The sequence below is a fragment of the Equus przewalskii genome, chromosome 19 (genome assembly GCF_037783145.1).
Source record: "Equus przewalskii isolate Varuska chromosome 19, EquPr2, whole genome shotgun sequence".
NCBI classification, from domain to species: Eukaryota; Metazoa; Chordata; class Mammalia; order Perissodactyla; family Equidae; genus Equus; species Equus przewalskii.
In genome coordinates this window covers 60527540-61632886 of record NC_091849.1, presented here as the reverse complement: position 1 = coordinate 61632886, position 1105347 = coordinate 60527540, and the positions used below count along the sequence as shown (strand labels likewise).

Genomic DNA, 1105347 nt, shown 5'->3' with positions numbered 1-1105347 from the left:
TCAGCCACGGAGCCGGCCCCCAGAAAATATTTTCTGAGACTAAAAAACACTTTTGTAATGTAAATCATCTCTATTAATATCTCCATTTTTTCTTAGACATCTTATTTTCTTCAAATTGTATTTCAAAACTCCAAATAATGAAATGCAAGAATAAAACAGCCCAGTTATTTCAGGCTCAGAAGCAGTGAGCTGTAGTTGGAGCATGGTCTCCAGCAGGAGCCTCCGAGCTCCGCCTTCTGCCCGTGGCCCTCCTGCTGGGTCGCTGTGGAAAGACAACAGTATAGTCTTTGTCTTCTGTGTTTTTGTTTTTGTTTACTTAATGTGCAGAGTGAAGAATTTCCTCAAGGGAATGGGTTGTGAATTCAAACAATAACATTTGTAAAGCTTTTTTTTCTTTAGGAGTGAATAAAAAAAATGTACGTGTACCATCATTGCAGAGTACAGAAACGAAGTAAAATGCAATGAAACATTTGCTGTTGCTTTAGTGGCTGGAATTTGCAATTTGTTACATAAGCATCTGTTTCCTCATCCTCCAGCCAGCTTGCTTCCATCAACAGTGTGGCAGCAGTAGAAACAGAAGGCAGACCTCGGTCAAATCCACCCTGAGTTGCTTAGTCGCGGGGTGAGTTTAGGCAGTTTATTTTACTTCTCTAAGCCTGTTTCTTCATCTGTACAATGGGCTCACATTCCCTACCCGGTTGAGTTATCACAGATTCATGGCACCCAGCACATGGCAGGCATTCAGCCACTATCACTGAGAACCACTCTACCTGCCTACAGCCTTAGGAAGGCACAGAGTTGTAAACCTAGAATGGATTTGAGTGCTTTTGAGTGGGACATATATTCTCCAGTTGGCCACTCTTCCAACCCAGTGGCATCACAGATTTGCAAATCCATGCTGCAGGAAGGCTGTTGAGTTGGGCTCTGGGCCATGGGTTCTGTCCCTAGGGTTGAAATGGATAAGCTTCCCAAAGGAGTGGTTAGACCCAAACCAGATTTCTTCCCCATTCGTTTAAGAACATTTCCTGTGGGCTGACTGAGCAGAAGTGGAGAGCTACAAAGACTAAAGCACAGCCCTGCCCAAGGAGCTTTTCCCTCCAATGATACTTTTTTCTGGAAGTTGGAATTAAAATTACGTAGTCTATTATGACCAGGGCAAATAAGTGTGGCAACATTTAAAGGCATGTAAATATCAAAATTTAATGAATTAATTTTCTATCTTAACCGTTAACTCTTCAGTCTTAATCCTTTCCTCTTTCTCCTAAAGCTTTACAAGCGGAACCTCTAACTTTTCATCTATGCTACTTCAGGTGTCAGTTTTCGGTATAAAAATACGGTTTCACACTGTCAAAGATGAGCGACTCCCAGGGGCCTTTCTCAGCGTGGTAACCGTCCGTTATCTCCTCCTCTCCCTGTTTAGTTGTGGAAGTAATTTCCTCAGGATTTTGCGCTTCTCTCTTTCAAAACTATCTTTTTCTTACCCTCAGTTTGACAGAAAAGGAAGAAATTTCAATCATGGAGGCTCCACATTTCTCAGTGTGACTCTGCTTTTCTACTCAGTAAAAGCGATTTCTCACCTCTTGTCACAGTCAACTCTCTCTTTCTCCTGAATATCTTTATAGCCATTGCAGATTTTTGCCCTGATTTAGGTTGTTCTTATGTAAAAGGGCTGTACTTTCCCCCAGTATGTATTAAAACAACATTGAAAAATGCACCTAAACCACTAGTACATCTTATGAATTTGTCCCTCTACCATAAATTTTTAAATGAAGTAATAAAGGACCAGACAAAAACAGGATTTGCTCTCACTATATCAAAATCATAGCAACTTCTAACTTACACTTGCTGTTCTGACACTCCTTTAGAAATAGGGATATAAAGGTCATATGTTGATAAGATTAAGCACTTTTAGAATCATTAAAGAAAAGAAAAACAATTAGAATCCATATAAATTTCCATGCACATAAAAACTACAATGAGATATCACCTCACTCCCATCAGAATGGTTATAACTAGCAAGACAGGAAACAATAAGTGTTGGAGGGGATGTGGAGAGAAGGGAATTCTCGTACACTGCTGGTGGGAGTGCAAACTGGTGCAGCCACTATGGAAAACAGTATGGAGATTCCTCAGAAAGTTAAGAATAGATCTCCCATATGATCCAGCTATTCCTCTGCTGGTTATCCATTATCCAAAGAACGTGAAAACACAGATGTGTAAAGATACAGACACCCCTATGTTTATCGCAGCATTATACCCAATAGCCAAGACTTGGAAGCAACCTAGGTGCCCATCAAGGAATGAATGGATAAAGAAGATGTGGTGTATATATATATATATATATACAAACACACAATGGAGTACTACTCAGCCATAAGAAATGATGAAGTCTGACCATTTGCGACAATGTGGATGGACCTTGAGGGTATTACGCTAAGCAAAATAAGTCAGAGGGAGAAAGTCAAATACCATGTGATCTCACTCAGAAGATAAAAACAATGACAAATGAATGCATAGAAACTGATTGGATTGGTGGTTACCAGAGGGGAAGGGGGGAGGGAGGAGGGCGAAAGGGGTGATTAGGCACATGTATGTGGGGATGGATTGTAATTAGTCTTTGTGTGGTGAACATGATGTAATCTATGCAGAAATCGAAATATGTAAAGATGTACACCTGAAATTTATATAACATTATAAACCAGTTACTGCAATAAAAAAGAAAAAAGTATAGAAATTTCCAGAAGGCCCTGTAAAAGAGAGAGTGAGGCCGCAGGGAGAATATCCTGGCTGTAGCCTCGGGAGCCCACCAGAGGGCTTTCAGTTCTGCTGTAGCCATTTACACAAGTGTCCCAGGGGCTCAACTGATTGTGAACAAGGAGAATCAGTAACCTGCCCTGTCACTCTCCTGGGACCTGGGTTTTGCCTAGTCTTCTTTCTCAGTGTCCATCTTTCTCATTTCCTGCCCATTCTCAGCACCTGACCCCCAACTTTTGTTTGCTGCTGCTCAGCCACCTTGCCTGATTCCCTCACTGCAGTGGACCTTACCGGAACATCCACCAGAGAAGCCCATCAGACTGGAAGCATGGACTCTGGAGTCTGGAGACCCCGGGCTTGCATTCGGCTCCGTGGCTTGCTAGCTCTGTGATCTGGGGCAGCTTGCAGTGAGAATTACAAGACAGCTTGCAACTGCCTAGTGTGGCACCTGGCTTTTATTGGGTATTCTGTAAAAGGCAGTGCTATTATGTTACACACTGGCGTTCCCGCAAACAGAATTAAATCTACCCAACCTCCTCTCCACCTTAATAGGAATAATGGCTTGCTAATTGATTTTGCCCATCCACATTCCCCCACTCCCTGGATAAAAATCATCCCTGTTGGGAATATTTAGGCATTTAGGCACAGCAGATGTTTTCTGTGAAAAGAAACTCTTGCAATTGTTTCGGGAGTGATATGATCTTTGAGAGTGTGGGGACCTCGCTTAGGCAGTCTCTTGTTAACCTTCAGTCAACAGGTAGAGAGGAAGTAATCTAGCTGTGGCTGTGTTGACATTTCAAGTCAATCTTTCTTTACACTGACAGCAGCACTTCCTCTCAGGAGGCGTGGTGACTTACCAAGTGCAAAGCTCTTTCACTCAGAAACGTGCTGTGAACTTCCACTGTGTGCCAGACTCCAGGCGATGCTGCGATTCCACGGCAAATACAACCTGCAAGACAAGATCTTCTCACACTTTCGAGGAAGTCACACTTCATAAACGGCTTACTCGTGGGCTCTCAGGAAAGCACAGATGTATGACTCCTAATGGCAGAGCCCGTGAGGCTGATGGGATCAACAACCCTCGTCGCCAAGGCTCCTGGCCACCTTGGGTGGGCAGTTATGGACATTGCTTCACAATCCGCCAGCGTCTTCTCCACAAACAACTTATGACCTTTGCTCGATAGAAGTCTTGTCTGATTGTAAGCACTGGATCTGTGAGGCGTTTTCCAGCAATCATCGGCATTCTAGAGCCACCCCGTGAGGCACATGTGTACACCTCTGTTTAAACTGATGACCCTGCCCAACACGCTAGTAGTCGGTGGTCCTGACCAGTTTTTCCGCCAGAACACCAGCTGTGGCTCTTTATGCCACCTCACTGGTAATCAGGCACGAAAGAAGCCGGGATTTTTACAAATAAATTAAAGGTGAGGATCCTTTCAAGTACAAAGAGCTTTAGGTAAACAGCCTGTCAAAAGTAAAGGATTAGGAAATATTAACACTGGGCTTTGATTTATGATGTTGGGATTTTAAAAGTAAATATTTACAGGCAGTAAGTAGATTCTTTCGTACCAGAGAGAAGCATGCGGCTCTGTCCTTTTCTTGTAGAAATTGTAAGCAGTGCTGTGACCTCTGTGACCTGCTCTCTCACGCTCCTCAAGCCCTAAGGCTTTGTGACCTGGATTCAGTGTATTTGTGCTGTGTTATAAACCATGCTAAAAACGTTAATCAGATCCACTTTTCAAAACATACTTTTTACCTAAGTGTTCAATGTTATATTTCCACTTTTATTAAGACTTGGAATCAACATTTTGAAAGGAAAGGATCTCCAGTTAAAAGTGAAAAGGGTTGTGGGGCCGGCCCCATGGCCTAGTGGTTAAGTGCTGCACGTTCTGCTTCAGTGGCCCGGGTTCGGTTCCTGGGCGCAGACCTACTCCACTCATCAGCCGTGCTCTGGCGGCGACCCATATACAAAATGGAGGAAGACTGGCACGGATGTTAGCTCAGGGTGAATCTTCCTTAAGCAAAAAAAAAGTGAAAAGGGTCAGTGAGGAAAATATGCCTTCGTTTTCAGAAATTCACTATGGGCATGACTTTTTGGAAATTTAAGCTGTTCAGGGAGATACATCTAGTGTCCACATTGGTATGAGGTTTAAGCTTTTGACTTACTAGAATCCTGCGAACTTGGATAATAGTCTTTCATGTCAAATTTCCTCACTTTTGGAAAAAATGTAAAGGTTGGTTGGTACAGTGAAATTGGTTATTTCTATGATTTTTCTCACCTTAAGTATCTTTAAATTTTCACGTTTTATATGTGGTTTCTATGAAGTTTGTAGTGTTAAAACCATGTTGCGTCGAGGAGGCAGCCCCTGGGGAACTGCGTTTGGTGCTGTGACTTCTCCAGCTTCCTGTTTCTCAGTTTGGTTCCCAGTCTGGAACCATCAGCATCCTAAGAAAAGTGATGGGAGAAGGAAACCCTGATGGAGGTGATTCACCAAGATGGTGCCCTGAAAAATCCCCCACTTCCCAGGTTCCAGGGCCATTCCCCATCCCTCCGTCCCCTCCAGCTCACTGAGGTTTTGCTCTGTATTTTGGGCTATTTTTTATTTTCCATTTTCCAGAGTGGCAAACCTATTCTCAGCTGTGACCATCTTCTTTTTTAGTTTGTCTATTGAAACTTAACTACTTGCTATACACATACATTATACAATAATTATATAATTTTAATTAAATTTTGGTTAGATGATTATATGTTAAAATTTAAATGATCATATGGTAAATATACTAAAATCATCTAATTAAATTGTCTATACACATTTTTTCCAGACAGTCTTTTTTTGTGCTCTAATGTCATCTCTGTAAGTTGTGTTTTTAATTCTTTTGTATCTTTGCTTCTCCATCAGAGGGAATGCTCTATTCAGTGTGATCAGTTTGGCTTCATTTTTCTGTGTTTCACAGTCCCCTTAAGTGTGTTCTGGTTTGGCTTTGCTTGCTCGTGTTATCTCCCTTGACATTCAGATTGTTTGGGACCCTCCATCACTGTCAGCAGTGAGTGTCTGTTCTTGTGGGTCAGTGTGAACAGTCTGACCCATCACTGGGGAGAGAGGGCCTGTCTGCCGACAGTGACAGGAAAGGGCACAGCTAGCCCACCATGCCATTCATCCCCTCTGCTCCCCCTCAGCGGGGCTGTTAAGACGTGGCTAGCCCTCACGGGATTTCACAGATTTGGGGGCTTTTCCCAGGGAATGGCTCCTCCTTTTCAGGATTTTCCATCTCAATTTCCAGCCACTCTGGCAGCCCCCAATTCCGTCCTTTGACACCTCAAACCAGTAAGACGTTTTCTGCTTGAGTTCTAGTGGCTCTGCTCCCGGTGGGCGGAAGAGGGCCCTCAGGGAAAAGGCCACTGAACGTGGTCTCAGCCGTGCACTTGCTTGCTTTCAAGGCTTGAATTCCTTCCAATTTTTGCCTGGTTTTGGTAGCTCTCCATTGTCTTTAAAAACTTTATGTTTTTAATATTTACATCTTGGTCATAATTTATAATTGTTATATGCAAGAGGGTGTTGGAGGGCAATTCTCCATGATGTTCCTGCACATCATATGGCAGGTTTTGTCCCAGACACTCTACAATGATGTTTGAACAGAAAACAGCTTTGGAAAAGAGAAATAGGTGCTCTGTTGTGCCACATAAATTCCTTTGGTTTTGACTGGGAGTCTTGTTTCTCTTACCAGCATCTGTGAAACTGTGGCACGCTCACTTGCTAGCTTGCAACTAGATTAAAATCTCAGACTCTGCACAGCCCTTGCCCAGGGGCTTCTCCTTGCCCGTTACTCCACTAGTGTCAGGACCAGTTTCATATTTTCACACTGCATGGGAGTCTATGATGGGTAAACACATTTGTTCAATTATTCTTATGCGGATGGAAATTTTTTTCTCTCTCCCTCTGCCGCTACAAATAATGTAACAATAAATATACCCTTGTAAAACCCCTTCTGTTCTGGTGTGGGTTTTCTTTCTTTTAATTGGATAGATTGCCAAGAATAGTTTGACTTTGTCCTTATTTCAGTTCTCTCGTTTGTCCGTTGACTATGTTTGTGATCTCTTTTGCCACACAAAACATTTAAAGTTTACGTAGTCAATTAAATCTGTGCCAGTTGTTACACAATTTTCTTTTTAGCTCCAAAGTCATTCTAAATGCTAGAGCTGAGCCTCCAAAAACCAGTTTTTTCCATGCAGCTGGCTTCATGGTGGGTCTGAGGCTGTGGTCTGAGGTTTGACGGACCTGAGCGCCTAGGTTTTGATAACCCAACCTCTCCTGTGTTCTCCCAGCCCTGGTGGGGGTGTGGGTGTGTGTTTGTGTGCACAGCTGCTGCTTCAGTTACTGGCTCTGGGTCACCTCCGTGCATCTGCTTGCTCACTGAGCCCTCTGACCCCTGTCTACCTAGTTTGTATATTAAATTCCCTCTGTTGAAGTAGTGCATTTCCTGCTTTCCTAACTAGACCCTGACTAATATACAATTTTGTAAAAATTTCTAGGCCCTGAATTTTTAATATATCCCTAAACACTAGTTTGTACAAATCTTATATTCTCTTATAATACTCAATTTTCTGTACATTGAAATCTTTAATATATCTGAATTTAGTTTTGGATTACTGTGTAAGAGAAAGGCCAAATTTTAATTTTGTTCCAGATGAATGCTCAGTTGGAATAGCAGCCATTTATTAACTAATTCCTCCTTTTCCCACTGAGTTATAATGTAAAATTATCATGTTAATTATTATATACACTAAGATATGTTTTGGAAGCTGTTCAGTTTTTAGAATACCTCTGCTCATTCCATACTGCATTATTATAGTAACTTTATAGTTTGATATGATATTTAAAATTTCCCGGTTTCTATTTCTAGATACTTATGTCTAGAAATGTTAAAAAATTATTGATCTTTTTAATTTTCTCTAGTGTCCAGTTTTATTATTAAGTTCTTATTCTAGAACATTTTTTCAAGAATCTCTTTACTAGATGGGCTTATAATGTATAAAGTTTAGTTTGTATGAAAGTAATGTTTTTTTGTTTTAAAATTTATTTATTTCATCTAGTATTAATTAATTTGGGTTTATAAACATTATTTTGGTTGGTAATTTTCTAGTGTACCTTTTTGCTGTCCATTTACTTCAAACTTTCTCTGTCCCTTATAATCTACATATGCTGGAGTTTTAGTTTATTTCTTAACATTGTCTGACAATAATGTCTCTTTTAATTGAAATTTTAAATTTATGTAAATATACCATGATTATTCATACAATGGATTTTTCCTGCGTATTTTATTAAGGTTTTTATTTATCCTCATGTTTTTCCAAGTTTTTCTTTCTCCTCCTTCCTTCCTTCTCTCCTTTCTTTCCTTCTTTTGCATTGGTCAGATTCTCTATTGGATTGGGAATTATAATCTCTAGTCCTATTATTTTAGTTCATAATCTGGGAATCTAAAGTTTGAGGTAGTCAATGTCTTTATGCTTCCCTTAAACCAGGCATGGGTAAACTGTCTCTGTGAAAAGTCTGATAGTAAATATTTTAGACTTTTCAGGCCATAGGATCTTTTTACAACTACAACCCTGCCGTTGTAGCATGAAAGCAGCCATAGATACTACACAATCAAATAGATGTAGCAGTGTTCCAATAAAACTTTCTTAAAAATAGCTGCTAAGCTGCCATCAATGGCCCAGAGAGTGGGACCTCCTCCAATACCGAGGGCCCAGACGGCAGAATATCAAGCCACAGACCGTTGTGAGTTGAACTACATCCCACAAAGAGATGTGTTGAAGTCCTAATTTGCAGTATCTGTGAATGTAACAATTTGGAAGAGTCTTTGCAGATGTTATCAAGTTAAGAGGAAGTTGTCCTGGATTAAGGTGGACCCTAAATCTAATGACATGGCCCTATAAGAAGGCCATGTGGAGACACAGACTCAGGGAAGACAGCCAAGCAAAGACAGAGCAGAAATTGGAGTGATGCAGCTACAAACCAAGGAAAAGCAAGAATTGCTGGCACCCACCAGAACCAAAGAAGCAAAGAAGAATTCTTCCCTGGACATTTCAGAGGGAGCAGGGCCTGCCAGCCTCTCCATTTCCAGTCTCCAGAACTGTGAGAGAATAAGTTTCTGTTGCCTAAAAATAAACGAAAATAGGAGGCAAGCAAGATCTACCCAAGGGCTGTAGTTTGCCAGCCTCAGTCATAAACATCAAATCTCAGAATGCCTCAACTCCGGTCATCTCAACCTCAGTCATAAACATTGAGTATCTCAGGATGGACAAACTTGAATGCATATTAATGTAAAACAATAAGTAATAAATAACAAAAAGAAAAAGTGCAACGAAAAATAATGTCCAACTTGTAGATGAAAATAAAAGATATAGCGGCAGCATTTTAATTAAACCACAAATAGATGGGATGACTAGAGTTGAATCATTCTAAGGCTTGATGTTTATGACCGTGAATGAAGACAAAGACCTTCAAGGAAGCTTACATTCTCTGGGAGTAGGAGGAAACACAGAATAAAAAATAGGCATCATAAATACTATGTTAGATAAATACTATGGGGAAAAATAGGTCATGTAAAGGAGATCAAGATTTCTGGGAAGAAGGGTCAGATTGCAGCAGATAATAAGGTAGAGCATGCTTCATCGATAAGGCGATGGTTAATAAGGGAGATAGGAATGAGGGCATTGGTTATTGACATGTTGAGGAAAAGCCTTCTAGGCAGAAGAAACAACTAGACTAAGGCCTCGGGCCACAACATTCTCATTCTGTTGGAATAATGACAATGGGGTCAGAGTGGCTGGAATCAAGCAGGTGTGGGATAGAGAAATAGGAGACTGGTTTAGAGAAGGACAGGGCAGCTCATGTGGGGCCATTGCAAGGATAGGTTTTTATTCAAGGTTCTGAGCAAAGCAGTGACATGAAGTGACCTTTATTAGAGGGATCACTATAGCAGCTACACTGAGAATAGGTTGTAGGGGGCGAAGCAGCGAGAACTGTAGCAATTTATAGCAGTAAATCAGTTGAGAGGTGATGCTAGCATGGATCATGGTTTCAGAAGTGACAGTGATGAGATGAGGTCAGATTCTGGATGTATTTTGAAGGTAGGACCAACGGAGTTCTATCAGATTAAATTTGGAGTGCGAGGAAAAGAGGAGTTGAAGAACTGAGTGGTCGATCAGAGGATGGAGTAGCATCAGTCTCCCTTGGAATTCATTGGAATTCTTCCAAAAGAGGACTATTACTATAAAAAAATTCTGGGAAATTCTCAGCCTTTATCTTTTTATTTTCTCTTTCTGGAACTCCAATAAAAGCTATTTTAGACATTTCTAACTATGCTCTGTCTTTTAAAAATTACTCTGTTCATATTTTTAATCTCTTTGTTTCTCTGGGCTTCATTCTAGACACTTTCTTCAGACCCATTATTCATTAAGTTTTTCTTCATCCAGGTCTAATCTGTTGTTTGACCTATAAATTGAGTTTTAATTTCATTTAAAAATTTTGTTTGACTGCTGGGACTCAGGGCAGTGAGATGGCTCACTCTAGAGCTACCCTGGTTTGTTTCCTGGCTCTCAGGACCACTGTACTTCATTGCTTGATGTCCAATATCGTAAAAACCGTGGCTAATATTTTGTCTGTGTTGCTTTTTAGTTGTCTTATTAGGAAGGTAAATCTGGTTCCTGTTACTACAACTTGGCTACAAGCAGACGTGACCTGAAACATAACTTTTAACCTGCCCTTAACAGCAAACACATGCTAGACAGAGGGCACAGCATATGAAAATGTTTGGGATGGAAAAGGTACTTGACATATTCTAACAACTATAGGAGATGCGTCCTAATAACCATAGGAGATGAGTCCTAATAACTATAGGAGATGCATCCTAATAACCATAGGAGATGTGTCCAATTAACTATGGGAGATGCATCCTAATAACTATAGGAGATGTGTCCTAATAACCATAGGAGATGTCCTCTAATATCCACAGGAGATGGTCCTAATAACCATAGGAGATGCGTCTTAATAACTATAGATGTGTCCTGGGGCCAGCCCAGTGGTGCACTGGTTAAGTGTGCATGTTCTGCTTCGGTGGCCTGGGGTTCGCTGGTTCGGATCCCGGGTGCGGACATGGCACCGCTTGGCAAGCCATGCTGGGGTAGGCGTACCACATATAAAGTAGAGGAAGATGGGCACGGATGTTAGCTCAAGGCCAGTCTTCCTCAGCAAAAAGAGGAGGATTGACAGCAGATGTTAGCTCAGGGCTAATCTTCCTCAAAAAATAAAAAAATAACTATAGGAGCTGTGTCCTAGTAACCATAGGAGCTGTGTCCTAATAACTACTAGGTGTTGTGTTCTAGTAACTAAACTTTTTCCTACATACTGTCTCTAATTCTGCTGGGTGCATTCAACTTTAATTCTGCCTCCTCTGAAATTAATATTCTGACTTCTGTATTTTTGTTGCTGGAATCTTTTTACCCACCTCTTTCTTTGTAATAGGTCTATATCCTTTTTTTTTAAACTCTGTTTCTTATAAACAGCACTTTACCTGGGTTTGTACTTTACACAAATCTGAATTTGTATTTTTAAAGGCAGATTTTTTTCCAATCCTTTTTCTGTTAGGAGGGATACATTTTATTTGATGATTTTTTTGTTTATTTTATGATTTGTTTCTGTTGCTTTTTCCTTTGTTTTATTTTCATCGTTTGGATCAATTTGCTGTTCATTTCGTTTTCTTTTTTAGTTAATTTGGAAGCTCAACCATACTCTTCCATCTCATGAATCAATATCTCACTTTCCTCTGCACTCAGGATCTGTCGACTATTTCTCTGATATTATTTAGAAACTGTTGCCAATATTTTGTCTAGTAAGATGTTCTGTTCTCCCACGTAGTTGTTCTATTTTTCCCTGCTCCAAACTCTTGTTAGATGAGACCTTTAGAATCTTAACTTTCCTTTTCTCTTCTTCTCTGCCTACCTCACTCCCAACTGTAAGAGACATTTCGAAAAATTTTACTTTCCCCTTACCCTTTCTACTGCATCAATTCTTAGGTTTTGCTAAATTAATTTAGTACTTTAGTTCTCCATTATTATTAGAATTTCCATTCAATTTCCCTTGCAGGAGCTATTTTTTAGGGCTCTTGTTTTACATTTATATAACATTAAAATTAATAATAATGTCATATTATTTAATATATACAATAGATGATATACTAACTGATATACATTTAAATAGCATTTTCTCAGAAGATAACATGTCCTAAGGGATAAATCCACTTACACATGTTTTCTAGTTTTCTTCCTTCCTCGTTGACGCCACCTTGAGGCCTCCTTTTTACTTCATTCTTTTTAGTTTGAGTAAAGTCCTTCCTAGAGTATTTTTCTCAGTTGGGGTGTGTGATATGCTCCCTAAATTCTTGCATATATATAAATATCTTTTAGGCTCCCTGGTGAATAGTGTTTTGGCTGGGTATAGAATTCTTGGATTGCAGTACTTTTTTCCCAATGGTCTCCTAAAGTCTAATTAGAAAAAAGGTCTCGTTTCATATTGGATTCTTGTAAGCTACACTGGTGTCAGGAAACGTGTGGCCTCTCAGAGTCTAGATTCATTCCACTGCCTTCTCCCACTGCCAGTGTGATGTATGAGAAATCTGATGCTCAAAAAAGACGTGAGTCTTCTTTTGTCTAAGTAGCTTGGTATTTTTTTTAAAGGATTGTTTTTGTCTTTGTCCTAAGAACTTCAAATTTATACCAGAATATGTCTAGATGTCTCTTTTCCCACTAATCCTGCCTGAACTCATCAAGTCATGTAAATCTGTAAGTTCAAGCTTTCTTCAGTTTAGGTAACATGTTTAAACAAGTTGTTATCCTCTGTGTGTTCTTTCGTCTCCTACTGGAAACTTCTATGGTTTTCATGTTATAGTGCCTGACTCCACCCTCCGACTCATCTTTTCCATCATTCTAACTGGGGTAGGCTGAACGATGCCCTTCCCTCTGAGATACCGCTTCCTAAACCCCAAGACCTGTGAAGATGTTACCTTGCAGATATAATTAAGGTAAGGCTCTTGACGTGGGGAGATTATCCTGGTGAGCTAAGGTCATCACAGGATCCTTTCATAGGGAATCTTCGTTTTATAAGGGAAGTAGGATGTCAGAGAGGAAAGAAGATGCTATGGTGCTGTGAAGGTGGAGGAGGGAACCGTGAGTCGAGAGGGCAAGGGAACACACTCCCCCTTCAGGCCTCCGGGAGCAGGGCAGCCCTGCAGACCTGTTCAGACTTCTGACCTCCAGAAATGTAAGAGAACGAATTTGCTTGTTTTAAGTCCCTGTGGTAACTCGTTACAGCAGCAATAGGAAATTAATACATCACCCTTTTATATTTTTAAACTGTGGTTTGAGATATTTCTTGTAGTGATCATCCATGCCTCTAATTCAAGAATCAGAAAATTGGCCTCTCTTTCACTTCTCCTACTGAAATATTTAGTTGAAAAAGAATTTATTGTGTAACTCCAGAAACTCTTTCCTGTGCACTCCTGAGTCTCCTTAAGCATGCTATTACTGCTTCACTCAGGTTGTGGCGTGTCTCCCCTACTGTTGAGTGTTGTGTCCTGACATGGTTCTCTTTCTAGTTGCTGGGCCCTGTGTGATGTGTTATTATTTTTCTTTGCCAGCTCACTGGGAATTCGACAGGTGGCAGGACGTACAGCTCTCTCTACCCCTGGCCAACAGTGCAGAAGCAGGCAGTCTGTCAGTCTCCTAATCAAGACCCCTGGAGGAAGTGCCTGTTTTCTGGTCTCTTTGTCCTCTCCCAGGCTCCAGGCTGGGGAGCACCCAGCCCACCATCCCAGCTCCTTCTTGGGCTCCTCAGGGCCAGAGAGAGTCTCCACATGCTCGCTCAGTGTTGCTGTTGACCTTTCCACCTGAGATCCCCAGCAACGTGGTTATGATCCTGAACCTGCGGCTTTCTGGTGCTGCTCTCCAGGTGCTAACCCAGCCCCGGGTTAGCCTCGCCCCATTTCTTTCATCCACAATGCCCACTGAGCCCAAAGCTTCACTTGGGTTTGGGTGCCTGTTGGCACCAGCAGCCATTTGACTCAAATAGGGCAGAAAGACTGAAATTGGTGCTGGTTGGGAGAGATGCTCCATCACATCATTATCTTCCTGGAATCCCAAGGGCCTGGATTTTTGTATCCTTTCAAATAATTATTCATGTCCCATTTTTTCCATTAAATTTAATGTGTATCAACCCTAATGATAAGTTTTTAATGGTGTCGTCTCTAGTCAAAAACTCACCTTCGTGTCTAGCATTCTGGAGAATCCCTCTACTTGGCTCCTCCAGAACGGTTAACACACTTTCTGACACTCTGTATATCCGGGAGTGTCATTTTGGTGACTTTCCACACAAGCAACACCTCGATTCATTCTTTTTGACTGTTTATAAGTGAGATTTCTTCAGATATAACTCTTTTTTTCTGGCCCTGCCTGATTTGGAGAAGAAAAATGTCTATCTGAATTTTCATTTTATATCCCTTTAGTATAACATCTTTTGAAGCTGTAAGTTTGTGAAGTCATTTTTACTTGCAGCCAATTATTTTTTAAAGCCTGAAACATGGCGATGCCTGTCTCTAAGCCTGGCTGCAATTTTATCTACTTTTGGAACTTTTTCTTAATTTACTTTTTTATTAGTGATGCCAACATCTATCTGTCCTGCACTCTGGAAAATGCTGTCATTTGTAAGTTACATTTCTATGCTTGATTTTCCCTGATTATCATCTTTGCACATTTTTATTATTTATATTTATTCCTTCAATGACCAGGATGTGGTTGTCACGGTCATCTTCTCTCTCGCTGACTCAGCTTTTTGGCACAGGGCCTGCTATTCCCGGTTTCAGGTGAAATCCACATGTTTGAAGTGCTTCCTGTGAGCTGGGACTCAGTGCAATAACACGATTCTTCACAGCAGACCTTTGGCACATTGAGTGTATATGATATACAATTCCAGGGCTCCATTTACTTTATATTCCCCAGTGTTGTACAATGGGATGTTTCTGACTAGCCTGGGACATACCATTAACCTCATTTTACATATGAAGAATCTTATACCCAGAGAGGTTGAGTGATTTTCTCATGATCACACAGTGAATAAATAACCAAACCAGTTTTAATCCCAGATCTTCAGACCCAGCTTTCACGCTCTCTCCACTCCATCATACATCATACTTCCCATAATTGCCACCTCTTGGCTGCTTCCAACAGTGATTTTATTTGGTCTATGGCAGATTTCATTTTGTTTTTTGTTTTATCCTGGACTGCTCTTGTTTAATAGATGTCCTGTCCCTTTTTATCTCTTTGAGAATAGCTTTTATCTCTTTTCTATAATCTTCTTGCAGCAAATCTATTTTGGGGTGATGTTTATCTATGGGTTCCCACAGTTTTGTCCTGCTTTAGTGTTACAAAAGTTTTTCGATGACCCAGATTATTTTTCATGTTTGCGCTCACTGTCTTGAATTTAACCTGTGGAGCCTGTGCTTCTGCTGAAAATGACCTTCGTGTGTGCTATTTCATAGTCTCTCTCATGTACATGTGATAGGAATGAGATGTAGCTGTCATGAGCTTTTGCTTGTTCCCCTGCTTATTTTTTTGGAAAAATCCACATCCGCATAACATGACAAATCTGCAAGCTTATATAAATATTGCAGTGTTTTTGAAAAGGATGATTGCCCTTGAAGAAACAATACTCTTTTTTTGTTGCCTCTTCCTCAAATTGCCAAACTCCATATAAGGCAGGAGCGCTCCCACATCACAATTAGCATCTAATGATTTCTAACAAGTTCTTCCTATTATTATTACTGTTATTTAATTCTACATTCTAAAATTCCCCTTCAAGTAACAGAGATTGACTTATTTTGGAAGTGAGGTTATTCTTAGTAGATGTTCTGAAGTTACCATGAATAAAAAACTGCTCAGTACCTACCAAATATCCACTTACCTGCCATCCCTTCAAAGTGGATATGGCTTATTTTATGTAATTTCCTGCTTGTCTGAGAATAGCAGAGTAATTTTCCGTGTGTCAATTTAAACTACTTTGTTTTGAAGTGTTTAGCTTGCAGCAAGAAATAAACTAAATTAATTGGGTTGCATGTTCCTGTCCAGTGACGTATGCAAAATGAAATCGATGGTCTGGTCTTATGTTTTACAGATGGTCCTTGCTGTGGAAATAAACTCCATTTGTAAAAACTCACTTTAACCAAAGATATAAAGGAAGGAATACATCTGTCTGTTGCTCCCGAACATGGTTGGTTTGTAGGGTGGCTTTGATTCCGCCTTTCTTCTGAGGTCAAATATGTTGACTAAAAATAGTTCGGAATTGTTTAAAATGACATCTTTGCTATTTGCATTTATAATCTGTTAGATTTACTTCATTGATGAATAAAGGGATTAAATCTAGGGATGAGTAATTTTGAAAGGGGTTATCAAGCATTTTCTAATTATGTTTGTGCTTCCAAACAACATTCCAATAATTCATTTAAGTCAGTTTTTAATCAAGATCCAATTTTGGTATTTAGATTCCTCTCTTCTTCCTTCCAGGGACATTTTATAAGCAGTGAAATACTGGCTTACTAAATCCACTAAGCTTACTTACCTGTGAAGCACATGAAGCAGATCACCTAGAAATGTCAACTAGTTGGGCAGGCATGACAGGCATCTTAAGTAGATCTATTAAAAGATGTGCTGAGAGGGAAAGGAAAAATAGCAAAAGAGGTGTGAAGAGCTGAGAAATAAAGAATGACAAACCTCAGAATGGGAGCGAAGTGATTGACAATGCATTCATCAATAACAGTGTCACGAGAGGCTGTTCCTCTCTCCTTGCCTTGTGAGTCACTGCAAGCACCAGGCCCAGGCAAACGGTTCCCAAAGAAATTGCTATGCACAACATCAAAGGCATCAAATATCAATAAGTTATTAAGAAACCTCTGGTCCTTAAGCATATTGATGAGGGCAGCTTAGACGGGATGGGAAGACTATACAAAATTGAGGAATTCTCAAACATGGAATTAATTAGAAAGAAGATCTCTTATAGGAAGTTTGAGTTTATAATTTATAAGGAGCTCGGAATCACCTTCCTCGTGGCAGTGAGTTTCCCTATACACAACTCCAGTGTGTGCATCTTCTCTAAACTACGCTCTTTCTTTCACAGAATTGGCTATTGTTCATCACTCTTTGGGGATAAATTGAAAAAGAGAAATGAAAATTTGTGAATAGAAAATGGAAATAAAGCAAATGGCAGAAGGGAAACAATATTCCTAGAACAAGATCTTGGCAAGATTCGAGTTGTAGAGGGTCCTAGAGCTGAGGCGAGATTGAGCAGCACTGCTAGATGCTTTCGTGGAGAAGCTGTGTGTCCATGTGACGTGGAGAGGGCCGTTGAGAAATACCTCTCACAGTATTCCAGATATCTAAAAAGTCACTCAGTCATCTCTCCATTTGTCCATTCCCCAGAGGTGCCACACATTTGACCGCTCCCCTGCTAAGACGTCACTGAGTGACTAAAAATCAGTGCAGGGAGCAGAATTTGCACAGGCCGTTCCAGACTGTGCCAGCTTTCACTTCAGCTTTTCAATTGCCTTTTCTAGTTTCTGAGCTCATTAGGATCTGGTCAACCATTTTCAGTTTGGGCAGCATCCTTATTCCTTTATTCCAGAGTTTTAGCTGGCAATCCTGCCTCTTTCTGTTCAGGATGCAGGTTATTCGGCATTTCTGCATCTTGGATGCTAAGTTGGGGGATGGGAGAAGCAAGTTCACAACTGAGACATCAAATCAGAAAGGCCTTGAAAATTTGGATGGAAGACCAGACACAGGAAAAAATATCTTTCAGGATGCAATTTATCTCAAATTTGGATTCCCCCCAAAAAAGATGAAAAACATGAGTTGTAGGGTTTTCTGTCTCCCAGATGGCCACAGCCACACATAAAACTCTCAGGACAACGGGGTGATACTCTTGGGGGAAACCATTGCTCTTGTATTAAACTAATCTAAAGTGAATAGATTGGGAAATTTTAGGAAACCAAAAAATGTGAAATACAGAAGGAACTTTGGTATAAATGTGCTCAGTATTTATTGTATCTACAGAACCAACAATGTGCATGGTATTTTTTTTATGACACACAAATACAATTTCCTGCTCCAAATACAAAAGACCATAGCTCAATAAATACAAAAGTACATGTTACTCCACTTGCAATTTGTGTATAATACATATTTTAAAATGTCAGCCTACAATTTAACTCAATTTTCTTTCTAAAATTCACAATTATGCAAACAGTAAGTACATTTAATTCTATATAATTACAGTGCAAAAAATACTTTCAGAAAAATATAAAATTCATTTTTGTTATATTAGACACATTTATGACTTTGGATTTAAAATATAGGACACAGTTCCTTAATAAAAATATCAGGTTCCAGTTTTAAAAGTTATTCTGTTATCTGGAAGTAGAAGTTCCCCATTTAGTGAGCTGTTTGAAACCAAGTTTTAATATTCTTCTTAAAGCTTCAAGAAGCTACTCTTCCATAACATAAAACAAAGTATTATTTTGATATATTCTGAACAAAAAAGAGGGTAGAGATTAAAAGCTGCAAAAGACCTCGTTTTCTCTGTTCACAGGTTTCACCATTAGCTGAGCAGCTGCTCTCTGATACTGACAACAATTTTGAGAAAAACTGCAATTTTCCTTATTCTCTTTCCATCACAAGGATCTTATACGCTTTTCTGAGTTGTTAGCATTTCCGTTTTTGATCACGGGTTTATTTTCTGTTGTGTTATTAGTACATACACACCGCCACCCTGTCCCCGGAATAATTAGAGTCATTAGCTGGCCGATAGCTTCAGCTGGGCTTTGGCCTAGTGACTTAGGACACACTTTATTGCTATCTAATTATTCGGCTGCAAATGAAAGTGTGGATTTGGGTCCTCCTGCTCGAACTCCTATACTTTGCCTTTGAAGAGAGGATTCATTAATTTTCCTCTTTGAACGTAAGGTCTGGTCATTTCCAGCAGTGGCAATTCTTTTTACGTGTTCAGTTTGCTAGAAAAATGCAAGTGTGGGCCCATTTAATGGATCTTTTATGCTAATTGCTCAACTGGGGTGCACCCACAGTGGGGAGCTTGTATAAAATAGTCAGAAATAGTCTAAACCCAGAATGGGTTACTAGAGGACAGGAAATTCAGGTTGACATTTATATCACCTTTTGAGGATTGAGGGGGTTAAAGATTTGAGTTGGTAGTTAGTGCCTTCCTGTATTATGACCTTCCTAAGGCCTGCCACCAAAAAAAAAAAAAAAATATCACTCCCTTCTTTTTTGGAGTGCGAAGTCAGCACAGAGAAATAGGAGGGAGAGGTTTGGAGAGTAGAAAACCAGTCTTCCCTGGGCACCATTTTCCAAAGTGTGTTTGCTTCTGCAGTTAATTGGTGTTTAGAGGAAAAAAAGGTTTCACATCAATGTAACGTACCTTGAGAGCTGTCAGGCAACTTGCTCAACATCGCTAAGCCGCAACTTCTTGAGCTGTAAAGTGGAAATAATCTTGTCAGTGGCACTGGATTGTTTTGAGGATCAGGTAAAACAATTGAAGGGGCTTAGCTCGGGCCTCACGCAGCGTGATTGACAAACGGTGGGATTTTCAGGATATGTATTCCAATGAGCACTGCGAACTTTCAATAGAGGGGAATATAATTTTCAGTATTTCTTGACTGCGGTTGACATCAGCATCTCTGATCTTTCCTCGTGCATCTCTGGGGTTATCATTTTGTGGAAACATCTTTAGAAGATACTTCTCAAGGGACAGTACTTCATATACAACATTATATAAATTTTGATAAAAAGTAATTTCACATATAGTAAAAACAAATTCATTAAAAACAAGTAATAAAAAATTGACAATAGTGTCAACTTTCTCTCTTCAGCCAATTCCCAATTATTTTGAATACTTGAGGTACAACCACTTCAATATATTAATATTGCTTTGCCAAGTCATCAGACAACATTCCTTCTTGCCCTGATTCCTTCTTGTGTCTCATAGCCCTAATCTCTATGACATACTGACTTTCATTCTTGGCTGCTTCTAGAATTGACTAAGGGCTTCCTCTTCCACAGCAAATTTTAGACTTTGTGATGTTATCTCCAAGGTCATTAAAAAAATCGTCATTGTAATTTTATGTATGTTTATTAAAGGGATTAACTTGTTATATATAAAATTTTTACATATACTGTATTTTGGTATTTTTTCCATTTTGTAATACTCTAGATGATGGGGAGGAGGGAATGGAAGTGCTCAGGTTACTCTAGCTCTAAGTGGCTCTATCTGTGCCTTCCATTGATCGTGTATGTACCTCAAGTGTGGTAATGCCCCTACCTGACCTCGTCATATTCCCTTCTAAACATAGCCCTCCTCAATGCGGACTCCATCATCCTCTTGAGCGCTGGGGGCTCAAACAGTGGTTGTTGTCTCCCCACACTTCTTAGTCATCTTTGCCTCTGTGATTAAATCAGTTGTCAAATACTGTAGAATTTGTCCTCGAATCTGCTGACCCATTGCTACTGTCCTCAAGCTAAGTGAAGATCTTTTTTACCCCTCACCTGGAAATAACTTCCTACCTGCTTCCTTGTTGCTAATCTCTTCCTAGTCTTTCCCTCTGCAATGATGCCAGATTAGGACCTAAAAACACAGCCTTGACCTAGTTATTTGCCCTTCTTACAAACCATCTGTAGGTCCCTACTAACTACAAAATAAAACGTTTTTAAACTCAATGTAAGTTCCCATTACTTCATCATAAATATTGTTTACAATGTCTCTACAGATTGAATTCAACCCTTAACATCCCACTAAAAGCCATTTCCTCCATGAAAACTACTCAACTTCTCTTCTCCTCTCACCTACGCAGCTAGAAAGGATACTTGTCTTCTGCCACAAGCATGTTATCTTTACCTAGAGAGAATACGCACACACACACAAACACATACTAGGTAAATATAAAATATGTATACAGTATATTTACCAAGTAAAAAATATATTTACATAGATAAATGGATAATATGTATGTATACACATACACACATATATAAATCTCAACTATAAGCATCTTAATGGTGAGCCTTTGTCTAAATCACTTTTGGCCTCCTCCACAGTGCATCATGGAGAATCTAGTCTCAGTAACTATTATATAGAGGAGGAAGGGAGAATGAACAGGCAAAGGAGGAAGCAATAAGAGTTCTATATGACTTAACATATGTTACAAATTAACACGTTAGCATTATGTTCTGGACTTTTCCAATGCTGTCCATTTAGACTCATAATGCAGAGAAAGTGCATGTTTTCCCTCTTCTCTTATATATTTTTTCACAAATCTCTCTTTGATGATTCCTTGTTCTCTGGTGGCCCCAGATCTGGTCGTGGGTATCATAAGCAAGAAATGAAATGCTTCATATGTCAATGCTTGAAGCAATATTTCTATTTCAGGCAAAAATTCTGAAGGTCCAGATGGGTTGAGTCAACTCTCTTCACTGGAGGGGACTTTAAACCCAGCAAAACTCTACATCTTACAGATGAGGAACTGAGGGGCAGAGCTAACTAACCCAGTATTGCACAGCTATTTCACTGTCATTAGACTTAGCACTAGTACCCAGGGTGAAGGATTCATATTTCAGTGGTCCTTCTGGATGGTTGAAGCTGGCAGAAGCCATGTGCTTTGGTTTTGCCTGGACCTATCCTTGGTCTGTCCTTGGTCTGCAGGACTCATTCTGCTTCTGGTGTATCAGCTGTGGTGTCACACTGAACACAGGCAGGAATGTTGTGCTATTTCTTGAAAGTAAGTCTCTTCTGCCTCTTGACTGGGCCAAGTTGTATTACTTCTTTTTCTTTTAGATTGAAATTGGTTTATACTCCAAGGGGTTGAGGGCAACTAAGAGACTAGAACAAGCCAGAAGAACAGAAGAAATAATAACAGGTTGTAATCAAAGCACCAAAGACAAATTAGAGAAGCCAGACCAAAAGGGTTTTATTTTAGCTACATGAGGAAAGGGAGATTATTCAGTCTACATGATAACTGGCCAGATCTGTTGTAATTATGAATTTCGAATCACCTTCTTTGCCAGCCCAACCTCTGATTTATGAACTAAATGGTACTAAAATAAATTTTCCCATATTGAATATGCCTTAATGAGATTTCTTTATATAAAAAGATATTGTTGGCATCACTCTTCCAAGAGTTTAAAGAATATCTTGAAGTCATATGAGCAGAAGCCATCTTCTATTTTGTTTATTAAAAAATTGTCCTGGTTTCTTTTTGACATTCCTTCATTTATAATTTATTGAGTACCTACTATGTATTAGCTACACTAAAAAAGAACACATCACCTTTTTCCTTGAAACTGTTACTGAAAAACCTTGTTCAACCTGGCATTTGTCATCTACAGACAAACCACAAAAAGCAGTCGTGTCACTTCAAAGCTGGCTTCTCCTCCTGTGTCTCCACAGATGACATCAGTAAACTTGCCTCTTTCTTCTTTTCCATCCCAACTTCTTTTCATGGTCCACTCTGTTTTCTCTGTATCCCTTGCTTCTTTTGGTTCCAGATGTTTCTTTCTTAAGATAAAGTTCCTGAATCATCCTGTCAGCTTAGAGTCAGGCTGCATGCAGCATCCTCAGAGGCAGAGGGATGGAAACTCGGCTTTTTAGTTTAAGTGTTGGCTAGGTTACCCTGTGGTAGAGAGGTGTGCTTTTTATTTGTTTGCTTTGTGTTTTTCTTTTCATAGGCTCACAAAAAGGAGGTGGACAAGGTGGATGCTGGAAAGGAGAGGACAAAGAAGTTGCAGCAATCCTAAGCCCTGGGCACAGATAACCAAGCCTGGCTCCAGGGAGACACAGCCTGAGCTGCAGGAGTCAGGTTTGTCCTTTCTGGGATGATTTGCAAGCCTCTCCCTGCAGCACTTGGCCTGCAGCCACAATGTTTGCAGATGGACCTCCCACCCTCAGGGAGCAGAGTGGGTCCTGGATCACCATGCTTCCCATTTCTGCTCTCCTTTCTGTGCCCAGGAGCTCAGGCTGGGCTTACATTCTCCCTTAGCAGGAACTCAGCCGGTCCTCCTCCTTCTAGTGGGGCCTCGTGAGCAATGTTGAAAACGGAGAGCTGTCTGTAGGGACAGAAGGGGCATTGCCCTCAAGCCTGCCCTAGGCCCAGCGGGGAGACCGTGTGGTGAAATATGTGTGGGGATAAGGGAAGAAGGAGGGCGTTGCAGAGGGGAATCATGAACACCGTGATGAGAGAATGGGGAGCTGGGCTTCAGGAGGCAGGTATGGAAGATAAATCTACTGTGTTAGTTAGCATAGTGCTCGCTGCTGTCCAAGACGGACCCACGTATCTCAGTTGCTAAATCCAAGAGAAATTTATTTCTTGCTCTCGGGAAAGTCCAAAACAAGTGTTTCTGATTGGCAAGCAGCTGTTTTCCTAAGCCATGATTCAGGGACCCAGATTCCTTCCATTTTGTGGCTCTGGCATCTTTAACATGTGGCTTCTAAGCCACTCTACAACAAGCCAGAGGAGGAGACAAGAAGCTGGAGGATCAAGAGTGAAGTTGTCCAGGCCTAGAAGTGACACACATCTCTTTCTTTCACATCCCATTGGCTAGAACTCAGTCATGTGGCATGCCTAAGGGCAAGGAGTCTAGAAAATGTCATCTAGTTGAGTGCCCAGGAAGAACAATGAGAGCGCAGCTGGATAGTTTAGCATCACCCATTTAATTTTGCACAAGGAAAACCCTGACTATGCCCCAAAAGTATAGGTCTGTAGGTTGGAGTTGTCATATTCCTGCAATTAGAGGACTTCTAAAAGGTTGAATAAAATCTAGAGAACATTTAGGTTATACCTGTTGCCATCTCTGTCTTTTCATCATCTTAATGCCTTATGCCAAGATATTTTGGCTCTAACTTCTGGTCATTAAAATGCTGCAGAATCAAGAGTCTGAACCTATTATACTAACTAAAACTTGTCTGCATTTTCTAAGAAGGCCAACAACTCTGTTTAATTATAAGCAACAATGCTTTTTAAATATTTCCCCTTTGTAACAAACCACCACCACATATCTCTACAAGATCTTAACCTATGGCATGTTCCTCTACCTCCAGCAAGTCATATGTATGTTAAAAATATATTAATGAATGTACACCTCTCAGTGAAATAATCTTAAAGATGAGATGATAAGTTATAGTGGCCTAAGAAGCTAATTCAGCTTCAGATTTAAAGATACGTCTTGTTATGTGCCAGGATCTGTGTTGACAGAGATAGGTTTCTCTGTCATTCAGCAAGTTTGTTTAGGCCAGGGAAGAATTTATGAGTCTATTACCAACTGGCCATTTTCACTGGGTATAGAATTCTGGGTTGAAACTTATTTTTTTAGCACTTGAAAAATAGTATGTCTTGCTGGTCTTCATGGTTTCGTATGAGAAATCTTCTGTCATTCATTTTAATGTTTTTATTTCCACTGTATATAAGGTGTCATTTTTCTGCTTTCAAGATTTCTTTGTTTTTAGTTTTCAGAAGTTTAATTTTGGTGCGTCCTGGTGTGTGTTTCTTTGGATTTATCCTATGTGGGATTTGCTAAGCTTCTTGAGTCTGTAGGTTTGTGTCCCTTGCCAACTTTAAAAGGTAGGCCATTATTTCTTTGAGTACTTTTCCAGCCCCTCCCTCTTTCTCTGTTCCTTCCAGGATTCCAGTGATGTGAATGTTAGATCTCTCGTTATAGTAGCACAGGTCCCTCAGGATCTTGTTGTGGCTGCTGCTGTTGTTTTCTCCAGTCTGGCTTCTCTGTTGTTCAGATTGGGTAATTTCTATTGCTGTGTCTTCCAATCCACTGATTCTTTCCTCTGTCTCTTCCTTTCTGTCATTGAGCTCATTCTCTGAACTTTTAATTTTGGTTATTGTATTTTTCAGTTCTAAAATTTCCATTTGGTTTTTCTTTATGTCTTCTGTTTCTTTCATAAGCCTTTTTATTTTTTAATTTGTTTCAAGTGTGTTCATAATTGCTTGCTCAAGCATTTTTATCATAGCTGTTTAGAATTTTTGTCAGATAATTCTAACATCTCTGTCATCTTGGTATTGGCCTCTATTGTCTTTTTTCATTCAGTTTGAGGCCTTCCTGGTTGTTATGATAAGTGATTTTTTTTATTGAAACCTGGACATTTTCATGTTAAGTTGTGAATCAATCTTATTTTAGCTGACTTTCTCTGAAACTGGTCTGGTAGGGGAAGCAGGGTGGCAGGTGGTCACCAAATGGAATTAGAAGTCCAGGGGTCCCACTCGACTTCTGTTGATACCTGAAGTGGGAGCTTCTCATTACTGTTGGGCAAAGGTGACAGTTCCAGCTTTCTGCACACTTTCTACTGACACCACGTTGGGGTCAGCTGCACTATTTTGGACAAGGTTAAAACTCCTGACTCACCACTAGGCCTCCTCTGACAACACTGCAGCAGGGAGCAGTAGGGGCATATCATTATGCTGGGTAGGAATAGAAATCCAGGCTGCTATGTGATCTCCACTGACACTGTAAGGGGTGGGGGTGTTACCAGATAGTGGGGATGAGAGTCCTGGATCCCTACTTGGCCTCCTCCAGCAAAACCCCAGTGGGAGTGTTGAGATGCCTTGTTACAGCCTTGTGAGGGTAGATGCCTACGTTCCCACTTAGTTCTTGCTGGGTAGGTGGAGGTATGACTACAGTTTTTTCTGTGGTCTTTGTCTAGAATAAAGCAGATGCTGCCTAAAAGTTTTCTATCTTCCTAGGCTGCAGCTTTTCTGCTCCTTTGACTGGAAAGAGTGGGCTTTTGTTAAAGTATATATATAAAAAAATATTTTGTCTGTTCCTGTTGGCACTTCTGGGTTATTAGCTTTTTAGCACCAAGTCCAGGATGTACTTGGTAAAAGAAAATCCAGGGAAATTACTACCATGTCATTTCTTAAGTCAAGGTTCCTAACCAGTCTTCCTTCTTCTCTCCACCTTTGACAGTCTTCTTCTGTTTGTTTTATATATAAAATACAGGGATTTTAGTTGTACTTATGGGGGAATAGGGAAAAGTTTGTTTATTCCATCTTCCAGGAAGTATAAGTTCAACCTTCATGCAGTTTTTTTAACATGATGAGATTTATATTAAAACGAGCCAGTCTGGATTGGAACACAGTGAAGATCTGGTAGATGTCTATCAAGACTCATAGCTAAGTTATGAGGATGGGGAAGAGAAGAGAGGGACAGAAAATTTGGGAGTAAGAGAAAAATGGAGAGAAAGACTAGTGACACACATGCTCTGGATAAGTGCCTGGAACTGGAGTGTCCCCTTTCTTTGACCCTCAGCAGTGGGGACCTTGGGTGGAGACAGTGGAAACATTCGTTATAATGATGTTATAAAAACAAAAGATTGCTGGTCAATGGAAACTAAAACATTTAAAAAAAGTAAACTTGCAGACTGGACATTGCTTGAATTGACTTTCAGTGAAGTGATTTTCAACTGTTTCATGTCAGCCAGACAATGAGATGCAGTACCTACTGTCTATAGGAAAATTCAGTAACTGATTCCATGAGACTTTTTCTTATGTTGACCCTCAGTAAACGCTGACAATTTAACTCTAAATCTAACCCAGTTAAAGCAATTTTTAAAAATTATACTAATAACCATGCACTAAGATTAATCAGTCACTTAATATGTTCAGTTACTAATGTGCATTGCTTTCTATCATCTGATACCATCCATTGACAGCTGTGATTTACGACCTTTTCTGGACCTGACTCCTTTGAGAATCTGATGAAAGTTATAGAAACTATTTGGAAAAAAATCTTGTAAACAGAGTTGATATTCAGCTGGAACCAACCATGACTGCATACTGGCCAGCAGCCATTTGGATAGGTCAAACATACGTTTCTATTGGATGGTGCCTGAGCCATACTGACTGTTAAATATCTCAAATGTCAGCCCTGCATTATTAGCACCCAATTTGGTATAAAATGTCAGGAGGTTCCTGAGCTCCACCCAGATCTATTTCTGGACCACCAGACACCATGTGCCTCAAGGTAAGAGCCCTTGATCAAGATATTGTGGACTCCTTAGCTTTCAAACCATTTTCTTAAATAAGTTTCTATTACTTATTTCTGTTACTTATCTCAGGCAAGGGTTATATACAATTAGAGATGGCTTCAGTAAATTCTTAATCACTATTTAATCAAATTTTGTCTATATTCCCAGCTTTCAGCATAATTCACTTGCCCTGATTCTCAAGGCCCTTCTGAGACTTGAGTCCTTGACATTCAGGAGGTTCACTTGGTATCAAACCTTGTACAGCATCTCTTATGTAGATGGTTTCACTCTAGTCCCTTGGTTCTCAAATAGTGATATATGGACCAGCAGCATTGGAATCACCTGGGATCTTGTTAGAACTGCAGAACTCATTCCTATTGAACCAGAACGTGCATTTTAACAAGATCCCCAGGAGATCTGCATACTCTTAAAGTGTGAGAAGCAATTCTCCAGTAAAGATCGATTTCTTCAGCAAGATTGGGGTTGTCCCAGGTTTCAGAGGAAAGTTAGTAACACACTTTGTATAGGATGCCAAGTTTCCCAGCAATGAATTTAGCTCTCTTTCCAAGTGAATCTACCTGTAAAACCAACTAAGCTGCTCTGTCTGATGAAAATTTGTTCTAAAGATTGATTTTCAAAGAATGTGTATAATTGGCTATCTCTTAAGAATGATCCCGTCCAGACATCGCACCAGAATATTGCAGTTTTCATTTAGCAAGAAGAGAACTAACTGAAATGATGTAAAAAGCCTCATCTCCTTTGTAAGTTTCAGAAGGTTTCCATCTAATGCTGATGATGGGGACGGCTAGAGCAGCCAGATAAAATACAGGACATGTTAGCGTGTCCCAAATACTCATTGCATGGGACATACTTACTTTAAATATTCATGGGACATGCTTATAATAAAAAATTATTCATTTTTTATCTGAAGTTTGCTAAGTCTGGCAGCCACAGGGAGGGCAACACTTAAATGGGGCAAATTTATGGGAAACCAGAAGATAGTATTTGAATATCAATGTTTATATTTTGACATAAAACATAAAGGCAACTTTGAGCCTCCGGAGATCACTTTCTTAGTGTCAGGACAGCCAAATTTATTCCTACCAAATTGGTGAAGAAAGAAAATGGAAGAGACTTTGATTTTGCATTAATACAGGTCCTGCTTTTAAGAATGTGTGTGCCCTTGATGTAACACATGAAGCACGAATCCAAATCTCAATCAAACACTATGATGGGAGAAAACCAGGTACGCTAGCAGGCAATTAGCTGTTGACAGCTGCTAAATTCAGTAGAGGTTTCTGCAGCTCTGTCCTTTGAGATGTGAAATTCTGGTAGCTTTCACTGCACAGCTGCGGAGGGTAGGCTAGCTCCACCACATTACAATCAGCTGTCCTGTAGAGGACACACCTGTGGCTCTTTAGGCACAAGAAATGGGGAAATTCTTGTTAATTCCGCCCCACAACGCAAGCTAAATTAAATTTGACAAGTGTTCCAAAAATACATAATTTTCCAGGTAACCAGTTTCTCCAGCAGCTTAGATGATATGAAGAAGTAATAAATTGGATGGTAATTAATTCCTTGGGTAACTCATTCCTATGAATTTAGACTGATTGGGCTGTGAAATGCTCCTGGGTAATTGTAAAGTGAATTATGCTGGAGCAGTGTTTCGCATCAGCAGTTTTTTTAAATTTTATTTTATGAGACTAAATGCTGCAAGCAAACTGTTAAAGAGACTAATTCATGTCCATGTACCATATTTTTCGTCATCTAAAGATGGGAAAGTTTTGTCTGTGGTAGAGGGCAGAGTTGATCACTCAGTTGAGAAGTCCATACTTTAGTATGGATTTCTCTTTAGAAATTCTTTTCTGCTGGTTATTTCACCATCATTATTTTCATTGAAAAATTTACTCCTGTTTTTAAAAACTCTTTAGTGTGGAAAATATCAAACAATCACAAAAGTAGAGACTATATAACGAACTCCCAGGTACTCACAGCCCGTCATCACAAGATTTGCTTCCTGTCGTATTTCCTCTCTCCACGTGGGACGACTTGGAAGTAAATCCCAGACAGCATCTTTCCCCGTATATATTTCAGTATGTGTCTGACAGGCAAGGACTTCCTTTTTAAAATATAGCCACTGTGTTATTACCACACTTCCGCCAAATAAACGATAATTCTTTAATATCAAAGGTGGCTGTATTTCCCCTATCATTCCATAAATATTATGTTTTCATAGTTTGTTTAAATTAGTATCAAAACAAGCTGTTGTTTCGTCTATAGGTGTCCCATCTTTCTTTTTGTTTTCATTGGTTACTTTTTGTTAATGTACTGGGTATTTGTCCTGTAAGATTTGCTCACTGCATTCCTGTATTATCTTTACCACGTTCATCTGTTTCTTATTTCTTGTAGATTGGTAGTTAGACCTAGAGGCGAAACCCTGGGCCGCCTAAGCAGAGTGCGAGAACTTAAACAGTAGGCCACGGGGCCGGCCCTTGTTTTAAGCTTTAACAATGTCAGGAATATGAATGCTAAAAACTTAAAAAAATATTATTTGACAGTTCAATTATTTAAATTTCATTTACATATTTAATTTTGTGAGTTTGGAAAATAATTTTGGGTTTTAAATTTCAATGTTTGCCTCATTCAATCCGAGGGCCTAACAAGTTAATAAAAATTGTTTATTTAAAATTTTTAACAATAAAATGTGTAAGAAATATAAATAACTTTCAAATTATTGTTGTAAGCGTGTATAACTTGCGGTCCTGAAGTTAATAGAGCTTACACTGCTCTAAGTCTCTGGGACGCTCTCAGAATTTTCTTAGATTGTGTGCTAGTTTTCTTGGGCTGCCGCAGCAAAATACCAAAGACGGGGTGGTTTAAAGGATGGGAATTAGTCATCTCGCAGTTCTGGAGGGTGGAAGTCCAAGGTGAAGGCAGGCTCGGCAGCCTGCTCCTCCCGAGCTTCTCTTCTCGGCGTGAGGACGGCCACCTCCCCACTGTAAGCTCAGCTGGACTCTCCTCTGTGCCCCCGCGTACCTGCGTCCAGATTCCTTTTCTGTTAGTTTGGATCAGGCCTCATCTTAAAGGCCTCATTTTAACTTAATCACCCATTTAAAGGCTGTGTCTCCAAACAGTCACGTTCTGAGGTGCTGGGGGCTAGCCCTTCAACATATGAATTTTGAGAGGACACAGTTCAGCCCGTCACAGGGTCAAATTCTCCTTCATGGGTGTCCCACCAGCACTGCCTGAAAGGCCTTTCCTTCACAGCCTCGCCAACATAGTACATTGCCAAACTTTTGAATTTTTGGCAAACTGATGAGTGAGAAATGATATGTCAGGGGAGCTGTTTCTGTAAATCGTTTTGTTGCAGTAGGACACGCTTGCAGTGAAGCACACAGATCTTATGGGCAGCTCCATGGACTTTTCTGAGGCAAACAGACACGTATATTCGCTGCTCCAACCAAGACAGAATATTGCCTTCACCCCCGACGTCTCTCTCACACTGCCCCTCAGTCATTCGCACTTGACGCTCATCTGACTTCTATCACCGATTCTTTTTGCCTAATTTTGATCTTTATATGAGTAACGTCATACGGTAGGTACTTTTCTGTGTCTGGCTCATTTTGTTTATTCCTGTGAGATTCATCCATGTTGTTTAGATAGCAAATAAAAAGGCCCCTTCCATTGTTGTATGATATCCCATTATATGACTATGCCAACATTTTTTTTAATCATTCCCTTTGTTGATGGCGTCTGGGTTGTTTCCAGCTCGGGGCTGTTGTCGATCATGCTGAGCCTCGGGGATGAGCAGATTGAGCCTTAATGGACAACAATTAATTTTCCAAAGTTGTTGCACCAGGTTACCTTCCCAGCAGCAGCACTTACGACCTCCGGTTGGTACACATCCCACCCACACTTAGCACCGTTAATTTTAACGTTATAATCATTCAAGTGGACTTATCATTTTAATATACTTCCTCTTGACAACTAATGATGTGGATCACATTGCTTATTGGCCATTTGTAATTCCTATTTTGTGACATACCTGTTCAATTCACTTGACCGTTTTTCCTCATCAGGTTGTCTTTTTCTTTATATATTCTGGATACAAGTCTGTTCTTCGCTTTCTGTATATGAGTCCTTTCTTGAATGTAGGTATTACAAATATTTACCTCTATTCTGTGGTGCACATTTTAAAGATAAACTTTTATTTTAGGACAGTTTTAGGTTTACAGAAAATTTTCAAAGATAGTGGTGGGTTCCCATATACCCCATACGCAGTTATTAACATTCCACCTTAATGTGGTACATTTGTTATAGTTAATGAACTAATATTGATACATTAACATTAACTGAAGTTCACATTTTATTCAGATGGCCTTAGCTTTTCACTAATTCCTTTCTCTGTTCCAGAATCCTATCTAGGTTATCGCATTACATTTAGTTGCCGTGTCTCCCTAGGTTCCTCTCAGTTGTGACAGTTCATTAAATTTTCCCTTGTTTTTGATGACTCTGAGAGTTTTGAAGACTCTGGTCAGGTGTGTTGTAGAATGCCCTCTATTGGAATTTGTCGGATTTTTTTTCATGATTAAACTGGTGCCATGGGCTTTTGGGAGGAAGCTCACAGAGGTAAAGTGTCATTTCCATCACATCCTATCAACGATCCATACTAACAATGTGATTTATTGCTGGTGATGTTAACCGGATCACCTGGCTGAGGTAGTGTTCATCTGGTTTCTCCTCTGTAAGCTTTCTCCTTTTCTGTACTGTCCCCTTGGAGGAAGTCACTAAGGGCAGCCCACACCTCACGAGTGGAGAGTTGGGCTGTTATGCTCCCCGTCCGCGAGGGTGCAGTATCTACATGAATTATTGGAAATCTGCATGGGAGATTTTTCTCTTCTCCTCCATTTATGAGTTGCTTCAATTTGTATCAATCTGAACTCAAAGATATTTATTTTATATTTTGGATTATATTCCAGTACAATTTTATTTTATTGCTCAGATTGTTCCAGCTTTGGCCATCGGGAGCACTTCCAGTTGGCTCCTTTCTCCCTTTGATGTACTTCCACTATTGTGAGCTTTTTTTTTTTGAGCACTTCCTTAATTCCTGACACTACAAAGACACTCCCATCTCATCTTATATATTTTCTGTTCAAGTCCTAGAATCAGCCATTTCTGCAAGGAGCCTTGATTCCTTTTGTGAGAGAATGATAAAAAACACAAGATCTGAGCACCAGATAGGCTCAGTGCTACTGGAGTGTCATGGCTTCTGGGCGCCCTCAGCTAACAGAGCAAGGAATTATTTGTAGGTATACTAACCTGAATATATGCAGATATCTCTAAATATTTCTATGGGTAAACATTTGTATTCATATTAGCTAAATAAGTTCATTACTGATGAGCTCATACTCAGCTGAATGAGTTCAAATGCAGACTCTAACCCATTACCTCATGGATCATTGTAGCCTCTGCCACTTGCTTATTAATAACCTCCCCCTCCAACAGTAAGAAACCTGGGTCCCACCATCCACCATACATTTATCTAATTGTTCAGTTCTGGTGTACAGGTGTAATGGTATCAGATTTGTTAACCCATGTCTCCTGAGGGACAAAACTTTGTCAAATAGAGCACAGTTTCTTTTGCCTTTAGTCTTATAAAGACTTGACTCATTTCCAAATTACTACGTTAAACACCCACCTCCTTCAGTGAGGTCATTTCCTAAACGTGTAACACAGTTAGATTGTTTGTCTCACTCTGCATTCCATTAATTTGTTGAGATCACCATTTCAGTGTTCCAACACATTTATGGCTCAGTGGCTTCCACTGTAGGTCAGCTCATCTCAGTTGCTCTATTGCTCTGCAGGTGCCTGTTTCTCCAAATTTTGGAGTGGTTGTTTGCCCTGCAATCCTACTTCTCCAATGGATTAAGCAAATTTGTTTATATTCAGTTTGTTTATGTTTTTCTTGTTTGAGGATGGAGATGATGACTTCTAAGCTCTTTAGATGTTGGAGCTTTGGCTTGACTTTTTACACTCTTGATGTCTTTTGATAAATTGATGTGCTTTTTAATGAAGTCTGAGTTATCAGTTTTTACCCTTTATGGTTATTACTTTTTTTTCCTTCTTAAGAAATCCTTGTCTTTCTAAGGTTGCAAAGCCATCATTTATGGAAAAGTCCTTCCTTTCTTCACTGCATTGCACTGGTACCTCCTGTGAAAACTAGGTGATGATTTATTTAGACTATTTCTAGACTATTTTGTTCCAGTGCTCTATTTGTTTGTCCTTGTATAATTATTAATATTTGGTAGTGTGTCTTAATATTTCATAGTAGAAGTCCCTTCATTTTATTTTTCATCAAGATTGTCTTCTCTGTTCTTGCTCCTTTGAATTTCTATAAAAATTTTAGAATAAGTTTATCAATTTTCGCAAAAATGCCTGCTGAAATTTTGCCTGGGAATGCATTAAATCTATAGAGAAATTTGAGAAAAATTGAATCTTAAAAATATTGAATCTTCCAATCCATGAATATGGTATATCCCTCCATTTATTTTGGTCTTTATTTTTTTTTAGGGTTTTTTTGTGAGTGTGGTGGTTTTCCATATCTCTCAATAAATTAATTCCTAGATAGTGAATGTTTTTGATGTTTTTATAAAGTAGTTTTTTTTAAAGTCTATTTCCTAATTGTTTTTATCTAGTACCTGGAATAACTATTTTTATCTTGTCCTTATAGCTAGTTACATTGTTAATTGAACTTAAATCTAATAGTTTATTGAAGATCCTTTAAACTTTTCCATGTACATGATTATATCATCTGTGAATAATGACTGTTGTATTTCTTCCTTTCCGTTCCTTATAACTTTTCTTTGTTTTTTCTGCCTATTGCAATGATGAAGACTCCTATTATATTGTTGAACAAAATCATAATAGCAGACATCTTTATATTATTCCCAGTATCAGAGGATAATGCTTACAATCTTTCAACTTTTAGTAATACATTTGCTGTGTAGTCTCTTTCTAGATGATATCATTGATTATTTTATACTAGGAATTTCCTTTTCATCCCTAATTTAATAAAATTCTACATATATCAAGAAGGAGTTTTAAACTTTTATCAAATGTTTTTCTATTGATATGGTCCAGATGGTTTTCCTCCTTATTTTGTTAATGTAGTTAATTACATTAATTGATTTTATATTTAAAAAAAATTACATTCATGGATTAATCCAAATTGATCACAATATTTATATATTATTAGATTCGATTTACTAATTTTTTTATAGGTGTTTCACATCTATGTTGTGAGAGCAAATTTACTGCAATTTGCCTTTCTTGTAATATTCTTACCTGGTATTGATATCAGGCTTTGCTGGCTTATGAAATAACTAGGAAGTGACTCTCTTCTATAAATCTCTGGAAGAGTTTGCATGAGGTTGATGTTAAATATTTGAAAGAATTTATTCACTAATGAAGTCATCTGGTCCTGGAGTTTTCTTTGTGAAAAAGTTTTAAATTATAGACTGCAGTCTATAGATGCTTTAATACATACAGGAGCATTTAGAATTTCTGTTTCTTTTTGTGTCAGTTTTGGTAAATTGGATTTTTTAGAAGAATTTGTTTAATCTTAATATCTGTAGCATCTGTACTGAAGTCCTTTTTTTAACTCCTAAAATTGGCAATTTATATCTTTTCTTCTTTTTTTATCTTGAGCAGTTTTGCCAAGGACTTATCAATTTGATTAAGTTTTCCAAAAATCAATTTTTGGCTTCTAAAAGTTTCTCACTTTTTTGTTTTATGTTTTATTTATTTCTGATTTTTTTTTTTTACTTTTCAATTCTTCCCTTCTACATTTTGAATCTTAATTTCTTTCTTTCTTTTCTCTTTTTTTGTTTTTCTCTGTTTAACTTCTTGATTTAAGTTTAGAAACCACTTTTTGTACATTATCAGGATATGGTTTATAATGGCCCAATGAATCAATTCTGAAATCAAGCATTAAAGAATATTTTCATCTGGGCCCTTCACCTCCACCTCCCCCCCCCACCCCCCCGCCCACACACATACATTCTGAGGCTGGTCTTGAGATTTTAGTACTTAAGACCACTTGTCTTAAGATCATAGTGGTGGTTACCTGCAAATTATTGTCATAAAAACAACCTCAAATATATTAGGATTCATAATCATACTCAAATAAGTTATTAATCATAATTTATAAAGTATTCATATTTTTCACTTAATAATATACTGTAAATATTTTTCACAATACACTAATTTTTATACCACAATTTTTAATGGCTACAAAGTGTTCTACTGTATCAACAAAATGTAATTTATTGTCACTTAAACTATTTTCTATTGTTGGATATGTAAGTTGTTTCTAATTTTTACTACTATATATGAGTCTAGAGGTCATTATACAAACTTATTTGTTCATTTATTTTATAGGAATGACGTATATGTCACTAAATGACCCTTCACATATTTTTAAAAAATGAATTTAGAAGTTCATAAGCAATTTTGAAAGGAGAGCTTGATACCCTTGCATGGCCAAATTAATACACTTTCATGTTCTGACCTGGGAACATATCTTCTGGGTTAACGTTGCTTCCATGGGAAAAAGTGTTCAAGGATTATCCAATTTAAATAATGAATATGCTTTAATATGCATGCAGCTCCTCAGAGATGAGCGTTGATCATAGTATCAGCTCTGTGGTCAAGATGCCTACAATTTCCTAGAAACACTGTTGCACGCATTTAACTACACCACAAGACAGAGTACTATAGAAGTTTGATGGAAGTATGGTGCTTAACACACAGTAGATGTTCGACTAATATGTTGAAATAAATCATATTAAACCCAATTCTGTAGACCAGAGGAATGAGTGAGTAATTCCGATGGGGAGAAGACTGGAGAAGTCTTCATGCGGCAGCTAGCCTGGCAACTCTGGTGCCACAGGAGGCCCCCCGGGCAACAGCAGGACAGAAGGCTGAGGGGTGGAGGCCATCGAGGAGCAGGATCTCCTGTCTCTGGGGATCACACCAGAGCATACTGTGACCCTCTGAAGGATTCTGTCCGGGGGGCAAACTCTTCCTTGAAATCTATGTTCAGTGTGTTCTAATCTAGTTAGTAGATGTGCTCTTGAAAAATTATGTGGAATCGAATTTTTTGTGATTTAATGGTTATTGTGGAGAGAACAAGCATAGTAATTCTTGTCTTAAAAGGAAAAATTTTCTAAATGTTTTTTCCAAAAATCTAGATGTTTACATAATGGTTTGGCTTAAAGTTGGCTACATCTGTGCAGTTACGCTCTTCAATGAATTCAACAAAGGCTTTTTTCCTCTTTCTCTCTAACACAACCATACACACTAATTTATATTTTTGGATTTGGGACATTTAATTCATACAAAAATAGATTGTTAGACTAGAGAACTTGAGTTATTGTCTAGCATTTATAGAGCTGAACGCTTAGACATGGGGATATAATGTCATCTATAATAAGAGGGATTAAAGGGAGACAGAAGGCAGTCTTTGCTTTCCAGTGTGTCTGTCTTCACCGCCTCTGCCCTCTGTGGTGGTTGTTTAGACAGAAAGGCGATTTCATCGGGAACCTGCTGGTTTCTAGCTTCCCTGTGCTCCGGGAAGCATCCAACTTCATGCCTTCATGGGAAGTCTCCCCACTGTCACCCCAAGGGGTATGGAGTCATCACCCTATGACCTGATGCTGCAAGGCCAGGGCCCTTGAAGGTTTAAGTAGAGATTATTTATAAAGCACTTCAGAAATGAAAAATGCTCTGCAAACGCCAACATTATTAAGGCATTTGGCAGCTTATGTCAGAAAGTGGAAATTTTTATGCTGGCTTAGGTTTTGCTTAATCTTTAAAAATGAAGGTGTCAAACAAATTTCAAATTTCAATTTAATTCAACAGATATTTATTGAGTACATATGATTTTCAAAGTTTATAGGCAAGATGAATGAAACCTGTTTCTTCCCCTTTAGGGGTTTACTGTTTAGTGGCTGGACAGATGGACACACAGCTCATTACCATGCACAGTAAACTCCAGAAGTTTCTCAAAGAGGCGCAGACTGGGTCCTGCAGATGTCAGCGTGAGAGGGCCTCCAGCTGGAGTCAGTCAGAGAGTACTTGTGGAGGAGGGGACATTTGTTGTAGGCCCTGAGGATTGTGAAATTATAAGAGAGCAGGTACTGGACAAAGGGCATTTTAAGCAGAGGAAACTGTGAGTTTAAAGGTGGGAAAGGCATTTCAGGGGAAATGGAAGTAGCTCAATTTTGTGCATCACAAGCAATGATTGGGCTGATAAGGTAGGATGGGGTTAGATTATAGAAGACCTTTATTACCAGGCTAAGGAGGCAGTAGAGAGCTACTGAAGGCCTCTGAGAAGGGAAGGTGAGGGCGTGACTGGACTCAAAAGGTAGGCCCTCAGCAGTTGTTCACGGAGTCCCCCGCAGATTACATTTTCATAGCTGCATGCTAATGCTGAGAACAGATTCCGTCATAAGTTCCTCTTTTCATTCAGGGCCATGGGTCATGTTTCTACTAACATCCAAGTTTTTAGACTCATCTGTCCTCTCCTTGCAGAAGTGCTTCTGCTTACTGGTGTGCTCTGATCTCGATCTCCTGTGGCCTCGCTCAGTCCTGTCCCCCCTGGCCCCTTGAAGACAAGGCCAACGTACTATTCACTCCAGTGCTGGCCTCTCCAGTCAGGTCACTTGCCTCTTCTTCCTGATTCTGGGCTCTGTTGTTCCCTGCAAATAATGGAGAGCTCGGTGTTCCTGTGAACGTCTGTGATGCTTTTCTTTGAGTTTTCAGAGCTGAGCGTGACTCGCTGTGGAGAACAGGGAGAGTCGCTGCTGGAGCTGAAACCCGGCCCAAGGGAGCGTGAGCAGGGAGGGCGCGCAGAGCCGGTTCTACACTGGCTGTTAAGCAGGAAAATCTCTCTGCCTCAGCCTCCTCGTGTGTCAAAAGGAGGGTAGTATTGTCTGCTGCTTGGGGTTATTAAAGAAATTAAACGAGTTCATATTTTGAGCAAAATGTCTAGTGAAGTGACTCGTACGTGCTCACCACTCAGTAAAACTTACCTTGAAAACAAGGAGAAACATCTGAGGTGTGTCCCAAAATAATTGAACATGGCAGACACGTTTACTTTCTCTACCATCTTTATTATTCTACTTCCCCTCCATCTGCTTCCAGATTTCTCGAGTATCTTAACCTTGAGAAAACACACCCTGACTGTTGTGCAGACGTCCTCTTCTCCCAGAAATCAGCTGGGGGGAAGGAAAGCCAAGGGAGCAGCTGAAGAGAGGACACCTTACTTAAATAACTGATTTGTACTGACATCTTTCCTGCTTAATTCCAAATATGACTGATTACTTCTTATAGATGGAGTGTGGGTTACGCTGCATATTTCTGTCTGAGAAGGCTCACATATTTTACTCACCCAATTTCAGTCACAATAGCTAGGATGAGGGCTCCTCCATCAAGGGCAATTTTGTCCCCCGAGGAATATTTGGCTATGTCTGGAGATGTTTTTCTTTGTCATAACTGGAGAATGCTACTTGTGGGTGAGGCCAGGGATGCTGCTAAACATCCTGGAATGTACGAGATAGCCCTCCACAGCAAAAAATTACCCAGCACCAAATGCGACTAGTGCCAAGGGTGAGACAGCCTGGCTTTATACTGGAAGTGTCAGCTGAGAGTGAGGTTCTGACGAGACGGTGCCGGAGGATGAGCAGATAGAAAGGCAAGCTGACCGCCAGGCACGCCTGACTGGGGACTTCTGGACCAGGGCAGGCAAGAGGAAGACCTGTGATCCAGGGGGAACTGCCCGCAATTGAGTCTGAAACAAATTGTGCTTATTTGTCAGCGTGGCCCAGGTCATAGGAACAGGATAAGCGGGGAGTCACGTGGCTGCAGGGAAGGCCTGGGAGAGTGAGTGCTTCTGTGTGTCTTCTGAGGGAGACCCTCCCAGTAGGTATGAATGGTGGCTCGGGAGAGGCTGAGGGAGCATCTAGCCCAGATGAGCTCAACATCTGTGGGCACAGCACAATGAAGTCGAGACAGCAAGAAGAACAGGTGACACAGAGCCAGAATCATTTAGAGTGTTTACAACAAGAGAGATGCAAGTGGTGGGCCTAAAATATGTCCAAAATTCCTCCACATTCCCTTCAAAGGTGGGAGCCTAATTCTCTTCCCTTTGAGTTTGGTTGGACTTAGTGACTCACTTCTAACGATGGACTAAAGCGGAAGTGATGGCATGTCACCTCTAAGGTGAGGTTACAGGAGACACGTGGTGTCTGCCTTGCTCTCTCTTATGGACGGTTTCCTCTCGGGGAAGCCAGCTATCGAGTCATGAGGACACTCAAGTAGCCTTATGAAGTGGTGTGTGTGGCAAGAAATTGAGACCAACAGCCACGTGAGTGAAGCATCTTGAAGTAGGCCCTTGGCCCCAATCAAGTGTTCAGATGGCTGCTTGAGAGCAGCATGAGAGACCCTGAGCCAGACCCCAGCCAAGCTGCTCTCCACTTCCTGACCCTCAGAAACTGTGACAACACACGCTCGTTGTTTTAGGTGGCAAATTTTGAGATGATTCCTTAAGTAGCAGTATGTAACTAACGCGTAAATATTCAGAAGTGAGTTGTTTATTAAGGACTGTCATAGACAGGATGCGGGAGGCTTGGGTGTTCCTTTCACAGGGAAGGGGTCTCACAATCTATATAAGAGACAGAATTTTGATTCTTGATTGTGTGGTGAAGGATATGGGCTCCTGACCTAGATGGCCACGGTCAATGCTGACTCTCACCCACCAGCTCTGTGGCCCTGGGCAACTTACTCAACCTCTCAGGCTTCGATTTCCTCATTTTAATAGTTGTCAACTGCTTATTAGAATGTCTAGAACACGGTAAGCATGAAATAAACATTCACTGTGATTATTTTTGCTGTAGTTATGTCACCTTACACACAGACGGCGCCTGACGTTTATAAAATGCTCTGTGCACATTATCAGCAACCTTGGAGCCTGGGTTGGAATGGGCCCAGGAGTGAATTCCCAGAGCAAGCGTGAGGGCTGTCTTCATGTGGGCCCTTGTCACACACAGTCAGGGGGCTGGTCTTGAGACTGCGGCACTTAAGGCCAATTGTCTTAGGACCATGGTGGTGTTCCCTGTCAATATTGTCATAAGAACAACCTCAAATGCATTTGTATGGGGTAAATTTATAAAACGCTCATTTTTTTTTAATTAAAAAAAATTTTTTTTGAGGAAGATTAGCCCTGAGCTAACATCTATCACCAATCCTCCTTTTTTTGCTGAGGAAGACTGGCCCTGAGCTACCATTCGTGTCCATCTTCCTCTACTTTATATGTGGGATGCCTGCCACAGCATGGCTTGACAAGCGGTGTGTAGGTCTACACTGGGGATCCAAACCAGTGAAACCCGGGCCGCCAAAGCAGAACGTGTGCACTTAACTGCTGCACCACTAGGCTGGCCCCAAAATGCTAATATTTTTTTCTTTTTTTGAGGAAGATTAGCTCTGAGCTAACCACTGCCAGTCCTCCTCTTTTTGCTGAGGAAGCCTGGCCCTGAGCTAACATCTGTGCCCATCTTCCTCTACTTTATATGTGGAACGCCTACCACAGCATGGCGTGCCAAGCAGTGCCATGTCCACACCTGGGATCGGAACTGGGAACCCTGCGCCGCCGAGAATCGGAATGTGTGCACTTAACCGCTGCGCCACCAGGCCGACCCCATTATGCTCATTTTTTTGACAGCTCTTCCTGAATATTCTTTTCCCTGAACTCTTAAAGAAAATTTATGTAATTTTAGTACAACATAGGTCAACTTCTCAAAGAAGGAGATTTGATCTCAAATGTCATGTGTCCTTGACTACGATAAACTTTCACCTGCGGGTTACTGTTGATGACGATGTCACATGAATTTCAAGCATCTGGTACAAATCTGGAACTTGAAACATAAGATTGCAAAATTAAATTTAAGTTTACCAAATCTCTTCTCAAAACTACCTTTCCTTTCAAATGAAGATTATCAGCCCTGCTCCTGGCCATTTGCTCTCTCTATGGCCTGCACCCATGAGCTTTCAGAATAAACCTATCCTTATGCACTGAATGTTTGCATCCCCCCAAAATTCCCGTGTTGAAAACCTCGCCCACGATGTGACGGCGTAGGAGGCAGGACCTTTGGGAGTGAGTAGTATCAGAGAGCTAGTATTAGAGCAGCATCAGTGTGGAGTCCTCATGGATGGGCTTAGAGTCACGAGAGAGCTTGCTGCCTCTGCTCTGCTCCCCGCCATGAGAGCACACAACGAGAGGTCAGCAGTCTGCAGCCCCAGGGATGGTCCTCCCCAGAACCCAGCCATGCTGCCACCCTGATCTCAGACCTCCAGCCTCCAGAACAGGGGGAAATAAATTTGTGTCGCTGATAAGCTGCCCAGTTTATGGTATTTTGTTATGCACTCTAAACTGACTGAGACTCCCAGGCATAGTTTACCAGTCAGCATCACACTTCAGTTAATGGCGTGCCTAACCAGTGAGGGTAAGGCAGAGCAAGCTACCACTTTGGACTTGTTTTCTAATTTTTTTTATCCTAACATTAAAATAACCCAATAAATGGGGAGAAATTTTAGAAAATGTTGCTTCAGAAATAAAATGTGAGAAAATATCAAAGAGCATGTCTTTCCTGTTTAGAATAGGAAATGGCAGATTTTCATCATGTTTATTTGAAAGAGAGAAAAATAAAATCAAAGCATTTTGAACTGTATGCACTATTAAAATGTAGAAAAGAGCTATGCTGCTCAAAAGGCATAGTGAATCAAGAAAAGACAGCGTGGTGCCCTTTGTTGCATGGGGAGGGCACTAACCTTCATTAAAACTGACTCTACGTAAAAAAATCACAATGCATTTCGTGGGGGCTAACCCCTCACTTCAAAGATTTTACTGAAACCCCTCTGGCTCTGTTTTGTCATTTTACTAGGATAAAGCCTGTAGCAATTACACTTCAAATCCTTTCTTAATGTAAATTGTAGAAGTGATGGAAAGAAGAGAGAAAACCATTTGGAAAAGAAATATTCCCTTTTTTGTGAGAAGAAAAATATTTTGAAACAAATTACTATAGTTTGTTTTCTATAAATAGGGACAATAACGGTTTCAAATTTATAGGGTTGTTTTATCATGATGAGTTATCATTATGAGTTAATATCAATAAGGAATTTAGAACAGCACCTTGCACATAATGCATGTTGTATAAGAGCTAGTTAAATGAATAAATCAAAGAATTCTTGGGATGCGATCATTTAGGGTGGAAATAAATGTTGGCAATAATGTGCCATGAGGGAGGTGGACCAGAGGTGTAGAGGAATGTGGTGGCACCTGAACGCTTATTTGTATGATTGCTGATGTTTGTTTCTTCCCAAACGGAGTTGACCCAAACCACTCAGACAGGTCTGCCAGGGTCTTCCAGGCAGAGCTGGCACCGGGCGGTTTTCTTGAGTGTTGAGATGCTTTACTCTCCTTTCTTTGGTTAGGGCTTCACCCCTGGGTGCTTGGTGCTAGGAGAGTCTTTTAGGTTTTTCTTGAAGGTCTTGGTGTTAAATTTCTTTCATCAGAATGTTCCCCAGCTTTGTTATGTTGCCCACTGAATTACTTCAGTACGATTTTAACCTAGGGTGTCTCCACGAAACACACACTCACACCCGCTCATGCGTTCACAGGAACACCCCCTGGCATGGATGCCGGACAAGTTTCTACTAAAGTTGGGATTTCTTGGTTGTCGGATTCAGTTATCTTCCAGGGTGATAATTCAATTAAGAGAAGAAGTGCTTCAGCGCTCTGCTTGTTTCTGAAGTAGGCTTAAACTTCCTGTGATAATTTTAGTAATCCACATTTGCTTTAGGCTCTACAGTTCACAAAACACTTTGCAGAAATTGTCCTGTTTGATTCTCAGAACACTCCTATAAAGCATTCATATTATTGGCTTTGTATCTGATGGGGAAAGTGAGTCTCAGAGTTTAGATTACCTACCCCAGTGTCACCCCTGTACGGAGAGCTGAAGGTTTCCATACCTAAACTCTCCTCCCAACTTGCTTCCATCCATCACTCAAAGTTATGTTTTCAAAACCAGGATCAAGGCAAAAAGTTCAAGATGGTTAGCAGGTTTTTTACTCTTTTTTTTTTTTTTAAATAATGTTTTGCTCTCTCTCCACAGTTGCTTAACACACCAAGTTCGAATATCATTCAGCTACATATTAATGCCTTTAGCCTGAGCGTTTTAGATCTCATGGGAGGCAGGATTCTAGAGATGTCCCCCACACCTCCCACTCCCGAGTTCTGCAATCCAACGCTGGTCTGTTCAACCAAACGCAGCAGAGCCCTGCCGCGAAGGGGCTTTGCAGATGTCATTCAATTACTAATCAGTTGACTTCAAAATAGGGAGATTATCTTGGATTTTCTGAGTGGGTCCAGTATAACCACTTGAGTCCTTTAAAAGCTAAGGAGGAAGGAGAAGAGAAAGCTGGAGGAGTTCAAGGCCTGGTGAGTCAATATGCTGCTGCTGGCTTAAAGATGGTGGAGGCCTCGTGGGAAGCCAAGAGGAATCCCCCAGCAGCCAGGAAGCTGGGTGTAGGACCCTGAGCCCCAGATGAGGATGGCAGCTCTGGCTGATCCCTTGGTTTTGGCCTGCTGAGACCCTGGAAAGGGCATGCAGCTGCACTGTGCTGGCCTTTGGCCTATGGAACTGTGAGATAATAAATGAGTTGTTTTAAACTGCTATATATACGATAATTCATGTTGCAGTAGAATAATACAGATCGGTAGATTTAAAGTCTATGAAATTCAAAGGAAAATGTGTGATATTTTTATTTACCACATTCTTGGCACAACTCATGTGTCCTTTTTCCTGGACACAGAGATGAGTGACAACGACCTCCATTCATCATTGTCAAAAATCACATGGCTCCAGGGGATGATAAATAGCTTCTTCACGTCTTATCAAGAGACTTTTACTACTCCCCAAGCAACAGTAACATTGCTCTGTCTCGTAAAGAAAAGAGTCTGAATCGCTTCAAGAGATCACGCATTTGGGAAATTCCAGTTGAATTGATGTTATCTGCCAACTGTCTACATGTCGCTTTGTCTACCTACACTGACCAAGGCCACACATTTCTCACCACAGGGACTCTGTGGTCTCAAAGCAGATTTTTCCCTTTGTGTGACTCTAAGTGACCCCTTGGCACTGGACCAAAGCTCCCGCCTCCTCTGTAGGATTGGAAAAAAATACAGCCAGCACCTGAGTCCCATCATTGGGCATTTTGTTTGGACTAAGAGTTATTCCTAGGTATTATGGGTGGAATTGTGTCTCTCAGAAATTCATATGTTGAAGCCCTAACTCCCGCTCAGAATGTAACCTTATTTGGAAAAGGGTCATTGCAGATGTAATTAACTAAAATGAGATCATACTGAAGTAGTGTGGACCTCCGAGTCTGATTTTACTGGTATCTTTATAAAAAGAGAAAATTTAGATCAGATACACACACATGGGTAGAGCACCATGTGGAAATGAAGGCAGAGATCGGGGTGATGCAGCAGAAGCCAGGGAACACCAAACATTGCAAGAAAACCTCCAAAAGTGAGGAGAGAGGCTGGACCAGCTCCTTTCCTCACCGCCCTTGGAAAGAACCAGCCCTGCCTACACCTTGATCCTGGCCTTTGAGCCTCCAGAGCTATCAATTTCTGAGGCTGTAAATTTATGTTGTGTAAGCCACCCAGTCTGTGGTCCTTTGTTAGGGTAGCCCTAGCAGACTATTATGCTAGGTGATGTGGGAACCGTCCCAGACCCTCATGGTAGCTGAAGGGCGCTGGGGTAACCTGTCCCACGTGCTGGTGGCCCTGCGGTTGTAATTCTGGCCTTGGTGGCCACATCCTTCTGACACTCCCAAGGTATTCTACCATCTGGTCGATTCCCTCCACCTTTTCCAAGTCGGGTCTGCCTATACGATCATATATTCACTGAGGACGCTGAAGCTCCACTTGGAGGAGCATCAAGTGACAGAACCTGGGATAAGCACGTGGCTCATTGATGTGCGATGGGCCAGATGCCTGAGAAACAGTTTAGTGCTTTTCATAAAGAGTATTAAGCAAGACTACAAAAATTATTTTCAAAGAATTACCATAGTCTCAAGCATGGCAGGGGTTTTCAGAAGTTAAGAGAATTCACCGGTCCTTGACGTCCATATAAAAGTTCAGAGCAGGGAAAATAGTCAAGACTAAGCTTTTGCTAACTAATAGCTTCTTTTATCAAAAGCAAAAAATGCCGAGCATATTTAACAACACTTGTCTGTCAAGTAGAGCACGATTTTAGCAAGAAAATATTGTTTTTCTTATCCATGTATTTAGTAACCTTAAGAGTTAATGTTTAATCATAGAGAGAAAAGGGAAAAATCTAAGACTTGGGGAACATGGGTTCCACGTCCTGTTTCTTGACGTTATGCGTGATTGTGAGCCAGTGTCACAGCCCTACCTCTGCCCGGTTCCTCATTCGTGAAGTGGGAGTGGGTGGGCTCCACCATGTTCTTCCCTCGGATGCTACATATGATAGCTATGGAGGTTCTTTAAGTTCTTTGAAAAATATGTCCAGTATATATTTTCCCAAGGAAATACGAAAACTATTTCTGTGTATGTGTGTGTGAAAACTCCTCTGTCACCATAGCTTCCGAGTCACCAGCTTATTGGAATCGTTTTCTACGAGGATGTGGTTGAAGAGAGAGGACTGTGAGCGGGGCACGGGGGCTGGAGATGACAGCAGTAGCAAGGGGGGAGGCACCAAAGCTGGCGGAGACTCGGGGCTGTTTGACTATTGTGAGGGTCTACATTTAGTGCTAATATTGCTGTTGTCAATGCCATGTGACATCCTGCAAAAATGCTGAGGTTGGGATGACTTTATGTAAGTGTGTATGCGTGTGTATGTTTGTATATGCATATGCATGTATGTATACACACAAATATGTTTATATATATGTATATGCATATGCATGTAAATGTACACACACACACACACAGATACTTTGGAACTTCATAGAATGAGGCCATATGCAACAAGTACTTAACATAAAGACTGAAGCAATATGGGAAAGACATACACAAGAATTCCCAGTTTTGAAAGATTTATCCAGCAATATTCACCCTTACATTGACTAAATTGTATTCATATATTCAGAGCCTTGAGAAACCCCTAAATACAGGGCTGTGGTGAGAAATTCAAGCAGGCTAACTGGGCAGATTGATCTAAAAAACTCATTATAAAATCTCACTCATTCTTCAAGGCTCAGTTGTTTTCCTTTGAAGGGCTTCTGACCTCCCACTTTCCCTTTCTGATGCCCCCTGCACAGAATTTATTCATTCCACTACAATAAAACCCATCACATGGTATTAGCTCAGAAATTGCTTTCTCCCTCTGCACACAAATACTTTGGAGGTTTGGTGCTGAGGCCGCAGCCGTGAGTGACAAGACAGATGCTGGCAGGGACCAGGTCTTCATCTCCACTCGACTCCACACAGAGCGTCCGGAGCTCAGAGGCACTCAACGAACACACTGGATTCCACTGGCTCCCTTGTGTGCCATGGAACATCGTGCCTGTCTCCAGACCAAGTTCTCACTTCCGCCACTAGTCACTGGTCATGCTTTCATTTCTCTGGCTTCCTATTTTGTGAGTTAAGCTCACTCTGTAACCACTTACTGAATGAGTAAATGAGTGTCTACACAATTTGCAGCTGTGTGGTGTCTAGACCTCAGGTTCTGTCGTCATATTTGTATTGAAATCCTGTCCTGGCCACTTTCTGATTGCAGGCAAGTCCCTTGGTCTCTGTAAGCCTCGTCTGTAACGTGGAGGTAACAGTACTCACCTTCTAGCGCTAGCTGAGGACAGAAGGGGGTAATGCATGTGACGTATAATTATCCTTTAGGACTTTTGTGTTATCTTTTTGTGTTTGTGACCTTTAATCACAGGGACCATCTTTATTCATGTTTATTTCTTCAGAACCTAGTCCAATGCACCCTGCCTGGGGAGTGGGCAACAGTGTTGGATCAATGGCAGGCTCATGGCAAGTCACTGAAATTTTTTTTAAGACTTTTTTAGATTCACAGCAAAATTGAGAGGAAGGGACAGAGATTTCCTATATTCTCTTTATCCCCCAAATGCATCGCTTCCCCCATTATCAACATCCTCCACCAGAGTGGTGCATTCGTTACAACCCATGAACCTACTCTGACACATCATAATATGGTGGGTCGCTGGAATTTTATTACAGCCTTTCTGCCCATTCAGATTCCTCTTGCTGCACCTGTCTTAGCCTTTGAAAACTTCTCAGTATTTTCCTAAATATTTGTGAATAATGTCCAAGAAATGAAAACAAAGCCTTGCACCAGAATCGTAGACTCTGTTGTTGATCACACAGCATCCACTGCAGTTATGCAAGCAGGAAGGCTGAGACGGCTGGAAGCACCGCTGGAGGGCTGGAGGACAGCCAGACGGCTGAAGCTCCTGGAAGCACCTCCAAACCACAGCACAGACCTGGAGCGGGAGCGGCTGCTACCTCTGGGTCAAGAAGCCCTGCCGCTCCCGATGGTAGGACCAGAGGACAATTGCTGGGACTGTCCCAGACTGTGCTTCTCCTCCCTCTTCCACTCCAGCAGAGGGGAGCCCTGCACCCCCCACTCTCCTCCTCCTCCTGCCGTCTAAACACAGCCTCCTGCAGGTGTGTTGACTGCAGAATCCATCGCACACTTGCACTGCTGCAGGAAATTTCAGTTCTGGATCCCACGTGGGGAATGAGTGATTGGAAGGAAGCCTAGAGTGTTTACAGAGCTGGGAGAAAGCCAGCGAGCTGGAGCAGAGGGAGTAAGGGAGGGGAAGGAGGCAGCCGTGAGGTTCAGAGGTCTTGGTTTACATGGCAAGGAATCTGCTGATCTGCACGGCACACGTTAGGATGGATGTTCAATCTTTCAACAGTCTTGTGAGGAAGGAGCGAGGAGGAGTGGAAGGAAGGAAGGAAAAGAAGAGAAGAGAGGCTACACTCTGAAGGGGTTTTGGGGATGACTTACTTGGAACAGCACGTAGCTTCCCTGGATTTTACTTGAGTTTTAATTGCTTATTCCTCAGATATCCCACGAAGACAGGGGACATCGATTGCTTGACTTTAAATAAAATTATATTTGGAGACAGGCAAAGAGTCTGCCATGCAGGGAGAACGTTTCTGGACTCAAATCCTAGAGGAAATCTTTGGATCTACTGACCTACTCAAACAAGAAGCGAGGGTCACTGAGCTTTGCTCTCAGGGGTGTTTCCTGCCAGGGCATGAGCTCTGGTGAAGATTTCACGTCCTGCCTTAGCCAGGTCACGGGCTGCTGGTCACCTTGAGACAATATGCTACCAGCCTCAGATCCACATCTGTCTCACCTGAGATAAGAACACCTCTGCGTTTCGTCCTCCGAGGGGAAAGGGCATCAGCAGTCTGTGAAATGGCTTCTTGAAAAGCAAACGTGGGTTTTGCTTTTTGGACCAGCTCAGTCCTCCTCAGAATTTACTGAATTCTTGAGAATGATATTTACCAATAGACTTCATTATGATATTAAAAGTGGCTTAGGAAACTCTTAAATTCAAAATTTTAACATTTTTATATCATTACAAAATAATATATACCTGTTTTATGAAAGTCAGAAAATACATGAAAGAGCCAAGAAGATAACAAAAATCGCTTATAGACATTCTGGATTTCTGGAGATATATATATACAGAACCAGTGAAGTTCATAAGTATTCAAATATATTATCTCATTTAATTCTCATGACACCTCAATGAGTTACATACAATCACTCTGCTTCATGGTTGGGGAGAATGAGGCTTAGAGAAGTTAAATGACTTGACCAAGTTTATACAGAAAGTTGTGGGACCTCACAACTTTGAACTCAAGCTACGTGATTTGTGATTCTGTTCTTTACTCTTTACAGTGTGTGTGTGAGTGTGCATGTGTGTGTGTTTGAAGACATTTAGTGTCGTGGCGTACATGCTTTATGGTAATTTGCTTTTGTTCAACTGGTTTTAAATATTTCCTGATGTCATAAGTATTTTTCTATGACGTAATTTTGGGGTATGGCATAGCCATCCATTGTAAAGCATAATTTACTTATTTAACACCATATAGTTAGACATTAAAGAAATTTTTAGATGAATTTCAATACTCATAAGCATAATGGTTTCTATCGAATACAATCCTAGAAGGGGATTGCTTGGTCAAACGGTATGCATGTTTTTAAAGACTTTTAATACATATTGAACAAGGTGTCCTACTGTTGCAGCTTTTTCTCTAAACCAGGGGTCTGTGAACTGTGGCCTATGGGCCAGATCTGGCCCACTGCCTGTATTTGCAAATCAAGTTTTCTTGGCACACATCCATGTCCATCTGTCTATGGTTGCATGTGTGCTACAAAAGCACAGTTGAGTAGTTGTAACAAGACCATATGACCCACAAAGGTGGAAATATTTACGATGTGGCATTTTATAGAGAAGATTTAAAATCCCCAGTCTAAATAGTAGATTATAAAAGTCCAGATTTCCTCGTGTTCCTGCCAGTCTTGGGTGTAAACAGATGGAGAGGTGTATCTATATAGTCACAAATTTGGTAGGGGGAATTTGTATTTTTTCCTTTCTTCTATTGTGTCCATTACCCCTTTTCTAGTGTGACTCCTCATTTATTTATTTACCATCTTGTTTGCTGAGCTCTTCATAAGTTAAAGATCTTTATGCATTTCCTGATGTATGTATTTCCCGTTGAGTTGTCCGTCTTCTGTGTTGTTTATAATGCCTCTGGATGTAGAGAAGCCCGGACTATTTTGTCATGAACTCTGCCATCTTTCCTTGAGAACTCTTTCCTCCAGTTGCGTTCTCCTTAGGAAGCTTGTCTTCCTTGTGCTTTGTGCACGTTCACACCTACTCTCACCTGGCTCTTTTATAGTTTACTTATTTACTTTTTATTCACTTACTACTGTTAATTCTTTAATTCATCTGGACTGTATTTTGAACAAGCTGTAAAATGAGGAACTAGTTTTAAATATCTGGACAGGCAATTATTCCAGCATCACTGAAGCAACAATCTTCATTTGCGACAACCTTCTTTTGCGACTGATGCACTATTCCACTTTATCTTATGCTAAATTCTGATTTACGTTGCTGTCTGCTTCTGACTTCTGAGATAGCTCACTCATTCTGTCTGTTCTCATGCTATCCACTAAATTTATGCTCAATTTTAATTGATGAAAAAAATTCCCTTATTACTTTTATATAAATTTTTTAGCCTCTTCAATCCTGTTTATTCTTTCAGCTGAATGAACTTTAGAATTACTTTTCCAGTTTTTTTAAAAAAAAAATCAGAATTTGAGTTGAAATTCATTAGAACAATACATTAATTTGAGAGGGGTTGAAATATTTACCATATTAAGCCTTTCTATGTAGTCAGGTTCTTTTTAAGTTTCTGAGAAAACTTTAGTAGTTTATACAATATAGATCCTGCATACATTTCAAATATTTATCCCTACATATGCTAAGTTTTGTGCTAACAAACTCTCATCTGTTATGTTTTCTAAATGGATGTTCTTGGTATTAAAAAAAGCTATTATTTTTGTATCAGGCCACATTCATGTATTCCCTTAATACTCGGAAGTCATTCCTCAGTTGATTCATTTGGGTTTTCTAGGTGGCCCATCTTTCAAGTTATTAGATTTCTCATTTTGTTTTTTATTGTGTCAGCAGAAATTCCGGACGGGTCAGGCAATGGCTGTGGCCGCATGCATCTCATCTCAATGTTGCTCCTCGCTCTAGAGTAATTCCGTGAGTGTTTCTCAGTTAGATATGAGGCTGACCTCTGGGCTAAAATATGTCTTCCATGCCATGCTAAGGAAGTATCCTTCGGTGACTATTTCATCTGGGGTTTAGTTGCTTCAACGTTAGGAGTGTTTAGTGAAAATTGCTAAATGACTTTAGACATCTTTCAACCCAATTTGTTAGTCCAGGCTTTTCTTTTTGACTTACTAGTAAGGCATATTATATTACTAAGTCCCTGATGTTAAACCGTCTTTGCTTTCATGGTATAAGCCCTGCTTGCCGTGGAGTGCCATTCTTTTCATATAGTGTGGAATTTGGTTTAATAGAATTTGATTGATTATTTTTACAGCTGTGTTTCTGGTGATAATGGACTGTGGCTTTACTTTTGTTTTATGTTTTTCAGATGTTATTGAGTTTACACCAGTTTGGTAAAATAAACTCAGATGACCGCATGCTTTTTGTTATTGTTGTGGTGAGAATATTTAATACTAGATCTATCCTCTTAACACATTTGTAAGTGTACAGTGCGGTGTTCTTAACTACAGGTTTGCTGTTGCGCCACCAATCTCTGGAACACATTCATCTTGCGTAACTGAAAATTTATACTCGTTGAATGGCAGCTCCTCATTTCCCCCTTTTCCCGGCCCCTGGCAACCACCATTCTACTCTCTGCTTCTTCAAACTCATTTTGACTACTTTAGATTCCTCATGTAAGTGGAATCATGCGGCACTTGTCCTTCTGTGACTAGCTCATTTCACTTAGCGTAATGCCAAGGTTCATCCATCTTGTCACATATGGCAGGATTTCTTTTTTTTTTTTAAAGCTAAACAATATATACACACGCCAGATTTTCTTCATCCATTTATGCATCAATGGACACTTAGGTTGTTTCCATATCTTGGCTATTGTGAATAATGCTGCAATGAACATGGGAGTGCAGACATTTCCTCGAGATCTTGCTTTCGATTCTTTTGGATAAACACTCAGAAGAGGAATTGCTGGATCATAGAGCAGTTCTATTTTTAATTTTTGGAGGAACCTCCATACTGTTTTCCACAGCAGCTGTGCCATTTTAAATTCCCACCAACCCTGCCCAAGGGTCCTCCACATCCTCCCCAACACTTATCTTTTTCATTTTTATTTATTTATTTTTGAGAACAGCCGTCCTAACAGGTGTGAGGCGATACCTTGTTGTGGTTTTGATTTGCATTTCCCTGATGATTAGTGAAGCTGAGCACCTGTATATCTACCTCTTGGCCATCTGTATGCCTTCTTTGGAGAAATGTCTATCAGAATCCTTTGCTCATTTTTTATAAACATTCTGGCACAGTTTACGTAGTGTGACAGTCACGTTAAAGTTTAACAAAGCTTACTAATAAATTCTGTGGATCTGGTGACTTTTAGGGTTGCCAGGAATGCTTTTAAATGTTTTTCTCTAGTTAGTGATTTCTTCCAAATTTTTTTTTTAAGTTTGGGATGAATTTAAAAAGTGTTCCCAATCGGAATGTGATGAACCGCCCTAGGTACGCAGCTCGAAGAGAAGACTTGTGTGCATGTCAACTTTTTCTTCATCTCTCGTTTTCAGTAACATCTTCCTGCTCTCAGAGTCCCTGACCCCTCTGCTGTGCGCTCTCCTGGGGAAAAGCTTCAGTGCTCTGCTGGTGGAGAAGCAGTTAGTGGGCAGCACCTGTGGAAGGGGGCTGCGGATCTGCTTCTCACATAGTCTTATGACCCATTCTTCTCATCTCATGCAGAGGTAGCTGGTACTGCCAACGACTGGGCCTCGGGGATTCTGTAGCGTAGACTAGCTGGCTGTACCCACTACTGGCTTAAAATTCAGCTTTTTGGATCTAAATAGATTACTGTGCATCCATCTGCTTCTCTGTGTCCAGAGTTCTGTTACTTCTGCTGGTCTCTTAGCCCTTGAGGATTTGTACTGTTAAATCTCGTCCAGCGGGATTTTGTGAGGCAATCAAGTTACCTACATTATTTATTTCCATATTTTTGGTTGTCTTCCTTTTTTAAAACTTTTTATATTAAAAAAATTCATGTGTACAGAAAGTTTCAGGAGCATTGCCCCTAGATTTATCAGTTAGCATTCTTGCCACGTTGACATTCTCTCTCTACATACCTATTGCACATTCTTCTTCTTTGACGTACGATTACAGAGTAAATTGCAGGTGTCATGGTCCTTCACTTTAAAAGCTTTGACATCTATTTCCTAAAAACGGGACATTCTCTTACATAGCACAATTATAATACAATTATAAATTCAGGAAATTTGTCCTTGTTACAACATTGATACAATGTTGTTGTCTAAAAGACCATCCGTACTCAGACTTTGCCAGTGGTCTCAGCAGTGCCCCTACAGCAACTTAGGGTCTTACATTCCATCTACTTGTCCTGTTGCTTTAGTCTCCTTTCATGTGGAACTGTTCCTTTTGTTTGGGAAGATTCCTCAGCTTTTCTTTGTCTCATGAATTTGACACTCTGACTAGTATCAGCCAGTTGGTAGAGTGTTCCTCACTTTCATTATCTGATTGATTCCTCGTGCTTAATTCAGGTTAGCATTTCTGGCAAGATTGCCTCATAAGTGATGCTGTGTCCTTCTGGTGCGTCACACCAAGAGGCACATACTCTCAATTTGGCCCATTATTGGTGTTGTTGAATTTGACCACTGTTATGGACTGAATTGTGTCCCTCCCCAACTTCATATGCTGAAGCTTAATCCCTGATGTGACTGTATTTGAAGATAAGGCCTTTAAGGATGCACCTAAGGTTGAGGGAAGTCAGAGGGGTGGGGACCTGATTCCATAGGGCTGATGTCCTTATCAGAACAGAAAGAGACCCCAGCAGTACCTGTGCACAGAGGAAAGGCCGTGTGAGGACACAGCAATAAAGTGGTGGTCTGTGAGGCAAGGAGAGAAACCTCACTAGATACCAACCCTGCTGGCACCATGGTCTTGGACTTCTAGCCCCCAGAGCTGTGAGAAAATAAATTGCTACCGTTTGTCACCCAGTCCGTGGTATTCTGTTACAGCAACCCCAGCAAGTTAGCAAAACTACAGTGAAGGTGCTGCTCTTCAAGGGCTCTCCATCTTAAAGATAATTTTATCCCCCTTTGTAATCAACGGGTAATATTTGAGGAAATACTTTGAGAGTCTGTGAACACCTATAGCCCAACAAATATTATATTATATTATATATATATAATATATACTATATATTATATTAAAATATAAATATTATATAAATATAAATTTTAAAGTAATGACTTCATACTAATACCTCAAATTCCAACCCCAGTACCATATAGTTTTTTCCTCATCTTCCTTCATTTCATTCAATTTGCATTTTCATAGTTTTCTTTTGATTGCTTTTATTTGCCAATATAATTAAAAATGAGGTCAACTTCAGCTGAGATCAAGGAGGTGGAAGAAATAGTTGAAGTTTTGAGGAAAAAGGAGACGTGAAATTTAATTTCCGAGTAAAGGAGAGAATGGATTACAGGAGTATAATAGGATTGTGAGATGTGCCTGAGGGCCCACGTAAGGTTTGGAGGAATAATGTGGATCTAGTGTGCACATTTAAGTGTTTTGTTGTAAGCCAAGGTCTATAGCTCCAGAACAATCCTGGAGCAAGGAGAGAATTGAGTTTAATCAAGTTTAGATTTTGCCAACACATATCATGAAGAGGTGGGTCAAGGGAGTTGAGAGTGAATACGGGAGAGGCGTTAAAATGACCCTGGGACCTAGGGAAGCTGGGAAGGTGGGGGAGACGCGGACAGTGAAAAAGTGGTGAGGTAAGATGGATCGATGGTGGGAGAGAATCAAAGGAAGTTGGCTGGAAAGATTAACGGTGGTGATCAGAGATGAAGATCCTTGGCATGGACAGTTCGGAACTAATGCTGGTATTGGCAGTGCTAAGTCTGACTGCAGAGTACGTGGTGGAGTAGACTGTGTGACAAGATCATTGGAGGAGAAAAAGTAGAGAAACTGAGAGGCCTGGGAATGGAGTGACCATCCGTGTGGATATTGAAATAACAAAGAATCATGACAAGAATAGTGGTGAAGAGGAAAGTTGTGGACAAGGTGCTACACATGGAGGAGGGTCGACTGGAGGGCGAGTGGACGCCTCCAACAGGTGACAACAGTGGACCCCTCCAACAGGTGACAACAGTGGATGCCTCCAACAGGTGACAACAGTGGATGACTCCAACAGGTGACAACAGTGGATGACTCCAACAGGTGACACGTGCCTCAGAGAAGCTGAAACTCATGAGGGAAGAGGGAGCAAGGGGACACCTATCGTCCCTCCAGATCCTGAGCATGTACAGCATTGGAGAAAAACCCACTACCTGAGGTGGCAGGGATAGTTCTGAGGGCAGTGCCAGGTTTCAATTTCAGCAAAAGGTGAAGCCAATGTTCAGTTAAGAATCTGAGGATAAAGGGAATTTCGCTGACGTGAAGCTGCAAGTGACAGAGTCCCAGGGGCGCAGCTTGGAGGGTCTGGAGGAGACTGGACGTGACTAGGGTCTGTGGGGCTGTGTGCAGTTGTTCCAGACTGTGGAAGACCACCAGGAAGCCTTGGCCTGAGGTGCACAAGGATGCAAAGCATAGGGTTAGTCCCAATGCTTTTTTGGGGGAAAACTAAATGAAGCTTGCCTTTGCATCTTAAAGTCTTTAAACATAGAAAATCATGTATTTAATGTACTGGGCATAAAGAGAGAGAGTGAGAAATACAGTGACAACTTAAAAGTGAAACTGAATTTTGATAACAAGGGACAAATGTTGCCCCTACGTATTTGTGGACAAAGTCATACAAGCGTCATTTCTTATCTATTCTTGAACAGTGAGGAACTTCAAATAGAACTTCAGATAGTCTTGAAGAAATAGACTTCCTAACACGACATGGAAGCCTTTGTTATGAGCTATTGTTTATTCTTTTAAAATGCTGCCTATTGAATTATTTCCTTTGAAATAATTTGCTAAAGTGAAATAGGAGAACTGATGTTTAGTGAAATCAGGTTATGATGACAACATAAAAGAATAATAGACGGAACAAAATCAAATCAGGAAACAATAGCTTTAACATTGTATTTATGGATTTAAGGAAGAATCAGAAGTAACATTTAGAAGAAATTTGATTTGATTTAGTTTGCTTTCTTTTCAGGAAAACACATTTTTGGTATGTCTCACGCTTTCTTTTTGATCCCTAAGTCTGATATTTTTTGTGTTTTGTGACCTGCTGTCCCTTTAGTCTTCATTGTGGGCTGGAGGACTGCGGCGTTGGGCTGCCGTGAAGAAAGAGGGGGTCTCGTGGTGATGACAGAGCCATTCCCTTTAGGAATCCAGCCTGTTGCTGATAATCCTTTATGCTATAATTAGACTGACAAGAATCTGATTGTCACCTGTGAATGCCAAGTATGCTTCCACACCGTGTTCCACATTTTCTCTGCAGAGACAGAGCACCCAGGAAGCAGCCAGCTTAAAGAATGTGCAAATTCACAGCCCCGAACTGCTGAGAGATTCTTCAGCTCTGACTTAGTAACTGTCAGAGGGAACTATATTTGCTCTTCCTGACTGACATGTAACAGGAGTTCAAGAAGTCACTTATTTTTCATTCCATTATTACAAATGTGACTAAAAATAGAAGGAGAATGCACGGTTTTCACTCTGAAGCTGAAAAAATCATGGTGAGCCACACCTGCCACAGAGAGCGTGGTCATTATCTCAGAGATTCCTGCCTTTCCTGGACCGTGGAGGGCGCCCAGACAGCCAGTGGGGGTTAGAGCATCTTCTGGGCAGGACAGTCAGCGAGGAATTGCTTTCCTGTAGCCAAGGAGGACTCATCATCGCACGTGGGTGTCCTGTATCATGTCATTAAGACAGGACCCTCTTCTGCACAATTCTAATTCAGTCACAGGCTCCAAAGCATTTCTTTTGGCATCGACTTTTCCTGGGAGTAATTTGAAAGAGTGGAGGCATAAGCAAGGAAATGAAATATTTCTATTTCCCTACTAGCTTTAGAACTGTAGAGGGGATAAATGCCAAGGCTTGCAGAGAAGAGGTCATTGCCACTCGCTGAGAACAAGAGGGAGAGACTGAGGAAAATGTCGTCTAGCCACAGACAGATCACAAAATGGAGCCCAAGGTTAGGTACGTTGTGGGCCTCCAAATGTAATTTCAGTGTTGTGTTTAGACTTATTTCATGGCACGCAGTATGGAAGAATTTAGGATATCGGTGAATGTTATGGAAGCAGCTGGATCCTACGAGATTACTCATTTTAATTTTATGACTCTTAGTATGTTGACAGCTCATATTAGACAACCAGACTCCAGCCTAAGTAATGGCTGGGGAAGGAGTCTGTGAAGGAAGCTGAAAATGGCAGGAGGAAGCGAGCACTGCCTCTGAAATAAAGGAGGGGTTTCCAGAGCAGGTATATTGAATTCAGGCTGCTGGACTGTATGCAAAACAGCACCTAAAACATTGTCTTTCCTCCTCCCTCCCTTCCTTCCTGCTTTCCTTCCTTTCTTCCTTCCTTCTTCTCTTTCTTTCTTGTCAAAAAAGCCATGAGTTGTACCGCTTCAGTGCTAAGGGGTGATGTGTGTGGGCTGACCTTCGGTACAGCATTAAATTAGGGTCATGCTGGTTTCGTTCTGCTGCTAAGGGAAGTGTGTGCAGCTTCATTTCCCATTCCTTCTACCCTGTCCCCTTCCCAATGCAGACTGGGCTTCTACTGGCTTTACTTTCCACTTCCTCCCCAAGCTTGTTCGCGTTACTTACCAATAGTGACCCTGTGTCTAAACCAATCCCCCCTAGAGCAGCGTTTTTCAAACTGCAGGTCCTGACCTATCAGTGGGTCTTGAAATCAATTTAGTGGGTTGCAACTAGTGTTTAAAAAATGAAGGAGAAGAGAATACATGATATTAGAATGCTTTGCACATTGGAATGAGTCTTGCTTTAATGAAATGGATGTGAATGAAATGGGTGTACTAGAATACAGCATGAAACACGTTCTTTAATGTGGGACACAGGTAAGAAAGATTGAACAACACCGCCAAGGGATGGTAGGGCTGTGCTGGTGGCTGCTGGGGGCATCTTCAGGGGCGGTGGCCACACTGGCCCATGGACATGCTGTCTGGATTAGCCGGGGTGGCATCTTGTTCAGATGTTGTTCTGCTTCCTGACTCTCTTGGAGGTGCATTAGTTTCTGTCTGTTCTCCAAGCCTTGTACTTTAGACAGTTTTATTAGCTCCCAATCCCCTTCTAGTAAATTACTCTGCTGCCTACGTGAAGCGTAGTTGAACCGCAGTAGCTTGCACAGGTCTCTGCATTATGCTCTAACGCAGAAGAGTTAAATGTGACTCCACCTGATACTGACGCGACAAGACCTCTGAAATGGGGAAGGTCAGTCGTAACCAGTGTCACAAATGAAAATTAATGTGGTTTACTCCCTTCTCCTTTTTTCCCCCAGGAAATGCAAAGAAAGCCAAGTTGAGTTCACTAATTGGGGTCAAACAGATCCTCCAGTGAAGCAATATTCTGACGATTGATAATGTCACTTAGAATTTTAATGACCTTTAATACGCACATCACTCTTAATTAGTGTTCACTGAGAGCCTACTGTTGTACTTGGTGATTAGAGTCGGAAAGGATTGTAAAGGCTGAAATCACCGAATGAGATGGTTTCAAGTATGGGAATGTGCCTCTGTGCTAATATTCCAACCCATGTATTCGATACTTCCAAGGCTTAGGATCGAAGTAGAACCCTAGGCTGGAAATGTTATATATGTTGCTTTATTTGTTCATGGTGATACAAGCCGAGAAGCAATCTAATATTCATCAGTATGGAATTTAACAATTAATTGGGTATCTATGCAATTGACTATTATGAAGTGAAAAAAGAAGGTTTTCCTTATGTAATGACAGGAAATAATCTCTGAAAAAAATTGAGTGAAAAAAGCAAACCATACAGTCATGCATATAGTAAGCCCCATTTGTTTAAAAAAAGAAAAAATTGCATATTTGTTTGCTTAGGCATAGAAATATCTATGGAAAGAGCCACAAGAAACTGAGGCCTTTGGTGAAGGAAACTGGGGGTGGGTGGGGCTATTTTTCTGATTTCCTTTTGGACATTTTGAATTTTGTATTTTTTTAAAAATCAGTAAATTTAAAATGAGAAACACCTTTTACATGAAGATCTTGAACTCTGGCTAGCCGTTTTTAATCTTCTTTGCTCTCTTTACTGGAGCCTTAACATGATGAGAATTATAGGCTCTGAAAACTCTCCATTTGGGAGCACGTGGAATTGAGGTGGGTAATTGGCCGCGATAAATCCTGAAATGCCAGGGACTCTGCAGCTTGTGGCTTTCCAGGGTGAAATTTGGCCCTTGTTACTTGGACCAAGCGTGTTTTGGCATATTGTAAGCAAGCAGCAACATCTGTTTTATTATTTTGCATAGAATATGACCACTTGTAACTGTTTCTACAAATGGTAGGTATTTAGAACATAACACCAAATATGCACAAATAAAAAATCCCTGGGGATGAGCACTCAATTGCTGTCACAACTCATTGGTGCTTCTGAAATTGACTGTTTTGTGACACCCAGGACACCATTTGGTAAGATTAAACCCTTGCTAGTGTCCACTTTTCAAGGCATTGCTATGAACACAGATGATGAGCAAAAATTGTATTTTATATTTATGAAGCAGATGAAAAGTTTTGGTGTGATATACTGATTTTTAAAAGGCTCTGTAAACTACAGCAACGAGAACAGCAATCAGACCAAAATCTTTCAAAGAACCCAAGAGAAAAGAAAATACTTAGATAACTGTTAAGAGGATGCATACCTGTGCATTCATTTAATAATGAAAATGCCTATTCTTCTCCTAATTTCTACTTTTACATTTCCTTTGAATTTTTCTGGTATCCAGAATAAAATAAATCCAACACAGCTCTCTGTTTTCTCTTTGAGCTTTTAGTTAGGTGATATTAGTATATTTGATCTATTAAAAAATGTATGTTGTCATATTCATAGTTTATTTCAAGAACTTGAGCTGAAGTTCTTGAAACATACTGCCTAAGTGGGTGCATTGATAATATTCTATATTCTGTAGAGTTTTATTAGTAGAGGTAGAACTGTAAGAGAAAACCCATTTAAACTTTCAGGTTCAACTCTACAATATCTGATTCATTGTATGCATTTTAAAAGGAGTTGTATTTTCCACTGATAAGACTTGCATACCATCTGTTTGGTGAGGGGATGTTTGAAGTCATGCCGCTTGGCAGCAATAGTTATTGTTGAAACTGAAATTTGGCGCTTAATACCCTCCTCTTCTCTACCTTTACCACTTATGCATGTGTCCGCCAATGAATGGACCTGAGCTAGAGAGGTTAGGGCTGAACAGTTCGACCGTGCACAGAGTTTCTCTCTCCCTCCCAGACAGTGATTATCGTACATTCTGGAGAAAGATGATTACCCCTCTGATGCTGCCTATGAATTTTGAAATAGAAAATGTTATTTATATTCTTAAATATATAGGATATATGTTTATATGTACATATATGTTTTTGCGTCTATATGCACATGTGTGTATACATCTCTCTCGCTGTGGTGTGAGGCTCCGGAAAAAGGCAATAGGCGGCAGATAGCAGCGGTGTCAGGAATGATGAGAATTCCAGGCTGATGGAAGCTGGAGACTTTGGGAAGGAGAGAGAAGCCACTTGCAGAGTAACAGATGTCTTAAAACTGAAATAGATCTTGGATTTGGCAAGAATCTACACAAGCCTCAGAGAGAACCTTGGCTACCGAAGTTGACATTATCTTTCCTCGTCTACCAGTTGGTTGACTTCAGCAACACTAGCTCTCTGGGCCTACAATTTGGCAAGGAAGCTGAGTTAACTCAGAATATAGACATTAACTTTTAAACAGAAACACCCTTAGGTTTTATCTGGTTACAAAATTATTTTAAATAATGCAAACAAATGAAAAATTCAAATGAGATATTGCAAACGTTATCATTTCAATTTCTTCATGGTAATAACACGTGCCTCGTGGTGCTGCAGCAGGTTCAAAATCCTTTAGGTAGTTATTGTTACTCGGCTTCTGGGTTCCTGAAAAACTGCTGTTTAGGACGGAGCAATATTCAACCAGAAATGCATTCAGTCCCTTCCCATCGAGTCATCTCCCTTTGTTTTTCCCAACTGTTCCCCAAACATCAACTCTCACGTGGATGTCATCGGTCTATTTCATTAGGAAACAGGTAAGGATGTGTCCTTGCAATGATTAGGTAGAACAACCTCATCTTGAGCCTAGACTTAGGGAAACAATTCACCAATTACCTGCGTGAAACAGTGGATTCTTAGTTCTGGTTTTGATAGTGACGCACTGTTCCTGGTGCGTCATACAGCTCCAGAGCGATACACAGCAATATGGAGAGGCTGGAGCCTGAGCAATAAATGCACAGGCTTTGGAGTAAATTAAGTTTTCGGTTCCAATCACCGCTCACTACCTCTTGGCTGTGTGACCTTGGGCAAGCTACTTAATCTCTCAGTGTCAGTTTTCATCTGTGAAATGGGGGAAATGATATCTACAGCAACAATGGAATTAAATAAATTATGTTCGGTATTTTTCCTCAGGGATCTTTGTTTTGGTTGGCTTTTTGTTTAACGTTTTAATGTTTTATTTCTTGATTAGTAATTGTGTTTTGTGTATGGTATTAATAACATTGTTTTACTTGTGAACAATTATTCCCAATTCATAGTCTGTATTTTGTTTATGATATTTTAAACATGCGGTTTTAGAATTTTGATGTTGGCTAAATTGCAGTGTCCTCTCCGGCTTATTTCCTTCATCGCGCTTTATGTTAAGAAAATCCTTCCTCATCTAGGGAGCAAGTCCTCCCATATACATGTATGTACTTCTTGATTTTTATGCCTCAGTTTTACATTATTTCTTCAATTCATTTGTGTTATATTTAGCATATGATGTCAGATGGCATCTTTTTTTTTTTTTAAAGATTGGCATCTTGGCTAATAACAGTTGCTAATCTGCCTTTTTTTTTTCCTGCTTTATCTCCCCAACCCGCACCCCCCCCCACCCCCAGCTAAGATATACACAGCTGTATATCTTAGTTGCAGGTCCTTCTAGTTGTGGGATGTGGGACGCGCCTCAACGTGGCCATGTCCATGCCCAGGATCCGAACCCTGGGCTGCCGCAGCAGAGCGCGCGAACTTAACCACTCGGCCACGGAGCCGGCCCCTCAGATGGCATCTTAAATAAATGTTCTTCTGAGAAATTAGTCAATTTACCCAATGGCATTAATTGAATAATACTCCCACTTTTTCATGTTTTTTAAAATAAAATGTTAAGTTCTTGTTTTGCTAGGATTGGCTTCTAAAGCTATTTTTTCTGTTACACTGATCTCTCTGTTAATTCTTCTGTCAGTTCTTCACTGTTTAAATTTTTCTATGTTTATAGCAGGCGTGACCATCTGGTGGGGCCAGTCCCCCTTCATGAGACATTATCAGAATTTTGGGCTTTTTTTCCTCCTGTTTTTCCAGATATGCTTTAGAACTTGTGTGATATTTTGAATAATTTTTATTTTTAGGTTTTAAAAAAGTAGTACATTCACATGGTAAAAAGACAAACAATAACGTGGAAAATAAACGCTCCTCCTGACCCTGACCCCCAGGTTCTCCTCCCCAGAGGCAGGTTACTTAGTGGTGAAAAAACACTGGTTCTGGAGACAGACTGTCTGGGTTCAAATCACAGTTTGCAATTGCTAGTTGTGTGACCTTAGGTAGCTCACTTAACATCTCTGTGCCTCAGTTTCTTCCTCTGGAAAATGGGGATAGTAATTGTACCTAACACATAGAATTGTTTTGATGATTGAATAATACACGTAAACCGTTTAGAACAATGCCTGGCCCATCGTAAGTGCCCTGTAAAACTTAGCTATTGCAATCAGTCGCAAAAGGTTCTTGTAAATCCTTCTAGAGAGTCTGGGAACATAAAACACATGTGCTTTAAGCGAACAAGTGGAAGGAAATGCGAACATTCTCCTGCATCCCTTTTTTTAAAAATTAATAGTAGATCATGGAGATCATTCTATATAATTCTATCTATCTATCTATCTATCTACCTTTTCTTTTTAATTACTCCCTAATATACCGTTGTGTAGATATATTATTTATTTAACCAGTCTATTGCTGATGAATATTTAGATTATGCCCAGTCTTTTGCTACTATAAACAATGTTGCAGTGAATGATTTCATCTTTATGTACATGTACAAATATATTTGTTGATCAGTTCCTAGAGGTTTACTTGCTGGATCAAAGCATATGTTCATATTAAATAGTAATAAATCTTGTTGACTTGACCTCCCTAGCTATCGTACCAGCTTGTACGGCCGTCGCTGATATGTAATGGATTATTTGTCAACATAGTATTATTAGCACAAAAGGTTATCAGGCTTGGTCTTTGCTAGTCTAAGAGGTGAAAAATGGTGTCTCATAGTTTTAATTTGTGTTTGTTAAACTATGATTAAGGTTGATGTCTTCTGATATGCTTTAAAAATTATCTTATCTTTATTTTTATTTGAACAGTCTATGAATGTCTTTGCCCATTTTTTATTGGAGTTTTGGTCTTTCTACATTAATCTGTAGGAGCTTTGTGGATATTAAGAACATCTGGTCTTTGACATATATATGGCAAATATATTTTTCTCATCTCTTTGCTTGCCTCTTCTAGTAAATGAAGTATTTTGTGTGATGTAGACATCTAAGGTTGCTATGTGGTCAGGCTAGTGAATATTTCTTTCTGTGACTTCTAGGTTTTGTTGCTCTCTCTGACTCCCCTTTTGAATCCTGAGCTGGTACTTGGTCACGTCTGCTGTTCTCTGGATCTTCTATGTGCCAGTCGGGAATGAGCTCAAGAGAACGCAGAGTGTGGAATAAGACCTTCACGTTCTGACGGTGATCCAGCTCGGTTGAACAGGCTGGAAGGCACGCCACCGGAAGATTAAAGTAACAGAGTCAGAGCAGGGCAATCACTGTCGCAGATGTCTGTCACGGGAATGAATTCAGCGTCCTCCTCAATAGATGAAGGCTCCGTGCGGGTGGATTGCCCAAACCTAAACTATGAGATTTAATCTCTCATTTGTCCCACCTGGTGACTTCTCTTCTTTGGGAAAATTATTAAAAATGGAATTGTGGATCCAAGAATACGCATATTTTTAAGGCCTTTGACAGCTATTCATATAGAGTTATGCCTGGCTCAAGGACAGGGATAGGTGCTGAGAAACGCGTCATTAGGCGGTTTTGTTGTGCAAACATCATAGAGTGCACTTACTCAAACCTAGGTGGTATAGCCTGCTACACACCTAGGCTATATGGTACTAATCTTACAGATCCATCGATGTTTACGTGCTCCATCATTGACCAAAACATCATTATGCAGCACATGACTTGACTGTCCTCCATAATTTGTAGAAATTGCTACCAACAATGGATGAGAGTCCTAGAGTCCTTGTTAAATTTAAAAAAAATCTCTTCCAATTTGTAGATGAAATATATAATCCCATTAATGGTGTAATTTGTATTTATTTGGTTGCTAATAAGGCTAAAATGTTTTTGCCTATTGTATTTATTGTTTTAGAAAATGATTATGAGCTTAAATTATTTCATAGTGTCTGACTTTTTATTATTGACTTGTAAGTGCTCATTATATATTAAGGTTATTAATCCTGTCATCTAGTACACTGAATATTCAACAATCTAAAAGTTCTGCTGGATTTTGTTAATGTATATAACATACTTATACTTAGTTTTTACATATTAGTTTACCATTTTCCTTTTTAAATATAAGTGCCTATATAAATATAAATAAATGCCTATATAAATATGTATTATTTCCTTTTAGATTTTAGATAATATGACTAAAAAGAACATTAATTTACTGTGGCACATTGTTTTGAAATTTGTTTTAAAAAGATTTATCATTGCAAGTCTCTTTGTTAAAATTTTTGTGTAAGTTTTAGAAGTTCTATCCTTCTAAACTTGTACTGAGGGTTAAGGGCATTTTGCCTCTGCAATGCTGCTTTAGATGCTTTCTTTTATTAAGAACTCAAATAAGACTGCTCTATTTTGAAGTATGCTTCTTTTTTTTATTGAAGTATAATTCACATACGACATTATATTAACTTCAGGTATAGAACATAATGATTCGATATTTTCATGTGTTGTGAAATGATCACCACAATAACACTAGTTAACATCCATCACTATACATAGTTATGGAATTTTTTTCTTGTGGTGAGAATGTTTAAGATTTACTCTCTTAGCAACTTTCAAATATGCAATACACTGTTATTAACTGTAGTCACCATGCTGTACATTACACCCCCAGGACTTATTTATTTTATAATTGGAAGTTTGTAGCTTTTGACCACTTTCACCCATTTCATCCAGCACATCTCCACCTCCTTTGTCAACCACCAGTCTGTTCTCTGTATCTATGAGATTGGGGTTTTTCTGAAGTATGCTTCTTTGGTTACTTTGAAGATGGAATTTCTGCTGCTTTGTGCTCAATTACTTCAGTCTTTATAGAATTTTGAAACTGGAAGATGCTTTGAAAGGGATTCTTCATGTCATTGAGCAGGTGCCATGCTCTCTTAACGCAGCTCATCCTGTTGGAGGGCTACATAACTCACTTGTTTCCGATGGATTTTAAGTCATTTTCCTGTGCTCTTCTTGATGCTTGCCTCAAGTTTCCGAGGGTCAGTTTGTCAAGTATAACAGCAGGTACTATTACTCTAGTACCTAATGTATATCACACACCTACACTGTGCCAGGTACTGTTCCAAGTACTTTCAGCACAATGTCGTTTAATCCTCATGAAAACTCTAGAAAGTGAGTTATACTATTACCCTATTTTGTAGATGAGGGAATTCAGGCACAGAGAAGATAACTTGCCTAAGATCATTTAGAGAGGAAGCAGAATTAGAGCTACTGAGCCCCAAGTGAATCAGAAAATTGTATTTTTTATGTAAAATCTCCATATTTGTTAATGTCAGCAACTATCTCAAATATATTTTAAATATTGTGTGAGTCCACCAAACACAGGTGAAAGGCAGTTATCTCTGCACACGGACTGCAGCCTGGGCTGCCGTTGGTGACTTCAGACTCACAGGATTCATTGCTCATATACTCTTTCAGCTACCCTTGGCTTTGCTCACCACTGTTGCCTTTTCTGGATCTTTCTTTGGGCCACTTGTCGTACTCTGGTGTCTACATTATTAAGTTGGGCTTGTTCGCTCATTTCTTCTCACATTCTCGCAAGTAATTTAAAAGGGCAACAGGCACATCTGAAGGAAGGAGAGAGAGAGAAGCTGTGGGTAATCGAAGCACACTAAAATAGAGACATTTTTGAAGATGAGTTCAGGAAAATGAAAACAGTGCTCTGAGATGAATCAGGACATCTTAAAAAAGCCATTCCTTGCCTCTTGTGCTCTTTAGCAGGTCTCGGGGTCCAGATCTGAGTGCTCTATCTCACTGATGGGGGCTTGAGTCACTGCAGGGTGGGCTCACCCCTCAGCTCCATGCTACCGTCTAAACCTCCATTTAGAGTGTGAAAACTCCTTGTTTGGAATTCCTTCCCCTTGCTCTTTCTCATGTGATATTGGTCACATTCATGCTCTTTTCTCGTCTTTTTGCACATATATTACTCGCGCTCTCGGTCTTTATGTTTCAACTGCACTTTAGTTGGGATGTTTCACTTGAATCCTTCAGCTTGTCATTCCACACCATCTTGCTCACAACATCAGCAGAGGAATCAGTGCATCAGTTCCCTTCTCTCTGAGCTGACATGGTTGAAGTGATCTGCAGGCAGGGGACACTTTATTCCAGAAATAGAGAGAAACTTCACGAAACGAAGAGCTGGTGGGTGACCTGCAAAACCAAAAGTGGAATTGACTAAACTGGGACATCGCTCCCTCTTCCTGCTGCACAAGAATACAATGTACTCAGCCGACCCCGCTGTGGTCTGGTGTTCGAGTGCTCCTGTGATAAGGGCGACAGAGTGACAGGCAATAAAATCTGAATAATCATCAGGATTTAAAAAATATACTTATGGAATTCGTTTAAAGACACAACTGATGCTACATTATAATTTTCTGAAAGACAGCATGATCGAGGATTTACTTTTTTTTAGTTAAGAATATCTTCACCCTCAATTTTTGTAAAAGCTCTCTCTTGATTCTTATGCAACGCCAAGCCACCAGACATATATAAAAAATTATATATTGTCTGCATTTTCTAAAGATTCTATCTATATTTCCCTCATATGTGGGAAAAAGAAATACTTTTAAGGCTGAAGGAGAAGAGTTAGTGGGAAAGCAGAAGGCGGTTGTAGCCTTACCTGTTGTCCCCTGCGGCAGGACCCCGCAGACAGCCGAACGACGATTGCCTGTGAGTTAAGTATGATTTTTACATTTTTAAATGGTGGAAAAAAATAAAAAGAAGAATATTTTGTAACATTTGAAAGTTATATAAAATTCAAATTGCAGTGCCGTAAAGTTTGACTGGATTTGTGTATAGTCTGTGGCTCCTGTCGCGTTACAACAGCAGAGTTCACTAGTGGCAAAATAGGTGGTGTGGCTCTCAAAGTCTAATATATTTACCATCTGGCATTTACAAAAAGAGCTTGCCGATGGCCCTAATGACAGCAATAATGGTTTACTATAATATCCTATTCTTAATTTACAAAAATTAATGAATTTTATGGATTGCAACTCACTCTCTTCAAGTTCAGCTGGAAGTTCTTTTCTTCCAAATCATCAATCTACATATTTTGCTCTGCAAAAACTTTTTTCAGTCTTGTCCTAACTTTATTAAGACAAGCCCATTATCCCTATTTCTGTCTATATTTGTGCAGAAAAAATCTGGAGGCTGTACCCAGACTTCTGCAAAGTGTAAAGGAAGAAATGGAAGTGAGCTTGTTCTTAGGAGGTATTTCCCATCATGTATCAGTACTGTCTCTTTTATGGAGCCTCACCATCACCTGACAGAAGCCACATGAGTTGCCAACTTGCTGTCTAGCAATAGTGAACAGCATTTGTGGTGATGTCTAACATCAATTCCATACCTCTTCTACTGGCATACAGTGTCCCTCACAATCTTGCCCCTGCCACTCTCGTCTCATCTCCGAATACTTACTCCTATGTGTCCCTTACTTCTGCCGCAGCAAACCTCTCACTTCTCCCCAATATGCCTTGCCTGATCTCCATTCATTTGCTCTGCCTGGACCTCCCAGTTCACCATTATCATCTCTGTTTTTGAGTCTACTCAAAACATAAGGCCACATCACTCTCTGGTCCAGATCATACATCATTTTGATTCACTTAATTTCAGTGGTATGAAAATTTCATGTCTTCAAGATCAGAAACTACCACAAGAGTTTTAATGTCCACTTACTCCTCCTTAAATAAATGCCCAAACCGTATTTAGCTGTTATCCCCATATTCTTGATCTTCCATCCAGGAGTAGAGAACTGAATAATCCCAGATCCACATCTGGTTTCACGTATATTTGGGTCATAGAATAGGGCGTATAGAGTGAAGCAGAGAATTACAGGCTCTCAACTCCAGCAACTGGAGATGATGCTCTTCTTCTCTTTTTTAGGGGCTAAAAGGGCAGAGGTTGTGGCTGCTGATGAAATTATTCATATCCTCCCTGAGGGTTAAGTCCATTAATACTTATCAAGAACAGTATATTAACGAATCCTTAAATTAATAAAAGGGGGTGAGCCATCAAGGGCCTGGAAAATGGAACCTTCGGCAGGGAAATTTGGAGGCACTCATTTTCCTTAGCGCGTTTGTGCAAACATCTCACAGAAAAAAAATGGGTGTAGTAATCTCTGACATACCCTGTTTGGGAATGACGGCGATATACTTATTGATATTATTTATTCTAATAAGAATAAAATAATTATATAGCAGGATGATAGGATGTATGGGATTTTCTTTAAAATTTCCCACAAAAATCTGGCAAGTTTTGCTTGTCTTTTAAGTTTAGCTTTTAGTACGCTCTGCCAGGCGGAATTAATTACTTATCTCTTCTGCTTCATAGAATTTTGCTCAGTCACAGTACTTAGTGTTTGCATTATAATTTCTATTTCTGTCTCCTCAAAAGGACTTTGAGCTTCTGCAGGAATATGTGGTATACATTTGCAAAGAAAAGGAAGCCACCAAAACATTCCTAACTATTAGCTTTGGATAGTGAGAGTATTTGTGATCTTTTAAGACAAACTTGTTTTTTGTTTCTATTCCCTTAAATTTTCTATTTTTTCTAACAGTTTGTCAATTTTTTCAGCGAGTGTGTATTGACTTTTTGCCAGTTGTTGTTCTGGCATTAGGTCACATGTAGCCAGCAAAACAGCAAAATCCTTTCTCACGGAGCTTATGTTCTTGTAGAAGGAGACAGACCAAAAAAAGTAAAGAAGAAAAAGGAGGAAAAAAGAACAGGAGAAGAGGAAAATGGAGGAGGAAGAGAGAAGGAGGAGGAGAGAGAAAAAGCAATGGCAGTGGCAATAGAGAGCGATCAGACCATCGCAGATTACGCAGAGGCAAAGGAAGCTAAGGGTGGTTCCTAGTGGGAATATCTTGTGAAACAGGGAAGAACATGTGGAGGACAAGCATATTATGTCTTAAACATCCTTCCTAGCAGTGAAAATTTCTTTACAGAACAAAATGTGCTGGAAAGCTCAAGCCTGGAATGTGTGAGAGCCTGTCCCCGGCTGTGCATAGTGGTGACGGATGGGGGTCAGACAGACCCCTGGCTCTCAGCCTCCTCCTGACTGCCCCCTGACTGCATTTCCCCCATGGAGACGTGGGGATGTGACATACAGCGTGGTGACTGCAGTTAACAACACTGTACTGCATATTTGAAAGTTGCTAAGAGAGTAGACCTTAAAAGTTCTCATCACAAGAAAACAATTTTTAACTATGTCTGTGGATGGGTGCTGGGTAACTGGACTTATTGTGGTGATCACTTTGCAATACGTACACATATCAAATCATTGTGTTGTATACCTGAACTAATATAATGTTAATGTCAATTATACCTCAATAAAAAAGAACACAATCATTTGCAGATTTGTGAGAGGAGGTGTAGACTATATTTAAAGGTATATTCTTAAAGTACGAAGGAGGGGGTAATTCATGGGTCAAATTCTTGGTAGCGATAGGTTAGGATGAAACACAACTTTGAAAAGGAGGCAGGACGTAGTTCTTTGACAGAAATAAATATTAAAAGGGGGAAAGTCCACAGAAATGTTGGGATGATGTCAGTGGTGGATTGGAGCAGTTTTAGCCCTGTCCCCCTGCCTCCAGAATTGTCAAAAAACGACTACCAACAAAAATAATAATGACACTAATAATCTTTAAAATGAGAAATTGCTTTTTAATGTTATTAAAAATGTGAGTTAATAACCTGTAGAAAATTTACACATATTAGTCCAAAACAGTACAATACCATTAAAACCAAGGTGCCTGCTTGCAAACACAGTTTCGAGACTTGGTGCTCGGTCCTCTCATGCAGCCAGATCCTGGCCCCACGCCACCCCTGCTTAGTGGTCAAAGAGGATCGAAAGAGAAGGCACATTGCACGGCTTCCTTTTTCTCAGGGAAGTAGGCAGTTGGCTCACAGGTTAAAATTTGTAAACTTGCAAAAAGAAAAAGGCATCATCTGGAGCGGTAATGTACAGCATCATATAAGTAAAATGGATTTGAATAACACGCCTTTCAGGCATCCTCGGCTCTGACCATTATGCACAGTTACTTTTTTTACTCATTTTCTTCCTTATCAACAGTAACAAGTAACCATCTTTGCTACTCCCCTGCAAACTCACTCATTTAATCTCAAAATGCTAATTTAACTATAGTCTTAAACTATTGCTATTATTGTTGTTTGCATTATTTCCGTTTGCACATGTTGTATTAATCTACAACACTAGCAGAAGCGTACAGGGTTGAGCCACATGGACAGAGAGCAGAATTTCCATGGAAGGAAATTTCTACTATAGGGCAGAGATAAGGGGGCCCCTCAAATGTACTGAGAAGCAGTCAAGAGTTGGACGTGACAAAGAATCTAATGTTCTAGGTGGGTTATTGCTGTTAGCATTGATATGTACCGGGATCAAGATGACAATAAACCATCACCTCTCCAGCCAAGGAAGGTAATTGTGAAATCTAATGGTTGCTTTAGGGAAGAAGAGGATGGCAGTTCTCAGGTGAACTGATGCTTCTGCTCTGACGCAGGTCTGGGGCTAGGAATTCAGTGGGCGTGGCAGCCCGCTGGAGAACACTGCTGATTGGCCCTGGAATCGGGAGGGGGTGGAAGGGACAAGGTAACACTTGACTCTATTTTTTTCACTCGGTGAGAGAGAGAACTCAACTGCTTCTGTTTGGGGGCAGGACAATGTGATTTAGTCAACTGTGGAAAAAAGAAATAATAAAACAGTCAAGCCAAAAATAACAGGCAAATTTTATATAAAGCAAGGTCCATCTGTATCAAAACCGCTCATAGAGTTAAACGTCCGCCTTTCCCAGCTCTTGGTTAGTCCCGTCAGTCTTGGTGAAGCTTCCTGCCTGTGCGGCCCGAGGAGCTGGAAGCCCTCGCTGAGATGCTTTCCTTTAGACGTGCTTCTTACAGGAAGCTTTTGGGCCTCGTCTGCTCCCCCTTCCTTATCAAGATCATCAGACTTTCTTCTCTCTCAGCGTGATGTCATGCTGGGTATTATGGGTTGAATTGTGTCTCCCTCCCTCCAAATTCATATGTTGAATTCTTAACCCCCAACCTCAGAATGTGATCGTAGTTCGAAATAGGGTCTTTCCAGATAATCAAGTTATGATCAGATCATTAGAGTGGACCCTAATCCAATATGACTGTCCTCATAAATAGGGGAAATTTGGACACAGAGATAGAGACACAGGGAGGGCACAGTGTGAAGATGAAGGAAGAGATCAGATGATGCATCTATAAGCCAAAAAATCAGATTGCCAGCAAACCACCTGAAGCTAGGAGGGAAGCCTGGCACAGACCTTCACAGCCTCAGAAGGAACCCATCCTGCTGACACCATGATCTCGGACTCCTGGTTTCCAAAACTGCGAAGCTATTGATTTCTGTTGTTTCAGCCACATGGTTTGTGGTACTTTGTTATGGCAACCCTAGCAAACCAATACTCTGGGGAAAGTGATTGGGTAAGAAATTCTCCTCTAAAACAATGAGAACACCTACCAAGGGCGTTACTAACCTTTCATAGTTCTTGACAACTGGAGACTGTGTACATATGACAGTCAGGTAAAAGGTGGTAAGGAACAGGATGTATGGTTGAAAAATCTGTATAAGGAGGCATCACACCAGCAGGTCGCCTCTACCACCTCACACAGGTATGCAGCATCCCCGCCAGACAGGAGACTTGTTCGCTAAGCAACTGACCCAGAGAAGCTCGGGACTAAAGGACAGAAAGGACAGCGGTGGCAGAGATGAGCCATTATGCTAAAAACGTGGAGAATAAGTGTGTATGCACTGAATGGTGAGACAACCCCATCCCCACCGAAATTCTTCTCTTCCTCATCTCCCCAAAACGTTGATGCTTCTAACCATTGCTTCCAGGCAAGACTCTGTAGAGCTCTCTTTGGGATCTGTTCATTCCAAGAGAAAACAGCTAGTTTCTTACGGCTGGGCTTCCTCCAATGAAGTGGCCGAGTTGCATCTGATTACTATCTAGCCATGTTCACAATCAGTAATTCCAAGAGATTCCAAGTAGCTCCTTGGTGCCTCACTCTGTAAATGAAAGGAGAATGAAAGATCATCAGACAGTTGAGAAAAGCCACCAACATGAAAGGCAGAGACCAAAAGAAAGAAATCAGAAAGATGCAGCTTGTGAAACAAACTCCAAAGACAACGCAGGGACAGACAGACGCACCAGTGAATTCTACACGATCCATAGAAGGATCCTAGACGATGTCACTTTTGTAATAAAAGAAAAAAGTAGCTGTAAGAAAGGGACATGAATAAGAAAGAGGTCTCAGAAATTAAAACTATGGTAGCAGGAATAGAACACAGTTAATAGACATAGCACATTGAAGACATTTTTCAGAAAGTAGGAACGAATGATAAAGTCAAAACAAAAGAGATAGAAAATAAAAGAGAATATATTTTTAAAAATCAGAGGATCCATCCAGAAGGCCTAGTATTTGACAGATAGGGGCTCCAGGCAGGGAAATGAAGTGAGGTAGAAGACAAGAGATCGTCAACAAATGGTAGTCGCAAGCGTTCCAGGCCTGCCATGCAGCTTTCTGACGGGTGTCCACCTAGGTCACATTCAAACTGTCAGTCAAATGTGAGGACACAACAAAGACCTTGGGATACATGCAGGGTCTCAAAAAGTTATCTTCTCTATATTTTCTCAGAAAGTTGCTGGAGGAAATGCTTCACCAAGACGAGAGTTAACAAAGGAAGAGAAAGACATGGGATCCAGAGGACAGAGGGTCCTGTGGAAGGACATGGGCAAAGGGAATTCCAAGCACGAAGGTGCAGGCCAGTGCCCAGACTTCAGCTCGATCGCAAGGCTGGGCAAACTCAGATTAGAGCAGGAGGGGAGGGACCCTGAGGGAAGGCCCCAAAGGCCAGATAAACCGGTGGAACACCTGCCGTGTTTGCACTGAGACGAATTTGAGAGTTTGTTAGGGATTTTTAATTTTTTTATAAATTAGTGATGGATGCACAGAAAACTGAGCAAGCAAACAAAAACAAGCAAACAAGCAACAGTAGGAAAAAAACCCCCAAGTCAAATATGAACACTAGGAGAAAGTAAACGTTTCAGAAGAAAGTCAATACAGCCCTAGTACACTACAAGTATTGGCTCTAACAACGGATCTGTAGTGACCATTTTGTTAAAAATGAATATTGACAATAAAAAATTAAGATATGACCGTATTGTGAGAATGGGGTAATTAAAAAGTATGAATGTTTGGTGATACTAAGAGATTTATAAGGCATTCTTCTGTATAGGGTGACGATAGTATCTAAGAAAATTAAATACTATCATAAGCCTCATATTTAGAAATGGGAAGTAAAAAAATAGAATAAAGTGATAATATGGTTTTAAATGGTTACCTTTTGGTAGTGGAAATAATTGGTGAGCAAGGATAGGGCGAGACACTGATATTTTTTTGTTACGCCTTACAGCAGTATTTGACTTTTAAAATGTATACATGTATTATTTTGAAGAAAGAAGGAATGAAGGAAGGAAGGAAGGAAAGAGAGAGAGAAAGAAAAAGAGAAAGAAAGGAAGGAAGGGAGAGGTGGCATAACCACAGAAAAATAATAGAATGATGCATACTTTAGACCTGTAGGGTAATATTTGCGTGTGCATTGTCGGTATTGGGGGTGGAGAGAAAGGGATGGTCTATTCTACATCTTTTCCTTTTAGGAACAGCTAATACCCAAATCAAATCTGTCATTATGGTGTGAGTTCAACACCAGGCTCAATTTCACTGAAGCACAAAAGCATATAACCCGAAGCTAACGGCTGTATCTCATGATTCTGGACAAAGCGATTGGCTTAAGGACGGGCACACTGTTGATATGGATTGATATGGATACCAGAAGAGACAATTGTCTCATTCTTTTTTCGGATTTCTGAGCTCTTACACTGGATCTGCTTGGGACCGTCTTTTCTACCATAGGATTAAATCTTCCTGGAATAAAACAAATGTAGAGGAAGTCCAAGGGTACAAATAGACACGGTTTCAGACACGTGATATTGTACCTGGATTCTGTCGTGCCTGGGATGGGTCAGGGGTTTCTTGGTTATCTGGGCTAATGCATCCCTTTGTGCCTGGGCTAGTCTGCGCTGGCTTCTGTCCTCCACCACCAGCAGCTGTGAGCAGCACAGAATCTTGTCTCTTCTTTTCCAGCCCCGTTCCTGTTTGCCCCTGACTTGTGAGCACCTCTAATTTCAGGTCCCCATCGTTCTCTTTTATGAAAATTCACATTCAAAAGATCTGCATAAATTTTGTTTTGAAAGTAAGTTAATGTTATCTGAGAGTATTTGAATGTTGACATGGCATGAAACAGAGGTGAATATTAAGGTGTTCTTTGTATTTTATTTTATTTCTTTAGGATATTTTGTTTATTTATATTATTTATTTATTTACTTTTGCTGAGGAAGATTCACCCTGAGCTAACATCCGCTGCCAATCTTCCTCTTTTCGTATGCGAGCTGCTGCCACAGCACGGCCGCTGACAGATGAGCGGCATAGGTCCACGCCTGGGAACTCAACCTGGCCGCTGAAGTGGAGTATGCCGAACTTAACCACTAGGCCACTGGGGCTGGCTCTATTTATATTTTTAAAAATAAAAATTTTATATATTTAAGGTGTACAACATAGTGATTTGATGTACTTATACATAGTAACATGACTACCGTTGTCACACTAATTAACATATCTTCTCTTCATAGTTACCTTTTTTGTTTGTGTGATGAGAGCACCTGAAATCTAACCTCTTACCAAATTTCCAGTGTTCAATAGGTAGTATTAGCTACAGTTGTCATGCTGTATGTTAGATCTCTAGACCTAGTCATCCTACACAGCTGCAACTCTATACCTTTTGGCCAACATCTCCCTGTTTCCCCCTGCTCCCTGCCCCTGGCAACCACTCTACTCTCTGCTTCCACGTGTTCGATGTTTTTAGATACAATATATAAGTGAGATCATGCAGTTTTTTTTCTCTCTGCATCTGGCTTATTTCACTTAATGTACTGTCTTCCAGCTCCCTCCAGGTTGTTGCAAATGGCAGAATCTCCTTTTGTAAGGCTGAATAATATTCCATTGTGTGCATGTGTGTGTGTGTATACATGGATTCACACACATATACCACAATTTTTTTATCCATTCATCTGCTGATAGACACTTAGGTTGTTTCCATATCTTGGCTACTGTGAATAATGTAGAAAGGAGCATGAGGGCACAGATATCTCTTTGAGGTACTGATTTCATTTCCTTGAGGGATATACCCAGAAGAGGGATTGCTGGATCGTATGGTAGTTCTGTGGTTAGTTTTTTAAGGAAGCTCCATACTGTTTTCCATAGTGGCTGCACCATTTTACATTCCCACTAATGGTGCACAAGGATTCCCTTTTCTCTAAATCCTTATCAACACATCTTATCTTTTATTTTATAAGAGCCATGTTTAGGATATTTCAACTGTCTGGCAATCTAAGTGATAATTAGTCAAGCTTTATCTTTCAAATTTCCAGTTTTTGAATTTGTTTATAAAGAGAAAGAAGTATGTTTAATTCTTGCAAATACTTGAAATAAGTTAGCAAAGACTGAGATTACTTTGAAGCCATTGACCTCATGGTTACATTTAAAAGGCAACTTAATCCAATTATTTGCGTCTTTTTAGAAACAAAATCAAACGTCTAAAAATTTGTAAATGGTCAAATAATTGATTTTTTCCTTTGTAAAGTTTAGATAACTATAGTTTTCAAACACTTCTTGTCTCAATCATCCTCTCACTTTCTATCATATTAGAAATTTTAAGCCAACTAGAGACAATCTTTTTGTCGCTTCATATTTTTCCCTCCCCTTCCTATTTCTCCAGGACAAGCACCTTGCTTTTGAGAGACAGTGATGGTGCTGGGCATGTTTGTGGAATGCGTTTCTTGGATTGTTAAAATGTTTATGCTACAGATCAGTTTCCTATGAACTTTTCAGGCTAGAAGCAGGCAGAAACAGCACATAAAGGAGCTTCAACAAAGAAGGCATTCTGTGGTCTCTGTGCTCATCATATTAACCAAAAGGAGCTCACTGAATTGAGCTTTATAAAAATTTTTTAATTGGAAAGATCTCAAAAATCAATAACATAAACTTCCATATGGAAAAACTGAAGATCAGCGAAATGAAAAACTTAACTAGATAAATGCATTTGTGTTTATTTTACCCCTCCTGATTATAATTGTAAAATATCTGACATAAATAGGGGGAAATTTTGGGTAACTTGGTATAATTGTATGTTTACTACTGACAGTGTCTTTATTCAGACTTTATGAGCTCTTTATAATTCTTAGTGACTTTGCCTGAAACAACACTTTCTTTGTAACGAGAAGTTTATCAATTCACAAGTGTAACGTTTTTGCAAAGATTATAACACAATCTCCTTCCTGCCACAGGCAAAGGTCCAGCTCAGGAGCTTCCTGTTGCTATTGCAGGTATTATTTGGGGTTTGCCACTACGGGGAAAGATAAAGGTCAGACTGGGCCTGAGCCATCACACACGTTGTGCAGAAGGAAAATGTCAGAACCAGACAGAGGATAGTGAAATTTATGACCATGGTGTATAGCGATGACCCATCGCTCTTGGATGACACTACAGATTTGTAATGAGGACACCTCTGTGTCTAATTAATGCCTCAGCATATGGTCTTCGTGACATGTTCAGCGTATGAAGTTCTCCATCTTTAAACTTACCGGGAGTTTTCATTTACTAATTCCTACTCCTACCTCCTCACTCTCAGGACTCAGTATTGTGTCAGAATCGACCCTCCAAATTATGGAGGAAAGAAGAATGAGAAAAGAGTTGTGCTTTTTTTCAAATTGACCTGAAATCATAGAAAGTTATTTCCCTTTTCATTGCTTCAGTTTCACATCCTGCTCTCTCTTCACGTGATAGAGATTTCCAATAATTAACATTAGTGTCTTAAGGGGTCAGCCGCGTGGCTAAGTTCGCGCTCTCCACTTCAGTGGCCGAGGGTTTCGCCGGTTCGGAACCTGGGCCTGGATACGGCACCACTCATCAGGCCATGCTGAGGCGGCATCCCACATAGCAGAGCCAGAGGCACTCACAAGGAGAATATACAACTATGTAGTGGGGGGCTTTGGGGAGAAGAAGAAGAAGAAAAAAAAATTTTTTTAAAGATTGGCAACAGGTGTTAGCTCAGGTGCCAATCTTTAAGCAAAAAAGAAAACATTAGTGTCTTAAAATAGTCAGTATTCCATATATTACTGAAATACAGTGTTGTTATTATTAAGGAAAAAGTTTCCCAGAGTTACTGAAAGTAGAATCAAAGAGTCCTAATTCTTAAGGGACACCCAAGAGCAAACTGCATCAACAGTTTTCTCTGCTATCAAAGCGACCTGGGGTGGACCGCCATGCGCCCTGTCTGCAGGCTCTCTGAGGATAGAGATTGTGTCGATTTCTGCAGGAGCTTCTTTTTTTTTTTTTTTTTTTTTTTTATTAATGTTATGATAGATTACAACCTTGTGAGATTTCAGTTGTACATTATTGTTAGTCATGTTGTGGGTACACCACTTCCCCCTTTGTGCCTTCCCCCCACCCCCCTTTTCCGTGGTAACCACCGATCAGATCTCCTTGTCAATATATTAACTTCCACCTATGAGTGGAGTCATATAGAGTTCGTCTTTCTCTGACTGGCTTATTTCGCTTAACATAATACCCTCGCGGTCCATCCACGTTGCTGCGAATGGGCCAATTTTGTCTTTTTTTATGGCTGAGTAGTATTCCATTGTGTATATATACCATATCTTCTTTATCCAATCATCAGTTTCTGGGCATGTAGGTTGGTTCCACGTCTTGGCTATTGTAAATAATGCTGCAATGAACATAGGGGTGCAAGGGACTCTTGGGATTTCTGATTTCAGGTTCTTAGGATAGATACTTAGTAATGGGATGGCTGGGTCATAGGGTATTTCTATTTTTAACTTTTTGAGAAATCTCCATACTGTTTTCCATAGTGGCTGTACCAGTTTGCATTCCCACCAACAGTGTATGAGGGTTCCTTTTTCTCCACAACCTCTCCAACATCTGTCATTCTTGGTTTTGGATGTTTTTGCCAATCTAATGGGTGTAAGGTGATATCTTAGTGTAGTTTTGATTTGCATTTCCCTGATGATTAGCGATGATGAGCATCTTTTCATGTGTCTATTGGCCATATTCATATCTTCTTTTGAGAAATGTCTGTTCATGTCCTCTGCCCATTTTTTGATCGGGTTGTTTGTTTTTTTGTTGTTAAGCCGTGTGAGTTCTTTGTATATTATGGAGATTAACCCTTTGTCGGATAAGTGGCTTGTAAATATTTTTTCCCAATTAGTGAGCTGTTTTTTTGTTTCAATCCTATTTTCCCTTGCCTTAAAGAAGCTCTTTAGTCTGATGAAGTCCCATTTGTTTATTCTTTCTACTGTTTCCCTCAACTGAGGAGTTATAGTGTCTGAAAAGATTCTTTTGAAACTGATGTCAAAGAGTGTACTGCCTATATTCTCTTCCAGAAGACTTATTGTTTCAGGCCTAATCTTTAGGTCTTTGATCCATTTTGAGTTTATTTTGGTGTGTGGTGAAAAAGAATGGTCAATTTTCAATATTTTGCATGTGGCTGTCCAGTTTTCCCAGCACCATTTGTTGAAGAGACTTTCTTTTCTCCATTGTAGGCCCTCTGCTCCTTTGTCGAAGATTAGCCGTCCATAGATGTGTGGTTTTATCTCTGGGCTTTCAATTCTGTTCCATTGATCTGTGCATCTGTTTTTGTACCAGTACCATGCTGTTTTGATCACTGTAGCTTTGTAGTATGTTTTGAAATCGGGGATTGTGATGCCTCCGGCTTTGTTTTTCTTACTCAGGATTGCTTTAGCAATTCGCAGCCTTTTGCTGCCCCATATGAATTTTAGGATTCTTTGTTCAATTTCTGTGAAGAATGTTCTTGGGATTCTGATTGGGATAGCATTGAATCTGTAGATTGCTTTAGGTAGTATGGACATTTTAACTATGTTTATTCTTCCAATCCATGTGCATGGAATGTCTTTCCATCTCTTTATGTCATCGTCAATTTCTTTCAAGAAAGTCTTGTAGTTTTCATTGTACAGATCATTCACTTCCTTGGTTAAGTTTATCCCAAGGTATTTTATTCTTTTCGTTGCGATTGTGAATGGGATTGAGTTCTTGAGTTCTTTTTCTGTTAGTTCATTGTTAGTGTATAGAAATGCTACTGATTTATGTATGTTGATTTTATACCTGCAGGAGCTTCTTTTTGATTGTTCTAATATCTATCAACAGAGCTTCCTTATCTCTAGTGTAAATCTCTTTTCAATCACGTTTTAAACCCATTTTCCCACCTTATAAAGCCCTCGTTGTAGGAAAAACCTGGAAAGTAGCCTTTATATAAAAATTTTCCACTTTTTGAAGTGGTTGTCATCCCATTACCTTCATTTCTGCAGATTAAATAGCTCCAAAGGCTTTATCTGTTCTTAATAGGCTTTACTGTCATCCTACCCATAATTTTGGCCTGCCTTTTCCAGAGTCTTTTTCAATTCTCCAAATTGCTCTTCACATATGGAGATCAACATTAAGCCTATACAAGTACAGGCAGATTGGAGCCTGTTGTCATCTGGCCAACTCTTCGGAGTTTTTAAGGAACACAGTGCAGACTCATAATAAACCATGGTCTGTGATCAGTTCTGCTTTTGAAAAATGTGGTCCTGATGTCCAGCCAGTGATTTCCACAATTAAGGTGGTGTTCAGTTTAGGACTCAAAGGATGGGGGATACATGGTGAAGTCATCCTTTTTCTGGCCTGACATTAATGATATATTGTACTCCCCTTGAGGAACTGTCAGATTTCCTTACTCTGCTTTGGTGAATACAGCCTCATCAAGAACAGGAACTGTTTAAGCACTTCAGGAATAGGAGAGCTATGAGTCGGCCAACTTGACGTTACTCTGCAGAGATGCCTTCTCAATCAGTAGAAGTAAGCCAGTGGTTATGTTTAAGAAAAATTGCCAATCTGACACTCTTCTCAAACTTCATATGTGCTTTTCTATAATTTGTACATTCGCACATTGATGACACCTGGGTGTGTTTATTGTGCGTCCTCAGTGTGCTGGGTGGTGTGTAGAAGAGAAGCCTCCTTCTAGTCTCCCATCACTGCAGCATCACAGATGTCGCAGATGGAAGATGCGTCTGTATAAATAACGGCCACATGTGTTTAAAATATGAATGCTATCATTCTGCTTTTCTATTTTGGAATTTATTTTCCGTTTTTTTGTCTTATGAAGTAAACCCAGGTAGACACACAGAACACTGTCAACACGTGAGTCTAAATGTGACACATCTCACTCCTTTCCAGACTCATACTTTTTCTGAAATGAGCTTGAGTTTAAGAAAGATTTTTAATGAAGGAGAAATGATGGTTTAACAGATGCCAGATGGGAGCTTGTTCTGGGTTTTTGAAATAGCATAAACTGTCCTATAAAGCATCTATAGAAGAAAAAAGACAGAAGGGGAAATGAGTGGCATTTTTTGATGAGTGTGTTGGTAACAGGTGGAGAAAATGATGGAGGGGATATAGGTGGGCGGGCTGGGGAGAGTGACGTGGACACCCAGACTTTTTGGCAATGCAGGATGAAGCACCACTGAAAGCCGTTGAGGAGGAAGATAATGTTTGCAAGAGCAGAGGAAGAAAAACTAGCTATTTGCTGAGTGAGAAGTGATAAAATACGCATAGTAAAGAGAAGACTTAGCGTTGGTGAGCTTTCAACCCAATTAGAAAGCGTTCCAGCAACTCTGTCTAACTTCTTGTTGCTAATTCCCCCACCTCAGAGTGGGCCTCTGAACTAAGGGCAATGAGAGGCAAGTTTAGCTGAAGAGTCTCTACGTTCCGTGAACACACATCCATCAGCGTTCTGGCACGTGCATGCTACAACTCCATGGTAGGGTATTTACAATGGTGCACAGAACAGTGCTGGTCCCAGTCCTGGTGGAGCTTGCAGTTTGGGGAAGAATGAAAAAAATAAATAAACAGCAGGTAAATATCTTACAAATTGTACTAGATGGAAGAGGAACTAGCAATGTACAATAAGAGAGACTATTGGGAACTGTAGTGGGGAGTGAGCACTGCTTCGGACAGCATAATGTTAATAAGGCTTCCCCTGGGAAGACGTGATATTTGACAGCAGACATGAAATCGGAGAAGCTGGCAGTCAGAGGAAAGAGCAGCCAGGTAGAAGGAACAGCCTTCGTGAAGATCTTTTTTTTTTTTTTTTTTTAAAGATTTTATTTTTTTCCTTTTTCTCCCCAAAGCCCCCCGGTACATAGTTATATATTCTTCGTTGTGGGTCCTTCTAGTTGTGGCATGTGGGACGCCGCCTCAGCGTGGTTTGATGAGCAGTATCATGTCCGCGCCCAGGATTCGAACCAACGAAACACTGGGCCGCCTACAGTGGAGCGCGCGAACTTAACCGCTCGGCCACGGGGCCAGCCCCCTTCGTGAAGATCTTAAGGAAGGAAAGAGCTTAGTGCGTCTGAGAAGTTAAAGAAGGCCAGTGTGGCTGGAACACAAGGCGAGGAGAAGAGCCGTGACAGATGGGACTGGGCCCCATCACGCAGTCTCTAGGCCATATTAAATTACTTTATTTTTTTCTAAGTGAATGGGAAGTCATTGGAGGGTTTTTAATAAGAGTGTGGAGTGGCCAGGTTTACATTTTCACAAGACTGTTCTGGCTATTGTACTGAAAATGGATGGAGCAAGGTAGGCAGGTTTTTTTTTTTTTTTTTTTTTTTAAAGATTTTATTTTTTCCCTTTTTCTCCCCAAAGCCCCCCGGTACATAGTTGTATATTCTTTGTTGTGGGTCCTTCTAGTTGTGGTATGTGGGACGCTGCCTCAGCGTGGTTTGATGAGCAGTGCCATGTCCGCGCCCAGGATTCGAACCAACGAAACACTGGGCCGCCTGCAGCGGAGCGCGCGAACTTAACCACTCGGCCACGGGGCCAGCCCCAAGGTAGGCAGGTTTTTAATATGTGTTGCAATAATTTAGGTAAGAGGTGACAGTGGATTTCATCATAGCGGTGGCAGTCAAGAAGAAGAGAAGTGAATGGAATCAAAATGTTTTTGTAGTAGAGTTGAAAGGACTTGAAGGAAGATTAGATATGAGTGATGAGCAAGAAGGAGGAATCAAAAACAATCCTCAGGTTTGAGCAACTGGGTGAATGCTGACACCATCTACGGGGATTTGGGAGACATGGGGAAAAAGTTGGGGGTTGAGAATTAGAGGCACTATTTAGATACGTGGAATGTGAGAAGTCTGTAAGACGTCCCATGGGAGATACCAAATAGCTGCTTAACATGTGAGTCTGTGGTTCAGAGAAGTCGGAATTACAGATGAACATTTGCAAGTTATCAACATATACATGGCGTATGAAATATTTATGTAGACGTTCATAGTATAGGGTAAGCCTATTCTGTGGGTGTGAAATAGCCAGGAGACGAAAGCAAATGTATTTTACTATAAAGTTCAATTTGCCATCTTTGTCATCTCAGCTCACGTAAACTTTAGATTTTACTTGGGAATGGGCTCTAGTACCTGGTCCAAATTCACTTAAACAGAGTGTTATGGAAATTTCAGGATGGGTTTGAAGACAGCTGGCTTAATGGGTTTTGAAGGTTATGTTCTGCCAGGGAAAGGTGAGAGAATCCACTTAGGACTCCCCAGAGCAACAGCCCAGCCCTGGTCAGTTTCTGACCTTGCCTCTGCAGTCCGGCCCAAAGGATCTGTTTTCCATACCCCTTTCATGGATGGTGCGCGTGTCTGCATGAAGTCAGCAGTTAGGGTCACTGCATCACTCTTCTTGCCTTTTGGCTATTATAACAATCACAATTAGCATTTTTGAGAAATCCTTTACACTTTCAAATTGTTTTTAAAAATACTACCTTTCATTATTCCTCAGTACAGCCTTGTGTAAAAGGAAATGATTTTATGGAGGCAAGAAGGGAAGAGCGGGTAAATTGATGCCATTATGGCAGCTGTTGTTTATTCAAACCATCACTGAAATTGTTTGCTGGGTGAAATGTCTCAGGTGGTGAGCACACTGCATTTGCTTTTTAAAAAACAAGTGACAAAGGGGGCCAGCCCCATGGCGCAGAGGTTAAGCTCGCATGTTGTGCTTCAGCAGCCCCAGGGTTCGCCGGTTCAGATCCCAGCTGTGGACCTACCCACCGCTGGTCAAGCCATGCTGTGGCAGGTGTCCCACATATAAAGTAGAGGAAGATAGGTGTGGATGTTAGCTCAGGGCTAATCTTCTTCTTCAAAAAAACAAGTGACAAAGAATGACTTTATGGTCACAGGAAAGTTAACTTCAGTTAAGACTGAGACTGAATCCTAGATAGCTGAACTATGGTCTATATAACTATACAAATCTATAACTATGCATATAAGCCTTTCTATATATAAAGTTATATATAATATATAGAAACCTTTATAACTTTATGTATTATATATATAATTACATATAGCTTTATATATTATACATAATTTTATATGTAACTATATATATATAACTAAAGGCTTGTCTCTTTATCAAACTTGGAATGTCAACCAGTGTACATAAAATGTTTTGAAAAAATCCTTTAATCTTCTTCATCAGAACAGTTGGTATAATTTAGTATTTCTAGATGAGTTAGGATCACCACTGTAAACGTTCTCTATTGTGCTGCACTACGGTAACGTGGGCCCACCTCCCAGAAGCCGTGGAAGGTTTGTCTTCTGATCTCTCCACCAGAGGGCCACAGACAGCTGTATTCTCCCCTTTATCTGCTTCCAGTACTCCTTGCTCCCTGTTCCTGCCTGTCACTCTTCCTAACATCTCCTTCATTTACTCACAGGCGTACCTGGGAGATACTGCAGGTTCAGTTCCAGACCACCGCCATAAAGTGAATGTCGCAATAAAGTGAGTCACACGCATCTTTCGGTTTCTTACTGCGTATGAGAGTTATGTTCACCCTATAGTGTGATCTGTTGAGTGTGCAGTAGTACTATGTCCACCACAACAATGTACACGCCTTAATTTAAGAAGCTTTACTGCTAACCGTCATCTGAGCCTTCTGAGAGTCGTAACCTTTTTGCTGGCTGAGAGTCTTGCTCAATGTTGGTGGCTGCTGACTGGACACGGTGGTGCTTGCTGAAGGCTGGAGTGGCTGTGGCAATTTCTTAAAATAAGATAATGATGAAATTTCCTTCATTGATTGACTCTTCCTTTCATGAGCTATTTCTCTGTAGCATGTGATGCTGTTTGATAGCATTTTACCCACAGCAGAGCTTCTTTCAAAATTGGAGTCAATCCTCTCAAACACTGCCACTGCTTTATCAAGTAAGTTCATGTAATAGTCTAAATCCTTTGTTGTCATTTCAACAGTCTTCACAGCATCTTCACCGGGGCTGGATTCCATCTCAAGAAACCATTTTCTTTGCTCATCCATAAGAAGCAACTCCTCATCTGTTAAAGATTTATCATGAGATGGCAGCAATTCAGTCACATCTTCAGGCTCCACTTCTAATTCTAGTCCTCTTGCTATTTCCACCACATCTACAGTTACTTCCTCCGCTGAAGTCTTGAACCCCTCAAAGTCATCCCTGAGGGTTGGAATCAACTTCTTCCAAACTCCTGTTAATGGAGATATTTTGACCTCTTCCTGTGAATCACACACGTTCTTAATGGCACCTAGAATAGTGGATCCTTTCCAGAAGGGTTTCAATTTACTTTGCCCAGATCCGTTGGAGGAATTTATCTATGGCAGCTACAGCCTTAGGAAACGTATTTCTTAAATAACAAGATTTGAGAGTTGAAATTGCTCCTGGATCTATGAGCTGCAGAATGGATGTGTTAGCAGGCACAAAAACAATGTTAATCTCATTGGACATCCCCATCAGAGCTCTTGGGTGACCAGGTGCACTGTCAGTGAACAGTAATATCTTGAAAGGAACCTTTTTTCTGAGCAGTGGACTTAAAATAAGCAGTAAACCATGTTGTAAACAGATGTACTGTCAGCTAGGGTTTGTTGTTCCTGATGTAGAGCACAGGCAGAGTAGATTTAGTGTAATTCTTAAGACTCTAGGATTTTGGGAATGGTAAGTGAGCATTGGCTTCAACCTGAAGTCAATAGTTGCCTTAGCACCTAACAAAAGAGTCATCCTATACTTTGAAACTTTGAAGCCAGGCATTGACTTCTCCTCTCTAACTATGAAAGTCCTAGGTGGCATCTTCTTCCAATAGAAGGCTGTTTTGTCTACAGTGAAAATCTGTTGTTTCGTGTGGCCGTCTTCATTAATTATCTTAGCCAGATCTTCCGGAGAACTTACTGCAGCTTCTATATCAGCCCTTGCCGCTTCCCCTTGCACTTTTATGTTATAGAGACAGCTTCTCTCCTTAAACCTCATGAACCAACCTTTGCTAGGTTCAAACTTTTCTTCTGCATCTTCCTCACCTCTCTCAGCCTTCACAGAACTGAAGAAAGTTAGGGCCTTGCTCTGGATTAGGCTTTGGTTCAAGGGAATGTTGTGGCTGGTTTGATCTTCTATCCAGACCACTAAAATCCTCTCCATACCAGAATAAGGCTGTCTCACTTTCTCATCATTTGTGTGTTCACGGGAGTAGCACGTTTAATTTCCTTCAAGAACTTTTCCTTTTTGCATTCACAACTTGGCTATCTGTTTGGCACAAGGGGCCTGCCTAGCTTTCAGCCTATCTCAGCTTTCGACCTACATTCCTCACTAAGCTTAATCATTTGCAGCTTTGGACTTAAAATGAAAGACATTCGACTCTTCCTTTCACTTGAACACCTGGAGGCCATTAACTTGCCTAATTTCAGTATCGTTGTATCTCAGGGAATAGAGAGGGGGACAGAGATGGGGGAATGGCCAGGTGGTGGAGCTGTTAGAACACACACAACATTTGTTGCTTAGTTCACTCTCTTATATGGGTGTGGTTAGTGGCGTCCCGACACAATTACAGTAGTAACATCAAAGATCACTGGTCACAGGTCACCATAATAAATATAATAATAATGAAAAAATTTGAAATATTATAAGCATTACCCAATGTAACACAGACAAGAAGTGAGCAAATGCCGTTGGAAAAATGGCAACCATAGACTTGCTTAATGCAGGGTTGCCACAATCCTCCAATTTGTAAAAAACACAATACTATCTGCAAAGTGCAACAAAGCAAAGTGCAGTAAAATGAGATATGCTTGTTTTTCTCGTCAGTGTCATCAGACTAAGTCAATGCCTAAGGAACTCTATTGGGTAAAAACCCACAAATTTTAAGGACATGTAAATGTATTTTTGTTACTGTTTTGTTCATTTAGTTTTTAGTAAGCTCCTTAGCTCTGTTTAGAGCAGTGAGTTGTAATCAGATAATATAAAATCCACCTTATTGTTCACTTGTCTACCTAAAGAATGATTCCAGATTTATTGTATATACATTCTCATTTGGATTATCCTAATTATACCAAAACCCCAAGCTGATATAGCAATATAAAAAACTGTGTGGAATTAGTGAATTTCTTAGAGATACGGACACAGTTAATTTAAAGTTTTGCCATATGGATTTATTCCAGGAATGCAAATCTAATTTAATAGTTTTTGAAAAATCAATAAATAGAATTTACCACATTAATACATTAAAAGAAAAAATAATATGATCATCTCAATAGACGCAGGTAAATATTTCCTAAAATTCAATATAACTCCATGATGAAAATTCTCAGAAAACCAGAAATAAGGGACAACTTTCTAAATGTTATAAAGGTTATTTATAAAAACCCACAGCAGACAACATACTCAATGGTGAAATATTGAATGCTTTCCTCTGAGATTGGGATCAAAGCACAGATGTCCACTCTTAGGACTTCTATTTAACATTTGTATTAGAAGTGCAGTAAATCAAGAAAAAGAAAAAAGTATAATGATCAGAAAAGAAGAAGGAAAACTGTCATTATTCACAGTGACACAAATACATTCATAAAAAATCTAAAAAGCTATAAACAAAATACTAGACAGAATGAGGTTAGTAAGGTTGCTGGATATGAGGTCAATATACAGAAACAATCGTGTTCGTATTCACAAGAAATGATTAAAAATGAAATTAAAAGCAATCAGTTACAATAGCACTAAAAAATCATATAGATGGATATAAATCTAGTATAAGTACACCAAAAACTACAGAATATTGCTGAGAAATTAAAGAAGGCCAAATAGATGGAATGATTTACCGTGTTCACGGACTAAAAAATTTAATACTTTTCAATATTAAATTAAAAAAAATTTAATATTGGTAAAATGTCAATTCTCCATGAATTAATCTGTATATTCAAGTCAATCACACCGCAATCCTAACACTTTTTTTGCTTGAAATAGACAAGCTGATTCCTGTGAAGATATAAAGGACCGAGATTTAAAGCCTAAATTTGAAGGCAATCTTTCCAAAGAAGAACAAAACTGGAAATATACTAATACTAACATATTAGTTATCTATAACAGGGAAACTAACTAGTTACCTGTAGATAGCTACCATATCAAGACTTACAGTCGTTACTTTTCAGGGTATGTTGGCTGATAGGGGCCACAAGGATGTGGGAAACATTCTACATCTTTATCTGTGTGATAGTTACATGTCTATAGATATATTCAGAAATTAGCCAAGCTGAACATTTAAGATCTGTATATTTTAATGCATGTAAAATGTACCTTAACTAAAAATAGAATAAAATTGGTCATGGGGAGGCCTCTATAATCTGGTATATGCCTTCTGTTAAAGAGGAGCCCACAGACAAAATTACAACACACACAACGAAAATCCACCACCAGAAGAAGAATTAGCTCCCAAAGAACAGGAAATAATTGAGAAATATGAAAAGAATGTTAAAATAACTATGTTTAAAATTGAAAAGGTAGATCAAAGATTTGTCAAAGAGATAAATGAAGGCATAGAATACATAAAACAATGGCAAAATATTCTATGAATGTACCTATGAATTTATCTGTCTTTCTATCCATCATCTATCTACCTATCTATCTATCATTTATCTATAGTCTTCCTCCGTCCCTCTATTCCTCAAGATGTGTTTAAGTCTAAAACCTATGCTTTGTTCCCTTATCCCACTAAATTACTTCCGTAAACCCTTAAACAGATTAAACAATTTCAATTCTCATGTTATTGCTATTGAAGTATTTAGAATTAGATTTTAGTGAAAGAAAGAATTAGTAAATACAGATTAGAAAGTTGGATATTTGTTATTAAGTCTAAGAAAAGTGAATTTATTTTATATTCATATGTAAAATCCTTTCCATTTATTAATTATCATAAAATACAATGCTTATAAAATCAAAAGAAGCTATAAGTGCAAATATTCTTGCATGCATTATCTCTAAAGGTGTCTAGGTATTTGTCATGATGCAAACTAAAGAAACAATGGCCATTGAATATTTTAAAATAGAAATAGTTGAATCTGAAAATTATTAAATTAGCTTTTTTTAATCTTAAATCATAATCTTTTGGTGCAGGTTGACATTTACAAGTAGATTTTTTAATTGTGTCTATTTAAATGTAAATATTCATCTTTTTTCAGGGGAATAGACTAATAATATAAAGGATAAAATATACAAACATGGTCATTGCCACTTCTGATACATATACTCCAAAATATTTCATCGACTTTGGTATTCTAATGCAGTCTACATGGCCTGAACTGTACAAAGGAAGGTTGTACAATTACCACCTTTCAGTTGTTCTGAAGAACAGAAATAAAATGTTCACGAGATTCCAAGAGTTTATTGTTCTCAGACGAGCAGGCTGGATTCTGGGTCATAACAATCCGGTAACGTAGCTATAAAAATGAGTCAAGATGCAAATATTGGCCTTATTCCCAGAAGATAAATTACTTGAAAGGCTCAGCAGTGTAACAAACCAACAGTTCAAAGGACTTGTCAGGATACGTTCCCGTCTTAGGGCTTGGACAAACCATAAATTCACACTAGTGACTAGATTTTGCCTTTTGATTTCGTTTTGGAAATTGTTCTAAGGACGATTTATGGAGAATATTTAAGTCAGTTGAATTTTCTACATTGGTGATGGATTTTATGATCTGAAAATACAGAGTGTAGTTTAGTTGCTTTATTTTGTGTCCTGAAGAGGGTTATGTTGGGTAAAGCGGCTCTCAGATCCAGAAGTATAGTTAATTCCATGGAAGCGGACATCTACGCTCTTCTGTTTCTTCCTTGACGATTGTCTGTGATGGGTGGTAACTACTCAGCAAGGCAGACTGTGGCACATCACAGTGGAAACAGCCAGGATTCACCCAGGGAGACCTGGGAGGCAAGAGTTACCTAGGCTTAGATGCCTAGTTGCATATTTAGGGAGAGAAAAGATGTGTATTTTGGATTTGAGACTTGGGTTTTAGACGAAGAGAGTGATAACTTAGTCAGGAAACCCCTTCTATCCCCATCCCCCATATTATTCCATTACCCCTACAAACACATGCTTAACAATAATAATAATGACAGCTATTATTTATTGAGTATTGGAAACCCTTGCCTTAATCTATTTGATTAAAAGAAGTTAATCAATGAGGACTTGTTTAGTTTAAGGGGCTTTTCGCCTTTGTTTGGTTTTTGCATAATCTATACAACATGTTCATATGTATGCTGCAAATCCATGTAAGCGTCATGTCTTAAACAAATGTACAGTAGTTGTGTTACGCTGATGCACAGTGTAGATAATTTGGTCCTTTATGCTGCAATGTGGGCCCAGGGCAGTGTTAAGTTCTGTTTGAAACTGGTGTCATTTATTATGAGTTTTGTAATCTTGGGCCTATTACTTTCACCCCAGTTTCTTAACTTATGGAATGAAGGTAATAGTTGTGCTTACTTCACTGGGTTGTTGTGACACATTTAGTACAATGCATGACAAGCAATAATACACAATAATGGGCAATTGTTAAAATTCCTCTTCTTTTTAAAATTTTAGCTAGGTCTTATTTTCACCAAGAAGTTTCTGGAGGTAAAGGACTGTATTTATAGGGAAGTCTCTTGGTAAAATTCCCGATACTGAGCAGTGTACCTGAAGGCATCTGATAAATGCTGTTCCACTGCATGATTCTGAACGATCAGGTGAGAAAGACTCAGCATTTAGGAGCTTCCTGGTGCCACAGATCAATGGGCCAGTGGAACGTAAAGCAGTAATAAATTCAGAGATTTCTTGGGATAATTTAATAGCCTTTCAATAATTTGCTCACTGTGCTTTGATAATGGTGCTGTCTTGCCTTAACCACATTCACTCCTGACATCAAGTGGGGAAATTAAATTCCTGTGATTATCAACACCCTATTGCTTAACATCAAAAGCAATGCTCTGTGTTGGGTAGGAGTGGGTTTCTGATAATAAATCCGATCGCTTACAACAGGAAGGGGCTATCACTTTTAGGGGAACATGGAGATCCTCTATGGATCACAGGAAATGTCAGCAGCTATTCATAGATATTTTTATTCCTATGTTTCCTTTGCAAAATAGGCCCTCTGCAGATATATACACAATTTTGCACTTCTCGAACAAAAAAAAAAAGCAGAAGCCCAAATCATTGGATGGTATAGAAAGGAATGTCAGGATAATATATTCAACTTCAGCTCTGAAGAGATAGAAGACCTCCAGACTTCAATTTTGCGCCTCTTCTAATTGTTCTCTTTAGAATAAACATTGTGGTCCTGTTTAAACTCAGGCATCAAATTCTCTTTGGAGTTTTTGACCATCCCATTTACTCAGAATGCTAAAGCCTTACAATCAGGTCATCTGTAATTTACATGGGAAGTTGTATTTGCTTGTGACTTCTTTAACTGTGTAACTGGATAAGCTGGGATAATCCTTGTGTTTATTTAGTCTTGAGGCTTTCTGTTACTCCCCCTGCTCCAACTTTCTAAAATCAAGTGCCTGATATAGAGTTTAACTTTTAACTTCAAAATGAATTTAAAATCCTTTTGCTTTGATAATTTCATGATACACCCTTGAGATTATCGTGAAGAATGCTTCATTATGGCTAGAAAACATATATACACATATATTCATGTGATAAATCCATATAAAAGCAAAAAATGTATTTAAAGGCAAGTATTACATAGAAATATTAACCCCATGGAGTAGGAGAACAGAGAGCACTGATCTATTTGAGATAAAAATTGCACGTTATGGGAATTCTAGCCTTCTCTATTTCACACAGGGAGGAAGAGAAGAACCAGACTCTGCCGATATGGACTCTGTTCCCAACATTCACTTCACTCTTGGGCATCCTGGGAAGAGATAAGGAAGAGTGAATGGCATATTGGGATTTATAGTCTTTCACATTTTTCTTTCTCTTTTTCAATTCATTTTTCTTTCAATGTATTTTTGGAAGGTGGTAGAGGGCACATTTGAAACTCTGCATCGCTGATGCTGAATCCATGCTCTTTCCCTCTGATCGGTGTCCAAATAATCTCTATGTTTCTTAAATTTTTATGCGCATCTTCTACTTTCTCCTCCATTCTTTTCCTCCCATGTAGACTTTTTTTGTTGTTCTGCTACCATCATGCTTTAAAGAAGAATTTAAAAGGCAGTTTTATTATTACAAGTGTAGCAGAGCCTACTAATTGTCTATTCAAATGCCACTTTTCCTTACTTCTTTAGAAGGAAACTTAGGATTTACTCCAGGCAGCAATGTGTGTCTAGACAAAGTCGCCAGTTCCCAGCTTCCAGAGAGTGGTGGCAAGGAGGCATTGTTTGGTAGGGCTTCTGGGAGGCTTCTCAAAGGGGTCTGACTCCGTGGAAATGCCTACCTCGTTCATCCTTCTTCCTGCGGGAATGCGGATAGAATGGACCACGAGGTGACCCTGGGGAAGAAAGCCACGTGTGCTGGTGGGACAGAAAGGTGTGAGGAGCGTAGGTCACTGATATCTCTGGAGCTGCGGACTCCCTTCCTCTAACCCTCTGTTAGGTGAGGGAAATAAATCCTTGTCTTGCTTAGGCCATGTATTTGGATTTTCTATGACATGCAGCCAAATCAAACCCTATGTACACATATATACAGGACTGTTTTTGGCTGCATATCATAGAAAATCCAAACACATTTCATATTTTTAAAAATATCTGTAGTAGATAAAATGTGTAAATATATACATATGTGTGTATATGTGTATATATACATATGCGTACATAAATATTCACTGTAGACATTTTTAAAAATATTAAAAAGTATAGAAAATTAAATAGTATCTACTTATAACACCATTATTAGAGATATGCTTTGTTAAAAATGTTTTCTTCCATTCTCATTAAAAAAAATTTTTTTTCTGCAAAATTGAGATCACCCTTTATACTCTTTTATACCCTGCCTTTTTTTCACTTACAATTATATCGTGAACATTTTCCCATATCATTAAATATTCTTCCAGAAACTGATTTTAATAATCACATAGTTGTCCATCTTTTGGATCCACTACAATTGATTTATCTAACCCCCAATTTTTGGATATTTAAATTGTCTTCATCTTCTTACTAGACTAATTTTTTAACCAATTTTTTGTCCATCTGTGATTATTTCTTTAGAATAAATTTATAGAAACTACATTGTTGACCATAGTTTAAAATGGCACAAACATTTCTAAAATTCTTGGTAGATTTTGTCAAATGGACTTCCAAAAAAGACATTCACTTCATCACTGACACAGACCGTTGCCATTTAAAGTATATTGTGTAATTCGATTGATAAAAAGTGGTCTCTCTTTCTTAAGAAGTTGTGCTTATTTGATTACTAATAAATCTTTTTAATATATTTCTTGGAAATTGTCACTTTTTCTTATCAGTTTATAAAAGCACATTGTAGATTAAGGATATTGGCATTTTGGTTTCAATTTTCATCATGTTGCCAGCACAGTGCTGGCTCCTACTAAGTGTTCAACAAGTGTTTCTTGATTGTTGGCATTTTTCTTTTAATATTTTAATATTTAATGATAGGAAAGGGATACGTTTTGCTTTGTGGCATAAGATAAAGAAGGAGAGGTGCCATGTTTTGGATAAGTTGTCTTGGGGTGTTGGCAGAGCATGTAGGTGGAGCTGTCCACTGTACATCTCCAGAGAGGGGTGTGGGCACTCATTATGGCATATGAAGGAAATATTAAAACTTCTGTTTGTATTTATTTCTAATTTTTTTAAAAAGGAATTAAGCTATACTGTGTCACCTCTGGATGGGCACTGGCTGCCTCATGGGTCCCAGTGTTTTGGACCAGGATGTGTTATGTACAGTAGGCAAGATTTCCTACCCCAAGAGTTCAGTTCTGCACTGAGCTGCACCCTCACATGTCTAATCAGGGCCCTGCCACACAGTAATGGGACTGGATAAACGGATTCACAGAATTTATTATTGAGCTTTAACTAAATATACCTCAGGAAAGAGGCTTAAAATATTCATTTGGAGACTGTCATTTGAAATGATAGCCATAATATAAGTATGTGTGCACCCGAGGAGGTGTTGGAGCTGACACCCCTCTTAGTAGGAGCTTTTGCTCAGCCACATTCCAGGGTTAACAGCAGTGTCAACAGCTCAGGTCTGACGGGTTCACCAAGTATGTTCACAGTCATCCCCGTGCAAGTTTTATATTAACAGCAAGTGAGAAAATAACTGCCTTTTGTACTATAGAAAGCATTTATTGAAAATGGAGATTTAGAAAACTTTTCAGATTTCAGCAATAAGTGTGTCATTGATAAAGAGTCATAGGTATATACAAACACACACACATCTGTGCATATGCACATATATACACATGCACATACACACAGACACCACACACACACATTTAAGAAACTTGGAAACAGAATTTTCTAAACTGTTCAAAAATATTTCATTTTTTATTGGCTATTTGAACCCACTTGCTAAAAATATAAACAGACAACACTGTCTAATGATGAATGGTGTATGTCTGTGCCCAGGAACTAAATTGGGCTGAGCTGGAGCACACTGAACTTAACCACTAGGCCACCGGGGCTGGCCCTGAATATTTGCTTTTAATGGCTGCCACAGCCAATGAGGATGCCTCACATGGATTTCAAAGCACACTTAACTTAGAAATTGACGTAGAATCTAATAATGTATAACAGAACATTAAATGAAGATTTTCAAAACTTAGGCAGAGAATTCAATCACATTACACTCGACATGTTTGGACAATGTTGATAAATAAAACTTAAAAGTACTGAAAATATTATATTGAAAATATTATTTATTTAATATCATTTAAAATTACTCTATCTTTGGGTGTTATAACATAAGCAATATAGTAATATAAAATTGTAAGTAAATAAATATACATATATTGGTACTGCATGATCACAAATTTCGTACTGATCAGGGAACATTATAGAAAAAGCTTGGAGACCGCAGCTCGAGTGGAAAATTGGAAGTTAGAATGAGAGATTGCCCTTTTGAAGATAAGTGGGTGATTGGAGTCATCCAGCGATTGCACGTTGAGTGAGAAAAGGACCATCAGAGAGCTCCTCTGTCTCATGACACTGTAGAGTGAGTCACAGACAGAAGCCTGTGGGAAACACCATCCACAGAATCTGCGCTGGAAATAGACGGAACATGCACAGGCTTCGCATCCGTCAGCCCTCAGGTTCAATTCTGCTTCCGTCATTCCCTAGTTGTGTAATTTGGGCAATTTATTTCTCAGAAACTCAGGCTCCCTATACATGAAACATAAATAACACCCAATTCTTAGGATTACTCTGAGCATTTCTGAGATAATGTGTGGGGGACACTTAGCCTCTTGCCTGGCACATAGGGGTGCTCGAAAAATGACAGTTTTCCTTATGGCATTCTTTACAAGTAGGTTCTCAGTAGCCTACTTACTCAATGTGAGGTCATTGTTGGAGTCGTTATCAATTATCAATTATCATGTCCTAGTCATTATCAGATGAGGCCGAATTTCATTTGAGAATAGGAATCACTACCATTTCTTTTGTTTTATTTTCATCCCTCCAGTGATGTGAGCTGGTGTTTACTCCAATTTTGTGATTCTGGATGGATATTTTTCTACTTGGTGGATAGGGGTATAAAAGACTCATATTACCTGTAGTATGCAGCAGAAGCATTTATGTTTAATTTTACCTCTGATCCCTGTCCATCTTACATCTTAAATCCTTTTATTAGACATCATATCTCTTTGATTTTTCCCCTTTGCTGTTTATTAAATCATATCGCTTTATAAAAACACCCCCATGCACTTTATCTTGCCCTCCTGTCTCTCCGCTCAGCCCCATTGTGCTCAAGACACTACTTTTAGACCATCTGTTCTTTAGACAGGACACTGCTGCCAAGCCCTGCTGCCTCCCTACCAGGAAATCTTGAAAACATCTTTTGTAGGCTTTCCAGTTTATCTGCAGGTGCTGAGAAATTCATATTTTATCAACCCCAAGGGTCCAAATGCTATTCAAAAAACCCAGCCTTCAACCAAGCTTTGTGCTTAATTATTGCTGTCAGTCACCTGTCAGCAGAAATGGTGTGCTCACCTTTGGCTTTTCATCTATGGACTTTAGAGTCTGGATGAAGACAATCAAGAGGATGAGGGTAAAGAAAATGGCAGACTGATCTGAGTCTCCACCTACAGGTCCCTGGATGTCCCTTGCCATGTAAATCTCTCCCATCTCCTGAAAGTGTCCTCTCCTTGTGACTCTAACAGACTCCTATGGTTCTGATCTCTGCCTCCTTCCCCTGAAGCCGTGGGGCCTGGCCTGACTTCCAGCTTTCAAACCTGGGAAATAGGAACCATCTGCAGCAGCCCCAGCTTTCTTTTCTGTTCTTTTCTTTTTATTATCATTGTTTTTTATTGAGATATAACTGGCATATAACACTGTGCAAGTTCAAGGTGTACAGAGTGTTGATTTGACACATTTATACATTGCAACGTGATCACCACCGTAGCGTTAGCTAACACCTTCATCAGGTCACACAATTATCATTTCTTTCTTGTGCTGAGAACACTTAAGATCCAGTTACTTACCAACTTTCAAGTATGTGATACAGTATGGTTAACTATAGTCACAATGCAGTGCATTAAATCTCCAGCACTAATAAGTCTTTAGTTATTTTACTAATACTTAAATATAATAAATATTTAGTCTAAGTTAAAGTCATCTTTAACTGCAACTCTGTATCCTTTGCCCAGCATCTCCCCGGTTCCCCCACCCCCAGCCCCTGGTAGCCACCACTCTGCTCACCATTTCTACAAATACAGTACGATGTCACTTATATATGAAATCTAAAAAACAGCTCTCTTTTCTATGGTGGGAGGAGATTTTTTATTTCTGTTTTTTAAAAATTTCAAATGGAGTGGGCTTGCGTATTTATTTATTTGCTAATAAACTACCAGTGTTACATGTCTTATTGATCTCAAGCTCCATTTCTCCCAGATCTCAGGGCAAAGTCTGTGGGACCAGCTCAGGGGAAAGTGAGAGAGACGCCCACGTCTTTATACCCCACGTCAGCAGTCCCTAAACCTGGCTGCACATCAAAATCACTGGGGAGACCTTTTCAATTATGTGTCCTGGACCCTAAACTTAAGTTCACAAAACTTCCGGAAAGCGAATGTCTGGGGCAGGGCCCGACAACCCCAGCTGACATTCCACCCTGAGTGATGGTCAGTGAGCGTTTCTGAGCTGCACCCGCGAACCACGTTGCTCTCCCCCCTCAAAGCATGGCTGGGGCTCTTCTCCCTGAGTCTGTCCACAGCCTCATTTTTGGAGCTTTCCCGTAACTGGTCTCCAAACCTCTGCTCCCTCATCACACGTGATTAGACCAGGCAGAACAGGAGGTTAAAGGTAATGAGTAGTTATAAGGACAAGCACAAGCTAAAAGCAAGAGGCCTAATTCTCCCCACAGAAAATAAGAGAGGAGACTTCTCTCTATTCCTTTTCTTAGAGCATTTACTTTAGAAAACCTGTAATTGTATGTTCTTTCTCATCTCTTTAAAATTTTACAAATCCTTTGAAAACTACATGAGCCTCTTGTCAGCTTTATGACCCGGTAATGTCTCTCAAGGACCAGGGAACCATCACTTTGAAATGTAGCATCGTGGGAGGTGGTCTCCCTGTCTCCCCGTCTCTGTGGGAGTGTCGGAGCCTAACTCAGGCAGATGCCTTGCTCCAAGCTGAAAAATGACCTCCTGCCATGAAGACAGAAGTTTTCCTCTGGATAAAGACAAGTAACTAATCCAGATGGTCACCCCAGTTACCAGGTAAAACCAGGGTGACTGTGTGTGACAAGTGCTGTGGTCAAGTCCTCTTACTCAGGGACTAGTTACTGTTTATCTTGAGAACACACCTGGAGTGCGTCGTTGCCTCTTGGAGGTATAAAGGGTGGGATTTCTTTCTTTGCGTTCTCTTAGTGGATTGCCTGTGGTAATCCGCATCACATTCTGATTTAATGCTTATTCAGCAATAAAAGTGTTTTCTTTCTCTAGTACCTTCATGGAGAGGATTTCTGGTTTGGGAGAAGATTGTGTTGTTAAGTATGTTTCCCCAACATAACCAGTTAAGGGAGGGCTCGTGAAGGAAGGAAGAGTGTTTACAGCGAATAAGATAAATGTAACTGACTGGAGAAGGCCCCGGAGGGGACAGGGAGGGGAAGTGTGGGGCGTGGACTGAACCGGAATATCCAGGAGTAGACAGGGCAGAAATGCAGAGGTGACCGAAGACACCTGAGAGGAAGTGCTACCTTAAACCAGACGGCAGTGCCCTTTGCTCCCCTGTTCGCCGTTGCCTTGGGGTCTAAGAACGAAGCATCTGCCAGCTTTTCTGTGGTTTTTCTAACACAGGAGGGCTGGGTTGAAGGCATGAAGCAGGGTGAACCAGCAAGATTTCTTTCTGAAACGGAGGCTGATGGAAACAACTCCAACAGTCATAACTTAATGACACGTTCTCTTTAAGAAAAAGAAGATTTCTGACAGGAACTTCAAAAAAGCAACAACTGACAGAGAAATCAAGAAAACTTGAACAAAATGTTCAGTAGAACTGGGAGAATAAGGCTTCGAGGGTATGGACAGGAAGAATTTAACCAAAACAAAGACTTGAGAGCCACTCTGTTCCCGTGCCATCTGACAATCTCTGCTTCTCCATCGTCTCATGCCCCTCTGCAGACGGGCAGCCACCTGCCTCCCAGGGGAGGGTGGCCAAAGAGCTCCTCTGGTGCTAAGTGCAAGAACTGGGAGCAGCAACCTTCATGTGCTCAGAAAATCAGTGTCCGCAGGGCTCTCTCTCTATTTCCCTTCCGCAGGCCAGCTCTGGTCTGTGGCTAGGTTTCTGCTGACACTGGAATCAATTCATTTGCAAGAATGTTCTAAACAGCACTGCTGTAAGCTAATGTGAACAGACAGACTACACATCACCATTTAAGAACTGTGGTCTGGGTTTATAGAAATGCCTATGCCTTGTAGCTAACCAAGATTTAGTCTACCTTCTGTAGTCTCCCAGGGAGCAAACTTTGTGGATGTTGGTTCAGGAAACTTTTGAGCTCTGATGTTCAAGTCCCTGACAAACCAGTACATTCCTATTTGCTTCAAAAACTGGGACAAGTGTAAACAGTAGCTGATTAGCTTTTTGTTCTTTAGTTTAAATATATCTGTCTAAGGTGCTACCACTTAGGCAGAAGGTATGGCTGTGTAGCTTCCAGGGCCTCAAAGCATCTCAGAAATAATCAAACAGAGAACTTGAATGTGGAATGAGATCCACTTACTTCAGGGAGAGCATGGCCATGTCCAGTTTATCATACAGGATGGTGATATTCATTGCCTCGTGATGGCTTTACCAGGCAGCACATAACTCTTTGCCTAAATGTCCATCACATGCAGTTTTGAATGACCTATCCTGGGACAGATCTTCCTTCGGCTGATTTATACATTATGATCCAGGTGTTGGATGCCATTCTGAGTTTAAAGAAGGAGAGCCAGAGAGCCCATGAATAAGTATGGCTTGCCTTTGCCCAAATTTATTCAAATAAATTCACCAAGTATTTTGTGACTACTTATGGTCTGGGGACCCTGGAAATAAAGATGAAACAAAAGAAAGGATCCCAATTGTTTAAAAGTCTGCATTCTCATTCAGCATAAAGGACCAAAACTCATGACTCAAGGGACATAATTGAGCGTGCAATCTCAGTTGTCCAAATACACGGTGCTTACTTGGAAATAAGAAAAGAGAAACAAAATGCTTCAGGATGTGGATAGAACTTCAGCTGCCTTGAATCATTTGTAAAATGTGGTCCAATGGAGGAGGAGAGAGTGGGCAGGCCAGCATGAGCTAGCAGCACTGGCAAAAGAATGGAGATGTGGAGCAAGTATGGCCAATTCAGCAAGCTCTCAAGGCGTTGGCTTGTCTGTGAGAGAAATTTCCTGTTGGAACATGTATCACTTAGGATGGATTACAAGTGACAGGAAAATCCTAATTAATGGAGGAGCTTGTTTAACATAGAATTGTATTTCTCAGTAGTGTAAAAACGCAGAGGTATGTGGTCTGAGGAGGGTAGAAATGCTTTGATGTCAAGAACACAGATCTTTCCATCCTGTTGCTCCGTCGTTTATTAACTCCATGTCCAAAATCATCTTATTGTGCATATTGGCTTTTCCAGTTATCTGGGCATCATTCTAGCTGGGCATCACTCTAGCTAGAAAGAAGGAGGCAAAGCTAAGAGAAGAGCACACTTCCTTCCCTTAAAGACATTTTCTTCCTTTAATTATTTCCTGGTGGTTGCATACACAAGTCCACTGGATTGTCATGAATTCCATTGGCCACACTAAGATGCAAGGGAAGCCAAAAAATATAGGCTTTATTTCAGGCTGTCATGTGCTCAGCTAAAGCACAAATCAGAGGTTTTATTATAGTAGAAGGTAAGAACAGATAGAGGGAACAACTAGCCATCAGTGCCACAGAAAGTGAGGAGGAATATGGCAGATTAGTTTAGTGAACCTAGATCGGGGCTCTGTAAACTTTTTCTGTGAAGGACTAGATAGTAAATATTTGAGGCTTTGTGAGCCACACAGTCTCTGGTGTAATTGCTCAACTCTGCCATAGACAGTTGTGCAAAAGCAGCCATAGACAATAGATAAGCAAAAGATAGAGGCTGTGTTCCGATAAAACCTGATTTACAGAAAGCAGGTGGAGAGCAAAGTTGGCCGTGGACTGTAGTTTTCTGATCCCTGGCCTAGATTATAAACTTGACTTGATCAATAGAGTCTTTGAACATTTCTTGTGAAGGGCAATGTGGAGAGAGCACGCCATGGTGGAAAACTCACCGAGCTGTTGCTTGGAGAGCTGGGGTGCAGTCCTAGTCTATCATAAATTAGATTTGCAAATTTGAGAAAGTCATTTTGACTCACAAAGTAAGTTTCCTCATTTTGCTAATGAGGAGATTTAACAGAAACTCTCTAAAGTTATTTTCAATTCTAGAAGACTGTGGCGATACTGGAGTTAAGATATCTAATTGGACATTGTAGCAGGAATCCTGGTGTGAAGTGATGAAGCCAGGGCAATAGCAGGAAAAGTGGAGAGAAAATTTCAAAGACATTTTAAAAGAAAAATAAACAGAAAATAAATGATTAATTAGATAAGGGGGTTAAGGAAAGTCACAGGTTTTGAATGGGGGGCTGCAGGGATGTTGGTCTCACTGCAAAGACAGCAACACGGAGGGAGATCCCATCACCAATAAACTCCCAGGCACAAGGCTTCTTCCCCCCCCTAGAGCTTCCCTTCTTTGCCAGGGGTCAGGAAACTTTTTCTGTAACGGGCCAAAGAGCAAATGTTCTAGGCTTTGTGTGCCAGACAGTCTCCATCATGACTGCTCAGCTCTGCCCCTGTGGTGTGACAGCAGCCACACACAGTGTGTCAGCAAACAGGCTTCACTGTGCTCCAATAAAATTTTAGTTTGGACTCTGAGATTTAAACTTCACATGATGTTCATGTGTCACCAAATATTCTTCTTTTGACTTTTTTTTCAACCATTAAAAAATGTAAAAACTGTTTTTAGCTTGCAGGCTGTACAAAAACATGTGATGGGCTAAATTTGGCCCGTGGGCCATAATTTGCCTTCTCCTGTTCTTTGTGCAAGCAATTCTCTAACGCTAAGAGTTCTGCCTTCTTGGGACATTCTCACTCTGCTTGGGAGTCTGGAAAGAGAAATGGGGCATGGGCAGCTGTAGCCGTTCTGTCCCCTTTGCTCTCAGGAGCCAGGAGCACCCTCTATTCTGCTCCTCCAGAGAGGAGCTGCCATTTGGGGATGTAACCCAGGGTGTATTAAGGAAAGCTCCTCTGGCCCAACACAGGGCACATCTGTTGATTTCTGGGATTCAGTATTGGGGAATTCATATGTCCACAAATACAAACTGAATCCTCCGATCCAGATGTATCCGAGCGACACTTTGACCTGCAACATATTTGATCTTATTGGGTTCAGAATTTGAATTTTTCATTTCCAGTATTGTGTTCTTCATTTTTGATTGGTTCTTTTTTATATTTTCCAGTTCTTTGTTGATGAGCTGTGTTCATCCAGTCTTCTCCCAAGATCAGTGAGCATCCTTATGAGATTTTGTTTGAACTCTTTGTCAACTAGGTCATTTATTTCTGTTTCATTTAGTCCTTTTTCTGGGGTTTTGTTCTGTTCCCTTGCTTGGAACGTATTCCTTTCTCTCCTCATTATGCCTCTTTCTCTGTGCTTATTTCTAAGTATTGGGTGAGTCAGCTATGTCTCCTGATCTTGGAGAAGTGACCTTATGTAAGAGATGCCTTTTGAGGCCCAGCAGTGTGCTTCCCTCTCATCACTAGTTCCAAATGATCCAGGGGTGACCCCTTTGCAGGCTACTTGTGTCCTTCTGCTGTGGGAGGGTTGCTCTTAATGCAGGTACCCAGAGAGTCTAGTCTTTCCTTCCCTGGACAGCTGTTTGTAAATCCGGTTTGAGGAGCCTCAGCACCGTTGGCTACAAGGTCTAACAGCACATCCTGTAGCAGTTTTCCTCTTAATTGGGTTGGTACCCGGCATAGCTGGCTGCTAGGCTCAGGGGCTTACAGTTGCTTTAGGCCTCAGGCCTACAAGGCTGTTGTCAGTTCTCTCAGGGGCGCAGCTGAGTGGGGCTGGCCCTAGGCACAGGAGCACTCAATTGTTTCAGGCTTTGGAAGGTGGGTCTGATCCTTTTTACAGCTATTTGTGAAGCACTGGTGTTCTGTCATTGATAAGCTTCACCCACCCCCCCCACGGGACCACACACACAGTCAACACAGTCCTGGTCCATGCACACTTCTCAACCCTCTGGAGCATACCCCAATGTCCCACTGCAGAGGCCCCCACATCTCCACCAATGCCCCCCATCTCACCTAGTCCTCACACAAGCCCTGACCTACAGAGGCAGACACACTTGCCTGCCTGTAGAGGATCAAGCCACCCAGTCAATGCAGGCTGAAAAGTAGCCTGAGGACTTGCTGTCAGGTGGGGCCAGTCCCTAGGGCCAGCTGCCTGCCCTGGCTGAACTGGATTAAATCTGCACTCTAGTGGATGTGGCACACCCCTTGGCTAACAGGCCAGGGGAAGAACCTCAATGGTGTCCACTGGGGTCTGTGTCAGCACTCCTGGACCAGGTCAGAACAATGGCCCCCACCAATGTCTCAGTCTCCAGAAAGGTCCCTCTTCTCACCGAGATGCCCCCAGAGCCCACCAGATGAGTCTCTTTTCACCAAAGGACTGTCAGCCTTCTCTCTGGTGATTTTAGGTTGCTGAGATGGGTGAGTTTGTGCATGGGCCCTTTAAGACCCTGGTCTTTTCAGCTTTCATCCGATAGCTTTTCTGGGGATATCCTTGCTGTAGTTAACAGCCAGCAAAGCCAGATAGTAAGACCCTCATCTCAGTTGGGCTGAGTCTGAAGGATGCTTATAGCAGTATTGGCCCCGGCTCCGGACCTCACTCCTCCAGGGAGGGCTGTGAACCTTAGGGTGTCTCCCACCTGGCCCACTGAGAAGCTCTGCTGCTCCCAAAGGTGGCTTTTTTCCTCTCCAGCAGGAATTTCTGCCTCTTCTGTCTTAGTCAGGACTGTCCCTTGTTATGGGGGTTCTTTTTACCCAGTTTTCAGTTTTATATCCAGGTGGTTTTTTTCAAAAATAGTTGTAACCTGGTTGTGTTGTGGGAGGAGATGAGTTCAGAGTGCTTACACCGCCATCTTGACGAGATCTGGGTTCAGAGTTTGAACAGTAAGAGGAGACAGTGCACCACGCTACCTCAAAGACCTCGGAAATTGATATCTGCTCACAGAGACCTACATGTCATTGTTTCAGGGACTCACTCACAGACATTAGTGACTGGAACATACTAGTTAATGGGCAAATGAATGAATGTGTACATACTAAGCCATGGGAAGGCCCAACCTGATACTAGGAATAGGACTCTGAAATGGGGGTGGGGAAGCAGAGATACCCAAACTGGGTCCATCCTCCTGCTGTTTTGAAACTGCCTGTCAGCTGATGCGTATAGTTGTCATTGGTTTTACTCAAGCTATTAGGATTAATAAGAAAGACTGAGGCAACTGAGAACTTAATTTAAGCCATTAAACTCTTCCTATTACGGTAATATTGAATTTACTTTAGAGACATAAGCATAACTAATATGTGTTTTTTAAATTTTGAGGAGCTGTTTGAGAAAAAAATAGTTAACTTCCTTCTAATAAGAAATGTGCTGTTGCACATCTCAGACGCAGGGAGAGAGAAAATCTATGAAAAAGAGATTTACTTGGATTCCTAATTAATGCATATAAATACAACAGACAAATTGACAGCAATTACTGAAACTGCCATCCAGATTTAACACCAGTACTAAAGGAGTTTACATTTTCGCTTTGTAAGCAATCTGGCCTCACTTTTTCATTCTCTCCTCGGTAAGGTTTCTCCTCTTCTAGACAAGTTGGTCTAGAAAAGACACCTGTAGCCCTTCCTGTGGCATCTGTGCCTAGTACTTCATTGACTGGGTACCCTGTCTACCTTGCCTGCCCAAATGCAACCCTTTCTTCAACACGCAGCCCAAGTTCCCCCTCCTTTAGGATGTCTTCTCTGACTATCCGGCCCTTATCCATTATCCTCGTCTCTAAACTCCATAGCATGAATAACTGATTCCCTTTGCTCAGCAGGATGGATGTTATTAACATTTCTTACCTCCTAACAAACGTTCCTCACATTTCCTACTTACTTAACATGCCTGCTCCCATTGGGCATATGCAGATCTTGACAAAACGGATAGAGAAGTATTTTCTGGATGTGCAAACTCATTTTGTTGCAAAGTATTTATAAAATCATTTTATATGTATTGAGTGACTATAAATGGCACACTGGGAACAGTTAGTCTTTGTGCAATTGGGCCGAATTGAGACAGATTGTGGATTATGTTCATTTCCAGTGTTTTAATGTGACTCCATCTTTTTCTCTCCTATTTAAGAAAGCCTAGCAGAATAAAAGTGAAAGTGGAGATTGGTATTATGGGGTATTCCATTCATCTAGCATTGGGAAAAAAATCAGCAAAAATTTAGTGGTTTAGTGGCTTAAAACAACACTATTAATTTTGCTCACAAATCTGCCATTTGGGCACGGCTTGAGGGGATGGGTCCACTAGGTGTCGGTAGCGATGGTTGAGTCAGGGGCTGGAAGGGCCACTTCCAGGGTGGCTCCGTCACGTGGCTGGAAGCTCAGCCAGTGCTGGGAGATGAAGGCCTTGGTTCCTTTCCACATGGGCCTCTCTATGGGCTTTCTCACAGATGGTAACTGGTTTCCAAGAGCAAACATCCCAAGAAAACACGGCACTTTAATGACCTTGCCTCAAGAGTCACATAATGGTGATCTTCCCTAGTCTATTGGCTGAGGCAGTATCAAAAGCTTACCCAGGTTCAATGCCACCAGCCTGGTGGTGTAGTGGTTAAGTTCACATGCTCTGCTTCTGTGGCCTGGGGTTCATAGGTTTGGATCCCAGGCGCAGACCTAGCACCACTTGTCAAGCTGTGGTGTGGTGACATCCCACATAAAATAGAGGAAGATTGGCACAGATGTTAGCTCAGGGCCAATCTTTCTCAAAAAAAAAAATCTTACCCAGATTCAAGAGGAGGGGACATTAATGCTACCTCTTGATAATGAGTGGCAAGATTCTAGAAGAGTATGTGGGATGGGAGGTGTTATTGGAGTCATCTTTGGAAAATATGATCTGTCACAATGGAGTCTGCTTTGGAAGAAACTAACAACTGGTTGCAACATACTAGTATTTTAACCACACTTCTGTAAGTGACCTGCTAGTTTATCCCATGTTCTGGATTTAAGTTTAAATTGGTCTTGAATTATTATCTCATTGTCTCATGTGTGCATGCTTTATACCCCAAACTAGATTAAAGGGCAAGGACCATGTCTTATAGTTTTTAACCACCCACAATGCTTGGCAGAATGCTGGACACCTAGCTGATTCAAGAAGTGTTCATTGGGAGGTGAGCAGAGAAGGGTTTGTGCCATAAATTCCATCTAAATAAAGACATGAGACTAATGTTTTAAATAAAACCCAAAGTAAACATCCAATTGAGTATTGTAAGCCATCTTGGGAGGTTCCACACTTGTCCCAGCATGAATGCTCTCACTGATACGTTTAAAATTTCTCATCCCAGCTTGTTTCTTGGGCTCTAGAAGATGCCTGGAGATGTCTGAGGTTTGGGGATTGGAGGGCTGGACAGCAGCACAAGATGGAGGAAGTTCACTGAAAATCGTCAAAGCTTTGCCGACAGGCTTGCCCAGATGCACCACTGATGGGCATCCAAGTTGCATGTGTGCACACACACACATCTATCTATATATACACACACAGATGGTAGGTAGATAGATGATCAACCTACGTAAGTAGATACACTGATCATCGATCGTGTCCCTTCTCTGCACTTCCACTGCAGTTATCATGAACTAAACCTCTGTCCTCTCCCTGGGGCACACCATTCTCTGTCCCATTGTTCTCTCTGTTTCCACACTGGCACTCTTACTTTGAGTTCATACCGTAGCAACAAGAATGGTCTTTTAAAAATGTAAATTAGAATTCTGATTCATGCTACAATGTGGTGAACCTGGAGAACATTATGCTAAGTGAAAGAAGCCAGACCCCAAAGGACAAATACTGTCAGATTCCTGGCCCTGCTCACCCTACGGCCTCTCCACTCACCCCTGCCTTTGTCCAGTGGGGCTCTGGCCCACATCGCCTCTGTGTTGTTCCTGGAACAGGCTCACAGTGTTCCTCAGGGCCGTTTCCCCTGCTGTGCCCTCATCTGGAATGCTCTTCTCTCAGAATTTTCCAACGCTCCCTATTTCCTTCAGGTCTCTGCTCAGCTGTTAGCTTCACTGAGAGAACTTTCTTCCTCATCTTATTTAAGAAGGATGCTCAACACTCCTCCAACAGAACAGTGGTCTGTCCCTCTGCCCAGCTTGTCTTTTCTCCATAAAAATCATCACTAACAGACATCATGTTGTTAATGCTCTTTGTTTACTGTCTGTCTCCCACCTTACAGCACAAACTCTCGGGGGTCAGGGCCTTGTGTGTCTTGCACTCTGCTGCATCCCCAGGATCCAGAACAACGCTCAAATGGTTGAATGGATAAAATAAAAACATGCCCTTATATTTACTAGTAAATAATCTACTTAAATAATAATTTACTTAAGATTTAAATAATTTAAAAATACCATAGCATATATCCTCAAAATAATCCAGGAATACAGTCATGGGTCGCTTAACAACAGGGACGCCTTCCGAGGCAGGCATCGTTAGGCAATTGCATCGTGGTGCGAACATCACGGAATGTACTTACACAAGCCCAGGCGGTGTAGTCTATTAGACAGCTAGGCTTCATGGTACTAATCTTATGGGACCACCATCACCTATGTGGTCCATTGTTGACTGAAACGTTGTTATGATGCACAACTAAATATCTTACAAATAATCCTGGGGGGTTGTCACGATATATTATACACCTTACATACAATCATATTTAATGTCTATTATGCTCTAAAATATGTGGTTATAATTCTCACAGCTCATCTTTATTGTGTGTCTCCAATGTTCCAGGCACTGAGGTGGGAGCTTTATACGTATTATCTTATTCACTCCTAATAATTGTATAAGTTACATAAAATATTCTCACTTTGTAGATGAGAAAGCTGAGATTTAAAGCAATCACTTGCCCAGAGTTACTCAGCTAGTGGCACTGATCTGAACCCAAATGGCTATCCACCAAACGGGCCACAGAACAGATGCTGAAAATCAGGGGTTTGCAAACATCACGATGAATCAGAATCACTTCGGGAGTTTCAAGATGATCTTCACGTCTCAAACCTAGACCTGTGTGTTAGATTGATATTTTGAACTAATAACTAATGAATTCTCAAACCTATTCTTTTTCTTATTTCCTCTCCTATTGAGTGACCTTTGCATCAGGTGAGGGCCCACAGATCTCAGAACAAAGAAGTCATTTAAAGCCCTAAATGGAGTTTTTGAATTCAAAGCAGACACAGCAATCAGAAAAACAAACCTTTCTGATCTCCTTTTGATTTTCAAAATCAAGCCAAATTAACCCCAAACCACTGATTGGGAATATCAGGATCCATATCTGCGAAAGGAAGGTTATCAGATTCGACTATAAGCAATAGGCTGGAAAAAGAATAGACAAGGAGCTCTTCCTCCCACCCAGAGAAGAGGTGAAAGCCCCCCAGGACTGGCTGCAGAGTCTGCCCACGTCCCCTCTCTCACCTCATCCCCATCGTGCAGTTGGCTGCCATCCTCGGGAATGCGGAGTGCTGAATTGGGGAAGCAGTTATCAGGGAGCAACAGTGGGGATCAATCCCAGTGGGACTCTGCCCCCTGAACCAGTTGATGAATCCACCTAGCTGGGCAGAGAGAAGCGGTCATGAAAGTCAGGCAGCTTCTATCTCTGTCCTAAGTGTCGCCTGAAAAAAGATTTTTAAGGAATGCCATGCTTTATTCTGTTCTTATCTTGGAACTCTAAATTCCAAGTTGATTTCTCTCTCCTGCTCCCTCCCCCACCACCAGCTTTTGTGTGTGAGTATGCATCTGTGTCTTTTTTGAGGAAGATTAGCCCTGAGTTAACATCTGCCTCCAATCCTCCTCTTTTTTCTGAGGAAGACTGGCCCTGAGCTAACATCCATGCCCATCTTCCTCTACTTTACATGTGGGTCGCCTACCACAGCATAGCTTGACAAGCAGGGCCATGTCTGCACCCTGGATCGTGCGCACTTAACTGCTGCGTCTCTGAGCCGGCCCCTATATATGTGCTTCATACCTTGGAATCATTGAATACTTTCGATGAAAATTACTTTAAAAATGGAATTGAAAGAAATAAGGATTTGGCTTATAATCCTTGTGAATCTGAGCATGTTTTCACTCCCAATTCATGATGTGTGGTGGGCAGACTTCTAAGAGAGTATCCACACCTTTGCGGAATCCCCTCCTCTCCAGCGTGGGCCGGACCTAGTGACTTGTTTCTAAAAAAGTCATCAAAAGTGATGGGATGGCACATCCATCAAGTTACCAAAGGCTCTGACTTCTGTCGTGGTCGGATGCCCTCTCTTGCTAGGTTCTCTCTTGGCTTTCTCACTTGATGAAGCAAGCTACCATGTGGAAGAGCCTCATGTGGCAAGAAACCGCGGGTGGCCTCTGACCAACAGCCAGCAAGGAAGGCCCTCAGTGCAACCACTCACAGGGAAGGAATTCCTGCCATCAGCCACTTAAGCAAACTTGGAAGTGGATTCTCAGGTGGGCCTTGAAAGGATTACAGCCCGGCCAACACTGTGACTGCAGCCTGTGAGACACCCCGGCGCAGGGAGCGCAACTAAGCTACATCTGGTTTCCTGACCTACAGAGACTGTGAGATAATAAATTTTGTTTTAAACCTCTAAATTTTGGGGGTAATTAGTTACTCGGTAATAGATAACTAATACAGTTAGTTATGTGTGATAACTAAAGCAAACCTTAATCCTATCATACACAAGAAAATGAAATGCAGCCCTACTTTGGAAAATATAATAACCATTCCCTATCAGGTGATTGATAAGCAAGTAGGTATTTATTTTCCTTTGCGTGACTTTCATTCCTTTCTTGAAAAGGATTCATCAATGAGAAACTAGTATGGGGTTGAAAGAACAAAAGATAGTGAGTTTCAAAGTTTGGCTTTCCAGCATGAATTATTTCAAACTTCATGCACTGAGTGCCATGCTCAGGGTTTGGCAGGTGCCAAGTTTTGGTAAACGTTCCCAATAGCATTTTCTTTTTGCTCTGCACCAAATGACACAAATTTATGTTTGACCTCAATGATAATTTTGTCCGTAAGTCTATATTGTAAACAAATACCATTTGACCAAAAAGCAATAAATGTAAAAACAAGACTGTAGGCAGTTTTGGGCCTAGGTCACCTGAGCTTGTGATCCACCCTGTGGACACCTCTGCGTGTGCATGAGTGTGGAGTCCCCGTAGCAATAAGAATCTCTATTTTGCAAAGATTCCATTGTAAATCTCTTTGGGAATTCTCCCACCAATCGCGTGTTGGAGGAAAGGCTATAAAAGGGATTCTCTCACCTCATTAGAGAATTATAGTCCAGTGATATTAAAATGACGGTGGTCTAAAATGCCAATTACTCATTATTTCTTGCAAATCTTCTGTCTCACAAATCAAATTTGGGTTTGCCAATTAGGTTTTACTTAGCTTCCTCTGGTGTGATGAAAGACAGCTTCTACTGTGACCAGCTGCCTATGGAGGATGAAAAGCCTGGAAAGCCAAGAATAAATTAGCTTTTGACCAATGGTAGGCAGCTTGCCGTGGTCTTTGCCTCAGATAGATGTTTAGTAAATACAGACCCTTCATGGCTGGAAACATTCATCCTGTGCTGTTTGTACCCGATTCGTATTGTTGAATGGTCTTCCTCCGTGAACTCAATGTTTCCTGGGAGATAAGTGTTATGAGTGACTTATTAAGATAATCTCGCGGGAAAAATAAAAAAGAATGATTGCTCTTCAATGATGACACTTTGTTTAATGGGGCAATATTTTTCCTTACAGAACCTATTGCTTTCTGGCTCAGGGTAATGAGTGAAGGCAGGCAGAGCTGTAGTCTGACATCAGTTATCCCGGGGTGGGAGGGGTGGGACATTGACCCCCAACACCAGATGCAACTGACAGTGGGAATGAAGCTGCCACACTGGAATCGCTTACTATTTTTGTTTTTGTTTTCACAGAAACAATATACACCGCGAAATGTAAATCAGTGAGGAGGCTGGGCTAAGTTTCCAGAGGTTGGTATAAAAAATATTTGTAAAGAGGATTATAAAGAGGATTTATAAAGAGGATTAATAACATCTAGACGATTAAGTAGGCTTTTTTCCTTCAGATCTCATAAGGAATATTTGTATTCATCTTCATGGTCATATAATTTATTGGGTTTATTAATAATTGCTCATTTTAGGAAATTTAGAGAATACAAAACATGCAAAAATGTGAAAACAAAAATGTCCCGTACTCTCACTGCTTAGAGATAACTGCTGTGTTATATCCTGGCATAAATATGTGTGTGTGTTTGTGCACGTGTGTCCATCTTTGCCACTTACAGTCTAATCCTAAACAAATGACTGAATCTCCCCGTGCTTTGACTTCTTCATCTGTGAAATGATGCTGATGATAGCATTTTCATAGGATTTTTGTGAAGGTTAAATAAATTTATACACATATATGCCTGGCACACAATAAGTAAAAGCTATTCTTCTCATGAATGCATAGTCTGATTCAAATTGAGATTATAGTATACAAATGTTTTTTAAAATTTAGCAATATTTTAGGAAAATTATTTCTAGTTCATGAAATAGTATTTTATGATACGATTTTAAATGGCTAAATAGTATTTTATCAATGAATGTATCACAATTAATTGAACCAATTCCTTCTTATTGGGTGTGTTATTTTTGTTATTATAGTTAAAATTCAACCTCTTTTTATCTCCATCTTCACCAAAGAGCTGACTGTTTAAAATAAAGATACAGAGGCGGGCGATTCTTGAATCAAATGGCATTTATGATTTAAAGACTTTTTGTAAATATTGCCCAATTGCTCACCAACTTATACCTCCCATGGAATAAACCAACACCAAAATCAAAAGCCTGTAACAATTTTATATGGATAAAAACAATATTTTAATTTCCATTTTTTATTACTAGTGAAGCTGATTTTTATGTTTATTGATCATTTCTATTCCTTTTCTTTCTTTTCGTTTTTTTGTCTGGATGATCATCACTGAAATCTTTATTTAATTGCCTTTAGATATAAATTTAGAGAAACTGATAAAGAAGAAAAGAAAAGGAAGCGTTCTCTTTTTATATCTTTGATTTAGGACACTTGACAGCCACCTGCTACTCCATTAAAACACAGAGAAATTTAGTTTCAAAAGTTTTCAGCTTAACTAAAAGCTGACAAGGGTGATCAAATCAGTTAATGTCTGAACTGATCTGGTTTAAAAAACAGAAAGTAAGTGCGGTGTCCTTGACTTGCTTCCACACAGGGGCTCTCAATGTTGCTGAACTTCATTTCTGGAAGAAATTTTTCTTTTTAGAGAAAAGAATGCTAATATGAATATTTCCTTCATAGTCAGAGAATTCCATTTTGATGATTAAATACCTTGGTCTTTAGGAATGTTCTATGATTCTATGTGAAATATAACATAAAGCAAAACGTCACAGATAATATGATTACACAGAAAATTTAAGAGAATCTACAGGCAAACTATTTGAACTGAGAAATGAGAGCAACATGTTGGCTGAATACAAAACTTTTTACACAAAAATCAACAGCATTTCTATACACCATCAAACGAATTAGAATGTGTGATTTCAAAAGTTCATTCAACATAGCAAAAAAAACTATATAGTATTGTTGCAAGATAAACTGAGACACATCAAAATTTTCAAAAGTTTATTTGACCATACATCAATTTGAATCAGAAGGTGCCAAACCAGAAGTGGTTAGGAGGGCTCCACCAATGGGAACTGGGAGAGAGGTTTTTATAGAGAAGATCCGGAAGCTAAGCAAAGGAAATAATTTGATTTGCTGTAGCTTAGGCAGCTGCCTTATTTGGGAAAGCTGAGCTGGCTGTTTGTGATTGGCCACCCTTAAGTTTCATTTTTTTCAGATTCAAGTGCATTGACTCTGGCTTAGGTTTTGTTTGCTTGTAGGCCACCAGGGCATTAGAGCCACCTCAGTCTAATGGCCTCCTTGTTTAATTACTTTCACGGTACCTAGGAACAAATATAACAAAAGTCATTCAGGTCTATTTTGGAGTACATCTTAAACCTTTGATGAAGGTAGACCTAATAAGTGGAGAGAAACACCATGTTGTATGTGGAAAGACTCAACATTGTAACTGTTTCCATTTTGCCCAAATTAATAAATTCAATGCTAGTCTAAGAAATCCCACAAGTACTTTTCTTGGAACTTGATAACGTTATCCTAAATTCAGATGGAAGAGGGAAGAGCAAAGAATAGCCAAGAGAATTTTAAAGGAGAAGGAAGAAGTGATGTTTATTTATCCTACTAGATTTCAAAACTTTTAAAGTCATCATAAGCAATTCAGTGGCTATTGGTACTGGATTAGATAAATAGGCCAAATTGAACAAAATAAAAAAAAATCTAGGAATAGGACTAAGTTCATAGTATCTTATGAAAGGATGAGTTTGCACTATAGGTTCATGAAGAAAGGTAGCTATTCAATATATGTTGCTGAGACAATCACTATATATATGGAAAAAAGTAAAGTAATATTCTCAACTTGTACTTTTTTGCACAAAACTTTCAGGTATATTAAAGACAAATACAAAAAAGCCAAATTCTAAAACTTCCATGAGAAAAATGGGAGGCAATCTTTATGACATGAGGGTAATGAAGTTTCTTAAATAAGATACAAAATGCACAAACCATAACAAAAATATTGATCAATTTTTCCATGTCAAAAGACACCATTGAATGTGAAAATAAGTCACAGATTTGGAGAAGATATTTGCAAAGCATAGATATGGCAAAGGGTTGATATGCCAAACACAAAAACATCTACCCCCTCCAAAGCAAAGAAGCACATATATCTATCATCTGTCATCTATCTATTTGTCTATCTATCATCTATCTATCATCTGTCTACCTACCTATCTATCTTCTACCTACTTGTCTGTCTATCATCTAACTATCTATCTATCACCTATCTATTATCTGTCTATCTATCATCTGTCTATCATCTAACTACCTATTATCTATCTATCTATCTTCCATCTATCTATCATCTATCTGTTATCTCTCTATCATCTGTCTATCTATCTATCTAGCCACCTACCTACCTACCTACTTACTTACCTACTTACCTACTTACCTACCTATGATTCAGAGAAGAAAGCTGAGTGGCTCATAAACACATGAAAATATGTTCAACCTCACTCATTGAACCAGTCAGGATCCACTCAGGAGACGTTAATCATACTGCTAATTTAAAGAGGGAAATTTTAATATAAAAGATTAACAAGTAAAAAGTGGTTAACTGCTAAAAGAAGCTTAAAAGGACTCTAAGGATACAGAAGTGGCAAATGCAGCAAGCAGCTCCTCCCTCTAAGCCGAGGGAGAACAAACAAGCAAGGAATTAAGAACTTAGAATACTCTGCCTCCCTCTCCTGAAGCTGCCAACGGGAAGAAACTTGCCAGAAGACCTGGGCTGGAACTGGTCCATAGTAGCAGCCAGCCAGGTGGCTGAGAAGCTGCGGCAGAGGGCATGGTTAAGCTGGGTCAGACCACGCAGGCCACGGAGGTGAGTACACGTGCCCAGGCCTCTTGCCTCTCAGTTTGCTGCTGCTGTGCTGGGCAGGAAAAGCACCCTGGCTGGAGGAGGGGATGCCCCATCCTCTTGCCATGTCTTGGCTGTACTCCCCCCAGTGACCTCTCCTGACAGAGCCTAACATACAAGGACAAATATGAATAGGGCACAGCTCCAGGATCACAGAGCAGAGCAAAAAAGGGTGGACTTGGAGCTGAGAGCCAGTAAATTGATAACTGCCACATTGTTAATCAGGAAAATGCATGTAAAATAACAAGGGGACACCACTCCCCAAACTGAAACAGAGGTGATAACACCAAGTTGGGATGTGGGGCAACGAGAGCAATCACCCATTGCTGGTGAGAATGTCAACAAAGCTATTTTAAATAACAATGTGTAAATTGAGCAAAGCTGAAGACGTGCACACCTTGTTGCCTGGAACGCTGCTCCTGGGAACATGCAATGGAGGAGATCTTGCACGTGTGTGCCAGATGTGTAGGATGATATCTATTTCAGATATATTTTTAATGACCCCAAATTGGGCACAACATAAACGTCTATCGGTAGGGGTATTTTATGGTAAATTGTGATGTTTTTTAGTGGTATTTTAACTATGCAGCAATTTGAAAGGATGAATTATGTCTACAGCTATCTGCATCGAAAATTTCCAAAACAATGTTGAGTTAAAAAAAAGAAAGTTGCAGAAGTTCTCTTTAATATGACATCATTTATATACATTTTAAAAACACACAAAACAATTCTCTGTATCAGAGATTAGGAAACTTTTCTCTAAAGGGCCAAATAGTTAATATTTTGGACTTCGTGGGCCACGTATAGCGTCTGTTGCACACATGCTTCTTTTTTCCCAACCCTTTAAAAATATGAAAGCAATTTTAACTCATGGGCCATACAGAACAGGCCACACTGGGTTTGGTGCACAGACTATAGTTTGCTGACCTCTGCTCTGTGATGTTTATGGAGACGCACACACGTGAAACATGGATGGGAAGGTCGAATAACAGCTGCGGCTCCTTCTCAGAGGGCCGTGACAAAGTCAGGTTGGTGTATTATGGTAGAATCCTAGTATTTGCTGGCTCTGGAAAGTGAGTATGTAATGTATGTCCCTTCCTGTCATCTGTATGTTTAATATATTTCATAATTAAATATAACTTGAAAAATGTATAATGAAGCCACGGGCACACATAACCTGCAGGCTGAGATTAGCGAAGCACAGGTAGGATCTGGTTGAAATAGGCAACTGAGAATTGTTTTTCTTTAATTTTTGTATTATTTCTCGAATACCTACTTTTAGAATTAAAGATGTGAGTATGTCTCCTCTGTAATATTAGTTTGTAGTTGTTTTACACAATATTTAGGAAGAGATAAGGGCAAATCTATTTAAGAAAACAAAACATGAAGAAGGTAAGAGTGGAGTCTAGAGATAGAAGAGAACATTGTTTGAGGCAGATGTTGCCTTTGTGATGTGAGAAAATGAGAAAGGCATAATATCAGAGAAACCGAACTTTTAAAATGATGGGTTTAAATTTTAAGGCATTATCTTTGTGCACAATGCCCATATTATGGATTGGGGGGTAAGACATTTGCTTCTGTTCTTAAATTCTTATGGGGCAGCAGCAATACTTGAGTTAGAATAAAAATCATCACAGATTTTGTTTAACAGTGGTAGCTGTCTGATTTAAAATACCTTGGATTATAGTTGTTTCTGTTATTGGTTTGTAATGACAGAAGGCAGGTCACAGGGAGTAGTGCTTTGCAGAAATGTCAGGAGATAGTCATAGCCATTTTCAAAGGGCTGGAGTCCTTAGGTTTCTGTTATGTCTTTGTTGAAGGTCACAGGGCATCCTTTCCTTATGTGCAATGTTATGTGGTATAACATTAAAAATGAGTAGTCGCCTTTTAATTTTAACTTACCTAACATCTTATTGCAATATCTGCCAGGAAAGTAATTTTAAAAATATGACCTAACCAAAAATAGAGATCATTATACAAAGGCTAGAACACGTTCAAGGAGGTCAAAAGCTCTTTAGAAGCATTAATTAAAATTTGTGGCTCTCTAGAGAAGTAAATAAACATTATTTTTCCTATGGAGCAGTAATCTTGACCAAGTAGAGACTTGTGTTGGCGTGAACCTTAGCTCAAAGTCAAATGGGGAGTCACTATCGAGGACGCAGAGAAAGCTCAGGATTCGCCTTCATATTCCCTTAGTGCTGCTGCACAACCGGGTCTCTAAGGGCTGATTAAGGAAATGGACCAACAAAAATCAACCAACAAAGAAACAAAAGGACAAATGATGTCTACAATGAACTAGAACATTAATTTTGCAAGAAAGCTCTTACTTAACCATAAGGGTGTTCATCTAGTTTAACCACCACTGTCCTATCCCTCCAGCTTTGATTTACCCGAGTATAGTTTGATGATGATGGTTACTACTCAGTACCTCGTAGGCATTCTCAGTCAGGGACACAATACATAGAAAACATCTTTAGCTTTGGAGAAGAGACTGGCAGTAGCAATATGAAGTGCATTTCAGACGATGGAACAAGTGAAACACCTACCAGTGTAAATGAACTGCTCATTAAGAGCATGTGTATGGTGGTCACAGTAAAGTGAAAACCATTCTCAGTGAGGAAATTTAACAATTTATAGGAAGACTTGAAAGATATGGTCTTCTAGAACATTTAAACATACATATCATTATATTTCAGGATGAAATGGTAATTTTTTTCAGGTTCTAAGATATATAGTCAGTAATCACTCAGCAATATTGCTACTTAGCCAGATATGTAATTAGTATGTTACAAGATTCTAGATTTGTCAATATAGGACATGGGCAAATATTAATGACACATGTTTTGGTTGGCCAGGGAAGATTTCAACAGGCTCTGATAAATGGTTGGTCACCTACTAACGTTCGTGAACCAGATGAGTTGACTATCAATATATTACATACTGACTGGCAGATTTTGTTTAGAGGCTTCATTCAGGAATTTGTTCTCTTCAAAAGGTGATACTATCGCTCCAACTCATTTTAAAACTAACCATAAAATCCGAAGAGCAAGCACAAGAAAAGCATCTCTGTTAGAGCACAGTTTAGCAAATTTCCCTAAGCAATTAATTTCATGGAATCTTGCCGTGCTGGCGTATTTCCTCTTCTAGGACTCCTGGGAGTATTGGAAAGATAGGACAGCCACACTTAGTGCAGGATTATAATAATAAGTTTAATTAAGATAAAACAACGTTAATTCAATGGCTGGACTATGTAGCTGGCAACACCTCTTCCTCCATGCTGCCAAAGTCGTAATCTCACGAGCGTGTCTGTCAGCCGGTCCAGGAGAGCTGAGAGTGGGGAGTTTTCTCTTCACGAGGAGAATGTGCTCTCTTCTTGTTGAGGCAGCTTTCCTGTTTACTCAAGGTAATTACTTCTAAACCTCTTGGGACAAGTAAAGACCCACAGCCACCGTCTCAACCTCACACCTACATGCTTATCTACAATCTAGATTCATGTGACGATGGAGAATTTCATGATGCTGCCCCAGGATGGGGAACTTCTCACTTTTGCCCTGAAGTCGCTATTTTTATCCTCCTTCTCTTTGGGTTACTTTCTGAATGTCTCTCACCCTAAACCTTTAGTAACTGGTGGAAAACATTATTCAATGATGACGGGCACATTTCTCTCCAACCAAATGTCAGCCACCTTTCCCTAAGGCACTTCCCACAGCATTGATGGGAAATTGGGCTTTACAATTCCTATTCATCGAAGCACATTTTGCTGAGTTTGAATTGCTAAGAGGACTTCAAATGTACAGATCTATCACCTGGATATGAGACTGAAGAGAGAAGTGTCAATCCACCCCAGCATTTTACTAATTTCTTGATTATTGGTGCACATGAGCCTGTTCAAACTGTAGTCCATGGATGGTTGGCACAAATATGTCCTAGAATCTAAATTTGCAAGGACACATGAAATTAATTAAGTTCAGACTCATTCTCTTTTCAGGAATGCCCTCTCTGAGATCCCTCATAGATAAATCTTGCGTTAGTCAGCCTTTCTGTAGTAAGAAAAAATCCCCAAACATATATTGCATATTTATTTTACTATGGGTGGCTGGGGCTCTCCTACACCTGTCTCCTCATTTCAGGACCAGGGCTGGGGACTAGCCCAGACTTAGGACATGTTGGTTTTGTGGCAAATGGAAAAAAGCAAGAGCGATGCAGGAACTCATGATGCATCTTAAAGCTTAGATGCTGCATCAAACCTGACTACTCAAAGTCTGGTCTGACAACCAGCAACTTCAACATCACTTGGAAATTTGTTAGAAATAGAGCATTTCAGGCCTGTGTTGACCTACTGAACCTGAATCTTCATTTTAATAGGATCTTCAAGTAATTTGTAGACACATCAAGTTTGGGGAGCACTGACTTTCATCACACTCCCTTACAACCATTGACCAAAGCACTTTCCGTGGCCAGTCTCAGCCTGGGTCAGGGAAGTACACCCCCACGGGGAGATGGTAAAAGTCACATGGCCACGGGCAGGGGTAGATAATCCTCTTTCAGAAAGGGAGCAAAAAACTAGAAACAATAATACGACTTACAGCTCTGAAAGCTGCTGTGTATACCAAATGATGCTATTTCTTGAGACAGCCCATTTCAATTGTGGAACATACCTACCGATCTGTTTTCATCATTGATTCTACTTTTGTCCTCTGCAGTGAGGAAAGTATCTACTCCTTATCCCGTATGACTTTTATTCAATGATTTCAATACACCACCTCTGCTCTTCTTCACTCGCCCAAGTATTGTCCAAGTGAAACAGACCTGCCGTCTTCAGTATTTCTCTTGGGTCATCTAGTCTGCGATCCTGGCATCCCTGCTTGGTAGCTGAGCTATTCAGAATGGAGAAATTAGAATTAAATCTGGCCCTTTTGCATCTGCCCGGCAGAGAGAAGAATGGGGCTATTTAATCTTTCTCTACCATGACATAATGCACCTGTACTCTAAGCTGGCGTTAGGTCCACAGTTGTCCTGTCCTTCTGTGGGATCCTAGTGTGTTTGTGTCACTGTTCTAGAGCTTTTTCCTGTCAGCTGCTGTCAAACCATTCATTTTCCATTCTGCATCCAAGCTATTGATTATTTGAGGTTATTATTAGGACTTTACCTTAATTCTGATAAATTAATCTTGTGATGTTTGCTCATTCTTTTAGAAACTGAAGATTTTAAAATTCCTTATTCCATTATTCTATAAACAAAATATCCCTCCCAGTTTCAATTCATCTACGGATATATTAAGCAAGCATGCATTTGAGGGAGGAGCACCTCCTGGTTTTGTGAGACTTAATATAATTCTGGGGATTCTCCTTAAGGGAAAACAGTGCCAAAATATTTTAGTTTTTAAGATTTTACAAAATCATTACTAGGACTCCTCCAAAGGCTTTAAAAGTGACCTATCAGAGTGAGGGACCCTGAAAGTTAAGCATCACTAGTTCCATAGTAACTCTGTCACTGACCTTGGGATATGATATATGAGAAACTGAGGAGTTGAAGTGTTATCCTGCTAAAGCAGGATTAATTTGAATAAAAATCACAAACCAAACAGGGTCATTGGAAAATTCAATATGCAGGTGCTAATTAAGAAAACCAATAAGAAGATATGTGTGTGTGTGTGTGTGTGTGTGTGTGTGCTCCCTCATCTCTTTCATCCATTCACACTTCTCTCATTGAGGTCAACAAATTTCCTGTCGGACATGTATTAACTGTACTTTGTGCAGCACGATCCATCCTTGCCAAAAGCCCATCATTGTAATACGATAAATTTATATCAAAAACACACATATTCTATTTTTGCTTCATTATAATATAATATTTTTCTTTTATTGTATTAACCAGGGCTCTCCAGAGGAACAGAATCTGTAGGATGTGTATTTATAGAAAGACTTATTTTAAGGAATTGGCTCACATGATAACAGAGGGTGGCAAGTCCAAAATCTGCAGGGCGGGCCGGCAGGCTGGAGACTCAAGGAGGAGCTGATGTTGCCGTTCAAGTCTGAAGGCCATCTGCCAGCAGAATCCCTTGCCCAGGGGAGGTCACTCTTTGTTCCATTCAGGACTTCAACTGATTGGATGAAGTCCACCCACATTATGGAGGGCAACCGGCTTCCCTGAAAGTCCACCCCACAGTTTAAATGTTAATCTTAACTAAAAACACCCTCATAGAAACATCTAGTATAATATTTGACCAAATATCTGGGCACCGTGGCCCAGCCAAGTTGACACATAAAATTAACCATCACATTAACTATCATGATCATCAGCTGAGAAAAGACTTGGAATACCTTCTTTGTGCCCCCAAATGTTGTGTGCTACTCAGGACTTTCAAGTCTTGAGAGCTACGTTTCACATTCCTTCCAAGATTTTCCCATTCCTTCATTATGGAGATGAACCCAAGCTGTCTCCAAGAGTTTGACAAGACTCATGAAGCCCACGTCTTGAACCTTGTCTACTGATTCACATAGGAGATGCAATTTTATTATCTGAATATTATAGAACCAAGAATTCTTTGCTAATACATACATCTAAAAGGAGATGAGGCTGATGAATCAAGATACGGGCTTTAGGAGTTTCCTCAAACTCTCTGGGACTGTTGGGTTCATTCTTGTCACAAAGGAAGAGGCAACTAGGAGAACCTTCTCTACGAGCTCAGACCACCATCCATACAAAACTGTGTAATTATGGGAGAGACTGAAAGTTGAGACTACTGTGATGTGATATGCAATGCTTTGTTGCTAATAGTTTTGAGAGGTTGAAGCATCAGTGTGCAAAAGTTTACCAAGGTGGGTGGGAAAGGTCTGTAAGAATAGACTTCAAAAGAACACTTGCGGGACTGGCCCGGCGGCGCAGAAGCCTGGGGTTCGCTGGTTCGGATCCCAGGTGTGGACCTAGCATTGCTTGTCAAGCCACACTCTGGCAGGCATCCCATGTATAAAGTAGAGGAAGATGGTCATGGATGTCAGCTCAGGGCCAGTCTTCCTCATCAAAAAGAGGAGGATTGGCGGCAGATGTTAGCTCCTCAAAAAATGAAAGAACACTTGCAAACTCTGAAAGGCGTAAGATTCCATAAATGCACAGATAGATTAAGATCACAAATTGTTGTTTAGACTCTGTGGTGGGTAGGAAAAGGCACAATAGAAAGACTTTAACACATATTTTGTTCTCCATCCTGACTTTTGTGGAAACTCCTGACCATCTTGATTTAAAAAAATCTATTTAGACCCTCCAATAAAGACCATGCCCCAGGAAGACAGCACCCCTCACGATTACCCCTCAGCAGAGGTACTAACCCACCTGGCTCTTCCTCCCACAGTGGCAATGAGACCCTCCAGCTAGCGCCTGGGCATTGCATTAATAATAATGTTGCATCCTCCTGATTTCTCAGCAGGTGCATCTTACCCTCCACAGGCCAAACCTCATACTCATTTTTAACTTGTGATTCTTTTCTTCTGAATCACATTCTCTTACCTCTCACTTCCTTATACTGCCTATGAGTCCCTCCACTCCCTCACACTCATTTCCTTCCTGGTTTTACCCTCAATTGAAGGGACCTCTTGTTTTTGTGGTGCACGTGATAATCGATGATGCAATTACTATTGCTCATCATTGTGCTGGGTTATAGTAATATTAATCCTGCATACTCGTACATCCCGTTTACTGGGTGTTTGCTCTGTGCCAGGCACTGAACGAGGCGCCTGAGCAATCTGACCTCGTTTGAACCCTCTCATCAACCCTGAGGAGCAGGTTACTGCCTCCACGACAGAGGAGGCAACCGAGGCACAGCGAGGCTTTGAAAAAGTTAGTGGTTTTAACAAGAAAAGACACACTACACAAGAGCAAAAGCTTTTCATGCGCTGCTTCTTTGCTGACTGGAAGTGTTATTGGTCTCCCCTTGTCGTACCTTGTTCTGAGATGACTGCACTGACACGTGTCATGACAGGAACGTTCATTTCTTCAGAGGATGTGTCCTTGCTTCAAGGGCTGTCCCTATTGCTCTGTGAAGAGGTTCTGGTTACTGCCCTGCCCCAGATTTCAGACACGATGGCAATGATCTCTTTACAACAATGAGTTCCATATCAAATAGATCTCTGTTTAACAGCCAAAATCACTTTCATTCAATCGCAGGGGACAGGCTCCATTCAAACAGAAGTTTTAGAGAGTTCACATTGCTTTAAAGGGGGTGGGAAACACAGTTGGGTTTAAAGGCTTGCATAGTGCTGCACTGTTGACTGCCATGGGGCTTCCTCTCCCAGGCAAGCGGCCAGGGCAGGGATGTCCCTGCCGTGCCTCGGTGAGGCTGCAGGCTCTTGAGCTGAGCTGGCTCACCCTGACCTTGGCTTCGTAACTGCCTGTGAAATCGGGCAGATTCCTGAACCTCTCTGAGTCTCAGTCTCTTCCTCTGTAAAGTGGGAATCATGACTGGGCCTGCCTCGTAAAACTGCCATGTAGATTAAACAAAATAATGTAGGTAAAGCATTTAGAGCAGTGCCTGGCACGCAGGAAACACTGGATACATAGTAGAAGCCATCAGCGTTATTATTAATAGTAAATACACATCTGTACTCCTTTCTATGCAGCGTGGTAGTTGAGAGGGTGGCTCCAGAGCCAGGCCCACATTCGCCAGCTGTGAGACAGAGGAGAGCTCCCTCATGGCCTGGCCTTCCTTGTCTGTATGATGGAGATAATAAGTGTAGTAATACATACTTGAGAGGGCAGTGGGACACGATTTGAATTATTGACTACATCTATAGCACTTGCTCAAAAATGGAATACCTATGGCCATTGTTATTCTTGTCATGAGTTTTTCTTCTTGGATCCACCAATCTGTGACGGTTTTCTCCTGTAAATATGTAACATTTATTTCAACAAATAGCATATGCCTAGTTGCAGAGTTTATATTGTTATAAGAATGTCCTTCTTCTCATCTAAGTTGTGAGTCCTTGCTTGAAATGGTCATGTTAGCATTGTCACCCACATCGACTGCACTACACATATCTGCATTTGATATATTTTTATCTATATTTGATATACTTTTGCATATGCTTGACTGCAGGGTGCATGCACTATATGAACGCTCAGGGAGAGCAACAAGTCGTGTTGAGTGAGTAGTAAATCATTCACTCATTTAACACACATATTGAGAAGCCGCTGGGTGCCAGCACTGTTTTAGAGTCTGGGGCTATCACAGCAAATAGAGTTTCCATCCCAAAGCAGGTTTGCTTATTTCACTCTGTGGCAATTTGGGGTTGAGAACACGCCGTGAAATATGAAAGTGGAAAGATGTGGCTGGAAGATGTGTGGTGTTGAGATGGCCAGCTAGGTCATGTGGAGATTGAGACGTTGATCATGTCACAGGGAGGCCCGAGGTTGTGTTCTTTCGAGTCGTGAACTGCTGTACCACGTTCCCCTTAGCAGCAGCTTCTGCTTCCCAGTCTCATTACTGCAATTCTGCCCCTGGCCCTGCCTGTCTTCTGTGCCCATCACTCATGCCTGTGGCACTTATTGGACCTCTCACTGTGACTGGGATGTTTGCTTAAATTGTGTCTCTCCTTTGACATTTGTCTGATATTTTCATGTGGCAGAGACAGAACAGTTTATTCATTCTTAAGGTTGGTAATTATTCATCAGAAGTAATCCATAAAAGAAAGAGAGGCTAGAATAATCAAATCCACTGCATATGCTGTTTTTGTTTACGTAATAAACATCTGAATAGTTTATGATGATTAATCTGCGTTTCAAGTGCCAAATACAGTGCACAGTGCTACCGGTAGGGCATTTAGATTCTCTCAGTGTTGTTTTGTGGGGAATGGGAGCAGAGAGGAGAGAAGACTAGGTAATGAGATCTTCATCTGAAAGCGGATATGTAAGCAGATATGTAAGTCAGGGATTAAAGAAGGCTTTTCTTCTCGTTGCCATTATAGGAAATCCAGGATCAGTGAAAAACCTGCACAGACATGCTCTATTTTACTCACAAGAGTTTTGGGCAGATGTGCTCCACGACTATGATTCTGTCTTCCTCTGATTTTATCATATTCTTTCCTTCATCAGCAGCATCTGTTTCCCAGGTTATTTTTTATTCATTTCTTTCTATCCTGGGGCACTTGAATATGACATTCAAAGACCCACTGAATACTTGCTGGGCAAGTTAACAGTGCTGAATGACCTCCTTGTTGGTCACTCTGATACGTTTAATGGCAGAAACAATCAGACTAGATCAGCTGCTTTTCTCACTTCTGACCTAGTCAGCTCCTGTACTTCCTTCTGACTCATTACAAAAGAGATGAATCTGAAAAACGCTTCTCTTTTTTTTCCTAACCTGTCTCTACTCCTTTGAACCTGAACAGCGTCCCTGAAAGGAAAAATGAATGCTATATGTGTGTGTATCTTTCTTGCCTCCATTTAAGCCCTCCTAATTGAAGATGGTAGCATTTCTAAACATACAGACATATTTTCATAAAGCTAAAACTCTGCCCAATCTATAATCTTGAAATTGTTTCCTGGAACTCACAGAAATCCCACAGGCAGTAATCAAGCCAAGCAGCTTAATTTAACAACAAAAATAAGATAAAAATGAGGTTGAGTGAGTCTATGTTCAACATATACGACAGCCACGTCTAGCATGCTCGCCAGCCGTCAGATATTTTCAGCATGGCCACGTCTACCAGCTCATTGAAACTCTTGTAAAAATTACGGGCTAAACTTAGAGTCTTGGGCTTGGGGTAGGGTGGGGGGCACGCAATCTTGGGAAGCACTGGAATTCTTCCCCTGTTATAGGGTTGACTTGGAGGAGTCAAGACTAGAGATGTTCCAACAAGTCTGTAAAAACCTAGTTAGTTCTCAGATTGAGATTTTGAGGGATCAAATTACTCATTGGAATAATTTATTTGGGGCCTTAGCTGACTGAATCGGCTGATAACAAAAATACCTGTCTGATAACTGAGTTGTTTTAAAGTTTGATTTGTGACTAAGATTTGTAAATTTTTATGTTATGTTAGGGCAATGATTTAGAACTTATTTTTCTAATATTAGAGGACATAGGTTTTAAAAGCAAAATCTTAAACAGAACTCCAAGTTATCAGCAAAGGCTGCTCTGCTTGAAGCCTCTCCTGCTCCTGTGACCTGCCCTGGGGCGCATGCGAAGAACCTCGGGCTCACAGTCAGCAGTTTGAAAGCCCCCATGCTAGGATTTTAATTTCCAGCAACTACATAGGCCAGTGGTCCAAGGACAGACTCTGAAGACAAAAGAATTTAGATTCTAATCCTAGGCCTGGGGTTTATTGTTCTCATGAACGCGGGAAAGTCATTCAGCTTTCCACGCTGCATTTTCCTTTGTTCTAAAATGTGGGATAATACTATCAATGTCATAAGGTTGTAAGGATTAAATAAGACATTTTTGGGCATCTTAACCTTTTTGTGTCACGGAATCCTTTGGTGCAATTGACAATAACATTTTTAAATTCATAAAATAAAATTTATAGAATTATAGAGAAAACCAATTATTTTGAAATACAGTTATCAAAATATTAAAGATCATGTGGCACAGTAATATACAGATTCATTACACATTAACAAGATCTGATTATGAGTCTAATAACTCATAAAGTTTATGATGAGCATAAGTAAGTATTTCAAGATATCTGTTGTAAGTGTAATTGTGATTAAAATAGTTGGGATTTCTATTGAAGGAAATGCTAAATTTCTGTTAAAACAAGTGCTGAATTTCAGTTAAAGTTTAGTGAAAATAAAGATTATTTTTCCCATTCAAGTTTATCAATCCTTGAATTTTATTGGACTCTGAATTAAGAACTCCTGTATTAGAGGGTTTAGCCCACATCTTATAGATTAGGGGTTTAAGGTATATTTGTTGTTATTACAATTATTACCATCATTATCATCACCATTGTCATCATTTCAGAAGTCAGGAATATATGTTTGGAATTATTAATTTAGCAATAATGTTTTAAGGTTCTTAGGAGGTCCTAAAAATAATTAAGAAGTTGAATATTCACTAACAATATGGAATAGAATATGACAGTATCAATTTTTAATTAAAACTCATACAAAGATATTTTCTTAAAACCAAAACACAAAAGATTAGAAGTATCAACAATTAGATGACCTGGTATCTCTAAAGTTTTTTCATTTATATCTGTTTGATGTTGTTTTTTTTTCTTTTCAATTACAATCCTAGTACGTTGGTCCTCCCATCTCATCTCCACGTTATCACATTGAATAGATAAATAACTTGGATTTAAAAACTATTGAAAGTTATATAAATCTCTTCCAAAGCCTCTTGAAGAGGCAGCAGTGGGAGAATTCTATGACCAAAATCCAACAAAACTTCCTAACAAGTTTTCTTGACCATCTTAACCCTCAAAGGCCCTTTATGGGCGTTGCTCCCACTGGTGAGTCCTTTCTTCCTCTAGTTCACATATCCTAAGTGAACGGATCAATAAATTTTTATGAGCTGAACTTACCGGCACCTAGACCAAGAAACAGAACATTTCCCGGAAGTCCCCTCATGCTCTCCTTCAATACTATCCGCTCCCAACAGGAGTAACATTACCTGACTTTTAACAGCTTAGATTAATTTTGCCCGTTTTTGTGCTTTCAGAAACATATATGACTCTGAGTCTGGCTTAATTCAATCAACATTATTACTATTATTCCAAGATCCATCCATACTAAGTCATGTAGTTATTAGTTGCCGAGTGCATTCCATTGTGTGACCAGACCACCATTTGTCCATATTTCTTTGTGGGCATTTGGATATTTTCCAGTTTGAGGCCATTAAGAATAGTGCTGCTATGAATATAACAGCTCTGAGTCTAGGCTGAACATGTGAATGATTTCTGTTTGGCATTTTCCTGAGAGTAGAAATACTGGGTCTGATTGTCTAAGCTAACATGTAGGATGGAATTATCAAATCAGACTCATGTGAACCACAGAGATGTTATTCTTTAGCAAATTTACTAATTAGTTTCAATGTGAAGGCAATTTTAAGTCTCAGAAAGAGCAGAGAGAGGTTTAAGGCTTCAAGGGTGGTTTCCTAGGTCCTGTCTTTCCTTGTCTGACATGTCCCACTGGACCAGAATAACAGATGAGATCTCTAGGTTACGTGTGTAGGGTCACTTCACACAGCAGGAGCATTTAAATTGCGAAGCCAGAGAGCTACAGTGTAGCTGAGGCAAGGTTCTCCAGAGGGCCATTTCTCATATGTCCTGGGTTCTTTCTCTATAGGGAATCCTTAACGAGGACGTCCTGCCAAGGGCATTTCAGATTTAAGGTCACTTCTTCCTAGCAAATATCATCAGTCTATTTAAGTGGAGGTATAGTTAGGAAAGAGATTAGACTGGATGACCCCAAGAGCCTTTCTCCCCAGAGCCTCCCCTTGGTAAGTGGATCAAACCCAGTTGCTTCAACACCTTTCTCTTAGCATGGGCAGCTTCAGTAGAGACTGCTAGAGAGTTTTACAGAGTGGTTGCACTAATGTCCTCTCCCAACAGTAGCACAGGAGCATTCTGATGGCTCTATATCCTCACCAACATTTATTTTCCATTATAGTTAGTTTATTTTCCTTTTCACCTTATGGTAGGTGTGTAGGGAAATCTCTCTGTGGTTTTAACTTGCATTTCTATGATGACTGATGAAGTTGAACGCATTTCATATCTTCTTTGGCCTTTTGGATATTCCCTTTTTAAAATATTTATTCAGGGATTTTTGCCCATTTTCTACTGGATTTGTCTGCCCTTTTCCTATTGATCCATAGGACTTCTCTATCTATTCAGAATAGATTTTTCTTTAGATATATGCATTATGAATATCTTTTTCTACTCCGTGTGCTGCCTTATACTCTCTTACTAGCATTTTTTTGATGAGCAGAAATTCTTAATTTTGTTATACAGTTTTCCATGTCTTTTTAAAATGTAAAGCTGCTTACTAATGACCTTCCAGTCTTCTCCACCCGTTAGTCCTAATTATGGAAATACAGGACCCAGGAAGCCTGAATGAAGATGATGCTTTGGAATAGAACGAAGAGGAGAACTGTAAATGATTTTGTGCCACTTTGTCTGTTTCATACAACTGCATATTTCATGTCATCACATCTGATGCTCTGAATGGCTGGTCCCGTTGCCTTCTGACAGTTTTGGAGTTAGAAGGCCTGAGAAGTTTTGATTTTTCATGGCTCAGCAGTATCTATTTGCTACTTTTGGCTCAAAAAATGTTCCTTGATCCCTGCCTTCCACATCAGGCATGCAGAAACTTCCTCTGTGTGTGTGTGTGTTCTCTACCCAACACTGTAACCAAGTACGTTCCTTATCTGCTTTTGTTCCTTACATACAAAGCATTTTCAAAAACCTTCAGAGGAAAATGGACTTTATCGCCAAGTTCCTTTTTCAGCCCCTTCTTAACGATTCACTTGTTTGAGGAGGGCAATTGTAAGAAGTTTGTCTACAGTGTCTTAAATCTAAATACGTAACTTTGTGCATGTGGCAATGTCAGGTTTTTGATTTTAGGCATTCTAATAGGTATGTACTGATATGTCATTGTTTTAATTTGCAATTCCCTAATAACAAATGATGTTGAGCATATTTTCATATGCTTATTTGTCTTCTGTATATCTGTTTTGGTGAGGTGTCCAGATTTTTTGTCCATTTTCTGATTGGGTTGTCTGTATTCTTATTGTTGAGTTTTAAGTTCTTTGTGTATTTTGGATACGTCTTATCAAATATGTGTTTTGCCAATATTATCACCCATTCTGTGGCTTGTCCTTTCATTGTCTTAATAGTGTCTTTCACAGAGGAGAAGTTTTTAGTTTTAGTAAAACTCAACATTTTTCTTTCATGGATGTGCTTTCGTATTGCATCTAAAAATTCCTCGCCAAACCCAAGAACGCCTAGATTTTCTCCTGTTTTTTTCCTAGAAGTCTTGCATTTTACATTTAAGTCTATCATCCACTTTGATTTGATTTTTGTGAAAGGTAAAAAGATTGTGTCTAAGTTTGTTTTTTCTTAATATGGATGTCTAGTTGTTCCAGCACTATTTGTTGAGAAGACTCATCTTTCTCCATTGAGTTGCCTTTACTCCCTTGTCAAAGATCACTTGACGTCTGTGTGGGTCTATTTCTGGACTCTTTATTCTGTTCCACAGATCTATGTGTCTGTTCTCTCACCAACACGACACTGTTCTGATCACTGTAGATAGTAAGTCTTGAAGTCAGGTAGTGTCAGTTCCACAACTTTCTTCTTCTTCAGTGGCAGGTTGGCTGCTCTGGGTCTTTTGACTTTCCACATAAACTTCAGAATCAGTTTGCTGATGTACCCAAAATAGCTAGCTGGGATATCAGATTGGGATTACTTTGAATCTATAGATCAAGTTGGGAAGAACTGACATCTTAACAATACTGTTTTCCAATCAATGACTATGGAATACTCCTCCACTTATTTAGATATTCTTTTACTTCTCTCATCAGAGTTTTGTAGTTTTACACAAATATACAAACTCTGTATATTTTGTTAGATTTATTCTTATGTACTTCATTTCTTTTGGTGCTATTGTAAATGGCATTGTATTTTTTATTTCAAATTTCAGTTGTTCACTTCTGGTATCTAGGAAAGCAATCGACTTTTATATATGAACTTTGTATCCTGCAACCTGGCTATAACTGCATATTAGTTCCAAGAGTTTTGTTGTCAATTCTTTGAGAACTTCTATATAGACAATCATGCCATTTGTAAAAAAAAAAAAAAAAAATGGCAGTTTTATTTCTTCCTTCCTGATCTGTATACGCTGTATTTCCTCTCTTTGGTTTGTTTTGCTATACTAGCTAGGACTTCTAGTACATTGACTAGGGGTGATGGGAGGGGCAGGCTTGGCTTCTCCCTGGTCTTCAGGAGGTTGCATCCAGTTTCTCACCATAATTATGATGTTACCTATAGGTGTTTTGTAGGTATTCTTACCTGAGTTGAAAAAGTGCCCTCTATTCTTAGTTTGCTGTGAGTTTTTTATTGTGAATGGACATTGGATTTTGTCAAATGCATTTTTGCATCAGCTGATATGACCATATGCTTTTTTTTCCTTTAGCCTGTTGGTGAGATGGATTATATTGATTGATTTGTGAATGTTAAACCAGTCCTGCCTGCCTGGAATAAATCTCACTTGTCCATGGTATATAATTCTTTTTGTATATTGTTGGATTTGATTTGCTAATTTTTTTAAAGGATTTTTGCATCTATTTTCATGCATGATATTGGTCTGCAGTTTTTCTTTCTTTTAATGACTTTATCTGGCTTTTGTGTTATAGTAATGCTGGCCTTGTAGAATGAGTTAGGAGGTGTTCCCTCTGCTGCTGTTTTCTGGAAGAGACTGTAGAGAATTAGTATCATTTCTTCCTTAAATGTTTGGGAGAATTCGTCAATGAAAGCATCTGGTCCTGGTATTTTCCTTTGATTTTTGATTTTAACAGATGTAGGACTATTGAAGTTATCTCTTTCTCCTTGTGTGATGTTTCATAGTTTGCATCTTTCAAGAAATTGGTCCATTTCATCTAAGTTATCAAATTTGGGGACATAGAGCTGTTGATAATATTTTTTTTGTTATCCTTCTAAGGTCCATGGGATCAGCAGTTTATCTTTTATTTATGATATTAGCAATTCGCGTCTTTTCTTTTTTCTTCTTGGTTAGCCTGGCTGGAAGTTTATGAATTTTATTGAACTTTTCAAAGAACAGTCTTTTGGCTTTCTTGATTTTTTTCCTCCAATTTTCTACTTTCAATTTTATTAATTTTTGCTCTAATTTTAATTACTTTTCTTCTTCTCTTGTTTCGGCTTAAATTGCTCTTCTCTTTCTTTCTCACTCAAGTTTCCTAGGGAAGAAACTTAGATGATCAAGTTTTAGATGTTAATTCTCTTCAAATACATGTGTTTAATGCTATAAATTTCCCACTAAGCATTGCTTTTGTTGCCTTTTACAAATTTTGATAAATTTTATTTTATTTTAATTTCAATTAAGTTCAAAATATTTTTAAATATCTCTTGAGACGTCTTCTTTGACCCATGTGTTATTTATAACTGTGTTAATCTCCAAATCTCCAAATCTTTTGGGATTTTCAAGCTGTCTTTCTATTATTGATTTCTAGTTTATAGTGTTTCTGATTTTTAGTGTTTGCTTCTGATCCTTTCTTAGAGTTCCCATCTCTCTGCTTATATTACCTATCTATTCTTGCATGTTGTATATTTTTTCTAGCAAAGCCTTAACATATTAATCATCATGATTTTAAATTCCTTATCTGATAATTCCCAAATCTGTGTCATATCAGGGTCTGGTTCTGATGCGTTTTTTGTCTCTTTAGACTGTTTTTTCTTGCATGCTATGTAATTTTTTTTGTTGAAAGTCAAACATGATGTATCAGGTAATAGAAACTGTGGTATATAGGCTTTTACTGTGGGCTTTTACGTTAATCTGGTCGAGAGCTGGGCTTTAAGTTTTCTGTAGCTGTAGATGCAAAGGCTTCAGTTTGCTCCAGGATCATCGTTTTGATGCCTCCCCTTCCCTCTTTCGTCTCTTGTTTCACTAAGAACTCCTCTCAAGTAGAGTCTGTCCCCTGGAGCTGCTTCCGCTGTGGTCCACTGTCATGCTGGAGCTCTGTCGCTGTGGGGAAGGGGTGGGGGAGAGGAAAGGTTCTATGCTTGTCTGATTAAATCTTAGTCTTTCAGTGGGCCTGTGTCCCTGGACTGTGACCTTCACAAGGGTTTCTTAGCTTTTTTCTCCCCTTAGGTGAGACAGGAAGGCTGTAGGGGGCTGGAGTTGGATAACTGCTCTTCCCCCAAGTAGGATAAGGATCTTATGAGGTCTTTTCCCTTGGAGGGCAGACTTTCATTATGGAGAAAAACTCAGGACATATTTCAAAATGGTTACTTTTCTCCTCCTCTTGCCAGAAACATGAGGAGATTTTTCCTGGCTCTTCACGTGAGAAGCTGGTGGGGTTCCTGGAAGTAAAACTCATAAAAATGTGTGAGTCCCCTAAGACCAGGACCTCAGGGTTCTCACTCTCAAGCCAGTCCATGCTCAGTCTCTAGGAATTCTTCAAAATGACCATTGAAGTGTTTCTACCAGTTTAGGGCTGCAGCAGCTTCTGTTCCAAGTCTACTGATCTCATGTGTGATTGTCTGTATTCACCTTCTCTCTCCAGATTTTGAGATGGTGGTTTGCCCCGTGACCTGAATTCTCTCACGGGTCTAAGAAAAGTCGTTGGTTTTCAGTTTGTTCAGCTTTTTTCTTGTTTTAAGGACCAGAGAAATTACTTCCAAGTTCTTTACATGTGAGAGCTGAAACTGCAAGTTGAATATCTGTTTTTTATAAATAAAAATATATAAAACTTCGTATTTTCTTCAACATTATGATTATTGAAAATTTTCAGAGTTTCTTAGTCAAGATGATTTTAAAATAAATAAAACTGAATATACTCAAAATTAAACTTGTCGAGTCTTTAGTATCCAAAGGCTCATTTTACTTATAGATTATCTGTAGCTGTGCTGCTCGCCTAGGCCCCCAAGTGTCTCTGATTTGGAGCACTGCTATGACTCAAATAAGACTTCCTAAAGTGGTTGGGAGTGGGGAAAGAAGAAGAAGAAAAAAATATCCAAGATTCTCTTTTTTCTCTGTTAGAAGCATAAGAGTAAGAAGTGAGGAACGAGATTGAAGCTAATAGATAAAATTAAGCGTTGGGATTGTGGAAATGAATTATATTCTATCCTGGGACTCCATTATTACCCATAATTGACTAGGCTATAGAGAAAATAGGAGTGGAAAGAGTCTGGTGGATGTTATTAAGGGAAAGACTTTGAAAAGTGTGAGATTCATTCTCTTCACCTGTGAAATTTTTCGCTTCACTCACAGTGGCTAGCAGAGTTTTCAAAGCCTTTATGTCATGCTCATCATCAGAGAAGGCTTACCCTATTCAAGATTTGACAGTCATCTAAAGACCCACTTCTGTGACAATTTGCTTCTACCAAAGAAGAAGGGTTGTACATTAACATCTGGGATGTTATCCGTCGGTTCCTATGAGTTATAGCATGAGATCCTTATTTCTGAAGATCATAGTATAAGCTAATTTGGAAGACAAATAAAATGCTTTCACAAACATTAATGCTCAATTGGCAAAGTATAGCTCTGTGACTTATATTGACAAGAAAGTATCAACCAGAACAATATTTTTTTTCAAAAACTCTACATGTTAGTTATCTACTGCTCCTTTTAAAAACACTCCAAAATTTAGTGGCTTAAAATCATGATAATCTTTTATCCTCTTTCCTGGTTACTGAAGGTCAGGGATTTGGGAAGGACTCAACCAGGCAGTGCTCTCTTGAGGTCTCTCGGGCAGCTGCAGTCATGTGTCAGCAGGAGCTGCAGTCACATCAAAGCAGGCTGGGCTGGAGGACCTGGCTTAAGGCGGCTCACTCAGATAGCTGGCATTGGATGCTGGCTGTTGGTCACGGAGACCTCCGCTTCTCCCACCTGCGTCCCTCCAATGGGTAGCTTGAGCATCCTCATGGCACAGTGGCTGGCCTCTCCTAGAGTAAGCAATCTAAGAACCCAAAGGCCCAAGGTGGAAGTTTCAGTGTCTTTTATAACCTAGCCTTGAGATTCGCAGTCACTACCGCTATGTTCTACGGTCAGCAGTAGCGTGAGCCAGCGTGGGAAAGCGCTAATCAAGGCCACACACAGCAGAAGACGTGGCTCCTTAGGGACATCTTGGAGGCTTGCTACTGCTCCAACATCTATGTCTTTATTTTTAGAGGTATGTAACATTTTATATCATTTTTAAAATGTGTATTTTTTAAAATTACCTTTTCCCCACAGCAGTTCCTTAGAAGTAAACCTGTCTCTATTATTCACTATTTTTATATACTTCTAAAATTATTTCATTTTTATATAGTTTGTGGTAACCTAATGGGTTAAATTATATGCTCGTCTTACTCCCTCAATATTATTCTTAAGAATTTAAGTGGACACATATTTCTCTACAATAGCAGTGTGAAAAACTAGGCAGAGCCATCTACTGAAATCTACTTCTGTGTCTGTAAGAAGACTTTCTGTATGTTTTCCCCAAGAAGCATCCTGTGTGCAGTAAGTTTCAAGGTTAACACGGCCGTGATATTCTGGGTTTCATAAAGTTAAGCATGCTTTGTTTTGTTTTCTAGCCGTATTCTGTCACAGCATTAGTCTTTAATATGCTACATTTGCTGCAGACTCCTAAGGGGGGATGTAATACACAGCAATTCCCAATGTGATTGGATCACAGAACAGTTTGCCCTTAGGACATTTTGCATTGGCGTTCCCTGAAATATCCTCAAATATATTTGAGAAGGTGCTGAATATCTTATTCTATCCACCTGTTCTCTCTGTCTAAAGTTAGTGTTACCAGCAGTGTTGAGGTTTGAGCTCTTTGCCATGCCTTCCTTCAATTCATTTACCGCTGCTGCCACCAGCCCATTCTTTTACAATGCAACTGTCACCCAACTGCATACAAAGCTTCAAATAATTTTCCAGTTCTCTTAGGATAAAGACCAGTTTCCTTAACAGGAGCTTCACGGTCTGGCCCCTCCCCGTCTCTCGGCCCTCAGTCACACTGACCTCGCAGTGTTGAGGACTCTTTGTGCTCTTCTCGCCACGGGCATTGTTCGGTTGCTGTGTTCTGCCTGCGACCCTCTTACTTTCCTCTGTATCTGATTAATTCCGACTGATCCTTCAGATCCACGCTCAAGTGTTACTTGAAATTTCTGTCTCTGGTCTTACTCGGCCAGAGGCCCCAGCTGTAGGCACGTTCTCTCCTTTGAAGTACTTATAATACTTAGAATTTTGTGTTCATTTATGTTACTATTTGATTAGAGTTTGTCTCCCACAACAAATTATAAGCTATATTAGGGCAAAGATTTTTTGACCGCTCCTAGACGTTCCATAAATACTTTATAAGTAAATTATTGAGTACGCTCAGGAATCCCCTTTCCTCTGTCACCATCACCACGCTGGTTTAGGCCTTTATCATTTCATCCTGAAATTGCTATTGACATCTCCTAGTAGATTTCCTTTTTTCCAGTTTATCTACTTTCTACTTCTTGTTGAACACCACAACCAGAATCTTCTTCTGAAACTACTGTATTCCACATGTTATTCTTTTACTAAAATGCTTTACATGGCTCTCCACCATTCACAGCAGGATTTGCGAACCCAAATGCCTTCAGGTGAGGTTACATGGGAAACATTTGCTGCTGTTAAAGCCCATGGACCACCAGCTGGTGACCCTGGTTTATAATACATCTAAATATGACGTCTGAATTCCTTAGTTTTATAGTCAGGCCACTCTTAGATCTGGATTTAACTTGCATTTGCAGTTCTACTTTGTTTAACTGCTATATCAGTTAGAGGTTCAGTCAAAAATGGCCTCTGCTTATTAACCCCTGAGGAACTGATGACTTTCACCTTCACGCCCAGACCGCTGAGCCTCTGTTGACCATATTCTCTGGTCTTAGAGTCATCTTCTTCCGGGTCTACCCCTTTCAGATCCTTCAAAAGCAGAAGCATTCCCTATAGCCCAAGTCACTGACCTAGTGGGCGTTGATCTCGAGCCCCTAGTGGCTGTACTGCTAGTTGGCACTAAAATATTAAGGTGCAATGTTACGTTTTATATATGTATAATTTATAACAAAAATTATTGCTACTATTTCATCTCATCCAAAATATTCTTATTATTTGGTAAATGCATAAAAATGTTTGTCAATTGCTTTCATTAGCAATCAGCACCAGTTGTCACCACGTGACAAGGTAAAGCAAGCTTCTTGGAGCATTACTTTCTAGGCTGGAGCCAATCTTGAGATTAAGAATTTACTATCGTTATTTGATTGCTCCCTCTCTTTTTCAGCGAAGGCATCAAAACAGTATTCCATTTCCTCATTACCAACACCAGTCTGTATTCATTCAATTAATTTTGTTTAGGAAACTATAAAAGTTATAAAATAAAATGGCATTTCGAAAGAAAGCACAGCAAACAGGACCACCATCCTACCACATGGAAAACAATGGAGAAATCACTTATATTACTTTGCTGGTCCCAGGAAAAAGAATACTTGAAATAGATTTGAGGTAGAGCATTGTGAATGATGATGGTCTGGAATGTGTAGGAAATATTGGACAGAGCAACAAACCTATTTCCAAGGAAAGTGCCACCCAAATCCTGGAGTTAATCCAGTAGTAAAACATTTCAACTGGGTTGGCAGTTCCATCAGTGACTGAATGGGATGTGAAAGGACTGGTGTGATGGTGTGGAAGATATGTAGCAATAGCAGAAAGCAAGGTCGAGTCAGTAGTTCGTTACTGGTGGATCCTAGGATTATTGAACTAGAAAACTTGCCCTAAAGAAATGACTAATGTATGTTGCCCACTTTCATTTAATATGCTCTTCTTGTGCTTTATTTTGAACAACTACAATCTCTTCATTTAAAGCAGAATCAAAATAGTCTTGTGAATAGAGATACCATGTTCTTGGAATTCATCTATGGCTGTGCACGTGGCATTGAGCCAGTCATTATGAATCTCTTCGTTTCACACCCAGAAGTAAGCACATTAAAAAATTTCACCAGAGAAGGTTCTTAAAATTCGGTGAGATTTTGAAATGAAAATTTTATGTATCACTTCTGTAAATGATGACAGTGAGACAGTGCATATATTTATAAAGGATCTATTAAGTCTGGCATCCTACTTGTATCGTTCACATAAGATGTATCTAGTATACTATTCAAATTATCATGTTTATTTAATGTTATTGTTTTCAATGTAAGTATGCTATTTTATTGATTTTTTGTAGCTAAAGGCAGCCTATTTTCTTGCATTGATGCAGAGTAAATTATGATTAATTTCCACTATCTTTTCTCCCGACTAAACTCTAGTTATTATTCCATTCCTATGGCCTATCAACCAGATTGGCCTACTCAGCACCATTCCATCCCCCTTCTGTAAGGCTTTTCTATATTAAACTAGCCAGCTACAAAACACACATTGAGACTTCCTTGCAGCTGGGGTTCTGCACACCTTAGTTTCCTCCAAGCAGAAACACCTACAGAAAACTTGGAGGCAGAAATGAGCAGTGATGGGGGACAGCACCATAAAGGAAAGGGGTCTTTTGGGCAATATTTTTGAGAAAAAACAGCAAGGCCCGTGTACTGGAGCAGAACAAATGAGGGGAGTGTCTCAGGGAGATAATTGGTGATCATATCCTATAGGTCCTTGTAAGTGATTTTAAAGTCTTTGGTTTTATCTTGAGTGAGATGAAAACCACTGGAAGATTTTGAACAGAGTCAGCATCTGACTTTATTTAAAGAGATTGCTTTGGCTGATAAGTTGAAAAGAGATTGTAATTTGGCAAGGGTAGAAACAGGAAGACCAGTGAGGAGGTCATCCCAATAACCCAAAAGGGAGGTGATGGTGGCTCCAGTTGAGTGTCAGTGATAGAGACGGTGCGTATGGTCAGATCCCAGATATATTTGGAAGGCAATGCCAAGGTATTTCCTGGATTTCCTCATCCCAGATGACAGATGACTCTTCCACTGAAGAGTAGAGTTTCCAGGCGCATCAAGGAGGAGGAGTGCTCACCCATGTCAAATGCTGCTCACAGGCTGAGGAGGATGAGGACTGAGAAATGATAATTTGCAACGTGGATGTTATAGGTGACCTAGATAAGAACAGTTTTGGTCAAGTGGAGCCTAAAAGACAAATTGGAATGTGTCTAAGAAACTATGAGGAGGGCAAGTGGAGACAGTAAAGACAACGCTTTCAAGGAATTTTGCTCTAAGAAACCAAAGCAATATAGTGCTACTGTGCAGCAGATAAAGGAAAGACTGTTGTTCTTTTAGTATGGGAGAAATAACTATGCACGTGTATGCTAATAGACTAGCAGAGAAAATGTGTAGATATAGGAGAGACAGAAGAGAATTGCTAGGATGATATCCTTGAGCAGGAAAGAAAGGATGGAATCCAGTGTTCCAACGGATGGCCTGGTTTTAGGTGGACGTGGGGATGGTTCGTTTCTAGTAACAGGCAAGAAGGCAGAGGATGTAGGTGTAGAGGCAGGTGGGGCTCTGAAGCTTCTAATTGCTTCAATTTTATCAGTGAAATGAGACAACACCAACAGTTGAAGGTGAGTTTGGGATGATTATTGGATCAATTAATGAATCGTGAGGTCGGTGGTCATGTCACCGCTCTCAGGATGTTCAGGCTGAATCAGTTCTCCAGCCAGTGCCTTGGCCTGACTGGAAGGAGAGTTGGGGGAGGCAAGCAGAGAGAACTGAGTCTGAATTTCACGAGGAGGGCATCAGGGCTTCAATCAAGAGAACTAGGGCTCAGGGTAGGTACTGACTGCAGCAGGGGGTAGGGCCTGGAAAACACTCAGAAAATCCATGCAAACCATGAGGAAGCACTGAGTAAAGAGGGGGACTCTGCTCTGCGTGTGTGGGATGCAGAGACCCCATCCCAGCCATGGCTTAGTCCCAGTAGAAGCCCTAGCTCTCATGCTACTTCTAATTTCTGCTCAAGTGCTGGGGGGAGCTGAACCGACACATGGAAGCCATTTGTTGTGTGGAACTTGAGATTGTTGAGATAAACAGAAAATTACAGAATTCAGCTTGTTTTTAGTCTATCTACATCATGCCAAATGGTAGAATCCTATCAATTATGTTAATGTTGTAGCCACACAAGCATGGAAATTTAAGCAAATAGCTGAATATTGGGCTTGTTCCAACATGATCTCTGATATCTCAAAAAAACCCAGTAATTTCTAAGTGAAACAGATGGTAAAATCTTGTGAAAATATATTCCCTTTAAACAATTCAAGTGTTTATATACATTGTACCATTTTATTCCATGAGGCATAGACGATTACATGAGACGTGAAAGCTGTGTGGTAGAGAAGCAAAATATCTAGGGTCACAAAATGGTGACAGACAAATTTAGAACAGTTGCTGGTTTTGAACGGTTTCAGTGAACACTCAGTACAGTGTGTGCAGACGCTGTGGGGCGGTTTGTTCGGCCTTCTTATTTCCAGCCCCGCCCTCTTTCTAAAAAAGATCATCCTGAGAAAGTGTCCATCACTAAAAGAATTATTTTTGTTTTATGCTAAATAATGTGCAATGATGCTCCCACTTTGAATTCATCAATACTCCCATTATTTTCATTCAATGATTTCAACTTAAACCCGCAAATATTTTCACGAGGAGGAGCTGTAACTATTTCTCCTGAAGAATTCTAATGCCCATGAGCCAAGTTTTTTTGTTTAAAATATCATCTTCTGAAAGAGACTTTTATAAAATGAAGACTATTTCCAATATGTCTGTCAAAGAAGAAAAGTGTTGGTGGTGTTGGTAGAAAGTGAATTGACATCCTGCCATGTCTCCGGTGAACACTTTGTTTTTGACACCAGACTAGTGTGCATAACAGAAAAACAGGAGGCGGTAAGAAAATTGTGCCACTTTTGCACCTGCATTAATCTTGTAGCAGGTGTTTATAGTTACTTTAAATGAGTGTTTGGATAATATGGTGCATTTTGTCATCACTGTCCCAGAGTGAGTAGTCAGACTCAAGAAAGAGAACTGTGCTTAAAGAAATCTGTCTGTAAGTGGAGAAAGTCGATCTCTGTAAAGAGCTAGTGGGCTTGACTGTTTAAGTACTTGCTTGGGAGAGCATTATGAAAACTAAGCTTCTAAAGATGCCTGTGGCAGTACAGGCTAAAGCTTCGATTATTTACAGTACTTGTATTTTAAGATCAATATTCCTTTAATTTATACAGTTTGGAACCAAGATAGGACTTTATTTCTCCGTATTTCACTGTCCCATCTGGGAAGGTTGTTTAAGAATGTACATGGCTATTTGAAAATTCCATCACGATGTGTGAAGCTTGACATGGGTGATAATAAAACCTATATATCAAAGGGCTTTCTTTAGGAAGCACGGGCAGAGATCAGTACACTTGTTCAGTTCTAAGTGTGTCAATCAAGTTCTTGGGTTTTCTTTGCCTGACCTTGTTGCTTTCCTGAAACCTGAAGGGCTTCTTAAGAGAGCAGGGCAAGTAACAATGGGCATAGTGACTTTAATAAGGAGCTAACACGTTAGAGAAAAACACAACAGAATTTTCAGAAACCCAAACTTAAAAGCTGATTTTCAGTCCAAAAACCTAAACAAACTAGAGTTGAGTGACCACTTGGTTCTGTTGCTAAAGAAGATAATTTTTATTGTTAAAAAAAAAGCAAATACTTTCCCTAGGGCTATCAGCACTGCTCCTACCTCCTTCCTTCAAATTATTGTATATAATTTTACATTAACTTTATTCATTACTTGAGTGAATAATACTTTCACATGTTTCAAAAATCAAAATAGGATAAAAGGCATACATTAAGAAGTCTTGAGCTTATCCTTGTTTCCTTCCATCCTTGGTAAGGGATAGCTGTGAAGAAAACCTTTTTTATTTTCTTGATAATATTTGTTGAGCATCTCCAAGTTATCTGAGGATATAGGCCTCCTTCTCAAAGGGAGATCCATTCCAAGTGAGGAGTGAGTATCCTTGCTAGTTGTTTCATTGAATAATTACTATAAATGCCACACAGGCAACAACTATAGAAATTTTGGTCTGCATAAAGACACGGACATATCTCTAACAGAGGAGAAGTTCATCTCTCTGTGGATTTGTAAGTACAACAAAATCACTGTCTATATGAAATGATTCAGTAGTTCAAAGGGAGAAGACAAGTCAGACAAATGGCCCCCAAGGAAGTTGCTTCTTCAAGAAGAATGACAAAACTGAAAAAAAAAAAAAATAACGTATCTACTCCACAAGATTCAAGGTGATCTTGCATTTTTATAAACAGAAGAATTGGAAACAAGAAAAGCTTTATTTCAGGTGACTCATGATTATTTTGAAAAAACACTTGTCATTGAACAGCGGATGAGATACCACAGAAAACTGGATCAGTGAATTAGAAGAGCAACTTAAGAAACTGTCAGAGAGGAAGAAAATAAAGGAATTCAGTATAAACGACATGGAGGGTGGATCCAGGAAGTCAAGTATAGGCATAATAAGAAAGTACGTAAAAATGTTCATGTTCATGACTGTAGCAGCTGCCTGGACTCAGGCAAAATTCTGCCCCCAGTACCCACTTCCCAGAGACGCTGGTTTAGCATGCTGGGGATTGGACTTAGGTATATCTATTTTTCAAAATAAGAACATGGAGTGATTTTAATGATATGGAAAATTTGGGAAACACTGCCACAAATGAAGAAAAAAACCTAAACAAACCACAGAAAAAATAAATTTTTTTAAAAAAGAAATGCATATATATAATATTATTTCCAGGAGTTTTAAAAAGACTTGGTCTTCATACTAAGAGCCCATAAAATAGCAAGCAAAATTAATGAAAAGAGACATAGTCTAGTCAATTGAATTTCAAAAATACAGGAGAAATCCTTCAAGTGTCCAGTCAGAAAAACTTGTGAAAGACAACACCTGTTGTTGTCATACCTGTCTTCTGCAAGACTAAATGCCGGAAGAGAACGAAGAAATGTCAACAGAGTTATGGCAAAAAAAAAACTACAGTCCCTGAAAAGCCATTGTTCATTACAGGACAAAAAAGACATTCACAGATAAGCCACAGCTCAAAAATATTCTATTTGCTTACCTCTCCTGAAATTATTACACCAAGGACAATGTTAATTAAAAATTAGAAATGGGGAAAATATAGCCTAATATTGTTAAAATAGCTTAAAGTAATTGCCAAAATATGATTTATTGAATTAGAAGACATGTACTATCCAAAAAGGAAAAAGAAATAATGATCATCTGGATTTTTTAAAAAAAGAGAGAGTATTTCAGCAGAAACTTGGATGGGAAGAAGAAGAAGTAAAAGTATACTAATCTTTCACTTTACATGTGGATATCAATAAACAAAGCTTATTTTTTTACCTTGATAGAGAAATACATGTTAACATATTACCATTTGAAGGTGACCACCAGTTAGCTGAATCCATGGCACCTGGAATACAGACATTTCCCATGCTTCCTTGCAAGTAGATCTGGCCATCTTGCTAGAAAGTGAGGGGAAAATCTCGGAAAAGAGACACAAAGGGAAGCCCCTATATCTGGGTACAAACGCTTCTCATCCTTGGCTGACTCCAGAACTGCACATGTGGAACAAGATACCAAGGAACCCCCAGGGCACAACAGCAGCAGGAAGGCTAAAAAAAGCTGCACAGAGATTTTAGCAGCTACCTGGATGCTGGAGAGAGTTTGGAGTTCGATTCCCACCAATTTAATGGTATTTGGGAAACGCCTCAGGCTTTCCCTGGAACCCAGCGGGCCCCGTCTGCGGAGTGAGCGCGGAACTAAGATGGGGCCGCCTCACAAAGCCTGAAACCACGCCCCCACACTGTGGAGGGGTCCTGCACTAACGTAATTTTTTGCTGGAACAAAACAACATTCTTCAGAAGAAGACCACACAGTTTTGCAGCGGAAGCCAAATGGGCAGGTAGATCTATAGGACTGGATAGCTCGGAAACAAGCCCAAGTAAACATATTGTATTAGGTAGTACCGGCTTCAGCTGCATTTAACTGAAGAAACAAAAATCTGTAAGATAATAGCGGCTTAAAAAGCTCTACAATGTATTATCTACCATGTTTACTATACAATAAAAAAATTTATAGACACGATGAAACAGAAAAATGTAATTCATAGTCAGGAGAAAAATATGGCTAATAGAAACAGAACCCAGATGATGAAATTAGCAAAGATGTAAAAAAAGCTGTGATTAATATTTTCATGAGTCTATAGAAAAATATGGAACTAAAGGGAAGAAATTAGGAAAATTCAGGAAAGATACAGAAAGTCTAAAAACTAACCAATTAGAATTTTTTTCCTATAATGAAAAAAACACATCTGAAATGAAAACTTAATTGTATGGTATTAATAAATAGTATAGGAACAGTTGTTTGAGAGAAAAATAGCATTAGATTTCTACCTGAAACCTTGTACCAGATAATAAGATTTAAATGTAAATATGTAATTTTTATATAAATATTGTTATAAAATATTCAAAGCAAAACCATAAAATACTATACAAAAATGTAGGTGATATTTATATTATCTTGCGGTAAAGAATGCTATTCACAACATACCACCAAATGTACAAACTATTTTTTGAGAAGAGTGAAACATTTCACGAACCAAAAATAATTTTTATTGGAAAATTAATATCCCCCCAAATTAAAATACAAACCATAAAGTAGGAAAGGCTTTTGTAGCACATATGTGTTACTGTTTTTGATATAAATGTATCAGTTAATAAAAAAGTCGAAGTTCTAATAGGGAAATGGGCAAAGGACAGGAAAAGAAAACACTTGTAGGGGCCAGCCTCGTGGCGCAGTGGTTAAGTTCGCATGTTCTGCTTCGGCAGCCTGGGATTCTCGGGTTCGGATCCCAGGTGCAGACACGGCACCACTTGTCAAGCCATGCTGTGGTAGGTGTCCCACATAGAAAGTAGAGGAAGATGGGCATGCATGTTAGCTCAGGGCCAGTCTTCCTCAGCAAAAAGAGGAGGATTGGCAACAGTTAGCTCAGGGCTAATCTTCCTCAAAAACCAACCAACAAACAAAAAAACCACTTGTAAATAAAGAACTAGTAATGGCTGGGAAACATGTGGAAAATGTTCCATCTCAGCAGCAGTAAGAGATGCAGCTGAAGACAAAGGAGGTGCCGTCATTTACCCATCAGATTAGCAAATTTATGAAGCTTACAGACGAGGTTGACAGCAGTGGGGGAACTGGGCACAGATACCACGTGGTTGGAAGGCAAGATAGTACAACTTTTCTAGGAAGCAATTTGTGAAGCTATATGTGAAAATCATCAAATATGGCATTCTCTTTGACTTAACATTTTAATTCTACAAATTTATCCAAAGGAAACAGCTATGTGAAGATAGATATTCAATGATATACGTGTATATATATTTATAATACAAAAAGAAGGAAATAATCCAGAGGCCCCAAATAAAGGTCGATTGTCAAGGTAGCTTCACTAGTATAATGAGTAAAGCCATTAACAATTAAAATGTAGATACATATTTCTTGCCATGATATCTGTAATATGCTGTGAAGAAAGCAGGCTTCAAAACAAAATGCGTAGTATAATCATGCTTTGCTTAAAAATTAACATTCACACACGTATATACGTTTGTACAGAAACAAGTCTCAAATAACACGCATCACAATATTAAACAGAGTTCTCCACAGGTGGTAGAACTGCAAGGGAGGTTTTTTATTGTGTATCTGGGTTTCCGAATCAAAATACTGCAAGTTAAAGACAGTTTCTGTAGACTTTTACCCCCTCCTGTGTGCTGGCTGGATTCTCTATTGTGACTTGTTGAATAAATAATCTGTAGAAAAACGAAGGGTACTGCCATGTGAGGAGGCGCACTAGTTGAATGGCCCCCTGAGTTAAGTAGGTCTTGGTGGGCTGGCGTTGCCGCCCTCTGCAGCGCTGACAGTAGGAGGAAATGTATTGGCGGTTCCAAATAACATTCTTTGGAATAAAAAGTATTGTAGGGTAGGAACTTCTTGTTCTGTTCTAGTCACTCTGTCCCTTTGGCAATCACTTGCTCTTTGGGGCCATTATGAGTCTCTGAATAAACAAGAGACAATCTGTGTTCATACTTTGAGTGGCAAGTTTAATTTAGACAATCTGCAAATTTGAGAAAAAGATTGCACCAACTCCCTCTGAGCTCTTTTTTCCCTCCAGTTGCCTAAAGCTCTTCCAGTCTTTCCAGAGCCAGGGCTGGGCTCAAACCTGTGTGTGTAGAGCTCTCTTGGCACAATTCAGCACCAGCATCCAGCAGAACTCGGGCGATTGTAAGCCCTCGAGAGCTCCTTTAAGAATCACATCTTTGGTTTCCCGGGTGATGCAGACATCTGCACTCACGTGGGAACAGTACACAACTTTGTTTCCAGAAGTGCAAGCTACTTGAGTTCTGTACAGGAAGGAAGAAAACCAGAACCTGCACAGCATTTAGATCAAGCTTCTGGGGGAGAAATGTGGGGAATTAAACAGGGAGTATGTCATATTACACTGAAATACGAAAATCGAATATCCATAGGGCCGATGTAATCAAAGCCCAGTGAAGGAGGAAATCTCTTCCTTCTTTCCTTTGTTTGGAAATAAACCACTAGTAGAAAACTACAGGTCCGTGTTAGCTACTGGTGTTAAAGTTTTTTTTTTAATTGTTGTTACAAGCAGCCCTTTCTTTGCACAGAAGTACAGGAACATTAAATGGCTGTGCAAGCTGAAACCATGCACAGTAATCTTAATAATCAATGGAAACTTATGTTTCTTTCGTGACCATTAGAAATTGTTGTCAAAACATTAAAAACTCTCTTGCTATTCGTTTTAAGTATTTAGGGAAATGTTTTCAAGTAGTAAAACTACTTACTTATACACTGCTACTTAAAATATTAGAAACATTAATAATTAAAGTGTCATTTTTTGTAAAAAACTCATCAAGGGTAGTTTGAACAGTGATTGCCTTATTGTCTTCTAACTTGTGACAGGAACTGAGCATCTTTCCACCCTTGGCCAACTGTCAGACTTTTTAAGTTTGGATCAGTTTCCAACATTTTACCCTTTTCTCTTTCGGTGTTGTAAAATATCCCCAGGAATAAGTTTGTGCCAGCGTTGCTTTCTCTGTGACATGGTCATCTGTTTCTTCACAACCATTTTCTTCACACACGTCGACAGTTTCACCTCTCTGTGTTCTCTGGCTGCGTATCTGGAGCCTCCCCAGTGGTGGCAGCGTCAGCATTCCCACAGTCGGCTATGACTCCAGTTGAGTTCCAGTCGAAGATCTCTCCCAGTGTTACCACTTTTGGTTTCTTTGCTGTACCTTCATTTTTGTTGGCAAAGTCCCTCTTCCATTATCCACTTTCATAATAAGTCATGCATATTTAAAACTGGGAGCCAAGGAGGCAACCCAAGCACAGGCTTTCCTGCAGTGAACCGAATGGGAACATGCAGCGACCTATCACCAACAGACTTCGAAAGAAGCGATGTGATTGGTCACTGATCATGAAGCACATCTGTTATCCACCTGGTGATTTGTGGACTGAATTGCTAGCACGAAATTTGTACTGCATGCGATTACTCACGGTTCTTATAATATGGTACCTGAAATTTGAACGGCGTCGGTGCAAGACTGCTGTTATTTGACCAAGGTGTGTTAACTAGAATTCTTGCAAAACGAGGATGGCTGATACTGGGCCAGAATTATATCCTCAAAGCTTAGGTGAGAGAAGACAACGGTTGAGAGGGAAAAACCAGAGCTGCTTTTGAGTTTCTGGTGTCACAACTCTTCTGAACTATTTTGTTTGTAGTTGTGGGTTGAACAACAAATCGTTCTGATGGCAGCACAATGCAAAAGACTCAGTTGCGTTAATAGAATTGATTCCCGTATGGAGTACACCTGATGTGGACCCAAACTGACCCTCACAGGGAGCCTCCAGGCAGGTCAATAGGGATAGAAAAGAGGTGTTTGTCTCTGGGTAATCAGAGGGAAAGGAAGAAAGCAGTTGGAAAAAAATGGAGTGACTCTGAACCTTATAAGAAAAGTCAAGGTTCTCTGATTTCAACAAGCCAAGAATTTTCCGCAAATTTTCTCATTATTTAAGCTAATTCTATTAAAATTTCCTTTCATAGCTTATCTTTCCTTTGGAGCACAGTGATTTCTTTGTCCAGAGTCTAACTATCATTCCAAAATAGAACATATTTTTTGAAAAATGAAATAGATAACAATGTCTGGATGACTAAAGTAAAATTTGAAAGAAGAAAAATTTCTAATAAGGCAAAGATTGTCTAGAGAACATGAAGACTTTTTAAAAGTAAGTGGGTTGTGCTCATTAAATCCATTAGCAAAAACATCTTTTGATTATTTTAAAGCATGAAAGAATTTGTCAAAATGGCTTTTAGGAAAATAACAAGAATTCTCAAGAATGTTAAATAGAGTCAAGAGATCAGTTCCATGTTTTAACACATTTTGTGAATTAATTTTGGAGATGACAAAAGACAATTCCACGCAGCATAGAATTATTTGCAGCTTCATGAAAGACAGGTACTGTGTGAACTTAATATTAGGGGAGATGATTATAGAAAAATCTATACATATAGAAGCAATAAGTACAGTGATTATCAGAACAGGTAAGAATAAATTTGATTTCATCTTCAGCTTTTATTCTTTCCCAATGGTATTCCATAAATAAATAAACAGAGTGTGCCTCAGCATCTGAGGTTTGCTAGAATAATTGATAGAATATCTTGTGAATTGAATTTATTTCCCACTCTGGGTTGAGCAGGCTTGAAGAAGAGCAGTTGGGAATACTGCAATCTGGCTGACAAACCAAACCCTGATGATAAATGTGAGTTGGTCCAGTTGGAGGTAGGAAGGAGCTGGTGGGGTGCCTCAGCAGTCGCTATTAGATATGGTCATAATTAGCATTTTTATTAGGGAATCTGAATAAGGAGTCAACATCAAATTAATGGAACAGCTGAAAAATGAACTAGGAGCATTAGTTTATAGCAGTGGGGAGTGTAATAAAATATAGGTAGAGAGAAACTGAAGAACTCTAGTGAGAATGAGGAAAGAAAAGAAAAACAAAATAGAAATCTAGTTCAGTAAAATGATGAATCATTTCCACAAGGATTTTCATCTGAAACTCAATTATAAAGTACTCTGAAATTGCATAATCATAACTGAAGGTGCCTGCATAGACAATAAACTTGGGCATTATAAGTTGTGATCAGGGTTTTGTCACCCCTAATAAATTATTCTGCCTGCGACACCCATAGCTCATCCATAGCAAGAAAATGCTGGGATGAAATGCCTGGATTGGAGGCTCTGTGGCCAGAATGTCATACGTATTGTCACACACACATACAAATGGGCTTTGACCACCAAGCCCGTAAATACTCCCATCGATGCTGATGTAATATTGGACTCCCCTTTTCTAATCACAGATGTGGTACATGACTGTGGATTCATCCTCATGCATATGGAGAACGGGATGTCAGGACTGCTCTCTCAGGTTAAGCCCTGAAAGGCGTTTTACCCTTAGAAACAGCAAGGGTGCCGCATGGCTGAAATAGGACAATTCCCCAGGCGCGGCTCCTTACTGCTTTCCCTCTGCCTTCTTTGTCCCTCTGTTGTTGTTTTTCCCTCATACATCTGCACATCCAACTAGCATATACGATGCTGGCCATTTTTAATCTCCAAACTCTCTTTTGCATTAAATTGTTCAATTCTCTAATTAATTAAGGGAGAACCCTTCAATGATATATGGATTTCAGTGCCTACTTTAAGACCATAGATCTTTCTTTCAATTAGAGGGGTTTCCTTGGCTTTTGGGGACCAAGCACGAACCAGCTGGTCGTAGCTGTTATTTAATATTGAATACAAAATCCAAAAAAGTTTCTGGAATTTACCATTGATACAACTGTTCGTATGTTTATCTGGAAGATTGAATGGACAGACAAATTTTTAAATTGAATAGCAAAGCTCATGTAGCCCATGGGAACCATATTGGAACCCACAAATCCCCTTGAGAAGGCTTCCCTGGGTCACTCACCCCCACCACGCCTCCCGGGGAAAACACGCAGCATTCTTAGCCAACTGAATAGAAGTTAGGGGGAATATTTTTCTGGTCTTTATGGAAAAATTTTCTTCAAATTTTATTTTTTTACCTTTGTACTTTTAAGTCGATCAAAATTCTAGTTATAAGAACAATTATGTCTGCTTTGTCCTAACAGCTCAGGCATTGAAATCCAGTCAAATCCATCCTGTTCTAACATAAGACTGTTCTATTTTTTTACCTCAGAACGTAAGTCCCCTCAGCAACCTGACAAATTCTTTTGTTGTCTCGTTATTGCCTTTAAACTAAGGGTGCTCTTTTTTATTCTTGCATAAAACTTAGCATTTTATGAGTGAAATGGTTTAAAAGTAAACCTCTAACTCTAAATTTTTTTTTTTACATCTCTACTGGAATTAAAAAACAAAAAATAAAGGAAAAAATGTAAAAGCAAAATCCAAAAGTAACCAATCAAAACACGACCACTAGCAGAAACAGTACAAAACATCACAAATTTTCAGCTAAGGGCACATTCGAATCAAGGGAGAAAATTTAACACAAACCACAGAAACAAAACTAAAATTCTTTATCACTTCTTTATAAGGCTTCTTTGTAAATTGCAACGAGCAGTTATAGATATTATATCTATATATCTATATGTACAGATATTGTACATAGAAACAGAATATCTCATTTATTCTCATAACCTCATGAGAGTGTAGTATCATGTCCCCACTTTGCAGTCAAGAACGGGAGGTGCAGAGAAGTTCAGAACTTGCCTAGAGACACATAGCCCGAGAGGAAGGTTTTGAAGAACTTATGCTCAGCTGGCTGTGCCCCACTCCACGAGCGCCCTTTCCTTCCCGCTTTTGGTAACTCCATGCTCAAGAACTTAAAAACGTGTCTCACTCACATTTTGTGTGAGGTTGAGTGATACAAAAGACCTGGTGGAAGTTCAGAGGAGGAATTCTCGCTGCTGTGTGAAGCAAGTAGCTCATTCTGTGCCCAACCTTGTGGTTTCAGCTTAATCCACGTCAGCACTGGATGAGCGTTTGTGTTGTGCTGCCTGGCTTTGCAGGGTAGCCAGTGGATAGGGATTTGCTTAGGGGGTAGATTTATGTTAACTATGATCCATGGGATCGTTTTTTCTGCTGGAGGGAAGAGGCTAACTGATTATGGACCTAATTACATCGGCAAAATCTCATGCCATGTAAAGTAAGCTAACCTGTGAACGCTATCCCATATCGCCAGCCCTGCCCATTCCCAAGGGGAGGGGATTAACCGGCGTGTGTACACGAGGAGGCAGGAATCTGGGGGCGTCTTAGAATCCTGCGTATCAGACAGCAGAAGCTTCTGTGAAGTGTTTGCTGCCTCACGTGTAATAGAGAAAAAAAACCCTGATTGTTACACCGATGTACTAGCAATGTTGAACTTTACGCAAACCCTGGGATCCTAGAAACAGCTATGGTTAAGACATCCTCTCACTCTTTCGTGTTCCAGTAAACAGCTTATTGCAAATGACGGCCTTTCCCATGTGACTAAGACAAGACTCTCAGGGACACCTCCCTGGGTTCTTCCAAACGCTCACTCTTTGCCTCATTAATGTTTTGTCTCCACTAATCATTTGGAGCCAAGTGCCCATTAGCCTGACTTGATCAAACTTTGCTTAAGCTTCTCTCCTTCCGCCAGACCCCTGAACGTTGGCCCACCCTCAGCCTGAACGAGCGGCCCCCTCCTTAGCAGCATCTCCTAAGAGTAGGCTGAGCTCAGGGCGAAACACTCTCTGGTCTGTCGGATCACTGCCACCTCCGCCTCCTCGTCCCCTTGGTCCCTCCGTCAGGCCCTCTCCAGCCTTGTTTAATCCTCCCGGAACAGAAAAGCCCCGCCTGCCGAGCTGTGGCGTGCCTGCGGATATGTCGGAACATCCTCTCTGTGGCAGCAGCCCCCCTTCCCCTGTCGTCTCTCCCTACCTGAGTCCTGATTTGTGGGATTTTCTTTCTCTTTCTTTCTTTTCTTTCTTTTTATGATACATCTGTGCCCTTCAAGGTGATATTCTATTCAATATTGTGAGTAATTTTTTAAACCATCGCTGCAAAGGCAGGACAATTACTCTTACATCTCAGGCTCCTGTGCAAGGAGGCAATGACACAGGTGAGTCATGCAGAAATCTCCACATGGTCAGAGTTCCTTTCCTTGGAACAGTTAATGAAAATTACCCCTCTCAGACTCCAATGAATTTAATCTTGTTAGCTTAAATTAACACCGAACTAAAATTAAAGTAAGAATTTTAAGGAAGAAAACTGAAGGAAAGGTTACAACAGTTTTAAATTTTTGAGATCGCCATAGACGTTGGCAGTGTGGCAAAACCATTTTTATTTAGAGGCTAAGTCAGGATAAAAGATATCCTATTCTTTTCATTTGGTTCTGCCCTGGGATCCGTACGAAATACAGCAAAAGTCACCAAATCTGTGGTTTTTGAATGAGGGCTTATAGTCTTTTTCAGGGAATATCAGTCACCCTACATTTTCGTTTAGGACTTTTTCAATTTCTGATGAGGACAATTTGAAATTGTAACTGATTTTTAATAATTTTTCTCCATAAGCCAAAGCATTTTCTCTTTCCTCCATAGTAACTGGTCATTATTACTTCATTTAGTGATCATCTCTACTGTGAGACAGATAGAAGATGTCGCAGTGAAAATTATAAGAGGACTGATTCTTTGATGTTAGGTGGGTTCAGGTTTTCAAAAACTTGAATTAGTGAAACTCCTTAAATTATTGAGGAAATTTAGACCTTACCTTCCAAGGTCTAAACATTCCGTTCAAATTTTAAAAGCCCCCTTTCTATCCAGGAGAGTCCACTGACCAGATCTAGAGATTTAAAAAGCAAAGCAGGACTCAGATCTTAGACTTTATGGAGTCAAGCAAGTTTTAAAGTCTCTATTGGGCTGAATTCTTAGTAATAAACACTAGATGTTTAGATTTGAATAAAGTTAATTACTATACAACTTCTATATTCTGGTTTAGAGGTGGAAAAGAAAGAGAAACGTATCAACTTAATATATGTGTGGTTTAAAATCTGATATATTTTTCTAGCCACTAACAAAGCAGGAAATCTGCTTGATTTAACGTCTCCTTTCTCATGTCAGCGTGAGTGTGACATAATTTGATGAAGGATGTAGGGAGCCTGACTGAAGGACAGTTGAATGGATCCATCTCGAGTCTTGTTATTATAATCTTCATTTATTTTTTCTTTCCTAGCTCAGAGCTCATGTTTTAAGACACTGAGCAACACTTAATCATATACGTTGATATGATGGATTAATGTGAAATTATTTGGAATTTGGGTACTTGTATATTTGAGCATTTCTACAATTCTCTGAATCTCATTAAATCTATAAAATCAGATGAAATTCTTACAGATTAAAACATGGAAATAGTAGCATAGTGGGATCTTCGGCACTCTAGGACAATAAATGAACAGCAGAATTTGTTCCTAACATGTAGTACTTCAGGTACAGTTTCAGAAGAAACCATAAAAGGAATCAACCTTGTCTAAATATTTCAAATATTAGAATATCAGAATTATCTTTTCATCTTAAACCTATGGATAAATTACCATTATCAAGCACAGCATCAAGGTAATGCCTACACCATCACCGCTCAGAGTCAGCACGCAGCCAGTTCCACCACCAACTCATACGGCCTGCTCTTAGCTGGCCCTACAACGCGTTCAGCAACCCTTTCTTCACCTTTAAATGATCACTGCACCCAGCACATTGCTCATGGTGTCTTGGTGCTTCTCTGTTCCCCTCCAATGCCAATCCTGTTCTGATCCTCTCCACTTGTTGTGGAAGATTACCTATCGAGGCTGAGATCTACTCAGTAAGTTATTTTAGAACTTTCTTTTCCATCTCAAAACTTCTGGTCTTATTCATCATGTTCTTCACTTCCACCCAGAATAAGAAGTGAACATTTTCTTCCCTCTCACTTCCTCAGGCACCTGGTGCCTTTATTAAATCCTATCCCACTGGCTCCTATCCATCTGCCTATGGATATTTTCAAGCCATTAGTTTTCTTACTTTTTCCTTCAAGGTCAATATTTTCCTTCAAGGCCAATTTTTTCCAAGTTTATATATGCCCGTTTACTCACTAGTTACACAAAAGTCTGTGCTCTGCAGTCTGGCTATTTTCCAACCATTGTGACTTTCAACATTTCCACTGATTGCCTGGTTATCAAAACCTTGGGAAAGAAAAAAAGAGTAGCCCCTAATATACAAAATGCTCACTGTGGGGCCCACTAATTACAGGCTGGTGTGACTCTCACAGCCGGGCTGTGTTGTTTGTGACCTACAAAACACCAAGCATTCCCCTCTCTCAATATGAGTGACTACTACTTCCTTCCCAACCACAGCTGTATGCTCACTCTCTAGTCAGCCATCCTTATACAGAAGATTTATTGAGATACCCAATCGTGTGTGTGTGTATGTGTGTGTGTGTGTGTGTGTGTGTGTGTGTGTGTGTATGACCTGGATCCAGTCAGAGTAACTCATTTCCCTGATAATGATGTCATGTTTCCTTTCCATGTGGAGAAAACCCCTTGGCAGTGAGAAAGGAGAATGAAGCCAATAAGCAGAAAAGCAGGGTTAGCAATGGAGCCAGTGTCCAGAGGTCTCTGCTGGTAGTCCCTGCTCTCAAGTGTTCCCGATGCGTCACGAACCTCTGCCCTTGTTGGAGTTTGGCTGTTCAGCTCTTATTTAGATTCTGAGAATTCATTGGTTTATCTTTTCTTAGCTCCAGCTGAGTTTCTGACACCTGGAAACTATATCTTCCAAACTGACGCACTTATTCACATTCTTTTGCTAATCTCCATCCCAGTCTTTTGTGGCCAGACTGTTAAAAAGAAGATGAACTGTGTTTCTGGCTAGAGAATTGTAGGGGAGAAATGCACTTAAGTCAGACCCTGCTGACCGCGATCATGACCTGTAGTTTTGGTAAATATCCATTGTTATCTGTAGTTAAGGCCAGACTAGATCTTTCTGTGATCCTCCAGACATTTTTAACTCTGGAAAGATATTCTAAATGAAAAATGCTTTTGTTGAGGACTTGCACCCTTAGAGGACTTGCATGGGATGAACATGGGAAAGTGAAGGAATGTAAACATTTGAAGATGAAAAGAAAACTCCAACATCCAGCTAAATCAGTCATGTTTTGATGTGAGTTTCCATTTTTCCAAGAAATGCATTTACATTTAGTATTGACGGTTATGGCCCTGCATCTGGCAGAGGTAATAAACCTGAGTCTTAGTAGATAAAAATGAATAGGCATCATGAACACATTTTATTTTGTTCCCAGATTTCTTCCCCATCCAGAAAAAGATCCCTGGTGTTAGTTCCAACAGGTGACTAAACACAGGGGAAGGGATGAGACAGTCTTCGTATTGAGTTCTAGGCAACTTCTCTTTGTGATGAAAAATGGTATTATTGCAGTAAATTAGTTATTTGGAAGTCTTGTGGTTTCTAGAAAAAGATCCACCAGAGAGACAGAAAAAGAGGATCAGAAGAAAGGATGTATGATTTCTTGAAGTTAAAATGGCAACATGGGAGAGGGCGGCATAGTGGTTAAGTTCTCATGTTCCGCTTTGGGGCCTGGGGTTCACAGGTTCAGATCCTGGGCACGGAACTAGCACCACTCATCAAGCCATGCTGTGGAGATGTCCCGCATAAAACAGAGGAAGATTGGCACAGATGTTAGCTCAGCGACAATCTTCCTCAAGCCAAAAGAAGAAGATTGGCAGCAGATGTTAGCTCAGGGCCAATCTTCCTCACACACACACAAAATGGTAACATGATCACTTGGGTGTTACAATGAAAAAGCAGTAACCTATAAAAGAAAGGTCATTTCTTTTAATATTATATTAACATGTGACATCGTCCCCTGAAGAGTCATGAAGGACAGCATTGGCTTCTTGAATTACTTATTCTGGAAGTATTTATTGAGCACTGCCCCATGCCATGGGCTATTCTAGCTGGTAGAGATACACTAATAAACAGAACACAAAAGCCCCCGTCCTCAGGGAGCTTATATTTTCCAGTGGGCAGCAATATATTGAGGATCCAAGATACGGCTGGTCTGCATGCTTGAAAGCGGTGCTTACGAAAATGACCACCATCTATCAATGTGCACAAGGAAGTTGCATTGCCCTCAGTGGAAGTGCAGAAGTGGGCTTCGCTCAGAAAATTTTGCAGTGGGAGCAAGATCCTTTGGGTATGCTCTTGTACCTGAATATCTGTTTTGCAGATATATTAAGTCCTGGTCATTTGGGGTGAAGTCAACAGCCTTCTTTCTTCTGTTTATAAGGGAAATACATAGTTTATTTTCCAAACTAGGAAACCTTGGAGAGTGAAAGGAAGGACTACTAATAATAACGCTCAGACAATGAATATAAAGTCAGCGCCTGTGTGTGCAACCACACCAGCCTTCTCCAGACCCCTTATCCCTGTCTGCTTACGCGGCTGACAGCTGCCATTCTCCTGGGATGGTCTGAGTCTTCAAATAGCCATCCTGTGCCACCTAGTAAGACCCTGGAGCTTCAGAAAAAGCTACTTGACTCAGGGTACAAAGGAGACTCCAATTTAACTTCCTCAGTTTGTAGAGCCAGACAAAACTGTCAGTGGGGAACCCTTGATATTTTGATAGCCTTGGCCCCAGTTCCTCAAGGAAGGAGATGTTCTCTCCAGAAAAAAGACCAATCTTTTTTGCTTTATCAGCTTCCCAAGAAGGCTTAAGGACGTAGTCGAATTCTTTGCTCCTTCGGGTCTGTAAATTGAGTGAATTGTGTGAGATCTCCCAACAGCGCCCCTGCTGGGTAATCGAGGACATTGTGAAATCCCCTAGGCTGCCACCCAGGTGAGTGGGCAAGATGATATAACTCAGAGAGGACGTTTGATTTCTAATCTTCACGATATAATATGTAATGCTTCATAAAAGTGACACTTTTACTAGCCCAGGTAATAAAACGTGTAATTGTTTTGCTTGACAAGTATTGGTGTGGTAGATTAATGGCTCTGGATGTGTTATTATTTATTATTATTTAACCTTGATTGCACTTCAGTGGTATTGCTATAGAATGAGACACATTCTGTGTGCTTCGAGAAACATATATTATGTGACTTAAAACTCATCCACACATATGTGAGAATTTGGGGGCAGAGCAGGCTGAGGGGGATTTAGGGAGAATCTTGCCTTATCTGGGGGTAACCGTTCGGCAAGTACCAACTTTATTTCATTTGATGAATTAACCTGCGTTTCTTTTTGGCCCCACTTGCTCAGGCCTCTTTCTGGCCACTTTTCCCCAGGAAATCTCTGCTCCTTCCCACTGGCCTTCAGTCAGTTCCTAGAAGGGCCTGGAAGACCATCTCTGTCTTGTTCTTTAAGTCCCAGTACCTTGCACAGTTCATGACTCAGTGGTTATCCATTGAATAAAAGAATAAAGTTTTTAGTAATTTATGTGTGTTGATAATGTACAGGATGTTGGCAACATTGAAACACAGAAGTTGCCAAAATATGATCTATACTCTTGGGAATTATTCGACCACACTGTTTTCCTGTGGGCACATATAAATTCAGTTAACGTATTTTCTTCTGTACTTGAGAGATTAAGCATCTCTGTGATTTAATTGGGGTATATCTAGCAAATATTCCTAAAACATCAACATCAACTTAAGTTTATTTCTTTTGAGTTAAAGGGCTTTCTTCAAGAGTCCGTATTACAATGCAGATAAACTCCTGACTATTTCTGAAGCCCCTGGGTGAGACTAACTCCCAACGAGCCTGAGACGAGGTGTGGAGGCATCACCTGCACCATCTGCCTCCAGTTTGCCCCACTATGGCCTGCCGCCACACTGCCACACAGGTTCCAAAACTCCTGAAGCCCTGCAGCTTCATGGAGAAGACTCCACATCAATCAATACATAACATATTCAAAATTATGAAACTTGCAAAATAGCAACTCTAGGCACTATTTTTCCTTTTATGAATCCACAGCTGTTTGGGGGGGTAGCAGCCTTGGAGCAAGGGGAGGGGAAGGACTTAGCTCTTATTTCAAACGAAGATAATCATCAGTTTTTTGAAAAAGTAGAAGCAGCAGTATCAGTGTTCCATTGGAGTTCCATGTTATTAGTTTTTCTTGATGTTTAACTCCTTTGAAAACTTTATTTCAGTAGTGAAGATGAGGTTTTAATAGATGAGGAGAGGATTCGTTTTTGCCTCTGAAAAATGTGTTTACTCCTCAGGCACTCAAGTTTCTCCTGGCAGCACTGATGATCTGGAGAAAATTGGGGGCACCCCAGGTATGTTTCCGGTTGCGCAGGACAGAAGGCAGGACCTGAGAGCATCCGGTTTCCTGTCTGCTATGGAAGCGTAGCTGCTACTTTAACTGATAATTCAGTTGCCTTACTTCATCTGGAAAGTGCCGTCGGGGTGTGAGAGTCTCCTCCAGCTTACAGTGGATGCTCTGCAAAGCCAGACTGTTTCAAATGGGTGCTGTTGATTCAATGGATGTATTAAAATGAAAACGAAACGTTCAACCAGCAGGTCACAAAGGCGTCACAAAGCACCAAGTAGATGACGGTTTATAAAATGTTTAGGAAATTTTTGACAACATGGAAAATGTACCAATGGTAAGGAGATATACAAAACTAAAATTATGAATCATCCTTTCCACATAAATTAATTTAGCTAATTAACATCATAAGATCTTGGGCTTGTTATAGATTAGAATAATATAAGATAATATAAAGAAAAACCTAGGGTGTTGTCACCACTGCCATTTAGGCATTCTCCTGGTATTCAGCCTGCCTCTACCACATTTCGCAAGCCCACATGTTCATCTTTCATCCAAATGTAATGGATCTAAAATGTGTCACCCGACTAAGAAGCAAAGAATGTCAACCGTGAGCTCATCCCTTTCTGATGGCAAATTTCTTAGCCCCTCTGAAAAATAGATAGGTTTATGTTTGGAAAGCTGTGGTGCTGCTATGGGCAAGTCATCTAATACAGTAAATCGTATTTCAGATCTGTTTATTAATGTAAGATGAAAGAGAAAGCAACATGGAAAACAATAATGTGAAATGTAAAATAAAATACTTGTTACGGATCATTCCTTAACAAAATCTCACTCTTCTCCTGGCTCTAAATTTATGCATGCCTCACTGCTCTTCAATCTGTCTCCTTCTATTTATAGTACCATATCGTGGAAAGAGAGATGGCAAGGATATGCAGAGGCCAAGCCGCCCAACTCGATAGTCTAAAATACAGATGAAAAAATAACTCCCCATGATGTGCAGAAGAAAGGATTTCTGGTTCTAGGACAGAAAATAGTCTTCTATCATTTTTCTATCACTTACTTCTTTGGTGCTTTTTAAAAATATATCGCAAATACATATTTTTACAACAGAATAGCAAAAATTCAGAAAAACTGAGCTGCAGAGATTTTATTTCCACCTATCTTTTTCCATTCTACAAGCTTCTTTAGGGCTGAATTTATCTATTTTTTTATCCCCAGCACTTATCAAAGTGTTCAGCACATGGTAAGTAGGGACTCAAAACTGTTTGAAAGAGGGAATACGAAATATGTCAATATGAGAATTGGGGAGAATGACCGAGACTAGGAAAAGTGTAGGTGACGGGCGAAGGGCCAGGAAGTTTGCAGCCCTTTACAAACACGCCTTCTCCACGCGCATCACCGTCAACAAGAAGGTTTGGGTCCCCCGCTCTTCCTCCTCCGGCTATTTATCTTCATAGAAAAGTAAAGCACATTCGCTTCACTCTTGTTTTTCCCAAATGTCTACTGCCTGGAGCGTCTGACGCCTGTTCCAGAAGAAAGCGTCTTCTCCTGTTTTTGTTTTGTTTTTTCCCCGGAAGGCCTGTGCTCCCTATACTTCATCACAGTTACCTTGACCCTGATCTGAACGCGGCGGGTTCTCACGTGATGACTCAGGAGAGATCATGAACAAAACGTTACTGGACAAATCTCGTTTGCTCGAGTGTTCTCAGTGATGCATTTCCAGTTAAGTTCTCTTCCTCGTTTTTCCATGTATTTTGTACGCTGTGCTAGCAAAGGGTCACATTTTGGTCTTTCTTCTTCACTGGAGAAATTTATCGATGAGAGCATCACTTTGACTTCCTTGAGTCTAACACTCTTTGCAGCTATTTCCCTAAGGAAAGCCAGGACATTTATTTAAATACGCTTTGTTCACATTTCGATCTCTCTCTCTCTTTTGCAACTTTACTGTGAGATAATTGTCATACAATAAGGTGCACGTGTTTAAAGTGTACAGTTGGTTAGGTTTTGACATACGTATACGCAGGTGAGACCATCACCGTAATGGCGAGAATTAACTCATCTGTCACCCTCAAATTGCTTTTTGATCTCCAGGCCCATTCTCTTCAGGGTCCCGGAGCATTTCTGAAACAAGCGAGGTAAAGAAGTGAACTCAGTTTTTTAACTTATTTTCTCTGTTCCATTTCATCCCTGGGATGTTATTATAATTTAATGAAAGAAATGTTATCTTTACAGTTTAAGATCATGTTATTACTTCTTCTATACAACACTCTCGGCGATTGCTTTTGTCCTTGCTTTTTAAGGCAGAGACGGCTAGCTGTGCTCCAGTATCCGCTCCTCCACATTTCCTTCATAATAGCTACCCTGAGCTTTTGCTGGACAGACATATGTCCTCTCAACTAACAGCTACACTTCCCAGCTGCCCTTGCAGTCGGTGTGACCAGGTCTGTCTGGGGTGGGGGGCGGTTCTCTGGAAGGGAAGCAGCACGTGTGCCTTTCCCGTCATCCCTCTGACTGGCGAGGATGCGTCTTAGGCCATGAGATAGAAACTGCATATTGAAGATGGCGACGCAACAGAATGGACTATATCAGCCCAAGACTTTTATACTAAACTGTTATGTGAGAGAAAAATGACTTTCCATCTTCTTTAAGACACCGTTACTTGGATTTTCCTTTTTTGGTTACTGCATCCAAACTTATACTCTAATTAGTACACTTCTATTTTATAAACAGGGGAAACTTGGACATGGTGATAATTGTACAAAACTGTGCTTTTTGCCATCTTATTGCAATAATAATTTGCTTCTTCTAAAACTCAAGGATAAAGAGTGGACTATTTGAAATCATTTCCAATGAGCGTCATAGAATCTCAGACATTTATTTAGGAAAATAAATTTAGCAAGATTGGCGACCTGAAATACTTACAAAGCTGCTGCTTTTCAGACTTAAATGTAGCTCCATACAAGTCTGTTCTCATGAGGCGTCCTTTGGACAGATCCTTGGCTAGATATGCCAGCCTCGTTTGTTTTATCCAGGACATTAATATTCTTCTTCTTTCTCTAGGCCATTGGTGTTTTACCTTCATTATAGTGGGGGTTATAAACTTTTCTAGAATGATAACAAGACTTGATTTGGTATCATCAGGTAAATAGCCCTGGCATGATGCTTTTTCAGTGGTCTCCCAGGAAGGGCTGAGTGTTAAATATGCCATCACTTTATACTTTTTATTTGCAGAAAGTCTAATTTGACATTATCTCGGTGCCACAGCTACACTGACTTTTCTCGCTGCTCTCGCACCCCTCAATGTCTAGAGCTCCTTTATTATAACGGTAGATATTATGTAATGAAGGTGGTTCTGAAAGGCCGTAACATAACAGGCGTTTACTGCTGCTGAATTGAAATATCAGGCTCAGCAGATGAACAGGTTGCCTAGCAACTGATACTGCAAGCTCCAGCAACTGCTCATGCCCACTGAGACTGACAAGGGAGCCATCACGGGCTGCGTGTACCTTCCTATTTAGCAATTCTGACAGTGAGACCAACGCTCCCAAGGGGGTGGGGCTAATTAAATATTAACACTGAAAGAGGGAATATATATATTTTTATATATTTATATGTATATAAAATATACTATATATAATATAGTTAGAAACTTTTCTTAGAGAAATCCCTATATTATTTGCCTGTGTGAAAGAGAGAAAGAAAAAGAGAGAGAACCTAGAGAATGAAGGAAGTAGAAAATTAAGATTTGAAAAAGAACAAGATAGAAAATGGACCTACTGTGGGCCTTGGCTGTCCGTTTTTATATTGAAGTGCAGTTTATTTTGGCTGAGAGGCATGTCTAAAGCATGCATGACTAGGCATGTCCAAGAAAATTTGTCTTAGAATATCACAACCATGAAATGACTTTTGAATGTCTGAGCAGGTGGAGCTCCAGGTTTCTGTCCACAATCTTACGTGTGTATTCCGTGTTGTGTCCAAATCACCGAGCAGCAACAGCTGTCTGATTAGCAGGACAAGTTTTCATCCACGGGGAAGGAGATTTTTTTTTTTTATTCTTTGTTTACTACCCCTATGAAATATTCCTCTTCTACACTGTTTCACAGACAGCATTTGTCTTCTGGAGTTTGTGAAATATGCAAACCTGAAGCACCATTCAAAATTTCTCTCTTTAAAATAAATTCAGGGTCCTATTGCGCATGGCGATCCTTTTGTGAAATGCTCAAGTGAGCAATTGAAACCTCTTTTGTTTTAAGGGAAAAGAAGGAATTCATTTTAAGATCTCTCAAATTTTGGAGGCAAATCATTCATTTCAAATAAACTTAAAATCGTATTTTGCTATAAATTTCAGTTAGAAATTAATACTTTTATCCTCATGGATATAAAGCACATGGCTCAGCCAGCATATTTTAAAAATACATGTACCTTGTGACCCAGCAGTTCCACTAGTAGGAACGATCTCAGAATAGGCTCCCACATAGGGAGCATGTAGGTTCGAGGACTCTCAAAGTGCTATTGACTGTACGAGCAAAATGCTGGTAACTTAAATGTCCAACAGTAGGGTACTAGTGGCATAAATGATTGTGTAGACATAAAATGGATACTAGGGATCCATTATAAATAATGATATGGATGTATATTTTTGTAGGAAATATATCCAAGATACATTGTTAAGTAGACAAAATTTAAAGAAGATAATATAAAGAAAAACCCAGAATACATAAATATATATGTGTGAATACAAGCTTTTATAGCAGTTACCTTTGGTGACAATGTTTAGGGTACCCCGGGGAGTGGGGTAGGGAGGGGTGTTTTGCTGTTTCCCGTAACTCTTTTGCCTTTTTTAAAAAATCACGTCTTATTTTTTATAATACAAAATGCTAAAACACATATAGCTTAGTAACAATACTGTGAAATATATTATTTCATTTCTGTTTCATGCAGATACATGCAAACTGAAGAAAAATTTCATATCGTTTTATCACAGCATCTTTAGAATCAGCTCATCTTCAATAATCCTGTTAGGGAAAAGGTTATAGATGGCATCCGTAGGTCTTCCTTGGGTCTTATGGATGTTTCTAGGGTCTTAAGTAAATTAACTCATGAACTTTCTGAATTACAAGCAATTATCTTTTGAAGTCTTAAGAAGAGTTAGGAGATTAGGAAGGAGCAAATGTAACACTGATCTCTTTCTTTCTTTCCTCCTTTGCAGCCCCAAAGCCAATAATACAATTATCTTCTATTGTCTATTTCATCCCCCAGTAAAATAATGAAGGAATTGTTAATGAAGCAGAGCTATAGGCCTTGTTTCATCTCTTATGCAAAGAGTTTTTATCTGAGAATCTGTAGAATAAATATTCTACTTGGGAGGAGAGTGTGTCTGCCTTGGATGATGTCTTCCATCTGACCACTCCCCTGGAAACAGAGCTTACGTATTTATTAGAGAAAAGGGATGACTGACTTTCCGTCGCTGGGAAGTTGATGGTTTAAGAGAATAGACTGACTGAATGATGGTCTCCTAAACGTGGTCTAAAATGAGATGCTTCAAATACAATCAGTTTGAGTTCTTAATTACAGCAAGAGGGTCTGGCTTCTGGTTACCAAAAGTTTTCTGAAAGGAAGGTTAAAATATGGAGGCCCCTAAAGTAAATATGGCAGACAATGTGTGGACGGGCTGAAGGAGAAGTGTGTAGTTACTTAGTAAAGAGCTTGCACGTTAACAATGCTGAACAACATGTCACCTTTGAGAAATGGACTCAATTCAGCCTTCTGGTTTCCTATTCAAATGATCTGTTTTGTTCTGTTTGGGGGTTTTGCCTCAGCCATCCCAGATTGAATATTTGCAGATATCCCACCCTAAGGCAAATTCTCTTGCCACGTGGCCGACACAGAGTAACACTGAGTACCTCCAGCCAGGCAGCTGATTGAGCTCAGAGCTCCCTCAGAGGAGTCCTCACTCATCCCAGGCTCGTCCTTTCCTCTCTCCCCTCACCGTGTAGCTTAGCTGTGCAGCTGGTCTTAACAGCACCATCAGGAGATGGAAGAAGACATCATGTTTGTACATGGTTGGTTTTGTTTCTGGGTTTAATATTAAGAAGCTGGACTTTAACATGGAGGCGTCCTAAGGCACTTTGGGCTGGGCTGGACTAACACAGAGGCTGGGTCCTACTCTCTCTTCTTGTTCTGGGCTTTCACCTCACTCTTCCCCAAAACACAGGTTTTGAAGCCAGACAGATTTGGGCTAAAACTTTGACCTTGTGACTCATTGGTTAATCTCTGAGTTTCCTCAGATTCCACCTCATTAATATGGGGATTCTAATAATGATACTGTTGGATGCTTTGGGAATTAAGTGAAATTAACCTTGGTAAACTGTCTCAGCATAGTGATTGGTAGACATCAGGCAACTGTATTTTCTCCTCTTCCCTTGAGAAAAATAAATTTTTTTCCAAAAGGAGGAATAATCAGCTAAGCAAAGGTGTTTTTTAGTATCTTGACTACTTGTGAAATATCTCACAGTGTTTATAATTGGCCTTAAGTTTGGCTCCCTATGACCAGTTCCCTAAATAGCCAGTTTTGGCTCCCACCTCTGAGCATTTCTCGCCTTCTCCTCCCGTCCAGGCCAGTCTTCTGCCTCCCCCTCCTCTGAGCATGTGTTACCTCCTTCTCTTCTAAGCTTTCGTTCATTTCATTTTCCTTCCCAGAATGACCATCTCTGCTTTTATCAGCCCATCCAATATCTTCATTCTTAAAGGTCTGGGTCAGGTTCCCCCTCTTCCACGAAGCCTTCTTCGAGGATTGCGGTGTCCATCATCTCTCCTTTTCTTGTGCTCCTGTAGTGGAAAAGAGCAGAACTGAGCTTCACCTCCTCACTCAGGTTCATTTCCCACAGAACTGCTAGAGTCCGCTGGGTGCCCCTCCTCCCTTCAGCCACACAGAACCTCTGTGCCCAGAAATCGTCAGGCGCCATCCTACAATTCCGTGTCTTTGCCCCTTCTATCGAGTACACCTGAAAACCTCTTTCTTTAAGATTTCAGTGACAACTTCTCTGTGAGTGCTTTCCCACTCTCCCAGCAGGGTCCTCCTGTGTTCTCACTGCCCTGTGATACTTGGTTCACATCTCTGCTTTAGCACTTGCCTCATTGTGATGTGACACTCTATCTCACTACACATCCGGCTCCTAGATGAGAATGTAAGCCTCTCACAGGCAGAGGCTGCGTCTCATCCTTCTTTTTACCCCTGGGGCTTGGAACTTAGGATGTGCTCCATGAGAATGGAATAAATGAATTTTTCAGTATCCCCTAATTGTGTTATATACTCAACCCACCTCTCTGAAAGATCCTTGAGTCCTAGACTTTCCTAACCATCATATTACCAGCCCCTGATGGCACACAGTGGGTGTTCAATACACACTTGCTGGTGTGCTCTCAATTACTGCCATCCGGCGCTGGGCGCACATAGAAGGGAATCAATGATTATTTGTTACCCTCCATTCGAGGTGCCCTGACAGGAGCCACTGGAGGGGACATTTGTCTTTGATCATAGTCTCCTTTAGGCCTTGGCCCACAGGAGCCAGCAGCATCAAGGGGCCTGGCTTTTTCAGTTTCTCTGTAATTGTTTTTTCTTTAACTTGTTGATGTAAAGAAAGCAAGCCCTGGACTGTGGTGCCATGTACTTCATTTAACAAGGGGATAAAAATAACATACTTGAGTATAAAAGGGTAAAAGCCAATTAGAAATTGCAAACTATTTACCATGTCTTTTTAAGGATTGCACATAATGCATACTTTTCCAAAAGTAGTCAAAGTTGTTATCTAATTGAAAATCTATGAGAGAGAATAAAAAGATACCCTGACATCTGTTCCTGGTTTTAGGACCAGCTTTGGCAGTTTTTCTATGGGACGGGGGCTCACCTCACAAACCCGCTCGCATTCCTTCGCAATAGGTGGGCTGCCCAGTGCCAAATCCCAAAGCCGATCAATGTAAATGAATGAGTGAATAAAGTAGCTTAAATATCCCCAGACGGTCCTGCCACTGGCCCTACCTTAAAGGGGTTTTCTTGAGCGTGAAAAGGGCTTCTATGTTAAGCCCAATGCCATGGGGTTCCTCGCTCCTACACTGTCAGCATCTCCGACCACCGGTAACTGTGACCTTCCTTTCACACACGCTTTACTGTAGTAAATGATATTTCCCCCCACATAGATCTAGAAATTTTGTTTGTAAACACAAAATGTTATTCTGTCTTGGTTATTATTACTGTGTAACAAACAACCCAAAACTTCGTGGTTAGCAACAACCATCATTGAATTTTGCTCTCAGATTCTACGGTCAGGAATTTGGACAGGGCAGAGCAGAGATGGCTTGTCTCTGCCCCATGATGTCTGGAACATCACTGGGAGGACTCAGAGTCTGGGGATGACTCGGTGGCTGGGCACTGACTCATGTGGAGGCTCCTTCCCTCACATGTCTGGGCTGGTAACTCAAAGACCACGACTATTAACCAGTGTGCCAACTATGTGGCCTCCCCGTGTGGCTTGGCACAACATGGCGGCCTCAAAATGGTCCAGCTGGTGTGGTGGCTCCGGGTACTGAGCACAGCATTCTAGCAAACAGACAGAAGCTTACATGACCTTTTTGGCCCTGCCTCACGTGTCACACTGTCTCACTTCCACTGTACATTAGCAGTTGAACCAGACCTAAGCCTGCACAGGTTCCAGGAGTGGGAAACAGACCCCACGTCTCAATCGGAGGAATAGCAAAGCATTTTGAGACTGTCTTTTAAAGTCACCAGAAACACATGTTGACTTTGGAAAGTCTCTGAACATAAAGAAATATCATCCATAACCAGACCACTGAAGGCATAATTATTGAGCATCTGATCTTCACCCAGCCCTACATAAAAACTTGCCAGGAATCATCTCTACTTAACTATAGTATTGCCAGTTAGACTTATGAAAAACAAGCCTGAGAGTGGGAGAGTGGACTGGAATCTGGGGACTTAGTTTAAGCTTCTACCTAATGCAGAGCCCTGTCTACACCCCCTGCCCATGGGCAGCTGGATCCCCTGAACATTTCTGCCACTGGGGACCTACTCATTTCTGGGGATAACTATTAGATTTGTGCACAACTCTAAATACTATAATTGCTTTTCATTATATTAAGTCAAAAGATGCTTCTTTATTCTACTCTTTGGTCCTAATTTTGCCTATTATAGCAATGCAGAACAAATATAATCCTCTCCTATGTGTTTTTTTAAAATGGCTGAAGAAAGCTAATACATTTCTTGTGTGTGTGTGTGTGTGTGTGTTTTCTATAGGCTAACTCTCCTCAGAGCTTCAAATAATCAGTGAAATATCGGAATTTCAGGACCTATGTGTTCCTAACTGTTTTCCTGGTGAGCAATCAACTACAGCTAAGAATTGCCTGCTTTGATCTGGACAATGTATTTCTACTAATACAGCCCAATACTGCATTTGCTGTTTAAATCACTCATATCCTACAACTAGCTTAGCATTACTCATGCTAGACAGCCTTGCCTAATAATTGATTGTGAGGCCTCAGAGTCAGAGGCTTGGTTTCAAATCTTGGATCCATGATTCCTACCTATATGACCTTAGACTAAACACTCTGAGCCTCAGTTTCCTCATCTGTAAAATGATGATGATAATCATATTGCTGTGAGCATAAAAAAGGCCACTGCATATGAAATGTTTAGCACTGAAGTTGGAACAAAAGCTGTAGTAGAAAATGTTAGCCATTTTATTTAACTAAATTACACAAATTGCTATTAAGGCAGCCCCCTCTCCTCCCACACCTGTCCTTGTGCATTGTCTTGAAGATGAAGGGCACACCTTCAAGTTATCCCGTATATTCCATTGTGTTTGCTTGGAAATCAAACCTTCTGATGTGCATTTATTCTTATTCTGTTTCACTCTCTTAGGCATTTCCCCTGTTTTGTGTCATCTGCTGAGTTGCTTGATGTGCCTTCTTTGTCTTTATCAAAGCCACTGATAACACATTGAGTACGATGGAACATAGGCCAAAGAACCAAGCACTGGAGATCTTTCTCTCTTCCTCCCTCCCCCTCACGCTACTCCTCACCCTCTGAGTGATCCCCCTGGAACTTTGTCCAACTACCTTCACCCACCAAACAGCCAGCCTCAGATCTGCGTTATTCCTTCCAGTTCTGAATCCCCTAGGCTCAAACAGTCCTGGCACATTGCAGGCACTCAAAAAAGAACCGAGCCAGCATTGTGATCAAATTGTTTCAGAAACACAAAGGAGAAAAGTATTAATTTGACCTTTAGGAATCAGGGAAGACTTCTAAGAGGTGGTGATAATTGAGCCAGGCCTGAGAAGCACTAGCATTATTAGTGGTGTTGGTGGTGTTTATAAAGACAGTAATACAGTCATTGCAGATCCAGAGGGAAAGCTGTGTGCCATGGCTCTGAGGGGTCAAGGTTTGCTGTTTACATTTAGAAGACTTGGCCTTTGGAGGGTGTGAGGGTATGTGTCTTTCTCTCTGTGAAGGGAGGGAGGCAGGAAGACAAGGAGGAATTGAGAGAGGGTGGAGATAAGGCTGGAAAAGTAGGACTCAATTCTTAAGGGCTTTGAAAGCTTTATTAGAGAGCTGGCCTTCAGCTAGTAGGCAGAATGGAGCCATGGAAGGTTTTCTAAAGTATGACTGTGATATAATTAGATTTTTGCTTTAGAAAGATAACTGCAGACAGACTGGATAAGGAGCTGAACTAGGACAGCAGCAGAAGGAAGGACATAATGGAACTGACTGATATGAAGAATTTTGGAGTTGGGTCAATGGGACTGGATGGCTGATGGAAATGGTTGCGGGGCGGGGGAGGCAGAGAGGAAAGCTGGATAATGCTGAGGGGTCTAGCTTTATTAGACGATGGATGAAGATGACGATGTCAGTGACTAAGGAAGAGCACAGTGCTGGAAGGACAAGGTCTTCAATCCTGTTCCCTTGTGAGCCTGTGACAGCAACATGTAGTGGGCAGATAGAAATGCAGTCGAGAGCTCAGAACAGCAAGGTGTAATTGCTCAGTGGATTTCACAGTTACCATCGTGGACCTGAATGAGCCTTGGGAAGGCAGCCTTCTGGAAGGAAACTGTACTGTTTACAAGATTGCTCACTCTTGGCAGCAGAATCTTAACTGCGGTTATCAGAAGGAGTCTACCTTATCCAGATGTCTTTACCTATAACAACATCTACATGGGGTCTTTCTTCAGGATCTCAAGAAGTTAGTAGAAGAATGAGTTGAAAATAACAGAGCCCACACTGGAAAATGAAAACGAAATACAGTTAAGTTCAACCCAATCATAGCAAATCCCTAAATAATAAACAGTGGCGCTCATCCATGTCCAAGTCTAGACCATTTTCGTTATGAAACTGGTGAAAACATTCAGTCAGAGGTGGTGAAGGTAATTATTTCCTTTCCTCCAGGTTCTGCTGCTCCTATTCTATATCCTTTGCTGTTTTTCTTCCATACCAGAAAGTGCTGCCCGTAAATTCATCCGTAATTGCTCAAATTTCAGTTTTAGAACAGAGCCATTATTATGGTATTCAGAAGTTCTGTATTTCAAATGCTTTATACTAAATATATGCTCTTGGTTATTACTTAATCCTGGAATTGCTTCTTTTCCCGTATGACTGGACTGCTCCCCCCACCTTCAACTTGACTACTTTCTCTTTGTTTTGCCCTTGAATCTTCTGTATTCAGTTCCAAGGGGAGGAAGACAGACGAACTGAGGAATATTGAGTAGAGAATTAAGAAAGTATTCCCTCCATTTTTCACAGGCAGATTAACTTCCTAATTGTGACCAAATTGGAAACAGTCACCCCCACTTACCTGAGATTTGCACCCTATAAGGCTTCCCACATAATTGTATTAAATTGTTTTGCTATCTCTTGCACTTCTGGGGTTTCACCGTCTTGTTGGCTCCCCTTGACGAACTGTAGTTAAAGCCGTGAATGTACATGAGATATCCCTGTGGGGAGAATGTAGAGCAGATGGCATCCTGGTAAACAGCAACACTAAGAAAGAGAAGAACGGGCAGGTGAGAGTCAGAAGGAGTGCATTCCAGCATTCTACTGTGGTCCTCGGGGAGCATCAATTCCACTCCTTTCTTTCTACAGTGCTCGTAAGCCATTCATGTAATAATCTATCCTAGAATTCTGCTGGAGATGGGCGTTAAGTCCACTGAACTATAGTTTCTGGAATTCCTGGGACATTGCCCATCTCACCCTGGCATATCTCCCAGGCTGCTATCCCTCAGTGGATCCACCAGGAGGCCCTGAGTTCACCGAGGCATGTTCTCCATCATTTCTACCCACCCGCCCTCTGTTCCCTGAGGCTTGTGTCCATTTACGGGGCCAGGTGCTCTATCACCATCTTCTTACCTCTCTTCTTGTGACATCTAAATTCTGAATTTTCTTGTTCGTCTTAGCAGCTGTCTCAACTCTATGCTATGAAACAGGAAATATTAGAGGAATACGAGTAGTTCTAAAACCATGGGAAACAAACAAAAGAGGACATGTAACACATCTACCTATACTAAATTGAACATGCCAAAGTTGATTAATTTTACAGAAAATGGAGTCCTTCATTGAACTTATGTCACTGAATGTTCTCTAGAAACATTGCTGTGTTAAACTGCGGATTCCATTCCTCCTCCTCCCCTTTCAGGTCTCAGCTGGATTTTACCTCTGCTGTCGTTCCTTCTCCGGTCAAGCCTTGAGCTATTTAGGACCAGGACTAAATGCACACACTTGAACCCCATCTAAACAATGCTTAAACTATCTGGACATTTACACTTCTCACAAGCGAAGAAGTCCAGGGGCAGGTGAGGACTCTGAGTGGCTCAAGAGTTGTCGAGACCTGGGAACTGCTCTCTTGCCACTCCTTTATGCATAGTGCTTGGTTTCACAGCCTAGGATAGCCGCCTCAGTGACAGCCTCCAAGTTTGCATTGCAGCCAGCAGGACAGAGCCAAGAAGGGCAAACTTTCCTTCTAATGAGACTTTCTAGAAGTCCTGTGCAATACAGTGCTTCTACTCCCACCACATGGCCACACATAGCTGCAAGAGAGGCTGGGACGTGTAGTCATTTAACTGAATAATATGGGGACCAATTGAAAATCTAGGCTTCATTTGAGGAAGAAAAGGAGAATAAATTTCTAGAAGGCAACCAACTATGTTTGCCATATTGTCTTTCCTGAATTCATTTTATACTAATCAGAGTTATTATTTATTTAGGATTGATTTTAAGCAGCCTTGTTTTCTTGTACTTGAGTGTAATATGTTTTTTTTTTTCAGTCTTATAATTCTTTCCATGAAATTCCCAGCTTCTTAACTGCTTCTTAGCTCATCACAGAGTGTTTCTGGATGTGGCAGTCTCAGCTTGCCTCAGCAGAATTCACTAGTCTTTCACAGGTGGAGGTGGGTGAGAGTCACTTGATCTTTATAGTAAGTTATTCATGATTGACCATCTCTGAGAGGTAAGGAATTCCTCTTTGGGTTTGGTAAACAATGGCTAATAAGTCATTAGAGAAGTGCAACTTTTAAAATCTTACTTGTAGATTCTACTGTGTCCCCCATGAACTCTACACCATTCCTACATGGAAAAATATACTGGGTAATTTTCCCCTCTTCAAACAAAATTGCTATATGGAGTGGCACTGCCCAGCATCCTACTATTTTCTCCTTATTCTTTGGCTGTTTTGTCTCTGACAGTATCTGGGCTGTCCTTCCTCCACCTCCTCATTATTATGTTAGAGGTCATGGGTCCCAGATTCTCTTGTCTCCTGACTCTACTCCCTAGGAAGTGACCTCTACTCTGCAGGTTTGATTCCCACCCATGGGCAGATGGTCCACACAAGTATTTCTCCAGTGCAGGCCTGTCCTCTAAGTTGTAGACTGAGTATTCATCTCTCTACCTGACATCTTCCGTTGAATGTCCCAAAGTCATCTCAAATTTAACAAGCCCCAAATTACACTCATGATCCCCAGCCCCTCATTCCTCTCTCTACCTTAAGACCCTCTTCAGGTGTTGTCTATTGAATGACTGTCACCACCATCCATCTGGCTGCAGAATCTAGACGTCATGTAGCCGTCTTTGACGCCTTCCTCTTCCTCACTCCACATATCCAGCCCACGCTAAATTCTGTTTACTTTATCATCTAAATAACACTTAAATCCAATCACTTCTCTCCATCTTTTCAGTCACCATCTTATCTCAGGTGACTGTCACTTTTCACCCACTCTGCTACCTCCTCCTAACTTGTCTTTCCCATCTACCCCCACCCAGACCCATCTCTACGTATGTCCAGAGTAATGTCTTCAAAAGACAGATCAGAACACATCACTCTCCTGTTTAAAATACTTCAAAGCTTCCCCATTTTCTCTTAGGATAAGGACAGAGTTCCTTAACATTGTCTACCATGCTCCATTTGGTGTAGCCATTGCTAAGCTTTGAACTCATCCCAAACTCTTTTGTATTCTTCAGCAGATGCCCTTCTCTGGACACTTCATTCTCCATCTCATCCTCCCATTGCAAGACCTTTGCTCATGGTGCTCTCTCCACCCGCTGCTTTTCCCCCGTGTAGCATGGAACACTTCTTCATTATCAGATTCGGCTCAGTCATCACTGTGGACGTGCTCCTGAAGTTTGCAGCCAGGTCGAATCCTCCTCTTAGGTGTTCTCGTGGCACTGCATCCTGGCACTTCTCTTCTGCACAACTCTTGTTTATTTTCAATTATTTTAGACTAAGAGCAGCCTCCACCGCAAGACAATACGCTCCACAAGGTCTGGGACCATATTTGTTTTCACCACGTGTCCCCAGCTCTCAGAACAGCTCCTGGCACGTTGGAGACATTTAGTAACTATTCGTTGATTGGATGGATGGCTGTAATAGGTCCTTTGGGGCTGATGCTCTTTTTGGATGGTGCACATGAGGTCAAAGCAAACCTCCTAAACTTGAGGAGGCAGCACTGGCAGTATGTTTGGACTGGGTTTTGTGTACTTGTGGGCAACAGCATGTCTGTTGTGGCTTCTTCTTGTCCACAGGCAGTTGATGGTAAATAGAGCAGACTGGGAGACAAACTGTGAAGCTTTCTGTGCCCTTTCTGTGTCCTTTAACTGCCTCTTTTCTGCCCCCTTTTGCTCCCTGCTCTCAAACTCTTTCTCTTCTATTAAAACAGATGGCATCTGACATCAGATATTTCTTATTTTCATCATGAGTCTCCACTTTCTGTGCCGCTTTCTCCCCTTGGTATCGATCCTTTACCCTCTCACCTTCAGGTCTTCTCATTTTTAGGGTCTGTCATTTTCTATTAAAACAGGAATGGGTCCGAGAGTGGTCATTTCACATTCCCTTCCCTCCGGGTTTCTAAGCTTTGTTCTAGGACGGAGCCGGGATCTCGCTGGCCTTGAGCTGCTGCAAACACATTCTCGGGGCTTGTATCACTGATTTCCCCTGAGTTGGCCTGTGGGAGCAGCTGAGGATGACTTGTACAGGGTTTCCCAGGAGGTGGCCAAAACCAAGTGCATGTCCTGCGCCCTCTGTGGGTGCCTGCACCTGGGGCAAGTGTCTTCTCCTCTGTACAAAGTCGCGTAAGAGCCAGAGGCGGTGCTAGACACTCTGCCCTGTTCTCTGCAGGCTCTGCGTCAGCCCTCCTCCCAGCACGCCCTCTCAGCTGCTCCTGCCTCCTCCTCACTGCCTAGTCCAAATCCATATTTTATATTTTCTCCCAATTCTGATGCTATTTTATTTTATATTTCTTTCTGTAAATTTGTCTTTTGTTTTTATTAAAGTTGTATGCACACTAGTTGGAAAGTCAGATGGTTCTACGAGACTTCTTGTGAGAATTAGCAGACTCTCACCTGTCTCACCTCACCATTGGCGGCTCCTCATTCAAACATATATTCAACACAGTGTTGAGCATCTCCTACTGGCCACACACTGCTCCCGGTGCTTGGGATGCATCGATGCACAAAACAGACAAAAGTCCCTGCCCACATGGGACTTCTCTCCTCCCACAGAGGGGAGGCACAGACAGAAAACAATACACAAGATTAGCAAGTAAATTATATGGTATGTGTGACTGCGGAAGGGAGTGCTGGGCACAGGAATGGGGTGAAGATGGAATGCTATGACCAGCCCCATTGAGAAAGACCCAAGCGAGGGAGAGAGGAGCTGGGTATGTATCTGGGCAAAGAGTGGTCCAGGCACTGACAGCACAGAAGCAGGAAGCAGGCAGCAAGGCCCGGAGTGCATGAGGAGACCTAGGAAGCCAGCGTGGCTGGAGCAGAGTCAGCAAAAGGTAGATGAGGAGAGGAGAACAGAAAGGGAAGGAAGGAGTAGATCACTGCAAGCCAGGACAACAGCTCACCAGTCTTGCAGCACTCTCTTGTGTTATTTACCATATATTGGAAAATAATGATATTGTTAATTTTGATTTTTAGGTTTTAAGTGATTATTTCTTTATTTCCCATTTTAGATGACAGGATTTAACTCTTTCATCTATCCACACACACCATCAACACACACATCACCTCTCGCCTTTTCCCAATATAATACATTGTAATTTTATTCATCAACAAGCACGGTTCCATTACTGTCATCATGTAAACGCAGTTCACAGTTGACGTCCGTGGCATACTTTCTCTTTATCCCTTGATTTCTGTGGAGGTTTTGCTGGCCCCTGGTTCTCAAGTTGCAGTGTGTGGACCCTGAGGGTCCCCAGGATCCTTTCAGGGGATACACAAAGCAAACCGCTTTTACAGTAACACTAAAACATTATTCACCTTTTCACTGTGCTGATATTTACACATTAATGGTAGAAAAGCAACAGTGATAAAACTTCTGGTGATTTTTTAGTGCAAATTACAACGGCAGCACCAAACTTTCCTGAAAGTCATTGTGTTCTTCCCTGCAAGGCATTCTTGGTAGAAAAACAAAACAAAACAAACATGGGCAGAACACAGCCCAGAGCCAGTTCACATAAGAATGGCATTAATGAATCAGCAAAAATTGGTAACGGTATGCAATCTGAACCCTTAAGAGCATGCCCCTTTGGGGTCAGGTCTAGGGAAAGGAGGACGCAGAAAGCTCTTCTGCGGCCTGCCGAGGTCCTGTGGGTGGCTCAGGGAAAACCACTTTGTGATTGAGTTATAAACTGAATGAGCCTCTTGCTTCATGGAGCAACGTGTTTCCTTGAAAGAACAAATCACAAATACACTCTCCCTTTGGGTATTTGCAAGACATTTTCTTGGAACTGAACAGAGTGAGCCTGCCACTTCAAAACCAGCCGAGAATATTTGTGGCCAACGATAAAATTTGAGTTTTCAAATGAAAATTAGAATTTTGGAAAACTTGAGCTTGCCACCACAAGCCCTATAGCTTCCCAATACTTGAAGACTTTTCTGATGAGATTGGTGGTGATATGACGGAATGTGATTTTTTTTATTTTATAAATGAAATGTTTTAATATTTGGAAGATCTGCACAACTCAACCAATATTTTCCAAATGATCAATGTATGATATTAAAAAATTGAGCAGAGTACAAGATCTATTTAAAGTACCAGATAGATGAGTGGACTTTTCGTTTTTTTAAAGACTGGCACCTGAGCTAACATTTGTTGTCAATCTTTTCTTTTTTCTTCTTCTCCCCAAAGCTGCACTTCCCCCCCTCCCCCCCAGTACATGGTTGTATATTCTGTTGTAGGTCCTTCTGGCTCTGCTATGTTGGATGCCACCTCAGCGTGGCTTGGTGAATGGTGCTAGGTCTGCGCCCAGGATCCAAACCGGCAAAACCCTGGGATGCCAGAGTGGAGCATGTGAACTTAACCACTCAGCCACGGCTCCAGACCAGAGGATTTTCATCTAAGAGAATATGAAAAGTTTATTGGTACAGTTTCTGATTTGACATTACAACTAACTTTTAAGATACTCCAGCTGCTGAGTTTTGGTATAGTATCAAAGAAAATCCAAAATTATCTAAAAAGATTACCAAATGAGTCCTCCCTTTTCCAATCACATATCTGTGTGGAGCCTGATTTTCTTCATATACTTCAACCAAAACAACGTAGTACAACGTGTTGAATGCAGAAGAAGCTATGAGAATCCAGCTGTCTGCCATTCAGACAGGTTTTCAAGAGATCTGCAAAAAACGTAAAACAATGCTATTCTCCTCATTAAATTTTATTTGGTTTTGGAAGATAGATTATTTGTTCCTAAAATATCTTATCTATATTAACAGGTTTGGGGTTTATTATAGTTATGTTTAAATAAATAAAATTTAAAATTAACGCTTTAAATTTCTAATAGGTACATTTCAAATATTTTAATAAAGAGAAGATTTTGGGAATAATTGATAACGTTTTAGAGTATATTGGAGTTCTGAGCACAAGAAAATTTGGGGACCACTGTGTTGCAGGACACCTGGGGATGGCTGGCCCCTCTGCCCAGCCTTGCAGCGCCTCCCTCCACCTCCTGAGAACTCTGTGCAAGGCAGGTCCGCTCTCTTCTGATGATGCACAAAGGAAGGTACTTATGGGTTCTATATGGCTTCACACGGGTCAAACGCTAGGAACCCAGGCATATGTCCCCTCTGTGGCAAAGCAAAGCAGAAATTTGAATCAATTTGCCAGAAACTTTTTTACATTTAATTTTCCTTTAATTGTTTTCTTAACTATCCTTCTGTAGTGCATAATAATTCAGAAGCAATTTTCTTGTCAGCACGTTTTCCTCCTTATTTTATTGTTTCAAATGCTTGTGTGATGATAAAGGGAGGTGGGGCACGTGCGACGGGAAGTTTTCGTAAGTTGTGTGGCCACCATTTTGAGTTTTTAATTAAAATGCTTATTTTCTTTTGGAAATTGGGGAATTAAATTTGAGCCTACACTGATTATAAAATTGTGGTGAAACCGTCTCTATGAAGCTCTAACTTCAATCATTTGATGAAAAGCAACTTGCCAAATGAAGACCAAGTTTCGTAATATGCACGTGCTCCTTAACGTTATGCTAGGGAGCTAAATTGCTTTGTGACGATGCTTATCCCTTCTTACATACTCCGTGCTGTTGACAGGGACATCATCGGCAGAGTATCTGAATGCGAGCCCTACTCTAATGATCTTAATAATTTAAATAATTCAAATACCCATCTCCTAAGTAAACTTAAAGTATAATTTATGGTAAAAAAATTCTGCTATCTGGAAATCTTTTGAAATGTTACAGATAGGTCTAGACTACACGTGCAGTGGTATGTTCTTTACATGGAAGGAGAGATATTGAAGCCATTTCGATCATTTTTATTATCATGTGGTTAGGTAACATCTTTCAAGGTCATCACCAGTTTTCATCATGGGACAGCAAGTAACTGAAGGGCATTCTTCTTATTTTAGCAGTGCAAGGTCTAATAAGCCAACTACAGATGTATTTTCAGATAAACATTGGCAAACTTTTCTTTTTGTGCAATGTTCTTTTTCTAAGGAATAAGAGATCCTTGTGTTTCTTTTAGAAATAATAGGTCAAACTCTGGTCAACAAATCCCTGAAACAAACTGGGATGATTACTGTGTAGTTTGCGAATGTTCCATCATGTAGGGAGAACCTGGGGTTCGTCCCTGCACTGGAGAAGCTTTTCCAGAATGTTCCCAGACTTAGTATGGTAGACAGGTGAGACTCGGGGTCAGGCAAGGTTTGCAGATTGCTGCTCTGACCCTGCTGAGCTTTGGAGCCCTACAGAGGAGGAGGAAGTCAGGTGGAACAGGGCTCAGCTCACCAGGAGCCAACCTCAGGTAAAAAATCATTACTTAACTGCACGCTATCACTTTACACGAGAAAATTGATTTAAGAAGCCAGATTCAGCTTGGAATCAAAGGGACAAGAGGCCATTTACAGACAAGGCAGAGTAGATTAACGACCACACCTCATAAGGGTTTGTGCTCTCTATTACCATCCAACATTAGTGATCAGTGTTTTTTTTTTCACTTCAAATTTTTCCTCACCAACATCCCAGAGTACACTTTCAGTCTTACTGATTACATCAGGAAATGAGTCTGCCAGCTGATAATCTACTTTATAATAACTTAGTTCTTAATTGCTTCTGTTATCCTAGTCAGAAAAGAAAAAGATTTCTTTATTTTCAGATAAAGGAGTAAATCATTGCTGCGAGCCAGTATTTATACTGGGCCAGGTCAATCTCATTGTCTCTTTCAATACCCTCCTACTCTCCCTGGAGAAAGAAAGTGTTTTCATAGGACATCTCCCATCGGATTACGTTACCAGGTTATGTTACTGGAACAGCAGTGGATTCCATGCTGTTTCCTGTAATGTGATCGTGCGCCATGACGTCACAAAGGGCTGACGTTCTTTTCTTTCAATAGAGTTTGGGAGCATTTATGGTTTAACTTCCTTTAAAAACAAAAATTTACTAAAAGAAATAAAATGCTTAAGTTTTCAAAGGGCTTCCAAAATAGAAAGATGAGGCATGCCCATGAACTTCTGTTCTCAAGACAGAAGCATGGGACAATTTTATATCACTTACACACCACGGGCTGATAATGAGCTGGATTCCACTGAGAAGATTTATCTTCCAGACACTTCTGCCATGGAATAAAGAATCTCATGGCTTCTTTACTGACACACATTTCCCCAATATGATGTTTATATATTTTCCTAATATGACTAATCACACTGTCTATAAATTTTCTATGTCAAAGTTCTTCATTGGAATCATAGACTCCAAGTTAGAGAGGACAGCCACCAAACAATTACGTCCATGGACGAATGTCCCCTCCTGTTTTCCCTATTCTTAAACTTTTTCTCCTCTGCCACATACTTTCTTGTCCAACAGATTCTTTTCATCTCTTAGGCATAAGGAGTCAGAACAATTGTTCCTTTGGTCCACCGGGAATTGTTAGTGTTTGTTTTCATAACCAGTCATAGTTGAGGCTGAATGAACTCCTGAAGGTAAAAAGTCCTAGTCTTAGTCTTGATCAGTACTTTGGAAAAATATAAAAGCAGACTTCAAGAAGATTAAAAAACAGCGTTAGTTTCTCTAGATACTCAATATTTCGAAGGTACCATACATAGTTTCCCCAGTGATTTTATACCAATTACTGGAGAACCAATTTTCCCTGGGTGCACAGGTAAAAAATCTATGGTGGGAAAGTAATTAAGAAGCTTTATTCATTGTTCATAGCAACAACTGGCACACAGTGGAGACCAGGCTTTGCAAAGGATGCTGTGGCTGCACAGCCCCGTTGCAGTCCCTGCCTCAGCTGCCTCTCCGTCACCTGTCCGCTTTTCTTCGCCTTTCAGTGTCTGCCATGCCTGGCCGTTCCCCACACATAAAAGGCTTCTTGGCCTTTCTTTTTGCATAGTTTTTTCACCAAACACTACACGCTGTGTAATCCCCGTGAGGCTTACCTGCTTTTGGCCAGCAGAGAAGCACACATTTGTTTTCTTGTCCCTAAATTGCTTTCTACATCCGCCGTTGTATTTCTCTCAATTTGGCTGTCAATTCTCGTCCTCATCCTCTCCTCCTCCCTCCGCTGCCGCTCTTCCTCCCTCCTGCTCTTACCCACCAGCCCCTAATAATAATGATCATGTTTTTAATCCATATATTGTCAAAAATCACTGACACCATGCAGAGTGGTAAATTGATATTCACTCTCTTGTTTATATTTTTGAGGACTTCTTTTCCATTTAACTTTCAATAAAACTTTTAACAGCAGAAAAACTTCTGGCATATAGAAATTTGAAATGCCAAGGCTTACGTAAGTATAACTTGAAACTTGAGGAGAAAGGGAGTCAATTCTAAGTGACCTTTATTTCTGCATATGTGGCTGTGAGCAAGGAGTAGAATGAAGAGCTTGGCTGCCTTCACCCTCAGCATAGGGTGTATTTCTGGAGGAGCCGGGGCTTGACCAGAGGGTATATGAACATATACAATTTTGCAGGAGTGTGATGTATGACTCAGCAGCTGCCTGTGAATGCCTACTAGCTTTTCTTGGATGCATAGCAAAAGGAGGCAAGACAATTTCTTTTAATGATGACATAATAACGCAGTGAAGTGAAGCATTTGAGATCGTGGACAAAGGCTAGCATCCTGCTGGATAAACGCACGGTTGTCATCATGTCGATGTCAGTAGAAAGATGTGCACCCTCAGCTCTGAGATGTCCCAGAAAACGTGTCGGGGAAACTCAGGCCGAGGTGCTTCTCTTGGATTCCTGAGAAATCTGTATGCAATGTGATTATTAACAATTTCTTGGCTACTTCACAATAGCACTTTTAGAATTACTACCTTTTTAAGACAACGTACAAAATAATCTCTAGGATATGGTGCTCTTTTGCTATCTTCATCAAAAGATTTTTTAAAAAGATCATAACCCTACTTATGAGTATTTTTAAAAGCCTAATAAAATTTTTCAGCAGATAAATGATCTGCTGCTCAGTCAAAGAAATGGTGCTGATGACAACACCCGGCCTCTGTTCGGGAGGCCATGGATTGGATTTCTGTGAAGCGCTCTCTCATTCGCTGCCAAGCTTGGCAAGCAGAGAGGTTGTTTTGGCCTCTTCCTCCAGTCCTTTCTGTGGCAGGAGGAAAGCAGTTGACTGGCGCTGAGGCTGGTGCTCCATCCTGAGCACTGTTCCAACGGAGGCAGCCAGCCCCAGGCCGGCTTCATAGGCACCCTCTGGTTTCCTCTAACATAGCCTGGCAAAACAGCCTCCCTGCAAACGAGGACACAGATTGGCCAAACTGGAGGGTCGCGATAATGATGGCACAGCCTCGATCCGTAGCATGACAAGTGGCATGCCTTATATTTGCCCCTCTCCACGAAGAAAAGTGGGTTGCGGTCTCATCTGTCTAATGAATGACCAAGAATGAAACTGTGCAAATAAAGTGCTTTATCCAAAATCTCCCATCCAAGGGTCATTTGATATGGCTCATGCATCTGGAGTTTGAGTCTAAGGGACTCTGGAAGTGAAAAGGAAATGGGTATTTGTCTAAAAGCTGGCTACACGCCAAGATCCTAAAATGAGTAAAGACAGGTCGTCAGGACTGTGGCCCGGGGTGGAGGCTGTTGGCTCACAGTTGTCTGCGGGAACCTCCCTTTATTTAGGAAGTCTGTCTGCTGAGGTGACAACGTGGCTGGCCTCTGAGGGATGAGGTGGCCCTGCAATGAATTTGGTTCATTCTTTCTTCTGTTTTTCTGATCCTTGGGGTACTGGCAAGGTTAGGTAGCAAGAGAAGGGCCTGCCAGTTGCTTCCAGTGCTCAATTTCCCTCTGCTCTGGTGAGGGGAAGATCAGCAACGAGCAGCCCCGTGAAACCCTGCGCCATCCCCGTCCCCCACCTGCCCAAGATCAGACCTGAGAACCACCGGGCATGCGCTTAGCAGTTCTTGTTAAAGGTATCACATTGTTGGAGCTTGTACAGAAATATATCTCAGGCCTTTCAAATTAGTTTGGTTACATAACTCTAATGACAACTATGTGTTATAAATCTGTACAAGATATAAAACTTTGGTGCTAATATACCTGGCACGTTTGATACAATTATTATTAATCTTGCCCTGGGCTAATGCTGAAGAAAGTTATTGGCACAAACTTTTTTAAAGAACAGCAGGCTACTTCTCCCAAAATTAGAACTGTTAGTTGCTAGACATTTTGTCCCAAACGCATGGCAGTTTCCTGCAGGGAAAAGCATCACATCTGGTCTTCTTGGGCCAATATTTGCCTGAATGCTAGTGAGCTCTGGACACACAGCTAACCCTCCTTTGATTACTGTTCCTTTCCACTTTGATGGAAATTCTTGAGGAAAAAAAAAGCAACCTAAGACTATCTGCAGTTTTTACTTACCTTTATGATCCCTGGCTAATGATGCTTACATGTAATCTGTGTCTTAATTTTACCTTGAGCGTCAAAGTTTGTGGTAGTGATCCCCCCAAGCGTCAAGAATTCCCAGTGGGACAAGGCAAGCTGTGTCCTAGCTCCTTCACATTAATGACTTGGCCCCACTTCTTGATGAAGCAGGTGTGCTATCTCCCTCCTCCCCAACTTATAGGACAGAGAGATGAAAGAGCACCCCCATAAGTGACTTTATGATTGTGAAATAACACGGCCATAAGAGAGATCTCCTCCTTCGATGTGATCACTGTCGGCAAGCATGACTTTAGATGCACAATTTCAAAGCCCTAATTACAATTTTTAATCAATAGCTAATTGACTAGTTAATACCAATTTGTTACTTTGGATTCTATTTTGCAGCCCATTTATAAGATTCACTGGAAAATTAAATCACTTAAAAGTTAGATGTTCCATGAGTACTGAACTTGAAAAGAATGCTTCAATGAGCATGACGTGGTTTAGTAACCTGATGACAATATTCTCTATGCAAAAATGACCATTTTGATGTTTTGTGATGTCGAACTTGGGGATCTCAGGCTGGCACGTGCCCTTGTGGTGGACCAAACCCAAATCTGTGCTCTGAGCAAGCTCTCCTCTGGCGCTCTCCCGTGTGGAGGCGCGCCCTCTGATGCCCGTGTGGAGGCGGCGCGCCCTTCTGGATGCCCGTGTGGAGGCGGCGCGCCCTTCTGGATGCCCGTGTGGAGGCGGCGCGCCCTTCTGGATGCCCGTGTGGAGGCGGCGTGCTCTTCTGTGCTCTGAGGAAGCTCTCCTCTGGCGCTCTCCCGTGTGGAGGCGGCGCGCTCTTCTGGATGCCCGTGTGGAGGCGGCGCGCTCTTCTGGATGCCCGTGTGGAGGCGGCGTGCCCTTCTGGATGCCCGTGTGGAGGCGGCGCGCTCTTCTGGATGCCCGTGTGGAGGCGGCGTGCCCTTCTGGATGCCCGTTTTTCTCTGTGTGATTCTTGCAGATCACCCCAAATATGTGCCAGTGAGTTTAACTTTGAACTTTCTGCTGCCAAGAAACTATTCATTTTCAGCAGAATACTTGGACGCTTAGACTCTGGGGCTAAATTGAGGAAGAATCCTGCTTTGCCATTTACTGCCTTGTGTGATGTTGGAGAAGTTATGGATCTCAGATTCATTATTTGTAAAATGGAAATAATGATAGAACTTGCCTTGTGGGTTTATTTTTAGGATTAAAAGGATATTTATACATAAAGTTTCATAAGCACTCAAAGAGCTTAAAGTTATTACTGAAAGAAAGCTCTGTTTTGAGAAATCATATTCCTGGGTGATTTCTTGAAGTAGAATGGATGTTCTCCCTTTCTCGTATTCAGCCAAATCCTGGGAGAGCTTTACACTTGTAGCACAATGTTTTGACTCTGAAAAACTGTTTTTGGAGATTGCACTTGGGTGTTAAGTGTTTACTTCTATTAGTCAGGATTCCCCAAAGAAACAGAACCAATAGGGTGTGTGTGCATGTGTGTGTGTATGTGTGTGTGTGTGTGTGTGTGTGTGTGTATACATGCATACACACAGCTATATATTTTTTAGATTTATTTTAAGGAATTGACTCGTGATCATGGGGGCTGGTGAGTCTGAAATCTGCAGGACAGGCCTGCAAGTGGAGAGCCGGGGAAGGGTTGATGTTGTAGCTCTAGTCTGAAGGCAGCTGGAGGAGGAATTTCCCTTGCCTTGGGGAACCTGTCTTTTTCTCATAAGGCTTTCAACTGGTTAGATGAGGCCCACCCACATTATGGAGAGTAATCTGCTTTATTCAAAGTGTTATTGATTTAAGTGTAAATTTCATCTGAGAAAAGACTTTCACAATGATATCCAGACTGGTGTTTGACCAAATATCTGGATACTGTGGTCTAGTCAAGTTTAGCCATAAATTAACTATCACATTACCCTTTACAAAGGAACATGAGAATTATCTCTGTAAAGCTCAGGGAATTTATCAGGAGGCTGTTGATAAAGCATTCACCACGTAATGCAGCGTGAGGGTTCACACAAGACGCTTTCTGGTCTTCTGCTTCTGAAGAGGAAACGTTGGGTTTTATCTTAGGGACATTGTGAATTCCATAACTAACTGCAGTTTCTATATTTGCATTGGTTGCTAGGAAGCTCAGAGCCATCACTTGGTGCTGTTCCAGAGAAGAGTCTCGGACCTCCAGACGTGTATTTTAGGTGCTAAGTTAGCCTCTGTGTCATCTTGATTGTCCTTTCTCACATTTTTTATTGATATATCAGTGCCTTTTCCAAGTGTTCCCATAGCATACTTTTCTTTCTTTTCCATATAATTTTCCATCTTTTCCATCAAATTATTGTAATTCTTTTTGTTGATCTGTGTGTCCCTAAAGAGACTAAGTCCCTTGAAAATAGGACCAATGTTTTGTTCACTATTGACTCAACCCCTCCTAATACAGTATCTAGACTGCAACTGGTTCTAAGGTTTGTTGAATGAATATATTCATGTATATAGTTTATAAACCGTCTGCAGTTCACTTCAGAATAAAGCACAATTTAATTACTACATAAAATTGTCTTCCAGTCTATACATAAAATACTCTGTGAATTTTAGAAAAGCAATTCCAGATTTGAGAGAGACACTACATAGTGCTAGGCAGTCGTCTGAAAAGTTGACGCAGATTCTGAGCTGATCAAACAAAAGAATGGGAATTGAAATGCGACTTTCAATTCTAATCTTGGTGACTCTTCTCTTTTCTTGAAAATTGTTTTTTTAAAAGCGTGCTGGCCCATCTCCCAGAGTCCAGCGGTTCTGGTGAGGAGGAAGCTGTACTCAACTCTCCTCAAGGTGCTTTAGGCCTTTTACAGAGATGGTTGCTACCAGAAGAATCATCTCCACAATGAATTGTCTGTCTTTATGTCAAGGTAGGAAATGCCGGATGTTTCTGTCTGGTGTTTTGAGGTGACTGTACTCCACTGGGTTAAGCTCATTGATGAGGCTTGTCAATTTACCTGGTGTTTAGCTGTCGCCTATCAGTTTACCTGTGGCCAAGAATGCCTTAGCATTCCGCTCACCTTGACTGAGCTTCAGACAGGCTTCTTCTTGACTCTCCCTTTCCTTGGAGAATTTACTTTAGAAAACTTGTAATTGTAAATTCTTTATTTGCCTCTTTGAGATGTAAATCTTTTTAAAAGCTTCTGTTTTCACTGCCCTGGAATGTCTTTCCTGAGGCCCTGAGCTGGCGTCTTGAACTGCCATCATCAGGGAAGTTAGTGTCCTGTCTCCTGGTTTCTGTGGGAGAGAAGCAGCCTAACTTCAGCAGACACCTTGCTCAGGTGGAAAGCTACGTCTTGTCATAAAGACACGAGAACACTTACATTTCTTTGGGGTAAGGCCAAATAGCAAAGGCAGATGGTCTACAATCCCCCCATCCCAGCTCTTAAAAGTGTTCCAGCTGTCCCTCTGAGCAGAGTTGAGTCGAGAATGAGTTCTGGCCTCTCTCTCTTGTTGCCATGGCCTTGAACTACGTCTTCCCTGCCCGTGTAACTTTGCCCAGGGTAATTTTTGCTTTGACACCTGGGTGCCAGGTCTGTGGACTCTGACTCATATTAATGATATTTTAAGCACTGATTCATAAGCCAGTGTGCCATTTTTTATATTTTAGAAAGGTAAATATTTCTGAACCAGCATCTCACACCAGCAAGTTGTATGGTAGAAAGGTACAAGCAGGAGTCCAAGCCAAGAGATGATTGGTAAGCTCAGAATTAAAGAAAACTAGGTGTTCTCACCTGCCGTGTAATATTTACCACTTTCATTTATGAATTATTTTTGCTTAAAGGCCGTGGCTGTTGTCCAATATGAGAAAATTCTTTCTCTTAATCCACTGGCTGAATATTGATGATTTTTGAAAAATTCTTCTCATTCCAATGGGCTTAGTTTCTTCTCCTGTGACAATATTGAACTTTACCTGAGCCCTATGCCCTTGGAAAACAGCATTGATCAAGAAATCACCCCACCCTTTTGTGTTCTAGGAAATGACTTTGTGCAAAGGCCAGCCTTCTGATCTTACTTAGATAAGACTCTGAGATGAACCTCTTGTTTACTCATGGCGAAGTCAGACACAGACCCTCCAAATTCCTATTCTTTGTTTTAGAAATTACTAGTTGAACTGTTTGTCCCCACTCACCATCTGAACAAAATCCTTGCTAACCTGACTTGACCAAACTTTAGTTAGGCATCTAGCTTTCCCAGGCCCCTGAACTTCGGCCCACCCTTGAGTTTAAACAAGTACTGGTAGGTGAACTGAACTCCAGAGGTGGAACAGCCTCCCTGTGACCATCTCTCCCAGAGCCAGCAGGCCACAAAGACAGACAGCGACCTGCTCATAGCACCTGCCCATCACCCCTGCCCCCATGCAGTGCTTCCTAATCTTCTTGACTCTTCCCCGTAAAGGAAAAGCCCTTTCTGTCTGACCTTGGAGATGCTTATAGATCTTACAGGTGGAATGTTCTCCCTATTGCAATAGTCTTTTCAAATAAAGTCTCTCCTTACCTAAGTCTGGAGTTGTTGTTTGACACCTAAAAATGATTGCCATTTTCATTGGCTGCCAGAATTTCTTCTATCATCTCTACATTCTATGGCTCTTGGTTCTTAATTCTCTTTGCTGCTGTATTACTCAAGCTACAAATTTAACTACAGAAGTGTCTCAGGGGAGAGAGGATTTTGTCATCACGGAAAACTTTGCATAGATTATGTGCTAGAGATATATTTGATTTACATTCTTTGATGAAATACTACAAATTTGTAGAATTTAATTAGTTGATTTTGACATAGATCACTCTGGGAAACTAAAATGAATACAGTTTTTCTAAGAAGCTGAGAATGATTCAAAATTTACAAACTAAATTTTCTGATGCAACGGTTTATTGACGGCAACTTTCTTCTTTATCATGACTGTATGCTTTTACAGGGTGTCTGAAACCCATCTGAAATCCAGGTTGGCTTCTTCTTCTTTTTTTTTTTTTAAAGATTGGCACCTGAGCTAACAACCATTGCCAATCTTCTTCTTCTTTTTTTTTTTTCTGCTTTATCTCCCCAAACCACCCCCCGTACACAGTTGTATATCCTAGTTGCAGGTCCTTCCAGTTGTGGGATGTGGGACACCGTCTCAACGTGGCCTGACGAGCAGTGCCATGTCCGTGCCCAGGATCCGAACCCTGGGCTGCCGCAGCACAGCGCGCCAACTTAACCACTCGGCCACGGAGCCGGCCCCCAAGGTTGGCTTCTTTCTTCTGTCTCCTGTTGCAGGTGTGCAGGTAATCACAAAACTAGTGAGATAGTAACTACATTTTAAGAGGATTTGAAAAGTGAGGTAGGTAAAAACAGACCCACACAATGGATTATAGGCCAAATCTACTTATGATCACCTGTTATTCTGGATCAGCTACAGTCTTACTACCCCGTGAGAGGTGATGCGCGCTTTCAGTGTTATGCCTGTACTACTTGCCTGAAAAACGTCTCCACAGAACCTGTCATTATTCGATTTGGGAACTTACTAATCTAGAAGGAACAAGCAGAAACACCATGGTGTCATGGGAATGGGCCCTGAGTAGAAGTCAGAAGACCTGGGCTTTAAGATTGGGTGTGTCATTTATTCATGGTGATCCTAGGTAGATTGTTTAACCTCTTCTGAGCTTCCATTTCTTTAGGGTAACTAATTCCTGCCTTGAGTGGTAGGTAATCTTTTTTATTTTTTTGCTGAGGAAGATTGTCCCTGAGCTAACATCTGTGCTAATCTTCTTCTATTTTGTGTGTGGGTTGCCGCCACAGCATGGCCACCAATGAGTGAGGTAGGTCCACACCTGGGAACCAAACCTGGGCCGCCAAAGCAGAGCACACCAAAGTTCACCACTGGGCCATGAGACTGGCCGCCCATGAGGTAATCTTAAGGACGAAAAGGCAATATAGATAATAAGAACTTTTTAATATTTAAATATTATTACTTGCATCACATATGTATCTTATATATTTAATAGATTGCGAGCTACTTAAAACAGGGGACCTATAGTTCCCTAACATACACGTGAACACAAAATCGTTGTTCGATAAACGCTTCTGAATGTGTGACTTGATGCGAATGTATGGCTGTAAGCAATACTAAAATAAATTCCGCAAATAAGTCAATGAATAGTTACTGTGTGAACAGTATTGTGCCGAGTCCTTTCAGAGACACAGAAATGGATCAGACATGAATCCTGCCCTTCAGGCACTTACAGTCCACCGGAGGATATCAGAAATGTGTATAAACAACAAGAGAGGAGATTTTAAAAGTCTTAAGAGAGGTGCAGAAGCAGTGCCATAAGAGTTCACGGGAGAAATTATTTCTAGCTTGGAAAATCATGAAAACTTGGTGAAGATGAAATATGAGGTGTACCTTGAAACAGACGTAAAATTTGGATGTGGAGGAAAGAGAAGCATTTACAGGCCAAAGGCACAAAGATGCTGGCAGGTCGTGAGCCCAGTGGGCTCAGAGGGAACACCCAGGACTAATGGGAAAGCACAAGTCAGCACCGGCAGACTGTGTGTGTGTGTGTGTGTGTGTGTGTGTGTGTGTGTAAGTGCAGTGGAAGCTTAAAAGGAGGGACCAGAAGAGAGCTTCCTTAAAATCGTGATTCCTTGATACTTATTGACCTGCAACGTTTTTCTTATAGATTAAAAAACAAACAAAAAGCACTACCACACCTTGGCATTCTTCCCAGAGTAACCAAAAAATTCACCCTCACTTTTAAGTATGCAACTTCCGGGTAGCTTTCATTATATTAATCTAATCCTGAGTTACTAGAACTAGAGAAAAATAGAAGTGAAAAAAATGTAAGATTTTGTTTTATGGCAGTGAATATTACAGTTTTACAGGAAATATTAATCTAATGTATTGAATGTGTTTTTGAAACATAGAATTTATGTTTTCAAACACATGCTTATTATGGTTTTTTTCATCAAGATTTTACCATTTGGAATGAAGACCTGCATGTGTGGTTCTCATTTACTGTACAGGTTACTAAGAGGGAGCTGAGCATTACAGATTTATATATGTGTCTGTACGTGTATACACACACATATATATATGAGTGTGTGTGTATAGAGAGAGAAAAATGAGAGAGAGAAGTTTACTAAATATTATTTCTATCACCAGAAAGTCATAAATTTAATAGTCATTTAATATTACAATTACATTATAGTTAGCATGAGGTTTATTTTATGGAAAATCAGCCCTTATGTTAAACGTCTTTGCATGATGATGTCGCTTTTATTTTTAAACTCTGACCTGTAGCATCCTTGCATGGAAAGCAGGTGGGTGCCTGATAGGTGTTTGCCCGGGCCGAGCGGCACCAAGTGGTGTGTGCTCCAGCCCGGAGGTGGCACCCTCGGGTGTCATTGTTGAAGCACCTGTGTGTCCCCTCAGGGCTGCAGGGGCCCCAAGGTCACGGGCAGTGGCAGCCAGCTCACCTGAGTTTCTGACGGACCACAGAAGACCACGCAGCTTAGGTTTAACAAGGAAGTAATCTAAATAAACATTCTGGAATGTTGAAGCCCCGTGCCCTCTCCCCTCCCTTGGCCTCCCTCAGACTAGAAGCCACAGTCTCACCCCAGAGAAAGGAGGAGGGAATTTCTGGGATCCCTGCCCCCCGTTTCCTTTAGTGTGGCTCCTGGCAGAAGCCTCCACTGTGTGGCTTTGACACCAGAGGGGACGCCAGGGATGGCTTTGCAGTCAGCTCGCCTCGGGCTTCCCACTTTGCAAACCAGGGATAAAGCATCCACCCAACACATCCACGCCCTTCCCTTCTGCTAGAACGTACAGATTTTCTAAACTCCTGAATAACTTCGTTTTTTCATGTGCCACAAAGAACTGTAATACAAGTAGTTTCTTTCATGAAACATACAGTGAACTTCATTACTGAGAATAAACATTTTCCCTGTATTTTTGTTTGTTAACTTACTGTTTTCTGCTGGTTGTCTTTTTGGAGCAAGATAGAAAAGACATAATATTTATGTAAGAGTATGATGGCAGCAGATTCTGACAAGCCCCGTTTACACGGTGCATTGTTCCAAATGTGTCTGAGTAGAAAATACAGAAGCACTGTACAAACCTATTACATTTGAGAAACCATTAGCCTCAGAGGAGTATTAACGGCATGCTATGAAAACCGTGAATATATTTTCAGTATCTGTATTGAAAACAACTTTATAAATATGTAAATTTCCATTCAACAAATCCAAAACAAAATGCACTAAAAACCTGATATGTAGACAAAAGTTTATTTACACCATACAACATTTTAAATATTTTATACACAGCTGCAGCAGAGAAAGCTACTCAGAGCTTTCTAGAGAAAACTGCAATAATAAAGATGTGAAATATATTATTCATATAAAAGTGAGATTATTACTTTATTGCATTTAAAGCAATGAAGAATGTAGCTCAACAAACATTCATTTAATGACAAAAACTTTGCTTTTATATTATAAAGTAAAAAGTGTAGTAATGGCCAAACAGACTGTTATAAACTTTAAAAACTGCATAAATATATACATTGTGCTTCATGGTGAAGTTTTTTGAAAACTAAACCATATGAAGCGGTTACAACATGAATCGTTGCTTGAGGTTTATCTATAAAGATTACCTTACAAATCCATTCCACGGGTACTTACAACACAGGGTGGTCAGAACTGTACACCTGGTCCCTCTCCACTAGCCCGACTAGTGAGAAGTCACCGAATGCAAACACCACTGACATTTGGCACATGAAGGTCCTGACACAGGAGAGTCACACTGTCCAGATAGAAACGTCAGGCTTCCCAAGTCTTAAGCGTCAGTGCAAAAGCTTTGTCTCCACCTCAGGCCCTTTTGATTTTGTTAAACTTCTGTTTGAAAGTCGCCCTCTTGCACATCCAGAGGCAGACTCAGACACTTCTCCCACTCCGCTGGCCGCAGTTCCAAAGCGTCCTTTGCCTCTGTGTCTAAGACATTGATTGTGGTGTAATGTTGGTATTCACTGGGATTTTTGAAAGTGTCCCATGGATTCTTGTTTGGTGCTGGGTTTTCCTGTTGAGAAGAGAGAGGAGGAGAGCCATTTATTTGAGGACTAGGATTGCTGCCTGTTGAAGTTTCCAGGGAGAGGGCACCTTTGTAACCCTAACCCAGTTTACACGATTCAGGGAGGATCTGAAATCGTGGCCAGCTGCAGGAAACGGTTTTGATTTCAGTTTTCCTTCATGGAACAAACTGATGAACACCTTCTTTAAGCTGTCCTAAAATTTTCCGGCAATCAAAGGAAGTGAGTACTATTATGGGAGGCAAAGAAGATGATGTTTTGTTTTGAGCGTCTTGTGAAATGTCAGTATCACTCTGTGTTAAATTACCGCTAAGATTAAATGTAGAAAATTAAAGTATTTTGGCAGAATCTTGAAATAAACAAAATTTGGGGATATGTAATGAGGAATGTTATGTAATAATAAAAACAGTTACCCAAACTGACCATATTTCATAAAACAGAATTTTAGATCACTATCTTTGCTCAGTTTTTCTTCAAGATATTATCTTTTTTAGAATATTAAAATGCTGCTATGTTCCCTTGTGTAATCTATTTTTTTTCTGTATATTTGGGTGGCACACTAATTTAGCAAAAAGCATTCTTCCCTTCAAAGAGCACAGCTTTTTAAAAAATATAGGCGGTTTAAGAAAATGTCTACAAGCCACCATTCCTCATGTTTGAGGTTATTACACACCCTCTAATGTTACCTAAGGTTTAAGATCGGCCTCATTATGACTCCACTCAGACCTTCCATGTTATACGTGCTCCATAAATGTGTAGACATCATTTGGAGTTCCTATAGTCTGATGTGTTGCTAAGATTTAGCAGTGAATTTGTTTCATTTTAAATGTGTTGTCTAAAGATTTCTGTGAAATGAGAGAATTTGAATGGGATAGACTAAGCTGAGTAACATCAAAGAAAAAGAAGAAAGTCATGACTGAAAGCTCCTTAGAAAAAACTAAAACAACTATTAGTTGTTGATGGTGTCCCTTACTACCCACCCCCCAAATTGCAGCCTTCAGTCGATTATAATCAATTAGCAGAGGGAACATAAAATAGGTACTTGAGTTATTATCTGGGTTCCACTCAGTATATTAAGCCATTCTCAAGTATGGATAAGCAAAAGAGACAGCTTATAGAAATGTTTATCATAACTAGAAATTAAATTATTAAAATCTTCAATACATTAGATATTTTTAGCACTTAGACTTAATCATGAGGACATACAAGAAAAAAATAGCTAATAGTAAAGATTTAATAAAACGTTAAACTTTAGGATACATGCAGGGGATTAATTCGGATTTAGTCTAGTATCCTAAAGTCTCATGAACTCCTAACTCTCCTTCCTCCCTCCTTTCTTCCCTCTCTCCTTCCTCGCCTCCCTTCAAACAACACTTATTCATCAGCTGCTCTGTGTTGGGCATCATATTAGGCACTAGGGACAATAAGGTGATAAATCAAATATGGAAAAGCAGCCCGGTCCCCCAGGGAGCAGAGGATTGACACACACAGGTCCAAACTCCAGTCGCTCCATTTCGTGTGGACGTGGCCTTGAGCAATTTACTCAATTTCCCTGAACCTCAACTTTAATATTTGCAGAACAGAGATATGCTTTGTATTGTGGGACAAAGGGGTTGACAAAATATGGGATTGTTACCTACTTTGTAGGGTCGCAGAAATAAAAGCAGAGGGGTGGAGCACAATGCCTGGCATTTAATAACTGTGCAGTAGACAGTAATCATCCTTATTAGGAAGGTGTTTACAGTTAAATGAAGGTGTAAGATATATATCTGCATCTATGCTCCAGGACAGTGCTGTGGGAGGTCAGGGGAGGGTGGAGATATGGCTTCCTTTTGTAGAAGCACAAAAACTCTCCTGTGAAAAGTGACATCGGGGGTGGCAAAGACAGATGGGCTTGGTCATGCAGATGTGTGTGGTTGGAGGTCAGGTGGCTAAACAGGCAGGCACACTAAGAAGTGAAAATCCAGAGAGCATGGCCATGGGACAACTAGGAGAACATGACCAATTCATTTTAGTCGGTGTGAAAAAGAACAGCAGAAAAATCAGGCAGAAGGTGAACTTTTAAGGCCAGATCACAAGGGTCTTCCTATGCCAGGCTCCTCAATTTGGAATTTGTTTTGTAGGCAACGGGAAACTGTGGCCTGTCTGGGGGCACTCCAGGGACCCGAGTCGTCAGCCATCAACTGAAAGGGGCACCCGTGTGAATCCCGCTGAATCAAGCCGTGGAGGGACTGATCCTTCTTAGACAAGGGCTGTCTACAGGAGCTCTCTAGAATCCTGAGCTTGACAAAGTTCAGTTAGTTCAAGCCTAAAAGGATTCAAATATGTAAAACATTGGTTCACTTGCTTTCAAAATAGGGGTTCCATTATGTTTGGAACAAGTGTGATTTTCGTTTTATATTTTAAAGATCATGCACTGAGGATACATGAACTAAAAGGACCGATTTGAAACTTTGTCAGAATGTCAAGATTCTAATCTCAAAGAGTATTATTGCCAGGACATGACTGATTGCGTTTCTGAGAAGTTCTATTCATGGCTAGCAATAATTAATAAGGTTGGCTTTGTCGTTCATCTCCTCGGGTATCCCATGGTACTCCCAGCTGAGCTGGAGCTCTCCTCATCGTTCACAAGTGTGTAGACACCTGTTAGGTCAGAGCCTCCCGCCTCTTTAGTGGTGAGGAACTTCTGGCCTGGGCAATCAGAGTGAGGACAGGACCTGCAGGGCGTGAGGAGGGCCGGTGCCCTCAAGCTACCACCTTCCTATACGATTGGGTGCGACCAGAAGGGGTCGGCAGACTCTCACATGGAGAGGAGGTGTAACATGCTCAGCGCTCCAAGTGAATGATAAACTGGAGCAGCCCGAGGGATCACTGATGTGACAGGAGAGCTCAGGGGCCAGGACAGGCCTCAGGGGAGGCCTGAACCTTACGATGCAAAGTTCAACCCAAGTTAGTATAAGTTCCTGAATTGATGCAGCTGGTTTTTGTTTATTTTTTGAGCTCAAGTGCAGAATGGTGGAGACGTAGTTAAACGGAAGCATGTGTGAGAAAGGCCTAATAAATTATAAACTTAATTTAAGCCAACATGTATGAAGCTTCCAAAATTGCTAATTTGGTCTTAGGCTGTATGAATAGAAATAGAATGCTAGCGGAATAGGGAATTCAGAGCCACCACAAACATGGCAGGGCTGCCCAAGTGTTCCCCACAGCTCATGGGCCGGGTCCTGGGGCAGGCCTGCTGTCACCCTGGGGTAAGTCCCTTCCTCATGTCTTTCTTTCCTTCCTTCTTCCAACCTACCAATATGGGGGACAGAGTGAGAGAGAGTACGTTTATTCTAGAGTCTAAAAGAGCAAGAATTTGCAGAAGCTCCATGGGGGGCAGGGATCTTGATGGAGAATAGGGGGTGAGAAACATTTAGAGTCAAAGAGTTCTTTTAACAACGCCATTTCCTTGAGGTGTGGTTTAAATGTTGTCCTGCCTGGAAGCAGGGAAATGGATTAAATGGGCTTTGGTTTCCTTTTGATTCCCCCAAATTCTACATAATTACCATCATTTGCAGTGCTAGGCAGGTGTTGCGAGTTCGTAGCCAGGAAAAAAAAAAGACATTATAGAGATTTTTGTTTTGAAAATGTCTTTCTCTACCCAATTATGCAATTTTTCATTAGCCATGTGCCACTACGAATTATATGACAATTAAGGATAATGAACTCACTCACATGTACATTATTAATCAAAACTAAATAAGGAACTCCTTTTTTTTTCTGTTCTGAGATATTTAGCACAATAGTCAAGCAGCAATGACAACCCTATCCTCCCCAGTACTAACCTCCCAAATGACAAATATTTATAAATCTTCTCTAGAAAAAGCACGCTGCTGCAGAGATGTGGTGTAATTACTGGACTATTTTGGTTGTCAGGAAACTGAGACACAGATATTTGTGCCATTAATGATTTACTACCCAGACCATACGACAAGGGGAAATTACTATAACATAGCAGGCAGCCAGCTGTATCTGTTACATAAGTCTTTCAGATCTGTAAACATAACCCTATGTTTTGTTTTTTCATAAACAAATGAAGTTTCTTCAATCTATTTCAACATTAGCTTTCAATATTCCAAAATGAGTAGCTAATGTGTTTAAGTCTAACCTCAATGGCACAATTCTTATTTGCCTGCTAACCAAAAACTGACAGCTTAACATTTGGAGGAGTAGATGAGAAAGAACCACTCACTTTGGGTAAGTGTCTTCTACATGCATAGTATTGTGTTGGGAATAAGTAATGCGCGATTCCTGCCTTAAGGGGGAAAATAGACTGACACACGTGTGAACTATTCACAGACCAATTAGGAGTTAAAGTGTACAGTACTCCTTATAACCTTCACTTAACAAACACAGACTGAACTCTCAGAGACAGGCATAAACCAAGAGCAGCCACTCACTGATGACTCACCACGACCAGCACTGCACTGATGCTGAGAGGGACATAAGGCAAACACTGACAGGCGTAAATTCTTGCTCTTGATAGGCTAACGTTACTAACCAGAAGCCAGGATTAAGACTCATCACACACGTATGGAAGGATCCCTGGAGCCTGAAGGTGATCAAACAGCGTGTACCTTAGAGCAACATACAGATTAGGACCCCTTATATTGTGAGGAGGGGGCCATCCAAGGGCTACAACTGTGTGAGGCAAAGAACACACACTCTATTTGGAGTGAAGAAGCGTGGTGTCAGATGGCAGTGCTCAGCTTCTTATAGGTGAGCCTCAGCTTCTTAACCCCTCAAGTGCTCTACCTTCCTTGGAAAGTGTTGTGAGGATCGAAGGAAGCCTAAGTTAATCACTGTGTCCTGTGCTCAATTTGGAAGGAGAAAATTGAGGTTTAGAAACCTGAGCTGGATAACTTGCTCAAGATTAAATGGTTCTTGGTTGAGCTTTCTAGTATACTGATTTCTGGACTCCTGGTCCTGTGCCCTCACAAATAATTATGTAGTCTTCTCTGGAGCTATGACTGTGCCATGCAGAGCAACTGCAGACTATCATTTTATTTGATGAAGTCCTATGCTAGGATTGCGGTAGCGTGAATGCATGAGAAGAGAGTGGTCACAATCAACAGTCAAAGTCCCCAATGTTGATTGTTGATGTGTTTCCCAAAACACTTGTCACAAAACAAGTGAATTTCGAGGCCAGCCCGGTCGTGTAGTGGTTAAGTTTGCGTGCTCCGATTTGGTGGCCCAGGGTTCACAGGTTCGGATCCCTGGCATGGACCTACACACACCACTTATCAAGACATAAAATAGAGGAAGATTGGCAACAGATGTTAGCTCAGGGCCAATTTTCCTCATTAAAAAAAACCCAAAAAAACCCACAAGTGAATCTCCTAGAGACAAAACCTACCATTCTGGTTTCAGGTAACAAAACCAACTCTCCCGCTCTCTCCCTCTTTGTTTGTACTATGACCTTAAAACACCAGGCATTCAAATGAAAATGGAAACATTTAGTTAACTATTTGGATATTTGAATTAACTTTTAGCTGATGAGAAAAGGCCCAGGTGAAGCCAACACATTTTTGATATATAACTAATTCCAATTAAAGCTTGTAAATGAGAATATTTGACATATGAATAAAAATGCCTAAAGATTCTGTCATTCCTAATTTGCCTCTTAGTACATTCCAAAGTACATTTTGAGGGGTTATTATTTTTTTCCATGTATGCAGGTCTTGTGTTCCGGAGACAACGAGGAGCATCTGAGGGCAGGATGATGGCTGACATGACATGGGGTCAGCGCAGGTCAGCCACCGAGCAAGCCCGGTATACTCACCATGCTGCTTGTATTTGGTATATCCCGAAATCTGTCCAACGTCTGAAATTTCTGATTGAGCTCCTGAAACAGTTCCATATGCCTCTTCCTCGTATGCATGACCTTCTGCAAAAGAGAACAGGATGGCTCTCATTTCTAATGTGATTTATGCATTAAAAAAAGAGATTTAATATTTTTGCATTACTAATAAGGGAAATCAAGTTTGGCAGGAACCAGGAGGTCCCAAAGGATGCCACAGATGCACATGAGTTGCACCAAATCCTTGTCTCATGGTCAGCACTTCTTGAACATGAAGAATTGGCTTTTTCTTCCACTTACAAAATTACCAAAAAATAGTTTTCTCTTGTGGGTGCATTAAAAATGTAACAGTCATTCCTGGGTTAGATTTTCATCATTCAAAGTTAAAGCTGTTTTACAAAAACTGTTACAATATAAAAAAAAAAAAGTTTAAAAATTTGGGCTTGTAAAGCACCCGAGTCTCTCATGCTTGTCATGGGAAATATTACTTTTTTATGTTTTATTTCTATAAACACTAAAATCCTAGCTGGCTGCACTAAAGGGGAAGCAAATTCCCAAGCCCTGCCATTAAAGCTGACTCAAGGCACTAAAGTATCCAAAATATATGTGAGATCTGAAATCTTACTTTCCATGTGAATAATGATTAAACTTCCAGAAGGAAAATCTGACCCATAAGTTTCATATTTGTTTATGAGACGGTACAGAATCTTAACAGTTAGGATTCAGAGCATAAACTGTGTGGTTGATGAGCTTCTAAAATCACAGATACAAATATGTTAGTACTCTTCATCCCTGGTTACGCCCTTTCTCCCAACTTCATTGTAGCTCAATGGAGTCATAAATAAAAATGACAATGGGGAAGTCCCGTGAGCTGAATCTTTTTCTATTGCAGAGCATTTAAAAGAGCACTAACAAAGAAGAGTTAGATAATAAATCCCCTGTATTTTCGAGTGTTATTTTAAAGGAGAAAATGCCTTCCTCAATTTTGATTTTTAAAAGTTACAAATCAATATTTCAGTGATTGTCCAAGATTGTGCCTTCATGTTTGTGTAAGATGTTATAGGATTTTTAAGCATGTGCTTCCTAACTCACCATCACTCATGTGGACTACGTAGGTTTGTTATATTCATGCCTAAGCTATGACTTGAACATTTGGTCTATTGTTTTAATTCCCATATATTTTCAAAAGTAAGGATTTGTTTTGAAAAAGAAATATATCTTTAGGGGAAGATCTATCATGCTTAATTTTCTTCTAAAAAGACGCTTGTGGAGAACTCTATCTCCTTGAGGAAAAAAAGGCAAAAGAGAAATGCAAATTGAATCTTTAACATATTTTTAAAAACCTTTTTCTCCCTTATGCTAACTTTCATTGCCTGTATTTAATGAGTCTGTGTTTAGACAATCCTTTGTTTAGCTAATTTCTTCTATTTTCATTAGCCTACTTTGAGAGAATCCTGCCATTTTAAATCCTGCTACAAGCAGATTATTTTCGTCTTTGCTCCTCTTAGCTCTAGGAGTTGGCTGTTGACGAACCAAGTGGTTGAGGATGAGAACATGGCAGCATTATTCATGACGGGGATATGAAACATAGCAAGCAATTACAGAGCAATTAAGCTCCCATCAGTTTTGGGAAGAGTACAGGAAACAGACTTGCAGGATTTACAGAGAAACATCAGGCAGACATAATTTGACTAGTGATGGCTGATGGAGATTTATGGAAGGGAAGATTTGCATAAGCAACTCAATGGTGGGATTTTGGGGACCACGTAGCTGGCAAACATAATGCAGTATGTTCTATACCTGGGGAGGAAAATAGTCCCATGCAGTATCAGGTCCCAAAACATTGATTAATGTATAGATTTGTGTTACAAGGAGTACCTTTTTAAAAAACTGTAGTCATCAGAATATTGACTCTGGCTCTAACTTACAAATAGAGTTTTTCATGATAATGCATCTTACTCTATAGTTACTTTCTAGTAGAGTGGGTAGGAGTGATGTCACACTACTGACATTTCTCTAAAGATATTTCATTCCTTAGTTAATACATATTCATGAGCACCACATGTTGTGCTAGATGCTGGAGTAATGATGGTGTGCAAAAGCCCATAGAGTGGCTGCCCTCTTAAACTGGAGGTTGAAGGGAGGACCCAGGCAGTATTCACACAATAATGCAAATAAATGTTCAATTAGAACTGTGATAAGGAAAACAAATGGTGCTGTTATGAGGGCAAGTTATAGAGGAATTTGCTAAGATAAATCCAAGTGAGGTAGATTCCTAAATTTTTAAATATTCATTTTTAAGTTGAAAATTCCTCTATCATTTGCTCTTTCCTCCATTTTCTAAAATTTAGAGAATTTCTAGTGCCATTTTCAGTCTTATGCCCAAATCCCCTTTGCTCAATGAGATCATTCCTTTCCACAGACAAGGAACTCACTGTCTTCTGAGATAGCTGATGCTATTGGCACAGCTCCCTAGTTTTAAGGCGGGCTGTGATGACTTTGTATGTGCAGTCTCCATTTATCTTTCATCTCATGAGAGGATCCTGACTTTGCATTGGGAGCTATACCCTCCCATGTTGTTGGAAATGTCAGTCAAGGACCCTACCATGCCCTGGCCAAGAGGTTAATTATTCTATATCCTTCTAACAAAGTTCTCTTTTTCTTGTTAGTCAAAATCACTCTTTGTCTCTTGCAACCAAATATCTCTATTGAACAAAGCATGTTTAGTAGAGCAAACAAAGTGTCAAATATATCCCACGGAAAGAAGGATACATTAACCAATCGGAGTTTGTATAATCATATTGAATGGACAGCACCTGACTCAGAACTGAGTGGATTTTAATTTGAGGAGGTTGATTGCTAGGACGTACTCAGATATGGTGGACACCAGTGTTACCTAACCAAAAAGCATTTTGCAACGTTCTAATAGGCTAATGAAAGCTACTCTGAATAATAAAGCTCAAGGACACTGAAATAAATATGGAAAAAACTGAAAATTTGGATGCTGAAATCTGGGGCCCTTCCTACCTACAAACATAAATTGCAAATACATCCTCATGCCAGATAATCATTCTAATTTGAAACTGCCACCTTGACACAACCAAAAATCACCATAGCAATGATTGCCTGCTGGTTCTGACAGAAGTACCACTTTAGAGCTGCCAGTCAACAGCTCAGGTATCTGTCATGGGCTCAGTTTTATTTTCGACGCGTGATTCCTTCTTGTTCACAGACTCAATGCATCTTTCATTTTTTAGTGAGGAAGCTTCCGCTGACAATAAAGGCGGCATCACAGCGAATACTGGAGAGTTTCTAACCCAGCAATTCTGGTATAAAAACTTACCTGTGGTTTTAGTTTTTACAAGTAATAAGGGTTTCCTCTTATTTAATTACTTGTCTGAATAATTATTTATTTGCAGCTCTCATGCCTTTAATGGTCTTAACCATCAAATTGGAAATTTTCATGCTTATAAATATTATTGGTCCATTTTGATGGCTATTTTTGGATTTTTACTGACCTTAAGGTTTATCTGTTTACTTTTTCTTTCTTTTATGACTTAAACATTGTGTCCTAAAGAAATTAGCTTCTGTGAAAAACTCAATTTAGAATTTAGTTTTATAAAACCTTGTAAAAATTTTATAACAATATAGTCTAATTGGCAATATATATAAACTTCAGGTTCCTCTAGTTACAGTGCCTGTCAAATATTATAGGCATCTTTTGCAATAAGGATAAATGCTTGGTAATGCTCCCTTCCCCTCAGATTATTATCACGCAACGGTTTTTGAAGCTGTGTATGAACCCCCATCCCAAGAGGACCAGCAACCTAATTGCACAGAAACATTGTCTTCTGAATAGCTTATTTCACAAAACACTTCTCTTTCATTTTATGTCTCTGTAACTCAAGGGAGGCAGTCTTTGTGGCCTTTTGATTGTTGCTATTAGAGAAAAAGCGATAAGTTGTAAAGCACTTTTATGAAATTTCAGATATTTGAGAAAAATTAGGATATTGTGGGGGATCAGAATTGGCCACCCCAAAATGTGTCTCTTTGCCTTGATTATTTTTAAGAACAAAAGACTATGAAAGTAACTTTGGCTTTCCCCCTAATTACCTAAAAGAATTTAAGATAGAAGGCCTATGCCCAGGACGGGCCATCATCATAGATAACTCTGAGTGTCAGGAGACTGGGAGGGTCCTTGCTAAGCCCATTCTTATCAAAGTTCTGTTTACCAGACACTTGCTTTTCCATTTCCATGGGAATTGCCTTCCTCCCCCTTTGAAGTCCCAAAACACTACCCACAACATCCTCCTTTGTCTTTAGCTGAAGATAGTATTAAGGTAACAGCCTCCGCCATTTTGGAGAGTTGCTCAGTTTTCCTGAGTGTCTCCCATGTACACATGTTATAAAGCTTTGTTTAATTCTCTCTCTATTCTGTCTCATGGAATTTAATTCGTAGGCCAGCCAGAAGGACCCAGAGGGTAGAAGAATTGTCTTCATCCCCTACAATATAAACAACCTGTATGTCTTCAGCACCTACCGCGTCCCAGGCAGTCCCCTGGATGAAATCCTGGGACACGGCAAAGCTAACAGCTCTGAGTCTGGACAAAGCTGGGTTTCTATCTCAGTTCCATCACTTTCCAGTTGTGTGGTCTGGGCACAAAATCCTTTTCACTCATTTCAGTAGTCAGAATAACCTTGCAAAAGCAGGGCTGTTTTGAAGATTTAAAAAGGGACCTAAATCACTTATCGGTGGAGCACAGAGATAAGAGCCACTTAAGGAATGTTGGCCATTATTATCTTTCTTAATCCTCACAACAGCCCTGGGAGGTAGGAGTCACTCTCTCACTTTCCTGATTAGGATGCTGAGGCTCAAGAGGCTAAGGAAAGCTCCCAAGCTCAGAGGAGGTGAGGGAGCAGGAATTCATCCGGAATCCAAAGTCACTTCTCTTCGCATGCTGTCTTACACGTATCCCACAGGTGTGGGAGCAGCCTCCTTCAGAAGATGCAAGTTTGTGATTATGCCCTATCCAGATGGAAAAGGAGAAGAAACAATGTAGGGCGGGCTAGGTGCCTTCTGTGTGAACCCACTAAACTCTGGGTATTGATCACCCTGCAACCATCCCACAGTACTGGACTTATCTTGTGGAAGGCTGGTATCTTGTCTCTGAACATCTTGTGGGCCACTTCTTGGATGCCTGACACCCAGCACAATGTTTGGCATTCAGCAGGTGCTCCATAAATGTGTACAGAATAAATTAAATGAATGAAATGGCACAGGGCCATGAGCCAGGAAAGGTGCCTGCAGCATGGAAGGCCACCCTAAATCTTGACTTTGCTCCTCATCAAGAGGTCTCCCTGTTGGAAGGAAGACTCATTTTGTCGGCCTCAGACAGGAACTCTACCTCCCCTTCTGACCCTGTTGTGCTCCCTTAGTTTCCAGACAGGTGGCTTACAAAGGACCTGTAGGTAGATTTGAAACCAACTGGAGGTTTTCTCTTCTAAATTCAGAAGTGTGGGTCACAGAGCTGAGATTTGAGTCTGACTTCCCCGTGAGATAGGCATTACCTTACACGGACTTTTAGTAACTGAGAAATTGTTAGAAAAAGTTGGAGAATCTCCCGACTATAAACTTTAGATTGTGGGGCCTGGAAATTCTGTGCTGACAGGAATTAGAAATCACTCTGCCTGAACTGCCTTTCCCAGCCTCAGGAATTTATATACCTCTCCCGCCGCTGTCCACATTTATTAGCATCAACCTATGGTTCTTCTTCTTTACTGCTCCGCATGTAAAGCGTGGGCTGTTGGGTGCGAGTCTGAAGTGAATGTTAAAGCCGTGCCCACTGCAAAGATGACTTGACTCTTAAAGGCGGATCCCAATGTGTCCATAACACAGAACCTGTAGCCACTTGAGCTGTCTGACATTACAGTGGCTATTTATGTTTCTATTTGAATAAACATGTACCCAGAGCTTAAAAGAAGCCATACAGAGTGTCGAAAAAACTGAATGAGGTATATATATTTTTCATTTTGTTACTGCCACTCCAGAGTCTACTTGGCTGCAAATAAACAATTTTGCAACAGTTTAAACTGAGTAATCTGGAAGAGATGGATATAGGGTAGGACTGGGGAACTTAAACGTTTCCTCCCAAATGCGCTGGTTGCCTAACAGAGCACACTCACTGCTGGCGGTCCGGGACAAAGCAGGAGGGCCAGCATGAGCAAGATATTTCTTAGAAATTGCACGCTTTCTATTCAGAAATTAGTATATGTTTTATCTTCTGTGTCATAGCTTAGCTGTGTTCACAGTGATATAAAATTAATATAGCATATTTTATCTTACTTGACTATGTTTCCCCAAATCTTGCAATAAAAATTCAAGTCCCCGAAAGATAGGCCATGAACATCCCGGATCTGTGTCTTCCTGTGCCCTCTGGCCACTGTCACCTCTCCCCACTTTGAGCAGCTTGGGTTTACAGCTTGGGTTTAACGAGTGTGGGGCTCGTTATGAACATCAAAGGAACTTTCTAAGGCTACAAGTTTCCCATGGAAGAATGTGACAAAGTTTGTCCTCACGTTTTTGGAAGAGAAGATTAAAAATATGGGGACAGAGAAGTATTTAATATGGAATGGATAATAATGTTTATTACAGCTTCAGAATGGATGCGTGTAATTGCATTCCTAAGAATTCCTTGAGCTTTGTCCTCAACCCAAGACAGACCGTTAAAACTACCTGCCTAGTATTTCTGATTTAGCTTCATATTAGGCACCTTAATCCCCAAAGCGTTAAAGTGCAACTCGCCCTAACTGGATGTCTCCTCGATTTCTCCGGATCTGTTAACGGTACCAGCAGAGCCTGAGGTGCAGACCTGCAGCCACGTTTTTCGGCTCCCTCATCCGTCCTGCACCCCATGTTCTGTCAGGATCGAATCCCACAGACCCTGACTCCACAGATGGACTGCACCCCTTTCTTTTCCAACCGCCTCTGGGAAGTGGACCATTATTTCTTCTTTCCTGGACAGATCACTTCTTAATTTGTATTTCAGCTTCCTCGTTCACCCTGCTACCATTTCTCCTTCCCATAACTGCCATTTTCATCTTTCTAAAGCCCAGATCAGAGCAAGTCCTTCCTCACAAAGAAACAAACAAAACAAAATACAACAAAAAAAGCCTTAGCAGCTTTAGTAGCAGATTAGGTAAAAATTGTTCCCTAGGGTGCAAGCCCTTTGCTCTCTGGTTTCTCAGTTACCTCCTCTGTCCGTTCTTGTCTCCCACAGACCCCATGTTACAGTGAATTTGGACTTCCTGTTTCTTGAGCACGCCACGCCTTAGCCAGCCTCCACGCCTATTTCTCCTCATACAATTTCTACCTGCCATTTCTGCTGCCTTGAGTTACATATGACATGGGTTTCTTTGAAGTTCAGTGGGGCTATCTCTCAGGTGTTCCCTCCGGTTGTTCATTTTCTATACTGGTCTCTGCTCCGACTCAGATATAGTGTTTGATAATTTTTTATTAAAGCAAAATTGAATTTTTTAAAATCCAGTTTTCATCATTCATTCAAAGAAAATTTATTGAATGCATACTATATACCAATCACTGCAAGAAAATTTATTGAATGCCTAACATATACCAGGTCCCTTCTTGGAGCTGGGAATACAAATCCAATAAGTGGTCTGTCACGGAACACAGGATGATCCCCACCATGTGTTCCATGTATGTCCCAGAAAGCAAGAATCTGTGTTCTGCCACTTTATGACCAGTCAACCCTTTGCTCTATGTATACCAGGAATGCAATCTTGTCTTGGAGATCGGCCACAGGAAAGGGCTTGTCCCAGGTGTAACACTTACTAGCCACAGAGTTTTACGGATACACTAGCGGAAAGAACATTGTTATCATGTATAGACTCTGGGGAGCGTGTGAGGCCTGAAGGCAAGATGCTTTCAGGAGACCAGGAGGCAGCATGTCCATCAGTAGCAAAATGCTCATGTGGCCATTGTGTGGTAATGCTTGTGGGGTGGAGTGCAGGGTTATTGGGAAGCTTGACATAAACAAATATAATTTATCCAGCCTGAATTAAAGGGGGAGAGGACAGCTTGGACACTTCCTCAAGGACCATCCACCAAGTTCAAGTAGATTGTATTAAAATTCCTCAGCATTGAAATCTGGCAATCATTTTTCTGAACACAATTTATGAGATATCTCCCATGTAACCATAGTTGCACATAGACTAAGGGAGTAGTACCAAATAGTTGGTAAAGAAAACATGACATCTCAAAGTCTTTTCCCCCTAAATGTTGACACCTATAGCAATCACAATAATTAGCAATTAAAGAGCTAAAGAAAATATCCAGGGTTGTTATGTTGCAACTTCTTCCCATTATCAGCAAATGTTTTGATGATTCCATGTTATATGTTGGAATTCTAAGCATAGGAAGAAGTATCAACTTAAGGAATCTGCTCTCAGTTGCCATAGAGAACATACTAGAAAGAACAGGTTTTCTAATGCTCCAAATGACACAGTGTGATAAGACTTCTTTTCAGTGCTTGGGATTACATAACTTTGGTTGGTTGCACTGATGCTTAATTTAGATCTGGGTTTTACAATATTTTGTCACCGATGCCTGGTGGGTTAATTCCCACTTCCACCTCCTTTGTACTAACATAACAGCTTATCGCTCTCAGGACCGAAAATATATATACAGTATGATCCTCTATTTTTGGCTACCTGAAGAATTAACAGAAAAAAAACCCACTAAAATATCTATCCCCTAAAAGGCACCAAAGAATCTAAAAGTGAAGATTGTTAAATATTTTTCTCTTTGAATTTATAGTCTTGATACTTTTACCCCCAAAACTTAGGATGTAATGAGATATTTATCCCATACCAGGTTGCTACAATTGAGCCACATCACTGCTAAAATTTGCCCCCTAATCATTGAGGCTAAATTCTTTATCACTATTTTGTATCTTGTACAAATACTACTGAAATATTACTGAAAAAGACCAGTTTTCCTTAGACTCTATTCAGGGTAAAGCCGGAGTTTGTTCCCCATTGCAGTAATAAAAACAGTTAAGTCTCACCTTTGATGCCTGATGTACATTACCGAGCTGCAACATTCATCTACATAAATGAAATGACTGAATTATGATTTTCCATGTTCTGAGAATCTTCTGTAATTTTAGGAATATCAGCTAAGAGTATTGAGTTCTACGTAAGCATCACAACAGTACAAATATGCAGGAGAAATTTATAATGTATTATATCCAATTATGTCAGCAGGCTATGAATCATATCCAATTATCAAGATGCATAAGTGCATTTTATGTGATGCTCCAACATCATTAATTTTGTGCTTAGCATAAGCTGCTCAAATGGTATGATTTCAGTAATTTCTAGCATCGATAACATAGCATCAATATAAATTCAAAGTAAATTGGAAAAATGAACATCTTCATCTTGTATGTCTGTGAAAAGGCATTTACCAAACACAGGAGCACATTGAAGCAACACTTGCTTTTGGAAAAAAGAATCTGGAATGTACCACAGAGAACCTAAGTAATAGGAATCAGGACCCAAGGCAGGAAAGTCCCAGACAGACCAGCCAAAGCATCTTCACAGGGTCTGCACAGGCAGGCACTGAAGTAAAACGAATGTAATTGTTTTAAATATGAAAATCAAGAAGCTGACATTCCCATCTCCCAACAAACTGAACTGACAAAGTTCAACCCTCACCATCAATTGCATATTTATCTTCACATTTATAAAATGGATTCCTTACCTGTTTGGAAAATCTCAGTTTAGCATATATTTAAAGCAATTAGAACTCTAAAAGTTTTTGCTACAACTAGTTATACAGCATGGATTTTAATTTAAAATGTTTGATTTCCCATTTAATTAAAAAATAGCGGAACCTCTACATAGCTGCACAGAATATTATGTTTAATTATATCTCAATCTTGAATTCAAATAATTAAAATTACAAAAATAATTCTTGGAAACTTACCTCAAAGTCAAGGTCTGAATATCGTGATTTTCTTCTCTGTTAGGTATTTTTTAAAAAGAAGAAAAACCAATAAAGTTATGCTTAGTTATTCAAATAAAATGAAAACCATTATTTTCAATAAAATAATCCTGCTTCTTTGTGTTACAAATATTTCCTTCATATAAGAAAATGTGAAGAGTTTTGCGATTTCAACCCTTCCATACACATTATTCCATTTTTACTTTGAACTTCCTTTAAAATCTAAGAACATAAAAATACAGCATATTTCTCATCTCGACCTCTTAATTCTAATTTTTCAGTAAGGAAAAATTTTTCTATGAAAATTCACACAAAAAAATTCAGTCTTGAAGAAGACTTTAGATCTACTATACAAAACTACTTTATAGACACAAGGGACCAAAAGCCGCTTAGGAAAAATCACCTAGCCATCTCCAGACCTCCCCCTAACCAACCTCCAGCCTTCAGTCCTACCCAATTCCACCTGGCCCTCTGTCTAAGCCCCAAATTCCTATCTAAGTCTCACCCACAAATTTCTTCTATGACAGGAAAGTCCTTCTGATTGCTGGTCCTTGGGAACCGAAGTATTTATTCCAAGTTAGTAAAACAACAAGTAGTGCACACCCCTAAAGGGTAGATGTGGATATAAATATCTCCCAGCGCTCCTCTACGGCCCTGACTGGTAAACAGTTGCTGAATCTACTTACAGATAAATATGCAGTGATAAAATCGGGAACAAAGACAAAAATGAAATTACCGTGATAATATGAGTGGAGGCAAGGTACTCTTAGCATCTGCTCTAAGAGGTGGTTGGATAGTTAGAATGACTGGGTGTGAGAAGGAGGGATCTGATAAATGTATTGAGTCCTCCAAATTTTTAGAGAACAAAGTAAGTTTTCAATATAGGGTTTTTTTTTTTTAATTTGGGGCTTTTTTTTTGAAAAGTGGGTATGAAACACAGGGAAAATTAATAAATATTAAAAGCCACTAATATTCAGGCACTTGGAAAAAATATGTAAACCTTTGGACAAACTTCTTCTTCCTCTTCTTCTCTCCCAATACCTATAGTCTTAAGTTCAATAACCTGACAGGGAATCATATCCAAGATAGGCGCGAGATTCTTATAGCTGTTGAACATTAGGAGACACAGCAAAGCACTAATGCAGTTTTTTTTGGAAAATATGACTAAATTTCTGCAGCTAGAGCTAAAATTGCTACTGTGAAACCAGAACCTCCCTGTGTAACCAGCTCCCCAAAGCAGGTTTCAGTAGATGGAAGGGGTATGCCAAAAGAAAGATTTTGTTTTAAAAAAAAGTTAAAATGTTCTGAAATAGTTTGATTTTGGTGTAGCTCCTCCAGACTGAGAATCCAGTCTTCACATGCAATCAAGGAAAGCGCTGGGAAGATTGCTTTGCGAAATGGAAGGAAGCTCAGCATGTTGATCCAGCTTTGCTCTCGTCCCCAGCAACAGCCTAGTGGGGCCCAGCCGAGCCCAGCCCACTTAGTCCTGGTGACATCCTGGAAGGAGGAGAGTGTGTGGGCAGGCACTTAACCTGGCCCTGCTTTGCCATCTCCCTGCCACCCTTGCTGTATGAGAACCGGGCTCCAGCGTGCTGCAGCATGCTTTGCAATACGCTAGACTAAGTGTTACTGTTTCCATTCTGCTCCTGGATGCTTCGCCTTCTTGGCACTGTGACTCAGCAGGACATTTTTGTAAGTATACATTAAGCAAAATTCTTTCCTAATAGAGCAAAATTCAAGCATAGAAACACTTGGTTTTAAGCAATTATTATAGAACATTAGTCATGAGCTTTGTGTTCCATTTGAAAATTAAATAGTGAAATCTTATGAAAAAGGTTCAGTCAGCCGGCAGAGGCAGAGGCCCTTCTGTCGTACGCACTGAGGGCTTCTCTGTTGCCAAAGGTTATAACAGCCATATGTTGCCCTGTTTGCTTCTGAGTGCAAGGCTCTGTTGCCTAAGAACTTGAAATAATGATGGATACATGCCACTAAGGCTCCAGATTTTAGGAGCAAAACCAAAAGATGGGAACCTGGAAGAACACCAGAGACAGACTCTTCTTATGAGAGCAGATGCCACCTATGTTGATGTGAAATACGGAAAAGAAAATGGATATGCTCCTACAAATAAATGTCTCTCTCGTCTATGTAACTGTATTAAAATTAAATTCTAACATAGAGTATAGCAGAACTAGCAGCCTTGGAGGGTCCAACTGAGAAATGACCAGATGAAGCAGATTTCAATCAAAAGAGCCTCAAGAGAGTTCGGGGTGGATGGGGAGGGGAGCTGGGAAATAAAGCATTGAAGACGTAAAAATCAGAGAGTGGGGGAAAATGTGGTAGATTTTTAAAGTCCAAGGGAGGAAAAAATTTGGTGTACTATTATTCATATCCCCACAATACTGACCAAGTGTTCCAACCTTTTATAGTTTATAAAGTGCTATCACATTTGAACACACTAATTGTCCTGTGGGATGGCCAGGAAAGTATTATTTATTACCCTCATTTTATGAATGAGGAAAACTGAGGAGGAGAGCAGTTAAAATAACTTGCCTACTTCACCTGGATTTTAAGCAAATCAGCTGGGGCTCACATTCAGGTCTTCTGACTCCAGACCCTGTGTTTTCTCCACTGTCTCGGTAACTGCTCAGTGGTACAAGTGGTGATGTTTTACAGCGAAGGTACCTGTAATATTTTGCTGATTGTTACTAGAACTCAGCAAGAATAACATTAGAGGACCCAGTCAATCCAAGGCTGGCAGCAGTGGGACTGAGATGCTTTCTAAGCATAAAGCCAGGTCAAACACATTAACTTTTACCTACCAATTATATTTTAGAGAAAAAAGTATCAATATGGTACATATTTGAGAGAAAAATCTGATGGTAATATATAATAACACACAGCAGTAGACTTCTCCACCTCCAAGATGTGTCTGCCACTGCAAATCTACTCTATCTTAAAGAAGTATCAGGCACTGGGAAATCTGTGGTGTAATGGAAGAACCAGAACATTAAATTCCATGAATTCTTCCTCACTAAAACTCTCATCATCTCTCCATCTGTTTTCACCCTTGGTATACATGCAGTATGTTGAAAAGTCTTTCAAAGCATTGATGTTTGTAGAAACTGTGACTTACGTGTCTATTCAAATGTCCCTCTGAGCTCTCTGGAATGTATTGTAAGGTATGAAAGTATTAGAAATAATGGTTACATATTTAAAAAACAAGAATCAACTAAGAAAGGAGACCCAGTTTTTCTGATAAGCTGCCAATTGAAGAAATGCTACATATAAATTTAAAACAAGCCAGGATGGTGTTGAAATAATTTATGAAGATATAAATTCCTCTCTCTACATATCCCCAACTTCCCAAATAACTTCATACAAATCATCCTTTTTGTCACAGTAAGTGATGTTTCTCCTATGCTCATTCCTTTTCTTAATTTCCCACTTAATACAATGCCCCAACTTGTATTCTGTCCTCAACATTCCACTGAAATTCTTCCTGTCAAGGTCTCTGATGAGCTCTATCTGGTCACTTTCCAAGGTCAATTTTCTATCCTCATCTTACTGGTCTCTCGGAAGCTTTTGAAAGTTAATCACTTTCTCATTAAAACACTCCTCATCTCTCAGCTTTTCTTTTTTTCCCTCTCTTCTTTCTTGTAGCTCTTTATCAGGTGTCCTTTGCTGATTGTTTGTTGTCTCCTTGCCTTGTAAATATTGAGTTCCTGAGTTCTCGTTTCTCATATTCTCTCCTTGATGAAATAATTCATTCCCATGGTTTTAAATATCATTATTTAAGTTCCAAAAGTGCTTTTCTTCTTCATGTTTTTCCCATCACAGAAAATGTTGGATGTCTAGTTGGTCAAGCCAGAGACTGAGAAGCCACCCTTCACTCCTTCTTGTCTCTCATCCTGCATGTCAAACCCACCAGCATAGTGCTATCTGTTCTACCTACAAAATCCATCTTCATCTGCCACTCTTCTCCTCCACTTTCATCTCTATAGTCAAAGGCATTCTTATCTTTTGTCTGGATTACTTCAGTAGCCTAACTGACCTCCAGTTTTCTGCTCCACCTCCTCTCCTACTACCATTGGATCCTAATTCTTTCTCTTTGAAACCCTCAAAGGGATAGATGGATGGATGGAGAAATGACCATGACAAGCTCCTGCTTCACAGTCCTTGTTTGCTTCCAATGTTTTACAAAGTCCTGCAAAAGCTGATCTCTTTTTCCCATTCCAACTTCATCTTAAGGAGCTCACTCCTTGCTATACAGGTCTTGTCATCCTATGAGACTACTCCAAGCTCTTCCTACCTCAGGACCTCCGCCCTTGCAGTTGCTTTTGCCTGAAATGTCCCCTCACCCTCCAGCTCCTCACAAGCTACGTTCCTTCTTAAATTCATCTTTCACCCACACAGCACTTCTGAAGGCTCCCCAGACCACGTTATCTGAAGATGTCTCTCCCTACCACTCCATGGTTATGCCCCAACACAGCACAGTCTTTTATTCATTGGTTAACAGTTAATTAGGTCTCTCTTCCACAGGGTTTATTCACCACAGGGGCAGGATCCACGTCTGTCTTGAGCACTTTCACATCCCAGCATCTAGCAGAGGGCCTACACACCAGTAGACGTTCACAAAATTATTGATGCATAATAGGAGGAGCTGTGCTATGGCAGCCAAACAAATCCAGAAATATGTGACTTATTTCTTTTATTGTTTTTCTCAGGAATACTCCAGGAGAATTTGGATAAGCAGGTGGACTAAATGCACAAAGAAATCATTATGAATGGATCAATCGACAGCCAAGAGAATCAAGACAGTTTAGAAAAATGCAGGCTTACCATTAATAGAAGGGAAACATTCCTTAGGATGATTTATGAGTAAGAAAATGCACGAAGGGATGAGGCTATTCAGAGGAATACTTGGCAAGCATGTGCATAGAGGCATCTCTCCATATCTAAGTCTCGTAGAACGATGACTAATTTCTCAAAGGGACTACTTCATTGTTTGTGTCACTGCAAAGTAGGCTGGACAAGACACTAGAAGATTCAGAGCAAGGAATAAATTCCACTGACTAATAAACAGCAACACGACTGCCATTAAAAGTTTCTATTACAGAGTGAGCAATGAACCCACTCAAGGAGAAAGCTTTGATACCAAATCCATTCAAAATATCTGTGGAAATGAAACCTGAGAATAACTAATTTTGAAAATGACCCTTACTCAAGTTGATCTTGTTTATATGCCTGCATAAAAGGCAAAATTCCCTAATCCAGGAGCAAGAACAAAGCACTAAAGAAGGACGGGGCTTCCTTTCACCCCTGCTGCAGGAGAAGATGATGCTCCTGCACAATGCTCAGCTCTGCAACGGCTTCTGCGAGTGACAGTCTCCATGTTCCCACGTGAGGCCATAACATTTGTCTAATATCCTGAATATCCATTTACTGGAGCATTCAATTCAAGCTTCTTCACAGATATTCAAGACATAATGGTAATGAGATCAAAACCCCACCTTACGTCTGAAGTGCTCCTTGCAATTTTCAAAGGGTCTTCACGTACATTACCTAATTTGATCCTCACAGTAGCGATAAGTGAGGCACCCGTGATGTGAGATTATCGCTAAAATGTTTCACTTTTAAAAACCATTATGCTGAGAGCTCTATAATTCATGTCCAGAGGAAAACTGATGTATAAAAATTTAACCTAGAAAGGTGTCCCTTTCCGCCCACTTATAAATTGAGAGAGACTGATCTGAGCATGTTTTGAGAAACACAGTTAAGCTTATACCTAAATGTTTAGAAAGGCTAGAGTAGCCAAACTTTGTTTCTGAAAAAAATAATTTTGTAATTTACTATCTAACTCTGATTGGTTATTAAAGTTTCTTTTTTATTAATAGGAAAAATTAAGGCAAGATTTGTCAGGAGAACAGAAACCACTTACTGTATTTACATTTGAGCAAATTGTTTCACAGGAATTCAAGTGATAGAGGAGCTAAGAAGCCACGTTAAGAGACCATGAGGTGACTCAGGGACTAGCAGGAGAAGAAGAGACTGTCCTGCCCCTCAGCCCAGGCTGGATGGCAAGGGAGATGGCACAGTGACCTCAGCCCAGGGTGTGAGGCACGTGGCAGAGGCTGGAAGCGCTACAGACCTATAGCTAAGGAGACACAAGCTGCTGCCCAAAGCAGAAAGAGTGGAAGGAACATCCTGGGCCTCTCCTCCCCAACCTCCAGTCTCTCACCAGTGTTTCCGAGGGGCCCATCTTCTCACCCAGCAAGAAGCCAATGACGCAGGAACTTGTATGAACCCTGAGTAATCAGGGGAAAAGGGTGACGAGTGGATCATGTGGCAAACAGGCCCTGGACATGCACACAAGTTGGGAAGACTTCTCAGAGAGGAAAGGCTTACTATTTAGATCTAACAGCCTCAAGCTGTTGAATCAATGCCAGTGTTCCAGTGAGTCAAAACAAATGCTCTCTTACTACAATGATATACCTATAATTTTTCAAAAAATAAATAGAAGCACAATCCAAGATTTGAACTATATTTCCTAGTCCTCAGTGGCTTGAGAACTATGATACCTCTTTTTCCCCACTTGCTCCCTAGCGCCTATGTTTTTTTGCTTTATATACACATCATGCACGTGACGCATTTTGCTCACTAACTGGATGACTGAAGTGCTGACGCCAATTGCATTCTTCTTAACCTTAAGCCAAGCAATTTGAGGACATCTAGGATTGGAGCCATTGTGAGAAATTCTATCAGATTAATACTGCAATTACTCCATAATTGTGGAAATCTAAAATCTTCAGAATTGCTTAACAAGTCCATTCTGGGAATGGATACAGTTTGGAAGATGGGAGATAACAGAAAGGAAGAAACAAGGTAGGATTAGGCAGGGAGAAAATCTGGGTGTGCTTTAATGCCAGGAAACTTCATGCATTTATTAAACTTTTTACACTCAGAACTTGGGGGTGAACTGAACAAACTCCCCTGGAGGTTGGAGCCTTTTCTGCCAGCACTGCCCTCCGGGCCGGGGAACCTCCCTTTTTCTTTGTTGCCTTCTGTTTATTTGAATAAATACTACCACCCACTCACCCACTCTTGGGCTTTCTTTTTTTCTCCTTCAAGTCTTGCTTTTCCTCGCCTGCTCGCCTCCTCCCGAGAACTGCATTCTCTGCCACAGAAAAGCTAACAGCTTTCACCTTCTTTGCTTTCTCCCTCCCCACTCCCTTTGAGCACTGTGTGGACACCCACTCCTCTCTCTGGAGCAGAGCCAACTTCCTGCACCAACATGAACATCTTTGCTTGCATCCTTGGAAGGATCCTGAGCACCTGGCCATCCTCTGCTGCCTGGTCACAGCGGCTGTAAACTCCCTTCTCACTCAGAGAGCAGAAGGCTCCAATGGTTCTACAGCTCCAGCCTCATGGCACCCACATGTTCACTCACTTTCATCTTCACATTGTCTTCTAAGACTCAGGACACGTCCTGGCTACTGCTGACCCCCACTCTGTGTAGATGCTCCAGTTGTGTCTGCTGTCAGAATATCATCTCCCCCAGTGGTTGACCCAGCAGGTGCAGTCTACCAGAGCTGACAGCTCTACCTGACAGTGCATCATGCTGCTCAGAAAGAAAGCCATGCCACTGACTTTATCTTCATGGGCCACAGTCCTATCTTCAAAATCTGCTAGTTGTATACACCTAGACTTCATCCATTTCATGTCTCTATTCACCATAAGACCAAGTGTCTGTCAAGGGTTAAATCAACTGTAAATTACTCTCATGCTAATGTTCAGGCACATTACTGCCTCTTTTAGACACTAGTGCTCAGGACAGAAAGATTCTATTCCTAGCTTTGCTAAGCACTTGCTCTGTAACCTTGAACAAATGACTTTACTTCGAGGATTATAACAACTTATCCATTGCACAGAGGTGTTGTGAAGATTAATTAATTCATGTTTTTAAGGTGATTTGAGAATCTGCTAATGAAAGATGCTATATAAATGCTAATTTTTATTATTCATTTCCACATCTATATATTCTCTTTCAGATGTCTCCTAAAATGGTCACCCTAAGCAATTACTATTAAACTCTTTTTAAAGAATGAAAATGAGGAACTGAATTTTCATTCTGAATCCTGAATTTTCTTCCTTTTCAAGATGTAAGCCTTGTGATCTCTCAGTCATTTAAATGCAGATCTTTTGGCTGAATGACAGTTATATATGATGCTTATAGTTAATAATAAGGATACGGAGATTTGGAAAAATTGCAAATTGAACAAAGCAGCACTTGGAAATGCAGTCCATTGTTCGAGCACACACAGCCTGTGCAGTATCACACCCAGAAAGGTTTCTAGGCTTTGTACGTAAAGCATTTTTATAACAGGCAAAATATTTTAACGCAATTCCATTCTAACTACTTTAGCACATTTGAAAGAGCCATTCTATTCAGAAGACTCCATACAGTCACTACGAGTTTTCCAGTAGTGCCTCAGAATTATGATAACTTATCATGTTATATTATTACATGTACATTCACTGAATGTCCTACAAACCTTTGCAATTTTGCATAAACATCAGGTAGTTTGTGCTCATGTGGTCTCTACTGTGGAGGACCTGCTATCTCTGGGATGTGCAAGTTAGAAGAAGAGAAACACGGCTATGCTGCTAATTCAGAAGGATGGAATGCTTTTGTGTGGAGGGAGCTCCAGCCACTCTGGAGTGAACTTGGCCTCATTGACTCTATCCCTTTGGTCCTGAGGAATGATTCTCCTCAGAAACCCTCTTCTGTTTAAGATTGATCTAGAATTTAGGAATTTATTGTGGATCCCATCAACATTCCCATTTTGTTCTAGAATTTCCTCGATCCAGTTGGAAAAATCTCAAAATTACAGCACTCACCAAGGTAATCTAACCTCTCAGGATCTCTCTTCATTTTGACCTAGTGGAAGACATGACTTTGTGGGGAGAAGAGAGGGACAATGCCTCCGGGCACTTCTGGACACTAGAACATACGATTATTAGCATACTTCTGATGGAAAGGGTATGCAACCAATTATAGTGTCTTTCTCTAAATAGTGTCTTATGAAATAATCTATTATACTAAAACAATTACCAATACATATAAAGAATACAAGTATTGCATTGTATACTAAACATATGCAATATATCCGCAGTGGGCTTACAGCAAAATTTCAAAGTAAAATGACATACAAAATAGTAACATGTATGTCAATAGAAAATAAGACATTATACTCCTTAGATCTTGCTTGGTTACTTGTGATGCAATATGAATGATATTGATAGCTGTTGACTACCCTCTCCTTCAATTTATGGGTAGAAAAGAAGCTGAGAGGAGTTTGCTCTCTTACAAAAGCCTCAGAGTCCTGATTCTTAACCTGCTCAGTTTACACCCCTCCTGAGAATTCACAATTTAAGACCAAAAATTTTAGTCGTCATCATTTTGTAAAAGCTAAGAGAAAACATTTACTCTGAAAGATATTGATATAATGTAATAATAGAGTTTATAATCAGTGTAATGGTAGAACCCATAGAAATATTCCGACTTTGTTATTTCTAACAGCTGCCCTCACGTAGAAAACCTAGAGCTTGGGTTAAGTTTGTAATGCCATCCAGAAACTGCTTTAACCACCACAAGAACCTCTGGTACCTGAGAAACATCAGGAGCATCTTCTGTTTTGTTCTTTATGAATGCTCACTTGGTTGCCATTATGACAGAATTATTATTGTAAAAAGACAATTATCTTTTTAAATATAGAGGGCTCCTTTTTAAAAACATGACCTTGAGAAAGGGGATTCTTATGTGCTACTGCAAAAACCTATGTCCAGAATCTTAATCCTAACCCGCCAAAAATTCTTGTATGACACATAAATGCAAAAGCTAGCGTGACTCTTCCCCCTCAATCCAGTGTCACGTGAATCAATCTATTCGTATATATATTTCAAATTTCAAGGGAAGGTTTATTCTATTGCTTACCTCTAATGAACTCATTGATATCGTTGATCCGGTTTCACTTCTTGATAGTCCTGCATTATCATCCAGCTCAGAGGCCATGAAATTCTTCACAGCGGTGCGAGGCTCAAAGGGCAAATTCTGCATATGCTCCTGGGGTGCCAGATGCTGATCTAAGTTCATATTGAACTGGTCCATTACAGGGGGATTCATGTTGAATTCAGGGTTCACTTTGTAGTGCAATAGCCTTTCATGTGGCAAGGTTTCCATGCCAATATTCATTTTGCTTTCCTCTTTCATTGATGGCTGGGTATTTACAGAACTTCTGGGCATCACAATATAGTCACTTTCCATCATTCTTTCTTGAGGATGGACTATGTCCATATCAGCCCCTCTCAAGTTGTCATCTGTACATAAGTACACAGTTCTTCGCAATTCACTGTTCTCTTTTTTCAAACATTGATTGCCCAGCTCATTCATACTCATGGGCATGTGCAGACCTGTGGGTTGCTGGATGATGACTTTGGAAATGACGTTTCCAGGTAATGTTGAATAGCTTAGCCCTTCAGGGTTAGTTCCCTTTTCTTCTTCATCATCATTCAGAGAAATCCTAGAGAGTGTTCCTGTTATTGTTGCTGCTCGGCAAGGACCAATATCCTTATGAAGAACTGTGAATTAAAATACAAAAATTCATAAAAGAAAGCTAATACGTTTTTACTTTTCATTTGTATATTCTGTTGTCTCTCTGCTAAACAAATTCCTTAAAATAACAAAAAAATAATATTTTGAAAAATTACATATCTATTTGTTTGTACGTGGTCCAGATTACTCAATCACTCTTTATTGATTCTGATATGCTCTCATTGATCTCACGGAGCCCATAGCTAAAACATATATGAAAGTTGATTAATGGACTTTCAAAAATCTCATGCCCTATCCTTAAATAACTCTGCATACCTTTTCAGGGGAAAGGCATATTACAAGAGAAGTTTTATCCATCAACTTACTGTAAAGAGTTTTAAGAATTATGGACATATTCACATAAAGTTGATGTTTTCTTAAACGCTTTTCCCCTTAAGTATGTTACAAGTTCTTTTCATTAAAATACTTTTTGAAAGAGGTAATTAATGAGAGTTTCATCCTACTGCATCAGAAATATCTCCAAAAATTATGCATGTTGAGAGTTAATGAGCATTTATCTATGACGTCCATATGGTCAAGGTAGATACAGGGTTCAAAAGTGTTTATTATCTTCAGTTCCACGTAGGAAAAGAGAGGAATTTTTTTTCAAGATCAATCCATATGCTCAAACGCCCTTGAGGGGGTATTAAAATTGCCAACTGACGTTAAGCAGAAAAAAAGTCTGGCCATCTGAAACCTCCCTTCTATTTTAAGCCTGAAAAATAATGACTTAGAAAAATTAAAGATGCCTGATAACTTGTAGTAAGAGAGGAGACAAAATGAAAGCATAAACCAAACCAAACCAAACAAACCAATGAAAGATTAGAATTCTTCATTGAAATACATTTGTTGTTTCTTTTTTTTCCTCTATATGAGAACAAAGCCATATTTTATGGGTGATAGAGAAAGAATGACTCAAAGCATGCTTAGTTGTGAACAACTGTTGGTTTTGAGGCAGGAGAGAATGAAATTCTGAAGAAACAGTCTTGGTAATTTTGGTCTTGAAAGCACAGAGAACAGGACTCAGTGCAAGTTAGTCAACATGGGCACCTACTGCTGCTCTGTCTACAAAGCAGAGTGACCAGCAGCACAGAAAACTACAAAACACTTGGTTTATTGCCTTCTCGCGAAAAATTTCAGCTATGTTGAATTTACCCATTATTATCCAATTTTCAAATAGCATCATAATTATTATGCATTAAACACAGGTTAAAAAATTGAAGATTCTGAACGTCTTTCCCTATTACAGAGAAGAGAAGCCTTCAAAATTATTTTAAAACGTGCATCATTCATGTAGTATCTTTTATCTTCAGAGATACTGAATTTAATTAATGTATTAGGTCTCTTTATTTTAGATACCAAAAATCATGTTAAATCTACATCTACATATTTTTCATTAATCCGTAATTTGGTTGTGACTTTTTGTATCTAACTATTATATAAAAAAGTAGAATGATTCAGTTTTTAAAAAGTTATTTCCAAACCTTTTAAAATAATAGATAGGTAATGAATTATGGTTTCCAGGAACAATTTAGATGAAAACATTAAGGGACAAAGTAAGTTAAATTAATGGATTTAGTGATTCTAAACAAAAAATATCCCCAAATTCAGGGAAGAATATTTTTAATCCTTAACTTACATCCTTAAAAACTTAAATCCTTACTTAAATTAATCCAAAATTTATATAGCAGCACAATTCAAAGACGAGTTATGGGAACCTATCATATTGCACTAAGGACAAATAAATAATTTTATACTTTTATGAGTATATCGTAAACTATAAAGAAAATCTTGGTACTGAATGTTGACTTCATAATCTGCATTTGTAGGATACATTTAGTTTTGCGTAAGTGTCATGTGATTTATAGATATACTCAGCACATTTTTGTCAAATGATACAGCCTTCTTTACTGAAAATTTGTATATCTTAAATATTTGGGGAAAGATAATTTTTCTTATGAAGTAATATCTACTCTATACAAGAGATGTCTCTGCCTCTTAGACTTGCTTAAAATGGATATCCAAAGCTTGAATATCCAACACAAACAAATCCACACCACCTACACATACAAACGTGACGTTGAAGTCATGGGACTCTCGAGAGAAATTAATCAAGTTGTGAAAGGGGAAATGCAAACAAAAACAAAACAAAAAGCATCTGAATATTTGGCATAATCAGACATACACTCCTCCCTGTGGGAAAGTGAATTTCAACCAAACTTAGAGAAAGATTATTCAAAGTCCATGAAATGAGACTTTAAAATTGAATATACCTCAACGTGGACAGAAATCTCTAGAAAAAAATCAGAGGCAAGCTCTTGATGAATTCAGCTTAAAGGGCACAGCCAGAAAACAGAAACATGAAACATTTTTTTTCTAATAAAACAACATTCTTGGCCTGTATTAGGAATACTAAATCCCAGAATGCAGTGAAGTCTGGGAAAAAATGGGTCATTTAACAAAAGAGAACAAGATGGATACTGAAGGGGAGCGACCAGAGGCTGGGGAGCACGGTCTCATACCGTGGACCTCCAGTTTCAGCCTGCATCACAATTACCTGGATGGCGTGTGCAAACACTGACTACTGCACCCCCTCCCACAGCAGTCTGGGGTGGGCCCTGAAAGTCTGAATCTCTAACAGTTCCAGGTGATACTAACAAGCCGGTCTGGAGACCACACTTTGACAAGCACTGGTTTAATGTCAACAGCCGTTAAAGAAAATACAAGACTGTCTGCTCCTGTTTTGCTTCTCCATCAGGGAGAACCATAAAGAGCACAACAAACAAGGCTGAAAGGAAGCTAAACGGAAGATTAAAAAAATGGGAATTAAATGAACACCTAATTGTTTTAAATAAATTCAGGCTTCTGCACCCAAACAAATCAGATTCCACCTTGGAACGCAGAGGTGGAACCTGGCACCATGGCAAGTGGTCTTTGAGAAATGATGGAAAGTGCGTGAGCAAGGGAAAATATTTTACCAATTTTCCAAAGAGGGAAATGGTAGGCTTTGGAAACAAACACTAGTAAGATGTGCCTTAGCAATAATTTGTTAGACATTAAACAGGACAGGGTGGTTCCTAACACCCGCCCTCTGCAGGTCCGCTGTGGGTTGTCACGTCACGACAGTGACTGTAGTGCTCTGTAGGACCACACTCGATGTGGCATACTCTGACTGAATTCAGGAATGAGAATGTGAGATTACTCTCTCATATTCTTCTGATTATGACAACTCTGCAATCTCAGACTCTGCATAGATGTTTAACGGTTATGAGTTGAATCTTAAAACTACACTTAAAGGGAGTCTGCATGGGGTGGGGGCCCTTCTGCACAGAGCAGGGTTCCAAACTCAGTCTCATTCCATTTAACTCCTTTATTGACAGTTTGGGTGAAGACTTAGAAGGTATTCTTATCAAACTTTCAATGGCCAAACAGTTCCAAATGGATAGAATCCTAATCTGAAACTGGTAGGATAATAGTAAATAAATATAAATGCAAAGGCCAGATTTTTGTTCAAGGGAAAAGAACCTAGAACCGTTCCATAATCGCAGACTGGGAGAGCCCTGACAGATACTATAAAATGTTAGGGATTTTAGACGACAACAAGTTGACTGTAGTATCGTACCAGTGGCTATGAGATCAGATGGAGATGTAGACAGCATTTATATAAGGAAAGAGCCAACTGTGATAAATAAATGCTGGATAAGTTTGTATACATTTGGACATCATAATTTAAAATTATTGACAAATTGGAGGCTACATGGCACACCATGCCTGCCTGGGAGAATGATATGAGGAATGTACAAGGAAGCATGGTTTGTCGAGTCTGGAGGAAAGACTTGAATGGGGCTAAATAATATTTGCTTTCAAATATTTGGATATTTAGATAAAGTAGATATCTACCCTAATTCTAGAAGGCAGCGCTAAAGCCAATGAATAAAAGGTGAAATAAGGTCTATTTTGTCCCAGTATAAAGGAACATTTTCAACAACTGGAATTATTCAAAAAATGAAACATATAGATTCCTTTAAAACTCTTGAGTCATCTGCTTTTGGTGAGATTCAGCCACAGGCTGGAGGACAACCATCAGGGACGCTGCGATCGGCTCCTGGACTCTAAGGCAGGATGTACCGCCTGGTTTCTCCTGGTCCCCTCTAAAAGTGTAACAACAACAACAGCAGCTGTGATACACACACACACACACACACACACACACACAAATGGTATATCATCCTTACAACAACCCATATTCCATAAATGATGAAACTGAGGCACAGAGAGGCTAAGTTGACTGCCTTACACCTGACAACTAGTAATCGGTGGAACCAGTAATTGGTGGGATAGAAGGCTTAGGTCTCAAGTCAATGCTCTTTGGCTGCCATGGTGTTCCCAATGAACCATTTTTAGGTTGTCTCATTCCTCATTCATTCTCTCTCTCTCATTCCCTCCCTCTCTCCACATTCAGCTATTACAATGCTTCCATTTGAAAGATTTTATTTATTCATCTACATGAATATGTGATGTGGAAAACCATGGCATTTTCTTTAAAATCAAAACCCATAAAAACGATTTAATATCTCTAATGATTATAGTTTCAAAATTCAAATATTCTTACCTGATCGACAAGCAATATCTACATCCTTTTCAAAGTCTGTCTGTAACAAGAAATAATAAGGCATAGAATCATCGTTTAATGAAGACCTCAAGTGACTTTCACTAACCAGACTACCTGAAGTTTACAGATATCTGACTAGGCAGTGCCAGGGTATTGTCTTGTGCAAAGGAAGTTTCTCAAGGAATAATCAAATTGTTCTCAAGAGCATTTCCTAGAGACCAAATGTTGAATAAAATTAATGGAAATGGCATACAATTTTAATAAGGCAATACAATACCCCTTTGTCATCTTCAGCCAGTAGATTAACACCATGTATAAAAGGACAGAATTTTAAGGCAATTTCTTAAACCATAATAAAAAGATTAGCATGCTCATTATTATGAAGATAAATAAGTGTCTTTTTTGCTTATATTTTCAAGCTTGCACTTTGAATATATTGTTTGTAATGTAATATCTTATAATATGGTTTAGTCAAACCCTCACTGTCAAACCAGGCTCTTCTAATGATCCATTTTCACTCAAACGTGACAAAAGGCTTTCAGGTTTAGGAATTAAAATTGAAGATTAAACAATACTAATCTGGCCTAGAACCTGCTAGAGTTTAGTTCCATCTTCATATTTTCCCCAAACTTTTATTTTAAACAAATTAGTTTATTTTTTTAAATGGTAAAATTAAATTAGCCTCTCTTAATCAATATTTTGAATTCAAGATATTGGTATTTATCTATTTGTTTTGAATAAAGAGTTAATTATTCCTTTCAGGTCTTAATTACTAATATATCCTTTAGACTGTTTTTATGTTGCCTAATCCAAAAATAATAAATAAAATATATTGTAAAAAGAATCTCTATTTAAGCCCTGATTTTCATGACATAGTTCCACTCTTATCCCATTTCTAAAATATATCAAAGTGGTTATATGTAAAATACCCCTTAATCCCAACGACAGTCAGAGCTCACGTGCAATAACCGAACTTTCACCAGAAGCCTGGCTACCCCTACGCTTAGGGCCATGTTCTCATCTTAGGCTGCACATTGGAACCATCAATGCCTGGGTCCTACCCCAGAGATGCTGATTTCATTAGTCTGGAGTATGGCTCCTCTGATGATCCTAATGTCCAACCAAGGCTAAGAACCACTGGCTTTAAGACTCGAAGTGCAGGTCCATAGTGTTCTGATCTGTGAACAAACATGATCCCATGGACAAATTGTTCTTGCTAATTCTGTGCAAGGATGAGCACATTCTGGGGTGTTGCAGAGCAGCCCCACACTCAACACACCAGGGGGCCACTAACAGATCCCAGACTCCTAAAGCAATCTTGACAGAATAGTTATCTGGTACCAGAGTTCTAAGCCTGCTAACGAACTAAAGTCAAGTCACCCAAAACAGAACGTTGATACTATCTTACTAACAAGAATATTTGTTTACACCCTTGAGAAATCATGACTTTATCCAAGCCCAAAGGGAAAATAAAAGCTCACCATAATTTGAGCATGCCCATTAGGGAAAGAACTTGAAGAATCGGCATTGATTGGGTCCTGACAGTTTCTCAATCGACATCTAAACGCATCCTGAACCTGCGAAAAAAATGACAAACATTAATTTTCTTCTCTCTTGGTAATGACTAGATACTGTCTATCTTGGCAATCAACAGACAAAGTGGTTACCCTTGTTTTGATGATCTAATAGCCATTTTGTTTACTTCTTAATACACAAACTGGTGTACCTGGACTTTGCTGTAGGCCAGGGAATTTTATCACTTGCCATAATCCATAGAGGGAAGTGCCAGGAATTCCTCAGCTATCAAAATGCTTATGCCTGGCCCACACCAATAACTCTCGCCAGAGGGCAGATTTATTTCCACTGTTACAAACAATAAGTGTGTCTTTCAGAGTGGATTTACTATTTGGTATGGGATAACCTTCATAACAGCTTTAAACATTGTGAAAGATGAGATGATTCAATGATCGTTCAACTACGATTGATCTGGGACTTTCCTTTGACATCTCGTGTAAGGCAAAACATTGGGGAGACTGTTTCTTGTCTCCCTTCCAGTACCGTGTGCCCTGATGTAAAAATAAAACACAATGAAACAAAAATTTTAAAAAATGGCTCTGTTTCTGGTTGATTGTCTTTGGAAGAAAAGAAATAAAAGGTCACTTAGCAAAGCCAAACTTCCTTAATATCCTTCACAACTGGATTCCGAGTAAAGAACAAACATATCACAAGGAAATCTGAAGAACCTTAAATCCTTTACTAAACAAGTGAATAAACACGAATAGACAAATAGCAAACACAGAAATCTGTCTATAGTTATTCTGCTCATATTGAGCATCAGTACATCCCATCCACTTCCTATGGCTCATTGGGCTCCTAAAAAGTTGTTGACAGACACTGTCACAAGTAGCTTATCTCAGTCAATGGCAAGGTCATTTTACTAATATTTTGTTTTTCTGCCTTCACATTATTGGTATTTCCCTTGTTGCTTATTATCACCTGTTTTACTGGGCTAATAGACAAAGCTCTTGCCTCCTTTACCAAAGCACCACTGTAGCAATGACCGAGGTAAACACAAGATCTTCACCTTTGAAAAGCACTGGAATAAAATATCTGGTTACTGCTGTGTTGTGAGACACTTGCGGTATATGTGTTGGCCAGAAAAAAAACAGCCTATGCAGTTGTTCTCGGCTCCTCTCATCCATTTCACAAGTCATCAGCAGCCTCCTTCCAAAATGGCAAGATTTGGAAAGTGACATGGGCTTTAGCCACCACCAGGCAACTGGCAACCAGCTCAATGCTGAGACCTCCGTCCGCCTCTATTTCTCCACCTGAGGGTCCAATCCCGGTGAAGCGACTCCTACAGCTGTGAATTAAGGGAGTGGGGATGGACTCAGGGCTCTCTGATCTCTCTTCCATTCTCTAATTCTAATATTTCTAAATCTGGGGTTTCCTGGAAGACAAGAATGAGGAGTTGCGTGATATAACCAAGCCAGGTAATTTCTCATTTCATCCTTCAAACACGTCAGTAAAAGTACAGGCTCAGTGAAAGCTAGTCTGATCATCTTTTCCTGAACAACTGAGGAAACATTTAGAACTAAGGCATCCAGCTCCTCCCTGGCAAGACACGACGTGCACCAAGTCAGATTCTTCAGAAGCAAATGCTTTCATGCTCCTCCTTTTTAGATTAAGAAGTCATAGCTGTGGGCCATAAAATGACATATTAATAATCAAAAATTGGTAATGAGTCTAGTGTTTGCCAGACGATCACTGTTTCTGTCTCACAGAAAGCTGCATTGGGGGAAACCACTAAGAAAGTCTACCTGTTTTTAGAAAAACATCCTAAGAACTAACGTCAGAAAAATAGGTACATGCTAATTTCTGTTTGTGCCCCAAGACAATTGTTAAAGAAGCACAATTTATAAAGGGAAGATAAATAATATGTTAGAAATGTTGCCTTCCAGGAGCTTGTCACTTCAAGATATTTTTCAAATCTATTTCTAAATACTAGCATATATAAAATATGAAAGGTGGCACTTGGTAATACCAAACATTAATTTAACTGGTCCTCGCCAACCACTCTCTATTTTCAGACCTTCAGAGTGTAGCTGTCAAGAATATTTTTGTCTGACAATGAAATATGGAAAAGCAACTTTTGTAAGTTTCTCTTAAAAATCCACTATCTGATCCCTTGAAGGAAATATAAAAGAAATCTAACTCTTTTTCATAACACACACACACAAAGTCGATACCTTAAACTATCAAACCCCCAAATATGACAGTGGATTAAAGGCATTTCTACACGGGAGAATGATGTCAGCTTCATTAATCAGGCAATGCTTTTCAGAACAAATAGCAGAAAAGCGCAAAAATTCTCCGGTAAATTCAAGGTTATTTTAATGGTCTCAGAAATGCCATCTTTTAAGTGTTAGATTCTCTGACACTTGTAGTGCCTCTGTTATTCCTAATTCAGGAAGATTTGCAGGAGAAATTCCACTTAGCTCCAAATGCTCTGTCTGAGTTTTTAAAAAATCTTAAAAATGCTTTCAGGTAATCTAGATGAATTAGCGTTAAATATTTGTCCAACACTGTCAGGGGAGAACGACACTGGATTTCACACTGCATATTCCTTGTCATGGAAAAGGGTGTTTCAGGCAAGACGGTCTCTGGAAATCGCATCTGCCCCTGTTTGGAAACGTTTTGATAATGAATCGGCATTTCTATCAGGTGAGCAGCGAGACTTCTATCTTCAGTGAATCATTGTGAATCAGACTGATGGAGATCAACAGGAATTTTTAAAAGAGGAAGTCTACAAGGACCTTAATGCCAGACAAGGAGAAGCATGAAATATAACAAACAAACAAAAGACACAATCTAGATCTGGCTATCTCATCTTGAAATTAAAATCTTCTGTGCCAACAGTGACATTTACAATGCTGGGCAAGAACAGTCTTGGTGTCTTTCTTGCCTTGTGATTAAGATCGAAGAAAAATAATTGTTAGAAGATTCACATATTTATTATTTAAGCTCTTTAAGCTGACTTACTATTTGTGGAAAACAAATCACTTATTTCAGGTAACAATTTAAAATTTATATTTAGATATTAAAATCATTATAACTGAGTTCTTGCAATACTATCATTTTTTAAACTTATGTAAGACCAGTAAATACAATTTTTAAATAAAACTGTCTAGAATAATTCAGTATTTAACATAAATTATTCCACAGTTAAAATCTAGACTTCAAAATTTCCTCCCTTTATAATGCTCTGTCATAGGTCTTTCATCTTAATTGACAGCCAGAGAGAGTGTTAAAAAGTCTGAGGATATGTAAATGGCCTTGGAATATTTAGGGGACTTTAAGGGAGTCTGATGTCATGCTGTGAAATGAAAAAAGAATGGCAAGAAACATCTTCCAAAATAAGGTGAGATGACAAGAGTAAGCAATCAAGGGTGTTTTCTAAAATTATCCAACCAACCGGCACCACCCAAGTTGTCCTGACTCCCTCCCGCTGGGGACTGGTCCAAAAATTCCTCAAAGAGATGTCCGCCTTTTATTGTGGCTGGATTCCTGTCTGCCACATGAGTTCAAAGTGCTTTGCAGGGTGTGTCTCGCTCCTGTTCTCCCCTGTGGGGAGAGCGGTTCGGTTCGCTCGGCAGCAGCGAGCCCAGAGCTGGCTTCTGGGTGGGTCCTCGCTCTGCAGGCAGCTGGAAGCGTCCCCAGAAGGTCCGTGCCAGATTTGGAGATTGCTGGGGAAGAGCACGGAGCAAGGGTTGGCAGCGTTGCAATGCAGAGAAACCTCGCGGGAAGGGACCGTGCTGTTTGAAATGGGCTCTCTTTCTAGCTACTGAGCAGCTCAGACCCCAAATCTTCATCTTTTCAGAAGGTAGTTTCGCCTGCAGTTATTTTTCTGGACTTCCCATTCCGGAGGATCACTTTAAGCCGAGAGGAAATAAAGTTACATTCTTGAAATTATTTCAGATTCTAAGCTGGAGGAGAGGAGAGTTTCTCATGTGCGTTTTGTTTTGTTTTTCTGAACCTAATGTCTACTATTGTGTTTGATTCATATTTGAACAAATGGCTTAGGTCTTTTTAATCACATTAAATTTCATATTATTTCATTAAATGAACGAGTAAGATTGTTCTCAATGCCATGTATGCTATGACAGTTGACATAAGCAACATGGATGACTTCACATTATTTAAATATTACCCGATTTCTCTGATAGCAAAGGAAATAAAAATATTCTGCCATTTGCTATACATTAAAGAAAAATATGGACTTCAGTCCCGAATTTTAGTCCTAATAACTTTCTATCGGAATTCTCTAACGCCTAAGGGATCTATCACCTAATCTCAAATTGTTGTAGCTTTTAACTTTTTTTGTATCAGTTTTGGGGGTCCCATAAGCTTCCCTAACATATATGATCTGAAACAATGTAACAGCATTTCTTCAGCCCGCACATGAGAAAGAAGGAGAGGGAGGTTATATGCCAGACACGGCCACCTGTGCCTTCACAGAGGACTCTTCAGTTTAGCCTCACGCCATCTACTTGAGGTAGAAAATAAAAACTTAATTCATGACCTCTTACTTCTTCTACTTATTTTAAACCTTTATTCCAGACATATTCAACTTCCTGTCACCAGTTTAACAGTGTTGCAAGGGGTTACCCTGGGGGTTTGGAAGGAGAAGGAAGGAATTTGCTTGTCCTTTTGGCGGGTACTCAGAGGAATTCTGGGTAACAGGTGCTACTGGGTAAAGTTTGGATGCTACCTGGCAGACACGCCAGAGTTTGCCAATCTCTGCCATGAACTCCGTGTGTCTCAGTGTGTCCACTGATGCCATCTTACTCATCTGATTTCATGCTTTTGATAAGCTCCTAAGCCTCTGCACGGACTTGGAGAACCACATGTGCCACATAAGACTGATGCAAATATTCGTGATATGATTGCAATTACACTCAAGTCAGGAAAGCCTAATCTGGACGGAGAGATAGGACTTACATTCCCCCACATAAGAAATGGGGTGACCATTGGGTCAAGAGAGGCTGGTGATTTCAGGGAAAAAGTATATAGGAACATAAGCATAACATCCTTGCTTGTGCCATGTCCACATTCCTGCTTAAAGGCAGCTCTGTGCTCCTTACTCTCTGTTCTGATACAGCTTTATTGCCGTATCTTTAGCCATTCTCCCATTTTCAGAAACACATCTTCCTATTTTATTAAAAACAAAACATCTTTAAATTTATTTCTTTTTGAACCTTCAATTCAGCCTAACAAAGATAAAGCTCTTAGCAACTTACCCCCTGTCCCTTAAATCCTTGTCCTTCTTGAGCAAGCTAAAGATGCTAGGATCAGCATCGCGGCCCTCCCACCCCGGGCCATTCACTAACTCTAAAATCTATTGAACTTTACTCATGACACCATTCACAGTGGCTTCTTACCGTGGCCACTGAACACCCCAATGAGAAAGCTCTAAAACATCATTTAATCGGTACTTTGCCCTCAAATGTCATCAGTATTTTCTTTTTCTTGGCGCTACAGTTATAGCCATTAAAAAAAAACCATTCTAGTGTCCAGGATCACATCACTGCACATTTACGCCTCCAGGTGCCCCAGGTGGTCCCAGGGTAGACTCTACTTTCTACTATTCACTATAGGCCCCGTTCCATGGAAATCACATGCCCAGTAGCCTCTCTCCATCTTCGTCCACTTGAAACCTTCACTTCCTCAATCATCCAACCTCATTTTTCCCTCAGAAACCCATTAAGTTCTGAAGTCCTCTATCACCCACTCCGTTATCTTCAAAGACCAGCTGAAGTTCCAGCCCTGCCTTAAGGGAGGGCACAGATGCACCCTTTCATAGCAAGGAGTCACACCCAACTTCCTTGTAGATAGCCAAGCATGGAGATCCACAGAACTTTCCATCTGAACTATATTATATGCCATATGATCTCTTTTTACATTGCTGTCTAGTTATTTCACCACTACTGGCTTGATTTATTTTTAAAAATGGTTTATTTGGGGAGAGTATTGGTTTCAGATTAGACAGGTAAGGATGCGTGTCTCTTTTATATATTCAGTCTCCTGAGCTTATAAAGCATTTTGTTTATCTGTATTCTTTATGGAAATATTAAAACGAAATGGGAAATTGGCAAAAAAAGAAAAAAAGGTGGAGGGGAGTGGGAGAAAAAAAGAAAGGAAAAGCTGTTCATGTTTATTTTAAGCATTTTGCTACAAACTCCCTGCACGGGTTTGGATGAAGATTCTAGGACCTCATCTGGTGCAGCCTGGCCCTCCTGCCCAAGCTGGCGGGAGAGAGAAGAGGAGATCGGCCCTGTTATTGTCACTACAGAACAGCCTCAGGATCCTCACCTGCTGATACAACAAAATTATCCATTTAAGCATTTTCGTTTTTTCCTTCCATTTAGTGAAAGGGTTTTATTGTAGCTTATTTGTATCGCAGTCTTGTTATTTTTCCCCCTCTGACATCAAGCTGTAAGATTGTCTTAGAGCCAGACACAGCCAGTGACAGGAGAGATGAGAAGAATGTGCAGCACCAAGAAAGCGGTTTCCTAGCAACAGCAACTATTTCCAAGGTTTCAGAACTTGTATAGTTTGAATTTCCATAGCAATGTGGAGAATAGTAAATAGTAGATGTCGTTATGCGCTTAATGCAAATTAATTCTAATCGATAAAAGATGGATAAATGAAAGAAGCATCTATATGTATTCTATTAGATTCTGTCTTATTAGGTATTATACTTATTAGCTTCCAAGATCTAGATTTTGTTGCTGAAAGTAATGTGTTGTGATAAATCAGATGGTGTAATTTTTTTTTCTTATTCTCTCTTTTTGTTTTCTCTTTTGTCAGAGGCGTATATGAAAGAGATTCAAAAGAAAAAGGTGCCCCAGAAGAAGGAACTGTATTTTTAAGAATACAAATTTTATGAAACTTAAATATTAAGATGTCAGCTCCGGAGGTCACAACAAATTATTAGGCAAATAATCAATCTGCTTATTTTAAAAGTGGAATATAATTGAGTTGATGGTAACAATGATCATTTCTCCCTTCCCTCCTGACCTGAAATGATTTTGATTTTAAAATTGGATCCAGTAAAAGCAAAGCCACTTTTAAAATAAACTAAGCCCCATACACATCCCATTTAAAACGCCACAGCTATAGTATTTCATTTCTTTTCTCCTGAAGCTGCAAGGCTCTCCTCCTGCCCTGTGGACACCCACCCCCTTCACAGGAAGACTGCAAAGTGAACACAGGTAAAGTCTCTCAAATTCACACTGGAACAACCGTTAAAGACTGAGAGCAACCGAGTTATGTTAGTGTGCATCAAAAATACATAGAAACAGAAATATTTATGTCTGTATCCAGTCTCTCTCTAAATTAACGGAAATACTTTTTACATTACTTATGCATTTATAAGAAAGAAAAATCCATATGAATTATCTTGGATTATTGTGAAGAAAATATTTTAAAGTGAAAAAAGCAGTAAAGATAAAATTGTATTCCAAGGTCTCCTATGGGATTATGAAGTACAGTAACAGATCTGAGTCACTACCCCATACTTTATAGGCAGCTATCCAGTCCATTTGCATTGGTACATTTTATGGAATGTTGTTCGCAGGAGACACTGAGGATACAGAAAGATGCTTCTATTCTCTTGGACTGTAGTTAATGTCAGGATAGCATGACTACAGGTAATATAAGATAAGCCCATTGCTAGGGTCAGGCAATATACACTTAGGAAGTCAAAAAGAATTTCTGTAAACCCAGTGAGGCCTCCTTAGGACATGGCCATGGGGATATGCAAAACCACTTTAAACAAGGTTCTTTTGGTTTTTCAGTGACAACATTTTCTGCGGAATTCTGAAAGATACTCACTCTATAACCAAAATCTGCCCTGTGTATTTATAGCAATGTTACAGGGTATTTTTAAGAGTCAATGTGAAATATTGGATATGCTATTTTTCATTTCAGTGTTGGAATAAAAGAGACTTACGGCGCTCTGCTATTAATTATATCAGCTATAAAATTATTCAATTTAAACTAATCATTGAAAATGCAACAAGAACAAGGCCAATATCCATATTTTTATTCCCCATTTGTATAGAAAACTTATATTTACCGATACCTAATTCAGCAGAAGCATTTTAATATATGACTTGATTTAATTACTCTCAAATCATGCTTTTGACAGTTATTAGTCCAATCAGCAAGTATGGAAAAGTTATGATGGAAATGACTTTTTGTGCCAAACATTTTTCTTCATGTAAGCAGCAAAATTTGATAATTAGCCATCAAAATATCTGTCACTTTAAAACCTGAATAATTTGGTCATAGCCTAAGGCTATCTAGAGAGCCTATTTCTCAAGAAAAAGAGATGCTTATTTCGAGATGGGACACTGTTCTTCTCTCTAACACCTACAGAATTAATATCTTCTGAAAATTGCATGCAGTTATGTCATGCTTCTTGCTTAAAACCCATAACTTTTCATCCTTAATCATCAGTCAAAAATGTATCATGTGTCTACTCACTTAGAACAATTTTGTTACATAAGCATCTTAGAGATAATATTAATGCAGAAGAACCACAAAATAGTTATACTTGCAAAAAAACATAGCCCTAAATTATTCAATTTCCTGTTAATTTTTACTTACCTTTGGTCTATAAAGTATTTGATACCTGGGAGATTCTTAATGCTGATATTCTAGGTAGAAATTTGTCATGAGGGAACAGTAAGGCTTGGCCACTGTGAGCTAAATCAGATTTTTAAAATGATAAAATAACCGCCCCCTCTTGCAATGTGAAGTTACTCTTCTTTTGTTTTCATGATATAATGTTCTTAGAATACACATGTGGGTTTATTGCTGACATCTGTATCATTCTAAAGTAGCTCAGAAATATTGTTTTCTCCATCTGGTAAATCAGGTAAAAATCTTTGGTTATCGTCACACATCACTGTGAAAACTCTGCGGTGTGTACGCATATGCACGTGTCATTTTGCGCGTGTCATTTTGCAATGTGCACATCGTAATAAAGTTCTCAAACAAGCTAGATCATGCGAAATGACAGCGTAGACTGTTTTCTCAAAATTACTAGCATGGCACTGTGTCATTGTGTGTTTTAGTCACCACCATCCCCAGAGTAAATGCTAAAATGACTCATAAACCTTGTAAATACTGTGTGACGGCTTGCAAGCATGCAGAATAATTTTTGTACCAGTTGGAAAACAACATTTTATCCCTAAACAGCTCAAGTCTGAAATCTATCACCGTTCTGGATGGATCTGGTGGAGGTTAGTGTCTCGACTCATGAAGGATGACTCCTTTTTTCCCCTCTCTGCTGACAATCAACCTCAACTACAATCTGGAGAAACGCTATGATTTTAGATCTACAGTTCTTGGGGAAAATTACTGACTATCATGCTCCCCTGTGTGCATTATTTTGTATTTTCTGAGCATAAACATCCATATCAAACTCATTCATCTTTAGTAATCTTAACCACAATTCAGTATAGAGACAAAAGAACTGTTCATTAATCTTCAACATTTCCTGTCTAAAATGAAATTAGTTAAGCCTGAGGAATGGAGATATGCTGTGTGTAGACACACAAGTTATTAGGGAATGGGTTTAAGACATGTCCTTGATTTATGTTTATGAACTAGACCCTACCCTCTCACCCACCAGCTTCTCTACAGGAGTTATCCACTCCTGTGACTCCATCATAGCCTTCCTTGCATGTGCTCTCCATGGGTCTTGGCCCCCGTGGCTGCGTTTTCCCTTGCACAGTCCCATCTGTTTTCATCATCACTTTCAGAGTCCAAGGAGCCCTCCTGAACTTGCCCTGATGCCTCCCAAAGCTTTGACTCCCAAACGATTGTCTTTAGAGGAGACCAGCTTTAAGCTCAACATCAAGATATTAAAATAAAAGGTCATATTTGCCAAGAAGCAAAATACTCTGCTAACCATCATTCCTCTCTGTCCCAAGAATTATATTTCTCACCTCTCTCCGAAGAATGCAGTGGACCATAACTATCACGAAGCCTTGCAAGGAATCAAATACGGCAAAGAGTATTTGAAACAATATGGAGCGTTTGTCTGTCATTGCCAGAACCGCAGACATCCACGTCAGAGCCAGAAGGGGCAACACCACGCAGGAACTCCACAGAGACGCCCTGTCCAGAGACAGAGAGAGCAACATCACGCAGCCACATGTCACGCTCCTGGCGACAACCAAACCCCCGTTCAACAAAGCATTCTGGTCTGTGGCACCAAGGCCATTAACTTGGAAACCACAAAGCAGACAATAGTTGATAGTTTTATTTATATTTTTATAGACAATCCCACAATACTTATAAAGGCAGTTGCCAATTATAAATAGTTAAGTATGCTCTTAGCTCTAATAGGAGCAAATTATTTTTTTTCCATCAGAGCATTTTCTCACATGCACGGTAAGAGATCTGAAACGAGAGGATGTAAACGATCGGGACTAACATGGCGTTACTGGCGGTGGTGGCTGACAAAGCTGTTGTTGAGACTACTCCACACTTGGCACATTTGAGCGTCAAACCGCCATGAGGCTCGCTCATCTGACTGCAAACAAACAGAACACCCACAAAAAGAACAAAATATTGAATTGTCAACAAAACAAAGTTGCTACTGCAAGTTAGCTTTTAAATACGATTCCATGCAAAAAAAGTATATTTATCAAAGATGAATGTTCTAAGTCGTTTTAAAGATGCATTTACACTACACATTATTTTTGTAACATTTACCTTGTAATAAGACGGGCCTTTGTTGCATGCGAAGCATATTTCCATCATTTACACCATAAATGGCCCTTGTGTCTACAGATCAAAGTTGCCCAATACACTGAATAAAACATAAGCATGCGTTTGTGTAGACATACAGTGAAACCCTTTATTCAGACCCCTCATAACCAAACACGTGAGGACCCCTGGCTTCAAAGATTTTCATTGCCATTTGCAGAATGTACGTAATATCAATTAAAACTTCTGAAATGTAAACACACATCTCAGAAGTCCAATATAAGAAGATATATATTTTAGGTCTTTAGTCATTTGTGGAAGATGTAGCCTTTATCTTAACATATTCATACTTTAAAATTTCTTCGGGCATCAATGATTTTCTATATTTTAGAATGATCTGAATATAGGGGCTGATGAAATTTGATGAAATATTAGTTGATAAAAAGAGTGATAGTTTTCTGCTTTAATAAAACACATTTAACATAGTCATTAAGCTCAGGCTATTCTTTCTGGAAATTTCACCATAGCCTCCAACCTAATAGCATCTAAACGGTCCATTCTGGTCCAGAGGATTTTGCAGGTACATTCAGATTCAAATTATTCAGATTCAATCTATTATATCATAAAAGCAAAGTCATACTGCATAGAAAAACTTTACACACATTTTGCTTTAGAAAAGAGTCCTTTGAAAATGGCTGGTTTATTAGAACACAATCTTTTTAGGAAAAACCAGAAAGAAATTACTTGAATCAAAATTCAAAACACCTTGAAATAATTGTGGTGTACTGCTTTTGTCCATTCCCATGTAGTCTTTATGTCTAAAATATAAATTTGCTCAGTAGGTTTTTTAAAAACATAATATTATAGTGGAGTTGCATTACCATGTGTGTAATTAAAGTGGCACAACAGAGAAAATCATAAGAAGCTCATAATTCAGAATGTCTGGTTTCTTTTTTAAAAAGTGTATACATTTGGAAATAGTGCTTGGATGAGAAAATAAACCTGAAAGCTATTAAGTAAGTACATCAATCAGTAGACCTATGAGAAAAATCAACACTTTCAGAGTTAGACATTGGGGTGGGGAATATGATACTAAAGCATTCACTTTACTGATTCAACCAGGATGTATGGAGTAGCCACATCACCAAACTTTTCAAAATAATAAGTAACCAACGGTCTATCCAGTTTGGTTCATGAGCACCTCAATGGGTGTGCCAGTGTGTTTGGAACTACTCTCAAAGAGTACTCAGACCAGTACCCTCCACTGTGGCTGCACATCAGATGTACACACTCAACCCCAAAGACTCGAATGTAATGGGACCCAGGCATCTGTATTTTTTAAAACTCCATAGATTATCCTGATGAACGAGCAGAATGAGCACCACTGCCCTAGCTATTCAGGCGAGTCTCTTCCACCTTGTTAAATATGAAATATGGGTTACCAAAGAGATGTAATACTTTTTCCTAGTTCATATGACCACTACGGAAATTAATATAATTAAAAGAATTCATAGTCTAGATACTAACTTGAGTTGCTGCAATGAAAAATAAAATGCTGTTTCTTTGTTATAAGGGCAATTATGCATTTATACAACAAAAAGTGCTAGCAACTTTTAAAAAATTGAATTTCCTTTAAGTTCAGATGTAAGCAACATCCTCTCAGAGCACCACAGCAGAACACACGTCATTTCATGCTCTCTCCAGGTTATTCTGTCTAGTTCTGCCTGATTGGTTCATTGTTAATACTATAAAAAATTCTCTGAAAAAAAATAGACCCCCTTCCTTTGGAAGAATCTCATGAAATTTGCACAAGATCCTGGTGGTCTCCTTAATTTCAGATAGATAAGATAAAGCATTTTAAAATAGTAGATAGGAAAGTCCCATTGCAGAAATAGAGAGAAAATGAAAATGTTCTGTTTGAGATGTTCTAAAAAGATACATGCTATTTTATTTTGTTTTCATTCTTTCCGACTATCATTTTATATAAGATGTGTTGATATTTGCAATAAATCCCCTCTTGGTAAACACATTTTATGTATTAGAAAAATTTAATCTAGTTTGGGTATTATAAAACCTGTCAAGCTCTTGTATTATTTATTAAATATTCATTCACTCATTCCTTTATAAATATTTATAGAGCATAAACTATATGCTTGGCAGTTTCTAATAATTGATTATAAAAAGAAGAAAGGGAACAAAGAAATAGAAAAAATGGGAGGGAGAACACCTTGTTACCGTATTTGATCCTAAGTAATAACATTTCCAAAAAAACACTTGATATAGATGTATATTCAAACAACCTGAAATGGTCAATATTTACAATTAGGGGGATCAATTTTTAAGGTAACCAATTAGCTTCCGGCTTAATGTTTCTTTAGTTAATCCAGATTATTTGTTCTTCACTGGGGTCTTTCTTTATTATTGTTCTCACTCCTTCTCTGTGAACTAAAATTAGCTTCAAACACTATTATCTTCTAAAAAATTTCCTTCTACTACACTTGGGGATAGAGAGCAAATTTCAGTCTATAGATACTTAAACTAAAATAGCATTTTATATTATAGAATTTTTTTTTTTAAAACTAGAGACATTAATCTGTTGAGTTCCTTTCTGCTTTGGACCATAAGCAGCATTCTGCTTTTAAAACATATATTAACAACATTTTTATTTCTCTAGCAGCAGCCTTTGAACCATAAAAACACTGTTTGACTCAGTTTTGCCAGGAAAACTAATGTAACTTCTAAGCATATTTTTAGACATAGTAAAATTATAAATCTACTATGTAGATTGAAATGGATAATTTCTAAATTCATAATGTGACAATTCCATCATTTCTCCTAAACCTATGTTATCTCTTACAAAGAGCTACATGAATCAAACTGGATATAATGTATAAAATAACTAAATGAGAAAAAAATACTGACTGCGAATTTAATAAATCCTTAGCATTATACTCATTCTGATGATCTCATCTCTTTTTCTGACCTCAATGTCATGAATGGTGGAGTCACAGAGGCTCGACTGATAGAAGTCAGGGTCCTCTGAAAACAACCTGTCCAGCCTGGCTTCTTCATCTCCTTCATCATAACGACAGCCACCACTCGTGGAGTGAGTGGCTCCTGTTTGCTAGATACTCTAACGAATGCTTTATACACATTGTATTTCATATACTTTACTATGAGGCAAGAGTTATTACTCCCATTGTACAGATGAGAAGACTGAGCTTCAGAAAGATTAAATAACATGCCCAAAGACACACACAGGTAGTAAATTGCAGTGCTAGATACTGAGCTTTTTTTTTTTTTACCTGAAAGCTTTATCCTAATCACTAACCAGCCTCCTGCAATTTCTTTAAAAAAATTACAAAAGTTTATACCGTTACTGGCAGAATTGAGTTTCTATACCCAGGACTCAGTATTGTCAATTTATTCTTACATGATTAAAAGAAATAACTGAAGAAGCTATTGCTCCAATTCCAACCGTAAGTGACAGACTAACAAGAGCAATAGTGTGAAAATTTCAAGTTCAAATGGTACAGAAAGCACAGTGTTTGTACAAAGTCAAGTCTGCCTATTTAAAGATGCTACGGAGACTCATCTGAAGTGAAAAAAGTCTCAAACGGGAAGTGATTCCCCTCTCAGGAAGGAACTGACAGTGATGTTTTAATTACACCATTGCAGTCCTAATGTTTGATATGAATGATTTCAAACTTTTATATTGAAAGCCATTAAACCTAGTCTAATACTAGGGGGGGAAACACCTGGAGTATCTTATTTTATAAATCATCACATAGATTATAAAAACACAAAGGACTTAAAATTCTCACCAGTAGGTGATCAGATATTATGACCATTAAATAATGCCATAAACTATTAAAGAAACGAGAACAATTGTAGGGTAAGTTTTGAACGGAGGTACAGTTAAAGAGAAAGGAGAAAGCTATAAACTTTTAATAAGAAAAGATACAAAGGGAAATTCAAAAGCACTAATATTTTATTTCAGTTTCTACAAATTTGTATGGTGAGGTGATGACGTAGCCTTAACAAGCTGCTATCAATCTGCTTATGAAACGTCATTAAGTCATTAGACATCGTGATATGATAATAGTGTAAGATTGAAGGAGATGCCTTTCTAAATTTCACAAGTGGTTAAAATGTGCAAGTGGAAATTATGAATAACTCTTTCTAGAAAGTTATAGTCAAAATGTCATAAAGAATGAAAATATATGATAAGAGTCGTGTTTTGCAAGTGATTACTTCAAGTAAAGAATGTTTCTGATAGACACAATTAATTAAAGAAAATGCAGGCTCTTCGCCCTCCTAAGGTTTGCATGTCCTGATTCAGTTGTGTCCGTACTGACAATATGTTCAATCTACCCTCTTTTAGTTTGTGACCCAAACTAGGGGGTCTTTGCAACCCTCACATAAGGACACGTAGTTTAAGTCTAGCCTTGACATTTAATCTTGTTATCTTACAAACAAGCAATAGGCACATACCAACCCGGATTTTCTTAATGGCCTCTTTAATTACTTTTAGATTTGGGTCACATTGCTTAAGAAGAGCACATCGGAACCTGTGTGGCAGAATCCACCAGACACACTGGTTCGTCAGGAACACAATTCCAGGCACAGTCCAATGCAGTCAGTGAGGATGTGGGACCGGAGCATGGGACTCACTGTAAAGAACCTTCACAATCCACCACTTGCAGCTTACCCGGCTCTGTGTTTGAGCTTTTTATCTAGGATCCCATCTCTGGAAACAAGTTTATTAAATACCAGAATGCCAATCACCATGTTGACCTGTCAAACAGAAACAAAGGGTGACCTCTCAATGATATTGAAGGGAATCCAGTCTCGTTCTCCTGAAAACCCTCTTTCATCAATTTATAATCACCACAGAATTACACATTCTCTACGGTAGTGATCAGAAGCACTTCTCAAATATCTCATAAGTGCATAAAGAAACAGGGAAAAATTTAACAGTGGTGTGTTACTTTAAAGCTTTAAAGCACTTCAAGGACATTTAATTTCCACGCTTTGCAGTTAACACTGAGGAAATTAACATTCAGTTGCCTAAATTTCAAATGGTGCCATACTATGCCACCCTGGCATTCTTCCCCCGGAGTTCCCCCCGAATAAAATCAATTGGCTAAATGGGTTTTAGACTATGCCAGAGAGTCAAAAGATTTTGCGTCCTGTCCTACGTGTGAGGTTAGGGGGAGACCTGGCAGCTGAAGGTGCTAAGGATTTGTCATTGCCCCCAGCAGGGAGAACAGAATACCTAAACTCCTCACACTGTGTGGCTAATTGTCCTGTGGGGTGGGGGCATTTTAACACATCGTGCTTTTCTAGACAAAGGGGAAAGCCTATTCAACTCACCAGAATCCTCTAAGAAATGGACAGACACTAAGACCAATTCTTATAATGTGCTCTATTGAACACTCCTCAGCATTTTCTTTCTAACACTCTCTTACTCTCACTTAAAGGTCTTTTGCATAATGCAGCTGAAATGAAATCACACATATTTTTCTTTTTCAAGCAAAATTGTAAAAAGCTGTAGAGAGAGCTGTGGTCTATTTGTAGCAGCTGATGGTGAGGCGCACCGCCCGTTCTCTAACCTACCAGTGCTTCCCGATAAAGGAATCCAGTCCAATGCGGAACCAAGATGATCAAGGAAAATATTTTCTTTTTTTTTGCCTTCCTGCCCTTTACCCTCCATGATCAACAGAATCTTGGTGCCACCCCCAACGCAAATGGTGAAGCCTTTACACTGAAACTAGTAGTTCACAAAAATCTGTTTTAAATTAAGCAGGATGACTAGTTAAGAAAAAAGAAAACTTCCACTTCCCCCAAAACACTTTGACCAGATGAAATAAAGAGCTGGAATCCGTTTTATTGCTGGTGTAGAGAAGGTCCCAAGCATGTGAGGTGGGGACTTAGGAAGTGTCACTCTTCACAGCTTCCTGACAAGACACCGTTTCATCAAGAGGCTTATTCATCTTTATACTTTTCATTATTTGAACCAAAAGAAAAAGTGTATTCCATGGATTCTATTAATCTACACTCTAATCACGAGGGAATTCATCACCACTCCAAAGACTTTGGTCCTTCAATTACACACATACTCTGTTTCTTCATTTTAGGGTTATATGTAAATTAACCTAGTAGCTCAGACAAATAATTCAACTGATTAACTAAAATTCAATGCAGCAGACAAAAAACGTGTCCAATAGTTTCAATTTCCCTACACTCTTCTCTAACACTCACGCCTGGATTTTATTTTTCTTGTGAATCACAGTCAGTTTCTACTCCCTGTTATGATTTGGAGGAGGGAGAACAAATTTTTAAGGAAAAAAAAGCCACACCAAGTTATTAAGAAAGATGTCACTAGCCTCTAATTTATTGAATGAATTGTTCAAGAAACCAAAGGGTAATTTTCCAATTAGAGATCTAATTGCACAGCAATATGGATCTTTGTATTTAATTCAGACCATTTCTTTCCTTCCTTATATTTTTCAAAGATTTGTTGGACAAGACAGATTTGTAATCAATAAATTCCGAGAGAGAGAAAGAAAGGCAAATTGGTAGGAAATTTCTGTGTTCCTACTATTACACATGTAAAGGAATTATATTGTGATTCCAAAAGAAAAATTTTAAATCCTTGTGCACGACATATGGCAGGAGTTCTCAACAGGGGGTGATGTTTGCCCCCCGGGAACACTGGGACATGTCTGGAGACCTCTTTGATTCTGTCAACTGGAGGGGACCACTGGTATCCAGGAGGTCAGGGACACTGCCGGACATCCTAAAATACGCAAGACTTTCCCACAACAAAGAAATATCTGGTCCAAAATGTCTGCAGCACTAAGGCTGGGAAACTTTGCCATGTGGGCATATATTTTTTTGCTGATAGCTCCCGCAGATCTCTCAATCTTAATAAGTACATAGATCATACAGAATAGTATACAGCCGAAATGACCCATGATGAAATTCTATACATCAACGAGGAAGAATTTATTGAAATTTACTCATTCTTCACAAATGTGAAATTACTGTAATTCCACACTCTCACATTTAATATCCTTTGTCTTCAAAGTAAGAATATTTTTGAGTAATACGGGACTAAATAGCGGCTGATATTTAAATTTCAGTAATAATTCATTGAACTTTAAATTTTCTACACAACAAATAGAAAATTGTCACTCTAATCGAAACAAAGTAGCCTTTCTTTGCTAAGAAAATAAAATAAGTTGATGTCAGTGTTTACCAGGACAACAGCAGCCGCAGGTCCAACGAAAGCATACAGCAGTCCTCCTTCGAGAGAGAGCCAGCAGCTGAAAACAACATCAGATAAAAACTAACAAAAATTAGGGATACGTGTTAAACCACTGAAGCGGCAGATAGAAATTAATAACTCAGATTATGCATATAAGTTTGGAATTTTGGCACATTTAACATTTTTTAATTAAAGAAATGCATAGAAGATGTGGAAAAAAAGCTAAAATTAGAGCGAGAAATGCTATATATCTCTGGAGGAAAAGAAACTTTTACTATAAGCCCTTATTTTCAGGCAGTTAAAACATTTTAGACAAATTACTCTTGCCGTGAGGTTTTTATATTGATTTTCAGTACAAAGGTGACTATTACTTAAGTTTTGTAAAATGCTGCTTTATATCCATTATGGGATTTTTCAAATATACTTTTAAGCAAGAAGAGTGTGTTTTTAGAGTCTTCGATGTGCCATTTACCTGTTCTTCCGGAGGCCATTGAGGTATTGGGAAGAACTGGTTTAAAAGCCATCATTACAGGGAATGGATAATCTACATTTCCCATGCTTTTTTATCTTCTAATTTTACTTTTTCCCCAGACTACTAAGAAAATTCACTAAACATAAGCTTTTGAATGAATTTAAGTGCAGCTGTGTTTATTTCCATCCCTAAATCCACCAAGAGATGCAGGTTGCACCGAGAGACAGGGTAACCACGGAGGTAGAAACACGCCCTCCATCACAGGAGGAACAGGAAGAGGGCACAGGGCCCGGCACTGGGGGCCTTGCCAGGTGGCCCATCTGCACGTGCACGATCCAGGGGAGTGGAAGCAGGGACAGTATGAGGAATCATTCTATCACAGCTGACGCAGGGTCACGCCTACCATTTCATGCAACTGCTTTTTGGCATCTGACCCTTTCGACATTACTTCTCAGTCCACAGATTGAGCATGCTGCCTCCAAAGTTAACAACCAATAATAACTGTTCTCTCTCTCTTCTAAGAATAGAGATTCTATATTGGCTGTGCTGGTTATACGACTTATGTATTTGTTAAAACTCACTGAACTATACACTTGATAGGGTGAAAGTCTGTGTAAATTATACCTTAATTAAGATATTTAATCTAGTAATTAGATATATATGCACACACACAAATACATACATCAATATATACATAACATGAGCGTGTGTGTGTGTGTATTCAAAGTCTGTGTTTAGTTATTACTCCTTGCCATAACAGCGCACAGATAAAATTCTACTTTCCCACTTTGGGGTTGACAAGTTAATATCTTTTTTTTTTTTTAATATAAAATACCTAGAGAAAAAGCCCTTAGTTTGAATAGAACACTTTAGTTTCGTGACTCTGAGACTGCCACTAAATTTTACTGTATGTTTCTGTAAGTTAATCTTCCAACTGATAGATTACTCGTTGTGTTGTATTTGCTTTTAAACACAAACTCCTTGAAAGTTGGAACCATATCATCCATAATCCTCCTTCTTTCCATGTCCCCAACACAGTGCCTTTCAAATACTGGATTTATGCCAAAAAAGTCACACTACTGTAGAAGGTAATAGCTAAAAGGGAATCGTGCTGTGTCAGCACTACTCTACAACAGACAATGTCATGGTTTTCTCGATAACATAGATTGCATAAGAGAAACAAGTGCTCTGATCACAGGAGTTCTTTAAATTCTTCAGAAGTTCCTTTGGGATGAGCAGGTGAAGTGATGCTTCCTGACACACTCTCAGTTTGGATGAACCCAGCAGAGGGCATAATTAGCAAACCCAAAGACAATTAAACAGAACCTCTCACTTTAAAACGTATGCTTCTAATAAGATGCACATGTCTCTCTCCGCTTCTGAACTGCCTCCTCAACTTGAAAGAGCAGAGGAAGGAAAACATGAAAGAGCATTGTTTTACATTTGAAATAGTAAATGCAAACTTTCCTTATAAATTCTCTCGTAGAATTGATCAGTATTACAGCTATGGTTAGGATGGGCTGACCCCATATCCCTTTTTCTTCCTTTGAATTTCTTCCATAGCCCAGGCATTTTCTAACGTGGAATCTATTGATTCCCCTAATCTGTAAGTTTTAGTACATATTACCCTAACATAGCAACAAAACTGGAACTAACATGACAAAACTTGGTTGATACCAACATATTTTGTCATCAATGAAATGAGAAGCTCAGATCAGAATCACATTCTAAAGGTAAACTTATCAAGACTTATCCAGTTCTAAAAAATTACTTTTGAGAATGAACATACAAAGCAAATACTGAAATATTTTAAAAACCAGATACACTGGTCTTATGAAATGAGAAATTAAAACAAGGATTCTGAACAGTGCTGCAGCATTTGCTTCCTAAGCTTTGTGCATTTGAGCTACCTTACCTCATTCCTCACGAGATTTCTACCACTGTTAATGGCTCAACGGCAAAATGGGAGCCTCAGCAGCGCCATCTAAGACTAACGAAGCCCACCTGATGCTTTACTTAATCATAAACACGCTTTGTCACTGTGGATGGACTTACTAATGATCAGTGCCATATCCTCTTGTCCTGGTGAAGCCCACTGATGTGGCCACTACTAATGCTGGTAAACCTGCAAGAAAAGCATTGTCACACTTCACATTCATCTCTAACCACTGTGCGCGCTGGCTCCAGAAAAGCCAGGACAAACTCAGGATGCTTAAATCGGAGGAACTACCTTTGGATGAATCACTTCATAAAGTGTGTTCCCATTACAAAATTTCCTTCAAGTACAAAAATATCAGAGCGACAGCTGGGTTTTTAACTCTGTGCACTTCTCCAATGTTGCTAGGTTACCACTACATTTGACATGCGTCTAAAGGAAACTAATAACTGAGATTTAGTATATCTTTTAAGCTATTTTTTCCCTAGGGGTTTACACTCTTATAAAGGAAATTTATAGTTATAAAATCAGAAAGGCAAAAAATTGATGTTCTGGTGTGATGGAATATCACGGAAGTGGAACATTCAGTTGGCCACATGTTGATCCAGATGAAGTTGTGCGTATAATAAGATAGAAATAAATCTCATCACTTAATTCTTTATGATTTACTCATAATAACAAGAATGTAGCAACAGGGTTAGGGGCCCTAAGGAATTAATTCTGAGGCTCCCTGGTTATCTTCCTTTAACAATCCCGAACGAAGGTGAGAAACATGTGTCAGTTTCTCTCATGGACCTCCACGCATTGCTCAGTACCTCTTGGAATTCAGTCCCTGTATACCAGCACCAATTCTGACCTGACATCTGTAAGTTTAGCTTTCTGTGAACCACACTCACCTTACTCCCGTGCACGGAGTTCAATGGAAACTCCCTGCGTCTTGGTGAATAGCGCTCAGTCCAATTTATGATCTTTAAATTTTTTTTAAGTTTTCATCATGTCTTCTTTTCAGGAAGATCATGTTTGCCTTTTCAGGTTGGAAAATCCATCATCTAAGTATCTTCTTGCATCCTCTCCACCCATCTCCTTTCTTCCTACCATTTTCCCTCCTTCCTGCTCTTCTCTTCTGTGAGTCTTTTCAAGTCACATAACATTCCCTCATGAGGTTCAATGTCAAAAACTATGGAGAGCATCTCAGAGGGACACACTGTATTTAACAAATACTGGTCTCTCTCTCTCTCTCTACATATATATATATATATATAGACACACACACACACACACACACACATAATGTCCCTCCTCCTTTTTCTCCTTCTCCTCTTCCTCCCCTTCTTCTCTTCCTCCTTCTTCATGCTTGTCGTTAGTTGACTTTTTTGATTGGCTAGATCAAGCTAATTAGAAACAAAAAATTCTCCCCGGGATAATAGCTGAAGGGTAAATAGTCTTCATTCCATACAATTTAGATTTAAAAAAATTCCAAATTTATTATGTTGCACTTTGCCATAACGAAACTCATATGCCACACTCTGCCCCCTCGCAGACCACCTGAGAGTCTGGCACCATCGGTTGAGCTCTATTGCTACCAGAGTAGTTGAACAGTAGCTATAAACTTGTAGACCAGCTGTGAACCCTCTCCTCGAGAACTTTGGTAACGATGTTAAATAAGGTAGTTACCAATTGTGAAAATCGCCACTCTTTAAACTTCAAGAAAAGTCTCATTTATTTGCATTCTGTATTTCTTGAACCTATGGTATTAATTCATGACAAAATTGTCCCAATTTCAATATCAGTCCAACTTTAGAAAGTCTTTGACACGAAATCCAGACAAAAGTTTCATGAAAGTGTAAGCAGAATACCTGCTCCAGTTTCCTCTTAACGGCCTTCCCATCTGCCTGTGCAAAGACCCTGAGACATCAGTCAGACATAACAGTTCCTCAACGAAACCTGATGGATAACGTTTAAGCGTTCTTGATCCTATTTTTTCCAGCATGAATTATTCTGGAATTGTAATAAGTCCACTTATTTGTGATTTTTCTGTTTCCCTCTAGCATCCTGTTCTCCAGTCTTCTGTGACATTAGGCATTTATTATATATTTGGCCCAAAATTCTCCAGATATTTTTAGTGCAAATCTTTTGAAACTCAAAGGCAAACATGACAAAATCCTGGGGTTTTTCCAAAACTAGTTTCTTAAATCAATTAAACTAATTAATTTTAAATAAACTAAACTTACTAATTAATTCTAATTAAACATTAGAATCAGCCCTCTGAAAGGCATGGATCTATCTATCTTCAAGATGTCCATTTCATGAGGCAATTTGAGAGAAACTTTTCCTAATAAAGATTGGCAAAGAATTAACTAATTCTCAGTCTCTCAACAACTCTGTTTTTCCTTCGAGGCCCCCACTGACTAGCCATGAGGTTTCATTCACTCTCTAAATGGCTTCTCCCTGTGACGTAAAGAGCTGTAGTCTTTAACTGTTTTCAGCTTTCTTGGAACAGATGCCTCAAAGTTTTCTTGCAGGGAGTACACGACTAGTGTACAGGACTAATACGTCATGCCTTGAGCCCTGACCATTCTAAGATATTCTGCATTTTCAGAACACATTAGCAGAGAACGCTTTGCTTTCCGCCTATAGAGATCTCAGGTCTCACCTCACACCGTGTAGGCACTGTTGATTGTTAACTGACCAGGCACATGGTCATGCAGTACGTACTGCTTTTTCAAGTTCCAAATGTCCAAAGAATGTTCAAAAATGACCAGCCCCTTATGTCTCCACTTCTACATATCAAGTTGGACATAGGGAAAAGCAGCCTGGAGATAATCACCCTCCACAGCCTCATTATGTAAGTGCAAAGTCACTTTAACAAGAGCACAAAAGGTGTGTTAGTATGCTTACCCCATCCAAGGCACAAAAAGCGTTTCCGTATAAGCCGTGTCCTAATTTTTCCAGTCACAGCCATATATGACTGCCACGCCTCAGTCAAAACCCAACAGAATGAAGCCAGGAAGAAAAAGTGCAAAAATGCAGTGGTGGTGGTACAGATGCTCTGTGGAAACAAGAAAGACCCACAGTGACTACGGGGATCGTGTGTCCTTCCGAGGATCGTTAATCCCCAACCCACTGCTTTGATGGCAAATATCTACCTCTCTCCTGTGACAGAGCAATTAGGTACAGAAATAGAAACCCTGTAGTCTTTATGCTGTATGCAATATCTATGAGAGAAAAAAATATGTCCTAATTCCATTTGTGTGTTCAATTTTTTATGAGAAGCCTGGATGTAAATTTACACTCAAGGGAGATTAAAACGACTGCCTTACTTGAATTTTTTTCTTGAAACATAATTATGGGAATGGTCCTTTCTTTGGTTTAATTTAAGTTACAGGCATTTTGCATAATTCTTTTGGCTACATTCTTCATCCTTTCTTTTTAACTGATAACTCTTTGTTGTTTTATCTGTGTTGATGTCAAGATTACATTGCAACAGCCTTTCAAAAGGAAAAATTACTTTGCTTTTATACAAGTGTGATATTTAAGGTATAAGAGGAAAGCATAAAACAAGGTTTGGCTAATAGCCTAGAACGAAAATAACATCTGTACTTTAAAGTACTTAATACAGCGCTCTGTGTTATTACAGCACACTGTGGGTCCTAATCGAATCATTTTGAAAAGCTAATCGAGTCACCGACAGGACACAGCCAGGATTTCATAGATTCTTTTCTTTATGCAACTTAATCACTCTGAAGGTGCCAATTCTCAGTTACTTGTGACTCGTCTGCAAAGATGAGCAGCTTCATCTTGGTAAAGGCTGCTACTTAGTTCACTGTTGGTATAATTTCTTTGTGTAAATCTTGTTAAAATGCAAGTCTTTATAAACCAGAACCAGGAACCAAACTCATTTCTTCCTTTGTCAGTATCAGTCTCGCTGTTTCCAAAAACTGAATGGAGCAAAACACAGAACCAGGAAAAAAATCATAAAAACCTCATAATAAAGGTATAAAAACACAAACTCCATCTCCCACCTCCACTCCAAAGCAGAATATCTTTTTTAAACTTTGGCCCAAATTATTCACTTTATTTGTTTATTCGGTTGAAATTCACCAGATGTTAGTTTAGCTTTCCAGTTCTTTTAATCCTATAAAAAGAACTTTACCATGTTTATCTCACCAGGTTGCTTTTTTTTTTTTAAGATTGGCACCTGAGCTAACAACTGTTGCCAATCTTTTAAAAATATTTTTATTGCTTTTTCTCCCCCAATCCCCCCAGTACATAGTTGTATGTTTTAGTTGTGGGTCCTTCTAGTTGTGGCATGTGGGACGCCGCCTCAACATGGCCTGATGAGCGGTGCCATGTCCGCACCCAGGATCCGAACCAGCAAAACCCTGGGCCGCCAAAGCGGAGCACGCGAACTTAACCACTCGGCCACGGGGCTGGCCCCTCACCAGGTTGTTTCAGTGACGAGGGATAATGGACAGGAGGTGAGCAGTGCTGGCAGGCAGGCAGCACACGCCCGACGGTTCACCTGTATCACTATCATTGTGTTAAGTAACACTAAGGCAGGTGTCGTCATTTTGCAGCATGCGATTCCTTATTTAAGTAAATAGTGCTTAAATCTACTTAGTACTTAGTTTATTCTTACAAAGATGCTATGGCTTTCAGTACAAGAAAGTCATGGATTTCTGGAACCTCTTCCTCATACCCTCCCTCCTGTGCCAGGCATGATGCAGTGGCTTCCACCAATTGTGATTCCTTCCATACTCAAGACATTGAGAATTTTTCCCAGTTAAGGTTTAAATATCTAGGCTGACTACTTTGTTCCTTCCTGATCCGCAGTCCCTAATCCCAATTCGGATTTCAAAGACAACTCTTCCACTCTACACCCGAAGACTAGTTACACTGTCTAATTCACATGTCATTTCCTTCCACCAGTTTGTCTCATCTCAACTGTATGTGCTAGCAAAGGTACTCCCTCTCTGTTTTTAAACTATCAATTTGGGTAATATAAAACCATATGAAATGCTGAAATGTTAAATGCTAAGTGCTGGATGTGCTGAAATTTTATAAGAAATAATAAGAAGCTCCATGTCTCAGTACAGAAACTTTTAATTTGCTCCCTTTATACCACGTTTGTGACTTTGAGACTTCCCGATACTCACTTTATTCTAATACAAATTGAAATCCACATAATTTTGGGCTACTGACGTTTATTTCAATAATGTATGTCTCTCTGGACGGTCATGGGGCCACAACATGTGCAGGAAAATGTACAGTTACTGGGGAAGTGAGCCCTTCTACCATGGGCAACGGCATCCTACTGTGGTCAGATGGATACTCAGCCCTGTTCAGAAAGTGTCCCAAGCATGGGGTGAGCTGTCTCAACCTAAGGAACGTGTATGTGCGGACTAAGGAGGTCTGAAGTCACAAAAGTAATCTTGTATGAAGACTACAGCAAAACCCATGATCCTGAGAAAGAGAGAGATGGAGATACATTTTCTTTCATCATTGTGTGAAGAATCAGCATAAAGTCAGACACTCCACATCACAGAACACACACTGATTTCTACTGATGTTTGCTAAGCTGTCTTTTTAAAACACAACTTCTGTAAATAGCAATTTTCAAATGAACTCTGTTATTTTCCACATTTGTCACATCACTTTCCGCAAGGTTGGCCATTCTAACATTTGTAGCTCAGGATTCTTCAATCTCTCCTCCCACGTAACCTCAGTCTTGCATCAGCAATCCTCAAAGATCAACCATCCCTCGGATCCCCTCAGTGCTGGGGATTTTTTTCCTTATAAATCTCAAACTCCGACTCTCCTTTTCTGTAAACAGATTCATATCTTGTCACCTGAGTCTTCCTACCACTGGACCCACTGTCATGGCCCCTAGTCTTACAGCTTCTCCTTATCCAGCCTCTGTGTGTCTGCTCTTGACTCCCACAGTAGCCAGGTCCTCACAGCTCAGCATTTCAACATGACACTCACTAGCATCTCAATTTGGTCCTGCTTTAGAGTAAAGCTTATGAGTGTGGTTAAAAAGTACTACAAAACTTGAAAAGGTATTTGAATTGGCAAACTGAGCACTGTTTATACCTATCACCCTCATGAACACCCTTCACCCCAAATCCTTAGGGATGATAGGAAAGATTTCATTAAATAACTGGAAAGACGTGTAAACCGTGATAGACTAGAAACTGTCAGAAATGCCTGAAGAACAGAACCCAGCGGCGGCAGACTGAAGAAGGACGACCACAGCCCCAGACTAGATATGGAAGCAGAGATGAAGACGTGGAAAGAGGAGAGTCACGAGACGGGATGACAGGAGGTTCGTACATCTGTTTAAAAAACTTCCAGAAGGAAAAAAATAGAGAAAATTGGGGGAAAGGACAGCATTTAAAAGAAATATTTTGAGAAAATTTCTCAGAACTTTAATGACCCTCTGGCTGAAGGATAAGTTAAAGGTACACACACACCTAGATAGATTGTGATGAAATCTGTGAACATCAAGAATAAAAAGAAAATCTTAAAAGCTGTCAGGGTCAAAAGAAAAATTACTTACAAAGAAACAAGAATGAAATTGACATCAGAATCCTTGTGAGCAACCCAGGCTACAAAAAGACAGGAGAATAATATTTGCAACAATGTAAGGGAAATAACTTTGAAGACAGAACTCTACACCCAGCCAAACTATTATTCAAGCGAGAGGTAGAAATAAAGACATTTTTAGAATTGAAAGGAACTTTGAAGTTTATTGCCTCAAGTTTCTCTCTGACAGAACCCTGGACAATATAAACCAATAATAAGAAGAAACCTGGAGGAGAAAAGGAGATAAACGAAGTAACGGACAGCAAAGAAAGTAATAAAACATATTAAGTCTAAATAAATGTTTAAAAAATTAAGTATACATATTTAAATTTTTAAAATATAGATATAAAATTCTACATAATTCTTGGATATAAAATTCAAAATAATATTAATGACAACTAAATGTTGAGAGAGACAAAAGTTGAGAGAGAGCAGGGGAAAACATGCTCAGCCTTTTTATTGTTCTCAGGAGTATTAGAGACACTGAGTAACTCTAGATGGGAGAAAAATGTGTTTGAACAGTTATGCTAGCAATGTGAGGGTAACCACAAAAAGGTAGAAACAGATAGCACATTTGTAAAATAGCACAGGAAAAACAGAACTAAGAATAAATCTCTCAGTCCAATTAAAGGTGGGCAAAGAGACAACAAACTAGAAAATATGATAAATAGAAAAAAAAAAAACAAGAATAGCCCCAAACATATGAGAAATCACAATAAATGGGAATGCTCTAAATTCGCTAGTTAAAAGTTAAGAACTTTCATATTCGCTAAAAAAAAATCAAAATTTTTTTTGTATGTAAAGAGACATACCTCAAACCCAATGACACAGGAAGATTGAGAAAAAAGAAAAGAGCTATATTAAGCAAATGCTAATATGCAAAAATCAGATGGCACAATGTTAATACTGAAAAAAGCATTAAAAGAGATGAAGGACTTTTCATACTGACACAAGGAGCAGGCTGCACGGAGGTCCCAGAGGAACGCATCTCCACGGAACTAAGAACAATGTTTCCAAGTATCTGAAACCCAAACTGAGAAGACTACAAGGACAGACCATCAAACTAAGTTTATTATGAAAACTCACCCTACAGTTCTCAGAAAGTCACAGAAAAAGTGAAAAAAAATAATAATATGGAACATTATATGACCAATAAAAGTGATTAATCTTCTTTCTTTGCAACATTATACGTAAGAAACAGAACACGTACAGCTCTTTAAAATACAAATAAAATATTTATAGAAGTTAACTAGTCTGAGGACAGAAAGTAAAATAAAATAAATTCAAGAAAGTTTATAATACATAGGACATTTTCACAAACTGCAATGCAATGAAATTAGAAATCAAAATGAAAATTCTGTACCTTTTATGGGAAAAACTTTCAAGTAATTGAGAAAATTAAAGATAGTCTAAATTATAAACTATTTAGAACTGAAAAACAAGGAAATATATATATATATATATATTTATATATCAAAACGTGAGGTTTTGCTATGACAGTACTCAGTATAGTTAAAGTCTTAAATAGAAAACGATAAAAAATGAAAATAAATGGGCTACTTAAATCAGAAGAAGAAATTTAATAGAGATAAAAGCAGAAATTAACAAAATGGAAAATTAAAAAAAAAAACTCATCAAGTTAATCTATAAAGTCCAAGCTGATTTAAAAGGCCAATAAAACAGCTAAACTTTTGGCAATTTGGATTTTTTTATAAGGTGGGAGAAAGCAAAATAAGTAACATTAGTATGAAAAAGGTTATTAAAAGTATAAAGAAGAATAGCATCTACTGTACATACATAAAGTTGAAAACTTATATAAAATGGACATTCTTCTAAAAAAACATAAATGATCAAAACTGGCCTGAGAGATAAAAACATAATATTAGATAAAACTGAAAAGTAAATTTGAAGAAATAATCCTTCAAAAATGACAAAAATTTCAGAAAAATTTACAGGCAAATTCTAACAAACTTAAAGAATATATAATTCCCATTTTATAAAACATTTCCAGGACAAAGAAAAAGATTATAAGTATCTGACTCATCTTACAAGGCTAGTAAATTATAATTTATAACTTATTATAAATTATAAATATATAGTAGTATAATATTGACACCAAAATGAACAAGAAAACTATAAGCCACTTCCACTTATCTACATATATATATGAAAGTGTTAAAGATCAAACCCAGAAATATAGTAAAAGGGTAATAAATCACTATCAAGTAAGAGGGAGTCCAGTAATTCAGCATGATTCAAGATTAAAAGTGACCTCCATATAATTTATTATATTAATAGATTAAAGAAACTATATGATATCAATAAATGTGAAACATTACAATAAAGTACAAAACCCAAGTATCATTTTAAAAAATCTTCATTGCAAATTATGAATAGAGGAAAACCTTCTTATTTAAGAAAGGTTATCTCCCCAAAACTTATGATGAAAATCATATTTTAATAGTGAAATATTAGATGCAACCCCATCGCTCATGAATACAAGTATGTCCACCACAACCTCTGCTCTTCTCTATTATATAGGAGGTCCTCACCAAACAATATAAGAAACGGTAACAGACAGGAAGAGAAAATATTGCCATCATTGCAGAAATATATATCGCCTTACCAGAAAACCCAAGAGGATCGATTTTTAAACTATTAAAAATAAGAATCGACGAGGTGGCTAGATACAAGATTGACATACAAAAATTACATTTCCTGTACATGAAATCAATATACAAAACTAATTTTCCTATACATTAACAATAAGTAATACAAAATTTCTAACTAATCATGACAGATTTCTCCCTCTTCTCCCTCCCAAACCATGTTAAAATGAACAAGTTATTAAGCCAGTAGCCTATTCTGTTCTGCAGTAGGCAACAGTGAACTCAAGGTGTTGACAAATTGAGAAGATGCTGAAGGAAGCTAAAACTCTATTTCCTTCCTAACTCAGCGCAGCCCAGCACCAGCACAGGCAAGGATAGTCTCTGAAAAAAATGAATGGATTGGGCTCTGAATTCAGGCACCAGTCTCAGCAGTGGGCAGGTGCACAAGGCAGACACCACGTATGTATTAAACCATATGGCCCGCCCCACATTTCCCTCCCACTTCTACTCCCAGGATGCCAGCGGGTCAGAGATTGAAATTCTCCCCTGAGGGGAAAATCTTCATCCACTGGCTCCTCCTTGATTGACATACTGTGAAATCCTCCTTTCAATAAGTCCATCTACCCATGCAGAGCTTCAAGTCACTTTTTAGGGCCTTGCTTTTATATGTGAATACGAAGTCAAGGATAATCAAATAACTGAGAAAATCTTTCAACATGGAAAAAAGAGAAAAAGCCAAGCAAAGAAAAAGAAAAAGTGGGGAATGGGGAGAGACAATAGGGGTAACAGAAAAATAAAAGCTTCAAAAGCTAATTAAGTTCTTCAGAAACTGAGAAAAGAAACTGTACCCATAAAACAAAATCACTAGGGAAAGATTATCAGATGAAAGAAAAGGTCCTATTCATAATAACAACAAAAACTATAAAACATCGCACCCACATTTAACAAAACTGTGGGAGGGTTCATGTAGAAAATTGTAACATCTAACTGAAGGACACAAAACAAGGCATGAATAAATGGAAAATACATTGTGTCCATCTTCCCCAAACTGATCAATATATTCAGTGCGATTCCCATCAAATCTTAATTTTTTTCTTTTTTTAGTTTGACAAGCCAATTCTGAGCCATAGAGAAAATCAGACACAAGGAATAATCCAGACAGTCTAAAAAGAGAAGAAAGCAGGATAGAGGTCTTCCTAATGATATAAAACAGAATTACAAGTAGTCAGATGGTCACCATCCCTGCTTTGCACAGGAGGATCTGGAGAAACTAAGTAACTCCGCCATGTCTCACGGTTAATGAGCACGGAGCAGGGGTTAAGCACTGGCTCTGACCCAGAGCATGTGCACTTCCTTAGCCACTTCACACTGCCTTCTGACAATATTTTGCTCATTCAGAGTCTAATCCTCACAATCTTCTTCCTCCTTCTTAGACTCCAGCTTTCCTCCTTGCTCTCTTATATCAGAGGACCCCGCCTTTAACACTACTGATGAGGTACAGACCATTTGTATTATCGCTATCTTCATATTCCCTTTGCCCCTCACCTTGAAATTTCCCCCTATCTTCATCCACCCCCTCCTCCTCTGCAAAGCAAACCCTTCTTCCAGGAGATGGGGCAGTAGACCTAAGCCGCAAGTCCCTAGAGTCACACTGTGTGTTCACACTGACTGCTCCGTTTACTGGTTGTTACTTAAAATCTCTGTGCCTTGATTTCCTCACTGTAAAAATGAGGATAATAACAGCATCTACCTCATAGCATTGTTGTAAAGATTAAATGGCATGATACACACAAAGAGCTTGATACATAGTTAACTACTCTCCGTCCCATATTTGGTCAACTCTATACTCTCCTCCTTTAATTAGTTCCTAGATACATAATCTCTTAGTCCACAAATCTGTTTGAAATCTCTATCTTCAACCAACCAACCAACCAACCAATCAGACTCCTTTTTACTGGTTTATTTGTGGTTCTCTTTGGGTTGTTCTTTCTCTTTCTAGTTGTGGCCCAATTTCTTGAAAGGTTAAGCTCATGTACTTTCTTCTTGCCATCTAGCATCTCCCCTGAATTCCCCTCCCACAGGAATCACCTATGACTTCCTAATTTCCAAAGCTAATGAATAGAATTCTTTTAGTTTGCCACAAAAACTTTGGACCTCAACATTCTCACTTATTAATTACGAGGGGTGGGGGGTTTTTTTGTGAGGAAGATTGGCCCTGAGCTAACATCTGTGCCAATCTTCCTCTATTTTGTATGTGGGACATTGCCACATCACGGCTTGATGAACAGTGTGAGGGTCCTCTCCTGGAATCTGAACCCGTGAACTCTAGGCTGCCAAAGCAGAACACGTGAACGTAACCACTGCACCACCGGGCCAACCCTGAGATTTCTCACCCTATGATCTTTAAAAGCTTCCCTAGCTCTAAAATTTTATAATATCATGAATTTCTCTAATTAAGGATCTTGTTGGGCTATTCACTGCTTCTTGAATTAATTTTGCCAATTTAGGTTTTCCCAGGAAATTAGCCATTTCATTTGTATTTTCCAATGTCTTAATAAACAATTGTATATAATGTTCTTGTAAGTTTTAAGAAATACAATTTTTCCATTTCTAAGGTTGCCTATGTTTCCTATTTCTTATAAAGTTTATCAAAGATGTCTGTTTTACTAATTTATTTCAAGCCTTAATGATTCTTTAATTTCAATTTGAAAAATATTAATTCTTACAGTGATGACTTTCTTAAAGTGTGAACTATAATTATTTACTCCTTTCATTTGGCAGATTTTCAAGAATTATAAGAACAAGTTACTATGTTTACCTTATTTTCAACATTCAAATAAATAAGAGAAAGGGTGTCAGCATTTAAAATTAAGCAATCGTAGACACCTACTTTGTAAATATTTCAAAGAGCAAAACAAAAAATGCTTTTGATGAGAGATCTACGATATAAAAAACCTCCACGGAATATAAAATATAGAGAAGCTTGTTTTGCTGGAAACGTGAGAAACAGAATATTGAAATTAAGTACTTCAGTACAATATTTAGAAACTCTTAAATAGTATCAATATCTGCATATTTCAATTGCAGTATTTTTGGAGAAGTTAAGAATTATTGCAATTATTGTCACATTTCAACAATCTTAAACTGAAATAATTCCTCAACGTGAAGAAATTCTTATTTAAATTATTTAAATAATTTCCTCCATGCACATGCTGATTTATCCATAACAAATAAATTAGAAATATGTATATCTTGCTATTCACATGGAATAAAACATGTACAAGACACATACAATATACTTCTGGGACGCACCTGCAACTCTTTACATACGAATGATGCGATGGGGAGAATTTCTGGTTTGTAACCATAGTGATTTCAAAGACAGGCCCTTAAAGGCTCTGTTAACGACTGCCTATTTCCATTATTCAGAAAACAGTAGTTCTTACATGATAATTCTAAAAATGAATTATCATGAGGGTAAAATAAGACAATGGATAAAAAGAGCTTTGCACAAAGATAACATAATGTCACATAGATAATCGCTCAATAAATGATAACTGTTAACAATAAGATCATAATTAAAAGCTTAGTCAGTACATGAATTGACTTGTATTTGGCAAAACAAACGTATTTGAAGGTGTTTGACTACATTTAAAAGATGATGAGATAAACCCATCAAGCCCCTACCCTGCCTTAAACATCAATTTAGCAGCAACGCTACAGGGTAAATGCTTTATAAATGAGGAATAAAGCTCAGAGAGGTTAAACAACTTGTCTGAAGCCACAGAGCTGGCAAGAGAAGAAGTGCATGCTCTTCACTACAATATGTTGCCTTGTGCTGGGGAAGACCCCGGTTTTGCTAATATTTATATTTATAGGGTTATACCGTATCCTTTTGAGCTACCACACATTCTTTTTGAAATAAAAGTGCATGGATGGTAAACAGATGTTATGGTAAACAAACAAAAAATGATGTCAAATGACTAGTCCTTATCGTCCAAATCACTACCAACTAAAACAGAAGAATGCACCATGCAAAGTTCAGTGTTGGTTATGTAGATTCCAACTGCACATGTGCAAATGTCCTCTGAGGTTGTCTGGATAGAGCATGTCAACCCCGATGACATGGATCCTGAAACCCAGTGGGCATTGGGACCATAAGCTTCATCGTTTCACGACACCAAATTAAATGTTTTATGGTGTTAAGGATTCAATCACAAGCTTTCTGTTAATGTCACTTAATTCAACCTCCTTCCTTCCACAGCTGCTGTGATACGCTACATCAAGAGTGTGTCATTTATAAACAAATGACACGTGTCTCTCATAGACCCAAACACTTCACCTGTGCCTCCCTCCCACTGGATATAACGGACAGTATCAATAGCAGACATACGATGGGCTTTAGGTCTCTCTTGAAACCACCTGGTTCAGCATTAAAGACAATTTGCAATCCTTACTGAAAAGCTCTGGCACAAAACTATGGGGAGGAAACAGCATTCTCTCTCTGATCCACCGTTTTCGAAAAAATTTTTGAAAAAAAGAAGATATTGCTAACACAAAGTCATGCATGCTATGAAATAGTTAATGAGTGCAGGAATGATACAAGCAGTTCCTAAATATGACTACCTCAAACACCAGATTTTTAGAATTCCATATTAAAATAAAGCAGCACTATTAAAAAGAAGATACATGATAGAGAGATGTCACCAGAGATAAAAATCTGTTCCACAGATGTCAAAAATATGTACCTTGCAGAAAACATGTTCATAATTTGAAGACCTTGGAAAGTTTGTCACACATAGCAGGAAAATCTGATTCTTTGGAATGTGTCCTTTGGGAATCCAAACAGTTGTACATCATACACAGCAGATGCTTCATTATATACTGTTATCTCCAGGCTTAGGAAATAACAATTTTATTCAGAATGAAATATAATTAAGTCACTTGCTAAATAAGGCCAAGAGTTCAACTAAAGCTTTACCAATTATTTAGAAACTTCAAAATGTGTTCTAAGTTCTAAGATACCTCTAGGAATCGGTTTACACTGTGCTCTCTATCTGTAGAGGAAACCATCTGTCGCCGGGTGTGTCTCTCCTGGTGTCAGCAGGCACCATGTACAGTGCCTAGGAGGACAGTAACACAGAAAGTCACCTTCAACTTGCAGTGAGTGGAGCAAACCCAACTCTGCAGCCCTGTTGCTGGAGTTTCTACTTTGAAAATATTTCTTCGGTAACTTGGAAGCCTGAGGAAGATAACACTTTTATATCAAGAAGACATTTATTTATTCTGTTTATCAAGTTTACTCAACAGTCCACTTGGTGTCACAAGACTATTTCAATGTGGAATGAAAATCTGGATTCAGAGGTAGCCTGGTATGACAATGTCCTAGGTTTTAGAGGTGGGCTAGTATCTCTCAACCTTGGCTGCACAGTGGTCTCACCTGGGGACCTTTAAAAACTATGGATCTATTACTAGCCCCTAAGGCTAATGCTAGCCTTAAGATCTAGTCCTAGCCCCTAAGGTTCTGATGTAATCCGCCTGGGGTGTGGCCTGGGCATTAGAGTCCTTAAGGCTCCCCAGGTGGTTCTACTGTGCATCCAGTTCACAGTCTGCCACTGAGTCCTGGACTGACTCTTGGCAACTGAAGCTACCAGACGTGTGACCTTGCATAAATGACTCAACTTTTCACAGTCTCAACCCTTCAGCTGTCAGATGGGAGTGAAAATGTCTGCTACATAGGGTTACCTTAAAATTCCATATAATAAATATGAAGTGCTTAGTTCTTGGTGGGCTCTAAAAAATATTAACAATAATGACTATTCATGCAAATTCTCAACCCATTATAGTAACTTACCTAGGCTTAGCCAGTTCCTAAAGTTCTAGAAAGAGTAACAAAAATGGAACTCTCCGCCATGCATTCATAGTTTAATTTAGAATGTCATTAGAACCGATAGACTTCTTTATAGAACCTGCTATGAAAAGAGAATCAAATTGCTAACAACAAAAGGTGTGGAAAAAAAACAAAAGAGCAAAACCAGAGTAATGCTGTCCTTGATGGTGTTCACAAAGAAGGCAGGCTATCATCTGATCCTGTCTCCTGGACTTCTCCAGACACCGGAGGGAAAATGCCTGATGTTGAAGCACCACCACAGCTGAATGGTGCTAAGTGCAATCACTGGGCCAGTTATGGGACTCTGGGTATGATGATTTGTGGAGATCTCAAAGAACTTCTCCAAAGTACCAGTTTCAGCTTTGAGACTGGATGGTTCCATTGTGCTCACGTTTCAAATCCCTATTTACTTATCTTTGAGCCACCCAACCCCAGATATTTCAAGCTCAGCATATCTAAAAATGAACTCTTTACCCTTTTCCCTAAGCCAGCTCCTCCTTTTGTGTTTGCTATTGGCAAAAGAACATCATCATTCTCAAGCAGAAACCTAGATGTCATCCTTGTAATTACTCCATAACCAATCAATTACCAATTCCTATTTGATTATATCTAATAATGATACATTGCCTTCACTGAGCTCTCTATTTCCACAACCCTAGATGGAACCATCACTCAGTCTCTCCTGAAGTATTGGTGACAGAGTGAGATTTCTATGGAGAGACCACCCTTCTGCCGGCCCCACCTGCTTTGGCAAGAGTAAAGTAGAAGCTCCATAGCTAAGTTTGGCAAGATGTCCCTGCTCCCTCCCCTCAACAAGCCAAGAAAAGAAGGGTCTTAGAATATGTCTGGCATATACTAAGTGCTAAGTAAATATGAGTTGCAGTTATCAGTACATTTATAATTATTAGAAGGAGTTGTGGATTTGAGATATATTTTTACAATGAAAAATACTAAAGTATGTTTAAATGTTAAGGGAAGAATCAAACAGCGAGAGAAACTGTAAATGAAGAGAACTGATTGTATCAAGTTGAGAAGAAATCTGATAGAAACGAAACCTAAAGCACATGAGAAGAACTGGCCTTTGGTAAGAAGAGTGTCCTCTCTTGATTTAAAACAGGTATCAAGGAAATAAGACTGGGTGAAAACGTAGATGAGGTAGCATATTTTGTGGTGGGAAGGTAAGTTAATTCCTCTCAATTACCAAATTCTCTGGAGTAGGAGTTGAGTCTGCTACTAAAGCTAAAGAGGTCTGAGTACATACGGACAGACTAGAAATTCTCTTTGCTGAGAACTGGAAAGCCAGATAACACGGGTGTGCCAGGCAGCACTGAAACCTCTGCTGAACCAAGTGACTACACATCTATTAGCTCATTACCACTGGAAAACCGAAGACCTTTATCATAGACCTCTCCAACTCTGAAACCATGTGTTCCAGTCCCCTGCAGAAGAAGAGACATACTGATTTTGCTGTTTTTCTGTTTGGGGTTTTCTCTGAGTTCCATTTTCAATGGACCATCTGGAACACAGCTCTATTTTCTTCCCCCTTTGTCTTCTCTTGACACACTCCTTGCTCCTGTGCCTTGAGAAGTTATAAACCAGCTCTATGGAAACAGTTCAAGCTGTTGCCAAGAACGAAACAAGATTTCAGTCCATCAGTTGGGAAATGCTGAAATCACATGGTAGCAAATCCCTTATTCGGAAGCAAGGTTGAAGATGTGTCTCCAGCTGCTTCTTATCTTTTAATAAACAAATACCTTCAAACGTTTGGAACCCGCCAGGCTGAGATCTCAGTTCCTCAGCAGGTGGGACAGACGACTATAGTCAGAGTACTGTTATCCAGACTGGACAAAAATAACGATAGCAAAATAAGCTATTTCGAGTACCATTACTTTTCCAAGTAATGACTCTCAAGACCTTTTTGGAAGACATTCATTTACTGGGAAAGACTAGCTCGGCCCAGGCAAACCCCAGGTGATTTTTTTTTTTTTTTTTTACCATGTCTTAATGGGTTTTGTCATCGAAGAATTCAGGGCCAATATATTTACTGAGTATCCAGTATATGGGAAATCCTGTATTAGGCAAGTTATAAACATTTTACAGAAGAACATAAAACAATAAAAATCATGTAAGTACAAAAACACATCTGCAAGCAGTTATGACATATGCATGTGTTTAAAACAGATTACTGGAATGAGTAAGGTCAAGATGATAAGGACACTTCAAATTCTGAATTTACATTGTTTTTTTTGTATAAAACAGTCAGATTCCTAAAATTACTTCATTTTTTTAATCGACAGATTATAGCTAATTTTTATTAGTACAATTCGCTTTTAAATCTGGAGCTTAAATAACATTAGCAAAAAGTTGATTGAAAAGAGGAGGGAAGTAAAACATTATTTTGCTTTATTTTCAGAATATTAAAAAATTAGCAGTATATTACACAATAACCTCAAACTTCGTTTAGAAATGGAGACAACTGGATCACGGTGTTTCTGGGTGGAGCCAAAACTCTATGATGAAGCTCCTCTGGTTTCAGAATGATAGGTTATCCCTCAAACCATTTCCTTTTATCATATTTAAAACTTTTATTTAAAACCAAAACAGCAAGAAGTGTCAAAAAGCAAAAGAGAAGCGAAATGCAAAAGACCATTAAGTCAAAAATAGATCTTAGCAAATATTTTAAGTGGAGGCTTTTATTCTTATATCATGACTTTAAATTATACAGCTTAAAGTCATGTGGATGTGCTGAGAAACTCCCTCCATTTTCACCCCTGGAACAGCAGTGGTGTGGAGAGAGGCAGAGAGCGAGGAGGTTGAGGGGGAGAGGGAGGAGCGTGGGGAAGGAGCTGAAATGTGTTCCCAGTCTTCTCCAGAGAGCTATAATTTCATTCTCCTCATTTCACAAGGGTGAAACTGCTCCTCTGGCTCTGCCCCCACCCTTGCCTCCTGTTCTTCTGCACAGTTTTGCCTCCTGAGGGGAGGCGTGGCAGCAGTCAGAGTCAGTCTTGGAACAGGAAAGAGAGAAGAAAGAGAATCCGACTGCATCCAGCATCTGTCCTCCTCCTTTGACCACAGTGTCTCAACGCCAGGATTCCACAAGGAAGAGAGCTTTGGTGCAGAATCCACTTGGTTCAACGAACCAAATGCTCCATAAATAATGGAGTCATTTCAAATCAAGCTAACATTATATAAATAATATCTGTCTTTTCTAAGTACCTACTTATTTATCTCATTGAATTCAATATGAAGACGCCAAGTGTATGTTTCTAAGAGAAATCAGATTATGATTCATACTCAGGTCTCAATGACAGCCTCTCAATGCAGGAAATATGCTCTTATAGTAAACTAAGCACTTTGAGAGGAACACACATTCTTTCAGGTTTCTAGGATCCCATTTAATGCATGACTACAGCAAACAATGACTGCATCTCAGAACAATACAACACCTTTCTTTTTCCTTCCATGAATTCAAAATCACTTTCTCTTGTATTATCACATTATCTGTTGGAAACTCCTATTTTTATGCTTATTTCACAGATTTTAGCTCCTAAGGGTCAGGGATTTGTTTTCCTTTTTTATGTCCAGTGGCATACGTGCACATAGAATTTATCCAGTACATATCTGTTGTATGAAAAAATTAAGAAAATAGCTTTGTTACAAATGATTTCGAAGGAGATTTTGTTCTGTATATACATGCTATTGCTTAGTGGTGATTAAGTATGAGGCACTCTCCATCACTGATGCTGTAGAGATGACTAGCTTCCCCCAATATTTATTTGCTACTTGTCCTCATAACAGAGTCTTAACAAAATAATACCTGGACACAAGGACTGCAGAATAAAAACCGAACTTCCCATCCTTTCTTTTAAGGTCATAGGATTAGATTCTTGCCAAGAACAAGCAAGAACACCATGGGAAACTTTGGAAAATATCCTTTTCTTTCCCTTTTCCTCTTTATTGTCAGATGGAATTTTACATGATGGCTGAGCTGGAGCAGCTATCTTGGACACTGAAGTGGAAATTGCAAGTTTAATACAGCAGAAAAAAGTCAGAAAGAAATGGGTCCCTAATGATCATGGAGCTGCCTACATTTATGTGAACATAAAATAAACTTTTCTTTTTTACATCACTTTTGTTTTGAGTTTTCCGTAACTCAGAGCCAAAGTTAAGCCTGAATGTTACATTTGGTATCAATATATAACAGACAGACACGTATTATCATGCTGCTAATTGATAAAATATTATATACTGTGCTTGAGTAAATGTAATCTGTGAAACAACTGGAATAAATTATACTCATTTGTCAAGCTGTGAAATCAGTCCAAATATTTACACTTTATTTAATAGACTCTGAACCATATCTTCCTCTATTCCACTAAATCCCCCTTCACTTAGCAATAAATGACATTCATGAAGTATAGTAGATTTTACATAGTACTTTAATACCCGTTATCTCATTTGATCCTTATGCTTAATAGGAAAGGTAGGTATAATTACTGTAATTTTTATTTTACACATGAATAAAACACGCCCAGTGAAATTGAGTGACTTTCCCAAAGACACACAGTGGGGCCAGAACAAGGACCTAAAGTCATGTCCTTTGATTTATTCCAGGTCTCATTTACTTTCCTTCACACCAAATGGTCTTTGCGGATCTGTATGAATTAGAAATGATCTATATCATCAAAATTATTATAACGAGCAGATTGCAGACATCTAAAACTTCTTACCAAACAAAATTCTCACCTTGTTCCCCCTGCTTTTATAGCACATTCATGCCAAGATTCCTGGGCTTCATACTGTCTGAGGTATGATACTGCCACAGAATTTACACCTAAGTTTTACATTTAATCCATAACTTGGATTGAACCGCCTGACCACTTACTTTAGATTGGCAGCTCTGTGGCAGGAAAGAGTAACCTTCATGCCAGCCACATTCTCCAGCTATCCTTCCACCAACAGGACCACTCCCCCAGTTCTCCTCCCGGGATGCTCCCAGCTTGGGCTACCGTAATGAGCGAGAACAATGAGACGTGATCCTGCTGGTATCTTTACTACAGGTCTTGAACCCAGGACTTGGGAGGGCTCATGAGAAAAAGTTCCTATCCTGTGCAATAATATAAAAAACCAGGAAGCACACTAAGAAGAGGAGATACTTGAGAGGGATATGAAGAAATGGGTAAATCAAGGCAGAACTAGGTCAAGTAGAGAACTTCCAAAAGTGTCAGGAAAAGGTGAAGAAGAGCCATCTGGGACATATGGTTCCACTATAACCTCCATTGACAGTTATTTCCAGTAGGATGTTGCAGGAACTCAAAATGTACCGGTATTCAAATTATACAAAAACCAGAGATCATGATACTTCACTTTTTTTTAACCCAACTTATTTGTAATGTGGGGCACTCAAGCACGGAGACAGCAGCTCTTGGCTTTGTTCAAAATGTAGCACTTGGCACAAGTATGATTCTGAAATCCATAAGAAATTTAACTACAATACATTTTTAATCAGTTGCAATATGACTGATTCTTTAATATCACAACTTTGTGGAAGATGTGACATCAGGATAGATTTTAGAATCACATACAAGTCAATGAAAAGGAGTAATGACTGAGAAGACAATGCAGCTGTACTTAAAACTCTAGTTGGAAACCAGAGGATGGGCATCATGGGAAAAGAAGAAAGTTATTGGTGGCAAAAAAAGAGTTTCTTTTACAAATATAACCACTACAATGTCTTGAGAACAAAATACAGAGTGAGGAGAACGAGAGGGCAGCAGCTTGTAAAGCACAGGCTGCAGTGCAGGGTGACAGGGAGCACTTAGAGCAATGACCCCATGCTGGACAGGAACAACATAAGGGAATTCTCTGGGAAATCCTGCTTGGTCTCAGAAGCCTGTGACATGCTCTCCTGTGTTCCACTGGACCCCGTGCTCTTGGATAAGCACCACTGGCACATTTCACATTGTGTTATCAGAGCTGGTTTAATTCTGTCTACACCCCTGCCCCCCACCACAAATAGGTCAGGAGGAAAGTACCAAAGAAGGAGCTCCAGTTTGCTATTACAGTGTTGCTGTCCATCCTTAGAAGCCCAGAAGCGAGCACTTTGCCTGACCTGTGTTAAGAAATAAAAACACTCAGTTGCTGAGTAAATGAGTGAGTGAGTGAGTGAATTACTGGATGGAGGACCACTTTGTTTTTGCATTGGTATTTACAGCTATCGATGCACCTGGCGTATCTCCCTGAAGGAAAGCTTCCTGAAGCAGCTCTGTCTCTAGTTCATTTCTCTGCCTGTTACTGTGCCTAGCATACAGGCAGGTTCCCAACCTAATGAATCCATGAATGAGAAGATGTCTTATTTTTTCCATGGATGAGAAGAGGCAACATATTATATTCTATATATGATAGAGACTGGAGACTTGGGATAAAAGCAAACAAAAGATGAATGTTAGAGGTCATGCTTTAAAAAAGAAATTTTTTGTTGGATGACAATACATCATGACATCATTGGGCTTACATAGACAATATTATGATGGTGCTGGAAGATTCATTGACACACTCTGAATTTCTATGGTATAAAAAAAAAAATTCATACTAATTCACTACTCCCCACCCCAACACCAACATATTTTTAAAATCGGTAATAGACTCTATGAGGGCTTGAAGAGTAAAAGAAAGCTCTGTGGTCAAGGAAACAGCCCAATGTTGATTATTGACATGGGCCTGAGACCAGGCAGCTTGTTGGCTAGAGCCCCACACATGTGACCGTGGCTGTAGGTCTGCTCCCTATGTAGCCTAGTTGGTTTCACTCTGTTTTTTGTGAGTTTTTTCCCCCCATTCTCCCACCACAAACTTTGACACACTAATCTTAAACGACTCCGGAGTAACTGTGAAGGAACTTACGGGTAGAAAAGTTAGTTCTAGAGAAAGGATTAAAGTGAGTCAGGAGTATCTCCTTCGTAGCAGAAGCACAGCAACCAAATATAAACAAAAATGATCTCATAATTCCAACCAAGCAGTAACTCATAGTCTACCAATCAGCAATCTCTATTAACCAGAGAGAAAATTTGTGAAAATAATAGTGATCACTGTGAATAACAATGGCTTGTGGAACTGCCACAATTTAAAAATGTTGTGATTAATAATCAGAGAGGGATTAAATGACGTTCCTTTGTCTTTGGATCAAATATATTTAGGATAAGTATAATTTAGGAAAATTATATTTTCAATGACCACTAAAACTGCTGTTTTTTTGTTGTTTTGAGTAGCTCCTATGCACCAGGTAAAGTACTTAGTATTTTAGATGCGTTATTTCTAGACTTTCCGACAGTCCTTCCAGAACTATTATCATTTGTTATTATTATTACCATATATGGGTGAGGAAAGTTAGGCTCAGACAGATAGATCAACGTCTCATAAAAGGTGCCAAGGCATTCTGGGATTCAAATCCAGACTCACAAGACTCCTCAGCCTGCACTCTTACATGACTCCCTAATTCCCTGTAAATATTGAAAACTACAGATTCATGCTCGGTCCACAACAGATGTGGAGATGAGAACATGCTATTAGCTAGAATCTTTCCATTGCAAGCGATTTTAGAAAATAGATGCCTTCAAAACCGCCTTCACGCAGGACTTCAAAACTGAAAACGCTGGTAGAAATATCTGTCTTGACTCTAGAGACAGATAAACTGAGAAAAATAAATATTATGCCTCATAAGACATGACGAGTCAAAGCAGTAGTCAAGAATATAATTCACTACCTGGTTCTGTGTAGTTGACTGTGCATTCTATGTGGTAGAAACAACTGGACACATAGCTTTAACATACAAAGACTGACAAAACATAACTACCAAAGAAGCAAAAAGATAACTTGTACTTGAGTTTAGTGTAGCTAAGATTCCAAATCAATGTAATTAAAACATAAAGAAGACAGAAAGTTGCAGCATCTAAGATCTCCAGTTTCATTTTTATTAAGATCCAGTAGCTCTATTTTTACTATACCCCCACTGCTAGTAGGAAAAGAGTCTAAAAATATATTATCCAGAAGAGAAGAGAATTTCTCCTTCTTCTTTTTTTTTTAACAAGTCTTTAAAGTCCCAGAATCAGTGGCTTGAACTTATTGAATATGATCACATCATGTGGATGTTATATTTTTGTTTTGATTCAAACTATGAGGAAAATAAACAGGGTTTTCCGTGATGATTTTAATTATTCACTTATAGGAGAAAAACTCTAACACCAACAACCTAAGGATTAAAATGTTTAACTTGCTTTGCTATCCAGTTGTAATCAAAGAGTGGTAAAAATTTGGTTCAACTTGAAAATTAAAAAATAAGTGTATAGATCCCTTTCTTTAAACTTATGGTTTGGTTGAAATTTTTACTGGAATAATCTTATTGAAAGGAGGACAAATCACCAGCAGATAAAAGTCTAAGATGGGCCCTTGACTGAGCCATGAGAGTGATCACCAAGGGGTGGAGGCCCTGTGAGGTCAAGGAAAATATCGTTCAGAGAAGAATCATAATTCAGAGGAGGTTAACAGTTACTAAGCTAATGATGGGTCCTATTTTATGACTAAATCAAACTCCAAACTTTTGAAAAATAAAAACCTGCTTTTCCCAAGCCTCCCATTAAACAAAAGGTCCTTTAGAGACAGGTGAGTTTTATGTGCAATTTTAAAAATAACGTCTATGTTGTCTAGGAGAGAAGACACAGAGTGAAAATGAGCAAAACAAAGCAAGAAAAACTTGAGAGGAGATCTTGGAATTGTCAACTCTTTCTTTGCCCCTTTGAGACGTCAATCTACACTCCGGAGGACAGTCTAGTCACACTGACCAACCTTCCGCCATCATCCTCCAGGACTTTCCCATTAGCTGACCCCAGCGTCCAATAATCCTTTTCCTTTTGTTTCAGCTGAGTTGAGTTCAATCTCTTTGCCCTGTTGCAATTGTCTTTCTCCTCTATTCCATCAAAAAGGCTTCCTTGCCAATTTTAATAAGTGTCCAGTGCAATCTTTTACAAGGGGAAGGAACTTAGTGCCGCTGAGTGCCCATGTGTGCGGTCTCATTTGACTCCCACAATAACTCCAGAATGGAGTGAGGACACAGAGACTCCAAGAGGCCAAGTAACAAGAGTAAAAACACTTTAGTAGTTGGAGGAGTAGATCCATGAGCTCTCTCTGTGGAAGACCAAGTTCTTTCCACTTTTTCTATGTAAGGGAAAAAACTAATGGCGGAAATGCAACATGTCAAAAATGTAATTTGACAAAAATTTATTTTAAATGTATTTTTCCTGTTAAAAACACACATCATAAACAAAACTAAAATTTCATTTTGAGTGCCTTTTTAGTGTTCATTTGCCTAGCTCCTTCTCCCTTTTTAAGGTGCTCCTGATTACCAGTGATGCCCTTATTTCTGAGTTCATCTCACATGATTTGTGAATCATCTGTTGGAAGTGTTCTCCTCTCATTTAAGGCCTCTGAAAGCCAGCATTGGTCCCTTGCCACTGCCCCACCCCCAGCCCAATTTAGCATCTGGTTGCTGAGGGAGGGAAGTTCCGAGCTATCTTCTTTGCCTCCCTCATCTCTTAATGATGGGAAATCAGGGCAGTTTAGGTAGCTTCACCTCAAAGAGCATCCTCAAAGTATGTTTCCCTGAGGCAGAATTTTCCATAAGCTTTTCTACACAGTCTGTAGCATGGAATTAATAGAAAGCAGGAAGTACTTTACAGAGTGGAATTTCCTAGTATTTACTGAGCTGGTATATATCGGTTCCATCAACTTCACACATTGACAAACCATCTCCACTGGAAACAACCATGACGTTCACTACCACAACAACAAAACTCAAAGCACCAGCGTTGTTCACCAAACTCTTACAGTTTCCACTGCCGACATCACTGTGCATCAGTCAGGCTGTGTTTATACCTGCGAGAAAGATGGGCATGGAATTCTGCTTCAGGTGGCAAGACCAAAAATAAGCCTATGGACATAACCAAACTCTGATTTTATCCTGTTGACGTGGACTTGATATCCTCAGAGCATCTTTTTAAAAGGCAGTAGTCAATTTTCACATAGAAGAACAACGTCTATAAACCATCAAGCATACTCTTAGCATGGAGTCCAAGGAACCCTTGGAGATCCTTGAAGGTGATGACACATTCCAAAGCCGGTTCAGACCTTTCTGTTGAGCTCCGTAAAGCATCACATCGTGGTCTCTACCTCCCTCATAAGAATGGTATAAGGATAACGTGACGTAATTCAAGTGAATATATTTTGAAATAAAAGCTTGGTGAGTAAGGAGAATTATTTTTATTACTAAGAAAGTAGCCATCTGTTTCTGAAGAACTCAAGAGAGAACATTACTATTCGCTTTATATGGAGTAATTTTCAGATAATACATTTCCATCGCTTCCTGTGTTGGAACATTACATGAGCTGAAAGATGCTCTGTCTCGTAATTCTCTGACATGTGTAGGGCTCTAATCATTTTCAAGGAAGACATCAATTCATATTAACTCTGGAAAAATATTACCACATCCCAAAATGTGAATTTGGGAGATGGGAGAAGTGGGATAAGTAAGCACAGATTTAAAAAGTGAGTAAACAATGATGAGACTGGAAACACCACTGGATTTCTTGTTTGTCGCTTGTTATTACAGGAAATAACCATCCATACTGGTTATGTACCATGATTAACCTTCATGGGTCTATTTAATTCCTTGAAATTTGCAGTGCAATTCCATCGATTGCACTTATGACAGCTATTAACAATAATAATCCTGTCTCACTTTGGACATCCATCAACGTAGTTAATATGGATATTATGACAAAAGGTTCCATGTTTGGTGGGAGTCACCAACAAAGCAGAATTTATTGTTTGGTGTAAATGCTGGTGGAAGCAATGAGGGTAACACAACTTCTCAGACCGGCTGGAAGACATCAGAAACCACTCTACACATGCAAACACGACGCTACTAGCTCATCATGTAGGAAATATTCTCTCAGATTCTCCCCGAAGATGTCAACAAGGTTTCCTGACTCATAGACATATTTTAGTCTGGCCCCACATGCGAATGAGGGGACTATGCTACCGTTTGGAACAGAATAAACAATTGGAGACAATACATATAAACGATTAGCCCTTCACTGTGTTGTGGTTGATTAGACAGTTAGCAGGTTATTGACTTTCCTTCTCTGACTCCGTTAAGAACTGTCCAGATACTGTCAAAAGTAAAGGCAGACTATTGCACATCTTCAATTGTTCAGGTGTGTGTGTTGGGGGAGGTGAGCCCCCGTCCTGGCGTTCACAGGAGGATGGAGGAGTGCACGCAGTGATGCCTGCAGTCACCTCGCCCTCTCTCATCCCTCTGTGGTCAGGCTTAAGGTGCTACACATAACTGTTCCCAGGTGTTCTTACCTTTTTCTCCATCTTTGGAGCAGCCTGCCCACTCTCCCCTCCACACACTGCGAGAGCTTCTCCAGCAGCTCTTCTGCATCGTGCAGACAGGAAGCTCAGTCTGGAGACGGTGGGGGAGCAGGACGCCCATTTACCTGAAAACCAAGTCCATTTTCCTCCACCCGGCTCTACCAGCCACAATCCTGACCTAAGGCTTTATCTTTTTCTCAACGGGGAGGTGATATGATGATGACATTCAGAAATCCTGACTGAAAAGTACAAGAGAAGACTACAGCTATTGATCAAATGCAGCTCTGTTGTTTTGTTTCTTTCATTTCTTTGTCATTTATAGATTAGATCTTGATTTCAAACATCCTTGCATTTCCTGACATGGATAATTGAAAACTGGCTGCAGTTTTAGCAACATCAGGCAGTGAAGTTGATTCCTTTCCTTTTCCCTCTGTTACTAAGTCCTGGCCGTGTCTGCAGGGTCAGGCAGAGGAGGCTGGCTTCACTGAGAGGGTTACAAGCAAAGGCACAGAGCAGGAGAGACAGAATGTCACCAACAGACCCTCGATTTTTCTCAGTAATTATGTTCTCAGAGATGAATTGTACAAGGTGGTACAGAATATAAGCTTTAGCACCCAAATCAAGATTTTATAAAAACACAGTCTTATTTGTTAGTAAAAAGGGACAAATATCAGAAGTCAGATGTATGTCAAATTCTTGTGCCTTCCAGGAAAAAAGAAAAACAAGTAACCCAGGAATTGAACGGTTACATAATGCAAGCAGCATCTCTCCTGAAGCGTTATCAAGCGACCAAATGTGAATGTTTCCAGCCCCACTGCACGAGTTTCATCTTCATTATATAAGTACCATATGTGTAAATCTTATTTTAAGAGCTAGCAGTGCCCTGCCCTGGTAGAATCACACGTGAGAAAGATCCACCGTGGGAAGTGTCGGCACGGATTGTAGAGAACCCGAAGGCTGCAGCTTGCCATCAAAGGCTCCGTATCAGGGAAGGGACAGCATTCAGTTGAATCACCATCTTATCACTTTCCTGCCCCTTTGCCTGGCATGTGGAAACATTCCACTTCTATTTTTCTCCATCTGTCCTATTTACCTTGTAACTCCACATGCAAATTTGGGTACAGCTAAATATACAACGCCTTTAGAAATATGACTTATGGAATGTCCATGTGTTAGGGAAAGATTTAGATTGTCAGACATTTTATACCTCTGAATCTCTCTCTGTAATGAGGCCTATTCTGTTCAGTTCAGAACAACCCACAGAATGACCGACTGCGCACAGAAAATATTAGTGCAATCTACTGCTTTTCAAAAAGGTTTTAAACAAGCTGTGTCAATCAGGGTGCAGTCAGGAAAACACAAACCTTTCTGAGTGTTGTAAGCAGACAGAATGGAACACAGGGAACTGGTTAAACCGAGGAGAGAAGAGCTGAGGAGACAAACAGAGTACAGCAAGGTAGCCCAGAGATTAGCAACAGTAGGAAGACACTACCACCATCATCCTCAGGGGATCATCAGACTTGGACCCGGGCAATGTGAAACCCTGTTTTGGACTCTCCACTTTAGAAGGCCCTACTCTGTTCCTCCACAGCCATGCTCCTTCCTACAGAGAAAAGAGACTTCTGAGTCAAGAGGACATACAGACACAGGTGCCAGGCCCTGCCCTCTTCCAGACCATGCTCCAGGTGTATACGTCCTTGGCCTCCCCCATCCAAATGGATGAGGTTGTCTCTAGGGCCTGAACAGGCCATCTCCCTGGGTCTATCCTCCCTTGGGCAGCACAGATTCTAGAGCCAAGAGGTGGACAAGAGAAGGCAGCTATTTGCAAGAGAACGGCGAGTGGTAGCGGCAGATAGAGCTTGTGTGGGGTCTAGAGTATCCAGGTGAGGGCACTCAAAGCTCCTTACTGTGTGAAAAGGAGCCAAGAAACAGAAGGGGGGCACCACAAGTCTGAGAACTAACAGTCTCAGAATTCGGAATTTGCACCTGGCCTTCCAGCCTCAGATTCCTTTAAGGGACTTAAAGGGTCAATACCAACTAGGCTGAGGGGTTGGGGGCACCTGTGGGCAGAGACTTCTTGGCTTGGACAGGCTGGACTAAGGCAAAATGTCTTAGTGTTCCCGTTCACAGGACTTGCCCAGTTCCTGGACAATGGGGAAGGGAGGACTGAGGGTAGGTGAGCAGCCAAGTCTTGGGGGTGGTAAGTGAGAGGCCCCATCCTAAGGAGGAAGAGAAAGTCGATATTTATACTGTGGACTCCCACACAAGGGATTTTTTTTTTTAATTTGTCATTATGGAGGTATATTTGCCAAAATAGAAAAATGGAAAATAACAGTTTGTATTTGATTTATAGCTTTTAAATATTGAACACAGACGTGCGGGCCTCCTTCTGTACGCTGGCCCTGGGTCCTGCAAATGTCAGGACCAGCTGGCCAAAGGCTAGCTGCTGGAGCCATCTAGCCGGAGCCAGACTCAGGTGGGGCTGCCAGGCATGCAATGGGCCAGTTCAACAGGAACCAGAGTCACAGAGGACATGAAGCCACTGGACGCGTAGAAACACCCTGATTCTCACACCTCCCCAACCTGCCCTCCTCCAGGGCATCCTGCCGTGGAGCCTGCCCAGAATCCAGAAGGTAATGGAGGCTGACAAATGCAGTTCCCAGGATCGGGAGCAGAGCAGAGAAGCGAAAGGGGCCAGGGTGGAAGCAAGAATAGACAGAGCAAGGAAGCCACATAAAACACATAAATAACCCGAGGCATTCTGTTGTGGACCGCTTGATCCAGTCGGAAATTCTCCGAGAGCAGAGAACATATACTGTGCCTTCTTTCTATGTATCAACTGTTTTCTAAATAAGGGAAGGAGGAATGCGATGATCTGTGGGAGACTTTGCCACCCCTCACTATACTTAATAACAACCATTCATCCTACTATCTCTACAAAAGGTTTGCCCTGGGGGTGAGGCTGCTACACATTTACTTCATTGAAGAAACCACAATATATACAAAATCAGGCAGCTTCAGTTTAAGGAATACAGAAAATATCGTCATGAGTAACTCCATTCTGAATACTAAAAATAAATGCAGTTACTTAATGTTAATGATATTAAGAAAGTTGGGATTCACGGCAATAATTTAGAAAAATTTAAATAAGAAGCAGCTAAATATTTTGGGAAAACTATGGATTTCTACTTTTGACTCCTGGTTCTGCTGCTTGTTAATAGTAATTGTACATCTTTCAGTGAAATACTAAGGCTCCTTCAGCCTTAGTTCCCCTATCTTTCAAACAGAGATGATAATACCAGCCTCGTATTTAGCTACAAGTCATAATTCATACATGTAAGTACTCTAAAGTGTGCGCCATCTAGTACATGCTCAAGTAACACTTAGTAATAACTATGATGATAATGGTCAGTGATAACAATGAAGTGAGCACTAATGGAATTCTGAGGCTTACTGGAAGGAGGGCACATACCCATGGGCTAAAATAGCCCTCACTTCTATTTTCCAGGAAAGCAAATGAAGACATTCTCACAAAATTAATCCAAGAAACATTAAGAAGAGGATGACAAAGCTTCCGTTGGGAACCCATTTCCCATGTTAAGTATTTTATTCCTCACTGCTAATCTTAACGCTTGAGCCAAAATTTTTCTGTCTACACAATCAGATGTGACTAAAAGTGAAAGCTGGACATAGATGGAACATCAGCTCTCATTCAGGTAAAGACAATAAATGTCGGCCTAGAGTTACCATGAGGGAGAAAATACCAGACGTTTAGAAAACTTATTTTGAGTTCAAGGTCAATCTTACTATGCACTTGTTTTAGATATTTTCATGTTAACTTAAACTTTAATGTATCTTTAAAAGATTGTTACATTATTTCCTCAAGTAGTTTCACAAGATTTTTCCTGGGGCACTGTTATATGTGGGAGCTCAGATGGCTAGAAAATTCATTAACTAGGGTTTGTTGAGACTTTTACTTTGAAATTTATTTACTTATTGTTTGAATTAAAGACTCCACTTTTATTATAGCATTTAATGCTTGTCAGAGAGTAACAGTGAGATAAAATTGCGTAAGCATGTTTGAATATCACACATTTTGAATGTAAGGAGCTTTAGTCATGTATTGACAAATATAATCAAAGACTTAGAATCTGACTCTGGTTAACAAGCGGTTACCTTACATCCCGGCAGCACGAGGAGAACTTGAACTGAAACCACAAGGGACCTATACTTGGGGTGCTGTGTGTGTCTCCCTCAGCCCCCTCTCTTCCTGTCCCACCTCCAGCCCTCAAGGGTTAATGGTTTGACAACTCCACCATCAGCCCTCGTTACTAATTATGTCAGAACTGAGCTGCAGGAACCTCTGCTTGGCGGCAATGCTGCTGCCCCATTCCTGTCCCTCCCTCCCGTAATTAACCTTGCTATTCTTAGCTACAAAGCACAGAGCTGGTGCAGGCTTCTTTGGGATTCTATTTTATGTTTCAATGGCCAGTTACTGCCTGATTTTCTCCTGGGAAAGGGTCTATAATCACTCAGTTATATTAACGATGACGATGACTCAGTCCTTCTCCACCATTCCCCTTTCATTCTGATAACATTCAGCACAATTAATCCTCTGAGTTTAGCAACTGGAACTGAAAGAGTTTACTCGTGCCAGACCCACCAGCACTCTGGGCCTGAGGTGTGCGCACGTCGGTAGCTAGTGAGGAGGAAAGCTTGCACTGAGAAAACTCAGCGTTTCTGTGGGGGTGTAAACAGGGTGCGTGCACTCCCAAGAAGATGAGGTGATTCTCGGATGGCTGTGCCACACATAATCGCACATCATCGCAGCTACTGACCGCGAGACAGAGGGCAAACAAGATGCGGCAGGATGCAGTGCGATTAGTCAGTGATGGACACGATGTCAAAGCACAGCAGGGAGCCAGAGAGACTGCTGTCCCAGCTCAGGCTGCTCAGGCCCCTATTTGTAGCAGAGGTGAAACTGTGTGCCATGGATGTTCATGGGGACAGAAAAGCACACCTTCGTTTGCTGCAGAGCAAATGCCCCAGGCGAATAGCAGATATTTGGTTCTGACCAGAACATCCATCAGAGATTTGGTCCACATAAAAAGGTCCTTGATATGTAGTCTTATCCAAAATGTCCATCAGACATTTGGTCTATGCCAAAAGGTCCTTGACATTTGGTCCTGTCCAAAACCATTTGGCATGGACCAAATATGCTCATAGATGTTTTGGACAGGACCACATCTCAAGGACCTTTTGGTGTGGAGCCAATGTCCAATGGACATTTTGGACAGGACCAAATGTCCTGCAAGGCCCTGGGCCTGGGTTGTCATCTCTATGCACACCAGACTAAGGCTCTCTTCAGTGTCATGGACATGCAAGTGTCAATGAGGCATTAAACAGGGCTGGATGACTGAGTGGGCTGGAAGTGAAAGAGATGTGCCTGCAAAAAAAGGTCTTGGGCAGAACTATAAGGCCTGAAATAAAATCCATTCCTATTGAATTATGCAGGGGGAGAAGCAATTAAAAAAAAAACCATCCCCCTCTTTTTTTTTTTTTTTGGTCAGAGTTCTATTAAAAGTGCTAAAATAGGATTTTGGTTGTTTTGACGAACTGGGCCTTCACTGAAATCCGCATATTTCCCGGTGAAAGGAAGTTGTGTTAGGGCCTCTGGCACGTGGAGGGTCCAGCCAGGCGGCTTTCTCGGAGCTGCGAGGGGTGAGGCAGCGCCAGGCTCTATCCCTTCAACGCTCTGTCTCTGCTCTGTGCTCAGCTGCCTACCTCGTGTGTGATTGGTTTAAAATTCATCCCATTAGTGCTACTCTCTGGTGTGGAAACAGGACTCTGCCTCAGGAGGTCGCCTCTGAAATGTCCCTGTGTTACTCAGGGACCTCAGGACAGGGGTCCTCCTCTCCAATTATTTTAGTATTTCACTAGCTAACTGCCTTTTCCTTTCTTTTCTTGGGGGGAAGGGAGGCAAATAGACCACAAAAGGAATAAAGGCAAGATGGAGGCACTTCACTCTGTGGGGTGGGGGTGTGCACACCGATGGGGTGTCGCGGAGAAGTAGGTATGGAGCACAGAGCGGGACTGTGTGCCTTTGAGTGAGATTCGGCTCTGCTTCTAACAATGCCACCTTGACATATAAAGAAAAGTAACTTGACAAATTATTTTTTTCTATCATTCCATGTATCAAGGTGCCATTATTATCAACAGAAATCGTGCAGTAGACCTGAAAGTGAGGTCTTTAATTAAAAAAATCAACAAAAACAAATAAACAAACAACTACCCTGGGAAAGCTAAAACCAAACCCTTGCCCAGAAAGTACACTGGTGTTTAAGCCAACGACTCCCGTGGGGAGACCCGTCCGCAACAACTGCCACTGGATTCTTGAACCTTAATCCATCTACCGAGATGCAACAATGTAAAAAGACCTGAGTGAAACTGCATTTCAGTTGCTAGACAATGGTAAGCCGTGATCTTGAAGGAAAGAAAACTGTTTCAATTGCAACATAAAAGGTACTGTCAGAAACCAAGTTTTATTGCTACAGCAAGTTTCAGCCACACAAAGAACAAAACACACTGAGAATTCAAATATCCGCTTTTTTCTTCAAAGGCAGGTTTCTAAAAGTCCCTGTGTCTTTTAAAGTAACCTTTCTTGAACAACAGAAAACAAGAATTACTGCAAAACAAGATTACTGAAGCGACACACCTGGAGGTAGCTTATCTATAACTGGAATTTCTCAATTATAGCAAATATTCAAATAGAAATTCAGGCAATCATTCAAATCACTTTCACCCGCAAGACCAATTTGGTTTGTTAGAGGAGAAATTTAGACATTTGTATTCAAAGAGGTGTGGTTCATGAAAAAGAGTGTGGGAGTCCAGGGCGGCTGGGTTTAAATCCTGACTCGATCGTACACTATCTACGTAATATTGACCTTCCTGAGCCTCAGTTGCCACAATAGTGAAAGAATGGGGACGATTCCACTGCCAGTGGGTTGTTGTGAAGTTTGCCACGTCAGCATTTGTGAAGGAACCCAGCTTGATGCCAGCCACACAGCAGGCTCTGTTTTTCTTTCTTTATTGCAATAGTTTCTTTCGTGAGAAATGGTGTTGAACACTGATGTACTTTATTTCATTTTTAAATAGAATCCACATGTTAAAAGTTTTCCATCATTCCCTCAACCCAGAGGAAATCTTAATTCTCTTGGGGACTGAGAGGTTCGCAGGCATTCTCCTCCCTGCAGCCAAGTGTCGAGAAGCAGGCACAGAGCATCCTCAGAAATGGAGAAGCAGGCAGCATGACCTTGAGGGGCGGGGTGCGCGTGCACACACACACACGCCACACGAGCCATGCCACATGCACACACCCTAGACGCGCCACATGCACGCATGCACTCAAAACACTACAGCCATCAAACTATTTTCATTTTTCCTTTAGAGAACAACTGATAATGTTCATCGGTTACGAACAAAATATCTGACGTGAGTATCAGACAACGAGAGCTGCAAACTGACAAACGGCCGCTCACACGAAATGGCTCCCTGGGCTCCGTGGAACTTGCTGTGTTCCAGAGCTTGATCACTATTTGCTTAAGGGAAGCAAGCAGTGTGTTAGCCAGGCCGACACTAATCGCATCCGAGAGGCTGACACAGCTGGTCACCACCATACTGCATATTTAAGAGCACAGTTATTATATAGTAATCCAATTCTCAGACAGAATGTGAAGGTTTTACAAGAACTTGATTCTACCTTTTTTTTTGTTTTAAGAGTTAGAATTTTGGTTCTCTTTCCTTACAACAGGCTGCCCCCAAACCCAGAGTTAGATGGTGGATTTAAACATGGGGCTTTTAAACACAGTCTTTATGCAAGTTTACAGCTTTGCAAAGCCTCCAGAGCAGCCTCTCCCTGCTCTGATATTTGGGATGGCAACAGCTGCACTCTCTTCTTGGAACCAGAGTTGGTTTTTGGCAGGCCTCATCTGGATCTGTGGACACGCTGCTCATTCGAGCCTCACCTGACAGTCTGGTCTCGAGCACCTGGCAGGCCTGGCACACATAGCCTTTGGTGATATGACCACTGAGAAGGGACAGGTAAGCTGCAGCTCCTTTGTGACTTGGGGCTCCCACACTGCTGACAGGAACGACTTGAAAGGAGGAAGCAGGAGGCTCCAGCATTAACGGGGGAGGAAGGAGGTGTGAGAGGAGGAGTAAGAGAAGGGAAGAAAGAGGCAAATCCAGTGATGGAGAGATGAAGCAAATGTTAAAGACAGATGGGAAAACACAAGGAATGAAGTGAAGACTATGGAAATATAGAGAATATAGAAATGAAGGATATATTTCTGAAAGGTGCCTAGAACCAGAAAAAAAAAATGATTAAGAATGAGGACTGACAGGAAAAGTTAGCCAATGCCAGCCGTGCCCTAGGAAAATCATTTCTTCTTTAGCTACACTTGTTTTCTTTCAGCAGCCTGTTTTGTAGGAGCAGGAGTGGAGCACAGGTGGGCCAAGGTGACAGGGAGGCCCAGGTTTCAGGAGTGAGAACCCAAGTCTGGACAGAAGCCGTACAGGGAGGTGGAGACGTGAGGACTTCGGCTCCTGGAATCAGGGAAGCACTTAACCAAAGCCGTCATTTTACCCAACCCTGGGTCGACGTTGGTGGTGGAACTAGGCTGGCATCTGCCTGGAGATGATGGGTACGAAGAGAGGCCAGACCCCAACAGAAGGTCTGTGGAGGGCGGGGTCTGTGCAAAGGCGCGCAGGGCAGGGCGTGGAGAAATTGCGCAGAATCTCAAGTTCAGGAGAGGCTTGAACTGCTGCTGCAAGTCGTTCTTGAGGAGGACACTGTCGTGAAAGCACTATGTTAAGAAGATGAGTATGCGAATGGGGTGGAGGACGGTTTGGAAATACAGAGGATCCCCAGTTTATGAGGGTTTGACTTAACGATTTTTCGGCTTTACAACGGGTGTGAAAGCGATATGTGTTCGGTAGAAACCATACCTCGAATTTTGACTTTTGACCTTGTCCGGGGCTAGTGATATGTGGGTGATCCTCTCTGGGCAGCGACAGTAGCCGCAGCTCCCAGTCAGCCCTGCCACCACGAGGGTGAACACCCGATATGCTTACAACCACTGTGTACCCAGACAGCCACGCTGTTTGTCACTTTCAGTACAGTGTTCCACACATTACATGAGATATTTAACACTTCACTATAAAATAAGTTTTGTGTTAGATGATTCTGCCCAAATGTAGGCTAATATAAGTGTCCTGAGCACATTTGAGAGAGGCTACGCTAAGCTGTGATGTTCGATAGAACAGGTGCATTTTTGACTGTTCAACTTACATCGGCTTCCTTGGGCCATAAGCCCATCGTAAGTCAAGGAAGATCTGTAGAGGGAACTGTGGGGCTGTTGCAGCCAAGTGGGTCTGTGGACACAGCGGTAGGGGGACTAGATTCCAGATGAACTCAACAAGAGGCAGGCTCAAGGGCTAGCTCACGTTCTTTCCTAACCACTCAGGGCCTGGGGCAAAGGCACCTCTGCTTCCTTGGGCAGAACTTCTCCCTTTGGACTTCTTAACTTTGGAACTAGTACCACTATCTCAATCCCTATAGATAACTTAAATATTTACGCCTGTTGGGCAAACAAACCCAAAGCAAGAACCCATAAATTCTAAAGCTTTCATTGAGCATCTTACTACTCCCCAAAGGTCTTATGTGGATTTTTTTTGTCAACTTTAATCATTTTTTCATTTTCAACGAATAAGTGTATTCTTGATGCTTTTTCTCTGCAATTTCTTGCTAATTTCATTTGTTAAATCCAACCTTTATTTTATTCCCTTAGTGTTTTTCTTATAGTTCTCAATTCTCCCTGCTGATTTTCAGCACCTACCATAAAAACCCATTATAATGATCACTTTTTTCTTCTCTCCCTGTTTTTAATGAAGAAGGTTAAATTGGAGCACACACACAAAAAAATTGGTTACATACCAGGGACTAGATGTTTCAGGAAGCCCCTTTAGTCAATTTTCATGTTAAGTCCAATGTTCATATAAATCTAAATAACCCTAAGTTATTTTTGAGAGTAAGATACACAATGTCAAGAGAAAGAAAGTCCTGCTTCCATTTGCATTTCTTTTGCTTTTAGAAAGATTCAAGGAAAAGCCAGATGTTGAAAAGCAACAACCAAGGCTCCTTGCCCAATTTTATGTGATGCCTCTCGGGTCCTTGCTGAGTGCCTGGCCAAGCTTACAGTCTGAACTCAGAGTTTGCAGCCCTCTCAAGTTTCAGGTAGCAATCAGGACGCTGATAGTCAGGCAGACCAAGTCAGCTGATACGATTCTATTCTCTGACCTTTCCTAAGAACACAGCAGGGATCAATTATTTTCATTGCCTGATAGAGTCCAGGGGAAAGCTGGACTACAAACGTAGTAGAAAAAACTATATGCGTAAGGCGGTGTGCCAACGAGAAGGGATGGAAGGTGGGCAGGAGGATGAGGGGCCCCTGGGAAAATCTGGGTACTCTGCTTCAGACCAGCACTGCCAGGTAAGATGAATGCTGATGGATGTTCAGTTCCTCGCTGCTTCTGACAAGCCTCCAAATATAAATCTTGAGAACAATGGGGATTACAGCTCCTTCCTCACCTACCTCCAACAGTAGCAAAAGTAATTTTGGGTAAAAGAAAGAGGCATGGTTCCAGAGCTCCTTTTGTGGAATAAGCCAGCAGCCCATGAGTCACCGTTGTTTTTCCTCTTTTCAGGGAAGAGCTTAACAGACTGTAGTGTGTCTCACACAGCTGCATTTTGATGGAGAAATACATGCAAAGCTCAGCCGTTTAGTTGACACCACCCTGCCTGAACACGCTTTGCTGGTCTAACAATGTCACAGTTCAAAATGGTAGTGCTTACCTACATGTGCTGTGACTTGTTTAGATTATCTGCAAATCTCTTTGTGAAGCAAATGAAGTAGAGTACACACTGGTTTACTGAAAAGAATATTCACAGACCCAAAGTGAACTGATTGTTTATAATTCCTATTCATAATCTTAGCTACCAGCTATTGCCTTTTTACCATATGCCAACCAACGTGCTAAGCTTTCTTCACGAGAGAAGAAAACTGAGGTATGAAGAGATCAGGTAACTTGTCCAAGTTCATACAGCGGTGATTTGAACAGATTTGCTCACACGAAACCAAAACAATGCCCATCTTCTCTGAGAGCTCTTCCCTGGTAGGATGAAAGAGGCCCCCACTTGACCAAGAGTGGGAAGACCTCTCTAGAAAACACCACAACAGTTACACAACCAGCTGGGGGCAGGGTGCTCCCTCTTCAACCCCTGAGAAAAAGGGTGAAGCATGAAATTGTCTGCAGACCCCCGGGCCTTGCTGTTCTCTGGGGCATCATCGGTCTATCAGTCTTACTTGACTTTCATTACAATCTAATCTCTTGCTCAAAGCGTTTTCTAATTGTGTCACTACCCTGTTACAAAACAAAAGCAAAAACAAATAACTTTTAATATATCTCCCAGCCCCCCTGGCAACGTCCTAGAGAGTAAGTTCCCATTATTTGCCCAGGCTCGTCTCCCTTTGTTCGACTCCCGACTGCCTGTGTCTGGAGCAGCAGTGGGCTGCTCACCCTCGCTCAATTCCTGCCTGATTCTTCTCCTTGGCACCTTTGCCTCCTCCTTAGTCCATCTTTGTCTATTTATTTTCTATCCATCCTTTCTCTGTCGCTCCAACGCCCATGACCGACACCTACTCCCTCCCTGTACTCACACAGAACTTTTCCTGAACTGCACAGCTCTCAGGCATGTTACCAAAGGCTTTGAATGGCAAGATGACTTCACTTCTATATTTCAAGCTACTTAAGGGCAGGAATTGTGCTCTGCTTGTTTTTATCTCTGGTCCACGGTCCCTAACCTAGTGATTGAGAAATACTAACAACGTAACCGCCTCACTTGCTAATCTCCCACCCCACAGGGGCACATTTAGTCCTGATGCTTATGGTCGCCCAACAAGCATTGGTCAGTTTAAACCTCAATAACCCCATCATTAATCCTTTTACCTGTTATCCTCCCTCCCACCTGTCCTCTATAAGAAAAAAACCAAAATGACAAACTCTTCATTTGAAATTGAGATTTTTTTTAAAAAATCAAATTCTGACGAACCATATTACTAAGATGGAATGCCCTAAGTGCATTTCAATTCACTTTTTATAAAAGTTATCCAGACTCTTCAGTGCCTTCATTAAATTTTTTCTTAGTCTAGTTTTTGTGAACTTATGACTATATATTGGTCGGGGCATTTTTATTGCTCTTTTACTTTGGTGTCTATTATCCTTTTAGTCTCACAAAGCCCATCTCATCATGTGGTTCTAGGAATAAATATCAAGCATCTTAAGGCTCCTCAAAACAGTGGGTGGGTTTCCATGTAAGCAGCTTCTCAAATCAGATGCTCCCATCCTGATATTCATCCCCTTTGCCAAATAATTCTCACTTGGTGATCTTTCTCTTGAGAAAACTGGGTGGGAGGGAGATGGAGCGCCCTTGCGGGGTGGGAGAGAGCAGTTTTCCACCTGAGCTCTCGGCACACAGAAGGGCCCTTGGATGGGAGCACAACATGAGCCTCGCGCAGCAGTCAGTGGCAATGAGAGGTCCCCACCCACGCTCTTTCCCCTTCCCATGAACACATCCGAATCAGGATGCCAACGAGTCCTTCAGGAAGCTGGCTCAGCCTGTCACTAGGGAATTGACTTTTTCCCCCAGGGATATGACATGCTGTGCTAAATTTAATAATTTTCCCTCCTGGGCATAGCTACCATTATGTAGTTTCAATTGGTCCCCGGCACAGAGGAAGGCTTTTGTATTCGGCTAAAAGAGTAGATTCTCCCAAAATGAGCCCTTGCCAATGGCCTCCCTTGTCTAAGCTTTGCTGGACCTCGGAAGGACAGGCTGGGCTCTAATCAGAGCCGCTCTGGCGGTCCCACGGGCCTCGTCTCTAGCTGCAGTGCTGCAGCGTGGGTCTGGAAGGGCTCCATGGTGGCTCCCATGCTCCCGCCCACCTGCGCCAGGCCACCGGGGTCTGCAAGAGGGGCAACCACACCCCCTGGGCTGCGGCTCTTCTCCGCGAGGTTCCCACGAGCAGAGCGACTTTCATACTGAGTGCCCAATCGTTCAAGGCTCCCCGACACCACCAAAAGCTTCCTTCCTCTAGTCTCCCACTTGTTCTGTTGAACATTTCCTGGAAAGTAAGTGAAAGTGCCAGTGTTCTCTGAATCAGTCTTTGTGTCTGGAGATAGGCTCAAATTCCCTCTTAGACAGGTGCAAGCACCCGGTGGTCTATCCCTGTTGGACCCACTGTGTGGGCAGCGCATGCTGTTTATCTATTTCAGAACACATCTGACCGGCAGAAAAGCAGCCATACAGACGGCCTGAAGCAGAAAACACGCTCCGGTGGAAACGCATGCTCTAAATTACCAAAGAAAGTTGTGCCTTGGTCTGTGGCTTAATTAAATGCTGCGAGGCGGACTGAATTGCTTAGTTCCCAGGTAGCATTGTCCTTTTGACTAAGCTTTCATGCTAATTAATTGGCCTGCTGCTGTATTTCAGGAGGGGATTCTGAAAGACTGGTTATGAGGACATTTTAGTTTGACAGAGAAGAGATCCCACTGAGATTCTGTTTCCTGTTACAGAGAACTTGGCTTTTTTTTTTCCTATGTTTCTTAGACATTTTGTTTTTCTGTAGTTACAGAAACATGCTTTTTTTTTTTGCCATTGAAGCCTGCCTGGGGTATTTTCCATTTAGAGCCAACAGACAGCTTTGTCTTTGAGAACTAGGTTAGATGCTCCTGTGATGTACCAGTCATTCTGCTGGGTTCCTGGATTAGAGAGATGATTAAATCCTGTTCTCTGCCCCCAAGAAAGTAAAGCAAACCCTTGGTTGGCACTGACTGTGCACCAGGCTCCCTTCAAAGTGCTTCACACCCATTAACTCACTTAATCTTCACAACATCAACATGATGTAGAGATTACTATTATTCCCATTGTATAGGTAAGGTAACTGAGGCAAATAGGGTAAAACAATTCCCTGAGGCTACAGAGCTAAGCAGTGATGGAGCCGGGATTCGAATCAGGTAGTTGCAGGCCAGAGTCCTTCATTTTAACTGTAATACGGTCCTGCCTCTCAGGAAGACGGAGACTAGAAACAAATACTTGTTCGGCACTGACGTGGGTTCCTCAGGAACCCCATGGGGCCCCAGTGGGAGACGGTCAGTTCTCCCTGGTGAGAAAGCTTTAAGATTTGGTAGCTACGCTAGCGAACTGTTTTATGGTTTTGTCCACTGAGTCCACAGGCAATCTGGCCTCGGTCTTCTATTATAATAAAGAATATTCTTCTGCATACAGCAGAATAGAGAGCAAAAGTGAAAACCGGTAATATGTATTTTTAGCAGTCACTCTCTTGCCCTCTCCCCTCGCTCTGGGGTCAGCAGTCCTCTGAGGGACACATCTCCTGTCCATCACTGGGGCCCACCAGGAACCAGGGGCACAGACGCCCCACAACCGTGGGAAGCCAAGGACGACAGTAGCTTCAAGCAGCAGCAGGCTGTTCTCAAATGTATTTTTTTCCTCCTTGGAGGTTTCGTTGGAGAGACGAGATACGAAGAGGGAGCCCTGGCTGCGTGGAGTAAGAGATGAGATTCGAAGGTCATCCTGTCTCACGCAAGCAAAAGCTTAGAATCTCCCCTTAACAGGCTGGCTCCTATAGACATCAAGATTTTACTATTTGGCTGAAAAAGGTCCACATTTTAACTGAATTGGTTAAGCTATCACGTATTAACCTTGAAATCGGTAATGTCAGGATGAAGCATATTTCTGAAAAAATTCAAAATTAGTTCCTCTGGGATGTACAAAGATATATGTAATTAATATCTGATATGTCAGAATGAGCTAGAGTCAATTTTAAATGTAGGCAAGAAAGCATTATTTAAGAAACAGCTAGATAAATATATATGTATACATTTAAAGTGCCATGTGAGGTATCAAGGAAAAAAGGAAGAGAAGTGAGAAGTGAACTCTTGGGATATAATTCTTGTTACAGGAAAGTGAAGACCAGAACATTAAAATAAAAGCTTTCATTTCCTTTTCCAAGAATTCCACAAAGTTTCTTATTTCTGGCTCATATCTAAATGTAATACTAATGATAGTTTAAATATCATGAGTGCTTTTCTCTAGGGCAGGGGCTGCTAAGTATTTTATGTATATTTTATTACCTTTATTCCTCAAATAACCCTCCAAGACAGACAATATTAGTACCCCAATTTTACAGAAGAGGAAACTGAGGCCAAATCGGATATAGTAGGAAAGACAAGACATAGGGAGTTGAACCTGGAGCCCAAGCTCTTCCCCAGGGCACTGATCTGGTTCTTATAGCAGATAATGAATAAATGCCTACTGATTTTTTTGTAGACCTAGTTGTTGTGTCTTAAGTCCAAAAGAGTTACAGACGCAGAAGGGTTAATATAGAATTTGTCGAATTTGAATTTATGCTTATGATTAACTATCAGTGTTATTCAGCAAAAAACAGATTGGGTAAGGTGAAGAGAGGTACAGGGTGGCATAAACAATGGGAAGAAAATAATTTATGAGATAATAGGGGAGTTCCAGTATCTCAATTGTTATAAAAATCAATTCCTCACTAATATACTACTGCTATGCATCACAAAGAATTTATCAGAGTTCACAAAATTAAAATCCGTCATAATTAACGTTTTTTTAATGCCTTGAAGAAATGAGGATAGAAGTTACAGCAAAGTGTTTCTTGCTTTCTCATAAAAGCAACTGGTCATAATGCGTGAATACTTTTATTGCAAGAATAGATTAAAACTGTTTTTCCAGGATGCTACATTCTATAGAAAGTGCTAAAGAACAGCTACTTTTTTTCACTGTGTCTTTGTGGTACATTGACATTGGAATTCTGTGAAAGTAGTTATTAATTTTGTATTTCAAAACTCCATTCTTTGAAGAAATATCTTATTTTCCCCTCAAAAACATGTTCAGAAAGCATCAGTAAGAAAAAAAACACCTTGTATGCAAAGGAAGATATTAGCATAAAGTAGCACAAATGTTTCCAAAGCTAGAATGTTATTTTTCATATATGATGCAATAATTGAAGAGCTATAACAGTGATAGTTAACATCCATCAAGTTTTTGCCATATGCCAGATACTGGTCTAAGCATTTCACTTGTATTATCTCATTTAATATTTAAACAACAACTTGAGCTGGGTGCTATTATTGCATCCATTTTACAGATTCTGAAACTAAACCAAGAGTGACCAAATCATTTTTCCAAGGTCTCAGAGCAAGCTGTGCAGCCAGGGAGCCCTCCTCCTGGGCTGTGTTCTTAACCAGCAGTTTTTCTGTTTCCTAATGATAATGATGATGATGATGATGATGATGATGATTGGGGGTGAGAGGAACATCAGCTCCACGGAAATCATCAGTAGCAGATCACAAGTCTAACATGCGGCTAATGATGCTACCTGAAAGCTGACATTGTCGCAATTTATGAGATGACAGCTGCAAAACCCTTTGAAGTCCTTTGGAAACGCTTACTCTACAAATCCACAGCTCCTCCTTGAGCTGTGCCAGCTCCGTGACTACTTCATGCAATCTGGTGTCCGGTACTTAGCAGTGTATCAAATGTGTTTATGCTGGATACGCACGAAAAGCAGGGCAATGGGCCACTCTGCCCAGGAGGGGAATGGTGGCGACTGGTGTAGAACAGTGTTCCAAAAATCCATTGTTAGGGGAATGGACGGCACAGCGGGTTAAGTCTATGGTAATGATTTTAAGTTCTTAAAGCAACCTATAAACAAGTCGACTCTATAAGGCCAGAAGGTCCTTAGGCTGATGAGCTACCAGAGAAAAGCAGCAGGTGAGCTAATTTCCCAGGATCTGCATCTTGTCAATCTATTCATCCTCAGAAAAGCCCCTGCATGGTGGCTGATGGGAAGACCCCGGACAGTCCTCTCCCGGGCCCTACAAGGAGAAGCCCTTCCTGGAACACTACATCTGTTAAGTCAAAAACAAAACTTTGACATGAATTTGAACTTCTTTTTCTTACAGGCACTTCCTTCCTCCCCACCGGCCCTGGAGGATTTTTTTATTTTAGATCAATTCAGATTTGAAATGACTTATCCTTGAGAAGCTGTTTATTTGCTTATTTTTCAAAACTCATTTGAATGTCCCCTGACCACAGCCTAAATTCGTAATATTGATTATTTTAATTTCTTCTCTTCCATTTGGCCCTTTGTTAATATCTAGATATTTAGTGTCATTTGAGAATGAGATTAAAATGGTTCCAATTTTCCTCTTCCTGATGGTGTCCACTCCATCTCCCTAAGCATAAACGAAGACATTTCACAGAAATGGGGTGAATCCCAGATGCCATAGAAATCCAGGAGAATCCTCTCTGTAATTCATGGTTATTTTTTCCTCTACAGTCCTGTCTGCATTTTTTTTTACCTTATGGGAAAACCTAGTGTTTATGCCAAATTCGAATGAAGTGAAAATTTTATTATTTAATACCATTTAACACCACACAAAGAAGCACAATTAATGCTTAATGACCATGGGGATGCTGCAATGTAAGTTAAAAGGAAGAATGGCTAGGACTTACTTGCCTTTGTGAAATGACTCTGAAGGAAACCTTGTAGCATGTATGTTTGAAAAACATTTTTCTTATTTTTTGATGGATTCTCCTTTCCTCCAGAAAGTACTGGCCTTTAAAACTCAGGAGAAATCTTTCCATTAACCTCAAAATACTCAGAGATCACCATAAATAAGTGTTTTCATATAATCGCATGTACTGAGAAAACATCTGTAGGGTTCCTGAATTTTTTAGAATTACAGCTAGCCCTGGGCACTATTTGACATATAGTTATCATTTTTATCTTAAGGGTCTTCTTTAACCAAACTATATCAAAAAGTCATGCAGGAGGGCTGGCCCCGTGGCCGAGTGGTTAAGTTCGCCCGCTCCGCTGCAGGTGGCCCAGTGTTTTGTTGGTTCGAGTCCTGGGCGCGGACATGGCACTACTCATCGGGCCACACTGAGGCGGCGTCCTGCATGCCACAGCTAGGAGGACCCACAACAAAGAATATACAACTATGTACTGGGGGGCTTTGGGGAGAAAAAGGAAAAAATAAAAAAATCTTTAAAAAAAAAAGTCATGCAGGAACGGATCCCTTCAAGTATTTCATAGGAAAAGACGTTCTGCATATGTTTCACAGTGGTATCCGGATCATACAGAACACAACCTCAGTTACTGCCCTCCCCCCCAAAAAAAGTCAAGTTAAAAAAAAATGCTTCACACAGAGGCTATAGCTGGGATTCCTAGGTCAACAAGGGATTACAGTCACTAACACAGTGATATTCCTTCCTCCTTCTCTCCCTCCTTTCCTATTTTTTTTCACTTTTTAAAAAATGCAAATCGTAGATCCATGAGCATTTTTTCCTAAAGAATTTCAGTTGAAGTAAAGATGGGAGAGGAAACCACAGAGTAAGGACAACTCAATCTCTGAAGCACTGGTGAGATTTTGCACGAGGACATCAACCTACGCAATGTGGAGGTCGGTGAAATCCCAGCAAGAGGCAGTATTAGCTAGACCTCGAAGCCTCTTGCCCCCCAGGCCCGCATCACAGAGCTGAGAAGCATGCTAGACACACAGGACGTTCACTCGCAGTCAGTCTGTGATGTCCCAAAGTGTTAGCTTTAAATATTTTTCTTCTATCTTTCCCCCTCATGAAAAACAACTCTCCTCCAAACCAAAGAGGACTGGGTCATAGTTAATCATGGAGGCCGCCAATGAAGACTATAAATGGGGTGAGGCGGCATGGAGGCACTAAGAGCACACGGTACCTTTCTAAGACATGGCTTCATTCCTTGGCCAAGGTGCCCACTGTTCATTGCTGCTTGGTCCAGACCCTCCTTCAGTGAGAAGTGTATGCAAACAGAGGATGTCAGAAGAATTTTAAACACCTTTCTGTTGCCTGATTGACTTCTTTCTGAGTGCAGCCTCAACTGTCCAACGGGATTTAACTTTCTATTCTAGCTAAAATAAAAAAAACTGCAACTACAACATGAAAGACAACCCTTTCTCAGTACATGTAACCCCCACACCACTGTCACGTTGCTTCTGGGATTAACTCGCAAGTCCTCTGCTCATTTGGCATGAACACTGCAAGTCAGGTAAAAATGTTTAGCTGTGTGTGACCTGGGGGTTGAAGGGTAAAACTCACAATATTGGTTTGGCTTAGAACCCAAAGAGTTTTCCCAGAGGTGACAGGTTTGTGTACCAGCAGAACAAACACTGATTTTTGGTTTTCCCTTCTCAGACATTTTAAAGTACAACTAGGAGCTGTGAACACTTCAATGTACGGATCATCTTTTCATCTCCTTCACACCTTGTTTTGCTCAAAATGCCTACTTCAGCTCCTTTTAGGTTGAAATAGAGACGTGATGACCTGCGACGTCTCTCTTCACATTCTCACCCCACCTCCGGAAGACATCCAACCGCCAGTAGGCCCCATCTCTGCAGCTTAGCTTCCAGAACCGTCCTTCTCATTCCAATTCCATGCATCGTCTATACGTTAGCTGGCTGGTGACTGATGAGAACTTACTCCCAGTGACAGACTGTTTTGCACAATCATGGTCCACATAGAGACAAAGCTCAACAGACTGCAGGCCCTCTTGCCCGCCAGCAGCAGGACCACCCTGCATCAGAAGTCTGCACAGACCTTCCGCCAGGACTCACGGTCGTTTCCCTCAGCATTAGTGGTTTTATAGAGTCACACAAAGAAACCTGCAAGCTGCCACATGATTTTTAAGTGTTTAGAGTGTAAACATTCCCCAAACTGACCTACAGAAAAACTGACCAAACCCAAGGGAGGAAAGTACTTTAATTCCTGTGGTTCCTCACTCCAGTTCACGGCTTCATTCTGTCTTCACACGCCAGCCCTAACTGCCGACTCGAGTTTTCAGATTCTTGAGTACCACAAACGGCCAACACAAAGGATTTCCAGGTTTATAATATAATATAATATAAATGGAATTAAATTTTCCATTTGTCTAGATTGCATGCAATTACTTTTTTTTTCCTTTACCATGCTGTATGTAGTCAACAAAACTGCTATTCTAAGCGGCCTCTTGTTCTTTTGAGAGAACTGAATGTGATAAACTGAACTTACATACATTCCCATACGCAAACATAAGCTTCCATTAGCAGAACCCAAATAGACCTAACACAGCAGTGGATTTTTATGGAAAATAATTATTTTTAAAATGGTAATGAAGCAAACAGATATCAGAACATAAAATGAAGGATAAACTCAGATTCATGGAATGACTCAAAAATTATTTATAGTGGGCCCAGATCATACTAGACTTGGGGGAACAAGCAAGGGTCCTGGTCTCAAGTCTTTTCTCTTCCTTTGCCCCACAAAGTCACCAACTCCTTTATGGTTGCTCTGCTTGTGGTCTCATCTCCTACCTGTCTGCTGTAGTAACTTGCACCTGCTTCCCCACTTCTAGTCTCTCCTTATTCTAATCCATCCCACACACTGCAGCCAACTTTGTCTAAAGTACCGATCTCCTCCAACATCTTTACCGTGCCATCTCCATCCAGCTCCGGCTCCTTCTTTCCTTCCATCTATGCTCTGTGTCGTAACTGCACTGCAATGCTAGTTTTTGTCTACCCCATTCTGTCTTTCTTGTTGGGAAAATTCCTATTTCTACTCCTTTTCCTCCCATGTCTTCTATGGAGCTTTCCCTAACTTCTCCTTCCCATGCTCATTTTGCTATGTAGGTTCATTTCCCACCTTCTCTCTTGAGTTGGACAATACCACACTGCAGCCTGCCCCTGGACGGGGACTGAATCCCATTTGTCTCTGCACCCCTAGCCCCTGAAAGAAAGGAGAGCTACCACAATACATCTCAGGACAGACTCCAAATCCAGATGGGATTTCCTACAACCATTTGGACCAACTTTTCCCACACCTCTCTATTGACCAGGATTTGTGTATGTGTGGGTGTGTGTGCACATTTATGTGCATGCTGCACGTTCGCTTTTTAATTTTACATCTTTTTTCTTTTTTTACTACTTTTCTATTCTTAATTATTTTTGGTCTTGTTTGGATTGTTTTTCGTGAGCTACTTTTTACCTTGCAGATAAGTGGAGATGTGTGGTATACGTAACAATAAGAAATGACGCTTTTGCACACTTCAATTTTGTTAATAAGCAAGGAAAGCTTCAGATGTTCTTAAGATGCTATACTTGCTGAGTCAGGAATGAACTCTTATACTTAAGAAAGCAAAAACCAAATAGAGCTGAAACAAAAAGTCTTTCTGATTAATCCAAAATCTTAATTAAAATATTTTACCCTGTTGGAAAGCTGTGTGTTAGTGTGTGTGTGTTTGCATGAGCTTTCAAGTGCAAGCAAGTTAGAGAGCAAGAGCAAGCTGGGTGGTCGGGGCAGAGGGAGAGAGAGGGAGAGATGTTTACATTTCTGACTCAAAACAAGTTAGATAATATGTTTTACATGAGGTTTTGGCTTTAAATAGAAAACTAAAATGCAGAATAAAATGCTACATAATTAATGGAAGCTGAATGCTTTCTTGTTGATTTAGGCATTACCCAAAATATTATTTGCAAACAGAAAAAGGATCTGGATAAATGCATTTTTAAAATTTTTATTTTAGTTTTTTGAATCTCAGGTATGCAATGTTGGATTAATCTTAATCTCTGTTGGATCAAGAGTTGGGCACTGTTTGGATGTAGTATTGGATTATTAGGAATTTAATGAACAAGAAACAGACTCATCACTGATCTACACATGGCTCTCTTTTTTCATTCATTGGTCCATTCATTCCTTGATATATTAATAATGTAACTTGTACCCATGACCCAGCCACCCAACACAAAAGATAGAACCTTAAAACTACTTTACATATAGCCATCTGGTTCCCTGCCAACTAAACCCCTTGAACTCCCTCAAACCATGGTGACCCAGTCTAAAGACCATGTTAACTGCCATCCCCTTTTACTTATTATGCAGGCTTTTTTTCCATATTTACATATTTGCACTTTAATACCTCCTACAGGTAAAGGATGCTCTTCTAGTTTTTACTAGAACAATGTGAGAGAATTCTTCCATTAATGACACAATTCATAGCTTTCACAATTTATTGCATATTACGTACACCTTTAGGGTAACTGATCATTCAAAGGACATAGTCAACTAATCTAAAACCAATGAAGAGAAAATTGTCATGCTACCAATTTACTAGACTGCCTGAAAAACGTCTAGTTCATGTAAATTTTCCCATTTTAAAATATTCTTATTAGTTGCATATGCTGTAAAAACAGTATAAACACACAAAAAAATTAGAAAATCAACTTAAATTTATAGACATCACTGACTTAGTCTGTGTACTTATCAAATGAGCCTAAGGAAGTGGCATTCCTCCCCAAACAGTGGGGGAGGGAGAGGACTTTAAGATCCCAGCCTTCTCTCCCTGTGCTTTATGACATGATTATGGCTTCCAGTTCAAATTGCTACTAAGATTTGATTGACTCAATTAAATCAACTAATGGATTGGGAGTTTTCCTCAGTCTCCACATGCTTCAATTTCCTCCTCAGTAAAACGTATATAATCTACTCTATTTCCCTTAAAAGAACCATTTGATTACTCTTAAAGATGCTTTCAAAATAGTATGCAGCCTTATTTTCTTTTTTCAATATTGAACTCATAGATTGGTGCATCTTATTGTTAAAAGTATTTATAATTTCATTTTAATCATGCCCATAAGCCTATTCTTGAAGTGAAGTGCTCTAAAGTTCATGTGAGAGACACTGGCCAAATAAGGCTGATGTTTACAAAGAGTAGAGGAAATGTTCCACATCCCAGGACTTCTCTCTGTGGCAGCCTGTCTTCGCTTGCTGTGTAACCAACGGTATGTATTTACAATTAGTTCATTTAACTGATGAATGTCCTTGATGTTATGTACCAAAAGCTCTAATCATGGAAAGCCTGGTGATCTAAAACTCATCTTTGACAAGAATTCACGGCTGGAAGTCTAATATCAAAATGTCAGCCATAGTGGAGGAACCACACTCATTAAGTTAACGAACCTACCACAAACTCCCCAAACAGCCATAACCACGCATGTAGCTCTGCTGAGCCAAAAAGGTGTAAAATGAGAAACACCAAACTTTATACCTTTGTGCTAAAGAAAACTGTCCCTTAATTAACAAAATTGCTCTCAAATCTTTAATTTTACAGTTTTTACTTGTGTCTTAACACGGCACACTGTTTCTCATATTTGGTGAAAGAAGGATTCCGTAGGGCAGTGAAGTGCAACGTAGCTTCTACAACACTTTATTTTTAAAGTTCAAAGAAAGTTATCATACAGGCAGTCCTATTTTAATAAACCTACAGTGCCAAGATTATTATATACTAACTAAATGAGACATTACAGTCCTATAAATTTTACTTCTCGAACCACTTTTTAGTTTTTACCTGTAAAATCATATGATACTACAAACTGATTATTTCTGTGGGCATGTCAGTCATAATATTCCTTGACTTGGTTTGAGATGTAAATGATTTGGTGCTAGCATTGACTCTTTCAGAAAGACGAAGGCTAATGCTAACTAAAGAAATACAAAAGTTATTTGATAGATACACATTTATGCCATTCAAATTCTAATTAAGGAGAACCACTTCAAATATGACTAATTTTGAATGCACAATTCTAAGCATAAACTACTTTGTCAAAATGTACATTTCAGCTTAGTTCAAATTACAGGAAAACTATCACTTTACGATGGATTCTTTTTACATTTAAAACATTTTTAAATGATCAAGATTTTTAATATTCGTCCTCTTCAAATGAAATCTCAAAGAATTCAATGAAGACAGTTTTTAATACCTCATTTTTCTTTATATTCTAATAAATACTTCTGCATTCTTTTGTAGCTTAGAATATTTTTTCTGGAATGAGACAGACTCAAGGTCAGTATGCGGTTCTGCCTTGCACTGGCTGTGACTTGGGCAAGATATTTAGCACTTGTAGTTCTCAGCCTCCTCATTTGTAAAGTGGGGAAAATAAAAGAACCTATTGCAATGGAGTGTTTGAGGAGTAAATCTGATGATTTCTATGAAATGCCGAGTCTAATGTGACACAGTAAATGCTCTGTGAGCGCTGGGTATAATAACACACTTATGATGATGGTGATGGTGATAAGTGGCAGGAGCAGACCAACTGCACATGTGAAACGTCTGACCCAAAAGGAGCTCCACAGTCATCTGCTCACCTCGTTTGAGAAAGGAAGCGTCAGGGGCCAGAGGGCGTCAGCAACATCCTGTTAGTCAGCCCTTTGGCTCTCTGTGAAGGGCTCTGTTAATGAGTCTGCCCCCAGCCCCTGACGGCCCATTTTAGGAGTGGGCACCACAGGGAAAGCAGTGCTACAGTCAAGGTGAAAAGAGGCTTTTCTCCAATGAACAGAGAGAAATCACGCATGACGGAGAGCAAAGTGAAATCACTGCATCGATTGCTCAGAAAATCGGTAAGAAGTTTCTGTCCAAAGAACCACTTCCAAGATGAGAACAAGAGGTCTTAATGCCTGAGGACTAGAGGGCACAGGCCCCCAGGACAGGACGAGTCAGTCCGGGGTTTGGACGCCCACACTGCCCTGGAAGCCTGAAGGCAATCAGCACTCAGGCTACCTTAAAGTGTTAGCTGGTTGTTTTGTCCAAACAGTGGTTGCTTAGAGAGAAATCTCAGAGCAACAGCAATAAATTCAGTGGAAACAATGTCCCAACTGTTCAATGCAATACATGGGACCTGACTTTGACTTCCTACCTACCTAAAATGAAGAAGCAGGCTCTTTGAGAGTACTCAGCTCAATAATAATGCTGAAAGAAACAAGACAGGGGGCTCGCCCCATAGCCTAGCGGTTCAGTTCAGCAGGCTCCAGGCCAGCAGTCTGGGTTTGGTTCCTGGGCGGGGACCTACACCACTTGTCAGCGGCCATGCTGTGGCGGCATTCCTCATACAAAGGAGAAGAAGCCTGGCATTGATGTTAGTTCAGGGCAAATCTTCCTCAGCAAAAAAAATAATAATAATAAAGGAAGAAAGAAAATATTATAGTCATTCTATAGCTTTCAAATAATTCTATTATGAGCTTGGATTTAAAAATTAGAATCACACATAAAAACATAAAAAATTATGGTTGTACATTTATAAAATCATACTGTAAAAATTATATGACCAATCTCCATAGTTACATATCTAAAAACTATCACTAGACTGATCAAATCCTTATTGTCTGATTATTTTTAATAAGATTCATAAAGATGAAAAAATAATACAACCACACATAACTCTATAAAGCACTCTAAATGCTTTCCAACGTCAATCAGGAAAAACAAGGAATCTCCAAATCTTCACATTTTACAAATTGTGAATAAAAGTATTTTTGAGTTGAGTATGCTTTCTGGTTTGCAAATAAATATATTCTACATTCATGAGTATTTTAATATAAATCAGAAGCACACAACTATAGTGAATCAGAATTTTTTATTGATGAATCAACCATTATACAAAAGTAAAAGTAATATTATTACCCTCATGCCATGATTTTTATTTTATTTTATTTCATTTTGGTGAGGAAGATTGGCCCTGAGCTAACATCTGTTGCCAATCTTTTTCTTTTTGCCTGAGGAAGATTCACCCTGAGCTAACATTTGTGCCAGTCTTCCTCTATTTTGTATGTGGGATGCCTCCATAGCAAGGCCTGATGAACAGTGTGTAGGTCCACGCTGGGGATCCAAACCTATGAACCCTGGGCCACCAAAGCAGTCTGTGTACTTAACCACCACACCACCCGCCCTGCCCCCCTCATGCCATGATTTTCAGGGCTGCACTTAAGGATTTTACAGTTGCCAAGGTGACTGACAGATGGCTACACTGCCAAAGGATTTCCTGCCCAGGGCCAGAGAGTAAACATCAGATGCTGATGCCAGGATGACATGAGGTGCCAAACCTAGTTAAAAACTGCTTATTCTAAATCTCATTGAAAATTAAATGGAACTAAAATCAATTTTCAACTGTTTTAAACAACATTTAGCCTATTATTGCAATGTTTTTAAGCCTCAAGTGGCTTCTACATAAAAGTAGTGTTTTATTTGATACATCAAATTTTATTAATTATATTTATATATAATTAATATTTTTATATATGACTATATATTATATGTATAAATGTGTCTTTTAAAATAGTCCAATAGGAAAAGATTATTGGGTATATTACTAAAACGTCACATTGAAATTGGTGCACAGATAATACCACGACGAGTACGAATGACTCCTATGTTCTATCTGTCATAATAAATCTTTTGTAGACTGAGATTAGCCTTTTGTGCCAAGATCTCTAGAGAAAGTAATGTGCATTGGGCCTCCAGGGGACTTTTCTATCTGCATCTGACTAATGCTTCCAGAGATTTTGGACTGTTACCCCCACTGCCACAAAGTGCCCATAAACACTGAAAAACTACAATAAGTGCCCCTGAATTAAACAAACAAACATACAGACAGACACATTCAGATTTGGCTTTTTACTGATTACCATCAACAGAAACGATTAATACCCTGCGCAGTCATTTGATAATACACAAATATCTAATTAGTGCCTGTAGCTATTCAGTTAACATTTCATGTCAGTAGCTCTGAACCATATTTTCCTTTTCTTTCCTTTGCCTTTTCCTCTCTTTTTTAAATTATCAAGCAGAAAAGTATAAAAAATAAAGCTTATTGACATAAGTGCACTGCCCTTTCAAAAAAAGAAAAACAATAAGAAAGGTTTTATAAACTCTCCTTTATCTTAATATATTTTCTGAAAGGATTCAAGTAATTTGAAGGATTTCTGTAATTTTTTTCAGTTATTAAGCACATAAATAATGGGCCATTAAATGGAGCGGGGCCTGAGGTAAACAAACTCCATCTGCCTTGAAGGAGTCATTGGTCTTCTGTGGACAGGCAGGCTATTTCCGACAGGGAGGGCAATTAGCTTACCTCAGTCCATCATGGATTTGGGGGAAGCTAATTGAAAATGTGCTTCAGGACACATGTGGAGACAGCATTCAGGGAAAACAGAAAGAAAGACAGTGACCAGGAGCAATTTCTATTTTGAAAATCAACCAATAACCTCAGGTTGTTGAAGTATTTGAATAGAGATGTCATATTTGGGGTTTTGAAAAAAGTTCAGCCAAAATTATTTCTTTATTTTTGGAACATGTAATTTGGTAACATTCATCTAAATTAGATTAAATTTAGAGATGCTTTCATAATTAAGTTAAATTCGAATCAAATTTAGAGATTTGACTTTTAAGAAAAACATACAACGTGAGGCAGTTTCTCCATCTGGAAAATGGGGGACAGTAACAGGGTCCACAGTGTGTTGAAAGAACCGAATGTGAGAGGAATCTCAGTCGTGCTAAGGAAGACTTTTCTTGGGGGGGGGGGGGAGGTGGGTGGTGGCTGATGCTGGGTGAAGATACTTACATCTTGCTCTGTGGACCACTGACTATTCCACTCGTGTCAGTCACCCCTGGCATCTTATAAGGTCTATCATAAACTATGTGACTCAATTCTGGCCGCACGTCAGTGTCACTTGCCACACTTTTTTACATGCTAGTTCCCTGAGCTCAACCCTCAGAGGTTCTAACAGTCAATTTCATGGCTGAGTCTCAGGACTCCTAGTTTTACAAAGCTCTCCAGGAGATTCTGGTGAGCAGCCAGGGTTGAGAACCACCATATAAGGCAACATTCCAAGTGGATTTGTTCCTGCTGAAAGGCTATTATCTGGACTGCAGCAAGAGATAGAAAGAGGGGGAGAAAGATGGAGAGCGAGTAAGAAAGCTAATTATATTTTGGATAGTGATCTTACTAAGAACAGAACCAATGGGACCACATTTCTTGAACAATGATTCAGACTTTCCAGAAATTTAATGGATCAATAAAGTACAAAAAACAAACTAGACCCTGAGAATACTGTAGGAAAACTAGTTTAGAAACAAGAAGATATATGTCTGGCAACTATGTAAAGATATTACTTTTTAATGCTGAAAAGAACTCTTCCTACAACTCATTGCTGTTAGTCGGTATCCTATAAGACAGCTTGGTGTGTGGAGTGAGTTCCAATGAGTGCCAGGAATAGGCACGTTTGTGAGAAGATCTAGAGTAAGAACGCAGGAAGGAGCTCAAGCAGGACAATGAGATAGCAGCTGCAGCCCTAAACGGGCTTTCGTAGCAAAATACTCATGTTATTGCATAAATCCAAAAGCAGGGAGAGAGGGAAGGCTTGCTTGTCTGGGGAGAAAGATGGTCTTAGAACAAAGAGGAATAGAAAACAAAAAGGATGAAAGATATAGTTAAGTAGATACAATAATAAAACCAGAAGAAGGGTGAGAAAGAATAGATTTTTGAGACTGACAGTTCAAGTTAAGCCTAATCACACTGAGAGTTTTTTGCACATGAAAGCAAAGCCCTGCTGGGCTTGCAATAGCCCTGGCAGTTCCTGGGTACAAATCCCCTTAGTCTATGGATCACAGCCACCCCATGTGTCCTTAACTTTTGTACTGCAAGTAAAATAAATTTCCCTAGAGAGATTCCTCCTCACTTTGTAAATTGGCTTTTCCAAGAAATTTTAATTAGATACAGTTTTCCATAGTGTTTATCTTTGATTTGGAAAAAATTGAGGATAAGCAGTGATCAGGATAGCAACATACGCCCCATCCATGGAGGCGTGCATTTCCATGTCCAAGGACATTGCCCTCGTAGCCTTTCACAGTTTCCACTCTGGAGTTAAACTGCCTGCTGTGAAAGGTGAAGATATAGACGGAGTGGGAGGAACATTTTATTTACACAGAAGATAGCTAAATGAGGTCCACCTGAGCATCAAATAACTGGAGGAAGCTGAGTTTTTGTTCTGGTTCTGCTGCTAATTATTTGCTATGATCAACTATCTACGTCTCGGTTTCCTCATTTGCAAAGTGAGGGGTTTGGATGAAGTTAATCATTAAGACATTATATGAATTCCTAGGAGACATCACATCAATCTCCCTTAGCATTTAATCTGCCTGAAATTTCACTTTTCCATGAAGCCTCCTCAAATTAATCAAAATCAGACAACTGACCTGCCAGCATTTCAAGGTGGACTTGGAAATTTGAGGGCTGTAGTTTTTGAATTGAACCTTGATTTCTACACATAAAGTTAACCTACACAAGACTTATACCTGAGGCAAATACGACACACGTGTCTCCACTTGATGTTGCGGCTTCCAGAGGGTGCCGTCCAACACTGTGCCGTTCGGAAGTGTGAATGCTGCTTCAGAGAACAGCGACTCCACTCATGAGTCACTCAACTTCCTTGTGTCATATGGAAGAGTCATTTAGCTGCCATCAAGCAAAAATCTCCTTTCCTATGGAACATCATGATCTTTGGAAGAAAAACTTGAAATTTTTCTGAAGCATAACTAATTATGTATCTTAAATATAGCAGATGAGTGAGAATGGGGATTTGTATCTGCTATGGACAAAAGCACTAGATAGAGAACATCCACCCATGTCAGCCATGTTCTGCTCACGTTAGGACACAAAAACAGAGTTGCTTCATTCCTTCGCCTTACAGACAAGGAACTGAAGAAAGTCAAGCAAAGTGATGTTTGTAATTTCTTTAATTCCTCCTGAGAGCTATTTTTTTAAACTACAGATAAATGATACCTACAATTAACACTAATTTTAGCCATTATTATTCAATAAATGGATTCATAATACTTCAAGAAACATTTGCAGTCAACCAAATCCAAAACGGCTCCCTTTGGGGAAAATGTCACATTTGTATTTAGAAAATGCTGTGTTAACTCTCAGATGCACTCTGATATTTAAAATTCAATTTTTGGAATTTTCATAAGGGGTTGATGAGAAAAAATGAGAAATTACCAATAAATGATCGATCTATTGGAAACATAGTTAGAAGCAATTGAAAAGAACATAAGATGCCTATGGTCCTAAACACTCACCGAGAAAACCATTTGTGCAAATAAAGAACTGATATTAATGAGATCAAGGGGAACACGGATGAAGGAAAAATAAAACTCTTCCTCAAGAGTATTGGCCTTTCACAGGCTTTCAAGTCTGCTATCTTCTCTACTGAAAGACTTTCAGTTTCTAAGATGCCCAAAATTTAAATGTGTCTAGAAAAAAATGAAGAGTCAAGAATAAGCTGGCAAATAAAATTACGTTGTTTCTTTAAGGTAGGCTCTCCATGAACCACAATCATACTCTAAATTAAAGTACTGTGTTCCGTAGCACAAACCAGAGTCTGCTATAAGGCCCCATCCAAAGTGTGTTGACTTAAAGACAGGAGGGTGGGCTATTTTTGGCCCTTTGTTGCACACTAAGTTATTTATTCCCTAAAAATATATCTACGTATTTATCAGAGATATAGAATCCATTAAAAGCAAGGCATACTAACATTGATTGTAAATGCTTATTACCTGTTAATAAAGATAGACCCTCTAATTTGACTTAAATTGATTCATAAAACATTCTATAATACTATATTTATTCCAGCATTAACAAATAAATACCAATGTACATATGGAATTCGCAACTAACCCTTAGTTCTTCCAATTCTGGTCATAGCTGAGTATATACCATAGAATTTTCCTTTACTCAAAAGAGTAAAAATGTTTTGGCTTTCATTGGTAATTTTCAGCTTGGTTGGTTGAAATAAAAGCCACATAACCTAAACCAAAGATTTCCCATCAACACCCAAATATTAAATATTATTGTACATAATGGCTTGGAAGATAATTCCACCCCATGAAACATGGATTTGTATGTATGCATACGTTTATTCTTTGAGAGCTTCCTCATTTTACACAGCACTTGAATACAAGTATGGAAAGGCCTCTTGAATAAACACTTGAATGATTTTGCCGAGGGTCTATAATTCTCCAGTAGATGAAATAAACATACAGAAATTAACTTACTTATAAAACAATTCCCATTACATTCAGCAGCCACTGAACCTGTTTTTTGGGGTCAAACCTATTTTCAGTTCCCTACAACAGATAGTTCTTCATTCTGGATAAACTTTCATTCCAAAGAAATATCTTAAACTTTTCCATTCTGTTCATAAAACCTGCAAATCTGTTGCAAGCTGAACTTATGGCATTTCTGAAATTCTATCAGTTCTAACAGCTTGAGACCTTTTTCATACAAAAACATGCATTTCCCTGCAGGGTTCTGAAAAGTTTCCCAGCAACACTCATTAGGAAAGGCCACAGCTAGAGATTAGCCTTGCTGCTACCATTTTCCATGTAAAGTGTTTTTTTGGTGACAATTTTCTATTCAGTAGAGCAACTGCAGGTAATTATTCAAATACAAAAGCTTGTTTTAAAAGAACGTGGAGCTGATGGCAAAAACACCAAAAAGCAAATGAACTGCTATGGCTTTAGACACGATTTTGTTTGTCATTGTATTTACTGACAATTGCCATTAGAAAGGATTTTTGAGTAAGAGACTGAGGGCAGATTTGGTCCATTTGTAGGGAGAAAATGTCCCTAAATACAGTTTAGACTGAATCAGATGTATAATAAACAAAATAACTCCCATCTTTGGTCTACTGATGTATCCTCACTAAATTGTTGGGAGAAAATACAATAGCAAATGCTAACGTCCGCATTTTAATACCAGGACCCAGGGAAATTAGAATATATGAGTAAAACAGATGCTGGTCTAAGATGGAGTTTATGGAAATTGTAATAAAAATACTAGACAAGGAAAGAAAATCCTTTTTTCCCCCTTAGGTATGAATCCTGGGCTCTCAGAGCTGTAAGGAAATTAAAGATGGTTTCCATTTGATCCCTCCAAACAGAGTCCAACCTTCCCTACTCCATCTCAACCATGCAACCTCCACCAAATGTATACATACATATTTCCATTTTGCTGTTAAGAAAATTGGTGTTGAAACAGTCTAGAAGACTTGTCTGAGATCATCTCCCGATTAGTGACAGGGTTGGGATTTGAGACAAGGACACTTTTTGCTATGCCGAGTTGACTCTGAAATAGCATCTAGAAGGAAGTCCTAATACTAAGACAAAGTTAGTAGACTTGTTTCTGCTCCTAATGAGGGAGACCCTCTCCTCCCCTTGCACTTCTTAAAGAAAGGTGAATGTACTTATAGCATAGGGCCTATTGCTTGCACGTGCCTGAATTACTGACTTCTGGAAGGCAGGACACTAAAGCCTAGTAAGACGTATGGAAATATATAGCTTCACTACAAAAACATAGACACAAAGTATTTTTCCCCAAAGTGTACTCATCTACTCTGGTCTACTGAGCATTAAAAGGACAGGAGACATTAAAATTTTTTCCAGTTTGACTTTTAATATGTCCCTCCCTAACATCCTCTCTCCCACAATAAGATAGAGAATTATGAAAACAAAATCTATAACTTAACACAAATCATATCACACACACACACATACGATTTTGTGTATTAATAAACAGACCTTATACATGGCATCCCTATGGAAGAGATGGTTTTTGATCATGCAAATTTGAGCTAAATAAGATTATTTTAAAACTTCTTGCTAACTTGTCTTTGGTTGCTAATTGTAATGTTGTAGTCAAGTAAATATGGCTTGTTGTAACCTAAGAGGAAAACTTACTCAGCTGAAAGAATTCTATTATTTATTTTTATTCTCTGACGTATTCAGTGTCTTCCTATATCTGATTCCATTAGTATTATATGGATATACAATATTTGCTGGATTATACTCTGACATTATTAGAAATAGAGAAGTGAGGAGGAAAACAATAAACAGGTTCTTCTTTAAACTTTTCAAGGTTAAAAATAACCATATGTCCTTGAACACAGGTGCAGGAGAAAACACTAAAGAAATGTGGTTGGAGGGCTGACAAATGGCTGCAACGAGGTTAGTCATTGAAGACTTATATGATATGTATTACTTAAAATTGTTCCCCATGTAGGCCTGGCTTTTGGTGAATCTCATCTGCTTGGAGCTGAGAACTTGCATTAATTTACACTGTACTGACTCATTTTCTTATTAAGCAAATTTGAAAGGATATGATATTTTTGGCTTTGCTGGATTCCTTTCTCTTAATATCTTGTGCTTTTCTCCAGGAAGGTCAAAGACTTTAATATTAATCTTCATAACATTGCTGTGGTATATTCTTATCCTTATCTGACACCCAGTAAAGCTGATGTAAGCAGATTACATGGGCTAGACCAACACTGGAGGAGTCCGACAGGCGGACTTCAGCCTTCTATTTCTTATATCTTTCCATTTTCTGTTGCAAGCTCCAATACCAGGGATTCTGAAACAGGATGCCTATCAGAATTACCTGTGAGATGTTTTCCATCTCTTCATACAATTCCAGAGGCCACAGCAGAATTTGGAGAGGGTGTGGGAAGGCGGATGGATGCCCCGTCTCCTTTACCCTAGTGGAGAACCACTAACACCTTAGCGTAGATTCCCAACAGGTGCACTTTGGTTCTTAAATATATTTCTCTTTATAGGTCATCCTCTTTTAAATGTTTATCCCACGATAATAATTTAATAATTCCTATTTTTGGGTCCTGGACTGCACATCATTTAGTCTTTAGCAAAATAGTTGTGAGATCTAACACTTTTGACACAAAGGGTAATTTATTTCTTTAATGACTTTGTAGCTTTCACTTTTTGAATGCATTAACTTTATCTAATATTTTCATACTCAGCACAATTCCCAACCGTTCTTCTCTTCTGCCTACATGTGGATGCAATATGCAGACATTTCTTATGTTGACAAGTTATCCCCTTTAACAGCATCCTATGAAAAGGACACCAACATTACACAGTGTAATCCCTTTAAAGTTCCAAGAAAAAGAAGCAATCACAGCAGGTGTGATTTTTAAAAGTACAAAAATCAGCTCTGCTCCATCAACATTATTTTCAACTCTGAAACTTACTAGTTTTCCTCTAACCCCCAAGAATTCCTTTATTGATCTTAGAATACTCTCTTCCAGCAGAAATAGTTGTTTTTCTTTTTTTATCCTTCTCTGTGAACACAATTTCACTTCTGAAAATGGAGTTTAAGCATTTTCTTTATATTGCTAGCTGCAGAGATTTCATTCAAATTCCCCTCTTTTCCAACAAATGGGCTCCAGAAGCTTAACAAGGATCCTCTTCATAGCTGGACATAAGACTGGGGAAGCTGCATACATCCACTCCAGCAATCTCCACTACAGAATAACAATTCCACTTCTGCAAATAGATGGACTGCCAACAAGCATTAAGGATACTGTGATGAGCTGCCCTGCACGACGCCCTGAAGAAGCTAGTTTTCCCTTGATGTGCATAGCTAAGCTCTATTATCACCAAAAGAAATTACAAGTGGGTATCCAGGGGAGAATGCACACTGAAAACACACTTCTCTCACAAAGTTCACACCATCTCCCTTCGAGACACTCATGCAGACCAGTCCACTAAACCTTGAACAGGATTAGCAGACAAAATGGAAAATAATTAACTTTTTCCCCATCTGTGTGATGCATTTTTGCCATTTGTTTTCAACTGAGTTTATCGCCACTTGCTAGCAGCGGAAATAGGTAAACAGTATTTTGTTTACTTTCGATGGCATTTCTTTTTTATTTATAAACAATAGTTAATGAGACCGAATGAGAGGGCTGCTCGAAGCAGGATTTCCAGGGAGGCAAAGGGGTGTAGATGGAATACAAGCACATTTCAGAAAAAAAAAAAACCAAATCAGTCCTTATTGAATAAGGAAAAACACTGAACAAGGTAAATCTGGGAAAGAATTATAAGATTTATAGCTTCAGGATTTAATGATCAAAGAAAATACCTCACTGTTTCTTGACAGTACAGGAGGTAAAAGGAAAAAAGATAATATAGAAATAGTTAAGCTACAAGCTCATGTTTCATATCACTGAATCAGCCTCACAGGGGAAAATAGAAAAGCTCTCTAATAGTAAAGCTCTCTAATAGTAAAGCAGGACAGGATCCTTTCCAGTATTTGAAAAAAATAGGTACACTCAGGCTATTACTCTATTAGTAAAAAGGACCCGGTTCTGTTAATGACATGCGGGTGGATTATTACATTATCTTTTGAAAAACAACATTCATTACATTTGCATTAATAGGCAAAAGAGCCGCTATTTTCAGATATTTTGATGCTGAGCAATTTAAAGGAAGCCAGATACAGAATGCTGCCTACACTTTTTTTTTTTTTAAAACCTAGTCAGTGAAATTTAAAGCATAAATGGTTTCCAGATAGAATATTCACTAATAGGTTTTAAAACTTGCTCTGTTTCATTGAAAATGAAGTCAGAGGTGGTTTGCTTGGCATGAATTCTGTTCCTTGTGCTCTTTTCCTCCCCTAAATTTGTGAAATACTTTGCTCCCATGTAAGAAGTGTGCCACCAGCCTTTGACTTCCTGCAGGGGAGCATAGCTGCTCACTTTCTAAGTCTCTACAAATGATTTTCTGTGCCTTGTCGTAGAAGACGTAAAGAGACACGCCTGCATGCGTGAAGAGAAAGTGGCCCCTGAACTTTGGATCTTAGATACAACTTTGCCCTCAGCTGGTAATTAACAAGCTCAAGAAAGTTAAAGAAAATAAATTCAGTCTGTAACTGCATATGTTTTGATGGAAATACCTAGCATTTTGGAAGGAAAATGCTCCAGTTTTTAGAGAAAACATATCTAGGAAGTAATCAAGTGAAAAGTCCAAAAAATGCAAAGGAGTGAAGGACAATAAGAGTAGGGAAAAATCGCTTGGAGCAGAATATTTTTCCTAGAGCAGGACACAGATTCCCCCCAGACTCCTGAGTCCCTTCAAATGCTTCTTCAGTTTGAACACGAGCCTGCTGTCACGGCCCAAGGAACTCTGCCGTTTGTGATGCCCCCTCATTCTCAGCATCCTTGTCCAACTGGTCACAAAGCCTGTACGATTCCATTCCATGAAGCCAAACTATCCCCACTGTCACTAACTTAATAAGAGCTCTTAAAAGTACACATCAGTCCTTCCCTCAGTTAACCTGAAGACTCAATGCAATGAAAACAAAACTGAAACCGTTTTTTTCTTTTTTTGGTAGAAATTGACAAGTTGGTTCTAAAACTTGTTTGGATACCTGAAGGATCTAGATGAGACAAATCTAGAGAAAGGATCTAGATTAGACAAAGTAATCTTGAAAAAGAAGAGTGAAGTTAGTTCAAATTCTCTGATTTCCAGACTTACTAAAATTTGATTTTTTATAAAAGAACCAAAGCAATTTAACAGAGAAAGGAAAGTCTTTTCAACGAATGGTGACAGAACAATTGGATAGCCATACGGAATAAAAGGAGCCCCCAATACCTACATCATATCATACACCACAATCAATTTGAAATATCATAGATCTACATAAAAGCTAAAACTATAAGGCTTATAGAAGATAATAGAGAAGAATATCTTCATGACCTTGAGGAGTAAGCAAAGAGCTCTTACAGAGGACTCACAAAATACAAACCATAAAAGAATAATGTGACAAACTAGACTTCACAGAATTTAAAGCTTCTACTTAGCAAAAGATGCCATTGACAAAATGCAAAGGCAAGCCATGGCTTGAGAGACAATAACATGTATGTATATATGCCATATATGAAAACATATATAAATATGTATATAAACATATATAATACAAAAGACTCCTATCCAGAATACATTATTATAAAAATCCCTTGCAAAGCAAAAATAAAAAGACAAACAATTCACAGCTGAGACTTCACAGCATTGTCTATGAAATGACCTACAAGCATGTGAAAGGTACTAAATCTTATCAGTTATTAGGAAAATGTAAATTAAAATGTTGGCAAGGACACGGAACACTGAAACCATCACAGCTTGCCGGTAAGAGTATAAGATGGTACGATGATTTTGGAAAACTGTTCTGCAGTTTTTTAGTGTTTTTTTTTTTTAAGTTAAAAATACTCAAACTTGCCCCTAACTCAGCAATTCTACCCCTAGGTATTTATCCAAGAGAAATGAAAATTCATGTCCATTCAAAAACTTTTACACGAAATTTAAAGACTTTATTCATTATAAGAAAAAGCTGAAAACCATCCACGTGTCTATCAGTTGGAGAATGGATAAAAAATGGTGATATATCCATAAAATAGAATAATACTCAGCAAAAATCATAATTAACTACTAATACACAATTATAGGGCTGCATCTCAGAAACAAATGTTGAGTGAAAAAGGCCAGATGGAAAAGGTGCTCATTATATGATTCCATTTATATGAAATTCCAAAACAGACAAAACTAATGAATGATGACAGAAATGAGAACAACGGTTGCCTGTGGGGATGGGGTTGACTGGAGGAGGATGGAGAGAACTTTCTAGCATGGTGGTCATGTTCCACATCTTGACCGTGGTGTTGGTTACATAGGTGTATCTTGGTCAAAACTCATCACATTGTTCACTGTGCATTTTGCTGTATGTAAATTTTATCTCCCTTAGAAGTTTATTATGTGCCAGGTACTGTCCTAGGTGTAATCTTACTTGATCCTCATAACTCCCCTCCCCTTCCTAGTTTAGAAAATAACAGCAATTGAGGTTAGACATCTTGATTCATATAAAAATATGTGATGAGTGCCTGCTGCTCTGTCAGGCGCTGTGCTGAGGACAGGACACACAGTGTGAATCCACGGCCTGTGTCCCTTCCCTTCTGAACTTAATAAAAATAAGACGACAAATTACAGTAACGATTATGAAGGAAAAAATGGGTTCCTTGAGGAAGGACTAATGAGAAACCATTACAGTGTTTGGGTTTGGGGAGAGGGAGATTTTAGCAGAGGCTCTCAGGTACCATTTCTGAGCTGCAGGACATGTATAAGATAACCAGGTTAACCTAAGAAGGAAAGACAGCTAACTGAGGAATAGGGGAGAAAGCCCTGCGTGGGGAAAGAGCTGTATGCTAGGCAAAGCATGTAACTGACGGGACCCTTTTTTAAGTGGCCTTGCTAATAATCACACCAGGACAACAAAGCAAACCAGGCATCTGTCACCTGGCTGATGGCTTACTGGCTACTCCCACAATGCTTCCAGTGGAAGTCCATCATGACAGGGACATCATGAAGGAAAGGAAGAGTAATGCATATGAGGAGGTGGTGGGGTGGGAAGTACCGAGGGGCCAGGTCATGTAGGAGCTGGTGGGCCATGTTATGGGGTTTGGATTTCATTCTGGGTGTAACAGAAGCTCCATTTATTCTAACTGAACGGTTTTAAGCAGACAAGTGTCACGATCTGATTTACAGTTTAAAGCGATCACTAGGCTAGTGAGTGAAGAATAGTTAACTTGACAAATGGCGCATAGACAGTAAGTAGTAAATCCTAAAAACCGTTCATTTGGAATAAGTGAAGCTTCCATCACACGGGCAATGACGGGCCACCTCACAGCAGACCCGTGAGCCCCCATCAAGCCCTCAGATGACTGTAGTTCTCATACCCGGCACTGCAGCCTCACGAGGGAACTGAGCCAGAACTGCCCAGCTGGACCACTTCCAACTTCCCGACTCATAAGCACTGTGAGGAAGATAAATATTTATTTTTTAAGCCACTAGTTAGATGCAATTTGTTATGCAGCAACAGATAACTAACCCAGATTATCCTTTTCATTTCTATAAAGGGTGCTCTTCCTTAGGTAGACAGGATTGACTTTGTAACTTCATTTTCAAAGTTAGGAAAATAAGTAGCAAAAGTTTCTAAGCAAAGAACTAGATGCTCGTATTTCTAACAAAAAGAAACAAAAATAAGTATCTATATGAGAAAGAAACCCAGGAAACCAGAACTAATTTATATTCTATAAAAGCAACATACATCATTCCTATCCATTAGGAAAAAATCACTTTAAAATACAAACAGAATTGACTTAGCAATAAGAATGTAAAATAGATACAGATAAGATTTATTCAAAATCCTTTGTAGGCCTAATTGTGTGCATATACTGATGTATCATCTACCAAAGACACATCTACAGAGCTACATAAAAACCATGTGCATTGTAGTCTAACCCAGAACATGCAGATGGCCCTTATCACGAATATTCATGAATTAGTTTACCAGTATATTTCTACTGTTACAGTGAATCATTTCTTCTTTATATTACAGTTGAAACCTTGATCTCTGATTCTGTCCACCAGCAGCCTAGGATGACTACAAACATTTTAATTTACTACCTTCGAATTTCATACATCTTAGATTTCGTAGTTAAGACCTAGACTCAACTCAGTCATATGACTACTTCTTTCTTCAAGGCTTAAGACTTAAAATTAACTGAGTAGCTTCACAAAAGAAGTGAAAAACAGAGTTTAATTTTCCAACGCACTTATTTTTTTCCGGTAATAGGCATTAGAGTTTGTGCCTTAGTTCTAAGGTTTGCTAAAGGAACGTTTATGATCTAATATACATAATAATCATCCAACTTTTAGGATGGAGTGAGGACCAGAGGCCCAGAGGTGAAAAAGGACCCTATGGGTGAGTTTAGTGGGGAATTAGCTGGACTCTGCCATCCTTATTTTCCGTGTCAGATGTTGTTTTCTCCCCAAGACTGTCAGGTGAGAGACTTTCTGTGACAGGGGCTTCACCATTTATTGCTTTAAGAAGTTTTCTTCTACAAGACAGCCAGCTTTGTTGTCTCATGCTTGGGGCACCTGTTAGCTGCTTTTAGCTCCTTCAATTCATAAAATGTCCTGCTTGGTTGAGAGTGATTCGATTCATGTTTTATATTAATTTTTTATATACTGGTAACCAATAGGCCCCATACGTGAAGAAATTCTGTGTTTAGTTCTTGCTTCAAAGAAGGAATTCAAAGTCCTTTTCACTCTTTTTTAACTTTGGAGAAGCCTTTTCAGAAACCGTCAAAGGTCCACTGTTCCTGTTCTGGAGGCTACGCAGACTAAACCTTGGGTAGACACTTCAGAACTGAAGGTCAGTTTTACATAAAAGCATCAGCCTAAAAATGGGCTGGCCTCCCTGTCCATTGCAGTTCTTCTATTCGTATGTATGCTAGATGCTTCCAGCAAACTCAAAATGGCCCAGGGTGACAAACAACGACTTCACGCCAAACCTACCCCCGTCCATTTTGTTCTGTCTGTGGCTGCTTTTGAGTCACAACAGCAGAACTAAGTAGTTGTGACAGAGATTATATACCCACAAACCCTAAAATATTTACCATACGGCCCTTTCCCCCCAAAGCCTGCCAATGTCTGAATCAGAGTCTGAGGTATCTGTGAAAGGAGCTCTCTGCTTTACTCTCTACCCCATGCCAGTCTCACATGGAGACAAATCTTGCCTTGGTCAAACGATCTTTAGAAACAATCTAAATTCCACTCTCTTCATCCCACATTCACCCCCAGAGAGGTATAGCCTCAAAGTTGGCATAATGGGCCATTGACAACTCTATTAGAATCTGCTCTCAAGGGCCTTTCATTTTCGTGAGAATATCTGTGATTTAACATAACTCACTTCATGTAATGTTTATTTAGCACTTCAGTATGTCACAGCGTATTCAGAATCCTCATAAACATTATCAGCTATAATTATAAACCTAGCTCCTGTTGACATCGGCCAAACTTCTGACTGGTTCATATTATGTACGGAGAAGAGCGAAGGTGAAACATCATACATAAGGAGGAATGTTTAATTTCGCTAGTGGTTTGATTCCAGGGGAGAAAAACGCTAATTTTCAACCTTTCTGTAAGACCCCTTGAGAATTACTCAACTTCTCAAATTCTCTTTCAGATATTCCTGTATCAAGATAAAATCTCATTTAACTTCACCATCTCTAATCAAAGGAAGGTCTCAAAGGTATTCTGGAAGTCTTCAGTGGTTTCCTCAACTCCTTTCTGTCATCATAAAACAACACACACACACACAAAATTGACCTAGGTTGCAATTATTCCAAAAAGGGTCCCCAACGTAGAAGTGGCTGCATTCTGTTATATTGTCCCTCATTTAATAGACAGAGCCACAGCTTGCTTCATTCATTCATTCATTCATTCAACACTTATTGATGTCATACCACATGTAAAACAAGTACTAATATTAGTGGTTTTAAAGCCTAGAAACAAGAGAAAACCACCACTCTTGAGAATCACAGCATAGCAGGCAAGGTTGAGCAGTAAATGAACGGGTTCAGGGGAGTGCGATTGGCGCTAACTACAGAGGCCGCCACAGGCTCGGAAGCACAGGGGAGCGCTGAGGGACTTCACGAAGATGATTTGCATATGCCACCTCCTGGAGGGTGGGAGTTGTTTATCAGGCAAGGTAAAAAGCAAGCACAGAGACAAGAGTGGCTCCGGTAGACATGGGGCACTCTGGAAAGCCCAGAGACAGGCCCCCGCCTGGTGCGAAAGGGGAGGCCAGGAGCCTTGGAGAGTATTATTCGTATAACTCATCTACCCAGAAGGAGTGACCTTCATATTTCACACAAGATCAGCTTCTGTACTAGAGGCAGCCTTGAAGGTGGGTGATGTTCAGAAGATGGTGTTAATCTCAGGAGCCCTACAGACCCACTGCAGAGTTGGAAGCAGGAGAATGACATAATCAAGGGTTTGATTTTTCTTTAAATTTGAGATCTGTTGCACAGTAATGTGGAGTCTCGGCTCACGCAAACAAAAGCTACCTGCGCAGACCAAAGACAGAGAATGTCACAGTAGTCCAGTGGAGAAACCGTGAAGGCTGGGTCTCCAGTGGGGCATGGGGATGGAGACTAGGGACCTGTCAAACCAAGGCATCTCTCTACACTGCCTGCAGGACACTTCCGTACAACTGCCTGAGAAATGGACAGAAGGCACTCAGCGCAGGCCTGATACTCTCCAGAGCAGCAACCTGATCACAAGCCTGAGCTTGTACTCTCTTCCCCCCGGTGAACGAATGCTCATCTTTGGGAGTTCTGCCCAGCTTTGGGGTTTGACCTAAGAACACACCCTGAACATCCAAACTGGTTTCAGTGTCCCTCCAGGTTATTGATATCTCAACCGTTTCAGTGACTCCTTATTGTCAAATAATTCCACTTTCATCTTCTTTGCTTGTTTCAAACCCATCCTTCACATCGATCTTTTGCCTTATTTTGAATTGACTTCAATAATGTGATCTTTGGCTCCTATCACACAAAACCAGACACGTATAATCAGGGGGACAAGAAAGTTAAAGAGTGCCGAGAGAGTCTCTCTAATCCCACGATCTCTCACTTTGTGAACCCCACAGCAACAGGAGGAGACAATCCTTCATTGCTGGGAGCCTGGCAAAATCAAGAAACTAACCAACCCTTCTGTTCCTTGGTTTGATAAAAGTTTTCAGGAATCCAGAAAAACTCTAGTAGAGTTAGTAAGATACCCCAAAATGGACTCAAATGAATCACACATAAGCTTATTACACACAAATCCTTTAACAAACATCATGGCAAGTCAATAAATTAGACTTTAATAAATCTAAATAGGAGGCTTTAGCTTCAGCCATTAAGATCACACACACATTTGAGACATAATAAACACACATTTGGGACATTATTGGCAGGAAATTGCTTCTATGAGAGGAATTATGAATAAGCACATTTCTTCTCAACATCATTTTACGTGACTTATCAAGTGAGAAGACGCACACTTCTTAGGTTTCAGAGTCTCTTTAACTAAAACCCAGACACCAGATCCCCTTTAAAGCATGCCCTCGACCACTCAGAGCTCACAACAGGCCTCAGGAGACTGGTCTTTATCACCAGATTGGCTTACATTCTGTCTACAGTGGGGGACCTAATCTTTGTAAAACTACCTACAGTTATTAGCTCCACAGGTATAAGCCCAAATGATTGATTCAAATAAATTCATTTCCTCACTTATTCAACAAACACTTACTACGTACTTACTGGGCTCAGACTCTATGCTGCAATCGACTTTGAGAATGAGTTTAAGAGTGAAGATAACTTAGCCCTGCCCTGGAAGTGGGCAGTCTGGTTGGAAATAGGTAATACAATAAAAGATAGAAGGTGTACTCCAGGAATCACCAGCCCCAGAGCTGCGCACCCGATGGGAGGATCAAGGCGGCTTCCTGCAGGAGGAAAGGGCTGAGTGGAGTGTCAGAGAATGACCAGGAGCCAAACCGAAGAAGGCGTCTGGGAAAGCAGGCAGGGCAGCTGGAGGAGGAAGCAGGGCTCCAGGTTAAAGGGGAGCAAGGAACAAGGAACCATAGAATGATTTTGACAAGCTATCAGCTGTTTTGGTGTTGCCGGTGTAACAAAACAAAAGCCAGTACAATAGAATAAGAATGGAGAGGTCAGCACAGGCCATGTTTAAGGTTTCTCAAGTTTTATAAGCTATAGAACTCTTTCTCCATAAAAGTTATTCCTGAGCCCCAATATATTAGTGCAAGAAAATCAGTGAATAGAAACCTTCATAGATAAATGAAACATTTTCCACTGCTTGCATCTGAGAAGTTGAAAATCACTTCTGGAAGAGGTAAGACAACAGTAAATGTTTGCACAGGGGAGTTGGGTGGTCATATCCGAATTTAGCTCTGTCACTTGGGCTACAAGGTGGAGGGTGGGTTGTAATGATGCTGGAAGCAGTAGCCTAGTGAAGATGATCAGTACCTGATAGAGGCAAAGAGCTGGACTTGAGAAATCTGTGAGGGTACAACTGGCACAGCTGGGTGATTTATCAGAACTTCACGAGGGAGGGGGAGACTTCGAGAATAAGGCTGAGAGTTCCAGCTTATGTAACGGGGACACTGCAGAAAATCCATTCGATTTACACCTAACGTGCTGGAAGGGGGGTGGGGACACAAATGGTGAATTTACTAGTGAGCCGAAAATTGGACATCAGGAAATCTGGAGCTCTGAAGAGAAGTACAGAATCAGATGTACATCTGGGAGTCATCACTATCATCGCCATAATCACAGCTACTGTTTAAGGAGTGCTTACAAAGTGCTTCATGTCTACCATCTCATGCAACCTTGACAACAACATCAGAAGGGAGGTACTAAGAAGGAGCTAAGGTCCAAAGAGGCTGAGTATCACGTTCAAGATCACACAATGAGGAAGCGGCAGACTTGGGGTGCTTAGGTCCATGTGGCTGAGAATGCCTGCTCTTAACCATCACCAACTGGAGAGATGGACACATCCAGGGGAGTACACAGAGCACTGACTCTCAAGAGGAGGGGCAGGCTGTTTCAGAGGGGATCCAGGGGGACAGAACGGGTAGCTGAAAACACATATTCAATATTCCTTCTCAGAAGGTGAACACATGTACATCCAGAGGCCAGGAATGTAAATAAATGTGTGAAGAATCTGGGTCACTGGCAGAAGAAAGTCAGGGGAGAACAGATGAATTAGAGCGTGCTTCACCCAATTACAGGTATTCAAAGTCAAGATTTAAAGGAAAAAAACACAATTCTGACAACACAAAAACATCTTCTATTAGAATGATCACAGCCTTCCAGTTGGGCCCATCTCTACCAATTATCTCTACGCAAACTATGGAACAAAAACGTAAAAAGACTTTATAAAGGGCAAATAAGCACAAGAGGAAGACAACTTTGTGAGTACACACCTTTTAAAAAGTGCTCCAACACAGAGAATTTTTGTATTTTTTGAAAGACAGAACTAAAAGACACAGCCCATTATGTAATTCAATGATCCATACATAAAGACCCGTGAGATAAAAATCCTCCTAAATAGTGATGAGGAAATGTCCGCCCATCCGAAATGATTTGGGAAGCTTCCCTTGGTCTGTCAATGACGACTTCTGCTAGGTCTCTTAGGATTCAAGTTAGTGTCTAACTTTGTCTTCTCACATTTGACTATTATTTTTCAAAACGTTTAATTTAACTTTTAGGATGTCTTTTTATGATGTCTGTAACTTATTTTATAACACTTTGGTATTCTTAGTATGATCCAATACACGTGCCAGTTAGTTTAACCTTTAATTCTAGGAGTTGCTCAGGAAGCACAAAACAGGGTAGTCAGCCGGCATTATATCGGAAAGGGCCACACTCTAGAGGTGGCAACAGCAAGTCCTTTTAATCTAGGTAGATCTATCCACAATCAACACTTTACTCATTATCAAACTGAATTTAAAAGGTCTGTCTTTATTGATCAACTAGTGTCTGGTTAATCATTATGGTGGATGTTTTAATGGCTTCCTTTTGGTGAAAATAAAGGCATTGAGGATATGTGGATTAGCTAATATAAACACTTTTTACTCTTGAACGGACTGTATGAAAGATTCCACTGAGGCCCGTAGCCTGTACCTCTTAGAGATGGGGCCCACAGTTTAGTCCCTAATCATTCTGTGTCCAGACATTGGATTGGGAGGATTTCTGATTGAACGATGCTGACTGAAGCCTGCTTCTAGACCATGGCTGTGTCTACCTCAATGAATGTTGCAGACAAGGCATGGTCAAAGCATCTAAAACAGTTAAGACCTAAGATTTCATTGAGCATCCAGGCTTTGATCCTGATTTGCTAATAAGAGTTTATCTGATAAATATCTGACTAGATGATAGAATCTAGACTTGACCTACTTTCATTTTAACCTGGTAATGAGGTTGCAGGAGAGAAACTATCTTTCAGCATTTTGAACTTCTTGGGGAGCCACCATTATCTAACCAAAAAAATGAGAGTTTTGCCAAATTTGGCTTCTATCAGTTAAAAAGAATGCTATGAAATCTTTAATAAATCATCTCAGTCTTTTAGAAAGAAGCAGACATATTTTTGTGATTAAGAAAACTATTCTCTGAATATATCTGTTTCCAAAATAATCCTTGCTTTGTGCAAAACAGTAGGACCAAAAATAGTCTACACAGCTCAAGAAAAAAATCTGCACACTTTAAGGTACAAAGGAAACTCTTTACAAATAAACAGCTGAATGATACATGAACATCCTGGTTGAAAGTATAAATGCACAAGAGATCAAAGGTCAATGATGCTTTATGAGAAAGATTGAAATACAATGAAGTTATAATTAAATTTTATAACTGCATTTTAAGAAGAGATATAAGAAATTGCATTTGATCCCTCCCTTACTTTGTTGCCAGTAACTGAATCTATAGTTTAAAGACTTGAATAAAGTAGTCCTCCCCTTATCCTTGGGGGACATGTTCCAAGACCCCCAGTGAATGCCTGAAATTGTGGAGAGTACCAAACCCTATCATATACTGTGTTTTTCCTACATACACATTTGAGGTGTGACAGTAAAACTAGCATGAACTTCTTTTTCCCTTCTTCACAATTTCATGGATAGAAGATTCATTCTTGGGGCTGGTCCCATGGCCCAGTGGTTAAGTTCACATGCTTCCTTCAGCAGCCCAGGGTTTCGCTGGTTCAGAGCCTGGGCGTGGACATGGCACCACTCATCAGGCTACGCTGAGGCGGCATCCCACCTAGCACAACCAGAGGTACTCACAACTAGAATATACAAGTATGTATTGTGGGGGCTTTGGGGAGAAGAAGAAGAATTAAAAATGAAGATTGGCAACAGATGTTAGCTCAGGTGCCAATCTTTAAAAAAAAAGAAGATTCGTTCTTACCATAGATCTTAGGAACCTCAGCATATGATTTTTTTCTTTCCTGGTTGAGAACTTTCACCTTTTCACTTAAAGGAAGCACTTCATGGCTTTTCTTTGGCATATTGGAATTGTCAGCACCATTGCTCTTGCATGTTGGGACCGTTATTAATATAATAAGGGTTATTTGAACACAAGCACTGAGGTACTGTGACGGTTGGATAACCGAGGTGGCTACTAAATGACTCAAGGGCTGGTGGTGTACAGTTTGGATCCTCAGAACAAAGGGATGATTCACATTGCTGAGGGGAAGGAGCTGGAGGGCACGAGATTTCATCATGCTTCTCAGAACAGTGTGTAATTTAAAACTCATGAATTGTTTATTGCTGGAATTTTCCATTTAATATTTTTGGACCATGGTTGACCAAGGGTAACTGAAACCCTGGGAAGCAAACCATCGATAAGGGGGGACCACGGTACACCATATTTTAAACAATGGCTTATTTCAGCTTGTTTCTATCCCAACCGAAAAGAAAGCAGAGAAACTCAGTAGTGAGATAATCGAGTCAATTATATTTCAACAAGCAATTTAGAGAAAGATCCCAGTATGACACTTCAGAATTATTCTGGGCATCAGCATCAACCACAGTTTTCACACGAACTAGCCATAACAACTCTCAGAGGCAGTACCAAACAACTTGTTTATATAGAAATCCTCTCAGATGTTTCCATTTTTCCAAGTGGGGAATACTAAAGCATCAATCAAAACCGACCAGGAAAGTCAAAGATAGGAATCTGATCAATTACAAAACACCCACAGCAGCCAAAGGGTCCTACGCACAACCTACATAACATACTGTAGCCAGAGATCAATATTTTACTTTTTAAAAATACTTTCCTGAAGGTTATATAGATCGTACGTTTATATAAATAATACATTTTGTGTGTTTTCTTCTTTTCTTGAAAAATCATTAATCCCAGATAAAACAGGAATAGCTTTTCACACACTGCTATTTCACACATAACATGAAGTAGGGCCCATTTCATTCAATTCAGCACATATGTCATAATAAAATATATGATTATTCTCCGTGGAACAAACCTGATATTGTTAGAGTGACTAAGAATAAATCTCCCCTAATCACCCCATAGCCAATTGTCCCAGGCTTTCAAGATCATCTACTCAGAGCCAGTAAAGCAAAATTAACATAGCATAAGAGAAAACCAATAATTTCTCATTTTCTTCATCATCGCCACCATCTAACACCCACTCCTTCCCACAAGTATCAATAACAGTAGCAGCAAAAATTAGCATAGTCCAGCTAGAACAGAACCACTATGATCCCCAGATCACATGGAATCCATTTTGCAGTTAATTACCTGAGGAGAAACAAAACCACACTAAACTTTCTTTTTTTAAGTAAGCCCATACCAGCCATTCTTTATAATCAGAAATGAAAAGTAATCCTAGACTTGTCTTATCCTGCCTTTGATGTTCATAATATTCACAGATATCAGAAAGACATTTTCATGAAAAAAACAAGAACAGTGAAAACCTGGGAAAGCAAAATGAGCAGGCAGAATGTAATTTCTAGAGACTATTTTAGTTTCTGAATATTATTACCATTTAGACCTATACAATACGGTAGTCAAGGTCTGCATGTGCCCCTTGAGCACTTGACATGCAGCTAGTCCAAACTGAGCTGTAGTGTGAGCATAAAATACACACCAGATTCTGAAGACTTAATAAAAAGATTGTAAAATATTGCATTATTTTAACATATTAATTATACGTTAAAATGGAAAACTTGGATATATTGAGTTAAATATATTATTAAAATGAATTTCACTTGTTTCTTTTTACTTTTTTTAATGTGGCTGCTAAAATATTACAGTTACATATGTGGCTTGCATTATATTTCTATTGGACAGCAATGACTTAGACAATAACCGCTCCAACATATAGTAAACCCTGCAGAAAATTCTACTATTCTACCATTTGGCTCAGAACTTGTAAAAACTTTGCCACTCAGAATGAAACACTTTTAAAAGCATATTTCCCACTGAAGATCATGCAGTTTTCCATATTCTAATGAGGGACATCACTCAAGGGTGTTTGGAAGGTAAAAGAATGACATGAAGGGAAGCTTTGGTGGGAAAAACTATGGGTTCAAGCTAACTTCAGCTTGATTTTTTTCTCATTCCCAGACCAACACATAGTTTCTACTTCAGAAGAAAGACTCCTTTTCTGCATGGAGCTTCAAGAACAAACAGGTAAAGAATTGTCAATAGATATTAACAAGTGAATGAACATTTCTAAGCGATCGGAAGCCTTGCCCTGCCCGGGTAAAGAGCCAAGAAGGGAAGGGGGAGAGGAGTCATTCAATAATTCGTAGGGCTGACAGTCCCACCTTCTCTCCATCTCCACTCCTTTTCCCCTCACTTCCTCCTTGCTTTCCTTTCTTTCCCAGCTCGTGGGCGCCTGTGTTTAGCTTCATTTTCTTCTCTGCCCATTATTTTGCACATTTCTTTCTCCTCTCCCAATTCTGACTGCATCTCCCTCACCTTCGATCTTTCTCCTTTCTTTCTCTGTTTTTCCTTTGCCCATGTATTTCTTTTTTAAACTTATGTTAAATAGTCATGAGTGGACCTGATATATATTTTAATAGACTTTATAGTGTCTCATCTTTTTTTCTTAAGAAGAAAAGACATAAGAAATAAACGGCAAAAAAACGAAACACTTCAACGTATGCAAGTGTTTTTCTATTCTACAGGGCCCTTCATTGGGTTGTTACCGCTTTTGTTTTGTCCTTTTAGAACTTTGGGGTTAGTGATCTCCCCCTGGGGTCCTCGCCCTGGCCTGGGGCAATGGTTCAAGAAGAAATCTTCGTCACAATCACCTAAGCCTAAACCTCAGCCCTACCCAGATCCCAAATTCTCTGGGTGGGAATCAGCAGTTTTAAGAACGTAGGTTAGCAAAATAACAGACTATTCATAATCCTTGACATTGATACATATCCTACAAGTATCTAATATATCAAAAGAACCTACTTAAACGTGCATTTGCTTTTTTAAAATGACAGCTTATGGACAAAAATTTCAATTATTGGCTTTAGCATTTCAAAATTAAAATTTGAGAAAAGAACAGGCCTGAATTGATTGACAAATATTATCAAAGTAGTCTTTAACAGAATTCCTTTGAGGTTGGGGTAGGTTAATTGAAGGTTGCTATTATGAGTTTCTTGGAAGGTATTTCAGAGTAGTTTAGTAAAGAGAGCTGACAGTCATTGCTGGAAAAACCATGGTCATTTAATGCAAGTCAATTCCTATAAGTAGGACCTAAACTATGACATTCTGCTGAAAGTGACTATGCAGTCAGAGAACTGCCATGTTGGTTAAATATCAAAATACTTTGTGCTTAAGTAGAATTTTTTAAAAGGCATAAAAACTAGAGTTGCTTTCACCTAACATTCTCTTCGATTACTGCCTATAGACATTTTCTGGGTGGATTTTCAAGAGCTGTGTGCCTCTTGTAAGCAATTTATAGTTGACTTTTAGGAATGTTAGAAAATTAGACCCAAACACAGGCAATCCTGTTACAATTAGGATAATGAATCAAAATTTGTGCTTTTGATGTTCCAAGGCTTTGAACTCATGGAGCTTTGATATAATGTTTAACAAACACATATTTTTTCTATTATAAACAGCTTCTCAATCCCCAGGAAATTAAGCCAACGGAATGTACTTCTGGACTGGAATAGGCAAAATTTTTATTCAGAAACCAGAAAACTAATTTTGTTTTTAAAAATAATGTTGTCGGAAGTTCCCCGTTTTTTCTAGAATATTTAGATTATCAATAACCGTCTTTACGTCAAAACATAAACAAACAAAGAGAATCAGAATAATTGCCAGTCATACCTTATTATGTGTCTGAGTCTGTCCAACCAGTATGAGGATGTTGGATGAGATGATAGACAGGCAGAAGTTAATTAGAATTATGGACCTCTCAGAGCGTATGTACCTAGCCAGAGAGAGAAAGAGTGCCCAACTTTAAAATTCAACGGAGAGATGAAAGATTCTGTATTATGCAAATTGGTGGAATGCATCCAGAAAAGAAATGCTAAAACGCAGCCTTTACAGGGGGAAAAAAACATGAAAAACAGTTCTTTTAAATAAAGATTATTCTTAAAGACCCAGTTTTATAGTGACATGGCATGTCCAAGAGTCCTTCAGAGTTATTTTTGTCTTGAGACATTCATGTGGACAACATGGCATTTCCAATAGAGCTTAAGTTGTGCATCTGTTATCAGTATAAATCCTTTTATACTAGAAATATAAAATTTCTTGGAAATATATCAATTCGTATAATTACCTCTATATATGTGTGCGTATATACTATGTTAATTATTGTATAAATCAATCAATAGAAATTCTAAGAACCCAAAAGAAAACTCCACCCAGATTCTGAAGTGTTCCCTTGTTTACTAGAAAGATGCCACGCCTTTCATGAAACCATGAACACTCTCATCCACCGTTCCATCCACTCAAGTATCTTTATGTAGTCAGGCTATTACTCTTTATATTTTTATTTTCCTGAATAATTGTTCCAAAGAAAGAAAAAAGAAACTGAATCTTTATCTCCAAACACTAGTCCAATCCACAAATGGTATTTCATCATTAGGCTGGAAGATTACTTGATGTATGCCATATCTTACCCTTATGAAGAAGTGTTTGTATATAGTCTGTTACACCATTTTTAAGTGCATCAAAAATGTTAGCCATGGAGAAAACTGCTCAGAATCAAATGTTCTGCCAGCTATTTACCCTGAAAGGGTAACAGCTATTTTGCTTTGCTGTACACCCTGTGGTAAATCACTTAGTGACAGTAACAAAAAGACACACTTGTACTTGCTGTGTGTCTGAGACTGTTCCATGTGTGTGGGAACATGCAATCACTTCCCCCAGCAGATGTGGGCTTTCCCATGCAGCATTACAAGGGGTGCCAGAGATGGGGAAGCACTCTTTGGAAGGTAAAATCTATCAAATTTCTCTCTCTCTGTCTGTCTTTGAGGAATATTTAGGAAGAAACTCCATATTCCATCACATATTTAAGAAAAGAAGGCAATACAAAAACAGGAGTAGAAACAAAATGAGAAAAGCAATTTTTTTTTAATATAAAAGAAATTTCCTTTCCTCACAAACCAAACCCAAATAGGACCAACCTAAGTCGATTGTCAATGCAAAATGGCCTCAAGAGTTACTTAACATTGTCCCTGCATCACCAGCATCTAAACAGAGAAGAAACCACACGCTGGGATGCTGAAGACAACTTCAAATATTAAGTTGTTTCTTTTTTGTGGGTGGAGGATGTAACATAAAAAGTTTAAGGGTTGGACTAAATTGACCCTTTATATGATGCTAATGGCTCCCATGACAGCACAAACACAGAGTTGACATTATTAGAGTTTCAGTGATATTATTTACTCTGTAAATAGGAAAATCATGGTAATAAAAAACTCAGACTGACCACCCTGAAGAGTCTTCAGATGTTTCCACTTTCATTAATGTTGAGTCACAGCATAGCCTTAAAAATTGCTATAAAATGTCCCAACTTTCAAAACTTTTTATAAATGCGCTTGATATTTTAAACAAAATTTGTGAATGCATCATTTCAATATATGGATTAAAAGGACAGGCTCAGTTGCTTTGATGTAATGATATTACTCTACAGACCGTATGTGTAGATGGAGAGAAAACGTAGTGTATTAATTTTTTGATGAGCATTTCTAACGAACTACATGGGACACCAAAAGATTTCAAAATAGTACATTACATATAAAATAATTCTGATGTTTGTACATTTTACAAAACATTAGAAAATCAAAAACTTTAAACTTTTTAAGTAGAAAAAAGGCAATAGGATCCTAACACGAGTATTACACAGTAATGTTACAAAGCAAATTTAATGTTTATAAAATGCATTCACATGTTGTCATGCTATAAGATTCACTTAATAATTTACGAGTCTTGAAATTTCTACCAAACTATTAAAATTACTCCAACTCTTCCACTTGTAATAGCAATGAGTTGATGGCCACCAACTGTTATGAATCCACATTTACATTGTTTCTCGGTACTCTCTTCTATACTTCTCAGTTTCATGTTAAGTTTTGATAGATCCTTTCAGGTGTCTTGGTAATTCCTAGAAAACTATTGTAATAGGTGATTTTCCTGGATATTCTGGATTAAAGAAAACTTTATTATGGAAAATTAATCCTGTACTTCCTTGATAAATTTTATATATCATTTACACTGGCAGTGTTTGTGTTAGTGTTAGCTATTTGTACTGAGGGGTGAAGAGAAGGCGGAATCGGTGCCTGAAACCTAAATGCTGAGAAATGGAGCTCACTTAGCTCTAGATACTTCAGTAAGCGTGAATTATGGTGCTATTGTGATTGCCTAGTATCCTGGCCTTCAAACACTGTCTCATTTTCTGAGAAGTGCCTTTCAGGCAATTGTGGAAGAGAAAGTCATCTTCTTCTCAGCCTTTGTCCATCTTGCTCTTGCATTACCAAGACAATGCCCACTCGACTAAGGCCTGGACCCTGGATTCTCTGCCTACAATGCCATGTCAAACCAAGCATTTCTTTCATTTCATGGGATTGGCCATACTTTATCAGATTGTCTCACTTTGTCAGTATTTCACTGCCAGATAACTCCCTCACAGGAAGGAAGAAACTCCACCATGTACCAGCGCCAAGGGAGCAAGAATGTACACATATTTTATTTTTGTATAGTACATGAAAATTTCACTATATTTGACAATTTAATATCCTGGACAATTAATTCTTACCCTCAAAAGTGCATAAAACATAATGGAGAACAATGACTTTCTTTTATATAGATTTCTTTTATTTATAAATATTTATAAATATCTTATTTTATTTATTTCTTTTAAATAAAGGATGTTAAATCAATTTCCTTATTAAATTATAATTAATTTTTCAACTGAATTGTTTTTTATCTTAAGTAAAAAGTAAGTAAAATACTAGGACTGGCTACTTTTGCCATTATAACATTACAAATATTCAGAAAATAATATGTAATTATCTATTTATAATACAGTAACTTTCTAGAACATTTTTTAATAATCAAATAGATATAAAAATGTTTAACATTTAAAATTTTAAAAATCCATGAGGAAGTTTGGCCATCTGGTTATGTACTGGTTACCAATATGTGAACAGACATAATAAACCTCACAGGTCTAACTCCTATTAAGAGAATAAGAATAAATTTTAGAGAAATACTAAATTTTCATAAAATACCAGCAGAAGCAATTTCAAATATTGTAGAACAAAATTTTCCAATCACCTCCCCTTGTTTTTATACATTTCTGGCTTCTTTTAATCAATTTGTCAAAATCTGACTCATTGGAAACATTCAACCAAGAGGCCTTTTCTAGAGCATTGTGGTATTCAGGTGGTGCATCGAGACTACAGAAGACTTTGCTCATTGTCTGGGACATACTGAAAGCATGGGTTTAAAACTTAAGAATTTGGAGACCATATTTCTATAACAGAGAAATTAATTTGACTGTACCGATTAAACTCTCAAGCTCACTAGCAAGTGGGATAAATAGAAACCAAATGGAGACTGAACTTGGGGTGTAAGAGCACCATGCTTGGGGGTAAGCGACTTGTTTCAGGCTACCATCATTTGAATTAGTAAGAAAAGTGTGTGTGTGTTTTGTTTATTTTCTCATCATAAGCAAACATGGACAAGATAAACATATATATTATTTATTATTATTGAGCTCATTTATTACAGCTCCATCACAGCAGTTATAACTCTGTTCTAAAAATAGTTCTTTCAGTAAAGTAAGAAGACAGGAGACATATGAGGGTTAGCAGCTTCCCTGATTTAACTCTGCATAGCAGGGCATCCAGTTTCCAGTGTATGAACTGATTACATACCTCCACAATGCTGCGTAGACAACGGCTAGGGTGATCAAGGCCAGGCAAGAAAGGCCACTGCCTACTATGAGGGTAACTGAAGGTGCACCAGAGGATTCCATGATCTGCCAATTAAACAAAAGAAACAAAAACGAGAGAGAAGTTTTCAATAAGTTAAAGTCACTTCTAAACTCAGCAAAACTATTCTAACCCTCAAAAATAGCCAATCTAGTTGTTATAGTTACCAGATAATTACCCAGTAACCACCCTGTTCTCATACTCTCCACCTCTAAAGTGCCTGGTTCTAGCTCCTCCCTCTCTCCCACTGTGAAGTAATGATTGCCTTAGAGTTTTAAAGGCTTGATTATGGCATATTACCCACTTACAGCTTCCTAAAATAAAAAACTGAAACTACAACTTCTTCTACATTCACATGTTAAATTTTCTCTAGCTGAAATTTGAAGCAGCATCAGTATTCATTTTTCTTCAACTAACTATAGTTTAGTTATTTCACAACATGTTTTTTGGTAAAATTTACTTGTTTCTCTCATTTACAACCCATTATGTTACCCAAATCTGGTACTTAGACATTGAAAAATGTTCAAACTTTCTGACTTTTGACAACTTTGTTCTAAGTCAAGTATTCTCTCATTTAATTTCACTTGTTTGGCCTCTAAGGATATGGAAGAAAATCAAATTTCAAATGCAAGACCATAGAATATATTTTGTGGGTTTTTTTCCTAAGAACAAAATATGTAGAGATAATTTTCACAATCCCAATATCAGTCCCTAAATACATGACCTTGAAAAACAAGCCTTATATCTCCTAAAACACATATAAAGATTACAAGCAGTCACTGACTTGAGAGGTTTCTTTCCTTGGACATTAACATGATGCTAACTAATGAAATCTGTTGTTTTTTGTATTTTTCATATTGGAAATTTGAAGAAATACACTTTAAGATCAAGTGTGTTCCATACCTTAGATATGTACATTAAATTATGTTAGGTACTTTTTGTCATCAAAATAAGTAAGAAGAGTGATACATATTTAGGCCAAATTTAGACAGAAAGTCACATTTATCTTAATAATTATTTTTCAGTATTTCAATTTTTGAAATAATTTTTCAAAATACATTAGATGAGGATATTATTTTTCTTTTGGACAGTTTATACAGCTATCTTTTTCAGAAACTAGTTTTACAAATGTATATACTTTCAAGGAATGATTTTACAGTTTCTGACAGTCCATGCTTTCATGAAAACTTCATTTAATTTTTTAAAAATAAATATCCAAGGACACCCCCAGAAAACCTGTACTGAAAATCCAATATCCAATGCAGATATGCAATATGTTTGGCTATAGTATCTGGGATCTTCATTCTACTACCAACAGCATCCTCACAAATCCCCCAGAACAGCTTTCCAGTTCTAAAATAAAGGTTAAGTGGACAATTATTTTTATTTGAAAGTTTGCAGTATATTAGTAATACGATTGGAGTACATCCTCAAAACTATACTGCAGAAATTTCAAGTTAGAAGACATAAAAATGAGTAGAATTTAGTTACAGCACACCAGCTAGAATTCATCTCACCAAGCTACTGTAGCTAAGGAGGAGAGGAACCCAATTTTGCCCCCTTTGCAACATTTTCCATTTCCCCATTTAAAATGCAGTCCCCTGGAGAAACACTCGCCACAATGTCCCTGCCTTTGCATTAAAGCCGTGTTTTCCCTTTGTTACTTACTATTTCTCTAGGTTGCTGAGCCAAAATGGCGAAGGTAGAGAGACGATCACATAAGCATTTCGTATGGGATGCATCGGTAAGCACAGTTTTACATCCCTGGGTGGACCACGTTCCCAAAGACTCGTTCCTGCAAAGAGGGGGAGATTGGGGTAAATACGCCTGACGGTCAAATCCGTAAAGAAGAAAATGCAGTTTAACTGAGAGAATCGTCTACTGTAATTCCCGTACAGGAAAAAAAAAAATCTACTTGTTGTTGAACAGGACGTAATTTAGATGCATCTCCAGTAATGCAAAGCGAGTGTTTGGAAAAAGCAGGCGGGCGGCGGTGCGGCGTGCAGAGAGCTGTCCAGCGCCGGAGGTGCTGAAACCGGGACTAGCTCTGTCCAGCCCTCTGCGAGGAACGGCGGCGGCGGCGGCAGCACGAGCAGCCGCCAGAGCGTTGGCAGCCACTTCCAAAGCTCGTCGGATCGTTTCAAACACTCAGAGAGTAAAGAGGCTTTTTATATTTTCATACCAGCTCTGATTCCCTTCCCGTATTTTTGGATCGTGAATGCTGGCTTTTAAAATGCGGATTTCTCTGAAAAGCTTGCCTGAAAGGTTACATAGCTTGGGTTGGGTGATAGGATCTTCTCCGCTGCTGGTTAGGGATTTTTCCTCCCTTTAGAATTAGCTGCTGTGAAAATTTCACCCTGGAAACGGGAAGCAGCAGCAGCGGCATCAGCTGGTTCCAACTCTCATTGCCTTTGCATGGTATCCAGGGGAGGGGTGGGTTTCAGACACAAGCTTCTCACTCCACACTTCACTCAGCCCAACACGCCTCTGAAGCCCTTGACATTTCTTCCTCTGACCCGCCTCTTTGCCCTGGGGTAGAAGCATTAAGCTAACCCCAAGTCTGCTAGAATATTTAGAGGAACAACCCCACCCCAAAGTCAGGTAGGAAGCGGGGAAGAGGGCCTGCTTCAATTTTCTCTTTGGTGTAGCCATGCAAAATTCTAAAGCATATGGTTTATTTCCCACCCCAGCAGAACAATAAAAATGGTATCAACCTACGCCTTCTTAGTAGGGGGGGAGGATGGGAGAGAGCCCTTCCACCCCCAGCTGAACTACTCTACAGGAAGAGGATGAAAAGGGGAAAAAAGCTATGGAATTCAACCAATCAACTTTATTATCATTACACGTGTTACACACTGAATGCACCAATTGTCACCTCCCCTCCCCCAGCATGGAAACTCTCCAGTGTGCAAAGCTGTGTGTATGTGTGTTTTTAAATTTCAAACCAAGTTACTACCTGTACTAAAATTTACTCTAAAACTTGAAAAGGATAACATAAGCCTTGATGTTAATTTTGATATGGTACTCAGATTTCACCTACTCTGTCTCTGAATGCCTAAAGCTATTGGGTTAAATATGCATGCAGTCTATTTGAGAGATTGCAATGAGAGAGGTTTCTCTGTGACAGTTGGACTTTCAAGGTGAGCTACAGAATATAATTCACACTTATCCCTTTTTAGAATCTAGAAGCAACATCTTTTTAATATTCATAATTGATATCGCTAATATTCATGACTCAAAATATTCTTAATTACAACTTCTTTTAAGAAGGAATACACTGTATTTGGGGAGAGCTATATAAAAATTATGCCTAAGTTTGCCCAAATACTTCTAAGTATTAGCCAATTCAAAATTTGGTAGGTCTCCTTTCTTTCTCATGTGGTCATGCAACGATGCCAAATTTAAAGAAATATATATCAGTTATAGCTTCAACTATTGCAACAGTATTAAATTACAATTCTACCTAAGCATAGCAGCACTTCAATTTATTTCATTGGCTGTCTGTCTCTTATCTTCCTGTGACAAACAGTTAAGGCCAAATGAAAAACATTTATCTTAGCTGATTAAAGTTTAAAGAAGAAAGATACACTTAGGAGAATCTGACATGTTTTAAAATGTAACATCTGCATTATTCATCCTTGGTGGCAGCTGTACTTTAACGCAGTATCTGTGCTTTCAAGATGGAGTCCAGTACTTAACTTTTCACATTCTGTGGCTATGACCACTAAACCAATTCAAAATCTTAACAGGGAAAAAACTTTACTGTAAATAAGAACTCATATGAGACAAAGTTATATGTTTATAGCCAGGTAATGAAAGTTTGTTTACTTAAGAAAACGTTAACATCACTAAACTTGGGTTGTCAGATATGAAGTCCACGTTCAATATAATGTTTCCAGAATCTGAAGATTCTGTAAAATGGATACGACATCTTTAGAAAAGTAGGTCAATTTACTTTCCTTTGTACAGTGATTGCATTGCTGACCTGGCCCAGCCACAGGCAAAATTGGGAGGTAAGTTACACTGGTCTCCATGTTTTAGTGTTTCACTCCCTTCAAGCATGAACTGTGTCTCACTGGACCCCTTTCACGTGTACCTTGAGCCTGTGTAACATCTGTCCTCACCTTTCTTTGAAATTATTAACCCTTTGTTGACTTTGTTTAAATTTGTGGATAATAATAAGAGTAACTGAGTACAGCTTGATGCACTTTTCCCAGCTCAAAACAAAGATATAAAACACAAAATAATGCATCTGATAGGAGAACAACAGAATTTGGAGCAGATGTGTAGGAGAGAAGATCTTGAAACGTGAGGGGGTAACTACGGACTTTTACATTTGGTCACTCCCAAGAGTTGACCAATAAGAAGTATGAGGCCATTCTGATGGTAAATTCTTTATTGTTTCATAAAACCTCGTGATATTTTAAAAACACATAAACTAGTTCTTAGGAACTAGTTTTTTAAATCACTAGCATACATGTCACTATTATTACAAAACCTATAGCACGTGTCACCTGTATTTTCAAACATTTTATAGCTTATTCCTACTCTACAAAACTCTTTGAAAACGTGGTACACGTGTCTGATTGATTTCAGGGAGACCTTGTCAAGCAACTGATACATGGTAGAGCTAAGGTGAAGCAAATCACTTCCCTAATCTGCACTGAACAAGGTTTTAAACGTGTGAACTATTCCAGCAGTCACATGAGCCTTCCAAAGTCATAGTTTCACATGCTATGATTAACGGTATATCTGTGAATTATTCTTCGTTATTAAGTCTAAGTTGTGAGCAATAGGGTAAACAAATACAATGAAATATGTATGAACATTAAAGCATAATAAAAATAACAGACATGATGTCAGAAGCAAGCACAGAATGATGACACAGACATACACATTATACTGAAAATCACATATATTTTTTTTTCCTAGTGTCTTCTCTGGGCATAATTTTTTTTCAAAAATAACTAGCCCTGCAGAAACCCATCCAACCAGCACGTTCTTTGTTGGTTACACCTACATTCACTCATGTTAGCTGTTAGCTGTCATCTGTATCACTTCTCCTTCTTCCTATTATTAGGCTGGCTAAAAGAAGAAATAATCTCCTTGTCCCAAGTATTCAAAAGTACATGCCCACAAGCACAGAATTCTCTGAGAACATAAGATGCAAAATCTATTACTTCCCAGCTTAAAATTTAACTGAGACCTTTCCTCAATTTCCTGAGTCTCCAGAATTTATTTTTGGATCTGAGAATGTCATTGGGTTCTTGATTTCATGGGAACTTTAAATAACATAGCGTAGGAATATTTCTCTAGTATTTAAGATTAAAGAAAAAATTATCTGTTCACTCCAATAAGCTGTTTAGTAAAAAACTGATAGCAAAAACTTACAGTGACACATTTCAAAACTGTTTCCAGAAATCAAACTTGCATCTTTTTAGACTCCAGTACAACCAGATATTCCACTTGAATCAGGCTTTTATAAAACTGTTTATTCTACTTCATAATAAATCACTACATAAAGTACTTATTATGAATAAGCTATATACTTTAGCAGGTTTATCATCTTTTAGGATATTAATGATCCATTTATTCAAAATCAAAATAGCTACAACAGAAATTTTTTAAAAATTTACACGCAATTTCTAAGTACACCATCCTTACAATGTATGTGTACTGGAGTAATTTTCCCAATCACAGCAGTTATTAATTTCTAAAACTCAGGTGAACCTATACCATTTTTAACGCATATGTTACACCCAAATGAATGATACCTATTTGCCTCTTGGTGTAAGTTATTCTCATAGTACACAAAATTTTGGAGTACAAATGAGAAAAAGTTCTCAATTTTGAGTTGAAACATTCTTTGAGGGCAATTTCTACTTTTCAGGACACTGCAAATACTGAGAACACTCTTATCTCTAGCAACTGTTAATATGTCAAAACACAGTGAATCATAAAATTAAAAAGTTTTGCTAGAAGTAAACCTAATGATCATCTAGCCCACTGGTTCTCAACAATTGTAGTACATCAAAGTTACCTAGAGACATCTGAAAATTCAACCCTAGGGTGGGGCCTGGGCATTATTACTTCTCTACTGCTCCCAGAATGACTCTAGTGCAGAGCCAGGGTTGAGAAGCACGGATCTATCCCAACCCCTCAGTTTCACAGATGAGGAAAGAGAAGTATAGAGAATTTAGGAAACTTGTTTTAAGTCACAGAGTGAAAAGCAAAGCTGGGCTTCTCATTTCCAGACTAGAGATTTTTTAATGCTAAATTTTAATTGTAATCTGTTTTAAAACAGAATGTAATGAACATGTCCTATGCAGTTTTAAGAAAATCTGAATGCCATGCCTATTTACACTTGCAAACATTGTGGCACCAGTCTCATAGTTTTAAAAAATATGAGTTATCAATCAAAGTTAGCTAAAGATAGATACTCATACTCTATAGCTTACATCTTATTTTTTTAAAGTGATATATCCTATGACATTAAAGAAAAACATTGATTTTATACCAATTTTTCATGACATAAAGCATCTCCTATTTCTTTAGTGAGATCATTTACTGTTTGAGGGTGATAAAAAAGTTTAAATTCCAAATTCTGAAAGCATGATAATGGGTAATAGGTAAAAGTTACACGTTCTGGGGGCCGGCCCCGTGGCCGAGCGGTTAAGTTCGCGTGCTCTGCTTTGGCGGCCCAGGGTTTCGCCCTTTCAGATCCTGGGTGCAGACATGGCACCACTCATCAGGCCACGCTGAGGCAGCATCCTGCATGCCACAACTAGAAGGACCCATAATTAAAATATACAACTATGTACTGGGGGGATTTAGGAAGAAAATCAGAAAAAAAAAAAAAAAAGAAGATCGGCAACAGTTGTCAGCTCAGGTGCCAATCTTTAAAAAAAAAAGTTACAAGTTCTTTTTCCCTTCTAAAAATGATATCCTCTGTATTTTGACTTAATGGAAGACTGTGATTCTAAGTTATTTTTATATCAATCATGATGTTGTATAAGGTATTGTAAATATTTTAGTATTACTAAAATATATATATTTTACTATGAAAAGCATAACACCAACATGAAGCACATATACTTCATTCATTGGGATGAATTGAGAAGTGGGCACTTTGCTACTCCCAGGAAGAACACCTGCCGTCCACTATGCTGGGCCTGGATTAATAGTGGCCCCTCCATACTATGACACGAGATTTCCAACTTGTTACCTGGAAATGAACCAGCTCCAGGAATATTCTTCTCTTAGATCTTCCTCACACCTCTCTATGCCCAGTAATACTTTCCATCAAACTCTAGAATACTGGTTGATAAATTCATCTTACTTTCTTCATTTGTAAAATTCACATTCTCCACACCAGCCTGGGATATTAGCGCTTTTGAGAACTGTGTCTTGTTTGACTTTGAATCTCTAACCTACTGCTTTTCACTTACTAGGGACTTAATGATAAATGTTAGTTCATTCAATTTAATAATTATTTACATTTCAAGGGATGGTTTTTAATACTGCTGGATCCAGACTGTCTTAGCTCTAATTTACTTTCTGTCCTTCAGCATATAGTAGAAATGCAATCTGAAGAGTATCAGTGTATATTAATAAGCTTATCTACTTGCTTTTGGTCTTCAAACATCATCTGATGATGAACTCTGAAAGACTCAGCCTCCTGTAGTGAATATGTTCAATGCGGCAGTGAGGCCTGAGTCTTCACTAACCAGTCAATAAGCATTTAGTGAGTACTTTTCAAATGCCAATGTAGAAGACACATAAAAAAATAACATATTTTCTTTCTTAGACAAGCTGACAATCTGGTTGGGAAGACCACACACAATCCAAGAATTCGTAATTCGACAAATTAATCCAGAAAATGCAGTCAGTTCTACCCTTCTATTTCAACCACCATCATCTCTTGCCTGGAGAAATCTCATCACTGGGCTTCTTGTTTCCACTCTTGCCACCTTACACTCAAGTTCAAATTCAACACAGCAGCCAGAGTGGTCCTGTTGACATATATGTCAAATCATGTCACTCTGTCCAGAACTCTATCAATGGTTCTTCCAATGTGACTTGGAGTAAAAGCAAAGCCCTTCCAATGACCTACAAAGACCTGTACAACCTGGTCTGTCACCATCTTCTAACACACTTGCCTTTGAAACCACACTGAGCTCCTTGTTTTCTCAGCTTGGCATTTTGTGCTGGCAAATCCCTTCGCCCAGAATGCACTCCTCAAAGATATTCACATTGCTTATTCACTCGTGTAGGTCTCTGCCCTTATGTCATCCAACCAGAGATGTTGTCACTTACTATCCACTGTAAGATAGTAACTCTCCTTCTATAGGAGGTTAAAGATGGGTACAAATTCTATATAACTCTTCTCATCAAGAGGAGGAGTTTATCTCCCCTTCCTTTGAATTTTGGTAAGCCTTGTGACTTATTTGATGAGAAGAATGCAGTGGAAGTGATGTATGACTTCTCAGCTGAGGCCTCAAGAGGCCTTATAGTTTCCACTCTCAACATATTGAAATTCCGCTATCATGAGAGGTAGCAGCCCAGGCTACCCTCACTGAGGATGACAGATTGGCACCAACTACCAGACATTTGAGTGAGACGATATTAGATGGTCCAGCCTCAGGTTGAATTGCCAGATGACTGCAGCCTCATGAATGACACCAGATGAGACCAACAGAAGAACCAACCAGCTGAACTCAACCAAATAACTGAACCACAGAATCGTGAGCAAATAAAACGGCTGCTGTTTTAAGCCACTCAGATTTGAAGCGGTTTGTTACATAATAATTGATATACTATACAATAACTTCCCATGGGCCCTTTGCCCTTACTCTGATCTGTTCCTTCCCACAGCACTTATCACATCTAATAGATATATTACATATATATTTTTTTCATTCATTTTTTGCCTGTCTCTACTTACTAGAATGTAAGCTTCCTGAGGTCAGAGATATTGTCATATTCACTTCAGTATCCCCAGATCCTGAAACAGAGCTTGACACATGACGGGTGCTCAATAAATATTTGCTGAATGAATACCTGGTAGATTTTGACCTGATATAGTTGGCCTTTCCTGCATCATTAATTCATTTGTTTATTTAGCAAATATTTACTCAGCGTCAAATATGATGCAGACCCTGTACTAGGTTATTTTGTGGACATATTAGATTTCCATTTTGCCCTTTGGAGCTTGAGAGCTCCAATGGAAATTATCTTGCAGGTGTAGTGTCACTGCCTTTTTGTCATTAAATACACATTAAAACAAAGAATATGCTACTCTTGAGGGTCACTGAACATCATTTACAAGAACGGTAGCACTAATTTTATTGCCAGTAATATCTTTTATTTATTTGTTTACTTATTTATTAAGCTGTGGTAAGAGCACTTAACATGAGATTTATCTTCTTAACACATTTTCAAATGTACAATATAGTATTATTGACTATAGGCACAATATTGTACCTCAGATCACTACAATTTATTCATCCTGCATAACCAAAATTTAATACCTGTAGAAATGCCCCATTTCTCCCCTCCCAGGCCTTGGTAACCACCATTCCAAAAGTACAGGCAACAAAAGCAAAAATAGACAAGTGGACCATATCAAATTAAAATGCTTCTGCACAGCAAAGGAAACAAATATCAGAGTGAAAGGCAACCTACAGAATGGGAGAAAATACTCACAAACCATATATCTGATGAGATTAATATCTAAAATATGTAAGGAACTCAAACTCAATAGAAAAAAAATTTAAAAATGGGCAAAGTATTATTTTTGTTGTTGCTTTTTAAATTGGAAATAGAGTAGAAAGGAGTATGGGAAGGAATAATATTAAGGAAGGCGATCTACTGGGTTACAAATATGTAGAAATATCTTCACCATGATTTATTAATAATTAAAGATTAAAATATGCTAGCTGCCATGATTAATTAGTCAATAGGCAAATAATAATAATCACAGTAATGAAAATAACAGCTAACATTTACTGAGTGTCTACTCAATGTTAGATGCTGTGGTAGATGCTTTAAATACATGTTTTTAAAAATCCTAAAATAAAATATCAAAATAAATATTATTGCTATTTTCTCAGATAGGAAAATTGAGACAAATGAGCTAATGCCTCCATCCAGGTCATGAGGACCCTGGAGACGAAAGAGAGTGGAGTTGGAAGTGGCCTGCTTATCTCAATCTGTATAATATCCATGCAAATCTTGGACCACTGACCTTTGGCTTTATTATTATATGTTTAAAAGAAATAAATGGACCCAAGAGATTATAACTTTCCTAAGGCCATCCAGCTAGCAAAGGACTCTGCCAGGTATAAAGCCTAAGTCTGTATAACTTCCAAGCAGATTCCCCGTCCTCTGTTCTCTCAGTGGGGGGTAGATACAACGAGAGAGCACAGTCAGAGTCAGGAATATACAGGGAGAACACTCAGAGAGAGGGATGGATTTGGGAGAATTAAAATCTCACAGAAAAATAGTGGGGAGAACTTCATGAAAAGGAGACTGGTCAAAGGCCAAATACTTAAGAAAATGAAAAGATGTAGCTTGAGAATGGTCACTGTGGGCACAGAGGGGGACACCGAGAAGCTTTAAGAGAATAATTTTAGTATACAGCTCAGATGAAAATTAGATCTCTCAAAGTTAAAAAAGGAACATTGTGATATCAGAGTTCAGCAACAGAAGGAAAAAGATTGCCTGTGAGTCAGATAGCACAGAAAAACAAAATTGCCAATTTTTTTTTATTTTGAGGTAGGAATCAGTTTCCTAACACCTTCCAATGCAGATCTAAACAGTGCAGGCAGACAGATTGTGATAGAATGTATCAATGATGAGAAAGGAGTTCCACAACCTGATTCAGAACATCGATGAGGGAGTTGATGTTATAAAGAAGAGAAAAAAATCTTCTACTGAAACTCCAAGGGGAAAGCTTTATTTCTTTGAATAAAATGAAAGAAAATTCAAGAATAAAGTTCCATTTATACCATTTTAAGTATTTCTTCCTCAGAAATTTTCCAAAAATTTGTTTCAACCATTAAAAAAAAAAGAGCAGAATCTGATGTGGGCAGAAAAGAGACAGTTTGGGGGCATATGGAAATAGAACTTTGAATGGAAGTGAAGAGGGCTGCCATTATACACTTTAATTGATGTTATGTATGGTATGTCTAATAAAATAACAAAGTACACTTTAGTTCTGTATATAACTAAATTAAGACAGATTTCCAAAGTCATTCTTGAGTGTAGGTAAGGGCAAGTCCTAATTTTTTTCTCTCATTTCTTTTCAAGAGACTTTAAAATGCCTTGAGCACTGACTGTTAATCTCAAAAATCACAAAATAGTCCATTGTGTTTGAATATTTTCTCTGTCAAAATAACTGTTTACCTAGGCTAGTAACCAATTTTTAGTCTGATATAATTTGCAACAGCTGAAATGCAAAACCCTGAAAAAGGAAGATTATTGAAATAAAATAGAGCAAATTTAAACATATGTTACTTTCCACACTGGTTCTCAGTTAATCTGGACACAAAGCCAGTCCTGAGATATGACTAGACCATTGTAAATTTACAAAACAACAATATGCATCCAAGATATCACCAGTTTAAAGTTAACTCATTCACTTCCTGATTCTAATGGCTTTTGTTTCACATTCATTTTGCAGAGGATTAATCCCAAATGGGTAAAATCCACACAGAAAAAAGACTGGAAATGTATTTGACAAAATTAACAACAGCTGTCTCAGGGTATTAAATTTGAGTATTATCTTTTGCTCCTTTTTATTTTTGTACCTTTCCATTTTTCCTATATGACTATATTACCCCTATAATCAGAAAAAATTTCTTTTGAGCTTCGAAAAGAAAATTATATGAAATAGTATCAAGCTAACATAAATTATCAGAAGATTAATTCTTTTATTGTCTTTATTTGTAAGAAATAAACATTTCTTAAGTACTTTTATAACTTGAACCAAAATAGCCCCCTCACCAGAAAACTAAAGGAGATAACTAAGGAAAATCTGCATACAGCTTTCGAAACGTGTAAGTATTTATATGTGATGTGGGCATATAAGAGAGTTCTAATTTCAAATAGATTCTCCAAGTCTTTTATTCTTAGATATCAAAAGTCATTTTGTAGCACATGAATATTTCCTTTTAAGCTACAGCAGCATCATGGCGCACTGAACTGAATTAATAATGGTTGGGTTCACAGACTGATGTTCATTTTTATTACTTTCCATTATTTACCAGGGAGGTAATCTTATGTAATCTTTTGCTAAAGTTACATAAATAACTTACCCAGATTTGTAGTGATAAGGCAGACTTTGCAAATTGATACTTAACCACTGACTTACAATGGTCATCTTTAAGCCTTAACCATTATTTTGTAGAAGGCCCAGCAGAAGGACAACTTACAAGAAAGCAAATAGTTCTACGCCTGAAAATGAAGATCAACTGTTTCTCCTAAAATTTATACAACATATTTTGGGCAGTTGTGGATGCTTCCACTGTTCCTAACACCTCTAAGTTAAATCACTTTACTGTTAAACATCATCTACAAAAAATATTCTGTATAACACTGTGAAGGGACATCTATGATTCACAACATTTTTCTGTACCCCCTGGCACTAGAAATTTCAACAGCAAAATCACTGGGTACACATCTTAGGCAGCTATGTGTACTATATAACTTTTTTCCCCATTCCATTTGGAATTATAATTATGATGTGGCTTGGTTGTAAACTGATCTAGTCATGCTTTTGGCATTGGGTCACAGGTTAGCTGTTTTCTAAGTTAAAAATTTGAGCACATTCTTGCAATGTTAACGCAAACAGGAAGAATAGTTTTCAACAATTTACTGTTGAGATGTGAAACTGAGAGATCAGTTAGAGGCTGAAGCTTAATTCACTCAAAATTCAGACCCTTTATTTCTAGATAAAGCTAAGAATACATGATTTTGATATCAGAGTTATTAGTTTCAAGAAATAGAAATTTTAAATCTTGAGTTAATCATACTTCAAAAAATATGATTCATCATTGCCTACATAGGAAATGCAAAGCTGAGGATTCACTGGACATTTGTATGTGTTAAAAGACTATTTGGATGGCATGATATTCTTAGAACTCTTGAAAAGGGAGGCCTGAGGATTAGGGGGATGTTGCTCTGCCCACTTCCTCCGTGTATTGTGTGTAGTTTGGATCCTGGATATTAGCAGAGGGGAAAAGGAAACGACTGACATGGCAGAACCAAGTATAACTATCTACAAACACATAGAAATGAAATAAGGTGATCTGTGTATGAAAAACTGATTCAAATAAAATATAAACTAAGAAAATAATCTGTTCACAAAAATCGAGTAGTTCATAGTCATACATTTATTCAACTAACACACTAATTTTGCACCAGCCCCAAATATCACTGATTTGCAACTATTGAATTCTTTGAAAGTAATCAATATCCCAGCATTGCAGTGTTTAAAGTGAAAAAGCCCACTCAATAAAAGCTAGGCTGCCAACGTTTTGTACCTGCTTGATGATGGAGATGAGTACATGCAGCAAGTCAAACTGTATAATAATGGCTTCAGTAAATATTAGAGAAAGGTTTTTCATCTGTTTTTTCCTTCTAATTAAAATTACACTTGGAATTTGCTGTGACTAGTTTCAAAAGAGCTTGCAAAGTTTCCTCCCTTTTATGTCATCCATAGAATCTGCGGGAAAACAAATATCTTTATTCTGTCTATAGCTCCTCAGATACGGCAGTGGGAAACTTGGCTTCTGGTCTCAGCTGCACCAGCAGCAGTGGCAGGGTGCTGTTATCCGGAGGAAATCTGGCTTAACCTGGGGCTCAGCATCCTCATTTATAAAGTTAGACAGGTGCACATTCTAGCTATCTTATAGGGATATTGCATTGATAAAATGCAAGATAATAGATATCCTCACCAATTATTTATTTAGTGGTTATACAGGCCAGGAATTATTAATGGGAATGAAAATAATTTTTCTAAAAGTTAAATGTTGTATATAAATGCAATATATTACCATGATGATCACACGTACCATTTTATTGACAAGAAAACCATGTCAGAGGAGTCAAGTGACAAGAACAAGATTATCCATCAAAAAGTATCTCTCTTATGGTGACACCATAATGTTTCCAGGCTAAGAGGGGAATACCAGAGTCCAGGTTTGGAAGACCCAAGGTTAAAAGAAAGAAGGTAATTAATGTCCTTCATGAAGAAGGAAAGAGATGGTATGAATCAATTTTCACCATGAATTTTTTTGTTACTATAAAGTTTTTAAGAACTGGAAAGAGAACCCTGGATTAGTAAATCTCTTTGGAATCATACAGTCACACAGCCAACAGCTAAATCATGTATTGTTTTGAAGTCATGGGTGGCTAGTGAAATACCAGGAGAGAAGTATACAGTATCAGTGAAAGGATCCATGTCACATCCTGACATAAAATGCAAAGGATGTAATCTTCCTATATCCCAAACACTGCCATTACTAAGAAATTATCAATAGAAACCTTCTATTCAAAGCACTTTCTTTGGAAATTATGAGTATTTAAAATAAATGCCCTGGGAGATATGGTCAAAGATAGAAACATATGAAATTACAAAATGTAGTGATTTCAACAACCTTGTGGCTGTGAGGGAACTTGAAGGTAGATGTCTTTTGTGGGAGGCCATAGATTGCCCAGCCCCCCCAAAAACAAGAGGTTAGGAAAGCGAGGCCATGGTAGCTGCTTCTGCTGACAAGGGTTCACAGAGAAAGGATTGTTCTAAGGCTCCAGAACATCTCATACCACTGACCTGGCCAGTCATCTGCCAAGCTACACACTGTTGACTCCATGGCAACGTGACCAGAGAGCAGCAATGGAAAAGCGATAGCAGCCCAAGCTTAATTGCTTGATGACAGCACACGCAGAAGGATGACACGGAGGTGGAGGTCTTTCATGAATTATGTAATGTGGCTCTCTAAGTTCAATGCTTAAGGATGCTTAATGCTTAAGTTGATTTTTAAAGTCTGATATACAATTTGAAAGGACAGTATTCTTCTATGAATTTATGGGTGGGTGAAATTAAAGTTTTTTGGTGCTTATTTGGACACCCCAAAAATATTGACTTTCAAAATTTATAGAACATGAAATTCGTAAATTTATACACCATGCTTTAATGGCTTCTTTTGTGCTTGGCACAGTACTAGGCATAAGGATTTCAAAGACTGAAAGATACACGTAGTCCCCGCCCTCAAGCATAGTGTGGAGACAAATACACAGCTTGTCCACTCCCACCTTGATTAAGAAAATTCCAAAACCTAAAACCCAATTAGAAACGGTAGGGGGGTGGCTAGTGATCTGGTGACAAAGAGGAAGAAGCACATGAATCCATTTCTCCAAGGCTTGGCATTTAAAGAAACACGTCTTTCCACCTACTTAAATAAATGAGCATTCTAGCTTCCTATTATGATGTTCTGGCTTCTTAATACATTCATAAGGCAAGTGGTGAAAATTCATGGCTGAAGGACAGCACTGAACCCTCCATGGCGTAATTAACATTTTAATGAGCAGTCAAGGCCTTTCCTGTTTTGGATCTCAACCGTGGGTCTCCTGAGTGGATCTCAATCTGTTGAGCTCCGAGAATGAGATAATTCTGTCTTGGTGAGACTTGAAACAAAAGTCCATCACACAGGCCTTGTTTCAGCTCAATACCACTCCCTCCTTTGTCAGCAGAGCTCGCTTCTTTCTATTCGCATGTGCCGTGTCAGAGTCCAACAGCTAGCGTTCAGCTCTGGTTTCCTTTTTAGCAAGTACAAAAACTGTAGCCTCAACACTCACACTCCAGGACTGGCTAATTTTCAGTAAATGACCGACTAATTGCAAGTTCCCCTCATTTGCAAGGTGCAGTGGGCTAACTGCTATTTGGGGACACAATAATTTGCAGAGGAAGCATTGGGTAATGCTTGTAATTTAATTATTTGCAAATCAAACTTTGCCTAATACACCAAAGGCACTAAAGTTCTTCATTGGAGACAAGTTTGAAGGTCATTAAAGAGCTATTTGTTACGAGGTTTCAGAGAGCAAAGTACCTAAAAAATGTTCTAATGGATAGAAAAACACTTTTATTCGCAGATAAAAATCTTTCAAAAACATTAAAAGCCAATCTCCTTATTTTCATTACTAGGCAAAAAAAAGTGTCACAAGAAAAATTCCTGTGGGAAAGTTTCAAGCATCTTAAAAATGAGGCTTATAATAGAAAAGCCTTCTCTGTCATAATTAATATAGCATCACTAATATAAAACCCGGGCTGCTTCTCCCATCGTCATATCTCATTTCTGACTGCTGCAAACCCATTACTATAATGTACGCTACACGTATAGCACAATATACATTATATTATTATTCTTATTAGGTAAAGGCTGCAGAATCTCATGGAATTTTGACATTTATTTCTTGGTGACAATAAAGCATAGCTCAAGCTATTTCTAAAGATGTGAACACTAATAATCCTCATAGATACTGAAGTAGTTCAGCCACTACTTTAAATTTCACTTACTGATTCAGTCATGAAAGCAAGGACACCACGCACATTTACCTATGAGTTACATAATCTTTTAGCAAAGTTGCAGATTCCAGTTGTGCTCATTGTGTCCTTCAGTTTTCCTGTTTCTCTCTTAACCATAGTCAAGGATATTTAAAAAAAAAAAGTTAAAGCATAGAGATATCTGTCATATTTAGCTGATTGATTTTACGAAGAATAGTTGTCACATAATATCTGCCACTGAAGTAAATTTCATTCAAGTTCTCCAAAGAGAATCAGACATCAACACAATGTTCCACAATATAAACAACCTATTTTTGTAGGCTTCTATCTAGGATACACAGAAAATCCCAGGAAATCAGAAATTTTCCTATTGAAGATACATTTGGGAAGAACGGTATGAAGATTGTTTATTCTCAGAGTGGCACACAAAATTTATTTTTGCGCAATTTCCAACTTTGCAATCTTAAGACAAAGCAACAAATTACCTATGTTCAAACTTCTCTACTTCAGGCCATTAAATATATCTTCAGTGTCCTAGAGGTCGACTGTGGCTGTTCCTGGGGCAGACTCAGGTTCAAAACCAGCCCTGGGAAGTGTAACAACTACACTCTGGAGCAGCGGTTTTGTATTACTGAGGTGGCTTCTGCACCTTTGAACACGAAAGACAAACACTGACAGAAATCCATTCCACCTCCAAACAAGAGTGGCGCTATTCCATGAACTAGGTGCAGCTTTGGGAAAACATTTAAAAAATCAGTAGATGTACAGAAAATCCATTTGCGACCCCACAAATGCTCACTGGCTCCAGTTTTGTCTGATGAGCGTGACTTCCCTCCCCTTCCCGAGCTATCTTCACCCAACTAAGCTTCTTGCTACCAGGCTTCCTGAACCAAGACTTCTGTAAAGGCAACAGATTCTCTATGGAAAGTCAAGCACAAAATAATAGGAAGAAGAAGGAGAGCTTGCTTTTGGAGTCCCCTGTCTATATTCTGGTAGTTCAATTTGATTGCTTTTAGGTTCTGAGTACAGACATCCTTACAGTAATTTATTTATTCACACACTTGTGAATTAGGTTTTCTTTCAAATCTTCCATGACATGACAGAAAAGACTATTGTTCACTGTTCCCCAGCTTCTCTTCTTTTCCTGCCTCTTCCCAGAGAGTCAAAGTACAGATGGAAGTGATTCCTATTTATACATCTACACCAAGACACAAACTGCCCAGGGCTGTAGTTTATATAAAATCCTGACATGAAAGGGGCTTTACGGGTGGAAAAATATTACTAATGGATTCAAAGATTGGACTGTTATTTAAAATATGACATTAATGGGTTCAAATATTCAACTACAAGCACCATGGACCACTCCGGACAAAAGTTGTTATATTAATATAACAAAGACTGCTTCGTTTTGCAATGTAAAGCTTGAAAGGCCTTGATCGTTTTTTCAGATGCACATAAGGTTTTTACATGTCCACGAAAATATATTAATGTTTAGTGCAAAAAGAAGCATCTCAAGACCATCTCCTGGAGGTCAGAGGGCCTGGCATCCCTATGTAAGAGTCAGACACTGAGCCAAATTCCCCCTCACTTACATCATACTCTCTTCATGTTTAAAAAAAAATAGTTTTCTTAAAAAAAACTATCTAGTTCCAAAGGGATAGAGGAAAAACAAGCTATAGCCACATTACTCCTAATTCTGCCAGACACACCTGAGGATGGGTGCAAGGGCAGAGAACCCTCCACCCGACAGCCAGAGGCGCTGCAAAAAGAAGCGAATGAGGGTCTTTTATCAACCTAGCAGCGCGAAGGAGAGAACACTCCCACACCAAGTCCTCCATCTCCCACTGCATCTCTCTGCTAAACCCAAGGCCCCGCAGGACCAGAGTTGAGACAGGTCACAGCCCATGGGACAGTGGGCAACACTCGCTTCCTGTCCCTTGCGGCCAGGCCACTGGGAACAAAGTGCTGCATTCCTGCTATATCACGCAGCCTTCCTCACCAACCATGTTCCTGAACTATAGCTAATTTATGACTGCAACACTCAGGAGTGAGGGACAGGAAAAGCAGATGCTCATGGCCAGGTTTTGCTAGTTTTACTCTGTGTGCTGCCTATTGCTTCATAAAAATCTTTTCTCCTCTATACAAGTTTTATCACAGTCATCGTGCAGACGTGTCTTAGAGACCGGAGGTAAAGAGGGCAGGCGCAATCTCAGACGTGGCCTTTAGTACAGTAGCGATAAGCAGCCTCCCTTCTTAGTGACTGCTGCCAGGACTCCCGCCTGGTGGGCCTGCAGAGGGCTGTGTGTGCTGAGGAGGTGCACACTGCTGCTGTCTCCGGAGCGCTCTTCAGGGAGACTCCTCCTGGATGAGGCGGCTACAACTCCCACTCAGGATGCAGAGAAGCTGAGGGTTTCCTCTTTCCACTCATTCAGCTGGACCTGATCCAGAGCAGTTGAAAGGAGGTGCGGTGATTTATATACTCCTGTTGTTCCCAGGAACAAGAATCATGCCCCCCTGAGTGTCTTTTTCCTTCTTCAATAAGCCCCTTCATGGTTTCAGGACAAGACAAGCTGCAGGTGGAAGTGAGGTGGGCAGCTCTGTGTTCTCTTCATCTTCAAACCCGAAAGCGCAGGCATTTCCCATGATGACCGACAGCTGATAGCAGCATCCTATCCCCTGTCCCTGAAATCTGGTCACTGGCACTCCATGACCAGTAGGCTCTTTCCAATTATCCTGTACAAGCAGATTCTTTCTGCCCTTGGAACTTCATGGGACCCTTCTAGGCTTTCCAGGCTGTTCCTCTGTTTCAGCATAACTGACACCCACGGGGCTTCATTTTACGTGTTCTTGGAATGGCCATGCTCAAGGGACCCTCTATCCCCACGTTTTCTCTCTCCTCTGGTCTCTCACGGTGGACCCCATGGTGTGGACCTGGATGCAGAGCAGTCTTAGCACAGGCATTGCAGGGAGTGCTGGCCCAGCCTTACTCTGTGTCCTCCTGTGTCTGGGTGGCGGGCATCAGGAGCACCCACTGACGACCCCAACAAGGCCCTGTGGTCCACTCTTCCCTTACCAAGGTGTTAAAAGCCATTCAAATACTTAGCCTCTCAACAGGAGCCTTGATCGTGAATCAGGCTTAAGCAAATTTTCTCACTAATTCTGGGTATTCAAAAGCAATTCAAATCCCTAGGCAGTCGTCTTTGGAGACGGAAAGTAGTTCTGTTTAGACCCATTAGGGGCTCTCAATCAAGCAAATTCTTCAGCCTAGGGCCTTCCATCCATTCATGCACTTAATAAATAAAGTGTCTACTACTGTCAGGCGTTTCCTAGACTTTTGGAGAGAAGAAAAAGATACTCTGTCGCCTAAACCATTATAGTATTTTAAAGTAAGGTCAGAGTTTAGGAGTAGCCTAAAAATATGTCGGCCAAAATGCACATCTAGTTAGATTATAATCTCTTCTTCCAGTAGAAGATTTTGAAAATAATCTTTGCATTCTAGAAAGTAGTCACAGAAGATAAATCATTTCAGGAGATATGAATTCATTCTAACAATCTAGGTCAACTGTGATAAAGAATTCAAGCGTTAGCAACATTTTGCCTGAGGATCATCAGGACCTAGGAAATTTATCTCATTGTGTGACAGTCAGCCACTCACAGTTCTCCCCTAACAAGAAATAAGAGAAATTTTGTTTCAACTCTGGGAGGAGGCCTTTAAATCACCAGTAAGAATATTATGAGAGAATGGACAAGGCCACTACTAGTAAGCTCTGGGATTTTTTTCCCCCATAAGTCCTTAAAATGTCTCTAATGAGATCTGTGGAAATAGGCTACATTATGTGTCTTCTAAGTCTAACCACCCTTTATTCAAGCAAAAAACTCAAGTTTACTTAATATTTTCCTGAAAAAAAAAATACCTAACTTTGAAAGCAATAGACATTTCGTGAGATGAAAAGTTTGAATACATATATGTTTATGTTCATTTTTGTCACCTTATTTTTGAAGCTAGGACTAAGAAAGAAAGGAAACAAGAAGAATCATAATTTACATCTTTTCTCTTTTTTAACATTTTGAAATAATTTTAGACACAAAAAAGTTGCAAGAATAGTACACAGAATTCCTGTATATCCCCCACTCAGCCTGCCCTAATATGTTAATCTGATATAACCACAGTGCAATTAATCTAAATCATGAAATTAACATTAGTACATACTATTAACTAATCTACAAGCCTTATTCAAAATTCACCAATTGTACCTCTAATGTCCCTTTTGTGATCCTGCCTCCAATCCACGATCCTGCACTGTGTTTAGTTTTCAGATCTCCTCAGTCTCCAAGTGGGACTGTTCTCTTTTTCTGTATTTCATGATCTTGACAACTGTGAAGAGTACTGGCCACTTACTTTGCAGAATGTCCCTCAGTTTAGACAGGCATGTCACAAAAGTGGTGTTCAGCCCTTTTCGGGATATCACATCAGGAAGTACTTGACATGCATAGGTCTCATTCCTGGGGATTTGACTCTGATCACTTGGTTAAGGCTGCATCTACCCTGTTTCCCTACTTTTCCATTTGTAATTAAGGAGCATCTCTTGGGGAGATGTATTTTCTTTTGAGGATATGCACTCTTTTAGAAGGTAAGACATGGATGATTCTGGGGGACCCCTCATAGGGATGGGAAGCTTCTTATTTCCTTTTGAACACACAGCATGGATTAAAGTCACAGCTCCACTGGAGAGTGCTCATCTTAATTTTAAACCTCAGCAGATGTGAGGAGTCAAGTCTGTACAGCTAATGTCACTAGTCTGGCTGTTGTTTTTTAGGTTGATCTTTGCCAGGATTTCCTTCCACAAATATACTGTAGCTCTTGAATATAATGCTTGGCTCAACAATAGAAAGGCAGTCCCTTTTGCCTGGCAGAAAAATAAAATGGGTCTGAATCAGGAGGGACAGAGAACGCTTTAACTCAGTACCTAGTCAAGCAGCACTGACTGCAGTGTCCAAGGGCTGCTGAAAACTCGCATCAGGACCACACATGGTCATTTATTATTAAGCTAACACCCCAACGCAATACCATCTTGCTGACAATTGGAACAACAAAAGAGAATGAAAGATTTTCATGCCCATTCTGCACATCCGTGTCTCTGCGCCTTTGCTGATGCTGTCTTCTCTCTTCTTCCCACTGCATGGGACATCCTTCCTTCCCTGGCCCAGGTCAATACCATCTCTGTGAAACCTTCCTTGATACCTCACGCGTCGGAGCTGCCAGGCTCTTCACATCCTGACAGCGTTCTTTAGACTTTGTTTATAGCATATGGCACAGTCCTCAACTGTTGTACATATTGCTCAGGTTCTCAACATCAGAGACTATATTATTCTACTTGGAACCACAACAGAAAGCTTTGAACACATCAGGTGGTAAATACTGAGCAAATAAACTACAAAGCTCAATAACACATAACAGTGAACATTTAAACCTATTCACTCTATTGATCTACTTACCGATCCATCTATTTATCTAATCTAGCTTTATTCTTCTGGTTGTAGGAAGATTTAAGGTGATATTTAAATATATACAATGAAAGATAAAAATAATAATAAACAAAAATAGATATGAAAAAGTAGGGGTGGAAGGAAGGAGCCAGGAGGGTATCAAGTAAAACACATGATATAATGTCCTATGCTTTTGCTAGGGGTGAGGATCTAAATTAAGCCTTATGATAAATACGGAAAAATAGTTCCAAAAAAGTCATGAAACCTAAGGAACCATGCTGTGCAGCCACAAAATGTTCTGTGTGATGATTTCTTCACCCAAAAGCCAATATATAGTAAATATTACTTTCTAAAAACAAAATGCTGCAATGATCCTAGATCACGCAGAAGTATTTAGTGATCGCCAGTCACAGTTGGCCGAAGCAAGCATACGCTTGTCTCCCATTCACATTTATAATCTTCAGACAAAGCTCCCTGGAACCAATGCATAGGCAGGCATGTTATCCATAAGGCAAATGCAATGTGAGAGTTGAGAGCAAATTAATTCCTCCGTTTGTTGGACTTTTCTCATTCCTAGAATTAATACATAGGGAACAAAATTCTGTCTGTTTGAAAGCTTTTTTCAGGAGGAATGGGAGAGTGAGATACGAACAAATAGCTGAATTTGTTCCTGTGCCTACCCTCTAATTTTGTGCTAAGTATTTGCATTTATCACAAAATAAAGACTTCTCTGTGAAAGGAATACCTTATCTATAGCTTGTACCTACTTGGGAATCTCATTAGATTAGTGGGTTAAACTGAAACACTATTTGATCATGTTACATGAACACTTTTGTCAAGCTGTGCATCAGCTTTGTTACACAAGATAATATCGTTTTTTCCTCTCAATCCTTTAGAAATTTAAAACGAAAATAAGGTCTGCTGCCTCCAACCACCTATCTACTGTGGCAAAGAGGCATCTCAGGCCCTCAGATCAATGAGAAATTCCTAAAATCAGCAAGATGAAAGACTGGTTCAGACTTGCTGACATAGGTTACGTGCAAAGACCCTTAGTCAAACATGACCCATTCTTCTTTTCTAACTCATTAAGTTTTCTTATCAAACCAGCAGTTTCGTTGTCTGCAATGGGATTTGAAATAGGAATAACTAGCTAATTAAATATTTCAAATATTCTGCCTACCAAATCAAGGAAGGAGCAGTACAGTCAAGGAGGACAATTTTATGAATGTTCATCCAACTGGAATAATAAAGAAGAGGGCACATTTCACTTTCTACTGGGCAGTCCTCTTTTTTTCCCTTTGCAAATAAAACTTTTATGGAAAAAATACAACAGATAATCAGCTTTAGCCTTAAATTCATTTTGAAAATGTTGTAAATTAGCTCTCTTGTTAGGTCATCTTTTGAAGAATTCAGGGCTGCACATAAAATGGAAACTGAAAACTGTGTGGTCTGAATTACTCTTAAACACAAAGTCTTGTGCTTCTCCCATTTCAGGCTGAAAGAACACACGCCCACTTTAATTATTTAAATGTATCTGCATGTGATTTACGTCTTCACCAATTCAGCAAAGCTCCTTGGAGGGCAATATTGGAGAGGGCCATCATCCAGCACATTTCACAGGCAAATAAGCAAGAAGTAGAATGAGTTTTGATGCTGTTTCCAAAGGTTTATTGTTCTAAGTGCAGTTATTGCAACCTTATTTGTTTTCCTGCAAATTCACTGTGTCAATATTGGAAATTAATTGTACTCCTACATCAGAATTTATAGAGGCCAGAAAATATTAAACTTCTTTTATATTTCAGAATAAAAATAATTCCACTGAATAGAATAATAAAGTATATTCTTGAGTTTCTCCTTCTCTTGATACATTTCTCCAAATTATATAATTTCTAAACATTTATCCCATAATCCAAAATGCTGGGATGTGTAAAATACATGTAGCCTAATTGCAACCCATACAGAGTTGGTCATAAATATTAGACAGTGGATAACAATATAATCTGGCATGGAGTATGGGTTTTTGAGTCATCTACTCATGTGTCCAGTAAATACTGTCCCAGACCCAGTCGGAGATTCTGGGGATATGTCAGTGAACAAAGCAACATTCCTGCCCAAACATCCGAGTGGGAAGCAGATGATAATATAAACCAATAAATATTTAATATAACATAAACCAGAACAGGGCAAGGATGGAGTCAGTGACGGAGAAGGTCCAGGCTTCTACTTGGGCAAGTCGGCCTCTTTAAGCTTAAGCTTTTACATAGTTAATGATATTAAATAATATAACGCAGTACAATGCTTAGGCAGTGCTTGGCACTTAGAGGCACTAAAAAATATATTATGGATTTACAAGATTAGGTATGGCAGAAAACCCCAGAAAATATTCTCTTTCACATAAAATCGGAAGGAAGGTGGCCCAGGGCTGGTGTGTGCTCTCCTGTGTCAGGACCCCAGGGTCCTTCTCTCTTATTGCTTTATCACGCGTGACCTCCGGTTCAAGCCCCAAGATGACTGATCCAGCTCCAGGCTGATCCATCTCTATCCTAGCCAGCACGAAACAATGAAAAGGATTTTCTCCCTTTCCTCAGGGAAGCTTCCTGAAAGTCACATATGCAACTTCTGCTTGTGTCTCATCGACTAGAACTTGGGCAGATTGAGGTGGAAGAGAAGCTGGGACACATAGCATTTTTGTTTGTTTGTTTGTTTATTTTTAAACCATGAGGCAATGTTCCAGCAAAAAATGAAAAGGGTTCTTTTATTATGGAAAACAGGGAGAATAACAGTGGCAGTCTCAGTCTCAGATACATGGGCCGCATTATTGAGAAGATTTACTTTACATAAGGACCCAGACAAGAAGAATCTCTCCCTGTAGGACAGCTTTGAAATTCTCCTAGCATCTGAGAAAGTAGAGAAATGCTGCAATGACGAGGACCTCAGATGATATGAGTGAAATACAGCTTTCTTGTATTGAGTGGACATTAGCCAACTATTTGAGTCAATGTTTTGACGGTTAGAGTGCTAAGCAATATTCCACCCCACCTGCGCAATACTCTTATAATGAGACTTATCTCTGGCTGAGTTTGCTATATGTTAAACATTTTACAAATTATTTAGCATTTACTTGAATGATGTTATAAATGAAGAAAATATATGAGCATACAACATGAAGAGATTTTTTTTAACCTAATATAAAATGAATTCAGCTTCATTATACTAGATTTTGCTAAATATTACATTAGGAACATATTAATAAACACACCATAATTTTTAGAAGTTGAAAATTCTATAAAGTACATAAAACCTACTACTTATTTTTCGATGTCCTTAATTTTGTCCATTAGTACTGGAGCTATAAAAGAAATTGGCAATAATTTAAAGATAATTCCGTAATTTTACAGTCTTAGAAACTCAGAGTCGGGGAGGTTAAAGGACTTGCTCAAGGGAAAACAACTTATTGTGGCAACTGGAAGATGAGTCTTCTGATTATTAGATGAGCTGCTTTGTAAAATAAAAAAATATGAACTAGAAGAAAAAAGCAGCCAAGTGGATGAACTTCATGAACTCACCTCTTATCTCCAGCCTTAGAAAACTGAGTTCAAAAACAAAGAACAAACAAGACATCCAGTTATCATATTGTACCTATATGCCTCAATTTTGTATGAACAGTTTGCTCTGGTCTTTAAATACTTTGGACTTTTTTGTAAGTGAGAATTTAACCATTTTTATTATTGCTACAGGAAAAAAGAAATACGATTTAAGTGTCAACTAAAAAAGATAATGTCCAATGAAAACACCTTTGCCTCATAGAAAAGGGACAACTATCTTGAGGGCTCCGGACTTTTACATTTCACACAGAATATTTAGGCTTGAAAACCATGCCATGCCTCAGAGAGGCTTTAAAAGTTTAGGTTAAAGCACCCAGAATAAAGGTTAGTGCTCATTCTCAGTGCACCACTGGTTAGCCAGCCAGCTGGTCAATACCATCCACTGAAAACTGAATGTGTTCAGGGCACAGCTTTGGGAACGTTAAAAAATAAATGGTAGCTCTGTTTCTCTATCGGAACAGTTAATTATTGTAAGGACAACTGAGAAACTTCTCACACGAAAAATTGGAGGTGAAATACATACAAAACTAGTGGCAACCCTCTTGGCCTCTGTACACAAGAACAGAGGGATCACTGGAATTACTCACAGATAAAGATTTGGTAGAGAATTGAAGAAAACTAAACCGTGAGATCGCAAATGACGTTAAAAGGGATTTTCAGTCTTCAGAATGGCATATGATGCTCAGTTTCTGTGAGTTATGCATGAAAATACTGATATGCTTCGTAGGTTAGCAGAAAGAAGTAAGGAGAAATGAGGGTGGGTAAGTGTTGCAGAGAATAATGGATGAGGCAGGAAGTAGAAAGCTCTGTGCCTGGAGAAATGGCCAGGGGCCAGTAACCGACAGAACTTAAGAACTTAAGAACACATTTCCAAGATTGGCCTTTATCTTGTAGATGATGGGACAACATTGAGAGGTTTTAAAGGACAATGACATGACTTATCAACTCCAATAATTCCCTATGTGTGTATAATCTTAGTATAATTAACTATGGGTAAAAGAAAGGGAAGAATGGAGAGAGAAAATTAGCGGGAAGGAATAAAAGAAGTAAAGACAAGAGAAGGGCTCTGCCCTATTTTGACCCTATGGCCAAGGTCTCCCCTCCATTCTCACGATGCCTCCTTTGCTGATGAATGATGAATAACGAAGAGCAGTTGCTCAAAACCTGCTCCATGATAATGACCATAAACCATGGCAACAAAGAGCCCATGTACCAGAACACACCCTTACATTTTCCAGGATTAAGGTGTGGTTTAAAACTGTTTTCACAACTTGTTTGCATAATGCTGTGCTAATTTCACACGCAGCTTTCTGTTAAACAACTGCAGTCTTAGCCAAGCTCCTCTCAGGCTTCTGTACTCTATCCTTTAGTGGTTTTGATCAATTTCTTACGTTACTGTGATTACTATCTGTCATGGTGTTAATTTTCACGTAATATTTGCTGTTATGATTATGCACCAGCAGCTGGGAAGACTAATTTATTACTTGGCCATTATCATTGAAGGTCATGTACCTCCACCGTCCTGTTAAAGCATCTGATCACATTCTGCATGCTCTGCCAGAGAAAGGCTTTCTTCTGGCAACTCCTTAGCTTCTGTGGAATTTATCACTTTTTCAACCAGCAAAGTTGAAGCAAGCTGGTACTTATTTCTGGTGGCTGTCAATAAAGCATCTGATTTCTCAAATGCCCTCTGTTCTCATACCCAGCTTTTCTTAATTCACTAGCTGTAAGAAATGGTGATTATAAAAATTCAGGTATCCATACACACAACCTTCAGATATCAGTTGGAGACTAACAGTTCTAAATATTATTTGAAATTTCAACTAGGAAACATCACTGTATTATCACTGTATTATATAGAAGAAAACTTTCAATTCTACCTATGGAAAAGTCTATTAATATTGTAGGTGTAAATTGTGGCTTATAGTATGATTTTGAGACAAGCAGAGGAAGAGTCTACCCATTTATCTATCTATCTGGGTAAATAAATGGAGTGGAAAGCGTGGATCGGAATGTTGTAGAATTTAAGATAAGTGGGATAATGCAACTGGTTAAGCATCCGTGCCCTAGATGTAAGAGAAAAGAGAGTCAGGATCGACTCTAGCATATAGAAAAGTATAGAGGCTCTTGGAATCTGTCACAGATATCATAGAAAACTTCTCAATGAGACATTAGTTCAATTTCAGAATTATTCTTAATATTGAAAAGGAGAACGGGAACCTAAAGCATGAATTTCATGGGACAACTTGCCTATCAATGTTAGAATGTTTAAAACACAGCCTCACTAGATTAAACATTTGTGAATTAACAGAAGGAATATATCCTCCCGACAAGCCCAAATTCAACGTCTGGTATGCAGAACACTCATGAAGCACTGAAAATCACCCTGGACGCCAAGCTGGCATGTAGGAATCACGTCCCACTGGCACACTTTGAACAGAGTTCAAAATACAAAGAGCTGTATAGCAGAACTCAGCTTTTTGCCTGGATAAGATTTTTGAGTAGTGATGGTGATGCTGTATTTCTGGACACCTTATTTGTGTAATTTTAAATTCTAAGGGTAGACAATGGAAGACGTATTGGTGTTTGACGAAATGAAAGGTTGGATTGGAGAGTGGTGGGAATACTCTGAAGGTAGTTGAAGCTATCTGTTCAGGGAAACACTTGGGTCCAGATGGGAACTCTGGTACAAGAGAAGTCTCGCGGAAGGAGAAACACAGTATAGGATGGACCTAATGTCAATGATACTGTGTAGTTATAATTCTAGAATGGACAGGACAGTCATGATGCTGACAATGATGATGTTAAGAGCACAGGCATATAAGGAAGACAAAAGTGTTTACTTCTGATATTTTAAATCAATAAAGGATAAATGTATAGAAGAGAATGGAGCCAACAACAGAACTCTAGGTAATGGTCACTTTTAGGAGTTAGAACACACACAAAAAATTGGAGAATCAGAGAAAATGAGAAGGATGGAGGGGTCACAGAGAAGATAATAAGAATGAGGCAAGATACACACACAAAAAAAAGAGGATGGAAAAACCAGTGGAGAATTTCAAGATCAAGTGGTTAGTCAACAATGTCAAATGTCAGAGAGAGTGGTCCAGAAGGAAATAGCTAGATAAGGTCCTGTGAACCAGAATCTCTAAGGAGCCAGGGGAGGAAGTCAGACTGTGTCAGGCGGGGAGAAGAGGCAGCGAGTGTGGGCCATCTCACAAAGATTTCTCAGTAAAGCACTTTAAGAAATGGGCTGGTAGTTCAAGAGGAACCAGGGAAATATTTTTAGATAAGGGAGAAATAATAATGATGTTATCTGTTGTTGTTGTCGATTTCTTCAGAGGGAATAAATCTTGATGGAAGTATCTAAAGAAATAGAGAAAGTAGAGAGTGATTTATGGGGCAAGGTCTTATGAGGAAAGACAGAATGGAACATGAGTAGTGATTTCTATGTCAAATCATTGAAGTCACATGCTCTAAGAAGCATTTTTATCATCTTATGTCACTTAAATAAATGTATTTTTTGCATCAATAACCAAACAATATTTTTTGCACAATCAGTAACAATAGAAAAACTTGCTTTAAGTCCTTTTGAAACTGTAGAGATAACGGGTTTTGTCTTAGGAAAACTCTTCCATTTCTTCTATTTTTGACTGTTTTTAAAATTCCACTTTGGGGATCTAGGAGTTGGCTTCTAGTTTTCCAAAAGCCACCTGCTGGCAGATTTCTGTTTCAGTCTACAGCACAGTGGCAGTGTGTCACTTGTTAGAGACATGTGGGTCTCCAAGGAAATGCCACAGAGGAGCCTTGTAGAGGCCGTCACAGATCTCATAGGGCTTTCCTGGGTCATAACAGCCCCTTGCTTTCCTACAGACGCTTAGATTTCCATTTTGAATAGAAACATTCTATATTTTATCAGAATCTTCAGTCAAATAAAAATCCCATGTAGACAACACCTTGTTGGTGGCTCAGACTCTGACACTCAACATTTTGTCTCAGGTGTCATGAGGGCTTATGTTTTCAGGCCTGTGCTCCTTTCTAATCCACACATGTCTCTCTTCAGTAATTTGATCTGTCAATGTGGACTTAATTTCATTTGTATACTGACGACAACAGATTGATGTTATAAAATTAGCCTTAATGTTCTCTCTGCCACATCTGTGCTATATGCTTGCCAAACTAATGTCAAGGATAGGGTATCTAGAGAGTGTCTTGAAGTTATCACCCCACAAAATAGCTGTTTTCATGAAACGCAGCCATCGCTCCTATCCTTCGGTCTCTCCCTCTCAGTTTCTTTAAACTTCACATTGTAAACCAACACCTTGAACAAGAGAATACCAGACCCAACAGAGTCGTCTCTATTTTTCTAATTAAAAATAATTTCTGATTAAAAAAAAAGTATATGAACCAGAAAACTGATGACATCAAGTTCTAGCAATCTAAATATAAAACAACACTTCACTTCTCCTTCAGACAGCAAATGCTGGAACCGACTTTGTAACTTTGCATCTTAAGAAACTTTCTTTTGATCAACATTGAAAGGCTCAAAAACTCCAACAACAAAAAACTAACATTTGAATAGGGCTTTAAAGTTTTCAAAGGACATTTATGTACATGATTACTTTTAATTCATATAAAAACCCTGCAAGAGAGATATCATTATTACCCTCATTCTGCAGCCAAGGCCATGAGGAATAGAGAGCTCAAATAACCTCCACAAGATCATCTGTAAAGCAGGTAGCCGAGCTAGGGATGAAGTCCAGGTCTTTTGGGTTCAGACCTCAAGATCTTTGGGTAATTCCACATGACCACCGAGCCATACATGCCGTTTCTGAGAACGTTCACGGCTTCTCCCACAGCAATGCTTTGTCCTGAACTACAGAACATGAGAAGAGAATGTACTTTCTTCTCTTAGAAAGAGGCTAATCCCAACTTAGCTTTTAGAAACTTGGAGAAGTAATCTTGGTAGAGCTGAATGTCTGGAAAAATTCTATCTTTTCCTGGTTCTAATAAGAAAAGTTAATGTTTCTTGAACAATTATCACATATCAGGAAATTTATGAAGTGCTTTAAGTGAATCATCTCATTTAAGCCTCACAATAATATGAAGATTATTATCATCATCCCCATCTTACTGATATGGAAACAGTGGTAATGACAATTTAACTTGCCCAAGATCACCTAGTCTCTTAAAAGACAGTCAGACTCCAGAGCCCGTGTGGTTAACCTCCGTGTATACTCGCTTCCAGCAAGAATACTTGGAATGCAATTGGTCTACTGAGAAAGCCTTGCCTCCAGAATAGTAATGTAGCACTTCAGGAAGTGCTGGCAGAGATGTGCTGAGCAATGAAAGAGAAAAGTGAGGGAAATAAAGCTTTCAGAGTGAGTAAGTCTATCCACTCTAGAGACATTTACTGCCACCCCCAGAGCTGTTGGGAAGTGCGTTTCTGCTTCCCTCCACCGGCACCTCGCCTGCCTTGGCAGCACCCAGTAATGGATCGCATTTAGTCCCACACTCGGTCGCTCTACAGTTCTCATCATTTGCTCCAGTGAGCCCAGCCCTTGAGCCAGATTCACATTAAACCATCAGACTTCTTTTGGATTTTGATAGATAGTGTGATTAGTATGTATAAAGTGATATTATAGCAATTAATCAGTTAATTGCTCCTGAGTAAATGTACTTGATCACACCATATTTGGGCATCACTGACTCACTTATTCATTCATCCAGTGGATTCACAGAACTTCAAAATCCAGACTCCTTCCTGATGACTACACAGCCCTATGTGACCTGGCCCCTGTCACTCACCCCAGGCTTGTCCCTTACGGCCTTCCCTTGTGCTCCTTTGTTTGCCTTTTTTCTGTTCAACATGCCGAATTTATTCCTGCTTCAGAGGCTTGTCGTTGCTTTTACCTTTGACAGAATGACTTGACCTCCCCAATCCTCAGATGCTCACTTCCTTCAGGTGTCTGCTCAAGAGTCACTTCTTCCCGAGTCCTTCCTCATTGCCTCATCTAAAACACTACCCCGCGCTCTCTGCTTCACACTGCTATTCCCCTGTGCCCCTATCCTAACTGACAACATAGTGTTTGTGTGTGTGTGTGTGTGAGATCATTCCCATTTTCTTCTCTAGAATATGGACTCATGAGAGCAGGGACATTGTCAGACTCACTCATCTCTGCTACCAGCACCCTGGACAGTACTTGGCTCATTGCAGGTATTTGAGGACCAAGTTCTTTCCAGGAACTTCTCTGGATTCTGGGATACACTTAAGAACAAGACTAACAAAGTCCTGATCTAACAGAGCTTACATTCTGATGGGGGCGTGATTAAAAAAAACAATATGTAATTATTTAGTATGTCAGATGGTAATGAACGAACAAACTTGATACCTATAGTACATACCACTGCTTGGAGGTACAGAAACAGAGAAGATATTATTAGAAGATATTATCTTACCCGATAAACTTATAATTACTCATACAAATACAAAAGAATCAAATGGTATGAAAAGACAAAGCAATGATTAGGAAGGAGTAAAGAGGCAGGCAATCAAAGGAGGTAAGTTTTGAATTAAGTAAGGGAAGACGGGCCAGCGGACGCATACAAAGGGAGGAAGATCCATGCACATGGGAGTAAATCTTTTTCAAAATATTCCATGAATCTTTCCTTATCTCATATTGTCTTACTCTCAGCCTTTAAATTGCCTAGCCTCTTACCTCTGGTTGACATGGTACCCACATCAGTCAAACGCCTACACTTGATACTATTTGTAATTCACACCTGACTCCAAACTTCTTCTGTGTCTCAGTTGTGGAACATGAATGAAATGACAGAAGGTACCAGGAGTCCTACGTTTAGAACAGGTGAGTGGAAAGGTGAAGTCATAAAAATCAGTGGAGATTTAAATTGAACATCTGATATACCATATTTATTCCTTTTCCATGAAATAGCATGCTCAAGGATATATGTTTGTGTATATTTTCTTACTTTTGAAGTCTTGAAATAAGTCAATATTTTATCAGAGTTTTTCACTTAAGTGTGTAAATGGGTACCCAAAAAATCCAACAGCGAAAAAAAATAATCTTTAGAATAATGATCATAAGAAGGTACATCTTATGTTGTGTTCTTACCATATGCAAAAAAATAATAAATAAAAAGGAGGAGAGGAAGCTTCTGGACGTGACGGATGTTTATGACACAGATGGTGGTGATGGTTTCATGGGTTCGTACTTATTTCCAAACTCATCAAGTTGTATACATTAAATATGTACAGTTTTGTATATGTCGATCATACCTCAACAAAGTGGTTTAAAAAAATAAAGCACTTTGCTTTCAAAATTTAGACCAGGCATAAATCTAGTTACTCAATATAATATACATATATATGTAACATTATAAACAATTACCATATGTAAAATACATAAATTTTTAAAAAATGCTAAAATATTTTTGATTTGAGAAAATGGCAAACTAGCTGAATGTTAACGCTACTAAATATGAAAACAGAGAGTATTAGGTTGACCAGTAAAAGTTCAATTTAGACTAAAATCTACTAGCAGATTATTTATGTTTTATCTTCTCTCTTGCACGCAAGGAACACCAATGTAGATAATGTTAACATTAACAATATCATAGTAAGAGCTATCAGATACACACACAGTTGGTAGAGCACAGAGTGCAATTCTTTCTAATTCTCATGGCAACCCAGCAGCGTCGTCGTAGTACCTCCATGCTGCAGATGCAATCCTGGAGCTTTGAGAGGTGAAGTAACTTGCCTGCAACAACGCAATCAAATTCAGTCTGTCCGCCCCTAAAGCCTGTGCTTCTTCCGCTATGCCTCACGTATTTCATTAGATGAAAAATAGACCTTTGTGATAAGCCAAGGAATTCTCTCTCTAAACTTCCAGCCTCCAGAACTGTGAGAAAGAAAGTGTCTGTGGTTTAAGCTCCCCAGCCTGTGGTAATTTGTGACGGCAGACCTGACAGACTAACACAGTAACGTTGACCTGTATGACATTTTATAAAGACTGACATAACGGATCTCTCCTAATATGAAACTCTAGTTAGGACTTTCATTCACATGAAATTAGCAAAGGAGAAGATTTTTGTTATGCATAAGTTTGAGTTTATGCACCTGTGCCTGACATTATACACATCATAAGATGAATGGAAACTTCTGTCTAGAAGTAATTTGAGATTCTCTGGGCAGTGGACAACTTTTATCGGTGGAACACTCACTTTTCCTTTGAAATCAATAGTTGTTTCCTAGACTCCAATTCAAAAGATAAATAAGGCCCTACTGTGACATATTTGTGCTTTGGTGAAGCATAAAGAGAAAAGGAGCTCATTTAAATGGAAGTTTAGGAAGGTGGTGTGGCCCGGGGAGAGAGGCAGGGACTGTGACCGCTGCTAGGACTCTGCTCCGTCCGGCCTTGTGTAAGTAAAACCTCCTCTGGACTGGTTTCTCCACACGTAAACCCAGTCAGTGAAAACCTGACCTTGACAAGAAGCAGGAGGAAGGTGTGGGAAGAAGGGCAGGAGGCCACGCGTGACATCAGAGCTTTCAGGTGCCTCACGTTCGTGAAGGTCCAGCCAATCTCTTTAACTTTGGAGACTAGTATCCACAATTTGTGCAGCTTTGAAATATTTCCATTAATGAAGCTCTGAATACTGAAAAGGTTCAAGTCTGACATTTCTAACAAGGATCCAGGGAGAAGCAGGTGGAAGTGAGGAGGCTTGCCCCTCGATTCCTAGGACATTTGGAGTGTCTTTCTCTCCAGTTCCACCGCTGCTCAAACACAGTGGGATCGATGTGTCTGCCAACTCCACCTTCCTCTCTATAAACACGCATGCATCTCCAGTAATGAAATCCAGCCGTTTGTCCACATAATAAATGAGAAACATGAGCAGCTAACCTTTACTGAGTGTATGCTATGTGCCAGGCACTGCTCTCAGCTCTTTACATGCAATAGCACATTCAAGTCTCATCATCTCACACTATCATCATACTTGGTACACTGAGGGAAGACCTACTAAGTGCCCAAGGTCACACGGCCAAGAAACACAGAGCTGGTCTCAAATCCAGGCAGTTGCAACCCCAGGAGCTCCACTCTTAACCATTAAGCTCTATACGCTCTGATAATAACAAAGCTCTATTTCTGAGCATCAAAATCCCTTTACTAATGTCAAGAGGAGAACCAAACTAGAGGTTAAGTGATTTGATCACCATCACATGACTTACAAGTACTGGAACCAGGTCTAGAAGCCAATACATCTCACTTCCAGGTTCATTCTCATACAATCAAAAACTGGTTTTGGCAACAGAGAATGGAACTCAGCACTAACTCACTTCTTTGCCTTAAGCTGTCAAACTGTGCCGTTATCAAGAAGAACCAGAGCGGTGTTAAGAAATTCTGCTGGTCCTCTGGAAAACCTGAAAAGGATCTAGTTAGAGCATCCAGCCCCAAAGAAAAAGGCTCCTCAGCAACGGCGTGGTCTGGCCAGTATCTCTATTACGCAACATGTGGAGTCCCCTGTGGGGGCCAGAACTCTGTACTCACTGCTGTGAAGGCACAGTGAAGGAAACCCCACGTGCTCCCAGTTCCCGTCTGTCTGGAGATGCTCTGTCCCACTGCTCTTCGGTTCTGAGTAAGCTTCCCTCACATGCCCTTCACCATCTGCCATATCGCTTCTTACACTTTTAAAAGAACTAAAATGAATCTAAATTTATTTTGTTTCAGAAGTTTATGGTTTGTTTCATTTTCCTGAGGAAAATGGAGAAATAAGAAAGAGAGAAACTCCAACATGAAACCCATTGCTTTGAAGAGAGAGGTGAGGAGGATGAGAGAGACAGGGAGATGAAAGCAAAAATGAGTGTAGAGGATGGAAAAGACAGATGAGGGGTAACGTGGGAGCTGGAGAAAGGAAAATGAGCACCACGTATCAGGGAACAGAACAAACTAGAGCTTCCTCTCTTATCCTGGCTCTATTTTTTTCCCTATCAAACTTGCCCCGGATTTCCCATGCTTCAAGTCCTGAAATAACGCCATCTTAGTTTATGTTACACTTCATAGTTCACATGGCACTTCTTGACCCCCAATTTACAAAACAATCCTAGGACATACTGCAAGTAGGTGATTACGCTACTTCCTGGGGGAGAGAATTGAGATTCAGAGGGTTAAGTAATTTTCCAAACGTCACACAGCTGGTCAGTTGTAGGGCCCAGGGGTTCTGACCAAATGCAATGTTCTTTCTACTGCATGGTGCTCCCTCCGCAGTGCGCTCTTGTGATATGATGTCACAGTGTCAGGACAGGTGAATTAAATCTACTTCTCTTCTTCCTCAGCGTCTTCTTGTCTCCAACTCTCTCTATCTCTGTCTCTCCTGATTTTGTATGAGATTGAGCTGAGAAGAGAGGCCTGAGAAGTACAGAGCCCGATGCACATATGCATCCACTAATAGATGCTATTTCCCTTCATTAAATTCTCTGTCGTCGAGACAACGAATGCAAACAAGGCTCAAAAGACCACAGACAACGGTTTTTGTTTTAGGTATCTTTTCTTTGAAGCAAGTACCTGCTACCAGCCATCCTGTCGCCTCATAGTACTCCTGCCGGATCTCCGAGAAGAGGAGAGCCGGAGAAGAGGAAACGCTGAGTCAGAGGAAGACAGGGCAAGATCTGGAGGGGGAAACTGCCTGCGGGATGGGGTGGAATGAACGTGGAAGATGGCAGCAGGCACTCTTGATGAGAAACTGGCAAAGAGTACTTCACACAAGAATCTCAGAGAGTGGATTCAAGTCTTGATTTAAAAGCAAAAAGAAATTTAGTTTAAGGTAACTTAACTTGATGGTTTGGTCTCATGATGTTGAAAAGTAAGAAAAAATATGACCATCAACATTAGTTTCCCCCATACAAGCTCTAGGAAAATAATAACTTAGCCAAGTACATGTTTCTTCCCCAAATTAACGGAATTTGTAGCAAACTGTTGTAGTCAGCAGTGACAAACTATGATAAATATGCATAGGTAAAAGCTCCGAGTGGGCTGAGGATGTATTTGTCTTGTTTACTGTTGTATCCCTTCCACCAACTTTAGTGTAAAGCATAATAGGCCTTCAAAACTTTCTGTTCAATGAATAAAAGACTATGAAGTAAAATGCAGTTTTTTTTTTGTTTTTGGTAAGGAAGATTGGCTCTGAGCTAACATCTATTGCTAATCTTCTTTTTGCTGGAAGAAGATTATTGCTGAGCTAACATCTGTACCATTCTTTCTTTACTTTTTGTATGTGGGATGGTGCCACAGCATGGCTTGATGAGCAGTCTGTAGGTCCACACCTAGGATCCAAACCCACAATCCCCAGGCCACTGAAGCGGAGTGCATGAACTTAACCACTAAACCATTGGGCCAGCCCCTGGATAAGTTTTCTAATTTGCAAAATATAAGCAGACCTCACAAGAAGAGATCAGCACTACACACAAAGAAATTGATAGCCCAGCTTGGTTTACTTCAAAATAAGAAAAACAAACCATTGAAAGATTCCAAGTTTTAGAATACTACCATTTTATACGGGAGATGAGAGAGCGCTTATAGGCCAAAATTCACAAGGCTAAGATTAAGGCTAAGGATTATTAGACCTTCAGGATGTTGCCTGCCAAGTTGTCCTTCCCTCGCTCCCCCCAGCCAAGTTTTTAATTCCCTGCTGTGGACGTGGATACAGAAACATTCCCTCACAGTTGTCCCAGAAGTGTGTGCAGCCTGCTTCCAAGCAGCAAGGTGGAGTGGAAAACACACTGACCTAGGAGTGCGAAGTCACTCCTAGGGTTCCAGTCTTAGAGTCACCACCACCAACTGTGTAGTCTCAAGCAAGATGCTTACTATCGGGAGGCTAGCATTTAATTCACTTCCTAGGGGTAGTAATGCTTGCTGAGAGAATCAGATGGAATTAAGCACATGAAAGCATTTTGTAACTCCACAGCACTATACAAATATCAGACATTCTTATGGTTATATTCTGCAAAGGAACTCTCTATCCTAAAATAAGATTAGATACTATTGGTAAACAGGATTCAATATGCTGTATGTATCTCACAAAGTAAAGAGACTAGAATTTTATTGATGAGCAATCTAAGGTCAACTGCTGACTCACTTTAGCAGAAATTGGCCTAAATTATAATAGATGTGCCTATTTATAATTCTGAGCGATTCCCTAAGGAGAATTGTATTGAACTAAATGGTATTTTTACCAGACAGAATTCTTTACTGCAGAAATGAATGTGAATATTAATATGTGTTAACTCTGGCTATAGTCACATTAATAATTCTATAACATTCCCAACAAAGCAATAATAAAAGATGTTTATGCCTTTTCTTGTGCTGAGTCAACAGTAAATCCTGAGATCTTTCATTGCTGATGCAAAATCTTTAAGATGAAGCAACCATGGTGGGAAACAGTGGTAAGAACTCTAAGCATGGAAAGTGCTGGTGGAAAGACAAACATTAAAATATAGTCGAACTGATAACAATCCTCAGGCAGAGAGTTCCCAAAGGAATTGACCCAGAAGAACTGGATCCAGTGCTGATGAACCATTCAAGTCTCTATTCCTACTCCACTAGAGAAAAGATGTTATTAATGAATTTAATTTGACAGCTTCTGACATTCATGTGTTATTCCCAAATTGTGGAACTGTAGTTCTGCTTCCATTTCTAAGTATTTGTAAGGTACACACGGTGTTTCAGAAGAAATGATGTTAAATTCAACGGATATCATTTCACAGAGTGACTATGTGGAACAAGAACCTAGAAACACTTCCTGTTGCATTAAGTTTAAAAACTCACCCTTTACTGTAAAGTGCCAGAGAGCATTTGTGATATTATTTTTATCTTACTGTATATGCTATGTTTTACTGCATAGGAAGAGGCATTTGTAATTAAATGTCAGTTATTTGTGCAGCCCAGTGATGATAAATGGAGACAAATTATTTATCCAGATATTCACATTCCAAATAAATTTGTCTGTTATAACTCAAAAAGTTTAAAAATGACTAAGCCCACACACAAAAGCATTTTAAAATGGGTTATATGTTTTTTGTTTTTAATATCAAGGCCTTGGACACAGAATGGCCCCCCAAAATGTGAAAAGTCACGAAACATAAACCTAGTAAAAAGAGACTCCAGGAAGGAGACATAAGAGAAAATGGCCTTAAAATATTTCTTGGATAATGATTCCAAGAGCAAAAGGCATTTCATGGAGAATATTCCTTTTTCTTTCAGGTAAAAAGCAATAAACGAGAAACACTCGTAGAGTTTTACTAGAACGATTAATTCCCTGAATCTAGACCTCACTCTGTTTTCCAGTCACATCTAGAACCAGGCAATGGGGACCCCATAGCAGCTATCTGAGAACAGAAATTCAAGAGAGAGAGTCCTCTTTCAAAAAAAAACACATTTCAACATGGTTTCTGCAAAGAACCAGTGTCTTTAGTTTACCAACAGTTTAGTCATCACTTGGACAAGCCATAGAATATTTTCTGAATGACCCCAAATTAAAGGGACATGACAGCCTCCAGGTCCTCCTCACTTTTGCTGAGTTTGGGATTCTGGGGCGAGCAGAGCGTGGTGAGCAGCCAACGTTGGCTCAGTCTGTCCTCTCGCAGCTTCTCCCTCTCAGAGCCTCCCTGCCTCCATCTTCTTTCAAGAGTCAGCTCTGTCAGAAGCTGCTGAAGCTTCACAGGAACAGAGGCTTTTGAAAGTTCCTCTATGTAGAACATCTACCTAGACAGCGTCCTTCTTTGATTTGTGATGGAACTGAAGTAACTGATTTCCATTCTGCTTTTAAATCGGCGCAGCACCAGGAAGGAAAACTCACCAGGTCACAGCTTCAAAGGGGATGAGAAGTCACAACGTGAAGAGCGCCACATGACACTATTATTGATGGCACATTACTGCCTGGATTTGAATATTACATGAGTTGCATAATTTCACTTTAAAGATAAAAATATCATTTAGTAAAGACCTGATCTAATACAAGTTATTGTCCATTAGTCTTGTCAGAAACCATCATTATACAGACGCTGTCCTGTAGTTTCAGTAGATTACCAGGTCACCCATAGACTTGACAGCAGTTGTTGTCCTACGCCTCATGTCAGGTAAAAATCTCATCTCAGGGCCTTAAGGCTTCAGATGTAACATTATGGGTAAAGATCCTAATGTTTAAGTTTTAAAGTTATTTAAATGAATTACCTAGAAAACTTTTAAAAGCAAAAATGATTTCATTTTCTTTCATTCGCACTCCCTTACCTCCGCAGCCTCTCATATATGCACACGTTGCAAAACACAAAACAATATAAATACTATGAAGAAGTGAGTGCTGTTTTTGATTTCTCCCTTATACTTTAAGAAAAGAATGAGGGAAAATCCGAAAGAAAAAAATCACATTTCAAATGTTACCTTTGCCACCCTAATTATTATCATCTCAGACCTGAACCTGGACACTGAAAAATCAATTCAGCTGCATGCCTTCTCAAAAACAGTCTTGCTTTGAGTATCCATGGGATTAGAGGCCCGCGCAATTGGTAACAGCACCACTTGGTTTTAGATAAAATGTATGTACACACATGCACACGCACACGCGCGCACACATACACACACTCAGACATGTATGGAGCCCTGGCTATGGCTTTTCGTTCTTTTACACTCTGAAATTCAGTTTGGTTCTGGTATAGGCCCGAAGGGCAGATTTGAGGAAACAGAGTTTTAGTTCAAGGTTAATACAATAACTTGGAGATTCTAGTTTATTCTGTTTAATCTCTCATTTACTCAAATCTGTGTTAAAAAGTACTGACTGGGCTTTACCATGGGCCAGGCACTTTCTTTAAGTGCTGGGGCTGTAGTGACCAGAAGATGGACAGATGTGCTGCCTCCCTGGTTCTTGTCTTCTTGTTCTGCACGAGGTAAGGAATACACAGGACTGGTGATGATGGGGAAAAGGAGCTTCTGTTGGAGTTAACTGTGCCCCATCCTCACAGCGGATTCCAAATTTCTGCATGACAACAAAGTCAATGCTGCTATGCTGCCTCCATGAAAAGGATGAATAACACGTGTTTAGATCTATTGCTTATAAGAGAGAGAGAGCATGCGGCCTCTTTGTCTAGTTGTGGCCAAGGACAAAGAGAATCTGTGAAGTCCCACGTGATGAGTAAAGTGAGGGCCAGTTGATAATTGTGTTGTTGCTGTTTTATTTGGTGGCACATTTGAAGAATTACTTGAATGCCCAACGGACCACACCCAGCTTCCTTTACCCCACTAACTGTCTCTATCAGAGGAAATCTCCAACAAGGCTAACTGATGACCCACTACCCACACACACGCGTGCACACACGCACGTGTGCACACACACACACACCTACCATGTATATTTTAAAATCTAGAATTCTGGTTTCCCTTTTACTCTGAGGGTCATTTTGCTCCTTTGGGCCTATTCTGAATTGATGTGTTTGCTACTAAAAAAGAAATTTCTTAAAACACAGATATTTTATTAGAAATACAAATTCAAAATGCATCAGAGGCCAGATTCTTGTATAAGGCTGCCATTTAACATTTGAGAATTCACTATATGCTAATTGCTTCTCAGAACATACAGAAGTCACCCTGTATTTTTATAAGTCAATGCTAAGTAGGTTCTGCCTTTGAAAGATAAGGCCCATACACATATTTTATTTCCTTCAATTACACGAATAGAGCATCCTGAAATAAGATCAACGTAGGCTCCTTGTAAAAGAAGCGATAAGAGCGAGTGAGGTCCTTTAAGAGTTCAGAAAGCTTTTCACCATTCTGAGGGCAGATAGTGTGAATAGCAGCAGATAAAATGAAAGCAGAAATTTCAAGAAAAAGTACTCTGGTACTTGGACCAATATGCCATGTTCTGTTCTGTGCTGAAAATGTTCCTGGATCTGGTCTAATCTGGTGCTTCGCTTAGCTGAGAGTTCTGCTTTCACGGAAGAAGTGGGAGGGTGTCTACTCTCTCCCAGCCTTCCTGCAGACGAGTGAGATGCAGTCCTGCCTTGTCAACTATGTACCAGTGACTAAAAGTCTGCAAATCCATACAAAGAGTTTCATGCTGTATTCTTCTCTGCTCTGGCGAGGTCACCTGCACTTCATCAACACCAGATTCAGATGAGGCAGGTTGCATGGACACTACATTTCAGGTTCTTGAATTTTCATTAACCCTGACTTCCAGAATGGCTATACAAGCAAAGGCATGCTTATTACCTTTGTTCTTCCATATATGTTATCTTCCTGGAAGGAAGCACTTGAAGGCTAATTCCAGTTTAGAGAATAGTAAAAGAATTTATGTAATACTAAAAAATGAATTAAGGATGTGAACTCTTTGATAAATCGAATTCTATGTATGTATAATGCATGGATGGCTTCTTGTGCTTAATTAAAAAAAATCATTGTCATACGGAATGAACCCTTTTGCCTCCACTGTATTTGAAGAAAACAATTTAAAACTTCAAAATCAGACAGTTTAAAAATAATTCTCAAGGAATCTTCAACTAAGTTTTAGGGCATATTATTTTCTACCCCAACAAATATGCCCCATAAAAACTGCATATTTAGAATGAAAAGGATATTTTTCAGAATGTTTTTATTTACATTCTTTTCCCTTTCATTAGCAGTTTTTCTTCTGGGTTCATAGAAAGTATCCTTTATCCTCCACAGATCCATAGGTACTTTTTTTTAAAAAAGGAAACTCAATAAGATAAAATATATTTTAAAAGGTAAAATTCTTCCAGTAATGCAATAGTATCAAACCAGTTTATAATTTTAAAAATAAAAATAATGCTGCTTTTGGATTTTATACACGTTTTAGGATGGTAAATTCTATATGTGACAGAAAACTACAATACTCCACGTACAAGTGATATACACGCACAGATTAGTGACGTGTTCTGTCTAGGTTTTTTTCTTCTAAATTATTTTTAATTTGTACAATTTTTGTTGTTGGTGGTAGCTATGATGGTGACAGTTGTTTTTCACTTGAGTTGAAGTGAAGGAGAACTACATTTACTTTTTTCCCAAGTCATGTGAGAAAAGGCAAACTCACATTCATTTGTCTGTTTCTTATAGCACCTAGGACGCATATGCACCAAGTGATGGCAAAGGCACTGGAAGCCAGTGGATGGGGACCTACAAAGAGTCGCTGATTTCATTCGTGATTTGCTGAAGTTTTAAGGAGGTGGAAGTGCTTTGAAACGGTTGAACCCTTTTCTTTACAGACAAACGTAAATTGTCATGGCCATCAGCTTCAGTTGTTATTTGATTTATGAAGATTAAAAAAGCTTTACCCTCCTTTGCCTACATACCCTAACATTTTCTAGAGTTATGACACCAGCATTTGTGAATTTATTTTTATTTCAATTGGAATAAAACTACTGTGTTAATTAATTTTTCATAATAGTAACTTACCATGATACATGGAAGATTAAGGGCACAATTAATTTATTTACATTGTCCACATGCAGAAGCACAAGGAATAATATTAGGGTATTTTCTTCCATGAAAATGAATTTTTCAGACCTATGACATTTATTTTCATTCACATGTTTCCAAGTCTATAATACTTCAACCAGTCTAATATAAACCTCTATATCTCAGAAGAATCAAAATTTAAAGATACGAGTTAACGTTTAAGATTAAAATATGGATCTACTTTTATTCTTCACATGTATCTTTTAAGTTCTTAATTGCAGATTGAGAAAAAAAAGAAATTAATAATCTGGCCATGTCCTCTGAGAATTAGCTGAAGGATTTTTAATGTATATTAAGTACTTTGGTAAGGAGCTCTGGACCAGAATCTTCAGTCTACAGCATCCAGCAATTTAAAGTTACTGGAGCACTTCACAAATTGGAATTCCAATTTGAAAGAATGAAGGTCTCCTAAAAACCGAAGCACTCCAATAATTTTAAATTATTTTCTACTTTCTAAGTTCAGAGTCCCCACGACTTATAAAGAGAGACACTTATAACAAAAGGAAAGTACTACAGTAATTTCACATGGCCGCGCACAGTGCAGGACAACGTTAAGGCTCTGGAGTGCTTATAGGTTTTCACATTTCATTTGAAGCCTTTCAATATGAAAGTAAGTGAAGCAGCTTATATAATGTACCCATTCAAAATGCACTCAGTGATTTCAAATTTAAGCAAAACCATGGCCAAAAATAGAGCGTACATGGTTAGAGAAAAATATAAACATGAAATAATGTATATTCTCTGAAATACAAAAGGAAGTTCAACTGTCCTATAAATTAATTGTCGTAAAATAGTGGGATGGGGGTAACATCCATACGACGTTAATACCAGATTTTTAAAGTAATAACTCAGAAAATAGTTACTGAATTTTATAAGGAAGGATTTAAAAAAGAACAAGGTCAGCGCGCTGAGGGTGGATGTTTTATCCAGCGGTGTGCTGGAGTCAGTTTGGACAGGCTCACGAAACTGTACACCTCTTCTCAATTCTGCATTGTTCTGTAACCTGATGATGGTAGCTTGAATAAGTCATGGTGGGAGTATTTAACCACGGAAATTGACATATGCTACAAATTAGGGCCATTTCCTCTGCAGAGTCAGTTGTTAAAACATTTACCAGCATACCATCGGTATATTCTATCCAATTCATTTCTAGGCCAGGCTCTTTCAATTGTAAGGGGCAGTGACTCACTTAGGTTGCCTCAGATAACAGGGAGGATTAAGGCGGTCATGGGAAGAATAAGGGGAAAATGACTCTCAGCCAAGAGAAGAGTCCAGGCCGAGAGGGAAGAATGAAGCGACATACTAAAGAACCAAAACCATTCCTGAAATGATAGCTCAGGTCAGTGGCTCCAAATCCAGGACTGCTCTAGGTTCCTCGCAGTAGGATCTTGGCTGAGGATTCCTTAGCTAGATTTCTGCTTCTGTATGCAACTCCAGGCTTATCTTCCCATGCTAGCCAGTTTCTTCCTACTCTACTCTGCCACTTCTCTCTCTGTCATAGTTCGTGCTTACTCACGGTTTTGAATTACTCACAACTTTGTTTACACGTCTCTTTAGGATCCCTCCTGCCTCATGTGTGCATCTTCTCATTTTCAGTCCTTGCTTGCTGCCAAATACTCGATTCTTTCTGTATTATCCAAGTCGAAATTGCTGAGGGTGGGAAATCTATTGAGCCAATGTCTGTGATGAACATCTGCCCTGAAAGTCTCAAATCACTGAATGGTATAGAATTTAGTTGTTTGTTGCATATCTTCTCTAGGTATTAATGAAAACACAACCCTAAAATTATCCCTAAACACAAGAAATTATCAATCTATTTAACCATAAAAATCTAGTTGACTAAAGGACTATAGTAAAAAATAGGATGAGGTAAGTATAATGAAAGAGATACAAAAACAGTGGCATGAACTTTCAAAGAAAGGAGAATATATTTCTGCTTACAAGAAGGCAGCTTCAAGGCAAATAGTTTCAAATGGCATTCTACCCTGAAGAAAGAATCTGGAAGTTGGTGGGGGACAACTCTCCATAGGCCCATCACATTTCTGCACACCTTTGGAGCAAGTCCCTGACTGCCGTTTTTGTCTGGAATCTATTCCAAGATAGAGAGTGTGTCTCCCTTTGGAGCAAGGGACAGTGCTTCTCCTTGTCCGTCATAAAGGATTCAGGCTTCCTAAGCTCAGGGTTCCTCTCCTGTAACACAACCCACTGTGAGTTTAAGTACTGTCTGGCTCTCTTTCTGTCAGTCTGTGTTAAGTGGGGCTTGAGGACCTGGCACAAGAAAATGCTGATACTCTGGCTCCTAGTTTTGCACTGAGTAACAAACTGTGCTTTGTCTCTGTGCTTGGAGTCTCGTGTACTCCACCAGCATTCATGAAACCGTAGCCGGTTGACTTAATAGACTTCAAGTAGGGGGAACTCCCGGATTCTTCACAGTTCCTGACGGAGGTGGGACATAACAGCCGTGCTCCATACACAGGCTTGGATGTAGGAGACCAGGAAGGAAGCCTGGGTATTGACCAGGAGCCACTTAGTCTTTGATTGTCAGCACGAGGCGTCTGCAGCAGCAAAGCAGTCAGTGCTGAGCTGTGGAGATTTTTGAGCAGAGAGGCACCAGGGACATACTTGAGAAAGGTTAGTCTGGCAGTAGTGTACAGATAGGACTGATTTGAGTGGAAAGAAGAATTAGGGAGGCCAGGGAGGAGACAGCTGCAGGAATTATGGTACATCTGTCACTCTAGTCTTGCCCAGAGCATCAGCAGTGGGAAGGAACGGGTGCCCCGATTCAGGGCAGAAAGAGAACTTCCAAGACTTCACTATCAGCCAAACACAAAAAGGGAGGAGAACACAGAGTCAAGGACAATCCCAAAAGAGGCTTAAAAGAGCCTACATGTTTGACTCAATAATTCTCGTGGGAAGCAAACCTAAGGAAATAATCTTAAAATGGAGATAGAGATTTATGTGCAAAGATGATTGTCTCAATATTATGTATTATAGCAAAAAATTGAAAAGAATTTAAATATTACAGGTTTAGGAAGTGACAAGGAATCTGTAATAGCTAGACAATTAAAATATGTATTAAATACTCAAATTAAAAATCTTACGTAATGAAGTATATTTCATTAAAAATACTTTAATAAAAATATTTCTAAAACATAGGACTATATTTATTTGATTATGTATATGAAATAAAGAAAAAAACAGAGTCAAAAATGGTAGATCTCTTGGGCTGGCCCAGTGGCATAGCAGTTAAATTTGCGCAATCTGCTTCAGGGGCCCAGGGTTTGCCGGTTCGGATCCTGGGTGAAGACCTACACATCGTTCATCAAGCCATGCTTTGGCAGCATCCCACATAGAAGAACTAGAATGACTTACAACTAGGATATACAACTATGTACTGGGGATTTGGGGAGGGAAAAAAAGAGGAAAATTGGTAACAGATGCTAACTCAGGGCCAATCTTCCTCACCAAAAACCATACCTTTAAAAAAAAAAAAAAAAGGTTGATCTCAACTGTATAAAAATCTTGCAAAAATTCAAAGGGAATTTAGCCATCAGATAATAGAATTCTGGATATTTTAAACTCTACACATCTTTACAGCTTAGATATTTTTATAATGCATATATAGTATCCTTAGAAGTTAAAAAAATACAATTTATTTAAACAAAAAATTAGTTTATGGGGGCTGGCCCCATGACCTAGCAGTTAAGTCCAGTGTGCTCTGCTTTGGTGGCCTGGGTTTGGGGGTTCGGACCCCAGGCACAGACCTAAATCACTTGTCAAGCAACACTGTGGTGGCAACCCACATACAAAATAGAGGAAGATTGGCACAGATGTTACCTCAGGAGCAATCTTCCTCAGCAAAAGGAAAAAAAAATAGTTTATGAACTCAACCTGTGTGATAGACAAAATGTAATATTATCTCTTAAAAATAGGAATATTATAAGAGTAAATATGAAGGATACATATAATGAGTAAGACACAAAACTACACTAGCTATTTCATCTAAACTCTTACTTAAACTCACTATTTATCAGTACGTGACAGAAGCTTGCTTTTGCAGTTCTCCGAAACCTTCACCCTGTCTGCTGAAGGATTTTCTGCCAGAAGGGCTCAGATAAAGGGTTGCAGTGAGCAAATTCCCATTCCTCCACATGTCCCTCACTTTCCCTTTTGTCCTCTTTTTCCACGCAGTCCTAAACCCCTTGGGGACCCCCATCATTGTTCTATGGGCTCTGCCTCCTCAGCTTTCTCCCAGCTGTGCTGACGCACACATGATTTCCCTCTCTGCCTTTTTTATCCACCTGCCCATTTATCCAGTATTTCTCTCTCTCCTTCTAGGTCCTGATCTCGGCAGGGTAAGGCCAAAGAGTTGTAATGACTCACAATCAGATAGAAAAAAAAAAAAAAATCAATGCTGCAAGGTTAGTTCACCATTGGAATATGCCTTCCACTGAGAGGATGCTTTAATCCTATAAAAACGCGAGTGTCCATCTTCATCTCCACTGCTACCACCACTTCTCACTTTCTTCTTCCTGTCTTAGCCACTAAATGATCCATGAAAGCATAAATTAGGAAGTAAATAAAAAATTAATTTAAAAACCAGACCATTTATTCCGTTTAAAATAATTATTCAGTGTCTTCCCAGTCCCCTTAGAAAAGAATTCAGAGAACTCTCCGGCCCCGCCTGTGACTGCTGTCTCTCGATTCACCCCACCCTCACTCCGGCGCCCAGGCACACTGGCGTCGTCCTGTTTCCAGGCCCCCCTTCTGCTCTGTCCGCAGTCTCAGCCCAGAGAGCTCAGACTAGACCTCACCTGGCAGGCTCCTCGTTGTCCTGGAGGCCACGGCGCCAGTATCTGCCTCGCCAGGAGGCCTCCCTCACTGCACAAGGCAGCGCCTCTCATTGCTCCTATCTCTGGTGGAAAGTCTCTCTTCTGCTTATTCACTCATTTATTATCTTTCTTTCCCTGCATTAAGAGACAGATTCCCTAACAGCAGAGATCTTGTCTGTGGAGGTTATGCTGCACCCCCAAGGTAGGGCCTGAGGAAACAGAGGCTTAGCTGTTTGATCACATGAAGGAATCAAAACATCAGTGGTTGTAGAAAAACAGACGTTCACGCCTCTCTCATGGAACAGAGATGTGGGGAGGGTGGTAAAAAGCGATACTGAGGCCCCAGGGTCTTACTAGGAAGTCAGACTCCAATCTTTCTGCTCCACTCTCCTCAGCACAACACCTCCAACTTCAAGGTCACACCATCCTCAAGAAAGCTGCTAGAGTTCAAGCCATAAAGTATAAGACTTCCTGGAGGTCATACATAACACTTCTGCTTACATCTCACCAGCCAGAATTAGTCATGTGGTCATTAATAAATGTTAATGGTGTTAGAGCCATCGAGTTGATTCCAACTCCTAGTGACCTTGTGGACAGCAGAGTGGAACACCGCCCGGTCTTTCTGCACCATCTTCTCACCTTCTGGTGCTGTATCAGACAATGCTCCACTGCCATTCATAGTGTTTTCATGGCCAAGGTTTTCGGAAGTGGGTGGCCAGGTCCTATTCCCAGTCTGTCTGAGTTTGAAAGCTCCACTGAAACCTGGCTACCATGGGGGACCCTGCTGGTATTTGAAATGCCGGTGGCATAACCTTCAGCATCACAGCAACATGCAGCCACCACAGTGTGACAACTGACAAATGGGTGGTGTGGTTCCCTGATGGGGCAATGAGCCTGACCCCAGTGGATCTTAACCACTAGACCACCAGGGCTGGCCTCATGTGGCCATACTCCACTTCAAAGGAGGTCAGGAAATGTAACGTTTATTCTGTGTGGCAATGCGTCTGAATCAAACATCAAGGTCTATTACTAAGGAAGAAGGAGAAAATGGGTCCTGGGTAGCAATCTCTCCCACAGGTTATAGGGTTAGAGAGATTCTGAGGCTTATTGGTGAAACCAAGGCCTCTGTTTTTGCAGAGAGAGAGAGAGATCAGGTTCTTTCTCAATAAAGAGAGGAAGCATCTTTCTTATACCCCACAGAAAATGTCTCCTCCAATCTCATTGGTCATATCTGAATCAACAACCATGTCTAGCGGAAGAGATTAAACCAATCAGCTTGGGGCTAAGTCACATGCACATTTATAGAACCAGAAGTTGAATTACCTCACCTCTAAGCAAAGGGCCTGTGGGTGGGAGCTGTGGATACGAGATCAATAATCAGAATAATGACCAAGAGTAGGAGGAGAAGTTGGGCGGGGCATTGTGGATGTTGCACATGTTTCTCACTTCAAATGTTATAATATATATGTGTTGAGCAAAAAGAGTGTTATCTCCTCATTTTCCCAATGTATTTACTTCTTTATTTCTTGTCCTCATTAAAATCAACTCAAGAAGAATAGTGTCCAATATGGGAGTCACTAGTCACATGTGACTATTCTGCATTTGAAAGGTAGCTGGGATGAATTGAGATGTGCTGTAAGTGTAAAATACACACCGGATTTCAAAGACTTGGTATGAAAAAGAGAATGTAAATATCTCTTTAATAAATTTTATATTGATTACATGTTAAATGTTAATATTTTAGATATATTGGGTTAAAGGAAAGATATTATTAGAATTAATTTTACTTATTTCTTACTTTGGAATGTGACTACTAGAAAATTACAAATGACGCATGTGGCTCGTACTTTATTTCAATCAGACAGCACTGATCAAAAAGGTTTTTGATGCACTTTAAGGTACAACATTGCATGAGCTATCTACCTTGGCTTCCTCGACCTTCAAGCAAACTTGAACGACTTGCAACTGACACGCTCTAGTTGCAGCCCCCAACCCCCTCTCCCCGCTCGCTTTAAGCTCTTGCTCAGCTGCGTTCTCTTCCATAAAGCCTTGCCACCCGGAAGCCTCCTCTCCCCATCTCTGACCACCATGCAACTTTGCCCGTGCAGTTTCATGGCAGAGAACATCCTTGCATCACACCAAGGTGAGCTGTTTATGTTTTAGCATCTCTACAGACTTCATGCTTTCTTTTCTGGACAGAGGTTTTGCTTCTGAATCTTCGTATTTTCCCTTAATCCCTCAGCTGTGATAGGAGTTTAACAAAATATCTGCGGATAAGAGAATAAATATTGAGGCTTTGAGAAACAAAAGGAACAGATAGGCCTATTCTGGGAAAAAAGGCTGAGAATTAGAGAGTGAATCCCGGACAAAAAAACAACAACCCAGAGGGCTTTGGAAAGTGATGAAATACTAGCTGTGTGGTGCCAAGAAAAAGAACACCTTCTGTGGAAGCTGAAAGTATACAGCTGAGAATCCGTACCATTCAAACAGTCTAGATTCAGGGCTTTTTAGCAAAATGCTTCACTTTCCACACGTACTTGAACTGAAAATTGTTCAGGGGAAAAAGTCTTAGACTCGGCCTTACTACGAAAATTTGGGAAATTACTTTTGAGTGTCTCAAAGCAATTCAGTCTAAAACACCAGTAAAATGTTCATGACATTTCAGCATTCTGGGGTCCCTTGAGAGCAGAGGTAAAGAAAATCCACCCAAAGCTTTTCCTTAGGGTCTACTTCCCCTCATTAATGGTACTTAGAAATTGCACAGCTTCGCGAAGCCTGCATGGACTTCTTGAGCTGACTTCTGGCAGAATTACTAAGGTTCAAGAGTGCACTCGAGAGCCTTCCAGCCAATTCGAAGTTTTTCTGCACTTAGCTAGCCAAGGACCCCAAGGCTGCTGAGACAGAACAGAGGCTGCGCATGCTTCATTAATTCAAGGTCAAGCTGTAAACTATCCTCTAACCAGGCCACAGTTCCCAGGAAAAAGTTCATGAGCTCCTGCACCAGACAAAGTTGAATCTTCCTGAGCACTTAAATTAGAAACCAATAGTTACAGAGTCTCCTCCTTCTTTAGTTTTCCCCCAGAAGATCTTACTTACTTTTAATGACAAAACTATCATCTTCAGCAGTTTCAAGTGGCAGACTTTCTGTAAGATCTTTAATATCTATGGTACTAGATTTATTTAATTTATGCCACACTTTGTAACTACAGTCACGTGCTGTATCAGGATGTTTCAGTCAATGACAGGCTGCATATATGATGGTGGTCCCACAAGATAAGGACCATATAGCCTGGGTGTGTAGTAGGCTACACCATCTAGGTTTGTGTGAGTGAACTCTGTGATGTTCCCACAACAATGCAATCGCCTAACCACTGAGTTCTCAGAATGTATTCCCATTGTTAAGCGATGCATGACTGACATAGCTTACAGCATTGTACAACATAAATTTAAAATAAGAGAAAAGGCAAAGAAAACAAGGCTAAGTAAGTACTCTAGTATGATACCTTGAACACAGCATGCATCGCAGGAAAACCTATATACTTGCTAAATGCAGGCTACATATTTTAAAATAAGCTGCATTTCCAGTAGTCAGTAACAAAATTGTATAATGAGGATATTTGATAAGTGGGCATTTGTTCTCCAATCCACTCATCAGTCTGATCTAGTTTCCCTTCTATCACTGTTTGTTCCCTTTTAAGGTATATTTGTCCTCTAGACAGGATGGCTACAGAGGAACTGTCTTTTTGCTGCATAAACTCCCATCTGCTTTATTTAGCACAGCAGATACTCATTACATTACTGGAAAAAGACATCGAAGGTGAAAAAGTTAATCCCTTTAAAATATATCAAATTTTCATGGTAAATAATACAAACCAGTAATAACATCCCAATTTAACTTGTTGTTGTTACCTTAAAGTAAAAAAATATATATTTATGAAATTTTGTATTTAACAAATTTAGTTTATAACTCAACCATGCATCAATTCTCATAACAACTGTAGACTCAATCAAATGCTGATTTTCCAACAAAAAATTAAGATAGGATGCAATGAAACATGATATGAGCAATTCTACAACATTACGTACAGAAACTACATGAAGTCAGATCTTGCAAAATTGGAAATTTCAGTTTGCAATTGATTTGCATTAAAATGGAATTTTAAGTTGGATATTTAATATGAGTCATATTCAGGGAGAGACTGTCTAATGAATGGCTTTGAAGGGATGGTGGTGATAAACGCTACTGTGAGTTGGGTGGTATGTTTTAATGGAGATTAATTTTATAGAACATCACTTGACTGAAGAATATTTCCCTTTTAAGCAACCTTTGGTTCTCCATCAACATCATAACTTGGGTACTCAGATAGTAAATATTTGGGTAATTAGTATGCCCCTACATTAACTAGTCAATTAACTCTATTTGTTGCTTCTCTGTAGATTTTGTTTTCCCATGCTAGAATTCTGCTTTTAATTCCATGTTTAATTATTCAGATAACTACAGTCATATTAGCCTGAAACTGCTTTTTAACTGATACATTGAGCTCAGCATTTTCCCCGTTCTCACCTACTTGGGGGCATCCTACAACCTTCTATTGATTAAACAACTTTCCTTGATAGTCACTGACTCACAATTTATTGGATTCTAAAAGATGCAGCAGGTCAGAGTTTCAAGTCACGAAGTTAGGTATAGACGTGTAAATGTCTTTAATTTTCTAAAACTTAATTTCTACTATAAGCCACAATTGTGCATCTGAGTTCCAGGGACTTAAGCAATCTCTTATATGAGCAGATCCTGCACTGTGCCTCACTTTGGACTGCAAGCTCACTCTAAACCCAACTTCCTCTCAGCTGTGTCTCTGCTCTTCTTGGGCACAGAGCAAAGATTCCAGTGCTGCGGGGAGCTCAGGGAGGCGGCCATCTCAATGCCAGGCCCCTGCCCCTGGCACTGGCAACTAAGAACCCCAAGACTGATGCAAGCGCTCTGCCCAGCTCCGACACAGGCTGACCAGACGCTTCTGTGGTGCAGCTTCTGCACCCCACTGGAGAGCAGACCTCTGGGGTCTGGCTATTGCTGGCTCTCTTCAGGACTGTGGCACATGTCCCTTCTGTTCTTATATTCACAAATGTATCTGGGGAAATGAATTATCCTCCTAGCCAGGAAGACATTATTTAGAATTGATGAGAAAAAAACCCAGAAAAATCCAAATCACTGAATTTAGATGTTTGGCAAGGAAATCCAGGAAGAAGCAGTGGAAGATCCTAAACCAACTGGGATTAAGTTATATAAACTAGAGGAATGGAGGCATGACACAGAAATTAGGATCAGCTTTACACAAAGAAAGTTTAGTTCTTGGGGCCGCCCCGTGGTCGAGTGGTTAAGTTCACGTGCTCCGCTGTGGCGGTCCGGGGTTTCGCGGGTTCGGATCCTGGGCATGAACATGGCACCCCTTGTCAGGCCACGTTGAGGCGGCATCCCACGTGCCACAACTAGAAGGACCTGCAACTAAGATATACAACTATGTACCGGGGGGGTTTGGGGAGACAAAGCATTCAAAAAAAAAGATTGGCAACAATTGTTAGCTCAGGTGCCAATCTTCAGGAAAAAAAAAAAAGATTGGCCACAGTTGTTAGCTCAGGTGCCAATCTTTAAAAAGAAAGTTTAGTTCCTACATATTGGAATTTTTATCCTGAAATTTGTACCTTCTGAAAATACCTATCTGATTGTGTCACTTCTTGTTCTAAAACCTGCTATGACTTACTACGAACCACAGAACAAAGTTTCTACTCCTCATACGGGTCCTCAAAACCCTCCTGATTTGGCTCCAAGCTACATTTCAACCCATTCTCTCTCTGTGCTATAAACTATAGACAAAATTATCAATTGGCCAACTTGCAACCTGGACAGAAGTATACGTCTACTCAAGCTGCTCTCTGCAGCTGATGCAGAGGATCAGCACGGAAGTGCCAAAAGCCTGGGAGGAGAGAAGGCCCCACCTCTCTGAGAGTTAAACTCAAAATAAATGTGCAACAGAACAGAGAAGATGAGCAAAATCTTCTTAAAGGGACAAAATGTCGGGGCTGGCCCCGTGGCCGAGTGGTTAAGTTCGCGCGCTCCACTGCAGGCGGCCCAGTGTTTCGTCGGTTCGAATCCTGGGCGCGGACATGGCACTGCTCGTCAGACCACGCTGAGGCAGCGTCCCACATGCCACAACTAGAGGAACCCACAACGAAGTATACACAACTATGTACCGGGGGGCTTTGGGGAGAAAAAGGAAAAAATAAAATCTTTAAAAAAAAAAAAAAAAAAAAAAAGGGACAAAATGTCATCAGACCAAGACTTGACTATAATCTAATTGTTAGAATAAACATCACTCTAGAAAGAATTCCTTAAATCTAAAGTGGATTTATTATCAAGGGTAGGGCATGAGAGAGAAGAGAAAGTCAGGGAGCAAGCACCGACTGACAGCTGACTGCACTGCTGGAGAGAGTTCTTGCAATCACTGTTAGCACAGAATAGGGTTGTCCCTCTAATGCGGATGGAAGGATAGTTATATAGGACCTAAGGATGCAACCCTAGTATTTCATATCTGTGTGTGTGGGGGGTCTTTTTCTCTTTTGATCACTGTTGTATTCCTCAGTGCAGTGAATGGCAGATCGATGTGTTCAGTATTTGTTGGAAACTTAAGTCTCACCAACTCCCATAGCTCTGATCTGTGTGCTCCTGGCAATCTTTTAATTATTATGTAACTTCTCATAGAGATATGACAACAAAGAGTGAATGTACTTATCAGTGAAGGGATGATGAATTAATAAATTATCATTTTAATTTTTATCTATTGGTTTCTGGTGAATTTGTTTAAATTGAATCAATCTTCTAAAAACTGATGACCCAGAAGCACTAATATTCAAGTTTGTAAATCTACAAAGCTCAGGGGGAGACTATGTGACTACACCATGGTTCTCCTCACTGGGGGGACTCCCTCTGAGGGATGAGTTATCTTCCCTACTGGCATGCCTCTATCGCACGGCGCACTTGTCCAAGCTCCAGGAGCTTCGGAAACTCCTGTTTGCCTCATCTTCACCCAGACCCTTCCAGAAGTCCTCTCAAAGCTCATCTCCTCTGTATTCAGATCACATAGAAAGCATCCTGTAAAGGGATTGAATAGAGGATGTTCCTCCCCATGCACGAAATGTGGAAACTAAGACCTGCCTTGCCGAAGTGTGGTGAGTATCAGTGACGACCAAGGCAAAAGTCCCAGTGCACAGGGTGCTCACCGCAGCTGTTGTAAGTACTGTTTAAGCAATTTGCTGATACTTCTAATACTGCATTTTGATTCAATTCATTTTAATAAGCATGTTTTCAGATAAGCTTTTAGACTCAAGGAATTAAAATGCAACCTCTTCATGCTTCAGTTTTTTCAACTATAAAATATAGATAAAAATAACACCTACCTCCTAGAGTTTTTGTGAGATTTAAATTATTTTGTACATATAAAATGGTTAGAACAGTGCCTCGTGCATTTGTAAGTTCAGAATAAATACTAGCTATGATTAGTAGTAGCAATATTTCTTGAGTTTAGAGGAGAGACAGGTGAGTAAAGATTATGGTACTACAGTAGGATAAGCAACCGCAGAGGTATGTGAAAGGGCCAGAGGTAACCCAAGGAAATAAGGGGTGACTTTCATGAGGGCCCACTGGAGGAGACTTCCTGGAAGAGGAGGAATGTGACCTTGTCTTTGAAGGGTGATGAAAATTCACTAAGCTGACAAGAGGTGAGGTTGCGGGATGAGAACCTCAACTCCAGGGAGATACATGGAGTCCAGGAGAGCACAGTGTATTTGGGGAAGGATACCAAGAAACTGCTATGGCTGGTGCACAAAGTGAGGTTGGGGTAAGGCTTCTGGGGGAGAGGGTAGCACCAGAGGATGACACAGAAGTGACAGATATCTTGTGCCCTGCTAACAGTTTGCATTTCATCTGGAGATTCTTAAATCAGAGTTCCTAGACCTGTATTAGGCTTAGGAAATGGGTGTCAGGAAGACCATAAACACCCAGAGACTTGGTTCAAAATCTCAAAATGTAGATGCATTTTAAGTGGGACAATGTTCCATGGCTTTCGTCAGAGTTTCAAAAGGATCTCTATCCCCAAAATGAAGGACCACTGTTATTTGTTCAAGATGATATTAAGGATGTTAAGCAGGATCAGGTTTGGTTTTAGAAAGGTCCCTCTAGTGGCTGCACGAAAGAAGGCTAACTAGAAGAGATCTGCAGTGATGGGTGAGGAGCCTTTTAATGATCCAGGCTATGCAATATTTACAATTCAACCGGCTCCTTCACCTATCATCAGGTGACCCTGGGGACGGGCACCTGCCTGCCCATCCTGCTTCACCTGCACTTGGGGTCACTTCAGTTTGTTGTGTCTACAGCTCCCTAACTGAACCGATTAGCATTTTAAGGTCCCCCAAAAATGCAGCTCGTCTCTGCCTCCTTTAAATTTTTTTATATGGTTTGCATGGTTTCCCTTGCTGATTTTCTGAGTAATATTTAACCTTTTCAAAACCACGTCCACTTGTACTTTGCTGAGCATTAATTGTTTACCTCTCGTGGTAATTTGGGGTGGGGGAGCTGGTGGCAGTAGAGGTAGAAAAAAATTGCTTGATTCAAATAAAGAATCAGGTCTTCCATGTGCTTCTGGATGCACGAGCCAATGTTCCCATTACCGCCGCCGTGGCTGAAGTTGCGCTAAGGGAAACACTCAGCAGCACTCGGGCTGCTGTCCGTGGAGCAGATGACCTGAGGCTGTCTTAGGCTGATGCGGTGGGTAATGGTGAGGGCATTTCTGCCCCCTTCTCTCTTTTTGAGCTGATTAAGAGAATTGATAACATGTTGAACTAAATGTCAACCAAAATCAATAAGCCAGAGGTGAGAGCAGGCTGGGGCCAGAGAATTGACTTCAGACAAATAAGCAGGCCGAGGGAACAGAAGCCCCAGTCAGAGGCTAAGCTGCCCCCTGCTGCCATGGCAAAGAATAGGAAATAGGATGTCACGGGCACCCAGAGTCTGGGGGGCCAGCTGATGGGGTCAAGCAGGCTGCCTGCCCCTCTAAAAGGACTGCTTCTCCGTGAGCTCTCAATTGGACGGTCAAGCTTTAGAAAAAGTATAATTGGAGCATCATGTATTCCCGTGCAAATAACATTCAATCTACTTACACTGCACAATTTCCTACACTTTTAAAGGCACTTATTCTATCTTTAAAATCATTTTTCTTTCATTTTATGAAATGCTGCTCCATTTTTTATATTGATTCTCCTAGCAACTTTACCAGTTACTGTGTCCTTGATTATATTATTAATTTTCGGTGTAGTCTAAGCTTTAGAGAGAAAGAGATGTGTTTGAACGTTTGTACTTACATAGTTAGAACCATCACTTGCCTTCGTCTTGGAATGTTGTTAGTGGCCAAACCCAAAGTATCTTTTCTGATAATCCAGGCTGAAGCCCCTCTTGACTTAAATGCACGTTCAATGGCAAAGAAAGGGACAAGATTGTCCTGAAACCCTGAATGGAAGTCAACTCCACATAGATCTTTTTATGTAACGTTGAAAGTTATCTGAAATACCTCCCTTATAGAGGAAGTTTAGGCCAAAAATTAGAGGTATAATTGTTAAACATTTGATTAGAAAAGCATTAATTTTCAAGACACAAAAGGTTCTTGATTATCTAAACATAAAAATCATCATGTAACTTAGTGACACAGCTTCCTAACGAGTCTCACCTCCATTTTCAGTACCTCTCCATCCTGGATCCATCCTTGTCACTCACTTGTTTAAATTCTTTACAGCATTGGTTCTCAGATTATGGTCCCCAAACCAGCACCATCATCGTCACCGTGGCTGTCAGTGACACCTCCTGGTATTCACGCCCTTGTGTAATTTCCTCCCATTGAGCATGGGCTGGATTTAGTGACTCACTTCTACCGAACAGAATGTATCAAATATAATGTGATGTCACTTCCAAGATTAGGTTACAAAAAGACTGTGGCTTTTATCTTGGGGGCTCTCTCTCACTTGCCATCTCTGGGAGAAGCCAGTTGCCATGTTGTGAGTTGGCCTGTGGAGAGGCTACATGCCGAAGAACTGAGGGAGGTCTTAGCTAACAGCCAGCAAGGAACTGAGGCCCTCAGTCCAACAGCCTGAGAGTAACTGAATCCTGTCAACGACCTCCTCAGGGATCTCAGAAGCAGATCCTTCTTCAGTCAAGCTCTCAAATGAGACCACAGCCCTAGGGGACACCTGACTGCAATCCTCACCTGGATTCTCGACCCTCAAAAACTGTGGGATAATAAATGTTTGTTGTTTTAAGCCAGCCAGTTTTGGGATGGTTTGTTATGCAGCCAAAGATAATGACTATACCTGGGCACTTGCTAGAAATGCAAATTCTGAGGATCTACTCCAGGCATAATGAACCAGAAACTTGGGTGGTGGGGCCCAGCAATCAGTGTGTTGACAAGTCCTAAAAGTGGTTCTGACACATGTTCAAAGCCACTACCTCAAAGGAGAAAGCCTGAAATCCTTAGTTAAGCTTACAGGGCTCTTTCTATGGCTTTTTATTTTTTTTTAACCTTTGTTCCCTCATCTTGTGTCATTCATCCCTAAGAATTTTCCATAATAACCCATTTCAGCAGCAGTGGCTGCAGCTAAAGAAGGTTTTGCAGCTACTGACTAGCTTATTAGCTGCTGAAAACTATGCTCAGTAAATTGTATATATTATTTCCTTGATTAATAATTATGAGAGTAATGATAGATACCACTTGTTGAGTGCAGACTACCTATCAGGCACTCTCTGTGTAGCATCACATGAGAATTCTCCAACCAAACCCTGTGAAATCTACAGTTATTATTATCCCTATTTTAAAACTGAGGAAAGTAAGTTTCAGAGAGTAAAGTAACTTGCCTGAGATCACAGAGCTAACTGTTGGTGTCAAGACTTGGCATGAGTGTGACCGTAGAGTTTGCACATTGAGCCAATGGGTCACACTGCCTCCCAGAGCACACTGCTCCTCAGGCTCTCTCAAGTTTCAAGGCCTCTCCCATCAAACTAAATTCAGAAGTAACTGCCTTTATGAAACTTCCCTGACTCATTCTGGCAGAGATACATGCTCATTCATTCACGTTTACGGAAAACTTATTATATGCCTGGAACAATCCAGATATTATGAATTTTAGCAATGGACGGGAAAAAAACCAGACCAACAAATAAAAATTCCTTTGGAGTTTACATTCTAGTTGAGGTTTGGGGGAGACAGCCTAAAAGATACTTGAAAACAAATACTTATTCTAGATGATAAGAAATAGCATGAAATAAAGCAGAGAAAGTGCATAGAGAATTTGGTAGTGGTGGAAGGAGGGTGTTCTGACATTAGGGAGGCTCACACTGAAAAATAATACTTGAGCAAATTCCTGATGTAGACAAGGAAGGAGAATGCCATGACTAGATATAAGCAGGTGCAAAGGTCCTGAGGTGGTAAGGTGTCTGCCGTATTGGGGGAACATCAAGGAGATGTGTGTGGCTGGAGTGGGTTGAGTTATGGAGTGGGGAGCAGGAGATGAGGCCAGAGATTGAAAGGAGGAGAGATGTCAAGAAGGACCTTGTAACCCACTGTAAGGAATCTGAGGTTTTCTCTGCTTGATATGGGAGGCCAAGGAAGGACGTTGAACAGAGGAAGGGCATGGTTTAATTTATGGTTCAGCAGATCACTTTGGCTGATTTTGTGTTGAGAATAGACTATACGGGCAAGGGTGGGAGCAGGAAGACCGGTTCGAATAGTTAGAGACCTATTTCAACAATCTAGGGTCTAAACCACTGAGCACAGAAGCTTGGGCCATGATAAGCGCAGTGAAACGGATAAGAAGTGATTAAATTCTGGATGCATTTTAAAGACAGAGCTGACAGTGTTTACCGAAGGATTTGATACAGGGGGTGAAAGGAAAAGAGTCGACATTTTTGGTCCAAGCAACTGGAAGAATGAAGTTATCTTTTACTGAGATAGGCAGGAATGTGTAAATTGTAGTTTTGGGGAATAGTTCAAGAATTTTGGTTTGGAATACTAAGTTTGTAAAGCATATTAGCTATCCAAGTGGAGACACCCATGTGGAAATCAGACAGTCAGAGGAATAGTCAATGCTAGACATGTAAATCAGGGAGTCGTCAGTTAAAATACACTGCTTAAACCATGAGCCTGGATGAGATTATTAAGAGACTGAACACAGACTCCTTGAACACAGTGTACACTCAAATACAGCCCTTTCTCACTCCTTCCTTTCCTTCTTAAACATTTTGTAATTATCTACCCTATGCTTGGCAACCTGCTAGACCTGGTTTGTCTGCTTGTTCATTTCTCTCCCCAATGAGAGCAAGAGCCCAGGGAAGCAGGACCCGTTTATATTCACCTTTCCATTCCAGGTACCTGGCATTTAGTATGCTTTTAATCCCTGCTTTTTGAACAAGCTATGAACTATGATCAACTCTATCAAGACTTGGGGGAAGAAAATAAAACCTCTAAAACCAAAAAATCAAATATAGTCCATATCTAATATGACAAGTATGGTTGAAATGCTGATGGAACGTAAGGGAAGACCATTAATTTTACCTTCAAACTTCTAAATCCCACTAGTCATGAAAGACTTTTATTAGGACATGAAACTTAAATGTGGCTTAGGGAGTTATGGCAGCGTATGGGGAGAATTTCAGGAACAACGAAAGGAGATGCATTCGAGGAAGTCAAGGTCTAGTTACTCATGAGCGTCCACTCCCAGATTCTGGGTGGGAATCCTAAGGACATTTTGAAACTCCAGACATTAGACCAAGCCGTACCTTCTCAGTGTTCCACACCTAATGAAACCTGAGAATAATTTCACAAGACGTAGCAGAGAGGAGGGAGTTTGGAACCTGAGAGGAATCAGAGAAGATGAATAATACTGTAAGAAAACTAGAATTAGGGGTTCGATTCTGCCTTATTCAGATCTTCAAAAAGATTGGAAAATTGTGATAATCAGATGATATTATAGTCTGCATTACTGAACTCTTTACTTTGGAGTTAGGAGAAGGCCCGCTCACTCTGGAAAGTGCTCTTGTGTTCACTTTGAAGTAGATGAGAAAAAGCTGAGGGGAAGCAAATGAAAAAAATAACGTCTTCAAGCAGTTTTCAGAGAAAGCTGTCCTAAGACCTTAGCAACGCTGAAAGACACATCAGATAGGGACATTTATTCCCCATAATGTCCTCCAATGAGTAGTATCAATAATGTAAAGTCAAAATATTTCATTTTTCTTTTCCTATTTTTAATGAGGCTATATTTAATTTGAGTGAACCATAATTCTTAGCCAGAACGTCTTTCAATTAGAGCAATACTCATCTATTTACATTGATTCTGAGGCTGCTCAAACCTTGTTTTGTACTGCTTTCTTTGACTGAACTTTAGCTGAGGGTGAGAAATTAATACTTAATGTAATATGTGTTTTTCAATCTAAGTTTAATCATCTTAGGTTATATGGAATTAAAGCTATAAGAGATGAGGGAAGGAAGATTCTATTATCCAAAACTACTCAATACAATTCAATAAGCATTCATCAAGTTCATTTTGTAGCCAAGAAACTTCACCAGGTGCCGTGGAGGGGTGAGGAGACAAATAAAAAACAATCTCTGACTTCAAATTATTTTCAATCTAGGAAGGAGGAATCATGGAAGTAAATAGAGAAAAAGAAAAGCCTCATAAAGGCTATAAAGGTTCATACATATTTCACTTGTACACTGAGATTAAGCAGGAGACGGCATTAAAGAGATCTAATTACTATCTGCTGCAAAAATGAACGATTTGGGAGAGTATATCAGACAGAATGATTCTATTCCAAGTAAGAAAACACCAGTCCAAAGAGGCCTACACAAGAGGAATTTATTAATAAATTGCACTTAAGAGGTTGGCCCGGTGGCGCAGTGGTTAAGTTCACGCACTCTGCTTCTCGGTGGTCAGGGGTTCGCCGGTTCGGATCCCGGATGTGGACATGGCACCACTTGGCAAAAGCCATGCTGTGGTAGGCGTCCCACATATAAAGTAGAGGAAGATGGGCATGGATGTTGCCTCAGGGCCAGTCTTCCTCAGCAAAAAGAGGAGGATTGGTAGTAGTTAGTTCAGGGCTAATCTTCCTCAAAATAAATAAATAAATAAAAATAAATAAATAAATTGCACTTAAAAAAAAAACCCTCCAGATATAGGTAGTTCTAGGGTTTGAGAATGCAGCAGCTCAATGATTGCAGGACTGCAGTCATTCTGTGAAACACTTGGACTTTCTTTATGGTCACAAGCTGGCTGTCACCATTCCAAACATTACTCCTCATATAGAAATATCCAAAGTCATGCAGGGGAAGAGCGAGGCCGCTCAGGAGAATTTCTCTTCTTTTTTAAGCAGAGGGGCAATTTGTTATCAGAAGCTTGGCCCTGCTTCCTGCTGCTCTGCTACACACGCATTCCCCAAAGGTCCTTTGCCAGACTCAGATGGCCAAGCCCAGAAACGAAGTCTGGGTAAGAATGTGTGTGGCATTTGAGCTTTTGTTGTAAGACATGAGCTCTACCCAAAAAACTCCCCAAAACAAGAAAGGAAAGGAAATGGCTGTTGGGTGGGAATCCAACAGCACATGCTCTGGGGAATATCATCGTCACGTAACTTCTTTGGGCAAAGTGCACCATCCATCAGCCCCCTGCTGCACATGCCCTCCCACCCGCCCCACTAGAGGACAACAGCTCCCCACACATCTCTGCCCCCAGGTCCTCGGTATCGGGTCTTGCAATATTTGACACCACCGTGTTCAGTGGCCTACTCTTTTACATTTTTAACAACCATTTCATAGCAGTTATCAGGTACTGTTCTCCGCAATTTATGAATACTAACTCATGCAGTTCTCACACCAACCCTGTGAAGCGAGGGTTATGATTACTATCATCTCTGCCTACAGATGAGGAACAGAGGCCAAGAGACGTTAAGTAACTCATCCACAGTTACACAGCTAGTAGAGTGCTGGGCAGGACATGGAAGACAGGCCATCTGGATCCCGAGTGGGCATCGTCACCACTGAGCTGCTTCCTCAGTGGCTTGAGGAAAGCTGGCGTTAGCTCTGCCTGCAAGCTCAGGCCTCCTGGAAGGAGGAACATTAATCGACTTTGCTACGACACGGCTCGATGGAGGAGTAAGCTGCGTTACCTAACAGCCCTGGGCTTTAGCTTCTTCATCTGTAAAATGAGCAAAAGCATGACCTCCAAGGTCATTTTCATCTTAAACATTCAATGACAGAACTGAAAATTAACTGGAGTAGCTCTGATGAAAGTTGAGTCAGCCTCCTATTTTCTCAGCGGCAGTGGTCTTCCATTTCTATCCCTGTCTCTTTACAATCCATTGTCCTCACAGTAACCTGAGGGATCCTTTAAAAAAGTAAGCCAACGAGGTTGTTCCCTTAGTTAAGGGCCCCATCTGACTTCTCACTACTTCTAAGAAATATCCAAGCTCCTTACAATGTCCCAAAGACCCCGCATGATCTTACCCCAGGCTCACTCTGTCTTCTCACCTCACGTGCCCCAGCCACACAGACCTTCCTCCTACGCTTCCTCCCACGCGGCCACATCTTGCCCTGTCCTCAGGGCCACTATCCTACTCCAGCTCTTCACGGAGCTCGCCAACCTTCAGGTCTCAACTCAAACACCGCCCCTCCCAGCGGCTTTCCCTGCCCGCTGTCTCACCTGCAGCCCCCTCAGCCTCTCTGCTCACCCCATGCTCTATCACACTGACCTGCTTTCCTCCCCTCCCAGCACTGTTCCATTTTCTGAAATCATCTTCTTCATTAATTTGAGGGCAGACACTATGCCCATTTTTTAACCAACTCCTAGAATAATGATACTTTGTGGAAAAGGAGATTTCCATTTCTGTGAAAGACAGTCAAAATATTTTGGGGCTTAATTAATTGAGAATAGGTTCTCAATTAAAATTTTAAATTAAATGAATGAATGTCTATAAAACTAAACCAATGAGTCTTCTAATTATATTTGTGTTTATTGTTTGACTCTCACGAACTATGTACAAGAAGCATACGGACATATATGGACACTGTCTGATTGCCACATTTGTGAAAATGATGGACTTTCCTCAGGGTTTTGTCCCAACAGCGGCATTCAGACAGGAAATGTCACATGACTCCTCTCATTTGCGGCTTCCAGATGAAGAAACAAATCCTGCTCCACTTTACTTAACTATGTCTTTCTCTTCTAAGAAGCAGGTGAAATTTACGTATTTTGTTAGGAACCTGGTGGCCTATGAGAATTTCCAAAGGATAGAGATGACTTGTACTTCGCGTCTGCTCTAGAGATGGCTCCCACGTTAGATGACAGCGGTGGCTCGACAGACGGGGACTGATGGTCTTAGCTGCTGCTCTTAATTCCCCATCTTGTGATGGTTCCACTTATTCCTGCATCTAATAATCCTTCAACAAACGCCACTGACTTACGCTTTGTAATAATCTAGAATTTATAATGCACCTTGATAACGAGCAAAAGGTATATACTGAGGTACAGGATGGCATAATGTCGAATTTTGTATTTTCTTGGAATTTCTTTCCTTTGACTTTTTTTGGAAGCAAACAAAGCATTGTGAATTGTTATTTCTATTTTGGCAGATGTAAACACACAGAACCCGCTTGGTGGCCCATAGCAAAAAGTAGATGTTTACAGTTAATGGAGGCAGTATTTGGGGAGAGACGGCAACATTGCCAAGGCGTGAAGCATTCAATTTATTCCTTTCTCCCTTCTTCTTAGATATATTGGACATATCCTTCCACACGAGGCAATTTGTCACATTAGGTTATTAGCTCTATGAGAATTAGCTCTCAAATCCAACTTAATAAATCACGTCTGAGACTTTAGAATACTTGTAAAGACTATTAAGAGTTTCAGTGCTGCTTAAATAACCAGATGTAGGCAAAATGCATTTTCAACGTTCTCTGCTCAACTTATTACTTTTAAACTGTCAAAGCTACTGCACTGTTAAAACTTTTAAACCGGTGATTCTTTACCTGTAAGAATATATGCTATCTCAGCACGGAGCAAGGGCCTTGGTAAACACAATGAAATGCAATCCCTGTTTGAACGATGGGTGGATGGGTAGAAGACCAGATTGTGGCAGACTCAGACATACTACTCAGTTCAGCTCAACAGGCACTGAGCATCTAAAGTGAGCTAGGCACTGTGCTGGGCACCGAGGAGATCCAGCTAAAGGGGCAAGTCTTCAACCTCTAGGTCTGCACTCTGGGGCAGAAACTGCCACTAACACAGAAGCTCAGTACTGTGTGCTATGTGCTAAGTTAGTGGTAGGTAAATGGTGCTTCTGGAAAACAGAAGGTAGGGGCTGAAGCTGTGACCTGAACTTGCCAGGCAGAGACAAGGAGATGGAGAGAGCTCCAGGCAGATGGAACAGCAGGGAGGAAGGCGTGAACTGGTGTGGTGTGTGGGGGAAACTACAAGTGGCTGACTGGCTGGGATGACAAGACAGAGGTGCAGGAGGGAGAGAGAGAACGATGGGAGATGGGGCTGGATCATGAAGACCTCCTCATCGTGCTGAGGAGCCTGCGCTTTACTTATCTGATGAGGGGGTGGGGAACCATCCAAAGAGGAAATATTTTGGCAGAAAAATGGAAGAGAGATTAAAGAACCAAAGACCAGGGGTCAAATCATGTCTCTTACTATGATTATTGATTACAAATGCAGGTTTCTCATCATCACATGAAAAGCAGGAGCTGTCCTTAAACCCTGACATTGATCTATTATGGAGATGACAAATAAGCGGAGACCTGTGGACAGAGGACATGCATATATACAAAAGGTGGCTCTAAGGTCACCAGAGACCAGTCTTGAAGCATGGCTCCAGGAGTCAGGCTCATTATTACGTCAGGACAGCTCATTTTGTTTTATTAAAATTATGCAAGGTGTACTTGCACTATGCCTCTAGTGGAAGTCAAGTTATTCTTACTAAATCCTAATGATGAACTTTTTTGGGGGTGGTTGGGGCCTGAGATAAGTCAAATGATCTTTATCTGATGCCTTCCATTTGAAATTTCCCACTTTTTATTTTTTTAAAAAAGATTGGCCTTGAGCTAACATCTGTTGCAGTCTTTTCTTTTTTTCTTCTTGCCCCCAAACCCCCCCACATAGTTGTATATTCTAGTTGTAGATCCTTCTGGTTCTGCTATGTGGGACACTGCCTCAGCATGGCCTGATGAGAGGTGCCATGTCCACACCCAGGATCCGAACTGGAGAAACCCTGGGCCACCGAGTGGAGTGCCATGGGGCTGGCCCCTTCCCACATTTTTATATAGCCACGACATTAAAATTGATTAATTCTTCTTTAGGATAAGGCTATGGTGTTCTACCTTGTTGAAAAAGAGCTTCTCCTTTCTGTGAAAGACAATTACAACATAGTGTAATTCAAAATGCCAACCTCTGCCATCCTTTGCTGTTCCCTCCATTTATCTGTCAGCCTATCCTCTTACAATCCTTCTCGGGCTTTCTGTTTCCCCCAACAACCTCCCTTTCCCTGAGTTATTCCATCTGTTTGTGTCTTTGCCTCTTTAGGGTTACCAAGCTTGAAAAAAGACCACAGTACAATCTCCTGGCTCACAAAGCCACGTGTTTAGAAGCAACAGGATGGGTGAGTCTGTAACGTCCTTTCTGTCTCCTGCCATGGGTCAACCTCTCTCTCCACATTGTGCCTTCTCTCTCTGTCTTTTGTAAACACTTTCTGCCTTTTAACAGAGTTTAGAATTGAAAATCCAACTCTTTATGAGGGTTTCCTAGATTTTATAGACAGTTCTCTTAATATCTGGAAGGACATTTTATACAGAATTCACTTCTACAGCTCAGCACCTGAACGTGTTTTTGTAATCTTTTCCTTAACACCATGACATATATTTACTAGAAAATAAGTGAGACCATGAATTGAGTGCCTCAATGAGCTCCATGACTCTCAATTTAGCCGGAGGAATATAAACAAACCCTTTTACAATTCATTTAGACTTTTCACCTGCTATTACAATATAGTATAAAAAAGGTAAATAAACACAATTTCTCTACATGCTTTACCACCTTTTAGACATTCAATCATATTCTGCTATAAAATACTATATAAAATTGATATAAATGTGTCACTAACAATTTTCTTAAATGTGGATCAGTTGTGAAGGGTTAACTTTGATATTTATAAAACAAAAATACATACCTAGTTCTGCTTGTGGATTCTGGCACTTACACTCGTGGATTTAAAAACTAGGTAGCCAACACAAGTGCCCCTGTGAAGGACTTGGGGCACACAGAGCCAGCTATTTGTGTTCTTGTGATGAGGAGAAAGGCATGAACAGCGCCTGTAATTAACCACCTGTTTGCCTAATTACAGAATCACAGATTAGATATTCTGGAAAGCAATTCACTTTCTACATTTCAGATTAAAGATACAGATTTACATAATAGGAGTACATTTATCCTACTAATGGTTTCTAATAAGTTCACACTCAATTTGCATTAAGGAGAGTCACTTCTGGGACCTGAATTTAAACACTATCTTTCTAAGATTTCTCTCTGGATGCTGTGGAAGCTACAAGAAGCAATTGCTCCATAAGATAAATCTACTTTGAAGGAATAATATAAAATAATGCACGTATTTTTGACACATCAAAATAGATTTAGAGCTTAAAAAGAAATAAGATTATTCTTTTCTCATCCCCAAAGATCAGCTTTAAGAAACAAAAATGAAATCCATTCGTGAGCTTTGATTGGGCCCTTTCAAATAATATAACCAACTAGTCAAACCATTCATGGTACCAAAAATATACGCACAGGAGTTCTAGACAGGATTGTTAAGAAAGAGATTAGTTTCACTCATTCATTCATTCAACAAACATTTAATGAGCTATGCCAAGCACTGTTTTAGACGTAGTAGTGAATAAAACAGACAGAAATCCCTTCCCTAATAGAGCTTGTATAGGGGCAGGGGCAAGTAATAAGCAGGATAAATAAGTAAAATAATATAGTATTAGGACAGTGAATGTGAAGGAGAATAAATAAGGCGAGGGAGGGAGATAGGAAGAGTCAGTGTGGGGCAGCGACTGATGCTTCAGAGGAGTGGCCTGAGACTGCCTCACTGCGAAGGCGACACATGAGTAAAGAGCTAACAGAAATGAGAAGGCCACAGGCATCCAGAGAGCAAGCATTCCAGCCAGTGCAAAGGCCACGCCAGAGGGCGCGTGGTGTGCAGGAGGAAAAGCAAGGAGGACAGAGGAACGTGGAGAACCAGGAGGGGAGGGAATCACGGAGGGGCAGTTCATGTAGAACCTGGAAGGTCATAGGAAGGACACAGCTGATGAGTCTGGGAGGAATTTTGTTAACTGACAGCATGGGAAGGGAAAAAGTAGGTTGTAAAGTTTGAGAAATGGAGAAGTCAGAGTATCTGAGTTAAGAGCCAGCCTCAGTTCTGCGTTTAAAGATGGGGAAATGGCAGCACAGAGCAGTGGGGATTTGCCCAGGTGCAGGTAGAAAGCAGCAGGGCTGGAAATTGAAGCTAAATTCTACCCCAGTCACATATGCTGCCTCCGAGTTTCACAGACAGGTTCAGCAAGGAGTGTGTCTTAGTTCAAGGAGACCAGAGATTAGTACTGACGAGTTTAGAATCACTGATCCTAAGCTCAAAAATCATAATAACAAAGTGTTGGGGGAAAATGGAATTCTCTAACATTATGCTTTGATCTTGCTTTTAGTTAGCATTTCACTTGCTGAATGTTTTTAATCGTAGCATGTTCCATGAGGAAGATTTCAAGCAGTTGCTTTGATCTGTCCCTACATTTTCTCTCCAGGGGTTAACTTAGAGTGGTGTCAAAAATTGTTTAGTTAGGGGCTGCCCAGTGGCGTAGTGGTTAAGTTCCCGCCCTCTGCTTCAGTGGCCCTGGGTTCACGGGTTCAGATCCCAGGTGTGGACGTATGCCACTCATCAAGCCATGCTGAGACCGTGACCCACATACAAAATAGAGGAAGACTGGCACAGATGTTAGCTCAGTGACAATCTTCCTCAAGCAAAAAAGAGGGAGATTGGCAACAGATGTTAGCTCAGGGCCGATCTTCCTCACCAAAAAAAAAAAAACCAAAAAAACCTGTTTAGTTAGGGGACATGTAGTGTCCTCTGTGATCTGCATATGTGAAGTACATCTGTCTTGGTCTACACTCGTCTATGAGGGGTATGTGCATAGACAGGCAGGCTTCATGGGAAAGTGCTCAATGGTCATTTAGCTCAGTTGGTTAAGGCATCAAGCTAATTAAGTTGAGAGCATGAGTTCTTCCCCATGTGGGCTTGTACCTTGGCCCCATCACAGCTGCAGAGTGCATCTCAAACCCTGACCAGCTGTCTTGAAAATGCACGCCCTTGGTCAGAGAAAGGACAGAGCCACACAAGCCAGTCACTGTGGATGGAACAAAGCTTGCTCAGAGCATGCGCCGCACTGATAGTGGGTCAGCAGCACCCTCTTAATGATCACAGACCACCCACTGATGCATCTTGAGTTGGAATAAAGCTGGCTACTTTCATGGCTCATGACAACAAAGGCAGACGAGCAGCAATTTAGTTTCTCAGTGTGAAAGTCTCCTCATGTCTCCGGGGGCCTCTGCTGAGAGTTTGTCTCTCCGTGGGTCCCGCTGTGGGCGTAGGTACATGTTCCAATCTGGGATGCGATCAAGTAAGATTGCAGTTTTCAAATTTGTTTTTCCTCTGTGCTCTTCTTGAAAGGCTGGATCCAGCTCCAGTCCCCATGAATTGTCCTATTTACTCCAATCTTTTCCATCAGGCATTAGAGGCTCTTGAATTCAGAGCATAAACTTAATGATATAATATTGCCAATTAGTATGTTGCTATTAAACTTAGAGTCTTTATACTTTTTAAGATGCTATGCTTGCATCTAAGATGCTAAGATGCTGAAAGGACAGGTTTTGAAAGAGATCAGTTTCTAAGTGGCATATTCAATAAATCATCCAGGCTGCCGTGCAGGAGGCAACATGCGATAGAGGCAAGAACGCTGACTCGGTTCTAGTCTGTGCCATGCAGCTGGCTGATGAAGGGGCCTCGAAATACGAGATTTCATGTCAGTGGGTCTCAGTATAATACCTGATCTCTAAGTTTCCTCCCAAACATAAAATGTCTCTAATTCATTCGCTTTATATCGACAGTCAAAGTGAAAATATATTTGAATTCAGGAGAGACTAGTTGTTATTAACACCACGGGTGTTGGCCCTGGACGGACGTGTGTTCTAAACTCATCTCCCACTGATTGGTGGGTGAGCTTCTGCAATTTACATAACTTTAAAACTTATCTCCTCATTTGTAAAATAAGAGTAAAAATCCAGAAACAATTTTGGGGAAGATTAATTCAGGTAACATATAAAGTACTTAGATAAGTGAATGGCAAATAATCGTAAAAACGAAAAATAATGGTAGCTATGGTTATCTCTTTCTCTATACATTTATACATACAGTTTATGTATATAAATAATTTCATTACCTTTCATTACCTGTAATGCACAAATAAAAAGAATTGTTCACATAAAATGCAACCTTATCCCATACACATACGTCATAATCTGAGGGACAATGAAGATACACCCACAGTAAAATTGTTCCCTGAGTGCAGCATGCCTGAAGTTCCTGCATCACAGTAACTTTCTAGCCTAGCGGGGCACTGAAGAGCCAGTCCTAGCCTCAGTGAACCACACTGGCATTGGTTGGCATTTGATGCCTGCAGGAACAAGTCCTGCAGGACCGCTACCAAGTCAACAAGGAGGTAAATGTGTGAGTGGAGGTGAGCAGGATGTGCCCAGGCTAGCGGGCGAGCCCTGGACCGTAAGGTGTAACTAGGTGTCTGATGTGGGAGAGGGTGAGCCCTGGACCGTCAGGTGTAATCAGGTATCTGGTGTGGGAGAGAGCAAGCCCTGGACTTTCAGGTGTAACCAGGTGTCTGGTGTGGGAGAGGGAGAGCCCTGGACCATCAGGTGTAAACAGGTATCTGGTGTGGGAGAAGGCGAGCCCTGGACCATCAGGTGTAACCAGGTATCTGGTGTGGGAGAAGGCGAGCCCTGGACCATCAGGTGTAACCAGGTATCTGGTATGGGAGCGGGTGAGCTCTGGACCATCAGGTGTAACCGGTTGCCTGGTGTGGGAGAGGCTAAGGGAAAGAGGAACAGCTCCACAAATACCAGGGTCACCGTATGCTGAGTGACAGGATACTGTAAGGCACCTGATTTCATAACGGCACACAGACATGAGTGGCAGTTACCTCATGTTGAGCCGTTCTTCTCAGGATTGGTCAATTTTCAAATAGAAATTCTTGGCTTAGAGTAAACTCACAAATCAAGAGCTGCTTGTTCTGAATAGAGCCATGCACTAGTTAATCTTAAAGTAAAATAATATTTTCCTCTAGCGGCTTCTGATGAGCATAAAGCAATTTATCTCACATGAACATTTTTCTTCTTATAACCTTTGCTTTCCTGAGTCACTTGAATTATGATGTAAATTTCATCGTATAGCTCTCCCTTTCAGTCTTAATGGCAGCTTTACAATGGAATATTCTGATTCCTCATTATAATTCATTAACTTAGCATTTTATAAACTTAATATTGTAAATCTCCTTAATTTGGAATTCAAGGAAGAAAAAAATAGCAACCTCCTATAAAAATGAATTCACTGTGTCTGATAACTCATTTTAACGACCCAAGAACCTGACACTGAGCCAGCCTCCTCCAAGAAACGAACTTTTGGAAGAATCAAAGAACTTGTCAATGGGTGTATGGAGGCTGGGGGTCGTTAAGGTTCATTTCAACTCTCACTCTCATTTTGGCACAATTATATTGTGAACACTTGGACACTGGCTGCTGCTGAATAAGTTTATCAGTAACCGTGATGATAAATAAGATGATGGTATCACGTCAGAACCATTACACAGCTATGCTTGAGCCCCAAACGACTCTGGAAATGGGCAGCTGAATAGGCACACTGAAGACCTTGAAACAGCTCCCCACGAGCTGCCTGCAGCTGGCTCCTCCTACACCTTTCCTGATTCTGGGACAACGCTGTGGAGTAAAGAAGATGACAGAGACTGCCAGCGCTTCTCCAAAAAGCTTTCTTCTTCTTCCTTCTTCCTGGGAACATAGTGCACCGCACGCTCCAGGCTTCCTCCTTGTAGTTAGGTATGGTCACTACGTTTGTTATTATTGTATTTTATATTATATTAGTATACTTGTTTCTGTGTTTGTTTTTAATTAGGCATGATGCAGTTTCTGCTAACAGAGTATACACAGAAGGGATAGCTACCACTTCCAGGCCTCCCCTACCCGTTCTTCTTCCATGCGTTCTCTGCTTTCTGTTGCGTGGAATGGACCTGACCCCACAGCAACCTCTGGAGATGTGTAAAGATGGAAGCACGTTCATCGGCTGCATTGCTGGACAGCAGCTTGGAGGAGGGCCACCCTGCCAACCGCTTCACCTACTTCACCTCATGTCTGTCAACACGAGAAGAGAAAGATATCTACTGCGCTCGAGGGATCGTCAATGCAGGGACTAGTTCTCACAGGAACTAGAATGCTGTAACTAATATAACGAATACTACAACTTGAGGAAGTGCTGTTTGAAGGCACTGAGATTTATTCGTGTGTTTGTTTCTAATTTACCATAACGTAAGGTAGTCCATCTGGACCATCCAGCTAACCACAGGAAATGTGTTTTCATAGGTTTATTCCATTATTTTATGAATTGGTGAGGTCTTTAGCAAAGACAAAAATCACTGGATGTAATCTGTTTGTCAAAGGGTGACGTAGTTGTTTGGGAGAAAAACAAGTCTGTATAGAGACAAGTGGAAAGGACTTTAGACATTTATAGACTTTTGCATCAAGATTCCACACCTGAGACTCACAAAATGCAGGAATTACAAGTGACCGCACTGACCATCTGTTTTAACTTCACATTTGAGACTCAGAAAGACCCTACAAAAAAGAAACCTCACTACATGGGTGGGGTAGGGAGATGAAAGATATTTTTTATTGGAAAAATATATTATTTTTAAAATGAAGGAAACTAACAGTGAGACTGAAATTTGTTTTTTACTCAATGAAATCATTGGCCCTAAGGGACACTATCTGTTCATAGTAGATAAGTGTTTCTACAACTGTAAAGTACCACAAAGAGCTGGGCATTATGCAGAGTAGGAAGAGATACTCTCCTCTGGATACACATATAAACAAAACAAGCTGCCCCTCGCAGTTCCGGGTTCTAAATATAGTCTGGCTGATGAAGGAAATGAAGATGGTTCAGAAAGAAACAAAATGATCAAAGAAAAGGCTGAAGACTGAAGAAAAGGAGAATTTTTCCTTTTGAAGATGGAAAAAAAAAGATAGTAAGTAGAGAGTGACCAAGAGGAATGCAATTATGAAGGGGATTTTTAGAAGAATATGAATTTGCTTGTGGAATTCCACATGTATAGACCTACAGAAGTACACAAGAAGGTTACAATATAGTAGAATGCATATTTCTGTAGCAAAAAGCATTGGTGGCATTTAGGATGGGCTGACCAAGACATAAAGAAGGACTTAGTGGCATTTATAAATGGTACAGTCATAGAGAAAAAGAGATGTTAGGTATGCATTCCTAAATGTTTTGAGGCTATCATCACAGAGTATATCATCTGTGTTTTCCCCAGAAATGACTGTATGATATCCGTGTTCCTTACAGAATATGAGAGGGAAAAACAAGGTTTTACTGAGGCTGACATTTCTTATGCTCTAATACTGTTTATAGCCACAGTAGTTTGCACCTTATTTACAACTATATACACATTTTGTACACACACACGTGTTTACAGATACAGGTGAACGCACGTGTATATATACACACATATTTAAAGATGTATCTTTACATACTTATATATGTATATTCAAGCTAAGGGCATATTCTTGAAACTATTTCTCTTCATTAAAGAATATGCTAGGAAAGAGAGATCACAAGCTATTATTTAGTTTTGGTCTCTGCGGTTTTCCTCCTTTCTCAGCGAAAACCCCATCAAATACTCTTCCTCGTATTTCATTTCAGTTACACAGAGCATCTCTGGTAGAGTGAACATTTTCTGTTTTACATTCTGTTTATTGCCACAGACTAACCTGTTACAATTTTTCCAAATCCAGCACTTGGCATTTTTCTTCTCCATTTAATTGTCCCTGGAGTTTCTTTTCCTGGTTATTATGGACCTTTTTATCTTCAGGCAGATTTTTGATCATCATAAGTCAAAACACACAAGTTGCTGAATTTTCCAAGTTAGAGTTGAAGTTGGTCCTTTGGTATCATTTAGACACAAGAGACTGCAAATTCTTGTAATTAATATGCTTTAACTTGCTAAGTATTTTTTGAGCCAAGACAAGAACTATTTTGTTTTGTTTTTGAGAAAGACTAGCCCTGAGCTAACAACTGTGCCCATCTTCCTCTATTTTATGTGTGGGACACCTGCCGCAGTGTGGCTCGATAAGCGGCGCACAGCATCGGTGCCAGGGATCTGAACTGGCGAACTCCAGGATGCCCAAGTGGAGCTTGCGAACTTAACCGCTGCGCCACCTGGCTGGTGCCAACAAGAACTTTTTAAAATAATGACATAGAAAGTATAAGTGCCATGTTGTCTGTGCTTACGAAATTTATATATAGAAATTAATTCACGTATAGCCTTCCTCCTTGCTTAATATGACAGAACATTTATTCTGTTGAATTAAGAGAACATTTTTTTTAAAAAAGATAACTCCATTTTTGTTGGCATTAAATTAGCTTATAGAGGACATTTTTATGGACCCGATTGAAATAATGTCACCAGGTGAAAATCTGAAAACATTTTACTTAAAGAGGCCCAATGTAACGCATCGAAATCCTTACCAAATAAAATGTAGTTGTGATTTTTGCAGAATAGCACTTGCATCTGTTAGGCTACTTCCAGAAGAAAAAGGAAGATAAGAGGTCTATGATGGACAACAAAGGTCACTACTTGGTACAATCAGCCCTGTTCCTTATCTGTAATTTAAAAAGTTCCCTCCTGTTTTAACTTCTATGTGGCAAATGGTCCTTCACGTCTCTAGGGAGCAGCTCGGGGTTCCTCTTAAATTAAATTCTAAATGTATTGAAATTTATACCTCTTAGAAAATACTGTGAGAAGAGATGATCTTTCCAGAGAACAAAAAGCACTCTCAACAGGGATTGCTCACGTGCCAAAGATGAAGTTTGCATTTAGACCTGTGTAGTCTAAACATACACTTATTACATTTAAACTGCATAATACAACCTACATAGTCAAGCTTCTCTGATGAAACGCATTCTATGGAGATGTCACTCTTCAAATTCTTTTAAAACCTAGCTGTATTATTGTCCACATGCTCATGTATGATCTTGAAAGTGTTTTCCAATTATTTTAGGTATGTATGTACATATGCCCCTCAATTAGAGAATTCACCTTACTAGAAAACTGTCCTTTTGATTTTCTTGTATCCACCTCTCTTCCTCTTTCCACACTGGCTAGTTTTTACTAAAAAATGCAATAATAATCATACGCGCAATATGACACCCAAGGTGTCATGGTGGCTACAGAGAGGCAAAAGGTATGGTCCCCAATCCCAAGTATATTCTCACTGTACAACTGGCAAAATAGGACACGGAAGGTTACCTGACAATAACGTGTGTGGTGGCCACAATAAATAATCAGTGCTCTAAAGGATACAGCAAGTTATGGTGATGAGGAAAAGCTTTCAGGAGAAAATGGGATTTGAGCTGAGCCCTCAGTAAAGGGTGGGATTTGAGTTGGTAGAGAAGTGTAGAGAGCATAATGGTGACAGCAAATGACGTGAGGCTAGAGTGGATGGTTTGTAGGGAGAATGTTTATTTAAGCATATGTATGACTGACAATTTTCAAAAAGTTTCATTTAAATCCTTGAGCTTCAACTGTGAAGATACACGTGGAAATTGTACTTGTTGCAATTACACACTATGCACTTGTATTCAAACTTAAAATTGCTTTCTTCAATACCATTTGGTGCTAGACAATGAGGATTTTCATTGTCATCTCTCTACTCTGTTCTAGTTAATTTCCAATATTAGCTTTTAGTACTCTACTGTTTGACCTCCATGATAATTCCATGCTTTCTAATTAAATGTCTTATACTAAAAGGCTGTTGAGTTAAACACTCTCCTTTTTTCTAATTTAGAGCTAATTTATATTAGGTTTTAATCCTGAAATAATTAATGGCTATTTTCCAACACTTGAAATTCATGGCTTCTTTTCAGAACATCATTCTGTTTTAATAGTTCTTAATTCTCATCTGGAGATTTTATTTTCACAAGAAGTATAATTAAAAATTGGGGGAAAATTAGCAAAAATCTATGTCCTATATCATTTAATATTGGGTAAAGAATTAAAAAATGCTCACAAGTTGACCGAGAGAGGTCTCTAGCAGGATTTACTAGATGGAAGAACTACTACAGGATGTATCTCAAGCAGAAGAAAATTGATACCACAAGAAAGAATAAACTGTGGAAAGAAATGATGGGCAAAGAATTTGTTAATCATTGCAGGTAAAACTTAACTAGCACAGACTCTTAAAACAAAAACAAGGACTAAATTTAAGAAGTATAAACACAAAACAGATCTAAAAGTTTGGAAAACAATAACGAATAAGTCAGAAGGGCATGATGACAGGAGTTAAAGAGTATCTTTGTATTGTTCAGGCAAAGGGCTGAGATACAGATCCACATTAGACTTTGTTAAATCAAGCCTACAATATAAAAATAGTGGGTAACCGTTAAAAGAAATGAAACAATGTATAACTTCTAAAACCAGAGAAGAGAAAAAAAAAAAGGAATCAAAAATCCCCAAATGATCCAAAAGAAAGAAACAGAGGAGAAAAATAAGCCTGGGGGACACGGGGGAAACACTTCCAAATACACTTTTCTCCATTCAGAATAGCACCCCCCTCCCCTTGGGAGGATACTAGTGTTAGTCAGTGATATGGGGCATGTAAGAGGACAAACATGCTTTGGGTGACAGAGTTGTGAATTGGGCACATTAAGGTAGTCATGATAATGCATGATAAGAATGGTAACCAGGGCCTTCCCACCATCTTTCTGACCAACTGGTGTCTATAAAAACTGATTACAAATAATTAAAGCAGGTTATTTACTGGGAAGGGGAAAGTGGTAACGACAGAGTCTGGGAGAGGTATTCAAGGTGAGGATTGATAGCGTATTTCTGCACCAAAAAGAATCCTCAGCATACATTTCCTTTTCTGATTTTCTGTGCTGTAAAGGCTCAGTGAAGAGTACAAGGCCATCAGCAGCTATAGTTCAGTGAAATGATTCTCCCAGCATCTGATCTGAACTGGTGTCTGAGGAGGATGCACACGGGACTAAGTTACAGCGAATGTAACCTGGGAAGCAATAATCCGACAGCAAGTGTGTAGCGATTCAAGAATACAACTTTCTGATTTTATATTTTCAATTTGTGACACTCTTCACCGCCCGCCAACAATGCTTTCTCAGACTTTTTCTATTTCACACTCTCTTCTTCAATGTCCCATTTCTTTTTTAACTTTCTCCTGTTTACACTGTGCGCTCCGTCACCTGCACTAACATCTTACCTCGCCATTTCCTATTCACTATTCTTTCTTCAGAGCTCCTCTCCAACTTCCTCATCCTACCTTTTTCTCTCTCACTTTTCTATTTTCATCTCATCTACATTGCCTACAATTTTTTAAAGTTCTATTAGGTTCTGTAGGAGCTTATTTAATTCCACACACATGCACTGAATTCTTATCTTCCACTGGTGGACAGTAGAAGGCAGGACTTCAGAGTTGTCTGGGCTCACAGTTTTCCTACCTCACATGCTAGTTGTGTGGGTAAAGTACCTTCTGCACTCCAGATTAACTCAACTGTAAAATGAAAATAACAGCAATGCCTATTGCATTAAGTTGTGGAAGATTAAATAAGTTAATATATGTAAAGAGTGTAGAACAGTACCTGGCACACAGTCAGCATTTTTTTTTATTAAGATTTTTTTTTTCCTTTTTCTCCCCAAAGCCCCCTGGTACACAGTTGTATATTCTTTGTTGTGGGTCCTTCTAGTTGTGGCATGTGGGATGCCGCCTCAGCGTGGCCTGAGGAGCAGTGCCATGTCCACGCCGAGGATTCGAACCAACGAAACACTGGACCGCCTGCAGTGGAGCACGCGAACTTAACCACTCGGCCACGGGGCCAGCCCCACACAGTCAGCATTTTTAAAGTGATATCTGTTATTATATGCTCAAGGCACTGGGTTAGTCTCTAAGTGTAAGAAGGGTCAAACATGGTTCCATGTTACTGGAAATTTACAATCCAGTGGTGTTCCAGAAAGCTGAATCCCCAACCTGAGCAAGAGGCTGACTGAAACAAGCACCACATAGAGAAAGGATTCATAAACTGAAAACAACTGGTCTTCCAGGTTCATTGCCACATTATTCACAATAGCCGAGATATAGAAACAACCTGTGTCCATGGATGGAAGAACAGAAGAAGGAGGGATGGTATACACGGAATATTATCAGTCATGAAAAAGAACAAAATCCTGCCGTTTGTGACAACACGGATGGTCCTTGGGTGCATAATGCTAAGTGAAATATGTCAGACAAAGACAAATACTATGTGATATCCCTTATGTGTGGAATCTAAAAAAGCCAAACTCATAGTAACAAAGAGTCAAATCGTGGGGGGTACGGGAAATGGGGAGATGTTGAGCAAAGAGTACACACTTTAGTTAGAAGATGAATAAATTCGGGGGATCTATGCAAGGTATTGTAATTATAGATAACAGTACTGTATTATATGCTTGAAAGCTACTAGAGCCTAGATCTTAAATGTTCTAACCACAAGAAAGAAATAGTAATTATGTAATGTGATGGGGGAGTTAGCTACCATTACAATGGTAATTGTATTGCAACATATAAATGTATCAAATCAACATGCTGTATTCCTTAAACTTATACAATGTTAAATGTCAACTATATCTGAAAAAGTTGGGGGGAAAAAGACTTTTAGACGAGACCCAATTGATTGAGTGCAAATTCAGCAACCCAGAGTAGGAAGATATTTCAAGATGACCCTTAGATTTTTATGAAGGTCAGCTCTTGTAAGTCTGTAACAAACAGAATTACAATTTAATGTGACAGGAAGGCCCCCAAATTGGAGTAACTAAATTCCTTGAAGACAGTCTGAAAATAAACAATTTAGAAAGCAAACTTGTACATTGAAAAACGGTGTGAGGAGAAAGCACCATTCCATTTACATTTTTATTGTGTGGCTTGTTGAAGAAGTACTGAAAATAGACTGCTTGGCTTCAAGCCTAGATCAATGACTCTTGGAGCTCTTTTTTCCTCTCTTTTCCTTTCCGGTTGAGGTGAGTTTATATCTACTATGTGATTAGCCAAATGGCAAAAAAAGATTTCAGAAGAAATTCTACGATTGTAGTTACTATATATTAAAGGCAAAGAAAGAACATTTTAAATTATCATTATTATTCCTGCAGAATAAATAATTGTCTTCAAAGCATGGACCACAGGAGCCCCTAACAGCTCTCTACACTTAAACTGGGGCTTTAAATTTTAATAAATGACTCTAAGCTGTGGATTTTGTCATTTTGGCTTTGGGGAATTAAGTCTTTAAGTAAAATTGATGTGGCAAAGATACAGAAATGCATCTGACTTTCAAATAAAGGGATAGCTCTTAGCTTCTTTCTCTTATGAACAGACAGGTGACAGTGAGTGTAAGCAGACGTGTCCTAAATACTGATAACGGGCATAGACAGTTCACTGGCAGCCTGCACCTCACATAGAGAGGCTGTGCCCAACCTACAATTTCTCACTGGAAATGGAGTACGTGGATTTTTTAAAAATGGAGAACCTGTTCACATGTGAACACATCATGCTGGCTCTCGACATTTGATTTCCTTTCTCTGTTGGGAGACGGCTCTGGTGTTCTCTTTAGGGAACTGGTGCGAAGGAGACATTGAAAGGCTCTATGTCCAAATGCTGCATCAGAAGAAACCCCATTATCTTGGCTGCAGCTTCGCTCTGTAGGCCCTGGCCTCACGTGAATTCCAGGCACTGGAGCACTCATGCAGCAAAACTTTAACATTAAGAAGCTGGGAAAAGCTGGTACCAAAGTGTTCTCAGTATCAAGAATTTTTGGAAAAAGAAATCACACCTAGATAAGAGGTTGATCTATTCTGGAATAAAACTGGTCTCTGCAGGGAAAACCCAGAAAGGAAGAAGGTTCAGTTTTCTGAATACTAACCACGATCCAGCTGTCTCTCTACATTGAATTTGATACACTTTGAGTAGCTGATATGACATTCTCATTTTTTGTAACAGAGGAAAGTACGACACAGAAAGGTTAAATGATACATCCCAAGTTGCTCAGAGAGTGAGTAGAAACTGGATTAGAGGCTAAGTCTGTAGTTTCAAACCTAGAAATACCCAGACTGTCACACTCTCACTTGGTGGTTCGAGAAAGGGCCACATGGACTGACTGTGTGTATTTTAAGGTTTTCTAATAAAGCAGACTCTGCTCACGTCCAAGAACGAAAAACCAGGGAACTACACATAAGCGACAGGAATTGACAACAGCAGCCACTTCTTTTAGGAGAAAGAAGAAAATAAAAATTATGTAAGTCTCTATTGAGGAGTACACATGGGCATTTAATTTCCAAAAGAAAAACACCATGTGGCTAAAAAAAATATGTTTTTTTCTCTTAGTATTCTAAAAGTAACACAGCCTATCAAGACCTGAATTGATGATGAAGGTGGTAATTACTAACTGTGGGACAAAAAACACAACACACGGCAAATTTAGACATTATCTGATATTAAGGCTTCAAACTTCAAAAACGATTTTGTGTAGTTCATGGGTCAGACTGACCTGTCCAAGATCAATTTTAATAGGAATCAGAGATCAGAAATAGTATCATAAAGAGACAGAACACAGCTCAGGAACTGTCATGACAAAGAGAAACATGGAATTTTGAATCAAAAAGAGATTTGCATAGAGTGCTGTGCACTTCTTTTTTCAGACGACAGATGGCAAAAAATCCAGTTCGGAAATTACAACTTTGGATTACGAGAAGTACTCAAATACAAAGGCAAGAAATATAAAAGTTTGATTCGTTTCAAATTCATGTTAGTTAACCCATATGCAAATAGTAATTAACATGAGGATGTTAAGCAAGAAATGATCCCATAAATATTGCTTATCCTTTTCCCTCTAATGCTGAATCAATTAATATTTACTGACTGCCTAAAATACGGTAAAGCAGAATCTGGTGTGGAAGGCTAAATAAAAGTCATAATAAATCAAATGCGTCTTGGTGGGCTTGTCGTGAATGTTTTAATGCCACTTCCGGGTTTCAATTTTTCAGGATTTAGAATGGGAAGAGGAATCCATTCCTAACCCCTTTTCAATTTTCAAAGGAATGAGGCAAGTGGTTTTGGGCATACCTGAGTGACTTTTGATCAGCCCGTGTGATAACTATATTTGGGCCTCAGAGATTGCTAGAAAATTAATGAACTGCCATGATGGTGTCCAACCCAATCTCAGAGAGAGATGCATTTGAATATTTTTTCTCTTAGCACTGAAACACAATTACTATTTAATTAATGATAAATTAGGTGTTTTTATTGGACAGCATTTGTAAAGCACCCTACTGGAACGTACATCACTGGATATCAAGAGCTCAAAATGATAAAGTCAACACTCAGCTATGGGTGAACATGAAACTCCTTTATGTATTTATTTTAGAATTGTTCCTAGTTTTCTCTGACATGGTCTCCATCTTAATCAGCAGTGATTTTCGGTGGGAAAATGAAATTCATTTAAATCTTATAAATGTACTCTAGTCCTACAGTTTTCTCAATCACTTCCAGATTAAATCTTAGTGCCCTTTGGGTGAATACAGTCATTTTCAAACATTTCCATGATCTCTCTTCCATTTAACACTCTTTCCAAACTCCCTTTCCTCCTCCTCTTGGACCTGATTGAAATCTGTCTCAGGACAGGCCAACCAGCCCCGGGGGTCTAGTGACTAAGATCCAGCACTCTCACCCCCTCGGCCAGGGCTCATTTCCTGGTCAGGGAACCACACCGCTAGTCTGTTGGTTGTCACACTGTGGTGGCTGCATGATGCTGTGATGCTGAAAGCTATGCCACGGGTATTGCAAATACCAGCAGTATCATTCATAGTGGGCAGGTCTCAGGGGACCTTCCAGACGAAGACAGACCCTGGAAGATGGACTTGGTCACTCACTTCCTAAAAATTGGCCATGGAAACTCTATGAATAGCAGTGGAACATTGTCTGATACAGCACTGGAAGGTGAGAGGATGGCACAGAAAGACTAGGCAGGGTTCCTCTCTGCTGTACACAGGGGCACTGGGAGTCAGAATCCACCCAATGGCACTAATGACAACAGAACAGGACAAAGGATTTTCACACGGAGGGATGAACAAATTGGTCACAGGCTGTGAGCCTGGCTCTGGCCAATTCTCTCTTTGTCAATCCTCACCTCATCTGTCCAATGAGCACATGCAGCTTCTGACTCTGTTATGTGGCCTGTTTGATGAGTTTTGGCATTTAGCTAAGAGCCCATCTACAGTCTCCTGACTTCATGCATCCTCCTGAAAAGTGGCTACCTCCAATGGGCAGTCTATTCTCTTGCCTATATGGGGTGCTTTGCCTCACTGAGTAGCACCTGGGAGTCCAAGCTACCCTCCTCGGTCATCTCTAGGTGCATTAAAAAATTACAAAATTCCCATAATGTTTATTTTGACTTTGCAGGAACCTGGGGAAAGGATGATTTTCGACCTTTTCTAATTCATTTTTATTTTTATTACTACACTCTAATCTCTCTACAGCCCTTTCAGGGTATTATGGGAGTGGATTAAGAGGTTGAACAGCTGGGCAAATTCTAGCCGGGGAACTGGGTGCTAACCCCCCTTGTTAGCTGAAATCCTACAATGCGGAAGGGAACAGGGAAATCTGCCATTCTCACTTTTGCTCCCTACACACTGTTCTCAAAAGTTCCTCTTCTTCTCAAGCCTCCAACCCAATCTCACTTCCCTATACTCTTATATCTTCCTGGCAGCAAACTCCAGCAAATCTATTCTGCCTCATGTTCCACTGGGGAAGAAGAGGGTGTGGACTGGGGGGAATAATGTTCCCTAATTTGGGAGCTGGAGAATTTAACCCCTATTGTTCTCAGCTTGGAGATCCCTCGACAGTAATCCAGCACACTCATCTTAGAGCTGAAGGGTCAGACCCTAAAGGAAGTGGAGGAAGGGAATTTCCTGGTGTCGTGCACCTTGCTGTTTACAAACCATCATGTTAGGCCTTAGATCTCCATCACTCCTCGTCCATATTCAGACGCAGTAGTGGGGGCAGACATCACAGAGAGCACAGACTGAAAGATGTGGGCTTGACTTTGGCCCCAAATGTGGGACAGAGCACAAGCTTCCTCCCCAATTTGCTGCTTCCCCCAATTCACTGAATTGACATAAAATGTATCCTCAAGACAAGTCCCAAGGGCCAAGCAGTAATTTTGAGAACACAGATGCAGATGGAATTAGACTGAAAGAGAAACCAGAGCAGAGCAAACTGCCTTCAAAGAGAGAGGTAAGCATTGCTGTTTGTAAAGAAGCCCTGACAAGACTTTCTTTTCTCTATTGTATGTTCTTGGTCCCTTTGTTGAAAATTAGCTGTTCATGGATGTGTGGTTTTATTTCTGGGCTCTCATTTCTGCTCCATTGATCTGTGTGTCTGTTTTTCTGCTAGTACCATGCTGTTTTGATTTCTATAGTTTTGTAGTATATTTTTAATTCAGGAGTGTGATATCTCCAGCTCCATTCTCAAAAAGACAAGAAATAACTAGTGTAGGAGAGAATGTGGAAAAAGGAACCCTCATACACTGCTGGTGGGAATGTAAACTGGTGCAGCCACTATGGAAAACAGTATGGAGGTTTCTCAAAAAGTTAAAAATAGAGATGCCACATGACCCAGCTACTCCGCTTCTGGGTATTTATCCAAAGAACATGAAAACACTAATTCAAAAAGATACATGCACCCCTATGTTCACTGCAGCATTATTCACAATAGCCAAGACTTGGAAGCAACCCAAGTGCCCATCAATGGATGAAGGGATAAAGAAGATGTGGTGTATACACACAGTGGAATACTACTCAGCCATAAAAAATACAATACAAAATTGTGCCATTTGTGACAACATCGATGGATCTTGAGGGCATTATGCTAAGTGAAGTAAGTCAGAAAGAGAAAGACAAATACCATATGATTTCACTCACATGTGGAAGATGAACAAACAAACACATAGATAAGGAGAATAGGTTGGAGGTTACCAGAGGGGAAGGCGGGTAGGGGGAGAGTGAAAGGGTAACGGGGAACGTATGTATGGTGATGGATCGAGACTAGACTATTGGTGGTGAACACGATGCAGTTTATACAGAAGCCAAAATATAATGATGTGCACCTGAAATTTACACAGTATTACAAACCAATGTGACCTCAACAAAATAATGAATAAAGAAGTGCTGGAGAACTTTCAGAGTCAATAAAGAAATTAAACAAAGGATTGTTGGGCTGGTCAGGTCCCTTCTTACTCTTTAGATACATACAGAGGAATTGAGGTAAAGCCTGGGAGGTCCCCAGAGAAAGAGCCTGATCTGTCTGGGGAGGGCTTCTGGCATGGGTTTGGGGGCTGAAGAGAGAATCAGAGTAGAGGCTACAGGAGATCTGGACTCCCACAAATGATACGGAAGAAGGGCACATGCAAGGAGAGGTCACGCTACGTTAGGTTGGCGACTGTCTGGTCTGCCTGCTGTTCCCTGCCCAGGTTCCCTAAGAGGACACCTGCCTGTCTCCACCTCCGCCTGGTGACGCAGACCTGCAGGGGGCCTTTCCACCCCAAGGGGCGAGCCAGAGGAGAAAGCGACTTGCACTACACACAGGATCCCCCCGTCAGCTATCTATGTACAAAAATCCACTTCTTTCATCTATTAATATGGGCTGACAACCGAGCATCTCAAGGCATTTGAAGCGAGCCAATGGCAAAAAGAAAGATACCAGGAAATCAAAACAGAATGGCAGACTCTAGAAGAAATAGAAACAATCAACTTGGGGAAGAAAATTATTTTTTGCTAATTGTTTTTCTCAGGGAGATTTGACAGCATATTGTACACATGGAAAAAAGACTAGGCTTCCCTGTAGAAGGAATGAGTCAAAAAGTGAGAAAACATCTTTGGAAATTGAAATTATAATTGCCTTAAATTTTTTAAAAAATCAAAAGAACTGTTCAATATCAGTTGAAGATACTGAACACTGAATTAGTGACCTGGAAGATAAATAGCTAACAGGAATTTATCATTCCTTATGAACTCATTTGTATACCTATTTACACCTAAAATGCAGGTATTATTATGAGAATGCTCATTTTATAGTTGAACAATCATAGACCACAGAGAGATTAAGGAAATACCCCAAGGTCACGGAGAAAGCAAAGGTCAAATATGGAATTCTGTCTCTGGCCATCTGTAGTGTAGAAAAAGATAAATATGTGAAACTTACAGAAAGAAAAGTTAAGAGACATGAGAAGATCCAGAAATCCATCATCCATCTTATAGGAATGTTAGAAACGATGAGATAACGAAGAAAAAGAAAGGAAGAAATAGTAGAAGAAATTTTCCTTGGGTGAAGATCAGAATCTTCAGCTATATGAGAACAATTTTTGGAAAAAAGAAATAAAACACCTACCTGGAAACAAGCTCTATGTAAGATACAAAGACGATGAGAAATGCCAAACATTGCAGAGACCTGAAAATACCATCTACAAAAGAACAGAAATCAGAGTCTCGTGTAATGCTGCATGGTTGGGGTCGATGGTGACTGCAAAATTTATAGAGAAGATGATTTAATCTCAGAAGTTTATTTCTGGGTAAGTTCTCAATCAAATGAGAATGCAAAAGGAAGAGTTCTTTGGATGCAAGCCAGGTCACGTAAGTCCTCTGCCAAAACTCTCTAGAGGTTTCTATTTCACTCCAAGAAATTCAGTTCTTACAAAGGCCCACAAGCCTCTCTATATTTTGCATCTTGTTCGCATCTCTTAAATCTCTGTCTGATCATATTGTCCACCTTGCTGCTCCTAGATGTGCTCCAACTCAGGCCTTTGCAGTTCCTTTTCCAAAAACTCTCTTCCCCAATATCCACATGGCTCAGTCCCTCACACCCATGAGGTCTAGACTCAAATGCCACCTTATTGGTGCTCCTTCCCTGGGCACTCTATGTAAAATTACCTTTCTCTCACCTCTGCATTATTAATAATATTCTTCTCCCCCATTTCATCTTTCTCCACAGCATGTATTACATAGCATACGCAGCATATTATGTAACTTGCTGATCTTGTTTCTTGCCTGCCTCCACCCACTGGAATATAACTTAGAGGAAGGTGTGGATGTTGTTCTGTTAGCTCACTATTATCTCCGAAGCATCTAGAACAGGGCCAGGCACAGAGCAGATGCTCAACATGTATTTGCTGAGTGAATGTTGAATGATCTGCAAGAATATCCCTAGGGAATTTCAGAGGCAGGGGGTAAAGTTTCCAAAACAGGCAGCTGAGGATTGACTTAAGTTGTACTTGGATAAAGCCAGCCTTTTTAACTCTGCTGTATTGTTTAACTCTGTATCTATTACCTTCATTCTCTACTGAATGTATAAAAACACAAAATGGTAGTTAACTTGTAATTTACCAGACCAGTGATGTTAGTCCATATTTGAAAATTTATTCATTTTTGTGTCGACTGTAATAGCTTCTCAATCAGAAACCTAGAACAATGGAGATTAGCATGACTGACTATGAGGTGATGCTTTTCCCCAGAAATCAGTATGACAGAACCGAGCTAGTTTCAAACATTTTTTCCCACTAAAACCCTTTGAAATGCACTGCAATATACAAATACATATCCCCCAACCTTTAAGGAAACGACCCAGCACTCCTATTCCTATCCCACAAACCTAATCCATATGCATTTTTCTCCATCTCACTTAGTCGTGATTCCATTCTGCTATGTGCTGTGCTCTCTGGGAGCTCTCCTGTTGGGTCTGCCCCTCCCTCACCGCCCTCCAGCCACCTGCCTCCCTTCCTTGGAAGCTGGCACTCTCCTCCTCAATGCCTTTACCCCGATGTCCCCTCTGGCTGACATGCTGTTTCTCGAGAAGGTCAGAAGAATAAACTTCCTCCTTTCCTTCATCCTTGTCAAACCTCCTATCTCATCGAGGGCCACGCTGCCCACATCCCACCACAATCTCACCCACCCCTCCTTGCGCCTCTTCTTACTTTTCACAGCATGAATTACCTTCTATAATATAATTTGCTTATGTATTATGGTTCTTGTTTATTTTATGTCTACCCACGTCAGAATCCATGTTCCACGAGGACAGGAATCTGGGTCTGTTTTGCTCACTGATGCATTCTCAATCCTTACTACTGCCTCACACACAGTAGGCACAAATAAATAATTGCTGACTGAGTGATTCTTCCTATTCACTTAACATTTTTTCACTGGCTGATAGATTCCATGCTAACTATCTGCTCTTAGAATCGGTCAGTCATCAGTATTCTTTTGAGATACATTCTAGCTCAGCTAGGCTCAGAAAATAGAATTATCAATAATTTCTGACTTCTATGTAAATCAGAAATTTTCTATGACAGTGATTAACTGGCAGAAAGGTATTTATATGGAGGCATGTCGACTCAAAATTCTATTAATAACAAATGTCGGCTTTAAGAAATCGGTAATGTAAAAGTACCAGCATATATCCATTACAATAGCAGCTCTAATTCTTTTTGAGTAGAATAAAATATGCAGTAAATTATAGCTTAACTCATAGCATATTCTTTTAGGGCATATTTATCATATACTCTTCATTTCAAGGGAAAAAAATGATATTTAGAACATTGTTATCAAAAAAGCAATTTAATTATAGATAGACCAAATGTAAATTTGGTTATTAATTATTAAATAATCACTTTCAAAACTTTTTACAGTAATATATTCCCATTTAAAAGAAGTATATGTACTTACTAAGACACGAAGGCATACTTTCTGGATGAAACAGTGGCCTCTTCCTGGGTGTCTGCTGCCATTGTGAGACTGAGAACATCTGGGGCTGTGAGTTGACTCCCTCGACATCTAGCCCTACAGCGTTCACCATGTACTGCACAGGCTGGAATCTAACACGCGACATGTCTCGACGCCCTGCAGCTAGGGGTCTGAATGTGACTCAGGTTTCACCAGCTGCGTGCACTCACTGGAGGGTGATCTTAGTACTGAGGTAAATAAGAAAAGCAGCAGGCAGCCAGGCATCCATTGGTTGGTGCAGGTGGGTGGTCCGAAACTTTATCTCTTGTAGGGAGCGTCTGGATTATAACAGGAGCATCACTTACCTGGGTGGCTGGCCAAGTCCTGTGACGAGGCTTTGGGGGTCTCTCAGCCCAGTCAATTCAGTAGGCCATTTAATATTATATACTAACCTTGGTAAAGTGGATTGTTTCTTGGCAATTTGACTCTGACCAGTACAGAACCCCAGGACTGGTAGTCATTAACACATGAGTGAGAACAAGCTCTGGTCTTCAGTGGAGCGTACTATTCCAGAATTATACCATACCTGGAAGCATCTCAGTGAGTTCAACTGTCTCATGTTACAGGTGATGAAAATGGGAACCAGCTACTTTCTCAATTGGATTGATGATAGAACCATATCTAGACTCCAGGCATCTGACTACCTCTTAAAGTAATTCTTGCAATGGCACATAGACTTGGGCCTGAAAGCCTTAATTACACTGCTAATTGATGACTTTGTCAAATGCATATGTTGGTAGAAAAGTCAGAAAAACAGAGAAGGAAAACTTGGAAGTTGCGATCATACAATGCTGCAGTCTACACGTTTTAAGAGAGTCATTCTAGAAATGAATGATACAACTGTACACTGTGGATATCAGCAATTCCTAAAACAGGGAGTAGTGAAAAGAAAGTGGGCTCTCTGGAGACCACTGCATAATAAGTTCCCAAACTTAATTTAAATCTAATTCAATAAAACACATCATACTCAGACACAAGAAGACAAGACAATAGTTAGAGGACACTGAAAATTTGTCTTGGCTTTGGAGGTTGCCTTAAAGTTCAACACAATGAAAAATGTAAAAACAAGACGTCCTTGATTCATCGCTCTTACTCTGAACTTGTTGAGATAATTAAATTTTAAACTAATGTTTACTCCTGAAGAATTACCTATCGCCTGCAAGAGTTTGGCTTACCATAATATGGCTGTGATATTACTTATTAGAGTGTGATGATTTAATACACTCGTATATCTTTTTATATTCCTCCTGCTTAAACACAGAGAAAAAAATTAACGTATGCCTGGTAGCCTGAGAGCCACAGAAATCTCAAGAATGTGTGTTCTAGTGGAATAACACATTTTCTACTTTATCAGTAGATTATACACTGTAATATGGTAGAGAATATCAATACAATGGTTTCAATGCAGAGCCTTACCAACCCTTGTAGAAATATATCTGTTAACACAGAACTATATTAATGATACAATCAATGAAAAAGCATGGCACAAAACAGCACATAAAGCATAAACCCATTTTTGTAACTATGTTGTGCCTACATCTGTAGCCAGATCCACACTAACATCCATGCTAAATGAAAGGGTTTAGGAATATGTGCCAACATGGATGGTAGAATTACAGATACTTTTTTGTCTATACTTTTTTCTAAATTTTATTCAGGAAATATATATTGTTTTTATAATAAGAAAAAAAGAGGTACTATTTGGAGGTGGAGGAGGTATCCATTGCCGGGGCTTTGACTTCTGAAGTCAGCTCGGCTCGGCTGGAAGGAAGGGATGGCTAGGAAGCAGGCTGCACAAGGTCCACCAGCCAAGGGCCAGGGCTGCCCTGCTAAGTCCCCTAGCAGGCACTGAGGGAGCCTGCATACCAGCGAGGCACTTTAGGGGGCCCAGTGTGTGCGCTGTCGTAGTCATGTGCTTTCAGGAAGCTCTGCCCCAGGCAAGGAGCCACCTGCCCAAGGACAGTCCACCTGTTAATGAAAGTTTTCTTCTGAAAAGCATTTACCTTCATCTCACTGTGGCAGGGTCAACCTTAAAGAAGGCACAGCTGTTGTTTAATAGGATACCTTTCAGAAACCCCACCATCTTAATACCACCTGGGGCAAGAAGTCACCTTCCGTTTTCACTGTAATCCGCAGAAATAAGCACCCTCAAACCCTTATTTTTCCTGCCCGTCCTATCATGAAAGAAAATTTTATTTCTGATAACTTTGAACATCATCTGGATTTAAAAAATATAACCTTCAATCTCCCCAGCCCTAACCAGAGGCAGGAAGCCTAAGCACAGTTTCTCTAACTTAGTTTTAGTTTTGTGTCCTTAATACAGAAAAGGAGATTTAGGGGTGAAGGCAGGTGTGTGGAAGGTGTTACCTGAAAACCCACATGTGATGGTTAACTTTACAATGTCGACTTGGCTGGGCCATGGTGCCCAGTTGTTTGGTCAAACTCCAGTCTAAAAGTTGCCATGGACGTGTTTTTTGGATATGATTAATATTATATAGTCAGTTGGCTTTGAGTAAAGTAGAGAGCCCTCCATGATGGGGGTGAGCCTTATTAAACAGGTTAAAGGCCTTAAGAAAGAAAATTGAAGTTTCCTGGTGAAGAAGGAATTCTGCCTCAAGACTGTAACATAGAAATCCTGCCTGATAGTCCAGTCTGCTGGCCTGCTCTGTGGATTTCGGCCTCAAGGCAGCAACATCAACTCCTACCTGAAAAGCGGGAAACGACAGTCTCTTCAATGAATGGTGCTGGGAAAACTGGACAGCCACACGCAAAAGAATGAAACTGGATCACCATCTTATACTATATACAAAAATTAACCCAAAATACATTAAAGACTTGAATGTAAGACCTGAAACCATAAAATTCCCAGAAGAAAAACGTGGTAAGCTCCTTGACATCGGTCTCGGCAATCATTTTTTGGATCTGAAACCAAGAGCAAAGGCAACAAAAGCAAAAATAAACAAGTGGGACTACATCAAACTTAAAGGCTTCTGCACAGGAAAGGCTTCTGCAAAGGAAACCATCAACAAAATGAAAAGGCAACCTACTGAATGGGAAAAATATATTTGAGAACCATATATCTGATAAAAGGTCAATATCCAAAATATATAAAGAAACCATACAACCCAATAGCAAAAAAAAAAAAAAAAAAAAAAATCTGATTAAAACCTAGGCTGGGAACTAGAGAACTGTAGCATTTTCCATTTTTCCAGAGAAGACATACAGACGGCCAACAGGTACCTGGAATGGTGCTCAACATCACTAACCATCAGGGAAATGCAAATCAAAACCACAATGAGATGTCACCTCACACCTGTTAGAATGGCTATTACCAACAGGCAAAAAATAGCAAGTGCTGGCGAAGATGTGGAGAAAAGGGAACCCTTGTGCACTGTAGGTAGGAATATAAATTGGTGCAGCCACTATGGAAAACAGTATGGAGCGTTCTCAAAAAATTAAGAATAAAGGGGTCAACCCTGTGGTGAATTAAGTTCACGTACTCCACATAGATGGCCCAAGATTTGGGGTTTGGATCCCAGGCACAAACCTACACACTGTTCATCAAGCCATGCTGTGGCAGCACCCTGCATACAAAATAGAGGAAGATTGGCACAGATGTTAGCTCAGTGACAATCTTCCTCACCAAAAAAATAATAAAATAAGAGTAGAGCTACCATATGATCCAAAAATTCTACTTCTGAGTATTTACCCAAAGAAAATAAAAACACTGATTCAACAAGATTTATGCACCCCTATGTTCATCGCAGCATTATTTACGATAGCCAAGATATGCAAGCAACCTAAGTGTCTGTTGATGGAGGAGTAAATAAATGAGAGAAACACACATACACACACACACACCAGGACTATTATTCAGTCATATAAAAGAACCAAATCTTGCCATTTGTGACAATATGAGTGGATCTTGAAGGCATTATGCTAAGTGAAGTAAGTCAGAGAAAGGCAAATACAGTATGATCTCACTTGCATGTGGCACCTAAAACAAACAAATCAACAACACTGGGCTCAGAGATACAGAGAACAGATTGGTGCTTGCCAGGGTGTGTGTGTGGGGGGGGAGGGGGAGGTGAAATAGGTGAAGTTGGTCAAAAGGTACAAACTTCCAGCTATAAAATAAATAAGTCCTGGGGATGTGATGTCCAGCATGGTAACTATAGTTAAATGAACTATATTGTGTACCTGAAAGTTGCTAAGAAAAAAAAGGAGAAACAAGCAACATCAACTCTTACCTGAATTCCCTGACTGTCCATGAGCACTGGGGTTTGCCTGACAGGTGGTGCAGGGCAGACTCCTCATGAAGGACGAGCGTAGGAAGAGGGGCCTCGGGGACCTGGGGCCCCTGGTGTTTCTCATCCCAGGATTCCCTGCCAACCTCGTAGAATTCCTGGGATCCCACCAGACGGGGCTTCCTCTGGGAAAAGTGGTCTGATTCCGCCATTCTTGGGCTGCCCTGATGCTCAGCTCCTCTTTGCCCCTCCATCAGGACCCGTACCTACATCCCACACACACCTGAAGCCACATGGCCAAAAAAAGTCCTCTCCCTCTCTCCCTACGTATCCTATTGGTTCTGTTTGTTTGGAGAACCCCGACTGACACACCTACTTTTACCCAGCTGTGAGTAAGAGCTGTGGATTTTCAGGCGTTGTGGAGTCAAGAGAAAGTTGAGGGAACCAGTGGTCTTGTCTTGAACCATCCCATCCCATTTCTAAGCCTCAGGTTTCCTGTCTGTGAAACGCTGATCGTAGCACTTACCCAAAGGCTGTTGCAAGGACTAAAAGCAAAGCACAAGGACAGTACCGGGAGGGGTGAGTACTCAGCAGCCATGGCTTAAAAAATGAAAGACTAAGCCCTGTCGAGACACTATTGGGATACTCCACGTTTTTCCTCTCAAAATGTCATTGTTTGGGCCCTTCGCTGGCCTAGGCACCAGAAATTCTGCAGGGTTTATCCTGGTTATCCCGGTGTTCCCAGTATTACACGAGACACCCGGGGATGCAAATCTCTGTTCACCGTGCACTTGAAAGAGAGCACCCAGGCTGCATGAACCCGGCCGCCCAGGCTGAGTCCGTGACGTGATTAACGTCTGTCCAAATCAGCCCTACGGTAATAGTCATCCAATTATGTGATACTGCAAAACATTATTAGGAAAAGTCATAAAGATAAAAATTATGCCCACTTCTGCTCACGCAAGGGCTTTGGATAAATCACCTCCTAGAAGCAAAATAATTGACTAATAGCCTCAATCATGTAAGTTTATTCTTCTCATATTTTCATGCCAGGAAATGTTGTAATCAATAATATAAATTTCTGAAGGTAGGTAATATGTTAATATATTTAGTCATTTCATATAAATATTTACAATATACCGAAATGATAATTTGCTTCCTCACTGAATTTACTTACAATTATAAAGGAACTGGAATTTTGCATTCTATTGTGGTTACTAATTATAACTTTAGTTTTTTTAGAACTTGAATTTCCACTAATTTGTGAAGTCACATAAGAATTAGAAAAAGTATTTCCCTGGGAAGTAACTGGAAGGGGATGCATCTATGTGTGTGTATATTATTACATGTATAATATATGTAATATAATATACACATAGATAAGGGTATGTAGATATGTATAAGAATATATTCTAGTATTAATGTCATGGAAACATGGAGAAACACACACACACATAAATTGTCCCCAGTGTTCTCATCTCTACAGTATTAGAGTCCTAGAGAGTTTTAGAGACTACATTTTCCCAGACTTCATTGCAAGCTGATGGGACACATGGTTTTGACTTAGTTTTGGTCAATGGGATATGAGTGGAAGCAATATGAACAAGTCACACTTTATACAGGAAACTGTTGACCATCCCCTTTTCTCTTTTCCCCCTTCTGCTGGCTGGGAAAGGGTTACCAGTGGAGCATCTGCCTTTGATCCAGAGATGGAAGCCAAGTAGAGGATGACAAAGTAGTACTCCTCAGGTGACTGTGTGTGGAACAAAGTCACTCACCCTCTCTGGTCTGCCTGCCTACCCACAGTCTGTAAGGAGGAGGAAAGGAAACTTCTTCCTTGTTTGAGCCCCTTGGGTTTTTAGGTGTGGCTGTTACAGTAGCTTGCTCTATTCCCTAAATGTCACAGAGCCCATTTACAATCAGGAGATTCCTGTCCCCAAATTATTAGATAAGTTTTTGCCCATGAAAAATATTCCAAACCATTGGAACCATAACTGATTACTTCTTGTCAACTGAAAATGACTCATACCTCAACACATGCCTGATAAGCCACCCAACTTTCTTGGGTGGAAAATAATTCTTTCATGATTTCTACCAAAGGTATCATAGGTTTTTGAACCTGATGGCCCATATATGTTCAACTGTTTTGTTTCTTCTGCTTTTCACAGATCTGAAGTGAAATGGCATTTTCCTTAAAAATATTTCATTGCCTCAATTGCAATTATCTTGGTTTCATGTCACAGAAAACTAGACTCAAACTGACTGAACAATTAGACAAACCTGTTGAGTTACTTAGCTGAAGAATCCAGTGTCAGCGCTGACTTCAGCTGTGGCTTAAGTCAGAAGCTCCACAACGCACCAAGGATATGTTTTATTCTTCCCGTTTCTCCAGGCTGCTTGTGCACGTGAGAGTTTCATCCTAATGCTGGCTCCCCAGGGTCACGAGATGGTTGCAGGGAGCAACCAGGACTGCATACTGTCTTACTCAGGCCACAAAAGGGGAAATAAGTTGCTCCAGAAACAGCCCTGAGGTGTGGTTTTACTGGACAGCCCTAGGTCATCTGTTAGGTGGCCATGATTTAGGCCAGTGAACGTGTCCCATCGCTTTGGTTAGGAATGAGGTCAAACTTACACAAAACACACACGGAGGGATGAGTGGTTTTGCTTAGGAAAGTTGTGCTGTTCTCCCCAGAAGGAACGGAAATATATGCTGGGCAGCAAAACACCACTTAGTGTATTTCAGCCCCCGTTTATGTGGAAGGTCTCTAAGTGATTCCAATGTGCTTAACTGAGATATGATTCTAATAGCGTTTCTGTGTGAGAGGCATTCTATTTGTTAATAAAAGAGAACATCTTTATACCACCATACTATTTCATTAAAAACTAAGTTATCAGGAAGAAATCAAATCCATTTGATATTTTGAATAATGATAAAAGGCATAATATATTTTAAAGAAAAATTTCCTAAATGTATCTATTTCCATGAGGTTGAATGTTTCCACAAATGGAAAGTCTAATCATGCAAATTCCACCGAGAAGCTGAAGAATAAGATTCCAAAATGTTCACTATATGTAAACTGAAGATAACAAATATCACCATTAAGAAGATTGCTAATTTTCCTGCTTTCTTTATATACCCCTGGTAGTATCAAGAGCCTGAAAATTATGTACTAACTGTTTATACTTTCCATTTTTGGTGGGCTTTGTATTATTATATGAAATAAATGGCTTTTAAAAATTATTTTAAAAATAACTTCTTATCTTCTCCCACTTTAATCAGAAAAAAGGGAAAGATAAGGATGAAAGGTTTCAAGAGACATGTTAAGGACTTGATTACATACTCACTATCAACATAAATTCCACAACAATCAATGAGACTTCATCAACACAAGAGACTTAAACTTCTCTACAGTAAGTTCTGTTTTTCTATCGCAGTCTCCTATCTAAATTACGGTGACTTTTTTTTTGTTGTTTTTCAACACAGAGTGACTAGGCAATCCCAAATTGCTCACTGCCCGTAGGAGGATTATGTCCAAAATATGGCCTTCTCCCTCTTCAACTCAACACGTGGAAAGCTTTCCTCTCATTATGAAGCAGGGCAGCTATTCCACAGTGAGCACCAGGGCCTCAGTGATGTAAGAATAGTTCATATAATTCAAAAAGAATGAAGGCAACCGTAGCATCACGGTCCCATTTCCACGTTGAAAGCATCAGTTACAGACGGAGCTGAGATTAGAACTCGAGTTCGTTTGACTCCCTAGCCCACACAGCTACCTGGACCACGTTGATCTGCTGGCTCAGGTTCACTGCACTCAGCCTCAACGGTGGAGGAACCGTGATGTTAAGAAGTCTCTTGGCCGAGTTTAGCATCTACAGTATCTCTTAAAAGGAGTCTGTGACCTGGAGCTAGGATTCCCAGTCCTTCCCACATATTAGACACAAGAAATATTTGTTAAAAAAGTGATTTTCATGCTTATAATGTATATTTAGTGTCGTATATTAAAATATTCTATGTTTGAAAGTGATCTTTATATATATATTGAGTGTACTAAAAAAAGAAAGATCTGGGGCCGGCCCTGTGGCCAAGTGGTTAAATTGGTGTGCTCTGCTTTGGTGGCCCTGCAGATCCTGTGTGTGGACCTAGCACTGCTCATCAAGACATGCTGTGGCAGCATCCCACATAGAAGAACCAGAATGATTTACAACTAGGATATATGACTGTGTACTGGGGCTTTGGGGAGAAAAAAAAGAAAAGAGGAAGGTTTGCAATAGATGTTAGCTCAGGGCCAAACTTCCTCACCAAAAAGCATACGTTACAAAAAAAAAAAAGAAACATCAATTTTAGGAAACCTGGATTTTAAAATCTCTTGCTCATATACCAAAGCAGGAATGCATTTAAGGTTTTTGCTTTTTTAAAAAAAAAAAAAAGCCTAATTAATTTTAAAAAAGCACATTTACGCATACCATGTAATTTTCTTACAGAAGGTTAACAAAGCCTAATCATAGTCTATTGTTTTGCTCTTTAGAAAGAACATCATGGATTTATTTAGACATTCTTTGATGAAGATAATTATTAAACAGATTTGTGTATTATACTGCCATGAGGATCCTTGATGAATTAATACAAGTTTTGAGAGACTGGAGAATTGGGCCAGATTCACGTTCAAGTGAGGTAATGGGACCGGATGAAGCTTACTTCCATTTTGTTTTTTTCTGACAGGAAGGTTTTCCTACTGGATATGCACAGGGTCTGCAGTTACACTCTGTTGCTCCCCTAGTGGAAGACTAAGCACACTGAAATTCTGACGTGATTTGCCATCAGCTATTTAGACATTCTGTTTGTCTTCTACGTGGCACTAGCACACTGGTGCTTTCCTTTTTTGTGTGTGTGAGGAAGATTGGCCCTGAGCTAACATCTGTTGACAATCTTCCTGTTTTTCTTTATTTCCTCCCCAAAACCCCAGTACATAGTTGTATCTCCTAGTTGCAAGTCGTTCTAGTTCTTCTGTGTGGGATGCTGCTACAGCGTAGCTTGATGAGCAGTGGGTAGGTCTGCGCCCAGGATCTGAGCTGGTGAACCCTGGGCTGCCAAAGCAGACCATGCAACCTTAAGCACTATGCCACGGGACTGGCCCCACACTGGTCATTTCTACACTACGAAATAGTACAGGAGCTAACAAATAATTCATGATGCATGTTTTCCAGAAGCGAGGTCCTTTACAACAGAAGTCCCTTGAGGAAAGTGCCTTTTCCAGCTTCATAACATAGAACACCGGAAAGCTTCTGGAAGACTGTTGAATCCATTGAATTCTCCTGATGAGCAAATGGCTCTGACCAGTGACGATAACTGAAATAAGCTGGTTTGGGAACAAAAGCTTTTACTTACTGAGCTACTCTTCAAAAGATGATTTACCTTCTTTTGGGAAGGAGCAGAGAACACAAATGCTTTTTATCAGATTTTTAGTGCTAGTTGGGACAGGAAAAATAAGGCCCAATAAAAGTAGTAGGTGGCAGAAGAATGACTTCAACCTCAGCCTGTCAGGCTGTTCACACCACTATCCAGGAAAATGCAATTTACAGCTCTTTACAGCCAAATGCTCGAAAGGGCATGGCCAGGAAGGCAGACCTCAGACAAGGAACAGCGGCAGCGGCAAAATAATGTGGAAAATGTAAAAATATGAAATGCAAACAATGTTAATAAGCATAAAAAGTAACAAAATTATTATCAAGATTGATCACTGTTATAAAATAACGTCCTTCAGTTATTATCATTTTTGAGACAATATTCAATTTATGCAGATTTGTTTGCTTCAGATAGCCTGGCTAAGAAAAGGACTTTTTTGAAGTTTATTTCTTTTTGTTATCTCTGTCTCTCTCTCTCTCTTTTTTTTTTTTTTTTTTTTGGTGAGGAAGATTGGCCCTGAGCTAACATCTGTGCCACCTTCCTCTATTTTGTACCTCGGGTGCCTGCCACAACATGGCTTGATGAGTGGTGCCTAGGTGTGCGCCTGGGATCTGAACCGGCGAACCCTGGGCCACCAAAGTGGAGTGCGTGCACAAAACCACTACACCACCAGGCTGGCCCCTGACATCTGTTTCTTAATGGGATCATGGTAATCTGTGTTTTTTTTTAAATATGACTATTTCTATATTCTCTAGCTGAAGATGACTTCATTCTGTATTTATTAATTTCATAATATATTTAGCAACTAGGAAAAAATCAACTTTTTAGTCAAGAAAAAGTATATGAAGTACACGATTTTCTGCAAACTGCTCTGCAGCGTTGCAAGGAGAACTGGCACATGTGAAGAGGCTGATGGACGGGTAAAGCCAAGCTTAGATTATTTTAGCAGCCGTGGTATGGAACATACACGCAGATCTCAGGGAGAGATGACAATTCACGGTCATATGACAAACCAGCACTCCAGGTGACCAGACCACTCTGACCGAAGAACACCTTATCATGACAGACTTGCAATCAGAGATTAGAAGATTAGGCTGACGACACATATTCTACAAGTAAAAGTGTACATTGATTCTACAAATAATTGTCTATGCATACATCTAGAGCCGTGATTCTCAACTAGAGCTGATTTCGCTTCCCGGGGAATATTTGGCAATGACTAGAGATATTTTTGATTGTCATAATTGAGAGGGTGCTAGTGGCATCTAGTGGGTAAAGCTCAGGGATACCGATAAACATCCTACAATGCCACAGGACAGCCTCCCATAAAAATGAATTATCCAACCTAAAATGTCAATAGTGTCAAAGCTAAGAAACCCCATTATAGCAGAATAGTTTGCTGAGATGTTGATTTGTTTCCTGTTTTTCTAGTGTTTTTTCTTCCCCGCTTCAACCAGGTCACAGACCTCCCTAGTGCTAGACTGTGTTCAAATTCAGGTTCTGGCACCGACTGTGTGATCTCAGGCACGCAACTCAACCTGTCCTGTCCTTGGCTTTCTCATCCACAGAAGATCTCCATCATAGACTTTTCTTTTATAAAAGTCTAAACTCATTGAGGGAGAATCGAAGGTCGGGCAGGAATGAGGCTGGGAGTGAGGGGAGGGGTAAGAGAAAGAGATGAACTATGAGCTTGGACTAGAGAGCCAGAGAGATCCCTCAGAAGTAAGAACGAGGCAGAGGGCCACATAGGCCTGTGGAGTGCTCCCTCACAACACTGCCAGGATCCGGAGGAAGTCAGGAGCACGGCTGCGTAGCAGCCCATGTGCCCAGATCCAGAGCTGGGAAGGATTTCCACGCCTAGGAGGGAAAGGAAGTAGCAGAGACCCTGCTGCTCATCCTTGGAGCCAAAGCGACGTCATCAGTGGAGTCCCCAGATGTCTTCAGCAGAACCCTGGGACCTCTAGAGACCGGGACGAGCAGGAGGGCAGGTGGAAGAAAGAGAATAATGTATGTATAATAATGGTAAACTGAAGTTCCAGGGGCCTCAGTAGGATAAGGGTCTGGAATCCGATTAAATTTGACTTTAAGGAAAATGAATGATGAGACATTTCTTGCCATCCAGAGTGGGTGGTGCACAAATTACGTCCACTAGCCACCCACTCCCATATCACCTCCAACTGCTACTAGTATTGACTAACTTCCTACTTCACTTGTTTGAGGATCAACTCCTAAGTCATTTGATATAAACCACATTAAAGCCAGTTCACTTTCCAAATGTCATCAGAACCATAAAAAATTCATATGTTGATTGTGATATTTGGCACCTCCTAATAGGAACGCATTTTAAAAGAAAGATATCTTTTAGATGAAAATGGACAGATAATGAAACAGTAAGACAAAATACACATATTTGCTTAAACTTGTTTGAGGCAGGCTACAAATAACTTATTTAAATACAAATTTTTCCTAGAAATTTCCAGAAAAGTGAATTACCAGAAAATAGAAGGATAAAAAAATAAAAGATTGAATTGTTGAGCCACTGGGTAAGTTTTTACTGAAACAAATATGTTTTCAGTGTTATTTTTTGGTTCCTTAATGATAAATGTAGTTGGTTAGGAGTTTCCACATGTTTTCTTTATTATATTATAGAAAAGAGTAGAATATTACTCACACAATAATTTTATTACGTTTAGACATTTTTAATCAAAAGGCTGCAAGAAATCTAATAAAAACAAACAAAAAATCCCAAACTAAAATTCAGCAACAAGCAGAATTTATGCTCTGTCCTAGACCTTTAACAAATTAAAATGTGAAGTTTCGGGGAATCTAGGGTACAAACAAGAATTGTAACTTCATAACGTATTATTATTCCGTGCCTGGCATCTGCATGTATAATTTAAATATTAATGACAGCACCATGCAAGCCTTGAGAGAGAGGTTCTGTTAATTAGTTTGCCTACAAGTTCTCCCACTGTCACCACCTGATAATTCTTAAACGCAAATGCTTCTGCCTTAATAGATGCCACTGTATAATTAAAAATGTATTTTGCACGAACTCAGTTGGATATGCAGAGGACAAAGTGAGCCCTTCTGAGGGCAGAGTCGAGAGGAGCCCTGCAGTGACCCGTCCTCATGATTTCACAGTCACCGCTGGATGGAACTAAGGATGGCAGCTACAGGGAAGACCGGTTACATCTTTAAGCCATCTTAGGAGACGAGGAAAGGTTTTTTAATTGGATAAAAGCCATAGATTTGTCATAATAAATATCCAAAGGTTCATTGTCAATTGAGACATTTTTTTCCTTAACCAACATATTAAGAAAATATGATCATGGAGACAGAAGGTAAGGACATTTTACTTGACCGACAACCAGCACACGCTAGCTATGATGTGTATAATTAAATCTGTAAAAATAATTGGTTTAATGTAGTCATCTAAGCAGATGCTATAGAAAACAGTTTTTTCATACCTACTTTGCTCAATGAAAATTAGCTTCTCTTGATATATTGCATGAGCTAAATTTCATTGTAGTAAATATTATAATTTTATAGTTATGACCCATTTCTTTCAACTGAATGAAGCAGAATTTCAGTATACCTGCAACATTCGGACTCTCTAAAGCTCAGTGGAGCTGAATTTCACATGTGCGTGCCCCAACCTAGGTTATGCCACCTTCCTTACAGACATCAGCAGCTTTTCATCTGTTAGTTTTTTTGAGGACAACATCCCAGCACTTTAAGATTTTCATTTTGAGAATAACATGCAAATAAGTTCATACAGAGCATATTTTTCCTGTTGAAACTGTTTTCCTGAAAATGAATATACAATATAACACAATGCCTTTTTTTTTTTTAACAAAAAATACAGTAGGAAAAGAGTGTAAAAAAATGAAATGAATTACACTTTGGATTCTAAGTCTATTCTTATGGAGAAATTTTAATAAATCTAAACACAAGAATGAGCTCCAGAGTAAAATGAAAAACTGCATAGTGATAATTTATTCATGAACCCACACAAGAAGTATGTCAGAAAAAGGTTACGACTTCCTTTGAAAGAGGTCAGTTATATGTGGACCCTCATTACAAGTCCAATCTGCTCCATAAATCAGATGTGACACCAGGTAGACGCTCTTCTACCAAGTAATCACGACAAAATTACTGAAGCTCTATTTCCATTTGGGCTGCACCAGCCTACCGCTGCAGCCCAGCTGCTCACTGACCCATGCCCTAACATCCCCCAGCCTCATGGTGACATGACTGCCTCGGCTCCCGGTCAGCCCAGGGAACGCGGCCTCAATCACAACGCCGGGGACCTCTGATCCCTAAGGCCATGGATTTAGACGGCTGCTTCTTAAAAGCTAAAACACATTATAGACACAAGTCAGTATTTCTTGAAAGGAGTTTCAGATGTACATTAAAAATATTAAACTTATACAAAAGTACACACATTTGAAGTATCTTTGCAGGCTTGTTCTAGGGTACTCAGCACACTGACTTCTTTAACTTTGTTTATAAGAATTTCAGGAAAGGATTTTCTCCGTACTTTGGAATCACTTTACCTAGGTCACTTCAGCAAATTAAAACAACTGTAATGTGAAGGTTTCAGCCTGACTGACTATGCAAATTTTGTATTTAAATATTTTTTAAGATGAGGATTCTTCATATTTTATATCAGGAGGCAGTATATCCTGCTGGAGCAGACTGTCTGGGTTCAAATCCCATTCTGCTCTCACTAGCTTAGTGATATTTGTCAAGTTTTTAAATCCTCTGTGCTTCATTTTCTGTTGTGCAAAATGGGGGTGATACTGTCTTATAGGGCTTCATGAGATTAAAAACGTTTATATATAAAATCACTTAGAAGATTACCCTGCACGTAGGAAGTACCATATAAATGTTTTCTGTAGAGTATGGTAAATAGATGTTAAAATCCATTTCTCTCATAGTCCACTTTTATCAGAAAGACATGAATGGCAGATGGAAGCCCCACAGCTCAGTGTCAGCTCAGCTCAGCCTCACGCGCGCTCCTCTTTGGCCCACGGCCTGGAGAACACGCACGTGATGCTGACTGTATCTGATGTTTGCACTCACAGCCCTAATGATCTCCAGTTCTCATAAAAACCTTCTAAGCCAAAACGAAGAGATAAAATTGTTCTAAAAAACATTTTAGGCAAAACTTCATTTCACTGTATCATAGAGCTTTAAAGAGCAAGCTCCATACAGGCTATTTGCATTACCCACAGTGAACCCAACTATTACCTGAAGCAGTTTTTCACCCTGCAAGCATTTTAGCTTATTGAGGGGAGTTGTCAGACATCACAGGAACCACTCAACAGGGGTCAGATCCAAGCTGCCAATAACCGGGGAAACAATGTAGGAAAAGGAATCTCACTCTGAAATGTAGGAAATGCTCTGTCTCCTGTTTCCAGGGTGACAACAGCTCCTCAGTGCTCCCCACGTGTCTGGGGATGCGGTCCAGGCCTGCACCTGCCTTAAGAAGCTTGTTTCTTCCCGCCTTCCTTTCTTCCTTCTCCCTGTCTCCCTCTTCCCTCCCTCTCTCCCCTTCCTCCTTCCTTCCTTCTTTCCTTCCTTTCATTAAATCTACACTTTTTCTAAGAAGAAAATTGAACTTAAAGGCCTTTAAAGGCCGAAATATTTAACAGTAATTATCTTTCTGGAATCATTATTTAAATTTTTAAGATATCTTTTGAAAAAGTTCTAGCAGTTAGAATAGTATCAGGGCCTCATCTTATCTGAAATTAAAACCAACGTGCGACTAAGGACAGGTCTGCCTACATTTGGCCCGTACAGCCCAAAATGTTTAACGTAGGGGAAAGTCAACTGTTTTACTTGAGTAAAAACTTCCCAGTTACTAATTAAAGAATGGGAGAATTTAGTTTTTGCTTTTCTTTCTCTCTCTCTCTTAAAATAAAAGCAACTTTTCTTAGGGATCTAAGTCACAGAAAAAAATCTTAGTCTGGAGAGCATGAATTTTTCATCTTTTATGCTAGATGCTGAATTCATAGCTGTGAAGACTGTCGTCTCTCTGGTTATTGCTCTGAGTATACAGACCCTGATGCGCATCACACTAAGCCAGGCGTACCTCTCAAGGGTACAACAGCATAAACAGGAGCGTACAATCCACGAGATTTGTTGGAGGTTATTTGTGCCTCAGCGTATAAATAACTTCTGGCGGTTCATTTTGAAGATAAAATTTCTCAGTAAACATTTTATGGATTGGAACAAACGTTTTTTGGTTTTTATCTTTTAGTTATTTGCATCCCAGGTACAACCCTCCAGGTGAATAATGAATAATATGTGTGTTTCACAGAATATAAAGCCCAAAAGCCATCAAAACCAAAAAATAAGGAAGATTAATAGAAAGAGTTAATAGAGGAGATACATTTAAAAATTACAGATGTACACAGAATGATTTACAGGGAATTCTGCAACACAATGGAGGGAAACACATTTGTACATATTCCTCTGCAAATGGGTATCTCCAATAAAAGTTAAAATAATAGCTAAAGGGAGACCAGTAGGAGTTGTCTTTTCATTGGAAATACTATTACTAATATGTTCAGGTGTAAATGACTGATGTGTCTAAATCTAATAAGGTTTACAAAACTGCTTTAAAAGTAGTTTCGATATTTGGAATTACTCTACCTTTTCCTACCTGTTCTTTATGGATATTTATGTAGGAGCCACAAATATTCACATAAAGAAAGAAAGGACTGAAAAATACTGCACATCCCACATGTAATTTCTGTGGTGACATCACAAAGCCTCATTTACTTAGCTCAGCAGTCATACGCTGGGCGAGGAGGGATCAGGCGGAATCAGCCCGTGACCATCTCACCCCCATGTATGGCATCACATCCAACTGGGGATGAGGACCACATTTCTCCTTTGTGGGGATGAAGGAGTCTATTTTCATCCAGACCCCCATTTGGTGAACACGGCTGTGTTCAGAGCGTATTGTTTTGGGGAGGATTACTGAATAAGCACCAAGTAGTAGCAACTACAGCATAGTGAACAGCGAGGAACACACTGGGAAGAAGCAAGGTCTCCCTAGGATGCCACGGACAAAAGTTTTACTTAAAAGGAACTCTGCACTAATGCATAAGCAAAAAGGAGGGACTTTCAGCCAATAATAAGATGGAGGAGTCCCTGAAACACAATTGGCACGTATAAGGGAATCAGCACTAGAAAAAGGTTTTAGTAGAATTGAAAGCAGAGAAATTTAGGCTCAATCAGAACAGAAGCTGTTACTCTCTTAGGCAATTTGACTATATATGCTCTCACCAGTTCCTTAGGTTAAACTTTAAAACGAGTTCATGACCTCGTCACTACTGACACTTGGACCAGATAATTCTTTGTTGTGGGGACAATTCTGAATTGTAGGTTGTTTATTAGCCTTCCTGTCCTCTACCCACTTGATGCCAGTGGCACACCTGTCACGACAACCAAAAATGTCTCCAGACATTGCCAATGTCCCCTGGGAGCAAAGTCACCCTCAGCTGTGAACCCCTGGGAGGACATTAATGTTGATATCAAAACTGCATGCACTACATTTTTATAGAGGTAGCTACTTAAAATCAAGTTAATTAAAAGATTCCCAAATATCAGTTCTTGGAGAGGGCACTGGCACTGATGAAGTTTACACTGAAATGAGATAAAATGAGAAAAATAAATACAGCATAGTGACTTTTTGTGATAAGTAAATGTACTTTATAATTTTCTAAATTGAATTTTTAGAAGTTATTTTATGTAAAAAACATGCCCTTTCTTTTATGGCCTTACCGTAGAAAATATGCATTTTTATTTGGATTTTTTCTAGTAAAATAAGAAGTTGATGGTCATTGGTTGGGAGCCCATAACATCACAGGTTAATACATAGTAAATGTAAGTAAATACATCTCCCAATGTGGCTTCATTCACTCTCAAAAAATTCCTTTGCCGTCTTCATAGAGTCCCAAGTTAATAATACTTGAAATGGGTGGTTTGTTTTAGTTACGATTCTTGTACTCAACGTAGTAAAACTCAGGTAAGTGGCCCTGCCTTTACTCAAGTTTTCTTGCGTCCATGTGTGTGAAGCACAGAGTGAAATAAAGGACTGGAAAATAACTGATGGAAATGTGGTGGTTTGTTCAAGTCCGAAATCCTCGACTGGGCAATTCAAGAAGACAACTTATTTTACTCTAATGGGCCAAATCCAAGCATGTAAGGGAGGCTGCAGAGTACCTGGTTTTCATGCTACCACAATTATATTCTTACTTTTTCTTTTCATATGGATTACTACAACTGCTTCATTTAAAGTAACTCATAAAGGTTTACTAAAGATTTTTATCTGTTTCCTAGGGTCTTTTGAGGGATGACTACAATTTTTAAGCTATGGTGAATATATTTGTGTATTAAAATAATTCTAGGAAACACTTCTGAAGTGCTTGGTATATTCAGATTTTTCTAACATCTGCAACAGCCTACAGTGTATATACATATATACATAAATATAAAATCATCATTTTGTAATGCAGTAGCTCCAGTATATAGCCTTAAGAAAAACACATGGTGATGTTAATATTAGAGATGGCTTTGGAATTTAGAGTTCTTGCTACTGCAGAGAAAAGGAGAATCTATTGAGATAAGTTGTCTTGAGCAAATAGACACGACTGGGTTGGTATATCGCATTTGGCTATGCAGGAAATGCTTCTCTTTTTTTTTTTGAGGAAGATTAGCCCTGAGCTAACTGTTGCCAATCCTCCTCTTTTTGCTAAAGAAGACTGGCCCTGAGCTAACAACCGTGCCCATCTTCTTCTACTTTATATGTGGGACACCTACCACAGCATGGCGTGCCAAGTGGTACCATGTCCACACCCGGGATCGGAACCTGGGAAATCCAGGCCGCCGAAGTGGAACGTGCGCACTTAACCAATGCGTCCCGGGGCCAGCCCCTTACTTCTCATTTAACAATTCCACAGATCACAAAAAATGCAATGTGCCTTCAGCAAAAGATCAATTAATTCATCCATATCTAGCAGTTGTTGAAAAAAATACTTTAAGTGAAATCATTTTGCTTAATGCTATTCATTTAGTAATACTGCCATTCGTTTGGAATGCTTAAATCCATGGACTCATTTGTATTACTCCCATTAAGCTGGCGATCGTGTACGGCTTCACCTGAATCACAGATATCCTAATCTCATGATGTGGTAAGTGGCCTCAGTGTGACCTATCTTTAAAAATTATTGAACAGTCTCAGAGACAAAATGAAACAGAATGTAATGTTTAACTCCCATTACCAGGTACAGCTTTTAAAGTGAAATCACTTTCGTAGTGTCCTCTTCTTTTCCAGCGCTGGAGGACACCAGGCTCGGCTCTTGGTACGTCTTTGCGGCAAAATGCAAACAGCTAACTCACACAGAGAAAGTGATTTACCTTCTCTCAGACTCAACGCAAATTCCATCTGGATTCCTGAGAGACTTTGCGAGTCACTGGGCATTTCCCGTGGACCGCAGTGTGCAGTGTGGCTAAGAGCAGGAGGACAAGGCCTCCGGGCCCTGAACTCTCCCTAAGCTTCAACGAGGCAGTCTCGATGTCGGAAAGGGATCGCCGTCTGCTGTGGCAGAGCTGAGACTCAATGCATTCGGACAGGGCGTGCCAGGGACTTTACAACTGGGCAGCAACCGTGAGAGCAGGGTCATATGAGAAGAAATGACCAGAGCCAAGATTTTCATTAAAAAAAAGTGAAGCACAAGCTATAAATAAAATTATATGGCCTGGGTTTAGGAAAATGTCAGATTTTAAGTTAAAAAGCTAAGAGTTTAGGTACTAATTTTCAGTTATATATATATTATATATTATATTTATATTTATATACATTATATATAAATTTACATTTATATATAATATATATATAACTATTTTAGTGGCATCAAATAGTTAACACAATTGCTAATGCTTCTCTTACTCTCAGGGAGAAGTTGGATATACATCACAGATGATGCATTTAATAAGTGATGAATAAGGAAAGGGGAGAAATCCTCTTTCTTGAACAAAATACAGCTGTCTTCAATTAAAGCAAGCTCACAGAGCTCTGGGACTTGGGTTGGTTTTACATCCTGATGCAAGGCATCATCAGGTAAAAATGGTCAATTAAATTTTAAACTTTTGAGTATAACAGTGTGTACTGAAAAATTAGGAAAGCTAAAATATTCATTTAGGACCTAAAGGGACTTTCAGACTTTATCATGTTAGAAATACTCCAACTGAAGTCTTTAAAAAGTTCCAGAAAGAAAGGGAAACCCCACTACAAAAATGTTTGAGTCACAGAAAAATCTGAGACAGAACAAGTGCTGATTTTTAATTGTCTTTAAAGGTATTCTAAGTGTCCTGATATTTATAATAGATTATGGTTCATTATTTATATCTTCTCTGTGCTACACAATTATTAACAAAGAAATCATACAAACTAGTGTGATATAGGACATATAGAGAGAAAAAAACCAATATGCCATATAACAGTACAAACAAGAGTGTGTGTGTGTGTGTGGTGTGTGTGTGGTGTACCGTCCTGTGATATTGAAGCAATAAGTTGCAAGAGGCATTTGTGTTTGCCTACTTCTGAAAACCACTTCGTGATTACTTTGTGAGGTAAATAAATGTCTTTCATACACTCAGAGCACATGAACTAAAATGTAAAAAAATTCCAAAGCACTGCACTTTCTTCCAGACAGACAAAGCTATTAACACATCCAGGCAAACTGAAAAATCTCATTGCTGAACACAATTTTCTTAGCCTGGACTTTAAAATTATTCACGGACCAGTCTTCCCCGCCTAACCATCCTAATTATCATCACCTTCACCAACTAACTATGTTGACTGTGCCTTTGAACAAGTTCACCATCCCCTTCTCAGTGTATGAGCTGCTGGTACCCGGGCCTCCCAGGTCCTCGCTGCCTGTGTAGAGCTCTCGACCTTCACAAAATCCAGCCCCCAACTCTTCTTTGCCGAAAGCCTCTGAGATCAAATTTTCCCATTCTTCTTGCTATTTTAAAGCAATTAGGAATCGCCAATCCAATTCAGTAAATCTACTGCACTTCCGCCTCTTCTTGCCATTTAATCCAGATTCTTCTCGAACATTAGAACAGCCGGCCAACATAGTAAGCGCCACATGTAAAAAGTTGCCTGCAGAAAATCCCAAGGCCATCCAAATCACCAGGTTTATTAATTCTGACTTGGGCTAATTAGAACAGAGAAATGCACACCCAAGAGGGAGTGAGTTACGAAGCATTCCCCCCTTAACAAATTCTTCCCCCTGAGGCCTTCCATGGGTCCATAGCTTTGGTTCTCTTCATGTAGCTCAAGTCAGAGTAGCTTGTGATTTGCACGATTTTAAGTCATTTTAAAAGCGTGCTGACACTTGCATTTCGAGATGCTCTAAATGAGTTTTCTGCCTCAGAGAGTGTCTATCTAGGCTTTGGTGGTTTCTCTGCAAATGGGAAGGCATCGCTATATGGCCCTTAAGCCACACTATGTGACTAGAGATTTAGACTTTTTTATTTTAAATAAGCCATTCAATTTAAAAACCTCTCATCTTACCTTCTATACAGGTGATCAACCATACGTATTTGAACGACGTATGAGAAAGAACAGATATTCAACAGAATAACGAAAGCAATCCTCTGACAACCACAATTATAAACACAGAATGATACACAGCTTTCAATATCAGCTGAATACTTCAATCTTTCCTCTTCTGGGTGCCAATTTAATTTGGATGTATGTCCAAATGCCAACTATTAATTAGCCTTTGTGGGTGAGTTGACTATTTGTGCTCAATCAGAAAGTAATCTGGCCTAATAAAAATCACTACCAGTATCTTTGTTAGTAAACACAGTAGCAACTAATAAGTGAATAGTTTTGAAAAGAAGAATTTTCCTCTTTAATCATTTCAACAATTACTAGGTCAGAGCATGAGAGAATCATCAATTTTAACGTCCAATTAAAAAATACCAGTTGAATTTCCTTCCAAAATAGACTACGAATCCACAGAGAGACATCTATTTGGGCCCACCTGAGGGTCATCCTCCACCCTTTGCCCCCCTCTGCCCTGTGTCCAGCTGGTCACCAACTTCTGTGTGTTTTTAGCTCACAGACACCTCTCTGGTCTGTCCATACTTCCTCATCCCACTTCCATTGTCCAAACTCCTTACCGTCTGGTCTGGATTCCTGTAGGAGCTTCTGAAGAAGTCTCTGACCTCTAGTCCTGATCTCTCTGGTTCACTTCCTTTCTCTATCACCATCTAAGTTTTTAAAAATATGTTTTCCTTGTACATTTCTCTGGTTTAAACAAGTTTTGTGGCTTTCTATAACTTTTAAGAAAATATCCAAACTCCCCAGCAAGGTAAACACAGCTCTTCCCTCTTTGGCCCTGACCTCCTTCAGTTCTTGGGGCTGCCCACCCTGAACTCAGGCTCCAAGGATCCTTGACAAGCTCAGAACTCTATCCTCCCAGCCACACCCTTACACACACTGCTTATTCTGTACTGAAACTTCCTTCTTCTGCTCCCCAGCCACCCACCAGCACTCCCCTATCTACTCAACAGGCTCAACATTGAGGACTGAATCCAGGCATCACCTCTTCTGAGAGAGCGGCCCCGGATGCCCTAGTCTGACAGGTCCTGCTCCATATGCACTCTTTTGCATAGGTATCCATAAGTTCACTTTTCCGTTTTCACCAGTAATTGTAACTTCCTGAGGGAAGGGTCTGCGTTTGTTAATTTGCATGTCCTCAGTGCCCAGAACAGTGATTTTCACACCAAACATATTTTATATATGTTGGTTACAAGCATCATCAATCAATCAAATCTTTGAAGTCTTTTTTTCATCATTTACTGTCTGCAAAGATAAATATGAGTTTGGAGTGGGGTTAGAGGCAGAGGTAAATAAATGCAGAGGTATATATAAATGCGGAGGATGCAGAGGTAAATAAAATTGATATTCATCTCTAAGGAATTGACAATCTAATTGGTGAAAGAAGCAAACTCATGAGAACTTCAGTAGACATGTTACTTCAAATGAACCATTTAATAAGCATATAAGATATGGGGTCAGCTCTGTCTCTCTCCAGGACAGACACTGGAACTGATTTAAAGGTACTAGACATTTCTGACATTCATTAGGGCAAGTCATTGATCTCGAAGAAGGTAGAGAGAATAGGACAGATGACTCAAGCCTGTGAGGATGGCTACAAAATTTAAATAGGTTAAAAGGAGTTTATTTATTTTTAAAGTGAATGGGACTTGAGGATCTTTGCTAGCAAAGGAGAAAAAGCCTGAGGGAGGGCGAAGCTGTAGAAACAGGATGGGGGACGTAAGGGCTGGAGCAGAGTCCTAAGAGAAGCTGGAGGCAGGGGACCCAGGACCCCGACAGGGGCCGTACTTGTAGACTGCTTAACGGGGAACAGGCTCCAGACAGGGACTTAAACAAATGGTTTCTCCAGTGGTCATTTTCCAGCTTCATAATTAAAAGTTAATTTTTTTACATTTTTCTAATCTGGTTCAAAAATAATCTAAACTTTTAACATAATGATTTTTTATTTAAAATTAATAGAAGATACAGAGGGCTATTTTTTAACATCCTTTTATGCCTAAAATTAAACTATTATGCTAATTTAATTAAATTTCAGGAAGATTTCCTCTCCCTAAGAGTCAGAATACAGGAAATATGTTTATAGCACTGTTAGGCTAATTTCCCCGATGGTATTAGTTGTGACCAGGGCAAATATTATGTACTAAATTATCTTTTCCGGGCAATTAGAATACTATTACTTTTGCTGAATAGATAAGCTGCTAATTAACCTCCCTCTGGTCGGTTAGCCAAGTTACAGCCCCTGCTAATGAAGAGCGTGGTCTTTATCCTCCCATGGTTGAGCAGGCATTTGTTGACTTTGTGGCCACATCTCTAACATCTCCCTCTAGATTGCAAGCTCTGTACCTTGCTCATTATTTGTATCCCCAGTACTTAACAAGTGCCCCACACATTGTAGGTACTCAATGAATGGTTCTTGGGTAAATGAATGCATGAATGTATTAAATAAATTAATAACTGAATAATTGAGTGAGTGAGTGAATGAGTAAATGAATGAAGGAAGGAATGGACGTTATGCCCCATCTACCATGGCTGCCATTTATTTGGTTAGTCTGAGAAAATTCACAAGTACTGGAAGACAAGGCCACAGTGCCCTTCCAGCCACAGGATGGTCTGACCCCGACATCGTCCTTCTCTTTGGTGTGTACAGGACATCACATTACTGCCAAATGTCACTGTAGCCAGGCTTCCTAAGAAGCCCAACAGCAGCTGAGGACTCAGAGGTACTGACGAAGTTCAGGATTTCATAGTCCATGAATTTATTTGGAGGAGAGGACCAACAAGAGTTTAGAAATATACGTAAAATGAAGTTTACAGACTCAGTTCGGCTATTCGATTTTGCACCGGGGAAACAGAAGTTTAGAAAATGAAAAGCAGCGAGGGCTACTTGAATAGTGATTCTCAAATTTAGTGTGTGTTAGACCTGCTTAGGGAGTTCAATCTGCTGGAAAAGCACACAGTACCTATAGAGCTCCCAGAGGTTGTGATTCAGTAGTTCTGAGTTGGGGCAAAATCTGCATTTTTAATAAGTTCCCCTATATCAATGGTTTTCAACCAGGAACGACTTGGACCCTCCTCATCCTTGGGGACATTTGGCAATAGCTGGATTTGTCACGAGTAAAAATTGGGGAGTGGAGTGCTCCTGGTGTCTTGTGAGCAGAGGCCAGGGATGCTCGAAACATCCTCTGGTGCCAAGGTTGAGGATGCTGCTCCCTGGTGGAGAGACAGCGTGCTCTAGGGCAGCAGAACTCTCCCAGCCTGGACCACACCCACGAGACAGACTGAGGAGGTGGAGCACATTCTAGAAAGATGCAGATTAAATGAGTAGGACTGTAAAATGGTTCTTCACTTAACTATAAATTTTTTTTACCGGGAGCACTCATTCTCCAACAATGCTGAGTAAATGAGGTGTTGGTGAGACACTAATTTAATTAACCCCAACAGTAGAGGGTCAGAAGAGTTCCGGACATTCCCAGGTACACTGCAAGGGAGAGACCAGATCAGAAAAATAATGATGTAAATGTTCATTCATTCATTCAACTAGTATTCCTTTTAATATACAATTATTGAGTACCTAATTGACATATATCAGAAAAAAAAGAAATAGTACACTCTCTCTACAAAGTTAATGACCATGCCTATGTTCAGGGTAGGTCTCAACAAACATCTCACGTTAATATTTTTTACCGAGTTTAATTACAGTTTGAACTTATTTCTGTCCTGCCGCCATCTTACAACACTATTCAATAAAAAATATTGTCTGCTTTCAATAATAGTAGAAACCTGTAAATGACTTTCCTGAGCATTTTAAGTGTCAGAAAGCGATACGATACTTCATCTTTAGGGCTTCAAAAAAATTCCACTAATTAACCCTTTATCTGCTTAAAGTGTAATTATCACTCTGTGGCATTTCAAGACAACTATAAGGCTCCTTTTCTAAACCTGCAATGTCAGCACATAAGAATCCTTCTTTAACCACCTGTGGTTGATTTACCATTTAGCAGAACAAATTAAGAACTTATCAGTAATTATGAAAATAATTTCTTTCTTTTATTGAAATACTTCTTAGCCTCTGCAGCTTAGCACATTATTATTCTGGGTGGCGTAGGTGTTGTTGAAAGGCAGTATGAAAATAAGCCTGAATTATGAATTCCTCCCATGAACACTGAATCACTTTGTATTTTCTGTGGCAAAAAGAACTCATTTCTTTCTAGAAGGAAAAAGAAGAACAAGAACATTTTAACTTTCAGGAACACAGAGATTGCTGTACAATATGTATTGAGCTGGAAGACCCATCAACTCTGAAATGGCATTTTATTCTTTATATATATCCATAAAACTGACCATTTTGGGGTGTAACCTATATATAGAGACAAGGAAATAACCTATGCAAATATACTATAAAATGGAATACTTTGTTCAGTTTTAATTCAGTAAATATTCGTGAAATACCTACTCTGCTCCAGGAACTGTGCTAGGAGCCGGAACAATGGAAATGGAGCCACATAGCAAAGGGGTTTGAAGAAATCCAGAGATGAGGGGAGGCCTCCCTGAGAGAGCCAACGGCCTTCAAAACCATCTATTAAGTTTTGAGTGCCTAAAACTGTAGAAAACACATTTTCTTGTCTTTAGTTTTTGAAGGGGATCTTACATTTAGCAGCTTGTGATCTGTGCTCAGATCAAGCTGAAAAGATCTATTGACATAAGACCCACATTGAGCTGAGGCATAAATATCTTTTAATTACGATGATTCAAGGACAGTCGTTCATCTGTGACATAGACTCAGGGATGGTCTGAGGTCGTTCCAAACAAAGGCGTTATATTTCTTTTTTAGCTGCAACACAGGCTAGTTGTCTCTAAGTGATTGTCCCATTCTCTGCATCTATACCTTTTGCATAGCTTCTTTTGATTCCCCAATATCAGTTCAGTATAACAGCTGTTTGGATAACCGGATACTCTACTTCCCACATGTTTAACTTAGGAGAGGTGGATGGTACTGCATGGTGACGTTAAACTGTCTACCTTCTAAGTCTCAGTCGTCTTGTCCTGAGACTTGAAGTTGACAAAAATGAAAGAAAATAAATGAGATTCCCTTTGTAGGTGGAGGATATGGGAGGCAGTCTAAGCCTCTTCTCTGACTTTGATTTTAGTCCAGGCTCCAGTTATAAGCTGTAAAGGATCCATATATGTATACGATTCCAAGAAAGAAGATGAGTGGCTGTAGACTTTGGTAAGTAGTACTTTGTTGGACTGACTTTTGAAACTACATGGTATGTTATTACAGTTATGCTCCTAATAAATAGGAAAAATATTCCTTGCAGAACAGAACCTCTTTTGGGGAGGAGAGGAGAGATCTTGTTGAGTTACGAAAACTTCAGAATCTGCTTACTTGAATGTATATTTCAAGCACACAGACATCCACATAAAGCATTTCTTAGGTGGCTGCCACTGTGATGCTCGAAATGCTTTAAAATACATGCTATTGGATACTCTTTCTTTAATGCTGCTCCTATTTCCTCTTCCCCCCCCCCCCAAAAAAACCAACCAAACACACAACCAACCAAACAAACAAAAACCCAGCATCAGGTTTCAAGTCTTTGACTATGTTCTCAAATAGGGTTTCATAAAACCTGGCCTACTAAACTACACTTTGAAAGATCTCAGCTACACGTGCTGGCAAGAGGAGGAAATACTGCCCCCACCCCGAGCCAGCCTACTGAGTATGCCATCATAAAACAGCACTGGCTCGTGACACTGGCAAAGATTCAGTGCCCCCAAACTGCCCAATTCTGGCCAAAGTCCCCTTCTACAAATAGCATTAAAAAGCATTTGCATAACACCACCAGTACATACAAAAAGAAAGAGCCGCTTGTAGAAAGCGGAGAACGGCTAGACAGTCTTTTGTATGTTACATATTGGCAATGCAATGTTTTAGTCTTATATTGAAGACATTAATCTTTTTTCAGTGTTGATTTTCAAATTACTTTCCTTTTTATGGACCATATTTATACATATTTTAAAATGAATTCTTTTGCTTTCAATCTTTGCAAAATATGTCATCTGCAATAAGAACTCAATTTGACTCCAAGTATAATTTGTAAGACACTGTCGTTACTTGATTTCTATCACTCAAGTATATTTACTTATGTCCATTGTATCAAACAAATGAAAATCACTAAAGAGTAGGTTTAATTTTTTAATCAAAATTATTACTACAACATACATTCTTATGCTATTGCTTTTCCACAATGACCCCCAAAGTTAACCTATAACCTAAGTATCCGTTATCAAAACTTAAAATACATTGATCTCATATTTACTAATCTTTACATTGATCTCATATTTACTAATGTTAATTCAAATCTACATTTTAAATAATTAGGAAAAAATTTTAAAAATTTAGAGATATTTACAGATATATATTGAATTGCTTGGTTAATGGCGTCTAAGGAGAGACAACATTACCGACCTTTAGTTATTGAATGTCTGTAACAACAAAGCTGTAAAATAGTTATTAACTGTGGTATAAGTGGGCAGTTCTGAGGCTTAAAATCAGAAAAGGAAATAGCAAGTTAAATATTAAGGAAAATGTCCAGTCTGTTGTTTATAGGATACATAAGTAGGGGACATTTTAGCCTGAATCATTCAAACAACTGAAAAAATACAGTTCTAAAATTATCTAAAATGAATTGTCAGCAATTTAAACCTGGATCTTTTAGGAAATAGAAACATAGACATTGGTAAATTAAGAAAGATTCACCAGGGGCCTTTCCTTACCAGCCAGCTCTAGGTTGCTCCTATCGATAGTATATCTATAAATATTTTTAACAATGTAATTTAAAAAAATTTTGTCAAAAGGGTCCTTGGAATTATCCCAGGGGCCCTAAGAACTGTATAAATTGGTGAGAAATGTTGGATGAATTCCCAGTCTTGCTATTATTGATTTTTAAGACATTTAGTTTAAGTACACACTTTGGAAACTGACTTCAGTGATGTTGTGAGGACGAGAGAAGGAGGGTAGACGGGGTGAGGTGCAGAGCCCTTGTGGACACCCATGAGAGCTTTGCGTGGCACTTATGAGGCTCTTGGCTAGCATCTCTTGGCCTTACTTTGTTCAGGTTATTTTTTTCCTTTCCACTCTAATAATCCTTCTCAAGGTATCCGACACCTTAAGAAAATTACTTTTCCAGATACAAGAGGCCCATTGTTCAGGCAAGGGAATACGAATAGCCATCCTTCCCTGTTAGACTCTGCCACCAACCGACCAATGACCAGACAACTCACCCATCCCCAAACCTTTATTGAGCATTGGCGTGTTTCAGCCACTGGGCCAAGCACTGTAGAGCAGTTTTCCTGCTCATCCTCACGGCCATCCCAAGCAATAGGCAATATTATGCCCATTTTGATTTTTAAGGAATCTGGAGTTTCGAGTGATTAGATATGTTGGAATCATTTTTATTGTCATAATGTTTTCTATATCACTGATTACAAAGTTGAAGCTAATTTTCAGTTTCATATCCTCAAACAGGTAAGCAACCTTACTGACAAACTGGGAGCCCCACTTCCTAGAGTATTTTCATTGCGCTATGAAGAGGAATATTGTACAATATTATCTTTTCAAAAATTGTGGTCTTTCTACATCATTAATCATATGGTAAATAATTGTCTATAGAAAACTGTAAATCTAGACATCATTGATAATATTTTGGCATTAGAAATACCTATAAATAAGGCCAGGGAGTTTTCATTCTGAATTTTAATAGTATGTAGAAAATAAATATTGAAGAATAGACTCTGCCCCTTTAGTTTTTATGGCTTTTTTACTTTTTAATAAACAGACATGGTTTCTTGATTTTAAAAACTTTCCTTTTATATAATATGGATATCTTTTGGCTAGGATTTTTAGATGTCTAAATTTCAGAAAATATTTCACGTTAATAGTTTATGTCTATCACTTTTCAGGCTTTAAACAATTTAATTGGATAGTTGGTATAATGGCTACCGTTGGGCCAGAGGGACAGACATTTAGACCGTGGACAGAATACACATGAAGATGGAGGGCCAGACATTCAAGGAAAGCTCCCTGGAATGGAGAGAGAACCCTCCCATCAAATGTACCAGCAGGTCAGGCGCTTAGGGAAACACCTGGTCAAACCTGAGGAACCAGAGACAGATCCTGAAGTGACACCTTGCACATTGACCTTGGGCACTTGCCAAATAAATATTAATTGTATAAATGAATGGTGGCAGCTTGGAATAAGTCAATCAAAAGAATAGAAATAAATCAATTGAATTAAATGGCATTCTCTATTCTCTTATCTTGATCATCTCCCCATGAAATTCTTACCTTTTAACACACTATATTATAATTTCTTTATTATATTTACATTATTACCCTCCCTGCACCCCTCCCCCCATCTAAGCCCTGTAAGGCAAGTATTTTTGTCTGTTCACTAATATGTGTACCAGCCACCTTGAATACTAGTAGGTTCTTAAGACATCTCTGTCATGTGAAGTAACGAATTTACTGAGGACTAACTCTTTGCAAATTTCTTTGCTAATAAGCACAGTAAAATTTACAAAGATGAATATGACACACTTCCAGTCCCCAAAGTACTTAAGTTTAGAAGGGAATATTAAATTTCTGTAATATAAGGCAGAAAATGTAAGGGTTATTAAAAATATGGGCATAGAGTACTTCAGGGAAGTGCTTCCCAGAAGATATGCTATGGATTTGGTGAGCTGGTCAAGAATTACAGGTGTGAGAAGATATTTCCTATCTCCGGCAATAAATTATTTTTTCAGATCAGTCCTCCCATTTGAATGCTGCTAGAAATGCTGGAATATATGTGAAAAAAATGTGACAATGCTCCAGCCCTAGTGTGGATTTGCAGCTTGGGTTGACATCACCTGGGTGGTCCAGGTGACCTCTAGAATGAATTTAGTTTAAGGGATCCTGGTGGTAGTAACAGCAGAGGCAAATATGACTCATTTTTGGATGAATGTCCCCTTATCCTAGGCCTCAAAGAATCCTCACTAATAACATTTTAAGAACAACTAGCATGACACAATCTAGCACACTAGAAAATAAGGTACTATGAGTGAGAATTAAGAGAAACAAAAGAGAGCAGAAACAGACCTAAAAAAATTTCAAATACAGGACTTATCAACCACAGATTATAAAACCACTGTGCTTGCTAAGTTAAAGTAAATAAAACATAAGCTTAAAAATACCTGGAAGGGTTAGAAACTCTAAGAAATAATCTAATAGATTAAAACAATTATGAAATGGAAACTCCAGAAGTAAAAAAAATGACAGGAACTTAAAATAAAAACTCCATGGATAACTACATAGCAGGTTATACAAAAATGAAGAGAGAAATAGTGAACTGAATGTTAGTTTAAAAAATTTTCCAAAATCTATCACTGAGAGAAAAAAAAAGACGAGAAAATCTGGAAGAGATACAAGACTAGGAAACAACATTCTTTAGAGTTCCAGATCAAGATGAGAGAGATTATAGGTGAATCTATATTTGAAAAGACAATGATTGAGAATCTTCCAGAACTAACAGAGACATTGATCCTCTCTACCCTTGGGCAAACTACCCTGATTCTGCTTGCGAACATTTCATTTATTTACCCCAATGTGCTATATAATTATTTTCTTTGTGTGCCAAGACATCAAAAATGCTGGAAAACGCTGTTCCGGGCAGGAGCTGCCAATTTTTTCTGTAAAGGACCACATAGTAAATATTTTAGGATTTGCGGGCCATATGGCTTCTTTTGCAACAACTGAATGCTACAGTCATAGGACAAAAGTAGCCATAACCCATATGTAAACAAATAGGTGTAATTATGTTCCAATAAAACTTTATTTATAAGAACAAGTATTTGTCTGGATTTGCCCCACAGGCTGTAGAGTACCGTGTGTTAACCCCCATTCTGGAGGATCTAAGTGTGGGTTACAATAAAAATATGCGGTGCCATTTTACTCCCAATGTTAGCCCTCAGAATACACATTGAAGGCATAATGCAACGTTTTCTTGAATTTTAGAACTCATGCTAATGGACGTAATGGGTTGTTAATAACATTAGAGGCACTTACACAAACTTTATCAGTTAAAAAGGAGTAGTTTATACACTAACAAATCCAAAAATACACCTTCAGGAAACTAGATTTAATATCATAAAATCTATGATGTAATTTAAAACATTGCAAAGGAAATTTAAACCATTTTAAAGGATAAAAAGAAAAATTTCCCTGAAGAAAGCTGAAATAAGGTCATTTTGAACTATACTGGATTTATGAGAACACACATAATTGTAGATGTCAGAAAAAGTCCAAGGCAGAAAAGCAAAAGTAAAGAAAGCTCCATCTAGTTCCCTACTAATGAGTCTTTAATTCTGGTACTATTTTCTCAGAAAACTAAGGTTTTTCTATTGCTTTTTGCAGTACTCTAAGAGAGTACGTTTCTTTTGGAAACAGAAGCAAAAATTTTCTCAACAATAAACCTGAAAACCAATATTTTGAATTTGAGCATGATTATTTTTGACCATGATACAATATTTAATTTTTCATAGATTGGGTAAATTTTAATTTACAAGGGCTAGTGTTTTGGTAATGTAAAGGTCTAATATTTTCATTTCTGTTAGTATGACTATAATCAAGGGGAAAAAAGCATCATATAGTTTTCTATTATAGGAGAAGTGATCACTGACCCTGAATGGGTAATGGGGAGGTCCATGGAATCCTGACATCATAGATGCAGACTCAAAAAATTTAATTTAACCGCCTTTGCAGGTGGATCCATATGGGCTCTGAGTACACCCACTGAGGCTGAGTTACATCAAGTGCCAGTAGGGAACAGTTATTTCTTACCACTCTAACTACAGAAAAGCAACCACGACCTTAGAGGCTACCGGGTAAAATTGAACACGTTGACGTTAGAATATATATCGGACATATTAGAGGTCGCACATAACAACGCTAATCTGGAAGACTGAATGTCATATGTTTGTCATATAATCATATAATTTATTTCCAAAGTATTGACTGCCATGATGTATTCAGTTACACTTTAACATGTTTTAAACAGACCAATCTATGCAATAGGAGTAATAACACTTCTTGAAGTTAAATAGTTGTAAAATCCTGTCTCTGGTTAATTGAATCACCAAATAATTCTAGAAATAGTGATCTTCTGGAATCATGGCTGTAATTATAATGCATACTTTGAATACAGACTTTCTCTTTTCATTACTGCTCCAGAAAAGTCTTCAGTTAGGTAACTGCAGGCTCAGAAAGGATGCTTCCAGCTTCCCCTAAAACAATCTGACCATCATATTACTGTTTACATAGCTGTTCTTGGTCTATTTTTTTTCTCAACCACTGTATAAATTGTCTCCAACAAGAGCTCTTCCTTGTCTTTTTCCTCCTTTATCATAAGCATAAGAATATTAAGGTTTTTCCATATCAGTTTTCCTCGAGTCTAGCACAGTTCGAACAGAATCTGATAAAAGAGCTTTATCATTTGGTTACCAGTTGGAGGGGAAAGGTTGGTTATCCAATCATAGCAATGCTTTCTACTGTTGCTTCGAGCTTCTAAGAGCTAACAGATCTTCCTTAAAGTGTATGGTCCTAAAGGCAGAAAGTTATGTCTCCCTAATGGCATAGGTACGTCAGTCACCTGAAGAGCAAAGAAAATGATGACAACCCCTCTGGAGTGACGGGATGAGGCTGGAGCGTTAGCTCTATATTTGCTAGGAAACGGTGACTTCCAAAAGGAGGAAGATGTTCTGAGTATGAAGAAAAAAGGATAACAGAAGCAAAGGAGAGGAATCACCTCAATTCAATTACTCAACTTGGAGATAAAACAAGCCAGTGTCAGTCTCGGCCAAGACATGACTATTACTCCCAGCTCAAATAAATCAATTTGAAACGTAGAGAAATGGAAAGTCCAGTCACTAAACGTTTTTGTTTTCAACTACAAGGTAGGAAAATAAATTACACATGGATTGATAAAACTGTTTAGCAATAGTTAAGAAGTTACAATTAAAATTTATGCAATTAAAACTCTGAAACACTTTCTGAAAACAACTATGAATCTACACAGAACTGACAGCATCAGACGGTGCTGCTCCGACCCACAGAGAAAGACCACAGGTTAACCGAAAGGAAGGATTATGGATTTTCCAGGGAATGGAGTCACCACACACAATCCAATACTCAAAATATAAATGTAGTGTAGGCCAAGAATGTGCAAATTATCAGTCGCCCAAATGATAACTTTGCAAGCTCTGTTAAAAGAAAAATTAAAAGAAATACTTCTCCTAACTAAAATAAACCTATTTCTGAAGTGAGCGAAGTACTTTCAATTTATTTGATGGGCCATCTGTAACGAAGCATTTGCTGCATCCTGTTAATTAGTTAGCCAAGGCAAGATAAAAATGTTTTAAAACTGTCTAAAATTGTTGTGTCTAATCAGGTTAAAATAAAATATCTTTGTTTCAGATTATCAGGATAACAGATTGCCCTTAGAAATAAAATTAGTTTTTTTTATCATGGACCTTAGTACAGTAACCAGCTGAAGCATTCTCCCTTCAAACTCCAAATGTTAGGTCTAATAATTGCTAGAAATATGTAAGTCACAAATAAAATGAAACGTTAAGTGGAAATAATTCTTATGTAGAAAGGATAACTGAGAAATACTCAAACATTAATTCTTGTGCAAAACCAACCAATAAATATTCGTTGAATGCATGGTATGTGCAAGTGTCCTCATCACTGAGGGTGCAGTGGCAAATAAGAAAGACCGAGAATCTCTCTTATGGTGCCTACTTTCTAGTGAGGGAGAAGACAATCAGCAAACAAAAATAAATACGAAAGTAGGAATGCATGCTGTGAAGAATACAAAATCGTTTAATATAAAGATAGAATATAAAGGCTCACACTGCGGATCTGGTGGTCAGAGCCCTCAAGGAGGGATGTACAACGAGGTACACAGAGGCACAGTTTATGGAATCTAATAAATTGAAAATCACCTTAATGGCCATCAAAATAGGGAACACCAGATCAAGTAGGATGTATCTATAGAGAGCAGCAGGGACAACGAATTAAATACATGTAGTAAAATTTCCAAGACATTGTTAAATTAAAAATTGAGATTGCCAAGTGTTACATACAGTTTGATAATATTTACGTAAAAATAGCATTAACGTCTATGGCTGCATACATGTGTCAGTGCATAAATGGATGCCTGATGTTATAAATAGGAGTGATCTTGGGGAGATGGATGGGTGTGGGCTCTCAAGGAGGTAATGATCACTGGGGCCTTACCAGTTATGTTTTAAAGTTTTACAAGTAAAAGACACTCATGCATTCTTTTTGTAATTGAAAATTAATTTAAAAAATTAAAAAGGAAGGCAATTTGATAAACCAAAATTAAAAGACAACTTGTAATTTCAACTTTATTAGTGCAATCTTGAAAACATCATTTAGGTCGACTCTTTTCTGTATAAAAAGAAGTAGGCATATCTCTTCACTATTAACTATACTCGGAAAACAAACTCAAAGTGAAAATCATTGCATCAATAAAGCTATTGTGTAGACGAATTTGATTAAAATTGAAGAACAGACGTGAAAAAAGGAAATAAAGTTGTCCTAACCTTCATTGTTTAAAACTCACCCAGAAAAACAATTTAATGATGAAACAGTCTGGTAAAAAGTGTGATGGGACAGAAGTTCTGTCACAGTGGAAAGCTTTTTGATCCCTTTTCAGGTACATCAAGGAAGCACGAACTACACTGATCTCTTGAGATAATCTGCTTTGAAAGGCAGCTAAACATACCTCCTCTCACTGAATAGCTTTCTTCAAGGACAACTTAAAAGTTGAATTTTGTAAAGCTAAGTCCTGTTCTTTGTGATGGATAAGAGTCATGTTCCCAGCAGATGTTAGAGAAAGTAGAACGTGATTGATTCCTAAGGTTAACGCTGCTGCCCTCCGACACCAATTGCTTTATAAATTAAACTGAACGCCTCACGCTATCTGTGAGAGGAAACCCAGAGCTGCACAGCACAGGGAACTGCTGTTTCTTCTGTAGCATCCCTTCAACAGTCTTAGAAGTCTTTAGGAATAACGAACACTTTCTCCTGCTTGGATCAACGTAGAAGCACACCCTACCCACTAAAGAGATAATAAAACTAAATCAAAGTTGGTGTTATTGATGGAGATATGCAAGTGTTTATAATTAGGAGTTTAAGATGGCATATTTTTCTTGAGTACACAACATTCAATTAGATTTTTATAGCATTTTAATCTTCCCTCGGCTCTACAACATACTAAGCAATTCCTTAAAATATACTATCAAAGTCTTCTCTGGCTATTGGTAGAGAGGAAAGCTTGCAAAAATTTTACTACCATGGATTTCTCTATAGGTTTTCAAAAAGAAAAAGAAAATGATGACATCAGTGAGGACATGCAGCTCATGTTATCACCAGGCAAGTTGGGATTCTCCTTACGGCACTAAAGTTCCTAGGAAAAGAGGATCCCTAGAATATCAGAATCTCTAGCAAAAAATATCACTGATTTCTCACCCATGTAGATATTTGTAGTTAAATTGTATCAGTATTCTAGGAATGAGCACATTGCCAGTAGAAATTCTAAGAACATCTCCCTTCTAGATGCTCCGATAACTACAGATGAGAGACAAGTAACATCATAAAACCTTAGATGTAGATCAGATTTAGTGGGAAGAACACTGGGGAAAATCTTAGAATACACAGAACCCAACAAAATGGTGCCCTGTCTGCTGGTATACACATGGTGGTATTAGCTTTTAGAATTGATTGATATTTAACTCTCCTCCATACAAAAGATAACAAAACAAGATTGCATAATCAGGCTACTACACTGAAATAAACCTACATAAGTATTTCAAGTGTAGTAAGGAGTCTAAGTAAGACTTAATCATGGATTTTTCTGCTCTTTGAGACCTTCAGATCTCATAGAATCATCAATGAGATTAAGATGATTTTGACCAGATATTTGCAATTACTTACAAAGGAATACATGGAAGAATTACTCGTAATTCATTGAAATTATTTTCTTTTGTCTTCATGAATTCATAAAATATATGAAGAAGAAAATCAAATGTCACTCAATGTTTTTAGAACAAAACAATTTGAAAGGGCCATATAAATATTGCATTACTCTGATAACAGATTCAAGGTCATGCAAGTAATGTATCGGCTAAATGACCATAGAGATTGCTATTTCACTCTGCAATGCTAAGCTGAATTGCTAGGGCAAAATATTGAAACAGCATTCGAGCTTCCATAATTTTAAGATATTAGAGCTTTTAAAAAAGCCTCATAGAATTTGCATCACAGTGTGCCTTTCACATTAGGCAACACAGTCCTATCTTGGGACATAACCTGATGGCATCACCACACACAAACACATTCATCATGCTGTCTTGCAGATGCAAAAAGGAGAATTTCTCTCTGTCTAACTCATATCTCACTAACTTATCTTATTCCTGTTGACTAGCAGGCAGCTGAAATCACTTAATGTGCTTTGAATATTTAGTCCAAAGTAATGTAAGAAAACATCTGTCACTTACGTTTTTGAGTCATCCCATAACACACAATAGGGATTCAAAGTGCCCTAAAAATAAGCAGAAAAAGAATAAATGTATCTTGAGTACATACATAAAATATTTAAGGATTATGAGAAATGCAAACAGAATGGCAGACTTCATATCTTGCAGTAAAATACTTTAAAGATTCCACCTCTATTTTTTTACATAAGAAATTTGCATGCCCTTTCTCATAGATTTGGTGACCCATTTTATGAAATTCTATTCATGAAAACAATACATTTATTCCACATATCATAAGCTATATTTAGTTTTTTGGAAAATTGAAAGTGAAGCTCTCATATACCACAAGGTTGGAATTTTGATGATTTCTATTTCATTTTTTCCTCTAAAATATTAATTGATGGATTATGTCCTTTAAGAAGGCTAAAGTATTTACAATTTTTAAATCACAGTGACACACTCTGTATTATGCACATGTACAGCCACCACCACTGCCAGTTTCTCTTCAGCCTCTAGTTGGTCAGCTTCCTAGAGGCAAGAGATGGTTGCATTAATTGTCCATTTCCAGAGAGTTTGTTGACTCACAATATCTTCTTAATCAAAATATTATATTTGCATAGATCATGTCTAATGAAACTATGAGAAAAAAAGTGCTAAATTTTTATTCAGTTCAATAAATATGTATTGATAGCCACCATGTCCTTCAGGATGACACAACGAGCTCTCCACACTGGATCATCCAGGGAAATACTTTCTTTTCTGAAGCGTTCTAATTGTTGAAAGGTTTTTTTCTCTCTGTCTGCCTGTCCATATTCTGCCCTTTGAAACTAATCAAGCAATTCTTCCTTTATGCAACATCATTAGATATCTACAGATCCCCTCAGACCCCTGAAGAGTCTTCTCTACTCTGTTAAACATACTCTGGTGGTTTCAAGTTCTCTCATCTTCCACGTCCCTCGTTTCCTGGAGCACACACTGCTGAAGTGTGTTTGTTTAGGGAGACCATCCACTTGTGTCCTACCTGTACAGAACAAGGTGATACTATTGTCTCTCCAATCTAGGTGCCATATTCCCAATGTCGCAAGCTAAGACTGTGCCAGATATGTTGGTAGTCTCTCCCTGAGCTTGACAGGTGTTACTTATACACTGAAGTCTCTCAGGGGCTTTTTGAATCTGATTTTGACATCTCACATATTCACTATTGCTTCCAAGTTTTGCATCGTTACAGGATTAAGAAACAAACATGATGTCTAGATCGTCATCCAACCAAGTCATTAATAAAAATGATGAATAGACCAAGGCAGGGAAAAGTTACAGTCCTTAATACAGGCTCCTGGCTCCTTCTCGCAGGTGGACATGTCCCCTCAGTGACAGCCAGCTATGAACAGCCCTCAGCCCTCAGTCTTGTCTACAAATGGACAGTCCCTGGGAGTATATGGCAAAGCAACAACTTTAAAAGTCTAGGAGGCTTTTCGTGAAATGTTGCCTTTCTAAGTGCTGTTTGCTGGATCCATTCTAGAATTTCACTAGAAATAAAAACTGAGCTCACTATTCTAAAATGTGTGAAATTCACCCCAATTTTAGTTACTATTCATTTTAACAGGGATATTTGACTAACTCCAACATTTTAGCACCATTGCTCTTCTCCCAAATCCCTCAAAGATCATATACATATCCAAGGTGATCTACTTCTTATCAAATGCTTATACCCATAAACTATGCTCTTAGTGCATAAAAACACTCCTTTCCCTGAAAAAGGCTATAGTCTTACAGAAGTTGATGAGGAACACACATATGGAATGTTGCCATAACAATAAAAAGACATGCTCATATAAATGTCACTAGTCCTAATTTACAGTGTAAGGGACAAATGAGGGACAGAGCCTCATGGCCTATGTTAGAGCAAGTGTCATGGAAGAAGTGGGTGCTTATCTGATTCTTCCGGGAGGCACTGATCTGGATGTTCAAGGGATGGGGAGGGGAGCGGTATTTCAAATTGGTTTCTTCCATCGTCCTATGATACCCTATCTGGTTTTACCTGAAATTTTCATACAGCTTGTGATTTCCTAAGAAATCCTCAGCACAGCTACAAGGTCGTATCATAAAGTTATACTATATTTATCTATAGACTTGTTCAAAAGAGCACAGAACACTTTATAGAAAATGTTATCCTTGGAATATCACATTGAAGGGGATGGGAGTATATATTTAGAAACTAACTGTAGGTGAAGAACCACAGACCACAGACCCTCTAAATCTAGTTCACTTCTTTTAGTAATGTATGAGTTGGAGTAAGTTAAGTCTCTATATAAACCAATACAGGACACTGATCATATGATCACTATTTCATAATCAGAGGCCATAACAGTTACAACAAAAGAAAATAATATTAGAAAAGAAATATAATATGAACTTAATTGTTGGGATATACCTTTCCTATTTACTCCTCTAAAGAAAATGATTACCGCTTTCAGACAAAAGTGTGAAGACGAGAAATGCTTCTTCCATGCTTATCCACACCTCTGTCAACCCTCAGATTCATCCTCTACCTTCTTTACCCCTCACCTCCTAGATCTTAGCTCCTACTTCTCTCTCTTTTTGTCCTTGTGAAAATTTAGAAAGCATCCACGTGAGAATTGTCACAGGTTCCAAATGCACCACTCGATCGGGCGTTTCACTAGACATCCTGAGACCCGCCCAACGCATTCTAGCACAGTCACCAACATGCAGGCCTGCGAGCTGGGGTCAGCTATTTAAACATTTGAAGTTTAGATAAATAAACAGAACAAACAAATCAGAGGAGTCTTAGTAGCTGGACAGACTGGTCACCTAGAGAAGAAGAATGTGTGATGGGAAAGAAAAGCAAACCCACGAAGAATGAATTCTAAACATGGAGAAAAAAACTGTTTAAAAGGTTCTGTTGAGAAACCACTTGTAAAATATTTGTTGTAATTTTCAGATACTTTTCTCAAAGGTACTCTGCTACAAGATCTGTTATGAGGAATTTACAGGAAATCAATAGCAGGAAATGGTGAGCCCAACAGAGAGCAGTAACAAAGTGTAACGACAGGAGCTACAGGAAAACAGGCGAGCTGTGAACTAACCTACAGGAGGAGATTTAGGAAATGCCTTAAATTGAGTAAACAAAAATTGTCAGGTAAATGAGACAAATGGGCTAAAGAAGATTAATTTACAAAGCTATCAATATAACTGACACTTAAAATACTAAAACTGCATGTATTTGAAAACTTTTTGAAAGGATATGCTATTCTTGAAAAGTACGTTATTTGCAAAAAAATTCTCTCTTGACTCCATCCAAAACAGCATAGTTGAACTCAAGTTAAATATTTCTATTCCTCCACTTTTAAGCATTTTAAAAATGTACCATGACCCAAATTTCCTGGTTACCACAGATGCTCTACACACCACTTTCAGGTGTCTAACAATCTTCGCTATTTTCTTTTGCTTCTCTCCTCTGTTTCAACATCAACCCAATCAATATATCTATTTAACAGGAGAACACATCACTGGCTTTGTCAATATATTTCTACAGGTGGTTCTCTCCTTTGCTTTGGTCTGCAAAAGTTTTCTGTTTTCTTATTTATAAAACAGGGAATTTGAGCATCCTTTCTAGCTCTAGCTCTCAATGATTCTAGAAAGGTACTCATAAATGAATTCCTTTTCTTCTTCCTAGTCTTTTTTTTTCCTAAGGAATACTTTAAATACATCTCACTATGGTAAATCACGGTCACAAAGCACAGAACTGAGAAGAGAGAGTCAGGAAGATGATCAAAACAAGTTCATCCATTTGTTTACTCATTCATGCAAAAATCACTTAATGAATTCCTAATACATTCCAGGTGTCCTTTGAGGCACTGGGGATACAGCATTGAACAAAATGAAGTCCTTGCCCCAGAGACTTACCCACAATGAAAGGGGCAGGGAGAGAGACAAAACCATGAACAATTAAATATATGACATGTTAAATAGTAATCTGTGCTATGAAGCAAAGTCAATCACGAGTAGGGAAGACTGAGAAGTAGATGGATTACAATTTTGTATATTGGGAAAGCTTCACTAATAAGATGGTATTTGAGCAGATCTGAAGCAAGTTGGTTACAGAAAATATAAGAGTTAAGTCACAGTAAAAATGAATGATGACCAAGTTTCTCTAATTTTTCCTTGGAGTTGTTTTTCTTCTTCTTTTTGTTAAAAGCACACTTTTTTGATGAGGAAGATTGGCCCTGAGCTAATCTGATGCCATTCTTCTTTTTTTTTTTTTCTCCTCAAAGCCCCAGCATAGTTGTATATCCTAGTTGTAGGTCATTCTAGTTCTTCTATGTGGGACGCCGCCACAGCATGGCCTGATGAGCAGTCTGTAGGTCTGCACCCAGGATCCGAACCAGCGGACCCCAGGCCACGGAAGAGGAGTGTGGGAACTTAACCACTCGGCCATGGGGCCAGCCCCTCCTTGGTATTTTTAAGTTCTGAATAAATCTAATTGACATGCTCTCTTAATTGCACTACTTGCTATCTCAATGTTTTCAAAGTGTTTTCTCTGGACCTAGTTTAGAATCAAGCGGGATGCTTATTAAGAGTATAGATTCCTTGGCTCCACAAATTTTGAAGTTGGGGCTAAACTCAGGGACATGCATTCTAATAACTGCTCCCTCCACTCTTCACGATTTTTATCCACATCAAATTTGGAGAAGCACTGCTTAAGACACATGCAGCAGAAATAAGGTTACTTTACTCCGTTTTTCTTCAAACTTTCAAATGCTTAGTGCTCACGTGCCATAGTAAATTCTGAATCCAGAAACCTCTTAACTTTCTTGTACCTTTCAGAGTCTTCTTGAAACAAAAATATTCTCTTGTCTGAGAGGCAACGTAAGCACAGAGACAAAGCATCTGAGGACATGAGGAGGCAGTGACTTCATCGTAATATTTCAGCATTTCCAATGCTCTGACTCAGATGTCCCAGATGCTTCTTACTGTCATGTCTTCTAGCGAACTGTGCATTAACTTCTTGAATGTGTATGGGAGAAAGATCGTTCAGCTAGCACTACACTGCCTCTCTTTAATTTTCTACATTTTAGACCTAAAGACATTACATTGAAATGACCTGGATTTTGCTAAGCTTACACTACCTTTTTCCCCCCACCAAGTTTAATTATAGTTATTATATAACGGCACAAATAGATTTTGGGAATTCCTTGAGAACACTTCCTAAATGAATGACCTGACCCGCAGAAGATTAATTTATATCTTACTTATAATTCTAATACTACTTGAGAAAAGACATATTAAAAAAAACTCTCGGGAATGCATGTTGGGGGAAGTAAGATCTTAGTAGACGTAAACTTTTCTACAGTCAAATCTGCACACTGAAAGCTGAGCACTGAGAGGGAACCCCCTCTGGGTTGTGTTCTTAACATATAGACAACTCCATAGTCCCTGAATGTGTAATACATCACCAAGGGATGGTGCAGTTGAAAAAGGTACAACATGAAACTCAACAACAGGAAATAGTCTGTTGAATGTTCTCCAAACCTCTTCTCAAGGTTGTGGTAAGAACTGTTCTGTAGTTTAGTATTCTTAAAAGATTGTTAAAAAGAGCTAAATCTAGGTCTGTCATTTTTGTTGAGGGGGTGGCTGACATATACTTCAAGTCTAAAGAGCCTCATTGAAAATGCAATACTGTATTCTTACTTAATAGGAGTATGGAGACTCGGAATTTTTGAATGGATTTACAAAGGTTCTATGGAAAGCATTACATGGAGAACCATTCAAATGAAGGAGACAGAAAAGATAGAGTTGGCTGTAGCTAAAGCAGAATGATATAAAGGGCACTGAAGTGAGAAATGCAGAATACTGTCTCATCAGGATGAGTCACATTCATGTTACACAGCTCTTCTCGAGGCTCTGGCAGTTATTTAATTGGGCACATATTTAATTCAGCTCCTGCTATGTGTTATTCCCTAGGCCACATTAACCAGAGGACGTTACTCTTGTGGATGTGATAAGAGCTTGCTTCTCTAATTTCTGAGCTATATCACTAACCTGAATGTACATTATTTCCTGATAAACACTTTCTATTTGACATATGGGAAGCAGTAAAAAGTAGAACCACTGTCGGGAATTATTTAATTGTGTATCCTTCAAGAAAAACCATTGCCTCCAGAGAGGGGCAATGCCTTAGGGTGGTTTATTTTACCCATATATGATTACATCATCTCCAACAATGCCTGCACAGAAATCTCGTGCACCTCTCAACAAACAAATGGGTTATCTAGGGGTGAAAACGCTCCAAGTGTTTCCTTTGTGTTGAAGTGGCAAATAGCTTTAACAAACAAATACTTCCATAACTGGATTCCATACAGATACAGCATAAAGCTTAGGTATTTTCTTTTCATACTCAAGAGGATATAATAACGTGTCACAATCATACGTTAATGGGGCTGTAGCAGAGACAAGGGCTGGCAGGGGTGTTTGCACTGCTCAAGTCTATCAGCCACCAGCAGGGAAGTTTTGCTAAGTTATACTCTTATACTGCACTGCTGTCTCGTGGCATCCTCAATTTTCCTTAATACCCACCCCCACCACTTTACACTGGCCATTCTCACTGTCTGGCGATTCCTTTCACCAGGTTCCCAAGTGCTGGTATGATAATCAGCAGAACAAAATGTAATATCTAGTTGCTGACTGATTTTCACCGAATAATGTACCATTAGCATTGTAGTGTACCGGATTCTAAATGGCACTATTCGTGGATAAGTTTATATTATTTTCATAATCTCAAAATTCATTTTGCAACTCTCCAATGCAGGGCTGTTAGTTTTCTATTGCCGCTGTAACAAACTACCACAAACCTAGCAGCACAGAACAACGCAAATTTACTATCTCTCAGCCTCTGTAAGTCAGAAGTCTGGTGAGCTCAGCTGGGGCTCCACTCTAGGGATTCGCAAGGCTGAGATCAAAGTGGTGGCAGGACTGCGCTCCTGTCTGGATGACCTGGGAATGAGTCCACGTCCAGGCTCCTCCAGGTTTCAGGAGAATTCAGTTCATTGCAGTGGTAAGAGTGAGATCCAAACTTCCTTCCTTGTTGACAGCCACAGGTTGTTTTCAGCTTTGAAAGCCTGCTCATATCCCTTGGCTTGTGGCCTCCTCCCTTCATCTTCAAAGTCAGCAACAGCAGGTTGAGTCCTTCTCACGTTACATCTCTCTGACCACAGCCAGGAAAGATTCTACACTTTTAATGCTCATGTGATTAAATTGGACCTACTCAGATAATCCAGGATAATTTCCCTGGAGCTCAATATCCTTACCCTTCATCACCTCTGCAAAGTCCCTTTTGGCATGTAACATGACATATTCACAGGTCCTGGGGGTTAGGATGAGGACATCTCTATGGGGCCATTATTCTGACAACCCAATAGTCCTGAGGCCAAATCTGGTTGGCTACCTATTTTTTTAAATACGAATTTATTGGAACAGAGCCACACCCATTTGTTGATACATCATCTAGGGTCACTTTCACACAACAAAAGCATGGTTGAGTAGATGTGAGAGAGACCACTATGGCTCACACACCTAAAATACTATCTGACTCAACTGAAAATGTTTGCTGACCCCTGCTCCAACAGCATAATTACTCTAAAATATTCTTGAAGAATATCAATTATGTATTATGAATAAAAATAAATGGAACTTGAAAAAGTGAGAAAGATGCTTACCCAAGTTTAGGAATGCAGGATATAACTAAAAAACTGTAGCTAGAGAACAATTTCTGTCTCAGTTTCAGCTGTTGGCAGAGCCATCAATCTGCCTCTTTAGTTAGCATTTCAAGACTCTCCCATAAAAATTACCAAGAGCTTTAAGCAGGCTGGCCGTCAGAAATTTCTTCCAAATGGACAAAAGCCAGGGCAGAACAGTAATTAAAAAGTAAAAAGATACAACACCCCTTTGTAAAAATTACATATGCATAGACCGTACTTCTTTAAGCTCTGCCAAGTGATTTTTAATTCCTTAGGTTGTTATCAGCCTTTGATATTCATGAAAATATCCACTGATGAATGCTAGACTCTCTCTTCATTGTCTCTCACACTTATCTAATGGTAGCAAGCATATTCATTACATCTTCCATTGTGTTTCCACTATGATTTACAAAGGCCATGGCTCATGATTAATTTTTAGGTTATACACAGAAAACAAACAACTTAATTTGCTAGCTTGATCCTGTTAGTATGCAAGCAAATATGGCAAAGAAAACAAAACCCACAAGCCTGAATTCCCATGGCAGCTTTAACAAATATCACCAATTTGAGAACTACAAATAAACCTCATGCATTTTTCTCAATCTTGAGAGACAGCAGGTTCAACCTGCCCAGACCATTAGAGTTGTTGCTCAGTGGAAGAAAGAAAAAGAAAGACGAGACTAGACTGCAGAGACTGCAGGCCAGCAGAGTCCAGTCCATCCTTCCACTAGAGATGGAACTACATAAAGACTTCTTCTTTGGGGAAAAAAATGCATTTTCAGGCTTGCAAAGTTGACAGAGCACGAGATGACTAAAACGCATTTATTTTTTTATTCTTCTAACTCATCTTTAAAGATAGGGATGTTACCCGCCTTGGAACGCCACAGCAGACTCAGACCTATCAGACCCATGGCATCCTAAAGGTGGGGGGGGGGGGGTGTGTGCGTGCGAGGGTGTGTTTGCGTGCATGTATGTGTGTGTATACATACAGGTCCATTCTACTGTACTTTTTTAGGTCTCAATAATTACTTTCAATAAAATTATTAACTTTCCTTACTCATTAGAGAGTCTAACAACATTGATAAATATAAATGTCACACTGAAGAAACCTTAAGTAATATGAAAAACAAAATTATTTTTCTGGGAAAAGAAAACTTGATATTTCTTAAAAGAAAGCAATTCCTATGCCTAAGCATGAAGGACCACAAATTCTGACTCCATAGGTCATGACTACAAAGCCATAAGCCCAAAAAACTGAATTAGGAATAGCATCTTACTCCTTAATGACTTATGAGCTGGTTAAAACTGCAATTGGCTTTGCTAAACACAATTTGAATTTCAAGATCCCATATTCTATTACCTATTCCTGCCAGTTCCCCAGGGCCTTATTACAGTTAACATACTTTAAATGCTATTTGTTAAAAAGCTTTTTAAAAGAACACATTTCGTTTAGAAAATGTTAACAGGCTTTTCCCTAGACTCATTATAACTATTAATTCCCATTCTTCATTTTTTTTCCCCACACAGTATATGAAACACATATAATCTGCAAGTCATTATTCTTTTCTGAGCTCAGGAAAGTATAGCAGATACTTTTGATATAAGAAAACAGGTGAAAGTAGACAGACTTGATATTAGAAATATGTCATATCTAAAACAGTTCAATTTTGAAGGCAATAACAATAATTATATATATATAGTTATAGTTATAATGAAGTTTCAGCTTGTTCTAATCAACTTCAATTTTCATGTTTAAGATGTATCTTTTCTTCACATTTTAGTGAAGACTATTAGACTTCAGTATAGGCCCTTTTGGTTCTCTCTTCAATGGAAATAAATTAAAATCAGTATATAGAACATATCTTTATAGGACTGGTAATGAATATTAAGATACTCAATAAATAAGTCATACATTCTTTCCTTCAGTGATGAATAAAATATTTTACAAAATCTAACTTGGATGGTAAGTTTAAATACAACAGGCATTAGAAATTCAAAACAGTCGAGCAGGAAGGACTGTGTGAACTCTTCTGACGACAGTGGGATAGGTGTTTATAAAACAGAGCGAAGAAATGAGGGGTTGAGCAGTCCTGAGAGGCTGCACTGCGTGGCTGTTAGTGGGGTGGCCTCTGAGGACAGCACGGGCGGGCAGTTCAAGTGAGGACAGGACAGAAGTGAGGGAGAAAATTTCACGGCATTTTCTTCTCCAGTGTGCACTTTTCTTCTTTCCCTCCTCCCTCTGCCCCCTTTCTGTAACAGATTTGTCTATATTCTCTTAAATCTAGGCCTTCCAGAGTGGAGATAGCATTGCTTTGGGAATCTGGTCAACTCACTCAAAATATGGAAAGACAGAATTAATTCTAAGTGACTTGTGACAATTACCTCACCATTCTTACATTCTGACTTTCATTGCCACTCCAGGATCTAGCTGGCACTGAGTAAAATTTATTGAGTATACCCTCTGGTTTCTATATGTAGAATTGTTTTTTTCTGAAGACAGTTTATCTCTTTTGTAAACTGGCTAACAAAATATACCCCCAGAAGAGAAAAGTTTGGCTCCAAGCTTAAATCTGTCATTTCAAGTAGTTTTGCTGAATTGAAATAATGAGACTGTTTCATTAACACTATTATTGAGGTTACTGTTTCTTCAACTTATGAAAAAAAAAGTCATCTAATTAACATGTTCGTTAAACACTGCCAACTTTATCTTTATTTAGGATGTTCGCGAATGTCCATTTACAGGAATGTATTCTCCATAGGAACATGGTACATCCTGACACTGTAGGGCTTTCCCAGTGAGCAGTGCACGGAATCCCTCTCTCTCCCTATCTTTCACCAGTGCATATAGCTGGATAGAAATTACCATGACAACAATAAAAACAAATAAGTAAATAAATATTTTTATAATGAATTTTGAACACACTAAGAAATAAGTTCCCTACTCAAAAGCAGTGTTAAAAGTATCTCCCAGTTTTCAGTGTGGTGATGAGGTCAGGGCTAGTCTAAGGTGTGAGGAAGTAGATATTGTAGAAATAAAAAACATTCTCGAAGTTAGACACAGCCAGTATGGTTAAATTTCGGCAAAAGTAGGAAAAGACCTAATAGTTTAAGTATTAACTGTGATGTTTAAAAGCTATTGCTGAGAGATTTGCAATTTTCATTAAATGAATTAGGAAAGCTGAAACACCTTAGTCAAAGTGTTTCACAGGGAAGATAATTGTTATTTTTTATAAAACCCAGGCTGCCTTCTTTGGGAAATCAGAAATTATAAAATAGCAGAAAATACATAGGTTTTGTAAACCACAGGATGTGAGTTTAAATTCCATATGCCATTCACTAAGTATATCAAATTGGGAAGATGACAATCACTTTGTGTTTCCATTATTTGTATGTAAAGGTCAACTTCATAGAAACTTTTCAAGGAATTAAAAAAAAAAGCAACTATGTACATACAACACTTGAGACTGGCTTACTTTACTATAGGAATCATGAAAGTACAGTTAGGAAAGCCTCAATAGGAATCACATTCCTTGCCCCTACTCATCAATGATTTAAGTACTTAACGCGAGTCTGTAATGGATAAGTAGATATTTTAAATTTCCGCATAAGGACTGAACAAGACCGGAAGAACTTCAGTGGCAGTTGGATGGATTTAAGAAAGGGTTCTTGTTGTTCTGGAATGGAAGGTTCAGATTTAGATCACTGGGGCGCCCAGGTATTTATAAGGAAACTTCTCTGCCCCTCGAGTTGGCACTTTTAAATGCCACCACACCCATTCTCCCACCCTGGAGATCACCACTGCCCTTTGCATTGCATCTAGAGCTTCTATTGCTGCAGGCATCTTAAATCTATTTACATGGCAGTCTTCCCACCACTGGTGAGACAGGGTCTTATTCATCTTGATCTCCCTCATTGCCTAGCTCAGAGCCCAATAAAGATGTGTATACTGATAAACAATTTATTAACTGTTATCTTGGATAAATTAAAGAGAGTTTTATTACAAACAAAAATATAGGATTTCATTCCTATCTAATATACTTCTTCATAACAAATTAACTCATTTGCAACTCTAAAAATACGTTCTGGTCTTATCAGTCAAAAGGATGACTGTTAACCTTCTTTAGAAGGTCAATTCCATAAGCAGCTCAATGCCAAGTAGACGATACTTACATTAGCCAAATGGGCCAGTTCTATCTCCAGGAACGAATCAGTTGTTTTGGGTTCAGGCCTTATTGTGACCACGATGATTTTGGAATTAACGACAGTATAATTTCTGAAACAGAGTAATTATGATTAAAAGGAGGAAGGATTGGTGACAAATATGAATTCCTACTGCTCAATACACGTTGGGATGGCACGTTACATAAAAGATTCCTAAGCAAATACATAGAAACACTGGGCAAATAGATTGAAAACATAATACTAAAGGAAAATTCATGGAAGGATACAGTTTATTTTTTGTTATAAACAAACTCTATCTGGAACTAGAAAATTTTGGAGGGAAAAGCTATTGCTGAATGTGACCATTTTAGATGCAGCCAAGATGAAAGCAACAGCACTGACAAGCTTTCCAAAACTTAAATCTGATTCCGCTCCAAGAGAGATGGATTGTGAATTTAAACCTTCAGGCAATCTTTAAATGAATATAATCCATTTATCTCAAGATGGGCCTAGTAGTTTTGTTCCTCAGGAGACCAAATCTTGCAAAGTGCTATCTTAGCGTTTTTCAGACTATCTCAAAATTCTTTAAGAAGAATGATTGGAATGTGGAATAGCATGAAAGCAAGTAGAGTTTAAACATAAATAAATGCTATTGCTAATTATTGATCATCATTCATTTCAGCAAGAGATTTACAGGCCACCTCCTTATTTCAACATGCTCGATGTAAGGAACACCTTTGCCTTTTGAAATATCTTACCACAGTTTGCTCACAAAAAGGTTTTAAATATAGTCATATTTAAAGAAAACACCAAAATTATCCATAAATATAAATATGTAAAACTGAATCAACTCTTTCGTGCACATACAGGTTTTCAACCAAAATGCATAAAATGCTACACATTACCTATTATTTAGAGATTTAAAGATTTTATTGTGCTTTTAGCTTCTAGAAGAAATACATGGAAACATATATATATATTTTTTTTTTTTTTGGATCCTTCTTTTTTGTTTTGAAATAAACCAGCTGTTCTTCCATAGAGCATGTAATATTCTGGGGGATTCCTAACAGCTATCAAAGATAAAGTCATTTAATTTTTTGTGTCTTTTTTTGTTTTTTAAGGCATTATTCATAGGTAATAAAATTTACCAATTTTAAGTGGGCAGCTTAATGCTTTTGGTAACTGTATACGACCGTGCAAGCACCACCAAATCAAGACAGACAACACATCCTTCACCCTAAACAGTTTCCTCCAGCCTCTGTGATCCTCTCCCACTCGCAGGCAGCCATGGACATGTTGTCAACTAAAATTACACCTTTTCTAGTACACCTCTGGTACACAGGCTTTTGTGCTTGACTTAATTTACTTAGCATAATGTTTTTGAGATTCACCCATTTTGCTTCTTTTTATAGCTAAATAATATTCCGTGGTGTGGATATAACACAATTTTTTATCTATTCATCAATTAAGCAATCAATCTTTGGATTTCTTCTGGTTTTTAGCTTTTATGAATAGTAGCTATTCATATTTGGCTATTATGAATAATTGGGATACATATTCTCTGCATGGACACATTTTCGAATGTCTTCAGTAAATATCTAGGAGTGGAATTGCTTGGTCATGGGGTAAAAGCATATTTAATTCTATAAGTTACTGCCACACTGTTTTCTAAAATAGCTGTACCATCAAAGTCATATAATTCTAATATTGTAGAACAATGTTGAACCTCACATTCTTTGTGATAATGTTGTCTCTAAAGAGATGGTCTTTGCCACAAGATTTCACCAGAAAAGAATCCCAAGCTGTGCATAGTTGGAAGAACTTACTAGATTTAATAGCAGAAGAACTATAAACATATTTTGAGTGGAATAACATTTTTTAACACATCTTTCAAGTATTCAGTAATAACAAATTCTGAAACACTCAGGAAAATTCCCGGTCTCTAGCCTAACAGTAAATAGTAAAAAACAACAAAGCATAATTTTTAAAAAATTTTCTTAGCGGCAAAGTAGTAGCAAACAGAAAGAGCTGGTTAACTGTTCTTTATTTCATTTAATACTAAATGAGTCAATTGAAGATTATCTGCATCGAGAAGGACGTAAAACTAAGCTCTAAATGCCAAACTCCTTTTGCAAACTTCTCCTCCCCTGTTTCTCTGTGAGTAAAAGTGATCAGAGATGAAGTGAGAGTAGATAGAATTAACAAAGCTGTGAGGGGTAATTAATTATATTAGTAGATCTAACAGGATTCCCAGAGAATGACAACTTGTGTATGACTTGGAGTTGGGGAGAATGTCTGCCTGTCACCACAAAAACCTGTGGAGATTTCTCCCAGAGAATAATCACTCTGAGCACACAGATGCAAGTTCCTTTATTGGATTAGCCTGAATGTGTTTGAGTTCTGGTTTGGTTATCTGAAACAAAAACATTTACACATCACCCAAATTCAATCTGCCCATTTAGTCTTATTCTGTGTGTAATCCCTTCTCCTTGCCATAAAGAAAACCCAATGACTGCTAATATTAATTAATAAATGATAGTTAATTTTGATAGTTTACAGATATTTCATTTTATTTCTAAAGTTGCATAGGTGGATAATTACTGGAAATATAGATGTGGGTATTCCAAACAAGAATTTGTAATTTTGTCAAGATATTTATGAAGTTCTCTTTGTGTGTTTGCGCATGTGGGGATTTTGGCAAATGGAAAGTAAAGCAGCTAAGACAAGCAGACCTCTGCAGGGTATGCTACACTGTGTCAGCTTCATCAGCTACTCAACTGGCCTGGTAGACAAGATCCTAGGGAATGGAGTCTGCCTTACAGCTTTTGCTAAATCCATGTGTGTTAACATATCTCGAATACAATTGGGAAGGGATGCATATTAATGTATTTATGCAGATGGATGTGCTCATCACATTTATGTGAGTATTCCCCCCACGTTGTGCCTCAACACAGCAACACGTACCTGTCTCCATAGCATCCATTAATGCTATGTATGTCTCCTTCCACAAGATTATAAGCTCATTGAGGGTAAGATTTATATCTAGCATTTATAGAGACTCACTTGCATTACGTTTGGCACATTCTAGTGCTCAGCATATGTTTGAATGTCTTATTAAATACATACATACTGAACAAAAATATCAAAATTTTGACCAAGTTAATTTAAAATGTAATGGCAATATCACAGTATTAAAATGCTTAATGAAGGAAAAATAAGCAAATTTACATTATGCAATGGCTCTCTTTTTAAAAAGTGTATAGTGTACAAAATTATCTTTAATTTATTCCATCAATTTATTCTAATTCGCATAAGCTAAGAGCTGGCTCCTTATATGCCATGTCAGGCTTTGTGATCTACTAATGCTTCCTGGCTGTGTACACATTTGTATTCACTGCTAGGAAAGCAAATCTTACAGCCAAGTGGATTTCATCACTACAGTAATAAAGTTCTTTCCTGTCCTTGAGGTTTGTGCTAGTGGGTATCTAAAACATTAAAAAATGTGCAGAGCTATTCATTCAAAGGAGACTCAAGTTATTCTTCACAATTTTTACAAAGTCTTAGGGTGCTTAGGGTACATGAACTATATCTTAAAGAGAGGAAAAAAGTGATGATAAAATGCACTGCAGCTGTTTACAAGAGACTCACTTTAGGTGACATACATAGGCTGAAGCTGAAAGATGGAAAACAATACTCAATGCAAATAGTAACCAAAAGAGAGCAGGGATGGCCATACTTTATCAGACAGAAGAAACTTTAAGTCAAAAACTGTAATAAGAGACCAAAAAAGGCATTATTTAATGATAAAAGGGCCAATTCACCAGGAAGATATAACAGTTATAAACACATATGTACCTAACAGTAGAGCACCCAAATATATGGAGCAAACATTGACAGAACTGAAGGGAGAAATAGATGGTAACACAATAACAGTAGGGTATTTTAATACCCTACTTTAATAATGGACAGGTCAACCAGAGAGAAAATCAATAAGGAAACAGGGGATTTGAACAACACTATAGATCAGCTGGATGTAACAGACATATACAGAACATTCCATCCAACAACAGCAGAATATACATTCTTCTCCAGTGCACATGGAACATTCTCCAGGAGAGATCACAGGTTGGGCCACAAAAAAAGTCAGCAAATTTAAGAAGATTGAAATCATACCAAGTATCTTTTCCAACCACAGTGAAATGAAACTAGAAATCAGTAGCAAGAGAAAAACTGAAAAATTCACAAATATATGGAAATTAAACAATACACTCTTGAACAACCAATGGATCAAAGAAAAGATCACAAGAGAAATTAGAAAATACCTTGAGACAAATGAAAATGAAAACACAGCATGCCAAAACTTATGGGATGCAGCAAAAATAGTACTAAGGAGGAAGTATTTTGGGGTAAATGTCTACCTAGAAAAAGAAGAAAGATCTCAAATCAGCAACCTAACTTAACATCTCAAGGAACTGCAAAAAGAAGTAAACTAAACCCAAAGTTAACAGAAGGAAGGAAATAATAATGATTAGTGATGAAATAAGTGAAATAGAGAATAGAAAAACAATAGAAAAAATCAAACTAAGAGTTGTTTGATAAAAATTAACAAAATTGAGAAACTCTTACCTAGACTAAGAAAAAAAAGAGATAAAACTCAAATAACAAAATTCAGAAATGAAGAGGAGACATTACAACTGATGCCACAGAAATTCTAAGGTTCATAAGAGACTACTATGAAAAATTACATGCCAGCAATTGGATAATATAAGAGAAATGGATAAATTTCTAGAAATATACAACCTACCAAGACTGAATCATGAAGAAATAAAAAAATCTAAACAGATCTGTAACAAGTAAGGAGATTGAATCAGCAATCCGAAACCTCGCTTCCCCCCAAAAAAGCCCAGGACCAGATGGCTCCACTGAAGAATTTCACCAAACATATAATGAACAATTAACACCAATTCTTCTCAAAACATCCCAAAACTCCGAAGAGGAGGGGACACTTATTTTTTGAGGCCAGCATTACCCTGATATCAAAATCAAAGAAACCACAAGAAATGAAATCTACAGACCAATATCCCTGATAAACATCAGTGCAAAAATTCTAAACAAAATACTAGCAAAGAGAATTCAACAACACATTAGAAAGATCATACACCATGATTAAGCAGGATTTATCCCTGCGATGGAATGGTTCAACATATGAAAATCAATCAGTGTAATACACCACACTAACAGAAGGAGGGCAAAAACTATAAGATCATCTCAACTGATGCAGAAGAAGCATTTGAAAAGTTCAACATTCTTTTATGACAAAGATTTTCAACAAATTAGGTATAAAAGGAATCTACCTCAATATAATACAGGCCATATATGAAAACCCACAACTAACATTATACTCGACACTGAAAAACCGTAAGCTTTCCCTGTAAGATCAGGAACAAGACAAAGATACCATCTATCACCACTTGCATTCAATATAGTACTGGAAATCCTAACTAAAGCAATTAGGAAAGAATGAGAAATAAAAGGCAACAGAAAAAGGAGCAGCAAAGTTAACTGTGTTCACAGATGACATGTTCTTAGATGTAGAAAACCTTAAAGATTCCCCAAAAATATTAGAATTAATAAACAAATTTGGCAAGGTTACAAAATACAACATCAACACACAAAAATCAGTTGCATTTCTATACACTAACAACGAATAATACAAAAAAGGAAGTTAAGAAAACAACTCCATTTACAATAGTATTGAGAATTAAATACTCAGGAATTAATTTAACCAAGGAGCTGAAGACTTGTACAAAAAATACTGCTGAAAGAAACTAAAGAAGATACAAATAAACGGAAAGAAATTCCATGTTCATGGATTGGAAGACTTAATTTGTTAAAATGTCCATATTACCCAAAGTGATCCACAGATTCAATGCAATTCCTATTAAAATCCCAATGGCATTTTTGGCAGAAATAGAAAAAGAATCCTGAAATTCACGTGGAATATCAAAGGACCCAACCGTCAAAATAATCTTTAGAAAGAAAAACAAAACTAGAGGCCCAAACTTCCTGATTTCAAAACACACTACAAAGCTACGGTAAATTAAACCAATATGATAATTGGCATAAAGAGAGATAGACACACAGATCAAAGGAGCAGAATAGGGAGCCCAGAAATAAACCATCACATATAACACATATAAAGTCAAACGATCTTTGACAAGAATGGTAAGGCTACACAATGGGGAAAGACAGTCTCTTCAACAAACAGTGTTGGGAAAACTGGATATGCACATGCAAAAGGATGAAGTTGAACTCTTACACTGCACCATATACCAAAATTAACTCAAAATGGATTAAAGACCTAAACACAAGACCTGAAACTATAAAACTTGTAGAAGAAAAGTTTTGTAATATTGAATTTGGTAATGATTTCCTTGATATGACACCAAAAGCACAGGCAACAAAAGCTAAAATAGGCAAATGATACTACATTGAACTTAAAAACTGTACAGTAAAGAAAACAATCAACAGCGTGAAAAGGTGATCTATGAAACAAGAAAGAATATTTGTAAACCATATATCTGATAAGGAGTTAATATCAAGAATATATAAAGAACATCTAAAACTCAACAACAAAAAATAAGATTTAAAAACGGGCAAAAGACTTAAATAGACATCTCTCCAAAGAGGATACACAAATGGCCAAAAGTTTATGAAAAGATGCTCAACATCACTAATCATCAGGGAAATGCACATCAAAGCCACAATGAGATATTACCTCACATCCATTAGGATGGCCACTTTCAAGAAACCAGAAAATAACAAGTGTTGGCAAGGTTGTGAAGAAATTGGAAGCCTTTTGCACTATTAGTGGGAATGTAAAATTAATTAATTATTCTTAATTAATTTCCATGGCAGCTGCTATAGAAAACAGTATGGAGATTCCTCAAAAAATAAAAAATAGAATTATCATATGATCCAGCAATCCCACTTCTGGGTATATATCCAAAAGAATTGAAAAGGATCTTGAAGAGATACTTGCACACCTATGTTCATTGCAGTATTATTCACAACACCCAAGAAGTGGAAGCAACCTAATGTTCATTGACAGATGAATGAATAAAGAAAATGTGGTATATACATACAATGGAATATTATCCAGCCTCAATAAAGAAGAAAATTATTTAATTTCTCATGTCCTCATGATAGAACATTACAAAAAGACACAGAATATCTTAAAACTACAATATTTCATTGCAAATTCAGAATAGAGAAGCAAGGCTCAAAATTTAGCTCCTGAAATTGAAGAACACACACTCTTGAGGGAAATCACTGCTTCAGGTTGATTGCCTTCAGGATGTGTTGGCATAAAAGTAATTATGTTTACATTTTTCTATTATTTCCAATGTTATTTAGTTCAATTGCTTTTTCCATTTGCTTTTAATTCTTGTAATATTAGGAACTCAGATGAGTTCCACTTCCTAAATATGAAAAAATTTCAGCATCATTTATCTTTATTAGGTTGTTGCACTTGACAGCAAATTCGTGGGATTTTGCATTATTGAAATTTGTTCCTTTTTTAAAAGATAATTTTCAAACTACTATTGGCTTATGAGAATGTTGTTCTTCTTCATCTTTATTTTCTCTGGCACTTTAATATTATAGTGGAATTTGCATATAATTTTCGTTAGATACTTTACAATATCCTGAATGTTAATAGCTACATTATAAAGCTTTTTTTTCAGGACTATGCCTTCCATTTGTCCTACCAGGAAAATTACACGTTGCTCATATACTCAAAAGTATTACAGTTTTCCCACAAAATTGGAACCTGACTTTATTAAGTGAACCAGAAAATGGATTGTTTACAACTATTTCTTAACTCTTGGCCTTCTTGTATGCTTGGATACACTTTTTTTCCTTAGAGATAATTTCCATTAGATAAATTCTTAGAAGTGGCATTGCTGTATCAATGACAAGACATTTTTAACACCTCTCAATATCGTCAAATTTCCTACTGAAAGGTTATTGCAGTTAGACATCCTCACCAGCAGTGTAAGAGCCCACTTGGCTGTGGGTGGTTGTTAACTCCTTGTTGTGAGTGGGGCCTGTGTGACGTGGCCTCAGCTCCCCCAAAGGACCGTCTGGCCTTGGCTGGCTAGTCTTTATCTATCAGGCCTAAAAGTGGTCATGAGGGAGAGGGAAGAGTAACAGCCTCAGGCCTTAATATCAACAGCCTGGCTTGTGGCCACCAAGTTGATCCCAAGGCTCCTTGAGCCTGCTCATGCATGGCTATCTCTTGAGCCTTTCAAGATTTTCTGCAGAAGATACATGTGTATTCACAGTAAGGCAGAAGCACATGGTTTGCACTACTTAAGGAATTGATACTAATGAAATAGAGGCAACAAGGCAGTGGAAGAGGCCTGGTTTTGCAGACAGAAGACTTGGGTGAATTAGATCTCAGCCACCTACTAGACATGGAATCTTGGGCAGGTCAGTGAAGTCATAAAGGGCTCAGTTTTCTCATCTGCAAAATTAGAGTTCGGATGGTAGCAACCTTTAAAGGGACTTGCAGCACTAATATCCTCTGATTCTACCATTTTGAACTGCAAGAAATTATTCTGAGGAGGAATAACAGTGCGAGGCTGAGAATAGCACATACTTAGTTTGGACTGGAGGAGAGCATATTTTCTTCAGTTGAAGGGACAATATGAATCTACTTAATTACAAAAGGGAAGACAATTGGACAATAAAATAAAAATTTCAGTTTGAAGAATAGTTAATGCATATTAGGGCAAGAGAAAAAAATCTAAATAAAAGAGTCAACATGCGAAGTTATTTCTGTCTTTGTATGAAGGAAAATTTCTAAATTTTATCTATTCAAAATGTCATGTCAAGTTCTCCTTTCTAGTCTCCATGAAGGAAATTATGCAAAGTATTGCTTTGAAAATAATTAAAGCAGTGGCTGGCCTCATGGCCGAGTGGTTGGGTTCACGCGCTCCACTTCAACAGCCCAGGGTTTCACCTGTTCAGATCCTGGACGCACACATGGCACTGCTCATCAGGCCATGCTGAGGCGGCGTCCCACATGCCACAACTAGAAGGACCCACAACTAGAATATACAACTACGTACTGGGGGGCTTTGGAGAGAAGAAGAAGGAACAAAAAAAGAAGATTGGCAACAGTTGTTAGCTCAGATGCCAATCTTAAAAAAAAAAGATAATTCAATCAAAATATAAAATTTCTAGAAACTTAACAGAAAGTTCAACATTACTCTGTGTATAGAAAACTTGGCTCCAAAAATTTGAACAGATAATTAGTAAAATGATCAGAGAAAACTGTTTCGTGAAAATTTGGTAAATAATAGCTAAACATATAGAGCAAATTTGTATATATTTTTCATGTAATAAGAAGATATTTCCTTTCCTACTGGGTTCAAGTCACATAGTCAAATTTATACAGAAAAACAACAATATATATTTTATTCCTCTGTTCCTAAAATACCTTCATATTATAAACACTAAACTTCCATGGGCCACATTTTTAAAAATGGTTTACAGATAGGGCAGTGACATATTTCAGCAAACATTTCTTGGAACTTTACGATTTATTAAGCGCTGTTCTGGGAGTTTTGACAGTAAAGATTTAGAAGAATTAAGACAGTGCAGTTAGCAGGGTTGCTGCTTAGTAAACGTTCGTTGAGTGACTGTGCAACAAAGACAAAACCCTCGTCCTTGAAAAGGCTTCTTCTTATTTAGCAGATCTATAACTGGTACAGTCACTCACTAAAGTTTCTGGAACAATTTTTTGAAAAGGAAAAAAACAAGCCTGAGAGTGTTTAGTACTTACATTATTTTACTTTTCAAAAAATAAGAAGTAAAAGAAAATGAGAAGTAAATGCTTATCTTTCACCTTTCAAATAGTATCTGAACAACGTTTGATCCCGAGCATTCCATAGTCACTATTTCTGGTCATTGAATCTAAATATGAATACTGTTTTCCTATAGTCATTTACCTAATTATTTTATCTGTACAGAGTCTGAGTAGATACACATATTCAGGATTCTTACACAAAGGTTACTAAGGACTTCAAGGTAAAGAATATGTCAGAAACGTCAATTTTACTGCAATAGAGAATTTTTGAAGCTGGGAAGAACCTTTGAGTTCGGTCGCCACAATTTAAGAAGCCAGTCACTTGCTGAGGGCTAATCTGAGTCCCTTTGAGTCACAGGTGGTATGAGGGGACCATTCTCTGCTTTACCCATTAAAACCCCCACAATGTGTCCATTAATCTGCCTATTAGCTGGAAGTGACCACTGCCTCTGCCAGGATTTAAAAAGATGTTGAAACACTAAATAAAAGCATTTTTTCTTTTTACAAAAAGGCCGATATCCCTGGATAAATTCCCAATTCCCTTAATTGCATAAATTTATGAAACTTGGAAGAACTTGACTTCACTGGGTAAGTGAGCGAGTTCTGTGATATCACACACACCAAGATGAGTCATAATGCAACTCTGTTGGACATCTAAGAAGGAAACTAACTTACAGTCTACAGCATTTTATGCTGAATATTTTATTTGCATTCACTATATCCCTCAGCAGTAAATAGGGTGACTATTGCACATGAAGCGGCTTCTATTTTAAAGTGGAACTGCAGGCAGACAATGGCTGAGTTACTGGACAAGCTCATAAAATTCTTCTTGTGTTAAATTGAAATGAAAACCCAAGTCATCTGATTTTAAGTTAGTCTAGTCTAGAATTCTGGAAGGATCAGCTTTACACAAAAGAACTCCCTATGGAAGGACATGTCTAACTTTGATTATCTGGGTACTTTTAACTCTGGCACATTTCTCCTCAAATTAACATCATACACAAAGAGAGAGGCAGTGTAACTACAAATCCCACTTTGTCTGTGAGTAATTGTACATACCAATGTGTTTTAATAAAACCAGTGGAAAAGCTGAGGGCAAACTCATCAGTTTTGAAAATTTGCTATTAGTAGGAGAAAACCAAACACAAACCTATTCAAATTCAGCAAGCCCAAATTCCATCCAGAGACAAAGGGCGTTAAAGAAAGCCAGACTTCCGATAGTCATGTCTGTGGTTGAAGGAGACCCCATCACACGGAGAGGGACTCCCCATGACTCACCAACCATATTAACAATGCACTGTGCGCAGAAAGATTTCCTCCAAAGAACACTCACTAGTCACTTCCGCTTCCTTGGGAGGCCTTTTTCTGCCGGACTGAACTCTAATTGTTTTTATTTATTAGACCATTCGTTATGCCCCTGGTATAACTGCACACATCGTTCACAGCCTCTCCTCTTGAAAATGTGAAGCGTTATTCATGAGGCTGTGAGTAAGAGCTCACTGTACGTGGCTGTGTTTAACTAAGACCCAACTTGTCTCACTCCTCCAAAATGAGGTGGGCTGGAGGAAACAGGTCATCATGAGTGATAGCATCATTATCCACACAAATGTGAGTGATGTTTTCTGTGAGGTCTGTTAAAGCAGTTAAGACAGTAGAGCAAATACGTTAATGTTGGTGGAATTACTATTTGTAATTGTTTCTTTTAATGTCTGAGGGAAAGAAATCAATGGATTTCTTCCAAAAATAGTCCTCTAATTGAACAATAGCATTTCTGCTTAATGTGGTAGTAACTGAATATTTACTCAGAAGCCAACTGAGATCCTGTGCAAATAAAGAACAAAACCATGTATTCCGAGTCATCATGACTCTCCTCTAATTTAACGTAACGTTGACGAACGGTACCATGACGTACAAATAAAAAGAGGCAGATTAATTTTTAAACGACCCATTCTGTTACAGAGACTTGAGGTTTTTCTTTTTTCTGATTTTTTTTCTCAGTCTTAAGGCAAGTCGTGATTAGTTACAAAAGAACTGCAGGGCTATAATCAGAGACCAAATTGTCTTTTCTAGTTGCTTTGAAATGCATAATATGCTAATAAGCTATTCATTAAATCGGTATTTTCTATTTAATTTAAGAAAAAGCCCTTTGTATTACCAAAGCTTGTTTGACTGTTTTCACAGAATGAGCTATAATCACATTTTTTGAATAATTTACAAAGATTACAACAGCCGTATTACTTTGTAGCTTACCTCAGAGTGGGCAAAATTAGATCCAAGTTTTTGTACAGGACTGCTCCAAGAACAAATACCGAGGATTCATCTAATTCTAGAAAAAATAAAATTAAGAATTAGCAAAACATCAAGAAAAATACTGTGTCTTATAAAACTTGAATCTATTAATTACAAGGGGATTCCAGGATTTGCTGATGCAAAGCTGAGTAGAAGAAATGCCTTCCTAACCATGCACTGGGCATGTCGGCCCCACCCCCCACATTAATTACAGCTCTGGAAGAGGTTTTCAGCGGTTTTGTGTCCTTCATCATGCCAAAACAAGAAGCTGCTTTAGTTGCAGCTAAGGAGTTTAAATTCCCAATGATGGGGGAAAGAGAGCCAGTTCTCTTCTGTAGCAAAATCTCCCAGGCAAGAATTAAGACCACAATGCGACTGTTGAAAATAGCCATTAATTTTAGAGGCCACTGAAGGTGTTCTTAAAACTTAATTTTTTCTTAACTTTGTTTTTCTATACCAAAATAACATCTTCAAACCAAAGCAAATATGAGGCAGAAATATAAATGACTTTGCATGGAAAACACAATGTGTTTCCATGCCTAAAGTTAAAATATGAGGCCACATGCTGTACACTGGACAAAGACTGCCCATACTGAAACTTAACCACGGCAGGTTCAGGTCTATAATTTGTACTCATATTTTTTTCATCTTAATAGATCCTTTCCTCCAGTGAATTCAGAAATTTAAAGATGAAATGTAAGTTTTCTATATTCACAAAATTAGTTTAGAATCATAATTGCAGTCTTTCTAAATTGTTTAATATATGGAGATTTACGCCTAACGTTTTATTAAATGATCTTATCAGAAACGTGTGGTTTACAGCTCAAATTATCTCACATATTTACCTTTTGATGACACTGGAGTGAAAATGCTTTTTGGAATGACAACCCTATCTTCTGAGTTTCTTGCCCAGTCAACCATTCCCTTCCGTCCCTTCATGGGGAAGTTGATGTCTGTTAGAACAGAGGCTGCAGGAAGCTTCTGAATGCTAGCCACTATTAAAAAAGAAGGAATAATGTCAACTAAAATCTTTCAGTGTAACCAAACTTGATCAAATTAAACCTTGCAGTATATTCAAAATAAAGTTTCAAGTCAAAATTATTTAGCAGAGCTACAAAAACGACTTATTTCTTATTATCAGACAATATTCACTAAGATTGCCGATTCTTTTACTTGTCAATCTAGGTCTTTGTTGCTTTCAGTGGGAATCACACAATGATGGTCAATGATGGGGTGAATATTCTCAGAGTACAGATAGCTGGCGCCATACTGGTTGTTCACAGTTGGCCTCCTTCCCAATTGCTAGAAGTCCACACTGTATTCTTTGGCAAATATTTTGATTAACACACCTGATCCATAGGCTGAAGTTTGCATTAAAATTTGAACTTGGTCTTCAGAACGAATTTTCCGCACTTACATCTGAACATTGTCTTTAGAACAAATTTCCCATGGATTAGATGGGGTATGATGAAGACATGGAAAACAAAGCCATTTTGTTCTGGGAGACAGAACTGTCAGAATTCAAATAATGAAGCACCAATAATGCCATAACTACAGAGCCAATGTAATATGCAGAAATATCCAACAAACTGATTAGTAATAACAAAAAATTCTTAAAACGTACACCCACAATTGAAAGTAATAAATGTATATATGTGAATGGAGAATTCCGTCTTTACTTGCAGTAAATATTTTCACTTATATTGAGAAAATTAATGAATATATGTTTACTAATGTCTGAATATATTTTTATTACATATATTCAATATTTTATTATTATTATATATACACACACACATACAAAATTACATATAATAAAACTATGATGATAAATCCTTAAGGACTTATTGATTATACACGTTTTCAATTAAGAAATGCAGTTTGTATAACTTTTACATAGATCTGTACTTGTTCCCTATTAGTTTCAGGTGTCCCATGGAAGATTAAAATGGAAAGATGATGGGGAGACTCTAAAAGCTATCACAATAGGAAAGCTAAAGTAAGTAACAATTAGGCTCCTCATGAGTGGATTTCATTCTAAAGAAACTTGTAACTTAAATCAGGAGAGGATGAAAGTAAGAATTTAACAATGTTAGTTGTAATTACTGCACCACTGACTCAGTTCCAAATTAAATTGGTTATGTATTCTTGTCCTTTATTAAATCTCTTTTAAGCTATTATACACGTCCACTATCAGCATAGGATGGAATTTCATTTGGCCTGTAGTTTGACATAATAAGCTTAGAAGAGGATTTGGTAACTAAATGTTGAAGGAAAGAGTGCCCTGGGTAACGCATAACTTAGTTACAGATGTTAAATGCTGTTTTTGTATAACATCTCTAATTACTTTAGCTTCTTTTATCTTTCAAACAATATAGTCTTTGTTGTTCATAAATAACCCAGTTCACATGTCCTGAAGGGTCCAGATCCTCCACCGCGTGTAGATGGACAGATCATCACATTGGCAGCACATTCTTTCTCAAGGGTCCCTGAGCTTGATTCAATATGCAAACGAAGTCCACCTACTTCCAAATTCCTTGATGCTGGCTTTGATTGTCTTGGTGTTTAGAGAAAATTTATTTCACCTCTCTGCTCTAAAAACTGATGGAAAGAAATGAAGATTTTTCTGACTGTCACATAACTGGTTTCTATTATAAAGGAAAATAAATGAGAGATAAATTGTTGGGCCCTGAGGTCTAAGAATTCTTCTGTTTCTACACACATTGGATAGAAAACAAATAAATGAACAAAAAGAAGAAATAACAAATGGAGAAAGCATATTCTGTACAAACAATATACAACTTTATCCTGAATAAATGTTAGTCTAATATCATATTCTTAAATATATAAAAATGATATAATTATACATGCATGCATGAATGAAATGCATTCATCCTTCAATTAGAGGCACATTGGCTGTTATGACTATATAGATTAGATCGTACTTTTGAACAAAGTCTAGGTTAAAGGAATATAAAAATCAATTAGGATCACTACTTAATTTATGCAAGAAGTCCTTTGAATTGCATAGTCTTGAGCAAAAGGAGCAGATAAAAATAAACATTTATTCATAAATTTTAGTAGAAATGTAGTTCTTAAAGTATGATAATATTTTCAACAAACACATTATAAAGAAGGCTTTGACTTCATAGACTGATGAGATTCAAATGCTAGCCTTCAAAATGTCAGTACATATGTTCTTTAAAATATGCAGTACTTCAAATTGTACATCTTTACCTTAAATCTACCTAGGAAGATGCCTAAGATGACATTGTGGTTCTCCATGACCCTGCAGTGATTAATAAGAAAACCCATTTCCATACAGCAAAAATAATTTAAAGATGACTTTTATTTTCTCCTTTTTTCAGTCCCTATATGAGATATTTGGACCAATCCAGCCCTCAATGCCTTCCCTTCTTTACCCAGTTTAACTGTTCAAAACCCTCAGGTAAAATTTAGATACAGTTATGGTCTTTAGGGATCTGGGGAGCTCGCATGTTAAGTGAATACCAAAGAGGTAAGATTAAAAAACAAATGCCTTAAACTCTGTCTAGGGTAACGATGTGTCCAGTGCTGACAAAGGGACATAGATGCAAAGCATAAGTGCACAACCTACATACTTTGCTTCTGTCAAATTGCTGCATTAAAACCAGCCTTTGTGGGTGTTTAGATGATAGAGCATCTTTCCTCAAAAATTGAGAAAACATCTTTCTTACTGAAGATTAAAGTGCTTAGAAGAAACTTCAAAGGACACAGTGTCCCTGAACAAAGAGGCACATCTTCATGTTCCAAGAATTACCCTAAATTCACTGTATCGTGTTTTCATTATAACACTAGATTTGATTTCTTATGCAATAAAAATAGGTGACTCATCACTGATAAACCTTGGAGCAAAACCAGCTGCACTTTCATTTTGCATTTTTAATACTTTCCTTTCGAATTTGGATATGCAGCATAAAATTCCTTTGAGAGCATCACGTCTGTTATTGGCCAAGCTCTCAAAGGATTCGGGTTCAGTATAGATTTCTGCTCATCGGAAAGTATAAGGCAATTTTTGCAGATGGGTCAAAAAGCAGATGAGCCTTTTGGTTGGTTGTTTTTGCTTTTTGGTAACCACTGAGCCCTCTGTTGGTTTATCAAAGCAGTATCGTGCTTCTAACCTTGTTCCTGAGGAAAATCATGAGGTTTTAGCCCTTGGTCCTCATTGAGGTCCTGGAGGATGAAGATTCTGTCTTACTCATCCTTGTAATGTGAATAGTCCACACACAAGTTAAAGTTAGTTAATTTGATACATCAGTTGCATCATGGACAAGAATGAAAGGCATGTGGAAGGAAACACTGAGAGCAAGAGTGAATGGAAGAATGCAGGAATGAGCAAAATGGGCAAGTGAGGGCCAATATAGGAAAACGGCAGTTTACCAGAGGGGCTTAAGTGTGGACCCTGTATCTGGGCCCTGGATTCAGGGGATGAAGTAAGTTACTATATGTCAAGAGTGAGAGTCGGGTATCTAGAACAGTAGCTGGAGCACAGGTGATCCTATGGAAGTGATGGCTATCATCATTAGAGTCGGTTTTCTCACTGTCAGATTCAAGGGAAGGACCTCCCTGCGTGTTCCATATTTTGCATCAAACATTCTTTTTTGGTTGTCCTTCAGTGACCTTAGGCATGAGATTACTATGGAAAACTTTATGTTGAATATATTCGGATAACCAAAGGCAGGAATTGCACTTAAAAGAAATAGAGCTCATCTTTTAGAACTTAAATGTAGCACCTAGGGAGTTGAACGAGGGTTCCTTTTTACTCATTCTCTCTCTTCCTCCCTCCCTTCCTTCCTTGCTTTTTTCTGGTAGATTCTGCCAGATGGAAGGGGCTGCCCTCTCTGGCTATTTGGTCACACAAGATCAGCCAGGTTAAAAATCTATTGCCTCAATGGAGAAAGGAAATGACTGCATCATGAATGACACACTTAGTATTCCCATTGTAGCCAAGGTCCCAGACTGCAAAGAGAACTTCAAAAGCTCTACTTTTAAGCACTGACCTAAGTGCTTAACGCAGCGACTCACATTCTGTAAATGAGCAGAGGAAACTCCTAAGGGAGGTCACCTCATCATCATAAACACACGTAGAGGGGACAGAAGAAGAAGAGTAAGAGAGGCCTTCAAAGCTGTCCTTCTCACTGTTTCCTTACATGGATGTTTCTGGTACATTGAAAGTTTGCATCATTTTTCACGTTGATTCAGAGAGAACAGCTTACAAACTGGGTATTGACTCATCAATATTAGAAAATTGGCCAGTGATCAAAATGGAATTGCTTGGGGAAAACATCACTCAATATTGCTAGGTGGTCACCTGTACAGTTTTTAAATCCTGTAAGAAAAATACGGGAGGGAGGGAATGATGCATTGCATCTGTGTGTTAGAGCGCAACTATTAATTTTGTTTGTAGACCCACAGCCAGCACACACGGGCTGAGCAGAGCCTGCATGTGGTGTGATCCCTGGCATTTAGTACTCTGGCTCTCTAGTCTTTTCCTTCCACATGACTTCCATTCTTGCCCATGATGCAACTGAAGAACAGTGGTTATCAAAAGGGAATACTGATACATGTATACATACTTTAATTTGTCCAGCATAATCTTTATGTTCTAACATCTTTATGAAAAATCTCATTTTAGAATTCTTCAACAGTGGTTTACAGGAAACAGACAGACAGACAGATTTTTAGGTGCTCTTCTCCCCATCCTGCCTCTCCCATTTACTGTTTCCTTTCCCGAAAGGCTAGGATTGGATGGTGAGGGTCCCTCACTTCCCAGGCAACAAAGCTGGGAGACAGGGGCACCTGCAAGGACCTGGTGCTCTAGATGGCTCCATCAGTCAGTTCAGTCTCCACCACCCACTCACCCCCACCAAGTGTAGGATCTCCAAGTCCAGAAGCACACAGAGATGTAGATGAGAAACATTCTCCCCACTAGGAGTTTACAGATTTTTTTTAAGAGAAAAAGCAGAATCCTCTGATATTTAAAAGTAGACAAACTAGATAGACAGTCAGGAAAGTAGCTATGTAGCACATCAAGGATACTTTTTTTCAACTTGTGAGTCTTGAATGACCTATTATATATATTGAAATTTTAAATAATTAACCATTTTGGATATTCCTCTCCAGCATCAAAATTTAAAAAACTTGTAAATTATTTGTGAATCATCAGCTTCAGATTGTGTTTTTACCCATTAGCCGTCTCAAAGCCTGGGAGCCTCTGCCCAGGAGGGCACACTCCTTCCCGCTCGTGGTCTAGTGCTCTCTGTGGAGGATCCCCTCAGCTTCTTCTCGGGTGCCCCCTACCTCTCTGGGAGGGTTCACCACGCAGAGGCACATGGTACAGCTGCACCATACACATGACTTTTTTCAAGCTGAGCTGTCTGAACCAGGAATTGCCAACCAAAACCCACAGGTCAAACCTGTCTTGTCAGCTATTTTTGCATGGTCTGCAAGCTAAAAAATGGTTTTCACATTTTTAAATGGTTGAGAAAATAAAAAGAAGAATAACATTTCTTGACGTGTAAAAATTAAATGAAATTCAAAGCTGTGTCCACAAATAAGGTTTTACTGGAACACAGCCAGGTCCATCATTTCCATGGAGCCTAGGGCTGCCTTCACTCAACAGGCAGAGCTGCACGGTTACAGTGGGGACTGTGTGGTTCACAAACCTGAAATTTTACTCTCTTGCCCTTTACAGAAAAAGTTTGCCTCCCTCTGTTTTACACAAACATTGGAGAAGCTATTTTTTGCAATTTTTCTTTAAAGAGGAAAGCATTCTAAAAGCATTTTAGTTTCTGCACTTTTTCTGTTATCTGTTGAGTGTTCTTTCTGACTACCCTTTTCTTTCTATGCTACAAGAATATAGCGAGGGAAATTGAAGCTGATTATACCAATTTCCTTTCAGTTTTTTAAACGGATATGTTTTGTGAACTTTTAGAAACAGGCACTTTTTATAATTGTTCATCTTCTCTATCCAAGTAGTTCACGATCTTGCCCCTAACATAAATACAAAATAAAATGTGATATGGGGATCATTTTTGCATGTATACCTGAATAGAAAAAACAAGTCAATATAGAAAATTCTTTAAGAAATAAATTCTTCCTTTTCTCCTAACCAGTGCAATTAGGAATATAATTCCTGCAGAGGAAGAAGCATTAGATGATAATTACCCAGGTATAAAAAAAAAGAGAGCATTTGTATATGCAACATTATTGACTTTCTTTTCATATGTGTATATGTGTCTGTATGATATATTGTTTTTGATATTTAAGGGTGTTTAAACCTTACTAGAGAAATAAGTCAGGAACCTACGAGGAGTTAGGCACCAACACAAGCAGGAAACAACAACAGAAGTCAACAACTCCCAAGAGAGTGAAGCATCTATTCCCAGTGGTAATAGCATTGAATAGTACTGTGACCTGATAAGACAAAAGTGATCATGGTCGACTGAAGAGTTCATTCTGGACATTCACCCCTCCAGCAAACCTCTACTGAGCCCTGGGAGTGTTCCAAACACTGCCCTCCCACCAAGGACTTAGCAAGTGAGCATGAGACACAAAGTCTTTGCCCTTAAAGAGCTCATGGTCTAGTGGGGATGCACACAACGGGTAAATGAACAAACAATTCAGGGGGCATGAAAGAAACAACTGATGCAATGGAGCATGGTTGGTTGGCCAAAGAAGCGTAGTCTCTCTGAAGGTACAATCTAGGGTGTGGTTTGATGGTTGAGTCTGAGCTAAGGGGAGAGGAAACTTCCAGTGCAAACCTGGGGCCTGGAAAAGGTCTGTGATGTTCCAGAAGTATCAGAATAGTAGTGTCTCAGTAGGAGGAATGAGAAGAGCAAAGGAATGAGATGAGAAACTTAATATGTCCTAGGGAAATATTTAATAGGTCAAAAAGACTTAGGTGGCAAAGTAGTAGGAGACAAGGCTGAAAATAACATGGTAGGCTAAAAGATCTAGAAATCTGGAGAACGATCAAATTTAGAATTTGGAGATATAAATCAGATGCCTTCTAATTAGAAGTAATAGTTGACAATGTGGATATGGATAATTTCTCCTAAATAGAGAATACAATGGACAGATTTTTTTCATTCAATAGATATTAATTGAGGAGCTATTTCATGCCAAGCACAGTTCTGGGCACTGGAAATACATCAGTCAACAAAACAGTTCAAGTCCCTGCCCTCATGGGACCAGCACAGTATCTGGGGATAGACAGACAAGGAACAAATAAATACAACCACATAGAACATCAGTAATGATAAATGATGTGAGAGAAAATGATGAGTGGGGTCGGGAAGCTTTACTAAATAGGGAAAGCTTCCTTGGTAAGTTGGCATTTGTGCAGACACCTGAAAAAAGTGAGATGGTGAGCTATGGGGATTTGGAGAAGACAACAGAAAAAGCTGAGAAATGCAGTTCAGGAAAGGCTCATTTTTAAAGGGTAAAGAGAAAGAAACAGGGAAAGACATCAAAAATTAATGGAGACGTAGAGACAGAGAAGAAAATCACAACAGTAAAGTAACTCAGGAACAGAGAAATGTGTTTTAATAATGACAGAATGACTTTATAAGGAGTCAAAGGCTTTATAAAGATTATGGAGATGGGTCAGTGGTTTAAAACAACAAAAACTATACTCTAAAATTAGGTTAGGGCCACGCTCTATTGGCAAACTTTTTCTATAAAGGGCTAAAATAGTAAATATTTTCAGCTTTGTGGGCCATCAGGCCTTTGCTGCAACTACCCACCTCTGCTAGTAGGATGTGAGAGCAGCCACAGACAATTCATAAAGCAATAATCATGCAAGAAAATATGGTATTAAATCATATAAGAAAAACTATCTTATGTGACCAATATTGTGGTTCTTTAATTCAACAAATGTTTATTGGGCAGAACTTTTGACTCCTGCCACCCAAGCACTTTGTTCCCCCGTGTCCCCCATCTTAATAGAAGGTGCCAAGTACTCAGACGTTCAAGCCAAGATCCTAAGTAAGTGTCGTTCTGTACTTCTGGCTCTCCTCTGGCCTCCTAAGGCCCCTCCATCGACACATCCTCTCAGTCTTCTCTCTAGAATGTGCCGTAAATCCCTGCACTTCCTCTGTCTCCATCCCATGACTATCTAGAAGCCACCAGAACCTCAAACCAGAGCAGACTCGAGAGCAGTCTGACTGGCCTTCTTGTCTCTACTTTTGTTCCCTGAATTCCTTCTCTCAGAAACCAGACTTATCTTTTAAAAATATAAATCAGATCATGTTGTTCCCTTCCTTGAAGTAATTAGATAGCTTGCCCTTAGAATAAAATTGAAATCTTATGCCACAGCCTCAAAGGCTCGGTGTGGTTGGCTCCTGTCTGTCTCTGCAGTCACATTATGCATGGCTGTCGGCTTTGCTCACCCTGAGCAAGCTGCACAAGTCTTTTCTTTTCTACCACAGGGCTTTTCCTCTCTAACTAGAACATTCTTTTCCATTCTTAATCATTGAGTTTCTGCCAAATTACTTTTTCCTTAGCTTGGTCTGTCTTAACCTCCCCATATAAGGAAATCCAACTCCCTCCCATTGCTCTCTATTACATCATCCTGTTTATTTTCTTTATGGCCCTATTCACAGTTAAATTGTCCAGTTTATATAGGCTTCTTTATTATCTGCCTCCCACATTGGACCACCGTCTTCGAAAGGAAAGGAACTGTCCCTATTTGCTGTTGTATGATAGGACCCTAACATAGAGTGGTTTGACACCACTCCACATACTTTTTTAATGAACGAGGTTTACTAACTGCTCACTAGGAGGCATTGGGATTTAATGTGATACCTCTGGGCCCTGGGGACAAACAGACTTAGTTTTCCAATTATTTTGCGACTTTGACAAGTCATTTAATTGCCCTTCAGTTTGACCATCTGTAAAAATCAATAGCCTTTCAAGAGGATGAAGCCAGACAGTTAGCTCATTCCCTAAACACAATAAGACACAATAGATGCCAATTTCCTTTTATCTTTCACCTCAACCATTCTCTGCCTTGTGGAAAATACTGTGGAAGATCCAAAATTGAAAAGGAAAAAGACCCTTATATAGAAAGAGATTACAATCTAGTGAGACACGGTTTCACTCCAATAGTTAAGCGTGGGCAGAATTGGTATAAAGAACTTTTCTTATGAACTCCAAAGATGTCTACTTGAGCTGTTCAATTGAATGTCTTCAGGCATCTCAATCACAGTATATCTGAAGCTTAACTCTTGATTTCCACCCACTCTTCATCAAAATACTCTTTCCCTGTGCCATCTTTCTCATCTCTATAAAGGGTACCTCCATCCACCCTCTTCTCAAGACAGAAAACAGCCAGTTATCCTTGACATGTCTACATCCTCATCCCCAGAATCTAGTTCATTACTGTGCTTACTGTTTCTCTTCCAAAGCATAGCTTAAAGCTGCCTCCTTATCTCCACTTTGACTACCACACAATAGTCCATCAGATCTTGCCTAAGTTAAACAACTCACTATGTTCACTGCCTCCATTATTGCTCCTTTCTTATCCACTCTCCCCAACTGCAGTGAGAATATTTTTTTTTTTCCCTTTTTCTCCCCAAAGCCCCCCGGTACATAGTTGTGTATTCTTCGTTGTGGGTTCCTCTAGTTGTGGCATGTGGGACGCTGCCTCAGCGTGGTCTGATGAGCAGTGCCATGTCCGCGCCCAGGATTCGAAACGACGAAACACTGGGCCGCCTGCAGCGGAGCGTGTGAACTTAACCACTCGGCCACGGGGCCAGCCCCTGCAGTGAGAATATTTTTAAAGCAGAGTTGAACCACGTCACTCCCCAGTGGTTTCCTGTTACACTTGTATAAGATATGGAATCATTTCCAGGGTCTCCATGACCCACTCCTTGACATCCTCTTCCATGTTAGCTCATCACTTTTCCCATTAACAACCGCTCTCCAGTCAAACTCACATTCTCTTACTTCATACCAACTCCTCCCTTGGCTAGCTCCTACTCAACCACGGGGTCTTGGCTTAAATGACAAGGAGAACTTTCTAGCGCTGAGCAACCACTGCTCCCATATCTAAGTTAGGAATCCTGATAAGTCTCTCTTCTTCATATCATTTACCACAATTTAAATTATATCTATGTACCTATTTATCTACCTATATATATTTTGGTTTTAAAAGTTCTTTTTCTTTATATTACATACAACAATACAAATTATCTATTCATTCATTTATCTACATAAGTTTTATATTTAAAAACTTAACATTTTCCCCACCACAGTGTGACCTCCATAAGGGAAGAGACCAGGCACGTGTGGCTCATCTTCTGAGCCAAGAGGATAGTTGGTACCTGGCAGGCACCTACTAAATATTGATTTAATATGATGAGTGAAGGAAGAAATGGAAAGTAGGACTAATTCTAACCGGGGAGGAGGACTGGGCCAGGTCCAGTGCATGACTTCAAGATAATGTAGATGAGAACGAGGAGGTGGTTTCAAGTTGTTCATAGAATTTTAGCCATTTCATCTTACCAAAAGGAAACCATAGGCCCTCAGCCTTTTGCAAAATAAGGAGAACTGAGGTTAGACAGGTGCCCAACCAAATGTAATCATCTGATGAAAGAGGAGAGACAGACAGCAGCAACAGAAGCCACATTTCCTGAGCACCTAAGTGACGGCACGGGTCATTACTTCCCCTGACCCCCCCATACACTCTGAACCAGCACAATTAACCCCACTTTATAGAGTAGTTTTGGATCATTATGCTGCAAAAACAACCTTTAGATACTAACGACATTACAGTAGAGATTCAGGGGTTTACAGTTAGAATATAAACAAACAAATTTTGTTGAAAAAATTAATACATGAGCTCTATATTTGTGAACATCACTTCTTCCCCATCAAAGTCAGATAACAGTTTTGGTCTTTGGATCATAAAACAAAATAAGCCCCCCCAAAATCCCCAAACAAACAATAGTTTACTCTTCCTCCCCAGACACGTGCATACACAAACTCATAAAAGCACACACTCTAAGATTAAGTTGAGGGCTCTATTTTACTACAATAATTTATATGCAGTTAAAAAGGGCATACCAATCATTCACAATTTTCTTCACCTATGCAGTTTAAATTATATTACACTATAATGTATTTACTTTTCTAATAAATTGGTATTTAAAAAGTAAATATCCCATATGTCTAATATGCTGTTTTTGAAATATTATAGATTTTTTTAGAATAAATTTTAAAGCTGATAGAGGTTATCCTCTTTAACAAGAATATTACTACACTTTACGTAAAATGAAGAAAAAATTGGAGGACTTAGGGAAAGTTAAAAGAGAATTAATCAGGCAATGAGTTTGGAGAAAGTGCAAGAAGACTGCCTAGAAAAACGAGAAAGGGCAGTTAATGCTCTCAAATAACGGAGACAGAGTCTTCAAAAGGAGGAAGGTTCATATTTCAAAAAGTAATAAAGTAGCCCACATGGATATTGAAGTTGATTATTAAAACATTTTGTAGCGGCAAAGAAAATGTTTCAGTATCTTAATATCAACTATATTCCTCTGGATTCCTACTGCATTTTAGAACCTTATTAATAATTTCAATGTGTCAGGCTTTATTTGATTTCAGAACATGTATTTGGATATATAACCTATTATCCAATGAAAATCATTCCCTTATGAACTGTACAGTCGATACAATTACAACATTCTATTTTGTAGTTATCAGCTAAACCTTGAATAAAATACTGTCCAACAAATAAAACTAAATGTCCTTTAAAGCTTGTTATTATTGGATTTTCAATTCAGTTTAACTTATCAAAAAATCTTCATTTTTGATGTAATTTTAAAATCCCTCAAACTTCCCCCTAAGCCCATGGTACGAACTTTAAGGGTATCTAAAACAACTGCATTTCAGGTGCAAACACTGATTAAAAATACACACAAACACTCTCAGGCACCCTGCTCTCTTACATTCATATGCCACACACCCAAACAGAAGATCAATGAAAGAAAACACATTAACTAGCCACATAAGTGTTTACAATCGTAAAGTTAAAACTCTTCATATGAAAAATTGAGTAGGTTAAAGCAGAAAAATATTTTTTACTGCTCAAAAGACACTAATTAAGGACAAAAGAGAAGTAATTCACGTATGAATTCAGGAGGCTATAGTAATGCTACAGAATTATTTGATGCATCTATAGAGAGAACTTGTCAGCAGTGGAGGTCTAGAGCTTAAGGTCCCGTTCTCTCACCATCGTGGCCTGGGTTCGTGTCCCAGTCACGGAACCCCTCACCGGTTTGTTGGTTGTCATATTGTGGTTGTGTGTTACTATGATGCCGAAAGCTATGCCACTGGGGTTTCATTTACCAGCGAGGCCACTCATGGTGGCCAGGTTACAATGGAGCTTCTAGACTAAGGCAGACTAGGAAGAAGGACCTGGTCATCCACTTCCAAAACAAGTGACCATGAAAACCCTATGAACAGCAGTGGAGCATTGTCTGATAGAGCGCCAGCAGGTGAGAGGATGGTGCAAAGAGACTAGGACGTGTGCTGCTGTGCTGTACACAGGGGCGCTAGTACTCAGAATCCACTCCGTGGCACTAACAACAAGTAGAAATAATTGATACGATTTTGCAGATTACAGGCGATGGATTACACATTAAGGGGCAGAAATTATAAAATTAAAGCCGAAAAGATTCCTCTGTGCGAATCATTCAAAGGAGCCAGGATATGACTAATGACAAATAAATACAAGGAGGAGAGGAGCAGCTTCTTAAGACTGCAAAGCGCACATACCGTTGAAGGGTTTGCAGGCTTTCGTGTCATTACAGCACAGAAGACAACCGTGTAACAAACTCATTTTAAAATAGACACAGCGGCAATGGCTTTCTAGATGTATTTATATTATCTGCCTAGAAGTCTGGAATCCAGGTCTGCTTTGTGAAATAAACAATAAGTGTACTATTGAGACTAAAAAGAAAAAGAAAAACTTATGGTATTAAATTCAGGTAGAAACTTTAGAAGTTCCCTAGAGGAGCAGACCATGGCTGCGGGGACTGAGTGACCTGACCCAAGTCCCACACCCAGACAGTAGCACAGCTCATATTTGGCCCTATATTCGTCCACTACCAATTATTGAGGGCCTATTACACGCCAGGTGCTAAATACACATTATCTTTCATCTTTACAATAGCTCTTCAGGGAGGATATTATTATCTCCTCTTTAGAAAGGAGCAAACTGAGAGATTTAGAGATGAAATAACTTGCGGAAGGTCAGTTACTAGTGGAATAGCCAAAGTTTGCAGCCAATTCTAGCTTCAATGCCAGCATGTTTTCCTAGATACAAAATGGCACCCCTGCTTGTATTGACATAAAGAGCACCAGTCTTTAATCTGGTCAGAGTTTTCAGTTGTCAAATTCAGATGAGAACCTATTTATTTGGAATTCAGGGAAGGAAGCAATGGAGAAGAGGAATAATTTAGCACAGAATTTTTGGTACAATAAAATAAAATAAGACTTTTGAAAAGGTGAAACCGTAAAAATAGAAAAAATGAAAAAGTTGTTAGAAGGGAATCTCTCTCTTCTCCCTTCACTAGTTATTGTTATAGAGGCAGACCACTATTGCCATAGAGATAAGCAATCACTGCTATAGGGACGGTCAAAGTGGAATTGTGTTTCATATTCACACAAACTCACAGCAACATCCTTCTAATTCAGTCGAACAGCCAAACCAGAAGGAAGGCATGCAGAATGTCAGTTTTAGTAATTTCAAATCCTCATTGCATAAATCACTAGAGAGCAGAGGTATTATTTTATAACATTCAAATTTTGTTTTCAGCTGGTTTTAGATTTTATGGTTCTATTTCGGCCTGTCAGTGTGAGTCTACCAGATTCTGAAGGAATTAATCTCAAACGGAAGAACCAAGATGCACTGGGAAGAGCTATCATTTCAACAACTTTAGATGTGATGTCTCCCGGGAACTGGGAAGTCATTCAGTTTCCCACACAGCCCCTCTGCTGATCCCATCTCTGAAAGCCTTTCCCTAGTTGGAGTTCTCTTCCATATCTCTCAAACTGAGGTCAAACACCCATCCCCTTACACAAAGCTCCTCTTCAGAGTTTCCCTAGGTCACAGAAGTCATGGGCAACTTCTTTGCAGAAACTCATGTTCTTTATAGGGAATAATTAAAGAAATCTCAGACCCAAAAGGTTTGTAGTTAGGTCTATGTGTCAGCACGTGAGAAACTCCAGAATTCTCAGTCTGTATTCTCACCAGGAATCTTAATTTTTGAAATTGTGGTCTTCTATTTCAGGACAGCTTTCACAATCCACGTCCACTACACCAAGGTGTACTGCTAAAACACGCATCTTCACCATGGCTGTTAAATGCACTTCATCCTTTAGGCTTTAAACTCTGCTCATAGATGTGCATAGCTATGGCAGAAGTCGACCTTTCCTATTAACATGCCAATGCTGTTGAGCATTACTATGCATTCTACATATTGTACACTTCCAGCTGAGTTTTGTGTGATCTCATTAGGTTTCTTTAGACCAAGAGCATCTTACCAGTAAACATAAAATCCAAAAAAAAAATGACGCTTCTTAGAGCCAAAGATTTAGTCTTTATCCAGGCATTCTCCACTAACCAGTTACAGAACGGATGGAGACTGAATGGGTAACAAACATGTTCACGAAATTTTCACCGGCTAAGATATGTTATAAAAGATTTTTTTTAATTTTTATTTTTTTCAGATGTACATCATATTTCGAATTCTGGATACATTACATCATGTTCACCACCCGAACACTAATTATAGTGCATCCCCTCACATGTGACCCTAATCACCCCTTTGTCCTCCCCGTCCCCCCTTCCCCAATGGTAACCACCAGTCCAATCTCCAATGCTATGTGTTTTGTGTGTTTTTTTGTCGTTTTTATCTTCTACTTATGAGTGACATCATATGGCATTTGACTTTCTCCCTCTGACTTATTTCACTCAGCATAATACCCTCAAGGTCCATCCATGTTGTCACAAATGGCCGGATTTCGTCATTTCTTATGGCTGAGTAGTAGTCCATCGTGTATAAATACCACATCTTCTTTATCCATTCGTCCTTTGATGGGCACATAGGTTGCTTCCATGTCTTGGCTATTGTGTATAATGCCGCAATGAACATAGGGGTGTAAGTATCTTTATGCCTTTGTGTTTTCAAGTTCTTTGGATAAATACCCAGCAGTGAAATAGCTGGATCATATGGTAGATCTATCCTTAATTTTCTGAGGATACTCCAAACTGCTTTCCATAGTGGCTGCACCAATTTGCACTGCCGCCAGCAGTGAACAAGGGTTCCTTTCTCTCCACACCCTCTCCAACACTTGTTGTTTCCTGTCTTGTTAATTATAGCCATTCTGACCAGAGTGAGATGATACCTCATTGTAGTTTTGATTTGCATTTCCCTGATAGTTAATGATGTTGAGCATCTTTTCATATGCCTGTTGGCCATCTGTATATCTTCTTTGGAGAAATCTCTGTTCAGATCTTTTGCCCATTTTCTAATTGGATTGTTGGTTTTTTTGTTGTTGAGCTGTATGAGTTCTTTGTATATTTTGGATATTAACCCCTTATCTGATATGTGGTTTGCAAATATCTTCTCCCAATTGTTAGGTTGTCTTTTCGTTTTGTTGATGGTTTCCTCTGCTGTGCAGAAACTTTTTAGTTTGATGTAGTGCCATTTGGTCATTTTTGTTTGTTTGATTCTCTTGCCCAGTCAAGTTGCGGGATACAAAATCAATGTACAAAAATCGGTTGTGTTTCTATACACTAACAACGAAGTAGCAGAAAGAGAAATTAAGAATACAATCCCATTTACAATTGCAACAAAAAGAATAAAATACCTAGGAATAAACTTAACCAAAAAGGTGAAAGATCTGTACACCGAAAACTATAAAACATTGTTGAAAGAAATCGAAGAAGACACAAAGAAATGGAAAGATATTCCATGCTCTTGGATTGGAAGAATTAACATGTTAAAATGTCCATACTTCCTAAAGCAATCTATAGATTCAACGCAATCCCTATCAAAGTTCCAACAACATTTTTTACAGAAATAGAACAAAGAATCCTAAAATTTATATGGAACAACAAAAGACCCGGACTAGCCAAAGGATTCCTGAGAAAAAAGAACAAAGCTGGAGGTATCACACTCCCCGATTTCAAATTATACTACAAAGCCATAGTAACCAAAACAGCATGGTACTGGCACAAAAACAGACACACAGATCAATGGAGCAAAATTGAGAGCCCAGAAGTAAACCCACACGTCTATGGACAGCTAATATTCGACAAGGGAGCCAAGAGCATACGATGGAGAAAGGAGAGTCTCTTCAATAAATGGTGTTGGGAAAACTGGACGGCCACATGCAAAAGAATGAAAGTAGACCATTCCCTTACACCATGCACAAAAATCAACTCAAAATGGATTAAAGACTTGAATGTAAGACCCGAAACCATGAGACTTCTAGAAGAAAACATAGGCAGTACGCTCTATGACAGTGGTCTGAGCAGCATATTTTTAAGTCCCATGTCTGACCGGGCGAGGGAAACACAAGAGAAAATGAGCAGATGGGACTACATCAAACTAAAAGATTTATTAAAGGTATAATTCAGGCATCCTTTAAAAACGTATAATTAACAATAAAAACAATTTTAAATGTTTTAATAAAGTAGATATATATGAAAAATATTACTACAAAAGAAAATAAAGGTCAAGTCATTTTACCTTAATGTAAAAATATGAAATATATGAGTAAGATTTCCCTAGAGTCATATCAAAAACTACAGTGAAGTTCTTTATATAACAGATGGAGGTTAGAGTGTGGTTGGGTGAGCGAGACAATGAAACAAATCTGTAACTTTCAATTACTCAGATCAAAGGGATAAAAATGCATCCACTCTGAATGGGAGCAGTGATGTAGGAAAACCTGTGTGGGTGCCCTCAACACTCTGGCAGCAAGGCTGTTAGGAGTAAACAGTGTCAAGAATATTTGTGGAAGTGCGAATTTGGGAAATGCTATACAACATAAGGGATGGTTTACCAAACGTTTTCTTGGAAAGCCTGAGGAATAAAAGGAGAAAAACAAAAAACAAACAAATAAAACATTTTCCTATGCATTGTACTCAAATAGCACTTCTGAAAAGAGCTCCTTAGAATAATAGCCACTGCCTGATACCAGGGGATTTTCATTCAAATGTATGCTGAAACAATGTACACATAAGAGGCTGTAAGAAAAGAGGTATTCCAGAGTAGCAACATGTAGACTCTCTTAATGGTAAATTAAACCAGGATGAAGAAGCGAAGCTGTTAACGATCTGGAGACTACAGGAGAGAGTCACAACAGAGCAACCAAGATTAGAGCCAGGACAAGCACAATACAGGGACGAGAGAGGGAAAGTTTAGGCCATCTGGTTTACTTGGAATGAGAAAGAACGGCATTAACATTGTTTTCTAGCTTGAGTTTTTCAGCAACAAGAAGCCTTATTTAATAATGCTCCATGAATAATTGTGTCCTTGAGTATGGCTGCAGAAACAGATTAGATAAACCTGGAAATGTTATATAACTATTTTCACCCCAGTTAACTTCTAAAAGAACACAGGCCTACTGATCATTTGAAACACTGTAACAGCATGGCATCCAGGGCTGGAACTCTACCGCCAAGAACACTTTCAAGCTGGAGAGAGAAAGGTTCTCTGCGAAGACCTTTCCGACTTGGAAAATAAACTTTTATTTATTTTTAAAAAATTTTTACTAAAAAAATACAAAATAGTTTAAATATTTAATGAACTGACCAGTCTATGGCTGGACTTGATTGTCCCTGAAGCATTCTTCCATTCTTGAGGTTCCACGACTTAATAAATAGAAGAAGAAACACAAAAATGGTAGCGAAAGGAGGATTTATTTCATTTGTTAACTGGCAGCTCAATCTGAGTTACAGCTTTAAAAAGTAATTTTAATGAACAATTCATTCTAGCTTTTATCCAAGGATTCAGATGGTGGAATGACAACAGAATGCTGATGACTTCAAAGGATAAAATTGCTCAAAATACAAGAGCAAGGATTTATGTTGGACACAGGAACAAGAATATATAAAAAATAAACATGGTGACTGTAGTTAATGAGTCTGTACTGATATTTGAAAGTTCTAAGTGAGCAAATGTTAAAAGTTCTCATCACAGGAAAACACTTGTCACTATGTTTAGTGATGCAGGTTAATTAAACTTATTGTGTTAATCATTTTGCAATATATATACATATATTGCAATATATATACATATATACATATACGCATGTGTATACATATATACACATTATATATAGATATATACATATATGTATGCATATATACGTATATCAAATATATATAGCAATATATACATATATCAAATCATGTTGTACATCTAAAACTAATACAATGCTATATGTTTTTACATTTTACATGCTATATGTAATTATATTTCAATAAAAATTTTTTTAAAAAAGAAAAAGAAAAGAAAATCTAAACCAAAACAAGCTTGCTTTGGATCATAAACTTAAGAAACATTAAAATAGTCACCAAAGTTGGTTTTCAACATTTGTTTATAGTCTACAGGACCCCTCTTTTTTTCACATCCTATTTCTAGCCACTTGTAAACTCTGTCAGATCAACCATCGAAAGTCCTCCAGCATCTGACCTCTGATCACTATTTCCACAGGCACGTGGTTCAAGTCACTGAGCCCTCTCATCTGGTCTATTGAAATAAATACCCTACCTGTCTATCTATAGCCACTCACACCACCTGAAGTCTATTAGTTTCCTCTCCAAAGTCAGAACAGTCCTTTTAGGACATAGATCAGATCAGGTCATTTTTCTGCTCAAATCCTTCCGTGGTTTTGCATCTGGTTCAGATCTACAGTTAAACGCCTTCCATAGCCTGGCTCCCCACACCCTCTCTGACTTCATCTCCTCCCTTGGCCCCTCCATCTGCCACACCAACAGCACTGGCCTCCTCTGGTGCCTCTAATATATCAAGCACATGGATCCTCATGGCTTTTGTACTTATTGTTCCTTCTGCTCGAAATGTTCTGTTCCCAGAACGTGGTTCTCATTCTCTCAAGGCAATCAAGTCTATATTCAAATATCACTTCTCTGATCAGAGGCCTTCCCTGACCATTCAACCTAAAATGACGTCCTCTCTTCATGCTCTATCCCTTACCCTGATGGACTGCTTTCTTTCTCTCCACATCGCTTATAACCCTGAGCATGTTACATGGTACTTGTCTGACATCTGTCTCTGCTATAAGACAAGTTCCATGAGAGCAAGAGCTTTGTCTGATTTGTTTCCTGAGAAATCCTCAGAACCTAGAGCAGAACCTGGCACGTATTTATTGAATGAATGTTTAAGACCTCTTAAAGCCAATTAAATCCATGAATCGTAACCAATCTATTATACTGACACTGGGGAGCATCTAAAACGGTGTTCTCAATTGGGTGGGGGAGAGATCATCCACATCCTCTGAGCATCATGCTTTGGTTGCCACTAGAAGGGTCTGATAGGGCCTTTCATACCAACCTCCCCAGTACTTCTACCCCTAACCATTTGGAATAAGTGGATCATAGAAAATATAATGAGATAATTCCTATTAAATGAGAAATAAATAACTTATAGTGTTACATATCTTTCCAAGTCATAGTTTAAAACTATGTTTGAACTATTTATTTTCTCAAGGGAACCGGTATGTTAGTACCATAAAAACAACAGGTATTTTTAGTTTTTTCTTTCTGACCTACAGAAAAACACACCACTTGCTTCACGTGTCTAGCAAGAAAGAGTGGCTGAGAGCCATGAGGTGGGGGGAGAATCTGACACTTTCAGACTCATGTCTAGCTGACTGAACCAACATCAGGCGCTACATTATAAACAAGAAAAGATGCTAAATCGTGTATTTCTCAGGCTTGGTGTCAACTGACTACAAGTGTCTTGTTTTTAAAGAAAGGAAGTTAAACAAGTGGTGAAGATGTATGAATCACAAAACTAAGCTGTGACGGAAAGGAAAATCAGCCTAGAAACAGAAGCAACTTTGTTTTTATAATTACATCATCAGATTGAAAGTTGGTTTTTCAATTGAGAACAAGATACTCTACCAAAAATGATTACATTTACCAGTGAGCGTAAGAAATAACATAGATCTGATACTGATGAGATGGCATCGTGGAGAGAAAAAGAGATGGCAAAATTGTATTACGCCATTCTTCAGATTGAATTTGGATTCAATTTCAGGAAATAGCACGTATGAATGTTCATTCTGAAGAGACCAGGATTTCATATTTCTAATCCAAGGATAGACAGTGACATTTAGCTTGGCAAAGAAAAACGTCTTAACTCTAATGTTTTCAAGGCACTGGCCTTACTGGATTAGGAGAGAAGAACTGAAAGTATACCTTCCAGAACCTTATATCCATTAGGATTTATTCATAAGGACACCTTCTGACATTTCTTACAGCTAATAATTACAACATTCTGTATTTTGAGATATTATTAGCCTAGAAAATATTCCTTTTTTATCTGATATTGTCAACTTCGAATAATGCCTAAGGAGCAGTTGTGAGATAGCAGTAGTGGGTGTAGCATCATTCATCTGTGCAAAGCAAATCCCTGGAGATAACAGTATCAAAATGCAAGGGGGTGCTCCATTGAAACCACCTGAAGAGCGTGGAAATTTAGATCCTGTTCATGGTGTCTGCACTTTTCCTGGAGAACTTTTACGTTATTCCGTTGGCAATCACATAAGATTTTTCTCAACCCTAATACTCTCACCTTTACTAGCAATTGACATTAACTACAGCATTCATTTTGAAATGTTCTCTCTCTCCGATTAATTACACGACACTCGTTCTACTCTGTGCTGTTCTGGAACTCCTTATACCTACTACGTGTGACTATTCTTACTCTGACACCTGCTATGATTCTTTGCTTTGGTTTTTTTTACCCTCAATATTGATTTTTATTCTATAACTTATATAATCTCCTTCTAGTATAATGTCTAAAATGTTATTTGAACACAAAACATATTTCTTAATCTGGTTTATTACTATACATATTTTTTCAGGTAATAATATATCCCACAAATCTCTCCACACTCATACAGAGATTTTTTTTTAATTGAGATATAATTGGCATATAAAATGTTACTTTCAGGTGTGCAACATAATAAGTCAATATTTGTGTATATTGTGAAATGGTCACAATAAGACTAGTGAACCTCCAACACCACACGCGGTTCCAAACTTCTGGTTTTTAATATAGGCGTCGCCTTACATCTTTTCTTGTTTATTCCTGTCCTGACGGTTGAAACTATACTATATACTATACTATAACTTTTCATCCAGTTGATTATCCAGTGTATATCATAAATTTGACTTCTTTAGTAAAGCTCAGACCACATTTTACTTTTACACTTGAGGGTTACTCTTGCAGCTAAAGACCAATTTGTCAAAGGCACTCGCAAATGTTTGTTGAATGAATACAATCTCCACTCCTCCTTACTCCCTGACCCTCATTCAGTTGTGGAATGCTATCATTCTGCCTAAGACAGAGTCTCAAATTCCTAACCATGTTTTGGATTCTATTCTTACTATGGCTAATTCAAGTCTTCTTTACCTCCTGCATGGATTATTGTAAAAAGCGTTCTAGTCTCCATGTTTAAAATCTTTCTCAATGTCAACAAATTCTTTTTGTGCTATAACATACATCTTACGAAAGCACCGCTCCCACGGGGTCAAGCTGTAGGAGCCCCCTGTTGTCTTCAGAATGCAGAACCATCCAGCACCACATCTCAGCATGCCTGTCCAATTTTACTTCATTTCCTTTACTTCCATACACATATGTTTCCATCAAAATAAACCAGGTATACCCTAATTATACCCTGATCTTTGATGACTCTGTACTGTTTTTGCTAAAAGAATGCAACCATCTTCTTGCCACTCACTCTTCTTCATGTGGAAGTTTCAACAATCCAGCCATCTTTCAAAGCCTGTACTAAATGCTTCCTTCTCTAAGTTTTTCTAGATCCTTACATGGAACAACATTTCTTGGAATGAATCTCTGTAACATTTTGTTTATATGACACATACTAAAGTGTACTTGGTATTTATTTATTTATGTAATTCTTTTATTCCACAACTAGACTGCAATCTTCTTGTAGGCTAGAAGATTATTCATTTATTTTAATGACTTAAATCCCTTTGGAAAGGCTTTGCTTATAGTAAGAGATAAATTCTTTTTGTTTTTAATTGAACATAGTCAGTGGGCTAGCAACACGCAACACATCACTGATCTTCCTTGAATTAGCTCAAAGAATACAGTTCAAGTTCTGGGTCCAAAACGGAAACAATTAATTTCTAAAGAACAGGCTATTCTTACCAATAAATAAAGTAAATACAATATGCTACTTGAAGTTATTGTGGAACATAGGTGACTAAAAGCATAATAAAAACTATGAAACCCTCTGCTGCAACATCAGACAAATCTTTAGAACAAAGGAAATGCATGCTGTGCCTACCACTCCAATCATGGAAGATCTCCTACTTTCTAACCTGTCTTTGGAACTGCAAACAGCTGGGCCTCAAATAGTGTACCTTTTTCCTCTTTAGTGTTTAATCCTCTTTGTTTTATGCTACTGCCTCCAAAAAAATCTAAATATTTCCAAGCCATGAGTTTAATGTTTATCGTTTGATTCTATTTTATACCATAATAAGTACAAAAATGTTACCAAAAAAATTTAGTTTCAAGAAAGAGAGAGTGGTGAGTAAAGCACAGGGGACATAAAGGCTGGAATACAGGAGGAGGTTTAATTTGGCAATTAGGAGTTTCCAGAAGACTTTTCTGAGAGGAGGTCAGGAAAGTGATGAGAGAAACACTGGACTGCAAGGGACTGAAGAGAAAATGTTTGATGAGAAAGTGTGAAAGTGACTTTAAACAACTTCTCAGAGAATAGTTTTGTTGGAGAAAAATAACTCTAACTTATATTAAATAATATTAACATATGCTCCCCCTGACATAATTGATAATAATATTTTTTAAAAAATACATTGAAAAATTCACACTTTTTACTGAAACAAAAACCACTTACCTAGGTAGCACATTTAGAATGTTCAGAACACAATTTTATGATAAACTGAGGCATACTGAAAACTGAAGCCTCTAGCTACCAGTATTTCATATTTATTTATTCATTCATTTATTCAATAATTATATACGCTATTCAGTAGTGTTTAGTCTTTAGTAAGAGCTCATTAACTTTCATTTATTATAATTATGATGTGTCTATTTTGAATGTCATATTCATATGCAAATATGAAAAAGAAATATTCTATTTAAACTCAGTTATTTTATAAATGTGTTGGCTTGTTTAACATCTTTGTTCATAGAATATTTTTTCCAAGCCTTGTATTAAACTTTTTGAGACCCTAAGTCCTTTAAGAAATTAACCAAAGCTATGGACGTGTTCCCTCCAGAAATGAACAAGCCCACATTTATAACAAAATTTGTATAGATTTTTAGCATATGAGAGCATTTTGTTTATCAAAAGCTGATACAGGTAGGGACATTTTCAGATGAAAGAAGCTTTAAAATTCTTCATTTGAACTATTTTTGAAGAAAATCTTTCCAAGATACGTCATTCATTTTCCTGCCATCTTAATCAGATTATAGGAACTTTCATCTTGATAGATAAAGGCCATGATTTTAGACATAAATATTGTGCTGTCTTAGGACTCATGTTCTCAAAGATGAGGCACGAGAAGTTGTTTGTTTCCACAGTCTGGACTCCACACTCTACTGCATTTTCCAGTAGGTCTTTTTCCACATTGTTTCAGCATTTCAGCTAGTCTATTTGCTATATATGTCTTCTGGCAGCACTGTCCCTGCTCCCAACTCATTCTGTCTACACCAGGAACCGGAAAATAGAAAGGCTGAAACTATATTTAAAGTTGAAATAAAATAGGCTATCAGCAAGGTTCTGACATTCTCTTATTAAAGTGTGTAGTCATCATGCTATCTATTTTTGGCTATTCATCTCTGTCTCTTTCTGAAGGAATTTATCTATATTCCAGAAAAATGAGGGGGCTATGTATACATGCTTTATGAAAAAAAAACTGTAATCTCTCTGAAAGACATGATGATCTTTTGAAGTTCTTTAAATCGTCTTATTTCAATACACTCTGAAGAAAATGGCCATAAGGAATAGGCAACCATTCTTAGTTACTTAGCCTATTTATCACTCACGTGCTGTGTGAATGCATGTGTGTGTGCTCAGCACAACAAGCTCAGTGTTGCAGGATTAATATTTGAACTTAGGCTGTAAGACAAATGAATGCCAACTCACAGATTTCACAATTTTCTACTGTAAATTATTCTCTTTGTGTGTCCCTGTTCAAAAACCTTGGAAATATGAGACGAACAGTATAATCATGTTTTAGATATACTAGGATCAAATTGGATAACATAAAGAAGATGAATAGCAAGTAATTATTGTCCATATTATCCAATTTGACATTAGTGGATTATGATGGTTATTTTTATGTGTCAACTTCACTGGGCTAAAGGATGCCCAGAAAGCTGGTAAAACACTATTTCTTGGTGTGTCTACGAGGATATTTCTGGAAGAGATTAGCATTGAATCAGTAGATGGAGTAAAGAAGAGCTCCCTCGCCAACGCAGGTGGGCATCATCCAATCTTCTGAGGGCCCGAACAGAACAGAAAGGCAGAGGAAGGGCAGGTGTGCTCCCTGCTTGAGCTGGGACGTCCATCTTCTCCTGTTCTCGGACATTGGTGCTTCTGGTTCTTAGGCTTTCGGATCCAGATTGAGATTTACGCCATTGCCTTGCCAGGTTTTCAAGCCTTCGGGTTGGAACTGGAACTACTGTATCAGCTTTCCTGGCTTCCAGCTTGCAGACAGCAGATCACGGGACTTCTCAGCCTCCATAACTGTATGAGCCCGTCTTCCAAAACAAACTTCTTTCTGTATGTTCCATTGGTTCTGTTTCTCTGGAGAGTCCTGACTAATATATGGATACGCTTCAGAAAACTCCTAAATATTATTGAGAATAATCTTCTTCTGGTCATCAAACTATAGTAAGTCAGTCCCTGGGCTAGTATTTGGGGAAACCAGCAATACTGTTTTGGGTAGTATAATAACGTTTGGAATATTTATTCACAGAACATAACCTTTTTTTTGTGTGTGTGGATAATTAGTGCTACAGAAGCGATCAGAAGGCCAAACAATCACAGTCTCCTTACACAAGATTGAAGACAATATTGGCTTTATTTGCAGCATTAAATTGCATTGAGTTACTATGCTTAATATATTTCTTAAAGTTTAGTGATAATAGAGGAAGTGGACAAACCTAAATAACATAATCTTAATGCAAAAAGATAATGCACACATTTTTCAAATAGACAGTTTTGGTAAATCAGGTAAGAAAGGTAAAGAGGAATAAATTTTTACAATTTATGGAATTTTTATAGTAAATAATACTAGTGCTATAGAGACTTTAATAATGCTATTGTTCAAACAGCCTACTTTAAGTCCAAATTTAAGTTGATAAGACTCTGAAATTAGCTTTGTTTTTTTAAAGTTTTTTCCAAACACATTTTGGACAAACGCCATGCATCGACCTGATGATACATTTAATTAGCAATGCCCTTTAGACTTAGATGTTAACATTATAAAAGGAGCAAGAAAACAATAGCTCTTTGTTTCTTCCCCTTGCTTTTTCTTGTAAGTTACTTTGTGAATTGTCTGATCTGGCACAGAGGCCTTCCTGGTCCTTCCTCACCGTAGAAGTCATAAGGTCCTGAGGAGAGTGGTTCCAGCGTGAACCACCAGCATGCCAGAAACTCTCTAGCTTCTTCCTTCCATGAGCCCAAATACTCATAGCCCAACATGCTCCCCCTTTTTCTACAGACTTGATCTTTCCTCTCTGAGCCCAGCCATTTTGGAATGCACATTTAATTTGGATTTTCTCTGATTTCTGAATTCATCCTTCAACAAAGATACTATTTTTGGTCCCTTTCTCTTCTCATCACTCATGGCAAGGGACAGCAGACTCCGTTCCTGAACCAGCACAAGCTACTGAACACCTGCTCCAGGGAAAAGTCTGGGTCCTCAAACTGACTGGGAAGGTAGGTTAAGACATAAATCTGACTTCAGGCCTTATGCCACATGAAGATGGTGTATGGGTGCAGAGATGTCTCCAGCCCTTTGGGGACCACATCACGTAGGCTATCCTCACCTGCAGAATCTTACCGGCAGTTAGCTATTAGCCATTACAATTTAAGGTCACCCTGGTGGAAGATATCTTAGGATCAGATCGAGTCCCTACAGGATCAAAGTATCTTCAGAAGAAATCAAGTGTAAAATGAACCACCGAAAGCCTTAATCATAAAAAACAATTATGTTCTGTACCAGTTGAACTCCTCTAGTTTATCCTTCAACCAAGTGAGGTCTTTTCCTGATCCAGAAACTGAAAACTAAACATCCCATGGACAAGAATGTGAGGTAAGACAGGTTTATTTAAACACGCTATTATCCCTAGTTCAGTGGTCTTTATGTGACGACCACTAAAGCAAGACAAATGACAGAAAACTTTTCTGAAGCACAGTGACATCATGAAAGGAAGCTTTGAAGGAGTGAAAAACCTTAAACCTATATCAACTCAATGTATCTAATATTTAAGAATATTTCTTTTGCTCTTGCCATTTTTTTTAACTACAAGGAGAAATGCGTCATTTGGTTAATATAATTGTTGTGGGCTATGTAATTGTGGCTCCATAAAAGTGTGTGTAGGTTTTGCTTCACTGTCCTCCCTCTAAAAGACTATGTTAAAGGCAATTCCAGGAAGAAATATGTTTTCACTTGATGTTCTTGAGTGTCACAGAATCCAGTTCAGATGGGCTGAGAGGCCCACTGTGCCCTGGAAGTGACTCAGGAAAACCGCAGCAACAGCCCCACGATCAGGACCCTTACAGGTGTTCTGAAGTGTTCCACAGCCCATGCAGACTCAGCACCTCCTCGGGACGCCTCCCAAGAAAGTAACTCGGCATCCTCATGAACAATGTATGGAAGATTATGGAGACTCATCTTTTAAAAAGCTCACTAGAGCATATATAATATAATGTCAACATTAGACTGCATAGCAATGAACATTTGGAAAAACGGAAAAAAAAGTACGTATTCTCCTTTACGTGTACATGTGCAGACAAACACAACTAGGCCCATATAAATTCATACAAACGCATGCAGATGCATACTAACCTGTGTGTGTGTGTGTTTGTGTGTGTAATGTGTATGTGGCTGGGTCTGTCTAAAAATCAGATACCAAGTATTATAATACATTACTCACATATACTTAAAGATACAAACAATGGATATTACACTTAGAAATGTATGGTGCAGATACTTGCAATTTTTTTTTAATTTGAGTAAGATTTTGGGAAAACATCCTATTTCTTACCTACATTTCCAGTCATTAAGTACGAATTCTGAAAGTCCATCATCCCCATTCCAACAATGTGTATAAAATCTTCGATCACCTGCATTAACTCTATCGAGCCTGGATAAATCTACAAAGATAAGCAAAGGTTAGATGAAATAAGGTCTATAAAATGGAATATATAACTGCAATTTTAGAAAACTACACAATGAAGTCATAAATGAGCTCTCCTTTATCTGAAGAATTGTCTATAACTGGCAACAGCTGTATCTTTTTGAACCAATAGTTGAGAATGACACCAGGTGTCACACAGCAAGAACTTCGCAGGTGACACCATGCAGTGGTTAACCCGAAGGAAATTCAAAATATCTAACAGATTGTATACTTAGAAATAGCATGTCTTTACTTTTGATGGACTCCTTTCCTCACTTAAATAATAACATAGAACAAACACTAAAATTTTGGGTTTGTCACATTTTTTACTTAGCATCTATAAGATGGACACAGGAAGAAAAACAACTATTATTGCCATCCTGAAGATATTTACAAACTATTAAGTTCACTGCAAAATAAACATCTTGGGAGAGACATTTATTTCTAATAATTATAATAGTCACTGTACGAATAATAGTGTCAGCAATTTTACGATCATCGTAATTGCTCTAGTGTCGATGCTGCATGTGTACACACACAAAACAGACCCAACGCCCTGTCACTCCACAAACGAGAAGCAGATGAGAGCTTTCTTAAAGACGACCTGCTCTGGCAACAGCTCAGTGTGTGGAACATGAGGCCAGTTAAAAGGTCACATGATTTTAGCGTGTAAGCCATGATGCTTGTCAAGTCAGCCTGCACTGCATAACCACGTTACAGCAGAAAGTCTTCTGAAGTGAAGCTCATTTCTTTTAGCCATTCAGCACCACTGCAGCCTCCAGCCTTGAAAGTTTAAGTGGATTAGGGAGTTTTAGTGGTGTTGTATTTGCAAAGGCCGGTGCAGAAGAGGAACCGACGCTGATTAGCAGGAAAGCACACAGTAAGAGTGGAATGGGACTCAGGAGGAGGAAGACAGGCCGGCAGGGCGGATAGCAGGCACAGTGTGCACATTCTACAGGAGCTCGGTGCTGCTCCCATCCGAAAATCAGACGCGAGGATGCATAATATAATTACTCAGGTACACTTGAAGACATGAACAATGGCTGCTACAGTTAGAAATGTATGGCATAGATAGTTGTAATTTTTTTTTAATTTCAGAAAGATTTGGGGAGAAATGCTATATCTTACCTACCTTTCCAATCATTAAATATGAATCCTGAAAGCTCATCACCCCCATTCTAAAAATGTGCATGAGATTTCCATCTGCTCCAAGCTCCTGCTACTACTGTCTTTTCCCCTGTTTCTGTGTAGGTGTCTGTGTATGTGAGTACGTGCAGTGTAAGGGTAAATACAAATTAAAAATAAGAGGCTTAATTCTCGCTGGTGAAATGGACTCCCTCCCCAAGCCTGCTCCCTCCTCCTTTCCCAGAGCTTTCACTTTAGAAAACTAGTAAGTGTTAAGTTCTTTGTCTGTCTTTTTGAAATGTAAGTAAATCCTTTTAAAAGCTAACTAGGCTCTCACCAGCTAGACAAGCCAGGACTGTCTCTCTTTGAAATGCAACCATCAGGGAGGACAGAGCCCCAGCTCTCAGCTGCTGCGGAGGGTGGGAATCTAACCTCAGCAGGCGCCTGGCTCTAAGTTGCAAAGTCCTCTTCAGTCTTTAAGATACTATAAGAAATTCATTTTTTCTTTGGAAAAGCCAATTAACTAACAAGATGGTCACCCAATTCCCAAGGGAAGCTAGGATGAACCGTGTGTGCCAACCCGTGCTGTCAAGTCCTCCTACTGTTTATCTGGAGGACACAGGTCTGTATGAGGGTGGGATTTCTTTCCGTCCTTTCCATCTCCTAGTGGGTTGCCTGGGATGGGCATCACATTCTGGTTTAATGCTTATTTAACAGTAAAGCTGCTTTGTTTCTCTTCTACTTTTGTGGAGAAGTTTACTAGGTTGGCAGCAGATTTGTTTTTAATTATATTTTGCCAACAGTATCAAGTGTATAGAGCCGGGGTTGGTAAATTTTTTTCTACAAAGGGTCAGACAGTGAATATTTCAGGTTTTGTGGTCATGAGGTCTCTGCTGGAAATATTTAACTCTGTCCTCCTTGCACCAAAGCAGCCATAGATAATACGTAAATGAGTAGGTGTGGCTATAGTCTGAAACTTTATTTAGAAAACAGGTGTCAGGCTGGACTCGCTCACTGGCCTCAGTTTGCCCATTCCTGTTGTAGAGACACATGAATTTTCAGTATAACAAGGAAATACAGAACGTAATAGCATGACTGAAATGGCTTGCCTTAACTGAAATGGACTCGTCAACTCCAACCACAATGATGGTGGATAAAATAGTGCTACACAGAGTGTAGTTTGTTTTTCACTCTAGTATACTATGTTTTTAGGAGGATGCTTTAATTAAATATAGTTTGATCCTCCATAACTGTGGCTGATGTGTAGCAAATGAGTTTTGAAATAGCTCTATTGTTAAAAAGTGTAAATTCTGTTTGTACAACCCTGTGTTGTCAGTATTCACATTTCCTCAGCCAGTTTTCCAAACGTACACAGAGCTGTGTTTTATATTGCATTTCGTTGAGGCTATTCCTCTAAGATAAGATAAGGGGACCCACAAGGGACTATCTTTGGTAGATTTTAAACAGCTCATTTCCAAAGAGGTCACCCCCTGGGCCACAAATTCGGGAGGTTCATTTACCATGTGGCTACATTTATGACAACACATTTTAGTAAAAGCTACAAACAGTTGTTTTTTTTAAATTTCAAATAGTTATTTTTAAAAAAGCACTAAGGATCATCACTACTGAAAAAAAAATATTTAAACGATAAGAATACAGCCAACTCAAAATCACAAGTAAATAGATGGATTGTGGATTCAGGATTTTCCATTGACAAAGTTCTGCCACCATTCATTATTTGTTCAAGTTGGGAACTCACAGTAAATAACACCATCTGATGAATTGCAGTCTTGTTGTAAAGAGGGTATTATACATTTGTTCTAAATATACCCATAATTAATAGTCTCCAGCATACTACAGAAATGTGCTTAGCCTCCGCAGCTGTATTCTAAGGAAAGACACCATTTTCCTACAGTGAGTGAATGAGGCTTTCCTCTAGAAGAAAGCCAAGGACAAATATATAATTCAAGCTAGCAGAAAAAGATAGATTCAGGGTCTTAAACTAAGGAGTGATTTTTCTCTTGCTACGGCCAGAAGCACAGCATTTGTACCTGATAATGAGGTGGCCGCACACTGGACTATTTTTAGAGCTCCTGTCAGAATGGGGATAAAGGGCGTGCTTTACTCTTGAAGCCCAGAACACGGTTCTACAGGGAAAAGGGGGGAGATGGTTCACCTGAACCCCAGTAAATATTCTGATTTTCAAGATTGCATTGTTCTCTTGGAATTTTTTTAAAGGGTCAAGGAGAAAACTTAAAGAACTTTGACATTCAGTTGAATTAAATTTCACATGATTTTTTTTAAATATTCATAGTCTCCCCTTCTTAACCTCCAACCCATTTTCTCTGTAATTCAGAAATAATGTTATTCACTGTATGCCAGTCAGTATAGCACAAATGGCAGTGCAAGGCATTTTAAACTAAATCAATAGGGCCACTTGCCATCCTGATCATGCAGAGTAGAAGGAGAAAAAAGCAGAACACACATTTTTTAAAAGGAGAACTTATTTTTACAACTCTTGGCTTTGAATCAAAACGCATATCTGTATATATAGTCCAGATCATACGTAACATTGCAGTAAACGTAAATGATCTTACTGGTTAGTCCCCCAGAGTTCCGTTTGTAATATGTGCTTTAAGATTTGCTGCTTTTCCCATAGTTTGTAGATAGGGAAGACACTGATTGTTGAGGCACACAGTTATCTATCAATAACTTAAAGTTATAAATTACTTAAACCTGCTCAATTTTTTCACATGTGTAAATATCATTCCATACATTGTTATGATAAAAGAGATCACTTGTTTCCTCTAAAATCAGTATGTTAACCTAGATTGACTCTCACAGTTTTCCTTTATGTTCTTGGAATAGCAAGCCATTAATTTCTTTAATTTTTAAAAACTTTATTTAGCCAACTTCATTTTAAGTTTTGAAAGAACTCCAACCTTACCTGTTGTGCATCTTCCCATTTTTCCTTGTTTTCTTCATCTAGAAGGTTGCTAACTATTTGAAAGAAGTTCTGTAAATTAAATTAGATAAAAGGTTTAATGTTACATGAGAGAACATACTTTTCAACAACATCCATTTGGACTGATTATGCAGAGAGGTATAAATGCTTTGCAATATTGCTTATGATTCTAACATATTATTCGTCTAGAAGATCTCTGAGGACCCTTTCTCAGCACCACAATTCCAGGATTTCTGCCTAACTTCACATATACACCTCAGAAGACACCCGAATGAGTAGAAGACTTATTCTCACTCACAGTTGTCTGTTCCGTTATAGTCTCCATATTCTATTCTGTCATACCATTGCACAACTATTCCTTATAAATAAGCATTCTTCCTTCTGTAATGAAAGTCTCCAGTATTTGTCTTATGACAAGTTATCCAGTTAATCATGAACCACGGTCGCTACCTACACTGCTGTTTCAAAGAGAATTTTAGTGAAGAAAGACTACGGGCAAAGCTGAGACAGGCGACAGTACCCTCAGTTGGATGCTGGCTCTGCCCTTCCAGGCTATTTTACTTTACTTTCACAACTGCCTATTGCAAAGAGTACATGAAATTTTCCATGTACCTGGCACACGTGGTAAGTGCTCAATAAATCTTAGCTATTTTCAAATTCTTATTCTTTACTCTTCTGCCTTTTGCCAGCAGGCCAAAATAGAGGCAAGAACAGACACAGTAGCATGTTCCTACTCAAGTTCCAAATTCTTCCCTCATCCCTAACTAGCTGGTGAAGACCTGTTGGCTTTGCCTCTGTCTAGCAATGCCCACACCGAGTGTGCAGTGTTCCCCTTCCACACGGACAGGCACATTCAGGCGTTCCTTATTCCTTCCCCACGTCCTCATTGGCAGAGAGCGAGGCTCAGGTCAGTTCAGCTGTGTTAGCGCTCATTTCGCACACGAGGAATTTTTACCAGAGACAGACTTTCCTGTCCTCTCACACTACACTGTGTTGGCAAGATACAGGAGCCAGGAGAGGAAAACTGGAGTGCCTGTTGAAGACGAGTAGTGACCTGGGGTCACAGGAGACCGAAGTAGTGTAAAGTGAAGCCATGACATTTGTCTTAAGCTATGTAGACGGTGGTCCCTTGGCTGGTCCTCAGGGCGCATCGCTCCTAACTGGTATGTATGTACTCTAGCGGGAGCACGCCCTCGGATGATACATTAGCTTAGGATAGGACCCCCCGAGGCAGTGAAAGAATCATGATTTTTTAGCCTCATCTGCCTTCTTCCCATCTAGCTTTTCAAAACAGGCCTTTATTCTAATTCCAACTAAATTCACCTGGGTGTTTTTAGAAGAAAAACAAAGCTGCTTCATTTCCTCTTCTCTCGTGGTTTGAAGCTGTTAGTATCTATATTTAATTGCCCTATTTGTGCTATTTATTTTAATAGTTCTTGGCAATCACATGGTCAAAACATGTTTTATGTCATAACCTCTACAAAAGTTACACAATATTTTACGCAACTCTTGAAAAAATTGCAAGTCTATTTTAGACCTGTTTTCAGTTCGTTTAACCTTTTTGTACTAGTAGCCATTTTTTCTACTTAAAATTTCCTGGTTGGAGTGATAAGATTTTAAGGGCTTAGTCCATTGAGCTGTAACGCTACCTATAGGCAGAGAGAATTAACCTTCAGAGTCCTTCAATTGCCCGAGGCTGGTTAACTCACTAGGAGACGTGGTGCTAATGAGGCAAATGTTGCATATTTCATCCCCGCACATTCCAGTCAGCTGTGCTGAGGTCCACGGCTGTGGTCTGCGTCCTAACCCCTGCCAGTTTTCATACAAAATGCATGCTGCTGCTAACAAGAGACACCAGGAGAATGGCAAGCAATTTGTGCAAATGCATCTCCATTTCTGGGAAAACATTTCACAGAGCACGTTTTATTGACACTGGGTCAGTGACTGCGCTCTGCACATGAGGGCCAGTGAGCACACACAATTCCTTGATGAACATGATAAACTCAGAGTTCAGTTTTTTAAAATCACCAAAGGGCATACACAAAACCCACAAATTATTAAAATATACATTCAACTAACCAAACAGACAGTGTAAGAGATGTTTTTGTACCATTTCTCAAGACCAATAAAGTGGACTTTATTAAATCAGCATGGGAAGGTAGTACAGAATCAAGCTCCCCTTCCAGCTCCCTATTGACTGGATTTGGGGATGATCAGTTGTGGGGCCGTGCAGGTGCACACGGAGCTAAGACCGACCATCTCAGGTGGGGTGGGGAGCCATTTATAGGGACTCTGACTCTTTCGTGTTCCTCAGCATTTCCTCAGCACAGGCAATGCCTTGTCCATGGCAGGTCTCTAATAAAGTCCTAGCTCAAAAGGATAACGGACTTACAAGGCCAGTGCACCTCAGGCTCTCTAACAAGACTCAGGCATTGCTCCTTTGGGCTGACCCTGCTCTAATCCCTCTCACACACATCGAGAAAACTTATATACAAATCAATCCACTTCAACATGCGCTCAAAGGTCAGACTGACAGGACACAGCAGAACCAAACAGAACAGTATTTTGAAGAAGAAACTCATAGCACTTCAGGTCACTGGACTGAATTTTTGACAAGAGTATCAATCAGCTTCCACGGCAGCAGACCCAGCACTTGCTAGAATTCTTCAAGAGCTCTGCTAATTGTGGTAACATCTCTGTTCTGTTGACTTATAGATCAGGTCCCTGATGCCAGCCCCTGAGGTGCACCTGACAGTAGGTTCTGTCTTGTTTTGATCAGGCCTGATCTCTACGACCTAGACTGATTAGAGGAATGGAGTGTCCTTGGTGAGTCTGAGTTTGGAGCTTGGACTAGGCAGGCCTGGTCTGAAACTCCCCAGCATTTGGTAACTGGGTAGCTCTGGACTCAGGCTGCCCAGCTTGGCCGCACGGCTCTGACCTGTAAGACAGACATGACGACAGCTGCCTGGCCGAGCTGTGTGCAGCCTGGAGCTCATTCTGAGCACAATATCTGATATGTGGTAAGTGCTCAGTATATGGCGGCTCTATGATTTTATTTCCATTGTGTTATCTTTTTTATGCCTGGCCGCATGAGTTGTATTTACAGCCACGTTATGGCAAATATGCACCTACAATGTAGCTATAGACTCTCACAGCCAGTACCAGCATCTCCTGGCCTCTCTCATAGCTTCCTCCTGTCTGAGTGATGCGTAGGGCATGAAGCTCATTCACCGCTACCTTCGGGGTCCATCATTTGTTCAGCAAAAACTCTCCTCCGAAGAATGCGCTTTGCTGGGAGGGGTTTCAGGATTGTATAGACACCTACTGTGTGAGAGGCACTGTGTGGAATGGTTGTGGACGCAAGGTCAAGGCGGCGTGACTCTGCTTTTTCTCTGCAGGGAGTTTTACGGAAATCAGTGCAGTAAACGTACGTGATGAAGAGGCGTGCAAACACTCCTGCCGCATCCAGAGGGCAGGCCCTAGATTCAGCCATGACACAGAAAGGACCCACTATTTGATGGAAAGCAGTAAATGACTCATTGTACTACTTCTGATTGGCTTCCACTCGACATATTTCTCATGGATTATATACAGTTTTCTACGAATGTACTGAAGCATATCTGAGCATTTTGTTTTTGCTGAATTCCTTGTGGAACTAAAGCTGCGGATGAGGGAGTGAGCTGAACTATCTGAGCCACAGGAGGTGTTCTCCTCCCACCCCTGCAGGAAAGCGCTTGGTCACTGAAAGAGAAGGACAAGCCCTAAGAAATAAGACTTAATGATGGCTTGAAGGAATTGTGGAGGTCCTGAGGGGAAACATAGGGGCCCGCAAGCAAAGCTTAAGGCTTAGCAAGAAGCAGGGACCAGCCATTAGGATAAGGATGCCTCGTCCAGGATAGGTCACTGATTCCCCAGTCTACAGTGCAGCTGATGGCCGCAAAGCCAAGCACGATCTGTCTCCTCCTCTCTCTCCAACTCCATCTCGGGCTATCCTGCCCACACTTGCTATAGTCCATGTTCATCAGACTTCTCTGTGCATCCCAACCCTTTCCTGCCTCTGGACCTACAGAATACTGTTATCTTTCTTCCAGGGCTCTACTTCCCATCTATACTCGAATAATCCTTCCTTGACCTTCACGTCTAGATTCCTAGGCAATTTCTTCAAAAAAGGCCTTATCAGGTCACCAGCACTCCCCTAAGTATAAGGATTCTGCATATTCCCTTTTTTTTTTTCTGATTCTAATCAATGAGCATTTTTATTTTTCATTTACCAATATCTTCATCATTCATGCTTGGCAAAAAAATTCCACGTACAAGGAAACAGCCATTTCATAGAAGTAATCAACCCTGAAAACATGATGTCAAGGAAGAGGTTCTGTCTCCCCTAAGGGGCCCTGTTCTCTGCTCTGATATTCAGTCCTCCCACACCCAGCGTGAAGTAGCGTGACGTCACTGACTCCACTCCACCTCCACATCCATCAGCGACTCAGCAAAACTACCATGCACTTACTCAAGGACGAAGAGTTGCCCCTTCACCCTGACCTAAATGAGACACTAGGGATGCTGGCCAGCCAGCCACACGGCCCCACTCACAGGGTGGCAAACACACTGATGTTGCTGCTCTGTGTCGTCTTACTTTAGAGGACATTGCAATTTTTAATTATGATTTACTTGTAGGATCATCGGTTTATGGCTTTTTCCTCTCCCAGCCTATAATCTAGTTGGGATTACTTCTTTTTTGTTCAGTCTTGTGCCCCCACTGCACAGCATACAGCACAGGACAATGTAAATGCGCAAAGATTTCAAACCTATTGACTGCGTGCCTACTGTGTATAAGGTCATAGACGAGTCTTTGGGGGAATCAAAAAAAATCAATAAATGGTCCCCACCTAATTTGCTGCCTCCTTTCCAGTTCAATACTCTCCTCAGCCGTATACCCAATGTCACCAGGGTTCTCACTGTGTCGCGGGAAGGAGATAGGACAGTTATTTTTACAGATGAGAAAACTGGTTATCTTGAGGAAATACGGAATGAAACTTTCCCTGTGTAAAACGCCATTCTGACATCTCAAGGCCATCCTGAGCACAGACACGTAGTTTTGAGAAGTTATAGGCCTCTAATTAATGGAGAGGAAGCAACTATGGATGTTCAACCCTGGCCCTCGGGTTAGACACAGCAGTAACCAAGGAGGGAGCCTCCTCTTCTCAGCTAAACACAGTGAACCCACCCTATGCATCGCCCTCGCTGCCCACCCAGGCAGAAAGTGTTGGTAGTATGAGTGCTGCTTTGTTCACAATAGAATGGCATGAGGAGAGTCACAACAATATAACCCAGGTGGCAAGTGAAGGGTGATCTGGCAGGAAGAAGATGGAGGAAGGAATGTCAGTAGGAAAGATCATCAATAGCCCAAAGTAGCGGTGATGAAGGCCGAAAGGAGGGCAGCGCAGGAGGGAATAGAAAGGCGAAGAGAGACATGGGAAATACCTGAGGAGCAGCATTGCATTTACTTACTCAAGAGGCACTTATTGAACACCTACTGTGTACTTGGCCCTGTTCTAAGTGCTGGAACACAACAGTGAGCAAGACACACGGGGGTTCCTGCCCTCACAGAGCTTACACTCCATTTGGGTAAAGAAAGGCAATAAATAAGCAACTAAATATTAAAAATAAGATGATTTCAGATGGTGATACAAAAATAAAATAGTCTATGGGGGTAGAGAGTGACTGGGTCAGGGAGGGGTGTGTGTGTGTGTGTGTGTGTGTGTGCATGTCTGTGAGTGTGGAGACTGCTTTGAGGGGAATGGTCAGCAGGAAAGAGCTTTCTCAGGAGGTGATGTCTGAGCTGGGAACAGAGTGATGGGAAGGAGAAGCCATGGGAAGACGCATGGAAGAGAGTTCCAGAAAATAATGGGACAAGAAAGTACAAACCCCCTTGTGTCACGGGCACAGCCTGGAAAAAAGTTTAGGAAGCAGAAAGAAGGCCAGTATAGCTGGAGTGGTCATGACTAGGGCGTTGGATGGGGTGGAGCAGGAGGATATGAACACTGGTTGGAGAAGATAGGCAAAGGGTCAGATAAAGTGGGGCCTTGATCCCACGAGGGTCACGTGACATGAGTTTCATTAAAAATAAAAATCTAACTTTGGCTGCTAAGTGAAAACAAAGTTCAAGAGAGTAAAGTGAAGACAGAGATGTCAGAAAATGTCCTGTTTATGGAGGCGAGGATGACAGCAGCTTGGTTCAGGGAAACTCATGACACGGTGACAGATTGCACGGGAGGGAAAGGACAGAATCCAGGACTGTCATTTAGGACAGTGACGCAGTCAGCCATGCCGAATACCACAGAGGAAAGAGCAGAGCTGCGAAGGAAGTCGGTGAGCTCCGTTTTGTTCCAGTTGAGCATGAAGAATCTACGATCCAGCTCAGAGAAGAGGCCCAGGAGGCTGTTGCAACTATAAGCTTGAGGCTCGAAAGGTAAAAACCTGTGAATCATTATCCTAGTTTAAAACCAGAGAGTCTTGAGGGGAAAAAAAGATCACCAGGAATAGAGCTGAATAGGATGACGTCAAGGTTAAAACACTGGAGACAGGAAGAGGAATAAGTAAGAGACGAGAGATGGGAGGGAGGAAGAGAAGCAGGGGTGACAGGTGACAGAATAAAATAAATTCAAAAAGAAGACTCTCCACCAGGGAGATTAACACACAGGAGACCCACTAAGCATTCAACGAGGTAAAAATCCAGAGAGAGTCCACGACGTGGTGCGGGAAGGAGGACACGCATTTTTTCAGCCTCGATGCACCTGGCTGACACCATTTGCATTAGTCACAGACAAAACCACGAACACACTCAGATGACAGATGAAGGCACGGATCACAGATGTCCAAACCCCTGTGACCTGCCTGTGACTCTCCTTCTTATCTCCTATTCCAGAAAGCATCCAGAAATGAAACTGAGTAAGAGTAACATTATCATACAAATAATCTCGGGTTTGCTCGAAGGTATTTTTTAAAGGTAAACATCCACAAAGCGCTTTAACTACTTTTTTTGGTAACAGGTGAATAGACAAAGTAACTGACAACTGAGCAAGACAGAGTTGTAATACTATGGTTTAGTATTTAGATCTTTTATCCAGAATATCAATCAAAGCAGCACACCCACTCGCCATTGGCAGTTAGAAAGTGTCAAGGATTCAGGAAGGCAGGGGATTATAATCCAGGATATGATTCAGAGACAAGAGTCTGAGCCACGGAAAACCAGCGGATAAACTGAGGACAAGGGGATTGGGTGTCAGGGTCGGCAGGTCAGCAGTGGGCTCCACCGCAGGCTGGATGACGCCACCTGGACTGTCCGAGCTCGAGCACAGCAGTCTGCCGGATCCAGGAGAAGGCGAGAGCAGACAATTGAAGCAAATGTTCCCTGATGTGAACGAGTTTAGGGGAAAAAAACCACTCTTTAATAACACCTTTGTCTTCTCCTCTTCTTTTAGTCACAAATCTCACGGAAACTCTGACTCATTTTGAAAATGAGAGAAGAACATCGTTCCAGGAATGGCTGGCTGTCTTTCACACTCATCTCACTGGTCCGCCCTGATGTAAGCCAGGTTGACCTGTGGAGTTTCTGAAGAGCTGGGACGGGCAAATTCACACATGGCTACCAGCCTCTCTCTCCAGGCTAAGTTTACGATCAGGGTTCCAGCAAAAGGCACAGCAGATGGGAAAGCCGACTGGAAAGAGGGAGCATCTGACCTCCAGTGCTTTGGGGCATGAGCTGGGGCTGCTCCTGGTTCCCCATTTGAAAATGAAAGGTAGAAAAATCAGTGATGCTAATATGATTAAATATGCTAAGTGATTATTCCCCAGAGACAGTCTGGCAGAGCAGCCAAGGTTATAAAAACATCATAACTCAGCAAGGCAAAATCATCCCCAAATCCAGACAGGGGTGCTTCTTAAGCGACGAATGAGGTGAGGACCAATCACCCAAGTTTGGGCAGGCCTGCTGACACACAGAGGGGCCAGCACATGCGAGAAGCCTGCCCCAACCCAGGTCTGGCCCCCGCGGCACTGTGGGCAGCAGCTGCAGCGGGTCCCGTCCTGGGGGAAGGTGCCTGGCACAGGTCTCTTTGCTGAAGGGAAATCCTCACAGTCCTTCAACATTCCCTATTCTGGGCTTACCTGTGTCCACCCCAAATGCATGTATTGAAGCTCTCACCCCCAGCACCTCAGACTGTGACCGTATTTGGAGACACGGCCTTTGAGGAGAGAATTAAGTTAAAATGAGGCTCTTGGGGGGGTCCTCATCCAATTCAATGGGTGTCCTTATAAGAAGAGAGGAATAGGATACACAGAGAAAAAGGCCACGCAAGGACAGAGAGAGAAGGGGCCACTTGCAAGCCAAGGAAAGAGGCCTCAGGAGAAACCATCTTGGACTTTTAGCCTCCAGAATTGTGAGAAAATAAATCTCTACTGTTTAAGGCACCCAGCTTGTGGTATTTCTTAAGACAGCCTGAGCAGACTAATACATTCCTCAATAACTTAAAGACAAATCTTTGATAATAAGTGGAATCACAACCGAAAGCCACCTGTACATTGTGCTAATGCAAATCTCAATATTTTCTTGACTCTGAAGGAAAGAAGGGCAGATTCTGAAAGGACAAAACTACCTCTCGGATGTTTCAGTGCATTTTTTTAAGGCTCAATCAAAATAACTATTTCCACTCCACGTCAGTCCCTAGTTGACAGGCTGCGCCGTCCATATTCTTAAAACTTCTTTCTCTGCCTCCCTCCTTGTCCCGACCAGTTGCTGGGCATACAGCACCTCCCAAGGAGACCGTCAGTTCCTCGCGGCCAGCAGCCATCTTCCAGATTTTGTTCTTGGTAGGATTTACTCGTTGATTTGTGCAGCAAGATTTGTGGTTAATATCTCACCCATTTAAAGAAGTTATTTGGCACTGAATTTCTTATTTCACCTTTAAATGAGGGCAAGGTTTTAAATAATACCTAGAAAGAGCCGTTCATTAGTTACACAAGGCTCCCTCCACTGCGGAGAAACAACAAAATCCTTGCAGGCTCTCAAGCACTGACAATAGCAGCCATTTGTGACTCAGAGCGTTTGGCAGCTGGGAGTTATGGCCCCGTACACGACTCGGCTCCCACTGGGCCAGGAGTCCTGGTTACTGATTTAAGCCATTCTCTGCATCCGCTTGCTCTCTAACTTTAAAATGGCCTCACCATGTTGACCTTAAGGACCAATGCTTTTCTGACTCTCATTTTTTTTGAGGCATTTCCTACCCTTCTCCGCTGTAAGAAGTGAAAAAAAGAGACAAAAGGCAGTCTCCACACTTCCTTAGGTGTTGCCATGAGAAACATCTGGCCTTCCTTTCTTCTTAGTGCAAAAATCAAATACATATCTGCAGCGGCAGCAGATACCTGTGGTCCAGAGATCCCTCGGGTTTTTGCTCCATCAGCATCTCACCTTCTCAGATAATAAGAGGAGCTACACTTCTTGAGCTCTCACTCTGTGCCATGTGCTATGTAGGTTTTTCATAGACAATTTAACTCTCAGCTCAGCACTATGAGGTCAGTACCATTATCCCACACAATGGGAGAAATAATTGAGTCACAGAGAGGTCTTGTAAGTTGCCTAGTGTCACACAGCCTACAAGTGGCAGAGCCACGACCTGAAGCTCAGAATTCTGCCTACAGAGCAGGTACTCTTGGTCATTACACTCGACCGCCTTTCTTACCTCCTCTACTTATGCTGGAGGAAATTATTAATCTGCCTGTTGCACAAAGTTCTTTAAGCAGAGGATCTCAAGGCATGAGGTTGTGTCTTGAACACTAGAGTCGTTCTACAAATCCAAACCAAAAGAGTCCTTACCAGATCTTATTTTGTCAAAAAAACGAGACTGTCTCTGGAGATGAGGCTCACTATTACATGATGGCACGATATTATCAAGGTAACAGGTGCTTCCACATTTATCAGTGCCTATTTCATATGCAAAAGGTGAAAGTGTCTCCCCCTGAAACCACGAGAGAAATAATACTCAGGGATCCTCACCAGGTGACTTAGTGCCATTGATGGGCAGCCTGAGAACGATCCGCAGTGCAACGTCTGTGCTCGCTCATCAACTGTTTTAGGAAAGAAGATGCTTGACTCATTCAAAGTCACTACCTCTGCTTTCAATTTAATTCCGGCGTCACCTTCCTCTGAAAATTTTATCTAGAACATAGTCTGCATTTAAGAAAGAAATTGGAAGCTGAGATTTGACCTTGCTTTGTAACCCCGATCATTGGCAAATAAGTTTCTCAAGCCTAGGGAATGTGTTAGATACTAAGTCGTTTTCAAACACTGAGTGGTACCCTGTTTGAGGGTCACTCAACTTTACTTAAAGAAACAGAAAAGAACACAAAATACCAGACAGTACTACACATAGTGAAGGTAAATATGATTTTGTAAAACTCTGGTTTTCAAATATAGATTGGTGTAAACTATGTCTGTCTTACAGTTGGTCACTGGCAAAAACACTTGGAAAACAGCGTCAGGGAAGAGAAAGACACTGGGGAGAGACACATCCTTGCGTTCAGCGACTCTGAGGGCACAGCACTCTAAGCGTGTCTGTGGATACCTCCATGTGTGTATTCTTTCCAGTATTTTCTTTCCTTCTCCCTGGAATAGAACCCGTCTGAAGAGACTACCTCTCATTCCACTAAGAGAAAACGCCTCCTTCTTTTCTGATGCATTGTCACAAAAACGTACTTTATTCTTTCTCACCTCCAGACCACTGCCGTAGCCTCTCCACAGGTTTCTTTCCCCCAGTCTGTCTTTACTCCCTCATCCACATAATCTATCTCTGCCCAGCCGTCTGTCCAAAAATGCCACTACATGTAGTAACTTTGTTTATGGAGAAGCACATCTAGACTCTTTCCTTTGGCTCTGACCCTGCCTATTCCAACACGCTCTCATTTTCTGCAAACCTTGTTCTCTTGAGCCTGCTATGCCTTTGGTTGTGCAGTTTGATTATTTATCCACTCTGTGCCCAGCTTGCTTCTCCAAACTCTATCTCAAGTCCTTACTCGTCCACGCATTCTTTTCTCACTGTTTTAGTTCAGCTCTCTATAGTTCCAGAATTCTTGGGAGTGAGACGTACTGTGCTTCTCTCTCTCCCTCATTACGGCAGTCCAGCTTCATTCATAAGTTTGTTCTTTCTTCAGGGACACCGTAAGCAGCTTGAGAGCAAGGCTCATCTTCTTTCACGTTAAGAGTTACAATACTAGCAAGAACGGCATTATAGAGTGTCTAGGATGTGCCAGATAATTCACAAATATTATTACGTATGGATTATCATGTATTTAATCTGTATTATCTCTAAGCCTCACGAAGATAGTCACTGTTGATCTTCATTATTTGTGGATTCCATCTTTGCAAATTCAACTACCCGCTAAAATTTACTTGTAATTCCCAAATCAAAACTCACAGCACTTTCACGGTTAATCATGGACATTTGCAAAGTGGCAAAGAAATGTGAGTCACCTAATGGGCATGTTCCCAGCTGAGGTTGAACATGGCGAGGCTCTGACTTTTTTTTTCCAGCCCACATACTGTAAATAAGTGTCCTTTTCATGGTCTATTTAACGCTCAGTCTTCTCATATGTTTCCGTGTGTTCTCGGTAATTTCACTGTTTAAACCGGCCCCCAGCATAGCACTGAAGGACTATCTAGTGTTCCTAAGCTCGAGAAGGCCAGGATGTGCCTTCAGAGATAAACTTTGTTCGGGCCTGAGTTACAGTCTGTTGGCCATGAGTTCAATGCGAATGATTAACAATATACATTCAATGAGGCATCTTTTAACAGAAACACACATAAAGCAAGGTCCTGTATCAACCGGTTGATGACAACAGTATGACCAGATTCTCACAGGAACCTCCTCCTGTATTTTCGCTGGGAGTAAATGATTCCGTATTTGTTAATTCAGTGTTTGCTGCAACTTTATAGACTATAATTATCATGAATAATGAGAATACACCATATACTGGTTCCTCTTCATTTCTTGTTTAGAGATGAAGAAATAAAGTAGAGAAAGATTAAGCAATGTGTCTGAAGACACAAAGATAATTACTGAACAACCGGGAATTTCAACGTGCATATGTCTGATCCGACTCTGTCAAGTCTTATAGTTCCTGGTGCGAGCAGTGCAAACTCAACCCTCTATTGATAGAATGAGACTCAGGACGAATTTTCCCAGTGGTTAAAAAGAGAAAGAAAATAGACAAGTTTTCCTCTCCTTCTCTTTCTCTCTCTGAATTGAATGTTTAGAGTAGTTTTCTTATTTTTGTGAAGCAATGTAAATTCCCCAATATTCCTACAATACCCATATTCACTTATTAATTACTTCAGCAAATATCTGAGTGTCTACTATGCTTCAAGCACCAGGCTAAGCCCTGGGGACATAACCGTCTTCAAACAAGCTTAAAATTTACCGCTGAAGGCAGACCTGGAAAGAAAGAATTATGTTATGTGAGAGATTTGCTATCGTAGGGATATTTACAAGGTTTCAAAAGGACAGATGATTAGGAAAAAATTGAATTCTGTCCGGGATTTGACGAGCAGATTTTTGAGAAGAAATGGTTTTTGAGCTGGATCTTGAAGGCACTTGCATCAGATGGGAAACGGGGAGGACATGCCACATAGGCAGCCAACGTGAGCAGAGATCTGGAGAGATGACAAAGCCCCAGGGTTTGGAAAAGAATATGCCTGAAAGGAAAAGACTTGTGGAATATCTTTTCCACCAGTTTCCAAAAACAAAACTATTCCTATGCATTATCATTCCAAGACATACAAGCACACTTTATTTTTTCCCCATTTTTAACAGGTTGTGGCTATTCTATGTCACTTTCATCAATGTAGCAAGTCAGTCTTTTATTTGAATCTATTTTTAAATAAAATGTTTTTCACATAACTACATTTCAAAGTGTGTATTCTCTTTTAATAGTTTTACTCAGTCTTTCTTTAGTCTTTGCTCATTTCCCAGTTTTTTATTTTAAAAAAGGTTGGAAAACCTCATTGGTAGATATGTAATTATTAATGTTGTCATTAATTAATTAATTCAATAAACATTTGTTGAACATCTTCTATAGGCAAGATTCTATGCTAAATCTTGTTTGGGAAAGGGGGAGCCTTCAGGAAGCAGAAAGTTCATCTGGCTCAAGTGTGTGAAGAGGAAGAGTAATCCATGCACGTGGCTGGAAAGATAGGGAACCTACATACGTGGCGTATACTAGAAGCCAAGATAAAGACTTTAGGTTGTCATTCAGGGGTCTTGGAGCTCCACTGAATGTTTCTTTCTTTCTTTTTCTTCTTCTTCTTCTTCTTTTTTTTTGGTGAGGAAGATTGGTCATAAGCTAATATCTGTTGCCAATCTTCCTCTTTTTCTTGAGGAAGAGTGGCCCTGAGCTAACATCTGTGCCCATCTCCTTGCATTTTGTATGTGGGATGCCGCCACAGCATGGCTTGAAGAGTGGTGCATAGGTCCATGCCTGGGATCTGAACCAACTAAAGTGGAGCGCATGAACTTAAACACTATGCCATTGGGCCAGCCCCCACTAAAGTTTTCTGATGAAAGAGTGATATAATCAGAGCTGTCCTAGGACAACTAATAGGACCATAGTGTACAAGATGGATGAGCGAAGGAAAAGATCAAAGAATGGATAAAAGAAGAGAGGTCATGGAAATTATGTATGCTGAGGTGACTGGAAGCTAAATTAGGAAAACAGCAGTGGGAAGAGAGAAGAAAGAAAGGACAAAGAGGCACTGTGTAGGCAGAGGCCACGCAAAGAGAGAAGGAAAAAGTCAAGATGACATTATGATTCCTGCCTAAGGATTGCTAATTCTTCAAAGAGAAGTAGAAAATGCAAGACAACTTGGGATTCAAGATGAATTTAGTTTATGCTAAGCTAAGCCTGAGATGCTAGACAATCAGAAATGTTCAGGGCCCTTGGAAACAGAGAATTGACATTTAAGTAAAGTACAGGAGATGCTGAGTAAGGCTATAAGTCAGACTTTACAAATAAGTAAAGACAATAATTATATACTAAAGATTTGTATAAAATTGTGGAAAGTAGGCTAAAAGAGGTACAAATGTCTCTGGGATTTCAGGGAAGAGAAAGATCATTTTCAGATGGATTTCCAGGCTTGCTGGTCTGGCATTCAGAAAGACTTGCTAGAGTTGGGCTAGGATGTTGACAGGCAGAGATGGAGGAAGAAGGAATTCCAGGAGAGGAAGATATACCAGGTGCCGAAAGACACCAGTAAAGACAGTGAAGAAGAAAATGCAGCTCCTGTTTATGAAGAAATTACTAGGACATCAATGTGCTTAGAATTCTAAGGACTAATGTGGAAGACTAATGAGAGAGTAGGTTGGAAATGGGGAACCTATTTCTGACTATGCCAAAATGACAACATCATCAGCCAAATTGCTCTATTTAAGTCAAACCAGCTAATGTCCATGCCCAAGCATCTGGTGAAACTAATTGTTCACTAAGTCAATGCACTCTAATGAGCAGCGCAATCAAAATATGCTCCCAGTAGAACCTGGTGATCTTCATTTCTTGAATTTCAGCACCTAAAACTCTTGCAGCCCTACACTCCTGCGAGTTAGAAGAGGCCCTAAAGACTATCTAGCGCAACATTCTGCCTGATGCTTCAATCGTGAATACAAGTGTCTGGGAGTTTTTGAAATTACAACTTATATTTTGCGTCAAGGACTTCAAATGTTATTTTTTCATGTAAATGGTAATAATGGATAGAAGGATTTCAGACCTACAGGGAAAAGTCATACTTGGCTTACTTTATAAAGTTTTTAAAATTGGAAAACTGTTTCATTCTTTGTAAGGAAAAAAAGCAACTTTGAAATGCTCAAATGACAATAATTTTCTAGCCCACCCTCCCAATGTATTTTTACAATTAAAAATGTATTCCTGGACACTGGTGATATAATAGAGAATGCAGCGCCAATAATACTCATTGCAGTTACTTTCAGTGGCATATGCATATAATTGAAGTGATATATGCGCCTATATACAATCAGGGCATTGATAGCTGATTAAAACAAAGCAAAAGAAAACAAGGAACAAAACCAAAAAACCACATCCTCTGCATTCTCCAAGTCAATTGCAAATAAAACTCCCAAAGGAAGGGTAGGTAGAAAGAAAACTATCTGATCTGGGAGTTTTGCCAAACTTTTACCTTAATGAACTTTATGCAGGGATACAGGAAGAACATTACGCTGGAAATACAGAAATCAACCCATCATTCTTGGCAGGAGTAGACTCCAGCCTACAGCATGCAAAGAGTTAATCTGAAATGCAAACTAGAGCTGCATTTAAATATGCTTTGTTTGCCATTCAATGAGCTTTGTGTTAATGGCCAAGGCAATCCTGAAATTGGGTGAGTACTTAAACTTGATTATGGAGATGAATGATGTTGCTCTAGAAGTCTCCATGACAAGGAAAATACACTGTGAGGAGTTATTGCATTTCTTATTTTCCTATGCAGACTGTTCTCGATTTGCCTGATATTTTCAGGAAATGGTTCCACAAAATTAAACATAGCCTTCCTCCTTCTAATAGCAAAACCCCAAACAAAACTTAAATGGCGCCTTCTTTGCATATTATGGTTAATGTGCTTTCATTATGCTTAATGTACTTCTAATGGTCTCCTATGGCAAGATGGTGATATTAAATGTAGGAATAAAATATCCATGATACAACCTTGAATTTTCTATAGTGCCTTTATCTGAGGGCTCCAAACACTTCACACACATTCCCATTCAGCATCTCCCTGCAGTGCATTCTGTGTTCTATGGTCCAGGACACCGGGGAATGGGATGACTAAGGGAATTGAGGTCATTTCCAGTGCTCACCCTAAGCACAGCCCCGACGTCTCCCCTGCAGGAATTAGAGCTTGCTCCCTCCAGGCCAGGCTGTCCCCAAGATGGCTGAGCTGGCTTCCAGGGCCAAAAATTGATTGCACCTCCAAGGGATTGCCTCCCTTACCTGGACGCCATCAGAGGCAGGGATGTAACTCGCCCTTTTAAACGTGTCTGTCACATTTCTGAGGATTTCCACGGACATCAGAAGATCGCCTGCATAGAAATTTTTCCTCTGAGTTAAATCCAACAGTGTCTTGGTCACCTGGGACATTCCATCACCTGCCAGCATTCGCTGCCCCTTAGCAAGGTGTTCTTTGATCTGTGATGGTCAAAGGAACAGAACAAACATCAGAATCTTCATGACTATTTCTCTACATATCGTCATCCAACAAATATATTTAAAATTGCAGAGTCAACTTTGAAATAGTCTTGCAACACTTGGGAGAATTTCAAAACTGTTCATGTGTGCATCCTACACTCAGATGGATAAACAGCCAGCACACAAAAGCTAATGAGGGTGTACACTTTGGCAGGCTTGACGAACTCGCCTTTTTTAGTTCTCAGAACACTCAATTCAACCCGTTAGGGAAAGCGTGTATTAATTTAGGTTTTTAATTGAAGTAAAAATAAAAAATACTTTTGCATGTAGTAAACACTGGAGATTGTCCAGTAAGGTGTGATCAGAGATGGGAGATTATAATCACTTCAAAATGTCGATTTTCATGAACAAGCTGAGCTTAATCATTTTTACCTTCCTCTTAAAATAAACACATCTTTAAATAGAGGCAAATAAAAGCTGTCACAGGACATTTTGGTTTAAGAAAATATCTCAACTTTGGAGGTCTACTATGACTGAAAGCTAGGTACTTTAGCTTTATTGTAAAAAGAAACAAACAACGACGAAGACACACAAACTCTCAGCTGGGTCTTCAGCAGCAGAACGAAGCACTGAGATGCCAAGCTTAAACTAGCTTGATGGAGGAGCAATCTGCTGTCAACGTCACATCTGCTTATCCCGCAGTTTAAGGGAGGAAAAGCATATTGGAATGTGGAAGAATGGTCAGGTGAGAGAGGGCAAAGAGTTGGCAAGACCCATTATATTTTTATATACGCTGAAATAATCAAGAACTAACACAACAGAGAAATATTGAAATAAAAGATAGAGGTGTAATAATTGCAATGATCAATTTCCCATTCAGAAATGTGCCCATCAATCCTTTAAAGGATGATAAGTAACCTGAAATAATCCAAAAGTTAGGAATTGTCTTTAAAAATGTATTTTAAAAAGCGTAATCTTGACACTTCACTTTTTACTTTTCTTGTCTCTAAAACTGTCTAAAAATATTTCAGTAAAGCTAAAATCTTCCAAGACATGCTCCATCTCCATTGTGTTATGCTACAAACCTAACATATTTAGGCAGTTCATTTCTCCCCATTTTCTCTTTCATTCTCTCGTGTCTCTGCTCTATGACAGTCATCAACCACTAACCACAGCCCAAAGGATGGGTACAGTGTCAACCACCAGCCTCGCCTATCTTTAGTTGTGATGCCCATGGCTGCAGAGCGACATCAACATGTTCCATCATGACACAGACTCAGATTTGGCCGATCAGAAGGACACTGACCCTCGGAGGAGAAGCCAGCTGGTTTGCCATCATGATACGGACCGCTGGGCTGAACTCCGCCCACTCCCCAGCCCACTCCTGATGACGATTTGTAATTTTCTGTTCCAGCCACGTGTTCCGTAACTTCAGGTTTTGTACTGGATATACCACCCTCCTGCCTTACTTTATCTCATGTTTACACAGCCCTCCGATTTCGTCCTGGTTCTTCTAAATATCTAAACAGAGTTAATCAACTTCTTCTCTGTGCTCTCCCTTACCTCACATACACATGGCTCGACACCACTGAATTATAATCATTTGCTTAAGTGTCTTCCTGCCCCAGTAGTCCTTCTGAACCTGAGGGTGGGTTTCTGCCTTATTGACAGCCCTAGAGCGTGGCACAGCAGAAGTCTGACAGGGTGAATTCAGTGATTATATGCTAAAAACAATGCCTTTATGACATCACACAATGCAATGGGCATCCGAGCCAGGGCTGCCTAGGTTTTTATTTAAACTGTTCAATTTATTATTTATGTTATTGAGCCCATTGGAGACTCAGTTTGCCATGTCTCTTCTAAGATTTGAAAAATACGCCTACATGGTTAAAAAGTTTTAACAATCGTTTTTGTAATTCAAAGGACCCCACACAGCCTCAGATAATCAACACGAGTTACTGCACCCAAGAAGCTCCTTGCCTCATGTGGCCTGTGTGCTCCGCATGGTACAGCTCCTGGAGATGGCTACCACCTTCCTCCTGCTCCACGTGCTCTGGTCATGCTGGAGCTTCCTCAGCAACAGTGAGTACTTGCCTGCCTCAGGGCCTTTGAACTGCCTTTCCTTTTGCCTGGAAGAGTCTCCCCATAGAGACTCACCTGCTTTTTTGTCACTTCGTCAGAGAGCTCCTAGCTGACTCCCTATCTGAAGTGGTCTCCTGTCAACCTCAATCATCTTACTCTTCCTCATGGTGCCAACCTCACCTGCCATTGTGCCATCTGTCTCTTGGCTTATCCATTTTTCTGTCTCCTCCATTAGAATATAAGCCTTGTGAAGGAAAACTTTGTCTACTGTATTTATATTATATTCCCAGCACCTAGAGGACTTACTCAATACAGTAATGAATGAATTACATGAATGAATGGATGAATGAATAACTTCCTTCTATGCTCACATTAGGTCTCAGGATTAAGTTAGGCACACTTGAAAGCTGCCCTAACTCGCTCATCAACATAAACTTTAGAAAACATTGGTATCAAATAGCACAAGATAAATAAACCACTGCCTTAGAAGGTGCAGCTTCTGGGCTCGAAAGTGTCTGGTCAGTAGGTGGAGTGTGAAGACGATTTTGAAGAGAAAGCAAATTAATAGGGTCTAACCTAAAAAATGTCATAAAATTCTGTCTGCAGTTTTGTGCTGGCGATACCCATCGCAAGCCGCAGAGGACTTCGCTGGCCATCCGTCAGGAATTGAATGCAGTACTGGCTGCCAAGGTAAACACCATCTGACCACTGCCAATCAGCCCTGTATCCACTGTTCTGGCAACATATCCCCTTGCCTGTGAGGGGTCTAACTTGCACACATCTAATGATCCTTCCCCTCAAACAAAAACATCACGGCATTGACTCGAATCTTGAGAAATAAAACATTTAGACATGTTTTCTATTTGCGATAAAAATAGTACAGGAGGCACTGGATGGCGCAACTAATCAGAGACGGGCAAGGCGGGCTTTAATGCCTGGGCCAGCGTCAAATGTGGCCCAGGTCAGTAGTAAATTAACGCCAACGCCAGCTGACAGCTGCTGAGCGGGCTTATATGGAATGGGCTGTGCTCAGTCCCGCTCTTTGCAGACAGGTGCCCAAATCACAGCACCAGCTCTCACAATGGCCACTAATTAGCATCCTTCCTGGCACTGTCAATGAAAAGCACCCAGAACAAATACCTTGCAATATCTGTACATGCTAGTGTAGACTACTGGTAGCATTTATAAAGGGTATAAAGAGTATTCAGATAAGACAGATTTCCATCCATGACATATTATTTGACAACCAATTCCCGTGTCTGGACCTTCTTCCACGATACAAGTGTGCTGTGAAAGGTTCTCTCTCTACCTCCTGCTACCCTTTTGCTACCTTTTTCTGGGATGACACATCCATGTCCACCCGCTGGACCGTCTTCCTCTTTTCTGGATCATGAAGAGGCAGCGTCCACACTGGGCTTGCTCACCTCGCCTTTTCTCATTTCACATCACCCTTCCCCTGCGTTCTGCCTCTCCTCCTGGGTTTCTGTCTCGATGATTTAACTCCATGGTTTTCTCTATGATCTTGAATCCTACCCAATTCTTCTTCCTCAATCTTTCCCTCTCTCAGAAATATGGCCTGATACTGGATATCTTATTTAAATACCAACTTCTCATATTGCTACATTCCTGCAACTTCTGTCTTTCTGTTTCTCTTCAAAATTGGAATCAGAAGCATGACTTCTGAACCCCACAACTCTTCAAGTTGCAAATTAAACTCAATTACCTACTAAGCGTTCTCTCTGGGAATCTCACTACTATGTTATTTAAAGAGCAGCTGGAGTCACAAAACTGGATTTAAATTGTGGTTCTGATATTTACTACGTAAGGCCACTGGACAAATTATTTGCCTCTTTCCTAGGATCATTTGATTTGTCTGTAAAAAGAAGCAGACATCATCATGTGGTTGTTAGGGTGGGTTAATACAAAGAGAGAGGGTAAAAGTGGATGTTCAGTGACTGTCTCCCCTTTTTCTTCTACCATCTTCCTTCCACTTCCTCTAAGTACTAGCCACGTAGTGTTTCTCACATCCATCCTTTTCACCTATGAGTGAGAGATGAATCCTGGTACAGATCTTCAAGACTCTCATCATACTCATTACAACAGTGCCCTAATCGGTCTTCCTGAGTCTTTGCCCATGCCAAACTGCCCTACCTCGCACATCTCTGAACACGTCACTTCTCTGCTTAAAGAAAAAACCACCACCACCAAAATCTATCCCGTTTTATATAAAATCAACTACAGTCTTCATAGTTTGACTTATAAGCCCATCCAAATATAATCCTAACTTACAATTCCAATCTTTTATCTATCTCACTATCTCATTTTATGCACCCAGTCCTCTTCTCCTCCTGTTTCTATTCAGTTACTGACTATTTGTGTCTTATTCTTCCATCTTTATTGCTATTTAGTAATTTAATCCACCTTGCTTTTGAATTCCTCAAATTAGTCTCTACAATTATTATTGTTATTGATCTTTAAACTAGTAATACTGTTTAATCAATCTATTTATTCACTACTCTTTCTTAATCATTGCTTTCCAAGTGTATTTTCTTTCTTCAAAAGTTTTTAGTAATGATTTTAGTAATGTTCTGTGAATGGTAACTCTTTCAATCTTTGATTGTTTTCAAGTTATACTCACTTTCAGTTGATCTTTTAGATGATGGGGATGTTTTTATTTTCCTCTTGGCATTTTTATAATGTGATTTTAGTTTCTCTTTTGCTGCAAGTGCAGTCTCCTGTCAGTTATTCAATCTTTTGCAGATTACCAGTCTTTTGTTTGTGGTAGCTTTTAAAACTTTTCTTTTTGTCATTAGTATAACGCAAACTTAGTTTATGTGGATTTGCTTTTATATATTCAGAACTTTTTTTCAATCTGAATACCTTATCTGTCTTCAACTTTGGAAAATTCTTATGTAGTAACTCATACAATGTTGCCTCTCCTTCAATCTCTTTGTGGTCTCTTTCTATTAGGAATACATTTCTATTCTATTATGTATATTTCTGTTAAATGTATACTAAACTTTCTCATTCTATTCTTCATTTTCTAAGTTCTTTTATAGTTTTGATTTCTTTATCTTTCTATTCTGGCTAGTGAGTGATCTTTTTCCACACTTAACTTCCGATCACTAATTCTTTCTTCAATTGTATCTAATTGGCTATTTATCCTCTTCATTCATTTCAATGACAATATTTTCCACTTACAGAAGTCCTATTTGATCTTTCTCATATTCTTCCATTCCTTAACTGTGCTTTCTGTTCTTTCTTTTATCTCAAATTGTTTTAAAAAATATGTTATAGTTTATTTCATATTTTCTATTATTTCTACTTCTTGCATTGTTAATTTTCCTGATTTCTGCATGTGCTGATTCTCTCTAGTGATATTTGTAATTATTGTAAATTCATATTCAGTGGGATGTATTTACCCTTTGGAAGCCCAAGTCACGGGTGTGTGAAAGAGCTGTTACAGACTAGTTCTGAGTGTGTTTCTCTGAGGGTTGGGGCCGTCAAGCAGTTGGATGATACCAGTTCATTTTATGCTAATTTTCATCTTAACTTCTCCTGTTTATGGCTCAGACTAGGGGTTTCTGTTTCCGAAAGGAGATTTCTTTCCTCTTCCTCCCCCAAACCTTGTATGAACTACAAATTTCTTAGACACATCCTAGACTGATGGGGTTTTTCTAGCCCATGAGGCCAGAGCAGCCAAGATAGTGCTGGCTTATTGCAGTGGGCTTGGTATAGCATCACTGCTTGTGTGGGAGGGGGTCTTGTCAGCATTCCCAAGAGGGCTTTAGAATCTCAGCCTCTAGCACCCAAGACCCACATACAATATGAAACTCTCACAGGCTACTGGACTATCAGCTTTCCTCTATAGGTCTGGCTTTGATATTTTTTCCTCATTTCTGGTATCTAAGGATTTCTCTGTGTTTCTTTTGAGCTTGGCTATAACACAGTATTTGAAAATATATTCTTGCTGCAGTTTATGCAGAACTCAGTATGATCTGTGAAGTGTCAGCTTGGTCCATCTCCCTCTTCCACTACCGCCAAGGGTTTCTAATACCAACCAAACTGAACTACTCACTATTTCTCAAAGAAAGCCCATGGATCCTGCCTTTGGTCTCTGACTCACGATCTTCTGTAACCTTAAAGTTCTCCTCAAATCCTTTTGTTAAATTGTTATCTTCCCATTCTCCTTCCTGAATTCTCTTCAAATAACTGCAATCATGATATAATCTCTACTTTCAAACCTCAAAGAAGTAATCTTGGTTTATCTCATATTATTATAGTGTTATAATATTATATAAGATATATATAATCTTATATATATTATATTATATTATAATAATATATTACTATATTATCTTATCATTTCTACTAGACCATGAACTCCTAAGGGGTCTGTACTTTCTTATTCATCTTTGTTTCCCCTGGAATTTCTAGAATATTGTCTGACACCCAAAAGTATCTGCACAAAGTACTTGCTAAATTAAACTGAAACTGCAGAAGGATTTTATTTTTCCTTCTATAACTATCAACCTGAAAAGTTTACAAGGTAAAAACATAGCAGTTCATGATTATTCAAAACAAAGAAATATGTAATAATTGGAGAACTTTTACGTTTCCTGCCAGAACAGCCTTTCAAAAGATATCCAATTAGTGTAAGTAGGCAAATGATTTTAGAAATTTTAAACATCTATAGTTATAGTCATATAACTTCTACCTTTTGAACAACAACAACAACAACAACAACAACAACGACATCACATTTATCAAGTGCCTGTTATATGGCAAGCATAGGACTAAGAGTTTGACGTGAGTCACCCCATTTGAGTTTAAAACGACCACTGGAGATTCCATAGCCACCCACCCTGTACAGGCGAAGGAGTAGAGACATAGTGGGGTGAAGAGCATTCCCCAGGACTGCATTGCTCCTGACTGGCACCAAGATGTGGGCTCAGGTAGCTTGACTGCAGAGTCCATGCTCCTAACCACCACAGGCTTAGCTCATATTTTACATAAGCTTTTGTTAGAAACTGTCAAAATGCTTAAATACTTAAAAATCATTCTCAACCACGTTTGTTTTAAGGAGACATTAAATATTTTTCATACAAAGAAAGAATACAAGAAGCAAGAGTTTTGAAGCAACTTGCCAGGCTGTCGAGGTGTTGTCAATTATTTGAGTGGTGGCATCATTTTGGAATGTAATGTGTAGGTGTTCCTAATGCCCTTTACCAATACCTATAGAAGATTTTGTAAGTAGTTTTATTCAAGTGGACAGAAAAAGCCCCCACAGATAAACCAAGGATTCTATCTCGCCTGAGCTGTATTTTCTAATTTTCTTAATTGAGTCACTGAAGTAGTTCAGAAAGGTTTATAATTTTAATATTTCCTTTAAAAAGTATAATTATCAGTGATTATGTCTGCTGACATGGCAAAACTCTGTGAGCATTTTTACTCCAAAGGACAAGCCTTAAAAGTTTCTGTGTCATTCTCATTTAATACTGTTGACAAGATCAACAGTGAAAGGGAAAAACTGAAGTGTAAAAAGAGTTGCTTTTTATAGTTCTGGATTAAGCCTCCTTGCTCTTTATATAGAGAGATGTGAGGGTCACGGTTTAAAGAGTAGGTGTGCTTCTGAAATAACCCTATTCTTTTCACTTTATGCCTCCTACTGCCAACTACACTCGCCTCTATTGTGTGAATCCTAAAAAAAGGTTTATCGTAGTTGCTGTGTGTGAATGACACACTTTAAACATCATAGATTTATATATTATTTTCAGCATCAACTCCTACAGTCCATCTGTAAGGTATATTAAAGGCTCTCAAATTCTAAGTGGCTTCAATTAAAAGATAATTACACCAGAAACTTCTTTTCAGAATACAATAATCTAAATATACATCTTCTGCTTCAGTTCATAACCCTATCATTTTCTAAGACCAAAGTCACTCACTAAATGATGGTATTAAATTACTTCCCAATATATCTGATGTCTCCAGGAGAGACAGAGATCATCCTGTATGGAAAGAAAAGCAAACCCTTTGTTGTAGCACATGGATAGTTCTTAATTTTCCCTAGATTTGATATAAAAAGATCGTGTTCATCTTGGCGTCGTCCTAGGGCTAGGAGTTCAAATTTGAAAAGACAATTCTTGTCTAGAGACAATGTGATGGGGAGATTTAGTGCAGAATTTCCCTGCAAAAATTATGTATGTTTTGCACAGAACCCAGGGGAATAGCATTCAGCCACAGGGGCATTGGGTATCTTGGTTTCTTGCCCCAGGAATTCCTGCAGTGAGAGACAGGATGCCATGAATTCGAGGATTGCAAGGTATTGTTATGAGAAAACACTGAATCATAAAGAAAACTGAGTCAAGTGTACACTGTGCACATTTCCCTGTAAAGTCTGGAAATTTCCAACATAAGAACGAGAGCACAGCAAATGTACCTATCCACTAAAAATCTAGAAATAGCTTTAATTTCAGAGTTTTTGGCTAGAATTAGTCAAAAGTACAAATCGTGCACCAAGGACACAGATAGGTGGGTTTTCTTTTCTTAACACCAAACAAATCTAGAAGTTCTTATTAACATTCTGAGGCAGGGGACTGACCTAGAGCATGCTCCATGAGCTCAAAGCAGGATAGCAGTCACAGACTTGGACCCAAACTTTCCGAAACCTCCTCAATGGGACACAGAGCATCAAGAAACCCAGTAATTCTCTAAGGCTTTTCTCAATTATTTCCATTGCTTGAGTTCCCTAGTTCTGGGGATGTGGCCTCATTCAGAATGGGATAGGTTATGCTGTGATAACAAACAACTCCAAAATCTCAGTGTCCCTGAACGACACAGATTTGTTTCTCACTCACACTACATATGCATCCCAGGCCATCAGGGAACATCTGTTCCTCATAATCATTCAGGGGCTGAGGTGATGGAGGATGAGAGATTTTACACTGGCAATGACATTCTCAGGCTTCACACGACAAAGATGACTTCCATACAAAGCCAATGGGCCAGAACTAGTCACATGTATACCCCTAACTTCAAGGAGTGAAAAAACACAATCCTCCCATGTGCTCAGAGAGGAAAATTAGCTATCACCAAATATTGTATGTCTTGTGACGGTATGGAGCTGGCTAGCACTCATTTAACTTCTTTGCATTCATCCACCAAAACTTCAACCTGAAATAAAATCGACCACAGTGCTTCTTAAATTTAGTGTGCATATGAAGCACAAAGGGAATTTCAAAATGCAGATTCTGCTTAAGGAGGTCTGGGACAGGGTCCGAGATTCCACATTTCTAACGAGCTCCCAGGTACTGTGCTACATGTAGTCTTTGGAAAACATTTTGGCTCCACCAAATGACTTTTCTGCGGCTGCATCCAAGTAGCCCAACTGTGCTGGAGAAAAATCACAACTAAACTGACTAGCTGCACTCAAAGGTCTTTATCTCAAACCTCAGCACAGTACAACCTTTGGCAATCCCTAAATTCACCCGCCTCAAGCTATTCGTCATTGTCCTGCCTTCCTCGTTTCAGAAAATGACATCAGCATCAGCCAAATGTGCTCACTCAACCTTAATAAAGGAAACCATCATCTCTCATCTGGATTATTGCAGCAGGCTCCACAGCTTCCAGTCCTAACACGCAACAGTCTATTCTCCATAGAACAGCCTCATGACCCTCTTTAATTATACTCAATCACATTGCTCCTTACTGTCAGTGGCTTCCCACTGCACTTAGAATAAAATCTAAACTCCTAGCAAAGGTCTTTAAGGCACAGAATAACTTCTCTCTACCTACTTTTCCAATCCCATTTCATGATACTCTCTTCTTGCTCACTACCTCTGGCCACTGGATCACCTTTCACTTCCTTAAAGACCTCAAAGTTTTTCCACATTCTATTCCCTCCAAATGCACGGTACACTCATTCCCCAACAAACTCATTCTCTCCACTCTTTGCTGTCTAGATCTATCTCATCTTTCAAGTCACAGTTTTAAACATTATTTCCTCATAGAGACCTCACTGACTTTCTTATCTAAAGCAGTGCCCAAGCTTTATTCCCTATGTGGGCACTTTGCTAATTTCCTTCAACACATCACAATTTGTAATTATTGTATCTCTTTTCCTGTCTACTTTATTTTTTACTTCTTATGTGTGTTTCATCCGAGTTGGATTCCCAGGTCTTTGTACTGTGCTGCACATAGTTAAAGCTCAGTGGATATTTGTAGAATAAATTAATGGGTAGTTGAATGGATGGATGAATGGTTGAATAATATTTTTTCCTTTGGCATTAGCCTAAATATAATTCTATGCACAAGTGTATTCTATTAAATCATCCTATGAATAAGTTTCAAGTCAGTGAATTTCAACAGTTAAAACTAACTCTAACATTTCTTCTCCAAATCACACTAAATCCATAATCTGAAAGAAGCTTAAAAATTTCCTGGGCTTTTATAGATATAATCAGTAATATTTTGTGAGTTTTAAAAAAAGAGGAAATAAAGTATAATTTTAGAAGTATTTCATTATACACCTATATAATTGACTCTCTTAAAATTCACTAGGAAACACTATCATATGTGCCTAAAGATTTTTTTCTTCTTTATAATACAATTGAAATGTATTGGTCTAGTAGAGTGTAGTAATTTCTGTATGGCCAATGCTTTTGACACCATGATGAGAAAAATCAATACAAATTACAAAAATCATACTCTTTAGAGCATCAGAGAGCTATGAATGAGATAAACTAAATTTCCAGAAACAGGAGATCCTTTCTCAGGCAAGCCAACAACTTCTGTTGTTGTGCTAAATCTGGGCAAAAAGTGAGTGGCAGGTGTGGCCCAGGCAGAGGATCTCTAGGGTAGAAAGAGAGAGCAAGGTTTTTTGGTTACTAAAGGCTAGAGAAATATATTGGAAATTTGAGTGTCCCTAAAAATCTTGCTGGGGTTTTTCTCCATGAGACATTTGCTGACATTTTTTGACATGTGCAGGAAAGCTGAGGAGTTAGGGTGAAAACTTCTAAAGTGCAGAATGCAGTTTTCTTCATCCCTTAAGTAGGTGTTTGGAAACAAATGCCTAGTGAGGGAGGAGTCCAGCTTTAAGCAACCAGCTGGTCTCCCCCTTGACATTTGATGCATTTGAAGTTGCTTGGGTGGAAAGCTGGAGCCTGGAGCTTTCCCTTTGAAGGGCAGAGCTAAATCTTCTACAGTTTCACAGGGCTGACAGGATGGGCACACATAGGCTCTCCATCCAAAGACTGTAAGACACACGATGGAGAAAGGGGGACTAGGGAGATACAGACTTACTGAAACTGCAAAACATCCTTGACCCAGATCAACCCTTGATGCACTGAAGTATCAGTTCCCCACTGTATCTGAATAACCAAGGAAAGGAGGAATGCTTTTTGGTGGACATTAACATTGTCTGAAAAACCTACATTTGTTTTTACACAATGTCTAACATTTAATCAAAAATTACTAGCTATGCTAGATGATGCGACTGACAAAACATAAAACAAGCTCATTCACAGATTATCTAGATATTAGATTTTTCTGATAAGGAATTTAAAATGACTACAGTTAAAATGTTAAAGAAAATAGAAAAGAAAAAAGGCCAAAATAGACTTTGTCCTTTCTTTCATGGAGAATTCTAAGAGCTGGAGTTTAAAAAAATACAACTTAAAAAAATGTATATTCCAGACCAGGAGTTAGTGATATTTCAGCCCATGGGCCAAATTCAGCCCATTGCCTGTTTTTGTATGAAGTTTTACTGGAACACAGCCATGTTTACTTATTGTCTATGGCTGCTCTTATGCCACAACAGCAGTGTTGAGTAGTTAGAACAGAGACCAAGTCTAAAATATTCACTATTTATTCACCTTGAAATATGCTGTGAACTTTGACATATGAATTGCTTAGAATATCAAGACTTAATTAATACCTTCTTTCCAAATATTTTCTTTTCAATCAGCTCCTTCAGGGTAGATAGCATTCAATAAATGTGAGTTACTATCATTTGCTGAACACACAGTGAACTCATAATTTTATTCAAGACCACATATTAAAAACCTTGGAATTGTGAAGTTGAACTCAGATCCCAAAACTTTAACATGTGGCCCAGAATAAATAAAAGAGGCTTCTGTCCATTTTAAAGAAAGTAATGTTCTTCAACTTTTCCTTGTCACTGTTGGATTTTACAATGATTATTTGAGTTCTGGGAGTGAGGACTCTGACAAACTTGAAATTTGGCAACAAGAATAAAAAGGCAGTCAAGTGCTATGTCTTGAGTACTTAAAAGAAGGGTGTCCACTTTTTTTCATGATAGGGCCATACAATTAGAAATATATATATATGAATGCCAAATAAATGTTATAATTAGTAATAACAAAGCTCATGTTTATTGCATATGTACTATGGGGTGTTAACAGCTCCATTTAATTGGCTTTGGGTGACCTCTCCATCTTACTTTTTAAGAACTCCCACATGATTATAATGTCCAGCCAGGATTAACAAACTACTGATCTAGCTTCTTCTCCTTGCTTTCCCAACACTTGCTGTGTTCCAGCCATACTCTACTACAAAAAAAATGGCAGAACAAGTAACTCCTGTCTCTCAGGCTCACTCATCTCCACTTAATTAATGAATATTTGAAAATTAAAATCATCTGTTAGTTCCCCTGGCTGGATAGACCATACTGCTGGGTTCTTTGTTTCCTAATTGTTCATTAAAAAACAGTAAGACTTGCATACTTTTTGGCTCAATAAGTATTTGTTATAGACAAAAACTATGGTGGCTATTGTTGTCTTTCTTTCCTCTAAATAAGCTGCAGTAATAAAATGTATTATCCTCTTTTAGGCAATGTGCTGGGCATTTATGCAATGAGGTGGTGGCCAAAAAAGTGTGACACTTGAGGACTTTCATTGCATTGGAGCAAAATTCAAATGGAAGTTGGGGAATATGGGAAAAAAAATAAAGCAAACCTATTCACTGTCTCTGTCTCTCTCTCTCTCTTTCCCCTAGACTCCGCCTTCCCTCCATCCCTCCCTCCCCTGCCCCAGCTATCTATAGAAATTCGAAATTTAAAGAATTTGTGGGAGTCAGACCTGTCCTCTGTCACAAACACTATCTAGCTTTGCTACTCAGACAAAGTATAGGAAATGACAGAAGGAAGAGAATCATGCTGCTGGGAAGCTGATTTCATTTCCATCTCCAATTGACTGTTTAGAGTCTACAGGATGAGGCTGATGTATTAGGTAAGCATTATTTAAGGCACAGATCAGTCCAATCCTGTCCCGAATGTGTTAATGAGAAGATCATGATCCCTAGGCAAGTACTGGATGTGTGTGTGTATGCATGTATAAGTGTGTGTGTATTTCTGTATGTGTAAATAAACACCATTCATGTACAAAAATACATGTGACATCAGTCTTAAACATCATCCATCCATCTATCCATCTTTCTACCTAAGCACCTACCTACTTACCTATCTATCCATCTATATCAATCTGTATTTTTCCACATGCACAGTTCAAGTTTATAAGATGCTGAGTTCTAAAATTGAGATAATTTTTTAACTCAATGCATTGATTTTCCGTACATGTAGACATTAGTATCTCATAGCTACATAGCTCTTTTACAATTGGTAAATATTTAACATCTCATATCTCAGCTACTCTTTTTCAAAATCTCCAGAGATGCTAAGATGATGGTATCAATTTCAGGTTGCAAATACAAGCCAAGACTTGAGTAAGATCACGGGACTCTTCCAAAGGACACATAACCAGAAAAGGGTGACCCCAGCACCAGAATCTAGGGCAGATGGTTTCAAATCAAAAGCTCAAGGGGTGGTATTGCCTCCATAAAGAAGGTTAAGCTGTGAACAACTGCACAGGACTTAGCTCTCACTCTTAGCCTCACTTAACTGATTGTTCCCCTGCAAAGCTTCAGTTTCTTTCTATGCAAACCGAGGCAGGGATACTCACATGCAGATTTTGTGAGTATTGGAGTTAATTCATGAAAGCGCTCAGCCACATCTCTGGTACTTTTTAGGAACTGAATACACCGAGGCTACTTTTTATTCTATGATATCATGCACTTGGTTTATGTATGCAAGTCAACAAGGAATATACACATTGGCTGTCAAATTGTTGACTGAATGATTTCCACAGGATTCACAATTCTAGACCATTTCTTCTATTTCACAGAGTGTTTCAGTTTCTCTCCATTAGAAGATGAGCTGCACTCACAATACAAACTCATTTAAATATTACTGTACAAAACACTGAATTTAGAAAGTAAAATTTTCTGCAAAAAAGTGATATTATTCATTCCTAACAAATTTGTAAGGATTGACTTATGACATACTTAATCATGCAATTATTCCCATTTATTACCATGAATAAACAAGAGCTGGATATGGATATTATTAATATTAAGCAAACAAAGTCTGATGTCTAAAATTAGGGAAAATAAAATTCATTAAAAATTAAGTTCATAAAGTTTTTGTTTATAATTAATTCTGAAATATACTGGTCTGAGTATTGACAGCTATTAGTAAAATAAACTTTATGTTTTATGTTATAAAATAAGCTATATATTATATTTTGTATATATATATATATATATACATACACCCAAAAAAGTATATTTTAAAAATCCTTACAACCAAATGCTGTCTGATGTGTTTACATACCAAATCAGTATTTGAACTGAAGATTATTTGGCTACATACCGCTTTATTTCTGTCATTTTAAGTTTGATAGAAATAAGGCTCAGTGAAGCCAAATATCACCAATTACTGAAATGCATATAAATATATATTATTAAATACACGTATATTTGTGTTAGCATATATTGATTTGTATACCAGTATTTCTGTGTATATATACACAAATCTATATAAATATAATTACACATATATGTGTATTTATATATAAATATATGTAAATATATCTATAGCAGACATATATATATATACACATACAATAATAGAAATAAGGCTCAATGTAGCCAAATAATCATCAATTCAATTAGTGATTTGGTAATTAAACATATTAGACAGCGTTTGGTTTTCAGATTTTTTAAAATGTGCTTTTTGTCTTTCTGATAATCAAATACATTTACTTCACTTATAAGAGTTGTTGTTGTACAAGCTACTTCTCCATCCACAAGCAAGAATGTTCTTTTTTTTAAAGAATTATGCACATTTTGAGTGACAGTAAGAAAATTAAAAGAAAACATAAGCACAACAAAACTCAAAGGCTCTTAACTAACACCATCCCTGCCAATGTTCAACTCTCCAGTCGGCTCAGACTGCTATTTTGTTCTAAACCCCACAATGTTCATTCGTGTGTTGAGTTCCTCTTGACTGTCAGGATGAAATGACAACAGTCTCTGATAATGACAATGACTTGCACTTGTAAAACACCAAGTGAAATTTAACTGTGCTCAAAATATTCATACATCATACTCTGAATAATTCAATGATGTGTGGGAAAAGAGGGGCAATTTTTGGAAAATTTGGCCCACGTAATCTTTTGCGAGTAATTAACTTTCTCTGGTGCAATAACATTGTCATTTTTTTCATGTCTTAATGTCAAAATGCAGTGAGAAATTTGATACCTAAGTGACACAGCTTTATCACTTCCCAACTACTGAAATGTTAAAGAATTTAATATCAAAGTGTACGGTTTTTTTGAAGTAAGTCTTATGTACTATTTCACGATACATAGTTTAACTCCTATAGATTAACCCGAATAACGGATTTTGCTCAGGCCATTTTCCCCATTAGACAAGGAATCCTTTCATTTAAATAGCAGGGTTCATAAAAACCCAGACCCTAGGAACAAGACAATTTAGCCCTGACTTATAAAAATTAGCTTTCAATCACATCCCAGTTTCCTTCAGGCATTTTTTCAGAGATTTTACGGATTTGATTGTACAGCAGAAGGTTGAATTCTCACACAGTGATCATTAGTGAAAAACAAACAGAGCAAGTACTAAAGCTGGCTTTGCACCTACTGAAAGCTGCAAGTGTCTGTACTCATTTGATATGCATCTTGCAAAGCTCGGCTGTTCCCAGAAGGCCACTCCATGAAGACTGAGAGAGCAGCGTCTGCTAGTGGTGCCTGCGAGTCACAAAGAACAGAGAGAAGCTTTATAACAAGGATGCTAGAAGGCATCACAGAATTAGAAGGCAGGCTGAAAAATTGGGTTTGTACATTTTCTTGCCTAAAAAAATCATGCACATGAAATTATTTTGATTATTTTTGTAATGCATATTAGTCACACTGAGGAACCATTGCATCAGCAATATTTTCTAGGTCTCTTCCTTGGCTCCATTTATGAAGCACTTTACTAAAATCATTTCATTAATTGCTTATTGGACGGGTTTATTTATGGCTATAGGACAAAAGTGTGACTTCAGAAGCCCACAGAGCCTGCTGTTCCTGGACGGCGAGCATCAGTTGGGTTCGGTGCATCATCCCACTTTACCTGTGGCGTTCAGTGGGCACTGATTGAACGCTAAGTCGCCCGCTGGGGTCCTTTTCCACACCATGGACATCACATAATCCTCCGGGCATATTTCATAAGGCGCTGTAATTTAAAACAGAGGGACTTGAATGCCAGCAGTGTTTATTTTCTTAAATCTTGGCAATAAACAGGCCTTAAATGCATCTCTCTAACTGTAGAGCTCTTTCATTTTCTCTAAAGTACATTGTTTCCTGAAATGTTAGAAATGTCTTCATAAACAAAAACCACTAGGTTCCATTTCATTATCTACAAAATCTTCACAGAAATGTCCTTTCTTTTGAAAACGCTTACTGTGTAGGCTTTTTTAAAAAGTCATTTGGATTTGCCTATAAATTGAACATTACATTCAAGCATATAAATAAAAAATCTTTCCAATATTCATAATGTTTTGGGATGTTATACAATAAAATGATTTCCAATAAGCTGAAAGCCATATTAAAATTGTTGACTGTAAGTATGAAGAGTAAATAAATATAAAGGGCAAAAATATATAGCTTTTCATTTTCTCATACAAGAGCACTTATATCAATCATACTCCATCATATAAAAATAAACTGATCTTATCTTAGCGCCTTATTATTTTCAAAAGCTCAATTTAATTACTGAGGGAAGAAAGTTAAAGGGAATTTCAAGAAGAACAGATGTATACCAGAAATATTTTAATGGAAAGCCAAAGAATTCTTGAAAGAATGAGGTTTATCTAGACTGTGTTAAATCTGACAGCTTGCTCCTAGAAAGAACATGCTACTCCTCCTCTCGACACACTTCCTGCTGGGCTCGTCACACAGCACTGGAGCATTCTTTCTCCATCTCATTCCGTGCCCTTTACAGAATCATCCACGCCTTATTTTTTCCTTACGTTAAACGTTTTCCTTAGATAATTTCAAACATATTAATAACAGTAATCAGAGTCAGTCCTTATTAAGATCCTCACATGCATGGACTCATTTAATCTTCCCCAACAACTTTACCAGGTAGAGACTATTAGTTCCATTTACCAAATGGGAAAAGGCACAGAGAGGTGAATTATTTTTTTCCCCCCCGAATCCAAACATTCTTTGTATTCTGTGTTGGACCCAGAGGAGAAACTAAGTATAGGAGTGGAGGGTTGGGGGAGGAGTCCCCTTTCCAGGGTGCGGTACCCTTCTCCCCTTAGGGAGCCAAGCCATGACCTCCTGCCCCTTCAACACCCCCACCCCCTTGGGCTGTTACAGGAGGTGGGAGGGCTGAGGTTGGTGAGGCCCCTTCCTGGGACCCAAGAGCTGGTTTTGCTGCTGAGTCTGACCTGAGAGCAGCAGTGATGAATAGGAGTGGAGTCATAATAAATCAAAAATATAAAATAATAAAAAATAAAATTCATCACCAAAAAATGGTACAACTCAAGTGAGGCTGGGGGCAGCCTCTGCTGGGCTCCCTCTTCCAATATGACAAGGACAGAAGCAGTGGAGAAATAAATTAAGAAATGCCACAGCCACCACCAGCCAAGCACCTGCAGCCACCCACCTCCACACTGGCCATGGAGATTGGCAAATTGGGAGCCACTCATCTGTTTTGTCTGTCCCCCACCCCACAAAGAGCAGACGCTCCCTGCCCTGCAACCCCATCCAGCCTCCTGTCAGGTGGCTGTGGAGGCCCAGGGAAGTGTTTCCTGAGAGGAGGGTGACAGCGTCAGGAAGAAAGGGCAGAGCTCAGAGACAAGACAGTGGTGGGGAGCCACTGCTCTGGAGCGAGGTGGTACCCAAACGAATGCCAAAGAACGGGAGATGGTGGGAAAGACGGAAAGTTGGGAAGTATTGGAGCCACAGTAAGAATGCCATCAGTGGCCATCGAAGCTTCTGATTCCACACTCTCGCTTGGCAGTACTGCAGTCAAGCCTCAACACACGGCCTCTCCCTCCAGTTACGCATGGTAACACAGCTGTTCTCTGCTTCGGATGTCTTTCTTGGACTTGAGACTGGTATCTCCAACTGCTCAGTGTCATTTTTACTGGCTGTTCCAAGAAGATCTCAAGGTCAATCTGCCTACACTTCAGATCCCACCATTTTTCTCCATAATGCCACTCTTTTCCTCTCCTATATTCCCTGGTAATGGCACCTCCAACCTTGTACCCAGGGCTAACACCGTCAGCTTCATCTTCTACTCACCCTTCTCTTCCTCTTAACCTTCCATGGTTCTACCCCCACCACTTACCCAGACACCCATCCTGTGCCATTTGAATTAGGGAACAACCTCATTGGTTCATTTATGCATTTACCCAACTAACATGTGCTGGGCCCTGTTCTAGGGAAAACCAATAGTGCAGGGGAGAAGCACTCTCTGCTTCATGGAGCTTTAAGTCAAAGGGAAGAAGCGGGGGTCAAACAACTAAACACACCATTACTTGAGGACAATTATGATAAGCTGAAAACAGGAAGTACTGGGGGCTGTTTGAGTATAAAAGCCGAAGAACCACAGAAGGCTCCCTGGAGGAAGGGACGCTTCCTTGAGACTGGCTGTGGGAGAGGCAGTAGGCACTCCAGGTGGAGAGAAGAGCATGTGCAAAGGCTGGAAAGCAGGGAAGATCTTGGGGCATCATGGCCAGCGTTGCTGGAGGGAAAAGAGGAATGCAGAGTAAGGGCTGGGGAGACAGGTCAGATTAGCACCCTGAGAGCCTCACAGGTGGCCCAGGTGGGTCCTAAGCAAATGATTGCCAAGATTCCATGTTTCACTTTAAGAAGATTAGTTTGCCTTCCGTGGGGACATCCGAGGGGGTAGGGGAGTAGTTGGGGCAAGACGCTAAGGAGGCTGAGCCCCTGGTCAGCCCTGAAATGCTGGTGGCTTCAGGTGGGATGGTGGCACTAACGGTGAAGAAAAGCAGGTGGCCCAAGGCAAATCTTGGAGAGTAAGTGATGTGAGGAATGAGAGCCCAAGGGCCAAGGATGAGGCCTGCTGTCTGAGCTGAAGAGCTGGACAAAGTGGGACTGTTCTCCAGCATCTTCCCCCTTTGATCCACTTTTTCAGCCACATCAACAGGGTAATCTCTAAAATGAAGACTAATCCCATAACGTGCTCTTAAAGCCTTTCTGCGGTTCTCCAGTACCGACAGGATGAAGATAGCTGAGCTCAGTGTGATGACAGGGCCCTTCCAGCCAGCCCCAAGCTCGCGTGCGTTCCAAGGACCATTCCTACTTATTCTCCTGTGCATCAGCTACACGGAATGAACTGCCATCCTCCAAACATTCCACACCAATGCACACTTGCCCAACTTTGCAAAAACTACACCCTCTATTTAAAACGCTCTTTTTCCTTGGTTTTTGGTAAAATTCCTATTTATCTTTAAAATGCATCTTAAATGGTGTGTTCCCTGGGAAGCCTTCTTTAACACCTCTTCTCACAGTGGGTTGAATGCATTTGGGTATACGTGTGAGTCTCTTCATTTCCCATGTTTTGCCCATTAGTGGACTAACCACGTTTTACTTTATTCCTCTTTAATCTGCTGTAATGAACTGCCATGGTGTCTAGCACACAGTTGGTGTGTTAAGTAAATCCCTTTCACTGAGGAAACAACACGATAGACCAGCACTGCACAATGGCATCTTCCACGGTGATGGAAGCTCTGTGTCCATTGTCCAATATGGCAGCCGCGAGTCAAACATGGCTATTGAGTGTTTGAAATGTGGCTAGGGAGACTGAGAACTGAAGTTTAAATTTCACTTAATTTTAATTAATGTAAACTTAAATTTTAATAGTACCATGTCTGACAATACTGTAATAGAAAAGTATGTTTTTGTAAATGTCAACCAAAACTAGTACAGAATATGAAAAAAAGGAAAATTATAGTATATGTTAAAACTCACAAAATACAATATGCATGATTTATTACATAATTGGATTCTATATAAAACTATTTTTAATAGTTGCTTAATTTTAGTCTATTTATAATAAAGACATAGCAGTAATTAACGTAACATTACTAACACACTTGATTATTCTCTGTTTCATCTACAAATCCAGCCTCTGTCCGGTATCTGCCTCATTTACTCTTCATTGTAATCTTTCACTTTCACTGCACTTGTACTTCTTTTCGGTTTTCAAACTCAAATTTTCTTCGGTTCCACTGAAGAAATTTTGAAATACATTTCCTCAAACTTGTCGCTAGAGCTTTCCGTTGCATTTTCTGATTAAGTTTTGACATCAGCCAGTGAAGAAGTAATTTGCACCCTGGATCTCTTCACTTCCCCGGGGTGGTTTCAGAAAGCTTTTCACACCTGTCGTTATTCTGCCCGCAGGTGTGAACGCCCATCCCTGCGCCCCGCCCACGGCGCGGTCGGAAAGCGGGTCATGGCGAGCGTCCACCACTAGATGGCGCGGGTGGGCCACAGGGGGAGACGTTTGGGGCCGCAGCAGAAACCCCCGAGGCGGAATCAGGGTGGGCCAGCAGGAGCTCAGCTCGGTTTGGGAGCAGGGGTCGGTGCTTGGTTTTTTAAAATTATAGTGCCTGGGAAAAAAATAAAATGTCTTCTCGTGTAAGGACGACGTTTGGTGATTAACCTGGCCTCGGTGACCAGGCCCTCGGTCTGGCCGCTCCCTCAGCCCCCACCCCTCCACTGTCACTGCCCCTCCTCCGCACACCGGCCCCACAGCCTCTCCAGCATCCCGGGAAGGCTCCACCCAGGAAGCTTGTGCCCTTGTGCTTTCCGCCCTTCCACTTCTGCTCCCCAAGGGTCCACGCCACTCACGACTGCGCGGCCTTCTCAGGGAGTCCCTGATTACCTGCAAAGGTCCCCACACCTTCCTCTGCTTTACTGTGCCCCCAACACCTGTCACCTGATAACTTCTGCATATTTGTCTAGCTTCCTTATTATTTTTATGCCTCCTGACAGAATGTGAGCACCACGAAGACGATGACTTTTCTGTTTTGTTTCACTCTTAGAGCACATGGCACTTACAAGTCTAGTAAGTGACAGGTAGAGGCCTACAGACACAAACATAGACTTTTGACCAGAAATTAGCAAAAAAATTACTCTCAAAAGATCTCTTTTTCCATTAGCCCGGGACTTAAGATGACAGAGAATGAGAATGACTCTGCAAAGTACTGAGGACTCTGTGTGTGTGCATGTGAGTGTGTGTGTGTGTGTGTGTGTGTTATTAAACAGACTGGCAGTAGGTAGTAATGTTCATTTAGAAACAGTAAGACAGAGAGGTTAGCTATCATAGTTTTCCTAAAAATCAGCCAAAATGGGTGTCCAGGGTACCAGGTGTTGACAAAAATTGACCCTATGTGGCTGTGTCTAACCTGGTAAGAGTCCATGAGACCCTGTTCAGAATCTCCCAACGTGATCTGCATACATCCTAACAGGTTAAGGAGGAAGCTGATTAAATAGCTCTCTTTTTTCCAACCACAGCACTCAATTATTAATTCCCATTTACCCAGTGACAATCACTATGTTCTACCTCAACTAGACCCCCCAAAAGATCACAGTAATTTATTAAACCTGGAGAGGTCAACAAACTTTGCTCTCTCCACTGTAGATTCATGTAGCCTTGGATTCACTGTGCTTCCTGCAGACAGAATAAACACGATAAGAAAGGAGGATGACAGGGGATCACAGATTAAAGGTGCAAATTGGTCCTGCATTTTCAGCTTTTTAGTAGTAATGTCAAATCCCACAGCTGCTCTAAATATCTCATCAAAGGTGACCTGGCATTCTTTGAAGATTATATCTTAAAAAAAAATTAGTTCAGAAAATAAGTCTATTTGTGCTCATGCCAAAAGCAAAACAGCCTGGATATTTAAATAAAAACTTATCTTCTTCCATCTTAGGTTTATGAACTCCCCAGCGGTGGGGAACTTTCTGGGCTCTTCTCAGTGCACTGTAAGTTCTTTCATTCTACATACATTTCCTGAGCACCCATAATGTCCCAGTCACCTTGTTACATACTGCGCATCAAATGATGAACAAGGATAGTCAGAGTCTCTCAGCCCCCAAGGTGGTGAAGGAGACAGTATCTGGAGACATGACAATACGGCAGGACGGCCACTGTGATCTGAGAGGCCCTGGCTGCTCGGGGAGTACTGCAGGGGACAGATGTCAGTGGAGGATTTCCAGAAGGGTGTCCAAGTCAAGGAGCACAGGAGAAGCAGGAGACAGCCAAAGAGGAAGGGAAAAGCGTGCCTCGGGAGCCACACGTGGGAAGAGCCAGGGGACTAGGAGATCCTGGTACACTCAAGAAATTGGGGACATTTCAGAATGGCCAGAGTGTTAAGTTGGGGACGAGCAGAGGTGGGTAAGTATGTGTGTGGCGGCGAGTGATGGAAGCTGAGGTAAACTAGGAGTCCCAATGTAAGGGCAAGGGACATTTATGATAACGTTTTGAACGCTATACCTGCAGTTCAGAGAATGGATGGAAGGAAAGTGAGATGAAGGCAGGGAGGCAGGGAGCATCTAAGGGGTGTAACTGGGGAGGCGGGTGGAGTCACGGGAAGTGGCAATGGGCAGTGGGCAGATTCAAAACCTACTTAGCAGGCGGGATAGGCCCAGCTCCGTGGCTGGACGTAGGATGAGAGGAAGAGAGAAATAAAAGATGAAGCTGACGTTTCCAGGGAGAATGGCTGATGTCTATACCCTGAGTTAAGCACACGAGGAGGAGGTGGCTTGGGGGAGAAGATGCTGAAAATAGTTTCGAGTTTGAGATACCTGAGCACATCTCGGTATTATCGAAAAGTCGGTTGGGGTATGGAAGCACAGCTTGGGAGAGAAACATAAACTAGCAACAGAGATTTGTGTTACCTTTTTTTTCTTTTTAATGCTACCTATGCGTATTTTGTAAATTAGAAAATACATAATTAGCTCAGGCCACTCTGTGCTCAAAATAAAAACATATTATTGTGCAGCAACATGAAGGACTCTTCGTTTTTATGCCTTAGCAAAATGAACAGCAAGTCTGTTCATCAGCTGAGAGACCCACTGTTTGCCATCAGTAGTGCAAAGATATAAAAACCCATTTGTAAGACAGGACTGTACTTGAAGTCATAAGTATGTAGTTAGCATGCTCCCTTAAAACAAGGGAGCAATTACCTAGTGATTAGCTGTTCATCTGTCTATTCAAACTGATTTTCTGTCTCTTAAAAATAGCAAAAATTATACAGGGCTTAAATCAATTTGATGTGGAAAATTAGTTTTCACCTCTTATGCTAGAATTTCAGCATTAAAGGGAAATTGATTCTAAACTGTAGAGCAGGCATACAGGAAAAAAAAATAGAAAATAGAAAAACATGCAATACGCATGACCCCACATTTCAGATTTCACTTGCTGGCAATTAATTAATTCCTGTGTTTTGGGAAGTCCCTGTGCTGGGGGCTGCAGACGTAAATGAGATGGATCTGGTCTCTGTGCTCACACAGCTCACAGCTCTCCTGTCAGTGGGGGAACCTGCTCATGGGAGGAATCTGTGGTGCTGCTAAGGTCTTAGGGAAAAGAAGGCTCTTTCTGAAATGTGTTTCCTAGCAGCATTCCTCCCAGAGAAAATGGCTTTTCTCAGTGTCAAGTTGAAAGAACCACCATTACGACAGCAAGATTTACCGACCACTATGAGTTAGGCGGTCTTCTAAGTGCATCACATATAGTAATGTGTCTATTTCTCATCCTAACCCTATGTGGTGCATGCAAATATGATCCCCATCTTAAACCTGAAGAAGCCAAGGCAGAGAGACATCACTGAGCGAGGGGGTGGTGGGCCTGTCAATCAAACAGCTCCCTCAGTCCATTCTCAGAGAATGTTACACCATCGCTCAGCATCTGTGGAAGTGGTAAACAAGGGAGTCATATATTTTGCAAAAATTCATCTGGAAGTCTTCAAGTCAGCAAACTCCAAACTTTAAATTAACTAGCAAACAATGTGCACCGCAGGTTGCCTGTCTGAGTACTTGGTCTAGACAGTGTTTTATGAAACACACCCTCCAAAATTCTGAATTCTGATTTTTTTAATTCTATATTTCAACTTAGCCGAGAAGGTCACTCTACTTCCAACCTGTTAACAAAGTTAATAATGATAAAAAAGATAGCTAACTTTCATTGTGAGGAATAACTCTAAGTAACTATTTACTAACTTTTAGTGAAACAAAGTGTTATGTTGGGGTATGCTTGAGGTTCGTGCTCGAGAATTGGGCTTACCTGCCTTTTTGCATTATCTTAGGAACTGCCGAGGATCGCAATGCTTCATTGCCTTCTCCAGGTCATGGCACATGGAGAAACGACAACATCTGGAGATGCCTAGAGTAACGGGCAGGGCTAGTCCAGGCTGGAGGCCACAGCCACAGCCTCCTGTGTCCCAGCTGCAGGGCCTCCCTATTGGGGCACACCTGGGACCACTTCTAGCCTGACAGGTGGCCACAAGAGAGACCGCCTTGAGGAGCTTTGGCCTAAAGGAAAAAGCTTGACTGAGATTTGGGGAAATTGAATAACTTGCTACAGAAACGTACATATTTTTCTTACCTCCAACATCTCAATGATTTATTTCTAAAGAAGGAAGGATCATGTCACAAATTGTAACTACAAAATGAAAATAGTGTATGTGCTAAAAATGTCCATTAAATTCTACTTAAGTAAACTAAGAGCATTTTGAAAGAGTAAAAGAAGATTCTAAGATGTAAGGCGTTACTACCATAGTCATTCTGAAACTTTTATTCACATGCATTTATACAAGTGATTTCATTAGTCCAGTTATAGCCTTTAGGATAATGAAAAAAACATTCCAAAGAGCATGTATCTAATAACCTCCTCCGTTCCACGGGGATCAACGCAGAGTAGAGGATGTGGAGGCTGAAAATAGATAACTCATCTGTAAAGAGCTAGAAATTCAGCTAAGAGCTGTGGTAACAATACAGAATAAGAGAAGCACAAAGCAAATTTCCAGGGGTTCAAAGAAGAAAGAACACCCCAGTGACTGTGGGAGAAAGAAGAATGGTTAAGGGAGGAGACAGCTGGCTTGGACTGGTCCCAAGGTGCTCCCATTTCAGCAGGTGAAGGTGGACGGGATGGGACACCAGGAGACCAGGTGAATGACAGCTCAGGGAACGGAGTAGGGAGAGAATATGTGCCTCCTTCTGGGGACCAGACCCTGGAGCTGTTTGATTGTTTTATATATGTACATATAAATAAGTGGAGGGGATAACCTTGGAAAGCTGATGAGCTGATGCGTGGTACCTTACGAGAATCAAAAGGATCCCAGTACGCGCTGAATTGCACAAGTAACGAGAAGCCATGGGAGTTTTTTTGGGCAAGTGAGTCACATGACTAATGCCATGCAAAGAGAAGGACAATCAGATGAACCTGTGAGGACAAGATTAGAAAATGTGGTTGTTGCAATGATACGTGTAATGGATAAAGAGAACCTAGACTGCTATTTAATAATTCTAAGTAGCTATGGTAGTTTATCATTTCATCCTTGAAACGATCCCTTGCAGCACATATTATTATCCCCATTTACATATGAGGACACTGAGGCCCAAAGACAAACTTGGTTTGACTCCACTCCAGGCTCTTTATGCCGCTAGTAGGTGGTGGCCAGGGGAAGAGAAAGCAGGACCACTGAGAAAAGACTTGATGGAGGTGGGATCCATCACCAGGAAAGAGATTGCTGAGGAGGAGAAATTACTGCAGATGACAGGAAGGATTGGGTATGGGAGACAGAAGCTCTCCTGGTGACAGAGTCTGATTTGATACCCTAGTTGGAAAGGTCTGTCCGGCATTTGCAAGGGGTGTGGCATAAAGATGCAGATTTATGGGCACTCCTCACACAGATGCTGGATAAAGACACAGAGACAGCAACCAAAGAGCGCAGGGGCAGGATCTTAGGCTTATTCACAAGTCAGGATCCACGGGAGAGGGAAATCAGTGGGGGGTGAGAAATGTCAAGGACTAATATTCAGGTTTAGCGTCTTGGTACACAATGAACCCAAAAAGGAGTTCTACTAATTGCATTAATTTTAATTTTGTTAATTTAAAAATAATTAAGTAGTTCCTAAAATATGTATACTTTTACCATAAAAACAACATGGGATGAAAGGAAGAAATAAAAAATAGTCAAAAGTGCTGCTTAAATTTTCTATTTCAGTTTGAGAATGATCAGCGTGTTGCCAACTATTTCTAAATTGGACAAGGTACGGTAATACAAGATTACAACAAATTGCTTCTTTAGTTTCTGCTAAGGCAGAAGCTGTGAGAGTTTTCTCCAAGTCTCATCTGATGAACAATCTGATAAAACAAATCAGGATGGTGATTATCTCCATGGCAACAGGTTTAAATAACAGACAGACAGTACTATCTGGTATACACACTGAGTGTCTTAGACCCCAGTAGTTCTTCCTTAATTCTGCCTAAAAATTTAGCTGATTTGTTGCAGAAATGTAGACTGGAGCAGGTAATAAAACCCACGCTTTTCAGGAGCATGGATGCTTCCTTAGAGATTTATTAAGCAACAGGTGATCTCTCTCACTTATGCAGTATCTTCAAGTTCTAATCGATTTCCCTACTTTTTAGAATGTATCTGAGGTGACTTGGCAAGAACAAATAGAATATTTGAGATGAAAGAAGTCAATACCTAGTGCCACCTACTGTCAACACTGAACTCAGTGATTGGTTTTAGGTGAACAACCGGTGCAAACACTTGGGTGTGACATTATTTGCTATGTCCAAAAATATTCAGTGAAAACACTTGCCCTAATCTTTTGAAACTGAATAGGTAATAATATAATTTCTTTCAGGGTGCATACATAACATCTTATAGCAGAAAATAATAGAAATTCTAATGGAATAGGAGCTTTGTAAAAGTTCTATGAGTGATTAACTTTGTGGTTTGGAATTAAAAAGGCGAAGCAGGTGCCAACTTGTACACAAATATTTCCCTATGGAGAAGAATGCTTTTTTGTTCTCTTTAGAAAAAATATGTAAATTTTATACTCACATATTTGGGTTTCTCATAATGATTACATTTGGCCTTAAAATGCAGTGGTCCACACAATTTAGAAGTCTGACTTATTAACTTGTGTGTCTCTAACAAAGACAAAATGTTTGTACCGATAGTCATCAACTCACCACTCTTCCAACTGGGAACTGAGGAGAAACTAAGTCAATGTGAGCTAAGACGTCATCCTCCTCCCTGACACCCCCTGCCCCAAAATATTATATGCTCGTGTGTGTCTACAGCAGCTAGCAGCCCTGGAGGACAAGAGGCAGTGAAAATGTACTCCTGCTCAGGGAGACGGTTGCTGGGGGTGGCAGGACTACAGATGGGTATCCTGGCCGTGCGTGGCCGTACATCACACATGCTCAAGTGAGACCCAACTTGTTTCTCCTGCTCTCCTTGGAACAGGAACAATGGGGACTGGAGAACGGAGAGCTGGATGAGGACTAACCCGTCCTTCTTTGTCCACACGACTAGTTAATAGCCCTATTTTCTTTAAATGACTGCTGTAAAGAGATCTTATTTTGACTGACACATGAGTTGGCGAGGGAGACTCTAAATGGATTGTCTGTGTTTTCACTATTAACTGATTTCAGAAACAATCCCTCGTTATTAATGAAGTAGTATAAATAAAATAAAATTTTGCAGTCTCGTTAGGAGATATCTCAACTTTCATCAGTGGAGCTGAGGCAGAGGACTGTTTTCCATGTCTTTGTTAACTTTATCATCTTATTTGTATTTATTTACTTATTTTTACTATAGGCCAGTGCCCACAGGGTCACGTGCAGACCAGATGACTAAAGGGTGCACAGCATCATCCACGTCACCTAGGAGCTGGCTGGATATGCAGACTCTCAGGCCCATCCTAGACCTACGGAATCAGGATCTCTGGGGGTTGGGCTCAGGAACCTGTGTTTTAACAAGCTTTCTGGGTGCTTCTTATGTCTCCTACAGTGTGAGAAGCACAGCTTTGCACAACAAGGAGAGGCACTCAAAGAAGACAAGAGTGCAAAGGAAGCAAGCTTGTGATTCTTTGTTCCTACTAAAGCCACGTTAAAAGAAAATTACTTGGAAAACAAATGAAAGTCTCTCTTGGTCCCCTGAGAAGAGAGCATCTTACATAGCTAAGGAACAGCCACACCTATGGGGGAGGGCTGCGGTCACCATACTGCAGGGCGCCAAAGTCTAACACACATGCATTCATGTTCAAGCCAAGTTTAGGATGGCCAACGTCACTGCGGACCTCCTTTGGTTCGAATGTTTAGAGGTAAGTTCACCAATAATTGCTGCATCTCTGGTGTAAGCTGCTCTTACTGTGCACATTTATGATGTGGGTACCTTACTTCACAGGATTTTCTCAGCACATGCAACCTGCAGGCTTCACTCACCATTTGCAGATAAGGCAATTCACTCCAAGAAAGACATTTTATGTACAAGTTAAGTTTAACATCTACCTGTGAATGGTAGGTTCCAACTTAGCAGTTACTGACTAAAGAGTAATGGATCCCAGAAGTGGAGCTATAGGAACAGCAAGCCCCTCCCTGGGAACAGAGCAAGGAGGTCCCCAGGAAGCATGCAAGGTCACAGACCAATCCACCAGTAACATCTGCTTTCTGGATGATATTAACCAGGGAAACATTGCAAAACAAACAAAAGAAACTAAAAATAGAATGTTTTCACATGCTAGCAACATAACAAAATCAGAAGAGCTATTGCCTGTCTCCTATTTTAACCCTCAAACCCCAGGGGTGTGCAATGAGATTGAGATCAATGAAATCCTTATTTGGGGAGTTTGATCAGTTTAAAAATTAAGCAATTTAATTATCCCTCCGGTAGCTACTCTATATCTCAACTAGCAGCATTTTTTTAAATATAATTTTTCATCCCTCTAAATCTCTATTTTTGGTCGATGACATTCTTTGTAATGCTTTTATTTTATCTATTTTCCCGTAAAGGAATGTCCTCATCTTGATGGGAAAATATTTTTTTTATTTTCCATTTTTAGTAGACATCTTCACAGCTTTTGATTAAATCCAGATGATTAATCATTATTTTCATTAATTATCCAGACAAAGATGTGCGAATATTACATTTCTCCTTCCTAACAACAGAGGGTCTCTTGGCAAACTTGATTAATTTGTTTTGCATCTAAATTAAGTGAAGCATAAAAATAAATACTAGTTGTTTCCAGCAATCTGAAGAAAAATCAACAATGAACAGTATTAAAAATATTACTAGAAATAAACATATTGTTTTAAAAGAAACACTTGTTGAGGCTTTCTAATTGACAAAAAGAGAAAAAAAAAAGCCTCAGTAAGTATTAAGATAATTCGAAAGTTTTCTCCATTTATATCGTTAATGTGTAAATTTGGAGCAATATAATGGTTGAAATTAGGAACTATGCTCCTGGTCATGGAAGTAGCATACACTGACCACAGAGGGGCAACTGAACAGAGTTGTAATGTGATTACATAAACCACGTCCACTACGGAAAACTGAGTGATTTATAAATCCCGTTGTCTTGATAAAATAATTTGGGGTTGATATGACTGCACATTGAAAAATTAAAGGATAAATATAAATCTTCCTTTATTTTCATACGCTACAGAGTATCAAAGGCATATCTGAAATTAATAGTCATATACAATTTTTGATGGATAACGCAGTTTGTATAAAGGTACCAGACTGAGATATATTCAAAAGCTTGGTACATATATTTATTCTTTTACACCTACATAAGCACAAATTTATAAATTAGCTGACTCAAAAATTCATTTTAATTTGAAAATGTTACTTATATACTTGGAAGTGATTTGCAGTTCTTTTCAGGTCATATTATTGAAAACTGTAAAATAAAACTGTTAAGGTTATTACTAAAAAATACACAGTACAATATAAAAAGTTTTACAGAGTTGTGTGATCATTTTCATCCGGCTTTAAATCAAGAAAGCCAGCAAACAAACCTAGCAAATAAGGAATAAACCCCTCCTGTAAACAGACATGTGAAATGTTTTCCAAACAGCAGGTGGCAATCTTTGTAAGGCTGATTGCAGCAGCCCCGTCTTACCTCTACACACACTCAGGAAAGACGGTTCAGAAGGACCGGTTAAGAATCTTGGTATGCTCAGGCTGGTTTAGGTAACTTCAAATATTAAAAGGGTCTTATTTAATCATGCCTAGTGTTCTAAGGAGATTTCTCTCTGGGCAAAGTAAATGTTTTAGTTTGATGCTTCTTAATTCTCATGCAGCACAGGAGGAACGTCAGAGCGCTGATGTATACAGGTATCCTTCTCGAAGACATCCAGCCTGCTGGTTCCTGCTTATCGTTCTGAATTCATATGGCCTTAAGAATTAACAAAACTAATTTTAGACCTTTTTAAGCTCTGAAAAAAATCTCCTGAAATTTTCTTACTCTTAGAGTCCAGTTTCTGTTGGTATGCTCAGTGCTGGACTGTGACAAGTCTTTAGAATTCTAACTATGGAGAAATACCAAGTTGTGACCCCTAGAAATCTCTTAAAATACCTGCTTTTTCTAAACTGAAGTAGTCATGTTAGAGACAGAAACCCATGGCTTTCTGAACTGAAATGGGACCTCCAACAGCTGCACTGCCCGCACCCACTGGAACCAGATGCCAGAGGGATTGGCGAGCTTGCCCACCGAGAGTCACCAGCCGTGACAGGACTCTAACTGGGTCCTCACACTTCAGCACTTTCCTCCATACCCAGCTGTGAAATTTTAAAATTCCCTCCGATAACCTTTTCCAGCACATTTATAGCAGTTTTGCATATGATATCATCCTGAAATCCTAATTTTCACTTATTTGTTGAGTCCTCAGTATGTCAATAATATTTTATGGAATGTACACACAATTAGGAAGGAATCTTTGTTCTAAATGATCTTTTAAAATATAAGATTTATAATCTGGGCAATTTCCGACCTTTCGTTTTTTTCTTTGCCTTATATGTAAAATCATTTAATGCAGCAGCACTTTCATTCTTTCACTCCTAATTAAGCCCTTCTGCTTTCATTTTTAAATGTGTTCCTCACGGGAATTTCCTTTTACAGTGGAAATGGGGCAAGGACAAGTAAACGGGGCTGTCCGCGGTCATGCATCAAGATGAATTAACAGCAGAATTTGCAAGCGTCCAAGTTTCGACAGCCTCTTCTTATTTTCTCACTTAGCTACCTAACACTTATGTCTTGATATTTCTGCTGCAAATAATCTAAGGCAACTTGCTTTGTGTTCTTCATTTTCACGAAAATAGTGAAAAAAATAGTACTGCTACCTAATTTAAACGATATCTAGCCTTGTTACTGTTCAGTATGGCTACCTTGGTATTATCATATTTTTCAATGTCATTTTGCAGCAAATATTTTAAAAACCCACAGAAGCAACGGTCTATGATGCATAACCAGAAGCAGCCCTCTACACTGTAGAAACTAGTAAATTGCCACTTTTCTTTCAATTGAGGACGTACTGCCCTTAACCAATGACAATATTTTGAATTTTTATTTTGGGGGGAAATAGACCATTTGCATCGGGGTCATCTCAGGTCATTCTCACCAGGACAGCGCTGTTCGCTGCATCGCCTCACTTCCTCGCCGGATCCATCACACTGCTGGCCGGTTATCACCGCTCCCTGACACGTCCTCGTTCGCCTTTCCCAGCCGCCGTCACAGGACTTGGAACAGCCGCTCCAATGACCCCACTGATTCCACTGACCATTGGCTGGAAGAAACGTGTCACGGTCAGTGGCAGCCGTCTACTGCAACTGCTTTAGGAATTTTAAAATCTGAGGACCATTACTGTCTGCTCCATTTTTATAAATCTACCACCATGAACACACCTTTTTCAAATATATGACCTCCTGGTCAAGTATACAGCATTGAGAGTAACAGAAGTTTATGTAAGTTTATCAGACTCTTCAAATGGACACTGAACCTTACATGTAAAAAATATAAGTTCAGTGCTGAACTTCATCAGCTTAAGGGGTATTAAATCTAAGAGTCTCCTGACTTTTGTTGCTTTGTTGATGTGACATACAGCAGAATGAACACTGCTACATCGGCTTCATTGGTCAGAAACATATAATTATCTGATTTGTCTACGACCGTCCGGCACAGTTCTGTCCCATTTTACAAAGGGCAGGCACCCTGTAAAGGCAGCCGGGGGCCCTACCTGTGCACTCGGGGTTGGAGCACTCCCTGCTCTCCGCCCATGGCCCTCTGCACTCGGAGCCCCCGTGAGCGGCTGCAGTGCACTGCCGGCTTCTCTGCTGGGTCCCGTTCGAGCAGGTCACCGAGCACTGGCTCCAGGAACTCCACTCCTGCCACTGTCCATCGACTGCCCAACAGAGAGAGAGATGCATGAGCAGATCTTGCAGGAGAGAAGGCTGCACAGAAAGTGCAGGGGAACACTAACCTTGAGGACGAGTCCTGGCCAAGAGACTCTGAATGAACACCATGGGAGGCACATTGCCATCAGAGTTTATTATTATCCCTAAACTACCATTACCTTATTTTCTCACTTCTATTTCCTTTTACGTATCCAGTATCCGCCCCCCTTGCTTTTTGTTTTTTTTGGAAGAAGATTCGCCCTGAGATAACATCCCTGCCCATCTTCCTCTACTTTATATGTGGGGTGCTGCCACAGCATGGCTTGATGAGACACGTGTAGGTCTGGCCTAGGATCCGAACTGGTGACCCCTGGGCTGCTGAAGGAGAGTGCACGAATTTAACCACTATGTCATTGGGCCAGCCCCTCTAGTATCTCTTTTGATTCATTTGTTTCTTCAAAAACATTTATTGATCACTTAAAAAAGCAAGACCTTGGGCTAGGAGAGAGGTGCGGGGAGCAGTGTACAAAGTGAATACTGACCAATAACTCACAGAGCTCCTATGTAGAGAAAGAACCCCTGGAATGAATTAAATCCTTAATCACATGCAAAATAAATTAACTATACAGCACTGCTGTGAAGGATAATTTCAAGATGCGATGAGACAAGAGCTCTGTCTTGACTCTGGGGAGTCTTCCTTGACAAAGTGAGGTTTCAGGCAAGCCTTGAAGGATAATGAGGAAATACTTGCCTGAGGGCATGGTCCATGAAGATGCACAGAGGTCCCTGGCATAAGAAACATGGGCATTTCCAGGAAGTGAATGAAGGTCACTGTGAATGGAATCCAGAGAGCCAGACAAAGAGCTATACCAGAGGAGGTTGGAAAAAAGGCAGAGGACAGACTTTGCATACTTTTCTGTCAACTCTGCTAAGGATTTGGCTATTATTCTGAGATCATTAGGAAGCCACTGAAGGATTTAAATGGGCTTCTATGATAAGATCTAGTGCAGAGTGGAGGAAGAATTATGGGAGAGCGTGGAAGGGTCTACGCTAGGAGGGTGAGACAGAGCAGATGACGGAGGGCCTTGGAAAGACTAGAGAGCGCCCAGGGAGGGACGGTGAGAGGCTCTCCCGAAGGAAGTGGAGAGAGGATCCAGATGACCCCCAGGTGCCTGGTGACTGGGACTTCATCTAGACGATTGAACTTGCCTTTGGGACTTTCAACTTGAGAGTGATTTATTTATTCACTCACTCAAACGATTTTTGACAATCTATTAGTTATCAGACTAATAAATTCAGTTCTTAGTTACGAGACTAATATGATATAGGTGTTATGAGAGAGAGAGAAATAAAAGAATATGAATCCAAACCCCAAAAACTTATAACTTAGAAAAGAATTACATTATGCAGCAAATAAGAAAAGAAAAGGTTAAAACAATAACACCTTAGCATGGCACATGAAGGCTTTCAGAGAACAGATCTCATCTACTTGGGGATAATTATGTTAGACTAGTAGCGTGCGATCTGGGTATTTAGACAAAAGAGGCAGCATTCACAAAGGCAGAATCCCATAAGCCGCAAAATGCAAGTGAGCAAAGGAATCAGGCAAAAATAGTTCCGTAAATTAGAATGCTTGAACTAGCACGTAAGTGTTATAAATCACTAGGATATGACTGTCTCCTTGTTCCAGTATCATTTCCTGGTTCTTAGTCAATTTCATTACAGTGAAAGAGAATTCACCAGAAATCCAGAGTTCCAACATGAGCTGATGTTGCTGTGAAAACCCATCCACACAGACGAGGAAGCCCGGCAGAACATGAGTGAGTACTTTCAACCTAATTTCAGGGCTTGCAGGTTGCTATTAAAAAGAAGCTTGTTTAATAGGTATCTAGCTGTACTTAATAAACCCTTTGTGAGATTAAAAATCACAAAATGCCAATTTAATCATCCCATTCATGTAATTTTAGCATCTCACTTTATTAAAAGTACCTGATACAATCTTATTGGCTAGTAGTCCATTTGCCCGACAAAAAAGAAAAGTCTAGCGAATCAATAGGACGTTATAAATGATCCATTTCCTCTCTATTTTGGCTTTAAAGATGAGTGTGTTTTTCATTTCAGACTTTTGCTTTTCAAAGATAACACTTATTGCGCTTGTGTTATGAACTCTCAGTATTGTAAGCCTCTGAGAAGGGTTTAAAAAATAAGATTCATGACTGCACCTTACCATCTAGTTGGCAAAAGAATGTTCAGGCATTCAAATTATTGAGAACACTCAGAAAGCAACACATAAACAGAGACGAATTAGGTGAGGCAGACCTCATGCAGGGCTGACTGACTACAAGAGAGGAATATGTGAAGTCCTCAGGAATTCTGGCTAGAGGAAAACTTTTAGTATTTTTTTTTTACGAATGTGATAGTTACACTCACTGGCAAAGAGAAGATAAGTCCTTCCAACTAAGAAGACTTGCAGTCAGTAGTGAGCAAGTCAAATGTGGAAATCAGAGAGAGGAAACTTTGCCGTGAGGGTGGTAGGGGGGTTGTATTATCAATGAGGAATGAGAGATGACCTTGCTGAAAAGAGATTGAGAAGAATAAGAAGATTTGTGACGTGTTTTGCTCTTTAGGCTTTTCCTAAAAGAGGACTTTGTATCTCCATTAGTAAAAACATTTTAGACATTTTAAATTCATATATTCACAAGATTAGTTCTGTCAATGTATACACTGTCTGTTTTGGCTGAAGTTCAAGAATGAGTTAGGGGCCGGACACGCTATGTGGTTAGGTTCGCACGCTCTGCTTTGGCGGCCCAGGATTTCGCCGTTCAGATCCTGGGCGCAGACATGGCACCGCTCATTAGGCCACGTTGAGGCGGTGTCCCATGTGCCACAACTAGAAAGACCCACAACTAAAATATACAACTATGTACTGGGGGGATTTAGGAAGAAAAGCAGAAAAAAAAAAGGAAGATTGGCAGCAGTGGTTAGCTCAGGTGCCAATCTTTAAAAAAGAAAAGAATGAGTTAATAGCACACATTTGAGGGAAATTTTGAGCTTCAACACCACCATTAACATCAACAAAATATGTATTTTAGATAGGAAGAGTTTTGTTTATAAAGTCAGTTACAGAAAAGAAATAAGGAAATTGAAAATATGTCAAGCGGACTTTTTTTGTTTTTGTTTTTTCTTCATCTCCCCAAAGCCCCTCAGTACATAGTTGTATATTCTAGTTGTGAGTGCCTCTGGCTCTGCTATGTGGGACACCGCCTCAGCATGGCCTCATGATGCCACGTCTGCACCCAGGATAGGAACCAGTGAAACCCTGGGCAGCCAAAGCAGAGCACGAGAACTTAACCACTCGGCCACTGGGCCAGCCCCCAAGTGGACATTTTTGATGTTTTATTTTACACTGAGAACTAGAAATTCCTTTTACTGAACATTAACTGAACCGTTATGAAAGAACTGACTTGACAAAGTAACTGATTGGATAGTTAAAAAAAAAAAAAAAAAGAGGAAAACCCAGTATTCCTTTCCTGTGTCAAAGTTACGGGAAAGATGGAAAGTTGAGAAGTTAGAAAGAGAAGGATATATGAATTTAATTGAAAACATCAGATAACAGACATTACAATTAGATGAAAGAATTTCTTTTAGTGCCAAATGTGAGACATTATTTTTTATTTTAGGTTTTTTTTCAGTTTGATATCCTAAAATTTAGCCAATATTTTTCAGTTTGATATCCTAAAATTGGCCAAGTGCTTAAAGTTCCACATGCTCTGTTTCGGTGGCCTGGGTTCGCAGGTTCAGATCCTGGGAGAGGACCTACTCCACCCATCAGCCATGCTGTGGCAGCATCCCACATACAAAGCAGAGGAAGATTGGCATGGATGTTAGCTCAGGACTAATCTCCCTCAGCAAAAAAAAAAAAAAAAAAAAAAATCATTAACTGTGTTCTTTTTAGGGACATCAGCCCCAAGACCTTTCAGGAAATGATTGTGTCATTTTACTGAATGGGAAAAACGGAGGATTGGAAAGTTTTTGGATATGTGCATTATATTTCAGGGATAAATGTTGAGATATTTAAAAATGAAAACGACTTATCATATGATCTATCCAGCACTTCTGCTTTATAAATGGTCATCTAGGTACCACAAGAAGTGAAGGGACCGCTCTGTCCTTCGTATCGGATGCCTGACAGGCAACCCAAAGTGGTGATGAAGCTGCTTCTCCTTCAGCCCGCATTCGGGTTTGCTTTCTGCCAGGGTGAGCATCGAGGTGACAGAGGCCACCTTCACCTCTGCCTACCCTCACTCGCCCCTGAGTGCAGCCGTCATTGTAAGAAATGCCCCCCAGAGTCATTGCAAACCCACAAATTTGAAAATACCGCCAAGCTTTCTTTCTAAAACTGTGTTCCTATTGAAAGCTGATTAACATCCAGTCACTCTGTCAGAAAAATATTCCCCAATAATTTTGGAAAATGTAAACCCTCTGAAACTCTTCTTGGAATCTCATAATGCACCTGTAAAAAGACTCACAGAGACTCTACCCTGTGACTGCCATCATTCTACTAGACTCTGGGAAACCTGTGGTGACAAAGATGAACCAAGCTCTGCTCTCACAGAACATACAGTCTGAAGGGCTGTGGTGGAGACAGAGGAATAAGAGTTTCCGTTCTAAGTGTTAGGAAGAAAATGTGACATAAGAGGATGGGTGCTCAGCCACACCGCTCAGAGGAGACCACAGCAGAGCTGAGTCCTGAGTCCCACAAGAGCCAGAGACGTGGAGATCTGTGGGAAACTCTACCCAAGTCCAAAGTCTTGAGGTCGAGAAGGCTTTGTGTATGCGAGGACAGAGAAAAGGCTGGGCTGTGGCATCATGGAAAGGGGAAGTGGCAGGAGCTGGTTCGGAGGGTACGCAGAAACCAGATCCTGTGGGGCCTGTGGGCCCTGGGACCAAGTTAGATGAGAAGCAGGAGAGGACGTTCCAGCAGGGAAGGGCTGTGCTGTAATTTAACACTAAATTTTGCAGTTGTGTGTAGAGTGGATTTTACCGGGGCAAGAACTGGTTTGGGGAGGTGTTAGGGGACTCCAATGCAGCCCAGACAGAGGGCACAGTGGCTCAGATAATGGTGGCATCAGTGGAGACAGAAAGAAGTGGACGAACTTGCGACATTTTCTGCATGTAGAGCTGACAGGTTAGTGGTGGGATATGGAAAAATAGAGAATCAGGGTTGACTTTCAGGCTTTTGGCTTACTGAAATGGGTGAATTCTGGAGCTGTTTACAGATCTGGGTTAGACTAGGGTTCAGATAGGTCGTGGGTCTATGGCCCCAAAACCAAGTGCCTATTCTGAACATGTTAAATTTACGATGCCATTACAGACGTAGTGCAAGGAGTCTTACATTGAATACTCTTTGTTTAACACTGTGCCTCCAGATTCGTTTGCAATGTAATCATCCCTCCCCTCTTTCCTTTTTGCCCTTCCATGGAACACCACATGGAAAACACGGCGTTAGAGTCCATCATTTCTTCTATAATACACAGCCAGGTTAAGAATCAACACTTTCTTAGGCTTTTTTAATTTCTCCTCATTTCCATCATAAGCATTTGCAGTTGGATTTTTTTAGTGTTATCTTTCAATTTAAAAACTCCAGATGCCTATTAACTTCTGAACCATCCTACAAAGGTGACTAAGAATAGAGAACAGTAAGGCTGTGTTTTGACGCTGGGAGAATGCTGAGCGATCAGCCTCTCTTACCATCATATAATGTGCTTCCTTACACAACCACGTCACACGGGGGACAGCTAAAGTTTCGCTTCAGCAACGTGACATGTTACCAGATTTTCTTGACCCAGAAGAATTAAAATTGCAAAAGCTAAATTGCTAGTTCCTGGGGTTTACTTTGTTATGTGGACTTCCTCCTGCCACACACGCAGAGTTGCAATTGTGTTCACCTGGAAGAACAGCCTGTCTCCTAGGTAGAGGGGCCAAATTAAATTCGATGATATATTTTAATGAAAATACTGCATTTTAGTCTACTTTCACAAATAGATGTGACAATACAGAACAGACTGGATAACAGTAACCACAAGTTAGATGATGTACCCATCCATAAAGTCCCGAATGTTTTGAGTAATAGAATTATCATTTCAGCAACTGTCCTGGGCTGATTATCGCTGATTGATTAAGCTATCTGTAGGGAGGAGTTGGGAGGAGAATCCTGGCCCCTGGTTTTGAGGCCATCTGATTTAGTGATGGCAAAGTTGGAGAGTTTGGGTTTTTATTGAGTTGGGAGCTATCCAGGGAGCTGGAAAGATCTTTTGGGGATATACGACTAAAATGTAAGAGAACCAACCCCTTGCTTTGGGTATACGCTGGAGAGCATAAACCTATGTTTCCCATTTGTCATTTTAAAATAAGTTACAAAAGGGGAAAAATCAAAATGAAATACCATTAAAAAAAATTAGAACTATAAGTAGAAGCTAGTTATCATGGTAAGGCTAAGAAGAATTTTAAAAAGTTCGTATCTTAAGACAAAGTTTAAATGAGAAAAAAATCTTAAATAGTAAAAGAAAATCAGCCAGGAGTAATCAAGACACAATTAACTTTTTAGAACTCTCATAAGCTAAACAATGAAGGATGACCAGAGCAATGCTAAAAATCTGAAATGACACAAAATGAATACAATTGCCATACAATAGTCTAGAAGATTAAGAAGATAAAATGCTAATTAATTAAATAGGTTAATGAGGCAGTATTTGAGTTTCAATTATAACATCCTCATGGAGAGACAACCAGGGACCTCTGAACCAAGGTCAGGCAAATGTTTAGCATCTTCCCACTTACTGTCCTCACCTGGAGGGCCCCCTGCAGAGAGACCACGAGCAGGTCACCCTCTCACAGATGCTGAGGAATCAAAATTTTGGGTCCACAGGAGACTGAGCCTCTTGCTCTAGAAAACAGAGATGTTCCGGTCGAGCTGTTTTCCTGAGGACCTACCCTTGGGTGATTCTTCCTTTCTTCTTAGGGGTTCTAAGAGTTTGCAAATACCTGCAAACTACACCTGACAGGATCTCTCCAGGAAGGTTCTGGGTTCACAGGAATACATTTCTCAAGTGCAGGACTGACCGGTGTGACACAGCTCCATCCCACAGACCGACAGGAGCCCTCAGGTATGTGCTTCCTAGTTCAAACCTGGCAAAAGAAGCGCTCTGAGTCTATGGTAAAGGCTGTCCACAAGAAACGGAGCTCAAAAACCATCAGGATATCCTGAGTTTATTTCACCTATTGCTTCCAAAGTAATATTATTACCTTTAAAGTAATATTCTCACATAAATCATGATAAATATCCTCTGTTTTATATTGTTTTATACTTTTCAAGATTCTCCCACCTAATTTTAATCATATAACAATCCTAGGATATAGCAGGGTAATGAATACCGGCTCCATTTCATAAACGAGAAAAGTGAGGCTAGAGAAGATGAATAAGTTGACAAACTAAATATTTATAGTTAAAGATTGAGACTGAACCTTAATCCATGTCCTGTGAATTCCAGACCAATGTGTCACCCACTGAATCATACAATTAAATGCATTTACTGTACATAATTCAGTATATAAATGAAAATGTATTTGTCAATAGTTCTTTCATTTATTTTAGTCTTCACTGTCACTCAATTCTTATTTATCCCTATCCTCTATATTATCTGTACTTTACTACATAAATTATATCAGAATGAGAATTGTCAAAACTGAAAGAAAGAGGACCAAACTTGAATTATTAGTTCCTACTAACAGAGCGAAAAAATTATTACTATAAAGTAAAATACTATAAAGCTTGAGGCTTTGACTAAGAACTTAAACATTTATTTTCCCTTAAGAATTTAATTTTGGAGAAGACTATATCAATTTTATTTGGGGGATATACATCCACATAATTTTAAGGGAGGGCCTACCTAGAAAACGTAAACATTCCATGATGTCTGACACTTTTCTCCATTTGAATATTAATAAAAATTAAAACCATTATAAATGCAAGCATCTAAAGTGATTGATTCACCCTAGAGGAGGCGTCACCATCAAGGTAACATCCAGGAACTGGTCTGACACTTACAGCTAGCCCTCAGTGCTGTCTTCAGCTTGCTTGGTGCTCACAGCTAGGCTGTGTGAGTTTCTGTTGGACCTAAAGCCATCACAGAGAACATTATCATCAGACAAGCTACTCTGATACTATGATAAAGTGAGATGAAACAAGGCCACTTCACAGACAAAGACAAGGTCACAGTGGAACCCACAATGTTCCAAACATTCTCTCCCTCAGCTAATATGATTGACAACCTCTTCTTTACCAAGCACGGCCAGTCTTCCCTCCTCCTAGATAATTTATTAAGATACCCAATCATAGAATTTTCCCCCTTCCTGACAGTATCAAATCCAGAGCAAAGCCCCACTTCCTTAAACCTTCCTTGATTAGCAACCCAAGCCCAAACCCTTACTAAGTCTAACACTCTCTTACTGAGATGCCCCACAGTTCCCTATGTTGATTTTCTCTCCTGCCAAGAGTAACAAACCCAGCCTATTCAACTACAGGTGTCATCCTGATGGACACTTACAGGAGGGCATTGACGTAATAATATCACTAACACGCATACATCATTTGCTATTTGCCATGTTCTCTCCCTTACAGCATCTCACATGGTCCTCTCAGAGTCCTTTGAAGTGGGTATTACTACTGTACCCATTTTATAGATGAAGAAACTAAGGATCAGAGGAGCAACGCAGATATTAAACAGTGATATCTAAAGTTAAACATATGTGTTCTCTTGTGAAAGTCCAAGACCCTTCCACTACACCACATCAATGCATTATTAAATAGACCCAGAAAATGTCCTATAAAAATTCTCAGATGAGTACTGGAAATTTGGATATATGCATGTCAAGGAAATCCATTCAATAGTAATTTATTGGATGCTACCAGGTACAAAGTTGCATGGAGAGATAAAGAGGAAATGGAAGAGAATTTCCTTGTCCTCAAATATATCAGTTAATACTATTATGAACTTGATGTTCATTTAGTGACTTCAGTGAAAATTCAGAGAAAACAGAAAACATAGGTTGGACTGCCAGAAGTTGTAAGTTTGGTGAGAAAAGAGAAACAGATCACAAAGACCATTGAACACATACACACATACTCACGCCCTTCCATAATATCATACTAAATTACTAATATAGATGAGAAAAGGCAGACAATGGGGTCACATTATGTTTATGAGTCATTGAATGAATCGGAGTGAATGCCTTCTGTTGCTCTATACCTCCGGCCCACGTCTCCCCACCAGCCCAGTCCTTGCTCTCAGACATGGTACACAAATTAGTAACAATAACTCAAACTAGGAGATACCACATCAACACTTTCCTGTCTTCTCTCCTTATATGGATCCCAGGCAGATGCTTACCCTCACCTCAAAAGAAGTGGGAGAAAGTTGGACTTCAACTAAGGAAAGTACCTGATAAAAATAGGATGTCATCTACTTAGAAGGTGATATGAAAATTTGCATGTCTGACTGGGCAAGGGAAACAAAAGAAAAAATGAACAAATGGGACTACATCAAACTAAAAAGCTTCTGCACAGCAAAGGAAACCATCAACGAAACGAAAAGACAACCTAACAATTGGGAGAAGATATTTGCAAACCATATATCAGATAAGGGGTTAATATCCAAAATATACAAAGAACTCATACATCCCAACAACAAGAAAACCAACAACCCAATTAAAAAATGGGCAAAAGATATGAACAGAGATTTCTCCAAAGAAGATATACTGCTGGCCAACAGGCACATGAAAAGATGCTCAGCATCATTAGCTATTAGGGAAATGCAAATCAAAACTACAATAAGATATCATCTCACTCTGGTCAGAATGGCTATAATTAACAAGACAGGAAACAACAAGTATTGGAGAGGATGGGGAGAGAGGGGAACCCTCGTACACTGCTGGTGGCAGTGCAAACTGGTGCAGCCACTATGGAAAACAGTATGGAGCATCCTCAGAAAATTAAGAATAGATCTACTATATGATCCAGCTATGCCACTGCTGGGTATTTATCCAAAGAACTTGAAAACACAAATGCATAAAGATACATGCACCCCTATGTTCACTGCAGCATTATATACAATAGCCAAGACTTGGAAGCAACCAAGGTGCCCATTAAGGGACGAATGGATAAAGAAGATGTGGTATACATACACAATGGAATACTACTCAGCCATAAGAAACGATGAAATCCAGCCATTTGTGACAACATGGATGGACCTTGAGAGTATTATGCTAAGTGAAAAAAGTCAGAGGGAGAAAGTCAAATACCGTATGATCTCACTCATAAGTAGAAGATAAAAACGACAAACAAACGCATAGCAAGACTGGAGACTGCATTGGTGGTTACCATTGGGAAAGGGGGGAGGGGGAGGCAAAAGGGGTGATTAGGCTCACTTGTGAGGTGATGGACTATAATTAGTTTTTGGGTGGTGAACAAGATGTAATCTACGCTGAATTCGAAATATATTATGATGTACATCTGAAGGCTATATCATGCTATAATCCAATGTTACTGCAATAAAAAAATTTGCATAAGGAAAGCATATTTCACTATTTGATGTGAACAATACACAGCATCTACATCATTATAGAGGTTACAGGTGTTTCTTAAAAGCAGGATGCTGGGGGCCAGGCCCGGTGGCCTAGTGGTTAAACTCAGCATGCTCCCTTACTTCACTGGCCCAGGTTCAGTTCCTGGGCACAGATCTATACTGCTCTGTTAGTGGCCATGCTGTGCTGCTGACCCACATATTGAAAAAAAACACAGAGGAAGATTGGCACAGATGTTAGCCCAGGGCAAATCTTCCTCAGCAGAAAAAAAAAAAAAAAACCAGGGTGCTGGAATGCTGTTCTGAAATGATCTCACACTCAGATGTCACTGCCCATTATTGCAACCCACATGGTCAAATCTTGCAAAGGTGGTGAGTAGAGATGCAATTCGTTGTTTCAAATGTTTCTTCTCTCCTCTTCTAGTCTTTACTTCATGATGGGTCTAACAAGGAGAAGCAAGTGTAGGTCTTGGCCCACTTTCTTCATTACTGATGCACTTCCTACCATGGCTTACCCTTAAGATGACATCTTAGGGATCTTAGATAGCATGGCTTCAAGAAATGTGGCTTGATGGCTGAGTTCTCAAATTACCACCTTTCACTGAGGTAGAGCATATTTGTTTTTCAGAACTGGATTCAACTTTTCACAAGCTTATGTCTGAATCCTCTAAAGAGACGGCAAATTTCTTAAGATCAGTGAGTATATGTTCTCAGTAGTGTCTTACATCTTGTCAATACTTGATGCTTTTATATTTAGTGAAGGCACCTGAGTTTAGCCATAAGACAATTTGTTCTAAAGAGAATTCCAAATGTTTGTACCAAATAAATCTTAGACATTTTAAAAGCAAAATGCCAAAGTTTTTGGCAGATTATAAAACTTTTTAAAAAATCATAGCTGGGGCTCGCCCGGTGGTGTAGTGGTTGGGTTCACGTGTGCTGCTTTGGTGGCCTGGGGTTCACTGGTTCGGATCCTGGGCATGGACCTACACACTGATCATGAAGCCATGCTGTGGCAGCGTCCCACATAGAAGAACTAGAAGGACTTACAACTAGGATACACAGCTATGTACTGGGGCTTTGGGGAGGAAAAAAAATCATAGCTATTAAAATTCCCTTTCGGATAGTAAGGAAATTAGGGTACAATATGGTAGGAATTTTACATCTTTTATGATGCAACTAAATTCAAGAAAGGAAATAACAGGTATCAGAAATGACACACAACAAATTTATTAAGTACTCAAGATGGATCCATATTCCTCACTTAAGGGAGAATGTGACCTGGGCCAGATTTACAAATAATATAAATACAACTTCCAAAAATTAAAGACTCACACAAAAGAAAGCCATGCAATTTGAATGGCCTTAGAGTTATTCTAATGATAGTGTAATACTGTTAAAATACAACTAGCTGGAAAAAACATGTGGTCATTACTTGAGTGATAAAGCAACAACTATATCAACTTAGGAAAATGAGGTTTCTTACCTGAATTCTAACAACTTAGCATCCCTATCTACTGATATCTAAGCATTTTAGTCCTAGAAAGTTCATGGAAATTCAACTATGAGAAACCTGGTTGATAACATTTTAACTGATCAGTGTCATTTTATCTTCATACTTATGGGGATCAACTGAGGTAAAAGAAGGAATAAAAACTAATATATTAAAAGAGAGTCTACAGTTAGCTACTATTTTTTATTTCCCCATGTTATCTATTTTTTCACACTCCATGGACAAATCAGAGTGAACTATATTTGACCCCTGTAAATGTCACAGCTCAGCACTTAAAAAAAAGATTCTAAAAATTTGTATAAGCTTGCCTAAATCTTTGGGAAAAAGGCAGAGCATAAATGCATATGTGTGCGTCTGTGTGGCTAGCTGTATGTTTAGAAAGAGAGACAGAAATAAGACAGAACAACTGATTTCATAAATAGATTTTCTGGGAGTCATTTGCAAATAAGGAATCATGATTTTGACCCCCCAATATTCATAATGACATGAATATTGTATTGTATGAGTTACATTCATAATTCATAGAATTCATAAAATTCTAGGAGTAATGATATTATTCAGTATACCTACTACATCTTTAAATGTATATTCCTAAGTATAGGAACCTAATAGTCTTTCTCAGAAGTAAAAGGGAATAACTGAGCTTATTAGGTGATTGTTGCATGTCTAAATTTTGGATGGATCTTCCATAGATTTAAGATATTTTGGATACTTAAAATTTCCAGAACTCTGAATCATTGCCTCATAACAGGATATTAACTCGGGGAATTTAGAGCACAAAGGGACTGCATGCGAGCTGGATAATGTGTTTGGAGCACATTACTGGGATCCCCGCCATGCCGCTTGCATGCAGAATATGTGACTAAGTGTCTCCATCTCCCAAGGGGCAGGTGAATGATTATTTATATTGGCCTTAGCCATTTGCCACTCATGTCTGTCCTTTCTTCTAAAACGCACTTTTGCTAGACGTGGCAGGTTCTATCATTTGCATGTGTGTATTTTCTCCCATAAATTCTAAGCCCCTTGAAGCTGGAGATTAATTTTCTGCTTTTTGCAGGTATTTGTTTTATGTTTGAATGTTCCAATAACCTAAATAACAGCATTATGAAGATTCCTCTCTATAATAACAGGTGAAATTATCAAGGACAAGTAAAATAGAATTGAAACATTTTAAAGGAAAGAATAACTTAAGATAACATAAATATACTCCAGGAACAGACTATGCAGTCTTCATAATCGCGTAAAGATTATACTCCATCTATGAGCTAACCATTTCATGCATCTAGCAGTGAGTCTAGAAAGTTGGGTTTCCTGGCAAATGTCTATCATTTTCATACATGGTCAGTGACACATTCCCACTCCTTAATTGAATGAATGTGAGATAATAACTCAGAAGGACTGACTCTAGTTTCTCTAGTTACAATATGAAGGCAACAGTCAATATCAAGTCTTTGGGACTCCTTATAATTTTCCCAGGAGGGAAAACCAAGTATAGATAAAATCTTGGTGGAAAGCATCAGTATACACACTTACAGAAATGCAATAAAGGTGAGCATTTATTGGTACTCAGTCAAGGGAATATTATATATGATATTTAGATCCATATGACAGATTCAAGGAGGTACCCAGTTTTAAGCAAGAACAATAACCAAAGGACACATTTTTGAATGTGACTGAATGATGGTTGTACTCTTAATATTTCCTATGTACACTAGGGACCACATACAAAGTACACCAATGCAAAGTTCGCCAAATGCCGGACACACTCACCTGGGCAGAGAGCAATATTGCAAGGCTTATGATGTGTTTCTGGTCCTTCACACGGCCTTCCTCCATACTGAGGAGGTGTGCACGACCTTGTTCTCGTTCTTTGGCCTCGACCACATGTAAATGAACATAAACTCCATGGTGACCACTCCTCCCAAACTCCATGGACTGCAATAAAGCAAAGAAGCTTCAACAACAAAAGCAGAGATGTAAAATCAAAGAGTCTTTTTCTTTATAATTAAGAAAAAAACAACTCATCAAATAGACAAGTAAGAAGATATTTCAAAAACTCAGTTAATATTCTTATTTGCCACAAAATGTAAACGCTAATTCAAAAATTCATTAACAAATGCAAAATTGCAAGTTCGTTTTTTCTGTATTTGAACAGTTATTTATGTCATCAAGTTTGAATGTTTCCTTTTTTTAATGGAAGCTTATCTCTCTCCATCATGGTAAAACAGTCATGAATTATTTTTAAGTCCAAGTAATATCAACTAAGGTAGCATAGGAAACTAAATTTCTTATAACAGAGATGATCTTCTGGAGTTAAATTTATGTTTAAATAGATAAGGGCCAACTTAATTCTTCTAACACTTACAGAGTTTCAGGATTAACGACTTTTATGATGCTAAAATGAAAAAAAATCTGAAAATTGATGGTACATATTTTAAACAGCTTTTTAACCTCATATTTTAGAAAATAAATGTATTTTTCCCACTTAAAAAATACAGGTGTTTAAAGTCACTTTTTAACAAGAGGGAAGTTTTAAAAACTGTATCTACTCGCATAAGATCCTCCTCTTCTCCTCATTTTAAAATGAATGGCAAATACAGTCACGTGCCACATAACAATGTTTCCATCAAGGACGGAGCACATTTCCAATGGTGGTCCCATAAGATTAGCACCATATAGCCTAGGTGTGTAGTAGGCTAGACCATCTAGGTTTGTGTAAATACTGTAGGGGAGAAAGAAATTTTCCTCTGTCTTTCTATGGTCTGCTGGCTGGTCTAAGAAATAAATTGACATGAGACAGATTAACAGGAGAAAAACAAACAAGAGTTTAATAGTGTACACATGGAAGAAACCCAGGAAAATCAAGGAAGTCGCCAAAATGGCCAAAGCCCTCACCTTAAATATTATCCTCAACTAAAGACAAAAGAAAATGTTGGGTGTGGAGAGAGTCAGGGACTTCAAAGGGGAAGAAGGCAGTTCAGCAGTAGGAGAAAAAGAGCAAACATTTGGAAAACAAGTGTTTGTTTGGTCACAGAGAAACAGAAAGACACAGAGGGGAGCCCAACAAACAGGCTTTTCTAGGTTCCTCCTTGTCTACCACCTAGCTCATGTTGTGCTAAGGTGAGAGCTCACTCCCTGAGACAGGTTTTTAATCTGAATTCTTTTAGGCAGTGAAGGGGGAGGTAACAAGAAAAACTTTCTGAGTCTTTTGTTTCTTAAAAATAATTAGCCTAGAATAATCCTCATGTTAAAGAGATATATTTGGAGACAGAAAATTTTGTTCCCCTTCAGTACACTCTACAACAACAAAAATTGCCTCACGATGCATTTCTCAGAACTATCCCCATCGTTAAGTGACACATGACTGTATGAAGGTCTCTTTCTAATGGCATGAAACCAGAAGATGCTTTTCCTCTTCCAATAACTTGATGGTAGTGGAAATCATCCTAATTAATAAAAATTTCTAGAGAAAGAAAATGATCCAATTAAGACTATGCCTAACATAACCATTGATGCACCAAAAATTCAAAGAGGCCGTTACAATGAATTCAAGCCTCATCAGAAATACTAACAGAACTTGTGTTTCTCCATAATAACCACTGTGATGAATGTTGACATCTTTTGTAAAAAGTCATTAGGGTTCAAAGTTTAGATCGCTTCCTTGCACTGTCAAATTACCAATCTCATCTCAATTCTTAATATTTGGGACAATAAGTAATAGCATTCCATGGATAATACAGATAAAAAGAAGTCAGGCACGGTGTGCTCTTTGGTTCAAAAGCCCCATTTTGATGTTGCACCTCTGGTCTTACCATGCTCTTAGAAGTTCATGAGTTCAGAGGTTTGATATGACACCCACTGGAATGAGTATGAGGAGTAGAGATTAAGAAGATGACAAAAAAAAGGTGCTCATTTTCTCCTCAACATTGGAAGAGGCAAGCAGAAGTCCATATCAGGTGTCAGAGGAATTATGCGAGTAAATATAGCATATCCAGACTCGTTTGCACACATATGCCGACCAAGTTGTTACTTTAAAACACATACAATACCTTAATGAAGAGGCATCTTAGTCTCTCCTATTTAAGCTATTGAGTTGCCCTAACTGGCTGTGAAAATATGTTCAAATATTGGAAAAAGTAGCCAAAGTTGAGCAATATTCAATGAAAAATTCTTTGAGATTCTGTGAAACTTGCTGGAAAAAATATTTTTAAAATACTATATAGAAAAAGAGTAAGATAGTGAAACAGAATGTTTACATTTTTACCACTTAAGTTTGGGAAAATGAAGCCAATTTGTATTCATTAGTATGAGAATAAATAGTAAGTCTTTACTCAACTCTAAAGAAAAAAATACACACATATATATTTACATATAGGTGTATATGATAAATTATAGCAAGACATTTTAAAAGTAATTTATATGAATGTATTTAGTCATATAAAATGTGCACCTTTAATCAATTTTTGCATTTATTTCTAGTTAGCAAGATTTCTTCATCGAAAAACAACCTTTTCTCCTCCTATTTGCTATATTAAGTGTTAAGAGACTATATGGCTTTCACATTGCTTGTTATGTTTATTTTCTCATTTATCAAGTCACATTGCTCTATATGCATTGAATAGTCCCAGAAAAAAGCTGATAAATGGGCAGATTTTCCTCTATTAATCTCAAAGAAATGTTGATTATTCTTGACGGCTTAGTTAAATGACAAAGCTGTAATCCTCTGAAAAGTAATGTTACTTACTACTTTTTAACAGTCATTATTGTTCCATGGTGAAATTTCATGACTCCTCAGCATCATTTTAAAAGAGCAAAAATACTTTTTTTCACTTGAAAAGCACACACAATTATTAATAATTTATTATTTTAGATATTATTCAATTAGTAGGAAATTATAGCATATATCATAATTTTATAGATGCTATTCATAAGATTCAAGGTAAAGATATTTTTATTTTAATGGCAAAATTGTTATATAAATTCTTTTATTTTTCAGTAAAGTATGAAAACTGTAGCCCATTTGAAAAATGTACTTAATAAAACTAAGACACTTAAATCAAATGAATCCATTTTTATAGTTTTCGTCTTTACTTAGACACTAGTATATTATCACATCTCTACTTTGTGCTATCTAGAGATGAAATGAGGAATACACAATACACAAATTATATTACTACCAGATTTTGAAAAAGCGTATAAATTATCTGATGATCTAGATTGGGACGTATGAAATAACTCCTTTAGATAAAAGTTTTTTTCTTAAGAAATAAATTGATGTACAAACTGTGACATCTACAAAAATTTTTTCCAAAACCATTCCTTAGCCTAAATAAACTTTTTCTAAAGGATTAGAATACACGTAGGGTACACTGATGGTTCTCAATCAGGGACGATTTTGCCCCCAAAGGACATTTGGCAAGGTCCGGAGACATTTTCACTTATCACAGCTCAGGGGAAGGAGGCGCTACTGGCATCTGACGGGTAGAGGCCAGGGATGCTGCTAAACATCCAAAAATGCTCAGGCCAGCCCCACAACAAAGCTTTATCCATGCCAGAATGTCACCAGTACTGAGGTTGAGAAACCCTAGAAAAGACTATAAAACTGTAAGTCAGAAATCACGACAGTAAGTACTAAATTTATTGTAGCTCTCTGCTTTTCTCAGTTTACTTTCTGTTTATACCTCTCATTTTCCTCTCTGAGTAATAAGAATTTTTGAAGAGAATATAATATCAAAGTGACAATTCTGTAAAAGGCTGGATATCTTAGGATCTATATTGGATGTAACACATTATTATGCAATTTAATTAAGAAAACCCTTCTTTTGAAATGCGAATAATACGAGTGAAGGATAACTAACTTATAACATTATTGATTAGCCTTTAATAAAGTGCAAATAAATAAAAGTTCTGCTTCTACCATTCCACATATTTTGTAGAAAGTTACTTTAATATTGTTTGTCCTTGTGTCATTTTCATTAATTAAATGCCAAATACACTTGAGTATCCACAGTGTGACAAGTAAGTTACAGATTTCTGAGCTAATCTTCTCCTTGGAAATTTAAAGTATTATTTTGGAAAGATATTTACACTGTTACTATTTAAGTCTTTTAATTCACTTTTTGTCACTATTTTCACAATATATTGTATCAAAAGTAAATACATATTTACCAACATGGCAAATACCTGGACAAAATGTTGAACACAAAATATTTCAACAAATAGAATAACCATCTGAAAGATATCCCAATGTCCTATATGGTATACTTACTCTACATTTGTAAAATAATGAAGTTTCTAAACTATTCTTCGTATTTAGAAAATTAAAAAGAAATAAAAAAAACTTTTCATGCTCTTTAGCTCAACATTTGAACTACAACAATGACTAAAAGATACATATTTCTTATCATCAGTACTATTTAACCAAAGTTAGAAGGGCAAACCAATATGTACATGAAGGTGAAGAGGACTCGTAACTAGTAACTAGTATGTACTTCTTCAGCGGGTAGGAAGTCCAAGAAATTGAGGAAAACTTTATAGTCATAGAATATTCTTCAGTTTTCTGGACACCGGCAAAGAGTGAAAGGGAGAGCCCTCTGGGCCCACTATAAATGCTCTCTGTGCCCAGTGAAGGGATTAACCCATCCTCTGGAAGAAGGATGGAGACTTCCATAGGTCAACATATGAATGTGCACAATCAGTGGCTGGAAGAGAAGCTGTGAGTGGAGGACACCCACTCAGACTTCCATTTGGAGTTCCATTTGCCATTAGACTCTCTCCTTGTGTGTTGACAGGATCCTGACTATTCAAAAGGATGCTGATGAGATAAATTTATACCATGTCAAGTCCAGCTTAATTCTCTATTGACGCTTTTCTCGTTGCCCAGGACAGGGGACTGGATCCTGGAAGTCTGGGACCCTTAACATAAATAGTGTAAAAGGGGGCCAGCTTTAAGTACTAGTCCAGACAACACAGTCTACCCACACCCAGCTGAAAACCCACAGCGTCTACTTGTGAGGTCATTTTACCTACGTAATTTAGAAACTGTATAGTTCCAAAAACCCCAGCTCCCTCTCTCATTTCCCTTCTCCTGTCTAAAGTACCTAGAATCTCTTTATTCCACAACCTCCATTTTTGTCACCTTTTTTCACTATCTTCCCTCGTCCATGACCTCCTGAAGCATTTTTTCCTCGAAATCTTTTCACTTTTCACTTGATGTTCTTTCTCATCTATCTAATTCCCACTGACTCTCATTGAATTTTGCTTGTTCTTGGTGGGAATTATTGCTCTTTTCCTGCTCCTTCTGTCTTACTTCCTCTTGGCTTTCTGCCCCACATACCATTTAATCTACCTTCATCTACTGCTTTATCTCCCAATTCTCTTCTAAAGGAGTATCCCATCTTCTTACATCATTCCTCCTCCACCTTCTGCCCACCACTTCCTTTCTCTTTCATTTTTCCAGATTGTCTTTTCATTTATTGTGATAAAAAGTAGATAAAATTTATCATCCACACTATTTTTAAGTATACAATTCAGTAGCGTTAAGCATATTCACATTTTTGTGAAACAGATCTCTGGAACTTTTTCATCTTGCAAATCAAAACTCTGTCCCCAGTAAACAACAGCTCCTGCAGACTGTCTTTTAATGGGTTGCCCTTGCCTGTTCCGCTGGGAAAGTGGGATCACCCCTGCCCTTCCCCCAGGCCTCTCATTCTCTGCTCTTGCTTTTGGCACCTGCAGATTCAGCCATCTCTGGAGATAGAACTCACCAGAACACTTTTAAGCACAATTTAGCATGGAAGGTGGTTGCACTGCCAGCCCCTTTCTTTATGCCCACCCCTCTGGAAGCCTCTGGAAAGGCTTTGACTGCAAGTCCAGGGTTAACGGCAGTGGTCTATACGGTTGCATCACCCATCCACTGAATGGTTGATCAAAAATATAAACCTGGAGATTCACAACATCACGTGCTTTGAACTTGAAATAAAGCCCAGATTCCTTTAGTATTTATTTTTATAACAAAGTCAGTGGTCTGAGAGGGAGAAATTCATATAATATGGATGTATACATCAACTGAGAACAAAATTTTGATGCTACACGGAAAATATGACCCTAAGTGGGCAAACTATTGCGCTGTGCTCTGTTTAACATGAAAGATTTTTTTTTCCCATGAAAGACTTTTAAGTTTACAAAGTAGTGGATGGCTCTGAGGAGGGCATCACTTGAATGAAATAAATTAACAAAAATTCCTTTGGTCAGGGGCACTATTTTCCCTGATAGGGTCAAATAAGTACTAGGAAAATAGCCAACCGCCTTAAAGACCATATCAACCACTGCTTTAAACAATGGACAGACCATATTCCCAGTATGCTGGCAAATTACATTATTCCTCAAACACTCAATTGAACATTTTCACCATCTAAAACAAGGAAAGACATCTGAACCTTAAATACGGTTAGAAGCAGATACAGAAATTTCAAGCTTATAGTTGCAGTGGGTAGGGAACCACTTATGCAATTTCTTGACTGCTCTGAAAGCAGAAATAATCACACACATAACAAAATTTCACAGTTGAATAAGAATTACACTTATCCACTCTAATTAAAATGCCTACACCCAGTTCATATGAAAATAACCAATTGCTCCAAATGCGTAGCATGACACAGTTCAATAACATCCACAGTTGTAGTTGTTGCTAACACTACCTGGACAGAGGGCAGTGTTATTGCAAACCCTTGATTCTCTTAATGGGCCGCTGCAGTGTGTCCCGTAAGGTGATACACAAGTTCTGGTTCGCACCTGCGACCCTTGACCACAAGTAACTGAGCATGTGCTCCACTGGGACCACTCTTCCACACCAGATTCACCTGCGTGCAAGACAACAAATAAACGTGAAATACTGTCTTGAAGATTCATCGAGTAAGCATTATACCAAACTGAAATTATGACATGCAAGAATAATTTAAATGTAAAAATATGACAGTACATAAAAAGGTACAAGAAAACATTCCAGAGAAAAAGAAATTCAAAGAGAGACACATATTATGCTGACGCAAGGTCCAAATTTGCTGTAACCTTGTTAGCAAAACTACTCTTCACAAATTCCACTGTGCTATGGCCATTAGGAAGGGACCAGTCAGCATTTTTCAATAAGAAGGAATGTTGAAGCTATGCTCTTCAAGCCAATTTGAGGTTTTGTACTTTGATGAGAGAGAAAGCAAAACGTATTCCTAAACTTACTCTGGCTTTGGTGAGCAGGAATATGTTGAGGTACCCTTCCCTAATCTTTTATTGCAAAACCTCCTTGCAATGCTGGGGGAGGTGGAGACTGGGAGTTTGGCACATCTAATTTTTATTGTGTTGAACATTGACACATTTATAATTTATTCTTAGTGAAATTTCCACTTTTTTTTCATCCTATGACAACTATTTATTTTGTGATAACTTTTTAATTTAAAATCTGCTGCTCACAATTTTCCCCATGATTTAGAGAGGCGATTTTTATTTGAAATAAAGGAAAATTCCTCTATGATTTCTGTTAACTCAATATGGAACCATAATGTACTCAAAAATAGGGCCCTAAAAAGCCAATGAATGTCTGAATCCATTAGCTTTCTTGGAGTTAGCTTCACACTGAAAGCACGTCTAATTCCTGTTATTATACAAAGTCATGTCCCAAGGAGACTGAAAGTGAAGCATCTCTAAGACCACCACGATGGGCTTCTAATTCTATTCTGGCATCATGTTGAGGATAGATTTTTAACACTGACTTGAAAATTTGCAGTTGCTTTTGCCCAAATACGAAATTGGGCCATTTACCTGCTAGTAGGAACTATTTAAATTAAATTTGAAAAAGTTTACAGGTGAAGTGTTTCTGAAAACTTTGTATCACTGATTATATAAAGCAAGGAGCAACTTTTATTTTATAGATTCTGTTTAGAATTTGCCTTGGGGTTAGAATGCAAAGGATAGAATACGATAATCCATTTATCCATCTTTTTCGAAAGGTTAGTAAATGACTTAGAATTTACTTGAAGTGCTACTCAAGGTAGCTGGTCCACAAGCTGGTTCTCCAGGACAGAGGGAGGTTGGACCAGAACATAACTCAATTGCTCATTTCTTCACTGAGAATTTTTTTGCAAAAGAAAATGTCAGCTGAAATAAAACATGTGCTTGATAAAGCAGTTGTATTTATGTTCTGGCATAACCTTCTTGTCTCCTCAAGGACCCATAACAACTAGTTCACAGACGAGCACGGTCTGCCCACCACACTTTGGGCAGCACGAATATGAAGCATTTGTTCGTATATTGGTCTGCATTATGCATCCAGAGGCAGAGATTACAGTGCATTTATAACTGGATATATCTCACAAGGGCACAGAGTGGTAATCAGAGTGACATATTAATTTAAATAGGACTTCTTTTCAGTGATCAGTGTTTGTCCTGGAAGTTCTGTGGAGATCACTCTTGATTATTTCAGTACTTTTTTGCCTTCACCAATTTATATATAACTAATTGATAAAGATGTTATTGGATGACCATTTGGATAATATTTAAAGCCATACCTCATAATATGTTGTTTTACATTAAAGAATACTCTATCAAGATTAAGAATTATTATTCCAGAAACCCAATAATATGACAATAGTTTAAAAAAATCCACACATATATGTATACATACACATACATATTTAGCAGTGAAAAATTTAAGCTGAAAGTTAGGGAAAATATAATGCCATTTTTTTTCTTTTGATATTTCAGCCTGTGTTTGTGATGAGATTAAGTGATGTAGAAATATTATGATTGTATGTTATTAATTAAAAACAGGAAACCTTGAACAACGTGAATTCTGTAATAAGTAAAATGATGAAGGTTATGAATACAATTAGTTATATTTTTCCACAAAAGCAATCCTTCTCTTACTCTTGCGTTGTTATGATGGCACAAAAAAATGTTTTCATTAAACTGAGCAATGAATCAGAATCATGATCGACTTTTAAATGTATTTCTGTGCAAATACTTAAAGATCTGGGTTGCTTCTGAATGTATGATACTACAGTGATGCTGAATGGCTACGCAATGATGCCAGCTTACGAGAGGCTGATAATTAGTGCTCAGCACTGGCCTTCTTCACGCTCTCACAAACGGATGGTTCATTTTGTTGTCGAAAAACAAAATAAATAAATGAATAAGACGTATATTTGCCTTCAAATTATGAATCAAATTTTGTCACTTAAATACTCGCCTGCCTTCCAAAATGACCTCATTATATCTCAAATGCTATAGTTTCAAGTGAGATTTCCACTAAATAGCTATGATTTCCATGCTGCCACTTCCTCCTTCCAAGAGGTGTGAAGGCTGTCCTAGTCAAGAGCATGGGGTCACTGTGAGAAATACCTAATATACTTTACAAGGAAGTTATCTTTTCAAAAAAACTCACTGATTTTAAAATGGTAAAGAATAATACAAAGTATACTATTTTTAATAAACGTGTCTTTAGTGATGGCTCACACTCGTCTGGCTCCTCAGCTCCTAATTGAGAAGGCAGACGACACATCCTCTGGAGATCTTCAGGACCCATGGCACCAGTAAGGCTCTGACCCTGGCACAGAACATGCAAGGGACATGGACCAGCGCTGCGGTGACTGTCAGAGGACCTGTGCTGGAGGGGAGCTCCTGCATATCAGCTCTGTGACTGAGAAAGTCACTTTATTTCTCTGAACCCCTCAATAAAATGAGTACACATCTACCTCAAAATCTATTTGTGAGGATTAAATGAGATAATGTATGAGAGAGCATTTTAAATCTTAAACAAAATAATACGAAATTCTGCTAGCATGTTAAAATCATGAAATTAGAAACGAACTTTTCATTTTATTTTTGTGTTTTAGATAATATGCTATATCTTACTAATGTAGGCTGTTTTCCCCACTGGAACAAAAGAGGACTTTTCTAAATCTGTTTATAAGACCACTTGATGACTATGATGTTAAAAAGCATCACTAAGCATAAGTAAGATGTCTTAAGCCACCTTATTGGCACTTAATTTAGGTGTCTACATGAAATATCTATATCGGATTACTTCATTTCATTTCCCTTGACCATAAATACAGACTGTGCCCTCAGCTATTGGAGTATTGTCCACTGACATTCAAACTAGCTTATCTCAATTATTGGACTGGCCAAAATGATCAAGTTATTTTGATCACGTAATGCTTCTTTACCAAATGTTCCTCTTTTTAAAAAGGATTTCCACTCACTTTATTACTTTATAGAAAGCTTGGTTTTTAGATACAGGGTTCACTGATCATATTGATTGAAGAGGCCAGGCTACTCACTTTGAGAAGTAATTCTTAAATTATAAAGTCTGACAGCTTTTGTTTTGTTTTCTCTCATGACTAACATAAAAAACATATTATATTGTCTTTTATTATTTGATTTTACCTCTATTGCATTACTCTTTGTCCTCAAATTAACGTTGGCAAATGTTTATCATTGTTTATATGTAACATCTATTTCTTGGTCTGAAAGACAAATGGAAAAGTTTTATAACTAAAATGTAAGTTTTGTAAAATTTTATTGTGTGACACAGCTGTATTTATTCAGACTAACTACCTGAAGAAGTAAAGAAAGTATAATCTCAGAAAATATTTAAGGAAGAAAAAACCCTCTCTTTTCAGTTTTATAATTACCTAGTGTCAAAGTATGTATTTTAAAAACTATTTAAAATAATGCAGTTTTCCAGTTTTTTATCAGTATCATAGTAACTTAAATTTGAAATGAGTATTATATGTGTATTTATTTATATTTGCCTATACTATCTTTGGTGTAAAATGAAATAATAAACATCTATTATTCATCAATTAAAGCATCTGATCAATGTTTTCAAAGCTTTGGTTTTGAAGTCCATTGCCTTTTCTGAGTTATTGTTAACAATATAGAGAAATGATTTTAAAGCTCCTCATGGATCTATTTAATAAGTGTTTCTTCTATTTTACTAAATCATGCATTATTATATATTAAACACAAAACAATGTCTGGAAAAGAATGAGTAAATGAAAACAGAAATTAGTAATTTCTCACTAAGAAAACACAATGTTTCTTGTGATTTGAATTTTCAAAAAGAGTTTTAGCTGAAAACTGTGAATTTTCTTGGTATGTGTCATAGACAAATCCAAAAAGAGAATTTGTATAAAAACTCCTGGGCAAATTGCATAATACTTGTGCATAAACTAATTTTACTACATGATTGGAAATTTAAAACTATAGGTCACCATTTCACTCTTAAGTGACTCTAATTTTAAGGAATTGCAGTAAAACAATGCCTACCACCTCTTTTGCAAAAGGAAGGCCATCTCTAATCTTGCAGAAATGCCCTGAAGAGATGGTCCCTGAAGGAGGTCGAGTGGTCAGCCCACGCCCTGTGCCTCTGTTGAGACTCAAACACCCCCTAATCTCTGGTCAGTGGTCAAGACTTTTGCTCCTTGTAAAGGAGAAAAATACACCTAGAAATCTGAGAATTTGACTGAACCTGGCAATGCACTTTTGGACTTGTTCAAATAAATAGTAGAAAAATAAATCACTTTTTCTTAAATGAGGAGGCACACCAAAACTAATCCAGATAAGCAAGTTTTCTTCATTTCTGGATTTGGCTGCAACGTGTATCTAAAAATACATCCTTATTGTAGAATTTTTGCTAAATATCTTTCTCCTTTTGAGAATTCTTTGAACTACTTGCAACTAATGTATTATAGTCTACTACTCACCCATTACCAGAGCACAATTCATGAAGAATTTGCATTCTTATAGATTCAAATGTAATATTCTGAACAAATACTAGCCTAAGAACATTTGAAGTAAAAGAAATATTCATTCTTCAAGGAATTTCATCAAAATCAGTCTGAATGTCATGTCAAAAAGGTGGTCATGTACTCAAAACTTCTATATTAATAGTAAAACAGATCACCTAGATTGAAATGCATAAAACTTTATAAAGACATAGATAAAACAGTCAGGTTGCAATTTCCCAAAATAAAAGCGACAGCTGAAAATGTTCATAACACTGTTTAAACACATTTTCATCTCAGAATGTACCACATGCAATGTAACTAGATGGAATTATAGCCCATTTATTATGATGAGCCAAAATACCAATGCATTTATTTGTTTACATATATACAATTTTTTTGGAGGTGGGCATTTAAAAGTAATCTAATTAATCTAGGATTAAAAATTTCATAAACCAGAAAGTCATTTTTGTTGATATTTAATTATTCGGAATGGATTACAGCTTACTAACAAAGACTGTCAACTTTTTATTATTTAGCTTACATAACTCTTTTCAAATAAAAAAAATACTAAATTCTAAAAAAAGTTTCTAATTTCCATACATTTTAACAACTTATATGATGTATAACATTTGAAATAATATTCAGCATATTAAATAGTTAAGTTGCATCATCGGAAGTCCTATTTAAAATTTTAATTCTGAAAAGTTCTACAATAATCAATTATTGATGAAATAACTTTGTTGAACTTTCTTTAAAAGTTTAATTATACATTTTAAGTAGTTAATTAACATAAGTAAATTATAATATATAAACCCTAAATGTCCCATACTATAAGCAAAATAAATTTTACACATTTTTTTGGTGCACTTTTCGATCACAGCTACTTCATTTATGGACTTTAACTGGTGACAAAAAAGAATGGCTCAAAAAAAAATCAGCTCCAAAAACTGACAAATGTGCAGCAAAAGATTATGAAAACATGCAGTGGTTTCATTAAATTAACAACAATAAATATAAAAATGTAACTAACGTATTACCAGTTTGTGCCATAAATTTAGCAGCATCAGCTTGTTCCTGAGGGACCCTTTTTTCATGAACAGATCGAGGTCGCTGACTTTTAATTGTATGATCTCCCATCATTCCAAATTCTAAAGACAGAATAAAGGTATATGAAAGCTTGTGTGTAGACATTTCTCACAAATTACATTACTGTCTCATGCAATATGTTCCTACACATACTTAGAACTTACTGATTAAATTTACAATTCTAAATTCGCTACGCTGTTCTGCTTGGAATATCTCTAAACTCGTCAGAAAAATCTCTAAACAAAAACGAGGTTTCAAGAAGCAACAATAACAAGTCAATGAAATGACACATCAGGTTTTAAGTCAGCTTAATGAACAGAAATAGTGTACTCTTTTTCTGACAATGTTTTGAAGGAATACATCAGAAAAAATACAACCACAGTGTGAACTGCTGTTTTTCAGAGAGAGAATCCTGACTGCATAATGGCTGCTCCTTTGCTGAAGAGGAATCACCCCCGCAACTCTCTCAGCCCCTTCTTGAGGAACGAGTCATCTTATAACCTAGCTCTTCTAAGGTAAACATTCTTAACGGACTATTTTTCCAAAGACGAGGTTGCCCTTGGCGTCCTTCAAAGCACATAGAAGATGGTGGCTGAAATAGTTTTCACCCTCTGCTGGCCTGCCCACACATAATTCCTCATCTCTTTTCTAACCGCATGTAAAAGTGTTTGTTCTTTTAAAAGTTATGTTTAAAAAAAAAGAGAATGACTCCAGGTTTCTCTTATTCAATCCTTTAATGATATACCTCCTAAGAAAGGCAAAAAATCTGGTCTAACTCAGAGACAAAATAAATTGAACAAAAGGATAGATTCCACGTGATGTATTTCTAAAAAATTCATATGCTCAGAATTCTGCAAGAGTACCATGCTTATTGCACTGTTAATGTAAAATAATTTTAATGAAACCAAATCCTAACGCATGGACTAGTTGTTGGTTCCGGCTCATGGGACTGTAGGAAGCGGAAGGGGATTCCGGAGGAGCCGAGAATTGAGGTTTTCTGTCACATAAAGAAAATCGCCGGACCCTTAAGGCTGGGTCTTTGATATGTGACAAAGCTGATTGGGTAAAACACGATCTAATGATAGTCAGATATATGGCCAGAACTAATAGTTCAAAATTTGAGAAGGGACGATTTCGCCAGTATATTGTTTTGCCTTTTTCTATAAATTTTTAAATAATCTGCTAAATTATTACAACTTTGTGTAACTAAGTAGTGCATTTTGTAAGCACTAATTCTACCGTCCTGTCTTCTACGGAGTGAGGAAAGACTAGTACGTGTTTCTGTCCATCCTGGCGAATCCCCACATCAATATTAAAGTTCAGCACTTAGATAAATTTGTCAGAAATTCCTTCCAGATATTCTATCGAAGAGAACATCCCATGAGAAATCTGAGAAATCTAAACGTGTGTTTGTTTTGTCAGTTTAGATAAAATCCAAGGCACGAAATGGAAACTTTCATAAAATGTCAGTTGATTTAATCTTGTGAAATTCATCACTCTTTTCCATGACTGCCAACACCCTTTCATCCCATTCATTTGTGTGTACAGTACGTGCTGCTTAGACCACATTTCATTATGCTCCTAAGAAGTACCAAATCACATATCATTTAATGATTTTGGAAATTGACTACTTAGAAAGTTTATATCTAGACTCTTATGCACTATCCAATATTTTAAAATATTACATATAATTGAAAATTTTATGGATCTGAAATAGCAAAACAAATCAGTAGTAATTTTTATCAACCATATGGTTTACCTTCTGTGCTCTTGAATTTATCATTTTAATTGTGTGTATATGTGTTGTGCTTGTGTGTGTGTCTATAACTTAGGGCATGTAAGTCAGAGTGTGTGTTTACGTAAATAAGTTGGCAGTTCTGTTGCTCACAGTAAGGTCATTTTGGCACTGGGAGAGCAAAGGATACTAAAAGAAATTATTCTGTGCCTACAACTGCTTAACTACGCAGTAAGTAACTTAATTACCTGTTCTAGAAGGAAACAATTCTTCAACTCAGTGGCAGCATGATATCAGCCTGCAATTTGTTTCCTAAGGATAAATAGTTTACTTGTACAGGAACTATGATCCTCAAATTCAGGAGTCTGAGTATGTCGGTGGACACTGCTGAGATGATTTTAAAAGTGTAATAGTCAATTTTTAATGATTTCTGAAGTTTAAAAACAAGCAAAGTACTTACTTTTTAAAATAGACATTAGTATTTGAGTAAACTATCTCATATTATTGACTGGAATGTGATTTAAATCTCTCAAACATACATATAATACAAATTAAATTTTAATATTCTTCAATAGTCACTTCTACTTGTCATCAATAATCAATGTTATATGAGCTTAGCGCTGACACCTTATCATGCGTCACCTTACTTAAAAAATTCTTCAATCCTCTGTGAAGTTGATTACAGATTTTTTACATAACTAAAAATTTAAAATAAAATTTTCAATTATTACTGTCAATATTATCTGAAAAATTACCTTTAAAAGTGAAAACTAATATGAGGCTTTGATATAACTAAATTCCCTCTAAGACAGAAGACATACTACCAATTTATATCTTTTTCTCAGATGGAAAAACAACACTATGGTGGTATTTTTTGAATGTTCTGTACCTATTGTTAAGACCTAAAACAATGCAAATTTGTAAGCAAAACATGTAAACTATTATCTGATCAAGGGAGTTTCTTTTACCAATGTCCGTGTGCCAAGTGTTTGAAAATAAAAATCATCTTTGTTTTAGGTTGTTATCAGTGGTAAGATTTCACAACAGATGTTATAGTTTCACCCATATCTCACAATGGGATATTTTGAAAATATTTGTGTTCTCTTTAAAGATGATATTATTTTCTTGACTTCTAATGAAAATAAAGGCCAATTGGATCATCCAGACTTGGAAAAAACAAGCTATTATTTTTGCTATTCTTCTCTTATGTGGTGGTGAACGTGGGTTGAAGCGAACCTTTAGCATATTATGCTTTCTGAACAATATAAGTTCTTTGGGGGTTGTTGATTCGTATTCAAACGCTTCTGAGCTGGCAAAGATAATATACTACATTAGTTACATGAGAAAAATAGCATAGCCAAACAAAACGATGATGTGCTTTGGTGAAAGCAACGAAAAGCAAGTTATGAAGTCAAATGAAGTGACGTACAGCATAATATTGTGTATGGACATATGGTGCATGGCTTATGAAAATACAAGGTTATTTGCTGTATCTTGGTGTTGATGGTATCAATGAAGTGGTGGGTAAATAACTGTGTTCATGTATGAAACTCAAACGACTGGAGATGACTTCCATGTTTAGGCACAGTTTCTCATAGATTCTTCCTGTGCTTCTTGAGAAAAAGCAGTTGTCTCTGGCAGTGAGACACAATGAGTTACGTGAAAGAAAGGTTTTGAAAATCTACTGCCTTTAAGTATGGCTTTATGTCTGTTCGCCCCCCATCCGGGAATATATAAGTAGATCATTAAGAAACAAATAGACTTGAAAACTGACTCTTGATAGTCAATTGTCAGTTATGTAGTTTCTGTCTGGCAATCAAGGGTTATAATAATGTGAAACTGAAGTCATCAAAAAGTTAAAACACGCACATATCCATTTGTTATTTTACCATGTGTTTATTTTTCAACGTACAGACTAGCAGAACATCAGATGAAGTGGTAACAGTTGTGATTGCATTCTATCCTGCAGTGTAGTACTAACTTCCCATTGTTAGATAACTTCCCTTTGCATCTCCACAGAAACCATCCTAGCCCAGACCATTATTGCTTCTTATCAAACTCTCAGAGTTACATCCTAGTTACATTCTAAGGCCAATCTGCACTACTTTTTGTCATGGAAACAGTCAAGCCTCTGCACTCTTTCTCTCATCTTCCTCCACTTGAAAGACCCACTCTTCTAGCCATGCCTGCACTCAAGTCCCTCTCCAACTCCAATAGCACCACCCCCATGAACCACTTCCTAATCCACCAGCCGTAATCGGCCTCTTCCTCCCTTAATTTATATTTTGCTTTGTATCAATAATGGACTTTCATTTTAATTATTCAATTAAGTGTCTTATTCCTCTTACTAGAGTTTAAACTTCTATGGGAAGGAAGTATGGCTTAGGAATTTTAAAATCACCTCCCACTTTGCACATAGCTGGGGGTCAATATTTATTTATTACGTAAATAAATTTCATGTTAAGAATTGCCTCTCCAAAGTGCAAGTTTATAGTTAGCCAGAACGGTGTCTTTAACTTGCTTGGTGAACAGTTTGATGGGGAAATAAAATTCTTAATGAAGCCCTTGAAAGTTAGTTATGTACAGTTATGATGGTCAACATTTCTTCTGTCAACAAGGTTTATTATCCGCAAATATATTCAGGTTACTATTAAAATAATTGAAATATTACTTTATTTAGAACTTAAATCTCACTACCTAAACAAAGCTTAATACCCTAAAACAGAGCTTAATATTTGTCAATGAACATTTATTTATTACTTAATGTGTTATGTACTAAAGTTACACAGATTAATAAGAAATAGTCTCTATATTCTAAAGCTCACAGCCCAAAGAAATCCATTGAACATAACCTAGTCCTTTGAAATATGTAAAATTATTTATTTTAATCAAAATATTAAGCTATACTTGAGACATAGTTTTTCTATTGATTTCCTAAATGATGTATTACCCTTAGCTACAATGACTTGCTAATATGTCTCTAAAGAGAAAATACATGTTTGAAGCCAGGCATCTAGACATTTGAAGTGACATTTCATTTGTCATACCATAACAAGGAAGAATACTAAATGCATAACTTGTTGGCAGAAAAAAAGTTTCTATCATCTGGTTGGATTATGGTGGTGTAGACAAATAAATTCTGTTAAGAAGGAACAAGATATTTTCTGAAATAAGATTATTATATTTAATGCATTCTAGATTCATATTTACTCAGGAGTATAAGTTATTGAATTTGTTCATTTATTTTTACACTTATTGGAAATTGCGTTGGCACAATTATTTTGCATGCAAGTTTTTTTTGTGCATCATATAGCTGGGAGATATGAAGATAGTGAAGAGCAGCCTGGATCATCCAGTCATTATCATATCCTTCTGTTTCCTGAGATTCTTTAAAAATATTTTTTGAAATGTGATCAGACTTAAAAATTGCATTCTCTCACTCTGTAGTTAGAGAGGTTCAGCGCCTCTGTAGCCAGGTGCCTTATGGAAAGAGAGAGCTGACAGGGGAGAAGCCTGGAGTCTGTATCTTTGATAATAGATTTCTAGAACTGGCATGAACTATTAGAAATGTGGAATTTTAGAATTGGACATCATTAGTTGAAATTCTGAAGAACATTGGTTAAAAAAAAAAAATACTTTTATATAAATTTCATTTTCCGAATGAACCAAACAGGAATAGAATAAGCAGTTAGAAGACAACTTCCAAAGGAGTCAAGAATGACAGTTACTTTAAAAACTAGGAAATAGCAGAAAATGTTCACATAAAATACATTTTTAGAAAATTAAAAATATTAAGAAATATTTAAAATAAAATAAATTCAGACTTATTAAGAAATATTAGGAATCTGAGAAATCTATCATTAAAATTTAAGGAGTTAATTGATATTATTTTCTTCAAATTATTTCTTGGTTCCATTGCCATAATTAGATACCTGGATATAGGGACCAAGATGCTATTTCTTACAATAACAAGACAATCTTACTTTTCAACATACTCTCACAGATGCGATTTTATTAGATAGTTAGCCATGATTCTGTTAAGTAGATGGGTAATTTTATGTCACTTCTAAAAATAGAGAAAACACAGAATAGTCAAAGGGCATACTACTAGTATGTTTATAGAAAAATTAAAAATGTTCAGGAGTTTTCAATTAAGTTGTTAAATTATGAAACAATACTTTATGGAAGCAATTATCGAATATATTTAGTATATATACTCTTGGACAATGATTTTATCTTTATTCTAACTAGGAACTTTAAAATAATTAATATAATGATGAATTTTTTTTTCTAGATCTTCTCAAACATGTATTTTAAAATTATAGGATAAAACATCTTATCTAGAAAGATTCCAGGAAATTTGGGGTATAAACCCTTAAATCATCATTTTTATGCTTATTCTGTCTTCCTTCTGGGAAATGTTAGTAAATTGGAGGCACTGTTCCATCAATGCCTGTGATCATGTAGGAATTATTTGTTAATATTCCTTATGTATTATCCAATTACATTTTATGACCTCATCTCTTTTTGAGATTACTATTGAATTTTTATAAACTGTTAGTAATGATTTGCTTGAAAAATATTTTACTTGTTGATGACGAGGGAAATAAATGCAGAAGCACATAAATGATAAGTGCAATTCTACCTCCAAGAATAAACTAGTAGTTGAATGTCTTTTCTTGTTGGCCTGCGTCAGAATTTAATTCAGCACATTAGCACATCCCTGGCAAAATGGTAGAGGACTAAAACTCTCAGTGTATAAGATCTGAAAAATCTTACTGCTAACATGACCCAGTAAGATCTTAGGGAATCTGAAATATAAGAAAGTAAACTGAATTGTCCCTGGATGAAGTATTTCTGTATTTTCCTAACTAGCGCAGGGCGTGACTGCTTTCCTACCAGCCTTTCTCACATGCAAGGGGATCCTCTGTGTGAGGGTGGACACTGCAGGGGCCTCCCAACAGAGGATGCTGCTCTGGGAATGACAGCACACAGGTTTCCCTGGAAGGACAAAATTGAGTCACCTAGCGTTGGAAAGCCAGATTCTTCTGAAGGGAACACAGTGGGCCTCAACAGTGACCTAGGAGCTCAAGGAATGGCTGGTTAGAGGGATGGAGACATGAAACAGCAGGATGTTCAGGCGTGGGTGAACCACAGATTGCTAAATTATTAGTGGAATATTGGTGACAGCACACGAGAGGGAGCTTTTCAGAAGATAATATGCTTTCAAAGGCATTTGGGAATGAATGAATTTCAGCCGTTCAACAAACATTAAATGGGCACTTAGCACATTCCAGATGGGATTCTAGGCCCTGGAGATACAGCAGAGAAAAGAGCAGACAAAATTTGTTTTTGTGAGAGAAAATTTTAGTTATGCCTATTCTGATATACAAGGCTTTTAAAATCTTACATGCATATTAAATTTACTAGCCAGCCCTTTAGGAAGGTTAGTTACAAGCAGTCACATATACGTTAGTCAGATGAATGACTTTTAATTTCATTCTTTTAGTCATAGACTAGTTTAGGGGCATATCTCATCCGTACCATTCAACAGAAATTGGTTGAGAGGACCATTTCAATTAAAACTGTTGACACAAAAGCCATGTCACCACGGCCCAAACAATACTGTGGTCTCGTTGGTTTCTCTTGCATTATTTTTAGCGTTTTTTTTCTTTTAAATTTTAATTGATTTTGTTATACACTGATCCAGTCTCTACATACCTCGGAAGGGAATATTTATTTCTTATTCTATTCTCTCACGTCATATTACATCTTTTAAATAGTTTTATTTTTGAAAACCACCCACAAAGACACATACTTTGATTACATATTCCTCTCTTATTTCTTCCATCTTATACTAGAGTTTCTCTTTAGCATGTTTTCTTGTTGTTTCTACATTTTTCCCCTTTCCTAATTTTTTTGGGTTGATAGGAATTTTCACTATTACACTTTTTTCTCTAGATATCCTACTTCAGTTGCTCAATTGTTATACACTAATTTTATCATGTGTACATGAATCCATTTTTAGATCTGTCAATATCTTTAGGGAATCAGTATCTGTACTCTTTCCCAAACCCAGACGAGACTGTGGGTGTGCTATCACTCACTTGTCCCTGCCTGGACGTGCGTATGTCTCTTATTTCCAAACTGCTCTAACGTACATCGTGCTTCGATAATTTAGACTTAACTATTAGTTGTATTCATTTCTTTGCTGATCTTCTTTCTTGGATTTGTTTTTAATTTGCTCAAGTTATCCTTTAACCGAGAAGGGGTCTAAAATCGACTTATCTTGCCCTCACACTTGAATGTTGGTTTGGCTAGGCCTAGAAATTCAAGGTCAAGACGTCTTTTTCTCACTGAAGTTTGAAGATAATTTTTATGCTGCCTGCTGGTATCCAGTATTGCCTACGAGAGGTCTTCTCGTAAGAGAATCTGCTTTTCCTTCTGGAAGTTATTTTTGGGATTTTTCTTTTTATCCTTGAGTTCTGAAATGTTACTGGCGTCCGTCCAGACCTTGGTCTTCCCATTCAGCGGCCCTTTCAGTACGAGGACCACACTTCACCGAAGCACATTGAACGTGTTTTTCTCCGGAGTTCACTCCTTTTTCCTGGTTTTCTTCCCTGTCCGCTTGGAGGTTTGGAGTTACTGCAAGCTGCTCTCTGCTTCCATCTCAGTCCCCTACGTACTCACTAAGAACTTTCTCTGGGAACATTGAACCCCTGAGTTCTGATGTAAAAGGTAAAGTGCAAAAAAAACCACTTCCTATTTCATTCTCTGAACAATTCTTTTTCCTACCCAGGAAACCTTTCAAGGAGCATCCTCTAGTTCCTCACTTCCCTCTCACCCAATAATGTCAGCCATCCGGACTTCACGCCTCCCTCCTGGAAGGAAACTGCTCTCTTGAAAGGCAGTTGCCTCGTGGAAGCTGTCACATTCATCTTGTTTCCTTCAGCTTTTGACACCCTCTCACCCTCCTCCATCCCGTAAGTTTTCTCCAAACGCTCGCCTCCCTTGGCTTTCAAAGCTGACAACTTGATTTTCTTCCTCTTCCCGATGCTTCTCTGTCTCCCTCATTGCCTTGGTGACTCTTCATCCCCTAAATGCGACTTTTCCCTCAGGTTCTGCCTCAACTTCCCTCCCTCAGAAACCCCACCCATTCCTACAGCCTTAGATCTCGCTTTTAGGCAAACGGCTAACAGTCTGTCACTCCCACGGGCCGAGCTACATCTTCCAGATCACCTCCACCACAGCGCCACCCAGATATCCTGCTGGCAGACCTGGCGTTTCTGAAAACAAGTTAATCATTCCCCTTACAAGGGCTGCTCCTAGCTAAGCATTTCAAAGTTATTTTTAATAAACATACTGTGCTCAAAATAAATAGTTGGTGAATAAATAAATGGCAAAATAAAAAATACAAACTGACCAGAAATAATGCAGAAAACTGTCTTAAGTTTATCAAAATGTCTTGTTTGGTTATGTAGAGATAGGCTTTCGGACTTGATCTGGAAAGCTGAGTAACTTGGTAACAGAGGGATCGTTTGAAATTTACAGAGGCTGCCAGGGAGAGCAGGGGAGGCGTCCTGGGGGCAATAGAGAAAGGAGGGGAGGTTAAAAGATCTTGGGAGAGGAATACAGAGAGAGCTGTCTGTAAAAATGGTGGGAGGATGAGACCAGAGGAGAAAACGGAGAAATTCCTTGTGGAACGAATATGAGAAGCAATTTTAGTAACAGTGATATTTAAGCATGAATGTCCAGCAGTCCTCCCTTACCCGGGGGGGGATGCCTTCCAAGACCCCCACTGGTTGCCTGAAATGCAGATAGTACTGAATTCTATATATATGTAATATTTTTTTCCTGTACGTACAGATTTGATGTGTGACGGCAAAACTAGCACAAATTTCTTTTACCTTCCTTGAAATCTCACAGTTAAAAAACTCCTTCTTACTGTAGATCTTAGTAACCTCAGCATACAATTTCTTTTCTTAAGTGGAGAACTTTCACCTTTTCATGTAAAGGAAGCACTTTACAGCTTCTCTTTGGCATGTTGGAATTGCCAGCATTACTACTTTTGTGCTTTGGGGCCATTCTTAAGTAAAATGAGGGTTATTTCAACACAAGCACTGCAATACCGTGGCAGTGCATCTGATAACTGAGACGGCTGCTAACGGGTGGGTAGCATCTACAGCGTGGATCTGCTGGACAAAGGGATGATTCACATCCCAGGCAGGATGGAATGGGACAGTGCACAATTTCATCACGCTACTCAGAATGGCACCGAATTTAAAACTTATGAATTGTTTCCGGAATTTCCCATTTAATATTTTTGGACCATGGTTACTATGGGTAATGGAAACCCTGGAAAGTGAAGCAGTGGAAAAGAGGGGACTACTGTACATATTATGCTGGGGTGAAATATAATCCCTCTTCACTTGAGCCAACTTTTATTAAAAGCCTACTTACCCTGTGTTAGAGATATTTAAAAAAAGGTGATTAAAGAAAAGAAAGATTGATTCCATGTTAAGGTTGGCAAGGCACAGAATAAAGAGAATATCCCCAGAAGCACAATGTAGGGCAATGATTGACAATCTAGTTAAAATACACGTAAGAGTGAACAGTAATATATGTAACCCCTTCCCCAAGGAATCCTTAGGAATATTAGGGAGATATTAAATTTCTAGTTCTCTAAATTATGTGGCAGCTCAAGCCAAGTGTTTGTTTAAAAATTACACTAAAGTAAAGCTAGTCCTCAGAAGGGTGGTGAATTTGGAAGCACACTGATGACAACTCTAGGATTACAAGTTGACAATCTTCTACTAGTCTTTGGGAAGCCTGTATTGGTAATGTTCATTAAACATGGCCCTTCAGCTGATTTTGTGCTTTCTGAACCACATGCGAACCCTAACATAATCTGGCAAGGAGTCCAAAGTCATTTACTTAATGTCATAGGACTGGGTTTCTATGGGGCTGGTGGCCAAGAGGCCAAGGATAGGCAAAGGGGGTTAAGGATAGCATCTCTTACATGCTAAATCCTTCCCTATTTCACCATGGGTTTTTCTTCCTCCCTCTCCCCAGGCTTTAGAGGAGACAGTAGCTCTGATTACCCAATCATAGCGAACTTTCTCACCAAAACTCACACAGGGGAAGCAAGTAAGATTTTGCTTCTCTGAAGGAAAAATGTCTCTTTTTGTGTTGTAGTTTTTATTGTTTGATGTTTTACCTGGAATTTTCTAATTAATTATAATCTCTCTTCAAAGCTCTGTATTCTGGATATTATCATTTCTTTGCCAGAAGTTTGTTCAGAATGCATCTTCCCAGCTGGGATACACCTGGCTTCACAAGTTATTTTAAAATGGCTATACTGGTTTTTTGATGACTAAAATTTGATGAGTCAATACTGTAAAATAGATGTACCAAATCTCAATTTAAACTTTGGTTGCATTCTTTAAATTATGTAATTCAGAAAGTTTGGACTACTTAGCATCTAGTTATGGTCGTCATTTTCTTTTCTAAAGAGGACTATTGATAAAGTAAAATATGTGGAAAAAAGAGTGCTCAGAATGGCAAAAGGGTAAGAATTGGAGTGAGGACTGTCTCAAAAATTATATTTAGTGTCAGGCTTATTTTGGACATAAATTTTTGAGTGCCCAATGGATCAGGCCCTTTAGAGAAGAGAATCTCACAGGCCAGCGAGGGCAAATTTGAACAATCAGACTTCAATATGGAATTGTACGTGCTGTAAATGCCATACAAACAGATTCTTATTAGAGTCAAAAACAGAATATTTAGCTTGGAAAAAAGAAAATCTCAGGGGAAGAAATAAATGGTAACTTTCTCTGACTACTTGCAAACTTGTCCTGTAGCGGAAGGATTATAAAAAAACTAACCATGTTGTATATTAAGAAAGAATTAAGGAAGAAGATTCAAATCCATAGAGAGAACTTTCCAACTATTTGGGGTACATAAAAAGGAAGGAGTGGCAATATGAAGTACCAAGCTTTTGATCACTGGAAGTGCTTAAGCACTGGCTATGTAATTAATGAATATTGTAGAGATAATTCCTACATGGATTTATCTCTGATTCCTAAAATCTGTGGTTCTTCTTTTTCCTTGAACCCCATATGCTGTTAATTTTCAAATCCTGTGATATCTCCATCCAAAGCATATCCCACGTTTCTTCATCTCTACCACTACTACTCTAGTCCAAACTCCACTAGCCTCTAGCACTTGGACCATTGCAGTAGCCTCTCACTGCCCCAACCCCCATCCCTGCCACCATTTCTCCTGCTTACAATCCATTCTCCACATAGCAGACAGCAGATCATTTAAAACATAAAACAGACAGTGTAAATCCCCTTCTTAAAGTCTTTTTTTTGTCTTCCCAACTCTTAGAATAAAATTCAAACTCCTTATTCTGGCTCTTATTAAGAGCCCTGTATAATCTGCCCCAGCCTACATCTCCAAGATCATCTCATATCCTCCCCCCATCACTCACCATGTTCCAGCCACACTGGCCCTCTTTTGGTTCCTTAAACATACATACATCATTTCTCCTTTGTACTAATTGATTTCTTTAACTGGGAAACTCTTCTGATCTTTGTGTGCCTGATTCATTCTTGTCATTTTTATCTCAGCTAAAATTTTACCTCTTTCAAGAGATTCTCCAAGAGGACCATCAAGTCCAAAGTACCACACTCAGTCATTCTCTAAGACCTGATTTTAATCTCTGCACAGAATTTATCAATATCTGTCTTGTTTGTTTCTTTCTTTATTTATTTGTTTAATAACAGTATCCATCAACCCACTAAAATGTGAGCTCTGTAAGAATAGGAGTCTTGTCTATCTTTTCCATCAGTGCATCTTGTGCCTTATAAGTGATTGAAAAGCACTTTGGAAAGGAGAGAGAAGAAAAAGAGAGAGAGGAAGGGGACAATTATTATTATTGAATAATATCATAATCTTAATCTTACTGCATTTTGGTTATTTCCTCAGATTTATCTTCCAATTCACAAATATTTCCCTTGACAGTGTCCAAATTAGTGCTTAACCCATCTACTGAATTTTTAATTTCAGTGATTATGTTTTATTTTTGGTAGTTCTATTTTTTCCAAATCTATTGTTCTTCCGTGTTGTTCTATATTTATTCTTTCCTTATTATTCTTTACCTTTATTATTCCTACTCTTTTTTTTACATCACTTTCAACATATCTCTTTTATGGTTAAGGATTTTGTTTGTTTGTTTTTGTTTGTTTCTACTTCTTAGTGTGTTCTTTGTGTTGTGTCTGCTGGTTCTCCTGCATGGTCTTTGTCTTCTCCTGTAGTTTCTTTTGTTTTATTATTTTATCTTATTTCTATTGAGGTTCATCTTGCATAGTATTTTATGCTCCTGTGAAAGTGCTAGCAGGCCTCAGTGTAAAAGTCTCCTTCCAGAGCAGTAAATTTCTTGGGCTTAGGTTGCTACATCATGAAAGTATAAATTCACACTGTACACCATGTGGTATGTGCTCATATTCGTTTCTTTGTGTGTGTGGCTGGGTGCCCTTTGATTTCCCTGCCAAGACTCCTGAAAGATGGCAAGCTTCCTTCCCACTGCTTCCCAGGGCCTGTGAGTGAAATTTCTCTAGACCTTCTTTGACAGAAAGGTCAGTTCTTTGAGGCCCCCGGCCTTATGTTGTTGGATTGATTTTAGTTCCCCAAACCTACACAGGCTGAGGCCACTCTCCTCTCATGGAGGCAGCACTGAAATCCTAATTCTTAGCCATTTAGAGCTTATAACTGTGCAAAACAGGTAAAAACCCTCACCAGACCCTTATATTTTGTCTTTTATCTTTTTATTGTTGCTTTGTGTTTTATGAACACCGATACATTCCCTTTCTTTTCAGCTTGGCTCATTTTCGCTGTGCTTACTTTCTTTTTCAATTATCTAAGTTTTAGGGGTACAGCATTATAATTTGACATCTGTATACACTACAAAGTGATCACCCCCAAAAGTCTAGTTACCATCCATTACTCTACAATTGGCCCCATTCATCCCTTTCATTTCCTTCTGGCAACCACTGATCTGTTCTGTCTTTACATTTTATCCGAGATTTCCATGAGATTTTAGCAGGTCTAGGGTCCATCCAGATCAAGCTTATTCTCCATGTCACTTTAAGTTCTTTCCAATGAGCGAGGCACTATAATTAAGTGCTAGCTTCCTCATGAGCTAGGTTCTGTTATTAGTCCCATTTCAGATATGGAGATGATGAGATTTCAAGAGGTTATCTTACTTGTCCATGACTCTTCAGCTAAGATGTGTTGGGTCTGGGACTCAAAAAATCACATATAATTGATGCCTAAACCATGCTCTCAAGAGTAGTTAATAGGACCTCTAGAATCCCTTTCAACTTTAAAATTAATATTATATCCTTACACTTTACCTGGTTTACTGCCCTAAACTGGAATATGTAGTTCCGTGGTGTTTATCACAGTGGCATGTAGATCAGGCTAATTATGCTCAGAGTTTTGTAGTCTTGGCTACAAGTCTATTCCAACTGCTTTGTAGGTTTTCCTGGATACTCCATGGGAAGGAAAATACACTAAATTAAGGGCTTCAAAATGTGAATTTATATTAAGATGCCCTAAAAAAGGGCATAATCTTATAGTGTCATTAACATGAGATTGGATATAATGGAAATATTTTAATGGTGAATTATGTATCATATGGCTTCTTCCCTAATTTTTTCACCCTTGGCAACAGATGCTTTTTTATTTTTTCCTCTACCAAAATTCCCTTTACTGAGCATAAATAAAAAGATGCATTTATATTTTCAATGAAGCATTTAAAAGCATGAGTACGGGGCCAAATTAGATTCATTCTGAAAGAGGCATATGAAAAGATCACAGAAATTTATATATTTAGTCCTTAAGTTACTGAGACTGCAAAGACATTAATTTTGGTGTCCTCTACAGACTGTAGAGGTTTTCTGACTCCAATTTTAATGAAAGAATAAAATTCTCACAACAGTACTCAATTCTTCTTACTCAATGGCTGAGAAAGAACTAAACTCCTTTATCAGACAAGCACTCTGTTTGTTACTCAAAAAGGTCACAACTGAGTCACACAAGAACCTAATTTTCCTGTGTAACAGTGCTCTATGTTTTTCTCAAAACCTATGGTTTCAGAGAACCAGAATTTCCCACTACCTCAGAACACTAGATTGACCCCAAAAACAAGTCTGGAAAAAATTCCTTCCAGGCATTAAAAAAATGAAACACAAACAACTACCAAATGATGTTTGACATTTAAGAATGACCTTTGTGTAGCAAATCAAGTCATTTTCCAAAAAGCCAACATTCAAACCTTCCCAGAAATAAATTTGCAAATGAAAAGACATCACCAGCTAAAAAAAGTAATTACTAGCCATAAACCATTTTTTTTGCAAACACCACTGAAATTAGTGAGGTTAAATGCCCAGATTCAGTAGAAATGCTCCATCAGTTCTCACGTCCCTTTCGCAGCACTGCTGGATCTGTTTTGATAAGTCTACTGAATGAACATTTTCTTTTCAATTGCTAAATCTCCTCTCACAGCCTCCTCTGAAGACGGAGAGCATCTTATGCTGGTATCCAGAGTGTCGCACAGAATATAGTGACTTAGACATTTAAAGCAGGTTCCTGATGTGCTGTCTTGACCTTGGTTTTGCCCTGCAATCTCACACTGATTCTATAAAAGGCAGTCTCCAGGCTGTAAGCAGCAGATTGTCTGGAAAAGGGCGGTTCGAACCATTTAAGTCCCACCCTGAGACCAGCCAGTAAGCGATATCAACAAACACAGCAACAAAGTTACTGTAAAGTGATTTATGAAATTAACTCAGAGTCCACATAACTGGCTGCCAATCTTTTCTTTCTTTTTGCTTACATGAGGATACCAACATTTCTTTAGCACCTGCTGTGTCACTACCCTTGGGTATAAGGATGGAATTTGTTACCTCATTTATATTTCTAGGAAATAATAATTCTCACTCCCTCACCCAATGCAGAGATGAGGAAGTGAAGGAAAATGTAAGAGTGTCCAGTTACACTATAAAGTAAAGAGCTGAGATTCAAAATTAGGTGTGTCTGTGTTCAAGGTCTGTGTCCTTTTTCTACAACACCAAAAGTAAACACAAAGGCAAGGCAGTCTTACCCCATATAAAAGTAATTCGAGGTCATTATAGAAAATAAAGATACCAGAAAAAACAAATTGTGTGTATCTCTACTCCACTACCAAAAATTCTTACTAACATTGTCTTCCAAGTTTTGGACTCTCTTTTGCGGGGAGGATATGTAATAAGATGTTAGGAGGTTTTCTTGAGAACTTGTACCAGGGGTTACCTAATAGTGCAAAGATTTCACCACTGAGAACATATTAGCTGAATTAAAATCTGCAATGTCTCGCAGGGACACAAGAGCAGCTTCAACACTGAAAGCCATCCCAAGGTAAGAGTATGGACAGGTGTTCTTCCAAAAGAAGAAAAAGGGGAGGCGTCCGGAGAATCACTGGTGAACTCAGGGGAGACTGAAATATTCCCTGACTGCACATTCACGTAAATCCCCACGCCTGCTTGCCAGCTCAGGTGCTGTCAGATAAAGAGCAGAGAAAACCAGTGGGAGATGCTTCGATGAGAAGATGTCAACTCTAAACACAGGAGTGGCTTAGTTTCTGTGGTTGAGGGAAGGGGATGAAGATTGGGATAACTTTGGCATTAAAGGTAAAAAGATTTAGAAGTAATAGACATGATACTCTCTATCTGCATCAGGAAGCCACAACATGGAATTAGTTATGGGAAGTTTATGACTTCACTCTGAGTTTAAAGTGGAGTGAAATTTCCTAATGGCAACGTTAGCAGATGTACTAAGAATGCCCATATGAGGATATCGGCTTATTGACTTTTTACTGTCATGGAGGTTGTGTGAGGTCTACAAAGCAAATAAGGACCATGAGATGCTTTTGGAGAAGGTCCACATTTGGGGTTGGAGTAGGAAAGCAGAACTTTGAAGTAAGATGAAGAGAAATAGTGAAAGTAGACAGAAGAACCAGGAGTGTTTCACCACGGAAGTCCAGCTGAGACACATTCGATTAATAAAAGGAAGGTTTTTGGAGGTTCAGAAGTTACTAGATTTGGAGATTAGGTAATCATTGGTGATCCTCAAGAATCAAATAATTTCCAAAAAGATAAAAGAAGAAATATGTTGATTAAAAGCAGAAAAATCTTAGAGCTGATCATTGACAAATAAAGCCAAGAGATGTCTTTCTGAGACTCTAACAAATCCAAGGAAGAAATAAAAATACATATAAAAATTAAATGGGTAGTAGATAACCAAATAATTTATTGATTTTAATATTAATGAGAATATTATTATATTATAGTTGTAAATATTATTATTAAGATTTCATTGAAATTAATAATTTTCAGAAACAAATTAGCAAGATAGTAATTCAGGAAGCAGGAGAAATATTTAATTGCCCAACAACAAATGATGACATAGAAAATGTTGCTAAAGAACTGTATGCAAATAAAGGCCAGATTCCTATGCACGGGGGAGGGGCTGACTCAAACTTGTTCCTTAACAAAATTGTTTCCTGATATATACAAAATGTTACAGGACTTTAAAAAGATGAAAACCTACCTAATTTCTTATAAAATTAGAATAACCTGGATAGCAGAATCTGACAAAGATGGTTAAAAATAAAAACCATAAGGCAAAATAAATTATGTGAAAATCCTAAATAAAATACTAGGATGAAAGTAATACTGCATGAGAGGAAAAATCACTCACAACTAAGTAGGGTCCATTCAAGGAATTAAATATGTACTAATATTGGGAAATCTTTGAGAAAAATATAATTTAAATAGATGGAAAAGCCTGAAATCCACCCACTTTCCTTAATTAAAATTCTTTTGAAACTAGGATTCCTTAATACGATGAGAAAAACAACAAAATCTCAGGTTAATAGTCATATCACACTTAGTAATGAAAGAGTAAATTTACGCATAAGTAAAATTTACTCATAAGTAAAAGAACAAAGCAAGGATGCTCATAATACCAACGATTATTTCACACTGGTTTGGAAGTAGATCCCACACAATTAGATTCAAAGCATTTATACAACAAATAATCACAGGAAAAGAAACAAATTGTCTTATTTGCAGACAACAGAATTATTTACCTAGAAAGACCAATTTTAAAACTGGTAGAATTAATAAGAGTTTATTATATCTGAATATGTGATTAAAAATACTCAAATTAATAGCTTTGCTGCATCAACAATAGTAAATTCTAAGCAATTTTCTAAAAACATACTAAAAATAAGGAGTAAAAATGCAATTAATTTAACAATAAATGTACAAAAGCTATATGAAGCAAAACTACTAATTTTAGGGGCCAGCCCAGTGGTGCAGCGGTTAAGTGCACACATTCTGCTTCAGTGGCCTGGGGTGCGCCAGTTTGGATCCCAGGTGCGGAGCTGTGCACTGCTTGTCAAGCATGTTGCAGGCATCCCAAATATAAAGTCGAGGAAGATGGGCACGGATGTTAGCTCAGGGCCAGTCTTCCTCAGCAAAAAGAGGAGGATTGGTGCTGGATGTTAGCTCAGGGCTAATCTTCCTCAAAAAGACAAAAAACTACAAATTTTAATGAGAATTGTTGAGTGTGTCAGACACTGCGGAGTGCTGCACAATATTATCTTATTTACTCCGTACAATTATCCTTTGTGTGTGTATTATGTTCCTTTGAGGATTAGAAGGAGAGATACACTTGCCTAATGTCCCACAGTTCAGTGGCAGGAGGTAGATGAAACCGGCGAAGGAAAGGAGGAAGGAAAAAGAAAGGACGAGAAAGTGGTGATTATACAGCAGATATCCACAGATGTGATGATTCTACGGGGGGGAGACTTTCTGCACACAGTAAAAGATTGTGCTTATCAGAAACATCATAAGTATAATCCAAGGTTTAACAACAAAGCAGGGAAGATGTTTGCAGCAGTGTTACACGAAGACACAATTCACAGACAAAAAAAATAATAACTAAGAAACATACTCAACTAGCAGCCCAAATAAGAACTACAATAATGATAATTAATTTAATCTATTAGATTGTCAAAAGTTAAAAGACAATCCTTTGAAGAACTTCACGAAATGAGCCCTCAAAGAATGCTATGGAAATCTAAACTCCTTCAAGCTTTGTCTTTACCAATTTGGCAATTTTTACTAGGAACTTTAAAATTGTCAATATTCTTTGACCCAACAATTTTACTTTCCTGAATATATCTGATTAGAAATAGTAGAGATATGGTCAGACACGTATGATCAAATGTTTACTGCAGAATCATCTGAAATGGCAAACAATTAGAAACTAAGGAACAACTAGTAAATAATGAAATCAATGCAGCATTTGAAAACCATTTTCCAAGAAATTTTAATGGCAAAAGAAAATGTTCTTGCTATATTTATAAGCATAGTTAAAAAAAAAAAACCTAAAAAGAGGGGAAAAAGGCCCCATACTATTATCCCTGTGAGATAAACAATTTTGCATGTTTTTATAATTCATTGTCTTTCGCAGGTTATCCACAATGATTATATATTATTTCTAAAAGTCAGGAAGGGAGCATTTTAAAAAATTGGTGTTCAGCACAGTTTCTCTAGAATATAGGGAGAGAAACCAAGTTTGTGTATTTAGGGAGAGTAGGTGGCAAGAAAATGGAGATGGTGGTCAAGCTTGTTCATTCTGTAACTGAAAACAGAGGAGAAAATTGGAGCAATAGCTAGAAGGGAGACTAGAGTTTGAATATCTGAGAAACTTTTTAACCTAATTTGCAAAACTCATTTCCACTTTGGAGACAATCAAAGAACTGCTGTGAATCAAGGAGCCATGGGGATGATCACCATTTCTGCTCAGTGCTGTGGAATGATGAGGGTGATGATGGAGCTCGCGGACCAGCCTGCAGCAGGCAGTCCCTGAAGTGGGACACCTGTAATTGTCCGCTTGGCCAACCAAGCAGAAAGGAAGCCTGTGAGAGTTGTCGCTGCTACTGTGATTATAAAAGATCACAGCATATTTTGCTGCAAAATACATCTATTCACAAGTAGCCTTACAGTTTTAGTCCAAAATAAAGGAAGTGTTCTAAGAGCTCAATTCTTATGGACAGGAAATTAAGAGATCTCATATAGTCAGGAACAGAATTAACTTATTGTTAATTCTTCTTAATGCTAGAGGCTCAGGAAGAGGCTTTGCGGAGTTCATGTAAGCTAGAGAAAGGATAAGAGTAGCATTAACAAAGTAAACCCAAAGATTAATTAGAAGACCCTTCTCTGTCCTCAATGATTTGTTTTTTGTTTTTAGGAATAGAGCTCTAATAAACTACAACTTGGTTTTGGACCTACCATTTGGAACTATTAATAAAGATATAATTCTTACATAATGATGCTATCTATACATCGACCAGATAATATAAGATATAGGAGACAGCCCCAACAAACTAAACATACATTTTCTTCATCATGCTGTCTTCTGGTATGAACCAAAATTGGCAGTCTACAGACAGTGGTCATGTCCATCTTCATAAATGGAGTAAAATTCAATTGCCATGTAACATCATCAGTTTTATAAACATGTCTCACTTTAAGAAGAGAGACTGACATTCTGAATAGTCCTAATATCACTGAAGTGATGGAAATCACAACAGAACTTCGTTAGGTTGGGCGTCTGGGGAAGGGATGGCATTGGATTCAGTATTTGAAACAGGATCACGAGAGACATGTGAAAAGTGGAAAGTCAAAACAGAGTTCCTGGACCCTGTGGTTGGAAGCCTGTCCAAGGAGACACCCTAGATATCTATCCATAAGCAAGAAGTCAATAAATTAGGATACAGCCAAAATATAGAATACTTGCAAGCAATAGTTTAAAGCAGATTTCTGTGTGTTCACTTGGAAGGACCCCCAAGGTACACTGTCAAGTGAATAACGGGTCAGATAACTTGCACCCGATTCCATTTATTCAGACCTTCACTAAAGTGTGTGTGTGTCTGTGTGGGTGTGCATATAGAAATGTCTCAGAAGACTCACATCACCTGCAACATTGTAACACTTTGTAGTGAAGTTGGATGGGAGAACGAGCAAAGCACTCTTGCACTGGTTGGGGTTTTTACAATGAACATGTATTGGCTCGGGTAATGAAAATTTAAAAATTGGCACTGAACATTTTTTTAAAAGTCTATGGATTACAAAAAATAAATAAATCGGTCAAGTACAGAAAAACTCAGAAAGGTCCTAATCCTTGTAGGTCTGAATAAATGTAATAGGAGATTGTGTACCTTACAGGCAGCCGTAAACTGGAGGCGGCTCTGGACTTGGTGGCACATACAGGGAAGAGCTTATTTCAAAGACGAGCAGGAGGAACAGTGACCAAGGAAATAGGTTCTCGCCATGGGAGACCACAGTGCAATCACGTTCATCTCCACAGCGCTCCCGTCTTTGGGAAGGATGTGGATATTTCTTTCCAGCCACGACTAACTCCATTTTGCGGTCAGAGCACAAAGAAATGCTGGCCCCCCTCAATCCTGTGTCACTTCCAGAGGCTTGTCACTTGCATCATTTTGTTTCTAACATAATATTTGTCCTTACAGGGACATTGCCACACAAGTCTTTCTGAAATACTATTTTCAAGATGAATATGTTGATGCCTCAATGCCTTTTTTTCTTGGTGCTAGTAATTAGAAAGTGCCTAAGATTCGAAAGCATTTGGCCCAGAGCAGGCCCCAGTTCGTGGCTGGGATGTGCTTTCTTATGGGTGATGCTGAAATTACTCAAATGGACACCTGATGCTCACACAGAAGAACGTGACACTCCAATGACACCTGACTGCAAGGTTCTGCCATGTAATGTTTGCTCCTTCTATCTCCTTTCACTTTCAAAGTTTTAGATGAAATAGCTTATACTATGTTTATAAAACTTTAGTTTGCCTAAGAAATATCGGGTGTACTTTTAAGAAAGGTATATCAGAAAAAAAAATAAAGAAATGTATACCAGGGTCTAATTCAGACCTGTTGACTCAGCGTCTAGGTCGAGGGCCCCAGGGACATGCATTTTTAACAAGCACCCGTGATCCTTCAGCTGCCTCTACTTGCTAACAGTCACTGTCACTGGGCCTCAAAATCACTTACCCACCATCACAAACTGTCCACCAAAGGGTTTGGTTTGGCTTATGTCTTAACAATCATGAAATTTCACATGAAATCTACATTTTTGACTTGTATTTAAGTATCTGAAGATCTGGCACCTAAGGCCAGCCTTCTCCTATGGCAAAAAATATATATATATTCTTTAGACTGAGTATACTCCCCAATCCACAGGGTCTCCACCAGTTCCTGAATACCTTTCTTACCAGTTACAGTAATTAGTTTTACCTATTGGCAACCACAGACTTTGAAATTTCCCACGCCTACGTATAAGCCAGTTATCCCATCTCACAATTCAAATCTGACATCTGACTTTCAGACTGGACTTGGGTAGAGGATTCCTCATATATGCCACTAGGTGCTAAATGCTCTAGGTAATTACTCAGTTTGAGTCAGCAAAAGGTCACTGAGAGCTTACTGTCATGTCTTCAGGTTGAATAAGTAAGAGGGATCTAGTAGTTTTTTTAGGGTATTAAAAGTGTTACAAGTTCTATCAGTATTACAGACAGTATTATGTTATCAAGTTTCAAACAGCAGTAATTCAATTGCAGGTGTCCTAACTAAGTAGAACTTTCTTTAAAAATCCTAATAGGATATTGGGTTGTTAGCTCTTTTATGATTAAGTCTAATCTCTAGAATAATATATATATACTGAAGCAAATAAATATGTGTTGGATAGCCTATAATGTTTTGGAAATATCATCATTAAATTCTATCTTGTTTCATTTATTAAGATATATGTGGTCAGTACTTTCCTGGTGGCTTTTCATTAAAAGATAGGTCATTTTGGCTATTTCTTGATTTTAAGTAATAAGAGATTTAGAGATACAATAATTTTTAACATTTATTATTACTATTATTGTATTTATTTTAATCCTGAAACTGTTTAACTTTGGACTGTCACATCTCTTATATACTGTCATCAGTTATCATTGACTGTTATTTAAAAAGTTGCTCTTTGCCTCCCCAGATAATTTATCCCTTTTTCAGAAAAGACTTCTTTCGTGCCGAGATCACTGTGCCTACTGATAGTAAGATCAAGTCAGAAGCAGAAATTATGGGCCAATTAGCTTTTTAATCTTTGCCCCAGATCAAGTTATATGTCCTGGATTTCTAGAGGAGCCCCAGTTTAACTGTTTTGTACCCATAAATGCATTCATACTTAGCAGAACGTGTGACTGATGTTAGTTTCAATATCCCATATTCAGAGACCCTTCACAGAAACCAGAGACCTCGCAGTGAGGAACTCCCTGACAGTAAACGATTTAAAAATTCAGTCGAAAGCATATAATATGAGGTCAGAGAGACTCTGAAATCCCGTCATCTAACACCTTCCTTCCACTCAGTCGCAGAGCTTCAGTTGACGGTACGAAAGCAGAGATCATTTGGTACAGCTTTCCTTCAGTTCACCATCCAAATGGAAAAAGTCTCATAGGATTATCTTTGGTAAAATGCAATTTTTTCACTTTTATAGCAAATAATACTTATAATTTTTATAGCAAAAAAAAACTTAGTCCTTCCAAAGCCTTATCTGAACAAGACTGTAGGCTTTTCCACGGCTTGTTCCAAGATTATCATACAATCAAGTATATTAATCACAGTTTTGGTGTTGAAATTCTGAACTAACATTATCTCATATGTTGTTTTTCTTTGAATTTTCTTATTCTACATAAATTTAGGCACATTTCTGAACTTCTCTGGTATAACACGGGCAGGGCAGTGGACAATATTCTTTGATTAGTGATTCATAATGAAAAAGCAAACATTCTCCAGGCTACTGAAGAGATGACATTCTATCTCTTGCTTAATGAAAGATAAATTAAAATCATTTGACATGCCATATGTTAACAATCATTTCCTAAGCAGAAAGAACAGTACTACAGGTGGTTTGATTTCAGGTCCTAAAAAGGTTGCAGGGAACAAACCCTCTTTTGTGGGTACTTTTTTTTTTTTCCGGTGAGGAAGATTGGCCCTAAGCTAACATCCATTGCCAACCTTCCTTATTTTTGCTTGAGGAAGATTGTCACTGAGCTAACATCTGTGGCAATCTTCCTCTATTTTGTATGTTGGATGCCACTACAGCGTGGTTTGGTGAGCAGTGTGTAGGTCTGTGCCTGGGAGCTGAACCTGTGAACCCCTGGACACCAAAGCAGAGTGCACCAACTTAACCACACCACTGGGCTGGCCCCTGGTGCCACTGTTGGTAAATTTTTTGGGGTGATAATAGACATACTCTTCAGTGAATAACATCATTGACTATGTATGGCTGTAGCTGCCATTTTGCACCAGAGGTAGGAGTGTGCCTAGTTCCCTGTAGATTGGTTTCAGAACATAGATAAGAAAACACGTGGTGCACAGTTGTGGATGATGCTACTGAAATCCTAACGCCATGAGTGAGTGACAAAAGGTTCGCAGTGAGTCATCTGCCCTCTTGGTCATGTCCATTTTATGATAGTCCTTAATCTGAGTTCATATATTACGAATAATATGTTTCTAACAGCTAAAAAACATAAATTAACATTAAATATTATCAATATGGTGCCATTTATCTCACTTTAAAAACTGTAAAAATATTTTTAACAACATTAAACATTTTTTTAAATAAAACATCACTCTAACTCAACACACTCTTTTTCTTTTTGTGACTTCCCTTCCAAGCTTCATCCTTATGTATATATTTGGATAATTTTGTTTTCTGCTTTTCTGTTTAAGATTACTTCATAAGAATTTTCCATTCTACTATGCAGTATGCATAACTATTTTAAGTGTTTTTTTAATTTGTATTTTAATGTATGAATTTGTTTCCCTATTGTTTGGCATTTAAGTTGTTAAAATTTCATAATGATATTATAAGTAGAGGTAAAGGGAACATTTCTATATTTTTCTTTTTTTCTGGTCTGTTATTTTTTTAATTGTAATATGAACATCTAACATGAGATCTACCCTTTTCACACATTTTTATGTACTTAGTATGTTAAGCAGTGTGTAGGCCGGCTCCCAGCGATCGCCACCTCAGGCTTGGCACCCTCCCGCAGGTCCCTGGATTTAGTGCTTGGACTGAGTGACTCACTTCTACCAGAGGATGGCAGGGGCGATGGGATGTCACTTTCCAGCCTGAGTTATAAAAAGCCTGTGGCGTCTTCTGCTTTGAGCGGTCACTAAAAACTCTCTCTTGGATCACTTGTCCTGGTGGAAGCTAGATGCCAGGTGTGAGGCTCATGTGGCCATGAGCCACGGTCAGCAAAGAACTGCTTGAGGCAGCCTGGAAGCAGACCCTGTCCTGACTACCATCAGCAGTTACGTCTTCAGATGAGATTGCATTCTAGCCAAGAACAACCTCACGAGAGACCTTGAGCCACAGAGACCCAGCTAAGCTGGGAACCACACTCCAGACCCACAGAAACTGTGAGATAATAAATGTTCGTTATTTTGAGCTGCTATGTTTTAGGATAACTTGTTATCCAGAGATAGATAACTCATACAGACTTGGGGAAAAGATGTAGAGCATGTCTGAAGAACACTATTCCGTGAGCATGGGAAAGCTATTATGCTTCATTTACTGGAAAATGATTTCCTGTGTTAGCAGTGATGCTCTTTGGAATACCATAACGGTAGATAAGGCATTCTATAAATTCATAGATAATAGCTTTGGCAGAAGCACTGTGGGGAGGGAAGGCAAGTCCATATCCAGAGTAAGTGTCTATTTTGGTAAGAACAAGTGCTGTTTCTTCCAAAATGCAAGTGGTTCAATTGGCTGATCCTCTCAGGGAAGGTGGCACATCATGGACTCAGAGTTGGTCTCTATTGCTGGTAGATTGGGCACTCAGCACTGGGAGTGGCAAGCCTGCTGTTGGTGAGTGGAAGCCTATGTTGCTGAGCCCATTTCTAACCTCCACTCTTGTCACCATGGACACTTTGTTCATGAGCCCACTGGGCACTGACAGAAGTGGCTGAGTAGGGAGATGGACTGAAGTCCACAGAATGTGTCACCCTTTCTACTTGTTTATTAAAACCCTTCTCTGCTCTAGTGAGCATTCAAATGAGATACAAATATCTTCAAACTCGTTGTCTGTTGGGAGATGTCTATGCACACATCTCTTCTGCAAAGCTCCTTGTGACCAATTTTCCAATTATGTTCCTCCCAAGACCCTGACAGTCTAGCCAAGCATTTAGCCCCAGTCTATCATGTCTGAAATACACAGACCTGGATTTCCGGTTATGCGGTAATAGATAAAAACACTTAGGAACACTCTCAGAAATGGGATTACAGGGTCGAAGTAAATGATTACTTTTACAACTTTTAGTTATTTTCACATTGTTACTAAGTTTTTTAACAAGTGAATATATTAATTTGACTGTCATCTTATTATTAATAATTATATTTTTTTAATTTGGTAAATATATGCACATACATAGTCAATACATTTAACCAATATTTACTGATAAACTACTGTGTGCCGGGCACTATGTTTAATGTTTCATTTAAAAAATTTCTTTTATTATCTTCAAGGCAAAATGTCACACTCCATTTTTTACTGTTTATGCTCATGCATATTGTTCATGTCTTTTTCTTAGTCATCTGTTGAACTCCTGATTTAAAAATATTAATTCATTGGTGTTATTGCCATATTTTTAAACTTTTAATAGTGTTATATAATGCTTCCCATTGTTTAGGCAAAGGTTTAAAATCATTTTTAGACTAATCTTTTATAATTTTTCTAACACATTAAACCTTAGAAAAATATTCTGCTAAATATATATTTAGTTCTATTATTACTACATTTAGTTTTTTATATTTAACATTTTAGTTCATTTGGCCTACCGTTTTATTTATAGATATTATTGTAATTATATAAGAACGGCAGAAGCATTTATCTGAGGAATAGTTTTCTCTCTCACAATTTTTTTCAAAAAGGCTTTTAGCATTCAGTTGTAGGTAGCTGTCAACAATTTTTTTAAATTACTTTTTAAAAATTGTAGATTAGCCTTAGATTTCTGGAAAAGTTGGGAAGACAGCAGATAGAGCTCCCACATACCCTACCCTCAGCTTCCTCTATTGTTAAAATCTTCCATTACTATAGTACATTTGTCACGCTCATGACCCAATACTACTATAAGTCACTGAAGCCCATATTTTTCAGATTTCCTTAGATTTTTATGTTCTTTTTCTGTTCCAAGATCCGAGCCAGGAAACCACATTAGATTTCTTGTCATGTCTCCTAAGGCTCTTCTAAGACTTTCCTTGTTTTTGATGACATCAACAGTTTTGAAGAGTACTGGTCAGGTGTTTTGTCGAATGTCCCTCAATTGGAGTTCGCCTGATCTTTCTCTTATGATTAGACTGGGTGATGGGATTTGGGGAGGAAGGTCACAGGCGGTAAAGTGTCATTCTCATCACATCATTTCCAGGGTTCATCCTATCCACGTGATTTATCACTGTTGATGCTGACCTCGATCAGCTGTCTGAGGTGGTGTTTGACTGATTTCTCCACTGTAAAGTTATCTTTCCCCTCATTCCATACTACACTCTTTGGAAGAAAGTCACTATGTGCAGTCCACATCTGCTGGGCTGGGAATCACGCTCCACCTCCACTGTTTCTAAAATAGTGCCAGAAGTAACTCTTCTCTCAAAGCAGATACTCTGGAGGTTTGCTACAATATGTTTCTCTGCATTTCTTGTAGTAGACATTCAGTCTGAAGTGCTGATGTTTCCCAATGGAATTATCTTCCTCCCCTCTCCTTTCTGCAATCCTTTTTCCAGTATCTCAGACCCTCCCACTGGCTACACGCACAGCTTAGGATCAATTGGTTAGCTTGTTGCTAAGTGTGTCTTTGCCTGGGTAAAGCAGGACTGAGATTAAAGTCTAATATCTCAAAAAAGCTGGAAAAAAAATAAAGTCTAAGGTTGATCTTGAAACCTCGCGGAGCTAGCTGGAGGGGCTTTGGGGCGTGGCCAGGGGACCAAGAGATTTACTGATTTTCAGATAAGAGGATTAGTTTTTTGCTTCTTTTGTTTGTTTGTTGTTCAAAGCTATAGGCTCTGATTCCACAAATCTTGTGTTAGAAACCATCTTCTTCAGCAAGAGTGTTGTGGGAGGCAACAACAGAACATAGCCCAGCAGACAGGCATTGTTATCTTTGATGATAAGATTGTTCAGGTGATGATTTTGAATATTATGTCTCTTTAAAATTCTTACTGAATCATCAGATGTTCAATTCCTATCTCCATTTTCATTCCCCTTACTCATTCTCTCCCTTGACATACCACATTACGCTTCCTAAGCAAGAAACAGGCTTGTGTCTGTGAAACTCACCCACCTACAAGATCTTACCTTTACAAGTGTGACTAATTAAGGCGGGAAGGTAACAGTTCGGCGAAGTTATAGTCAATTAAGAAAAGAAAACCTGGTTCTTGGATAAAGCAAAATTCTTCTCAGCATTTTTTGCTTGCTCCATAACTTTAAAATTGTCACTTTTGAAAATTTTTCAGTTAACTATTTCCCTCTCTCTCCCTCTCCCTCCCTCTCTTTAGTAGCTGAGAACACTCTTAGGCTAGGAAAGGAAAAGAGAAAATTTTGCTTCCCCTATGATGACCTCTGACCATGGTCCCAATGTAATCTGGATTTTCCTCTGGTCTTCCCTCTATATGGCATGTATCAGGACACAGAGCACATTCAAAAACTATTCTTCTATATTTTTTTCAAAACCCTATGCGATTGTTAGCTGTCAGATCAACAAGTTCTAAGAGAAGTGCCACTTTCAAGGGTCCCTTGCACTCGAGTCCCTATCCTTGTCCTGTTCGTTATTAAGTGTATATGTTCCCCTGAAGGGAAGCTTCCAGTTCCATTAACCTTTCACATCCACAAAAGGATGTGCTAACCTTGATTTTGGCTCTTGTCCCTAAATTCACCATGTGAAATCATCGCCCACACAGAGATATATCACCGCTCTTTGTTTGGCCTCCTGCCCTCAGCTCCATAAGTTCTTTTAATAACAAATAATCATATATTTTGTTTTTAAAAACTATTCCTTTGATGCCTTATGTTTTTTGTCTGCTACATCAGTTTTGTTAGTAACATAAATTGCTTCTTCAAGAAGATATGCATTGATGACCCTTCAGCAGAAAAATGGCATCACTTAAATTCTCAGGCATTCAGATTTCATTGATCTGCCGTGGGTCTTGATAGTTTGTATTTTTTAACAAGTTTCTGGGTGACCTTACTCATCATCAGGAAACACTGGGAAGCATTAATATGAATAACTGATATACTGTGTCATACAGTACTCCTTTACCAGTATTAATTTTGAGATAGCAAGACTTTATATACTCACGTTTTAAGACATAAAATATTTTCATGTATGAGAGGTTCAGTTTATTCCTCTTAAACAAGAGCACATGACAAGTACTCCTCCCCTCCCACCAGGCACCTGGCAGATTTATGGAGTAGCTCACAGACACATTTGTTCAGTTCCAACCTCTTGGTGCATGGCTAGAATGCTGGACCCAGAAAGATGTCCTCTTAAGCATCACAAAAATTCTCAAAATCCTGGACACCAAATACACATTCCACAAGACTTGCAAAAATAAAACAAAGGAAAATGCAAGCGCAAAAGACATGATATTTCAAGTCAGTATGACTTGTTTCAAACACTTCCACAGGAAGTATAGTCTACACAGCATTGAAAAGAAATGTCTCAGCAGATTCATCAGCTTATAAAGCCAATGGTGTATTTTCTGAACTAAAAAAGGAGATGCCAGAGGAGAGTTACATCTGGGGAAGGATTATTGTACTAATGAATATGATCCGTTTCAGAAGGGGATGCCTTCTAGAACTTTTGTTTCCTGTGTTTAAAAAATATGTTTAATACCACTTCAATATTTATTCTACTAACTCCCTTGACCTATGAGATCTTGATTTTAACAACAGTGTTTGTTTTGCTGCTGTCGTTTCAAAAATGTTGCTTTTCAACAACCTAAAGCATGCGGTTGGTTAGGGATTACCAAGTGATAATGGAATTCCGTCTGATCATACACACTGAACACTGAAATAAAAAATATGTTAATTCACGTAGCAAGTGGATTAATAGCTATTTGAAGTAACAAATTAAGCTTGTATCTTAACTCTTATGGTTTGAAGTGAAATGTTTATGCCAAAATTACTGGGGCACACCACATGTTCCTTAGACTCATTTAAATTTTTGAGATCAGAATGAGTTAGTGTTTTGACGAAGCTATCTAAATAATTACTTCATCTGCATTTCACAGGCCATTAATGCATTTTTTTTCATACTAACCAATCCATCTGTGCATGCAACATGAGTTCACAAGACAATTATCTACTTTCTCACATGTCCCTTTGGGCAAGGGAGGCAGATAAAGGAAACTCGGAGTCTTTTGAGGACTCACGCTGTAATTGTTACCACTAGAGAGTCATCTGCCCTTTATTTTCTCAAATTCTCTACCTGAGGCATAGGCTAGCAACAAATTAATGATATAAACTTTGTAACTCACACAGTTTAGGGATCCTTCCTGAGGACAGACATTCTGGAAGTTCCATAATTCTATCAGAAAGACCCCACAAAGCTCAAACAGTATGTCCCATTTTTATGGCCCAAGTTATCATTCAGAATGCTAAAAAAAAGACTCATTTTGCTTTCGTTCTTTAATGTGGGACATTAGCCAGAAAGTACAGTGTCCTACGTGGGGACGTTTAGGAGTATCTACTGTAAGAGGCGCCGTATGTTAAGTCCTGAGTCATGGAGTGACTATGTTTAATTCAATGGGAAGATCAAGGAATTAGAGAAGGGTTTCAAAAGAAAAGCTATTTTATAGCATTATTCATAAGATTATCTACAACTTGGGGACAACTTTTAGCTGGACTATTTTTATATTTAAAGCTTAATTTTATACTATTAAAATAACATTTAAAAAATAAATCATACATATTATCTATGCTTATATTATCTATACTCATTGAAGAAATTTTATGCTTTTCAAAGTGACTTCTGGGGCCACCCATTTGTATATGGGACTAAGTCTCAGATGAAGGAAGACATTTAAGTATTTGAATAAAGTTAATGTCAGGATTAGAACCTGTTTTTAAAATCCAACTTTATTTCCCAGATCCTTGGTATTTATAAAGACTACAAATCAGCATAAAAAATTAAATACATGGAATTTAATTTTTAACTGAGATCTGGAAATAAATTTAGCATTAACTCATACTTTCGAGATAAAGGCGCCAACTTCATACCAGCATATTCAGTAATACTGTATTTCTTCTTTTTTCCCTTCCTTCTCTCTCTTTCTTCTTCTTTTCTTCTTTTTAAAACATCGATAGCAGTGGAGCAGGAAGCATAACACAGAAAAAAACCCAGCTGGTTGTCCTGGAGACAGGTTATCTTTATCAGTAGATATGAACCCTCATTTTAAATGCTAAGGAAAAATACTGGCTTTCATATATATATAATTCTTTTTATGTTTAACCTTTAAAAGATATATCTTAGACAAAGGTCTTTTATTTTAAAAACTTAAACACGTTGCACCATCCATTTCATTCCTAGTGAAATAAAATGTTATTAAAAGTATCATTCTCTGGCTACTTGAGGAATGGAGACAGTTCAACAGGCCAGCTGCTTCATTTCACTCATACAATGAAAGTAAACAACTATTTTTCTGGATGATAAATTGGTCCTTATTTCTCATGCATTTCCAAGCAATAACAGATCCTTTCTCTTTCTCTAACAAACTGCCAACCAGAGAACCACAGGTTTTACTTCATTTTGTTTCCTACATGGTAATAATAGAAATGGCTACCTTCCATTATTTTTGACAATTCCAGAAAATACCCTGAGTGAAGATTTTCCAGTGCTTTCAAGGGTCATTTGAAGTTCCAAGACTAAATCAGAGGCAGGCATTCAAGGGGCAGCTCAGATAAAGTCTTCTCTGTAGGAGGAAGCTGGTGGAACCAGAGAGGCTGAGAATTCTCAACTGGAGGGTTTATAGAGTATAAAAGTTACGCAGCTTTCTTCCCCATTAAGTGCTATCCAAAATGTGTCTTTTAACTGATAGTATTTTAGTTTCTTCTGTTTAAATGGACTTTTTAAGGTATACAGTTTACAAATCTGTTTGTATAAGTTTCTCTGAGTGTTTATTTGCTGATATGTGCTCATTTAACAACAAAACGTTATGTACAGAAACTTCAGTTTCGTGGTTACATATTCTTTCATTAGGTGGTGTTTTTTGGCATGCAACACTGAACCAATAATTATTGCACACCTACCAAATGCCAAGCCCCCTGCTAGCAATATAAGACACACTGGATCCCTGCCCTCAGGGAATTCACAGTCCGGTGAGGGAGGCTGAGGGAAACAGATAAACACGAGTACAAATTATGATCAGGGTATAAAGAAAGTAAATTTGTAAATTTGGTGCTGAGTTGGAGAATAATAGGGGCAATCTGGCTAATTTAGACAGGGACTCAAGGAAGACCATTCTGAGGAATGACACTTAAATGGAGACCTGAAAGACTGAGAAGAAGTGAGTTGTGTAAAGAGCAGGAAGAAACAGAGAGAAGCTTTAGAGGACCAAGAACAAAGGCCTTGACTGGGAAGGGACCAGTCTGTCTGGGGAACTTGGCCCCGGTGGCTGGGGCTTTGCTAGGGAAATGAAATTGGAGATGCCTCCTTTAGCCAGGATGTGGTAGTTTGGATCTTATCCCCAGACACTGAAGAGCCACTGGAGAATTTTAAGCAGGGGACAGACAGGTTCCAATTTATATTTTAGGGAAGTCTCTGGATTGCTGAGTGGAAAAGTAATTACAGTGAGACAAAAGTGCTTTAGAAGTCTCTATAATGGCACCTATCAATTCAGTGGCCACTAGCCACATGTGGTTATTTGCATTTAAACTAATTAAAATTAAACAAGGTTTAAAATTCAGTTCCTCAATAGCCACATGTGGCTTCTGGCCACCGTACTGGACGGCATCGAGAGAGAACATAGCTATCAGTGCAGGGATATGCTCCCAGGCAGTTCTGCTCTGGACATCATCCACAGCTTCCTGCGCTCCATTCTTCGGCTCCTCCCCCTTTCCACAGAATCTGCCAGCAGTAAGATGGCTCTTGGCTTCCCCATCCTTACCCCTTATTCCCCCGACTCTTCCATTTCTGTGACCACTTCTGTGCTTCCTTCTCCATCAGCACTTTCCTTTCCTCTCCCTCTGTTCCAGACACAGCTTTCCAGCAGCCCTTTGTATAACCTCCTAGAGCTGTCATGATGGCAACTTAAGTTCAAGATGTCCATAAAGGTATTGTTTTTCCCCATGACCATTAACTCATCCTGACCCCTCTATTTTTAATTAATGGCACTACCAATCTCTCAGTCCCCAGCTTGAAGTCATCTGCCCTTCTTGCTTTCCACTCAGGAAGACATTCAATAAATTGCTTAATCACAGATAATCTACCCTCATAATGTGTCTCACATACTTTTAATTTCCAATATTGCCTAATTAATTCTTGTCTAGGCTACTGTTATAATTTCCCTGATAAAATTCATTCCAAATCAGCATTGGTAGATTAATCTTCTTAAACTAAAGTCTCAAAGATACACTCTGCTCAAAGATACATACTATTTTCCCAGTACTGCTGTAAAAATAGTGTTGGATTTCCAATTTTACCATTTCTTCCTCTTTTTCATAGCTTGTTTGCTTTCCCAGGAACCTGTCCCATGCATTCCACCCTCGAACTTTGCTCATGCTATCCACTTTCCATCTCCTAAACATCCCACCTCCATTTATGACCGTCCAAACTCTCCTTTATTTAAAACCCATAAGTGCTACTTGCTCTCTGAAGATGTTCTTTAGATTCAAAACATGGTATTTTCTCTAAGTAATTCCAGGTACAATTTTTTAGTGTGTTTTTTTCTTCTTTAGTTGACAATTTTTCATCCTGCATTATAGAGTTTATTTATGTCTTATACCTTGTAATCTTTAATAGCAAAAATAGTGTACATATATTTATATGTCAGGCAGCTTGTCATATATTTATTTGACTGAATTAAGTAGAATATACAAATATCCCCAAAATCATTATAGATTTTATTGCAGCTGTAAAGAAACATCCCGCCTTGATGTATCTAGGTATTAAGACACATTAAATCTTGTGAAGATTTCTCAAGTACAGTATGACAATGTGCCTTTAGAAATGGCTGGGAGGAGAACGGAAGTCTTCAGTCATTTTGGAGTCACTCAGACAGATTGTTCTCACCTGTGAAAAGAAGCATAAAATGTTCTGTTTTGTCAGGGCAAAAGTATTTGCTAAGGATAAATTGAACATCATGTGTGAAATTCTCAAGTGATTGCACTTACCTGTAAGTCAACCTTCACCAGGATTTCAATTCTCAAAGTCTTTAGCCCAAGACGAGTGCCTGAGGGTGTAAAAGTCATGATTTGCTCTTGGACACTTAGCACAGTTGTCTTGAGGAGCAGCACACGCAGCGAAGAGCAGAGAGGCTGACATCTGGATTAACTAAGTACCTTAATGTTTCCTTAGGACTTTATTGAGAGAAGAGATTTCAAGAAGAAAATGCCTTCATTATTTAAATCATAAAATGTACAGAAAATATCACCGAAATTTTATAATTTACTTATATTTTTGGGAAAATCACTTGATACATTTTGAAATTCATAATTAGTTGACGGGCATGTAGAGAGTTTACAATAGTACTTATCACTATTTATATCTATATATAAATTTAGTACATTTATATATAGCTATATACATAAAAATATATATGTAGACATAAAGGAATATGGAAATGGTACACCATAATTTTGGGTTAATCTGCAAGTGCTGTTGACAAGCCACATGCTCCATGGTCATTGCTGCTCCCTGGTCACGGCTGCTCCTTCAGTTGTCAGGAATAGTTATTTGATGTCAATTTGGAGCAACACACAGCATATGGTCTAAAATATGGATACCAGATATAATTCGCTCCATTAGGTACCACTGTGTATGCTCATAGTCTCAGGCTGATTAGCCATCAATACAAATCCAGGAACCAAATGTGGATATAACTTTTGGAAGAGTTATTTTTCTAAGACGCTACTTTTTTTTTTTCAGTTATAACTTAAATCATGGAAATCAAGATGCTGAGCTGAAATGAAGTCTCAATTTCAATATTTGGATAAGCAGAACAATGTTAGTTTATTTAGTCATTACAGGTCATTAGCCACACCAGTAAAATATTTTTATTAAAATTTGTACGCTGACATATTAGACTTTTGTCCCACTATCTTACCTACCTGTAATTAATCCTATCTTTCCCTTGACATCAATCTCTAACAGCCTTTGAGTCATTTCTAACATTAAAAAAAACAAAAATCAGTGTGTCTGAAAGCAAATGTGTTCATGAACATAACTTTTATTTTTCCTGCTTTCTATCCATTTGAGCTAATGATTGGATTTGATGTTATCTGTGAAACGTTAATTCAATAAGAAAATGAGGAAGCAATACAAAGTTTCCAAATAATCCTTGAACATGCTAAAGATCCAAGCAGACCCCTGCCTCAGGGACCCCCCCCCCATTTGCTGTTCCTTCAGGTTTAAATGCTCTTCCCTCCAGATATCTGCAGAAATCCCTCAGGACCATGCTTGAATGTCATTTTCTCAGTAATAATGTCAGCTTCCATTTCTCTCTGACTTCTTACAGAGGTTGACTTTTCTTCACAGCACTTATCATTATCCTTCATTATATTCTATAACTATTCATCGGTTCATTCGTTATTAATTTCCCAATTAGAATGTAAGTGGAGGGCAGCAGCTTTGCTCTTTGTCATGGATTTGACACCCAAAATGTGTGTCCAACACCTGACAAACAAACATCAATTGAATAATGAGATCAAAATAATGCATCCTATTGGACAATTTGAATTTGCACGATCAAATGCACAGACGCTTATGTCTGCCTGGTCCATAATCAATAAGAGTTATGTTCATGCATGTATTAAACTGTTAATTGTGGAATAAATCCTTTCATACTATTATCATATCCTCTTATTAATACATGAAAAAAGTGATGAAACTGACTTAATGAGCCACTTTTGTCCTTGATCTCCTGTAAATACTTGAGAAGTGTGGTCACACATGCTTCATGGAAGTGTCTTCTTAGCCTCTCTAGTCTCCTCTGTTCTTATATGATTGGGCCGTGAACAAAACCATCATAATCTGACTTCCCACCGTCAACCTCCAATTACCCCCCTACCCCCAGATTTCCACCTACATCTCTAGCTATGAGAAGGATGCCCTTTTTCTTACTCTGTACGTAACTGCAATTTTGTGTCAGAAACTGAAAGCCGTTGTTTCGGCAGGAAGGAAGCACAATGTGTGCCGATATGAGAAGAGTAAACATGCAGCCCCTTTCACCACCAAGAGTGCGAGCGAGCGGAGATTTTAATTTTCATGATTATTCATGCTAACTAATTGTGAGTTTTCCACGTTATGCTGCCTGCCCAGATACTGGTGAAAATAAGGTCCACCTTTAGTGGCAGTGTCAGGCTACCACTTCACTCTTTGGCTTTTATAAGAATTATCTCTTTTGATATATTTTAGGTGTTTTTATGATGATAACCCCTAGAAAACAATGTTTACCGACATTACATAAGATAATGTTGGTAAATGTCACCACATTTATTCATTTTAATCAAAACAGATATTGAATAAACAGTTTGGTAAAATTAGCACTATAAATGTTAAACAATACCAGGTGTTTAGTATCTTCATTTTTTTCCATGGCACAGAAAATTGTTTTGCAATCTAAGAACAGACATAACAAATCAATTATTTCAATAATCTTTTAAAACTGGTTGTGCTGATTATCATAAAAAAAAGTAAGAAATTGGTTTAAACATTCGTGGAAAACGGGCAAAGAATATGAAGTTCAAAAAGGAAAGAAACAAATGACAAATAAACAGGAGAATATAATGTTCACCTACAAGTAACTCCCTAAATGTGAATTAAAACCCTAAGATATACCTTCTAGCTAACGCACTGCTCATTGTTTGACTGTTGAAAGAGTGAAGAAACGTCTACTTACATTTTCTGCTTGGTGGGAAAACTGACTTCTACAAGATAGTTTGAAACTGTGTATGAACACTCCTAAAACTGCACAACTTTCACCCAACAATGCCACTTTTAGAAATTTACTCTAAAGAAATAACCAGACAAGTGTATGAATATACACACACACATGCATATATATATATATTTTATATATGCATGTGTGTGTGTAAATATATTATTAAAACAGTGTTGTAACAAAATATTTCTAGATATCTACATATGTGAGTATGCAGATATTTTTATAATAACAGTATTTATAGTCGAAAATATCAAGAACCATCTAAATATACAAAACTAGAAGGTTATTGAAAGAAAATTTCATAGAGGTTAGAGAGGTGATGCTGTTGACAATTATTCATGGAAAAGACACTCACAGATAATTCTGAATTGAAAAACAGGTCAAAAAGAGTGATCATATTTTAGTACATAATATCTGATCACATTTCTATAACAAAAGCTATATTTTAGGTGTATGCAGAGGAAATAAGCTGGAGGGAATATGCTAAAATATTAACAGTGGTAATCTCTCGGTGGAATGATTATGGCTGATTGCAATTCTAATTTTTTTTTTCTGCTTTATCTCCCTAACCCCCCCTGCCCCCCGTACACAGCTGTGTATCTTAATTGCAGGTCCTTCTAGCTGTGGGACGTGGGACGTGGGACGCAGCCTCAACATGGCCTGATGAGTGGTGCCATGTCTGCGCCCAGGATCCGAACCCTGGGCCACCGCAGCAGAACGCGCGAACTTAAACACTCGGCCACGGAGCCGGCCCCTCATTTTTTTTGTTCAGTTTTCTTAATATGGATTAATTTTGTTAAAATACTTAGTTTAAAAATCACTTTGAATAAATGCATAAAAAATAAATAAGATATTTTGGTTGTAGATTGTTTATTAAACCATAACTCACTGCTTGGAAATGAACTGTGGTTAGGTCTAACTATGATTTTGGAAAGCTATTATTGAATAAAGAGAAAGAGGGAGCACATGTGGGACAGTCCATAGTTCTGACGAGCGTTCCACTTTTACTTTCTGGAAATAGAAAAGTCACAGCATTAATAAGAGTTATCATTGCCCAAGCTGTGCCTGTTAGAAGAGACACGTGGAGAGTTACATTAGAGAAGCATGGCCCTAAGTCACGAGAACTGGACTTCTGATTTATGAGAAATGTTACTTAGCGAGAGGTAAGTAAATAATGTCAAATAAGATGAACGCCAGCCACTATTTTCGCAAATCTAAACACTGGCATTTGACCACAGTGGTGATACAGGTGCTAGCCACCATCATAACAAGCAGCCTAGGAATAGAGCATTTCTAGTTGATGATCCTATTGGAAAATACTGTTGTTATTAACTTGCTGAATTATAGTTCGTCAAACACTCCAATTGATTAAATAATCACAGAAACCATTCCCAAATTTACGAGGTGCAAATTTCTGCTTTCTAGGACTCCTTGCTCTTCCTTTAGGTCCATGTCCAAACAATGACCAAGCCCTATCTTTTCTTGCTTTTTTTACCTGCACTTGAACTCTCAAAAATATTCCTTCCTTTTGGTTTGCATATCCATCACTCTAGCCCCCTTTATGGACTCAGGCCAGGATTCTGACTCTAGCTTTTAAATTTGATGACTAGTTCTTCCTGCCGATTCCATTGCTAAGGCTCTCACTAGATACTTTTGACACGTCAGTTTGATTACAGTAGTTCCCTGCTCCAAAGCTACAGTGGGTCCCTACGACCAATATAATGAAGGACAAATTCTGAAGGCTGGCATACCATATTCCTTGCAACTCAACTGTATGATTATTTCACCAAATTGCAGTCACTCCAAAACATCTTCCAATAATCCCCTTCTATAACCTGCATTACTGTTAGTCCTGAGATGTCATAAATCCTCCTGTCAAACCATTCAAATTCTCCCAGTTTTTCAAGATCCCAAAAGAATTCCCTGACCAATGTGGGCCTCTGAAAAATCACTGTCTGCTCAGTTGGTTAAGCAATTATACATAGCTTGCTTATTATAGTTCTATGTAGTTCTATCATTGCCTGGTGGTCTAGTGATTAGGATCTAGTACTCTCTCTACCACGGCCGGGGTTCATTTCCCAGTCAGGGAACCACACCACCCATCTGTGGGTTGTCACACTGTGGCAGCTGCATGTTGCTGTGATCCTGAAAGCTCTGCCACCAGGATTTCAAATACCAGCAGGGTCCCCCATGGTGGACAGGTTTCAGCGGGGCTTCCAGACTAGACAAACTAGGAACAAGGACCTGGGCACCCACTTCCAAAACAACTGGCCATGAAAACCCCATGAATGGCGGTGGAGCATTGTCTGATAGAGCTCTGGAAGGTGAGAGGATGGCGCAGGAAGACCAGGCAGGGTTCCGCTCTGCCGGACACAGGGACGCCAGGAGTTGGAATTGACCGGACGGCACTAACAACAATAACAAAAATATTGTCTGAATTGTTATTTAAATCTTTTAAATAATTAGCTCTTCGTGTGTTCATGTCTTTTCTACCCAACTGGATGGCAAACTCTCTGAGGCCAGGCACTGGATTTTGTAGGCGAGATCTTCCAGCTGGGGTGTGAGCATTCCCAGGAAGTCCAGAAAGCCTTTGAAGGAAGATTTTCAGATGCTCAAATTCCATGTGTCTTCTTGCCTGAAATTATCTCCTTGAGAACCCAGCCTTCTCAAAAAAAGGCGAATCTTTACAAAACAAAGGGAAAAAAGCCGAATCTCTCAGCCATTGGAATCCTCTTTTGTGCACTGCACAGACTTCCCTTCTGAAGCCACCTCTCTCTCAACCTCTGTTACCCTCAGATTTTATTGTATTTAAGATAAAAGCCCTATCCTGGCCTCAGGCTTCCTGTGACACACCTTCTGCCCTCTCCCTCCAGCCCCATTTCGGACCACAGCCTGGACCCCGGGCTCTTCTGTGCCGCCTTCCTCTGCCTGGATGCTGGCTTCCGCCTCACTCTCCACCTGGCTGCTGCTCTCTCACCCTTCAGTTTCAGCCAAAAGCTCTAATTTTCTCAGAGACAAGTCCTGACTCTGGGTCCAGCTAACTTAGGCCCGTCCTGTTATTGTCCCGGCTGACGCTCTCCACCCGGTCTTTGCAGCACTTATCAACTTCTATTTGGCTACTTATTTCTGTGGTTACAGGCGTACTCATCTCCTCCTAAACCTGAGCCCCATGGAGCAGGAACGGCGGCTGCTCTGTGTGCTGCTCCATCCCTGTGCCCAGCAAGAAGCCTGGCGTGAAGGAAGTGCTCAGAAAGTATCTGCTGATTCAGTGAAGGAGTCCAGAAAAGCCTGTATTGAGTCCAAACATTAAATCTACTTTAGCCATAGAGGGACCTTGAAGATGATGGAAACCAGAGCAGTGATCTCATTTTAGAGAAGAGGGGGTGGGGGCCCACATTTAGGGATGGACAAAGTAGAGACTAAAACCCAGCACATCCATGTCCAGCCAAAGTGCCTCTTAGTTCTGCCATTCTCACTCATGACGCATCCTTAGACAAATCGGCACTGACAGAACACCAGCTAGGGCAGCGCGACGGACTTCTTGTTGGAGTTCAAGCCTCATTAATTCTAACTTTAATTAAATAAATAAGATGTCTACAGCCTAAAGCTATCTTGCCTCAGTATTTCCATCTGTGTGATATGACGCTTCTTCATTAAAGGAGCTTAGTGAGTATATCAGAGGAACAGATTATAAAACTTCTAATTTCTTTTTCACTTTAGTACTTTGAGAAGAAGAGGTTTGATCTTTCTTTTAATCATTTGCCTAAAAGAAAGACAAGGAAGATAAAAATTGTAATATGGTCAGTTAAGAATTAAGGATAATGAGGAATGAAGATTAACTCCTCCTGTGTTTGCCTTTCCGTGTGAGCCATTCGGGAGACACACGGGCCATCGCGAACATTTTCTTGCTGTGCCAGTTGGTTCCTCACATCTGACCAATAGAACCAGAAACAGAAGTGGCTGCTACTGGGGTTGTGTGCTAACAAGCTAGTCTTCCCGGGCAACACGCACGAGGAGCCTCTTTAGTATTGCATTATTTCAAAAAGCCTTTTCAGGTGTTGTGTAACCTTGTTTGGAGTAAAAGTAGGGAAGAGGAGGAAATCTACACTACCACAGAAGATACCTGAGATAATTTGCATAAACTACCATTGTTGAGGTTTTGTGTTTGTCACAGGATAAGGAAAGAGTTTTGCATGTCACTAAAAAGAGGAAGCCATCTACCCAGTAAACCTCAATTTAGAGAGAGAATTATACAGCCTATTACCACAGAACAGAATAAGAGGATGGCATGTGAAAGAAGGACAGCATTCTCTCAAGACCGTTGAAATAATATATTTTTTAAAAATCACAGCAAAGCGTTATAATTCCACTCTACGTTTAATACAGTAAGATGGAAATCTGCGGCTCTTAGGATGGAAGGACAGCGCTACATTCACATGGAAAACTCCCAACAGGAAATGAGAACTTGAGCATGCTGTGGCTTAAGTGTTATCCAGGAAAGTGTAATGACGATTATTTGTATGCAAACTGCATACATTACCAATATTGAATCACTACTTCAAAAGATCTTTTGAAATACCTCAGGACTCTACAATCTAAATATATTTTTTTCCTTGTGGTAAGAGAGCAATTACTGATAGTATCCATAATTTCCTGTAGAAATAAGATCCATATTATGTTCCCGGTTTAGAAAAAGCATTAGAGGAATATTTATGAAATGAATGAGAAGGTAACATTTCTAAGGAAGAGTCAAATAACCTTTAAGAGAACATTAAAGATTGCTAATGGGCCTCGTTTATCAACACCATGAGGATACAACAGTGTACAAAAAAGGATTCATGGATTTCACACAAGCGTTAGGCGTGAATTATTATAATCACGCACCTGTGTGCACAAAATCTGATGTAACCTGCCTAACAAAATAAAAGCTATAATTACGATAATATTTCAACATACATCAAATATTTTGTTGACTCCAGTATGGAACAGATGAATAGGATAATCTTTTTTTACTATTTTAAAATGAAACACAAGCACAAAGGGGAAAAAGCCATGTTTTATTCATTTACCAAAAAAGCTAATTAAAAACTAGCTATTCAAGAGAGAGCTACCATCCAAACACTCATCAAAACGTTCCGCGATGAAGTCTAATCCCCGGGAGACTCCACGACCTCTGACCTCCGAGACTAAATCTCCATGACCATTTGCTCATGACCCACTCTCTGGCCCCAGGAATGTTGCCTTGTAATAGGATTTGTGTCATGACATATCCCCAAACACCGACACACTAAAAGGAGAGCGACGCGAAGGGAAAGAATGTGCCCTAGTCATCTCCGTGTTGCAGAGCATCGTGCCTTGCACACCTGCGCCCGCTCAGGACATATACTGAACTCATCCTAGTTCACCCATTCAGCATAGACGAACCAAGCACCTCCCATGTGCCAGCACTGTGCTAAGCACTAAACAAAACAAACACGGTCGGGCCTTGCCCTCATGGAGCTAAGCGCTTGAGAACAAGTAATAAAGCACTTGCAATAATATGAGCTAGGTGCTCTGATGCGTGACAAGAGGGTGCCATGGGACACTGGGGGTGCACCATCACGCAGTCCGGGAAGGCTTTCTGGAGGAAGACATCATGGCAACATGAGCCCTGAGGGATGTGAAGGACCTGGGCAGGTAAAGGTGTTGCTTAATGAAAATGACACCATGCGGTATTAGTGGAACTGAAAGAAATGCAGCGTGACAGGCTGTGAGAGTGGAGAGGAAAAGACCTCAGATGAGGCTGCAGGGACGGGCCAGGATGAAATCAGAGAGAGTTGCAGCACACACTAGTAAGTCTGTCCTAAGAACAAGGGGCAGATACCGAAGGTTGAGAACTAGAGGAAGAACATAATAAATAAGTTGGCTTTTGAGGGAGATTATCCTGCACCACAGGGAAGAGATGGCAAGGAGGCAAGATCTGTGTTTAAGTAACTTTAGGAAGAATGGCAACTTAAACCCTGGGGCTCTCGGAGTGTTAAGCTGCTTGCCCCAGATCCATTCACCGTGCAATAGGGTGACATCCTGTTAGTCCTCCTAGTGCATGGAATTCCTCTGGGGAACGGGGAAAAATCGCTTCTGCTCATAGTTTCCAAATATATCTTTTCTTTTTTCTCACTCACTTTTTACTGTCTCACAAAATTGATACAGATAGTGTTGAATTTTTGATTATCTTTATAGTCCTTGGTCTTTTTTTAAGGTAAGAGCTACATTTTTATGATAAAAAAAACAACAACAGCACCTGGAACACTATAGACAGCTTATATTTGTAAAATACATATACAAATGAGTTTGATTTGGGAGGATGATGACTCTCCTGATTTCCTTTTTTCTGTCGTGCTCTGTGGAAAAGTTCTCCACTCTGCATTTGAATTGCAAACTCCCCTCTAGTGTGTTCTTTAAATGTGTTCATTACAAAGTACAAGCTCTTTGGGGAGAATTGACTCAGTAGCTATTTACACTGTAGTATGAATTAGGAGAGCTTTGTGGTTTCCCAAAGATTCACCAGATAGCACCTAGCAAGCTTGAAATACAAGTGCTGTCAGATGGAGTGGGAAGGGATGCTTTGGAGGGTGGCGCAGCAAAAAGGATAATTTAATGCAAGAGAGGTTTTGGCTGTGTAAGAATTCTTACACTTAAGGAAATATTTTGACTTCCATGTCCTTTGTTAAGCGATAACATTATGAATTGCATAGGAAACAGGACAATACTCATGTGGAACAGAGGATGCAGGCCATCTTTGACATACAACCTATTGCCACGCCTGGCTTCAGCTGCAGGAGTTATTAACAGATGCAGCAGCCTGTACTTCTGATTCAACATCACAGGACATTGAGCTATCAGCAGTACCCCATAACACCCTGCCCTCATGCTGGGGCAGTGGCTATGCTAATCTGAACATCAAAGGTCAGGATCTTTGCCATAACAACCCTTCTGAGAATGTAACAATGTCCCCTAATTTAGAAATCTCTCCACTTGGTACAGTTTCAAGCAGTCTGATCAGACACAGCTACTATTACAAAGGTGTTACGACTCACACAATTCCATTTTATTGAAACTGGTTTGCATCTCACAATTTGTTAGGCTGTCGTGTAGACATGCTTTGAATACAATTGACCTGGGTCAACGTGACAGTGGAAAGAGCGAAAAGCTTCAAAATCTGCTTTGGCTCATTTGTCCCAAGTTTTATTGAACATAAAGATCAACTGATGCCTTGAAATGATTTGGACGGTGCATGAGCTAAAAATTCTCAAGGCCTGATGGTGGCTTAAACTCAGAAAAGATGCACATTGAAATGTTGATTAATTCTCTCATTCTGCTGATATTTTCCTGTAACTAAATATGTAAAGTACTTCAGAAAACCAAAGGTTTTTAACACAAGGCTCTTTTAAAATTTAGAAATAGCAGATTCATAGAAACAGAAATATTAACATCACAAGGAATGAAGTAACTGACTGAGGAGATCATTCAGAAAGGAACATCCCCTAATTGTGTTCAGGGCCGCCATCTCTGCCGCTCTCCCTCTCGTCCTCTCTTTCTCTCTCCCTCCCTCCCTCTCCACTCCTCCACCCCACTTGCCACCCTTTACTCTTGACATTATTCTAAACAAGTCAATTACAAGAAGAAGACTACGGGATTTAATTTAGATGTGTCTATAAAAGTCCTGATAGGTCTTTATTTTAAAGAATATAGTGAATCCTACATTTACTCTGTTCTTAAATACTTGTAACATTTAGTTTTTCTGTCACTGAAGCTCTTAGAAGGGAAGTCTAATAATTTTAATAATCTTTATGACAAAACTGTTTTTTATATTATAGGCATTAAGTGAAAATGCTCCATGTGTGAGTTTCTGTGCTGAAATCAACTCTCATTTAATCCTTATAAAAGCCAGTGTATTATTATATCCCATCTCACTGAATAGGAAACTGAGTTTTATACCAAACTTCGTAGCTCTACAGAAATTACTGTTAAAGTAGACTCAGAGCAAATTTGAATATTCTACCTTAAATTACCCAAATTTAGAGGATACTGGCCTCTGCCATCATTTCTCTTTCACAACAATTCCCTTTGTGTAGAATTCTTATATGATTTATATGATGCATCTTTTTTTTCTTCTTCTCCCCAAAGCCTCCCAGTACATAGTTGTATATTCTGGTTGTACCTCCTGGCTCTGCTGTGTGGGATGCTGCCTCAGCAGGGCTTGATGAGCAGTGCTAGGTCCATGCCCAGAATCTGAACCCAGGAACCCTGGGCCACCAACGTGGAGTGCACGAACTTAACCACTACACCAGCAGGCTGGCCCCTGAGCTGTGCCTTTTATTATGACAACACATAGGGTTGACAATTGTTATAAAGGTTTTAGCATAAAGCTATTTGAAAGATAGCAGAAAGAAAAAAAGTTTAGAATTTTTAGTAATATAGTATTATATGCAAGATTGTGCATTGCACTCTATGTTTCATTTCAGTTAATTGGATTGCTTCTGTAACTGGCTTTAGTAATCAATTTGATTTATGTACTGGCTATGTGATCATAACAAGATTCAAGAACATTTAATCCACCCGTCTTATTTTTATTTCCATCACTCTCCTCTTTCTCTCTTTCTCGGTTTCTCTATCAATCTCTCTCTCACAGCATAAAATAGTCTATTATTTAATTTTTGCAGGTACTGTGGTAGATATCTGTTATTTGGGGTCTTGTGCATATATATATATATATATATATACATTCTTCTAGAAAAACTCTCATATTTCCTCTGGAGAACCACAGCTACCACGTTTACCCTGCTTTAGTCCATGTGGTTTGCATGAGGCTGATTCTGATGCTGTCTCTGGAAGGGGCCTGGGAGCCAGGCCCACCCAATCAGAGCCCACTTCCTCATGATGAGAAGCTCAGGGATGGGATGTAACTCAGGCTGAGACCACGGAAGCCCTCCCAGGACCTCCCACTGAGATCACTGGAAAGACTCACGTTGATGCTTTTTCTACCAGGAATGCCACTCAGGAGTGGGAGGAACCCTCTTTGCTACCAGTTAGAAGAGATTTACTGAGAGTGAAGCCAACCAGAAGGGAAGCAGAGAAGAGAGACGGAGAGTCAGACTTCTGACATTGCTGTTTGAGCACCTAGATCCAGTCATTCAAGGCCCTGGGAATTACAGTGAGTCAATAAATCCTTTCTCTTGCTTAAGCCACTTTGAGTAACTCACACAAGTGAAAGAATCCTGACAAAAGCTGAAGTAGCCACAGAGTACACACACTTTTGTATCCTGCATTCATGGAGACTGCGTACATCTCACAACACAAATTAATGGACTGCCCATTCTTTCATACTTGGATATTTAGGTATCTTCCAAATTTTCATTAAGATAAATAGTGCAGAAATGAACACCTACAACATGAAGCATTTTCTATAGTTTGGAATATGTCTGTAATTTTTTTAGAGGATAACTGGGTAAGGAGAAACTTTTTCACAATGTTGCCAAAAATCAATGGACATAATTGCAAACGCTTCACCCTCAGCAAAATTATTTTTTATACAGACAAAATAAACAGATAGACATTATTAAATCTTCTGCACCAGCTTTGTATAAACATGCCTTAAGTGCTTATTTCATTATTATGAGAGACATAACATTTTCCGCCTCTGAACTGAAATCAGGATACAAATATTGGAACATTTTCCCAATAAAGCACAAGGATCAAAGAAAAAAGAACTATTATTTACAAAGTTACCCTGAATTTTTCTTATATATATTAAAATCTAAGTGGAGGAAAATAAAAGAAAGAAATTTTGGGTTTTAATATAATGAAAAATTATATAGAAACAAGAATTATAGTCACTGTGGAAAAGCTGACATGATCCTCTGTAAAAATTAAACACTCAATTTCCACTAAATATCATAGATTCTAGTAATTCCTTTATCTCTTAATGAAGTCAGTCCTACATGGCCTGATCTTGACTAGGTACCTGAACAGTGAAATAAAACTACTTGACTCCAATTTTTGAAAAAGAACAAAATTAGAGTGATAGATGAGATCAATGGAGTAGTCAATCATGTAACAAAATCTACTTTTTGTGATAATTCTAGTTAGCAATTAGATGGACTATGAACTGGAATCCTTGATATAAGTTAGTTTTATGCATTTTCCCCTTTCATCTCTTACAATACATGAATGTAAAATACTTTCAAACCAATGAATTGCAAGGAGAAAGATGTCTTTTTATCTTCAATACTTCAGAAGGAATTTTCAGACATGTCTAATTAGCCAAGATTCATTCCATTTGGGACTCTTCTGGGGATAAAGGCCCCTTAGGAATCTCCATTTGGAAGACCCCCTGCCTTCAAGGAAATCACAAGCAGTGAACAAACAAAAATGACGATGGGCTTTTTATGGGAATAAACTAGTCCTATGAGGATAGAAAAGTACTTCTTAGCTTTCCAGGTTATGAGGCTGTGCTATGGCTTGATAAGGGATTATCTTGAATCTAAATAAAAAGTATGATAAATCCTAAATCCTTCCTTTTGAACATATGTATTATTCCTCATCATATTTTTCTAAATGGTGGCAACTTTCTATATATAAGTGTTCTCAAATGCTGCCATCTAAAGGGTAAAGTTGGGTACAGCCTAATAATATCTAGAAACAAAACAAGTACAGTACCTGAAGATTTACAAAAGTCCAATCATCTCATTATATCAAAATACTAATTTACAGATACTACTTTTATCTATCTGAATGTTTCGGAAGAGAAATATACAGGTAAAGAATTAAAAGATTAATGAATATTTTGTCCATGTCCTTAGCAAAAGAAAGTAAAAATATCGAGAGTGAGTTAAATGTGCACCAAAATAATACTAAGACTAGTAGTCATAACAAAAATTAAAAAGATAGTTTATAGGTCATTTTATAAAGTAAAAGCTTTGAAGTATTTATTTGCTGATTAAACATTAAGATTAAGATATAGTCACATGAGACCCATGTTTGTCAATGCATCATGGGCTGGGTATAAATTAATATTTCTAATTTTGGAAAAGGTCGGGAAAGCTATTCATGCAAACTAGTTAAAACCATCAATAAAGTGCCAGCTCAGCCATATGCCAAAATACTGAACACACTCAGTCTGAAAATATTTTGCAGAAAGCAAATGCCCAGGTCTTATCCAGATGGCTAGGGTATATCCAGAGAAAGACAAGGCTTAAATGTACTGTTAACCTCCTTAGCATTGTTGTAATGGTGATTTTGGTAACCCATAAGAACACACAAGACAATCAATATAGTATTCTTAAACTCACACAATGTTATATGTAAATTATATCTAATAAAGCTAAAAAAATTATATAAACTTACAATGAAATAAATTATATTAGACACAAAAGATAAGAAGAATGCACAGTAAGCACTTTGCAATGTCTGTTCATTACTGCCCATAAAGACTTACAATATCTGGAAAAGACTAGCAATATCTGGAAAATACAAGCATTTTGGCCCAAGAAAAAGATATTCTAGAAATAGATTGGAGCTACTTCTTTGAAAGAAAAACAAATTATCCATCCATTGACACCATCTAAATCCATTTGCCATGATTATGTGGCTATATATATCCAAAACTATCTAACAATGTCCAAAAACTGCTAACAATAGTTTCAAGTCCCAGGCACTTCCTATCTGAAGGAATTACCTCATGTCACCTTTCAATCAATAAAATATTGCTTGGGCTTTTATATCCCTCTCGTATGAGTTTAGTTAAAATGAGTCTGTTTACCAAAGCCTGGTCATCGCTTGGCAGAACCCACAAAGAAGGCTCTGCAGAGCCCCCCAAGACACAGCTCATGCAGAGAGCGCTTCACAGACAGTGGTTCACCTTTCGGCTTGCTATCTTCTTAGCTGTACCTCATCTTATAGGTGTGAATAGTAACCCCTTGCCAGGAGGCTTCTTGAAGGCAGAGACTGTCTGGTTCATTCAGCCTCTGCACTCAGTGCCTGGTCTCCTCAATACATATTTACTGATGGAATGAATAAACAAATTGTTTATATTTAAAAATAAAGATTGCATAGTTGTTTATTAAATTAATATGAATGGAAGTAAGTTTCAAATATAAAATGTGTATCCAGAATAATATCCACTAAGCTTCATTCTAGCTTATGCTTTAGTACTGAATAGAAATCGTCGACAAATTAATTAATTTCAACATGCCATGTTGGACAATAACAAGATGTGTAATTTTTTTGGGCAAATTGATACACATTAATAAGCTTGCTTCTTCTTAATCTTCTTACCTGAATTTTAAAAAATTTGAAGTGGCTTCTCTAATAAAATATTCTCAGAAAAATTTTCGCTTCTTAACATCAAAATCATTTACTTGAAATGGAGTGATTTGTTTGTATTTTATTTTATTTGTTTATTTATTTTTGGTGAGGAAGAGTGGCCCTGAGCTAACATCTGTTGCCAATCCTCCTCTTTTTGCTGAGGAAGAGTGGCCCTGAGCTAACATCTGCCCACCTCACTCTATTTTGTATGTGGGATGCTGTGGCAGCATAGCTCGATAAGCAGTGTTCAGGTCCGCATGCAGATCCGAACCTGCGAAGCCTGGGCCACCGAAGCAGGGCATGGGAAGCTACCCACTACGCCACCGGGCAGGCCCCTGTTTTTATTTTTCAATGTGATTAAAATAGTATCAGCATAGTTAATATTTAAAATACTCTAACACTTTGGAACCCAGAAAGCAGGGACACAAGTTCCACCTTTCTGTGTACTTCAGTAAGATACTCCATTTCCTTAATCCTTAAAATGGCAACAATAAAACCGTGTTCTCACAGGCATGTTGTGTCAGCACAAGGACTGAAACAAAATAAAAGCTCAATGAACGACAGGCATGCGTCAGGAAGAGGAGGAGTGCCTGGTAATTGAATTGCGCTATTTCTTCTATTTCTAAGCAAGGATGCGCAATTCTTGCTAGATGCGATCTTAGGACCATGTTGTTAGCTTGGGAGAACCACCTGTTCTATGTGCAATGGCTCTCTTTCAAGCTTCCCATTTAATTCTAGCAAATCTATCAGCTGATTTAGCCAAGCAGTGATAACAAAGAGAGCTAAGACCCAATGTTCTTTTTACAGCTTTGCTTTGGAGAAAAAAGAAAGAAGTAAAGAAAACACTTCATTCTACTCACACGAATGCTTGAGAGGGGATGTCATCAAGGCCCTGATGGAACAGGAAGTGCCTGCTATCAGGAGCATTTATCTAACACAGGTTTTCACAGGCAACACTAGGCACGTGGGACCAAGCTGGCTTTTAGCTTATAGTACTTTTGCTCCACATGGTATAATGTTTTAATATACTATTACACTATAGTATAATGTTCAGTCATCGTCATACTTTGCTCATGACTCTTCAAGTTCAGATTTCTGAAGAGCAAACACCAAAAAATGTACTAAGTGAATCATGATCACAAAGGTATGAGGACGCGTTCAGAGATGGACTGCTTAACCGAACAGCTGAGTTGCAAATTTCATGAAAGTTGCTAATAGCTATTTAATCTACAGTTGTCAATGTTAATAACAGTGGCTTTATTTGCATTTCACAGATGGGATTCTGCGAGGATCTGGCTCGATACATTTGAGTTACCAAAATATTAATATTGGCTTTTGCAATCTTCCTAACATCATACAGTTTTGTTTAAGGTACATAAATAGCATTTTCAAGTTTGCCTAAATATGAAGCTTAATGTATTCATTCATACAAAGCTAGTTCAGGAAACAGAAAATTTTATTTATTATTAAGTTTCTTAGAGGCCAGGCTGTTATCCAGACTAAATGCTCCTTGAAGTAGGAATTTTAAGAAGTATATTTAAGAGCTTACAGTTCATAATTCATAATCCATAATTCATAGTTTTGAAGAATTTACAGTCATAAGACTCAAGCCTAGAAACTGAAGGTGTTACCTAGAAATATAATAATAAATCATGAGGGCATAACGTTATTTCCCAGAAGGTCATGTTTTAAGAAAACAGTTACAGTAGTGATATTTATGTGAAATCATGCATTTTTATGCTTGCAAAAAATCACATTTATAAATGGTGGCATTTATTATAGAGAATATTATCCCATCATATCAGAAAAATCCTAACAGTATCAACAGTGTCACAGGGCATAAGAAATATACAAAGCCACCATTCTTGAAAGTCAAATATCAGAGTTGACACAAAATGTGCCATGTGGAATATCAGCATCCAGAGATCTTCAGTATTGAATCATTCTAATTATACTATTTAACAACCAATATAATTTTAGAGTTTTCATTTAATATTTAGGATTTTCTGAGTTATGTTAACTAATTTGGAATGAAGAGAGAACATACGCTAAATTTTTGTAAAATAAAAACATCCTTCAAAACAGACTGAATTACCTTTAGAGAAATGTAATATAAGCATTTTGAATGTTTAACCCAATTTCCTAGTATAATGAACTTATCGTTAGTTATTTCACTTTCCTTCTCACGCCCCTCCGCAAGAGTGATGATTATATTGCTATTGCTTCTTTGGTGAAGAAACTTAGATGTTGTAATGATATCTCATGCTTTTCACTGTTGGAATTCAGAGCCAATAATTTAGGGTTGAATCTTACGTTTGATCACTTCACCGTTATTGAAAATAACCATGGAAGGTCTTGGTTTATCAGGACACGTCCCCTTGGGGCAAGGAGAGCCTTCCCTCATGGTGTCTCGACTCTCCTCATTGAATCTGCTGCCAACACACGGCCCCTCTCTCGGCGCTGGCACTCAGAGCAAGCACAGCTGTTGTACTAAATGGTGCCCCAATTCTTTCTTCTCCAGGGATTAATGGCATTAGAACCGGGGGATATTCATTAGCTTTCAGAAAGAAAAAAAATTGAAATATGGCTATCACCAAACTACAATCTTACAGAAAGTAGCCAAACCTAAAACCAGAACACGTTCCCCTGCTGTTTAGAAATGATTTTCATTCATTTTCTTTGCCGAGACTACTTCCGGCTTATACAAAGCCAATGCATTTCTCATACTACATATTAATAGTATATACTTTAAGACATCTTGAAGGGTTTGGCACAGTTTTAGTAACTGGAAACTCAATTTATAAATGGCTATCTCAGTTTTTTTTTTCAGCAATGCTGTTTTCCAAAAGTCAGCATGTCTTCCAACAGCTAAGGACATAGAGGAACACGTGGTTCGGGTTTGGTGGAAAGTGGATAAGGATCAGTCTGTCACCATTTAGTAACTGCTTTTATGAGTCTAAATACCCACGTATTCAACACATTTCTCTCTTAACCTCTTTCTTGGTAATATATATATATTATATTTTATATATATGTTTTTCAGGAGGATTTTTTGGTAAAATAATTCAAGAACGTTTGAGCTTGCTCAAACAACAGTAAAATCCATTAAAATTCTAGTTGAAGCCCTGGAACTTGTCAAGGTGTCTGCAGATGGGCCACCAACCTAGAACCACTGTGACTTTCCTGTCAGAGCAGCCAAGCTCTAGGAAACCCATCTGAAGTCATATTTGGGGTAACACTGAAAAGCAAATATAGCCACATAAACCATAAAACTAGTGTGTACTACAGTTTTATGGGCATGTTATTTTAAGAATTATATCCTTAATTTAAATGATAAGGTAAAATAAATCACAACATTAGTAAATAATTCATTCTCCTAGGCATTTGACCAATCTTTTTGGTGTATTTTATATACCAAAATACTAACCACTGGCAAAGCCTAACATCGAGACTATAACAATGCTATTACTTAATTAAGGAATTAAAGGAAGATGAAGCTTAAAAAATAGGACTATCAGACTTTCAATCCAACAAATTGACCGCTCTTCTATTTCTTGCTTTCTCTTCTCATTAATTTCCTTTTTAAAAATTATTTTCTTGGTTGTGTCTTTTGTTGAAATCATATATTCCTGACAATTGTTATCTCCATTTTCTCCTTTCTTTCTTTTTTTCCTATCAGTATCAACTTAGCTATTGTATTATATAAAATACATAACAGGTGGCTAAGTCATCACACAGTATTTCCAGAGGCAAACAAATGCTACCTGAGGCTCACAGACTTATCTTCAAAGAAGCTCTCAGTTTCGGCAACCTGACAGGAGTCACTGGCTGCTACAAATATTGTAAATATTGCCTTAACTGAATTAGAGGAAGCTTTCCAACCGTTATCCAAGTGTTAGAGCCTACACATGGATATTTACCACATTTCATTTATATGAAAGGTACACAAAGAAAAAAATAGTTTATAAAATTTGATCAAAAAATCATTTATAAGGCATGAAAAAATAATTTAATTTGTTATATAAAACCCTAGCACAAGTTTAAGCATCAGAGATAATCTTATGAATAAAAAGATCTAGCCAAAAGAAGGAATCGACTTAACTCCAGGGAAGTATTATTTACTCTGTAAAAACGCTCTCTCTTGCCTCTTAGTAGATTTTAAGGGTGAAAAAACAAATTTGACTGGGGGGTAATGGGAGACCCACATGTTGATAAGTATGACGTTTGTCCAATATGTATGTTGAATATAAAACTTTCCCCTTTATATGAAGGACTTTTAAGCCCTTTTTGTTAGAAAATAAACTAATGCATGTGAACAACACTCTTAAATCCTTTACCATTTATTTCAAAAAGGAAGAATGTTTTGAAAGAAACAGAGCCTCTGGATTGGTGTTCAGGGTGTCAAGTCAACTCCAAATATACAATATGGGAAAAAGGCATACATATTTTAAAATTCTGTCACAAACAATTTTGTCAACAAGAAAAATGCTTATGATAGGTCATAAATGTTTGTTCAAAAATCACATGGAGTTATTCTTTATTGAGCATGAAATCGGTTATACAAACAATCAGAAAAAAAGAAGCTTTTTTCCTCAGTGCAATCAATACTATTCTAATAGAGACCATTTAAATACACCTAAGTCAAGAATATTATGAAAAGGAGTGCATGTCCCACCCCTTTTCCTCCTCAGTGAGTGGTTTCTAGCTTTCCAAAATGTTAATATTAATTATACATTTTTCAAATAGAAATGGAAAAAAACATGAAATTCTTCCTCCTTCTTGCAACTGACAACTGAAGGTGAAATCATAAATGACTTTTCTATCTCTATAATTTCTTAAAGAAATAAAGCTGTTCATAAGAATAACACATAATTCTTCTGGATGACTTTTGTCTCTGATCTTTTATCTGATGGGACTGGATTTCCACCAACATTAGAACTTTTCTCATATCCAGGACCACATTGTCCACGGGCAGTGAGAGATCACAAACACCAAGGTGCCTAAACCTCCCCTCAGTGCTCTGAGCTGGGACACAACTGACCAGAGGGAGAACTAAAGGGACAGGGCTGCATGAGGGTACCTCAGTTGAGAGCCCAGCCACAGATGGATGCACCCTTTAAGCAGGCTGCTCCGGGCTCCAACTTCTGTAGAGTGGTGCAATAACAACAGCAAACCCCTAGACAGAATGAAACTCTGCTAGGCACTGTTTTAAGCACGCCACACATATGTACTGATCCAGCTTCACAAAACCCAATGAGGCACGTGCTATTTTCCTTCTTTAGAGATGAGGAAACTGAGGCCCAGAAATGTTCAATAACTTGCTCAACATCACAGAACCAATAAGTTGCTGAGCTGGGATTTGAACTCACACAGACTGACAGCAGAGACCACATTCTTAACCATTGTATTTTATTGCTTAGAAAACTCAGGGTATCAATGAGAACACAGTGTTTTCATCTGTAAAAGAGGCTAGACGAGGGTCAAACTTAAATGTCTTTGGAGGTCATGCAGGTACTAAACAATGGAGCCTACTGTTTGCCCCTTCTAAAGGGAAGAGTTGTTAACTCCGCTTCAACTAATGGCTAGACAAGCCAGTGTATTTTCAAAACAAGCTGAGAATCAAGATTTCTACGTGAAATTTCCAAATGTTTAAAATACTAAATAGGCCAAGCACAACATGGTTGAATGCTGTCTATGAGCCTCCAGTTGGTGACTCCTGGACCAGAGTTCTAAGCTTTCATCCAGAGCCCAGGCCCTAAAATTCATCTCTAATACCCGTGTGGCAGTACACTTCTCAGGCGAAACCTGAGAAAAATGACGCACTAGTTTCAGACATAGAACATACAGTGAATGATGTGGCTCACTAAATTAAGGAAGATGAGTTTGCCTTCCAGGGCACAAAAATTCTGCCTTTTCTTCAAAGCTGTGTGTGTATGTGTCTCTTACATAAAGTTGAAGTTAAACATAACTCTTTATTATTTTCTTATATGTGACAGTGATATCAGAATTCTAAATAAATTGAAAACATAGATTTTTTTATTTTCTTTATCTTGGGAATATTGTTTTTGCTTTTACATTGTATTTATAATTGAATGATCTGATTTGACTATACAAATGCTGTTTACTAGGTTTTCCCATCAGCTTTTATTTTTTGCATCATAAATGCTCAAATCGATCTTTGATTTTCTTGCTTGATTTCTCTTGCAGCTTTTCTAGTCTAGAAATTTAAGCTTCTATAGATATAATTATCACTCTAAATTTGAACCATGCATTTGGCATACTCAAAACAACTAAAGATACTCCTTGAATTTCCTATTAGAGAAAAATCTCTCTACATAATTGTAACTATGGTTGTAGTCATAGTTAAAATTATAAATATGTAAAGAACTGTGTATATTAACTATACACTATTTACGTTTCCAAAGGGATTATGAATTTGGGATCTTTGTCTTTCATTTTCCTATATTTAGCAAGTGAGAGACAGATGAAATTAGTAATTGCAATGATAAATGCAGAAATAATTGAAATGCAAGCATCTTGTAATTAGTTTCTCTCTGATGTACTTTAGCTTCCAGTTGACTGCTGAGAAGGATAAAATCTTTGAGGTTAAACTCATTAGTTTCATTGGGATCTTCTGGAAAGGATTCATTTTGTTTTGAGAGGGTGTCAGCAAAACCAAAGCATAGCATGGATGGGATGCGGAGATGAAGTTAAAACACACAAACGCGCACACACATACACGCACATGCATACACAAACACACACCCCCACACACTATCTGTAAGTCTTGTCTCCAGAGTTACTTGGTATACAAAACACTGCTCTGTCACCACCCTTCCATGAGTCAGTATTATTGTATTACAAGGCTGCACGTCATCACACATCTGGTGTATGCCTACACAGAAATATCACACAAATGCATATCATAATATTTATTCAAAACATCTCAGATAAAGATAATAATAGTTATCAAGGTTATGACAATTCCCTAAACTAGTTTTTCCAAAATAAAATCTAAAAATAGCAGCATTTTATATTCCCTTAAAAATAGGCATTTTGAGGCTAAGGGAAAATAAATATGTTGGTTTTAAATGTGTTTTGTGAAACTACTGTATAATTGCTTAAGCCAATTTTGTGTTTGGGGTTTAAAAGTTGTATTATTCTGTATAAAATGGCATGCAGTCCCCACCAGGAACATCTTCCTAAAGGTGACAGCGTTTTGAGTGGGACCAGTGCCAACCTGGACACAAATAATTTTTCAGTAACCTGCCTTCTGAAGACAGGCTCCTGTAATGGGCCCAGGTCCCTCCCACACTGGTCTCTAGGAAGCAAGGGTTTTCCGAACCCCTCTTATCCCCGTCTGATAATTATAGGGAAGAGGCGCAGAGGTGGCGTGAGAGTCGTCACGTCTTGTGAAAAAGTTTGTGTTACTGGTAAGAGGCAATTCCCTCTCCTGGCCATGGAGGAAAGGAGGAGAAAGACTGCCCTGCCTTTGCCTGGCTGGAGATCTGCTTAGATAATAGATTTATTCATCTGATTCAGGCCTCTGTGAGCAAAACAAAATTGGAGAGACAGCAGGAGGGCAGATGGACAAGCAGGACTGGACCACCCACATGCCCACATCTGGCATGGAAAGATGCGTGAGTTGCCATGGGCCATGGGGACACTGAAGAGGGTGGGGGACTTGAGACATTCTGCTGGTTGTGCACCCAAGAGAGCTCCCACGAGATGAAGGGACCCCTGCAGTTAGAGTGTGAGTGGGCTGCAGGGCCCTGCTCCTGAGTCATCGCCCTCTCCCACACCAGGGAACCGCCCAGCAGGAAGGCCCCGCAGGACCCCGCAAAGCAAGCATACACGCCTCTCACAGGAGAACCAGCATCTGGTCCTCATGGAGAAGGTGATCCCAGAAGAGCGAGCTGAGGCGACAAGGCAGACCCTCCCCTCCCTGCCCACTGCAGGCCCTCAGCCCTGCTCGAGTTTGTGCTGGGAAAGAAGAGAAAATGGCATTTTAATCAAGTTTGAGATAAAATTTTTACCTGAACAGGGCTTTTAATAACCAAATTCACAGAAAAATTGAGTGACATATCCAAAATATTCTTAGTGGATAGGAAAGGGTCTGAGGACAATCGAAAGATTAAAGGAAAAAAAAAAACCCCGTTTAATATTTAAACATCCCACTGAGTTGAAACTCCTCAGTAAACTGGGGTTACACCAAGATGCAAGTTAGTGTTGGTCCTCTTATTTTATTTTTTGAATGTACCTTTGGAGAAGAGGTAGCTGAAATCAGAGGTACAGATAAGTTAGCAGACCAAGATTTAGCCTCCAGAATAGAAGGCGGGCAAGTTCATCAGTCGTTTAAATCCTTCAAAAGGCCAAATTAATGAGAATTTAGGGAATATTGTTTTTCAGTGGGAATCAGAACCTAAGGAGATTGAGAAAAATAGTCCTGCTCTAATCAATGCCTTGTTCAGGAACTACTGGCTTTATTTATGGTCCTACAAATTAATAAGCTAAAGACAACCAGCTATCTTAAATAAACCAATGTTTCAAACCTCAGGGCCTGAATAGGTAGGATTTAAATAAAATCTACCAAGGTTTTAACTGAACCCAAGGGCTCCCAGCACTAATGAACTGGCCAGTCCTTGAACAGAGAAGCCGTCTTCACGCAATTAACTATTCACTTATACTAACTAGGATTAATGAGCATACACGTGACATAGACCCTAAATAACAGCAGCTTAAACAAAACAGAAGTAGTTTATTTTGCTCTCAGTTCAGCGGCTGCATTGTCAGGGCTCTGCTCCACCCTCCCTAGGCTGGGACTCCCATCCTCTCTCAGTCTAGGAGGAGTTCTGAGTTCCAAGCAGCAAGATGACAGCAGGGCAGGAAAACCACACTGCTTCCTGTAAGGCTGTGTCCTGAAAATGGCACACTGTCCCTCCATCCCACTGCCCAGAGCTTAGTCACACGCTGCTCCTTCCTGGTTGCCTTGGCCCCAGGTGTATAGAAGGTGACAGCTCTATTATTGTAGAAGGAGAGATTATATAGGGGGACAGCTAGCAACTAGCAGTTGCTAACAAGTCACTTACATGGCACACTTAATTATACATAGATTTAGCCAAATCTATGAATTAAGTAATCAATATATTCTGGGCAGTCCAAATAAATATTACAAACCCATGCACTAAGCTAGGTGCACTTTATTCATATAAGAGCCGAAATATCTGCACTATTAGTTTTTACCTGATCAAATTATTTTGATTATATGATAGAAAGCCCAAAGCTGAAGAGAAGCAACCAATTTTGAGAAAGCAGAAGAGATGATAAAGGAAGACACACTGAATTATAATGAACTTTGGTAAGCTGAAAGCAAATCTAATGAAGAAAAAAAACACAACTCAAACAGCACAGAGATCTAGAAATATTTAGTATAAGGCATGTGCCATTCACTCATCATTTTACCCTACAAGTATCACTGGCACAATAAATTAAAGTTCACTATGAGCTTTCAAAAAGGCTGTGCTCTTTTCAGGAAGGCAGGGTTGAGTGTCGAGCACTTTTGGGGTGGCTAGTTAAACTAATTTCTGTGCTTATAGGCAACAATCATCAAGAATTTGGAAAACTCTGCTATACAGAAAAATTCATTCTCTAAATAAGATAGATATCTGAGAGTTTGATTTTAATGTGTCCCTGTGGGTAGTCTTAAGTGTATTCATCAACAAACAACTTTTATGTACTTGGCCATATAGAATTTTAGAATGTGTGATAGTGAATTGATTGCATTTCACTTAAAGATGATTGTAACATTTATTGAATATCAGTAACTATGATTCATAATCATTTTAATAGATATATTCATTTTACCATGAAATGACAATGTAACTTGTGCTAATTGCTAAAGTATTCCAAATTATCTTAAACTTGTTGCAGTCAATACACAGTGAGAAACAGTATAGACTGTATTACTTCATAAATATAACTTTAATGACAACTAACTTTTAATATTAACTTAGAATGAAAATTCCTGTCAATAATTTTTTCTTAAATGAATATATCTGACCATTTCTTTCATCTGTACTATATAATTGGATTTATGAATACTTAAAATATCTCTGAAAATCTACATAGGTGGTAAATAGAATGAGATAATTAATGAAAAGAAAATGATTCATTTATTTGCAACATCCCTTATAGAATGTCTTGTGGGAAAACAGAGATAATTGGCAAATATTTTGTGATTGGAATGGCGGTAAGTATGCACATAACTTATGATATGAAAATTGTAATGAAATGAAAAATGCAATAATTGTTAAGGGAAAGCAAAAAGTGGTACATATAAGGAAAAGTAATGATGGCTGTGCACTGCATTTATGTAGGCATAATAATGTAAAAACTTGACATTTATCTACACCAAAACTATGACACAATTTTACAAAAGAAGCTTGGAGGGTGTGCATGTCTGTACCAGGGACAGGGAAAGAAAAGACGAGCAAGGTTAACTTTCTGTAGTGGAAAGTTAAGAAATCATTTCTAAAACTGAAGCTCGAGAGGAAGCGATACAAACATGGAATGTAAAGATACGAAGGTAAATGCTAAATGAATGATCCAAAAAAAGTAGAAGTGGCAGCCTTAGTGGAAAGAGGAGGGGGACAGGGGCTGTTGCTCTCTGAACAATCTTTCGTACATATTTGACCTTTAAAACTAAAAGTCAGAACAAAAGAAAGTAAGGGGAGGGAAATTTAATACATAAGAGCGGGGCAAACTTAGTTCTGGCAGCTGGGGCAGACATTGTCACATTTTGATACTTTTGTGCTTTGCAACATTACTTGATCTCTCTGAGCCTTGGTGCGCCTAACCCCACCTCTGTAAAAGGGGATAATACTTTCTTCCCAGAATCACTGAGAAGATTAAAGGAGATTATGTCTGTAAAAGAGTTAACACTGCTCGCTGTACAATAAGCACACAAGTGTCTCAGCTCCCTTCTGCATTCTCCTGAATCGTTATGTTTGCGTAGTACTATTATGCTACTATTTTATTACTATTATTTGTTATTGTTTGTGTAATGGAATACCAGGACAGGACACTCCTGTTTCTCTTTCATCCATGGTGTCTATAGAATAGATATCAGACACCAAGGTGAGGGAGCGACACATCTCCACTGACAGATTTTACAAAGAAATGGTTGAAAACGAATGCCATAACTTTGGGATAGATCAAAGAAAGCAAAGTTGGTTAGAGGGTGGAAAGGAGGGGGGTTTGTGAACACATTTGTCTGGAAAGAGTCATATTAGCTCTCACGCCCCCAGAGAGAAAGTGTTGCTGGGATGTGAGTACCTTCTCATTCTCCTTAAACCCCGTAAGGGGGTTTCCATAGGATAAGTCAGAGAGTTTGAAATAAGTCTTCTGTGGTTGGGCGTCAGGGCAGGACAGTGCCTGACTCACTTCTGAGAAAGCAAGAGTGGCCAAGGGCCACAGGATCAATAATAACAACAATGACGATAATAACAATATTAATAATAGTAAAAAATAGCATGCATTCATCTAGCCCTTATAAAATGCAGACACTATTCTAAGGATTTAACATATATTACTTATTTAATTCTCACAAATTCATAAAGGGCATGAGGACTCAAGATCACATAGATAGAAAAAGACATAATCTGGGTTTGAACTGAGAAAATCTAGCCCCAAGAGTCCATGTGTCTAAAAACTGTGCGGGGCTAATTTTCACTTAAGCTGGAGTTCAAACAAAATTGAGTAACTTGCAAAAAGGAAACTGGGGGGAGCTGACTTTGATATGTTCTTACAAATGAAATCCTACACATTGTGTATTTGCATGACTGTGGTATACTGAGGTGAGCATGGAACGTTTGAATCCCACAGCTGTTAAGTGGTAGAGTTGGGATGCTAACCCAGGCCAGCTGGAATATAAAGTCCGGGCATTGACGCTTATTAGAGTCAGATTCATAATCTGCAAACAGCGGATAATAGGATTTACTTCATATCATGTTTTTGGTTTGCAAAAGCAATGACCAGCAAGTGATTCTCAAAGTGTGGTCCAGGAATCCCATGGGACACCCGGAACATTTTCAGGGGTCCCCAAGGTCAGAATCATGCGCAGGTAAAAGATACATTTGAAGTGCAAAATAGACCAATGAATTTTGATGTAACAAGTGTGCAACGTGTATCGATATGGCTTCCAATTCTACATTTTAGCCAACTTTTAAGAAACTACCACTTATTGAGTTTCAGGGTAGTACTAAATAACAGCCACAGTTATTTGAAAAAGATATTATCAGACTCTTTCCTCTTTGAACCATTTCTCTGCGTGAAGTTTGATTTTCTTCCTATACATCGTCAAAACAGCACATCACCATACACATAGTCAAAACAGCATATGCCATCGTGGTCAACACAGCAAAACATACACGCTGAAGGCAGAAGCAGATATGGAAATCCAACTGTCTCTCATATCCCCAGACATTAAGGATATTTGCAAAACATCAAACAATGCCACTCTTCCTATTATTGTTTTGTTTTATTTTGGAAAGTATAGCGATTTTTCATAAAATATTTTCTTGCTATTAATGTCATAGATTTATCTTTATTTTTAAATGAATTAATACATATTTTAAATTTGTTCTGTTTTATTTCAATTAATAGATATGACTCACATAAATAAAAACTTTTTGGAATGCTCAATAATTTTTTAAAGTGTAAAGTAGTTCTGAATCCAAAAAGTTTGAGAATAATAGGCCCATTGTAGCTACTCAATAAATATCAATACTTTCTCCCTTAACTTTGTTAGTAATAGGTACAGGGGTTTTTTTCAGTCTTTTAAAATTTTATTTCTCGTTGCAACTTAAAAATATGCCACTCAACTATGTAAATAGCTCTGTGGATCTAAATGGCCACGTTATTTAACTGCATAAATGTTGTGGAATTGTTACTAATCCAGTACTTTCTTAATATTTGGCAAAACAAGGAAGCCTGAAAGTTATAATGCTATCATTTTTTTCTACTGCTCTTTGCAGGGTAAAGTTTGTCATCATCTAACAAGCTGTTACCAAAATATTTTGTTTAAGAACGGTGCATATTGGAGGATAAAAAGGTCTGATCATCTCAAACAGAAAAGTAATCTATGATATCTGAGGAAAAAAGGATACACTTTTAGCATGATACATTTATTTTAAGAAGTTGCTAATAATATAAAGATTTTTAAGTAGAAATTACAGATGCTATTAGTTTATTTTTAATCTAAAGTATTAAAATTTAATGGAACGCAAAGCTTGTGTTCTGGTAGATTCTCATATGGACAGTGGACTTGAAAGTATTTGAAGACACTATAAATTAAAGCTATATTTGCTATTTGCAAGTATTTAACATTAGAGTTCTCTTGTCTTTTAAAAGCCTAGTCCACCATCACCTTGGCTGTAGACATTCAAAGTAGAGTTTATGTCTACTAAGAGGCATCATCAAGGAGTCAAACAGAAAACCTGAACGTTCATAAAGAGGATATGTAATAATGCATTACACAGCAAAAGACTTGGAACATAGCAAAGCTCTTCTATGACAAAATAAGCTTGGAAGTAGTTTCCTTCCTGACCAAAGCTTGGGTCCAGCTCCTGAGGCAGAGAGGAGAAGAGGTACATAGAGGAGGAGGGTACGGGAGTAGGGCTTCTGGCGGGTTCCAGCAAGAACCCGGGTACCTTTGGCAAATATCCCTGCCCTGAAGGAGACATGAAGACACAGCTGGGAGAGACCCTGAGGGCTGTGGCTGGGGGATGGGCATGGTGGAGAGCAGAAACTGGGTCAGGTTCAGATCAGAAAGGCAAAGCAACAAAACACAGAGAGGAGGGTGCCCCGGCTTCAGAGTCAGAGAGAATGCAGTTTAACACACAGTGGACAAGATCTGGCAGTTCAGACTCCACATCTGTAAGACGCTGGCACAGACAGGACATTTCTTCTCCCCACAGCCAAACCCTTTGGCATGATGAGGACAGCTCCATATAGGCTGGTCACCTCTCTGCACCCCCCAGCGCAGCTCCCGAGGCTCAGCTCTTGAACTTGCAAAGAGGCAAACCCAATAGAGAAAAGCTATTTCCAGAAAACCAGTAGCCACTGCCAGAGATCTGCAGAGGTTGCCCAAGAGAAGGAAACAATTAAGTGCTGTAGAGGGACAGTTGACAGAGCTGTGCACACAGAATCTTTGATCGAGCAATGACAGAAAACCTTTAGAATATTTCTTGATAGGAGGAAGTAGCCTTCCTTATATAGATCACTACAAAACAAACACAGCAGAAATGAGCAGGCGGTGCAGAAGCGAGAACTAGGATGACTAATAAGAGGGGTGCAGAGGACGCGGGTGAAGAAAGTCCCCTTTGCACAGACGTGGTTGAGGAGTTCAGCCCTTCCGTGGTTCTGAGAGTGGACGTAGACATCACAGCTGCCACATCTGTCATCTACGTCAGTCTCATTCATGTTGCAGTGAACTTGCTAATAAACAGCAAACATTAAACATGAAACCCCATGTGTGGTTTCAGTCTTTCTCACATCATTTAGGTTGTATTTTGTCCAAGTTAGGAGACCCTCTTCAGTCAGTGTTAAGTGAAGGTATTTGAAATAGATAGACCCCAAGCTGACAAACACTGAGAATGTTCCCAGACTGAGCAGAAAGGGAGGCTGTACCCCTTACGGAGCCATGTGTAACAAAGCACATCCTTTACAATTACATTCATTTTTTACTCAAAACATTGACAGAGATATTTAAGATTTCAGATGTTTTCCCATTGCACACATGTCTTTTCTCTGCATAATAACATTTCAGATTTCATATTTTCTCCAATAATGAACTCTGCTTTTTGATTTTTTTACTTAGAAAGATAAGAATCACTACAGAGTGAAAAACATTATTAAATGTTTAGCCAAAAAGTGAATGAAACTACTCATTTATTCCGAACTTATGGTTATTAAATATCAGGCTTTAAAATCTTTTGAAAACAATACAGGTTATGAAAGCTCCACTCAATTATAACATAAGTTAATTGCTTTTTTCCCAAATGCATTTTTCTTTATATTTACTCTGGGCAATTTCTGTCAGATGTTATTGTACAAAGATATATCATAATTTGTTCTGCTTTGTCTTGTCATGATTGTATAAAAGATTAAAAGTTTACCCATGGGTAAAAGTAAATTATATACACTAATGAATAAGAGTGCCAAGAGAAACAAAAAATCTGGGCTCTAGAATGTACACAATGCAAACTATACTTTATTTCAGCGATGAATTTAAATCCTGAACGTGGTGAAACTGATCAAATCTGCACCAAGGACGTTTTTGCTGCTGAGCAGCACAGAGAGCTCATCATTTGATATTCCAGTCACAAAGGTGACACAGTCTCCATGCCGAGCATTTTATTCCATTGAGCCTGGAGAACTAACTCATCATTCCATACTCAGAGCCAACATTTTCTACTCGAGACACAATTCTAACAAAATTAATGTGAGATGAGGATGGCATTAATTCATTTCCAGCTAAATTAGTTCTCCAGCCTCTGACAGCCTGCATTGTGACAGCGTGCAGCACTGAAAGCCACAGCATTTCACTGAAAAGAAAAAAATATGTTTAGAACTTAAAAAAACCAATAGATTATGCTTACATAGCATTTTTAGGAGACAGATACTATTAAAAAGATGCCACTGATAGTGTCGGTATAAATCCTGACAGGTGAGTCTTTTTTGCCATTAAAAATGTTTAATGAAGCCAAAATGCATTTATTCACCTCTGAAAGAAAACAACTTCAAATGGCTTTGTGAACTTTTTGACAAGAACTAAAGTGTTTATCTATGATCTCCAAAGATACACAGGTTATTGCGTATATACTAATACAGTTTTCTACCAATTATATAAAATAATCTGAGTATTTTTATCAGAGATCCTTGCCATGTTTCCTTTCCTTTTCTATATTAGGTAAATTTAATGCATTCGATGTGTACTAATTGAGCTAGTTAAAGACTCCCAAACCCCTTTACAAAAATGCTTTTATCTACAGAGCCCTTACTAATTAAAAATAAAAGGCATGAGGCACAACTATGATATTTTAATAAAGAGCTCAAGGCTACAACAGAATAACTCGATAAAGCTGGACACTCATGATTAGAGCGTATTTGTAAGTACATGGTATTTGATAGATGACTTTTAATCTCTCGTTTTTTAAAAAAAGAAGAAATACAAATTATCAATTTATTCAGGAAGTGGCCTAGTAACCACTGGGTTGAAGTGCAAGGATTTAAAAACCGACTTCAATAGATGATAATAATCAATGCTGAAATGAATAATTCATGACGAGATTTTAAACATGTGCTTGTGTCTTGCTCATATAAGAAAAGAAAACTTGGCTCATTGCATAAGACAAATAGATAGCTTATGTTTTTACGAATCAGTCAACGGTATCAGAAAGAGGTAACTTGTCTCCATGAAAATCATGTTTAATGCTTCTATTTACTATGCTGAAACTTTCCAAAAGTCATTTTACCTACCTGAAATAATCAGAGGGAAAAAATCCAGGCACACATTTAAGGACCATCCCAATACATTATGATAAGCTTTCTGTCATTAATGAAGGACTTTTTAAAAATGCAAGATATTTTTAAAATGCCACAGTTTATACAGCATAATTGTCTCAGAAATATAAGGATCATTAAAAATTACATGAGGTGTTTGGAAAATCATTTGACAATGTATGTGCAGAACTTTAAAGATTAAATGGGGACTTCCGTGGCTGGCCCTGTGGACGAGTGGTTAAATTCATACGCTCTGCTTTGGCGGCCCAGGATTTTGCTGGTTCGGATCCTGGGTGTGGACATGGCACCGCTCATCAAACCAAGCTGAAGTGGCGTCCAACATAGCAAAACTAGAAGGATCTACAACCAGAATATACAACTATGTACTGTGGGGACTTGGGGAGAAGAAGAAAAAGAAACAAAAAAAACCAAAGAAAGATTGGCAACAAAAAAAGGGGCAGGGGGACTTCTGCCTTAAGAGGGCTAAAGTATCTTGACATTATTAGAATTTTCTGCACTGATATCATATAAAATGAGTAACGAATGGTCACATAAAGAAAAAGATTGCCACCAGTGTCCAGACCAGGAAATAGGCTAATATAATATAATAATCCTCAAAAACTAGCAGGCAAGACAGGGAGAGAGGGAAGAATTAGAGAAATACTTAGACCGAGAAGAAGAGGGAGAAGGTGAAAGAGAGAGAGAGAGAGACAGACAGAGAGAGAGAGAGAGAGAGAGAGAGAGAGAGAGAGAGAGGGGCCAGGCGTACGCTCTCTCTGGTAGAGTTGCTGAGAGCAGCTCTTGCTGGCACCTAATTCTGCTTCTACAAACTATCCTGCTGAGTCACAAAATCTTGATAATCCTCACTAATACTGCTTAATCTGCATGGAAGGAAACTTGAATGGGCATCCATATTAGTAAAGTGGAGTAGGAGTGAAGATTCTAGAGACATGACCTGAACCGGGGGGTCTGATTCAAAGTCCAATGGCTGGCCCTTTGGAAATCATGTGTACCTTCATCCCCAAAGTGAGATGGAGGGAATCCAGAATCGGACATCTGACAAAATTTCAGACGGAGAGAAAAATCTAACAAAGACTGTGGACCACCTCAGCTTAGCCTCCCCCTTCCATTCCCTCTGCCATTACCTCAGGCTGTAGAACAAATGGATAGAAAACCAAATGCACCGGCCTCAGTCTGTAGCTTTGAAAGAAAAACTAACTGGTCTCAGATATAATGGGAAGAGAGTAAACATGTCACCCATATTTTATTAGGGCAGATAGAATATCTCTATAGAATTCTCAATATGAGCAAAGAGAGAGCCCAAGTGTCTAACATGGAAGAAAATAACTCAAGGAACAGAAGGGAATTCCTCACAATTATTTTATGATATAAAATAACATACTGAGAATGTGAACTCTGCAAAAATGAGCTCAAAGATGAGATGAAACAACTACATGAGATTAAAATGGCTATCACAAACTTAAGAACACAAATTGAGGAAGAAAATATCACCATTACACTACAATGTATAATTTAGAAGCAGTAGAAAGAAAATTGACTTGACTAAAAATCAAATAAGCGACATTGAGGATAATTGAGGTTTATATAGCGAATGCTGATTTTTTTTAAATGTAAGGGATTAAAATGATTAGAGTAAAACAAATATAGAAGCAAGAAGGGAATTCAGTGTAAAGATCACTTATGTCCATGAAGCAGGGAAGCTAACAAATGCAAGAGAAGATGAATTTTAAATCTGTAATATAAGATAATTTCCCCAAATAAAGAACTGAATCTAAACATTAAAGAATTTCACTGTGTCTCAAACACATTTAACACAGAACAGTCAATGCCAAGACATGGCCTAGTCAAGCTAGTGACTCTCCATTCTCCCCTGTCCTTCCCCAAAAATCACTTAACAGGAGGGAGAACATGAGGCCAGCCACAGACACTTCCAACATTCACTGCAGAGGGAATAAAGCAATGCCCAACATTCTAGGGTAACAAAGGTGTAACCCCCAAATTCTATAACCAATCACCACATTGTTTATGCATAAAGGCAACGGGCAGGCATTCTCAACAGGAACAAGTCAAGATAATGCAATGCCCAGAAGCCGTTCTTGAGAAAACAAAAAAGAAACAAACAGAAAAAGGCAGAGTCTTAACATGTCCAAGAAAGAGAGAAATGAAAAGAAGCACTGAGGAATTGAGACCCCGTGGTGAAAGCTGGCAAGGCTCACTGAAGCCAGTGCACACAGAACTAGTGATGAAACGCCATGGACCCGAGGTTACAGAACAAGATGCGGATGTTATAAACACGGACAATGTAAAAATAGTAATATACCTTATAAAAATGAGGAGATGTGAGAGTGCTAATATAGTCATCTTTTAAACAGGGAGTCAATAGCGTTAAAATTGAGATGGGTAGTTTTCAAAAATGACTCTATCCATCCTAAAAACATTTATAATCTCCTATCGTCTCCTGTCCTCACCTCTTCTCCACTCCCACTCCCCCACTCTCTTTAACCTTAGAGGCGTATTTTAAGAAGTACTATACTGGAGTGAAGAATCATTTATTTGACTTTACAAATTTTCTTCATTTTCATATCAGTTAATTTTTCTTCCATGAAATTCAAACGAAACTAAAGTTGATTTTTTAAATTTAAAACCACGTCTATACTGTACTATGATTCCCCCATTATAAATTATTTCCATCTATTCATCTGGCCATGCATCCAAATTTCTAGCCGTACGGCTGCACAGACAGAAGGAAATTGGTGCCCTGAGAGACGTGTGGGATGGTGTTCAGCTAATGTTAAAAGTAATCACTTTAGCATGGTAGATTTTAAGTTTTTATCTTTAATTTTCAGTATTGTTTGTATTCTTCAAGCATGTATAATTTTGCAAAACCAATGAAATATTTTTTCTTTAAAAACTGGAAGAAAATGTATAAAAAAGCCTTAATATTCTAATTTTCAGTAGCTGAATCCTAATTGAAGATTAATCACAGGTTTGAATTGGATAATTTGGGTGTTTAACACTTATGTGTATACACCTTGGCTACTCACCCCTTCATATTTCCTCTCCTAAGGGAACATTTTAATTTTCATTGAATCTTCTCAAAAATTGTTAAGTTTGAATTTAACTTCATCGTGTAGTTTAGATGCCAGTCGTGCCTTCTGGTCCTTCCTACACTCTCCTGCAAAATCCCCAGACGTGGATTTAAAAACGATATTAACAAAAGCATGTCATGAAGTACTTCCACTGGGAAAGATTTAATTCAAGGACATTGATGTTTTTCAACAGGCTTTTTTCATGATTCAAGAACCATTTCTCACATAAAGATCAAAGCAAATATTATTCCTTTTCGAAATTTTCCTGATAAACAACTCAAACATTTCACTTGCCACAAGTCTGAGTGAGCATTAATATTTGTTTTTTTAAGATTTTATTTTCTTCCTTTTTCTCCCCAAAGCCCCCCGGTACATAGTTGTATATTCTTAGTTGTGGATCCTTCTAGTTGTGGCATGTGGGACGCTGCCTCAGCATGGCTTGCCGAGCAGTGCCATGTCCGCGCCCAGGATTCAAACTGACGAAACACTGGGCCACCAGCAGTAGAGTGCTGAACTTAACCACTCAGTGACGGGGCTGGCCCCGAGCATTAATATCTTTTTAAAAAATATTAATCAGCCGTGGAGAGCAATCTTCTGTTTTCCTCTAACAAATTTCAGGTATGGCCTTTTTCTTTACTGGAAAGATAGATCAAAAATTGGATTAATCTTTGAACTGTCAATGTTCAAAATTCAATGCACAGTTCACAGGATGTTAAATATCATGTCAAGAAAAGTTTTTACCATTAGTATATGTGTAATGATTATTAAGTTTTATTAAATTTTGATAGGATTGATCATGGAGAGAATAGTAACTTAAGGTGTAACAAATTTTGGCAAGACAAACGAAAACACTGCTTATATTATTTTGTTCCTCAGTCAGAATTTCCTTTCCCTGTTGATTTTGAAATTGTTATTTAGTAAACCACAGAGGAAAACATAAACATATTTTAGTAGAATTATGTAAAACATGGTGGAAAAAAACGTTAGGAGTCTGAGAAAGAAGAGACCCTTTGACAGCCAGCCCTGATGGCTAGCGGTTAAGTTCGGCGTGCTCCGCTTCTGTGGCCTGGGTTCAGTTCCCGGGCACAGAACCACATCACTCGTCTGTCAGTGGCCATGTTGTGACAGCAGCTCACACAGAAGAAGCAGAAGAGCTTACAACTGTACGTAACTATGTACTGGGGCTTTGGGGGAGAAAAACAAGAGAAAAGAGGAAGATTAGCAACAGATGTTAGCTTAGAGCAAATCTTCCAAAAAAACAAACAACAAGAAAAGATCCTTGAAAAATATAAATGGGATATTTGGCAGCTAGTTTCTTAGATCAATGCCAAACAACAGCCATTATGTTGTTTATATGACTTTTTACTCCCAAGGGTCAATATATTTATAGGAAAGCTAATTGTAAATGAAAACATTTAAAACTTGAGTTTCCACCTGTCTTCCTAGTTAGTATTTCTTAGGAGTGGTTTCAGATAACTAAAATGTGCCACAGCACTGGCTCAGCAGGAGGGCAGGCTAATACGACTTCACCTGACTTCTCTTAGCTGGTGTTGAAACTCCTAAGAGAAAATGACAGAAGTGGTACTTGTATTTCTATAGCAACATGCAAATAAAGACCACATTTCTAATCTGGACCGCTCTGTTCATGACTGGCCATAGCAAGGTAGAGAGAGAGACAGAGACTTTCAAATCGTGCACGCATTTTAGTTGTCCTTTTTGTGCTGACTTCTAAAAACTGAGAGCCGATTTACTCCCACCTTTGGTCTAGTCTTTGCTTTGACTTAATTTTGTTTTAATTATCTCTTTATATTTTATGTCTGCGTGAGCCACCTCAAACAGATTTTGGAATAAAGCAGGGTGAAAAAAATGAACACGTACAGACACATGAAATAATCACCAAAACAACCCTTTAAGTTCCTTGAAACAGCACACCCATGTTGCATCTCAGCATATCAGGATGGAGAGGAGGAGCCACTGACACAAACCAAATCAGTATATAAGCAACAGATCTAGAACTCTAAACTTAGAATCCCACATCCTACTAAACCAATGTTCTGTCCATTATCCCATCTGGCTATGCTACAACAATTTACTAACAAAACAGTTTACCAAATAAAAGGAATATATTATTATCTACTGTTACTTCCAATCTGAATTGGTAATGTTTGGAAAAGGAGGCAATTGTGGAATAGGCAGAGAAAAGGGGAAAGGAAGTAAATCCAGTTCAGTTCAGGATAGAAGCCTGCTGTTGTTTGTTTCCTTTAAGGCTGCCTTACCAGCGAGCAAGAAAAGGACGTTAGGGAAATTGCTGCATGTGCTGCAGGAGCGACACTGCTGCAAGTGTTGTGGTAAATAGCTGAGCTAGGATGGCAGAGCAAAGAGGGGAAGGGGTTAGAGCAGCCTCAGGCAGTTACGTAGGGCGTCCCTCTGGTCTGTGCCAACCAGAAATGATCATGACAGACTAATGTTGATTCCCCTGTTTTGAGGAGACTCTGGAAAATGAGCCCTAGTAATGCACGAAGGTTCTGCAAAGCCCTTTTTACTGCAAGTGCCTACCGACTCGTTTCTGAAGATAGCATCTGGAAACAGGCTGCAGAGTTCCTGCCACTCCTCTATCCGTCATATTCCGGGCTGGTATTTCCCTGCACATTTTTTTTTTCTTTCTGAATACTGCTTTTTCTCTCTGACAATTTTTTTTCCACATGAAAGTGAAAACTTTGGTGTTGAAAATTTAAGATCCAGAATCAAGGCGATGACTATCAGTGTAGCCTTGGACGTTAACTTTGATGGGCTCCTACCGCTCAGCTGGAGGCGCTGCTTGGTAGTTGTGACCACAAGTAGATTTTAACCCTGGTAAACCCTCGGATGGCAGCATTCTCCTTGAAGAGATTGAGTGGGAGACCAAGTATGTAGGCGGCTCTAAATGATAAATCCACTCAGAAGGAAGCTTGGCCTTCAGAAGGCATGCAATAGACCGCCAGGTCACCAAACCAATTTTTCAAATGAGAAAGACTCTAATCCCATCTTGGAAAGGCTATCTTTGAGCTCATATCTATTTCTAGGCTGGGCCCATAAACTGTCCCTGAATGATACGACTCAGTTTCTATCCTATTACAACTCTTCAATGAGAGCAAATGAAATTTTTTATTGATAACGCCTTTTTCTTTAAAGGACATGCACTTTACAGAAATTCTTGAATTTATCTACCTTATACCATACAAATTACAGATTAATTTTACCATATTATTTATAAGAATCGTTGAATAGTTGCACAAATAACCCTTATATTTACAGTTATGGTAACATAAAAGTTAATTTTAATACAAAAATACATCAACTGTTACAGGCTTTTACACATTTTTGTGCTTATCTTCATAGTTTGAATTATTAGCATCTTTATTTATCCTTATATTCTCACACATCTCATGACGTGGCAAGTATCACAAGGACCAGCCTCATGAATCAAGACGGTTAATTAATTCCTGTACCCCAAGAAAGCCTACTAGCCAGCAAGTTAGTTACAGAGAAAAGCTCTTTATTTGTTTTGTTTTTCATCCAGCCCCTGGTTTTGCTATGTATGATTCCATGAAGTAAGCAGTTCTTTCTACCAAAGGGTCTGTGTATGCAAGAGCCAGTGGGAGGGTCGGTGGTTGGGTTGGTGAACGGAAGGTTGCAGAGGGTGAAAGCTAAATGGGTGTTCCATTTCTCTAAATTAGGATGCCCAAAAATGGACGTCACTTTTTTGAAGACATACGGACTTTTAATACCCTAAATTCACAATCAAATGAGAATGAACTTTGAAGTCACATGCACCATATTTTCATGTATAACTTCTTTTCACCCTCCCTCCACACATCCTCTTTAACAGACATTTTACTCTTAAAATAAGGTACATGGCAAAGAGATGAGAAATTATGCATTGTTGTTCCTTACAACAAACTGGGAAAAATCATTTTTCACAGCAAAGTAAATATCTATCCGTCTCTGCAGCAAGCAGCTCATCAGAATTTCAAAGGACACCGACCCTATTTAAATGGAATCTGGAACCTCCAGTTAAAGATACTGACTTAAGGCTGTTTCTGCTTGATTCTTCTTTCTGAATCTAACCATCAAGAATACAAATGCCGGGCTGGCCCCGTGGCCCAGTGGTTAAGTTCGTATGCTCCGCTGCAGGCGGCCCAGTGTTTTGTTGGTTTGAATCCTGGGTGTGGACATGACACTGCTCACCAAACCACGCTGAGGCAGCGTCCCACATGCCACAACTAGAAGGACCCACAACGAAGAATATACAACGATGTACCGGGGGGCTTTGGGTAGAAAAAGGAAAAAAAATAAAATCTTTAAAAAAAAAATACAAACGCAGGGGGCTGGCCCAGTGGCACAGCAGTTAAGTTTGCACGTTCCACTTCGGTGGCCTGGGGTTCGCAGGTTCGGTGCCGACGTGGCACCGCTTGGCAAGCCTACATATAAAGTAGAGGAAGATGGGCACAGATGTTAGCTCAGGGCCAGGCTTCCTCAGCAAAAAGAGGAAGATTGGCAGCAGATGTTAGCTCAGGGCTAATCTTCCTCAAAAAAAAAGAATACAAATACAGGAAAGAAAAACATGTCTTGGGTGAAACTAGAAAATGGCCACCAACCTGAACCACGGTCTAAGAGGCTGGGCTGGCTGCTAAATACAGTGAAAACTGGAGCTGGTCCAGGGAAGACGAAAAGAGCGAGCCCACTGCACTGCCCCTCTCGTGCAGCAGACACCGTTCAGTGCCAAGCCATTGTCCCTGGTCTACAAGGACAAGATGGAGGTGTGCGGGCAGGTGTGCATGAGATCCCTGAGCCCCCAGGAGTGGGCGGCAGCGAGGGTGGAGCCAGATGAGAAAGCTTACATTTGTCACATCTCCAACACAACTCAGGCTTTTGGCTTGTCACACGGAGGAGAAAAGTCACCTCTGCACCTGTGGTTTTGGTGTATTAGAGAAAAGTAAAGTGCAATGCCCAGGACGGCTGCCACATGGTGAGTCACTGTGAGCCTGCAGCCCCGCTGGCCGAGAGCAGAGTGGTCTCCTTGCAGGGTGGGGGCAAGTAGGTCCTGTCTAGCACAACCAGCTGAGACCCCACCAGGCTGTCTTACACGTTGTATTTACAAAACTGCTGGGCCAGGGAAAAGAAAGAATTCCACTACACGATGAGCAGTATTCAGGAAAAAAAGAGAAAAGAAGATTAAGAAGCTAAAGGCAGATGAAGAATGTAAAGCAGAAAAATTATGCTGTAAAGCAAACAAAAAACCATAAACAGACTCCTTGAAACCTAGGACATTGCGGAAGTCATGACCTCTCTAATAGATGAACCTGTAAACGCAGGCAGGGACCCCACAAGGAGAAACAGGAGGTGGAATTTGAGTTGGAAGAGCCCGGGTAAACATGAAAAAGAAAAGCAACATAATAGGATCATGCCTCATGTTTATGTGAGTTTGGGATGTAATTTGGTTCCTTAATAACTCATCTAGACTGTTTTCATTTAGGATAGTTAATTTTTATTAAGATAATTGAAAAAGAAACATAACACACATTTCCTTCTTATAAAAATAAGAGGGCAAGGAAGCACCACACATCACTTACATAGATTTTGTCTAAATAGAAACTCCACAGAAAGATCAATCACGCCAAATCACAGATCAATCACGTGAAATGCTCCAGTGATACAAATTCAAGCTGAATCAGAAAACTAGTGTCAGTCCATGATGACCAGTCAAACTGCCTAACCCCTCTGGGCAGCTGGCAAGGTCTTCCCGTCAGACAGCAGCAGGTGAATACACGGAAAGTATTTAAAATAATGTCTCCTTATTTTAGCAGAACTAACACTGAGCACCTTATCTTCAGTCCCACTGTGTAAGGTCAGAGTTTAATATGTTCTGAGGTTGGCAAAAACTTTTGAACTTTCTTCTTAAATTTCCCTCTAATAGGGTGTGCCAAATATGTTAAGGGTGGAATGATATAAATAAGTTAAATAGCTTTTAAATAACCTGGATATTGGTTTTCTTAGCTTATGAATTTTCAATTTGACTAAGTAGTAGGTTTTCATTTGAAAAAAAAAAAAATATTTATGTCTGATTTGTCCAAAACTTAAAGGCTTGGGATCTAACCCAGATTCTTCAAAACAAAATCCTGAACTTTACTTTATAAACAGTATTTCATGTGCCCTGCTGAATTCGGGCATGATCTTAGTCCTTTCTTGCTGTAGTGACCGATCAGATTACAGTGAGAGGCTGCTCATAAACATATCCTCCCAGGCCCTCACTCAGAACGTAGAGGACTGTGGGAACCAGGCTGGAGCAGCTCCTGACGGGGTCCCACTTGGCTGCCACCTGTGGTTGTTTTTTGTTTTTTTTTTGGAAATATTTTATTTTTTCCTTTTTCTCCCCAAAGCCCCCCAGTACATAGTTGTATATTCTTCGTTGTGGGTCCTTCTAGTTGTGGCACATGGGACGCTGCCTCAGTGTAGTTTGATGAGCAGTGCCATGTACGTGCCCAGGATTCGAACCAACGAAACACTGGGCCGCCTGCAGCGGAGCGCGCGAACTTAACCGCCACCGGGCCAGCCCCATGTGGTTGTTTTTTAAGTTGCTTTGTTTTATAATTTGAATTCAGATCAACTAGTCACAGAAGAGAACCATCCAACTACCTTAAACCTTTTATATTTTTGGTTTTTAAAAGCAAATTGTATATATATATTCATAAAATCTTAAGCACAGTATCATTATTATTTTAATAATATCTTATTTTTCCTGGATTAAAATAATATTGAGCCATACTCAGGAGACCGTGAAGTTTGAGTAATTATTCTTACAGAGTTGGTGATTAGCTTTGTGTTGATCCACACGCAGCTTCACTTGGTCTAAATTTTGACCACTTGATATTAAGAATTAAAGGAAGGAGAGCACTGGGGACCTCGAGACACTGTTATGTTGGCCCATGGCTTTGGGTATTATATAGACTGGAAAATGGACCAGAGTTACACAGAAGGAGATCAAAGAATTTACACTTTAGTCTTGGTTTACGTGTTATTTTTCTTTGTACAGCACAGTTATGTCAATTTAGAAATAGGAGGTGGTTTCCCGATCATCAGATTCATTTTCATTCATTCAACAATTCTTATTAATTACTTCTATATATAAGCACCATCTTGGTGTTGAGGCTATTGCAGAGATCAAAGCAGGCGAAATCCCTGCCCGCATGAAGCTTCCACTCTTGTACAAAGGCAAAGCTTTTGCTCTTGACTTGGTTGTCATAGCAAACAAATTGACATTTTCTTTTTTCTTTTTGTCTCTTTTCTAACCTAGAAAAAATATCTGCTTAAATTTTGGGGGGGCAATAACTACAAATTTTTTTCCAGTAATACTGGAGTTAAATCATTTGTAAGTTATGAATTGCTTTTAGTAGAGTGATTGTCAAGAAAAGTTATTTTTTCTATTTTAAATAAATTTGCAGGAATATTAGTGAATTTCTCTTGTTTTAGTAAGTTACATATTTAGCTAATTAATATACTGATTTCAGGAAAATACAAAGATAACGAAGATTCTAAGTTCAAATACTTTTCATCCTTTAAGGTAGGAATACTTACCTAGTTAAAATAATAGGAAAATTTCTTTTTCTTTCAACTACTTGAAAATATGAATAGTGTAATAACATTTTAGTTCAACAATTAGATTTTCAACTTGCAGACTTAACCAATGCCACAAACTCAATGACTCGATATATTGTGCTCCTTTGACACTGAAAGGCCTTCACGGTACCAATAATATTATAAAGTGAATCACTAGAATATTTTTGACCTCTGCTCTCCATTACTCATTCAATTTTTTAGTTTATATACACTACAATAAAAATTCTTTTTAATGAAATAATTTGCATTCTACCTAGTAATTTGTTTCACTTATAAAATAATTTTCTTGAAACAATTCAGCATGAACAGTTACACGTATGAAAGTAAATCAAGAAACATTAGGGTATCTTGGATTTTTAAACTGCCTACATACGCTCTTTCATATACAGAATAGAGATGGCTACTTTTCTTTAAAATCATAAGTCTTTGAGATAAACATGTCTTTTTACAAGTCCTCCCGAGAGAGGCTTCTATTCCTTCAGTGTGGGCTGTCGTGTTTCTGAGCATTCTGCCGGCGAGGGAACACAGGAAGTCACACAGCCAGCAGACTGCTCATAGGTCAATACTGCAGCATCCTCAATACAGGAGATTCCGATCTCAAGACAGGACAAGAAAACGTGCTGTTCCTTAAGAACAAACATGCTCCTGATCCAGACAGAAGACATCATGTTCTCTGAACTCATTTTCCAGGTGTATAAGTGGATTTGTAATGATTTTTCCACTTCTGTCCACCCATTGCCCCTTTATTTTTGACTAATATTGCATAGTTGCAAATCTGGCCAAGGTTAAGAGTGAATTTGGCTCTGAGACAGACAGCTACAAGTCCCACACAGAATTCAAACCCTTGATCATATCAGTTCCACACGCTAACCAATCTAATGACTAGTCAACACTGTAATGAGGAAATTAGATTCATCAAGATAATTTGAAGAACTGTGAAATACTCAATGTGAGTGGTTTTCATTGGGGCAGAAGCAAAAACTAATCTCGTCAAACCAGATACGTAGTATATCACTTTTGTTGATACGATATGATGAGAAATACTTCACTTTATTTCTAATTTTGGACTTTGGGTCTGGAGGCACAGCATGTGACAAACTCAGAGACGAGTCAAATGAATCCTCTTGGCAGGGAATTCAGAGTTTAACCGAAGAGGTGAAATGGCTAAATAATTATAAAACTAAGTTAAAGAATGATGTATCTTTACTGAGACTGTAATGGCGTAGACTTTTAAATAAATGGAAACATAATCAGTATTATACTTTATACATGTTTACAGAAGCATAAACAGTTATTTTAATACTTAGGCTAGGTTTAAATAATGCTATTATTTTAAAATACTTTCTGAATATATTGGGTCTTTTTTACTAACACGTTTATATTGAATAAACTTAAGGATTTTTACGTTAATTTTGTTCAATCCTATTAGATTCTGTGTACTTTGGATACAAAGTCCAATTTAGAATATATTCTTTAAAATATGTGAAATACTCTAATTTAAACTCCTTGATATTGAAAAACAACAAAAAAAGTTAGCTGCTAAGGCCGTACTTAATCATTGCCTGTAATCCTGTCAGCAATGTCATCACTGACTCTAAGTACATTTGGGCTCAGATCATTTAGGGGAAGTCAAAAGAGTTACATGTGGTGGCAGTGAAAATTTATGAGTGATCTGAAAGAGAGTTTGGCATTCCAGTGATATTTGCAGCAGAGGATTTAATTTAGGATATAATTAGGATAACTATTTTCCTCAATCTTTGAGGCGCAACTTACTTCTCACTTCATTTGACTTTCTGAAGAATCTGATCCTTTTGACTATTTTTCTCTTCTTAAAACTATTTCCCCCTCAGCTTCCAAGTCTCCCTTCATCCCTCTCTGATGACTTCCTCAACTAATGGTTTTGCCAAGGTTCTATTGACTGTCTTCTTTGCACAGCCCACAGCTCTCTCTAGGAGATCTCATTTACTACTCTCTTCAATACTATCTCAATTCAGTGACTCTGAAATCTTTACAAGATAGACCTCTATATCCCATAGACAGAAAATCACAGTTTTGAGTAATCTGATGAATACAACCCAGTCTTCTCTCTTGAGTTCTACACTCATTTTGTCAACTGCTGAATGACCTTCCATCTAAATAGTCCACAAAAATATGGAATGCTTCAAATTCTACATGTCCAAAATCATTAAAACAAGTCTTTCCTTCTGTCTTCTCTACTTTAACATTCATCACTCGCCCATTGCCTAAATGAGAAAGAAGCCTTGGGGTCATCTTTGACTTCTTTGCTCTCTTATCCTCACACCTAGCTCATCACCATTATTCCTATTGTGTCTCCACAGCTTTTTCAAATGTTCTCCTTCTCTACATTCCTTTTCTGTTGGGCAGTCAATTCCTGAGATTTTCAGTTCTCTGGTATTTTTAAATATACAATTTCTGACCACCTAGGCACAAAGATTGTCAATGAAATTAAGAAAAATTCAGAAAAGGAATTCACTTTACTTTTCTAAATCTTAACATATGTGCTGTTTTAATTTAGACTGAAAGACATTATTCCTAAGTCTCTTAAAGCAAATAGCATGTAGATGAGAGAACCAGGACAGAAGTTCCAAGTTCTGTACCTTGCTTTGAGACACTGCATTTCTAGTTAGGATTGAGATGGAGGTTACAGAAGAAGTTGTTTCACATTATAAATTCTGAATGTGAACCTCTGCTTACTTTGAATTTTTCTCCTTTTTCCCCTTTATCTAGCATTTTATTGTCCATGTGACAGTAAAGGGCAAAGTATTTCCATTTCTGGTACCATCATAGATCTGAAAATGTCAAAAATAATACTTTCTAATGGAGACTGTTAACTGGCCCTGACTATAGAAATGCCTATGACTCACAAGAAATCAAGACTGTCCTTAAAGCGAGCCTCGTCTCCAGTGCACCGTTCTATTTGAAGGTGAAAGTTTAGGCAGTCTTATTCCATACATCTGCTGGGATAGTAAGATCTTAGCTGTTTATTGCTTCTCCTAAACAAGGTAGCATTCTATCACTGATCATTCTGTAAACTCAGGATGCCTGAACAGCAGGTAGCTTCTATTTCAAATACTCATTCTTATCATTACGTTCTGTCTCATATGAGACGATTTTACTTCATTTCTAATGACAGTCAATTCCATTCAGAACATTATTTTCTATTTTAATCAATGTGCAAAATAGGACTTTTGTGACGCGATAGCCATTTACATATGAATGTGGGGAAATTAATAACAATTAACCTAAATAATTTAAGTGAGCTCTTCTGATTATGCTTCAGTTCAGAAGCAGATCCCAAGAAAGAAGTACCTGAAGTCACTAAGTGTATTTGTCAATAAAATATTTTCCTGTTTTATATTCATCAAAAATAGGACATTGGGTATTAATACAGTTCTATTAAAAGCATGCTGAATAATTAATATTTTCTCTTCCTCACAACTTAACATTTTTTCCAACAAGAAGTCACGACCGAGGAGGGTGATTCTGAGATTTCGATGCTGTTTACCTTGAGTCAACACAGATCAAAGGAGCAAACCTGGCACGTGACCCCCCACAACAGTCGACTTGCCAAAATTAATACATCTTTGAAAAAAGATGAATTCTTTCTAGCATATTAAATTAATTCTGTATTGCTCCAAGTAGGAGAATATCAACTTTTCCTTCCGTCCCTCCATTAATGCTAAAAGACCGTGGAGTATTGCATTAAAGAGCCAAGGAGTTTTATGTAACACCTCACGCACCTTAATTCCTTCATTCCCTTAACTTTGCATCATAAAATTCTCCACTCATTTAATGCCAGAAACTGTTAGGACCAAATTTTGCTTTGGCACAGCAGCAATGACCTTGTAACAGTTATTTGAAAGGTACCTTTATAAAACCTTGTCTGTTCTACCTGAGGCACAGGATAGTCGGGACATCAATTAAAGAGAGAATATGAACCTCGAGCCTGCACATTTATCGATGGAAAAATTTTAAACTATAGGCTTATAGTAGGCAACCTCTTTCTGTGGCACTCAGTCCTGTTAATTTATATTTCTCTCTTGGAAACTCCAGCCATTGAGTGGGCACATGTGGAAGAATGCTGCAGCCCAATGGAACTGACATCTATATTATCAAAAACTCTGTTGATAATCACACAAGGAGAAAGAATCAGGACCAAACTCTCATTTTATTTTATTCCTAGTTTGATGCAATAGCTTATGCTACTAGGTTTTAATTATTGTTGAAAGTCAATAAAATATTCTTGAGTATCAACAAAATATTTTAGCATACTGTTTTATTCCTCATTTTGTTGTTTGTATATGCATTTGAATCTACATGGACCCACTGGTTCGATTTTATTTTGTTTAAATTTTGATTTCCAACCCTCTGCTCCCACAGTCCTGCCCAAACTTCAGCCTCAACACCAACATATTCTACAGAAGACATGCTTTTAGAGACCAGGGAGTTCTGTATTTTAGTGAGTAAATATTACACATATTTGAGGCAGCACTGTCTCTAAACTGTAGAAACACAATTAAAGGTTCCTAAATTGAAGCTTAGTTTTGGATATCTAAGTAACATTTTCTGTATGAATCCCTTTTTCAGAGTGTGAGTCCTGCTCCACTCTCTATTCTCCTTTCCTAATTTTCCTCCACAGCATTTACCCCCATCATGCACACGGTGTGTTACACACTCCTTTAATCATCGTCCTGTCCTTACTAGGATGTCAGCTCCCTAAGAGCAGGGATTTTGTCTGTCTCGCTCACTCCTGGGCTCCCGAGTGGGCACTTAGATTCATATCTGACACAGAATGGGAATTCAGTAATTATCTGCTGAATATATAAATAAGTGAATGATTTCCTCATAAGAAACATTTTCTGGCACAAGAATAGGGAGGAAAGTCAACACCAGAGTAGAGAGTTAAGGTTCTAAGAAATTACTTTAAAAAGAGGTCTCGTAAACTTCTGTTTCTTCATCTAGGGGGAGGGAAAAGAGGTATTAATTTCATTATTATGTTTTATTCACACATGGCGTATATATGTATATATGTAGTATGCCCTTATATACATGGACATTCTGTTTATGTGTGATCTTTTCAGTGGTAAGATCTTTTCAGTGGTCTTGGATGCCTATGGAGCACTGAGGAAAATCAAATGCAAATCCTCCTGTGAGGAACACATCCACAAGAAAGGTCATACAGAACTGTCAGAGGAAAATGTACACACATGTGCATCACGGTGCAGATCTGCAAAACACACAAGGAGCAAAGCCACTGTGAGCATAATTCATCCAAAACCAAACAAAACAAAATTTGGGGCTGACCCTGTAGCCCAGTGGTTAAATTTCCACGTGCTCCGCTTTGGTGGCCCAGGTTTGCAGGCTCAGATCCCAGGCATGGACCTGCACCAAGCATCAACTATGCTGTGAGACATCCCACATACAAAAAATAGAGGAAGACTGGCATGGATGTTAGCTCAGGGCTGGTCTTCCTCAAGGGGAAAAAAAAAAAGAGCTAGATTGGCAATGGATGTTAGCCAGGGTGAATCTTCCTCACCAAAGAAACAAAAAACAACAAAACCCCCATAACAAACCAAGATTAAATCATAATTGGACCACAAGAGGTTCAGATTACAGAACTGGATGTTTATCATAAACACATTTAAATGACTAAAGACACAAATAATGAATGAAAATATGTGAAAACAATAAGATATTATCAAACAATATGAGAAACATTAGGAAAAAAATAATAAAGAACTGATAGAAATATTTTCCATGATGATACTGGTGGTGGTTGCACAACTATATATATATTTATATTTTACTTATAAATACATATAATATAGATTTATAATATATATAATTTGCTATTATTATTCTATATTATATATAATGCAATAAATATACATATATATAAACCTAATGAACTGTACACTTGAAATCAGTAAAGTTTATTTCATGTAAATTACACCCCAATAAAAGTGATCTTGAAAGAAGTTATAGAAAGGAAAAACATAGTCATTGAAAACAAAAATGCAAAGGATGATGTAAACAGTAGGTTAATCATGATATGAAAAGTAGTGACTTAGAAGATATAGCTGAATAAATAACTCAAAATTCTTCATACAAATATAAAGAGATGGAAATATGAGAAAGGTTAGGAGACAGGGGAATAGAATAAGTCCCACCCAGCTCTAACATGAGTTTCACAATGAGAAAATTGACACAATGCAAGATGGGACATATTCAAAGTGACAATGGATAAAATTTCTCACAATTGATGAAAGACATGAACCCTCAGATGTAGGAAGCACAGCCTATAGCAAGTCAGGCAGATAGAAAGGCATACACAGCCAGGTAGCTGGCAGTGAAACTTGAGCACACTGGGGCAATGAGAAAAATATTGAAAACTGTCAAAGAAAAAATACCATAAAGGAATCACTGTTAGACAAGACAGAAACAACAGGAATCAGAAGACAGTGGAGAAAAAAATCTTCAGTTTTCAGAGAAAGCTCCATTTTTTTCCCTTTGCACAATTTTTCAGAATCATGGTCATATTGAATACAGAATTTTGTGTTCTAAACCTTTCAATTAACATTAATAGCACCTTTATTAAGCACCTTTTAGTGGCAACATAATATTCCACAGTAGGGAGGAAGAAAACCTGCTTTCCTTTGCCCCTGTTGAGGACCTCTCCAGCTGCTGTGAATTGTTTGATGTAGCGATCACCTTTGTGCCTAAAATGTCTCGTGCTTTATGTTCATTTCTTCCACTTAGACACCTAGAAGTGGGATGACATATTCTTCAGTTTGGAAACCAATATAGTTTTCTTGTAGGATGTATAAGGAAACGATGCTTCCGAGGACTCTGAACTCAGTGGCGGCACAGCCCCTTCAAATTCTCACTAACTTTAATGACCAGACAGTCATTTAATCCAGAGTCTACGATGAAGTGCCTCGTAAAATGCTTGGATGATAATTCTATTTCTCAAGATCACTGTACAGTTTTTTAAGGACTAGTGTAAGGCTCTAAAACTGAAACTTGAAACAAGAAACTTTTTTTTATCTGCACAATGAGCTATTCCTTCAGTATGAGTCCCGGTAGCTCAAACAGACTTGGATAGACTTTGAATGACAGCTTTTGAATTTTAAGAAGAAGAACAGCTAAACCATAGGAATATTGGCTTCAGAGGACACAATAACTCTATTTGAAGAAAGTTTTTAAACTGCTCTTGTTATGACAATGCATCTCATATATATTAAATAATCGGTATCTGAAATGGAACAAAATAGAAGAAAAGGAGGAAGGAGTCAAAAAGGAACCAATTTTCTAATATCAAAGAGATCTCCCCAGGCTGCTTTTGATCACTGTGTTCTGATAAATTCTAGAATTGTATGCATCAAATTATGGATAATTATTTCATTTTCCTCCTAATTTCCTTTTTTATGCCTTCTCTTCAATTTTATTATTCATCATTTTGAGGATGATGGGATTGGTGACATAAAGATCTGTCTATTAAATTTGCTTAATATATTTAGGAACAAGCTTGAGGTTAGTCTCTCTTCTCTTTGTTTTCTAAATGCCATCAGCATTCCTTTTTCTCATGGCACAGGCACTAACATATCCAGGAGAGCAACATTCTTAAGGGCACAGAATCTGGAATTGGACTTGCTGATTTCACTAGCTCTCTGATGTTGGATAATTTACATACACTCAGAGTCCTTCAGGTTCTCCATCTTTAAATGTGATAATGACAGTACCGACCTCCCATGGCTGTTGTAAAATACAAAACGGGTTCATATCTGTCTTAAGAACTGTGTCACCCACAAACTAAGCACAAACCACGTTTTAAATAGTATTATCTGTAGCTTTCCAAATATCCAACTGCATCATGGAACTAAATTCTTTTGTTTCTTAATAAAATACATGTCAGAAATTTCTAAATAACTTCACTAACGAAACAAAAGTTTAAATAAAATAATGCAGCTTTGCTATCAATTGAGTTTACTAAAACTAGCAATTCTTTCCCAAGCCCCTTCACTTTATATGACACTATGCTAGATTTTGTAAAGATTTTAAAAGAGGCAGATTATATATACATATATATAATATATGTATAATGTGTGTGTGTATATATCCATATATATATATATATATATATTTCACTCAACACTTAAAATTTTTATAGAAACAAATGATAAACAGGTGAGGCCATTAAGTCATGCCTCTGAAAAAATCATTATTAAGTGAAAACATGAGACCACTGTCAATACATGACAACAGTATTTGACTAATATTTGTATCTAAGCAGTAAATATATTAATTGAGATAGCTTTTAATGAATATTTTCTATTCAATACAATAACTATTTGAGAGCATTGTATGCAGGGCGAACCATTGCAAGGTTAGAAAAATAAGTAAACTGTAGTCCCTGCCTTTTTGGTGCTTACAGACTGAAGGGAAGATAAAATAAATATACAAATGAACATAGCATCAAACATGGTAATACAAGAGCCTACGACAAGGTAAAAACAAAGAACTAGCAGCTTCAATTATTCATTCACTTGATTCATATTTCTAGAGCATTCACTATGACCTGTTTTTAAGGTGCTTGGAATATAACAGCTAAATTAAAATCCGGCAAAAATTCTTGTCTTCATGAAGTTTGCATTCTTATTGGGGCACAAAATTTACATCCTGGCTGACTGATTGGAGGGGGAATCCTGAAGAAGGTGGCATCTGAAGGGAGCCTTGGCCAGGAGACCAGGGTATACAGGAGAGATCCACGCACTCCTCTCTACTTGATCTTCTTGGCACTGAGCACAAGGAACGTGACTATTTGAGTGTCATCTGTCTCTTTGTCTAGACAAGAGGCAATAGGGCATGGTCTCTGTTTTGTTCGAACATTCCATTTTCAATATCCAAATCTGTGCCAGGCACACAATCAATACTCAACATTTTTTGTCAAAAAAGTGGACAAATGAGTAATTAAAAGCATAGGTAGATGAATCGAAAAACAATAGAGCAGAGGAGAAAGGAAGGAAGGAAAGAAAGGAGATAGAGAATTATTTTAATAAATTATTACAGTGGGAAGGAAGGGAGAGTTTTATAAAGCAAAAAAACACAAGCAGAGAGATGTGTGCAGCTGCCAAATAATTAAATGGGTTAAATTAAATTAACACAAAGGCGAGTACTGGATATAAGGTAGAGCAGCTTTCTTTGTGTGGCCTTGAATGCCAGGTTGATGCAGAAGACAGTGCAAACTACTTTGAAGGAAAATTACGCAATCAATGTGAATATCTAATGTCTATCCTAGCAGAGATGTAGGTTGGATTGGGATAGGAGAAGAGATGATGCAGAACCAACTATAAGGGTATTACAATAGCTCAGTCTAAAGCTGGTAAAAGCTGAGTGGTGACAGTGGGGAAAAAAAGAAGTCGTGACCTTGAAGAAAGGTCAGGGAGGAAAATTCCATAGTACAAAGCAAAACAAGAAGGAAAAGGGTATGAGAAAGAGAAGTTTTGCTTTGCAATTTCAAAGCTGATATTTATTAACAGAGTTAGAAAGAAAGGAGAAATAAATTTCCTCGGAGAGACAGTGAGTTGTGCTTTGAGACTGTGAACTTTAAGATGCCCAGTGGTACCTCCAGGCAGAAATGCTCAGCAGCAGCTGGATATATATGGGAGATGTCAGCTCTACATACAGAGATGGGGAGTCATGACCCTAGAGGTACCAACTAAACTCAATTTATGGGAGTGAACAAAGCACCTAGAAGGAGGGTCAAGCAAAGAGCAGTCATCTGCAGATGCAGTGTCCTTGCAGACGAGAGAAGAAAGGCAGCTAAGAGAGGAAACAAGGAATGAAGGAGGATGCAAGGTGGGGTAGAGGAGTTCAAAGACGTGTATACGGTGGAAGGAGGACAGAGAAGGCATAAAACAGAGACTGAGGAGGAGAGAGATGGAAAATGGTCAGGCAGTTAGGTGGTCATTGCAATGAGAATGAGCAGTCTTAACGGGGTGAAACTGGTGAAAGCCAGGTTTTAAGGGTGCATGAGCGTGATGGAGAACACATCTAACCAGCAATAAGCAGCTAATTACAAACGAGGATAGGTGTGTTCCATTGCATTCAGATACAAAGGTAAGAAAAATCCAAGAAGTCTTTATATACTGAAGGCTGGATGATTTCCCTTGTAAAATAAACAATATTGCACTCATTCAGTCACCATTGCTGCAACAGATGACAGCTGTGAAATCTCAAGATAAAGAGGCATCTGCCATGTGCATTGTTCCTTTTAAGTCAAATGTTTTATACACTGAAACATGTACTTATCAATCTTTTATAGAAACACTGTAGATTTCTTTGAAATTTATCTTTCCTCAGAGAGTGGTTTCCTTTAAGAATTTGAAAGAGAGAAAGTCTGAAAGATTAAATAAAGAATGGAGAGGCTTTCTTGTCCTTGAATTTTCTGTATTTCAAATTTATGTATTGGCAAAATATCCTAAGATTTCTTTGGGTCTGTCTGCGAGGGAATAAGAAGACTTGATAGCTCACCCTGGAACAGTAAACAATTAGAGCTGTGAGTGATAAACAACTAAACCTATATTTTATTTGAGAAAAATGAAGTCCAAAAAAGTTTGGAGGACCCAAGATTACATAGCTAGTGGGAGAAAGCTAGGACTTGAACTTTTTTCTGCTTTCCGATAAAGGTTGCAAGCTGTTTCATGTCTCCAGTAACGCTTTCACACATCCCAACAGTGTGGATGGAGGGTTGGAAAAGGAAGAGAAGGGAGGAACGACTTGGGGATCCACCATATGCCACGCATGCTAATGGATGCTTATCAGCCTTGCCTTCTTTCAGTCCTCATTAATGGAGGTGGGCACTCAGCTTCCAATTTCACATGAAGGTGTGGCGACATTAAAGGTGTGAGCAAATAAACTGCATCTAACTCCTAAGTCTGTGCTTGTTTCCACTTATACTGCAAGGAGAGTGTGCAGATGGAGAAGGCTGAGAGCCCAGAGGACAACACACGTGGTTTGCATCCTTTCTCCTCTAAAGCTTGGTCTGTGAGCTTCTCACCTAACACAGCAAAGAAGAAAGACGTGGTCCCGGTTCCTAGAACAAAAAGCTATTCTATTCCCTGAACTTTGGCTGCCTAAAGAAAAAAAACAACAGTAACTGTTACTCACTTTCGTTTCTACTTTCCTTTCACCTCCAGCCAAAGATACAAATCACGACACCAAACATTTAAACTACAAGCAAAACAGTTATTTTAGGGTAATGAGCAGACAGGTGGCAACAAAGAGGGTGGAACCAGATCACTAATTATTTACTTCTCAAAGTTCTATCATCAACTGTCCTGTGTGTGTCATAACCACTCTTTTTAATTGTCTCTCTGCTACTCACAAATGCATCTGGCTTGAAGATCAGCATGCAATACAACCATAGCTACAAGTAATCGAGGGCTCACCGTGGATGCTAGGCACCATACCACATACTTTTTTTACCAAAACTTCCAAACATCCTAAGGATTATGAGAAGACCCACTCCACAGAGGCATTTGAATGTTGCTTGGTGTTTTGCTAGATATTTTCTATACCTAGTGCACGCAATGGTTTAACTTAAAACTCTCTTCTAGCATGCTACATTGTGCAGGCTTTTTACACTGTCCAGAGGTACCAGCTGGAAAAGCGTATTCAGATGTGGGGGAAAGAATTAGCTAGAGGAATAAAACCAATGCCTTAAAAGGAAGAAATGTGAAATATAGAATCACAAATTTTGTACACATAAGGACAAATAGAAAGAATAAGTGCCGTTTCACCATTAATTATCTCATAATTGATTACATAAACTCTTGATTTTTGGCACTTATATCAAGCTAGATACTGAATTTTTTTCCTACTCACTTCAACAACTCTTTATAAAGTGCCAACGGTAGCCACGCACGCGCTGCTCTGCTGGCTTAGCCTCTAAGGAATACAGAGGTGAGCCAAGCAGGTGTTCCACATTCAGCAATTTTCGTCTAGCAGGGACGAAAGGCATGGAAATCAGGTATGTATTATAAAAGACATTGGGTGTTGTGAAGATTAAAGCCAGAGGTTATCTTAACAAGTCTGTTTGGGTTAGGAAATTTCTCTCTACGTATTTCTCAAATAATATTTGGGAGAATAGCATTTAGCAGACTCGTGAAGGACTAGTGAGTTGCCAATCTGAAATTTAGAAAGACCTAATGGAATGGCATCCGACAGAGTTGAGCTTGATGGGGACGGGAGCCATGAGAGCTGAAGGCCCAGGGCTGGGCTGAGGAGGGCAGGCTGGGTCCAGGGAAGATGGAGCTGATGCTCCCCGTGCCCTTGAAGTCTCCTTACCTCGGAAGGGGATTGGGACAGGTGACTACAGGGAATAAGGGGAGCAGCAAACTCCACTTACAAAAAAGCCACACATTTCTTTAGGGTTGGGTCTGTTCTTTTCCTTTCTTTTCTTTTTTCTCACTAGTCATAAGCTTTATGTGATTACATTAATAACCTTAAGGCCAAGCTCGGAGAAGACAACCAAACTTCTCATGCAGTAGAAAAGGTAGCTTGGGAGTCATAAGCATTTGTAGGAAAATAAATAATGTATTTGTTTCATAAATAAGAACTTGCAAACCAAACTAATTAAAGTAAGGAGAAAAAGCTTTCCTCTTTAATCTGGTTGTCATTAATACTGCAGGAATTATTTTTGCACTCCTGTAGTGCTAATTACAAATCAATTTTATATAATTAGATATTAATACTCTCTGTTATGTTTTCTAATAACGCTCCATTTAACAGTGTCATAAATTCAGTACAGATTCTCAATCATTTTCATGATAATAAATAATCATAACTTTTATTCCAATAAGCATTGGCTACTTGTTCCAAACTAAATATTTCTTGGTTTATTTCAGATTTAATACATCTCAGTATATTAAAGAGTGCTTAAATTAGTTATTCAAAGTCAATTTAATTTAGTGTGCTAATTTAAAATCGATGAAATAACATTATTTTCTTCATGTATAATATTAACTAATTTTTGTACTTTCAAATAGAAGCCTTTGTCCATTGTATTTATTTTTATTTGATCTTTGACTTAATCCCATTCTTATTCCAAGGAGGAATCCCTGTTTGATTTCTCCAGGACCTTTCAAAGCAAAAAACAGAAGAAATGATGTTGGAAGACATCTTCCCATATCTGCCTACATTATTGAGGGTTTTCTTTCAAGATATACAGTTCTGTCACAACCAGTTTAATACCAAAATATGCTCCAACAAATAGAAAAGGAAGCTGAAAGACCATGAATAGATCCTAATTTAGAGACTTCTTAACTTTATTAGATAAACTGTAATGTCAAAAGGCAATTGTCTCCTGTTACTATACCCTTTTTTGAAGATATTTTGTTCCAAACTATTTTATAGTCTAAAATTATGACATATTGGGCCATTATTATTTCAAAGAAGGTGCAAAAGATTTGGGAAGTTTTTTATTCTGAGAAGGATAATACTTTGAAGCTGAAAAGCTTAAAATTGCTCTAAAAGACCATATACAAAATGATTTTAAGAGTCTGGTGGATAAACATCAATTTGAATATAGTAAATATGTGAATTATTATGATTTTTTTAAGAAAGTGTCAAAATAGGGGCTGTCTCTGTGGTGTAGTGGTGTAGAGTGTTACGCTCTGCTTCAGTGCCCTGGGTTCGTGGGTCCAGGTACCGAGCACAGACCTACACCACTTGTCGCCATGCTGTGGCAGCAACCCACATACAAAATAGAGGAAGATTGGCACTGATGTTAGCTTAGGGCTAATCTTCCCCAAGCAATAAAACAGGAAGATTGGCAGCAGATGTTAGCTCAGAGCAAATCTTCCTCACCAAAAAAAAGTGTCAAAATATAGCATAACATATATCAACCAAATTATTGCGTTCTTTTAGGAAATATGTAAAGTAATGCAAATATTAAAATTTTGTGGAAAATTTTTGGCTGTGCATCTTTAACATATGCCTGTTTTGTGCAATTATATATGCAAAATGTGTTTAAGACCAGTGATTTTTCCTTTGGCTGAGTTTCAAATTCAGGAAATGTTTTCATGGAACTATTATATCAAACAGGGACTACACACACAGACATATACTCACACATATATAAGTATTCTTGATAATCGAATCAGTCATCTGTGAGTATCTTGGAAGTTGAATGTTCTAGAGCATTTCTGGATTAACAAAAATGATAAAGCCATGTGTCACTTAACGACAGGGATACGTTCTGAGAAATGCGTCGTCAGGCAATTAGGTCATTGTGCGAGCATCAGAGAGTGTATGGGATCACCGTCATACATGCAGTCTGTCGTTAACCAAAGCATCATTATGCAACACACGACTGTACTAAGAAAATAAACATTCCTTTTGGGAAGTTGATAAAAAGGGTCTCCTAACTCAATAAAACTACACAGAACGCTGTTGCTTTACTTCTTTCATTAATATTGGACTATTTCAGTTTACTTTGACAAATTTAGCCTGTTGGCTAATTATGCAAAAGGTAGAATTACCTTATATAAAGATTCAAAACTAAAGAAGGCCCACCTTTTGAGATGCAGTATTTAGTTTTTGAACGTCATAAATAAAGGAATAGATTAAGAATTGAAATTTAAGTTCTAACTTAAACTGTATTGAACACTTGGAGCGTCTGAGTAAAGGACCCTGAAGGATCGGCTAACACGTGTGAAACAAAGCATTCCATTAACTGTGGCAAGTCAAAGTCTTTTCACCATCTGGGTTTTCCATGCTCTAAGTTAATGTGAGCCTACATATCTGCTAAGGTAATATTAGGTCTGGGATCTGTTATTCTTGGAAGCCTGTTTGGAACTGTGGCTATATTTTAACATATTTAGCTGACACTACCAAGCACAATTTAACCCAGTCGATACAAAAGTAGCGTGCCATATTGAGGATGCTAAGAGCAGTTAGATTCACTGGACTCAATTCTTAAAGAAACTCTAAGTAGGAACCTTTGTAAGCTGCCTGGTGGGAGCAACATTCACAGCTAAGCACCTAATAAGTGACACTTTGTGATAAGAATAAGCCTTCATGGGTTACACAGGCCACTGACTTGTCTAGTTATTTCCAAAGGAATTGGTCACATTCAGCAAGGCATGAAGGATAAATAACTATGACTGTTACTATTAGCTGTAAAGCACTATTAAAATACTTAAAATTCTTCTATTACCATTGGCAATTAAAAGAATCATCTAATATACAAAAGTATTTAAACTCTCTAAAATACACATATTTGCAAAGTATTCTTTTTAAAAATTTCAATCAGAAAGAAGAATGAAGATAGATTAAGCTCCCCTCAAACACATTTATAATAACATAAATACTTCTATTGCCCATAAGCTTTCTGCTGCTCACAGGATAAATGTCAGAGTCTACTAGCCTAGCATTTAAGGCTCTTTAGAATTGGGTCCCAACCACATACACCACCACTCCCATGAAGTCTCTGCAACAACCAGGTCAATCAACTAACCGACTCATTGTCCCCCCCACAAACACTTTGCACATTGAAACCCGATGCTTTAACTCCTGTCTTTGCTTCTGCACCTATCGGCCCCTGTTCAAATCCCATGATTCATAAGATCACTGGCCAAGTACTTCTAGTTTCACCATCGTAACCTTTTCTTTATCTATTACAACTAAAAACGATCTCTTCCTCACTAAATTCTTAGAGTATTCACAGACTCCATCACTCAAAAAACACATATTTAATAACATATTGGTTTTATGTATGTGTATGTCTGTCTATATCTATCATCATCTATCTCTATGTCATACCACATTCCTTCCACAGCATCTAGAAAAGTGCCTTGTCCATCTGTTGTTCCATAAACTGTTAAAAAAATTAACTGATTTGGCATGATGGAAAGATCCAACACTAAGTGATCAAAAAAAAAAAAAAAAAAAAAAAAAAACAGACCATGAAATACAAATTCTAGTCAGATCCATATGGTTTATGCCACATATAAACTTGGTGATTTTTGTTTGTTTTTGTTTTTCTTATGCCTCATGTGTATTGTGCAACCAGAGAAAACACTCAAAATCATCTATCTCAGACCACTTCTCCAAGGAGGAAAATGAGATCTGGAAAGATCAGCTGACTTTCTAAGAATCAAAGAGTTTACGACGGTACTAATTACAGCTCAGTCTCCTGACTTTCACTGGAATGGTCTTTCCACTGTGCCTTCTGGCCACTCAGCCTAAAAAATCAACAACTCAGTCATTTTTGGACAAGCTCCTATTTCACGCCAGCTCACATCCATGGTAAGTATCTAAAGGGCTTGTCATTGCTGGTAGTGTCCAGCGCAATGATTCTCAATGGGCTTGGCCTGGTAACTGTGGTGGTGATTATTTTCAGAAGCATTTATGGGACATTTTAAATTACAGACAATACTATTCTATTCCAACCCTAAGGATTGTGACACGTCCCTACCTCACAGGAATCATGGTCTCCCAGCACAGTATAAGCTATTGACCAGGAGAAAGATGGTTGTTGATCACGTATCCTTTGATTTTCCATTTATGCTCCTACATAAGATAATAATAATAACAACAACAACAGGATGAAAATGAAATTGGTGCAATGCCCGAAAAAATGTCAGATATTAACATCTTTGGATACTCATGAGGAAGTTAAAACTTCTAAACCATATGGTATAACCAGGAACCCACAACATTCTCTTACTCCAAAGCTTAGAGCACTTTTGCAGAAAAAATAAAAATGAACTTTTCACTAAATAATGTATGCTAAAATATGTATTTTTTGACATTAAATTTTAAGAGCTTTGGAAAGAATTGTCTTGATTTGCATAATATCCTTGCGCTGCAATTCAACTTCAAACATTGGAGGGAAAAGAAGCAGAAATTAATATGTTTTTAACACAGATTAAAATGTGCATGTCAAAAAGAGCTTCACAGGAAATGTATTTTTTCATTAATAATATTACCAATATGTATTAAAATGAAGGAAATCCAAAATAAGCATTTGACCTTTGGGACTGTGAATTCATCTCTTGCTTTTTTTACGCTAATTTTTTTTCTTAGATGAGAACATTTATTTAAATTATATAAATAGAGAAATAGGCTTATAGTCAGTAGTTATAATCAAAATATGCCACCAAATGTACTTTTTTTAACTTAAGGAAAATCACTGTTAACAGTGATCAACCACTATTATCTGTTATTTAGATTGCATTTACAATATTTGCCTGAGCAAAATATGCTCAAGATCAGTAGATTTGTAGTAAATATGTTGGCATGCAAATGGCATTTGGTATTCAAATTTATAAAATAATTTGTATGCTTCAGTAATTCAGAGAGAGGCTATATCTACACAGCTTAATTATTGTTACTTAAACATTAATTACACTCATCATTTAGGTTCTCTTGAAAGAAAATCACTCTGTAAGTACAAAGTTATTCATTCTATCCTACAATATCCTTTCTCCTATTTTAAGAATGCGCCTTCCAACAGCAGTGAACAGCACTGGGTGAATAAGTCCCCATCAGTTTCTGCTTTCCAATGTGTTCTCCATAAAAGGTTTATTTTCTTAGAGTGTTCTGTGCATTTACACTCTTCTTAATGCTTGAGGACAAGTCATGATATATGAACAGATTTCCTAAGGCAATACAGTTTTTCCTAAATCAGGCCATGGGTCAGAATTTCAATTAACTTTACACTTTAGTTCAATAGATTTCAAACGGCACTGGGCACAAGATCATCTTTGGTGCTCAGGACAAACACAGATCCTTGAGCCCCATCCCAAGGGAATCTGACTTAGCAGGTACCGAGTAGCATGCAGGGAGCTCGACTTCTAACAGACACACAATACTATTCTTTCACAGCTGGTTCTTGGACCATGGTTGGAAAAACACTGATAACAAAAATCTCTGATAACAGCTACCTGTGCGAGGATCCTCTTTTATTCATTAAGCATTTATTATCTTTCCTCCTCCCCGTGTCTCCTTCTTTTCCTCCCTCCCTTTCTCCTCCTTCTTCCTGATGATTGCCACTGCTGAATATATACAAAATGTACTTTAAATGGGTTATCTTGCAGAGTATCTCTCGGATGTTAATGCATTCTCAGAGATATTATGAAATATACTATTATTATATAGGAAGTCTAACAATATTTCCACTTTATCTATTCATAGCATATACTACTTATGTGCAAAAAAGGACTGTTCAGGGAAAAAAGAAAGATAAAATCTGCATAGTATTTAAAGTGAATTATATTTTAAAAAATATTAAATGTAGTAAATGTATAGTTAGAGGTAGTGAAAGAAAGGTCTTGAAAAGTAAGCATCTTTCTCTTACCAGACGGTATGGGTAACAAGCCTGGGGTGAGAACAGAAGCCAGATCTCTGCTTTGTATCCACTACATCTACTTTGTATCCACTACATCTACTTTGTATCGATGGCCACTGACAATATGACTTTCATTTCTGTCTGAAGGCCTCCAGTGGATGAGAAGAATTCCAGAATGTCCCTTGAGGGGTGGGAGGTTCTTTCAAGGATTAAGGTAAAATAGAATGGAATTTGCCCCATATCAGGCTTTTTTAACCATTCAACTACATTCCTGGGTAGGATGGAGTTCAGGAAAGTAAATAAGGTAAAATTAGACTGAGAAAAGAAATGGCTATCAGATGCGTGATCAATATTTTTGGGAGATTAAAAATTTGTAAATGTTCACACTCTATTATGTAGAGTGTGCATTCAGAGTATAAATTCCTTTTAAAACGACATTTTTTCAGAACCGTGGTCTACATATTTTAATAGAACATGAGAAATTAGAGAAAAGTCAGAGATGAGAAATCATGAAAGATAAAAAAATAAGAGCTACAATTAGTATCAATTGAATTTGAAGGATCTGGCATGTAAAATAAATATTCAGAAATCATATGTTAAAATATTAATTAAAAATATTTAATTTTGTTATAGTATGAGAATAAACACTTTTCCCCTAATTATTGCAAATTCACAATCTAAATTGCAGAAAAACTATTTTTATTCAATTTCTTTCATTAGTTTCTTTGATAGAGACATGTGATAAGGAGGAATATTACAGAATTTCCCTCACCAAAGAGTATTGATGGAAGAGAGAATATCATTAAATAAATCAATACTTAATGATCACTTATACTGTGCTAAGCACTGTCAATGTAAAGACTAAGACAGACTCTAAACTAACTGAGGAAAATAGCATAATGGGAAGGAGAGACAGTTTTCAAAATACTTACAATATACGACATGAACTATTACTGAAAAATTGTAATGCACATAAAAAGTTGCTGAGGCAACCCAGAGGCAGTTACTAATTCTCCATGTAATAATCAGGGAAGGAAGTGACACAGTGGAAGTGACATTTGGGAGACGATTTTCAAGATAAGCATGACTTTCTCAAGTTGGAAAGTGTGAAATAGCACTCTAGGCAGACAGCAACAGCGTAATCGGAGGCCCAAAGGTATGGATGTGCACCGTATTTGGGAGGCCTTCTGGTGTGGCTACTGAATGGGATGTGTGAAAGTTAGGCTGCATTGCGGCTATGAAAGGCCATGATGTTTATTGCGCAGGTAATGGGGAGCCACTGATGGTATCTCATGAAGTGCATGAATTATCAGATCCGTCCAACTAGACCTTGAGCTCCAGACAGACAGCGAAAACGTCAGAAAAGTCGGAGAGGATACTGGAACATCCATATTCCTAAAACCAAAAGTGGGCAGTATTTCATGAAAGAACACATGTTTAGTGGTGTTGAATGCTGGAAAAAAGTGAAGAGAATGAGAAGGAAAATGAAAAGAACACCGATGTGGATTCAGAACCTCTTCAGTAGTGCAGTGGGAGTTATCACTTGAGCGCAGGGAACTGAAGAATAAACAGAAGTGAAGTGAGGTCATGTGTATCGAGTAACATGGCCACACGTGCTCATCAAATAAAAAAGCAAGTAATGAGCAACATAGTGGTTGTCTGAGAAAGAACAAGAGATATTGGAAAACAGTGTTGTTTAAAATGGACAAAAACAAAAACAAGTATGCTGTAGGTGGGCAGGAAGGAGATAGTGGATGAGAAGATATCAGAGATGGGAGAAAGAAGGCAAATTCCCAGATGGAGAAAGGAAAGCAACCGAGAGCACAGGTGGAAGGTCTGGAAATGACACTGCTCCATGGGAGAGAGGGAAGCTGGAGTGAGGACATGGGTCTATTTGGAGGCTGTTGGATATAATTCGGTAGAGTTCACACCGAACAGCTGGTCTCTCAGGAAGTCGGCTGAATGAGTGGTAGCAGGAGTAGGATTGAAGAGTTGAAAAAGGTGGTGAGATTTGAACCGGCTGCTTTGGAGAATGAAAAAAGTAGGCAACCTGGAGAGGAAAAGGGACAACTGAGTAAGCTGGCAGGTCCTGTGAATACAGAGATCATGAATTACAATGGAATCAATACACAGTTACCAGATTCTCAGAGAAGCTGACATTTGATCTGTGTCTTTGAACAAGTCATGACATGTCAACCAGTAAAGAAAGACTAGAAGGCATTCCAATAAGAGAGAGAAACATAAAGAAAGCCCCAGAGGTGGCTAAGTGTGTGATGTTTACGGGCAAAATAATTTGGAGGCAGTTGTTCAATAAAAGGTATACAGTAAAATATTAAAAAGAAGGGGAAAAAAGAGGCTGGCTATAAAAGAGAAGGAAGAACAGGGGCCAGCGACACCATTGGAAAGAAGTTGAGGTAGTTGGAAAAGACCCTGATTGCTACATAAAGAAGTTTAAAACTTGTTCTGTGGGAAATGCGGGGCGGGGGGAATTTAATAAGGGGATTGAATTAAACAGCTTTAAAAAGGTAACTCTAGTAAGAATGTGGAACCCAGATTGGATTGATGGAGACTGTATTTATTTACCCATCTACCTGGAAAATCTAAGTCCCAGCCACTTACACAAATAAGTTATAAAAACTCTAGCACGCTTTCTCTACCCAAGGCCATCGGTTTAACTAAGTTGATGCATGAAACAAACGATTAGTGCAATTAGATTTGCATTTTCACTGACCAGTTGTTTCAGTAAACACACACAACTATGACTATTTTGTTACTCTACGCTATTTACTATACCATTCTCCACAAGATTCATGAACAGTCGGAGATTAAATATTAAGATTTTACATTCCGTGTCAACGTTTATTGAGTTCCCCGTCCTCTAAGGAGATGTAGTCAAAACTATTGCTTCCACAGTACAAGTGAACACAAATTGAAGCTTGAAACACAAAGAGAAATTAGCCAAACATTGTACTTTTCGCTCTGCATCCAACATATAATACATCCACATATTACTGTGTTTGCTTCCCATCTCAAATAGTGCTCCTGTTTCCAAGAGTCCAGTAAAATTAATCTACCTCCTCACTGGGAGGAATTAGACTGTAATCAAAATTCAGTTACGATGGCATTTATAATTGTGTATGTGTGTGTTTTACTTTATTGGAAAGGAAACAGCCTGGGATTTGGAGACTTGGGTCCATGTCTGAGTTCTACAAAATTGAGCTTAGTGTACTTAGACATATCAGTTAAATTTATTGGATTTCAATTTCTTCAAGCAAAAAATAAAGGAGTTGGATTATTTCCCTTCCTTGCCTAAGGCTCTAAGATACTATTCTTTTTTTCTGTCTGCTTCATTATTGTGTGCTTTCAATCTTTCGTAAATCCCATAATCTACGTGGCAAAGGATTCAGCTTAATCTCAGGCTGTGTGCACTGCTGTGGTTCAGACACGTTGGGATATATTTGTCAAGCTAGTGGGACAGACTGCAGAAGAGGGATGAATGCATTCCATGTGAGTAGACTGCTTCAGTTTAACAAGGAAAGAGTGAGCATCGCGCTCTTGGTTAATAAGTGTTGGGGAGATTAAAAGTGGAAAGGACAGGAGAGACACTTTCTGCTGAGTTTGAAGTCTCAGTTTGAAGTCCCAAACTGAAAGGAAAGTGATGCTTACAGCCTCTAAGAATAAAGCACGACACTGAGCAGGGGAGAGAAACATTTCTGTTAAGAACAGAGCATTTGATGAACCCATGTTCTGGCAACTCCCAGAAATAACACAGAGCAGACGAGGAGACTAAGTTTTTCCATTAAACACATGGGCCACAAGCAAGTAAAATGATTAAATTAATGCTTTACATATTAATCAAGCCTATACACGCAAGCCAATGGAACTGGAGAATACTGAAATTAAATTTGACCATGATATCATCAGCAGTAGTGGATCCTTTCCGCTTTCTCTGAGGATAAAGTTTTCATCTTCAACAGTGTGGGAGGGACAGGCAAAGCTTGGGGTCAGAGGTGCCTCTGGCTCTGAAGTCTTGTTTTTCCTTCTCCCTTCTCCCATTTAGACATACTTCTTTCTCTGAGCTCCCACCATAGTTGTTTGCACCTGTCTTAAATAATGGTATTCTTCTTTTTGAACAATAATTTTATATGTATTGGTCTTACTTCCTAATTTTTGAGCTAGCTCATTCAAAGGCAGAATCTTATTAATTTTTAAGACTTTGCAATAATGTTTAACTTTTCTAACCTGTCAGGAGCAATTGATACACTTGGTCCACACCCTCTTTCTAGTATAACTTTTATCAGTGAAATTCACAGATAAGATGTTCCCACATCTGTCCCTGTTTCTTCTCCCCCTCCTTTACTAGTGCTCTCCTCATCCTAACAGTTCAGTGTGCCTCCAGGCTCTCTCATAACTCCTCCCATGTACTCGGCATCTCCATAGGAAAATCCAAAAGGCATCACAAACTTAAGATATCCAAAAATGAACTCTTAATTTTCCGTCCTCCATATTCCCCCCAAACTTGGCTCTTCTCATATGCTAATTGCTCAGGCCCCAAATCTAGTATTCCTCCTTGACTTTTCCACACATTTAAACAAGTCCATCCATGTATCCATGTATGGAAACACACACTGAATCTAAACACTCCCCAATTCCTCACCGTCTCCCGAGTCCGGGGCATTGTGATACCCTCCTAGTCCCTCTGCACCTGCTCTTACCTCTTGCAATCAGATCAACAGCCAGCATGATCCTCTAAGGACATAAATCAGATCTCATCACCCTGGTGGCCAAACTCTTCAGGGTTTCCATTCCAAATGGCACAAAATCCAAACTCTTCTCCCTTGTGAGGTCACCTCCTATCTCTCTGAAACTCATTGCCTACCCCTCTCCCCACTTTGGCTCTCTCCACTCCGTGCTCAAATTATTCCTATTTCACAGTGTTTGTAGTCACTGTTCTCTCTGCCTAAAATGGTCTTCTTCCAAATCTTCACGTGGCTGTCTGCTTCATTCATTTCTCCAATCAAATAGCACCTCCTCAGAGAGGCCTTTTCCTAACCTCTTAACTATAATAGTTTTCCCACCTACAGCTTCCCTCTATACGCTTAGCTGCTTTAGCTGTCTCCATAGCACTATCACCATCTGGAATTGTGTTATATATTCTTTTTGAACATTATCTGTTTTCCCTATAGAATGTAAAGTACCTAAAAACAGGAAATGTGTCTGTTTTATTTTTTGTGTATACAGCACTCAGGACAATGCTGACATGTGGCAAGTCCTCAAGAATATTTGTTAAGTTAATGGATGACTATTCTCCCCAAACCTCTATTCTCTCTGCCCTGTCTTGGTAGGTGGCACCACTTCTTATTCTTCCTCCCATGAAACCTGGAAGTAATCATGGCCTCTGTCTTCCTCACTACTCAAATCCAGCGTGCCCCCCATTTCTACTCACTCTCCCTCCTGGAAACCTTCCCCTCCTTTTCCCTGGCACCCCTTAGTGTAATGGTGTCTACGCTTGTGAGTCTATGTGTGTTTCTGTTTTAATATTTTATTATCTGTTTTAGGATTTTGTAGCAATTTCCTAACTAGTCTTCCTTATCTAAATTTGCACTTCTTCCCTGTCCCTTTATCCACCAATACAGTCTTTAAACTGAAAAAGTATTTATGTTTTCTATTATGTAAGTCTGTTCAATCACCTGTCTTGCTTTAAGCCCTTCAGTGTCTCCCCCAGCCCAGAGGGTGACGTCTAAGCCAGCAGGTCAGCACCAAAGGCCATTCTCCGGAGCCCTGCCTGCACCTTACCTCTGCCCATTGTCTCATCACACTTAAAGCTCCAGGCTGACAGACTGCACATTCCTGAGCCACGCATGGCATTTAACCCACCACCGTCTTTGCACGGAATATTCTTTCTATCATAAATATTCTGCTCCCACTAACTTGCTCCTTCTAGAAAACTACTTTGCAGTTTTTAAGATACAATTTTGAGGTTCCTTTCTCCAGGAAACTTTCCCTTATTCTCCAAACTAAGGCACTCCTTCTTCAGTACCATTTCCATATTTAAATATGCTTCTACTGCTGCACTGTGTATTCAGTGTTCTAATTCATTAGTTAAATGGTTCTCTCCCCTCCTTACCTGAGAACCGTTTAAGGGTGGGGATATGTTTTATTCATCTTCTAATCCTCTACATAATCACCTAGAATAGACTCCAAGCATAGAAGCTTGTGAATACATGAGTATTTCCTGAATTCAATTAAACTATGCTTCCAGAAACATGTCATATATAGGTTAGTTGTTTTTTCAATAAACTATTCATTTTAATGAGTTTATTTTAAATTTCATTTCAATTTTTCATCCCTTGACTTGCAAAATAAGTCTGTCACTGAGGAAGGGGTAGCAGGAAGACGTTCTTTAGTTTTAAATGCATCTTGTACAGAATTGCTTCCAACTAGAAATCATAACACTGAAAATGTCACAATAAGAAAGTTCAAGCAGAAGGAAGGAAAGCTTGGTCAGAATGGAACAGGCACACGGGTACATCATTGGGGACTGGTTAGAACCAGTCATGCTGAAATGCTTCTAAATCTTTTACTAATAAAATAAACAGTATTACATGGTTTCAGTTTCCTTGTTTAACGTCTGCCATCCAACAGAGGTGAAAGCATACATGGCTGAAGAAGAACTCAAATGCAAACCCAAGAAGCAGGACTCGACGAAAGACGGCCACAGCTGCAGAGGCATGTGGTGAGGTGGCTGAGTCAGTAGACTGGGAGCTGGAAGCCTTCAGTTCAAGGTCAGTGATTTAACTTACTAAATAGAAGCCTCTAGGCCAAGCCCTTAACTACTTTTAACCACCACTCTCACTTCTGCAAAGTGAGAAAATGACTCCCAAGGATGTTTAGTGAGGACCAAGCGGCCTGCCCTCCAGTGGGACCAGATGGCTTGTAGGTTTTTCAGTGTGTGTAGGCATCTCTCTGACCACCTCAACTCTGCCAGTGAAGCTCTTTCCGCCTCAAATGCCCTACCTCGGCCCAGCTCTTCCCCTGCTGAGACTGAAATAAAAAATATTTCCAGAAAGCTTTCCCCTACAGCCTCAGGAAGGACTGAACATTTCTGCATATAGTTTGTTTTCCACTACTTATTTGTTCATACGTCTGTCCACTCTTGGTAGACTGAGCTGATGGAGGTAGGAGTTGTGTTGTTCTCCTGCTCTGTGTACCAGAAGCTTCAGTCACAGTGTTTGACTGATGCTCGACACTCAATGCATGTGTGTGGAATGAAGGAATACACAAATGACAGATACAAGGAATTATCACCAGGGCCCATTCATTTCTGCGTAATGGCTTACTTCAGCTGCTGGACGTGCCTTCACATAAGGCCAAGTAGATATTCTTGTCATAGACTGTTCCCCCCGCCCCCCAAAAACACTAGGAAATTAGGGAAACAAATATTCTTCATGTCTCTGGAAATATTTTTCAAATAGCTCTTATCATCACCTGTGAGATTCTTTTCTCTTGATTTTACAAAGGAGAATGCATAGCACTCAGACAAGTATACACAAGTCTTATGTGTTTTTCTCCTACACTCTTTTTCCCCCACAGAGGCTAGCTATAAATAGGCACCTAAGAATTTCACCCTACAGTCTGGCAAATCCATTCTATGTTATTTCATTTCCAGAAAGAATTGTGCCTAAGTTGTTACGAATGGGCAAAGGTATTCCCTGGACTGATTTTATCAGAAGTTATAGAAGCAAACATTTCATTTCCCAGTTTTCTGAATTTGAGTCATAATGGTAGGACTGTCACCAAGACAACAGAGACCTATGCAGTGAACCTGAGAGAGATGGTAAACATCCTTCCAGAAGACCCACATTCAGAAAGCACTTCGCTGAAGCTTTTGGACAAAATAGGAAATTCTCAGAAACCACTTGAAAAGATGGTGGCACAATGACCACAGACACTGTGACATAAAATAGATGATTACCCCCAAAGAAAGCCAAAGATAATGAAAAGACGTGTAACCTGAGAATACTAGGAAAGAACGGAGGAGTCATCAGGCAGAAGATGGTACAGACGTGGAATATGTGAATACAAGGCTTCAAAAAAAACACTGGAGAAAAATTACAGGTAGGCAGATTCTAGTCAATACAGTGGGAAGAAAGTGGTAAAACACAGAATGAAATACCTTGAACTAACATGAAGGCCCACCTGGATGCCAAGTGGTATATTATATATAGATTGATATTTTTTATGTAAATTATTATATATGTTTTTATATAAACATTTTCATTTAATCCACTACAATCCTATGATATATAACCATCATTGTTACAAGCAAGAAGTGATGATATTTAAAAAGTTCATGAAACCTGACCAGGTAACAGAGAAAGCCTTGGGTTCCAATCTGCCTGGCTCCAAAGTGCCTTTTCTCTCCTTTCACACCAGTGAGTCTTAAGCACAGGCTTATGATTTACTTGGCAGCAAAGACAGAAGAGAGTCACAAGGCTGGAGCCTGAAATTCCATGAGTCTATGATTCTAGGACTTTATATAAAGCCATTAATGCACATTAAGTATGAGTTGCAAGCCAGTCTAGTTCATGGACAGGTTAAAAAAGAAACATAGTGTTCTAGAGAAATAATTAAGAATTTTGGGACTCAGTTGGAAATCTGATGAAAGGTACAAACTTTCTCCTCGGAACGCTTTGCATTTTAATTCAAGGTGCTCATGAACACCTTCAAGCTCTTTCATGGACATTCGTGTTTACTTATTACTTAGCTTAACCTTTTTCCAAGGACTTCTGACAATTTTAGCTTTTAGATTCCCCATAAATATGCAACCTTTAAAAATTAAAACTTGACTGAGGAAAACTTCTGATGTTTTGATTTCACGAAAAACATCAATTTGACCTCTAGCTAGCTAAGAGCATCTTAAGATTTGCATTTTTATCACCATATCCTTGCATCTGATTATTTTAAGAAGAAAGATATATTTGCTCCTGTGTTTTTCATAGCAACCTCTAGCTTCTTGAATGTCTTATCAATCTTTATTTAAAAGGAAAATAACTCATTTGTCTTGGATTTCTGTGCCTTTCTATACTATACAGTTTGTTTTATTTCAAAACATTTTTCTTGAGAATAATTTCTTTTACCTGTAGTTTATCAAAGATAACTTTAAGTTCCTATTTTTATCTGCCTTCTTTTAAAACGCCATTGACTGATTACGAGATTTAAGATGTGTGATTGTTAAAGTGATGAGTTTTCAGTGGCACATGCATGAAAGACCAGGAAACGCTACTATCACTGAACATCCCTGACAGTTCAGGGGGCCTGCATTTCCAAACGCCACACACGCGTTCACTTTCACTTTCATGGAAATGTTAATAAAAAGTCCCACCACTTAGTTCGACATACGTACCTATGTTTTAGTCAATATTTTACATAATCTCAAAACTAGCAAAAATAATCATCATTAACAATAATAGAGTTTAGGGCCAGCCCGGTGGCGCAGCAGTTAAGTTCACACATTCCACTTCTCAGAGGCTCAGGGTTCATGGGTTCGGATCCCGGGTGCAGACAGGGCACCACTTGGCATGCCATGCTGTGGTAGATGTCCCACGTATAAAAAAGAGGAAGATGGGCATGGATGTTAGCTCAGGGCCAGTCTTCCTCAGCAAAAAGAGGGAGATTGGCAGTAGTTAGCTCAGGGCTAATCTTCCTCAAAAAAAAAGAAAAAGAATAATAGAGTTTATGAAATTTTTCATAGAACTACCCCTGGAAATCAATGAAGAACATTCTGGTCGATCTATGTGAAGTGAAGGAGGAAATATAATATTCTACCATCTTAAGGCTCCCACCGTGCCTGGTATTAAAACTTCAAAATCATCTGAGCACAATTAACCGTCGTACACAGGACAAGATCAAGCTGGATTCAAGCGATGAAACCCCAATATCTTTGGGATCCTTTCTGCACACAGACCTCGCAAGGAGGATTAACTGTTGGAGAGGAGCTTCCAGTCCCTGATCCAGCTTCTTCCTGAACTGTATTCTAACAGGCATATGGCTCATCACTGTAGCTCTCATTTCCTTCAAAACTACAAATGAAATAAAATCACTAAAATAGACCACCGATTGAAGACACATTAATTGCCACATCCTGGGTAAACTGCTTAATTTCTTTAGGCCTCAACTTATATGCAAAGTGGGAATAACAATAGTACTTGCTTTATAGGGTTGTTGTGAATATTAAACAGATGAGCATATGAAGTGGTACATGAGATGAGCTCAATATGCTGCAGCTATTACCACAGCATAAATTTCTTCCCTGCGTTGCATCTCATTTTGCAGAAGAAGAAAATGAATTGGCTTGCATTTCAAACTGATTCCACAGCTTTCAGAATTCTTATATTTTATTGATCTATATTTATATATTATTAGTATGAAAAAGATATACACACGCGCTATCAAACCATTAAAATGGGTTAACATCACATGGCTCTCCTTTACAGGACTATATTTTGATACACATACTTGCTCTGGCTACAGCTTTGATTCATTTCCAGATTTAAAGGACACATAAAATGTGCTAATATACATAAGCAATTTTACCATCTAGGATCCTCAGTGTTGGTTTGGTTATATGGTAGAAAGCAAGAAACAGGATATTTGAGCTGAAATACGGCTTCTCACATACGCGTCCCAAACTGCACAGGCGATGTTTAACACTCAGAGTTCTAACGAGGCAGCTGTACGTACATCTTGAGAAAGCAGCCGTGGAGAGGCTCACTCTATCACAGATGGAAGGGCAGTAAATGACATGCTCACTGTACAGAATTCCCAGATTTTAAAATATGAAGGAGTTTTTCAATGATGAATGAGATTGTAACTAATATAAACTAACTTGTAAATAGGGTGATAATTTTATCCAATTAAAAATTTAAAAGACAGGGTATAACCTTGAAGGAAATTATGCATGCCCTAAGAACAAATTCATGCATACAGCTACGAAAGTAACTCACACTGGACTATGTCGATAAAAAGATAATCTATGGATACACACAGTATATATAATACAGACACAAAGAATACAGAAGATACAGACAAGTTTTACTTGACAAAACATTGAATAGACAGACAAGATGCGTGACCTGTGGGTTGTTGGCATTATAATAACCAGCCCACGTTATTGATGTTAAAGATCAAAATCCAGCCACAAGGGTGGAACTCCTGCAGCCGTGTTCCCCGGAGATGTGCAAACAGCCCCGAAGACCCATGCAAGCAGCTGAGCTGTCTTCCTCTGCCTAGTTACAGTTATATGCCCATGAGGTCTTGTTTTAGGTTGATTAAGGATCCTTAACTGAACCATAAAGCCAAATATTTTAAAGAAGATGGAAAAAATTACCAGAAATAATTCCAAATGCTTGATAACAAGAAATGAGGGGGAAAAACTAACAAACGAAAAGCAGCAGCTAGATAACAGGGCCAGAACTGTGCTTCCTGGAGGTAAACAATGGTGTTTGGCTAAGGGTTCCTCTGCCAGGTCTGCTCGGTCTGTAGGCATGACGCCACCCATGGTGTGAGCCCAGACACTTGCTCAGGGCTCTGGCTAGAAACACTTCTGTCTGGAGTGCTAAGTGTTCTACTTATTAATGTAAAAGAGTATTTATGCTATGCAGTACTTCTAAGATCAGAAAAGGAGCTTTTTGGAGGTGCACGGTCTAAAAGGATGGAGAGGATGAGAGAAAGAAGCACACCAGGAACAGGATGGCAGGTGTAGCCCAGGGTGAGAGCATACGGGGACCCCTATAATGGACTACATGGTGAGTTGTTTTCACTCTTGCTGCACTCCTCCCTGCACTAGTGGTCTTGCAGCTTTGTGTAGACCATCTAGCAGTCCAGCCCGGCCTCCCAAATCACAGGAAGGCACACAAGTAGAGTAGGGAGTAAGGAGAGCTTCGGCTGTGACGCATCTGAGCTATCGCCCGGGTGATGTGTGGGAGCACGGGGGGTGCTGTTTATTACGGATGAAAAATAAGCATCATCCAAGAATCCCTGTTTCCCCCCAACAAGAGAGAGATATTTAAAGTTCAGACTCCAAACAGTAAACTGTTTCTGCCAAAAGGGGTTTAAAATGCCAGGGCTCCTGACAGTGAGAGGAAATGGTGATGGTGCAGACCAAATGAAGCTGCTGGGACAGCACAAAGATGGGAAGGAATTCAGGTCGGAGGGGTGGAGGGCCTCATGGCCACAGGGCAACCATCACTTTAGATCACAAGAAAAAAGAAAAGCCAAGCCTTACTCAGAATGTAAAGACCACGTAAATAGGAGACTAAGCACCTTCTGTAAGTCAGCAATAGGCCTGGGCATTCCAGCTCCCAGGACAGGAGCCCTACTGGCCTCTCATAAAGATCTTGGATGAACCAGAACTCCTCTCTCCTGCCCTTCGGTTGTGACCTATGCTAGCTGCTCAGTGAGGAGGACACAGACAGATTCACGACCAACAGACTGTCCTCAGACGTCATTAGTGAGTGTGGAATTAGTCATTCTCACAAACACAATGACCTTTAACATACTTTTAGTTAAAAGATCTTTAAAGAAACCTCACTCAGGAACACCCTATATAACTCTTCCAGTCAAGATTCCAGGGCCTAGAGGCAGTAAAAAGAAGAAAGCAATATTCATGTTTTTACCAAATTCTTTCTTAGCAAAGATTCTTTCTCTGGCTAAGCTACAGGTTGTATTGACACTGCTCCGGCTGACCACCTGCCCAACCCTGCACTGATCTTTCAGACTTTGGACTTGAATTTCCTTCCTAGAAGTATTCTTCCCTGGCTTTCCAAACCAAAACTTAGATTTGCCCACAAACATTATTATAATACCCCTGGCTTGGCTAAAAGGATCTATATTGTCACATTTAACTAACTTCTAATTGACCTGATTTCAACATAAAAAATCATTCCCAACATGTAATTTGAATAATACCTTTACCTTGTTCATCATAATCTCCTGTGGGCTGTATTTTAATTGATCTTCAAGAAAATGATTTCAGACTGGGAAGATGTGCTCACATGTTATACATATGGAAAATGAGGCAGAGTTTCCTCATTCAAAGACAGCCAGCTAGCTAATCGCACAGCTAGAAGTGAGCAAAGCTCAAGGCTTCCAACTTGAGGATATGCAGTGTCTACACACTACCCAGCATTCGACTTTTCCCAGTAGGAAATTGAATTCCTAAATAATCAATTTCCATAGAAACTACAGCAGTCAGAGCAGTAAAAAAAAGAATAAAAATCCTCAAAGAATTTCCTTTATATTTTATATTATATACATTCGTCATATGTATATTTCATGTATTTACAGTTCATACATATACACATGCATAATGTTTTTTATTCTTTCCAAAAGCAACATTTTCTACTCATCACCTGCACAGTCATGAATCACGCTGTGAACACAGGTGCATGTGAGCATAGTGTGGGAAGACGTAAATGAATATTCACTGGAGAATCATGACACTGACAACTTTAACTCTTTCCTCTGAATAAAGCTGTCGACAAGTTAGAAGACGGTATCAGTAAAGAAGCTCAGAAGGTAGAGAACTACGCTGTCCTCGAAGGGTCTAAGACTGTTTCCTTGATCAGGCAAATCACTGCCAACATAAACTCATTAATATTAAATTATTTTACTCCATAAGCAGTGGCGATGAAGCTCCCTGAGAATCAGAGGGTCTTCCATTCCATCTTCCTGTGATTATTGGCCAAAATTAAATTCAGTCACTTCTCTACTCCTCTCCATTCATCTAAACTGCTTTAATCACATAATGTGGCAGTAATCTAGAGAATTTTGACGTTCAAATAAATAAATTGAACATGACTAAACTCTGTGAAGAAAAAGAAAACAAAAACAGGACGTGGACTATATCAATATCAAGAATTCTTTCTGCATTGCTGATACAAAGCCACCTCTGTTTTAGCCCAGATGATGTATAACTCAAATGAGTGCCTACAAGAAAGTAAAATCAATGAAGGCAGGAAAGTAATTTTCACCTGTGAGTGAGCTGACCCAACATGTGTTTCTCCCTCTAGAGCACAGTGCAACATAATGGAAACCAGGTGAAGCTAAGTTTAAAGAGCATATAAAAGTATTAAATAGCTTTCTATTTACTGAAGAAATTGATTATACTTGACAGGTGACATTTCTGAGATGTAGACGATTACCAGTGGAAAAAATTAAATCCATCAGAAAGTCTATTACTGAGAAGTAATAACTGTGTATGTGGATATAAAAGGAAAACACAATATACGGAAAAACTAGGGGAATTATATAGAAATGTATTTTCTTTAAATAAACTCATGACATAATTATAATAGAATAATGAGGAGAATTTGATTCAGATCTAGAAGATCATGAAAATAAGCAAAAGTAACACTGGATTGAATAAAAGGCCAGTTGATGGTCTTGGCTCTGCCATTTAGTAGGTTTATGGCAAAAGCTTCACCTTTTTGCTACTTACCTTCCTCATCTTCAAACTGCAGCAAACACAGCTGTGCTACTCAATGCACAGGGTGATTTGAGGATTATATGCAAAAATATATGTGAAAGTTTCATAACAAAGCATAAAGTTATGTAGCTACATTTATTCAGATACTATTGCTTTAATTTTGAACCAAATTAATAAAGGGTCCAATCAAGCATTTATAGCTGAAGGCTGCTCAAACATCACCAACGCTTTATCAAGAACATCGATTTTCAGTGATTGACAAGTTGAGAAAGAGTGGTAAATGGTCAGATGGAGCTGGTGGCACTTCTACTTTAATAGCATAACATTTAAATTCAAGTCCATTTTTTTCAAGACATGCTCTGACATTCCCCCAGTGCTCAGAACACTGATCACGTACTATAGAACATGTCATAATAGCCACCTAACTCTGCAGGCAGGGTAGTATTTCTAAAGCAAAACTGGCTAGAACTCTCCACAGCACACAATCATGAACAGCTTCCCATCTTCTTGTGTGTGATGTGTCTCGAGTATAACACAGCACCTGTCTCCCTCACCTTTGCTATCAAAATTCCTCCTCCCACACTGTGATCCAGCATCCATCCACACAGATGACCGGCTGGTAGACAAGTTTATCGCTCTTAGAAAATATTATGCTGTGCTGATCTGCTGCTCTGCTCTGGCTGCCTTGCCTTTTGGTTCACCTGGAGAAACGTTCACTCCTATTTCAAGTTCAACTCAAGTGTACTGTCCCCTCTGAAGGTTCCCGGCCCCCTGGGACAAATTGGTCACTTCTTTTGTACCTACACTATATCCTGGGCATAGAAGTAATGCTAGAACTTGGAACACTTTACCATACTGAGGGAGACGATATAGGGTAGAATAAGGAGCATGGATTTGAGAGTCAGATGGTCTCTCTCAGAATCTTGGCCATCCAGCCTTGTGACCCTTGGCAATATACTTGACCTCTTAAAGCCTCAATTTTATCATTTGCAAAACAGGGATAATGATAAACTGAACTCAAAGGGTTAAATGAGAAATTATAGTTAAATATTTTATTATAGTTCCTGGCATACAGGTAGTACTCAATAAATGTTTGCTGGTAGTAGATATAAGAGTTGGCAACCGTAATAATAATGATAGCAGTTGTTGACATGATGGCCCCCCCTTATAGAACTGAAAATTTCTTCACAGCAGAGATACTGTCCATTTCATGTCTCTTTTTCATGCTCAGCAATGTGGCATTTCTAGTAAAAGTGAGTCTTCCTGGCACAACCTAACTGGCATGTTGCTCTCAGATCAGTTCCCCACACTTCTTTCTTCGGCTTGGAATACCTATGGGTATGAAATGACGTTTCCCTGGCTTCCTTGCCATTAGGCTTCCAGCTGAGTCTGGCCAGTGGGAGGCACTGGTGTAACCATGATCCTCACTCCCTGGGATCCAGTAGCTTCGTCTCTTCCCTTTGTCCCTCTAGCGCTAGGATGGAGTGGCTTTGGTGGTGGTTAACCTTAGGATTGCCTCACTTCCCCTGATTGTCCTTCTAGCTCTTTGATCTAATCCTAATCATCCTATTAAATTCACCATATTAAATTTCCTCTCTTGATTTATCTGGCACAAATATGTCCCATGGCTGAATCCAGGTTTTTCCCATGAATGGATCTGACCTTTAGTCTCAGAGATCCACGAAGCTTAAGTGGAGACAAAAAATATTTGCTCTGCAGATTTTCAAGGGTTGTTGTGTGGGATCAATGAAAGTATTTTGAAGCTATAAATTGTTGCACAAATATTACACTTTGCTCTAAATATTTTCAATTGCAAAGGAACAACTTAGCTTCCACTGATCTATAGCAGCGATGTTCTAAACTATACTGATACCTCCAGGGACACTATGCTTGTAACTTATACGGTTGAATAAAGGGCAGGACAAAGTCCAAGTGATAACTGAGTTTGGCATGGCCAAATTTTTATGAGCTCATAAGTGAGAAGACACTGATAGAAACAGTGAAAATTATGATTCCACTGAAGACAAGGAACACTTGGAAAACAGCCATCTTAGACTCTGCTCCAAGTCTTAATTTTGCAGATGAGCAATCACATTAAACTCCACAAGAATTCATGCAATGGCAAGTTATACTATCCACTTATTTGAAGACAACGCAAATGAAAGCAAAACCAAAACGCAGATAGCAATGCTTTGCTTAAGAAATCCAATTTTCAAGTAAGTTTTGGAGTTCTAAATTAAGACATATTACAGAGCAACTATTTGAAATACAACAAAATAGTCAAGATAGTGATTAAGACATGTTAAATAACATTTTTTAAAAAACTGCACAATCGTAGAATCCAAATAAGGTCTCTAGTTCATTGTAGTGTGCCAAGGTCAGTTTCCTTGTTTTGATAATATATTCTGGTTATGTAAGATGTTATCATTGGGGGAAGCTAGGAACTCTGTACTAGTTTTATAACTTCTTGTGAATCCAAAACTATTTAAAAATAAAAATTAAGAAAAAATTGTGTTTAGTATGTCAAAGCAAAGTAATTCGCCAGAAAAAAAAATTTGAAGTGCAAATTTTGCAGCCTTAAAAAGACTGCATACAATTAGAAATACAGTTCCTACTCTGCTACATAATTAAGAAACTTATGTACTTTTTGAATCACTCCACCAACATGTACTGTCAAACCATGACACTGGTCATGTTGTCACATTCCCTCCTGACATCTTTTACCATTTGGGAGATGTTCTCTTCTTTTCTGATCCTTCACTTGGCTATGAATTTCAAGTAATTTAAACTCCTGTGCTTGAGGTTGAGTCATCCCCATGAAATCCAGGGACTACTAGTCCCAAAATCGCCACAGCTCACTTTTCAAGATGACAAACAGAGCATGTGCCATCAGTCACACATGAGGTTCTTTTCACTTCCCCATGATATTAACCTCTTGGTTTAGAGGTATGGCTTGTGTGTGGACGAGAACAAGAAGAGAACGTTTGGAAAAATAGCACAGCTGCATTCTTTACTCAGATGCTTGGGCATGAACTTGTAGATATCGTAGGAATGGATTCCACCTGAGTCTAGGATCCCGCAGCTACTCAGGATGATGGCTCTACCCAGCTCCCAAAGTGGATGAGGTGTGTAATTTCACACAGCCATTATGACTTTCCTCCAGATGAAAAACAGGCCTACTTTTCTTTGGTACAAAGGAATTCTTCTACCTCTAAGACATTACTTTCAAAGAAGCAAACGTACTTTTAGGGAAACTGCTCTGTCGGATAGGCACGTGTCCATCCTGGGGATTCATCTCCTTTGTTCAAGCGGGCACAGCTTGAATAAGATGCAGGGAATCAAGACGTGAGGAGAGCCTCCATTCTCAATCCCTCCCTCATACGTAAAAAGTTGCCAAGGTCACCATCTATAGTGACTGAGAAAGTTCTTAGCCTCTCTGTGCCTCATATAAAAAAATAAAATAAAGTACCGTATGTTTAATGTCTGTGGTTAGCTTAGATGAATGTGGCACAGTGTTTAGCATGTAAGAAGCTCTTTTCTTCTGAAAACTAGGAAGCCGGACGCAGACACACTATTCAGAAACACCTGGGCACTGACTTGTTTTCTTCCCACTGATGTGATTTGTAGTGATTTTAGTTCCAGATCAGGTGCGACAAATGTTGATAAATACCCCCTCAGCGGTACCTGACGGTTTGTCAGTGTAAGTTTTCTGCTATGGCGCCATTACCCCCGAGGGCAACAGGGCCGCAGCAGAGCAAGAATCGAGTCTTCCAGATCTTCAGAGACCCCACGTTACCCAGGCAGCATCACGTGGGCAGGGTGTGACCCTGTTCGGGACTCTAGGCAGTTGCATGGGGGGGCGGGGTACATGTTTGGGGGGGCAAGGGAGGAAGGGAGCTCTGCTATATCTGCTCTGGCTTGTAAGGCCACTGCTCCACTGTGATTTTCTTCGCCTTGTCTAATACATGCACACATATACATACACAAAATGTATGCATATATACTTAATTTTTAAAAAAAATCTTGACTAATAAAATTAAGTGTGTGATCTCTTCTCGCCAATTCACTGCCCATCACAATCACAGCAGCTTCCAGTGCCTGTCGGCTGCTATAATCATTATCACTGTCTCCCTTCTTCACTGCAGGCTCATCTTCATTTGAGACCAGAAACAGGGTTCGCATTTGCTACACTGATCCTTTAGAAACCTAACTGAGAAACCATGATCACACAATTTTGGGTAAGTCCAAGCCAGAAGTGCCTTTCCTCTTCCACCAGATGGCAGTCCCGTATCAGGATGGGGGGGGAAAAAGGGGGGGGGGTGCTGGCAGTATTTTGGATATAAAAGTATGTGATTTTGGTATTTTCTGCAAGGGGAAAAACTGACAAATATGCGGTGTGGTAAGAAATGAAGTGTAGGTGTTTTGCACAAACCCGTCACAAGTGTTCTGCAAAAATAAAAACGCAAACAATTGGAACTGCCTGAATTAAAAATATTTTGATGACTAACCTATGCTCTGCTACGTGACACCACAAGAGTTGAAAACAAACCCACAAAACATAGAACGTGTTCAAGTTTGTGGTTATAGCCACTATCTGCACTTGGGTAGTATTCTAAATATACCTCTGCTCCATAGCTAAAAATTGTCTCAAGTTTTTCATTTGGAAAGTGGGCATGAAAACAGATTACTAGTAGAATTAAATTAGAACATGTGCATGAACAACCGGCAAGGAACTGTCTTTCTGTGGTGATAAAGGGATCTTAAAAGATCGAGTTTTGCTCAAGAACACAGCCTGTGTGAAGCTCTTCCATCTGTCTCTCATAGCAGCCTTCACCAGGTACAGACTAGAGAGCACTCACCCACTCCCTGGGGAAATCCACCCAGAGTCTCTAACATCTTTCATGCCAGAAGCTGGGCTCTGCTCCAAGGCCATGTCGTTTGCCGGCACTAAGTGACGCTAATGAAATAGCATCTACTTCAGGATGCCTGATATGATGTCCATGACAAGCTAAAAGGCCAGTGCCAAAGACAAGAATGAGTAGACCCAAAACTTATAGGCTTTTATCTACTGAAACTTAATGTGGCCTTGGCATCAAGAGGATTTTTTGGTTCGTTGCCTTAGGGATGTGCTAGCTTACTAGACCAGGATGGTTCTGCTTTACCTTGCTTAACAAGAGAGCATTTTTCAGCATGCTCCAGACATCAGATAAGTCAAAATTTGGCTTCAGCTTTCAATTTAGTGTTTTTGAAGCAGACTCTGCACCTTTCTGTGCATGAATCCTCTGGCTCTTCATCTCCTCTCAGTTGGGAGTCAGCTGCAAACACCTTTGAGAGACGGTTCGGAATCTTTTCTACATATGTTAGTGTATCATGCTTATCTTTCGTAATTTTCTTAGTTCCCAGAGAGATCAATTAATTGCTCCCTATTCCCATTGGTCCCATTAGCACATTTTCCAGTATGAAAGAAGCTTGTTTGTCTTTTTTAGCCATTTGCCACCATTTTCCATGTGTCCAAAGGCATTTTCCCCTTCTTCCTGTGCCCTTTCTCACAGATCATTCTGGTTATCCCTGGTAGATAATGTGAGTTTGTACTTTGGCTCTCTAATATACATTTATCTTGCATGACCCAAGTATAGAGATGTTCAGAGAAAAAAATAATTTGGAAAAAAATTATTTCTACATTCCTTCCAGAACTTTGGGTCAGGCATATTTTTCTATTTAGGAAATATGACCAAAATGTTGATGTCTGCAGATACCTGTTAATTGCATCATTGTGTAAGTGAACTAAGGTCAATTAATGTAACATAAAGCTTGTTGGCAATGGCAAAAATACTCTACTGCTCCGCTCTCAGAGGTAATAACGCAGACTTCCGTGCTATTACAGGGCATGGTTCAATTTCCCCTGCACATGGGGGAAGGCATAAAGACACAGCTTATCAAATTCTGCATTTTATGACAGTTGGATTGTATTATAGCATAAAAGCAGATTTCGCATATTCTAGATCCAACCTTAGCCAAAAAAGAATGTAGGTCTGCTTGGCTGTTTTGCAATATTTTCTATAATCAAGCAGCTAAATGGGTCACAGTATAATATTTTATATATTTTTCCTAACCCAAAGGCCATGGAGAAATTTGACCTAATTAAAGCTCTGTAAAGAGCTTTTAAATTTTTCCACTACTGTGAATTTTACTTAGTTATGAAATGAAGGTTAACAATTTCTTTTTGATTATTTCATATAAAAATCCTCTAGAAAATCAAAGTAGATTAATAGCTTTAGCAACAAAGGTGACACTTAACAGACTATAGCCTTTCATTGTGAGTACCCACTATAACCGGCAATATCATTTTTCTTAGATTTGTTTACTTTCCATTACTCATAATTGCTTCTTTTAATTGGACCAAGCTAGCTTCGTTTAGACTCCCCTTGAGAGTGATGTTGGCAGGAATGATTGGCAGTTCTCTCTCCCACACAGTGCCATCCTGAAATTGCAAATGTCAGTTAACAGGCTTCTCTTTCCAATGTTTAGGAGTGGGAGTCTGCCTTTAGCAGCAAGTAGTCTGGGTGCACATATTTCTGAATAAATGCATGTGAAATTATGCATTCAAATTATGGAACCAGGGACCTGAAAGGAAGCAGAGAGGTCAGCTACTCCATCCATGCCAGGTCTGCAGGTTCCTAGTCCATTTGCCAGCCACTCCAGGCAGGTGGAACTACGTGCTACTTTTAAACATCATTACATGTAACCCCTCCTCAGCTGTCTATGCTAGAGGGTTAAGAAGAGCATCGCTGACTTAATTTTGCAGGCAATTTTTTTTATATCATGACATTTTGCACCAAGGCTTTTATTAGAGTTTCTGATCAGGAATAAAGTGGCAAGTCTTGGTCCCTTATCTTCTTATTTTTCATACCAATTAAAATTGAGGTGCAATTAAGCAGTTAAATGGCTGATAAATGGGGTGAGTAGGCTCAGTAGAAGCTATCACAGTGACAGAGAGTCTCCCAGACCTCTGGATCATAACCGAATACACACTCTATGCACCAAAGCACGTCAGGAAATGCACATCAGTGATGCTGGAGTGACAGAGCAGACTTCTACACTGACCTCCAAACTCTTATTTATAAGACCATGAAAAACAACAAAAATACAACATAATATTTAATAAGTATTATATGAATAAAATGGTTTTATAATAAATCAGCTAGGTATTTGTTTAAAAATAAAGAAGAAAAATCCTCTTGGCAGCCAGGCTGCCTGGATTCAAAAAGAACTGAAGAACCGAAGAGAGGAAGCTTCTCATGGTTGTATCATAATTGCTGGTGGCTGAAGTGGAAAAGTTTGTGACTAGGGGTATAAAAGAAAAATAAGGCACAGAATGGAGTTTTGATATTTTTACCTGTTAGTTTTGAAATCTGGGAGGTCTTGGTTACTTATTTTTACTTAATTTGAAACAGTTACATAGTTCCTACCCCATGCCAGACACTGTTCTGAGTGCTTTGTAAATATTAACACACAATTTTGGAAATCAAGACAAGTATGAGACAAGGAGGCCACAGAGAGGATGGCATCAAAAACTTTTCTGGCCAGCTGCTGTCTGGAGGGCGTTTGTACAGAGGAACTGAAGTTCCCTGCTTAATCTTACCGTCTTCCCCCTGAAAGAAGGCACTGTCTGGCTTCCACCTGCCATGGCCATCTCCAGGGACCTGCAGAGGCCCATAAATGGCACCTGATGCATGAAAGCGCCACGTCTGCTGCTCCTGGGCTGGCAGGCGGTGTTGTCTCACATCGAAGAAATGCAAGAAGGCCCTAATTTCTCTTGCCTGGATCCTCATTCATTTTGACTCCTGTTGACCAACCACCCCCCATGCCAGGAGCCTCTGGGAAATGTATACTGGAGCTGAAGCAGGCAGAGGAATGCTCTCTTTTTACAGAGCTGAGAGCATATTTACAGAACAGGATTATGCTTAGTGGCTGAAATATATTTGTTGAATCCTGAAGAGATTATTTGCTAGAAATGTGTTTGTAGGGTTAGTGCCGTAGAGTGGATTCTAACTCCTAGGGACCCAGCAGAGCAGGATCCTGCGTGGTCTTTCTGCACCATCCTCTCCTCTCACCTTCCTGTGCTCTAGCAGACAACGCTCCCCTGCTGTTCACAGGATTTTCAAAGCTAGTGTTTTCGGAAGTGGGTGGCCAGGTCCTTCTTCCTAGTCTGTCTTAGTCTGGAAGCTCTGCTGAAACCTGTCCACCATGGGGGACGCTCCTGGTATTTGAAATCCTGGTGGCATAGCTTTCGGCATCACAGCAACATGCAGCCACCACAGTGTGACAACCTAGAGATGGGTGGTGTGTCTCCCTGACAGGAAATGAACCCGAGCTGCAGCGGTTAGAGGGCAGGATCTTAACCACCAGACCCCCAGGGTACCTAGAAATGCGTTTACTGCCGTGATAAGTAGACTTGTTGATGAAAGGTTACGGTTTCAACTTCCATTTGTGTGAAAAACTAATGTTTCAAAATAACATATTTGAGAAGCCAATTGGGACGGATTGAAGGCCTCCTATTGTATTTCACATCTTCAGAAATGTTTCTTAGAAACAAATGTGTCACTGAAACATTACTTTTCCCTGAACGGAAGTACCAGTGAATAAATGTAAGAAGGCTGCATGCACTGCGCGCCCAAGGCTTGTAATCTTTCTCCTGTAATTAAAAGTATCTGAAAATGTATGTAACTCCAAAAGCAAAATTGAGGGGAAATTAATTAGTTTCTTTTGGGGGTTGTGAGAACTAAATTCACACATTCCTGGAAGCGATCCCGAGGATACCAGTCCTAAGAAAGTTCAGAGATTTCATCCCCCCGAAAGAGAAAAGGAAGCCAAGCGGGAGATTGAGCATTATTCTGCCAAAATGGCACTCAATTGCTCAGAAACAGATTTTAAGAATTTTTTAATCCAATTCTTATCCTGCTCTCTACACTAGCTCTGCTCCTCTCTGAGGGCCCATGACTTTACAGACTCTAATATAAGGAATCACAGGGAGCCCTCAGGATTCAGGAGTACCTTACTTAGTTCACACAAGGTAATTTTCCAGAAAAATAAAAATTGAACAATAAACTTTAAAAATTTTTAATAGAAACTTGAAATGTATTAAACATTACTCTGTCTTCTTTAGAGAGAACCCACTGCATAGATATTGACAATTTTATGTGTAATTTAGACGTCAAGGCCTTGCATCGTCTTCCCCGTCTTACCTCTTTGCTTTTACCTGTGGACACCCCACCTCACTCTTTATGCTCCATCAACACTGTACCCTTTAGGCCTTTCCATCAGTTTCTTTAAACCTCAACTTCCCTCTCTGTTACATGAGAATAACAGTAATTTGAATACTGTTGGTGAGGGAAAAACGAGACAATGTATGCAAAATGCTTTTGGTTTTGTTTTTGTTTCTTAACAAGCTATAAAGAGCTACTTATGCAGCGTTTGTAATGCTGTTACTAACTTGTCCCGGGATATGTCTGCCTAGACTACTGAGCTGCCTTCATTTTATCCTGCTCCAAATGTCTTGTCTTTTCCCAATAGAGTAAATAACAGAATAATATCTCTCACTTGATTATTGGTCTGGTAATTCATTACTGGCAGTTCTGTTCTTTTCTTTTTAAATCACATGTCCCAGACACGGCTTTTTTACGCTGCCATTTTCACTCCCAAATGTGTATCTTGAATTTCCCACCTGCTTCCAAACCCAGTCCATAACTGCACGAGATTCCCGGATATCTCAAATAAAGTGCCCTAACGTTACCTCAAAAGTCCAAATCTGAAATTACTGTCCATCTTCTCCATCTCCCTTAACGGCTTCACCATCCCTTCATCTTCTCAGGCTCAAAACTTCAGAAGCACCTGCAGCCCTGCCTCCTCAGCCCCCCACCTCCCGGCCCTCGCACAGCCTTTGCAGCTTTGCTCCTTCAGTGCTCCCCATCCGTCTTCTCCATTACACTCACTACCCACTTGCCCAGGGGGTTGCTATGGCTTCCTAACTGATTTACCTGAGTCGGGTTCTTTGCTTCTCCAATCCCTCCCACAAGCGCCAGTGGAACAATATTCCATTCCTAAGTATAACTCTCCTCACAGTAGTCCTCTGCTTATAAATAGAAGCGAGCAATAAACAGCGCTGTTAATGGCTTCCCACTCTCTCAGAAGGCCACACTCCTTCATCAAACACTCAAAACCCCATGCAGTCTGATCAACTGTGCCTGGAAAACAACCTCTTCTCCCTCAAATTCTACGTATTTTTCCTGTGCTGCAACCTGTGCCTCTCCTTGTCAGTCAGATGCCAAGGTGTTAAACTCTTTCCCTTCCCGTCCTGTCTAGGCCAGCACTCCCAGGACGTGCCTTTCTCTGTCTCCTTAGGCTGCCGTATTTCTTCTGCATGGCTCTTGAAACTACATGACCTGAATAACTTGCTTGTTTACTGTCTGTCTCTCCTTGTTAGACTTTCTTTCATTCACTGATATATTCTCAGAACCTAGACTCAGAGTAAGTACTCAAATAATATTTACCGAATGAGTGGATGAATATGGCTATTATCACATTAGGCTGTAAAATAAATCAGCTACATACATTTAAATCTCTTCAGTTAGAATGTAATCGACATGAGCATAGGCACATGTCTTGTTTCTATCTCCTTTAGCACTCATCACAGTCTCTGATATGCTAAAGATGTTCAATAAATGGTGAATCAAAGCGAATTAGATGCATACACTGGGTATTTGATTTTTATTACTGCTCACTTTTCAACCCCTTAAGGAAAAAAAAAAATCTTTCTATGTTCAATTATTTTGTTTTTGAAGTTACCAAAATCTGACATGTGGAAATTGCAACATTTCCATAATTAACGTAAAAGTTGACAGAGCAAAAGTGTGAATTAAATATTAAGATAACTCACTATGATGCACTAATGGTTGCAGTCTTCACTTGATCAATGCAAAAGAACCTTCACTTAGCATCCATGGGCCACGAGAAAGAAGCCGCATTTCCTGACTGCCTATGCTGTGCCGTCACATTGCACAGTCTCCTCTCTAAATTCACAGCAGTGCTGACAGGGACTTCAAAAGAAGAAACCAACTTTTTAGTGCCTAATAAGGAACTCTGATATAAATATTTTCTGAATCAATTCCCCAATGTCACAAAGCAATGAGTCAAGGATATGAAGCCAGGTGTGTCTGACTACAGGACAGACTCAGGTCTCCCCTTGAAACCACCATCCCACGCCCATTCTCAGGGATCACAACATACGGGTTCCACCACCGGGCCCATGTCCCACTTCAATTTCTTGAAAGTTCAGTTTCCTCTTATTTACAACTAGCAGGCTGGTGATATTTGATAAGTTCTCTTCTAGTTACAATAAAATGAGACCTAAAGAATAATGTGATACTGTATTCTCAAAACTGAGGATAAACCTGTACTCATTCTTTTAGAAACATAATGAGGGTGTGCTGAATGACAGGAAGAACAGAACTTAAGTCCTTCTTGCAAATAACCACCAGCCCATTTGAGTAACAAGTTCTCTTATGGAGAAAAAATTAATTATTTCATCTAGATTGCTGGTGGGTGTGGTATAGCAGTTATGATTCAAGTAAAAAAAATATAAAGACTCCCAACTGTTCTATCAAAAGTTTTAGTTCCTTTTCGGTTTTCTGCAGATGCTAATAAGAGGCAGTAAGGCAACAGATAATACGTAAAGTGATGAGAATAGGGTCTACACATTCCTGCCCTTATAACTCGAGACAGGGATGTGCATTACCAAAATTACAACATCAATGATTCTGGCAACCACTTATCAGACAATGTTGCTGTTCTCTTAATGTATTCCTTCCCGAATGCCTGTCTTACTTGCCGAATAATCAATAAGAATCCTGGGATAAAAATGAGAATGGAGTCGCAGAATCCAATTACTGAGGTTTATGTATAAAACAACAGAAAGCAAAGTATTTGGTTTCTTTGTCTCATTCCATTAGGATGATAAGGATAGGGGTTGTCAGTTGAAAATGAAGACAGCCAGAGTAATTCAAAATACTGAAAGCATAAAGATGTTCCATGTCACGTTTTTAATGACTGAGCTTCAGTTAATTTCAGTAGGAAGTCATTAAAAATTAAGGACATTCTCTCAATGGTGAATCCTTAGCTTCCTCCATCCTCGGTAAGAGGAGGAAGAATTTAGAAATAAGCTCCTACCTGACTGATAGCCAGAATTCTTTTACAATTTTTTAATAAAACCAATTTCAAACTGTTTTCTCAGAACTTCATTTCCTAAATACATCAAGAGAAAAAAAATGTTATATGTCCCATTTGTTTTCATAAAATTTAGAGAAACTTAATTTTGAACCTTTGATTTTTTCAAGAATAAAGCTGTGATTATACTAGATCAAAATTCATATCAATGTAATTTATATGTATTATGAACCTCTATTCTTGAGTACTTAATGTAGACTGAAATATCTTCTATAAGCTTATTTATGTAATATTTTAAATGAATTTACTTTTTTTTTTACACACAAAGCCTTGCAATTAGAATGTGGTGAAAAATTAGTATGTGTGTTTGTACATTCCTTTAGAGTTGAATTAGATGAATGCTTTTAAGTTTGAAAATGAGTACACATCTTTCTTCTTTATCTTTTTTTTTTTTTTTTTTTGAGTAAGATTAGCCCTGAGCTAACTACTGCCAATCCTCCTCTTTTTGCTGAGGAAGCCTGGCCCTGAGCTAACATCCACGCCCATCTTCTTCTACTTTATACGTGGGACGCCTACCACAGCATGGCTTCTGCCAAGCAGGGCCATGTCCACACCCGGGATCAGAACCAGCCAACCCCGGGCTGCTGAGAAGCAGAACGTTCGAACTTAACCGCTGTGCCACCGGGCCGGCCCCTCTTTATCTCTTTTAACCTAAAGGATATTTACATAAAGTAACTCAAAAGTAATTTGAAATGTTATAGAATAAATTCAGCTACATCTCTAGAAAAAGGAATTTCAGTGTGAAGAAGACATTCTACAATATCACAAGCAGGATATTTTAATACAGATCATCCTGTTCAATGCTACATGCTTTATGATGGACCTGCTACGGTTGCTAATATCTCCAATATTATTATTTCCTTTCCTTTATTGTGAACACCTAGAATATACTTACATATAAAATATAACATCCATGACTTATTATTACATATGTTGATAGTGTAGATACTTGTTTAAAATTTTTAATTTAAAGAATTGTACTTCTTTTCAGCAAAGACTTATATCACAATTATTTTAAAGGGAGAAATTATGTACAACTTAGCCCCTGGAATCTCTTAAATTTCAACTTCCTGATTAAATTGCAACTAAATCAGTATCATGGTGTTATTTATTCTAATTCACAAAACCTAAAAAATGGGCTCAACATACTCTGATTATTTCTGCACCAGTGATGTGTAGATACTAAAACAAATAATTTATGCCTCTAGAAACATACAATTAAGGAGCTAAGAATAAAGAGCCTTTAAAAAAGAGCTTTTATTTTCTAAAAAGGGCTAAAGTTACAGAGAATATAGACAATATATAGAGAATTTACTTCAACTGGTATTAGAAAATATGACCATGTGTAGTCAAAATGTATATGAGGAACCCAAAGAAGAGTGTGACGATACCAGTTTATCCTGGGAACCATGGCTTATAAACTAATTCATTGCCAGTGGGTTATTGCTCCTTAATCAGATTTCATTGAGTTGATCCCTACATCAGCAGCTGATTCATGTATTTATCATTAACAGATCCTATATATAGTATATATAGCAGCATAAATAAGCTATAATTTTTTTCCTTTAAAGATAAATTTTGCATGGATATATCTCTTTTGGAGATTGTTCGAGTGGGAGTAATGATTGGAAGTATCTAAAGAGAGATGGGACAAGAAATTAAAAAAAAAAAGTTTTAATGACTACCAATTGGGGTCATTTCATATACTCACTAACAATAGTCTGTAAGGGAAATGGTTTATTAAAATAATCAAGGAAACATAAATTAAGTAAATAAATAATTATGTTCAAAATAGCCTTATCTAAGAAGTTTTGGCAATTGCATTCATATATATTAATTTGTTCATTAAATCACCAATTGCTTATAAGATCTATAATTCCAGATCTACAAATGATGTGGTACCAGAACCCATGTGCTTTCTTGCATAGAGCTGCTGTATGTGTAAATTGGTATAGGCTCTGTAAAAAATGGTCAACATGTACATGGTCCTTTAAAAAGTTCATACTCCATAGGAGGCAGCCAGGACAGTACCCTCAGGGAAATGTTTAGCCAAAAAATCATTTAATAGAAAACACAAAAAATTGAAAATAAATGATGTGAGCATTCAGTGGAATAAGGTAAAAAAGAAAAACAGAATAAAACACAAGAAATTTAGGGAAAAGAAACAAGAGAAAAAAGTAAGTAAATGAAACAGATATTAACAACAAAAACACAACTGATATGGTCAATAAAAATAATTTCTTATTTTTTGAAAAAGAACCTGAAAAGTATTTGGCAAGACTAAACAAAAGTAAAAGCTCATATAATATAAAAAATGTAAAATGACTACAACTACCTATAAATTTGTGATTTTAAAATACATAAATTATCACTAAAATGTCATTAAACTTGAAAACCTAAATGAAACATTTGTACAGTAATACGTAAATTACCAAAATTGACCAAATAATAAAAACAGGTGTCTAGTCCAAGAGATTTTGCAGATATTTTTTTTCTATAATTTTAACAAGTACATAATCCTTATCTTATACACATTCTTCTGTCATATAGAAAAAGATAGAAGCTATCCAATTTTATGAAACCAGTATCACCTTGACCTTAGGACTATACAAGGCATGACATGTAAGGAAAATTATAAGCTTGTCAAACTTATAAATAAAGATGAACTAAACAAGACAAGAACCTTGCAAGGATCAATAATGATAACACACTGTGAACTATGGAGCATAATTTACTCAACCTTCTGCTCTTGTTGTATGTATAAAATATTTATATATCACAGACGGAATGGTTTTTTCAATGATGGTCCACATTTAGAAAATCTACCAATATAATTTCATTCTATAAAGGACAGAAAATATTATCAATGTTAATAGATGCAGAAAACATTCAATAAACTTCAATGCCTATTCATGACTAAAAGCAATATAAAAAACCGGGAGTAGAATATAACTTGCATAATCTATTAAAAATGGTTTTCCCTCTTCCATAAACAGACAAATCGAAAGTAAGTGTTGTCTTTGATTGCTATAACTTTACAAGCATTCTATACAAGTCAATGCATGAATATTTGCTGTTACTTCTGCTATTCAATATTTTATGAGAAGCCCAGCCAAGGCAAAAAGATAAAATTAAAGAAACGGCCTAAGAATCATAGAGTCAAAATTAATATATTTTTCAGAAAATAGACATTATGATCTTCAAGTGAACCCACAGAATCTATAGACAAACTCTTAGAATTAATAATAGAGTTCAAAAAGTTGATGGAAATAAGGTCAACACATGAAATTTAATAACATTCTATTAAACCAGCAGTAATCAAACAGAAATTTTAGTAGAGAAACGTTGAGGAGTAAAATCTTATAAAATATAATGGAATAAACTTTACCAAAATGTGAAACATTCTGCAGATGAAATTATACATTTTTATTGAAGGCCATAAAAGAAGATTTGAGTAAGTGAGCCAATGCAACATGTTGAAATATTTGAAGATGTTAATTGACCTAAATTAATCAATAAATTCAATTTTAATCTAAATCCCATCAGGAATTATTTGGAGAACATTTTTTGATACATTTTGATACACCTGATACATTTTGATACAAGGATAATGTCATTAAAGCAAAGACTGGAACACAATTTTAAAGGACATTTTTAACAGGCCTTCATCTCCATCATCAAGAATGTGCGCAAAATTACATTTACTTTTCTAGGACTGCTGTTTTGGCTCCTCTTGGTAATCTCATCTTCATCTCTGATTCTGGTCCTGGAATTTCGTAATCATTTCCAGAGTCAGCCGCGGCCTCAGCAGCGTGATGTCTCCTGTGGACCCTGGCCAAAGCTATCACTCTCCTCTGTCTTCCATTAGTCTTTCCCAGGTGGATTTTGATCCTCAAGTTGCTTTCACATCCCTGACAGGACTTAGATATACTTCCTCATTCTTTTCATCCTCGTTTTGAAAATAGTCACAATCTGTTTTGCATCCTGTGATGTTACAGCTCTGTACACCCCATTCCTTATTGCTTTTTTTCTAAGTCTTGATTTTCTCTAAAACTCCAACATGTTCTGTCTTTCACTTGCTCCAGAATTTTATTCAATAGAGCTAGAAGGTCTTTTGCAAGAAAGCTTTTGCAAGAACATGGACTTCTGATTGTAAGAATCATATGAGAGAACAATTGTGTGCTAGAATTTTATGATGTCCAAGGACTGTTCACATCTAAAAATATTGTTTTTAAAAAAGGAATAGAAACAACTTCCTCAACTAAAGAAAAATAACTCCCCTCCAAAAACAAACAAATCTAAAGTGAGTTCATCCTTAATGGATGTAATCTCATTAAAGTGAGAATCAGGACATGAATACTTACTATCATTTCTAATAACATCTAGTCGAGATTTAAAATGTGTATCTCCTATCACCCAGTAATTTTACTCAAAAGATGAAATCCTTCAATATGTGTAGAGATGGTTTTATGAAAATGTTCCTGCTTATTTGTTTACAATAGGGAAAAATCAACAAGCAATATAAATGTCTACCAATACGACTTTAAATGAATAAAATGAAAGTAGTCTATTCTTTTGAATGGTTAAAATATAACTGTTAAAAGTAGATTTCTCTCTTAAATAAATATGTGTGCGTGTACGTGTGTGCATCATAAAGTTCATCTCAGTGTCATAATATTAATAAAGTGAAACAACCTAAATGACTACACATAGGAGTGTTTTAAATAAATGTAAAGAGTCAAGCTAAGATTCAAATTATAACTCAGAGTTTAGTGAGTTACTTGAAATCTAAGCCCTATGTCCCTCTCCTGAAGATTCTAGAGATTATAACGTGTGATTCACAGAGGATGAAGTGTGACATTGTCAGTAACCACTTAGCAGAGCTCCTGACACAATGTCAGGTGTCAGTAAATGGTTGGTTCTATCAGTAGTAGTGATATAATTCTTATTTTATTATTTCTAATTACAAGTCTAAATCCTTGACAATTTTATTTAGGTTCCATTTACTAGTTATCGTATGATAATAATGTTATTTAACTTTAAGTATAATATAGTATTTAAAATTTATGTAAACGTGTTTATGATTTATTTCATTGCTTTCATGTTCAGGTGAAAGGTGAGAATACAATCTTTCCTTTTTTACTTTCTTTCACTGTTCAAACAATTAATTTACCAGTCCCACTTACTGAAAAATTCTTTGATTCATCCATTTCTTTGCTCACATCTGTCACTCACTATATATTTATTCATACTTGGGCTTATGAGGCAGTGGGTTTATTTTGCCTTATTTTGATGCTTTATATGCACAATGGTATTTAATTATCGTGAGTTCACAGTTTAGCACTTAATAGATTAAGTTGCTTATTATCACTCACTTTTTTTAACAAAACATACAAGCTATTTCTCACCTGTCTGCTCTTCCACATACACTGCAGAATTACTTTCACAAGCTCTTGAAGCAGGTAGGAAAAGGAAGAGAAAAGGAGGAGGAGGAGAAAGGGAAGGCCCAGGAGAAGACGGAGAGGAGGAGAGGGAGGGATTGAAGATGAGGAGGAGGAGAAAGGGGAGAGGACGACCTTGAAAAGCCCGCACTAAACCTACAAAGTAGGTTGGAAAATGGTGGTATTTGTACATTACCCAGTTTTACCATCCAGGGACATGGTAAATATCTACAATATCTAAATATTTTTACGTATTTATTAGGTGGACAGTTTACATTAAAGTAGACTTTAAGTGTGGTGTCATGGTTTAAACCACTATATGAATGATAAGAATGAAAACCTGTCATTCTTGTTCATATGTAGTATGTCTCAGGTAACTGCAAACTTGAAACGCCCATCATCCAATTGGCCCCATAAGAACATTTTCCACTTTTAAATTATCATTTTGGAAGACAGGCAGTTACAATGATGAGGAGAAAATCTGACAGTAAAATATATTGGCATGTTCATGTTTATAAAACTTAGACAATCTGTGGAAAAAGAAGTTCACATGCCCACAAAAAGCAGAGCCAGAAGAAAAGAGTAGTGAGAAAATACACAGGCCAATTTAACACCAACTACAGGTTCTGCGTTAGAGCAGAGAATTGATGGCCAGCTCCTACATCATGCGGATGGTAGAAGCATATTAGATTGTGAACTCACTGAAGAAAGGCAAGTGGGGGCCACACAGGTCCTGAAGGGCTGCCAAGTATACTGAAGAACAGCGCCTGCTACACCGGCAAGTATAACAAGGTCAACCAGCGGATGCCCTGGCCCGACTGAGTCCCGAAGGAGCCACACCAAGGGACTAACTCCGTGTGCAGAGACTACCCACAGGGGATGCTAACTGAAAACATGAGTAGAGTCAAAAGAGGAAATGAAATAAGGAGGTTTAAGGCATTCATATAAATATATAAATCCTAGCACACTTGTTTGAGAATATTTAGGGCACTGACTGCCTACCTCTTGTTGCTCCTTCTCTCCTGGTTGCCTCTCACCTGGAGCCTGAGAGGTGGGACGTTCACAGCCTTGAGATGTGTGAGCTGACTTGGGACTGCAGGAATTGTACTGCTGTTAGTCCTGTCCCTTAGGAGCACCAAGGAGGACTGACAATACCCATCCACTGGAGGAGCTTGCAGGAAAGGATGTCAACAGAATCCACTTTATTTTTCCAGCATGGAAATAACTCAAGCTATTTAGATAGAAGGCAAGAAAGGATGCTAACACATTTTAGAAATTATAAGTTTGGCAAAAAGAAAAATTACAGAATTTGAATATTTTCCCTTGCTTTCCACTATATGCCATATGTTAAATTGTACATTGAATGCAGCTGACAAATTTATTCAGAGGACTGGACATGCTGCTATTATAGTGTCCTGTGGTAGCCTCAGTAATTGGACATTGAATCTAGCTAGAATTCATAACCAGTTACATTTTGCTGAGGGAAAATTTATCCTGGCAAATGGCACGATTTTTTCTAGCTAGAATACTAAAAGGGACGAGGTCCACCTGCATGGACAGCTGCTACTTCCAAGATTCTTTGCCAGCAGCCACGATTTAATAGAGTTGTGTGGACATCATGTTTGTTATTTTCCTTCCCACAAAAGCAAGAGGAGCTGGACTTGAGTTTTTTGCCTTGATTTGCTTTCATAGCTTCTATTACTTTTCTGGAAACAATACTGGGCAGTGTCATGTTATTTAGTTCTGGCCAAAACAATCTTTTGATATTCTATGAATTACTTATCTCATTTTAATAAGGCTTAACATGGAAAATTAACCTCCTATATATTCCTAATTAGTTTTTTAACGAATTTTAGCTTCTCTGTTAGGAAAAGATCTATCCAACTAACTACTAGGAATTTAGTCTCTATTACTGAAGCATATGACAACCAGCTCTAGGGAAGAAATGTCCTTGAGATGTGTGTGTGTGCGTAACTGCCGTTCTCAGAAATAATTCAAATACCAAATTTTTCCCTTTAATTCTGATGGCATACGGAGCTAGCATGATTTACAACTAATAAACGACTTTTATTATGAAATGCTCAGTGTCATGTAAATTATATGATACTTGGATACACTGAATTGCTTGCTTCTGCTTATATGCTTTCAATCAAGATTTAACAGAAAATAAAGGGCTTAATTAGAAAATTAAGTTATTAAATATAATTTTCTAAGTTAAGAATACACTGACTAGAATGAAACCAAGGGTATAGTATATTACCCAAACTGAAGTAAAAGAAATAATTTCAAACAATTAAGATATTACTTTAGTTAATGAACAAAAATTCATGGGATTTTCTTAGCTTACATTTTATAATATATGATAATATAATGAAATAATTTGTGCTATTAACACCCACTTTCTTCAATTATAGCCTACTTTTTCACCTCTCTATTAACCTAGTTTCTTGGGCTTTTCTGTAAAGAAAAGTTATTTTTTACATATTGAGTGGCTTTTCATTAACACAAGAAATAGTCTATACGTACGTTGTATTTAAATTTAAGGAATATACACTTTGGATGTACATTTTGGAAATATCCTGAACACAAAAGAATCAATTTGATATAAGGACTCCATAAGCACCATTTTATATAAAATTAGGCCATGTCAACTGCAAAAGCAGTTCCAGAATAAAGCAAGCAGTGGCCAGACACTTCATACACAGTGCCCACGTGAAAACTGAAGCCACCAGGATTGGGATTAACACAGACAGCTGAGAAAGAGGATTTGCCAACATATATAGTTAATGAGGAGCACATGTTTTGTTAAGTAAGGATGCATGAATTACCTTTCAGAAACTGAATAAAAAACAATAAAAGGAAAAAGTTCATAGGAATATATAAATCTTTTTCACCCAAAAATGAATAGCAAATTAATTTAAATATTTTGAATATAGTGATTATATTTTCTTTCAATTTGCCTCAAATATATGGAAAAATAAATGCTTTTTGTTAAATAGCTATGCACTCTATATAATAATAAACCAGCCACAAACCATTAAAAAAATACATATTTAAATGACCCAGATCTTCTGTAATTCAGTGTCTATCATTTCCTCAGCAGGTAAGGAAGCTGTGAAAGCAGGCTGCTTGCTGTCTGACACTTGACTAGGGTAGCATCTTCCACTGAGATGAGCTTGCAGGCCTTTCAAGCCCATGAGTTCATGGCCAAGAACTTCATAATCTGGGCCTCTGCTATATTTAAATACCCTTGAAATTACGTGTTTTTGAAAGGCATGTATATGTAAAACTGTCAGTCTCAGAAATGACTCATTTGAGGGACAAAGCTGCTTGTAATTCAAAAATGAATGAAATAATGTAACTAACCCAAGCAGTTTTCAGGACGGCAGGATGGTGGTCAAACAGACAAAGAAGGAACTTGTTACTCTACAAAGCAGAATAACAAACATGCCATAAAGCTGCAAAAAGTTCTGAATAAACATAATGGGAGAAATATTTGATCATTCATTTCTGACTAGGGGCTGTAAGAATTACTTCAAGCAGGAGATAATAATTCACCTGGATTGCACACAGAGAGACGCGTAAGTAAAGAGCCTTTTGACTTAGAGATAACAAACACCAAAGTGTAGAAAACTGCAAATATATAATACACTGTGGCTTAAATATGAGATGTATAGAAGAATATGTTAGAAGACAAAATCATAGATGACATAAACAACGTATCACCAGGAAATGGGTTACAACTGGAAAGTTTTTTTTACAAAGTAAGTGACACGAGGAATCTCTATTTTTCAAGACTCTGTTACAGTTGTGTTGATGTTAATAGAAGCAGATGTGTTCAAGCAAGGAATAACAGAGCAAGAACCTTGATGCTGCAGTAATTAAGGTGATGACAATGATGACGGTGATGACGGTGGTGATAGTACTGGTGATGGTGACAGTGATGGTGATGCCGGAGTTAGAGATGTTAGGAACCTGCAAAGCAGTGACTACTTATAGAGTTCTTTGTATGTACCAAGAACTTGCTAACATATAATGTCAATTACCTCTGATCTTAATAGCAAATCTTTGAGGACAATTTATCTCCCATAGATGAATAAGTGAGCCTTGTAAGAATTAAATAGCTCTCCTAAGGTCACATACTATCAGAGGCCAGACAGGAAGGCAGGTCTGTAAGGCTTCACAGCCCACACACTTAGACTTTCACCACAGTGCTTTCCCTTAGTCACGGGAGGGGGACACACACTGTAGAAACCAAGAGGATGTAAGGAGGAGTTTCCAATCAGAGCTTCAAGTAGAATCGAGCAACAAGTAGTATAAATACTGTAAACAAACACAAACCCAGTAATTTCAGAGGGCAGTGGTGACGTTAGAGAACAGGTAGTGACCATGGAAGCCAGACTGTAAGGACGGAAAGGCTGGTGGAAGCCTCCTGGAGTTTTCAGGGAGATAAGGTGTTATTTGAAGGAGGAAAGCAAGATTAAAAGAAAGTTATTTTAAAAATTTTTCTGTTTTGCTTATTACAGTAGGAAAGTCTCAACGATCTTCAGGGCTTCCAGCAAATGAGCTGTCAAAGGTGAGAAGGAAATTTCAGGAGCATTCGGGAGATGAGGGGCACAGCCCTGGAGAAATGAAACTGTGTGATTAAAGGAACTGGTGGGTAAGACGGCTGAAGCCACAGATTTAGAAGCTAAGGCATTTTATTTTCAAATCACTGGTCAGGTAGAGAATGAATCTTAGACTAAGAATGAGTCAGGCCGATGGGGTGGAGAGAAGGGAGCTGCCTGGACTCACACTCTCACTTCAGAGGTTCTGCTCAGCAAAAAGGCAGCGACCAAGAAGGAAATCAATCTTTTTGTCAAAGTACAGGCAGATGGAAAGTCCACATAAAGTCAAGGGAGGTGAAGAAAACCTAGCAATGGGGAAACAGGGAGAGAGAATGCTCATATGTCTGGGCAGGTGGAGAAACACATCCTTAAATTCAGGACGGGTCCAGGTCAAGAGAGATTACGGTCTGAAAGGGGCTGCACATATCTTCTGATAAAGAATGGACAGAAAGGGGGATGGCTGTACAGCAATTTATGACCAAACTGGAGGAAAGCTGACGTGATTCTCAACAGTGGTTTCTCACTGCTCGGAGAAGTAGGAATCCAGGGACGTGCAAAAGAGGGCGTGAAGGTGTCAGAGGAGCCAGAAGACGTGGACCAGCCATTCTGGGGGAAATGAAGGCGTGCCACAGCCATGAGAAATGGAGCTGGTAACACCTGTGGACTCAGTGGAAAACTACGCGGCATTTTACAAACGGAAGGCACAGGCTATGCGATTAAATGTCCATTATCACACTGCAAGAAACACGAGACCCAAACGATTTTAATCACCCATGAGTGTAAAAACGTGTTCCGTGCAGAAGCAGTATGTCTAGAAATATTAGGGTACCCGGGGCTTTGAAATGAAACAGCCTCAGTTCCTTGCGGCAACCTCCTCCAACATTAGAGGCCACATGACAACGAAACCACCGCGAGCTCCATCTGGTCTCCGCCTAGCACGGGCGCCTGCGCACGCCCCGAGGGGCTGTTTTGGATTGAATATGGCCTGCAGTACAGTGCGCACCTGCATACAGGAAGATGCTCCACGGCCGCTCTATCAAACGGATTTCCAAAACGAGGCTGTGCTTTCATCTGCTCCTCTGTATCTGTATTCGGGCAATCACTGTCTTCCACAGTCTAGCGTTCTCTATTCCCCCTGCACACACTGTCCCCCCTGGATTTACAGTGCTCTGTGTATGGAGAGGGAAGTACTGTATATGCTTGAAATATTATCTTATTAAGTTGTTTTAGTTCTTAGTTCTCATACCCATGGGGTAGATAGGAAGGAAGCAGTGTTATTTAATTATAAAGTAACTCTCTCCTTAACGAAACACTTTAAATTATACCAGGGCAATGTTTTCACGGGTGGTATTTAAATGGAAGTTAGATACAGCTGTCTCCAGGGCACTCGTACTCTGTCCTCCACCCTTAATTTGACCTGAAGACAGCCCCCCGAGCTCAGTTAGCTGGCTGGTGAAGGGAAGGGAAACATGACAACACACCCATTAATCGGACTTGGAGAACACATATATCAACGTTTTCTAAAAGCTCTAACGGGGCCTGGAAAAAGGACGAAGGGTTTTTACGCAACATGAGAATTATCTTCCTTTAAGATGCTTATTTTTGAAAAGAATTTTATTTTAGGGGAAACTTAAACAAATCGACCATGTCTACATCAGAAGATCGGCACAAAACACCATTCACCAGAAAATAGAAAGTCTTAGGCGCCATGTTACCAAGCCAACGCCCAGAGTAAATTCCTTAGAGAAATATTTCCCCTGTGTCTGCAACCTTTCCTCTTCCTGACAGCCAAAGCATTCAGCTCCTGCTCTTCTCTCTTCCATCATAAATACTTTGAATCTTTTTTCCATCTTGCGGTTTCTTCTCTTCCTCCTTCAAACACTGAATTTCCCTGGGTTGATCTCTGTTCCCCGCAGATGCCTATCATCAACTGATCTTCCTTTCTTTCAGGTCTACATCAAGCTCATCCTTGGCAGCTGGCCTTACCATCTAATTCTCCAAGAGAAATCCAGACAGACCTTCTAATCTATCCTGAGCACACTCGCGGAGCTGCCCTCCACTGCTGTCAGTAACTCTGCTCTCTCTCATCTTTCTCTCCACAGTCAAAAAATAGAGACGGCCCATCCTGCTCGGTCAGGCCAAACCACCCGGACACCGACCCCCATCTCCTCCTCCTGAGGTAGCCTTTCACTTACCCTTGTCAGCGGCAGCATATCTGCTGTCCTATTTGTCTGGGTCCTTCCTGTATATCTTTAAACATAATAATATCAACAAATAACCTGGAGGAAAGACCATCCTCTACCCACAAAATGTGCTTGAGCCTATGGCTCATTCATGGAGAGCCATTGCAGGACTCTCAGTTCCACTCTCATCTGGCTTCTGCTCCAATTACTCTGTGTCGAATGCAAACATGTTGATAGATCTGTTCAACCACAGGCACATGCAGTCACACATGCACACAGACTCATACGGACAGGCATGCACACATCCCATGTTCTTGGGATGCTCTTTCCATTTGACACTTACATTCGACTTGTCTAGTTTTCCTCCAATACGTTAGATTCTCTGCCTGTTTGGCTGGCTGTTCTTGCTCATGATATCACCCATGTCTCCCGTGCCGATCCCATACCCCTTCCATTCAAGAATATTGCTCCAGGCTCGGTCCTCAGTCCTGAGCTCTGCATCCTCAGTAAGAGCATCCATGTTCACATTTGCAACTTCTCAAACGGTGGTTTTCAAATTTCCCTCTGTTTCCTTATTCTCCACACCCAACATGTAACATCCCATATGTAAGCACTCTTATTAAATCAAGAGAATATCATCTAGATTTAGTTGGAGTTAACTGAGCTCAGGAACGATGTCTTCTATTTCATACTCTTTTTATTCCTCAATTCCCCTGAAACAATACTTTGCAGGTAGTGAGCATTCAACAAAAACTTACTGACCATCTATCAGATGCCATGTTAAATGCTGAGAAGAAGAGAACACAAACACAATAGTGTGCATGCTTTCGGGGTCCACCGGCAAAGGTGCACAGTGTGAATGGTCCGGTAGGTGTGAGCGTAGCACGCTATGTGAGGCAACAGGAGAGAGGAAGGCCGCTCCTCCGCCTTCTTGGTTCTCAGTTACACTCAGGATCACCCTTATCCAAACTCGCTGACCCTCTGACTGTCTTAGTCTTTGTGATTCTCTCCCTTAACCAGAGAGCTAGCGGGGAAGGAAAGTGTTCCAAGACTAACAAAAGTCTGATTTTCCTAATCCAACATGGGGATAACATGGTCTATCCGGCCTAACTCGTGATTAACATGAGGATCAAACATGCACTGCACCGGAGAGCAGTTTGTACATTTTTATCCTTAGTTTTAATCTCTGACTTCCAGAGAAAAGTTAATCCTGCTTCCTAGCTAAACGAGTGACCCAAAGCACGATGTGACACTAAGCTCTTCCCCCAGGGCCCGCTCTTCCACAGAACCCACGGCTTCTCTGGATTTATAGCCCTTCATATTCTCAGCTGTTACCGCAGATAAATAGCACAGCCTCTCTGGATCCCAAAGTCCTTCTATTTAAAGTGATTTAATTTCAAATCCCATTTTAAAGTGACCTTGTGCTTTTAAAAATTGCATCTCTGATAGTCGAGCAATATTTCCAGCTGGGTACCCTTCTAAGACCTCAAACCCAATTTGTCCTGTTGTCTTAGGGATACACCAGCCCCTCTGACCAGAACCAGGCTGGTCCATGACATATCATCATAAAACGCACCAGGTCAGTAAAAACGATTTTTCTTTGCTTCCCATCAGTTACTGAGATTATTTTTACAATGTCTCTTAAACTCTCTCTTCTTTGTATTCCCATATTCTCTCCCTTCTATGGAGGAAGTCACCTAGACTAGGATAATTATATAGTAACTGCTCTGCTTGCTTTTGGTTTCTACTGTCAAGTCAAATAATGCAACCTTAATTATAATTCCCCAAATCAACTGCTTTCACATCAGCCTTATATTTAAAAATCTCCATAGGCATCCCTTGCCAGAAAGATGAGCTCCAAACTCCTCTGCCCACCTTGCCCATCGGATGTCCTGCCACAGCCCTGTGGGGTTCCCACTGCAGACCCTGAGAAGACTCAGGCCATGTCCTCTCATCCTTTTATCCACCTTCTCTCCTTTTCTTCCTGAAAGGCCCATCTCAAGTCCACTTTTGTCCAAAGGACTTTCTAATCAATCTTGTTGGACATGTTTCCAAATTTGACAATTATTGGCAGACGAAGCCTTACATTGTCACTGATATTTTTGGGCACCAATCCTATTCTCCCTCTAAGGCATGGATACTCTATTCTTATCACAAAGGTTGGTGCCTTTTCCGCAGTAACTCTTTTTGTTTTTGAAGAAAATGCTGATGAGGTGTTGTCATCTATCCAGGCTCAGGCTGTTATCTTCCACAGGTACCTCTGTTTCACGTGTTCTATCTTAAACACCATCCCTGTTGAAACTGAACACAACCCCTTTACTTTCCATCAGCAGCTTCTTAATGATTTTCAAAGCCACCTCCATACTCTCATGGCCCAAAGCCTACTGGAGTCTTTGAAATTAATTTGCTTCCAATTTCTCCCATCACTAAAATATTTTGCAAGTCTATGCCAGATTTACTCAGTAAAAAATGAGTTTTATCAATCAAAAGCAATTAATGTGTATAATGTATGTGCCTGCACTCCTGGAGCAAGAAATTAAATATTGCCTCTTGAACTTAACTGCCACAGCTCAGTTTGACACTCAAGAGTGTTCATCAATTTGACACATGTTCTCATCTCAAATATTTCTCTTTATTTAGTCTATATATTTAAGAGACTTGTTAATGTACGTCTTTATATTTCAAGAGTGTTCTACCGCAACTGAAAAGGCATTACCTTTTTTGAGCTAAGCCAATTCCCATAATCTCTTAACAAGTTAACTAATTCCATATCCCAATTTTGATGTCTTGTAATACTTATAATGCCTTATCTGGCAATTTGTTTACATACTACTTATAAATCACTTCAAATTTTCATGCACAAATTTTTAACCAATGAAATCATAGATTCATGAAAAGCTAGAACTTTTGTTATAAATGTCTTGTAATTTCTACAGGATCTGGCATGGGCTCATGTGGAATGAATAGTCAGCTAATGATAATTCAATTAAACTGACAGAATTACAGGAAATATATAATTAGTACCCAGTTATTCATATGACTACATCGCATCTTCAGGGTGCTGTATGTTACACAGACAGAGGATTTAGAATGGTGTCACCCACAGAGTCTGTGCTCAGAAAATAATCACATCTTCTCAACAATTAAAAACATTGTAATATGTCCTCTTCCATTATGTTCTCTCTACATATGAAGGGGATTTTCTAGCAGCGAATGGACTCTAATTTTGACAATGGCTACAAACAGATGGGGGAATGAGGATAGGATTGGATTGTGTGTTCTGTTTTTCTTTTAAACCATCAGCTTTTCTTATTTCTCTACAGGTTGTATTTTGAATTATTTGAGTGCAAGATGCTTCCTTGATATGGCGGGAAATTTAATGTCTTTTGGTTATGTAAATGTGTTATAATACCTAGGAGACAACCATTTTGCATCATAATCTATTTTTAAACAGTTTCTTCCTTCCTCCATGAACTTACAACTCTGCAGTTTTATTTTATTTTATTTTATTTTACTTAACTACAGGCTGGGCTGTGACTGGGCAAAAGGGAGCCGAGGTGGAAACATGTTTTCCTCTGCTTGGCCTTGGCGTAAGAAGGGCCGTGGAGCCGGGAATGGGGGAGGTGGGCATAAACTGCTTGGGAGTGACCTGGGTGCAGAGAGTCATCGAGAGGAGATAAAATGGCCTATGAAACACAGTAGAAGACAAAGCAATGAGTGCTCAGCAGGACAAGTCTTGTCTTATGGAGCCTGAGAGCAGTTCTATCTAGATCTGAGTCGTGGTCATTGTTGCCTGGGTCTGGCATTTTCCATAAGTACTGTTAGTTAGTAGAGCTTGGACTTCGCTCTGCTCTGAGAGACAGGCTTGGAGGAGGTGCAGTTCTGGTGGAGGAACAGCATCCCGGGAGAGGGGAGCTGTGCTTTCTTTTGAGGAGCCAAAGACAACTCCCAGAGGATGAGGACAACAGTCTCAGCAACCCAGGGCAGACTGGAGGGAGAGGTGAGAGCTTGCTGGGACTCCCAGAAATACCTGGGAAGGGAATTTGGGAAGGACAAGATTCCTGCAGGCTGAGATGTAGACAACGGTTGTTGAGGCAAGGCAGAAGTCCGCAACATTTCAGTGAAGTGCTTTACAACTGCACAGTTTTCCTGGCCTATGGGATACACATCTTCCACCAACCTGCACCTCCCCTCCTCAGCCAGCACCTCAACCCCACCCCTGCACTGGTCGATGGGAGGTTTTGAAACACAGCAAGAGAGGTTGTTAAAAATAAGGCAGAGGTGAATGGAAGTCTTTGCAGAATAAAGAAATTATCGTTAAATGCCAGAAAGAAAAAAAAAATGTGTGAATAAAATTGTAAGCAAAGATAAAACTACAAATTAATTGAGCATTTTCTTTTTATATTTTGCTTCAGTGCAAATACACAGAAGAACTACATTTGACAACATGGAAAAATAAGGGCTAATCTATTCAAATTTAGGGATTCATTTATTCACGGGCTCTAAACAACGGGAATAGAAAAACACTGTTCTGAGGCAGTCAATACCATGTTTGCCCTATTTTGATTGACCCTCTTCCACAAATTCATCTTCTACTCCAGTCACATAGATTCAAAGTGTGTGATCAACATCAGGTAGTTTAGAATCATACAAATCTTTCAAAACTACTCAGTGATCACAAGAGGACTCACTGTTTAACAAAAGACCCTTAACATAAAATATTCCAAAACTGGCTACTTCTTTTTAGAGCAATAGTTCTTGTTCCTTCCACAAAATATGCAGATACTGATGTTTGTGGCAGCAATATTAACTGTGGAATTTTAATAAAACGGGTTTCATGATATAGCTGCTAAAACTTTAATGTAATTTTTTTTCAATTATCCACTATGGTCACAAAATGGATGCTCTTTAATCAAGTATTCTGGTTAGCATAGAGATATTGCACGTGGCTTACCAATTATCCAAGAATTAGAATACACTAAAATAGTTAACTCCTCAATTATTATAAATAATTTAACTTTCCATTGGTTCAGATTGCGCTCTGGAGCTTGTGTCATTGTAGCATCGTACGTGTCCACCATGTCTGTGTGGATGTGTAGAAATGCTGCCGAAAAGCCCAGGCACAGAGGGCTCTGCTCTGTTTGACTATTTCGACTTATCCATCAGCAATGACACCCTTGATTTAGAATGCCAGACTCCTCTTTTATGTATTCTGCAACTGTGCCATGGTTATTGCTGCAAAAATGTTAGAATAGGTAATCGTAGTGATTAAACCATGGTGATTTATGAAATTTAATAACTTTTTTCCTGACAGCCAGTGTTATTGGACAGATTCACACTGACATAAAACTTAATCATGATGTAGTTATTTGAAACCACTTTTATTCAACATTACAATATGGGGCTAATTTACATGTGATATTGCCAATGAAATACTAATAGTGCTAATGACCATTTTTGCTAAATGGTAATATGAAGGCTGTGGGCATTTTGTTGCCAAGAAAACTCTCAACTAGATAATTCTGATTATTTCTAGGTTTCATAATCTTCCCTAAACTATTCAAAGATTCTTCTATCTTACACTTTCATATCAACCTTCTTGCCTAGTCTATCATCACTGCCAAATTTGCAAAGGCGATTGGCTCAAATGATTCCACTGATAGTACTTAGATGAATTACACTAAAGTATATGGAAATGGTACATTCAGTTTCTGAGTCAATTCTAGGAGATTCCTTCTGTTGCTTGAGAATGCATTCTATAGGTTCAAATGGATAAAAATAATACTTGATTAAAAAGCACATCATCTGACTACAGATTGCAATAAAGAATTCTGAGTCAATTGGTCCATTTCCACAAGCTCTGCCATGAATAGGAATGTTATATAAATGTTTGCCTTGAGTGATTTCACTCCTGCTGCTGCTCACCACACATGCATGGCTGATTCACTGCTCTCTGAGAAGCAAGGCAGAGGGTCACATACACGTGAGCCTATTTTTCTGTCCACAAAGCCAGAGTCTTCATTCAGATAGGCTATTTTTACATCAAAAGCATATTTTTCACAAATACATATTTATACATAAATAAATCCACTCATTACATGTGATTGTATAATTTAATTCACTGAAGTCAATTTCATTTCCTATTTCCAAAGGGGCTCACTGCCTCTGGTCACCTGAACCCCACCTAAGCCATTGCTAGCATGGGCTGCCTTAAGGTAGCGACCTATGGAAGCTGTAAGGTGGCTCTAAACCTGCTGCTTTTATGACCAATGGGTTCCGTCCAAAAGACACAACACTCAATACCAGAGCAAATTCAACAATCCGCAAGGGAAAACGAATGGACTACGGGACTAAGAACATACAAGGAAGTATTAGAGGATGTGAACATCGAATTATCTTCAAAAAGTATTAAATAAAATTAAAATGTTAGTTTAAAAGGACTAGAGAGTCAAAAAAATTACTAAATAAATGAATGCTTTCAGAGAGTCTGGAAAAACCCATATTAGAAAAAAAATAAATAAAAGAGAGAAAGCCCAAGGGTAAAGAACAAAACGCTTTGCTAGAAATGGGGAGTGAAAAAGGAGAACAGTTTTACAGCCCAATAAAGAGGATGCTAAAGGGCCACTGAAAAAACATTCTTGTCACAGGGGACTGTGCTGAGCTCTATTAAGACACGAGAAATAGGATTCTAATTACAATGTAGTCGTATGTACTATTAAAACCCAATTTATTTGATTATATAAAAATTATAAGCATTTCTATAGTGAGATTCTTGCTAAACAAAGTTTCAGAAAGGATTCTCATACATCAGTAAGAAGACAGCAACAATCATAATAAAAAGGGAGAAGTTGGCTAATGACATGAACAAGAGGTATCCAAAAAAATACAGATCACTAATAAAGATAGGCAACGATTGTCATTTCACTAGTAATCAAAGTACATTGAAATAGTAACACGATACATTAAAAATTATGCTAGTAAATATTTTTGGTTTTATATAAATTATTTAAATTGATATTATCCAGTGTTGGCAAGGCTATACTAGAAGGGACATTCTCAAGTTTTAGGGAGGCTAATTTACAATACTGGTTTGTAAAAATAGAAAAAAGGTAAATATTCATATCTGTGATCTAGAATTCCACTTATAGGAATGCATCTGTGAGAAAATTTGTACAGAGTTGTTCATTGCAGCAGTTTCTACAAATAAATGTGCCCATCAACAGAAGAATGGCAAAGGGCGACTGGCAAATGCTAAGATGTCAATAACTGTAGCGTTATCATCATCATCAGCATCATACTTACAAACTGTAACAAACAGACACAGAAGGAGAGTTGTTATATCATGAAGTGAAAAAAGCCAGCAGAGGTCCCAAATAAATAATAAGATCTCACGGAGGAGAAACAGTAACTAGATGTGTACACACACACCATGTATATATATTTATAGGTATGTTCTAAATTCATTTCTAAATATGTATCAATAGACAAACACATAGATATAAAGATGTACACATAAATATATATAAATGACATTTATGCAATGCACAAAAATCTTGTGGAAAAGTTTTTTTATTGTGATTAAGAAACATAAAATTTTACTCTTAATTGTTTTTAAGTGCACAATTCATTAGTGTTAAGTGTATCCACATCTTTGTGAAACATCTCTAGAACTTTTTCATCTTGCAAATCTGAAACTCTATACCAATTAAAGAACCACTGTTTCCCGCTGTCATCTTTACCAACTCACCTTCCAGAGAATGAACTTATTTCTGAGAAGGAAAGGATAGACAGTGTTTTCGTTTTTCTCTTTCCTCTCTGTCAGAGTCAAGTGCCAGCGGAAGCACAACAGCTGTCACACTAACTTTTAATGCAGATCTTCTGTCACTGGAAAGTCTCGAATCTTCATTTAGATACTTATGTTGAGATTCAATACACAAACAGTGTGCCTCATTAGAGCTTGGAGGATCTACAGTGTACGCGAATTTGAAACTATTTTACATCATGAAGAAGCTACTTGTTAGCAATGATTTGTGATAAAACTGGGGGAAAAATAACACAAGAAATTTATTTTCTAGGATTTCTCCAAAAGTCAGTTGCAAAGCAATAGTAGTCAGTGAAAGAAATCACTAACTCATAATTCTTATAATTCTTATTTCTAATCCTTTTAAACTGATGATTAAAAGAAATCACTGAGGCTGGCCTGGTGGTGCACTGGTTAAGTTCATACATTCCGTTTAGGCGGCCCTGGCTTCACTGGTTCGGATCCCACGCACAGACATGGCACCACTTGTCATGCCATGCTACAGCAGGCATCCTACATAGAAAGTAGAGGAAGATGGGCATGGATGTTAGCTCAGGGCCAGTTTTCCTCAGCAAAAAGAGGAGGACTGGTGGCGGATATTAGCTCAGGGATAATCTTCCTCAAAAAAAAAAAAAAGAAAAAAGAAATCACTGATTCTTATAATGCTTATTTCAGACAAGCTGTTGCTATGTTGTTTTCTTCACTTTTTTTACACTAAATTCTTCATACAGGTATTTGCATTTTCAGTCATTTGACTGAACTTTCGACAAAGGAATGGGGTTCAAAATTTTTATAAAATTTCTCATGTTCTCCTTCTTCCCAAAGCAACATAGTCACTCCTGAAGGATGATGAGAGAATTTTCACAGTCAGCTAAAATATTCTAAGAGAAATAATGTAAAAAAAGGAAGATGGGAAAGAACATATATATATATATATATATATATATATATTTTGGTGAGGAACATTGGCCCTCAGCTAACATCTGTTGCCAATCTTCCTCTATTTTGTATGTGGGACACTGCCACAGCGTAGCTTGACAAGCAGTGTGTAGGTCTGCACCCAGGATCGGAACCTGTGAACCCTGGGCTGCTGAAGCGGGAACATGTGAACTTAACCACTATGCCATGGAGCCAGCAAGGAAAGAATTATTTAAAGAATGCTTCATCACAAGCAAATTATTTTTAGGCTCTAAGGAATTAACAACAGGAATTCAAAACGCTCCCTCAATAAGGCAGTTTGATATCAGATTACTCTGCCATGTGCATGACGGGAAAGGCAAGAGGACACCCTGTTAAGAAAGCCAGACAGCCTGTGGTCAAACACCAACACCGCCACCTGTGAGCTGTGCTACCTTGGGGAGGTTACTTTATCTCCTCTGCCTCAGTTTCATAATCTGTATGATGTGGATAAAAACAGAACTTCTTAGAACACCAAATATTTTACTTTTTGTGATAATCCAGATCAGCTTCTCAATTCCCTTAGCTAGAAAGCAGATTATGGTCCACATGACAGAGCTACAGGGGCGGGAGTGGGGTCCTATGAAGGATGGACTTGGCCTCCCGACTATGTTTCACTTCCCACAGACTCACTTAATCTTTGTTAAGAGAGCAGGAGAAATGGAAGAAAACGTTGTGTCCCAATTTAAATTCCATCAAAAATTACTGATGATCTTCCCTAAATACACTGAAACTAGTTTCCCAAAACGTATGGATACAAGTAAACATTATGTCTTACTAACACAAAATATTGTGAGGATAACTTTGCAACAATTGCCTGCATATTTTAAAAATAAAAGCACATGCAAAAATTAACACTGTCGCCCATAAGATGCCACGGTTCCTAGGAAATTTATGATTCATTCTCACTAGCCCACTTGAACGTTTTTAAAAGAGTGTATCTACTTCTCACCTTATTTCTCTGCCATATTCCCACCTAAGGTAAATGATACAAATTGATGGGTTTTTAAAAAATACATTTTAATTATCCACAAGAATATTTTTGTTTGTTTTTTGTTGCTATTTATTACTTTATGGAATAACATAACCAGGGCCCTCTGAAGAGACTGTGCAAGCACACAACACCATGTATGATAACAAGCAGCACAGACTTCCACTGACCAAACTATACACTGAGATTTGTTTTGAAAGCAATTCTTTATTGATTAGCCAAGAGCAGTAGAAGCAGAAAACATTTAATGGGCCCAATCAAGTGTACAGTTACCGAAAAAACAGGGGTTCCAGAAAGCTCCATGTAGATCTACTACTTCTGAATAATTGGCATTGATCTCCTATGGTCGTACTCATCTTCATGAATATTGTTGAAGTATCACCTGAAAATGCTAAATGAGCATCTCCCTCAACAAGCTACAAACTTTTGCTACCAGTAGTACATAAAGTCGAACAAATGCAAAGAAAGTTAGTTAAAACCAAGCGGGTGAGATAAGGAAACTAAATGACTACTGAGCAGTTCAACTCTACAGTGAACCGCCGAGGACGGCTGATGTCTGTTAATAATTAACCTACCATTTGAATATGTAAACATATGTGGATTGTATTCAGTAATATGTATTTTTTAAAGATAAGTCAGAGTTAAGAAAGGAAAAGTCACTTTCTTACTCAACTATTCCACATCTCCTTTCTTTCTAGACCTTCAATAACTCCAACCCTCACTCGCTGCTGAGTTTATAATCACAAAATATAAATAAGCAGAATACAGTTTCCAAGGGCTCTCCCTGCATAATGACCAACGATCTGTATCTGGACCTGCAGACTCTGGGGTCCTTTATCTCCCTCCACGTTCCCATCTGAAGAAAGGCCCTCCCACTGCGCGCCAGGATCCATCCTCCTCCCAACCCCTTAAGGGCAAGCTCTTATCCTCTTGGTTCCTTATCATCGAATTTTTCCTCTCTACAGAATAACTCTCATCAGCCTATTAAAGCATGCTAAACTTTCTCCCACCTTAATAACAAATCAAAACAAAACTCCCACTTGACCACACGTACCTTGCCAATATCCAGTTCATTTGCCTGCTCCCCTTTCCAACAAAGTCCCCAGAAGGAGTTGTCTTTGCTTGTTATTTCCAATCGCTCTCTTCCTTTTCACCCTTCAACCTAATCGATTCAGGTCATGCAGACTTCTGCCTTTTACAACTGCAAGAAGTGAAGACCTCTTAGCAAGGCCATGGATGGCCACCATGTTGCTAAGTCAGTAGGCAGGACCTGTCCTCATTTCACTTGGCCGACAGCATAATTTGAAACATTTGCTCAGGCCCGTCCCCCTTTCTTGACTTGGCGTGCAGGATACCAGATCTTAGCCTACTATCTTACTGACCACCTCATCTCAGTCTCCTTTGTTGTGTCTTCATGTCTCCAAATGTTAATGTTGGAGTGACACAGGGCATAGTCCTCAGACCTCTTCTCTATTTACAATCACTTTCTGGGTAAGATCATACAGTTTCATTAATTTTAAATATCCACTGACAACGTCCATATTTTTGTCTCCACTTGGACCTCTCAAACTCCAGACTAGTATAACACCCTCCACTTGAATGTGAAGTACATGTCTCAGATGTATTGTGACTCCAACCAAACCAGTACTCTTCCTGCAAAACTTACTTCTCCCATGGTCTTCCTCATCTCAGTAAACAGCAACTCCTTTCTTAGCGTTGCTCAGGCCGAAAATCTGAAGTTATTCTTGTTGATTACTCTCTTACCCTCACATTCCATTCCTAATCATTCAGGAAATCCTGTTGGCTCTTCCCTCAAAATATAGCCAGACTCTAATAATTTCTCACCATGTGCACCACCGCCTCCCTGTCTCCACAGTTATCAACCCCATTCAGTCCACCATCACTTTCTGTCCTGGGTTACTGGAACAGTCCCAGAACTGGTCTTGCTGCTTCCACCATTGTCCTCCAACTGCGCTCAGCCTAGAGGCCCGAGTGATCCATTTACAGAATCTGTCAGATAAGGTCACTCCTCCACAGCCCTCCCAGGCCTCCCCATCACTTGGAGAAGCAGCCGCAGTCCTCACAATGGCCTGCAAGGGGTCCAGGTTCTGGCTTCTCCTTCCACTTAGACTTCACCTGCTGCCGCTCCCTCCCTTACTCAGCTCACAGGAGCCACACGGCCTTCCTGCAGTCCTCCAGATCGCCAGCCATGCGCTTGTTGTATGTCTTCGCATTTGCCATTTCTTCTGATGAGGACCATTTACCCCAAACTATCAGCACGGCTCACTCCCTTTTTCTTTCTGATGGATCTTTGCTCACACGTCACTTCTTAGTGAGCCCTTCCCAACCACTCTATTAAAACTCATATTCCATTCTCCCCAGCCTGCTGCTTCTTTCTCTTTTACCTTTTGCCAGAGCTCTTATCACCACATAGCAGATTATATATTTAATTGATGAATGCATTTATTGTGGGTCCTCACCCACTAAAACATAAACTCCCATAGGGCAGATATTTCTTGTCTATTTTTCTGTACCATCGTGTGCCTACTCCTAAGGGAGTGCCTGGCCCACAGGAAGCGTTCAATAAACATTCACTGTTGGAGACTTCCAGTTTTATGTTTCTGGGCTTTGGTTTGAAACAGTCTTTTATCAGAAGGTGAGCTGATTTCCAGCCCCTGAGAACCAGGAGATTAAGAGCTCGTCATGGGGAGAGACAAGCTATGTATGAACTCAGCTATTTCAGGCCCTCCGTTTCCCTGGCCTCAGCTTCCTAGACGGGATCTCTACACTCCTCCCACCTCCTGCCTTCCATCCAGTGCCTGCTAATAACATCCACTGCATATGGTGCAAGGGGCACACACTTGCATTTTTGGAGCCTGAATACCTGAATCCTCAGCCTGATGCCAGCCCCGAGGAGCTAAGAGACTTATTATTAAGAAATAGCATCTTTATATTTAAAATGGAGATTTATAAACAAATAATAATAAGAAAAATCTCACTGAAAAGAATACAAATGACTTTTGTACATGGGAAAAATGTGCTACATCACTACAAATGAAATAAATGCAAAACAATATCGATACCGTTTTTTCCCTACTAAACAACAAATTACAAAGCACTCAGCGCTATGAAGGATGTGGGGTGCTGGCTGCTGGTTGAGGGAAGATTATTTCATACAACTCTTATACTTGATTCATAACTTCCCACACAGTAATTCCAGTTGTGAGCAAAAATAATCTGAGTGCACATACAGATTTAAGCATGAAGATATCCATTGTCACGTTATACTGAAATGATAGAAAAACGGTGACCAAAACTTTTTTTTAAAGTGTTAAGCTAATTATGGTTTGTTCACAGACTAGAGTATATCATAAACCTATGTAATGTTTCCTATTACATAGGGAAATGCTTATTATATCTTATTAAGGGAAAATATTCTTATTGAAAGGTGTGGGGTATTAAAATGCTAAACATGAATAACTCAAGGATGTTTAAGAAAGAGAGACAGACTGACAGAAAATATAACAGCTAGTAGCAGTGAGTGTCTTTGGGTGTTGTCACTTTTCTGTACTAAAAGAAACCCCCTAAAAATAGTAATTTTAAAAAATTTGCCTACCTCCCTTAGGAATGTGGATAAATTCAAAGATGCTATGTTAATTAAGCAACTGCAACTATTTATTTGATATCTAGCTTTCATCTTCACACAAGTCAATCTTCATCCTCCTTTAGTCTTAAGTGCACAGTTCTCGACAAAGCATCCCAGTCTTGTTTGGGGGACTTCTCAAGTCTTCCCTGCCCCAGCCCCTCTGTTGCTTGCCCCTCCAGAGCTCTTTATCTTAGAGCCCTCAATTAAATCTTACCAGTATTTACACAGAATAGTACTATATCTGCATTTAATTATAAAGTCCAATGAAAGCCAAATTGTGAAAAAACAAACCTCGCTGTCAATTGACATCAGCAATTACTGATAAGAGGGGTTCAGATTAATACAGTTTAACGTATTTCTATTCTCACAGAGAGATTCACATTTATTTATATTGTAAATTTTTTAAAGAATTGTTTTTCAACTTGCTGTTACTCTGATAAGAAGGATAATAATGCTTCCAGTAATCATTATTACCATAATAATGATTTCAAATTTAAACAGGTCCATTTCACCATAAAACATGGCTAAGCTATTTAAAGTCACATCATTCTCCATCCAGTACAAAATTCAAAGCAAATAATTGTAATAAAATATTTTTTAGGTCAAGAGGAGAACTCAGCGGTGGTTACGTTTTGAAGATTGCAAATCTTTCCCTCAAAACCTTTCCCTAAAAATGAAGCATTCATCTATTTTAAGACAGACATAAAAAAACAACCAAACAGGTTTCAGGAGTTTGCCCCTAATACGGGCTTATGCGATCTCTAGTTCTTTTTCTCCCTAAATTAAATTCGGTCTAATGCCTTAAGTGCCATTGAGTAACTGTTTCATGCAAGGCACGGTGACAGGACAAGCCCCAGGATGCAGGTTAGAAGCCTTTCCAGAGAACAAATTCGAAGATGGAATTTATCCCTCCTCATTGTGTTACACCCTCAAAACTGAGCATACTAAAAAGTTCCAAAATTGGTAATCAATTTAATTAGACAAATCTTTAGTTTCCAACATAGTCTGATATGGGCACAATCTTATTGTGAAACCATCACAACCTCCTTGGTACTTTCCAAATATTTATTCAATAAATTAATAGATGTATTTTCTATCACTAATTCGTAACACTATGTTTTCTTCTTTATCGCATACACTTAGCCTACAATTGTGATGTAATTTAATTTCTCTCAGATTCTATAAAATCATTATTTTATTCTCCATCATAGAAAATTTACATAGTCTGAGCACTGAACAGGCTTTAGAAACTGAGGTAAGCCTATTTTTTTTGTGTGTCAGACATGTCTGAGATTCAACTCTCTATATTTTATATTTTAATTAATAACCTTCATTCTAGAATTTGATTCTAGAACTTGATTATTCATTCAACTAACACTTTTTTTTTAAAGATTTTTTATTTTTTCCTTTTTCTCCCCAAAGCCCCCCAGTACATAGTTGTATATTTCTCATTGTGGGTTCTTCTAGCTGTGGTATGTGGGACGCTGCCTCAGCGTGGTTTGACGAGCAGTGCCATGTCCGCGCCCAGGATTCGAACCAACGAAACACTGGGATGCCTGCAGCAGAGCGCGTGGACTTAACCACTCGGCCACGGGGCCAGCCCTCAACTAACACTTTTGATAACATGCTATGTATATACTAGACATGCCGTGAACAGCAGTGAATAAGATAGACTCAATTGCTTCTTGGAGGTAGCAGGCTAGAAGGGGAAAAACATTGAGCAAATAATCACAGGCATGTTGAGGGTTGTAAAGGAGATGGTCACAGAGCTCACCACTAGTGACCCCAGCTAGAGAAGGGGGTCTGGGAGACAGGCAAAGTGGATAATATTTAAGGCAGAGGAAACAACAAGGAACAGGAGGCAGGAAACATCATGGTGAACTTGCAGTAACTGAAATAAGTCCTGGATGGCTTGAGTATAGAATAGCGAATGAGGTGAGGAGTTGAACAAGATGATGTGGAGTATAAAGGTTTATTTTTTTATCTCTATTTTTTACTTTCAATGGGGAACTAACGATATTAAACTAGGAGTGGCATGGTCAGTAATATAGTCTATCAATTTTTGAACTTTTTCTTGAATCTTTCTATCAGTATTAGTCATTTTCATAAGTAGTACTGACCTTATGTGATCTCTATATTTTCATCACTTCACTTTGCTCATTCAAGTACTGAACTTCCTAGCAGAAGTCCAGGTTAGACTCTATCAATAGTGTAGGAAGCAGGAGGCATTCCCATACCACATTTCTATAAACGCTTTTAAGTTTAAGAGTTGACCATTCTCTAACATGTTTTGTTAAAAGGGCAGTCCAGCATTCTCCTCACCCTTCCCTGTTGTCTCCAGGTGACACACTATCTAGCCAGCCTGCCTAGTCGCCCCTTTTCCTTGAATGTCCTTGTCATCTGTCTATATCCACCTCTATCCGTTTTTATTACCATCCTCCAGCATCCAGGACACTTCTCAATGTTCTTACAGAATCTGCTTTCTTCTACATTAGAATCACCATGGGTATATTTTAAATATCCATATGGATGGCCCTTTCAAAGTTTCAAAACCTCAAATTGAATGTTTTCTTGTATTTTCTCATACCACACATGCCCAAGACTTACACCACATTATTATGATAAGAGGAAGCACTTTCTGTCTCTCACCACCATGACATTTTGATCCTCAGCCCTCTGGGTTTTCAACAACTGCAGAACCCCATATCCTTAACTTCCTTGGTCTTCTTGATTAGTTAAAATGCCACTAAGTATTACTTACGCCAAAGAATATCTCCAGTGTGGATAAATTCCAGTCAAGGTAAAGGGGTAAGATGCTAATCTTTCAATGTGAATGCCAGCTATGAATAGGGAATAAGAACCTGACAGAAGATAATCTGTAGGTTTGCACTGCTCAGAAAAGAAAGCTAGAAAAGGAATGTTCAAGATGAAATGTTCAAAATTGCTCTGTCTGGGGGTGAGGGGTGTCTCTGCTCCTTTCCAGCTGTATTCTCGATTCCTGTGACATATGCCATCACTAACACTTCTTCCTTCTCAAGTCCCGTGAGAAACTGTTGCATACCCTACAATTTTGCTTAACTATTTTCTAGTACAAAATATTTCTATGAGCTCTGTTTTACATTCAAGATGGTTTATGATACCATCTTCTTCCATAAAGGATTTGAGAAAGTACCCTCTCTAATTCATTACTGGACAGCACTCTTCTGCATCTTAAGACCAAAATCCTTATAAGGATGGTGCATAGTGGTTCTCAGAGTATGGCCCCAGGACAATCCCCTGAGATGACATCAGAAATAGAAACTCTTGGTCCAGCCCCAGTCCAAGTGACCTGGAGACGCTGGGAGGGGTGTGGTAACCTGTGTTTTAACAAGGCCCCCAGGTGATTTTGATGCTCTCCAAAGTTTGAAAACCGCAAGTAATTTTTCTTAACCCTGATGCACATTTGAAAATATCTGGGAGCTTTGAAATAACACCCTTACCTGGGACTCCCCACAGATCACGTAAATTCAAATACAGTGGGAGCCCCCAGGTTTCGCAGATTCGAATACACAGTAAGGTCCCGCAGAGACCTGCACTTCAACCTGACTCTGGTCCACCCTCAGGGGAACACTCTGCAAAGTCATTCTGAACATCTTGTTTCCACTTCCTCAGGCTCTTCACAGTGCTCATGTTCTCACTCTCTCTCCAGGATCACACCACGGTGTTAGTAACGGCCATATGATGAGAGCATGGGCTTTTATCTTCTTTACTCATTTCTGAATTTCAAATTGTTACAGCTTTAATAATATAAACAAATTTCTTTTAAAAATAGTCCATTATTGGGGCCAGCACAGTGGCGTAGGGGTTAAGTTCGCACATTCCACTTCGGCAGCCCAGGGTTTGAGGGTTCAGATCCTGGGCGTGGACCTACACACTGCACATCACGCCATGCTGTGGCGGCAACCCACATACAAAGTGGAGGAAGACTGGCACAGATGTTAGCTCGGAGACTATTTTCCTCATCAAAAAAAAGAGTCCATTACTAACATATTTTAAAATAACTAAATTCAACAAATTTTTTTTGTGTGTGAGGAAGATTGGCCCTGAGCAAACATCCATGCCAATCCTCCTCTACTTTTTGTGGGATGCCACCACAGCATGGCTTGATGACCAGTGCTAGGTTCGCGTCCAAGATCCAAATGCGCGAACCCTGGGCTGCCAAAGTAGAGTACATGAACCCAACCACTATGCAACCAGGCCAGCTCCTAAATTGAACAAAATTTTAAGACCAGTAAATTGTGTTTATAAATGACCAATTATTTAGCAAACAATTATTTCACTATTATAAGGAGTCATAATAAAATTACTCAATTTATAAAAATACATTACATTCATGAGTGGATCAGCTAAATATACCTGTGAAGGTACTGGGCATGTTTTTCACTCCACTGAACAATAAAGTCTTAGAAAAAAACTGAAAGCATTCAACAGATACATGTATATATGTATGTGCATATATGTAGATATATGTATTTAAGTTTATTAAGGAATATAATTTATTCATGTCTATTACCTTCATGAACAATAATCAATTTTTGTACATAGTGATAATGTGATCCATGTGGGGGACCAGAATGGCCACCCCAAAATGTGTCTCTTTGGCATAAGGATTATTTTGGACTGGTTATTTTTAAAAACTACAGACATGGGAAAAGCTCTGAAAACCAAGTAGAAGTAGCGGTTACCTTCTGTAGGAGACATTCACATTTGGAAGGGAAATCTCCATCTGTAAAGGGGTCTCCCTCTCTGTACCAGAAAGAGGGGGTTATGAGCTTATCTCTAGAAACTCTTATCAATGTGGAATACAAGGACTTAAATCTGCATAATAACCTGACTCTTGTTGACTGTGCTTTTCTGGTAACCTCCCATATCTGACTCTCCCCACCCCCAACATCCTCCTTTGTCTTTAGCAGAAGACGGTATTTAAGATGAGAGCCTCTGCCATTCTGAGAGTTACTCAGTTTTCCTGGGTTTCTCCCATGTGTCCATGTTATAGAGCTTTGTCTGATTTTCTCCTGTTGTTCTGTCTCATGTGAATTTAATTCGTGGCCCAGCCAGAAGGACCCAGAGAGTAGAGGATTCATCTTCCTCCTCTACGTCCACATGTCTACAAATTAGTAATATCCAAACATATCTCCTTTCTTTCTTAACTCTGAAATTAAATATAACTTTACATTGTAAAATGACTAAGATCATATGATTCATTGTTTTACTACAAATGAAAATAATTTGGTTTAGGCATATGTCAATGTATGTTATAAACTATGCCTGTGACAAAAACCTGAGTAATCCAAAAGTGTATAAAAATTTTGAGCTTGGACATTAGTGATGCGTTCTATTAATAGGCAGTGTGAAACATATTTATTTGAAGGATATCATCTTTTAAAACATTTATGTTCTAAACTTGAAGCTTTTTAATAAAAGTACCAGCACTGTAGATCGTATTCTACTGTTACAGTTCAATTTTAGGCCTTTGTTTTTTTCAGTAGCTCTTTTTGGGTGACTGGCCTGTACTTGTCTTGACATCTTGAAATGCAACTTAAGTTATGCCTGGAAGTACACCCATATTATAGTTCATGTTATCGCATCAAAGCATAATGTATATTCCTTGTAGAAGACTCAAATAGAAATAACTTAAATCAAACTCTAGAGGAGTAAAGTTTCTTTTTGGAAAAAAAAATACAACATATAATTGACCTTTAGTAAATCAGTAACGTGAAGATTGGGATATCTCTAGGAAAACACTCTTGAGAGAAAAGGAAGATGAGATGTGACATTATTGACCAAATACTCATTTCTACATCTGTCTTATTGTCATTATGATTCTCAAGTCTCTTTCACCGTCAGCAGAGTTGGAAGAAAGGACTTACATCTTTTGTTTCTCTTTCCTATAGTTTCTTAAACTTGATTAAATAACACATTGGACTTACTTGTTGCTTGGCTGTAGTTCAGAAAAATCATCAATTCCTTCTTGTGTTCTCCCTAAAGAGGTTTTTCCTCGCCTTTCTCAATAATTAAGATTTTGTTCCTTCTTCTCTGAACATAACCCTGAAGGCCTGTGATTGACATCAAAGCAAGTGGCAGTGCTGGAGTGCAGGGCACTGTCTCAATCTGCAGATTAACATCTGGAAAAAAGCTAACTACAGATTTATCACTAATTGAAAAAAGGATACTCATGCAAAAATGAAAGCTACATACAATTAAAATGCCTCACTTAAACCCTTAGTTTTAGCATCTTCCACTACTCCTCCTCTTTATAACTGAGTTGTTGAAAATTATGGAGATGACTCTCGAGTTTTACTTCCTTCTTTCTGCTCACCTGCAAGAAGGATGAGAGCCCAACACTGACAAAAAACAAGAAGTAAACCGGGAGAATGAACAAGGACCCCAGAATTCACAGTCCTCTAATAGCTAAGAGTCAGTTGTGTGACAAATTCCTCCATGTGGATCATTTCAATATTTACGTGTCCATATTTCCTAATTCTTTCTTCTGACTCCACAGTGCCTGAGTCATCACTATATTGGATGTTTGCTGGATGTCATAATTCCATCTTAAAATGAAAATTTCTAAAGGAAAGAGACATCATGGTGGTTAGATTCTGAGGGCACTGAAGACATTTATATATGAATAAAATGTTCTTCCTCTTATGAGATTAATTTCACTCTCTCTTGTGATGTTTCATCAACCTCTTATGATGGATAGTTCTAGAAGTTTACAGAATGGCAATGACTTCTGCAAGGTCACATGATTAATTGTTTATGGCTAAAAATCTACTAAAATTTTAAATATGAATTTACTGCATCTTTAACTGAATGTAAGAATTTCAGTATTCACATGGTTCAGTTTGGGGAAGACTTCCGTGTGTCAGGCACTGTGCTGGGCACCAGACATACAAAGGTGAATAAGACACAGGCCCAATTTCCCAGTATTTTGCTATTTAATCACAGAAACAGACAAGTAAACAAATGGAATAGAATATAGCCTTATTTCCAAATACCAACTGCCTTATTTTTCAAGCACCCATTTGCTACTAGATTATAAACTTCTCTACAGCAAACGTGGCTTTTTATTCATCTTTGTCTTCCCAGAGCAGAGAAAACTGCTTTACCAGTTTATAACTTGGCATAATAGATTTTTGGCTTCTAGAAGTGGGATCCATACTATAAGACTATAGAGGGGAAAATGTGCATTTGTAAATGGAGAATCAATAAAGCCAGGAGGAAAGCCATTATCCGACCATGCTTTCCTCAGCACAGCACTGACATTAACTGTTCTGAAAAGTGCCACCATAATAGCAATGGTAATTGCAACAACCACACAAAAATAATTGAAACTTTGGCCCTGATTCTGTAAGTAGTTAGCATGGGAAAGATTCTCAGGGAATCCTATGCGACCCTGACCTGGCTCGGCGCCCTTAACCGACTACCCAAGAGAATAAGAACTCCATTCAAAGTTCGGGCTGTGGATCTGCAGGAGCCACAGAACTCCCTGCAGGGTCTGCTCCACACTGGTCGTCTGGATCCTCCACCTTGGCCTTCTGTCCAGTGCCCAGCATGTTCTCTTGCACTAAAGGGAGCGCTCTGAATTTCTGCTTATCTGGATGAGAGATCAGATAGCATATCATCTCCATAGCATGATCAAGGTTACTAAAGAGATTAGGATAGACACAGTCTTACAATAAAGAACAGACGCTTTTCAACAGCTACCTACTGATTTTGATGGAAAACTGAGCATTAAAAGGATTTTAAGTTCAGGATGACACTTTCCAAAGGCACTTCATATTTTCCCTACTACTCATCCAAGGATGCTCTGAGTATTGACCTCCAGACTCAGCGTAAGTAACGTCAAAAAAGCTAACAAGGAGAGCTTTCACAGCAGCTCCACCATCTGAGAGCCTGGCCAGGGCAGGGTGCCCAGACACAGGGACAAGAACTCCCATGGGTAGACTAATACCACCTGTTAATGCTGCTTTTTTTGCTTGTTTATTTAGCTGATTACAATGCAAAAATTTTCTCAATTTACTTACTAGTTTAGTATTTGGATTCTCTATCCTCACATCCTCTAAATTCCCTGCCTACATGACAGCAGCTTAGCTTAGTTTGTTACTGACTGTTGAAAAGGGAAAAGGCTTGTGTATGTCTCTGAATTGGAAAAAAAATACAGTACATTGTAGAATTCTGGCTTGAGTAAGAACTTCTGATAATGACGTTGTCTGGCTGGGAACTACCCTCCTACATCGCATTTTGCCCATTTCAGCTGGAGCTGCACAGTACTGTTTATTGGTTAGGGTTAGGGACCCTGGGGCCACGCTGTGTTGCTGAACACTGGCTCTTCCTCTTCTTGCTGTGTGACCTGTGCCTCAGTTTCCTCATCTGTAAAACAGGGCTAATAACAGTCCCTGTATCATAGGATGCTATCTGGAACAAATGAAATGAATTACATATAAAATTTAGAAAATGTGTGGCACATAGTGCTATGAAAGTGTTTATATGTGTGCATTTATGTTTTTTTGTAAGATATTTTGTGAAGCAAATTAGAGTCTTTGCGTGGTCTGGAAGCCTCAGTAGCTGTGGAAAAGATTCTTTCATGGTTTCAGAAAGTGCCTTTTTTTTTTGGTCTCAAATTGCTAGACTGGGAGATGAGGGTCTTGTGGTATTCACAGACTGCCAAGAGCTCAATTTGCATCCATAAATCTAGATACGCAAAGATGGACAGCAACATTGTCACATATCGTCTGGGCATGGAGCAGGAAGTAGGGCTTAGGGAGCTACCAAACAGCAGCAAATATGTCATCCAGCTGCAAAGGAAATCAAAATGCACTTTAAAATGTCCCTTTAGTGTACTCTGTCAATATTTTCTTTTTCAAAGAACATAGCTTATCTTCTAGGAATTTCATTAATGTGTTAAACCATCAAAATGTCAATTTGAGTGAAACTTACAAGCAAAAAGCCATTCTCACAGAAGAGTCAGAAAAATCAAATCTGGTAAAATTCAATAAAAATGCCCAGATAAAATCAAACGAAAGAAATTTATATTAAGCTTCTGACAAATAAATGCCTGATTGTTTCATTTTCGGAAACTATTAAAAGTTCAACAGTTCTCTTTGGTGAAGGAGTTCAGTAGACGCTGGAGAATTGTTTTTTGGCATCTGATTGAGATGACAACATTTTATCACCCAGAAGGACTTGCTGTCAACTGGTTGGATGCAGTACACAAGTGAATTCAAATAAATAATTCCTAGCATCAATTTTCTAGTTATTCATGTGACATTTGGACATCTGAAGAATGCCTGTAGAACACAAAGTCCCAATATTCCATACATAAGACAAATCTTATGACCCCTTTAAAATTAAATTGAGAAAGTCTCAGTGAAAGAAGATAAAGAATTGCAGTAACTCTTTATAATCACAAACATGTCAGTCTAAAAAGTGACTTTTGGAAAAAAGGGGATTAAATTACAGGGTACCATCACGATTTCTGTGTATATATCTTTTGCTTCTTCTCCGAAGTTTATGGAATAGCATTGAAAGTAATTTGGAAAGTCTCTTTAAACACAATCAACCAAGAAAGATGATCCTATTGATCACATCTTGGTGCAATCCTTCTGATAATCTCTGTATTACCTTAATTACATTCAATGATATATGCTTCTGTAACCTAAAGGATGCTTAATTTCTAGCCTTAAATTTGTTTTCCAGGAGTTTATAACTATGGGAGTACAGGCAACAAATACTAAACCTGGAAAAGAGCTCTGGGTCTATATTTGTTTTTTGTCGCATGGATATATCTTCAGTGCATTTGCTTTGACAGTTTCAACACAGCAAATCAATATTTTGAAAACTCGACCACATCGAGCTACTAAGTCTGAATCCTTCTATTGCAGAATCATTGAATAGCCAAGCTAAAGGGAACTACACCTCCGGGCTCACAAACCCAAATGTTCATAGATGCCAGGATGTGGATATCTGACAAGAGGACTCAAGGTGTCCTAGGGAAAGCATTTCCAGCTGAAGACATTAAAGTTCCAAAAACTGTGTGGGCTTGATGGAACTCGTCTTTCTTCAACGGACTTCAAAACACCTCCAGTTTCAAACCCTGACCTATTCCAGTAAGGAAACTGAGGCCCAGAGAGTGTGAGGTGTCCACAGGCACAAAGTATCACACATGGGATCAGAATCCAGGTTACCTGACCTCCATTCTGGTGCTCTGATGGCTTTGTCATCTTCCTCCTCTGAAAGCAATGTTTATTATTTTACTCCAATAGCAGGTCACATGCATAAAATACACCAGGTCTAACAAGAAGACATAAAGGTCTAGAATCTTACAAAACAGGAAATCAAAGTCAGTCCTCAAAAATTCCACAGCCCTAGGCTCTTAATTTTGCCCTAAATATTTTGTGTCCTATATTCCATATATGGAAATACCCAAACCCTCCCAACACAAGATTGCCCATGCCCTGTCCACATGGCGCATCTAAATGCAGCTCAGCAGTCTAATTCCTGGGAGTCCAGACTAAGCTTTAAGACAGATGGCAGCAAACCATGCAGAACATTTCTGCAATGACACAGCTGATTTGTTTTTCTCTGCATAGAAATGACCTCTATCTTTCTGTTCACGGAAGAATGGATAATGTACCAGACCAAGAATCAGGAGACCCACCTCAGATTTGGTTTTGCAACTGACTGTGTCCACATATTGGGCAAGACACAACTTTTTTGATTCTAATTTCTTTCTCTTTAAATTGAATAGGTGGATAAGATAATCTAAAAAGTCCTTTTCTATATCTTTCTTCTATTTTTATGTGGGTCTATATACCTTTGGATAAAATAACAATTCACTCAGATGATAATGAAAAACAAGTCATGGAAGAAAAACTTTCCAGCATACAATGTTTGACTAATCTTTACCAGATCTAATCTAAAACAAACAGCAACCCTCCAACACTTACCCTAATCCTACAGTCTGGCTTTTATCCACAAGTGTTATGGAAAAATCTATAGTTGATAATATTAATAGTTTTCTAGTTGCCAAATTCTCTTTCATAGTTTTTATCGTTTTTAGACTTTCTGCAACATTTGACACCGTTGTTTATCCTCCAGCCTTCCCATTTCCATCTTGACTACTATGACCACACTCCACTGGAATCTATATTTCTTTAATTAGTTTAATTTAATTTCAGACTCTTGACTCATTTTCATCCACACCCCCACCCCCTTAAATTTCTGTCACTGTGCCCCTTTTGCACTCTGTGCCCTGTGCCGGTGCAGACGCATCCCCTCTCAGAGCCAGAACCACCATCTGAAGTTGCTAATGATTCTTAAATCCTAATGTCCCACTCTATCCTCTCTCCTGAGACCAGATCAGTCTTCTCAACTACTCCCTAAACGCTTCATGGACAACTGAGAACCACCGTTAGTCTCCAACAGTTCTTCAGTCTGCATTCTCCACGTCCCCCAAGCTAAAACCAGGACATCATTCTCAAGTTCTTGTGTTTTCTCATCTGACAGTTAATTGGTCATCAATTCCTTTCAGTTGGTGGTGAAGATGTTGTTGAAAAACACTGCCTTTAGGGTAATAGCACCTGCTGGCTTAGTTCGCATCTTCAGCATGTGGATTACTACAGTAGTCCCCTAACTCATTTCTGTCATTCTAGTTTCCTTCTATCTAATCCATCAACTGAACTACTGTCTCAATTATTTTTCTAAAACAAAAATCTGATCATGTGATTCTCATCGCCTTAAAAATTTAGGAATGTAAATCGTGTATGGGATAAATCATAAAATTCTCAATATATTCCATAACATCCTTTAAGTTCTAGATTGAAACAAATTCTGCCATTTTCACCTCCCACTGTTCCTCCAACAAACTTCCAGAGGGGCACAGGTTTGTTCTTTATGAAACTTGGGATGTATGTTCATAGTGCAATGCCCTTGAATGCCCCATCCCTTCTGCCTAGAATATCCCAGCCCCTTCCTAATCCGTGAAGACTTCTTTGCTCCACAAGGTGACTGACAGCACAATTCTCTGGCTCCCAGTAGCACAGCCACGAGGTCTGACAAATATAAATATATTCATGTAAACCATAGGTCAGAGGATTTAAGCATTAGGACAGTATTAGAAATTTTGGTATGTATGGTGGCTGCATGCATGCCCTCGTTATAACATTTGTAACTATATTTCTGTCAAGTGTTCAGACCAAGTTTTGGTCTTGTTTATATTCCTAGCACCTAAAAAATTGCTTAGGCATTTTCTTGATGAATTAAGTAAACGGTTCTTGGATATTTTTTTTCCCAATGAGAAAAGTTAAAGAAATAGAGGAGAATGGGAAATTCTCTTCACAAGAACTCATCAGGAGACAAGAGTTTGTAAGACAATTCACTTTTGTTTATTTGTGCTTGTTTGTTATATGTGCTAGCCTGGATATGCCAAGATCATAAATCAAGAAAACAAAGGGACACATAAAGTCAGTAATCAATTCTCTTATTCTGGCATATAAGAGTTCAGATTAAAATTATAAGATCACTAATTTATTTATTTTTGCTTCTAATACAAGGTTTTGTGGGAGTTTTTCTCTGTGTGTGTGTGGTTTTCTTTTATTATTATTTTCAAAGATGTTGCTAGTATCCAGGAAGTAGAAAAGCTTGTTTACACCATAAGCAAGACTTTATTAAATTAGATACTTCCTTTCAAGGACAATAAACTATTGAGATTTAGAGAACTGACCTGCAGTTGACCTAGATTTTGACCATTCCCAAAAGTCAATGGAAGTCCATCGAACCTCTAATTTAATTTTGTATTCCCCATGTAGCAGTTAAAAATCTGTTTCTAGTCAGGAATTTGAAATCTGTGCAATAAAAGCTAAAAGGAATCTGTATGGAAACTGGATATCTTAAGTGATAACATAACAAATACATCATTCTTGAAAGTACTTGCTGAGACTTCAACATTTCCTGGACCAGTACATAATATGCAACATATAAAATAAATGCCAACTGGATAAAAACAATATTTCCACTGAGGCTGTTCCTTTAGTATTTCCTCTATACATTTGTTAGAGACCCTACCATGTCACGCAAAAATTTATTTACATTTGTTGTAACATCTAGGTCAAGGTTTCTCAACCTTGGCACTATTTTGTGGATATGTCTTTGATGTGGAAGGCTGTCCATGTTTAGCAACATCCCTAAATGGCACCAGATGACACTAAATGTCGGTACCCTCCCCAGATGTGACACCCCAGCATGTCTCCGAACATCTCCAGATAATCTCCAGTTGAGAACCGCTGCTTTAGGTGGTGAGAAACACAGCTTACACTCTTTATTCAGTCATTACCTAGCACCTCATCTGGCCTACAGTAAGTATTCAAGAAATGCTTCCTGAAAAAGTTATTAAGTGCTAACATTTAAGACCATACATTGTACTCCATCTCAGCAATCCTACAATTACATATGTCTTAGCTCCAAGGGATACCTAAGTATCGATGGAGAATAAGTCTCTCTACTCCTGGAAAAACTTCCACACCAACAGCATTTGACTTTCTTATGTGTGAGGAAGTTGCACAATTTTTCATGTGAGGGAGAACACAATTTACAACCATTCCTCTTCAGGAATTACAGATTCCTAGTGCAAGTGGGAAATAAGACTGCTCTCTGAGCGTGAAACTGTCAAACTGTCACCTAGCAGATAAGACCGAAGCCATAAAAAGTCATCTTAAAGGGGTCAAATAGCTCCCAGACTGGCAGACCTTGGCTTAACTTCACTGAATGTGTTAACACATCTGAAGATAGACGATGCCGGTTAAAAGAGAACTGTTCAATCTTGGAATAATAAGGCAGAAGGGGAAGCCGTGGAGGCATACGTGGGATCGACCAACCCAAGGACTGACTCCGTGCAGCATGTCATCTTTATACATTTTCACAAGATCTTCTTATGAGCAAACTACATGGGAAGCCAAATTACCAGAAGTTTGCTAGCTGAGCATAAAATCAGAACAAAAGAAGTTTTTAACATGACATATGTTAATATCTGCAAACACTGTTATTTGAGTACAGTTATGTCCATAGTGAAAACTTCACCAAACAAATACTGCCACATGAAGACCCTAAAAGACCCCAGGGTGGCCCTCCAGACAGCTCCCGGCCCTTGGAGGCCTTCTGTTTCACTTTCCCCTCCCTGAGAGTTCTAGATTTTTTCCCTTGCCTTTTTTGCTTATTTTCTTGGTCTCATTTCTAAATGAACATCACCACATGTAATAATTAAATACAGACAAGAGGGGATCACTGCCTAAAATTGTCCCCTAGGAAAGAGCTGACTTATATTTGAGCTTTCACACAGTGTCTCTCATTATGGGGCAAGCTCTAGTCACTTGATTTTCAAAATATAGTGCCATTTGGGAAAGCACATCAGCTTGAAATGATCTCAAGCGACGATGGTTTGGGGACAGAAACAACCTGATAGACTCAGTTAAAAAAAGAGGGAAAGAAATTTAACACAAATTCATTCATCATTCAAAACAGTATAACCCCACTTTTTAAACAGCAGTGATGCTTTGTGGCACCTGTGAACATTTATCTCAGGATCAATTTTTTAAATCCTCATGTTGTGGAAATGAATATTTGTGGCTTGGACTAAAATCTTGCATAGATTCAAGACGTGCTATATTTCAAGTAATTTGGTAGGAAGTGATGATATTGTGAATCTGCATTATATAGTTCAAAAAAATAACCCTGCTGATGATGTAGTCACAGCTGTACAAAGTGCACATGAAAGGAAGGAAGAAAGTGGTTTCATAATATGTGAGGGAAGAAAAAATATTTAATATATATAAAATTTAGTGTAGTTACATTGATTAAGTAAATATCCTAAGTTAAAGAGATGCTTAATCCACACTTCTAAAAGTTTATCCAAGTTGTCTATTCTTCCCTCATCCCTTTAAAGAGCTTCACACTGGAAAAGGAGGATTCACTTAGGAGTATGGGTTGCTGCCTCTTTGAGTGCACAGATCCACTTAAAGTAGGGTCTTCTCTTCCTTTCCTCTGCTTAGACAATTTAGAGAAGACAAGAACACTTTAAAAATATGTATACATAAACATATTTTAAAGATATATATATATCAAATGATATAGATATCTTTATCTCACCCTCTCTCTATATAATATATAATATCTATATATCAATAATATCTACTACATATCTATAATTATAATACATAATATCTATATTATATAGAGAGATATCTATATGTATAGATATCATTCTGAGATTGAGGTGATAATTTAGGGGCCTCACCCATTTTGAAGAGTGAGAAACTCTCAGAAAGCTTGAACACCATATTAAAATAACTACTTAAGGCATTAAAATAACGACTACAAAGAAAAACATCATTATCATCTTGCTAATCTTGACTTTGTCTACACTGGCTGACAGGACAGTTCTAAGAACTCAGTGAAACAGAATGTTCGAGTGTTTTATTGCTCTCCAGACCTTGCAATGTATCATCAGAAACAACTTCCCTTCCACCCTCCTCCACTTCATCACATACTAGATAATCTTTAGTCTCTGCCCCAAAGCAGGTGGATGGGTCTAAACATATCAATTCACAGTCAACTCCTTGAACCTGTACTTTTCCACGGCTATAGGATTCTTATCAAATACATTCATGTGAACAAGAAAGCCTAACTAAAGTACAATGAACACAGCGTAGCCATGATAACCACACAAATAAGTTGGGGAAACACAAAAGCCCTCCGTTTCTCCACTCCCAAAGATGATGCATCCAAAGCCCTCAGCCCACCTCTCCCTCGCTTCTCCTCTCTGTCCCTTCTGGTGACTCCATGCCCAACTTCGCAACGCAAACTCACATGAAGAAATTACTTGAGAATCTTTACGAGTTCCCAATTTCCTTCTTTCACTTTTATCTTAGGACCATTTACTCTTTGAATTGATGTTCATCAATGCAAATACTGGAAGACCATAAGAAAAAATGGAAACTTAAGAATAGAGCTTATATCTGTAAGAAGTTCAGTCTAACTTTTGGAACTGGTTTCTAATTTTTTTACATCCAAACCTTAGAGTACTCAGCCAAAATACAACTAGGGGTTACATATCTTTCCAGTGCACGACTGTTAACAAAGGCACCAGGGCTCTGATGGATTTTATTGAATTAATTTTTCTCTCCCTCTCATGCTCACTGCATGCTGTTTGTCTTTAGGTGCAATTATTTATAAATCTGTCTATTTTTTCTTCTATCTACATTGTCCAATATGGTGTCCATGAGCTGTAATATTTTAATTAATTTTATATTACTTACAATTAAATTAAACTATCACACTATCTGGTCACACTAGTTACTTGTCAAGTGTTCAACAGTCACATGGGCCTAGCAGCTACCGCACTGGACAGCATAGAGGAAGGACGCTTTCCAGCATCATGGAAAGCTCTTTTGGAGCAATAATAACATCAAGGAGAGGGATACAAAACAACCAAGGCAAGAATTACAAAAAGGGTTTATATTTCCTTTATCGGCAGGATAAAGATATACTTCCCAACTGTTTCTTCATTCTTTCACCAATTATTTTAGATAACTTACAGGATACCAAATCTGTGCTCCCATAAACATCATTTACAAACAGACAGTGGGCGGGATTTGCCCACAGACCATAATTTGCCAACCCCAGCTCTGATTGATAGATAAGCACTTCCATAATAGGTAAAAAACTCTATATAGATGCAAGATGCACTGTGATAAATGCTATGATATGCTCAGTGTCTTCTGGAAACACAGGGTTGAGAGAGATTTGACTGAATGGACTGGGGAAGATTTCCCAGAGGAGGGGAGATATGAAATGGGTCTTGAAAGATGAAGATGACCTCAATAAGTAAATACAGAGAGAAGGGAATTTCAGCAAGAGGAAACAACTTGAGAAAGATAAAAGGCTTAACAGCACAGGACGTCTTCAACAAGTCAGTGGTAGATCACTGAAGCCGATCTGACAGAGGCACCAGAACATATACCAGGAGGGTGCGCTCATGCTTCTAAAATGCACTAGGATGCTCTTTCTCAACGTTAACAGAAAGCAGGAGTTCTCTAGTGGGCCATGGCTCAGCTGCACCATCTCCGGTGTTTGTTTAAAAGTTAGATTCATGGGCCCCCATCATTAGAAATCCCAATTCAGAAGGTTTGTGGTAGTGCTGAGAAATCGCTATTTTGAGTAAGTATTGTGGTGATTCTGAAGCACATTAATACTTGAGAACCACTGACATACACAGTTAGTTAAACATCTCTAAATACATTTCCTAAATCACTTCAGACAGGCTGAAGAGTGTTAACATTTGAAACAGGCTGAACAAGTTGAGTCAGGCTGAAGAATCTTAGAATTACTTTTGAGCCTGTTTTCGGTCTTTATCCTCTCTCCAAGTAAAAGTTTCCAGAGGTTCACTATGCACTGTTTAAAGTGGTTTCTTTTCTTTTCTTTTCTTTTCTTTTTTTTTTTGAGGAAGATTAGCCCTGAGCTAACTACTGTCAATCCTCCTCTTTTTGCTGAGGAAGCCTGACCCTGAGCTAACATCCGTGCCCATCTTCCTCTACTTTATATGTGGGACGCCTACCACAGCATGGCTTTTGCCAAGCAGTGCCATGTCCGCACCCAGCCGACCCGGCGAACCCCAGGCCGCTGAGAAGTGGAACGTGCAAACTTAACGGCTGTGCCACCGGGCCGGCCCTAAAGTGGTTTCAAGAAGTTCCTGCTCATTCTAACTTACGTCAATTCAGCGAATGAGCCTGTGTACATCGCATCATTCCACTGAGGAAGTGCTCTACTTTAGCTATTACCTTTCCAGGCCTCAGCTTTCTGGAATGAAATATATAATTCCCTATAATTATTCTCACTCACATCCCTCTTCTTACACATTCTCCATCAAATCATCTGTCCAATGGAATTTCTCCATATTTTTTTCTTGAGACATATTTATGAAGTTTATATAACATAGCAGATAGGCATTATGGCTTTATTAATCTATGAAATCATGTTATGTAGATAGACACGATGGCTGTATTAATTTATGAAATCATAAGAAAAAATTGAGGTTAAGTTTTATATCCTCATTAAATATGGCTGTGATATGAAGACTTCTCTAATCAACAGAAATTCACCAAATCCTTAAAAAAACTGATGCTTCCAGCCCTTTCCCAGCGCAAGAGCTCTTAGATCCAAGTGACTTACGAGTAGAAATCACTTTTCCCTAAATGCATTACCTTGCACTTTTCTACCCTAAAACTCATTTTTCATCTTATCCATTCAGGAACACTTTCTATAAAATAACTTTTATTTTCATCGTTTTGAATATCTAAGACATTTGGACACCAGAATTTGTTATGATGCAGTATTCTAAAATACATCATTTTTTAATGCCAAGGCTTTCCCTGAGTATAATTTGAATTGGTGGAATTAGCATCTATAACTGGGGCTCTAAATTTGGGATTATTATAAAATGTGAATTATGTATAGATCCATTGCTATGAGAACCTTCCTAAAGCTGTGCAAACTTAACATTTAAAACTGTTGATATGGCAGAAGCAAAAATTTCTCTTAAAGACTCTCCTTTATTGAAAGGTTGTTCAAGGCAAATTGAAGCAATTTATTTATAAATATGTTATAAAATATTGTGGCACTTTTTGAAAAGGATGGCCATTTCAAACAAAACATTCTTAGGTAGAACTTGAAAAGTGCTGAAAAGCCCATGTAGAGAGATAAGCACCTAAGTGAGAGATGAAGAAAGCCAGCTCCATCACAAAGTCACTTCATGGAAATAAAGAACACGAGAAAACCAATAAATCCTACAATAAAGAAAAATACGTGAATCTTAAGTTTACAGCCTCAGAGAAAGTCAATCACCTCCAACAGTCAGAGCTTATCTCGAGGGAACAGAAGGGCAAAAGACTTTGCTTAGAAGCAGACTCTTCACAAATCTCCCAAATACTTCAACAGATCTCCTAGTAAAAGAGTTAAAAGCAGTGATGGGCTTGAAAAAGTTTAACAACTGGTTCTCCTGGGGTGGCACAAGGTGAGAGGCGGGCTAGGGAGGAAGGAGGAAGCTCTAACTTATACTCTTTGCCAATTTCTGTGGTGTAAATACTCGTACCATGGGTGATTTCCAACTACCAGTGTGATGTCACTCAATGTGGAGTCAGGAAAACACGCTAGCTCTGTGAGCTAGAGTGAGCTGGCTCCACTCATCTCCAGAAAAGAAAGCAAAAATGAGCTGTGACACAAATTTTAGCATGCACAAATAAATACAGAAAATGCAGCTTGTATTACAGGACCAGTATAACATGGGTCCACAACTTTAGGAGATTTTTAATATCTTCAGGGTTCTTTTATGACCATGGACATAGTAAGAAGGTACAATGGATCAGGTAAGATAATAATATTTCAAATCTACTCAACTGGATTGTACTACTTACATACACAGTCCCTACAAACATATATACATCCCCATGAATTGAACAAGTACAAATCTATGAAGAAGCTGAATAGATTATCCTCAGGTATTCCCAAGCCATTTTAATGGAAGAATGGTGGTGTGGTCAGTAGAAAAAGCACAGATTTTAAAGTCAAAAAAGTTTGCATTTGAATGCCCAGATTACCAGTTATGATTTGTGTAACCCTGAACAACTCAGTTGACCTAGCTGTACCTGTTTCTTTATTACTTAATCTAGATAATACCAATCCTGACTCTTCAGGACCCTTAATGTATGTAATATGTGTGTCACTTAGTCCGTAAAGGTTTAATCCCAAACTCTGTCAACATCCCCCCACAGACTCACATACCAACATACACATTTCAGGAAAGAAGAGTTGCTCCTGCGGGTTGTCAGCCCATCCGCCATTCCTCTTCTTACTTTTGGACACAGTGCTATGTAAGATAGCTTCCTTTTTTTATTACAACATTTTGAGTTCAGTTATTTTCTGCTAATCATAGCCAACAGAGTCCTAGTAGATACCAATGGGAATAAAATGGTTGATTTCTAGAATCTTGCTGAGATTTAATGTGACATCTGTAAAGCATGGAGTGGAATGCTTGAAACAAAGCACACTAACTGTCCACACAGTTACCAAAAGTTTCTCCTTTCCTCTTATAAATTTAGAAGGATGGACAGAGAGTAATCTTTGAAATAGCTTGGATGGTTAGTGGAAGAATGGGCTATGGATCCAGAACAGGTACACCACTGACTAGTCCCATGACTGTAGAAAAGTCACTACTTTCTCTAATTCCTCAGTTGTTCATTTACTAAAAAGGATCTAATATTACCAATGAAAAATATCATGTGAAGTAAGCAAGAAAAGGTGAAAAGATCTCGCAGCTAATTGGTGCTTGATAGACATCAGTAAATTTACTTCTTCACAGGCCCCTACATAGAAGGGGAACAGGAGCAGGACAAAAACAAAGAGCAGACGTGTGCTAAAGGATGCGCAGAGCTACCACTAGAGGCTTATGGGAACTATGACCCTCCCCAGCAATCCTTGTAAGTCTCTGATGCAGTTTCAATGCCTGGAACTGTACGGTTATTAACATTAAAGTACTTTCCAATTACTTTCTTATCAGACTACAGTTTTGCCCTACTACCTGCCCTTTTCCATGAAATAAATAGTCAAGGTCTTTTATATTTTGTCATAAATAAAAGCCAATTATTTGATGTAAAACTTTAACCATGATAAAGATAACTACCACTTGGTGCACTTCGCTAATACATTTTGTAAGCGTTAGCTCATTTGATTTTCCTCACAACCTGAAATGTGACCTGGGTCATAGTAACCTTATCATACAGATGAGAATACTTAATTTCTGACAACTTCCTTTCCAAGAATTACAAAGCTGAAGGGTCAGGAAAGAGAAGGCAATTCAGATCTAATTTCAAAGTCTATATATTTTTAAATGCTTGCTACATTATAATAGAAAACATTTTAAGAATCAAAAAAAAAAATCCAATGTTTTTATATAGTTCCCCTTCCCTTTGAAATGGTTCATTGTTATTCCTAAGACACACCATGTATTAAACTGTAAAATTATACTCCCACAAGTCTGCCATTTTATATATTCTTCAATATTTTCCCCTTTATCCTGATTACATGTATATTTTAAGTTGAAACACCTTCAAACAATTTTTCAAAAGGCCAGTTGTATTGTGATACACAGAACATTCTATCATGCTGTGTTTTCCTGCCTGATCAGTATTTCCCATCATTATTTTCCATATTGTCTATTACATAAAATAAACAAACGAGCCTAGGCGTGGCTAGCACAACTGCACGTCAGCCATCCCACTACCACCACATGTTGATAAAACCTTTGTAAATGCTGACAACAGAGCCACACGACCTGAGGCGAAGGAAGCATACAACATGTGCAGTAACCTGCTGACAAAAAACTCTGGGTATAATCGAATTACAATTTACTTTCTTGGATAGGTTCTCTCTTACGTGTTCTTGTCTTTTGTAATTAAAAATGATGCCTAGGTTATCAACACATGACAGTGACGAACGATCAACAAATTTTCAAAATAACATATAATTAAGCATTTGTTTTTTTAATTCAAAAGTCTACATCAGAAATTAGAGGCTGAAGTACATATTAAATCCACCAAGGCACTCACATATTTTACCAAAATTCCCAAGAAAATGTTTACATTTTATAGACAAGAACACAGGAACAAAGTGTTTAGACTGTATGTAGCCAAAAAGTACTCTTAAAACAACAGTTAGTAAGTATTTACTGCCCTTCTGAGGAATAGAAATTACTCCATAATACTCCTTGTGTATAAAATATGCAATTTATATTTTAAATGCATAATATATATAATTCATAAATAATAATATATTGTCTTATTTATCATTAATTACATTATTAAGTATTTAATTTTAAAAATTACTTTTATTTATTATGTAAATAATCATTATAATATAAATTTGATAATAAACCTATTAATGCCTATATAATGATTACATAACATTGATTATTAACTATATATGTAAGTAGTAGACAGTCATACAGATAAATTATCCTGGGATAAGAGAAATTTATTTCAATTTTCTAGCTGTAAAAATAAAATTTTAACTTGTATTTAAAGATCGATGTGTCCCTTCACCCAGCCCTCCCCGTGTGACCTGGATCCGTGCTCCCTTATCTCCTCAAGGACTTCATGCCAGCACTTTTCCCGTCTCTCTTTTACGTTAAAAAACAAGAGAGAGAGCTCTGTGAGTAACTGAAAGGAGGGCAGTTGCCCTTTCTTGTCCTCGGAGAGTTCAGCCTAAAGCAAAGATACTAGATGGGATTATGCTGTAACAGAGGGACAGGAAGAAGGCAACCCGTTAACAAGACAGGTGGCAATGGAAGATTCCCCATGGGAAAGGAGAGCAGAAGTAAGTTGGTAAAGCAAATGAAAATGTGAAGGTGAACTTAAAAAAATTTCCGTTTGATTCAGAAAGTAATGGACAGTCAGAGAGACAGAGACTGAAAACAGAAAACAGGGCAGAAGTCAAGACCTATTGGACAAATGGCTCCGGGATAATTCTGTCATCATGTAAAATATACCTAAGAATTTAAATACACGAACTCCAGGAGACCAGTGAGAAGGGCAATTGGAATCCTCCAGGCATGAGGTAGACAGAGCGTTTGCGGGGGTGCAGGTAGACAAATGGTATGCAATCTGATTATTTGATTCAGAACAACATTCTCTGAATGATTTCCTCACCAAAATTGAAAACTGTGGGAAAGTGCCTAATCCATCTACCTTTGAGCCTTTTTGTTTCCATCCAGGCACTATTTTGTTGTTGTTCACATCATATGTTATCACTAATTAGACCATAAACCTGAGTTCGATTTGAAAGAAAAGGCTGAGAAATACAAAATATCTGCTGACTCAAAGTATAACCTTTGGCTATTTTGGTACAAGGCAGCCTTAATAATCAAAAATCAAAAACAAAACAAGAAACAGACTTTTCTACTGGTGTTTGAATGTCAAAGATGTATTTAAGCACAACAAGAAATTGATCAACATTTGTAAAGTTCCAAACTGATTTATAAAAAAGAAAAAATCTTTTCACCCATTAGCAAAACCCTCAGCATTCAATAAGATTTATTTTAAAAACATCAAAACTTTGAACTCTGAAAATTAAAGTTGACAAGCTACTTCTGAGGAAGAAAGGGGTGTTCCTGTCACATCGTGAGTATTCCAAATGACAGTGATAGAAGCTGACAATGTTTATTATCCAGGTAAATGGGAGAAAGCAAAAGCCATTCAGCTGGTCCGAACATTCAACGTCATCATTTACTGAACATCTCTCTCATGTTTTCCTCTCTATTTTCCCTTGTCTCTCTCCAGCATCTCCTTTTTCCCTAATCCTTCCTGTATTTCTCTGTCTCTGACCCTGTCCTCCTTTTCACAAGACTCCCTCTTTTCATACCCTCTCCCTTTTACCCCTATGTTCTCTCTCCTCCTGCTTTCTGAAAAGTGCAGGGTACTATTATAAGGATGTGGATTCCTAGTGACTTTGACAAGGTAGGAATAAAATATGCTAGAGGCAAAGATTCACATTTGCATTCTAGTGTTAGAAGCAAAGCTATTAAAATGCAAAAAAAAAAAAATAAGTTTAAAGTGAATTTGAAATAGTAGTTATTGAAATGCCTGTGGTGTTGAGGAAGCCCAAAATTGCTAACATAGCTATGCCCTTTGCCTTTACATTCATAGGCACCAAAACTCCTGCTTCTTTATTTATTAAAGGATTTTTATCTCTGCTGAACTCAGATAAGTTACAAAATAAGGATGTCCTACACATAAATTCAGCCTTTGCTCAACTTCTGTTTCATAAAAATTTTAGTGTACTTTGGAAGTCAGTAAATTTACAATATTTTTAGCCTCAGTCACTATTTTTGGAGCTTTAATTCTTACTTTCTAAGAATATTTACCCCACAGTTATCTTTTGTTCCCACAGCATAGTATTTCAAGCCAAGAACAGATAGAATCTTTAAGATATATTCACATTAAAACTATACCTTTCCAATAAATTATCTTCCCTGAAAAGCCCCTCCTTCCAACCCTGCCTCATTAGGTAGCTAAGGTATTCTCACAGTCTTAGTTTACAAAAAATCTTCATGTTAATTAGGTTTAACCTACTAAGGGGCAAGAAACATGTTTCTTTGGGTCATGCGATAAGTTAACCTTGCAGATGTTTAAGTTGGTGCTGACTGAAGCCATGAGCGTGAATTAATCCAACAGAGAGGCCACAGAGAATGAAAAGAGAAGTGGGCAGCAAGGACTCTCTGGACAATGGGCTAACAGCCAACCCAGAGGCAAGTCAACCTTGGATTTCCTGGGGCTAAAATCTCATTGGCTTTGCTGGGCTGGCTGAGGCCTCACATGAAAACCAGAGGCTGTCAGGGGAACACCACACAGATAGTCAAGGGTCATCCCGGGGAATATTGGAAAGTACATTTAGCTCCCATTTCATTTTGAATTAAGCCTTTAAAGGACTGGCAATTTCCATAATGCTCATTATTTGCTAATTTTGTAAATTCTGTTTGCTTTCCTATGAGCTAACCATAAAGCTAATATAAAATAGAAATTATTTTATGTGCTGTTTTTGAAAACGTTGTAAAAGAGGGATTAGAAATTGCAAAGAGTTTACCAGTATTCTGGAGGGGGAAGGAGTCCAAGACAAAGAAAATGTCATAATAGGTGAGAGAGAGAGAAATACAAGTAGGTCACACCTTTGGCAAGAGGAAACAAACAAAGGTCTTGAGTTGTGGATCTGGGATCTAGAAAGATAAAGAGAGCATCAATTGCCCTCATTCCATGAGGATGAAGAGACCTGGCCCAGGTAGAAAAACAAAGAATGTTCAGACACATATGGGGACTTACTGGGGTTAAATTTTTTACAGCAGTTCGCGAGGCGAGAAGGGATAATAGGAACTAGAATAGCTACCTGTCCCCCACTAAAGTCTTTGATTTATTTCAAGAGATGGAAGGGAAGGATGAAGAAAAGGAGTCCCAGAAAGAAAACTACTGGCAGTAGGCAAGCACTCAGGAAGAATTCAAACTATCAGTGCACACTTTGAGGAGGCCAATTTCCAGGTAGACCAGCCAGCTGATCCTCTGGTAAGGAAAGGTCAGGAAACGCTGGGCTAACAGTTATCCCCAAGTTGAAAGCTCTGAAACTAGGGAGGAGCCAGGGCCCTTCAGTCATGAGTGGTTTCTGCACAGGAAGCACCTAGAGGAAGGTCAGTAGAGATGTGCCCTGCAGGGGCCAGGGCTGCTTCTCGTCCATCCCCTTCGGTTCCTCATGCCAGAAGGAGAGAAGGCTCTGCCTTCAACTAGAAATGTTACACAAATAGTGTAGATGGAGGAAAGGGAAGCTGGCTCTTCTTTAAACACTCAGCAAAAGCACGTCAGCTACCAGGAGAGGGATCAGACAAACCCAAAGAATGGATGTCACTCGCCATTGAGAAACACCAAACTCAACAGAAAAGTTGGCAATGAGGGCAGGAGCTGATGCTTGAGAACATGCAGAATAAAAGTTGAGGCAAAGCAAGTGGACCATGGGGAGCCAAAGGACAAGAAAATGGTCCCCAAGTGCCGGCTCTGGAGTGGAAGTACTCAGCAACGTTCAAAGAGAACCAGGGCCAGAGAGAGCCTTCCAGGGAAGAGGGCTCCCCGATGCTTCCAAAGAGAGCATAGGCTAAGGGTATGTTCAGAACACTTTTTAAAAACACTCCCCTCCATTTTTGACGATCCTGTCGTCCCAGCTCCACCTGCCAGCCCCTGCAACCTCCAGATGAGGGAGGAGTTAAGAGCATGAGCTCCCAGGCCAGGGAAATTTGCTGTCCACTAACTGGCTGTAGAACCTCAGGAAAGTCAGCTGCCACCAGTGTTTCTGGGCTTTTTGCTTATAAAATATAGATAACAAGAACACTCATTTTATATGCTTATGGATTGTGAGGGTTCAGGGATGTAATCTTTCAAAGCATTAAGCACAGTGTCCAGCACTTAGTAAGTGTTGAATAAGTGTTAACAGTGTCAGCTATTATTACCATTAATAGTATTATCATTTAAAAGTAAAATTCAAGGGGCTGGCCCGGTGGTGCAGCAGTTAAGTTCACACATTCTCCTTCAGCGGCTCGGGGTTCACATGTTCGGATCCTGGATGTGGATCTACACACCAGTTGTCAAGCCATGCTGTGGCAGGTGTCCCACATATAAAGTAGAGGAAGATGTGCACAGACGTTAGCTCAGGGCCAATCTTCCTCAGCAAAAAAAGAGGAGGACTGGCGGCAGATGTTAGCTCAAGGCTAATCTTCCTCAACAACAAAAATAATAATACTAGTAAAAGTACAATTCAAGGGAAAAGCAATGAGGAACAACATGGGCAAGGACTAAAACGAAAGGCAGGAAGAACACAGGGGTTTTCAGCTTCTCGGACACCAAAGCACACAATAATCTTCACTAAAAGAGAAAGCCATCTACCTAAAGTAGTTGGTCAAGAGAAATAGTATATTTAGTTTATTTCTGTAAGCAAAAACTTCCTTTTGCATATGTACTTTGACACAAATAATGTATCACAGTTTAATACTTTAATGCAGGAGCTGTGTCCTTGGTGGAAATGATATTCCTTCTCCCACACTCCCTAAAAGTCACACTATTTGGAGAAAACCGTTGCTTTCTCCTCTTAGCACAGCAATCCTCACACCTCACCATGTCGACAGGCTCTGCACCTCCAGCTGAAACCTTGAGGCACATTTTAAACACTGAAACTTTCTGAAGCTTGAGAGAACTAATAAAAAGCCCCCTGATTCTACCAACAGTCATTACTGCAAAAACATGCACTTAGTATTCAAGTAATCTGATTGTTATGTAAAATTATTTTCTTCAATCTGATGCATATTTGTATGGGATGAAAGCATCATGTCATGTAATTACTATAATTTTTGCGAAGTTAAATTAATTTAAAATAGTGTGATAGAGCTTGACACACATTTTACCTCTTGTAAAACGCATTAGAATACGATTAGTATGCAGTCCTCTGTCTCCACTGGAAAAGAAAGAAATCAGTGTGACCAATGCAAACGTTATTTGCTATTAACTAGCTGAAACGGCAGCAGGTCGAAAGGATCTGCATCTCATTTTGGAGTTAATTATTGCAATAACATCTCATTTGCTTCAAGGTATTACAATTATCTCCTGTTTTAAATTGAAAGGTATTTCAGAGTGAATGCAGTTAATGAAGCAAAAGGTTCAAAATGTCCAGAGCATTGAGCTTTAAAGTAGAACAACCTACATTTTAAACAAGTCCTCACTAAAGGGGAGCACGAGGAATGCATTTCCTTTCATCAAAACCCCAGTGTAGGTGCCAACCAACGAAGTATAACGATTTTTTTCTGATTTCAGTGCTATTAAGTAGGAAAATGACATTAGGTACAGATTGATAATAGGCTCTGGCATTAATCAAGCTCTTAAAAAAAGCTCACTTTCAGAAGTGCATAAGATACCATTTGCAAGTATGAAATATTCACTTCAGCTTTGGTAAGATAAAACTACTTAAAAAATGAAATCAAACGAAGCTTCAAATCTGATATGTATCAAGAGTAAGCCATTATCTTGTTCTTAATTAGCTATTCTTGAAATAATTCAAAATATTTTTTTGAATATTCAGCACAGATGTCAGTGGTTTAGATCTTTCAAATGCTAGACCTCTTTAATTACAAGTATCTTTAGATTCCGTGTTTTAAAAATCTAACCATGTAAGATGATAAAGCTTCTGCTAATTTAACGGATGGTGTGTATCCATATACCAAGCCCCCAAGAAACCTCACTGGAGAACGTCATTTCCCGGATACGGATTGCATGAGGTGGGGACAGCAACACACTGAGGACGCTCAGGTCAGGGCGGACTTTGCCACCAAACACAGGAGGCACAGGGCCGAGTCACCCGTGGAAATGTTTTAATTGATTGTAAAACCGAAAGGAGAAATGAGAATATTATCTAGCTTGGGTTACATTTCTCTCTCTCTTTTTTTAATGGAGGTAGGGAACCATGAAGCCAAAAGTGCCTCAGGACAGGAAAGTTATAATTCAGTCCTGGCTCAAGGACAAAAAGAGCTTTTTACATGAAAATCTCATGGATCTCAAGTACAGAAGGTACCATTCACCCTCAGGGTAACCAGAAAATGTGCAGCTATCCTGTCTCCTCGGCCCTTGCTCAGCCTGCGATGCCACTTGCGTTCTTGTCTTCTCCTCTCTCTGTGACTCCACCTTCCTGGGTCTCTGCACAGCCCCCCTCTTGCACTGCATCTTTGTCCCTGAGGCTTTCTAACCCTCCTCTTCAGATCTCCAGAGCTCTGCCTTCATCTGATGGCCCCCCCATGGCAGCCCACTCTGGAGGCCTGGGCAGGCCATTCTCCATTGGGGGAGGGAGGCGGGAGTAACGGTCAGAATGACTAACCTCTCACAGTCCCTCACTGCCGAGGTTCCTCCTAAAAATAATTCACCCAATTTTATTCTTCCATTTACTAGTTAATGAGATTATAATGGCATGATGGATTCATCTTGAAAAACAACAAATATTGTTTCTCAATAATTTATAAGTATAATTACTCCTCTCATCCTTACATGAAATTATATTTTAATCATTAGCCCATTTGATTGGATTATATTAATTGAACATATAAACTGGAAACAATTGATACATGGGTAAAATTAAACTCATTTGTTTTTTCACTAAGTATGACTTTTTATAAGAATAAATTGTATATATTTGAAATATTCTCTCTTCCAAATACACACATACAGATATACAGAAATGACTGTACCTCGTTCTAACAGAAACTATTTAATCACAGGGGTTTCTGAGGGTATTTGGATAAAGAACACAGATGCGATGCTAGGAAGCAGAGTATCTACAGAGCACAGTCAATCCAAGAAGATGTGATTTAAACACCGTTTCAGCCTTGTTTCAAGACCAATGTCAATGTAACCCATCAGATGATCAGTGCCTGTAGGCTACACAAACACAAAAAGATGACCTTTTGGTCACTGTCAGCAAATCCTTTAGTCAAAACAATTTTAATTATAGTTGAATACCCATGGGTGGATATATAACATTATATATGCATTAAAATTATTACATATCCCTGTAAAAATACTAACATTTATTAAGTGCTTTTTGTGTCCCAGGACTTGTTCTCAGAACTTAACTTGTGTACCTCACGTTATTCTACAACACACAATATTGTTATCTCATTCAATAGATGTAGAAATTAACGCACAGAGATATTAAGTAACTTTCTCAGAGCCACAAAGCTAGTAACAGAACACCAAGAACAAGGAAATTATAGGGACTAACATACGCTGAGTGACTTACATCTCTTCTGTCTCTTAAACTTGAATTAGGTTTTACTGTTCACATTTTATTGAGGAGAAAATAAGTTTAGAGGGAATGAATGATTTGTGTAAAGGCACCTGCCAGTCAGAGTATGTGCTGACTGTTCTCCATCAACCCCTGTGGTCTCTGCCCTCCTCTGCCTTGCTCTTTGCCAGGAGACTGACCTCTACACTTGAGCTCCCTCGCTTACTGGCCTCCGGTTGGGTTGGCAAGTTGGGGTATTTATTCTCACCCCCCAATTCTCCTCATGCTCAGCTCCTTCCTAAGCAGGTACCAGCGGCTGCATTCTCTAACCCCCAGCTCCTATGTGTTCCTTCCCTTTGCCCTTTCAGGTTAAGGAGTGGGAACAGCTTCTCTCTGATGCTAATGACAAAGACTCTCTCTGTCATCAAACTGTGGCCAGGCTCCTCTGAACTCTCTTCTCAACGAGGCCTCAATCTCTGGACTTCTGTGCCTACCTTTTCATTGCCCAATTTTAGCAAAAATTCTGCTAAGTCAGTTTACAGAGAAGCCTCCATCCTCAATATCTGCTCACCTTGATATCCCATCAAATTCCCCATCCTCACCATCCCCCAGGTGACATCTGATCACCTTAGCCCACCTTCAGCAAGAATCCTGTTGAGTCCATTTAGCCAAACAGCCCTCTTTCCACCTCTCAGTAATTTTCCATCCACTGACCTGCACCCTACTCCTTCGCCATAAATTCCCATTTGTCCACACTGTATTCAAAATTGAGCCTCATTCTATACCAAGGCCCCTCCTCTATTGCACAGTTCCTGAACAAAATCTGTTTTTGCCTCTTTAACTCCTCTCCAGCTGTTTTTTCTTGAACACTAGTCTCTGAGTGCTTCCTATCTCAGGTTGGTCCCCTTAACCCCGCCCACACCTCTAAAGAGCCGCTTCATTCATTTGTCTTCAGTAAAACCCTTCACATGTCCACTTGCTTCCTGGAGGGCTGCTGATGGATAGAGAGAGACGGAGAATAATAAATCTAGGCTGACTCCATCACGATCCTTCAGATAAACACACATATTATGAAAAAAGAAAGGAACTCTAAAATTAGGTTGCTCCCTTTCAAGACCACTGAAACCTGACTTGCATTAGAATGGCCCTTAGAGAGGGAGGCAGCAGACAGCAAGTCTACTCTTCCAACTCCTTGAGCACTTACTCTGTGCACGGGGAGCTGCAAACAGCAATGAGCAAGCATTGAACACCAGAATCCCTGCCCAAGTTGAGCTTAGATGCTCGTGGAGAAAATATACAATAAACATTGTAGTTAGTGCTACAGGGTGCTGTATTTGGAGAAAAGACAACAGCATGGTTGAGCCAGTCTTCAGGCGCAGGGAAACGGACCTAGAGGAATGACTGCTACACTGGTCCCTAAGAGTAAAGAGTAGCTGGACAAGTAAAAGAGAAGCAAGAACATTCCGGATAAAGTGAACAACAACCGAGAGGTCTGTGATCTGTTCCAGACACGATATTCCAAAAATGTAGCATTCTATTGTCTGGTAACTATTCTTAAATGCATTTGTGATTTTAGAAATATTTTCCAGTATTTCTCTAAATAAATTTATACTAATATAATTTATAGTTAAATACAATTAAAAATATATTGTTTGTGATATAAGTAAATTCCTAAGAAGATGTTATAGCTTTCAACAACTGGGTTTTTTTAATTTAAATTCAAGACAAAATTATACCCAATGTTGTAGGATTTTATTTTTCAGTGGCATTTAAACTTTCACTTTTAAAAGGAGCCCTTTGCCACAAAGTGAGGATTTCCTATGGCAAAAAGCCTTAGCAGCCATTTATCAAATCAAAGCATAATTATACATACCTGTGGACTCCCAATTAAACTGAACACTTTGGGTTTTTTGTTTTTTTCTTTCTTTGTTTAGAGGAAACCTGTATATTCTGCTTCTCTATTTAGGCTGCTCTTGAAGTGAAAGGATTTGATTCTCATAAATTCTGTCTGAAGGCAAAAAGGTCAGATCATTGTGATCTAAGTCTATGAACTTTGACCTCAATAGACCTATAATCTAAAAATTATTGATAGACATATTTTCTAAAAACAGTGAAAAGCTTTAATGTAGGTGAATTCAAATTTGGTGCTGTTAAAAATAGCTGCTTCAGAGAGCATGCTGTTCTCTTCTTAACTTTTAATGAACTCTTGAAAGCTCACTTGAGAATGATAATCAGGTTGGCATTATTCTCTAAATGCCCCAAATCTAAAAACAGAGCAAAGCTTTTACAAAAACAAAGATGTATAACAACCGAGGTTAATAAGCCTTAATGCTTCAATAATAGCATGCTTACCTTGGTATTCCAGAGGCCTCTTTCTTATATTTTGTAAAAAACTTGTACTACCTGTAAATTAAACGCAGACCTATGGAGAACAGTATGGAGGGTCCTCAAAAAATTAAAAATAGAACTATCCTACCATTCAGCAATCTCAGTTCTGGGTATACATCCAAAGGAAATGAAGACAGATTATCAAAGAGACATCTGCACTCCCATGTTCATTGCAGCATTATTCACAACAGCCAAGATACTGAAACGACCTAAGTGCCCATCAATGGATGATGGATAAAGAAGACAGCCTATAGATATGCACATATACACAAAGCAATACTAGTCAGCCATGAGGAAAACAAGGAAATCCTGCCATTTGCGACAACATGGATGTACCTTGAAGACACTGTGCGAAGTGAGATAAGTCAGACAAAGACAAATGCCGTGTGATATCCCTTATATGTGGAATCTAAAAAAAAATGAACTTGGCAAAAGAGAGAGTGGAAGGGGTCGGGGTGTGGAGGAACGAGACACACGTTATTTAAAGGTACATACTTGCAATTACTAGATAAATAAGTCCTGGAGATAAATACACAGTACAGTGTTACAGACAATAAAACTATATTATAAGCCTTAAACTTGCTAAGTGACTAGACGTTAAGTGTTCCCACCTTTAGAAGAAAGGATCAACACATGACCTCACAGCGGTATTATTAGCTAATGCTACAATGGCAATCATATTGCAATATAAATGTATCAAATCAATGTTGAATACCCTAAAGTTACACAATGTTATATGTCAATTATATCTCAAATAAAAAAATTAAGCACAACTGGGCTTCATAATTATTTATATGTAAAATGGTAGAATGCTATTCAATGGTAAAATATAAATAATCAAATAGGTTATCAGGAGGTATGAGGGACTTACATACTAACAACACTCCACTTGTAAGCTTCACGCAAAGGCCTCCATTAAACGGAGTATATCAAGGGCAATGCACTAATCTCAAAGAATGAAGCTCCTCCTATTTAACATTTTAGGCATTTGTAAAAATGTCAATTAAATCTTTGAAACAGGAAAGGACCCCAATTATAGCCATAACTTACTTTAGAAAAATAGGAAAGTGAATAATAATAATTTCTTATATTTCAAGTCTGAATCTGGCCTTTATGACTATTAAAATGATGCTCCCAAAATTTTGAAGTTATGGTCCTTTGATGACACACAAAATAGTGGTAGTTTATGGGAGAGATTGTTTAAATTGTATTTAAGCTTGGTATTCTCGTTAAGTTTTACCAAATTAGGAGAAACAAAAATATTGATCAAGAACTCTAAACCATTGATTCTGAGTGTCAGAAAACAAAAATATGTTTTGGAATCTACAAAATTTGTTTTTTTCCTAAAATTTTATTTGAAATATTTTCAAACATGCAGCAAAGTGGAAAGAATTTTACCGTAAAATAGCTGTATACTCACTACTTTGATTTTATTAGCATTTTACTATACTTGTTTTATTAATATCTATCCATTATTAATCTTTCCAACCATCCATCCATGTTATTTTTCATGCATTTAAAGATAAATTGACAACATTGAATTGTAAATATGTTTATTACATTTATTCAATTCTTTGAATTGTTTTAAAAATACTTATGGCTACTAAAAAGCATTTTCAATAATATTGCTAAAAGCTCAAGTTTAAAATATTTCAAAAAATCACAGATCTATTTTAAACGCTCTGTGAAATAATGGCCAAAACTGACACGCATAGTATGTAAGTTGTAAGGACATATAAATGTAGCCGGAAAATAAAAGCAAATCCTACATATTTTATATTTCAGTCAAGTGCACCAGCCAGGTCCCATTAGGAAACAGAAACCACACTCAGTGGTTGCAAAGGACTAAATATGACCATGAGATAGTGGTTCTTTTATCTTGGCTGATTATAGGTTCTCTCAGCTTTATACGCATTCTTATTAACGGGACTGAAAAATTAAGAGGCTCTGCCATGTGGAAGGAAGAGTTCACTGGTGTGCTCTTCCTGGACAGCTCCTGCTCTACCCGTGGGGCGGGAACTGTCCCCTGCAGGCTGCCTCGCCAGCCCTCAAGTCCTGAAGGAGTTGAAAAGTAATCTGATGAATTGAATAAATGCAGGCAAAGACCATATTTAAAATTTAATTTTTCAAATCCTAAGACAATTTATCAACCCTGCCAAACCAGAATCAGTTGTGGCTAGACTCTTTTGCTTTTCCTAGTTTGGAAAAAAATTAACACAAACTGAAAACCTCAAGTGTTTATGAACACCATTTCTATCTTTATGAGTGACTGGGAAAATGGACACACGTGAAAAAGACAGATTTCCTGGTGCCATGTGTTTGTGGCATTTAATCTGGGAAACTTCTGAATTCCTTTCTTGAAACAGAACAATAATGAACAGCCAATTTAAATGACTTTCAAAGCACAGGAGAAAAATGAACCTGTTGATTTGCAAGCTGTCAATCAAGAGTCATGATGCAAGATAGGGTAAAAACGAGATCATTAAATAAAAGAAGCAAGTTTTCAAGATGTCCTGTTAACTTAAGATGAGGCAGAGCTACCGTCAGAGCCACAAACACCTTGCAAAAACAGAAGGCTTCTTTGCCACTCTGATTAAATTATTTTATAAATATATATATATTTACTAATATGGGGAGAGTGAATACGTTTCATCTTATGTGACAGCTCTGATCAGTTGGTAGTGACATCCTGGGGCCCTCTACTGAGTGCGACTGTGGGTCCTCATTGCCCCGGGAGGGCAAGAGTGCCCCAATGGTGATTGACAGCTGCTGTTGGAAAGGACGGAGGGACCTAGCAGAGATTCCTGTTTATTTGTCAGCCCTGGCTCAAGCGGTCATCTGAAATTACTTTATAGTCATCGACTGAGAAACATCCAGGTGATATAATGGATTTCTTGGTTTTAATATTGTACCCTTTTCAGCACTGTAAGGTTTATTCAGAGACCATTTCCTTGCTGACAAAGATAAATGACAGATTCACAATGGCAAGTTTAATTGGTTATTCAAATCATTTTGGGATGCTCTTCATGATGCTTCAGTACAGTATCAAAGCGAGGATCTTGAAGCCTTTCCTGTGTCCTATAGAATTCCCGGACTAAATCTAAAACACGTTACAAATTATTTATCTCAGTTACAAAGAAGGGGCAGATCCAGACATTCCTCAATTCCATGGTAAATAATATTTGATTTGTAAAAGGATTTTTCTACTTGTTTCTCTCATAGTGAAACTGTTTTAATGTTGGTGGATGGGGAAAAAACCACATTTTTAAAAAATAGAGTAACACTGAATATAGTTTTGTTTTTTGTTTTAATGGTAGGAGCTGGAGGAGAAAACTTGCAGCAGCTCTTTTATACTTTCCTACGATTGGGAAATTCTGAATCGAATCCAACTCACTTAGCATTGATTTTCTTTCTAATCTCTTCTTGTTTTGACCACAGTAAGTGAAAAAAAATTAGTTGTTTTGAAAATAAAATAGATCTACTTGAGAAAAAAACCACATATTGTTTGCTTTAAGGAGTATAAATATTTGGTGGTGTATTTGAGATGCCTACTTGAAAATCTGCTCTGGGCACAACAATTTTGAATTTGGAACTTTTGCCTGGTCTCCATGTTAAAGTCCAAGTTCAGGACTGCACTTTCTCCCTGCTCCTTGACCCGCACACCTGCACGTGCCTTTGCATTGTGTGTAGAAATATCTGCCTCTGCATTCAGGTTGACATTATACCTTGTTCATTTACTTTTGCTTTTATTCCTTTTTCCCCACTAGTCCCTGGTTTGTATGTGTGCATTTGTATGTTTTACAGATTTCCTAATAATGGCTAGTAGCCATCTTCACCACTGAGGGAAAAAGAACAATCTGAGTCATAGGCTAAGAGTGGAGATGCCTTTGCAAATAGGAGGGACCTCACATAAACCAGTGCTGAAGACCTGCCCTCTGCTGGAATTGCTAACTCCTCTCCCTCTGCAGAGGGGTCTCTGGGGTTGCCTCTTTGTGCAAGCTGCACAGCTGGGAAGACTGCTCAAAGCTGGACATGGGGCCAGAGGCCCAGGATGGCTAGTCACAATGGGCATCCTCTGGCCTGCTGTGCTGCTCAACACTCTGGGTGGTACTGTGTGATCTTCTTTCCGTCTCTCATTTTCCTCTAACTCACAGCTCTGGGGTCCCTATTCTCTTAGGTTTGATTGGGATCTCAAAATGAGAGATGCCAATTTAACTCAAAGGAACCTACGGGATGTAAAAGGAAGAGGTTGTCTGAATAGAAACAAATGTGATCAATCCAACATCACTAGCTACTGCAGACAACACAGTTTCAGGTTCTCCTAAACATAGTCCAAAATACTACAACTCTTCTCAGTCAAACTATGAAGGTTCATCCCCTTCTACCAGTATTCAAAACAAATCATGACATCCCAAGAATTGTATCTATTTGGTTTTACAAAAATTGTTTGGAATATTGATGTCTGAAAATTTCTGAGAAATTCATTGGATTTCCTCTTTAGAATTACATTATTTACCTGGCTGGGTTTTTTTGTTAATAACAGTAATCTGCACAAGTAGATATACCAATCATCAGATTTATTAGCCTGAAGTAAACTGTAAATTGTTTACTCAAAGCATGTTTCCCCAGTTGCTAAGTAGGGAGGAGCTAACACCCATTCATATTATAGGACTTGACTTTTCGGGATTTGCGATCCAAAATATGTAGCACGTAAAAAAAATGTTTTCATTACAAATAAATGCTTCCTTTTAAAACAATATTTTTACACTCACTTTATTAATTATTTTTTTCCTGTGGAAAATAAAACTACAGAAAATTTAGAGACTTCTATGTTGTAGTAAGAAGAGTGGAGGGCAGGGGTCAGAATGGCCTCCAAGCTTTACACAAAACGCACATGTGCCCAGACCCACCTCTTTGAGATTCTGACTCACAGGCCTGAGATAGCATTGGTCCTGCTATCGCCTGTGTCAGTTACCTGTGTCTGTCTCGCTTTCTTTTATCTGGAATCACAAATGTAGATCACATCGCCCTCCCCTCCATGGACCTTCCCTGACCCATAGGTTGGAACAAATACCTCTCCCACTTGCTTTCCTCTCTCTGAAGCATATTTTCATCATATTATTAATAACCTTGTTCTCTATACGACCTGTTTTTTAATGCTCCTATGCTCAGCACTAACCCTCAGAAGGATAGAATGATGCTTTATGTCTATCACTTAGTAAGACACTCAATGATGTCAGTCGAAATAAAATAAAAAGATTGAAAAAAAGGAATGAATGAAATAAATGTTCTAAAATGATTAAATAAACTAACAAAATAGAGCTATTAACAGACAATTTTATTGATGAATCAAGGTTTTCTATTTATTGTGAAAAACTCATTTCAATTCTTCATGGTGTAATTTAAGCTCTTCACTTCTTAGTCTTTCCTCATTGGTTTCTATTCTTTGTGTTACAATCTTTCACATTCACAACTGATTCCTGTTGCATTTCAACTTTCTCTAAAACTTCCTTTTCACTATTTTGTCGACTTTTTCTAGTTTTGCTAACTACCTATCAAATAAAAAGAAGAAAGTGGAAGACAATTCAGTAAAGGTAAAATATAATTAGGATTCCATTGGTTAGTTACAAATCCAACATAAATGGCAATCATTATAATATAATAATACAACCATAATAGTTACAATATTTTGTGCTTAACAATCTGTAGCAATATCTGTCTATATCTATATTCATATCTATTTATGATTCTAATATCCATTTGATCCTTACAATAACCCTAAATAGTGGGCATTATTAACTAATTTTACAGATGAAGAAACTCAAGTTTATATCATAAGCACTTGCACAACATTATTTGAATATTAATTGGTGGAGCCAGAATTCAGCCTCAAGTTCCCCTATTTGCAAATTCTATGGCCTTTGAAAATACTCAATAGCAAGGAACTAGTCATGTGCCTGGGAACTAGGGCAATACAGAAAATGCTGAAAGGTGTGAGTTTTACCAAATGTTAAAGATTAAATGACAGGTGGCAAGCAATGGCATCAGCCACTAGTAGAGTGACTAACAGTGCTGTTCTGCATGTGAACTGAACAAAAGACAAGGAAGGAAGAGGCAGGTGGGATCTTCACTTTCTAAACAGTGAGCACCATTCTGCTGAAACAAATAGCTAGATCATTCCGCTAGAATGATTGAAATTATTAATAAAATAACCAGGATGTACCTATTTGAATGGCCAAAATCCAGAACACTGACAACACAAATGCTAGTGAGAGTGTAGAGCGAAGGAACTCTCATTCATAGCTGGTGGAAATTCGAAATGGTACAAGCACTTTGGAAGACAGGTTAGTGGTGACTCAGAAAACTAAACATACCATTAACCACACAATCCATCGATTATGCTCTTTGGTATTTATCAGGAGGAGTTGAAAACTTATGTCCACACAAAAACCTGAACACGGATGTTTATAGCAGCTTTAGGCATAACTGCCAAAACTTGGAAGCAATCAAGATGCCCTTCAGTAGATGAATGAAAAAATAAACTGTGGTACATCTAGACAATGCGATATTGAATACTAACAAGAAATGAGCTATCATGCCATGAAAAGATGTGGAGGAAACTTAAATGCACACTAAGTCAACGAAGCCAATCTGAAAAGTCTACCTACTGTATGATTCCAACTATAGAACATTCTGGAAAAGGCAAAACTATGGAGACAGTAAAAACACCAGTGGTTGCCAGGGGTTGGTGGGGGGAGGGATGAATAGGTGGAACAGAGAGCATTTTTAGAGCAGTAAAAATACTCTCTATGACACCATAATGATGAATACATGTCATTAGACATTTGTCCAAATCCACAGAATATATGCGTGAACTATAATGTAAACGGTGGACTTTTAGTGATTATGATGTGTCAATGCAGGTTCATCAATTGTAACAAATGTATCACTCTGGTGGGAGATGTTGATACCCATGTGTGAGGCTATGCATGTTCGAGGGCAAGAGGGATATAGAAAATCTTTGTACTTTCCTCTCAATTTTGTTGTAAACCTAAAACTGCTCTAAAAAAATAACAGTCTTAAAAAAAATGGGGAAAAAACTCCAGTATGGGTCAACACTAAAGAAAGTTATTATGAAGGACTTAGCCTCCTAAAATAAAGATAAATGAGAGAAAAAAGAAAACCACCATAGAAAGGCATTTCACCTGTTTCTAAAAGAACAAATAGTGTAAATGAATGTGAGTTTATATGCTCAGAGAGAAACAGTCATCTGCCATGTAGGTTAACACAAGCAAGGGGATCCATGAAGATGATCAAAAGCAGACCATATGTAAAAACTGCTAACTTCAAAAATATCAAGAGGCCCATTCTGAAACGAACCATGAAGAATTGGTTAAGTAAAATGCAACAGTAATTTTAGGAAATTTACCTTTGTCATCATAAATACAAAAAATGATGTCTCACCAAAAAAGTATGGTGTAAAACTAATTTCTAGGTAGAAATGTTGAAATTTGTCATTTTTTTTCACGTAACTCATTGTAGATCTCAAGGTTCGGTCCATCCCACTCGCAGTTCCTCGCAGCTTCTCCATAGGATTCTTTGTGGTCACCTGAGGTTTTTCATTATTCTCCCACTGATTGATCTGACTAAAGAGCTCACGTGATAATTCTCCAAGAGTAAGTGCCACACTATAAGAGATTTGCAAGATGGAATCAATTTACAGGGAAAGGAAACAATCTGGGGCTTTCTAGAGTTTCTTTAAAGCAAATGCACAAGCAAAGTTAACCACACTTTGGCTAAACTTGCTTCATATTGATCTCCTACAATTTATAAATAAATGAATCATTTTATTGACTAAGGAACCCTAAAACAGTTTAAAGTTCAACTATTGGGAGCCAGATTGGAAAGTGCCCCTTAATGACTAATAATAATTAGGACAAAAATCAGATAAGTGTATATTATTCAGAATTTTTCATATAATGTGAAATACTTTATTTTTGTTATCTTATATACTTAAACATTTTAAAAAGAAGCTCATGCGGATTTTTTGCTCTGTCCAAAGAATAATGTATGACATTCAGGACTTTGCTTATTCAAACACTTTCATTATTTCAGGTGTGACTTTTACTTTTAAATGCGGTTGTGTGAAATTTCATAATTTCCTCTTTTAGATTTTTTTCTTCCTTTTAGGATATAGAAGTGACAAATTTCAGTTTTCAAAACATAGCAAAGTATAAAAAATTTAAAACCCCAAACTCATAGATCGCAGTATTAACATTGTATATGCCTTCTGTATTTTTAATGTAGGAAAGTAAAGAGAAGAAAAATCAGTATTCATTTTTAATTTCCAAAGTAAGCATTTGATTCCACAGTGACACCACAATAATTGTGACAGCCAAGATTTGCTTAAGGAGAAAATTAGAAATTCTAAAAGGTTCTTTTAAATATTAAGATCCAAGGTTGGCTCATTCAGATCATAAAAGCTTACTGTCAACCACTGATAACAGGATTTAAGAGAAGTTCTGCCCAGGCAGGAAGAGGAATGGAAGGCCTTCACAGTTGGGAGGCAGGGAATATAGCAAAACAGAACCTGGAAAGAGACGACCACTTTGGGCCCCAGCCAAACACTGGAAGGGGCTGAGAAAAACCACAGCAGAAATTCCAGAAGTGCGAATGGGGAACCCAGGAACACCTGGACGTTTGGCTCCTTCCCCACCACACTGAATGGGGCACAGGCAGATATGGTGCCTCTTTGGCATCCAAAGCACTGGGAAATTATGCAGAAACTTCTATCCAGACTCTGAGAGAGAGGTCTTCATCCATGCCACATGATAGAGCCAGCAGCTTGATCCCATCAACCCTGGGTCAGTCTGGGAGGGCACACCAACGGCAGAGCCATCAAGAGCAGACCAGAAGTCTGACCTGCTGTGGACCACAACAGCAGGGGTTAAGCCACTGCCCAAACATCAGACCTGTCCAGCTGCAGTCTTTAGGAGACCAAAAGAGACCCAGAGAATGGCATGCCATCCAGGGGCCCTTCCCTATCACTAGAAGACACATCCATAGGCTTTCTTTTACATCTTGATGCCATCTTGGAAAAAGAAGGAGAGAGCTCTCATGAAAGACTGAGAATTTACTCAGAAAGCATCTTACACTAAAAGTTTACATTTGCCCCCCTCTGCTCTCCCTGCTATCCACTTCCATCCATTCATGACAGCGGAGCACAGAAGAAATTCTATTCAGAAAGAGGGACAATTTTTTCTCACAGGCAATCTGAGTGGCAATGAGTAAAATTCAGATTTGACATGCCAAATGGTACTTCACAGATGTGATTTTAGGACTGCATGACATTTTGTAATTATAGCCACTTTTTAAAAACCCTCATATTTCTCCTCTTTCTCTTTTCTCTATATTTCAAGCACCTATCTGTGCTATTCAATACAGTAGCCATCAACCACGTGAAGTAATTTAAATTTAAATTAAACTGAATAAAATTAAAACTTCAGTTTCTCAGTCACTCTAGCCACATTTCAAGTGCTCAACAGCCACATGCAGCTAGTGGCGCCATATTGAACATCATAGACATAGAATATTTTCATCATCACGGCAAGTTTTATTGGACAGCACTGACAATAGACTATATTGTGTCTATTGCCTCATAACAAGAGATATAAAATAGCCCAACAGAGAAAAGGATCAAGTATTCCTGACTTTGGTTTCTAAAAGCCTAAACCCAGAGGGATACAGAGAAGAGTCTAAGACATAACCACAAAGATCAGGAGAACAGGGTTTAAGGGGACTGAAGCTTTCTCTAAAAACAGAAACCCTGGCCTAGGGAGCAAGGAGACGGTGGCTAAGGGATAGGATCCAAAGATGAGGCGGGGGAGCGGGCAGTTGCTGAGATTTTGGAAAGCACAAAGTACCCATTTCCTTTCCCTAGTGTAGCCTGGAAACAACAAAATGCTTGCCAACTACAAAAAGGGAGAGAGGGCACCAGACCTTCAGAGCTCGGTCTGACAGGAACACAGCATGTCTCTGAGGCAACATAAAGGAAAAATAATTGAGCGCCATATGGGATGACGGACATCTCAGCAGACATCTACGTGTTATGTGCGTAGGCAGAAGACTTGAAAACAAGGTGGATTAGCCCTCCACACACATGAACCCCTCACCCCACTTCCAGTACAATGCCTTGATACTAGTTACCCTCAAACTTGAAGAAATCTCAGGGAACTGAGGGGTAAGGGTCATATCAGAAAGTCACTAAAATTAGGTTTCTGCCATCCAAATGGATGGTGATTCCAAATGGATCTATATGTCTTACCACCCAAGTTGGGAAATAATATTCATATCTTTTACACTTTCTTACAAATAGGGTTCAATATGTCAATTCACCAGGCCCCTGGCCTTGTGCCTCGTGCAAAGAAAAACTGCCCATTTTGTCAAGAGTCCCAAATTTGCAAATGATACTTTTGAGTGCTTTCCAAATTTAGGGGTGGATGCCATGTGTTCCTGGTGATTAATCTGCATCTAATTTGTCAATTAGTATAGAACATCCAGTCCTGCTGATATCATAAGTTCAGGGTGAAAAAAATTGTTTTGGTAACTCATAGGCATAAATATGCATGAAAATTAAAGACTGACAGACATCAGAGAAAAGAAACACTGGGTATAAGATATCATGCATTACTTAATTTTAATCATCTCCCAAATTCTTCCTCCGGAATCAGGGGAAAGAAATATGCCATGATCTGGTTAACTGATTTATGGTATATAATATGGAAAGTTCTAGCAATATCTTTTCAAACATTTGAAATTTCTTAAATGCAGAAGACCATCTCTAAAACATATAGCAATGCGATTTTCTCTTCACTGGATTCATGATACTCCTGACTATGTTTCAATAGACGGCCACACCCCAAGCACGAGAATTCATTTTATTCACTCTCTCTGTTGTGCAATTAATTTTCATAAGCCTAAAACCTGCAGCTGGAATTATAAGGACATGAGAAGAAAAATGTGGCCAATGAATTATATCATCCATTGAAACCATAAAAGAGTAGAGATTTTTATTAGGAAAAATTTTACTTTAAGCATCTTTGCAGTATTTCCTTCCTTAGACTCACAGTGACCTTCAAAATCAAACATGCTGTCTGTTTTCAGCTTCCAAGTTCCCTTAAATAGATTCTACAGAGCTGAACAGTGATAGCAGGCCTTTTTTTTTTCAGTATATGTTTTTAAGTGTGTGATTTTCGGAGCCCTTTGGGAAACATTGTTTCATTGTTGACACTTTTAAGGAGGCAAGTCTCTCGACACTAATAGCTACACCTTCACTTCTTTTTACAACCCCCTTTGCAGAAGGAAAAATAATTTTCCCACATCTCAAAGCAGGAGTGAGAGTCAAAAGGCAAACTTTTTAAAACAGTGATATCGAGTTTCAAAATTCTACCAGTTTCAAAATTCTAGTAACACAACACAGCAATGAAATGTTCAGTAACCTCCAGCAGACTATTTTGTTTCAAACAATCACTTTACAACATCCCTAAGGCTTCTCTTGCTGCTTTGATTTCAGCATTAGTTAAGGACCATTGCTGGTGAAGTGCGTTTCCTGGGCTTTTAGGTAGCTGGAGTACTGGTTTAGGTAAACTCTGGTATATTTTACTTTTTTAAAAAACCAAGATGTAGAAATGGTGTAACATATGGAATATTAAATGTATTGCCTCACTTCCTAAAATTAGAAAGAAGAAAAAAACCCCAGAAGTTTAAGAGCATAAACCTACTTTGAGCAGCCTGGTTTGTGTTTCTCAGTATCCTAACTTCTCTACTGCCATTCTTAACTGGTTTTTCCTTCTGTAATTTTAAATGTGCAAGAAAGCAGATTTCATTGCTTTAAACACCAAATTAACTTCCTAGGGAATAATCAAAGTAGTTATTCCATATGTAAACAGCATTTTGAATGACATCAAAGTTAATGGACTCTAAAAACTGAATTCAAGAGATTTTTCATGTTACTTCAAATGTTAGAAAATGTTTACCCTATTTTAAGTTTTCTAGGGAATATATTTGAAATTAATTTTAGCGACAACTATTAAAATCCTCCTTTCATAATTACAATGTGATCTAAATGTTGGAATTAATTCATCATAGATTTTGTACACATGAGTGTGCATGTACACAGTTGTGCAATTGTGTACATATGGCCATTCTTTTGTCAGTCTTCTATATACTAACAATTTTTTTGTGAAGTAAGATCTGGCTTTCATTGAATTCATTCGTATGTTAGAAAAAGATAATGAATTTGAAATGTATGAGCAATTTATATATGCTTTTTTTAAATGGAGGCTGAATTTACGCTGATATTTATAAATCATGGTCCTTTCAATTAAGGCTTAGGATAGTTAGTACTTACTCTCTGACAGAGTAGAAATAAAAACTGGCACTTTAATAAGTGCTTACAACTATTAGTTCATTGTCCACATTGGCACCTATTGTAGCTAGTTATGTACCAAAATAATCCACGGTCTGATCTGTATACTTACAAAATCACTTTAATGATGTGAAAACGTGAATTAAATAACATAAGACTGTATTAATGTCTCTCCAATGACTGCCATCACAGCTAAAATTGTTGGATAAGAAATAACTAGAGGGGCTGGCCCAGTGGCATAGTGGTTAAGTTTGCACTCTCTGCTTTGGCAGCCTGGGGTTCGCATGTTCAGATCCCAGGCGCAGACCTACACACCACTTGTTAAGCCACGCTGTGGCGACCCCTATATAAAGCAGAGGAAGACTGGCACAGATGTCAGCTCAGGTACCATCTTCCTCCAGCAAAAAAAGGATGATTGGCAATGGATATTAGCTCAGGGCCGATATTCCTCACCAAAAAATAAGAAAGAAAGAACTAGATAATCAATGCATCTAAAATCAGTCGCACTGAGATGGCGGGATAATAGATTATAAACTTCAATATCCTGCCTTCCATCTGAGGAGTCCACTAACCGAGACACTTGGTAATACAGAGATTCAAACAGGATGTGCGGCTTGCTGCTAGCGACAGCCACATCAATTTCAAAATTTCCCTGAGAGGGATAAAACTCAGACACTGCACATTCATCTATCAATCGACCAAGTGCCAGGGCTTTGCTTCGAGGCTCTGGAATGTTCATGCAGCTGTGACTTCACACTTTTACAAAGTCAGCAGCTGTTTTCAGAGAAAAGAAAGAAAACATGATGAGAAACCTAACACAACGTCGACCACAATTCAGGCAGTTAATTAAGAAAAAAAGTCATGTACTCTATAAAACATTCAGTTTTGTTAAGCTCCATTCAAACATTCAACGGATGCCCCTAGAACTAAAAAGGGGACATACGATTATACCTAAACCTATACATATTTTAAACTACTTTGTCCTAAAGTCTACAGTAATAACAAATGAAATAAAATCAGGGAAAAACATTCTTGGCCAATATTTACCAAGCTCCTAAAATGTGTAACATAGTTTGGCATTTTTGGATATAGTACCTAGTTGTCTGGAAAAGATATCCTAGTTATTTTGTAAAATGATTATTGGCATTTAAAAAAATTCCTTGGATAATTTCTTCCTTTCCTTAAGAAAAGTGCAACCCAGAGTGGGTGCTCTATGAAATAAATGGGAAAATAAACATGAAATAATAAAGCAGGAGGAAAAGATGAAAGAAGAGAATTGTAATATTTGGGGTGCCAACCACATGCTAGACACCAACTTAGAACTGGTTTAATCTGTATAATGGTATTGATTCCTTGGTAGGAAGCTGTTAGCCTATCTCATAGGAATGAGGAAACTTAGGCTTCCAGGTTAAGCTCAATTTCATACAATTAGTAAAGTGGATCAAATCCAAGCTTTTCTAAATCAAAAGTCTATGTTCTGTCCATAAGCCCACGAGAAATGATAAATTAGAATTATTCAGGGGTTAGAAATGCAAACTTTTCTTCTTAGTTTTCCTATATATTTAAAATATAAAGGAATTTGATGGAGGGTGTACCAGTGGGCAGAAACACTCATTCTGACAGCAGTGAACCCATTATTATGTCACATAAAAACAACTTATTCCTTCCGAGATTTAAATTTGACAGGAGACCTGCAGCCCCTAAATATATGTTAGGCGGTGCTTCCACGCCTCGCAAACAGGCAAACTAACAAAAGGGCATTATGGTGTTTCCAAATCTTTTCAGGTACAAACCTCCCACACGTCCCCCCACCCAGAGCTGCAGTTAGGCCCACACGCTGCCCCCAGCGCCGCAGGAGCACAGAAGGGCGGAGCTGTGCGCCCACACCAATCGCTCACTTCTCTCCGATTTCAGGGTCCATGAGCGCAGACGGGGGACGAAGGCGAGGCCACCTCTCAGTGCTGAGAAGGGCTTCACTGTCGCACCCGTTACCCCTGTCCCCACGGACGCCCTGGACAAGGGCGGTGCCAAGCAGCCTAAGGAGAGTATGAGTCTAGAAGGTCAGTGATGCCGGAATGACACACACACGGAGGAGAGGCGCAGACGCCGTCAGCAGCTTGCGGACGTCCAGGGCGAGGAAACGCTCTGGACTTTTGTTTGCAGGGTCGTTTATTTTGGGCTCAAGCTACAGTTCACACGCCCTTGACAATATGTGCTCTTCACCAACATGTTTAGCAATAAATCCCTGTGTTGCGTGACTGTATGAATTCACAGGGCCTTATGGACTTCTTTAAAACTGTTTTGTTTCCTTCAGCCCCATCATAAGAAAACAGGACAAACAACAAAACCAAATGAACGGAAACCAATAGTAGTTTTGCTTTCTTCTTCACGAGGTTTTAATCAGTGTAAAGAGATATCTCAAATGTCAGAAATTCCTACAGACATGCACCCAGATAATCGAAGAGTAATCCACATTATTCCAGACCTTCTAGAAAGGGTATTTGGGGTCAGCACTGGTTAATTTTGGCCTGTTCCTCCACTACGGGCAGACTTTGTTTTATTGCACTTCGCTTTATCGTGCTTCACAGATTTTGTGTTTTCTACAAATTAAAGGCTTGTGGCAACCCTGCACTGAGCAAGTGCATTGGCACCATTTTTTCCAACAGCATTTGCTCACTTCTTGTCTCTGTGTCACATTTTGGTAATTCTCACAATATTTCAACCTCTTTCACTATTATTATATTTGTTATGGTGATCCATGATCAGTGGTCTTTGACGTTACTATTGTAATTGTTTTGGGGTGCCATGAACCACACTCACATAAGACAACGAACTTAATCTGTGTTGCGTGCTCTGACTGCTCCACCGACTGACTGTTCCCCACCTCTCTCTCCCTCTCCTCAGGCCTCCCTATTCCCTGAGACACAACACTATTGAAATTAGGCCAGTTAATAACCTACAATGGTCTCTAAGTGTTCAAGGGAAAGGAACAGTTACACATCTCTCATTTTAAATCAAAAACTAGAAACAATTAAGCTTAGCGAGGAAGGTGTGTCAGAAGCTGAGACAGGCGGAAAGCTGGGCCTCTTGTGCCTAACAGCCAAGTTGTGATGCAAAGGAAAAGTTCTTGACAGAAGTTCAAAGTGCTACTCCAGTGAACACACGAATGACGAGAAAGTGACACAGCCTTATTGCTGATGTGGAGAAGGTTTCAGTGGTCTGGATAGAAGATCAAAGCAGCTACAACATTCCCTTAAGCCAAAGCCTAATCCAGAGCAAGGTCCTAACTCTCTTCAATTCTGTGAAGGAGGAGAGAGGGGAGGAAGCTGCAGAAGAAAAGTCTGAAGCATGAGGTTTAAGGAAAGAAGCCATCTCCGTAACATAAAAGTGCAAGGGGAAGCAGCAAGTGCTGATGTGGAAGCTACAGCAAGCTCTCCGGAAGATCAGGCTAAGAGAATTAATGAAGGTGGCCACACGAAACAGCAGATTTCCAGTGTAGACGATACAGTCTTGTACTGGAAGAAGACAGCACCTAGGACTTTCATAGCTAGAGAGGAGAAGTCAGGGCCTGGCTTCAACGCTTCAAAGGACAGGCCGGCTCTCTTGTTAGGGGCACATGCAGCTGGTGACTTTAAGATGAAGCCAGTGCTCATTTACCACTCTGAAAATCCTAGGCCCCTTAAGAATTACACTAAATCTCCTCTGCCTGTGCTCTATAAATGGAACCACAAAACCCAGATGAGAGCACATCTGTTTACAACATGGTTCACTGAATATTTTAAGCCCACTGTTGAGACCTACTGCTCAGAAGATTCCTTTTAAAATATTACTGCTCACTGACAATGCACCTGGTCACCCAAGAGCTCTGATGGAGACACACAAGGAGATTAATGTTGTTTTCATGTCTCTAACACATCCATTCTGTAGCCCATGGGTCAAGGAGTAATTTTGACTTTCAAGTCTTATTATTTAAGGAATATATTTTGTAAGGCTGTAGCTGGCATAGATAGTGATTCCTCTGATGGATCTGGGCAAAGTCAATTGGAAATCTTTTGGAAAAGCTTCACTGTTCTAGATGCTGCTAAGAACATTCATGATTCATGAGAAGAGGTAAAAATATCAACATTAACAGGAGTTTGGAAGAAGTTGATTCCAACCCTCATAGATGACTTTGAGGGGTTCAAGACTTCAGTGAAGGACGTAACTGCCGATGTGGTGGAAATAGCAAGAGAACTAGAATTAGAAGTGGAGTCTGAAGATGTGACTGAATTGCTACAATCTCATGACAAAACCTTAACGGATGAGGGGTTGCTTCTTAACGGATGAGCAAAGAAAGTGGTTTCTTGAGATGGAATCTAGCCCCGGTGAAGATGCTGTGAAGACTCTTGAAATGACATCAAAGGATTTAGAATATGACATAAACTTAGTTGATAAAGCAGTGGCAGGGTTTGAGAGGACTGACTCCAATTTTGAAAGAAGTTCTACTCTGGGTAAAATGCTATCAAACAGCATCACATGCTACAGAGAAATAGCTCATGAAAGGAAGAGTCAGTTGATGTGGCAAACTTCATTGTTTTCTTATTTTAAGAAATTGCCAGAGCTAACCCAACCTTCAGCAACCACCACCCTGATCAGTCAGCAGCCATCAACATCGAGGCCAGACCCTCCACCTGCAAAAAGGTTACAACTCACTGAAGGCTCAGATGATGGTTAGCATTTTTTAGCCATAAAGTATTTTTTAATTAAAGTGTGCACATTGTATTTTTAGGCATAATGCTGTTGCACACTGTAGGGGAGGAAGACATTTCCTCTACCTTCTCTGTGTTCATCTGGCCGGAGAACAAATTAAATTCACATGAGACAGAATAGCGGGAGAAAATTAAACAAAGCTTTATGAGGACCATGGCCCGGGGCCTTTCTTCCTGAAGGAAGAAAGGGCACCAAAGAAGTGGGGTGCAAGGAGTGGTTATATACCCCCAAACAGGATGTTTCACATATGATTGAAATGTCCCTCCCACAATAGTCACAAGATTGCCCTGTCGGCACAGCACTTGATGGACACAGCAGGTAGTGGGTCTGCTATCTCTCAGGGCAGGCATAGCAGGAGGCAAGTCTATTGTCTCGAGCTGGGTGGTCACAGGTGAGCACAGCAATCAGTTCCTAGCCTAAGGAAAGAAGCTTAATCCTTAAAGAAATGCCAACGTTGGGAGGGGGAGGGAAGTTGCACCTTTATCTCAAGGGCCTTTGTTCTTGCCATAGTAAATGTTTTAAAGCAGATATACAATGCATGCTCAATGGCCACCGTCAGGCCCTTTTGGAAAAAATAGCAAAGTCAGGCCGAATTAGGTTTACACCAAATGGCTTCCTCATGTACTCCAATATATCCTATTGCTTGCCATTTCTATTTGTCAACGTATACATGGGAGAGGTTCAGGCAAGCTGAGCAACTCGCCAAAATGGCTGAAACCACCACAGCCAAGCCAGATGAAGACAAAGGAAGATGTTGGGGGTGGCGGGAGTCAGTTACAGGAGGTTACCAGACAAGCACAATAAACAAATGCAGATTTAAGTCCTTGCCTTCCCCATTGATTAAGAGTTTCTAGAGATAATGTCATCTCCCCTTCTTCCTGGTAGAGAAGGAGATATCTTTACACATGGAGAGTTCCTTTAGAACGTAAATGTCTCTTACAAAGGGTAAGTAAATTCTACTTTTCAGTTGCTTTCCTGTCTGCAAAGTAAGGAGCCACAAATAATCATCATGCCAAAGAGACATATCTTGGGGTGGCCAATTCCAGGCCCCCACAACACTTAATAGACTAAAATGTAGTGTAAACATAACTTTTATATGCACTGAGAAACCAAAACATTTGTGTGCCTCCCTTTATTGTGATATTCGCTTTATTAGGATGGTCTGGAACCAAACCCACAACATCTCTGTGGTATGCCCGTATATTCATTGTCTGCCATCCTTCGCTCAGCTTTGTACCCTATGAACTGCAACACCCAGAGTCCTTTAGGCTCTAGCTTACAACTTGTAGCAGCCAGTTGGGAGGCACCACAGGAAACCTGGGGAGGGGCCTGAGGGCACTGCTTAGCCCTCTGCCCGCCTGCCCACCTGCATGCCTCCTTCTCAACACAGCTGCTCTCCTTCAGCCCCTTCTCAGGAGCCTGAGCTCTCTCCAATGCTGACTTCCTCCATTTGCACCTTCAGGCCTGGGGTAGTTGACAACTTCCCACTGGGCTAGCTCCTGGGCACTTCACCTGAACTCTGACCACACCTCTGTAAACAGGCCCTTCCTTAAAATTTCCTCAGGTAAACCCTCTGTCGGGGACGTCTGTGTCTTGTTGGGAGTCTAATACAAGGCCTCTTTGGAAAAAATATATATAATGTGACAGAAGAAAATAAGCAACAATTAAGACAATAAGAAATCATTAACAGCAAGATTAAATAGTGCCAGAGAAAAGATTAGACGTCAGAAATATATTCCAATCAGGTCCTGTAGTCTATTCATAGAGACGGGTTGCAAATTTGATTCTCAGCTTTCAGAGGCCAGAGGCTCATTTCCTGTGAACTCGAGGAAGCTTAAGCTTCAGGGCCCCTCATTTGCAGGGATCTTTCAAGGTCTTGTGAGAGGACTGAGCAATATGTTTACACAGTAATTTATTTCTGTAAAATTTGCATAAATAAGATACTTCGATGGTAATTAGTTAAGACCACCATCTCTTTCCAAGACAACATTATCTATCACATTTTCCCCTCCTATTGGGTGGCAGGACGATGGCCACGGGCAATTGGAGATGCAGCTATAACGAAGGTGAGTTAGGGATTCATTTAGTTCAGGTTTTGAGGATCTATTTATACAGTCAGAGTCATGCCCACATGTGATTAATCCATTATCGGCATCGTTCCCAAGGTATGAATCCATTCCCGGAGTCCTCCTAGTGGTCGCTTTCCAGCATAGTGACATGAAGGTTTGATCACAATAAGAACATCTCCTACCACGCCCAGCAGTGGAAGTATGTGGCTAGTGGAGAGGAAAAAAGATTTCAAAATGTACAGAGCAAGAAAGAAGTGAGTTCTGTGGAAAACTATTGCAATCCTCAGGCCTATAAAACTCTAAGTGGAGAATTTGGTTCCCATCAACACCCAGTCACAACAGAAGCTCCTGCTATCGCCAATGCACTGGATGAACACTCCATGCTTTCTTTCCTCTCTCTTATGGACAGGAATTGCAGGAAGTACAATCTGTCAGCACCCTTGGGTTTTTAGCCCACGAACCTGTAGCAATACTACAAACAGCAAGTCTGTCTTCGTGCAAAGTTGCATGTTTTATTCATCTCAACTATCAATAATACAATACATACTGGAGGGAAGACTGAATTAACTATTTTCTTTAGGGAAAAAAATATAAGATCGATGTCTTGTGAAGAGGTGATTCAAAAGTATGCAGTTGAAAATTTAGGAAAAAATGTCTCTAAAGAGCTAACCCAGCCCGTTAACTACTAAAATTATTAAAGTATTGTTCTGGATTTCATGATGTTTGTGGCATTTATCAGCTTTTAAAATTTGTATCTTGTTATGAATTTGTTTCCTTGTCTTAAATAAATATTCATTTCCATACCTATACTTTTCTATTTTTTTCTCTAAAAAGGCCTTCAAAATTGAATAAGGCTTCTATCCAACAAAACCTGGGTTTTTTACGTTGTTTTTCCCTATGAATGGTCAAGTAGAGTTCACCAACTAGATTAACATTATCCCTAATATTCAAAATATATATGGTTTTGTTAAAAGGAAGTATATATTTCCTTGCACTAGTGTGAAACCCACAGCTAAAAATAGTATGTTAATAAAGAAATATAAAACTCACGTCAGTAATGATAATTATGTTTTTAAAAATTTGAAGAATGAACACAACACCTGGGAAAGAAAAATAATGTTAAAAAAAGTTAAACATGGAATGCTTATACTCAGTGCATCCCTCTGTATAACCCTCGCCATACAGTTTACTCTTTTGGGGTGTTATTAGGGTCATAAATTTAGGACAGACAGGCTTTCATAGAATCCAGACAGAACCACAAGCTGCACTTCTATAATCATACGGTGGAGATGGGATTGCATAAAACTCACTGGAATGGATAGCACAAGCTATAAACTTAAGTGCTTATGAAGTCTTGGCATTTGGGGGAGAACAAACTGGAGTGGGCGAGGTTGGCACTCTCCTCCTCCCTCTCTCTCTTTCTGTCTCTGTCTCTCAATAGAAATTCCAGCCTAAGGAAAAAGTTAAAACAAGGACTCAAGACTAGATATCTTAGGGGTTTTACCGTTTTCTAGATCTTTGACGTTTGGGTGAATACTATGCAACCCAATTAAGCACAGGTAGGTGGAGGGAAAAATCATAATTTCTTACAAGTATGGAATATTTAAATTTAAAGAGAAAGTAAAATCTTTGAAAATTAGACAATCTAAAGTTAACCTTAGTGACCACGGCATAAGGTCAGAAGTAAGGAGAACAGAAGGCTTGCGATCCAGGCAGCTGCTCACTAGTTAAGCTCTCACTTTTGTGACAGTGGGCAAAATCCTTGACCTAAATTTTATCATCTGCAAAATGATGAGGTTGGGGGTGGATTTCTAGGTTCTTTTTCCATAAGCCAAGCCTGACAACTCAGTCTTATGACTAGTGCCTGGACGTAAGGAACCCCAGCTTTCGTGACTCAATCTTCTTGACAAGTTACTCACTCTCCCTTTGACTCAATTTTCCTGAGGGCCAAATAGAGATAACAATATATTTCTCTCCGTCTGAATGAATTTGACAGGAATGGTAAAAAACTGCATTGTTCTTACACTAAAATTTGGTGTACCTTAGTGAATAATGGACCTCAGAAAAGTCACTTTATAAATGCTAGCATTGAGGGAAAAAACAAGCTTGGGAATTTTCAAGTATTTCACACATGAAAACTAAGCATGTTAAAGAACACTGCTTTCTCATAGTACTCTCTTGTTCCCTCACAGAACTTACCAAAATTGCTAGTTGTATATTTATTCGTGTAAGCTACATAACTAAAGACTTCTCCTCTGAAAGGTAAGATTCATGGTGAGTGGTATGTAATAAAATCACAATATATGTGTGTTGATTATTCATGAATCAACGAATGAATGCTGGTTAATAACGTGAAGAACTCCAGTAACGATACAGAAACAAGCATGGCCACACAATTTTCCTCTGTGAGCAGAAGTCATTTAACTCACGTCCACAGTTTAGGAAATGCTTCTTAGCAAACGCACACGGTTCAAAATGTATGTTCTATTCAAACCCCTGCAGAAAGGGAAATTCTGCAATCTTCCATGATAATCCATGTCACCAAAAAATATTTTTAAAAGATTCCTTATCTTTGTAATTTGGGGCACAGAAATGTTAGATTTCCACCTCATACATAATGATTCTCACAAATCTGACCACCAACTTTAAGCTTATCCTCATCTATCCCTAATGTCATCTTTAATTACATCTGGATTCTTCTACTAAGTAGTCCATAAACTTGTACTGAGCACACACCAAGTTTATTTATTTATCCAGTTCCAATTTTCATGAATTATTTGCAGCTTGCAGAAGAACTACAGATAACATAGCCTCTCATTAAGAAGATTCTAGTTCTCAGGAAGATATGACTTGATAATCCGAAAAGCTGCCTCTATAAATTAAAAAGTGATTTAAAATATATATATGCTCTGCAAAACATTAGGTGCACTCAGTGACTTTTAGTAATTTGGGGATATATATACAGACACACATACACAGTAACATTGGCATTATATCAGGAGAACATCCATATACGCGTGGCAACATTTCTAATGGTCTAAATATATGGAAAAATTCCTAAATATCAGCTTTGAGTTATAGAAAAAGAAGCTTCTATTATTGGCGTTATGGAGAAAGACATTTAAATTTCACATCCCATGTTTTTCTTTTGCAAGTTTTATACACACGCATATTATATATATATATATATAATGCTACATGAAAACTATTAACATTCTCAATTTTGAGTCAACATCACAACACAGAATTTGCCTTATTATAAAGAGTTTGCTATTGTAATTAGTTTAATGAATATAAAACAAGCTCTTTTTAAAATACTCCAGAGCAAAATATTTTCTAAAGTTGAAATAACAGCCAAGACTTTCCAAACACATGCTCTGTGATCTGGAGGCACATTTTAAGGACCTATGCTGCCATGATGTCTCTGGTGGGCACTGCAGGTGCACGGATGGATAAAATCAGCCCCTAATCTCTAGATACTCACAGTCTGGTAGGGTTACGTATATACACAAAGAAGCCCCTTAAAGCCATTCAGTGCTATAAGGGCAGCTATAATGAATTCGTAAATACTTTGAAAAAGAGCTGAGGGACTATTAATTTGCTTCTGGATTGGAGAAAATCCAAGAGTAATCACATTTGAGCTGGATCTTAACATCATAAGTTGGAATTCTGTATGTTTTTAGGTATGTTCAAATTTCTGAGGTATTCTTGCTCTTGGAGCCATCCCTTCTAGAGGTTTCTTTCTGGACTGGTTGATTGCTAGGTTTGTGATATAGGTTACCATGTTTGACTTCCCTTTATCATTAGTCTGGAAAATTCCTTCACCTCTCCCTGAATTCCTTGTTTTCTGGATCCCATATCTTCCTCTTTCCTTGTTTACATCTCGTTTTTCTGTAGACCACCTAGAAGCTTCCTGAGAAAAAATACTAGGAGGCAAATTTTTGTCATTTTTTGGTCTTAAGATGTCTATAGTCAACCTTCTTACTGGATTAATTATTTAGCTGGGGATAGAATTCTTGGTGGAAAATCATTTTACCTGAAAATTCAAAAGGATTTATCTTATATTGTAGCTTACAACGTCGCCATGAAATGACATTCTAACTCTCTGTTATCTTTAATGTTTATATGCTGTCTTTCTGTCTTGCTTTTTTGTTTTTCTAGAAACATTTAAGATCTTGCCAGTATTCCCAATGTTGAGAAATTAACCATGATGTGTCTGCCACACATACCCCACATTTACTGTACTGAGGAACTAGGCCTCAATCTGGATGCTCATGTCCTTTACTCTTCATCTGAAAAATTTAATAATTAATAACTTACTCTATTTTCTGCCTGTCATATTTTCCTATTTTTGGAACTCCTATCAATCAAACATTGCATCTTGTGAATTGATTCTATATATTTTTAATTTTTTCCTTTCCCCTTGTCCATCTTTATACTTTTTCTACTTTCTATTGTCATTAATTTTATATTTCAACCTTATATATTGAACTTTTATTTGGCTTCCCATATTTTTAATTTTGAAGAGTTCTTTTTTGTTTGTTGGTTTTTTTTTTTTATAATTCCCTTTTTGTTTCAGAAATGCAATATATTCTATTTCTCTCAGGATAATAATTGATAGCTTTCTGGAAGTTTTCTTTTGCTTTCTTCATTTCCTTTGCATTACTTTTTCACCCTTTTTATTTGTATTCTTAATATTAGAAATTTTCCTTAGGTTATTCAGGAGTAAAGCACTGAATAAGTCATTTGGAAACTCTGCCTGTCTGTGCAGGGTGTGTCCAACCAATGGGATTCAGAGAAACGCAAATCCAGTTTCTCCACTGGAGATTCTTTGTCTGAGTTCTGTTTCTGTCCAGTCATTCCCCTGAAGGGTGTAAGTGGTACCAACATCTGGGGTCGAATGGAGTAAGAGTGAAGTGTAGCTTCTTTGTTCATTTTCATTCCCTGTTTTGTCCGGCATGTCACCCCACCCTCGTATGACTGTGGGGGTCAACAAGAACACTCCTTGGTTCTATATTTGCATATTTTTAAAATATACAAAAGTATAGGCTCCTACTTAAAAAGACTGATTATTTAAAAAAGAGAATTTTATGGTGATTTTAGTGATAAGTATTAACTTAAAATAAAATTACATGGCTACATGGAATATGGCATCAGTTCTACTGCAGAAATTAATCTATTTATGTGCAACTAGTATATTGTAAACACATCCTCAAAGGTTTTCTGAAAAATGTCCCCTATATTAACATTAGAATCTCTCATAATTGCAATTTATATCCTATTGCCCTCATTTTTCTCCCAATGGAAATCAAGTCCCTCTTAATAAAGGCTATTAAAAGAGAGGACCTAATTAAAAGTAGGCCAGATATTTCAATTCAAACTTCAATGACCCCATTATAAAATGTAAGATTAAATCTTAAGAAATACAGGGCCACCTTCTGTATTTCTTAAGGGTTGAGGGTCTAAAAAAATACACCTTTTGTACCTCTTTTGCCTCTGAGCTAACAAGATTGTTATAAAAAAGCTGATTGAGCTTTTTTTTTTTAACTGACTTTGTGTGAACTATAATAAACAATGCAATGGAATTAAAACTAAGAAGCAAACAGCCAAGAAAGGCATTGTGTAGGCTCAGGAACAGACCTGAACAGATCAATAAATAAGACAGACAGGTAGCTAAACCCAGTAGATTAAACCTACAGTGACAGAGAAAACCGGAGGGCAGACATAAGAGCTATCAAGAAACTATACTGGAGGGCTACAAATTATCCTAAGACACTCTGAAATGAGAACAAGACGAAAGACTGCAAACTAACACTGCACAGCTAGATTCAGTCCGGTCTTTGTTGCTGCATGTCACATAACTAAAATTCATATAAAAATGTAGATCTTTAGCTTTTCTTGATAATATGTTAGATCGGGTAACAGCTGCCCCCATTTCCAAATGACAGCAATCTTTTGGGGCTAGGAAGCAGCTGTCCCCTCCAGACGGTTTATTGCGGCCTCATCACTCATACAGCTTAGGCACTGCCACAAACTCACACCTGACACCTCTACCCAGTTGTGTACCTGCCTGGCACACACAGGCCCTTGCATTTGCTATGCCTGGTATGAGGCATTTGCACAGACTGAAGAACACCACCTTAAAGGTTAAAAGCAGGAAAGTGTCAGGAGGTATTTATAAACGTAAGTGAGATACTATCGCTCCTATGCTCCCAACCCTCCAATGAGCCCACACCTCACTCCAAATGGAAGCCATTAGCCTTACAATATCCATACAACTCTGGCTGCCGGGCCACGAGATTAATCTTGATTTCCAGGGACCCTCTCAATGGTCTTAATATCAACATTTACTTAATATAAAGTATTGTGCATATTCACTGTAGAAAACTTTAAAAATATAAAATGTGTAAAGGAAAAAAATACTCAAAATTCCACAGTCTAAAATAACCACTATGCTGGTTATTTTTAATGTATACGTCGTTTTGTTAATCTGCTTTTTAAACTTTAATAATAGTAACGATGCAAACAAATTTACCAGGTCCATAAAAAGTTTTCAGATCATCTTTGTTTTTACGGCTGTATCATACTAACTTATCATATATCATAATTTAATTATTGCCCAATGTCTGGGTACTTGGTTTCCAAAACAGTGTTTTATAAATACTATCATCATAAAAATATTTGCAAACATCTCAGATTATTTTTGAAAGATAGGAAGAATTATGAGCCAACTTATTAAATAGTCAAATCTAACCAGCATTGGCTGTTTTTGTTTGTTTTGAGGAAGATTAGCACTGAGCCAACATCTGTTGCCAATCCTCCTCTTCTTGCTGATGAAAACTGGCCCTGAGCTAACATCCGTGCCCATCTTCCTCTACTTTATATGTGGGACCCTACCACAGAAGGCTTGCTAAACGGTGCCATGTCCACACCCAGGATCTGAAATCCCCATCAAGCAGAACCTGCGAACTTAATGGCTGCACCACCAGGACGGCCCCTAGTATTGGCTGTTTTTATTTAAAAATATATAATCATTTGGTTTTTAGAAAACATTGAATCAACTACTTATGTGTCATCCATCATTTCATTTATAGTGTTTGGTATACCCCAGATTTTTAAATTTTCTGGACTCAAATATACTTAACTATTTTGTTATGGTTTCGCCCTTTGCTTTTTATAGTAAAAAGTGCCACTGTTACTAACAAGAGATAATCACATAAATTTCCTAAAGAAGAATAATTGTTTATTATTTTGTTCTTTTCTAAAAAATTCATCCTTCCGGTGCAGGATGGCAATGTTGACCAGGAAGGAAGAGTCTGAACTCGGCTCCTCCGGGAGACCCTGAATCTACAGCTGCCCAGGGCGCAGTTGCCTCCGAGAGAAGCCCCAGCGCTGGCGGGGCGCGCCTCCCCCGCAGGAGAGGGCACCCAGGGAGGCTGGGGCGCAGGCTCCCAGGAACCCCGCGTGCGGAGGGGCCTCCTCCCGGAGCTGCTCCCCGAGGAGCCGAGGCCGCACCACGTCGGCGCCCCGACTCTGGCCCCGGCCCGAGAGCCGCCCGGTGGGCAGAGGCGCCCGAGCCTGGACCGAAGAGGCGCTCTCTGGGTTTAAAGCCCGTCGGTCCGAGGGGCAGGGCCCGCCGGACGCTCCCGGGGAGGCTGCGGGCGCCGTCGCTGTGCGCTCCCTCTGCTTCGCCAAAGCTGGCTTTTCTTTCTGTTCTCTCTTTTCTTTTTCATCTTTTCTTCTTTCTTTTTTCCTTTTCCCGGCAGGTGCCATCCTGCAGTCCCCTTCTGCCTCCCTCAAGCCAGCGGGCACCATCCTCGCGCTCCCTCTGCCGCCTCCAGAGCCCACTGACTCCGGAGGGCAGCTGCTAGACGTCTGGTGCCCAGGTGATTCTGGCTGGTGACCCGGATTTTGTGGCTGTCATCGAAGGGATGCCCCTTGATCTCCTGGCTCTGGAGGCCAGGGGGCCTTGCGTTCCTGGCTCCCAGGGACGGTAACAGTTGGAGAGACATCTTGGCAGGCTACCACCCCCAGAGCACGGCACAGCCAGGGGACTGAAGCACAGCCTGGTCTTCTGACAATGAGGCCTATCTGGTGGCCCAGGAGCTTTGGCTCCAGGGGCGCGATTCTGGTTTGGCGCACCAACTCTAAAAGGCATACGCACCCCATGTTCATTGTTATTTACAATAAGCAAGACATGGAAGCAACCCAAGTGTCCATCAACAGATGAATAGATAAAGAAAATGTGTGGAGATATATATGCATCTGGCGGGGTGGGCAAGTTCTAAGGTGCACTCACCTAGTGCCTAGTTCCATCATAGCCTGATTATTGTTGTTCTTGTTAGAATTATTATTCACTTGCCTAGAAGACCAGTCTGAATCTAGTCTAGCTCTATAATAAATTATCTGATCTTGGATTTGTAGTTCAGAAAGGAAAAAAAAGAGAAATAGTATATCTTGAGAAAGAAAATTATTTTTAATTAAAAGTGGTGATATATGGCAATTGACTATTTTCTTTGAAAACTGGTTAGTTAAGTATATTTATGATCGATGCTGAGTGTTTAATACCGTTTTTAAACTATATTATATTAATAATGATTCAGAAACCAGTTCTGATGCAAATTTGCCTAGGAGTTTGTGATGGTTAATTTTATGTGTCATCTGGACTAGGCCATGAAAGGCCCAGATATTTGGTTAAAGATTGTCTGCGTTTGTCTGTGAGGGTGTCTCTGGATAAGAGTAACATTCAAATCAGTAAATGGAGTAAAGCAGACTGTCCTCCCGTGTTGGTGGGCTCCATCCAATCCATCGAGAGCCTGAATGGAAGAAAGTCAGAATAAGCGAGAATTTGCTCTCCCCGCCTGACCGTCTCCAAACTGGGACACTGGTCTTCTCCTGCGCTCAGACTCACATTCAGCCTGGAACTACCCCATCAGCTCTCCTGCCGGCTGCCTGCAGCTCCTGGACTTCTCAACCTCCAGAACCACATGAGCCAATTCCTTACATTCTGTATATGTTAATAATATATACACATAATATTATAGTAATGTATATATTCTAATTGATTCTATTTCTCTGGCGAGCCCAGGCTAATATAGAATGAATTACAACTCAACATTAAAATTTTCTAAAAATAATAACCAAGAGAAAATGTGTAGTTGTTTTCTGAGAAAGTCCTTGATTCTGCTGACATAAATGTAGTAGCCGTGAAATGTGCTTTTTCATGTATATAAATGTTCCAAGAAATTGGAATTTTCTCATTTAAGTGCCAACAGATTGCATTTAAACAATTTTCTCCAAAAAGTCCTTTGGAAGCACATTTCTTCACTTTTTAAAACTATGCATACCAAATATTTCATAGATATTTCTTACTTACTTAATGTCACTATCGTGCCCACCCAATAATGAACTGACTTGTAATGTCACCTTGTTCTGAGACTAGGAATTCAGGTGGTGTCACGGGAAGAGTTTAGGTCCTGGGTGCAGACACTTCTTGGTTCTAATCACCAAGATTATTATAATTTTTGTAAATTAAGTCAATCAATGCTCAATATAGCTAGAAAATATCCTCTGATAAATTGAGAAATCTTCAATACCAGCCACTATGACTATTACTTCAGCCTGATCAGAAACATTTTTTCCTTCATCCCAATATCTAGGTGTTACAAGAGTTGCAATGGCAACAAATCTGACCTCATTAACAGAAAGATATTAACTTCAGTTTATTGCATCTCAACAGATTTTGGAAAGGCATGATGTTTTAGAATAATGACATAATTCACTGAAGTGATTTTGTTTTCGAGAAAAAAACAACAACCAAGCAAAAGCTGTACCTTTAAAAATGTCCTAATGTTTCCACCTTCATTATCCAGATAATTTACATTTAATGTCTGCTAAAATAACAAAGTCTATGAATTTGAGCAGAACTTAGGTTTAATTAGATAGAAGAGAAAGGAAGTCATAAAGACTAAAGTATTCTGTGGAATAGTTTAGAGATTTCAAAGGATACATAACTCATGTTAACTGTTACAGGTAAGCAAGAAGAGCTGCAAAGATGTAATGAATAAGAAAAAAGGAGCATCTATCCCACAGCCTTGAATCTCTTTCTTCTTTGGATGATTTTAAAATATCCTATTGAAATCACTCTTATCTTCTGTGCTATTTTCTCATATTACTAAAAGCTGATCTCTTACATTTTGCATAAATTATAGCATAGGAGGGCTGAGTCCTGTCATGGCAACCCTACAATCCGAAAATTTTGAAATAGGAAATAAATTCAGCAATATTTGGTTTAATTTCCAATATATATATTTGCTATTCACCTATTGATATGTATAGCTCAAAAAAGGGTAAGATCAATTATGAGACCAGTTGTCACTGATTTCATTTAATTCTTCTGGTTCCTGATCCCTAGGTGTAGAAATTAATTTCTACCCTGTTGCGTTTCTCTAGTTATTCCAATCAGAGTGGCGCCTCAAAGGCTTTAGGATTAAAGGACCTGAAGCAGTCTCAACAAGGTTAACCAGCTCTGTGGCATTTCAAATACATGGAGAGTCAAGGATGCTCGTTCCCAAAGTGCAGAGCGAGGCCTGCCCTCCAGCACACAGTTCAAAATCTCCCTTGGGGCTGGTCCCGGGGGCCGAGTGGTGACGTTCACGGGCTCCGCTTTGGCGGCCTGGGGTTCCCTGGTTCAGATCCTGGCTGCGGACACATGCACCGCTTATCGAGTCATGCTGTGGTAGGCGTCCCACATATAAAGTAGAGGAAGATGGGCACGGATGTTAGCTCAGGGCCAATCTTCCTCAGCAAGAAGAGGATTGGTGGCAGATGTTAGCTCAGGGCTAATCTTCCTCAAAAGAAAAAACCAAGCTCCCTTTCCCCACCCTGCCCACTGTTGCTCTTTCTTTCTCTCCCTCTGGTTAGTTTGTATGGATCTAGTTTTACTCTATTTTCCCCCTTCCTTTTTCTCTCCTGTTCCCTAGTTTGTCTTTCCCTTTTTGTCCAGCTTTACTGAGGTATAATTGACAAACAGAAACTGTATATATTTAAGGCATATAATGGGGTGTTTTGATATACATAAACATGGAGAAATGATTACCACAATCAAGCTAATTAACATATCCGTCACCTCACATAGTTACAATACTTTTTGTGTGGTGAAAACATGTAAAGTCAACTCTTCTGGCAAATTTCTCTTTCTTTTTTTTTTTTTTCTAGATTGGCACCTGAGCTAACATCTGCTGCTAGTCTTTTTTCTTCTTCTTCTCCCCAAAAGCCCCCAGCACATAGTTGTATATTCTAGCTGTATGTCCTTCTGGTTCTGCTATGTGGGATGCTGCCTCAGCATGGCCTGATGAGCAGTGCTAGATCTGTGCCCAGGATCCGAACCAGGGAAACCCTCGGCCGCCAAAGTGGAACATATGAACTTAACCGCTGTGCCACCAGGCCAGCCCCCCCAATGGCATTCTTTACAGAAATAAAAAAAAATCCTAAAATTCATATGGAACCACAAAAGACCCAGAATAATGAAAGCAATCTTGAGTAAGAACAAAGCCAGAGGCATCACACTTCCTGATTTCACACTATGTTACAAAACTACAGTAATCGAAACAGTGTGGTACTGGCATACAGACAGACACATAGATAAATAGAACATAAGAGAGAGCCCAGAAATAATAACATCCATCTACAGTCAACTAATCTTCAAGGAGGATGCCAAGAATACACAAGGAGGAAAGGACAGTCTCATCGATAAATAGTGTTGTGAAAACTGGATATCCACAAGCAGAAGAATGGAATTGGACCCTTATCTCACAGTGTATACAAAAGTCCACTCAAAATGAATTAAAGACTTAAACACAAAACCTGAAATTGTAAAACTAATAGAAGAAAACATATGAAAAAATCTTGACATTGGTCTGGGCAATGATTTTTTTAGCTATGACACCAAAAGCACAGGCAACAAAAGCAAAAATAGACAAGTGGGATTACATCAAACTAAAATCTTCCGCACAGCAAAAGAAACAATCAACAGAGTGAAAAGGCAACCTGCAGAATGGGCAAAAATATTTGAAAACTCTATATCCCAAAAGGGGTCAATATCCAAAACATATAAGAACTGCAAACAACGGAATAGCAAAAAAGCAAATAATCTGATTAAAAGATGAGTTAAGGAGCTGAATACACCTTTCTAAAAAGAAGACATACAAATGGCCAACAGGTATATGAAAAGATTTTCCTTTTTTGTTGCATTCTTCTTTCCTCCTCCTATACTTATCTAACAACAATATACCTGTGAAGAATATTTTTCATTATTTGCTGTACTATTTTTAAGTGTTTACATTTACTGTTCTCAATTTTTCCTCTATGGGAAAAAAATAACCTGAATTCAGTTTTTTTATTTTGATAATGCTTTTCTTTGCAACGTGTCCTTCAGTTGTTTTATGCTTATTTGTTTTACTTTTAAAAATAAGGTTGACCCGCCCTCTGAGCAGAGGCACTGTGACCAGTACAGACTGAGGTTTCAGATGGAGGAATTCATTGACGCTGGCAGACGGGCTTGACCAATTTTTGCTAGTAAAAATGTGAGCGGAATTGCCACTGCTTGTCCACAAGAGGCAGGTGTCCCTTCTCTACAGGCTTTCCCCTTTCTCTGCTTGGATGCGACAGATGCAGAGTCTCTAAGGGATGCAGACCCGCAAAAAGGGTCTGAATCCTTGTATGACCCCAGGAAGGAAAGCCACCCACAAACCAGGAACAGCTTCATGGAACAGCTCCATGAGCAAGAAGTGAAGTTCTTCGTGTTCAGCCTCTAAAATTTTGGAATTTGTTACAGCAGCAAACATTACCCAAACTAACACATTATGGATCTCAGGAAATTTTTTGTCTAGACTTTGATATTTCCATATTAAACTACCACATATTTCATTTTACACAAGTGCCTCCTATACAATTTAAAAGTTTGAGAATCCCAGGATAAATATTTTAAAGAGAAATCTAGAAAATGTAAAAATCTAAACAATTAAACTGGGATAGAAATTTTAAAAGAAATGGAATTAAGGAAAGCAATCACTTGCATTCACATGCATAGCACCAAAGATCTGTCAGGTAAGTCATTGGACAACTTGAAATAATATTTTTTTGAAAATGTTTTTATTATTATAATGTTCCTTTGATGCCATTGTTATTAGCATGATTGGCATTATTATTTTAATTTGCAAATTCTAGATTTTAACTGAATCCTGAAATTAATAGTGTTAAGATTTTTATAATACTAACAATCTTGCATATAAAAAATCATAAAAGTAATGAATATTAGAAATTCATAAAAAGGATAGATGCAAAACTGGCTGTTAGATCCAACAGGTGCGAATCCTGCAAACTAACGATCTGAACCTGGATATAGTCCCCAATTTCATATCTTTTACTCCATGTAAGTTTCCTCTGATCACATCCGCACTCTGAATGAATTCAGCCTCCCCCCCAGCCCCCATAGGTTTTCATTCTAGGTACCTGTCTTTTCTATGTTCTACAGCAGAGATCACAAATTCAAAAGCTTAAGGGGATGGGAGTGGCCCATGCCTGCCTGGTTACACTTACTGGGAATGGCGGGCTGGTGATGAAATGGGGGAGATCTGACCCTCTAAAAGGAGCAGATGCTCCAGGCAACTCAACTGCCTTGTGCAAATGCCAGTCTAGTGCTTCTGACTCTTCTGATTTTTTTAGAAAACGTAACAATCCAGAGCTGCATGTGAAATCAACTTAACTTTTGAAACACTGGGAGGCAACCAAAATAGCTGTAGACACCGACCTGATCTGTGTTATAAAATTCTACCTGTGTGTAAACAGCCGAGAGTGTTTTCAATTGAAGGAAATAAAAAGCAAAGATCAATGGGGAGCCAAGATCCCTTGACCTCTCTTTTGATTTAGCATGACCTACAGAGACGAGATGGCAGTTTCTAGGATGGTTTTACCAATGGATAGATTCTTAATACTGTTATTTTTTTTCAGGATTATACCTCACATCATCACATTTAAAAAAAAATTTCATGTAAGTGAATAAAGAAAAAGGAAAGACATTTGGATGCGTCTTTTTATGTAGTCCCCTTTATTGTTACTTATAATTACTTTAAAAATTCCCGTGATTCCATTTACATCAATAAATTCTGAATGTCCCCTTGAAACCTTCAGGTAAAGAAAGAAAGATAACAGGGAAAAATAGTCATATCCCATGAGAAAGACCCTGAGCTACAGTCTGAGTGACAGGAGGAAAATGACTTCAGAAAATAATTCTTTTTTTTCTGCTTTTTCTCCCCAAATCCCCCCAGTACATAGTTGTATATTTTTTAATTGTGTGTCCTTCTAGTTGTGGGATGTGGCATGCCGCCTCAGCGTGGGCTGATGAGCAGTGCCATGTCCACACCCAGGATCCGAACCAGCGAAACCCTGGGCCACCCAAGCGGGGCGTGCGACCTTACCCACTCGGCCGTGGGGCCGGCCCCAAGAAAATAATTCCTAAGAAAACTGAGAGTTTCAAAAGATTGGGACTGAACCAGAGCCTGAAGAGATGCACTGAGGATGCCAAATCTTTTACTATTTAAGAAAAATAAACTATTTGCAGCATAAAAAAAACTTTCCATTTCACTTAATACACATATTGTTCTGGTTTGTTGTGAGGCTTTGAAGAAATGCAAATATCTGAATAAAACAAATAACAAAATCTTGCCAATATAAAGTAGGTATTCTTGCCAAAAATTAATGTATGGAGTGCTGACTCTTTATGTAGACTCTTTTCCAAAAAAGAAAAGTTGTGTATTAAATAGGACTTATTTAAGATTTCTAGAGTCAAACAGCAAAATGCAATTAGAAGAAATATTCTGAAACGTCTGGCTCTTGAGTAGCTGCATCTTGTTTGGCAAACTGAAGTAGGGACTATCCTTATCCTCTTAAAGAAGCTATTTTCATTCAAGTGCAGGTTTGCTAGACAAAGTCCTTGGTAACTTAGAGAGGTCACATGACAAGTTATATGCACAGAAGAACTGCATCGTTAATTCAATGCACACACGTTAACAAGCACATGCACTCAGCTCTGTAACGAGAGCTATGGAGGGCACAGAAGCGGCCAGCTATCATGCCTGTCCTGGGAGATCGTACAGTCGAGCTGAGAACGGAAGACCATAGAAATGTTAGGAAACAGAAGTAAGTGCCTAATAATGTAGCTTGCAAGAGATTCACAGCATAGGTAGGTGCTTAAACAGAGGTTCTTCGGCTATGAGTTAGCTTTATTACAGTTTCATTATTGCATTAGCATTCTAGAAAGAGAACACCATCCATAAAACTGGCACACTTTCATTTAGGAAACAAACAACAACAAAATGTTGGAAGACAATTTTAAAGGAGAGTACTATTCAGGTCAAAACATTTTGAATAAACATGTACAAAGTATTTTTTCATACAAATGCTAAAACAGGACAAAGAAAATAAAGCATTGTTCTTTGAGTGGAAAACGACATGGCGAGTCAGCAGAGAGGATGGACTCTTTTAGAATTCTATAAAATTTTTAAATTTTAGTAAATCTAATCAAAAAAAATAATAAAGAAAATCATCAAAGAGGAGCATTTACTTTTATCAACAACAGGTTCTTCAATTACTCCTTATTTGGGGTTTTGGTGATTAGAGAGGGTTCCAAATAGCAAAGTGACTGAAGACCTTACATAACACTGGCCCACTAGGCCGAAACAGGAAAACCAGCGAAGGGGCTGGGTCACTGAGGGCCCTTCCAGAAGGGAGGCCTCTGAGGCACCTGAAGGGAAGGTGACTGGAGAAGCTGCCACCACAGGGAACTCCGCTAGGAGCTGCCATCTCTGCAGATCTTTTCTTAATCACCAACCCTCCCCTCCTGCTGCTTCTTTCTATTCCTGATCTCACTGCCACATCCTATGGTCCTCTGGGCTTTCATACTCTCTCCACCTCAGATGCAAGTTTTAGCCTCTTACTTCACTTTGCTTTCAATTTTTCTTTTTATTCCAACACTTTCTTTCTTAGTTCCAAATACTATTTTTGGATTTTAAGTCCAGTTAAAATAATTTTTCTTTTTCCCTTTGCTTTTGATCTTGTATATCTCCTATCTTAAATATTTTGAGTACCTGTTTCTTTCATTATATTTTATTCTGGTTACTGGTTTTAGGCCTGAACTTAAATTTCGTAGCAATAAATTTATCAATTTGTTACTTACCTCCTTTATGTTCTCTTCCTTTGTGAGTTGACCACTGGCAAGATGCAAGCTTGGAGGGGGCAATGTCAATGTATCAGCTGACGGAGGATGGAGCCTAACTCAATCTCAGGTACCCTGCACTTTCCAACCATGGGGTCAGAGGAAGACATTAATTTTACCCTGACAACACCAATTGCTTGCAACTAAACTGCATTAAATTTAGGATTGGTGTATGTTAAATTTCAATATTTGCAAAATTAGCCAGAATGAGGACATCCTCTAAAAATGAGTCCAAAACCTTACCTTTAAACTAACTTTCCTACCTTCTCTCCTACTCTGACCCACACCCTCTGCCCCAGGCAAAACCCAAGGAATCTATGAACCCTGAGAATGCTCCTCTGCTCCTCCAATACGGTTGTTTTTTGAAAAACATGATTTGGAGCTAAAAATGCTTGGCTCTAATGTTGCCTCTTTTTACTGAACTGGCTCTGGTACTGTGGAGAAATTACTCACCCGAGCTACTGTCTCCACTGGGCTCCAGTGAATGAGGATCTCCTCTCCCTTCCGCTCTCTGCACCCCTGCTCCCCCACACAGGCTGGACCTCTCCTCTCATCTGACCATGTTGAGATCACAGGTGTCCTTCAAGGGCCAACTCATTCCTCACCTAAACTTAAACTCATTTTTCCCCAGAGCACGATAAACCAAGAGCCATGATCACAGCTCTCTGAAGGTGAGCCTAAATCCTAGTTCTTTTAGCATCTCCTCTGTTGTTTGCTTTGCCATCCCTAATAGACTGTAAACTTCTCAAAAAGAGAAAAATAAGATTTTTATTTGAATTTCCCCTGTGACGCCAAGTTTATTTATTTATACATATCTGTTATTTACTGCTATTTGTTTTTATTTACACCTGTTTTTATTTATATCTATTTGTGGTGAAAAAAATATTCCTTTCTACAGCATTTTATAATATCTCATATCTTCTAAAATTCTTTCACTTCTATAATCACGTTATGTTGCATCCAATGCATATTTTCACCTAAAATATTTTGACATAATCCCAAAGAAAAATCAATCACAGAAAGCACATTAATACCAGAATTAATACCAGAAAATCCTTCCTCTCTCTATATAAATAAGAGGCTAACCCCTCAGACATCCTAACAGAATCTGCATCTAGTATGGTGCCTTAAGGTCACCATATTCAACAGTTTTAAAAATAGATGTGAGACGCTTTCCAAGGAACTTCCAACAATAAAGATATTCAGAAATAACTTTTGCTTTGAGCTTTGAAGGCCATCTCTTATTTTAGAGTATAAAGTATCCAATTATTTTACATTTCTTTTCCCCAAGGCTTCTATAATCTTGGCAACTTTTCAAGCATTGTTCCTGCTAAAGGCAGAGTGGAAAGCTCCTCTACCCTGTGTGTGGAGTGGAAAGATTTGTCCTAGGCCAGCCTCCATGAAATAGCAGCACTTAGGACCTGCTTCAGGGAAATTAGGCAATCAATTTAAAAGCAGGAAAAAGAAAACCTCCGAAGTTCACTAATGGGTGGGAAAAAAAGAGCCTAGAAAAATACTACCTCTTTTAGAACGGGAGAAATTGTTCTGTCGTCTCTGAACCCAGGGCAGTGACAGGAAAAAGATTGCTAGTAAAACCCAATGACAAGCGTGTTAGTTTCCCAACAACACTTAAAGTTGGTCCATCACCTTCTTCTGCTCCCAGAGCCTCTCTTATTTTAGGAACCCCGGTCTCTCTGGCTAGTCAAGGTCCACAGCCAATTCCTCCAGGGGCAGCAGGCAGAGCGCTGGAAGACTGATGGAGCTGGGCCCTCAGAATGCTGGATTCTGCTGCACACCTTCCCTTCTTTGGGATGGAGTTTGTCTCCCGCTAAATGGCAATAATAATTAAACTCACTTCCCAGGGTTTCTATGGGAATTAACAGAGCTAACAGTAAGTCGAAATCCAAGCAAAATTCTTACACTTGGAGGGGATAACTTCCCTCACGTCTCGCCTTTCTAGCTCTCTGTATTAGTCAGCGTTCTCCAGAGAAACAGAACCAGTTGGATGTGTGTGTGTGTGTGTGTGTGTGTGTGTGTGTGTGTTTGTGTGTATGTGTGTGTGGACAAAGAGAGAGAGACCGAGAGATTTATTTTAAGGAATTAGTTTATGTGATTGTGCAGCTGGCAAGACTGAAATTTGCAGGACGTGCCTGCAGCCTGGAGAACTCTGGAAGAGCTGACGTTACAATTCCATTTTGAAGGCAATCTGGAGGCAGAATTCCTTCTTCCTCAGGAGACATCAGTCTTTCCTCTTCAGGACTTCACCTGATTGGATGAGGCCCACCCACACTACAGAGAGTAATCTGCTTTACTGAAAATCTGATTTAAATGTAATCACATCTCAAAAACATCTTCACAACAACACCTAGACAGGTGTTTGAACAAAGACTGGGTGCCATGGCCTAGCCAAGTTGACACATGGTATAAACCATTGCATTCTCTAATGCCACAGGCAGTGGCCCATTCTAAGGCAAGCTCAACCCAGAACCCCAGGCAGCCCGTGTCCTTCACGGACAAAGACAAATAGGAAGAGTCAAACTCCTGGGAATACAAACGGGCCTTATCCATTCATTTAGTTAAGTTTTATTAAATATTTTCTCAGTGCTAGCCCCTTTGCTAGATACTGCTCTTCTAAAATTAATTTGCCCATCACCTTTTCACTCGATTATAAGGAAAAAATATGCAGTGCTATGGAAGCCTGTCACAGGAGCACCTGACTCAGTCTGGGGAGTCAGGGAAAGCCTCCTTCAGAAAGCGATTCTTAGGCTGGGAAGGGAAGGATGAGGACACGTTAATTATACTTCAGAGGTGAGAGAAGGAAAACGAGAGGTCCTACAGGAGAAAGAGCTTATCTGTGGGCCCAGAGACACATGAAGGAACTTGGCAATAATGAGCCAGGCAGGAGACTGGGATGAAGACTAAGTAAAAATGAGCCTTTCTCACCATCCTGAACTTAAGAAAATCACAGGAAACTTTGGTACTAGAGAATCAGCAATTCTCCGACACCAGCTGGGTATCAGAAATTCAACCCAATTCTGACCCTATCTACCCAGAGATAGCATCAGATCCCATAGATTAGGGGCTCAGTCCTACAAGTCTGCACCCCTCTCCCCCACAGACAACTTCAGCTGCCAGTTGCAAGCCCAGGTTGTTACCTGTGCTTCTGACCAACTGGCTATAAATCAGAGGTTCCCAAGACCCCCTCGTTGGGTTCCATTAATTTGCCAGAGTGGCTCACAGAACTCAGAGAAACATTTTACTTCCAAGATAACTGGTTTACTACAAAAGGATGTAAATCAGGAACAGCTACATGGAAGAGATGTATAGGGCAAGGCATGGGAAAGGGCTGGAGCTCCCACGCCCTCTCCAGGTGCGCCACTCTCCCAGCACCTCCATGTGCTCCCCAACCCGGAAGCTCTCTGAACCCTGTTCTTTGGGTTTTTGTAGAGGCTTCATTACATAGTCATGATTGATCAAGTGATTGGCCATTGGTGATTGATTCAACCTTCAGCCCCTCTCCCTCGTCCCCTCCCTGGAGGTTGGGGTGGTACTGAAAGTTCCAACCCTCTCACCACATGGTTGGTTCACGTGGCAAAGGCCCCCATCCTTAGGAAACTTAAGAGCTTTCCAAAAGTCACTATCCTTAACACGAGAAAAGACATTTTTATCACTCTTATCACAAGAAATTCCAAGGTTTTAGGAGCTCTGTGCCAAGAACTCCGTCCAAATATATATTTATTATAAATCACAATATCACATCTTCTTAATATGAGCTGTACTATTGATTTTGGAGTACCGAGATCTACATTTCTCAGGCTTTCCTGTGAGTAGGGTTCTTGCTGTAATCTAGTTTCAGCTTATTAGACATCATTGTACAAGATTTGGAAGAGAGATGCTCTCTCCTATAAGGATGCTCATGAACGTGCTTTGTCTTTCAGGGCATCGGTCCATTAATGACGGCTGTTGGAAGACTTAGCAGGGGGCTTCAGTTCTTGGCTCTAGCAGTTGCTGCACAGTTTTGAGCCAATATTTGACCCGGTAACTTCTTGTTCTCTGACTTGTAACAAAGGGGATTATCATCAGCTAGTTTATGCTGCACAGTATTTAGTGGCTTGAAACCATAAATATTTATAATTTCTCAAGATTATGCAGAACGTCCAGTGGTTTTTCTGATCCTCAGGCACTTCGGCTCGCCCTGGATGGTCATACATCTGGGCCCATGACTGGGATGGTGGGGATGGCTGAGTACACCCAGGATAGCCGGAATTGCTGGGTCCTCTCTCCTGTGGTCTCTCATTTTCCAGGAGGCTAGCTCTAATCGCAAGCATTTTTCAGTGTCTCATGGGCCAAAGAAAATCACATAGTACAGTTGACTAAAAACGTGACAACAGCATTTTGCAGCTCCTCCCATCCAGCGTCAGTTTCCCTACCTCTTGAGTCTGGGCTGGCCTCGTTCCTTATTTTGACAAACACAATATGGTAGAAATAACAACATGCAGCTTGGAATCACAGGCATAAAGAAGGCTTGTGGTTTCCGATCTTGCTGTTTTGGGATGCTGAGACACCATGCAGTGAAGAGACCCAGTCGAGCCTCCTAGAGAATGAGGACACATGGAGGAGCGCCAAGGTGCCCACCTGCTGTGAGAAAAGTCCTCTTTGCTCTGGCCCCAGTCAGGACATCAGATGAGAGCAAGTGCAGGTGCTGCTGTGCCCATTAACTGTATTAACATCTAATCCTGTCAAGCCATTTGTGCTTATAGAGCTAGAGTGATTTCTGTTACTTGTAACTGAACTTCGACTTATTGCAATTTTTATCATAATAAATATCTATTTCAGCAAAAAGTAATATCTTCTGGGAATGGAAAGTTTTAAAATAACTATACAGTTGTTTCTTATATGCTGTTTATACCCCTTGGAAAAAACATTAGAAATACATTAGGAAGCAAATGAAATCAACCCACAATCCTACTAGAGGTAAGACTGATAAGACTTAAGTGTATTTCTATATAGTCTCTACAAACATACATAATTTAACACCAAACCTTGGCTTACACAGTCACAATTTTTCTATCTTTTCTTCACTTAATATTATATCATGGTCATTTTTTCTATGCCATTAAATATTCAAAATTGTGAACTTGAATATTCATATTATTTCATCACAAAAACATATCACAACTGAATTAATCATTTATTTATTATGGGATCCATGAATGTTTCCCAGATTATAACAAATATAAAACTTACGCAAGAACATTACATAAGGATTTTTCTGAAAATTCAGCTATATTCTTAGGATACAGAATTTCTGGTTTAAAGCTCTTGATATATATTGCCAAATTTCTTTTTATAAATTTTTTTACCAATAGCAGTCTAAGAAAGGCACCTATAGCTTCACTCTTATTATCACTGTTATCTTAAAAAATTTCTGATTTGATAGATAAAAATGTGAAATCCTAAATGGCACCTGACTGCCATTGGAGTCATATGTCATTACTAGTGAAGCTCATCCTAATACACTTACTGATCATTTTGGATTTATTTTTTGGTCTGTTTTCTATTCATACCCTTTCTTCTTTCATTATGGTACTTTTCTTATTAGATCATTATTAATTTAAAATAATATTGCTTTCCAAGAACAAGGAAAAGTAGAGATTTGATTTATAAGAGATGTTTATGCAGTAAGGACATCAATCTATTATTTGAAATATTTTTTTGTAAATATTTTGCCCATTTGGAAGTTGGGCTTTTAAGTTTGATTACAACATTTTTTGATATGCACTAGTTTTCCTTTTTTGGTAGTCAATTCTATCAAAAATTTCTTTGGTGTTTTTCTCCATTTTTTTCCAAGGTTAAATAACCTGAGATTATTTAAATATCAATTTGTCAATATCAACATCAATTTTCGCCCAATTTTTGTAACTATGCATTTACATTTAACACAGTTACATCCAGATGTTTTTCCTTTTAGCATAAGATTTGAGGAGAGGATTTAAATGTGAGTTGTGGGTTTGCAAATAGCCCTCCAGTGCTATGGGGTGAATCCTTGCTACCCTCTGTATTTGTTTGTGATGCTCCTTTATAGAACACCAAGTTCCTGTTTACACCGGGGTCTCCAGGGCCCTATACTGAACCTCACTCATATGTCAATTCTTGGGTAAATACTGACACTTGTTACTTATAACTGAAAATCACTTGATAATTGAGTTCCCTTCAGAAGTCTCATTGAGGAAATTTGCTATTAGAATAAAATTTTGAAAACTTTCCATTAAAAAAATCCACTGGAATTATAATTTGACCTCAGAAAAATTAACATTTTTATAATTCTTACATTTATCCTCTAAGAAAAAAGCATATTTCTCCATTTTAAAAATTACATTCTTTATCAAGGTGTTCTTTTTTTCAAATATTCCTCATACACTTTTATTAAGGTTGTCTCTAGCTATAGTTATAAAATCTTGCTATTGTGAATGGACTCTCTATCATATTGATTTCTTTATTAAGAATTGTTTGTAACTCTCTAAGGTCCTATAGACATAAATTTGTATATAGAGTTCCTAACGTTCATTTTCTGAGTCTCTGCCCTGGGTTACACAGCGGACACAGCACTGCTGACCTGAAGCAGAGAAAGACCTATGAATTAGCATTTTCACGTGCAAACCCAGTTTCAGTAGACGTGTGAAACCACCAGCAGTTTGATGTGTTTGCTTAAATCTGTAATACTAAACTTTTAGTTTTATCGCACTATGAGCAAATAATTACTTTTAACCCTTCTCAACCTCCCCGCCCCCTTTTCAGTAATGAGTTCATTCTTAGTCATTCTATGGCTATAAACGGATCTCAGCTAATGAGACCAAGTTTGAGCCTCATATTTTAGTTAATATTACTTTCTCTCCCAAAGTAAAAAGAAAAAAAACTTAAAAAATTAAATGCACCAGTTCCACATGAGGGCCGGCCATTGACTAGAAGGCAGTTTGGCCGCACAATAACCCAGAACCAGTGAGTGACAACTCTGACTTTCCAAGTAGTGCTATGGACAGTAGAGGGCCAACTTCACACTTACAAAATATTAAAAGTAATCCTATTAATCTGGAGGTGACACTTTTTTTCAGAATACAAATCACCTCCCTTTAAATTACCTTATTATCTTGATCGTTAGCCCACCAAAATTCCATGACTTTTACATCAAGTTCATTTATCATTAGCTTTTTGGGGTAGTCACCCAATTATGCTTATGAAGCTCAAAATAACTTACAGTCTTGACATTCACAAGTGTTCAAAAATTATTCTCAGAGAAAATGAAAATAGCCACTGACAAAATTGAGAATACAAGATAGAATCTAAATTTGCTACTTTTTATGGTGAATTGAAAATACATATTTTTTTCTTGAAATATCTTTATAGACTGCAAAATAAGGGGCATTTACAAAAACATAATGTTATTCTCTGAGACCTCTGTTCAAAACAGAAACAGCCATCCTCCCAAGAGGAAAAGGACAACCAGAGAGATCCAGCAAAACATGTGAGTTATGGGGCAGGTGGGTGCAAATAGGGGCAGATTTGCTCAACTCTCCGCTCAAGCCGAACAGCCACACGGATACACAGACACTTCAGAGTTGGAAGCGACCTCAGAGATAGATGTCTAGGAGTCAAAAGCCTCAAATCCTTCTGTGGTCACACCTCACATGGACGGATGAAGCGGCCACAGGTAAGCATCAAGAGCAGTAGTGTCTGAAGAGAACCAATGACCTCATGCCCTGACTGAAGACATTTAAAGAATGCTTTAACACTGTGCTGACACATCAAACATTTCTCCAGGCAGACTCAGATCTGCAAGTTTATGATTCTAGAACTCGTCTACGACATATTTTAATAATGAAGAACATGAGACTCACAGAAAGGAAGTGTCTTATCTAAGGTTAGGGGTAAAAAAAAGGCCTATGAATATATTCTGGCTGGATACAGACATTAATAATTAAACCTTACTAATGATTAAACCTATAGTAAACCTAAGACTATATCTATTTGTCATTTAATGTTAGGTAAACTTTTAAGAGATATGTTCCATTGCTAAACTTGGGAATACAGAAATTAGACACTAACATATTGATGCTTGACTGATATAAATTTATACAGTATGGCTGCAGCTCATAAAATGTCAAAGCTTACCACAAGAATACACGGATATTAAATTCCACGCTAAAGATTAAACTTAAATTATGGGAATTATTTTATTTCACCAGTTATTACATTCAGAGTAAAATACTTGTAGAGCTATTACTTTGAATTCATTCAGCATTTAAAGTGAAACCCAAACAAAAATACATTTCATGTTAGCCCCAACAAAGGCCCACCACGTGACAGCAATGATGTTGCTGACAGCCAAGCACTGCTGCGTGATTATTGGGGTGCGTGGTACTTGGCCAACACTCTGCAGATGTTTGTCAGCTTCATTCAACTTCAACACAGCTCTGAGCGATAGGCACTGTTGCATTTTTATCCTCCAGACGTATACAAGTTATACTAAGGTCTTAGGATTTTAATTTAGATAAAATTCTTCTCAGAAAAAATATTTTGGATGACAGTTAAAGCTTGCAGAGCATCAGCGTCTTGCTGAACCTTTTCTGAACCCTTGAAACACAGTGAACACCATAAAACAAATATAAAGAGACAGACGAACTCTCCATTTTCATCAAAGAAATGAAACCACATAACCCCCCAAATACCAACTTCAGAAAACCTACAAATACCATGAAATGTGGAGTGTTGATAAATAGGGGTAACTTCACCATAACTATAAACTCTGATGCAGGCTGCTCCAACTTATTCACTTGCAACCACACTCTCTCCACCACTCGCCATCCTACCACGTAACTTTTCATGAAATATTTGGTGGCGGTCAAGTGCAGTGGTGAAGGGCAGACACTCCGGAGACAGACGGCCTGGTGCAGGTCACGCTCTGCCACTGTGAGTCCTTGACTGACACACTCAACCTCTAGTCCTCAGCTTCCTCATTTGGGCCAGAACAGCACGAAAACAGAGGGATGACAAAATATCCTAAATATCAAGCACACCTCAAACATTTTGATATTACTCAAAAAATGTAGTTTTTGAGGACGATGGCCCATCAGCTTTATGCAGTGATGGTATTGTAAAATATAAAAATGTGATTAAAATTACTTATTCTATTTTACAAATGGAGAGCATAGGGGAAAATAAAATAAATTCGGACAAATGAGAACATTCATCATTAACAAAATGACAAAGTCACTCAGCATATTTTGCTCCATTTAAAAATAATCCTTTTATCCCATGAATGGAATTACTATGTTCAAATTTTGCTGATAGGGTGATTTTGCTATTGACTCGCAAGCTTTTAGTGAAAATTAAATTGCACAGAAACTGCCACACTGCAGATGTTTTAGTAGGTTACTTGTAATTTATAGATAATGTAATTGTAAAGAACACAATCTGTAGTGTACTAAAGGACTTGAATCATCTTTGGCTTTCACATATTTAACAACGAAGTTTCTAGATGAAGAAGAAACCGTGGGAGGCCACATACTCTGTTCAGCTCTTCATATTTAATTGAGGTCGAAATCAAGGCAATTTGCTCATGGATAGCTGTGGAATTTCTATTTTAAAATTATTTGTATTCAAAGCCATTAACGACTTCCAAAGAATGAAGGCAAAAATTTCAAGCAGGCAATCCTGAATCCTATCTTCTTTAAAGACAAAATGTTTCTTTCATAATGACTCTGAATTCCTACAGTGCACTGCCTTCCATGGGCAGAACACATGCCGATATTCATGGCAGATCCCGGCAAATGCAGGCAATTTAAAAGGCACACCACTGCTTGTCTGGGCTTCCATGGATAATTTACTCCTATTAATCACAAGTTGAAAAATTCCTAAAATAATTCATAAAATATAATTTTTTTCAAATACTAAAATGTGACTTGTTTATGAATAAATTTATGGTGCAAATTTTTAGCAAACCATACATTTTAAAAATTCTAAGAAGAAAAAACTTTGATTCCAAAATCAAGAACTACTTCCAATAGCTTTTCAAAATAGAACTGATGGGGAAATGGTAGTTAATGTTCTATATAGAAATTATATCACGGACACAAACTATAATTGATTGTTTACAAAATACCATCAAGACTTTCCTAAAATATGAATAGTCTTCTTCCTATCTATTTATGAAACTTTAGAGAAATGCACTGGAATAACAAAGATAAGTTAAAAGAAAATATAAGTTGTTTACATATTTTTCTTATCTATTTTAGTTTTTATTATTTTGTATAACTTGTTAAAGCTGATGAAATGGATATAAAGAAAATTTATTGTCTATTTGACAATCAAGATTATATCGTATCTGAAAAAAAACAAGCAACACTTTTTTCATGATATAAATAACATCAATTCTTAATAATCTCAGGTGTTAATCTTTTTCCACTTTCCCCTATAAGTGAATAGTTCTAGAACAGTGATTTTATAGCTAATTTGTGAAATAGTTAATAAAGAAAGGCAACAAGCAGTATTTTCATGATTCTCTTGTGATAACATTAATCTATATACAGAATAGATTTTTTAATAAGACTAAAAATGATATTTTTATATGTAACGCCCTGTGATATAAACTCTCTATAAGGAGTGAATTTTATATTCTAACATTATTTCAAAAATACACATTTGCGGGGCCAGCTGTGTGGCATGCAGTGGTTAAGTTTGCATGCTCTGCTTTGGCAGCCTGGGGTTCACCGGTTCAGATCCCAGGTGCAGACCTACACATCGGTTATCAAGCCATGCTGTGGCAGGCATCCCACATACAAAGTAGAGGAACATGGGCACAGATGTTAGCCCAGGGCCAGTCTTCCTCAGCAAAAAAAGGAGGACTGGCAGCAGATGTTAGCAGAGGGCTAATCTTCCTCAAAAACAATAAAAATTTGCCAGGCCAGCCCCATGGCGGAGTAGTTAAAGTCTCATGTGCTCCAGTTCGGTAGCCCAGGTTCACAGGTTCAGATCCCAGGCACTGACCTACTCCACTCATCAGCCATGCTGTGGCGGTGTCCCACATATAAAACAGAGGAAGACTGGAGCAGATGTTAGCTCAGGGCCAATCTTCCTCAAGCAAAAAAACAAAAAAAACCAAAAAAACCAAAAAAAACACATTTGCCATTTCTGTATACATGGACACCAGAATAAAACCTTTCTCTTAACTCAATGACCCATAAAAAAGTGTTTATGAAGCACTGATAGAAGAAATAGTTCTATATTCTGGCTATTCATGGCTCTCCTTTTCCTTTGCATAGCACTACTTTGATGTTAACATTAGATTTTACAATGCTTTGGAAAAGAATACAACTTCTAAAATTCTTGTCCTATGATGACAGCCTTAAAGTCCTTTACTCAGGCCTTAGGATCCTGTTTTCACCTCTCAGCACCTGACTGCTCTTGAGGGCTCCCAATGGCATTGCCCTATCCTGTGGACTTCACCTCAATCCTCTATCTCAGGTTATTGTAATTTTTGATCCTATGAAATAAATTTCTCTGAAAATTAACTTAGAATACATTCTCAATTATTTACTTTTTTCCTCAAAATTATTAAGCATTAATTAAATAAAAAGAACTATTCTAAACTCCTGAGATGTATTTAATTCTTTATGTGACAAGTCCCATAGCTGTTAAGTGACAGAGCTATGAGAGCATATGAAAGTCTGTTCGCTTTTCCACAGGACACTGCCAATTTATCATCTGCCAAAACCTCACACTCATCATTTCTGAACCTAAATTGAACCAGCTCCCCTTTGCAAATTCCTAACTTGTGCCAATGCCACAATCATCACAGCTCAGGCCTTTTCTTTCCCTCTGGTACTTCATTTGAACACTTCATCACCTCATGCCATTTTAATCTCAGATTCATCCTGTTGCTTTTCATCATTGCTTTTCAATATCTACTGTTTTACTCACACTATCTCTGGGTAACAGCAGAAGCCCCCTCACTAGTCCCCATAGTTTGGTACCCCATATCCCTTCCCAGATAACCTAATTCTGCTAGCTCAACCTTCATTCAACGTCTACCTTCTTCATCATAACTAACCTCTTGCCTGCCTCCCACCACACTCATTACCAAATTTTTTCTAAAGCTCCCCTCTGCCTTCAGACTAAAATCCAAGGTGTTGCCTACATCAAGAACACTCCGATCTGTCCCACCTGTCTATGTGTGCTCATACCTCTTATAATACAATCTCTACACCACTCAAGAATAGTCCATAAACATTCTCTTATGTAACCTCCATTAAGGCTGTTTCCTTCACCTAAATTATATTCTTGCCAATCTTTGAAAGTCCAATCTAAACCCTAATGGCCATGGGCTATATTGATCTTTTCTTATCAACAATCTATAGTGTTTGCTTCTTCCCAATAATGGCAAAAATCTTAAATACTTCTCTAATTTTGGGTAATATTAAATATATTCCTTATTTCTATTACATGGCTCTGATCTCAAGGCGAAGAATATAACATACGCAGTAAGTGTGTGTTTGCCATTATCACTCATAATATCATATCTAGAGACTCTTCTTGGAAAATAAAGTTCCAAAACAAACATTTTGTATATGAAATAATTGAACTCAGTATGCCACATCACCCTGAGATGCTATGTATATGCTAGTACAGTCACGCACTGCATAACAACATTTCAGTCAGTGACAGACCGCATATACGAAGGTGGTCCCTTAAGATTAGTACCATAGAGCCTAGGTGTGTAGTAGGCGGCACCATCTAGGTTTGTGCAAGTGCACGCTATGAAGCTCACATGATGATGAAATCACCTAACGAAGCCTTTCTCAGAACGCATCCCTTGTTAAGTGATGCAGGACTGTATTACATATTCGTGAACTATTGCATGTAAGCTTCATAAGATTTTATTTTTGCAAAATGATCGCAGACTAAGAAGAGGAAAAACACCAAGGACCATGATTTTCTTTCAGCCAATTACTCAATTTATCTCATATAAATTATATATATATGCCATCTACAACCAATCTATTATCACTCTATTAACTATGCCTTACGTATGCCTAGAAATTTAGATATGGGAGTAAAATCTTAAAAGGGAGGGGAATCAGTTTGAGTGCTTTCTGAGTAATTTGAAGGGACACGTCATACAACTTCAGGTGTTTTCTAATAACTGAGATTATAAAGATTATTTTTTAATTAAATTAGAAAATTAACTGTTTTCCACTAGGATCTGAGCAGGCAAGCTCATGTGACATTTTTATCTAAAGTATCCCAAAGTTATCAACATACTAAATGAAAATAGAAGAATTAATACACAAAAATAGATTCATTTGAAAGGAAAAATATTGGAGTCTTAACACATACTGTAGATACTCATTTATTGTACACACAAAATTTTTAATCTAACAAATATTAAATGCCTTAAAGGTGTGTGCTCCGTCCCTATCTACTAATCAATCGACATTAAGGTTCTGCTAAATATGACACTGGCTGTGACTGTGATATCGTTTATTGCCTAAATGTGCTTATACAAATTTCAAGGAAATTCTATCATAGCTATCCGTGTCAACTGTCAAGAGTTAGCTTGCCTTTTTTAGTTTATATTAAAGAAGTTGAAATCTGATTATAATCAGTGTTATTCACATTTTGCATATAAATTTCAGCTGACATTCTGCAGTTAAGAATTCTCAAGTCTTTCCCTTTTTTAAGCAAATCCCTATAACAAAAGAAAGCCAGAATTAATAGTAGTTAATCCTTCCTAGTGTTTGTGTGTGCACGAGGGATCAGTGTAAAAGACAGTTACTGCCATGTTACTTTCATTACTCCAGCTGTTAACCAGATGTTCAAAACAAGTAAATTGCCCTGGAATGTTTTTCTAAATTATTCTTCTTAATCTGTTAAATTATGCAAATGACAGAATATTTTTAATCATATACCTAAAGCATTGCTACAAAATTAACATGAAATATGAATTCTGGAGTAATTCAAATGCAATACCTTTTGAAATGATGAAGTATAAAAATAATTAAATTGGGGCTGACAGTATATAAGATAAATCTGTATTGTAATAAAATTGTTGGGGGCCGGCCCCGTGGCCGAGTGGCTAAGTTCCCATGCTCCGCTTCAGTGGCCCAGGGTTTTGCCAGTTCGGATCCTGGGCATGGATGTGGCACCACGCAAGTCAGGTTGAGGCGGCGTCCCACACAGCACAACCAGAAGGACCTACAGCTGGAATATACCACTATGTACTGGGGGGCTTTGGGGAGAAAAAGAAGAAACAAATGACGATTGGCAACAGATGTTAGCTCAAGTGCCAATCTTAAAAAAAAATGTAATATGTGTAAATATCAGTAAGAAACACAGACTAGCAATCTATTTATTGGGTAAATTGTTTTCCAAGCTCATATAAATGTGAAAGAAATTCCAAGAAAATATAAAATCAATGAAGAGAAAAAGGAAATAAAACTTAAAACTTCTCACTATATGAACTTTTCAGATAATTATTTTTCAGTTATCTTTTTCTCTTTTTGTTTTATGACTGACATTGACCTACACAAAATCTCTGAATTCTCCTTGTTAGAATTAATGGAATAGCTTTTCGTTTTATGAAGAAAAATAACCTTGTTTCGATTACTTCCTCTTTAGAAATCCTTACATTCCCCAAAACATTGAATCACTATCATTCAAAACGAAAAGCTGACATCTGCTTGGTTTTCAGTATCTGAGTATTATCGCAATTAAGAAAATTCCAGTAAGAATGACTTTAGTCGGCAAGCATCAGGATTTATTCTTTTTTCCCAATAGGATAGTATTTATTCCCAGTGCCCAGGCAAATAAAAGTTGAGAATTTAAAAGGAACTTATCAAAATTAATTTAAAGACAAAGATTAAATAAAACATTCCTTGAGCTAGGGAATGAGGAATGAACTTTTCACCTCTGTTTCTTTTTATAATACCTTGTATTTTCTGGTATTAGAGATGCTTAATCTAACTATAAACTATTTTTGTCTAATGTAAATGGCATCTTACCAACGTAAAGTCATTAACTTCTACAAGAAAAGATAATTGTAATTCTAATTTTATTTTGATCTTCTGTGATCATAATTACAGAAAAGATTAAGCGTCTCATTGTGTTAATGTGGTGCCAGGTGAAGTTCAAGATAATTAAACCACAGCCTTTACCATCTATACTCTTGTAGCCTAGGAAATTAATTTTTACAGGAAAAAAATTAAAACCAGACTACTCTTATATCTAAATATTTACATTTATATATATATTTAATACATTTTATGTATAAATATTTTATATACTTTTTAATATATATTTGCAAATATAAAATTCAAAAATGTACATTTATGAACAAAAAGTATTTCAAAAGCATTGCAAGTCTCACAGCAGGTCAAACTCAATACTCCTATTTTAATCACTTGGAGGTTCATTGCGAGAGATGAGATTGAACAGTTCTTCGAATCACGGACTTGGTTAAAGAAGAAAGCTCCTTTGTTAATGAGGATCTACACACAGGCTGCCGCGGAGGAAAGACGAGGAGTCGGAATTAGCATTAGCAGAGCAGGGGCTACTAAATATTAAAAGGAAATGGACTTCGGAGGTTTTCAAATAAAACTTTATACTATTTTAAAACATCTTATAGTTACAATGGTTTGCATAAGTTAAGCAACTTTCGAATTATTGAAAAATATTAGGTTGTGTTTGTCTTTACAGCGTGGCAGCAGATGGTAGGGATTAAGAGAAGGACTCATGGGGCCGGCTCCGTGGCCGAGTGGTTAAGTTTGCGCGCTCTGCGGCGGCGGCCCAGGGTTTGGATCCTGGGCTTGGACATGGCACTGCTCGTCAGGCCACGGTTGAGACGGCGTCCCACATCCCACAACTAGAAGGACCTGCAACTAAGATATACAACTGTGTACAGAGGGGGTTTGGGGAGATAAAGCAGGGGAAAAAAAAAAAAAAAGAGAAGGACTCAAATTCAGCTCCTCCCCTTCTCAATGTGGTACTGGGCAAGTCACCTACCCTCTCTGTGTCTCAGAGTCCTCATCTGGAAATTGGAGGTGATGATATTAGATACCTCCTAGGTCTTTTATGAAAATTAAGAGATAATATCTGAAATGGTACCTGACACACCGTAAAGTATTCATTGGTATTGTGATTATAAAATACATGCACAAATAATAAACAAGTCCACAAAGTAAAGAATAAAATGTATAGGCTTGGTGATCTGTTATGTTCCATTTGGATTCTCTTCAAAATATCCACTGTCTGTGGTAAATTTCTATTAATGGATTTCTGAAAAAGCCAATCCTCACTGACATCAGGTGACCCGAAAAGTTTATGACATTAGGGGTTAAGCTGTGCAATGCCAGTTGTAGCAAGCTCTAAGTCAAAATAACTATTGAGGCTGATACAACGTGAATTAAGCAAGGTTTATTTTAAAAATCTGAATCTATTTCCACCTACTAAGTGTGCTACACTTGTTCAAAAGTACAAAATTGAATGCTTTTTAAAAGTGTTTACCAGGTATTAGGTTTGCCAAAACTCTTCACAAGTTGATTATTTTAAGTAGAAAGTAACTAGCAGGCATTTTATCCACTAAATGTGATGAGTACTTCATCAGAACACTTGCATGGCTGGCTGCTAGATCACATTTTTCCTCTGAAATATTCCCACCCATAACCTGCAGAGGGGCAAATTCCAACCTGTAGTTTTTCAGGACTGACACAAAAACAGTCCATGAAATTATGAAGTGTTATCCACGTTTCCATATTTTAGTCTATTTCAGAATTTACACTGATGCAAAATTTACCTGATTTGTATTCTTTAAAGATTAATATAGTTAATTTTTAATTACTTGATATGTCACCGAAATTTTGCTCCCTAAAGAAAATAATTAGTTCTGTAAAATTATAGTTTTTTCCCAGTTTTTTTGGCACTTGGGATAACTTTTCCACAGCATTCATCTGTACTCATTCTCCTCCAATGCAAACTTTTGACTTTCCCACGAAAAAGAAAGGATGTGTTTATTTTCAAATTGGTTATCTGACTGACGTAAGAGTGGAAGCTTATTATGCAATGATTCATTATATTTCTGATCTTCATCCCATGACGAGGAAAGCTAGAGCTGAACAGCAGTGAAGTCATACTTTAATTTACTGTGGGCAGCCTAAAACTTAAGGTTTTTGATTACTTAAAAAAACCTGAACTGACTACTTCCACATTACTCATGCATAAATCTTAGTATTGTTTTTTTGTATAGACTACCTTTGAAAAAAAGGAAATGGCATAGAGATGATCTCTATGTTACAGACACATAAATGTGGTCCACAAATATGAAACAAACTGCCAAAGGTCACAAAGCTAGAGGAAGGCAGGGCTGGCAATCAAATTGCACTGTCTAAATGTGAAGCTCGAACTGTCATTGCTTCCATTGATAGAGAAAATACAAAGAAAAGCCAAGAGAATAGAGCATTTTCCCAAGGACAGAAAATCAAGGTCTTACCTACAAATGCCAAGCCCAACAATTAATCCAACAATTTTTGATGTTTACTATCATAGGACAGGACCGTTATTTCACATATATACATGCCAATGGACTAAACTAATAAACTTCACCAAATCTACAAGTTAATGTTGGCAATAACAAGTACAACAACATTTTTGGATGCCAGTTTCCATTTTCTAAATGGCTTTCACGTTTTACTTTCCATCCAGTCCTACGAGTTTCACATGATCATTTCTCTGTTTATAACTGAGCAAACTGAAGCTCTCTCTGAGAGATGAGGGGCCTCGCCTGCAGGTGCTCAGATGGTGATGGCAAGTCTTAGCCAGAGGACAGTTGTTCAGTCTTTTAATCTAAGCGCTCTTCCAAATACAAAGGACTAGAGAGAGTTAAAATCTAATGTCACTTTGCTAATTCTCTTGCTTGTAATGGCAAAAGTAAAAGTTTGACAAAATCGAAAGTAAAAAACTAGGGTCTTTTGAAAAATATAATATGGATTTATATTTTATTGATATTTTCTTACATTAAGCCTTAGAACAAATTTTAAAAGCAGGCAGCAAGCAAGATCTTTTTCTAGGAGATCTGATTGCTCAGAAGGAAAATGGAGTCATCGCAGGGCAAGACGTAATTACAGTTTGCTTGATTTTAACATGCATACCAGTTCTTAGAAAGAAATCGAAATATAGACTTTAACTTGACCTAACCGATATAATGTGAACCCATTTAAACCATAATATTATGCAGAAAGGACTAAACCAAAGGGACATAAATATTTTCAGGAAAATACCCAGAAGATGAAGTTGCTTAGGCAGACAAATAGAATCAACACTGCTTTCTGATTAGAGCGCATCTGGGTCTTCAGGAGAGAATCACTCGGGGCAATCACCCTTTGTCAAACAATCTGTGCACAGCACTGACCAGTCCATTTTAAGAGGGAAAATGATGATGTTGTGAACAGAGTGGTTCATTTTTGAAATGAGGAGTAAAGGAGAACGGATATGGCAGCTTAACTAGCCTGTTTCTCTCAGGAACATGAGTATTCAGAGGGAATAAGGGATTAAAGATACAGAGTGCATTTCTGTAGGCTAAGCGATTCAGGAGGCATTTTAATTTCTCGGAGGTCAATTAAATAAATCGATTATTTTTTATTATGAATCAAAATTTTACTTGTTGTCTTAAAGAAACCTAATCCAGTAAAGAGTTCCAGAATCATCTAATTAATGAAAGTTAACATTTATTGAGCCTCTACCACAAAATCGGGGAATCATGCTAAGCTTTTTACATTAATTATCTCATTCAATCTCTCAATTACCTCACTAAGATAATCACCTCTTCAGGAGAAAGAAGTGAGGTTTAGAGAGGTGCGGAACATTCTCAGAAGTGGAGAAAACGAGATTTGAACCCAGAGTCTGACTCTTCGTTACTAGGAAACGTTGGCTCCTGCAGCAATTTTTGTTTCACATTAAAACTACGTTCTCTCAGGAAATATCTAAAATCCGAAGCTGAATTTATGGCTGTGGGATGCGTGGGATCTAGTACGTAACAAAGTTCCAAAGGAAGAAAATAATCAATGATTAAAGACAATTTAAGAGAGTGTTCATTTGTTATAACATGATCTATGTGCATTTTGCAGAAATGTAAAAGTAAATTGTTCACTTTTGACATTTCTTTTCAACTTTTAGAAACCTGCTTGGCAAATGATTTACTCTTTAATTCTAAGTAAAACTTTAATTTCAGGTATCCAAGAAGATCCACAGAATACTGTTCTGAATGTATTTATTAAAAAGACTCCACCTGAAATTTCAAACAAATCTACTTAAAGTTTAAAGCTTCCATTGCAAAAGGTATGTTTATTCTTTGTCATTCCTATGATCTTCTCATAAGTCACTCTAGTTAGATTTGTTTAGTAAATATTTAGTTAGTGAATGCAGTTTAACAGGAAATATACTCTCAAACTACTGGAATACGTTTATCTTTTCAAATCATCTATGCTTATAATAGCTCTGGGCATCCAATACCACAAATTCATGGATAAGCGAGTATGCGTACATGTGCGGCCCTGTAGGATATAAACACATGGGAAGGGAACTGACAATTTGCTCCACGTCTGGATTTTCTTCAGAACACAATATAAGATGGAAAAAAAACCCAGAAAGTATTTGTTGTTGCTCTTGTTTTAATTTCTCAGTTGCTCAATGGCCTGTATATGCCTCTTTGAGTCCTGGAGCGTGTCTCTTATAATTAACGAGCATAGCATAATCCAAACTTCTTGAGAACAAGAAAGCTGGGGAAACACTGGAAGGCAGGGCCAGCAGAGCAGAACTTGCCGGTGCACCGCTAACCTGGCGAAGAGCTCATCATGCCCGCTAAGGATCCCACAGAGTACAGCTCACAGCAGCCGACCTGCCCTCCAGCCTCTCGTGGGAGGCAAGAATGCTTCTCAAAGTGACAAAAGCCCACCTACTCAAAGGGGACGTTAATTATTGCTACATAATTAACCTCGCAGGAAAATTGTTAAGATTAATGAAGCAGTGCTTCCTAAGTAATTACAAGCTCCCCATGAAGAACCACAGAAATATCTGTTTACCACAAACACCTACACGTATATTGATAACAGAGTCTGTAGACATTACTGCAATATGGAATCTAGATCAACATCTGTAAATCACAGCCTAAGTATCTGAAAAAAAGGAAGAAGAGAACAAAGGAGGAAGGGAGGGAGGAAGGGAAGGAAGAAAACAGAGAAAGGAAGGGAGGACAAAGAGGAAGGGAGTAGGACAAGTTTTTATCTTTTAGCAAAAATTACCAGCCAACATGAATGTTTTCTACTTAGTTCTGTGACAAGCATGACTCAGCAAAAGACCACAATAGTCTCTGTTCTAGGTAAGTTTGAAAATATAGAAAAACTCATTAATTTTTTAAATAAGTGTTGAAAGAATGGTTTCTTGTAATATAAACATACAGTTATCATAGTTATTTTAGTATTAATTTTAATTAGGCTAAAACAATAACATATTGATAAACAATACCTAAAATGAGTTCCAGAGTTTTGCTGGCAATAAATTCAAATACAGCTACTCCAGAATACATTGTAGAATATGTGGGTGAGTTCCTCCCCCCAGAATCTCATAGACGGACACAGCCATAGCAGCATCACGGCTGTGTCACATCCCCGTGCACCTGATCACCTTTAGCACTATCGATCAGCACCACCCCCTAGACTCCGCATCACTTAGACTGCAGGCTAGGCTGCAGTAACAAAGACAAACCCCAAATTCCCACGGTCTTAAAACAGAAAAAGTTCCTTGCTCGTGCATCACAACCATTACAGATGGGCAAGGGCATGGGGCAGGGGTCTCCCCTCATTTCAGTCATTTAAGGACTCAGGCTGACAGAGGAGCCCTTTCTCTCTCGGTACAGGTCTTAGCACCAGAGGTAGAGACCTTCCTGGTCTCACTCCAGCAATGAAATGATCCAGCTCAGAAGCGACAAATGTCACTTTTGCTCCCAACTCATTGGCCAGAGCCATTCATATGACCCCATCCAACCACAAGTGGTCCAGGAACACAATTCCTACGTGTGCTCAGAATGGTAGAAGGCTGGAACTATTTGATGAAGAACATTAATGACACCTCAATTATCCACTCCTATCTATGGAACGTCAATGTTAACAAGCTTTTTGTCGTTGTTTTAATAAGCTCTCTTCAGTTCTGGATTTCCATTACATGTGAACAATCAAACGTCTCAAAATAATTTTCAGTGCCCTAGTAACTAGTTTATTCCAAGTAGTTTGACAGTTTGCAACTGAACTATTTGGCGATTAACAAAACAATAAGGAAGAGAGAACAAATAACACTCAAATAAATTACATTTATAAAGACTTAAAATTAGGGCTTCTGAATATTTGTCAATTTAACTTTAATTGATCCAAAGAAATTCTAAAATAACATTTTTATTTACCTAGGTAACCTAGTGTGTGAGCAAGAAATATGACTGGAATAGCAAATGTACAGAAGGGTTGGGAACCTAGAGTGGAAGAGGTTTAGGATTCAGAAAACTAGAGAGAAAGATGGAGAATTGTCACACTCATCCTGAGGCCCCACAAGGAGCCACGGAACTGACTCCAGAGAGACTGATGGACGCGTTTACATAACAGGCACTAGAGATGGGTCATGAGCAGGTTTCTTATCAGACAAGTGTGACAGAGAAAGGAGAAGGGGTGAGGGTCTCACCTCTGGTCTAAACACAGCATGATTTCATTATACTGAAGTCCTCAAGCCAACGGCAGAGACGCTAAAGCCTGGCAGGAGACAGCAGATGCCCACCTGACTGGATGACATGGCAGAAAGGTGACAGAGAATGCTCATGGGATGCTGCCCGGAAGGCATCGAAGCTGCCTGAGAGGCGCGAGAGCAGGCTGAGGGCTTGCGCGAGGCACCGTGCCTACCGTGTGGGGTGGGGAGGAGCAGGGCACGGAGAAAAGGAAGCACAGATCCGTGGGCCAGAGGAGCCCACACAAATGATGGTTTTTCTTCTAAGCAAAATGCACCAAAAACACAACGGCAGTTCTTACACGTTCTTGGTGATCATAACACTGGAAATATTAGTTTCTCTAAGGAAGCAGGTTTCTAACATTAATTTCTCACATGTGGCTCCACACGGAAGCTTCTAAGATTTATAGTTCCGCCGCGGTTTTTTCGAGCAGAGCTGCCTCTGGAGCCAACGTGGGAGGAGAGGAGAGGCTGACCATGCACGGCTCCCGGCCTCCTGGCCACTTCTACCCAAGCAGCTCTATTTTTTAAAATCTGTGTTATATATTGGCTTTTATTTAGAAAAAATGCTCCACTGCTAAGAAAAAAAAGTTGTATTAATTCACAAGCTACATGTGTGTGTTTCTTCCGCCTTCATCAGTTCTTACTACTTAGTGGATCAATTTCTATCCTGCTTCCAAACTCCCCTCCTGCCCTGTCTGTGGTTTCTGTGGTCTCGGGAATGCAGAGGCCAGAGGCAAGCACAGGTAACATTTATTATGCCTCCAACGCACATGTGCTGTTTATCAGCAGCTGCACACCACAGTATAGTCATGAGAAAATTGCAGGGAAGGGCAGATTTTAATATATTACAGGCTAAGGTGTTCAACAGTGTGCTCCACAGCTATTTACTTCACCATATTTGAAAGTAAAGAGCATTAAAAAAGAAAAAAACCCACCACCACTGTACTTGGTTAATTTCTCAGGCACCACTTAAAAAATACATACTGTTTGCCCTTCAAGCTACAAAAACCAAGGCCAGCCAAAGAGAGCTGACCACAGGCTGACACATCTGTAAAGGAAGCTGACCTCCCTGGGAAGCCAAAATAAACTGAAATTTCTCAGTCTACTGTGCAGAAGCAGGGCTCTGAAAGCCTGCCAGATTTATGTGGAAAGATTATATAAAGTAAACAGATTTTTGTCTTCCCAAGGTGCCCTCTTTTCCACATTACAATTATTATGAGTAGCAAACAAGAAATATTTCCCAAAGCACCCAGTATAATATTTGTTATGTACTACCTATTCAAAAAATCATAAAGTTCTCTTTCAAGAGAAGTTCAGAAAAAGACGGTAGTTTTTTCTGTTTGGGGGGGGGCGGTTTTGCAAGTTATTTCACCTGTTCCTCTCAGGATCCTTCCTTGATGTGAAAGGCAACAAATAGATAAACACAGAGAAAAAGTAAAAAATAATTTTCTTTATGAAACTCTAAGGGCAAACTTGGGCAAACTTTGCCTCAATTCCTTTTGTGAAACGAAACAAAGAAGGAAAATGATGCTTTGTGTGTGTTTTGTCTTCATTTTGCTTTGAGAGAGACTGAAATTAACAGGCAAAATGAAACTTGGATTAGCAACTGAGACCCTGCTTTCATTTTATATTTCCAATTTTATAATGATACCAATTTAGAACTAAATCTTAATCTGTCAGGAATTTCTATGTTTCATATGGGAGGCTTAAAGTTATTTGTTTTTAATTATCAACTCAGAAACTTCTCTGACTGTCCAAGCCCATTCAAATATTCTGGGGTCACATGAACACTGAAAGAAATGTGTATATGATGTATATGAATGTATACGTATTACGTAACTTAAAAACAAGCCAAACAATCAAAAAACCAACAGCCTTGCTGAAAAAACACCTGGAGGGTCTACACTCAATCGAGTTATTAAGATGAACACAAACCGATACTGAGTGAGCATTAAATGTAAAAAATATCATTTCAACTGAGCTAAAAATAAAATGGCTAAGTGATTTTAATTTTCATTAACTCAGTTCATTAAATTATTATTCTTTCTTTCTCTGTTTACTTGGGCTGCTCTCTATGCCAATCTGTAGAAGTACTAATTAGTACAGAAGACCTTTTGCACATTAAAAGGAAGTATTGAAATTTAAAACACCAGCAGTTTCAGACCAATGTCATAAGTAGTCAGAAATGACCTCACCACCAAAATTATACACCCCTCTATTAGTCAGGGTCCCAGTAAGAAGCAGATGGTGCCCCCAACTAAGGCAACTTAAGAGAATCAAGCATGGATAGTGCTTGGAGAAACCAAGGAGAGATGGTACAGTGCCCGGGGTTAGAAACAGTGGGAACCATTACTACCCACAAGCCTAGGGAATAGGAGAGAGTGGTTGCCAGACTCAGAGGTGAGCCCACCCGACAGAAGCTGTGACTTTCCATAGAGGCAGAGGGCCCTGATCTCAGCTCTTCACCCACCCTCAACAACATTCCTCTGTGTACCACAGAAGAACTAACAAATGTAAGATGACGTTATTTCTCCAAAACGCATATTTCTCTAGAAAATGATAATGAGATGAAAACCCAAGAAGGATCTTGCTAAATCGACTTAGTAAATCGAGACAGACTCTAAGCTTGAAACACATTGTTCTTTCAATTTAATGAGCTTAGACTGAAGGTCAATAGTTTTTTGAGACCTACATCACATTTGCTTAAATAATATACACCAAATAGAACAAAAATCTAATGAATGAAAGCTTTAACTTGCAGAGACTGGTCTGCATTCAGTAGCACAGCAAAATATACTCTGATTATTGTCCTGGCTAGACGCCAAGTAATTTCTTTTTACTGCTTAAATCTATGAAACAGTCCTAAATGAGGGTGTCTCTTTTACATTATAGAGATGGTGTTGAATGTAAACTCCAAGAACAGTTATGTTCAGTTGAAATGATGTTCCATCATATGTTTGCAGATTGGGATTCCATTAATCAGGAAGATCTGGTCTGGTTAACGCCCAAAGTCCTTTATGACTGAGAATTGGTGACTCGGATTCAAACGCTCTAGAAACAGAGGGAGTGAGAAGACCATAGCTCTGAAATTCTCTAGTTTTTCATTTGAACCAATTTGTATTAAAATTTTTAGAGAAAGGGAGACCACAGTACTTAGGCTGTTCTGTATACTCAGCACAAGTCAATGGAGCCAACAGCACAGGCCTCACACAGCGATTGCCCAAATAAATCAGTATCTGCGATAGGGCTTTGCAAACGGGAGAGCACCTGCTCAAAGTTAGACTTTACTATATTCCTCCAATTTATAAACCATTTTACTTCTTTATTGTCTTAGCAGTGATATGTAGATGATGTTTCTCTTTAAAAATGTGTTTACTGGAGAACAAATTATTACTATTTAGATTTGCAAGTGCAGAAATTAATTTTTTATCAAATTTTTAAAATTACCTTAAAAAGGAGGAACACCAGTAAAAATGTCATGAAATGAATAATGTATACTACTTACCCAGTATGAATTACCCAGGAGAGCAAATCTTTCTGTGACACTGCTATCACCTTAACATATTTATTGCTAAAAAGTGATTTCACCAAGGTAGCTTTCTCTGGTTGAGTCCATAATTGTTTTAATGCTTTGTATTATGTCTGAGCGCATTTAAATTGCATTCTAAATGTTGTAATCTGGTTCCATCAGTGTTCTAATGTCTTTTCCATGCACATATTTGTTCTATTTTCCCAAACAATTCTCTGTCCCCAATGAAACTCGTTATCTAGAAGAAATAATTTGAGAATATAATATCCAGGATTATGTTAGAGGGTAGATTATTTCACTTAACATGGTAGCCATTTGCATTCATACATTTGCATTCAAACAGTAGCCATTTTACATTCATATCTTATAACCTGTTTCAAGCATAATGACTATGTGTTGGGGGTTGGTTATGGGAAAAATATATATCAGCAACCACATCAGATTTCAGAAATGACTTTTATTCACTCAATTAATTTTGAGATAAACAGATGCCTACTGATGTATTTACTATAAATTTGTTACTTATTGCACTTTCTGTGCAAACCTGAAATACAGGACTTATTAACCTTTAACAGATATGTAGACAGGTCATTCTCTGCAAGTGAGCAAAATTCCTGAATGACAGTTGAAAGATAATTGAACACAGCATTTAGCATTTTATGGAGTCTCTTGGATGGCATTTTCTAATTTTGCTTTAAGAAAATATCAGAATCTTCAAATGAGTACTAACAAAAGTTTTTGTTTTCTTTTCAGTATCTGAATATGTAAGATTTTGGGGGAATCTTGGGGTTCACTGGTCTGTAATAACTGATAACAATTCGGTGGAAAAAATTCCAAAAAGTCCTACTTTTTCCCATCTGGCTATAATGGACATATATTTCAAGATAATCCCTTTTCAAAACAGATCTCAAAACATGAACTTAATTTTGCATAATGTGGCAAAGAATAAAATACTTGGAAACTGTTTAATTTAAATGGCTTTGCAGGCTCTCAGCAATGATATCCAGAGGACAGCTTCCCAGGCCCAGGATGACTCACCCACCATGAGCTCCATCTATTTGCTGAATTAGTCACGCCTCCACCAACACAAAGGTACGGCAATGCCGCCTTTCCTTCATCTCATACAAAACAGACATACATTCCAGAGGCTTAATGATCCCTTGTCAAATGCCCTAAACTGCTAAATAAGTTCAAATATTAAAGGACAAGCTCCTTCATTATTTATTACCAATTCTCTATCAGTTATAGCCAAAAGATAAGAATAAAAAAGAGGTTTCAACAACGAAATTGAGGACCTACTATAGCTAGAGCAATAGACCAAGTGTTTCACGTGTGCAACCTCATTTAACAGAACGCTCTGCTACGGCAGGTTAACGAGTCGAGCTCAGCCCAGCTCAGTCACTTGTCAAAGATGCTACTGGTCGGCTGAGTCACTGTAGGGACCCAAGTACATCTTACACCAAAACATCCCTTTTCATTCATTTCAAAGAAGTGACACACTTAGAAAAATTGAATACCTCTCCGATTTTTATTAGTTAATTGAATTGGGAACAAATTTCCACAGGGCTGACAGGAACTAAAGTATTCCAAGCCATTAATTTCATTAGAGTTTTTTTAAATACATGACGTCATTTCCTGTCCTCCTGTGCCCTGAGAAACAAGTATTACTAACCTAATCTGAGAAGGGGAAAGCAGTAACACAGAATAACACAGGCATGAGGAAGAGCAGATTCAAACTCAGCTCTCTCTGGTTCAGGACCTTAAAACCCAGAGCATGCTACTTTGAAAAAGTAAGAAAAGTTAATTTTTGAATGAACATTGATTTCAGATCCAAGGCCAAGATGACTTTTATAGGTAATATATAGCACACTGATTCTAAAGAATATTATACTTTACAAAAGTATTCAGTTTAATAATAAAATTGCTTCTTTTACGAAATGAAGTAAATAAAGTCAGGCATGAAGCTGGATTCTAAGTAAAATTCCCATCTCAGTTTTGGAAGAAGACTAACCTGCAGTATATTTATTCCATAGCTATCATAAAAACCCACAGAAATATGCATCTTGGCACACATGTGCAAGTATGACATGCATGCATTGGGCACACAAATTTTCATGTTACTATTTATAGTCTCCAAATAATATGATGCCATGTAATGGAGTTGTGTTTCATCACCTACTATGTGTATGAGCTACTCCCTAAACTGTTTGACAAAACTCTAAAATGACAAAACTAAAAATTACGGCATTTTACTTGACCAGGCCTACAATTTTAGTAATATTCTACTATCACAGTATTTATAGATCATGACCAGGAGAGGACACAGAAGCACTGAACTTGACATGAAAATATTCTTTTGCTCTTTCTTGGAAAAGGTTTGCATATATCTCTCCTCAAACTGTGGAAGAGAGGATTTGGGAAGGGTCCTTACCGTAGAAGCAATGTTACAGTCAGAAGAGAGAAAAGCAGAGAGCAATGAAGACAAACAGACAGAACTGGCAAATTCTCTTATCACTTTTTTTGTATACAGCCAGGTATAGAAAGTTATATTTATCATTACTCTCTTAAAATAAATATATATGAAAGTAAGAATATTGCTCAATGACTGCATTCTTCTTGTTCTTTTAAAAACATTATTAAATAATACCTTGAGATCAGGAGCTGGTATAAATAATACATTAATGGAACTGGAAATTATATAAATGGTAGCCATCTTGCCCTAAAAAAAGAGAAAGTAAAAGGTGGCCGCTTTCCCAAAATGATGTATTTTTATTCTTTTGATAGTACCAATTTATTGCTATCTTTCCTCTGGAGATCTTTTTTTGTTTTATTCATTTAACATTCACTTCAACCAATATTTACTGAAGCTCTGTTAAGACTGTTCTAGACAATTCAAAGACCCAGTCATTATACTTGAGGAATTCCCAAGTCTAGTGGAGGGAGACAGAAATATAAATGGACGATACACTGCATTATGATAAATGCTAGAAGAGAAGTACAGTACATGCAAAGGCCTATGGGATCCAGCCAAGGGACAGGGCAACTGTCAGGCTCTGATTCAAGGAACAACAGACTCAGTCTATCTTTCTACATCCTGATAAAGGGTGTGGGCTCATGGCGGTCATTTACAAAGGAAGTAAGATCAATGGAGGGTAGAGAGCAAGGTGGAAGGTGGCTCAGACAATGATGAGAGCAAAATGAGCAAAGGTAGGAAGAAATGAGAACACTGAGAGAGACACAAATTGTTCTAGACGACGAATATGTGCGTAAAGATGCAAACACACACCAACTCGAGCTAGATTTTACACTTCCCTTGGGTGGTAGAATATCAAGGATTAGAAGAAGCAGAATGAAAAGACAAATGAATGTGTGTATTCAGATTTCCTGGAATCTATACAGGGATTCCCAACCTCCCTGCACATAAGTAGCGCCATTGATGTAAGTAGAAAACAAAGGTTCCATTAAGGCTGATTATGTGACTTAGAGACCCCGGGGTGGAATTCTTCTGCCCTAACTGCTTTAATTATTTATTTTAAACAAAGGAGTAAGAAATAAGATCTAATCTCACCTTTCATATTTTAGCCATATAGCCCACAATTACCTTTGGTAAAAGAGTCCTATAAAATATAATAAAGACCTCAGGAATAAATGCCAGCCTCTCTTCAGACTTATATCTGAAAATGAGGTAAACAGCAACGTTATTCCAGTTTTCTTTTAAAATAAAAGTTATATACACAATATGCACACAATTTCTTTTTAAATAGCTGCCTGAAATAAGACGTTATTATTTTTAAAATGCTTCATTTGGTCGATTTACTTTTTTATCAAATTTTTCAAAAATTATTTTGAAATTTTTTCAAAATTTTTCATAATTTTCAAAATGTCACATAAAAATCAGGGAATGGGTTTCTACAATTACATGCCAGTGTCAAGTATGATCTTAAATAGGAAGATACTTGAATGTACAAAACTTTAACCCTGCAGTGAAGCCTCAGTCCAATAATTTACTTTTATCGTGTATTCAAGATGACGTGCAATTGTTGGTGTTGTCACTACAAACAGTGATAGTTTTCTTCTTGGCATTTTCTAGCTATGAAATCTTCAGTCCCTGAAAGTATTATTAAGAAACATTTCAGTAAAAATCCTACCTCAAAATTGACATCCCATTCCTGGGAGCCTACAGTTTTCTCAAATAATAACTAAATATGATTCTGTGATTCCAATGGACGCATTGAAAATACTCAGCATTTGGTATACCTTTGCCATCACCATTAGCATCACACAAAACAATCTGGAATTGCATCTACTGAGTGTAAAGACTCTTTTGTCAAATTTGTGCCACTTCTATGATGTAACAAACGTGGAAAATATTTCTACTCAAGGTTTTCTGGGTCAGTACTCACTATGGTGAATAAAATGGGAGTCAAATACTGTGCAGAATAATCTTGTATTTATTCCCTTAATGACTTACAGGAGAGTTTGACTAATTTTCCATAAAAAATCAAAATCATAAAGTAATACAAAGTATAAGTGGAATTTTTAAAATCTCATTTTAGAAGCTGGGATTACATGTTACCATATAAAGTGAAGATATTTTAGAATAAAATTAGACATGAGTAGCACAATTATATGTAACTATTGACCTCGAGCCCTGTGAATATCATTATGTGATAGTTTATTTGAAATGGTATTAAATAATTCTTTCATAAGATTTTATATATTATTTATACCAAATATTTAAGATTTAATATGCTTTCCATAAATTTGAGTAAGTTAAGAGTCTGCAGATTTTCACATGCCTTTCCTACAATGCAGTGTAGCCTAAAAGGCCTTCTTTGGATGAGGTAAGGAGTGCTGTATATATTTTATAAGAATTACTTACAAATGCATCAGCTACAATTATGTCATCAGGAATTACTTATCCCTGCCTTTCTGACTCAGAATACCCAAACAATTAAAGAGCACAAATCTCAAATACAGAGAATACAGGCTCTGCAATTTTACCGATACAACATATATCCTTCCCTTGTTATATAAACTTTTCTTGGTTCAGCTCTATTCCCATGCTAACAATTTGAATATCATTATTTATTTGTCTATGGTGGTATTCCTTTCTCATTTTGCCAGCTAATTAGCCAAAAGAAATATACATTCTCCCACATGATTTATACATCTAATGTCTAAAATCACTCTTATTCTTAGTCATTCACAAAACAAATGGCTATCTAGTCCAAATTCTATAAATCTCAGAATGGTCCTGAGCCACATCTCATGATCATGACCAGCAAAATCTTTAAAAATCATGCTTAATGTGCACACAACAACTTTTTGTCACTTGCTACCATTCACACAAAAGGGTTGCAAGCTGGATTCACTTTCCACTGTCATCAGCAGTCAATTTGATGATAAAATTCTAACCTCTGAACAAACAAATTTTCCAAATTTCATTAAAACAACAGTAAAACAAGCAAACCAAAACTAGTTTCTGGCGTTAATTGTCTTATTAGCCAGCCTGTACCATCACATTTTCAGCGTGTGCTGCAGCTTCTTCTTCTCAGGGACTCTAATTAGTTTTAAATGGTGTTAAATACCATCCCCGCAGTTGCAAGTGCTTCTCTGGGATTTTTACTAGAGAAAAGAACTCCTGTAATTTAAAACCACTTTGTTTTCTTCAGTCACAGCTGTTAGCAAAACACTGACCTGTGGAAACCTGAAAGGGTTTCGCCCCTCTCATTGCCATCAGCCTGCATTTATTCCTAACAAATCTTTTCCGCTCCAACCATCGCTCTGCATAATTCCCATCCCCCAAACTGCCTTCGGCAGAGAATTCGCATTTAGCTAGTCAGGCCCGTCTCTCTCTCTTTCCCTCCCCTCCTTACAAAGCCTTGGCTACCCTTAAAGAAAATTCTCCAACAACGTGTCAATTTTATATTGGCCACAAAGACAACTTCTGTTGGGGGAGGGGGAAGAAAGAGGGACTGGAGCTTGTCTGTCCCTTTCCACAAACAGGGATCTTTGTGGCGATCAGAAAACATTTCCTGCATAAAAAATCAACAGACTCTCTGGTTGCAGGGTTGGGGAGCAAGAAGGAGTATGTATCAGCCATGTCCTCAAACGAATGGAACACATCCAGTAACCTTCCAAACAGGAAAGTCATTTTCTCAAAATATGTAGCTTTCTTGTATTATTAAACGTAATCCACAAGCTCAGATCCTCTGGGAGCTCCCCGACCCGCGACAGGGTGGAAGCTATAAATCACTCCCCTACTTTCTCTTTTTCCTCCGCATTTCCGTTGCACTGTTTTTTCCATCCAGCTCATCTCTGACATGCTCCCTCTCTCCTGGTGTATATCAACAGGGGACCAAGAAGATAAGAGCAAAAATCACGCAAGAGGGAAGTCAGCCTCTGTTTTAACTCGGCCCTCCTTCGCTGCCCCTGCGTGACCTCAGGGCCAGGAGACCCCAGAGTGTGCGCCCCCGGTGGGGTTCTTGACCCACCAAAGAGCGGCGAGCCCGTGGGCTCAACTGTGCAGAGCATCTTAAACACAATCCCCGGCCTGCGGAAGAGGGGGCGCCCTTGTGTTCACGTGTCAGAAAGTCTTTGGGTCCAAACAGTCTTGCTATTGAATTTGCTTCACCTTTTAGTCTTGGCGCCCCAAGTTCAAACCTGGAGAGGGGGTCGTGCATGAGAGCGTGGGTCAGAGAGGGGAAAGGAGAGAGGAAGTGAATGGGGACTTTTTGCTGTGCTGGGGCCGAAGGCAGAAGTCTACAAATGCATTTCACGGGTGTCATGTGTGACAGTGTATGAGTGGGTCTCCCCCGGGGCTGCAGCCTATAAAGGCCTCCTTCTCCTTGCTCATCAACCTCCACTCAAACTCACTCCACGTTTCGGCATCTCTTTTCTCCTGAATAGTCCACCCGCATTTCCTGGGCATGCTGCTGAGAGCTAGCCCATCCTCCCTGCCCCATCTCTAAAATCTTGAAATCCTAAAACTAGATTAAGAGACCTTTACCACTGAAGATCACAAATCAAATGAATCCAAGGATGACAGAGTAAAGGAGCAACGATTAGGCCCTGCGCTGCTGGAGCCCTGTTTAACTCAATCCCCCGCCCCCAGTGCCCTCCATCCCCTCTCTGCTGGGCACTCACCTTCTTTGGGCGGTCGCTTGGCCTCCCTGGTAAGATTGCAGACCTGGGTGGTTTGCAGCTCCTGGGTCAGGCAGCCCTCGGTCTGCTCATTCAGGGGTAACACCACGTTATTTAACAAAACCAGCGACTGCTCGTCGATCCCCCACTCTCCCAAATGCTGAGGGCAGGTGCATTTTGTATACATGATCCCACAGGATTCTGTTCTCCCATTTTCTGATTTTAAGCAGCTCTCCAACCAAGTGCATAATACATGGCAACCAAACTGGCTTGGGCTCACCTTGTTCAATACCAAAAACTCAAAAAAAGATTTCTGATCTTCTTCCCCTTTTTTCTGTAATCCTGGGAAATCGGTTGGAAATACCCGACGTATCTGAATAAAATTTTTATCATATTGTAGAAAAACGAAAGCATTCTTGGAATTGCAGAGTTGCATTATAGAATGATTCTTTCTTAAAAGATCCTTTATCTTTTCATGGGAAAAATGATCAAACTGATAAGCCAAGAGGGAAAAGTTAGAGCAGCTAAGGTCCTTTTTGGAAAATTTCAGGTAAATGCTATATTTGGTTGGATCTGGATTTTCCAGCGTCCAAGTGCAGTTTGTGAAGTTTTTGGGAAACATTTCACTTACAGAATACGATCCATAAATGACTCCCTTCACCAAAGTTGAACACCAGAAGTCTTGGGCAGCATTAAATCCAAACATAACCAGGAGATAGGTGGAAAATATATAAATCAGCAGGTTACGAACAGCCTTCATCCTATGTCATTTGGCCTGTAAAAATGGCAATGAAAGTAAAATGCAAGTAGGAGTCTACGCACATTGAAAAAGAAACTCCTTCCAATATGACAGCCAGCTGTTTTCAAGATTTCAGTAAAAAACCCTTTTTAAAAGAAGGGCAGATAATTTCTATTTTATAACGCCGGAAAATTATCTGTTGCTGTGTGAACAGCGCCCTCACGTGGTCATTCACAATGGCCAGTTCTCTACATTCGATTTAAAAATATTTAACAGATTATTAATAGGAATGCTCTAATTTATCTATCAGATTTCCTCCAAGTTTATTATGATTATATTGAAAGAAGAGGAAAAATATGTTTTCTAAAATCCCATAGCCTAAATGTTAATTTTTGAAATATTTTTAAGCAACCTATACAACCTTCTGTCTCCCTCAGTCCTCTGCCTGCAGTAAACATCAGCACACAAAATCTAATCTGATAATCTGGGAACAGCTGTCACCACATTATTTCTTTTCTCTTAAATGTGAAAAATAATTACGATAAACGATAGCCACAATTTTAAAAGCACAAATGAAAATTTGTTGCAGATGAAATAGCATCTCCCAAATACCCCTACTTGTCTTTGCAGGGGCTGCTGTGGGAACTGATGGGGAATTCCATGCAAAAATACCATCACCAGCATTCATTCATGTGGCTGAATGGAATTTTAAAACCATCATCTGAGAAAGGGCATGGAGGGGTAGAGACATAGGGAAGACGTTGTTGGACATCACCATTGAGAAGCAGGATTTAGGGCCGTCATTTCAATGTGACATGCCCTCTCGGGATACGTAAAGTGGATCACTGTATTAGGATCTGTATCCAAAGGCGATGTCAGTGAAAAATCCCGGAACCACAGTAATTGAGCTGGCTTCACTCTTTTAAATGTTTTGTTTTTTTTTTTTTAAATTATGGGTATTTTATCTAGAGTTACCTACTGTAATTTAAGATTTACACATGGCAGATAAAAGATACTAGCGTTTTCTTTCCTAGCAGATTTCAGTTACGGAACTGCTCCCTTTCCAACAACAGCTCCACAGCTCCTCTTCTTTCTTTTTTCTAACCTGGCCTTGCATAAGAAAGTAAGCCTTGGTTATATTTACCTCTGTAAGTTGTTATCCAAAAATAACTTGAATTTTTTTCAGCTTTAACCTTTAAGAAGTTATTTCTTAGAATAAATGACACTGCTTTTTTGTTTAGCCTTTGAGCTGAGAAAAGTGATGCCAAGTTAATTTTAAAAGTCTTTAGGCTGCAGTCTCTTCCACTGTTCTGTAAACAGAGACAGACATACAGACACATAGATAGTTAAGAGTTTTCATGTCTTTGCCTGGGTCTTCTCTGAACCAAAGGATAAAACCACTTCCTTCCCATTGCATAACACACACCAACGCATGCACACGGGATCCAGGGACTGAAGTCACTGAAGACAGGTCTGCATTCTCCAGATCATAATCCACATTCTATGTCTTGCTATGGCAAAAGCAGCCCCAACTCTAAATTTCTATAAAGCAGCAGTTTAAAATAACGAGAACTGTTGGGACTACCAAAACAGTGTTGTCTGTTTCAAGCACACAGCTCAATGAATAATGCACTTCCTTCCTGAGAAAATAAAGCCAACGAGCATCTAAAGGTTAACAAATAGGGGAAGTTGTAGGAAATTCTGGAAATAATTTCCCCTTTTTTTTTTTGCTGTAGCACTTTGCAGGCAATGCAGGTCTGCGCAGTGTTCTTCAGGATAGAGTGTAGGCGTTGAGAGCCAATGTGACAATAAGTGCCTAAATTAGGAATTCCATCCATGAAAGGGGGCTTCGTTTTATAATCGGTAACTCAAAAAGAGGTCGTATTGCTTTTCCTAATGAAATTCGGTACTTTTGCTTCCATTTATTCGACAGTGCTTGTCTGCATTGCTGTGCTCATCCAGGCTCAGAAAGAGCGAGGAAACAGCTCTGATCTCACTTTCAGGCCTGCTCAAGGGAGCCCCCTCAACAGAATGCTCTTTATTCTCACCATTAAGCTTTGGTTTACAGAGTCTTGTTTTACCCTAAATAATCAAAAATGAATCATTGAACTCTGCCCGCCCCACAGCCCCCCACTTCAAGGCCAGTTCACACAATTTTATTTCCCTCTTTAAGGAAGAAAGAATGGGGTGAGGGGTGTCTAAAGGCTGGCCACTGAGGTCTGAAGGATGTTTTTATTTCTTTCTTTATGTGTCTCCCACTGAGAAGCAAACCGGCGTTTAGTTTAGCTATTCTCAAACTGATTTTCTGCGTGACACTTTAGTTTAGTCGAACCTAGACGGCGCCATCACTCCACTGAATTTTTTCCCCAATGGAAGACCCACTGCCTCCCCTTATCTTAACTTCCTTCTAACCTAAAATTCCGCCCCCCCCCCCCCAAAATTACCCCAGTCACGCACAACCGTCCGATTTTCTAGGTCTCCCTGCCTGTTCCTTCCGACCCAGCGCCTCTCCTGAAAGCCAGACTTCTCTAACTTTTCAGCTGCGGCGTTTAAGTGAATGCAGACAGGCGGGTTTGCTCGCGGCCCCTCCACCTGCCAGCAGCAGCCCTGCCTTCTTGTCCTCCCTCCGCAAACGCCTAGCCCCAAGCTCCTCGGTGGCGACCCCTGGTAGAGGGAAGGTGACCCTGGACCCCCGTCCTTACCTTCCACTCCGAAAGCTCTGGGAGGCTCTTGCTCTAAGACACCAGCACAGGCACGCGTCCCAGCAACAGCGACGGAGAGACTCCCCTTCGGTCCCAATCACCGTTGCCCATTTTCCCCGGCTCAGCTTCAAAAATCAGGATTTATTTTTTTTAAATGCACACATAAGAAAAGAAAAGATGCGGGGAAATCAAAGAGGAGAGGGGTGGGAGAAAAAAAAGCCTCCAGGACCCCCGAGCCTGACGCCGTATCCAACTGAATCGAAGCTCCAACGGGGGGGAGGGGGGGGGACGGACCCCCGAGGAGAGACTCTAAGAAAACGAAAAAATGCAAGTGGCTTAGGAGCGAGGATGTGTTTTGCTAAATCTACCCCTCAACAAACCGAGGAGCCAAGAAGCAAAGAAATCGCTGAGACGCGAACTGAGTGGCGGCGGCGGCGGCTCCGGCAGCCGGGTCGGGGCGGCGGGTTTAGTGCAGGAGAACCGCGGTCGGATCGCCAGGCTCGGCTTAGGCTGTCTCCTCTCTCCGCTCTCCTCCCTCCGCCTCCTCCCCCCGCGGGTACTGATGGACGGACGGCGGCTAAGGAGAGGGAAAAATCCGCGGCTGCTGATGTCGGAAAGCTGTTTGAATGCCCAGCGAGGAGGGAGGCGCGAGAGGGAGCGAGATAGTAAAGCTCTGTCTCGGGCGTGCGCGGGGCGCGCGGCGCTCGCTCTCCCCGGGCGCGCCGGCCACCCGCGTGCTCGCAGCCCCGCGCGCCCCCGAGCCCCGCGCGCCCCCGAGCCCCGCGCGCCCCGCGCCGGCTCCGGTGCGGAGCGCCCGGCGGCAGGCCCGAGGCTGCCCGCGCGCCCCGCGGCCGCTGCGCCCTCCCGGAGCTCGGGCCCCTCCCGAGAGCGCGGGCGGGTGCGAGTGCGCGGGCTAGGGGGCGGCGGGCGGGAGGGGGCCAGGCGGAGCTCCAGCCCTGGCCGCGGTGCGCCTGCCCGTCACGGCTTCTCAAAACCCAGCACGTCCCGAAAGCGCGATTTTCTGCGTCTGGGAGGCTTGTGCATCCTCAGTTCCCACCGCTGGGGCTGGCGGCGAGCGACTGTAAGAGAAACTCTGGGAGGCGAGGCCTGGGGGCTGCGCAGGACGGGAGGGCGGCTCGGCGGGGTGGGAAGTGAATACAGGACTTGACGGTCTTTCTTTCTTTTAGCGCGGACCTGTCGCAGCCGACGAGCTGTCATTTCAGCAGCGGGATTCGGAGGAATTGATGGTCAGCGGCGAGCGCGGGGGGCACCACCTCGGCTGCCGAGCTGCGGCGTGTCTCCGGGCGGAACAATCCTAGTTTTTCTCAGCGAGGCTGCAATTAACATCTTATTTGTTCTGGCTAGATACAGGCTTTGTCAGCACCGCGGTGCGGCGACCGAGGTTGGGCATCTTGCATTGCTTTCTGCATGGCAATGGGATCATGGTTGTGGGGTCTAAACTTTTGTTTTGTGTTCCTAATGTATCTGATTCTTTTTCAAGTTTCCCTAGTAACAGGTTTGGGGACGGGAGTGGGAAGAAACGGGGGAAAGGAGAGGGAGGAGAAACTACCAGATTCTCGATTTAGCAGGAAAAAAGGGATAAATTTCCACCACTCCCCACCTTTATGTGTTTATTTTTTTTTGCCTCCTAGACAGTTGGCTGACAAGTATTTGATGAACTAGCTTCACATACATGCTGCAAAAGGTCATTCGCCTACTGATTATGTCTCTGCTTGTAAACGCAGTTGGCGGTTTGCAAAACAAGTGCTGAAATCTTGTGCGGTGGGGTGGGGGGAGGAGACCGTACTGGGTAATTCGTGTAAAGTGCTGGAGTCCTCCTAAGGGTAAGTTGCTTGAGTGGCAGTTGAAGTTGAATAAACAATTTTCCATCATTTTTCTCTCCCTGCTTTTACTGCTGGTTTTCTTCTCTCGTTGTTCCTTTCCCGTGGGGCAATTGGATAGCCAAGAACATTTTTAAAGAGGATTCTAGTGAAAACAGGAAGGTGCCGATGATCTTTTATTCACCGGAGTAGTTTGAAATATTAAAGTTGGCCCTTTGCTGCTTAATACATAATTAATAGGGTGACCCTCTTCAAGGCTTTCTCTTCTAGGACAAGTGCTCAGAATAACACCCTGTAAGGGAAACAGTTAATCATTCCCCATCCAGCGGGCTTTCACCACGTTCCAGGAAAATTCACTGCTAAGAGCAGCCTGGGTGGCGTTTTGGTTTTCTGTCATTTGTGGTTCATTACAGTATTTTTTAGTCATTTAAGGGACCGTGAAAGTAAAATAACGTTTTATGACCGGGCATAATTCAAAACATTGTGTCTCAAGCAAATACATTTTCTTTTAAAAACAAACAATACTCAGCAATACAAAGGAGAAGCACATTTCATTTATTTCAACTTCCATAGAGATTGTAATTATGATATTTGTAAGACATTTTGGTGAGGTCTGTTATTTTGCCATGAGCAAAACTAAAGAGCTTAATGACAGATGTGGAAAAAAATAGAGAAAAGGAGAACGTTTTGCATGATTAGTACGTAAAAAGGAGAGGAATCATTGTGAGGTTGATCTTCTATTTTGCATCTAGTGGTTTCTCACATTATGCTTGAACACTGTCATTCTGATGTTTCTCAGAAAATCTTAGTCATGACACGGTGACATAACAGTAATGGCCAAAAGGGACAATTTAAAAAGCCTTAATTCTAAATGGAAAGGAGCACAAACTCCCAGGGTCATTTATATTCAAGGAGAAGGCAGGGCTGGGTCAGGGGAAGCCACCCTTCTATAGCACTTCACCCTTCACACTGGTTCCCATAACCTTCATAAATTGCAGGCTGCTGAGCCGGTCCGATGATGCTCCTGCCGGGGTATATTTATAGCAGATGATTTGTGGATGATAAATATGCCAAGCGAGACACAGTCTCCAAGAACCCCAGGCTGGTCTTGTTTCCTCAGGGGGTCATAATCAAGAATCACAAAAGAACCGTATATGGAGAATCTGGTCTGTGGACTCTGACAACAGCACAGTCCACAGGCGAAGTGAGGGAGAAGCACCCTATTTCACGTCTGCACTGCGTTCCATGTGAAGACACTGCTGACGTGTGGGCCCAACGACAGAGAGAGGGCAGCAGGTGACACACTTACATCAGAGGCTCTCTGTGTCCTTCCCTCCCTGCTGAGATGGGTCTGTTTTTATGCTTTAGTACATTTCAAAATCACCACTTCAAATTATAATTGTCGGCCTACATTGGCCTCTTTCCCAAGTCCATGTGTGTGTCTGTGTATATGTCTGCTGGTATACAAACATCTATATACACATATTTTACACGAAGATGCTTTATATGTCCATGTGTGTGTATATGCACACATACGTATATATATAAATATATAATAGGTACATATGTGTGTCACTAATAACACATATATTTGTCTGGGAGGATGGTTTCACTACATTGCTTTATATTTCTCTTTAATAAAGTAAAGTAGTCTCACCTCAAAACTGTCAGATTAATTGTATAAACTAATTTTCATTTAAGATTCCTTGCCAAATTTCAAAAGTGCTATTGAGAAACCCATAGTAACACATCAAAATATAGAGTTGCATTGTATTTTAAATTGGCCCAGGTATGTAAAGTAAAAGTTTTTCAAATTTGTCTCTCCTATTATTTAAACATTTTATTAAGATGGCTTCAGACACATGAGATTTCTAAGTGTAATTTATCTCTTTTTCTTCGATTGCCTTTTTTTCTTGCTAAGTTTAGCTCTTTTACATTTGAAAAGAACCCCATCCTCCAGGATCATTGCTTAAAATTCGGTATCACCTGCAAATTCTCAGAGTCTAATAATATGTTTTGGGTATGTTTCCTCAGTTTTAGGAAGTGTTTTCTCTCCCCTTGTCCCTTCCTCTCATTGTCTTTCTCGCATTACCACATTCTGAATTTTATAACTTTTCTTCAGTAAAGCTTTAAGAAGCACAAATAAGTGTGTAGATTGTTCCTTGTTCAATATGCTCTAATTTTTCAATACTTTATGTCTCCAATATACACCAAAAGAGGCTTTTGGAAGCCACTAATCCCCTAATTAAAGGGAATTAATGTAATAACTTCAGAGATATGAACCTTAACTATCTTATTATTTACTATAATCAACTAATGCTTTAATATATTCTGTGTTAATGAAACGATCAAAATATTGCATGACTAAATTGTTATGAGTACTTACCTTATGCTTAAAATTAACATATTTGCTATGAACTGAAACAACTCCGCCTCCTCCTTTTCCTCCACCTCCCCTTCTTCCTTATTATTATCAAATAGTGAAGTCTCTCAGGGACTGAGCTGATTATCTTCAGTCTCTTTGTAAAAACAGATGGGCTATTTTCTCCTTGGACATCCCAGAATAGAAAGTATGTGACAAAAGCACTGAAAAGTGAAAGCAGAGAGTCAGAGATATGTGGTGAGACGGTTATCCTGGGGTAGTTCCTCCCACCTTGCCCCACGTCAGGCACAGCCAGGGTTACTTTTAGTCCAAATCGCTCATTTGCATGAGGTTTCCATTTTTATCATCTTTTCTCTCTACAATGACACACGTAAAAAACTTAAATTCGTAGAAAGTTTTTTGCCATCAAATCCCAAGGCTTCATTTGGGATTCAGGAAATGCCACGGCCAGGTAACACATAATGTCACATTTGTGTGTGGTAGAAGCATCTTGGAAAATGCGGCCTTTAAAAGCTCAAAATATATATTTGCAGTTAAGTATGAATTCACCCTGAAATTCTTCCCTTGTCAATTATTTTGTCTACATTTTGGTAGAAAGTTACTATATTTGTGCCATTATCTTTAATCTCTAGAATTTCAAATGAACTCAAAATCAAGAGTCTTCATTTTTACCCCTGAACCTGACACTGATTATATGCCTGATTATGCACAGGAAGCTGTGAACTCTCTGAACTTCAATTTCCTCACAGAAAAGGGCTTAGCTAAATAATTTCTAAGGTTCTTCCTGATATCTTCTAAATAAAAGAAGATATCTCACAAAAAATGGAAACAATGAGAGAAAAATACAACAAAATCCTAGACTAAGAAGAACCACAAGATTTCCACTCAAACATGGGAAATACCTCTACTCTCTCTAGAACCTCCATATATTTACCAGCTTTGCCTTTCCCTCCTTGTTGTCATCTGCTAATGTAAGGACAGCCCTTTGGGGGCTGGTCCCATGGCCTAGTGGTTAAGTTTGGCATGCTCTGCTTTGGCGGCCCGGGTTCAGGGGTTCAGATCCCCTGGCGCAGACCTAAGCCACTCATCAGCCATGATATGGCAGTGTCCCACATATAAAATAGAGGAAGATTGGCACAGATGTTAACTCAGGGCAAATCTTCCTCAGCAAAAAAAGAGACAGCCCTTTATGTCCTTATTCTTCCTTCACTGCAATCAATTTTTTTCTTAGATTGAGTTCCCACCCTACCAATAAAGACAACAAAAACCAAAGCTGTGAGGACCAGCACGGCTGTTGACCTTAATCAACACCAGAGATGGTGGTCTATTGACCGTCCATTATTTCTGAGCTCTCGTGCCTCTCCAGCCCTGTTCCTCCCCAATCCTGACCCCTCATCCTGACTCTTCCTCTTCCTGCCAAATTCTCCCACTTCACCTTCCAGGTGTCCTTGCTCTTCTGTACCAACACACCTGTTTACAGAATGTTCTCTCTGTACCTTCTGTTGACTGAAACCTGCTCTTTTAGGAAGACTAGGCATCTCTTGCAACCATGTGAAGCGGAAGCCACTTATATGCATGCTTCTTCCATACCCTGATTAACTAGGGTTTGTGGGGAAATAGGATCAATGTCCTTGCTTGCCACTGCTGGTTTCAAATCCTTACTCCTCACCTCACTTTTATACCACTCTTTCCTTAGAGGTTACGCCATCTCCCTTTGCCAGCCTCACCTCTTCCTCTTTGCTATCATCTACTGACTTCCAAGGGTTTTCTTTGCATTCATGCAATACTTTAGCTGCTGGCTCATAGTTTTCCTCTCTTTTCAATTTTTTGTCTTCCTTCCCATGCCTTCAACATCCATGCAGATGGCTTATGTGGCACAATAGCTTCTCAGCTCCACTTCTATATTTTCCTTCATACCAACTCTCCCACATTTTCCTATGGTATCTGACTAAAGAGGTAACCGATGACTGTACCACGTCCAGTATTTCAAATTTAATGTTCCAATTCTCTGATTATGACTTTCTACTATTGTAAACTCGCCTGCTCAATAATCACCCAGAGGTAAGTCTTCCATAAAATTCAGATCTCTAACCCATTGATCTCACCAGTTTCTTTCTCCCATTTTCTCTTTCCTCCTTGTACCCTATGATAGGCTGCCTCTAACTTGGCCCCCAATGATCCCTACTTCCTGTCATCCGTGCCTGTGTGTAATAATCTCTACTTGCATGTGGGCTAGATTTAGAAACATACTTCTAGTGAACAGAATATGGCAGCAGTCATAGGATGTCACTTCCAAGTTTAGGGTTTAAAATGACAATGTCTTCCCTCTTGGGAGTTCTTTCACTCTCTCTTACATCACTTACTTTGAGGCAAGCTAGTTGCCATGCAGTGAGACAGCCCTGTGGAGAGGCCCATGGGAGTTTGATTAGAAATATATCTTCTGAGGCTTGTCAATAGCCATGTGAGTGACTTCAGAAGGCGAAGTTTCCCCAGTCAAGTCTCAAGATGACTATGGCCTGGCCAACATCTTAGCAGTAGTCCTGTGAGAGGCCTTGAATCAGAACCACACAGCTAAGCTGCTCCTGGATTCCTGACCTACAGAAAATAGAAGATACCAAATGTTTGCTATTTCCAATTGCTAAGGGTGCAGATAATTTGTTATGCAACACAAGATAACTAATGCATACCCTATGGATCTCATGCCCATTATCATAATAATTTACTTACAACCTTCAGCTATCTATTGTAATAGATACTTCCCTCCTGGATCCTTTCTATCAGCATACAGATATTGTACAGCAGTACTGCCCGTCCTAAAACAACTTTTGATCAACAGTCCCTACTTCTCAGTTCCCTTTCATAACTACCTTTTTTAAAAAGCAGTCTATCACATTCACCTCACTTCCACACTTCTCTCTCATTTCTCAATTCACTCCCAGTCTGGCTTCCACTCTCATTATCCTACTGAAAAATTCTGCCCAACCTTCCATGTTGGGGCTGGCTCTGTGGCCGAGTGGTTAAGTTCGCGTGCTTCACTTTGGCGGTCCAGGGATTTGCTGGTTCAGATCCTGGGCGTGGACATGGCACCACTCATCAAGCCATGCTGAGGTGGGGTCTCACATAGCATGACAAGAAGGACCTACAACTACTCTGTGCAACTATGTACTGGGGGGATTTGGGGAGAATAAAAAAAAGAAGACTGGCAACAGATATCAGCTCAGGTTCCAATCTTTAAAAAGAAAAAAAAGATATCTTCATGTTGCCAAGTTTATGGATAAATGTGTTCTCTCATTTTACTCCAACTTTCTGCAGCATTTTGTTTGCTATGCTCCACATTTTGAACACCACTTCCATCTTGGTTTCTGTTTTGCCCTGCTTACCTAGACCTCGCTGACTCCCCAGTCTCTCATGCTGGTTCTTCTTCTATGTGACCTTGAAATGCCACTTCCTTAGAAATAATTGTTAGTCTCCCTCATACTTCTACCATCTCTTTCTTGGTGATCTAATACATTCCCTAATATCAAATATCACTATAATAATGTACATATACATACGTACAAATACACATGCATACCTACATATGTAGTTATGTGCAAATACACTGGCACAACCATATATATTTCTTTACCCAGAAAATTCTTCTGAGCTCTAGATTTTTATATAATCAGTTGTCTAATTGACTTCTCTCCTAAAGATGTCTCACAGTCATCTCAGATTTAAGGAAAATCAAAGCAAAACTCCTGATTTTTCCAAAGAGATATGTTCCTCCTCGGTCTTTCCATCTCAGTAAATGGCACCACTTATCCACCCAGTTATTCAACTCGCAAACATGGGAATCATGTTTGTGCCTCATTTTCTATCACTCTCACATCCAATCCCTTGGAAGTGCTGTTTCTTCCACTTTGTGTTAGTCTGCTAGGGGTGTCATAACAAAATATCAGACTGGGGGCTTAAACCACAGAAACTAATTTTCTCACAATTCTGGAGGCTACAAGTCCAGGATCAAAGTTCCAAGTGTTGATTTCCTCTGAGGTCTCTTCTTGTCTTGCAGATGGCCACTTTCTCGCTGTTTCTTCACATGGTGGTCCCTCCATGCCTGTGTACCTCTGGGGTCTCTCTGTATGTCCTAATCTCATTTTTTTATACGGACATCAGTCAGATTAGGACTCTCCCTAGTGACCTCATTTTACCTTAATTACCTCTTTAAAGACCCTATTTCCAAATAGAGTCACATTCTGAGGTACTGGGGGTTAGAGATTCAACACAGGAATTTGGGAGGAACACATTCCAACCCATAACACACCCAAAGAATATATCTCAAATATAACTCATCCTTTCCCTTTTCACTGCCATCCTTCTTTTCTGAAGCAAATAGTTTCTGCCTAGTTCACTGTAATAGCCTCCTATGTGGTGTCTAATACTCTTTGTTAATATACCTGCAATAAACTATGCTCAAGGCAAAAAAATGTGAAAAGTTGAGGTTTTTTTTGTAACCCTAGTTACTTATCATGGCACATATAGTAAACCCAAACCCTTGGTCATCTGACTCCTGGTTTGCTTTCATCCTGAGCCACCCTTGTGCTTACTTATGATGCTAAGCTACATTGATCTTCTATCTATGTCTCAAAGACACCAAATTTCCTTTCCTTACAGCCTTCTTGTATGAGGAATGAATGCCCTTCTTTTGCTGTTGGAATGATGCCCACCGGCCTGCTCTTTTCTCATCCCTCAGGTTCATCTGGAAACTCCTTTCTCCAGAGAAAACTTCTTTTTTTAACCACCCAATCTGTGAACTCTGTCCTTAGGTTCTCTTTCAAGATACTTATTTGCCTGTTTTACAGTACTTGCTAATTTTTAATTATTTACTTGTTCTTTATCTGTTTTCTTCATTAGCCTGTAAGCTCCATCATTATATACTCTTGGCTAACATAGTTCAAGGGACATAGTAAGTGCTTCGGAGATATTTAGTGAATGAATCAGTTGAAATTTGCAACATGATAAGTTCCACGTATTGGTATCAGTTATGCCTATTGGAATAACATCTATTTTGATAGCTGTCTAGCATATATTTGTATCACAACTCAGCTGGTGTTCTCTCTTCCCTGGACCAAGCTCATTATTCTCTTCAGTCATTCTTATGTGACATGGTCTCCAGACTTTCCACCTTTATGACCACTCTCAATTGACTTTATCTCAGTTTGTCACAGTCCTTTGATGTCATAATTTAAAAAAAAATACTCCATATTTTAACTTTCCAGTATAGATACAATAAATCTGTTGTTCTGTTCAAATGAATAAACATCTACTGAGCGTCTACTTAGCCAAACTCTATGGTGACAAGGATGAATATCTCAAGGTCTTCCATATGAGGAGAATAAGGCTTTCAACTTTCTGAAATGAACCAAGAGATGATGCATTTAACACATAATTACTAAGCACATGCTCCACATATGACATGACATAAGCTGTTCACGTGTTCCATGTAAGACATGTCTAAGCTGTTCACATGTCCATGTGAGACATATTGTAAGATGTTTGGGAAACAGAGGCAACGTCTCTGCCCTTGTGATGTTACCTCTGTTGGTAGAGATAGCTAATGAACAGCTAGCCACTATTTAATTATAAATTGCAAATGTGTCAACTGTCTCAGGGGATAAAGATATGATGCTATGAGAGATGTGGAGTGTGTGGTGGGGGTGGCGGTGTATGATCTGGTGTGGCACGGTGGAGAACTTTTACTTGAAGAAGTGACCTTTGACCAGAGATCTGAAGGATTGAGAGAGAGATTACTAATCTTTCCAGGCAAGAGGAACAGAGTGTGCAAAGATATCAAGGCAGGAGGGAGAAGGACACATTCTAGAAAAGAAAGTGCAGGTGAAGGAAATGGAAAGAACAAAAGGGTCAGTGGCAATTGATGAAGTTGTCGATAAAGATTAGAGTAAAAATTGGTTGGTCTTTATGCTAATACTAGCAATATTGATTGAAGGATTGTAAACAGGGAAGTAACTCCCTCAGATTTACATTTTTAATACTTCATTCTCCCTTCAGTACAAGGAGCGATTTGAGGGAGGTAAGAATGGGTGTGAAGAAACAAGTTAGAAGGCTACTAAATAAGCAACAATGGCGGCACTGGTGGAGCCGGAGAGAAGTATCCAAAAGACATTTAGAGGTAAAATCAATAGAATTTGTCCATGGTTAGATATAGCATAAATGACTGGATTTGGATAAGGGCATTTATGGGTGGATCTGTGCACTGTGGGCTCATACAGAAGCGACTGCCAGTTACAGTACTTTGACCAATTTATTTGTTTACTTATTTATACAATTGAATTTTTGATCCTGTGTGTGTGCGAGAGAGAGAACATTGCAAGAACACAGTGACTTAAAATAATAACAATCATTTGTTTTTCTTGTAAATATGCAACCTGAGGAGGGCTGTGCTGGTGGGGAGGTTGTCTCTGTGCCTTGCATTGTCAGCTGGGAGACATTGTTCAACTGCATCTGGAGGAGCCTCTTCCAAGACCACTTACTCATGACTGGTGTTTGGTGCTGGCTGTTGGCTGAGGGTTCAGCAGGAACTGTTGGCAGAAGGTGTCAGTATCTCTTCACATGGCCTCTCCAGAGGGCTGCTCAGTCCTCCACACAGCATCGCAGCTGTCTTCCGTGAGTCTGTGTCCCAACGTATAGCAAAAGAAAGCTGCCAGTATCTTAAGGCCTATGTCTAGAAATTGGTGCAACATCACTTCCAACATTATTCTATTAGTCAAAGCAGTCACTAAGCCTACCCAGAGCAGAAGAGGGCAGCAGGGCAGAATGTCTCTAGTTCTTGATGGACTTACCTCTCTCAGTGGAAGGAATGTTAGAAAATCTGTGATACATGTGCACACTCAGTTTATTGACGTCTACTTGGTGGATTACATCATTCAAAACACTGTGTTATTCCAGATCAATGACATCTGGTTATTTAACGTGCTCATCCAAGTCAGTGGACAGTGTTAAATAGGTCAGGTTCAAACACAGTGTCCAGTCACATACTGCTAGAAACTTCTCTCCACTAAAAAGTAAATTTCTAGAGGGAGGGCTACTCTTATGTCCTGATATTAGCCTTTGGGACAGTGCCTGACACATGTTTGTTGGCTAGCCTACTGATTGATATTCCGTTAGTTGTTACAGAATGCCATTTAAGCAAACACCGCGTGCTTATCTTTCCTCTCTCCAGGAATATGCCAGATTTTGCCAAATATCTTACAAGAAGAAGCATGTGCCTTACCCCTACGACATTGTTCTCTTATATCGTCCCTCGCAGTAGCTGTTAGATTAACAATATTGTTTCTTAATTCCATGGTGCTTCCTATTTATACCCATTTTGTTTTTATATATGCACAAACCACCTATTCAATAATTTATTCCATAATTTTTCCAGGAATCAATATTGAATTCATCAAACTATGATTTCTAGAAATTAGTTCTTTCTCCCTTTTGAAATAGAGTCAATATTTATCATCTAATACTGTCTTTTTCCTGTGCCCCTTCTTTTCCAGGATTTTTCAAAAATCATTGAAAATGGTTTTCTAAGAGCATGTCTACTTTCTTTGTATGTACTGTGGTGCAATTTTCTAGACTGGGACATTTGAATCAATATAAAGTGTCCAGGGGTACTTTTAATATTTTCTTGATTTCTTATCACTTCATTCAAACATTGTTGGACCATACTTTCAAGGATCACTCTCTTTTTAGTAGAAGATGAAATCAAAGCAGGAATGGAATAATGCTGCTTTCCTTCTGTCTTCTATTGTCGTTAAACATTCTGTGCCCTGAAGGCAGGATCTTCTTCAGTCTTCCTGTTATTATGACACATTTGAACTTTTTTGCTTGTTTTATCTTTCTTTTTATGGACATCTTTCTGCTGTTTTAACATCCTTACAAAATTCTACCTAAGTTTGAGGGTTCCTGGTGGTGTAACTGACTGTCTCACATAATTTTGGTCTTAATTAACAGGAGTTATGTAGATTATCCATTTGGGGTGATTTATTTTCTTAATAATTGTAAAACATTTTTCCTTGAAGATAAAATTATCTATTAAATATCTCAAAGTCTTTTGGAGGACAATTTGTTTACTAAAATCTCTTGTGTATATATCCAGAATTTTAATACTATGGGGAATTTGACAGTTCCAATTTGTAGAGAAGGCATTTCCTTAAATAGGTTATTTTTTGATTTTGCTATTGGAGATTAAATCTCAGGCAAATTTGCCGTTTCCACATCAACACTGTCCTCTCTGATCTTAGTTGTTCTACTAGGGAAAACTGATAAACAACTCCTCACAAAGTTCTCTTTTTAAAAGCCGCCTAACCTCCTTAACTGACGCTTCAATGTCAGCATCTGACATAACTTCTTTATATCCCAGAGTCGCTCGGTATTATTGTGGAGTTGACGCTGCTCAGATTGCAGGCACAATGCTCAGGTGACATTTTAATCCTTAGAACAGTAACTATAAAGGAATTATCCAGTCACTTCAAAAGGAAAACAAACTGCTAATTTGGTATCAATTATCTAAATGCATCTTCATATTTTCTTTATAGGAAAGGAAGAGGATTCAATGTGCAATTTATTAATCTTTTCCCTCTGTGCCACTGTTGAATCAAACTGAATTAGAACTAGTGAAAACTTCACTTTAATCTGCCATTAAGATATAAAAATGCGGATGCATATCAACTTGTTCAGTTTCTCCGTAGGCTAAAAATGAAGCATCCTCGTTGAAAAAATGTTCCCTTCTGAATAGCTGAACATATTAAACATGGAAAGAATTTCATGCTTCAGACATGCATCTTTATTTTACTCAAAATTTTGTTCCTCATACTGTCCTGATTCTGGGCGTCCAGTAACAACAGAATATACACTGAGGCTAAATTTCATTTTCTTTAAGAAAGTAATTTATGAACTGGAAAAAAATCTAGATTAAGCACAAATATTGGCAATGATAATTCATTTGGTTTATTTACTCTCCTTTTTTCCCACATAAAACTTTGTCACAGAATTATAAAATAGAATTACAGATTTTCATAACTGTGAGAAATACCAGAAACAGTTTACTGTTTTTATGGTCTGTTGCTCTTTCCCATTTCCAAAACCATTTCTATTTTGATATTTTTATCTTGATTCCTGAATGAGATAATTATTCACCCAATGCTCCAGAGTAGATGTTTTTATCATTATATTAGATTATTTGAACAAAAAACACACGGCGTTATCTTCTCTTACTTGATGATAAGATATAGGCATTGTTTCTCTTTCTGCACTGGGACCTGCGTTATAGCTCCTGAGAGTGGGCAGCCTTCACCCAACATGGAGCTGTCCTGGTGATCCGCCTTATCTGAGTCTCAATAGAGAGCTGATTAAGCACCTTGTAACTGCTGAGAGCTTTGATGAGTTCACTTTGAAATTAATTAATAAAAATTGTGTATGAAATTCATGGAAGTGAAAGAGTGCTATTTATAGAACCAGTAAAGTTCTATTAATGCATCCATTTAGGAAGAATGTCTGTCATGCCTTAGTTCCAGAAACACATATGTTGGATTTGAAATAATTCAAAGAAGATTATCAATGCCCGCAGTGCAAAGATAACCAAGACGTGTCAGTGCTGCAGAAGCGGTTCTGAGACAAACTGAAGTTTGACTTCTGACTGGGCCTCACGATGACTGTCTAGACGTGGGCAAGTCACTTAGTGTCTGAGTTTCGGTATTTAAAAAAATCAATTAAGACAATGCCACTTACTTCACGTCATTGTCGTGAAGATTAGGGGTGATATGGGAAGTGCCAAAAATGGTGGAGGAAATGGAAAGAACCTCTGTAAACGGTAACTATGAGCACTGCTCACAAGCATGTTGTATGACCGAGTCAAGCACTGGTGACGTAGGGATGAACGCAAAAGCTTCCTGTTCTCAGGCCGAGGAAAGGTTTGACCTGGAACACTGCAGATAGCGCTGGGCACGGAGGAGGAAAAGGGTCCACCTCTAACACCGCAGCCGTCGTCCACTGACCTTTTGTTTAGACAAGAGACTGCTTGCTGTATCAGTCGTTCCAAGCACTCAGCAGGGGATAGTTAAAAAGCGCTAATATACACACCTATTCTGTGTTATTGTTTAAACGTTAAAATATAATTATTTAAGCTATTTGACCATATATATTTTTTCCACGAAAGCAAAATAAGGTCCAGATATAGAAAAATATTTGAAGTAAATGTTTTTCTAAAGATGGTAACATTTAGGCCATGAACTTTGGAGTCTCTCTGGTTATCAGTAAATTCTGAACATGTTTAAATTCTCTTCAGAAAATATCACGTGGATAATAGAATATGCATTATGTCTTTTCAAGCAGTAAATGTCTAAACATAAATCTGTTCTCACTTGTGAATATAGCATTTAGTTATTAGTGAAATATAAAACTAACACTCAGAGATATTCCTAGTTATGTTGACTAATTTTATACAATCAGACTTGGGTAATGAATAGAAGTCCATTATTCAGGGACAATGTTAACATTTTAAACTCAAATTTAGTTTTATTTCTGTGAAAATAGAAGAAATAATAAACTATCAAAATATCCATTAAAATTCTCCTACCTGTAAGAAAATGGCACTGAAATCTTTAAACCTATTCTTTTTTTTTGAATATTTAGTAGTGATCATCTCAATTTTCAAGGGTTGTATAAGAATGGATTCAAGACATATGTTAACTCTAAGAATTTTCATGTTTTTTCAATCCATGTGATTAAAAAGTTTGCTGGAAGAGGCTTTAAATGTAAAGTTTTATTCTGAGATGAATATTTCTAGCTAATGTCAAACTACTTACAATGTTCTGATTAAACTCTAGCTGTTATTAGGTATCGACATTTTTAAAAGGTGTTAAATGGTGTTTGTGGTCATTATTACATGTTACTAAATTGCAAAACTCTTTCCAAGCAATTACTAGGCATGAGAGTTAATTTGATACAACAGCTAATATTTTCATTTTCTGAAAATTGTTTTATCAATTACTTCAATGCAGAAGAGAAAGGACTCATGGAAACTTTTGAAGAGAACATTACACAAATTGTCAGACAAATTCTTACTCTTCTGAGTCTCCAAAAATGATCACTGTGTAGCCAGGACATCACACTCTTATATCAATGCCCATGGAGTTCATAGAATTTTAGAATTCCATTGAAATTCAATAGGAATTTTAGAATCAGATTATCTCACCCGTTATGTAAAAAAGAATTGATATTGAGACCCGAATAAAATATCAGATCTAAATTCCCTTTAATTATATAGCCATCTTCCTCTTTCATCTTTTTCTCCTCCTCTTCCATCTTTCCTCTTTCCGGGAACCACAGCCAAAACATTTTCTTATTTTCAATCATGTCCTTGTACCCCTGTATTCAAGTTTTACCTCTAAGCAGCTCACCAATGTATTTTTCTAAACAAAGATATTTCTTCCCTGAACAATGTTCTGGTACCAGCTATAAAGATAATTAATTTCAATCTTATATAGCTAATTCAATATCAACATTGATATTGATATTGCGATTACATTTTGCATCTTGTATTGGCTAAAAAGGTGTATTCTGAAATTGGAACACTGGGTTTAATTTGTAGTACTACCACTCATTTGAGTTTCTTCTCCTGAACCCCCATTTTTTTATCAGTAAAATGGAGATAGTAATATTCACCTTATAGAGTTGTTGTGGGATTAATGGTAAGGAATGTAAAGTACTGATTACCATTTGTAGTCCATCAAAGGTACACAGTTTCCTCAAATATAAAATGGAGATAATAATAGCACTTGCTTCATAAAGTTATTGTGAGGTATAAGGGAAATACATTCAACTAAAATGCTTCACACAGTAAGTAGCACATGGCACACAGTAACGACCAATATATTTTATTGCTATTGCTGTTCGTAGTAACTCAAAATCATTGTCTATGCCTCATATATATTTAATATATCCAATAATTATAACAAAAATTGCTCATTATTTGCATTATTTTAGTAATGTTTTCATATATAACATCAAATCAGATAATTTATTATTGTCCACCCTACAAGCAAGGCTTTCTGCTGGGTCCATAAATTCAAATTCATACATTTGCATGTATTTAATAGATAAATATAAAAATACTTAGGAAGAAATACATACTCTTCATTTCATGGTGATTGATGTCCATTATTTAGTAGTAAATTTCATACTGAGGAAAAAAGATAATCTGTGATCCCCGCTAGGTACTCATCTAAATGTTTATGATAAAAGGACAGTCTTCTTGGGATGTGGATTATTGTTCCTCATGTGTATATATATGTGTGTGTGTTGATGAAGCTAATATAAGGAGCAGTAAAACATAAAAAAGTATAAACTGTGTTAAACTAGATCAAAATGATTAAGTTAGAAAAGTATAGGTGGTTTTCAATGTATCACTGAGGAAGGGTAAGGCTTATCTAGCGTCTGTCACACAAATTGTAATGAGAAAGAAGAGAATATTTTAAGTGGTGTAGAAGAGATTTCTAACTACGTACTTTGGCTAGGTTTATACTCAGTTCCTTGGTTTAGCTTTTGAAGTAGTGACCTGGAAATAATTCCTAAAGTTCCTTGCTTATTAAAATGATTTGCTATGTTTACTTTACAGTAAATGATTTTATTATAGCAATAGCTCAGTCTGATCCTAGATAGCATCTGAAAGAACGAGCACAAAGCTCTACCTCTCGCCTCCAAGTCTAGGGCTTAAAAACATGTTTTAAAAGTACATGGCTCTGTTCTCCTGGCTAAGTTCATATCCTCTTGATCTCAAGCCAATTTTTAATTGAATTCAGTTAGCTTAATTGCTCCTCAGAGATGTCCATAAAATGTGCTCTCCCAGATTTCCTAGCAGAAGTGCCATTGTCTCTGTTCTTCATTCCCAAGTAGACGGTGAAACTGCCGTCAAGCGCCACCTTGCTCAACAATGACTCTTTAATGTGGTCATCTCATGTGCTTTGTATTTCAATTATAATTTAGACTGAATTAAAATCTATTTAAATGGATAGCATCATCTCTTAGTACTCTTGATGGAACATTCTATCTCTTTAGGGTAGTACAGTAAAAGAGTGTCATATTATGTATGCTTAATTTTATATAATCAATTTTATTTCCCTTTATAATTTAATCTACATTTTCATTGATGTTCATTAACCAAATAAAATACAGTGATGTGTTGACGCCATATACTCTTCACAGATGAGCATCAATATTTTACACTTAAAGATATATTTAAAATTTAGGATTTTGTATTTCAAAATTACAGAGTAGGTTTTAGAATCAAGGTGTTTGTGGAAGTGAGTAAATTTATTTGCTACAGTATTTAAGGATCAGATCATGATATTTCAACATAAAACTATCTCATAGAATTAACTCTAACGTTATACAATCATTAATGATAACGTCATGCCAGGAGTATAGCAACTTAGCAGTTTATAGTTTATGAGGGAGCCCATTCCTGTGTATTTGATCATGTTTATCAACTCTGTGAGAGAGCTAGCACTGGCATTATTATTCCCATTTCATAGATCAGGACTTGGCAACTCAGGCCTGTGGGCTAAACCTGGCCAGCCACTTCTTTGTGTAGATAAAATTTTGTTGGTCACAGTCATGCCCAGTATTCTACGTATCATTTATGCCTGCTTTGGAGCTGCAAGAGCAGAGTTAAGTAGTCGTGACAGAGAAGCATAGCTCACAAAAGCTAAAATAGTTGCTATCTGATCCTCTACAGAAAAAGTTTGTTCAATCCTGTTATAAACGCACAATTGGAAATGCAGAAAGTTTGATGAATGTTCATATCTACCTATCTACCTATCTGTCTACCCAACTATCTACCTATACAATGTGGAATCACCCGAACACAAATCTAACTCGTTTGAATCCAAGTCCAGGGTTATTTTGTCTTTAACACCATGTGACTATTAGCAGGAAACACCTATCTCAACAATAGAATGACTACAGTCTATTTTTATTTGATATGATTGCATTGATGCCATTTCAGTGCACAACTACATAATTATCTGAAATCTACAAGGAATAAAAACGATGTGAGGGGGGAAACTGAGACATCAGGCATTACTTTCTACATCCAGTATATCGGTCCCAAGGAGCCAGCAGCATAAGGTTATGCAGCTTTTGCCACAGGGTTAAGCCAAAACTCAGGAACGAGGTGCTGAAAAGGAAGGAAGCTTGAGTGAGAGGGGTTGTTGATGGAAGATGAAGTCAGAGAGAACTGTGTGGACCAACATTGAGGTTCCAAACAGATGAAGGAAAATATGCTAGACTTCCAGGACCCTGCTGTGCCTCTGCTCTAACAGCCTCTGTCTGGACTCCTTGAGCTCTGGGAGGCTCTCCTCTGTCATTGTGATAAGTTTTCCTGTACTGATGATAGGTATCTGGGTTTTCATTATAAAACTCACTATGTCACTTCAATAAATACTACGGTAATTAAACACATTTTACTTTCTTATTCCAATCTCTGTGCACGGCTTGACAATTTCAAAAATTTCACTACTTGATTAAGAAAGGTCAGGTATTTCAATGTCATTTTTTCTTGGATATAAATTACATTTTACATTAGCCCATTACTTCCTTATATTTGTTCAAATATTTTCTTTCTCTTTATAACTCTTCTATTTCTCTACTGGATTAATATGCTCTACTTAAAACATTTGCTCGAAACGAATTATGATTTAATATATGTCCATACAGATTTCATATGTTTAAATCACTTTGGCTTATAAATTAAACACTTTGTAAGAGACTAAAAATTTTAGACCCAACTCCCACCTCCCTAATACTAATAGATGAATAATGAATATGTCCCTCAATTTGCATGCATTCATTGATTTATGGATGTGATTCTTAAAAGTTGCGTATACAAATAATATACATAATTTCACAAGGAACATATATATTCGTTAAAATATGCGAACAGTTTTAGGAAGAAAATATTCAGAACTAAACATGGTAAGATTTTTATTTGTAATAGTCCACATTGTTGCCTATGTATAAGTACATTTAAGTACATATGCACAATTCTAACATCTTGTATATAATGTTTTGTACCGTAGTTTTTGAAATTGAAAAAATATATATTTGAAACATCTTAATAAAGTGAATGACGTCAAGAGATATATTGTACTTTTCAAATTTCAAAGCAATAAAGTGGAAAAACTAATACTACAATAAGAAACCATTTATGTAAACCTAAAAAATTTAAAAATCATATAATATATGACACATAGAATGATAAGGGTAATCCACACAGTCAGAAAACAAGCATAACAGTTTCAATAGGGTTAGGTCTGGATAAGGAGGAAAGAAAATAGATGATGGTAAGAGTGTCTTTAAACCTTGTCTGCTAAGTTTTATATGTTTATTTAATCTGTAGGACACACGGCAGAAATTTAATATTTGTTAAATCTGACTATGTCATTGTTTTTATGCTAGTACCATACTTTTTGATTATGATCATGTTGTAATATAGTTTGAAGTCAGTAAGTGTGATGCCTCCAGCTTTTTCCTTTCTCAAGATTGTTTTGAGTATTTGGGTTCTCTTTTGGTTCCATATGAGTTTTAGGATTGCTTTTTCTATTTCTGTGAAAAATGCCTTTGAAATTTTGATAAGGATGATATTGAATCTATAGATCATTTGGGTGGTATGGGCATTTTACCAGTATGAATTGTTCCAATCCATGAGCATGGAATATCTTTCTGTTTATTAAAGTCTTCTTCAATTTCTTTCATCAATGTCTTATAGTTTTCAGTATACATGTCTTTCACTTTGTTGGTTAAATTCATTCCTCAGCATTTTATTCTTTCTTTCTTTCTTTCTGTTTTTTTTTAGGAAGACTAGCCCTGAGCTAACTGCTGCCAATCCTCCTCTTTTTTTCTGAGGAAGACAGGCCCTGAGCTAACATCCATGCCCATCTTGCTCTACTTTTTTTTTTTTTTAATATGTGGGATGCCTGCTACAGCATGGCTTGCCAAGCGGTGCCATGTCCTCACCTGGGATCCGAACCGGGGAACCCCGGGCTGCCTAAGCAGAACGTGTGCAGTTAACCACTGTGCCACCAGGGTGGCCCATGGTTTTCTGTCTGGATGATCTATCCATTGTTGAACATGGGGTATTGAAGTTCCTACATTAACATTTCTGAAGGAAGAACGTCCTAGCCAGAGCAATTAGGCAAGAAAAAGAAATAAAATGTATCCAAATCAAAAAGAAAGAAATAAAATTTTCTGTTTGGAGGTGGTATAATCTTATATATAGGAAACCCTAAAGACTCCACTGAAAAACTGTTAGAACTAATAAGTGATTCACTAAAGTTGCAGAATACAAAATCAATTGCTGTCATTTCTCCCTTCAGGAGTGTTGATATTTCTTTAATGTATTTAGGTGCTAAAATGCTGGGTTCGTATATATTTATAATTGTACTTTCGTTTTGATGAATCGATCCCTTTATTATTATTATTTTTAATTATTGTTTCAAAATCCTGTTCTTTTTTTTTTTAAGATTGGCACCTGAGCTAACAACTGTTGCCAATTTTCTTTTTTTTTCTGCTTTTTCTCCCCAAATCCCCCCAATACATAGCTGTATATTTTAGTTGTGGGTCCTTCTAGCTGTGGCTTGTGGGACGTGGCCTCAGCGTGGCATGACGAGCAGCACCATGTCTGTGCCCAGGATCTGAACCAGGAAAACCCTGGGCCTCAGAAGCAGAGCATGTGAACGTAAGCACTTGGCCACGGAGCCAGCCCCACCCCTATATTATTATACGTGACCTTCTTTGTCTCTTGTTACAGGTTTTCGCTTAAAGTCTATTTTGTCTGATATAAGTAGAGTTATAGACACCTCTCCTTTAGCTTCCTTTTGCAAGGAATATCTTTTTCCATCCCTTCATTTTCAGCCTATGCACGTCTGTGAAACCAGAAATGAATCTTTTGTACTCAGCATATTATTGGATCTTGTTGTTTTTTTTTATTTCATTCAGCCACTCTTTGTCTTTTGATTGGAGAATTTAATGCATTTAGATTTAAAGCAATTATTGATAAGTAATTATTGATAAACTTATGATTCTTATCTTATTTAAGATTTTCTAGTCTGTTTTTTAGTTCCTTTTGTCTTCTCTTGCTGTCTTTCTTTGTGATTTGACGATTTCCCATAGCGATTTTTTTTTATTCATTTCTCTTTATCTCTTGTATATCTACTATTGACTTTTGCTTTGGAGTTACCATGAGACTTGCATAAAACATCTTAAATTATAGAAGTCTATTTTAAGCTGATCATAACTTAACTTTAATTGCATACAACATCTCTACCCTTTTACTTCTCCAATCCCATTTTATATTTTTTATGTCACATTTACATTGTTTTATATTGTGTATCCATTAGCAAATTATTGTAGCTATAGTTATTTTTCATACTTTTATCTTTTAACCTTTATACAATGGTTAAGTGATTACATACTAACATTCTGTTTTTAGAGTAATCCTGTTTCATCTTATCCTTACTTTTACCGATGAGTTTTATACTTTCATATGTTTTCATATAACTAATTAGTGCCTTTTAATTTCAGCTTGAAGAACTCTCTTTAGCATTTCTTGTAAGGCAGGTCTAGCGGTGATGAACTTCCCTAGCTTTTGTTTTTCTAGGAAAATCTTTATCTCTGATTCATTTCTGAAGGTCAGCTTTGCTGGGTAAAGTATGTTTGGTTGGCATATTTTTCTTTCAGCACTTTGAATAGATCATCCCACTCTCTCCTTGCCTGTAAGGTTTCTGCTGAGAAACTCTGATTGCCTTATGGGGGGTTTCCTCATAAATGATGAGTTTCTTTTCTCTCACTGCCTTCAAAATTCTCTGTTTGTCTTTGATTTTTTTTTTTTTTTTAAAGATTGGCACCTGAGCTAACAACCGTTGCCAATCTTATTTTTTCCTGCTTTTTTTTCTTCCTGAATCCCCCCAGTATATAGTTGTATATTTTAGTTGTGGGTCCTTCTAGTTGTGGCATGTGGGATGCCACCTCAGTGTGCCTTGACAAGCAGTGCCATATCTGCACCCAGGATCCGAACTGTGAAACCCTGGGCTGCTGAAACTGATCGCTCAAGCTTAACCACTCTGCCATGGGGCCGGCCCCTGTGTTTGATTTTTGACAATTTTATTGTAATGTAGCTCTGTGAAGTCCTTTTTGGGTTGAATCTATTTGAAGACCTATGAGCTTTGTCTACCTGGATCTCCCCAAATTTGAGGAGTTTTCAGCTATCATCTTTCTTTCTTTCTTTCTTTCTTTGCTTCTTTCCTTCTTTCCTTCTTTTCCTTCCTTCCTTCCTTCTTTCCTTCTTTTCTTCTTTCGTCTTCCTCTCTTCCTCTTTTCCTTTCTTCCTCCCTCCCTCCCTTCCTTCCTTCCTTCCTTTCTTCCTTTCTTTTCTTAAGATCTGCCCTGAGCTAACATCTGTGCCAATCTTCCTCTGTTTTTTGTTTTTTATTATGTGGGCCACCAGCACAGCATGGCCACTAACAGACCAGTATAGGTCTGCACCTGGGAACTAAACCCAGGCTGCCCAAACGGAGTGCACTGAACATTAACCACTAGGACATGAGGGCTGGCCCCAGTTATCATTTCTTTAAATAAACATTGTACCCCTTTCCCTCTCTCTTCTCCTTCTGGGACTTCCATAATGTGCATATTGATTCTCTTTATATCATTTCATAATTCACAAATTTTTTCTTTTCTTTTTTTCATTCTTTTTTTTCTCCTCTGCCTGGATTATTTCAAATGATCTGTCTTTGAGTTTATAGATTATTTCGTCTGTTTGATCAAGTCTTCTGTGATGGTCTATTGCATTTTTCATTTCTTACCCTGCATTCTTCACCTCCAGGATTTCTGTTTGGTTATTTTTTATGATCTCTCTCTCTCTGTGGAAACTCTCATTTTGTTCATGTATTGTTTTCCTGGTTGTGTTGAGTTGTCTGTGTTCTCTTGTGGCTCACTAATCTTCCTTAAAGAAATTATTTTGAATTATTTGTCAGGCAATAAGTATATCTCCATTTTTTTGAAATGAATTACTTGATATTCCTTTAGTGATGTCATGTGTCCTTGACTTTTCATGTCCATTGAAGTCTTGTGTTGTTTTTGCTTTTGAAGAAAGTCATCTGCTCCAGTCTTTGCTGACTGGCTCTAGGAGAGAAATACCTTCACCAGTCAGTTCAGCCAGGGACTCTGAGGCTTTCTCACTCCTTTTCTATGACTATGCCTGCTCCACACTTGTTCCCTCTTAAGGGGGGAGATTCTTAATATTGTATGCCTTTCCTCAGTCCTGTGAAGCCAGACAAGTGCTGAGAAACTCCCATTTATTTTCCCTAGGGCAGTGCCCTGAAATGCTCAAGTTTTTGAGTCTTTTCCCAATCCCGCAGGGTTGGGAGGCTTTCTGTGTATACTTGCTAGCTGTCTGCAAAGGCTCACACTTGCTGTCTGCAGGAGTGTGCCAGGATCTGGCCATGGTTGGAAGAGGATTGTCGGTGAAGTGTGCGGAGCCTTGGGGGTGCCCATGTCCCAGTAGAAGGGGTCTGCAGGTGAGGCATCCCCAGTGGCTTATGGGCTGGCTTCCTGATGCAGTCCATGAAGAGGTTGGTAGAATGAACTGTGAATTGGTTAGTAGCATCCCTTTGATGAGTCCTGAGCCCTTGTTGCTATGCTCCAAGCCTCTCCTGACTCCTTGGCTTTGTAGATTACCTCAATATTCTGTGTGGAGTGAGAAATAAGTGGGCCTCTGGGCAGCATCTGTGCAGGTGGGGAAGCTGGGCACTCACTCACATACTCTCATTTTTCCCATGGGAGACATCACGGGCAGAGGGGGTCTCTCTTGACACTGAGCTGTGCCACCTAGCGGGGGAAGTGATGTGGATAAAATGAAACTGTTCTTCTTATCCTATTTAGTGCATCTATTCCCTGATTTTTTGCTCTAGTGTTGTGCTGGAATGTCTCTGCTGCACTCCTGGACTCCAACAATGATATTCTCATCTGTGGGTAATTGTGAAAATCTATGCTCTAGTGTAGGGGAGTGAGATGACAGTAGAAACTCCTATTCTGCCATCTTGCTAATGTCCTATTCTCAATCATTGTCATGCTATTTGAAACTTTTCACCAATAACTTTTAAAAATAATATATATTTGGCTGTTTCTAAGAAACATTTCCTTCATCATCAGTTTTAATGACTATGTAAAATTCCATTGTATGAATGTGCCATAGCTCATTTAAACCTTTCCATATGGTTGATCACTTTGAATGTTTCCAATATTTTAGTACTATAAACCATACTGCAATGATCAAACCTTTTGCACATTTCTAATTACATCTTAGAATAAATCCCTTATGAGTGAAAAAAGTAAAAATTATAAGGATTTGTGTGTGTATATATATATATTGCCAGTTATCGAATGTCATAAATGAGTTTGTGCTAATTTACACACCAAATAACCATGGGCAAGAGTAACCGACTCTAAAACCATCTCCACTGCAATATTTATTATTAAAAATATTTTCCTATTGATAAGCAAGACATATCATTGTTTCTTTAAGCATTTCTTTTGATTCCTAATGAGAATTACTTCCCTGCATGTGTATTGACCCCTTAGGAGTCTTCAGTGCAGCACATCTGTTAAGCACAGGGCCTTCAGCATCACAGAGAGCTGAGTTTGAGAAGCAGCTCTGATATCATTGTATGTATCCCTTGGACAAGTTAATTAATATCTCTAAGTTATTATTTTCTTTTATGTGCTACTTTGCTGGGCCTGCTGTAACAAAGTATCACAAATTGGGTGGCTTATAAACAGACCTTTTTCTTCTCACAGTTCTAGAGATCGATATTGTGGTGCCAGCAGGGTTGGTTCCTTTTGAGGCCTGTAAGGGAAGGAACAGCTTGAGGCCTCTTTCCTTGGTGTGTAGATGGCTGCCTTCTCGGTGTCCCTTCACATTTTCTTCCTTTTATGCATGTCTATCTCCGTGTCAAAGTTCCCTTTCTTATAAAGGGGTCATTTGGATTAGGGCCCACCCTGATGACTTCATTTTAACCTGATTACCTCTATAAAGACCCTATCTCCAGGTAAGTTCACATTCTGAAGTACTGGAGGTAGGACTCCAGCACATCTTTTTGGAGGAGACGAAGTTCAATTCATACAGGTGTACTCATGTTGTCTCATCACAAGCTGATTGTGAAGATTAATTGATAGCATGTACTTAGCACAGAATGTGGCAGAGTAAAATCAATATGAGTATCAGCTAATGGTAGGATGTTTTAAGATTCTTGCTAATGTAATCATTCCATTTTCCAATTGAGGTTATTTTTTCTTATTAATTTGTGAGAGATGTTTGCATATGAACAGTTTAAATTATAAATGTAAAAATATTTTTCCAAGTTCATATTTTGTTATATTTTTATAATTTTAATTTATATAACTAAGAAGTATTTTGTAAACAAGTATATTATCCTTTTTTATGATTTCTCTCTTTTTTTTTCTTATTCAGGGAATATTCTTCCCCACAGTAGAATGAACTAAAGATTCACCATTATTTTCTTCTAATTATTTGATTTTCCCACACCCACACTTCCCCCGTGTACATGTCCTGTATAATCCTAACCCTTGATTGTGGGGGATACCTGTGAGTATGGATGAGAAAGCCCTCCAATATCATATTAGGTAATAAGGCAAGATGAAGGTATTTTGCAGATGTAATTAAGATTTCTAATCAATTGAGTTAATCAAAAAGGAGATTATCCTGGATGAGCCGGACACGTGAGCCCTTTGAAAGAGAGTCTAGAGGTCAGAGATGGAAAAGGTCAGAAAGATTCAGAGGAGAGATGTTCTATTGTCCTTGAGTTGGCAGTCTGCCATTTTGTGGAAAGAACCATGTACCAGGAAACAGCAGAGGACCCCTAGTAGCTGAGAACCTCAGTCCTACAACTGCAAGGCGCTGAGTTCTGTAACAACCAGCGCTCTTGGAAGAGGGCCATGAATATCAGATAAGACAGCAGCCTGGGCTACACTTTGCTTATAGCTTTGTGAGATCCTGAGCAGAGAACCCACATAACGTGACCCAGACACCTCACTCAAAGAAACTGTGAGATAATAGGTTTGTGTTTTTTAAAGCCACAAATTTGTGGTAATTTGTCACATAGTAACAAATGACTATTACTCCTTATCTGTATTTCCAGGACTATGCATGGATACCTAAAATGCCACATTTTCCATTTCTAATTATTCTTATAGTTTTGAATTTTTTGGAAGAACCAATATGTTAAATTATTTAACTTTATAATATGACTTAATCTGGTAATTCAAAGTTCACTCTTTTTTGTTTCTTTTCCAAAATTTTCTAGACAATTTTCAATTGTTTATTAGAAAAAATGAAAAAGTGGATAAACTATTCTTAAAGATTAGCAAGTTTTGTCTGTCAAAAGATATCATTAAGAAAATAAAAATGCAAGCCATAGGGAGAAATTATTCACCATATACATGTGAGTATTTACTAACAGGTTTAGGTGTTAACATACAGAGGTTTTAAATGCTTGTACTTAACAAGTTAACATCAATAATTGTCTAGCTAATTGAACTTTCTCAATGATTCAATAAAAAACCCTATTAAAATGACTTACGTAGTGCCTTAGCTTTCACATAAAGTTCGTTTAAAGTCAACTTGAAATTTTTGTAAAAGTTTACAAAAAATAAGTTGTGAATATGAGAACTTGGACACAGATAAAGGAAAAGATGACCATGGTCTCACCTTTACCAAGGACCTAGTGTGCCGGAATTAGAATAAGTCAGTCTCCCCAGCCTTTGATACAGACGAAAGAGAAAAGGCGGAGGAAATGATTGCAGCCAGGAGAAGACTGATAAATTAGAAGGAAAGATGGTTGCTTTGGATTACATAACAGCTTCCAAATGGCCTCTACTTTACCCCTCTCCAATCAAGACTTTTTGTTGCCAAATTGTCTTAAAACGTTAATTTTTAAAGATTTTACTTTTTCCTTTTTCTCCCCAAAGCCCCCTGGTACATAGTTTTATATTCTTGGTTGTGGGTCCTTCTAGTTGTGGCATGTGGGACGCTGCCTCAGCGTGGTTTGATGAGCAGTGCCATGTCCGCGCCCAGGATTCGAACCAACGAAACAGTGGGCCGCCTGCAGCGGAGCGCGCGAACTTTAACCACTCGGCCACGGGGCCAGCCCCTTAAAACATTATTTTTTAGAATGTTATGCCCAAATTCAGAAAATTTTAACTCTATCAAATGTACACTTCTCTGCTAGTCTTTTGAGATGCTCCGTAATCTTTCTTCATTGTATCCATCCTGGCGCAGTTATGCCTCTCTGAAGTCAGAACTATTTCTCTGAAGTCAGAACTATTTACTTTGCAAGCCCACAATTGCATTATGATAACTTCTCTCTCCAATTCGGTCTTCAGGTTGTTTCCTAACCATAAATTAAGTTGAGTTTAATAAACATATTTACTGAGCTCTTCCTGTATCTAAGACACTGTGAGAGATGCTGAGTGAAGCTGAACACTGCCCTCACCACTGCACAGCGTCTTATACGTGCTGGATGCTGAGAGGACCTGCAGGGGAGGAGTGAATCAACGAATACCGCCATTATAAATACCTTTCTACCTTTCTCTTGACCCTTCAGTTTTGATAAAGAGTCAACTATCAAGATTCATTTCCTCCATGAAGCCTTCCTTAATTACTCTAATGCTTATTAATTTCTTTCTTCAATAGCTTTTACAGTCTATACTCACTATTTAAATTGTGATGCAAGGACCAAAGCTTATTAGAAATGAAGAATCCCAGGCTCCACTCCAGACCTGCCGAATTAGAGTCTGCCTTTCACTAAGATCCTTGGTAATTCATAAGCACACAAAAGAATTTAAGAAGAACTGGTCTATACCATAGAATTTGAGTTTTTTTAGTATATTATCTATATTATTCTCTATTGTCTATTGTCTAACTAGATAATCTCTTAATTGTCAAGCACAGAGGTTGTCACATGCCTAAGAATCCCCTTTCTGGCAATTATTGAGTTGGTATACAAGAGGCTCTAAATAAGTGCTTGTTTACTGATTGCATTCAGACATTGCCAAGACTTTAAGAATTTATAATCATCGTATTATACTTAATATATGATGCCCAATAATGATGGAAATTGTAGTCATATAACTCTACCACAATGATCAGAAGAAAATATTTAACATTGATACAGTTATCTAACATACAATCTATTTTGAAAAATTTGCATTTTTCTAATAATGTTCTTTCAGCTTTTAAAAAATATCCAGAATCCAATGGAATTTAAAGCATTGAATTTAGTTTTAAAGTCTCCTTTTATCTAGGGAAATCACTCCCTTCCTTTTGTGACTTTCATGATGTTAGTATTTTAAAATAAATTCAGACCAATTGTTTTATAGAATGTCCCTCAATTTGCATTTTTCTGATTAGTAGCTCATTATGATATTCAGATTAAATATTTTTGAAAATAACACTACGTGACATGTCCTTCTCAGTGTATCACAGCAGGAGGCACACAATGTTAGTGTGCTCTGTGATTGAAACTTTTTGATTTCGAAGGCTTGATGGAAGTGCCTGACAGGTTTTTTCATTACTATGGTATCCTGTTCTCTTTTTAATTAAGAAGTAATATATTAATATAAAATCTTTGAGACCAAGTGAATATTTTATTCCCAAACAATCATTCACCTAGTGGTTTTAGTATCAAGTGATGTTTCCTTCTATATCATTTATTGTTTTAGTGGTTTCTAAGGGTCATTTTTAATCTATCATTCCTTCTACATTTATTAATCATCATTCTTCTGTAAAGAACAGCTTCCCCTTGGCCCCTCTGTTGTGTTTTTGAGCATCAGTAATGACTCAGTTCACACACACCCACTCAGTGTGATACTCCATTACTGTCATCATTATTTTCGACGCTCAAAGTGTTCCAAACAGAAACTCTATCAAGCTGCCTTCTGTTCTGATATAGCCTCTTCAGGTTTTGAGTACTTCCTTACTCTCAGCATAGCAACAAAGTATTCCAGGCTTACCTTAACTTGCAATTCTCATAATGAAGTGCTGGAATCTGCCGTTTTCCAGCGGTCCTTCCACGCTCCCTTTTTGGTGAAAGGCACTTAGTGAGTAAAATATGGGCACTAGATGTGCTCATTGCTATTGAGATATCATTGCTTCTACACCCTCTCAGTGATCAGAGCTAGGAAAGTCCTGTCTGCATGCTAATATTTCCAAGTCAAAGCCATTCACTGGGTTCTTTCTCTCCTTCCTGCATTCCATATTTAGATCTCTCGTATATGTGAGAACACTGAGAACCTTGCTTCTGAACAATGTCAATATATTTATTCATTTACTCTGATTTCAATACAGACAAGATGGTTTTACAATTAAAACACCACTGCCCACTCACCAAGTATGGTTCAGACATTTCTGCAGTTTGCTTTGTCATTAGACTCGTTTTCTTTTCTTTTCCTTTTTTTTGGTGAGGAACATTGGCCCTGAGCTAACGTTTGTTATTTTGTAACAACCTCTATTTTGTATGTGGGGTGCTGCCACAGCATGGCTTGATGAGGGGTGTGCAGGTCTGTGCCCTGGATCCGAACTCGCGAACCCCAGGCTGCCGAAGTAGAGCTTGTGAACTTAACCATCGCATCACCAGGCCGGCCCCTAGACTTGTTTTCTTGAAGGTGCACAGTAAGAGGACTGTGTCCAAAATTTACTTGTGTACAAAATTACATCTGTGTATGTTGTCAATTTATATGCAGTTAGATTCACTTCGCTTTGTTTCTATTCAATTTTAAAGGGTTTTCCTCTATTCTTGTTGCTTTTATTTTTTTAATATGTAAAATTTTCACATGGTTAAAAAGTCACTATATAATGAGTCGCTATACAAAGATATCTCATTCTCTTTCCTGTCCTTTCCATTTCGTTCTCACCAATTTCCTGCAAGGAAACAACCACACTAGTTTCTGGTTAGTCATTCCTGCATTTCTTTTTGGAAATTAAGCAAATGTGCACACATAGTCTCATTTTTCTTTCTTTGTTATACAAAAGGCAGCATATTATATAAACTCTTGAACTTAGCTTTTTAGAAGTATTAATGATACATCCTGGATATCAATCTACGTCTTTTCATAGGGCTCTTCCTCATTCTATTTTTAAACATCTGCATAGTACCTGGTTGCATGAGCATCACAGTTTATTTAATCAGTCCCTTTGTGTGGGCATTAAGATTGTTTCCAATACTTTGCTATTACAAATGATTCCACAATAAATAATCTTGTGTCGTGACTTTTTAAAACATAGTTAGAAGTTTATTTCCATGGATAAATCCTTAGGAGTGGGATTGCTGAGCCCAAAGATAAATGCATTTGTAGTTTTGTTGGGTATTTCCAAGGTCCTCTCCTTAGGGGTTGTTATGGATTGAATGTTTGTGTCCCCTCCAAATTTATATATTGAAGCCCTATCCCCCAGGGTAATGGTATTTGGAGGTGGGGCCTTTGGGAGGTAATTAGGTTTAGATGAGGTCATGACCTTGGGGCCCTCATGATGGGATTAGTGTCTTTATAAGAAGAGAGACTGGAGGGTGCTTTCCCTCCTTCAGGTGAGCACACAGCAAGAAAGCAAGCCAGGGAGAGGCCTCTCACCAGAGCCCTCGTGCTGGGTTATGATCTCAGACCTCCAGCCTCCGGAACTGCGAGCAAATAAACTCTGTTGTTTAAGCCCCCCAGTTTACGATACTTTGTCACGGCAGCCTGAGCAAATTAAAACAAGGACCTCCTGCATAATAAAGAAACTCCCATGTTAAGGGATCATATCGCAAACTTATATGTTCCAGATGATGACTATGTGCTTTCTTTTTCCTGTGCCTAGTAATGTATGTAAAAATGATGTCTCCATGTATTTGTTTCAAAAGAAATCTGTAATAATTTGTTATTTGTGAAATATTTACTCCCCTCCTGCTCCCCCTTTGGGTGGGATGTACGTCTTGTCTCAGTACATGTTGGATTTTGTATGTGTTCTTTTGGCCTCATGGTAGGCTGAATGAACCCTTGACTCTGGATTTGGTCATGTGACCTGCTGTGACCGATGGGAAGATAGCAATATTGATGCAAGCAAAATTTGGCATGTGCCTGGGCTTGCATTTTGGTTTTCTGCCATCGCCATGAGAAGACCATCCCTGAGTAGTTGTGCCTCTCCATCCCAGAGCTCTGAACGAAAGCATAAGTAGAACAGAGATGAAGAGGCAGTGAGTGCCAACCCATCTGGAATCATAGTTTAAAATAGGACCTCAGATGTAAGAGAAATAAATGCTTGTTTTGTATGTCATTGAGATTTTGTGGTTGTTCATATAATAGCTGCCTGATAATATATCCTTTTACTTTGAAGCAATTTAAATTATTTTATTGTATTTATTTTCTTCTCCTCCCCATCTAGTCCAATGGCCTACACATAATAAAACAAATTCTTAGTTTAGAAGCCTCACAGAAATAATTTGCTGTGATTTATGTGTATCAAAATGACGGAAGGGATCTTCGTGGAAAATCATAGTTGAATAAAATTGGAAACTACCCTTAAACTTCCTAAGAAGACTACAGGTTGTCTCCAAGTAAAGTTTTATAGATTATTTCCAATTTATTAGGAAAGTTGCTGTCTTATGAATCCAAAACACATTTTAGAAAGCTCATGAGAATGTAGCTTTGCTAGAAAAATATAGCATCTGTTTACAATCTATAAAGTGTCCTTAGATCTTCTTGGTTGAGACATAGAAAAAACTTTTATTATTTGTATTCTGTATTCTCAGTTAAATGGAGAAATATAATTTATTAAAAGAGGTTTTGCTATTTAAATATTTACCAGGTATAAACTTCATATCAGGAATTCTCTAAAATAAAATACAAAGATACATACCAGAGAGAATCAGTCAACAAACAATCATTTATAGAATTTATTTCTGTTTTATTTTATTTTGTTTTGGCAGAGAATTGTTGTAGGGAGTAGACTCAAGATCATGGGAAGAGAGCATGTTTATTTTACTTTGTACCACATATCAAGTACTTGCCACTTAACAGTCTAAAACAAAATTTGCTGAATTAATGAATTAGTAAATAAAGAAATTGAATATTGATGAAGATCAATAACATTTTGCAGCAGGTGCTACAAACTTTGTGAAATATCAGCTTCAGATATATAACAATTATGTGAGGTCAAATAATGACACCCCAAGGTGTCATGTCCTGATTCCCAGACTCCATGAATATGTTAGGTTACATGTCAAAATGGAATTAAGGTTGCATGTGGAAGCAAGGATGCTAATCAGCTGACCTCGAGATAGGAAGAGGAGCCCGAGTTCTCAGGTGGGCCCAATGAATCAGAAGGGTACCTGAGAGTGGAAGAAGGAGGCAGAAGAGCCAAAGGAGATGTCTCTATGGAAGAGGGCAGAGTGATGTGACATGGGAAGGATTTGATTCACCTTTGCCAGCTTTGAAGGTGGAGGGAGGGGACCCACAAACCAAGGGATGCCGGCAGCCTCTGGAAGCTGGAAAAAGTAAGGAAACATACCTATGCAGAGCCTCTAGAAAGGAAGGCAGCCCCAATGATGTTTGATTTTAGCTTGGCAAGACCTGTGTCAGACCTGACCTCCAGAACTGTAAGATAAGAAATTTGTGTTGTCTAATCTGCCAAGTTGGGGTAATTTGTTACAGCAGTGATGGGAAACACACAGCGGGCTGTTTGGTTCAATTGACTTTATCTGACTGCTGACACACACAGTTTTCCTTAAGGTTACTTACAAATTCTATGAGAGAATAGTTGCTGCTGTCAGTTCTTTGACCAACAAGCAAGTCCGCCTTTACCTGTAAAGGCCAGTCTTTTTGATGAAATACTTAGTTTTGGGGAAAAGCAAACACATGTGCAGCCGTGATGGCAGATGAGGATAACCTCTCACACGTGTCATCTAACCCTGGGAATCAGTAGGGGTCATGTCTTAGCCACACAGAGCTTCCAGAGAAGGCTTTTCCTTCTGCACTGGTAGCTGTGTTTTGGGGTGGTAAAAAGCCAGAGATTAATGTAAATTGTATCTTTTTGTTCATTTCAAAGATAACCAGGAGGAGGATTCAAGGTTACACAAACAGACAAACAAAAAACACTGCATACACAACTACAGAATACTTGTGCTTACAGAAACCTGAAAAGCAAAACTACAAAAATTAGAAATTATCATTTTACTTAATTGGCATCTTTTTAGTTAATGACAATTTAATTCTCAATATAGAAAAAAAGCATAAAGTCATAAAAAGCATTTCAAAATATCTGGTATATAAGAATAAGGTTGTGATTGGAGATTAACAGTGAATGAACATACTTAGTTTGGAATTAGAAATTTAAAGAAATAAAATGCAGATACAACTATTCTAAAGAAATACTTCATTCCTAAAATAGATCCTTTATTTTTCTTGTGCTTATAAATCTGTCTTAATCGTCTTCTTGAATTAAATAGAAAACAAATGTAATAACAGAAAACAATATGCCCAGTTATTATAACTTGCTCTTATACTTTTGCACAATTATAAAATTTAATTTAGTTTTTTAAACTTAATTTACCTTTGAAATAGTTTCTTCTAAAATTGCTTAAAATGTCTTGCAACTTTCAACACTTGTGATTATCATCAAAGTTCTCTTCCTACATGCATTGATGAAAATAAAATAAACAAAAAATTTGAGGGTATATGAGCAGTTAGCTTTTAATAAAATATTTTTAGTAAAGTTATTTTAATATATTTAATAATAGGCATGAGATTTCTTATATTTCACACTATTACCTAATTTTTTGTATATACAGACAATTCAGTTTTACCCTTACCTTATTGCTCCCGTAGAATTTTAAATGTCAATTAAGTATCAATTAAGTTAAGTTAATAATCAATTAACTATCAATTAAGTATCAATGTTGAAAGTTGGGTGTGATGAAATATGTAATCTATTACCTTTCAAAGATAGACTGATATTCACTCATTATCTCAAGGCTTAAATACCAACTTAGATTCTATTTTATTTCACTATTAGGAGAACTTCTTAAAGAAAGCGTGGGGAAGGAAGAGCAGTTGGGGAAAGCATGGAGTTTGGGTTCCTTCTTTGTTATCACTAAATATACATCCCATTCTAATGATTAGTCAGCTTTCTATACGCTATTCTCACTACAACCCTAGTTGAAATCTGTTGGAATTCACATATAATTCTTTGCAGAGTGTCTTTACACTTGTGTTTGTTTTAGAATACGTCTGCAAAAATCTGAAAACAAGCTTTCTTTAGAAGGTAAAATTGTTAAAAATAATTCTCTCAATTTGTTTTTCCCAACATGAACATATTTTCTTGTCAGTTATTATAACCTGCTCTTATACTTTCTTAATGCTGCATCCCACTTTGATACGTATGCAGTGCAATAACTTTGTGACCAACGTATGGGGAAATAGTAAACAATCTTCAAAAGCACACATCATAAGGGAAAACTTTGACCATTGGGATTAAGTAAAAATTGAGGGGTTTTGTGTTGTGAAAGAGACCACAGACGATAGAGTGGAAAAGACGTTGTCATAATGAACATTATATTGTATATCTTTTTCTTCAACTATTTAAAAATTTGCCTTTTATTTTGAAAATGTTCAAATGCTCAGAAAAGTTGAATGAACAATAGAATGAATACCTGCGCACCCATCACCGACATTGACCAATTACTAACATAGCTGCTCTGTTTTTCTCTTTCCCTCTCCAAGTGAATGCCGCAAACGTCAAGACATTTTGCTTCTAACTACTTCAGCATGAATTGTCCAAGACAAGGACATTTTTTTACCCAACCACAGCATATCATACTTAAGAAAATTAGCATTAATTCGAAATTGTGATACAACATCTTAAATATACAGGTGATCCCTTTACAAAAATAAAGAAACCATCCAAAATAGAAAATGAGCAAATGATGATGAGAAAGCAATGACCAGAAAAGTAAACCACAAATCTCACTGGTATATGAAGAGATTTTTCAAACCTAGTATAATCATATAGATGAAAATTAAAACTGCCTTGTGCCACACCACTCTTAGCCTAACCCAAAGCGGAAAGCACTGGTGGCTGTATGGGATCTGGGAACACTCAGGGCCCTCCGGTGGGACTGTAGATTGGTGCAGCCATTCTGGGAAAAAGCGTGCTATTGCTTGGTCATCAATGACCTTCCTGAATATAAGTCCCAGAGTAATTTTTATACAAATCCATAGGGGATTATGTATGTGTGAATTCTAGGCAGCAAGGTATTTGTGGAAGTGAGCAGTGGAAGCATTTTGGATGTCTTTTACAAGGGGTTCTATAAGCAAAAAGTGCTTGATGCATGCCCTATTTTCTGCAGTTGGAAGCAACCAACTTAGGGCCCACAGGGTAACACAGGCAGATCTTACAGAGTGCTTACCGGCCAGCCCTGTAGTATAGTGGTTAAGCATGCACGCTCTGCTTCAGTGGCCTGGGTTGAAAGGTTTGGATCCCAGGCGTGGAGCGACACACTGCTCCTCAAACCATGCTGTGGCTGCATCTCACACATGAAAAGTTACAGAGGAAGATTGGCACAGATGTTAGCTCAGGGCCAATCTTCCTCACAAACAACAGCAACAACAAAACAGCATCCTTAGTGAAAAAGCTGGGAAAGAGAATTAGCTACATAACGCACTAGGCTTTATGAAAATTACAAATCCAAGCACATGAAACAATAATATACATTTTGAAAGACTCCAGGCAGACAAAAGATTCAGTGGTTGCCCTGGTGGAGAGATTGAAGAAGAAGACAGAATAGAAGGAAATAAATAAAATAAGAAAGATGGGAAAGCAATAACAGCACCCCAATATTAACTGTGTGATTGACATTGAGCCTTAATGATTGATCCAGAGCCACTAAATAAGAGATGACATAACAAAATGTGGCATAAACACTATGCCTAAATTAAATGGCTGTGAATAGGCGATTATCTGACAGCTTTTACAAAACCGAATGGAGCTTTAAGCTTGAGAATTAAGAGTTATTCTGCTTGGTAGAATTGTAAACCAAGCCATGCTTTGTCAAAATACCTATAATCTATGTTGTTGTTGTTGTTTTTTTTTTAAATAACGAAGAATCCCACATATGCAACATAAATTCCCAAAATTTATATGCTGGAGAATGTGCTACCCAGAACCCAATTGAGATATACTTACTGAGTATGGGTTTTCAATCGATTTCCCACAGGAAGATAAAGAATGGATTTGTGATTGATACAAAAGTTCATCTCACCAAAAAGAAACCAGATCAAAGTGGAGTGGTACCTGCATATTGAGCACACTGTAGGTGAAATATTTTTCACCTTCCTTTGCCATTTGAATGAATGGTATTGCTATTACCTAAGTAAAGAGGGACTATCTCCATGGATAAACAATATCCACTAATAGATATGAGAATTTACCTTTCTTCCTTAGATGAACACTGAAAGAGAATGTGATGGGGAACGTTATTAACAATTTCTCGGACACAGAAAAAATAATTGAAATTTCATTGTAGATTATCCATCAGCTAGTCTCTTCCTGTGAAGGTACTCAACCTTAGATGCTATTATACTCATATTCATTTAGCTTTTAACGTAAAAGAATTAACGTTTTTGTTATTTTATACCTGGAAACTGGACGAGTTAATAGTTGTCACCTCATCTGAAACACTTTTTCTACTGATTTATGAAAATAATCAAAAGATATAATGATATTCATATGAAAACTGCAAACCAATTAGCAGAATCCCTTAGGGATTTTACAGGTTTGAAGCGTGTCTTGGTGATGGAAACAACTATATCATTAAATAGTTGTTCCACTATGCTGTCCTTATTAAGAATCAATTTGGAATTTAGTGAGGCCAAAATACACTCAATTATGTGGTTATAGCATGTTGGCAAAACAAAAAGAATAATTATCCAATTTTGTGACTATAGGTAGATAAGAGCCTGGGCTGAAAATAATTGGATAGAGATGAAAATCCTCTGCTTGACCCAATATACCATTTTTCTATCTCATGGTTTGACATGATACTTTCAAAAATATACTACTACACTAGTACAAGTCCAATTTCATATAGAATTGCTGTTTTGTGCTCGCTGATTTCAAACTAAACCAAAGGACTTGGTTTAGGCTGTGTGGGCACTACTGCTGCCCCCTCTAGCTGGATGAACACGGGGGTCTGAAAGCTGGTAGCAGAAGAGGATATTCTAAGATCAGCTGGGTATCTGTGTTGTCCTTAGGATTTAACAAACTAATATAACTACATCCTTAAACCCTCCCTCTCACGTGTGGATGCAGAGGCGGAAGAAGGCTAAATTCTGAGAGTTAAACTTCTCAAAACCAGTGTTTCCCATCTGAGATATATGAGTTTGTTTGTTTTCAAGGTTATATCAATGTCAAGACAAAGAGCTTGATTTAGAAGAGACGTTTCTCTGAAAACGACAGAGTAGCATCAACCTTTAAACGTTTTAGAGTCCTTGTAGAATTATCTTCCACAGAATTACTCTCTTTGCTGCGATATTTGGCATTACACCAACGGAATTCAAGCAACTAAAATGTGGTGACAAAATGATTATGTGATCTTATTGAAAGTCTATCTTTCCTTTCCTTTCTTTCTTTTTCATTCTTTTTTTCTGTCTGTCTTTCTTTTGTCTTTCTTCGTTAATGCTGAGTTATGTGTTATACCGCAGGTTGAATCATCAACCATAAAATTTAGGATGGCAGGCACTTAGGATGTGTTTAGTCATTTGCATTATCGCACAGCTACCACTGCTGGGTCCAATTCAGGCAAATAGGAAAACGATAGGAAATTATTCATATTTCAAGTGACAATTGCTATATGTGTGAGGAAAACTATTTTCTTCTACTACTAACTGTATTACATTCAGATATTTGACTGTCTTTTAGGTACCTTCTTTAAACCAAAGCATATGTTTTATTTTGACTAAAATAATTTGAGATATGGTTGCTTTAGATTCCTTTTTAATAGAATATCTGTTTCAATTCAAATCCCTTATGAATGTGATAATTTGTCAAAAGTGTATTATTGTATTTTAAATGTGTTAACACACTCAAGAAACTTTAGAGCCAATGATGGCTTGTGATAATGATTAGGTCAGAATGCTGGAGTAATGGTTCACTAATTTCCAGAGCTCCTGACTGAGACGTTAAGGAGGGAAGTGTTTCACTAGCTAATCTAATTTTTGAAATCTCTAACTCATTGTCATGGGGGGGAATAATTTATATTAGGCCTGCATTATAAATATGGTAGGGCTTTTTTTTCATTTTAAAACCATAGAATTTATTCTTTTTTACCTTTGAAGAAAAACTTACAGCTTTTCATATTTTATGGCCCCAAATTGTGGTTCTGAATTCTATTTACAATTTTAATTGACCTCACAGGGAAACTGAAACTGTAGAATGTTAAGATTTTCTTCAGAAAAATGGAGTTAAATGGCACCAGCAAACTATACTACTTAGGCAGCAAATGATGCACTTATCTCAACAAAAACAGAGGAAAATTTATCAAGAAAGTTCAGTACATGCTTTGGGCTTCCATAGGGTGTCTGGCATCAAAGCGGCATTGAGCCCCAGGCAATGGGAGAAAAGACCAGTTTTGCTGTCCTTAGAATGGACAAGATATTATCTGACCATAAATCTAAGTCTGGAGATCTATTATCTTGGAATCTTAAAATTTTCTGAATGGTAAAAGATCTAAAGTCTTGGTGTAATGGTCACCTGGAGATAACTGTGCCTGGCAATAGATTATCTGGTCTTTTCCAAGTGATGTTGATAATAACAATACCTTGCAGCATTTTACAATATGCAAATATTTTATCTCTTACAAATATAGCCCAACCAACCTTGGGGCAAAGGTATTATTTCTACTTGTAATTTTTCAGTGGAAAAAACTAAAGCTCACCACGAACTGTCCTTGCTCATCTAGATAACAAGTGATAAATGTCGATCTTGAACACCGCTCATTTGATTCTCGGTGCTTTGCCTGTTTATGTCACTACAGTTGTCTCATACAGCGTTATCTGGAAGGATGAGCTTTTGACATGTTTAGACAACAGAAGATTTAAAAGAAAACACGGATTGAGAAATTGCAACATTCTTCAAAATGGAGGTTGCAGCAACATGGGAAGAACACTGAGTTACTAGTCAAGAATCTGGACTGAGGTTTTGGAAGCACCACTTAAGAGCTGTGTGAATAGGGGGCCCGCCCAGTGGCATAGTAGTTAAGTTAGCACGCTCTGCTTTGCAGCCCAGGGTTTGCTGGTTCAGATCCTGGGTGTGGACCTACTCACTGCTCATCAAGCCGTGCTATGGCAGACATCCCACATATAAAGTAGAGGCAGGTGGGTACAGATGTTAGCTCAGGGCCAGTCTTCCTCAAACAAAACAAAACAGAAAAAAGAGTTGTGTGAATTGGATTAGTCTATGGCTTTTGTAGGTCTTGGCTTGCCTATTTATAAAATGATAATAAATACTTGCCCCACTTATTTCTCAGGATCATTAGAAGATTGAAGAATAATATCTGTATTATTATAAGATATAATATCTATATCTATATGTAGAAACCTGAAAAATACTCCACACAGAGAAGGGCCACATAGATCAGAAAATCTGTAGACTGGAGCCTTTCTCTTCCTTTGGGCCAATGTTTAGCAAACACTGTTAAGTCATATTAGTGAGAATCAGGGTCAGAACCTGGAAAAATGATCCCAGGGATACTGGAAAGATGCTTTTTCTTCCCTCACCAGGCCTTCTCACTTTCCAAGCCACTCAAAAACGATTTCACTTTAATTTTTTAGAGATTTTGATAAAAATCTCTTTTGATAATCTTTTAGATCACTTTGATAATGGCATTGGTGACAATTGGCGTCTCACCCAGATTCCTGGGGATCTCTTAAGCGCAGCTGCAGGTGTTGCTGGGGGCTCAGCTTCCTGCAACCTTCCCTGAGTGCTCCCTTTGGTTTTTGGAGCTGCCTCTCTCTCTAGGAGGCTGGATGACCCGCCTGTGCTGGGCCACAAAGGTCCCTGTCTCGTGGGACACAAACCCCATAATGCAATTTATGCTCTAGAGCTCCAGATAAGCTGCAGGACCAGGCTGAGGCTAGGCTTCCCCTGCAACCACATCCTCCCCTCACATCTCCCCTTTCCTGATCCTGCTGTGTTCACACTCTCAGAGGCTTCTCCTGAGAAAATGCCCTCCATAAATCATTGATTTAAGAATCTCCATCTCAGGTTCTTCTTCCAGGGAACTTGACCTAAAACAGGTTCTGATCCCAGTTTCTTAATTCAAAGCCACCTAATGTGTGCAGTGTGGTGGTTTTCAGTAATATCTTTGTTGATCACAAACTTTATCAATCACAAACTGATAGGAAGTAAAAAGGAGAACAGTTGATGACTCAGATGAAAGTGAGGGAAAACGCCCTTTGTCTGCTTCACAATTTTGCATAGGCTAAAGCGGGATAAAGATCATTCATAGGTCTTGTTCTGAGATGAAAATTAATCTCTATATTAAATTTATATAAATGATGGATCACTCAGCATCACAAATAATCATTTTAGCTTAAAGCAGAATTTCTATGCTTTGACATTCTCTCTCCCTTTTAAAATTATCATTTAAAATGCGTTCTTCTGTGTCCATTTTTCATTTCTGCCTTTTCTTGTCTTTTTTATGCTCCAGTGTCTGGTAACTAGATACGGATGAGCTTGCGTTCGGTGTAGAAACAGTACATCCATGCACGCATTTCAGTTTTTGGCCTGGGAGCAACCATGGGTGTTTGTCCACGGCCATATTATTTTCTAATAAGTCTGCATGGGAAACATTATCCATTTTTGGAGGAAGTAGTGTTATATATGATTTTGTAATTGCAGTATTGCTCCATATTTTAACAATAAAAATCAAGCACTCTTTCCTGACTTTGTTTCCAAAATTCCAGACTATTTGTGACCATACTTCCTCCCCTGCCTTCGCTTCTGCTGCTCCTCAGCTTTCCAAAGAGTCCTCCGCTCAGCAGTATCTCAGACCTCTTTCTTGCCTCACTGTCTGTGCTCCACCTCGTCACCCACTTGTATCATCCTCATGTTATCCTTAGTCAAGTAAGCAGATCTCTCTGGATTTCTAATAGATACAAATAACTTAGGTCTATCAGAGAGACTTACTCACTCAACACCCCTCTCCACCCTGCTTTCGTTTATTCTGTGCAGGTCGTGGATGGTGGGTGCCCATGGGGTCACCATGAGAGGACAGAGTGAATCAGAGTTGATATCTTATCATAGGAGATGTTAACAAGGGTGCAAAATATTGAAAGAGGGGATGGATTGGCTGTCCCGCAGGGAGCAAGATGGTGAGGCACGCTAGTTTGCTTCGTTATTCCTTTGTGCTACCATTTCCTTGGCATTTTCTGTTTAATTATTCAATCTGCAACAACATTCACGAGGTAAATATTATCTTCTCCACTTTAAGATAAGAAAACTGGGTTCAGAAGGCTTAAGTAATTTAAGAGCTAATGTTGCCAAGATTCAAACTTATATTTGTCTCACTCAAAAACATGCCCTTTAAACCACTACACATAGTAACAACTTACTATTAATATACAATTGATTCTGCAAATATTTCTGATCCAAATATTTGAGTTGCTTATTCTCTTGACATAGCTGCAATTAACAGCTGAAAAATATAGGCTTCATGTAAAGGCTCCTTAGATACCCCAGCAAACTCTCATGACTTTTTCCTCCACTTTTTTGGGGGTGGGGAGATCTCGATGTAGGGTTGGGGAGGTACTATGAAGGCCCCCGTTAATAATTCATCCACTTCCCAGAGTCTTTATCTTTTCTCTTTCACTCATTTTTTTGTAGACTTATTCATTGCCCCCACTCCCATTTTTAATTCATTTTTTCTTCTTTCTGTTTCTTATGTCACAGTACAAGATTCTGTTTCATCAAAGGACTTTTTTTTTAACCAGTCATCTTTTTAAATCATTTATTTCAAGCATTTTTCAAAGTCTTTATATTTTTAACTCTGCAAAGGTTAGTATTATGAGGATAAATGAGAGTGGGTCTATGAAAATAGAGATGAACTATAATATCTTCCCTCGCTTGGAATCTCTCTGGCTCATAAAGAAATACTATCTGTTGAGTTCTTCTGCTAGTCGGCAGTTTTTTGATGGATGAGACCTGTTCCTTCAATCCACGTCATGAGAGACTGAAACAGTACTTAGATCACAGATATTGTAACTCCCTGCATAGCCCTTAGAAAACAAATAATTAAAAACAAATGTAGCTGTTTGAAAACAAGGAGAAATATAGCAGTTACTGGATACAGTAATTTGAGAATAAAACATTAATTCATAATTGCCAGGTTGAGAAAGAAATCATTTTCCCTGGATATGCAGAAAAAATACACTACGGAGTTTGCCATATAAGTTCTCTTCAGCTAACCTCTCACAAAAGAAAAATGATTCAAACACTTATAAATCAAAGAGTTTTCTAATTTAAAAAATGACAATTTATTGGTCTATAAGGAATCAGTCCACGCTAATGATCAGACTTGCTTCAAGTGAAATGAAACTACAATGAAGGCAAAAACGTGATATGAAGTCATTATGCAATTCGAAAAATAAGATTTCATTAAGATGAAGCATATACTCTGACTCAGTCTGGAGCAAGATACTTAGGCTTTCTGATTTATAATGTATCAAAAATAGAGATACAATAGAAACAGCGACCTTGCTGGCTTGTTCGGGGGCATTGAGACGTGTGTAAAGCACGCTGCATAGTGCGTAGTAAGTGAGACTGTGTGTTCAGACAGCTTTGGCTGTTACAATCATTATCTGGAAGTTTTACGATTGGAGTAAAAACGCTGATTTGTTCATGATAACCCAATACTTGGATTTGAATAGTTTTGCATATGAAGTATTTATTTGGTTAGAAAGTCATTTTTTAAATAAAATATTTCAAAATTCTTATCTTCTTCTGAGTGAAAACTAAGGACTATTCTTTGAGGAATTGTATTACTCTCTAACAGAAAAAGTATGTGATTTGCACCTATCGAGAGAGCAGAGCTGAAATAGGATCTCTATTTTTCTAGCCGGTTTGGGGCAGTTTCACTCCATTACCTTCAGGGGTTATGAGGCTATCAGATGTCCATTAGGGCACTTACCGAAGACAAAACAAGGAATTATTTCCACAGCTCATTCAGATAATGGATGAAAACTCACAGGAATTTCCAGATAGAGTATCAAGATTCTGCTGGAGTGAGAAAAAAGTTTTGGTTTTGAGCATTTAGGAACCTAAATGAGGGAAAAATAACTGAGTAACTTATGATATTGTTAGGGTCTCTCGTCCCGGAAAATATGAATAAACAATACAAGTTATGGTCTGTCAGGATGGAGATAGTTACTAGAATCTTTAAGAATCTTATACACTTGAAGATCTATTGCAAGTCTCATTTTATTTTTTAAATAATATTTTATTGGCCTTTACTGTTGTTATAGATCTATAAAACCAAATCTTCAAGTTGAAATAACAGTAGATCTTTACAGATATAAATCAAGCAAGTAAATACCTGTCCGTGAAGCACCCTATTACATAGCTGATCTACCAAAAGCATAATCCTATAGATACGGCAATTCTATAATTGAACCCATTAATTTCTATTTGACCAAATTCAAACGACACTTCCACATACTTTTAACTTACCTCAAATGACAGTTGTCCACTTAGTGAGTTATTCCTTTTATGAATAAGCATATTGACATTGATATACTCTCTATTTTCTCTTGGGGAGTTAGCAGTGACGAAGGGGTCTCTTTTTTTTCCCCATAACTCTTCAATATTGTGCTCATTTTCTTCTTGCTGTATTTGTGTATGTTCTTGCAAGGTGTTATGTGTTTTCCTGGTTGTAAATGAAGGTGCAAAATATATGTGATGTTACTGTGTACTGGGTGCTGCCTTGTGCAACATTGCAGTAGACCCAGTGGCCACAGGGATGGTTCTGGGCCAAGATGCAAGTCTCTGACACAGTTTGGTTCCTGGAGATCTTAGCGCATGCAAATTTGGTCACTGAATTTTCATTGCTTTGATGAACAACCTTTTGTGGATTTCCAGATCCAATCCTCTGAAGGAAGTCATCCGAAGGCTGGAATGACTGTGGCAGGAATCACGAAGTAACATCGAACGGGTATTCCTATTAGCAGTTCTTGCTCCTAGAGAGACAGGAGGTACATGAGTGACTCCCTACATATGGGAGGTCTTTGCATGAGAAACTTGAACAAAGCATAGTAAATAGAAGTGTAAATCATCATTACCTGCTGAGCCTTCCTCTAACAGGTGTTGGTGGAGAGGCATGACTAGAGATGAAGCATAGTTAAGTTAAAATGACAGTCAAGTAAGAAAGAGGAATTTTTTTTTTATCTACTTTGGTAGGTGAAGACGTTTTTTCTCTTTATGTTTTCATCCTTTATTTTCTCTTCTCTCTTTAAGAAGCCCAACTCTTAAGCAGCTGCCCCCACGTGCTGCAGACTACCTGCACCATTTATTGTTCCTTTCTTTCAATAAAATTCCAATTTTATTGTCCCTAGATTCTTTACATTCTCAGGCAGAACTGTAAAATCTTACAATTAGGATTATGTTTTTGGAAAGTAAATATATGTTTGCAAGACTTGTCACACAGTAACCTTGTATAGATTACTTCTGATGACATTGTTAACTTCCAATGGGCTTAAAGCCATTCTAAAGTTTAAATTTTGAACAGTTCTTAGCCCGATTACTTGTATTCAGTGCATCAACTGGCTGGTGATATGAAATAACACCATAATATCGCATACATTAATTGATATTTTTCTTTCCTTTTTCCAAGAATGATGTAAGTCTTACCTAGAAAATAAAATTTTGTAGCTAATATAGAAATCTTCATTCTTACATTTTGACTAGCTTTTTTTTTTTAACAAGATAAAAATATTAACTTCAAAATAAAGCAAAGATCAAAGTGTTTTCCTATCTATTAAATCTATTAAAGGATATGAAATGGAACCAGGTCTTTATTCCCCCAGAAAACTCTTAGGCCTTGAATCCTAAATGAGTTAACTTTGGGTTCATTTAGTTAGTTATTCCTTTTATGAATAAGCATAGTGACAATGATATACTCTCTATTTTTTTATTGTTTGGTTTCAGGCAAGGGTAATTTTCTCTTTATTTTTAGGTAAGTTATGCATAATTCATTTTTTCTTTTGCTGAGGAAGATTGCCCTGAGCTAACATCTGTTGCCAATCTTCCTCTTTTTACTTGAGGAAGATTCGTTCTGAGCTAATATCTGTGCCAAGTTCCTCTATTCTGCATGTGGGTGACTGGCTCACCATGGCCTCTGACAGTGGTGTAGGTCCATGCCTGGGAACTGAACCTGGGCCGCCAACGCAGAGTGCACTGAACTTAACCATCAGGCCATAGGGCGGTCCCACATTTCTTTTGTTTTTAAAGTATAAATTATTGTGCTAGATTGAGTTAAATAAGTTAAAATTTTGCTTTAAAATTAAAAAAAATAATTTCAATGTGAAAAGAATAAAAATAATTGAACGAATTATGAAAAGACAAAAATTACATGTCAATGCCTCCTTTTCTTACAATGAATGCCAGCAACACGTGTAAAAATGTCTCTTAGTACAAAGTGCTGACGTCTCTTCATTACACAATGGCAGGAAAGGTCAAGAAGATACACATGAACAGAGAAAATTCTTCATGGGTGAGCAAATGCTTGTGCCTCCACTGACTGATCAGAGAGTTGAACAAAATACGTCTGAAAAGGGTGTCCCTTCCTTGCAGGCCAACAGAGCCCTGTGCCAGGACCGGTGCCTGCAAGAGCAGAGTGAGGTAGCTTTCAGCCCAAAGTCACCCCCTCAGATTAGTGTCCTTGTCAGGACACCTGCACACCTGCTGAAGACATCATGCCCCATGATGATATTTGTAGCTCACCGCTGTGCATGTCTTAGGAGTCAAAGGATTCCCTCCCTCCCTTCACATTCCAGCTTTACATTCACAAACAGATATTCTAGGCAAAATATGGAATGATGTCGATGGGAACCATTTCTTTTTCCACAGCCTAACCCTATCATCACAAGCCTGCATAATTCAACTTGTCATGTATCTTTCTAAATCGTATTGTTTTGTGGGCTGGTAGTCCTAATATTTTTGAACAAGTTTAGTATTTTTCACTAAGTGAATTGTCATGCCCTTTAGTTTTTCAAAATTTAACTTCATTTGTGGGGAGTGGCTTTAAGATACTCTCAGAACATGAACTAAAAATTAGGACTCAGCTCTTTAGAAAGTAGCACCAGTTGCAAAGCTCAGTTGCATCCTGATCGCCTGGGCTGACATTGGCGGCTGCGGACCCGTCGCTCCCAGGTCCTTATCTGGTGTCTGCTGCAGCTGGTCTTGTGTTGCAACAAACGCCCTGCATGTTACTTGGTCGTTTATCAAGCTCAGATTAAACAACTGATCTTAATAGGAATACTTTTCTGTCTTCCTTGGGCTAATATATTATTCATTTCTGAGACTACTCCATTTCTAACATCAGAGCAAACAATTCAAAGTAAGCCAGAGTCCCCATTTTTTGCTAGTACTCCCGACTAGGCCAAATCACTATATTACATGTTCTGATTCTCCTGAGTTAGGAAGCCCGTCATTCCATCATAAAATGGAATTTGATCAATCTGAAAAATATGGTTATGCAGAACTTCTGTTCTGTTCTTCATGCTATTACAAAATTTTACAAATTGATGTTGCTTGACATATTCTTATGTTTTGCAACCAAAAAATTATGATAGCTGGGTAAATTGTATCTTTCATATTGTTGAAGGAGCAAAGTTCAGTGTAAGAACTGTGTCATGCACTTCTTTATCCACCATTGCAGAGTTCGAGCTGCAGAAGTTCTTAATACATTTCTGTTGAATTGAATTTCTTAGCCATTTTCTAGGTTGTAGTTTCATATCAGTTTCCCAGATCTAAAAAGTGACAGCTAATAATTTTGTTGAAATTCTAGAAAGAGGCATATAGATATATGGTGTCCACTTAGGAGCATAAAATAGAAACTCTGCCTTAAAATACAGAAATTCCCCTGGAAAACTCCTAGGTCTTGAATTCTAAATGTGTTTACACCTTTGGATTTGGGCAAAGATAAGTTGCCGGAACTCAAAGTTGTGTGTGTGTATGTGTGCACATGCAGGGGTGTATAATATTTAGGGATTATGTATATCATATTTTGATATATGATTAGGAAAAGTATCCAAAAAAACTAAAACTAGTTACAAGCTTGCATCTGCATGTGCAGTGTGTGAAATGGGGAAAAGAGTCCTCTCAATCTTAGAGAATATTCAAGGGCAGTATTTACCAATTAATGTTTAATAAATTAATGTTAACTAATTGTTTCATAACAATTAAGAGTTTAATGAGGAAACAACGTCTAACCTATAGAACTGGCTATAGGAATGTTTTATATTGCCTTGTTACAGAACAAGAATGAAGGGTTACTGGGGGCTGGGCGTGCGAGGGGTGCGTGTGGACAGGAACGGGCAGTAGTGAGCACACTGGAACGATGCTAATTTACTTTGGGATGTAACCTACTGACTAATTAGTCCGGATAAGAAAATCTTAATGCCATGCTTTTTTTTTTCCTCCTTGAAAACCATAGAAACAAAAACATTTGCCTTAATTTTAAAGATCAGTTTAATTTTAGCTGTTGCTAGTTTTAAATGTTCATTTTCCCTGAATTCATTTCACTGACACGGCTTCGTATAGTTTAGAAGAAGGTTTGAAGACACTAAATAAGCTGACAACAGCTATCAAGCACTTCGGAATGCAACAAAAAAGCAAAGAAAAGCCCGGCAAATCACATGGAAACTTACAGTAAAGTCGAGAGTGTGAGTCACTCTTTCAGGGGTGACGATTCCTACATGAATTATAATGGCGGGACTACTTTTTTTACACCAGAATTATAGTATTTAATATTGTCATCTCCATAAGGAACAAACAATTGCTTAAGGAAACGGGCGATGCTCCTACTCTGAGCTACAGTGCTGGCGCAGTCATGCAGAACTGATTTGCTGGCGGTCTCTGAAGGCACAGAAAGCTGCTCTGTAGCTGCCGCTGACAATGAACTAGTGACTGGAAAAAAGAATCTTAAACACAGTTACATCTCCTGACTGTTAAAATCCTGTTCACCAGGCACGCTCATCTAGTACGCTGCACTACGGGAATAACGTTTAAAAAAAAAATGGGTAAACAGCATACAAAGTTTCTCATCTTCTATGTTTTTGAGGGTGTTGCTAGGCAACGAAATCATCCTTACATATATTCCTCAGGGCACCAAAATTCTATTTTGAGTATTTCTTTCCCATGAATAATAAAATGTTGAAAAGTTTGCTAGATGCATGATTTTTCTAGTAAATATTTGCCATGACATCGTAAACGAGGCAATTCTTGAACTTTTGAATGACCATTTTAAAGAAAGTCCTGAAACAATCTGAGTGGAGAGTTTCATAGGAAGGATGTTAACATCTGATACTTAAAAAAGAATCTACTACTTTAACCGATTTGTGACCTAATTGTAGTGGTTCCTTGCTGATCAGTGTTTATCGACAGGGATGGATCAAGTGATGGGGTTTTGTTTAAAGTACAAATATTAGACACAAATTGGTTTCTCAGACTTTACTACTGGGCAGAAAAGAAAGCTGAAAGTTGCATCATACAGTTACCCTGTGGTTTTGCAAGGGACTGATTGTCCTGGCATCTCCTGGGCAGATAACAAGACTTTACTGCCCTCTAGTAGCTACAGGGTTTGCCAAATTCGTTTGGGAAATTAATTATATTTTGGAATTTAGAGATATCTGAGAGAAAAATGTCATCAGTTTCTAAGAGTAAAGACTAATTTAAATGTGTTAAAGTTGGAAATAATTCTAGATAATTTTTTTCATCATCCTTATGCTAATCATTACCATAAAATTCAATAAGAATATAGTTATATTGGATGCATCCTTTTAATCAAGCTTTATTGAACTTTTTAGCATATGTGACACCTTCTAATCAACATCAATTCTTTTGAAAGAGTAAGTATGAAGAAATAGTTTATTTTACATATTTGAAGACATGATATGGAATAAAAGGAGTTGGGGCTTTAAAAATACACAATTAAGTTGATTAAAGTAGATTTTACTAAGTTCAACACAATCATTTAACATTTTTATCTGTTGAATTAGTCATTAATTTTAAACATCAATAAACAGTGCTTTCACTTCATTTAAAAATAATGGGGCTCATTGACTTCATAGTCATATCACTATTTTCAACTCATCCAATCCTAGAAACTTGGAGTTAGGAGTAATCTTTTCATTTTATTTGGCCCAATAATTAATTCAGGATGATTTTTAAATTTTCAAGTGTTTGGAATTTTTCAAATATAAATATTCATTATTTTTTATTTTTGTTTGTCTTTTAGTTTTATTTATTTTTTGTTGCAGTAACGTTCGATTATAACATTATACAACTTTCAGCTTTACATAGTAATATATTTCCTTCTTTAATTTATTTCATCAATGTTTTATAGTTTTCAGTGTACAGATCTTTCAGCTCTTTGGTTAAGTTTATTCCTAGATATTTTATTCTTTTTGTTATGATTGTAAATGGGATTGTATTCTTAATTTCTCTTTCCACTACTTTGCTGTTAGTGTATAGAAACACAACGGATTTTTGTATGCTGGTTTTCTATCCTGCAACTTGACTGTATTCATTATTATTTATAAAAGTTTTTTTGTGGATTCTTTAGGGTTTTCCATATATAAAATCATATCATCTGCAAATAGTAACAGTTTCACCTCTTTTCCAATTTGGATACCTTTTATTTCTTTTTCTTGCCTGATTGCTCTGGCTAGGAGTTCCAATAAATAAGAGTGGTGAAAGTGGACATCCTTGTCTAGTTCCTGTTCTTAGAGGGATAGCTTTCAGTTTTTCTCCATTGAGAATGATGTTAACTGTGAGTTTGTTATGTATGGCCTTTATTATGTTGAAGTATTTCCCTTATCTTTGCATTTTATTTACAATTTTTATCATAAATGGATACTATATCTTGTCAAATGCTTTCTCTGCATCTATTGAGATGATCGTATGATTTTTATTCCTCATTTTGTTAATGTGATGTATCATGTTAATTGATTTGTGGATACTGAACCATCCCTGCTTCCCTGGAATAAATCCCACTTGATCATGGTGTATGAAATTTTTAATATATTGTATTTGATTTGCTAATATTTTGTTGAAGATTTTTGCATTGATGTTCATGATATTGGCCTGTAATTTTCATTTTTTTGTTGTCTTTGTCTGGCTTTGGTATCAGGGTAAAGTTGGCTTCATAGAATGATTAGGAAGCCTCTTAAACTCTTCAATTTTTTAGAGGAATTTGAGAAGGATATGTGTTAAATCTTCTTTGAATGTGTGGTAGAATTCACCAGGGAAGCTGTCTGGTCCTACACTTTTATTTTTGGGGAGTTTTTTGATTACTGTTTCGATCTCCTTACTGGTGATTGGTGTATTCAAATTCTCTGCTTCTTTTTTTTTTTTCCCAAAGATTGGCAGCCAAGCCAATATCTGTTGCCAATCTTCGTCTTTTTTTCCCTTCTTCTTCCCAAAGTCCCCCAGAACATAGTTGTGTATTCTAGTTGTAGGTCCTCCTGACTCTGCTATGTGGGAGGCCGCCTCAGCACGCCTTGATGAGCAGTGCTAGGTCTGCACCCAGGATCTGAACTGGTGAAATCCTGGGCCATGGAAGTGGAGTGTGTGAAGCTAACCACTCTGCCACAGGGCTGGCCCTTCTACTTCCTTTTGATTCAGTTTTGGAAGGTTGTATGACTCTAGGAATTTATCCTTTTCTTCTAGATTATCCAGTTTCTTGACATATATCTTTTCATAGTCTTCCCTCTTCCCTTATAATCTTTTGTATTTCTGAGGTGTCTGTTGTAATTTCTCCTCTTTCGTTTCTGATTTTATTTATTTGAGACTTCTCTCCTTTTTTTTTTTTTGGTGAATCTAGCTAAAGGTTTGTCAGTTTTATTTATCTTTTCAAAGAACCAGCTCTTGATTTCATTGATTTTTTTCTATTTTTTTTTTTTTAGTTTCTATTTCACTTATTTATGCTCTGATTATTGTTATTTCCTTCCTTCTGCTGATTTTGGGCTTTGTTTGTTCTTCTTTTTCCAGTTCCTTTAGGTGCACTGTTAGATTGTTTATTTGGGATTTTTCTTGTCTGTTGATGCAGGCCTGAATTGCTATAAACTTCCCACTTATAAACACTTTTGCTGTATCCAGTAGAATTCGGCATGTCATATTTTTATTTTCATTTGTCTCCAGGTATTTTTTGATTTCTCTTTTGATTGCTTCATTGACCCAATCATTGTTCAGTAGCATTTTGTTTAATCTCCAAATTTTTGTGGCTTTTCTGATTTTCTTCCTGTAGTTGATTTCTAGTTTCATGCCTTTGTGTTCAGAAAAGATGCTTGGTATTATTTTGATCTTCTTAAATTTATTGAAACTTGTTTTGTGGCCTAATATGTGATTAATCCTGGAGAATGTTCCACGTGCATTAGAAAAGAATGTGTATTCTGTGGTTTTTGGATGGAATGTTTTATATGTATCTACTAAGTGCATCTAGTCTAGGATGTCATTTAAGGTCAATGTTTCCTTCTTGATCTTCTGTTTGGATGATCTCTCCATTGTGTAAGTGGAGGTTAATGTACCCTACTATTATTGTGTTACTGTTTATTTCTCCTTTTATGTCTGTGAGTAATTGCTTTATATATTTAGGTGCTTCTATGTTGGGTGCATAGATATTTACAAGTGTTATATCCTCTTGTTGGATTGTTCCCTTGATCTTTATGTAGTGCCCTTTTTTGTCTCTTGCCAGTTTTTGTTTTGAAGTCTATTTTGTCTGATATAAGTATTGCTACCCCAGCTTTTTTCTTTGTCATTTGCATGGAGTATCTTTTTCTATCCTTTCACTTTCAGCTTGTGAGTGTCTATAGGTCTGAAGTGTGTCTCTTGTATGCAGAATATATATAGGTCTTGTTTTTTATCCAAATGGCCACCCTATGCCTTTTAATTGGAGCATTTAGTCCATTGACATTTAAAGTGGCTATTGATAAATATGTATTTATTGCCATTTTGTTACTTTTTTTTTAATAGGTGTTTTAGTTGTTCTTCTCTGTTTCTTTTTTTTCTCTTGCTTTCTTCCCCTGTGGAATGATGGCTTTCTTTAGTAATATGTTTGACTTATTTCCTCTTAATTATTTGTTTCTTTATTATATGTTTCTGGTTTGAGATTACCATGAAGTTCATATTTAATATTCTATGTATATTGCAATTTATATTGAGTTGATAGTCTCTTAAGTTAGACCTCTTTCTAAAAGCTCTACTCTTTTACTCCCTTCCTCCCACATTTTATGTTTGTGAAATCATATCTAATCTCTTATTTTGTGTGTGTCTATCCATTACCATCTTATCACAGAAATAGGTAATTTTAGTATTTTTGTCTTTTAACCTTCATATTATCTTCATAGGTGGTTGATCTGCTACCTTTACTGAATTTTTGCCTTTACCAATTTTTTTTTGCCTGTTTCTTTTGTGTGACAATTTTCTTATCCCTAATTGTAGTCTTCTCTTTCCCACTTAAATAATTCCCTTCAGCATTTCTTGTAGAACTGGTTTCTTGGTGATAAACTCATTTAATTTTTGCTTGTCTGGGAAAGTCTTTATCTCTCCTACCATTCTGAATGATAACCTTGCTGGGTAGAGTATCCTTGGCTGTAGGTTTTTTCCTTTCCACACTTTAAATAAGTCATGCCACTCTCTTCTAGCCTGCAGGGTTTTGATGAGAAGTCTGCTGACAGCCTTATGGGATTTCCTTTGTCTGTCACTGGTTGCCTTTCTCTTGCTGACTTTAGGATTCTCTCTTTATCTTTAATTTGGACATTTTAATTATAATGTGTCATGGTGTAGGCCTCTTTGGATTTCTCTTGTTTGGTGCTCTCTGTGCTTCCTGTACCTGGGTGTCTGTTTCCTTCCTTACGTTAGGAAAGTTTTCAGCTATTATTCCTTCAGATAGATTCTCTGTCCCTTTGTCTCTCTCTTCTCCTTCAGGGATACCTATAATGTGAATGTTACTGCACTTGATATTGCCCCAGATTTCCCTTAGACTGTTCTCATTCTTTTTAATTCTTTTTCATCTGTTCAGCTTGGGTGATCTCCTCTAGTCTTTCATATGGCTCGTTGATCCATTCTTCTGTTTCATCTACTCTGCTATTGAGTCCCTCTAGTTAATTTCTCATTTCCAGTATTGTATCCTTCATTTCTGATTTGTTCTTTGTTACATTTTACAGTCCTTTGTTGATAGTCTCACTGTGTTCATCAAGTCTTCTTCCAAGGTCAGTGCGCATCCTTATGACTTTGTGTTTGAACTCTTTGTCAGGTAGATTGCTTATTTCTGTTTCATTTAGTTCTTTTGTCTGGGGTTTTGTCCTGTTCTCTTGCTTGGAACATATTTCTTTGTCTCCTCATTATGCCTCTTTCTCTGTGCTTTTATCTATGTATTAGGTGGGTCAGCTATGTCTCCTGATCTTGGAGAAGTGGCCTTATGTAAGAGATGCCTTTTGAGGCCCAGCAGTGTGCTTCCCTCCTGTCACCAGTCCAAATGATCCATGAGTGACCCGTGTGTGAGCTACTTGTGTCCTTCTGCTGCATCAGGATTGCTCTTACTGCAGGTGCCCAGGGAGTCTAGGCTTCCCCTCCCTGGATGGCTATTTGTAAGTCAGGTTTGGGGAGCCCCAGCACCATTTGCTACAAGGTCTAACAGCACATTCCTGTTGCAGTTTTCCTTTTTAAATGAATAGGCATCCAGTGCAGCTGGTTGCTAGGCTCAGGGGCTTACAGTTGCTGTGAGCCTCAGGCCTGCAAGGGTGTTGTCAGCTCTCTCAGGATTGCAGCTGAGTGGGCCTGGCCCTAGGCATGTGAGCACCTAATTGTTTCAGGCTTTGGAAGGTGGGGCTGATCCTTTTTGTGCCTTATCTGAAGCACAGATCTTCTGCCACTGATAAGCCCCACTCCCACAGGTCCACACACACCATCAATACAGTCCTGGCCCATGTACACTTCCCAATCCCCAGGAGTGTGCCCAGTTACCCCACGGCAGGGGCCCTCACCTCACCATCAATGCTCCCCACAGTTCACCTGGTCCTCACACAGACCCTACCCCACAAAGCCAGATACACTCACTTGCCTGTAGAGGATCCAGGCACCCAGTCTTGCAGGCTGACAAGTAGCCTGAGGGCTTGCTATTGGGTGGGGTCAATCCCTAGGGCAGGCTGCCTGCCCTGGCTGAACTAGGTTAAATCTTCACTCTAATGGGTGTGGCAGACCCCTGGGCTAACAGGTCAGGGGAGCACTCCAATGACATCTGCTTGGGTTTGTGTCAGCACACTGGTACTAGGTGACAACAATGGCTGCCACCAGTGTGTCAGTCTCTGGAGAGGCCACATGTCTCACCAAGATACACCCAGAGCCTACCAAGTGAGTCTCTTTACACCAACAGACTGTGTGCCTTTCTTTCTGGTGATTTTAGGTTGCTCTCTCAGATGGGTGAATTTATGTGGGCCCTTTAAGAACTGACTTTATTCCACTTAAGTCGATAGCTTTTCTGAGGATATTCCCCATTGTAGTTAGTAGCCAGTGAAACCAGATAGGGTGACACCTGTTTCAGTTGTTCTGAGTCTGAAGGATGCTTGTAGCATTTACGTGCCCCTGCTCAGGTCCCCACTTCTCCAGGGAAGACTGTGTACCTTAGGGTGCCTCCCACCTGGCTGGCCATGAAGCTCTACTGCTCACAAAGGTGGATTTTTTCTCTCCAGAAGGAATTTCTGCCTCTTCCACCTAAGTCAGTATTGTCCCTTGTCATAGGGGTTCTTTTTATCCAATTTTCAGTTCTCTCTCTGGGCTAATTTTTCTAAGAATAGTTGTAACCTGGTTGTGTTTGTGGGAGGAGGTGAGTTCAGAGTCTGCATACACCATCATCTTGACAAGATCCTCCTAAATATTTGTTATTAATGTCTATTTCTAGCCAACATAATTTATGTTTTGGAAATTTGAAGATTGATTTTATTTGTGTGTATAAGTTTATGGCCAATTTCTGAAAATGTCTACAGAAAATTAAAAGAAAGACATATTTTCTATGTTAGGTGAAGAAGTTCAAAATACATATCAACATTTTTCCTTATTGATTATGTTATACAATCATCTTTGTCTTCATATTTCTTCTTGATCTGTCATAGAATGATCACTGTCTTAGAATGATTATTTTTTACATTCTAATTCTGTTTCTCTCAATTTATCATTTTTTTCCAACAGTTTTTCTTTCTACATTTTCTTGCTATATTATTCAATTAATATAGAGGACTATATATGTTATGTTTTCATTATGCATTTAACCTTTAGCAGTGTAAATGTTTCTTATATTTGGCTTTTTTTTTTTTGAATTCTGATGTTAATATTCCAATTTTACATTGTTTATGTTTTCTTTCTAAATTTTCCTCATCCTTTTTCTTTATATCTTTATATCATTTTGGGGTTCTTGTGAGCAGTTGTTGTGGACATCTGTTACTTTTTTGTTTGTTCTTCATTTCTTTCACTTCTTTCTTTTCTAGAGCTTCCTCCTTCCCTGGGGCAGTGGGAGGGGTGAGTGGAAGGGAACTATTGCATTCTCCACCTTTGCTGTCACAGGGATGGCTCTGTGATTCCCACACACCTGGCTATAGTGACTGGTGCAGCAAAGGATTTGTAGCTGTCATTGTGCCAATCAGAGTCCTTTCTTTCCCTGCAAATCACCCATTACTAAGAATTTTTAAATCTGTAGTTGTGGCTTGTTTACATCTTGGTGACCATACGGAGAGAGATTTCTAGTGAAGTCAACACTGGAAAAGGAAGGTGAAAGATGGAGAACCATCAGTCCCAAGACTTCTTTGGAACCACTGGATCCTATCACATCTAAAACCAGTCACACCACTTGTATTTTGCAATTATATATGCTGATAAATTTCACATGTTGAGTTGGCTTTCTGTTACTGGAAGACACGAGTCCTGATTAAAATAGAAATACACAGTTATGTATTTTTTAATTTCAATCTGAGAATCTATTTATTATTAGAAAATTAGAACCATTTTTATGTTCACTTTTAACCAAAATATATTTGTTTTAATATCTTTCAATCATAATTTATTTGTTTTAAACATCTTTCAGGATATTTAAAAATAAACTTAGATGATATGCCACATTGGTAAAGTGCACAGTTCCTGGAAACGTCTTGCTTAGTTTTGAATTCTGGCTTCACCACTTCCCATCGTGTGAAGATGGGCAATCGGTTAATCTACTTCCCTACAATCAGGAATTGATAGTACCTACAGCACAGGGTTCTTGTGAAAATTAACATATGTAATCTTAGGAACTGAGATTATATGTAAAGTGCTTAGGAAATATTGAGGCACATAAGTGAATTTACATGTTAGCAAATGTTTTTATTTCCTTTTCATTTTTCTTAATGAACTATGTTTTCTTTATATTTGCTGTGAAAGACAGATCCTTCCATCCTCTTTTTTAAAAAAATTACTAGTGGTTTACATTTAAGTTTTTTAAAAATAAGCATATGTATTTCTGTATCAACCTGGGCAAGGGTTAATTTTGTTTCTTTTCGCATAGCATTATGAGCAGAAAGATCTGCAATCTTCCACAGGAGCAGTTTTTTTTTTTGAAGATTATATTTATGATTGTTACTTCTGTCCATTTATTCTTGTTTATTCTTCAGCAGCACCTATAATTCATAGGTTGGGTCTCCCTCTCTGCCCTCCTTACTTATCATCTATTTTACTTTCATCTATATTTTATTTTACTTGGATTTCCACCTTTCATTTTATCATTCATTCATTTCTCTGTAGTGTTGATTCTCCTTTTTATAGACTTTCCCACTGGGGAACTTAAGTCTGATATTCCATTTTAGGTACTTTTCATTCTTTTTGTATCTTTATTGGAATTTCATTTTATATTTGTACCCTAAGCCACTCAGCCCCTCGTCTTTTAATTTCACCTTTAATCTCACGTTTCACAGTAGCCGCACCTCGTATCTGTCTTACAGCTGTGCAAAGGAGATGCTTTCCAAATGTTTATTTTGTTCCATAGAAAAAACTTTTTAAAATGTATAATTTGTCAATCTTTAGGGAAATTCTCCCTTTCTCCCATATTGGAGAATTTCCTCTCCTTTTCTCTGCTGTCGCTAATGACTTATTCATCTTAGATGAGGGTAATACTATGTAGGATTGATGTTTGCCCACAGAGAATATGCGAGTTCTCTTTTACGCGGTAATGTTCAGCAGGGCATGGACAGAATCCTTCTTTTCAGTTTCAACTATGCAGTCTAGATGTGTACACACACTTGACAAATTCCCATGGCCTTGCAGCACTTGTGTAAACTGGCTTTAGTGGCTAAGGAGGGACTTTTCTCCTGCCCACATTGACTGGCTATCTCTGTGAGGAAAATGTTCTCCCATATAATAAACTGCAACTTGTACTTCTTCTTTGACCGAAAGGAATACAGAACAACACCACAATTGACAAAGTAAACTGTATCCAGAATGCTTTCAGACTTTATATCTAACACCAACTTTTTATTTTGAGAAACAGAAGAAAAAGAGAATTTCCCTTGTCTCACAGGCTTAGTTGATAATTTAGTCCAACTGAAATCAGAAAGGTTGAATACCTGAACTTACTCTTAGGCCATTCTGCTGGTTTTCCAGTTTGATAACGAAGAGGCTTGGTTTTTAACATCTTCCTAGAGAAATGGGACAAGATCTTATTTGGATGTATAAAAGGTTATGGGAAGGAACCCCACCCCTTAGACATTAGGAGTTAATCTACGACTGACAGCATAGAAACACTTTTCTATATTTCCATTTAGACTCTAGGTCAGGAAAAACATCTTACCTGTGAATTTGTAACTAAGAACCCGAACCTCAAATATATTTGAATTTCAAATTTATGCTATCTGTGTGGGCCAGAAAGTAACAAACAGAAGAAGAGGAAAATATATCTGAAGCCAAGAAACACTGGATAAAAGCAAATGTAAAGATGCTCTAGAGGAAAGCAGACTCAACTCAATTCTCATAGGATTTCCACAGAGGAATTTTTATTTAAGATTAGCTCAGGGATTTCTGCTTCCACTAAAAGTGAACTGTCCTAATCAGACTAATCCTCTGGCTCAGAAAAAATGGAAAAGTGGGATAAATATAGATCTAGACATAGACCTCTGATGTGCTTTGGATATATCTGCATGAAGGCGTGGAAAGATACCAAGAGAGCGAGCAAATACTGGATTAAGATCTGGGAGAAGCTGGAGACCCAGGGACATGAGCACAGTATTTGGGTCTATTTCTACTCCAGAGACATTTTTCTGTTTTGAAGGGACTGATAATCTGAAAAGTTGGGGAGAAATTGTGACAATCCCATAATGCTAAGGGTCAGATGTTGAAGTCAAGGACATGCCAAGTGATATTTGCTAATGAGCATGCTTTCTGTGAGTTCAGACAGACAGACTGCACCCGAAGAGGAGGAGTGAACCAGAAGTAGAAATGATGTAACAGACTGCAGCTCAGCTTTAGGTCATCTCAGTCCCTGAACTGGACTGTGGTTCTCCCAGAATGGTTCTCTCCAGGCACCTGGCAAATGCAAAGCAAATCCTCATGGAGGAAAATAACATTATCCTGGGCCTGAAATTATTTCTACAATTTTTATGTACACATCCACCACTCAATCAAAACTAATGAGACACATGAAGAGATAAGACAATGTGATTCTAAACCATAGCAAACAATAGATAATTGAAACAGAACTGCAAGGGGTCCAGATAATGGAGTTGTCAGAAAAAGACCTTAGAACAATTGTGCTTAATATGCACAAGGAAATACAAGGAACATTGATATTTTCAGCAGATAATTGGAAAGTATAATGAGAACCAAATAGAAATTCTATAACTGAGGAAAACAATAACTAAAATTAAAAGAAGGAAGGATGTGGTTTCTTTAATGTGAACCCTTGACCCTCCCTCCAACATTTGCCCTCTCAGATTGGGAAATGTTCTTGGGTTATGGTAAATTCTGTTTTTATTTTCAGGCATGTAATGTTTTATGAGTTGATCCTAGGTGTGTTTTTAAAATTATTTTTTAAATATAATGCAGTGATCTCATATGCAATGTATCTTGCGTAAATTGATCAACCTTATTACATATGTGTGTGTGTGCGTGTATTTTCTTCCATACCTAATGTATATACATTGCCCTGTTTTTCTCATCCTTTGATTGTATCAGTGGGCATCTAAATGAGGTTTCCATTAGACCCCATACTGAAACGATCCTTCACGAGTATTTTAATGAAAAGTTGGAAGGAAAAGTAAGCACTGATTCCATCTGCATGTTAAACTTGAATGGCATCACTTGAAATATTTTTTGATAACTCATCCTATCCTCTAAATTTAATGATTGTTTTCTTCTCTTTGTGCCAGTAATCATTGCCCAGTACTGAAGTTTCAACGATGAACCAAAAAAATCCCTTCCCTGAAAGAGCATATATAGTAAAGAGGAGACGGTTAAGAAAATAGGCAAACAAAACTCAGTGTGACTACTATTGTGCTAGAAATAAGTGTAAGATGGGACTCATGAACTGATCTGTCACCCAGTCCACAGGGAATGGGAAAGTGTTCTTGAAATAGTTGCATTTACCCTAAACCTGAAAGATCAGTATTTGGGGAGCAATGGCATTTCACATAAGAGTTACTAAAATCTGTAAAATTCTGCAGGGATGGAGGAAGAATCTCAGGGCAAAGGGGTAAGTGCCAATATTTCAGACAAGAGAGGCAAATCTACATATAATCATGAAAGGGATCATGCCCTCCCCCCTTTTTTTTTTGCTGGGTAAGGTTAGCCCTGAACTAACATCTGCACCAATCTTCATCCATTTTATATGTGGGTTGCTGCCATGGGATGCCTGTTGAGTGGTGTAGGTCTGAGCCTGGCATCCAAATCCATGAACCTGGGCCGCTGAAGTGGAGTTCACCAAACTTAACCACTATGCCCTGGGGCCGCCCTGATTATCCCCATTTTAAAGAACTACTACTACTGACATGGCACTATTTGACTTTTAAAGATGGGGAGGTACTATAAACACTTTGATTTAAAAAAATCTGTCTGGATGCAGTAGGGTAAAAATATTGTTCTGGTCTGGTCTAGAAGCAAAGATATCATTCATGGTAGTAATCCAGAGAAAATTTTATAGGGTTCAAAGATATCATTAATGGGGATCAAGAGAAGAACATGCCCTCAAGAAATATAAAATAGAGTAGACAGGATCTGGCAATTGGTTGATTATAGAGAAAAGTGAGAAAGATGCTATGAGAGCAAAGCCCAGTTCCTGGCTTGCACAACTTGTAGATGCCACTGCATTTGCTGAAATAAGGGTTTCTGGAGGAGGAGCAGTTTTGGAGGGAGATAGCATAGGCCCAATTTCAGTCAATTTTAAGTGTCTTTAATTTGTTTTAAGAGAGTTAAAAAATAGAAAAATTTATGAGCTTGGGTTTTGAAGAGAGTTTTTACAGGGCATTCAAATGTGTGTTTAATCAGCTTATAAATAAAACTATAGTCATTGTAGTGGAGAACACTTCAAAGGATGATTTCAAATCATGGGCAAAGTTCTTTTTGGGGGTCATGAATAAATTTGGAGGGATCAAAACTTCACTTTTAAAAAATGAAATAAAATAGCATAGATTACAAAATAGAATGCTTTGCACATAAAGTATTATTCAAAAACATTTTGATTCAATTATATACAAATACATACATGTGTGCTAGGTTGCAATGTAAAATTTATTTTTTACTGTGGGCCACAGCCAAAATATTTTAAGTCATTAACCAAGAGATAGTGTATAGAATAAAAAGAGGGAGATTTAGAACTATGATTGCTAAGAAGTACAATACTTATAAGTACAGCAGGAGAGGAGGCAGTGAAGGAGATAGAGAAGAAATAAGCAGAGATAAAAAAGTGCTTTCCTCTAATTATATTATCACAGAGAATATGGCTAACATTGCAACCTGTTGCTGAGCTGCTGGGCGCTTAAGTAAGAAGCATGGAAAAAAATTTTTGTTGGGTATAGCAATAAGCAATCAGTACTATTCCAATGTCCTTCTTGTTATTCAAGGTGAAAAGAAACCTATGACTTATAATTGACAACCTGATCTCACTCACTTTCTCTTCATCAGATCCCATTGATTTAACTTCCAAGTATTTTGAGGGTCTTTCCACTTTTTCCCGTGGTCACTAACAGCATGCTAGTCCCAGAAACCTCCAATATTTGTGCAATAGCCTCTTACCCTCTTCTCTTTGTGTGTACTCATATCCCTCTAAGCTCTATCCATGTTTCACCCAAAATAATCCTTTCAAAGCAAAATGCACATTGTTTTCACTCATCACCCCCATGCTGATCCAGTGTAATAATTCTGATGCGTTGTTTTTCAGTTATTTCTATATTTGGAAATTATACGCATGGTTATGATTATTCTCTAAGTATTTCAATTTTACAAAATTGTATAAATTACCCTCTAAGGAAATTTATATGCTACTTTTTTTATTTATCATTATGTACTGATAATTTATTTCATGTTAGTACATATTTTCCAAAGGCAAGTGTTTTAACGGTCCCAGAACGTTGTAGCATGTGCATACATACTTAATTATTATGCTATTGACAGCCTTAAATTGTTTCCACTTTATCAACAATTGCATACATGCTTGTATATATTTACTTTATCATATCTGATTATGTATTTAGGAGAGAATCATAGAAGTTATGGTATGAAGATTATTTAGCAAAGAACCACATAGTTTAAAGTATTTCTACATAGGATCAGATCATATTTCCGATTCTTGAAAAATATTAACAAGTTCTTTGAAAATCGTGCCAACTTGTATTCCCGTCACAGTTCAACAGTGTGCAGATATCCTCTGTACTCTTGGTTGTTCTCTTCCTCTACATTTTAAAACCTTGTCCATCATAATTCTATCTTCAGTCTCTCTTTTTCACATATTTTTTAAGTTTTAAGACTTTATTTTTTTAGAGCAGTTTTAGTTTTACAACAAATTCAGAGGGAAGTACAGAGATTTCCCAGGTACCTCCTGCCCCCACATGTGCATAGCCTCCCCCATTAACAACATCACTCACCAGAATGGTACTTTTTTTAAGCAAAGATGAACCTACATTGACACATAATCACCCACAGTCTACAGTCTACCTTAGGGTGAACTCTTGGTGTTGTAAATTCTATGGGTTTGGACAAATGTGTAATGACCTATGTCCATCATTATATTATCATACAGAATATTTTCACTGCTCTGAAAACCAACCGTGCTCCACCTGCTCATCCTCCCCTCCCCTCCCACCCTGGCATGCACTGATCTTTTTCCTTCTCCATGGTTTTCTTAGTTCAGAAGTTCATAATAGTTGGAATCATACAGTATGTAGCCTTTTCAGATTAGCTTCTTTCACTTAGTAATATGAATTAAAATTTCATCCGTGTCTTTTCATGGCCTGATAGCTCATTTCTCTTTAGTGCTGAATAATATTCCATTGTCTAGCTACATCACAATTTATTTATCCATTAATCTACTGAAGGACATTTTAGTTGCTTCTGAGTTTTGCAGTTATGAATAAAGCTGCTATAAACCTCCATGTACAGGTTTCTGTGTGGACATGTTTTCATGTCCTTTGGGTAAATACCAAAAAGTGTGATTGCTGGATCATATGGTAAGAGTATGTTTAGTTTTGTGATAAACCACAAAACTGTCTTTCAAAGTGGCTGTACCATTTTGCATTCCCACCAGCACTGAATGAGAGTTCCTATTGCTCCACATTCTCCCAAGCATTTGGTATTTTAGTGTTCTGGATTTTGGCCACTTTACTAAGTGTATAATGGTATCTCATTGTTGTTTCAATTTGCATTTCCCTGATGAACTATAATGTGAAGCATCATTTAGCATGCTTATTTGCCATCTGTAATCTTCTTTGATTAGGTGTCTGTTAAAAATCTTTGGTTTGTTTTTTAATCGGGTCATTTGTTTTTATATTGTTGAGATTTAAAGAGTTCTTTGTATGTTTTGGATAACAGTCCTTTATCAGATGTATCTTTTGCAAATATTTTCTACCAGTGGCTCATCTTCTAATTCTTATGTTGTCTTACACAGAGCAGAAGTGTTTAATTTTAATGAAGCTCAGCTTATCAATGATTTCTTTCATGGGTCATGTCCTCAGTGTTGTATTGAAAAGGGCATCACCATACCCAAGGTCATCTAGATTTTCTCCTATGTTATCTTCTAGGAGATTTATAGTTTTGAATTTTACATTTAGGTCTATGATCCATTTTGAGTTAATTTTTGTGAATTATGTAAAGTCTGTGTGTATATACATTTGTTTGCATGTCTATGTCCAGCTGTTTCAGCACCATTTGTTGAAGATACTATCTTTTCTCCATTGTATTGCCTTTTCTTCTTGTCAAAAACCAGTTGATTACATTTATAAGTGTCTATTTTTGGGATCTCTATTCTGTTCCATTGATATACGTGTTTGTTCTTTCACCAATACCACATTGTCTTGATTATGTAGCTGTATCATAAGTCTTGAAATTGGCTGGGGTCAGTCATCTGTTTTCCAATTTTGTTCTTCTCCTTCAATACTGTGTTGGCTAGTCTAGGTCTTTTGGTTCTCCATATAAACTTTAGAATCAGTTAGTTTATATACATAAAATATCTTCTGGGGTTTTAACTGGGTTAGCATTGACTCCATAGATCAAGATGGGAAGAACTGACATCTTGAAAATATTGAGTCCTCTGATCCATGAACATAGAATATCTCTCCATTTATTCAGTCCTTATTTGATTTTGTTCATCAGTTTTGTAGTTTTCCTCATATAGATCTTGTACACATTTTGGTAGATTTATGCTTAAGTATTTCAGTTTTCTGGGTGCTAATGTAAATGTATTTTGTTTTTAATTTCAGATTCCACTTGTTAATTGCTGTTATATAGGAGAGCAATTGACTTTGTTTACTAACCTTATTTCCTGAAACCTTGCTATAACCGCTTATTAGTTCCAGGAGGTTTTTGTTTATTCTTCTGGATTTTTTTACATAGATGATCATGTCATCTGTGAATGAAGACAGTTTCATGTCTTTCTTCCCAATCTGTATACCTATTATTTCCTTTTCTTGCCTTATTGCATTAGCAAAGACTTCCAGTACAATGTTGAAAAGGAGTGGTGCAGGGGGACAAAAATACGTTGTTCCTGATCTTGGTGGGAAAGCTTCAAGTTTCTCACCATCAAGTATGATGTTAGCTGTAGGGTTTTTGTAGATATTCTTTGTCAAGTTGAGGGAGTTCCCTTCTATGCCTCATCTCCTGAGAGTTTTTATCATGAATGGGCCTTGGATTTTGTCAAATGGCTTTTCTGTACCTATTGATATGATCATGTGATTTTTCTCTTTTAGTCTGGTTATGAATTATATTCATTGATTTCTAATGCTAAACCAGTGTTGTGTACCTGGAATAAATCCCACTTGGGCATAGTACGTTATTGTTTTTATACTTTTTGGTTTCAATTTGCTAATATTTTGTTGAGATTTTTGCATCTATGACCATGAGAGATATTGGTCTGTAGTTTTCTTATCTTGTAACATCTTTGTCTGGTTTTGGTATTAGAGTTGTGCTGGCCTCATAAAATGAGTTAGAAAGTATTCCCTTTGCATCTATCCTCTGAAGGAGAGGGTAGAGAATAGGTATAATTTCTTCCTTAATTGTTTGGTAGAATTCACCACTGAATCTGGTGTAAGGTGTTTTCTGTTTTGGAAGGTTATTAATTATTGATTCAATTTCTTTAGTAGCTATGGGACTATTCAGGTCATCTGTTTCTTATTTTGTGAGTTTTGGCAGGTTTGTTTTTCAAGGAATTGGTCCACTTTACCTAGCTTACCAAATTTGTGGGCATAGAGTTCTTTGTAGTATTCCTTTATTATTCTTTCATTTTCCATGAGATTTGTAGTCAGATCTTCTCCTTTATTACTGATATTATTAATTTGTGTCTGCTCTCTTTTTTTTTTTAATTATTTAGCCTGTCTAGAAGCTTATTGATTTTACTGATATTTTCAAAGAACTAGCCTTTGGTTTTGTGGATTTTCTCTATGATTTCCTGTTTCAATTTCATTGATTTCTGCTCTATTTTTTAAATTATTTCTTTCCTTCTCCTTATTTTAGTTTGTCCTTCTTTTTCTAGTTTCCTAAGATGTAAACTTAAATTATTTATTTTTAGATCTTCTTTTCTAATATACGAATTCAGTGCTGTAAATTTCCCTCTAAGCACTGAACTTACTGCATCACAGAAATTTTGATAAGTTGTGGTTTCATTTTTATTTAGTTCAAAATATTTTCTTGAGATTTCTTCTTTGACCTATGCATTATTTAGAAGTGTATTGTTTAATCTTCATGTGTTTTTGGGATTTTTCATTTATTTTTCTGTTATTTCTTTCTAGTTTAATTCCACTGTAGCCTGAGAGCAGGTATTGTATGATTTCTATTATTTTAAATTTGTTAAGAAGTGTTTTATCACCCAGAATTGTCTACCTTGGTGAGTGCTTCATGTGAACTTGAGAAGAATGTGTATTCTGCTCTTGTTCAATGAAATAGTCTGTAGATGTCAATTATATCTAGTTGACTGATAGTGCGTTGAGTCCAACTATGTCCTTACTGATTTTCTGCCAGCTCAATCTATTGAGTTCTAGTAGGAGGATGTTGAAATTTCCAATGACAATAGTGGATTCATCTATTTCTTACTGTAGTTCTAGTAGTTTTTGCTTCACATAATTTGATCCTCTGTTGTTAGGCATATACACATTAAGAATTGCTCTATCTCCTTGGAGAATTGACCCTTTTATTATTATGTGATGTTCTTAATCCCTTTATGTAATATTCCTTACTTTGAAATCTGCTTTCTCTGAAATTATGAGAGATAATGCTTTTTTAGGACTAGTGTTAGCATGGTATCTTTCCTCCATCCATTTACTTATAATCTATATGTGTCTTTAACTTTAATGTGGGTTTCTTGTAAACAACGTATAGTTGGGTCTTGTTTTTTGATCCATTATGACAATTTTTGTCTTTTAATTGGTGCATTTAGACCATTGACAGTCAAAGTGATTATTGATATAACTGGATTAATGTCTATTGTATTCATTACTGTTTTCTATTTTTTGCCCTTGTCTTTGTTCCTATTTTCGTCTTCCACTCTTTTTTTTTTTTTAAGACTTTTTTAGTGGTTGCCCTCGAGTTTGAAATGACATTTACAACTAATCCAAGTCCATTGTATTTATTTATTTTTTTAATTTTAATTTTTTTTTTTTTAAAGATTGGCACCTAGGCTAACAACTGTTGCCAATCTTCCTTTTTTTTCTGCTTTATTTCCCAAACCCGCCTGGTACATAGTTGTATATCTTAGTTGCAGGTCCTTCTAGTTATGGGATGTGGGACTCCACCTTAATGTGGCCTGACGAGTGGTGCCATGTCTGCGCCCAGGGTCCGAACCCTGGGCCGCCGCAGCAGAGCGCATGAACTTAACCACTCGGCTATGGAGCTGGCCCCTCCAAGTTCATTTTAAATAACACTTTACCACTTCATGGGTAGTATGAGTACCTTATAATAACAAGATAATCCTAATTTCTTCTCTTATCACTTTTATCATTGCTGTCATTTATTTCACTTCTATATAAGCACATGTAAGCACATATACACACGTAAGATACATACATAAGCATACACAATTGAAAACATTGCTGCTATTATTATTTTGAACAAACTATATTCTGTTAGAACAATTAAGAATAAGAAAAATAAAAATTTTAATTTTACTTATTCCTTCTTTGATGCTCTTTCTTTCTGATGATTTAAATTTTTGATATATATTATATTTATTTTCTCTAAAGAACTTCTTTTGACATTTATTACAAATCACGTCTAGTGGCAACAAATTCCCTCAATATTTTTTTGTCTGTGCAAGTTTTTCTCCTTCACTTTTGAAGGATAATTTTACAGTGTACAGAATCCTAGATTGGTGGTTTTCTTCTCTCAACATGTTGAATATTTCACTCTGTACTCTAATTGCTTGTGTAGTTTCTGAGGGGAGGTTGGATGTAATTCTTATCTTTGTTCCTCTATAGGTAAAGCATTTTTTTCTGGCTCCTTTCAAAATTTTTTTTTATCTTTCATTTTCCGTAGTTTGAAGACCAGATGTCGAAGGGTAGTGCTTTTGAGTTTATCCTACTTGGTGTTCTCTGAGCTTCCTGGGTCTGTGGTTTGGTGTCTGACATTAATTAATTAATTAATTGGGGGGAATTCTCAGTTATTATTGCTTCAAATAATTCCTTTGTTCCTTTCTCTCTTCTCCTTCTGGTGTTCCCATTAATGTGCTACACCTTTTGTAGATGTCCTGCAGTCCTTGGGTATTGCATTTTGTTTTCTTAGTTTGTGTTCTCTTTGCTTTTCAGTTTTTAAGGATTCTATTGATGTGTCCTTTAGAGCAGAGATTCTTTCCTCAGCTGTGTCCAATCTACTTATTGGCCCATCAAAGGTGTTTTCTTTCCTGTTACAGTGTTTTTTTATCTCTTGCATTTCTTTTTGGTTCTTTCTTAGGATTTCCATCTCTCTGCTTACATTGTCCCTCTGTTCTTGTATGCTGTCTACTTTATCCAGTAGATCCCTTACCATATTAATTACAGTTCTTTTAAATCCTAGGCTGATAATTCCAACATCCCTGTCACATGTGGGTCTGCTGCTTGCTCTGTCTCTTCAAATTGCTTTTTGTCTTTTGGTAAGCCTTGCAACTTTCCTTATGGCCAGACATGAGGTATCGGGTGAAGGGAACTACACTAACTAAATGGGTCATTAGTAATGTGGTAGTGAAGTGTGGGGGGAGGGGAACCTTTCTGTAGTCCTATGATTAGGTCTCAGTCCTTAGGTGAGCCTGTGTCTCTATCCTGTGAATCTCACAGGTGTTTATTTTTTTCTCTCCCTTAGGCAGGACAGAATGGCCAGAGTGGGCTGGAATTGAGTATTTCCTTTCTCCCAGGACAGTTGGCTCTGATAATACCCCAGCAGGTTACGCTCTGGTTAACTAATTTCCCCTGAGGGCAGGCCTTCTTAAGAAAAACAGGGCTCTGAAGCATTTCAAAATGGTTGCTCTTTCCCTCCTCCTGTCAGGAGCATGAGGGGAATTTTCTTTGTTATTTACTGTGGGAACCTGGTTGAGCTCCTAGAGATAAATCTCACAATATTGTGGGGGTCCCGATATGACTGGGTCCCTCTGGGGTTTTTAACTCTCAGTGTTGTCCATACTGAGCCTCCAGCCACTCATCAATTACAATTCAGCTTTTCCTACCCCAGCATTGGCTCTTGGGGTGGTTTCCAGTCATGAGTCTCTGCACTGGTAAGCCACAACTCACTGTATTGGCCTGTCTGTCTCCTCAATCTTGAGGGGTAGCAGTTTGCCCTGTGCCCTCCCCTGTCTTATGGATACAAGAAGAGGTGTGGGTTTTTCAGCCTGTTCAGCTTTTTACTTGTTATTAGGATAGGGTGTTAACTTCCAAGCTCCTTACATGTGGAACTGGACTGACTTGCCACTTATTTTTTAAAATTTGCATATTAACTTGAGTTTCTCTAGTCTAAAAGAAAGTTTTAAAAAATCTGTAACCTCTCTTTCTTTTGGCAAACAGACATAAAACTATTTTCTATGTATTCCTTGCCAAACTACTTGCATGAGTCAACTACATTCACTTCTTCACTTCCTATAACTCAGTGCATTCCACTGTGTACCCCATCACATTACTGAAATAGCATTTGTTAAGATCATCAAAGACCTCTGCATTGCCAAATCAATGGCGTATTTTCAGCATTAATCTCATTTAACCTTTCTAACTCATGAGATAACGCTGCTTTTCTCTTCTTGAAATTCTCCCTCTGTTGTATTTCGTGACCCAATACCTCTAATCCACATTTTTTCTCCATGGTTCCATATTCAACAAGATAATCAGTTTTCCACTAGGCCTTTACCTGAAAGCCCCACAATATTTATAACACAATGTAAGCCCCAAACAACTTTACTTTAACCTGCTCCCATCCCTATTCCTCATCCTTACACCTGCTCCTCCTTTTATATCCTTGTGTATTAAATTTGTCAGCCTCTGCCTGGTTTCTTTGTCCTTACCAGCCGTCTCTTGTTAGAAGTGGGTCCACTCGCCTCTTCCTACCTGCAGATTCTGCCACATGCCTCTTTGTAAACTAATTCTAATTAAGACAAGGAAACAGCCTCAGCAACATATTCAGAAAGTTCAAAATAAGTTACTCTCTCGAATCTGGGATCTAGTGGCATAGTCACCCCTTTACCTAAGTTTCTCTGTTAAAACCTCTGTGTTAATCTTGTGCATAGAAGTGGGCATCTATTTTTATCCATCTTCCAAGGTTTTTCCAGGCTCTTTTCCAAGAACTTCTCCTGCTCCATTCCTCCATTCTTATTCCATTCTCCATGGAAATTTTCTACATCATAAATTCTGCCACATTATTCATCTGGTTAAAAACTTTATATTGCTTATTGTCAATATGTCATTAAGATGCTTAACAATTTAATAACCATGTATCCACCCAGTAGTCTCACTCCCTGATATATAATACACAGTAGTCGTTTTCTATATTTTGTTGGTTTGGGTATCTGCAATCCTTATAGTAGGTATTTCTGGGAACACAATATTATTAAAAAGTTGTTGTTCCCCTGACAAAGTTTCTTGTAAAGTTGTGTTGTTGGTGTATGACCAACACTTTAATGACAAGTAAATTTAAAGCTACAGTGATTTATAGTCAGCCCTAGGAACAGCCTCTCATTTAGGATCTTGCTGATCATATGATGCCACTATGTGGGAAAGCCCTGGTAAATAGACATTGAATGGGGATGTCATTGGCCCAAAGGCAAGCAAGTTCAGATTGATGGGTAAGCACTGATATTTAAGCAGGTATAAAAGTACATAATAACTCCATGTCTAGACACTGAGTTGACATCAGGAGGTCAGATAACCAGAAAGGAGCCTGGGTTGGCCAGTGGAGGTAATATTAACTTTAGCTATAGGGAGAAGAGAAGGTATTGATCACGGGAAGGAGGTATGCCTTGCAAAGCAAGGCTGGATATTATCCACAAATTAAAAATAGGAAGGACAGCAGAGACCTAATTAGTTGGGAAAGACGTGGTTATGACAGTAATGGAGCAGAATCTGATGAAACTCTGCGGGCTAGGGCTCATGATTGAGCTTAAGCTTTGCAAATCATCATGTCCATGGGAAAAGGATGAAATCTGATGAGAATTGCTAAAGTCGGCTTTGAAGGAGATTAATGGCTAGAGCCTAATGTATAAAAATGGGCTTGTCCTAGAAACTACTTTTCCCTTGGAGGAAACTCAACTTCTTACAAAATAGTCAACTACCTTTTAGTTTGTGAAATATAAAAAGTTTATAACACTGAAGTTCCCACCAAATAAGCCTGCAGTGTAAGGTAAATCTAACCACGTACTAATTAAGTCCTAAAGTCTGTGGTATTCAAGTAAACACATAAACGCACTTAAAGCATGTTCTTTAGAAGTCACATTCACATGAGTATATTTCTCTAATTGTAAAACTGCCTCCCGGAATTTCTCACTTCATAATAATTTTGCTGTATGTTTATCATTACCAAAGAATGAACTATTGAGTTTGATCCTATCTAAATAAACATGATGAGTATTTTAGAAGAATTACCCCACGGGCTGTATGAGGCAAAAAAGGAACTGTGTAACTGAGAGAAATTTTATTGCATATTTTATAAAGCACTATACGTATTATCCTTTCTTGGGGCCAGGATCAAATCTCCTGCAATGGCTAAAATTTTAACACATGGACTTTATCTCCTGGAACATCCATTGGTGATTCCTTACTTACAACGGGATACTCAATCTTCTCACGGCTACTCAAGTACTGACTACAGCCAGTTAAAGCATATATGCTAAAAAAAGTCACATGGATAAGTAAATAATGCTTTTGCGGCCGCCAAATACAACACAGGTAGATATTTCTTCAATAATATACTATCCTTTTATACTTTAACGTTATGGGCAGCTTGAAATGGTTAGATGTATACTTACCATATATGTATTTATTGACATTAAGTCACTGATTTTTAAAACTCCTAGGTTGACGTACACATACACAATATGGAGACAGCTGTGTTATAGGAAATGTGAGTTTTCACTAGATAAAAACTTCAACCTGTGGTAGTTATTCTATGTTTCTAGCATAAAAGAAAAACACGTTTAAGGTGAATATAAATGACTAATAGCAAAAAAATTCCGAAAATACAGAATACTATATCCAACACTTTCCAAATTTTTTCTCTAAGCTTTTCTTAATACCTAGAGACTTAAATTCTATTGCACAAGAGAGAGAGTGGTTCAAGATTAAAAACCAAAGAAGAAACATTTCTGTGTTGCTTCCGACCTTCTAGCAAGCTTTACAAAGGGAGTCTATCCAATCAAATACTTCGCATCAACTAAAATAAAGCTCAGAAAAACTCATATATATTTTAATAGCACAGTTTTTCATTAATTTGACAAGGAAAACGTATGTCAATTCATTCAGTATGAACATCAGAGTACTGAAAATTACTGGTAAAGCAACATGTCTCAAACAGTCTATTTTCTTAAAGTCCAGGTTTAGTATACTTTACAAGTGTTTGCAATCATTACAACCAGCTTTTCTTACAACGCTTTGTAATACACAAAGTACTTTCAAATATATTTCTTCAACTAACATAGCTAATTTCAAATTTGTAACTGAAATAAAATCTTAATTCAGTGCAATCTTTTTTGTTCTGGCTTTAGAAGGTGACCTAAGGAAAGAAATTGTACACAGCATTAGTTTAATTTGGGGGTTATTGTTAAAGGGATACAAGAAAAGGTAAAGTCATAAACTATCAGAGGGAAATGAGAAAAGCTTGAATTATGTGACCAGGAATTCTTCGTTATATGTCTACGGTCATTCTGCCAAATATGGACAGCCAAAGACACGGGCAAATAGACTTTGACATTCAACCTGCCTTAAAAATCACTTAATAATTGATTAAGGTAAGGATATAAAATGTGCTTATAAATAATGGATTATATTGTTGAAAGTTTTAAAAGCCTTTTTGGAATATTAAATGAATGCTCTCCATGGGTGTAAAATATCAAAGAAAAATGGTTGCAATGTAGTATGACAATCTGGATATCTTCTTTAAGCCCACCAGGTGTTATAGTTACAGTGGGTGTCAGCCAACTCACTCTCTCATGACACTTTTTAAGATGTCCCAGAATCTCTTTTGTCCAGACCTCAGAGAAGCAGTGGAGATTTGCAATCTGATAGGTTGAAAATACACACATGCTCATAAATGCTGTTTAGTGTACAAATCACAGAGCAAGTAAAAATATCTAGTTACTGGATGAGGAAGGACAAGAAAACACTATTTCCCGCATAACTAGAGGTAGTTTTACAGGAAATTAGTAACTGTCAGTTAATAAAATCGTGCAAATAGTAGTTATAAATGTAATCATGCAGCTTTCCCTCTATGGCCTGGAAATTCTCCAGCGGGGTGCTCTTCTGGATTGAGTAATGAAAAATCAATGTTTCTGGTCTGCTTATAGCAGAAAACAAACTCCTTTGTTCAGTGTTTTGTAAAATCAACAAAACATATATCCACTTTATCTTATTAGAGTCAAATTCATTTTCCCTCTATTATTTCTCATGAAGTGATTGTATAGAGAAGATGATTTCATGGCCAAGATAATGTCTGCAACATATTTTATCCATCCTTTTTAAAGCTAGTTTTCTAGGCTGAAAATACAGTTTTTTGGGAGAGAGTGGAGACTTGCATGTGCAGAGACTGCATCATTTGGAGAGGATGAAATAAATTAACATTTGAAAAATATGAAAATAGTGTACAGATGTATGTTAATTTCTTAATATGAGAACCAATCTGTTGTGCAAAATATTGCATTAAAACCCCAGATCCAGAATTGGAGTTTTCCATTCTTACGCCGCTTTATTGTCCATAGATCACCTTCAGAGAGGCTCAATTCCTTTGAGTGACAAATCCTCAGAGGGCAGGGATTAATGTTCCAATATTTTTGTTTCTCAATTTGAATTATTTATAAATATATTTAAATGTGTATATATTAAAACATTTATACATAAGCATTTATAGATATACCTGCTTTTTTTAAATATAAATTTCCTCAGTGTCTCAGATTTGAAGAGACTAGACATACTTACTGAAATGTAGTCATAGTCAAATTCAAAAGGTATGCTGCAGTTCTTGCAATGGAAGGCATGAAAACACCCAGTTTCTCACTCAGTAGTTCAGTGGCACGGCGTGAGGTGACCGTGTAAATGATAGATGTTCATATTGCACACAAATTGGTTAACGAAATACTTAGTACATTGGTTTCCAAGGACCGCCATAACAAAGCGCCATAACTGGATGGCTTCAAACAATAGGAATGTGTTCTCTCTTGGTTTGGGAGGTTGGAAGTCTGTAAGGAAAGTGTTGGTAGGGCTGTGTTCTCTCTGAGGCGTTAGGGGAGGAGATTGTCCTAGCTTGCCTGTCTTCCCTGTCCTAGCTTCTGGTGGTTGCGGGCAATTCTTCTCGTCCTTGGCTTGTAGCTGCTCTGCTACACCCTTCCTCCATCTTCACATGCTGGTATGTCTCTGTGTCTCTTTCTCTCTTCTCATAAGGACAGTAGTCATATTGGTTAAGGGCCCACACTTCTCCAGTATGACCCCATGTTAGGGAATTAATTACGTCTGCAATGACTTTATTTCCAAATAAGGTCTTATTCTGAAGTTCAGGAAGGATATGAAGTTTTGGTGGATACCATTCAACCTAGTACACTAAACAATGTGCACTGTATTTTGAGAACTCTGATCTTTAGGAAAAATACCTTGGCTTGAAAGACCACATGATTAAACATCAAAAGATTTCATTCCTACTTTTAAGTTACAATTAAGTCTATTTGTCCTAAAATTTGTTGAAATTTTAAATATCGAGATGGTACCTTATTGAATATGGACTGAATAATGTGGTAAAATCATAGACATAAATGGATGGAGCCATTATTATAATTGCCTTTATATGTTTGATAAAAGAGAAATACAGTTTGGGAAAAGGATGGCTGAACTGTTAATGGGATTAATCAGTGAACTGAGAGGAACAGTAGCTGAAGTAGAATAGCCTAAAAGCCATAGACACTTAAAAGCAGCTATTTAAAAAAATCTCATTTTTTCAAGAATGCATGTAAGGTATTATTGTTTAAGAAATTCAGGCCTATGTCAGGGTAACTATCACTACTCATTCATTATTTAATAAATATTTATTAAGTATCAACAATGTGCATAGGTCCATGTAGGTACCATGCAGTATAGAGAGAAGCACAAATAAGGTGTATATTTCTAGTCTAAAACCTCAAGGATATTTTTGTATCCTAGGATCTCCAGTGACAGCAACCTGAATAAAGGAGTTATAATACTTCCATAGTCAATTGCCTTACAAAACATTTTTAAGAATTGCCTATAAAAACCTAAAATATAAAAAGTCAATGGAAAACGGCATGTCATTCAATCTCACTACTTTTAATTATGCCTATTAGTTCAAAAGCAGAACAATATAGACATCTAATAATTTCACATCGAATTAGGATAGAATTTTAAAGTGAATTGCATTGTGTTCAGCTTTCTTTCTTTGTTCCTAATGTTCATGTCACAGCACTGAGAGCAGTTTCTCACTGTCATGAAAACACATTTATTATTTAATTCCGCAGTTCTCACTGAGGGAATTTAGATTTCAGTGTGTATTTATATCGACTAAGTGGTTGTGTCATTGTTTAAGAGGTCAGCAGATTTCCGTATGTTTCAGGTTACTTCTTTCAGTTAACGAAAACTTTTTGGAAGTTCTTTGGTCATTTCAGGTGTTTGACTGCCATTTAGCAAGTTCCTGCTTCAATCCTTTGGATTGAAAGAATTAACCATTTTGCTAATGTGATGAATTTTAGAAAAGTTTGAAGAGAAGGATTCCAAGTGATTGAACAACATAGTGTGAAGTTTTTTATTCTTCCTACACAATTTGAGATGGCTTCCAAACCAATGGCATTGTGTTGAGTAATTACATAGGGTATTTCATATATCAACTGAGCAGAGCAATAGCAAAATTGATTTCTTACAAATTTATAGTCAAAGAAATAGTGAGATCTTGCATTCGTAGTATTACTTAATTCAAGTGAGAATAAATGACAGAGAACTGGGCTTAATTTCAATGTTAACTCATCTATTTATTAAGTTAGTCATTCAATCAGTATTTATTGAGTGCTCATTCTGAAGCAGGTACTGTTCTGTACACTTGGGATATGTCAGTGAAAAAAAGATGAAAATTCCTATATTCAAGGAGTTTACCTTCCAGTATCAGTGAGATATAAACAATAAGTATAAAAAGTAAAATGATAAAGTTTATGGAAATAAGCGTCATGGAAAACGAAAAATGAGAGTGGAGTAAGGGAGATTGTGGATGACAGCTGTAGGGGGTTTGCTTTGTTTCATTAAGTAGAGCCATCTGGACAGAATGCGCTGAGAATTTGAAATTTGAGTACAGACTTGGAAATCTATCTTCAAGAAGAGCTTGCAGGTCAAAGGAATAGTCAGAGCAAAGGCCCTAACATGGGGTATTTGAAGTCAGCAAGGAGCCCACTGTGGCTGGGATATAGTGAGTGAGGGTTGGAATAGTAGAGAGATTAGAAAAGTGATGGGAGACCATGAGCTGCTAGCTGACCACTGCAAAGACACTGCTTCTCCTCTGAGTGAAATGCAGAAGCATTTAAGAGATATTGTATCCTCTAAATTTTGGAGTTTTTCTTTTCTTTTCTTTTTTTTTTTTGGTGAGGAAGATTGGCTCTGAGTGAATATCTGTTGCCAATCTTTCATTTTTCGCTTGAGAAAGATTGTCCCTGAGCTAACATCTGTGCCAATCTTCCTCTACTTTGCATGTGGGATGCCACCATAGCATGGCTTGATGAGCAGTGTGTAGGTCTGTGCCTGGGATCCAAACCTGTGAACCCTAGGCCACCAAAACAGAGCATGGAAACTTAAACACTACACCACCAGGTTGACTCTGATTTTTTTAACTATAAATATACTGTTTGGAGATGTAGAGAGCAATCTAAACTTAGGACATAATTTCTGAATAGATGAAATATGGGGCTTGGTTTTATGCATACTGAGAATGTTCATGTGCCAAAATTATTTCCTCAAACCTCATAATTTGATATTGAAAATGTTGCTTTTTTACATTGATTTTAAAGAAATAGACTCTAGTCTTAATAAGTATTTTACTTACTTATTAAAAAGTAACAAATATACTCTGAAAGGGATAGGAACATAAGCTTTATCAACTGTCACTTTGGCAGGACTTAGTTCCTTGATTAATTTTTGGTAGTTACTGAAAATTATGAGTAAGTCTATGTGGTGAAGGAATAGAGAGCACTTCAGGAATGACTGAAGGGAGAGGGGGGCCCTGACATACATAGGGGCTAGAGGTGAACCACCTGTTGTCCCATTTGACCTGCATTGGCCTGCAATATAGCAGACAACACCTGCCATTAAGGTAGTTGTCTGTAGCCATGTGCTGAATGAACCCACAGTGATCGTTAAAGGGACCACTGACAAATACGATCCCAAACCCATAACTTATCTACATCATTCTCTACGTCACTACATCTCTCTTGGGAAAGAAAGAGCAAGTTTGTTCCAAAAGTAAACAGATTTTAAAGATGAGTTCTGTCTGTGAAGAGTTCCATTCCAGTTTCTATTTCAGCTCTTGCTGGTTATTTTAATAGATGTTTTCAGTTCCTTAAAAATTCACAGATTAAGGAGGCTTTTGTCTAAGAAACAGTCATATCTTGAGATGCTTTGTCTTACGCGGTCAACGACCTTCAAAGGAGAATTGAGACACTTGAATAAGGGAAGTGTCTTGGTCTCACCTAACTTCTTATTCCTGAAAGGTGTTGAAAGAAGGACAGAAGGAGGCTAAAAACAATGGCAGGATCCACCTGCTCTAAATGGCAATTCTATTTTCGCAGCAGACCCAGACTTCCCTGGCAGGGCTATTCAGGGAAGCATATGCTTACTTGAATCTGTTCACGTCCAGGGAACCCAGATTTCTTGATGATACATGTGGTTGCTAAAGCCGCAAAGTTGAAATGTCTACTTTCCTTTTTGCAAATAACCTGGTTTTATGACTAAAAGTTATATCTGTTACTGACACATAGTTTCAATTCTAAAGAGACCACAAGAGTAAGACAAGAGAAGAAATGAAGAAGAAAAGGAATTTCATCATAGATACTAAATATTTCATTCAGATAGGAAAGTCCCAGTTTCCCCATGAAGGGTTCACTCACACAAAACCTCATTAATTATAACTGCAGCCATTTTGGAACTTATCATGTATTGGCTTGGGTTGCACGGCAACTTTTTTTCTATTTCTATTATAAGCTTGAGGACAAATACTTAGAAAACATTTGTGAGAGTGACATTAGCAAAACAGCAGAATAGGAGGTCCCCACTTGTAACTCCACTTAGCAACAATGTTTCAGCATTTGGCAGCCACATACAGACAAAACGCCCTTGAGACTGAAACTCTGTTGGAGCCCAAGGCCCAGAAAATTCATTTTGCAAAGGCAAGCTGCATGCGGGTGGCTGATTCACTGACTGTGGACCCAGCTATAGAGCCAGAAATAGCCCTGTCACCTTGTGGAGTAGGCTATAGCCCCATTTGGCCTTGGGCCTGCCACTGGCACTATTCATCAGGAGAGTCAGAAGGAGTCACACCCACTCACACCCTGGATAACAGTCCCGTGGACCTGTGTTCCCAGCTGTGGCCCCCTCGATGGCCAGTGATTCAGCTCTAGGCCCTCTTAGCTTCTAGTCCTGAGCCCAAGACAGGTGGAAGACATGCCTGCTCATGCCTTGAGGCAGGCCCTCTGACCTTGGTCCAGTTGATTGCAGATCCTGAAATGGTCCTGCGACTCAGTTCAGGCCATCTCAGATGCAGGCCAGGAGTGGTCATGCCTGCTCAGGAGTCTGCCAAGAAACATGCTTGTCTGAGCCCCAGAGGTAGGCCTGCCGTCCTCAGCCCAAAAGCAGATCCTGAAGCAGCCCTGTGACTTAGTTTCAGTCCCCTGAACCACAGTCTGAGGCCAATCCTGCCTGACCAAGGTCCCCATGTGTCCTTTTGGGAACTTTTCCAGGTATCTGGGTGGAGCCGCACTCATCAGCACACCTGGTAACAGGCCTGCCATCAAAAGACACAGAGTGGCTGAATGGATTAAAAAAGAGGACACAACAATATGCTGCCAATAACAGACTCATTTTAACTTTAAGGACACACGTGGGCTGAGAAGGAAGAGATGGAAAAAGATATTCCATGCAAGTGGTAAGCAAGAGAGAGCAGGAATGGCTGTGTTTATTTCAGACAAGATAGGCTTTCAGTAAAAATAAGTCATAAAAGACAAAGAAGGCCATTATCTAATGATAAGGGGTCAATTTATCAAGAAGATGTACCAATTGTAAATACAGAAGTACCTAACACTGGAGCGCCTAGAAATACTAAGCAAATAGTAACAGAACTGAAGGGAAAATAGTCAGCAATACAGCAATAGCAGGTGACTTCAATATCCTACTTTCATCAATGGATAGATCTTTCAGACAGAAAATCAGTAAGGAAACAGAGAACTTGAATAACACTATAGATCAAATGGACCTATCTGACATACAGAACAGTCCGAAAGCCACAGAACACACATTCTTCTCAAGTGCACACAGAACATTCTGCAGGCTAGCCCATATGTTGGGCCACACAACAAGTCAACAGATTTAAGAGGACTGAAATCGTATCAAGTATCTTTTCTGTCCACAACACAGGAAAATTGGGAAATTCACACATATGTGCAAATTAAGCATCACACTGCTGAACAACCAATGGGTCAAAGAAGAAATCAAAAAGCATCTTCATACAAACAAAAATGGAAACACAACATACCAACTCTGTGGGATGCAGCAAAAGCAGTTCTGAGAGGGAAGTTCATAGTGATAAATGCCTTCATTAAGAAAAAAGAAACATCTCAAATAAGCAACCTAACTTTACACCTCAAGGAACAAGAAGAACATGCTAAGCCCCATGTTAGCAGAAGGAAGGAAACAAAGATCAGAACAGAAATAAATGAAATAGAGACTGGAAATACAGTAGAATAAATGAATGAAACTAAGAGTTAGTTCTTTGAAAAGATAAATTGACAAATCATTATCAAGACTAACCAAGAAAAAGAGAAGACTCAAATAAATAAAATTACAAATGAAGAGAGAGATATTACAATTGGTGCTATAGAAATACGAGGATCATAAGAGATTACTGTGAACAATTATATGCCAACAAATTGGATAACCTAAAATACACGGATAAATTCCTAGAAATATGCAACCTATCAAGTCCGAGTCATGAAGAAATAGAAAATCTTAACAGATCAATAATGAGTAAGAAGATTTAAGCAGTAATCTGAAACCTCACAATGAAGAAAAGCCCAGGGCCAGACGCCTTTGTGGGTGAATTATACCAATCATTTCATGCTTTTCCTTCTCAAAATCTTCCCCAAAATTGAAGAGGACAAAATACTTTCAAACTTATTTTATGAGAGCAGCATCTCCCTCATATATAAGCCAGATAAGAAGACTGCAAGAAAAGAAAATTACAGGCTAATATCCTTGATGAATATAGGTGGAAAAATCCTCATAAATCAAATTCAACAGCACATTAAGAGTATCACACATAATGATGAAGTGGGATTTATCCCTGGGATGCAAGGATGGTTCAACATATGCCAGTCAATAAACAACACATCACATTAATAAAATGAAGGATAAAAATCATACGATCATCTCAACAGATGCAGAGAAAACTTCAGGCAAAGTTCAACATCTATTCATGATAAAAACTCTCCACAAATTAGATATAGAAGAAATGTACCTTCACATAATAAAGTCCATAGATGATGAGCTTACAGCTGACATCATACTCACTGGTGAAATGCTGAAAGCTTTTTCTCTGAGATCAGGAGCAAGAAAAAGGTGCCCGCTGTCACCAATTCTATTCAGCATAACTGGAAATCCTAGGAAGAGCAATTAGGTAATAAAAAGAAATAAAAGGTATCAAAATTGGAAAGGAAGATGTTACTTTGTCTTTGTTTGCAGATGACATGATCTTACATATATAAAACACTAAAGGCACTGCCAAAGAAATATTAAAACTAATAAATAAATTCAGTAAAGTTTCAGGATACAAAACTAATATGCACAAATCAGTTGCATTTTTATGCACTAACAACAAATTATTGGAAAGAGAAATTAAGAAAACAATCCCATTTACAATAGCAGCCAAAAGAATAAAATACTGATGAATAAATTTAACCAAAAAGGTGAATGTCTCTATGCTTAAAACTAAAACATTAATGAAAGAAAGTGAAAGACACAAATATATGAAAAGATATCCTGTGTTTATGGTTTGGAAGAATTAATCTTGGTAAAATGTGCATACTACCCAAAGCAATCTATACATTCAATGAAATCGCTTTCAAAATTACAATGGCATTTTTCGCATACTTAAAAAAAAATTATAAAATTGGTATGGAACCAAAAAAGACCCCAAATATCCAAATAATCTTGAGAAAGAACATCAGAACTGGAGACATCACATTTCCTCATTTCAAACTATACTACAAAGCTATAGTAATCTAAACAGTGTGGTACAAGCATAAAAAACAGCTGCATAGATCAAAGGAAGAGAATAGAGGGCCCAGAAATAAACACATGCACATAGGGTCGACTAATCTTTGACAAGGGTACCAAGAATACACAATCGGGAAACGATTGTCTCTTCAGTAAATGGTATTGGGAAAACTGGAATATCTACATGCAAAAGAATGAAACTGGACACCTTTTCTTACACCATACACAAAAATGAACTCAAAACGGATTAAAGACTTAAATGTAAGACCTTAAACCATAAAACTCCTAGGAAAAAACATAGAGAAAAATCTCCATGATATTAGTTTTGACAATAATTGGATTTGACACCAAAGCACAAGCAACAAAAGCAAAAATAAACAAGTGGGACTAGATCATACTGAAAAGCTTTTGTATCGCTTTGGAGGCAATCAACAGCAAGATGAAAAGGCAACCTATGGAATGGCAGGAAATACTTGCAAACCATATATCTGATAAGAGGTTAATACTTACAATATATAAGGAATTCAAACAATTTAATAGCAAAAAAACCAAATAACCCAATTAAAAAGTGGGCAATGGATCTGAATAGACATTTTTCCAAAGAAGACCTACGAATCACCAGTAGGTATACAAATAGGAAATCAAAGTCACTAATAAGCAGGGAAATGCAAATCAAAACCACAATGAGATATCACCTCAACCTGTTGGAATGGCTATTATCAAAAAAGACAAGAAATATGAAAATCTAGTAAGGTTGTGGAGAAAAGGGAACCCTTGTGTACTGCTGGTGGGAATGTAAATTGGTAGAGCCATTATGAAAAACAGTATGGAGATTCTTTAAAAGGTTAAAGATAGAACTCCCATGTGATCCAGCAATCCCTCTTCTGGGTATATATCCAAAGAAAATGAAGTCAGTATCCGGAAAAGAAATCTGTATTCTTATATTAATCGCAGCATTATTCACGATAGTCAAGATATGAAAACTAACTAATTGTCCATCAGTGGATGAATGGATAAACAAAGTGTTGTATACAATCGAATGTTATTCAGTGTTAAAAAAGAAGGATATCCTGCCATTTCCATGGAACCTGAAGGACATTATGCCAAGTGAAATAAGCCAGACACAGAGAGACAAATACTGTATATTCTCACTTATCTGTGGAATCTAAAAAGGTCAAACTCATAGAACCAGAGAGTAGAATGGTAGTTGCCAGGCCCTGGGGTGGGTAGGGGAACTGGGGAAATATTGGTCAAAGGATATAAACTTTCAGTCATGATATGAGTAAGTTATGGGGATCTAACGTAACAGCCTGGTGGTTACAGTAAATAACACCATATCGTACTCCTCAAATTTGCTAAGACAGTACACCTTAAGTGTTGTTACCACATACACAAAAATATTAACTATGTGAGATGATGGATGCACTAATTAACTTGATATTGGTAATCATTACCCAATGTATATGTGTATTAAATCATCATATTATAAACCCTAAAAAATCATGTAGTTTTGATTGCTTTATTGAAAGAATAGCTAATATGGAGTTAACTCTATTTCAAAGTCCAGCAGTATATAACTATGGGAAATCAAATGAAGTAAAATAATTAATGTTAAACCGCAAAAGGCCCCCAACTTTCAAATGCATTCTTCTACATAAATGATACCCAGGCTTTATATATATATATATATATATACATATGACATATATAATATGGAAATGAATTTCTCTGTGTAATATGACAAAGTGTTTAAATGATAAGCATAAATAAGTCCTTTAGAACAAGTACTGATGAGTATCAAGAATACTAATAGTAAAAGAATTGTGCAATAAAAATGTTTTACATAATACACTATGATTTATACAGTGTTTTGTATTCATTATCTAATTTCATCTACATATCAAGACTATCAATAAGAAATGTTGAATATCTGTAACTGGTACGATATTCTTCATGAATTCTGGGTATAATTAATGTTTATCACTTTTGCGCTTTTTATAAATTATTAGGAGGTTCCACCTGTGAATTCATAGGAACTCTAGGGCAATCTTTGCTCTCTTTCACCTGCAGGCTGCAGGACCCAAAAGAAGGCAGTACAAATGGGAAAAGGAGCCTGGGTCCCCCCATAACTGTATGTTCCCTCCAATTCCTGCAAACGAAATTGGTTTCTTGTTACAGCAGCTAACCTCGCCTTGCTAGTATACCCCTCATCCTATGTTTACACATGAATGGAAATCACACCTGTATTATGCCTGTCTTACTTCCTCTGGAAAACTTGCTTTTTGAATATATAGCCACAAAGTGAAACAAATTTCTTTGATACTCACATCTAAGTCATATGTTCCTGCTTTGCAGATTTGGTTGCTAGGAAAAACTATTTTGCTTTAATTTTGAAGACGTTTTGCCTCCAAAACAAATGAGAAAATGTTATCCATTTATTTAAACCATGTTAGGAGATGCTCCTTGAAGTCAAGGGCTGTTTTTAAAACCAGAACTTAGAATGGTGCTATTATGATAGCACCCAGGTGATTTTAAGTTAGATATTTGTTGAATGACTTCACCTGAATACAAATAAATTGGGCTAATTTATGAAATATATTTAATTAAAAACATACTTATGGGCCAGGCCCATGGCCGAGTGGTTAAGTTTGGGCACTCTGCTTCTGCAGCCTGTGGTTCGCCAGTTTGGGTGCAGACCTACACAACACTCATCAAGTTGTGCTGTGGTGGCATCCCACATAGAGGAGCTAGAATGATCTACAACTAGGATATACAGTGTGTACTGGGGCTTTGGGGAGAAGAAGAAAAAAAAAGAGGAAGATTGACAACACATGTTAGCTCAGGGCCAATCTTAAAAAAAAGTGTGTAAAAATGACTAATATAATACAACTTTAAAAATTTGATAGTTCTATTCAAAAGTCAACACAATATTTTTACATAAGACATTGAAGTAAGGGTGCGAATTTGAGGCTGTGTCTTCTGTGTAGGTATTAAATTGTACTTTTATGTAGTTATATTCTTCAACCTAGACACCATGCATTAGAGATGGGAGTCTAATTTGAAAAAATATTACTTAAGATCAAAATGTATTGCATAGTGGTCATATCTACTGATGGTTTTTGCATAAAGCAATTTTAAAAACTATTTCTAAATAAATTGATTTTCATATTTTGCAAAGTTAAGACTTATACAACATGCCACATCCTTAAAAATAATCCCGTCTAAATTGTCCTAAGAATTTTACATGAATGATCTCCTTTATTCTAACTATAACACATTAAGAAATACACAATTATAGTGCCGATTGTTCAGATGATAAGGACTTACATACAGTTGGAGTGGTTCTGTTGCCTATGTTACACAAATAGCTCATGGAACCAGAATTTGATTAAGTCTATTTGAATCCATCTTCTGCACACGTCACCACTATGATCTGTGGTTTCTAAACATACCATAGTAATACAAATTGTGGTTCAATCACAGAACTATATAGAGTGTGATTTGTTTTCTGAGACTTGGAAAAGGAAAAATCTGCATTCACATCTTCTATTTCTCACAGGTCAAGCTGTGCTTCTATTACAGAAATGGGGGAAATATTCCTTTTTGTATTTTGGATCCCAGAGAAAGTGTACTTTTTCCTCAAAAATGAAGCAGTAATGCATAAATCATACTGAATCAGTAACTAGAATAACTGCGTAGCCTTGTTACTGGACTGAAGGTGGGTCCCTTCTTGCAAGTTAAATCAAACTACATCAAAAATAGTTGTCTCACAAAGCAGAAATTTTATTTGTGGCATGCAGCAAAGAAAATGGAGACCATAGGGAATAATTTCACAAAGCTGTGGCTCCCTGAGCACAGGGAGGTGGGTACCTTTATCTGGGGTAGAGAATGAATATTCCAAGGGGAAGTTTCATCATTGCATGTAGAGGTGGGCATAAGCTGGCACATGTGTGGTTTGAAATCATGCTTCTACATACATTACACGATCTAAAAATGGCTGCTCCACCCCTGTAGAGGAGGGGAATTTATGATATTAATGAGGGCAGGCTACTTTGGTTTAACTCTCAGCCTGTCTGTGCAGGTGCCAGTCTTGTGGTTGTGGTCCGGGCCAGCCTGGTCCAGTTTAGCGCAGCTGAGTCCAAGGGGGTTGTTGCTTAGAGCGTCTTCCTGGAACGTATCTATAAACCACATAAGCTCAACGCCCCAAAGTGTTAGATAAAGGAATGCCTGCACCTTGCATGAAGACAAGAGAATTAGGTGAAACATAAAAGTTAGATTTTTAAACAGGGCAAGAGAAGATGTTTTTAGGCAGGGAAAGAGAAGCAGGTGAGGGCCCATGTCTGGTGACAGCATCTCTTATCAAATTAGGTGGCCAATAGAAAACTAATTACTTAAATAAATAGTTCCTTAACAATTGGTCCTACGTACAAAATCTTTGTTTATTTATTTCACTTTGACTCTAGTAAAAAAATGTTGCTTTTAATGAGTTAGGTGCCTAAAAAGTACATCTGAGTCATTTGTAACTAGATGGAACTGTAAGTATCCATTTATATGGATCTTTTAATTTCTCTTATGAAGTGAAAAGAGTTTCGAATACTCGAGAATTTTCTCTAGCTTTGACAATATCTAATCACATCGCGGAATCTGAGAACTTTTAAGGACTTGGGGAGTCTTCAACTTCTCTGCATAGGAATTTTTTTTCTGAAATATCCCTAACGTAGCTCCATCTAGCCTTTATTGTATCATGCTGATTAAGCCATTTACTACTCCAGATATAATTTCCAAGGTACTGTAATTATTGCTAATTTTGTCTCTGTTTGACATTTAAATATATTTTCCATAGTATATATTCCTTGGTCCTAGATTTTTAACTACATAAAGTAAGTCTAACACTTCAAAATATTTGAAGGCGATTTTGTCTCCTGTTCTCACATCCTTGAACTCATGAATATTACACCAGACACCTGCCTATTTGTCAATATCCCCTTCACAGTGGCTTTCAGAAGGTAACAAGAGAATAATTCTTATTTTTGTTTTCTTTTCCTAAAAAATAAAGGCTATTTTCTTTTCCTAAAAAATAAAGGCTACGTTAATAAGTTCAAGTTGTTTTCAATCCTGAGTTTCTGAAATACTTCCCCTCCTTGAGAAAATCTCAAAATCTGAGTGGGATGCTTGGCCCCTGCAGGCAGAGGTCACTGTTTCTGAAAATAGAGTATTACAAACACATAGGCAAACTGATTTAGTGCACCTTGAAATTCATAAATGACCACAGAAAATCTTATAAGCATAACACACATTTTATATTCAGAGTGAATTTCACTTTTCTATCGCCTTTACCAGTTCAGGTAAACATGAAAAGGAAATCAAGTCTCTCTACAAAGGGTAATATTTTACATTTACTATAAAAAAATGAGAAGAGTGGGAACTAATTTTTATTTGGTTAATGCGTCAGAATAAAGTATCATGTCCAATTATCTAATATCTACCATTGCTAATTAATTGTATTTGGCAATTTTCCAACAGCCGTGGTCGCTTTTACTTTGAAGTTTATGTCCTGAAAGAAAAGAACACTGTGAGTTAAACACGGTTTCTGACAGTTTTTCATTTCGGATATTTCTGAAGTTATGGAAGATTGTGTTATACCCGTGACTGACTTTCTTCTTCCCTGTGTACCTAATTGATCTTTGAAAAATGGATGTTGAAGTAATTCCTTAGTAATATACTCTCCAGAACATACAGAATGAAAGTAATCAGATAAATAAAAATCACAACACCCTTTCCTCAGGGAGAGGCATTACAATTTTTCCTAGCAAGAATATTAAAATGGTTTGTTCAAAGGAAATTATAAAAAATAACTTCATATGAAAGTTGACTGATGACAGTTTAAAACCATCTTAGACATAAGTGATATTTACAGTTTATTATCAGAAGTTTATATTTTAAATTTATTATTCAGATAAAAATGCAATGAGAAGCATTAAACTATTTTCTATTTGTGATTTCTAAGGCATTTTATTATTTAAGCCTATATCTCACTTTACACTTGCCAAAGTATATCACACGTAATTTTAAAGTATATGATATACTGTTTTAGGAGTATCAATCTATTTTTGGTAATGGAAAATTTGATAATCATCTGTTAATTACACATCAACTGAGTTCTCATAAATAACTGAAAACCTTATCAATATGGTTATAAATTTGAAAGAGTTAATATTTTGACATTGTAATATCACAAATTTGGAAATTTCCTCATAACTCTCATATCATATAATTCTAAGCATGTTCCTTTGAGCACTCTTTCCCCAGAATCTTAATAGTACTATGTGAAAATAATTTTGAGTTCAAAAGGGCTTGAAAAATAATGGGTTAACAAAGCTACAGAGACAGCTTTAATTTTCATAGGCTTTCACATTTCAATGTGCCCTGTAATCTGTAAGCGAAACACAATGAAACATTTCCTGAACTTATTTTATCATGGAATACTTACAGGATGAAATATTTTTGGGGGCTATTGTTCTGTAGCAGTGCTTTCAAACTATCTGCCGGAAAGGACTTATTAAAAAATCTATTTTGTATGGACTGATACTTCTGTAAAATACAATAAAAATAAAATAAAGACATGCAAAATATGAGCTCTCAATTTTGTCATTAGAAGCAAATGACATAAAATTAACCTATCCCGTTGCTATAAATGTTCCTAAAAGCTTGCCGTCATTTTATGTACTTCATCTCATCAGGTTCTGAAAACACACAGGTGCTGACTGGCAACAGAGCAAGAGTCAGATTTTAAGCAGCAATGCTTTCCGGAAGACACTTTGTGAAACACAGGCCTTATGGTGACACTCCACTCACTCCTTCATGACCTTAATGACAAATCAGCAGGAAGGTCATCCAGATTGGCTTGAACCCTTCTGTTGAGGATGACTGAGTAACTGCCAAGTTATCCTATTTTTCCCCTCCCTCCCTCACTTTCTCTTCCTCCCTTTCTTTCCTTCTAATACCAATAACAATCCATTATTTGATAAACCTTTATATGCAAGGTTTCCTTCCTGTAAGAAGGAAACTAAGGCAAAGTTCTGTGTCAGATGCAGATACTGTGGGAAATATAAAGTAATGTATTTGTCCTCTCCTTAGGGTGATGGTATGTATACAAGTTATTGTAATATAAGTGCAATAATAAACAAGAGAATATCAAATAGTGAGCAATAGGAATTCAGAAACCAGTGAACTATCCTTTTCAGGGGCCCATATTTGTTCTTTTTAGTTTTCATGCATTTGTATTGTTCAAGCTCTCAATAGTCATACAGCAGGTCCAATACTTCTGCCACTTGGCCAGTGTGAACATATTTAGAGAACTACCATTGCTACCCAACACCTATTCTTTTTAATGCTCAAAACCACCAGTTCCAGCAACTATTCAATTACAGAATGATTTATATCTACTCAAACCATTTCCTACATTTCTCTCACAGAATGTGACGTACTGAGTGGAAGATAGGCTTATTAAGTTACCTTGTCAATTTATGTAAAATCAAGTAACACATATGCCCTTCAGTCAGCTAACTGCATTCAGCTCACACAAGTGGGAAGACTGCTTTGTGTGGTTGACGAGCTGGCTAGAAACTTACTAACCTTACTAATCTTTTTAAACAAATAACTATTGGTTTCATTGATTTTTCTCTATTGATTTTCTCCATTCCACTAATTTCTGCTCCTGTTTTTTATTTCCTTCCACTTGTTGACTTTTTGTATAATTTGAGCAGCTTCTTCTAGTTTCTCAAGGTAGATGCTGAGATCATTGATGTTTAGCTTTTTCTTATTTTTAGTATAAGTATTGATTGCTATAAATTACCCTCTAAGCATAACTTTCTTTCTTCACATGCATTTTCACATGTTCTATTTTTATATTCAGTTCAAATTTTCTTGTGGTTTCTTTCTTTTGACACAAGTTATTTAATGGTGTGTTGTTTACATTCCAAGTATTTATGTATTTTGCATACGTATTTCTGGCATTGATTTCTAGTTTAATCCCATTGCAATCAGATAACACAAAACTCTATATGATTTAAATCCTTTAAAATACGTTGAGATTCATTTTATGGCTCACAATAGTGTCTATCTTGATGAATGATATATGTGTGCTAGAAAGGAATGTATTCTACTGTAAAGGTCACCCAGGTCAAGTGGTTGATAAAGTGTTGAAATAAGAATTCTATATCCTTAATGATTTTTTTAAGAAAACATCTACTTGTGCTCTAAATCACTGAGAAAGGAGTGTTGAAATCTCCAAAGATAATTCTAGATTTCTACTTTCAGTTCTATCGTATTTTTGAGTGATATGCTCTGAAGCTCTATTACATGCATTCGTATTTACAATTATTTTATCTTCTTGATGTGATGACAATTTTATCATCGTGGAAGCTTCCTGGTTACTACTGTTAGTAATCTTCAACTTAGGGTAACTTTTTTGTTTTTTTTTCCCCTAAGATTGGCACCTGGGCTAACAACTGTTGCCATTCTTTTTTTTTTTTTTTAAGGATTGGCACCTGGGCTAACAACCGATGCCAATCTTTTTCTTTTTTTTTTTTCTGCTTTATCTCCCCAAACCCCCCCCGTACACAGTTGTATATCTTAGTTGCAGGTCCTTCTAGTTGTGAAATGTGGGACGCTGCCTCAACATAGCCTGACAAGCGGTGCCATGTCCGCGCCCAGGATCCGAACCCTGGGCCTCCTCAGCGGAGTGCGCGAGCTTAACCACTCGGCCGCGGAGCCGGCCCCTGTAACTTCTGATATTAGCGAAGCCGCTCAGGTTTTCTTGTGATTAGTGTTTGCTTGTAGACTTTTTACCATCTTTTTATTTTTAACCTTTTTGTATCTTTGTATTTAAAGTGGGTTTCTCTCTTGACAATATCTTTCTGTTATTGCCAGTGTTTAGTCTATTTGCATTAATATATCTACTGCCATGGTTAATTTTAAATCTACATTTTGCTATGTATTTTCCACTTTGTTTCCCTTTTCCTTTTTGCTTATCTTTCTTTGGATATATTTCATCTTGTTTAGGATTCCATTTTATCTCCACAATTGATTAATTAGTTCTCTTTTTATTTAATATTTTAGTCATTCTAGGGTTTATAACATATATTTTTCCTTATCAATGTCTTCCTTCAAATAAAATTATAGCACTCGATGTACACTATAAGAACCTTTGAACAATACACTTTCACTCACTGCACATTTTTTCTGCTGTAACATCATTACAATGCATTGTTATTATTTTTGCTTGAAGTAGTTGGTTATATTTTAACAATATATAAATTGAGTAAAAATGTTTTCATATTTACCTACATATTTACTAGTTTTTGTCAGTCTGCATTCTTTTGTATGAATTGATTTTCACTTGATATTACTTTTCCTCTGTCTAAAGAACTTTCTTTAAAATATCTTGCGATTCATAACTGCTAGTGATGAATTCTCTAAGCTTCTGCTGGTATGAAAAAAATCTTGATTTCATTATACTTTTTGAAACAAAATTTTTGCTGAATATAGATTTCAGCTCTCCAAAGTTGTCTTTCCATTGTCTCTTGACCAGTAGGTTCAGGTGAGAAATCTACTATCATTCTTCATTGCGCTGTATATGTCTATTTCTCCTGTGGTTATTTTAAGATTTTTGTTGTTATTACCAGGTTTTGGAAATTTTGTTATTTTGTGCCCTGATGTGTTTTCTGTGCATTTCTTCTGCTGGTATACATGAGAGTTTCTTGGATCTGTGAATTTATAATTTTTATCAAATTTGGGAGAATATTGGCCATTATTTTTACAAATATTTTTCCTTCCCTCCTTCTACTTCTCTCTTTCTCAGATTTCAGTTGTATGTATATTAGACTGTTCAATACTTCTCCACAGATCCCTTTGGTTCTATAAATTTTAACTTTTTTCCGTCTTAAATCATTGCTATGTCATCAAGTTCTCTGATCTTTTCTTCTATAATGTCTATTCTGCTGTAAATCCAATTCAGTATTTTTTTAATTTCCAATATTGTAATTTCATGTGTAGAAGTTCCACTTGGGTCTTTAAAAATATTTTACATTTGTCTTCTCTTCATGTTTTTTGATTTTGATTATCCTTGAGCATATTTATAAAATTTATAATAGTTGTCTTAAAGTCCTTATCTGCAATTTCATCATTTATGTCATTTCTGTTTCTATTAATTTGATAGGTTTTTTTCCATAATTATGGATCATATTTTCTTGATGCTTATTCCACTTTGACTGGAAACTAGACATTATTAATTTTTTTATTGAGGTATAATTGACATATAATATATTAGTTTCAGGTGTACAACATGATGATTTGATATTTGTATATATTGCAATATGATCACCACAATAAGTTTAGTTAACATTTGTCACCATATATAGGGACAAATTTTTTTTGTTGTGATGAAAACTTTTAAGATTTACTCTCTTAGCAACTTTCAAATATGCAATACAGTACTATTAACTATAGTTACCATGCTATACATTACATCCCCAGGACATACTTTATATCTGTAAGTTTGTACCTTTCGACCCCCTTAACCCATTTTGCTCACACCCCTACCTCTGGCAACCACCAATCTGTTCTATGAGCTTGTTTTTTTAGATTCCACATATAAGTGAGATCATACAGTATTTGTCTTTCTCTGCCTGAGTTATTTCACATAGCATGATGCCCTCAAGTTTCATCATGTTGGCACAAATGGCAAGATTTCCTTTTTTATGGCTGAATAATATTCCATTGTATATATATCACATTTTCTTTATCCATTCATCCATCAATAAATGCTTAGGTTGTTTTCATATCTCGGCTATTGTAAATAATGCTGCAATGAACATGTGAGTACGTGCATTTTCGAGTTAGTATTTTCATTTTCTTCAGGTAAACACCCAGAAGTAGATTTGCTGGATCATATGGTAGTTTTGTTTTTAATTTTTCAGAGGAACCCTTATACTCTTTTCCATAGTGGCTGCACTAATTTACATTCCTAGCAACAGTGCACAAGTTTTCTCTTCTATTCACATCCTCACCAACACTTATTTCTCATCTTTTTTTTAGCCATTCTAACAGGTTGAGGTGGTGTCTCATTGTGGTTTTGATTTGCATTTCCTTGATGATTAGTAATGTTGAGCATCTATTCATATACCTCTTGGCCATCTGTATGTCTTCTTTGGAAAATGTTCAGATCTTCTGCCTATTTTTTAATCGGATTGTTTATTTCTTTGCTATTGAGTTGTATGAGTTCTTTATATATTTTGGATATTGGCCCCTTTTCAGATATCTGATTTGCAAATCGTTTCTCTCATTCCGTAGGTTGCCTTTTCATTTGATGGTTTCCTTTTCTGTGTAGAAGCTTTTTAGTTTGATGTAGTTCTACTTGTTTATTTCTGCTTTTGTTATCTTTACTTTTGGTGTCAGACCCCAGAAATCACCACTGAGACTGATATTAAGGAGCTTACCACCTATGTTTTCTTCTAAGAGTTTTATGGTTTCAGGTCTTACATTCAAGTCTTTAATGGATTTTGAGTTAATTTTTATGTATGGTATAAGATAGTGGTCCAGTTCACTTTTTTGCATGTGGCTGTTCAGTTTTCCCAACACCATCTATTGAAGAGATTCTTCCTCCCCCATTGTGCATTCTTGGCCCTTTTGTCATAATTTAATTGGGCATAGATGTATGGGTTTATTTCTGGGCTCTCTATTCTGTTTCTCTGATCTATATGTCTATTTTTATGCCAATATCATACTGTTTTGATTACTGTAGCTTTGTAATATAGTTTCAAATCAGCTGGATGCCTCCATCTTTGTTCTTTCTGAAGATTATTTTGGCTATTCAGGTCTTTTGTGGTCTCATACAAATTGTAGGATTATTTGTTTTATTTCTTTGAAAAATGCCATTGGAATTTTGGTAGGGATTACATTGAATCTGTAGATTGCTTTGGGTAGTATGCGCGTTTTAACAATATTAATTCTTCCAATCCATGAATATGAGATATCTTTTATTTAACCAAGGTGTTTTATTCTTTTCAACGCACTTGTAAATGGGATTTTTTCTTAATTTCTCTTTCTGATAGTTCACTATTGGCATATAGAAATGCAACAGATTTTTGCATATTGATTTTGTATCCTGCAACTTTCCTGAATTTGTTTATTCTAACATTTCTTTTGGTGGGCGGAGTCTTCAGAGTTTTCTATATATAATATATTTTCTGCAATTAGTGACAGACTTCTTTCTTTCCAATTTGAATGAATTTATTTATTTTTGTTGCCTAATTACTCTGGCTAGGACTTCTAATACTATGTTGACTAAAAGTGGTAACAGTGGGCATCCTTGCCTTGTTCCTGATCTTAGAGGAAAAGCTTTCAGCTTTTAACCATTGAATGTGATATTAGCTGTGGGCTTGTCAAATATGGCTTTTATTAGGTTGACATATGTTCCTTCTATATCCACTCTGCTGAAAATTTTTATCATAAATGGATGTTGAATTGTGTCAAATGCTTTTCTGGATCTATTGATGCAACCCTGTGATTTTTATCCTTCATTTCGTCACTGCAGTGTATCACATTGATTGATTTGCTGATGTTGAACCATCTCTGCATCTCTTGAATAAATCCCACTTAATCATGGTTTATGATTCTTTTAATGTATTGTTGAATCTGATTTGCTAATATTTTGTTGAGGATTTCTTTTCTTTTCTTTTGCTGCCAATCCTCCTCTTTTTGCTGGGGAAGACAGGCCCTGAGCTAACATCCGTGCCCATCTTCCTTCCTGTGTGATGCCTACTACAGCATGGCTTGACAAGCAGTGCCACGTCCACACCCAGGGTCCGCACCAGTGAACCCTGGGCCGCCAAAGTGGAATGTGTGCACTTAACCGCTGTGCCACTGGGCCGGCCCCTTGTTGAGGATTTCTGCATCTATATTTATCAGGGATATTGGCTTTTAAGTTTCTTATCTTGTGATTCTTATCTTGTCTGCTTTTGGTATCAGGATAATGCTGGCCTCTTAAAATGTTTGGAAGTGTTCCTTCCTCTTTTATTTTTAGGAAGAGTTTGAGAAGGATTAGTATTAATTCTTTGAATGTTTGGTAGAATTCACCAGTGAAGCTGTCTGATACTGGACTTTTGTTTCTTGGGAGGTTTTTGATGACTGATTCAATCACCTTACTAGTAATCAGCATTCAGATTTTCTATTTCTTCATAATTCAGTCTTGGAAGATTGTATGTTTCCAGGAATTTGTCTATTTCTTCTAGGTTCTCAAATTTGCTGGTGTATATTTTATTCATAGTAGTCTCTTATGATCATTTATATTTCTGTGGTATCAGTTGTCACTTCTCTTTCATTTCTGGTTTCATCTATTTGAATCCACTTTCTTGGTTAATATTTTATGGCTGAGAACTGCATTTTTTTTTTTGAGGAAGCTTAGCCCTGAGCTAACTACTGACAATCCTCCTCTTTTTGCTGGGGAAGACTGGCCCTAAGCTAACATCCGTGCCCATCTTCCTCTACTTTATACGTGGGACACCTGCCACAGCATGGCTTGCCATGTCTGCACCCAGGATCCGAACTGGTGAACCCTGGACTGCGGACGTGGAACGTGTGCACTTAACCACTGCGCCACCGGGCTGGCCGCTGCAGTTTTTTTTTTTTTTTTTTAATATTCCTTTAAACAGGCTTGGATTTTGTTTTCTCAGGAACTTAGGTTATTTGAGAGTCAATTTTATATTTTTTAAAGTTTGACTTTGAACTTCGTTTTCTAATCTCAGTCCAGTTTAGCTATTGTTCAGGCTCTATTTTAGCCTCATTACTGAGGCCTGTCCTGTATTATGCAACATCCTGTATTATGAGCTCTCTCCATTCTATCTAAATGGGAAAAAGATACTCTTAGAGGTATGTGAGATCTTAAAATTTTTCAGTCTATTAACTTATCCATGGATGCGGATATTAAGCCAGGCATGCACGGTTCATCACTAGTTCAAAGAGCATACATGACTCTTCTGCTGATTTTGTCCTCTGCTGCAAATTCTAGCTACCGCAGCCTCCCTGAAGTTCAATATTCATTTTATCTACTCAGAGAGACGCCAGGCTCTGTTTGGGTTCCTACTCTCTACAGCCTGAACTTGTAGCCTGAACTCAACCCTTGGGAAATCTCTGGGGAAATCACAGTGCTCACCTTATTTGAGTCTCTACAACGTAATACTACTGAACAACAATAAGAATAAACTATTGATGCATGCGGTAACTTGGATGGATCTCAAGGGCATTATGCTGAGTCAAAAAAATAAATTTCAAAATGTCACATACCATATGATTGTATTTATATAACATTTTTGAAATGACAAAATTATAGAAGTAGAAGAAAGATTAGTGGCTTCTAGGGGTTAGAAATGGTGGTAGTGGGGCACTTGGGTGGGTGTAATGATAAAGGAGTAGCATGAGGCAGATCTTTGTTGTAATGAAATAGGTTTGTGTCTTGACTGTGGTTGTCATTATATAAATATACAAATGTGATAAAATGCCGTAGAACTATATGCCCACATTGTACACTGTCAATTTGCTGGTTTTTATACTGTACAATAGTTACGTAACCTCTATTCACTGGGAGAAATTAGACAAAAGATACATGGACCTCTCTACTACTTTTGCTACTTTCTGTGAATCTATAATTATTTCAAATTACAAAAAAATCTTTCCACAAAGAAAACTCCAACACCAAATTTCTTCAAATCCTTCCCAATATTTAAAGAAAAAAAAATAATAACAAGATAACAGCAATTTTACTTCAAAAAATAGAGAGAGAAAGGACACTTTCTGACTATTTTATGATGCTGGTATAACCTTGCTACCCTAAACTTACAAAGAGATTACAAAAGAACAAAAAAGAAAGACAATATCCCACATGGACATGGCATAAACATCTTAATAAAGTAAGCAAGTAATTCCAGAAATAAATATAAAAAATAAAGCACCACAACCAAATGTGTTTTATCCCAGGTATGACAGGTTGGTCCAATATTCTAAAATCAAACAGTATAATTCATCATACTAAAATAATGAATAAGAAAACCATGTGGCCATCTTAATAGAGACAGGAGTAAATGTCTGACAAAATTTAGCACTCATATTGATTTAAAAAATTCTCGAAAAAGAAAGATATAGAAGAGAATTTTTGCAATCTGATGAAAGGTACTAAAATCCCACAACTAACAACTTACTTAAGTTGATCTACTGATTGATTTCCCACAAGATCAGGACTAAGGCAAGGATGTCTGCTTTCACATTTTCCATTCAACATTGTACTGCAGATTCCAGCCAGTGCAATAAAGCAAGAAAAAAATACGTAATGAAATAAAATTCATAAAGTTTAAAAGGAAGCCTTAAAACTATTTTTATTCACAAAACATGATTTTTATATATAAATATTACTAAAGAATTTTTGAAAATAATATGATTAATAAATTAATTTAACACATTTGAAAAGTACATATTTAATGTAAATATCAAATTTTTATTCTTACGTTAGCAAAAAGTGAAAATAAAATTGTAATCTAATACCTTTACAATTGCATACAAAGTATGTGGAAATAAATTTAACCATAGATATGCAAGAGTTGTACATTGAAATATATAAAATATTTCAAAGAGAAATTAAGGAGCTAAATAAATAGACAGAAGCACCATGTTCATGGTTGGGGACATTCAATGTTTTACATTATTAGTTATCCATAAAAGGATCTGTAGATTTAACACAATTATCACAATCAAAATACGAGCAAGATTTTTTTGGTAGAAATTGATGTCTAAAATTTATGTGGGAATGCAAAGGACATTGACTAACCAGAACAATTTTGAAAAAATAAAAATAAATTTGAATTATTTATACTACCTATTGTCAAGATTTACTATAAAGCTATAGTAGTCAGTTTAGGTATGGTTTTGGTATAAGGGTAGAAAAATAGATAAATCGAACAGTATCAAGATTATGTATATAGACCCACATATATCATAAGGAAATAATTAAAAATAAAGTAGTGTAGCTTTTTACATATTTTGATGTTATCTTAGTAAACATATCAGGATAATAAAATAAAGAGAAATTCATTCTTGTTGTACATGAAATGTATACTAAATACAGGTTTGCCCTTTCTGGCAGGATAAAAACTTAAGCACAAGTGTTTAAATCTCTCCTTTTGAAACCCTATCTGAAAAGTTAAAAAAATATGTAAAAATAGGAGAATTCCTCTAATTTCACTCTAAACATAGAATCCAATCCAAATGCCAAAGTTTCCAGGTATTTTGAAAAATCGAGGGCAAATAGAACGAAGTTTAAGCATAGTAAGAACAAAATTACAAAAATCCTCTTTCTTATAAGAAGTATGGTGTCATGCTAAGTAAATGGATGAAATTCTGTCAGAATCCTATCACCCATCTTGTGAGGAGCAATAAGGATACTGTAGATGAAAAGTTCTTCACCTTCTGAGGTAGGTAGATGGAAAGCTCTTCGCTTGAACTGAATTCACTGCTGCAGAAATTGAACTGAATTTCCTTGGTTCAAGAAAGTTCAAAATCAACAATCTTGGTTTACTAAGATCAAGTATAGATACACAAAACTGAATATAAACTACATATCTTAATTTATGAAAGACATGACAAGTTTTGTGAACTGAAGGGAGTCTTGAACTTACAGATCAAAATGATTCATGATATGTCAGCCAAGAATTAGTCATTTCACAAGCGTTGTTTGTTTTATAATGGTAAAGATAGCATCTTACAAATCACCAGGCAGAAAAGCAATACAATTTACCTACAAAGGAAGAAGAGACTTCAGATTTTAGTCTGTAATATAGAACATCAGAAGATAATGAGTCAAGTTGCCTTTCAATTATTTGATATCTAAAAAGAAGTTGTCATTTTTACATCACTGCAATGAAAACAGTCTCCAGACATATGACCATCAATTCTGTGTACTAAGGGATGTTGCTGGTCATTATATTATTGCACATGGGCAATGTTTTGCTAGTTTCAACCAAGTTCTACAAGAGAAGAATTAGTCTAGAGAAGCAAATTTTAAAGCAGAGAGTAAAGGACTGTTCTGGGGAAATTTCCGGAAAAGGTGCTTAAGGGAGAAAACTGGGAGGATTTCCACTAGCGACTCTTCTTTTTTTCTGGCTTATAAACTTTTCCTTTGGTAGCTGGAGCTTCAGAGTCCATCTTGAATTATGAGATGATCTTTAGAATGGAAGCCATGCCCTTGGCAATAGAGCAGAAAGATAATCACCTTTGTCACCGATAACCTACTGGAGTCTTCGTTTGCCCCCTTCCTTCCAGGTTTCCTTATGTAAGAGAAAAGTAAACGATCTTTAACCTATTGTACTTTTTTTTATCGTATGCAGTCAAATAATTTCTAACTGGTAAAACTTGGTATAGTAAATAAGGAAATATAATTTTTATTCTGCTATTTGGTTACCAACCTCAAAGGAAGACTTTTACAACTGAGCTATGTAAATTTCTATGCAAATTATTTCTTATTGGAAGATCAAAGAGTCCTGGATTTTCACTGATTACAACACTAACACTTAATCATTAGGGAGCTATACACTAAACCCCTGCCTTGTAGAACACTGATCCCAGCATCTAATTCTTTACATGAATTTTTATGTACTTTGTCTTTTCTAGGTAGTAGCAATTTCTGCATAATCAGAACATTTAAAATTAAATGTTAGAAGTACTATCCATAAATACTGGAAGATGCTGCCAAGATTTGCCCTGTAATTCAAAAGGTTTCCTTCCGACTGTGAGGAAATGAGTCATATTAGCTGAGAGCAAACTGTTCGACTTATAGCAGTAGGGGGAATTTGCCCCCCAAATAGCACTGAACAGGTTGGAAACACTGCTTTCAGTCACTCGTTTAAAGGCTGTTGTGTTTACCTGGTTATAAGTTTCTTACTGAGAACTTGTTCATGGACAAAAGTGGCTGACCTATTGATTTTTTCACTGAAGTATTTTTTGAAATACTATGTTATGCTGGGGAAATTTTGGGGAAGCATATTGAAAAATTGATATCTGCTATAGTGATCTATTAAGGATCAACCACTAGTATTTTCAATATTGATTATTTTAAAAATTGCTATTATTTCGTGCAGAAATGCTTAACTCAGGGATTCAGTTTGAAATGATTGGGTAAACATTAATATGAAGGACAACAACCAATTCTGGGTGATGAAGGAGTAGTTAATGGATATTAAAGTTGATAATCTTCTCTCTGCTTGACCTGAATTTAATGTAGAATTAGATACATAAAATGAGAATTTCATTCATGGAATTGATGCAATTTTAAAGTCCGAGAAAAATTACACTTTAATATGTTTTAAAAATACAATTGAAAGCTTTAGTTTAGCTGGTATAAGATCAAGATCGAAAAGAATGATGAAAGTGATGACTGACTTACATGTCATTTATTTAAAACTATGAGATTTCCATTCTTTACATTAGAATCAGAATATATATATGCATATATATTTTTTTCTTTTTGAGGAAGATTAGCCCCAAGCTAACATCTGCTGCTAATCCTCCTCTTTTTGCTGAGGAAGACTGGCCCTGAGCTAACATCCATGCCCATCTTCCTCTACTTTATACATGGGAAGCCTGCTGCAGCTTGGCTTGCCAAGTGGTATGTAGGACTGCACCCGGGATCTGAAGCAACAAACCCTGGGCTGCCAAAGCAGAACATGCGAACTTAACCACTGTGCAACTGGGCCGGCCCAGAATCAGAATGCATTTTGAATTTATATATATATTTAGAAAATAAGTAACTTCTCCATAAATGCCAAAACATAGTATGTAGCCAATATATTTACTGCATCTTCTCACATTCCAGAAAGGATGTGAATATGTAATATACCAAAAAACACATTGCTACTAAAAAAAATACACTTGTATTATATTTCTTTGCATTATGTTTTTATAGAGATGCCTCAAGGAGTCAAATAAAACCTGGAAAATATATCTCTGATGGACTTTTTTGAAGAAAGATACAATGTTTAAAATAATGGCATTATCAAAATTTTAGCAAAACTTGAATGCCTCAAATTATTCACTATTATAGTTACAAAAAGGTTACTTTCTCATATTCACTGCTCACAAAAAGAATAATGGTATAAAGAAGTTAGCTGATTGATACAGAACCAGTCATTCAATCTAAGCAATGCCAAGAATATTGCTGGAATATTGAAAAAGGTCTATTGATGAGGGATTTTCTAATTGTTTTAGTTATGTAGCATAGTGTTCTATGATGGTGATAGACCGAACCCATCACTTAGAGCAAGGAGTGAGATGGGGAATATGGAAGAGGAAAGGAAAAGTAAATTATGATAAAGGGGGCCTTGAACCATGGTTTACAATGAAAATTTGACCTCTGGCATCTTTCTGTTTATCAGAGAATGCCTAACCATTTTATACTCTAACTTTTTATGCTTCTTCAACACATTAGTAGGAGTCATAAGAATTAGCCCTGGATACGTTCTACCTCCTAACATTAACTGTGTGAGGAAAGGATGATGGGGCAAGGCAACACCCCATAGTATCGCAATGATAAGGATACTGAAGGCCACCCAATTCAAGGTTTTTAATTTGTGGAATAGGAAACTGATTGCCAGAGGTTAACAGTGTGGAAGAACCAGTAATCAACTGCTAACTAAAACTAATTCTCTTAATTTTTCCTAATTTGATGTTCTTACTGCAACATTTCCTTCAATTACTTGTACTTACTATAAGACTTTTTCCTTCCCTAGATTGTTAGTTTTATATTATTGTAAACAGCTCATTATTTCATTGCTAACATGATTAAAATCTGAATATTCTTATTTCAAAATTTTATTTAGAAATATTCATTTTATGTAAAATGCATTTAAATATTTCATTATTATAACTGTCAGTTATTCAAAATTGATTTAAAAGTATTTTACATATTATCTTGGCAAAAACAAAATGAATGAAGGATTCACTTTGTGTCTTAATACTTGGATAAATAAATACTTGGATAAATATTTAACATGGTAATATGCCTACTACCACGGGCCTATATGAAATTGTTTTCCCAGTATTTTTCACTTTTTTTGTAGCATGCCCTTTCCAATTTTTCAGCCCTGATATCCTCAAAGCTATCACTGGGATAGCACACGTTTCATGACCCCGTATCCCCTAGTTCCCTGGCCAGGGCATTGGGACCACCGGTGGTTATGTGAACTCAGCTTGGCCAAAGAGGTCCTTTCTTGGGACTTTTGTGATTAGGACTACAGAAATCATCAATACTAACTCTCACCTATTAGTGAAGCTACAGGATTTAGAATTTGGCAAATTCAGTAGCCATGTGTCTTAAAAAGTGTCGACAGTCTGCAGTGTGAGAATGAAGTCCAAAATCAGAAAAAGAACAAGACAAAAACATATCCTCCCACTACCAAAAAAACAAACAAACAAACCAGGGAAAGAGATGGTGAAAGAGCTCTGGAAATATTACCTACTTCTAGGCATTCCCAAGTGCCGGTTGCATCTCCATCTTTCCCAGGACTTCATTACGTAAACCACTTAGTGTCCCATAAGTCAAAACATTTCCTCTCTGCTTGGGTTAAGTCTATGTCACTTGCGTCTGAGAGAAATTATCTGAGTCTGAGCGATGCAGGGTTTGGGGAGGCAGTGAATACCCCATTAGCTGGACTGAAAAGTTAACAGTCCTCATTATAAATGAGCAGAGTACTTGGTTAAATTAGGTACTGAGCAGATGGCTTGAGCTCCAAGAAATAGCTAGCTTTAGGAGACTTGATGAGGAAATATTAACACAGAGTTATTGTAGCTCTCAGCAAAGAGTTATAAGATTGAAACAAAAATACCATCTGAAAAGTTATACAGAACATTGGCACAAGTATGTAGATGTTTCTCTCAAATCAACTTTATTGAGGCATAATTTACGTATTATAAATCTTCTCAACTTAAGTATGTACTTCAATGGGTTTTGACAGATATAGACATCACTACTACAATCAAGATATAGACTATTTCCATTATCCCCAATATTCCCTCCACAACTTTTGTAGTTAAATTCACCCCCAGAGTCAGGCAAAAACTGATCTGCTTTATGTCACTATAAGTTAGTTTCTGCCTGTACTAGAATTTTCCATAAATAGAATCACGTGGTATACTTCTTTTGAGTCCAGCTTCTTTTGGACAGCCTAATGTTTTTGAGATTCATCCATGTTGTTACTTCTTGCATCAGTTCACCCTTTTCAAAAAATACCACAAATTGTTTATTCACATGTTACATGTTAAAATACTTTTAAATCAATTTTGGATAACTGACAGGTATAATAAATAATATTTAAATTCATTTTACATATTTTACATAAAATGTTTCTGATTTGGGACTTTTAGAATAAAACTGTTCTTTTGCAAGTTTTGTTTTCTGTCTTTAAACATGATTTTTCTAACATTCTGTTATGGAAACTTTTGAACACACAGAAAAGTTGAAAAAATTTTACAGTGAAGGCCCACATAAGCACTGACTGGATTACACTGCTAAAATTTTACTATAATTGATTTGTCAGTTATTAGTCCATCTGCTCATCCTTTTATCCATTTATCAATCCATTTGATTGTTTTGATGAATTTCAAAGTAAGTTGTAAACATCAGGAAATGTCACCATAAATATTTTATCATGTATATCATTAAGTTGAGTTCAATATTTAATTGCAGTTCTCATTTTTCTGGTGAGGTAAAATTTATATGAAGTAAAATGCACAAATATTAAGTGTACTATTCAACTTTTGACAAATTCAGATAGTAACCCAAACCTCTATCAATTTCTGGAATATTACCATCACCTAGAAATTTCTCTTGTGCCCCTTCCCAGTAAATCTGTGCCCCTACCACCAAGAGGCAAGCACTTCTTTCTTATTCTTTCCATCTTAGATTCATTCTTTTAGTTTAAGAAATTTAAATGAGAGGAATCACATAATACATATGTATAAGGCTTATCTATTCAGCATAATGTTTTTCATATTTATCCATGTTGTATGTGTCAATGGTTCATTCCTTCTCATTAATCCACTTTGTGGGTATACCACAGACATTCTTCTGCTATGGCACATGACCTATTCCGGTTTTGGATTATAATAAAAATTACTGTACATATCTTTTTGTCGACACGTTTTTTATTTCTCTTGGACAAGTATCTAGAATTAAAACATCCACAGGTGCATATTTAGCTTTATAACAAACTGCCAGATTTTTCCACAGGGGTTATATCTTTTTACTGCCAACAATGTTGAGAGTCTTATTACTATATTTGCTTACCAACATTTAGCATTGCCCATCCTTTTAATTTTCTGCCATTAAGTCTTTTTGCCATTTAATTCTTCCAGATTTGGTCTTTGTCAAGATTTCTCTTTGTCTATTTTAAGATTTTTGCATTTCCAAATTAATCTTTGAATCAGCTTTGCATTATCTACAAAAAAAAAAAAATGCTGCTTGAATTATAGTTGAGATTGCTTTGAACCTGTAGAATAACTTGAGAGGAATTGAATTCTTCAAATTACAACCTTCCAATCCATGAGTGTGCTGTATCTCTCAATTAGGTCTTCTTATTTTCTGTCATCAATAAGCTGAGGTTTTCAGTGTTCACATCTTATACTTTTTTTTGCTAGAATTATTTGTAATTCTATTACTTTTTATGATGACCACAGTAAAGTTTCATTTTCAAGTTGTAAATAATTTCAACATTTTTATTGATTTTTTTTTTGTTGAGTTCTGGGAGTTCTTTGTGTACTCTGGATACAAGTCCTTTAATATGTTATGAATTTGAAAATAATTTCTTTCAGTGTATGACTTTTTTTCCCATTCTCTCCACAGTGTTCTTCAAGAAGCAGAGTTCTTTATTTTGATAAAGTTAAATTTATTAATGTGTTCTTTTATGGGTTATGATTTGGGGGTCATATCCAAGAAATCTTTGCTTACCACAAGGTCACAAAAACTTTTTATTATGTTTTATTCAAAATGTTTATAGTCTTATTTTTCACTTTTAGGCTTATGATATATTTGGAATTAATATTTGTGCACGTTATGGGATAAGGGCCAACTTCCTTTTCTTCCCTCATGGATATCCAGATATTTTCAATCATTTGCTGAAAAGGTGATGTTTTCCATTGAATTTCTTGGTTATTTTTGTTGAAATTTATTTGGACATATAGCTACACTATCCTCATGCCTGTACCACTTTGTCTTGACAACTCTATCTTTGTAGTAAGTCTTGTTCTTTTTCAAATTTGGGTTGACTTCTCTGGACTCTGAATTCCCATATAAATCTAGTCAATTTGTACCCCAAAGCCTGCAGAGACTTTGACTGTGATTGTTTTGGAGATCTGCTTAGAAAGAGCTAGCGTCTTAAGCATGTTGACTCTCTCAATCTACGAACAGGATATACCTCTCTATTTTCTTAGGTCTTCTTGAGCCTTTTTCAGCAATGTGTTGCAGTTTTCTGTGTATATGTCTCATGCATGTCATGTGTGTGTTTCCTTCCTTTTCAATCTCTGTTCCTTACATTTATTTTAGCACCTTATTGCCCTGGCCAGGACCTCCAGTACTGAGTTAATTACAAGGAGCTGATGGTGATTATCCTTGCTCTGACTTTGATCTTACTTGGAAAGAATTCAGTATTTCACTCTTAAGTATAATATTAGTTAAGTTCCCCATAGATTCCCTGTATCACATTGGGAAAGGTCTCTTCTATTTCTAGTTTTTCAGAGTTTTTTTCTTTTTAATTCAGAACAAATAGTAAATCTGGTCAAATGTTCTTTTCTTCACATGGATTGAAATACTGATATGGGTTTCATCCTTTATAAATATGTTGAATTATATTGATTGTCAAATGTTAACCCAATCCTGAATTCCTAGGATATAACATACTTAGTCATGCTAGATTATTATTTTTATAAATTGCTGGGTGTGCTTTTCTAATATTCTGTTAAGGATTTTTGTATCTACATGCATAAGGCATATTAATTTGCAGTTTTCTTTTCTTGCTATCAGAATCTTTGTCTGGATTCTGTCATTTTATTTCTTTTTTGTAGTGTCTTTGTAAGCTTTTGGTTATTAGAGTTTTTCTAGGGGGTGGCTTTTAAAATTAGTTGGAAAATGTTTGATCCTTTTTGATTCTGGGAGGACTTTTGTTAATTTAGTTTTATTGCTGTCTTAATTGTTTGGTAGAATTCACCAAGTGAAGACTTTTTGGCCGGTAGTTTTCTTTGTGGGAAGGTTCTTAACTAAGAATTTAATTCCTTTCGTAGATATGGGGCTATTCATATTGACATTCTTCCTTGTTTTGGCTTTGGTAATTTTTGAGATTCAAAAATTTGTCAATTACATTCTAGCAGTTAAGTGTATTGGCACAAAAGTTTTCAAATATATTTCTTTATTATCTTTTTATTGTCTGTAGTACCTCTGGTTATGTCATTATTTTCACTTTCTGATATTGGCAATTGGTTTCCTCTCTCTTTTTTCCTAGATTAGTCTAGCTAGAGATTTGTCAATTTTACCAATCCTTTTTAGAAGACCAGTTTTTGTTTTATTGATTTTTCTGAACTGTGTTTTCAAATTCATTTATTTCTGCTCTTATCTTTATTATTTCCCACCTTCTACTTATTTCAGGCTTATTTTCATATTCTTCATCTAGAATCACAAGATGCAATTTTAGATCATTGGTTTTAAACCTGTCTTCTTTTCAAATATAAGTATTTAAAGCTATAATTTGCTTTGAAGACTTGCTTAAGATTTACCACACAGAATTTGATCTGGTTTATTTTCATTATCCTTAGGATAAAAATATTTTATAGTTTCCCTTGTGATTTCTTCTTTAATCCATGGATATTAGTTTCAAAATATTTAGAGGATTTTCACACTCCAGTTTCATTCATTTTAAATTTATTGAAAGGTTTTTTATGGCCCAGCCTATTATCATTCTCCATGAATGTTCCACTTGCCCTTGAAAAACAGATATATTATATTGTTGTTTTGTCAAGTTGATTGACAAAGCTGCTTCTATATCCTTACCAATTTTCTACTTGGTCTACAAATTACTGAGAAGAGTGTTAAATATTGCAAGTATGATTACAATTCTGGATTTGTCTATTTATCTGTATCTGGAAAGGTTCCCTCAGAGAAGCAGAACAACTAAGGATGGAAATATATATGTATATTTATAGCGACTTGAACTTATGCAACTGTGGGAACTGGTTAAGTAATCTATGTAGCGATCTTGCCTTTCCATATGGTGGAGTTTGAAGTCCTCAGGACAGACAATCTAGAAGAGAAGATGAATGTAAAGTTGGGGATGGCAGGATATGCTGAAACCCAAAAGTATGAAGTGAAACCCACTAGGATCAATTGAAACCTGTTTCAATTCTCTTTCTCTCTGACCTTGATGACAGTTCTCCTTTTAATCTCTTTTTTGGCATGTTAGATGTGTTGGTGAATGATAAATTTATCATTTATTCCATATGTTGCTTGACCATAAAAAACTGTATCATATGGAACTATTCTTACTTTCAGCTCAATTTTTCTGTGAACCCAAAATTGCTCTAAAAATGAAGTCTATTTTTTAAATAAAGCCACAGTCCAAGACTGAGAGGAATGAATAACAACCAGAAGTACTGAATCTGGAAGTGGATGAAGCTGTTAGCCATGACTTTGGCTTGTTATCTCTTAGAGTGGGAGTGAAAGTGTTCACAATTTAACGTGATATACCCAAAATAATATATCTAAAACATAGTCTGGGGAGAAGGGAGACATTTTTGGATGGTATATTTGGGAAGAAGGATGTATTGAGATGCCAAGGAGGTAACTGTAGAAGAAATTTATGGTATTACCTATCCACAAGGACAGACAGTTCTTCTGGACACTTCCCTTCTCAAATGAATCCCTAGAAAGCTGCCATGTTGTTCTAAATCTACACATCTCTGGCCAAAGGTCCAAATGTGACAAAAAGCCTGTTCTCTCTTGTTGGAACTGGGAGCAAAGAGAGTTAGCAGATATTGGTTCCTGTTGAAACCTATTCCACCTCCTTATTGCTCACTTACAGAACCCGCTTCCAATTATGGAGGACTAGAAATGGAAAAAATTGTACTTTCTCACTTTTGTAGGTAGGATGTAGGGGTGCAACTCAATTCTGTCCAACTAGACCTGAAGTGGAGCCCTATGGAAGTTTCTGGAAATGATTTTCTCTGTGATTAAAAGAGATGCATGAGAAGAAATGCCCTTTCCCTTGGATATTGCTGACCGAGAAAGGATACTTGGGGCTGGATCAGACATCTTCTGATGAAAGCCCATATCAAACTGTGCAGACAAGCCAATAAGGTAAAGATGGAAAAGAAGAAAGATGGAAACAATCTACTTCTTTGATTTGGCCATCAGATTAACTAATTTTGGAAATCTTGAAGTACAACAAATACTTCCAAAGTGAAGGAGCTGGGAGATGTCTGTTCTTGCAGAAATAATCTTATAGGCAAATGAATTTATCTGAATCTTTTTATGGTAGCTGAAGAGCTGATGTTAAAAAGTTGGAATTATTGGCAGACCTGTTGCCTATTAGGTGAATTAAGCATCTTTGCATTTAGAGAGTGTAAAGCTTAGGGTGAATGAGTAGAGAGAAGAAAACAGACTTAGGAGCGTTTATATATTGTGTCAGCTTTCCTCAGCCTCAGAGATGGCTACTTTGACATTTTTTAAATTGGATGAGTTATAGAACTCCACCCCATTTGTGACTTACATTATTCTTCTTGTATTTCTGATAATAGCCACCAGACTTCTAACTAATAAACCAATAAACTTTAGGCGATATCAAAAGCTTTAGAAATCTGTCAATGAGGATACATGTGAACGAATTTTGACTTGTGCACAAAGTGAAGTTTGCTGAAGTAAAGACACAACTGAAAGAAGAATTATTGAAAATATACATTCGAGTTTTCTCAAATGAGTAGTATGGCATTTTGTGAGTAGTAAGAGCTCAGTATATGTCTGTTAAATACCAGTGGAAGAGAATTGGGGAAAAATATATATTTCATACAGAAAAAAACAGATATTAAGTTACTTTAGTTAATTTTCTCTAAATCATTTAAAATTAATATGACATTTGTGAAGTATTTGCCTTCTTTTTAGATGTTTATTTTCATTTAACTTAATTGAAAAATGATTTCCACTGTGCTACTGTAGTCAACGACCAGTAAGTGACACAGTATCAGTGAATTAAGGAGAAATTTTATTTTCTCTATAATGTTTTGTCTTTTATGCATCCTGAGAGAAATGTAAAAATAAAAAAATTAAGTGGCTACTTCAGGTATTACCATTTTTTAAGAAAATATGTAAGTTAAATCAGTGCATTTTTATGATAACGAACCTGATCTCATATGCCTAGAACACGTTAAACACTGTGTGACGTGCAATGATTAATAAGCCTGGTTTGCTGTTTGATAGCTTCCCTAAAAATATTAAACACGTGAGTGAGGAGAGGCTTTGGCAGGCAGCTTTGAAATTCACATTGAATCTGCACTCTCACAGCAGTTCCATTAACTTTAGATCACGTCTGAGTTGTGATTTTGCAACGTTGAGTGTTGGTATTCAGAATAAGACATAGTACTTCGGTGGCAATTTAAACTGCTTTATCTGAAACTCTAATGAACTTAGCTGGTGTGGATCAATCAAAATTTATTTTTAATTCAGAGAGAAAACAGATATAGATTTTCAGTGTTTGTAATCAAAGCCAAGTCTATGATATACATTTAAGAATTTTATTTTTCTTGTGCAGGAGAAATAAACAGAATAAAGAGAAAGGGAAAAATTAGAAAATTATTTTTCTGGACTTATCAATAGTATCTAGCACAATTGCAAATTCATTTTATTAACTTTCCACTAGCTTTAATTTTAAGATGTTTTATTTTTGCCTTAAAATAAATGCATATATATGTAATTTAAAAAAAGCATATATTTCTGTATACAGGTACACGATATTACACCTAGTTCTTTACCCAATCCCTACTTCTCAGCTTCCATCATCCTTTCCAAAATAACACTCCTGGGGGTAATGATCATAAGAAATCAGAACAAGGCACATTAGGAATCTTAAAATTTCTGGACCCATGAATGTGGACATCTTACTTGCTAAATATAGGATTTTGTGTAAAACAAAATGCAAAATTGTTGGGAGAAGGCAGAGTAATCAAAATCGACATTCACCCTTTCTCTTTTCTTCCAATTTACTTGCAAGTTGAATGCAGGCATTGCATATATAGTAACATTAGGGCTGTTATTTCAAAGTTACATTATCAGTCAGATATATTCTATTTTAGCATTTACCATTAAAATAAGTGATGCCCTTTCACATTATCTTGTGCAATTATACTACTCTAAAAAATGATGGGAAAACTCAACAACTAGTAAGATATATAAAAAAAAGTTAAAAGCTGATTTTCATTAATAATACCTAAAAGCACTAGAGGACTCCTCCACTCACTTTTCACAAACTAATAATATCCTTCTTGGATACAAGAAACCCTGGAGGAGAAAGGTAAAGGGGCCCTAAGTAGAATGGCAAAATGGAAAAAGAGTTATGTATAAAGATATTTGTACTGTATTCTGAAAAACCAAAGGCAATTTCCTAATGTTGCGTAATCCTTCCAGCCATAAAAAATTAAAAGAAAGAACATAAAATTCAACTTGTATTAATATAGAGTAGTAAACATTTGAAAGCATAGATATAAAAGGATAAAATGACATATCCTAAATTCTCCAGGATCTAGAATTTCTTTCACGAGTAAAAAGTAATTGTATATGGAAGACAAGAGAAGAATAGCAGAGGAAGCTGCCTATTTGGCTGGTAGATTTTGGTTTTGGCCATTCCACGAAGCTGTTATGAACACTCGTGCTTGGCTCTTTGTGTGACATTTCCTCTTATTTCTCTTAGGTAGATATCCGTGAATAGAATGGTTGGATTATGTAATAGGTGTATGTTTAACATTTGAAAAAACTGGCTTCCAAACTGCTGTAATATCTTACATTCCCATGAGAGTATACAATATTTCCAGTTTCTCCACCTTCTTGCCAAAACCTGATAGGGTCTGTCTTTTTAATTTTACCTGTTTTAATAAGTGTGAAATGGTATCTCGTGATTGTTTTCATTTTCAGTTCTCTAATGACTAATGATGTGGTTATTTGCTGTTTATATATCTTGTTTCATGAAGTGTCTTCAAATATTTTGTCTGTTTTTAAAATCAGGTTGTTTGATTTTTTATTATTGAGTTTGAGAGTTCTGTTTATATTCTAGGCACAAGTTCTTTATCAGATATATGATTTTAAAATATTTTCTCCCAGTCTGTGGCTTGTCATTTCATTCTCCTAATAGTATCTTTTGAAGAACAGAAGTTTTTAATTTTGAGGAAGTTAAATTTATCAATTTGTTCTTTTGTGGAGTGTGTTTTTGGTGTAATATCTAAAACCTTTGCCTAACAATTTCACAAGGATTTTCTCCTCTGTTTTTCTCTAGAAGTTTTATAGTTCTATAGGTTTTACAGTTAGATCTACGATCCTTTTTGAGTTAATTTTAGTGTATTATTTATTCATTTTTGGATTCGGCTATCCAAGTGTTCCAGCAAAATTTGTTGAAAAAGTAATCTTTCAGTGGACTGCCTTTGCACCTTTGTCAAAAATACGTTGTCTACAAATAGGTCCTTTTCTGGACTCTCTTTCATGTTCCACCTCTTTATTTGTCAGTCGTTATGACAATACAACACTATCTTGATGACTGTTAGCCCTCTAACTTTGCTGCTCTTTAACAAAGTTGTTTTGGGCTATTCTAGTTCATTTGCATTTCTATGTGGACTTTGGAATCAGCTTGTCAAATTCTACCAATAAGTGTACTGGTATTTTGATCGGGAATGCATTGAATCTACAGATTAATTTGAGAAGAATTAATACTTAATTCTTTCTATTGAGTCTTCTGCTCTATGAACAAGGTATATCTCTCCAATTATTTAGGTCATCTTTAATCTTTTTCAGCAATATTTTGTAGTTTTATTGTATAGACTTTCTAGAGGGAGCTTTGAAAGTTTGTGTTGTAAGAAATTTGTTCATTCTATCTGTGTGCTTTAGTTTATAGGCATAGTATTTACTTACTGTTCATTTACTATTTACAAAACATGTAGTAACATCACCACTCCTACTCCTGAAACAATAATTTGTAGTTTCTCTTTTTCTTTTTATTCTGGTATAGGCAGAAGTTTATCAATTTATTGTTCTCAAAGAACCAGTTTTTGGTTTCATTGATTTTTTTCCTATTGTTTTTCTGTTTTTATAGTGTTATTTTCCTCTTTGATTGTTATTATTTCCTTTTTTCTGCTTACATTGTGTTAATTGCCTCTTCTTTTTCTAGTTTCTTCAGGTAGAAACTGAGGTCATTGATTTAGGATATTTTATGTTTTCTTATAGAGTGATAAACATCAACTTAATTCTCTTTCTCAGCATCCCACAAAACTGGATATGTTGCACTATCTTAATAGTTAAGTTAAAAATGCTCATAGTTTTCCTTTGGTTTTATCTTTGAGCCTGTTACTTAGACATGTTATTTGATTTAAAAATATTTGTGAATTTTCCAGATATATTTGTTACTGATTTCTAATTCAATTCCATTACAGTTCGCTAATATATTTTTATTACTTGAATTCTTTTAACTATATGAAGAAATGTTTTATGTCCTCCAATACAAACTATCTTAATTAAATATTCTGTGTGTACTAAACAATCATACGTATTTTGCTGTTGGTATTGAAGTATCCCATAAATGTCAATTAGATGAAATGATTTAATAGTTTTAAGTTTTATATATTCTTATTGATTTACTGTCCACTTTTTCTATCATTTATTAGAGGAAGTCTTGAAATCTCCAACCATAATTGTGGATTTTTCCATTTCTCCTTCAGTTTTACCACCTTTTGCTTCATGTATTTTGAAGCTGTTATTAGCTGCATCCCATTTAGGATTGTTATACCCTCTTGACTAATTGACACCCTTTTCACTATCAAATAACCTTCTTTATCTTGGTAATATTCTTTGCTTTGAATACTACTTTTCTGATAACATAGTCACTCAAGATTTTTTTTTGATTTGATTTAGCATGGTATAACTTTTTACATCCTTTTATTTTTAACCTATTTGTGTCTTTCCATGTAAATGCACGTGTAATAGGCAACATATATATTTGGGCCTTAGTTTTTTTCCAATATAAAAATATCTGTGATTTTGACCATTTATATTTAATATAATTGTTAATATGATTTAGTTTAGTCTATCTTCTTGATATCTGTTATCTATTTGTCGTGTTGTACTTTGTTATTTCTCTTCTTTTTCTGCCTTCTTTTGTATTATATATTTTTGATGATTCTATTTTATGTGTTTTGTTGGCTCATTAACTGTAGCTCTTCATTTTTTATTTTCACAGTTTCCTTAAAATTTGTAGTACAAATCTTTAAATTATTAAAACTTTCCTAAAATTATTTATATCATTTCACATATAGTATGAAAATCTTATAATAGTATACCTCCATTTCTCCTCTGTGATATTATTGTCATACATTTTACTAAAATACATGTTGTAAATGCTTTGATATAGTCTTATTATTTAAACAGATCGTTATCTTTTAAAAACATTAAATAATACAAAATTCCTATATGTGTAAATGCCCCCATCTAGTTGCCACTTCTGTTGCTCTTCATTCTTCTATTTGGATCCAGATTTTCATCTGGTATCATTTTTCTTTGCCCTGAATCACTTCATTTAACATTTCTTGTAGTGTAGGTCTGCTGGTCATGAATACTTTCCACTTTTGTGTGTCTGAAAATGTTGTCTTTCCTCTTCATAGTGAAAGATATTTTCACTGGGTATAAAATTCCAGGTTGACATTTTTTTCTTTCTTAATATTTTAAAGATCTTCCTCCACTGATTTTGGTTTCTAAATACTATTCTTTATTAAAATGAACTAGGGCTCCTTGGATAAGTAGCTTACTCCAGGGTTGGGCCTGGGAACATTCAGTATGGGCCTGTAATATCTCATTGGACTGGATTAAGGAAGTGCTCAAATATTATTGTTATATAAGCAAATGTAGAACCAGCTAATGGGGCTCTCACTGGCCAAATCTAGGAGAAATTGGGTATCAAATAGTTATAATAATAGTAATGTATCATAACCCATTGAATAAACTAAGAATCTCTGTCCATGCTAACATTACAAACTAAGTAATTAACTAAATGTATTTAGTTAATACTAACTAACTAAGAGGAATGAGAAAACTCATCCTTAAGGTATAAAGCCAATAATTAAATGTAAAAGTAATGATGGCACTAGCAACCACCATTTGAAGATGATCAGGCTAATACCTGGTTTAGATAAGAATCATAAAGGACACTACGACTGTGGGTATCGGATTGTTGAGCATCAGGATATTGCCTAATATCAAAGTCTCTCTCCATAAGATAATTATCACAACAGGAAATAATTGTAACTTTCTGGTGGAGAAGGCTGGTAGAAGCCACATTTATCAGTTGATTAAAATTAACCTCACCAGCAATGGGACAAATTGAAACCGTGATATTCTGATAGAATGTAAGGAGAAAAACATAACTTCTGTGATATTCCTGCCTAAGATACACGATCTGAATCTATTCATAAGAAACATTGGACAAATCCAAATCAAGGGGCATACTAAAAATAACTTGTCTATACTATTAAAATATAGCAAGGTCATCAAAGACAAAATATGACTGAATAACTTTAGAGGTTATAGGAGAATAAAGGGACATGAAAATTGAATGCAATATCTGATTTAGGACTTTATTTTACTATAAAGGACACTGTACATTTGCAGAAACTGAATAACGTTTATAGTTTAGATACTATTATTGTAACAACTTTAATTTTCTGATGTTGATCACTGTACTCTCGTTATATGGGAGAATATCTTGTTTTTAGGAAAAAAATGCTGATATATTTAGGGGAAGAGGGCGTCATATTTACAACTTAATCCTCAATGATTTAGAAAAAAATATTAGAGAGTGAGAGAGGGAGACATAAAGCATTTGTGTAAAATATTAACAATGGGGGATTCTGAGAGTACAATTTCTTCTATTATTTTTGGTTGTAGTCTATAAGTCTGAAATTAAGCCAATATACAGTCGTTTTTAGAGTGACATCAGTATCATGGAAGAGTGAGTTGTTCCCCTTGTTTCTCCCCTGTAAGTTACAACTAAACAGACATCCATCAACCAGCAGATCATTCCCTACTCTACGATCATTTTTAAAAAGAAAAAAAACAACCGAAGTGGTACATGCTTTGAATTTACCAAATATGTCCAAATTATTGCAGGATAAGGGTAGCCTATAATAGACATGTAGGGAAAGAAAGAATTAGTGGACTCATTTACGTCATTGTAGTTTTATTGCATATATTCTGTATGCTGGGCAGTGTGTTTAAAGTTGGGAAATCAAAGAAGGATAACACTAGAGATAGGAACACATTTATGATGTTATATGATGTGGAAATGATGAGTGAAGATCCCAATAAACACTTTTCTTTCTATTTAGAAACATGTTGACCTGAGAGATGTGCCAATGATCTGTTTCAAGACCAAATAAAATAATTCTCATTATTGTGCTTTCAAAATAAACTGTTGAGGTTCCTGATGAATAACAACTTCTGCAAAATCAATTTTCCTGGAAAACCAATTTCAACAAAAAATATTTTTGATGGAAATGATATCTTAATTGAATGTGTGGGGTTATTTTGTGCTTTTCTGAAAATAAACAATACATTGTCTCTCTTACATAGTAAGTAAATGGGAAAAAAGGAAATTTAAATGCTTTCTTGTGAGAAACAGTTCAACAAATATTCATTCATATTTACTAATTATTTGTATTTACTAATTATCCATATTTAGTAAGTACTTATCTTGTAGTAGACTCTGTTATAGATTCTGAACTGTTGAAAAATACATCTACAACAATTGAGAATTCATAAGAAAACCTTTAAAATGGCTACCTTGGAAGTGGTTTATCTGTGCTATTTTGTTAAAATGTATGGTAAATTAAGTGTTACAACTTTTCTAGGTTGAAAGAGTTATATCTTCTTTTTGATTTTTTACTAGAAAAGTTGTGTAAGACAGTGTATTATATTAATATAATGTAATGGCTGAGTTGTAAGTTCGTGTAAATACTTTGTGAGAATAACATATATGCCAGAATTATATCAGCCAGTGTTTATTCCTGGATAAAGAATGCTAAGAACTTTTCAAGCTGGCTACCTTTGCTGTCTTGAAATTCAGCAAATTAAGACATAGACTTTTGGGGGAATTAAATGAATTGATTTTAGTTTTAATTTAAAATAGTCTATTAGCTAGCTCTCTGAGTACCAATATATTTGTCAGATTTTGATTGCTGATTTTAATTTGACAAAATACAATCATCATAATTGTGGTTTCAACTGCTCAGATATGGGAAAGAGGAGGTTGTGGACAATGATATCGAGTTGTGTTAATTAATTAGTTTGAGATTTCTTGTAGTATCTTTTGAAAATTCAAATGGGAAGATGCACTCATTTGTTCTCAGTGAAAGAAAGTAGTCAGGGCTGGACGTAGAGATAGCCAATAGCCACTTACTCATTGATTTATTAAACTAATATTTATTTATTGCTTAGTATGTGCCCAGAACTTCTCTGTATCCTCTAATTATAAAAGTTGACACACGAAGCCAAATAAGTATAGAAAATTTTCAAAGAAATTTGCATTTTTCTTATTCAACAGTGCAAAGACTAATCCCTACAAGATAACTTCATCTAAGAATTGAAGAGAGGGCAAAGGGCCGGGCATGGATATAGTGCAGTTCCAGAGAAACAGAGGGAAATAGGAAGGAACAAAGAAGAAAGAGCCCCCACCATGGAGACCTTGAGCTGTGATTCCTCCATAGCATCAAATGCCTTACAGAGTCCTAATTTTAACTGCAAAGTTGGGCCCAAAAAAAGGCTAATATATTTGCCAAACATTAGTAGTTAAAGAGTGACTTTTAGAAGCCTCATAGAGAGCTGGGAGCTGAAGCAACATTTCCAGGACTTAAGGAAGAAAAACACGGTGTTGGCTAAGGAAGTGAGAATAAACTATACCTTAAAGTTATTTAGTCAGGAAGGAAAGGAGAAAGGTTACAGTAGTTGAGGAGGAAGGGGTTAGTGGAAAGAGGCTAGGGAATTTATTTAGTAAAAATGGCTCATGAGGAATATATTACTATGGTGTCTGCTTTATATGTTTGTTGATTCCAAACTTCAGAGAGACGTGAAATGAACTTTTAGAGAAAGCTCGAGCACCCAGAGGGATATGAGGCTATATATCATACCCTATTATGCCATACATGTAAGCTGGACAGTCTTTAATTCAAGAAAGAAATAGAAAAAGCAACATGACTATGGAAAATAAGAATTTCTGTCTTTAAAGGATACCATAAGACAGTTGTGAGAAGATATTTTAACTCACATACCTGATGAGTTTACTATCCAAAATATTGAAAGAATTCCTTAAAAGATCATTAATAATTAGATAAATAAACTAATAGAAAATGGTAAAAGACAAAGTAGACATTTCAGAGTAGACAAAACGTTAACGGCCAGTGAATATATGAGATGCTATTGAGCCTCTTTAATAATCAGGCAAATGCAAATTAAAGTCACATTGAGATAATATGTAAACCTACAAGATTAGCAAAAATTTTAAAGTCTGATAATACCAATTTTAAATTTTTTGTGAGGAATATTGGCCCTGAGACAACATCTGTGCCAATCTTCCTCTACTTTGTTTGGGATGCTGCCACAGCGTGGCTTGAGTGGTGCTAGGTGCACGCCTGGGATCTGAACCTGCGAACCCCAGGCTGCCAAAGAGAAGGGCATGAACTTCACAACTATGCCACTGGGCCGGCCCCCTGATAATACCAATTTTAATTCAATATTAGAGCAACAGGAATGCTTAGCTATTACTAATGGGAGGATGAGTTGGCACAATTATTTTGGAAACAATTTGACAATTGCCTGATAAAGTTGGAGATGTGCATACCTACAACCTATCAATTCTATTGCTAGGTATGTAATTGAGAGCCTTTTCCAAATGTATACAAGAGATATTTAAAAAAACATTCATAATGCATTGTTTTGAATCACAATAGTAACAAAAGCAACATAAATGTCTACTAGGAGGAGGATTATTAAATAAATTGAGGGATAATAGAATGTCAGATGAGGTACAGCAATACACATTAACAGGTCTTAATCTCAAAAAAATAATGTGAATGAATAAAGCAATTAGGAAGAGGAAATACACAGTATCATTCCATTTATGTAAATGCTAAGGTACACATAAAGAAGCGAAATGTTATTTAGAGATACATACATAGTTGGTAGAGCTACAAAGAAATGCAAGGGCACAATAAAATTTTGAATAACAGTAAACTCTGTTCTGAGAAAAATGGTTATTTCATAGGAAGGAACATAAAAATGTTCTCAAAGGTATGTATTAACGATGCTCTATTTATTAATCTCTATGGTAGATGCTTGGGTGTTCTTTACTTGATATTCTTTTAATTGTATGTTTCATATATGCTCTTTGAAGGTATGATATGTTCATAGAATTAATTTTTAAAAAACAATGAATAGAGAAATGCAGAACACGTCTATAAGCCTCCATAATTTCCAATGCAGTCTTTCAGAAAGCTGACACTTTCACTGTATAAACTACTGTCATCCTTCCTAGTCACTCAGACTTCAGAATTGTGCATTGCTGTCACTAATATTTTTAAATATAATGATGTTTTCATTGAATAACTTTTCTTTCTGTCTGAAAACACCATTTAGTTGTAGATATAATGCAGGAAAATACCTACCAGGTATTTATGAGTACAAAAATTTTGCTGGAACTATCAATGTTTTTATAAGGGATCTTGTTATAGTGGAAAATTATATTGAACTGGACAATCGGGGTTTGAATATCAGTTCTTAGTTTCTGGTTGTTAGATTCTTAGGGAGCTCCCTCTTATTTTTGTTTGCTGAGTTTGCTAATCTATAAAATGGGGATAATGAGGCAGTCTCACAGGTTACGTAGTTTTCCCTTTTGGAAGATGGGGCCCGATTTCAGCAGCAGCAGGAAGGGCAGAGAAAACACACACAACTATTGAAAATGTGGTTTCTGAGGATGGGTACTTCTGAGGTAATTAGAATAGTCAGCTATATTTTAACAAATTCATGATAAAAAACTTAAAAAGAGCACTTTATTTCTAGAACATACACTATATATTTTTTGACCTTCAATTTTAAAACACGCTATGTTACAAGAAAAAAGTAGAATGGACATTTTCTCAAAAACTTTAAAAATAGCAGTTCATTTATGACACTCCAAAAACATGTAACTATATATACTAACATTCTTTTTGAATGAAAAAATGTGTCACATACATTTTGATACTTACAAGGTTATCAGCCACAGAACATAACACAGCAGTTGAGATTTACCGAAGATAAGCAAAATGTTAGCTATATTTGACCCACATAAACCATCTAAAAGATGGGCTAGATTGCACATACTCATAACATATTTTTTGAACTCAGGAGATTTATAGAGTGTATAATAAAGGCAATATTTTCAATGTTAAAGTGAAATGATATCTGATATAAATGTGATATAAATGTAGAAAATATATTATGTGAAATAGAAAAAAAGAAAAAAATGAATATAGAGCCAGATTAGTGTTGCTTCTTTAGGTAAACCTCTGTTTTATAAAAGTATTGTAACAATGGAATACTTTCTTAAAACAAAATCTTACTTGAAGTTCCCAACCTGGGACAGATTAGGTTGAAAATGTTGGCAGCAAGTAGGAGTGCCTCCCTGCCACCGCACCTCCATCCCCTAGTCACACCTGCTGAATTTCTCCTCGTAAATTCAAGAAAATAAAGGTGTTGATTCTCCAGAATCTTGTCCAAAATGCCTCTGCTTCCTATAAAGAGTAAGTCTTTGAGCCAAACCCTAGCTATGCAGGTAAGTTACTAACCTAAGATGGATTGAGTCTTTAAACAGATGCACTAAAAATATAGGTTGGGATGTTTGATGAGTCAGTTTGGACTGTAGATCATAGCTTAAGAAAGTAATGCCTGTTTTCTCTGCTAAGGGAACTACTCAGCCCTCTGTGGGCAGAGTATTGACATCAACTGAGAGCTACAGGAAAGTGGCAATAAAACTGAGATAAAGAGGGAACAAAACATAACCTCCCACCCTTTTTGTAAATGAAAGTTGTCTGAATGTGAAAGTATAATTATTAAGTTTAGGGGTCTCCTAAATTTTTATATCACGCATTTCTAGCAGTTAACGTTTTTTTTGGGGGGGCAGGGGTGAGGAAGATTGGCCCTGAGCCAACATCTGTTGCCAATCTTCCCTTTTCTGCTTGAAGAAGATTGTCCCTGAGCCAACATCTGTTGCCAGTCTTCCTCTATTTTGCATGTGGGATGCTGCCACAGCATGGACCTATGAGCAGTCCGCACCCAGAATTGGAACCCATGAACTCCAGGCTGCTCAAGCGGAGTGTGCAACCCCAACTGCTGTACAGCATGGACAGCCTCTCAGTTAATATTTTTTTGGTGTACACCCTCTAAACAGATGCATATTTATTTATGCATTATATCAATGTATGGTATTATTGCTTTACAATACATAACAAATAAAAACAAAACTTAAAAAGGGCTGAAATAAAAATAAATACAAATAGACGGCAAAGGTTTTTTTCTTCCACATCCCAATAGGAGACAACTACTTAGGTTCTTCGTGTCACATTGGTTTTGGACCCTCCATTGCAACAACTGTAAAAGAAATCGTTTGGAGTAGCTGACCACCATCAATGGTAGATTTCAGTTTTATCTCCTAAGATAAAGCCACGCATAATGTTAGAGCAGGGATACTATGAGCTTTACAAGAGACATTTTAAATAATAGTGTTGAGAGCTCTTGCATTTCTTATTCTAGAATTATGTGGTATGTTTTAGAGGGGGATTCAAGCTCTAATTATTTTTAAAAAGTCTTTAAAGTTGCTTTGAACTGACTCAATTAAGCCAGATTTTTCCTGATTTTTACTTTATTTTAGTGTAGCTTAGTTTAATTTTCATCAGAAATCATCTTGTAAAATGATTTAAGTTCAAATTAGAGATATTTGTATAGGATGACCATGAATGAAAAGCAATTTATAAATATATAACACTTATCAAAATCATTATTTTTTGAATGCTAAGTGATTAGGAATTATAAAAACTGAATAGTGTTTATTTGTTCTTGCACAGGGTAACACCAAATGCAGAGCTTTTCAAGTGGGTAATTATTGCTCCTCTCTTGTGGGTGACATTTTCTGTGGGAAGTGGAGCAAAGGACAAGTCATGTGAACAGCGGACTGGAAAGCCTCCGACCTGGATTAGAAAGCTCTCAGAGTTCATTCGGTCCCTCTTCTCTTGTTAACCTATGAGAGGCATTCTGCATTAACATTAAATCACTTAATATCCATAAGATTATAGGACATGAATGTGCAAGTAAACAGCGTTGCTGCCACATTTTTAAAGAAGAAAAATACAATTTGGCATTTTACTGCTCACACTTTGATCATCTTTTGCTGACAAAGCCATGTGTTAATTATTGGAAGTTAAATTTCTCCGGCTATTTGTGGGGCGTGTGATCGACCTTCTAAATTTGAATTGTTAAGGAGCATCTCCATGGAGGGAGAGCAGCACGACAATGTCAGGTTTAGACTAAGAAAATTTTCTCCCAGAAAGAAAAAGAAGCAAACTGAGATTAAATAAACAACATAAAATGTTGGATTAACAGATTTCTGAAGGAAAAGAAAGATCAAATATTACAAACATCCACTGTATCTGACTAAATTAATTTTTCTTTTGCTTTTGTCCAGCTTTATTGAGATAAACTTACACTTTGTTGTATGTCAGTTGTAAGGTGTACAATGTGATGATTTGATACACGTATGTATTGCGAAGTGTTTACCACAATAAGGTCAGTTAACACATCCCTCACCTCACATATCTAGTTGATATGCTGAGAACATTGAAGCTCTGCTCTCAGAGGAACTTTCAAGTATTCAACACAGTGTTAACCATAGTCACCATGATGTTCTTAGATCCCTGGAATTTATTCACCTTATAACTGAGACTGTGTACAATTTGACGAATATGTCCCCGTTTCGCCCCGTCCTCAGTCCCTGGCAACCACCATTCTACTTTCTGTTTCTATGAGTTCAGTGTTTTTAGATTCCACATATAAATGAGATTATGCAGTATTTGTCATTCTCTGAGTTATTTCATTTGACATAATTCTCTCAAGGTCCATCCACGTTGTCATAAATGCTAGGATTTCCTTCTTTTTTATCACTGAATAATATTCCGGTGTGTGTGCGTGTGACCTTTTCTTTATCCATTCATCCATTGATGGGCACTTAGGTTGTTTCCATGCCTTGGCTATTATGCATAATGTAGCACTCAACATGGGAATACAGATATCACTTCAAGACGGTGATTTCATCTTCTTTGGATATATACTTATAAGTAGGATTGTTGGATCTTATGATGGTTCTATTTTTAATTTTTCAAAGAATCCCCATACTGTATTCCATAGTGGCTACACCAATTTACATTCCCACTAATGCACCAGGGTTCCTTTTTCTCCATATTCTCACCAGCATTTATTATTTCTTATCTTTTTGACAATAGTGATTCTAAGAGGTGTGAAGTGATACCTCATTGTGGTTTTGATTTGCATTTTCCCTGTGATTAGTGATGTTGAGCACTTTTCTTTGTGTACTTGTTTGTTATTTGTATCCCTTCTTTAGAGAAATGTCTTTTCAAGTCCTTTGCCATTTTTTTATATAGGATAGTTGGGGTTTTTTTTTTTTTTTTTGCTGTTGAGTTGTATGAGTTCTTTATATATTTTGGATATTAACCCCTTATCAGACATATGGTTTTCAAATGTTTTATCGCATTCTGTAGGTTGCCTGTTTATTTTGCTGATTGTTTCTTTTGCTGTGCAGAAGCTTCTTAGTTTGACGTAGGCTTGCCTGTTGATTTTTGCTTTTGTGGCTTGTGATTTTACCCTAAATTTTTTGTCTAGGAGTTTTATGGGTTCAGGTCTTCCATTTATGTCCTTAATCCATTTTGAATTAGTTTTTGTGAGCGATATAAGATAGTAGTCCAATTTTATTTTTTTCATGTGAATTTCTGGTTTTACCAACACCATTTATTGAATAAACTATCCTTTCCCCATTGAGTATTCCTGACTCTCTGTCAAATATTAGTTGAGCATATGTGCATAAGTTTATTTCTGGTCTCTTAATTGCACTCTTTTGGTCTGTTTATCTGTTTTTATGCCAGTACCATACTGTTTTGATTACCATGGATTTGTTATATAGCTTGAAATCAGAAAATGTGATGTCTCCAGCTTGGTTCTTTCTCAAGATTGCTTTGGCTACTTCTAGTCTTTTGTGGTTCCATAGGTAATTTAGGATTGTTTTTCTATTTCTGTGAAAAATGTCATTGGACTTTTGATAGAGATTGCATTGACTCTATAAACAGCTTTGCATAATATGAACATTTTAACAATATTAACACTTCCAATCTATGAATGTGGGTTATCTTTCCATTTCTTTATGTCTTCTTCCATTTCTTTAATCAATGTGTTATAGTTTTCAGTGTATTGATGTTCCACTTCCTTGGTTAAATTTATTCCTATCTATTTTATTGTTTTTGATGCTATTTTAAAAGAGATTGTTTTCTTTTATTCTTTCAAAGACAGTTCATTTAGCATACAACTGATTTCTGGATCCTGAAACTCTACTGAATTCGTTTATTAGTTCTAATAGATTTTTTTTGGAGTCTTTAGAATGTTCTATATTCAAGATCATGTCTTTTGCAAACCAAGACAATTTTATTTCTTCTTTTCTAATTGGATGCTTTTTATTTATTTTTCTTGTCTACTTGCTCTGGCTAGGACTGCCTGCATTATGTTGAGTACAAGTGGTGAGAAGGGGCACCCTTGTCTTATTCCTGATTTTATAGGGAAAGCTTTCAAACTTTCACTGATGAGTATGATGTTAGCTGTGGGTTTGTCATATAGAACCATTATTATGTTGAGATATGTTCCTTCTATACCCAAATTTTGATTTTTTATCATGACGATATTAAGTTTTGTCAAATGCTTTTTCTGCATCTATTGAGATGATCATATGATTTTTGTCTTTCATTCTATTAAAATAGTGTAACATTTATTGATTTGCATATGTTGAAGCATCCTTCCATCCCAGGGATTAATCTTACTTAATCATGGTGTCTGACGCTTCTACCATGCTGTTTAATTCAATTTGCTAGTATTTTGTGGAGGATTTTTGCATCTATATTCAACAGAGATATTGGCCTGAACTATTTTGGTTTTTTTGCCTTGTAGTATCCATGTCTAGCTCTGCTAATAGGGAAATCATACCCTTGTGAAATGGGTTTGGGAGTGTTACCTCCTCTTCAGTTTTTGGGAAGAATCTGAGCAGGATCCGTATTAATTATTCTTTAAACGTTTGGTAGAATTCACCTATGAAGCATCTGGTGCTGGGATTTTCATTGTGGGAGGTTGCTGATTACTGATTCAATCTCTTTACTTGTTATTGATCTGTTCAGATTTTCTATTCTTTGTGATTCAGTCTTGGTAGGTTGTATATACCTGGAAATTTATCCATTTCTTCTAGGTTATCCAATTTGTTGGTGTATAATTTTTTATAGTAGTTTCTTATGATCATTTGTATTTGTGTGTTATTACTTGTAAGTCCTCTTTTATTTATAATTCAATTTATTTGAGTCTCCTGTCTTTTTTCTTTGTGAAACTAAAGATTTGTCACTTTTTTATCTTTAAAAAAAACTTAGTTCTGTTAATCTGGTCTATTGTTTTTCTATTCTCTATTTCTTTATTTCTGCTCTTGTCTTTGTTATTTCCTTCTACTAACTGGGCTTGATTTGTTCTTGTTTTTCAAGTTCCTTGAGTCGTAAAGTTTGGTTGTTTATTTGAGATCTTTCTTTTTCTTAAGGGAGGGTGTTATCTGTAGAAACTTCCTTCTTAGCACAGCTTTTGCTTCATGCATATGTTTCTTGCCATATGTTGTCTTTCTATTTTTGTTTCTTTCAAGATTTTTTAAATTTCTTTTTTGATTCCATCTTTGACCTATTGGTTGTTCAGAAATATGTGGTTTAACTTTTGTTTGTGACTTTTCCAGCTTTCCCCCTCTTATTAATATCTGTTTTCTTATCATTGTGGTCAGAAAAGATACTTGATATGATTTCAGTCTTTTTAAATTTGTTAAGACTTGTTTTGTGATGTAACATATGATCTATCCCAAATGTCCCTACATGCATTAGAAGAATGTGTATTCTGCTGCTGTCGGAGAGCATGTGTTGCGTATGTCTGTTAGGTCCATTGGTCTAAAGTGTAATCAAATCTAATATTTCCATATTGATTTTCTGTTTGCATAATCTATCTATTATTTAAAGTGGGGTATTGAAGGCCCCTACTATTATTATTTTGTTGTCTATTACTCTCCTCCTATCTGTTAGTATTTTATGAATATTTAGATGCTCTGATGTTGGGTGCATATACGTTGACAATTCTTATACCCCCTTGAGGAATTGACACTTTTATCATTATTTGATGACTATCTTCGTCTCATTACCAATATTTGCTTAAAGTCTATTTTGTCTGATATAAGTACGGCATCCCCCACTCTCTTTTGGTATTATCAGCTTGCATGGAATATCTTTTTCATCCCTTCACTTTGACCCTATGTTGTCCTTGAAGGTGAAGTGAGTCTCTTGTAGAGAGTGTATTGTGGTTCTTTATTTTTACCCATCCAGTCACTTTATGTCTTCTGATTGGAGAATTTGAACTATTTACATTTAAAGTAGTTATTAAGGACTTACCAATGTCATGCTGTTGATAGTTCTACAGCTATTTTGTAGTTCCTTTGTTCTTTTCTTCCTCACCTGCTGTCTTCCTTTGTGAACTGATGGTTTTCTTTACTTGCAATCCCTTGTTTTTATCATTCTGCATCTACTATAGGTTTTTGTTTTATGATTAACCTGAAACTTACTTGAAACAATCTTTTTGATACAACAGTCTATATTAAGCACATATTTATTAACTTACATTGCATACAGAAACTACTCCTTTACTCCCCCCCCAGTTATATGTTTTTATGTCACAATTTACATCTTTTTATATTATATAGCCATTATCAAATTGTTGTAACTATAGTTATTTTTAATAATTTTGTCCTTTAATCTTTATACTAGGTTTAAGTGGTTAACATCCCACTATATTATAGTAAAGAGTATTCTAAATCTGACTATATACTTACCTTTAACAGTGTGTTGTATATTTTTATGTGTTTCATATTGCTAATTAGTGTCCTTTTGTTTCAACTTGAAGAACTCCTTTCAGTATTTCTTTTAAGGCAGGTCTAATGTGGCTAAACTCCCTCGACTTTTGTTTTGAAAGTCTTTATCTTGCCTTCATCTGAAGGACAGCTTTTTTGGGTAAGGTATTCTTGGTTGGCAGTATTTTTCTCTCAGCACTTTGAATATATCATCCCATTCTCTCCTGGCTTGCAAAGTTTTTGCTGCGACCTGATAGCCTAATGGAATTTCCCTTGAATGAGAAAGTTTTTCTCTTGCTTCTTTTAAAATTCTCTCCTTGTCTTTGACTTTAAACAGTTTTGTTATAATGTGTTTGCAGAAGATCATTGTGGATTGAAATTATCAGGTGACTGATTAGCTTCAAACTTGAGTGTTCAAATCTCCCATTGGTTCTCATCTATTATTTCTTTAAACAGGCTTTCTGCGTCTTTCTCCCTCTCTTCTCCTTCTAGGACTCCAAAGATCCATAGTTTCTTTTATTGGTGTCTTATAAGTCCCATAGACTTTCTTCATTCCTTTTCATTCGTTTTTTTCCTCCTCTGCTGGATAATTTCAAATGATCTGTGTTTGAGCCCACTGATACTTACATCTTCTTGGTCCAGTCTGCTGTTGAAGCTCTTTATTGAATTCTTCAGTTCAGTTACTGTATTCTTTAGCTCCAAAATTTCTGGTTGGTTCTTTTTAATGTTTTGTATCACTTTATTGAATTTTTCTTTTCTTGCATTGTTTTCATTTCATTAAATTGTTTGTGTTTTCTTGTAGCTCTCTGAGCATCCTTAGAGCACTTACTTTAAATTATTTATTGAGCAATCCCTGTGTCTCCATTTCATGGGGGTCAGTTACTACAATAGCACTGAATTCCTTTGGTGGTGTCCTGTTTCCCTAATTCTTCATGATCCCTGTAGCCTTGAGTATATTTCTGTCCGTGTGAAGAAGGAGTCACCTCCTCCAGAATTTATGGACTGACTTTGTTAAGGAAATACATTTACCTGCAGTGGGGACATGGTAGAGCATGCTTTGACCCCACACCTAGTAGTGCAGCCTGCCAAGTGCAGGGTGTGTGGTGGATCCAGGTCCAGAGAAGCATGATGTCTCATCACCTTAGACCACGGTGTCCACAGCATCAACAACTGCATGGTCCTTGGTGAGCACTGTGGGGGAATCTGTAGAGGCTGCTAACACTGTTGTGGTCCTCAGCAGCACCTCCTGGTCCAGTGGCTAGGTACCAGGGCAGGCAACAGTAGTGCTGGAGTGGGTGGTGTGCACATTCTCAGCTGCAGGGGCCAGTTGAAGGTGACTGTGTAGTGGTAGGGGCTGGTTGCAGACAAACACATAGTGGTGTGGGCCAAGGCCACAGCAAAGGCCAGAGCCAGCTGTGGGCACACTGGCAGCTTTCAGAGCCCTGAATGTCAGCATGCATTCCTGTGGCTTCGGGGTCTCACCTCGGGTGCACACAGCTGTAGAAGCCAGTGATGAGAGTCAGGCTGGTGGGGTGCACATGCACAGCTGACTGGGCTAGTTGCAAGATAACCCAGAAGTTCAGGCCATTGAAAGGTGACGGAGCCAGAACCAAGCCCACAAGCAGCTGTGGGGGCTCTGACTCTTGGTATCTACTACTGTAACTGCAGAGTCTTGCCATGGGCACACAGCAGTGGTGCCAGTGTCAGGGTTTGGACCAGAGTTGTGCAGGTGCACATCTGAGCAATGTAGCTGTAGTGAGCCCAGTGGTTCAGACAAGTGGCTGGAGATAGGGCTGAATCTGAGCCCATAAGGAACTGTAAGATCTCATCATGGGCACACACACAGAAGTGAAGGCCAGTGATGAGGATCAGGCTGGTGGCACACAAGTACACAGCTGGAGGGGCTAGCCTCAAGCTCATACTGACAGTGGTGCGGGCCAGACTTGGGGCTATAGGCTAGTATCTTGTACTCACACAGCTATAGAGGCTTGGGCTGGCTACCAGTGTGGATCTCAGGCACTGGCATGGGCGGGGGAGGCACGGGGGAGGGGCTCAGGTGGCTGATGTCTGGAATGTGAATACTTATGTGGTGCAAACTGGTGAAATCTGTATGGGGTCCATGGCAGCTCTGCGTGCCGATGGTTTCTTCAGTGGAAAAAGCTGTTGGGAGTTCTCTGCAGAACAGTTATTGTGAACTGCAGCTGCTCCCACTACGGGGCTGATATTGCAGCCCCTGTTCTTCTTTGTTCTTGTCTCTATGCATCTCAGCTTTGCTGGTCTCTGGGTGAGGCGAAACCAAAGTGAGTCCTTCCTGCAGTGTCCCAAATGGCTGGGGAAGCTAGCCCCTCACCTCCTTCTCCCTTTCCCGGTTAGGGCAATTCTTTCTAGCTGAAGAATTCCCTCTTGGCACTGAGCCATGCCAGCCTGGAGGTGGAATGACCCAGAGAGTGAAGCTGTTCTTCCTTCCTTTATTGTGCAGTGATTCCGGCATGTCTTGTTCCACTGTGTTGCTGAAGTTTCTTAAGCAGACTCCTGATCTCTCCCAGAGCTGCTTTTGCTCATGGATTGTTGTCTAATTGTTGATCTTTGTGGGGAGATGGAGGCTGGGGTCTCCTACTTTACCATCTTGGTGATGTCCACTCCTGAATTAATTTTTCTTAGTTTCCCTCAAACTTCCATGTTTTCTTGGCTGCAGGTATGTGGAGGATTTATTTTGCCTTCTATAATGTTTTGGAGAGTTAAGTTTTTGAAAGCAGATGTGTTTTGTGATTATGACACATAGTCGTCACCTCAATAATTGAGGTCTTACTCCTACTATTGGAAAGATATCTTCTGATAAAAACAAACTGAGAAGATACTAATAATAATAGTTGGCATTTGTTGAGTGCTAGTTAGTAAACCTCAGTCTAAGGATTATACATGGATCATTGTACTGAATCTTACCACAGCACTATGAGTCAGGGGATATTATTTCCCTTGTTTAAAATCAATAAATTGAGCTGAGAGAGGCTAACTAACTTGCCTAAATTCAGGCAACTAATAAATATGGGAGCAATAAACCTTAGTTCTATTATCAAACTAATTTAGTTAAAATTGCTAACTATATCCAAATTTTCACAAAAATTCAGCCTTTGGGGGTTTTAAAACATTTTCAATTATGTTTGAAAGATCCTTTTGAGAGTACAGATAGAAATAAAATCAAAATTATATAATGCCGCCATTTTGCTCCTGATGCATTAGAAAGAACCACATAGTGTAGAGTATGAATGTTTCTTACCTTCTACAGTTGGGAAAATACTTCACATGCACCTGGGGACTGACAACAATTTATTCTGAGAGGAAGAGCTGTGCCTTTTCTTTAACTAGACACACTGTATCCAGACCATACTGTGTATCTAAATGCATAGTGCTTTTAATGTAATGGAATAATTGAATGTCTGTGCAGACTATTGTTTTTCCTGAGTAGAATGCATGCATATATTTAACTATTGATTGTATTTTCTAATAAAATAGAAACATATTATCAACATGAGTTTTAAGGAAATGAATGAATTCATTTCTACTCATAGTAATATGCAGCTATCACCAGTAGATATCAGTGGAGAACTACCATCTTACTCAATTATGTTACTACAGTTTGCTTGTCACACATACTTGGTGTTCTATAAATGTTTGGTGAATGAATAAATTAAATATTGCTAACTTGGATAATGAAAAATTTTCCTTCCTTGAACATATCATGCACTATTACATCTGGTTGGCATCAACCTCAGTTATTTCTCTGCTTGAAATTCTATTTTTATTTCTCCCTCAAGAAAAATTTACTCCTATTAGCAGACTCTCCAATAATTCCTCTAATCTGCCCCTCTCAAAATAGTTGTTTTTTTAAAATGTTAACTCTTTATTGACAATATGTTAGACAGATTTCCTAATAACTCATCAAGAAACGTATATTTATACTTTTCTTAAAAAATGGCTTTGCGTTAGGGGACTTCTTTTTTATATTATTGAGATATAACTGACATATTGTTATATTTGCTTCAGGTGTACAACATAATGATTTGATATTTGTGTATATTGCAAAAGGATCACCACCATAAGTCTAGTTAACATCTGTCACTATACATAGTTACAAATTTTTTTCTTGTGATGACAATTTTAAATTCTACTCTCTTTGCAACTTTCACTGCTTTCAAATATCACTACAGTATTATTGACTATTGTCACCATGCTGTACATCACATCTCCATGACATTTATTTTATAACCAGAAATTTGTACCTTTGACTGCCTTCTCCCAACCCCCATCTCTGGCAATCACCAATCTGTTCTCTGTATCTATGAGCATGTTTTGTTTTTTCTTTCAGCTTCCACATATAAGTGAGATTACATGATATTTGTCTTTCTTTGTCTGCCTTATTTCACTTAGCATAATTCCCTTAAGGTCTTAAGGTCCATCCATATTGTCCCAAATAGCAAGATTATCTTCATTTTCACGTCTGAATAATATTCCACTGTGTATAATTACTAAATTTTCTTAACTATTCATCCATTGATAGGTTATTTCCATATCTAGGCTACAGTAAAAAATGCTACAATGAGCATAGGGGTTTTGAACTTTTTGAACCAGTGCTATCGTTTTCTTCAGATAAATATCCAGAAGTGAATTGCTGGATCATGTGGTAGTTCTATATGCAGTCCTCTAAGGAACCTCCATGTTGTTTCCCACAGTGGCTGCACCAATCTACATTTTCACTAACAGTGCACAAGGGTACCCTTCCTCCACATCCTTGACAACACTTGTGATGTCTTGTCTTTTGGATAATAGCCATTCTAGTAGATGTGAGGTGATATCTCATTGTGGTTTTGATTTGCAATGCCTTGATGATTAGTGATGTTGAGCAACTTTTCAGGTACCTGTTTGTCGTCTGTAAGTTGTCTTTGGAAAAACATCTATTCAGATCCTCTGCCCATCTTTTAATAATATTGTTTATTTTTTTTTGCTATTGAGTTGTATGAGTTCTTTATGTGTTTTGGATATTAACCCCTTATCAGATACATGATTTGAAAATATTTTCTTGCATTTGATAGGTTTCCTTTTCATTCTCTTGGTGGTTTCCTTTGCTGTGCAGAAGCATTTTAGTTTGATGTAGCCACACTTGTTTATTCTTGCTTTTGTTGCCTTTGCTTTCGGTGTTAGATCCAAAAAGTCACCGCAAAGACTGATGTCAAAGAACTTACCACCTATGTTTCCTTCTAGGAGTTTCATGGTTTCAGGTCTTACATTCAAGTCTTTAATCCATTATGAGTTAATTTTTCTGTGTAGTATAAGATAGTGGTCCACTTTCATTCTTTTGCATGTGGCTTTCCAGTTTCTGAATACCATTCATTGAAGAGTTATCCTTTCTCCATTGTAGATTCTTATATCTTTTGTCATAAATTAATTAACCGTATATGCATGAGTGTATTTCTGGGCTCTCTATTCTGTTCCGTTGATCTATGTGTCTGTTTTTATGCCAGTACCATACTGTTATGATTACTATAGATTTGTAATATAGTTTGAAATCAGGGAGCATGATGCCTCTAGCTTTGTTATTCTTTCTCAAGATTGCTTTGGCTATTTGAAGTCTTTTGTGGTTCCATACAACTTTAAGGTTTGTTTGTTGTATTTCTGTTAAAAATACCATTAGCATTTTGATATGGATTGCATTGAACCTGTAGAGTCAATGTGCTGTGAACATTTTAACAATATCAATTCTTCCAATCCATGAGCACAGTATATCTTTCCATTTGTTTGTCTCTTCTCCAATTTCATTCAGCAATGACTTATAGTTTTCAATGTACAGGTCTTCAATGTCCTTGGTTAAATTTATTCCTAGATATTTTATTCTTTTTGATGCAATTGTAAATGGGATTGTTTTCTTAATTTATCTTTCTGATAGTTTGTTGTTACTGTATAGAAATGAAACAGATTTTTGTATATTTATTTTGTATCCTGTAATTTTACTCAATTCCTTTATTAGTTCTAATGGTTTTTTGGTAAAGTCTTTAGAGTTTTCTGTACATAGTATGTCGTCTGCAAATAATGACAGTTTTCTACCTTTTTTCTGATTTGGATGCCTTTTATTTATTTTTCTTGCCTAATAGCCATGGGTAGAACTTCCAATACTATGTTGAATAAAAGTGGTAAGAGTGGACATTTTTATCCTGTTCCTCATCTTAGAAAAAAGGCTTTCGGCTTTTCACCATTGAATACGATGTTAGTTGTGGGCTTGTCACATATGGCCTTTATTATGTTGAGTTACGTTCCCTCTATACCTGGTTTATTGAGAGATTTTATCATAAATGGATGTATTTTGTTAAATCCTTTTCCTGCATTCATCGAGTCGATCATGTGGTTTTCATCTGTCATTTTGTTAATGTGCTGTATCACACTGATTTGCAGATGTTGAACCATCTCTGCATCTCTGGAATACATCCTACTTGATCATGGTATTTAATCTTTTTAATGTACTGTGGAATTTGGTTTGCTAATATTATGTTGAGGATTTTTGCATCTATGTTCATCAAAGATATTGGCCTGTAATTTTGTTTTCTTGTGGCATCTTTTTTTGGTTTTGGTATCAGGGAAATGCTGGCCTCATAAAATGAGTTTCGAGGTGTTCCCTCCTCTTCTATTTTTTGGCAGATTTAGTATGAATTTCTCTTTGAATGTTTGCTAGAATTCACCAGTGAAGCCATCTAGACCTGGACTTTTGTTTGTTGAGAGGCTTTTGATTACTTATTCAATCTCCTTACTAGGAAGCCGTCTATTCAGATTTCCTATGATTTAGTCTTAGTAGGTTGTATGTTTCCAGGAATTTATCCACTTATTCCAGGTTGTCCAATTTGTTGATACATAATTGTTTGTAATAGTTGTCCTTTTATCACCTTTATTCATAGATGTTTAATAAGCAATTCCCTAAGTATGTATTTAATTACTTTTGCTAGGTTGAAATATCTTCATTTTTATCAATATTTTATTTAATGTAATATTATCTGATAAGTAATATTCTATGTATAATTTATATTATGCATGTTTATATAATACTTGATGTTTGGATGCATATAAATACAGAATATTTCAGGGTAAGCTCAGTCTTTAAACTTGTTCATTTTACTCAAAATAATTTTCACAATTTCTCAAGCCTAGTCTATAAAGTGAAAACTAAGAGTGCTTTTGGCTTTTCTGGTCATTAGATGACCTCCTGCCTTTCCTGAAATTCCTTCCTCGTGCTAACTTCTGTTATACAGAACACTCCTTCCCTGATTAGAATTTCAGGCTACCTCTTACGCAGGTACCATTGTAGGCAGAAGCACAACACTTTAACTCAATCCCAGCTACACTGTAAAGTCTATTCTCACCATTGGACAATCAGAAAATGTCAATTGCCAGGCATCAGCATTCTCTACAATTGGAAAATATCAAGGAACAAAACAGGGACAGTTCCTGCTCTCCTGGTGTCTATACTCAATAATTATAACACATTTATAAATTATATAATTAGAAATGATGTTAGCAAATAAGTTCTATTAAAATATTATTTCCTAATTTAATTTCTTGTTTGAATATTGCTAAAGTTCTGCTCTTATGAGAAGTTTTTGTTTATAATTATAAGGTTACTTGATCTCTCTTTTATTGGAATTTGGTTATAGTCATTATCTGAATCAAACTATTTGGCATTTATTTCTGGGCCTACAAATTGTTTTCTTAAAAAGACTGAAGTTCATTGCTTATGTGCATGTTTATAAGAACACATATTTGGGGTCAAAATGAATGAGGTCAAATTCCAGTTCTCTAGGGAAAATTACTTAATGTCTTTTCCTTAGTTTCTTTATCCTTAAAAAGGGAGATGATGTTGATGCAAGATTAGTCCCTACCTCACAAGGTTTTTGTGAGGAGTAAATGAAACAGTGCACATTAAGTAGATATACAATCATCTTAAGCTACCACTCTTATTATCTTCTTAGAACAGCACTTTTGAAGAGTGGAAATGTTATCAACATTTGAATATTATAAATCTAGATAAGAATTCCAGCTCTGATCTTTACTAATTGTGTGATGTTTGACAAAATATCTCGTCTCTTAGAATTTTACTTTCTTTTTCTATATTTAGGAAATATGTAAAAATATTGGCTTTTTATGAATATTAACTAAGATAAGACATGTAAAGTGCCTAGCAGTACTTGCCATATAGTACACTGTCATTCATTTAAATTTTTCCTTAACCTTCTCCAGATAGTGGATGATATGTCCGTTTATAAATGAAAAACAAACAAAATAATAGATCCTTCTATCAAAAGATGCTTAATAATTCTTCTAGTCTGAAGGTTTGAGCTTTTGAGAAACTGCAATCTAATTCTGACCCTTCACTTAAATCATCATAGTAGTTAGTGCTTTGTAAAATCCAGTTGATTCAGATCTGTTGAAGAAAATGTTTAACACCTATCAGATGTCAAATAATGAATTTGGTCTTCATTTTTGAACATAATACTCTGTCTTTAAATTAAAAAACCGAAATATTTCAATATATTTTCAGTGTTATGATATCAAGACAGAAGTATTGGTGGCATTGGCGTTGAACAGATTGTACAGCATAGTGTGGAGTACAGAGAAGTTTGGGCTGATGCCACAGGTAAAACTTGGAGAAGTGAATGAATAAAAATACTGCATTTGGAAAGGGAGTACAGGTTAATGCGTGAGACATGGAACATCCTGGCCAAGGCAGGGAACTATGAGAAGACCTAGATACCTAGAGCTTGGAGTATGAGCTACAAAGAAAAAGAGAGGACTTTTGAGAAGCAGACCAAGGACTTGGGTCTTATGCTCATTAGCTGTGACAGTGGCTTTATGGTTCCTTAGTGGAAACAAGAGTCATGATGGGTTTAGAGATTGGGGAGAGGATAGTCATTACCCTTGTTTCTCCCCTACTCTTCATTCAAAACAGTGCTTCTTTAAATGATTTATAATGTAAAGTTTCCTTGAAATTCCTTCATTAATTTAATCAGTAAATATGTATTAAGTGGCTGTCATATACCAGGTACAGTTCTAAGCTCTGGGGATTCAACAGTGACCAAAATAGATAAAAATCTCTATCTTCCTGGAGCTTATACTCTAGGGACAGGAAGAATGGCACTAATCAAGAGAAATAGGTAAAATATAAAGTATTTAATAAGGTGATTAGAACTAAAATAAGCAATAAAGTGATAGAAGAGATAGTGAATGAGAGTGGGGTGTAGAAATTTAGAAAGAGTGGCCAGGTAAGGCATAACTAAGAGTGTAATCTTTGGGGAAGGATATAAAAGAGGTAGCACAAAGTGTTCTCTGGTTAAACTAAAATGATAAACATTATTTTACATAATATGGACCTAATGCATCATTTTAGCAGATGAATATGGCTAAACTTTTAGATAAAATGTATCAGCCTGGCTGCAGCATGTAAAATAGACTTAAGCTAGGCAAGATTCTAGGTAACAGGCTCCATTCATATGTTGCTGAGACAGTCCAGATGGAGAGTTAGTGGCAAATTATGACAGAAATCATAGGGATGGAAAACATGCAGTGGCAAGGAAGGCAAGACAGACAAAGAAATCTTCAGGAAATAAAATTGACACAACTTTGTAATAAAATGCATGTAGAGGATAATTAAGCATAAAGTTGGATAACTCAGCTTTTTGGATGACATTATAGGGTACAGATTTTAGCAAAGGAAGACTTGTAAAGTAATATATTAAGACTTAGCTTCATGAAAGTTCAGCTCACCAGCTATCTAGTAGCTAGTTCAGTAGTATATTCCTAGTGCCTGGCATTACACCTGCCGTATAGAAAGTCAGTAAATATTTGTTCAATCAATGAACGAATAGATTGTGTTAAATTTGAAGTGATTGTGACTTCAAGGAATTGGATAAGTGGAATGCTAAAGAACAAGTCTTGGAGTGAATGTGTGGATTTGTGAATCCTTAAAATCAAGGTAGTAGTTAAAATTTTAAAAAAACGAACAGAGTTGGAAAGGTAAGCATGTTTAGAGATCATGAATTTAGATTGATGGAACACAGAGATATGTGCCTTCTGATGGTGAGGGAAGAATAGCACAAATAACACCCTTTATACCCTTCATTTAGACTTCATTGTTGTTAGCACTTTGCAAGGTTCTCCCTCTTTCTCCACTGCTGACATTATATCCCATAATTCTTGGAAACTTCAGTATGCATTTAAAAGTACATGGCTATGTAATCGAGGTACCACCATCAAAATCAAGATATTAACATTGATACACTGAAATCACCTAATCTACAGATTACATTCAGAAATAACCAATTATTCCAATAACGTCATTAATAGCAAAGATTCCAGTCCAGGATAATACACTGCATTTATTTGTTATACATCTTTAGCCTTTAATTTAGAACAATTTCTCCATTTTCCCTCTTGACTTTCACTATCTTTGCATTTTTTTTATTGAGTTCATAACAGGTTACATCCAATGTGAGATTTCATTTGTGCATTATTTCTTGACTGTCATCACATAAGTGCTCCCCTTCACTCCCAGTGCGCCCCCACCCTCCTTCCCCTGGTAACCACTGAACTGTTTTCTTTGTCCCAGTATTTGTTTATATTCCACATGAGTGAAATCATACAGTGTTTGTCTTTTTCAGACTGGCTTATTTTGCTTAGCATGATGCCCTCTGGGTCCTTGCATGTTATTGCAAATGGGATGAATTTGTCTTTTATTCTGGCTGAGTAGTATTCCATTGTGTATATACACCACATCTTTTTTATCCAATCATGGGTCGATGGGCACTTGGGTTTCTTCCATGTCCTGGCTATTGTGAATAGTGCTGCAGTGAACATAGGGGTGCATATGTTACTTTGGATTGTTGATTTCAAATTGTTTGGGTAGACACCCAGTAGTGGGTTAGCTGGGTCATATGGTAGGTCTATTTTTAGCTTTTTGAGGAATCTCCATACTGTTTTCCATAGTAGTTACACCAGTTTGCCTTCCCACCAGCAGTGTGTGAGGGTTCCCTTCTCTCCACACCCTCTCCAACAGGTTGCTTTTAGTCTTAGTGATTATAGTCATTTTAACAGGCATAAGGTGGTATCTTAGTGTTGTTTTGATTTGCATTTCCTTGATGATTAGTGATGTTGAACATCTTTTCATGTGTTTATTGGCCATCTGTATATCTTCTTTGGAAAAATATCTGTTCATCTCCTCTGCCCACTTTTTGATCGAGTTGTTTGCTTTTTTATTGCTCATTTCTGTGAGTTCCTTATGTATTATGGAGATTAACCCCTTGTCAGATATATGATTTGCAAATATTTTCTCCCAATTGATGAGTTGTCACTTTGTTTCAATCCTAGTTTCTTTTGCGTTGCAGAAGCTCTTTAGTCTGATGAATTTCTACGTTAGTTTTTCTCGTTTCCCTTGTCTGAGAGGACGTGGTGTTTGAAAAGTTCCTTTTAGTTTGATGTCAAAGAGTGTACTACCAATATTATCTTCCAGGAACTTTATAGTTTCAGTACATATCTTCAAGTCTTTGATCCATTTTAAGTTTATTTTTGTGTATGGTGTGAGATAGTGGTCTACCTTCATTCTTTTGCATGTGGCCGTCCAATTTTCCCAACACCATTTATTAAAGAGACTATCTTTTCACCATTGTATGTTCTTGGTACCTTTGTCAAAGATTAGCTGACTGTAGATGTGTGGTTTTATTTCTGGCCTTTCAGTTCTGTTCCATTGATGTGTGTGCCTGCTTTTGTACCAGTACCACGCCATTTTGGTCACTATGGCTTTGTAGTACATTTTGAAGTCAGGGATTGTGATGCCTCCAGTTTTGTTCTTTTTTCTCAAGTTTGCCTTAGCAATTCAGGGTCTTTGATTGCCCCATATGAATTTTAGTATTTTTTGCTCTATTTCTGTGAAGAACGTCATTGGGATTCTGATAGGGATTGCATTGAATCTGTAGATTGCTTTGGGTAATATGGACATTTTAACTATGTTTATTCTTCCAATCTGCGAGCAAGGAATCTCTTTCCATCTCTTTAAGTCATTATCAATTTCTCTCAGTAATGTCTTATAGTTTTCTTTGTATAAGTCCTTCAACTCCTTGGTTAAATTTATTCCTAAGTACTTTAATTTTTCAGTTGTGATTGCAAAGGGAATTATATTTTTGAGTTCTCTTTCTGTAAGTTCGTTATTGGAGTATGGAAAAGCAACTGATTTTTGTAAGTTGACTCTGTACCCTGCAAATTTACTGTACTTGTTAATTATTTCTATTAGTTTTCAATGGATTTTTTTGAGTTTTCTATATATAAGATCATGTCATCTGCAAACAATGAGAGTTTCACTTCTTCACTCCCTATTTGGATTCCTTTTTTTTCCTTTCTCTTGCCTAATTGCTATGGCCAAAACCTCCAGTACTATGTTGAATAAGAGTGGTGATAGTGGGCATCCTTGTCTCGTTCCTGTTCTCAGGGGGATGGTGCTCAGTTTTTGCCTATTGAGTATGATGTTGGCTGTGGGTTTGTCATATATGGCCTTAATTATGTTGAGGTAATTTCCTTCTATCCCCATTTTGTTAAGAGATTTTATCATAAATGGCTGTTGGATCTTCTCAAATGCTTTCTCTGCGTCTATTGATATGATCATGTGATTTTTATTCCTCAATTGTTGATGTGGTGTAATCACATTGATTGATTTGCGGATGTTGACCATCCCTGTGTCCCTGGTATAAATCCCACTTGATTGTGATATATGATCCTTTTGATGTATTGCTGAAGTGGCGTTGCCAAAATTTTGTTGAAAATTTTTGCATCTATGTTCATCAGGGATATTGGTCTGTAGTTCTCCTTTTTTTGTGTGGTCTTTGTCAGGCTTTGGTATAGAGTGATGTTGTCCTTGTAGAATGTGTTAGGAAGTGTTCCATCCTCCATAATTTTTTGGAATAGCTTGAAAAGGGTAAGTATTAAATACTCTCTGAAAGTTTGGTAGAATTCCACAGGAAAGCCATCTCGTCCTGGGGTTTTATTCTTTGGGATGCTTTTGATTGCTGTTTCAATCTCTTTCCTTGTGATTGGTCTGTTCAGATTGTCTATTTCTTCTTGACTCAGCTTTGGGAGGTTGTAAGAGTCTAAGAATTTACCCATATCCTCTAGGTTATCCATTTTGTTGGCATATAGTTTTTCATAGTATTCTCTTCTAATCCATTGTATTTCTGTGGAGTCTGTTGTTATTTCTCCTCTTTCATTTCTGAGTTTGTTTATTTGAGCTTTCTCTCTTTTTTTCTTTGTAAGTCTGGCTAGGGGTTTGTCAATTTTATTTATCTTCTCAAAGAACCAGCTGTTTGTTTCATTGATCCTTTCTACTGCCTTTTTTGTTTCAATAGCATTTATTTCTGCTCTGATTTTTATTATTTCTCTCCTTCTGGTGACTTTGGGTTTTGATTGTTCTTCTTTTTCTAATTCAGTTAGGTGTAATTTGAGATTGCTTATTTGGGATTTTTCTTGTTTGTTCACGTGGGCCTGTATTGCTATAAATTGCCCTCTTAGGACTGCTTTTGCTGCATCCCATATGAATTGGCAGGTGTGTTTTCATTCTCATTTGTCTCAAAATGTTTTTTCATTTCTCCTTTAACTTCTTTGATGATCCATTGCTTGTTTAATAGCGTATTATTTAGTCTCCACATCTTTGTCCCTTTCTCAGCTTTTTTCTTGTAATTACTTTCTAGCTTTACAGCATTATGATCAGAGAAGATGCTTGTTATTATTTCAATTTTTTAAAATTTATAGAGGCTTGCTTTGTTTCCCAACATATGGTCTATCCTTAAGAATGTTCTGTGCACACTTGAGAAGAATGTGTATTCTGCTGTTTTTGGATGGAGTGTTCTATATTAAGTCCAACTGTTTTAGATTTTTGTTTAATTCCCCTGTTTCCTTGTTGATTTTCTGTCTGGATGATCTGTCCAATGATGTGAGTGGGGTTTTGAGGTCCCCTACTATTACTGTGTTATTTTTGATATTTTCTTTTAGGTTCGTTAATAGTTGCTTTATGAACTTTGGTGCTCCTGTGTTGGGTACATAGATATTTATAACTATTATTTCTTCTTGATGGAGTGTCCCTTTGATCATTATATATTGCCCCTCTTTGTCTCTCTTTACCTGCTTTATCTCGAAGTCTGCTTTGTCTGATATAAGTATTGTGACACCTGCTTTCTTTTGTTTGTCATTAGCTTGGAGTATTGTCTTCCACTCCTTCACTCTGGGCCTGTATTTGTGATTGGAGCTGAGATATGTTTCCGGGAAGCAACAAATTATTGGATCTTGTTCTTTAATCCATCTTGCCACTCTGTGTCTTTTTATTGGAGAGTTCAATCCTTTTACATTGAGGGTGATTATTTATGTATGAGGGCTTAACGCTGTCATTATATCACTCATTTTCTGGTTTTGCTGCATTTCCTTTGTTTCTTGTCCTGTGTGTTTGGTCTACCCTTTGAATTATGCATAAATTATCCATGAATTACCTTTGATTATGCTGATTCACTCCTCTATGTTGTCCACATGGGCATTCAGAGAATCTGTATTTTGTTCTCTCTCTTCCATTTTGTCTTTCATCTCTAATATTTCTGATTGATTCTTCTTTATAGTTTCAATCTCTTTTGTGAAGTAGCTCCTGAACTTGTTGAATTGTTTCTCTATATTCTCTTTTACTTCATTGTGTTTTTTGACAATAGCTATTTTGAATTCATTGTCATTTAGTTTACTTATTTCTGTGTCCTCAGGACTTAGTTCTGGGTGCTTGTCATTCTCTCTCTTGTCTGGAGATTTGATGTCATGTCTGATGTTGGAAGGTTAGCTCTTCCTCATTCTATTATTTGGTTGCAGTTACAGCCTATCAGCACTGGATGGGGGTCGAGAGCAGCATATTCTGAGCCCTCTGCCTTCAGCCAAGATGGCATGGTTCAGGTGAGGGGAGGGGTGCTGTCTCCTGTGTGCAGTCCTGAGTTGCCTGATTAGTTCTCACTATCTGGTCTCCTGGGGTCTTGGCTTGATGAGGTCACCCCCATTGGAAAGCTTTCTCCCCATTAGAGGGTTTCCCTCTAGGCTGCAAAGGCTCTAGGGAGTCCTGGGTGATCCCATGTATCCGTGACCCCTCCCCCACTCCTTCCCTCATGGAGCCACCTGCAGCAGTGACTGCAGTCTTTAGGGGAGGGAGTGAAGTTCTCTCTTATGCTGTTCTAGCTCCCCCGAGGGGGGCTCCAGCCTCTCCACCCTCCATCATGTGGCTGGGGTGACTCTGAGGATTTTTGTGCTTTTAGGGTATTTTTAGTTGGAATATGGTTGCTCCTTTTTGTTGTATGTTGGAGGGGAGAGAGTCCCAGGCAAGCTCACCATGATGCTGATGTCACTTATCTTTGCATTTTTGAGGATTACATGCCAATTATTTTGTAAAATTTCCTCAATTTGGGTTTTTCTGTATTTTCCTCAATGCACTCTCTCTTACCCTAATAAATGCAGATGTCCTTTGAGCTCTTATTCCCTCCAGAGACTTTCTCCTCTACCTTCTTCTTGGGCTTTTGGGGCTTTCTGCCACTTTCCCTGTCTGCTATCTCATATCCCACTGGGCTCAGACAGTATGTATCTTTAAATCTTCCAGCAGATATAGATGTGTAGACAGCCTCTCCAGCCTGAGGAAGACAGGAAAGAAGGGACAAAACAAAAGCCAGCCTCTGTGCTGGTGCCTGAGGGAATTACAAACATATCAAAATGCACAACCGCAGCATTTTAAGACCAAGGTCAATATTGGCCCCCTGGACCCGGCAATCTGGTAGTTGGTATTCACCACCATCATGCTAGGGAATGGGAGATGGTAGGCAGGTGAACAAAAATGCCACAATGATCTCTTACTAAAAATCAGCTGTCCTTTTCTTCATTAAGCAGTCCTCTGGTAGAAAGTTTTGGATTAGATTCTAGAGTTCCAAAAAAATTGATACCATCAGTCTTTGCCAGATTGTAATTGTTTCAGTGGAAGTACTGGTTGTTTTAATGTCCTGCTCTGCATTTTCCATGATGTTACTTCTGTCAAAAATATTCTCATCTTATACATTATTTTATTCTTTATATGTTTAGTGTTTACCAATATATATTGAGCTCTAGAGCTTAAATAGAAATTCAGTTCTGATTCTACTTTTTTGCACAAATATTTGTGTTTTCCATTTATGAAATATCATTTGTTTTGTTTTGCTTCTTTTTATTGATTTTTAGGTTTAGTATCTTGATGTAGAGCCCTAGGTGTGATTCACTAGCATAATGATCCACACTGTTAGAAGTGAGAAAGTACCAATTTTAGTTAGGTACAAATATTCAAGCACTATGGATAGTGGCATTGATACAATCTTGTGACCATTAGTATGCCTCCAAGAAAATTTCTCTTATAATATTTATTTTTTAAATTCTAACAAAAGTCTGCCTTGGTAGATATAAAATTTGGACAGTGCATTTCTATATAGCTGATTATGAAAATAGAGTGAATAAACATCCCGTAAAGTAATGCATATAGATTTTGGGCTTTCTTATTAGCATTTCCTTTTTACTTTAATGAAAGTTAATATTTTATCCATATTTTCCTGATATAACAGTTTAATATATAAAGTGTTTTTTTAACTTTAATTCTGAATGAAATTGTTCAAATTAGAAAAGAATTAGATTTAGTTAATTTAATTGACCACAACCAACCATAAACATTACCTCAACCATGTGGTCACCAATAAGATTACCCTGGAGGAATTAGTTCAAGTAATGATGTTTATTATTTTCTACATGCTATTGCTCACTTCAGCATACACCTGGTTTGAGTAACTGTATGATATAAGGATTCAATTTAGAGACTTAAATTCTAAATTATATGTTGAGCTAATCAGACCAGACTCCTCTTTTAATGGAAATAATAAATGATGGAAGTTATAATTTCATTACAGAAGAACATTTTTGGATTAATTGAATTGAGATAGAGTTTTCACTAAATTTTTAAATTTCATTTTTTTCTTTTCATTTTTACATACGTTATCCTTTATATCTGTATCTAACTCTATGGTTCTCTTAAAAATATGACAATATTTTCTTTAATATGCAAGTGTACCCATGCTTTATAATTCTATTCTCTGCTCTTTCTTCCTGACAGCTGCCAGACGACAGAGAATGGCCCATTTGGCTTACACACCAAGACTTACTCCTCCTGTACTTTGCTCTACTGCATGAGATGTTTTATTAACATCTAACTAGAGCAGCCTTATGTCTCTGGACTGCAAATAAGAATTACTCTGGGAGAGGCCTGGAATTTCTTCCATTATATACTGGAATGGGGCCAAAGGCTGACTACTTGATTTTGAGCCTAATGACAGATTTAGTATCTGTTTTCTCAAGAAGCCAAGAGATTTGAAACATGTTCAAAGCCTGTCCTGTTCCCTAAGATCTGAGATATTATAACTTAGAATCTCAGCCATTATCTTCTGAGTTTGACAACAACCGGTGTATTGAATGAGAAGATTATGAGGGTGTTCACATGCACCTAAAAGAGAGAGAAGACAAAAAATAAATTTTTTTCCTCTTTTGGTTTCATTAGAATAAAAATCTTTAACTCTGAGGAGATGAGTTGCAGAAATTGTAATCTATTGTTAAGGTAGGTCAATATTTTCAGATTTGTGTTAAAATGGAAAAAACCTGGAGGTAGAAACCTAGAGTTAAAGAGACAGCCCTCCTAGAGTTTCCTATGAAAAATATATTTATGCAACCAATACTTTTACAACATGCTGGACACTGTGCTAGGAACTTTATATATATTATTTTAATTAGTCTGTACGATAACTTTGTAAAGTAGGTTGTTTTCTTCCACATTTTGTACGTGGGAAAATTGAAGATTACAGATGTTAAGCAACTTGGGCAAGTAACATTCTCAGGAACCATATGCTAGTAAGGTAGAGTAAAAATTCATTATCTTTTCAATGTGGGTTTTCTATACCATAATCTCTCCCATGGTAATAAAATGTGAGATCTGCATCTTCCTTTAGAGATTATAAAGAACAAAGGATCTGGGAGTTCATGGAATTCAGTCATCTCCCTACAAATGAAGCTATACAGGGCAAAAAAATTAGGCAGCTTGTCTACAAACATGCAGATAGCTGAAAGCGTAGTGCATCATATGGATGCTGGCCAAAGATAAGCCCTGTGGAATGGGAGGTGGTGGTGGTGGTGTCAACACAGAGAAGGCACTGACAAGAGAGGAGCAGTCCCAGAGGAAGAAAGTGAGCTCATTTACAATTACTAGCATGGTCTGCATTCACACTCTTCTCTACAAACACAAACCATAGTCTCAGGTTGTCAATATTTATAGCACATTATATAAACATATTGTGATGGCTAATTTTGTGTGTTATCTTGACTGGGCCACAGGGTACCCAGATATTTGGTCAAATCTTATTCTGAATGTTTCTCTGAGTGTGTTTCTAGATGAGATTAACATTTAAACTGTTAGACTGAGTAAAGAAGATTGCCCTCCCTAATGTGTGTGGGCTTCAGCCAATTAGTTGAAAGCTTGAAAAGAAAAACAACCCTGGCCATTCCCCAAGTAAATTTCCCCAAGTAAATTCCCCAAGGTTGCTGCCTCAACCTGCAGATCTTGGGACTTGCGTGTATATGTATGTATGTGCATTTATATGTGTGTGTATGTACGTGTGTGTATGCGTATGTGTATACATATATCTCCTCTTGGTTCCCTTTCTCTGGAGAACTGTAACTAATATACTTATAAATTGTTTACTTTTTTCCATTTTTAGTATCCAGAATTTTATGTTTATTATTACTTTGACTTGGGGGAATAGTGTATATTTTTAAATAAGATTGAATTCCAGTAAGAAGATGTTATAATAATGGCAGCATTCATAAAACTTGTATTTTCTTATGTTAGTCTGGATTATGATATGTGAAGTGTGAAGTGTTTAAATTTTCTCTTTTGGCTTTGGTGATCTATGTTAATGCTATCTTCCAAACTACCAGCTCAGATCATTAACTTAAGACTTGAATAATAAACCCTTTGTTTATCAAATTTCTTAAAGTTGAACATATAGCAAAAGCTCTTCCTATAGCAATGAACTAGCCCTCCAAAAAAAAATATCCATAGGAAAACATTTTGTAAATTTCATCCTATCTAACCATTGATCCGACAAGATTTTAACTTTAATAAATATTTGATGGCATGACCTTAATGTGTTAGTTATGTATTCATATTTCAGGCTATGCCATTAGATTTCAAAATCAACCATGATATAAATAAGCAAACAAATTTTGTACAAAAACAGAACATCATACAACAAACAAGGAGCATAGATGTTACTGGTTCCCTGAAATTTCCCTGTGGCTTCATTTGCAAATGAGACATAATTGAGTTATATATGCTTTACATGGTCATCATTATTAAATAGAAAGTATACACATTTGAGAGAAATTTTCTGCATAGCTAATAACTACTACCATCTATGCAGGCATATTATGTGCCAACCATGGACAAAGAATTTTGTTACAGAAAATTAGAGGTGGCTCCCCTATAGTACCATATGGCATTTTGATCTTTTTAATGACTATGGGCTGGAATTTCAGGACACCAAGGGAGAGACTAGTCAAAGAGTTTCAGCAAATATTTTACTCCCTAGTGAGCAATTCTCAACTAATATGTTGGCATTCCCTGGACTTTTTATGTTCCTGTGTTTGAAGGTGAGAGGCTTCCCTTTAAGAGGGCCTGAGTCCAGGATTGGTGACAGATGTCCAGCTCTTACATTCTGTATCAGTGGTTCTCAGCTCTGATTGAAGGACAGAATCACCTGGGAAACTTTTTAAAGACACTCGTGCTCAGGCCCCATACCCAGAATTTCTATTTTAGTCTGGTGTTTGCCATGGTAAAAAAAAAAAAAAGGTATCTTGTAACACTATGATGTGCAGAGAGAGTTCAGAGCTACTGGCCTAGAAGGAGGGGCAGAGACGTTTTCTAACTTTCTCCTTGGGAGAGAAGGCAGAGATAGGACCTGGTGTTCAATTCTCCCTTCAGGCTCCCCAGGACTTATTCCTACCAGGTATTGTTTAAAAAGATACATATTATTTCTCATCCTCTTGATGTTATTTGACCTTAAATGCAAAAGCAAGACTCTTCCTAAATAGGGGGAACATCGATTCAAAAGGATAAACCAGCAAAATGCTTAAACACAAGGTGCTTTAAGCATAGAATTTACATCTGTTATGTGTCCTCTCTCAAGTGCAAATATAGCTCTTGTTCCAAATAAGGAATGACAAAAATCACAGGATGCACTGACATTGTGCATTCATTGTTTAGGATCAAGTGTAATACTATTTATGTCTCTCCCAGAAAAAAAGATCATTATATGGCAGGTGATGGGGACAGTGCAAAATTTTCCTAAGGATCAGTGGAATACACAAAGCAAGGGGAACGTGACTGGGCACTGAAATCCCATTCAAGTTCCCTTCAGCAGATCCTGTGCCCTGGCAGAGGACTATGCCATCAGGAAGGATGTGGTCTTTTCCTAATTGGTCTGCCAAGACCAGGGGAGGCATCTCCTTTTCCTAACTGTGCACAATAACATAAACTTTCAGAAAATTTACTATGGAATAGTTTTCCTACCATTTACTAGTCTTGTCACCTTGAATAAGTTAGTTCACCTTTCTGTGCCCCGGTTTCCTCATCCCTAAAATGAGAATAATAATAATAACTTAATTGGGTGGTTATGAGGATGGAATGAGTTGTTATTTTTGAAGTGCTTAGAATAGTCCATTTCAAAAGAGTTAATGAAATATGTTAGCTTGTTAAATAAAGTAAATGAATAACTAGGTCTTTCTCAAGAGGAAACTGTTGGGATTTTCCAAGAGGGATTGCTATTTGTGCAGTTAAAGGTCTGCAAACAATTTCCCATCTCTATTTGATTTGTTTGTCACAACAACTGTATACGGTAGGTTTGTCCTGCTGTAGAGGATGGAGAAACTGAACCTAGACAAATTAGGTAATTACACAAATCAAATACTTAATAATCTGTAGACATGGCAATTAATTGCCACCCAAATTTGATTTAAAGATTGTGCTGTTACCCACAAAAAAACTTACTTTATGAATCCATATATAACAAAGTAGAAAAGATGGCAAATGACATAAAATCACTAGTAAAATGGATGTTTCTTCATCAACCTCGCTCTTTAAAATTGCAATTGCTCTTGCTCCTAACACTTCCTATAGCCTTTCTCTCCATTTAATCTTCTTAGCACACGTTACTGCATGACTTACTTGCATATTTTCTGAATTCCTATTAGAATGTAAACTCCATGAGGTAGACAGTTGGAGGCCATTTTCTTCACTGCCTAAGAGTAGGATCAACAAATATTGACTGAAAGAATAAATGTACAAACCCTTCTTTTCCTCAGCAAAGATGCACTTTCTGAGGAGCTGTGAAAATATTTACCGTTAATTTACTATTAATAGAACTTGAACACTCTAGATGAATGAATACTTAAAATGGCTATGTCATGACCCTTTCAGTATTCTCACGACTTTCTAAACCTTTGGAAGATGGTGGAGTAAAATATGCTACCATTTGAAACATTTCAAAAAATGTTTCATTTCAACAAAATTATAATGATTGTGATTATTGGCACAATGATACTTGTGCCAGTGATCATTTTAAATGCTTTATATTTATTAACTCATTTAATCCTCACATCAACCTTACTATATAGATACTATAGTACTCACCATTTTATAAATAGGAAACTGAGGCACAGAAAGGGTAATTTATTTGCACAATTTCAAACTACTAGGAATTAAGGATACTAGGATTCAAGCCCATTGAGTCTGGCTCCAGAATCCATACACTTAATCACTGCCCTGTGCTACATATTGCATTGATGTAGAAGAAAGTCACATGTTTAGACTATTAGAAATGAAGTAGCAAAAAGTTGTTTATTCTAAATTTTTAGAAGCCTGACTTATTTTCTTACCTAGGAAGAAGACCAATCCACTTTAGTAGAAATACCTTTAAGTGGAGCTAATACTCTTATACATGAGCTTTGAATCTTACCAAGCAATTCAAAAGTACTTGGGTGAGTTTCCATAATTCTTTAGCAAATGGTAAGGAAAAGTTGACTTGTATGACTCTTTAGTTTTTAGGGCAAATGTTAATTTATTGTTTTGTCCATAATATAATTCCACAATTGCTTATATTGTTTTATTTATGAAGACCTAAGTTACATCCACAAGGCCTCTTTAGGATAATTTAGCAGCAAAGAACATTGCCAAGCATCTAATAAATTAATCTTTTGGATGGGTGGTTTGTGATCATCAATATAAATTCAGCACATACCTCCCAAATACACAAGTTGTAATTTGTTAGTTCCTATAAGATTAAGGGCTTGTCTTGCTTTTGTTTGAGACACTTAAGTTCTATACCTACACCAGTGTCATGAAAGTAACCAAAAATTAACTTGGATTGCCTGGCCTCCTGTCTGCCTACATATTGTGCAACATATATATATATATATATATATATATATATATATATATATATATGTATATAACAAGAATGTCATTCTGTACACTCTGCTCTCTCATATTAGGTAAAATTGCCTAACTGAATCTCCACTTTCATCATTTATGCAAGTCCAATGATTTCTGCAAAAACTTGGGCTGGTGAGGGGCAGTATCTAACATCTCCCTGGGCTTGTTCCACACTGCATGGATCTAATATCTCCCTGGGCTTGGTCCACACTGCATGGATCCAGGCACGAAGTACCCCAATTTAAAAATAAACAAAACCATTATTTATACATGTACAATTCTTAAAAGTACAGTAGACCATATTAAATAAATTTGGATTGAAGGGAGGGGCTCATATCATACATGCCACAGGCAAGATTTTATTATTATTGTTATGCAAGGTCCTTTTTGCCACTCTACCCATTCTCCTACTTACTTTCCTCCATTACTACATGAATTTAATTTAAAAGGAAGCAAACCAAACAGAAAAGTAAAATGAAAATAAAACTTATAAAGTATCCAGTTATAGTAATGTCAGAGCTTCCTGTTGGACAAACCATACTGGAGATAACAGTAAACACTAGGAAAAGTACAAAAGCCTCTGACTGTTTGAAGCTCTGATAAGTAAACAAAAGCAGGCAGAAACTGGAGGAGATTCCACTCTTGAAAGAAGAGATGCAAAGTAGGTGAGGTCTTACTTTAATTGACTTTTCCTAGAGGACATTCTCCAGTCTGCTGCAAGGATGGAGGTATAATAGAACACCAATAAAAATCAAAACTATTGTGACATCAAGGCATCAAAGTATGGAGAACAGGGCTGTCTGAGTAGCTAGACATTAAGGGGGAAGAGTAACTGAAAGGAGAGATCCACAGCTTGGAGACACCCAGTATCAACATATACGCTACGCTCAAATCCTTTGTAGGCCTTTGAACTTCACATGAGAAGAAGAGTTTCCAAGTTACCCTGTGAAAAAATAGTAGCTGAAAGACTCAAAAACCAAGGAGAGATTTTTGCTGCTGCCCATCACAATAAAAAACAGAGTTTGGTGTTTGAATCCTAACAAGTAGGAGAAACTTATTAACACTTTGGGCTTTCTACAGAACTACCTTAAAAAAAGCATAACATAAAAACCTTAAATTTGAACAGAAAGTAATTGAACTACCTATTAAAAGATAATCATTGTACTTCAGAGTCTATGGTCTCTATAATGTATAATCCACAATGTCCAACATCCAGTTAAAAAGAATTATTAGTTAGATGAAGAAGCAGAAAAATGTGACCCATTGTCAAGAAAAAATGTGAAGAGAAACAGAATATGGAATGACATAAATTTTACAATGTGAAGATAACCAGATATAATGCACTTGCTTAAGAATTTAAAGAGAAACATAGTCATAGTTATTGAGCAGATGAGTACTTCAGTGAAGGAATAGAAACTACAGAGTAGAACTAAATAGAAACTGTTTAACTAAGTTGCAATACACAAAATAAAAAAATTATAGCATGGGCTTAACCTAAGATTGTAAATGACAGAAGATAGAGTCAATGAAATTGAAGAAGACCAATAAAAACTATCTGATTCAAAGAGGAGAAAGAAAAAGTTCGCAAAAATTAAATAGAGCCTTTGTGAAAAGTAGAATGATATTAGGCAGTGTAGCATGTATGTAATTTGAATCCAAAAAATATAAGAAAAAGAGAAAAATTATTTGAAGAAAGGTTTGTTAAAATTTTCCCAATTTGGTGAAAAATATTAATTTAAAAATCCCAGAATCTGAACAAACTGAAAGCAGGCTAAGTAAAAAGTCAAATTGCTGAAAACTAAAAGTATAGAGAAAGTATTGAAACCAGCTGGAGAAGAATAACGGATTGCATACAGAGGAATAATGACACAGATTTCAGGAGACTTTTCATAAGAAATGATGAAGACTGGAAGACAATGGAACATTAACTTAACATGTTGAAAGAAACAATAAAACGAAACCTGGAAATTCCAACTTCCATATCTAACAAAAGTACTCTTCAAATGCAACAGTAAAATAAAATCATTTTTTTAAAAAAAATGAAAGCTGAAAGTATTTATCACCAGCTGACCTACACTACATGAAACAGTAAAGGAAGTTATTCAGGTTGAAGACAAATGAAATCAGAAGAAAGTCAAATCTCCAAGAAGGAATAAAACACACTGGATATGGAAAATGAATAGCTAAATATAAAAGACTATCTTTTAATTTCCTTAATTCTTTAAAATTCAAATAACTACTTAAAGGAAAAATTCCAAAATTGCATTTTGATGTTAGTAATATGTGTGCATGTTACAGACATGAAAATAAGTCACACAAAAATGGGGGCATAAATGGAATTTTTTAAACACTTTTATGAATTTGTACACACAAAATGTAATTTCATACAATTTAATTGTAAGGATATAATATTAATTCTAACATAAGTGTGGCAATTTGTAAGTATATATCGTAATCCTTGGAGCAAGTAGTTAATAGGGAGATTCTGGTTCAAGATGGCAACATAGGAAGATCCCGAACTCACCTCCTTCCACGAGCACACTAAATCTACAGCCACATATGGAGAAATTTCCTCTGAAGAAAACCTAAAAACTAGCTGAGTGACTCCTACACTTCAGGCAAATGAAAAAAAAAAAAGCCCCATCAAAGCAGACAGGAGGGGCTGTGACACAATCTCAACATAAACCCCCACTACAGGTACAATGATCCACAGTTAGGAGGGAACTAAAACCCAGAGCTTCTCCCTGAGCAGCAAAGGGTTTTGACTCCACATTGGGCACCCCAGCATTTAAGACCTGCACCCGAGAGATAAGCCCCCAAAACATCTAGCTTACAAAAACCAGTAGGGCTCACATCCATGAGATACACAAGACCATAGCAAACTGAGAAGCAGCTCTTAAAGGGCTCATGTACTCATACTAACCATAGGGACCAGCTTAGAGGCAGTTGATTGAGGTGTGCCCAGATTTTATGTGAAAGATGCACCAAGACATTATGTGAAAGAGGCTGCATTACTTTCCTTAAAGCATCTGCCTGTGGCGTAGGAATCTAATTATCACACAGGCAGCGGACTGCTGGAGTACTCTCCTGGGATGGAAGCTGGCAGGAGCCATCTTTGTGCTTTCCCTGTACCCGACTACAGCTTGCAAGTATCTCCCAGGAAGAAACTTGTACACTTGTCAGGTGCCCCAATTTTTGTGACTGCCCCAAGGGACACCTCTAGATAGCCTGGCTCTGGTGGCCAGAACTGACACTTGTGGCCCCACAGATTCATTCCTTAAAGCTGCTGCCTGAGTATCTGGCTTCCAACCAGCTTGAACCTAGCTGCTGATTGCCATACTTCCCTTTGGGACACTGACAGGTCTTGGCACACACTCAACTACTGGAAATTATTAAAAATAAAATATACTATCACAAAGGTTTGAGAGACAACCAAGAACTAAGCCAGCAAGATTCATCTTTGACACGAGGCCATTTCTTCAAAACTGGGAGAGATGGCTGTTTTGTCTAAAGCATAGAAACCAACACAGGGAGTCAAGGAGAATGAAGAAACAAAGGAATATATTCAATATGAAAGAAGATGTTAAAACCTCAGAAAAAGTTTTTAATGAAATGGAGATATGTGATTTACCTGAAAAAGAGTTCAAAATAATAGACATAAAGATGCTTACCAAACTTGGGAGAAAAAATGGGTGAATACAGTGAAAACATCAACAAAGAGATAGAAAATATCAACAAACATCAAAGAGATAGAAAATATAAGAAAGCACCAAATAGAAGTCATAGAGCTGAAGAATACAATAACTGAATTAAAAAATACACTAGAGGGGGCTGGCCCCGTGGCTGAGTGGTTAAGTTCGCGCGCTCCGCTGCAGGCAGCCCAGTGTTTCGCTAGTTCGAATCCTGGGCGCGGACATGGCACTGCTCATCAAACCACGCTGAGGCGGCGTCCCACATGCCACAACTAGAAGGACCCACAACAAAGAATACACAACTATGTACCGGGAGAAAAAGGAAAAAATAAAATCTTAAAAAAAAAAAAATACACTAGAGAGTTTCAACAGCAGACTAGATGAAGCAGAAGAAAGGATCTGTATATTCAAAGACAGGGCAGTGAAACTCACCCAATCAGAGGAGCAAAAGGAAAAATAGGATGAAAAATGTGAAACACAGCTTAAGGGACTCATGGGACAACATCAAGAAGACCAACATTCACATTATAGGGGTCCCAGAAGGAGAAGAGAGAGATAAAGGGACAGAAAATTTATTTAAATAAATAATGGCTTAAACCTTCCCTAATCTGGAGAAGGAACAGACATCCAGATCTAGGAAGTAAAGAAAATTCCAAATAAGAGAAACCAAAAAGACCGACATCAAGACTCATTATAATTAAAATGACAAAAGCTAAAGACAAGGAGAGAATCTTAAAAGCAGCAAGAGAAACACAACTTGTTACGTGCAAAGGAAACCCCACAAGACCATCAGCATATTCTTCAACAGAAATTTTGAGGCCAGAAGGGAGGGGCGTGATATATTCAAAGTGCTGAAAGAAAAAAAGTTCCAACGAAGAATACGCTGCACAGCAAAGTCATCATTCAGAATTGAAGGAGGGGTAAAGAGTTTCCAGACAAGCAAAAGCTAAAGGAGTTCATCACCATTAAATTGACATTTAAAGAAATGTTAAAGGGACTTCTTTAAGCTGAAAAAAAGGACAATAATTAGTAACAGAAAAAAAATGTATAAGTCTCACTGGTAAAGGTAAATATATAGTAAAATTTAGAATAATCTAATATTGTAAAGGTGGTAGGTCAATCACTTATAAAGCTAGTATGAAGATTAAAATAAAAAAAGTGGTAAAAATAACCATAACTACTATAATTAGTGAAGAGTTACACAAGATAAGAAGATGTAAAATTTGACATCAAAAACATAAAACATGGGGTGGAAGTAAAAATGTAGAGCTTTAGAATGTGTTGAAACTTAAGTTGTTGTCAACTTAGATAACAATTGAGACTGTTATAAATATGGATTGTTATATAGAAGCCTCATGGAAACCTATACTACACACACAAAAGATAAAGAGAAAGGAGTCTAAGTATATGACTATAGAAAATCTTCAACTAACAAAGGAAGAGAGCAAGAGAAGAAGAAAGAAACACAGGAACTATGAAAAAGCCAGAAAACAAAGAACAAAATGGCAATAAGTACATACCTATCAATAATTACTTGAACTGTAATGGACTAAATTCTCCAATCAAAAGACATAGAGTAAAAAAATGGGTAAAAAATAGGACCCATTCATGTGCTGTCTACAAAAGACTCACTTTGGATGTACATATACAGACTGAAAGTGAAGGAGTGGAAAAAGATATTCCATGCAAAATAAAGCTGGAGTAGCTATACTTTTATCAGATAAAATAGACCTTAAAATGAAGATTGTAGGAAAGGACAAAGAGGGTCATTCCATAATGGTAAAGAGGTTAATCTAATAAGAGGATATAACATTTGTAAATATTTATGCACCCAACATAGAAGCACCTAAATATATAAAGCAAATGGTAACAGGCATAAAGGCAGAAATAGATAGCAATACTATAACAGTAGGGGACTTTATGTATTTTATTTTATTTTTTATTTTTTTACTTTTGGTGAGGAAAATTGGCCTGAGCTAACATCTGTTGACAATCTTCCTCTTTTTGCTTGAGGAAGATTGTCCCTGAAATAACGTCTGTGTCAATCTTCTTCTCTTTTGTATGTGGGATGCTACCACAGCATGGCTTGACAAGCAGTGTGTAGATCCACACCTGGGATCGAAATCCACGAGCCCTGGGCCACTGAAGCAGAGCTTGTGAATTTAACCACTATGCCACTGGGCCAACCATAGTAAGGACTTTAATACCCCACTTTTATTAATGCATAGCATCCAGACAGAAAATCAACAAGGAAATATTATCTTTAAGTGACACATTAGACCAGATGGACTTAACAGATATATACAAAACATTCCATCCCAAAAGAAACAGAATACACATTCTTCTCAAGTGCACGTGGAACATTCTCCAGGATAGATCATATATTAAGCCAAAAAACAAGTCTTAATAAATTCAAGTAGATTGAAATTATATCAAACATTATTTTCCACAATGGTGTGAAACTAGAAATCAATTACAAGAAAAAAATGGAAAAATTTACAAATATGTGGACACTAAACAACATGCTACTGAACAACCAATTGGTCAAAGAAAAAGTCAAAGAGGAAATAAAAAAATATCTTGAGACAAATGATAATAGAAATATAACATACCAAAAGATATGGGATGCAGCAAAAGCAGTATTAAGAGGGAAGATTATAGTGATAAATGCCAACGTCAAAAAAGAAGAAATATCTCAAATAAACTACCTAACTTTATACCTCCAGAAACAGGAAAAAGAAGAACATTTAAAGCCCCAAGTTAATAGAGGGAAGGAAATAATAAAGATCCAAGCAGAAATAAATGAAATTGAGACTAAAAGACAATAGCAAAGATCAATGAAACTAACAGCTGGTTCTTTGAAATGATTAAAAAAATGAAACCTTTATCTAGACTCAGGGAAAAAGAGAGATGACTCAACTAAATAAAATCAGAAAAGAAGGAGGAGACATCACAACTGATACCAAAGAATATAAGCATACCTCGGAGACATTGCTGGGTCAGTTCCAGGTCACTGAAATAAAGTGGATATCACAATAACAGGAGTCACATGAACCTTTTGATTTCCCTGTGCATATAAAAGTTATGTTTACACTATACCATAGTCTATTGTGTATAATAGCATTACATCTAAAAGAGCAATGTACGTACCTTAGTTAAAAATACCTTGTTGCTAAAAAAGGCTAACTAGTATCTGAATGTTCAGCACGTTGTAATCTTTTTGCTGGTGGATCGTCTTGAAAAGAAAGCAATATACGTGAAGCACAGTAAAGCGAAGTGCAATAAAATGAGGTATGCCTGTATGAAGGATCAAAGAGACTACTGCGAACAATTCTAAACAACAAAATGCACAACCTAGAAGAAATGGACAAATTCCTAGAAACATAAACTACGAAGACTGAATCATGAAGAAATAGCAAATATGAACAGACTGATTACTAGTAAGATGATTTCATCAATAATCTAAAATCTCCCAACAAACAAAATTCCAGGGCCAGACAGCTTCACTAGTGAACTCTACCAGAAATTTAAAGGAGAGTTAATACCAATCCTTCTCAATGTCTTCCAAAAAAAATGGAAGAGGAGGGGAAACCTCCAAACTTACCTTACAAGGCCAACATCATCCTGATACTGAAACCAGAAAAGGACTCCACAGGAAAATAAAATTACAGGCTAATATCCCTGATGAACATTGATGAAAAAACCCTCAAAAAATATTAGGAAACTGAATTCAACAATATATTAAAAAGATCACACTCCGTGATCAAGTGAGATTTATTCCAGGGATGGTACATGAAAAGATGCTCCACATCACTAATAATCAGGGAAATGCAAATCAAAACCACTATAAGCTATTACCTCATATCTGTTAGAAAGGTTGTTATTAAAAAGACAAGAAAAAGCAGATATTGGTGAAGACATTGAGAAGGGGAGCCCTTGTGCATTGTTGCTGGAGATGTAGATTGGTGCAGCCGCTCTGGAAAACAGTATTGAGTTCCTTATAGGATTGAAAGTAAAATTACTATATGATCCAGCAATTCCATCTTGGGATGTTTATCCAAAGAAAATAAAAACATTGACTCAAAAAGATATATGCACTTCCAGTGAAGCGTTGCTTACAGTAGCCTAGTTATGAAAATAACCTAAGTGTCCATCGATTGATGAATGGATAAAGAAAATGTGGTAATTACATACAGTGGAATATTGTTCAGTCATGAAAAAGAAGATAATCTTGCCATTTGTAACAACATGAATGGACCTTGAGGTCATTAGGCTAAGTGAAATAATTCAGACAGAGAAAGACAAATACCATATGATCTCAGTTATTTGTGGAATCTAAACAAAACAAAACCAAGCTCACAGATACAGAGAACAGACTGTTGGTTGCCAGAGGCAGAGGATAGAGAGTGGGCAAAATGAGAGAAGTTAGTCAAAGGTACAAACTTCTAGTTATAAAATAAATAAGTAAGGGGATGCAATGTATGACATGGTGAATATAGTCAACAGTACTGTATTGCATATTTGAAAATTGTAAGATAGCAAATCTTAAAAGTTCTCATCACAGGAAAAAAATCTGTAACTATGTATGGTAACGGATGTTAACCAGACTTATTGTGGTGAACATTAGGCAGTATATACAAATATTGAATCATTATGCTGTGCATCTAAGTCTAAGATGTTATATGTTAATTATACCTTGATAAAAAATTAAAAAGACAAGAGATGAAAACAGAATAAAGGTTGTACTTGAAGTAACTTTGTTCTCACTAAAGTTGAGTTTTGCTTTTGTTTGATTACTATGTAATGAGATTGTTGATGTCTCTGTTTCACACACGGGCATTTTTTTTGTCTTTATCTTGATGTGTCCACACATCATATGTGTTTCATTTTAAACTTGTAGAGGGAAAGTGAAATGATGGCTCTGTGTGGTTGGCATTGTACATCTCTCCCTCCTTCCCCAACTTTCCATTAGTGCAGTCTGGTGCTATTTATACATTTTCCTACAGGCAATGCTGGATGGTTTAATTCTTATTTTTATCAAACTGTGACTTCTGAGAAGTTGTCCTCCAAGAATTAATAATTAGGGCACACCAATTGTTATGTGCTCCTATTTTATTTTTGTATATAACAGCTCTTCTGTGTTTCTTAGTAACAGCTCAAGGGGGCTAATTGAGAATGAGCATAGTGATATCAAAGAATAATTTTTCAAGAACATCATAAAACATGGGTATAATGCAAATAAAGGTTAAGGATATGGCATAGATTTATTTAACTCATTAATTTGGGAAGCAGGATGGTAACTGATTCAAAGAGCATTTGAGGAATTGAGCACTGAGATGCACTAAGCAAAAAATGTTGGATTTCTAGGTTATATACAATCCAGAATAACATCCTAAAGGGCAATAAAACTGTATCCTTTGGTTATAATTTCAACAGACAGAAATTATTTGCTTCTGTACCAAACAAAATGTACAAGGTAACATGTAACATTAGAGACTTTGGACTCTGATCATTAATAACGGGCATGTCAAAAAACAGTTTGTTACACTAGAGTTTCAACAATTCATGGGAGAGACTATCAAACAGTGTTCCAGTGTGACATTGAAAGCACATGTAATCATCTTTCTATCTTATTTTCAATTTTTTCATATTTTTCTTAATAAAGATGCTAGGATGTTGTTATGAAGAGTAAATAAAATATATGTGAAACGTTTTATACCATAAAGCCTCTTAAAAATGTAGAATGATGTTTTTGTACGTTATTACTATAATTACACAATATTCCAAAGGCAAGCTTGACATGAAGTTGTCAAGTTAGAGTTAGACTGTCAGTATTTTTTTTCCCTAAGATCCTAAAATAAAGACATTGGCTCATCCAATAGCAGTATGGTAATGAATTACACCAGCTGGGACATTACTTGCACAAAAGGTCAGAGGAACCACAAATCCTTTTACTACACTGGGCAGAAATGTTGCAAAATAAAATTGTCTTTATTTTCTTGCCCCAGCCTAAAGAAGAGGCTCAGAAAAAAGTGAATTTCCTACCTTATTAATTCAACAAATAATGTTTTGAGCACTAACAGGATACCCTGTGTGTCCTATTGTGAGGAGAGAAAGAGACATAAGATATTCATTCTCTCCGTAAGGATCCAGATTTAGCAGCAGAGACAACACAAAAATAACTAACTTGAACAAGGATGGGGGAATGATTATTTTGTTTTAAATAAGGGCAACATGAAGATTTAATTAATATAATTATTATTTAATCATTTACAAGTTGGTAGCAATATTTCCTGCCTTTTGCTAGATACTATTCATGCTGACCTGCGTGTAAAACTCCCTATTGCTCTGTCGTCATATTTAAATTTAGTTTCTTTTTCCCCTTTGTTCGCCTATCTTCAGATATAAAGTAATTGAAGAAAAATAGAAATTGAAAAAGATTTTCTGTAAAATTTTTATTTTATTTTTTTACTAAGATGAGATTTAAGAAGTCTAAGAAAAATGTCAGCTTGTTTAATGCCCAATATTAAAAAGAAGAATACAGGAAGAGGGTTCGAAATTAGTAGCATGGAAGACCCTGAACTCAGTCCCATGGAAACACTGAATCTATGCTTCCGTATAGAGCAATTCCTCCTGAAGAAGAGCTGAGAGCTAAGTGAGCAGCTTCAGCACAACAAACAGCAGAAGGACCACATAGAGACCGGTAGGACTGGTGGAGACATGACATTGATAGGAACACCACTACTGATCAGTGACCTGCAGTAGGGAGGGATATTACTGAGGAGCCCACACACAGTCTCACCTACCCTGGACTACAGGGAAAAACAGTGGTTGAAAGGGTACCTAGATTATATGTGAAGGAAATCCATTTACTGACCCTACAGCATTTGCCAAATGAGCAGGGAACTGCTGGAACTCTCTTGGGGATTGAAGGCATCAGTGAACACAATTTTTTGCATTTACCCTCCATGTTGATAGTGTGGTGAGAGCACAGTCCAGGCACTCTAGCCAACCTGCCAAAGCCACCCCAGTGCTCCCTAGGCCCCTGGTGCACACGAGCTCCAGCCATCCCCTCAAGGCAGCCCTGGTGCAGCATACTCCAGGAACCTCTGACTGTGACCACTTCATCTCTAGCTGTCCTGTCAATGCCTCCTGGCACACACGACCACTGCACAAGTCCTCTCCTTCGAGACCAGGAGAGGAAGCTGTTTCACCTAAATCATAGAAACAGACACAGAAAGTCAAGCAAAATAAAGAGACACAAGAATATGTTCCAAATGAAAGAATAAGGTAGAGCTCCAGAAAAAAACCACTAATGGAATGAAGAAAAGTAATTTACTTTATTATAAAGAGTTCAAAGTAATAGTCATAAAATGTTCACACAACTTGAGAGAAGAATGGCGGAACACAGTGCAAACTTCAACAAAGAGTCAGAACATATAAGAAAGAACCAGTCAGAGCTGAAGAATACAATAACTAAAACGAAAAATACAGTAGAGGGAATCAACTGCAGATTAGATGATTCAGAACAGATAGGTAATCTGGAAGACAAAATAGTGGAAATAACCCAATCAGAAAGCAAAAAGGGAAAAAGAATTTTTAAAAGAAGATAGTTTGATGGATCTCTGAGGTGACAACATCAAGCATACTAACATTTGCATTATAGGGGTCTTAGAAGGAAAAGAGAGAGAGAAAGGGGCAGAAAACTTATTTGTAGAAGTAATGCATGAAAACTTTCATAAAATGGGGAAGGAAACAGACATTAAGATCCAGGAAGCACAGAGATTCCCAAACAAGATGAACCTAAAGAGATCCATGCCAAGACATATTACAATTAAAATGCAAAAGTTAAAGAGAGAATCTTAACAGCAGCAAGACAAAAACAACTAGTCACACACAAGGGTAACTTCCTTAGACTTTCAGCTGCTTTTTCAGCAGAAACTTTGCAGCCCAGGGGGAGTGGCAGCATATATTTAAAATTCTGAAAGAAAAATCTTACAACCAAGAATAATCTACCTGGCAAGATTATCATGCAGAATTAACGGAGAGAGAAAGAATTTCCCAGAGAAGCAAAAATTAAGTAGTTTGTCACCACTAAGCTAGCCATATAAGAAATGTTATAGGGATTTCTTTAGGTGGGGAAAAAAAGACCCTAACTAGAAATAAGAAAATATATGGAAGAAAAAATCTCTCTGGTAAAAATAGTTTAAAAAAAGGCAAAAATATAGTTTAAAGGCAGTGGATCAGCCACTTAAAAAAGCTAATATGAAGGTTAGAAGACAAAAGTAGTAAAATCAACATAACTACCATAAGTAGTTAAGAAAGACACAAAATAAAAAGACATAAAATATGATCTCAGAAACATAAAATGTGTGGGGGAAGAAAAAAATGTAGTAGTTTTAGAATGCACTGAAACTTAAGTGACTATCAGCTTAGAGTAGACTGTAAAATTTATAAGTTGATATATATATGAACCTCATGGTAACCATAACCCAAAAATCTACAATAGATATACACAAAAAAAGAGAAAGGACCTCAACCATAACAGTCAAGAAAATTATCAAACCACAAGGGAAGAAACTAAGACAAAAAGAAAGGAACAGAGATAAAGTACAGAAACCAATAAGAAAACAATTAAGAAAATGGCAACAAGTACATATCTATCAATAATTACTTGAAATGTAAATGGACTAAATGCACCAATCAAAAGACATAGGGTGGCTGAATGGATAAAAGGAACAAGATACGTCTGTATGATGCCTACAAGAGGTCTAAAGACACAGAGACTGAAAATGAAGGAAAGGATAGAGATATCCCATGCAAATGGAAATGAAAAGAGAGCTGGGGTAGCAACACTATTATCAGACAAAATAGATATTAAAACAAAGACCTTAACAAAAGATAAAGAAGGGCATTACATGATGATAAAGGGGCCAGTCCAAAAACGACATACAGATGGTGAACAGGCACATGAAAAAATGCTCAACATCACTGATTATCAGGGAAATGCAAATCAAAACCTTGAAATATCACCTCACACCTGTCAGAATGACTATTATCAAGAAGACAAAAAACAATGTGTTGGAGAGATGTACAGAAAAGGGAACCCCTGCATACTGTTGGGGGGAATGTAAGTTGGTGCAGACACTATGGAAAACAGTGTGGAGGTTCCTCAAAAAAGAACAATAGGACTATCATACAGTCCAGAAATCCCACTTCTGAGTATTCATTCAAAGAAAACAAAGACATTAATTGAAGAGATATATGCACCCCTATGTTCACTGCAATATTATTTACAATAGCCAAGATATGGAAGCAGCCCTAGTGTCTGACAGATGAATGGATAAGGAAGATGAGGTATATAAAAATAATGTACTGTTAAATACATTCATAAAAAGAATGAAATCTTACCATTTGTGACAACATGAATGAACCTACAAAATATTATGCTAAGTGAAATGTCAGACAGAGAATGACAAACACTGTATGATTTCACTTATATGTGGAATCTAAAAGAGAAAATAAATGAACAAACGAAACAGAAATAGACTCATAGATAGAGAAAACAAACTGGTGGTTACAAGAAGGGGGAGGGGAGGAGAAGGAGAGGGAAATAGGTAAAGGGGATTAAGAGGTACAAACTTCTAGTTATAAAATTAATAAGTCATGGGGATGTAACATACAGCATAGGGAATTAGGCAACAGTATTATAACAACTTTTTATGGTGAAAGATGGTGACTAGACTTGCCATGGTGATCATTTTGTAACGTATATAAATATTGAAATATAATTAAAAAGTGAATCAAGGAAATTAAAGTATTACTATAAAATATTTTATTTATACCAAGTATGTTAATATACTGGTTAAAGTAAACGGACTAAAGACTCTAATTAGAAGGTGTTTTATCTGATAGAATAGAAAAGCAGGACCAAAATGTGCTGTCTACAAGAAACACTCATTAATATAAAGGCAAATATAGGTTGGAAGCAAAAAAATGTAAACAAGATATATTATGCAAACATAATTAAGTACAAGAGCGCTGGATAGCCATGTTAATATCAAATAAAGTAGCCTTCAAGACGAGGAGTACTGTCAGATATAAAGAGGGCCATTTATAGTGATAAAAGAGGTAGTTTATGATGAAGATACAAAATTATAAACTTGTGCAAAGCCAATAACAGAATTTCCTAACTAATGAAACAAAAATTGACAGAAATAAATGCAGAAATTTAGAAATCTACAATCATAACAGGGAATTTTCAAACTTCTCCCTGAGCAATGAAGAAAACAAGACTGAAAAGTTAACGAGATTAGAGCAAGTTTGGACCATATTCTGAACACAACCTTATTTAATGAACGTTTATAAGCCACTCCATCCAACACTTGTGGACACTTTTTCTTTTCCAATATACTATTACAGAATCTCTAGGTTAAAGAAGAAACACGATGGAAATTACGAAAATTTTTAAACTGAATTACATTGAAAAAATATATCAAAACTTGTGGAAGGCAGCTACAGCAGTGCTTGAGAAAAAAGAATAGTTTCAAATATCATATCAAAAAAGAAAAGTTCTACTTTCAGTGATGTAAGCTTCCACCATAGAAACTTAGAAAAGGAGAACAAATTAAACTAAAGGAAAGATATAAGATAGATAAGAGCAGAAATCAATTAAAAAGAAAACAAAAATTGGAGAAAAATTTAAATGCCAAAACTTGACTCTTTAAAAATATTATTAAAATTCAACAAACCTACTGAGTTTAATTAAGAAAAAAATCACTAAAGAACCTACAGACATTCTAGTAGTAATAAGGAGGTAGGAGAAATTTTATGCCAATACATGCAAGAATTTTGATAAAATGGGCAAATTTATTGCAACATTCAACATCAAAAGTTACACTATGGTAACTGGAAAAGCCCTACTTGTATCTAATAAAGCTTTTAAATTTGTCATAACCATTTCCTACAAGGAGAACTCCAGAATAAAATGGTTTTACTAGTGAATAGTATGAAATGTTTAAGTGAGAAATAAGACCAATTGTATGAACCCTCTTTTAGAAATTATGAGGACAGCCTAACCCTTATACCAAACCTTGACAGATACAAGAAAAGAAAGTTAAAGACCAATCTCTCACGAACATAGATGCAAAAATCCTAGACAAGATACTAGCATACAATATTAACCAGAGAAGAAGAACCAGAAGGAGAAAATTCCACTTTATAGAAATTTTCCTCCTTAAAAGACTGAAAACTTCACAAGTATCATGACAGCAGCTTGTCTCTTCTATGTAGTGAATATTCCATGTAAACAGTTTACAAGATTTATAGCTTTAAATTTGCTTTTGCACCCTTCCACATCTCCATTAAGTTGCTTAGTTATTGGGAAACAAATTTAAGAACACATTTAAGTTAGAGGGAATGCATGCCTTTACTTGGATTTCTCTAGATATGGTTGTCCACTCAGTCCTGGGGGCTGTAAGTGACAGGGTGGATAGATTGAGTGGCATAAAATGATTGTGTAAAGTGATGATATCATTCCTTATTTTTCAAGATTAAAGCGGTGGTTCTAAATGTGAGAAAATAGTTATTTTTCTTTAGTACTCCAGAGCTATCTTTAGAGGTGAGGGGATTGTATTTATAGGAAATATTTTAACCTGAAATTAGGCAGAAAACCAAGAGCTTTGTGTTTAGGTATGGGGCTTTGTGTTTCATTTGGGGACTTACGAGGAGCTAAAAAGAGAGGAAAATTCCTGCCCATGCACCATCAGAGTATGAGGACGTTCTGTTCCTTCTCCATTCCTGTCTGAAGTTAATTAAAAATAAACTAAACCAAGCAAAAAAGACAAATAAGAAATCAGGTAGAATAAACGTGAAATAAAAAAGCAGAGGACGTAAGAATAAAGACTTTACAAAAGGATCACCAAGGCTGAACATCTAAATTAAAACATATTAAAAATGTGAGGGGTGTAAATAGTCAACTTGTAGAATAGAAAATGCCAGCTAGTTAACTTGGGTTTCTTGGAGGACAGAGTGTAGAATGTTTCCTGATGTGAAACTTCAAAGAATGTGTTATACAAAACCATTAGTACAAAGATATTAGGACTCTTCCATTTGGCTTGTTATAGAAGATGTTTGGAAGTCAAAGTCACCCAAGCTTTTCCTGATTTGAGGAAGAGTCATATATGACAAAGTTCTTGTCAAAAATACAGAAGGTAATAAATCATCAGCAAATAATATGCAAGTCTCCTGGTTGGTTGGAATTATGAGCTATATTCAAATATATATAATATGAATAATATTCAATTTGCAATGGAAGTGTAAATGATTTTTGTATCGATCAATCTTTCTCACAGCATCATAAAATGATGATAAGGGTTTAATCTTGGATTATTTATTTCATGTGCCAATTGTATTGCTACAAGCCTAATAATCGTGGGTCTACTGCAATTAATACTATTAGAGTTAAATTACAAAGTGTCTACTATACTTAGGTTTTCACATCATTATAATGAAACAGTGGAATTAACATTTTGGAAAGAAGTTGTCATTCTAAATTTCATTAAGATCCACAAAAACTGAGTGTCTTTGTGTCTAACCTTGTTACTGTGACGAGGCTGTCTAATTCTCCTATAAGATCACGTGTTGTAATGCAATTTAATTGCCTTTCATCTTCTGAGATTTAGAGATTTAATATCTCAGAATATAGATTATTTATATTAGAAAACAACTTGGTAATTTTTTTTCCATATAATATATACGTTTACTTCTTTCTTTTAACCATCTTTTGTGTAACCCTAAGGGTATGTGTATGTTTTAATTTATAAATGTTAACTACTTACATTAAACATAAATACATAAATGACCAACATGAAGGATTGCGCTGGCAACTAGTGGTGGAAGTAGAAAACAGAGACTAAAACACAAAAGAGAAATAGTATAATTTTGTCTCTTTTTGATATATAATCTGAAGACAGTGTGTGTACCTTCCTTTTAAAACTGTATTTTAAATGTTACTTACAGGTGGGCTTATTTGAAAAGACCTTTATGTATCATAAGAATTTAATTAATACTGTTGTTCTTTGTTATTTATTATTTTTATGTTTATTTTATTATTGGTTCTCAGACATTTATTTTGAGATCTATAGTAAGAAGAGTTACATACAATGTATTTTTGCTTATTGGTTCAAAATACTAGGTAACATTCTTTAAATAGTAGGTAAAATTCATAATACAGTAAATCAGTCTCAAAAATATAATGACATTGTCTAGACGCCTCACTTCTATAAAGTCAATTCCTCTTTCTCTAGTTATATGCCATGAGTAAAATTTGCTTTTAATTATTACCTTTTTTGTTGATTTAAGTACAAAAGAAAAATTGCAAATGCCACTATAAGAGCAAAGTTCTACATAAAAACTAAACCGTGTACCTGGGTCATCTGCTATAACCCTGTGTGTGCACTGTTACTGTAAAAAAAGGATCTTGGTTGGGTGACAAGACAGCCTCATATCTCTGCTCGCCTGATGTTAGATTTACAGTGAAATAGTCAGAAATGGTGCATGGTCTGTGAAATGGTGCTCAGCTGCTTGAACTCTGGGAGTGCAAGTTTAGAAATGCAGAAGCCTGTTGCATTCTGATATTACGATCTGCAATCCACGTGATTCTGATCTCTGAAAACATAATAATGGGATCAGAGAGAACGGGGATGTGAATTTTTCGTTCAGCAATAAAAAGGAAAGCATACTATTCAGCTGCCAAAAGCACTTTGAAAATACGGTGCTTTGAAAACTTTGTGGTCACCAGAGGAGCATTCAAATTTCCTTTTTGTTTTTGTTGTTATTGTCTAAATTATTTTGGGTGATATATTTCACTGTTTCATTGCACTTAACTTTTCGCAAGCCATTCTCTTACTATACTTATTTCTCTAAACTCCTGCAGATTAGGATTAATATAAAAATATAATTATTCCCTTGAGCTTTAACTGTAAAATTTCCTTCCGAGAACTATACTCTTACCCTCACTTGTGACAGGAACAGTCCCTTTGATTCTATAGAACTCTGTATTTTTAACTTATTCAATTATATTATGTATATATTGCTTTCATGTAAGTGAATATAAAGCCATCGTAACCAAATCTGTTTTAACTTTCTCTAGCACTTTAAATTCATTAACGTTGTTAACCACTTTAATAAATTAACCACATTTATCTGAAGGAATCTTTTTTTTTTTTTGCAATCTAGGTTGTGTAATCTAGCAACTTGAGAAATTTCAATGAAAAATTACGTGGGGCCGTTTGCAAATTGCTAAAGGCCAAAACAGACATAAGCTTATTTGAACATGTCCCCTGTGGATTATGCTGATGATCAGGAGTGGTAATCCGTGAACAATTGTTCCTGCTTCTCCACCTCCATTATCAACCTAAAAGTTTAGAATCTGGTCTCCAGCTGCTTTTTATCTGGGTATGATTAGGTTTAAGAACCAACATTTCCTTTGCTTTCCCACAAATTCAGCTTCAGGGTTCATTCTAGTGAAAAAGGTCACAATCTCTGCATCGATTGTTCTTGTTCCTATGGTGTTACCAGAACTGCCTGGTTTAACTGGAAATAGAACACACGGAGAGAAAGCAATGCTTTGTGTCCACCTGCCGTCCGTCTTGCTAGACTCCGATTCCAGCTCAGAGCCTGACTGGTCATTGGCAATAGAGACAAACTAAGCTAAAATGTTTTCAATAAATGCACTTAGGGGTTTCGATTCATTTTACTTCCACATTTCATAATGACCCTATTGTATGTGATGAGTTCGATTTTACTTTCCTTTTCTAACAGGATAATAATTTCAAGGTCACAAAATTATAATGCCTGTTCTTCCATTCAAGCGATTTTCCATATTCCTTTCCAAGGTTCAACGAGAGGAAAACGTGTTCTATTGTGTACATTATAAATGGACACCACGTGGTAAATCTTGGTTATAATCCTGATTTTTAACACGATTCATCCTAGTGACCTTGAATAGAGGATAAGCTGTGTATGATTAATTTTTTAAGTTACCAAAATACTTCTGCTTCATGAAGTAGATATGAAAAATACTAACCGGTTTTGAATTCCCCTGAAGAAATACTTTATCAAGACTTCGAGTATTATTAATTATAGTAATAAATGGGGAGGAAAAAATATTCCACCATGGTTTCTAGAAATAAAAAAGTCACCTAAGGGGCCCGCCCTTGGTGGAGTGGTTAAGTTCTCGTGCTCCACTTTGCCAGCCCAGGTTCGGGGGTTCGGATCCCAGGAGTGGACTGACTCCACTCACCAGCCATGATGTGGAGGCATCCAACGTACAAAGTCGAAGAAGATTGGCACAGATGTTAGCTCAGGGCTGATCTTCCTCTAACAAAAACAAAAGAGAGAGGAAGACTGGCAAAGGATGTAAGCTCAGGGTGAATCTTCCTCACACACACACAAAAAGGTCACCTAAAGCCGTGCCCAGCCATTCTCTGGAATTTTTTTTAAAGGCTGAAGAACTTGCCTTTTTCATACTGCTTATCCACAAAACAATACATTTATTGGAAAAGAAATTACATGAGCAGGTGTTAAGAATTAATTATTTACTTTTCTTCAAAAATGATTTTCAAGTCTGTCTAAATCTCCCTGTTTTCTTAGTTCTTATGTCAGGCGTGTGAGAATGCTACGTGTGGGTAGTCTTTTATTATAATGAACTGAAGATAACTTTAAAGCCTTTCGCACCAGGGACTTTGAACTTAATGGCTAAAAGATTGCTGAAAGACTGTGTTTTATTACATTGCCTCACTCTTGGACCTTATGCATAACGGCCTAAGATCTACAGAATTTTCATCTTAACGTAATACTATTATACTACCAGAACTATAATAAAAAATTAGATTGCTTCTTCTATTATAGCATCCATTTTTCATAGTTTAATCATGCTGGGATCAAAACACCCTTGGCAATTTGATAAGCATGTTAGGTCAGGTTATAAGTTGTGTTCAAAGGTGGAATGGCTTTGTGAAATTATACACCTATAAAGAAAAGCACATGCAAGCCATTTTTTTCCTAAAGTAAGCTCAGTCTCAATCCATTTACATACATTAATAATAAAAAGAGAATTTGCTTTCTGTTCATTTGGAAACAATGTTAGTATGTACTATTTTGAAAAATACTTGCTTAATGTAAACAATACAGGACTGCTGTTAAAGTCATTAAGGAAAACACAATTTATACATTTTCTGGAAAATATGGCACCTCATGGAAGAATACTCACCTGTATTCATGTACATAGCTTTTGTCCTAATGTGTTTGTGCAACAAATTACTGACTTTCCCACGTGCACAGGTTCCCTCCAGATTTTATCCTGAATTAAATTAGGAGCACTACTGATGCATGTTCTAAAACATATTTAGGGGACATTTTGTTTTCGTGATCCATTTTTGCATTTCACACTAAAGTTCCCCAACTGGCATTTTTATTGGTCCCTCCAGAATTAGAACAAAGAGATCTGTGTATTATAAATTGGAAATCTCCTAATGGCCAGCATTTATTCTGACTTGCTTATGTAATGCTGTTTCCTAATACTTCTTTCTATTCCTGATTAATATGTCTATTGATATTAGATATATACATTTGTGAATTCCATCATTTATCCATCTGAAAAGTGAAAAAAATCATTTCAAAATGGAAATTGTTCAAACATCTACAGATGCTCTCCTGTCAGAGGCGCTCCCTAAGCATCTTTGATTCTATAGGCTGTGTGTTCTAATAGCACATATTTAGCTGCTTTGTGGTGAACTCTTGGACCTGGATCTGCCATTTTAAATTCCATTTTACTTTAGTTTTTTTCTCCTTCCTCTTCTCCCCAAAGCCCCCCAGTACATAGTTGTATATTCTAGTTGTGATTACCTTTGGTGGTACTATGTGGGACACCGCCTCAGCATGGCCTGATGAGCGGTGCCATGTCGGTGCCTGGGATGAGAACCAGTGAAACCCCAGGCTGCCAAAGTGGAGTGCACAAACTTAACCACTCTGCCAAGGGGCGCCCTCCCTTTTTAGGTTTTATCTAGCTCAACAAAATAATTTCAGTGAATTACCAGGATGCTAGGCCACTAGGATGGATTTCCAATGATTTTAAACTACATCTTGTTCTTTTCTCCCAGAAAAATGTAAAACATTAAGGTTCGCCCTACAAGCCACCAGGGATTTACGTCTATATCATATGGACATTGCAGTTCGCTTGCTCTTTTTATTACTTTTTTTCTCAGCTGAACATCTTAGTAAAACTATGTTGGAAGTTCCACAATGTCTAGGACTGTGCATATGTTTCAAAATACAGCAATTAGTTTACATCAATTCTGTTTTTATGGTATTTGTTAAAGTATTTTATTTACATCAGTATAAAATTAAATTTAAAAAGTTATAGGATTTATAATAATTTAAACTACTTCAAACTATTTAGAAAATTTAAGAGCATATATAAACATATTATTTATAGATTGATACATATATTTGGACTTAAGTTTATGAATTTTAATTTATCTCCTCAGTGGATAGAAAATGTTATCTATGCTATGACACAAGTGGAAAATATATGTGTATTTCACTATAATTTTAATGTGGTTAGTTTTATCTATTGAGTTTACACAAACTAAATTTACATCGAAAAACAAATATTCTACATATTTTAAATGAGACAGACTCACACAAACTTGAAAACTGACATTTAAAAAATGCTAAGGCTTGCAAGCATTCTGTTTGCTTTAATTTCTACATCCACGTGCTGCGCTCTTTGCGCAATGCTCTTCTCTCCATCCGCCATATCACTGTGGTGTCATGTCCTTAGCTGACCTGGAGCTTCTGGAGTGTTGAAAGTCCCTTGACAGAACATCACATTCTTGTTCTATGGATTCTTTAAAAATGACTTAGTGGGTGAAGATTGCGCTGCTCTGACAGTCACGTGGATAGAGATTATAAAACATCCGTGGATAAAATAATTCTTGCACAAGTCTGCTAGTGTACCTACTAGGCATTTAAAAACGCTTTTTAATGAAGATGGTGTTGAGGCAGAAAAACGTCTTCCAGTCTTGGCTTTTTTCTCTTTATTTGGTACCATTATGCCATTAGTTCTCCTCACTACAAACTTGTGGGCCTCTTTCTATTATGAGAACACTGACTCCATCCATGCATTTGGGCCTTCGTCCTTGACTTTTCCTCTGCCCGGAGTGTCATGTTGCTTCATGTGGCTAGGCTTTCTAGGCCTTGTCTCAGAGGTCACCTCTTCAGAAAGACTTTCCCACCTTAGCTTCTCCTGTATTTCTCTCCATTTAACTTACTCTTGTTTGATTTTTTTCATTACTTATCACCCTCTGAAATTGTATGGTGAATTATTTGTTAAAATCTATTGCTTCCTGCTAGACTATCAGGTTCCATAACAGTGGCAGTCTTGTCTTTGTCCCCATGGTACCCTCAACACCTCTAAAAAAGCCAGGATCAATTAAGTAACCAACAAATATCACATTAAATTAATTAATTTACTAAAGTCAAGTTATGATAACAGCAGTAAACTATTCCAACTATGTCATGAAGAACCTGACTCTCGTGGAACTTGCAGGCTGCCAAATTTCAAACTCTGAGTCAATTTCCAAGCTCTTATCAAATGAGTTAGTGTCCCGCTCCAGTTACCACTTTTTCATCTTCCTTGGAAACCTGAGGAGATGGTGGAGAGACGCCTTCAGTGGAGAGACTGTAATGGTGGGATCAAAAGTACAAAAACACCCGTCACATTACTATCTCCGCTCGTCCCCTCTAGATAGGCTGTAATTCAAGTTTTAATGATCAACTGTTTGTAAGCCATATGTGATTGCTGCGGCTACAGCTTCAGGTCCAGCATCTGTGCAGTGACTGCCTATCTCTACATTTTTTGGAGCTTTCAAATTAGAAAAAGAATAATGGCTAAAACTTGCAGGTGACGAAGGAAGTTTCATTGATAATTTTCCTTAGAGGCATGCAGACCACACAGTGTTATTCGTATGTGTGGTCCACTTTGTTTAGTAAGTGGTTTTTATTTCTGAATGAAGTTCCCTTGCAACCCATATTTCAGAACCATTCTAAAATGTTTACAAAATTTAAACTATAAAAATGAAGTTCATGCAAAATATAATTTCTGTGGTAAACTTACTGCAAGACCTCAAAATCATATAGAACTTTTCTTATGCTCACAGAAAACTTCTACTTTGAGTTACCACATGCATGTGCCTATATATTGACTCTGTCATTCATATACGTATACTTTTAGATGAAGAGACTAGGCGTATAATTAATAACATGATGGAAGTGGGTAATCACTTGAATACTTGGGTTCACTTAAAGGGAATATGCTTTGGGAAAAGTTGTGAGTGAAGTACTTGCACATTTCTCTCACATAATTTCATTACATTTTGGAATTGTTAATTTCCTTCTACTTAAGACATTAGATTAAAATTATCCTAGAAGACAAAATATGCATGAAATATAAAATCCAGTGCCTATATTTTTATAATAACATAAATGTTTTGGCAAAGTCATAGCAAATGATATTAATCTTATGCTACACACTCACATAAATTGCAGCTTGGCCAAGAAAACACGTTTCCTGATAAAACTATTAGCTAAAATATATACTTTCTCTCTCCAATGCTCCAGTCTCAGAGGACTATTAGCAGAAACACTCTAGCTGACCTTAATTGTCAGGATAATGTACAGATATTTGTCGTCATTTTTATCCTGCACTGTTCTTAAAAGGCACTTTAATTTTGTTTTTTTTTTTTGAGGAAGACTAGCTCTGAGGTAACATCAGCCAATCCTCCTCTTTTTGCTGAGGAAGACTGGTCCTGAGCTAACATCCATGCCCATCTTCCTCTACTTTATACATGGCATGCCTACCACAGCATGGCTTTTGCCAAGCGGTGCCGTATCCGCACCCGGGATCCAAACTGGCGAAGCCCGGGCCGCCGAAGCGGGAACATGTGCACTTAACTGCTGTTCCATGGGGCCGGCCCAAGGCACCTTAATTTTGTGACTTCACTTATATTCCACTAACGGGCTCTTTACCATGTTTCACCACCATAGTTTCATTCATTGATTCTTTCTCAGGATGATGATCTTAAATTTCTTTTTGTTTATTTAAGCCACCCTTGTACAATGGCTTTTTACTTTGGCTGGAGGTGCCACTTTGCAGAGGCCATCACTGAAAAGCCATGGAGCAGTGACTGCTTGAGTTGGCACTTGCTCCATCCTTCTGTGATTAGACACCACAAGCAATTGATTCGAGATTGTTCTCTTCAGTTGGAAGAGCATAGTTATTTTGTCCTTCAATTCAGCTTTATTTCTCCTACCTTTCTAGTTCAGTCTTTCTGTTTCCTAATGTTAATAACAAGCAACTTACCTGTCCAATCTGATTTCTTTAAATTCTCATTTCAAACGCCCTCTCCAGTCATAATTTTTCTCTTTTTTATGGTTGTTTATTTCTTGGACTTTTAAAATCTTCAGTAATTTCTCTAACAAAATACTGCCTCTTATAAAAACAATCATTGATTTCAAAAACAGCATAACTAAGAGTAACTTTGCTAACCTGTTCTCTAAGGGTACTAAACTAATGAGTGTGCACATAACACTGCCACCCTTTAACAAAATCAATGTTCCTGCTCAGGAGAGGAAGAAGCATGTTATCCAGTAGCATTAACATCATTAATAAGGGATAATGCTAACATGCAAATATATATATGTAACTTTGAGATCATACAGCATTAGAATACCAGGGTTAATACTATTATTCTGTTTAAAAATGCTTGACTTAAAATAATCACTCAGATGATAATATCTCCAAACAGTGTTTATGGCACAATTGATCCTTATTTTAGAAAAAAGAAATGTACTAGACTACTAGAAATTATGTTTTAAAGCTGGACATGGTAACAAAGACATGGAATAATTGAAAACGGGAACTTCAGCTCTCTTCCCAGTCTAAAATTACAACTACTACTTAAAATACTGCCATATTGATTTTCAAGACATTTTCTTTTCTTCATTGGCCCTTGCCAAGAGTCTATGATGGACCATTTCTGCTTCTGGATGGTTAGGCATCTCTTTGCCTTTTATCTTCAATATCTGGCTGTTTGCTGTGTCAGTTTCCTGTGCTCTGTCTTGTGTGTCTGCTTTCCCACAATAGCTCCTTTGTACACAGAATGTATTTTGTTTTTCTTGTTTTTATTTGGTAAATAGTTTTCTATATTTAGAAACTTTATGAATATTTGTTTTTGCACAGCCATTGTAAGATTTAATTTAGAAAATAGCCAAAGAACTTCATATCTTTAAACTTAACCTTCTTTTAACTGATTTATCGTATGTTTGAAGGACTTAAGCACTTTCCATTTTTTTAATGGTCTTAGAAATATTTTTTGATGGACTCTTGAAAGACTTCGAGCAAGGAGACATGCCTGTACTGTGTACGTCAACGTCGATTCAAGTAAAACTCATGTTCTATGTTAGCTGAGATATCTGTCCATATTCTCATAGGCTACAGTGCAGAAAACAAGTATTAATTTTTCATTAATGTAAATGAGAAATATCTCATCTCCTTTCACCTTTCCATAATAGAGATTCTATTCGTACATAAGCTTGTATAATTCTAAATTTTTAATAGAAAAGCTGGTTTCTTAGGGGACACGTTATCAGGACTGGCATAAGAACAAATGGAAGCAATACTCTCACGACAGGCACCAACTTAGCTATTTTGAACTCCTTGCAGGGCCATAGATTTTAGCTATCATTTTCTTCTTTTTTAAAAATAGTACCTTAGTATAGGATGTTGTTTATGTTTGAACTCAGAGATTGGTAAGAGAGGCATGGGCATCTGGGTAAAATTGAGAGAACCATTTCTTTCTTTAGCAAACCCCTTTTTGGACTTTTCACTATGTCTAAGGTCTGACACTTAGGATCTGTGATCAGGTATTGGAAGTATTCATCATAAAACTGTATCATATTGCCTTCAAACACATAATTTTATCCCAAATTTCATAGGTTGCTTTATCCCAGATCTATAAACACATGACCAAATGTAACTGTAGGGAAAAAATTGACATGCAGGCACTTAGATGTCTTAGGTAGGTTTTCCTAAAGTGAGGGAAGCGTGTCCATGTGATTTCTTAGAGGAGCGGTCTCAGGAGAAGGAGAGTGACAGAGGCAGAAGAAGCCATGAGCTATAGCAGCCGACAGAGCAGCTGAGAGAGCCGTGTGCTAGAGGGGTGAAGGGATCCAGACAGGACACCAGCTATGTCCACTACAAATGTGCGAAGTATAAGACAAGGGTCTTTGTTTTCAATAGCAAACAATATCTCCCTAGAAAACACCTCTCCATTTTCTCTGAGCAGAAATATGGAGGGGAATGTAACTCAGTCTCTCTGGTTTCAAGCAGTCTGTTGGTGGCGGCTTGTATTTAAATCCCAGTATAAATTTAGTTTCCTTGAATTCATAGTTTATATTTCACTGTTTCTTTCCCCAATACAATTTGTCTATGTGGTGCCAGTGGATGCTGATTTGTTCTTCATTGTGCCTAGCTTGTGGGGGTTCATTCTACTTTCTTGCAGCCACTGTTGAAGGGTCGCCTGTTGGTGACACTTCTAATTTCAGGCACCCTGGATCAATTAATTTGATGGGGAGAGAAAAAGACAGATAAGTTGAATGCCTAGGTTTATAAGTTCACATTGCATTCGGCTCTAAGCAGTGTAAAATGCATGCAACTGTGGCTTAAAAGCTTTATTTGTTGTTTGATCCTGGAGGTAAATACCAGTTTGCGTAACCTTTTAAATGATATTCTAATTACCTGGCCAGCTGCCTTAAACCTTTTCCTTCTACCATCCACTAATACCTACAACCTTAGGCTTACGAAACAGTTTTTCAAGGAATACTCACATTTTGAAGCTTCTCTTCTTTGATAAAAGGGTTGCAAATTCTTTAGTTTTATTCCATTTCATCCCCGCTATGATCTCACATACTTTATATCTTCTAAAATCCTTCACAATTTTAAGTCTGATAATATTTTTTTGGGGGGGGGTTGAGCTTCTAGAATGGCTATGAAGTAATTCTTATTTTTCTAGTATCTTTTTCATTTTCATGGGATTATGGGAAGAAGAATCAGTAAATGTAGGAGCTTGCTTATCCATTTTATTCCAAAAAGTTCTATACCCTTTTCTGTCTGATTATTTCTTGGAAATCAATATTTCCTATATTTAGGAAAAGTATACAATTAAAGCATATTCATAATTATAAAATATGATATACTTATTTTGATGATTTGGTAATTTGGATAAATATAATAAAGTATATTTAATTTATTGAGCAGGGTCATTTAAAAAAATTCTTTTGAAGATCAAGGTGATGTGACCTTGTTTCTATCACAAACGTCTTGCTTATGACGTGTTGACAGATTGATTTCCAAAGCAGGTCACTCTTGTTATACTAGAATCCCACCGGGGTGGGTCTGAAATCAACCTCTTTAACTCTACTATAATATGCTTTTACTGTTTGGAGTTACACATTTTTAAAGGCATATTTTTCTGCAATATATCTGCAAAATACAGAAGTATATTCAATCAGAATTTCAAACCTTATTGCCTGGAAGTCTGTAGGATCTACTTTGTGTAGTTTGTTATTGTTGTTGTTTTTTCTTTCTTCTTATCTTGAATAGCTAAACATTTCTATTATATAACTTTTTTCTATTTCTAACTTATTTCTGGACTGAATTATGTTATATTAAAAACAGGACTGCTTTAATAATTATAGTTCATCAGGTTACTATGGAATCCATGAAAACAATATAAAATCCATGCTATGAAAGAAATGGAAGTTTTGATATCAGAGAACCCAAATGATCTCAGGAGATATTTCACTGTATTTCAAAGATTCAAATATTTTAGTTCTGCCATCTTGCAGAAGTTTATAAATTAACTCACTATATCATACTGAAAGAGATTTTTCAAAGAAAAAAGGAAAAAGTCAACTACTGCCTAACATACTGTACATAAATTTTCTTACCTACACAAAAAGTACAGAATTGAAAAATTCTAAACATACCAATATTTTTTACTGAGAAAGAATGATGAGAAAGTCTGCATCCATTTACTAAGAAATATGCATAAAATGAAGCTTCCTTTCCAACCATCATATGATTTGTGTTTGAAAAGGAGATTATCTAAAGATGAAAAAGATAAGGCTAACCAGTATTTTACAGAAATGTATTCACATTCTCCTTAGGTTTCCCTTTTGAAATTTAATTTTGAGAAGAAATTTCTATGTAGAAACGTGTTAAATGTATTCTGATTTGTATGTAACCATGTTCTCTATGCGTACATACTAACAATGAAGCCAAAGGAAGATAAAAAAAGAAATCTGAAGCATAAAAATAAATGCTCTAGTAGAAAATAAACATAGTCAATAAATGGAATTAATAGGTTAAGCGTAAGAATATAAAAATATAAACTACTTTTATCCCATTAACAAAATAATCAGATGAAATCAGAGAAAGCTATGCTTATTCTGGAGTATATTTGAGATGCTAAAAAAGAAACTTCTTATTTAAAAAGATTTAGACATACTCAACAATTTAACTATCTATATTTCCTATCAGAAATCTGTTAGAAATAAGTTTAAAAGCACAAACTTCTAAGTAATAAAATGCATGCAAAACCCAAAAAGGAATAGGTAATTTTATTATACTGCCAACAAAATGATTATTTAAATAAAACATTGTGAGTGAAAATTTAATAATAAAGGAAATTTCATCAGTGGAAACAATCTCTTATAGATATGCAAGCCACTGATACTGTAGTTTCTCAGCAATTAAGTGTCACCTGAGAAAATGGAAAGCCATCGAACAACTGGCTGGACATATGGGTTGACCAGGCTGAAATACTCAGACTCCTTACACCTGTTCCCATGAAGCAAGTAAATACTACCCAAATAAAATAAGGAATAATAGCATTATTCATGCTGCCGTATTGCTCATTTAATGTCTAAAGATACTGCTTACAGAACAATAGCATGTTGGGAGATGCCAACCAGAAAGTTAATTGGGCATTTATGAGGTAGAGAAAATGACATTTAAGGAAATATTAAAGGATATTTAAGGACTATGTAAGGGTATTTAGATTTCCAGAACTCTGAATCAGGTAAGAAAGGAAAGAGAAATTAGTTTTAAAAGATTTCTCCATTTTGATGTCATTCCTGAGAGGAGGGGTCAAAAAAGCTAGGGAAAATGGAACTATAAATAGTTATATTTGATGTCAGTGGAAGCAGCTGGCTGAATGGTCCCTGTTCTTATCAATACCAATGACTACGCATTAGATTATATATTTATATCAAGGTTAGTAGTTTATGACAAAGCACTGTGGCACCATGTCATGCATAGATGGGGCAGAGGGTGTATGGCACAAGATGATAAAAGTCAGGTATGGAGTGGAAAGAAAGGGAGTAAAAAAATTGGGAATGCCTCTGCCCTCCTAAAAAGTGCAATTTAGTTGAGAAGAAATGCATGTGCAGACAAGCAAAGAATGAATAATTACACTGCAGGCCAGCACATCAGTGCCAAAAGCACAGCATATTCAACATGAGGTAAGCTTATCCATGAAAAGAAGGCAGCTCTGTGGACCAGATTCCTTAATAGAAGTGGTTAGATTTGAGCTTGGTGTAAACGGTTAGTGAGAGCTTTAATATGTAAAGAAAGGAGGGAGAAAATTCCAACTGGAAAGTTAAAGTAAAGCGATAAGAAAGGAAAAAGTATGCTGAGGGAGGAGTGGAGTTAGTGAGTAGATTGACTTTGGGGAGTAATGGGAAGAGGGAAATTTAAAAAGACAAGAAAATGACACATTACAGGTTTAGTAATTTTGGCGGCTGTTTGACTGACGTTAACTTCTCACTAGCTGTTTTCTCTTTCAGAAATGGCCTTTGTTGGACTGTAAGCATTTTGAGAGGAAGGTCTGTGTGTTTTGGTAGTTCTCTGTATGCTCCACAGCACTTATGAGAGTGAATTGCAAATAGTTGGTGCTAGATATTTGACTTTCCCAGAAGGGAGTATGAAGGAAAGAAGATAAGTTTATTTTTCTTAGTAATGGTTCCCTGGAAAAAACATTCTTGCCTATATTCCAATTTTGTAGTTTCTATTTCATAGGTACTGTTTGGAACAACCTTTGCTCTTGCCTATATCTAAGCCTTTTCTCTAACTCTCTAAGCTAGAGAATTCTAAGAATTCTGTATTCTTAGAATTCTAAGAATTATGATTCTAAGTATGCTGTATCGTAGGCTTGTAAGAAATTTCTATTTTGCCTAAGTTAGTTAGTGACAGTTTCTGCTTCTTAAAAAAAGTGACCCAGTGGATGACCTCAATATGCATATATGAGACAACTTCTGTCTATGGGTTCTTCCTCAAATTACTAGACTTATCATCCTGGTAATGTTTTTTCTCCAACAGAAAAACAATAAGTGTGTGCAATTTTCAAGAATAAAGTGAGATTTAGAAAACTAGTGGTTTATCCATATGTAATGGAGTCTGCACATGTCAGGTATATATTGATAAAGTTAGAAAAATACATGTTTTCTTATATTCTTCATTCATTTTACATCTTCTCACTACCCACAGAGAGAGTTTTCAAGATAAACTATAATCGGTAGTATCAATTTATCAGATTCAGAGTATAGAACTTATGTTCTGATCATTGAACAAAGAATTCAGTATGCAACTTCTGTAAACAAAAACAGTGGTTATGTAAATAATTCCCCTTTTTTGGCAAATAAAGTTTTACCACTTTCTGAATATTCCCTTTAGAATATAGGGATGTTTATTTGTAATTTTCATTACTATTTGTACGCTTGAATTATTGCTCTAATACATAAAATGCTTAATGTATTTCTTTTCATTGATAAGAGCAACATCATTAAAACCATGTAATTAAGCATTTTCCAGTGATAAATTGAAATGTATTTCTCTCAAGTATTCCTTCTAAAGAATGTGAAATGAATGGAATTGTTGTTGTGTTTGAGCATCAAAGAATGAGTAAGAATAAGGTGAATGATATATATTACACAAATAACATGCCAAGCTGTGTACTGGGTATTTGCACATTATTTAATCCTCAGAGAAACCCTAAGCAAAGGCAGAAAGTCTTTGGAAGACCCATATTTTAAAGCGAAGTCTTTATTTGAAGCAATTATTTAGATAATTTCATAAAAATGCATCTATGTCATTGCTTCTCTTCTCATTTCAGTTTGTTAAGCATATAAGGCAAAATAATGCCCTGATTCTTGATTTAGCTGTTAGTTTTTATGCAATGTAAAAAATGGGTTCACTTTGTTGTAAGTAGGCACTATAGGCCAATCCTTATTTTGACTGACAGTTGACTTTTGCCTAAATGAGTTAAGTACTCATTTAGATGAGATGCCTTTGGCTGCAAGTAACAGTAACCTATGATTGAAAGTTGGCTTTTAATCCACAAGGTGGTGCTCCTTTCTGGCTCTTCTACCTCAAACAGATGGTAGGATGGTTGCAACAGTTCCAAGCAGGTCATCTACAGATGCCACTGGCCAGAAAGATCAAAAGGAACTGTCTTCTCTGATATCTTTATCGGGTAAGGACAGCTTTCCCATAAGCATTCTAGCAGATCTCGTCTCCTGTCTCAGAGGCCAGCAAAGTGTTATCTCATTAGTATTCATAAACTACTGCTTTCATTTACCACTTCAGATCCAAAACTTTCAGGTTCTTCCATTAGGTTTTAGATACCTTTGTGGACAATAGAACCATCATGACTAGTTTAAGTCAATCAGGATTTACCCAGAGAACTGAGGAGTGGATCACCCTTCCCTAGGTCAAATGGAGGAGAGACAGACATTTCAACAAAACTAGTCTCTGCCAGAAAGGTAGAGAGAGGACTGGTAATAGACCATCTGCTATACGCGTCTGCATTAAACCATAAGTTAAAATTATATTGAATTATTCTTACTGACTACTCGGTGTAAAATATCTTACGTCATGCTTATTTATGCAACATCCATCAAACATCAACAATGCTGGTTCTTCTCTTCCTTTTTATTTCCAAAAAGTATTAGTTTTAAAAAATATTTCATTGGACTATACTGTAAATTAATTGTTGTGCATGAGTGGGTTGAATCTCCCAGAGATCTGTCAGAATCCTTGCTGCATTTAAGCTTTATTCCTTAGCAACCTTACACGAGATAATGGATATGTTCAGTAGTCACAGTGGTAACTGGAGTCAAAGGAACCCAATTAATAGCGATAATGCTAGATTAATAAGTTCTGTTACAAAATCTAGCTTACACCATTAGTTTTCAAACTCAAATACTTACAGGCCCCTATACTATGTTTGTATTCTCTGGGGATCCATGGACCACAGTTTGAGAAATGCTATATACAAAGTTAAAAGTTCAGTGTCTGGGGGATTTTCAAAAACCAGATCAAGTATAGACAAACACAAACAGGTGGGACAATACTCAGCTACTTAAGCACATATTAGCGTGCACAAAAAAGAGAGAAAACCACACCTTGAGCCAGGAAATTTGGGTTCTGGTTCTCTCTCTCTAACTGTGACTTTGAGTGGACCTCAAACTCTTCTCTACAGTTCCTTCATCTCTAAATGCGAATTTGAACTTGTTAATCTGTATGGTCTCTTCCAGGTACAAAACTCTTTGTGTATTTGTGAATTGTCCTGTAGATCACCTGGTACAATAAGCCAGAATGTAGGTGAAAGTGTTCTGCCCATAACAAACCACATGTGGGTAAAACACTTTTATGTAGATTAATTTGCATGAACTTCTGCCCAGAAGGAAGTAATTATTTATTCTGGAAAATGGAAATTCGATTGGAAGACACCATACCCACAAGTACAATCACTTATTCTCATGTGTATAGGGTATGTAAAATAATTTTTGTTATTTTGATATTTTAAAAATGTTTTATTTTTAATCAATTTTAGATTTACAGAAGAATGCAAAGATAGTGCAGAGAGTTCCTGTATGTCCTTCACCCAGCTTCTTCCAAAGCTGTCATCTTACATAACCTTTTATATTTATCAAAACTAAGAAATTAACATTGGCACAATACTATTAACTAACTATAAACTTTATTCAGATTTTGTAAGTCTTTCCACTAACATTCTTTTTACGTTTCAGGACCCAACCCAGAACGGCATGTTGCATTTAATCATCATTCTGCTTAATTTTTTCCAGTCGGTGATTTTTTTCAGTTTTTCCTTGTTTCTCAAGACCTTTGCACTTTTAAAGAGTACTGATCAAGTATTCTGTAGAATATATCTCAATTCGGATTTGATGTTTTCTCATGATTAGACTGGGATTATGGATTTTTGAGGAAGAATGCCACTGAGGTGAAGTGCCTTCTCATCAAATTATCTTAGGGTACACAAAATGTTAACCTAACTTATTACTGGTAGTGTTTAACTTGGTCAAGGTACTGTTTGCCAGCTGTCTTTACTGTATTGTTAGTTATACTATTTTTCCCTCTCTATACTCTATTTCTTGAAAACAAGTCACTGAGTCTGGCTCACGGGAGAACTACCAACTAGGATGACACATTTATTTCTGTTAAATAATTCTAAAGCAGACAATTGAAGCCCTTATGAATTAAGCCAAAATTTTATATTTGAGCGTATGTATACAGTTATTTTAGATGTATTTTCTGGAAAGAGAACAACTAAACGAAGTAGTTTCTTGATCTGTGTGTTTCAATAGGAAAAGGTAAAGTTTTCCACACATATCTCTGATTTCCAAACAGAAGTAAGATGAATATCAAGTTTGCAGTCTTGAACAGAAGGTAAAAAGCGTGGAGATACACCCAGACCTGATTTTTACAGGAAGTAAACCATTTCCAAGTTGTCACTTGCTTTTGAAAACCAAATCAATTCTTACAGAATGTGAGAATACATTTAGTATCAGAAGTATTATTTATTCCCATGGCCTGAAATTATTATTTGAAGCAATGTCAGAAAGTGCCTAATTTGCTGGCAGGTAGCAGCTTGCTCACTGGAAGAATGTTTTATTTTAAATATATTTTTGTTGCACTATGCTAGCATATTTATATATATTATATATATAGCATATTTATATATATATATAAATATATTTAGTTGCATTATTTCCCAAATTATAGGTTGCATTCACTTGATGTATCATGTGAAAGTCTCTCAGTAAAATAGGAATGTTTCTATGTGTTTATATATTCACTCATTTATTAATATTTCCATTTACATGGTTTTGGAGAAGTTAAATGAAAACAAAAGAAAATGAAGGAAAACCTTTGTATTAATATAGTAGAAATTCTTTCAAGTAGTTTTCACTTACTTCCCCCACTCCCATCAGATGGACCTTCCAAACACAGACAGGCACACAAACAAATCCCATATTTCTATTAGAAGTTTTTGGTTACTATTACAAATATATTTGATGTCAGTTTTGAAATCACCTTCACTAACTTGAATGAATTATCTATCAAGTTTTATTGATTCTTCTTTCAAAATGTCTTTAACTTAGCCCTTTCTTTATATTTTTATTGACTTTACCTTAGGTTAGGCCCTCATAGATGAACCAACAAAATATCTTCCTTCCTAATATCCTTTCCTTAGTCTCTCCTTTCCTATCATTTATTTGATACCCTGTCATCACACTATATTCACAAACATTGTGTGGATTATACAAATTTCTGCTAAACATTATTTAATGGTTCTCATCTATTTACAAAGTAATATCTTATCTATGTTACTGTCTTGCTCCTGTGTATCATAAAGTGTGGTGGATGTTTCTAACCCTCCTGTCTCTGACTCCTTTTTCTCCTTCTTGCCTGTCTTCTTCTGGGAACTGCCCCTCCCCCATTCTAACCATGTTTATTCTAGTACCACTCCATCTTTATTAGAGACATTGGTCTGTTGATTGGTGTGAAATTTAGCATCTGATCTGATCTAAGCCAAATTGTATTTCTTCATCACTGTGGCCACAGTTAATTGCCCAAAGAATAGACATCACCACAAACTATTACAACTACAGCCTTCCTCCAGTTTTGTACTTGTAACAAAATAAAGGAAATCTTAAGCCCTCCCCATTGACATGAGGAGTAATGGTTGATACTGGTTATTTTTCCAGCCACTTATTCAGAGACAGTGTGAGAGAATGAAGCCAAGAGAGTGAAGCAGATATTCTACAGGGAGGACCTAGTCGCAGTAAGTTCCTTGTTCTGGGAAACCCACCTTGGAAATGGGAAGGCTGTCAAGAGAAGCTTCAGCGAATCACAGTGGGAGTCTGAGGAAGATGTGTCTAGACATTAGATGCCATCTCTAACACCTCTACCTCCTGATGTCGCTGCTTTTTCCACAAGAATGGATTCTCAATTGTCAATTTCTTTGCCTCACTTATCCAAATTAAAGTCCCAGGTGAGAGTGTCTGATTGCCCAACTTAAGAATGTATATGCACACTGATTACCAAGACTTAAGGAGAGCAAATTTCTGATGTCAGAGGTGAATCCCACCCTTCCCCATGAGTCACACAATGGCAGATTCCCAAATGTAGTCAGTTCAGAGACTGGCAGACAAAATAAATGTCCAATACTTAGCCTTTCAATTAATTTTCCTTTCTGCCTAGGCTAGTTTCAGGAATTTCTATTTCAAAAATGACTTAGATCAATGCATTAATCATACATTAATCAATAGGTAGCTAACATGTCTTAAGAACCTAGTACATGCCAGGTACTTCATATTCATTATTTCATTTAATACCCACAATAACTTTATGAAATAAGTGTCATTCTTCCCAGTTTTACGGATGAAGAAATGGAGGGAGGATTAGTGACAGTAAGCGATTTGTCAGACCACACAATCAAATAATGACAAAGCAGTGATTTAAATTCAAGTTTTTAACTTTTATATGATATTGCTACCTGTAGCTACCACCTCCTCTTCCTCCTGAACTCCCTTGAAATTCTGGTTTTTGCTTCTGCCAAGTAACCTCCCCGTCACTCCCACTTATTCACAGAACAATTCGGTTCTGTTTCACTGCTTTCCTCTTCACCCGTATCCCAGTGTCTTCACCACCCGAATGAATGACTCTCTTGGTTTCTTGCTTCTTTACTTTCCAAGCATTAACAAACTTTCCCTCCATCCTACATTTCCCACCCACTCACTTCTTAGGTACATCCTGTACCTTGTCATCACTGGTAACTATATGACATCAAAATCGGAGTTTAAACATTTTACCCCCTCTCTTGCTTTTTTCGCTACTGTAGTACTCCTACTGAAACAAATTTGGATTATTTGTCTTCTTCTTACTGAGTTGTAAGTGTTCATTATATGCTATAGATACTAATTCTTTAACAAGTATGTGATTTGCAAATATTTTCTCCTTTATGTGAATTGTTTTATCACTTAAAGGATCTTCAAAATGCCTTTGAAGCACAATTGTTTTAAATTTTGGTGTTCAATTTGTCTATTTTTTTCTTTTTCACTTGTGCTTTTGGTGTTATATCAATAAAGGCTTTGCTAATTCAATAGGCAATAAACAGACTTGTATTTTCTTCTAAGGGTTTTATAGTTTTAGCACTTACATTTAGGTCTGCTATGCATTATTGGGTTAACTTTTGTGTGTTGTATGAGGAAAGGGTTCAGCTTCATTCTTTTGCATGTGGACATCCAATTGTGCTGGCATCATTTTTTGAACAGATTATTTGTTTTACATTTAATTTTCTTAACGCCCTTATTAAAAATTCATTGACAATAAATGTAAGGGTTTGTGTCTGGAGTTTCAATTATGTTCCTTAGATCTCTATGTTCATTACACTGTCTTTATTATGATAGCTTTATAATAAATTTTGATATCAAAAAGTGTGAATCCTCCAACTATTTTTCCTTTTCAAGATTGTTTTGGCAAATCTGGGTTCCTTGTATTTCCATCTGAATTTTAGGATCAGCTTTTTCAATTTATGCAAAAATGCAAACTGAAATTTTGATGGGAATTTTATTAATCTTCAGATCAATTTCAGGAATATTGTCATCATTAACAATATTAAATCTTCTGATTCACGGGCTATTTTTTCACTTATTTAAGTCTTCTTTAATTTCTTTCAACAATATTTTCTAGCTTCTGAGCATAAGTTTTGTATTTTGTTTGTTAAATTTCTTTCTTCTTTTTTTTAATTTTCTTTTTTGAGGAAGATTAGCCCTGAGCTAACTACCGCCAGTCTTCCTCTTTTTGCTGAGGAAGCCTGGCCCTGAGCTAACATCGTGCCCATCTTCTTCTGTTTTATATGTGCGACGTCTACCACAGCATGGCGTGCCAAGTGGTGCCATGTCTGCACCCGGGATCTGAACCCGCGAACCCCGGGCCACCGAGAAGCAGAACGTGCGAACTTAACCGCTGCGCCAGTGGGCCGGCCCCAAATTTATTTCTAAATATTTTATTTACTTTGATGCTGTCATAAATGGAATTGTTTTTTAAATTTGATTTTCATAATGATTCATTCATAATGTATAGAAAACAACTGATTTTTCACATTGATCTTATGCTCTACAATCTTACTGAATTAGTTTACTAGTTTTGATAGTTTTTAGTGGATTCCTTGGGATTTTCTGTCTACAAGCTTATGCCATCTGCAGATAGACATAGATTTACTTCTTTTCTACAATCTGGATGATTTTCTTGTCTAATTACTATGGTTAGAACCTTCAGTTCCATGTTGAATAAAAATGATAAGAGCACATATCTTTGTCTTTTTCCTGATCTTAGGGGGGAGGCATTCAATCTTACACACAATAAGGATAATATAAGCTGTGTGGGTTTTTAATAGATGCCCTTTTTCGGGCTGAGAAACTTCCTCATTTGTTGTGTGTTTTTATCATGAAAAAGCGTTAGATTTTGTCAACTTCTTTTTACGTGTATAGTCAGATGATCGTGTGGCCTTAGTCTTTATTCTATTGATATGGCTTATTACATTAATTGATTTTGGGATATTAAGCCAACCTTACATTTCTGAGATAAACCCTGCTTGCTCATGGTGTGTAATCCTGTTAATACATTGCTGGATTCAGTTTGCTAACGTTTTGTTGAGGATTTTGGTATCTATATTTAAAATAGATATCAGCCTGTGGTTTTAATGTGATGCTTTGTCTGGTTTTAGTATTATCATAATACTGGTCGCATAGAATGAGTAGGAAAAAGTTACTTCCTCTTTAATCTTTTCGGAGAGTTTACGAAGAATTGGAATCAATTCTTCTTTATATTTTTGATATAATTCATCAGTGAAGCCATCTGGCCCTGAGCTTTTCTTCATTGGAAGTTTTTAAAATTGCGTGTAATCTCTTCACTCGTGCTAAGTCTATTCAGATTTTCCATTTCTACTTGAGCTAGTTTTGGTATAGTTTATCTTGCCAGGAATTTGTCCATTTCTTCTGTTATCTAATTTGTTACCATATATTTGTTTGTAGTATTCCTTTATAAGCATTATTATTTCTGTAAGGTGGATGATATGTTTCCTTAGTAGTGTTTTTAAAAATTTATTTATTTTGGTGGTGGTTGAAACATGGAGACAGAGAGTGTAGCATTTGGAAGCACTGTAGAGCCACAAACCAGGTCTGCATACATTGAACTTCTAAGCATGACACCAATGAGCTCACTATGGATTTTTCACTGGACTAACAAAACACAAAAATTTTTCTGCTATTGCTATATTTATTGAGGTTAGGTTTGGAGTAATCATTTTTGTAGAAGCACTTAAAGTGAAGGAATTGAAGAAAACAGAACTGAATTAGGAGAATTGTAAGATTTAGAAGAGTCAGGATTACTTGGGTGTAATAAAAAATTTTGTTTTTGACGAGAGTTGGTTATTTTTCCCCCGTGCTTAGAAGAAATTACAGGTACTAGCCTTAAAATTGAGTTGTACCTGTGGTCACTGCCTTTGTGCATCCCTGGCAGAATCCACACGTGCCTTCAGATGCCTCCAGGTAAGGCCAGCCACGAATGAGCACTGAAATTCATCAGTTACAGCGTGAAGCAAAATCTGCATCTGACTGATATCTGATTATGCATTCTATTTTGGCCCCAGCCTTAGACATTTGATTTTCGGTGCCCCGTGCAATAGCTCTTCTTACTCCCATTTTGTAAATGAGGGTCAGATAGTCGACCCCCTGCTGCCTCCTTCACACGCCGCCTCCTGCACTGGTCATCCATACAGTCCGATGCTGATGCTGTGGTCTCGTCAGTGGCCTAACTTGCCCTAATCTTTACCTCTGTTTCATTGGATTTTGAAAAGTAAGAGCTGCTTTCACTCTTCAGTACCTTTTAACTTGAAAGAGATGAATTTCTCTTTGTTTTTTTCTCAGTAGTATTTTGGGAAATGTACATATTTAGATCACTGTTGCATATGAGCATGCTCTTGAAGGTAATAATAGGATTCAAATGAAGCCTTCCTGGCCAGCTGAAACATTACACGGGCTACAGAGCTTAATGCAATTTATAGTTCTACATATTCTCTGTTGTCATAGCTTAATTTTTTGCATGTGAATAGGAAAATGATCCTGTGTATGCTCCTTTATCTTGTTGCCTGAAGGTCTTCCAACTACCTTATTGAAGTGGGAAAAAAATGTTCTTGGAATTTACCTTGCCACATTTCTTTTAGAAATCTCAAATTCAAATAGAGAGCCACGAGTTTCTCCTTGAGTTTTTGAGAGTAATTTTCAAACTGTATTTGCATAACCTTTTGAAGTTCTAAAATATATATTTTGGAAAATAGATTTTAAAAGAATAAAAGAATGCTACCTGAGAGAGAGAATGGGAGACATCCGGGTACTTCCTAGCATTTTTTAGGTGGGTTTTTAAATCATGTAATAGTATCTTCATGATACACAGAGTTATTTTATCTTAAAAAACATTTCATAATAAATGTGTTTATTTTAACCAGAGGTCTTACAAAATATGTCAGATCTATTTTCCTGCTGTTATTAGGAAATTATTCTTCATATATCTTGACATACGGTTAGGGATGAAGCATTGAAATAAACACAAACACCTTTTCAAATACAACCATGCACTTGACTGTTCTTGTACTGCTTCTGTCTCTACACCTTGTTTCCATTCACTCTAGGTGCTGGTCCTTCTTATTCCTCCCACTACTTGACTATAAACTGCTCCGCACGACTCCTCATATTTTGACCACAATTTCTTCATAAATTACATAATGTGCACATTATATAACCTTATTTATAACATTTTTATTTATCCTACATGGTGCTATTCCTAATTCTATGACTTACTTTGTATGGAGAGCAGAGCAAATGTATTATTGACAATATTACTGAGTAAGAGTGTATTGTTTGTAACTCCTTTTGATCGCTGATGATTTTAAATAGTTCACCCAGGTATACTTATCCTCCTCATATCAACTTTTAAGAGCTTCCTCTAATTTTCCATCTGTTGTTTTGTAACAAGCCCTCCAATTGGCATGTGGAAAACATCAGGGAAAAAATGATCTTAAAATTTCCATTCTGAAAATTTGGTTTATTAGCCATTGCAATTATTAAATAAGTTGCATTTTCTAAAGCCTTTCATCTGACTTCACACTTATAGATATGGCAGGATGGTACTTTATGTCTGCTTCACTTCTCCTTATTCTTAGTTAAATGCGGTAAAGAGACAGAAACTTTGTTAGTACAGTAAGTCAACAGTGTTATGACATGAGAGGCAGCTGAAATTAGCAAAGGACAGAATTTTTTTTTGTTTTATATCTTTCTCTCTGAAGATTCTACGGGGCCTTATTCAGTGTTCAAATTAGGAAGTTGACAATTCTTTTCATGGATGGACTGTGGAAAGAAAATGGAATGTGGAGGAACTGATTGCAACACTAAGTTAGATCTAGGACTGTGGGAAAGAACAGACGCAGGCGGTATACGGGGATAAGGAAAAGGAGGAGGAGATACTGGGAAAATAAGGGAAACCCTAAACGCTGGTTTGAGATGGACTTTGAATGGCCTCATAATTAACTTTATGATTAATACTTTGCGTCATTGTAATATGCTGTATGCGTTCCTGATCTGCAAATGGTAAATCTCACTTTCTTACAGGGAACTATATCGTTATGCTTCCCCAGGCTTCAAAAGCAAAACTAAGGGATTGCATGAGGAGTGGAGACTTCAGTGTGGGAATTTTAACGGCAATCCAGTGTCTGCCTACCATTTTAAGTCACTGTCTTTAACTGGGAAAGCACCACGGTGGTATTAAGTTGGTGGAGAGAAATGGGCCTGAACCATGTATGAGCAGTAATGATGGAGAGCTATGAGGGAGTGACAGCTCTGTAACAGCCCCCAAGCCTCTGGGTAAAGTCCAAGAGTGGGTGGTTCAGTAAGAAAGCCAGGGCTCTACTCCAAAGTTACTTTTTATGCTGATCACCATGGCAAATTTTTTGCAGTAGTTATAGAGGAAGGGCCCAATGGAGAGTGATCCACATACTGCAGACACCAGATTTTTATAGAAAATTGTATTGTTTCTGAAAAGAAGTAAAGAAATGCGTATGACAGAGATGGTGGGAGGCAGACCACCACATTGGGGCTCTGGATTGAAAGATTGTGGCAAGTGATGGAAAAGATAGTGCCACCTCTGCTGGATGTAAACAGGTGTTAAAACATCACCATATTTTTGAGTAGAACTGGGTGAGGAGTGGTGGTCCAAAATTGTGGTAAGGAGGAAAATTTTGAACTCTGGATTAGACACACTGTGGAAAGGCCATCGTAATAAAATGGCTTAGATAAGATTCATAGCCTTTAGGTCATGCTCAGAGTGAAAGAAAAATGGGTGTCTGTGTCTGCAAGTGACTGGCTGCAAGTTTCGGGGAAGTCTTTAGCAAAATTTAACCAGCAAGAGTATTGTAGGCATGTGACCACCCAGTAGAGAGAGAGTGAAAAAACTTCTATGTTTTTAATGATCTGCTTTTCTTTTGATAAGAGGGAGGAAGGCAATGAAATAGGATGAGGAGAAGAATCTCAGAGATAGAAAATTGAGTGCAAGAAGTCAGATACAAAAAATATATATTATATAATTCCTTTTATATATAAATTCAAAAAGAATAAAACTAACTCTGATGTTAGGTGCCAGGATATTCTTTACCCTTGAGGGTAGTGATATGGTGGGACACAAGGAGTTCTCTGTGATGCTGGGGGATGTTCTATTTCCTGCTCTTGGTAATGGTTACATGGATGTGTTCACTTTGTGAAAATTCATCTAATTGAATCTTTAGGATTTGCGCAATTTTCTATATGTGAGTTATTCTTCAATGTGAAGTTTGCTGAAAATATTTTTTTTGAGGAATATTAGCCCTGAGCTAACATCCGTGTCCATGTTCCTCTACTTCATATGTGGAGTACCTGCCACAGCATGGCTTGATAAGCAGTGCATAGGTCCATGCACGGGATCTGAACTGGTGAACCCTGGGCCACCGAAGAGGAGTGCTCAAACTTAACGGCTACGCCACTGTGCTGGCCCCTGAAATAATTTTTTTAAATCATGATTACATAAGTGTAGCAGAATGGATGGAAAAAACACGAATGGACATATCTTGAAACGTGGAGATAAGAACAGGAGGAGAGTGATTCTGGCATTAGATCAGTGCATTAGGGCAGAATGGAGATTGAGCAGCTCACTCATCTTCTGGGTCTGATCTCAGAGATCCACCTGCACAGGTAAGGGAGTGTCTGTGGGGTGCGGCAAACTTGCTTGTTATTCATACATATTTTGTGGCTCAGAACACAGAGAGAAGAGCAGAAATACTAAAACCCAACTCTCCTTCTGCCCTCTGATCTTCTGGGTCACCCACTGCCATACTCAACAGGAAACAGGAAACTGAAACAGGAGTTTGAGTGATGCAGTTGATAGGGATCAGGTTTTCAGGTATAAACAAGGGCAGAGAATAGATCTGCATGGCCAAATAAAAGGTAAGAGGGAGTTAGACAACTGTTGAAATGCCCTGTTGCTAAGGCTCTTGGTATACGTACTATTGCAAATAAATACAGTGACATTTCTCGGCATTCTTACTTGGTTTGCTTGCTATAGCAGCAGGACTGCACTGATCCAATGTTTTCTGAATTCCAAAAGGCTCCTAAGAGTCCCCAAAGCTCTGAGATTAACTGGAAGTCCAAAACGCTCATGTGGCTTGAGTTCTTGAAGTAGTGGACAGTTATAACGCTGTACCTTTTAGTTGTGTTCCATTAGGCTTCTGTGCCTGCTGTTTCATCACAGATTATTCCTCCTTAGCTCCTTCTCTTTCAAAGATGTCTTCCTAAATTAAGATGCCACTGCTGAACTGCCAACAGCTGGAAATGTGTATTTAATTGTTCTTCCAGGAGAGAAAATATGTTGCACCCGTCCCATTGGGACCGCTGGCTTGCTTCCTGGGGTGGCTGACCACACTTAATGGTGCAATTTGTGTTGGTAGAACAGCTTTGTTGTTATTGATGTTGATTTTTTTATGCAAAGCTAATTGTTTCATACAATTAGATCCATGACCTTGTGCAATTAACAATTTTCTAAACAAATCATAATCAACCTATAACCTTTTACTTAAACGATGAGAATTCAGTGTGATTCTCATCCATTAAGTCAAAGATCTAAGATAACTTCTAAGAGGTGAACTATCTTGGTTTCCTGTTTTAATTTTAATTTATAATGTGTCTATTTTATTCACACTAAATGTACAGATAGATTTTTCTCTTTATAATTCTGTTTTCTTTTCTGTTTTGCACATATGAATGTACACGTTTATTCCTCTAAAATAAAATATAACAGTTAGACATTTAAGTACTGATTTTTCATAAAGTGGAATTTAAGGTGATATAGCTTTATTCAACATATATTTATGGTTTGTAAATACACTGTATGAACCATTAGGAATCTTAAGAGCCATTTTAAATATCAATAAATTACTCATAATTCTCTTTGATATCATAATTCATTATTTTACTTCTTCATTCAGAAAGATACAATTAAACCTGTAACTTAACATTTCAATCTCAAAACCACATATGATTATAAAACTATCCAAAGATAGAGCCTCCAAGCTTATGAAACAGAAGTATATTTATACATACTTGAAGAAAAAATGATTGTACAAAATAGCTCAACATCTAAACCCATCTATCAACAGCAAATTTACCAAACTTCTGGATAAGAAAATATTTGAAATTCTCCAATAAAAATAATATAACAAATGAAAAAATGTTTCAGTACTGCTTTAGAAAATCAGGCGCAAGGCTCCCTAGCTCACCAGCAATGTGCTGACAACCTCTTCAGTTGCCCTCCATCTTTACCTACCGTCACATCCAAGTCAGATGCCAACAGCACAGCTGCTTTGGGCAGCATCCAACTACAAGTGGCCAAACTTAATTCATGTTACTCAGTTTGGGGAGTCACATTCCAGGTCCAATGCTTTCCTGTCTGTACTATATAGATTTTCTGAATAACCAAGTTGTGTGTAATTATACAACACCTAATTTATGATATAGCAGTTAAGAAAACTGTCACTTTTTACAGATCCTCTGAATATTTATCACATTGTTACGTCCAAGGCAACAACATTTGAGAGTGCCTAAAGAGTCAGTTAATATACTAAGGTAAATACAACCACTCTGAAAGATTTCTCTCCATTAGTTAGAAAAACCTTTGATGACACAGATGATCATATTTGTAGTTGTCTATTGTCTAATATAATGCATGACATGTTATTGGTTCTTAATATATGTTTGCCTAATGAAAGAATGGAACTATGTAATTTAGAGAATTGAAACACGTAGAGGGATGATTAAAATAAATGTCAAATAGTTAAAATAGTACCTCCATTAATTAAATACTTCTTTAAAAGTAATGCTATTATTCGTGAATATATTTTCACCTAAATGAAACAAAGAAAACTAATATGATTGCATGTATAAATTTATAGATTAGGAAATGAAACTCTCACACAAATCACAAATATAAAAGACAATAATTAGGGTACATTTATGATGTAATAATTCTTGTTTATAATTGATTTCCTAGAAGGGTTTTTAATGTTTCTTTCATTCTCTATTTTAGAAAATAAACAGATTAATCTTTCAATTCTTTTCTTTTCCTTGATTTATAATGTATTGATAACCTCAGAGTCAAGAAATGATAAAGTGCTTAAAAGAACTATGACACAAATAGCTAAAGAAGTCTCTAATAGTCCCAATTTCTAAATTTCCTTGAACTGGTTCCTTTTCTCTCCCATCCAAGTTAAGATCGAGTGCAATACCACTGGAAATTAATTTTATTCCTCTCTTGGAGCCTAGGTACTACAGTTAAATCCCTTGACATAGATAGATATTATGATGTTGTTAAAATGTCAACCGTAAAATATATTCTATAGCGGATAACATGACCTACTTAAGTGTTCTGAAGACATTTTCGTTCTTCAGCATATTAACTTTTTAGTCCTGAAATTGTAGGTCCTAGGTTACAATAATAGAAAATTTGAGCAGTTTAAAGAATTCTAAAACATACATTTTCCTTTTTACCTTGGAAAGGATCAGCCGCTTCTTAGTCTATCAAAAATTATTGTGTGTTAGATTGCTTTCAAAGCATGTATAATTTTTATCTTCTCTGATTTAACATCCAACATAGAATTCATAGAATAACTACTAAAAGATAATTTTAACACAAATAAAATTTCTATAGTTTATCAATTAGATTAGTATGTATAAAATCTTTCTTTGAAAATTCTTTTTTTTCTTTGAGGAAGATTGGCCCTGAGCTAACATCCACTGTCAATCTTCCTCTTTTTGCTGAGGAAGATTGGCTCTGAACTAACATCTGTGCCCATCCTCCTTTACTTTATATGTTGGATGCCTGCCACAGCATGGCTTGATAAGCGGTGCTAGGTCCACGCCTGGGATCCAAACCAACGAACCCCAGGGTGCCGAAGCAGAGTTCACAAACTTAATCGCTATGCCACTGGGCTGGCCCCTGAAAACTCTTATAGTCAAAATATATATACAAACTTTATTATCCAAGCATTCTATTTTCAGTTTATTTTATTTTTATTGAGATATAATTGACATATAACATTGTATAAATTTAAGGTGTATGATGTGTTGATTTGACACATTTATATATTGCAGTATGATTACCAACTTAGCTTTAGCTATCATCTCTCTCACATCACGTAATTATCATTTCCTTTTTGTGGTGAGAAAAATTAAGATCTAGTTGCTTAACAACTTTGAAGTTCCTAATACCGTATTGTTGTCTATAGTAACTATGTTGTACATTAGATTTCCAGAATTTATTCATCTTTTAGTTGCAAGTTTGTACACTTAAAACAACATTTCTCCAATTCCCCCATCCCTCAGTCCTGGTAACCACCTTCCTACTTTCTGTTTTTATGAGTTCAGCCTTTTTTAGATTCCACATATAAATGATAACATACAGTATTTATCTTCCTCTGTCTGACATCTCACTTAGGATAATGCTCTCAAGGTCCATTGATGTTGTTGCAAATGGCTTCTTTCTCATGGCTGAGTAATATTCCATTGGATTTTATATACTGCAACTTCTTTATCCAGTCACCCATTGATTGACACTGAGGTTGTGTCCATCTCTTGGCTATTGTAGATAATACTGTAGTAAGCATAGCCGTGCATGTATCTCTTCGATATTGTGTTTTCATTTCCTTTGGATCTATACCAAGGACTGGAACTGCCGGATCATATGGTAGTTCTATTTTTAACTTTTGGAGTAAACACCGTACCATTTTTTATACTGACTGAACCAATTTGCATTGATACCAGCAGTGCACAAGTGTTCCCTTTTCTGTATGTCCTCTCAAACACTTATCTCTTGTCTTCTTGATAATAGTTATTCTAACAGGTGGGAGGTGATATTTCACTGTGGTTTTGATCTGCATTTCCTTGATTATTGGTGATGTTGAGCATCTTTTCACTTACCAGTTGGCCGTTTGGATGTCTTCTTTGGAAAAAATGTCTATTTAGTTCATCTGCTCCTTTTTGGATTGGGTTGCTTCTTAGTTTTTCTATTGAGTTATACGAGTTATTTATGTATTTTGGAAATTAACCTCTTATTCAATATATAGTTGGCAAATACTTTCTTCTATTTTTTAGGTTGTCTTTCCATTTTTTATTGTTTCTTTGCTGTGCAGAAGCTTATTATTTCAAAGTAGTCCCACTTAATGATTTTTCCCTTCATAGCTTGTGCTTTTGGTATCATATCTAAAAAATCATTGCTAAAACCAATGTCAAGGAGCTTCTTCTTTCCTATGTTTTCTTCTGAGTTTTATAGAATCAGATCTTATATTTAAGTCTTTAATCCATTTTCAGTTAAAGTTTTTAAGTGGGGGATCAAATTTCATTTGTGTGCATGTAGCTATCCAGTTTTCCCAACATCATTTGTTGAAGAAACTATCGTTTAACCATTGAATATTTGTGTCTCCCTGTCAAATATTAGTTGACTGTAAATTTGGGGGTTTGTTTCTGGGCTCTCTATTCTCTTCCATTAATCTATGTGTCTATATTCATGCCAGTACCATACAGTTTTAATTACTATAGCTTTGTAATATACAGAAAGTGTGATGCCTCCAGCTTTATTCTTCTTTTTCATGATTCCTTTTACTATTCAAGGCCTTTTGTGGCTCCATAAAAATTTGAGAATTGTTTTTTCTGTTTGTGTGAAAAATGCCATTGGAATTTTGATAGGGATTGCTTTGAATCTATAGATGGCTTTTGGTACTATGGACATTTTAACAATATTATTTCTTCCAATCCATGAGCATGAGATATATTTTTCTTTGGGTCTTCTTCAATTTCTTTCTTCAAAGTGTTGTAGTTTTCATTGTATACATCTTTCACTTCCTTCATTAAATTTGTTCCTCAGTATTTTATTATTTCTGATTTTATTGTGAATAGGATAGTTTTCTTTTTCAGATGTTTCATTGTCGATGTGTAGAAACAGAAGTGATTCCTGTTTGTTGATTTTATTCCTGCACCTTTACTAAATTTGTGGATTGGTTCCAACAGTTTTTTGATTAGGTCTAGAGTTTCCTATATAAAAGATCATATCTTCTGAAAATAACAATTTTACTTTTCCTTTCTGATTTGGATGACTTTATTTCTTTGTCTTGCCTAATTGCTCTAGCTAGGACTTCAAGTACTATGTTGAGTAAGAGTGGTGAGAGTGGCACCCTTGTCTTGTTCCTGATCTAAGAGGCAAAGCTTTCAATTTTTCACATTGAGTGTAATGTTAGCTGTGGGTTTTTCATATATGGCTTTTATTTTGTTGAGGTATTTCTTCTATACACATTTTGTTGAGAGTTTTTATCATGAAAGGACATTGTGTTCTATCAAATGCTTTTACTACATCTATTAAGATGATCACATGAGTTTTATCTTTTATTCCATTAATGCAGTGTATCACATTTGTTGATTTATGTATGTTGAACCATTTTACCTCTCAGGGATAAATGCCGCTTGGTCCTTTTAATGTGTTGTTGAATTCAGTTTGCTAATATTTTGTTGACAATTTTTCATGTATATTCGACAGGGATGGTGGTCCATAGTTTTCTTTTTTTGTAGTGTTATCTGTCTTTGGTATCAGGGTAATGCTGGCATCACCAAATGAGTTTGTAAGTGTTCCCTCTTCTTTAATTTTTTGGAAGAATTTGAGAGGATTGGAATTAATTCTTTAAATGTTTGGCAGGATTCACTAGTGAATCCATCTCGTCCTGGAGTTTTCCGTTTTGAGAGATTTTTGATTGCTGATTCAATTTCCTTCCTCATTATTGGTTGTTTTTTTTTTTTTTCCCATCCAGCCACTTTATAACTTTTGATTGGAGAAGTCAATCCATTTTCATTTAGTGTAATTCTTGATAGGTGAGAGCTTATGAGTGCCATCTCTGTTTTTTTCTGTCTGTTTTGTGGTTCCTTTTTTTCCTTTATTCCTCTCTTTCTCCCTCCCTTGTGAATTGATGGTTGTCTATAATGGCATGCTTTGATTCCCTTCTCTTAATATTTTGTATATTTACTGTAGGTTTTTGCTTTGTGGTTATCATGAGACTTACTTGAAATATCTTATGATGGAACAATCTATTTTATGCTGATAACAATTTAACATCAATCAAATACACAAGCTCTACCCTTTCACTTCTCCCTTTTGTGTTTTAGATGTCACCATAAACCTTTTTTATATTGTCTATCCTTTAATGAATTATTGTAGCTATAGCTATTTTTAATACTTTTGTTATTTAATGATATAATAGTTAAGTAAACACTCTTTATATTACAGTATTAGAGTATTTTGAATTTGCCAATATGCTTACCTTTACTAGTGTGTTGTATAATTTCACATTTTCATGCTGCTTTTGAATGTCCTTTCTATTTCAGCTTGAAGAACAGCTTTCAGTATTTCTTTAAGACAGGTTTAGTGTTGATGAATTCCCTCAGCTTTTCTTTATTAGGGAAAGTCTTTACCTTGCCTTCATTTCTGTAGGACTACTTTGCTGGGTAAAGTATTCTGGGTTGGCAGTTTTTATCTTTTAGAACTTTGAATACATCACCCTATTCTCTCCTGATATACAAGATTTCTTCTGAGAAAGTCACTGATAGGCTTAGGGGAGTTCCCTTGTATGAGAGATTTTGTTTTCATTTTTTACTTTTAAAATTCTCTCTTTGTCTTTGATTTCAGACAGTTTTATTATAATGTGTCTCATTGCAAATCATTTTGTATTGATATTTTGTGGTTACCTTTATAGCTTCTTGAATTTGGATGTCCAAATTTCTCCCCATATTTGAGAAGCTTTTATCAGCTATTATTTCTTTTAAAAAACTCTCTACCCCTTTCTCTTTCTGAGACTCCAGTGATGCATACATTGCTTCTCTTAATGGTGTCCCATAAGTCTCATAGGCTTTCTTCATCCTTTTTCATTCTTTTTTTTTTTTTACTCTTATTAGACAATTTTGATTGATGTGTCTTCCAGATCGCTGATTCTTTCTTTTGCATGGTCAAGTCTGCCTTTGAAGCCCTCTACTGAATTCTTTAGTTCAGTCATGACATACTTATCTCCAAATTTTCCATTTTGTTCTTATTATAATTTTTATCTCTTTCTTGAACTTTATTTCTTGTATTGTTTTCCTGACATTGTTAAATTGTTTATCTGTGTTCTCTTATAGCACTCTGAGCATCTTTAGAACAATCATTTTCAATTTTTATCATGAAATTCTTAGATCTTCATTTCTTTAGGGCCACTTACTGGAGGTTTACTGTATTCCTTTGGTGGAATCATGTTTCCCTGATTCTTCATAATCCATGCAGTCTTGCATATATTTCTGTGCACCTCTTTCAGATTTTGTGTACTATCTTCAGTAAGGGAAGACTTTCACTTGCGGGTGGGGACATGGTGGGCCCCAGGGTACCAGATGTGAGTGTGTGTGGTAGCACTGGGTCCAGGAGGGAGTGATACCTCTTTGGCTTACACCACTGGGGACCACAGCCTTGACAGCTCTGTTGTCCTTGGTGAGCACTACAGTGTCTGTAGTGGCTTCAAGGGTTTTTGGGTCCTCAGCCATGCCTCCAGGTCCAGTGGTTAGAGACCAGGGCAGGCAGTGTTTGTGGCTGAACCTAGTAGTGTGCAGAAAATCAGCTACTGCGACCTATGTAGTGGCAGGGGCCACTTACAGGCACACACTTATTATTAGGGAAAGGGAAGGCAGCAAAGGCTGGGGCTAACAATGGGCTTACTGGCTGTTGTGGGGACCTGGCTGTTGGTGTGCGCTGTTGTGGCTGCACAGTCTCCCCCAAGGGGGTATGCACTGCAATGGAGGTTGGTGACAGTACCAGGCCAGTGTTGTGCACATGCACAGCTGGAGGGATTAGCTCTGAATGCATGGATGCCAGTGAGAATTAGCCACAGGGTCTAGGCTGGTTCCTTGCATTCAAACAGCTGCAGAGACCTGAGGTGGCTGTGTCAGTGAATGCAAATGCCTGTGGGAGAAAGCTGGTGAAACCTGCAGGGGGTCCAAGGCTGCTGTGCTGCTCCTTAGTCTCTTTAGTGGCAAAATCTGCTGCGTTTGTTTGTAGCACAAGTCACCAGGGACCTCAGTTGCTCCCGCAGCATGGCTGCTATTAGTAACTCCTGCTTTCTTCCTTGTTCCTAGCTGTCTCTGTACATCTGAGCTTTGCCAGTCTGGGTGAGGTGAAAACGAAAGCAGACCTCTGTGCAGTGCCCCAAAATGCTGCGGAAGCTGGCCACACACTCTGATAATCCTTTCCTGGTGAGGGGAACTCTTTCTAGCTGGGAAGCTCCCTCCGGGAACTGAGCAATGTTAGCTAGGGCAATGGGATAATGCAGACAAAATAAAGTTGTCTCTTTTCTCTTCTGTGCAGTTATTCTCAGGTTTTTTGTTCCACTGTGTTGCTCAAGTTTCCTAATTAGAATCCAGAGTGTCCCCAGAGCTGATTTTGTTTGTGGATAGCTGTCTAATTGTTCATCTTTTTGGGAGATGGATGATACTGTCTCCTACATTGCCATTTTGGTGATGTCATTCCCTGATGATACATTGCTATCTCTTACTTAAACTTCCACAACACTTCAGGCACCAACATTTTATTATTTTTCTTCTATAAGATTGTGAAAAATAGAAGTCATTAAATCAAAGACGAAAACCTAGAAAATAGCCTGTACCCAAATAAGGAAGAATAGGTGACTGTGTCCATGTTGTTTAGAACCACTTGCCTCCCTAACCAACCATTTTTCTAAATCCAGACATATCTATTCATGACCATGAGTTGTCACTGGATGGAGATGAAATCCCTAAAGGTGAAATCACAATTCTTGAGAATTAAAGAAACTTTTAGACTAAAATGTATTCCCAATGAATATAGTTTTCCTTTTATTTATTTGCACATTAAAGTTAAAAATTAAATATTGATGTAAAAAATCAACAAGAGGACATAAGATTTATAAATAGTTATGCACCCAATATAGGACCACCTAAATATATAAAGCAAATTGTAACCTGTAAAATAGCCTTAAATAATAGCCAGCAGTACAATAATAATAGAGGACTTTAATACCCCATTTTCATCAATGGATAGCATCCAGACAGAAAAATCAGTGAGGAGATATCAGCCTTAAATGATACATTAGACCAGATGTACTTAATAGATATATAGAACATTCCATCTAAAAGCATCAGAATCCACATTCTTCTCAAGAACATATGGAGCATTCTCCAGGACAGATCATATGTTAGTCCACAAAATAAAGTCTTAATAACTTTAAGAAAATCAAAACTTTATCAAATATCTTTTCTGACCACAATGATATGAAACTAGGAATCAATTACAAGAAGAAAACTGAAAAACTTATAAATATGTGAACATTAAACAATGTGCTACTGAACAACCAATAGGCCAAAAGAGAAATAAAAAAATATCTTGAGAGCCAGCCTGGTGGTGCAGTGGTTACGGTCACACATCCCGCTTTGGCAGCCCGGGGTGCGCCAGTTCAGATACCCAGTGCAGACCTTCACACCGCTTGGCACGCCAGGCTGTGGCAGCGTCCCACATATAAAGTAGAAGAGGATGGGCATGGGTGTTAGCTCAGGGCCAGTCTTCCTCAGCAAAAAAGAGGAGGATTGGTAGCAGATGTTAGCTCAGGGCTAATCTTCCCCCAGAAAAATTATCTTGAGAGAAATGAAAATGTAAATATAATATAGCAAAACTTAGGGGAAGCAAAAGCAGTTAGAAGAAGGAAGTTCACAGTGACAAATGCCTACCTCAAAATCAAGAAAAACCTCAAATAAATAGTTTAAATTATACCTCAAGGACTAGAAAAAGAAGAACTAACAAAGCCCAAAGTTAGCATAAGAAAAGAAATAGCAAAGATCAGAGTAGAAACAAATGAAATAGAGACTATAAAGATAATAAAAAAGATCAATGAAACTAAGAGGTGGTTCTTTGAAAAAATAAACAAAATTGACAAACCTATATCTAGACTCACCAAGAAAAAAAGAGGACTCTAATAAGTCAGAAAGGTGGTGAAGATGTTACAACAAATACCACAGAAAGACAAAAGTCATAAGAGACTACTATAAACAATTATATTACAAAAACTGTACAACCTAGGTGAAAAAATTCCTAGAAACATACAACCTACTAAGACTGAGTCATGAATAGATAATTTGAATGGATTGATTACTAGAAAAGATATTGAATCAGTAATCAAAAACCTCCCAATGAACAAAAATCCAGGACCAGATGGTTTCACTGGTAAATTCTACAAAATATTCAAAGAAGAATTAATCGAAATCCTTCCCAAAATCTTCCAAAAAATAGAAGAGGAGGGAGTGTTTCCAAATTCATTTTACGAGGCTAGCATTACCCTGATACCAAAACCAATCAAGGACACCACAACAAAAGAAAATTGTGGGCAATATCCTCAGCAAACATAGATTCAAAAAAACTCAACAAAATACAGTCATATGCTGTATAATGACATTTCAGTCAACAACGGACCACATTTATGATGATAGTCCCTTAAGATTAGTCCCATAGAGCCGAGATGTGTAGTAGGCTATACAAGTACACCTATGATGTTTGCACAACAACAAAATCACATAACAACGCATTTCTCAGAATGCATCCCCTTGCTAAGTGACACATTACTATATTAGCAAACCAAATTCAACAATACATTAAAAAGATCATACACCATGATCAAGTGGGATTTATTCCAGGGATGCAAGGATGGTTCAACATCTTCAAGGCAATCAAAATGGTACAGTACATAAACAAAATGAAGGATGAAAATTATATTATCTCAATAGATGCAGAAAAAACGTTTGATGAAATTCAACATACATTTATGATAAAAACTCTGAACAAACTGGGTATAGAGGCAACATACCTCAACATAATAAAAGCCATAAATGACAATCCCACAGCTAAAATCATACTCAAGGGTGAAGGGCTAAGATCCGGAACAGGACAAAGATGCCCACTCTTGACACTTTTATTCAACATGGTATTGAAATTCCTAGCCACAGCAATTAGGCAAGAAAAAGAAATAAATGCATCTGAATGAGAAAGGAAGAAGAAAAACTGTCAGTATTTTCAGATGACAAAATATTATATATATAAAACCCTAAAGACTTCACCAAAAAGAATTATAAATAATAAACAAATTCAATAAAGATGCAAGATACAAAGTCAATATACAAAAATCTATTATATTTGTGTACCCTAATAATGAACTACCAGGAAAAAAAATTAAGCAAACAATCCCATTTACAATTGCATCAAAAAGATTAAAATATCTTAGGAATATGTTTAGCCCAGGAGGTGAAAGACCTGTACACTAAAAACTGTGAGAAATTACTGAAAGAACTGAAGAAGATCCAAAAATTGGAAAGATATTCTATACTCATGGATTGGAAGAATTTTTGTAAAAATGTCCATACTACCCAAAGCAATCTACAGACTCATTACAATCACCATCAAAGTTCCAACGGCATATTTCACAGAAATAGGACAAATGATCCTAAAATTTGTATGGAACCACAAAGACCCAAATAACAAAAGCAACCAGAAGAAAGAAGAATAAAGCTGGAGGCATCCTGGTCTCTGACTTCACACTATATTGCAAAGCTATGGTAATTAAAACAGTATGGTACTGCCGTAGAAACAGACACACGGGCAAATGGAGCAGAATTGAGAGTCCAGAAAGAAACCCACACATATATGATCAATTAGTTTACAACAAAGGAGCCAAGAATAGAGAAAGGACAGTCCTTTCAATAAGTGGTGTTGGGAAAACTGGACAGCCACGTGCAAAAGAACAAAACTGGACCACTACCTTACACCATACACAAAAACTAACTCAAAATGAATTAAAGAATTGAATGTAAGACCTGAAACCATAGAAGTCCTAGAAGAAAACATAGGCATTAAGCTCCTTGACATAGGTCTTGGCAATGATTTTGTGAACCTGACATCAAAAGCAAAGGTAACAAAAGCAAAAATAAACAAGTGAGACTGCATCAAACTAAGAAGCTTCTGCACGGCAAAGAAAACTATCAGATGAAAAGGCAACCTACTGAATGGGAGAAAAATGTGTAAACCATATATCTGATAAGGGGTTAATACCCAAATATATAAAGCACTCATACAATTCAATAGCAAAAAAAAAATAAATAAATAAACCTTATCCAATTAAAAGAATAGGCAGAAGATCTGAATATATATTTTCCCAAAGGAGACATACAGGTGGCCAATAGCTATGTGAAAAGATGCTCAACACCACTACCTATTAGGGAAATGCAAATCAAACCCACAATGAGGTACCTCACACCTGTTAGAATGATTATTATCAAAAAGACAAGAAATAACAGGTGTTGATGAGGATGTTGAGGAAAGAGAACACTTGTGCACTGTTGGTGGGAATGTAAATTGATATAACCATTATGGAAAACAGTATGAAAGTTCTTCCAAAAATTAAAAATAGAGTTACCATGTGATCCAGCAATTCCACTTCTGGGTATTCATGCAAAGAAAATGAAAACACTAACTTGAAAAGACATACACACCCCTATTTCATTGCAGCATTATTTACAATAGCCAAGAATGGAAACAGCTTAAGTTTCCACTCACGGATGAAAGGATAAAGAAAATGTGGTATGCATACACAGTGGAATGTTGTTCAGCCATAAAAAAGAATAACATCTTGCTATTTGCAACAGCATGGACAGACTTTGAGGACGCATGTGCTAAGCGAAATAAAAAATTAGACAGAGAGAGACAAATACTATATGATCTCATTTATATGTGGAACCTACAAAATAAAAAGGAAAACCAAGAAAATAAGCTTTTAGACACAGAGAATAGATTGGTGGTTGCCAGAGGTGGGGGTGAGGGTGGGTGAAATGCATGAATGGGGTCTAAATGTACAAACTTCCAGTTATAAAAATAAGAAGTCCTGGGGATGTAATGTACAGCATGGCGACTATAGTTAATAATACTGTATTGAATATTTGCAAGTTGCTAAGAGAGTAAGTCTTACAAGTTCTCATCACAAGGAAAAAAATTGGAATTATGTATAATAAAGGATGTTAACTAGACTTATTTGTGTGATCACATCACAATGTATACAATTATTGAGTCATTACGTTGTACACTTGAAACTAATATAATGTTATATATCAACAATACTTGGATAAAAAAAGACAAAACAGAAAAAATAGTCTTAATCTACCTCAATTAAGCTGTTAGGTTTCTAAATAAAATCGACTACAAAGTTTTTGGAAAGGAGAGGTCTCAATGTACAAAACCACACGCAGGTCTGAGTTCTGTCAGGGAAATTCTAAGATGGCATCACATATCATCCTTTGAGGCTAAGGTTAATAAAAGCAGACAACGGCGTCTCCTTTCAGTAGTCTGATAGATTAGATAACCTAAATAATTTTCTGCTTCAAGACATCTAGAAATGATGAAAAAATAAGACCCACATTCTTTAAATACTATGTAGCTGAATTCACAAGAAAGTTTGGGAAACACACAGCAACGTAAAACAAAGATGGACTGAAGACCAGAGTGGTGAGCACATGGGCTGATGCTGCAGAGGTGTTAGCAGGCATTTACCACGGAGGGTGGGACATAAGGCTTTAGCCTCTTGCAGAATGTGGAGGTGGAAGTGATTCTATTGCCTTAACCCAGAACCTTCAAAAGACTATACCATCACTCCAAAGTATGCAGTAGGAAAATAAAACTCACCAGCACAGTGAGTAATCAACGTTTCTCTGTCTTTGCCTTACCACTAAGATGGTTCCAAAAAATATAAGGTTTTTAAATGTTAAATATATCACATCTGAGTTTGTGGTACAAATCTACAATACCTTCATGGGCCAGGAAGCTCCAGTCTAAGAAATTAGCAAAAACAATAATAAACCTTGTCCTCAGTCAGGGACACTGTGGAGCTGCCTGGCAGAAAAAGATGCAAAATCTTTTGGGAGGGAAAGGAGCTCAATCTAGTCTGAAAAAGATTTCCACAAAGTATTACTGACATGATTTTTATATTGTAAAATTACAAAATATACTAAGAAACAAGTTACTATGAACAATAGCCAGACATGACAAATAAAATTATTTGAGTACAGGATTTTATATAACAAAACAATTGGATGATGTTTATATAATATATCTGTTGAAGCTGATTAGGCAAAAAAAAAAAAAAGGACTCAAAAGCAGGAGAAAAGACAAAAATTATCTTAAAATTCAATAGCACCAAATAGAAATTCCACAAATTAAAATTTTAGTAGGCGTGTAAAAACCACAAATTCAATATTACATTGAGAGAGTCAGAAAGCAATAAAGAGAATACAGAGATAGAAAAAATGAATGACATGTTAAGAAGACTACAGCATAGAATGAAAGATCCAGCACATGTCTAATAGGAACTTCAAAAAGTGACAGTAAAAAGAATAGAGAAGAACTAATATTTGAAAATTTCCAAGATTTTTTTTATTTTTTATTTTTTTATTGGGTTATTGATAGGTTACAATCTTGTGAAATTTCAATTGCACATTAATGTTTGTCAGTCATGTTGTAGGTGCACCACTTCACCCTTTGTGCTCACCCCCCACCCCACCTTTCCCCTGGTATCCACTAAACTGTTCTTGGTCCATAGTTTTAAATTCCTCATATGAGTGGAGTCATATACAGATTATCTTTCTCTCACTGGCTTATTTCACTTGACATAATTCTCTCAAGGTCCATCCATGTTATTGCAAATGGAATGATTTTGTTCTGTTTTGCAGCTGAGTAGTATTCCATTGTATATATGTACCACATCTTCTTTATCCATTCGTCTGTTGATGGGCACTTAGGTTGCTTCCACGTCTTGGCTATTGTAAACAGTGCTGCAATAAACACCGGGGTGCACAGGACTTTTGGGATTGCTGACTTCAGGCTCTTTGGATAAATACCCAGTAGTGGGATGGCTGGATCGTATGGTAGTTCTATTTTTAGTTTTTTGAGGAATCTCCATACTGTTTTCCATAGTGGCTGCACCAGTTTGCATTCCCACCAGCAGTGTATGAGGGTTCCTTTTTCTCCGCAACCTCTCCAACATTTGTTGCTATTAGTTTTAGATATTTTTGTCATTCTAACGGGTGTAAGGTGATATCTTAGTGTAGTTTTGATTTGCATTTCCCTGATGATCAGCGATGATGAGCATCTTTTCATGTGCCTATTGGCCATCAGTATATCTTCTTTGGAGAAATGTCTGTTCATGTCTCCAGCCCATTTTTTGATTGGGTTGTTTGATGTTTTGTGGTTGAGTTGCGAGAGTTCTTTATATATTAAGGATATTAAGCCTTTGTCAGATATATGACTTGCAAATATTTTTTCCCAGTTAGTGGGTTGTTTTGAAAATTTCCAAGATTTTTAATAGACATTTATCTTCATATCTAGAAATGACAAGTATCAAGCAGGATGAAAGGGAGGGAAAGAGGGATGGTGGATGAATGGAAGGAAGAAAGGAAGGAAAGAAGGAAGGAAGAAAGGAAATCCACATGTAGAGATATGGTGCTGGAACCATGGAGCTACAAAATCAAAGTGAAGTTCTTAAAAAGAGTGAGAGATCACCTCCAAAGAAGGAATGCCTGTATTGACAGTGCAGCAACAAGATACAGTAGAACTCAAGGAATACAGTCTTCAAGATGCTGAGAGAAAGTAATTGTCAGCACTGAATATGACATCTAATTAAATTACCATCCAAAAATATCAGAAAAATAAAGATTTTTTTTCTTTTGGCAAAGACTGAAAGAGCTTACCTCTTGCAGGTCCCTGATGAATGAACTACTAGAGAACTAACCAACGTCATTTATGAAGAACACAATGAAGTCAGACAAAAAGAAAAAATGTAAGAAAGAATGGTGACTAAAGAAATATATTTTTAGATACATTAAAACAATAATAAAATTATTCATTTAAGCATATAGCACAAAGACCACAGTGATATGTAACATTCACTAAGTGAAGGGTAGTGAATAGAATGAATTCATTCTAAGATCTTTGTAATGTTTAAGCAAAAAATCGAGATACTACCACATTTTATTCTCTGTTGTGACAATTACTTATATTAAAATTTAAGGATTGCAACTAAAAGAGTAGAAATAGAATGCACAGATTTTAGAGTAATAGTTGGGAAATAATAGGAGGTTAAAAATCTTAATCGTCCCCGAAGAATGTAGATAAAATAGAAAACACAAAAGTATAGCATAAGTTGGGAGGTGTAAACTCCAAAGGTTAAAGGGACAAATACGATTGTGTTAGTATATGTTATATATGCAGGTGCACTAAATCACTAGTGGAACATTGGATTGTCAGGTTGGATCTGGAAACAAAATCAACACATGCTATTTACAAGGGACATAACTAAAATACAAGAGCACAGAAATATCGAAATTGAAAGATGTGGCGATTATACCTAAAAGCAATATGGAGCACTATAGCTATCAGACAAAATTGTAATTAAGGTAAATGGCAATATTGGGGATAAAAGTGATCACTACGTAATGATACAATGAAGAAACAAAAACACATAGTTTGTTGCAGGCTTAAATAAGAACAATGGATAAAGGATGCGATAATTGTCCCTATAGTTATGTCTTATTTTATACTTATGATGCAACTGTGAATTTTCTTTCTTTTTGATATATAAGTAACATCAGAATTTCGACTAAAATGTTCAAAATAATAGTCTCATAAATAGAATTAGACAGACTATTTGATAAATCCTGATCATAAAAGGAAATTTTAACACATCTCTCTCAGAAATTGTTAGGTCAAGTGGAGGAATTAATAAGGGCAGAAAATGTTTGCTATTAATTAATATTTTTGAGTTAATGGGCAAAATGAATAATGTATAACCCTAAGGAACATATATGCAGCAGTTACAAAATTTGCCCATGTATTAAGTAGTTTGTATAGAAAACTTCAAGAACTTTTAAAGAATTTACATCATGAAGATCTCAGTCTTTTACCACAATGCAATGAAAATAGAAACCTATTTAAAATTATACAGGTATATATTCATGTATGTAATACAGCTAAATATATAAACACACACGCACATATATATATACACAAATTTATATATATATGACAGATAAAGCAGTACTTAGATATTTTATAGTCAAACATGATTATTTTTGAAAAAATACTAACAATTAATGAAATAAAAATAAGGTCAAAATCTAGAAAAAGAGCTGCAGAACAAACAGAAAATAGAAGGAAATGTGAAAGAGGAAACATTAAGGAATAGAAAACAAAGACATAGTAGCATTAACAGAGTTGAAAATTGTTCATTAAAATTATAACAAAATAAACCTCAAGGGAAATAAATAAGGCAAAATTATAGGAAGCTAAACTTTATAAAAATGAGAAAAAATGTGGACATAGCTATAAACAAATATAAAGGTCGTTAAAAAGCAAGAGAATGATAAAAATCAAATGTGCCACTGAATATGAAAACTTATACATTATAAACAATTTCCTAGTTTACTATAAAGTATCTAGTCAGAGTCCAGAAGAAGTAAGAAATGTGGTTGTTTATATATTTTTAAAATAGAACTGTTTCTGAAATATCAACCAAAAAGCCACTAGATTTAGACAGTTCTTGGATCAAATTCTAAAAATCATTGAAGATAAAATCTTTTTAAATAGAGACTGTTCTAGAAAATGGAAAAAGAAGAGATGTTTTCGACTCATTTTATGAGGATAGTAATCATATAATTATAATAAAAAATGCTGTTATGAGATGGGGAATTATTAAATGTTAGCAAATGCAATCTAGTTTTTTTTTTAAAGTTGCATCAAGACTAAGTTGGGTTTATTCTAGGAATGCATGGATGGTTTTATATTTAAAAATTGATTAACATAACTCATCATCACAACAAAATAAAGCAATTAGCATGATTTAAAATATATTCTAGAAACATCTCAATAGATTAAAAAAGATTTAATCATGTGAAAAGCCTCCAAATGGATAAAGAGGGACAATACTGATTTAAAAAAAACAAATAAAAAACTCATCAAGAAAATATGACATTTAAAATCCTTGTGCTCTTAGTAACATCATTTTGAATCATGTACAGCAAAAACAGTAAAAAAACAATAAAAAATTGATGAATTAATAATCAAATTGTAAGAGTTTAAGTCAACTTTATTGGAAACCAGACTCAGTAACAAAAATGTAAGTGGAGATATGAAAAACTTGAAGAAAAACGTGTTAACAGTCTAGGCTGTTTACAATACATATACAGATCTAAAAACAAATATACAGAGAATAAATATTCTTTCCAAACAAACAGGAAACATTTACAAAAATTGAACATGTGGTAGTTCGAGTGGCTGTTTTCAAGTTCTTAAATATGATACCATACAGACCACTATCAGTATCAGCAACGAAAAAAAGGTTTTAAAGGACTGATAAAAGAGACAAACTTTAAAATATGATCAAAGAGAAAGAAAATTTGCAAATTGAATCACAAGTATAAAAGAAGACATAACTTTTGGGGCAATTGTTGTGACCATTTTCCACTGTTCTTATTTAATCCACAACACAGGTAATTATACTTTCTATAACCACTTGTGTTTGCACCTCTCACTCAGTCTTGTCCAATAGAAGAACACTGTGTTATTTTGATTGGTGATATTGGTGATACTGAGGGAGTTGAACAAGCATAGTTCAGCCAAGTTTGAATTCTCGTAGTGGGTTGTAATCTGTAATAATCTGAATGTGTTCTACTGTCATCCACCTGGATAAACTACCAAAATTGGCCCTCTGTCTGTATAAAGAAGTTTGAAATTCTCCAGCTGCTCAGCCTACAACTGAGTTTGCAAGTTTAATTCAGAGTAAAGAAGTTTGGGGAAGTCCAATTCAATTTCAAGGGCAAGCCATATTTTCGGATCCAGTTCTATCAGATATAAAGTGGATATTTTGACCTCTATCTGATCACTACGTATCATTTTTATTGTGCATCATTTGTGTTCAACATCTTTAATCACATTTACCTTAGTCAAAGGGCTCCAGGACCATAAACAGGCTTATATTAGGACAAGTGGACATGAATCTCACAGTGGTAGCTAGAGTTAAGTTCCTGCTCACAAAGCCTAGGAAAAATGTCTGTATGTTTCTACTTCTATTTCCACTCATTTTCTCTCTATCTTTATCTATCTATATTTATATATCTTAGTTTAGGAGTTCAACAAATTGAGCACCTTAGTAGCTGCTTTTTAAGAAAAATTTCTAGATGAAGCACATAATCATCACTACATATATGTGCAAGTCAAAACATTCTGACTATGACTCCATTCCTGTGGCTTATTCTGGTAATTGCTGCTGACAGCATCATCACTCTAGCATCTAAATTTCCTAGATCCCATCACCCCACTGATATCAGAGAATTCAATTCCGTTGTAGCACTTCCCACCAAAGTCACTGGAATAAAGAGGACAGACACACTTGAGCATTTCAAGAATGCTAGTGTCTCCTTTACCAATGCCTTTCTTAATACCCTTGTGAAATGAATACCGTGAGGACCCGCTCTGGGGATGTGACTGGAGGTTGGCCAAGAAGGATGCATAAAACATACCCATTTCAATATCTTCACGTTTGAGTTTGGACTCTTTCCTCTACCATGTATCAGGGAAATTCAAATATTTCAACCACATATCTATAAGCCATTTTTGACTCAAAGCTTGAATTTTCTAACTAAGCCGTCTGTCAATGCCACTCCTGTATGCTCAACCCAACACATTCAATTTTTAATCATAAGTGAATGTACTCATATCTGTAAATTTAGCATGATCAAATTTATACCCCATCCTTCTTGGTCTAACTCTGAGAATCTATTTCCATTCATGATCTTCAGATTTGTACTGATACACATTATGACTTCAGATTATGTGGCCCATTTCTGCCTGAAAAATTACTTTTTTACAAAGTCGAGCTGAGATCTAATTCTCATTAAGAACCTAGGGGCAATGAAGGTAGTGGCAGGGGTTGTGTGTGTGTGTGTGTGTGGGAGAACCAAATGCTTGTGAGTCAGCTTCCCCAGGTGAAATCTTTTATTATTGTTTTATAAAGAAGAGGAAAGCTCTTAATGGTTAGGGAAATGAAGAAAATAGAGAGGTCCACCTCTTGTGGCAAAGGAAATTCAAGAAGATTTAACAGTTCAAATTTGTCAGATTTCTGTCTCTCTCCTAAATGCCCCATCCATATTTCTGATCTTAATACGTTCCTCCAGTGCCCTTGATTTAGCAAAAGATTTGGTAGTTTTAACATTTATCTGGCACTGCAACTATGGAACTCTTTTGTCCACTAGGCATAGATATCTGCACTGCAATTATAGGAGATGCAAACTCTTTTATAACTGCTGTCAAGGTTGTAAGGTTGGTCATGCACAATCTCATTTGGATATGCACAGCTCTCAGTTTCTCCTTTTCCTTATCTAAATTGTCTAGGATCATGGGAGCAAGTGAGCTATTCCCATTGCCTTATTATTACTCACCATAATGACTAAGTGTCAGATCTACCAGATCTCCTAATATCCTCATCTATTTGCACTCCAACCCATGCTATGTCTGATGATCATTTGAGCAAGAGTGATGAGATGATAAGGGAAGACAGCAGTACTCAAATTTGCAGTGAGAAAGAGCTATGTGCGGAGGGCAGCGTGACAGTAGAGTTGATCTTCACCTGAGTGAGGCAGCAGCCAATGCAAACCATGAAGGAGGGAGCAGCGGAACAAATACCCTGAATCCTCTTATCTTCCTTCTTCTGATTTTTCCTAGTGTTCCTATTGGCTAATCCAACTGAAGGCCAATGGATAAAGGCATCTCTTGATACATAGTCCCAAAAGGTCAGCCATCTAAGAAGAGTTGAGAGTAGTTTTTGAGGGACAAAAAGAAAATGTCTTCCATACTCTGCAAGAAGATTACAAATGTTCAAATTCCCAATGATTATTTCACAAGTTATTTTATTCAGTGAAATGCTCTTATCAAGTCTTTCTTAATTTGGAGGATTTGGTATTCTACTTGGTTTGAAGCCAGGTAGTCCATGTATGTTGGTTAACAAAACAATCTCATTACATTAAAGTCAAACATATTTTTGAGAATAATATAAACTATATCTTAAGGCAGCAGGCAGCCCTATTGCCATGACTGCACTGAAATATATTAGTGTTTCATATGGATGAGACTCAAGGACAAGTATTATAATTTCTATCAGAGATATAACTTTTCCCTTCTCACACATAGTATTTAAAGCATATGGGTCTCGCTTTAACCAACAACAGAGAATTTTTACATTAGAATTCATCTTTAAAAATTTCAGTACTAATTGACTAAAATCTAAAAACTGCCAAGGGTTGGCACAGGACTTGTGAAATTTCACAGGGAAAGAGAGTTCAACAGATGTATTAACTATCTGTTCTTCTTATGTCTGTAAGTTTCATCCCAGTACTAAGATAGAAGACCAGAAATCAACTCGCCAGATATATTTTCTCAATTCATTAAAGTAATATTTACATTAACTATTTAAGTTATTTCCTTAGTTTTTGTAATGATAACTATACACTAACAGTTGTAGAAAATTCAGTATGCGCCTGGCACAGATCAAAGATCTTTATATACATTAATTTAATCATCACAAAAACCTTTTGTATAACAACCTATTTGAATAATGTTTTTGCATCTTTTAGAAAATAACGCTGAAGACATTGTCTATAATGTTGACCATTACAACACAAATAAGACATATATGGTAAATTTTCTGCTTTAATGAAATTCTATGAAAAACATTTTTTCCCCTTAGGGTAGTTTCTGTGTACATTTTAGAATATAAATGCATAACTTATTATATATCTTAAAAATTTTAAATATCAATATGAACAAGTTTAGAATTAAATTCAGAGTGAAATAAGTACAGCTTAGGTGCCTGCTTGTATCTACTTTCTCTGCTCACTTTACGTGATTTTTATTCTCTTGTATATCCCAAAAGGCCATATTTGGCATTACATTGAATCTTTCTGTAAGTTTCCTTCAATTTTGAATGAAATATATGGCATATACATTCTTAATAAGTACAGTAAAATTAATCTCAGTAGCTTAGTATTATTCTCAGCAGGTACTCTGGCTTTAGTGTACTCCTTATCAAATACTCCTTGATACTCCTTTGATACTCCTTATCAAAGATATGGAGACGTACTTTGCTTCCACCTACAGGAATGTATCATTAAGAACAATTTCACGCATATGAAAAAGAAACATAATTGTTTCACATACCTAGACATTGGATTATTACATAAATATATATCCTTATGAACACTAATCAATATCTCAAAGCATTTATACATATTCATTAATCCTCATTGTCTTATTTTCTAAACACAAAAATAGCTAACATGCATATAGTAAGAGCACCCGTCTTCAATATAAATATATATGATCACATGCACATACATCTTTGCCCTTTATATTATGGAATAGTCTTGCTGAAATAACAGATAAAATCATAGTAGGTATCCATAATTATTTATAAAGGTTGGTAGGGAATCACATACTTTCTAGAATACATTTTGGTCATAAGAAGAAAAAGAACAAGGGCAACAAGCCCTTTCATTTTGACATCTAGGAAAGCACTGTTACTATACTGGTGAAATCCTGACCCCTTAGTGCAATATTCTGGAGCCTAGACTCTTGTGGACTCTGTTGGCATACTGACAGATGTTTCTCTGTTTTATTAATGTGATTAATGAGTAATGAAGTCTCTGCTGGTTGTCATCCATTTTCCCTTTCAGATTTGCTCTCCACCCTTCTGTACCCTGCTCTCTGCCTGGGCTGTTAGCTCTGTTGAGACTGTCCAGCAGACCTCCATGCCAGTGGGCTTCCATGTGGCTTTCACTAATGGAGAGCCCCAGGAGGTTCCAGGGATAAAGGAGTTTAAAGTCAGCTTATATATCATGTTGGCTACTTCCTTGCAAAGTTAATCACTTGGTCTGCATTCCTTGAGGTTAGTCCTAGCTTCTCAAAGGTGACCATCTCCACAAGATTCTCTGCTTCCATGTTCTGAAAACTAGTCTCTCTTACCTCTTCAGGCGTAGGAGAAGTAATACTTCTCTATTCCTCTGTGCGTGCCACACCATCCTTTATGGATTCCTAATACTCTGTCCACACTTTCACACATATTTTCTCTATTAAACTGTTCTCAAATTATTCAAATATAAATGTGTCATCTGTTTCTTTTTGGAATTCTGACTAATATAAATGGCTTTTTTAATTTAAAGATTGGCACCTGAGCTAACATTTGTTGCCAATCTTCTTTTTTATTTATTTTTTCTTCCTCTCCCCAAAGCTCCCCAGTACATAGTTGTATATTCTAGTTATGGTGCCTCTGGTTGTGCTATGTGTGATGCTGCCTCAGCATGGCTTGATGAGTGGTGTGCAGGTCCGCACCCAGGATCTGAACTGGCGAAGCCGTAGGCTGCCGAAGCAGAGGGTGTGAACTTAACCACTCAGACATGGCGCTGGCCCAATATAAGTGGCTTCTCAGCTTTACCTTCTGTAGGTACCAGGGCCCTATGCCCTAATACACTGTGCATATCTTATTGGCTGCATCTGACTTGCTTGAACCACTGTAATAGCACATCTCACTGGCACATCTTATTATGTGACGTTTTGATCCTGGTAGCCTTTGTTTTGTTTTGCTTTCTTTCATCTCAATCAGCCTTCATTGACTGAGCACCTTATAATGCAGCAGATGACTGAATAAGACGTTACCAGTCTCAGTCTCAGACAGGAAGCCCTGAGCCTTGAGTTACAGAATCATCATTTTTCTTCTCATGGTCTGCCTGAGTCCAAAGCTATGCCGTTCATAACTCTGCTCATCTCCTTTCCATCGTTAAGAGCATGTTATCCCAATATACATGTGCATGGGAAGGAGACAAGGAACACTGGTACAGGATAAATCTAGTTTGTATTTAAAGAATAGCATATTGGGATGATCTTCTATGTATATTGTCTTGATGTTTTCAGGATATTATTGCCTATCTAGCTATTTATGAATTCCTTTTTACATTTCTCAAATTTTGTTTTTTTTTTATAATTTGGATCATTTCATTTAACACTATTTAAATTTCAGGTGTACATCATCATATTTCAATTTCATTGTAGATTACATCATGTTCACCATGGGAAGACTAATTACCATTCAGCACCCTACACATGTGCCCTATAGTCCCTTTCTCCCTCCTCCCTCCCCCCTTCCCCTCTGGTAACCCCCAACTTAATCTCTATAGCTATGTGTTTGTTTGTTGCTGTTGTTTTTATCTTTTACTTATGGATTAAATCATACGGTATTTGACTTTTGCCATCTGACTTATTTCACTTAGCATAATACCTTCAAGGTCCTTCCATGTTGTCTCAAATAGCAAGATTTCATCCTTTTTATAGCTGAGTAATATTCCATTGTGTATACATCCCACATTTTTATCCACTCACCCATTGATGGACACTTAGGTTGTTTCCAAGTCTTGGCTATTGTGAATAATGCTGCAATGAACATGCGGTGCATATATCTTCCACATTCTTTGGATAAATATCCAGAAATGGAATAGCTGGATCATATGTTAGTTCTAATCTTAATTTTTGAGGACTCTTTATGCTGTTATCCCTGGTGGCTGGACCAGTCTGCACTCCCACCAGCAGTGTTTGAGAGTTCCCTTTTCTCCACATTTTCTCTAACACGTGTTATTTCTTGTCTTGTTAATTACAGCCATTCTGATGGGCATGAGGTGATATCTCACTTGTAGTTTTGATTTGCATTTCCCTAATAATTAGTGATGTTGAACATCTTTTCATGTGCCTGTTGCCCATTTTTCAAGTCATAACTATCCTTTGTCAACATTTTGTCATGGCTTATAAGAATTTTTAGGCTAGCTATAACTTATCTTCCCAAACTTAGAGAATCACAATTGAGGGGTCATGTGTTAAAATTACATAATTTTTCCCTTATGGCCCTTGTAAGAAAAAAATATGATCCTTGCAAAACCTCCAACCAAGTCTCTCCTTGGTAGTGAATGAAAGGAAGGTTAAAAACAATATTAAGGATACTAAAATTCCTCATTTTATCTTCTGGAGGATTGAGTGTCAAACTCACATTGTGGTTCAAGTGTCACCTCATCCAAGGAGAATTTCTTACCCTTTCATAGAGAGTATAACTTTCCAATCAGGCCTCTTTCACTCCAGTTTAACGTTTTCCCCTATGACTGGAAAATTCCATGCTTCCCCCACCCACCCCAACATATACCAGGTCTTTGATGAATGATGGAGTTTGTGACTCAAACCTAGCATCACTGGTGCCTATGACAGGGACCATCCCCTCCCAGCTATATCTTTTGTCCCCTCACTCTGAAAAGGAGGATCATTCAGGCTCAGGACTATTTCCAGCTCTAGGGCGGGGAATGTATAAGATGAGCCTATCATCTCGTTTGGTCTGAAACTAAGAAAGGGCTCAAAGAATGAAGGGTACATAAAAAAAAAGACAGATAAGCAGCTTAAAGAGGCCTCTACTAGTTCACTCTGACAATTTGATCATTAAAGTATGTGACAATAGTGAATTATAACCTACTAAATAAGTAAGAATCCACTAGTCTGTAGCGATACACATAAAGAAGAAGGGCAAGTTCTAATAGTACATTGACAAACATTGAATGGAGAAGAATGATGTACTTAAGAAAATCACCATTTGAAAAATACAATAGTAATAATTTATTAGGTAAGAATCACCAATGTATGAATAAAACTAGTGGTCAAAGTTTGATGAAGTTTACTATATCTACATATTCTTAAAGTATCTCCCAATAAAATACTTATTAAATAAAAATAGGAAACTACTTAATTTGCAAGGGAAAAATCTGGCAGACATCACCTTAACCAAGTCATCAAAGTTAACATGAATAATGGGACAAATCTACAACATACTTATATACATACATATACATATATATGTTTTATATAATTTTAAAAATATTTTAATTCTTTTGCTTTAAGGGATACTATTTAGGCAAATGTGACTAAGATTTGTAGACAGGCTAACTGTTGTTATCAACAAGAATTTATTGATTTTGGTAATTTGACTGTGTTTAAGTAAAAGAATATATCTTTTCTTAGGAAATACATGGTGAAATATTTAGGGGTAAAATGGCATCATGTCTGCAACTTATTCTCAAATTGTTTAGGAAAGTAATAAAAATCTGTACAAATATGCAGAGAGATTAGTGATAAAGCCAATGTATTAAAATATTTACAACTGGGAAATCTGGATGAATGGTATGGGAATTCTTTGTATGATTTTGAACTTTTGTGTGAGTGTGAAATTATCTGAAAACAAAAAAAATGCAAAAAAGTGAGAGACAATTTATGAGTCTTCTAGGACCGTCATAACAAAATACTGTAGACTGAGTGACTTAAACAATAGAAATATGTTTCTCATAATTGTGGTGGCTAGGAGTCTGAGATCAAGGCGTTGGCAGAGTTGGTTTCTTCTGGGGCATCTCCTTTGCTTATAGATGGCTGACTTCCTGTGTCTTCACATGGTCTTTCCTTTGCATGTCTGTGTCCAGTTGCCTTTCTTATAAGGACAACTGTCGTATAGGAATAGGGCCCACCCTAATGACCTCATTTTAACTTAATCACCTCTTTAATGACCCTGTCTTCAAATCCAGTCGCTTTCTGAGGTACTGAGGGTGAGGACTTCAACATACGAATTTTTGGAGAAAAGAATTCAGCCCATAACATACACAATAAACCTTCAAAATTAATTAACCATATTTCATGGCCAATTGATATTAAAATTTCCTCCTTTGAATCAATTTCTTACATAATTAAAAAAATTTTGCACTAAAAAAGGCACTCATTTTTATCATCAATAGAATTATTAATTTATGTATTGGGTTGATTTGCGTTATTGTTTTAATAAAATTACTGTAACATTTAACAGTATGTTTTTATATACAAATGTGCATGTGTATTCCTTTATTTTTTTAAAAAAATGTAAACTTTTATTAGCGAGCATTTAAGCATTTAGAACTGAAGCTCAGGAGCTTTAAGAACTTGTTGGATTGTAGGGGGTGGGAAAGATGGAATGTGTATAAAATTATTTTTTCATAATTAAGTTAAATTTAGAGACCATCATAAGAAACATTTTGGAATAATGATTAATTCTGGAGTCTAGAAATTGAAGGCATAGTTTTTCTATGTAAACGTTGAAATGTTCTCTAGTTATTAGTATTCTTTAGACTCTGCCTTCTCAATACTTTTGGAAGTATTTTTCTTCTAGTACTAGTCCCATTCCCTAGTGTGGCTACTATGCTCTCCCACCTGAATTTTGACAGTATGTTCTAAAAGATCCAGTATTCTTATCACCAGAGTTAGTCTTTTCCAAATCTAAAGATGTCACTCATTGCTTAATAACATTTAATGGCTCCTATAAGAGTCTGGAAAAATTTGGCTTACAGTCCTTGCATAATTGTGTGCCTACTCACCTTTCCTGTTCTTTCACCTTTCATGTTGTCCCCCACACAGTGTGTTACACCAACCCTAACACCTCCCCCCTTTCTTTCTCTCTCTCTCACACACACCCACTCACACACACAAACACATTGCTGGTTCTCATCTACCTCCTGATCTTAGATTATACATCTTGTGGAAACATTCCTCAATCTCTGAAATCTGGTCAATGACTCTCATTTGTGATCTCATCACATTTTTTATTTTTATTTTTTTGGCAGTAAAAAATATTGAGCTATTATACACATACCATAAAATTCACCATCTTAAAGTGGACTATTCAGTGACTTCTAGTATATTCAGTTTAGTATATTCATTTTAGTATATTGCACAAGGTTGTGCAACTATCACCATTATCTAATTCTAGAACATTTTCTTCACCACAAAAGAATCCCTGAGTGGCATCAGCATCATGGCAGAGTGAGCTGTTCCCTCAGACTTCCCCTTCTAAAATACAACCAAAAGAACATTCAAACACCAACAGAGGACACACACATAACACAGGGGATGTCTGGGAGACCCAAGCAGCTTCAGCAGGAGCTCCACAGAGAGAGTGGCCATGGTTAGGGGAGGTGAGTGGCTGAGAATAGGTGCCCCATTCCCGTATGGTGGTCCAGCACCACGTTCACTGGGAAAGTGGCCAAGTGAGAGAGGGGCCAGCTAGGGGAGGTGCACAGCTGGGGAGAGATGCTCTGTTCCAACCCGGTGCTCCAGCCCCACACTCCATCCCCATGTTTGCTGAGAAAGCAGTATGGTGAGAGAGGGGTTGGCTGGGGGAAGTGCAGAGCTGCTGAGAGGCACCGTGGTCCACCTGGTGCTCCAGTCTCATGCTCCAGCCCCATGATTGCTGGGAGCACTGCACGGAGAGAGAAGCAGTGGCAGGTGGAACCCCTTGGGGGCCCATAGCACCAAGCAGAGAGAGAGGCAGAGGTTGGGGGAGGCATGCAGGTGTAAGAAAGTGCTCCTAACCCTGCCTGGCACTCCAGTCCTGCTAATGCCCACAGCTCCACACAGAGTGAGAAGCACAGTCTGAGAGAAGGACAGGGGAAGGAGAGCACCCCTATCCCTACCCAATGCTCCAGATCTGCTATCAGCCAGAGCATTGCACAATGAGGAAAGCAGCCAGTGGCCAGAGCTGCGGAGCCCCAGATCATGCTGATACACAGAGACTGATCCTTACCCAGCAGAGGCACAAGGCAGCAGCAACCAGATAATAACACCATATAGAGGCAAAAATCCACACCATAAAGCATAAAGATATACAGAGTATATCAAATCTCCAGATGAGAAGGAAAATGACAAGTACCCAGAAACCAAGCCTGAAGACACAGAAATACTTAACCTGAATGACAAAGAATTCAAATAGAAATCATGAAAAACTCAATGAGTTACAAGAAAACACAGAAAGACAAAGTAACGAATTCAGGAGCTCCTTCACAAAAGAGATTGAAACTTTAAAGAAGAACCAGTCAGAACTGCTGGAGATGAAAAACACAATGGATGGAGATTTAAAAAAATCCGGACTCCTTAAACAACAAAACTGACAATGTGGAAGATCAAATTAGCAATTTAGAAGACAATGCTATAGAAATGCTTCAGAGGGAGGAGAAGAGAGAACTAAGACTAAAAAGAAATGAAGAGGCTCTCAGAGAAATATCTGACTCAATTAGGAAATGCAACATAAGGATTATAGGTATTCCACAGGGGGAAGAGAAGGAGAATGGAGCAGAAAGCTTGTTCAAAGAAACAATAACTGAATTTCCCAAACCTTGGGAAAGAGATGGAAATCCATGTGAAAGAGGCTATCAGAACTCCCAACATTGTTAATGTAAAAAGACCTACTGCAAAGCATATAGTAGTAAAGCTAGCAAAAGTCAATGACAAAGAAAAAATACTAAGGGCAGCAAGGCAGAAGAAAATAACTTACAAAGGAACCCCTATCAGGCTTTCAGTGGATTTCTCAGCAGAAACCTTACAGGTTAGGAGAGAGTGAAACGATATATTCAAAATCCTGGAAGACAAAAACTTCCAGCCAAGAGTAATCTATCCAATGAAAATCTCCTTCAGATGTGATGGAGAAATAAAAACTGTCCCAGATAAACAAAAGCTAAGGGAATTCATCACCACAAGACCCCCCTCCCCCCCCCCCCCGCCACAAGTAATCCTCAAAAAGGCCCTCATACATGAAAGGAAAAAAGAAAAACAGGAAAGGGGCTACAAAGCCCTGAGCAAAGAGATGAATAGGTATGCAACAACCAGAAATTGGCAGCTCTCTATAGGATCAGGTTGGTAAACTTAACTCTTACATCAAGGATAAAGAAAAAGAAAACACCAAAGTAAAAATTATATCATCGCCTTAACCACAAACTCACAACAGAAGATGGAATAAACTATGACAAAAATAACTTAGAAGGGGAAGAGAAAAGGGACAGAATCAGTATAATCTAAGGGAATAAGGGGCAATCAGAAAATAGACTATCTCATCTACTAGACTTTTTATGCTAACCTAATGGTAACCACTAAACAAATAATTAGAGCAGAGACATATATGATAAACAAGGAGAAAATAAAGAAAACCAACATAGAAAACTACCTAATCAAATTTGTAGCCTGATATACACTAGAAAAGAAACAAATGATATGCAGAGGAACCAGAAAACATGCAATAAGATGGCAGTATTAAGCCGTCATATATCAATAACCACTCTAAATGTAAATGGACTGAATTCTATAGTCAAAAGACACAGAGTAGCAGGATGTATTAAAGAACAAGACCCAACATATGCTCCCTCCAGCAAACACATCTCAGGTCTAAAGACAAACATAGGCTCAGAGTGAGGAGATGGATGACGATACTCCAAGCTAATGTCAAACAAAAGAAAGCAGGCATTGCCATACTTATAGAAGCCAAAGTAGACTTCAAGATAAAACAGCTAAAGAGAGACATAAAGCAGCAGTATATAGTGATAAAAGGGACTCTTCACCAAGAAGACATAACACTTATAAACATATATACACGCAACACAGGAGCACCAAAGTACCTAAAGCAACTATTAACAGACCTAAAAGAAGATATTACCAACAGAACAATAATAGTAGGGGACCTAAACACCCCACTTACTTCAGTGGATAGATCATCCAGACAAAAACTCTATAAGAAGATAGTGAAATTAAATGAAAAACTAGACCAGATGAACTTAATAGATATTTATGGAGTACTCCATCTAAAAACAGCAGAGTATACATTCTTCTCAAGTGCACATGGAACATTCTGAAGGATAGACTGTATATTGGGAAACAGGCAAACCTCAACAAATTTAAGAAGATTGAAATCATATCTACTATCTTCTCTGACTATAATGCTCTGAAACTAGAAATCAACTACAAGAAAAAATCAGGGAAAGGAACAAAAATGTAGAGACTAAACAACATGCTGCTGAACAACCAATGTGTCATCAAAGAAATAAAAGGAGAAATCAAAAAATAGTTGGAGACAAATGAGAATGAAAACACACCATGCTAACTCATATGGGATGCAGCAAAAGCAGTCCTAAGAGGGCAATTTATAGCAATACAGGCTGACGTTGACAAACAAGAAAAAGCTCAAATAAACAGTCTTAAACTACACCTAACAGAATTAGGAAAAAAAAAAAACAAACAAATCCCAACTCAGCAGAAGGAGGGAAATAATAAAAATTAGAGCAGAAATAAATGAAATTGAAACAAAAAAGACGGTGAAAAGGATCAATGAAACAAGGAGCTGGTCCTTTGAGAAGATAAACAAAATTGACAAAGCCTTAGCTAGACTCACTAAGAAAAAAAGAGAGAAGGCTGAAATAAATAACAATAGAAATGAAAGAGGAGAAATTACAATGGATACCACAGAAATACAAAAGATTATAAGAGAATATTATGAAAAACCGTATGCCAACAAACTGGACAATCTAGAAGAAATGGATAAATTCTTAGACTCTTAAAACCTCCCAAGACTGAAATCAAGATGAAATAGAGAATCTGAATGGACCAATCACAAGTAAAGAAGTTGAAACAGTTATCAAAAACCTCCCCCAAAATAAAAGTCAGGGACCATATGGCTTCTCAGGAGAATTCTACCAAACATTCAAAGAAGAATTATTACCTATTCTTCTCAAATGATTCCAAAAAATTGAGGAAGGAAATATTCTTAAACCTTCTATAAGGCCAACATCAGCCTGATACCAAAGTCAGATAAGGACAACACAAAGGAGAAAAATTACAGGCCAATATCCCTGATGAAAATAGATTCAAAAATCCTGAACAAAATATTGGCAAACCAAATACAGCGATACACTGAAATGATCATACACCATGATCAAGTGGGGTTCATACCAGGGACATGGGGATGGTTCAACATCCACAAATCAATCAATGTGATACACCACATTAACAAAATGAGGAAAAAAACCCACGTGACAAATGCAGAGAAAGCATTTGACAAGACCCAACATTCATTCATGATAAAAACTCTCAATTAAATGGGTATAGAAGGAGAGGATCTCAAATGATAAAGGCCATATATGACAAACCCACAGCCAACATCACACTCAATTCGGAAAAACTGAAAGTCATCCTTCTGAGAACAGGAGCAAGACAAGTGTGCCCACTCCCACCACTCTTATTCAACATATTACTGGAGGTTTTGACCAGACCAATTAGGCAAGAAAAATAAATAAAAGGAATCCAAATAGGCACTGAAGAAGTGAAACTCACTGTTTGCACGTGACATGATTTTATATGTATAGAAAACATTAAAGAATCCATCGGAAAACTATCAGAAATAATGAAAAACTACAGCAAAGTTGCAGGGTACAAAGTCAACTTACAAAAATCAGTAGCATTTCTATACTCAAATAACAAGCTAACAGAATAAGAACTCAAGAATACATTCACATTTAAAATCACAACAAAAAGAATAAAATATCTACGAATAAATTTAACCAAGGAGCTGAAAGAAAACTATAAGACATTACTGAAAGAAATCAATAATAACATAAAGAAATGGAAAGATATTCCAAGCACATCGATTGGAAGAATGAACGTAGTTAAAATGTCCATACTTCCTAAAGCAATCATCAGAGTCAATGCAATCCTAATCAGAATCCCAATGACATTCCTCACAGATATAGAACAAAGAATCTTAAAATTCATATGGGGCAACAAAAGACCCCAAATAGCCAAAGAAATCCTGAAAAACAAGAACAAAGCTGGTGGCATTGCAATCCCTGACTTCAATATATATTACAAGCTAAAGTAATCAAAATAGCATGGTACTGGTACAAAAACAGGCACAGAGATCAATGGATCAGAATTGAAAGCCCAGAAATAAAATCACACATCTACAGACAACTAATATTCGACAAGGGAGCCAAGAACATACAATGGAGAAAGGAAAGCCTCTTCAATAAATGGTGCTGGGAAAACTGGACCGCCACATGCAAAAGAATGAAAGTAGGCCATTATCTTTCCCTGTGCACAAAGGTAGACTCAAAATGGACCAAAGACTTGAAGGTAAGACATGAAACCATAAAACTTCTTGAAGAGAATATAGGCAGTGCACTCTTTGACATCAGACTTAAAAGGATTGTTTCAAATACCATGTCTACTCAGACAAGGGAAACAAAAGCAAAAATAAACAAATGGGTCTTCATCAGACTGAATAGCTTCTGGAAGGCAAAGGCAACCAAGATTGAAATGAAAAACCAACCCAGCAACTGGGAGAAAATATTTGCAAATCATATATCCAACAAGGGGTTAGTCTCCATAATATATAAAGAACTCACACCAATGAACTACAAAAGAACACATAACCCAATCAAAAATTGGGCAGAAGATATTACCAGACATTTTTTCAAAGAAGATATACAGATGGCCAACAGGCACATGAAAAGATACTAAACATCACTAATCATCAAGGAGATGCCAATCAAAACCACGATTAGATATCATTTTACACTCGGTAGGATGGTTATAATCACCCAGACAAAAAACAACAAACGTTGGAGACGTTGTAGAGAAAAGGGAACCCTCATCCACTGCTGGTGGGAATGCAAACTGGTGCAGCCACTGTGGAAAACAGTGTGGAGATTTCTCAAAAAATTAAAAATAGAAATACCATATGAGCCAGCTATCTCACTACTGGGTATCTACACAGAGAACTTGAAATCAACAATTCAAAGAGACTTATGCACCCCTATGTTCATTGCAGCATTATTCACAATAACCAAGACATGGCAGCAACCCAAGTGCCCACTGACTGATGATTGGATAAAGAAGATGTGGTATATATATACAATGCAATACTTCTCAGCCATAAAAAAAGAGGAAATCATCTCATTTGCAACCACATGGATGAAACCTGAGGACATCATGTTAAGCAAAATACACCAGACAGATAAAGACAAACACCATATGATTTCAAATACTTTATCCATTTTTAAATAAGGTTATTTGTATTTATAATGGTGAGTGGTAAGAGTTCTTAACATATTCTGGGTACTAGACACTTATTAGATATATGATTTGCAAACACTTTTTCCCATTCTGTGATTATCCGTTTACTTTCTTAATAGTGTCCTTTGAAGCACAAATATTTTAAATTTTGACGATGTCCAATTTATCTATTTTTTTCTTTTGTTGCTTTTGCTTGATGCTATCTCTAAGAAATATTGTCTAATCCAGGTAACAAAGATTTATAAAATTACTTATAAAATCGGTTTTATTCTAAGAATTTTATAGTTTATCTCTTATACTTAGTTCTTTGATCTATTTTGAATTAATTTTTGTATATGCTGTGAGATAAGGGGCCACCTTCATTCTTCTGCATGTGGATACCCAGTTGTCCCAGCACTATTTGCTGAAGACTTTTTTTTCCTATTGAATTGTCTTGGCACTTTTGTCAAAAATGATCTCATGCATCCCCTTTCATATCCTTTATCTCACTGTATTAGTCTGCCTGGCTGCCGTAACAAAATAGCATAGACTTGGTGGCTTAAACAACAGAAATTTATTTTATCATAGCTCTGGAGGCTTAACGTTCCAGATCAACGTCCAGCAGGGTTGGCTTCTAATGAGGACTCTCTTCTTGGCTTGCAGATGTCTGACTTTTCACTGTCCCTACATGACATGGAGAAAGAGAATGAACGGGCTTGCTTGTGTCTTTTCTCATAAGAATCCTAATCCTGTTAGATCAGGGCTCCACTCTTATGACCTCATTTAACCTTAATTACCTCCCTAAAGACCCTATCTCTAAATACAGTCTCATTGGGTGTTGAAGCTTCGACATACAAATTCTGGGAGAACACAAACATTCAATCCATAACACTCATCAATATTTATTTTTGTCTGTGTGCTCTGATAAATTGCAAACTCCTTGTTTACTTCCCTTTGGTGCCCCCAAATCTGGTAAGGTGCCAGGTAGGCACTTGAGTCATTAGTAGGCATTGAGTAAATATTTGTTGAATTAATGAATGAGTAACTAACCTAAAGTTATTGTGGAGAAAACAGAGGAGCTAAACATATTTGAACCATATTTGTGGTATGTTTTGATGATTCTCTTTTTCATGTTACAGTAGGTACTAGACAGATCAAAGAACACCTTAATCAGCTGAGAATACTGTCTAATTTTAGTGGTCACAGAAGAAAAGCAACAAAGAGAATGCATATAGCTTCATTTTCAAACATTATTTCAGTTTTCAGTGGACCTATTTGAGGATTTTTAAATTTTGAATTGAATCTCTCTTTAGGTACTTCCTTTGGGTACTTCCGAAAATTATTTAGGTTACCAAAGTAGGAGATTAAGAAGATTCTTGAGGTCTATTAATGAGGCAATTTCTTAAGTAAATGGATATTTTCTTTTAGATTATATTTCTGTGTTAATATTGCATATTTAAAGTCACATGTTGTATGCATTGGCATTAACCATAAATATTGTATTTTACAATTGAGTTCTACTTTTATATCAAATTATTGTTCACTTATATGCTGCTTTTGACCATTCAGAGGTAGAGTGACAGATTATAACTAGATAATTAGAAATGGATATGGGGATTTGGGCTGAAATCATGTCACTTTCAAGGATGGTTGCTACTATTTGCAGTTTTAATAAAATGCATATCTAAAGTGTACTTTCAAATAGTTCATTCATTTCTTCAATTATCCAACATACATTTGTTGAATGCCTATCTATGCCAGGCGCTGAATACATATGGATTGATAAGACAAAATTCTTCTCCTTGAGGAGCCCACAGTCTAAAGTAAGACACAAAAGAAAATAGATACAAATGCATGTGGTGAGTTGTGTGTCTGAACTGTGTACTTACTACGGTAGGATTATTTTGTAAGTAATTACATGCACTTACTGTTTTTATGGAGGTGGAGAGGCTTTTAAGGTGAATAAGACCTTATTCTGCTAACTGGGGAGAAGTGGCTTCCCCTGTCAGAAGCACCTGCCTGCATATATATGTAGAATATCAGGCACAAAGAACTGCCAGTAATTTAGCCTAGAGGGAGCACTGGATATATAAGGGAAATGAAACTAGCAAGGTCTGCAAAGCATAGGTCATGAAAGAAATGGTATTCAATCTTTTTCTTGTAGGATATTCAAAGCCCTGGAGGATTTTTAAACAAAGAAGCGATCATTGGCATTTCGTTTTAGAGCAATCACTAGTCCATGTAGAGTCATGAGGACAAGACAGGAGGCAGAAGCCAGTTAGGAATCACTCAGTAGTCCATGTAAGACCCGGAATTAAGACAATGTCTCCAAAGTGGTATAGAGTTACCAGCACTTGATTACCAATTGAATGTAAGAATAGAGGGAGAAAAAAGGTGCCTAGAAGAGCTCTGAGTTATCACAGTTTAGGAGACTAGGATTGGGGCCACAGTGTTACTTTCCTGGGTCCCAGGCACTTTTGCCTTCATGAGCTACTTCCTCCAGGGAAAAAAATTTAAAAATTTATATTTTATGATTATGTTGTATATACTATATATTAAAACAGTTTCTTTGACCTAAAAGTTATTGCTTTCCTCAGGTTTTGAAAGTATTGTGGCTCTAGGGACTGTGCCTACTGTCCTTTGGGATAAGTCAGCCCTGATTGGGATAGATGGTGACACGGATCATAAATAATAAAAGAGAAAAACATAGATTTGAGGGAGAAAATGGTAAGCTAAGTTTGAGACATCATTGGTTTGAAGTGTCTCTTGGTCATTGAAATAGACAAGTTCCTTACACGTGACATCTATAGGGAATGTTGAAACTGAAAGTAAGTACTATATGCAGAAGAATTGAAGCTGTAGGTTCAAATGAGCTAACTTATGGATAATTTTTAGGATGAAAAGAAACTAGGTATCGGGGTGACCTTGAGGAAACAGAAACATCTAAGGAGCTGATGATGCAGGACAAAACAGAGAAGGTACAACTGGAGAGAAGGGACTATGATGGTAATACTAAGAGTTTGGAGGAAATAGAAGAATCTGGAAAAATAATTAAATGAAATATAAATAAAGAGAGGCTACAGTGTTGAATGTTCCATTTGTCAAGTAATTAAAGGACAGAAGGTGGAGCCTTGGGTTAGGCACATAATTGGCTATCTTTGACATAGTACTTTTAGAGACAAGGGTGCATACATCATATTGCAGATGTTGAAGAGTACATTGACCATGAGGAAGAAGTGTCAGTATTGTGGTCCAGAATTTTCCATGTAGCTCAGCTATAAAGACAAGGCAAGGCAAGGACTTTTGTAAGAGGTAGAATCCCAGGGTTCAGAGGTTGTCTTTGTTTTCCTTTCCTTTCACTTTTTAAATAAATGTTTACATAGTCTAAGAGGCCAGTGTAGAGGAATAATTTAAAACAGCAGAAGAGAGAGAAGATATAATTGATAGACGAAGGTTTTGGAGAAGAGAGGGAATGGTAGTTGAGAACGTTGTTGTTCAAAGTATAACTTGTGGGGCAGGAACATGAACATTGTTCAGAATTTTTTAGAATCTCAGGCTCTACTCCAGACCTACTGAATCAGAATCTGCATTAAACAAGATTTCCAGGTACTTCATTAGCACATTAAAGTTTGAGAAGCTCTGATTCAGACACCATTGAATTAATTAGTGTTAGAGAGGCAGAGGGACATTTTTTCCCTTGAGACTAGAGGTGAGAAAATAGAGTGCATGCAGATAATATATTTATAGCTGGTTAAATAAAAGAAGTCGATACTGATTACTTCAACTTTCTCTGAGGAGTAGAAAGCAAGCTCTTCTAATAGAGAAGAAGTTGGAACTTGCACAGGTTAGGAATACTGAGAAATATTTTAAAAAATTATTTTGGAATAGCTATAGGGAATAAGAGAAGTAACTACTCAGAGACTGAGAGGGTCTACTGATAAGAGCATGTGAGTGTGTGGTAGAGCGTGGGCTGGGATGTGTGTGTGTGTGTGTGTGTGTATGGTGGGAATCGGTGGGTGATAACTAAGATACTTTAGTACTAGACAACAGTAGTCCCATGTTTAGAAATAGAGAATTCAGAAATTATTTCACAGTGATCTAAGGTTAAAATGAAGATAGATTACCAAGGATCTATAGTTCAAAAGTAATTTCAATAGTGTGGTTTTGGTTGGGAGGGTAGCTCTGCTATACTGGAACACTAGTGAAGTCAGAAGGGTTAATAAACACTGAGAAAAGATAGTACTCAAGAAAGAGTGGAGATCGATGAGATTGAAGAACATATTTATGGCAGTACAGCATGGAATAATATAGGGATTAGGGATCATAATCCCAAAACGGCATGTTGGGTTTTAAATTTTTAGATATTGATGAATCCAGGATTTGGTACTATCTGGAGAATAAATTACTAAGTAAAGGTCATAAGTGTGGGAGGAAAAGAGTTCAAATAATTTTCATGTAAGATATTGTGTGGCCATTCACATAGATTCTGAAGCACCATCCATCCCTCTTCCACCAAAGCTCCCAGATCGCCATGATGGTGAGGGCGAGGACTGTGAGTCCACTGCCATGGTCCCCCGAGGAAGGAGCAGTAAAGGTAGGAGAAGCAGCAGGCATAAGCTTCAAAGGTGGTGGTGGGAAGCACCACTTGCAGATGGAGAACCGGGGGTCTGAAATAGGTACAGAAATGTATATTCTACCTCTAAAACCTTACATAGTGGAGAATGAGAGTGCTGCCTTTCATACAGAGAGCTGTAGGGAGGGATACATTTTATTTTAGCCATTGGGTTTGAAGAATTCTAGAAAAACTTTGAGGATAAGTATTACTTGACACAGAGGAGAAGACTAGAAGGCAGAGGCAAGATGGAAGTACCCATGTGTTTGAAAAGATTCTCCTTCACATGAAGAAAGAGGAAAAATTATTCTTCTGAGGACATTTGCTTCTAGGAGGAGTCAACAACCTCCCCCTTATAATTTAGAGAATGCTGATGCAGGTAGACCTGGAAGACACTTCTAAGGTCCTAAAGTCCAATCCCTGCCCCCCTCCTCCCCCAATATTCTCCCTAGCTAGTGGAGAAAGGGTGGGGTGTGAGAAGGAGGTGTATCTGGGAAATATCCTTTCCTGGTGCCAGTGATTTGGGGACTGGGGTATAACACCATTGATCCTGGTCAGACCTTTTGCAACACTCCGCCATCACTCCCAAAGCCAGCAAACAATTCGCAAATGGCACTTGACTATTGGGTCTTCACTGTAGTCGGTACTTTTACCTCCCTTGCATTGCATTTGTGTATAATTTCTGGAAATGTCTGGTCCTCCTAATGGACTGAAGTCTACATTACATACAGTTACCGTAAATTAGTCATCTCTGTAGTCTCTTTTCCAGCACTCAACACAGTGTGTGCTGGAATAGCTACTCAATAAATGTGTGTTTCCTAAATCCATAAATCCCTATGATCCTGTACCCGAGGACCCTGCAGCCTCAGGGAGCAGAATAGCACTCTTTGAGCAATGACTTGGTACTCTTTCAGCAAGAAGAATGTAATGCCTATCAATATATTCATGGGATTGATATTAAAAAAACGTGACAAAAGTGAATGGCATGCTTTTAATCCAATTTACAAATAGCTAGGTTATATCTTAGGATTAAATGTGGATAATCCATCCATTGAATATTGGGAATTTTAAATATTATTACCTGTCTCTCAATGTTCCAGGACTATCATTCTCTTATGGGAAATCCAATAAAACCCTCCTTCCTCCTAAGCAAAGGTTTACATATTATTCATAAGAAGCATGATTTCTTCTGATGGTTTTAGGATTATGGTTTATGCCATGATTGATTATTTTATGGCTATGCTTATTTTTACTTTTTATATTAGCCTTGCTTTTTCTGTAACATGTTTTTGTATAAGAATTTTTCTCAAGAGTCCCCATTTTTCCTTTTATTTGTGAGGAATGCATTTTATTGCACATAACAGAAAACTCACTAACACATGTAGATTTATTTTTCTCGCTTAATAGGGTGTCTGATGATAAGCAGACCAGAGCTGGTATACTGACTCAGTGACACTATCAGGAACCAGGGTCTCTTCAATATTTCTGTGTGCTGTTTGTTAGATATGGCCTTTTCCTTGAAGTTTCAAGATGGCTGTTGTACTTACTTATATGCTCTTGGAAAAAGAGGAACAAATGGTGAAGGGCAAAGTGGTGTGCCTGCCAAGCCTCTCTCTGTTAGAAAGTCTTCCCGGAAGCTCTACGCAGAGATTTCAACTTTTATTGCACTGGCCAAAATTGGGTCATGTGGCCACTTGTAGACCAATTTTACTGGATAGTGGCTGCAGAAGAAGGATGGTGAATAGGAGTTGGTTAATCCAATTAAAGCATCTATTATTACCTTTTATCATTAATCAGTATGCCAGTCTCTTTACTCTTTACTGAGGTATATAGAGCTTGGACTCAAATAGCACATTTCATATTATGCATTCAGATTAACTATATCTCTTACAAGGATGTGTTCATAAAAATATCAACAATAGCTCATATTTATTACCCATTCACTCAGACTACTGCTGTGTATAATGATCTCATTCAATCTTAATTCTATATAATATAAATAAAGAACTGACTATTGTGTGGAACCAGTTTCCCCAAATTTAAAAAGTTTCTTCATTTCTCTTTCATTTGGAGGGGGCATTAAGCGTATATCAAGCCTATTTTTTCTGTTTCTTTTTTTGGTCTATTTTTCCTTTGTGAAAGATATTGCTGTTAAGAGAATATTACAGCATAGTATTTCTTAAAGTGTGTTTCAAGTGTTGTTAAAAGTGATACACATTAAAAAGTTATATAGTCAAATGATACTGAAAAATGTATAAAATAGTTTAAAATATTAATTTATTTCATTATGGTTTGTTTTCCCAGCTGAATGATAAGCTGCTTCGTGAGATTGGTGGCTGCGTCTGTGTTGCTCATGCTTATAAACCCAGCATCTAGTATGATGTTTGGTAGAAAGTATACCAAAAATAATTATTTTTAAATGAATTTTAGAGCTCTTATATGCTAATGAACTGAGTGAAAATCTAAGAGAGAGAATACAGGTTTAAGTCCCGGCTTTTCAAAATAACTAATCTATGATTTTAAAAATACATTATGGTTTTTGAACTTATAATACACAAAGAAGAGAAAAAAATTCAAAAGCTAAAAATAAAGTAGGAGTGACACCAGCAAGACAGTAACATTGGTCGTTTCTGATTTCATTCTCCTTCACAAGAAAAACTAACAACTATTCATGGACAACACATTACTGAGAGAATCCTAGAACATGGAGAAGAGGCTGAAGCACACTCCCCACACCATAGAGACCAAGAGAGACCGTGGTAGAAGGGTAAGAGGAAAGGCTACATGCTGACCATGTTGCCCCTCCTCCAGCCAGCCCAGTGACGCAGACAGGGGTTTCTCCTGAGCCTACAATTCTTCCAGTGGGAAAAGAAGCCTGGAGTGACATCCTTTCATTGTATGGTCCCAAGATAATATAACAAATCCTTATTTAGGTTGTATTTTCTGTATGTACATATATCATTTCACACATGTAAGAGAGTCTGTAGGATAAATTTCAAGACGTGAATTTGTTGAGTCAAAGTGTACGTGAATTACAAAATTTAGTGGATTGCCAAATTGCTTTCCATTAAGGTTACATGAGTTATACTCTCATCATAATGGATAAATGCCTGTTTCCCTTTAGTCTTCACAATACTGCATGTGATCAGCTTGTCATCTATATCATATAGTTGTCATCAATTGTAGTTGAGCAAAGTGGTCTTTTATGAATTTTAATTATATCTTACTTTGGATTTTGTGCTTTTTTTCTTTTTGCATGCATACTATGACTCTCTGCCTCCCTGACTCTCTTTAATTGTACAGTTTGGTAAATTCTTCTGTTTTCGTTATTAACTCCTTCTATTTTGTAAATGTGTATGAGTGTGTGTGTGTGTGTGTGTATAAGGGTGGAGGGTATGTGTGCGATGCTTACCATATAATTTTGGATTTAAATACTACTTTTATGAATCATCCTAAACACTCATGGGATGTTTCTGCAGTGCTCTCATTTTAGAGATGAGGAAAACACAGAGGTTCATAGAAGTTTAGCACCTTACCAGAGGGCCACGCAGCTAGATAAGATAAAACCTACACTTGATCTCAAATCTAAACTCTCTTCACTAAACAGGGGCCTTCTGATTATATAATTAATGTGCCAACATAGTTTTATGACTGTTTTGTTGTATAGCTCATTATGCTAAAATAATTAAAAGGAAAATAAGTAAAAGGAAAAACGCCTTGTGTATGTTTCATCACATCTACAGCAAACAGAAACATTCACACATATTAATTTTCTCTGTAACCCGATTTTTAATGAATCATGGTTCAGTTTGTTGAAGTATGTATTTAAGCATTTTCAGGAAAAGAGCAGCTGGCATCTTTACAAATAATCAAACTTCTACTAGCTATCTGAGGTGGTTTGTAATAATAATTACAACTCCTTCTGTGTTAATATGTACCATATAGTTTCTTAAACTTTTAAGATTTTTACTTAAGACTTTAGAGTTTTTAGAAGTTTGTTATTTAAAAAAATTCATCCTTCTACAACCTTATATAGTATAAAATAGGATTCTCCCCATTTTACAGTTGAGCATGGAAGGCTGAAACAATTGAGTAACATGTAATGAGAGCAGCAGCTGCTGTTTCAGCCCGGGTGTAACTGACACTAAAGTCTCTGCTCTTAAATGCAAAGTAATAATGTTGTCAAATTTTGTTTAGTAAAATAAATTATTTCAACTTAAAACCTATTAGTTGATCAAGGAAGAGACGGGAGTGGAGAGGGCCTTGGTGTAGACTGCCGGTTTTCAGAGTAAGCTCTGCTGGACAATGAGACCACCAGGTCAGACCCCAGTAACCCTTCAGATTTCTGAGATTTCCTACCATGAATTAGGGAAAATGAAAGATTTTGAGCGGAATTCAGAGATGCTGGGCAAAAGGGAGATAATTTTCTACCAGCAAAGAAAAAGACTTTAGGTCCAAGAATATCAGCAGAGAACAAGGTAAATTCCAGGTGGAGGGATTAGAATTAAAGGTCGATTGTCATTCATTGATGGGGGGTAGGAAGTAGGTAAATCTGAGTGTTAAATGTAAACCACTGAAATATCATTTTAAACTATTATTAAAAAGGAAGACTGACATGTTTGTAAAACTAGAATATGCTTAATTTTCCAAATAGGGAAATTCAAGTTTAATGTGAGCAGTAACCAATTACTGTTGAAACTTTTAGGAAATGAATCATAGAAATTTGCATTAAAATTATATTGGACATTATATGTCATTGTTAAGCTTAGCAGGGATTAGTTCATGTACTAAAATTTAATACTTTTTGAGTGTATTGGAAGCTCATGTACAAAATTGCACTTTCTCTTAGCAGTCCACACCCCAGATACCTCCTACTTTTTGTTCTGTGCAAATGTACAAATGTTCACACCTTAGCTGGTCATGACAGAGTGTAGATTGTGGTAGAAAGAGTTTTGGATATACATCAACATATGGCTATGTTTGAATCCTGGACTCATGCAGCTGTAGTCAAAAATATTAGCCCCTTGTCTCTCAGAAAAAGGAGGAGGTGTAATATCAAAATTTTAGATTTGATAGATTTGAAATTCTTATTTTATAAACATTTCAAATAAGTTGCAAAAAAGTACCTGAAAAATGGTAGGCACTCCATCATAGAGGCCCAGGGATAGGTAGAAGGCATAGTACCCGCTTCTATACAGCTGACTAATAAAACGTATGCAATTCTGAAGATCACAGCTGAAAGAATTGAAAAAATAAAGTTTTCATTCGTTTATTTTGAACACCAACTACATTCAAGGCCAAGTACATTCTAATATCAAATCTTTAAGATTTGCTTTGTGTGAAATACTCTTTTTCAGGTATTCACTTGACTGATTTTATCTTACTTGACTATCATGAAAAATAGTTCCTGAGTCAGGCTCCCCCTTATTCTATTTGTCACTGCCTGATATTTACGATGTAGTTATTTTCTTATCTTTTAGTCTCTGTTTCATCATGAGAATGTAAGCTTCACCTGGGCAGGTGCTTCTTTACTTTTTTATGGCCATGTAACTAGTGCCTTGACTTATGTGTGACATATTGCATGTGATAGTAAATGATTTAATAAATCATGCTATATCACAATATGTGGTACCCATTTATCTTGTCATAAAATATCCTTTTCCGATGTTCTTTGATGTTTATAAGTTGTTTCCTGCTTATGAAAATGCAGTATTTTTCTTGCTTTGGTTTTAAATATTTTGACATTTCAAATAATGCTATTATGAACATCTCTGTACATGAATGTTATTGCCTAATTCTGATTATTTCCTCAGGATAAAATCTTAGGGTGGAGTAGCTTGATCAAAGATTACATTTCAAAATGTAATCTTTAAATATTTTGACACAGCAGTAGATTCATTAGCAACAGCTAGTCCAGTACCCTGCTGCTAATAAGAACTCAAGAGAGATTTATTTAACTGAATGTTTATGTTTTTGAGTAAAGAAATAGAGTGAGATGCAGAAGGAGCTCAGAGAAACGAGGTGGTCTAGGGTGCTCTGGAATAAGCATTGTATACAAAGGCTAAAAACCATGAATTTGACCAGCTCTCTACCACACAATAGGCGAGGCATAGGTTATAACAATTGTGGATGGGTGGGTCAAAACAGCAGGTAGAGAATAATGGTTTAAAGTAGGCTTGGGGAGAACCCTTGGCTGTTTACACAGAGGCCAATGACTGCCCGCATAGACAACAGAATAAAATGCCCAATAAACAAAAATGGTATCTTCCTTTAGACTACGAGACAATCAAGATTAATATTAATCTGAAGGAGTTTCTAGTGATTGTGCTATTTAACTCACTATATGAAAACTAAATTGCTGTCTAATGGAATAGTATTCAGTGTAAGGACGTTACAAACTAAAATCATATTTTTATGAACCATTCTTCATTTTATAAATATAGAAGTATTTAATTGTCCCCCTTTATATTATTAATAGGTACAAATTAAGCATTTTAAAATTTCCTCTGCTTTCCAAAGCATCAGATTTGCTGAAGCATGCTAAGTAAATTAATCAAGACTCCACACTGTGCATTTTTAAATACCTGGTAAATGCAAAATACTGCACTGGATGTTATCTGAGCTAGAATCAGGTAAGTCACTGTTCCTGTCCTGGGAAGATTTTAATCTCCTTGGGAAGAAGAGATGTCAGTACAGGAAGTAACAAAATGAGGGTTAAATACATGTTCAAGGGATGAGGAAGAAGTTAAGTAAACAGTACTAACACCCTTAACAGCAGAGAGACAAGTCTGACCTGAATTTACAAGTGAGAGGAATGGCTTAGTTTGAAGTTCCAGGGAAGACCCTATGGAGAAGGTCGGATACACAGGATTTAGGTCAAGTCAGCAGAAGGAGATGTCATTATGTCAGGAGAAACAGCATGAGTCAGAAAAAAATAAGAAATGTAAAGAAAGGAAGTGGGAAAAGATAATAATGTTCACCTCATGGGAAATAAAACAGTGTGGCTGAGTGGATGGTAAATGTGGAAAATTAAAGGCAGATGCCATTGAAAGATATGATAGATATACACAGACTACCAGGCCAAGACGTTTAATAGAAGACCAAAAAAAGTGACTAACTTCTAAAATGGTTTGCCTGTCATTATGCATGTGACATTTTAACAGTGACCCACCCGCTCTCATAGGGAATTGTAAAGACAGGGGTCGATCCATGAACGAAGTTAATTGACACTAAATGATTTCTTTTACCTTAAACCAGAAGGTTCATAAAATGGTTGGCCATTTAGTTCATTGCTACATTGGAAGCACAGTTAGGAAGAAGAAAGTGTACAGCACTGGGACGAACTCCACATAATTTAATGGGCTAATGATAATTTATAAACTCAGAGGATATGATTCCTAATCCTGCTCTTACAGTTAACACAGCATGTGGTGTTTCTGCATTAATTTCTCTGGTTATAAAATAACTGTATTCCACAACTCTCAAGGGGATCCTACAAAATCAATTGAATAACGACAGATAAGTACTTTGAGCTTCTTAGCGAGAAAACGAAATCTTATAATTGCCTTCTTCAACCACCTTCATTTTATTTTATAGAGTGAACTGGAGTACATGTAAGAGATGGATTAATTTTATCTCCCTTCATTTTTTTCTTGGTAAATCGCACGAAAAAGGAATTCTCACAGATGTGCAGCGTATAAAGATTTTGTTCATAAATGGTAAACATATGATATAACTAGCAATGAAATCACTTCTGCGACACATTTAAGAATTGAGGCATAACTCTTTATAATCAAAACTCATATACATAACATACAAAAGGATGCTTTTATGTTATAATCCACTGTTAGAGTCATTTGTATGTGTTCTTTTGCTTTTCCATAACAGATAATGGACTTTCACTGATTCATGTATATTTTTTTGGTCCAGATTCAACTTTGCTTCCTGGCACAGATTTTTAAAAAATACCTGGCTAAATTGAAATGTGCTGTCCTTGGGCAAAGAACAGCTCTCTGTGTAGCACTAACAAGCTTATTGTATCTGTTAATGTTATTTTGGGTACATGCAATAGAAAGCAATGGACCTTGGCCTACTTAAGTACAAAGGAGATTTATGAGAAGGTAGCATGGTACTCAAAGGCAATGAAAGAGCAGGGTGGCAAAGCTTCTGCAAGGGCAATGCCAGAACAGCTCCAGGGACAAGGAATTCCTCGATGTTATAACGAGGTATTGTCATCAAGTTGCCTCATCTCTCCCGAGATTGCAGTGGGTAGCTCTCAGTTTATGATCAAAATTCCCAGGCAGCATGTGAATCTGATTGCCCCATCTTGAAGGTAGACCATAATGGTTTGACTGAGTCAGGTGCGGACGGCAGCATCAGGTGTTAGGGGGCTGTAACAAGAACAGGAAGATTTGTTGGGTGTCCAAGACCCACCGCACTTGGTGACTACTGACGCTCTCATGATCAAAGACATTCTTGGCTCTTATATACATAACTCTTCTCTAGGATATGCTAAAAGGGATTTGAATAAAAACACCTCTAATACTAGTAAGTGCTGTTCGATGCATCAAAGAGGGCACCTCCTGAGAACTAGGAAAAATAAATTTGTCAAGAGTTAAAGCAATCCATACAAAAGTCAGTTTAAAAATTTGAATGGTGTCTACTCTTAAAGGATTTGAAAAGTAGAATGTTCTAGAAAATAAAAGCAAGAAATAGAGAAAAATAGAGGAAACAATGGGATGAGCTAAATTCCAGTGTACCATATAAAGTAACTGAAAATCTATTCAATAAACATACTAAAGTCCTTAGTTGTGGAAATAAAGATACTGAGAACTGATAACATACAGTACGAAAGAAACACTTTGGCATAAGTCAGCTAGTATCAATTCAGATCTATCATGGAAACCTTTTAAGGAAAGAGCCCAGAACTTGATTAAATTGTTTTCTTAATAAAAAGAGAACAGAACAGAAGTGGTGGAGGAGTATCCTTGCACGCCAAGGAGGTGTGCAACTGAATGGGAATCCATGGGTCTGAGGGTGGATCACAGTAGAACATTTGGGTGAGGATGAAGGGAAAGGAAACCATATTTGATGTTGCTGTGGAAGAAGATGACAGCTCACTCAGCCCAGCAGATGCTTCCCTAATACAGATCATGAAACTGTCACAGAAGCAAGATATAGTGGTAATGTGGGACTTCAAACGTCTGGACATCTGCTGGAAGTCTTGTTTTGCTAAAAGCGACAAATCTAATAAATTCAGCAGTGGTAGATAATGTGTTCTCTTCAGCAATGTCATCCCCATATGTCTCAGTGTTCTCCAACACAGACCCATCCTCCAACCCCAGCCAGACCTTTGCACTTCAAGCAGGAACCCCAATCTTACGTACACAAATCCCTTACCAGGCTACAGAAGGCTCTCTCTGTTGGCTTTTACTAACACCTGGTTCTTCCCTAAGAAGGTGGCTTCAACTTCAGTCTCTGAAGGGGAGTTTTCTTAGTTTCCCAAGGCTCATGTAACGCAGGATATGGAGGCTGCTTTGACAGTACCTTGCTTCTTTGGTGCTGTTTCTAAACCATTACGACTCAGAGCCCATGTATGTAAGCAGACTCTACTTTACCACTTATACTTGGCTTTATCATCTCGATCCTTTTCACGTTTCCACCATCCACCCAACACTTGTCAATATCCCTCATCCGTGACCATCCTCCCTGAAGGGTCTGATCCCAGTCAACGGTTTCACCATGTGCCTTAAGCCTGGCTATAATTGTGGCCTTCACGTGGGCAAACCTTAGAGTGTTCTGACTTCTCATTTCTTTTGCCTTCAATTTCTAACTCTTTTTCCCATTCTGCATCAGTCACTCCCACATCTTTAACAGTCTGGAATAGGTTTCTGTAGCAATATTTTCACTCCTGGCGTCTTACATTCCACTCCCTGGCTATTTCTTCAAGATGCTCACTCCTTTATTCCTTTTACATCTGTTTTCTGACTGCATTTAGAAAGCCTATCTTTGACTACCTTATTTTTTCCAGCTTACCAGGAAAAGTCTCTTTGCTTCTTATTCCATCTAGCTAGATCATGCTACTCATCAATTCATCCATTCTCTTGCCAATAGTCTCATCTTCCAAGCCTCCTTTCTTCACCAGCTCTCAGCTCTAAGCTGTTGAGCAGAGTGAGGAAAAATTCACAGTTTATAGATTGTTGTGATTAAGTACTCAGACTATCTGATCTCATCTGGGCCTTAAAATCTACCTGAAGTTCCTTGTATGTGATCCTTGTCATCTCCTTTTCCTGCTCTCTACAGTTGCTATGTCCAACCTTCATTCATGGTAAAGCCCAAATATATCATCCCTCTCTAATTCAAAGAGGAAAGAGAGGACGTCAACTGAGAAATTCTTAATGTTTCTTGTCACTATGGTAGACAGGATATTTTTGGCTGGAAGTAGCATAACCCCTTATCAAAAGTGGCTTTAAAGGGTAAGGACTTTTATTGTCTCACTTAAGAAAAAGCTGTAATGTAGGTAAGTCTAGGGGTTAGTTCAGCTGTATAATATTGTCATTGGAGACTCAGCCAGTTTATATCTGTGGTGGGTATAAGATTCAAGCATGAAGTCTCACAAAGCATGACTTCTAGTATTTATGCCTTTGCAACCCCTTCCCTGGGGTGTGGGTGGGACATGTGACTTGCTTCTAACCCGCAGACTATGGCAAAGCTGACAAGATGTCACTCCTTTGATTGTGGAGTGTAGTCTTGCTAGCTGACTTACTTTAGAAACTCTACTGCTAGCTTAGAAGAACCAAGCAGCCATATTTTGGAGGCTCCCATGGCAAGAAGCTGAGAGGCCTCTAGGAGCTGAGGGGCAACTTTAGCCAACAGGCGGGAAGAAACTAGGGTCCTCAGTCCTACAACCACAAGGGAATGAATTCTGCCTACAAGCTGAGTGACATTGGCAGCATATTCTTCCCCAGCAGAGCCTTGAGATGAGGGCACAATCTGATCCCTTGATCACAGACTTGGGAAACCCTAAGCAGAGGCCCTGGTCAAGCTGTGCCAAGACTCCTGATCCAGAGAACTCATGCCCAGAACTCATTCTATAGTAGACATACTGGTGTTCTTACCAAGATTGGTTCCCGCATTAGAGCCTTTGACTTAATAATCCCTTTTCATGGCTCATTCTTCCTTAGTCAACATTTTCATTCATCTTTTATACATATATAGATAGATAGTCTATATATATATACACACACACACACACAATCATTCTTCCTTTATTTCATTATACAAAAGTAATTATTAAATTTTTACCCTGTGTCAAGCACTAACCAGATGATAGAAATTCAGCATTAAACAAACAAACTATATATATATATAGGTGAAAAATATTGGTCCTGAGCTAACACCTGTGCCAATATCCCTCTGTTTTGTATGTGGGATGCCACTACAGCATGGCTTGATGAGTGATGTAAGTCTGTACCCAGAATCCGAACCTGCGAACCCTGGGCTGCCAAAATGGAGCACACAAACTTAACCACTATGCCATTGGGCTGGCTGCAGTAAAATATTCTTATCAAAAAGACACTGACTGTTGCTTAAATAAACTATTCAAATTGTCAGATTGGATGCAGCTGCAAATAAATTTGAAAAATTCCTGTTAAGATAGCCCAGAGTGCATAATCTGAATAGTATTTCATTTTGAACCCCTTCAGCAACAAATTCAAGTCTACTCCATGCTCGTGGGTGTCTATGATGGCCTAGATCTAAGGTCAATCACCTGGAAAAGTCAAAAGAGAACATGACATGAATATTTTCAAAACTTTACTCATTACAAGTCAGTGGTCTACTCTTCCAATGTGGAATTCCTGAGTACATCTCAAACTGACTCATTCTCCTCATCACTTCTCCCATATAGTTGATCAATTCCTGTTTATTTCCACTCTAAAAATAATTTCCACATGTTTCCTATCCCTTGGATGCAGATCTTAGCATGGCGTAGTGTAAACCTTATTCTCAGGATAATTTTTTTCCTACTTCCTTACTTTTATCACTCAAAGTACAAATGGAATGCCGTTTTTTGGTTGAAGGCTACCAGGTAGACTTTCGGAGTTACTTGTTTTGCTCTCTGGTCTCTGTACTCCTTTGATAGTTTATCATTGTCTCTATAAGACACCTAGAAAGCTGTATGTGATTGACATACTGGTCTGCCCTTCCAGATCAAGTGTTTTGCAAGACCGGGTCTACAACATATTAATATTGTTTCCAGGATCTAGAAAATTGACTGACACAATAGCCACATAATGAGTATTTTTAGAAGTATTAAGAATTAATGAAACACTACCAGAAAAAAGGTTGCCCAGCTCCATTCTATTGATTTTCTTCTCTAGCACCATCTTCATTTTAAAAAGACATAATTACTGATATGATTGGCAATGTGCTAATTATGTATTTTTCTTGTAAGTTACTGAGGAACAGTTTAAAGCACTAATTTTAATGGTGACGCTGATATTTCCAGTTGACAAGCGTGAGGAAGCATCTAGAAAATGGGATCAGACCACTGGAGAAATGTGACATGTAAAAGAATTCGCTGGACAGAAAGTATTCCAGAGAAGCTGGGAGAGCATGTCCCACACAAGTTTCCTTCTGCCAATTCCCACCTGACTTCTTTGCACAGTTATATTTCAAGGCCACGTGGGTTTTGGCGAATTGAGCAGTTTCAATTAGTTTATCATTTGCTGATTACTTGCAGTAAGTAATGTAATAAACACACCCTGCAATATGTATGCAGCTTTTTGGTGGCTTGAAAGTAACTTGCCTTCACAGTACCCCACGTTATACAGAGCTCGGCTATTCTAGTGGGAGAGACAAGGTAGGTCGGTCTGCAATACTCTCCTGTGAGCAGCCACTACGGCCCGTTTATTGCTATTATTTAGCTCATCCTCAGTACATGCAAGAGAATATTATTTTCTTTGTTGCTGTAGTTTTCAGGTTTCTTTCGTGTCTATTTATTCCTCCTAAATCATTATCAGATTTGTTTTGAAGAAAGCCAAAGTCAATTTTAGTATAAATTATGAAGACATATATGGAATATTTGTAGAAAAGTAATAACAATATGGAAACTCTCAGAATATCCATCTTTTTCTGTCAATAGATGTTAATATGTAGCAAATAAAAATGGTAATATCCTCTGTATATCTTAATTAAAGAGATTTAATATTTACACAGGACCATGAAGAAAGCATTATTTAATGTGCTCCCTTTCTCCCTCCTTCTTGCTGCCCCTCTGTCCCCATTCTGTGCCATAGTTGTAGCATTATTTTCACCTCAGCTCAAAAAAAATAAAGTTTTGACTAAAGTCTCTCTGAGGCCTCACACTAAATGAGTCCCTCTCACATACACAGTCATAGCAGCTCCTACTTTGACTTCAGAAACTTTAAAATAGTTTTTATGCCAGAGCCCAACCTAATCCTTGTTCTGGAAAAGGAAAACCCCTGTTAACATCGGCCAGGGTCCACAGCACCACAGAGCGGAAGCCACAAAGATTCACATTTGCTCTGCACTGGAGAGGAGAGCAGGGTCCACCAGGAGGTGAACACCCAGCAATGGGGCGGGGGGGAGGCGTGGTGGAGGGAGACTAGTGAGGAGTGGAGAGACAGGAGAAGACATGGCGGCAGGGCAGAGTCATATGGGATATCCTTCCGTACCTAAGCCGAGAAACTTGCTCCACATTCCCTTATTTGATACAAGTAAATGACATAGATGGGGTCATTTGATTCCTCTGGGAATGAAAGTCAGCTGGCTAGTCAGAAAGCCTGGTACAAACGTGCTGAGACCTCCAGGGGTGTCCCGAGTTTGTCTTCTCTGGGGTAAGTCGGTATAACAGTACTTAGGTAAGGGTGTCCTTGCTTCCTGGGCGCCTGGAGAGGCACAGTCAAGGTAGAGCTGGGAAAGCAGCTCCATCCTGGGAGCTTTTCTTGCTATGAAAGAAAATCAGTTCTCACTTTCATATAATTGGCAAGCATAAAAAGGATGCATTTTATGGGCACCAAAAAAAAACCCCCACATGTTGTGTGCTTAATAAATATTTATAGCCCTGTTACTGAAACCAATGAGCTCTGTAAATTTTTTATTTTAAGATTTTATTTTTTCCTTTTTCTCCCCAAAGCCCCCCAGTACATAGTTGTATATTCTTTGTTGTGGGTCCTTCTAGTTGTGGCATGTGGGACGCCGCCTCAGCATGGTTTAATGAGCAGTGCCATGTCCGCGCCCAGGATTCGAACCAACGAAACACTGGGCCGCCTGCAGCGGAGCGCACGAACTTAACCACTCGGCCACGGGGCCAGCCCCAAGAGCTCTGTAAATTTTAAAATGCACTCAAAGTTTCCAGAGCCACGTGGGGATTAAACTTAACTTTCCCTGGGAGTGAAACTTGGAGCAGAGGAGAGTTGAATGCTTTTAGGTGTTTAATTCCCAAGCGTGGCAATACATTCACCCTGTTGCTTCTTCCTCTGATCGTCTCTGTCATACCTGCCTGTGGCACCACTCAAGGTGATTACTAGAGGCACTAATTAGTTTGGAAGAGTCAAAATAAGTCATCCAAAAGAAACAGTCAGTTCATTTTTTCCTTCCATCTCTAAATAGAAATGCCCCACATTCAACACTTTGCTCACACTGCTGTGCTCCTAATCCCTCTGCTTTATCATCTTCTCCTTCTTCATCTCCTTTCCCATTATGCCATGAAAGGCATATACAAGTAAAAGTGAAGTCAGGAAAAAAAATGGTGTCTATATTAATTTATTGTAGAGCCTGTCAGTTTTAATCGTATCAAAGTAAAGATTATGTTTCTATAGGTTAATTCTCTAAAATGACTTGAATTGATTATCTCTATTGTGGTTATTGTGATGCTAAAGAAAAATTCCAGTGATGATTCATTTCATCACAAATCATTCTCTACTCTCTAAATTTAACATTCTCTAAACATAGTCTAGCAAAGGAAGGCAGTTGGACATTATTTGTAGAGTCATGTACTTATTCCTATTAATCTTGTTCTGAGTATACTTTGGAAAGCAAAATCTAGGAATTTTGTAACTCGAACACAAAATACTTCCTCCCCAGGAAGAGTATTGTACTTTAAAAGTAATACTTGATTAATTCTTTTGGGCTTTATCCATGAAATATATGCTTCAGAAATAACATATGTGTTATTCGTATCATCAAAGGTTTTCAAAAAATATTTATGAAAAGCTTAATATGTGCTCATTCTCTTGGACCTTGGAAAAGATTACAGTAAAATTCTATACTCTGCCTATGTAATCTTGTGTTGTCCCTGATGATCTCCTTCATAGGACCCACCATGAGGACCACCTTCTTGATGCCTGCATCTGTGCTGGAGAAAGAGGCGTAGCCAAGTAGACCTGGCCTTCTCAGTGTTTATAGCAACCAGCTGCAACCTGGCCCTGACCACTTCTCAGCACGCCTGACATTTCTCCCTCATTGCCTCCTTGGCTCATCACTCTCAGAAATGTTCCAAATCCCTTTAGCCCATAAGCTTCCAATTTTCCTTCCTCAATCTCAGCAGATCTCTTACTTCACTGGGCATTTTGGGACAGTTCAGAAGGACTCCTTTCAGTATTTCAGCATGCCTCATTTTTTTCCTTCATTCTTTCATTGTCTCAGGAATAGAATGGAGTGTAATTGTTCAAAACCCAGAACTATATTTTTGATTCCATTTTCTGGCATCCTGAGGAGCCCTGAATGTATGCTCATCCCTTTGAGTTTAAGCATTTTAAACGGCATCCTCCTAATTTTTTGTTTTAATCATCCATTTATTCAATGAACAAATATTTACTCAGGGCCTGCTATATTAGGCATTGGGTCTAAAGAAGAAAAAAAATGAGTCTTGACATTTGGGGGTTCACAGACTGATATTTAGATAGTCATTCTATAATATGGTGAGTGAAATAAGAACAGCAAATATTGTATTGAACTCTGACTATAGCCAGACATTGTATTAAAGTCATTATTGAATATAATTCTAAAACAAAGCATGATGAAATAAAATCTGTCCAAGGACATTCTGTGCTTACACCATTTTTACCAACTATAAAACTAAGGTTTTCAGAGGTGAAATAATTTGTCAAAACATGTATAACTAGAGAGTGGCAGAGTTGATGTTCAAACCCCTGACTTTGTGATTTGAGGGCTCATGTCTTTAAGGTATTGTATTGTCTATACAATGATGAGGTGCTGCATAAAGTACTATGGCAGAATAGGAATGTTTAAGCCAGGTTGGTATATGGCAGTAGTCTCCTTGGAGCAGGTTACACCCACATTGTCTTACTAAATGAGAGTTGGATTTAGGCAAGAGGGTGCTTGGGTCTTGCCCTGGAGGGCATTGCATATAGCAAGGTGACCACCAGTCACATCAAGAGAGCAGAAGCGGTCTAGTATTAGAAGGTCATAGAGTTGAAAGATAGTGGTGGAAGATTACACTGAGAAGCAGGCTGGGACCTTGTCCTTGAGAGCCTTTATGGTACAAGGAGGAGTTTAGATTTTATGTAAGAAGCCACTGGGAACCAGAACAATTTTAATAAAAGAAATTCCAAGGTCAGATTTGCGTTACTTATAAGTCTACCTAGAATGGGAGAGGGTGAAAGAAGAAAGCCAGACAAGAAGCAGAAACAGAAGTTAGACAATTGTTCCAATAACCCAGGTGAGAGGTGATTGATGAGTGCTCTATGGAGCAATGGCATCACTATCAAGCAGACCTGTGCTGTCATTCTGCCTCTGACACCTACCAGCTGGGTGACTCAGGGCTAGTTTTTAACCTTTCTAATTTCCAAGTTCCTAAAATGGTAAATGAAGATAATACCTCCTTCATAGATTTATTGAAGGGAATAATGTGACAATCCGTGTAAACTGCTTAACATATTGCTTGGCACATTGTAAGCGTTCAACAAATTAGTGATGTTATTATTACTAATGTTATATCTACTAGCAAATTCAATGCGAATAGCTCTCTTGGGGAGCAGGACATGGAGCGTTAGCTCAAATTTTATGCTTAGAAGTTAGGATTAAATGTTGTAGTTGATGGAACAGGTCTAGTTCACTGGGCTGCAGAGATTTCCAGACACAAAACACATGTAACAGATAGCAGTCTTTGTGCACAAACCCAAGATATATTTCATACTAAAGCTGCATCAAGGCCTCTCCTGATGCAAGAATTTCAACTTCAGACACCACTGGGCTTCCCTTCCCCCATAGGGTTCGACTGGTTACCAAAAATCTAAGGAATGTGTCAGGCCCTTAATCCCGAGCAATGCCATTGTTTCCTTGGACTCTTCTGCTCTCCAGGACTACAAGAGAGGGTCTTCAAAGGCCACTCAAGACACTGCTCACAGTGGACTCAAGGATATTGTATTGGTCAGGCTATGCTGTGGTAGCAACAAACCTCAGAAAGTCTATCACTTTTACTTGCTCATGCTACATGTTCAGTTCAGGTCAGCTCGGGAGGGGTGCTCTGCTCTGCATCTGAGCACTCTGGGACCCAGGATAATGAAGTGTTTCCAGGCACCATGACAGAGGGAAAGAGAAAAGCATCATGAGTCCCTCATTGACTCGTAAGGCTTCTACCAAAAAGTGATGTGCCACTTCCTTTCATGTTTAACATTGGCCAAAGCAAGTCATGAGACACACCCAAATCCCAAAGGATGGCAAAATAAAATCCCACCACGTAACCAGGAAGAGACCCAGATATATTTGGTAAATAGCACTGATGTCTCCCACGGATGCCAGTCACAGTCCGCTGCCCACAAACTTGCCCACAGTTACATTTTAATCTGTTCTTTAGTCTGGAAAGTGTAGTGTGCAGCCTCCACTGACTTCCCACAGCTAGCCCCAAAGTGGGGCATTGCTTGCTGATGGGGGCTTTGCTCCACGATGTGCAGAGAGCATCCCACACCACCACCCTGAGGAATCTCAACCTGATTAGGATGGTCTACTTCTGCTTCTTTCCATTCAAACTTTGTTTGCCCCACCAAAGTCTTGGCAAAGATAGCTCCTAGATGTCTGCAACTTCTGCTTTCAGCCCATCACAATTTTAAAAAAGCTTGTTGTTAACTGTCATCCACTATTTCCACCGCACCCAATTCCCTAGGCAAAGAGATCTGAAATGACAACTAAAACAAGTTCCATCAGACAGTAGAGGGGATTAATGCATTCAACAGTGAGCAAAAAAATACAAAATTATATTATTGTATGAGAAGCTTGAAAAAATGACAAATCTTGAGCAAAAGCCAGTGAGGAAACCATACTTCTTAGTGAACTAAGTTTTGGAAATAGTGGAGATGATCTGGCCAAATCAAGAGGCAGAACGTAGAAAGGGCCTCTGAGACAAAGGCCAAGAGGAAGAGGTGAGCGCTTGAGCAGTGATGGCCCTGGAGCCTGGGGGTGGGTGGAGGTGGCAGGAGGGAGCCGAGGGCACAGACTGTTCATGAGTCAGATATGAGGTTTTTAGTGAATGCAAGAGCAAAGCATGATTTCCAAGTTTAAGTCTTGTTTCTTGGGTGATTGATAGCATCATAAACTCAAATATTTAACCCTGAAAGAGAAGGAGTTTCTGTTTTTCTTTAATTGAGGGATGGGATCCAGGTTGGTTATGTTCAGTTTGAAGCATCTGTGGAATAACCAAAAAAAAGACATGTAGCAAGTATTAAGATATATAAGGGTGGGTCTCAGGAATGATATTTGGATTAGAAATAAAGACTTGGTATATAGGTGGTTGGTGAAACCATAGATGAGATGAGATCTCCCAGGACAGCGAGAAGGTAAGGAAGGGCTCACAGCTCAAGTTGCCTTTCCTTGGAAAGAAAAATATCATTTGCCAAGGTGACCACTGAATTTAAGCATTAAACCATCTTCTCTCTGCCAAATGAGTGTTTATTCCTATTCTGCTTGATAATTGATCTCTGGTTTCTTCACACGTGCTGACAAAATAATCAAAAAACCTCCTGAAATGTATATGGTACAATAACTGAAATAAATGATGCCACTGCATAATCTGTCAGCTAAATAATAATTACTACTGCAAGAATATCATAGCTTATTGAGTATTAACTCTGTGCTAAGCTTAGTTTAAGTTCTTTACATACAGTTGACTTAAATTTTCAGGAATACCTCATTCCAGTATGTAGCATTATCTTCATTGTTTTGTGGAGGGAAATAGGCTAAAACAGTTTGAGTGAAGGGAGAGGGTGGATGTAAGATTTAAGCCCCATTTTTTTTTAACTCCTATAACGTCTCATATACTGTTATCCATTAGACAAAAGTGTTGATTTATTAATAATTTAGAATGTTAAACTTTCATCAAATAGTGGTTGTGTTTAGTTATTCAGAGGTGAATTACAACTGAAGTCATAACTCTCAATTTTCTCCTTCCATCTTGCTGTCAAAAGATCAGTGGGTAAAGAAAATACTTTAATCACTCACATGAAGCGCATTTTTACCCTGTCTTACTAGAGCTAAGTAATACTCAGATCCTCACGTTTCCGTTGTCAGTACATACTGGATGTTTGAGAGAGTACACCAAGCATCAGTCCCTCACTGAAAATAGCCATGCGGGATGTTTATGAGAGTTTAAAAATGCTTTATCACACCTGTCACCTGGCAGCGTGCATGAGCCTGTTATGATGGAGATGAGCAAACAATCAGTAAAAAATACCTAATGTGATTTCTATACACAAGTAGCCTCAAATGGAAAAGTAGAAACTAGTAAATAATGTTTGTTGAGAAGATATAGTAGCAATAAACAGCCGGTAAGTGAATGGTTAGTAAGAATTTAGCTCACTTTATGTATGCTTTCCATATTAAAGTAAGAGTAATTAAAGGAGAATTGCTAGTTTTTGACACTGACAGCATTTTTTCTTTTTAAGATAAGAGAACAGTTCCTTTACTTACATTCTACTTGACTCCACAGGCCCATTGTGCTGTCTGCTGTAATCTTGCTGAATTATGTGAGGAACAACTTTGCTAAAAGACTACTAGAAATATAAGATTGGTATATTGCACTATATCTTCTCCCATACCAGAATGAATTAAGGTTTCAACATAGATGAAACAGCAAGCACACCACAGCCAATGGTTAACTAGGTAATCTAGTTAACTGGAGAACTGGTCTTGGTTTATTTAGTCCTGTCCTAAATCTCTTACTGATAGTTCCAATAGATTATTTCAATTGGACCTGTTTTCTTGACCTAAAGATTTAAGTGACAGCAAATAGCACTCTGATCTTTGGCCCATCTAAAAAGCTCCAACCAGCCAGGCTAAACTTCATCATTGTTTATTTCCACGCAGTACAGATAGAAACTAAACCCCCCACCTCCAATTTTACTGCCCTTTGGTATTACATAATTATTTTTATTAATCATAAAGCTGTTAAATCCTACCATTTTTGCTGGGATTTTAGAAGTTGAATACCTAACATTTATCATTATCACATGCAACCTTAAGTGGCTTAAATGGGCATTTGAGGAAGTGTCACCTCATCTGTGTGTGGCAACGCTGAGGAATTGCTTCGGAACAGATGTTAGCGTTTAACACATTTACTTCTTAGATGTTCATTTGAAAAGAAATCTCTTAGGCTGTAAATTATCAGACTGACAGAGAGGGAAGATATTTATATTGTTCTTATCAATTAAACATCTTTGATTTTAGAGTCAAAGCCTTTAGTGAAGTCTTTCAGAACAGTTAAACACTGTTCATGTCTCCTGACTTACTCTCATTAAGCATTTAAACACTCCACAGGGAGAAATTGTGTTCCCAACATCAGTGATTCACAGTTCCCGATGTTAACGCTCATACTCTTTAAAGAGATCCGTCACAGTAAATATCTGCTCTAAAAGGAAGGGTGGGCTGGGATTACCCAAGTTCTATGTTGAATAAGGCGCTGGCTCTTCCTCTTCAGCAGGCATCAGGTTCAGCTGGCAGTGGGTATGTGAAAACAGACGACTGGCTCCCACCTCCAGAGTTTCTAAATCGGTAGGTCTTTGGTGGGGTCCAATAATTTGCATTTATAACAGGTTCTCAGGAGATGTTAATACTGAAATGGCTGGTCTGGGAGGCAAACTTTAGGAACCACTGGCATTGAGTGTAAGTTTACCCATTTGTCTTCCTGGGTTAAAAATTTTCAGCAATTGGAAAAGTTATGGGAATCCTGCAGACTATCTGGTCCTGTTTCTTAGAGAGTTACAACAAAGGATCTAAGAAGCCCTAAAGTTAAAAATATTTTTTTTTTAATTTTGACTTCGTATTTCTCCAACTCATTTGGTTCAAAACCTTTATTATCATGGGTAATTTACATCTACTTGGATATTCCCTAAAATAGAGTTAAGACATTAATTTCTTAGGACTTGATTGTGAAAACCTCATAGCATGCTGCCTTAAGGAACTGCATTGTTCATACCATTCTCTCCTCCTTTCGTTTGCTAGCAAGATGCATTTAAAGTTTAAGGGAGCGCTAATCCTCCTCATAGAGAAAGTAGAACATGAACTTATCCTTCTAATAGACTAGTAGTTAGAGATGAGTGTGAAGGCAAGCAGGCAGTGTCAAAGGAGAAAATTAGGTTCAGAGAACACAAGACATGAAGAAAAACGTTTGGGTGAAGTATGGCGGTATACAGGATAGATGGATGGACAAAATCTCAGACCAAATCAGCCTCCTGCGTCAGCACTTACCAAAGACCACTCTAGTACCTTCAGGAAGCTTCAATGATTGTTCACAGCTTGTTATAATTTCCGGCTCTGGCCAACTCTATCTCAGTTTACCCCCTGGTTCAAGTTTTCCTGAAGGAGAAAGTCACTGTTTTCATTCTAGGTATATATTTATAAAGGATCTTTTCAGAGACGTTGTAAGAGAGATATAATCAAGTTGGTTGAAAGAAAACAAAAAGCTTTTGTCAGTTTTCTGATTGAAAGGTGTATATGTATTGAGGGTTTGAGGAAGTATGAACAGGTGAGGTGAAGTCACACTTAACCTAATCCATGTTATTTTCATTAAAGATAATCACAATACAATCAATTAAAAGAATCAGTGCTATAGTCTACCCCCACCACTTTAATTTTATAGTATTTATCCACTAATGTCTCAATGTATGGGACTATGACCCCTTAAGAAAAGGATGCCAAACTTTTGACTTTACTTCCAGCACAGAAAAAGAGGGCAAATGACATCAAAGTTGCTCCATGAGAATATAACTATTCTTTGGGAGGATGACATAGAACAGACATACCCATCATATGATGGATTATTTTATCTCAGATATTATGGTTGGTCAGAATTTTTCCTGGTCACCTGCCCTTTGTCCACTGCTCTACTTTTTCCATCTTCAGATCCAAATAAGATCAATAACTTCTAACGAATGGGAATGTTGCCTGGCAGCCTAAAAGAGGTTGGTAACTGTATTGTATTAGTTTTCTATTTCTGCATAACAAATTATCACACATATAGCAGCTTAAAAGAACATGTACTTACTATTTCACATTTCTGTGGCTCGGGAACCTGGGCACAGCTTACCTGGGTCCTCTGTTCAGGATCTCATGAAGCTGAAATCTACTTGTTAGATTGCATTCTCATTCAGAGGATCAGCGAGGGACAGATCATCTTCCAAGATCCCTCTGGTTGGAAGGAGAGAGAGTCCTTCTCATTGGGGACGGCTAGGTTAGTCTTTTAAGGGTTTTCAACTAATTAAGTCAGGCCCAACCAAAATGACCTCCTTTTTGATTAGTTCAAAATCAACTGACTCGGAACCTACACTGCATCTGCAAAATTCTTTCACCTCTGCTATGTTCTATTGGCTAGAAGTTTGTCCCAGCCACACTTGAAAGGAGATGAGTATAGGGGTGGAGGACATCAGAGATAGAGATCATAGATTCCATCTTAGTATTTGCCTCTCACAGTAAGTTTAGGTCACGTTATTTTAATGACAGAGAAAAAGCACTTTAAATCAGCGGTTAACTGAAGGTGGAAACTTTGGAGTGGGCCTAGTGCATCGGTTTTTAAATGCTCCCAGGTGATTCTTTGTTCACTTAGGTGGACACAACTGCTTTTAATCCTCACGAAACAGAAGGAAAGAACTAAAGAGCTTTCCAACAGCACATCTGTTTGTAATCTCATTGGAAGACCCTGAAATAAATGAGTAAGATCGTCTAATTGAACACCTGCAGGAAAAGGGGCTGTTGTAACTTGGGAATCATTTTTACTCACATTTTGGTGAGGTCTGGCATATCTAGGTTTTAATTTTTTAGTTAGATAAAATGTTTAACTTAAAAAATGTGGTTTGCTTGCTTGCTTCCTTCCTGGAAAATTCAGCCGGGGGTGAGAGCAATTTAGTGCTGCACTGGTGGGAAGGGTTGTTACCCTGAGCAGAGGAAGAGGGTGTCTGAACAGGGGGTGATGGTGGTGGCCAGGCATGGAGTGTGAGAGTCTGAGAAAGGTGAGGAGGGGATCTGCACTGGGATTGTGTCAGAATGGATTTGTTACATACGTAAGAACTGAACCTGTTTACCCTGGTGTATATATTGATGAGGGAGATTTCTAACTGTCAGAAAATCGAGGTATAAATATAGAAAGAAATCTACAATAAACCCTGTGATGACGTTGGATTGGAAGTGGATTATGAATGTGAAATCATATTTGCACACGTGTGTGTGTGTGTTTGTGTGTGTGTATCCAGTCTGTCCACTGAAAGAGCTGGAAGAGCCAGGGACCAGTGACATACCAATAGCAATGAGCTCATTTGATGCATAGGTCTTGGCTTCTAAATACCACTGTCATTGAGAGGAACCATAGCTTCTTGAAGAAGTGGCTGATTCCAGGAATGGGGAAGTGAATGTATAATATGGGCCTGGAACATCTTACGAAGAAAGTCCTCAAAGAATGCTGGGACATGACAAGAACACAGAACTGAGCTTGAAGAGGGATATTAGGGATGTTGAAATTAGGGATGATTTAAGCGTCAAAATAAATATATAAATTATACAGATAAATGACTAAGTAAATGGAGAGAAGACAAATCTTTTGTTTTGGTAGAAAGCCAGGTAATCTATGTAGAAGGAATTAAAAACTCACCATTTGGTAAATATCATCATAATTGATACAAGCAAGAATCATCTATGTTGCCAAAAATACTGGGTGAAATTTTTATAAGAACCAGGATATTTACATAATCTCAAACTATCTCCCTGTGGACAACAATAAAATGACAATGACAAACAATTAATTGCAAGAGGAAAAATGACGACCTTTTAAGTAGAAAATCATGGCCTACATGACCCTAATCAAGCAGTCAAATAACCATCACTAACATTGGGACAAAGTCCAAGATAGAATTCAATGAAACAAACCACAGCATTCATTGTCTGAATCTAATTTTGAGGAAATATAAGACAAGTTGAGTGCATTTGTATAAAGGACCTCTGCAGAATTGTGTGTTCAACCATCATGATTGTGAAACTCAATGGAAGAATGAGGAATTAGTCCAGATTAAAGAGAATAAAGAGAAAATGACAACTAAATGCAACTGACAATCCTCGTTTAGATATTTCACTATACATTTTATTATTAGACAATTGTAAAACTTGAATGGGTTTGTGCATTAGATAGTGTATTAGTTTGCTAATGCTCCCATAACAAAATACCCCAGAATGGGTGGCTTAAATAACAGAGATTTATGTTCTCACAGTTCTGGAGCCTGGAAGCCCTAGATCAAGGTGTTGTCAGGTTAGGTTTCCTCTGAGGCCTCTCTCCTCAGCTTGCAGATGGTTGATCTCTTGCTGCCTCTTCACATGGCTGTCCCTCGGTGTACACAGGCTCCAGGTGTTTCTGTGTGTCCAAATTGTCTCTTCTTATAAGGATGCCAGTCAGATTGGTTTGGGCCACACCCTAATGGCCTCATTTAACTTCATCACCTGTTTAAAGATCTTGTCTCCAAATACAGTCAAAATCTAAGGTACTAGGGGTTACAAATTCTGAGGGGACACAATTCAGCACATAACAGATGATATTAACAAATCAGTGTTAATTTCCTGATTTTGATGGTGAAATTGTGGTTATGTTAGAGAATGTCCTTGTTTCTAGGAATTGCACACCAAGGCATTTGGAAGTGACAGTATAATAAGTGTTTAACTTACAACTAGTTTACGAAAAAACAAGTTATTTGTGCTCTTCTTTCAAAAAAAAAAGTAGGACTAATAAGAGATTAGCTTCTGAGTGGCTATAGAAGAGGCATGATTGTCCCTGTGAGGAAAAGGAGTAAGACAGTGGCAATATTTACAAAGTGATGACTATGTGCTTTTCAAGGTTTAGTTCATGTTGCATACTGTAGGAAAAGTGAATACAGATGGAAAGACTTTCTTGCTCTATGAAAGTTATACAGATAAACAAAATAGAACTCTAAGGAAAAAAGGGGAGACAGAGCTCTAGCTTAGTATAGTCAAGAAAGATGAAAGATTTTTGATGCCTTAGGCACAAAACTTTACATCCACTTCTGACATCTTAAGTGGAGAGCTCGGATAGATAGAGGGAAATGCAATTTGTGGTTAGCTGGGAGTAAACTGGAAACATCAGAGTGGAGAATAAGTTAAAATAATTTCTGGAGAAGACAGACAGTTCAATACTAATCAATAATTAATAGCAGTTGACAGTATATAAAAAGAAGATACCTTATTTTCCTTCACATTGATCCTTTCTCTTTTGAATATTACCAGCATATTTAATTGCATTCAACATGATTAATTGATCAGTGTCCTAGACTGTGTGTGACATTCTTGAGAACATAAGACAAGCTCTCTCAAATAAAGGACTTACCATCTGGTGGTGAAGATTAAAAAATAAAAAAGATGCTCTAGTATTTCTACACAAAGGCAAACAAGGCGCATTTTGCAGCTCTTTATTGAAGAACAAGGTGGGGGTCAGGAGGTGAGAAGTTGTAGCAGTCACCCAGTGAGCCATGATTTCTGTCCTTCATGCATTTTCATATCTGCAAATATTCTGCCTCCCCTCTTTGGGCCTCCATTCGTCTGACTAACTGCTGCACAGCTGTAAGTACCTAGCAGCATGAGCTCTATTCTGTAGACAATAAGGAGACCTCACAAGTTTTTAAGGAAGGAATTTGCACAATCAGACTTTAATTTGGGGCTCATTCATTATTTCAAACAACGATTTACTGAGTCCCAAGCACAACGGACTTCGCTTCTTTCAGATGGTCTTTCCTGACATCCCAAGAACCTGGGTCGAATGCCTCCTAATAGGTAGTCTAGACCCCTGTACTTAAAACCACTACAACATCCCTATCATTGCGATCTGCTTGTGTATTTGGATTTGCTACTAGCCGAGGTGTCTCACAGGCAGGCACCACGCTTCACTCACTGTTAGATCCTCATCGCTTAACTCAATGCCTTGTACATAGAAGTTTGCAATAACTATTCTATGAATCAAAAAATAAATACTGCTGAAAATAGTTATAACCAAAGAGTTTGTATACTCAGAGACATTTCTTCCACTTGGAAGATCACTCATGGATTAGGTGAGATTTGAACTGGTGTTTGAAGTATGGATCTGAGTTGAAAGGACAGAGGAGGAAGAAAAGGGACTCTAGGTTGAGGCAATGGCATTGTGCAAAGACTTCCCAGGGCAAGCTGTGCTGTGAGGATGAGCTACGTTAACTGGATTGAGAGTCTATTCTACCTGGAATGTATACTTTTTCAGGTATTGTGGTAGATATTTTTGGAATGAAAATTAGGATCTAGGTTGTAGAAGATATAATTATTATGCTTAGAAGTGTAAACCCTATGTTCATCATGAGTGCACTAAAATTTTTAAGCAGGAAACTGGTATTTTCAGAGCTCTGATTAGGGTTCGTTCATTACTTCAATGCCTGTCTTCTGACTATTTCTTCTGTTCCAGTCACTGTGTCAGATTCTAGAGATAACACAGAAGAAAAGTTTTCATGGAAGTGACTCTGATAACAAATGTAAAGATGAGAGAGAGCAAAGGAAATGAGCCAATTGCAATGGTATTGAAATCATCTAATGAGAAGTAATGAGTCCTTTTCTAAGACACTGGCAGTGGAAACCCTGAAGTAATTTTGAGAAGTATAATATAATTTACAGAAAAAATAGTTATATTTTTGTCTATATGACATCAATTGTCCATATCTGGAGAAGGTCTGTGTACTGGGACCAAGTAAAACTTTTTTGGAATGACTTTTGGGCTATCTCAGTTTATAATATTGAATTTCAAATCATCCTGACCTATTCATGTTCAACTAAATGAAGCACATTTTAACAGCATGTACTTGAAGGGTAGAAGCCATTTATTCCATGTTTATATGACACCCTATCTATGCAGGTCCTCATCTCTGTAAAGCCAGGGAGAGCTGGGGACCTAAGTCTGAGTCTTAGTTCAGCCGATTACACGGATGGTCTAACTCCAGGAATTGTGGTTTGTGACTAGGACTCAGACATTTAAAAATAGTTCCCCAGTCACTTGCAATCGGAATAGGATCAACTTTCACTGTTTCTTCCTCCCAAAGACAGTGATATTGAAGTAGAACCTTATCCTCATTGGCCTCTTTCCTCTGAATCTTCTGCCAAAGAAATGCATGTGAGATGGGGCAGGGCTGATTGATATTGATCCACTGCCTTCACTGTAGCTCCTTTAACTTACTCAGAGGACCATACCTAATATGTTAGATCATAACATTTCTCTGGCTTCCTGGGTTTGCTGGCCAGCGTAAATGACAGCTTTGATTCTTAACTCATTTTGGGCTAACCCTGTTCACAGTCTGATCCTAAACTTCACTTCAATTTTCAAAGAGGAAAAACTTTACCAAAATTCTGACCATAAAAATGACTCACTGCTTTATTTCTTTATCCCAGCTCCTAAGAGTGGCTTACAAAATGCAGGACTTTAAAAAATATCGTCTGTGTCTTTAAGCTGGCAAAACTGGCTTTGGATTGGCAGCCACTGGAATTGTAGGCATAATGGCTAGAAGAAGATAATGAGCTTCTGGGGTGACCACCTTGTCTTTCCTGCCTTAGTGAAATGACGATGAATGTCCCAGAGTCACTTGGCCTTCTTTCTCATCCCATTGCAGGTCCAGGGGTCAGAAGTTGCCTTTGTGTTGAGCCACCTTGGAATATTTCCATGGTAACTGATGCATGCTTTAAACTCATTTAAAAATATTTCTTAAATGTTAGCACAACAGTTGCAGTTGAATATTATTAATGCCAATCATTGAGAACAGGTTTATTTAAAAAATGTATGTGGAAAATACAGTATCATTATATTCTAAGCAGTTTTACAATTTTAAAGGTGATAGATTAAGGGTGCAGCTTCAATTGTGTGTGTGTGTTTGCAGCAAAAATAATGCAAAATCATAAGAATCATTGAAAATATGGGGCTGTTAGTTAAAAGAATGGTACACTGAATGATAAAAAATTGTACCACATGTATTTTTTGAATACTGGTCTCATCTTTGTTCATAGTATATTGCTGATTTTTAAAAAGGCTTTGTTTCTAGAATAAACAAAAATACTTCAAAAGAAGGTGTTGGTTTCTATGAAATATTTTTAGTATTAATAAATTAACTGAAGCTTAATAATAAACCACAGTGTGCACTTGCTGAGTAGCTGCTAAATGCTGTGGACTGGTCTCAATGCTTCACATATATGAACTCATTTAATCCCATTGTTATCATAGGAGTTAGGTACGATTATTATCCTGATTTTACAGAGAGGAACACTGAGGCATGGAGATTTAAGCACCATGCCTGAAGTCCCCCGCTTAATAAGTGTCAGAGTAAGGACTGAGTCTCAGCAGTCTGGCACTGGCACCTGTGTTCTTAACCACCGTGCTACGTGCACTGGCTTCTTCGCGCCTAGAAACAGTGGGAATCATGCTTGCCAGCGTGAGATGCCAGAAGCCGGTAGCCAAGTGGCAGAGAGAGTGGGGGAGCATCAGCTGTTGAGGGGCTCAGAAGGACTCAAGCTGCTACCACTTTATAGTGCAAGGGAGTGGAAATGAGACAGGAAGCAGATCTAAGAGGCCTCCGCCTCACTAGAGGTACATTACCAGAAAATTAAGTGCACAGAATTTAATGGAGTGTCCAGAGTAAATTCACTTCTAATGAGATCAAAATACGTTTTCTAATATTGAATGATGAAAACAAACCCCTTCATTAAGTTATCTCCTCAGTTTCCTGTTAGAGGATATTCTCAGGTCACAGTCACCTTTAAAGAGGTTAGATCACCGTCGTGGTGGCTCAAAGTGGAGGATATGTGATAGGTTGTGCTGTGGCCTGAATGTTTGTGTCCCCTCAGAATTCATAAACACAAATTCTAATGACTGATGTGACGGTTTTAGTAGGTGGCGCCTTCGGGAGGTGCTTAAGTCATGAGGGTGGAACCATCACGAATAGGATTAGTGCCTTATAAAAGAGGCTCCAGAGAGATCCCTTGCCCCTTCTGCCATGTGAGGACACAACAAGAAATCTCTGACCTGGAAGAGGCTCCTCACCCTACCATGCTGGCACCCTCACCTCGGACTTCTGGCCTCCAGAACTGCAAGAAATAAATTTTTGCTGTTTATACGCTACTCAATCTGTGATATTTTGTTAGAGGAGACTGAACAGACTAAGACGGGCTATTTTTTGAATCACAAAATATTTTCAAAGGGGTAATAAGCCTGAAAACTTGGTATTTCCTCTTTCCAGACCTTATTTAGTTTTAAACTTCTAATTATTCTCAGTGTAACTTTATATTAAATTCTCCTTATTTCTTCCTTCATCTAGTCTCTCTTGACCTTTCTTGATCTTCCAAAAATTTCCCCCACTCAGGGCTGATATTCAACAGGAATGCACCTGCATTCCTGACAGACATTCTCATTGTCAGGACCCATGCCATTTCTATGGTTAATTATATTCATTATCATCCCTGCTGATGCCATGAACATTGTCTTTGTCTTACCCACGGCTTGTCCTCTTACTTCTTCTCAAGAATTCTCACTATCCAGAAATGTGGAACATGAAGGGCAATGCCAGGGGGTGAGGAAGAATGTCAGCTACATTTCCATCTCCTAATCAATGCGGAACTGCAAATCTCATCCTTTCTCTGAATATAGCCATGAGCATCAATGCGAAAAAAATATCATCCCAGAGCTGTTATGATCAAGGGTCAAGGACTGATTCTGGTGTGAAAAGTGTGCCTCACTGCTGAACATTCAGAGAAGCATGGATCTTTAATGGATATTTGGGGTAAAAGAGGGGCAAGTAAGTGTAAGTCTCCCTAAGCAGGGAGTGTTGTCTGCAATGTGCAAGGTGCCACAGGAAGTGCAGTGTGGTGGGAATAGTGTGAGGAGACAAGCCTTTGGAGATAAGATAGAGAGGAAGGAGGGGCTGGGCCAACCAAAACTCTGTTGGGCTTTTGTTCTAAGAGAGAAGGGGAGCAGGAGGAGATGTGAGATGAACCAAATTACATATTGAGAAAGTCTTTCTGATCTGTGTGTTGAGAAAAGGGTGGGAAGGTAGAGAGGAATCTGAGAGATGGCAGTCAGGAGGCCATTGCAACTCTCCTGGTGACAGATCACGCTCCCTTCTGCTGGGGAGGAATAGTAGAGGTATTCAGAGTGGTCAACTTCTTAATATATTTTCACCTTAGTGACAGTAAAATTTCCAGAAAAATTTGTTTTTGGGCCTGAGAGAAAGGATGGAACCAATAATGAATCCAATTATTTTGGTTTTTTTGGCTTGAGCAATTGGAAGAATTGATTTGCTGTCAACTGAGAGACAGAAAACTCTAGTGGCACATGCTTTGGGGAAAGATTGCTAGTTCAGTTTTTACAGATAATATTTGAGATGTATATTAGTCTTGCAAGTGGGGATGTCAAGGAGGTAGTCTGTGGTGTGACAGAGAGAGGTCTAAGTTGCAGACATAAAATTTGGGAGTTTTTTGTCATATAGATGATATTTATAGACCTGAGAATACCAAGGGAATGTGTATTGACAGAGAACAAATGAGGATAAAGACTCAATTCCTGGCACACCAACGTGGATGGCTGAAAAGAGGAGGAATCAGTAGAAGAACCAAAGAAGGAACAGTCAGTGAATTATAAGTGGCATCCGAAATATGTGGAGTTCTGGAAAACAGGAGACTAATTGAGTATTGATGAGGAAGGAATGATCAGCTGTGTGACTTCCGCTGAGGAATCAGGTAGGATGAAGACAGAACATTGACCTTTGGATTTAGCAACACAAAGCGTATGGGTGACATTTACTTGGTAGTTTCATGGAGAAATGAGTGTAAAAGTTGGACGGGAGTGGATTAAGTAGAGAATAGAAGAAGAATCGAAGAAAACGAGTATAGCAACTCTGGAGGTATTTTACTGCAAAAGGGAGGAGTGAAATGAGGATGTTGCTCTTAGGGGAAGAAATATATATATATATATATATATATATATATATATATATGTATATATATATATTTGATGTTTGTATGCTGAAGGACATCAATCAGGGAAGAGATTGTACAGAAGTCAAGAATAAGAATGCCAAGCACTCCTCTCCTCCTCTCCTTTCTCTATATTGTATTCCTTATATGGGTTTGGGAATAACTAGGTTATACTCTGAATACAGCTGTTTGATGGAGGGTATTGGATAAGGTCACATTCCTGTAGGGGTGATGTGTTTGAGGAAACTGCATGCTAGTGACTGTGAGAGAAATCACTTGAGGAATGCCAGCTGGCCAATCACACACATCCCAACAGGGTGGCACTATTTTGGTGAATTCATTACAGCCTAACTGTCAGAATTGGATTCATGCTAATGAAGCTCACAGAGAACACAAGTTTATTTATTTAAATTAGGCACATTCTCTTCTGACTAATGCTAGAGACATTACCACGTTTGCTTTTAGTCCCTTCCTTTTTTAGTCTATCTCCCTTCTCTTCATATATTCGTCAAGCTCTTTGAACACAGTTAAATGTATTTATTTTAATATGTGTTTCCTTAGTTACAGTCAAATCCAGTCATGCCTCCCTAAGAGCATTCTTAGGTCACTTTGATCAGATTACTGCGCATAGAGAATGTCTCAAATCAAATGATTTAGACAAATGTGGTGATGATTAAGCTTGTTCTACATTTTGAAGCTCCCTAGTTAATTTATCACAGGCTAACTTTTACTACAGCACTGGAGGAACTTTGTGGATATCTGGTATGCTACTCATGGGTAGTGGTTGGGTTCTTCTTTAAAAGTATGGCCGTTCTAGATGGTAATCCTCCAGGAAACAGACAAGACCTTCAGAAAAGCCAGAGACTGATAATTTCCATCTCTCTAGAGTCCCCTTTCACATGTGTACAGCGGACATTTAGCATGTGCTCCCAGGGAAGAAGTAATAAATGACACCTGTTAAATAACAGTCACCCAAGAAGTAGCATTATCTATAAATTTGTTATTTAGTTATGAGAAAAATTAGCTTAGCGAAATAAACTAAAAAGTCCAAAAGTACATAATCTAGTGTAGATGTGGTGACTCCATGATGCCATCATACCACAGGCGATCTTCTCCTGAATCATTCATTCTTTGCAAGTGACTTCCATCCTCAAGACTACCTCATTGTCATTTGTAGTCACTGTGGCTCCACCCATCAATTCTTTGTGAAGGGTAGAAGAGCCTTAGAATCCTGCCAGCTGAATTCAGCTTCCGAGAAGCCTCACCCAAAACTTCCCCTCACATCTCATTGATCACAACTTATATCTGCTAAAAAAGCTGAAAGCATAGTAGTTAGTAGCTGGACACAATGCGACCCCAACAAAATCAGGGTTTTGGTATTAAGGAAGAAGAAAAAAATGGATTGGGGTGGACAATAAATTTTGAGCACTCCAGGAGGCTATTTCTTAGAAATCTGATAATCTGTTCATTAGTGCCTTAATTTTATTTCAGTTTCTCATGCCTGAGATTTTGTTTTTACTTAAATGTTTCTGATTGGTCTCTGCTATTGTTATATTTAACTAGATTTTTAAGAGTGTTGCGCCAAATATTGATGGGTGATCTTCAGACACATTGTTTACAAACAGAGCTGGTTTTCTTCTTTATTGCTTTGAAAATCATTTTTCCAGGCCTATTCTGTTAATAACTGTTTCCCTAACCTTACCCTGTGCTTTTGGCAAAATAAATCATTTATTTCATACATAGTCTTCCATACAGTGATTTTCTCCTCATTATGCTAAAGACTATTACCACAATAGATTTGTTGAATTTCTGTGTAATCTATCTTGCCAAAGCTCAAGTGATTTATAATATTTTAATAATTATTATTAATTTGGTCCTCAGGTTTTTTTTCTTTACAATCATTTTCAAATGTAAGGAGATAAAATTTCTACTTACACAATTCTCGAAATCATGTTTTCTTTCTAATTTTCCTGTTTTAGATAGTCTTTTGTTCATGATAATAGCTATTCTATGAGGGTGTGATTCTTTTGTCTTTCTATTATATTAAAGCCAAATAATAAACATTTATAAACATGCCCATCTCTACAGGAACTTAAAATCCAATTAGACCAACTTTTTAAAAGTAATTAATATATCCTTACTGAATACCTGCTCTGTTTCAGCATAATAGTACATTACAGACATACAAACATTGATAGAAATAGTCCTGATTTAATGACAAAATATGTAAGCAAATAAACACAATGCAGTGTGATGAGTGTAACAGGGGCATCAGCCAGAATGATCCAATGTCAGAATGAGCTCTGTTTGGAAGAATTAATGCAATCATTCTCAACACTCTCACTCCCTCAGAATCAACCTCAGGGATGGAAAAAATAGATACCCGGGCCTCACTCCTAGAGATCTAGAGATTTCTCAAATGATTCTAGAGAACAGATAGGTGGGGACAAATAAGGTGGATTAAGGAAAGGGATACATGTGCTGATTTTTGAGAGTGGGGCAGGAGTTTTCCCAGAAGAGAGCCTATTAGGCAACATAATAGCAAGTGCCTTTGCCAACCAAGGCGCTGTAAGCGTGTCAGTGAAAGAGGAATCACAGAGAACAGAAGAGTTGATATGAGCAGGTTTTAGAAGAGGGCAGGATTAAAAGCACTCTTGTTTTGCCAACATGAGAGTTTGAAATTATTCCACAGGCAGCATTTATCCAATTGTGTTCATAGGCATTTACTATCCCTTCCCTCTCTGCCCTGGATTTTATGAACAAGGAGGTTTGGGAAACGCTGAATGCTATTCCATCTCCTCGGATGTCACACATGCCTATGACATTAAAGTGCTCCAAGAGGTCTACAGTAATGACAACAGTTACAGCCACAGTTTCCTACGCTTGTTTGTCCCAGGAACTTTTGTTTCTCTCCTCTAATCCCAGTTTGGATTTCAATTAATGTTCTGTGGAACACAACATGGAAGATGCTGTTATGGACTATGTAGAAAGTTTTGAATACGGCAGCAAATCCATGTACTTTGTGTGTTTCAAAAATCCATTTTAGTAGTTAAATTAAGTTGGGAACTTGGCAAGACTGGAGGCCTGAAACCAGTTATGAGGCTATTGCACCAGTCCAAAAAGGGGATCATGAGTTCTTGAGCAAAGCAATGTTAATGGAGGAAAAGAGAAAATAATGGATTTGAGGGATATTGAAAAGACAGAATGAAAGGATTTATGGATAATGAAATAGGAGTTATTTGTGTACAGGTAATAGAGTCCAGATTACTGCAGAAGACAATAGGGGATATTTACATGGGACTGCTTACATAGCCAAATGAGATCATGAAAGCCTGGTGAAAGACGCGTTATTCTGAAATGGAGAAAGACAAATGTCTGTTAGTAGTGAAATAGTGAAAATGCAAAGCAAGTGTTTTACTTGAAATAAAATTATTTCTCTTATAAGAACTCTTGATTTTAATAGAATTCAGTAAGAAAAGTACAATTTTTGACATGCATGTGTTTTATAAATGTCTCGGGAACATATGTATTTTGTCAGTCGGGTAACACAGCAGGTCAAGATTGAGAAAATCATGTAAACTGTCAACCTGAACAAAGAAGATCCGGCAGAAATGCAATCTGAGAAATAGCATGCTGATGGTGTACTATGAGCCAGAAAATGACAGTGTGGTATATTTCGGCAGCAGGTGTGATGGAGAGTGCAGAAGCAAGTCTTTATTGGTTAGCTCTATTTTTAGTTCCTTAATGGACTACATTTTGTCTAAACTTGCAGTATTTGAAGGACAAAGGATTCATGAATCTTAAAACTTTATTTTTAGTTACTCTTCCATTTCTTTCATTTTTTATTTTTTCTTAAGATCAAATTGTCTCAGTTTGGGTACCATTACCAAAAGTTCTTCATCAATCTTGATGACGATTAGATGTTTCTACCACACTATTGAGCAAAGAATTTGGGGAATTGGTGATTGCCATTAAAAATACAGTGTTTCATATTTTTGTATAAGGATCATAATTAAGTCAAACTAACCATTTATATGTGGTGAGTAGGCCTTTGAGCTATTATGGTATTTATTACAATAAAGACTGCAAGAGCATTTACATGTCACAGTTGAAATAATGTAAGAAGATTAAATCAAGATTTATAATCTCTCCAAATACTATGAGAATATCATAAACCTTAGACTAAAGCAAAATTTAGTTAATATCTACCCTAAATAATTTAAGTGTAAAATACTCAACTCCAATCAAATATTAAAAAATTAAGCACTCACACATAATGGTATGAACATATTGAAGAAGAATGAGTGTTCTAATAGGAATATATTTGGCTATCTAATGACTGCATGGCAATGTGTGGCAGTGTGTGTGAAATCGTGAGCATTCTATTCCATTTCCCCTTTCTTGCTTTTCTGTTATCATAAGGAGAAACAGACAGTTCCTCTCTAAGGAAGAAGAGGCCCATCTGCTTCTCATTTTGACTCTCTTTATGCTTGGAAGTTTTAAACTAATTTTCAGACCATTTGTACAGATGATATGAAAGAACTTTAATTTTTAAACTTGGCACTGAAGAAGACAGCTAAAAATCGTGATCTCAACTTATTTATTTTTGTTAAAATATTTGATATTGCATCATCAATTTGTTTCTCTTCCAACTGAAATTCATATCGACTTTAGAGCTTTCCACCATCATAAATACAATAGAAAATGGCAGATAAGGACAAAATTTATATATTTTGAGGTCAATATACTGCTAAGTTGCATCTATCTTCATGGATCCCTTAGTAATGGCATGAACCTCCTTTTCCCTCCAAACAAACATCCATATCATCTTTAAATAGATTCCATGTATCCCCAATTATAAAGTCAGCTCTTTCTACACACATATTGTTTTACTTTTCCTTGACCAACTGATTATCCAGGGATAAAAGTAATACCTGCTGATAAAAAAGATTAATTTACTTTTTGCTCAGGAATTAGGCTGCCAAAAAAACTAAAACCATTATTATTAATTTAATAAGTATGCTTAAGAGCTTTAGTTAAATCTGTTTAAACGGACAGTTACACTTGACATGAACAAAATAGACACAGCGTTTTGATTCCTGCCATGCACTGTTCTAGTCAGCATCCCAGTTGATAAGATTTAGGTGTATTACTTTCTTTTGAGGTTGGAAGAAATCTGCAGGAGAGGTTTTGGAGGACTATCTGTTAAAACTGAAATTTTAATCGTTCTGCTTAGTTCAACAAAAGAATAACAGAAAATGAAATAAGCCACAGAATCCATCTTCTTACCTACTTCCTCAATTGAATTAAATGTCAATTGGACCACAGGTAAAAACTTTCCATAGTTTATAGCATCAGGGATGGTGAGGGTTGTAATATGTTCAAAATAAGCTGTTGTAAGGAGTAGTCGCCATCATCTACAGTTCTCAGGAAGGTTTTCTGCCCAGCTCCATCCCTTGATTCATAATGTATATTGGGGAATGGAGTGAGAAACATGCCATGCAGAAGATGCTCGTGTGGGTTGTGAAGGGGAAATAAATCTGAGTTCAGTGAAGTTGTGTGAGAGGTGGGGAACCAAAGCCTGGACTCTATGCACAGTATTCCTGCAGATTCTCCATAGATGTGAGGTGGGGAGGTTTTGCATTCTAAAATCATCCAGAGATTCTCCGTGTCTCAGTGTTCTACGGCTCTAATATTACACGAGGAAATGTGTTTCCTGGTCACTAAACTTCTTACTACAACTAGGTAGTAACTGTATTTGTCTTGTTTTTCAGATATTCCTAGAAGTACTGGGAGGGGAAAAACTGTGCCAGTGCTCAAAATGTGTCACTTAATTTGTTTGTTAAACAAAAATAAGATAAATCACTAATAAATGATTGCACAGATTATGCATTACTTACAGCATGTGCAGATATATTCCCAGGTAGGGCTTTGCTAAGTATACATGTCATTAATGTCCACAGGTTTGGTCCCATGGTGGATAAAGCAAGTGTAACTCTCTCAGTGAAGGAGGGTCTGTGTTACTTATAGTCACAAATACTAGCCCAAAAGACCATTGAATAACATTTCTTATAATACCCCATGTTTTTATGGAATGTTTACAGATCTGAAGCAATTTATATAAAGGAAAATTATAAACCGTGTCTGAATTCTCCAATTGATATCTTGCTCTGGTGCATTCTGCAACGGTGGGAACTTGTCCAGATACGCTGAACACTCTTTACCTACCAAGCAGTCAGAGAAATGATTGGCTGTCCTTGAAACAAGCTGCCCAAGCTCGAGCTCATTGAAGGCCATGACAGAAGTGCTATTCGGGGTTACAAAGGATCTGGCCATAATCCCCATAGTCCTAGCTGCCCACGGATTTCCCATGGAGCCCTAGGCCAGTCACAACCTCTAGCAGTCCTGGGAGAGGATTGGTGGCTTCTGCAATTCCTTGTGGTCAATATTTTGGAACTAATGACACTAGATGTGGTATGCAGAGTACTAGCCTCCCACATAGATGTCTACATCCTAATCCAAAGAGCCTGGTGATACAATAGTTACATGGCAAAATGGAATTCGGGTTACAGTTGGAATTAAACCTGCTAACCATTTTGTCTTAACACTGGGAAATTATCCTGGATTTTCTGAGTGGACCTAGTATAATCATAAGTGTCGTTAAAAATGGAAAGGAGAATTGGAAGAGAGAAAAAGAGAGATAGTAGCGTGAGAATGACTAGGCCTGATACTGCTGGCCTCCAAGATAGAAGGGGTCACGAGCCAGCTAAAGAAATTGGTGGCTTTTTTGAAGCCAGAAAAGGCAAGAAAACTGTTCCGCTCCAGAGACTCCAGAAAAGAACACAGCAATGCAAATGCTTCATTGCTGCCTGGTGAGACTTATGTTAGAGTTCTGGCCTTCAGAACTGTAAAATAATAATTCATGTTAAACCACGAAATTTGTGGTAATCTGGTATGGTGACAATGGAAAACTATACATATTTTGGCGCCTGGAATTGGAGTGCTGCTGTAATAAATGCCTAGAAATGTGGGCGTGGCTTTGTAATTGGGCAATGGGCAGAGGCTAGAAAGATTTTTAAAGCATGATAGAGAAAGCTTAGATTGCCTTGAGCAGACTGTTAGTAGACATACGGATGTTAATAACTGCTAGCGAGGACTCAGGAGGAAGTGAAAAGTATGGTAGAGAAACATTTGTTGCCTTAGAAATATCTAAGTTGTCATTAACAGACTGTTGGTAAGTGATGTTGAAGGTGCTGTTGACCAAGGCTTGGAAGGAAATGAAGAATATCTTATTGGAAACTGGAGGAAAGGAGATCCTTGTTACATAGTTGCAGAATCTTAGCACAATTGTACCCTGCAGTTATGTGGAAAGTAGAATTTATAAATGATGAAACTGGACATTAACTGAGGAGATTTCCAAGTAAAGTGTTGAAGGTGCAGCTTAGTTTCTTTTTGATGCTTAGAGTAAAATGCAAGATAAAAGAGAGAAATTAAGGGAAGGATTGTTAAACACAAAGCAACCATACTGGATGATTTGGGAAAACCTCAGCATATCCAGATTGCAAACAATGCTAAAATGAAGAGATTGACTGTTCGGAAAGTGGGCTCTTGGAAAAAAGCCAAGTGTGTGGCTGGGCAACACTTAGCGGATCCCTCAGGAAGATTGGAAGTTTAGAGTGTGCTTTTGCACTTAATGTCAGATAACATTAAGTGTGTGGCTCAGATCCCCACAGCCATACCAGGAGAAGCCCAAATTAGAGATGAGATCATCTATGAAAGATCTTTGGAGGGCCCTCTTGTCTAATGAAGTGAATGCCATGGCATACACAGGTATGTGAAGGTTCTGTCAATCAGCAGAATGGCATATACTTGGTACCCCAACCTTCCCAGCAAGCACCACATAGTGTTACAGAGAACGGTCTTGGGAGCTTCCTAAACTGCAGGGCTCATTTTGAGGCTGCCACTCACTGTTGATGCTGCCTCTGGTCCTTCTTCGATCTTTGAAGCTTCACATTTGAGAAATGAGTTACAGTACATATGGCCAATCTTACGCTTGCTTTATTAAAATGCTGTAAAGATCAATACGGCAGGAGCTCGCAAAGTGGTCCTGGACACTAGAGCTCCTTATCACATATTCTGAGAGCAGGCTATCTCCCCATCCTAAGCACGTTTCATCCCTCTGGAGGACTTCTGATGGATTTTATGTTTGGCAACAAAGGGTGATTTTCACATGGTAATGATGAAATCTTTCTCCGATTTCTGTCGTTTCCTCTTTAATCAGTGGGAGAGTGATGGAATTTTACATTTTGTAAGAATTAAGCATGCTGTCTTTGAGGGATTTGTGAAACTAAATATATTCACAACTCAACTTTTATGAGTTTGAATTCATACTCCCAAACAGAAAATCTAGTCCTCATAGCCACTCTTCCTACTGAACTTGAAGGCGTATTATAAATAAGTTTTCAATGCAGACACATCCCAAGGGCATTGCCTGTGGTTTCCCTGGTCTTCTTCGAATATAATCTGACCTCATGGGAAACAGAGAAGTATCTATATAATAGTTAAAGGAAATTAATCTAATATGACTAAGACGATATAGACAGTTATCATGATATTTTGAGTGTAGCTAGTAACTCCTAAAGATCAAAATAAGACTTTTATTTATAAAAAAGAATTGAGAGGCTGGCCCCGTGGCTGAGTGCTAAGTTCTCGTGCTCTGCTTCAGCTGCCCAGGTTCCGCTGGTTCGGATCCTGGGTGCGGACATGGCACCACTCATCAGGCCATGTTGAGGTGGCGTCCCACATGCCACAACTAGAAGGACTCATGACTAGAATATACAAATTTGTACTGGGGGGATTTGGGGAGAAAGAGCAGAAAAAAAAAAAGATTGGCAACAGTTGTTAGCTCAGGTGCCAATCTTTTAAAAAAATTTAAAATAAAATAAATAAAAAAAGAATTGAAAAGATTTTTGTCACATTAATTTTGGTAAAAATTTTTTTCGCTATGGGTAATTGAATAAATCTCAGTATCTCCTAGCAATGATAGATTGTAATTCCTATATCAAGGCAGTATTTTTGAAATATACTGGTTACCTTTCCCTGATGTTTAGACTTAACTCCTCTCATAAGGCTGCTTGCCTATTGTAAACTTTATAAAGAATAGATGAGACTGCAAGTGCTTGTTATATGATTTTTTTATTGATATATTATTAAATACACAAAGCTTGGAAAGTAAAGTATATGTTATCAATTTATGAAAGCTAGAGTCTATTTCATGCTTCTAGCCTCTGTTGTCATTTCTACCAGAACTGAAGATACGGTTTTCTTTCCCTTGGGTGTGTAGGGCTGCTGCTAGAAAGGGGTGTTTTGGAAAAAACGGAAGGTGTCAGGTTTTCATAGAGCCTTGAAACGATGTGGCTGTTTTACGGAGGAGCAGTTTGGATGCACTAGACTTTTCAGCAACCTGATAAACCCTGCTGGGCCATCATTCCCTATGTCT

At 38.4% G+C, this 1105347-nt stretch overlaps 2 protein-coding genes and 5 long non-coding RNA genes across 14 annotated transcripts; 5 read left to right on the top strand and 2 right to left on the bottom strand.

Annotated features, from left to right (window-relative positions):
* The first annotated feature begins 82099 nt into the window (after positions 1–82099).
* LOC139077377 (uncharacterized) lies at positions 82100–158548 on the top strand. Its single transcript, XR_011529836.1, has 4 exons — positions 82100–82397; positions 84529–84593; positions 110999–111055; positions 157659–158548. It is a non-coding gene; the product is annotated as an uncharacterized lncRNA (long non-coding RNA).
* Positions 158549–189907: 31359 nt separating this feature from the next.
* Positions 189908–834894, bottom strand: ADGRB3 (adhesion G protein-coupled receptor B3). 8 transcript variants are annotated; one of them, XM_070584837.1, is made up of 32 exons: positions 834143–834894; positions 832585–832750; positions 830705–831476; positions 583312–583422; positions 577190–577351; positions 570261–570425; positions 556184–556348; positions 555569–555733; positions 540020–540121; positions 539546–539652; positions 523253–523447; positions 507188–507256; positions 502984–503092; positions 475255–475404; positions 474371–474446; positions 462256–462358; positions 450353–450396; positions 326719–326845; positions 324994–325097; positions 320936–321038; positions 246712–246862; positions 243933–244002; positions 241397–241463; positions 238844–238929; positions 233858–233956; positions 233367–233538; positions 223329–223424; positions 221848–221887; positions 216579–217222; positions 206567–206602; positions 196543–196647; positions 189908–190708 (listed from the first exon to the last, which is right to left on the bottom strand). In XM_070584837.1, the coding sequence occupies exons 3-32, from the start codon at positions 831459–831461 to the stop codon at positions 190520–190522; spliced, it is 4569 nt and encodes a 1522-aa protein (XP_070440938.1). In that variant the 5' UTR covers positions 831462–831476; positions 832585–832750; positions 834143–834894; the 3' UTR covers positions 189908–190519. The 8 variants fall into 8 exon arrangements, with proteins under 8 accessions (XP_070440938.1, XP_070440939.1, XP_070440940.1 ...); XM_070584838.1 differs by lacking the exon at positions 832585–832750 and having other exon boundaries at positions 834143–834890; XM_070584839.1 differs by lacking the exon at positions 233858–233956 and having other exon boundaries at positions 834143–834844.
* On the top strand, positions 525174–536517 carry LOC103553873 (uncharacterized). The gene is made up of 3 exons (XR_545568.2): positions 525174–525529; positions 526136–526219; positions 536381–536517. It is a non-coding gene; the product is annotated as an uncharacterized lncRNA (long non-coding RNA).
* Positions 558031–621152, top strand: LOC139077378 (uncharacterized). The gene is made up of 3 exons (XR_011529837.1): positions 558031–558160; positions 583763–583875; positions 621018–621152. It is a non-coding gene; the product is annotated as an uncharacterized lncRNA (long non-coding RNA).
* Positions 686279–688587, top strand: LOC139077376 (uncharacterized). The gene is made up of 2 exons (XR_011529835.1): positions 686279–686593; positions 688230–688587. It is a non-coding gene; the product is annotated as an uncharacterized lncRNA (long non-coding RNA).
* LOC139077194 (uncharacterized) lies at positions 833190–836034 on the top strand. Its single transcript, XM_070583912.1, has 4 exons — positions 833190–833223; positions 833916–834118; positions 834483–835223; positions 835330–836034. Exons 1-4 carry the CDS (start codon positions 833190–833192, stop codon positions 835459–835461), a joined length of 1110 nt encoding a protein of 369 aa, XP_070440013.1. The 3' UTR covers positions 835462–836034.
* A 224266-nt stretch (positions 836035–1060300) lies between these two features.
* LOC103554381 (uncharacterized) lies at positions 1060301–1087167 on the bottom strand. The gene is made up of 5 exons (XR_011529509.1): positions 1086919–1087167; positions 1086081–1086188; positions 1069484–1069592; positions 1065905–1066078; positions 1060301–1060429 (listed from the first exon to the last, which is right to left on the bottom strand). It is a non-coding gene; the product is annotated as an uncharacterized lncRNA (long non-coding RNA).
* Between the last annotated feature and the right edge of the window lie 18180 nt (positions 1087168–1105347).

Excerpts from the sequence above, each read along its gene's own strand:
- ADGRB3 (XM_070584837.1), bottom strand. The coding sequence starts at position 831,461 with ATGAAGGCTGTTCGTAACCTGCTGATTTATATATTTTCCACCTATCTC. Across the intron at positions 523,448-539,545 it reads ACAGACACTTGCAGCTTTCA|ATCAAAGAACACCTTGCTAA; the intron begins GTAGGTGCAAAG and ends TGACCATCACAG. Across the intron at positions 221,888-223,328 it reads ATGGGCATGCTCAAATTATG|ACAGACTTTGAAAAGGATGT; the intron begins GTGAGCTTTTAT and ends TTCTTGTTACAG.
- LOC139077194 (XM_070583912.1), top strand. The coding sequence starts at position 833,190 with ATGCAGGTCTGCGCAGTGTTCTTCAGGATAGAGT. Across the intron at positions 833,224-833,915 it reads AGTGTTCTTCAGGATAGAGT|GTCTCCCTGCCTGTTCCTTC; the intron begins GTAGGCGTTGAG and ends CCGATTTTCTAG. Across the intron at positions 835,224-835,329 it reads GGGGCTGGCGGCGAGCGACT|CGCGGACCTGTCGCAGCCGA; the intron begins GTAAGAGAAACT and ends TCTTTCTTTTAG.